The 1,013,425-nt window shown below is 38.5% G+C and overlaps 4 protein-coding genes and 2 pseudogenes across 15 annotated transcripts; 3 read left to right on the top strand and 3 right to left on the bottom strand.

Annotated features, from left to right (window-relative positions):
* The first annotated feature begins 13,377 nt into the window (after positions 1-13,377).
* Tasor (transcription activation suppressor) lies at positions 13,378-58,687 on the top strand. Of its 5 annotated transcripts, none has more exons than XM_076838219.1 (24): positions 13,378-13,961; positions 21,745-21,890; positions 22,892-22,984; positions 23,582-23,654; positions 24,224-24,315; positions 24,833-24,994; positions 27,422-27,546; positions 30,385-30,416; positions 31,327-31,432; positions 32,243-32,346; positions 32,569-32,672; positions 38,644-38,716; positions 38,807-38,878; positions 39,804-40,505; positions 43,824-44,074; positions 45,237-45,381; positions 46,587-46,646; positions 49,562-50,493; positions 53,008-53,130; positions 53,750-53,909; positions 54,418-54,526; positions 55,499-55,677; positions 55,863-56,027; positions 56,898-58,687. In XM_076838219.1, exons 1-24 carry the CDS (start codon positions 13,628-13,630, stop codon positions 57,401-57,403), a joined length of 4,848 nt encoding a protein of 1,615 aa, XP_076694334.1. In that variant the 5' UTR covers positions 13,378-13,627; the 3' UTR covers positions 57,404-58,687. The 5 variants fall into 5 exon arrangements, with proteins under 5 accessions (XP_076694334.1, XP_076694249.1, XP_076694156.1 ...); XM_076838134.1 differs by having other exon boundaries at positions 43,668-44,074; positions 49,685-50,493; XM_076838041.1 differs by having other exon boundaries at positions 43,668-44,074.
* Ccdc66 (coiled-coil domain containing 66) lies at positions 58,065-85,180 on the bottom strand. Of its 8 annotated transcripts, none has more exons than XM_076838682.1 (19): positions 85,094-85,180; positions 83,320-83,384; positions 82,619-82,644; positions 74,484-74,625; positions 74,184-74,399; positions 72,500-72,663; positions 72,207-72,315; positions 70,312-70,433; positions 66,167-66,295; positions 65,540-65,790; positions 65,280-65,364; positions 64,023-64,184; positions 62,698-62,842; positions 61,981-62,118; positions 59,847-60,328; positions 59,494-59,534; positions 59,027-59,289; positions 58,817-58,929; positions 58,065-58,234 (listed from the first exon to the last, which is right to left on the bottom strand). In XM_076838682.1, exons 1-19 carry the CDS (start codon positions 85,102-85,104, stop codon positions 58,148-58,150), a joined length of 2,751 nt encoding a protein of 916 aa, XP_076694797.1. In that variant the 5' UTR covers positions 85,105-85,180; the 3' UTR covers positions 58,065-58,147. The 8 variants fall into 8 exon arrangements, with proteins under 8 accessions (XP_076694797.1, XP_076694880.1, XP_076694966.1 ...); XM_076838765.1 differs by adding an exon at positions 80,216-80,437 and having other exon boundaries at positions 74,184-74,625; positions 85,094-85,144; XM_076838851.1 differs by lacking the exon at positions 85,094-85,180 and adding exons at positions 80,216-80,437; positions 81,405-81,519 and having other exon boundaries at positions 74,184-74,625; positions 83,320-83,381.
* A 111,163-nt stretch (positions 85,181-196,343) lies between these two features.
* Positions 196,344-1,009,824, top strand: Erc2 (ELKS/RAB6-interacting/CAST family member 2). The gene is made up of 18 exons (XM_076856276.1): positions 196,344-197,000; positions 323,585-323,608; positions 324,265-324,681; positions 437,317-437,391; positions 460,838-460,993; positions 472,460-472,627; positions 526,302-526,469; positions 584,523-584,660; positions 592,128-592,268; positions 595,016-595,156; positions 599,340-599,375; positions 608,955-609,148; positions 614,596-614,607; positions 645,354-645,489; positions 707,672-707,832; positions 837,506-837,653; positions 870,936-871,070; positions 1,009,681-1,009,824. The coding sequence occupies exons 1-18, from the start codon at positions 196,344-196,346 to the stop codon at positions 1,009,822-1,009,824; spliced, it is 3,051 nt and encodes a 1,016-aa protein (XP_076712391.1).
* On the bottom strand, positions 349,266-350,399 carry LOC143412084 (tRNA (cytidine(32)/guanosine(34)-2'-O)-methyltransferase). The gene is given in 9 exon segments (XM_076872912.1): positions 349,266-349,336; positions 349,339-349,399; positions 349,536-349,777; positions 349,780-349,937; positions 349,939-349,991; positions 349,993-350,045; positions 350,048-350,128; positions 350,131-350,281; positions 350,283-350,399. Coding segments are annotated over 9 exon segments (987 nt in total).
* On the top strand, positions 453,517-454,000 carry LOC143408494 (proline-rich protein 3 pseudogene; annotated as a pseudogene).
* Positions 750,165-750,761, bottom strand: LOC143408486 (rRNA-processing protein FCF1 homolog pseudogene; annotated as a pseudogene).
* Positions 1,009,825-1,013,425: the final 3,601 nt, after the last annotated feature.

Genomic DNA, 1,013,425 nt, shown 5'->3' with positions numbered 1-1,013,425 from the left:
TATCAGGCTTCACTTGCATTCCTTTTGCTACATCCACAACCTAGGAATTGCCTCCCTTTTTCAGGGATCAAAATCCACATTGCCTATTATCTGATGTCTGAATACAGCTGTTTTATGCATTTTGGTCAGTTTTCTAATTGTTGATAGGATGTTATGGTTTGGAGATGTGGTATTCCCCAGAAGCTCATGTGTAAGATGATTTAATAATGTTGCAGTGAAATGATTAGATTATGACAGTTGTAATCAGTGGATTAATCCACTTGAATGAATTAACTGGTGGTAACTGTAGGTAGGTCGGGTGTGACTGGAGGAAGTAGATCACTGGGATATGTCTTTGGGGTTTATATTTTATTGCTGGCATTTTTCTCTCTCTCCAATTTCTAGAGTCATAAACTGATCATCTTTTTTTCATCATGCCCTTTTGCCAGGATGTTCGCCTCACCTCAGGCCCAGAGCTAAGGATCCGGGCAAACATGGACTGAACTTCTGAAGCCATGAGTCAAAAAAAACCTCTTCCTTAGTTGTTCTTGTCAGGTCTTTTGGTAAGTCAATGCCAAGCTGACTAAAACACAGGGGAAGGATAAGTCTGATCTTTGCTGATCCAATATGATTAGAAATAGAAGTTTTGAAGTCGTTTTTAAAATTCTTATTTCATAACATAATGTGTGTGTGTGTGTGTGTGTGCGTGTGTGTATGTGTGTGTGAAAAGGAATAGTATTCAGCCTTAAAAGGAAAGAAACTCTGATACATGCTACAACATGGATAACCTTAAGGACATTATAATAAGTAAAATAAACCAGTCATAAAAAGATACATAGAATATTATTTTGTTTTTATGATAGTCAAATCCAAGTAATAGAAAATAGGATGGTGGTTTCCAGGTGCTGGAAGAGAGAGAAATGAGAATTGTTCTTCAATGGATGTAGAATTTGAGTTTTGTAAGGTTTGAAAAGAGGATTGGTGATTGATTGTATAACAATGTCTATATCCTTAACTAAGCTACACACTTACAAATCATTAAGGTGGAGCTGGACAATTCATGGGGCTGGGACAGGAGAATCACAAGTTTGAGGCCAGCCTGGGCAATTTAATGAGGCCCTAAGCAACTTAATAAGAATCTGTCTCAAATACTAAAAGGGCTGGGGATTAAGCTCAGGGATAAAGTGTCCCTGGGCTCAATCCCCGGTACCAAAATAAATGTTATATATGAGAGAGAGAGAGAGAGAGTGTGTGTGTGTGTGTGTGTGTGTGTGTGTGTGTGTGTGTGTGTGTTTTAAAAAGCCTAGAAATTTTCTAGCTTGCCTAACATTATATATAACATACATAATTGCTTAGTGAAGTTTTGCTGCCCTCTGCTGGAAATTTTGTGTACATGCTCCTGGGTATGGTTGGTTTTCATCATCATAGGTTTATAAGGTGTAAAGTTTAGTATGAACAACCCCAGTGTTAGGTTCTGTTTTCATAATCTAGAATTTCAAAGAGGCATCTCAGGCATTCTGATTCAAATTTTATTTTCTAAACATTTTAAAAAATATTTTTACAATATAACCATTATTGTGTGTTTAAAAATTACATTAAGGGGTTAGGATTGTGGCTCAGTGGTAGATTACTCACCTAGTATGTGTGAGGCCCTGGGTTCGATCCTCAACACCACATAAAATAAATAAATAAAATAAAGGTGTTGTGTCCAACTACAACTGAAAAATAAACATTAGGAAAAAATGGAGTAAAACCTTTGTATTTAAAAAAAAATAATAACAAGAAAGAAAGAAAAAATATTGCACGGGGGCCAGGTGCAATGGCCCCAGCCACTGAAGAGGCTGAGGAGGATTGCAAGTTCTAGGCAAGCCTGGGCAACTTAGGAAGACACTGCACAAAAATATTAAAAAACAAAAAGAAGGAGATGTATTTGAGGGGTAGCTCAGTAGTAAAGAGTTCCTGGGTTCAATCTCCAGTACTCCAAAAAAAAAAAAAAAAAGGAAAAGTTACATGGAAGCTAGGGATGTGGCTCAGTGGTAGAAGTTTGCCTGGCATGTATGAGGCCCCATCACCACAAAATAAATAAATATTACATATCTAACTTTGATTCACCAGTTAGTACTCCAGTCTAGACTTGGAATGGGAGGGAGAAAACCTGAGACATGTCTAAGCCATTTGGTCTGGGTTTTTTATGATGCTGGGGATTGAACCCAAGCCTTATTCATCCCAAGCCCTCTACTTAGTCTTCTTATCTGCTCTTATGTGTCTGTGTTTCATCACTCAACTTTGAGACTATGATCTTCTGTTAAAACATTCCAATAAAGAAAATATTTGTCATGATTTTATACAGGTCTCAATTTTTATCTTTGTAAATGTCATTGTTATTTGTACTATGAATTGAAAATATTGGGTCTTTTTTTTTGTGTGTGGTGCTGAGAATTGAACTCGGGGCTTCAATGCATGCGAGGCAAGTGCACTACCAGTGAGCTACACCCCTTAGCCCTGGAAGACTTTTTCATCCCTTGGTTGGTTGTTTTTTTTTAAACAACTGTGAGTCTCATTTTATGGTTTACTATTTGGTCCTCACAGACAATACTAAATTGCTGACTAGTTAACAAAAGAAATGTTTTTGTTTGTTTGTTGGTTGGTTGGTGGGGAAGAGTAGAACAACAGTAGCTTCCTTTAGTATCTATTAATGGTGTGTGTGTGTGTGTTGCTGGGAAGCAAACCCAGGATTTTTCACAGCGTAGACAAGCATTCTATCATGGAGCTCTATCCCAAGTATACTATTAATTTTATCCATCTCTATACATCTTTTGAAATTCTCTTTTACTACAATGCAGCTTTGATTTGTTTCTCAGCTGACAGTTATCTAAGACATGAAGTCCTAGACTGTCCTTACACTAGATACCAGTTATCTAATTCCTAACTAGTTTTATTACTACTAATACACCCAGAATTCACTTTCTAGGAAAAGAATCAGAATGATCTGTGTAACATGCACATCTGGAGTTGGAGATTAGTACGGTGGTATAGCACATGCCTAGCATTTGCTAGGTCCTGCATTGGATTCCCTACACTGCCAAAAAAAAAAAAAAAAAGATGTTATAAAATGCACATCTGATTTTGTCAGCCTTTACCTAAAATTCTTATCATTTGCTCTCAGGATTAAGTTCAAGCCCCTTAGCATGGCTCTTGAGGTCCCCTGAAGGCTGAAGACTTCAGAGGCACCTGTCTCTTCACTTCCTGCCTCACCTTGTATAGTAGCACAATAGTCAATGGTGCTCCCCTTTGCAAAACTTTTTTGTTTCTTACAATGAGTTTTATTATCCTAACTGGGACCCCCTGACTTTTCTTCTTCCTTATCTCTAGCATTTAATAACTCAAGTCCCTACAAGATGGTCAGAATCTGCATCTTGTGTTTTATCTTATCAGATACAGTTCTTGAAAAACTTACAAAGTGTTTAAAAAAACTGATTGCTAAATCATTGAATGAATTTGGTAAGTGCATACCAGTTAGATCAATGTAGTAAGTTCCAAATAATCAGTGTTCTGATGTGAGGGCATGAGGTACTCTCTTGTCTTATCAGTTTCCTGTGATCAAAGGTACTTAAAAAATAACTGTATATTTTTAAAAAACATAAAACTTGCAATTGACTCTGCTATAGACTCCTTTAGGTTGAAAGCAAATAGATGTCTTAGTTTGCTCAGGCTGCTTTAACAGAATATCATAAACTGTTTGGCTTTATAAACATTGGAAGTTTATTTCTCATAGTGCTGGAGGCTGGGAAGTCCAAGATCAGAGTGCTGGCATATTTGATATCTGGTGAGGACCCGTTTCCTCTTGGTCCATAGATGGTACCTTCTCACTGTGTCTTCACATGATAGAAAGGAAAGCAATTATCTGGGTCCCTTTTATAAGGGCATTAATCTCATTCACGAGGGCTCTACCTTCATGGCCATATCACCTCCCAAATATCCTACCTCCTAATATGATCACCTTGGGGATTATGTTTCAACACATGAATTTAGGGAGATGGAAACATTTAGCTTATACCAATAGGAAAGTAGAATTTTGCTTGAATTATTTCTGAAGCTTAAATAATATTTGAAATAAATGATCTTGTGTAGAATTCTGCAAGAACCTAAAGATTGTCTGATAGACTTGTAAAAGTAGTACCTTATTTAGTGTAAAAAATTTTGGAACAAACATCTTATATTGCTCATTGTATGTATAGAAAACAGAAATTCAGCTAAGGGCCATAGGATCTACAATAGCTGATGGATTAGAAGAGTGAAGAGTTGTTTAGCACTTCAAGTTTGTATCTGAGCATTGGGGTGAATGTAATTCATCAACATCATTAGCAGGAATGTGGGTAAATATCTTCCAAAGGAATTTGGGGCTTTTGTTATTTTAATGATATTTTATCAAATAAATATATGTGCATAGTATTTTATATTTAATATATAAAGCAAAACTGAATATTTGAGCATTATCATCATATATTTTGTCTCCTGAGAAACTCAGATTATCAAGAGAATAGGCTAATCACCAAATGGCACAAACCACAAGTAGAATTCTCCTAGATAAGTAACTGTAAACCACATTTTCTTCAATTAGATAAGTGTCTGGTGTTATGTTTCTATAATTTATGTAAATTGCAACCATAGACTTATCAATTACCCTATTTAAGCTTGGCTGGCTCCCCAAAGACTTCTTAGAAGGAAACTTATAATAATTAGTTGCCTATCTTTTCAGAGCCATTTGGGAGTATTGAAACTTGAGTTCATATCTTTTGTAAAGCTCTATTTTTGCAAATATCTTTTAAATGGGATTTTTTCACTACATGGAAAAATAATTGGGAAAATGTTTTTCACTTGGGAATATTATGGAGAAGTATACTTGAAATAAGGTACTCAAAGCCACCCAATAATTTTTTATGACTTAGTTAAAATTTAATTTTTTGGGGAAAATAATCTGGAATATTTTATATTATTAAGTAACTGAAACTTATATTTTGTGGATTGTTTGTTTATTTATTTGGTACTGAGGACTGAACTCAGGGACACTCAACTACTCAGCCACATCACCAGTCTCTTTTTAAAATATTTTATTTAGAGACAAGTTCTTGCTAAGTTGCCTAGGGTCTTTCTAAGTTGCTGAGGCTGGCTTTGAACTCATGATCCTCATGCCTCAGCCTCCTGAGCCATTGGGATTACATTTTTGGTCTTTTAAAAACTTGGTTGATATTAGTTGACTTTAATACACATCATTAAAATATAAAAATCCAGAAAAGACCCAGCTAACACTTTTGCTGCTCACATATTCTATATTGTAATGACTCAATGTAGTCAAATAAAATGGGAGATATATATATATATCTCCCATATATATATATATATATATATATATATATATATACACACACACATATTAAATTGCTGCTGCTTTAAATGATCCAAGCTACATCTTTCCTGTAATATTTGCATTTTTGCTCCTGTTACTACTGTATTGGTAGAATCTAGTGATTTTCTTTTCTTCTTCTTCTTCTTCTTCTTCTTCTTCTTCTTCTCGGGGGGGTGAGGGGAGGGACACAGACATAGATAATTATTCAGTTATCTCTACACAAATGTAAACACTAACTGCAGGGTAAATTACTTCCTACATCATATATCTGAAAAAGCATTTTCTCCAAGTTTTAGTTAAACACTATGGCAGGTTTTTTTTAAGTTTTATTGATGAAATTCATAATATCACAATTCACTAATTTATGGCATACAATCCAGTGGTCTTTAGTATAATCACAGAGGTAGGCAACCATCACCACAATTAAGTTTAGAACATTTTCATTACCCTACAAATAACCTATACCCTTTAACTCTCACCCTACCCTCCCATTCCTCTGGCCTTAGGCAGTCACTAATATAAATTTTGTTGCTATATAATTCCATATTCTGAACCTTTCATATAAATGAAATCATACTTTATATGACTCTTTGTGTCTGGCTTCTTTCCTTTAGCATACTGCTTCATTTACATCATAGCATATATTAGCTTATTCTTTTTATGGCCAAATAATATTCCCTTGTCTAGTTATACCACATTTTATTCATCCATTTATTATTTGACACTTGCCAATGTTCTCTTAAAACTAGCATTTAAGGGTCATGTCAAATATCTTTTATTACTAGGTTTTTGAGAAACTGTTCAAAATTAAAGTAAGCCTGAATACCCTTCTGCTACTACGAATCACAAAATACGGTAATAACCTGAATCATCTTATAGGGAAGCTAACTCTCAATTCAGGTATTGAAAATTGATTGACTGATTACTTCTCTCTCCAGAAATCATCCACAAATCCATAGGAATTAGTAAAAAGTAAAAATGAAGACGCTTGTGTTTTTAAGAAATTTTGTGGGAATTTTCCTATTAACTGAGGAAAATTAAAGGCCAAAATAAGGAAGTGAAATGATATATAAGGGAGTGATTGAAATGTTTACGGGTGTAACTTCATAATTTTTTTTTTTACTCTTGAGAGTCTTAAACCAGGTATTCCAGGGGTTGAGGGTGTACTTAGCATATGAGAAGTCTGAGTTTATTCTGCAACACCAAAGGGGGGAGGGAAGAAGAAGAAATTTGGGTATCCCAAAAGCCTCCAAGCAAGTAGAATTTGGATTGAGAGCCTCCAATTAGAGTTAGGAGATGAAAATTTGAGTCCTGTTCCATCTCTTATTGGTGGTAGTTCCTTGAGCAAGGCAGTTAAAGTCACTATTTCCTTCTCTGCAAAAAGGCAGGTGTTTCTCTCTGATCAGTGGATGCTGATCCATAATGGGGGGGCATGGGAAAATGGGGGAACTTTGGGCAAAGGGAAGGAAGAGGAGGGGAATGAGTATGGAAGCAGGAAAGATGGTAGAATGAGATGGACATTATCACCCTACGTACATGTATGACTGAGCATATGATGCAATGCTACATAGTGTATACTCAGAAAGATGAAAAGTTGTGCTGCAATTGTGTACAATAAATCAAAATGCATTCTCCTGTCATATATACCTAATTAAAATAAGTTAACTAATTAAAAAAAAGATGAAATGAGGTAATAGGTATGGAACTACAAGACAGTAAACCCAGGGTCAGGATAGATCTGCTTTATTTACAACTGTACCCTCAGAAACCCAGCTTGAAGCCTGGCAGCAGACAGGTCCCAGGAAATATTTGTTGAGAGAATGAGTGAAGCATTTGCTGAATTATAAGGCATTATTCAGTATTCTTTCTGTATGTTTGCTCGTCTTCCTCCAACTGTCTTCCAAATCAAAATGGGCTATCCTCCTGAAAATATGAAGTCTCAGAAAACTTTCTTTTGTTCTCCTTTGTTATAAATTCATAAAAGATCAAAGGCTTTTAGTTTGATTTTTTTCACACATTTTACCAGCGTTTACACTTTTAAGTATACCACTTCCCTTTGAGCAATTTCTTTTCTTTGTATAACTCTTGCCTTTGGCACCAGCTTCCTTGTTTAGAGGACTCTACCAACTACAACATGAAGTTATTATAAATGGGGTGGGGATGTGGTTCAGTTCTAGAATTCTTGCCTGACATGCATGAAGCCCTGGGTTCAAACTCCAGCAACACACACACACACAGAACAACAAACAAAAAACCACTGAGGTCTTCCTTCAGGGAAAGGGCAGTGGTATAAATGATCTTATAACTAGGTCTGTCCTGGTTAGTCAGCTGATAGAACACAATTGCTCCCAATTGTTAAATCCTTTTGATTTCAACAAACTTTGGATTTGGCAGATGAAGTTCATCTGTCTGCTCAAATGCAGTAAAGGGAACTTTGAATTTGTATAAATCATGCAAAGGGTATCTGAATAGACACATCCTAATTTATACTGGGGGGAGATCCAGATTCTCACATAATGGAACCAGTTGGCTCTAAAGTAACATATAGCACAGTAAACAGTTAAAGGGAATAAATCCAAATCATGTTAGGTGAAATATCAGAAGAAGATTTTCTGCCAAAGAATACCAGATAGCCACTGCTTGTTTTCAGGAGTCAAAATTTATTTAGCAGGGCTAAGGATGTCACTCAGTGGTAGAGTGTTTGCATGCTGCTTCCTTAGCATGCACACGGCACTGGGTTGGTCCCTAGCACTCCTCCCTCACACACACACAAAAAAAACCCAAAAGCATATTCAGTAAATACAATGTTGGAGATGGACCCTGAGGAGAATCTAGGTAACCAAACCCAGACACTGCATTTCAATTCAGAAAGTAGAACACAGTCTAGTGAGAGACAGAGTTAATTAAATAATCCCACAGGTGAGGGAATAATTACAGACTAGGGAAAGTTAGGTAAATGGAAAGAATCAAAATTCTATGAAAGCAAAACAGGGGAACCCAATATAGACTGGGAATGGGGATTTTCAGGAAGTTTACACAAGGATGTGAAGCTTAAAAGAAGTGCAGGAGCTCAATGAACTGGTAAAGAACATGCAATGGAAAGATGTTGGCTGTCCACCTGCCACACTAGGGAAATAGTATGTCCTGAGGCTGACTGTGTGGCCAGGAAAGCCTGGCAAGTATGCCAGACAGAGCAATCTCAGTGAAGAGCATAAGGGAAATGGAAGACAAAGGTAGACAAGGTCAAAATAAGTAGGGCTCTATGGACCACATGGAAAATTCTTTATCTCTTGAATAGTGGGAATCCATGGAAGAGTTTTTGAACTTAACTGAAGAATAACATCACGAAATAAAGTGTACAATTCTTGGGGCTGGGGATGTGGCTCAAGCGGTAGTGCGCTCGCCTGGCATGCGTGCGGCCTGGGTTCGATCCTCAGCACCACATACAAACAAAGATGTTGTGTCCGCTGAAAACTAAAAAATAAATATTTTAAAAAAATGTACAACTCTTCAGCATACAATTCAACACATTCATACATATATATATATATACACACACACACACACACACACGTCACACTGTGTGACTTTCACTCAGATCAAGATACAGAACATTTCCATTATTACAGAAAGTTCCTTCATGTCCCCTTTGAATCATATCGCTCTTTCCCACATGACGAAACCACTACTTCTTTTTTTAAAAATTTATTTGTTCTAATCAGTTATACATGACAGTAGAATGCTCTTCGATTCATTATACACAAATGGAGCACAATTTTTTACTTTTCTGGTTGTACCCAAAGTAGGGTCACACCATTTGTGCAATCATACATGTATCTAGGGTAATGATGTTCATCTCATTTCACCATGTTTCCTACCCCCATTTCCCTCCCTCCACCCCTTTGCCCCATCCAAAGTTCCTCCACTTGTCCCATGTCCCCCCACATTATGGATTAGCATCCACTTATCAGAGAAAACATTCAGCCTTTGGTTTTGAGGGATTGGCTTACTTCACTTAGCATGATATTCTCTAACTCCATTCTACCTGCAAATGTCATAATTTTATTTTCTTTTGTTGTTGAGTAATACTCCATTGTGTATATATACCACAGTTTCTTTATCTAATCATCTATTGAAGGGCATCTAGGTTGGTTCCACAGTTTGGCTATTGTCAATTGTGCTGCTATGAACATTGATGTGGCTGCATTATTGTAGTATGCTGTTTTTAAGTCCTTTGGATATAGGCCAAGGAGTGGGATAGCTGGGTCAAATGGTGATTCCATCCCAAGTTTTCCAAGGAATCTCCATACTGCTTGATGAAACCACTATTTCTGACTTTTATCACCAGATTGTTTTTGTCTAAACTTTGTTAGTGGAATCACAGTTTACACTTTTTTTAAAATCTTACTTGTTTCACTTAGTGTCTATGAGATTCATCTGTGGGGCTGTATGTTTAAAAAAAAAAAGAAAGGGGGCTGGGGTTGTGGCTTAGTGGTACAGCACTCGCCTAGCACGGGTGAGGTGTTGGGTTTGATCTTCGGTGCCCCATAAAAATAAATATAAAAAATAAAATAAAGCTATAAAAAATCTTAGAAGGATTTGACTCAGAAATGAAACAAAACTTAAAATCTCAGTTAGCAGCTCTTGAGTCCTGGGTTGAGTTGAGGATTGTGGTTATTCAAGTTAGGTGCATACTTGAAGGGCTACCTGCCAATATGCTCACCCCTAACTATATTTTATGCTCAAAGGAGGATCCCTTTTTTTTGCTTTTCCCCATTGCATGGAAGTATTTCTTCCAGAAATCAAACACAAATCAACTTCAGCCAGTTTCCTGCCAAATTAGAGGGTCTTCCTTATGCTTCCCTAGGACATGCTCAAGAAATACTTGCTCAGTGAGTAACCAGAAAGAAGTTATTGTGGGGAAAGAAGATGACTTCATGGAAGTAAAATTATTGTTTTAGGGCTGGGACTATAGCTCAGTGGCAAAGCACTTGCCTAGCATGTGTGAGGCACTGAGTCCAATCCTCAGCACCACATTAAAAAAAATAAACAAACATACAAAATAAAGGCATTGTATCCATCTACAAGTACAAAAATTTTTTAAAAAATTATTGTTTTAGCTCAAGCATAATGGAAGGAAAGATAGTTCTATATTTTTTATGTATCTAAGTGGGCAATAGAGTTGTAACCTTATAATACTATCTTTATCCATAATTCTAAGATCCTTAAAAGTCTATGAGTTAGACCTCTTAGTGGTAGTTTAGTTCCTTGGCCTTTATTTTCTTTCCTTATAACTGCCTTTAAATGGAAATGTTAAAAAAACTTAAAAAGTCTCTTAGCTGTGTGACCTTCAAGGCTTAAGGAATATGTAGGGGCTGGGGATGTGGCTCAAGCAGTAGCGCACACGCCTGGCATGCACGCGGCCCGGGTTTGATCCTCAGCACCACATACAAATAAAGATGTTGTGTCCGCCGAAAACTAAAAAGTAAATATTAAAATTCTCTCTCCCTATCTCTCTCTACCTCTCTCTCTTTAAAAAAAAAAAAAAGGAATATGTAATGATCAAAACCAACAACCTTACCTGAAAAAGACATCTGAAATTACTTTTGCAAATGACAAGGATTATTATTACTATAAAATCTTAGTAGTGATTTCATTCACTGAAACATTACTATCATTAATGCTTTTTGGTTTTACTATGTGTGAACTCCATAACTCTGATTGTTTTAATCGACGTGTCAAAGCTTATAATTCCTTTATATTTAAACACAGGGACCCTTCTAAAACCTCTACATTGGCATTTTGGATGATTATTAAGATGTTACTAGGCTAGGAGTGGGAGTGCACATTTATAATCCTAGCTTCTTAAGAGGCTGAGGCAGAAGGATGGCAAGTTTGAGGACAGCTTGGGCAATTTAGAGACCTGCTCTCAAAATATAGAATAAAAAGTCTGGAGATGTTGCTCAGTGGTACAACATCTCTGAGTTCAATGCCCACCATTACAAAAAAAAAAAAAAAAGATATTCCTGGGGCTAAGGTTGTGGCTCAGTGGTAGACTGTTTGCCTAGCATTTATGAGGCACTGGGTTGGAGCCTCAGTACCACATACAAATAAATAAACAATGTACTACAACTAAAAAAATTTTTTAAAGATTGCTGTTTCACTCTTGCATGAGGTAATGAGTAATGACAACAGTTTCTCAGCATGCTTTTCTTTCCCTCTGTAAAATGGGATTTTTTTTTTGATGGGGGGTACTGGGGATTGAATTTAGGGGCAGTCAACAACTGAGCCACATCCCCAGCCCTATTTTGGATTTTACTCAGAGACAGGTCTTACTGAGTTGCTTAGTACCTCCCCTTTGCTGAGGCTGGCTATGAACTCAGGATCCTCCTGTCTCAGCCTTCTGAGCCTCTGGGATTACAGGCATGCGCCACTGCGCCTTCCTAAAATGGGATTTTTAAAGTGATTGATACATTCGTTCTTTCATCTATAAAACGATATAGCGTGAAAAATATTTCCATTTGTCTTCCAACCCATTTCCACAATCAAAACTTCCCTTTTCATGTAGGCTTCCACAAAATTTTATGCAAAGATATGTATATACTTAAATATATTTCCCCTTTTTGGGTACAAACATTAACATACTATTCATCTTGTTCTTTTTTAACTTAGCACCTCATGAGCTGCTTCATCAGAAAAATGGGAATGAATACCTACTACCCAACAGGAGTAAGAGGGGTTTTATAATAACTACTTTTTATAATTAATTAATATTAATAATAATAATTATTATAAAACTAATAATTTTATAATAATTACTGCTTTTGTTATATCAACTCCTTAAGAGATAGAAAGCCTTTCAGAGATCTGGGCTCCAATCCTGAAACAGCTGTTGGAAGATCCTAAGCACACTGTCTGCTCTCTTGTGTCATTCATAAATTGCATAAAAGTGGAGAGCTGCTCTAATGATTAGGTCTTATAAAAGCAGTCAGTGCAATATTTAAGTACTTTCTGCTAGAGTTAAATAGATGTGGCTTCAAGACTTGATTTTTCTTTAATTATGTCCAAGTTTTGCAACACATTTTAAATGGGGCAAAATACTATCTCCTTTGTTTGTTGTTGGAAAAATTAAATGGAGGTAATATGGGTAAATAAGTGTCTAGCATCTAGAAAGCACCCATTAAATAATGGTTGTACTCATATTAACCTATAAGTTAATGCTGAGTTGAAACTAAAAGTCTTTCTACTTAAATTACCAAGTTATATTAAGGGATAACTACAACCTGCTGTATTTTTAAACGTGCGGTTTTAACAAAAAAACTATACTTACTATAAATAACTGAAAAAGCCAAGTGTGGGTGGGGGGGTTTAAAAGCCTACAGCCTCCCTCGCCCTTAACACTTGTGTAAATTTTATTAAAGGATCACAGGTATTCAGCGCTTGCTTGTTCGTGCCACTGAGTCAAGTCTTTAAGGGACTAAAGAGGGGAGAGGAGTGAGTGGGGGTAGTCTGTTAAAATGCAAGATGTGGCGGGTGCAGAAACTCGACTGCTTTATTGGTGTAGCTCAGTCTCTTATCGCCTCTCGAGGATTTTTCTCCGGACACACTATTTCACAAAATCAGGATCAACCACGATTCACTAATTGGAAGCCTGTTTAAGCCCAAATAAATTGGAGGTGGAGAAGGCGGTCTTACCCAGGATGGGCGACGCCCTGAGTTCCGGGGTCCACGCCAAGCCCGCCTCCTTCTCCTGCAGCGCCTGTAAAGCGGTATTCGCAAAATCTTGAGGCGCCGTGGGGCCTAGGCACGCCGAAGTCCACGGAGGCGTCGAGGTACTCGCGGGGCGTTGCGGTCGCCCCTTTTGGCGGGCTCGGGCACCCCAAAGCTCCGCCCCCCGGCGCGGTACATCCGCACCCGCGGAGGCGGACGCCGCGTTCCCATTGGCGGACCAGCTCGCGAGGCCCCGCCCCCTCCCGGCCCCGACGCGAGCACGTTGAGTGGCGGGGGCCGGCTTAAGAACTGCCCTTACGAGGAGCGGCTTCAGGGCCGGGGCGGCACGTTTGGGCGCTTGCTTTGAGGCTCCCAAGAAGCTCCTAGGTCGGGAACGCGGTCCGCAGCCACGGGGGGAAGGGGGTGGGTGGGCTGAGAGCAGCTCGGCGGCGAGGCCGGCCTGCCGCCCCTTCCCCCCACGTCCGTCGACCTTGTGGGCAGAGGCTTCCCGGAGCTCCTCACGCCGGCGGGATGGCGACTGCGGCGGAGATGGAGGCCTCTCCGCCGACGGACGCGAGTTGGGAAAGTGGCGGCGGCGGCGGAGACAACGAGATGAAGCAGGCGCTTCCGGACCTTGAGTCTTCCCCACAAAATGGCGGCGGCGGCGGCCTCACCATCGTGGAGCCTAGCGGCGGCCCGGGGCCTGAGGAGACCACGGCGTCCGAGGCCGCCCAGAGCCTCAGCCACGAGCAGCCTCAGGAGTCATCTGAGACGGGCGCGGCCGCACTGCCCAAAGGCCCCGAAGAGTCCGAAAGGCCTGTTAGGAGGAGTTTTCAGATCCCCAGGAAGAGCAGAGAAAAGAAAGGTGGTGCCTCCCTTTCTCCCCAACCCCTCTTTCTCTCTCCCCTCCATCTTTTCATTAGAATCTCTCTGTCGCCTCTTCCCACACCCATCTGAGACACGTAAACATGCACGCAGCGCCAGCCGTCTCTCCCCTCACTGTCACGGCCGCCCAGCTGCTGCGCTTGGTGCGAGAGGAAAGCGGTGGAACCACGCTCCGCTGCTCCCCCTCTCCCTGGAAGTTGGAAGTAGCTCAGGTTTGAAGCTTCTCGGTAAAGCTGCAGCTCCCAGAGAGGAAAGATGGTGCTCGGCGCCCCTCCTTCCCAACCCCTGAAGGCAGAGAAGCTGATGTGTCCTCCTAAAGATGCTTCTGACAAGTCTCACTGTGGAAATAGCCCATGGCCATGGATTCTGGGGCTTTCTCCAAGGCCATTGCGTTCTGAGGACCACAAGTGTTTCTCCTTGAGAAAATTCTTCAGCTATGTCTCTACTTGAAATTTGCTTGATGTCAGCGTCTTCCCTTGTTTAGAAATTTGCATTAGTAGATGTGATCCATGCACACTGGTGTTTTCCATCACACTTCATTTTCATATAGGTTTTTTTCTTGTCTTTGAAGCATCAGATTAATAGTTTTTTAAAAAAATTTTAATACAAACAGTATGTATTTGAAAAGAAGGGGAAGGTAGGTTCTTGGTGCAGTAACTTCCCTATGGAGAAAAAAAAAAAATGAGAAGTTCACTTATGCCCAAGAGTCTCCAACTTGGTTTTGAATTTCAGATTAAATAAATCCAGGCTTAGTTTTTGAAACCAGTATGGGAACAATTACATTAATTATGTTTACCTTTTTAAATCATAATGCCATATTATAAAACTTACAATGGAGATAAAATTAGTGTTGAAGTTTCCTGTTATTAGGGGATTATTTTTGACTTTCCAATAATTTTGGATATTCTAGATTTGCTTTAAAGTCGCTTATTTTTGCCCGATCGAGTAGATTCAGTCTTATATCGTTTGCTTTAGAAATTAGCAAAATTTAAAAAAAAAAATTTTGAAGAAAGCTTTTTTGTTATTTAAATAGTGAAAATTTGGAATCTTGACTGTGCATGCCTATAACCAGCTCCATTTGCACAACTTGAATTGTTAGAGCCCTTTATCAGTACAGATAAAGTTCATTTCTATTTGGATGACAAAGCCAAGAAAATCCTTGCTGTGAGAAACCATGTGGACAAATTTAATCTTTCCATTAACATGAGGAATGGTTCTAGAAAAATCTTTCAAAGTGAGTTAAAATAGTATTTTAGAATGTGGATTAAGATAGTCTATTCTTTTGGTGTATTTAGATAAGGGGTATGGTTATACTCAATATGAGAAAAGTTAGATGCTTATGAAATTGCCAGTTGATTGAAAATAGATTAGAAGTACATTCAAATGGGCTCAAGTTATGAGGGTAGAAGGTTAACATTTTTTCCCAACTTGATAAAATCATTTTGACGTCTCTCTTAGGTTTTAAGTGTCTAAGAATATGAACAAACCACCATACCCTTTTACCTTTTGTTAGAACTGAAATACTGGCTTAGAAACCTTTACATTTTGGTTTGAAAGGTGGGGAAGCGCTGTGGTTGTCTTTAAACTAGATAAACCAAATCCAGAGAAAAATATACATCCCTTGAAAATAATTAAGGAATTCAGAAATACAGACCCTGGATGCTTTCTCCCTGGAGTCATTTTAAGGGAAGTTTGTTTTCAGTCTTCACTTAGAAGTAAAAGATTGTTAACCTTTCACCTGTAAGGGGGATTGTGTGTAAGGAAAATACTTCACAGTATACTTTATTTCACATTTAGTGAAAATGGTAATTTTTTGTCTTAATATTTATACAGAGCAGAATTTGTTCAAATAGTGTAACACCAGTTTAAATAGAACTTTTAAAAAATTAAATAAGCAGCTATTACTACCATGGATTTTAAGCTGAGAAAAGTCAGTCCTTTAGTTTCAACTTTATATTGATAAAGAAAAGAGTGCAGGTACTGCTAGTTTCACATTTCTAGTATTATCTGGAAGACTTGTAAAGGTATCACTATGGGATTTGCCTAGGTATTATTAGTTGACATCTGAGTGTTTATTTTGAATATTAGATTATTTTCAGTAGGTATGCCTGTTTGAGCTTTTTGTATCAAAAGCATTTGTATTTTAATATCACAAACCTTTGCTTGCAACTATGCTTTTCCAAATTAAGATTAGGACTTTAATTAAAAAAAAAACCTTAAAGGAAATACTATGTGAGTATAACTTGTCTTTTCTTTATCTTGGCAATAGCCTAAAATCCAAATAACACCATTCTAATTGAATTAATAATATATATGGCAATTCATAGTGTTTAATAAATTATGGGCCTTGTTTTAAGCACTTTATGTATATTAAATCTCAACAATTCTGTTTGTACAGATGAGGAAAAAAGTATTGAGAAGTAACTTGTCATACAGCCAATAAATGGTGGAGTTGGAATTTGAACCTAGGTTTAGAGTACTTACCACTACTCAATGGTGTAACAAAGATTTGACCTGGTTTTTGGTCTAACATGTTTTGGGAAAACATTTTTCCCCCATTAAAATGTAGAATACTAACACGTATTCAACCTTGGAGAATTTTGAGTTGGAAAAATTGTGTTTGCCATGAACGTATTTAATCAGTACTGATTTGAATGACCTAACTGTTGACTAGAAGGGCGTGTGTGTGTGTGTGTGTGTGTGTGTGTGTGTGTGTGTGTGTGTGTGTGTGTGGTGATTGAAGTCATGACCTCATGCATGCTGGGCAAGTGCTTTAATCACTGAGTTACAACTCCAGCCTTACTTTACTGTTTTTGATGTGTGTTATTTATTGGTTGAGCTACTTTCTGTAGTATAAAGGCGCACTGTCCTTACATTTAACCAAAGTGTACAGTTGCATTTTGTTAGATGTTTACAATCACCATCTTTCTTTCTAAATTTAGTAAGTTATTAAAAGTCACCTTAATTGGTATTTTTATTTGATACAGTTTTTTCTACAAAGTTCTTGGGGAGTAGTGATGAAGTACTTTCTGGAAAATGTTGGTTACTTTTTTTTTTTTTTTTTTGTAGGGGATAGGGGAATCTCAAATTAACTGAAGCTTGTGTGCCAGTTTTTATACTAGTTTAGTCCAGTAGAGGTGATGGCTCATTTTCCTTCCAATCTCCAACTTTTCCCTCAAGAAACTTGCAATTATCTTTTTGAAAACACTGTAGACAGGTGGGAGAAATGGTATTTTTTGTGTGTGATTTTTAAAAAAAAATTTATTTTGGTGTGGTATCAGGGGTTGAACCCAGGGCCTCCCATGTGTCAGGCAAATAAGTGTTCTACCACGGGGTTCCCAGCCCTTTGTTAAAATATTGAAACTGGGTCTTGCTAAGTTGCCCAGACTACCCTTGAACTTGTGATCATAATCTTCCTGCCTTAGCCTCCCAAGTAGCTGGGTCAGCCAAGTCTTAAAGAAGTTTAAGGGTGACTGCATTCTGGGAACTGTAGCTCTCCCTATATAGAAATAAGCCTGAACTGGAAAGTCTAGGCAGAACCTAGTCATTCACATAGAACTTTTTTTTTTTTTTTTAAACAGGCAAAGTCTCTTAATTTTTTTAATATGTATTTTTTGTTAGTTGCAGGTGGACATGATAGCTTTATATTATTTTATGTGGTGCTGAGGATCAAACTCAGTGCCTTACATGTGCCAGGTCATCACTCGACTACTGAGCCACAGCTCCAGCCCCACATAAAATTTTTTTTGATAGTTGCCTATAAATTCTAAGCAATAGAGGTAAAATTTACTTTAACTAGTCTTCAGCCCAAAAAAAGTTTCATATTCTTACTGGTTTCTCTTGACTTCCACAGTGTATTCATTCCTAATTCTGTACTCTGTCTAACCATTTTGATTTACAGATGTAAGGCCCATTTCTAAAACATTATGTCTGTAGAAATTTTTTAGACTAATGTTTTGTTTTTTTAAAAATAAGCTCTGTGTCTGTGCCAACTGTTTAAATTGAATATAGCCTTCAATTTTTGAATGTATGTTATCAACAATTAAAAATACTTTTTTGTAGTATGGGAGTCAGGAGATATGAATTCTAGTTCTGATTCTATTAGTTTCCTGTTTTGAATTATAAATCTTCAAGTACCATTCCAAAATTGTGTTCTTCAGTCTCTTAAAATACTTCTGATAATTAGTTTGTCAGTAGGGAAACCTTCTATCATCAAAGCCAACTCATCTTTCTGACATGCTCATAATGAAATTAAACAAGGTTTTTTGTGTTAAAGAACTTCTCTTGTTACTGCTATTGACATATAGAGTATTATGACTTTTGGCCCTGTCATCTCTAGGAAAGTTAATATTAGAAAAGAATGTTTAAGAGGTTTGAAAGAAGACACATAAGAGGATAGAAAGCATAATATGTAGAAATCAGATTCTTTATTCTTTATAGCCTGTGCCTAAATGTCCTACATGATTTCCTGATCTATAACATTAGGAAATAATCATATTTTCCCAGCTCTTGACCCAATGGAAGATTACAGTTTGATTACCTACGCATGCATCTTTTGTTTTGCTTACAGTGGTTTGGAGTCATTGAATTTGAATTCTGCCTGTCCTGTTCGTTGGGCTAAGTCAGCTGTTACCTGTGTCAATTTTATTTGAGTTTGAGGAACAGACATATTGAACTTCATGTGTTTGGTGAATAAATGGGACAATGCTTGTAAATCTCTTAGTATCTGAAAAGTGGTAGTGACCTAGTAATGATTAGACTCAGTTACTTTCAGAATACAGAGAATAGTATATTGGATACCTACTTCTCTAAGTGAAAATGGATGATGGAGATATTCTCTTCACTTCAGTATCACATAGTTGTTATTGTCTTAATAATGATCCTTTATTGACGTTATAATATACATACACGCTAAACGTGACAAGATACAATTATTAGGTTATTTGCAGTGTTAAGCAATCTCTTATTAAGGACATAACATAGACTACCAGGAAATGTACGTCCTGAAGATGAACTAAATTACTAAATTTCTATATTGCCAACATCAAGTTGTAAACTTGGATTCCTTAGAATAGTTAGAACTTTTTTTTTTTTTTTTTTTGATTGAAATGATCATTGGACCAAAATCGGGGATATAACTCTCACCTAACTGGTGAAGTCAATGAGGCATTTGAAATATGAAGTGCCTACAGAAGTATTTATTGTTAGATCTAAAAACATACAACTATTGCTGCATTTCTATTTGCAAGAATTTTTTCCTTACTGAGTTTACTTGAGTACATTTGACATAACTTTATTGGATATTGCTTTGGAATGAATTGGAAGTTAAGTGATTTTTTTTATTTTTTTGAGGAAAATTAGAATGTCAATCTTATGCAAATGTCAATCTTATGCAAATTGGACAAATTTTTACTAATAATTAGATTGGTATAAATAGTGTTGGGGTATAAATGTGTTTCATGTAGACTATGTCATAGAAATTTGAAGCCATGTGATTTTTTGATACAGGTATGTGAAGTCATTGTTGAGAAACAGAAAAATTATGCATAAACTTGACTTTGAAAATGAAACTTGGCCCATTTTGGATGTGAAAACCTATAAAGACTTCCACATGGTGTTTTCCTTGCCAAGTTTTTCACAACTTAGTAGGAGATAGTTGTTACAGAAATAAGATATTGGTTTATCCTATTATATTTTCTAAAATATTTTGAATTTTGATAATGTAGTTCTCTTACTCTCTTTTCTGAGCTTTCATTTTGTTTTATATTATTGAATTTGAGTGAATTGTTTTAATTTCAAATGATAATAATTTATTGGTAGTTGTAGATTATATTTGTATTCAGTATAAAATAATCTCTCCACAAAGTTTATGCTCATTTCTTTATGTACTTATTTCAGTTCTTCAACCTACTTGGGGCAGCACTCACAGTTCTACCTACTGGCATATGATGAATAATGAACAAGGCAGCCATAATTTCTGCTCTGGATTGAGTTTACAGTTAATAAGTTATTCAGTACATCTGCAAATTTGATTATAGGATACTTTGTGTTTAGTAATCATGTGGTCTTATTCAATTTAGTATTACTTTCAAGCTTGCTTTTAGTATTTTTATTAATTGCATTACTATAACCATGTTGACTTTACTCTTTGCATGCTTGCAATCTCAAAGTAGGTTACCGTTCGCTTTATAATGACATTTTGTCATTAGAAACTACCTTTTTTTTTTTTTTTTCCCTTGGCGTTGCTGAGGATTGAACCCAGGGAATCTCTACCACCAAGCTGTATCCCTAGCCCTTGGAACTCTCCAAGTTCCCCAGGCTGGCCATGACCTTGTGATCCTCCTGCCTGAGCCTCCTGAGTGGTTGTGATTATAGGCATGCACCACAATGCCTGGTTTGAAAACTACAGTTTTTACAGACACTTCTATAATATATACATGGTTTGTTAATATATCACTTAACACTATGCCCTTTGTAATTCAATAACCATATGTAGAAAATACAGTAAAAACAGTTAAGTTAGCTGCCAGATGACATACTTTAGAGCTTGTGTACAAGAAGAACACTTTCATTTTTTTAAGAGAATTTTTTTTTTTTTTAATATTTTTCAGTTTTCGGTGGACACAACGTCTTTGTTTGTGGTGCTGAGGATTGAACCAGGGCCGCACGCATGCCAGGCGAGCGTGCTACCGCTTGAGCCACATCCCCAGCCCAGAACACTTTGATTTGTAGTCTCTCTTGATAGACATTATTGACTCTTATTAAATAAGTGTTTTGGATAGAAGATAGTATAACATAGTTTCTATGAATTGTTCTACAGTAAAAAGTGGTTCCTTTTTGGTTTGAGGAAAATTGGATATACATAGAGTGGACGTTTGAAATTTATTAGTAAAAGTTGTGTAAATTGAAAATTTGAGGTTATTAGGTTGGTAATCCTGAAGAAAAATTAGATATTTTACTTGAGTGTTTTAAAAATAAATAGGATGTAGAATGGTTGAAAATATGGGGATTAAAAAATTAGTACTTTGTAACAGATGTTGTCCTTTGTTTACTCTTGCATTGTCATATCCCATGTGGTCCATGTAGTTGCTATTAAAACAGGTAAGAGTTCTCCATTTTATGATGAAGGAGCTGAGCTGTTTAGTTAAATCATTTATACAGTATCCAACACAAAACTAGCATATGGTTGGTCTGGTATTTGTGTTGAGGTTTGAATCCAAAGACCCACATTTTAAAATTTTACTAAGCTGTCAAAATAAATATACTACTTTGTGTTGATAATAAAGCTATGTAGATGCAATATGCTGTGCTACTTACAACTTTGGCACCAATATCATCACTTTATTTTATAGACACGTCTTCATTTTTAATGTGTGTGTTTATGGCGTAAGCATTGAGTTTGCTGAGTAACAGTTCTAAACATACTAGTTCAGTATGACATGAAATAGTTGAGAAAAAGTCAAGTTCATGCATAGGTTCTTATAACAGTCTATCTAAATAATTAAGATTCCCTAATGTAGCATTCCTAGGGTTGAAAATTGCAACCTCCTTGTGTGTTTAAGAGCAGATCCTTATTGTTGAATAACTGGTCAGTCTAGCCAACTGGTTTCAATATTTCTTCAGTGAGTTAATATCTCTTGTATGTCAATAAAATAACCTTGATGCTTTTTTTCCACTTTTAAGTTAGAGTAACAAAACCTCAAAAGTAGAAATTACATTTGAGATGAAATAATTTTAAAATTAATAAATGTTTTTTATTGTAGCACTTTTCCAGCCACTAACACCAGGCTCTCGAGAATTTGAAGATGTTTTAAATGTTCTCCATTCATCTTACCTTGAACCAACTTCAGTAGCAAATTTTAACTACAAACGTGCTTGCTTGATACATAATGAGCTTTTGGAAAAGGAGGTATGTTTTAATTTGTACTTTTTGTAGTAGTCTTTTCAGCACCAATTACCAGCCTAGGAAAACCTTTTCTCTAGAAATACTAGCTTTTAAGAAGGCTAAATTACAGAAGGGTAAACAGGCTTTAAATAGTATGATTTTTCCCTCCTAAACATTGTTGCTATAGTATGATGTTTATCTACTGTGTTAAATTCTGATTAATGTGGCATTATATGAAATAACTTTAGTTATTTAGTATAGGTATTGTTTATATTACTTTTTTTTTTTTTTTTTTGGCTATACTGAAGATTGAACCCAGGCATGCTCTAATACTGAGCCTACATCCCTAACCCTTATTATTTATTTTTAGACAGTCTCACTAAGTTGCCCATTGCTGGGCTTGAGCTTGTGATTCGCCTGCATTAGCTCCCCAAGTTAATTACAGGGATTACAGGCATGTGCCACCAAGCCCTGCTTATAATATGACTTTTTGCTGTTTATTTTGAGTACATACTAATTTAACTGTCTGAATTGGAAGATAATTGAATTTTATGTGTGTGTATTTTAAGGATATGCTCATTTTGTTCCACAGTTGCTTGGTTGGGTTATGTTAACATCATTAGTGGAAATTCTTAGTGAAAAAGTATGAACAAAGGGGGAATACTTGAGCATATTAGACAGTGAACCTAAGTTTCATGTACAGATTTGACATTTGAGTTTTGATTTAGGAAAATGAGATGTTTAGAAATATTTGACATGTAAAAAATTGGAATATGCTAGATTTTTAGTAGAAATTTAGTTAAAATTGATGGGTTATTTGACTATTTTCTATAGGTAAGAGCCAATTAAAATAGGGAGAAAAGAAATTGGGAAGAAAAAAAATAAATTATTTAAAAGAAAAGACATTGGGAAGAAAGTAATTTCTACTTTGTTGAGTTTGGGATTCCATGGGAAATAATTCTTAACTCTTTGTTTAACCAAACAGTCATATGCTAAGGAATTTTTACAGATTCAATTTCATTTAGTTTGCAGAAAAGCGAAGAGAACTGAAGTCTGATGGTCGTTTAGATAAGGAACTTTCAGAATCCTATGCATTTCTCATGGTTGATAGATATCAGGTGAGTTAACTAATTGCAGAAAAACAATAGAAAGGTGTTTCTATTGTAGGTTAATTTCATAATTATTCAATGATACATTTGATAAGTATAAATAACATTTTTCTGGATACATGAGTTGAAGAAATGATTTAAGAGGGCAAAGTAGTTGCTTCATAATTATCAAATATGCTACATTTTCTCTGATCAACTCTTGTCTTCTTTCCCTAGATGTGTTGATAATGCATTTTCTTTTTTAAAAATTATTTTCTATATTGTTAATTATAAAGGAATACCTTTTTAATTAAAGATGGTTAGTGGAGTTATTTTCTCTTTAAATATTTTGCTAGTTCTAATACTCTAAAAGGTAATGTATGTGAGAGACCAAAATTCAGAGTTATCCGTCATCCCTAGCACCAATAAAGATGGATTCCAAATATGATTATTTTGGAAGTGTAAGTTTCATGTTGATATTTAGTCATAAACTATCTCATAAATGTGATATTTCTATAATGTAGAATATACATGGTGTAGAAGTTTAGATTTTATTTAAAACATGTTTATAAATTACTTCATGTTTTTAATGTTATGATTGCAAAATGAAATGTTTTGTTCATATAGGTTCAAAGTATATGTGAAAAAGGATTACAGGTGGGCCAGTCCAAAATAACAATTCTTGGCAGACCTTCCATGGGTAATTTGTTTTCTTTTTTATTTACCTACTTTTAAGCTGCCTTTGAAAAGTCTCAATTTTGCTGCAGTCTTTGTAATTCTATTACTGCATGCTTTATCATGTTTCTGTAACAAGACAGTAGTTTCAGGATCTGAAATGTATAAAATTTTTTATTTTGTTTCCTGTTTTGCATACTTCTAAATGATTAAAGCTTAATTTTTTAAATGTATTATTCTAGTCCAGGTGATTTTTGTCTTCTTTTAACTGTAATTAACTTCATTTTTTTAAAAAATTTTACTTTGGTTAAATATTAGATTTCTGTTACATCTCTTCTTAAAAAAATTTTTTTTAAATATATTTTTTAAGTTGTAGGTGGACACAATACCTTTATTTTTATGTGGTGCTGAGGATTGAACCCAGTGCCTCATACATGCTAGGCGAGTGCTCTACCACTAAGCCACAACCTTAGTCCTCTGTTACATCTCTTTAAAAGCTGTTATACCTTTTATCTCTTTCATTATTTAAGTATTTGGATTTTTAATTTTTATTCATGCCCTACTTATTCAAATTCTGTAATTTTTCTCTATTAGGTGTCTATCTTTCTAGGTATGCTGATTTATTGCAAGCTAACCCTTTGGAAGCTGGGGCAGTGGGTGATGTTGTTATTTTTAAAATAATGAAGGTAATTGGAACTTTTACATTTCACCTATCAAAATATGGCATCAGAATATGTGATTTGCTCGTGAGGGGTACTGGGAATTGAATCTAGGGTGCACTACCACTGAGCTATATTCCCTTCCCCTTTTTTATTTTGAGGCAGAATCTGGATAAATTGCCCAGGTTGGCCTCTGACTTGAAATCTTCTTGCCTTAGCCTCTTGAGTTACTGAGATTACAGTGATCTAGATTTTAATTTTAGTTGACTTTCAGAGTTTGATTAAATTAAGAATTAACGTTTATGTTGAGGCCCACTCTTGCTAATATATGAAGATACTTTTGAGAGTGAACTTTGATCTAAGCTAACCATACTTAATGGTTGTTTTCTCTTCCGAAGAAAATGAAAAGGGTAATGTGTTGCTAATGTGATTTAGGTTAATGAAGACTGTTATGAATAGAATTACTCTTTTCTTATTAAAATATTAATGTCATATAGTTAAAAATCATGTTTAGGTAGGCACTTAAAAGTTTTCTCTGTTTTAGGGTAAAATAAAGAGTATATATGATCCCATGGGTGTAAAAAGTTTGGAGTCTATGTTAAATAAAAGTGCTTTGGACCCCACACCAAAACATGAATGTCACGTGTCGAAGAATGCCAGTAGAATTACATCACTTTTGGCTTACAGAGCCTATGAGCTTACTCAGGTATGTGCCTGGAACCATTTTAATGTTATGACATATCTGTTACCATATCCTTCAGAATAGCTCTTTTAGTTCCCTCTGCCACCACATCAGTATCTGGTTTCTACAAATCACTGCTAGATTTCAGTGTCCCTCACTGCAGTGTGTTTAGTGTTTCCCAGACGGCTCAGACATGTACTGTGGCTTCTCAGACCTACAGGGTAATATTCAAATTATTTAGTTTTCCCTTGTAGGCTATGACCTCAACCTGGAGTGATCACTGTTTTAGCATACTGTATTTCATTTGAAACCTTGTTTTTTCTGGGGTTAAACGGATCTGACTAATAAAACACTACCTGTATTCATGGTAAAGTTTAAAGCCTCTTAAAATACCTTAATTCATAACATTTTATACTGTTGACTTGATATTTTCTATTTTTATTAACTTAAAATACAGACAATTTTTTAAAGTTTTATTCAGGTATAGTTGGTATCATAACTACTCATTTTTTTCTCCTTTAAAACATTTTAATTTGACACATAATTGTACATATTAATGTTGTACAGAGTGACATTTCAGTACATATATGCAATGTCGTCAGATCTAGGTAATTTATAATTTTGTGTTGGAAGCATTTATAATCTCTGCTAGCTGTTTTGAACTATATAGTTAGTTGTTGTCAACCATAGCTACCCTATTATACTGTAGATCATTTAAAGTTATTCCTCCTGGCTGGAGAATGTAGCTCAGGGTAGAGCATGTGCTGAGTCATATATGAGGTCCTAGGTTCTGTCCCATCTGCTAAAAAAACAAAAACGAACTATTCAACCGTACCCCACACCGTGCCCCTTAACCTACCTCTCTACATTTCCCCCTCTTACACACCCATCCCAGCTCTCATATCCCCTTTTCTACTCTGTATACTTTTATGATCTCAATTGTTAGAGCAACTTTTTATCTTCTACATAAACGTGAGACTGTGTAGTATTTATTTCTGAACCCAATTTCCTTCATTAACAGGCTCCTCTTGTTTCACCTGTGTTATAGTAAATGACAAAATTTTATTCATTTTTATGACTGAATAATTGTGTATATATTTTTTTGTGTCAGTTGCTGAATTACACATATTTAAAAGTGTAATACTTGCTGTATGTTACGTTTTTATGTGAGGTGTGACTATAAAGTAATATTATCTTTTAAACAAACAAAAAAGTGACAGGACTGGGGATGTGGCTCAGTGCAAGAGGACTTGCCTCAAGTTTATGTCCAAATGGGTTGTGAAAAGTAGTGATGCTAACCTACCTAGAAATATTTTTTTTTAATTTTACTGTATTCATGTAAAATAAAATTTACTTTACATGAATAAAATAAAATAAATTTTATTTTACATGAATACAGTAAAATTTTTTTAAAATTTTATTTTACATGAATATAGTAAAATTTACAAAAATTTCATTTGTGAAGAATCTCCTAGGGAAGACCTTTGATTGGGAGTAGTAAAAATTATATTTTCCACAGGCATCTGGAGCTGACTCATTTGATTACCTTCTAGACAGTATATTGACTGATATAACTTCAGTGTAATTATGGTTTCTCTAGGAGGATTTGTAATCTAGCTATATGTTTTAAGATACATTTGAGGCTTTTTTTTTTTAAGAGCAGAAACATTATTGATATTGATAATTTCCCAGAGGGTAGATCTTTTTAAAAGAGTGCTGCTTTGTTTATAAAACCTGAAGCAGCTGGGCACAATGATGTAACCCTGTACTCCCACAATTTGGGAAATGGAGACAGAAGGATTCCAAGTTCAAAGCCAGCCTCAGCAACTTAGCGAGACCCTGTCTCAAAAAAATAAAAAGGGCTGGGGATGTGGGCCACTGGTTAAGTGCTTCTGGGTTCAATCCCTGGTACAAAAAAAAAAAAAAAACAAAAAAAAACAAAACCCAAAAAAGTAAAAGCTGAAGCATTCTTTTTAAAAATGAAAATGACTAGTCTACAAGTCACAAAATCCTACGTAATGAATATGGTGAATAGGTGAAGGGGAGAAGCTGATGGGTCATAGGATGATACTTGGGTTTGGTTGAGATTATGGCCTTAATATTTTATTTTTTGTACCAAGTTGGCTTTTCTGTACTAACCTGGGAATTTCTGCTCTGTTTGTAATAATTTTACTGGAAAACTTATTGCATCTTCCCAGTAGTCAGCTCTTCAAAAGTAAACTTTTAGAACAACCAGTACTAATAACATGGGAATTGATACATTGTAGCACAATATTTTATATCACAAGATGAATATAAAGTGCAAATTTTGTTAAATTAATTAATGCTGGAGCTATAACTTTAAAATCAGAAGTGATAAATGGTTTTTGTTTCTCAAAAATCAGATAAATGTTTCCACTCCATACTACTTGCCTACTTAAAGAAGTTAATTTTCCATTTTTTTATATTTAGTATTATTTTTATGAGTATGGCTTTGATGAACTAAGGCGAAGACCAAGGCACGTTTGTCCGTATGCAGTTGTGTCTTTTACTTACAAAGATGATATACAAACTCTAAAATTTGTATCTTCATCCAGGTAAGATGAGTTTTAGACATTATCCAGAGTGATGTGATATAGAGCTTATGCTACTGATTTAGATTTACTACTTTCTTTCCTCCCCTCCCCTCCATTTTTTAAAAACTTAATTGGATTCTCAAGTGTTCAGGATAACTTTTAATAGGTCAGTGTGAAAGTTGGGTGTGGTGGTGCATACCTGTAATCCCAAAAACTCATGAGGCTAAGGCAGGGGATTGCAAATTTGAGGCTAACTTCAGAAAACTAGTAAGGGCCTAAAGCAACTTGGCAAGACCCTGTCTCAAAATTAAAAATGAAAAAAAAAAGAAGAAGAAAAAAAAAGCTGGGGTTCTAGCTCAGTAGTAAAGCATCTCTAAATTTAATCCCTAGTACTTAAAAAAGTCAATGTGAAGGATAAGATTGACTCTGTGGAAAAAAAGTTTAAGCTAAAGTTTACTTAAACCTTATTTGGTTAAGCTCTTTTTTTGTTGTTCAAAATTTGTGTAGTTGTAAATTCAGTTTTAAAAAGTAACATTTTGTTCATTAGCTCTCCTGAAATGAGGAGCTTCTGCAAAACATCTCAGTCATGGGAAGCCTAGTCATTGGTGATTGAATGCTTCCTGGTGATTCTGATGTTCAGTTACTGTTGAGTACTATTGATGATTATCTTGCATGCTGTAATTGAAGGTGACCAAATATAAATTGTTGACCCTTTTCCCCAAGATTTGTGGGTTTTTTATCCCTTGCAATACTGGTCATTGAACTTGGGTACTGTACTACTGGTGCTGCATCGCTATCCCTTTTATTTTTTATTTTGAGATAGTCTCACTTAAGTTAACCGAGGCTGGCCTCAAACTTGTAATACTTTTGCCTGAGCTTCCCAAATGCTGGGATTACAAGTGTGTGTGATAGCACCCAGACACACAATGGGGAGCTGCCCTGGGTATGTTTATACATTGCTGCCCACTTTGGGCATTCATTTTAATCATTTGGTTTTAACCAAGTGGAATAGTACGTTTGTAGAGAGAGAGGTCTGCTCATTTTTATATTGAGTTCCTATATGTACTTGAAATCATGTGTGCTTTCAAGTTAGAAATAAATGACTTTTTTTTAAAAAAGCCACGTATCATGAAACATGTATTTTAAATTTGGCTTCCTGAATCGGTTTTCCAGATCAAAATTATCTTTCATATTAAGTTGTCTTCAGATATAGAACTTTTTAAAAAATCTTTAATTACTTTCTAGTTGTAGATGGACATAATGCTTTTATTTTATTTATTTTTATGTGTTGCTGAGAATTGAACTCAGTGCTATGCAAGTGCTCTACCACTGAGCCACAACCCCAGATCTATAGCACTTTTTTCATGTTAATAAATAAGCCCTGGAGGCTATCCACAGCCATAAGTACCTGTTCACATAATATAAAGACAGTTGAGTTTTATTTCTATTATCCTATGTTTATGATCCCCATGATAACACACATTTGCTATAGCATTTTTTTTTTCATGAGTGATCTTTAAACGATACCTAGCACAGCCAGATGCTGTGGCACACATCTGTCATCCCAGTTACTCAGGCAGGAGGATTGCAAGTTATAAGCCTGGCTGTGCAACTTAGTGAGACCTCATCTCAAAAAAAAAAAAAAAAAAAAAAAAAACCACGAATATACCCAGTGCTACAATATTTGCCTAGCGTAACAAAGGCCCAGAGTTTAATCCCCAGTGCTGCCCTCCCTTTCCCACATTTATAATTACAAGGTTACCTCCCCTAGAAATAGTAACTTAATTTTATTTCATCTTTGCGTCCATCTGTTATCTTTCATATCATTTCAAACATACATTTTTTTGAACATCTATCTTGTACCTTGAATGTGCCATCAATGCCTTGGGATAGTGCATTTGTGATTCCTTTTCCCCATTATTTCTGTAATTTGTTCTTATGTTTCTTTAAAACGTGAGCTTGTCAGTGAGTCCTTCCCTTTTTAAATTTTTTAAAAAATTTAAACCCCTATACTGTGGCATAGTGGTGCACATCTGTAATCCCAGCTACTAGGAAGTGGAGGCAAGAGGCTCTCATATTTGAAGCCAGCCTGGGCAACTTGGTGAGACAGTGTCTTAAATTTGAAAAAGGTGTTAGGGCTGTACCTCAGTGATAGAGCACTCACCTAATGCATAAGGCCCTAGGTTCAATTCCTAGTACCACAAAAATAAATAAACCCCAGTATGTCTTTTTTTCCCTTCTTCTGTAACACTTAAAACCCCTACCACCTGGTAGACATTATTTTTGGTTAAACTCTATTCTGTTTGATTATTGTCTGTGTTTCTCATTAGAAAGCAGAGACTTTGTTAGGTTTATTCTTATAATCTTGTTACCTGGAATCATGCCTGGTAGTAATATTTATTGAATGATGAATGAACATATTTATATGTTGCAGTTATTTTTCTAATCTTGTCATGAAGAAGTATTTGACTTACTGGACTTGTCTCTTTTAATAGATATTTTTTTTTTTGGTGGGGGGGGTAGCTCCCTTAAATTTGGGAAATATGGGTATGTGATCAAATTAAGTGCTTCTAAGTTTTTCTTGTTCTCTAAATTTGGATTTATTAAATATTATGAGATATTTGTTGTTCTTGGGGGAAAGATTTCATTCTCTTATGTAGTACGACATTCAAATTTATATATTTCAGAATGCCATTAAAATTTATGGGCTGTGCATGTAGCTCAGTGGTAGTGTCTTGGTTATAGCTTGTGTGAGGCCATGGGTTCAATCCCCAGCACCATTTAAAAAAAAAAAAAAAGACTTATCAAGGTCCTAAATGTTAACTTTCAATCAGTAATTTTTTTTTTAATTATTTGTAGGTCTAACAGTTTTAACACAGATAGAAACATAGGTAAGTCTGAAGAATAATACATAAAGTAAAAGATTAATAATTTTTTGTTTTATTTCGATAATGAATGAAAATATGCAAAGTATGAGAAAGCAAATGAGGCAGTGTTTTGATGTAGCATCACTACTTGGTCATCCAAGCATAAATATGTCTTTTGTAAGAAGCTTCTGCTTAAATGATAGAGTTATAACACTTATTGAAAAAGGTAACTGATAAAACAGACTTTACAACTCAGCCTTTTTAAATATTGTATTCATCAGAGCTGAGTGTGGTGGCACATGACTGTAATGTCAGCGGTTTGGGAGGCTGAGGCAGGAGGTTTGCAGGCTCAAGTTCATCCTGGTCAACTTAGCAAGATCTTATCTCAAAATGAAAAATAAAAAGGGCTGGGGATGTAACTCAGTAATAGATATCCCTGGGTTTACATGTCCCCAGATATAATCCCATTTAAACAACCCTTCTCCCCGTGCAAAAATTAAAAGTAAAAAAAAAGTTTTCATCATAGGTTTAAGATCTAATTTCTCCATAATAAAAATGAATGAATAAAAGATAGAAGACATTGTGGTCATTCATATAATTAACAAGATTTAATATCTATTGTTTATATAGAATTTATATATGTATTAGATATTTGGGAGATGCAAGAGCATTGGTTGTCTCTGAGGACATTTAGATAAATTTGTTATTTGCTAAATCTGGGATGATTTTTATTGTGTGTGTATGGGGGGAGTATCAAACTTAAATCCTAAAATTGGAGCTTTTTTATGAATGGAAATGTCACTTTTATGCTTGTTTTCTACTTAAACCCTTGTGCCCAACTATTTTCCCTCTTCTACTAAATTTGCATTTACTTCTCTGGGTTATCAAGAGATTGAGCTATATCTTTTTTTTTTTTTTTTTTTTTTTTTTTTAGATAAATTTAACTATACCTTGTGGAAAGGACAACTTTTAAATAAAGGAAAGCTTCTGTGTTATATTTCTCTGAGGTCAGCCACTCGTGCTTTTTTGCCTATCAAACTGTAAGTATAAGAAAATAGCAGTTGCAAGAAAAAGAAAAATATGCAAAATAAACAAAAAAAGCAGGCTAAGTGTTGATTATTTTTTCTTTTAGCTTTTTTCCTTTTTATTACATTTAAATTGTGCTTTGTTCCATAAGAACTTAAATACAAATGTTAGTTTGTTTTTTAAGAAAGTTGATTTAATAATTTTAGAAAATTACTTGGCCCAAAAGGGCCTCTGCTTCTTTGTCTTGATTTGAGGATGAAATAGTCCTTCATTCATATATATATGGTATAACATTTTTTTAAGTGATATTGAAATCTGAGAAGATAAATTTGAAATTTTATCCTAATTTTATATATTTTTTGCATTCAGCTGAGTACAATAGACTAGTTTATATAATATTTGTTGGAAAGAACTTTGTTGTTGTGAATTAAAGAGGCTCTTTTCAGTTCAGTCCTGTGTAATATGTTAGAGTGATCTAAAATGATAACATTTGGGCCTTTATGAAGGTTAAGAGTAACAGTTTGTACTTGAATTGTCTTTAATAAAACGACAATCTCTTATCCTTTGTGGTTAGTAAAATTTGCATTAATTAATAGGATTAGCTTCTGTCTTTAGGATGAAAGGTTGATAAGATTGCCAGGCTGTTTACCTGTGTCTTGGTATTGGACTTCCCCTGTAAAGTCCCCTTTAGAATAAGTTAAGATAATGAATATGCTCTTTTTTTTTTTTTTTCCATTGTATGTATGGTTGTGTCTGTGATAGAGAGCCTTATTAAAGTTAAAAATACAGGTAATGTGAACATGCTTTTTTGATTTTTCTTTCAGTCCTGAGAAGTTAGATGTTGAAACAGTTATGAGTATTGATCATCTGAAGCAGAAAATTCCACCAGCACTCTTTTACAAAGAAACATACTTGGGTCCAAATGAAGGTCGAGTATTTAATTTTATAAAAGAGATGGGGCTGGGGTGTGGCTCAGTGGTGCAGTGCTCACCTAGCACATGTGAGGCACTGGGTTCGAACCTCACCTCAGCACCACATAAAAAATGAAATAAAGATATTGTGTTCACCTACAACTAATAAATAAATAAATAGATAAATGAAAGATATAAAAAAGCAGACTTAATTTGAATATTGTATTTTTTTATGTCAGTTTTGAAGAATGGAATGTATTGCAGCCTTTATGAAGTTGTAGAAAAGACAAGAATTGGAAGTAACATGGAGAATTTACTGCAGAAACTAGAGAAAGAAAAACTTGTGAGTGAAAGTTCTACAACATTCCTTGTTCTTCCTTGAAAATAAATAAGTGATTATACTAATATTTTGATTTATTTTTGCTTTTGAAAGTCCATAAAGTCTCTGTGTTGTTACCACTTAGCAATGTTTTACTGTGACTGGTATTCTTTTAGGGCGTGACACTAGACATTTTACAGACCAGTCTTCCCATGAAGTATTTTTATTTAATGATTATGAATATGATCATTAGCAAATATTTATTCTTATTTTCTTAAGCAGGGTATATAGTTTAGTAAAGAGTGACACAAAGACTGTTCTCCTGGATTATACAGTGATGAATAAAGTTATTATTTAGATGCAGTTTGTTCCAGTAGAGTATATTTGAAGATATAAAAGAATGAGAAACCCTGTGAGGCTGAAGAGATTTAAAAAAAAAAAAACCTAACATTTTAGGGGGATTGGGGAGATGTGTTGTATTTGACATCATTCAGGAAGTTTTCAAATGTTTGGGAGTTTGTATTTGAAACAGAGTAATTTTTTTTGTGGGGGCATTGTGGGATTGAACTGAGGGCATTCAACTACTGAGCCACATCCCTAGCCCTATTTTGTATTTTTTATTTACAGACATGGTCTCACTGAGTTGCTTAGTGACTCACACTTTGCTGAGGCTGGCTTTAAATTTGCCATCCTCCTGCCTTAGCCTCCTGAGCCACTGGGATTATAGGCATGTACCCCATGCACCCAACTTGATTACATTTTTAATTGTTTTCAGGTTTTCTATTTTTTTCCTTGGGTCAGTTTCCGTATATTATGGTTGTTTTTTACGAATTTTTTCATGTCTTCTAAGTTTTCCAGTCTATTGGAATAAAAGCATTTCTATAGTCTTCTTTTAAAATTTTCTTTTAGTTGTTGAAAGACCTTTATTTTATTTATATGAGAATTGAACCCAGTGCCTCATACATGGTAGGCAAGTGCTCTCCCACTGAGCCACCACCCCAGCCACTCAGTCTTTTTAAAATGGTAGCACATTTTATGTAGTATTTTCATTACTACTTTTTTTTTTTAATATTTATTTATTTATTTATTTTAGTGATTGGTGGATACAACATCTTTGTTTTGTATGTGGTGCTGAGGATCGAACCCGGGCCGCACGCATGCCAGGCGAGCGTGCTACCGCTTGAGCCACATCCCCAGCCCTCATTACTACTTTTTATTAGTTATTTACCCAGAGGATTGTCTGCTTTGTCTTAGTCACATTTCGGTTTTGACCTTTTTTGTATCTTTTACTATTTTATTTCTGCTATTAACGTCTAGTTTTTTGTTGTTGTTGTTTTGTTTTGACATTTGGTGTTCATTTCTAACTTATTAAGTTGAAAAAGTCAGTGAATACTCAGTTTCAAGTAATGCTTTATTGGCATGTCACATGTTTTAATTTGTAGTATTTTCATTTAGTGCTAAATATGTTTAGTATTGTGTTTTCTACTTTGCATGATTTAAAGGTGTTTTAACTTCCAAGTAAATGGAGATACGATTTTTATGTTTTGTTTTAAATTTAATTGCATTTCTGTAAGAACATACAGGGATTATTTAGAATTTATGGACCTAATTTAAAAACTGTGTGGTCAGTTTTTATACATGTCCCCTTTTCTTTGAGGGAACTGTAGGTTTTGTTTTTAAGGGTACCAGGGATTGAACTCAGGGGTGCTTAAACATTGAGCCACATCTCCAGCCATTTATATATTTATATATTTTTCGGGGGTGTGCAGAGAGGGGTACTGAGGATTGGACTCAAGACAGGATCTTGCTAAGTTGGTTAGGGCCTTCCTAAATTGCTGAGGCTAGCATTAAACTCACGATCCTCCTGCTTTAGCCTCTTGAGCCACAGGGATTACAGGCATGTACCACATTAGGCAGGAACTTTAATTGTTGAATACACTATTCTGGGTTGATGGCTGTTTCCTTTTTAAATGTATACTACATTGTATTCTTGCTCCCATTCTTGAGGTCAGCTCTTTGTTTATATACTGTTCTTTGTAAGTCAGGTTTTGGGTTTTTTTCCCCTCCTAGCTGCTTTTTTGATCCTCTTTTTTCCCCTTTGGTGTTTTGCAGTTACATTATCTAGATGTAGATTTGTTATTAATCCACTGGCACATTTTCTTCTGTATCTGTAGTTATATATCTTCATTTCTGGAAAAATTGTTAGCTATTATCTTTGTACCTTTCTTTCATTCTGTATAGTCTTAACGTTTGGGGACTCTTAAGAGGTGTACATCAGACCTTTTAATACTGTTCTCCATGTCTGCTATTTACTTGTTTTTCTGAGCTGCATTATAAGTAAATTTCATTGCTGTCTTCTAGTTTAAAATTCTACCTCTAGCTATGTCTAATTGGTGGTTTTGTCCATTCATTGAATTTCTAATGCCACATGGAATATTTTTCATTTCTAAAAGTCATATTTGATTCTTTTCAGATCTGCCAGGTCATTTTATAATAGGTTCTTATTCTTTCAGACGTTATTTATTGAGTGCCTCGTATGTGCCAGGAATTTGCACAATGTAAGATTCATCATTTTAGTCCACCTGGCACATTCTAGGCAGAAAGTACTATATCACTGAGCAACATATCCCGCACTTCTTTTTTAATTTTGAGACAGGGTTGAAGTTGCCCAGGATTGCCTTGAACTGGAAATCCATCACCCCAAAAAGAGCTCTTGATCATTAAGTGTTCACTCCCTTTCTTCAACCCTTGATCTATTTTCTCTACGGATGTGTGTGTTCTGGACATTTTATATAAATGAAATCATGAGCCTGACTTCTTTTTACAGACCTTAGTATTTTCGAGGTTTAATCATGTTCTAGTATATATCAGCACTTCATTTCTTTTTTATGACTAAATAATACATCATTATGTGAATGTCACATTTTCTTTGTCTATTGTTTCCATTTTTTGACTGGTAACAAAATGGTTGCTATGAGCATTTGTGTACAACTGTTTGTATATTTTCAATTCTGCCAACTCTTTATAAATATTTCAAAATGAACTTTTTTTTGATATTTTGCACCTAATGATTCTAAGTTATGCCTTTTGGGTTCAAATTTTTTGTTGTTGTTTTGTTTTTCTATTGAGGCCACTTAGTATACTTTACTTCCTTCTAAGTTAAGTGATTTAAGGTTGTGAGCTTGCTGGGCACAGTGACACTCACCTATAATCTCAGTGACTTGGGAGACTGAGTCAGGAGGATCACAAGTTGGAGGTCAGCCTCTGCAATTTAGCAAGACCTTGTCTCAAAAAGTAAAAAGGCCTAGAGTTGTAGCTCATTAATAAAGCACTCCTGGGCTCAATCCCCAGTATCCAAAAAAAAAAATGATGGTGAGGGGCTCAGATGGTTGCTGCTCAGTGGTAGAGTGCTTGCCTAGCGTATGTGAGGCCCTGAGTTCAATCCTCATCACCACATACAAATAAATAAAATATTGTGTCCAACTACACTGAAAAATAAATATACAAACAAAAAGATTGTGAGCTCTTTGGTATTATACTTATTGGTTTCATATTGCCTGCAATGTTATCTGACAAGTCACAGTAGTAGTGATAAGACAAAAAAGAATAAAGTAGGAAAAACTCAAAGGCTAGGTTAGATTAATGTTGTTACTCAAAGGGAAAGAAAACAGAAAGGTATAATAGAGATAGCAAGAACATGGGGGACTCCCGCATTTTTCCTTCTTTGCCTGTTTGAAGGCATAGATAACACAAAGGCAGAGAGGCCCCAGAGTTTTATGTCTGGTTGTGTATTTACACTATTCTATGAATTTCTGGGTACATTGGCATTCCTTAATAAGTATCTCTAGGCCACCAAGCCTTTGAATTTTATGAAAACTGTATCTGGAGTGGGTAAAAGGTTAGAAGCATGTAACTGGTTTTCCTTAGAAAGCAAAAATCGTATGCTTTCCATTGTCTTGTTCTGACACTTATGAGTTGGGCAAAAATCTTAAAAGGAATATAAAATTTTAAACACTTAAGGTCAAAGTATTTATGTCAAACAAAAATTTTACAGATACTGAGTCTACTTGTAGTACTTCCAGGAAAGATATCCTGGCCGTAAGATTAATAGTAGTTACAAGGCCCATTTTAGTATATCACGGGGCTGATACTACATGTCACTTAGCCTGGCCTGGGGATTTATAGGAGGCAAAGCCACCTCAGCACAGATGGAACTTTGCTATACCTTAAAACAAAGCTTTTTCTTGTTTAAACTCCCTTTATGATAGAAATCACCTGGTAACTGACCTAGACCAAATACAGCTATTAAAAGAGGGGAAGGATTTTCCCAAGCTTTGAGAATGGTCTCCAGATGGAGATCCTGTGTGAGTCAGTCTTCTGACCCCTTAACTGTATATGGCTCATACCACCAGCCTGCTGATGCTTTCAGTCTTTAAAAGTGCTGCCAGAATGTGAACTGTTTGAGCATCAGATGGTATCTAAGAATCAGCATTGGCACTGATTGAACTGAAGGGCAGAAGATGCACCTGGGGTAGCTGGTCAGCTAGGACTACCTGAAACCTCTAAACATACTCACTTTGCTTTTGAGTGTTCCGACAGTGTTTTTATTAAGTTTCATAGTCAATTTTTGTCCTTTAAATTATTAGTTCTTACATAGATTTTTTTTTTTTTTTTTTTAACTAGCATTATTAGTGGAATTTAGCTAGCACGGTTTTCTTTCAGAACTCAAATACCCTACTACCATGCTCATTCAGTTCATTTATATACTCATCCTTTGATTCAAAAGATGAACTATTTCAATAGCCTCCAAAATAAGATTATGTTGTTTCTATCCCAGTCCTGCATAGTGCTGTCAGATCTTTTATTATTGTTGTCATATTAAGGAAACACTAGCATAAAAGGGTATATTGTCAAAGGCATTCCTAGCTAAAGTAGCATTTTTGACTTTTTACAATCTGACCCCTGATATTCCTTTTTTTAGACTTACACTTTTATCTTATTCTGTCCTCACCCTTTTGCCAGTCATAAGTTCTATATGCCTATAAATTGTCAAGTATTTTATAACTTGCCTTTGCTTGTGATATTGTGTCTCCAAAATGTATTTTGCATAGTCTCAGGCTCTTGTCAGTGGTTCTCATCCTTCAGAGTCTACCTTTGATACACTCTTCAGTAAACTTTTTGTAACCATCTTTTACTACCATTTTTCTTTTTTTATGTATTTTTTGGGACTGGGTTTTAGCTCAGTGGTAGAGCACTTGCCTAGCATGTGTGAGACACTGGGTTCAATTCTTATCACCTCAGATAAATAAATGAATAAAATAAAGGTCCATCAACATCTTTAAAAAAAATTAAAGCATTTTTCCATTTCCTGTTGCTTTGTATATCTCTTAGGAACTTTTTTGTCTTTCTTACTGGTATTTTGTGTGTTCTTCTCTCAATTATAAACTTGTTGTGATCAAGGAGCTGTGTTGCTTCTTGAAGTTTCTTCTGGGAGGGCAAATTTCATAACAAGTAAAAGATGTTCATTAAATATATGTGGAATTAGGTTATGGCAATATATTTCTTTCTCAAGATTAATCTGAATTCCTCCAAAGAAGTATTTCAAAGAATGTTTTTTCCAAATGCAGCACAGTACCTTGGCATTTAATATTGTATCTTTTGAATTGATGAGGAAAATATTAAAAGTATTTGTTTTAGCCTTAGGGGGAAAAATAAACAAATTGGTTTCACAGTTAATTAGGGGAATTATTTCAGTGATGTTCTCTCAGCATAATATGAAAACAAATTTTTGTTTATTGGAATTCTGTTAATCAGCATATAGTTGATGGGGACTTTATTTGTGGTGCTGAGGAGTTTTTAACTAATTCAGTAGCAGTATTTTTCCTAAAAAGATTAAAAACTTTTTTCTCCTGTACGATTAGTAGAAAGTGCTATGTGTCTGTCCTATAATAATAAATAAAGTACATATAACTTCTTCCCGCTCCCAAAAATGCAGGTTCTTGTTAAACCTTTAGGAGACCGAGGATACCTTTTTCTTCTCTCTCCTTATCAGATGGTTTCTCCATATGGTAGGTGGCTTCTCTTATTACTGACCATTTTTTAAAAATTGTTTATTTTATGTTTTTTTATGTTAGTGACTTTTGCTTCTGTTTATTTAGAACATCAGACTGTCAGGTCTCGAATCCTGCATGCTTTGTTTCTATTTCAAGAACCTAGAGGCGTAATTACTTGTAAGTTCTTTGAATACATAAATCTAATAACTTATAGATACCTAAATTTCATTGAAAAAATTTCAGGTAACTTAATCAGCATTTTGTTTTTTTCCTAGATCATGTTTTTCCTACACCAACATTCTGAAATATTCTAATACCTCTAATACTTAGAGGTATTAAAAATTTAAAGCAGTTAATGTTTAACTTTTTTTTTTTTTTTTTGCTTAAAATAATTTTACATAGTACTTTAACTGATAAATGATTGTTATTGTTACATTCCTATGTAGCTTAATTGCTGTGCTGGAGATTGAACCAGGGCCTTGCACATGCTAGCCAAGTGTTCTATCACTGAGCTACATCTCCAGCCTTCTTGAGGGATTTTTTTTTTTTAATTCACTTTTGCATTTGAGTTAAATATTAAGTCATTCAGAATTAGAATTTCTGGCACTGATGTTATATACTTTGTTGTCTTTTTCTAAGAAGAAACTGTTGAATTAGGATAAATTTCTAAGTCATAGCTACTCAATGCATCCATATCAGCTTACAAGAGAGAAAGGAGTGGCATTACTATCATGCTTGGAGTTGGATCTTGCCCTCTTTATTTCTCCTTAACATTTTCCTTACCACCATTTGAATTACCTACCAGAAGTAGGAAATGAAGATCTTCAATGAGTGGGCGCTTTTTCCTTTTTAAAAATATACTCTACTCTTTCTTTTCTTTTTTTTTTTTTTTTTTTTAATTGACCTGTTTCATGTTTTTGGACTTAGAAGTGTACTTTCATAAATATGCTATGCTACATATATGTATTAGGGTACATACTCCTTTGGTTCAACGTTAATCTATAAATATTGTTGCACTTCTTTGGCAGTGTATAGTTCTGTATTTGATTAGCTTCTTGATGCTAACATGTTTTGCTTTTGTTTTGTTTTGTTTTGTTTACAGCACAAAAAAGTTCAACCAATGCAGCACCACAAGAGAGGCATGAGAGCATGCCAGATATATTAAAAATAGCTCAATTTTTACAATTTGCTTTGATTCAATGTCGAAAGGAATTCAAAAATATAAACACTATAAATTTTCATTCTGTTGTTGAAAAGTATGTAAGTGAATTTTTTAAGCGAGGTTTTGGTTCAGGTAAACGAGAGTTTTTCATGTTTTCATATGATTCACGATTAGATGATAGAAAATTCTTATATTCAGCACCAAGAAATAAATCTCATATCGATAATTGTTTGCATACCTATATTTTTCGGCCTGAAATGTATCAGTTACCTATTTGTAAATTAAAAGAGCTATTTGAAGAAAATAGGAAGCTTCAACAGTTTAGTCCACTTTCAGATTATGAAGGTCAAGAAGAAGAAATGAATGGTACAAAAATGAAATTTGGAAAACGAAATAACTCAAGGGGTGAAACTATTACATCTGGAAAGCAAAAATCATCTCATTCTTTGGATTATGATAAAGACAGAGTTAAAGAATTGATTAATTTAATTCAGTGTAGGAAAAAAAATGTGGGTGGGGACCCAGACACACAAAACATGAGAAGCAAAACTGTCTTGAAGAGGAAGCTCGAGGACCTACCTGAAAATATGAGAAAGCTCGCCAAAACCAGTAATATATCCGAAAATTGTCATCTATACGAAGGTAAAATATCAGATTGCTCTTATGACATCCACCAAAAATATAGGAAAAAGCTGTTTTTTCCTAGTAGAGGGTCTTCAAATTAAAGCTTGAAGGCCACATCTAACCTGTCTTCTTTTCATAAGAAAATTGTATTGAAATACAGCCATGCCTTTTGATTTATGTGTCTATAGCTGCTTTCACATTTCAGTGTCAGGGTTGGGATAAACTACAGGGCCCATGAAACCTGATGGTATCTACTATCTGGTTCTTTATAGAAAACATTTGTCAACTCCTATTCTGGTACATCAGATTTCTGAAGAGTTTGGTTTATACATGTATGAGAGAATACAGCTATTTTCCTTTTCTATTTTATTATTTTCTATTTTCAAAGCTCTTTCTTTTCTATTTTCATAATTGGAGAAAGACAACATTATAATATTGGGTTCTTTTAGGATGCTGCTTAATGAAAGGAATCTTCTAAGCTTTAAAATTTCTTAGATGCTTGCATATTAATTTTCTATCCTAGGGATCCAGGAATGTCTTTGGGCTTTTCTATTTTGTTTTTCTTTTTTTTTTTTTTAAATCTTTACAATACTGGGGATTGAACCCAGGGCCTTGCATATGTTAGTGCTCTGCCAATGAATTATATCCTTAGCCCTTTATTCTCAGTTGACAAAAAAAAAAAAAAAAAAAAAAAGATAGGAATGAGACCCTTACTAAATACGTTTAATTTACAAGTAAGCTAAAACATTTTTTATCATCTAGGTTTTTAAGTCTTCACAGTACTAGTTCGTAAGCATGATATGTGTTCTTTTGCAGTCAGGGACCTTTGAAACCATACACAGTTTGTTCTGCTGTTGATGTTCTTATTGATTATGGCAGTTCTGAGTATTCCTTTATTTCCTACTGAATGATTTTACTTGTTTTCACATTCATTACATGTCTGACTAGGTTGGACAGATGGGTGTCCTTATTATACTTACTCGGCACTCTATACTTGTGTCCTGACTTTTCACTTAGCTACTGTCCTTTTCTTCTTCTTGCATTATCCAGCATGGTTCACTATTCATATGTTAAAATTAATAATACTTTATTGTCCAGGACAGATAGCATTTTAATCGTTGCAGAAAGTTCTGTTTGTCAAGTGATATTTCTGCAGTGACTTTGAGGGTTTTTTCTTGTGTTTCTTTTTCTTCTCAGTGTTTGTTCTTTGTCTGTGTTCATATCACCTTGGTGACCTTCCTGGCTTATTTGAATGACTTTAGCATCATGTTCTTAATATTGCTTTGTTAACTTGTGACCAATCTCATCTTCTATACTTGGCATAAAAAGATGTGTTAGATTGGCCATATCCTGCCATGCTTTCGGCTATTTCATGTGGTCTTTGACTAGGGTTCAGTCTCCCTAGAATATGAATTTTATTTTTCCTCCCTGAAACATCTTCCACGTCTATCAAGTTTTGTATTGTCACAGGTCAGATCTCACCTCAGCTTTCTGGCTCTTTCTTTTGGGGGGGAGGGAGGTACCTGGGATTAAATTCAGGGGCACTCAACCACTGAGCCACATCCCAAGCCCTATTTTGTATTTTATTTAGAGATAAGATCTCGTTGAGTTGCTTAGCACCTTGCTTTTGCTGAGGCTGACTTTGAACTCAGGATTCTCCTGCCTCAGTCTCCTAATTCCCTGGGATTTCAGGTGTGTGCCACCACGCCTGGCACTATTCTACTTCTTGATGATCTCCATCTCCTTGTTTAACTTATGCTGGACTTTTGGTCTATACTGAATCCTGTTGACACTAATATGTACTGTGTTACACCTGTGTCAGGAGAGTTCAAGTGTTTACTATGTGCTAGGTATGTCATGTATTTATGTCATTTGGTTCTTGAGTATTAGGCATTATTTTCATCAGTTTTGCAGTTGAGAAAACCATCTCAGGTAAGTAAAATAATGTTAACTACATCTGCATGTGGCAGACTTTATGTTTGAACTCAGAACTGATTGACTCAAAAGCTTTGTTCTAAATTTTCTTGTATTAGCATTGAGCAAATAATAGGCATTTAATAAGATAAGTCAATTGCCAAAAAATAAGTTATCTGTGAAAAAGCTGTGTTTGGGGATGTAGCTCCATGGTAGGTTACCCTGGGGTTCAGTCCTAAATACACAAACAAAAGCACCCTGCTCTTGATTTGGTGGTGAGCTCATTTTATAAGAATGAACCTCTAAAATCATTTGTCACTTTTTAACTTTAGCACCAACTTTCTCAAGGTATAATTTATATATGCTACACCTTTGTTAAGCATGCATTTTAAGTTTTGACAGCTGTGTAACCAACTCTACAATATAGACATTTTCATTATCCCCCAAAAGTTGCCTTGAGATCCACCTAACTGCCAGTAATCTGGTTTTTTTTTTTTTGTCTATATAAACTTTACATATGCAATAATTTCTTATTAGAATCATGATTATAATTAGAGTTAGTAAATACTCCCTTTTACTTTTTACCGTGGTATGTTGTACCCTTCCTAAATTGGAAATCCTAATATCCACTCAGGCATAAGCTCACCTCCACCTGAGTATTAAAGTACATGACTTTCTGAATATGTGCTCTTTGCAACTTTTTAAATATTGGTTGTACAAATTATCTAGATTTACATGTTTTCTTTCATGTTGCAGGTTATCTCAAATATGCTAGCTTCATTATGAATAAAAGTTAGTCATTTTGGATAAATGTTAGAAATTTTAAGAATGTTAACCTGAGCATTAAGGACAAAGGCAATAATAGGTACAGAGGAAATAAAATTAAGTGATAGGTTGATTTTTTTTTTTTAAATATATGTAAGTATAATTTGTATCTCCTAAAAATTGGCAAAATAGTGGAAAGCTTATCTTCAATCAAGCAACTAATTGAGTGGGATTTTGGTGGCAGAGTTTAAGGTAATTATAATATGGTTATTGATATTTATTATCCATAATTTATTATTTACAACTTAGTGCATGAGCTCATTTTCTTAATAAAGTACTTAAATTATGACATACTAGCCTTCATTTAAAAGGAATTTTGGCCGAGTTCTTGCCTATTTCTTGTAAGTAATTTTTAAGGTATATTTGATTTTTAAAATATGTAAACTGGCTTTCAAACTTAACTTCAAGAGATGACTTTTTTTCTCCCCCCACCCCGCCCAGAGTCTCCACAGCCCATTGGCTTACTTGGGCATGATGCTGACTTGAGACAGCAGCAGCAGGATACCTGTAACTCCGGTGTTGCTGACATCCATAGGCTGTTTAATTGGCTATCAGAAACATTAGCTAATGCACGCCATTCTGATGCATCCCTGACAGAGACAGTCAACAAAGCCTTAGGATTGAGCACTGATGATGCCTATGAAGAGCTGAGGCAGAAGCATGAATATGACTTGAACTCTACCTCAGATAAGAAAGAATATGAACAGCCTACTTGTGCAAAAATTGAAAATACACATTTTAAGGGTGCTCAAAGCCCATTGCTAGAAGTTAATGTAACATCTTTAAAGTATCCAGTTGCTGTTTCTACCAGTGAAGTAGGCATTGACCATAAGTTGCATTTGAAAGAAGTAAGCATATGTCTTTTGGTTGTCTTTCTTTGCTTTTGTGAGTGTGGGTGTCAAGGAGGATGTGGGTTTGTGCTTCATGGAGTGATTTCTTCTTTCAAGAAAAAATAAGATACACTTGAGTAAAGATATTTATCTAGGACAGTGCTTCTTAGTTTTCCTTGTTACGAAATAAATACCAAAGTAGTTGTTTTCCTTCCTGCTCTTATAGGCTTTATAAATAGTCTAAGGTTTACTTGTTGTGATAAAACTAAGGCTGGACTGTGTTTGTCAGAAATGGCATATTGGGAGTTGGTTCCATGTTGTTTCATAATGTTGAATCCTCAAAGCATTTGCTGCTTTCTGCTGGCAGAGGCAGAGAACTCAAAGGTGAGGAAAATGAAATGGTTGAATTTATTAGTGTCTCAGTGTAATAAATAAGGTTAGGTACTTAGTATTTGTTGTGCAGATGGGAATGAGATGAGTCTATTGGGATTACCTCTGAAGTGATTCTCTACCCTTCTGTGAGGGCTTCCAGATTATGGTATGTGCTTAGCGTACTGGTTTCTAGCTGGGAAGTAACCTCAAGAAGTGGCTGTATCATTGAGAATGACCCAGGATGGTACCATATTCCCATGGACTTCTAATTTATTCTCTATCTGGAGGAAAAATCATAATGTGGATGTTCCCAGCCTTTGTCCATGTAGTTTTGGGATATTTATATTAGGAAGAAAATTCTAGTAAAGGACTTATATAAGGTAGGCATTGAAATACTAACCTGCATGGTTTATATTTTCCACTGTATTTAATACTCCAATTGACAGGGATTTGGTTGCCTAACACAGCTCACTTCCTGTTTTTTTGTAATTAAAAACTTTGTGCCATTCAGTTAGGTATTGCCTTATGTCCACTTTTGAATTGTTAATGGCAGAGTTCAGTATATGGCCTGCAAAACCTAAAATGTTGGTGCTTTACTATAAAAGTTTACCAGTCACTGCTCTAAATTAACATTATTTTGAGAAGAATATTATGTTTTAATTTTGAGACTAACGTCTCATAACTTTGCCATGTTTATCAGTTATTTGTAATGTTTAGATTGAAGTGTGTGGATTTGCTGTGAAGAAAATAGTTATTCTTGACATTAAAATTAAAAAGAATGCTATTAAATATGTACTTTAATTTTTAGGATCCAAATTTAATTAACATGAATAATTTTGAAGATTGCAGTTTGTGTCCCACTGTTCCCATTGAACATGGATTACATAGACAACAGTCTAAGTCAAATAATGTTGAAGAGACTGAAATACATTGGAAACTGATACCAATTACAGGTAAGAAAAAATAAACTAGGTCATAGTTTTATTGCCTTTATTCAGAACCAGTTTCTTGAAGGGTTTCATCTTTTCAAAATTCCACTCTTGGGTTACTAGGTGCTTTATCTTAGTGACATCTTCACCATCTTATTTTGAGCAGTATTATATTCGTCAACTGGTGATGCTGTTCTTGATCATCATCAGCAAGTATCTGCAGAAGGGCCTATTAATAATAGAGGGATTTAGGACATATGTACTCTCCCTATTAGATTTAGCATGCAGACTATCAAATAAAAATTGTTGGCAGAAACAATTGTTGGAGTTTCTTACAAGGAGAGGTAGGTACAGAGATGAAATCATGCTCTTTGTTCAACCAATACTTCTCAACTGATTAATCTTTAATAAACTGTCATCTAATAAGTGGTTACGTTAAGGTTCATCTATTTGAAAAATTTTTTGATTTCTTAATATTGGAGTATCTTAAAGAAATTGAATCATCTTGGAGAATAAACTGAAATGATCAAATGCAAAAACCTAAGAAAGCTTATTGATCCATGGGCCGCAAGAATAATGTGGTAAATGTTGAAAGATTATCATTTTGCAGTATTCTTGTTTCTCCATGCAGATATACTCTTAATATTCCAAGTTCTTATTCATCTTTGTTACTAGCTAAATATATTCAGAAATGTTGCTAGGGCACATCTTTTCTATTTCTAGCTAGACCTTCATTTAACTTTAAAAGAAAAAGTAAACTACTCTTTGCTAAAAAGTAGGCTGGCTTGTGACCTTGGATCTATGAGCCCTTCAACGATTCTGAGAAGAATTTCTGAAATTTCAGGAGTTTACATGGACTTCATTCAGCACCATTTTCTACCTTATTAGAGAGGGTTAGAAGCCCAAAAGTGATAGGGAGCTGCTACTCTCTTATGAGCTGGAGACATTGGCTTGAAGTAGTTTATTGATCTGATTGTCCTAATCATTCCTCATTTAAACACCTTTATACTTAATCTTGAGCCATTTGAAGGCATAGCATCTAGGTGTTATTTCATCACCTGAAAGGAAAAGGAAGGAGTTTGCCATTTCTGAGTGACCCTTCAGGAATATTTTAAGCAAAAGAAGGAATACGTGGATTTGTTAGCATTTGAGGTTTTTTTGAAAGGTACTTAATAGGTGTCACTGGTATCTGAAGACAGTCTACAAATCTAATGGATGCTTTCCCTCAGGAGGGAACACAAGAAGCCCAGAAGACCAGCTGGGGAAACATGGTGAGAAACAAACACCAGGTGAGAAGGCACGCTTTGCTTTTCCTCCCAGTTCTTCAGAATGGCTTTCATTTCTGATTCTCTATCATTAGGGCATTGATTTAAGTTCCATTGTTTACTGAAAGTTTGGCCAATACCATATTTATATTTAAATCATTAATTGAATTGTGTCAAATATTCTTACTATAATATGTTCAGAAAAGTCACTGGATATTTATAGATTTCTTTACCTATAGTAGATTCTCTCTGATAGGCTTATTTGGGAAGACTTAGAATTTGTTTTCCTAATCCATTTTGCAGAATATCTTAGGAAGCAGTTTCTTTGAAGTTTCTTTTAAATGGCTTTCCCTCCTGGTATTTTTCAAATTTATCTTTTAGGTACAGTATTCCTAATCTTGAATTTTTTAACCTGGTTCTTGTAGTTTAAGAGATGAAGAAACTGACTCCAGAATATCATCCAGATTATTACTGATTAGCTAGTTGCAGTGGAGAGTCTCTCCTTTGTCTAATGTCTGAGCTCAAAGTCAGTTCAGCTTCTACATATGATCATGAGCTTGATTTCTTGCTTAGAGTTTGGTAGTCTTTTTTTTTTTTTTTATTGTTTCCATTTTGTTAGAGTCTCTTTCAGAATTTTTTTTTTTAATTTATAGAGGGAAAGCTAAATGATTTTCTTTGTAGGTCTTTATAGTGATTCTTTTGATATTAAGAAGTTTCCTTCAAGAAAATGTTTCTTCCTAGGAAAAGGTGTTTTTTGTTTTTTGTTTTTTGTTTTTTTTTTTAAGCAGCTGATATACAACATACAGGAAAGTGTACAGCTCATTTTATGTATGTATACACATAGGCAACTACCACTTAAGTCGAGATGTAGTATATTTCCATCACTCCAGGTATTTATCTGCATCTGCTTACTCAGTCTGTACTCTGCCTGTTCCCAAAAAGTAACTACTAAACTGATTTCTTTAACATTAGTTTTGTCTCCTCTTCAACTTAAGGTAAATGGAACTCCCACAGTTTTTTGTGTTTGGCTCTTTAACTCAATCTTGTATAAGGGTTTCATCCATGTTATGCATCTATCAGTAATTCTTTCTCATTGGGAATAGCAGGAATCTTATTTGTATTTGAAATGCTTCATAGGCATCTGTAGTGCTCTCATTTGGGATACTGTATTCATATTTTATAACAAAGTGTAGACAGTCTGAATGATGTCACCTTAAAATCTTATAGGGAAATTTGTTTCAAATAAAGTTTACATTTTTAAATGGGATTTATTTAGTTAGGTTTTTTTAAATATGGAAAATTCTCCAATGTAGATTTACATTATATTTAAATTTGAAAAAAAAATCCCTTTATCTATAGCCCTTTAGGAATAAGCTTACTGGTCTGATACGTAGCTCTAAGTTTAAAATTAGTCTTCTTCAACCCATGTATTTTATAAGACAATTCAGTCTTCATTTGAATAAATCTGATATTTCACATGGTACATAATTCAAGAAAGGAAAAAACACTAAAGTAAGTACACTTAGTTTCCTCTCAGTGGATTAATTATTGTTAATGATTTCTTGATATAACCTTGCAGATAATTTGTATACATACTGAACTCCATTTTAATGTTGTAGATATAAGGATATGTATGACATTGAGTATTCCTAAACTTATAGAACTTGAATTTTCTGTCCTGTCAACTTTGTACTTCTTGCTTTCACCTGTGGACCTGCTGTGATCTTTTTACTCTGATGACAAGTGCCTTTGCAGTGGTTACTGAGTGCAGTGATTCATAGTAACCACTAGGATCAGTAGAGAATGTCACAAGCTGCTGCTGAGCCTTTTAGAGAAGTGTAAGTCGGGTGGACTTACATGTAGAAAAAAGCACATGCTCCCACACCTGGAACTTTAAAAAAGATATTGTGAATTCCTTTTTCAAAAAGTAGATTTGAAAATGATAGATAGACTTTCTTAGAGATACCATTTCTTATGCTATAGTAGCAATTAGTTAGGGAATGTTGACTTTAAGGAATATTGATCATTTTTAAAGGGTGAAATAGTGTGATATGGCCTTATAGACAAAGATCGTGATTTTTTTTTTTCCTAAAATGTAATATGACTGTTGAAGTTAAATATATTTGCCCCTTGTGTCTTAAAAGTGTATGAGGGTATTTGTTTTGAAATGTGGTTTCAAAAACATGTTTGAATTTAGGATTTTTGTGTGTAGGGGAGTATGATCTTATAGATTAAACTCATTGTCAAGAATCAAAGATTGTAGTTCCTTTAGCATCAGCTAACTGAAACACCTTTTTATCTCAAATGGGATAACTCTCCTGATTTCTCTTAAAATTACTTCCAAACAAAATGGAAATCACTATGAAATTTTATTCTCTTCCTATCTTGTTGAGGCTTTTTTCAGTGACAAAATAAAGTTCCTGACATTGCAGGAAATCTTGATATGAGAGCAAGTCTGAAAGTGGATGAGTTATTGTAGATCCTAAATGATTGGTGGAATCATAACATCTTAATTTAACATTCTTTTGAGTTGCCTTACACCTGATTCTCATATTAAGTGAGTATTATAGTAGATATTACCTATCGAAGAATGTAAGAGTTGAGCAAGCTAATGTAATTGACCATCCTAATTAAAGCACGCCAGGTCTATGGAATGATAGGGAAGCAGAAAAGAAGCAGATGACCTGTGTTGCTAGAAATACTTGTTTGAATACTTCAAAAGAAAATTAGTTATTACTCTGCCTCCTAAAACCCAAAAACATGCCTGTAAGTAGGGCACATAGGAAATAGGGTTCACAATGGTATTTGAGATTTTTATTTTACTTTCAGATGCATAATTAGTTAAATATTTACTTGACCTATTTTTCTTCTGATTTAAAAGTGTTTTTAAATATTATCTTTGTGGATTGTTCTTATAATAATAAACTCTTCCTGTATAGGTATGAAATCACCAGAAGAACAACTGGTGTGTCTGCCACCACAGGAAGCCTTTCCTAACGACCCCCGGGTAATAAGTAGACAGAGAAGTTCTGATTACCAGTTTCCATCCTCTCCATTTACAGACACACTAAAGGGCACCACTGAGGATGACGTGTTGACAGGTCAGGTGGTGACAGTGGAGGAGCAGTGTGTGCCAGCAGCAGAGACACCTGCAGTGAGTGAAACTACAGAGAGAACAGTGTTAGGAGAGTACAATCTCTTTTCTAGGAAGATAGAAGAGATTCTGAAGCAAAAGAATGTTTCATATGTCAGTAGAATTTCCACACCAATCTTTTCCACACAAGAGAAGATGAAACGGCTTTCTGAGTTCATATATTCTAAGACTTCAAAAGCTGGTGTACAGGAGTTTGTAGATGGTTTGCATGAGAAACTAAATACTATTATTATTAAAGCATCTGCTAAAAGTGGGAATTTGCCATCAGTCAGTCCTAATGATTCTGATACTAAGATAGCTTTGAATCCTCTGGGAAAGCATATTGTGTCAGTTTCCTCAAGTGACATCAACAATAAACACCTCCCTGAGTCACTTAGTAGTGATGCTTTGAAAGACAACAACTCTAATGAACAGCATTCCTCTTCATCATTGAGTTTAACTGAAGGAGCAATGAACCAGTCTCATCATGCTACAGAGGTAATGGTGACTTCTGATCATACTGTGCCTGGTGATGCTGCCCGGGAACCAATAGAAAAAGAAACAAAATCACCCAGTGATATAAACATCTCTGCCCAACCAGCTCTTTCAGATTTTATAAGCCAGTTGGAACCTGAAGTATTTAATAGTTTGGTTAAAATCATGAAAGATGTCCAGAAAAACACTGTGAAATTTTATATTCATGAAGAAGAAGAGAGTGTGCTCTGTAAAGAAATAAAGGTAACTAAATGGGAAGGTAAATAATAATGCTGAATAAACTTGTCTTATTGACTTGACCTCTATAAAATGGAGTTTAAAAAAAAAGGTTGGTCTTATATTTTCATAATCTAATAATTCAGAATAGAATAAAAGATTAATAAATTGAACTAAATGTAGTACCTGTGACCTAAGTATGTTAGAATTTAGAATCTTTTTCTGTGTAATTTTTAAAGGGCGTTCATGTAAATAACTGCAAGGTATAGCTCAGTGGTTGAGAACATTTTGGTCCCCAACGGTACCAAGGAAGAGTCTGTTCGTACATACTACAGATATTTTAAACTGTCGATTCAGAGGTTTTAAATACTGCCTACTTGGGCTTTTAATGAAAGGGAAGAAAAATACATGCCACCGTTCATAAAGGAGTTTTAGGAATCAGAAACGAACTGTCCAGGGTTGACCTAATGATATGTTCTTGTGGTATTTCTTGATACTCTGGCCACGTCATGATTCGCTGTATCCCTTATTGATCAGAAACCTTAATGATCCTGAAAGACTTCCCAGTCATGAAGGACTATTCACTGTAAGATGTATCTTTTCTGCCATAGAACAACTTTTTAGGTATTTGTTTTAAATACTTACCTTCATGTATATAAGCATAGACCTCGGTAAAATTTGTTAAAAATAGGTAGGTATGTAAATGGAATGTTTGTATCAGTGGTTTAATGTATTTGATTAGTACTCATTGAACTATAAGATTTTAATTCTAACTTGAGGGAATGTCATGGGTTTTCAAATGAATGCTTGTTCCCATTTATGCAATTTACTTATGACTGAAATTGCCACCTGTTTTATTAGAGGAAGCAAAGGAACAAATTAGTGACTTACAGCACAGCATGGCCCAGAAACTCAGTAGTAGTGACAAGGGCCTAACCCTTTGTCTAGGGTTCTCTGACATCACCAAGTTTCCTGTAGTGTACCCAGTGAAGATGTGAAGATATGGAAATGAAAGAGGATCAGAATACTCGGTTGTGCTCTTCTTACTGAATCCTTGTGATACCTTGGGAAAATGAAACCAAGCTTGGTTGCATTTATGCCCTATATATTACAATGTAGAAGTTCTTAGCTTCCTACCCCCGGCAACATGTTTCCAAGCAGAGCACTCTTTGAAGCATAGGTGCACATTGGGTAGGGCTAATTGAGAGAATAGGCTGGGTTTAAGGGCTGGGGATGTAGCTCAGTGGTAGAAATGTGTGCTTAGAATAAACTGCACATTCTACCCTCTTCGCTCGTTTAATTTTTTTTAATGTAATATTCTTAACATGACATTTAGATTGAGGGGATAGGAGATACATTTCCTTATGAATGGTACATTGAATTCATTTTATTGTAGAACAAATTGTATTTCTGGCATTATTTACTTTATGTAGAATAAGTAACTGCTCTTACAGATCTGATAGAAAATGGAACTTTTACTGTTACACTATTCAGCAGTATCAGATAATTTCCAGCAAAAAATAAAGACAAGGAATAAAAATATAAGCTTACTAATTTCTATATTCAGGTTGTTTTATTACTATATAAGATAGTCTTATAAACTTGGATTTAAAACTCTCTAATATTAAAAAAAGACCTAAAATCACTGAGTCCTGGTAGTAATTTACCTTTTCACTAAGCTAATCTGAGATTTGCTCAGGTGCTTAGATTAGAGTAAAATCTGTAGAAGCTGCTGCTTTAGTCTAAGTGTATAAAAAATATCCTCTTTAGGTGTGACACTTAAGCAGCTTTCAGAAGAGCAGTAAACTAGTTGTCAAGCACACTGGGTTTTGATCCGGCTATTTGACCAGCTGTGCTGACGTTGAGAACATTAATTTCCTATGAAGTGAGGAGTGTTACCTCCAGGGTTCAGGATTCAGGAATCCTGGTGTCAGGGTTCAGGAATCTACCAGCAAGCAAAGAGAACTCTGCATGGACTTAACTGCGTGTGTCCTGTGAAAGGTAGTAATACTTTGCCACCAGCATGGAGGGAGGTTTTAAATGGGAGAGTCTGCTTTGCTTGAAGATGTTAAATAGCTAATTAGTACGTGAATACTGGTGTATGAATACTTTCTGACCTGTTGTGAATTAAATGAGCTTTATAACTCTGAAGAGGAATGCCACAGTAATATTGCCATGACCAACCAAGGGCCTGCTTAGCAGATGAAAAAGAAAGCAAGGAGTGGTTAATGATGTACTCTGCGTTTCCCATAATAATGAACAGAGCTGGGTTTAGAATGTGGGAATCTGGGCTAATCCATTATTACAGTTCTGTCATTTCACACAGGCATTTACTTTAAATGCATAGCATTCTAACATTGTGAAAGTGTGATTGGTGAAGCTTGACCCTTTAATTCCTCTTGCATAAGAGTGGAGTGGACTTGAGGTCTGAACTTTCCTAGAGTAAAGGTTCTTAAAAGTCCTAGTAGTAAAATTTATCTGTTTGTTGCATCATTTACCAAAAAGCTTTTTAATGTTGATATAGTTATTTTTCTTTAACAGGAATATCTTATCAAATTAGGCAATACAGAATGCCACCCAGAACAGTTTTTGGAAAGAAGATCAAAATTAGATAAACTATTGATTATTATTCAAAATGAAGACATTGCAGGTTTCATTCACAAGGTAGTCTGTTAAGTCACATTCATATTTATTTTGTTTTTTTATAACTCCCTTATTTTTAAATCTTAATTGTCTGAAACTAAAGGTTTTGTCTGTAAGCTTTAAAGATGATAAAACATGTATCTTTTCATGAATTAGCTTCGGGGCAGTTGTTTTGTACCACTGCAAAATTCCTAAATTGCTGTACATCATACTTTATTCTGACAGTCAAAGTAGTCAGTACTAATACAAGTACTGAATCCTTGAATGCTGGGGGCCTGCTAAATATGTATTCTCACCTTTATTTTTATGTCTCAGGCACCTATTTGTGCTACCTCTTCTTTGCCAAACTAGTCCTCCTTTCCCTTTGATTTGGAGGTATCCTGTCAAGAGACTGTCTTCTGAATTTTGACTATATTCGTGTGTTACAGACTGGTTACCATTTGTCCATTTTGTTTTCAGGTCTATTGTCAATTATTTAAATAGTGGTTTATATATTGGGAAATAATGTTGAAGAAATTATTTTTGTGATTTTTTTTTCAGATGCAATGCATGAATACAGATGAACCATAAAGATTTTCTGTGTAGGTTACTTATCATTTCATTTTCTTAACCATCCTTTTCTATTTTTTATATTTAACAGGTACCTGGCTTGGTGACTTTAAAGAAACTCCCATGTGTTAATTTTGCTGGTGTTGATAGCCTGGATGATGTTAAAAATCATACATACAATGATTTATTTGTATCAGGAGGTTTTATTGTGTCTGATGAATCAATTTTAAATCCAGAAGTGGTTACGATTGGTAAGGTTAATGAAGTCTTATGAGCATGTAACTTGTTTACCATCCCCACCCCTAGGTTTCTAGAGAAAATGGGGGATTTGACTTCTTAATGGAATTGTCTGTTCTGTCATTCACAGTAACCAGTATATTTTAATCTTTTTCCTGGGCTCTTATCATCTCAAATTTCTTTCCTATTTTTAGCATTTTAAATTCTTTTCTGTGAATCTGGTGTAGATTACTTTTTTGGGGTGGTGCTAGGGATTTAACCCAGGGCCTTGTATATGCTAGGCAAGCACTCTACCAACTGAGCTATATCTCCAACCCCTAGATTACTTCTGATATTGGTACTGTCATCAGTGTATTCTTTTTTCATGTGCAGATATTATAGTCTTAGTGCTTTAGGGATAATGTAAGTCTCTTAGAAAAAGAGTACATAGGAAAGTAGATCTCTTACATGATATGAACATGCACTTCTTCCATAATTCAGATGTGGATTGTTAAATGAAAAGAAACTTCATTATTTCAACAGAGAGCCTTAAAAATTTTTTGGCATTCCTTGAAGACCTTAGTACCCCAGAAGGAAAATGGCAGTGGAAAGTTCACTGTAAATTTCAGAAAAAGCTAAAAGAACTAGGCAGGTAAGATTTGGGAAAAAAATAAATATATAATGGTTGATTTTAATGCTGTGCTCACAAATTTTTTTCCCCATGTTTGTAGACACTGATTTTGACAGCTATCCATAGCCAATCTAAGGTCGAAGTGGTATTATTGTTTAGATAGATGTTGAAGTTCTGGTTTTGTGTAAAATACAACTGGCTTAATGTTGCTTATGAATCTAAAATAATCAAAATGGATCTACAATTTTTTTTTTCTTTGAATTGTATAAGCCAACTAGATCAGGCTCTCTCCTAACAAGTGTTTGGACAAGGATTAATCTCAACCTGATAAGGAGACTGGTGATTAGGATATTCATTTATATTTGTACATATTACTTCTAATATGCCTAAGGTCAGTTCCTTGAAGGACTAGTCCACAAACAAGTACAGTATCAGATGAGTTTGAGATACTTATTCTACTGTAGAGTTTAAAAGGTAATTATTAAGAATTTTTTATATTTGTATTTCTCTGCATTTCCTAATCAGACTGAGGTACACTCTTCAAGGGAATTCAGGTTAACTAATTTCCAGTTATTTGATTCTTACAGCTATTCACCTTTTAAAATTTACCTTCAAAGCCTGTGAAGTGGGTTTAGGGCAAATCTCTTCTATTACAGTTTATAAACAATACTGATATCTAACGGTATACTTATCAACAGTTCCCTCACTTTCCTAACTGCAGCCAATAGTTTTTTTTTTTAATGGCTTGTTGCCTTGTGCCTTATATTGTAGCAATAGCTTAGAGTAGAATAATTTGAAATCGTAGCCTAAGGTAGTATAGCGACCACCCCTGCCAGCTTGCCTGTAGACTGCCCAATTCCCACTCTCTCCCCTGAGCATCCCTATTGCTAAGAGTATAATTGTCATAGTTACCTAACTAAGGAATTAAGGTTTTAATCTGAAGTAAAAACTTCAGAAGTACAGACCCAGATTTTGAACTTTGTTTAATTTCAGATTGAATGCTAAAGCTCTAAGTTTGTTGACACTTCTGAATGTCTATCAGAAGAAACATCTGGTTGAAATCTTGTCATACCACAATTGTGATTCACAAACTCGAAATGCTCCAGAATTGGATTGCCTTATCAGACTTCAGGCTCAGAACATACAACAGCGACACATAGTCTTTTTAACAGGTAAAGAAAACACTCTTAAGCTTTCTATTATAAATATAAGAATGTGGATGAAAAAAGGATTTCCTGGGGCTGAGATGGGTGGTTAAGCTAGAATTCTGAATGTGTGAAATAAAGGATTTTGTTGTGGTTAGGCATCATTGTTTGTCTACGAATATTCAAGTGCTTTTGTTGTTGTTGTTTTTAAGAGAAGAGCATCAAGGTGCTTTCCAGTTACACAGACAATGGAATAGTAGTTGCAACTGCAGAAGACTTTATGCAAAACTTTAAAACTCTTGTGGGCTATCACAACTCCGTCACAGAAGAAAACCTTCCGTTGTTTGGTGCTAATGAGAACCTTGAGTCACAGTCAGGTAACTTTTCAGCAGTTTTATTTTCTTTAAAGGCAGACAGAAAAAGGAATGGTTTTGTCTGGTATGAAATACTGAAATGCCCATTTTGAAACCACTGACTTCAGTGTAAATAGGCTTAGGGTTAGTGTTTAAAGGCATTTATCATTTTAGTACTCAGCATGCACAAGTAGTCAGTGTAAGTTGTTACCATATACTGCATTTCTGACTATGCTGTGGCCTGTGCATACTGTGGAGTATGCATTTTCTCTTTGAGGGTATGTACACTTGACTGCTGCTGTCCAATAAGGGGTTTTATTAAGGAAAAAAAGTAGGAAACCAGATCTGGGGATTTAGCATTGGGTTACTAAATCTCCTCAGGTGTATGAAGCAATGTAATTGGAGATAGTAGGAATATTATAGTTTCAGTCTTGTGAGATGGCCTCTGCTTTGTTTCCAGAGTTTACGTAAAATGAACAATGTATTTAATTTTGTTTTTGGTGAAAAGCAGAGATGATCATTCAATAGAGCTTAGTTTAGTAATTCAGTGAAGCTAGATGTCAGAAATTTTATTTTATATTTGTTTTGTCAAATACTGAATTACCGTATAACTTTAGATGCTGTTTTGACATTAACCCCTTTGGAGCTGGGAGTTGGGATTTCCCAACATTAAACGTGAACACATTTCGCAGAAGCTTTTAGCATCGGATTATCTGGACATTCACACCTAGTGTGAGTGTTGTGACTAAGTGAACTTGTGGCAGAAGACCAAGCTTTAAGGGATTGTGGACTTGCAGACCCAGACGCATTATATTGTGTGAGTAGTGTATAATTTTAAAACTTAAACAAATTGTGTAATTCAATAGAGGAGGACTTTTTGTTTTTTAAATGTAGCTCTTTTAGAAAACGATGAAAAGGATGAAGAGGATATGTCTCTGGATTCAGGGGATGAAATCTCACATATAGAAGTATGCAGCAATTTTCATTCAGAAATATTGACGAAAGAGACCAAAGGATCCAGTGGAACAGATCAAAAAAAGAATATTCAAATTGAGTTGCAGTCATCTCTTGACGTGCAAAAAAGTTTATTAGAAGATAAGACTTACCAAATTGATTCTGAAGAGAACGCTTCTGTTGATGATATAGTATGCTCTGAAGGAGAGAACAGCAGTTCAGCAGAACAAGATTCATATAGCAACTTGGAGGTTCATCAGAGTCAATTAAATATGTCCCATCAGTTTAGTCATTTTAATGTTCTCACTCATCAGACATTTTTGGGGACACCATATGCCCTTTCATCAAGTCAGTGTCAAGAAAATGAAAATGACTTTTTATCTGCTTATACTCAAAGCTTGGATAGAGAAAAACCTCCATCTCCAGTAAATTGGGGAAAAAAATGAAAAAGAGAAATGTGGTAACTTTAAAAAAAAAAAAAAAGGTTGTTGTGAACTTTTTCTGTTTAAGTGAGTTAACAATTTATTAACAATTTATATTTCTTTCTCTAAGCAAAAGGTTTCTTATCCTTTCTGAAATGTTTTTCCTCTTATTTAAATCATGATGGCCTGTATCAGTTGAAGTATCTGGAAATTGAAATAAATATATATTTCTAACATATTGTATTTGAATTCTCATGTTGGCACTTTTTAAGTTTTACATTTGTTTTCTGTACTTAGGCTTCATATTGAAGTCGGTTTTATATGTAAAATTAGATGACTGAAGCTTTTGTGTATATAGGATTTTGTGCAGTTTAGTTTACACAGGACAACAAGCAACTTTAACCAGAAGTATATTTTTTGAGGTACTGAGAATTTGGATTAACTTTTCTGTGGTCTAATGCTAACTTCTACATTTTTGAAAATTGCAGCAGTTTCTACAATAAATGTCAGGATTTAGAGAAACTAAGAGCCTAAACTGAATTTGGGTTTAAAAGTCTAAAAATGTGTTAAGTCTTCTGGTACTCTCAGGTACATAAAAGCCATGGAAGAACAGGTCAGGAACTCCAGACTACTAAGGTAAGTTTTATAGCAGTGAGCTTTTACAAAAGTGTCTGCTTTTATTTAAAAAAAAAAAAAATACAGCATTTACTACATAATGTATAAGCATAGGGTACTTGAAAAATACAGTGAGCACATTTTATCATTTGTTTAAAATGAAGAACTAAAATTCTCTTCTTGATTTGCAGCTAAAGGCATGAGATTAGTTTCCAACTCCTTTTGCTTCTGGAGAAGGCCCTGAAATCACATTGATACATTAGTAAGGTGTGTAATAAATATAATATGGCCATAGCTTAAGCTTGATCCCCACCCGAATAATTCTTGTGTCCTTCACAACTGGATTTATTATAAATAGTAGTTATAATAAAAATCCTCTTCACTCAATCACCCTTCACATGTTATCTTAAGCTTTATATATAGAGAGACCCAAATTAGACCCTTTTCTTAGTGACCCATTCACATTTTCTAGAAGGAAAATTATACCTCTAATTTCTAAACCAAAGCCCCAGATGCAGAAAGTCTGGTAAGATTATACATGTAATTTTCTACTCAGCCATCAATGTTTAAAACTGCCAATACATTCATTACACTCAGTTTACATTATTAATCAAAGCATAATTTGTTTTTTGTCTTGCTGTTAAATGTATGGGGGGTTTTTTTGTTCAATAAAATTGATTTCACCCTGGAAAATCATTTTGAATAAATGTTTCACTGTTTAAGAATTTTAGGTCCTGCATATATAACTTTAAATTGGGATTCAGCCACACAGTCTTCCCCACCCTTGAAAGGTAACATCTGGACTTGGCGAAATGCTCATACCTGTCTCAGTTCTGAAAGTCCTTTAAGGATTGCTTGCTGTCGATCCCTATTTTTCAACAAGTTAGGATTAAGGAGTGGATCCCTAATGTGGTGGTCAGAGACTTGGTCACAATCTGAAGCAAGATAAAATTTACAAAGTCAAATTCATGCTATGGATTTGTAAGTAAACTAACACTGATCTTCACTTATAAATTAGGTGGTATTACATACCCTGAGAATTTTGGTATTGAGGTTCCTGGGTTGAAGGCCTAGACAATGGTGCATCAGGATCAAGGTAATAGATCTCATTTGTTCGAACATAAGGAATAAAATGGGATGATTCAGACATCCCAGCTGACAATCCTGTTTGACCACCTCTTGAGATCAGATTCTCTGTTTCACAGCTACTATATTTTAGTGGTAAGTGTGATGTATTATTAGTCTGAGTTTGTTGAGTTCTGTTTTTCACTGCTGGAACTGGTGATGAATGAAACCTGTTTTTTTTTTTTTTTTTAAGGGGGGGGCGTAAACCACAACAGATTACAGATCATCGCTCCTTTAAGCCTCCTGTTTTCAAAAAGACAATTAAGATAGTTCATGCACAGTTATAAAACCGTCCCTTTACAGCTAAAATGCCATCCTTATTCCCTATATGTATAGATTGACACAGAAGTAGGCATGGAAAATAACCCACATACCTTTCCTTGTTCAGTGAATGAATTTTCAGAGATTCTTCTTCCTGAAAGATGGACACATTTTGTGAACAACACATAATGGTAATGTCCATGGACTTTTTATAAATAAAGAATAAAGAACCATCTACAGAAGTTGAGTGTAAATAACTTCTATAAAGAGGTAGGTAGCAATTTTCAGCTTTTGAGCCATGTGGTCTTTGGTGCAACATAAAGCCAACGATAATTCACAAAACGAATAAGCATGGCTGTTGTTATTATTCTTTGTCAAAACATACTGCTGGGGAACTGTTAGGCAAGCACTAAATTTTAGAAACATTGATACATGCTTAAAAATATGCTTTTATACATGCTTTTACCTTTTTGACTAGATGCCACCTGCTCTGTGATTCAGTTTCTTGTTGAGATGAATGAACTTCTGATGAAGTGCCTCTATTTTGAGAGAGGTGTTCAGGATTATTTCTCTCTACCAAATGAAGCAGTTCCATCTGCCTCCTTACCTTTTTTTCTTCTCTCTGCCTTCGAAGCTGTATGGGATACTTTTCTGATGCTGGAACATACCTTTTGAGAGGCTTATTTAAATTCCATTCAGGCCTTCTAGGACACCTCTTCATGTGTTTTGTTTGTTTCTCTGGTTTTATAAATTCATTACACTGATCATTACATAAACTGTTTTCTTTTTCTAAGTTGGCATTTTTCTTACTTAATTCTTGCTTGTCTGTCTTAAATTGTCCATTAAATTCTACAGAAATCTCAGGAGATGAACAATTTGTGATTTCTCTTTCCTTTACATATTCACAGTATGATTCTGCATTGGTGAATATGCCTGTAGTTAAGTCATCTATAAAAAAAATTGAAGTTATGACATACCAAAATTCATCACTTTATAAACAATTTTCTTAGTTACTACCCCCTAAAACTTTTGGAAAAAGTAGAGAACCACTGGCAAGCACCATTCTACTTGTTTATATAAATTGGCTTATGTAATATACTCACTTGTCATTTTGTGACTGGCCACTTAGTTCTCAAAGTTCATCCATGTTGTGAGGCATGTTCTTTCCTGATGGCTGTATTAATAAATATTCTACGGTGTGACTGCATTTTGTTCATCTGTGCATAAATGCACATGTTTCCTTTTTGGCTATTATAATGGTGGTCTTTTTTGGGAGCGGGGTGTAAACCCAGAAATGCAATTGCTGAAGGGCGATTCTTTTTAGTTTTTAATTGTAGTTGGACACATCTTTATTTATGTGGTGCTGAGGATCAAAACCAGAGCCTCGAGCATTGCTAGTGCTCTACCACTGAGCCACAACCGTAGCCTATTTTTTAACCATTACAATCATACCCATGATGTAGTTAATTAATCTGGTATATTGAAGTAGGGCCCAAAGTTAATTGACAGTAAACAGTGGCTTAGATAATAACAGCATAGCTAAATGGCCAGCCAAGTTGGTTTGACTCTTGGGATCACAAGTAATGACAGGAAGATCCACTGGTACCTAGTTCAAAAAGTGAAATAGTAAAATGGCTTCCTTTTTTTTTAAATAGTAGCATGTGCCTGTTCATCCCACTTACTGAGAAGGCTGAGGATTACTTGAGTCCAAGACTTCCAAGATCAGACTGGGTAACACAGTGAAACACCATTTTAAAAAAAATGATTTGTAATAAGCAGAGTTAGAATGAAGATAATAAGGCAGTATTTATCTCTTATTTAATACCAGCATATGTCAATATCAACCACTTCACAACCACTAAAATAACAACTGGTGAGAACCTAACATGGTACTGTTAGTTGCTTTGGAGAACAGTTTGGTAGTTTTTCAAAATGCTCATTAATTTCTCTTCTTTCCCAAGAGAACTGAAACATAACCACACAAAAACTTGGGCTGGTGACAGTAGCACACACCTAAGCCAAGCCCTACAACTTGGGAGGCTTAGGCAGGAGGATCACTTAGCAAGCCCCTGTCCCAAAAAAAACAAGGGTTGTAACTCAATAGTAAAGTGCCCCCACGGTCAATCCCCAGTACAGAACAATCTTGTACATGAGTGTTCATAACAGCATACTTATAAACCCAGTGTCCATCAAATCATGAAGGAACAAGCAAAATGTATTAATGGAACAATATATTCAGCAACAAAAAGGAATATTGTAAGTACTACAACATTGATGAACCTTAAAAGTTAGGCTAAGTCAGAAGCCAGTCAACAAAAAAGACCATTTATGGTACGATTCCAATTACATGAAATGTCCAGAAGAGGCAAATATTCCAAGACAGAATGCAAACTGGAGGAGAGAGGAAATGGGTTGAGAGTTAATGGGTTACTAGGTTTCAGTCATGAAGAGGTTCTAAAATTGTTGGGTACTGGCTACATAACTATAAATACACTAGAAAACACTCATGGACATATCTCAATAAAGCTATTATAAAAATCTCAATTTTTAAACTCGGTAGAACTTACTGGTAATATTTAACAAATGAAAATTTTATATACCTGTCTGCACACCAGTATCCTTCCTAGGAGAAGTCGTAGAATTGATACATGAGTTCATTTTATCACTGGCTTCCTCAGAGTCATGTCTTGAATTTGAAATGTTAATGGGTGCATTATAGTCCATTTGTACTGTATCAACTGGCAAAAAGAAAAATTATCTTAAAATGATACTTAAGGGATACTAAGAAAATTTATGTACAGGGGGCTGGAGAAAACTCAGTGGTAAGAGAGTGCTTGAATAGCAGACTGGAGGCCCTGGTTTAAATCTCCAGCACCAACAACAAAAAAGTAATTATGTATAGCACAGCAGTACACACACAACTTTTTAGCTTAAAACAGAATGAATGCTGCAATAAAGATTTAGAAAAGCCCCTAAATTTTATAATTTCTAATCCTTAATTTAGGGAAATCACAGTTTTCTTTGTAATCATGGGTTCAAAAGCACACATTTGACCTCTGTCACAGCATCACTATAAACAACACAGAAAAAATTGTGAAGGGCCAGTGATCCAGCTCAGTGGCATAATGTGTGCCTAACATGCACTAGCTGTGGGTTTGTTACCAATATTGCAAAAGGGGGGAACAACAAAAGTATGTGAAAGCTTTAGTTCTACTTGTAATTTTCAAATATGCATTTCTATTTATAAAGTTATGATTAGCAAGTATTTAAAAATCATCTTTAAAAAAAAAAAGGTAAAATTCTGATTAATCACTTACCACCAAGATTTTTCATCAATCTAGAAGTGTCATGTCCCTTTTGAGCCAATTCTCGGATTCTCTGTTCTTGTTTTAGTCTGTGTGCCAATTCCTGTGCTCTCTGCATTGTTTGGAATAGCTCATTGGTCTTGAGAGTCATGATTTCCTATTGATATTGACATATAAAGTTCTTAAATAAAATTATCAATCTTGTAAAAATTACATGTCATACTGGTCTGGACATATAAAAACTTTTTAGCCATTTCAAGTTTTCAAAGTTTTAAAAACTGTCAATTTTACAGTTCTGTTAAAATTGAAAATGAATACTAAAAGGTAAAACAGTATTTGAAGGCACTTGCAGTGAAGCAAATGATACTTTTTCTCAAGATATCTTATAGGGTTAGCTGCCTCTGGCTATTCAAGCTAATGAAATCAGAACCCTACTAGCCAACTTTGAAGTGAAGGATGAAAACATATAAATAAATGAATAAAACAAAGGTTCATCAACATCTAAATAAAATTTAAAAAAATAGGATTGGGGATATGGCTCAGTACTACCCCCACCAAAAAAAAGCAAGGGAGGAGACAGTTTAGTGACAGAGTGCTTGCCTTACCTAGCATGCTTAAGGTCCCAAGTTCAATTCTCAACACTGAAAAAGAAAAAATCTACAAAGGAATGGATAATGCACTGCTATATGCTCACAAACAGAACACTACATAGCAATAAAAAAGAAAATACTGTGGGAGCACGCAATTTTATGGCTGAATCTCAAATATATTAAGCTACGTGCAGGAAGCTGGATACAAAAGATGCCAAGTGAAAAAAAAAAAAAGAAAATGCAGACTCTGTTCTCTTTAAAAATCTCTGGCAACCAAATGTCTCTGTATGATCTCTTTGTCAGGTCAGCTAACATGTGGCACTCCATACTACCCTACTTACTTTGTCTCAGTCACTTAACAAAGGGGTTCTCCCCTAGCTAACACAGAAGAATCCTCTAATAGCCACAAAACTATCATCAATCCTACCCAATCTGCAAAATATGCATCTGTTTATAAGTGATATGGATAGAAAAGCCAACCATTTCTTTCAACATCAAGCATATGAATTAACTTTGTGCTATATTAACTCATCTTGACCTCCTCAGCAGAAAGAAAAAAGCCAAAGCAGTACAGTGTTTGAGAATTATATTGTATGAAATAAAACCTTAAGGTTCTCCCTTTTTTCTTTAAAGATGTCTCCACACATAGCTTTACACTTCCACACACTAATGTTCAAATTCTGTTATTTTTCCTCTAAAAAACATTTTTATTCTAAAATGTCAAAGAGTTTAAATATAAATATGTACTTCTTTTTTTTTTTGCTTAAGTATGTCTTCTTCATACTGTTTCTGCATCTCTTCTCGTTCCCGTGCTAAGCGACGCTCTTCTTCTTGTTCTTCCTTCTTTCTTTGCTCTTCTTCCAGCTGCTTCTTCCTGCGCTTCTCTTCTACCTGAGCAGTGATTGCTTTCTAGTCATAAAATCACATTAATTACTGCCATGAATAAAAATCCATATTTCATATATTTTGATAACTCAATAAACTTTATCCATACTGATGCAGGAAATATTGAGTCAAATTAAAATGTTAAAATTTGTAATGTGTTTCTCCCATCTTCCACTTGTCCAGTCAAGCTCTATGTACTTACTTTTTCTTAATTCCCAGGAGGGCTATTTGAAGATCGAAAAAACTGAAGACATAAACTCAGTACTGCAGATACTGCCTGGTAAATGGCAGAAGCTATATAAATTGTTCAGTGAACCAAGTAAAAATAAGAACAGCTATACCAAATCATTAAAATATCAAAGGTATGGCAGCTATAGTCTCAACTATTCAGGAGCCTGAGGCAAGAGAATCACTTAAGCCCAGGAGTTCAATGTCAACCTGGGCAACACAGCAAGACACATCTCAACAAACAATGAATTGAAAAAAAGTTCTGATTTAAGGAAAATTATTCAGACACTTAAACACTTTATAGACTAAAACTGAAAGTTTTGTACATGCACATATTCTAACAATATAATTTGGCCAAAATCACTCCTCAGCACTTTTTTCCCTCCCTCCCCTTTGTTCCTTTTCCTCTACTGACCTCCCTTTCATGAGATGGCCTCCAACCCACACACCTTTCTTTTCCTTTTTCCTGTCTACCTTTTGCACATGAGAGAAAACTGGAAGAGTTTTAACCTTTTATCTGCCAGGTTTCTGAATCATAATTCTACTTCAGTTGCCCATATGGTTCCCTTTCAAAGAAACCAATAACTAATTCTCAGCCTGAACAAGACGCTGGGGAAATAAATTGAAAAAATATCCAAGACAGTACAAAGTCTTAACTTACATCCTAAGAGCCTTCTCTACTGCAAGACATGTACCTGGCTGTAGTGTGACTGTAGAATTAAACTTATGCTGAGAACCAGTCACTTCATGTCAGTTGAGGTAGGGATTCATCACAGGTTGGAACAGGATCTGTACACTATGCTTATACCAGAATTTTAGCTTCCAGCTACTTAGGTGTATGTTGGTTATACTAGTACTTATTAAGGCAAACAATATTTTGCAATGCAATACCTGATGTTCTAACTGTTTATGTCGCCGTCTGTCCCGTTCCTCAATCTGTGCTGGGTCCAAGAGAGCAGTCATAGAACGAAGGAAGCTGACAAGATATATACATTAGCTATTCAGAACCCCAAAAAAGTAGTTTCCATAGCCTACATCATTTTTGCTTGAAAAGTATATATATATCAAACCTGAAACGAATTAAGACATATTAATACTCTAAATAAAACACATTTTCATAAAGATCAATAAATTCTGAAGAACAAACTTACTTCGTTTTCTGATTGTTTGCCTCAGCCACATCCCCAAGAGGTTTTGCTATGTGCTCCTCTTCTGAAGTTTCGAACTGGCTTCCAGTTGTAGGTGTATAAACACTACTGATATCAGCCAGCTCCTGAGTATCAGGAGATACACAGAAGTACTCTGGTTGTTTCTGTGTTGACCGAGAGGAGAGCTGAGACCGAGAACCAGGATGACTCTTTAGTGAATCAAAATGCATTGCCCATCTGTCATGTTCCTCACCCTAATTGTGACAAATAAGAAGTGCTGAGAATTTTCCCAATTGTTTCAACATAAATTCCTAAATGACATCCAAACATGAGATTTCCAAAAATCACTAACCAAAATAAACATAAAAATTAACAAAATTGTATTGTTTTGATGCCTTATACATTTACATAAATAGCTTGGAAAGCAAATGAGAAATTCAAAAAAATCAGGAAATTTATAAGAAGCTACGCAAAATCACATTAGACACATTCAATCAACCCAGGTTCACATGAGCAAACGTAGAATTTAAATACTCTAGTCTTATCAAATAATTTCAGGATACTTGTAAGTTAATATGATTAAAGACTTCAAAATTAATTTTTTCCTTAAGCTATAAAAACTTAAGGTACCTTTGAAAATATAATTTTTTCCTCTGTTTTCCTTTGCTGGTCATCTTCTACTTGTTTATTCAACTCTTCAATCCATTTTCTCTGTTCTTGTTTCACAGCACCAAAAGGATGCTCCAGCAGCATTGCTTCCTAAACAATCATCAAACCAACTAATAAAGTTCAATTCTCTTTTCTGGCTACTTTATAGCTCAAATTTTGCCAAAATTATTTATATAGTTGAACCCAGTCAGGCATTTCTCGATAAGATTTTGACTATATTATGAAGTAGTTATCTTCCAATTCTCAAAACCAAATTTTAAACATCATACTAGAAGGATATGACATCTAAATATAAGTCAAGGAAACCTTTAATTCTCTACTTAAGCTTTCTATATAAGAATGTACCTTTGGGAAAAGAACACTCCGTGACGACTCTGCCCTTGTCCAGAAAGCCCTTATTGTTATTTCATGATTGCCAAGTCCTTCCCATTCTTATCTGGCATATCCTCCTCAAGTATTTTTTACCAAATTTTAAACATTGGGTTGTTTATTAATTATTGGATTTTGAGAGTTAAGCTTACTAGAGCATGGTGACTTTTATTCCACAACTGGAGTACCCAATTTCCATGTGGAGAAGTCAGATGGAAAAAAAAATCAGAGAAATGCTTTAAAAATCACCCCACTATGACAGCATCACAAATTACAAAAGGGTAAGTTTTAGAGCAGAACAACTATGGATTTAAAAAATTTCCCTAGCTACAGAACATGCACTGATCTTAGCCATGACTTTTTCATGCATTACTGAATTTTACCTACTAATATTTTAAGAATTGTTTGTATATTTATGAATGAAATAAAACTAATTTTCCATTTTTTTTTTTCCTGGACTTGTCAAGGTTACACTGGTTTTGTACAATGAATCAGATATTCCTTTTTTCTAATGTTGCCTGAGAGTCTGTATAAATTTGAAATTTATTCTTTTAAAATTTGGTAGAAACTGCCAGCAAAACCATGTGAGTATGTTGTTTCCCTTGTGAGAAAAAGCTTTTAACCAGAGCTACATTTACCTATGCTGTTAAAGGACTCACTTTCTGCTTCTAAGGCTGCTTTTGTTATATTTTTCCAGAACTTTGTCCACTTATTTCATTCAGAGGTACTCTGATTTTTATTATTTATATCTTCTAATTTAGATTTATTCTTGTTCTTTTTCTAGATGGGCACCTCGCTTATTGATTTAAAGGTTTCTTTCTTTTCTGAAAGGAAGCTTCCTGAATTCTACCCTTTACCATCTCATATTTTGATATGTGTGTCTGTTATCATCCTGTTTCAAGTACTGTAGTTGTGTTTTCCATTATGATTTTAGTATTTAGTAGTATGACTGTTAATTCCCAAATATGCAGAAGTTAAAGTTGTCTATGTAAGAACTATTTAACATTAAACTGAGTCTATCACTTCTCAGCCTTCTGGATAATATCAAATGTAATTTGAGTTAAATCAGTTAAGTCAATAACTTAGTATCACAACTGTCTGGAAATGATTATTCAGTAAATTCAGTAGTTAACTATGATGAAGAGCAGGCTGATCTGAAGGTAGAAAGTTCCAGGCATTATTAGTTAAATCACAACTATTTTCTAACCTTCTAACCTTCAGAACAACTCCTAAAGTCAGGGCTTCCTTCTTTGGTAGTACTCTTTAAATGACCAGACCTGTAAATTTAGTGGTGATAGTGGTCCCCAAATGATTTTCCCAATTCCTGGAATAAGATTCAAGTGAGCACTGTCCAAGATTTTTTTCCTAGAGGACAGCTAAAAACAATGATTTGAATTATAATAAATGTAAGGTGAGGTGTTGTTTAAGACAATGGTACTGGGGTGGGAGGAAGCAGGTTAGCAGGGATAGAACTCCAACAATTTTACTTTATTCTCCCATGGATAGTCCTGGTTTGCTTCCACTCCATGCCACCAACCAACCCAACACACCAAAAATACTGCTCCCTTCAGTTTCTTCAATAGCTTAGGGATTGATGTTAGAAAATGCTATCAGCAGTTTGCATCAGAACTCCATATGCTGAGATCATGAGATTTCAGCACATGTGCATTTAGATAAAACTTATTTACTGTCAACATTTTCTGATTTGTTTTTTATTTTATAACAAATTCTATAAACTTAAATTCTATAATTGTATATTCTATAAATACCCACTGATGCCTGAAAATTTTAACTGTGCCATTTGTAGAAAATAAAATTCCTAACATTTTATATTGTCTAAATTCCTCGATAACTCTTGATAACTGTTAGAAAAAAAAAAGTGTTTCTATTCCTATTTACTTTTGACTCATAATCACAGGCAAACTGCCAGGTGTGGTGGTGCTCACCCGTAATCCTAGGGAGGCTGAGGCAGAGGGATGGCAAGTTTGAGGCCAGTTTAAGCAACTTAGTGAGATCCCGTCCAAAAACAAAAAATAAAAAGGGCTGGTGATGTGGCTTAGTGGTTAAGCACCCCTGGGTTTACTACCCAGTACCAAAAAAAAAAAAAGAAAGAAAGAAAAGCAATGTATTAAGGAATAAATGACATGCCAACATTCCAACCTGAAGTTTGGTAACTGAAAATATGTTATATTTTCATAAGTGAATAAGTCAACTTTATGGAAAGTTTCAGTTAGTTGCTGCTTTTAATGGCACATACTGAGTATCTGAAATGCTACCGTAAATGCTTCAGATTTTGGAATTTTGCATATACATAATGAGAGAAAGAGATGGGACCCAAGCCAAATCACAAAATTAAGTCTCCAATATACTTTATATACATAGTCTGAAGGTAGTTTTATAGAATATTTTTTAGTGCACCTTTATTTTGTGACTGTCACATGAAGTCAGAGTAGAATTGTTCCTTGTGACTTCTTAATGGTACTCAAAAGGTTTTAGAGGTTGAAACATCAAATTTTGGATTTTCAAATTAAGGATGCTCAACCTGTACTTTATCTGGATAAATCAACTTCAAAACTTCACACATTTAAAATTATCACCCAGAACTATAGGATTTTTCAAAATTATTTCTGTCAGTGAGTCAAAAGTTACTTCTGGGACAATAGAAAAATGCAATTCAGATTTCTTTTTGCTAATGTTAAATTATCATATTATATCAAAACAGGCTAGTCAGCACTGATCTACAAGGCATTTACCCAATTAGGCCACAGTGCTAAAAATTTCCACCATCTAAACAATGTTTTTAGGTTACTACATTGTTTTCAGAATACATTTGTTAAAATATAAATGTTCATAAGGTAGAAGGGATTATACATGTAAAAAAGAAGTGGTAAATTAAGGAGCTTTATAAAACACTCATAAAAGTTAATCTGTAATTAAAAGTAAGGAGAATTCAGAATTACTCCTCTAAGGAAAACTGGTTATATTGAAATCAAGCACTAAAGGGTCTAGATATTCAAAGTACTGACACTTAGGACTTCACCTCTAAAATATGACTAGCTCTAAGTAGTGAGGACCTAATCAGCCTGGACCACCATAACCTGACAAGGAAACTAACTGAATGTTTGAAGAGCCAGCAGATGGAAAGAAATAAGAAAAGAAAAACAAGGGTACTATTTATCTAAAATTAAATATAAATAAAATTTAAAGATCATAAAAGCAATATGGGAAGGATATCTGGCATACACTCATCTTTGATATGAAAACACCTTTTTTGAGCTGATTTGATAACCTTGTAGTGGCTATCACGTGGATGGTTAAAGATTTTTGAGCCGTTTAAAAAACTGCAGTGCTCCTTTATAGGAGCCTAAAGGAGGTGCCTAAGGCCTGTATGCTCACCAACTAACACATAACAAGATAATTTACAGAATGCAAACAGAAAGTAGTTCAGGTCATAACTTGTAAACTATTGTCATAAAACACTACATAACAAGTAAGGTTTTTTTCCCTTAAATGAGTTTTGTGGTGTGGTTTTGGTTTTACGTTTTTTGGTGCTGAGGATTGAACCCAGGGCCTTGTGCATTTGAAGCAAGCACTCCACCAACTGAGCTATATCCCCAGACCCCCGTAATGAGTTTTAAAAACAAATTTTAAAATATGAACACTGCTTAGCATTTTAAATATTATAATAAAGATGTCTTAAGATAATCAAACAAAATGCTTTATTTTGATATTCTTACCTTAGATTGGTCTAAAATTTGAAGTTTTTCCCACATTATTTTATCACTTTCAGATTTTTTCCAAGAATTACTCCACTTTTCAGAAGCTTCTTTTTCTTTCTTCTTTAAAGCAACCTGTTCATCTGTAAATAATGTCCTTTTTTAAAAAAAATGTATAAAAACTGTAAAAAAAAAATCATGTAAACAAATCATGACCTTAAATACTGCAGAGCAGATTCTAACACAGATTTAATTGAAATTGTTTTTTAGGTAGGAAATTAACTCACAAGGCAGAAAGCAATTTTTAAGGATATGAAATAAAACTTTTAATTACTATGGTACGAATGGATATAAGAATATTGCTTTTATTATCACATTTATCAATATGGAACTTTTTTCAGAATAATTTATTTGATGTTAATTATTATGATGTTCTACTTTCCTATATCATTCATTCAGTTATCACTTTGAAAATTAAAAGCTAGAACTCTGAAGCAGGGAACCTGACAGTCAACTTCAAGCTCAACCACTTCCTAGTCACGTGACTGTTGGCAAACTGCTGTTAACATCTCTAAATCCTTAGTTCTTATTTTGGTTTAGGATCTGGCACAAAGTAAGTATGTTAGTCATTATTTCTCATGACTTTAAAAAAAGAGAAATTCTCCTTGCTAACAGTATCAGGTTAAAAAAAAGTAAATTATTTAAGAAAATAATTAAGCATGACATACTTAAGTTATTTCCAAGTAGTTCCATCTTATTTCACAAATATGGTATTGTAATTTGGTAAGTTAAATGTGCTGAAAGAAAATTATTTATATATTTATTTCTGTGGTGTTTGGAGTTAAATCCAGGGGTGCTCTACCACTGAACTACATCTTGGCCCTCTTTATTTTGAGACAGGGTCTAAGTTACCCAGGCTGGCCTGGAACTTGCAATTCTCTTGCCTCACAACTCCTGGGCTGCTGGGATAACAGGTGTGTGTCCCCATGCCCAGCTTGAAAACATTTGAAGGTGAAACCGTGACATAAAATACACAGACCTCCAAACCTTCAATTCATTCCCTATTTCTTCTTTTTTGCTAAATTACTTAACCATCAGTAATTGTTTCACAAGACTTCCCAGTTGAGTAGATGTTGTAGTTCATCTCATATCTTTATTGTAGTTATTTCCAAGAAGTACAAATGTTAAGCCATATATTCTAAATTGTAGTACCTGGACCCTAAGTTAAGTCTAAGAAGTAATGGGTATTTCTTAGTAATTAACAAAATTTCATAATTGGAATCATAAATTTTTGTTATTAGATTCTTGGGCTGACAGCAATAAGTTTGTTTCTAACTAGAATACTGCTTGATATCACTGATTATTCCTTTTTTTTAAAATGCCTTTATTTATTTTTTAATGTAGTGCTAAGGATCAAACCCAGTACCTCACACATGCCAGGCAAGCGCTCTACCACTGAGCTATAGCACCAACCCTGATTATTCCTTTTTTAAATCTTTTTAGCTCTATATGGACACAATACTTTTATTTGGTTTATTTATTTTTATATGGTATTGAGGTTTGAATCCAGTGCCTCACATGTGTTAAATAATTTTTTAAATAAAACCATTTTAAATCCATAGGACTTCTGTACTCAAAAAATACGAAAATTTAGAAATCCTTTCTTGAGCTACCAGGACTGTGAAAGGATACCAGTGACATTAATGCTTTTGGGGTGCACACCACAGTATACCAAACAAAAAGAGACAACTGTGATTTTCCATGTGAAATCACAGTTTCGTTTGGATTTGTAAAAGAATACTCTAGATGTGAAATGTTATAAAATAAGATTTTTGATAATATGCTAAAAGATATAATTGGTCCTCACTCTATATTTCATAGACCAATAAAACTACAATAAAAGGTACAAAAATTACCTAGTTCTTTCTTCCACTGGGCTTTTTTTGCTTCTAACAAACTTCTATCACGTTCTCTTTCCCCCAGAGTACTGAATATATCTCCTGGTTTCCATTCATTCTCTCTAATGTAATAAAAAACAAAAAAACCCAGAGACATTATCATTATAGGTTTTTACGTGACTGACTCCATAAAAATAAAGCAATAAGCTTTTAAATAGCTTCAGAGCTTCAGAGTAAATATTTCACATGGAAGTAAAGCAAAACCATATTCCCAAGATGATCCCATAGTAGTAGATATGAGTTACATACAGGGCAATTTTCTGTTCATATTGTTTAGGTGCCTCCTGATTTTTATTTAAGACAGATTTATTTTCATCTGGAATAGATGAAACAGCCTCATATTTTTGGAGTAATCCCATAATGTTCTTGTCCTTTGGCTGATTGGGAATATTGTTCAAATGGAGACTATCCTGACCTAGGAAGTCAAAATGCACGTTTTAAAATTAACACTAAATTACAGATAGTACAATAACTTATCTTGGCAATGTGTACTACATGGTTAAAAAACAAAACAATCTTATACGTTATCTAATTTAACTCTCCAAACAATCTTTGAGGTGGGTATCTGTCAAAAAAAGGGAAACTAAAGCCCGGAGATTAAATGGCTTGTTTGTGGCCAAAGACATACAACTTTTTGTATCAAACAGGAAACCAAGTGAACAACAAAAGAAAAATAAATCTCTGCTTACTCCTGCCAATATACTTTCACAAATTAACCTAAAAGGGAATATATGCAATTAATTAAAATTCATTACTCTGAACTTACTCTTCTCATTTAGCTATAAAATCAACAGAAAATTTTTTCAAGAACAAGTGTCTCTACACCCCAGCTACAATAGCAAATAACGAAAGATTTTTACAGAGGGCTTATATGTTGACTTAAAAATTCCTCCTGAACCAGCTAGTTCTCCCAGTGAAAATAAAGCATACCTAACAGGCAAGTCAATACATAATTGAGTAAAATGTGCTTTTAACTTTGTTGATATTATGTCTTATGACACCCATTAAGTTGCTAATTTTTGTTCTCTGAGCTAGAATCTTAGCCTTAAAGACACAATCAGATTCCCTATTTTACAAATAACCTAGATCAAGAGAAGGTAAATGACTCCAACATGAATGTCATAGTAGTCTACAGGAGTTGCCTGGCCTCCAAACTAGTTGTGGGGTCTTAGCCATGGAGACAGCCAATTTTACTTTTATTTATCTCATTATTGCCTAATAAAATTTTAGTGGTATTTCTATTAGTTTCAGAGTCATAATTCCTAGCCCAAAGCTGAAATTAGAAGGCTTTAAAAACATAACATAATACCTGACTTGTGAAACGGGACATGTAACATTCTAGTACTCCTTTTAAGTCTATGTTTTATACTGGTTAAAAAACAGTACAGGAATCCCTAACATAACATATATGCCATCTATAGACTCACAGGTCACTAGCCCCTTATTGTCTGACCTTATATAGCATGAGGGACATGAAGAACAAATAAAGGGGCCAAGGAAAACAATGTTTTTCAGCAACAACTCAAGTCATATCTTCACAAAGTTCCTTTGGTTTTCACTAGAAATACCACAGATGGTTTTGTTTAAAACTATTTTATATAGTTATTTTAAATGTAAGTAAAGCCTCAGAAATTCTAAATTAAGTACAAGTCTTTGTTGTTGTTTTTTTTATTTAACAGCTTTTCTGAAATTCACAGAAACTAGATTTCTTAAGGCTATAGTGCACATGAATAATATTTTGAGCATTAACCTTAAAACATGACATATCATAATTATCAAAGTAATTTTGCATATTAAAGTCCTCTAAAATAATAATTATTTTAAAATGGTATATGTTACATTGGTTATTTTGTAAGTACCTCTTAAATTCAAATGAATGTGGAATTCAAAAGAAATATTGAGAAAATAGCACAAAATCAGAAAAAAAAATCTTACTTGTTTCTTCCTCCTTTCCATTCTCAGTCAGGGAAACAGATCCATTTCCTTGGTTTACAGTCATCAAAATATGTTGTAGTTGGTCTTGTGTTAGACACACCAAACCACTGTTCATGTTTTCAACTGTGATGTGCTTCTTGTGAGACTTCTGTTTGTCTACTAGAGATACATCTATGTTTCTAGTCTTCTGTATATTGGGGGTTGTAGATGAAATCTCTTTTGGGGAACAAAGACAGTCTTTGTCTGTATACTGCTTACATAAATCCTTAGTGGGTGAAAGTATCATTCTATTTTTTTCACCTCTTGCCTGTGAGGTTCCCGAATCAATTGTCTTCTTTTGGAAAAGTTTTCCACTCCCAATACAAGTATTGTGTGATTTTATAATGTGTCCAGTTTGTTTTGTTCTTAAAGGACATTTTGCAATCTTGGTCTTATTTCCCATCTGTTAAAACACCAGAAGCTTATTTTTTAATGGTTTTTGGAAAATCAATAATTACCTTTATTTGTATGATCTGTGATAAATCTATCCTCTAAACTTTTCACTATTTAAATAATAAAGCCATAGAAATTAATTTTTAACACTGCAAATCTTCAGTTGAAAGCTTCATCAATAACTAAAAGTTATTAATTCTGGATAATGAAGAATAGAGGTAAACTTTTATTTTATTTGTTACAGGACATCACCAATCTACTTCAGCTTTGGATTTCATGTCATTAAATCATACCACCCATACTACTTTTCTTTACATGCCATCTATAGACTCACAGGTCACTAGCCCTTTATTGTTTGACCTCATATAGCTTGCTGTCAACCTTCTAATACAAATCCTTTCTCAATTAGTGGTACTTTCATATTCATATTATTCTTATATCCTTTCATTTCCTCAAACTCTTCCTATTCTGCTATTCTCAAAGCTATCATCATTACTCACTTCCACAGTACCTTCTGACACTGACCTGGGAACTATCCACAACTGCAACTCCTCTAATATCTCAATTTTAAGTACTGGATAAGGATTCCCACCTCCTATTTTTTTCCAATTCTCTTCTTCCCATATCCCAATTCCAAAAATTCTTTAACTGTGCAAAGATCAATAATCTGCCACCTCCCTCTTGCTCTTATTTTCCTTCTTTAACAAGTTCTTATTTTCCTTCTTTAACAATCTTTTTATTTTAAAGTATTTTTAGGTGTAGATGGACACAATACCTTTACTTATTTACATATGATGCTGACGATCAAACCCAATGCCTCACATGTGCTAGGCAAGTGTTCTACCATTGAGCTACAGCCTCAGCCCCTTTAATGATCTTAAATTCCACAAGTCAAATCATCCGTCTTCCACTCTTTACTCTTATGCACATCTAGCAAATCCTAATTCCAACAAAATCCAATCCTTTACCTATTCTATGACTGCATAAGCAGAGAAAAACAACACAGCCATGCTTACTGGTTTCATCTTAAACTCATAACCAAGAATATCAAATGAGTTCTTAATAGTACCTGGCAGTCATATATTTCCCTACTCTTTTTTGGGAGGTGTGTGTGGGGGTATCAGGGATTGAACTCAAGGGCACTTGATCACTGAGCCACATCCCCTTGATCACTGAGCCACATCCCCAGCCCTATTTTATATTTAATTTAGAGATATGGTCTTACTGAGTTGCTTAGTGCCTCACCTTTGCTGAGGCTGGCTTTGAACTCATGATCCTACCTCAGCCTCCCAAGCTGCTGGGATTACAGGTGTGCGCCACTGTGCCCAGTTTCCTCACTCTTCATAATTATTCAACCTTAATACTTTCTTTCCCATCCTCATTCTCAGGTGAAGACAGTATTCAGAAGAAAACTGCAAGTTTCAATCACCAAATCTTTCCCAGCATCTGTACCCATACTTATTCTCTTGTTACTTGTACATAATTCCATAACCTCTCTCTTTCTTTTGTATTTCTCTCTAGCAATTCTTAATTTGGAATCATGACTTTTTCTTTTCTGCTGGATCACAATGAACAATAGCATATAAACATGCTATTATTTTACCATCTTTAAAAACTCTTGCCAGGCGTAGTGGCACCCATCTATAATTCTAGCTACTCAGGAGGCTGAGACTGGAGGATTCCAAGTTCAAGGCCAGCATGGGCAACTTAGCAAGACCGTCTCCAAAATTAAAATAAAAACATGCTGTAGCTACAGTAAGCAATTAAAAAATTCTTGATCCCATTTTCTCTTTCATCTCCTATAACCCCATTTCAATCCATCTTTCACCCACATCACACCATACCACCAAAACTCCTCAAGGTCACTAATAACTTTACATTGCTAAGTCTAGTAACCTATTCTCAAATCCTCATCTTACTTGACCTATGAGCTCTATCTGATGCAGAGGATTACTCTTTCCGTTTTGAAACTTTTTCTTCATTTCCAGGATTTCATAATCTTGATTCTTCAGACTTTCATCACTGCTCCTTATTAGTCTTTACTGGTTTCTTTTCTCACAGACCTCTTAAAGTGAAGTGCCCACTGGTCAGTCCTGTTCCTTCATTTAACTGGTCATTTCATTTACTTTTCTGACTCTAAATATTATCTATGTTGATGACTCCAAATTTGTGTCTTTAATTCCAGGTTCTAGATAACCTATCTAACACTTCCACTGGGTTTCTAATAGACATTAAAAATCAGCATGTCCAAAACTGAACTCATCTGCTTTTTGCCTCTAATTAACTTTCTCCCCATGTTACTTATATTTGCATACTCAACTCCTCTACCATAAACCACATTTAAATTGCCATCAACACTATATTGCTGCATCTTCAAAAATATATCCTGAATCTGACTACCTCAACATACTTCTTGTTATTCTGCTCCAACATATTACATCTCACCTGAATTACTATAAAGCCTTCAAACTGGTATTCCTGTTTTTACCCCTGCTTCATCTACTTTCAATACAGGAGCCACAGTGACTACCTTAATATTAATATGTAAGTCATATCATGTTACTATCTTCAAGAGCCTCCAAAAGCCACATATGGTGATACATACATGCCTGTAACACCAGTAGAAAGCTAAGGCACGAGGATCACAAGTTCAAAGCCAGCCTAAGCAAGTTTTAGAGAAGCCTTCATCAATGTAGCAAAATTTTAAAAAATAAAATAAAAAAGGGCTGGAAATATGTCTCACTGGTTAAGCACCCCTGGGTTCAATACCCAGGTAAACCCCAATGATTTCTCATTTTACTCAAAAACAAAGTTGAACTTTTCACAATGACCTAAAACAAGCCCTAATGATAAGTGAGTACCCCCTACTCCCCTGCCTCTTTACCCCCATGCTATTTGACCTCATTTTCTATCTTGAGTTCCTTGAACTCAATAAGGCCTTTCCTTCTTCCTACAGATTCTACACAGCTCATTTCTTCACCTTTATCCGATCTTTGCTCAAATATCACCCACTCAGTAACATCTCACCAAACTAGCCTGTTCTGTCCACCCTTTCAGCTAATATTACTTATTCCCAAGGCTGCTAAACCAGTAAGGTTATCATGCTTATTTTTCTCCATAACCTGTTTTGTCTGGAAATATTTGGCTTCTTGTCTGTCCATCTCACACCCTTCTAATGTAAACTCCATAGGGCAGAGACTTGTCTGTTTAATTCATTCCTATAACCCCAGTAACTAGAACAGATGAAAGAGAGTAAGTATTCAATAAATTTTGCTTGAATACCTTCAACTATACCATTCACCCCACTGAATTATTTATCTCTTGCCCATAAATTAGTTCTCTTTCCCAAAATATTCCATTTCTTTGGCATTGTTTTTCTAATCTCAGGCCAGTAACCATGGAGTCACCTTTGACTCTCTTCCTTCAGGGTCTTATTTAGCATATCAGTAAACACTGTCTCCCTTCCAAGTATCTTTTTCTTATCATTTACATGATGACAAATCTGTGTTCAGATTCTTATCATCTCTACTAGATTACATTCTATCAATCTCAAGTTTATCCTCCACTTAATCCACTGTACATTTCTGTAAATCCAACTAATCTGAAATAATTTGACAGTCAATTAAATGTGTTTTATGTGCTCACCACTGTGGAAAGTGTTGGTGATATAAAAAATAAGATCAGATCCTTGCTGTCAAAGAGTGAGATGCCATAAGAGTTTTCATATCCAACTTTTCCTTATACTTCATGAAACTCACCTTGCTGACCAATTAGCTAATCTCATTTCACCCTACTTTTCAAAATGTACCTTCTGAATCAGCCACAAGATCTCTTAATTATCTACTTCACCTCACCATGTTATTCTTGGCTTCAGGTTTTTGATAACAATATATCAATCTAAAATACATTTTTACCCTTTTATGTCTGCAGCTATTTTAGTATAACTCAAATGTCTATCATGAATTAGACTAGATGGGAACTGAGAAGAACTGAAGAACACTACAAGAGAGAGCCAACACTCAGAACCTGTCTATTACAGGCAAACATGAATCTGAGTCTAGTTGCGAGATCACCCAATATTTCTAAAGAATCAAGAATGCTAGATCTTACATTAAATTATCCAATTTTTAGGCACCAGCAAGTCATTCTAGTTTTGGAGGAAAAAAAATCACTGTATGCATCAAATTATCAGCAGTCTACATGTAGTCTGCTTGGGCAGCTGAATCATACCACCTCAGTCTCTACCACAGTTTCTACTGATCTTGCCCTTCTTTTGACACACGTGCGCATTTTCTGGGTAATAGCTGGGCATTTCAGTTTATCTCCAACTTCTAAATAAAGCATACTTTCTTAACATACTTTAAAATCCTCTCATTTCTGTCTTATATTTCCATCTTTTAACTATCATACAAGTTCAGAGCCATATCCAATTCTCCCTGGACTGCTGTAATTGACAATTAACTGGTGGTCTTCTTAATTGATAATGATAATCTATCTGTCCTTCATGGAAATGCCTGAAGTCCTGTTCTAAAAACCACAAATAAGATCATATCTATTCCTCTCATCAAAAATCCTTTAATAGCTTCCTTCATGCAAATCATCGAAGTCTTCGAGCATCCAATGAGGCCCTTCAATGACTATAACTCCCTTAAGCTTTTATGTTCTACATTTCCCAGAAGTAAATACTATTCACACATGCACTCTGCCATTAACCTACAAATCCAACCCACAAGGACTTGTTTTTTTGAGAACAAATAAAGCTAAGAATGGAGTCTTACATCCATACTTGAATTTACAGTAAATATTTGTTAAACAGAAATCTACTAATTTAACTAGAATTATTTTACCACATTCTGGTCACATCAGAAATAATAAACAGAAAAAGTCCTCTAAAAATACTTACGCATTAAAAAAAAGTAATGATCTGGCATATAATCAACATACATTAAACTCAATTATGAACACTATTTGTAGCCTACAGCCAGACAGGAACAATGAAGGGAGGTAGCAAAAAATTATGAACTGCCAAATAAAGATTCAATTACATGTGGGTTACTAAATAAGAAAAAGCAACCTAGCAAAAGTCATTTAAGAAGTGTTTACTGGATGAGATACATTCTAACTGATCAAACAAGTTTTATGTCATAAAACATTTTTATACAGCATATTGCTTTTGCCTAATTTAATTCCACCAATATTTTTCATATTATAAAGACAATATTAAATGCACTCATTTATTACTGGTTGACTTCACAATTTATAATGAGGTCAGAATCTGGCACAAGGAAACAAAGAAAAGTAGCATTTTAAAACCTAGAAAGTGCTACCTTGTACTACACACCCTTCAATATATATTTCCCACATATAGAAATATTAAAAAAAAAAATTTTTCTTTGTTTAGAAGAGGTCTATGTTGCCTAGACTGGTCTCGAACTCCTTGGCTCTAGCAATCGTCCTAACTCAGCCTCCCAAGTAGCTAAAACTATAAATGTGCATGATCACACATGGTCAAAAAACCTTTTCATGCTTATTCTAACTAATTTTTAAGAGTACTTTAAGTGTAAGAGTTTTAGGGGCCATGATTTTTATAAATTACTTACAACACTGAATCATTTCTAGTTCTTTTATTTCTCTTCCAATAAGCATAAAAAATTAGGCTGGTAACCATCTTTACTTCATATTCATTACTGAAGATTAAAGAAAAATGCAGGAGAGAATTTGCTAGAATTAGGAAAGCACTCTGACCACATGTGTTAAACTTGATGATGATGATATAGTTCAGCTGTGTTTAAAGAACACACTGGAGACGACAGTAATTCAACCTATGAGGAATAGGGAAAACAGAAAACTGTAGGTGTCATAGTCACTCAGTTTACCTCAATAGAAGAAAAACGCTATGTAGAAAGCACTCATGAATAACTTACAGAAAGGAAAATGCAACATATATCTGTAGAACTGTAACACTTGGGAAATTTAAAAAATAAAACAAAAGACAAGTACTACTGATTCTGGTGTTTATCTCCATGAAGAGCAAAAACAGGAAGGAAGAGGATAGCTACAACCTCTCTAACTATGGGAAAGAGAATCTCCTTGAAAGCAAATCAATATACAAGGGAGAATTAGGTTGTGTCGAAAAAAATATTTTCAAGTCCGAAATTCAACAGGGAGGAAACCAATTTAAGACGGTACATAAATTAACATGAGCTGAGAATGTTACTCATTAAAAAAAATTTTTAAAAATCCTAAAATACCCCTAGACAGCTGACAGAATTTTGTAATGATTCCACTAAAAGTCCAAGACTAATAACTTTATTATAGGCTTGAAAGGGGAGCTCCAGATATTCTGAGTTGGTTAAAAATACAATTAAATGTCTTTAAAATTGTGGCAACTATAGCAAACCTGTTAAGGATATCAATAGAAGAAAGAATGTGTAAAAGGGAATATAGGCTTGGGGAAGATAGAAATCAATCATTACAAGTAACTTTTCATATCTAGAAGCTTGAAAAAGGCAATTTGTTAATGTGACTCAAATAAAAGCAGTTACTTGCAATATTTAATAAGAGAACAGACAGGAGACAGACAACGTGTATTCAGTGGTTAAAGGAGTACACAAAGTATATAACTATATACTACACAGTAGACCCCTTTATCCATAGGTGAAACATTCAAAGACTGCCTGAAACTGCAGATAAGACCAAATACCCTAAATAAGCATCATGATACCTCAACAGTTAACATGATAATTACTAAATGGGCATGGATATGCTGGACAAAGAGATGATTCATACCTCAGGAAGGACAGAGTGAGATTTTCATCACACTATTCAAAATGGTGCACATTCTAAAACTTATGGATTGTTTATTTTCCATTTAATATTTTCAGACACAGTTGACCACAAATAACTGAAACATCAGAAAATGAAACCATAGATGAGGGGAAGATTAATGTATGCCTATACATAAAAACTTTTTTACATGTAGTTTGTGAAATCACCTATTTATCAAATACTTAATCTCCTGAGTACTCAAGAAACTTCTCCACATTGATTAAACTTAGAAGAAATAACAAAGCCATAAAGGGTTCAGAATTGTAAGGGAAAGTCCTATATTGTCCAAACTGGGTTCTATCCACAAACAAGCTAAAGCTTTAAGATACTGCAAAGAAGGCTGAGGTTGTAGCTCAGTGGTAGAGCACTTGTCTCGCACATGTAAGGCACTGGGTTGGATCCTCAGTATCACATAAATAAAATAAATAGTAGTGTGTCCATCTATAACTAAAAAATATTTTTAAAAAAGATACTGCAAAGATAAAGGAAAAAAAGGCTACAGTAAGTTATGGAAGAGGAGAAATTTCTGCCAATATTTATCTAAAAATGGAAAATCAAGGAAGAAGTTGCAATAGAAAAAAAAGAGAAAATTTCTAATGGTATATATTTTGCAGAAAAAGGAACAGTGGGTTCATGGTAAAGGAAAGTAATTTGAAAAATCACTATTAAGTTCATGTGTAATCTTATAAAAGAGATGTAGGGATTTGTGAATCAAGTTTTCTTTCTGGTCTGGGCAAATGGAATTTGAGAATGAAAAGAAAAATATTTTGTTTTAAAATCTGAATATCTGTTTCTAAATATCTCTGGAATGATGCTGTTTAGTGCAGTAGCTACTAAATTTAATTAAAAATTGAATAAAATTAGAAATGTAGTCCCTCTGTTACACAGGTTACATTTTAAATGCTCAATCTATACATGGTTAGTGGCCACCATATTAGATAGAACTGATATTATAACATTTCCATCTTTGCAGAAAGCTTTACTGGTTAGCAGTGATCTACAGAAGAGAGTTCTACTGGACTTTTTAAACTTGGGGGGAGGACAATAACTTCATAACTTCACGTCATCATTCCAAACCACTAAGAACACTTTACATTTCCCAGGAATTATTTTCAAACTATTGAAAAGAAAACTTTATTTTGCACTTGAAAGTAGGTCAAAGTCATTTAGCTTACCTTCACAGAAAATTTTGATTTATGTTCTACAAAAGAAAAAAAAAATTACTAAACTATCAACCAAAAACATGCAAAGGCAGTTATAAAAGAAAATTTTAACTAGTAGTGTTTAAGATGTTAAGACAGAAATATTACCCCCAAAAGCATTAACTTTAAAGCCCACCTGAGTGTTCCAATCCTTACAATGTGGTTCAAATAATTATTTCTATTTCATTTTTGTTTATATTAGTTACCTTTTCATGGTAAAACTATAAACAGATTGGGGGTGAAGGACATGACCAAATTACAGAGTTTAAAAACTAGTACTAAAAATGGTTTTAGTAACTATAGTCTTACTATAAATTTAATTTTCTCAAGCAACATTTTTCTATATGCAAAGAATACACATATAATTACTTAAATTTCACTTATATTATTCATTAGACAATAAAAATATTTACTACATGCAAAGACCATATAAATATTACACGTGAAATACATTAATCATTAATTTTTATGAATCTGAATAATGACAGTAGTAAGCACTGATATAATCTGACTATACTTGGGTAAAAGTAAATTTGAAGCAGTTAAGCAATCAGCTTCTTTCAAAGTATCATTTAAACACCATTCTATTACAAGTAAAAAATCTGATAAACTACTATAAATTTAAGTTAGGAATTTAAAAGTTAACACTTTAGATTTCTAGTAACACAGCATACCATATGGAGATAATATTAGCTTGGTTTTTCCATCCAGTAATTCAGTCTCGAGCTTTAACCCATCTCTGCAACATAAAAGAACGTTGTCATTTTTCAGAAATGGAAATATTTTAAATAGCCAGAAATGCTCCTTTGAACCTTGATAGTAAACCTGTGTACACAAATTTACATAGAAATCTTGTACAATTCCATTAGTCTTTTTCTTTTTAAGTTGTAGATGGACAAAACACATTTATTTTTATGTGGTAGTAAGGATGGAATCCAATGCCTCACATGTATAAGGCACACGCTCTACCACTGAGCCACAACCCCAGCCCCCCCAGTAGTTTTTTAAAATATTTTTCAATCCAAAAGAAAACTAAATAGAGAAATTTTTTGAGATTTCTCAATAATACAAGAATTTGTTATTGGTAAACAATTAATTCAGTAACTACACTGAAAAAAATAATGTTGTTACCAGAAATCCTTAGCTAGATAAAGGATCTACCATCTATTAGTTTCATAGCAAGCTCATGCTTAACACATTCTATAGAGTGCTGGAGCACCTGAAAATGACTATAACAACGCTACATAGGTTAGTAACTGCTTGAGCATGGAATTTCACTTTATTTTGAATATTTCAAACAATACATATGCACAGTGACTCTTTTGTACTATCAAAATAAATCTGCAAAGAACTCTGGCTGCTATGATACTTTATATGTAGCATGTTACAATCGTGAGCATTAACAGTAGACAATGCAAACAAAACACATACATCTATTAAGTTTCTAAATTTAAAAATCTACTGAAATCTAAAATGCAGTCCATACAGCAATTTATTATTGTCTTCTGAGAATAAAACAAAACAAAAACGCCAATACACATTAACAAGGACAAAAGTGAATTCCTCAAGAGAGAAAATTAAATCCAGCAATCAAAGGAGACAAAATTTGGGATATATAATTAGGAATATGAAAAATCCGAGGTGTGGTTCATGTGGGGAAAATCAAGTTAAATTACTTATTAAAGACAAAATACTGGAAGAAATAGGTTGTAAACGTTTCCCTGTTACAGAGTTATGAACAGTTCATGTTTGTTGATGAAACTAAACCACAACAAACAAACAGAATAAAAAACCGTGGATGAAATTGCAAAGTATTTGTTCTGCACTGTACTTAAACTCCTTCACAGGCAGTCTTATTTATTTCTAAATCCCAAGATTCCAGAACGTAACATTTGCTAACGATATGCAGTTAACTCTGGAATTGTTTGCTTTTTATCTTCCTGAAACATTAAACTTCCAAGCAATGAAAAACAATACAGACTTTTTAATTTATCTAACGACTCACTCCTCAATGAGCACCGGTTCAGGAAATGGCAAGACAATTCCTTGAAAAGCCTCTCGATTCCTCGCCCCGCGGACCTTCCATTAACCGGGAAACGCCAATATTCTGCAAGACTCCAAGACAGGTTCACGAAGAACCAGAGGCGTGGGCCAGAAATTCTACCTGGAATGTCTCTAAGCTGTCTCTCTCAGACCCCTTCTTCCCTCCACGTCCTGAACTCAATAATAAAAGGGCTGGAAACAAGTTCACAGTTTCAATGTCGAGTTATGAAGGAAGAAGTGAGGCCCGCGGGGTCGTAAAGGCCGACGGGTTCCCTTTGCACCTCTCTATCTAAAGGAGCTGGGCTCTGCCGCTACAGGCAGCGACATTCCTGGAGGAATGGCGAAGGACTCCTAGGGCCAACCCAGACTCCCCCTTCTTCGGGGACGGCCACTTCTCACGCTTACCCCAAGTTCATGGCCTGACGACCAACTCTCGCTGCGGGCCGCAGAAGCCCCTTGTGTATGACGGTTGCTGCTGCAGCTCAACAAGCACAAAGCTGATTGGATGCAAAGGTGGGGGCGATCTGGTAAGATAAACCAATCACGATGATGCATGCTAGCGGATGCGCTCAGAAGGGGCGGGGTTTCAGGAGAGGTGCGGCTCCTTCGCTCTGTTAGGGTGTCAGTGGCAGAGGTCTGCGGTTCTCGCTATTGTAGTCCCCAAAGTTTCACAGGGAACCCTCGGAGAAACGCCTTTTCAAGTGGAGTCAGGAGAAAACAGGGAAGAACAAAAAGTATAAGTGTTTCAATTTACATTTTCTGTGCTGTAGTTTATATTTGGAAAAGAGGTTAATTTTAGTACAAAAAGTTGGAGAGGGCATGTCTAGGACAGAGAGTGTGTGTGTCTTGTCTCTTGCTCTAACTCCATCGTCAAGCCTGGCACGTTGTAGCTCTTTTTAAATACTACAGCAGCAGTCCTACGTGCTCAATAAATTTAGGTGATATGTGCCATCATGGATCTAAGCCCTTGCATCTGTTATTACAACATGATCTCTGAAGCACAGAGAGGTTAAGCGACTTGCCCAACATCACTGATCACGAAGCAATTTAACACAAGACCGTGTCTCTATCCAGTATTATGAGTGTAACTAACTCCTATCCATCCTTTAAGTCTCAATTTAAATGTCACTTCCTTCAAGAAGCCCTCCTGTAATCCACGGGTGGGTAAATTAGTAACCTTTTTATCAGGACACGTAATGCATTTAAGATCCTATATTAAAATGAGGGTCAGAGGAGTAGACAGATGGTGTCTTGTACACTTTTGTAGCCACAGTGCCTGATACTGCACAGTGTAGACAATAAATATTTGAATGAACAGCAAAAATTAAAACTGTCAACAAGAACTTTATTAAATTTGACCAACTGCATGATATCGCATAAGGGTGTTCCTAGATTCTAACACAGTTGCTAAAAGTTCACAATTTTGGTTATGCACCTGCTTTTATGTTTTTTTAAACCCCATAGTTGACTTAAAATGGAGCACATTAAATTCTTATGGTATATTCAGGGAAACTCCAAAAGAGATCTTTTAATATTCATCTTTGTACCTGGCCTGTGTAATATATATTTAAATAAACAGTGTTGACTTAATAGACTGAATAAACAAATACCAAAACGTGTTTTATCTATGTTGTTTTTATTATTTAAAATGATACTTCTTTCTTAACCATAGGAAGAAAAAAAATGGCTAAAAGGACCAATGTGTTAATAAATGTATTTCTGGGAGGTATCATAGTGTGCATTTTAAAGAGTTACTTTTGTTTCTAGTTTTATTATTATGAAAATGTTTAAAGATACAAAAAAGACTGTACTACAATAAACAATTATATATCCTCCACCTAGATTTGACACATGCTAATATTTTGCTGCATTTGTTTTCCCTCTCTCCTCCTTCTCTCCACAAACACACACCTTTTTTGCATAACATCATTTGCTGATAGACATTCTAATGCTTCACTCCTAAACATTACAGCATGTATATACTAAGAATGAGATGTTCTACAAATAACCACACCACCATTATTACACCTAAGGAAATGAACAACTTCATGATATATAATGCCCTATCCCTATTTCATTTCTGCCACTTGTCCTAAGAATAACTTCTATGACTTTTATTTTGAAAGCATGTGGCTATTATATATCTTTTTGTGTGCACTCTCTCTTTAGAAAAACAACATATTTATTACTAATGTCTGACTAGCCTTTAAATTTTAAAATTCATCAGTTCAGTGGCACAGTGTGTGCAACCATCATCACTATGTATTTTGAAAATTTTTTCACCACACCAAACAAGAACTCCATGCGTTCAGCAATAACTCTTCATTCTCATTTTCCTAATACCTAGAAATTTTTAGTCTCATTTATGTATGTTATGATTTTTGCCTATTCTAGATATTTCTTTTTTATTTATTTTTCAGTAATAGGTGGACACAATATTTTATTTTATGTGGTGCTGAGGATAGAACTCAGCACCTCATGCATGCTAAGCGAGCACTCTATTTCTGAGCTACAACTCCAGCCCTCTACACATTTCATGTAAGTGGAATCATAATATTTGTCCTTTTGTGACTGGCTTTTTTCACTTGGTAGGACGTTTACAGCCTTCGCTCAAGTTGTAGCATATATGAAAGCTTCTCTGCTTCCCCCTCATCCTTGAGGTAGGAGTGGTGGTGCAGGAGATTGAACACAGGGCCTGGTACATGCAAAGCATGTGCCTTACCACTAAACTACACCCATTTTATTATTATGAATGAATATTATTTCATTGTATATGCTAAAATAAATCCATTCATCTGTTGATACACTTTGGATTGTTTCTATCTTTTGGTTATTGTAAATCGTGATTATTTTTTGAGATACTGCCTGTTTCCACAGCACTTGCATCATTTTACATTACTACCAGCAATACATTAGGTCTCCCATAGTATGATGTTTCTCCACATCCTAACCAATGCTTGTTTTTTTTTTCTTTTTTTAAAAAATTATAGCCATCCTAATGGTTCCCTGGTTCTGACGGTTTAGGCTGGGTGGGTTTAGTTGTTTGGGTTTTTTTGTTGTTGTTGTTGTTTACTGTTTCTTAGGTAGGGGACTAAAGCTTAGAGTTGCATACTCCATAATTTTGCTAACACTACCTCACTTTCCTCTTTTTGATTTTGAGTCTTTCCTCAAATTTAATGTAAAACAATCACCCCACTTGTTTTTTCCATGCTACTGACTCTGAAAAGTTAAAAATACTAAGCTTATAGAATATCCCACAATCCAAATTTATCTGTTTGCTTTCTCATAATGTTATTTATCCTGTTCCTCTAACCTCTAACTTTCTATGAATATTCAAGTTAAACATTTTGGTAATACTTTAAGGGGACATTTTGTGGTTCACAGCTCATCACCATGTTAGGTTATCCTACTGTTTGTGAGTCCAAGTTTGAAGATTTAAGAATGTTGAATACTCCACTTCTCTATTGTAAATATTTATTTTGCACTAAAAGCATACCCTTCCTTTATATGCAATGTAGTTTCCTTGGGTCTATCTATAAGAAGCGTCATATTGAACATAATCTTGCCCCATACTGTTCTTAGGGGATCTTGGCCTATGCTAAGCACCTCCAAAGCACTTCCAGTAGTACACTAGAACCCATGAGTGCACAAGTTGCAAGTTGTGGGAAAGGAGAAATGCATGCCTTTGTGTTCTATTCTACTTCAGTGCAGAGTATAATTTATCAGAGCTTTGGAGCCAGGCTGCCTGGATCTGCTTGACAGATCTCAGCTCTGTTGCTTACTAGCTATATATTCTTGGATAGATTGTTAACTTTCTGTTTTAGTTTCTTCTTTGATACATTGAGTATGAATAATAGTACTTTACTTCATAGGGTTATTGTGAGAGTTAAATGAGTTTAATATATGAAATATGCTTAGAATAATGCTGAACTCATAGTATCATCTGTATATTAGATATTGTTACCAAAGAAGTGATGTTTGAGCTCAATGACTTATAGGCTTATACATTGCTTAATTTTTTTCTATTTAAAAAATTAATGTAAAAATTACCAACAACAAAAGGTACAGATCTTAACTGCACAATTTGAGAAATTTGGGTAAATGTATATACCCATTTAATAACCACTTACATCAAGATTAAAAACATTTCTGTGACTCTAGAAAGTTCTCTTGAACTCTCTCCTTTATCAGTCCCACCTCTTTCTATAGGCAAGAACAGTTCTTATTTCTATTATCATATACTAATATGGCTTGTTATATAACTTCACATAAAGGATCATGCAGAATGTAGGCATTTGAGTCTAGCCACTTTCATTTGGCATAATATTTGTGCAAACTCACATTCATTCTTCTTTTTTTTTATTCTGAGTATTGTTCCATCACATGAATATGCAAAAATTTGTTTGATGCTTCAATCATTTCTAATTTGAGGTCACAATGCAGGGAATCAAGGTGGCTGAGTAGAGGAAGGCTGCATTCCTCATTGCTCCATGGCTAGGTGAGTCAAAGAGAGATTTGACTAAAATTCAATATCAGACAGTCAGAATGTCTTAGAGACTCAGAAATTTGGGTGCATTGAACAAAGAAGAAAGAGTATGTTAGAGCCAAGCCAGTTGCCACAGTGGTAGTGGTAAACCATCACCTCAGAGGGAAGGAGAACGCTTTCTATGAACAAAGAGAGATCCTCTGCACACTCTTCATAGACTTTGTGGACAAGAATTTTCATTTCTCATGGGTAAGTACCTAGGAGAATTGCTGAATCCCAGGGCAGATGTTTAAAGTTTTTTGTTGTTGTTGTTGTGGTTTTAATTAAGAACTACAAGACTGTTTTCCAAAGAGACAGTATCATTTCTAGTCTATGAAAATGAGGGTTACAATGGCTTCCCAATTTCATCAATATTTGGTATTGTCAAGTTTTTTATTTTAGCCATTCTTCTGGGTGTGAAATGGAATTTCTCTGTAGTTTTAATCTATATTTCCCTAATGACAAAGGATTTTGAGCACCTCTGCTCAGTTTTCATGGAATGTGCAAGTGAAGAGCCCATTATTCTGCTCTTTCTTCCTTTAGGTCCTTGCAGGAGGCTCTGGAAAATTTACATCTAGCAGACCCAACAAATTTGCCAGTGGGTGACAGTGCACCATTCAGGCTGAATTTATATTAGAACAGTATATTGTATATATTGGATATACCAAGCATCTGTAGTTGCCCAAGCATCTACAAATGATAAAAACAGTGGCTTTCAGAACCCTTAGCTATGAGGTCTGCTATTATCACGATAACCTAGAATTCCTCTTCACAATCATTAAGGACCCTCTGGTTAATGTTTACAGTTTTCTTTCTAGAAGGATTTTGGCCCTGGACCGGATGGGTATACAGCAGAGTTTTATAAAACCTTCAAAGAAGAATTAATACCGATACTTTTCAAGCTATTTCAAGAAATAGAAAAAGAAGGAGCTCTTCCAAATTCATTCTATGAGGCCAACATCACCCTGATCCCAAAACCAGACAAAGACACTTCAAAGAAAGAAAACTACAGACCAATATCTCTAATGAACTTAGATGCAAAAATCCTCAATAAAATCCTGGCGAATCAAATACAAAAGCATATCAAAAAAATTGTGCACCATGATCAAGTAGGATTCATCCCTGGGATGCAAGGCTGGTTCAATATACGGAAATCAATAAATGTTATTCACCACATCAATAGACTTAAAGATAAGAACCATATGATCATCTCGATAGATGCAGAAAAAGCATTTGACAAAGTACAGCATCCCTTTATGTTCAAAACACTAGAAAAATTACGGATAACAGGAACTTACCTCAACATTGTAAAAGCTATATATGCTAAGCCTCAGGCTAACATAATTCTAAATGGAGAAAAACTGAAGGCATTCCCTCTAAAATCTGGAACAAGACAGGGATTCCCTCTCTCACCACTTCTATTCAATTTAGTTCTTGAAATACTAGCCGGAGCAATTAGACAGACAAAAGAAATTAAAGGCATAAAAATAGGAAAAGAAGAATTTAAATTATCACTATTTGCGGGTGATATGATACTATATCTAATAGACCCAAAAAGGTCTAAAGAAACTACTAGAGCTAATAAATGAATTCAGCAAAGTGGCAGAATATAAAATCAACACACATAAATCAAAGGCATTCCTGTATATCAGCAACAAAACTTCTGAAATGGAAATGAGGAAACCACTCCATTCACAATATCCTCAAAAAAATAAAATAATTGGGAATCAACCTAACAAAAGAGGTGAAAGATTTATACAATGAAAACTACAGAACCCTAAAGAGAGAAATAGAAGAAGATCTTAGAAGATGGAAAAATATACCCTGTTCATGGATAGGCAGAACTAATATCATCAAAATGGCGATATTACCCAAAGTTCTCTACAGGTTTAATGCAATGCCAATCAAAATCCCAACGGCATTTCTTGTAGAAATAGATAAAGCAATCGTGAAATTCATATGGAAAAACAAAAGACCCAGAATAGCAAAAGCAATTCTAAGCAGGAAGTGTGAATCAGGCAGTATATCAATACCAGATTTCACACTGTACTACAGAGCAATAGTAACAAAAACAGCATGGTACTGGTACCAAAACAGGCAGGTGGACCAATAGTACAGAATAGAGGACACAGAGACCAATCCACAAAATTACAACTTTCTTATATTTGATAAAGGGGCTAAAAGCATGCAATGGAGGAAGGATAGCATCTTCAACAAATGGTGCTGGGAAAACTGGAAATCCATATGCAACAAAATGAAGCTGAACCCCTTTCTCTCGCCATAAACAAAAGTTAACTCAAAATGGATCAAAGAGCTTGATATCAAATCAGAGACTCTGCATCTGATAGAAGAAAAAGTTGGCTCCGATCTACATATTGTGGAGTCGGGCTCCAAATTCCTTAATAGGACACCCATAGCACAAGAGTTAATAACAAGAATTAACAAATGGGACTTACTTAAACTAAAAAGTTTTTTCTCAGCAAGAGAAACAATAAGAGAGGTAAATAGGGAACCTACATCATGGGAACAAATTTTTACTCCTCACACTTCAGATAGAGCCCTAATATCCAAAGTATACAAAGAACTCAAAAATTAAACAATAAGATAACAAATAACCCAATCAACAAATGTGCCAAGGACCTGAACAGACACTTCTCAGAGGAGGACATACAATCAATCAACAAGTACATGAAAAAATGCTCACCATCTCTAGCAGTCAGAGAAATGCAAATCAAAACCACCCTAAGATACCATCTCACTCCAGTAAGATTGGCAGCCATTAAGAAGTCAAACAACAACAAGTGCTGGCGAGGATGTGGGGAAAAGGGTACACTTGTACACTGCTGGTGGGACTCCAAATTGGTGCGGCCAATTTGGAAAACTGTATGGAAATTCCTGGGAAAGCTGGGAATGGAACCATCATTTGACCCAGCTATCGCCCTTCTCCGACTATTCCCTGTAGACCTTAAAAGAGCATACTATAGGGATACTGCCACATCAATGTTCACAGCAGCACAATTCACAATAGCTAGACTGTGGAACCAACCTAGATGCCCCTCAATAGATGAATGGATAAAAAAAAAATGTGGCATTTATACACAATGGAGTATTACACAGCACTAAAAAATGACAAAATCATGGAATTTGCAGGGAAATAGATGGCATTAGAGCAGATTATACTAAGCGAAGCTAGCCAATCCCTAAAAAAACAAATGCCAAATGTTTTCTTTGATATAAGGATAGCAACTAAGAACAGAGCAGGGAGGAAGAGCATGAGGAAAAGATTAACATGAAACAGAGACGAGTGGTGGGAGGGAAAGGGAGAGAAAAGGGAAATTGCATGGAAATGGAAGGAGACTCTCATTGTTACACAAAATTACATATAAGAGGTTGTGAGGGGAAAGGGGAAAAAAACAAGGGAGAGAATTGAATAACAGCAGATGGGGTAGAGAGAGAAGATGGGAGGGGAGGGGAGGGGGGATAGTAGAGGATAGGAAAGGCAGCAGAATACAACAGTTACTAATATGGCATTATGTAAAAATGTGGATGTGTAGCCGCTGTGATTCTGCAATTTGTATTTGGGGTAAAAATGGGAGTTCATAACCCACCTGAATCAAATGTATGAAAGATGATATGTCATGAGCTTTGTAATGTTTTGAACAACCAATTTTTAAAAAAAGAAAATGGATGCCAATTCAGCTAATTGAAGCTTCAGATTTGATGACAAAATAAAAACCTTCAGGGCTGGGGGAGGTGGGGTTGTGGCTCAGTAGTAGAGCGCTCATCTCGCACATGTAGGGTCCTGGGTCCGATCCTCAGCACCACATAAAAATAAATAAATGAAATAAAGGTACTGTGTCTAAAATAAATATTTTTAAAAACCTTCCATGATAAACAAAAGTTAAAAGAATTTACAATGAGAAAGAAATGAACATAAGGAAAGGGGGGAACTACCCTAAAGGTAAAACCAATCAAAGGAGAAACCAAGTCAAGGTAAAAATAAAAAAATGAACCAAAATGATCAGGAATACAAATCATATTTCCCATAGTAGCCCTGAATGTTAATGGCCTAAACTCACCAATAAAAAGATACAAGCTGGCAGACTGGAATTTTAAAAAATACCCAACAATAAGCTGCCTTCCAGAGACTCATCTCACAGGAAAAGATGTCCACAGACTGAAGGAGAAAGGATGAGAAAAAACATATCCCTCATATGGACTGTGTAAACCAGCAGGGATTTCCATCCTCATTTCAGATAAACTGGACTTGAAACCAAAGTTAGAATGAATGATGAAGAATATTTCATACTGCTCAAGGGAATTACACATAAATACAACATAACAATTGTGATTATCTAGGCCCCAAACAATGGAGCATCTATGTATATCAGACAAACCCTTCTCAATTTCCAGAATCAAACAGACCACAACATGACAATACTGGTGATTTAACATACCTCTCTCACTACTGGATAGATCTTCCAATCAAAAACTAAACAAAGAAACTATGATCTCAATAATATGATCAATAATTTAGACTTAACAGACATCTATAGAATATTCCGTCCATCAATGAGGGAGTACACTTTTTCTCTGGCAGCACATGGATCCTTCTCTAAAATAGACCATGTTATGCCACGAAGCAAGTCTTCACAAATACAAAAATAAAAAAAAAGAGAGAGAGAGAGAGAGAGAGAGAGAGAGAGAGAGATTCTACCCTGCATTGTATCAGACCATAATGGAATAAAATTAGAAACTAATGATAAAATAAAAAATAGAAGCTACTCAAACACCTGGAGATTAGATAATATGCTACTGAATGATGAATGGGTGACAGAAGACATCAGGGAGGAGATTAAAAAACTCTTATTAAAGGTAAGTGAGAACTCTGATACAACATAGCAAAATCTTTGGGACACTTTGAAGGCAGTGCTTACAGAAAACGTCTTTGTATTGAGCTCATTCATTGAAAGAATAAAACGTCAACAAATAAACAACCTGACATTACATTTCAAAGCTCCAAAAAAAGAACACATCGACACCAAAAGTAGTAGAAAACAGGCAATAATTAAAACCAGGGCTGAAATCAATGAAATTGAAACAAAAGAAACAATTTTAAAAATTGACAAAACAAAAAAAGCTTGTTCTTTGAAAAAATAAATAAAATTGATAAACGCTTAGCCACCCTAAGGAAAAGGAGAGAGAAAACTCAAATTGCTAAAATATGTAATGAAAAAAGAAATATCACAACAGGCACTACAGAAATACAGAAGATAATCAGAAACTATTTTGAAAATTTATACTCCAATAAAACAGAAAATCTCAATGACACTGACAAATTTCTAGCTGCATATGATCTGCCCAAACTGAATCAGGAGGACATACACAATTTAAACAGATCAATTTCAAGCAGTGAAATAGAAGATACCATCAAAAGCCTACAAACCAAGAAAAGCCTGGGACCAGATGGATTCTTAACCGAGTTCTTCAAGACCTTCAAAGAAGAATTAATACTAATCTTCCTCAAATTATTCCATGAAATAAAAAAGGAGGGAATCCTTCCCAACTCATTCTATGAGGCTAGTATCACCCTGATACCAAAACCAAACAAAGACATACCAAGGAAAGAAAACTTCAGACCGATATCCCTGATGAACATAAGGGGAGAAAAACATAGATGCTAAAATTCTCAATAAAATTCTAGCAAATCGCATGCAAAAATATATTAAAAAGATAGTACACCATGATCAAGTGGGGTTCATCCCAGGGATGCAAGGTTGGTTCAACATATGGAAATTAATAAACATAATTCATCACATCAATAGACTTAAAGACAAGAATCATATTATTATAGCAATACGTGTATAAGTGCACAAACGGTGTGACTCTACATCTTGAGCAACCAGAGAAATGAAAAGTTGTGCTCCCTTTGTGCATAATGAATAAAAATGCATTCTGCTGTCATGTATAAGTAATTAGAACAAATAAAAATATAATTATTTTATGTAATATTTAATATTCAATAATTATAATAATTAAGTATTCATATAAAATATAATAATTACACAAAATATAATTAAAATATTAAAATTAAGTAAAACCCTGTCTTGGAAGGCTGCGTTCTAGATTTGCAGTTTGGTGATTTCTGCAGCTTTTCTTGAAAAAGAAAAATTTTCAGAACTACATGATCGGGAAGGCCTTCCCACATCCTTCATTTGTGGATTTCATTCTTCCTTCTGACACACCGTCACTGTCAAGCAGTGTTTATGATTCATTTGTTAGGGTGGCTTCCCAGAGCAAGTTAATTAGTAGTCCTCTCTTTCTCCAGCATCAGATGATATAAACCAAAGTACAGACACATTTCATAAAAGTAAAATTAAATTGCATAATGTGTGTGTGAAGGGACAGAAGTCTTAATTGGGCAATTCTGAAAAATGTCTTAAAATATGGAAAGAGCAGGGGAAGAAGAGAAAGAAAATCGCTATGGGAGTAAGTCAATTAACCCTCTCTGACCTCAGGTTTTTCATATAAAAGAAAGATTACATGAGCTGTCTAAGGTCCCTTTCAGTTCATAAATGCATGATTTAAATTATCCTCAATCTCTTTCCATACCTCAGCCCTTGCCCTCCTTTTTGGCCACTCTTGTCTCTCCCCAGGAGTATTCCAACAGCCTCCTAACCCTGTTTAAGTCACTGATGCTTGATAGAGGTCAACTTCCTCAACTTGATAAAGACTTTCTACAAAATACCTACAGCTAATAGCAAACTTAGTGAAAAACTCTGACCTTTCCTGCAAAGATCAAGAAAAAGGCAAAGACACCCCTTCTCATCACTGCTTTTCAACATCATACTGGAAATCTGAGCTAATTCTGGAATTAAACCATAGTCCTGGCTAAGACAAGAAAATAAAATAAAAGGTATACAGACTGGAAAGGAAGAACAAAACTTGGTTCAGAGATGTCATAAGAGTCTACACAGAATCTCAAAGAATCAATAAAAAACCCCAATCCTCCCAGGCTGGGGTTGTGGCTCAGTGGCAGAGCTGTTGCCTCATACAGGTGAGGCACTGGGTTCGAGCCTCAGCACTACATAAAAATTAATAAACAAAATAAAATATTGTGTCTGTGTATAACTAAATTTTTTTTTTTAAAAAAACCCAAACTCCTGACAATAAATATGTGATTCTAGCAGTCTTGCAGAATACAAAGTTAATACATAAACATCAATCACTTTCCTATATGCATGAACAAGTAGAAACTGAAATTTAGAACACAATACCACTTACACTAGTATCCCAACAAATGAAAGACTTGGGTATAAATCTAACAAAAAGTGTACAAGAAAGAACTAAAGCGGAAAGATATTTACTGATCATGGATAGGAAGACTCAACTATTGTCAAGATTTCAATTCTTCCAACTTGAGCTGTAGATGCAATGCAATCCCAATCAAAATTCTAGTAAGCTATTTTGTGGATATCAAGAAATTGATTCTAAAGTTTATATGGAGAGACAGAAGACCTAGAACAGCCAGCACAATAGTGGAGAACAGATGTAAAAGTCTGACACTACCTGATTTCACAAATGACTATAAACCTACAGTAAGACAGTATGGTATTGGAAAAGGATAAATAAACTCATTAATGGAACAGAAAGCCCAGAGATAGGTCTACATAAATATAATCAACTGATATTTGGCAAAGGAGCAAAGACTATAAATGGAGAAATGACATTCTTTTCAGCAAATGGTGCTGGAACAACTGGATAGCCACTTGCAGAAATATGAGTCTAGACACAGAACTAAACTCTTTATAAAAACTAACTCAAAGTGGATCATGGACCTAAATGTAAAATACTTACATAAAACACCTAGAAAAAAAACAGGAGAACATGGAGACAACTCTGGGTTTGGTGATAACTTTTTGGTCGCATGATCCATGAAAGAAAGAATTGATCTTAAAACTCAACAACGATCACGCACACTGATTTTTTAAAAAAATGGGTCAAAGACTTTAACATCATTGAAAAAGATATGTTGATGGCAATAAGCATAGGCCAGGATGCTCTGTATCACATGCCATCAGGGGAATGCAAATTATGAAAACAATAAGGTTTCACCATACACCTATCAGAATGGCCAAAACCCAGAATTCTGGTAACACCAAATGCTAGTGAGGAGGTGGAACAATAGGAACCATCATTTATTGTCAGAGTAGTGCAAAATAGTACCGGCACTTTGGAAGACAACTCAGCAGATTCTTATTGCCGCAGTCTGGCTGGGCACAAAATCACGAGCCACTCACAGCTTTGTAGATTCAAACAGCAATTCTTTATTCCCGATCTCACACCGGCCCTCTACAAACACGTTCTGGGGAAATCCACGTTCTCTGCCCAAAGCCACCTCCTCTGCCTCCCAAAAACTCTCTGAATCCCGGGAGAACTCAAGGGGAACTCAGGCAGCAGGATACACTCTATTCCCAGCAGGAATAATCTTAAACCTGAAACCGCCCTAAACCCGGATTGTCCTAAACCGGGAACGCCCTAAATCCAAGGAGAGCCTAAAACCCTGATCCGCCCTAAACCCGGATCCGCCCTGGTCCTTGAGCAAGGTCACCTTACATGCAATGTCACTGCAAAATGTCTAAGGCAAGTCCTATTTCCACGAGTCCTTCCACTAAGCAACATGGGGTACGCTGGCAAGGAAATTGTCATACCTACTTGGTTAATGGCTCTCAGCATCTTATAAAGCTGAACATACTCCTAACATACAACCAAGCCATTGTGCTCTGTACCCAAAGGCACTGAAAACATCCACACTAAGACCTGCACACGGATATTTACAGCAGTTTTATTCATAATTGCTAAAATTTGGCAATTAGCAACCAACACATTCTTCAGTTAGTGAACAAGATAAAATAAATTGTGGTACATTCAGACCACTAGAGAGAGAGAGAGAGAGAGAGAGAGAGAGAGAGAGAGAGCGTGAGCACACGTGAGCGTTGTCAAGCAATGAAAAGACATGGAGAAACTCACATGCATATTACTAAGTGAAAGACACCAATGTGTAAAGACTACATGCTACATGATTCCAACAACAGGACACTCTGGAAAAGGCAAGTATATATGGAGACAATAAAAAGATCAATAGGGGGCTGGGGTTGTAGCTCAGCGGTAGAGCGCTCGCCTAGCATGTGCGAGACCCTGGGTTAAATCCTCTGCACCACATAAAAAAAAATAAATAAAATAAAGGTATTGTATCCAATTAAAAATAAAAAATAAAATATATAAAAAAATCAATAGGGTTATAAAAGAGGGATAGTTACATAGATAGAGCACAGAGGACTTCTAGAGAGTGCAACTATTTTGTACTTCACTATAATGGTGAATACATGTCATCATACATTTGCCCAGATCCTTGGATTATACAACACTAAGAGTGCACATGAATGTAAACTATAGACTCTGGGGGATACTGATGTGTCCATGTAGTTACATCAAAAACAACAACTGTGCCACTTTGGTAGGAGATGTTGGTAAGATGTGAGGCTTGGGGGGTGCAGGGGATATATGGGAAATCTCTGAATTTTCCACTCATCTTTTGCTGTGAATCTCAAACTGACCTAAAAACAGCCTATTTAAAGAAGAAACTCGATAATTGAATGATCCCATTGTCCTTGAGATGAAGTCTGAAGAACTTAACATGCTGATGAGCCCTATCCTTACCTTTTAAATTCACCTCTCACCATTGCTCCCCCAAACGCACTGATTCTTTTTTTTTTTTTGGTCCTGGGAGTAATGCTCTTGTAGTGGCATCCCCTTTCTCCACAGAAAAGTCTTAACTGATGGCTGATTTTAGGACTGTCAGCAAAGGAGTCTCTACAAAAGAATTCAATGTAGATAAACTTCCAATTTTCGTGTTGCCCTGTTTTACTTGGCCACTGGCTAGAAAGAATCCAGCATTCCAGGTGCTGGACACCCGGTTACTAGTTTCTCACAAACATGTGTCCAGTATAGTAGTTTGTAGAAATGTTTAAACAAGGCCTCTGGCCTTGAGCTGGGGCTTCACAGAGATGTCTACATTCCTAATGTCTACGTTACCAATTGGGCTCCACGGTAACAGAGGGCAGGGGGAGGAAAGAAAGGGGAGAAGCAGCTCTCCCCTTCTCAGGTGTTGTTCTTGAAGGGTTAACTTGCCCAGAACAGTGAAAGAAAAAGCTGCTTTACATGAACTTCTGCAGACTGTGAACTTCTGAGCCCCTCCCTTTACACGCTGGGTATAAAACTCTGAAACTCCCTGAACTCTGGGTTCAAAGGATTGATTGATTACAGCAAAAGCTGTGCCCTCTGAGCCTGGCTGCAGCCAAATAAAACTGTTTCCTGTTTCAGTGCCTTGCCTCGTCTGTCCCTACAACACTCTTTCTCATGGTACCCCTTCACCTGAGTAACTGGTGCCCTGGGACCTACCTGAGATGTCACATTCTTTGGGAGACTCCTCTTATTGTAGCTTCTCTGTTTCTGCAGGGATAGACATATCCCTTTGGGGTGTATTTTTTCTCTCTCTCTCTCTCTCTTTCTCTCTCTCTCTCTCTCCTCGTGTCTCTGTCTCTTTCACTCTTTCTCTTTTACAAAACAACACAAATGTTCTTTCTTTTCTTTTTTTGATTCCAGAGATGGTGTTCTCCTTCCTGGTGTTGTGCTGTTTGTCCTTCTAGCCCACCTGATTTGCATTTGAATTGGTTTATCATCACATAAGAATGTTAGGGGAGATAGGGAATGGAATTGCAGACAGTATGATGTGTCAGGTTTAATATCTTTCTTCCTGGGATTGTTTCTCTTCAGGTTCATTACTAGAAGGACACTTAAAAGGTAAAACCTAAAGAAAGAGGCTTAACTTGTGGTCAGCAAGAGTCATCAGTTACTGGGAAGGATTATAGTGAGGATATCTTTCTTGTTGCTAGAACAGTGTTCTGCACACCTCATTGTTGACCGTCCAATGTGGTTTTCTAGCACCTGTAGCCACAGATGTATCCATAGATCCTATTTCCAATAGCTCAAGCTCTTTCCTAGTTCCTCTGAACTCTCATCTCTGTAAGGGTTGTACAGGTAGCTCTGAAATCTCTAAAACCTCTACTTTTCTCCTTAACTACTATGTTGTATTAGTACATTTTGTCATTATGACAAAGTAGCTGAGATAAAAAAAAAAAAAAGCTTATAAGGAGGAAAGGTTTACTTTAGCTCATTCAGAGGTTTTAGTTCGTGGTTGTTTGGCTTTGGACCTGTGGTGGCACAGTACATCATAGCAGAAAGTCATAGTGAAGGAAGTTGCTCCCATGGTAGCAGCTAGGAAGAAGGCAAAGGGGTCCAAATATCACCTTCAGAGGCTCACCCCCAATGACCTAACGTCCTTCAATGAAGCCACTTTCTAAAGATATAACCACCTACCAATAGCACCATAGGCTAGGGGCCAAGATTTTAACACATGGGTCACTGAGCAACATTCAACATCCAAACTATAGCACACTAGATCTCCAATTGTAGGTGGCCAGTTCTCTTATTGCTATGTGAAATCACCTCAGAAGTAGCGGACATAATGTCAAAAATACCATCTTTTCCCCAACATAACTCCTGTTACCTGGGTTCCCTTCCTTTTGTTAATGGCACAGTGGTTTCCACAGCCACTGGTAGTCAGTGTCCCTGTGGTAGGACATGCCCACCTCTATTTCCTCTTATGCTCCAGCTATGACAGTCTACTTACTCTTTCCCAAATATACTCTTCTACTGTCTGATTTCTGTTTCTCTCCCTCTCCCTCTACCTAGAATGCCTTCTCTCCACATGAACCTATATGGGGCAAAAGAGGCTCATAATTTGTATGTTATCTTAGACATGCCACAGAAAGAGAGCACCATAATTGATACAAGACTTAGCAGCAGTCAAGGGGAGGTTAACTGAGGTCTGACTCTTAAATTTGGAGAAAAGCCTTTTGGGAATAAAAGTACAAAAATAGAATTCTTTCCACTAACTTCCCAGGATGAAGTTTCTCAGATGGAGATTTTTTTCACTGGTCAGTATTTTTGTTGTTGTTGTTGTTGGAACTGGAGCACAGGAAAGAACCCAGGGGGGCACTTAAGCATTGAGTCACATCTCCAGCCCTTTTTTATTTTTGAGACAAGGTCTCATTAAGTTGCTTAGGGCCTTGCTAAATTGCTGAGGCTGACTTTTGACTTTTTTTTTTTTAAGATTTCTTTTTTAGTTATAGATGGACACAATATCTTTTTTTTTTGTTTATTAATTTTTTTATGTGGTGCTGAGGATCGAACCCAGTGCCTCACATATTTTAGGCAAGTGCTCTACCACTGAGCCACAACACCAGCCCTGACTTTTGACTTTTGAACTTGTGATCCTCCTGCCTCAGCCTCTAGAGTTATTGGGATTACAGGTGTGTATGGCCATGCCCAGCTAACTGCTCAACCATTCTTTCTTTCTTTTTTAAATATTTTGTTTTAGTTGTAAATGGACACAACACCTTTACTTTATTTACTTTTATGTGGTGATGAGGATCGAACCCAGCGCTTCAATGTCTGAGGAAAGCGCTGTACCACTGAGCTACAACCCCAGCCCCTAACTGCTCAATCTTAATAAGGAACAAAAAAATAAAAGCAAACACATTTGCCTACTAGATGTCTATATTTGTCTATTAAAACCTTTCCCAGTGATAAACATGACCTTCAGGAGGTTAATTTCCTGGGGGGTGGGAGTGGGAATGGTGACGATGAGACTAGGGAGACAGAAACTCAAGGAGTTGTGAGTGGTATTAGGGAGAGCTGTTTTTTTCATAAAGGGGGTGGGGACAGAAGTTTTGTTATATTATTCTCTATTTTTTGTGTTCCTGAAATAGGCCTTATTTTAAAACACACACATAACCCTTCCCTCCACTGCTAATACAAGTTGAAATATACAGCTGCAAGCATGTATTTTTCTCCTGCACTCATTTTCCTCAAAGCAAAGTGATAAAGGCTTTTCCTGTGTATATTTGGCATTCCCCAAGGCCAGTTGATGTGGGTGATTTTGAACCTAATCTTGACACAGCAGATGGCAGTGTAGGCCTAGTTTCCTATATGCTAATACCATATGGGCATGCTCACAGATGAAATTTATTTTAGTTGAAAATTTTGGGTTTTAAATGATTAACACAGAAAATACAAAATAGGAAATCATGGCCCTTTTCCTGGGAATTTAGAGACACATTTCCTAATTATGTTAAGCCCATTCAGAAATGCTTCGATAAGAAAGCAAAAACTAATTCTTAAGCTGAAATAGAACTCACCACCTCCAAAGAAAGAGGAGGAAACAAGATTTGAGTGAGTGTAAAAACTGATACTTGAAGTTTGACTTTTGCAAATAAATCCCCTTATATGGAATTCTTTAAGTATCCTCAGGTTTTAGTTACCATGGGGTAAGATCATATTTTGACAAGACTTTTTTTAAAAATCAGTTAAATTTAAATAGATTTCTATTTAAGAATTGCAGTATGACATGCTGCTAGTACACCTTTTTGCATCCCCCTGTCCACGCTTCCCAAATTAGTTTCAACCTGCTGCTTTCCTTGCACCACCAAGAGCTAGAAGAGAGGTACAGCAAGGTGGGTAACAGTGTAGGCTCTGACTAAAGAGAACTGGATTCGAATTCCTGCTTGGCTGCTAACATTATTTGCTGTGTGATCTGGAGGAAGCTCATTGGCCTCTATGAGTCTCAGTTTTTTCCCGTAAAAAATGGGAGGCAATAACAGAACATGGCCTTTAGGATTTCTGAAGGGCTAAATTTGAAAAGGTATTCACAGTATTCCTACAGACACTTATTTTTGAGGATTGCCAGGCTCCAATCTAATTGCTATTCTCTCAAATGTATTCTCTTCCTGTGCCCTTCTGCACAGTGTGTTAAAATACTCATCACCTGGCAGCTTTCTTTCCCAACTTTTAGAACAATGTTTCTGCAATATGCTGCCCCTCATTAGGCTCTGATTTTTTTCCTTTCCCTTTTCTCATTCCTCTCTTACATTGAAAAATTCCACTTCTCTCTCATTTTTCTCTCTAGTGTTCATCTTCATCAACTCCTAATTTCCAAAAAAAAATTTAATGATAGATCTAATTATTCTTCCCTGCCTTCCAGGGACACAGCCATTTTCTCTTTGGGTCCACCTCGACCCCTTTCTGACCTTCCCTCTGGGAAAGGCTGGGGAGAGAGGAGAACTACTTGTTTCAGTGAGAAAGTTCACAGATGGTTTCTTATTTCAAAGTAGGAGATATTTGAAAATGGGCCACTTTTAGAAAAATACTTGAAGGTATTAAATCACAGGATTTCCAATCTGTTGGGGAGACTTATGGCAATTTAATTTTGTATTTTTTGAAGGAAACTATATAGTTTTTAAAACTTCACTAATTTTTCTCAGCCACAAACTATATCACAGCAAGAATTATATAATTTTATTTCTGCAGACAATCATTGGATTGGTATGAACAAAAATGTCAATCATGATATTCTTGAACACAGAACAAAACAACCAATTGGTTGACTATATTACCAGTAATATATTAAAATAAGCTCCCATTTATTATTTTGTATTTATTAGACATAGTGCTAACCACTTTAAAATCATTATATCAATTTATTCTTCTTTTTTTTTTTGATTGCAGTGCTAGAGATCAAACCCAGGACTTGACACATGCTAGGCAAATGCTCTACCGTTGAACTACACTCCAAACCCTCAATTTAGTATTAAAAATATAAAAACCTAACTGTAGCGCTGGGCATGTAGCTCAGTGGTAGGGCGCTTGCCTAGTACATGTGAGGCACTGGGTTTTATCCTCAGCACCACATAAAAATAAATAAAAAGAAAGTAAAAGTATTGTGTCCATCTACAACTAAAAAAAAAAAGCCTCTAACTATAGATGTTAATATTATCTCTACCTTATGTATAATAAAACTAAGGCTTAGAGAAGTTAAGTAACCTGGTTTAGGTAAGACAGAAAGTCAGGGTAGAGTCAAATTAGTCAACCTCTCAAGTCAATTGCCAGTGTTACTACTCTATAGTATCTAGTCAGTACCAGGAAAATGTTTCTGGCAAAACTAGCCAGTTAGATGCTCAATCAAATCCACAGGCTCATCTTTTTTTAAAAATATTTTTATTAGTTATTGATGGACCTTTATTTGTTTATTTATTTATATGTGGTGCTGAGAATTGAACCCAATGCCTCACACATGCTAGGCAAGTGCTTTACCACTGAGCCCCAGCCCCAGCCCCAGGCTCATCTTTTGAAAGCTAGTTTTTAGTTGTCAAAGGGCTTATTCACACAAGAATTTATTAGGAACCTAGCATATGAAAGCCATCCTTAATTTCTCCTTACCTTTTCTATCACCAAGAAATCCATGTGCAAATCCTATTGACCTTTACCTCTTGAATGGGTTTCAAGTGGATCCTATTCTTTCCGTTTTCTCTCTCCCTAAGTTATCATCTTTGCTCCCTGCATGACTAAAACTGTTCTCTAAATATGCTATACTTTTCTAAGGTTATTTAAAAAAAAATTTTTTTTGTAGATAGATACAATAACTTTATTTATTGTAGAAGCCAATCGATCGTGGACTAGAACCTCCAAAACTGTGAGTCAAAATAAACCTTTCCTATTAAGTTGGTTGTCTCAGGTATTTGTTAGAGTAATGGAAAGCTGACCAACACCCCCCCACACACACCTGCACTTCAGTCTTGAAATTCTCTCCACCGGCCATCAGGCTCAGCTGTTCCCATGTTTTCCGTTTCACAGCATCTCTTTGTCCTTTGTTGCCTGATGTCCAGTGTTTTAAAAATCTGTGTTTTACGTATCTCTTTATTGTTTCAGGGGGAGGGTAAATCCATTCCTGTTACTCCATCTTAAGCAGAAAAGGAAGTCCTGTGATGGAATCATAACCAATCACCTTGCTCAGACCTTGACAACCCATCCTTCCCATTTCACCAGTCTTATTTTTTTTTTTTCCTAAAATACAAATCTTGGGCTAGTATTTTAAAACTAACTTTAAAAACTTAACTCAAAAACTACTGCAAGTGTTTTTATGGCAATTCCATTATTGGTAGAATAATTTGTGCTGCTTCACAAGGCATGCTTCATGACCTCCTGAAAAGGCTCTTTCCATCTTTGTGTCTCCATCCACTACCATCCACTTGGTGCGCCATCGCTCTTACCATCTCAAGATACTTATACTTCCCCTCTCCAATCTGCTATCCAGCACCTCTTTTACCTGGAACACTCTTTCTCCCTGTCCCCCGGTTGAATTCTTCTTTAACCTAAAAGATGTTTTTGGATCATATACTCATCTGTATATTCTCTGACCTTTCCATCGCAACAAAGTAGAATTGTTCCTCCTGCCTTCTGCACTACCACATATGTGCCTCTTGTATAGCATCTCTCTCTCTCTCTCTCTCTCTCTCTCTCTCACACACACACACACACACACACACACACATATGTATATATTTTCACTAATACATAATATATTCCATGAAGGTAAAAATGTGTTCCCTTCATCTTTATATATCCAGTGCTAAATTCATTTGACCAGTAAATATTTGCTTCACCATATGCCGGGTGCTGTTCTGTCCTGAATATATGTCTTTGCCCTCGTGGAATTACTAAGGGGATGAAAAGGACAGATAATAACCTTAGAAAACTGGGGCTAGGGTTGTGGCTCAGTGGTAGAGCGCTCGCCTAGCATGTGCGAGGCCCTGGGTTCGATCCTCAGCACCACATAAAAATAAAATAAAGGTATTGTGTCCAACTACAATTCAAAAATAAAATTTTAAAAAAAGTTGTTCAGCTTTTCCTTGCCATAATCAAAATACTTGACAAAAACAACTTAGAAGAGGAAAAGTTTATTTTGGCATACGGCTTCAGAAGTCCAATCCATAGTTGGCTGACTCCATTGCTCTGGGCCTGAGGTAAGGCAGAACATCATGGCGGAAGGGAACTATGGAGGAAAACTTCTCAGTTCATGGCAACCAGAAATGGGGGCCAGGAAGAGAGAGTGAGAATGAGAGAAAGAGGAGGAGGAAGGAGGAGGAGGAGGAGAGACAGAGAGGATTCAAAGGCAAGATATAGTCCCTAAGGGCACACCCCCAGTAACTGACTTCCTTCAGCCACACCCCACCTGCCTACAGTTACCACCCAGTAGTCTATTGAAATTATTAATCCACTGATGAGGTTACAGCTCTCATAATCTAATCATCTTACCCGTGAACATTGCTGCATGGCCTAATACATGAGCCATTTGAGGAATGTTACATACCCAAACCATAATGTTCTGCCATTTCCCACTAGTACCATGGGCTAGGGGGCCTTTTGGGGATCATTTAAGATTCAAACTATCACAGCAGAGGAAACAGGTGGAATCCAGTGTTCTCCCTGAATGAGAAGACAGGAGCTGAGAGTCCTGGGAGATCAAGACAGTCAAGTGCATAGAACAGAGAATGGTAGCCAGTACTCATCTTCCCATCCAGATTGGGAAAACCCAGAATTTATGGCATTGTGTAGATTAATCAGGAACTTTCCCCACTCAGTGTTGAATAATAATTACCCCTAAATGCTGTTCCAGATTTGTCTTTAAAAATCATAAAAAAGTAGATCTAAAAGGATCAAGCTATTTCCAAGTTACTTGACTTTATCCCAGAATACAGCTCAAGAAGGTTTATAGGAATACAAAAATATCCACTCACCTCCATCTCTAAGCCTATACAATCTCCTCAGGATTCAAGTTCCTGGGAAAGAATAGGGCTGACTGATCTGTGTCTTAGTCCATTTGTGCCACTATAATAAAATACCTCAGACTGAATAATTTTTTAAAGAAAAGAAATTAATGCGTCACCGTTCCAGAGACTGGAAAATCCAAGATCAAGGTGCCCGCAGCGGGTTTCAGTTGTCTGGTGAAGGCTGCTCTATGCTTCCAAGATGGAGCCCTATTGTCCCGCCTTCTGAAGGGGAGGCACACTGGTGTCTTCATGTGGCAGAAGAAGGGAAAGTCAGCCAAGTGCTGTGTGAAGCTTCTTTTATAAGGGCCTTAACCCGATTCCTCATGTCTTAATCATCTGTTAAAGGTGTTAGGTGCCCGAAAGTGCATCTAAACCCTCAGGATTGAGACTCAATTCTCAAGACATTTCTCTTTGCTTCTGCCTGCTTTCTCTCCTAAGAATTAGTTGGTCACTGATGCGTTCAAACCACAGCATGTGAGATACAAGGTCACAATCAGATTGCTTTCTGGTTATGTGACTTCAGTCACCCCCACTCATTCTTCAGTAAAGCTGGCTGGACCACGAGAGGAATTGTTCCAGGAAAATAACCCAGTGTGCTGGTTTTCCTTTACCTTTCTTTCTTCAGTGAGTTACTTTATGCACATGCTATGTGACAGGTACTCTGTTAGAAGAAAGGGATACAATCAATAATAAGCAAAACCAGATACAAATTCTGCTCCCCTGGAGGGTAAGATCAACAGAGACTTAGATTGACATTGATTCTGCGCTTAATGACCACACAGTTGAAAATTATAGAAATGTTCTGAGGGAAGTGAATGCTTCCAAACAAGCATATAACAAAGGATTCTGGTCTGACTTAGGGTTTTGGGGAAATACTTCCTGCAAAAGAGATGGGTCAACAGAGGATCATGGCAAACCAGGTAAATATCACGTGTAAAGGGCCTGTGACAGGAAAGAGTCTTGGTTATACCCTGAAAAGCAACTCACCTGAAAATAGGGCTTCTCACTATCAGCATCCAAATTGACAAAAGCATAGGTTTGTGGATGACTTCCCTTGTCCCTGTGATATCAATATAACTTCAATGAATGGGAGAAAATTTAATGTGGGTTAGTGAGATCACCTACTTTTCTAAGAACACAAATTTATTGGTTTTTTTTTTTTTTTTGTAGTTCAGCACATACACACCTAGAGGTTGAATATAAATTCTGTAGTCAAAATTAAGTAAAATATTGTTAAACTGTAGCTTTCTATGGGATAGTAATAAGAATCATGTTATGACTCACAGAAAAAATAATTCAAAGCGAGTTTAAAACTTTTATTTTAAATGGGCTATTCTCTGTGGAGAATAATTACATAGAATTTGCATACACTGTAAGAGCCAAGATAGATGTTTTCATATCTATGTGTGTAATCATTAATTAAATATGACACCTTAAAACTTGTCTACTAAATATAATTAGATGTTTATCATACACATAATAATTTCATTTCAGCTTTAAAAATTTTAACAACATATTATTAACAAAGATAAAACAGTCATAAAAAAATAAAGGTCAAAATTTGTAGTTGTTTTTTAGAAGAATTTCTCTTACACAAACATCTATTTTACATAAAAGTGACACATATGCATTTGCAATATTTGTACAAAGATTACATATTATGTTGGACCTTATTAGTTAATCATAGAATTTGGGGAAAATTCCTTTGAAAAGCCATTCATCACTGTCATTCAGTTTTAGAACACTACCATTATTCTGAAAAGTTCGCTCCAGAATTTGTGTGATTTGCTTTTGGAGCAACAAATAACCTGAAGAAATGTATTTATGTATAAATGACTATAATATAGCAAGTTTATTGCTGAATAATCAGGTCAATCAATCTCAAAAAATCCAATCTCAAAAATAAATGACATCTACTCCCAGTCTCAGGCCCAGAAAACAAATGATTTGCTTTTGGTCTTCAGAGAGAAGAGTTTGACTTAGTTAAATTCAATTAGACGGGAACAAAGTGTGGGAGAAATTTCATATGGCTGTGACTTTACATTAGTCCCATACATAGTAGGTGATCAGTGAAAGGATTCCCTAGTATATTCTACATATAAATGTCCGTTGAATGTATTGTGATTGCTTTTTAATATTTCCTTCCTTCTTGTGCCAGTATGCAAAATACTGCACCCTGAAGAGTTGCAAAGGGGAGAAAAAAAAATCCAATTCTATCCTTCTGGATGCTTTGTTCAATTCTTAGTGTTTCCATTATAAATAAAAATATTTTATAATTATCACCTAGTCTAATCTCTCTTTCTATAGGTTGGAATAAATCAGCTTTTAAAATAGGAAAGCTGATATTACGTTTGCATAAGCCCATTTAGGTTTAATAGTGTTGTAACAATGATCAATGTAATTTCATTTCCTCCTTGCATGTCCTCATTTTTTATTTCTTGATAAATTTTCTAATTCTGAATGTGAGAATTTGGTGCCATTCTTTTTTTTTTTAATTGTTTACCTCCTCACAACATTAAATAGTTCCTTTACTAAGTATTTTTTTTAGTTGTAGATGAACACAATACCTTCATTTATTTATTTAAAATATTTATTTTTTTGTAGTTGTATACAATAACTTTTATTTACTTATTTATTTATTTATTTTATGTGGTGCTGAGGATCAAACCCAGGACCTTGCATGTGTGAGGCAAGCGCTCTACCCCTGAGCCATACCCCAGCCCCTATTTATTTATTTTTATGTGTTGCTGAGAATCGAACCCAGGGCCTCACATGTGCTAGGCAAGTGCTCTATCACTGAGCCACAACCCCAGCCCAGCCTCTCATTTTTAAAAATTAATTAATTAATTAATTAGTACTGGAGATTGTTCTCAGGGGTGCTTACCACTAGCTACATTCCCAGCCCTTTAAAATTTTTTGATTGATTTATTCATTTTTATTTTGAGACAGGGTCTTGCTAAGTTCCTTATGATCTCACTATGAGGCTTGCCTTGTGATCCTCTTACCCTTGCCTCCCAAGTAGCTTAAATTACAGGTATGTGTACCACCATGCCAGGTGATGCTATTTTTGGGGGGGGGTGGGTTCTGGGGATTGAACCCAGAGGAAATTGGATTTTTTTAATATAATATATTTTATTTTTTTAAATACACAACAGCAGAATGCATTACGATTCTTATTACACATATAGAGCACAATTTTTCATATCTTTGTATATAAAGTATGTTCATGCCAATTCATATCTTTATACATGTACTTTGGTTTTTGCATTATAATTATTATTACACATATATATCATAATTTTTCATATCTGTTTGTATATAAAGTATGTTGACACCCAGTTCATGTCTTCATACATGTACTTTGGATAATGATGTCCATCACATTCCACCATCCTTGCTAATCCCCTGCCCCCTCCTTTTCCCTCCCACCCCTCTGCCCTATCTAGAATTCATCTATTCCTCCCATGCTCCCCCTTCCTATTCCACTATGAGTCAGCCTCCTTATATCAGAGAAAACATTCCGCATTTGTTTTTTGGGGGATTGACTAACTTCACTTAGCATTATCTTCTTCAACACTGTCCATTTACCTGCAAATGCCATGATTTTATTCTCTTTAATTGCTGAGTAAAATTCCATTGTGTATATAAGCCACATTTTTTTAAATCTGGAAATTGGATTCTTGAGATTGCTTAGACTGCCAACTCAAGAGTAAACATTTTTATCATCGAGTCACTCATAAGTCATTTTCCATGTTATAGGTTTTTCAAAAGAGAAACAAATGTAAATTTTAAAATTATTGTGTGATTATGGTAAAGCACTAATTTCTAGAAGATGAGCTAATATGGAACTTTCACAACACATGTTCAGGAATTTTGCTTTCTGCATATTTTATGGATTTGGCTACATATGGAAATTTCAAAACTGTAAGACTATGAAATTGAGAGTCCTACTATCATTCCTCACTTTCTTTTCAGTGAATGTTATCTGACATGAATTAACCATATAAATAGGAAGCCTATAAATTGAACCTGAAATGTTCTCCATAGATTTAAAAGTGTTGGTAGGATGTATTTATCCAACACTCTACTTAAAGCAATCCTAATAATTTTAAAAGGGAATGATAATTTAACAATGAAACTTCTTCAGGGAAATGAAACAAAATTTTGTGCTAAAACCACATTTTTCTGATGTTAAACTAATCATATTTTTGAAGATACTTTTTGTATCTTACTTTGGTCACGGTGTATAACTTAGTTAATTGATATTTTGTTTACAAACAAATTTTTGAAACTAATACACACATTGTTTCTGATTCTTGTTTTGATGGGCATAAAGGTAATTGGTCTGGAATTTTTTTCTTTTTTTGCAGTATTGGGGATCAAACCCAGGGCCTCATGCATGCTAGGCAAGCACTCTGCTATTGAACTCACTGCTAACCCCCTTTGTTATCTTTATTTTGAAACAGGGTCTCACAAAGCCACCCAGGCTGGCTTCAAACTTGTTCTCCTGCTTTAACCTCCTGAGTAGCTGGCATAAAGACTTGGGACTCAGTCTTCCTTTTATTTTATTTATTTTTTATTCTCTGGAAGAGTCTGTATAAGATCAGAATTAGTTGTTCACTGAAAATTTTAATATATTATCTTTATCTTACCTCTAACATTCAAACTTAGGTGTAGAGAAAGAGGCATATGGAGACTGACATTTCCAAAGCTGAATAATAAATCAGGATTAAAATAATTAGTGTTAACTCAGCCTTCCTACAGGATTCACAACATGCAACTAACAAGAGAGAAAGAGAAAGCAATTATGAATTGTGAGAATCTTCTCGAAGTCAAATGCTTCCTCAGTGAGCATTTATGCAGATAGGAAAGACAAAAATGAAAAGCTCTGAACTTCCATTGAGAGAAAGAGAATCCTTATTTAGAGAAGACAAATTGGAGCTGATTGCCTCCTTTCTCTAAGCATCACCAGCTCCTCCTTTGCCATCAGATAACACAGACTAATGCACCCTGTCATTTCTTAGGATGTTGTGTTGCCATAGACACTTGCCCAGTTCTCAAATTCCCTTGGTTTCATACACTTTTGTTACAAAAGGAATGTTGATTGGGATTCAAAGAAATTCATGCAAAAAATTATACATAAAGGAAAAACAAAATTAGAATATGCCTGAGTTTCTTCCCTTCCTAAACTCCTACCTCTTCTTTTCTTAGTTAATGGAAAGGGCCATTTGCTTAATGGTGTACATATACATCTCACTACTGTTTCTAAACTCATTCAATAATTCTTTTTTTTAAGTTATACATGGGCACAATATTTTTATTTTGTTTATTTATTTTTATGTGGTGCTGAGGATTGAACCCAGGGACTTACACATTCGAGGCGAGCACTCTACCACTGAGCCACAACCCTAGCCCTCATTCAATAATTCTTGAAATAAAACTCAATTGGTAAGGACTACATAAAAATTGTGACATTTTCTGTCATAAATTTATTTCTTATATAATTGCACCATTTTTTTGGTTGAATTATTAATTATTTCATCTTGCTTTAGTGTTCCCTTTCATTGATTAGAACTAGTGTCCTTATACATTATTTTTATATCTTTCCAGTGATATAGACAAGATAAGTATCAATCCTATTTTCTAAATGTGAATAATATCAAACAGTCATGTATTTCCCCAATGGGACCAAGATCTAAGTTTTCTAATAGTAATCTAGTTAAATTTGCAATATATTGTGTATGTAAAAGGATATGAAAATTATTGTAGCAGGTTTGGGGTTTAGTTCAGTGGTGAATTGCTTACCTAGCATGCGTGAAGCCCTTGGTTCAATCCCCAGCTCCAATAAATACAACAAAATATTGTAGAACTTGATTAGGACTATTTTGTTAATTCCTAGGCAAGGCCTAGAAAAACAGTTAGAAACTTGGAAAGCAAATGCATATTTATGCTACTTAATATTATTTTTCCCTCTTGGCCACAAAAGCCAAATGAGAAAACCAGTGTGAAATTGCCCATCTTTGTCATTGATGAGGTTGAATCTTTTTTTTTTTTTTTTTTCCTTTTGATAAATGAGGATTGAACTCAGGGTTGCTCGCAGCTTTCTATTTTTTTTTTTTTTTTTGAGACAGGGTTTTACTAAATTGCTGAGATTGGATTTGAATTTGCCATCCTCCTGCCTCAGCTTCTCAGGTCACTGGGATTATAGGCATGCATCACCACCTCAGCTCTTGAATCTAATTTATTTATTTATTTAAAAAATATTTATTTTTTAGTTATAGGTGGACACATATTTGTATGAGGTGCTGGGGATGGAACCCAGTGCCTTACGCCTCTGAGCCACAGCCCCAACCCTTGAATCTATTTTAATATTGCACTATTACTTGAAATTTTTGCAGTAAGTTTGGTCAGTTTAGAAACTGCTTGTTATAGACAATTTTGTTCCTTCAAAATTCCTATGTTGAAGTCCTAACACTGAGTACACTGGAAAGTGACCTTATTTAGAGATAGATCTCTTCAGAGATTGTTACTGCCTAGAGGTGCTGGGTTCATTGTCTCCATTCAGCAAAGAATTGAAGAATAGGACACAATTGACACAATTAAGCAGTAGGTTTAGTGCAAAAGGCACAGAGATGGATTTCTCTAAAGAGAAGGGGACACATGGGGCTGGGGATGTGGCTCAAGCGGTAGCACGCTCTCCTGGCATGCGCTCTCCTGGCATGCGTGCGGCCCAGGTTCGATCCTCAGCACCACATACAAACAAAGATGTTGTGTCCACCGAAAACTTAAATAAATAAATAAATATTAAAAAAAAAAAAAAAAAAAGAGAAGGGGACTGGGAGCTGGGAATCCAGTGGGGGAGAGTTTTTCTTATGGTACCTGGAATTTCCTTCTTTCCCTGTCTCCTCCCCTGTCCATGCTCTCCCCACTATTATTGATTGGTTCACGAGTCTGTTTTAGTTTTTCTATTGGATCCCCTCCTTAGGAGCATAAGTACAGACCTGTCTGTCTCACTGGGTCCCCACTTGTGTCCTCGAGCACTTTCATCAAGCAGGAAGTTGACCTCAGTGGAAGACCCTCTCCATGCTCCTTTGTTCTGGTCCTGACCCCGACCTCCTCAGGAGCCATCTTGCCCTGGCTGCACCAGACCTTTCTACATCTCACTCAAGGTGATATGAGGTCACGAAGTTGGAATGAGGTCACGAAGTGCACCCTAATCCAATTTGACTGCTGTCTTTATAAGAAGAGGACATTTAAACTCAAGAAAAAAACACCAGGGATGAACATAGAGCAGGAAGGGCAAGTGTGAGAACAGAGCAAGAAGGTGGCCATGCGCAAGACAAGGAGAGAGGCCTCGGGGGGAACCGAACCTGTCAGCACCTTGACCTTGGATTTCTAGCTTCCAGAACTGTGAGAAAATACATTTTTGTGGTTTAAGCCATCCAGTCTTTGGTATTTTGTTCTGACTGCCCTTGCAAACGATTACCCTGCCCTGCAAACATTAGATTTGAGGAAGAGGAATGAACAGTCATCAATGAGAAATATCCTTAAGCTCCTTCAGTTTCATAAGTCACAATTGGGGCTTTCACAAAGGAGTCTTCTCATAAGCTAGGAAAAAAAAAAAAAAAAAGATTGGCATCTAACTATAAATGCTCAAAGAATCACTTCATGGAAGGCACTCCCTGTTTTGGAAAAATTACTTCCGAGGAACTGCTCATTATCAAACACTTGATGGATCCACATTATGCAGAAGCATGGCAAGGATTCAGCACCATTTGTAAGTTAACAATGAGTCATAAACAGCCTGTATTCTCTTTCTGGGTCTTTTTCCAGAAGGAATTATTTAATTTGGAATTTATCTTTGTGTTCAAATAAATGTTTAATAAAATGTCTTTTTTTTTTTTGAAACAGCAAATTTACGGAAAAAAAGATATTTTAGGTGCTTTTTCATTTTTAATATTTTTTTTGAGGTGAAATTCACATAACATAAAATTAACCAGTTTAAAGTGAATCACACTCACATTGCTGTATAACCACTATCTCTGTCTGGTTGCAAAACATTCCTATCACTCCCAAGTAAAATCCCCTGACCATTAAGTAGTTTCTCCCAGAAGGGAAAGTGAGAGAGCAAGAGAAGGGCGAGTGAGAAATGAAGGACGGAGACCAGGCAGAGATCCACACAAAAGTTTATTTGTCAAAGCTGACAAACAAAGGCCATCTTTCTATAGAGGAGAGAGGCACCAAGATGCTCCGGTGTTCAGCTTTTGTGGGGTGGGGTTTTGAGGTGTAGCCGTGACGCTGTGGGATGGGCTTGGGGTGCTTGCGACAGAGCGAGGCGGGTGGGAATAGTTTGGGATTGGCTTAGGTCGATGGCACCGGGGGACTTTCCAGAGTCAAGGGGTTGTGTCCTTCTGGGATTGGTTTAGGGTTATTAGCTTAGGTCACTAATGGGGGAGGGGGGAATTCGGGTAAGAGGAAGTACAGGAAAGCGAAACTTATCTAGCAAGATGGCGGTTAACATTTAAGATGGCTGCTGGGATGTTAAGTCAACACCCTATTCTCCCATTTGTTTTCGTCGGCTTTTTGGCTGGTACGACTTAAAGACCCAACCGGCACAATTGTTGGGGAGGAAAAGTTTATTCAAGGGCTCATAATTTCAGAGGTCTTAGTCCATAGAAGGGTGACTCCATTCCTCAGGGCTCGTGGTGAGACTGAACACCACAGCAGGAGAGTGCGGTGGAGAGAAGCAGCTCATCTCATGGTGATCAAGGGAGTTCATAACTCACTTGAAGCTAATGTATGCTAATGTATGAAATATGATATGTCAAGAGCTTTGTAGGGTTTTGAACAATCAATAAAAAAAAAAAAAAAGAAGCAGAGAGAGAGGGAAATCCCAATCTCCAGATACAAATATATACCCCAAGCCACGCCCCAATTCCCACCTCCAGCCACACCCTACAGTTTCAGTTTAACTCACTGATTAGGCTATAACCTAATCATTTCTCCTGCAAACCTTGCATTGTCTCACACATGAGCTTCTGAGGGACACCTCATATCCAAACCATACCACCATTACCGCCTTCCCCCAGCCTCTGGAACAATCGTTTTTTTTGTCTCTAAGGATTTACCTTGTTGGGTGTGTGGGAGACCTTGCCTTTTGGTTTTATTTCCCCCATCAGGTTTCTCCCCGCTGAAGTTAAATTTCCGTCTCTCTGGAGAAGAACATCATGTAATCCCTTACCCCTCCCCCTCCCCTCTGAAGGGCACCAAAGTCAAAAGTTTTCTCAACCAATTGCTGGCTAGTTCCAGAGTCATCCTACCAATCAGCACTCTCCAAGTCTCCTAAGCAACCCTTCACAAGCTGAAGCTTATAGGCTCAGGCTGCTGCTCTCTTCCTCTCCTTCAGGCAGTCCCCCTATAAAATCTCTTGGTTGAATTTCCATCTTGGGTGAGTCACTTGCCTTTCATATCTATTCTGAATATTTCATATAAGTGGAATCATACATTTTGTCCTTTAGTGTCTGCATTCTTTCTTTAACAAGGTTTTCGATATTCATTCAGATTATAACATATATCAGTGCTTCATTTCTTTTTATAGACAGCTACTATTCCATTGTACGTGTGTAATGTATTTTGCGTATTCCTTTATTTGTTAATGGATATTTGGGCTGTTTTCACCTCTTGGCTATTATGAATAGTGTTGCTTTCTTTGAACCTGTGCATTCATGTACCTGTTGCAATCCTTGTTTTCAGTTCTTTGGGGTGGGCATAAATTTAGGAGTGGAATTGCTGAGTCATATGGAAATCCTATGTTTAACTTTTCCACCAAACGGGTTTCAAGTGGTTTCACCACTTTACATTACTATCAACATTGCATGGTGATTCCCATTTCTCTACATCCTTGCCACCAACACTTGTTACTTTCTGATCATCATCATCATCATCATCACCATCATCATCAATACAAAATCATTTGGCCATACATATATGGGTTTATTTCTGGACTCTCGTTTTTGTTCCTTTGTTTTGTCTGCCTTCATGTTGGTATCACATTGTGTTGATTACTGTATTTTGTAGTAAGTTTTGAAATCAGCAAGTGTGAGCACTACAACTTTTGTTCTTGATTTTAAAATTGTTTTGGATATTCGGGATCCCTTGAAATTCCCTTTGAAATTTTGGATGGATTTTTCTATTTCTTCAGAAAACATTATCAAGATTTTCATAGAGATTGCATTGAGCCACACTTGTGATCTAAGTGACTCGGGAGGCTGAGGCAGGAGGATCGGGAGTTCAAAGCCATCCTGAGCAACTTAGGAAGCCCCAGTCTTAAAACAATAACAATAACAACCACCACCAAATAAACAAACAAACCTCTCCCAAACAGGCTGGGAACATGGCTCAGGATTAAGCACCCTGGGTTCAATACAAAAAAAAAAAAAAAAGAGAGAGAGAGAGAGAGAGAGAGAGAGAGAGTGTGTATTGAATCTTGAATCTATAATTGCTTACTGTAGTGCCTACATCTTTGGATCCATATACATAAGGTATGTTCCCATTTATTTAGGTATTCTTTAATTGCTTTCAGTAATGTTTTGTAGTTTCAGTGAACAAGTCTTTACCACCTGGTGAATTTTTTTCTTTGAGATTTTATTCTTTCAAAATACATTATTGTAATATGATCATTTTCTTGATTTTTTCCCCCAGATTGTTCACTGATGAAGTATAAAAAACATGACTAACTTTTCCCTGGTAACTTTGTACCATACAACTTTGCTCAATTGGTTTATTAGCTCTAGCATATGCTTGGGATTTCCTGTAAATGAGATAATGTCATCTATGAATAGAGATAGCTTTTACTTCTTCCTTTCCAATTTGGATGTTTCTTATTTCCTTTTCTTATCCACTTTTTCTAGGTAGAACTTCATGTTTGAAGTTAAATAGCAGTGGCATCCTTGACTTGTATTTTATTTAAGGAGAAAAGTTTTGTGTCTTTCACCGTGAAGTATAATGCTGGCTGTGGGTTTTTCATATATTCCTCTTATGAAGCTGAAAATTTTCTTTCCATTCTTAGTTTTCTGAGTGTGCTCTTAATTTTCTTTTTGTTGTGAAAAAATGTTGGATTTTTGTCGAATACTTTCTCTATCTTGTGTTAATTCAAATGATAATGTGTTTTGTTTTGCTCTTTGTTCCCTTTACATGGTATAATGATTGATTTTTTTTTTTATGTTCAACTACCCTTGCATTCCTGGGATAAATCCATTTAGATATAGTGTACAATCCTTTTAATGTGTATTGAATTCATCTTGCATCTATATTCATAAGGAATGTTGTTCTATAATTTTCTATCCTTGTGTTGTTTTATCTGGCTTGGATATCAGAATAATTCTGGCTTTATTGAATGAGTTTGGGAGTACCCCCTCCTCTTCTGTTTTTTGAAAGAGTTTGAAAATGATTGGTATTAGTTTTTCTTTAAATGTTTGATAGAATTCACCAGTGGAAAGCTCTTTTGTTCTGGATTTTTTTTTTTTACAGAGAGAGAAAGAGAGAGAGAGAGAGAATTTTAATATTTATTTATTTATTTTTTTTTAGTTTTCGGTGGACACAACATCTTTGTATGTGGTGCTAAGGATCGAACTTGGGCCAACCGGGCCGCACGCATGCCAGGCAAGCGCGCTACCACTTGAGCCACATCCCCAGCCCCCCTGGATTTTTTTAAAAGAGGTTTTGATTACTGACTCAAACTATTTATTTATTTATTTATTTATTTTTGGTACCAGAAATTGAACCCAGTGACGCTTAATCACTAAGCCACATCCCCAGTCAATTTTTTAATTTTGTTTTGTTTTGAGACAGTCTCACTAAGTTGCTTAGAGCCTTGCTAAGTTGCCAAAGCTGGTTTTGAACTCAACCATCCTCCTGCCTCAGCCTCCCGAGCTGCTAGGATCACAGGCATGTGGCACTGCACCTGTCTGATTCAAACTCTTTTCTGTTGATATTTTCCATTTCTTCCTAAGTCAGTTTTGGTAACTTGTGTGTTTTTAGAAATTTGTTTATTTCATCTAGATTATCTAATTTGTTGGTTAATAATTGTTTGTATTATTATTTTAGAGTCATTATTTCTGAAAGGCCAGTAGCAAAGCTCCCACTTGCATTTCAGATTTAGGAATTCGCATCTTCTCTATTTCGTCAGTTTGGCTAAAGACTTATCAATTCTGTTAATCTTTTCAAATAATTAACCTTTAGTTTGTTCTCTCCATTAAAAAAAAACAACAAAACCTCTGTTTTATTTACATCTGCTTTGATCTTTATTATTTCCTTCCTTCTACTTACTTTAAATTTAGTTTTATCTTCTTTTTAAGCTTTTAAAGGTGTGAAGTTATATAATTGATTTGAAGTCTTTTTTTGTTTTCTTAATGTAGATGTACTGCTATAAATTTCCCTCTGGGTGCTGTCTTGGCTGCATCCCGTAATTTTTGATATTTTGTGTTTTCATTTTCACTTGTCCAAAGTATTTTCTAATTTTCACTTTTATTCTTCTTTCCTATTACTTGTTTAAGGGTATATTGGTTTATTTCTATATATTTGTGAATTTTTGGTTTTTCTTTCTGTTATTCATTTCTCGGTTTATCCCATTGTGGTTAGAGAAGATACTTTGTGTTATTTTAATGTTTTTAGATTTATTGAGACTTATTTTGTGGTCTGATATATGATCCAGTCTGGAGAATGTGCCATATGCACTTGAGAAGTATATGTATTCTGGTGTTGATGGGTGAAGTATTCTGTGTAGGTTTACCTGGTTGAATTGATTAAAAGTCATTGTTTAGTAGGCCCATTTTCTAGGTGTCTCCAAGAATAGTTTCTATCAGTTATTTTTTTTCCTTTTAATGGGCCATTTCCTTGTGTTTTTATGTATGCTTTGTGATTTGTTGTTGTTGTTGTTGCAGACTGACTCTCTGCCATCCTTGTGATTTGTTGCTCTTGATTTCAAGAACTGTAGTTACTTGTTTTTTTAGTGATTCTTCTGAACTTCTTTTACAAAGACTGTATCCTTGTTGTACACCCACTGGAATCTTTGTTTCTTTGGCTTGTATTCATCTAGTGTTTGGAAAAAAAATTTCCTAAAACAATAGAAATGTAAAGAAAGAAAGAAAGAAAAAAAAAATAAAAAAACAACGACAAAAATTCTCACCCAGTCTTTGAAGATCGATCCCATAAGGAACTCCTTTAAACTTAGGCTGTTTAGATCTCTGTCTTAGTCTCTATTTCCCACTCTCATTTAGCTTTATAAGAACAATTAAAGTTTTAAACTTGGTGTCTCCTTGGATGTTTTCTGAACAAGCATCTTGCCCTGGCTTTCTGAATTCCCAGGGCACACAGGTACATTTTTTTTTTTTTTTTTTGTAGTTGTGTGCTGTGGGTCGAACCCAGTGCCTCATGCATGCTAGGCAAGTGCTCTGCCACTGAGCTACAACCTCAGCCCACACAGGTACTTTTGAATGCTCTGATTTCCCAAACAAACTCTCTTGCCACTTTTTTTTTTTTTAAGAGAGAGAGTGGGGGAGAGAGAGAGAGAGAGAGAGAGAGAGAGAGAGAGAGAGAATTTTTTAATATTTATTTTTAGTTCTCAGCGGACACAACATCTTTGTTTGTATGTGGTGCTGAGGATTGAACCCGGGCTGCACGCACACCAGGCGAGCGCGCTACCGCTTGAGCCACATCCCCAGCCCCTCTTGCCACTTTTTACTCTAGGCTTTAGTTTATTACATGTCTCAGCTGTCATCTTTTGCCCTGGCTCCCATGAATTTTTTCATTTTTCTTGTGATGTTTTACCTGGCTCAATGTCCACCACTTTTCTGCTTGAGTGAGTAAAACAAAACAAAGATGAGCACCTTGCATCTGTCTTTCACATATCCAGACACATTAGAACAGTACTTTGCAAATAAGATCTGTGGGAGACCAACCTTGCAGTGACTGAGTTAACTCCCCTGCTGGGCAATGTGGCGTCAGACGCTCACCTGTGCCTTTGTAATATAACCCCTTGCCCTGTTTAGGATAGAATGTTCCATGGAAGTGCCTTGTGTGTGTGTGTCTCCTTCTCTTACTGTGCCCTTGGGTGTGGCCTACCTAGATGTCAGTCAACCTGCTGACAGTGGACATTATGAAGATAGACTCAGCCCCTTGAAACCTGACCCCTTGCCTCATTTGAATAGCTTCTCCTCAATAAAAGGGGTCAGCGCATGCTCTCTCTCTCTTCCTGGGTCAGAGGAGCCATCATACTGACCCAAAAGAAAAAGTGTCTCTTGTGTGGTTATTTTGTTCAGCCCAGTTAGCCCAGTTTACTTGGAGTGACCCCTGAGTGTTTTAGTTGTGAATGAAACCCTGCAAAGATCCTCTCTGATCCCTCCAGAACTAAGTACCAGAGTACCATAGTGGGAATTTGGACTTCATCTTCAAGATGCACAATGACCCAGGGAGAGAGTGGGCCACGGGCAAATAAAAACACAGCAAGGCTGCATAGACTATATATATAGTTCTTGTATAATATGTAGTTAGTCTACTAAACTACCATTGTTTAGTTGCGTTTTTCTCAATCCAGTATTTGCCTCATTGCTGTAAACCTTTGTTTCCCAGAGTTCTGAAAAAGTTGATTCTGAGAGTTTCTGCTTGCATGTTTACTTCTTTATGTATTTATTTATTTTTGATGTTTCTGTGGACTGGCATTTGGAGCTGCCTACTCTGCCTCTTTGCTGGCATTGCTCCACACACACAAAAATATTTTTAACCTGAAAGCAAAGTCAAGTAATTGGCATCTAAGACTAAATTTCCCCAATGTTTGGGCCATTGTCTTATTCACTATCATTGTTCCTTCCTTCTTTTCTGAGTCTGTTGTGGTATCTTTCAGTCACCTTATTTTATATTGGAATTAATAACAATGATATTGCAATAATTGATAGCCTTTATGGGACTGAGTGCTTTGCATACCTTACCTCATTCAGTCTTTTTAACAATTCCACCACAAGGGTGCTGTTGTAGATCTGTTCTGTCAGGATATCAACTGAGGCTCAGGGAGCTTGAGAGGTGGCCTAGAGCCACCCAGGGGCAATACAAGATTTAAATTGAAACCTGTCTGATAATAAACCTGTACCTTTACTTAAGGTTAGACTTGCTCCTTGGGCAACTGCCACTCATCCTTCTTTACATCTAGTTAATTCTCCTTATGTAATATTTCTTTTATTGAAGTGTTTGCCAGTTCCATTTCCACCCCTCTGGTTTCTGGGTCCTGGGTAGGAATAGACCTAAGACAGAACAAAGTACCTTCATCCTTTTGACTTATCAATAAAACATAATGCTTATTGTCTTTTATATTTTTCTCTGCTTCCTTCTTCTCTTTTCTTTTCTCCACATTCTGGAAGATTATTCTTCCAACTGTTCAAATTAGGACAACTTTTTTTTTTTTTTAAAGGGGGACCGAGTGGCAATCTTCAGGTATAACTCTGGAAACATGAGGTTCTCAGTGTCTAGGAATTCCAGTCTAGCAACCTCTCCTTTGGAAAATTTATAAATAAAACATTTTAACTCAATATCTTTTTTATTCTAGTTCTCACCACACACAGCCACCTCGTTTATCCTCTCACCTCAGCGCCTCATTTTCTGTTGTCCCGGGCAAGTTTAACCTCCCCAGGCAGGTGAGAAACATAACAGGATTGCTAGTGTTGTATTTTCTTGTCTTTCAAAATAGCTGACTTGGGATGCAGTTTCCAATTTGGGTTTAGCTGGAAATCATAAGACAGGATGGCGGTGGTATTCATGTCAGAGGTGTGAGAAGTATTTTAGAACATTGCAGCTTACTGTATATCCCACAGCTGGGCTTTTATAAATACTTAAAGAAACTGAGTGGAGTTGGGAGAATCACTGTATTTAAATTTATACCAAGTTACATTTTCTCTAGAGTTGTCTCTTAGAAATGGAAGCATTCATTCCTTCACCAGGTATTTATCGAACACTGCAAGGTGCTGGGGATTCAGGGGCAGACAAGAAAACTTTGGTGCTTGTTGGGCAGAGGTGATTGTCTAATAGGGCAGCCAACTGAACAAGCCATTCTCCATAGTGTAGCATGATCCTCTGTAGTGGAAACACATATGATGAACCTCCTACTGTAATGTGGAAGCAGAAGGCACTTTGGTTACCATCTAGATCAACCCCCCTACTTTTCAGGTGTGGAAACCAAGTGCAGAGAGGGGAGATGACTCACTCTTCATCAGTAACTAAACCAAGGGCCACAACTCTTGTTTCTCATTTTTTCAAAGCAACATTAAAAAAAGTCTCTGCTGTGCTGTCTTTCTGACATAGTTGGGAAAACCGATCCTTGCTTTCAATTCCTTTTTTACTCACACAGAAATTAGTTAGATTATTCAAAAACCAGAGAAGATCACCAGTGCTTGTCTCGGCTAATTTCCATACAAGCTTCCTGTGGCACTCTTTGCTTATTGATCTGTGGACAGGACTCTCATCCGGGGCACACACCCTAGGAATAAAATCTAGAGTTCTTGGAAGATGCACACAGACTTCAAGTAGGCCCTGAGTGACTTCAACCCAATCCCTTTCTTCTTAAATTGTTCTTAAACCTGACACCTTCAGATTCACTTAACTCAAACTCTAAGCCAAAACTGCCTTTAAAGTCTAATAAATTTTATTGTTTAAATGTTGGTTATATGATAACATAAAGCAAACCATATTTTAATTTTCATCATGCATCGGATCTGACATGCATAGCCATTGGTAGTTCCCTGGATTTTTATTTCATGTGACATGACTAGGGCAAGCAAAGATAGAGCAAAACTTCATTTTGCAATTGCCTAGGTTTCCCACCTTAACCTTTTGCTTTCCTCTTCTGATGCATTATCTGGAGCACACCATCCATTTCCATGGCTTCAACTGTTAACCTATATCCATGTCTTCAGGTATGTGTGTGTGTGTGTGTGTGTGTGTGTGTGTGTGTGTGTAACTGGGTGTTGAATCCAGGGCCTCACACATGCTATTAAGTGCTTTACCATTAAACTACACCCCCAATCTCTTGAACTCCAACCTATTAAATAAGTACCAAGTAGATATTTCTGCCTCTATAATCCTGCATTAAAGCAAGATCAGCATGACACCAAATAAACATTTTCTGTTATCCTTTTTTTTCTTTATCTTGGATTTCTTTCCCTAGTAGCTCCAAGATCTCCAGGGCTGGTTCTGAGGGCTCTGACTTCATGTGTGGAATTTGGGTATTCCTCTAGCATGCCAGTTACTCCATGGGTTTTTTTTTTTTTGCTCCTGTGAGAGTTGAAAAGATACACTGAATGGCCCCACATACCTGCTCTTTATTATACTCTTCCTCATACCACTCCCGCCAAAGACAATGCTTGGTATGCTTATCTGTAGTTAGCAGAGAGGTGGCTTGGGCTGAGCTGCCTGCTCAGGAGGCTTTCATTGCTACTGAAAACCCCAACCCAGGTCTCAGTGACTCCTCAGGTAGGGACTTTGCTTCAAACTGAGTTACACTTGGGGAAAAATGCTATGACTTCCAGTACTATGTTGAAAAAAAGTGATGAAAGTAGGTATCCCCCTCTTCTGTTTCTTATTGTGCCATTGGGCCCAAGTAAGTCTAACCACCTTCGAACTTAACCTCAGGCTGCCACAAAAATTTCAATGATTTAAAACTTGAAAGTAGCTTTAGTTTCAGTCTGAGGAGGGTTTTCTGGTTGTAAGCAATAAAATCAACTGATTGTATCCAATCTAAGTAAAACACACACACACACACACACACACACACACACACACACACACACACACACACCAAAACAAAACAGGATTTGATGGAAAGATAGGAGGTAGTTCAAAGGCTAAGAATCTAGATAGGCCCTGGAATCTAGGAATTAGGAACTAAGAACATCCTGGAGCACTATTGGAATGATTACATTTAAACATTTGTTATGGCTGTTGTGTTTTATAGTAGGTGGTTCAGATTCTAAGGAGAGAACATCTGACTGGTCTTGCTTACTGCACATAAGCATTTCTGGGCTAGACATAGCTGTGATTCACAGTCTACTCAGATGCTTTCATTGGGTTCTGTGTATTCAAAGGACAATCAGGGTGCCTTCACCTAACAGCAAGAATGCTCACCAGGCAACAACAGCAGATGTCTATTTGTTCCCTTAGTCAGTTTGGACTGCGATAGCAAAGTATTGTAGACTGGATAGCTGATAAGCAATAGGAATTTATTTTGCACACATCTGAAAGCTGGAAGTCTAAGATCAGGATGCCAAGATGGTTGAGTTCTGTAGAGGGTCCTCTTCTGGGTTGAAGGCTCTCACATGGTTGCTAAAGAGCTAGTTAATTCTCTGAACTTTTCTTAAAATGGCACTAATCATATTCATGAGGGCTTCATCCTTATGACCTAATTAATTTCCCAAGGCGTTCCCCCCAAATACTATCACCTTGGAGGTTAGGATTTCAATGTATAAATTTTGGGAAGACATAAACATTCAGTCTACAACAGTTCCTTTCTACCCAGGAAGATGCAAGTACAAATAGATGATCAGGCTGAGGAGTTTGGGATAATTTCTTCTTTGTTCTGGAGGCCAATGTGTCAGGAGAGGGTTGGTCAGAATCCATCTGCCTCCAAAGCTGATGACCAAGGCTTGTTCTCAATACCTGTTTCATTATATTCTTCTGGATTTGGACTTTATAAACTTGGTCTTTTATTTATTACAGGCCTGAAATGTATAACCAAAATGTCAAAATGTATTTCCGGGTTATAACATCCTTCAAAGTTGCAGGCAAGTTTTTTTTTTTTTTTTTTTTCTCCCCAGAGCAAAGCACTAAAATGTCAAGGAGAAAATCACCTAAACTTAGTAATGCCCAAGAAATTGTTATGTGCATTGAAATTGTTAGACAAAGTGCTGAAGCAATGCAATTTTAAATCAGATGCAAAGGCAAAATGGAAATTACAAATATAGAAAGTAGAATCTAGTAATTATAATTCCATAGTCTCCCAATCAGTTGCTTGCTTATTCATTTATTCATTCCTTAAATATTTATCAAGTGCCTACTTTGCACCATACACTATGCTAGCTGCTGGGGATAGATACCTGGAGATAGATACAGTTTTGGCTTCTCTTTCTCCCATTTTTTAACTCATATTCACATTTCCTCTAATTTTGTTTCTTTCTCTTTTAAGCTAAGTGGGAGAAAACCTTCCAAACACTGGATATAGGTCTCCTACCCTCAAGTTATAATAAATAATGGTTTCAAGGAAATTACAGTGGGATTCTCCATCAAATGGCTTTTTGCCAATTCTTGAAAGTCCTATTTGTGCTTAGGATTTTTTCTTCTTTAATTGTATCAAGTTATCTCTTAAGTGCTCCACATGGTTCAAAAAGAGGTGTCAGGAAGCTTTTGGAGCTATGTGAAGCAGCTTTCATAGCAAGTAAAATGGGAAATTTGTGGACCTCCTCTCTTGGACCCTGGCTGAGTTGCTCAGCAGGTGGCTGGGGGCTAGAGGAGCACAAATGAGTGAAGACTTCTTTATTAAGCACCGTGAGAAGAGAGATTCTCTCTGCCATGATCACTGTAACTGTCCCCAGCACCAAGCAATGTGGCAGAAATAGAGTTGGAGAGTGCTCAGTAAGTTGGCATGCTATAAATGAATAAATATTTAAATCATCCTTTGAATAAGAGAAGAGAAAATGTAATCTCTCTGGATTTATAGTCAGATGATTTTTTTTTTTTACAACTCCTTTGTTGAATTGGTGGATCCTGAATAGCGTTTTTAAGTCTCAAGGTTCAACAAAAGCAGACAAAGAATTCGAGTTCTCAGAGAATTTCGATTCTGGGAAGTAATCCTAAATTGCTTCCATGGTTACATTTGAAGTAAACATCAGTGCCTATTTAGCCAATGCTCTGATTTAATTACAAATTCTTCTTGATTATGAGCTAAATTTTGACTTACATAAGACTCTTTGAATTCCAGCTGTGCATGCTTGGAAGTTATTATTTTTGGACAAAATTTTTAGTATTTCAGGCATTTTACTAATTAAGAAAGTTTTCTACATCAAGTTAGCTTACGGGTGGTTTTCCTATGTCCGTGATAGCAAATGGATTTTATCTCACTTGTCAATTTTATTTGATTGGTTTTTTTTTTGGAGTACCAGATTAAGAAGTAGCCTGAGGTCAAAGCTGGACTCCACAGGGAAGGTTATTCATGATAGCTCATGAGTGATTGATACATATCCTTCAAATTCTTCACCTTTTCTTCACAAACTATAATGTAAGATTGGAAGTACTTCTTCTGTGAGCAGAGACTAAATACAGCCAAGACCTGAAAATCAAGGAAGGAATTAGCAGACACATCAACATAGTTCCATCTTAAAGAAGAGTCATTTGTTAACTTGACAGAGAATGGCCTGAAATGAAATGGTTGAGGGAGTCTGGTTCCTTGTTAGAAAGAAGAAGACCTAAATCAACACAAAGGTTTGAAGTTCAAGTCACTGATGAGTTTGCTGAACCTGGAAATAAGGTTAATAAAAGTGGGAAGTAAAGTAGCCTGAAAATTGGTGTCAAATGAGCACAGTTCAGCAGTTAGTCATCAGCCGAGGGCCTTTGGATAATTCAGCTCTTCTCCCTAGGACTGTTTCCTCATGTCTAAAATATGGATACCAAAACCTGCTCTCTGGTTGATAACAAGTATACCTAAACAGGGTCTGATGCAGAGAGTAACTAAAATGATAGCCATTTTCCCCACAGAAGTATAAATTGCAAGATTTCTTTGAACATTATCCTTTCAAACAGTTTATGTTGTGAACACGTCTTGAGACGCTATTCTAGAAGATCAACGAATGTCAGCTATTGCTGACTTGACATATAGTTAAATGAAATGACAGAATTCCTCTGCAATAGTTGGCATGCTTTTTATCTGGCAATTCTATGTAAAAGGTAATCTGCAATTAAGATCAATTACAAGTGAGTTCTGACTCTCCTAATTTGTAGTATTTTTATCTTTCAGACTCAATAGGAATATGCTATTGATACTTGCACTGCCCCAGTTCAAATCAACTTCACCACCTCTTTAGCTGCCATTGTAGTACAGCATACAGATTGGAAGAAATTTTAGAACAGATGTAAAATATGGAAAATAGACAATCTCTGGGTTCAGGGAAAGATGGTGTTTTTAGCACTCTTACACATGACTCTTGTAATTTTGGCTGCTCTTAAAGACAGATCTCTCTAAGTGGGAAATGCTTTCTAAATCCAATTTATGCTTAGACTTACCTCCAGAGGAGTCCTAGCAAGGAGAACCAGGCAAACATTGTTTATTGAATGGAACTGTTCTTAAGATCCCTTTAGAAATTTCAAAGATGAAAATTCATGTAGGCAAAGATCATTATCAAAATGGCATGTCTTTAAAGAGAGTTTATCTTCATTTACTTGGAGGTAGGAGTCTAAATATCTGTCTCTGACTCCACATGTGTGGCAGGTGAAATTTGTGCCATGTGCCCATGTTTTTTAAATATAAAAAATTTCCAGCTGGGACAAAAGGGATCAGAACTGCTTTATAAAAAAACAAAAAAAAACATTTGGATACAGGGAGACCTAAAAGAATAGGACAGCCATGTTTTTGAATTATTCAGAAAACCTAAAAAGATTTGTTTTGGAGACAGTGAAAAGAAAACACACACACACACACACACACACACACACACACACACACAGACTGCTGATTGCTAAAAGCAGCTGAGGTGCTCATACACCCGAGAAAAAGAAAGTTGAAAAGTGGCACTTAAGAAATTTAAGAATTGTTTCTAGCATTTTCAGGTTTAGGAGACCGTGTAGTTCTGTGGTTATAAAAGTGAAGGTTGGGCTGGGGATGTGGCTCAAGAGGTAACGCGCTTGCCTGGCATGAGCGGGGCGCTGGGTTCAATCCTCAGCACCACATAAAAATAAAATAAAGATGTTGTGTCCACTGAAAACTGAAAAATAAATATTAAAAAATTCTCTCTCTCTCTTTAAAAAAAAAATTGAAGATAAAATCGACTTGTGTGCAAGCCATAGCAATCTAGGAATATTTCTAGAAACCTAAGAATATGGATTTTATTTTATTTTTAATTTTAATATCTTTATTTTATTTATTTATGTGGTTCTGAGGATCAAACCCAGTGCCCCATGCATACAAGGCAAGCGCTCTACCACCGAGCCACAACCCCAACCCTATTATTTTTAAACTATGTAAATTCACCTTTACTCCTCTTATATGTGTAGTACATTGCATAATTTTTTACAAGTAGTTCTTCCCTTCATGAACTAAATTTTAATACACAAAGTGCTTTGGTAGTGGTACATACTCTTTAGCATTCATGATTCATGTTGATTCTTTTACAAATGAAATTAATGTTTAAGTTAATAATATTTCATCTGTTCTGTTTACACAATAAAGCCCCTTTTCACCCTCTCTGTTAACTCATTGAAATGGTACAAGAATGTTTTTTGATAATTTCTATCTTTTTGTGTGTAGCTCAATGGTAGAGTGCTTGTTTCACATATGCAAGGCTGGGAGTTTGATCCCCAGAATTGAAAACAATTTTTTCAATTTAGTTAGATAGATTAATTTAAAAATGTCCATATCACAATTCAAAAGAAAAGATAAATGTCAGAGTTGGGGGGAGCATTTCTTCTACATGTGTTGCAAAGGATTATGTAATCAAGAGATATTAGGAAACTAGAATGAGGGCTGAAGTTGTAGTTCAGTGGTCAGGTGCTTGTATAGCATGTCTGAGGCCCTGGATTAGATCCTCAGCACCTCACGAAGATAAATAAATAAAATAAAGGTATTGTGTTCACCTACACCTAAAAAATATATTTAAAAAAAGAAACTGGAATGCTGGATTGATATTCTTGATATATGCTGATGATTGCTCAACTCTAAAAATTTACTAAAAAATTACTGAATTGTACACTTGTAGTGTTGAATTTATGGTATGTAATGCTTACTTTAATAAAACTGTGCAAGAAATCTTTAATATATAAAGAACTCCTACTAAATGACTAGGGGGGGGAAGCAACTTAATAGCAAAATGGGAAAGAGACGTGAGTAGAAAGTTCATGGGAAAATAAACATGGGTATCGAGTATACATACAAAAAGTTCAGCTTCACCAATAGTTAGGAAACTGATTTTTTTTTTTTTCGGTGCTAGGGATTGAATCCAGGGGCGCTTAATCACTGAGCAACATCCTCAGACCCTTTTTTAAAATTTTTTTATTTTGAGACAGAGCCTCATTAAGTTGCTTAGGCCCTCCATAAGTTGCTGCAGCTGGTCTTGAACTTGCAATCCTGCCTCAGCCTCCTACCCACTGGGATTACAAGCATGTGCCACTGTACCTGGCAGGAAGCTGCATTCTTAAAACAGCAATGGAATGCACTTTTTATCTATCATTTGGTAGGTTTTTATTCAAGTTGTATAAATTATTTGAATCGGTAGTACATTCAAGGGTTCAAAGATAAAGAGGAAGACAGATATAAAACTGTACATGAAAAGTTTCCTTTTCACCTTTGTCCCAGATCTCTCTTTATTTTCCCCACAATACAACCAATGTTATCCATATCTTGTGTAATTTCCAGAGACACTTAATGAACATAGAGGAAAATGTGTATATTTTCCATCTCCATTTTATGCTCAAATGGTCGGGCGCTGTATAAACTACCTTGCCTACATCTTTATTCCTCTACCTTCAAGAGCTTCCCCTGTGGGTTCAATGGAGAGCTTGCTCATTATTTTTTAAAGGCAGTATAGCATTTAACTGCACAGATGTACCATAATCTTTTAAAATGTTTCCCTATTGGTAGAGCTATTTTTAAGTATTGTTTTATTAGCACTATAGAGTACACTCATGATTTCATACGTGTATGTCTGTGGAGTAGGTTTCTGAATGTGATTTTGACAATTGTGGCAAAATGTTTTAAAAGTTTGTTCAGTGCATCAGTAAATGTCTAGAGAAATGGATGTCCCATATGCTGTTTCAGGAGGTACAATCTTTGCTGTGTATCAAATTAGAAATGTATATGCCCTCTGACATAGAAATTTTACTTCTAGGACTCTTCCCCACAATAAATAGTTATATATGAACACAAAGTTTTATATTCTAGCATTGTTTGAAATAATAAAACACTGAAGGCAACCTAAATAAACAGCAATCTTAGTGAACAAACTATGATATACCCATACTATCAAGTATTTCAAAGAAGTAAAAAGAAGGTGGAGGATCTTTGTGAACTAATATAGGACGGCAACCCTTTGAAGTGTGTATATGTATATGTATGTACACACACACACACACACACACACATATATAGTAGATGAACACAATGCCTTTAATTTGTTTATTTATTTATTTTTATGTGGTGCTGAGGATCGAACACATGCAAGGCAAGCGTTCTAACGCTAAGCCACAACCCCAGCTCCTGAAATGTGTTATTAAGAAAAACATGTGGGCTGGGGATGTGGCTCAAGCGGTGGCACGCTCGCCTGGCAAGCGTTCGGCCCGGGTTCGATCCTCAGCACCACATACAAACAAAGATGTTGTGTCCGGCAAAAACTAAAAAATAAATAAATAAATATTAAAAAAAAAAAAGAAAAGAAAAACATGTTACAAATGTGGTATAAGATGGTTATGTAGAGAGATATTTAAATATCGCATAGTTTTTAAAAAATATATGTGTGTGTGTGTGTTAGTTGTAGTTGGACACAGTACCTTTTATTTATTTATTTATCTATCTATTTACTTATATGTGGTGCTAAGGATCAAAACCAGCGCCTCTTCGAGCACTCTACCACTGAGCCACAACCCCAGCTCCTAAATATCACACAGCTTTGTTTCTCTCTTCTTCCTTTCTTTAGAAAAAGGTCTGGATGCATACCTGCTAACATTTAGCAGTGGTAGTTACCTAAGGAGAGAAGAAAAAGGGCTGAAGAAAAATACAAGTGGGATTTCTATTTCTTATTATACTTTTTATTCATGGTTAGTTTTGACAATGAGCATATATTCACATTTAAATTCTTTAATTTAAAAAGTGACATTTGTAAGTAGCAATAAAAATTCTAAAGAAAGCTATGATAGTTGATTCTTGCCAAGGCTTTTTCTTTTCTTCCCCCATCCTGTTTTTTGTTAATCATAAGAATTTCCAAGTATATATAAAGTGTGGGAAATAATGTAACAGACACCCGTGTACCCACCATCCAAATTTAACAGATGTTAACATTTTGCCAAATTTGCTTCAGAGTCTTCTCTTAAAAAAGGAAGAAAATGTTGCTGATAAAGTTAAAACTTTATACCCTACACCTGCAAGGTGACGATTTTATTGAAGTTGTGTATCATTTACAATTTTTTTTTTAGATCATAAAAATAAGATGTCCTTAGATGATTTGAAAGAAAAAAATCTCAGGCTCAGTTTTCCAACATTTTGAAGAAAACTCTTTAGAATAGGGATTAGAATTGCCTCTTCCTATTTTCTGAACTACTTGAAGGATTTGCCATTTCCCATTTATTTCCCCCCTTTATACCTTCATCTCCTTCTTGTCTCCATGAAGGAACATCTTCCCTGGGCTCCTTGATTTCATCTTCTATCCATTTGACAACCAGACTATCTTCCCAAACCAGGGTTTCTGAATTTCATCATGACTCTCATTTGGGGGTAGGGGAGGATTCTTTGTTGTGAGGAGCAGTCCTGTTCATTTTATGGTGTTTTGCAGCATCCCTGGCCTCTAGTTGCTAGATACCAATATCATCCTCCCAGGTTGTGATAATCTGTTTCTAGATGTGGCCACATGTTCTCTGGAGGGCAGAGTTACCCCTGGTTGAGAATCATTGTCCTAATAGACTTTTGGTGGGTACAGTTGTTGTTGGGGATTCAGCCCAGGGTATGCTAAGCATGCACTCTACCACTGAGCTACACCCCCAGGTCTAAACTGAGACTGTTGATACCACTGCTATGCTCACAGGCCTTCTGTAGTTTCTGTTGCTCATCACACCTTGTTCAGATGTTCCCCACCCTCCTTTATCTGATTTTGAGGTCATCTCATCTGCTCCCTCTTCCTACTAATTTTTAACTTCTCCGTATCAGTCAGTCAGACTTCCCTCCTTCAGTCTTCTTGCATTAGGCTTCTTACCTTTCAGCTCTTGTGCATTTATTCTCTGTCTTAGGGTGTGTTACCTGTTACTTTCTGCCTATTCAACTTCCTTTAGCCATTCAGGGTCAGGCTCACATCCTGTTTCTTCATATAATGTGTTCTGATTTATCTCCTCTTAGCTGGGTACCCCTTACTGGGAAGAAGTGAAATTTGGTGGTTCAATAAATGAGTCAAACACTTGTGGCATAGCCCTGACAATCCTCTACAGGATCTGTGAGACACAAGCAAGTAGTTTGGCTTCTGTGTGCTTTTATTTGATAATATAGTGGGGATAATCCCTGTTTTGCAGAGTGGTGGGGAGAATTAAATTGCATTTGGTAGACTTCACTTAGCACCTGAGTATATATTGCTTTTTTAGGCCTTTCAAGTTGTTTCATGTGCATTAAATTGTTCAAACAGAACAAAGTTACTAAAGAAGGGGATTGTGTGTTAAACATCTCCTCTCTTTTCCAATGACAGATCCTTTGTAGATACCTAATAGGTATCATTGACTATAAGGGGAAAAAATGCTTCTGTACACACTTGCTAACTACTCTATTGCTACTGTATTTATAGCCTTGTGGTCCTCATTCTTCCAGCCCTTCCAAATAAATTTCAGCAGGATTAGGCCTTGCGTGTTGATTATATTCAAAATGGTGTACAATGTCAGCTGGTCACTGCTCTGTTGAAATGGCTGAAATGATGAATTGGCCCAATAATCAGTGAGGATTATTTATTTCATAGTGCTTTTGGAAATACAGATGGAAGTTATGGCACACGATACTGAAAACATATTTTCCATGGAGGGAAAAGAAATTAGAATTCTGGGAGAAAGAGATGGGTGACAGGCCACTCATTCTCTGTGGACTAAAAGAATTCCACAGAGCAGAGAGGTGGCTCTATGGGGTCTTCTCTGCCTTCTCTAGACTGTCTCTGTAAAGGACGATGGAAAAGCTCCGTAAACTCAAACCGTTTACCTGTCCGAGATTTTATTAGCAGGACCATAGCGGCCAGTCGCAGAAGAGAAGGGGGGAGAGAGAGAGAGAAGAGAGAGGGGGAAGAAAGAGGGGAGGGGTGGGAGAGAGAGAGGAGGGGGGAGAGAGAGGAGAGAGAGTAAGACAGAGTAAGAGTAAGAGACAGCAACAGTAAGAGAGCGAACACGAACAGGGTATTGATATTTACGGGCTTAACACAGGATGAGGAGGAGCAAGGCGAGTGGGCTGTTACTTCTTCATTGTCTGAGAGTTCGTGCCACTTCAGGGATTGGATGTGTGCCATTCAAAGTTTGTGCCGTTCACAGGAATTGGAGGTGACAGTTCGCGTGCCATTCCATGCCTCATGTACCTGAGCTCTGGGCGCCATCTTTCCTGAGCTCCCGGAAGAGAAGCACTCCAAGCGCCATCTTTACCAACAGTTTCTCTATTTCAAGGTGACAACTGTAAGGTCTAGGGCTTCCCAATTCAACTTAAGGAAAGTTTAATTGAGAAATCCAGTTCTAGGAATTTACCTTAAAGAATACTATAGACCTAGGCACAGGGGTACACACCTGTAATCCCAGCTATGGGGAAGGCTGAGGCAGGAGGATATCAAGTTTGAGGCATGCCTGGGCAACTTAGTGAGACTCTGTCTCAAAATAAATAAGAGGGATTGGGGATGTAGCTCATGCCAGAGTGCTTGCCTAGCATGTGTGAGACCCTGGGTTCGATCCTCAGCATCACAAAAGAAAAAGAAAAAGAAAAAGAAGAAATATTATAGAAATGTGACATAATTTGGTTATGAATATATTCATTGCAGTGTTGTTTATAATAAAAAGTGAAAATTTCCTAAGCACTTAGCATGTTTATTAAAAAAAAGTAAATAAATATGGCATAATATTCAGCATCTGTTAAAAGTAGAATTGAAACAGATTCAAATTTATAATACATTCGTATTATTGGTCTTAGTCTCTTTGGGCTACTATAGAAAAAATACTATAGACCTGGTAACTTAAACTGCAAACATTTATTTCTCTCAGCTATAGAGGCTGAAAAGTCTAAGATCAAGGTGCCAGAAGAATTGATTACAGGTGGGGGTCTCTTTCCTGGATCATAGGGCGCCATCTTCTTGCAATGGAGAAAAGGGGCAAGAAAGTTTTCTTTTTTAAGAGCATTGAAATCATTCTTGAGGGGTCCACCCTTATATATAATCACCTCCAAAAGACCTCTCCTCCAAATTCTACCATATTGGGGATTAGGATTTCAACATGTGGTTTACTGTAGGGGAGCACAAATATCCATTTGAGTCCATAACTTTACAGAATTTTATGTGCCATCTAACGTGTAAAGGAAGTGGCCATGACCAGTCTGACCCTAGCACACACACTGTCACCCACTCCTCCATACAGTCTTACAGGGTTTTGTAGGAGATATGTGTACTGAGTTTTTAAAAAAAATCTAGGAATTTTATTGACTGAAAATAAAAGTGGGGCTGTGGTTGTGGGTCAGTGGTAGAGTGCTTGCCTGGCATGTGTGAGGCACTGAGAATCTTTAGAACAAACATTCTCAGCACCACATATAAATAAATAAAAAATAAAGGTTAATCAACAACTAAAAAATATTTAAAAGAAAAGTGAATGGGTCTAGAATGAATCCATTCACAAAACGAAAAATGTTGGTAAAAGATGTTACCAAAGTGATTCCCTCTGAAAGGGGAAGTAGGAGTGGAGAAGGTAATGGAAACTTGCATATTTATTTTCTGCGTTCTTGAGATGTTTGTGTTTTCTAACAATGTTTTCATGTTAGTTTAAAACGGTTGTGCAACAACCAAACTCACCACTAGAGGGTTCAATAAGCGCTCGCTACGCTCTCCCTCTAGAGGCCGTGGGGAGAGAGCTGTCCAGGTGCTGAAGTGTGTGAAATGGGTAGTTCCTGGCAGTGACTGGGGAACTGAGACTGAGAACCTGAAGCTTCCACTGCGAGCTCTGTGCCTGGGAATCAGTCGGTGTTATTTGGAGTATAGGACTGAACTGTATTCTCTAGTTCTCTCTGTCATTCCATCCTGAATCAGTGCTAGCATGTCAGGAAAGAGGAAGTGATACATACCATTTTGATACACTGAGAACCCCAAGTGTATATTGCCATCAGAAATCCTGGTGATATTGGAAGCCCAGAAACTCAAGGTGAAAGCTTTAGAAACGAGGAATTCTGACCTAGTCCTCAACTATTGGGAGAGGATATGGTCTACGAAAAGAAGATAAGGGTTTTGTTTGTTCTAAAGATTCTACTGCCTGAATTAGCATAAGAATCCGAATTTTAGCCGGTGCGGGTGCGCACAACTGTAATTTCAGCAGTTCAGAAGACTGAGGCTGGAGGATCCTACGTTCGAAGCCAATCTCAGCAATGGAGAGGTGCTAAGCAACTCAGTGAGATCCTGTCTATAAATAAAATACAAAATAGGTCTGAGGATGTGGCACAGTGGTCGAGGGCCCCTGAGTTCAATTCCTGATATTATAATCATCATCATCATCATCATCATCATCCAGTTTTAAAATTCACTGTCACATAGTTTGTAAACAATGGACAAGCCTTCACTTTAGTGGCTTATAAGAAATTGTAAATGCCAGTGTGAAAATAAAAAATTTGTAAAAATGAAATCTGTTTATGTGCTCAAAGTGGGTGAAGGATTGAGCAAATTAGCATTGTTCTGTATTGTCTTTGAGAGTTTAAATTGTTGTGTTTTTAGAGGCTGGGGATGTGGCCCAGTGGTAGATTGCTTGCCTAGCATGAATGAGGCCCTGAGTTTGATTCCTAGTACTGCACACACACAAAATGGCTGCAAACTTTTAGATGAAAATTTAGCAGAATCTATCAAAATATTAATGGAATCCTTTTTGGGTCCAGCAATTCCACATGAGGAATTTCACCTGGAGAAATATCAAGGAGTATGCAGTAACTTTGTATTGCAATCGTGTAGACATTATGCCATTGATATTATGGTGAAATATTGGAAACAATCTAAATATTATTAGTAGGAGTAAGTTGAACAGACTGAAAGTGTTGGTTTATATGAAGAGACAAGGAAAGATATCAATAATAATTTCTGGATTAAAAAATAGAGCAGAGAACAAACAGTATGCATAATAATCTATTTAGGTAAACATACTTGCATATGTATACATAGAAGGATCTAGAAGGCCATGCAATAAAGTAATAACAGTACAAAATTTTATTTAGAAACTGAGATGCCAAGGGAAAAGTGAGTAGTGCTTTACTCTATGATACACATTTATTATTATTCACACCTACTTTGAGTGTGTACCATTTTATCCTTTTAAAAAGATGAAAAAAATTGTATAAACCAAAATATTAAGATAGATATATTATTATTCCCAATTTCTATAACCTTTAAAATTGCTATTGTTTTTATTGCTATTTTTAATGACACTAGGTAATTTGATTCTTTTCAGTTTTTTTTTTTTTTTTTTGTCTTTGGAAAAGGACTTTATCAGACTTTTTTTTTTTTTTTTTTGAGAGGTATATTACCTTAGAAATTCCTCTCACAGAATTAAAATACTAAAATTCTTTTGCAGCTTAGTAGATCACTTCATATGTCCATTCTCCAAGAGTTATGGTAACAGACAGCTAAGGTTGTATAAGCCACTCATCAAGCCTTCTGGGCTGTGAGGTTTGGGATACTGGTCTACTGCATCTAAGGACTTGAGAAAACATAGCCTGGGTCTGTGTGAGTCAACTTTAAATTACCTGATGCAAAATTCAATTAATATTAATTAAATTCTTGACTTTGGAAGAGGTAGTGAGGTTTGGGGGAAGCAAGAAGTCTGTTTAGTGTTGGAAAGGTTCCTAGTCCAGCCACAGAAGGAATCCTTAGTAAAGATTCTGTATTAAATGGTGAGTATTGTAGTAGTTTCTTCATAAACAAGATCTAAGTCACCAGATTTATCATTGTTCACAAACTGTACAATCACAGGATAACCCCCCTGATTTGTGTCAAAAGGGTAAGGGAATAAATGACCAAGGAGTCTGAAATCCTGTAACAGATTACAACCCCATCTGCATGTGGGTAGTTAGAAGTTTTCTAATAAGATGTTGACATGGTTAGCTTGTCTTTCTGTACAATTTGTTCAGAATCATATTTGTGATGTTGAAATTTTTAAAAAGTTAGAACAAAACAGTTACATCCAGGAACTGGCTAGTTCATCTTTTAATATTTCTTCATCCTTACATATAATCCATTCAGTGAAGACAGAGTAATGTAGCTGATGCTTTATATGTATCAAATTGCTATTTAAATGGAAACATAAGAACTAATGGGACATTAGAAAATATTACTGAGGCAAAAAAAATCATGTCATTCTGGAGTGCTAGCAGAGGAGAGAACGTGGGTTCCATTATTCATCTCTTGCAACCAGAGTTGTTTTGTCTGATCCATCTCAAAATAAGAAAAAGGGAAAGACAAAAGACATACTTCTTTGTATACTGAAGAACTGAATCTACAGTGATTTTGTGCCTTCTGAGTAAGAGTTCTCTTTCAATGGAACTCTTGGTATGTGTCAGGCAGTTTTATCTCATTTAATCCTGATTCCAATCTCATCAGATAAATTCTATTTAGGAGATAGAATTTAATTCCCATTTGCAGATGTGAAAAATGAGGATGAATTTAGCCAACGTTATAAAACTGGTTACTAGCAGGACTAGTTTAATTTCCACTTATTTAAGTGACTCAGATTTATTGAATATCTGCAGTCTACACAGCTTCCTTCTAGACATTTTAGGATCTAACAGGCTTATATAACATGATTGTCTTTCCCTATGACTGTGTTAGTGAACTTTCCATCACTATAACAAAATACCTGGGGTAATAAAATTTTAAAGAGACAAAGGTTTATTTTGGATCATAATTTTGGAGGTTCTAGTCTATTAATAGTTGGTCCTATTGCTTTGGGCCTATGGCAAGGTGGGAGTGACTGATTCAGCAAAACTGCTTTTGCGAATAAGAAGCAAAAAAAAAGAGGAAGGGGCTGGGAATATAGCTCAGTTGGTAGAGTGCTTGCCTCACATGCACAAGGCCCTGGGTGCAATCCCAGCACCAAAGAGAGAGAGAGAGAGAGAGAGAGAGAGAGAGGGGGGGGGGGAAAGGACTAGGATCCCACTATTTCCTGCAAGGGCACACCCCGATGACCCCCATTGACATAAAGACATTTCACTAGTTCTCTATCTCTTAAAGGTTCTACCTCATCCCAACAGAGCCACCCTGGGGAATGAGCCTTTGGGAGCCATTCAAGATCCAAACAGTAGCATATGAGTTAGTGATGTGCCTTGAGAAACCAGATACATCAATGAAACAATGTGTGAACATGGGAGCATTAAATAAGAAACTTGAATTAAATCTGATACAAAGGTTAAAAATAGGACAATGAGACAGACTGGGTAGAAGGCCTGAAAATTCTAGAGGGAAGGTATCTTAGTCGACTCAGGCTGTCAATAAAATGCCAAAGATCAGGTGGCTTTAACAACAGAAATTCATTTTCTCAAAATTTTGGAGGCTGGAATTCTAAGATCAAGGTGGTGGCCTGAGTCTTCTTGGCTTGCAGACAGCTGCCTTCTGGCTGTGCCCTCACATGGCCTTTCCTCTGTGCACATCCCTGGTGTCTCTTCCTCTTCTTATGCCAATCAGATTGGATTAGGGCCTTGCCCTTATGACCTCATTTAACCTTGAGTACCTCTTTCAAAGGCTTGATCTCCCAAAACAGTCACTTTGGGGGCTAGGTCTTCAACATATGAACAGGGGACACCATAGTTCAGTCTGATTCATGGGGTAGCAGGGATGGGGCAGTTTGGTTGAGGAGATGAGGCTAGAATAATGGGTGAATCTGCAAACCATCTGTCAGAATGTCAGGGAGAAAGACTTGCTCAGGAAAAGTATTTGACAAGATGACCTCGAAAAGCCAGTCCAAGTTTACGATTCTGTGAATTACAGGTCAGAGAATTCTCTAGCTGGCCAAGACCTTTTAGAAAGAGTGACTAATGAACAATCTTGACAATGTGGATTAAAAGGATGATGCTAAATTGATCCTTGATATGCATAAATAATCCTTTCCCCCTCTTTTCTTGTCTAGTATACAAGCTTCTATCACTTTCTAGAATTTTCTCTAAGACGGAAGGTCAAGGGGTTTGTTTTCATGGATTGGAATATCTATGCCTTCTTTAGAGGGACATCTATTTTCAATTGGATCTGATTTTCAATTTCTTGAAACTTTGGGACACAAGACAAATGATCGGTGTTTAACAAACTAATATGTACTTAACAAATATTTAACAACCAGCCAATTACCCCTTCTCCCATAGGTTTCGTATTCCATTAGATATAGAGAACAAACATGTGTATTTTGCCTTCTGAGTGGCAAATATCAGATATTTTTTTAAAAAAGTAAAACATCCAAATGTTTTAGATCATGTTGAATCTCCCCAAGATAAGCCCTCCAGCTGTTCAAGGGAGTCTGGACTTGTGCAGACAAATATAGCTCTCATACAAACCTCTTCCATTTCCTACTCTAGTCCAACTCCCACAGAGACAGGCCTTGTGGAATGTTATCCTTTGGCCTTGAATTTCTCAACATAATGTGCATTAAAGTGAAAAGTCAATATCTGTAGTTCAAGGGCAAAAGAGACCATAAGGTACTGAAAAAAAAATGAGAGTCCTGCAACCCAAGAAGGCTGCCGTATTGTGCTGGCATATCAGGCCACAGCAGTGGAGTACGCCAATTCTTGAGGTGAAAGCCACAGGGAGGGAATTAAAGCAACTCCAAATCTCTTACTCAGCACATGCTGTTATTCATGCAGAAGCTGGGTACCAGGAAGACTCAACATGCTGACTCATTGTCAGTCTGCCATTCATATTATTAATAGAGAAATTCTTGAAGAGGCTAACTGCTAAGGGATGAGACACCAATATTATATATGGGTAAGCACACCAGATGTGATTTTGTGTTTTGCCTTGGGCAATAGGAAGGGGTTTGCCCAATCAAGGGCATAGCTGGAATTGAGAGAAATAGTTTCACTTGCAGACTGTACACAAACTGTGGAGCCCTTGAGAGTCACAGCTATGCCCTTGGGCAAAGCTCTTACTAGCCCTATTCCTCCCTCAGTTTCTTGTACAATGGGGAATAATTTAATGGAATGAGAAATGTGTGCTTTGTAGGTGGTCTGGAGGATTAAGCCTACTAAGTCTGTGATGTGCTTGTCCCAGTGCCTAACCCTTCATGAGTACTCAATGATTTGTTTGTTTTTGTTTGGTTTGTTTTGGTTTTGGTACTGTCAATTTTAACCCAGGGATGTTTTATCACTGAAGTACATCCCCATGTCCCCAGCCCCTCCTCTTTTTTTGAGACTGGGTCTCCCTAAATTGCTGAGGCTGGCTTTGAACTTACAATCCTCCTGTCTCAGCCCCCTGAGCCACTGGGATTACAGGCTTGAGTCACTCAATAACTCTTAACAGTAATTAAATTAATGAACCAAAGTGCCTTGAATCCATTCAGAACAATGAGCATTACCAGCCTCTCTTAAACAAGTAGCCATTACCCTGCCTATGTAACATATGTCCATAAAGATGATTGTTAAAAAGTAGAAACATACAAAGGTCTAGAAAGAGAAAATTTGGCAAACTTAAAGGAACAACAGGAAGTTCTGCCCCTGCATTCTGAAAAATTGATCAGTATTACTCTAGAATCTTTTTTTTTCTTCTTTGACTTGATCAAGTTTATTATTGAATTTTTTTGCAACATGATACATGGTAAATGTTTATTATTTTAACTCTTTTTCTAGATTTATTCTTACAATATTATTTTGTTCTCTGGTTTCTTCTATAGGAAGAAACTCTAGGATCTTAAAATCACAATTTAACTCTTTTGAGCCTATTCATGATAATTGTGGACACAGGGAATTGAAATTCTCTGTGACAACAGTCATCATGCTAAGAGCTTGCCCTGAAATGTATCGTTTAATCTTTAAAATAATCAGACGAAATATGATATTAGTCTTATTCACAGATTAAGAAACTGAAACTTTGAAAGATTAAAATTTCCAAAAGACCAGTTGCTGGCACATTTGTTATCGATTGCTGTGTAACAAACTGTTCCAAAACTTAATGTATTGAAAAAATAAAATAAAAAATTTCCAGGCCAGGACTAGGGTAAGGGGAGTAAGGTATAAACCTTGAACATAAAACTTCAGGGGATGCAAAAAAAAAAAAAAAAAGACCAGCAACAAGAATAAATCTTTAAAGATCAAAATTAATTCAACTGTTACAAACCAAAAACCCAGGGTGAACAAAACACCAAAATTTTAAATAAGGATAGGATCAGTCTTACTGACTTTTCTTTTTGCCTCAGGCTCCAGTATGGCTTAGGACAGCATTATTAATGATCTTGGCTGGCTTTCAATCTCCCCATGTTTCAAATAACCACATATTCTCCCAAGCTCTATCTCCTCATCTGAAATTTGTCTGCCTATCTCCATCCCTAAAGGGACTATTGTAGCCCAAGTTATCATCTCCCTTCACTTGGGCTATTGGAATGATCCCCCCATATGTCCTTCCCACCTCTACTTAGGGATGGAGATTCATATGTAGAAAATGTAAACTTTTTTTTTCTTTTTCTTTTTCTTTTTTCTTTTTCTTTTTCTTTTTTTTTTTTTTTTTTTGAGATAGGGTCTCACTAAGTTGCCTAGGCTGGCCTCCAACTCCTGATCTTCCTGCCTCAGTGTCCCAAGTAACTGGGGCTGCAGGCTCGCACCATCACACCAGGCTGCCTGCGGGAAGATTAGCAGGAAGTGTTGGGCATTAACACAGGAGAGTGAGGAGGCAGGATTGGGCAGCTGCAGAAGTTGAATTATGATGTAGCCTCAATAAAAACCTCAGCTGATCCCACAGAAGCTCTGGAATTGTCTCAAATTGCTGTGGCAAGGAGTCAGGCCTTTATACCAACGTCTTCCCCGCTCCATCATGTCCATCCATAGACTTGTCATCAGAGGCAAGCTCTCCCCAGGAAGGGCCATTCCCTGGACTAACAGCTCTTTTAAGCCAAATGAATTCCCAAAGAAGTCAACTGAGGGCTCCCAGTCCTCTCTGCTACCAAGAGCCATGGAATTGAGTGCCTTAATTTTTTTTCTGTGTGTGTGTGTTACCGGGATTGAAACTGGGAGTACTCTATCACCAAGCTAAATCTCCAGTCCTTTTTATTTTTTAATTTGTTCTTTATACATATATAGTTGTAGTTGGACACAATACCTTTATTTTATTTTTAAAAAATATTTATTTTTTAGTTTTAGGTGGATACAATATCTTTAGGTGGATACAATATCTTCACCACTGATGTGGTGCTGAGGATCTAACCCAGTGCCCCGTGCATGCTAGGCAAGCACTCCAACACTAAGCCACAACCCAGTCCCGCTTTATTTTATTTTTATGTGGTGCTGAGTATTGAACCCAGCACCCTGCACATGCTAGATGAGCCCTCTACCGCTGAGCCACAACCCCAGCCCCTTTGTTATTTTTAAACATTTTTTTAAAGAGAGAGAGAGAGAGAGAGAGAGAGAGAGAGAGAGAGAGAGAGAGAATTTTAATATTTATTTTTTAGTTTTTGGCGGACACAACATCTTTGTTTGTATGTGGTGCTGAGGATCGAACCCGGGCTGCATGCATGCCAGGCGAGCGGGCTACCGCTTGAGCCACATCCCCAGCCCCCTTTGTTATTTTTAGATATACATGACAGTAGAGTGTCTTTGACACATAATACATATATGGAGTATAACTTATTCTAATTAGGATCCCATTCTTGTGGTTGTACATCATATGGAGTTTCACTGGTCGTGTATTCATATATGAACATAGGAAAGTTATGTCCGATTCATTCTACTGTCTTTCCTAGACTCCTCCCCTATCCCTTCTCTTCATTCCCCTTTGACTTATTCACTGAACTTCTATTCTTTCCTCCCCCCCCCACCTTATTGATATTCATCCATGTATCAGAGAGAACATTTGACCTTTGGTTTTATGGGATTGGTTTATTTCACTTAGCATGATAATCTCCTGTTCTGTCCATTTACCCACAAATGCCATAATTTTATTCTTCTTTAAGGCTGAGTATTATTCCATTATGTATATATATATACCACATTTTCTTTAGCCATCAATCTGTTGAGGAGTATCCAGGTTGGTTCCATAGTTTCGCTATTATAAATTGAGCTGCTATAAACATTAATTAATGTGTCTGTATCACTGTAGAATGCTGATTTTAAGTTATTTGGGTATATACCAAGAAAATGGATAACTGGGTCAAATGGTGGTTCCATTCCAAGTTTTCTGAGGAATCTCCATACTGCTTTCCATAGTGGTCGCACCAATTTGCAGTCCCACCAGCAATGTGTGAGTGTACCTTTTCCCCCAAATCCTCATGAACATTTATTGTTACTTGTACTCTTGATATTTGCTATTCTATCCAGTTCCTTTTTATTTTGAGACAGGGTCTCGCTAAGTTGCTGAGAGTCTCATTAAATTGCTGAGGCTGGCCTCAAACTTGTGATCATCCTGCTTCAACCTCCCAAGTTGCTGGGATTACAGGTGTCCTCACCATACCCTGTGAGTACCTTAATGTAGAAAGAAGTGATGACAGTAGGTATCTGGATGTCATATCATGGCCTATCATTGATGTCACATCATGGCCTTCCCATCTCTTCCCTCCTGGGGAGAGGAATTTTTCATCAGTTGTGGGAAAGCTGAGGGCTGCCCATCTCTGAACCTGGACATTATTGTTTTGGGCCTTTCCTACGCTGCTTTCCTCACAGCTGCATATCTTTCAGCTTAACTATCCTTTCTCACAGTGCTAGTTCATGATCCCCAACTGTTTGCCTGCTTCATTTCAACACATTCCGAAATGCAATGACTTAAAACAAAGTATTTATCACTTCTCATGATTCTTTGGGTTGCCTGGATTGTTCTGCCATTCATGTCTGGGTGCACCTCTGTGGCTGCTGGTGGGTTGACTTGGGGCTGGGTTGAGCTGGGATGCAGGTCTTTCCCTCTCTCCATTGGATCTTTCCTTTCAACTCATTGGTGGAATGGTGGTTTCAGGGCTTCAATTAGGTGGAATTGGGAGTTGAAGGCTTCTTGATGCCTAGACTTTGCAACCTGCATAGCCTCACTTCTGACAAATTCTATTAGTCAAGAAGGGCACAAGGGGAGCCCAGATTCAAGCTTCTCTGTGGGAGAAGCTACAATGATCTTGTGGCTATATTTAATCTCTCAGACCAGTACTTAGGCTAAAGTCTCTCTAACCAACCTCAACTTTTCCTTCCTGGTTCTTTGCAATTACGTTTACTCGAGTTTAATTTGTTCTCCACTCTTTTGGGAGCTCTGAGAAGTTGAATGTCTGGCCAATTTTCTTTTCTACTTACCCAACAGCCCATCCCAGGGCCTCACAAATAGTTGGTTGAATAAATGAATAGAAAAATGAACACAAGGGCTGGGGATGTGGCTCAAGCAGTAGCGCCCTCGCCTGGAATGCGTGCGGCCCGGGTTCGATCCTCAGCACCACATACAAACAAAGATGTTGTGCCCGCCGATAACTAAAAAATAAATATTAAAATTCTCTCTCTCTCTCTCTCTCTCTCTCTCTCTCTCCCTCTCTCTCTCTTTAAAAAAAAAAAAAAAGAAAAATGAACACAAGTTTCTTCTCATCTGACATTCTAGGACTGCTATGGATATTGATAGTCCAGAGTTATTACCAAAATACTCTAGAAATTAGTAACAATTTTACATGTCTCAAAGTATAGGTTCTCAAAGTATGGTCCCCAGATCAGTGGCATGCCATCTCAGACCTGCTGGATCAGAAACCCAGGGAGCAGGACCAGAAAATCTGTTTCATCAAGATCTCTAGGTGATTCTGGTGAACATGGAAGTTGGAGGACCATTGCTCTTGGAACACAAGTGTGTTCCTTGAAACACTAGCTTCATGGATTTAAATGAATGTTAAAGGACAAAAGGGCTCAAGGGACCGATAACTGGAAAACTTTGAGTTAAACACAGATAGGTTTCTCTACTGTGGGGCTTCATTTTCTCAGAAGCTTTAATTTGCTAATGTGCCTAGGGAATCTCTGAGAGAAGCTTATGGTGTCCAGTTTCTCTTCTTGGAGCATCTCATGAGAATAACATTTCATGGAATGCACTTTAACTCATGGAGAAACATATTTCTGAACTGGGAAGGAGAGTATATACACTGGCAACACACACACACACACAAACACAAACACAAACACATACACACGCAAGAATTATTGATTGAAAAAAAGAGTTATGCAGCTAATCCAGGCTTCAAAGAGCTTTTAGTCTGATGTTACCATATTGTGTGACTTTGTGTAATTAGTTTGTTGATAGAACCTCCTCTCAGTGATATTTTAGAAGCTGTGCTATTTCTAAGCAAAATTTTGGGTTTCTGTTGTTATCTCCAATTTACAGATGAGGAAAACAAGTCTCAGAGGGGGCAAGAATTTCCCCAAGGTCGTGGAGATAATGGGTATACAGATGGGATCTGAAACCTGAACAAGATACATGGTTAAAAACTAGTGACCACTGACATAACATTGATGTAGGCTTGTGGGGCTTTTCTGTTTGGATTCTTGATGGTTATCAGTAGGTCCTGGGCATTAGGCATTTTCAATGGTCTCAAACTCTGATAGGGAGCCAAACGGCTACAGAGGCTGCTTTTTCTTCCTACACGGTGGGTATTAAGAAATTGGGATGCGGGGCTGCAGTTGTGGCTCAGAGGTAGAGCGCTCGCCTAGCATGCGTGAGGCACTGGGTTCCATCTTCAGCACCACATAAAAATAAAGATATTGTGTCCACCTATAACTAAAAAATAAATATTAAAAAAATAAAGAAATTAGGATGCTCTTGGGACTGCCCATTATCTTCACCTTAGACAACAACAGGCCATCCCCCATAAACATTTGGATGCTATTTGACGGATGCTCCAATATAATTTTCTGAAGTAAAGCAAAACTGGCATCTCCTGCACAGTCCTCATCTGTTGCATCTGAATTCTCTGGGCTGGTTTAGCAATTGGAGAAAAAAAAAGCTGATAAATCACATCTTTCCACCCTGCTGCTGGTACTGTTCTGGCTTTCTGTTTATCAAGCAGAAGCAACCATCACTATATAAGGACTCCAGAACGGCATCCACCAAAGTCAGAAATATAAGCTTCTAGGGGGAAAAAAATCAGCAAAATGCCCATCAAGGGGAAATGGTTGTTAGCACAGAAGAGACTAGAAAGCTGTAATCTCTGAATTCAGAAACATTTTGCTTATTCCAGCATCTCTATTTACCATTGCATCTCTCCTACTTATCATTAGCCACATCATTATATTAGTATAATGCAATCTTTCACTGAGTGCCAGTTATGCAAGAGCTAGGCTAAGTGCTTTACCTATAATATTATTCCCATTTGACTGATGAGAAAACTAAGGCTTAGAAAGGCTCTCATGCTTCAGAGCCAGCCAGGCTGCCTAACAATGGGAAATATAGAAATAAGTTGAATATCCCTTAAAAATGCTTACCTGGTTTTTTCTTTTTGGCATATAAAATCTTGAGATCATGAACTTTTAAAAGTTCAGACCACTAAATTATTTTTAAGAAATGACTCCTCCCAAATCACCCAGTCCTCTCATTACAGGTGGCAGCATGGTGTTTGGGTGAGCAGTAATGGCTTTGATGTCAGGTAAGCCCAGATTTGGGGAGAGCTACTTTGTGGGAATTGGTCCCTTTTCTTAAAAATGGGGACTACCTCATTCCACCTTCCAGAAATACAGTGAGTACTAAATGCAGAAATGCATATATGTAAAGCTTTTGTCCCAGTGCCTGGCACACAGCAAGTGTTCAGTGTGGGGAGGCTGGTTCTATTATTACCATGGGACTCCTTCAGGTTCAGCTTAAGAGTCCTCCAGTATTCAATCTTCCCCATCCCTGTTTTCCAGAGCTTACATATGCACTTTCAGTTATTTAAGACTCATCTCACACCTACTTCCCCAAAGGAGTTCAGCACAGAGCCTGAAGCCCATGTCTGCACAAGCAGGGTTGGCTATGAATTTGTTGGAGAGTGCAGAGACCACATTCCTAGTCCTCACTGTGTAAACCAGGCAAGCTTTATGCCTCAGTTTCCTTATTTGTCAAGGGGGGATAATATCAGCACCCACCTCCTCAAAGGGTTTGTTAGGAGGATGAAATAAATCAAGCAAATGGAGAGCAAAAGCATGCTATCAGCAGTTGTTAATTTCAACTTCTTGTAGGCTGGTGAATGCTGCAAAGGACACATTCAGCAAAAGGGAACAGCTTCAGACTATAATGAAACCCAGAGACAGAATAAAGCCTTCTCTATTTATCTTTGCTTCTTCCCATGCAAGATGTTCAACGTGATCAGGTCAGACATCCTATTTTGTACTTCCTCTAATGGACTCCCTGTGGTACAATTACTTACCTAAGGTCAAAAGGCAAGTGTTAAAGGCAGAGAGCAACCAGAAATCTCATCGTCTCCTCTGGTTTACTTATGACATTGAAGTGCTTTAGCTCCATGGAATAGAGCCCTGTGAACAGGGCTACTTGTAACTATGCACTTTCTCAAATTAATGAATCAGGGTAAGGAAGAAACATGTAGGTATTAAAAAAACATATTAATATATTGCAATTATTGGGTATAACCTGAGAAAAGTTTCCACTACTCAAGCTGAAGTTCATTTGTCATTCGGTGTTTTAGAAACCGGTCTCATCCCAAGAAGAGTGTTCTTTAACTTTTGTTACCAGCAGAGACCACATCTGCTCCCAACCCCCTGCCTTTATGTGTTTTGCAGAGTTTGCTTTGACAGACTGCCAGTTGCCTTTTCTCTGACAAAGTGGATTGAATGGCTAGAACTACTTGGGCACTGCTGCTGATGATTAAAATTGGAACACCCAACCACAGCCCACTCTGAGTAGGTTGGTGCACATTTATATCCTGTGGCTGTGTGGGTAGCATGTTCTGAAGAGACAGCTGCTGGTGTGAAGGCTGGGATGGGCATTCTGGAGCTGTCGTGAATGTGTCTGATAGCGGGAGGTTCAGTCATCTAGGGGTTGGTCAAGAGCGTGGAATTGGGAGGCAGATGACCCAAGGAGAGCCTGACCTTACTAACTATGTGTGCTTGGGCAAGTCACTTCACCTCTCTAAGTGTCCCATTTTTTCCTACAGTATGGCTCAAATAGTAGTCGCTTTAGCAGGCTCCTTTGAAGTTCAAGTTAAGCTTATAAATCACTTACATAGTGCTCACTGATAGGTAGTAAGAACTCAATATCAGTGATTGTTACTATTATTATTTTTATAAGGGTACCAGGGATTGAACGCAGGGGCACTCGACCACAGTTCTGTTTTGTATTTTATTTAGAGACAGGGTCTCACTGAGTTGCTTAGTGCCTCGCTTTTGCTGAGGCTGGCTTTGAACTCACAATCCTCCTGCCTCAGCCTCCTGAGCCGCTGGGATTACAGGCATGCGCCACCACACCTGGTGTGATTGTTATTATTGATGTATGTAAAGTACAGGTGCAAACATGTATATTAAAGGCTGTTGCTGCTATTAATATTGTTGGTATTGTCCCTTGTTATGTGGACCTTGAGTCAGTTTTACGTCTGCTCCCTGCTGAGAGGCCCCCTCAGCACAAGACTCAGATGTAACTCTTGGGGCAGTAGGGGGAGACTGATCAGTATCTGAAAAGACTCCCAGTTGTCTTCCCTCATCTCAGTCTTTGCCCAATCCCCTTTCTCTCCTTCTTAACCACCTTCCCCATTTTTCCTCCTTCTAAAATATTTACTAATTTGCCACTGGAACTAAATCAAGAATAGCAGGCTTCCCTCTCTGAGACTTAGTTTGTATTTATATTGAAACTGAACTAGGGGTTCTCATTCCTAGCCATACATTAGCTTTGTCTGGCAGGGGGCTTCTAGAACATATGGCTCCCCATTGTTGAAAAATAAAATCTGTCTGTGAGAGTGGTCCTAGATACTTGTGCAGGTAACACTTTTGAATATTAACTTTGTTAGGCATTGTGTCAAGAACTTTCTATGAAGTAGCTCATAGGATCCTAACAACAATCATATGTGATGTTTTTATTCCCATTCCACCTAGTAGCTAAAAATGCTGCTCAGGATCACCTAGCTGAGTTAGAGATGGGGCCTGTGTGAAGATGGGGGATCTCAGTCTCCAAAATTATGGTGTCCTGACTACTAAACTACTGCCTCCCAAAAATCTGTTTCAAGAATGACTCAATATATGAGCTTCACAGGCTCTGGAAAGAGCCTCTGGCCCACTGATAATGGTGGGTGCCTGATTTCAGCTGAAAGGTTAGAAGAGGAGGTGGTGTGGAGGTGATATCCACCATTCTCACGCCCTCGCCCATGCTTTATCTGCAGTCATTGCAAGGTGAGGCAAGTGTTAGTCATGTTCCCAGAGACCCAGGACACATTGCGCATTTATTCTAATTTGAAGCAATTAGAGAATTGCTCTTTTTGGTGTGAGTATTTCCTTACTCAAAGAAGAAAGGTTTGAGGTTTTGGCAATACAGACAAAACATTTGACTCATTTCCCATTTTGGTCTTAGATTAAAAATGAGGTGGACCTATGGGTTTAGTTTATAATTAAATTTACTTCATTTAAACGTTTTGCTTTTTAACGAGTAGGATTTAACACAGATGATTATATAAATAACTGTAGTGGAGTAACCCTCTAGAATCTTATTAACCCACTGGCACAACACAATTATATTTCTGCCCATAAACCTGCACATATACATGCACACACCAACACATTCACACAGATTTGTTCACAATTCACAGAATGAAGGCACTGTGAGGTTTATTGTATTTTCAAATGGAACAATAGGCTGAATTTGGTTTCAGAATGAGTAAATATCAATTTATTCACATATCTATCCCTTCATTATTTCATTCAGTAGATATTTAGCTCCAAGCAGAGTACACAATAAATGTAATATATGATTCTTTAAGATCGGAGGGACAAAGCATTGAACTTTTTTGTATGATGGTGTGGTCAAAGGAAAGCAACGTGACCTTATTTCCTTTTTTGATTTGGATTATTAGGCCAGAATTTCAGTAAACGAGACATATCTTGATGTGGAGAAAGCATTTTATAGTCTCATTGGCATCCACAAGGGATAAACCGGCAAACAAAATCTCTATGGAAGTAGTTTTGGGCCATTTGAGAGCAGGAATGGGATCCTGTCCACTCTGTATATGTGTCTACATCAGGGTTTAGTGGCAAGTACTTCAAAAATACTTGTCAAGTGAATAAGAATGAAGTCATGGCTCTTTAAACAACTGTGCCAGAATGGTTGATGGCTTAGTATTAGACTGGAAGTAGTTCTAGGAGGGAGATCAGAATTCACCTTGAGATGCCAGATCATTAGGCTACTGAAATCTAATGGAAAATATTTAAGAACAATGAATATAGCTCCTGAATTTACTTTAAAAATCTGTTGTATAATATATAACAATAGCTTTGGAAAATATAAATACTTAAGCCATGCAATTTCATGTTCAGAAACATACCCTAAAGAAATAACTGTGGAGAGGTACAAACATTGCTTATAGTAGAGAAAAACTGGGAACAAACCAAATGTTCAAGAGGGGTACAGCCCACCCAATATCCATTCTCTCATAATCTTTTTTTTTTTTTTTTTTTGTTACTGGGGATTGAACTCAGGGACATTCAACCACTGAGCCACATTCCCAGCCCTATTTTATATTTTATTTAGAGACAGGGTCTCACTGAGTTGCTTAGCACCTTGCCATTGCTGAGGCTGTCTTTGAACTTTCGATCCTCCTGTCTCAGCCTCCCAAGCTGCTGGGATTACAGGCATGTGCCACTGCGCCTGGCTCCTACAATCCTTTTTAATAAAACCTGAATTTTGTTCAAGACAGTAAAGAACCTAGATAAAAGAAACTATATTTCCCAGCTTTCTTTGCAGCTAGAAGTGACATTATTAAATCAATAAGATGTAAATATAAGTTCTTAGAAGTCAAATTAGCTATGTATTAAAAATGGAAGGAGACATGTTAACTGCTATGGGGATTTATCTATGAATAAAAGGCCATGGGAGATTTTTTTCTTTTTCTTTTCTTTTCTTTTTTTTTTTTAGCCAGCTTTTGCAAATTTCCTGTTTTGAACATATGCTGCTCTTATGCCTGTTACACAACAATAAAATTTACCTTCAAAGGAGTTTCAGTTGAAATTAAATCACTAGTACAATGGGACTGCTAAATGATTGAAATTCTTTTTTGGTACTGGGGATTGAACCTAGGGGCATTTTAACATGGAACCACATCTCCAGCTCTTTTTATTTTTATTTTTGAGGCAAGGCCTCACTAAGTTACTTAGGGCCTAACTAAATTGTGGAGGCTGGCCTCCAACTTGCAATCCTCCTGCCTCAAACTTCCAAGTTGCTGGGATTACAGGCATGCACCACAGGGCCCAGCACATGGTTGAAATTCTTCACTTGCATGCATAGAACTTTAGGGTGCAGATAGGGCAAAGGCATGCTTCCTGGGTGCCTGTACAGAATGAGGTACTTTTCCTGTGTTATCTTGTTTCACCCCTATGGTAGCTCTGTGAGTTAGAATTATCTTCTGCAAACTCGATTCAATGCTGGGAGTTGACCATGATCCTAAGAAGCTAGATGTCACAGAAATGTTACTTTTTCCTCATAGAGGAAGTGGCTGAAAAGGCTGGGGATAGCCTGGAAAAGGCTAAAAGAGTCATTGTCTTTTTATATTTGAATGATTGTCACGTGAAAGAAGAATTCTGTAGAAGAGCTCACGTCTATCTTTTCATGAATCAGGCTGGGCTAAGTGCTTGACACACATATTTCTTTTAATCCTGATCACAGGTTACGATCAAGTGTCCAGGATAGAAAATTGTGGCTCAGAGGAGTGAAGCAATTTGCCTGTGGCTAGTGAGACTCAACCATGAATTTGTGTTACCCCTTAACTGGAACTGCTAGTCTTAGGGCATCTGTCAGGGAACAAAATAGTTTTGATAGGTGGAATAGAGCCAGATATGTTTTAGTTTTAATGAAGGAAGAAACTACCTAATCCTTTGAGTCATTCATTAGTGGTGTAAGGGAGCCCTCTGTCACAGAAAAGATCTAAGCAGAGGCTAGCTGGTTTGGGAAGGGGACTCTCCTTCCTGTCCATATAGTCCTGAAACCCAATGTTGCAGGATCTTTGAGAAGGTGAGCAACACCACCAGTGATCTTCTGGCACACTCTGACTTTTGTTTGGAGTCTTTGCTTTCAGGTATAACTATGCAAGTAGGTAAAGTTTAGTTTTCTTGGTTTCAAGATAAGGGATAGTTTATGTTAGTCTCTTTCAATTTCTGTTTAGATTTAGCCAGTTACACATCCAATTAGCACTATTTTTTTTATAATTATCACTTTTTCCCCCTGAAACTGATACCCTAGCAATTTTATAGAAGGTAGATGATATGTCATCAAATAGCTAGAGATGTTTTTCCCCTTTGGTTACATGAAGTAAAATTATTCTTTTGACCTTCATAAAGAAAACTCCTTATCAAATTAGCTATTTGTTGAGTTTGCAAAGCTTATAGTCAAAATTTATTGAATAAAACAGATTTTTTTTCTTTAATTTACCAAATACTCTATGACCACTGACTCTATGACTTACTCTGTGGTTTTGGTGTGAGTGTAATGGAAGTGGTCCTACTCCTGGTGAGACAGCACAGGGTCCATGAGTCAGCTCTTCCATCATAGCTAGGAAAGAGAAGTGCAGTGGGCAATGAGATGTATAGCATGGGCACTGAACTAGAGGGCTCAGAGAACTTCTGCAGGACAATTAGGTTAATAGCAGTAGGAAAACAGGGTGTTTCGCTGTGGAAATGGCAAGAAGGAGCTCAATTCTTGGATATTAAACTGGATCCTCATCCAGGCTGCAACATTTCCTCTTGTGGATTTTCTATGAATAATGTAGTCAAAACCATTAGGGGAAAGGAAGAATCTAGAAAGTTGTTCTATTCCTGCCTGTATGTACTTCAGAGAACACCATCCAGGGCAAGCCCACGGGCTGCGGATGTTGTAGTCAAAGATAGGGCCCTTCCTTCCTCTTTCTTCCTGAAACACCTACCTGCTAGATGAACCCCTAGATGTGTAGCGTATGTTCTGCGTTCTGAGAAGGGCATATGCCACTCTAAACAACATCTGACATGTATCATGCTCCAATAAACTTCACTTTGGAACAAGGTCACAGAAAGAATGAATTCTGATCTTTACTCACAGTATAATTTTGCTCTTAAAGAGAAATTCAACATTTAAAAAGTCATGCATCCTTTTCTTATTTTTAGGACTGTTTTGCTTCCAAATGTTTCCTGGATAGCACCCAGCTTTTTATGTGTGTTCCTGAAACTTTAGAAAGAACAGTTTCTGAAAGTCACATTGGCAGTTGAGAAACTTGGAAAGTAGAACCAGCAAATAGTCCTGACAACTGAATTTACTGTGTATCAAGAAGCTTTTGCCCTCCATTTACTGAGCATTTACTATGGGTCTAGCACAGCCATAGGATCTTTCCATGCAACTTCTTATTTAGTTGCCTTAATCATCCCTAGGAAAGAGGCTTTTAGGGGCTAAGTAAGTTATCCAAGGCTACCCATCTTATTATAAATAAAGGATAATTGAACTTTTATTGTGTGACCAGAAAGCCCAAGTCTAACCTTTTATTATAGTTGCTCCATGTCTTGGAAACTGTATGATGGAAATATTGGGTATCAGATCTTTCCATAGATTCAAACTTGGTATTAGTTGTACCTATGGTTCTAGACTTCAACAATTAATTTAAACACAGCCTCTCTCAATTTCTTTCAAAACATTCCATTAACAAGCAGGTTTAAAGACCCTTTGAATGAGTTCAAGGTTACTATGTTTAGTGTGCTGAGGAAATCTCTCCAAGCTGAATTTTTTTGTTTAGCAGTTTTGAAATCTTCTCTGTTCCTGGTTTAGGAACTTCAGAGTCCTCAACAATGCAAGCAAGAACCTGAATGTTCTCAAGATCAAAACTCAATCTCTGAATCTTCTCTGCTTCTCACTGTTTGCAGCTTTTCACTGTTTGCAGCATGTATGTCCCGATTCTGTTATTACATTCTTTTTTTTTAATATTTATTTTTTTAGTTGTAGTTGGACACAATGTCTTTATTTTATTTTTATGTGGTGCTGAGGATGGAACCCAGGGCCTCGCACATGCTAGGCAAACTACCGCTGAGCCACAACCCCAGCCCCTGTTATTACATTCTTATAGCTCCTTTATTGGATAAGAGTTCCAGTAGTTGAAAAAAACCCAGGAAACAATTTTGATCGGCCTGACTATCATCATGGGCCTAGCCCTCGACTCAGTCACTGCAACCAAAGAAGAAAGGTGATATGACAACTTTTTTTTAAAAATTTTATTTTTAAAGAATTTAACCTTTAATTAATTAATTTGTTTGTTTATTTGTTTTTATGTGGTGCTGAGGACCTCACCCGTCCTAGGCAAGCACTCTACCACTGACCTACACCCTCAGCCCAGATGTGACAACTTTTGAAGCCAAAAGGGTAAGATTTAAAGCTAGAAGGAGGGCATAGGGTTACTTAAAGACAAAAAACATAATTGGATCCAATTAAACTGATCACACACACACACACACACACACACACACACAGTGTTCCTGGCTCTAGAAAAAGATCATAAACATTCATACACTAGACTGTTATGCAGCCATTGAAAACGGAAAAATTGTCTATTGACAAGGAAATTGTCCATCATATATACAAAAACCTCCAGAGGTCTGGGGATGCAGCCCAGTGGCAGAGCACTTGCCTACATGCACAAGGCCTGGGTTCCATCCCTACCTTGCCGAAAAAAAAAAAAAAAAAAATCACTACAAGGGGATATACACCAGGTTGTTAAAAGTGGTCAGTTCATGGGGCTGGGGTTGTGGCTCAGTGGAGTGAGGCACTGGGTTCGATCCTCTAAAAATAAATAAAGATATTGTGTCCATCTACAACTAAAAAGATATTTAAAAAACAAAATGGTCAGTTCTCAGAGGATAGATTTTCACTTTTTTTCTGGAACATCTGACTTTATTTTACAATCCATTCTTCCTGCTTTTGGAAGCTGAAACATATTTTAAGATTTTCATGAAAAGGTTAAGTAAGAATTGTCTTAAACTGATGAACTCTTTTGCTTGTTCACCTGATCATGTATCTCATTAATCAAACCCTGGAACAATCATTCTAAAGCTGTTGCCAATTGGGTACACATTTTTTTTTTATCACTTAAAATAACTTGTTTTCTTTCATTATTCTCCTCCAAGCAAATGAGTTCCCTTTCATTTAATTGTGTGGTTATGGCTTTTGTTTAGAAAAGAATGGTTTCTCAGAGCTGATCCAAAACCTGTTTCAAGAAATGGATGAATTTTTGGCAATATAAGTTATTGAAGCGTTGTACTGTCTCTAACAATTGCTTAGTGCTAGAACATTCAGTAATGTGAGCCATTCTTGTAGGTGGTAGATATGTACCTACTGCTTGGGAGGAAAAACCAGCACCCTATCCTATTCTCTGGGTTTGTGCCCTGTTCTGCCTTTATCTAGCTTTGGCCCTTGTCCTGAGGCAGGCTGATTAATGGGCCCATCACTTGTATCTTTGCAGTACAACTACGGATTCTATTCTTCAAATTACATTAACAATTCTCCTATTGCTAAAAAATGGCTCATATTTATTGAGTACTCAGTGTTTATTCAGACATTAATCTCGTTGACTTTTCAAATACATAAAGTCTATTTTGTAGACCTTGGGTCCTTGGTTAAATGGGGTAAGTCAGTTCATTTTGGTTCCAAGAAACATTTCTAGGTGGCTTCTCCCTTTTCTCTTACCAAAAAAATCCAGCCTTTGGGTAAACATTTTTTTTTTCCCTACACAGAGACACTCCAGGCTGTGAAGGTAATAGATGAATACAGACATTCCTGGCAGCACAGGAACCCAGCACTGGGAAGTCAGCTGTTAATTAAAAGTTCTGGTAGAAATTATTCTTTGGAAATCCAGGGTATAAAATTCCTATAATTCAGGCACCAACCTTCTTTTTCTCATTCCCTTAGTTTTTCAAAATCCCAATAAAACTATATTTACAAAACAAGCACCCATCTATGGCTATAGTTTGGTGATTTGTTTTGCAAAAATAAATATTAAAATATATCTCAATTGGTGACTGCTTAGATTTTGTACCCAAGGCTTACTTGCTTCAACCTAGTCCTTTAGCATGGTCATTTAGCATGGAGTTGCACAAACTTCTGAGAATGTTACATGTAAATTTTGTACTTTTCCTTAATGTGATCATTATTACGGGCACAGAAACCACCATATTTTGAGTGATCTAAGGACTTTTCCTGAAAAGTTATATTTGTCTCTATCAAAAGCAGGTTAAAAAGAAATTGTGAACTATTCCCATTTCATGGATGAGGAAACTGAATCTAAAATAAGTAACTTGTCTGAAGATATATAATATTAAATGCTGAACTTTGGCGGCTATGGAGTAGAACAGAAAAAGGATTGGCTTTGCTGTGTAATTGATATTCCAAACACTTGTCATATTTCAACGCCCTCCTCCCAATTTTGTTATTTTTCTTCTCTTGTAATGAATCCTTTTATTAGCTCATTTAAAAATTTTGTCAGGTTCTTTTAACATCTGCATGGATGGAAATTCAGATATGATTCAAGGTCAGAACTCTTCATGGGTTTCTAGAATCACTTAGTTTCTTCCATAATGCCCTTAGTTTTTTTTGTTTTGTTTTGTTTTTAGAAAGAAAACAATTGTGGTATTTGAATATAACTATTTTTGTAGAAAAAAGGAGCAAGATTAAAGGAGAAGGGTTTGAATGAGGCCAATAAAAATATGTGAGCCTGCAGCATTTTGGAGTTGTTGAAGCCTGTGTCTGTAGATTCTCTTCTTGGGGGCTTCCAAAAGTCCAGATGTTCTTGGAAAAAACAGCCATCTTATAAACCCTTCTTAATTCTTATCATAATTTAAAATGTGCTAATGAACTACCTCAAAGTAGCTATGCTGGAAGGAGGAAGGAAGAGGGGCCTAAGTACAGCAGTCCATGAAAAATACCATACAGAGACAGGCACAGCCGGGCTCAGGGGTCGGTCACATGGACATCTGTGGCATCTTTCTAGAAGCAGAATGAAGAATCCCAAGGACTGTAACAACATCTACTTATGAGATTTCTCCTAGGTTTGTGGGCCATATTTGGCCATGAAATTCTAGCAGACTGAAGTACAAGGCTTGTCCATGTGTCAGGAAGCTGGCTTATTCGTTCAGACAGGTTTGTGGTTGCAAGAAAGAGAAATACACTCAAGCTATCTGTGAAGGCAAAACAAAAACAAAAAAAGAAATACCCCTCTCCCCCAAAAGAAAACAACAACAGCAACATGTAACCTCTCATAGAAACCAGGGACAAGGGTGAGCAGACTTCATGAGTAGCTGGAATAAAAAAAAAAAGAAGGTTATTTGAAATTAAGAAACTAAATAAAGTGCCATAACTTTAAATAATATTGACTTTAAAAATTGTTTTTATTTATATATGACAATGGAATGCATTACAATTCTTATTACACATATAGAGCACAGTTTTTCATATCTCTGGTTGTATACAAAGTATATTCACACCAATTTGTGTCTTCATACATGTATTTTGGATAATAATGATCATCACATTCCACCATCATTTATAACCGCATGCCCCCTCCCTTCCCCTCTAACCCCTCTGCCCTATCTAGAGTTTGTCTATTCCTCCCATGCTCCTTCTCCCTATCCCACTATGAATGAGCCTCCTTTATCAAAGAAAACATTCAGAATTTGGTTATTTGGGATTGGCTAACTTCACTTAGCATTATCTTCTCTAACTCCAGCCATTTACCTGCAAATGCCATGATTTTATTCTCTTTTATTCCTGAGTAATATTCCATTATGTATATACACCACATTTTTTTTTTTATCCATTCATCTATTGAAGGGCATCTAGGTTGGTTCCATGGTTTAGCTATTGTGAATTGTGCTGCTATAAACATTGACATGGCTGTGTCCCTGTAGTATGCTGTTTTTAAGTCATTTGGTTATATACCAAGAAATGGGATAACTGGGTCAAATGGTGGTTCCATTCCCAATTTTCCAAGAAATCTTCATACTGCTTTCCATATTGGCTCCACCAGTGACATTTTTCTTAAATTATTATTTTTTTAAGTTGTTGGTGAACCTTTATCTATCTATCTATCTATTTATTTATTTATTTATTTATTTAATATGTGGTGCTGAGAATTGAACTCAGTGCCTCACATATGCTAGGCAAGTGCTCTACCACTGAGCCCCAGCCCCAGCCCAATAGTGACATTAATCAACAATTTATAGGCCCCTGAAAGATTCTAATTTATACAGGATATAGATTGGCAATGAATAATGTTTAATCATAAATGTCTACAAATATAGCTTTATGATTTTTCATATTTACAAACATTTCCTTCCATTTGAAACAACCGTAGGTGAAAGTTTCTTCTTTATTATTACCTCATAATAATTCCTGAGTATGCTTGAGGATTATGGGCAAATCATTGCCACAAGTGAATTAAATAAATTATTCTTGGTAAAACAATTTTAAATGCAAAGTTAAAAACATTTTCAAAAACTTTCACTGCTGGGCGTGGCGGTGTATGCCTGTAATCTCAGAAGCTCAGGACCCTGAAGCAGGAGGATCATGAGTTCAAAGCCAGCCTCAGCAACTTATGGAGGCACTAAGCAACTTAGCGAGGCACTAAGGATAAAATAAAATATGAAAGGGGTCTGGGGATGTGGCTCAGTGGTTAACAACCCCATGGCTCAGGACAGGTAAATGTAAGTTGTTTAGGAAATTTGTTTCGCATTCACTAGGTTCTTCCTGTGGACACTAATGACTGCTCTGGAATGCTCAGGACTATTTATCAAATGTGATGACTGCCATAGACTGTCTTCATCATGTATGTTGTCTGACCTCAAAGCACATTGAGACAGCCTTCTTTTGGATATCTCTACTACATGGTCTCTGAAATCTCCAGTCCTAAAAATCCCAAACTGAACCCCAAAACTAGATAGATAGTTCATAGATTTACCATAATATCTGTACATTTTCTATAAAACTATACTTCTTACCCCCATACCTTTATATCCCGTCTTAGTGAAGGGTACGAAATCCATCCAGCTGTCCCGATCAGACTTCTGGGAGCATTCTGTACTTCCATCTCTTGTCCTATGGCCAGAATGAAGTTCAGTTGATTTTACCTTCTTGGTTGTAGAGCCAAACTTCCTGGCTTCAAATTTCAGTGTTTTACCTTCATAGTTGAGTGGCCTAGGTAAGTTACCTTTCCACCTTGTGCTTCATCTGTCTTCATCTGTCAAGTGCACACAATAATGGTATCTTACAGGGTGATTGTGAGAAATAAGTAAGTTAATACACATAGCCTACTTAGAGCAGGGCCTGGCACATAATACATGTCATGCAAGTATTTGTCCTTTTTTTGCTTTTACTGGATTCAAAATGAATGCAGAAAACCCACAACAGACAGAGACAAAAGAAAGAAAGAAAGAAAGAAAGAAAGAAAGAAAGAAGGAAAGAAAGAAAGACAGACAATGATGGGATAACTTATTGAACAAGTCACTTTATATATAATCATGTTTTTTTCATTGTAGAACTTAAGTTTAAACTTGGGAGGGGATATGATGGCTAGGTGGCCCTGGAACCTAGCGCTGATTGAAAACAAGTGTTCTTATTACACAGTGATACAGGGTCATAAAACAAACAACCATCTGTCTCTTTCTTTCAGAACTGGCTGATGGTATAGATGTATGGGATAAGCAAAAGGAGGAATCATCGCGGGCTTGTGCAAATGGATGAAGGGTGATGTCAATAACTTGATGTGTGACCTTGGGAGAGAAGAGGCTTGGTGCATTAAAAACAGAGTTGTGTTTCTGACAAATCAATTTGAGAGGCTGGTTAGAGACCCACATTGGGATTTCAAGTAAGCTGTTATAGTCAAATCTTTCAGTTCTTTAGGAATCTTGTTTCTGTCTACATGGCTATCTACTCTCTGCCCACCAGCTTTATCTCCAAGTAACTTTGCCATCATGGTCTTGGTTGACATAGTCTGGGAGGGAAATCTTATAATGGCTACTTGTTAGCTTTTTGAGGTGTGTGTGTGTGTGTGTGTGTGTGTGTGTGTATTTTAACATATAGTTAGGTAATGTTACCTAGAAGAGATCTTAAGATCTTTTAACTCTTCAGTTTTTCAGATGGAAAACTAAGTCCCAGAGGGGATAAAGATGACTTCCTTAAGATCTCCAAAACTCCTAGTCTTCATCCTACTACATAAAGTTGCTTTGTATTCAAAGTGAGTATTCTTAATATTTTCTGCTTCAAGGGTCTAATTTGAAAGAAATCTCTTGGGAACCATCAGTCATTTTCCATATATATTTATAAAATAGATACTCCTTTTTTTTCAGTACTGGGGATTAAATTCTGCCTCACACATGCTAGGCAAGCACTCTACCCCCGAGCTATACTCCTGTGTGTGTGTGTGTGTGTAAAACATTGTCCTTCTGAAATCTAAAAATTCAGAACACATGGATCAAAGGAAAAGAGAAAGAGTGGCCAACAAGAGTGAACCTTAGGCACTGCATGTAAATAAATTTGTAATAGGGTCACCTTGGATATGTTATCTGAAATTTTCTGAAAGACAGTAAACATCTTAAGAGTTTTTGTGAGAGAAGTTCAGAGGATGTAAGTGCCCATGTGTAGGAAGTATTCAAAAAAATGTTGATCAAAAGGCACTTTAGGAATTTCCAAAAGACTCTCAACAAAGTTCTTACATGTAAAAAGCCTTTTGAGCCTAGGCTGCAAAGGATGTACATGGGAACTAACCACAAGAGATGTAGTTAGGTTTTGCTTCTGAAGCATCACAGGTCTGAAGAATGAGTGCTGATTTGTGGGTGATGGGAAGAAAGAAGAGGATGAAGGCAAAGAGAGTTGGGGCCACTGAATATAAAAAGAAAGCATAAGGAACAGGGATTTGGGCAGGAACAGGAAGGCATCCCTGTCTTTCAGAATCCATCTCTAGTGCAGGAATCATTTAATGTTTGAATTCACACCAGGGAAGAGAAGGAGTCATCCCTTAGTGACTGAACTACTTTCATACTAATTTCTCCACTCACCCAAACATCCCATGGCTGGTTTTGTTTTATTTGTCTGAGCTTCCCAGCAGGAGGCATTTAGATCTGGCCACTGAAATTGCTCCAAGCAGACTCATCAGGACAGACTCATCACTGCCATGTCCTGCAAATTGACTACTCAGTTGAGAGGCCAAGTTTGGAGATGCCTATGAGGTTTCCCAGTTTCCCCCTAATATAAAATGGCAGCGATTGGGGCTCCAGACTTGTAGAGTGGAAGCTTTTTCCAATGAAAAACTTGTTCAAATCCTCCTGCACGTTTACCTTGAAGGGCGTGTGAGAGTTGCGCGTCTTTCTACCTTTAATGGGACAACCCGCGCACACTGCAGGACGCCAAAAAGGCACCCAATGTATATGATGAATATGGTCTTTGCTATTCTCTTCTCCATCTTCCATTCTCTCTCCTTTCCTTGGGCGAATAAGAAAGTAAAAATCTTAGAGGATCCTTTCATTCCCCTGAGGACCATTAAACCGAGGGGACGTAAGGTCCCAGGGGACTGGAACCCCGACCCTCGCTCTAATCTTACCTTAAAAGATAAGTGCTAAACCCCTGCTCCCCGTTGCCAAAGCCACCTGACAAGTTCCAGAAGTGCCTGGTTGTTTTTGGAGCGGGGGAGGTACCCGGGGTGGGGCGTCTAGGACAGAATATGAGGGTCAGGTGTTTCGCGACGGTGGCAAGCAAGGAGGAGGCGCTGCAAAGACCCCGCCGCTCCTCCTCCGCCCCGGCTGGGCGCTCTCTGCTGCCCCCCGCGGAGGCGCCCAGGCCCCAGCCCGGGCCCCCCCAGCGGCTCCTCGGGAATGCTGGGAATGTGAGTCAGGGCCTCGGCGAGCCAGAGAGCGCGCCGGCCGGCCGGGCGGGGGCCCGGTGGAGCGCAGCGCCTGGCAGCGCCGCGCGAGCGCGCGTCTCGGGACTGCGGCGGGTGCCGCCCCCTCGGCAGCCGGCCCCGCCCGGCCCCTGCCCCAGCCCTCGGAGCGGTGTCCTCCTCCTTCCCTCCCGCCCTCCAGCTCCCCGGCCCGCTCCTCCTCCTCCCGCTCTTGATCGCTCTGGCTCCGGCGCCGGCTTCGGCACCTCCTGGCCGCCCGGGGCCGAGGCGACGTGAGGTTGTAAAAATCCATGTGGGACGGCCCCGGGGCGAGCATCGCAAAGGTGAGACGCCGGCGCCGGGGCTGCCCGGTGCCTGGCTCCCTCGAGGCGCCCTGCCGGGCATCCCTCGTGCCGGGTTCCCCTCGCTCGTGGGGAGCTGCAATGCGTTATCAGGGGGAGCCGAGGGGTGAACCATCGGCCTCCACTAGGGCTTTCTTGGGCGGGGGGGGAAGGGTTGGGCGGCCTAAGGGCGGATTTGTCTTGATGTATAAACCCCCGGATTGGAACAAGTGCACGGTTTCCTCTGGCGCGCGGGCGGCCCGGGCCACCTCCTGCAGTCCCTCTCCGGCAGCTACCCTCACTGCCATCGCCTTTCTTTTCTCCAGATCCCCCTCTCTTCCCGGCTTGCCCTCTTGCCATGAGGGGTGGGGTGTTCGCAGGGGCAGGGGGCTCGCGGAACCCCAAGCAGAACAAAGTGGTGGAAGGAGGATCCTCAGCCCAGGGGGTGGGGTCCCTGGCTGTCTGGGTGGGCTCTGAGGGGAACAGGTTAAAAAAAAAAAATCCGTGTCAGAAAAAAATGAAGCCGGGTTTATTGGGGAGGGTTAGGAGGTGGTGGTGTATGAAAAGGAATACGATGTGAAATTAAACTGGACAGCACTCCTTCTCTCCCTCTCCCCATCTCCTAATTATACAAGAAAATGGGTACTTACTAGGGTGTACCTTTTTTTTTTTTTTTTAAATTACTGTCCGATCCTTTGAAAGATCATTTTAGGACAGTGAAGATTAAGGGTTGCTTTGGGGCGGGATAATAAAATAGCACTCGTGAACTCTCTGTTCATCCCTGCCTTATTTATTTTGTACTTAAGGGTCTCTGTTCTCCTTGTCAGAGAGGGAGGGTCTTCTCTGTTAGGAGAGGATCGATTTTAGGCGGCTACCTGCCTTTGCTGGATGAAAGGCAATTTACTCCCCGAGCGGTGAATTGTCAGTTCCCTCTGTGATTGACAGCCACACCTGCCACTTATGTGGGTGGAATGGGGACCGGTGGCACCCCAAGAGCCAATCAATGCTTGGGAGAGGAGGGCTGCTCCCACTTGTCTTGGTTAGTTTCCTGGTTGGCTCTTTAAAATCAGTGGTTTTACTTAACCATTGGTTTCCACAAGGTATGGGGCTCCAGCTGTGAGAGGCAGACAAGCGGGAAGAAACTCTTCGAAAATGGTATAGCAGCAAGTACGTTTGATCACTGTTCTCTTGTCCAACCCTCCCCCGTTTATTAGTTGTAGTAGTTGGGGATGCTGAGGCCACTGCCTTGAAAAGGAAATGAATCTGTGTAAAGAGGAAATGAGGAGGGGTAATGGGGGTTAGAATTGTCCACCCTTTCCCCCAGAATTGCAGTCTTCTTTATAAGAGACACCATTTACTGTTGAGCTATCTGGGAAAAGGGTGTGGCACTTTGTCTCCTATGGTCACTCTTGTCCTTGTAAAGTCACATTGTTTCTGAGTGTACAGTACCTAGCCCTTAGCTCTATTGGATGGATTTTAAGGTGTTTTTGAAGCAGGAAAACGTGCTGTATTAGTACCAACATGAACAGAAGGGATTTTTTTTTTCTTTCTAGTTTTGACAGTGTAACACAACTTAGGGGAGTGAGGTCTGCCTTGTTCTCTTTTCTGGTGTGTCAGTTTGGAGGTGACTGTGGGGTCAAGATATATTCTTTCTGGAGAGTAGAAGAGTTTGCCTTTTTCTAATGTGAGCCATTTTGTCCGTTTGCTTCTGTGCTCTAATAAAAGCCTTTCACATTTTGGAGAGGGGGGTATGGATAGTGATGGAATCATGGCTTTCACCAGCAAGATTTTCAGGGTTAGTTGAACCATGGGTGAAGGACCAGATCCTTCTCAACTCTCTAATAGTGAAAGATTGGCTTTTCAACACCCTTCTCCCTGGATGTGTTAGAAGAATTACTAGTTGATCCGGAGAGCTGTCACCTTATAGAAGCTATACCTGGGTGTGAACATAAAGCTGTGAATTCAGCATTTCATGAACAGATTGTGAACCAGAATGCTCTGGTTAGGATGGGTCTTCATGTAGAAGTCAGGTTTGTCAAGGTAGTATTATTACTATTACTACTAATGTTATTATTATTGCTTATGCTATTGCTTCACTGAGAACTTTATGTGTATTACCTTTTTCTAACTTTGAGGAGCCCCTAGGAGATAGTTACTATTATTATCTCTAAACTATAGATGTGAAAATTAAAAGTAAATACCTTGCCACAATTCAGTGTGAGAATAGAACTTGGCTCAGGTTTGTCTGACCCAGAGACCATGACCTTGCTATGGCCTTGAATTCAAATTTTGATTGTGTGGTCTGAATGTGTCCAGTCTGAAGTGTGGGTTCTCCCAACATGCATGAAGTTAACCTGTGTGGAGCCACTGCAATGTTGATGGTCCTTGTACCTGCCTGTTCACCTTTCCATTCCTAAGTGTTGCTTTTGCCAGTAGGCAAATTTAGGAACTTTGTGTATTATATATCTCTATTAGAGCAGTTTTGGTCCAATAGAAATTTAGTTCCAAACTTGATGATGACTTAAAAAAAGGTAAAACAAAATAAAATCCCACACTCTTTTATTTTTCTTAATACCTTAAGTTTCCAAGTGGGAGTCTGAATAGATCTTGGTTGAATAAGTGCGCTTAACGTTAGTCACTTGGCTTCTTTCTCCAAAGCATTAGAGTTTCATTTTTTTTCTTTCACTTACAAAGAGATCCTTTTTCATTAGTGATTAGATATTCTTATATTTAAAATTATTCTGTTAAAATAGTATGGCTCTCTTTTGTATTGTGTTGGAAAACCATAGACTTAAGCCTCATCAGTTCCATCTCATTGGTGAAACTGAAAGGTGAAGGTTTGCCAGAAGTCTCCTAAAAATGAATAGGTGAATAGTGCTGGAGTCCTCAAATGGTCTTTGACTTTGGTTAGGTTGATTTGTGTACAATTTGCATTTTTGCATTTAGCCTTTTTTTTTTTTAAAAAAAAAAATAGCTAACAAATTTGGTTGTTCCATGGGAGACTTACTTGCCAACCCAGAGCCAATAGAGTTTCATCAATATTTATATTATTTCTTGATATTGGGGATTGAACCCAGGGATGCCCTACTATTGAGCTATATCCCCAACCCTTTTTATCATTTTATTTTGAGATAGGGTCTCGCTAAGTTGCCAAGGATACCCTCCAATTTGTAAATCTCCTGCCTTAGCTTCTTAAGAAGTGTGTGCCACTACACCCAGCTCTTCCTTAATATTTTATTGCAGTGTTCCTTATTTTAGCAGTTAGTGGAACAAATGGTAAGCAGAAAGGCACTGCCATTAATGATAGTGTAGGTTTTGTAAATTTAAAACAGTTGATCCAAAGATAGGAATTGTTGGATGTATCAAAAGTGGAGATTCTGGGCTGGGGATGTGGCTCAAGCGGTAGCGCGCTCTCCTGGCATGTGTGTGGCCTGGGTTCGATCCTCAGCACCACATATAAACAAAGATGTTGTGTCCGCTGAAAACTAAAAAAATAAATATTAAAATTCTCCATGTCTCTCTCTCTCTAAAAAAAAAGTTTTAAAAAAACAAACAAACAACAACAACAACAAAAAAAACAAAAGTGGAGATTCTTGAGCTTGTTCTTTCTTAGGTGAAGAAAAGAAAAAGAAATGAATGACACATGTTAAAATATATCAAATGGTAACAATAAGTTAATAAACTTTGGCAGCATAACAAAAATCTCCAATTTATAGCAACAAGAAGTCTTCAGGTTGATCTAGAGTGGACTTCTTGGGGTGGCTTAGTTTAGGTTCCAGTCTGTTCCATATATGCTCTGGGACCCAGGCTAAAGGAGTAGCAGCTCTTTGGGGCATGCCCTTCTTATGGCAGAACATGGAGTCAAGAGTAAAGGCAAACCACACAAACAAATGTCCCTTTCACTGACATCTTCTCCCCCTTCCCCCGCATAAAGCAAGTCACCTGGGGAAGCTTAATATCTATAGATAAAAGTAGACTGTCCATTGTAGGGGAGAGAATATTTGATAAGCTACAATCCAGACTCCCATAGTGGGTACAAAATGTGGTGTCATTGGGGAATTTTGTAATTTCTCTCCTTCTTGGAGAATGCAGTCCTCATCTTCTTACTCCCACATCTAGCTTTATGATATATAAACATAGTGTTTAATTTTTCATTTCAGGAACATACCATATTTGATTTTAGAGGACTGACTATAAAAGCAGGTATGTGTATACACATGAATTACTTAAATTACTTAAATTATTAAGGCACTATTTGTTAGAATCTTCTGTGTTGCAAGAAATAATGTTCAATGCAGGGTGACCACAGTTTTAAACAGATGTGGGTCCTGTTAAGGAACTCATAGAGAGTATACTTGGGTAAAATGGCATTTTCTTGGATTCTGGTTTGGAGGTACAGATACAGCAGTAGATACAGTAGTAATCTGAGGAGCCCATGCATATATAATGAGTTATTCCATTTGACCAGAGGCAAGAAAGGTGAAAAACAATAATAATAACCATTATAATAATAGTAGTAGTATTTATAGCTTAACTTTTATTGAGTGGTAAAGGCACTGTGCTTAGCACTTTCCGTAAAATATCTAATTTAATTTTGGGGAAGACATTGTTGATTGCCTACCTAATATTAATTCTCCTCCTTTTTACTAAAAGTACCTCAGTTTTATTTAAAATGGGAATATGACTACTTCCGCTTCCCAGACTCCTTAGCAGTTTAGAATGGACGTGAGACTGAGTTCTGATGATGATATAAGTGGAAACTATTGAGTGAGGGCTTTCCTGAAAACTTTATGAGGAAGAGACACTGGATGGTAACTCTGCTTTTGTCCCCTGTTCGCTTTTGGGGACATCAGCACAATGCCTGGATTGGCACAGCCAGCTACCTCCATGAAGATAATAAATCCATGTGTTAAAAAAGGCAAAGCCAGTTGTGCCTGTCATCCCAGCTATTTGGGAAGCTGAAGCAGGAGAATCCCAAGTTTGAGACCAAGCTCTGTAGTAAGACCCTTGTCACTAAAGAAAAAGCGCTAGAGATGTAGCTCATTTGTAGAATGCACATGTGCAAGGTCCTCAGTTCAATCCCCAGCATGATCTGGGTGTAGTGGAGGGGAGGGACAAAGTGGAGCCTAGACGGATTTTGGTTTTGATGACATTTTTCATTCATAGTTCCAGCCTACACTGCCTTGCTTGTATTTATTAGTTCATGAAACAAAAAGACTTACTTAGCTTCAAGCCACTAGTTTTTATATGCAACTAAGCACACTCCTTACTGATAACAAACTTTCTCAAGGGCCTCTCAAAGTGGATACTCTCATGCTATTTTATAGGTGAGAAGATTAAAACCGAAAGAGGTTAAGGACATTGCCCAAGATCAGGCATGCTGTGTGAATCACATTGGGATTCAAGGCAATGTCATTTTGACTTTTAAGTTCCTCATCCTGCCTTTGGCTGGGCAGGATAAGTACCATAGTGGAAATAAAGTGGGCAAAGTAGGTTAAAGTAAGATTAAGGAGGAAACTGGTTTCTGGGTTGAAATGGTTTCTTGATTTCATGGGCTGGAGAGTATAAGTCAGACTGGAGGCTGGGAGACCAACGAGGCTTATGTACATGATATACTCTCATGTGAATGACAGTAGAGGGAAAACTGGGCACAGAGAAAACCTGGGAACATGAGGAGAGAATGGAATTGGGTGAACTCAAATCAGTGTGGGCTGTTAATTTATAATCTGAGAATAAAATGAAAGTTTATTGAAGGTTAGTATTAACTTCTACTAATGGCTTCACATTCGCCAGGAAGTAGAGAATGAGTAATGCAGAGAATTGCTAATGGAATGTGAATCATTATTTAGTGCCTTTTAGGGTGGGGATTTCTGCTCATTGTCAGTACCTTTTATTGAGCCCTTGATGACCTCCTCTGACATGATTTTGGTCTGGGTCTGGCTCCATCGTGCCAGTTAAAGGTAGCAGAGATGAAGGGTCAAGTCAGAGGATGCTGCAGTAGATTCTATCAATGGACTTATTTCCGCTGTCATCCCTTAAACGTTCCAGAGTTTTCATGGAGGGAAGGGTACTCTCTCTTTCTCTCTCTTCCTTCTCATCTACTTTTGAAAATCTGTACAAGAGAGGATTTGGTTTATATTAGTGGTTTTCAGATGTTTTTCATCTGTAGAAACTTTGTTTCTTAAATAAAAATTCAGAGTTCAAGTTTGTGTTGTCGGGGCTGGGGATGTGGCATGCGTGCGGACCGGGTTCAATCCTTAGCACCACATACAAACAAAGATGTTGTGTCCGCCGAAAACTGAAAAATAAATATTGAAATTCTCTCAAAAAAAAATTTGTGTTGTCTGAGATGTCTTTATATTGAGGCCATCTCTCTCAAATGACTCTTACATACCCTCTTAGGTTAAGCATTCTGTGAACTTTATAGCAGTCCAGATATTTTACTTGAACATCCTCTTCAATGAGCACCTTTATTATTCCACAGCTTGTTGTGTCTTAATATCTATCAATGTTTCCCAAAGCTACTTTTTCTTTCCTTCCAAGCATATGTTGGAAGTGACTTGCTTTGTTTCTATGCTAGAACATTTAATTGCCAGTATGAGGTCATCCAGTGCTCTCTTCTACTGCTGGGATGATCATAGAAACACAGAGTCCCCATCTGCCTGGGTCCCCACATCACTGAATAAGCAAAGTTTTCAGTCAGCTGGAATTGGATATACAATGTGACCAAGAAAAAAAAAACTTTATTGTTTTACCCATAAAGATTTTGTGAGTATTTGTTTTTGCAGCACTTTTAAACTTATCCTTACTGATACATCATCTGTTAAAAACACTTGCTAAACTTTATTTATCTTACTCTTTGGTTGTCTTCTAGATTAACCTGACACCTAGGCAACTTGACCTTGCTTTGTGCTTAGGAAAGCAGCAGGCAAGCATCTATATCAGCTGTCTGCGCAGTTCTTGTACTTACAGATTTTTTTGAATTGAATGGTTAGGCTCAATAATATTTGCTTTCATGTTTAAAAAAAAACACCAAAGATATATAGTTATAGTGTACTTTACTGTTTTTCTTAAAAAAAAAAAAAAGAAGAAGTCTTTAGTGCTTTGTTGCTTTTCATTTCTTCCTTTTTCCCCCCCAAGTACTAGAGGGATTGAACCCAGTGATGCTCTTCCACTGAGCTACATCTCCAGCTTTTAATTTTTTTTTTTTTTAAATTTAGAGACAAAGTCTTGCTAAGTTGCCCAGGTGGGCTTGGACTTGTGATCCTCCTGCCTCAGCCTCCTGAGTTGCTGAGATTATAGATGTGTGCTGCCATGCCTACTTAGCTGTCCTGTTGTTTTTTCGCAATCTCTGTTGCTTGGAGAGGAATAATGATTGTCAGTTACCATAACAATGACTACTAATTTTAAAATAAGTACGTATTTCTTGACTTATGAAGTATTTATTTAACATCTACTTTGTGATCGTTATGAGGGGTAGAGAGATGAGCGACAGTTCCTTACTTGGAGCTTACACTCTAGTTATGTCATGGGTATGTTTGCTCTGGACTATGAAGGGCACCAGTTTTTAGTATTTCCTTTGTGTTAGGCAATGTGACTGTGATAGGTACTTTATATGGCTCATTTTGTACTAACTATAATGTGTTATTCCTATTTTATAGATAAGAAAACCAAGGCTCAAAGAATTTGATAAGTTCTATGAAAACAGAAACTTTTGCCTTTTGTCATATCCCCAGTGCCTACAAGAATGTTTGACACACAGCACATGTTCAATAAGTGTTCACTAAATAAATGAAGGAATAGAAAAACTTGCTTAAAGAGTCAGATTTGGCCAGGTGTGTTTGTGTGTGCCTGTAATCCCAACGACTCCGAGGTTGAGGATCACAAGTTCAAGGGCAGCCTAGGCAATTTAGCAAGATTGTGTGTCAAAATAAAAAATAAATAAAAAGAGCTGGAGGTATGGATCAATGATATAGGGCCCCTGGATTCAATTCCCAGTACCAAAAAAAAGACAAAACAACAAAACAAAAAAACAGATTTGAACCCATATCTGCTTGACTCTGAAGGCTGATATACCTAGACAGGAGCAGTGTATGGTCTAACAACTGCAACAAAAGCGACCACCAAGCCCCACAGTGTCGAAGCCAAAATCACCAGGGCAAGCTAGGTTATCTCACAACCAGGGCTTGTCTTCTGTGTGATGTTCTATTCACCTGGCTTTAGCTGGCGAAGCCCTAAGCCACTTCCTCATGGATTCAATTGGATATAACTGGTCACCCCTTTCCTAGGCTAGTTCAGTTTCTACTCCTGGTGAATTTCCTCCGCACTCAGCTGACTGAATCCCAGGGCTGTGCTCTTAACCTCTTGGGAAGTCTTTCTCCACTTACATCTTTCAAAGTTGTTGCTTTCATATTCTACTCCCTGTGTTCTTGAACTCGAGTTTGCCAATATGAGTTCAAGTTCATGTTGTTCAGAGTCCAAGAAATCTGTAGTTGCTGGCACCTAGTGGGCACTCAGCAAAATTAGAGAGAGAGAGAGAGAGAGAGAGAGAGAGAGAGAGAGAGAAAGAGAGAGAGAGAGAACATGCACGCTAGCTAGCTAGCTAGCTGCCAGCACTTTTAGGAAGGAACTAAGTGATTACTTTTTTCCTGGAAATCAATGAGATTACAGTCACACAGAATGTGTTGAAAGGACATCTTTGGGATACCTGTGTAGATTAAAGGCCAATGGCAATGTTCATAGACACCTCATACCTGCAGCTTTGCTTTGATTCTACATTTTGCTCACTTAACTCTTGTACTCTTTGTGTGTGGGGTGTGTGTGTGTGTGTGTGTGTGTGTATGCGCGTGCGCACGGACATTCTGGCAGCATTGCCTCTTTTTTTTCATGACTTCTGCTTTCTACCCCTAAAGGTATAGTCATCATTCTGAATTCAGGGTATGAATGAATTGTAGGCAGCAAACTGCATTCCTCCTAAATGCATGAGGAGCAAACTATTAATTCAAGGCAACTTCTTAGTGGCTCAGAAGACAAGGGCTTGAATGGGAATTGAGCAATGTGACTGTTCTTTAAGAATGCTCTCAGATCCTCATGCAAACCGTGAGAGACATTTCTGCTAAAATGGTATGACTAATTATAGCAAGAAAGAGCAGGGTTCTATAAGAAACCAAGTCCTGTTGTGTACTGCAGCTATTAGTTCTCTTGTAGTGAATTTCTCTCTAACAAGATGGATGTGGTCAGGGTGGGAGTTCAGCCTCTGTGGGCCTGAAGTGATTGAAGGTCTTTGGGGTCTGGGAACTGCTCTGGGGGTGGTGACCTTCTCTCAGAAAGTGGAGATGTGGGCAGCTCTGCAAGATGTAAGGTTGGGCTGGACCTGTGATCCCTGGTGATTTTCTCAGTATGACTGGTGGGTATCAGACTTCCCTCAGGATGGCCTTTCCTGAGTCTGGCTTAAGACAGATTGGCTGTGTCGCCTTCCTGCCAGCTGGCTCCCGCTCTCTGTCATCACCTTGAGGAGCAGGAGCGTGGTTCAAGGAACAGCATCCAAGTACAGCAGAGTTGTTGACTCTTTTTCACATTTGCCTCTCAGGAGAGGGTTTTTGGTTTCTTTCCATCGTCTGGTTATGTGTATGTTTTCTTCCCTTCTAGACTGTAAAGTTTCTTCCTAGACCTTCTTTGTTTCCCATTTTGGCTCTTTATAGGCTTTTTCTCAAAGCCTCTGTCTTTGGGGAAGCTGTAGTTTGGGTAATAAGTGGGGTGATAGCTTGGCATTCTTTTAAAAATGAATGTACCTCTGAATGCATATTGATCTTTTTTAAAATATTTTTTTAGTTGTCAATGGACCTTTATTTTGCTTATTTATATGTGGAGCTGTGAATTGAACCCAGAACCTCATACATGCTAGGCAAGTGCTCTGCCACTCAGTTATAACCCCAGCCCTTAATTGTACGTTTTAATGAGTTTCACTCTGACATTTCTATACATGCATATATTGTGCTCTGATCATGTCCACCCTCTCTTCTCCTTTCTTCCTTCTCCCCCAATCCCCACTTCCCCTTCCATGATAGTTCCAGAGGTTGGCTTTCTTATGGACACCATGAAAATGGGTCCTGTTTGATGCAGAGTGGATACAAAGGCAGCTAATTTCCAATGGCTGCTGTATATCAGGTTTGTGAACATGGAGCAGTTAAGAGGCTTGGACACTCAAGGGGAATTCTTTACCTTTTTTGTTAAGGCATATATTTTTATATGCAGGCTTCAAATACATTGATGGGCCACCTTGACTTCACAACATGAATAGTTGCTTAGAATAACTTCAGAGCAGATTTTTTGAATACAGGGAGTTAGCACTGACCTGAGGTCAAGAGACCTAAGTTCTCTTTCGGAGTTTGTCACTAGCTTTCTCCTTATTTGGTATCTCTGTTTTTCTAACATCTAGGCCAAGTTTCTTCAAAGGCCCTTTATCTATATATTTTTTTATTTTTTTTAACAACAGTTTCTTCATGCAGAGTTTCAACTATCACTTATTGGCTATTTTAACCTAGAAAAAAAAAATGGCCTAGGTGTTTCCATGATGGACTTTATTAACAAATAACTAAGCCCATATATATATGTGTGTGTGTATGTGTGTGTATGTATATATATATATATATATATATATGTATGTATATGTGTGTGTGTGTGTGTGTTGGTACATATGTGCATATATATACATTTGTATATGTATTTATCATATATGTGTGTGTACTTGTTTTATTCCAGTCCTCTTCTAGGTTTAAGTGGGGATTATAAACAAAGCAGGTGATTTGAGGGTGCTCAGGGATAGTAGCAGCTATTGGAGTACCAGAGAAGTAAGCAGGCTGTAGCAATAGGTGCTCTCATAGGGGCGCATCAAGGCCGTCATGGAGGACCTAGCACATTTATGGATGAAAGATGAAGGAAGGATTCCTGAGGAGGGGAACACTTAAGCTGTCACTGAAAGGGAAGTGGAGTTAGCTGGAAATAGCTGGGGGAACAGGGTGTGCCCAAGTCCAAAGTTAAGTGAGAGAATGGAAGATCTGGGGTTTGTCGAGGGGCACATAGGTAAACCTGTAGAGCCAGAGTTTAGCTTGGCTGCAAGTGAATGGTGAGAAAAGTTGGAGAGAATGACAGGCCATAAGGACCCCAAGAGCTATTAAGAACATGGAGCTTGAGCTGAAACTTCAAGAGATTTCAGGTAGGGGATTGGCATAATCAGAAACACTGAATTCTCTGTTCTCCTTTCAGTCTACTTTTCTTGCAATAATCATTTTCTTATGGAGTATGAGGCTTGAGTTTGGGGTGATGAGCTTGAAAGTGGGTGACTGGATAGCCTGGAGAACCATAGAAAGATTGAATATGGCTTTGGATATCCTACAGTGCCCTTTGTAATTTCATTGCCCAAACACAATTTATACAACCTTACTAACTTTCAAAGACCATTTTCTAGGTGATCAAAGATCTGCTGTGGAACTCTGTAATACTTGTAGGTTTGGAGAGTCTCTCCAAAGACCATCCAGGACCATGCTCTCTTCAGTGAGTTTTAAGTAGGGCACAGAGAGTATGGATCTTGCTCAAAAATCTTTGCAAATGTTTACAGTTAATGGACAGAATCAAACTGACTTTGTTAGACTAATAGAGGGAAGTACTTAGAGTAATTTATAGTGTACAGACTTTGAAAGTGGCATGAGATAGTTCATGAATGGGAATGGTTTAATTATTCCCTGATGCCTGCATACAAGATTGGAAGTCAGGGGATGTAGCAGCATTCAAGTGCCCCATCCATACTGGCTGCCTCTGACTACATTTTTGTACATTACATGGCAACACAGCTGAGCTGCCTTTCATACATGGCTTTTAATTTCTGTGCCTCAGTTTATGAAACAATATTTTGATCGATTGTATCACAGCCAAAGTAGTTTTATTTCAGCAGCATCACCATATTTGTATAGGAGTTTTGTGCAATCACTGGCATACTTCTTGAATTTTGTCATTTTTTGTAAGTGGGAAATGGAAAATGTGGGTCATAATATATGGAGAAGTATGAACCTCGTAATGTAACTGAGGCAAAGATGGAAACTGATAGACATGCCCAGTTTGGGTGGGGTTTAGTCAGAAGCTTTGAACTTAATTTGGCCAGTTCTATATAGTTTGTGAAATATGAACAAAGTAGAAAGGCTATGAATGTATGAAATATTGGACAAAAAGCTTTGGGGATTATGTTAAAAAGCAAGATGTAATTTGGGATTTTAGCATTTATTTGTTTTTTGGAACAGAGCTATTTTTTTTTTAATATGGAAGTCTAGTCAACATTTCTTTGTCTAGGTTTTGAAAAAAAATAACATATTCAGAAAGGCATTTTCTACAGAAATAGGAGATAGACATTGAATTTACCTTCAGTCTTTTTTTTAAAAAAATACTTATTTTGTACTTGTAGTTAGACACAATACCTTTATTTTATTTGTTTATTTTATGTGGTGCTGAGGATAGAACCCAGGACCTCACACATGCTAGGTGAACACTCTACCACTGAGTCACAACCCCAGCCCAAGTCTTATTTTTGATTAAAAAAATTAATAAAACCCAGGGCCTTGTGCATGCTAAGTGTATGCTTTACCACAGAGCTACATCCCTGGACCTCATCAGTCTTTTTTGAGAGTCCACCAGAACCAATAACCTGTTCCTCTGGTTTTCCAGAAAGCATAGGTGATCATTGTGGTAACAACATTCTCTATGTATTCTGGCAAACAACAGAAACCAAAGCAAATAAAATGGTACTTGGCAAAGGATACACCTCAATGGAATTTCATGATTGCATGGTTTCCTTTGTTAGAACGATGTACTGTGGAACTAGAAAAGACTAAATGTTTCCCTGTCTTTGCCATAAACCTTAGTGCTATGGTTTAGATCTGTAATGTCCCCTCAAAACTCATGTGTTGAAAGCATGGTCCCCGCTGCAGCAAGTTTCACAGGTGAGGCTTTTAGGCAATCATTGGATCATGAATACTTGGATCTCATCAAGTGGATTAATCCACTGACAACGGAATGGACTACTGGGAGGTGGGACCTAGTTGGAGAAAGTAGGTCAGTGAGGGCATGTTCTGGAAGGATTTATCTTGTCCCCAGGCCCTTCCCCCTGACCCTCTCTCTGCTTCCCAGCTGCTATCAGCTGAGCAGTTTTCCTCTACTGTGCCTCTCTGCCATGAATCCTCTGAAACTGGGAGCCAAAATAAATCTTTCCTCCTATAAGTTGTTCTTGTCAGTTATTTTGATCACAGTGATGAAAAGCTGACTAACACCCTTAGTGATGCTAACATGGTACATTTGGAACCAAAGAGGGGAAGGGATGCGAATTACAATTGGTGAACAGTTAACCTCACAGTTCTCTAGTTACCTCCTAGGTCAAGAGGGTATGAGGATATTATTATATCTGCTCTGAAGGGTTTGGTTGATATCTGGGGAGCTTATCTAACTTCCTTTGTGGGGCTCAGCCAACTTCTAGGCAAAAGATTGAGTTGCATGTGAAAATTCCAATTCCTTTTAATGCCTCTTGTGGTTAAATGGTGAATGCTAAGTCCTGGGAGATGTTAATCAGGTAGAAGATGGGAATGAGTTGGCTCTTGGATTTCTGATCTCTTCCTGAAACTGAGAGACATCATCTATCTTCTATCAAAATGACAGATCACTGTTGGACCAGAAGTTCATATTATGTGCTCATTCTGAGTCAGGTACTGTGCTAAGCAGTTTTAAGAATTATCTCATTTAATCTCTACCATAACTCCTTGATCTAAGTTTCATTTTTCTTGGTGAGGAAATTAATGTTCAGAGAAATTAGGAAACTTGCCTAGGGGTCTTAGTTGTGTTTCCCACAGAAGCTATCCCTGAGAAGTATTCTAGTGCAAGTAATTATTTGGGACATATAGGGAACACTGATAAATGAATGAGGATACAAGATAAGGAAGAGAGGTCAGCCATTAGATGAGGCATTATTAAGTAATTTGCTGCAGTGGTAACTGGAGTTTAATCCCACTAGGAAACGATGGAGAGAGTGGAAAACATCTGCCACATGAGGGGCAAGGGAGGAGGAGTATGTAAACACTAATTTACGTCGTCTTTTTTTTTCTTTTCTTTTTTATTTATTTATTTATTTATTTAAAGAGAGAGAGAGAATTTTTTTTAATATTTATTTTTTAGTTCTCGGCCGACACAACATCTTTGTTTGTATGTGGTACTGAGGATCGAACCCGGGCCGCACGCATGCCAGGCGAGCGCGCTACCACTTGAGCCACATCCCCAGCCCTTTCTTTTATTTTTTAAAGCTTATTTTTATTATTATCTTTTGTTTTATTGTGGTAAAATATGCATGACACAAATTGCCATTTCAACTGTTTTAAAGTTCACCATCATCTACCTCTAGAACTTTCTCTTTGTCCCAGACTGAAACTCTGTACCCATTAAACCACAACTCCTCAATCGCCTTCCTCCAGACCCTGGAGACATCTATTCTGCTTTTATGTTTCTATGAACTTGACTAGCCTGGGTACTTCCTATAAATGATATTATATAGTATTTATTCTATTGTGTCTGGTTTATTTCACTTAGAATAATGTTTCCAAAAGTCATTCACGTTGTCGCATGCATCAGAGTTTCATTCTATTTAAGGTTGATGTCGATGGATACTACTTGCTTTCTCCCCCCACCCCACCCCCCGCATCTTTTGGCTATTTTGAATGACATTGTTGTAAACATTGGTGTATAATAATCTGTTAGCTGTTTTCAAAGGTAGTTAATTTTCTAGTACTACTGTTCAACCCTTTATAAGGGAAGATTAGCTTCCCAAGTTTCAAAAGAATGCCTCAGGCTGTATTGACTGTGGGAAGTTCCTTGGGGAACGCTTAACTGTTTAAGTCAGAAGGCCATTGGCTGGGTATGTATAGCACCTGCTTACCAGGTCCTGACACAAGTAAGTGGAAAAACTAGAATTTGAATCTTGTACCTGTGGCCTCATAACCCACACTTTTCCACACTGAGCTGCCTTTAGTTACAAATGTAATAGTGCTGAGATATGAAGATGAACAAGACATATTTCTTGCCTTCAAGGAGCTATTATGTCAAATCATCTGTCTTGCACAAGGCTCAAGAAAAGACACTGGCATTATTGGTGCAATCAGAAACTCACAGAGCCCTATGAGATGGGATCACAGAGAGCAGATGCATGGTTCCCTTTCTCTTGGCTTCCTGTGGTGAAGCATACTTGGTCCAGGGGCTGTCTTCCAGGATGTGTATTCATTCATGTGATAACCATTAGAGTCATGGGCTCCAGGCCACACCCACTGATGCTAGCTGGCATTTACTATTTGCACAGTTTTGTACTACTGTATCATCTCAGACAGGATTTATTGTCCTTTGAGCCTTGATCTTTATGGCCAAGCATCAGGAGTAGCTATTTATCAGGAAAGAGAGCCTAGGAATGATAAACAGAATACCATATGAAAGGAGTTAAAATGGTTGGTTGTATGCATCCATGTTTGAAAAGACATTTTATAAGTGATTTGTACCTATCTAGAGACCCAACACAAAATATTCTGTATCTATTACCTAGATTAATAATGCAGTAAAAGGAGGAAGAAAGAAATGAGAGATAAATCAGTGAGAAATGCTATCCTATATCTTAACCTTAATGTTAAATATTAGCACTATATTCATGGTAGTTGAATGTATTAGTCAGATATTGCTAGGTATAATAAAATGACAAATGACCTCTACATCTCATCTCAGTGGTTTCCCTCTCTCAGATTGTCTGTGGTTCTGTTCTGGGACCCAGGCTGAAGGAATCTTTCTTGGACAGACCATCCTCATATTGGGGAAGAACATTATGGTTTACCCTCAAGTTGGCTCTCATAACTGTTGTGCGAATGTGGCATCAGTTACATCAGCTTGCATTTTCTTGGTCTAAACAAGTCACAGGGCCAAGTCAAATGTCAGCAGAGCAAGGGTTCTCCTCCTGTAGGAGGGATGGGCCAGCTAGAGAGGGATGGCGAATATTTTGAACAAATGATGCAATTTACTGCATTGTCCAACATTTTAATTTTGTGTGCAAATTTTTTGGCAAACTTTTTAACTAGCCAGTCTTTTCAGACCCATTGCAAGATGTTGATGATTATGAATATTATTTCTATTTTACTCATAAGAAAGAAACAAACCACACTAAGGTTTTAATTTAAGAAAGCAACCCAATGAATCTGTGTTCAATATTGATGATGATGGTGGTGGTTGTACTGAGTACTTAGAGCCTTAGGCATTGCATTAAGCACTTTTTCCAGTCTCTGATTTAATTGTCACTCACTTCATTTTTCTAAAGTAGCCATTGCTACACCTGAGGACATTGTTATTTACTGAGACACTTACTGAGACTCAGAGAAATTCATTAATTTGTTCAAGGTTAAACAGTAAGTGTGAGAGTCAGGACTCAAGTATATGGTATGCTCAATCATTTCACCTTGGTTTATCAAACTTGAATGAGATCCCTTTTAAAGAAAATTTCTCATAGAATCCCAGGGTTGAATATAAATTATTGTTATTTTAATGATGCTTTAATTATATAAACATAAAGCTGGTAAGGCATTTTTTTTTTAAAAAAAAAGCTCTTATGCCTTTATAAAGCTTAAATCAATTTAGAAATTGAGTACACTTCATATTACTAATTCAAATTAACAGCATTAATTTAACTGCATTAACTAAATTGCTGCTTGTAACCAGAATATGAGGCTGATCATTCTGGGCGGGTTCTTTGGCAGTCAGCTGGTCTACCCTGCTGTGCAATGACTCAATTCTCCCACCATCTCCCCAGTATTCAGCTTCTGTGTAACTTCCATTCCTGCTGAGGAACTTGCCTTCCCTTACCTTTCACCCAGTGGGAATGCCTCATTTAGAGTCCCAAGTTCATCTTTTTTTCTTATCTCATTGATCAGAGTGATTCCTCAGGGGTATGGCTTGGAGCTCATAATTGTGCGGCCTGTCTGCTGTGATCATCAAGAATATACTTACATTGTTTGTTTCCATGTTATTGAACTAAAAACAATCGTTAAGTTCTCATGAGATTTGCAGCTTCTTTAAAAAATATGACTGTGGATCTGCTACCCAGCCCCATTTCTCACCCAGTTTGAAGCTAGATATTCTCCTTCTTATATGATACAACACTGTGTCTTTAACAGGACTCTGTCCATCCGAGTCCACATTTTTTATTCTCAGAGAGGACCTCGTCTGTTTCCAATGTCCAGAGTGGCTGGCAGCCTTGTACAGCCTTGCACAATAGAATAAAGAGGCTCTGACCCCTTTCCAAATGGAAGAATTTGAGTGTTTTGAATGTTAGAAACCATAATACAGATTTGTTCTTGAGAAATATTTATTGAATAGATTCAAACCACGTAACCTCATTTTCTTTTTATTTATTTTTCTCTTAGATACAGTTATATTCTGCATTCTTAGACAAGACATTTGCCTCAGTTGATGACTTCATGTACTAATTGATTCTCGTTCACTGTACTCTTATGTCTTCCCCTCCCTGCCTTACTGGGGATTGAACCCAGGGTGCTGTACCACTGAGCAACATCCCCAGCCTTTTTTATTTTTTATTTTGAGACAAGTTTTTGCTAAGTCGCTGAGGCTGGCCTTGAACTTGCAATTCCCCTGCCAGAGGCTTCTGAGTCACTGGGATTATAGGTGTGCACCACTGTGCTTAGCTGTATTTTCAGTTTTCAAAGGATTTTCTGAGTACCATTCAGCTCTGTCCACTTAATTCTTGCTAAAGGCTCAAATGTGACTCCTCCATGGTTATCAGTCATATTCTTGAGAGACCTCAGTTAAGTAATAACATTTATTTTTTTCTTCTTTCCAGAATACGTAGATGAGTGCTTGTTTCTGAAATTTCTACGTTTAAGCCATTCTCTATCTCCTGCTGTTGATTGTGGATTTTTTTTTTTTTTTGCTTAGAAATCATGGCTAAAATTTTTCCTTGTGTATGTGATTATGTGTATATTCTCTTTTAGTAAAAAAGCTATTTAGACATAATCCCCATATATTATTGTAAATGTAGGAAAATTCTGTGTGATTGGATTTTTAGGGGCAAGAGGATACAGTGGTTATTCTTCCACCTTTCTGTCATTTTCTCTGGAACATCTGTTAGTTGACAGATTGAAGATTTTTTAGTGTAAAACCCAATAAATCCTGAATATTCTTTATTTTGTAAGTATGCTACAGCTAAAGCTCTGCCAGTTGACATTTCACGTTTGCAGATTAAAAGAAATGCACAGATGTTTTAAAAACAAATCTAAAAACCTTAGTTATTTTTCTCTTCAGTGCAACCAGTTTAATTTGTTCCATTTATGAGACTTTATGAGGCAACGAATAATGTTGTTATAATCAGCATATTATATTAACCATAACTGTTATTTTAATTCAGTTTAGCATCTCAAGTTAGTTTTTATTTTTACTGCCTATTGTTTGGGTTTTGATATATTTTTAACTTGGAGGTTTAGCTGTGTGCTAGATAATAGTGTGTTTCTTTAGCAAAAGTTTTTAGGTGTTTTCAATTTAATATTTTGAAATTAATTGATAAGATTTGAAATTTAACAATTGGCTAATGAACAGAGCAGTTAATCAATACTTGGGTACTGAGCCCTTCCCTTATAGCATGGAGTATAGTCTTCCTCCTCACCCAAACACTTTGCTACAAAATATGAGCCAAGGTAGCTGAGCATGTAATCATGCTAAATCTGCACACGGAAAACAGTAATTATAAAATGAGTTTGGAGGAACTAAAGGAGAGAGTGGTGATATGTGCATAGGTGTGTTTAACTTACATAGAGCTTTTTGGAGAGTGATGGGAAAGTGTTTTTGAAAATCTCTGTTGAATTGGATTTTTTTATTAATCCATGTCTTTGTGGCATTTAAGGATTAAATTGTTTACTATTGGGACTTTCAGTATCTGTTGATGTACAATAGAGTCGCCTGAAGATCTTTCCAGTTTTTAAAAAATGACCGATGACTTAAGCATTTTAAAATAGTAAATTGAGTTTGATCCAAGATAGTCTGACAAGGCTAAGCTTAGTGAACCAAGAGAATTCCTGAGATAACTTGGAGGTTTAAAACCACTGTGTCATGTTCTGGTAGCCTTGGGCTGATCAAAGTCAGCTCTTATAGAGAACCAGCTGTGAGATGGGCATTGTGCTAAGCAATTTTCTTGTATCATCTCATTTAATATTTCCCAAATTCCTATGAAAGGTACTGCTGTTTTCCCTATTATACAGATGAAAAAAAGTGAGGGTGAGGGAAATGAAGTAATTTGCTTGAGGTTGCACATCAAGAAGTTAGAGAGAGATAACTAACCAGATCTGATTCTGAGGCTTCCCTTTCCTTTTCTCTTCTCTGGCTATAATTACAAAATTGTCACATACCTTTCATGCAAGTCATTTCAATGACATTATGAAAAGATCACAATACTAAAGCACCCGCTTTATTCTTTTCAGTATTCAGGGATTGTTTTGTGTAGCTCCTATGTTCAACCTGGGCCAGAGAAACTTTCCCCTGCACTGGGCCTTATTCCCTAGAGGGTCCACTCTGGCCCCCTTATGACTGGATCTTACCCATGGGAGAAGTCCTCTGGGTTAAGTGCAGATACTCACTTGGAGCCTGTGCCTGGAATTCTAGAGTCCTCTCTGGGTACCCACAGCCTGTGACTTCACTGCCTAAATGATCCCAAGTTGTCGTCCAAGGTCTGCTTGGAAATCTTGGCGGGGTCTCTCTTCCTGAGGGCAAACCCCACTACCAGTGTGCACATTCCCAGGCTAAGGGATACCTATTTGTGAAGTTATAGGCCAGGTGTAAGAGAACTACTGCCTGTGGGTCAAGGTCAGCTATAAAGTTTTGTTGGAATACATCTATGCCCATTAAATCATCCATGGCTGCTTTTGTGCTGAAATTACAGAGTTGGGTACACATGACAGAGAATGAGTGGCTCACAAGACCTGACATATATTATCATTTGTTCTTTTACAGAAAGTATTTCCCATTCTCTGGACTGGATGGAGGTAGCCTAGCATGAAAGCTGCAGAGTTCATGTGTGTGACGCCACAGGGGTTTAGGGGTTGGGAGAAAAGGGTGTTAACTAAGGAGAGGCCTTTCTCTAGCCCCCAGGTTTTGACTAGAACTCTGAAGAGCCTAAGAATTTTAATTCAAAACTCATACCTTACCTTTCTCATCCTTACATTTGTCAAGGTAGGAGTATTGAATGCATTTTATTTATCAGTTTGTTAGCTCACTATATAACTTTAGAAGATAAAGCCAGATGGTACATGGGCCTGTGTTTGTCCTCTTACCCTGGGCCACCACACAATGTTAGACCAAATGTTAAACCACGGGGCACAGTATAGGGGCTTACAGTAGGAGGGAGGAGAGATTCCAACAAGTAATCACACAGATTCATATGAAATCACACACCTGATCAGGATTTAGAACACTGTCAACATCCCCTAACGGCAGACTGATCAGGTGTGTTCACTTTATAAAAATTAATTGATCTGTATAATCAAGATTTACCTTTGTTGTAGATATGTTGTGCTTTAGCTACAAGTTTATAAAATAAATGGAGAATAACTATAGTAAGAAAAAACTCAACTAAAACTCTTGCTCCCAGTTTCATTTATCCAAATTAAACCCCAAATGCTGAAACCCACCTGTCAGCTTAGCGAGAAGTCCCAGGTCTCTCCACCAGGGACCCCCTGCCTTCCCTACTTCTCCTTGTCTCCTCATTCCTCTGGGCCACCCTGCCCAAAGGGAAGAAAATCCCACACAAACCTGTGCACAGCCTGATTGCTTCTTGATGCCACAAGGTGTCGCTGTTGAGGCTGATCTTTCTCACGTGGAAAGATGCTGCAGGTTCCCTCTGGTCCCTAAGGGTATAGTCCTGCAAGGCCCAACCCAGTCTCCGCGCAGCCAAGCTCAGACACAGTGTGCCATGTGTGGTGTAGCACATGCTATCAATGCCCGCATATCTCCTTGGTACTCATGGCCTATGTGGAAACAGGAGGGCTTTCTCTTGGCTTCCTTGTAGTGCAGGGGAGCAGCCCTCAGCCAATGATGAGTTTTTTCTTTGCTTTTTGGCCATGTATCCATGAGGCAGGTCTTACAGTGTTTTTCAGAGCTCCTTCAACAGGACTGAACCAAGTTACACATAGTATTACCTCTCTGAAAAAAAGGCACCCCATATTGATTTCCTTCACTTCTCTGTCTTAGTGACTAATGATCCTCTTTAGTACTTCCTTGGACTGACTGCCTTCTAAATGAGCTACCTGCACTTAATCCTTGCTCCAGTGTCTGCTTGTGGGAAACCCTACCTAGAGTGCATGGATGTCCTCATGAGTTGCAGCCCTGTGCCCAGCATTACATTTCAGTGTATAAGTTCCACACAGCATGCTGTGTCTCTGGAAGCTTCCAGCCTTACTCACATGCTTTGTTCCTATGGGTTTCTCCAAGGCTATCTGGTCACTTGTTTTAAGTTCAGATTGCCAGCCTGGACTCCTTCTTGTCTTGAGTAATTATTTATTTCCAGGAGCTCTAGACCTTTTTAGAAATCACATTCATACCTTCACCTAAATCTCACTTTGAATCGGCATGAGAGACTGGGGCATCCGTGGCTTCTCTCCTGAAACACTCTAGGACACGTGTGTTATAGATTCCTCCAAGGTTTCCATTTTGCACACTAGGAATATGAAGAGGGGCGACCTTGAGTGGGTTATAAAAGGTTTTCTTACACCTTCACCAGAGTACCCATGTTACCTGGTCACCCTACTCTAACCTAAACTAAAGGGCCAATCAGATGACCCTGAACAGGGCAAATAAAGTCAGCTTCATTTATTAAAAAAAAAAAAAAATACAGTGTTTCTCATACCATGATTTTTTTTTTTTTTTTTAAAAACAGCATTATGCTTTGAGAGAATGTAATTGAGGGGCTTAAATTGTGGACTAGACCTTGTAGAAGATCAGTTATCAGATGCTCTGATAAATGATGCATAGGAATTAGCCCTACAAAGAGAACAGCATGTGTGATGGCACAGAAACAGGAAGGGAATTGATGTGTTTGCGCAACAGAGAGATGACCAGTCACAGTTGGTGAAAGAGAAAGCGGCAAGAGGAGGCTGAAACTGTTGGTAGTATCCTGCAGGCCTCTGACCATGGGAAGGATTTTGGTTTTGTCTACAGAGCACTGGAAGCTTTGAAGGGCTTTTAGTGAGGAGGAGAAATACGTTTTGATCACATTTGCATCTTAAAATAGTTTGGTTGATGTTTCAGAAGTCGTGACAGAATAGAGGATATTCAGAGTAGGGAGATCCTTCCCTGAATGCTGAAGTATAGGACATCTTAAGCAAAAGTCATGTTGGTATAATAGGGGGGTGATAGTCAATGTGGGAACAAGGTGTTATGGTTTCGATGTGTGTTATTCCACAAAAGCTTATGTGTGAGATTTTAACCCAACCAGTAGATTAATCCACCAATATGTATCAACTGGGTGGTGACTGTAGGCAGGTAGGTGTAGCTGGAGGAGATAGGTCACTAGGGGTATGCCTCTGGAGGTTTATATTTTGTCCCTAATGAGTGGCACTCTCTCTCTACTTCTTGGTGTCTGTGTCCTGAGCTTCTTTTCTCTGCTGTGATGTTCTGCCTCACCTTGGACCCAGAGCAATGGAGTTGGCCTTTTATGGACTGAGACCTTTGAAACCATGAGCCCCAGATTAACTTTTCCTCCTCTACATTGTTCTTGTTAGGTCTTTTGGTCACAGTGACAGAAAAAAAATGACTAAAACACAAAGAGAACAGATTCAAGGGTGATTTTGGAGATACAATTGGTATAATTTGTTAATCAACTTGAAATGGGTGGTGAAGGAGAATGAATTCTTATTTAAGAACTTTTATGTGGGTAGAAGTGATAATAAATTTAAGTGCCTGTAGGAGCAAGCATGGACAGAGGGCATTGGACTGAATATAAGGTAATAGGGAGTGGAGGGGAGTATGGCAAATAGGAGGGTTCTTGCTTTTTCTTAAAGGGACAGTTCTGGTTGGTTCTAATCTATAGTTACTTTGGAAGAAAGTGGGCCTGACATTTTCAGGCTTACAGATTTTTCAGAAGAAGCCAGAATCTGAGATGTTAATGTAAAATGTCTGTATCTTTCTATGTTGGCAACTGGACCAAAATTCTAAATAACACCATGCTAGCCATATATTGCACATCTGCAGACAGTGTCTGGCTCCTGGGCAGCTGCTTCTTGCTTGAGATCTGATCCGTACCATGTCTTCCTCAGAAAGGTTTTTAGAATTAAATTCTAAAAGGTATTTAGAATTTTAGAATTTAGAACTTATAAAAAGTTGGGGAGGCCTATCAGAAACAATAAGAGATATTTTAAGTTGGCTAAATCTTGGGAGATAATGGTGATCTCAGCTCACACGGTCTGTCAGCAGGGCTCAGGTGATGGGCTGAAGCTGAAATCTGTGGAAACAAACTTAACCTAATTTACAGCAGATAGCAGGAAGTGCTTTTGTCTTAAAATAGACCATTCCAGACCATGATCGTCTGAGCTACTTGAGGTAGATGGGAATCAGGCTCTCTCCAGCTTTTCTTTCCCCTGAGCTACCAGTTGAAGAGTCTTTAAACCTTTTAAGAGAGTGAGTGGATGACATATATTTTATTTATGAATCCATATGCAATTAGAGAAAGCATTCACATAGATTCATAAAACCATCTTTTACTTTGAGTCTTAAGTGGAACTTACCCTTGGATGTCAAATTTTATTCATGAGGCACTTCTAACATGAAAAGGTGTGTGCAACTAATTTCTTTGCTGTTATTTCTTTGATGTTGGCAACATTCATTTCTGTGCACAGTTTGATCTAATTAATAATTTATACTTTTAGTGTTGCATATCATAAATATATACATGACAGGTTGTTTTTTTTTTTTGGAGGGAGGTGGTGCTGGGGATTGAACCCAGGCATGCATAACCACTGAGCCACATCCCCAGCCTTTTAAAAATATTCTATTTAGAGACAGGATCTTGCTGAGTTGCTTAGGGCCTTGCTAAGTTGCTGAGGCTGGCTTTGAACTCCTGACCCTCCTGCCTCAGCCTCCTGAGCAGCTGGGATTATGGATGTGTGCCACCATGCCCAGCACAACAGGTACTTTAAAGAGTTTATAAGGAAGTCTAATGATGGAGCCTTTCTTGGCTCCATAATAGTCTTTCAAACAGAAAGATCTTAACTGCTACTTTATTTCCTGAAATGCATTTATAGTGGACAAGGTTAAATATTTTTCTCTGAAGTCAGTAGTGGGAAGTAGAAGATATATTACATTATTGATAAATAAAGTTGATCTTTTTTGCTCTTTCTCAGAGATTCATTTTAGAGAATAAAAAAAAAACAAAACAGGTAGACGAGAAATTAGGAGACAACAACTAAAAAAACCCTAAGTGTCAAAACAAGTACCTTAAAATATACCAAGGAACTTAAACACAGCTGGGCAGAGGGTGGAGGGTGTGAGCAGCTCAGTGGAACAGGTAAGAATCAGAATGTGCAGGGGGATATGGTGGCCATAGGGACCTACCTTTGGCTGACATTGTCAGCTAAGCCTTTACTTCTTCTATGAAATCAATCATGCTACGTGCAGCAGCTTAAGGGTGAAATGGTCTCAGGAAATCTCCCTGCTCCTTATAAATTGGAGGAAGAAACTCATTTCTAAATGTCTTTGGCCTAGGTTGCTAATTAAACTTCATTTGTCAAGAAGCAGATGTACAGTGATCAAGAAAATTTCCCTTTATAATTTTGGTAGAGTCTAAATTTCATATTTTATTTGATAAGTTCTGTAGAATTGGATATAATCTATCTTGTCCAGAGTGACAGGTGATGGTAGAAGTATCAACTTGTCCCCTCAACTGCTTAACACAGACTGCTAATTCCTGACATTCTGACTTCTTTACTGAGGTTTGAAAAATAAATAAGTAATTATATTTGTTTCTTGACTTAGTGGGTTCAGAACTCCAATCAGTTATTACTTTTCTATTACTTCTTTGTTAAAGACAAATTCTGATTATTGGGGAGTCAATTTCATGTCCCTGTCCTTGAAAGAGTGTCTGGTTTCTGTGACCATCTTCCCCTCAAACCCTTTGTATCTGAGATGAAGAAAGCTCTGTATGAGAAAGTTCATTCTCGGCAATAATTTCCCATAGACCAGAAGCTGTCTTGTCTCAACACTTGGATACAAAACAAAACAAAAATGTTCATTTGTCAAATAAAATTGAGAAAAGTTACATCATGAATGGATCAGTTTGGGGACATTTATAGTACACATTAATATCCTAAATGTTTCTGAAATATCTGGGTGTAAAATCAAGATCTCATCAGCCTTGTTAAAGCATTTACCAAACTATTCAGAAAGTACTGGCTGAAAACAGATGGATTGGTATTTAATAAATAATTCTTAAGATGTAATCACTAAATGTACTATGCTGAAATTGGGATTTGGTAATTCAGGGATTTTGAGTAGCCTCAAGAAATGGTTCCTTTTAGGAACATTGACTGTAAAGAGTGGAGTTAATGGAGGAAAAATAGTTTAGGGTAAGTATGTGAGTATATATTGTTCCTTTCATCCTAACTTATTTTCCCTCTCTGTCTGTCCTTCCTCCCTCCCTCCCTTCCTTCCTTCCTTCCTTCCTTCCTTCCTTCCTTCCTTCTTTCCTTCTTTCCTCTCGAACTGCCCCCCCACCTTTCTTTCTCTAGGGCATTTAACCACTAAGCCATATCCCTGCCTTTTTTATTTAGGGACAGGGTCTTCCTAAGTTGTTTAGGGCCTCTTGTACCACCTCTTTGATCTTATAATTCTATTCGTATAAATTTATCCTAGGGAAGTAATAATAGCTTTATCAATCAGAATATTAATCAAATCTCTTTCTATCACAATATTAATTGTATTTCCACTTAAAAGTGACCTAAGTGGGGCTGGGGATGTGGCTCAAGCGGTAGCGCGCTCGCCTGGCATGTGTGCGGCCCGGGTTCGATCCTCAGCACCACATACAAACAAAGATGTTGTGTCCGCCGAAAACTAAAAAATAAATATTAAAATTCTCTCTCTCTCTCTCTCTCTCTCTCTCTCTCTCTCTCTCTCTATCTCTTTAAAAAAAAAAAAGTGACCTAAGTGTCTCATAATAGGTGATTGGGTAATTAAATGATTAGATAACCTTTTTTTTGAATATTTATTTTTTAGTTATAGTTGGACACAATATCTTTATTTTATTTTTATGTGGTGATGAGGATCGAACCCAGGGCTCCACACATGCTAGGCGAGCACTCTACCGCTGAGCCATAATCCCAGCCCCATTAGATAATCTTTCAATGAAACATTAATTGAATGTTTCATGCCTTTTGCTCTCTAACAAAAATCCCCTGAACTTCAGGGGGTTTAAACTTATTTCCTAGCACTCTGCAGGCCGATTGATGGTTCTGATGTTACTTATAGTGCCAGAGTGTCACTCATGGATCTGATTTCAGGTGGCAGTTGGAGTGGGCTGGAAAGTTCAGGATGGCTTTTCTCACTAGTCTAGTGTCTTAGTGTTGGATGAGGCTCTTTGGTTCTCCTTCATGTGGCCTGTCTCTCCATGTGGTGTCTTATCTCTCAAGTCCCTTCTGTGTGGCTTTTTTCAGCAGGGTAGGTTGGACTTCCTTTCTTCATGGCAGTTGGATTTTAAGAGATGAAATGAGAAACTGCCAGGTTTCTTTAAGGGCTTAGCCCATAAGTAGAGTAGTGTCACATCTGCCACACTGGTTTATGTAAGCAGGTCGCAACCAGTCCAGATTCAAGTAGAAGGGAATAGAATCCTTTTTTGAAGGAAGGAGTCACAAATTTTATAGGAAGGGAAGGATTTTTGGTTGCCATCTTTTGGAGTCTCATGGTAGTCATTAAAAATCATGTCTTAAAGGGGCTGGAGTTGTAGCTCAGCGGTAGAGTGCTTGCCTCATACGTGTGAGGCACTACATTCGATTCCCAGCGCCACATATAAATAAGCAAATAAAAAGGTCCATAATAAAGGTCCATCAACAACTAAAAATATTTTTTTAAAAGTCATGTCTTATAAAAGTGTTGTATTGCATTCATGTTAGGTAGACAAAGGAGATGATGTTAAGAATGAAACATTGAGGAAAAAGGAGAGTACAAGACTTTATATAGAATATAATACCGATATTGTCTAAAATTATAAAAAAGTGTGAACTCTGTAAAGGATTTGGAAGCAACAGCATTAGTTTGTTAACAGAGGTTGTCTATGAGTGACAGGATTGTTTTCATTTTCTCCCTTAATCTTATCTGCATTTTCTAAAATAATTCATTAGTTGCTCAACAATTAAGAACACCATTAGACCAATTACAACTTCTTGACAAATTAAAAAAAAATTAAAAATGTACTATATTCTCAGACCCCAATGCCATAAAAATTTGAACTGCAAATTTTTACCCCCACATTTCTATCCACTTTGACATTTAAATATATCCTTATGGATGATTACTGGGATAGAAAATATTTCAAATGAAAAATAGCAAGCTAGTTACAAATGACAGTAAAGGTTTTATGCATACAGCCCCTGTCCTCACCTGTCTTCTCCCCTTGTATCTAAAGACAGACATTTCTGATTTCAGCCATATGAATATTCTTGTGTCATATCACACATTTATTTGAAAATGTGATTGAAGACAAATGAGTGTTTAATGCAGAAAGGGGAAAGTAAAATAAAGACAAAACTAAAACTAAAACCAAACACAAAGGAAGCAGAAGTTATTAAGGGGAAAGATATACAGATGAAATAGAAAAGAGAATGTAGTAAAATACATCAATAAAATAAAATGTTACACCTTTGACACTCTAAGAGACAAACATTTATCATATTGTTATCAAGAGAAAAAGAAAACTACTAAGGACATTTGGAGTGAGATGGGGACAGAAGAGCAGATGATTTTTAAAATTTTAAGGAAAAGTTATACAAAGCAGTACCAATTAGACGGAAAAATCTAGGTGGAATGGAGTTTCTGAAGAAAAAGAATTTTTACAATGATTGATACATAATAGGCAGCAAACCAAAATAGATCAGTAAACATAGCAAAAAAATGAAGTTAACCAATAACCTAGCCCATTCAGTTTTATGAATGTTTTCTATCAAACATTTCTGAAATAGAAAGGGCTGTACTATGTTAGCTGTTCCAGGCCATATGAGAAATGGAAGCTTCTTCATCCATTGTCATACTAGAATAAATCTGATACTAAACCTAGATAAGGAAAGCCAGAGGAAACTGTGAGCTAGTCTCAACATACATTGCTTTTTAAATAAGGAAATATTATTTCAAACAAGATAATGTTTCTATGCATGTTGTATGTTGTGTGTGTGTGTGTGTGTATGTGTGTGTGTGTGTGTGTGTGTGTGTGTGTGTGTGTGCTTGTTTCCAAAAGGAACACATTCACTTTTTGCTTGTTGGTTCTTGAAGTTCTCCAAAGCCTTGGCCAGCTGACCTAGTGAAATCACTGAGGATTAAATCTGTGTGGGTATAAATTTCATGGCTTTTGTGAGAGGGACCTCAAACAGAGAAATCAGAAATGTCTGTCTTTAGATACAAGGGGAGAAGACAGGTGAGGACAAATGACATTTAGTCACTTTCTAGGAAGATACAATTCTGTAAGTGGTGGCCCAGCCGGGACCTGAATCCCTAGATTCTAAGTGTTGGAAAGGTAACACATACATGTAACTGTGGGAATTATAGAGAAAAAAGATTTATTATAAAAGTATATATCCTTATTATAGAAAATTTAGAGCATTCGGATGTCAAGAAGAAGAAGATGGAAACCTTGGAATCCCACCACTTGTGACATTTTGATATGTGATACTCTAGTCTCCTCTGCTATTGATTATATATATATATATATATATATATATATATATATATATTATATATGTGTGCTTTACAAAAGTGTGAGTGAATCATAGATAGTGTTTTGTAGCCTGCTCTTCCCCTCACTACCTGTGAACATGAACGTCTTCCCATCTCATTGAATATTCATGATAGCGATCATAATATTCCCCTTGTCTCTCTGTCTCATTACTTAATGTAACTAAATTTTTAATGTTGAAACTGTTGATTCTCCCTTTTTAAAATATAGAACAGATTATTCATGCAAAAATATGAGATACAAAATGATTTTTGTGTATTTTCAAGGAAAACAAAATTAAAGTCAGAGCAATGCAAACATTTGAAATGAAGTTCCTTACAAACAGGTATATCATTCTTTTAAAGGTCCTTTTAGGGAAAGGGGAAAGCTTTGTGGAAAATATTTCTTCATCCTCTCTGTGAGGACTATAGGGTGTAAGTGATAGAAACTCCAACTAGAATTGAATGTAGCAAAAAAGAAATTTATGGGCAAATGTATCAGTTTCCCATTGACCCCATAATGCTGTGAAAAAACTGACTACAAAACTTCAGTGTCATAGTAAGGAGCATTGATTTAGTCTGTGAATGTGCGCTACTCAGCTGATCTCATTGGGGCTTGCTTGTGCATCCGTGAGCAGCTGCTGGTTGTCTAGGCAGCTTTGCTGATCTTGGCAGGACTTGCTCGCACATCTTGGGTTTGGTTGGCTGTTGGTTAGGACAGCTTGGCTGTTGTTTTAGTCAGCTTTCTCATCACTATGACCAAGAGACTTGACAAAAACAACAGAGAAGAGAAAAAATTTAATTGGGGCTCATGGTTTCAGAGGTCTCAGTCCATGGAAAGCTGTACTACACAGCTCTGGGCTCAAGGAAGACAGAACATCATGGCTGAAGGATGTGGTGGGGGAAAGCAGCTCAGGACCTGGCAACCAGGAAGCAGGGAGAACTCTGCTCACCAGGGACAAAATATAAAGCCCCAAAGGCACACCTCCAGTGATCCATCTCCTCCAACCACACCCTACATGCCTAAGGTTACCACCCAGTTAATCTGATCAGTAGATGCAGCCACTGATTAGGTTAAGCTCTTCTAACCCAGTCATTTTACTTCTGGACCTTCTTGCGTTGTCTCACACATGAGCTTTTGGGGAACACCTCATCTAAACCATAAGAGCTGTATTTTATGTTTCCCATCTTTTATTAGGGCATGCTCTTATTGTTATGGTAGAGGAAATGAACAAGAAAAAACACGTAAGTGCTACTTCAGGCCCCTGCTTGGTTCACGTATGTTATCATACATATTGGCCCAAACAGGTCACATGATTTGAATTAGAGTCAAATTAGGAGGGTACTGCTAAGAACATGGAATAAAGGGTAAAGTGGAGTCATTAATCTGTCAGTCTACCTGGCATGTATAACTAAAATGGCTTGAAGAGAGATGAAGCTTTAATGACTGCTGGATCTGGAGGATCAAATGATGTCACCTGGCTTGGCTTTACATCTTCAGAGTCTAGTGCTGTTTTATTTTGCACTAGCTTCACTCTCAGGGAGACCATGTCCATATGGAAGCACTTAGAGCTCCATCTTGAAAGCAAGTCATTCCAGCTGCAAAAGAACTTACCTTCCCCAGTTGTTCCAGCTGAAGTCATAGTATGGGGTCTTTTTGGACCAAGGGGCATTACATTTCCACCCCTAAACTAGCTCCCCTCCCTTGTCTGGAGTATGGAATATGTTGATTGCCCAAGTCATGTTCTCACCCCTGGCACCGTCTAGGATGGAATAGGGCAAGTCAACCATACCTAATCCTATGAACTATTAGTAAAGAGATGGAAACAACTTCTCTAAGGAAAATAGAGCTAGAATTACTAGAAAGTATATGTAGAGAAGGGAGAAAAGATGAATGATAGGCAAGTCAAAATAAAAGATGCCCCTTTTATTACTTTTAATGTATTTATCTCATTGAAACACTATCAATAAAAATGACTTATTTCCTACAATACCATTAGTTAGGTAGTATTACCTGCATTTTATTGATTGGAGAGTAGAAGCTTATAACAGATAAATAATTTGCCTAAGTAACTCAAGTAGTCCATTTTAGAGTGATTTCAACCTCAGTTTGTTCCTGTCTGGAATAGGTTCTTTTAATTGTCATAAATCTGAGGAACAGAAGTTCAAGGTTTGTATGTTTTCTCTTATATGTGGAAGCTAGAGAGGAAAAAGGTAAAGAAAGATGGGGGATTGGGGATCTTATGAAAATCAAAGGGAGTTCAGTAGAGGAAAGGGGCAAAGGGTGAGAGGCCGGGAGGGAGGGGCAAGTGCTAGGGAGTGACATTGGTCAAATTATATTGTTATATTGTGTGCATGTATAAATATGTAACAATAAATCCCACCATTATGTACAACTATAATGCACCAATAAAAATGTGGAAAAAAATAAACCTGAGGAAAAAGAAATCATACTAAAAAAATTCCTTAAGCGGAAGAGCAGGAGGCTACAATGTACATTAAGGTCACTTGAGTCCTATTGAAGGAATAATCAGAACCCTGAAGTCCCAGCTAAATAAAGTCTGTGCTAACATAATTGACTCATCATGATAGGGAGCTTCTATTGCTTTTCTGTAGGGGTTATGTGACCAGAAACTCAAACATGGTATATACTCTATTACCCTATTCTATTTTTGTACAGGTGGCAAGTGGTTACTGTGAACATTTACTAGGTTAGCTCACATGGAAAAGAATTCTCAAACGACCAGCCTGGAAGGTGTATATGAAAGGGAAAAGAAAAGACTTTTCCCCTGGTAATAGCATTAGAATCTGAACTTACATATAGATGTCTCATTGGTTGAGCCACTTTTTAGAGATACCTAGTTCTAAGGTGGTCAGTAGGTTCCAATTCATGTGTTGATGCCAGTTAATTAGTGGTAAACCATCTAGAAGGTTGAGCAGAGATTTCTCAACCTAGTGGAAAAGAGGAATGTGATGAGTAGTGCTGTCTATAATGGGTATAGAAGGAGAAAGGATCAATATACTTGTCAAATTTTGACATCTTAGGAAGCAGCAGCTTCTTAGTTATTGGGGTCATGCCCCTAAGGATGGATTATTTTTTTGCCAAGGTATCCATGATGGGAGAATCTCTTGGTGAAATTTTTGGGAGGTCCCAATTCTAACAGCAGAAATCAAAATGGAGAGCTTCATTTTCCTAAGGAAAAAAAGAATTTCATTTTTGTTTTGAGAACTTTTTCTTGTTTGGTGGCAAAGTGAGGGCAATTTACAAAAATGTTTCCAGGTAGCAAGTAAGTTTTGGAGTCATTTTTCTTTTTCAATAAATGTTACAGATGATTCTGTTGAGCTACCACCTTTCCTCATCATCACTTTTCTACCAGTATATTTAAAAATATAATGCCATTATAGTCTGAGTTCTAAAGAGGTTTGTTTTTAACTATTCCTTTTCTCACTTTGCAGATCTCTGATTGGAGTCATTTTCTGGTACAGACCGTGAAAAGAACACAGTGAAAGTCCTGGTCAACAGTGGAAATACTGACTTAAACCCCAACTTAGTATAGCATTTCTTCTCTTCAGTAGCGCCTCATAATAGAAGAAAAATGTATGGAAGTGCAAGAACAATCACCAATCTGGAAGGCAGCCCTTCCAGATCACCTCGTCTGCCAAGGTCTCCTCGTTTGGGCCACAGAAGAACGAGTAGTGGGGGAGGGGGAGGAACAGGCAAGACCCTGTCTATGGAGAATATCCAGTCCCTTAATGCAGCCTATGCTACATCTGGACCCATGTACCTGAGTGATCATGAGGGGGTGGCTTCCACAACATACCCAAAGGGCACCATGACTCTGGGCAGGGCCACTAATCGAGCTGTATATGGAGGCCGAGTCACAGCCATGGGGAGTAGTCCCAATATTGCTTCCGCAGGACTTTCCCACACAGATGTCCTTTCATACACTGATCAACATGGTGGCCTGAGTGGCTCATCCCATCACCACCACCACCAGGTCCCCTCCATGTTGAGGCAGGTAAGAGATAGCACAATGTTAGACCTTCAGGCCCAGCTCAAGGAACTCCAGAGAGAGAACGATCTCCTTCGGAAAGAGCTGGACATCAAGGACAGCAAGCTGGGATCTTCCATGAACAGCATCAAGACCTTCTGGAGTCCTGAGCTTAAGAAGGAAAGAGTCCTGAGGAAGGAAGAGGCAGCCCGGATGTCTGTCCTTAAGGAGCAGATGAGGGTTTCCCATGAAGAAAATCAGGTAGGTTTTGACTTATCTCAGTGTTTTTCAGCCTCAGTTTCTCACTGAGCAGTTGGTGCTTTGCAGATGGTTCCAGGACCTGTGCAGAAGAAAGTTTGGCATCATCAAGAAGGCTATCGCTTAATTTGTGTTTGACTTGGATGCTACAGGAAAGCAAAGGAAAAATGAGGTCAAGCTCATGATTTCCTTATTTTCCAGTAACCTTTTCTGAGGGAGGATCCCTCCTCATTGCCTAACTTTTATGCTTGGTTAATTTTGTTTTCTTTTTCAGCAGTTACAGCAGCAGTTCAGATGTACCTCCTTGTGAATAGAAGAGGAAAATATTAATCTCTGCCAGAATAAATACTTTACTGCAACATTTCCAGGGCTGTATTTGACTGATGATTTTTTGTTGTTGTTGTTAAAGCACCAGCAGCATCATTTCCTTCTAGAAGGAGTGGAATTTGATCTCTAATTAGCAAAATAAACAATATGAAATGGGATTGGGTTAAATGGGTTTGATACTATATTGGAGAAATGCAATACATTTTAACCTGTCTTTCTGCCTTTATCCATTCAATATTAATTTATCTACTATGTGCAAGATGTCTCCCTACTCTTTGATCCATCCTCCATGTCTTAGATTTGTTGGATTAGTTTCCCAGAGTCTACCTGTAGTTATGCCACTCCCCTCTTTAAAGCCTTTAGTGATTCCTCGTGGTCTCTAGAATGATGCCTCCTTCCTTGACTCAGTCTGCAGGACCTTCTGGAAGCCTTATCTTGTATCACCTCCTTTAATTCCTGCATGTGCCTAAGGTTTCCCACCTCTGTGCTTTGGCTCTTCCCATTTCCTTCCTCTGGTGGCCTCCTTGTCCCTGCTTATTGCCTTTTCTCTTTCAGTCCCAGAGAATCTCCGTTTTCAAATTCTGCCTATAATTTGAGGTCAATTTTATATGCTACTCATTTTATAAGAGCTTTGGGGTCAGATGTAATTGGATTTAAGCCCCAGCATCACCTCTTACGGATGGTGAGAGAAGGGCTAAGATCTGGGGAGTGGAGAGTGCTATGCCACTTGGTTCAACCATGTCCAGATATCATTTAAGATATCACTTAACTTCCTGTAGCAATTTGGGAGAACTCTGATTTGGCTGACCTAGTGATTCTCTGACAGGTTGGTTTCTATGTTCGCCTAATGAGGCACTGTGGACTTTTTTTGGGGTCATCTGTGGACTCTCCTTTCTGTTTCCCTGGCTACCATTCCTTTGAGCCACGCACCCACGGAAGTCCTTGTAACCTATTTGAAAATCTACCCTGTGTTCTCCTTCTGTGTGTAGAAAGCAGTGACTTCATCCCTTTGATTATCTGACAGAACATCACATCTCAGATGTGATTTTATTTTTTTTAGTTGAAACCTAAATCTTTGTTCTTCACTTCTAAATTAAATGAATGCTCTTCACTACCACTTCTGCTGTTTCTGACTTTGCCAGACTCCTTTTGGACCTGTTACTGTCATGTACATTTCCTCTCTGTTCTGAATTGGTTATTATTCTTTAGTTGTTTTTTTGAAAGTGGTTTAGGATTGATGCACATAGTGACAAAAATGCTCCTTGGATGGAATGCAAAAGAGAAAAAGGAAGAAGCTGCTGTCCCCAATGACCTAAAGACCCTCATAAGGCCCCACCTCTTAAGGTTTCACCCCCTCTCAGCAGCACTACCTCGGGACCAAGCCTTTAACACTTGACCATTTGGGGGACACTTATTCAGACCACAGGATTTTCATTTACCATAACTTACTATACTTTCCTTTTTGGGGGGGAACCCCACACAGAAACTTTTTCTATAGGGAAGAATGGAAGAAACAACACAAAAGAGTTGAGGAACATCTGATTATGGTTTCTTATGCACAACAACTGGAGACTGCATCCACAAATGTCATTCTTCTAGGGGTATTTAGATAATCAGAATTTCACTGACCCAAATTCAGATGACCAAAAATGTTTTGAACTGTATTATGTGAAGAGAAATGGGAGCAGGCCTGTTACAGGGTGGAAGTGAGGAAACTCAGGTGCTCTTATATATGAAATTTGTAGTTCTGTCAATTTAATACTGTGTCTGACTAGCACAGACACTTTCCCCTAGGTGCAGTATTTAGAGGACTTTCACTCAACTGTTTCTATGTAGTAGATTTTTGAAGTCCTCATGGTTCTGTCCAAAGGAGTGGAACCCAACTCCAGATCTCAGGGAGGATGTTGAATCTGTTCCTGTGTTATAGGAAATGCAGGCCTATGTGGAACCTACCCTTTCCCTAAACCTCCCCTCCCCATCCCTCTTCCTCTCCAAGGCTCTACTTACCAGCCACACAGATCTGCTTGGATATAAATACGTTTGTTACTGCTACAGTTGCAGTGCTGAAATTTGAAATTGTTTGTATAAATTAGAGTGCATGGATGCAGTTATCTTTATGCTGTCACTTGTGTTTTTGCTTTATGATGCACTTTCTTGAGTTGGAGAAAAGCCGAACACAGTTGTATGGATAGCTTATTCTTTGGGATGACATGGACCCCCATTCCCAATTCCCAATTCTCAATGTCAAACCAGTAAACAGATCAGGGGAAAGGCAAGGTTAAAATTTTTAAAAAATTTTTATGAGTTCTAATCAGTTATACATGATAGCAGAAAGCTCTTTGATTCATTGTAGACAAACAGCAGAATTTTTCACTTCTCTGGTTGTACATGAAGTAGAGTCACACCATTCGTGCAATCGTACATGTACCTAGGGTAATGATGTCTGTCTCATTCTACCAACTTTCCTCCCGCCATGCCCCCAAAGTTAAAATTTTGAGAATGAATGTTCTGCTGCCACTAGAAGTAACCCTACTACTACTACTACTACTACTACTACTACTAGTATTATTATTATTATTATTATTATTATTATTATTATTATTATTATTGGTTTGGTACCAGGGATTGAGCCCAGAGGCACTTAACCACTGAGCCACATCTCCAGTCCTTTGTATTTTGAGACAGGGTCTTGTTAAGTCACTTAGGGCCTTGCTAAATTGCTGAGACTGGTCTTGAACTTGAGTTGTTAAGTCACTTAGGGCTTGCCAAGTTGCTGGAATTATAGGCATGCACTGCCACACCTGGCCCCTTCTTATTTTTAATGGCCCATGGGATTGAAATACATGTTGTGGGGCCTGGATAGGGGATATTTTGATGTGATGATAAGAAAGTAAAGTGACCCAATTTTCTTCAAAAGAATAGAGGTTTTTGGGATGTAGCTCAGTGGTAGAGTGCTTGCTTAGCGTATGTGAGGCACTGGGTTCAATCTTCACATAAACATAAATAAATAAAATAAAGGTATTGTGTCCATTTGTAAGTAATTAATATATATATATACACACACACACACACACACACACACACACACACACACACATAAATAGCTCCATGCTATTTACCAGTATAATGAAGATCAGACAGAGAAAACAAACTAGAGAATAAATTTCTAGAAAGTTCATAAGGGGTCGGGCATGGTGGTATGCACCTGTAGTCTCAGTGACTTGGGAGGCTGAGCAGTGAATGTAGTGATATGCCATCTCAAAAACTAAACAAACAGAAAGTTCATAGGATTTGTATTGCATGTAGATTATTGACTTTTCATATTCTTGGATATTTTGTGCAACTATTAACTTTGTATTTTTTAATGGATTGTTTCCCTAAATTAGGTATACAATAAAGCAATTTTTAGACATTTTCCTAGGTTGTACGTGGCTAGCCAAGGCTCTGCATGATTATAAATAGCATCACACACTAGGAGATTGTGCTAGTTCTAATATTTACTCATCTTGTGCAGAAGTGGGACAAGGTCATTGGGAAATGTAACCCAAGAAATGTAAGTAAACCTGTCTGGGGAATGTTACAGCCTTTAAGCACTAGTTATGTGATAATTTCTATTTCTGGCTTCACACAATAGGAAAGAACATACTCTAAATCAATATTAATATGAGCTTTAACTCAGTTTCAATGTATGATGTATTCATTTGTATTTTGAAACTTGAAAAGGTCAAGAGGGATCACATTTTGGTGTTTCCTTCATTATTATTGTTTCTTTAATTTTTACAATAGCAGGGTCATTTCGACAGGAGTCTTCCAACTTTCTTCTAAAATACTCATTCTATTGTGAGTGCCCAGATATGAGGAATTGTATCAATTGGAAGCAAGTGATAGAATTTATCTTATCTCTTTGAGAAGGTGGTGAGATTTTAACTGCATTACCGTAAGTTGTCTATTGGCAGATAGGTGTAGCCACAGTCACTATGTGGAATTGAGGACGGAGCCCAGATGTGTTGGGTCCCATCAGGTTTGTGGGTGAGATGTAGATGTTGCTATGGTTTGGATGTGGTTTGTTCCCCAAAGGTCCATGGGCTGGAAGCTTGGTCCCTAACGTAACTGTTGAGAAGTGGAGGGCTTCTTCAGGGATAATTAGGTCATGTGGCTTCTACCCTCATGAATGGATTAATGTCTTTCTCAATAACTGGGTTAGGGCTTTTGGAAATGGATTCTCATAGAAGAGAATTGGATCCTGAGGGACTGGATTAATTACCATGAGATCAGGTTGTTACAAACCAAGTTTACCCCTGGGGTTTTGGTCTCTTCTACATGCATCCAATCATCATTCATGCACATGTTTCTTTCATGTGATACCATCTGTAATGGGGCCCTTACCAGAAGCTGAGAAGTTACTGGCATTAAACTCTTGGATCTTCAGAGTTATAAGGTAATTAAAACCTATTTTCTTTATAACATGAATAGTCTCCAGGATTTTCTTATAGCAACAGAAAATGGGCTAAGACAAATATACTCACTACTTTGATACACCTGACTTATCCCTATACCTTCTTCCAGGATCCTATCTTTGTACTATTAGTCTGAGAAACCATGAATCCCTCAAAGTCAATATTTTCAAAGTGCGTCCAGGAAGAGACCTTTTCCAAAGCAGCTTTTCTTGTCAAATAAACTTAAGACACACATATTGGAAATGTTTCTTCTGCAAATTCATAATGCATATATTCTGGGTTGAATTGTATCCCCTCCTCAAAAAAAAAAAAAAAAAAAAAGATATGTTGGATTCCTAATGTCTAGTATTTTAGGATGTGGCCTTATTTGGGGATAGGGTCTTTACAGAGATAGTCAAGTTAAAAATGAAGTTTTAAGCATGGGCTTTAATCCAGTTTTATTGGTGTCTTTGTGATGAGGAGAAATTTGGACACAAAGAAAGACATGCACAGATAGAAGGTGATATGAAGACACACTGGGAGAAGATGACTTTGTAGTGTAAACCAAGGAGAGCAGGCTGAACAGATCCTTTCCTCACATCTCTCAGAAGCAACGAACCCTGCTGACACCTTGTTCTTGTCTCCTGAACTGTGAGATAATAAAAGTCTGTTGTTTAAACCTCCCAACTTGTGGTACTTTGTTCTGGTAGTCCTCACAAATTAATGCAATGTGTCCCTATGTGAAATGCTCATACTCTGAAGTTAAATAATGTTTATTAAATTTGCTTCATCCAGCAATTTCCCAATCTTACTTAACCATGGAAGTTTATCTTAAACTAAGTGTCTAGGTATCAGAGAACTATTGTGCAATAATGCTGCATATCAAGCCATCCCCAAACCTATTATCTTAAAAAGACAAGTGTTTATCTCTCCCTTACATATTTTTTCAGGATGGCTGTGACTTGGTTGATCTCTGGACTCTGGGCACCAGGCTCAGAACTGCAAGTTGGGTTTAGGTATGTCCCATGTTCTCCTTAGAACAGTAGCTATTCAGGGATTCATCCTCTAAGTATTCTTAGATCTAAGGGCTTAAGGTCCTACTTTGGAAAGGTTGCTTGGCTTTGGGAGCATCCCTGGAAGTGAGACATTCAAGGAGACCTGTGAGGGGGATGAGCACTTTTAATGTCCTTCAGTGGCTGGGCCTTCCATAGTGGCCTGATTAATAGCTCAGTTTCAGGTTCTTTTATTCTCTTTCTTAAGTATCTGGCCAAGGAAATCCAAGTAGAAATCTGAGAGAATCTGGAAAAGTTTTTGTTTTCCTGATAAAAGGAATAAATATCACCAGCAATGCTCCTCCCCATTCTTTCTCATCTCAAGTGTTGTTGTGATGCCTGGAGCTGTGTCAGCCATATTGTAAGCATGAAATAAAGGCCAAGACAAGCACAGAGACATATGCCCTGCCATCTCTGAGCAGTTGCACCAGCACCAGAAATGGCCTGCCTCCAGACTTCTAGTCATGTGAGGAAATAAATTTCTAGCTGTTTAAGTCACTGTCGGTTGGGCGTTCTCTTCAATCATATGTCGCAGCTAAATGCAAGTTGTTTTCATTTTAACTCTGAGTTGAAGTATGTGTGCATGTGTATGTTTCCCTGATGTTATATAGGCACATGGTTTAGAAGTGCATACTAAAAAGCAGTTTAGCAGCACAATATAACTCAGCATGCCATTTTGTAAAAGAACAACAACCAAAATTCATCTTCCATCTCAAGACAGTCTTTCCTAGCTCTTCAGGTATAACTTTTGTCTCCCTTTCTAGAAATTGGGAAGAACTTTGGTCCAGACTGAGGCAAAGGCCTGCTTAGACAGGATTAAAATTATAAATGTCTTTTGTAGATAGGTGAGAACTTCTTTGGTTCTGAAGATGAATGAGGTGGCCCAGAGCCAACAGTTGGTTTCTTTTTGCTAGAATGTAGGAGAATGATTTGAAGTAAGCTATATATCTTTGTCACAGATGTCAGCTGGCTTTTGCCTCAATAATCTCTTGCAGCCAGCCCTAGAATCAACCATATGCACCACATTAGTAGCTAGCTTTACAGATTTTCATTCCCAAATTTTCTTCTGGAAGACTTGGCTAATGAGAGGAAAGGAAATGTTCTTGTATGCTGGACATTGGAGATCTAAATGATTTCCACCTCTCATTTTCTTTCTGGATCACTTGATTTGGGTAATGGGATCACAATAGCACACAAGCAACCAAAGAAAACATTTCAGACTATTTGAATGAATAGATAATTTTAGTCTCAACTGTGCCAAAAGTACTTATTGAAACCAAGCTTAGGGAGGGGAAGGCAGGGGGAGTGGTCACACTCAAAACATTCACTGCCTAATAAAATTCCCTATAGACAATGTTCTCAGAATTTTAAGAAGCAAGTCTATGTTGACAGGAGAAAAGTTAACAGGGTGATTTTTATCAGCCAACACAGATGGGGAGGGTTCTCTTCTGGCCAGAGTGCAAGTTGAGTTTCTATAATTAGTTGCAGGTGGAGTCCTCATGTTGTTGTGTTGGAGCCCATTGACATCTGTGTGCAAATTACCACCACCCCCAGTTGGCATTTGGACTCAATAAGTCATTTGGCTTTGCAGGAGTATAGAAAATTATAAATCTATTTCACACACACACACCCCACAGATAAAGCTGCTTTAAAGGTCAGGTTCTGAAAGCTGTGGAAAGCATTTTCAAAAGTTTGGGAAGTGGGTTTTTCAGCAGAGTGTGGGCATGCAGCCAGGAGCTGGGGCAGCCTGACAAGCAATTCTGGCATGTGCAATTTCTTCTCTGTTTCTCTGTGAAGCCAACATTTGATTGTATCTTGGAAGCGCCGTGCAGCCATTTTGTTTTCCAATAGGAAAGATCTAGAGAGAGGTGTAAAGACCAAGGCAGCTACTTCCCATCTTATAACCCATGGATGGGCTCGAACTGTCTGATTTGGCTACATACATTGATCAAGTTAACTTGGTGGTTCTTACTTGAGGTGATTTAGTCCTGTCCTCCTCCCTCAGGGAACATCTGGAAATCTTTGGGGACATTTTTTTGACTGTCACAACTTGGGGGAGGGAGGAAAGTTTGCTAGTGGCATCTAGTGGGTAGAGGCAGAGGTGCTGGTAGAAATGCTACAGTGCACAGGGTAGCCCCGTGCATTATCTGGCCCAGATCACTCTAATTCATTTATATATATATATAGCCTTTGCTCAATGCTTTTCTTACACTTTGTACAGAGATGATCAAGTTTTTTTTTTTTTTTTTTGTAAAAATGATAATATAAGAACTAATACCCAATTCATTATTGTGTGGGAAAGAACCGTCAATGATATCTTCTTTTTCTCTTGGGCTGGACTAGTAATTATGATTCTTGACTTCTTTTAAAATAAACTTGATAAAATAGTTGTCTTTCTTATAAGGAAATGAACAACTCATTAAAGAGATGAAATGTCTTTTTAAATTATAATTCCTGTGTGCTTCCACTGTTCTTTTAAATGGTGTTTATTTTTTTGTCCACCTCTGGTATTGATCTTGAAAGGAAGGAGGAATAAGCATTTTGAGCACCCTTTTTCTTCCAGGAATTTGCTAGTTTCTTGTCATGTGTGAGCTCACCAGTCCTGCAAGACATGTGGTGTCTCATTTTATAGACAAGAAACAAGGCAGAGAGATGAAGTGGGCTGCCTGAGGCCTCACTGTGAGATAGAATTGGGATTTGATTTCAGGTGGGTGTAGCTCTAATACTGTGCCCTCTGTCATGAAGAGGAAGAGAGCAGATTTACTTGAAAACCAAAGAGCTTGGTGCTGAAATGGAAGTTCTCATATACAACGGTAGTAGCAGTGTGCTGCCTAACTGTTAGGACACTGTTGAAGAGGCATACAGAAAGGATGGAAGGCAAGAACGAGGAAGGAAACTAGTGGTGGGGAGCAGCAGAGAGGCAGGGCAGCAAGAGGTAGCAAATTAATCCTTATCAAGTGAATGAGCAGGGAAGAACACCTAAGGAACACTCCTACCTTGGAAACCCATCTTGATAAACTTCAGACCTTTTAAAATTTTAAACCATAGATGACAGAGGAATGAGAGCAATTATCTCTCAGGACCTATATATAATTCAGGGCCTGGAAGATCCTTTCAAGTTGGTTATGTCTGACAGATTCCCTGGATTAACAAGAGCAAAGCTTGAGGGGTGGGGCAGCTGTCTATTTGGAGGTAATGGACTTTAATGAGGATGGGCTCACTGATCCAAATAGAACTCTCCCTGATCTTGCTTCCATCTTCAGGAACTTGTGGGCGCCTTGCCTGCATCTGGTGCAGGACTCCCTCAGCTGACACCTCTCAGCTTCCTCTTTAGTTGGTTTCTGACCTTACTACAGTGATCACACATCTATTTTAGGCTTTGCCTTTTGAATAATTTCACATCTTGTGTCTGAAAATCAGATCTTCTTTTCTTGGGTCTCAGCCTTCCTGATTTCTGCCTCTCACAGCAGTTATCCCCTATGAAATTCTTTCTTTTCTTCTCTTTGAGAATCCAGACCATTTATTTAATTCATTCAGGCATCGTTTGTTTAAGGGAGAATGTAGTTGCAAGTAGCAGGAACCCATTCAAGAGGGGATTTACTGGGGACACAGAAGGATTCTTCCCAGACCCTTAGAGGTATCATGAGGGGCTAGAATCAGGGGTTAGTTGAAAGATAATCAGGAAAACAAAGTCAGTTTTTTTTCTTTCTCTTTCCCACTCTCTTTCTTCTCTGTTATCTCTCTTTCTCCTTATATCCGTTTTTATATAACTCTTATGAGAAAGTGACCACTCAAGGGAAGCATATTTGTGTTCTCCATACAAGTGTCCTTCAGGGACTGCCTTTTAAAGTTGCTCTGTTGCGATTTCAAATGTAAAGAACAGAAAATCTGGCTGGCCCAGCTTGAATCCAGAGTCTATTCTAGGTCCAGTCAGTTGTGGGCAAGGGAGTAAGTCATGAGTCCTGCACACCCTCCACAGAACTATACATGGGTCTGTCTGGGAAAGGCGCATGGTGAGTAGATTCTCTACCAGGGAGTCTGTGGGTAAGGTGCTAGGAGGAAATGACAGCCGTTGTTGGGAAAGTGTTTGTGAAACACATAATTGGAAGCTAGCCTATTTCAGTTATTAGAAAACCAAGACCAACCAAGTTAGACTTTCAGAGCTTGGAAATTTAATTTGTTACTTCTGTCTATAGCCATTTCTGTCTATAGTCAACTTCAGTTGACTCCTGGAGTCTCTTGACCTTTATATCCATCTTGCCAATCTCTATTTTGCTCACTAGAGAAATTCCCAAAGTTGTATCAATTGAAACCATAATCAGTTCCTGCTATCATATTCCAATAGACCCACATAACTTTTTTAAACAGTATCTTTAAAAAAATACCTTTACTTATTTATTTTTATATGGTGCAGAGGATTGAACCACATGCTAGGCAAATGCTCTACTACTGAGCCACAACCTCAGCACCCCCCATAACTTTTTTATAATGGTGGATTGCATCCTTTGTGGAATTTTAAAAATTTCTCCACTTCCTGTAAGCTCCCTTAGTTTCAATAAGAATTTGGGTCTCCAAAGTGCATGGGATTTTGGTGTGAGGTAGGATCAGCAAACTTTTAGAAGTAGGTATGTTGTCTTCTATTTTAAAGTATCACAGCTTGAGTTCTAAAAACTATTGGCTCTTTAGTATATATTATCTGAAAAGGAATAGAGAGAATTTAAAATTCACTGATTTGTTCGTTAGGAAAAAGCTTTACGAAATATTTACGTTAAATAACATAAAAGTTCCCTGTGAATCCAGAGACCAGTGGAAATAAGTAAGTTGGAGTGATGCACTTGATGGCCAGATTTAGAAATGTAGCAATAATAAATAAAATTTGCCTTCTCAAAAAATTTAAACGTGTGCCTGTGATTTTTAACTTTGGGAAGCCATGGATGTTTTGAGAAACCATTTGAAAATGTCATAATTTTCCCCAGAAAACTGTGCATAACCTAAATTGTGCACAACACTTCACTACCTCATCCATATGCTTAACTCCAAGGGCATCTAAGGGTATTTGGATCAGGAATCTGCCATTTAATATTAATATAGCACATGAATCAGGAGGAGGTAGTTCCTCGTAGTTACTGAAATGAATGAGCATTTGGTAAGGTGAGACATGTTTTCAGCTCACTGCTATTCAATTTATGCTGAGGAGCAGGGAACATGTGCCAGGATTTTGATGATAGTTGGTAAGGTGGAAACTTTTGATGGTGTATATACTGGATTTACTAAATGCATTCAGGTACAAGCTACTATAGGTAGATTTTAGCCCACCTTCAGGAATAAGATACCTTGAAAGAGTTTTCATAGTTTGAGTGTCATAATAAAGTCCATATTTAAATTAAATATCTTCACACAGGACTTTTATTTCACTGTGTTCATCCATGGGTGCCAACATTCCCAGTTCACCTCAGAAAAGTCTATTTCACTTTGTAATTGCGAGTGAAATCTAATACCCCAAGTTCATTTGTGCTCTAGCCATTTGTGATAGAAGAAGAAACAGAGGATTTTGGTGAGTTATCAAGTAAGGACTAATCAACCATCTACTGTGCTCCCAGTTACGTGTTAAGGATTGGAGAAGGCTCTAAAGGAGTATAAAAAGTCCTTCTATCCCTTGCCATCTCATGAAAATTACTGGACCCATTTCCTTTTTCTATGTAGACAGTAAATAAGGAAAACACCAGGACAGACCTCCTTTTCCATGAGCAATTGACAACTACCTTAGAATTCCTGAGCATGAACTTTGGTCTAGGAGGGAAACTTCCTGCCCAATTTATTTACCTTTCTGGAAGAGCCACAGATGCTAATGTGACCTTTCTCTCTATTCTGTAGAAGCCTAGCCAAAGTCCAGGAGAGTAGGTGCAGCATACAATTAATATCCAGCCAGTGGAGGGCTTCCTGAAGGGGTTGGGGTGAGGAGTGGGGTTGGGATACTTTCTGGGCTCTTTCCTCTCTCAGGGAAGCATGTAAGTTCTGTGAATCATTTTTCCATTTAGCATATCCGCCCAACTACATTATGTTCTCTATTTTTTTAAATACTTTTTTTAGTTGTATTTGGACAGTAATTGGACACAATGCCTTTATTTATTTTTATGTGGTGCTGAGGATCGAACCCAGCGCTTCTCACATGCTAGATGAGCGCTGTACCGCTGAGCCACAACCCCATACCCCATTATGTTCTCTTGATAAAAATAAAAATGATTCTTTCAAAGCACTTCACATATATATCCTAAATGGAATAATTGTAAGTAAGAGTGTTTATTGGGTGCCAAACACTGTGCCGAAGGTCTTTCATATGATACTTCATTTAATTCACATGATAATCCTGTGAAGTAGATAGTTAGTATCTGCCCCATTTTTTTTTTTTTTTTGGTACTGTGGGATTGAACCCAGGGTGCTTAACCACTGAACCACATTCTCAGTCCTTTTTGTTTTGAGAAAGGGCCTTGCTAAGTTGCTAATGGCTTTGCTATCTTGCTAAGACTGACCTTGAACTTGTGGTCTTCCTGCCTCAGCCTCCTGAGCTACTGGAATTACGGGCATATACCACCATGCCCCACAGCCCCATTATTATTTATTTTTTTAAGGCTCAGAGAGGAGGGCATTTATCCAAAATTATAGTTAGAAAGTGGCAGAATTGTGGTTGAACTGAGGCAGACTAACTCTAAAGTCATAATAAAAGTCAACTGTTGGTTCAAGTGGTAGCGCGCTCGCCTGGCATGCGTGGGGTGCTGGGTTCGATCCTCAGCACCACATAAAGATGTTGTGTCCACCGAAAACTAAAAAATAAATATTAAAAAAATTCTCTCTCTCTCTCTTTTTTTTTTTTTTTTTTAAAAAAAAGTCAACTGTAGTGTCTAGTGCCTAACTCTGTGAACAAATGGGGATCTGAGGACAGTTATGGATTCTTTATTGAACAACTTTGAAACCTATATATATGAGAAAGACATTCTCTTTTCAAGTCTCATTCAGTGCTTCTGATGAACTTAATGGGAAAGTCTCAACTTGGTGCCAACCTTGAATACCTCCTCAGTACTTATTAGGCATTTCTCACCCTCACTGTAGGATATATTGTGACATTCCTACATGACACTTACTTTGTAATTCTGTCAGTCCCAGTTTTTCCCTTTCCATCTGATGTGCCACCTGTTCAAAGGGTTTCTATGAGAACTGGCAATGTGGTGTAGGCAGAGCTTGTTTACTTAGTTCCTGCTTGATTGTCTGCCCAGCCCCCATCTGGTACTGGGGATTGAACCAGTTGAGGGTTGCTACCACTGAACTATATCCCCTGTCCTTTTTATTTTTAAATTTGGAACAGGGTCTTGGCTAAATTGCTGAGGCTGGCCTTAAACTTGTGATCCTCTTCCCTCAGCCTCCCAGGTCTCTGGGATTACGGGTATCCTTGGTTATCTATCATTAATGGTCCTTGAGAGAACCGGGTTTTAGACAGATTGCCTGGGTTCCATTTCCAGCATTGGACTTTGGTCACCTTACTCTCTGAACTTGTTACTTTACTTGTAAAGAAGTTGTGATAACAGTACATGTTTTAGGTATAAATTTAATAGGATTTACATTTAATTGGATTAAGTGAGAGAGTTCATGTAAAAATGTTTAGCACCATACTGGCATGACTAAATATCCAAATAATACAATAATAACTGTAAAGGAAGCCAATGTGAATGGCAAGTCCATAGAACCAGTCTTGATTACACCAGACCTGAAGCCTGACTACCTCTGTATTTCCTAAAACTTGTAGAAGCCAATTTAGGTAGAGATTTTGTTACCAATAGTAATGAATCTTTATCAATAGAGTCTTAAATACTCAGCTGACTTGTTAGAATCTTTGTGGTTACAAAAATGAGTAGATCCCAGTCCTTGCCATAAGAACCAGGGAAAATGCTATGTACATAGATCTATTAAAAAAAAGCAGAGTAGCCAGGAGTGGTGTTATGTGCCTGTAATCCCAGCAACTTGGGAGGTGGAGGCAGGAATGTTTGAGGCTAGCCTTGGCAACTTATCAAGTCCTTATCTCAAAACAAAAAATAAAAGTGTCAGGGATGTAACTCTGAGAAAGTGTCCCTGAGTTGTTCAATCCCTAGTACGGGGTGTGGGGGGTGTGGGGGGGAGAGAGTTGTACTTCCAATTAAAAGATACAATTAAAGTGCTTTAGAGGCCCAGAGACCCAAGAGAGAGGGAAGGCTTCTTCATATAGGGAAGGGGGCATTGACAATAGTCCTGAGGATGGACCCAGAGCTGGGTGGCGGGGTGTTCCAAGTTCTCAATGGAAAGAATGGCCCAGAGAAAATAGATAACTGGAGAATTATTTCACAAAGCATAGGGATGAACACAAGGCAGAATTAGTGCTCCAGATATTGCACCTTAATATTTAAAGAGGAGAAAAACAAATTGGCTCATAAAGGTCGCATTTTCTTAGAGGATTTTGTTTCCTGAATCAGAACTTAGTGTGGTATTTAACATTATAAAACTGTATTTTGCTTCCATGCCATTTCTCTGTGAATTCTCTGGGACTGCCATGGGACAACAGAAGGATGGGTCGAAGAGTTCACTGTCATTATGTTGATGGTTGAAAGGGAAAGGTATTTGCAGACCCAACAGAAGCTTTGAGCCTGAGGTGCCTTTTCTGTTATTGTGTGTGTTTGTGTATGAGGGATGTGGGAGGAGGGGGAGAGAGAGGGAGAGAGGGAGAAAAAGAGAGAGGGAGGGGGAGACAGAGAGGGAATATCTCTAAATGTCATCATTGGATGCACAAGTACTGCTACATGCTGAGGAGATGCCCTGCCACAATCTTGGGGACAGTTTTTCTTTGTTCTGTTATTTCTCCTTTACAGAGTCAATGGAATTAGAATATCCTGTGCTCTGCCATCGAGTTCAGTTGAACTTTTAAAGAATGGATAGGAGAGTTTTCTTGACTAAGCTATTAACTCCCATCCCTGAACTAAAGCCAGTTGATTTACAGATTGTGTAAATCTCTAAATAAACAGATCCATGTTGAACTACAGATGTGCACCCTGGAAAATTCTGGGCCACAACAGGCCTGCTGTTGGGGCAATTTGTATGCTAGGGGATGACATAGCAAGCCCAGACTTTTGTCATGCTAAAAAACAAGACTCACATTACACCTCTCAGGTGGGCAGCATTTGATTATCTCCCATGGCATAAGCTGGAAGTTATACATTTCTATATCATTACAAGAGAAATAGAGAAAAAAGATGAGGGTGACTTTCTAGAAAATACTGTTGTTTGAATCCCCGGGAAAGGCAGTCTCTCCAGTTGCCTGAAGAAAGATGACATGGCTTATGGATCTAGCTACCCCCACACACTAATCCAACCAGTTAAATCATGAGGACTCAGAGGAGATGTTTGATGAAATTTTGAGAACTTAGTCCTGATTTCGCTCGTCTTGCCTCCTGAATCCATCTGATGCCTATCTGGCCAGGAAAAGCTTTTGTAATAATCCTTTGGTAGTTTGTACCAAAGGAATGATTCCCCAAATCAAATTCTCTAACCTAAATCTCTCCACTGGTCTTTAGATATGTCTTCCAACTTTCCACTGGGGAGTTCCCTGGTGTCCCTCCAAAAGGTCAGACAAGATGATGACCAAATGATTGAAACATTATCATGGAGATGATTAGGGCAGGGGCCATGGGGCCATAGTGAGGCAGGTGTGGTCGAAGGAGGCCTGTCTGATGTTCTGGTGGTTGTATGCAGGTGCTGCTGTTGGGGCAATTTGCTTGCTAGGGGATGACATAGCAAGCCCATTACCACGCTTGCCAGAGATAGTATCCACCCGCATTTCCCCAGGAGAAATTTTTACAAGTAAAGTCTAATTTTACTTTTGCTGTTGATGGCATTTCTCAGCCATACTAATTACCATTCTGATGGAAATGCTTCAGAAATATACTCAATGTTCCCAAGAGTACAGAGGGGAAAAAACGTTGTTTTTAAATAATCCAAGAAAATGTTTCACCTGTGGATTCCAGTGCTGCAGCACATCCTTGGTCGTGGCAGTCTTCAGTGGCAGATACATTGGTTTAAGTGGAATTTCTGTTTGTCTTATTTTCAACTCTCAGAGTATGTGATCCCTTCCCTATGCAGTGTCAATGGCAAATAAAATTATTTTAGGAAGGAAAGTGATATTTATAGATTGAATGTTATGTCTCAGTTTAAAAAAAATATTTTCTGAATTTGGGAATTATGTTTTGATTTCTCCTCAGGTCCATCCATCCACTTATTCAATAATATCCCTGAATACAGCAGTTGTTTAGGAAATAAAGAGTTGTTGAATGAAATGCATAAGTATATGCAGAACCAAGGCTCCTCGAACTTCATGAGACTGGAAGGCCTGGATCTACTTGTAGCTTTGCTACAAGCTGGCTGAGAAACCTTGGGAATCAGTTACTAAGACTGGGAAATCTTAAATGAGAAACTTCATGTAAAAACCCTCATTTCTGGATATTCTTGAACATTGTGGGGATCTGGAAGTGGAGCTGGAGTTAAGGCGTTGCTACTTGCCTTAGGTCTCCGCAGGTTTCTCTAGTCCACCCCGTGATTGATATTTGCACCTTCTTAGTTTAAAGGACAAATGAAGAACATTTTCAAATTCAAGATGTTAGTAAAACTTGAGCATTGTTTGGTCTCACAGAGTCCTGAGTGAAAACCCTGACTCCATCTCTGACGGGGAAGGTGGAAGCAGCATCTTAATTCTTGGGGCCTGAAAGAATTTTAGAGCCACCCCTACTGGACTGTAAAATGGAAAATGATCTTTTGGATATTTGGGGGAGGAGAAATGAGTAAGGTGTGTGAAGCACTGTGGAGGATGATGGTTGTCTGGTGCCTGGCCTGGAATGAAAGGGACTCAAGTTTCTCTAAAAGGAACCCAAGAAAAGGGGCAACTGTTAAAAGTTCACTGTAGATTTAGGTGCCACCCCCTTATGCTAAGAAGGCAGATTCAGAATCTCTGCTGGGGAATTTGCTTTGCAGGGAAGGAGCGGCCTGTGTTTGCTTTTCTGATGACTTGGATTTCTACAGCTGTTCAAGGTTCTTGAACTTCCTGGGAAAAGTACAGGCAGATAAGATTGTGATGAAATCAGCATCCCAGCCCTGCCTTTCCTAAGGACTCTGTTAGTTTCAAAAGGATTTCACTTCATTCCTGCGGTTGCTTTGGATATTATATTGGGGTAGATGTGATCAAATAGTGGGTATACTTTGTATGTGCGCGCGCGTGTGTGTGTATGTGTTTGTGTATGTGTGTTTGTGTAAACCTAGTGCTATGATTATAGCAGGATAACCACTATAACAGATTGATGGTCATTTGACTTGGAGGAGAAATTTCCCCGGGCGTTTTATTTTCTTGGTATTCTTCAAGTCTGCAATTTCATTCAGAAATCTGTTAGGAAAGTTAATACATCAGAGGACCCTTTATAATAAACATTACCCTTTGAAGAAAAATAGCTTATTGGGCACATTTTCCATCAGAAAGTAATATGAGTTTGTTAGGAGTTTATATAGGGTTTTGTCAGAGGGCGACTGCTCTTTCCCTGCCTCCCCAGGGTCTAACACAAAGTTCTATATTTTTAAAAACCAGGAGTCAAAAGGGAGACAGGTATGGCTTTATTAATCTCTGAGGATGGTACCCACTCCATGCAGGGATTTTTCAGTTAGGTGAGAGAGCTTGCTATTCCTGTCTCTACACCCCAAAATAGTCAATCTGTTGCATGCTTGACCCATATAGCTACCAGTCTCAGGGAGAAATAAGGGTTAGCAAGAGGGTGAAGACTCTGGTGTCTTGCCATGTGGATCCCCAGCAGTTAAAGGATAAAGGAAGGTTGGCAGGGCCATGTCCTGCGAGACTGGAAATCTGAGTGGTTGGCAGTGCTGGGTGGTTGAAGCAGTGTCACCATTTGAGAGCAGGAAGAAGATGGGGCTGGCTTGCCCTGCTGGGGCTCCACACCAGGGAGCTCAGCTTGTGACCTTTTGCACTACAGTGACCTTGTCCATTAGCACAACACATTCCAGTCAATATTCTTATCACTAGCCAATTGTATTGGGCTTTCCTTTTTGGGCAGAACTAGTCAAGGACTGTCTAAGAGGTGCAAACTGAAAGCCTTAGGAATTGCCTCATGCTAGGTGCTGTGGGGCACGTAGTAAATCCCAGCAATTTGGGAGGCTGAGGCAGGAGGGTCACAAGTTCAAAGTCAGACTCAGCATCTTAGTGAGACCCTGTTTCTAAATAAGATATAAAAAGGGATGCGAATGTGACTCAATTGTAAAGGACGGAAATTTGAAATAAAAATGTTGGCCAGGTTGTCTCCCTCTCAGGGCTCTGAGGGAGAATGCTTCCTGTGCTGTGGCAATTCTTGGCATTGCTTGACTTGGAGACACCTCACTCTAATCTCCATTTCTGTCTTCACATCATCTTTTCCTCTATGTGTCACACTGTGTCAAACTTCCCTCTTCCTTTCACGTATAAGGACACTTGTCATTGGGCTTAGGACTTGCCCTGAATCCCTAAATTCAGTTGGAGCTTCAGATCTTTAACTTCAGTTACATGACAAAAATTCTTTTTCCAAATAAGGTCACATTCAAAGTTAGGGAGTTAGGACTTAGACATATCATTTTTTGGGGGAGGGTATCTAACTAAACTGTAATCACTCTCCAGTTTTTTGTTTTTTGTTTTCTCTCTCTGAGGCGATATATGACCATGGATCTTGGAGGAGAAAGAATTGTAGCCAGGTAGTAGTTGAAATCTTCTGGATAGCTTGACACAATAGTTAAGAAGTTAGAATTTGGAATTGCAAGTCCTGGCTTTGGTACTCACCAGTCCTGCAACTTTCAAAAAGCCAACAAACAATTCTGGGCCTCAGTTTCTTACTCTGTAAAATGGGATTAATAATAATAACATCACAGGGTTATTAAATGAATCACTGTATGTAAGGTGCTTTGAACAATATTAAATGTTAGCTCCTGTTATTGCTTTTGCATCCATTTAGAAGTGAAGTTCATGCCTATGATTTTAATGGAGAAATGAACGTTGTGAGGGATGCATTTAAAATATGACAAGAAACAGCCCACAAGCATACTATTTTTTGTACTATATTTTAAACTAGGATGTCCAAATGTGTCTGAAATGTGAGGATTATACCTTCCGGCATGCTGAAACAATTTTTGGCTGGATCTTTTTAGACGTGAAGATAAGCTGAAAGCAGAGTGTGTCTGTGCTCACGTTGGAAGAGGCAGGGAAACAGATGGAAGGTGGCAGAGGGAGCATTTTGATGTGATTGTGGAGGAGGCGTTAATATTTCAACATCTTTCTTGTTATTTACAGATAATTTTTATGAGAGATTTTTCAGAGATGCTCAGTTTTTTTCCCCTTTTCTCAGAGTAGCACACAATTATCAAAAATAGGAAATTGATTGAGTTCAGGTTTTATAACAAAAGTAAGGCTTAGCTTTGTGGATTCTGATTTTTTTTTTCTCTGAGATAATTCATCACCTTGTAAAATTTACCAAGTTGCCTAGACTCAGCAGGAATGTATACTGGCCTAGGTCTTGTGTTGTTAGAGACAGATCAGCAAACTGATCCATTGATACTATATTTCTATTCTATTCTGGGGCAGGGAAGGGACAGGTGAACAGGAGGGGCCATAATTCTTCAAAAATGAGAATAGAACAGCCACATCAGTGTTTACAGCAGCACAATTCACAATAGCTAAATTATGGAATCAACCCACATGGCCATCAGTAGAAGAATGAATTAAGAAATTGTGGCATATATATACACATGGATTCTACTTAGCCATTTAAAAAGAATGAAATTATAGCCTTTGCTGGTAGATGGATGGAAATGGAGAATATCATGCTAAGTGAAATAAGCCAGACTCAGAAACTAAAAGGTTGAATGTTTTCTCTCATATTGTGGAAGCTAGAATAAAATAAAGGAAAGGGGGAGGGGAAGGATAAGATTGCATTAAGAACCAACTACATGCAAATTAATTGATGAGTGAAAGGAAGTCTAGTATAGAGGAAGGAAAAGCGGGGAGGATAGGAGGGAAAAGGGGTGATCATGAACTGAAATTTATTTCCATGCCCATGAGTTTGTCAGGATGAACCCAGCTACTGTGTATAACTATTAAGTGCTAATAAAAAAAATGAGAATAGGGGCTGGAGTTGTAGCTCAGTGGTAGAGTGCTTGCCTTGCATGTATGAGGCACTGGGTTTGATCCTCAGCACCACATAAAAATAAATAAAGATATTGTGTCCATCTACAATTAAAAAAATAATTAAAAAATGAGAATAGAGGTCACAGACCCCAATAAATGATCACAACGAAGTATGAGAACTGCCCTAATCAAGATGCTTGGAATATGAGTAAGCCTGAAGACAGACATACATGCATTTAAAACTTGCCTCTAAAAACAAAAACAAAACAACTCCATACAAACAAGTCTCTACATCATTAACCAGCTCTTTGGTCTTTCCAAGTTTTTGGTACCACATTTTTACACTGGAATAATTTTACTATTTCCCCCACAGTGAGGTTTAAATGACATAATATTCTAGAGTGCTAAGCATGATGCCTGGTGTATAGTAAGTGCTCAGTAAGTATTAGTCATTATTACAGGAATAAAGTTCTGTGGGATGAGTTCTCTACACTGTAATCTTGTTAAGTTATTCATATAATTTGATATTTATGTATCACATTGCATGGTATGTTTAATGAGTGAATGCTTTATTCCTTGTCTTTGAATCTTTAACTGAAATTCATTTACTAAATTTATATTCCATATCACAGGGACATAAATTAAGATCAGTTTGTTATCTATATATACATATATATCTCAGAATTTGACATTTTGGATACAGCTTTGCATATAATCTTTAAAAAAAGCCATCATTCTATATAATTGCAGGTGCTAATACTTAGACACTGAAAATGATAGGCTTTAAGGAACAAAACTACTCAAGCCAATTCCAGTAATGAGATTCCATTTAAGAAAATAAGAAGCAGATATCTGTGATGATTAACAGCCATCTTTGGGGGTTCCACGTGTGCCCATTACAGCTTTATGATTTTGGGTAAGCCAACTTCTTGGAGATGGTTCTTCAGTTGTTAAAAAAAAAAAAAAAAGGAGTGGGGAGAATACTGATTCCTGCCTCAACAACTCCTGGTGAAGACTGCATGGGATAACATGAAAGCCCTTAGCACAGAGAACACAGTAAGTATTCAAAAGATGTCATTATTACTCAAACAGTACAAAGAGTTTTGGGATCTCCCAATAATCCCATAACAGGAACCCAGTTATAGCGGAGGCTCAGGGAATTAAGGATACATGGGATCACTAGGGACTGAGGTGGTGGAAATTTTACATTTTTGTTTGAGGGTTCTGGTATTAACATCTCTTCGCTACAATTCTCTCTCTCTATCCCTCTCTCCCTCCCTCCCTCCCTCCCTCCCTCCCTCCCTCCCTCCCTCCCTCTCTCTCTCTCTCTCTCTCTCTCTCTCTCTCTCTCTCTCTCTCTCCTGCTTTTCTTCCTCTCTCCACCTGGCTTCTTATTTTTATATTCTGGGTTGAATTCCTGGGAGAATTTGATTAACTCATCTACACGATACCAGACTCTTGTGAGCAGAGTTAAAAACTTTTTTCTCTCTTCCAGCTTTAGTATGCAAAAACCTGCATACAGTTAATGGATACAATTTGAAGGGTTTAGACTCATGGATACATTTGCGAACAGTTTTCACGAAAGGCAAAGCTCATAGGCCATAGGACAGAGGGAGAATGGCTGGCTCCCGGGATCACGTGCCACCTCTGGTCCAATGAACGAAAGGGGGTGGGGCTTCTCCTGAGCCCAAGCTCCCAGACATACCAGAGCCCCGCCCCACTCCGTGGCCGACATCCGAGTCCTGCTATGTGGAGAGTTTGTGGTAGGTATTTTGGTGTCCGAATTAGTGATAAAGGACAGGAAAGTTCCTGGGTATGGAGCTGGATTTGTCTCCTGCCCGGTTGCTACTCCCCCGGGGCATAGTGGGCTTTCTGGCCTTTCAAGTTTCGGTAGATATTAGCTTTAATTTTTTAACTTAGTATGTAATAGTAATGTATACATTATATCTGTCCACGAAGTGGAAGTTAATATATCTATTTACTTATAAAGTTAAAGACGAAAAATATACTTATTATCAGACAGTACCAGGGATGGTTCAGGAAATTTTAATTTAAATGAACAAGCTGAGGCTCCCTGTTGTTACCACTACCAAGCATACACGCATTGTGAAGGGAAATGTGGTGTGGTTCCTAGGTGTTTGGGAGAATATTTAAGTCCCTAGAGAACCTCTGCAGTCCTGCATTATGCTAATTTTTCTTTCTTCATCCAGGTTGCTTGGGTTCAAATCCTGTTTCCTGTACTAGTCATCTTCAGACATGTGCCCTTTAGCAAGCAGCTTAACCTTTTTGAGCTTCAGTTTCTTAACTCTAAAATAGGAATAATACTTGTGCCTACCTCATAGGATTTTATGAGAATTAAATTAATAAATCTGATAAAATACTGAGAGAAGGAAGTATTTATTTTTATTTTTTAAAATTTTAAAAATATGTGTTTTTAAAATAACTCTCTTATTTATTTATTTTTTTATGTGGTGCTGAGGATCAAACCCAGTGCCTCACGCATACTAAGCAAGCACTCTACCGCTGAGCCACAACCCCAGCCCTATTTTTATTTTTTATTAAGGTAATTCAACACATGCCAGCTACAGAAGTTGTGGTGGTAAGCTGAAGATGGACCTCTGAAGTTTTTTGTGGCTCAATAGGCTAGTAGGGTCAGGTGGGCATTCTTTTTTTACTCACACAAAAATTCATCAAATTATAAAATATGTGATGCTCTGAGGAGCATTCAGGGTGCTATGAGCAGTATAAATGCAGGGACCTCATTTGGATTTGCTTTGGGGGCCCTGGTCAAGAAGGTTTCCCTGCAGAGGTGATTGTTGAGTTGCAGTGGGAAGACAGAAAGTAGGATTTAACAAGGCCAAGGGTGAGGGGTTAGCTGGTGTTGGAGGAACAATGTGTGCATTTGAGGTGAAGGACAGGGGAACACAGGGTACATCTACTCACAGTTACTTTCCAGGGTGATATCTGTCCCTATCACCAGCTATCTGATTCAGTTGTTGTGATAGTCCCGGACATGGGGATTTTTAAAAGCTCCCCATGTGACTGTAATGTACAGCCAGGGTAGAAACTACTACTGCACTGGCCTGTTGGAAATGCAGACAGACCCCACCCAGACTTAGTGAATAAGAACTTGCATTCTCACAAGATCCCAGATGATGTGAGAAGCTCTTTTTTGTGTATGGACTCACCTAAAGTGAGTCAAAAGAATAGATTTTTGAGTTCTTTCCCCAAAAATACTGTTTCAGAAGGTTCAGCATTGAGCCTAGAAATCAGTATTTTTTAAAAATGTTTTTTTAGTTGTCAATGGGCCTTTATTTATTTATATGCAGTGCTGAGAATTGAACCCAGTGCCTCACATCTGCTAGGCAGTGCTCTACCATTGAGCCACCACCCCAGCCCTGAAATTGGTATTCTTAAGAAATACCCTACCTGGTTCTGAAGCTGCTGGTCCGAGACTAGATTTGAGAGGATGCTCTCAAGAACGTAGGGATGGTAATTAGAGAATGTGAGAAGGATGTGGTCTTGGACTTAAACCTCTGAAATGCTTCTGGCCTGATGAAGTTTGGGGCCTCCATCCTGTGAATCCATCTGTGGTCATTCTAATACTTTTTGATCTTTTAAGCTTTAAATAAAACTTGGGAAAAAGACAGTGTTCACACTAGAATACTAATAGTCTATTAAGTTTTAGGGAGGATGGAAGTTGTTGGGACTAGCAAGATTAGCGGCATGGGTTTCTCTGGAATAGTCTTTATCGGCTCCTGAGACCAATTGTTTTATGTGGCTCAGAATAATAAAAAGACACTTATCCCATCTGTCTTAATTTTCCAGATGGCCTCCAGGAAAAATTCCAAGCAGAAATCACATTATTCAGTTCAAGAACCCACTGGGAAGATGATATAGTCATAGGAAAAGCCAAATTCTCATTAACTTTGAACTTAGTGCCTTTCTGAATCATTTGTCTCTCTAGGTTTTTAAAACTTTGTTTACTTTTTTCTTTTCATGACTCTTCTGCATCTTTGTGACTTCCATTTAATTTAATTGTCTCCTTGATCTGCATAACCAAATTTAGAGGTAATTTGATAATGAATTTTTTGAAAAAGTGCATGCTCTTTAAGCATGCACTTATTGAGCATTTAGTTTGATTTTTTTCCCTTCCCTTTCCTTTTTTCCTTTCCCTTCCCTTGAAAACAATAATGCACCTAAAGCCAGTGCAAGTTTTGAGTGTCTCTTTAGGCACTTTGGGGTATGAGCAGAATTGGCTATATAATTTTCAGGACTCAGTGAAAAATGACAATGCAAGGCCCATGTTTAAAAATTATTAATAATTTCAAGATGGTGGGCTGTGGGTGTGGCTCAGTGGTACATCATTTGCCAAGCACGTGTGAGGCACTGGGTTCAATTCTCAGCACCACATTAAAAAATAAATAAATAAATAAATAAAATAATAAAAAAAAGATTGGAAGAATATTTAATGACATGGAAATTGCTTTTGAGATTATCCATTGGATTATCTTATGTATCATTACATATTATGACCCACCATATCAACAATTCTTTTTCTTTAGTTAACTCTCATAATATCTATGTATCATTATGTATTATGACCCACCGAATCAGCAATTCTTTTTCTTTAGTTAACACTCATAATATCTACATTGGACATTGACTTTGTTCAGGGCCACTGCACAGTCTGGGTCTGTCCATTTTTTTTTTTTTTTCATCATCAGACATGTCCACTCCTTATTTTCTGCCTAGCTTCCCACCACATATTCTTTATTTTGGCTAAAGTAGACTTATGTGTATTTGCACCTCCCTTGTTCTGCACCTGTACTAGGTTTGCTGGGACTGTTTTCCAAATTTCCCACCCACATGTTGAAATCATCCATCCATTAAACCAGTTCAAATGCTACTTCCTCTGAGATTTTTTTTTCTCCCATTCTAATTATCCTAGCCAGAAGTTGAGTGTCTTCTCTGAATTTTTTGTAACACCTTGATGGTATTAGTTATATAATGTTCTTTGGGTATTTCTTCTATCCAAACAATATGTATCCAAATCTTTTATTTGTATCCATGTCTTCTCTTTTTCTTGAATTATTAGCCCCTTGAATAGGGGATCTTACCTTGCAGATCTTCAAATTATCCAAGTTGCTTTAATAATCTTTTGAAAATGTGTTTTCCTAGTTCATATGTTAAGTTAATATCCATGATGAGGGCAATAAAAATAGGGAATTTCTAGAGATGAGACAGAAAGATAAAGCAAATTGAGAAAGGGATAAGAGAGAATCTAAAAAAGTTTGTATTTCTAGGGCTGGGGTTGTGGCTTAGCAGTAGAGCACTTACCTAGCATATGCAAGGTGCTGGGTTTGATCCTCAGCACCACATAAAAATAAATAAGTAAAATAAAAACATTGTATCTAACTACCACTAAAAAAAATTTTAAAAATATTTAAATTTCTAGAACTAATTAGCGGAAGAATAAAAATAATTTTAACTGTTTTAAAAAATGCAAGGCCATTTCACAGGTGTTATCATTTGGGCATATCATTCATTCATTTATGTGGAATACATTTGAAAAAGATGAGTCCATTATAAGGCACCAGGGCATTAGATGTAAGCAACAAAAGTTTGTATGAGTGGGCTGCTTTTGTTTGTGGGACATTTGATCTCATTACAGACAGAAGTTAAGTGTTAATACAGACCATTTAATATCCTCTTATTTTTCTCAATATAGATAAATGCATATATCTTAATACAAAGGCAACCATTTTGATTGATCCAAGAGACGAGATAAATGAGAGAGTGTCTCACCTTTGTCACTAAGTATTGGTTTTGAGAGAGGATGTGGGGAAAACTAGGGTCTTTGAGATGGTATAGACCTAATGTCATAGATTTTTGTTTAAAACATTTTTTTAAATTTCTGCAATAAAACATTTTGGTATTAAGAGGTAGTTTTTACATATGTGTACTATTGGGTGAATTAATAGCCAAATTAGAATCACATCCAAGAATCTGAGTGGGTTCATGTCAGACAAGAGGAAGAGGACTCTTTGGGACTCTAGGTCTCTATCCTGGGCTTCCTTGTGCTTTTCATTTTCAGTTGTTTGAAGGAGCACATAGCCATGGTCATCATATTGTTAAAGTTGGAGGAAAGAATTAGGATGCTTTGAGAAGTTGGTAGATGAAATCAAAGGACAGAAATGAGCAAAGTTAAATTTGATATAGATACAGGTTAAGTTTCATTTATATGAAAGCTGGGACCAGAAAGAAGTGTTTCGGATTTCAGAATTTTTTTGAATTTTGGAATATTTGTGTATGCTTTACCAGTTAAAACATCCTTTTTTAAAGATTTTTTTTTAGTTGTAGATGGACACAATACCTTTATTTTATTTATGTATTTTTTTATATTGTGCTGAGGATCGAACCCCATGCCTCACACATGTTAGATGAGTTACCACGGAGCCACAACCCCAGCCCCTTAAAAAATCCTTAATATAAACAACTCCAAATCCAAAATGCTCCTAAATCTGAAACTTTCTAATGCCAATATGGTACTTGAAAATGTTTTAGATTTGGGAGCATTTTGAATCGAAGGATACAGGAATGCTTAACTTGTAATTATCTATTTCTGGACAGATCCAAATAAATAATGATCTACAAAATTTTATGGTACATGCAACTTAACTGCAATTCCATGAGGAATTTTTTTTAAAATATTTTTTTGGTTGCCAATGGACTTTATTTTATTTATTTATTTGTGGTGCTGAGAATTGAACTCAGTGCATCACACATGCTAGGCAAGCACTCTACCACTGAGCCACAATCCCAACCCTCCATGAGGAAGTTGTAAGTAAACTGCTGATCACAAAAGTTTGTTACATGCCTCCAGTGTAATGTAGCTGATGAGAAATTATTAAACAATGACAAAACTAATGCAGGCTGAGGCTAAACTGAAAGAGTTAAGGTATTCAGCTCAAAGAAGGTGGTGGTCTCTCTTCAGGTGTTTCCTGAAGCATCATGTTTCTGTCCTTAACAGACTGGAAGATGATGGAGGACAGTGAAGAACTGGGTCAGTGGAGATTTGGAAACTAGATCATATGATGAAGAGCTGAGGACATTAGTCTGGAGAAGTATAATTTGTGGAATTAGTGACCTCAAATAACTGACCTTAGATATTTGAGTTTTCCCGTGCACTGCTTCTCCAGTTTTGTAGTGCACACAAATCACTCTGCATCTTGTTAATATGAAGAACCTGATTAAGTCTGATTAGCTTGATTCAGGTCTGGGGCAGGGCCTGTGATTCTGTATTTCAAACCAGCTTTTAGGTGATGCTGATGTTCCTGGCCCATGTATCACACTAAGTGGCAAAGCTTGAGAGCAGCTCTGTCCATTGGAACACGCTGTGATGATGGGAATATTCTTTGTGGAAGGATGTTGATGATAGAAATAAGTATTGATGAGGTTAAAGAACAGTAATTTATATTGGAAAAAATTTGTACATGACCATGTATTTACATTTGATGGGGGGAATAGGAGGATATTAGGACTACTATTTAGAGCATTTGGATTCACGTCACCTCCTCCTTGATTATCTCATCTGGCATATCTGTTTGAGTTTCTTCATTTGTAAAGTTAAGGGTAAATCCTGACAGTAACTCACCTTACAAGATACTTAGACCAAATGTTGGCAAGAAGGCACTGTGTGTTTTATATCTCCAGATTGGCACTGGCCTCATTGAAAATTATTTAGGCTTTTGTAATATACAGGTTCTAGCAGAGCTAGAACTTAGTTCTAGTTCTTAGGCTGTTCCCCCAGGCTTGTTTAACTTCTACAAATTTGGAGCTTATTTGCTTCTCCCTTTTCATGTAGTTCCTACAGAGAAAAAAACCAAAGGAGGATAGGAAGATATGGAGCAGTTTTTTTTTAAATTTTTTTTTTAACAAGATTATGGCTGATAATCTTGATAAAAACTGCTTCACAGTATGGCTGTTGAGGTTTCTTACTAGCAACCTTTAAAAAAAATGTTTGGAGCATATGTTTCCTAGCTTCAATTAAAGTGTGACTAAATTATTCTTTTCTTTTGATAGTTGATTGATGTTCCAATTATGTATCAGACTGAGTTGGGCCACACAGAAATGAACACAGTGAAAACAAACATTAACAAAGTCATTCATTAGGATTCTGTTTATAATTTATTGGTGGAAAATAATGATTAGTTTTTACAAAGGGTCTTGATGTTGCTGGTTTGTAGGAAAATTAAGTGTGTTCGAAATACCTATCATATAGTATTTCTTCTTCTTACTTTAATTCATTACAGGCAAGGCAGCTCCTTCTTTCTGAAACAATATTCAAGATAAAGGGTTTCATCTGAATTAATACATTACTCATAATAGGATCTAAAATAGTGAAACTATTTAAATGTCTTTTTTCTAATAGAATATATTTCAAGTATTTATAACCATATTACTCAAATTTTAGTTTAAAATTTGGCACATACTAGAAAAAATTTCATGGAGAATTTTGAGCATGCAGAAATGTAACCAGAATAATGTGATGAGCACTCCCTGCATGCCTAGTCCATCAACTCTTGGTCACTTCTACCCCATTCATATCCCATATACTTCTTCCTCCTACTCTGTTATTTTGAAGCAAATCCCAGATATTCTATCAGTTCATCATTAAATATTTTATTCTCTTATCTTTCAGAGATGAGGACCTTTGTAAAAAGTTCTGAATATACTATTATCACATGCACTGAAAAATTAGTTCTTCTTTCACACAACAGTCAGATAATTCTTTCAAATATCCATTGTCTCCTAAGTGTTATAGTTTTAAAAAACTGCTTGTGAATATCAGAATTCAAATAAGGACCACGTGGTTGATTGATATTTTAAGTTTCATTTCCATTCTTTTTTTCCATTTGTTATTAATTTATTAAAAAGACCAGGTTGTTTGTCCTAGAGTTTCCTGCAGTCTGGATTTTGATGATTGCTTCCCTGTGGAGAGTTCAAATGTTTTTCTGTTCTTTGTGTTTCTGGAAAGTGATAGGTGAATCTAGAGGTATATAGGAATCAGGTTCTTTGTGTGAAGGAATGGAGAGTGGCTAGTGTATTAAATTTTAGAAAGTTCATTCTTTAGGTAATTCTCTTTTAGGGGAATAATGTGTATTAGCTAGGTTGAAAAATATGCCTAAAGCTAAGTTTCCTTGTTATAAAATATGTGTGGACCTATAAAACCTTTTTATGTAAAAAGTTATGTAGAGGGCTGGGGATGTGGCTCAAGTGGTAACATGCATGCGTACAGCCTGGGTTTGATCCTCAGCACCACATACAAATAAAGATGTTGTGTCTGCTGAAAACTAAAAATAAATATTAAAAAAAAAGTTATGTAGAGCTCCTTATCCAATTGTGGGTGTATTTATAATCAGGAACAGGGGTTATGAGAAGGTTCTAATTTGTTAGTGAGCTTTAGATTTTTTAAAGCTGTATATAGAGAATATAATGAAAGAATTTGCTAGCATAATTGAGATTTTCAGCTTGGTTCCTTATCCCCAGACATTGTTATTCCTGTGAAGAGACTATGAATTTCAAAGGTATTCTGAAAGCTTTAGCATATCTATTATATTCCATGCTTGTGTTCTTTTCTGCATGTGCAATAAACCAGAATTCTGGCAGGAGTTGCCTACTTTCAATCTCTTGAGAGTCTGCTTTGATTTAAAGGTAATGTCATTCTGAATAGGAGTACACAGGCTCTAATGATTTTGGATTGAAACGTTTACTGGAACCTCTGTGGAACCATTGGTTTGTCACCCATTTATCTATGACATAGAAAAACGCAGTTAATTTAAGCCTATGACAATAAATAGTATGATGTTTGAGCCCAAGTAGAAACTAATCTATGCTGGGAAGGCATTTTGTTTGCCTGTGGATTATTGGTATGCATTGTTGATTCTACCTTGTTTATTGAGTGTCCATGGTGTAGATAGAAAAAAACTGGGAATGAAATTTAAGAGATTTAAATTCTAAACCTGGTTTGTTATAAAATTGCCCGATTAGCATATAAAAATATAGGGCACCCAGTTACATTTGAATTTCAGATAAATAAGGGATACATTTTTAGTATAAGTAAATTCCTTATCCGTGGTTTCATATTCTGATATTTCATTTACCCTTGCTCCATCATGTTCCACTAATATTAAATGGAAAATTCCAGAAATGAACAATTCACAATTTTACATTGCACGTAGTTCTGAATAGCATAAAATCTCTGTCCTGTTCTGTGCTGTCTAGGATGTGAATCATCCCTTTGTTCAGTGTAACCATCCTTTATATACCTACTAGTCACTTAGTAGGAGTCTTGGTTATAGTATAAAACTTCAGTACTATTCACAGTTTCGGGTATCCACTGGGCATAATGGGAAGACTAGCCCAAGTATATGTCATAAGCTGTCTGTGGGCTGTGTGTGGATTGTGTTTTGCATAGTTGCCTCTTGAGGGGATAAACCTGGCTCTGTGAACTCCCTGTCAGCGATTGAACACATGATGCAAGTGCGCCTCCCCTTCTATCTCTGCCCAAGATCCCACATAGTACCTGAGATGGGTGTGACTCGCCAAGATGTCAGTCAATCTGCTCACTAGGAGACAGTGAGCTGTATATAGAGAATATAATGAAAGAATTTGCTCCACCCTTGAAACCTTATCCCCCTCTGATGCCCCTGCTATAAATAAAGGGATTCTAGATGCCCATGCTTTCTTCTTTTAAGCATGGAAGCTGACCCTTAAGGTCACAGAGCCATCCCTCCCTTTGTCTGAAAAACTTGTCTGTGTCCCGTAATTTTTTGCCGCTTTCTTAGCTTAGTGTTGCAGCCAGCTTTTTTAAACCCAGTTCATCTTGTCTCCGTGGGTCATGGTGAGAGCTATATGTCTCAAATACCACATATGACACTTTAAAATGAAAATTAGTTTTTGACTTTGAAATTCAAATTTTATTGGGTTTTCTTGGATTTTGTCTGGCATTCCCACTCTTCAGGAAGCTACTTCACCACATTGGATCTCAATCCTCATTTGTGACATGAGGGAATTGGGATAGAATTTCCAAAGTTTCTCATGTTCCTCTTGTAGTTACTTATCTAAAGATTCTCTCACACAAGTGTTCAAAGGTAGATACATAAGGCTGTTCCTTTTTATTTTGCTTGACTTGCAAAAGGTTGTAAGCAACCAGGGATAGAGTCTGTATTATTTACAATTCTCTCTTTTTCCCATATTATAGTAATACATGCATAATCTTAATTTATGGTGGGCACATGGACACAATTTCCCAGCCTTCCTTGTGACGGAGTATGACCATCTTATGAAAATATGACCAATAGGACATGAGTGCAAGTAGTAGGTACAACTTCTGGGAAGTACACTTAAAGGAAGGGGTATGTTTCTCTCCCTTTCTCCTTCCTGCTGGAATGTAGACATTGTAGCTGGAATTGGAATAGCTATCCTTGGACCATAAGGTGAATTTGGAAAGGAGACCACGTGTAGTGGAGTAACAAGAAGACAAGGACACTGGCATCTGACATCATAGAGTAACAGAGCAGCAGCATACTATCTACTTCCACACTTTTTTAAGATTGAGAAATGCGATTTTATCTTGTTTATGCCACTGTTATCTGAAATACAGCTGGACCCTATCCTAAATAATATAGAAACTAGATATCTGTGTTGGAGATACTGGCAACATAAGCATGGTACACTTATAAAATTCAGTGTTGGGGAGCTTTTAACAAGATTGATATGATGCTGTTGGTTATGTCTATATGTGCTAGCAAACACCTGCATAATTATATAGATGGGGAAAGAAAACTATAGAACAGCATGAGTACTATCCTTTGAGGAATGAAAAGGACTATAGGAATGCTTGTATGTGTGTAGACTTCTCTTTGAAAGAGTAGCTGACATTGGAAATATTCATTTCTGGGCACTAGGGGAGTCAAAATTCCATTTAAATTTTTTTTCTATTTTTATTTTTTGAAATAGTGTCTCTCTGTTGCCTGGGCTGTCTCAAACTCCTAGGCTCAAATGATCTCCTACCTTAGTCTCCTAAGTAGCCGAGACTATAGTTATGAGCCACCACGTCCAGTACCCATTTTTAAAATATGTGGTTTGTACTGTTTGAATTTTGAAACCCAAACTATCTTTGTAATTTTTAAAATAAAAAAATTGCTTTTTTAAAAAATCCTTGACACATTGCTGAAACACTCTAGAATACTGTATATAGGCATTGTTTTTGTGCCGTAGAAGTAAGAGAGACTGAGTCCTTTGTCTTCTAGGAGCTCATGTCCTGAGAGAATAAAGACAGGAGAACTGGTTGCCACTCAGTAGTTTCAAGTAAAGGTGGTTAAGTTAGGGTTAAGTTAGAGAGTAGAGTGTAGAAGGGTTGGAAGGTGCAATTTTCTGCATTCCTCTTTGTCCTCTTCTTCTCTTCCCTCCCCCACCTCCATTTTCCAGTGAGACAAAAAAGGAAAGGGACAATTCTTTCTTAAAATCTCTTTTTTTTTTTTCTGCTAGAAAGAGTAATGCATAGTGTCTGTAAAAAAAAAATTCAATATTGAAAGAAATATTTAATATAGAAAATGGAAATCCCATCAGTCTAAGGTAAGTACCATTAAATTTGGACTGTATTCCTTGTTTCCTATAAAAGTATTAATACCATTAATGCATATTGTGTCCTAACTTGCCTCTTTTGTTTAACACTGTGTTTTGGGCATCTTTGTTTGTGAGCACATATCAAACCACCTCATATATTTTAACAAATATTCCATTGAGTGGACAGACTGTATTTTATTTAACCAGTCCCTTTTCTTGAACATATGGTTTGTTTCCAGTTTTTCAGTATTATAAATAATTACCCATTGAGCGTGTATTTCTGAAGAATAAGCTTCTAGGAGAAAATTTCTAGGTGAATGGGTATGAATATTTAAAATTTTAATAGCTATTAGCAAATTACCTTGAAATGGTTATAAAATTTTAAAGACCAAAAACAGTGGGGGTAAATTCCTCCATAATCACAAATTTTTCCCTGGACTTTTAATCAGTATTATAAGCCAAAGAATCATTTTAATTTGCATTTCTTTAATTCTTTGTAAGCCTCTTAGTTTATCAACTCCTTGGATTTCTTCCTTGGTGAACTGTATATTCATGTGAAAGGAGAGATCCTAAGCCACTGGAGAGAGGTGTTTTCCTGAGCATCTCATTCAAGGTACAGCAGTTTCCAACTGGATAATTTCTTGAGCCATAAGAAACTTCAGTTTCCTTCTTAACAATTGAAGACCTTATCTGGAGACAGTGTTCAAGCATTTATGGTTTTAAATAAGTGCTTAAATACTTTGGTTTATAACTTAGAGTCTGATTTTTTTTAAATAATAGCTTTATGAAATATAATTCACATACCAAATAATTCACTCATTTACAGAGTATGATTTAATACTTTTTAATATATTCAAAGAGAGGCTCAATCCTCATCACCATCAAATTTAGAACATTTCATCATTGGAAAAAGAAACTCATACCCATTAGTATACACTCTCCATTTCTTTCTTTCTTTTTTTTTTTTTTTTTAAAGAGAGAGAGAGAGAGAGAGAGAGAGAGAGAATTTTTTAATATTTATTTTTTAGTTTTTTGGCGGACACAACATCTTTGTTTGTATGTGGTGCTGAGGATTGAACCCGGGCCGCACGCATGCCAGGCGAGCGCGCTACCGCTTGAGCCACATCCCCAACCCCAAACTCTTCATTTCTTTCAAATCCTCTAAGCAACTGTTAATGTGTATACTTACCTCATCTGGATATTTCATATAAACAGAAGTATATAATCATGTGGTTTTTTTTTTTGTGTGTGTGACTGGTTTCTTTCACCTAACATGTTGTTTTACATGCTATAACATCCAGTTTAAAAATGGACAAATGATCTAAACAGACATTTATACATACACCTGTACATATACAAAGGGCCAATAATCACATTTCATTTCTTTCATTGCCAACTAATAACTCCATTGTAGAGGTAAATCACATTTTGTTCACCCATTCATGAGGTGATAGATAATGTTTCTACGTTTTGACTATTATGGATAATACTGTTATGAATAATAGTGTACTAGAATTAGAGTTGCTGGTCATGTGTTAAGTTTATGTTTAACCTTTTGAGGACTGTTAGACTGTTTTCTAAAGGGCCATGTCATTTTATATTTTCACCAGAATGTTTGAAGGTTCCAGTTTTTAAATTTTTTTTTTTTTAGTTGTAGATGGACACAATATCTTTATTTTATATGTTTATTTTTATGTGGTGCTGAGGATTGAACCCAGTGCCTCAAAACTGCTATGTTAGTGCTCTTCCTCTGAGCCACAGCCCCAGTCCGGTTCCATTTTTTTTCCACATTTTTGCCAATAACTGTTATTATCTGATTTTTTGATTATGGTCATATAGTTTTTATTAAGGGGCATCTCATTGTGGTTTTGATATGTATTTCCCTGAGAGTTAATTATATTGAACATCTTTTCATGTGAATATTGGCCCTTTGTAAATGTACAGGTGTATGTATAAATGTCTGTTTAGATCATTTGTTCATTTTTAAACTAGATTGTCTTTTAATTATTCAGCTGTAAGAGTTTACATATTCTAGATTATATTGATTTTTATATCTTAGAAATAGTTAAAAAGTCAGGTCAGAATTAGAGTATATTGTGTAGTGATTTCACTGTACTGTAGTTGTAAAGTAGTTTTTATATGTCTGTAATTACTTATGAAACAGTTTAACTAAAAGTTTTATTTGAAATATGTATCATGTTTGGAAGTCATGTTGAATTTTTAGTAAGAAAATTAATCTCTGTAATTTAAGAACCTTTTTAAAAGTTTAATTCTGGACAATTTATAGTTAAATTGCTTATTTTATAAAGAATTACAAAATATGTTCATGGTGTAGAAAGAGATGTCTGGGAATCCATTAGAGTATGTAACTGAGAGCTTTGCCTGTGTAAGACTCAGGGAAGGCTTCCCTGAGAAGATGACTTGGTTGTGATATGGAGGGTGACTAAGGTCAGCTAGATGTGAAGGGGTGGAAGTATTGGACATTCCAGGCTCAGGAAATAGCAAGCACGAAGACCCTCAGGGAGGAAGTAATGAGTAGGAGGCACTGAAAAAAAATTATGGACAAGAAAGAGCTAGCAGGAGTTAGGGTTAGGTGAGAATACGAAGGCTGGTGGTGGCCAAATCAAGTAGTTCTTCCTGGGGTTTGGCAATAAGTTTAGATTTTACTTGCCTGTCATATCCTTTTCAATGGCCAGTGAGGAGACTTGAAGAATTAGGATTATGAGGCCTTTATTCATGAGATTCTTTTATACAACCAACATTGTTTTTACTGGAAGCCATTTTCTGGTGAGCTTTGTATAAAAGTCCTGTCTCCCAAGTGATATTTTAAATAAAGGATTTATTTATTTACCCCCATGGTAAACTCTTCCCTGTTCTGAGAATTTGCCATAAAGAGGACCTGATATTGTGGTGAATTCTAGTATAATGGTCAAAGGAGGGAGTAGAGAAAAGTTGATAAATCCCAGTAATTTTGGGCAAAATGCATTTCTGGGAATTGATGTGAATTCTTTTCATCTCCCTGTATAAGCAGGAACGTTAAAATCACTGTGTAGATGCCCACCACTTCCTTTCTAAAATGACCTGTGAAGAGCTCCAAGAAGGTAGATAGAGGATGCTTTTGTGGAGACTAAATATTATATCCACGAAGTTGACTTTGGTTCAGGAAGGAGAACTAAAGATATAAGTGTGATATATCCATGGCTAAGGGCTAGAAAACATTGTAAAGGAAATAAAACTTGTGGCATTAAATGTATGAACATTCACATGAATGAATGAGCATTCATGTATGAACATATATACACAATTCCCTGGATAAATCCACTTTCTTCTTAGTAATGTTGGTATTTGAAACATTTCATTAAAATAATTTCCTTAAAATAGCTTGCCTCTTTGAAGTGCCTCTTTACTTTTATCTAGCAGAGGGTAGCATCTTTGCTATTATTTGCACAACAGGATTTCAACATATTTACTTGAATTCATTGCACAGTATGTTATCTGCTATATCATGTTTTGCACCTAGTAGGAACATGGTTTTTTATTTGACTTAAAATTGAATAGCATCCATAGAATGGAAAATAAATCTCCCATCAGATATGATCTGGGATATTATGATACCCAGGGGACAAACAAGGTTATTTTTAATAATTTCCCTAAGGCCCCCAGGTAGATTTTAATTAATTTGGCAAATAAAAAATTATCTGATGATAGGCACATATTTCTCCCCTCTTGAGAGATGTCCTCCATAATCTCATTAGTAATTCATTCCTGTGTATAGTTGCCTTATGAGTTCACTCTATCTTATATGAAACCTTAATTCTACCTCTATAATTGACACTCGTTTTCTTTGATTCCTTCCTAGGTGAAGAAAGAGAACACAGGGTCATCATTCAGTTGTCCCAGTTTACTTGCTTATTTGAGTCAATAATGCTCACTTAAATAGTACACGTGATATGGTATTTAGAGTCAAGTTGCAGCCTTCTCTTTGCTTCCTATTCCCTTGACTATTCATTTTCTTATTCTCCTTGGTCCCCAAATGGGAATGGTGGTAATACCACATAGTTGATGTGAGGGTCTTCTCTAAGTGAATGGTTGATAAACTATAAAGTTCTGGACAGAAGTTAATCACTACCATTGTTTTTGTTATCTTTTCACTGATGCAGGGGTTGTAGGCAATGGTGAATACTAAAAACTGTGATCAGGCAAACTTGGAGTGACACTGTGGCCTCAATCCAGGGCACAGCAGGAAACAGCCTCCTGCTCCTTATGGCATTCTTTCAATGAAGAATAATTTGCAGTGTTGGTGTAAGGAATCTAATTCAGCATTTAATTTTGGAACATCTTTCATGTGTGAGATTGAAGTTGTTCAATATATGTTGGTCGTCTGAATATCTCACCTAGGTTCTCATTTTAATACCTAAAATATCCTTTGAGATGAGAGCAAGAGCCATTGTCCCAGTTTAACTGATGAAGAAACTAAAGCTCAGGGGTCAGTCTGACAGTATGAGTCACATTTGGAAACTGCAGCAGGTACTCTAAGTTCAGTATATTTTCTCCATGGCACATTGCCTGCAGCTCTATTAGGCTGTCAGAATCCAACTTTAAATAGGTGGTCTCTTCTGACCTTAAATATGTGGTTTATGAGTAGTACCTCTTACTAATCCTGGATGTGACCTGGGCCCCAAGCATCAGATAATATTTCATGGAATAAGAGCCCAATCCTTTCATTAGGTCAGGTCGGCAAACTCTTGGTTATGTTGCACGTGAACTGACTAATGCTTAATGAAAATATAAAGGATTTAAAAATATTCATACTACTGAAAAATGTGTCTCATTCTTTTCTCTTTCTTTCAACTGGTGTGTTTCTAGATTGCCTCAATGATCAATAGTGTACCATCACTCTCTGTTTTGGTTCTGCCAGATGATATCACTAATTATGAGTTTTTCCCACTAAATCTAGTTTTCACTTTACAGTCCTTCCAAACCCTGTGCACCAGGCAGCCAGCCCCTACCACTTACTATCATGTGTTACTTTTCACTGTTAATGTAGCTTTTAACATTCTCATCACTCACTCTCTTAGTTGGTGGGGGGTGATAAAGGAGTTTAGTTTAAAAAGCAAATAATGAGAACAAAGTCATGAAATTCTATTTTTGGCATTGAATGATATTGAAGTAAGAACATTATTAGAAACCCAGCGTTGAGTTAGTTATAATTTTTCCCCAAAAACCTCAGTGGGTGGTTTTACAAGAAGTTGACTGATAGGTCTTTTGTGCAGGGTAAAATATACTTGATGGAAAAGCTAATTAACAAATGGTTACTCATCAAGGCATTTTATCCTATTGAGAGAGGTTGTGAGAAAAGGATTATTTTTTCATTGTAAGAAGACATTATTCCATTCCTGAGGTCAACATGGTCGTTTATTTTGGCTGCCACTGGTTTGGAATGGAAAAAAGAATGATTAATCAAAATGATTTTTCATAGTTAAAATTTCAGCCCTATTTTAAGGCTCCCTTTCAGAGTCAGCTGTAGAGTTAAGCACCAAATTAAGCAACCTTTGTGAAGTTGGATTTATACAGTTGTTGCTACTTATTAACTTTCTGTTCTTGACCCCAGTTAAGATGGACCTTGTTTTCCTATGTCAAGGCAGGGCAGATTTCTGTAAGTTTCTTAAATGAAGACTCGAGGTTTCTGAGACTTTCTTTACCCAGAGAATGATATCTACAGGTTTTCAGGCTGGATTTCTTAGAATTTTCTTCCAAGCACCAGAATCAAAGGGTAGATGTGGGTGAGATAATGGGTTCAGACAATAACATGATTTATTACCTCCTTCAACTCCAGCTGAAGTCAGCTGGAGAAGGAACAGGTCAGCTCCTTGCAAACTCAGGGTTGACCTAATGTCTATTCTCCTTCCTAGGACCTTGTTCTTTTTGTGGTATAACACCTGAGTTGGGACTAATGGGACCATGTGTGGACCTTACCTACTGTTACAATTTCATTTGTAGGTGTTTTTTCTCATTCTGTGTCATTGCTATGACCCAGCAGAGTAACTGAGTATTATGCATATAGCTTTGGATATCATGGGTACTGTTCAGTCATGTTCCTTCTGTGCCCTGACATTCATGTTTAAAAAACTGTAGATCATTCCATACTAAGACTTTGGTTTTCTCTGCATTTTCTCTTCCTGTGAAGTCTGACTCTTGCCTCAAGTTCTGGCTGATGGGAAGAATTTCTCCTACATTTGCTAACTGAACTCCTTGATAAATTTACCTCCCCCCATGTAATATATTACTTTTCAATACTTTCCACCTAGTAACTATCACTTAACTAGCTTATATTTTTTTATGTTGTCTCATTTGATTATAGTGTGGTCAGAATAGAAAGTGAACTAGTCTTTGCTCATTCTAACAAGAATGACTTCTTACTAGAAGAGTTCTATAATATATGCATTATATCATTTTGTACTCTTTGTCTCCTAATACTTTGAAGTATTACAGAAAGCTTTCTGGAAGAGTGGCATTTGTAATAGCTATGGAAGCCTAGAATTTAAGCTTTATGAGAACAGTCTATGGACTCCATTGTGTACCATTGTATGCCCAGAGCCAAGCATAGTTCCTAGCCCACGTTGGTGCTCCATGAATACTTGTTGGGAGAATTATGGGCTAAGATTTGGGTATGTAAAAATGACATTAGAAAGATCTTGGGCTGGGGTTGTGGCTTAGTGGTAGAGCGCTCGCCTAGCATGTGCGAGACCCTGGGTTCGATCCTCATCAGCACATAAAAATAAATAAAAATAAATAAATAAGTAAAATATTTACAACCAAAAAGTAAATATTAAAAAAAAGAAAGATCTTACTTCAAGGGAATGGAATGATCTGGTGGAGGTAATAGACGATGAAAACTAATCATCCTTGAGAATTTTCTCTCTCTACAAGTGTATGATGAGAAAATATTCATCTGTTAATTCCAGCTTTTCCTACACATCAATTTATTATAGTCACTGGCAACAAGCCTTTGTTAAAAATGAGAGTTAAAGGTGGTAACATTGGATTTGCTCTGTCCCCTTATCCAATCAATGTCTTTTAAGCATTTGATGGCTAGGACAGTCTTGGAAAAGAAAGAGAGGTCAGAACGGTGATGATATTCTTTTTTTGAAATGGAATTTGATTACCCTAACTCTGTTCAAGGGGTGAGGAGAGCTCAACTTGGAGAGGTTATAAAATCTCCTTGTCATTTTCGAAGATAGTCCAACGGCTTGGATGTATTAGCAAAGACAATGGCGTTGTCATGGTGAAAGAATTTTATCCTGCACCTGCCTCTCCTAATCCTGGGTTTCACAGACACAAACCATCAGAGACTCTGAATAGTCAAATAAACAAGGAATAAATATCAGGGAGGTAATCGTTAGTATGGTCTACTGCCTATTTCATTGTCATGTTCATTTAAAAAATCACTTTGCACTACACAAGTTAAAGAGGAACCAAGAACCCAGGATGTGATGAGACTTCTTAGGGATTTGGCAGAATTAGAGGCCAAATTGCTGAATTTTGTAACAGAGGTTTTATGTGCATATATGGGGCTCTATAATAATAATCATAGAAAAATGCAGTGAACTGAAATCATTGATAATTACTATAAACATGTTTGTATCATTTTTATATCTTCAAAGATGATCCAGTATTTCTAATGTCTATATTGATAATACAGCTAAAATTTGAACATAACTTTAATTTTAATATATTATTTTTATAGTTTAATTTTTCTATGATTGTTATTTCAGTATAGAATATTTTGGTAACTTTTTAATAGTATGTGTTCATATATGTTAATATTCCTCAATCTTATTGTCTGTGGTCAAGTCTTATGTCCTTGTCTTGATAGTTAAGTTCTAATTGGTTAGAACTACTGTTTGATTCTACTCTTCCATGAGTGACTAGTATATGCTTGTCCTATTATATTTCCTTAAAAACTATGAAAATAAGTTAAAGCAAAGAATGTCACTTCTTTTGTTGCTATTACGGTTATTTATTAGTCAAGGCAAGAAGTTGTGGAAAACACTATTTTCTACCCAACAATTGTTAACCCAACTTCTTTCTTGATAACAAACAGAACCTGATTTTATTTCAGTCAATAGTATATCCAGGCCCAACAATATTAATCACAATCAATATTAAGTAATGAAGATAATCCTGTTTCCTTTGATAGACTTTTTATTTCCCAGCATCCCTTATTAGTGGTGGTTATATAGCCCATTGATTACTGAGGCATAAGAGGAAATTGGATGGAGTGGGGCATCTGGGAAAGCTGGCATCTCTTCCTTTCTTCCTTCCTTTTGCTTTTGACATGAGCATGATACCTGGAGCTGCAGTGATTATTTTGCTATGATGATACAAGTATGAAGATAAGAATGAAAGAAGATGGATTTGGTCATGGATGGCATCATTAGGGGGCACCACTAATGCCAGTAACTACCTACCTCCAGACTTCTTAGTTGTGAAGAAAAACAAAACCCATTGGTTATGACCACTGCAGTTGGATTTCTGCTGCTGTTGAATCGAAGTAGAGATGGTGTAGTAAGGGGAGAATGTCTACAGCAGATTATCATCTAAGGAACATCTGTGATAGGAGAACACCTGAAAACCCTCACAGGTAGTCTCTCTCACAGGTAGTTCTAGGCAACCACTTGCTAGCAACAAAAAACATCCAGCTCTGTTGTAACTGCTTTTATACACTGTTCATGTTGAATGAAAGAACTTCTATTTGACTATATTTTTATCTGGCCAAATTCTTACATATGGTATTATATTTGGCGTTTGCTTTATAATTGACTTTACACATTTCTCCATGTTTGTGTGGTCTGGCAGTTCATCTTTTTAAGGATCAGTAGCTATCTCACAGGTTCTGTGGAGCCCTATTCATTTGCAGAGCCAAACATTAACACTATCTTTTTAGCATGGACAACCAATGGAGGTGTGGGATCTAGACCAGCTAGTCCCAAACCCTGCTTATCATCAGAATTGTCTGGAGGAACATAAAACAGAATACCAAAAACCCCAACAGACAACAAAATCCAACTATAGAGACACTGATTTAAAGGATCTAAGGTGGAATTCATATTTTCAGAATTTCTCCAGAGATTTTGGAGGATCATAGTGTTGGGAAGCTCTGGGGATAATTCCATAATTCAGTTCTGTCAAAATAAACTAAGAGAAAAATGTAATCAGAACTTATCTCTATAACCATCATATTAGAAACAAGAGTCAGAGAAATCTTGGATGTTTGGGGTGTTTCAGTTTGGCTTGTTATGGTTAATACTTAATTTTATCTGAGATATACTCAAGTTGACATCTTGCATCTTGGCTGGGAACACCTAAGATCCTTGTTACCTGTATAGCTTTTTCTACCTCCTTTTATCTCCCTCTTTCCCTTTGTCCATTTCTTCTTTTCCTTTCTCTTTCTTTCCTCCCTTTTTCTCTCCTTCCTTCCTTCTTTTTTTCCCCTTAAGTTTATTTTGAGCCACAAAGAAGAACCCGTTATTCAACCTATTCTCTGAAATTGACAAACCTGTTATTCAATCCATTCTCTGCAATTGACCAACATATTTCTTAAATGAATTAGTATGAAAACAAATGTTCTTTCATTCATTGGGATGGGGGTAAGACATTAAGCAAATCATGCAGTACTTTAAAAATATTGACAATGAGATGGGTAGAAGTTGTTCCTCATTTTTTCCTTTTAAAATATAAAATTTTATAATAGTTATTGTGAATTATGTGTTATAAATATTGATACGCCTGTATCATTACAGTATGCTAATTTTAGTTCTTTTGTGTACATACCAGTGAATAGGGTAGCTAGTTCATATGGTGGTTCAGTTCTTAATCTTTTAAGGAATTCTCATACTGCTTTCCAAAGTGGTTTTACTAATTTGTAATCCACCAACAAAGTCTGAGTGTACTTTTACCCTACATTCTCACCAGCAGCATTTATTATTATTTGTATTCTTGAGGATTGCCATACTAACTGGAATAAGATAAAATCTCAATGTAGTTTTAATTTGCATTTCCCTGATTGTTAGTGATGTTAAATATTTTTCATGTATTTCTTGGCCATTTGTATTTCTTCTTTTGAGAAATGTCTGTTTAGTTCTTTTGCCCATTTATTGATTTTTTTGTATTAATTTTTTTGAGTTCTTTATATATTCTGTAAATTAATCCCCTGTTGAAGAAGTAGCTGGTAAAGATTTGATAGACTCTTTTTTCATGCTTATGTTTCCTTTGCTGTGCAGAAACCTTTTAATTTGATGCTGTTCTACTTATTGATTCTCGTTTTTATTTCTTGTGCTTTAGGAAGTTAGTGCCTGTACCAATATGTTGGGGTGTTGACTCTATGTTTTCTTTAAGCAATTGCAGAGTTTCTGGTCTAATGCCTAGGTCTAAATTCACTGTAAGTTGACATTTGCATGGAGTAAGAGATAGGGATCTAGTTTCATTCTTCTGCATATAGATATCCCAGCATCGCTTGGGCCCATTAATGGATGAATGGGTAAAGGATATGTGATACACATACACATATACACACACACATATATTCACGCAAAATGGAGTTTTACTCAGACATAAAGAATAAAATGACATTTCCTGACAAATGAATGGAGCATGTGAGATAAGCCAGACTCAGAAAGTCAGGAATCAAGTGTTTTCTCTCATATGTAGAAGCTAAAAAGAAATAAAGGAACAAACAAAGGAGGGGATTCCATGAAAATAGAAGGGAGATTAATAGAGAAAGGGGACTAAGGCCTACGGGTAGGAGGGATGGGAAAAGAGAGGAACTATGGAATAAAATTGAATAAATTTTGCTATGTACATATATGAATATACCACACTGAATTCCATGCTTATACATATCTATAAAGTGCCAATTAAAAAAAATCAATAGAAGGAAGACCAGTAGAGTAGAGGAAGGGAAGTAGAGTGAGGGAGGAGGGGAGGGAAACTGAAAATACTGGTGATTGAAATGGAGCAAATTATATTCCATGCTTATGTGAATACATTAAAATGAATCCACTGTTATGTATAATGCATAAGAAACCGAGATAAAAAATTTAAAGTTCCTCATGAACAATATTAGAATAATGGCTCAAGTGTAAAAGTTGTGTGGGATTTTCTTTGAGGTAGTCAAATCAAACAATGCAAAACTTCCCCTGATTGAAAAGTGTTTCTTTATTAATCATTGTGTTAGTTAAACTTATTTCCCCTGGTTTTGGCCTTGGGGACTGATAGTTAAGAAACAAAGAAACTGACACACAAGAAAGTGTTTTTCTTCTATGGTTGTCCCAGTTCCTAGTTGGTTTCAGAGGGATTGTAGGTGTAAATTGGCCTAGTTTGATAGTCAATTATCATTTAAGATAATTTTGAATTGTTTAACAGGCAGATTATAAGTAATTTTCACCTACTGAAATAGGACATAATAATTAGCTTCTGTTTCCCATGTGTTTGATATTTGAAGAACAAATTTACAACTTGTAGCAGTTTGAACTTAAGCTTCATTTGTGAGGTTTACATTTTTAGTCACATCTCATTTTATATCAAAGGCAGATATACTGATATCTTACTCTCCTTATAAAACACATTTGTGACTTTTAATTGCTGTCAGTGAAATGTTCCTCACTTTTTTCTTTCTTGTATGTGAGTTTTTTTTTATTGGTTGTTCAAAACATTACAAAGCTCATGATATATCATCTTTCATACATTTGACTCAATTTGGTTATGAACTCCCATTTTTACCCCAAATACAAATTGCAGAATCACATCGGTTACACACTCACATTTTTTCATAATGGCATATTAGTGACTGTTGTATTCTGCTACCTTTCCTATCCCCTACTCTTGTATGTGAGTTTATCTCTGTGTCTTAAGACTAGATTTCTGCCCCAGGATTTTAAATATTTTTTCTGCATTTCTTTCTGATATGCACACTCATGTTAGACCAAAACTTCTTAACCATCTATTTCCAGTTCTCCTTATATTGTTAAATAAGAGTATATATTCTAGAGTAAGAATGCTTGTGCTGAAATCCAAGCACTATCCTGTTTTTTTTTTTTTTTTTGGTACTACGGATTGAACTCAGGGGCACTCAACTACTGAGTCACATCTACAACCCTATTTTGTATTTTATTTAGAGACAGGCTCTCACTGAGTTGCTTAGTTCCTCGCTTTGGCTGAGGACTTTGAACTCATGATCCTCCTATCTCACCCTTCTGAGCCCACTGGGATTACAGGCATGTATCACCATGCCCAGCACTACAGTGTTCTTAAAGTGTGATCTTAAGCAACTTAATTAATTTCTCATGCCTCAGTTTTCTCATGTGTGAGATGGGAATTACACTGGTAACTATCCATAAGGTTGTTTTGCACATTAAATGAAATGAGCTCCTTAAAGTTCTTGGCTTAGTGCCTGCCATAAAGATGGCGTGGAGTACATATTATTTCAAGAGCAAATAGAAGTTGCATGGGATTATTTTCCCTTTTTATCTCTATATAGTTGTGTTTTGGTTTAAATCCATGAGAGATAAGTTATCTTGGTAAGTAATAAACAACTTAAAGGTTCTTTCTTAAGCAGAAGTATTCTGACCCTGCACCATTCAATGCTGTAGCTACAAGCCCCATGTGACTTTTGAGCATTTGAATTGTGGGTTGTCTGAACTGAGATGCACTTTAGGTATGACATGCATATTAGGTTTAAAAGACTTGCTATAACAAAAAATGATTGTCTCAGTAATTTTTAATATTGAGTTGATATTATTTTTGATACATTGGATTAAAATATTATTAAAATTAATTTCACCTATTTAAAAATGTTTTTTTTTAAATGCAGCTGCTAGAATGTGTAATGTGGCTTACTTTATATTTCTATTAGACTGTGCAGGGCTAAGCTAAAAGGCAAGGCTTCTTGAGTAGAGGCACATCTGCAAGCATCAGAGTGTCCCTTAACTGTTTTTGGCACACTGTGGTTATAATCATGGCAATGCAGGAATGGGAGTCTCTTTGAGCCCAATTTATCTGGCTTATTTGATGACATTCTAAACTGGGGATATGTGGATGATTTTGAACTCTCTTTGGAACTTGGAATTATGGAAGAAATCCTGTCTGTCTGTATACATCTCGAGTGTATCTGGAAAACTTGATGGTTTTCAGGTGGCTGCTTTTGTGTACTGAATGCTGTGGTACTGAACTTCTGGCATGTTTATTCTTCTTTGCCATTTCTGTGATATACTCCAGTGATACAATAAAAATGTGAAGTTCTCACACACATGTACTGTTGGTTTGGTTGTGAAGTGTCCCTCAAGTCATGAGTTAAAGGCTTGCTTCATAATGCAACAATATTTAGAGGTTGGGCATTTGGATTTAATGGATCATAAGGTGTTAACTTCATCAATTGGCTATTAGGTGATGGGGCTTTGTTGGAGGAACTGGGGAATGTGCCTTTAAGGGTATATCTTGTCCTCAGCCCCTTCTTCTTTCTTTCTATCTCTGTCCCTGCTTCCTGGTCACTATGAGGTAGGCAGTTTTGATCTACCATGTGCTTCCCACCATGATAGTTTCCCTCACCACAGGCCCAGAATCAACAGGGTCAAGTGACCGTGGAATGAATTCTCAGAAATTGTGAGCCAATATAAATATTTCTCCTGTAAATTGATTTTCTCAGGTATTGTGTCACAGCAACAGAAAACTAACGCTCATGCAAAATCTCCTTCCACTTAATTGATTGCATTTTGGGGCAATACTGTTTTGTTGATTGGATGCTCCAATGTATTTTAAGGACTGGTTGAAGCTAATGCTACTGCACAATCTAAATAACTTCATATGGTTATTTTTAATACAATATGTTCTCTCATTTGATGCCTTTTGGGGGACTAATGTGAGAAGTGATTAATTCTATTTAAAGGTAAAAATCAATTGTAACTGTCTGCATAATATTGCTCTGCAGGTGTTGCTCTCCTAATTTATATTTCAAAGTTTCTACATGGCATTTAAGAATACAATTGTCAGGTTTGCCAATTGATAGTAAGATGGTAATCTGTTATACATAAGACTTTAAACTTGTAAATTATGCCAATAATCTCAAGATTATGAAATTACAAAAGTAAAGTGCATAGGGCCCAAATACTTGTGTTGTGGTGGTCTTGTTAAGCTCGAATTCGGGACCCCCAAAAGACCACCAGAGACCCAAGATTGATATAAGCAGCAAAGAGGTGTTTATTGCGAGCTAGCTCGGTCCTCCGCAAGCACACACAGCAACTGGTGACGCTGAGAGGGCCAGAGCCCAGGGTTTGCAGCATTTTTATACATTTTTTGGAGAGGGCAGGGACTTCACATACATCATAGCCTCTTTTAGCAAATCATCACACACCACGGGAAAATCAAATAACAATTCTAAAACATGATTAGCACATTCACTGGCGGGAACAAGTTGTCTAGGGGTGATTGGTCAGTACAAAGGGGTATTCGTTTGAACTGATTGGTTTAAGCCAAGAGGGGTGTACGTGCTGAACTACATGGTTTCCCAACATCATAAACTACTGGGAGGGTCATCTGGCATCCCAGGTATTTCCCTGTCTCATGCTGATTGGTGGCTGCTAGGGGGCTGCTATGGGTCCCCACCTAGCCTGACTGAGTCAGGGACACCTGACGCAGCAGATCTCTCCTGTAGATAAACAACTTAGCAGGGTGGGAATGTGCCTAGGAGAGCTCTGTGGGTTTTTCCAAGGACAAAAGTCATGTCCCTTCCTTGGACAGGCTTTGCTCTGAGATAGAGGCTGGTTTTTCATTCTCTGGTATTTCTCTACATCATAGACATGTGCAGACAAGTGTATTTGTAGACAAAATGCAGACAAGTATATCAAAGAATATTTGTTTTATATCAAAGAATATAAAAAAGAATCATATATTTCATCTAGTGGTCACCATTGTTTATGTTTTGACACATTCTTTTCTTTTTTTTTCTATGCATATTTCTTTTTTTATAAATATACTTTTTAGTTGTAGATGGTTGCAATACCTTTATTTTTTTATCTTTTTATGTGGTTCTGAGGATCAAAACCAGGACCTTATACGTGCCAGACAAATGCTCTACCACTGAGCTACAACCCCAACCTCCTCCTATGCATATTTCTTATCACAACACTGAGATATGTTAATAATTTTTCAAATTTATATTGAATTTTTACTGTGTGTCAGGCATTATACTAGACAGTGATATAGTGGTAACTGAAGTTGACATTGCCCCAGTACTCTAGTGGGAGAAACTATACTGTAAATAGTTCATTTATAGTTCAGCATGTGAAGGGATTTGATGACCTGATTCTTGGCTCTCCTCCTACCCACTCCTTTGACCTGATACTTTGGGAGCCTCTTTGTCCCCACAGCTCCTTCCCTATACCTATAATTTCCCTTGACTCCATCTTCCCTTTCTTGACTCCCATCCTGGCTCCAGGGTTCTGGCCCCCTCATTCCAGGAAGAGAAGGGTGCAGTCTCTTTTCCAGAGGGAATAATTTTGGGGAGAGATTATTATGTATTGACAGATGTGACTTGGTAACCTTGGGAGCATCGGGGGTCTCCCCACTTCCCATCACATACATGTACCAAGAAAAAATACACAGGGATGGCTGCTCTCATCCATTCTAAAAAAATGTAAACGAGGAAGGTGACTTTCCTGGACACTGCATAAATGTTCAGTTAGATCTTGAGAGACTTCAGTCCCTTGCAATCTATGGTAAACATTGATGCAGTGAAACTAATAGTGCTCACCATTAAATAAAAGCTAGAGCTAGTCACTTTCAAAAGAAATGTGAAAGTAGGATCTTTCCTTATTGTGTTGATGGTTGTCACCTTTGTTCTGCTAATATCTCTTATTTGTTACTTTTCTGATAAAGCTTCCAATTGATTGTTAATCTTCTATCCTGCTTCCTGCCCCACAGATACCTTTTAAGGAATACATATATTAGGGAGTACTTAAATAGTAGGGGCCATAGAGTCAGTCTGCTTACTTACTGGTCTTATGATCTCATGCAAGTTACTTAACTTCTCTAAGCTTCAGTTTCCTCATGTGTAAAATGGAGGTAACAATGGAACCACCTTTAAGGCTGAGGAAAGAATAAATGAAATGATATATTTAAAATACTTCACATATGGCCTGGCATAAAGTAAACTTTTAATGATTGTTAGCTGTATTTGTTATTTGAAAACAAATACTGGGTGGCCTCTCTGCAAGGAGGGGGACGTGTATAAGATGTGAATTTGAGGATATGATCATAAAAGAAAACTAGGGGTGCTGTGGGTCAGCATATTAGAACCCAAGGACCAACTTAGTTCCACCTGCTATTCTTTTGTATAAGTCAAAAGTGAGAATCGATTTTACATTTTAAATGGTTGAAAATATCCAAAGAATAGTATTTAAGAGCAAATTAAAATTATGAAAAATACATGTTCATGTTCCTAAAGTTTATAAAATAAATGAAAAAGTTAATAAATAAATTTAAAAATTAAAAAAGGATAGTTTGTATTATAGCCACACTCATTCATTTCATTGCCTCTGGGTGCTTTTGTGCTAATTGGCAGAGTTGAGTAGTTGAAGACTATCTGGCTGGAAAAGACTTAAATATTTACTATTTGATCCTTAACAGGAAAAAGAAAGAAAAAAAGATAATTCTTGATTTAGACCACTGTGCTGCTGTTTTAAGCATAAGGTTGGGAGAGATGGAGGTGATGAGATGGGGAAGCCAAGAAGCTCTCCAGCTAATCCCCTGTTGAGCCTTAAGTGTGCTTTCATGATATGATGATGTCTCAAATTATCCAAATCCTATATTCAAATTTAATAAGTTACACATTATAAAGTTGAATAGACTAAATGACTTTCAAATTTCTTCCTCTTTTTAGTCTATTGAAATTGACTATGTATAAAATGAGCAAATTATTGAAACTGCTTTCTCTGAAATTACACAAATATTAGTATGAGTTTTAGATATTTTGCAAATTTCAGCTTGGCTTTCATGCAATTTAATGGGATCATCATTATTAAAATGCAATAGTTAAGTTCTCATTAATATTAGCATGCAAAATCCAGATGCAATGTTAGCTTGATGTGAAAATATACTATTATAATATGTGAAATTACTGGTTATTTCAAATAATTTGGAAGACAATTGCTGGTGAAAAGTTAAATTTAAGACCACAGTAAATTGAACTGCTAAAAAGGATTTATATTCTGTATTTATCAGGACATGGTACAAGTATCTAAGCAGAATTGATAATAATTTACTAACTAATGATATAAATTAGAATTTAATTTTTGGTTGCTAAATAATGATGACTTTTCTCTCTTGTTTGTAATTGTTATTCTTCATATTAAGCTATCATGCTTGAGTTGCTAACATGTGTGATCAGTCAAATATTGGTTATGTGTAGCATTGTGAATTATTAGAGATTAACAGCTTAGAATATGAAGTCTAACAAATTAGTACAGGGTTCTAGTTTCTGTTCTGTTGTGTGACTTTTGCTCCAATTTTCGGGGGTTCAGTTTTCTTATCTGTACAATGGATTCTTTAGGAGAATTTGCATTGTCAGGATTAAGTGAGAAGAAACATGCAAGATACTTGACCCCAATGACTGGAATGTAGTGAAGCTCATTGAGTGTTAGATCATGTATAGTTATGATGATAGTTAGCTTTAGCATTATTATTTAATGTTGCTACTGTTTATCAGTAAATGTAGATGTTCTATCTTCAGTGGGAATGTGAGAGTATTGTGGGTCTCTCCTGATTGGAAACTGGGTATATTTTATAGCTTGCACAGTTCTCAGAATGTGAAAACATGGAAAACATCCTACCATAGAACTTTTCTGCTCACTCCCTAGGAGACAACTTGTATCCATTGAAACATCATATTCATATACCTCTTGCTTGGAACTTGTTAAAGCCCTACAGTTCTGTACAAATTCCTTCCCAGGGCAGAGGCTGGCATATAGCATGAGAGTTCAAGGGTCTGGGGGCATAGAGTTCTTAGTGCCTTCCAAGCTTTCTCAAGTCATGGCATACACGGAAAATGATGTTTGTTTGTCAGTTTGGGGTAAGCAGATAAGGCTCCCCTGGCTTGTGGTGGTATGGGGCCCAGTGACTTCTCTTTGCACTGGTGACCTGTTTGTGGTTCTGCCCTGCCATGTGGTTAGGAAGTTTCAAGTCTGAATGGAGTCTTGGAGCAACAGTGGGATGATAGGTTATCCAAGGACAACAGATTTGCCTACTTGGGAAGGGGATATTTATAGGTGCAAGCAAATGAACCTGAGCCCTTGGGAGGTGGGGCAGAGAAGTGAGAATGTGCTACCTCACTGAAAAGTGTCTCTCTTTATATGGCTACTGGGATGTCTAGTGTCTTGCACATAGACCAGCTATTTCTGCATGTGTTTGTCCATGTGAACCTGTGTGTGGTTGTGCATAGCATGGAAATAAATGAATAGTTTCTAAATGAGAAAAGAGGTTATTTATTCAGAACTTGCTATATATAACCAGAGAGATAGCCACCATCACTTGTGTGTTACAGAGATTCTCAGAAGCAGATGGTAGGTGAGAAAGCTTTATAGTGGAAAAGGAGAACCTTTAGGTCTATATGCTTTGATTCCACAGGAAAGCTGTAGGGATAAGTAAAAATGAATTTATCTCATGTAATTGGTTTGGGGAGAATATCTGGCTTCCTTTAGTTGGTCACAAGTTGGAGTGTGGGCCCAAAATAGGGAAGCTGGAAGTCATTGATCAAATCCTGACTATTGCAGCTGGTTGCTGCACAAATTTTGGGTCAGAGTTCTATCATCATATACGGACTAGCCATTTTCTTTTGTATATAGGTCTCTCAGCCCTCTCTTTGTGTCATTCTATGACTTGTGAGTGGTTGACCAATTCAGGAAAGGCCTTCACCTCTCAGACATTATCTAGTTGTCTCCATAGTCAACTGTATTGCAAGATCTTCTTGACCTTCCTATTACTTTATTAACTATAGCAGTCATTTGATAAGAGACTGGCTCTGCAGAAGCCTATAAGACTCTGAGTAGAATACAACTGACATCATAAATTCTGTGACAAAAATCAAAACAATTAATAGTCCTCTTCAGTAACCAGTAATATTTTATTATTATTGGTTTTAAAAAAAATTTTTAGTTGTCGATGGACATTTGTTTTATATATTTATATGCAGTGCTAAGGATCAAACCCAGTGCCTCACATGTGCTAGGCAAATGCTCTAGTACTGAGGTAAAACCCCAGCCCCCTGAGCTACAACCCTAGCCCCAACACCAGTTGTTTAACTGAGACCAACGGAACAAATTTCACAGGCCATGAAGATAAATCTTAGAAAGCTAATGTTTCCATAAGGCAATTTATTCTGTGTTACCTTCTTACTTCATTCATCCAAATATAGTAGGCAGTCTTAGCAATGGCATAGATGCCGCCATGATTAGCCAGCTAAATGATTGTTCTCGGGCTGGGGATATGGCTCAAATGGTAGCACTCTCGCCTGGCATGCGTGAAGCCCGGGTTCGATCCTCAGCACCACATACAAACAAAGATGTTGTGTCCGCCGAAAACTAAAAACTAAAATAAATATTAAAAATTCTCTCTCTAAAAAAATCGGATTGTTCTCATTTAGCAAATATTCATTTATTTCCACACTTCTGTCAGAGGTACTGATAGTCTCCTTAAACATGTTTCTATTTGTAATATTTTCATCATTGGGAATTGCTCTGATTGTTTGCATAAAGCAGGAGTCAGTAATTTCCCCAGGGAGAGCACCTGAATAATCAAGGGTGCCCTCATTTTGGAGCTCACATCCAGCCTTGACAATTTATAGAACTAGAGTCTCTGTTCATGGACAGGTCTCTGAATAGTTTTCCTAAAGTGAATGAATTATTTAGTCTGAGGCAAATAGGATCAGGCTTCTTGGTCACAAAAGTAGTATTTAATAGGTACTCATGGAAATAAAGGTTTAAAGAGTTGTTCATGACACAAGATAAGAAGCAAAGCATCACATTAAGTGGGCTACATATTGAAAGTCTCTAGGTGGCAAGTATTTGGACCATCATTGTTGGAAATTTGCTGAATTCAGATGTGGAACTAGGGTCTGAATAATAGAGAAAAAAAAAAAATATATATATATATATATAAATCTTTTTTTTTCCCTAGCAGAGAGGGAAAGAGGGATGCTAGCAAAATTATTGGTTGATTTGTTATTTGTTTCAGGTCAATTGTTCATGTAGGTCTAAGTGGAAATGCCATTGTCTGAAATTCTATGTGATCTCATTTCATGAGACTATAATTGCCTAGAGGATTTTATCATGTTGATCTGGTGATAGATGGCATGTCTGGTAATCAGTAAGATTGGGGAAGTGGTTACTATCTTGGATAATGTAAAAATGTGTATTTTCTGATCTAACAATGATAATAAAGAGGGAAAAAAGAGACAAAAAAGGCAATTATAGATAGACAGCAGTTGGGAGTCCATAGGAAATGAAAAGAAGGATGATTATAAGGAGAAAGATGACAAACAAAACAGGAATTAGGGTCTAATGCCTTAGTTGGCAACTGTCCCCTATTTCAGGTCATCAGCTGTCTACTTCTGAAAACTGGCTACTTACAGAGGGTGTCTAAGAATCTTCAACTTGAGGTCTCATTTTAGAGTTGCCTTCTAGTTGTTGTTGTTCTTCTTCTTTCTCCTCCTCCCCCTCCTCCTCCTCCTCCTCTAAAAATTATTATCTTATTCTTCTTCTAGTTTTGAATGCATTTTATTTTTAAAGCAAAATTTAAAAAATAATAGATTCATAGCAAAATTGAGTGGCAAGTGCAGAGGCATCTCATATGCCCTCTACCCCCACATATGCAGAACCCCATCACTGAAAACCTGCATCACAGTGGTGCATAGGTTAAAATTGTGTAGTTCTTTTATTTCTGCATTGCTTCTTTAGCTGTGAACCCAGTAATTGACTCCTTGGAGGTTCACTGCTATATTTGTTGCTAACAGTACCTGATAAAGTCTCTTCCAACAAGTTCAAGAACAATATTTTCTCTGATTCTCCCCCATTCTCAGTTTATAAATATCTTGGTTGAAATCATGAAGGGGCTGTTTAGGAAGATATTGTGAAAAGGGGATCTTAATCTGTTAGTGACAGGGCTGGGTATGGTCCCTTGAAATATTTTACCACATCTGCATATAGCAGTCAGAATCTAGCATTTGAGATAAAACCCTGAACATATGGGCCATCCAATTATCCTTCATAGGAGGCTTGCCAGAGTATCCCTAAGGGAGTAGACCACATGACTGTAAGGGCTAGTAGGAGTACCTTTGTCCAAGATGAAAGAGCCTCTGTTAAATCAGCATCTTTAATTACTAAATGTTGTTGAAATTTATTTTTTAGTCTATCCTGAAAATCTCTTACAATTTTTCCTTGTTGCATTATTATTGGGGAATGTCTTGGGGAATGTATTGGATGTGAATTTTAGAAGCCTTCATTTAGCTTTTAAACCTTTCTTTTTTTTTAAATAAAGAGAGAGAGAGAGAGAGAGAGAGAGAGAGAGAGAGAGGAGAGACAGAAAAATTTTAATATTTATTTTTCAGTTTTTAGTGGACACAATATTTTATTTTTATGTGGTGCCGAGGATCAAACCCAGCACCCCGTGCATGCCAAGCAAGCGCATTACCTCTTAAGCCACATCCCCAGCCCTTAATCCTTTCTTTTAACCTCTTGTTTATTGTGGAATGAAAGATCTCATAGGCTTGTAGGTTCTTTTCTGGAATTGTCAATTCACTTTTGCTATTAAAGGTTTACATTCTGTGTTAGTCAGCTTTTTGTCATTGACACCAAAATATCTGAAAAGAACAACTTAGAGGAGAAAAGATTTATTTTGGATTATAGTTTCAGAGATTTGAGTCCATGGTCAACTTGTTCCATTCCTTTGGGCCTGAGGTGAAGCAGAACCTCATTACCAAAGAGTGTGGCAGAGGGAAGCTGTTTATTTTGTGGCACCTGGGAAGCAGAGGGAGGTGAGATAAGGAGGGGAGGGAGGGGCCAGGGATAGATATAGTCTGTAAAGCCATGCCAACAATGTCCTACTTCCTCAAGCCATGCCCCATCTGCCTATAGTTTTCACCCAGTAAGTCCATTCAAATTATTAACCATCAAATGGATTAATGAGGAGGTCAGTGCCATAATAATTTAATCTTTTTACCTCTGAATATTGCTGCATTGCCTACCACATGAACTTTTAGGGGCACATTCCAGATCCAACCATAGCACATTCTGTCTATCATGTGTGTAAGCTGATAAAGTCTGGTAACCATAGGTCAGATATACTCAAAAGAATTCTAATTTCTTCTATAAATAGTTGCTACCCATGTCTGGATTCAGGGAATCCTTAATTATGGTTTTACATTCAGCTTAGATCCAAGATTTAAATTCTAGTTGTTTGAGTACCTGGTTTATGGACAGAATGAATCTTTATGTGCCAAATGGCATCTTGGGGTCTTAGGAGAGTTGTTGGGAAATGGTAGGGAGCATGGGGGAAGAGGGATTGGCAGAGATCAGAAGGGTAAGGAGTAAGAAGAATAGCCAGATATGGGGAAGCAATTGAGGGACAAGGGGGAGGAGGATTTATTAGGGAAAAGAGTCTAGTGTGTGTTGCTTAAGATTGTCAAGTTGTTCATTAGCTTTGGCCAAATAGTCTTTAAATGAAACATTTTTTCTTTAAATCATAATTTTGTTTGGAGGTCTCTGCATGCAATAAAATTGCTGACCATTGGATGGACCTGAGAAATTTTATTCCTTTTCCCCCCCTCTTAGGCACCCCTGAAATAGATAATTTTGTTTAAATCAGTTGTTCTCTAGAGTAGCCACTGAAGATGACTTTAGTGAAATTAGCCAAGATAAGCAGAAGAATTAGGATTATAATGAATGCATACATAAGAAGGAGGAGGTTTTTTTTTCTTTCCTGGAGAAGGAGAATTGGCAGCAGAAAGGTGACTAAACACTCAGGTCAAAGTATTAGATATCAGATATTGTTTTAAGCACTTCATGTAAATTATCTCCTTTATTTTCTTGATAACCTTCTGAAGGGGCCATTATTGTTCCCATTGTTTAGATGAAGAAGCAGGCTCTGAGAAGTGGAATCCTAGCAGTCTTCCTCCTGGGAAGACCCTGGATGCATCTTTTGCTTCTCTGCATATATTCTGATTCCCAGTAGTAGAAGATCAAGACTTGCATCTTATTTTTATCTTGTTTAAAGTTTTAGCATCTTTAAAATGATAGTTATACTTCTTCTGGATACAAAGGCAATATGACACAAGCTCATTATGAAAAATTGGGAAAATGTAGAAACGCTCAGAAAAGAAAATGGGAACCCCTGTGTCTTGCCATGCAGAATTAATCTCTGTTAGCAGTTAAGAGCATATGCTCCTTGTCTTTCTCCCACACTAGTGTTTTATGTACATATTGTACATATTTTTAACAGTTTTATTGAGATAATTTATATACAATATAATTTAGCCATTTAACATATAGGATTTAATAGTTTTTGGTGTATTACATTATTAATTTTTAAATATTGTGGATATATATATACACATCAAAAATTTACATTTTAATAATTTTAAAGTATACTATTTGATGATGTTAATTATATTTACCATGTTGTTCAACCCTTGAGACTATTTTCCAAACTTCTTCATCACCCCAATAGAAACTCCATAACCATTTAACAGTAACCTCCATTCCCCTCTCCCTCAGCCCCTAGAAACCACCAGTTTGCTTTCTGTCTCTTGATTTGCATGTTCCAGGTATTTCAGATAAATAGAATCATATAATATTTGACTTCTTTGGCATATTTACTTAGTATATGATGCACATACTGTTTTGGAGCCTTTTTCATTTAACAGCATATTGTGACATGTTCCTCATTAGGCAGAGACTTGGTAGTGGAGGTGCACTGAGTTTTATAAACCATGCTAACGGCTTTGTTTTTATTCTGCAGGCAATAAAACAATAAAGTGTTTTTAACTCCCCTCCTTCCTTCTGTTTTTTCCTTTCTTCCTTCCTCATTTCCTTTCAGCTGGATAAAGACATGATAAGATTTTGGTTTCAGAAAGAACACTGTCACAGGTGTGGAAGAGGTGGAACTGAATTTTGGAAGCCCCAGTCTTCAAACTTGAACAAACATTAGATCCGTCTTCAGTTTTTTTTTTTTTTTTTTCCACATTGCAGATTGTGTGGCCCCTCTCCAAAGTCCCTCCCCCCAGTGGATCTTAGACTGGGCTAGGAAATCTTCAGTTTAAACTTATGTCCTGGTTGACTTTTGTGCAGACAGTTTCCAGACTTCATTTTGGGGTATACTGGAATAAAGATTGGAAACTTGTAAATTTTTCCCAGTTTGATTTCTTAAATAGCATTGATAGGTAAAATACTTTCTTATTAAAGTAAAACAAAAGTCATTCTGTAGTCACACCTTTCTTCCTCACAAAGAAAACTGACACTTGGGGACTTATTTTGGTCACAGGAAAAACACATGGTGTTGCTGTGTCACTGCCTAATGACTTCTGCTCTCACTGTGTAAATTCTCCTTTTTACTAGTTCAGTCATGGGCACCTTGCTTGTACCAAGTTGGAGTTCAGGCTTTGTGGGTAAGAAGGCTCCTTTGTTTTAAAATTTACCTCCTGCATCTTACAGTTTGTTGCCAGTTGGTGGTTATGAGTACTTGATTAATTAATTTGAAACAAGAACTTAAATTCTAAGAAATCGTGTATGTTTAATTTTTTTATGTGTTAGATGGCTTGTTCAAATTGGAATTCAGCAAATCTATTTTTATTTTTAAATCATGGTCATTTTGATTTTTCAGGAGCTTACTCCTAGGGCTCAATTGTACATTTAATCTAGTTCTCATATTCCTTCCTATTTTGTTCCATTTTTTTCCCTCTGTTCTTTCATATATCAGCATTCATAGATCCAGGCCTTTATTTCTCTTTTACCTTTCATAAAAGTCATCATGAAAAAATGATGCTCATTATATTGCCAAATTGTTTGTCTACTGTTTGTTTCTGTATGTGGCTATTCATCTCTTCCAAAGGAGATCAGGGATCCTTCATTAGATAGATCTCCCAATTGCTGGACAGATTTTTGAGGTGTCTAGAAAGTTCAAGAAAGCTGGCACTTGAGGAAAGGAGTCTCCTCCCAGCTGTTGGACAGACAGAGCTCCCATATCAAGGTCCCTCTCTGCCCCAAGGAGACCAGCATTATTATGGGAGAAGGATAGCTTCTGTTAGGAAGAGCCCACTGTCTCCTCCTTTCAGATTTCTGAATGGGCTTATATATTGTTTTTCTTGTATTTTCATAAAAGAAAAAAATAATTTGAGGCACACCACAGTTACCCATAAAACAGGAGAAGGCTCTGAGAGTGAAGTAGAAATAAGCCATCCAGCTACCATAAAAATAAGTAATTCAGAGGATTCCAAAACCAGGGCATGACTGGTTTATCTCCCTCCTTTCATTTGTTCTCCAAGAGAGGGGTTGAATACACTGGTGAGGGGAGGAGCTGGTTTACCTGGGGAGTTAGAGTGGAAGGTTTGAGAAACCTGGTTCCACCCTGACAAAATGTGTTGTGTGGGGATGGGGAAATCTTCATTATTTTGGATTGTTTTTCTAATCTATAAAACAGAGACAAGATAGTCTCTGAGAAACCTTGAAACTCTAACACTTAAAATTCTCCTTATTTCCTAGTAGCTTGGTCTGTGGACTAATCCTCCTTTGCTCTCTCCTATCCTCTTTCTCTCCTTTCCTTTCTTCTTTCTTCTCCCATCTCTTCCCATATGATTTGATACATTTCTTAGGAGGAAATGCAAAAAACCTACCCCATGGACATGATCCCAGACCCTGCAGTAACAGGCAGCATCTCTACTGCTCTGGCCTTCTGGTTGCTCTTGTCTGCTCTTACTGATACTGCTGTTTTCCTCTCAGTGTCCTTGCCTGTATCCCATGATTCAGTGACCTTACCTTTAAATCAGATTTACTGTTTTTATTTTATTTTATTTTGTTGTGTTCACTATCTTGTTCTTTTTAAGTTTCCCCTGAAATAAACTGTTGAGCCTTGACTTTTGACATTTTGAATTCTGTGGATTTCTGTTGGAGATCTTGTACTAATCTCCATGACTTTCAGTTTTGAAAATTTCTCTCCCTTTTTTTTTTTTTTTTTATAACTGGTCTAGATAACATATCTGTTTTCAGTTCAATGTCCTAAGTGTTCACCATCCTAAGTTTTGTTGTTTCTCTTGTGAGCTATTTTTGCCTCATTGGATGTCTTTGGAGCAAGCATCATCTTTTCTTCCACATTTCATGTCAGCCTTTGACATCCTTGTCTCCCCAGATGTCCCCACCCAATGAATATACCTTTGGTTCACTACATTGTCCTTTTTCTTCATCCTCTCTAGTGCGTCCTGGTGTAGCAGCTGCCTCACCCGTCTCTTTCTGTCTCAAAGTTGTCTGTAGAATGAATCCATCCCATACTCCACAGTATGATTGACAAGATTTTTCACAATCAAGTCCTGCTGTTTCTTTCTAGTCCTATGCCATTTCTCTCACAACTTAGTCATGTACCTCCCATCTTACTACCTCTAATATGGGAAGATCTTTCCAATGTTTGTGCTTCCATTTACATGATTATCCTTTATCATTGGTGCTCCCATAACACTTTGCTTTTAGCGTGGAGAACTTGTTCTTACATTGAATCATTGTTTTATGCTTCTTCTTTCCTTACCATTAAACTCCTTGAAAGAAAGAGCAAACCTTAGTTTCTATATACAGAACCTCATACTTGCCACAGACTAAGGAAATAGCAGGGGGTATTAGGAAGACTTCTTACCTATGAGGGTAGGATGGTAGGATTCCTGTCCTCTCTCATCATATACCAGCTGTGTGAACTTGGACAAGTCACTTTGTCAAGAAGTTGTGGTTTCCACTGGACTTTATGGCTTTTGCCTATAATCCCAATTACTTGGGCTGAGGTAGGGGTATTGAGTTAAAAGCCAACCTGGACAACTTAGCAAAACCTTGTCTCCAAAAACAAACAAACAATAAGTCTTGGCTTTCTGATTTGTGAAATGGTAATAAGAACATATACTTTTCATGTTGGTTATTAAGATTAAAGAAAACAACATTAAGCAGTTAAGAGTATCTATGGGAGGAGCAAGCAGCTCACAGTGCTTATGGTGTCAATGATCACATGTGCTACTCTTTGATTACTTTCCCTAAAATATTATTCTAGGTCTTTCTTTTGTGTTTTTATTTTATTTTATTTTTTGCTGCTCTCATTTCTGAGCTGTATATTTTTGGCATGGGTAAGCAGGTTCATTGTAGGAGGGTGACAAGAAGTGGAGAAAGGAGAAAGGAAATTGAGACTGCCTTCATTTGGACAGCGATGATCCAATTTTAACTTGACAGTTGTTCAGTGATAGACTCCCCTGTCTGGCTTAGATGCATGAGGCAGAATGATGATGTGGTGGAACTTTTAGAAAATGTGCCAGATTTTGCACATGAGCACACCTTTGCAAATTTATGCCCACATGTTGAACTAAATTTCTACCAACTGAGTTAGCCCTTCGTCAAAGTGTCATCTTAGACCTTTCATTGTTCCCAGTAATTTTATTGCTCAGCATTCCTTCTAGGAATGTATATAATTATTTTTTTTCAGAACTGTGTATTCTTTAGGATCTTCTCAATGATAACAAGCTGATATTGTACATTGTACAACATGTACAATAACTTAACAGGTATTTAATCTTTCTAAGGAGTCATGTAGCATATTAAATGTTTTACATGATTGTCTCCTTTTGTTCTCATGTTGCTAATAGGCAAGTACTCATCATCTCATATTATAGATGAGGATACCAGGGATGGGAGGGACTAGGAACTTGCCTGCATACACATTGACTAAGTGGCAGAGTTGAAATATGAATCAAGGAGTCTGACTTAGGGCCCCACAGCCTAAACCACCAGCCTGAGAGGGCATCTACTACACAGTTTGGAATTTAGTTGCCCTTTGGAAACCAAGCTAGGTGTGGTCAATTAGGTAATAGTTATAATATGTTAATCACAATGAGGACATAAGCTACATTAAAATATGCTTTTATTTTATTAACAATTTGATTCGCTTGGCTGTAGATTTGAAAATACATATCTAGGAAAACTAACCCTACTTCAGAAAACTCCAGTATACTAGTGTGATAGTGCCTCTGTTACCTTATGCTAATAACTACTTGAAAGTATAAAAAAATGTGTATGAAAAGTGAAACAACAGACATTATCACAGTTATTCCATTTCATGTGGTTTAAAAGTAAAATGTGTCAGAGGAAAGAGAAGAAAATGAGGATTACTGTTTCAATCAGTCATCTTAGAGATATTGTTTGATTTAATTAGGAACCTGTGCCATAGTCATTTTTTCTCATGTTTTAGATGAGGAACTTGTTTAATGAAGTTCAATTTTAACTCCAACAGTAAACTAATTTCTGGCTCCAAAAAGCTCATGTACATAACTCTGACAACATAACAACTCACAAGGAGAACAGGAATTTATGCCTTTGTTGTTAGAATCCATTTTCCCCTTTCCTCAATCAGCATGGAGCTTATCTGTAGTCATTTCTGTGCAAAATTAGGGTAGAAGTCTTATGGTGGAGGAAACGTTATGTGGAAAGTGTAACAGAATTAGGCATACCTAGAGTGGAGATCATAAATGGAAGGGGCTCTGGGAAGTGATTTCCTTGATGCTTGCAATATTTATTTAGATTTTATAAAAATTACATTATGGGGTGTGATATGATTGATCCCTCAGATTGTTCATTCCGGTGAATGCAATGGTTTATCACAGTTTAACAATAGAATATGAAATCAGGCCTTCTGAAATGATCCTTGATCTTTACTTAGCTGAAATATGTTTTTTGCCTGTTTAAAGTGGTGGGGGGCAGCACTCTGTGGGTTTGCTGGTCAGCATGTGAGACCTGCATTGGCAGGTCAGAGGCTGCAGTGGCCCTGTGAATATCTCCTGTGAACAAATATCATTAGAAGAGTAACCAGGAGCCCACGACTCCTTTCTGGGTGTTCATACTGAAGAAGTATTGGTTCTAGCTCTGTCACCTGGTGCATAAGTAGGATGTGAAGTAGAGGTTTGTGATGAAGTATTTGGAAAAGGGAGTCTATTTTCTAAGAAGACTCCATGAAACGTGGCTGTTACTGTGGATGAGTCTAGAACTATGTGCACTGGAGTGGGGAGAGCATTGCTAAGGGCCTTAGAGCCCATCGACTTTATATAGGAGAATGTTTTGTATAGAAATATGGATCTTTCATTTTAAAATTCAGAGTCATGGCTGCTTTTTCACTATGATGGCAGGCGATGTTGATAGGTTGCAACAGAGAATGTGAGGCATGCAAAAAATATATTCACCATCTGTTCATTTACAGAAGAAATTGCTGACCCTTGATTTTGTGCCCAAATTACTATCAGGATGGGTTTGAATTCCAGCTCTACTGTTTACTAGCTCTGTGAGCTGGGCCAATTGCTTTTCCTTTGGGAGTATCAGTTTTCTCATCAATAAAATGGGAGTAATGATATTTACTCATCACAGGAAAATTAAATCAGGTCAGTTATATAAAATGTTGGTCATAGTGCCTGTAATATCATAAAAGCTCAATAAATAGCCACTCTAAGGCCCAGTTTCTGAGAATAATGTGAGATCATGTTGGCTGAAGTTGGTCAGAGGTTGGCTTCTTAGAGGAGGTGGAGCTCGATTTGGACCACTGATAGGTATTGAGTCTAGGCTCAGTAGTCAGTTATGAGTGAATGAATGAAAGCATAGACAGATGCCAACTTCATGCCAATTCAAACTCTGAACCAAATCTTGGCCAGTGGCTCAATCTACCCACATGAGCTCAACAACCCTTATAGAGCCAGTTTAGTGCTTAGGTGAAATTTAAGCCAGGTCACTTTATCCTAGACCCTGGTGTGAACCTATGTTGCTGTTTTGAATAGGCTCAGAAGCTCAGGGAAAATGTTCACATTAGCCCAGAAAATTATATTTGAGAGGTTAAATCCATTGTTCCGAAAAAGCAATTTTCAGTGAATTCTAAATGTGACTATTAGTGATTTTGGGGTTCCCCACTGCTGTGAATCTCTCCTACCCCCGTTAAAAATAAGCTGTAGCTGATTGTTCAAAAGCAGCCATTGTCTTTCACAATCAGCTTGGATTTGATTTTTTGAGAGGTTGGAAACAGCGGGAGCTAATGGCCTTGGCTGGATTGTGAGGCTGTCTGATTCACTGGGCTACTGTGGACCTCACTAATTGAGTGTAATCAAGATACTCCTGAGGAATTTCAGGGACCATGTGGTCCTGTCCAGTCTGATTCATCAACTCCCTGTGGAAAGTACAGGGCTGAAGCAGACAGAATAATTTCAGAATCTTCTCAGCGGTATGGGCGGGGGACCAAAGGTCTTAAGTTATTTTGGGATTCAGTGGGCTTGTTTTTTTATTTGCTGAGAGGGAAGGAGGAACCAGACTGTACCCTTAGATTATGCGACAGAGGGATGGAAAAACATAACCCAACATTTTCCTATTTGGTGTATGGTTCTTTGGGATGGTGGACTCATTTGATTTATCTGGAGTATGGGTTTAGATTTCTGTATATTGAAAAATGAAATATTAGCTCCTTCTCCTTTTTAGAATTGTAACATATTCTCATTTTACTATACATACAATTTCTACTTGTGCTAACAAACAACAGGGGCTCCTTCATTATTCAGCAAATACATCTGAGGTGCTCTACAACAAGGTTCTCTTCCCTCACAATGATTCATGATTTAAAAAAGAACGATCATTTTTGGACCATTGTTTGCATGTTCCTGTCTTTCCTATTTTTAAGGGTGAGTAGTTAACACAAGGAAATAAACATCTTCTTGGCCTTGGCATTCTGATGATGCTTTTACATTTCTCTGTCTTAATTTTGCTTATTGTTTCATTTCTCTGATTTTTCTAAACCAGAGATTTATTTCTTAATTAAAATATACACTTGTCAGAGGCTGATGTATTAACTCTAGAAGTAAAATAGCCTTTGATAATTTCAAAGTAGAAACTCTTAATTTGTAGGGAAAATGTTAATCATTGAATAAATAGCTTTTGTAGAAGTAAAGCCTAATCTATCTTTGAAATAAATTTCAATTAAAGAAGTATCTCTCAGCTGCTCCCAGTGTTTAGGTATTGGTTGGTAAAAGTGAGGTGACAAGGATCCTATGCAGTCCCTACTTTGGTGGACTGTAGGTTTATATTGAAGAGTTAGAACTAGTATGCATGAAACAAAAAGAGAATGCACAATGATATATGCCAGGGTTTTTTAAGTTCAACACTATTGACAATTTGGGGCAGATACTTCTTTGTTGTGATGGGCTTTTCTGTGTTAGAGGTTTAGAAGCCCCTTACTGGCCTCTCCTACTAGATGCCAGTAGCATACTACCCCTAGCATGTCACAAAGAAAAATGTCTTCCGATATTGTCACATGTCCCTAAAGGGACAGAATCCCTGGATGAGAACTGTTTATATAGATTATAACCCACAAACCAAAAGAATGCAGCAAACACTTCTGGTGCACAGACAAGGAACCATATGAAGAGAACCATGAGACTCTGCAAACGGTTGCCAATCCTCATAGTCTCTGGAGAGAATAAAGGTTTGCACATGAATGCAGTGCTTTTTGCAAATGTTTGTAGATACTAACATGATGAAGAAGCTAGAAATATATTTGAAACTTTTTCTGGATTCAAAATAGTTTTGGCTATTTTGTATTTTCTTACATAGAACATCTATAAAATGCAACTGGTGATGTCTAAGTGTGGGCTCAGATTGGCTGATACTCAACAATTATTACCTATCTGACTTTGGATAAGTTTTAGCTTCTCTGTGCTATAGTGTTCTCATCTGCAAAATAGAAATAATATTTACATTTAACTTAATATCATTGTAAGAATTGAGAAATTACATAGTTTTCATAGAATACCTAGTAAGTATTTATTTAATAAATGGTAGCCTTTATTCTTTCTTTTGGGGAGTATGTAATTTTTTGACCCTCAAATTCTGAAAATAATTACTTTAAATTTTAAGTGCTGTAAGATGAGAAGGGACAGCCACCTTGAGAAGGTTCCTGAGACAGGTTCCTGGGAGACTTACTTTCTTGCTTATTTCAAAGAAGAAAGCTCCATGTTGTTAACTGTCTTTGGAAGAGGGTGTCATGGCCAGGAGCTGAGGGTGGCATCCAATCAAAATCAAGCAAGAAGTAGGCCTTCAGTTTGGCAATCTGCAAGGAGCTGAACGCTGCTAACAATCATGTGAGCTAGGAAACAAAACTTTCCCCATTTGAGCTTCGGACGAGCACCTGGTCCTGCTGACATCTTGATTGCGGCCTTGCAGGGGAGCCAACTGAGTCATACCTGCACTCCCAAGGCACAGAAACCATGAGGTAGTAAACGTGTATTGGTTTAAACTTCTAAATTCGTGTTAATATCCTTATGTAACAATAGATAACTAATATAGTGAATGTGATATAAAGACACTGATGTCTAGGAGATGTCTCCAGACAAAGATAACTTTAAACTCATCGTGTCCGTGTCTGAAATTGCCATCTTCCCCCCATCTTTTCCCATGTCCATTTCTCAGGGAATATTTTCAGCATCTCAGCCCTATCACAACCAAGCAAACATTTTGAGGCCATCCTTGATTTCTCTTTTTCCCTTCATGACCCTTTTTTCAAATTGGTCCCAAATTCCCATTGATTCTCTTCCCCAGGTATCTCTTGGCTTGTTTCCCTCTTTTTCATTCTTTTCATTCCTACATTAATGTAGGTTTCACTATTTGTAGTCTGGGCAAGAATAATAAACTCCTGACCTACCCCCTTGCTTCCAGTGCAAACCTCTTTCTAATCTGTTATCCATATTGTCTGAAGATATTTTTAAATTTTAATTTATTCTTATTTTTTGCAGTGCTAGGGGTCAAATGCAGGGCTTCATGTATGCTGGGCAATCACTCTACTACTAAGCTACATCCCAAACCACAGATTTTATTTTTTTAATGTCAACCTGAGCATATAATCCTCCTAGAACCTTGAATGGCTTTCTATTCCTGTCAGGATAAAATACAAAGATTTCTTCATGGTACACAAAGCTCTTTCCCTGATAACCTCTCTGACCCTGCATCCTTTTCTTTTCTTGGTAATCCCCCATTTCAAGACTCACATGTCACCTCCAAGAAGCCTTTCTCAATTCCTGTCTCCCTGCCTGAGTTCCTAGAGTCTCTGAGATGTATCCTAGAATGAATAGTATTAATAGATTTATTTCTTCTCTGAAATTTCCCAGCAGATTGTGAGTTTCTTAAGGACAGAGACTATGTCTGGTTCCCCACAGTTTGTCCAGCTTTTGTTGACAAGCCACAGTAGGTGCTTGGTAACTGTGTGTTGCATGCATGCATGCATGAATGACTAAATGCACCTGCTAGAACTACATCTGAGCACAGTTCTCCAGGTACACTGCTTCCTCCTCTAACAAATCTCCCCAGAATAGTTCTACTGTTTTTCTGGGTATGAATGAACTTCCTTCCTCTTTACAGCTGTCACTTCAAGTATGATTCTACAGAATTTAGAAGAAATCACATAAAGAACTGCCTAGTTTTCTGTGTTATTCTTTTTCCCCCCATGTCTCTCTTTTTCTCTCTCTTGTTCATCCACCCATCCCACCCATCTTCTTTCAAATGGTGATGCCCTGCTCTGTATCATTGACAAGGGTGAACTTTTCAAGGGTATGGCTTATAAATGAAATTTTGTTATAGAAAGAGCTTTTCCTTTTGCTGACTTTACTGCAAGCTATGTTATCTCAAATATTAAAGAAAAAATGAAGGCATAATGCAGTCATTATTTTACATCTTATATCCACCCCTCCCCTACCCCCTTTTAAAAATTCAGAATGAATAGTTTAAAGAATTGATCTGTTTGTCTATTAAATGGGATCTGTTTGCCCAAGCTGCTGTAACAAAATACCATGAATTTGGTGACTTAAACAATAGACACTGGTTTCTCACAGTTCTGGAGACTGGAAAGTACAAGCTCAAGGTGCTAGCAGATTCATTTTTTCACGAGAGCCCTGTTCTTGGCTTATACAGGGCCACGTTCTTGCTTGTGTTCTCACACGGTACAGAGAGACAGAGATAGAGTCAGACAGACAGATACAACACACACACACACACACACACACACACACACACACAGAGGGAGGAAGGAAGAACGATAGATATTTGGCTTTTAATTCACAGTTGGTAATTATAGAGTTGTGTTCATTCTTCTTCCTATAAGGATTCTAAGCCTATGATGGCAGCTCCGCCCTAATGGTCTCATCTAATCCTAATTAACCCCCAAAGGGGTTAATACCATCACATTACCAGTTAAACCTCAACACGTGAATTTTGAGGGGACGCAAATATTCAGTTCATAACATAGGAATAATATTACTGACATTAAATGTTGATTTGAAGGAAAAAAATTATGTACTCAGATACACAGAGAACCTAGACCATGTTCTAGATGCTGTGCTAGAGGGACATGGTCACTACTCTCATAAGGCAGTGATGGATTCAGAGTACAGAAAGGCAGGAACTGTTGAATAGTCTGAATCTTTATGTAAGGTCACCCTTTTTACCTTCTCCCTTTCCTATTTGCCCCTGCCCACCCATGGGCTTTGGAGCAAGGTAGTCCTGGAATTCAGTGCTGGCAATATCCAATCCAAGCCAGGTGACCGTGGGCTTGAACTCTGTAAGCCTCTGTAAGCTTTTGTAGTCTTGCCTGTAAAACTGACATAATACCCACCTCACAGGTTTGCTGAGAGGGTTGAATAAGAGGTGGCAGATAAAGCATTTTGCGCTCAGCATGCATGAATCCATGGTAGACATCAGCTACTCCTCTAACAGTTATGAAAACCGTGATATTTTTGCCACACTGGGCTATTCCAATTCTTTTTCCTATTGATTAGAGTGAATAGACTATTTCTAACCTCCCCTTTTTACTTGTCTCTAGTCTTTTTTGGCCTTTCAACAAATAGCTTTGTACCTTTAAGGCCTATCTTGAGTGGACTCATTGTCTCTTTATTTCTTTTATATAAATCTGCTCTTCTCTTTAGCATTTGGTGTCTCTACCATGTACTCTTGCATTATCTATACATCTATATCTATACCTATATCTATTATCTACACCTATATCTACATCTATATACTTTTCTGAGTGGCCTTGATTTGCCTTCAGACTGGAATTTTCTGAATCTGGTCTGTGAATTTTACAAGCAACTAGGCTGGTTAGAATTTTTTTGTCAAGCAAGAGTCCACACATTGAAGATGCAGTAGGTCTCCAATGAGCTTTTGGGATTTGGCTTTTGTGCTAACCATATGAACTCTGCTGAGGCCTTATGAAATCTTTTCTGGCTCTTTGAGAGTGAGGTTATGGATTTCAGATAGGGTTGTTCTTATTGTAGTTGATAATAAGCTGCTGCTGAAATAAAGCAAAAAAATTGACCATAAATAAAAATATTTACTTTTTTTCCTTTGTAGTAATATTGCACAGGAACATGTTGGAATAGAGAATAAGACATAAGAAATCATCCCTCTCCCCAGTTCTAGCATTGCTGACATGGCTTTTCTCCACAGCAGGTGCATTTCATGTTATTCGGGGCTGTTAGACATTCTAGGCAGCAGGCATCATACTCCTCTGAAGTTTGTTCTGAGGCTGATGAAGTGTAGTTGGGAAATGCAGCTAAGCTTTTAAAAGGGCACATTTTTTTTAGTTCACATCTGCTAATTATAGAGTCAGTGTGTCTTTCTCTTGCAGATTGGGTGATTGTACAGGGGGATGGGGTGGGGTAAGTGGGCGTGTGCCCTTATACATACCCAAATGGTCTGCTTATTTACATGATGCCTTCTTCATTTGGGAGCCTTAGGTGTTGGTGAGATGAGCAGAGGGTAATTTACCACTGGATCAAACCCTAATTTCATTGTCACCATTTTGGTGTGTGTACACCAGGCCTCTTCTATTTGTGTCATTTGTAACTCCAGAACAAACTGTTCTGTAAATATTACTTAAAAAATAATGTAGCATACCACCTTCTTCTAAAATAAACTTTAAAAGCTCTGCTTTAGAGAGCTATTTTCTTCTGTTCAAGTTGAATTCCAGATTTTCTAAGGGTTTAAATCAGGTAATGTCTTCTGTTACTCAACTATTTCTTTCCCTCCTTCTTTCTTTCATTTTGGTGGTGACTTGGAAAAGTGGCAAAGAATTATATTTATTTTTGGTTTTCTGTTATTGCTGAGAGTTCTATAGGTAACTTTAATTTTTTTTTTTTTTTTTTTTTTTTTTAGTTGTCAATGGACCTTTATTTAGTTATTTATATGTCATGCTGAGAATTGAACCCAGTGCCTCACACATGCTAGGCAAGCACTCTACCCCTGAGCCACTACCCCAGTCCCTATAGGTAATATCTTTGCAAAGAAACGACACTATGTTGAATGTATTTGGGGCTGGTATAGGGCACTGGTAGTGAAAAGAACACACAGGAAGGAAGGGGTAAGTTTGATGTAAACTGCAAGCATGTTTAAGAAAATTGAGCCAATGTTTGAAATTATGGAGATTTCACATAAAAATCATTTTTTCCCTCCCTTAAAAAAGTGGAACTCTGGGCTGGGGTTGTAGCTTAGTGGTAGAGTGCATGCCTAGCATTGTTTGAGGCACTGCAATCCTCAGCAAAAATAAATAAATAAAAATAAAGATATTGTATCTGTCTCCAATTAAAAAAATATTTTAAAAAAACTGGACCTGGGCATTAGATAGGACACATGCTCTGCAATACTTTGGCCCCACCACTCACTGTTTTCCTCTGACTCTAAGACTGAATGTAGTTGCAGTACTCTGATCTAAATATCATAGTATTGCAATTCCAGTGCTCTTATGCTTGGTGGGCATTTTAGTTAGTACCCTATAACTTGTGGAAAGCAGCTCAAGCTCTAATGAGGTTTATCTTTTTTGAAAGGCTGGTTCTTAGTCTCTCATAATGGAGAACTAGGAAGAATAGAAGAGCTGAGGAAGGCAAAGTGATTGGCAAAGAAGCTAAGAGGAGAAGTAATTGGGATATGGGTCTGGAGGAGTTAGGCTTGGGAATAGCTGCAGTGTTTGAGGTCAGCAGATGGAATTCTAAGTAAAGTTGAGGATTATGTGTCCATTCCTTAGTGCTTAAGAAAACAGATGAGATTCTGATTTATTTTGAGATTGCTGGATTGTACAGTCAGGGTTGAGTAAGGAGACTGCATAATTATTTAACAGAGAACTATTTGGATTCAGCAGCTACCACTGGAAGGAAGCTGGCCTGACTGGGCCATGCCTCCCTTTTCCAGTTTCACACCTTCCCTCCAGCACCCCCACCCAATGCCCTGGTGACTAACAGGGTACTGCTGACAAAACAGAAAGGTTCAGAACCCAGTCTAGCAAAGCAAAGATCATGTGGAACAGTGGGCTTAGGGTTGAGAGTAGCTTACTTACAGGTTCAGTGTCCTTTTAACCACTTTGAGACTGAACTCTAGCAGGTTTTATAAGCATGTCAAAACATCTGTGGTTCCAATTTTATAGATGTAATTCAGGAGAGCTTGGTTGTTCTTGTAGTTGCCAGGTTCCTGTATTATTCAGCACCAGTTTCCAACTTGGGATTTAATTACTGAGCTCTAGGAATTGACTTTGTCTTAACTGCACAAGTTGGCAAACTACAGACCACAGGCCAGCAATGACTGGCTGCCTGTTTTTGTAAATGGTTTTATTGCAATACAGTGAAACCTATTAAATTACCAGGAAAGGTTTGTAGATCCTTTCTCTAGTGTAAATTTTAGTTTTTCTTTAGTTCTTATTTAGGATTGTGACACAATTTTTCAAAAGTAACTCTTTTAACTATAAAAATCAAATACATAGAGTAGGTCTTTATTTGAAAAAGGAAAGGCATTGTCCGTGACTTTCTTCCAAGTGCACCACCAAAATTGACCTTGATTTTCTGAGAGAATGGGAAAATATGAGGCATTTTCTAGACTTGCTGATAAAACTAAGATAATGCCATTTTTCTTGAGCAGAGATAGCTCTTGGAACAGAGGCATTGTATCAGGGGCATCTGCCATGGAGCAAAAGAGTCAAGCCTTGGAGGCCTCATACCACCTCACACATTTTGGTCTGTGACTGGTGGGCAAATCAGCCACCCTCCAAGATGCACTTTTCACAAATGCACTGAGGACCAGTCTTTCCACTTTTGTCTTATAGCTTTGCAGTCTGTATCTCCCATTTTGATATATTCCCTGAGCTCTCCCTGATACATACACTGGTCTTCCAGATGCTATGCTTTGGTGTTCCTACAGGTAGGTACTTTAGACAGAAAAGGTCTTTGATGGACGTTACTGCTCATCACTAATTTCTGTTCTACTTCTGGTACTGCCGGTTACCTTGACGAGTCCTTGCTTCCCTGAATGCTGAAGTATAACTCCAGAGAAGCACGCAAGGCAAGTGTAGAGTGGAAAGTGGAAGGCTGTATTAAAGGATACCAGAGAAGACTCCCCCCTGAGGAAAAAGGGGGTCCAAAAGCGGAATCTGTAGGATAGGGAGGTCTTATCCCTTTTATATCTAAGTCTTCTTTTGTCCTCCTACATTCCTGTCCTTTATCTTGCTTATTTCCCTCTGCCCTGCATGTGCTGGGGGATACAGGTGGGAAGGCCCAAAGGTGGAAAACAGCTGGGCTATGGGACAGGGGAGGAATGATCCAGGCAGGTAGGGCCTGGGGTGATTTGGTTAGCACCTTCCTATTTGCTGGGAACTGCTTCATTAACAGTTCTTTAGAATGGGCCTGGGCCTTGGGGATATTAACATTTCAACCTCCCAGGTGTAGTTTTGATTTCCCAGGCTTGGATTTGACTCCATTATTAGACTGCATATCAGACCCGATTTACCTAGTCACACTAACTACCTATCTTTAAATCTGGCTTTGATACCGCTGGTTTCAAGTTCTGCTCCCTTAAATGCAGGAGTTTGAACATTAGAGAAGTAGCTGAGGCAAGCATATAAAGCAGGGTTTATTTAAAAAGGGGTAACATAGACTTCTCCTGGGAAGGAGAAAGGAGCCATAGCTGGTATCCTGGTATCCCAAGAAGTGAGGTGTCCTAAGATTTTTTATATTTTCTAGGATTTTTATATGTCCTAGGATTCCTTTGTTCTCCTGCACTCTTCCCCTTATCTCTCTCCTTCCTGAGTGACTAGGTCCAGGAATGCTCCATGGGATGGCCATAAGGTGAGTAACTGGTGGACTGAAGGGGGAAGGGCCATATGGAGCAGCCAAGGACACATTGACAACCTTATAGCTTCTTGTAGGAAGGGGCAATTCCTGCAACAGGTTACCTTAGCAACAGGTTGATGCTGGGGCAGGTTCTAGACAAGGGTGGGAGAAGGGCTCTGAAGGAATTAACATTTCAATCCCTCAGGGGACAGTCTCCAACTTCTCTGACTCACTCAAAATTGGCCTCCAAGATCTGACCTGATTTACCTATCTTTACTGACTGCCTGTCTAATTCTGACTTCATCTCTGTGTTTGCTACCCACTTGGTTCCTTCAGCTATAGAATGGTGATGCTATAAATTTACTTCCCAGAAACTTGGGAATAAACTTTTAAAAATCTCTCTTTTTTCCTGCTCCCAATATCTAGTCAGTTGTCAGATTCCTTCATTTCTCCATTTTTAATATTGAGTCCCACCACTATTGTCTTGTTTCAGGGTGTCTCACCTCCTACCAGGAATGTTATTTTCTAACTTTTTGCTCTTTTTATAATCTTAACTTTAACACTTATCGATAGCATGCATTGACATAATACATTTTGCTCTGCTTAGCAGTAGAAACCAGATTATTATCCATGCAGGTAGAAACTGTACATGTTCATGAATATGTCAGAGTAGACTCTTACTATGTGCTTAAGTAAAGGTTAATTAATACACATGAACACCAAACAAGAGCCACACTTTTTACTTGTATTTACTTTCTCAGGCAAGTTGAATCTATAGAAAGTTGTTTGGGAGTGTGGACAGGAGGTGGACTGAGGGGACAAGAGTTTTGTAAGAGAGACACATGAACAAACAATATAGCAGCATGACTCAACCTGTTGGATTGTCAGAAGGGTGTGAACAACTTCAGACAGGCTCATAGAGGTAGGATCTTCAAGAGCTAGACTTCACATACCTAGTCCAAGTATACACCACATCCCTATATTTTTATAGGTAAAATGCTCACAATTAGTTTCTTAATAGCCCTTCTTGCCCTCCCTACCCAATAAGAACAGCTTAGAGGAGGTAGTTTATTTGGCTCATGGTTTCAGAGGTCTCAGTCTATAGATGACTGACAGCATTGCCCTGGGTCCAAGGAGAGAACACATCATGGGGGAAGGACCCAGTGTAAAAAAGTTACTCAGCTGATGGTGGGTTCAGGAATTGTTGAACCCGCGACTAAAAGAATAGACCACTGACTTCAATTTTAAACCAAATAAAGCAAGCTTATATTGTGTCACAAGAGAGCTGGCCAGAGACTGCTTCACCCAAAAAGCTGGGCCAGAGGACATCCCTGATCTAAGGGCAGAGGGCTTTTTATAACAAAAATTTACAAAGGCAAGTGTCTTGGGAGACTTAACAGCTAACAGAGTTCTGGCAAAGGTAATACAAGGGCAGATAGCAGATTAATGATCTACATGGCTTGATATTTCAAGGTAGAGAGTAAATTCAGATCCCAACATCAGAATTTATAAGGCGCCCCGGAGGGTTTAGGGAGGGTTGTTATCTGGTCAAGGAGAACCAGGCATGGGTGAGTTTGGGCAGAAATTCCAAACAAGTTTTAAAACATCAGGGGATAGTCCCAAAGTATGGTCAGGCCAAATAGAAATCTTAGTACTTTACAGTAAAACAGAAATCAACTTTTCATAACTTTGTGACGAGATGGTTCCCAATCTTAAAATGGAATTAGGCTGGGTTCATCAGAATCAGTCAAATTGGAGTCATAATCTTAATCTTAGCAAACCCCATCTCCTTCCTGTAGGATACCTAAATTGGATCATGTTCCTTTATTTCTCATGGATCATCTTGGGTTCTATGTTCTTTGCAAGAGAAAGTCAAAAGTCCTCAGAGTAATGGACAAGCCTCTTGCTGGTCTGCCTAGTTGCCCTATATACCCTCTGTGTGCTGTTTATACCAAATCACCTTTAGTATTCTTTAGCAGGAAGGACCTTTCTTTCTGTTTGCCAACCTCTCTTTTGAATTTTATCTGAAGAGCCTACTCCCCTATGAAACCCTCTTTTAATTAACATTTTTAGAAAATTGACGTAAGTATTCTTCTCTCTCTCTCTCTCTGTATGTGTGTGTGTGTGTGCGCTGTGTTAATTTAAAAATGTATACATTGTGTAATATTCAAGTCAAAGTAAACCTGCCTATTTCCTCAAGCATTGGTTATTTCTTTGTGAGACACTGAAAATAGTTTCCTTCAGCTTTTTAAAATTATGCAGTTCATTTTTTGAAGTTCTTTCTAATTTTCCTGGGTACATTTATACATTCCTATTCCTTTCTCAACATTCTCTTTATTCTTTGCACAAGTCTTTTCATATATACTCATATTAAATATAATTGCTTGCATGCTTGGTTCTCTTACTAGATTGTCATCTTACTAAGGGCAGGTTGAGAATTTTGGTTTTCTTTTTCCCAAGTAATTAACAGGATGTATAGCACGTAGGTGATTGTAATTATTGGATGAATGATTTACTGTCCCTTTAAAATAAGGAATAAGTGTCTTTATAAAATAAAAATGTGACAAAGAATTTAAATTTAATAACAAAATTGTTAAGACTAGAGTTGTTATTCATTTAGAGAGGAGATGACAAGAATTCGAAGAATTGAAAGAACTTGTTTCAACAAAGGTTTAGGTGACTAGAATTTTTTTTTTTTTTTTAGTTGTAGGTGGACACAATATCTTTATTTACCTATTTTTATGTGGTGCTGAGGATCCAACCTAATGCCTCACACATGCGAGGCTGGCGCTCTACCCCTGAGCTGCAGCCCCATCTCTAGAATACTTTTTAATCAATGGTTAAATCATTTTTTAAATTAATTTAGTCTTATAAAAATGTGAGGGCTGTGCTTTTAATGATCACACTAAATTGGCCAGCATTCTTCTAAAAAATTTTCTAGTTGGCGAATAGAAGTTAAAAAAAAAAAAAAAAAAGAATGGTATAGTCATAGAGACCACATTTTAGTCTCCAAAAATATGTTAGCAATTTCAGAAAGGACAATTCCTTTAACATATATTGTGTATCTTTTTTATTCAAAGTGTTGCATTAGGGGGCTGGGGATGTGGCTCAAGCGGTAGCGCGGTCGCCTGGCATGCATGCGGCCCGGGTTCGATTCTCAGCACCACATACAAACAAAGATGTTGTGTCTGCCGAAAACTAAAAAATAAAAATATTAAAAATTCTCTCTCTCTCTCTCTCTCTCTTTAAAACAACAACAACAACAACAAAAAACCAAAGTGTTGCATTAAATTCTGTTCCTTGGAGATTTTTAGTCATATAAGAAGCTGAAATGAAATGAACAAAGCATATCAAAAGCCACAAAAATATTCATATCCTATGACCCAGTAGTTTATCTTCTAGGATGACATTCTTTTGGTGGTTTTGGCCTCCCTGGGTCTGGTAAGGGGTGAATCTCCAAAATAACGACAATGAGACTTCGAAAGCTATGCAAGGTTACTTTCTTCTCTCTTGGCCTGCCACAGCCAGTGGGGGAGAGGAGGTCTGTGTGCAGTGACATAGGCGACTCAGGGTCTTGTACTTACCCACTACATTCCATAATATATGCTGTGGATTGTATGTCTGTATTTGCTCAACTATCTCATGATATTCCCAATAATGGTATTGTGTGAGTAGAGCAGATTATCCAAGACAGTACTATTCTGATGTCCTTTCATCAACACTCACTCATAAACTCACTACAGAACCTTCCAGGTAAGGACTGCTTCTAGTTCTGGACAATTTTTAAAAAGATGATCATTGTTCTCATTCACTTCCTAACCCTAAGACTATGTATAATTATCTCATTGTTTTGAGCTTGACATCCTTGCCCACCTCTGGTGTTTTCTATTTCATCATACAATTTTTGTCTTCAAAAGCCAACTATTTTCCTCCCTGTTGTTCCAGGGAACAAACAAAATGATCATTCCTGTGTTTTACTTCCATAGCTCCTGTAACTTCTACGGGTAATATTTGGCCAAATGCTTGCTTTTATAGGAATATCTACACTCCTATGTTCATCACAGCATTATTTACAATAGCCAAGGTATGGAATCAGCTTATGTGTGTATCAGCAGATGAATGGATAAAGAAACTGTAAAATAGAAATACTTGCACACACAATGGAATACTATTCAGCCTTAAAAAGTAAATGTCTATCATTTGGGATAACATAAATAAATATAGGGAACATTATGCTAAGTGAAATAAGCTAGGCACAGAAAGATAAGTATTATATGATCTCACTTTTATTTAGAATCCAGAAAACATTGATCTCAAGGGAGTAGAGAGTAAAAGGAAGGTTACCAGAAGCTACGGATTAGAGGAAAGGTGAAGGATAGAATGGGAAGTTACTGGTCAAAGGGTACAGTGTTTCAGTTAGACAGGAAGAACAAATTTCGAGATCTATTACACAGCAGGGTGACTATTTGCAATAAAAATGTATACTTCAAGCCCAGCATGGTGGTGCATGCATATAATCCCAGCTGCTCTACGTTAAGCAACTCAGTGAGACCCTGTCTCTAAATAAAATACAAAATAGGGCTGGGCATGTGGCTCAGTGGTTGAGTGCCCCTGAGTTCAATCCCCAGTACCTACCTCCCCTGCAAAAAATGTATACTTCAAATTTACAAAATTTCAAATATGTCACCTCAAAAATATCAAGTAAGTGAGGTGATAGATGTTAGTTTGATTTAATCACTTTATATGAATATATAGAAATATTCCATCGTTCTCCTTAATTGTATTACATCTATTATTGGTTAATTAAAAACAATGTATATTGGAATAAATTAATTTTTAATAAACAAATGCTTGTCCTTTCAACTAGACTATAAGTCTGGTACTCTCTTTTTTAGCATTGTGTCTCCAGGACTTAAGATAGAGTAGATGTTCAGTAAAAGCTGTCAAATAATGATTGAACAAGTCATGTTATAAAGTCAAGCTTCTTTTCAGACCTCTTTGTTTCTGGGAGAATGCAAACTGGGTTTTACAATGTGAGTTAGTGTTGTAAGTGGTCTTGAAGAGAATGAATATACAAATTGGCAATTGGTACATTTGATTTTCATCACCATATCCATCCACCAAGGATTTGCTGAATATTTCTTCACTTCTTATATAAGAATTGTTGTGCTTACATTCGGGAAAACTTGCCCTTGATCTTGAGGCACCTAAGGAATAAGTAGGAGATAAAATGTAATGACCTTTGGCACATAGTAGGCACCTTGTCATCATTGAATGATTGACCTGTCATCACCAGGGCACGATGGAATCAACTGATGTTCCATTAGTGGAAATGCACCAGTTCCAATGTCTTTGCTTGGGGTTAATGATTTGATGGAGTGGCTTGCTAACAGAGAGGGAAAAAAAAAGTAGCTCAGTAGAGGGAATAACTGAAGAATTTATTTTCATAGCAAATTCTTGGTATTTGGTGTCAGGGTCCACCTTTTATTAAGAGACGGCGTGTTTTCTTTGTTATTCTGAGGTTTGGGTATTGGGCGGGGGTGGAAAGCTGTTCCTGACTCTTCTTCCTGAGTGATGGTGCAGCCATTTATTGGAGACAGACATTAAGAACTTAGCTACAGTAATTGTGAGCTTTGTGCTCAGCAGACCACATGAAGTCATGCTGCTGTCAGGCTTCCTCAGTGTACTAATCTGGGAGGGCGGAGAAGGAGGAGCTGGAGGAGGAGGGAAGGGGTGTGCCAGGGCAGTGGAGGCCTGAATGAGGTCCAGAGCTTAAAATCACAAGTAGCCAGTTTAACCGAGGTCATTAGACATTCGGAGAAACCTTAGGCCTTTTTTTCACGTTTGTTTTCTTTGCTCTTCTTTCTTGCCACTTTATCCAGGAGATATGAGTAATCCTGTTTATTTTACAAATATAAAAGGTTATTTTGTTTAATGTGGTATTTGAAATGTCCTTCTGCCTCTTTCTACTTGTTTACTCTGATAAGACATAGTAAAACAGGAAAAGCTGGGTAAGGAACCAGAGATCATGCTGTGTTTTCTCTGGGGAAAAAAGAATGTTAAATTTCAACAGAAAGGATTATTGAAATAAGTAATCCTTTTTTTGTTGTTATTGAATTCTTTGGTCTGGCATTATATCATGGCTTCTGAATGCAAATAGCAGAATTTACAAAGCTAAAGAGGACAAGACTTTGTGAAGGAAGGAAATTTAGGATTAAAGAACCCAAACTTTACAATAAGGAACAAAAATTTAACTTAAACAACTCTGTTTTGCGGCCTTATGTTTGCTATTTATTCATTCAGTCTACATTTCTAGTGTACTTACTAGAAACTAGACACTCAATCCTTCATGAACTTGTTGTCTTTGTGGGGAGGAAGTCAAGTTATCTAAACATTAAATTTCTATAATTTGGTAATTATTGGTTAAGTGCTTGTTATGTTGCAGGTGTTGAGGACAGTTATTAGCAAGACATAGACCCTGTCCTTGTGAACTTGCATTCTAATGGAGAAAGTTTTACTGTGGAGCTTCTAACAGACTGGTGTGTGTGTGTGTGTGTGTTTTTTATATATATATATATATATATATATATATATATATATATATATATAGAGAGAGAGAGAGAGAGAGAGAGAGAGAGAGAGAGAGATATCAGAAGGTTCCTAGTATTAGTCTGTTTTCTGTTGCTATAGCAAAATCCCTGAGATGGGGGGGTGGCTTATTAAAGAGATTTGTTTAGTTCATGATTCTGATGGCTGGAAAGTTCAAACAGCATCATGCTGATGGCTTGGTGAGGGCACCCTGAATGCACTACAAGATAGTAGATGGCATCATGGTAGATCACACAGTTGTGGGAGAGAGCAGTTAGTTACATGGTGAGACAGAAAGCAATAGGGATTCAGAGGCGAGGCTTGCTCTTTTTATAACAACTCACTACTAACCCAGGTCCCATAAGTAATTCTTTCTGAGGGTTCCCAATGACCTAATCACTTTCCACTAGGCACTATCTATTTATTTATTTTTGGGATGGGGTTGAACCCAGGGGCACTTAACCATTGAGCAACATCTCCAGGCCTTTTAATTTTTGATTTTGAGATAGGGACTCCCTGAATTGCTTAAGTCCTTGCTAAGTTGCTGAGTCTGGCTTTGAACTTGCAATCATCTTGCTTCAGCCTCTCCAGCCATTGGGATTATAGGTATGTGCCACCATGCCAGGCTAAGCACTACTTTTTAAAGGTTCTACCACCTCTCACACACACTGGGAACAGAGCTTCTAGTTCATTAACTTTTGGGAATATACTCAAACCATACCTAAACTGTAGCATTGCTCAAAGAAGGTAGTTACTTAAGGAAAAATCCTAAGGGATCTGAATGCAAATTTGCTTAGCACAAAGGAGAGAAACTTGGTATGGTCTGGCAAGGCTTACATGTGGTCAAGTTCAAGAGTTCAGTCCTGGCTTGAAGGAGGGAAGATGTGGGCAGAGATTGACTGAGTGGCTTGAACTTCTTCAGAGTAAATGCCTCTTTCCTGGGAACTTAAATTTCCTCTGCATGAGACATCATTTCCTCATCCCACAGATCATTATTTCTGATTTTTAATGACGTTTCTCTACTCCACTGTATTTAATTTTATATTCCATTGTATTCCCCTTTCTACAATTTAGTTCTAAAAAGAGTGAGGTCTAGAGTATGTGGATGAGGAATGAATAACTACTTCCTCCTCAGCAGTACGTGCCACATTACCTCTCAGAAGGTCTTTTCCCTTAAGGAAGTGTAAGTCCTCCTGGAGCAGGGACTAGGCTGCTCCATCTCTCTGTCCATCCTGGTGCTAGATGTAGATAAAAGTGTGTGAGTACTTCACAGGGGTACACTCAAGGATTTACCAAGGTTCTTTGGAAGTCTGCCATCAGGAAATCAATATTTAGTAAAACATTTTTTTTTTTTTTTTGCTTTGTTTTTGTTCTTTCATCTGTGTGTGACACTGGGGATTGAACCTAGGGCCTTACATATACGAGGCAAGCTCTCTACATCCACAGCTCATGAAATCAGCTTAAAATTTTTTTTAGTATATATATTTTTAGTTGTAATTGAACACAATACCTTTATTTTATTTATTTGTTTCTATGTGGTGCTGAGGATTGAACCCAGTACTTCGCACATGCTAGGCGAACGCTCTACTGTTGAGCCACAACCCCAGCCCGTAAAATCAAGTTTTAAATGGGAATCAATAAGGATTTAGCATAGTAGCTGGCATAGGGCAAGTATCTAGTAAATGGTAGTTTCACACCTGTTTTAATCAAAAACGACATCACTGGGGATATTGATTATGGATTCTAATGCTAAAACTTAATCATGTTAAAGCCTTGCAGTTCTTGCATTGCTTACTGAATGAAGTATTGAATGTTTTTGTCATCGCCATATTTCATTATGTGCATTCGTTCTAAGTTCTGTGATGGCACTAAGTAGTATTGTTGATTTTTATAACTAGGACATTTGAGCTAAAATATCAGCCACATGACTCTGAGTTCTGAGACTGCTTGGAAGAGAATTGTGACTTTGAGAAGCTCTGTTCTGTGTTCCCCATGTAAAGACAGGCAGGGTTGGCACTGTAGTCTTACAGGATACAGAATAACAAATGAACAGGTTCTAAGACTGTTGTTTATGTGACCCCATCCTTACTTCCCTTTGCCTCCTTACCTCTCCAGCCAGCTGTGGGAATGTTGGCCTCAGTGGGTAGGCTGGGAAAGCACCTTCACAAGCCTCCCAGAGTGCCTTGCCCTACAATCTCAAATTATCTCATGAGGTCTCGGGTAGCGGTAGTGGATGCTTTGGAAACAAATAAGTAATAGGAAGTTTACCCTGTGCTTTACAGGATCACAAATAATTAGAAGCCAAGAGGCCACAATTAAGGGTGTGTTCTTTGTGGAACAATGTTCTAGAGACTGAAGGAATGACTCAAGATTGCTGACAGGATTGAGGAAGCTTCTTGGGCTCTAGTGGGGATGATGCTTGGATATCTTAAAATAGAACTGATCTATCTTGTTCTTTTGACACCCCCCCCCCCCCCCGTAGAGTTTGGTGAGCCCTTGATACAAATCTTTCATAGATGGACAAATGGGAACACAAAAAAAAGTCTTATCCTAACAGGTAGTTCTCTATTCTCATGCTAACAGGAAGCTGGACCTTTTGAAGATACTCTATTCCTCTGTACAACCTCTGCTTTTTTTGAAAATGGAAGTCTTGGCTCCCAGAGGCAGGGCACAGTGGCTCTCTTTTTAATTGGCAGGTATATGTTCCCTTAGCCGACAGTGATATATTGTGTCTCTTCCCAGAATGACTTTCATTATGGATTCCCAGAGCTCTTAGCCAGCCTGGCCTGGTTGATCTTAGAACAGCCTTTGTAAGATGAAGAGGATGGAGGGGATAGGAAGGAGAAGATCTCCAATAATAGATCTCACTCTTTTAAAATAGCCATGAGCTACTACATTAAGTATTAATTGCAAATCTGTTTCAATTTTTTAAGTAACATTCACTCTTTAAAGATTTAAACCAGCTCATCAAAGCTCAGTCGCATACAATTTAAAACAAAGGACAAATGATCAACTTCTGGGTACCATTCAGTGTGCTATATTAATTTTAGGACTTTTTCCCCCTGAAGAAGTAGGACACTTATTTTTAGGACTTATATACTTTTTTTCCCCCCTGTTGAAGACTGTTTAGAAGTGGCTTAGATCTATCTTGAGGGAAAGTCTACTTTTAAAATTGTCTTGTGATTGGCAAAAAGTTTTAATTTTTATACCATGTAGGCACAAGGAGATGCTCATATCTATACATCTGGCTTGTTGGTAATGAGTTATAAAGGAAGCCTTCTGTTGAATGTTATTCAGCATGTCTGCTTTGCATTTGAAAGCTCCCTGGTTGCTTTCTAGGTATGAGTTTGGTGCCACCTTGTGGGCAATTGTCAGATTATTATGTGTGCAATTAAAAGAAAACTTGCCCCAAGGTAATGAATAATGCTAAAAATATGCTCTGTAAATTAGTTAGATTAAAAAAAAAAAAAAAAGACCCCACTAGATTTGCCTAGTTTCATCTTAGAAGCAATATTGCTACAATAATTTCAGGAAGCAATTGACTTTGTCTTAAGGGATTTTTGTACTTGCTGAGGTACTAGTGCTTTATTACCTGTGGGAAACTTTGTCTGGGTGTCTATTCTTTTTTTAAAGACTGTGTCTTCAACATAATTTAACATTGTTTTATTTATTTCAGTTGGTGCTAAGTATTAGGAATCTATCTAACACAATTTAACATTGTTTTCTTTATTTCAGTTGGAGCTAAATATTAGGAATCTATCCAGATATGTCCTTTTAATGATGGTTTTTAATCCTGTCCTTATGAAATAATGTTATAAAGAGAAAACAAATTGCCACCAAAATAATTTCAGGCATATTCAGGTATAAGGAATCCTTGTTAATTTATTTTAATTTAAGCTTTAGACACCATGTTTGTATGTAGTTACCAACTCATAGGATTTATGCACTTTTAACTAATAAGAGTGAAGTCTGCTTTATGATGCTGTTTTTGCATCTGGATGCCACTTTCATCAAAGTCCTTTGGCAAATCCAAAGATTCTAGAGGTATGCTTTTTTTGCTCACTTTATCATACTTCTCATAATAGCCCTCTGGGGTAAATAGTAGACTGATTTCATTATCCTCAGTTTGCCTGTAGAGATGATGGGATTGGAGGCTTACCCTGGGTCCATGGCTAGTGGGGGCAGAGCAGTATTGGAGCCCAGTATTCAGGACAGTCATTCTGCTGCTTCTGTCATTGCCTGGTGCTGTCCCTGGTATCTCTTGTTTATGCCATAGGATGACAAGTGCAAGAAATGAACATTGCTTAGTTGAAGAGAGCTTTAGAAATTCAGGGTGCTGGAGAGAGTGTAGAATTCAGGGAGGGGAAGGAGCAGAGGAAAAGAGAGATCTTGTTCTAATGTCAGAGAATAGACTTAGGAAATATCCCCTTGATTTTTCTAGAAGGGAAATTAGACTCCTGATTAAATAATCCCCACCCCACTTTACCTACATAACAGTTCAACTCATTTAAGTGACTCTCAGCTCTTTTATGACACATCTGCATGTTTTTCCACACATCACTCTAGTAATACCGCTGTGCTGAGTTTCCCCTCCCACTTTCTTTCTTAAACCCTCACTTTAGTTCATGCTGTCCCTGTTGCCTTGACTACCCTTTCTCCTCTTTTCCCTAATGAATCCAAAGCATTTTGTAGTGCTCAGCTCAGATCACCTCTCTACAAGCCTTTCCCTTGCACTTCCCTCTCATTCTCTAGTCTGGTTAAGAGTGTCACTTTTAAAAAATTTGTTCTAATTAGTTATACATGACAGTAGAATGCATTTTGACACATCCTACATAAATGGAGTATAACTTCTCATTTTTCTGGTTGTACATGATGTAGAATTACACAGGTCATGTAATCATATATGCATAGGGTAATAATGTCTGATTCATTCTACTACCATTCCTACCCCTGTAACCTCTCCCCTCCCTTCACTCTCCTCTGTCTTGTCCAAAATACCTCTGCCCCTGAAACCCTTATTGTGAATTAGCATATCAGAGAAGGCATTTGGCCTTTGGTTCTTTGGGATTGGCTTATTTAACTTAGCATAATATTCTCTAGTTCTGTCCATTTACTGGCAAATGCCATAATTTCGTTCTTCTTTAAGGCTGAGTAATATTCCATTGTGTATATGTACTGCAGTTTCTTTATCCATTTGTCTGTTGAAGGGCACCTAGGTTAGTTCCATAGTTTAGTTATTGTGAATTGAATTGCTATAAACATTGATGTGGCTGCATCACTGTAGTATACTGATTTTAAGTCCTTTGGATATAAACTTAGGAGTGGGATAACTGGTTCAAATGGTGGTTCCATTCTAAGTTTTCTTAAGATTCTTCATACTGCTTTCCATAGTGGTTATACTAATTTGCAGTCCCATTAGTAATGTATGCATGTACCTTTCCCCCCACATCCTCACCAACATTTGTTGTCACTTGTATTCTTGATGATGGCCACTTTCATACACTTCCATGATGCTGTGCACATGATCTTTTGATGGATCTGGTTTTCTGACCAGACTGTGACATCCTTAAGGGAAAGTCCTGCATTATTTACCTTTCTGTTACTAGATTTCAACACAAGATCTGATCCATAATGCCTTATCATAGCTGGGGAAGGATACAGTTGAGGCTAAATTGTAGAAAATGGGGCATTCAGGGTGGAACTGGGGACTCACATCTTCTCTTTGCCTTCACGGCCTCTCCTCCTCTTGATATAAGACAGCATTCTCAGCCCTTTGCCTTATCTCTTGCCAGTTCTTAGCCTTCTGGCCCTCTTGTGTCAGCCTTATTCTGTCCATGTGCAGTCATGTTCCTTCCACATGGCTGGTGAAAGTGGCTTCCTGAAATTCCTGCCTCATTTTCATCGCTTCACAGTCACAGGGGAAAAGGATTTCTCTCATTTCAGGATAGATTTTAGGGAAAAAGTGTGGCCCTGGTTGGGTACTGTGCCTATTCTCAGTACAATCAGTATGTTTTGGCCCTTCATAAATGTTAAATGAATGGTCAATGTAGCATTTCTCCTTTGTCCCTCACTTTTTGAGTGTGCTAATTATAGGCCTTTTCTTACTCTTTTTGTTTTTGTGTCTCAAAAATGACATGACATGAGACAGAGACTGACCCTGAGTGTATCCTGAGTCTGGGATGGAAAGGTTAGACAGTTCTGTTGTGACACTTGTAGGTGGCAGGTTCATTTCTCCACCTCCTCCATCCTTCCCACCTCTCAGCCTCAACCAGGATCTTGACTAAAGCAGGTGGCGGGGTGCAGAAAGGCAGAGGCAGCTGCATATACCACAGTGCTCTGACTGACACTCCTGAAAAGAGAGCTGGAATTAGATGGGACAGGAAAGAAGGATTTGTTCTTAAAACTCTTTAATTGTGGAGCATCACACAATATAGGAAGTGCAGAAAAGAGAAACATACAGTTTTGCTAATCAATAAAACACACTCAACCATTGTACAGGTCCAAGAATAACCCTAGAAGTCCCCCGTGTACTCTGTCCCAATCACAACTCCCTTCCTCCAACAAAGCAAACCATTACCCTGACTTCATGATTATCTTCCTTGCTTTTCTTTATGCTTTTGCTTCCTAAATATAAGTTGCATAAGCACTACAGTTAATTTACTTGTTTTTGAACTTTATACAAGTGGAATCATCTAGTCTTATCCTTTTGTGTCTAGCATATTTCATTCTGCATTGAGCCCAAGAGATTCGTTCCTTTTCTTGAGGAGAGCCATGATTTGTTCATTTTTGGCACTACATGGTTGGTATTCTATTATGTACATATACCATTATTTCATTTATTTCTCCATTCTATTGTTGATGGACATTTGGGTTGTTTCCAGTTTTGGGATATTATTGCATGCATGATGTTCCTCGAGCTTTCTAGGTCTTGTCTCTTGGAGCATGTGGGATGCACTTCAGTCAGGTGTACGCTGCAGAGTGGAAGTACTTGGACATGGGGTGGGTATATCTTCACTTCATTAGTCAATGTGTCAAACATTTTCCAAAACATGTGACTAATTTACCAGGTGTGTGTGTGTGTGAGTGTGTTTCTCTCTGTTTCTTCTCATCCCCAGTTTTGGTGGCATCTCAGGAAACACAGAGGAATAATAAGCATAACTTCTATTTATTAAGTGCTTGCTTTGTATGAGATACTGTGCTAAGTGCTTTATAAATAGTATATCAGATCATTCTCTCAGCAATGGTTGGAGACAGGTAAATTGCTCTCCTTATTTTGCAGATGAGAACCCTGAAGATTAGAGGAAAATTAAGTTAACTTATTCAGGGCCACATAGCCAGTATGTGCCAGACCAGGACCTAAACCTACATCTGATTTACAACTCAAGACCCTCTATGTTGAAATGTTATAGCTTTACTAGTGTGGGAAACTAGTTTGGCTCAAACTAGTTTGACTAGTATGTGCCTTCCTGCCTTTGGAAGTTGGCAGTGGTTCCTTTGGAGCAAGATCCTATTTTCAGGAAAGGAAACAACATGGAAGAAAGTGAAGTATCTGGGCGCTTGAATTGTTTCTTACATCTCCTTTGGTATACACACCATTGGGCTCAGGCTCAGCTGCTCCTGTGCTAAGATTTTGCCTCAAATATTTGTTCACCCAAAATTGAAGAAGCCCCCCCAACAAAGTATGAAACAGTTGCCCATACTGCTCATGCCCCTATTGAAATTTTGAGGTTATAAGATATCCATGTATTTTTTTTTTTAAAAAAAGAGAGAGAGAATTTTAATATTTATTTTTTAGTTTTTTTTTTTTTGGTGGACACAACATCTTTGTTTGTATGTGGTGCTGAGGATCGAACCTGGGCCGCACGCATGCCAGGCAAGCGTGCTACCGCTTGAGCCACATCCCCAGCCCCTCCATGTATTTTTGTAACAGGAGTTAGGGTAATAATTAATTGATGAGTTAGTATTTGTTTTTTCTATCACAAATCATTTAATTAGTAATAAAATTGAAATCTTAAACACAGAGAGTAATAAGCCTTTTCTAAGTCCTCAACATCATCTGTGTGGACCTTTCCCTCCGACCCCCTTTAAAAGCAGCCATATATAGCAGAAACTTTCTTAGTGGCCAGCTGATATAATTACATTTATCACCACACCCCCACCAGTTATCCTTATAATAGCCAATGGAGTCTTTTAAAAAGACCTGTCTCTTATGTCTTCTCATCAAGGTCCTATGTAACCTTGCTTCTGCCACCCTTATGCACCCGCAGCAATACTTGGCACTTTTCCATGGGCTAGGCATGATTCTTAACCCTCTTGCATAGAAATTATTATTTCTATTTTATTTAGGAAGCACCATGAGGTTTAATAACATGCTCAGGGTCACATAGCTAGTAAACATCAAACAGAACTGGGATCCAAACTCAGGTTACCTGGCTCTGAAGCTGTGCTGTCACCTTCTGTACTGAGCTGTTTGTCCCTCTAGAACTCTCTAAGTTCCTTTCATACACTTGATTCCTTGTGTCAGTGGTTTTGCACATAGTATTCCTTTTGTCTGGAATGCACTTCCCCATGCCCTTGGTCAGTCCTTCCTTCCTTCCTTCCTTCCTTCCTTCCTTCCTTCCTTCCTTCCTTCCTCCCTCCCTCCCTCCCTCCCTCCCTCCTTCCCTCCCTTTTTTATTGCTGGGGATTTGATCCAGGGCCTTGCATACCCGTGCTAGGTACATGCTATACCACTGAGCTACCCCTCTAGCCGAACTTATTCCTTTTTTAATAGTCCGATATTGTTATTACTTGGAGACTGTTTTATCTTTCCTTGTAAACTGTAAGCTCACTGAGGGCTAGAGCTTACCCACCCTGCTTATCCTCAAGTCCTCCATGCTTGGCAGACTGAATACTTTGTTCATTCAGAGAATGAGTGAGTGGAAGGAATGCTTACAGCATAGTAAATAAAAAGTGTTGTTTTTCTGTTTGCAGATAAAGGTTTCAAGTAAGCCCTAGTTTGAAGGAATTCATACTTTCTAATTGTTGCTTAAATTGCTTTTTTGGTCTGGTGCCCCATTGATTTGGATATCTAATATGTATTTTTAGTTCTCAGTCTACTTTCCTTATAATTTACAAGGCTCCATTAACTTGAGGTGTCCTGCTCATGGTATTGAATTTTATCTCATGGGTTATAGGTTATTAATAGTGCATATGCACAATGTGCCAATCTATAAAGTAGTACACATTAGAATTGCTGCTGTCAGAATATCTCCCACCCTTATTTGTGTTTTTTTTTCCAATCATAGACTTTCTATGCTGATTCAAAATAATTCCGTTAGTCATGTATCTCTGAAAAATCATGACATCTTTTTAATGAAATTATAGAAAAATTGCTGCTCATGTATATGTGTGGGCCAGTTGATTCTTTAATTATGAGGGTATTAAATAATTCTTACATAATTGAATATTCTATCAGACTTTTAGAACTCACTTCTTAAACATCTTAACCTGCTAGTATAAATGCTAACCATTGATAAGTATAATGCTACCCAGTGCTAATGCTTTGCATCACATTCATATTTTGATGAGATATTTTATCATCCATTTCATTGTCAGTATCAATCACCTTCACTATTTTTCAATGTTTTCTGCTCTTTTAATAAGTTTATTAAACAAAGCCTTGCCCTAGTCTCTTGGAAATAGTGGCATTTTTTTCTCCCCATGCAGTATTTCTTAGTAATTCTAACAATATTATATATTTGTAGTTAGTGGAGACATAAAGAGAGTGTTTGTCAGGACAGTTTTAAGTTGCAAAACAGATACCTAAATCAAATCAACCTAAGCAAAGTCGGTATTTATTTTCTTGCCACAGATGGGAAGGAGAGAACTGAGATTAAGTTGCAGGAATCAGGTCATCAGGAGTGGAACTTCAGGCTCAAGACTCTAGAACCCTTTCTCTGCTTCTCAGTGCCCTCTCCTTTTGTCCTGAGGGATTGTGTCTAGACCTTGCTTTGTCTTTCTCTATCTTACCACTCCTACTCTTTGCCAATTGGCCTCTTTTTGTCCTCCTTTGGACTTGGCCTCCTCCATGTGAGTGGACAAGATGCCCCCCAGATGCTCCCATCACCTTCTTGTACCTTGGCATCTGAGGGGCTCAGGGAATTGTTTCCCTGACCCCAAAATGAAGGGGAGTATTGCTAAAAGAAGTGGCACAAGAACATTTGAGGGGATGATGACACCATGGTTCCCACAGCCCCCTAGATAGTTACTTTTGAAATTAAACAGACATGGAGGGAGAGATTCTTCTGTGTCAAATACTATGCTAAATCCTAGGGATTCAAAGACCAATAATGAGAATACAATCCAAATTAAATGGGCATAAATTAAGTGGGAGAGAATGGATTAAATGTGAAGAAGAGCCTTTTGAGAGTGACTGGAGTTTTATTCTTGGATACATTTAATCTTTGTCTTTAGAATTTTCTATTTCATTGTATTTTAATGAATTGTCACTTCTCTGGGATAAGTTGACTATTACAGATATTGTAAATCAGTTTCCTGAAAGGTGAACATAGATTTTAAAGTTCATTCATTGAAAAATTATCATTGTTCTGAAAATGAAAAGAATATATATTTAATTGGAAAACATAAGAACATAAAGGAGAAAATGAAAATAATTCTAGTAGCCAGAGATAGTGCTTTGGTTTGTTATTTAGCGTTTGGTATCATATCTTTATAGTCTTTTATATGCATACATGTAAAAATGAAATAACACTTAATTTGTACTTTTTTAGACAAGTTGGGTTTAATACTGTTTACAAAGTATTTTGAATCCTGTCTTTTAATTTAATGTTTTATCCTAAGCCTTTTTCCTTGCTGTGCAATGAAAGTTAGAGATAGGATTGTTATTATTCCTACTTCAGAGTCCATGAAATTGCCTAACTACAACTCAATTAGCCACTCTTCTGGTATAGCACATTGAGATTGTTTGAAAAATTTTGCCCAAACACAAAATGCAAAGAATGTTCTGGTGCTTCCATTCTCCTCTGCCTTTCAGGTGACTTCCTTGATTTCCATTCCTAGAAGTGCAAAGCTTATAGCTGTTTGAGAGGTTGTTTTATTGGTATTCTCACCAGCTGTAGAGGAGAGAGAGCATAAAATAAAAATGTAATGGACCATCTCTGACAATTAGCCCAAGTGTCCAGTTAACTGACTTTATCCAATGTTGTGGGGCAGCTCTATGGGACCAAGTTTAACCCTATATTAGAGCCTATAAAAGGCTCTAGCAGTGGGAACTCAAAAATTGAACTTTTAAAAGTAAATTGAACACATGAATTTCTCCAAGTGATGGCTTTCTTGTTCAAAAATGTCCTATTCTCTCTTTTAAACCCAAGTAAATGCAAAATGAAGCATCCATGTTATTTTTGTTTTCTTTTCCTCCTTTTTTTCAATCTCTATTTCTCTTTCTCCCTCTCTCTCCTGCTTTCTCCCTCCCCCTCCTTCTGTTCCTTTCCCTAAAATAAAATCACCCCCTAGTTATCTCCTGGGGTCTGATTCCTAGGAGTGTAAACAAAGGATCAAAAGAACACACAAATTTCCATTGCTGTCACCAACAAAAGCAGGAAAATCTGAGTAGAATTACCCTGAAGTGAAAGTTATAGCCTTCAGTAAACTGGAAATATGATTTTTAGAACAAATAGATTCAAGTATTCAGCAAATATTTATTGAACACTTACTGTGTAGCTGTAGTATGTCATGTAAGAATAATTGCCTTGGGAAAGGATTTGGCTCTGAGACATAGTATTATGTCCCACTCACACATTTGAAGGAAATGATTTCTGATGTGAAATCAGGGTTGGGGTGAGAAGAACAGTGCCCTTGGAACTGGGCAGATTTGGGTAGAAACCCTGTCTCTGCTAGGTGCTCTTGAATATATTATTTTACCCTCCTGAGTCTCAGTTTCTTCGTTAGTAAATCTAGCCAACTCATAGGACTATTAGGAGTAAACACAATGATCTAATTGGCTACTACAGTGATGGCACCAGTAGGTGCTCAATAATTGTAGCTCTTATTATTTTTGTTATGATTATTATCATTATGGTAGTGATTCAGGGATTTTGTGATGCCTTGATAGTAGTTCCTAATGCCTCCCCTACGCATCTTATCTTATAGAGCAAAATCAACTCTATGCATTTATGTGCATGCATGCATGCATATGTGTTTGAAATCTGATAGGCACATGCATGCATGTCTATGTGTGTGTGTGTAACATAATAAGGCCTTCCCCTTGAATTGGTACCAGACTCTCTATCACTAGCTATCACTAGGATTCTTACAGGTTGTTAGATTCCCTGCTCGGGCCACCCCCACCCTCCACTTTTCTGCCTTCTGAACCCTGGAAGCTCATGGTGGAAGCACATGGGAGTGAGCTTCCCAGTAATCTTTATCATGCATCAGGTCTTGCATACCTGACTGAGGTCAGGTGAAAGTGGGTCATTTTGCCCCAAAATGTGGAAATGAGACTTCTTCCTATACAAATTCATGGTTTTGGGGATCCAGAAGGGAAACTTTGATGATATGAGAGAGTGAGGAGATGATGGGCTGAACTTCAAACTACAAAGCCACATGTGCACAAAACCTTGGCTGGGCTGGGGAAGGCAGTAAGGTGGTTACTGGGGAGTGACTGAGTTCACATGCATCCACCAGTTGCCACCTTTCATTTTTAGGTGCTCAATGCTATTCACTCTCTTCTACTTCTCCCGTAAGATCAAATATAAGTTAAAATACATTTGAACATCCTACTATATATCAACCTCAGAGTCTTCCAGTTGATAGAAACTTGGCCCAGAAGCTCCTGAGTCCAGGAATTGTTAAGTTGTTGAATCATTACTGTGTTGAAGGAAAAAAATCATCTGACACTTGTTAAAATGCTAAGATGTTATTCAAGATGATTGCAGTAGGAATATTTCACATGGGGATAGAGATTGGATTTGACTCTGAACACAGGTAAGACAACTGAGGATTTATAATCAATGAGGAAAGTGAGGGTGTCAGTGGATAGAAGAGGGAACATCAAAGGTAGGGGGAATTCTTGCTAAATTGTCCTAACAGAATTCCTGTTAAAGGCAGGCCAAGTCTTAGACATCCAGGTCAGGGATGAAAAAAGATCTTGATCAGACATAAAAGGTTGGGATTCTCTCTAAACTCATTTTGCAGGATTCTTGCTAAGCCAGGACTATATAGGCTGACGAGGTCAGAATGAGTACAGAAGGCCAAAGTTGAGAAGAGAGTTCAGAGGAGCCTAAAGTCTGGTCAAGGAGGTCTGTTGCCTACCCAAACAGAATGGAGCACAAATGGTAGGTGTTAATGGCTCATATTTGGAATCATACTTGTTTGATGTGAGCACTTGGGTAAGTTACTTGGCTGCTATGATTTGGAGAATCTTATTGGAAAATGGATCATATAGTACTTTCCTGTAAGTAATACAGCAAGCAACAAATGAGGTAATGTACTGGAAGGGTTTGTCATAGGGCCTGTCCTGAGATAAAAACTCAGTGAATGGTACTTATATTTTAAGATGGGACTATATAAATAAGTGGTGATCCAGTAATTCAGTGAACCCTTTCTAATCTATGAATAATGTAGGAGAAGAGGTGGTTTAGTGAAAACTGCTCTGGACTGAGTCTGAATAGCTGGATTAAAAATCTGGCTCTACCAATGTTTAGCATACTTCCAGAACCTTGGTTTTCTGTCTGCAAAATCAGACAAATCATGCCCACTGGTGGCATGAAGTGAGAAAATATATGTGAAAGTACTTGGAAAACTACAGAGGACCATAATTAGCATCTAATCAAAATGTATCTTAATAGCCCTATTATTGGGCCTCAATCTGTTAGGGAGCTTGTGTTTCTGGTCTGTGACCTTCACAAGTGATTCTCAGTTTTGTTTTTTCCCTTAGGAGAGACCTGATGATAGAGGGGGCTGGAGTTGGGTATTTCTCTTCCCCTAGGCAGTTAAACTCTGTTGAAAAAGTTCCCTTTGAGGGAAGGTCTTAATAAGAAGAATAATACATTGGACAGATTTTAAAATGGCTACTTTCTTCCACCCCCCCACCCCCCGAAGGAAGAACCAGGGGATTTTCCTCTGATCTTCATGGATGGAACCTGCTATTTATGTGTGTGGGGGCCCGCAAAGACTGGGCCCTTCTGGAGTTTTTATAATGTTATTTCTTAAAAAATTAAGGAAGAAAATAATGCTGTCTTTTTTGCTCTATTGTTATCCTATATATTGAACACAGGAAGAGGGTTAGCAACAATTTAAGAAATTTGTTTACAATAATGATTGTAACTTGCAGCAACAGTATAACTGTTTTTTGACTACAACCAGATAGTCCTAACAAAAGCATATGGTTCCAAAGGAAAAGGACTGGATGAAAAGAACACACTACCTTTCCTTGGCTCTTCTGGAGGAAACAAAGTAGTAATATAAATAATATTTGACAAAACAGAAAACTGGGAATTATATCCACTTAAGAAGATGGTGGATTTTCAAAATCTACTTAAAGCTATAAAGACACAGAAGTTATTGACTTACTTTAAACATTAGATAATTATTTATGTAGGCATTGTTTTAGAAAAATGCTTTAAACTATTTTGTTAAAAAAACCCCTGTACTAATGATTTTAATTGCTGGACATTTTTTATAACTGGATTTGTTTCTGATTTACATTCTCTGAAGTTAGATCAAAAGAGTAATAATAAAGGTAGTTTTTAACCCACCCCCAAAATAGAATTTATACTTTAGACTGTTTATAACAAAATCTTTTAAACATTAGAATCTATATCCCATGTAATACTTTGCAAAAATATTTTGTTTTTAATTTCAGGATCTCTAAATGACCTTTTATTGGAAGAATAAAGGAGGTGATGAAGGGTGAAGGTAGGCCATAGTGGGAAAACACAGAAATATTTAAGTGTCAGTATTTCTGAATTTGTTCCTTGTTCTGCTGGTCCATCCCTTGTACTTGAATTATCTTCCAGATGTCTGGAGCTGGGCTGCATCCTTCAAGAAGTCAGCCCTCAGAGGAGATCCTCCTGTACTTTTCCAGACACAAATTTAGGTTTCTTTCCCTTTCTCACATAGCCTACTTGCTCTTTTCCAGTTTAGTGTCAGTGGACTTGCTGGGATCTGGTCTGGCTTTCACTCCTCAGTGTGTGACTACGAATGATTACCTGACCTTTCTCTACCCCAGTTTCCTTGTGTGTTAAATAGGAATAATAATAATACAGTAAAAATACCTTCCTCTTAGTGTGCCTGGGAGGATTAAATGGAAGAACCAATGTATGGGGTTTGGTAATTGTTAGTTGATGGTGTAGTTAGGTTTATGGCTTCTGTCTCCTGCCCCTTTCTCATTTTCTCTACAAAGACTATTCTAAAAATTTCTATTTGCATCCTATCATTCTCTAGTATGGTTATGAGATATCCACTCATTTTCATCTTGATTTCACTTAATACACACTCACATGGTTCTTCACTATCTGTAGTTATACAGAAAACTCTCGTAGATACTGAAGATGAGATTTCTGATGTTATCAAAGTGCAAGAAAGATCAGGATGCGGTGGAGTTGTACAGTCAGGGTATAACTCTAGCCTGTGAGATTACAGAAGCCCAACTCAAGGAGGGCACTTTTAAGCTGAGATTAGAAGCATGAGTAAGACCTTAAAAAATTAACCAAATCCCATCTTACTCATGGAACCCTTTCTGATTACATTTATGTTTTTCCACCCCACACTTAGGTCATTATAGCACTTTACTTCTACCTCAGGTGTAGCAGCCTTGAAGATAAAGACTGGAAGTCTTTATATAATGATAGCTTTCTGTAATGGTAGCTTCCTGCATGGTACTATTCAAGTAGGCCTTGAGTTAGTACCTTCTGAACTAAACTTCTTTTAGGAAAGTAAATCACAAAGGAATCCTCCTTACTCATGCTTGACTCATTGGGTTCCTTCTTGCCTTGTGATAACTTGGTTTCATCATATGCAAACATGAATGTTTGAATCAGGATCCTTCTTGTTAGATTTTCTGTGATTCACTTCAATCTGGAGGGGAGTATGTGTTGCATGGATAGGAGCATGAGTGGTTGCTTATAGTAGCAATATGGAAATATTGGTTCAGCATCTTTCAGTGATATTCTAAGGTAAAATTTTGCCTGGGACTCAGATGAAACTGGTAGAGTTAGGCAACAGCAGAAGTTATTGACTTACTTTAAACATTAGATAATTATTTATGTAGGCATTGTTTTAGAAAAATGCTTGGTCACATAGACAGGTATCATGGAACATCTGTGGAAAAGAACTTAAGCTTATAATGTGAATGGCATCCAGACATATGTAGCCTTACTTTTATGAATCAGGGATCCCAAATGAAAGCTAGAATTCAGACAGAGATCACAGGATCCCTAATAGAAATAAACACAAGGAGATTTCACAGAGAGTAAATGAATAGAAGAGTGATGGAGCAGGTGCCTAAGGATGGCCTGACATGGCCTCTAATCTGCTGCTTGTTGAGAACAAGAGAGCTGTGATGTAAAAAGAGATGGGTAGCAGCCCACCAGCTCTACTGAGGGAAACTCATTCTGAAAGATCTGTCTGTGTGGAGCCATAAATGGCCAAGAACAGCAGAAGGTGGTGACCTTGAGAAGATCATCAGCAGTGGTAGAGAAAAATCTGGAATCAGGACCTATCCCAGCTATTTTTTACTCATGCATGTCCAGGACATTCTGGAGAACAACTTCAGAAAGAATCCTTTTGGACAAGAATGTAATTTTTCTTCTTATGTTTTATTTGTTCTAGTCTGACCAATTCATTGAAAAATGGCTGGTTGGGTGTATTGAGATGGTTCACTGGAGCTGAAACTGGAGCGCAGTTTGAATCTGTGGCTCATGCAGCCTATTTCTGTGGCTTTCCTGCTCTGTTCTCCTTTCTTCACATCTACTTTCCACAGTCTTTCATGTTCACAGTGCTTCCTCAGAACTTGGGCTTTCTTGGAGATTTTTCTTGCCTGTATGGGGTTTGGTAATTGTTAGTTGATGGTGTCCTTAGGTTCTTTGCTGCTTTGTCTCTCCCATTGCCTGTCAGGTTCTCAGCTTTCAGTTCTAATTTTCTGAGTGAGGCATGCCATAACCCACCAGGCCATGGTGAGGGTCTGTCTCATCCTTTCATTTATTTAGCCACCACAATGGGAGGCGTGCATAACAGGGCCATTTGACTTGGAGCATGGCTGTGGATGCACAGGGTCCTTAAGAACAACCTATAAGCAGAGAAAGTTGTCATGGACATCTTTCATTTTTTACCTGGCAGAGTAGCATTGAGTTGAAGAGTCTGAGTGAGTCAGACTCAAATTTTGGCTGTGACTTTGAGCAAATAATTTCCCTCTCTGAGACTCATAATTCTCATCTACAGAAAGGGGTTGGTCAGTGTACCTATTTCATAAAGTTTTTGGGAAGAAGATATGAAAAGAATGCATAAAAGAGTGAAAGGCTTAGTGCAGGGCAAGCCCTTTACAAATGTTAGTTTTTTTTTTTTACATATAGTTCATTCATAAAAGATGGATATATCACCTGTCTTTGTAGAATTTATAGTCTAACAAGGAAATATTTTATTTTATTTTTTTGGAATAATGGTTCAGTAGAAATTGAACCCAGGGGTGCTTTACTACCAAGTCACACCCCCAACCCTTTTAGTTTTTTATTTTGAGATAGTCTCACCAAGTTGCTGAGGTTGGCCTTGAACTTATAGTCCTCTTTCCTTACATGTGCCAGCACACCCAGGAGGAAATTCTTTTTAAGAACCACTCATACAGAACAGTACTAGTGACACGTGCAAAGTATAGAAAACATCCTAGAGTTAATGAATTTATTAATTGGACAAATATTTGTTGACCATCTCTCTAGTTGTGTTGCACCATTATCAGCCCTGTATGTACAGTTTTTAACAGTCAAATCTCTGCCCTCATGGGAAGGCATGTTAGAAGATAGTCACACACATAAAGATAAATAAGTAGATCATAATGTCTGGTGACACTGTGTTCTATGAGGAACAGAAGCAGGGAAAGGGACTAGAGAATGTCAGGGTATATTTGAGGGGCCCAATTTGGATGGAATGGTTTAGGAAGACCTCCTCGGAGAGATAACGTGAGCAAAGAACTCAGTAAAGAGGGGCCCAGTTAACACCTAGGGGAAAAGCATTCCCGGCAGAGGGAAGGACGAAGGCAACAGCCCCCAGACAGGAGCATGCTTGGCAGCTGGAGGAACAGCAAGGCTGCTGAGGCAAGTGAAGGTGAAAGCTTGGGACATGAGGTCTCAGAGGTTGCCAGGGCTGGGGGGTGGGGGGGCGGGGGGATTTTGATTTTAATCTTCCTACAGGTTCAGTAGCTCACCTGGACTTTTCAATTTGGCATGAACTCATGGTTTGTCAGTTTCCACTGTGATCAAGGGCAGCAGACAGATGCCCATTTTCAAACAGCCTAATTTCAGGAGAAGAATGAAAGCTCATTAGAGTGAGACAGCACTTGGTATTTCTCCCATTGGAGTAAAGTGAGTCATGGGGACGAGGGGGGTCCTGATAAATTTAAAGCCAGTTTCCTCTGCCACCACTACCACAGAGATGTTTCCTTAGTCATCCTTTCATCCAGTCTCTGTTTTCTGACCTTTTTCTCCAATATTAAAATAACCCAGCATGCTGCTTCCATGTAGTTATTGTTTAGGGACAAAAACTGTGCTGGGTGACTCACCACACATAAGGAGCAAACTGCCTGGCTGTGCCTGGGATGGGTTGCTCCTGAGGATAGCAAGCCCACAGATTACAGTCATAGGAGACAGAGAAGGGCTATCCTTAGTATTTCATGGAAACAAGAGGAAAAAATGGTTATTTCCATCAGCAGAATCTTGGGAGTGCTTCACAGTTGGAGATGACATCTAAACCCTGATATTGCAGGAGTCTATGACTCAAAACATGTTTTTCCACAATATTTAACTTTCTTCAGTGAAGCAGGCTATGACTCTTGTTGCAGTTGCGGCTGGCTGCCTGTAGTCATTGGTTTAGGTTGGTGAATGGCAGAGATGAACAGTTTATTTGATTTTTTGGACTGTGGATTGAACCCAGGGGTGCTTAACCACTGAGCAACTTCCTCAGCCCTATTTATTTATTTATGTATTATTTTCAGACAGGGTCTCACTAAGTTGCTTAGCACCTTGCTAAATTGCTAAGCCTGGCCTTGAACTTGTGATCCTCCTGCCTTAACCTCTTGAGTTGCTGGGATTACAGGATGTTTATTGCTTGTTTCTATGTTGAAAATATTCTTTTAGCCATCTTATATGTAAGTTATCTACTTATATGTAAGTTAGTCCAAAACCTGGTGGTTTAAAACAACAACTATATTATTTGTTATGCTTCTGAGGGTCATTAGTTTTGACTGAGCTTGGCTGGGCTTGGCTGGCAGTTCTTCTGTTTCTTTCTAGGTCCTTCATGGGGCTGCAGTCATCTGGTGATTTGACAGGGGCTGTTAGGTTTAAGATGGTTACAGCCACATGTTTGGTTATTGGTGCTGGCTTTTGGCAAGGCCTGTGTCCTCATGGTCTCTCATACTCAGACAGGGCAGCGTGGGTGTCTCATACTATAGTATTGCATTGAGCTCCCAGTATGATTTCCTATGTTCTTTTGGATGGTTCTTTTCCTGACCTCAGGCAGTTTCTTTATACACAGTGATGATTAATTGCTGAATACTCAAGGGGACCTCTTTTCCCTGTGAACCCTAGCCCACTTCATCTTTCCAGACTCCCAGCTTCATCTTCTGGAATCAGAAGATGCAGCCTGGACATTGTCACCAGGCAGTAGGCTAAGGCAGTGATAATGCTCCCCTCATCTGGTTTTGGGGCATGAACTCATGGTTTAACAAAATGAAAGGACAGCCTTAAATCTTTTACATATTTAGGAAACAGTGTTAATGATCAGAAATAGATTCAGAACAGACAGATATAAGGTCTTCAAATGAGAGTGTGGCCCTTCAATATCAGATACAATGTACAAAAGAGATCCCTTATTGGTTATCTTGCCAGTGAACTTCACATAAACTTTCATTTTATAAACTTTTATATAACAGAGAAGGCTTAGACAGATACAGTTCTTAGATGCATGCTTTTACATATTCACTTATATTTAGGGTGTTAGCTATATTGTTATAACCTAAACAACAGTTGTTTGTTTAACCAGTTACAAAGTAATCATATAAGACTTTGAAACAGGTACAAACCCTAATTCATTTAATAAATTAGTTTCCCCAAGAACTAAAACATAACAAACACAAGAAAATTATCTTGGTAGATAAGAGCAGATCCATGTTTCAGACTTTGCTTCATATCAGTATATTCAAGTTCAAATATTTTTAATTACTCTGTAAATTATAGCCAATTTAATCACAAACACAAACTTTTTGAGATTTACCTTCTGCAACTTACTTAAATATTCACAACTTCTTTACATCCTTAATTTTGTCCTCTTTTTCATCTTAGACTTTAGCACAAGAATATTACTTTACCAGACAAAATACTTTCTCATCCAGAAACATTTCTTTTACTTTATAATTTTCCATACCAAACTGTTTCCATACCTATAACTCTTTTATTTTTAGCTTTAGACCCTTTCTTAAATTTATATTCTGAAACAATCCTTATGAATGTTATCTGTGTATGTAATTTACACAACAAATTTCATCCCAGGAGAGAGATCAGATAATCTGGTGCATATAAAAACTGTGACTTTATCTTTTCTCTCCCATGTGGCTTCTAAGAGGTTGGAGCATAGGACATTTTGAGCCTGATCTGTCTGCCTTCTTATTATTATGATGCCATCAACTTTAAGTGAGTTCCCCACTGGTAATTGTACCCAGAGGCTGTTTTCTTGTACTAGGCATATTGATATGCAGTATGCCTTCTTTCTTTCTGGGTACAGTTATTTATTCTGCCACTCTCCCTAGACATTTAGTTTGGTAGGATACTCTTATAGTAAGAATTGCTCTGCCCCAGTGCTGAATATTCTCTGGTCAAATGGGGTGTCTGGTAAGATCTTTAAAGGAGAGACTGTTCCTGTCCCCAGATTATAAACTAACAATGCTGAAACTATTGTCACATCCTTTGTGGCTAGCAGTCTCTACTCCCTCATGGGCAAAAGGGGCTGGAAGGCAAGGCAGAAGCCAAGTTCTCTTTGGCCATTTTTCTACATGCTTTTCTGGGATCGCCCCCACCCCTACCCCCCCAGTTGAGGGCTGGTGTCCTTGAGATGATCTGTGGCTGCCTGAGAAACTGAGAAACAGTGCTGGGAGTGCCCACACTGGGTTTAAAAGATTTAAATCTTTTTAACCCTTTCTTCTGGTGTCCTGCTATCCTTGCACAGCAGAGGCAGTGCCTTTTGGCACCTTCAACTTAGTTTCCCATGGTTCAGACCCCTTTTGTAACTGCATGGATTCTTGTATGTATAGAACCTTTTTCATGTACTTTATCCATGACAGACCAACTTCAACGTCAAGATAGTGAAATAATCCAGAAAAACCATTCAAAGACCAGATAGTGTTATAGTAAACTATTTCTCTCTTAGATAGGCTATAGGTGGCCCATTTAGCCAAGACCTCTCTGCTCAAGAGACTACTATGCAGACTACTAAGATCAATGCAGCATGGCCCATGTCTTAAAGGGCCAGTAACAGATTAAAAAAAAATAGCAAGACAAGATCAACAGCCAGGAACCTTTAAAATAGATAGACCTGCACATACAAATTTCCTCCACTTACTTTACCTTTGAAAGAGCAGCTCCAACTGCAAGATTGAACAAGAAAGAAATGGAGAGACAACCATAGAGGAGCCCCAAAACCATGGCCAACAGATGGGACCTTTAAATTGAGCAGTCAAGATCTTTCCCAAGAGACTACCTATAGGATCAATGTGGTACTGGCCATATCTTAGGGGGCAGTAACGGATACAAATAAAATAGACAACTAGAGGGAATTCTCAAGTCCAAGGCCAACAAACAGATGAGTATACCCAGAACAGATCAGAAGGGAGTAAATATCCCTAGGTTCTCGAGTCTAACTTAACTGTGACTCCTACAGAAAGAGGGACCAGATGTTCCCACAAAGAGAAACCAGGGTCTCGGACATGCAAACTGGGGGACTTGCCAAAAGGTCAAGGATTATACTTTCCCATCCCTAGGTTCTCGAGTCCAGCTTAACTGTGACTCCTACACAGATGTCTCCAGAAAGAGGGACCAGATGTTCCCACAAAGAAAAACCAGGGTCTCGGACATGCAAACTGGGGGACTTACCAAAAGGCCAAGTTTATCGCGACTTTACTGAGTTCAGGTTTCTTTTTCTCAAAGTGGACCATGATGGAGCAACCTGTACCATTCAGGGACAAAAGGAGGGAGTTCCCCTGAAGCCCCTTTGCTTCAGCAGCTGCTGGGATGGTCCCTCAGTCCCCTCCCTTTACACACAGGAGTAGCTTCTCTGTTTTGACTTAAGGCAAACTCACCTATCTCCCAACTGTCCTGCAGGTGGCTCTTGAGAAGTTTGCCAGCACCTTGAGTCCTTAGCATGGAAGTGGTGTTCCTTGGGGAGCCAGGCTTGTCCAAGAAAGCTGGAGTGGGGGCTGCTTTCAGGTCCCACTTGGGTACCAAATTTGTTGCTGAAAGCTCGATCCTTGTCACTGATGCCAATGAAATAACTAGGACATGGTTTTGAGAAAAAGGAAAAAGAAGGTTTATTGCTTTGCTAGCAAAGGAGAAACACAGGGGACTCCTGTCCCAAATGCTGTTTCTGCCCATCTGAAGGAACAGGGGGCTTTAAAAGAGGTACTACCATTTATCTTTAAGATATTTTATCTTTCCCTCCTCCTTTCCTTTATTTTATTCTAGCTTACACATTTGAGAGAAAACATTTGACTTTGAGTTTTGGGTTTGACTTATTTCACTTGGCATGATGTTCTCCATTTCCATCCATTAAGCAGCAAATGCCATAATTTCATTCTTCTTTAGGTCTGTATTTACTTTTTTGATTGTTTATCTTTTTGTTCTTCTTTACCTATTTTAAAGAATAATATTATTCCCTAATTTTTAGCTGTTATTCTTTTTTTAGTTGTAGTTGGACACGATACCTTCATTTTATTTATTGGAAGTGCCAAGGAACGAACCTGGGGCCTCACACATGCTAGGTGAGTGCTCTACCGCTGAGCCACAACCCCAGCCCCTGAGTTGTTACTCTTAAAATTTTAATAATCACACTTAAAGTCTAAATTTAACCTACTTATATTCTTTTTTCTCAGGAACAATGAGAACTTGGTACATTTTAATCCATTTTACTTTTGTTCTATGTGCTTTTAACTTTCAAACTTTGGAGACACAGTTTTACTTTTCCTAGAGACACGATAGTTACACTTTCCCATCCCTGTTTAATTTACACACAGTGATCTGACTTGCTTTGGCCAGTAAAGTGTGACCTGTGGCAATTGTTGAAGAAGGCTGTGAAATGATGCTCTGATTAGCCTGGCTTCTTGAGTATTACTATCAATGGGAGAAATCTTCTAGCTAACCCCTGAAGAATATTTAGCATAAATGATGATTAAAGAGAGAAATTTTGGGATTTTTTGTTATTGTACCATAAGTTGTTGCCTTGTGATATATTGTTGAGTTTGTTTTGTCAACCCCCAAATGAATTATCATCACTAGTATTGTTTTATATAGTCTGATTATTTATAATTATAATTACATTTACCAAAATTATTTACTTGCCTATTCCTTCATATCAATTCTTTCTTTTAGATTCATTTTTCTTTTTCTCAAAGTATGAACTCTGGAGGAGTTCCTTCAAGTCAATAGTGTAAAGGTAAATGATTAGTACTTGGTTCCCTGGGAGCTACAAAACCTGATTTTGAGGGTTTGTCAATTTATATGGTGTAAATACTCTACCACAGCTGATTTCAGGTAGCCAACATGTTGTCAACTGACTTGTGAAATTCCTGAAAACTTAACTCTTGGTTCTTATAAGCTAGTAGAAGCACACTGGTATTCTAGGAGAAATATGTTTTGCAGGAAGATATGTTTACTTCATCCTCATTCTTAAATGGCAGATTGGGAGTAAAACTTGAAGTTGAAAGTTGTTTTCTCTTAGCCCTTTCAAACTCTTGTAGAAATAATATTGTTGCTCTCTTGGGAGATCTGCTGTCTTCTTAGTCCTTGTTCTTTTCTCATTAATCTTTTCCTTTTCTGTTTTTAAAATCTCTTTGTGTTTGCTGTTCTGTAGTTTTACTTATATATGCTTGAGTGGGAGTTTACTTTTGCTTATGCTGTGGGAACACAGTTTGTTCACTGGGGAGAGGACTTTTAGAAAAATTTCAGTCATTATCTCTTTAGTTAAGGTTTGATATCTTGGGTTCTAGGTAGTTTGAAGGACTGTCCCTCCAGAGGATTTTTTTTTTTTTTTTTTTTTTTTTTTTTGCCAACTGCCACTTTGGGATCATTTTTTTTAAATTGTGAAAAGAACATTCAATATGAAATCTATACTCTTAACCAATTGAGTGTACAATAAAATATTGTTAAATATTAGCAAAATGTTGTACAGCATAATCAAAACTTATACTCTTTGCATAGTAATTCCCATTTTCCTTCCGTTGACACCCTGGTAACCACTATATGATGAGTCTGACAATTTCATATACCTCATATAAGTGGAGTCATGTAGCAGTATTTGTCTTTCTGTAACTGGCTTATTTCATTTCTAATAATTTCCTCAAGTTTTATCTATGTTGTGGCATATGGCAGGATTTTCTTTTAGGGATGAATAATATCACATTATAAGAATATGCCACCTTTTCTTTATCCATTCACCCACTAATAGATGTTTAGTTTGTTATATGTTAGGTTATTAGGGTGAATAATGCTGCAGTGAACATGGCAGTGAAAATACATCATAAAAATCCTGGTTTCATGCTTTACACTGTTAGTGGGATTGTACAACTAGTGTGAGAATCAGTATGGAGTTTCCTCAAAAAACTAGGCATTGATCCACCATATGACTCAGCAATACCACTCCTTGGTATTTTATTCTGAAGAACTTAAGTCATCTTACTATAGTGATACATGTATACCCATGTTTATAGCAGCACAATTCACAATAGCTAAAGTGTGGAATGAGCCTAGGTGTCCATCAATGGATGAATGGATAAAGAAAATGTGATATAAGAAGGTCAAGGGTCATACATTTTCCCTCATATATGGAAGCTAGAGAGAAAAAAAAAAAGAAAGATAGGGGAGGATCTAATGAAAATGAAAGGGAGATCAGTAGAGGAAAGAAACCAAAGGGTGGGAGGTGTGGAGGGAGGGAAAAGCGCTGGGGAAGGATATTGATCAAATTATATTGTGTTCATGTATGAATACGTAACAACAAATTTCACACTATGTACAACTATAATGTACCAATAAAATAATGTGGGAAAAAACCCTGACCACTTTGACCATATAGTTTCCTACCTCATTAGTCAGTATAAGTTTTGTGCTAGTCACCAAAACTTCACCTGAATTTAGAGACTGACTAATAGTCCTATTTCTGTGCCCCCCATTGACTTGATTCTATCACTGAAAATCCCATTCCCTTAGAAACCACTCAGCCATTGGCAAAGCAGAATAATTTGTCACCCTACCAGATCTCACCCTTGTCATTCTACCAAGTCTCACTTATCTTTGTCTTCATCATTTAGTCAGCATAATTTAGCTAATCTCTTAGCACACCCAATGTCTACGTGGATCCAGGTCTTAAAATTGCTTATACCCATTGAAACCACTTGATGGAAACTGAAGGGATTAAGAGTTATCCAAAAGAGGGGGAGGCCACTGAATATTCCCAAAGAAGTGCCAAGGGAGGCTTGGATGGACAAATGTGTGTGTGTGTGTGTATTTATGTGTATATATATAAAAATATAATATATATTATATGAATCTTATAAAAAGATCCTTGTTTCAAGTCTTTTGGATAAATATTCAAAGTAGGATGGCTGGATCATATGGTAGTTCTATTTTTAACTTTTTGGAGGAATCTCCATATAGTTTTCTATAGTGGCTACATCACTTCACATTCCCACCAACTTGTATAAGGTTTCTACTTTCTCCACATCCTTGTTAGATTTTGTTCTTTTGATAATGTGATTTGACATTGTGGTCTTAATTTGTATTTTCCTGATGATTGGAGATGTTTATCATACTTTCATATACCTGCTAGCTATTTTAAGACTTCTTTGGAGAAATGTCTATTCAAGTCCTTTGCCCATTTGTAAACACATTGTTATTTGTTTCTTTTTCTTTTGCTAGTAAGTTGTAGGAGTTCTTCATAAATTTTGTATCTATTCAAGTAAACATGATTTTTATTTTTTAGTCTTTAAATTCAGGTGAAGTTCTGGTGACAAGCAACAAAAATTATGCTAATGAGGTAGGAAAATATATGGTCAAAGTAGTCAGGGATTTTTTTCCACATAAAATTGTATTGGTACATTATAGTTGTACATAGTGTGAAATTTGTTGTTACATATTCATACATGAACACAATATAAATGCATGAACACAACATACATCACATTGATTCTTGAATGTTGTACTATCATCCTTCCTTCCCAGGGATAAATCTTGTTTGGTCATGGTATATAATTGTTTTCATGTATTGTTGAGTTTAGTTTGTCAACATTTTCTTTTCTAGGAGTTTTCTATCTATATTCATTATGGATATTGGCCTATGTATTTCTTATAGTGTCTTTCTCTGTCTTTGATATCAGGGCAGTGCTGTTCTCATAGAATGAATTTGAAAGTATATCCTTCTAAATTTTTGGAAGAGATTGAGAAACATTGGCATTAATTCTTTAAATGTTCTGTAGAATTTGTCAGTGGAGATCAGATTGTGAGCTTTCTTTGTTGGGAGTTTTTAAAATTACTTATTCAGTCTTCTTAGTAGGCACAGATCTGTTCAGATTTTCTATTTCAGTCTTGGTAAGTTCTTTTTCTAGGAATTTATTAGTTTTTTCAGGTTATCCAATTTGTTGATGGATAATTGTTCAAAATATCCTTTCTATTTCTGTAGCCTTAGGTGTAATATCTCCTTTTTTATTTCTGATTTTACTTACTTAGTCTAACTAAAGGTTTTCAATTTTTTATTGTTTAAAAAATACCAACTCATTATTATTGCTGTATGTATATACATGACTGTGTGACCGATGTGATTTTGCAACCTGTACACTCAGAAAAATGAGAAATTATACCGCATCTGATTCAAATGTATGATATGTCAAGATCATTGTACTATCATGTGTAACTAATTAAAACAAAAAAATTAAAATTAAAATTAAAATTAAAAAGAAAAAACAACTCAGTATTTTAAAAAAGTTTTTCTATTCTTTATTTTCTTTACTTCTTGAAGCATTTTCCTCATAATATTGTTCTTGCTGAATCCCATTGGTTTTCATATGTTGTGTTTTCTTTTTTTTTTACCACCTCAAGATATTCCCCTTTGGAGTTCTTCCTTTACTTATTTGTTGTTTAAGAGTGCCTTGGAATCATTTTTATTTCTCCATTTAGGTGTTCCCAGACCTTTAGATACTGCAAAATGAACTCTAAACTCACAGGAAGGCAGGCCCATGGTGACCATTTGCTTGGGGAAACTATTTTTTCCTTCCCCAAACTAAAGAGTTCAGGCTTTGACCTCTCTGAGCCTGGTGTTCTCCATTTCCTGATCCAGTTTAATGCAGGGTCTCAGCTCTAATTTCCTCCTAGCTTTTTCTCCTGCTCACTTCCTCAACTATTAACCTAGGCCACCTCCCCTCAGTCCCTGCCTGTTTCCTTGGCAGCCGAGCCCTCAGCTCTACTAGCCATTTTGGTTTTTAGTTTTCCTCTTAGGTTTTTGTCCCTGAGGATTTCTTTTACTTTCATATAAGCTTATCCATGCATACTACAGTGTTATTTTTGGATTTTTCTTTACCTTTCCAGTTCTTGGTGGTTATTTGTTCTGCCATATTGCCAGAAACTGAAGTGTGGGCTGCACTCTAGGCCCTGAATATCCCTTTCCCCTTGGATTGTTTCTCTCTCTATTCTATGTTCCTTTCAGGTTGTGTTACTATTCTGGAATAGTCTCCCAATCCTCCTGACTTTTAAATTTGAATATTATATGAAGTATTAAAGCATCCCCTCCTACATTTTTTCAAATTAATAGTGTAGAAATACCTAAAATACTATTTAAAATAAAAATAAAAAGAGTTCTTAAAAACCCTTAAGAATCGTTGTGGAAAATGTAGAAAAATAAAGTCCTATTTTCAGAAAATATCTTTCAAATAATGTGTTTCTTCCTTCAGCTAGTCCCTCAAATGTCATATTAACAGGGAAGTATGATTGACTCCCTGATGACCCTTTTAAAATTAATACTCCCCTAACCCACTTGACTTTGTATTTCCTTACCATTTCATGTTTTATTTATCTGCGTTTACTGTTTCTTGATATGCTGTACTTTTATTTGTTTATTGATTACTTTCCCTTAATAGATACTAAGTTCTATGAGGTCAGATACAATGTCTCTTTTAGTCACTGTTTTGTCCCCTGCCCCCAATGCCTAGTATTGTGACTGGCATATGATGTTCAAGAAATAATTTTGGAATCAATTATTGAAATATAAATGATCAGTACAATGTCATACTTTCTAGATAATTTTTGAGGTTATAATTAAAATTAAACAAAGAAATTTCAAACTTTTATAAAACTTATAGATCTCTAAAAATGAACTCATGAGCCTAGTTTACAACATATGGTGCTAAACAACTGATTTACATTTGCCCTGCTTTATGAACCTTGGGTTCCTTCTCTGGCATGTTAGGTCCTTTATCCACTAGCATTGCTAATATGTAGGTACTTCCTACCACTCCTGGGGTTTCTGTTTGGTCATTAAGTTCTTTTTCTACCCAGAATACTATTTTTTTCCCTTCTTCCTCCTCAACCTTCTCCTTTTCTTCCTCTTTTTCTTTTTTTTAATATCTAAGCTTTGCTCAGGTCTTTCACTTTGGCCTGAAATATCTCTTTGCTTCTGGAAAGAATTCTTCTTTGTTCTAGGCCCCCAAAGTTCACATCCTCTGTGGAGTATCTGCTGTGCTCAGACCAGATTGGAGCCTCCCTCTTCTGTGCTGCCCTAGAAATTTGCACATGCTTCCTTTGGCTCATAGGCTTTTCTGTTGTGATCATTACTCTCCTGATCTGTTATTTCCTCTTGACTAAGAGTGTCTCAAGGCCATAGAAAATGTCTCATGCTTTCTTGGTTGTGTCCCCAGTACACTAGTGGAGGGCCTACACACTGAATAAATAGTAAAAGTAAGTTAAGTTGCTATCACACCTGTGCATGGTGTAGCAGACATGAGTGACCAGCTTGTATACTTTAACTCTTAATGTACTAAAAACACACCAAGGAAGAAGTCTTTGTAGCAAATGATTGTCAAATAGGGGGTATGATAGATTGTATTACATCCTTAAAAATGTTTCTTTTCTTTTAAAAGTCTGAAGAAGTAAGTGAAATGTTGTATTGCCTGAATCATTAATTAAGTTGCCAAATAATCTTTAAAGATATTTCCCAGCATAACTATTGCTTTTACTATTAATACTAATTATAGTACCCAAAGAGGTAATTTATTGAGTTCATACCCTGTACTAAGCTGTGTATGAATCTATTTACTACAACTGCACCATTCCCATTTTATATTAGGAGAGAGTGAGGGCAAATAATCTGATTTAAATAATACAAATATAGTTATGTATTGAGTCTGGGACTCATGTTTTTAATCTCCCATACTCGACTTCAGAAACTCCTGTAGTAACTCTTTTTTCTGCCCCTTTAAAGAGTGATTTAATGCAAAACAAAACTACACTAAGATTTCATCTTATTCCAGTCAGAATGTAATTGATCAAGAATATAAACACTAAATACTGGCAAGGATGTAGGTAAGAAGGTACACTAGTTTTGGTGGTAAGTCAGACTAGTACAACCACTTTGGAAGGCAGCATGGAGATTCCTCAAAAAACTAGGGACGGGAACCACCATGTGACCTGGCTATTTCACTTCTTGGTATTTTCCCCAAAGATCTAAAATCAGCATATTACAGTGATATATAGCCATATCAACGTTTATAGCAGCATAATTCACAAGAGCTAGACTGTGAAATCAACCTGGGTGCCTGTCAGTAGATGGATTCAGAAATCATGGGATATATATACAATGGAGTTCTACTCAGCCATAAAGAAGAGTGATATTATGGCATTTGCTGGTTAATGGATGGAAATAGAGAATATCATACCAAATGAAATAAGCCAGAGTCAGAAACTCAAAAGGTGAATGTTTTCTCTCATATGTGGAAGCTAGAGTAAAATAAAGGAAAGGAGAAGAGAAGGGTAGGATATAATAAAGACAAGGAAGATCAGTTGTGTATAAGAAGGAGATTGAGAGGCAGAGTGGAGTGATCGGAAAGGGGAGGCAAGGCAGAATGAATTCTTAAAAACAAATCATGCTTATGTGCATATATAAATATACCACAGGGAATTTCACCTTTGTATAAAAGTAAAAAGAACCTATTGAATATAAATAAATAAATGGGTGAATGAAAGGAAATCTAATAGAGGAAGAACAGAGGCTGGGAGAGAGGGTGGGTGGAATTGAAATTGAATTCCATGCATGTATTATTTTGTCAGAATGAACCCAACTACTGTGTGTGACTATAAAGTTCCAATAAAAATGATTTAAAAGCTTATTTAAAGGAATGAGGAGTATATTCACTGACACTGAAAACTGTAAACTCACCCTCTGTTTATTTCTTCCTCCTTTCTAAATCTATGAAGCCTGCAATTTTTTTCACTCTGATTTCCCTTCAGATTTTTGAACCGAATAAATAAAATGTTCAAAGATACAGCAAAGAATTCCATGGGACCTTGTCTCCATTGGTTTTGTATCTCAATCTTTTCTTAGTCCACAGCTGAGGACCCAAACAATGATGAGAGGGACCATCATATATTTTAAATAGAGTACAGATGTGGGGATTCAAGAGTGCTTTTGGCCTCCCTGTAACTTGGGGAGGGCTCTAGTATGTTGAAATTTATGGAACCCAGAACTAATAGTTCATCTTATTAGGAAAAATGCCAGTAAGACTTGGAGTTAGTAAGGGTTTGCTTCCATTTAAATCTGTCTTCCATTCAATAATACTTTTGTTCCGGCACCAGCAGTGTCTGCACTGTTAGATACTTTCTTTATATCCCTCTTGGACTTGATAGGTGAACTGTGTTCCAGATTCAAATTTGAAGGCCATTTTTTTTTCCCTCTTCTTTACTTTAAGAGTCTCAAATGAATTGTAAAACAATATAAGTATCCAGAGATGAAAGAAGCACTTTGCAAGTCCTTGTTTAAAAATACTTTTTACTGTACTTTGGAGAAAATTCTATTTCACTGGTTTAAAGATTTGAAAAAGAATCTGAAGGCATATGAAATCTATCTATATGCCTATGAATGTATACATGGGTTTCTGGGTCTTTGCTAAGGAAAAATTTTGTTGTTATTAATAGATACAGAATTTCCAGATAAAATAAAATAACCTCAAACCGATATTATTCAAGATTGGTACCAAGGGATCTTATTTCTCCGTGATATAACTTATTTCTTTTGTGATGGTATCTGCAAAGAACCATTCCCTTTTCTTTTTTTGCTTTGCCCTATCCAGTGATAATGTGGATCTCTGTGGCTTATCATTATCTTTTCCAGGTTCCAAAATGACCCCTTCAATTTTGACATTTATCCCACATATTTTTGTGGGGGAAGATTTCTCTAAACCCTTTTTAAAGTCTTTAAGCTCCCAGGTGGAAGAATGTTAAATCTGAAACACTTCCCTAAAGGTGTTCTTTGAGAAGTCATTTCAGAGAGAAGAGTTACTTCATTCTGGTTGGAATGAATCATCTGTTCCAATTCTTGAAGTTTTGAAGCCACCTGAGTATGGAGTATGGTTAAGGCAGCTACACCATTGGTGGCAGGTGTGGAAGGGATGTGTCTGGGTCAAAGATGATCTAGTCTCATGTGAAAATCAGGCTGTGGCAGCTGTTGCACGTGCCCTGATGCTAATTATGTGGTAATAGGTTCCTCCTGCCCTATAGTGACCAAATAAGACTGGTGCTAGGGACTAGAAGGGAAAGGTGGGAAAGAACCGTACCTTTCGAGTTTGGTGCTAGGGATTTAGAACCAGCAATGCAACCTTTTCTGCTATTACTTTGGACAAGCAGTGGTTGGCCTCTTTGGGCCTCAGTTTATCCTTCTGTAAAAGTAAGTAAAGAAGATTATCCTTGTGATCCCTGCCATTACTAACATTCAGTGATTGATTGTTAGGTATTTGCTGTCTCTTTAAAATGCATACGCCTGCTTGAAGCAAAACCTAGGGTTATTTTATTGGTTTATTTGTTTCAGGTTAGCATGCAAAATGGCCAAACTAAAAAGTATCTGTGGTTGAAAGATTTTATTTCTACATGACACAGACAGAACTTCACATTTTTTTCCTACTCCTATTTCATCTTTTCCACCACATTGTAGGAACGTTTGCAATCCGGTTTGTATATTAATAATAATAGTGGCTTTAAAAATGATGGTTTTCTCTTGGCTGTGGTACTTACTAAGTATTGGACATGTGGGTTATCTTTTAACCTTAGTATAGTTCTGCAAGATGTTTGTGTTAGTAGCAGTTTTTAAGAGAGCTGGAAACAATCTCAGTGACTCAGGCTGAGGCAGAAGGTTCCAAGTTCAAGGTGAGCCTTAGCAACTAAGTGAGACCCTGTGTCAAAATAAAAAATAAGAAGGGCTGCTAGGGGTATAGCTCAGTGGTACAGTGCCTTTGGGCTTGATTCCCCAGTATTGCCAAAACAACAACAACAAAAGAGAGGTTTGTATGTGTGTGTGTGTGTGTGTGTGTGTGTGTATGTATGTGTGTGTGTGTGAACTGTCTACAGAAAAGAAGAAAACTGCCAGCATCCCACAGCTCACCTCAAAGTGTCTGACTTCACAGATAGTGAGTGACCCTGACTGCAGCTTGTCCCAAGGTTGATTCAAAATCAAGATTCCTAATTTGGCTTCCTAATATAAAACTTTCATGTTCATGATATGTTGAACTGTCACGGTTACATCTTTACCATGCAATTCACCTGAGTCTTGTATTTGGTTCTAAAGAGAACCCCACTAACATAATCATAACACTATATTTTTCATTTTGCTTTTTAAAAAATCTTTAGAACAGCAATCATAGTAGATTCTTCTTGGGGTCTCTACTTGCCTTTAAACACAGCTCCTTTCTCTTGGAGCAGCTTCTGGTTGTTGGGGTCAGCTACCACAACTAATTGAGCCATGGTGAACACCTGGCCCAAGCCAGCCCAGTTCTATTCTTTGCCCTGAGTGTTTTCAATTTGGAGCAGAGAGTTGTTGAAACCAAGTGACATGCTTTTTCCAGAAATTCCTGCTGTGTCCAGTTTCCTTCTTTTCTTATGTCTTGTTTTCATAATTGCTGCTTTGATTCAGGGGATACCCTGATATCATTCCCCTGCAGTCACTTCTCTGGCTTAAGATAGGCCAAGTCAGTTTCTGTTGCTTGTACTCAAAGAAATATTAAATGATGTAGCATCAATAAATATGTAAATTATTTTTGGAAAAAAATATTTGAGTTAAAATGTTTTTTTGAACCCCAGGGCAACTGAGCTACATCCCCAGCACTTTTTGATACTGAGTCTCTCTAAGTTAGTTAGGGCCTCATTAAGTTGCTGAGGCTGCCCTTGTTCTTGCAATCCTCTTGTGTCAGTCTCCAGAGCTGCTGGGATTACAGGCGTGTGCCACTGCACCCAGCTCACCTTCTATCAGTTTTTAAATAGCTTTTTTTTTGTGATATATATAGTTCATGTAGCATACAATTCACCCTTCTAAATCGTACAATTCAGGGATTTTTTTAAAGTATATTCACAGAGTTGTGAAACCATCAGTAATCATCTAATTTTAAAACATTTTATCTCTTTCTGAAAAACCTGCATGCTCATTAGCAGTCATTCCCTATTCCTCTTGATAATTTTGATGTATGTTCCTCTAGTTTTTTTTTTCTTGTGTGTTCATATTACTTTCCTATGATATGCTGGCCACATTTTTGTTTATGGGGTGTGGCATATTAATTTGTGTTCTCTCTGTACACACACATGCATATTCATTAAATGTTTAAGACCATAGAACTTTCATGGATACAGTGGTAGGTGTTTTCCCTTCATACTAGAGAATGAAATAAAAAGGCTCAGGCCTTCAATTCTAGTTTATTAATAAAATGAAAAAACTTAAGAGAATTTCAGTGATTACATTGCTTAGGAACTAGTGTATTTTTTCTGTACATTGTTCAAGTTATAATTTGAAAAAGAAGTTTCATCATAGACTCTTCATGGTTTTCCCAGTCACTTAAAATTCCACTGAGAGCACAGACGTGCATACGGAAATGCTATTTAAAAGCAGAAATGAATAAAACAGTTGAATATTAAGCCTTGTACTGACATTTCAGATGACTTTTTAAAGGTCCCCTCAGATTTTATTTTAAATAATAATAAACAACAGTACAGAATGATAATTCAGATATTTATATATCCCTTAAAAGTAAATGAACAACATATATATCTTATGTCTTATATAATAATTATGCCATTATAATTTTTATTCTTTTTATATTTAATTCAAATTGACAGAATTTCTTTTTTAAATTAATTTTTAAATTTATATATGACAGTGGAATACATTATAATTTTTATTACACATATAGAGCACAATTTTTCATATCTCTGGTTGTATGTATACAAAGTATATTTACACCAATTTGTGTCTTCATACATGTACTTTGAATAATAATGACCATCACATTCCACCATCATTGCTAACCCCATGCTCCCTTCCTTTCCCTCCAACCCCTCTGCCCTATCTAGAGTTCGTCTTATCAGAATTTCTTTTTTTGACACGGAAAGGAATCTTGGTACATATATCTATCAAATAACAGATAGCTCAATAATGGTTGAATGAATGAACAAATGGTCCACTTTATCTAGTAGCCCTGAATTGGGAACACTAGACAAGGTTTACTCAGACTTGATTAATCATACAAGCTTTCAGTTTGATTTTTAGGACTTTACTACAGTACTGTGTTCATGGTGCTTTCTTTACCCATCTTTTTATTACCAAATGAACTTTTCTTAAAGCATTGGTAAAGCCCAAGATTTTGTTTTTAAAGTTTAGAGAAACATTTGTCAAACCTTCATGTATCTACAGATGACCCTGGAGATCATGTTAAAATGTGTATTCTGATTCAGCAGTTTTGACGTGGGTGCTGAGAGCCCACTTTTAAAAAAATTCTTTTTAGATGTACACAACAGTATAGTATATATTGATATATTATACATACATGGAGTATAACTTTTTCTAATTAGGATCCCATTCTTGTGGTTGTACATGATGTGGAGTTTCACTGGTAGCGTATTCATATATAAGCAGAGGAAAGTTATGTTTGATTCATTCTACTGTCTTTCCTATTCCCATCCCCTTTCCTTCATACCCCTTTGTATTAGATGGAACTTCCTTTCTAACCAAATCCCAGGTGATGTTGATATTGTTGGTCCAAGGATATCATAGCATAGAGGATTAGTGTCTTATCTTCTCAGGGTTGGTGTGACTCAAGAAGAAGAGAGAAGCAGGAGCTACTTGGGGAAAATCTCTCCTCTGTAAAACTTTAGGTAGCTAGGGCTAGAGTTTTGCTAAGGAAACTCAGGTAGGGGATAAAGAGTAGTACAGTGCCTGCTGCCTGGCTATTTGAAATTATATCAATTGAGGTATAACCTCTTATTGTCCTAAGAATACTTAGGTAATTATTGACTTTATTGAATGAACATGATGGGGATGAAGAGGAGATGACAGAGGAAATTACAGTAAAAAAAAATTAAAATGTCATCTACACTAAAGATTTGCTGAGCAATTAAATTAAAGGACTATCTTCTAGTAACTGCGTGACTATGATTGTTAATACTGGGTAAGTTTCCATTTTAACTATAGTTTCTACATTGCATGTTTTGTGTTGCTTCTTCAAATGCATTTAAAAAATACCAATATTTCTTAAACAATTTTTTTGTTGTGGGTGCTGAGAGTCAGGATAAATGTGTCAGGCTAAATGTTGACAGTAGGGGATGCCATTGTCCTTTAGTTGCTTATGTATTACTGGCTAATAATTAGGGGGTGGGAACACTGAACTTCAAAACGGAAATGGTTGGTATTCCTGAGAGCCCCTTGTAGGGGCTCTTATATTCAGTTCAGTTAATGGGAAATCAATTACATCCATCTTTGAGTTGGTATTAAAACATCTATTTCCTGTTTTCCCTCATTTAAAAAAATGGCAGTGCTTAGCATTTTGTTTCCCATCTTGTTGCATTTATTTGATTAAACTTGATGTTCATTTTGCCCATCTCTATTTCTTACTCAAATGGGAGAAATGGAAAAAAGAATTTTAAATTCCAGATGTTTACTACCACTACCATTATTACAATAATAACATGTATTATGTTCCAGGCCCTATGTTTCATGATTTACAGAGACTACTATGCTCATTTACTTTAGAGCACCTTATATAGTCTTTGTATGAGTGCTGCAAGTTGGATACAATTCTTACTTTATGGATGAATAATTTGATGTTCAGAGTGCTTATGTAGTTTGTTCAAGACAACATAGGTTGTCATGGGTAGATCCAGAATTCAAAACCCAACTCTTCACCATTGTTCTTAGAATCCCAGATAAGTTTAGTGATTTTTCCCCCCAGATCATATAACTGATTAGTTGCAAAGCTAGAATTAGAATGTAAGTCCTTAAATCTAAGCTCAGTGTAACATTCTAGTATGTGCCACCTTAGAGTATTGGTCTGTAATGAAAACCAGACTCCTTACTTACTAAAGCAACTGCCAAGAGGGCTTTCCCATATGTACTGTTCTTAGTGTTATGAATCTTGGCAAAATGTCACATATTATCAACTGAAGTGGGCTCTGCTGTTATCAATGATGCTTTGTCTGTGTGAAGAATCCAGGGTTCCAGTGCTTTTAAAAATCACCCATGGAAATTCTCTATTCAGCTATATGCATTTCAACTTGGGATAGTCTATCTTAAGGGAGAAAGCCTATGACTGTATGTCTGAATATTTCTTTTATTTGTACTTTTCTCAGCAAACCAACTCCTCTACCCACACACAGGGGCCACATGTTCCTAGCTGGTCTGCTGTTTGTCTTTTCACACACATGAGTTAGCCTAAGGAAGATCTGGAGCCATGAAGAGTGTTGTACATCCTGTACATGGGGTTAGAGAGAAAGGGATCAGAGAACCTGCCCTTAAAATTTGATTAGACAAACTGGAAAATGATTAATAAGAAAATAAAGTCACAGGAGAAGTAGAGCAGGCCAAGTTGTCTGCAAAGAGATTCTGTTTTCTTTGAAAGAGTTATGTTAAGCCCTTGCTTGAGAAGGAGCACAGATTTATTAAAAAAAATCTTCAAGACTTTTGGGTATAAGCCAATTCATATTTTTATATAGCTTGGAGACAGTTTTCATAGCAATGAAACCCTAAACTGCTTTACAGTGCAAAACTTTATCATTTTTGTTTTTTCCCCATAGTGTGGAAAAGAGCTTAAGGTCACAAATTTTTAAAAATCTGCCAGGAACTCATATTTTCCATGTTTGGGGATAAGACACAGTAGATTCTAAACATCTGGCTAGTCCCTATTTAAATAATTGTGTGTTCCATGAACATCATACATATATAATTATATTTTCATTCTATTTACCTTTTTGTGTTTTAGACATTTTGAAATCTGGATTAGATTCTGACTCCAGTAGCTATTGGAAGTTGGTCTTCTAAATGTTGGCTAAAGCAAAGTGTGTTTTCCCTCTTTTTCCATATAAACTCAAGTATGGCTTAGTTTCTTGTATTTTCATTCTTCTTTTTTAAAAAATGAAGTGGATTTTGGAGCTTATAGGAGTTGTACAAAATAAAGTTTTCTAATATTTTTAGAGCTCAAAGAGTTTAGAATTGGCTGGAGGGAACTTCAATTTTAGACACTGGCCTGTATCTGCTAATGATGAGATTGCAGTCAAATCCCTTAAGCCACCACAGTTTATCCTCTTGTGAAGTGGACATAATGTTGGCAGCTTCAAATCAGTATTGTCAGATGAATTAGCTGGTGAATGTGAGACATTTGAGTTTTGGTGGAGAAAATAGGACAGAGTAATCCAATGTCAAGTACACCCCCATCCTACCTACAACTTGAGCAAAGAGGACTGGAAACGTCTTCTCCCTCATATTGTTCCCTTGTGTCTGTCATAGGGTGAGACAGTTTCCCTTCTGGTCCTCTCCTCTTTCTGTATTTCATTCACTATTTGCTGAGTATCTACTATGTGCTGTTTTCAGCATAATGAAAATTAGGAACATCTTTAAGAAGGTCATTCTGTGTGTCTGTGTATAAAATGAATAGATGATTACATGAGAACTTCCTTCCCACTATTCCCCCAACACAACACATATTAATACCTTGTAGAATGCCATTCCAGGGAACCTACTTTGGGAAGCATGATTGAAAAGCAATCTGATAAAAGTCATAAGGTTGTTTAATGTTGTAGTGTCCTGTTTCGTTAAAGAAAACACACTAGGTTACTGGTCTTTGCATTTTGGCACTAACATCACCAGTATTTGAATTTAAGGCCAATCCTGTTGATGTTGTACATTTCTCTGGGTTCTCATCTCTTCCCCCAACCTATGGTCATTATTCCCTTGAGTCTTACCTAAGCAGAGTGATGTTGCATATATTATTTATTTTTACTTCTTCTATTCAATACTGTCTTAATAATTTATTGCATGTGGTTGTCATTTGTTCTTTTGAAAAATGGCATAATATTCCATTATATGCATGTGCCTTTATTTATTTTTGATGGATTATTTCTAGTTTTTATTTTACCTATAGAAATAATGCCATTTTTAATGTTCTTGTATGAGTCTTATACTAATAATTTCTTTAGGGGGTTCATCAAATTTTTTCTGTGAGATGCTCAATAGTAAATATTTTAGACTTTGTGGATTACATGATTTCTGCTACTCTGCTTCATTCAGCAGTTGCTTACATAAATTAATGGATATGGCCGAGTTCCAGTAAAACTTCATTTATAAAAATAGACTTTAAGCCAGATTTGGCCCATAGACCATAGTTTGCCAATGCTTACTTTAGGTGTACACCTGAAGATAGTTTTTTTTAAAAAAAATTTTTGTAGTTGTAGATGGACAGAATACCTTTATTTTATTTGCTTATTTTTATGTGGTGCTAAAGATTGAACCCAGTGCCTCACACATGGTAGGCAAGTGCTCTGCCACTGAGCTACAGCCCAAGCCCAAGATAAAGTTTTTTGGATGAGTATATGTATGGTTAGTTCTTTTTATTTATTTATTTTTTAGTTGTACTTGGACACAATACCTTTATTTTATTTACTTTATGTGGTGCTGAGGATTGAACCCAGGGCCTTGACATGCTAGGCACATGCTCTACTGCTGAGCCACAACCTCAGCACCCCTGTATGGTTAGTTCTTGCCAATTTATTTTTCCTAAGTGGTTGCCTTAGTTTATCCTTACAGCAGCTGTTTTAGTTCTTCTTGGTCCACATCCTTGTCATCATTTGCTGTTGTAAGACTTATTATTACTGTTGCTGTTATCATAATAATTAATATAAAGTGTGTATTCGTGTGTGTGTGTGTGTGTGTGTGTGTGTGTGTTTTGACCAAGAGAGTGTGGTGTAATATGCTTTCTCATTATGGTTTTCATATGCATTTTTCTGATTACTAACAAGGTTAAACTTCTTTCCATATGATTACTGGCTGTTCATATTCATCTTCTATGAAATGTCCATTTTTTGGTGCATTTTTCTATTGTGGATTTCTTATTTTTTGAGGATTCTGTGTATATTCTGGATAAAAGTTTCTTGTTATTTTAATGTATTGCAAATATTACCTTTCATTTATGGCTAATTTTTTCATTCTATGATGTCTTTTGTTGAACAGAAATTCCTAATATTAACATAGTCAGATTTATCTATCTTTTTTTATGGCTCCATTTTATTTTGCCCTATTAATAAGAAAAACTTTCTTATTTTTAATAATTTATAAATTCTAAGTAGAATACCACATAATGTAATTAATAATATTACACTTCTTTTCTACTTATTTTCTGGTCTTGGTATTCTAAACTCAGGCTTCCAGGAAAATATTGATTAGCAGTGATGGTGATAGTGTGTATGCTTTTATGCCTCATTTTAGAAGGAATTTTTTTAACATTTACCATTGAGACAGATATATATCAACTCTGCTATAGATATACTCTGTAAGTTAAAGAACTTCCTCTTTATTTCCAGTTTGCAAAGATTTTTTTTAAAAAATATGCATGACTTCATATCTTGAACTATTCATTCATATAATTTTCCTTTTTTTAAAAAATGCTTTTTTAGTTGTTAATGGACCTTTTATTTTTATTTGCTTATTTATATGTGGTGCTGGGAATAAAATGCAGTGCCTCACATGTAAGAGGCAAGCACTGTACTGCTGAGCTACAACTCCAGCCCCTAATTTTCCCTTTTTATTAAAGTGTCAATTTACATGAAGAGTTTGTTGAACAACCCTGTAAATCCTAGAAGAAACCCAACTTGGCCATGATGTATTGTCTTTCTTATATACTTCTAAAGGCCTTTTGCTGATAATACTCATTGTCTAGGTGTGAAGTTTGGCCTCTGCACTACCTTTCTTATGTAGTTCATGTCTAGGTATTGTGTCAAATTGTCAAGTCTCAACAGATAAATTGTGGGAGAGTTTCTTCTTTTTCCTAAGGAGTTTGTACAAATTGGAATCACCTTGGTTTTCTTTGTGGGAAGAATTTTAAACTGCTGACTCAGAACACTTCAGGCTTCTTTCTTTTTCTACGGCTAGTTTGTATAAGATACCTTTTTAGTAGTTCATCTATTTCATTGATAATTTCAAATTTATTTGCATAAGGTTAAGATTATTTGCATTTCACTTTTAAAGATCTCCTGTGTATTGTGATTTCTGAGAGGTTTATCTTATTAGACATTTCAGTGAACCAGAGTTCTGTTCTGTGGTCATCTTTATTGTATTTTGTTCATTACTTCTTTCTTTTCTCTTAGCCCATCCATAGGTTTTCATTTCTTTTTTTTTTTTAAAGAGAGAGAGAGAATTTTTTAACATTTATTTTTTAGTTTTCGGTGGACACAACATCTTTATTTTATTTTTATGTGGTGCTGAGGATTGAACTCAGCACCCCACGCATGCCAGGCGAGCGCGCTATGGCTTGAGCCACATCCCCAGTCCTATAGATTTTCAATTCTAATAGTATATTTTTCTTTTCTTTTTTTTTAAAAATATTTTTAGTTGTAGATGGACACTCTACCTTTATTTATTTAGTCTTTTATGTGGTGCTGGGAATCGAACCCAGTGTTCCACGCATGCTAGGCAAGCGCTCTACCACTGAGCCACAACCCCAGGCCCTAACAATATATTTTTCATTAGTGTAGATTTCCTTTTTCAAATATGCTTGTTCCTTTTGGAGAATCACTTATATCTCTATCTTATATATATCTTATATCTCTTTAAGTATTTGTTTCCTGAAACATTTTAAAAACATTTTATTTTTTGCATGTGTCTTTCCTGGTGTCCATGATAATGTCCTCTGCCTTCCTGCACTCTCACAAAAGGAGGAACTAGGGACACTAATCTATGTAAGTTCCCTTTGCAAATCTGGGTTCCATGGGAGAATCTAATCTGCTTGCTTTGCTTCATAGAGTCCCAGTTCACCCTCTCAGTCTCAGTACTTATACTGGCTTTTGCTACTTATTAGAGGAAGAGATAGTATATGTGAGCTTGCTAATGGGCTCTTTTCTCATCTCTTTCTCATTCCTCCCACCCTACTCCCACCTTTCTTTTCCTTGGAGATTTCTTTTACTTCCTTGAAAGCCCAGTTGTTATGCTTTGAAAAGTAGATTTGTTTTTATTTACTGAAGCATGGTAGAAGGGCCTATCAGAAGATGTAGTCTGTCATAATGTCAGACATGGAAGTCATTATATTATGTCTTCCTTAGTGTCACTGAACTGTATTTGAAACTGGGAATAAACTGGATACAAGCTATGTAGCTCCCATTCCATTTATCCATGTTTAATGTACAGATGAGTTGTTTAAAACGGTTTCCTTTTTGTGGACTGAAGAGGGGACTAATCTTTACTATGCAGGGCAGAATTTAAATTATACAACTAAGTAGAGAGAAAGTGTAAAAAGGACTAGTTAAAGGATAAGTATCAGAATCAATATGATGCATTCTACTTGTGTTCTTAGCAGTGACTTGCAGAGAGCAAACCGTAACCTGGATTTCCATTTTTACAGCTGCTTTGCTTCCTCCCCCTGATGTCTTTCCAATGGAGGGGTGAGTTTTAGAGAAGGGAGTTTGATTATGAGTTTGGATTCATTATGGTCAGCTAGGAAATGATCCCAGAATTTGGATGGGGAGTAAAAAGTTTTGTTCAACCACATATTCACTATTGTATTTGAAGGGAATTAGTTGTTGGATCATCTGTATTACTTGTCCCATGAATGCAGAGATGACAGCAGTTTGAATGGGACCCAGGCATGAGGCTGGACTACCTGTGAAATCCTTATATAGGCGGGCATTAGAAGGACTTTTCTCTCCTGGTGTGCAGTACAATGGACACCTCAGCAAAAGTGGTTGAGGTTTTGAGAAAGCGAGAGTGGTGCCTGGAGATTCCACAGAGATGGCTGTAGAATACTGCCTTGCAGAATGCAGATTTGAAGGTATGTGATAGGTCAAACGGAAATGAATGCTCATTAATTATTTATCAGTGGGGCTTGAGTGACTACCTTGAAGTATGTTTATGTGGTTGAAGAGGGGTGGGTGGTTTGATTTGAAGGAACTGAGTAGTCTCAGGAGCAGGGAATTGAAAACTGTGCATTGTTTTTCTTATTTTGACTGTTGGGGAAGGTAGTGTGGCTTTGCTAGAGATTTAACTTGAATTGTGTACTAGTCTTTTAGAACTAGGTTTTCTTGAGCATGTCTTCTATTGTCTATACAGTCCAATTCCAGGAACTCGGAAAGGAAATCTTAAGTTGTTCTTGAGGTGTTCCATGTCATTAACTACTAGAATGGACCCAGTGATGCAGAAGTGCAATGATTTAGGGAATCTCTTAGCCCCCCTGTAGGAGACACCATGGCTAGGTTGTCAAAGTGAAGAGTCCAATTTTGGTTTAATCTCACCAGGATGAAGTCCAGGATTCCAGAAACCAAGATTTTGGTTTTGAGAGTGTGTACATTTGCTCTTAGATCTCTCATATAACCTGTGTGAATCTCATTTTCTCATTTGTTTTTTTTAAAAAAAGGATCGGCAAGCTTTTCTTTAAGTTCTCTTCCAGCTCTTAAAGTTCTGATTCTGTGTCTGCAGGTGGCTTATGCCTTTCAGAATGTGGGTCATTGTTGCTGTCCTCTGGCAGCAGTCCCAGCCCATCTTGACTGATGTAGGTGTTTACTCTGTTCCTGGTACCCATTTATTCTTCATTAAATGATTTATCTTTATTAAGTTTTAGCAATTCCTAGGTAGTAGGAATTATTACTCTATCTGTCTTACAAACATGGAAACTAAGGCAGAAAGGCTATGATTTTCCTGGGTTATTTATCACCAAAGGTGCTATTATATTTTGGAATAGACATCATCTATGTTAAATATCTAACCAGAGAAGGAAAATCTAGTGAGTTATTCTTGAAACTTGAGTTGAATCTCTTAAAAGTAGAACGGTGGGGAGAGAAAGAAAAAAAATGAGAATGAGATTGCTTCAGATCCCTTCCCCATCCTCAGGGAAGTTAAGCAGAAAGAAGATCAAAGCTCTACAAGGTACTCACATTTTGCACAAGCATCTTTTTTTGTAGGAACATAGGAGAGACCTGTTTAATTTTGAATATTTTGAAATTATGTTTGATCTTAGCCAGAAGGTTGAGAAACGATGAATATCTTTAAAAAGAGAATGACAAATGAATGTAAACATAGATTTGAGAAGCTTTTGAACACTAAATTTTAGGGTGATTATCAGGTATATTTGCTCATGCCGAAGTCATCTAGTGACTAATCAAGTAGGCTATCTGGGAAATAAATGTTATTCCTTAGTAAATGTACGACCTAGAAATAGCCATCAAAATCACCTCTCATGAGAAACAGCCTGGTTAGGATGACTAATTCGTAACTTGGAGAATTGCTATAACTATTATAGATGCCTGTCTATCTGCTTTTAACACCTGACCCTCATTCTTTTGCAGCCATCCTGAAATATTTGTGCCACTTCCGAGGACAGGTGCCAGAGTGGTTTGAGCAGGGACATTGGGGTCAGACTACCTAGATGAGCACCTGACTAGACAACTTACCTATCTGGTGACATGGAGCAAGTTACTTAATTTCTTTGGCTCTCATTTTCTCATCCATTAAGTGGAGATCATAACAGTGGTGCCTCTTAGGGCAGTTGTGAGAGAAGAACTTAGGACCACGTGTGACAAGTGGTAAATGCTAAACAGATTTTTGTTGTTATTCTTCCTTAATAGGTGGTCTCTCTTTGCCTCTGGACCTTTACATGGTCTCTTCTCTTTCCATCTTTTTTCAGGGGACAGATTCTCATTTATTCCTCAAGACATAGCCCAGTGGTGGTCCCTTGGCTTGGGAATATTTATCTATGTGGCCCTAGCCTGGGCTACATCTTCTGTACATTTCCAGGTACCTGGCTATGAAACATAACCCTCATGACACAGTATTCATTCTGTTGAATTACCTGTCCATGGGAATTGTGAGAGTAGATTATTTATTTTTTTATGTTTTTGGAGCACGGAGGAGATACTGGTCCCTCCCCCTACACTATAACAAATAAAAACAAATTATACGTTGTATATTGAATGGATAAATGGACCATTTCTTCTATTCTCTCTTGCCCTTTCTTCTTTCCTATTTTCTTTCCATCTTTCTTCCTATCAACTTTCCTACTTACCTCCCTTCCTACTTACCCCCTTCCCTAACTTCTTAATTTCCTCATTTCTTTTACCCTCAGACTTGGCACTGAATGCATATTCTTAGTTGTTCCTCATAGGAGCAGGTAGGTATTACAATGATTTCCACTTTGTAGAGGTGGAAACAATAGGCAACTCATTCAACCAAAATGCCATTTCCTTTACAAAATTGTCCTTCCAGTGTTGCTGCCTCTCCTCAAATCATTTCAGCAATTTTTCTTTCGAATTCCCTCTGGCCAGTTTATAAACCATACGAGAAAATAAATCTTATTTTGGTTACTCTCAGAAAAGATACTTTCTGTTCTGATCATCCTGATTCATCATGTTTGTCTCCAAATAAATTTGGATCATCTCAGAAATCCAAGCCATCTTCAAAGGATGAAGATTTGCCATCAATAATATTTAATTGAGCTGGGTGTGGTGACACACACCTATAATCCCAGTGGCTTAGGAGGCTAAGGCAGGAGGATAACCAATTTGAGGCCCGTCTGAACAACTTAGCTCCTAACTCAAAATAAAAAATAAAAAGGGGATAGGGATGTAGCTCAGAGTACCCCTGGGTTTAGTCTCCAGTCGAAAGGAAGGAAGAAAGGGTGAATATTTAATCAGAATTAGTTGTTAAAGCATGCTCCCAAGAGACTTGGCAGCAGCTACATCACTAAATGCTATATATTCTCTTGTGGACTTTGTTTTGATTGGTTTAGTGCAATATGGAAAAAGATTGTATTAGCATTTGTTTCCATCTCATTTTTTATGACAGCTTTATTGAGATATATATTTATCCCATGTAAAGTGTAAAATTCATCAGTTTCAGTATATTTACAAAGCTGTATAACTAACATCTTAGAACATTTTTATCCCCCAAAGAAATCCCATACTACTTAGTAGTTACTGTTCATTTCTTTTTTCCCACCCTCCTGGCAATTATTAATTTATTTTCTACAAATTTGCTTATTCTGGACATTCATAGTGGAATCATAAAATTTGTAATCTTTTGTGATTAAATTCTTTCACAATGACAAAATGTTTTCAACATTTATCCTTGTAGTATATACTACTGCTTTAATACTTTTATGGCTGAATAATATCCCATTGAATGAAAATATCATACTTTATTTACCTATTTGTCAGTTGTTGACATGGAATATTTCCACTTTCTGTCTAATATGAATAACGTTGCTATGGATATCCATGTATGAATCAATTGAAAAATAGATAAATGTGGCTTATCCCAATTTTGGAAGAATCCTTATAGAAAGGAATGAAATACTGAGACTTTATTATATCATGGATAAACCTTGAAAACATGCTAAGTGAAAGAAACCACTTACTATATGATTCTGTTGTTACGAAATGTCTAACATGGGCAAATCCATAGAGACCGAAAGTAAATTAGTGGTTACCAGGGCTGTGGAAGGTCGAAGGGGATGGGGAGTAACTTGTAAAGCATTTCTTTCTGAGGTGATAAAAATGTTCAGAAATGTGTTGTGTTGGACTGGGGATCTAGCTCAGCTGGTAGAGTGTTTGCATTGCAGGCACAAAATTCAATCCCCAGCAACACCAAAGGAAAAAAAAAGTTGTGTTGATGATTGCACTTTGTGAATATTCTACAACCTACTGAATTTTACATTTTACATGGGTGCATTTTATTACAAAAATAATTCATAATCTCTATTGTTTAATGCATACCAGTTGCTACTCTCCCTGCAGTATTCTGAGAGGTGCTATGGCATGTAGATGAGAATGGTACTTGTCTCCTATGATCTAAGAAGTTCTCAGTGGACATTCATAAATAGTAAAGAGAAGTAGATACTCATATGATTCAATGGTGTATCACACAGTGTTAGTTTCTGGTAATAGGCTACTCTCAGAAAGATCTCAACACTTCTAAGTATCAGCCATAGGATTTAAAAATGGTGACTATCCCAATGTTTATATAACGTAGACATAGTGTTTTCCATCATGTATAATGTTGTGAATGCCCTGTGGGCAGGAGTCTTGCTTTATGTCCATCTTGAGTCCTGTGTTTAGCATTGTATTTTGTCCACAAATAGGATTATGTGTCTGTGAATGAATGAGTAATTGCTGTTTTTGAAGTCTCCTGGTTTTGTCCCTAGGACAAAAATACCTTCAGGCTTATGGCTGCCTCCTCCAATTGGCTCTGGGGGGAAGGTGTTGCTGAATTGACCAAATGACTTCATGCAAGGGTTTCTTTTTTTCACAACTGGTAACAATTTTGTTTCTGTGGTGCTTCCACTCTGATTTTGGTTGTAGTGGCGACCTGAAACAACATATGGGTATTTTTGGAGTGTTGTGATTTCCTCCCTGGTAAGACACCCAAGACTTTGGGTCTTGTGAGATTTAGGAAAATGAAAGATGGAATAAACCTCACAATTATTTTTTTTCTTTTTCGTTTTTACTTCTTTTTTCCCCCCCAACATGTATCAAACTTGAGTGCTATAGATGCTGTGTAGCTTATGGGTCTTTGCTCTAATAAGATTTTTTTTTCTTTTTTCCTTCTGTAAAGGTACTCTATGTTGATTAAGTGCTTTTTGTTAAAAACCTTTGCTTGCACTGGACTTCTCTTTGTGTTGATTTTTTGCTTCATTTTTTTTTTTTTTTTCCATTTCTCATGCTGTTCAGTTACTGGATGCCAGAAGAACCAAGGTTTGTCCACTCTTTGCAGCTTGTTTGTTTTGCTCTGTACAGCCTCACTTCCTTGTGTGTTTGGGTGTGTTTGTCTGTGTCTGCATTTGTTCCCTTTTGCTTGCAGAGGCAGTAATCCTGTTTACTAAACCTGTTCGCAGCTTTATTTGTGAAATAAATAAATAAAATTTAAAAAAAGTCCCTGTTTGTGTCTACTTGTAGTGGATGCTATTATTTTCATTTTTAAACGGACATACATTTATCAGGAAAAATAATGGATAGTAGAATAAAGAACATCTTAGGAAACAAGGAATACTGAGTCTGGAGTGTTGTGGGCATAAATAGGATGTGTTTGTGAAAGTTTCCCTCTAACCCTTTCACTTCCTAAATTAAAGCTCTATAGATGTATACTTTCCCTTGTGATTGACACTAATATACTGTTTCTGTGTATGTGTACATTTCTTTTCTCCTAAGACATTCAGAAAGCATCACTGAATTAATATCCCCTTTCCATGTGCTGTCCCATGCTTCTGAAGTCACCATGGAGGACTTCATGGCTGTGCCCCTGGAACTCATGATTAACATTCCATTTTCATGGTGTGGAAGCAGCAAACAGTGCCTGACACTTTCATTGACTTTTTTCCTTTTCCTATCCTGCTCTGTCTTTCTCACCATAGCACCTGCAGTTGACAATCCAGGCCCTTCAGGATGAGCTTCGAACCCAGAGAGACCTCAACCACCTCCTGCAGCAGGAGAGTGGCAACCGTGGAGCGGAGCACTTCACCATTGAGCTGACGGAGGAGAACTTCAGGAGGCTCCAGGCTGAGCATGACAGACAGGCCAAGGAGCTCTTCCTGCTGAGGAAGACCCTGGAGGAAATGGAGCTTAGAATCGAGACACAGAAACAGACCCTCAATGCCCGAGATGAATCGATCAAAAAGCTCCTGGAGATGTTGCAAAGTAAAGGTTTACCATCCAAAAGCCTTGAGGATGACAACGAGCGGACGCGCCGGATGGCAGAGGCTGAATCTCAGGTCAGCCACTTGGAAGTAATTTTAGACCAGAAAGAGAAGGAAAACATTCATCTCAGAGAGGTAAGACATTCATTCACTTTCTCTTATTTTATAAATTAAGTTATTAGCAAGTTATTTTCATAGGTGGGAAGATATCTTCAGCTTTAATAAAATTTCCTTCATCATCTGCTTTATAATCATTCTGTCTGCTTATGACCATTAAACTGGAATTTTACCTTAGTTTCTTCCCCTTTTCACCAAACATGCATTCCATTCATATTCAGGTACTCGGGATCCAAGCATGTGCGCGGCACATGATAATCCTAAAGTGGTTTACAGTTGTTTCCCACAGGTGGCGATAGTTTTGGGGTCTTTTAAGTACAGCACTACTTAAGCTTAGTTGTTTATCAAACTTCATCTCTTTAAAGGAACAAAACAAATAGGTTATTAGCAACAGAGTGAACTTAAATATTTTTTATAACTGAATTGATGGTAAAATGTACAGGAAATAAAACAAATGGGTGTTTCTGGAAAGAATGGTAAACTATGCAGACCAATTTTGAACGTTTACATTTAAGATAATCTTTGTCTGCATTTACATTTGTCTAGGACACAGTGTTTCGGGTTTTCTGAGTATGTGTTTTGCCTTTAGAGGATTAAATCATTGAAGTCCTTTACAGACAGTCTGTCTGGTTTTCTACCACCATTGAAATGTTGTGATGCTCAGATATCTGAGAATATGTGGTTGGGTAAAGGTTAGAAAAAAATGTGGGTGACAGCCAGGGTTTGAAATTGTTCCAGCAGTTACTTGCCACTGTGGTGGATTCAGACCTTGAAAGTATCATGTAGGCAAATATGCTGAAGGGGACATGCATCACACAGCAAATCATAAGCAATAAAGTGGCATTAAATATATTTCAAAATATTCTACAGCAATAAATAATTGCAGAGCAGACTAGATTTCTTGGCATTGACTACCTGTTCAGATGGGCATTCCTTCTTGTGAGTCACTTGTTCAGAAAACCTGACTTCCATGTTGGGATTTGCTAAAATGCATATGCTCCCAGGAGTTTTCTCTGATGGAGATTGTATTTGGTCAGAACATTTGAACAAACTTTGTCTTCAAACCTAATGATCTCTACTCTGATTCTCCCTTATGGTTTTCTTTTTTCTTTTATTTTTTCATGAGATCTTAGCCACATGCTTGGGAAGCCACGTGGCTTTGTTTCATACTGAGATACTTGAAGCGATGTTTTGTTGAGCAGTCTTCCCATCCATATTCCAAGAGAATGAATATGGTGGGAAGACTTGTAAGAAGATCCCCAGTGATCCCAGCCTCTTGGATTCATATCCTTCTGTAATTTCCCTTCCTTGAGTATTGGCTAATGTGTGACTTGCATATAAACAATAGAATATGGCAAAGGTAATGAGATGTCAATGTCACATCCATGATTAGGTTTCTTAAGACTATTATTTCAATCTTGCTAGCAGACTGTGTTGCCCCCTTCGCTTTCATGCTTTGATAAAGCAAGCTGCTATATGGAAAGGCTCATGTGGTAAGAGGTGAGGGTAGTCTCCAGCCAATATACAGTGAGGAATGGAAGTACTCAGTCTGACAGCTTTGAATCACTGAAAACTGCCTACAGTCACTTAGTGTGCTTTAAGGTGGAACCTTGCACAGTCAAGCCCTCAGATGGAATGACAGCCTCTGGGCTGACACTTTACAGCTTGTGAGAGACCATGAAGCAGAGAAACCAGGTAAGCTATGCCTGGATTACTGACTAATGGAATCTGTGAGATAATAATTGTGTGTTGTTTTATGCTGATGAATTCTGGAGTGATTTGTTATAGTAATAGATAGCTAATACAGTAGATCAGATATTAGTCCTCTCCCTGTCTCACTCCATAAACTTCCCATGTAGTTTACAGAAGAGAAATAATAATCCTGGTATTTATTACTTGCATGTAGATTGACTTTGGATTTTAAAATTTTGCTTGTGTTTTCTCAAAGTTATGGTTGATAGAGAATAACTACAGTTGAACAAACAGCTTTTATTTTGAGTACCAAGGGACAATGTTGTATGTACAGCAAGCCTATGATGCCAGAGAAACCTTCATCTGCAGCATTATTCATTACTCTATGTCATCTAGTGGTCAGGGTGGACTCACTCTTCTTCTATTATTAGATTCTGTTATTTGGTAATACTTAATAGATGCTGCATTCATCCTGTTGTGTGCTAAAAACAATTCTACTTGTGTTTTCTGAAACTGGTTGGTCGTCTCACAATGGTCTAGTGTGGATACAGATCATGTTTAGAGCATTGACCATCAATTTGAATGCATACAAAGGGTGGTACAGAAAATGAAGCCCAGAACATCCAACTCATCTCCTTGAGCATCAAACTAACGTCCATGGATAGGCCTTGTCTTGGGTCATCAAGAAGAAAGAATGTGGAATATGTATCTCTATATAAAAGTCATTTTCAATTTGAACTCAATGAACAAGACTTGGAGACATGAAGGAATCCTTTCCAAGAGAAGGATTGTAGTAGCTTCTGAGAGTCATTTATTAAAATTTCAGGAGTTGTGTATGAGTTGTCCATTAAATCATTGATATCCTGAAATTAGTCCTAGTTGGAATATTATCACCATGGAAATTGGTAAATACTACTCTCATGGCTCATCCCTATTTCATTCCTGAATGCTTATTTATTGACATGCCTCTGAATAAATGAAATGTCCTCAATGTATTAAGAAGATGCACTGCATCATCTGAAAGTTAGAAATTGGAAGAATTGAGATTATGAGTGCATTAACCACTCATAGTTTATCAAAAGTTTTCAAAAGGATCTGTATAGTTGTTTGTGTGTCAGGCACTATGAAGTGCTCTATACTGATTCATGCTGAACTCACAAAACTACCTCATTTGTTTATTCACTAATTCATTTATTCATTAATTGGGTGAATTCTTATTGAAGATCTTTTTGGGGATATAGCAAAGAAAACCATAATTTGGCTTCATGGGTGCTTGCATTCTATTGGGAAGAAATAGATGACAATTTCATAGTTAGGAAAATGTCCTGAAGAAGATAAAGCACTAGTGAGCTGGGAGTGACTTGGAGGGGGTGACAATATAAACTGAGACCTAATGACAAAAAGGAGTCAGCTATGTGAGGATCTCAGAAGACTGTTCCAGTCAGGAGAAAAGGCCCATGTCCTAGGAGGTAGCTGCCATTATTTGGCCATTTTACCTGGGACAAGTGACATCAAGAAGTTTGCTCAGTGTCACACAGCTAACAAATGTATAGCTGTTATTTGAATCAGGCTGACTCTAGAGTCTCAGCTCTTAAACTGCTTATTTATATTCCTTATCTCAAAGAATCTTGCCCTAAGTGTGCTGGGCAGAATAGCCATTTTGTGGTAAGTTGATGTGTTATGAGAGAAAAGGGGCTTGAGGGCCAAATGAACTTGGGGACTTCCCGGGTTCCACGGAGTTTACCATAACCTCCAATATTCTTCAATATGCCAGTATGTAGTGCTCATTTCCAGGCAGCAGACTGGGGAAGGCAGAGCTTCTCAAGAGTATTTGGCTCACTGTTCTCTTGCTGCATTGGTGTCCTTTTAAGACATTTTTGAAAAATGCTATTTTAGAAAATGAAAATTGTGCTATTAGTTGTGACCAACGAAATACTTAATAATATACAAATAGTTGTTTCCCTGTGCCAAGTAACTGAGAAATTTCCTTCATTAGTTATTTTGTAAGGCCAAGTTTATTGTAAGCTGTTTCCATAGTCTCCACTGAGTTTTACAATGTACTTCTATCAGGTTATTTTAAAAATTTTTAATAGAAAAATGTGTCTGACCACTTTTGCTATTAAACCAGTAAGAATAACTCTGCTTGAATAAAGAGGTTGCCTGACCTAGGTTAATTTAAATGAATCTAAAACAGAGTTTAAAATGTACTTGAGGTTTTAAAAAAGTTCAGCATGTTCCTGATTTCTTTTTCATTATGCATGGTTGGACCAGGTTGAGGCTAGATGGTGTAATGCTGGGGAATGGAGTGCTAGTGGTTTTATGATTCATTCTCAGGCAGAGGTGTTGGACCTCACATAAACCCTGTCTTCTGGTCTTGTTCAGCCTATTGTTTCAGGATGTTTGGAGTTGGCAGGAATTGCACATGGGGTGGGTGGGTTGCTTTACTATCTTGTTGTCTTTCAATGGTCTGGAAAAGGTTGAGGGTGACACCCACTCCTTTGTCTGGTAGGAAACAATGGTGAAAAGGTTGTGATCTTAACTTATTTTGAAGATGGAAATCATTGCCCAGGAACTATGGCTGATGTAAGCCCCAGGCTTGGCTGAGCCCCAGCATTACTCACTAGTGTATTGTGATGCATTTTGATACAGGTTGATTTGATAAGACAGTGTTTAATGTGGTAATGGTTTACCTTGTTCTTTAGGTTTTCCTGCAAAGAACATACTGTTCCCTATAAAGTACCCTAAATATTGCTGATTTGATTAAAGAAAAAATGGGTTTTTATATCAGGATCCTCTTATGCTTACCCTGCATACTATTTTTCTTGACTGGACCACGGAAGAAAGTCAGTGGACTTTGGACATGTCTCACTCTTTAACTGCCAAGCCCATTGATCTCCTATTCTAATACCTTCTGGAAGTTTGCCTTTCTTTAGTTTCAGGGGCAGATGAAGACTCAAGTCATGGGGGCCACATTTGCTAATAATCCAAGACAGGCAAAACCTGCAGGAGATGGGACCTGAGCTTCCCTCTGCGCTGTGGGTGGGCAGAAAGGAGAAGCAGGTAACATGAATTCTTGGTCTGATTTCTGAGGCCAGTGGGAGATTCACCAGGGCAAAGGCTGTGATCTAGAAGTTCTTGAGTTTTTAGGTATTTTATTGATGGCTCAAACCTCCCCTATGTAATCCCTGTCCCAAATTTATAGATGCCACTTTGGTGCCCCTTTCTCCAAACCATATAGTCTCTTTCTCTTTAACACACATTTGTCTATGGTTCTGCTGAGCCATGATTTTGCTGATGCAGGCATTTCTAAATCTAATAGATTCAATACATTCTATTTCTACCAACAAAGCTTATGATAGAAAATATTCCCAAACAAACATACCATTTTTATATAGAAGATCTTTTATAAATGCTATTTCACATGTATATTATAAAACTGAATGATTATTTCCTATTTTAATATAGAAAGCTTTTTTTTAACCTGATCAGTTCATTTCATCAATATTCCCAGGCCTCAGATATGGCTTGTGTTCAATAATATATTTTAATGATTGAAAAATAACTAGAGAATTGTTCTGTGGTTTGTGAGTATTGGGAAGGTACATACTGACTTCTTAAGTTCCATGTTCTTTTATGTTTTCCTTATCATTGCTGTATGTTTGGAGTGAAGCGGGAGTTTTGGAGTACCTGGAAATCTCCTTTCAGTTTTTGCAAAATGTGTTGGATGTTGTTGGGCCTATCTGGAACGTCCATATGTAGCATGCTGTGGAAGCATGGTGGCAGTTTTGTGATCTTGTTCATAGATTCAGGTGGGCAATAAAACAACTCGTACTCAATGATGCTTATTCCAGGTGTAGCCCGATGCTGTACTAAGTAATGCTGTCATTACCATCTTTATACAGATAAGGAAACTGAGGCACAAAGTGGTATTTTCCTCATTCACAAGTGCTAGGGCCAAGATCAGACCCCAGGCATTCTGGCTGTAGAATTTGTACTTGTCACCACTGCTTGTTATTAATCCTTGGATTGGTTTCACCAAGAGGATCTCAAAGGGTACTTAAATGCTGAACAGCTAAAAACAGGAAAATGGATGACCAGCTTAAACCATGGCAGAACTGGTCCTTGAAGGCAGGAAGAATTTCAACACTCGGCTTGTGAAGAGGTCTGACTGGAGAAGGGATGGCTGAGTGGAGCCATAGATGTGGGAACTGTGGTGGGTTTGGAGTGCATCAAATTTGGGACTCATGAAACTCTACCTTTCAGGAGAGGGAGGAAATAAAGCTGAATAGATGGTGTGGGATCACTTCACTGGGGGCTCTGAGTATCAGGCGCAGGGGATTGGCTTTTACTCCCTGGAGCCTTTAAAGTCATTCATTCTCAAATGAGTCTCATGACCAGAGAACATGACCAATTAATATTCTCTCTCTTATGAGATTACATAGAATTTTCATTGACTGATGTCAATGTAATTCTCATTCTTCTTGTTTTCTATAAGTTCCATTTTCTCCTAGCACTTCATTCAGGATAGATGCCAACAAAGCATCTTTGTAGAAAAATGCTATTTCCACTCCCTAATTGACAATGCATCTAAAAGTACAATTTCATAACTTCTACTCTTCCAATTTAGATGACAGGAAATATATTAATTTCTTTTTAGCATATTCTGCTTTATCTTTTAATTCTAATGCATTCTTTAAAATTTGAATGCTACATGCTAATTTGAAATGGTTCAGGTTTTACCCCATATTGATTTTAATGAGTGTAATTGGCTGCTTTTTACAGTAACAGAGATGGTTGGAGCCCCAGGGGGCCATTAGACACAAGACATTTCAGAACCTGCTGGGAAAAGGAAGTGGTTGGGGAGGTGGATAAAGGCTCCAGGGGGATCCAGAGAATGTCAGGAAGTCATACTGGGAGAGATAGATTACTGTCCTTTTTGCCCTAAGAGTGGAATGATGGCTTCCTGAAAATTATTTTTTCATTAGTTGACATAAGTTGTCATCATTGTCTGGTAAAACAATACACCACAAATAAAACCTCAGTAGTGAGAAAGGACTACAAGCCCTTGTACTGTGGTTATGTTAGTGTATTTCATAAGCCATGGTAATGGGAAGTTGAGACAGGGTTGGCCATATCAAGGCTCATCCTTTCGTATGTGGGAACATTAATTAATACCTTACATGTGGAGGAGGCTTAGTAGTTTATAGAACATGCTCCATTATAATGATTTCTTCTGATGCTCCCACCTACCCTGGGACACCGGGGCTCAGAGAAGTTTTGATGACATGTAATATTTACTGAGAATACTGTGAGATCCGGTTGTGCTAATCACTTCCCAAGGAGTGCCTTTTTTATGCTCCTAATGATGTGCTGAAATGGATGATGGTTTTCCTGCTTCTCAGATGAGGAGGCTGAGGTCCTGAGGGTGATGTGCTTGGTTCAGGTTCTCAGAGCAAGTAGTAAATGATCTGGGATTCAAATGTGGGCCTGTTGGTGCTAGGTTCCTTGTTGCTAAACACTCCTTGAGACTGTCAGTGATTCAGACTGATAGAGAGTAGACTAGGATTTTGGTCTTCTGACTTCTCACACAGGGTTATTTTCTTTTTACATGCAAACAAGGAAAAATGCAAAGGGTTTTTTTTTTTTTTTTCTTGCCACATCTTATCAGGGAATTTTGACTGTAAATCTGTGAGGTCACCTAGCCATGGAAAGGTTAAACAGTGCTGTGTAGAAGATAGCAGCAGGGTGAGTCTCCCTGGTTCATTGTAGGCTTAGGAAAGTGCAAATACTTGGCCCTCCATGAATTCTTAGGGAATAGACCAGTTTTTGTGAGCAGAGAATAAGGACAAGAAAGTGGGAGGCATGTAGAGTTGGACCTTTCCCACTTCATCTGTTCAAAGTTGGTCTTCTTTTCAATTTTCTTTACTTTATAATTAGCACACTTCCAGAAAGAAATGCTTTGCCTCCCCAAGCCAGCCTTACTTTTTATCTAGTTTTCATTACATATTTCAGATTTCTATGTCAGTAGTGTGACATTAAAATTGTATTTATAACTCCCAATAGGCACCTATTTCATTACTCTTCTGAAATTTGGTAAAGCAAAATCTACTTTCCTAAACACCCCGGCTTGAATGTGAAGGGGATTACTTTTTGTTTCTAGTTTGGCACAGAGGTTGCAGGGGTTCTAAATGCTTTGAATTTTGCTTCCTTGATGTAGCCTACAGAGACTATACAGAGACTTACACAGACACACAGAGAGGGGGCGGGAACTGTCCCCTGCTTTACTCCTAGCCTCTCAGAAAATGTAGGTAAATTCAGGAAAAGAAATCTAAGGGAGGTGATAGGGTGATATTTTTGTTTGGAGCTACTGTGTGGGAAGGTTGGGACTTTATGAAAATAAAAGATATTGATTCTCAGGAGTATTTATGGAGGCAATAATTATGGACCTGAGAGGATACATAAACCTTACTTTCTGACTACCAGACATGCTATTAATTGGCAATTTTATTTTACAATAAAGGTTGCTGTCCCCATTCTCCTCAAAATGGCTTTTGAGTTTCACTTTGTTTTTTGAATAAACATTTCTCTATGTGAACTGCCACCCTCCCCCCCAGACCATCAAACTTCAAGATAATTTTGGAGTACAGTGGTTTTATCATGTGGAAATGTAGTACAGATGTTCAGAATTACCTTTTCCTTTCCTTCTTTAAAACATGACCACACGTGCTTTGCTCTAAGTACCATTAAGTATTTTTATTATTGCTATTAAAAAATCTTGCCTCAGGCAGAATCCTACTACATCTCTAGTAAAGGCAAATATTAAAATAGCAAGTATTAATGTGTATCACATTAAAATCTGAACTCATGTGTGGCTTTTTATGCAATCAAAATCTTTATTTATTTTTTTTGACCCATTTGACCATGTCCTCCAGTTTCAGCTTCCTTTCCTCACTTTAAAACTTGCAGGATTTTGTTCCCCACCCCTCCCCACCAATTTTCTATAGACTTGAGTTTTTCTCTTTTCCCTGCATATATCTTTGAACTCGGCCTGATCGCATAATGAAGTTTGATGGGAGGATTTGGACTGCCACCATGAATTAGTTAGTGCATGATTTTAAAAGTTATTAATGGAACAGAGTTCTTTCCTTGCAGAGAATCTCAGATTCATGGTGGGGGTTCTCTGTTCTTTGAGTGCTGCACACCAGGGCCAGTGGTCATTTACCAAGGAAATACTTTATCAACACTTGACACATCTCCTTCTCCGAAGTCTGTTTAGGGAGATTAGCTGCCACTCTAAGATTAGCTTCTTTTAAGTCTATTAAGTATTGCTTTTCTTTTCTTGTTTTTAATATCTCCTCCTCAGCCTTAATATATCTAAAAGCTGGGTCTGGTGGTACATACCTGTAATCCCAGTTACTTGGGAGATTGAGGCATGAGGATAGAAAATCCAGGCAAGCCTCAGCAATTTAGCCAGGCCCTAAGCAACTTAGACCTCTCACTAGACCCTGTCTCAAAATAAAAGATAAAAAGTCTTGGGGATGTAGCTCAGTGGTTAAGCACCCCTGGGTTCAATCCCTGGTATCAAAGATAAAAAAAATTGGTTGCAGAGCTGGGGTGTATCTCAGAGGTAGAGTACTTGCCTAGCATGTGCGAAGCCCTAGGTTAAATACCTACTACCACAAAAATAAAAATAAAAATTAATCAATTGTAAGCCAGATGCAGTGGCACATGCCTGTAATCCCAAAGACTGTGGAGACTTAAACCAGAGGATCGCAAGTTTGAGGCCAGCCTGGGCAATTTAGGGGACCCTGTATCCAGGAAAAAAAATTTAAAAAGAGTTGGGGATGTGATTCAGTGGTTAAAGCACCCCAGGTTAAAAAGAAAAAAAAATTCTCTAAAAAGTTGCAATCCTCCCCATCCCGATTTAATTGCTTAATTTAATTTAATTCCTGGTGTCAAGAGCACCCTCATCACCTAGTGTACTAGAAATTAATCCTTGTTTAGACAAATGATCTTCCATAAAATGTTGCTTTTCCCATTCACATCCAAATAGGAATGTATTGCTAGGTGACGTTCTTTTAGAACGTGGTATAGGCCTGTGCCATTCTGGTAGAATCAACACAGTAAGGAAATTGCAAGGTCTGAGTGTGCCTTAGATAGCAGAATGACTCTTATTGTAGATATTCCACTCTGCCTTCATGGTCCCTTCCAGTTTTACTGCCAGTGGTGTCTGTTGCAATACTTTTCTGATGCCTGTCAAGGTTTAGTTGATTTTTTTTTAAGGACTCAAGTTTTAGTTGCTTTAAAAGACAGAATACAATACAATGACCAAGTCCTTGCCAATTGCACACTGGAAACTTGAGACACATTGAGGTTTGTGCCTGTTAAGTTTTAAATGTGTAGTATTTGGACGCCTCCTAAACAACCCTTAGAAGTAAAGGGATAATTGGAGGGTAGTGGAGAATTGAGGATGCTTGTGTTGAGCGTGGTGATGTTGGGCATGTAATGACACAGCCTCTCCAGAGGACATGAAATATTTTTTTAAAAAACTCACTATCTTTCCCCTTTTTTCTTGGCTGTGATTATCTTTGTATGTTGGCTCTTTATTTTGCTGCCCTGTAGACACAAATATGCTTGTGTAGAAGATCGAAGGAGAATGGCCACAACAACTGCATTTTCTGAAACCACAGCTGCCTCGCTGGGAATATGTGTGGCACTGTACGTCTGAGAATTGCTGGGCTTATCATACTGATGGAGGAAGTTTCATGGAATCACATCTTGGGAGGTCCTGGAGGTCCTGCTGTTAACATCATAAATCATCATCACCACCATCATTAAATAGAAGGCTTCCTGGGGTGGAGCTCAGTGCTGGGCTTTGTTACTCAGAACAGCTCTTTGAGGTGTTGGTGTTGACATTGTCATATTACGTAATCAGGGAAGTGAAGTAACTTGCCTGAGACCTCACAGGGAAATTAATTTCGAAGTGAGAACCAGTATACTCTTTTTAAAATATATATACATATTTATTTTTTAGTTATAGGTGGACACCATATCTTTATTTTTATGTGATGCTGAGGATCGAACCCAGTGCCCCACACATACTAGGTGAGCACACTAGGTGAGCACACTAGTTGAGCGCCCTACCTCTGAGCCACAACCCTAGCCCAGTATACTCTTTATTATTCCATAGAAATATAAAATAATTCTAATCATTTTTTTCCCTACTGGTTCCTTCTCTTTTTGGTTTGTTTTCTTTGAAATGTTTTTTTTTAAATTTAAGTTTCTCATCTGGTTCCTATTATGACTTCATTTAAAATCTTACTTTCTCCTAACATGTTGATTTCTCCTCCTTATTTTAACTTCATTCATTTTCTTTCCTTTGTGCATTTTTTTTGGGGGGTGGTGGTACCAGGGATTGAACTCAGAGTAACTCAACCACTGAGCCACATCCCCAGCCCTATTTTGAATTTTATTTAGAGATAGGGTTTCATTGAGTTGCTTAACGCCTCGCTTTTGCTAAGGCTGTCTTTGAACTCATGATCCTCCTGCCTCAGCCTCCCAAGATGCTGGATCCTTTTAAATTTTAAATTTTTTAAAAAATTGTTGATAGATATTTATTTTTATTTATTTATATGCAGTGCTGAAAACTGATCCCAGTGCCTCACACATGCCAGGCAAGTGCACTACTGCTGATCCACAGCCCCTCCTTTGTGTTTTTAATCTGCATTGATTTATGGGGTTAATTATCTTTGTTTTATTCATAATAGCTGTGCTGTACTTTTGCAAGAGACCTAAGAATGCAAAGGAAATTTACAGGAGACTTCTGGCCTAGGAGAATTTCAATCAGCAGTTTTCTTTGCCTCCAGAACAACCTTTGCATCCACCTGTGCAAGTTTACTCTTTGGTCTCAAATGAGATGACCTATGTAAAGCACTTTGCACAGGGCTTGGCTCAACAAATGTCATTTATGTTTCCTTGAAGAAAGATGAGGAGGGGATAAGCAAGATTTGGCTTCACTGTCAGTTGATCTCATAAAACAAGTCTACGCTCCCTTTTCAAACTACAGATTTCTGTCTTCAGGATCAAACTTGGCCTGTTGGTATTTTATAGGTCACTTGTTGGAGTGCAGTGTTTGTTCTGAGCTGAGAGAAATCAAGGGTGACCTCTCTACCATCCCAGTTACATTTCATAAAAGTGAACCTTCTTCAGTATGTTATGATTATATTGTGTGATAGATATCTGATTCACAGGGCTTGATAAATTAAACCTATGTGTATTGCGTGTTATATACATATAGAGCCTGGCATGTTGTAAATGCTCAATGTTTTAGTTTTCCAATTTATATATATAATCCTTTCAAAACTATATATTCCATGAGAGCAGAAATCACATCTTACTCTTCTTTAATATAGCCAGCACCTTGCACATTGTTTTTATTACTATTGATATGTATCTGCCTCCTACCTAGACTGCACAGCTTTTGAGCAGAGATTTTTTTTTTTTTTTTTAGTTGTAGATGGACACAATGCCTTTATTTATTTTATTTTTATGTGGTGCTGAGGATCGAACCCAGTGCCTCACATGTACAAGACAAATACTCTACCACTGAGCTACAACCTCAGCCCACAGCAGAGATTGTTTTCAGTCTTCAGTGTCATATCTTTAGTAGGGATACTGCTGGTTACTGGTGAGTCCTGCTGCCTCACATGTTGAAATATAACATTGGAGAAGCGCACCTAGGCAAGCATAGAAAGCAAGGTTTATTTAAAAAGGGGTAATATAGACTTCTTTTGGGAGGAAGAAGGGGGCCATAGCTGGTATCCTAAGAAGTGAGGGTGTTTTGCCTTTTTTAAAAAATTTATTTTTTTTAGTTCTTGATAGACATTTATTTCATTTACTTATATGTGGTGCTGAGAATCAAACCCAGTGCCTCACACATGCAAGGCAAGTGTGCTACTGCTGAGCCCCAGCCCCAGCCCCAGCCCGTTTTGCCTTTTTATATGTCTTAAGCTGCCTTTGTTCTCCTGCTCTCTTTACCCTTATCTCTCTCATTCCTGTGTAAGTGACTAGGCACAAGAGATACTCTGGTGGATGGCCAAAAGGGGAGAAGCAGATGGGCTGGAGGGGCCAAGGTAGAGTGATCCGGGTAGGAAGGGGGCCCTGGGTGCATTAATTAACAACTTTTACAACAACTCCCTGTAGGAAGGGATAATCTCTGGGACAGGTTACCTTTTGTGAAGGATCAATTTTTTATTTTTAACTATTTTTATACTTATAGAAAATACGCAAAAATAATGCAGAGCTTCCATATGTCTCTCTCCTGTTGTTTCCATCTTAATATTGTGCACGACCTAATAAGTATAATTATTAGAACCAAGAAGATACCAGTTTTGCTTGCTTTGGTAGAATACCATAACCAAATTAAGGGCCCCATTTAAACTTTACTGATTTTTCTATCAGTGTCCTTTGATTATCATTCTAGGATCCTGTGTTACATTTGATTGTCATTTCCCCATGGTCTCCATATTTTCTCCATGGGTTCCTTAGTTATTTCTTATCATTCTTGGAACCTTGAAGATTATCAGTGAATTATTTTGCTGAATTTCTCATACTTTAGACCTTCTGATATCTTCTCATAATGGTACTCAGGTCCTGTCTTTTTCTGAATGTGATAGAGACAATGTCATGTCCTTCTTAGAACATTGATACATGGAGTTCATGGTGGTGTTTTATCTTTTCATTAATGACTGGTGATCATACCAGTTTGAATTTTTCTTTGGGATATTGGCTTAAGTGGGTTGTTATTGTTGTCAACATGGCTAATATTTATTGATCTTTTATGGTGTGCCAGGCACTGTTTTAAACTCTTGATATGTGGTAATTCATTTATTTAATCCTCACAGCAGCTGTTGAACCAATTAATCTTCCCTGGTAACACATGAAGAAACTGAGAGGGAAGTGGACTACTCTGACTAGTACCTCAAAGGGAGTCACAATCAAGGTGGTCAAAGGCCTGTGTTCCTAACCATCAGGTGACACTACCTTCTTTGTGCATACCAAGAAGGGACAGCTGGGGGTGGGGCTGATAACACCATTCCAGGTCCAGAGCTTCTCAGGGAACAGTTATAACTCATACTCTCTCCATAACTGGCCCCCATGTTGGTCTTTATAATTCTGTAATTATCAATTAGGAGTTAGTTTTGAAAGTCTAGGAGACTATTCATGAGGTTGAATTAAGATGATGACAGTGGGTACAGACAGGAAAAGGAATTCAAGAGAATGCCTTGAAGTAGGAACCATAGCTAAGAATGTAAAGAATGCAGGGAGCAGAAGTGTCTGTGATAAGTTGTACTTTGGACAAAGAAGGAAGAAGGCACACAGTGAGGAAGAACCAAGAAGGAAACTTTTAGAGAGAAAAGAGAACCCCAAAAGCTGAGTTTTCAAGGACACGTTCATTTATTCAGTTATTTTATGAAGAGCTTTTAAATCTAAACTATGTCTGCAGAGGGGCAGTGAAATGACAGAGACCCTGTTATGGGGATTGTGTTAAGGTGGGATTTTGGGGCTGAGTCTGTAGAATCAGGAAGTTCGTTGACAAATAAGTAGGCAATATGGGATCAGGGGCATATGGCCTGGAAGGTTGATACACTAGCAGATGTGATATCTATTCTTTGACCTCCCCAAATAAGAAGCTATATGATTTTAACCAAACCTTGAGTTACTCAAATTATATTAAGACTTATAGTTTTCCTAAAGCATATACTTTATCATACAATAGGTCATTTAAAGATTCTGTGAATCCCACAATAAAATGTGGGGTTAATAAAAAATATTAAACATGAACTAACATTTTGGTTCTATGAATAGTAAAGATCCAGATGAATGACGGGTTTCTTTATTGAGTCTGGGGATTGAGTGGATGCTGGGAGCATGGCAATATCCCAGCATGATATTGATGGTGGGTAGCAATAGCTAAAGCTGAATAATAAAAGATGGTTTCATGTGATCCTGGTCAACACAGTAGAGTCTGAGCTGCCTAAACAGGAAATTAGAAAATTTGTATCTAAAAATAATCTTATCTTTTTTCTTTTCGTTGTGACCTCCAGTGCTAAGAAACAAAGACCTTGCAGAAATTGTGGGAAGTTTCTGAAACCCCAGTTTGTAACCAGCTGATTTGATTTTTTTCAGTACAATGGGAGACTATTTGTGAGGAAATTAACTGCATTATACGCTAGGCATTGGTTGCATGATATCAGCATTTCTATCAGAGTTCAAGGAGAATTTTTGAACATGGGAGTTACCTTTGACCCCAGTGCAGTTTTACAAAACTTCAGCAGCTTTGGAAAAAGTTTAAATGAACTTGGATCCTCTAGAACAGGATTTCTTAATTGTAGCACTGTTGCCATTCTGAGCTTGATGGTTCTGTATTGGTGTTGAGGGTTGTTCTGTGCATTAGAGGATGTTTAGCAAAAAAAAAAAAAAAATCCTTGACCTCTGTCCAGAGATGCTAGTACTGTTAACTCCATGCCCCAAGTTTACCAATTAAAAATGTCTCCAGTTATTGCCAGATGTTCCCTGGATGACAAAATCATTCCCTCTTGAGAAACACTGATCTAAAGTGTGGTCTGGAACCCAGCAGATCATTGGAATCTCCCCAGAGCCAGAACTGCAGCAGCTTAGGCCCCAGGTCACTGGAATCTCAGTCTGCATTATAAAAAGTTCTGCAGCAGTCCTGTGGACTTGTGAAAGTTTGAGAAACTTTGACCTAAAGCTCTGCCTAGAGCAGTGTGGCAAAAGCTTTGAAGCCAGGCATGGCTTACCATTAATAGGGATATGACCTTGGGCAAGTCATTTCACCTCTTGGGGACTCAGTTTCCTCCTCTGTAAAATGGGACTAAGGAAACCTGTGTTATGAGAGTAATAGGAGGGAATGGAGTTGAAGCAAAGAGAGGGGAAGTCTTCCCTCATTAGAATCTCAGTTGGGCTTGTTTCTGTCTTTTTTATAAAGCTGTTTTTCTTGGTCATATTGGACTTACTCTTATTTGTAATGATGATATAAGAGGCTGAGGAAAAGCAATATGTCTGAGTTAGTGCTCTGCAAGTAGAGAAGGCGATAAAAAATCTGCTTGTTTACAGATATATTTTTGAATCATCTACTTCTTCAAGCTGTGGCTCTCATGGTCTGGTCCCCCCCTTGCTTGGAACACTGGGATCCCCTTTCTGGAAAACTCATTATCCTGAGCTTTGTGAACTCTCAATGATCTCGTTTAAAGGCCAGAATCTAAAGGTGGGAAAAGTAAAGCTGATGGCAGCTAAAAGCAAAAGCCATTTAGGGAAGAAGCAGCTTGTAGGATAAACTTTATTCCTATGCAACTGGATTTTGAAATGGGGTGATTATTTTTATGACCATTAGTAAAATTTTTTGGTTAAGATAAGGATAAATATTTTTGTCTTGGGAATAAATTGATTGCTCCAGAACTCCATATTTTCCCCCTTTCCTCTTTTTCCCACCATGTCATTGCTTTAGTGTAGCATGTATTTTAAAATTTCTCTTTCCGATTTTCAAGAATAACTTTTATGACTCTGGGCTAATAATCTGATCTGACAAAGACAATCTTCCTCTTTTGGCAAAATTAATTAGAAGAATAACATAGAAGATGGGTACATACATGCAGAATATTATCAGGGCAATTTTTGTGTAAATCTTGACTATAGTCATGGGCATCATAATAATGTTTTGATTTATCACAGACCACATATATGACAGTGGTCCCATAAGATCATAATGACACTGAGCAATTCCTATTGCTTAGTGATATGATAGTTATCAGATGTTTAGATACACAAACACTTACTATTGTGTTGCAGTTGCCTACAACATTCAGTACAGTAACATGTTGTACAATTTTGTAGCCTTCAGGCAAAAGACTATACCATATTACCTTGGTATGTAGTAGGCTATACCACCTATTTTGTGCGTGAGTTCACTCCATGATGTTTACCTAACAATGAAATTGACTCACAATGTGTTTCTGAGGACATATCCTTTCATTAAGTAACATATGAGTCTAGTTAGTTTATCTGAAGTTCTCTGATTCTACTAATATAAAGGGATGTCATGTAGAGTCAGAATACATAGTTGTGTAGATTGAATACTGCAAACTTTAGAGGGTGCCATTTATATCATGAACATCATAAATTTGTGTACATATATTATGACAGTGTGCTAGAAAATGGCAACACCAACCTTTATTCTAGCAAAATCAGTATATTGTAGCAGTGTTCTGGCAGATGGAAATAAAATGTCTTGAGGGAAGGGGCTTTCTTCTGTAATTTGCACAAAGGGGCCATATGCATTAGTGGCAGCCCTGCCAACTAACCTTTCTTTTGGAGCTTTACTATGGTGCCTACATACAAATAAATGTCCCCGAAGAATGAATATAGCCAAGAGCAATGGAAAAAATAAAATTTGTTTAACCTTCACATTTCACAAATATGAAGAAAGAATCTTCCATGAAAGGGGTATCTTTGAATATCATTTTCATCTTGAAGCTACTGACAGTGCCTCCCAAGTAAAGGAGAAATCATTTAAGAGATGGGAGAGCTTAACTAACATAGGAGCAGCATACAGCAGTCAAGATATAATGAAGAATTTCATTGGCTCAGACTGGTTGAAGATTGGTACTGTGAAGGAAGGTGAGTGACATGGCATTGTGCCAGAGAGATAGGGAGAGCATTACCAGTCTTACACATGAAATGCATATGATGTTCTTCAGGACTTTGCTTGTTGGACACAAGGACAGTTTATATAACTTAGCACTGATCAAGTGAGCATTTTTGTTTGCCTAGTATTAGGTCTTAGGTTGACGTTTTACCTATGTTTTGCAGTTTTTCATTTTTATTCCCTGTCTTTCTAGAGAATCTACAGTTCCACATGAAATTGCTTCTGAATAGTAACCAAGTAGGGGAAAATGGTAGTTTCAACTTGGCCTATGAGATGCAATAGTATTGGTAGATTAGGTACTGGGGTTCTTAATAGGTAGGACAATAGAGAGAACATGGTTACCAATAGGAAACGAGATGGAGGAAATATACTTTTTTGTTCAAGCACTAAACACTTAGAATTGCTTACATTGGAATAGATGTGCCAAAATTGGTCATTTTGACTAGATTGCAAAAAAGTGGGTCTTGGGGCTGGGATTGTGGCTCAGCAATAGAGTGCTTGTCTTGCATGTGTGAGGCACTGGGTTCGATCCTCAGCACCACATAAAAATAAATCAATGAAATAAAGGTATACAACAAAAGATATGTTTAAAAAATGTGGGTCTTACCTGGATGATGATGATGATGATGATGATGATTATGATTTTGGTGGTGGTATAATTTTATAGCTGTGACTATAGCAGGGTTTCTAACTGATATGGATATAAGTTGTGAGTGGTCGGGGGACAGTTTGTTTTTAATAATAGTTAAGGTCATAAGATTTGAAAAAAAAAGTGTTAAAACCAAATTATATGATTACAGTGTAATAATGATAATGGAAATAATAGGAACTCTGTTAGATATCTTATTATAATTGAAAGCTTAGTTTGAGCCTATGATCATATTTAATTCTCATAATTCCCTGAGGAAGTTTCTTTTGTTATTGCTGTCTTATGGATGAATGGAAAAACTGAGGTTTAGAGGGAATACATTCACATTAGTGGGAAGCAGAAGGGATGGGATTTGATCCTAGCTCTGATCAATTTGTGTTTCCCAAGGGGTTATGCATAATAACCGTATCTCTGGGTGTTGCTCATGGGATATGTGAATGTCATTGCTCCTCCAAAGATCACCAGTCACCCAGTTATCTGTGAATGAGGAGTTTCCCAGGATGCAGGACTTAAATTAAAACTAGGAAAATCCTAGACAAACTGGGAAGAGTTAGTCACCTTATTTTTGCATGTGCTGGTAGAGACTAGGAAAGGATAAGGTGAGAACCACTCACTGGATTGCTTCATTCTCTTTGGTATTGTTATTTGTTTTCTGCCCAGTTTGGATGAAAATGTGGCTTTCCTATTAATCTTTTTCAGGAGATAAAGAAAATGTGAGAAGAAAGTGCCAGGCCCTTTTAGATCCTGTCTTTAGCTTTTGGTCTTTCTCAAAGTCTTTCTAGAAGCGGGGAAGAGGAACTTTTAAACACAGATAAATAGCCTGCCATGTCGGTGGAAACACAATGACTTGGCCATGGTGGTTGCGTTTCAGCCAGATGTCTCAGATTTGGTTTTTGCTAACTTGATGGATACCCCCAAATTACTAAAATCCATCTGTCATATGACCCCACCCTGAACATGAGCTGTTCTTCCTCCATTATAGAATTTAATGTTTAACAAATATCCACATTCTAAAACTGGAAACAAAAATAGTAATAATATGCTTGTTTTAAAATGGAAATTTGGAAGTATCTGTTCCTTTGGGGAAATTCTTCAGGTTTGATCATCTTATTATGGAAGATCTGCCTGTGGGCCTGGCAGTTATTCAAGGAGAAACTTATTTGATTCCTTTTTTTTCCCCTTGTAAAAATTAGAATGATTTATCTTTTTTTTTTTTTTAAGGTGTCTTTGTGCTCTCATTGGAAACTGAGAAATATAGATTTTAACTAATTGACTGTGCTGCCTATTTGGTAACTCATTTTTTTTGGTCTTTTTTTTTTTTTTTTTATCCCCCTAAAATGGTTTGAGGTGGGGAGGAGATATCTGTGTCTCCTTAGGACATCTGCTGTTTGTTGTTATAGCTGACTTTGGAATGCTCTTCTTGGGACGGCTTCCAATGTGGAGTGTCCATATGCAGTGCTTCATTAACTGATGGAGTGAGAGAAAGTAGCTTTCCTCTTAGGACAACTCCCCAAGTGACCAGCGCCTCGCCCTTTAAGTGTTAACACTTTCAAAAATGATTAACCACTCTAAGGAAAACCTTTAAAAATTACAACTATTTGAATTCTTTCAGGATTTCTTGCAACAGAGAATGACCTGAGCAGATTGGAACCTTTACTTCATAGCTCAGGGTCAAGATTAGCAGTGTCTGTTATTATTCTTTCCCATGAAGGAGTGGGTGCTTTTAAATAGTCTTGGGAATAGACTATTTGCTTCCCTCCTAAGTGGTCCCACATGATCACCTTTTACTGTCTACTTTCAATGTTTTTATTTTTTCCTGATTCCTCCTATGCTGCTAACCTCTCAGGCTTAACAATATTTGTGTCTTAAGCACTCCTCTCACATTTCAACTTTTGACTGTTAATTTGCTGTGGGTTGGGAGTTATTGCCAAGCTTATTAGAATTGTATAGAGTAACTAGGATCTAAATAGATGTGCCTATGGGTAAACTGAGTGTGTCTTGGCATGTTAGATTAGATTATCGAAAATAGGATTTGTAGATAATTGTGATGCCAGTGTGTTTAGATAGCTCTTTGTGGGTTTTGACCCTGGTGAAATACAGTTTGTCACAAATTGAGTTTGAGATGAGAAACAGGAAGGATCTAATTCTTCAGAATGCTAACCAGACTTCACTTCTTTTTAATGGAGATGGTGCTTGGAATTCTGAATTCTTTTCAGATACCTTTTATTATATCTAGTTGTGTAACAGAATTTTATTCAAGCTGTTGGGATCTTGTGTATTTAAAATGTTAGTCAAGATACTAGTACTTATATTTCCTTTGTTTTCGTTTTAGTGTTGAATCTGAAAATATTACTTTAACATTTACTATATAGCCTATAGGAAGGCAGGTGAAAATTAAAACTTCTACAGCAAGATATTTCCTTCAGCCTGTTTTATTAGACTGAGGGGAGGGTAAACTTTATCTAATTGTCAGAACTTCTAATTTTTGTTTTTCAACATTTTATTGAAATTTAAAAGTTATTAGTGAGTAAGATTAAGTAGGGAAGTTAAGTCACTTATACCAATCAGGATTAATATAATATAATAAATAAAACAGTTGTAACAAAAGCTATTTTAATTTTGTGAATTATTAACTAGAAATTTTATATTAATATGGTATACTGAAAATTACTTAAGTTTATAATTTCTGAGGGCATATGGGGGTTAGAATAAATAAAATGCAAATTTCATGTTTTGTTTTTTATATATGTACTATTTATTTTTATTGTATAAATTTCAGTTATAGTGTTTCAATATGCATATACATCTAAAGTGATTACTACAATTAAACAATTAACATATCATCTCACATAACTTCTTTCCTTCCTGTGGTAAGAGTTCCTTAAGCCTACTCTCTCAGAAAATTACCAGCATATAATGTTAGGAACCATATACTTCATGTAGATCTCTCAATGTATTCATCTTACATAATTTCAACTTTGTATCTTTTGATCTTTGTCTCCCCACTTCACATGCCATCTCCCTTTCCCACTGTAACTACCATTCCATTCTGTTACTATTTGATTTTTTATTTAAATTCCACACAAGAGTGTTTTTCCCCCCATATTTGCTTTATCTCACTTTGTCTAATGGCTTCTAGGTTCATCCATGTTGTCCTAATTAGCAGAATCTCCGTTTTCAAGGCTGATAGTTCATTGTGTATTTATGTGTGCATACACTTGTGTGTATCTCAGTGTCTATTTTCATTCATTTTTTTGTTTTTGGCACTGGGGATTGAACCCAGGGGTGCTTAACCAGTAAACCACATCCCCAGCCCTTTTTAGTTTTTGATTCAAAGTCTCACTGAGTTGCTTAGCACCTCACTAAGTTGCTGAGGCTGGTTTTGAACTTGTAATCCTCCTGCCTCAGCCTCTGGAGCCCCTGGGATTAGGCGAATGTCACTGTGCCCGGCCATTCATTTGTTGTCAGACACTGGCTATTTCCATGTCTTGGCTATTATGAATACAACTGCAGGAACAAGAGAGTGCACATACCTTTATCAGTTGGGAATTTTATTTCCTGTGGGCATATATTCAGAAGAAGGATCACTGGTTCAAATGTTAGTTCTATTTTTAATTTCTTTAGTAGCCTCTAATTACGGAATGTAGATTGGTGCAACCATTATGGTTGCACCAATCTACATTCCCACCATCAGTGTACAATGCATGATTTTTCTCCATATTCTCACCAATATTTGTTATCTATTGTCTTTTTGATAATAGCCATCCTAACAGGAAAAGGAAGATGTTTTAGTCAGTTTTTTTTTTCTCTGACTAAAAGACTGACAAGAATAATTTTAGAGAGGGAGCGGTTTATTTGGGGGCTCACAGTTTCAGAGATCTCAGTCCATAGACAGCAGGCTCCATTCCTGGGAGCTTGAGGTGAGGCAGAATATCATGGTAGAAGAATGTGGTGGAGGAAAGAGGATCAGGACATTGCAGTCAGGAAGCAGAGATGGAGACTTCGTTTGCCAGATACAAAATATGTACCGCAAAGACATGACCCCCCGTGACCAACCTCCTCTGGTAATACCCTACCTGCCTTCAATTACCACTCAGTAAATCCCATTAGGGGGTTAATTCACTGATTGGGTTAAGGCTCTCACAACCCGATCATTTCACTTCTAAGCCTTCTTGTGTTGTCTCACACATGAGCTTTTGGGGGTTACCTCACATCCAAATCACAACAGAAGATATTTCATTCTGGTGTTGATTTGTATTTCCCTGATGATTAGTGGTGGTGAGTACCTTTTTATATACTTATAGGCAATTGTTATATCTTTGTTGGAGAAATGCCATTTTAAATTGAATTAATTGTTTTATTATTGAGTTGTATGAATTCCTCATTTATTTTGGATAATTACCTCTGATCAGATATATGGTTCACAAATATTTTCTCCCATTACATAGGCTCCCCTTTCATTTTGTTAATTGTTCAGAAGTTTGTGTTTTTTTTTTGGTAGATGAACGCAATATTTTCATTTTTATTTATTTATTTTTATGTAGTGCTGAGGATCGAACCCAAGGCCTCACACATGCAAGGCAAATGCTCTACTATTGAGCTACATCCACAGCCCTTTTGTGCAGAAGTTTTTAGTTTGATGTAGTCCCACTTATTTTGTTTTTGTTGCCATTGTTATTGGTGTCCTATAGAAGAAATCATTGCCAAGATTGATGTCAAAGAGATTTCCGCCTGTTTTCTTCTAGATATTTTACAGTTTTTGGTCTGTCTTTTAAGTCTTTAATCCATTTTGAGTTGATTTTTGTATATGGTGTAAGATAAGGTGCAATTTCATTCTTCTGCATGTGGATATCCAGTTTTACCAGTACTATGTATTGAGGGGAATTTCCTTTCCCCGTTTATATGATGCCCATATTAAAAATGAGTTTATTATGTATCATTTGGTTTATTTCCGAGCTTTCTATTCTGTTCCATTGGTCTTTGTGTATGTTTTTATGTAGATATCATACTGTTTTGATTACTATAATTTTGTGGTATAATTTGAAATCAGAAAGTGTGACATTTCTAACTTTGGGTCCCCCTGCCCCCCCGCAGGATTGCTTTGGCTGTTTGGAATCTTTTGTGGCTGTGTATGAATTTTAGAATTTTTATCTATTTTTGTGAAAATGACTTCAGAATTTTCATAGGGATTTTATTAAATATGTAGATTGCTTTGCGTTTTTACATTTTTACAATGTTAATTCTTCTAATCCATAAACAAGGAATGGAATATCTTTCTTTTTGTATGTGTTTTCTTTATTTTTCCCATCATCAATTTTATAGTTTTCAGTATGCAGATCTTTCATTTCCTTGTGTAAATTTATTCCTATGTATTTTATTCTTTTTGATACTATCATAAATGGGATTATTTTTTTTCATTTCATTTTTGGGTAGAACATTTTTTGGTATTCTTTACTGATTCTTTTTAGTTATACATGATGGTAGAATCCACTTTGATAAAATTCTGCATGCATGTTTATATCTTACTCTAATTAGCATCCGATTCTTGTGTATGTGCACAGTGGAGGGATTCACTTAGGTTTTGTTCATATAGGCACATAGGAAAATTATATCAGATTCATTCTAATGTCTTTTCTATTCCCATCCTTCATTCTTGATTAAAGAAATACAACTGATTTTTTCATATTGATTTTGTATTCTGAGGCTTAAACAAATTCATTTATTAGTTTTAACAGTTTCAAATGTAGTCTTTAGAGATTTCTACATATAGAACTATGTCATATACAAATAGGGAGAGTTTTTCTTCTTCTTTTTTCAATTTGGATGCCTTGTAAGACTTATTTTGTGGTTTATCATATGATCCATCTTGGAAAACACTCCACATGTGCTTGAGAAGAATGAATTTTCTGCTCCTGTTGGATGCAATATTCATTTGTTGGTAAGTACAATTCAAGTCCAATGTTGCTTTATTGACCTTTCTGCCTGAATGAACTAACCATTTTTGAAGGTAGAATATTGAAGTTTCTTACTTTTATTGTATTGCTATTTCTCCCATTGGATCTGTTTATATTTACTTTAAATATTTAGGTGCTTTTTTATGGATGCATATATTGACAATTGTTATATCCTATTGATAAATTGACCTTTTTATTATTGTATAATGAACTCTTTTAAGGTCTGAAAGAAAAAATTACCAACTAAGAATCCTTTGCCTAGAAAATGTGACCTTCAGAATTAGTTGAATATAAAAATTTACCTCATTAAAGGTAAATATAATTTTTTTTCCCACATACCCCAAGAGAGGTTTAGGTAAGAGGCAAGTCCTCACACAAGTTCAAGAAAGTGTCATTCCATTGCAGAAGACTTCTGCACTGTTTCTTTCCTTGTTGTCCTTGTGGGGTTTGTTGTAGATTTCCACACTGGGCTTATTCTTTCAGACCTTGTTGAGATTTGAAAAAAAATGTTCATCAACTGAAGTCCTGCCTCTCCTGACAGGTGGTAGCTTCTAATTTTTTATCAGCTTGCTAGTTTATCGTGTTAAGTTGAACAGTTCATTTCATTGTCTTCCATTTTGGGGGCCAGAAGGGTGTGGCAATAAGGGCTGACCAGGGACTGGGTAGTATGTTCATTCTAGTGATGGAGCAGTCCTGGGGGCAGATCTCCTTGGCCAGCTACTCCTTTTTTAAACATTTTTTTTTAAATTTATTTTTTAGTTATAGGTGGATACAATGTCTTCATTTTACTTTATGTGGTGCTGAGGATCAAACCCACTCATGCTGGGCGCGGGCTCTATCTCTAAGCCACAACCCAGCCCCAGCTACTCCTTTTCTAAGTGCAGGCCTTCTGGTATGGGAGTGACATGGGTAGTGTGTGGGTGGAGTGCACTTTGTATGCAGAGCCATCTTCCACATCCAGTGGGTAACTTCGATCCAGATCACAGGTGCCTACATCCTGACAGATCATGAAAGGCACAGTGATGTGAGTGGGACCATTCAGTTGGTTAAAATCATTCTAATGGTCTATCAGATCTTTGGTCAGGTTTGGCATAAGCCCTCAGGAAGGTCATAACCCTGACAGACAGAAAAGGTCTCAATGCTGGAGTTATAGGTGCCCCTGGGCTTGGCTCAGAGCATGCTGGAGAAGAAGACTTTTAGCTGGCTGTAGAGCAGTCTCACATCTTGGCCTCACAATATCTTGGCTACAAAGAAATGGCTTCAAGACATGTTTAGTAATGTTCAGAGTGGCTAGGAGGAACCAAATGCCAGGTGACCTGCATGTACTCATGCACATTATAGAGGCCAGCGACATCAGGGCCCTATCACATACCACTATGTCTGCAGGACAGCTCTCAAAGTACTGGATGATTTCCTTGGCAGTAGAAAATTGGGTGATATCCCCTGGATCTGTATCATACCTGGTAGCAGAACCATAGCCTGAAAGTCCACAGCTACCACTTGGCCAGACCCCTGGCTCCTGATCTTCTGGCTCAGTACTGGCTCCAGCTGCCAGCTGCCAGGGGCTGTACATAGGTCAAACACCCATATCAAGCAAATTGGAATAGGAAAGCTGGAATTCTTCATTGAGTTATAGCACCTTTAAGGCAATGCAGGCCTGCCAGCCATTCTCCATACAGTAGCAGATGTCACACTTGTCCTTTGATGTTCATCCCATCTCATACTATTTGCCCAGGGACCTGTCACCAGTTGTCTGATGCCACCCTGTATCAGTAGCCAAGTGAGTGGGCCACAATCTACTTCAACTCTTGGTGCAGGGAAGATCAGGAATAAGGAAGTTGGTGCACCAACAGCCAGGCCTTAGAAAAAGTGTAAACCCAGTGAGAAATGGTAAGACTTCAGTTTCTGTTTTTAAGTGAACCAAATACCTGTCGCACATACCTAAACATCACTGTAGTGTAGCAAATGTGATATCCTAGAAGGCCAAGTCCAGACCTGATCTGAATGTACAGTAAGAGTCCTGTCATCTTGTGTCAACATATCTAGGTCAAACTTTCATTGATTTTTTTGATAGTTGGATTATAATATGTCTAGGGGAACTTTTCTTTAGGTTGAGTTTTACTGGAGATTTCTGAGCTTCCTGTACCTGTGTGTACATATATGAAACTTTGTTTTCAGCCATTATTTCATTAAGCTTTCTTTTCTGGAACCTAAATTACATAAATGCTTACTTTCAGTGTTGTCCCATATATCCCAGGGCTTTCTTCATTTGTTTTCATTCTTTTTTCTCCTCTGAAGATATGATTCCAAGTGATCTGTCACACATACCTAAGCATCATTGTAGCGTAGGTTTTGAGTTTGCTTTTCATTTTTTTGCTTAATTTATATGCTGTTGAAACTCTTTGCATTTTTTAGTTCAGTCATTGCATTTTTCAGCTCTAATGTTCTTAGTCATGTTTTATATCTTTTTGTTTAACTTCTCATTTTGTTCTTTTACTATTTTCCTGATTTTGATAAATTGTGCATCTATGTTCCCTTGTAATTTGCTGAATGACTTTAGAACCATTATTTTGAATTCTTTGTCATGGATCCTCAGTTATTTGGGATCAGTTACTGGAAGCTTATTGTATTGCTTTGGTGGTTTCAGGTTTCCCTGATTCTTTATGACCTCTGTATTTGTGAAGTGTCATTTGAAGAAACAGTCATCTGTTCCAGACTTTATGGACTGGGATAATAAGGAAAGACTGTCTCTTATAGGGAGAGAGGTGGTGGAGAGGCATCTTAGGGTACACTATGGTTTTGGGTTCATTGTCTCAGAGCAACAAGTATGAGGACATATGGTGGCTCCAAATTCAGGGAGGCACTGTGTCTCACTGGCTCAGGTAGAAGCTGTTGGGATTCTCATCTTTACCTGTGGGTCTAGGAGCCAGAGGCTGGGTCCACCAGTAGTAGAGGCCTAAGGCAATAGCATGTATATGTTTCACTTTGGGACTTGTTGCAGATACATGTGTAGCAGGAGAGACCAGCTACAGTTTCTTGCACAGTGACAAGGGCTAAGATCTGAGGCAGGGGGTCTGGGCTGACTGTGAATGAATAGATGGCAGTGGGGACTGAAAGCCTGGATGCACATGACTGCAGAAGCCAACTGTGAGCTGGTGGTAGGGATCAAGTCATATAGATATACATAGACAGCTTGAGGGTTCTAGACATTGATTATAAGCATTTTTTTTTCCTCTTGGGATTGTTTGCAGGCACATGTTTTGAAAGTGCCTTCTGCCCCTGGATCAGAACACTCATGGAGGGATGGCCCAGGAGGAATGATGGTGGGTCAGGTACTTGGAGCTGTTTAGCTGGAACCTTGGGCTTGGGTACTTGTAATAAAAGCAATTCACTTAGTTTTCTGAAGCAGGGAGAGAGTGGTGGTTGGTCAGGCACCTGGGGGAGACTATAGTGTTGCATTCCTAGCCTGGGAAAACTGCAGCAGTGGTTTTCCAGCAGCTCTGGGTGGCTCCTGGGAGCACAGTGCAGATATCTAGAAACTGTGAAGGTGGGGGGAAAACAACAACAACAACTTTGTGGCCCTCAGAGGTGAAGGCTACAGGGAGTCTGCTGCTGCTCTGCTGGAAGTTGGTTTCCTCAGAAGTGAAAGCTGCTCTGGGGCCTTGCAGAACAAGTTGCGAAGGTCCTAAATTATAGACACTGCCTTCACCAATTTGTGGTGAAAGCTACAGGGAGTGTGTGGGGGCTGTTGAAGTCTTCAGTGAAGAAGTCTGCTGGAGTCCTATGCCAAGCAGGCCACTTGGGGTCATGGTGACTTTCTCTGCATGACTGATATTGACAGAGCCTATCCATCTTCTTTGTTTCCCCCTGTCTCCAGACACCTCAGCTGTGCTGTCCTACTAGAGAGCTGGGTGGGGTGGAACTGAAGCTGGTTGTTTGGGCAGGTTCCTGAAAGCCTAAGGAGGCTGGCTGTGTACTTTGCCCTTCTTTTCTCTGCAGGGGTGTGCTCAAACAAGGAGTTCCCTCCACCTGTCCAGCTGTGCTGGGTTGGGGGATTGGACAAGGCAGGCAAAGTGAAATTGTTCTTCCTACAAGAACAATTATCCTCGTATTTTTTTCTTTCACTGTTTTGCTGTGGCTACTTAAATTGACTCCTTAAACACTTACAGAGTCACCTTTGTTCATGGATAACTGCTTAATTGTTGCTCTTGGTGGGGAAAAAGAAGACTGGGACCTCTTTCACCATCTTGCTGATTTCATTTACTTGCTTGTAAATGAGAAAATCAAAAGCTGAATAAGTAGACTAAAAATAAAAGTAGTTTTGAACTTAATTTACTATCTTGTAAGTTTTCATAAGCCTGAGAGTGAGAAGGGTTTCTCTACCTGAAAGGCCATAAAATGAATGGAAATTTGTTTCCTGGAGTCCTATGCCAAACTGGCCTCTTGTTGTTACCATGGAACTTTTTGTTCTGAAAGTGCTTCCTCTGTGGCCAGTCTCTATGTAGGTATTAAAAAGATAATTTTGCTTTAGGGTAATCAGCTTGTGACTGTGAAAACATCTAAAGTTGTAATTTCTATGTTGCAACTCCTGTATGTGAGATCAAGGAAGAAGTGATAGTCTTTGGAATATTTTCTTACTAAACATTCCTGCTTACCTGAGGATATTCAAATTAGGACTAAGGTGGGACTAAAATTGGCCACTAAAATTTGTTTAAGTCAAAAGGATGAAGTTCAGATTGGATTTTCATTTTGGAAATGAGATTAAATGGTATGATATGAGTTTAAATCTTATGTTTAACAAAATGTAGGTGACAAGGGCGACTACATACTAATTTCAAGAGGAAACAAAGAATGAAATTAAAGTATCAGTTTTGCATTTGGGCATCTTTTTTTTTTAAACTTTTGTTTTTTAGTTGTAGATGGACACAATACCTTTATTCTGATTACTTATTTTTATGTGGTACTGAGGATCGAACCCAGTACCTCACACGCGCGAGACAAATGCTCTACTGCTGAGTCACCACCCCAGCCCCATTTGGGCATCTTTTCCCCCAATAAAACTGGAGGCTAGCATGATGTAATATCTGTTACACTGTGTTTGACCTTTATACTACCTGCTTTTAAAAAGAGTCATTTTGCCAAAAATATACTGATGAAATATACAGTTTCCCTAGCAGCCTCTTTAACCTATTGTTAGTCAAATAACTCTCTTTGGAAGTTCCTGCCATCATTCTGTTAACTGTTGAAGCTCACTAGAACTTCACTTGTGATGGCTCTGCCTGAGATTTAAAGGTTCCCAAGATCTCACCTTTATTGAGTGTCTGCTCTGTATCAGACATGGTGCTGGATGTTGGGACGATGTGGCTCCTGCCCTTCCAGTCACATGACAAGGAGTAGGAGGGGACACAATATGAAAGCCATAGTCACATGCGACTCTTAAGCAGTTGAAATGTGATAATGCAAACAAGGAAGTGAATTAATTAGGTCTACAATAAAAGAACAGAATAGACAAGATGGAGAGAATCTTTTGTGAGGATGAAGAGGAGCAGAAGAGAAAGATTTTGTAAGATATTGTGGACCATGGTGATTAGTCAAGACTTTATCCCAGAGCTTTAGGAAACCACTACAGGTTTTGTATAATGGTGGGACATAACCAAATTGGCATTCTGGTCTGGGAACAGGATGCTGGATTAGAAAAAAGAAGATTGATTCTGAGTAGAGTGTGGGGTGCAATGGACAGGGAATAGGGGAGATGGAGAGATCAGATGGGCATGTGTTAGAGCACAGTGGTCAATAACAAGTTCAGGAGCTTGATTATTGGAGACACATTCTGGCTTTGTCATCTTCAGTTTGCCTGGGGAAAGGATGTTTTAACTTTGTAAGCAGTGCTTGACCCCAGCGCTGGCCTGGCTCAACAGCTGCAGGGTAGATGACAAAGAGACCACCTGAGTTTATAGCAAGTCCTCAGGAGCTGTTGTGTTTTGACAGTCCAGGAGTGGGGCACACTTGTGATGTTCTTCTGTTTTTTAATTGTTTCTTTTGGCACAGAAATTAAGGTGACATCTTGTTGGTTACATCTCATTCAATCTTTTACCTGTTTTGGTAACTTTTTCCATTTTTATTAAAATCTGTTATTCTCATCAGCTATCTATAAAAAGGTGCTTGCCAGTTGCAAGAGTCTAAGGGTATATGAATACAGGGGTAGTTTCTTGAGGGTTCCACACAAGTTTTAGAAGAACTTGCTTTCCTCACTTGCAGATCAAACTAATGAAGCACATTTGCTTTCTCTCTGGAGAAGACTGAGCAGCGTGGTTAGGATTGTGGAATGAGAATAGAGACAGGGAAATAAATCTATGTGGAGGTTTGGACTCTGTTTGTTTTTTAGAAACCCCAGCTAGCTTAATCAGAAAAGAGTTTTTCCTGACAAGGCAACTTGTAGAATCCAAGTGCTGGATGTTCCTGGTCCTGAGGAAGTACTGGAGGTGGGAACCTGAGAATCATCAAGATGTTCCACTGCTGCTCTGAGTACTGCTCTTTCTGTATCTGCCTATATGATAAAATTTGCCAAGCCATGATCTTGAATTTACTTCTTATGGACCCTGCTAGAATGTGGGAGGAGTCCAGCGTGGGTCAGTTTTCATCTTCGCTCCAGTCAGGCCTGGATTTTGGGGAATGGCCATATGAATACAGCATGGTTTCTGGGCACCCCTTTCCATGAACCCTTAGGGTAGAGACCCTGATTGTTATCAGTATGGTGTATAATATGATATAATATGATTTGATGTGCAACATAATTATAAACTACAAATATATATTAATATCCTAGGAAGCATCTAGGATGTTGTATAAAAAATTACTACAAAACCCAAATTTTTTTCTCCCATACCTGCTGTATCACCAGTCATGCTGGTATAATGTTTATTCTAAGGAAACACTCTTGATTCTGCCCCATTTTTCAGAATATCAGCTACTTACACTTGAGTAAATAGGGGCAAAACCTAATTTCATGAGATATGTATGAGACACAACTTTTTGAGGGGGGTGGGATTGATATGTAGGATTGCACTACATCTTCTCAGAATTAAAACTCACCATGTGTGAAAGATTACATTTGAGATGATCATGATTTATGGAGGAAAACATAGTTTTAAGTTCCTAAACAGCCCCCTGGTGAATGAGTAAGATATGATTTTCATATTTGAACCACTTTGGTAAATATTGTGGGTAAAGTGAAAATAAATAAAAATTCAAGTTGAAACAAATGCAGTTTTAGGCATTTTCTGCAATATGTTCTGTTTCTACATCTTAAACATTACATAAACCAAGAAATGATAAAAACTACATGTCTAGATTTGGGTTGGCAAACTCTAGCCCTTGGGTCAAATCCATCTGGTACTTGTTTTAGTAGATAAGTTTCATTGAAGGACTAGCATCCCCATTTGTTTACAAAATATCTGACGGCTTTTGAGCTATAACAGCCAAGTCTAGTATTTGCAGTACATGATTTGACCTGCAAAACTGAAAATGTTTGTTATCTGGCCCTTTACAGAAAAAGTTTGCCAACCCTTGGTCTACATCAGAGACAGTATATTTTAAAGGTTTCCTGAGGGAATTTTAGAGTTCTTGGGGTGAGTCAGGATCTGCCACTGAATAAGACCTGACAGGCTAGGGCATTTGGTCACTTTATTCTGTTTGATCCAGAGTAATGTGGATGCCCTGTTTGCTCTGTTAGGCTTCTGCATATGACTTGATATGAAGAAAGAAAGGATTTTCTTGCATAAAATATAGTGTCAGAGTGTACTGATCTGAAGAGGACATTTGGAAAAAAGGGACGTCTCTGAGTATAACTTATTATCTTCGTTGTAAACTGAGGTGGTTGGTACCTTGCATTGAAATCTCCAACTAAGGAACAAAGTCCTTGATGAGAATTTAGGAGGTGAAATTGACTCTTGTAATTACTGACATGAAAGAAATTGCTTTAAAATCTTTGGCAGCCATAAAACTCAACTCTAAGTGGATCAAGGACCAAGGCAATAGACCAGAGACCCTGTGCCTATTAAAAGAAAAAGTAGGCCCAAATCTCCATCATGTTGGTTTAGGAATCGAATTCTTTAACAAGACTCCTAAAGTGTAAGAAGTAAAATCAAGAATCAATAAATGGAATGGTATCAAATTAAAATGCTTCTTCACAGCAAAGGAAACAAAAGAAAGAGCCTACAGAATGGGGGAAAAATCTTTGTCACCTGCACCTCAGATGGAGCATTAATCTCCAGGATATATAAAGAACTCAAAAAAAAATTAACACCAACCAAATAGCCCAATCAACAAATGGGCAAAGGGGCCAAACGGGCACTTCACAGAAGAAGAATTACAGTTGATCAACAAATATATGAAAAAATTTCCAACATCTCCAGCAATTAGAGAAATGCAAATTAAACTACACTGAGATTTCATCTCACTGTAGTCAGAATGGCAATTACCAAGAACACAAATGACAATATATGTTGGTGAGGATATGGGGAAAAAAGTGCACTCATTTATTGCTGGTGGGACTACAAATTGGTGCAACCACTCTGGAAAGTAGTATGAAGATTCCTCAGAAAATTAGGAATGGAACTACCAGTTGACACAGTTATCCCACTCCTCAGCATATATGCAAAGGACTTAAAATCAGCATATTATAGTGACACAGCCACATCAATGTTTATAGCACCTCAATTCACAATAGCTGGACTACGGAATCAACCTAGGTGCCCTTCAACAGAAAAATGGATAAAGAAAATGTGCTATAAATATGCAATGGAGTATTACTCAGCCATAAAGAAGAATGAAATTATGGCATTTGTGGTTAAATGGGTGGAATTGAAGGCTATCATGATAAGTGAAATAAATCAACCCCAAAAAACCAAAGGCTGAATGTTCTCTCTGATATGCGGATGCTGACTTACAATAGGTGGGGGAATGGGGGGTGATGCAGAGAGGGTAGTGGAGGTTCACCGGATTGGATGGGGGGATGGGAGGGAGGAGAATGGGAAGGACAATAGACTAAATCAGACATAACTTTCCTATGTTCACATATGAATACCTGACCAGTGTAACTCCACATCATGTATAACCACAAGCATGGGAAGTTATACTTCATGTATGTTTGATATGTCAAAATGCATTCTACTGTCATGTAAAACAAAGAAGAATGGAAAAAAGAAAAATCTCTGGCAGTCCATTTTCCCTTTTTGTAGAGGAAGATGATAAATTACCCCCTGTACTACAATCAGATTAAAAACGAAAATATGACTACCATTGATGTATGTGGTGAGGTTTATATAAGGTATGTTAATCTATTAACTGTTGTTGTAACAAAATGCCTGTGACCAGGTAATGTATAAAAAATAGGAGTTTATTTGGCTCATGGTTCCTGGAAACTGAGAAGCACAAAAGCATGGCACCAACATGTTAAATGATTATTTCTTAAGGTCACATGTAAGCATTTAAGCATATGGCCAAACTTTCTTCTGTATAGGACCCCCTCCATTGAAAAATAACTCCTTGGGGCTGGGGTTGTGGCTCAGTGGTAGAGCGCTTGCCTAGCATGTGTGAGGCACTGGGTTTGATCCTCAGCACCACATAAAAAATAAATAAATAAAATAAAGATATTGTGTCCATGTATAACTAAACAAATTTAAAAAAAGAAAAAAAGAAAAATAACTTCTTAGATACTAAGTCACTGACTATAACAATAAAAGATAAATTGTGAAGTTTTCTGGCTATCAAGAGCAAATACTCTATATATTAATGAAAGAAAAGTTATGCCTCCTTTATGTTCGTATTAATATAATTTTCATTGCGAGTTATTAATCTCAAAGCCATAGTCGACTCAATTTTGTGTCCAGCTCTTATTGAGTACTAACTTTATTTCACGTTGATTTTTAATCACCTGTTGGGGACAAACATATAGTAGGTTGTTTTTGTAATATCAACCAGTGTGATTTTCCTTTGTGGTAAGTGAATTGTTGTTTCTAGATGCTCTGCAAGTCTCCTTTTACAATTAAAAAGTGTCCGTTCATTCTCTCTATGGAAGGGGTAAGGCTTACTTTTGGGATTCCAGATGGATTTTTAAAATTGTAGTAATCTAGACAACAGGCTGGGTTTGATTTTCCATGACCAGCTTTGTCGAAAAAGAGTTTTTTTCTTGTCTTTCTTCATGAAGGTCCAATTGGAAGAATTGTCTTGGAGTTTATCTTTTAGTCACTGTGTCTCAAACTGTAATGAGGTTTCTACTTACTCGGGGATCTTGTTCGAATAGGACTTCTCGTTCATCAGGTCTGTTTGGAGTAGAGCCTGAGATTCTGCATTTCTAATAAGCTCCAAGGTGGTCCATGCTGCTGGTCCACAAACCACACTTTGAGTAACAAGTATTTAAGCCACGGTAGAGAATGCCTAATGGCAGAAAAGGGTTTTCCCACCCAAAGAAGAGAAAGAATTCAACCTACAGGGCAGAAAAATGAGGTCCAAAAGAGGTTGGAGTTGGAAAGCAGGCAGGTTTCTAAGAAAAGATTCCCTGTATTCTGTCCCCTTTCTTGTGATGGAGGCAGAAAATAGATATGTCTCCTCAGATCCAGAAATCTCATATGAAGGTGTGGAGAAGTTTCTCAGGAGGAATATGTATATTCCGGGACAGCTTGAGGAGACTAGCTCATGCACATTCACTAGTTGTCTGAATGGAGAATTTGGTAGTGGTTGCAGGCAGCCTGATAGGAGTGAAGCTTCAGTGATGGGAAAGCAGCCAAAAGGTCCTGAGCCTTCAAGGGAAGCTGTAACAATGCTGAGAACATTGGAAGACTAGGAAGGCTTGGGATGGGTACAAGAAGGACTGAGTGCAGTGACATTGTTGGAGTCCATGCTGGGTACTCTAGTAATTAATAAATGATGCCAGAGGATAGTGGCCAACTCCTGTGGCATCAGCAACTCTGGTTCTAACTGTGTTGAGCAGGTATGTCCCAGAAGCCACCTTCGCCATGTCAGAAAGGTAAAGATAGATGAGAAGATGGAGAAAGGAGAGACTCTTAAGATTAAGGTTCAAAAAGCAGTAATGGTTACTTCCAGCTGCTAAGATTAATTGTACCTTTATCTTTCAGTAGGGAGTGGGATTAGAATTTGTTGCTTATACTGAAATTCAGTTGAATAGATCTATTTTGTATATTAAATATAAAACTATATTCTACACATTGTATTTTAATAATTGCTACAATATTTTACAACCAGAATCAACTAAATTCCTTTTTTTTTAATTTTAAATTACTTTAAAAATATTTGACAGGTATTGGACACAATATCCTTTATATTATTTCACATTGTTTAGGATGTATATACTATTATATAATATTGTGAGAACCATTATCTCATATTATAGAACAAAGGCTCAGAGAAATTAGCTATCTCTCCCCAGATCATATAATTGATAAGTAAATGAGGTTAGAGTTACTGACTCAGCTTCTTGGACACTGACATTGGATTTGACACATAATAAGAGTATAAAAATATTTAAATAAATGAATGAATGATTATGCAAATGTATGGCATATCAGTTGACCAGTAGTCTTTGGGAATACTGGAAGGAAAAGTGGATCCTCCTTTCAATGAATTTGCTATGCATAGAGTTAAAACTTTGGAAATACTCATGGGTCCTTAAGAAAGTTCATAAAAACAAAGGAGCACTGGCTATAAAGTGATATGTTGGAAGTGAAAAAATGAGAAAGTTTTGTGGTTTGGGACTCATGAGGAATGTCATTTACTCTTGGACTGAGTATAGTCTGGGGCTTTGAAATAGGGATATAGAAAGTATTTCAGGTTAGTTCATGCCTCTGAGAGCTACCCCATCATATTGCCTAATCCATGTGCAGGATAAAAGGGGATAGCCTTCCAGGGCAGACCTAAAGAAATTATAGCCAGAACTCTGGTGCCGAGCTGTGACAATTTCATACTTGGGCACTGGCCCTCTCCCAACCTGTCCAGCCTAACTGACAATGCTTTTGTCTGGTTTCCACTTTGCACTTGGGCATCTGTTAATCCAGTTAAAACACCAGTCCGTATATAGCAATTGGTTTTATGTTAAGACTTTGAGGTTGAATTCCTAATTAAGAGCTTTTCTTCACATACCAGATGTACAAATCCTGTTGAAAACTTAGGATTTTAGAGCTCAGGACATCTTTAGAATTTGTATTGCACATATAAACTCTTACCTTAAAGACCATGTTTGTGTGCAAACAAATTGAGTATTTCCAAAGCCTTAAGATTGTTTGACATAGACTGAATGAGGAGTGATCACACCTACAGTTATCTTTCAAGTCTCCTATTCATAACTTAGGGCTAAGAAATTCCAAATTTGGTATAAATTTGGGCAAAAAAGCTTGTCAATATAAGTGAATCTTACCCTTGGATCCTATAATTCTGCTTTTAGACTATATCCTTTGAAAATCAATTCTTGGTACAGAAAAAAATTTATGCCCAAAGATATTGAGAACGATTTCCTTTCTCCTGCCCTTATTTTTAAATAAAAACCTTAAGTTTTCTTAAATAATTTTTAAATAAGAATTTTCTTAAGAGGAGATAAACATTTTTCAATTATTAATCTAGCACTAAAAGTATATCGTGTAGTCATCAAAATGATTTAAAAAATATCAAACATGCCTTGTGTTTATTTTTAAATCTTCAAGTTATTATTAACTCATTTTTTAATTTTGAGAGTAGGGAGTAGGCTATGGAACCAGAGTTTGTGAACACATAATTCTGTTTCAGAATAGCCAGCATGTAAGGTGCAGTGGTGAGAAACACTGAGACGTGTCAGACTTGGAGACTTGGCTGTGGCTCATGCTGACCCTAGAAGATGTGTAACCTGAGGCCACTCAGTCTTAACCTGAACAAAATACTCTGAAAGTTGCTGTATGGCCAACAGCTTCATAAGTTCCTTGGCATGCCCATAAATACAACATCCACAATTGTGTGTGTATGTATGTTTTAGATGTTGCATTTACTTCCAAAGGAAAACATACTTTTCAGAACATTTTGTAACAATTGCCTGGGAAGCTGCCTTTGTAATTTTAATATTATCATCCCACATAATATCTACCTAAGTTGGACAAGTGTAAGGCATGTTCTTCTTAAAGCTTATTACTTTAGGTTATAATTCTTTGATTTTTTTTTTTTTTTTTTTTTTTTTTTTTACAATCACTGTTAGGCATTGTGGTTGTTCTTCAGGTTTACATTCAAATGGGACCTGTCTGGGAGGCATCAGAAATGTTTTATACACTCTTAAAATTGTGTTTCAGTGAAATATAACAAAAACATACAGAGATGAGCTACCACTTTTGACCATATAATATTCATATAACTCTGTAGCCAGATTAAAATTGTTAAAACTTGGAATAAAATTGTGATTCTAAGTTTTAAAATCAATATTTTATCTGACTGCAAAAGGATGTCCTTCTAACAGGCACATAACTTGAACTCTCCTGACCTTTCACAGTAGAATTTTAATGCTAGAGAAGAGGAGCAAGGGGGAGTTCCACTTCATAGTCTGTCTCCCATTTACATCTACCCCTCAGGTTATAGAGAAAGACTTTCTGTGGGCCTTGACAGTTTATAAGACTGTCTTGGGAACCAGAATACATTACTTAAATTGCTGGAGCCCTCATGTGTAAAACTTACAGGCAGGAGTTGGATTAGATCAGCATTTCTCCCATTATTTTAAAAAACTCCACTGTTCTATGAGGAGCTTAGAGGCATACTCAAGTAAAGAGTGTCCCTGATAGAATATAAGTGAAAAATGCCATTTCTCCTTTTGGAGATTCCCAGGGTATGTTGACATATATAAGTCTGCAAGATAGCCTATAATAAAGATGTCTTTTCCACAGTGTTTCACCCAGCACGTCTCTAATGTATTTGATGACAGATCTTGTTATCAAGGAACGTATTTTGGGAAACACTGAACTAAGTTTCTTCCAAGACTTTGGGGTTTTAAACAAGCCATCCAAATGTTGCTTAGCAACATTAGAGCCACTTCATTTGCCCGCTAGATGGCACCCTTGAATGAGATTTATTTTTCTTTTTGATTGGCTTCTCTTTGGACATTACTTTTCCTGTGTACCAGGAGAGTGCAGTTATAAAATTGATCTTAAGGTCATTCTGGTAACATTTTACAATCCATTTAAAATAAAACAGTTGTGTCAACTGTAGGGATAGATACTAGCCAAGATTGAAGTAGTACATGAATTTTTCTCACTTGAGTTAACTTTTTCTTAAACACTGTTTAAACAATACCAGTTTGATTTTAAATCATAGTTTAGCCAAACAAAATTTAATTGGACATTTGATTCATTCTACTGATCAACTTGAGACTTAGACTCATGAGACTGTCAGGGAATCTGGTGGCAGTTGGGAACATGCTTTAGTCACTGTGGTGGATAAGAAGTGTTCTCAGCCAATCCATGGGTATAACCCTGTTTGAGATCACCAAAGTATTGTGTTTCAATGGTAGTGCACTTTCAGGCAGTCCCACTCAGGCAGCCTGTGTTAAGTGGTCTCTTAAAGTCTCCTTCATGTTCTAGTAAATTTTTGATTGGCTCTTTATTAAAAATAATTTGCCATTAGGCATTAAGATTTTGCTAGTCTGTGGGTTAGTCAGTTAGTCTGTCTCTTACTGAGTCTCCTGTTGTAGGCTTAAGCACTTTAGCAATCCTCTACCCTCTGCCTGGAGTTCATGGAATTTCACACGTCAGTTTAAGTGTGCCCAGGAGTTTTGGGAAATGAAGGCAACTTTACTTAGGAATAGTCATGCTTCAAGTTTATTCAACTGAAGGATGTTTACCTATTAGCAATGTGTGCCTTTTTAATGATGGAAAGGGAGCTTTAAAAAATATAATGAGAAGGCTTCCTGAGCTGCTCCCTGAATTACCTGAAATATGTGTGTGTTGTAGGTGGGGGTGGGGTGAGAAGTCTAACTCTGACAGAAGCCTCCTCATGTCTTTCAAAGCTTCCTTTTGAAGGTGAAATCTTCTTAGATCTTAGATCTTATTCCAGTAAACAAATTCTTTCCAAACACCAAATAGCACCCCAAAGGATGACAAGTTCCTCATATTTCCTAAAGGTAAGTTGTCCAAACTGTCATTTTCTTAGCGTGAATATCAGTGCTATAGCTATCTCTTGCTACATGTTGTACATTTTAGCTTTTTCCTCCATATTGTTCATTATGGTATGGTCTCTGGTTTTTAGTTTACCTTTGAGCTTTAGATATTTAGGTGGTGTGGGGCAAAACCATTTGTGCATCACACTTTTATTTTGTAAGAGTATCTATTTGAGGAATTTGTAGATTTTGTGAGTGTGTGATTTATAATGGAAATGTCAGACAAAATGGGTAATAATCTTGGTTAATATCTATTGTTTCAGGTACTGTGCCAAGATTTTACCTGTCTTAGCTCATTTAGGCCTCATGACAACTTGATGACAACTTGTAGGAGGTAGATGCTATTTCTATGGCATTTTCAGATGAAGAAACGGCATTAGAAAGTTTAAGTACTTTTACTAATGTCACACAGTTTGTAAGGGGCCCACCGAAGAACTTCATATCAGATTTCAAATGCCTTATGTTCTACCAGTACATAAGTGATATGACATATTTGCATCTTAAATGTTTTTGCTGTGTGCATATGAATCCTGGTTAGGTCAAGGCAGGCTAGACCTTGTAGCCACAATGTAGCACAAAATCTCATGATAATAAGAATCCAACTGCCAATTTTGCCCTCAGCTGTAGATACCAAGATTTCTTGGCCTGATGGCTTCATATTCAAATATGTTTGGCCATGTTTCTCAAAACACTGAGTTACTATACTTTGCAATAACAGTGCTTGGCTTTGTCTTTTATACAGAAAGCCCCTCCAGGCCTCTGTAATGTGCTAAAAAAGATCTTGTCTAAAACTCATGAAAATAAATAACATAAAACTGTTCTGAATAAATTTGAGTTAAATGAACAGAACCCTTTTCTGTGTACGTGTATTGCATACATACAGTTGTGGGCTCCTATGAACACATGTTCTGTTGCTGGGCCTATTACCAATATCCTCTGTAGTGAAAGACATCTCATAATTTCCATTATAAATTATTTTAGGGGTTTATAACTAATACTGTAAAACATTCAGCAATGCCTGAATCTTACTTTACTGTATTTACAGAATTAGTTGCAGCAGCATTGAAAGAAAGTATACAGATTTAAACCTATCATTGCGTTAGCCATTGAAAGTGGTGCAAATGTTTGCATAATTGTTGGCAAGGATTGGTGAATTAAAGGAAATAGATTAGGGACCTCAAAAATTCAGATGGCAAAGAGTAACACATCAGTTGGATTTAGGATGCCCGAGGCAGATGAAGAATTTGATCTTTAATGTCACTTGTAAATAGGAAGAACATACAATACATCACTGATCTCTGGGTGAATTCCATTGTTTCTTATTTTTTAAAGAAGTTAACTGGCAGAAATGGAAAAATTATTAGAATTATTATACAGAGGAACATTTTTACAATCAAAACAAAGATTCAACTCAAAAGTCACCTCATCTGGAAAGCTTTCAATAATTGCTCATGTGCTATGTTTGAGGTAGGGTGCTAAGCTCTTTACATGATTTTTCTCATTTGTTCCACCAAACACTTCCATTTTACAGATGAAGAATCCAAAGATCAGAGGCAGGAAATAACCTGCTGAATCTCGCAGAGTAGAAGCTGATAAAAGAGCTGTCGTCCATGATACCTGAGCCTGCACTCTGTACTGTGGTGTGTCTAGCCATTCTTCATTTCACTTTTGCACAGACATTCCTTTAACCCAGCTGTTCTCAGCTCTGAAGCTCATAAGATCATCCAAGAAGCTTATTTCCCATTCCCCTTCTAACTTTATTCCCGATCAGCTTCAATAGTTGTGAGGGTGATTATCTCTTTAGTGAAAGGGACAATTAATTCATAACCTATCTATTTAAAATTCACACCAGTTTGTATGGACTGGAAAAATTATCTTTGCAAAGGGTTTATTAAACAAATTAATAGATTACACTGGAGTATAAGTGAAATGTTTTTCCTATTAAAGAGCACAAACAGCTTTCAAGCATAATAGAAAACTGTTCATTATAAACAAATTGATAGGTGAATATTCATGCTATGTTTACATCCATTAAATAAACTTAAGTACTGTTAGTCTATAGTATATTATTAACCTAGTTTGATTACTTTAAAATAATTGCTTCTAAAAAATATTCTAAAATTCTAGCTTTTGGTGCAGTAAAATTGGGTTCTCCCTACTGCTAGTTGAAATTGGTGTTTGCTGTGTGATGCACTTGTAAGTCTTCATGTAATTTCGTAGCTGTGTGCTTTGTCTTAGGTATAGGATTTCAATTTCTTAAAATCAGGGATCTTATCTCTTACATTTTTAGTACCCATGCCAGTGTAAAGGAGAAGTGTAGTACTAGTTTCTAGTGGGTACAAGCCACAGATATTATTAAACATTCCAACAATGCCCAGGATAGCCTCTCAAGACAAAGAATTAGAAGATATCCAGTGTCATTTGATCATTTTGAGAAGCACAGAAGGGACCCAATGTAGTGGCAGATAGAACATGCCTTTTTTAGAAACCTTTTTTGAGAAACCCTTATTTAGATTTTAATAAGCATGATAAGTGAAGATAAATTAACCAAGAAAAATTGAAATTTAAATCACAATGTGCAGATATTACAGTTAAGCATCTAAGGGAAAAAGATTGTGATGAATAGGGAAAAAGTAGGACATAGGAAAGATAGGAGAAGTTTGGTTTTAGGAAACAGCCCACCTTAGGACATAAGAGTTGATGGAGTACACTTGAAAAAGTCTTGGGGGCTGTTGTTTGGCGTTAAGCATCAAAAGGGCATATTCTTTCTACTGCTCTTAAAGATACCCAATATGAAAGCATTAAGGTAATGAAGGAACTTTTGTTGCTTTTTCAAAATACAACTAAAGGTGTATGTTCATGGAAACATGCACAAGTTTAGCAAGTTGTATAGATTATTAAGTTTGTGTCATTTGGAAATAGCCTTTAGTCCATAAGTCACCGGTACAAGCAGTATATTGGTTGCTGTGCTGGCATACACTGAGTTCCTTCTGTGTTTCTCAAAATTACCAATTTTAAACACTTGAGAAAGAGTTGTGGCACTTTTCATAATAAGTTGAATTTATACTTTGCCATATTTGTCTCTGGTTTTGAAGAACCAGTATTAGAAAAAACACTAATACCTTGGAAATAAAACCAGAACTTGTATTGAAATATATTAAACATATATATTAAATAAATGTTTCAAGTTAAATATAATATTTAAAATATTGTACATATTTGTAGACTAGACTCCAACCTCTTTGGCGCTGTATTTATCCCAGGCATTTTACAGTTGGATTTCCTATCTAACTGTTGAGCCTTGTCTTCTATCGTATTCCTCACCTACACTGTGCTCTTCTTACAGCAGAGTGATGGCAACGTGAAGTCAACTGGAGAGGTAGTTTTTCTGCCTCTAAAGGAAACTTCTTGTTCTCAGATATATCACTTGGCATAAAATAGACAATAAGCATTTAGTGAATGCATAATAACAACACCATTACCAAAGCATGTGCAGATGCACCAGGCATTGGGCCTACCTAACTTTTATCTTTATTCCTCCCTCTCGCAGAAGATTTTCTTATGGAAACTCATCTGTTTTTAAAAACTACCTGAAATCCTCCTTCATAAGGCCTTCTCATTTCCTCTTTAATTCCCTATCTTATAAAAATGAATCCCCTACTCTTCAAAGATTCAGAGAACTGTGTTGGGTTTGCCTTCTGTTAGTTTGTCACAACAGTACTTTTGTTCCTGTATTGCATATAGCTCAAGGCCATCAACTGTACATCCTTCTGCTGCCCCAGGATATTTACAGACAGAAGATCTTCAAGCCCTGATTGAATAATTCAGTGGGTCTTTCCCTTTTGATCAGCTTGAGGTTCTGTTTGATATTATGCTACATGCTGTTTGTTCACTTTGAAATGAAGTCTAAGGAGATTAAGTCTAAGTGGACTCTTAACTCCATGAGGATAGGGGCTATGTCTCAATATATTTGGTAACCCTTATCTAGAGTGGCATAGAAAGCATGCCCAGTAGCTATCTGGGAAATGATTGATGCCTTGAAATTGCTGTTAGTTGGTTAATGCTTCTGTGTTATGTGTTGTTTGTATTGTGAAAGCCAATTGATGGTCCTTAAAATATCTGTCCAATGAACAGAATCAAGGAGGTGGGTGGATTTACTCTATGTATTAGTAATACAACTAGTGTGGAATTGATTTATGTCCCAATTCTTAACTTGTAAAAAGAAGGGCAAAATAGAGAGTAAAAAATCCCTTCTAGAAATGGAAATTAGCCTGAAGGAAGGACAAGTGTGAACAGGTATGTGTGTCTGAAAACATTTCAGCTGAATTAAGAGATTTGCTACACTTAGACTATTAAAATCTATCAATAAGAAAACATTAGCTGCTTTTTATTTGGTGCCAGGTGCTACTTGGAGAGTAAAACTAGTACAGCATGGCCTCTGCCCTCTAGGGTCTTGTGTTATAATGCATATCTTGGCAATTTTTTTCTTAAAGGGTCAGTGATAAATATTTCTGCTTTTGTGGACCATTTAGTCTCTTTTAATTATTGAACTCTGCCCTTGAAGTGTGGAGGCAGCAGCTATAATCAGTCCATGGATGAATGAATGTGATTATGTTCAAATAAAGCTTTATTTAGAAAACTGGTATCAGGATTTAGCCAGCGTGGCATAGTTTGCTGACTGCTGGTCTAGAGTTTGGGTGAGCATGTACGCATGTGGATATGTGTATGCATATAAATCTAATGTTGTATCTAATGTTGGAGTGTGTACTCTTTTTTTTTTTTTTTTTGTCAATATTTGTAGGAATGCTCAGTTAAGAGAGAAAGCTGGGCCAGAGTAGCAAGGGAGAAGCTTAATCAAGGGGGGCTGTATTGTCTCTATGATCGTCAGTCTGAAAACTTTCCTTATTCCAATTTCTTATCAGGAAAGCTGTTTGTAAAGTCACTCAATTTTAAATTTGTTCTACAAGTTTTTCTAAGTGGTTATTATATACAAATGTGCATTCTGTCTTCTTCAAGTTGAGTAGCTCCAAGTGTTTTCTATATTTTAATGACTCATTTTACACATTTAGCATCTCTGAAATTGGAATTCATCTCATAGCTGATGATTCTGTTACAATATTTTCCCCTTTCTATGGCTATTAATAAGGTACGTCTAATATTTGATGGCTTAAATTCATCAGAAATGTGGCAGACATCTTAGCACTGCCTTGAGTACTTTCTATAATAGGATCATTTATTTTAGACATTACATTTACATATATTCAGGAACTTACTAGACTAAAAGATTCTAAGAAAAATTTAAATAAATACTGGCAAAACTTTTTTTAAAAAGTAATATCTTCTGAGAGAGATTAGTTACTTTATATGTTTCAGTTAATGTCCTGTTAAATAAAATTCTCATGTCAAGCATGGATTTTCATGTACTTTGGATGTTTTTGACTTGTTTCACAGATTTCCTTTGGAAAGATAAAAATGTCTTTCTAAACATAAAATGAAATTTCAGAGATACAGATATGTGGCCCAGGCAAGAACCTAGGTCCCTATGTCCATTACCTATAACTTTCCTTTGTTAAAGCACAGGATTTGAGAGCAGGTGTTGGAATTAGTATGCTTTCCCCCAATTTATCTCATTTTCATTTCATTGCTCTCAGATTTTCTAAAACTATGAAGTTCTTTATGCAGGTCTGGCCTAATTAGGCGAGCTTGGGAAGGTTTGTAAAAGGTTTAATGTTCACCCTCTTTCCTGTCTGTGTAAATCAATTAAAATGGACTATGAAGGAATTCACACTCAAATAGCATGTAACTCTAGATCTCATTGCCATATGTTTGTTTTCTACATTTGAGGAGAAGGTTCTGCTTAACTGTGTTTATGATTTACAGTAGCTAGAGATACATTTCAACCAGTTCTATGATATACAGGAATGGGACATAATATAGAAACATTATTTATGCCTCCAATCAGAAGGGGAAAGCTGTTTCTTATACTGTACTTATGGTTCAAGCAGTGTGCAGAGTGAGCACATCTGTCCTTGCAATTAGTATAAAAAACACATTGCAAAAATTAAAACTCAGATTAGTATTTCACAACTGACATCTCTTAATATTAAGTTAATGCTCCTAAATAGTAGCACTAATACTCACTAGTATTTGTTGTCTTTGGCTGCTTTTGACATGCTTTCATTCATTTGTTCTCTTTAAAGTTATTGTTTGGATGCTGAGTTTTGAAATAATCTCTTTATATTTTTTTCTCTTCGTATATTTTTAGAAAAGGTCTTCAGTACAAGAAGGTGGTTAAGTGTTAATTGCCAATTGATCATTAGAGAGAAATAAATGGTGATTCTTATACCACATGGAGAATTTTACAGTATAGTATTTGTGGTATTTTTTGTATATGAATCCTTAAGCATTTCAAACTTTAGTTTTAGTTAATGACATTTTTTTCTCTTTTTTATAGGGCATGCAACCTGAGAGGTAGGAAAAGGGCAAGCCAGAGCTACAATTCATTCAAAGGTTTCTTTTATTTTCTGGGAATTTTTTTTTAACCTAACATCTTGAATTGCAATTTCTATATTGCTTTATCTTAAGGTACTTAAGTAAAAATATAATGACTTTATAGAACAAGTCAAAATTGTAGAGCAATGTAATTGAGTCATCTTATTTTTAGACAAGGACCCAGAGACAGGCTGCCCCTAACCTTAGTGTGGAGCCCAGGCAAGTTCTAAGGAGACCCACAAACCTAATATCTAAACATGCTCCTGGTCCAGTCAAGCTGAGCCTGCCTTTTCTTCTGGGCCCTGTAACACTCTGTCTGGAGGCTCAGTCTCTTTAGGACCCGCTCTGTGGCCTGTGAGCCTGTGTGGTAGCATGGAGCTATTAGAGCAGGGCAGGGTGGGTGCTGGACCCAGGTCCAAGACTCCTGTGTTTACTGTGCCCAAAACAGGGATGACCTACTCAAGCTCCCAAGGGAGGATGGTTAGATTCTTCACTTCTAGGTTTTCCTTGTCTGACTTAGGCTTTCAGGGAGTTCTAAGTACCTTCAACTCTGTACTCTGACCAAGGGAAAGGGAGGCAGCAGAGTTACCTGGAGAATCCTGTCTAACCAAAGACACCCATTTTGTCTTTTGTTTCCAAGGACAGAGGTTGTGGTTCATATTCTCATAGATTCTCAGCTCAGTATTGCGTCCAAGTTTAGTTGATGAGTCCCTCCCATTGGTTTAGTTTGTTCCTAATTTAAAAACACAAACAAAGCTTCCTTATCAAATGGAGAAGAAAAAGAATGACATCTGGGGGTTTGTCATGTGCACCAGACAAAGTACATGGCCACGGACCCTTCCTTGTCCTGGCCAAGGTCTAATATAGGTTGAGTGGCTTGGACAACATTATCCCACCCAATAGTAGGACAGGCAACGTATCTTCTTCAGAAAATACAAATTTATTCCACCTACATTATAATTTACAAATATTCCTGCTTCTGATAAAGTGCAATAAAAGAGGAAAAACAGAAAGACAGAAATCATTTAAACAATGTATTATTCACACTGTCATCATCCCGTCTTAGGTTTTCTTTTCCTGCTGAATAAGGAACCCTTAAAACTCACAAGTATGTCGTGATTTCCAAAGAAAGAACAGCTATCAAAACACCCTCCTGTGTGAAATTTTCCATTTCTTAGGGAATTCAGGTGTGTGAATCACTTCCTTCTGTCCTGTCACAGAAAAAAAAAAGAAAGCAACATAACTTTTATCGTTCAGCTGCGGCCTGGTTGGCATTCTCAAGGGAAGATTGCTTATCATGGAGAAAAACTATGTTCTTAAATGGACTTCTGCATAGACCTTACAGGAACAGTTTGCAGATGTGGATGCATTCCCAAGAAAAGATTTTTACAGTGACTGACATTCCCAAAACCTTCCCAGAAAAAGGAAAACGTGTCCTTTCTCAATTTCACGTATGCTTTCTACTTGATCAAAAGGTGGATTTATCCATCGTGGCACCTGAAAAATAAATTTTTTAACAAAGTTGCTTCACAATAAAGATGAAAATGCAAGCAAGTATTCGGCCAACTGGAAGGGCTTGAGTGTGAAAGATTTTGATGTTTTTTCTTACAATAAGCATATGTGGAGTTTAGGGATGGTTGATGCCATCATGTGGTGGTGTGATGGAGATCCCCACTGATGCTGGGAAAATACCAGGTTAATGAAGTATAAAATGTGGCCTTAGGTACAAGCAGATATTTTGTGGATTGGGACATCTTCTTGATGGAAATACAATCTTAAATCTTATGGGGGTTCAAGGATCTGAGAGGGGAAAGTAGACGAGATCAAGCTGGGAAGTGACAAATTGGATTTGTTTTTATCTCATACTATATCTGGATGTCCTGTCTCTTGAAGAAATGATTGAGAGATGGTCTTGTGTTGGTTTCATATGTTGATTGGATATGATGTCTTACCAGTATGTATTGGTTGTGCATTTAAGGCTTATTAAAGATTTCTATGAGTATTGTTTGCATTAGTTGGAGGGACTATGCTTACTTATGTTGGCTTTACCTTTGGGCTGTGAATTTTTTTTTTGGACAATATTTAATCATCTTTTTTTCCCCCCTGAAGCTCTGGAAAGTGTTGTCACTTAGTAGAGGTTGGTTACATGGAACCATAAAAGCAAGTTGTCCCTTAGCAGGAAGATCATATCCTTATCAAGGGGCCACAAATACCTCAAATATGGATCCCCATATTTGAGAAACTGTTAGCAAATCTTGGCTAGGATCTGAAGCAACTGCCAAGGCATGCCATTTTCACTAAAGGTGCAAATTCTCGAAAAACCCAAAGATGCTCTCCTCCAGAGAGAAGTCATTATCCCTTAAAAACGAAAAAGATTACAGTGAAATCTACTCAAGAAGAGCATTTCTGTCTGCAGGGAAGTGGTCTACTCAGCATGTGACCATCACATTTAGGGTCTTGATTCTCTCAGAAACTAACATCCTTAAATGCAGGGAAGAAATGTTGATTTTTCTGGATGTATGCTCTTTAAATGGAGATAGTTTCTCAAGCTATACTTGAAAAAAGAAAAATATGACAATATTATTTGATGAACAAATTTATATGTAGCCCTCTCCTGCTATATGTGCATAGATGCTAACCAAGGGGTGTGTGTGTGTGTGTGTGTGTGAGAGAGAGAGAGAGAGAGAGAGAGAGAGAGAGAGAGAGAGAGATTGAAATGAAAGATTGACTTCATTCAAATCTTATCAGGAAAGATTTCTATGAGCAAAATTATTATCCTAGCTTCCCTTACACATTGTTCTCTTTGCCTGGATCACTTTTTCTCCAACTTCCTTCAGTCAACTAATGTTGGCACATCTTGTAGAACTCAGCTTTGTAGTCATATTCATAGGGGATCTTGAATTCCCAGCTGCAATTTGGTCCTCCTGATTAAACAAATTCATATTATCCTATACCAGGGCTTGCAGACTTTTATGCCTGCCTGTATAGCCAAGAGAGTGACAGAGATGCACTGTTGACTGCAGAACCTTCTGTGATAATGGAAATGTTTTATCTTTGCCTGGTGGCTTATGGTAGCCACTAGCCACATATGGTTATTGGGCAGTTAATGTGGTCAGTGCATCTTAGGACTTGACCTTTTAATTTAACTTTGAATTGATTAAAATTTAAAATTAAATAGTTACATGTACGAAATGACTATTATTCTGGACTTGCAGGCCTATAGGACAGCAGCATAAATGTAATGGCAATGGTGAGTAGAATTTGGATTCAGTGCAGAAGACAGAAGATTATTAAAATCTGAAAACTTAAGTGCTCTATATACAAGGGTGGACTAATGTTCAGCTCTAGCCAATTTTTGAAAAGAGTAGTATGAAATCCTCATTTTATTGTGAAGTTTCCTTATTTTAAAAAAATGACAACCGTCTAAAATCCCAAGCTGTAGTTTGCTCATGTGTAGCCATCTTCTAAGTAGTTCTTAGAAAATGTGGCAAGTACCATATTATAATTGTTTATGTAATTATTTTTTTGTATCCCCAGTAAAACCTAAAGGATCATGTCTGTCTCATTCACTATTTTATCTCAGTACTTGTCTTGGGATTGAGACATGAAGCACTAAATGATATTTGTTGAATGGTTGTTATATGCATAAGGTAAAAGTAAATTTAAAGGAGGGGAAGCAAACCTAAGAAATAAAAGATAAGAAATTTGATTATTTTTTTTCTTTCTTTTTTGGTACCAGGGATTGAATCCAGGGACACTCAACCACTGAGTCACATAACCAACCTTTTTTTTTATTTTTCATTTTGAGACAGGGTCTTGCTAAATTGCTGAGGCTGGCTTTTAACTATCAATCCACCTGCCTTGGCCTCCTGAGTCACTGGGATTACAGCTGTGTGCCACTGAGCCTGGCCAGGAAGTTGATTCTTGAATGAAACCCATCTGGCTTTTCTGTGTGAATAAGCAGTTGCCTAGATGGGAAAACCCTTCTGAATATAATCAGGCACATGGTGGTGGGTTTAAGGAATATATCTCTTCTAGTATGTGGGTAGGACCTATATGTCCTAGAAATTCCAGGGTTCACAGCACAGGAAAAAAAAAAAAAAAGGTTAAGGACTGTGAATGAATACCTTTGATTTCAGTATTAGTGTATCCCATAGAATTGCATTTTTGGGATGTTGGTGTAAAACTTATGAAATTTGATAAAATTAAATTTTTTGCTCTCCATTTATTCATTTGAACTTCTATAAAAACCCACTCAAAAGGAAAGGAAAAATCATCCTCTTCAGTCATATACACCATTTTATTTTTGGCTATTAAGGTAGTTGCTTTGAATTGAGCAAACCATTTGCTATGCACAGTACATGAGGAATCATTTCAAGGAAAGAGTGAATTGTGTTTTTTCATGTTGCTACTCTGACTTGCCTATGGTTGAGTTTTCTTATGTAATAGATTCCAACTCCTATTATTATTAGTGTTCCTAAAATGAAAGACACAGTAGAAAGCAATTGTAGGCATAGTAATGGCCCCTGAAAATGTGGACATCCTGATCTCTAAAACCTGTCATTATGTTGCAAAAGGATCTTGCCAGCTGAGATTAATTAGGGTATCCAGATGGGAGACTCTTCTGAACTGCCCAGTTGAGCTCAGTGCAATTACAAGGTTTCTCAGAAGTGAAAGAGGGAGGCAAAAAAGTCAGAGAAAAAGATGATCATGGAAGCAGAGGTCAGAATGATGTGGTTGCTGATGACTTTGAAGATGCCCATGAGCCAAGGAATGCTGTCTATTTCTAGAAAATGCAGAAGAGGGGAACAGATTCATCTCTAGAGACTCCACAAGGAACGAGTCTCTGCTAACAGCTTGCTTGAGACTCATTTTGGACTTCATGTTTCCAGGTTAGGCGTCTAATCTGTTTTCTAAACCATTATTTTTCGCTAATTTGTAATAGCAGTCCTAGAAAATTAATATACTGATGAACAAAATGAAATCCGTTTACAAATGATGGCTCGTTTTCCACACCAAAAAAACTGTGAAATGTGGCCTAATAATAAAATTCAGTCATTCAATAATATTATTTGAACATTTTCCATTGCAGGGTAGTTTTCTAGGCAGTGGGAGTTCAGTGGTAAGCAAACCTTGTGTTTATGTTCATGCTCTCAGAAAGCTGTGTTCCTTGGAGACATCACAGAGCTAAACTAGTGTTTAGTCACACACGTGTTGTTAAAAATCGAAGTGCATATGGTCCATTAGAAGGGGTAGTCAGGGAGGGCTTTCTAGAGGAAGTGATTTTTGGGATTGAACTGACTGTTGAGCAGGAAAATGGAGATAATTAGGAAGAGCATTCCTGGTAGCAGGAATAGCATATGTGAAGGGGTGAGGCAGAAGGCCCCAGAACTCTTGCAGAACTAAAGAATTCTAGTGTGGATAACAGAAAAGGGGTAGCTGGACATGGTGGTGCACACTGGTAATTCTAGCTGAAGCAGGAAGATTACATAGGGTCTTACTAAGTTGCTGCAGTTAAACTTACCTTAGGAAAAAAAAAGGACTGGGGATAAAGCTAACGATAGAGCACACCTGTGTTCACCACCAGTACTAATGGGGGGCGGTGGGAGGAAAGATTCAGGAAGCTGTCTGGGTCTGGCAGGATAGGCTTGGATACCAGCACAATTGAAGCCACAAAAAGTTTTAAACTTGGAAGGAGTCAAACACTGTGGGATTAAAGTATCATTTCAACTATGACGTGTAGAAAAGATTGAAGTGAAGTGAGAATAATGAGATGTAGGTTGACATTATGCACATTGGGACATTTCTGAGAGTGAGGGTAGGGGCTATTAATACTTATAGTGGGAACAGTGTTAGGTAGGACTGTCCCAAGCAAACCGATAATAGCAAGCTATTGTAGTCCTTGGGTGAGCAAGGGCATTAGTAGCCTGGACTGTATGGTAGCTGTGAAGATGGGCCTCTGGGAACCTCATTACAATATTCTTTCTTCCCCCTTGGCCCTCTGTATTTTTAAGGTTTATTTAAGAATAAAATTTGTAGACAAAGAATTTAAAAAAGAGTCCAATTGCTTTGTACGTTGTTCTCTTTGGAGCAGGCATTCATCACATTCGTCTCCTTTGTCCTTGTGAGTTTATGAAGCTTCCCTCTATGGAAGTACATGTACAAGCAGGCTACCCACATGCAGCAAGGTATCTGCTATGGGACTCAACACTGCAGTTTTCTGGGGCTCGAGCTGTCATTTCTTGCTTAAGTTTTTATTGCTGTTCCTATTGATAGAAAACAATGGTTCTCATTGGAAATCAAAAGCACAGGTTTTTTTTTTTTTTTTTTTTTTTTTTTGGTTTTCTGGTGGTGATTTCCATCTGAGGCCATTGTATCTGAATCACCTGGAAGGTAGCCACAGAGCCTCCCCACTCCTGCCTAGTGCCTGATTATGGGGAAGAATAAGAATATTTGCAATCAAATGTGTGGTCATCTGTATTTTTCTACCATTTTGTGTGAACCTCAAGAGAGTTTTCATATTTGACATCTGGTATTACTGTATTTATGCCCAAACTTTGCATTATGCCTGGGAAGCTGTGGATTCTGTAAAGGGTAGAGCTTTAGGCATTTATTTATTTATTTATTTTGAAGTTTACTTAAGGTTGACAACATGTTATAGGTGACTCACAGATAATAAAATGGATTCTATGGTGAAGGAGAGAAACATATCATAGTTACATTGTTTGTGTTGAGTGCAGCTAACATCTTATTTAACAGACATCCTAATACAGTACAACCTTCTTAACTGTAATCTTCATGTTGCATATTAGATCTCTAAACTTTTTCATCCCACATATCTATTCTGTATCTTTTGACCTATATCTTCCTGCCCCTGTATCCTTGGTAACCATTATCGATGTCTATACATTTGAAGCTTCATTTCATGCCTGTTAAATTGTGATGCAAGAAGCCAAACTCTTTCATGAGCTGTGTGGGGTAGGAGGTGTGTCTCCAGTGATCATGCTTTTTCCCACTTACAGCTCCATCCGTCACTATATTCCCAAGAGCATCTTCTACTTTTGGCACAAACAACTGTCCCCGGAATGCCCTGAGATGTTTCTTATTCTACAACCTGCTGTTTGCTGTGCTTGTACCTGAGGTGTCCTTTCATTCTTATAGCACATCTCAGTACTGATTTCCATAGGATAGTGGTCTGTTTTCCCTCTCTGTCTAGTACAGTGTTTTTGCTGTAACTCTCATCAACTCATGCCTATAAGCAGTTATTGGCCCCATAGTTGAATATCCATGGACATCCAGGAGGTGGGGGAGAAGGGAGAAGGTATATTTCATCCCAGCAAAGCCTTGTTTAGGTTATGTTTTCTTTTTTAAAAAAAAAAATATTTATTTTTTAGTTGTAGTTGGACACAATACCTTTTTAAATTTATTTTAATGTGGTGCTGAGGATCAAACCCAGGGCCTTGCACGTGCTAGGCAAGCGGTATACCACTGAGCCACAACCCCAGTCCTAGGTTATGTTTTCAATAAATATTTACTTTATTGAATTATGAATGCAAATCTTGTTGAATAGTTGGCATAATATTGGATTCTCATTTGTAAGTTTTAACAGACTTGTTTTAATAAACTTTCCTCATTTTTTCTATTCTCAATCATGATGTAGTTTTTAAAAGAAATACTAAATAACTAAAGTTCTACAGTTTGGTTGGGCCATCTTACTTTTCTCTGAGTTACTTGGATCTTGCTGTGTAGTCTATTTCAAGTATATTTCACATAACCTTTGGTTATGTCAAAGTTTGATGTTGTTATAAAAAAATTGTTGGATTTATTTTTGATTGTCTTTACTTCATATCCTCTGGCAGAAGTGTGTGGTTTGGTGTCTATGAATTCCTGGAAGTTCTGTGTAGTTGCAAAATGATTCACATGGTAAACATCTAGGGCTGGTTTTACAAATCTTATGGTACAATCTTGCAGACATCATTGACCATCAATCATTGCTCTGTTGGAAGTTAAAAAGAAAAAAAGAGATTAGTTTCATGTAAATCTTCTCATCTTGGCTTTGACATAATAGGCGTTCTTTAGAGCAATGGTTATCAAAGCATCACTTGTGAATTTTAGAATCCCAAAGTCTCAGAGTCTACCCAGTACTTACAGGATCAGAAATTCTGGGACTGGGCCCAACACTCTTATGTTTTAACAAGTTCTCATGTGCTTCTCTTACCCAGAAGTTTGATAATTACAGTTTAAGAAGATAAAGGGAAAAATCTGGATGGCAACTGACCTGCCTCCTGCAGGCGTTCACTCTGAGATTTGGAATAAGTCTTGCTTTTCTCTTTAGTTCTTTTTTTGATCTATTTCTAAAAAGGTCACCATCCTGGGATTTTTTTTTTTGAATCTGAGAATTGCAACCTCAATTCTATATTTTTCAGGAAAGATTTTTATTCTTTTTAAGAAAGGCAGCTGGTAGAGAGATAGTCATTTGAATAAATTGTTGCTTGCTTATGACACTAATTAGTTATCTTGTACCTTTTTCCCTAATTAAAAGAAGTTTGCTCATCAGATTTATTATTCCAGCTTGGACTATATTTCATCAAAATTGCCAGCTGACCAAAAATGTTGGACATGGCACTGTACTTAGGGCTTTAGCATATTAGAAGAGGAGCTCCTTTTGCTGAGAAGCAGAGATGCAGGGAGTGAAAATCACTCATTTTAAGTCCTATAGCTAATGAGCAGTTGAGCTGTGGGCACACTCATGTTTTATTCCAAAGTCTTTGTTCTTGATCATCACACCTACTATCTCACCAGTGTCATTGGCTGTGAGACAATCACAAGCAATGGCTGTTCAGTGGACCTCTTTAACATCAGAGGAGCCACAGTCTCCAAGTCTTTGGAACTTCATCTCCCTTTCTTCCCACCAAAGCATAAACTTCCAGTCCAGGAAAATCTTTGAAAAATTACTTAAGATATTAAAGGAAACTGGAAATATCATTTAGGCTTAGAGTTTTCAGGCATTTGGGATTAAAAAAGAGAGAGATGTTTGTCACCAAACTTTTGAGGATGGATGTAGTTTTGTCAACTTTTAATTTTTCCAGCTAAAAATTAATTAGCATCAAATACCTTCATCATTTTCAATCTGAGACTTTTTCTCTTTTCTCAATACTGAGTCCCTGGATGATCTCATCTAGCATATGGATCTAAATACCATCTGTTTACTGATGACTCACAAATTTATATCTTTGACCTCAACCTTACCTTTGAATTTTAGAATCATCTGTTCAACTGCTACTCCTATACAGGCTGTCTGCTTGTATGTGTAGTAGGTACTGCAAATGGAGTCCAACCCACATTCTCCATTCCCCCATACCACTGGTCTTCTTTCAGTGTTCTCCATATGATGCTCAGGACTAAAGCCCTACCATTACCATTTGGCTTCTCTTTTTCTCATTCAATTCATGAGCAAATCCCACTGGTTCTACTGGTAATACATATCTGGAATTCACCCCCACCCCCGCCCACCGCTGCCTTTTTTAAAACTTTCTTGCTGCCACTTATCATGTCCCAGCCTTAATCACCACTACATCTCTTACCTGAATCATTTGGTAACCTTTTCACTGTCCTCCCTGTTTCTTGCCTCCTACAGTCTATTTTCTACACGGCATCCAGAACAATCCTTTAAAAAGTCAGGCCACATCCATCTGTTTAAAACTCGCCCATGGTTTCTATCTCACCCAGAATAAAAACCAGATTCTTTCACCAGTAATGTCATGTGGATATCATGTACCCTCTGATAGGATGAGGTGACAAGGGCATTTCACCTTTGTGGTTTTATTCTCCAAATCTTGGACTAAATGAAAGGAGAACATTAATGAGATTCTAAAACATTACTGTCCCAAACTAGGGACAGTCTACAAAATACTTGCTCAATGTTCTTCTAAACTGCAAAGCATGACAAAAAAGGAGGGACTGAGAAACTGTCATAGAGTAGACACAAAGGATTTGACTGAATGCAGTGAGGTATTCTGGAACATTGGGTCCTGGAACAGAAAGACATTAGTGTAAAAACTGGCAAAATCTGAATAAAGTCGAGAATTCAACAGTATTTTACTGATGTTATTTTCTTGGTTTTGATGATTGTACCTTGGTAGTGTAGGATATTTAACATTAGGGAAAACTGGCTGAGAGAGATAGTTTCTGCATTATCTTTGTTGTTATTCTGCATATCTAAAACTATTCCAAATTAAAATTTATTTTTAAAAAATACCAGGGTTCTTTGGGCTGGGTTATGGCTTAGTGGTAGAACACTTGCATAGTATGTGTGAGGCACAGGGTTTGATTCTAAGCACCATGTATAAATAAATAAATAAACAAAGGACTATCAATAGCTAATAAAAAATATTTTAAAAAAATACCAGGGTTCTTACAGTGGTCTTTAAGGTCTTACATGATCTAGGTGTTCTAAGTTGGTGTTTTACAACCACCCCGTGTCACCCACACTACATGTTCTCTCGCATATGCCAGGTTTGCTTTTGATTGTGGTGTCTGAAACTTGGAATGTTCTTCCTTCAATGTGTGGTTGGTTCCTTATCCTCTTTCAGGTAGTTGCTCACGTGACACATTATAGGAAGGGCCTTACTTGACCTTCCATTTTTCTCCACTCCATGATTACATTATCCTGCCTTATTTTTCTTTGTAGGGTGTTGTGTGATATTGTGTATATGTAACTCTGTGTGTGTGTGTGTGTGTGTATGTTTGCTTATTTCTCCTTCCAATAGAATCTAAACTCTATGAAACAGGGATTTGTTTTATTTATTCTGTATCTCCAGAGCAATGCCTTATAGATAGTGTGGACTTACAGTAGATGTTTGTTGAATGAAATTAGATTTCATAAAATTCTATAATGAACATCAAATTTCAGAAAGATCAATGGTCCTTTAAATTGAATACATTTTTTAAAAAAGTAATGATTTATATTTTCATATTTCATTTCCATAGGTTGACTGAGTGCATTTGGTCTATCTTTACTTGGGGTCTCTCATAGAGATGAAGTCAGATGGTGGCTGGCACTGAAATGCATTCAACTTTATGAAAAATTCATAAAATTGAATTTTTTGGTTCTTTTGTAGACTAGTGAACACTTGATAACAGATTGGCACTGGCCTACCAACTGGGATTTTAGAGCCTTGGGCTAGGTCAAAGGAAAGTGCTATTTTGTTTATTCTAAACTTATGCTGCCAATATGGTAGCCACTAGCCACATATACCCATCTACTTTTAAATTAAAGTTAAATAAAATAAAAAATCCAGTTTCTCTATTTTGTCAGTCACCCTTCAAGTGCTCAATAACTATATATGGCTAAGTGACGGCTAACTAGGACTGCACAGATATAGAAATGTACCCAATTTTGCAAAATGATGGCACAGTTTTAGAAAGATAACTTTGTCTTTTCCAGATCATAAAATCAAATGACAATAGCAACAGCTATAATCTATTACACTTTGTAATAGGTACAGTTCTGGATTCCCGGATCCCGAGGAGAGATACTATTTTTATTTTTTCAGATGAGGAAATTGAAGGTCAAGGAGAATAAGTTAAATTTCCTAAGGCCACACAGCTGGTAAGCCAGGTTATAAGTTTGAAACTGCAATTAATGTCAGGTCTTTAAACAGTACATTCCAGAGAGGCAAACAAGATTCACAGCCAGGAGTGATTACCCTATTTCAGTGTATCTTTAGGTAAGTATCTCTTCATGTCAGACAGCTACATTCCTAGGATATGTTTGTGTTTTCCCCTTCTTTGCAATCTTATTAGTGAACTCCAGAGTTATCCTGCAGGATAAACTTTATTCCTAAATGTTATCTCACCATTTTGATTCTGTCCCCAGTGCTTTTGAATCCCCCAGTGCAAATGTAAATGCTGGTTGTAGTCTTTGCTTACTGTTGATAGGTAAGGGTCCTTCTTGTGACATGTGATAAAAGATAGCAGAAACACATCATGACCTTGGTTATCTCATTTTCAGATTTTTCATTGGGTTGCTGGTTGAGCATATTATCTCTGAATGTACTCTATTAAGATTGTGCACAAGGGTGAAGTTCCAGGCTTTGATAGAGCCAGATAATTGCCCATGCCTCCTCTAGAATGGTGGCCACTGGAGCACAGGAGGATGTTTTATGAAAGACAAAAGGAAAGAGATTCTAGACTGTTAACAGAAAGTTCTGTGAGAGACACCCTGCTTCATTTGGGAGTCTCCTTAAATTAATCTCATGTATCAAGGTCAGAGAGGATTTTTATTTCTTATTATGGGTTGTTTTGGCTTATAATCAAGAAATATACCCAGGTCTTACATTGTATAAAGAATATATTTTTTTCTAATAGGAATTATGTAATCCTTATCATATTTTGTGTGGCCAATGTTTTTAGAAACAACTGTATAGGTCTTTTATTTAGAATTATTTTCTTATCTAAAAGGCTATGAGAAAAATGGTCCAATGCTCAATAACTAGGCGGTGTGTCTGTTACTGAAGTCACCATTAACTACTTGAACAATATCATTCTTGAAGAGAACAGCTAATGGTGTGGGTTGGCTGCTAAAATGCAGCCTGGCCAAGCATAACCTGGTTCTCTGTGGCTCAAAAAAGAGAGAGGATGCAGATGAATGTGTCGTAATTATGAGTTTTGTATTATTGTCTCAAGTTCAAACTCTGTAATTCATAAAACATTTTGTACCCTTAAGGTATGGACTTTCATGGAACTCTGATTGGAATGTTCAAATTGCAAGTGGCCCACAGTGCTATACTATGTGCATAGTTGGTTGAGAAAATACCACCAAGGTGGTGGCTTTTGAGCTAGGTCTTGAATAATGAGCTGAGATTTGACTGGAAGAGATGAATTGGTAGAGTATTCATTCGTAAGAGATGAGAGTGAACACAGGCATGGAAAGTCTTATTTATTGAGAAGAAAAATGCTGAATTCATGGATTCAAATGTGAGAGACTGGTTTTGTAAGATAGGTTTGGAATTAGTGCAGTGAGGGCTTAGAGTGTTTGATAAAGTAATTTTTTTTCTTAATATAGGAGAGAGCTTAGTTTGGTGTCAGAACAGAAGCTGATATGTATATTGTACAGTAGTTAAAAGGCTTGAGTCCTGGAATCAGAGTGTCCTGATTTGAATTCCAACTAACTTAAAAACATCAAAGCCCCAGTTTCTACATCTGAATGAATAGATAAACAAATTGTACATACATACAATGGGATATTATTCAGCCTTAAAAAGGAAATTGTGACATGAGCTATAGCATGGATAAATTGTGAAGACATTATGTCAAGTGAAATAATCCAGTCAGAAAGGCATATGTAACTTTGTTTATATGCAGTACCTAAGGTAGTCAAATTTATACAAGAAAGTTGAATGGTGATTTCCAGGGGCTGGTGGGAATGTAATATGGGGAGGCATTGTTTATGGGTATGCAACTTAGAGAAGATGCAAAGAGTTCTGGAGATGAAGGTGGTAATGGTTGTACCATAATGGAAATGTACTTACTGCCATTGAACTGTACACTTACAAATGGTTAAGATAGTAAATATTATGTATCTTTTACTACAATTTTAAAAAATAATGAAAAATGTTAACAATCACCACTTAGATCAAGACATAGGTCATTTCTTGACCCCAGAAGATCCTGTTTGCCATTCTTTGTCAATTTGTCCCCTTGAGGTAACCACTGTATTTTTCAGTTCTTGATGTTAACATAAATGGATTAATATGATACATGATCTTGCATTTGGCTGCTTCTGTCACTATCATGCCTATGAGATTTTTCCATGTTGCACATATTGGTAATTCATTATGATTTATTATTGTGTAGTTGTCCATTTTATGAATATGCCACAGCTTGCTTATTTTGCCTTCTATTGGTGATGTTTAGGTTGTTCTTGGCTTTTGTTCATTATATATAATGCCTCTGTGAACATTCTTGCACATGCCTTTTGGTGGACATATTTGTACCTTTCACTTGGGTGGAATTGGTGAATCACAAGGTAGTTTAGTAGATATGGCCAAATGGTTCTTCATAGTGGTTGTACTAATTAACATTGATGTATAAACACTCCAGTTTGGCCACATCCTTACCAGTTCACAGTATTGTCAGTATTTCATGAAATAAATAAAAATGCACACACACAAAAGGTAAAGATAAAATGCACACACACAAAAGGTAAAGATGGAAATGCTAATGTTTAGGTGCTAAAGCAGTGTAGATAGAAGTGGAGCTTATTTAGTGGGACTTCTAAGGCAGGTGTGGGAAGAAGTACAACTTGCTAGGACCTGACTCTCAGGTCAGACTGGGGTGTAACTCAGTAAGGGAGAGTTTTAAAAAGGTGATCAGGCTTCAGTCATCCTGAAAACGGTTTCTTGTTTTTTCAGTAGAAGGTTTTAGATTTGCTATATTCTTACTCCCCACTGCCTTAGAAAACTTGCTTATGAGCCAATACAGCTTCCATATTATAATGTTCACCAATCATATTCAAATTGATTTGAGAAGATGTTTGCAAAAGAATGGTTATGGGGCTGGGGATGTGGCTCAAGCGGTAGCGTGCTCGCCTGGCATGCGTGCGGCCCGGGTTCGATCCTCAACACCACATACAAACAAAGATGTTGTGTCCACCGAGAACTTAAAAATAAATATTAAAAAAAAAAAAAAAGAATGGTTATGATGCGTGACCTTGAATCCAGCCAGGACCAGTGGGGGGATAACCTGGGAGGGCTGATGAGGAAGTGGTGGTCTTCATGGGTTGGAGATTACAACAAGGAGCAAGGAAGGTAGAGTACAAGGTGAGGTTGAAGAGCAGGATTTTGCATAAAGATTTTTATTTTGGCTCAGGCAAGGCCTTGGCAGTAATGATGGGTGGGCATCTTGTAGAGCAAATGAAAGAAGTAGTGAAGCTGAGGAGGTGCAAAATAAGAGATCAGGACATTTGGATTAGTCTGCTATAAGAAGGTGGAGGTTGCCAAAAAGAATGTTTTTTAGAAGTTGTGGTGCAGAAGCTAGGTGGTGAGCCCAGGACTTTCAGGCTAGGCTGTTGATATGCTCTTTCTCTTTGACCACCTGCTGGGGGAGTAGATTGGGAGTAGGGTGGAGACCCATTACTTATTCACTTAGTGCCACAGGCTATCTCACCATCCCTGTAACTTTCACCTTTTCACATTATCTCTCCTGTTTTTTTTTTTTTTTTTTTTTTTTTTGGTGTGTGTGTGTGTATGTGGGTACTGGGGATTGAACTCAGGGGCGCTCAACCACTGAGCCACATCCCCAGCCCTATTTTGTATTTTATTTAGAGACAGGGTCTCACTGAGTTGATTAGTGCCTTGTTTTTTGCTGAGGCTGACTTTGAACTCGAGATCCTCCTGTCTCAGCCTCCCAAGCTGCTGGGATTATAGGCATCTACCACAGCACCCAGCTTCTCCTGTCTTTTGATAACTACTTTCCACAGACTTTTAATTTTATACAACTAGAAATTTTAGAAAATATTTTAACTTTTATTATATTCTCACACCAGTAGGCATGGTGCTAAGTGCTGGGGAGATAATGGTAAACAGAACATGATTCTTGACCCAGGGAGCTTGCAGAGGATTAATTTAAAACAAATAATCTTCTTGCATGTGGGCTGGAAGTATTTTCTCTAACATAGCAGGTGAAACTTAATTGCTCATAGGAACAATCATAAGTGAGATGCAGATCACAAAATTTTTTATAGGTAGGTAATTTTGTATTTTTAGGGCAAATTACAAATATTCTCTTTTGATTAGAACTCTGTGCCCTTTAACTGCTATTAATATAGTTGAAATATTTCATATTTTCATTGGAACAAGAGAAAGCATCTTAGTACTTAGTTCAATAAATGGAAAGATGATACAAAAAAGATGATGCAAAGCACAGTTCTAGCTTCCATAAATGGTAGTGTTGGGAAAGTGGACTACTGCATCTGAAGAAGTGAAGGTTCAGCTAGAGCCCTGTGAGCTGGGGATGAGCACTGGTCTGCCTGTTCATTGATGGACTTGATGTGCCAGTAAGAATGACATCCTGCTCAGAGCATAAGGCTTACTTTCCCTTGATGTCATTGCCAGCACCAATGACCACCAGGGACATGCTTGTTAAGCACTTTGAATTAGTTACTTGTTATTGTGTGTGTGTAGGGGAAGAACATGCTCTGTGGGGAATCTCGAGGTGCCTCAGAAAGAGGGTATAAGAAAAAGCCTATATTGTATTTGGGCTTGGGTTGAGGCAATGGTCTAGGGAAGCATTTTTTTTTTTTTTTTTTGTCAGAAAGTGGATACAGTTATCCAGCTGAGTGTCTCAATAAATTTTTATGTGTAGAGAGGACAGACTAGAACAAAGATAAAATTATCATTGATAAACAAGCAGCAGTTGCTCATTTAGCTAAGTGAAGGGGTGTTTTGTATTTTGTCAGTGACAGAGTAACCTTATGATTGTGCTTACAGAAAATTATGACATGGCCTTGACTCGTCTCATTTTATCATGGTCTCAGAGTAAACTTGTCTGGTTAGTGTTCTGTGAGATCATTTATGTCCGACAGGAGATTAGCATGGCCTAGCGTGAGTGCCAGAGCAGCTTCTAGATGTCATACCATGCTCATTTTTCTTTTCTCCTTTTGTCCTCAGTAGTATGCTGACAACTTCAGAGTTCCTGTGGAGAGGTTCACAAAAGGAAAATGCAGAGGGGCATGGGGAAAGAGGGAACCAAATATTAAAATAGAGAGTTTACTGAAGATCCTCGATGGAGGGTGGAAGACTGAAGAGAAGGCAGGAGAATGTGAAGAAAGCTGGATGTACAAGAGAGAGGACTTGCTGAGGGGACACAGATGGGATGAACAAGGACAGACAGGGGAAAGTGAAAAGAGAGGGAGCAGATCCCTTCCCACTTCTTTTCCTGGAAAGGAAAGAAGTGATGATAGAAGGGGCATGCTGAAAGAGTTCTCTGGGTGGCCTGCCAGACACTGAGTTGTTGGCCATGTAAATCCCTTAGCAGTAACCGAGCATTAGCAGGTGTTCAGCCAAAGGCTGTAATTTTTATTAGTATTTCTGGATCTCCTGGGGGAAGAAGGTAGAAGAGCATGATGTCCAACAGGGCTTTCCATGATTGTTAATATGTAGAATACCTGTGTGTTTGTGGAGTAAGAAAAGATCTATAACCTCAATTATACTTGATATTAAAGTGTGTGTGTGTGTGTGTGTGTGTGTGTGTGTGTATGTGTGTATGGTATAAAGCCATGACCCAAATAGTCTTAACTTTGTGTGGTATCTCTGTCTAACCATAGCAATATGTTCAAAGTAGCTGAAAGTTCTGTAGTTAAATTTTAGAATTATGAACAAGGACAAATAGGTTATGGTGGCACTGCCTCATAATAATGAACATATACTCCTTACCTGCTCTGTTTTCTTACCCTGCCACCCCTATTCCTATCACCATGAAAAAAATACCCATCCCCACCCAAACTATAGTTCTAAGAACTTTCTGTTTTTACTATTTTCTCTTTATTCAAAAACGTCAAAAGGGATTTGAATATATGATCTTTTTTTGTTATGAAAATGCTGCTATAGGTATCCTTTTACATAAACACTAAGGTCTTTGTGTAAATAAATTCATAGGGTAAAATCATAAGAGTGGGATTGGTAGGCTAGTCAATTAAAATTTTACCACAATCACTTATAAATGAGTCGTGCCAGTTTAAATAGACATCCACCACAGAATTGGAGAGGACTTGTTTTTCCACACTCTAGCAACCTTAGCTATGTTAAATTTGAGTACTTCTACTGATCTGAATCTAAATATATGATAATTGTAAGTATTTTTTGTGTGTATGTATACATTATTTAGTAAATCTAATTGACATGGTGATCATAAAAACTTCAAATCTATATATCACTTTCCATTCTTTCTAAGTTCCTGATGGTATCTTTTTACATATTATTGACTTAAAGTTATCTAATAATGTATTGCAGAAAGATTTGGATAAATTAACATATGTACTTGGCAGCTTTTAATCTGAAGAGATGACGTTTTATAGAATATTGAAAAAGGCATTTGGAGAAGAAAAAAACTGCGGGTGATTTTCAGCACAGCAATAGCCACTGAAGGAATAAGAACCCCTTAGGGAAGGTGTTGGTCCTCTGGTTGACCACCAGAGCTGGGACATCATTTGTTACTATAGAAAGGTGCAAAAGCTTTAGTAGCTAAGGTGTTAGTATTAAGAAGGATCAGAATGAACAAAAGTGGAGTCTTACATAAATTGCGGGGCAGAAGTGTCAGCAGAAATAGTATAGTTGTCCTACTGATTGTCATTTTGGGGACTACTTTCCTTTGGTTTTGGAGTGTTTTTTTGTTAATTTATTAATTTGTCCCCTTTCCATTTGCCAAACATGACTTTCACTCTTAGCATGTGTTGCTTTCAATTTACATGCCATCTTGGTTTGAGGGAACATGTTTTTTCCATCTAAGAGGTATAATTCAATTGGTATGGTGTGAAATGGAGACAGTGGTTAATGGGGTCCTGCCACAGGGCCAACCAGCCTTGCGTTCCCTGCAAAGGAATCTCCTCTCAAGTGGGATCATTCATACTGACCTACTTGAATGCTCTATTTCTGGGTTTCAAAATGTTCATTTTAGGTATAAAGCTTTCTTTGAAAAAAGGAATGTGAAGAGGTAAGGATGATCCAGATCCCACAGAACCCCTTTTGTCAACAGTCAGGGTCTGCTGCCTTGTGTTCGGGAGGGAACTAGTTAAATTCCTCTCTCTGAGTTTGGTCTGTGGTGGCACAGTGTTTGTGTTCATTTGTGGGATGGCACAAGGCATACAGCTGGGAGATGGCTGCTCATTGGGAAGTTATGTGGGAGAGAAGAAGTATGATGGTCTTAATCAGAAACCAACTTGTTCTGGGAACTTGTTGTTCTTAGGATACAAGAAAGATTTGGGCATTTCCTGTAGTTACGACAGACTTGAGGAAGTTTGTCTAGACATCTCCTTTCTCTCATTTGACATGTTATGGCTAAGGGTCTGTGTATGGTTATGTGAACCATAAAAACAATATGACTGGCATATTTTGCATTCTAGCTGTAGCAGCTGTGTTCATTTATTTATCTTTAATTCGTTCATCTATTTGATATTTGTAGGGCTTTACTAAGGATGATGTGTTGAGAATTCTTGGTGATGAAGACCAGTATGACTTTCCTGAACTTCCAGTTTAGGGGGAGCCAAAACACAGAGTAGTTAAAGTTGTGGTGATGGTTCAGAAAGGGGAAGGACAGAACATGATGAGGAGTGATGTGTAAGATCCTGATATAGTTTGGATGAATGTCCCTCAAAGGTCCACATGTAAAGAATTGGCCTTGGGGGCAAAACTGGGAGGTGCCTAATGGGAAGTCCTTAGGTCACTGGTTGTGTGTCCTCCAAAGGGATTGTGAGACTGGGACTCTAATCTCTTCTGGTTTCTCTTTCTCTGCTTTCTGACTTCAGATGTGATCACTCACTCTGACAAGGGCTCCCAACATGTTGGGCCACCTATGTTAAGAGTCCCCACTCTAAGAGGGCTATGTAATCTTGAACTTCCAGAATTGTGAGCCAAAATAAACCTCTCTTTTCTTCAGAAGCACTTTGTGTCAGGTATTTTGTTAGAGTGACACAAAGCTGAGCTGTACAGTCACCTAAGCTTATTTTAAATAATCAAGTAAGACCTCCCTAGGCCAGTGATGTTTCAGTTGAGAACTGAGGGAGGAGTAGCAGCTGGCCAAAGAATGATGAGAGGCATGAAATCGTACTGGTGTATGTGTATATGTGTGTGCGTATGTGTGTCCATGATTTCATGCAGAAAGGCATCTCCACAAGGTAGGGAAAGAAATTATTTGTGTGGGAAACTAAGAGAAATATATTATGGCCGAAGGTAAGGTATCAAGGTTCAAACCATGCAGTGTGGACATTTCTCCCAAATATATGCAAAGGATATAATCTCTGAATACAACCTGCTCTTTCCTCCTAACAAGGATATATTATTGGTCATTCTCAGCACTGAGAATTTTCGTTCCAGTTCAGCACTCAGTAATTTTTAGCATCTTGAATCCGATAGATTTTTAGCAGTATTGCCTTGATTACTAAAAATATTTTAATATACACTTGACAGTAAATGATAGTAAAATGGTATCTTTCCTTACATCAGTAAATGAATCATTGGATTTTTCAGCTCTTGGTGTCCTCAATTTTTCTTTCTTTCTTTCTTTTTTTTTATCAGAAGATAACAAAGCTTCTCATTGTACTATTATGCAGATTATTTCAGATTTTGTGCAGAAATGACAGGGTATTTCCATGTAGGTAGATGGCATGCCTTGGAATTGAGTGTGGCTTTGAGCATACCTGTGAGCAGAATGGCCCTTGGTTTCCTCTTCTATAGGAGATGGGCAAGCAACTGTGCAGGACTCTGTAAATCACTTACTGTTATTCTACAGAGCATGCCATGTAAGTTCAATAAGCAAAAATCACCATTGTGTTTTTCAGTGAGCTACTAATATTTGTAGGCTCTGAAATAACATCCTGGGAGGTTTTTAAAAGAAGTTTATGAAATTTTATTTTTCATAGAAAATAAAACTCAGCTCTGGGGTATATGAATTTGCTTTATTATCTCTCTGTTTTCTATTTCAATAATATTTTTCTTTATTTCTTTCCTTCTGTTTGCATTGGGTCTCCAATTTCTTAACGCTGAAGCATGTCCCTTGACTTCTATATAACCAAATCCAGCAGAGTAACATTGTTTGAATTCAGTTTCCAGTTTGCAGAAGTGGATGGCTTCTGCATTATTGACGCTTGCTAATGTCTAGTCAGTGCCTAATGTTAGTTTGACAAAAAGGAGAGGGAAAAGAGAGATTCTTAGTAACAGCTGCCAAATTGTCATATTAGGAATTTTAACTTTCTTTTTCTCCCTGTGCATCTTTAACAGATATTTGTTTACGTGTGTGACTTCTAACTGGTTGCTTTGTCTAACACAGTATTAGAGAATTATGTATATTTAATTTATAAATAAATATACCTACATTAAGTGGGTGTATTTTCAACTGTTTTTATTGATAAGGATACTTAATTAAAATTTTTGGAACCATTGATATAATAGACATTCATCATGTATTTTTCTTTCAGTATCAGAACCTTCTTTCTATAGTTGGTGGAGAGAATTCTCTACTTTAGGAGTCTTGGCAGCAAGCAGAATATTATCCCCACCAAATAAGTGGAAAATGCCAGATGCTTACTTTCTGAGTTCTCATGCATTCATCCCCTGAGCGGATGACCTTGACTTAGCCAACCAGATGCATTAGTACTGGAATTTGATCAGCAGCTAGTGATACTCTCTGTGTCAGTGGTGAAATCTGAAGCCCACAGGACCTAGAGGCAATTTCAGTTGAGCCCATGGCCACTGCAAAGTGGTCATTGACTGATGATGGTTGAGACAGACCTTCCAACTACACTGGTGCAGAGTGATGAAATTGTTTTATAGTGTGTTCTAGGTGGTGATCCTTGCTACAAGGCATCTCAGCCTGGTTCAGTATTCCTCCTAGTGATCCTGTGTGCGTCCCCATAAATCTTACAATACATTTCCATTTAAGCCAACTAATTTTGGATTTGTAAACAACATCCCAAGTGATGTAGTGACCCATTTATAGAAAGTGTTTCCAAAGTCATTTTTCCATATAACTTATTTTTCATAGAGCATTTCATGGAATTATTATGTTGGAAACCAAGTTGGGAATAGCAGAATAGCAAGGCAAAACCAGGAAATAGTGTTGAATTATAATGTGTGGCAATAATCATGATTAGAAAGTTCCTGTAACTGGGCATGGGGGTACACATCTGTAATCCCAGTGGCTCAGGAGGCTGAGGCAGGAGAATCACAAGTTCAAAGCCAGCCTCAGCAATTTATCAAGTCCCTAAGCAACTAAATGTTAACCTGTCTCAAAATAAAACATAAAAAGGGCTAGGGATGGTGCTCAGTGGTTAAGCACCCCTGGGTTCAATCCTTGGTTATTTAAAAAAAAAAAAAAAAAAGAAAGAAGAATTAAGTTCCTGTGCATGATTCTTGTCTTAACTTCTTATTTGCATAAAGTTCATAATCACAGTATAAGATATTGTAGGGAATAAACAGGAAATCACTTACTCTGCAGATGGAAGCAGACCGGTTTTGTTTCTAGTACTATCCAGAGGAGTCTATTTTGTTTGTCATATTAATCTATCTATAGTAACAATAAACAATCATTATAGAAAACAATTTTTTTATGTTCTGTGCATAGACCAGGCACTTTCCATAATTTTCATTTTAATCCTCATAGCAGCCATGTGTGAACAGTGTTGTGCTTATCTTACAATTGTCCCTATACAGTGCCTTGCCCATAGATATTCCCTAAGTGTCCATTTAATGAATAAATGAATGAATTATTTTTATTATTGCCCTAAATGAGAAAAACAGTTATATTCAAATATTCCCTAATAAGAGTAGATTTTATGGGGTATGGTTTCACTTTGGAGGGCCAGTTACTATTGTAATTTATATGAGTTTCTTACCCCTTGCCTAACCAGTTTTTATCCCCTTGGCAGTAATATTGCCCCTGTTGAGAATGCATGGATTAAAGTTTTAGATTTTCATTTTCAAGTTTTATAAAATAAAGTTAGGGACATCTAATTTAAAGGATTTCTATAAAGATTGAAGTGTCAGTATATGCAAGTTCTTGTCATATTATTGATGCTGAAAAATGAGTTCAGTACATCCTCTATTAAATGTTAAATATAGATATGACTACAGTTGGTTAAATAATTTTCATGTCGATGTTATAGTTTTTATAATTCAAATCTGAAAGATGAGACATAAATAAAATAACGTTTACTGAAAAGTCAGAGGTTTATCCATAATTTCTAAATTTAATGGAGAGTTTTGGCTTTGACAGCTTACTTAATTCAATTTGGAGTCTTCATTTGTGGAACTTCCTAAGGAATGCTTGATAGTGTAACTTAAGCACAAAATAAAGCCCACACCTACAGTGTAGATACATCATTTATTTTAGAGCATAAAACATAATATGTAGTACAAAGCACACCTTTATGGATTCCCTCAAGAATATATGATAATTAAAATTATGTAAAAGGCAGTTATCCCTATTTTATTTGCTTTATCCAGGTTTAAAATCAGACATTAAGTCATAAATATTAAAATGTGCCATTTTTAGCATGTTCTTTTCTTTTCAATTAGGCTCAACAAATTGTTTTTCCTGGGATAAAAATTTTATTAAAGGAAACACCACAAATGCACATCTCCATAGCAATGACTAAACTCCCTTGCCAAGTTCTCTTCTTATATGTCTGATTTATCAGCCCTCAGGTAGTTTACTCTTGCACAAAAGAGAACTACTGTCAGTAAATTGGGAGAGAGGAAAAAGACCAGGAACTTTACTTGCAGTTTAATTTACTACAATATGTGTTTACATATGTCCCACTGATGCTATTGGGAAAAGCCTGTTGATCATAAAAGTGCTCTTAAGGTTTGTGCTTGGGGTTTGTTTGTGTTTCAAGTATACATTTTTATACTATAATATGTTGTCAAGGGTGAAGTAAGAGGAGAATTATGCCACCCTGTAACTCCACAGATCAGCAATCCTCTGCCTAGGGATTGAATGCCATAGTTCTATGAAAATTTCAATTGTATTTTTCATATTCAAGTTCCTGAGAATTCTCTAATGCATGGAACTGGAACTTGAGCAGGACCTGGGCTTATTGATACCATTCACTAAGAGTTAGCAGCCAAGGAGATCTGGGTCTCTAGGAAGACCCTTGCCTTTCTTTCCAGCAAGAGGACTTTGAGATTATAGTCAATGGTATTTTCTCTGAAAGAGGAGTGAGGCAGTTTGTCTATTTAGTGAGCATGTACTGAGCACTGCATACTCAGTGCTGCATACTGTGCTAGGCATTAGAAACAGAGCAGTGAATCGGCAGAAATGATATAAAAACAAAGAGGACATTTCAAAGGAAATTTCCAGAATAGGAAGTGTGTTCAAGGATAAGTGCAGTGTATGTTAGAAGACTGCAACCTAATCTGGGAGGCTGAGAGATCCAGCAAAGCGTCTTGAAGACCTGAATAGAAACTGGAAGTGGGTCAGGTGGGCAGAAGGAGAAGTAAATAGGTGGGAGACAGGGCAGGGATAAAGATCTGAAACCCAGAAGAGTGTGAATAAGACTCCAGGAGCTGAGATTAGTGGGTTTTGAAGCTAGTGAGAGAAGAAAGGGAGTGGTATGAAAAGGAAGCTGGGCAGTTTGACCAAGGACCTAATGTTACCTGGAGATGCTTAGACTTGGTCCATTGGGCAACAGACAACCACCCTTGAAGGATTTTAGCAGAGTGATTTGATATTTGATTCTGTGGCCACCCTGTGAAAACTGGATAGAGAATAAAAGTTGACTCTGGGACTCAGTCTCAACTCTAGGGACCTCATTTTCTGAGACTGAGTTTCCAAGGCCCAGATGATGTCACTGTGGATGAGTAGTCATTCCACATTTCCCTAACCTGCCTATTCTACCCTATGACCTCTGGCCTGGTGGTAATGACAGTTTTCACAGAGGTGCCCCAATGCTCTTTTCAAGATCTCAGCTCTTTGTTTCATGTAATAGATGGAACCTTGATGCCAAGCAGCTCCCAGCCCCCCTGCCTCTAGCCAAGAACCTTCCTTCCTGCTCTATAGCTTAGAATATACCATTACCTGTTTCGAAGTAGGCATTAGGGTGTCCTTTGCCGCAGAGTTAACTTCTGGTCATTGCCTCCTGAACATGGCCCAAGAATAAGAAAGCTCTTACATGTGAAGAGCAGCACAATGTCCCCCTTTCTTGGAGTTGTTCTTTATTGTTAACTACTCTGATCATTGGGGATTTATGACATCTTGGCACTGTGTTTGCTGTTATATCTACAACATGATAAAATAGTAAAATAGGCCTTGAAAAACAATAATTTGAGACAAATATAAGTAAAGCAAAGCAAGTGTCCCAAATTCCCAACCTGTTGACTAAAGCAGAACTTAACTGAAAACAAAGTTGAAACAAAGCTAGAATTTGTCTAAATTAAGCTCATTTAAAAATATTTGGAATTGCCATCTTTTTAGTCAGAAAAAAAATGAACTTAATATCCTGACAACAATTAATGTCCATTAGTGGCAGTCCCTATGATATCTTTATGATTCAATAGAATGAATCATGGAAATCCTACCCTGCTCCATGCTTACGTCCCAGAAGAGATTGAGTGGAAAATCTGCTTGAAGATGCGTCAGTTTATTCCCACTTTGTCTGGATCTGATAAACCCTTCGTGCATTTTGGGGATCAAATTACCATAATTGACTTTGCTGTGTTGCCAGCTAGTTTGCTTGCTGCAAAATGGAAGCAGTTTACACTTAGTAAAAATGCCATCTATGAAACAGTAAAACATAATAATGTGTGTGAATCTATTCCTTCTTGATCTCCGTTTAATCCTGCAGCAGCTCACAATGATGGGGGAATTGAGTTTTCTAGATTCCTGACGTATACAACTCTTTAATACAATTCTCCAAACCTCCAAACTCTAATGCCAAGCTACTCCCCCCCCACCCCACCTCTCAGACTTTAAATGAATCCTCATTGTGCCTTGGATTCTCCTAGGCCCTGATGATATCACTGTGGATGAGGCAAATATGGTCCCTAACACATGGTGCAGAGGTCAGAATGTATCTTTATGTTTGCTGTTTAAGAAGTAATTTACCATCAGAAGAATTATTTTTATAAGCTTTTTCTTTCCTCCTTGAGAAAAGTTACTTTTTCCCAATTCTATGTGTATGTTTCTGGCAATAATTGATAACAAATGACAATAAAAGGTAATTGTGTTCTCTAAAGGTTTTTAAGCACACAAGATGGAATACTCTCATGCTATTGTATATATAGTTTTAAAGAATAGTGAGTTGGAATCCCTCAGTATGTGATTCTAAATGAAAAAGGCATAATATAAACTATGTATCATATAATCCCAACTTTAGTTTATTAATAACCATAGAAATATAAATCTCTGAATATTTAGGAAAATGAATAAATACATAGGTAAAAGTTTTAGTGGAAGTACATGAAATATTAATAGTTAAGATGTGTGGGTAGAGACACACATCTGAATGATTACTTTTTTCCTAAACTATATTTTTCCTATTTAAAAAATGGATTTTTTTTTTGGTTTGGAAAAATGTTAAAATTTGAATTGAAAAGAAAAAAAATTGAATTGAAATAGATATATTAGCATAAAGATATATGCGTCTAACATATTGGAGTTTTATAACAGGGAGAACAGCAACTAATTATAGTGTTCCTATTCCCTATTTCTTATATTCCAAAGAATATACTTTACTAACCTTCTTGAAGTTGCCCTTCATTTTGCTTATCCCCACCCAGCTCTTCTAATGCTTTGGTTGAATTATTGACAAATGGGAGAAATTATTATATTTCAAGGATTTACATAGTTGCATTGTTATCTACTTAAATTCTAGCAAGGCAAGGACTTAAACAATTAGATATTTTAATAAAATTAAGAGATATGCATAATGTAAAAAACCTCGCTGGGGTATCTTCAGAGGTGCCAGATATTCTATTCACAAATGAGAGGAAGCTTACTGCTGGGGAATCTCCTGGAATTCCACTCTTTGAAAAAGTTGGGGCCTCAAGAGTGAGTGCCCAGTCTGGGGCATGTATGTTTTACAAGCTCTGCACGTGTGTATATATATATACATATGTGTGTGTGTGTGTGTGTGTGTGTGTAGCTACAAGAATTTTTAATTTTTTTTGTACTAGGCAAATTGTATATTTTATGTATATACAGTATTGTTTTTTCAAATGAGACTTAAAAATCTTAAACCTTGTCCCAGATGAAATTTGATAAGAAAGGATATAAAATATAGGAGATCAACTGAATAGAGTTAGATCCACAACTTGGAGTACCACCATTTCTTGTGGTGCCAAGATGTTATAAATCCCCCATCTACCAGTCATGGATTCCCCATACCCAGGGGGTTTGCTGCCTAGTGCTCTCCTTAGTAACACAAATAGATTTGTTTTCTTAAGTGAGTGTTCTGTCTGCCTTTTAAAAAAATATGTATTTTTAGTTGTTGATGGACCTTTATTTTATTCATTTATTTATGTATGGTGTTGAGAGTCAAACCCTGTGCCTCACACATGCTAAGCATGTGTGCTACCACTGAGCCACAACCCTAGCCCTTGTCTATCTTTTAGTCTTATTCCTGGCTTCTGTTGCATTTGGCCTTGTGACCTGATGGTAGTTTTGGTGACCATGCCACAGCTGGCAAGGCTGTTGTTATTTTAATGCCTTTAAAATAGTCTGTTTGAACCGCAACCCTTGGATACGAAAAATCAACATTATACAAGATAATGGGTCCTAATGATGTGGGTTGTTAGGTGGTTAGCTGAATTACAGAGGGTCTTATTACCAGGCAAGAGTTTGGACAGACATTAATCAGATGCTGGAGTAATTGGGATCCTGCTCAGAATGCGATGTACTCCAGTGACCCAAATTGTAAAAGGATACTCCCCTTTGTAAGAGAGCACCCTGGACTTGAGGACAAAAATTTGCAGACAGACTTAATGAGCAAAATTTCCATAGAAATTGTTAAGTATTGTCATACACAGTTGTAGAACACGGGCTCCTGTTTATTCTAATCAGGCATTAGCTGATTGTAAAAATGCCTGAGAACAAAATCCAAAGAGAGATGCGACTGTTATCATGCTTTTTTGCTAATATCTGTGATGAAGGAGATGTTGATGCATAGGTGGCGGATAGTAAGGATTAGTTCTGCTGTTTGTCCAAAGAAGTGAGAATTCTATATGAGGCAAACAATTATGTTAGATGAGGGCAGAGTTTTATGGAGTGTAAAGAGTTTATGTGCAAATACTTTGGAAGAAATAGAATTCAGACAACTTGAATCCAGCTCTGTGGCCTCATAATCAATCCCCCCCTACCCCAACCATTCTTCAAAAAGTCGCTTCCTGCTGAGTATAAATTGGCTCTGTTAGGGGGCAATATTTTCTTATTGATGTAATTGTGAAGATTTTCAATGTTTTCTAAAAATGCATCTAATTAAATGTATATGTCATATTAAAAACTTCAGAGGAATTAATTACAAATGTTTGCATGTCTTAATAAAAATGAGACTCTACATAGAGTTAACAAAGAAAAAGTAAATTAAATCATACATTTCATCTGCAAATAATTTTTGAATGCCTGCTCTCTGCTGGGCATCATGGCAATGGGGGGATTCTGAAGTGAACAAGACATGTAACTCCTGCTCTCTTGGAACTTAGAGCAACCTGATTAATATACTCAAAGTTGTATTGTTTCCTCAAGGCAATAAAAGTTTACTCCTCTCAGGTCCTCCATATAAGGTTGTTTGGGGGCTGGTCTTTATGTTAGTGAGATTTTTGTTGCTGTGACCAAAATACCCAACATGAACAATTTAGAAGAGGGGAAGCTTATTTTGGTCTATGGTTCCAAAGGTTTAGTCCATGGTCAGCCGAATCCATGGCTCTGGGCCCAAGGAAGGCAGGATATTTTGGCAGAAAGTGATGGCTGAGGAGCACTGCTTCCCTTCATGGTTGGTCAGAAGATTGAGTGGGGGCCCACAGCCAAGAGGAACCCTTCCAGGGCACACCCCCAAGTCATCCAAGTCGTCCTGCTGAGCTTTAACTGCCTACAGTTATCATTCAATTAATTCAAATTAGGATGGACTGATTAGGTTATAGCTCTCATAATCCAGTCATTTCACCTCCAAGCATTCCTGCATTAACACAGGAGCTCTTGGAGGATACCTTATATCCAAACCATAAGAGTCTATGAGCATATTTTAAGATAAAATTCATTAGAACTAACCAAATCCTTGGTTTCTTCACTAGTTCTCCTGAGTCCATAAGTAGCCTAACTCCTATTTTCCAGGTTTTAATTTTTCCATTGTCTTTTCAGCTTTTAACATGCTTTTCTGGAGAAGATTAAAAAAATAATTAGGATGATTCTGGAGGCATACAATTCCTGATTTATCATACACACAAGGTGAATAAGGCAATGTACTTTTTCAACATATTTGGAACATTTCTTCAGTTGATATTTTATCAGCTAAAGTCTATATCAAACATTTTAATGACTTAACAAAATTGCTGTAAAATTATGTATAAATTTGATAGTGCAACATAACTTGATAATTGGGTTCTTCTTGAGTAAGAAATACTTCTTTTATCTTAATTAGGATGAATAAGATTTAGTCTTATCCCTTTTAAGCTAGAGCAACAAAACTAAGAAAAATCCAGCTTCCTTCAGCTTCCACAAATGGTTCTTAGACAGAGGTCTGACCTGAAAGTAGGTCTACCTCTCAGGCACTTAATCAAGAAGGAGATACTAGATGATCTTGATGGTATTTGATAAACTACTAATAGGCAGAAATGTTTCCTTAAAAGGTTTAGGTTTCAGCTGCACAAAGAAATTTTTACAACTCTCTTTCAGAAAATTTGAGCTCAGATGCAATACTAACTTGTCTTTGCCCAAAGCTTTCTTAGTTTGAAGGCCCTAGATTTTTTTGGACATATGGCATATGATTTCAATGTCAATGGTTGTGGAATACATTTTAGTTTTTCTGAAACAATTAATAGCATATGCTTGTTTTTATCTTAACAGATTGAGCCTAACATCCATCACCTTACATGGTTACCATTTTTGTGTGTGTGGTCAGGATACTTAAAATATACTCTTAGCAAATTTCAACTGTACAAAATATTATTATTAACTGTACTTAATATGCTTTACATAAAATTTCTAGAACTTATAATTGAAAGTTTGTGCCCTTTGACTGAAATCACCCAGTTTCTCCTGCCCCAGCCTATGACAATCACTGCTATATTCTCTGTTCCTGTGAGTTTCAGTTCTTTTAGATTCTTCATAGAAGTGAAACCACACAATATTTGTCTTTTTTTTTTTTTTTTTGGTCTGGCTTTTTTCACTTAATCTATTGTCCTTTAGGTTCATGTATGTTGCTGTGATGATATGATTTCCTTGATTATGATTACAATTTCACTATGGATATGTATATCAAAACATCACATTGTATAATGTGATATGTGTGACTTTTATTTGTCAGTTATACCTTATAAAAAGCTGAGAGTAAATAAGAAAAAAAAAAGCTTGAGTTTAGAAATGCTCAGGATTTTCTCTAATGGTTATTCTCTGTTCTTTGTTCTAGATTTCAGGGTGCTTGCCTGTGAGTTTCTCAATTAGGACACTTCCGCAGACTTTATAAATGCAAAAAAAATCCTAATCATATTTTGGAATTTTAATTCAATGTGATAGCTACTACTGATAAGGGTGTATAACATGTTTTGAGTAATTAAGAGAAATTGGTTTTCATCCTCAACTTGAGTTATTATTATACCCTGCTAAAATTCACTGCAACTCACAAGAGTTGAGGCTTTCACAACCCAAATGGAGCTTTTTCCTGAGGACAATATTGGTTCCTAGTGATTATTGGGGTAAGTGACTGCAGACTTTGGACGTTCCAGCAGGCTAAAACCTTGTAATTCACTCAAAGGGCTGGTGGTATACTGCCTAAGAGTAAATACAAAAATGGCCCAAACTAATTATCTGTCAATTTTGATCCAGGTATAGGAAGAAGTTGCATTATTTTAATTTATATCTGAGTTAATGGCAACATTTGCTTCTCCTGTGTCCAAACTTGTTAGTAAAGCATCCTTTCAGAAAGAGATCTAAAAAATGGTCCTCCCAGGCAAGGAGGAATTCTTTAGAGACAGTAAGATTTCAAGCTCCAAGTGTTATAAGAAAGACGTTGTTTCATAGGTACTAATTTGTTGTGAGTTAGTGACACAAATCTATGGATAGCACAGAAATGATGAAGAGGGATTCATAAATCTGTTTGCTTTATAAATGTAGATAGTTTGCTGAATTTAATTATCGAGAAACCCAACAGTGGCTTTGTAAAGAGAGTGGAGTCAGACGTTAGACTGTGGTGAAGGAAGGGTGAGGAGAGGGGGGAAAACTAGGCAGAAAGGATTGAGAAAACCTCAGGAGACAGGAAGGAAGCAGCAGAATGAGTATTGGGAACTCTTTTCAGTTCAGTGTCCTATTTTGGGTATAGTGAGGTACAGGAGTAAGGTGCTTATTTCACAGTAAGTGTCCATTAAATAGTGGCTTAAAAAAATAAGCTGCTTCCAGTGGTGTGCTGGTAAATGTTTAACAACCAGTTCTTAAAAGAGGCGGGGGCAGAAATGCCTGATTTGTAGCATTTGCAGATTTCTGTGGTGTAATTACTTTTGCCATGGCTGATTTCAAGCTGCCCAGGTGATGTCTTTGAACACATAGTTGGGAAGATTAGGCCTGTGAGCAGGTGCAACCTGGCCCTAGCAACCACTGGGCTTCTCTCTTATATGAAGGTCTTTGCAACCCTGGTGAATTTGTGTGGTATTCTTTGCAATTCACCTTGGCTGAAGCAGCAGAACGTTAACTGAATTACTATGAGACAAGTAATATTAATGCGAGGAATATTATTGGAAATAATTGCTAGGTTCTGGGATATGAATTTTGCTTTGGAGAATTTCTAGGCTCACACCTTCAGCCAAAAGCAACTTGGAGTTTTAGATACGAAGATAGATTTTTACTGCTGGGTGAAGGTGGCCTTGGCGGGAGGAATTGGAGCTAGGAAAAAAGATATTTTTGTTAGTAAAAAGATACTAGGTAGTTTTTAGTCTTTTTTTTCTTTCTTTCTCAGAGTTTGAGTAGACAAAGTGTATGTTAAGAACAGTCCTAGAGCAGCTATCAAATCTGTTTTGTGTGTGGGTTTCATGGAGAAAGAATAATCATGAGGAGGAAGCCTCTTGTGTAGTACCACTACCTAATGTGCCAGCCCCAGTATTGGATCATGTGCACACATTGCAGTCTTCATCTCTCAATGACCTTGAGAGAGAGGCGTTCAGTCCACATGGTTTAAGCCAAAAACTTAGCCATCATTCTTGGTTATTCCTTGTAACCACTACATCCTACTTATAACCAATCCTAGTACCAAGGTCAAATCACTTAACTCCTCAATATCTCCTTTCTAATCCCTTTATGTAGACTGTCATGATGATGACATCTTATTTGAGGCCCAAATCCACAGTTCCTCCTTTATTCATTCTCTTTGTGGCAATTGGGGTGATGCTTTTTGCTGTGGCTCAGTGGTAGTGCACTTACATGGAATATATGAGATACTGGGTTTGATTCTTAGACCTTTATTTTATTTATTTACATGTGGTGCTATCAACAATTTAAAAAAAATTAAAAAAATATTTTAAAAAAGTATATGTAGACCCAGCTCTATCATGTCAACTTAGGAATTGACTTCCTCAACAAGACTCCTAAAGCACAAGAAGTAAAATCAAGAATCAGTAAATGGGATGGTATCAAACTTAAAAAAAGCTTTTTAAAAGCAAAGGAAATAATCATGAACGTGAAGAAGGAGCCTACAGATTGGGAGAAAATCTTTGCCACTTGCACACTAGATACAACATTAATCTCTAGGATTTATATAGAAAAAACACCCCCAACCCCACTCAATACCCAATCTGGCAATGGAACTGAACAGACACTTCACAGGGGAAGAAATACAATGGTCAACAATTATATGAAAAAATGTTCAACATCTCTAAAAATTAGTGGAATGTACATTAAAACTACACTGAGATTTCATCTCACTTCAGTCAGAATGGCAATTATCAAGAACATAAGTAACAATATATGTTGGTGAGGATATGGAAAAAAAGGTAAACTCATACATTGCTGGTGGGACTGCAAATTGGTGCAACCACTCTGGAAAGCTTTCTGGTGATTCCTCAGAAAACTAGGAACAGAATCACCCAAAGAACTTAACATACACCCAAAGAACTTAAAATCAGCGTACTATAGTGATATGGCTACATCAATGTTTATAGCAGCCCAATTCACAATAGCTAAGCTGTGGAACCAACCTAGATGCTCTTCATCAGAAGAATAGATTAAAAAATGTTGTATATACACAATGGAATATTACTCAGCAATAAAGAAAAATGAAAGTATGACATTTGCCAATAAATGGATGGAATTGGAGACTATCATGCTAAGTGAAATAAGCCAATACCCCAAATCCAAATGCTGAATGTTCTCTCTGATATGTGGATGCTAACACACAATGAGGGCAGGGACTAGAAGTTCCATTGGTTTAGAGAAAGGGGAATGAAGGGAAGGGAGGGAGGATGGGAAAGGGAAAGATAGTAGAATGAATTAGACATGACTTTCCTGTGTTCATATATGAATACCCAACTAGTGTAATCCCACATCATGTTCAACCATAGGAATGGGATCCTAATTAGAATAAGTTACACTCCATGTATATAGAATATGTAAAAAGACTTTCTAATGTCATGTATATCCAAAAAGAACAAAAAAATATGTTATATCGTGTTCATCTTCTTAAAACCTCTAATATCTCTCTATTGCCTTTAGAGTGAAATCCAAACTCCTTCTCAATATCTGACCTTATCACACCCACTTGCTTTCTAAGATACAGAATATTTACTTGTCAGCCTTATAATCATCCATTTTTTTCCCCTTTGCCTTTATCTAAAATCTAGTTCCCTCTGTGACTTCTGCTCTACTGTGTTGTTTCTCATCATCAAGGTTTCCATTTAAATACCACCTGTTAAGAGAAGACATTTCTCATCTTGTAATCCAGGTAGCTCCTTCCCTTTTCTTGGTATTCTTTGACTCAACATTTCATTTATTTCATTCATAGCATTTCTTGACTGTTTGTTTTTGAAAATTTGATTTCCTCATTTTCAGATGCCTTGCCCAATAGTCTCATCTCTTTGTTGTTTACCTTGATTTGTTCAGTTCCTGGCATATGCTTATCATATAGTAGATACTCAATAAATAGAAGATGAATGAATAAGCTTGGACTGAACCACAGTCCAAGATCACCTGGACATTATGCTCTTTCCTCTTGTGTCTAGTAAACATGTAAGCTTATTTCCACTAACTCTCCTACTTGCTCCATCTGTTGTACATGAGGCTGGTAGCAAAGGAAGTGAAAGTGTGGTGGTAGTCATTGATGTCTTTATAGTCTGGATCTATCATTAATTTGCTAATAATTCCCAAATCTGGGTCTCTACCACATTCTGAATCTTATTTCCAGTCCTTATTTTTAACAGCAGTTGGTCATCTTTTGACTGAGCTTCAGGTGCCTCAAACACAACTTGTACAAAAATTGAATTAATCAGATTTTCTTTCTATGTTTCTCATTTCAACCAATAGCACTTTCATGTAATCATTGATCTAAGAAACCTGAGTATCTTCTACTAAGACTTTTTCTTATCTCCAAATCAGTCACTAAAACCTACTAGTTTGATCCTCTGTGTATTCTGTGACTCAGAGCCCTGCTTTCTTTACCTACCATCTCTGCCTTAGCTTAGGCCACAGTCTTCTACTAGTTACTGCAGCAGCCTCCTCATTGGTCTTCCTGCTTCTGGTCAGGCCAGCTCCAGGACAACCCCAGGTATCCATTAAAATGTACATAAGATCCTGTCTAACCCAAGCCTCCCCATTACTATTCTGAGGAAGTTCAAATCCTTTAAGAGATTGAGACAGCCAGGGAAGAACATTGCACTTACTTATGTGTGGACTGTGAGGGATTTCTGGGGCAAGAATATGAAGAACAAAACCTGGTGTGTCACTTGTTCACTCAATGAGAAAGCAGTGCCTGATGCTTCTTTACTTCTGGGCTCTTTGCTTGTTCTGGAATATCCAGAATGCACAAATATCTTCCTCTTCTTTTTTTTTTCCCCTTATCTGGACCCCTTCTTTACATCTTCTATAGACCCCTTTTAACAGTCCTTGTCTATGTGTACGTGTGCATATTTATTCCTATAAGGTCCTACAATGTGTGATTCTAGTTTTTTTGGGTTCCAAATGTAGCCTGGATGACAGAAGTTGATCATTGTTTCTAGATGTGCGTTTCTGACTCCTAACACCTGAAGTAAAGACTCGTTCGTGTCATCATTGTTAAGTCTTGTAACTAAATGCAAAGAAGTTTTTGCATTTTGATAGTCTCTAGTTTGTCCTTTTGCTCACTGCCACTGTCTCCACCATTGCCAATAATAACAAATACTTGCTGAGAAATGGAGAATTGAAAAATACTAGTGGACTGTGATAATCAACTATTTGGGTCATTACCAGCGTGTTTTAAATTAGATGGATTAGAATGGAGTAGAGTAGATAAAAAATGTCAGTGTTTCTCATGTGTACTCTGGGGAGGAATAACTTCATGCGAATTTTGTTTTTGTTAAATACATGTATAAATTGCTGTTGCACAACCAGTATTTTGTGCCCCTTTTTATGGGAACACAAATGTGCTGCATCTTCCACATAGAAGATGGGTGGCCATGCTGCTAATGAAATGTGTGCAAAAGTGAATAGTCTACTTCTAGGTCTGTCCTATAAAAACTTTGACTCAAATAAGTTGTGACTCAAGTTATTTGCTATGGTAGTAGGCCTATTCTATATGTTAGAAAACTGTGATCCAAAAATTCAAAAGCCTTTGTATTATCACATTTAATTTTCATGACCTGTGAAGCAACTACTATTACTTATTCATGTTTTATAGATGCTGAAGCTGAGATACAGAAATGTTAAGTTACTTGCTCAAGGCCACACATCTAGAACTTAGGGACATAGAATTTGAATCCAGACCATGGGGTCTACAAAGTTTGGGCTTTACTTATTGGCCGACTGATTGATTGATTTTTGGTACCAGGGATTGAACTCTGGGGCACTCAATCACTGAGCCATATCCCCAGCCCTATTTTATATTTTATTAGAGACAGGGTCTCACCTCATTTTTTTTCTGAGACTGGCTTTGAACTCCAACCCTCCTGTCTCAGCTTCCCAAGCTGCTGGGATTACAGGTGTGCACTACCACGCCTGGCTAAAAGCTTGTTTTTCTTTTTTCTTTTCTTTTTTTAATATTTATTTTTTTACCTTTAGGTGGACACGATATCTTTATTCTATTTGTATGTGGTGCTGAGAATCGAACCCAGTGCTTCATGCATGCTAGGCGAGCATGCTACCACTTGAGCCACATCCCCAGCCCAAAGCTTGGGTTTTTCCGTGAAGATATTTTGCTCTCTCATGATGATTGCTGGGTCTCAGGCATTTTCACAGTCAACACCACTAGCTTTTTTCACACCTGAGGTGACTAGAGCTCAGTCACAACTGTCTTTTTACATTATTGTGAATCTATTTTTATAAACAGGTCTCTATAGACAATGAAAATACTATTATGAAATATGACTCTACAGGCTTCAAAGTGTCATGTTGGGGATTAGTAGTGTTATTCCCTGGGATTCAAAATGAGTCTGGCTGCCAAAAATCCCTTTCCCTGTTTAGGAAAGGACAAATGGGGTATAGTCCCATTTATAGGGGCATAAGGGTAATTTCTAACATGTGGCTCGTGATTTACTATCTTGAAGAAACATTTATCTGTGGCTCAGTAGTTAGACTTTGTCAAGCCAGAGATGATGAAAGTGTTTATGAGGAAGGGACTTGCCAGTTCAATTATTATTTCAAGGGAATAGCCAACAGGAAAATTATGCCATTATAGTTGTTAGAAGCTAAATTCTAATAGTGTCTTTGTGGACAGATTGATTGTTTTAAAGCAGTTTATTCAATTTCCCTTATATCTTCCCAATAACTCATCTCAAGAAGGGTGTGTGTGTGTATGAAGGTACTAAGAATTGAACCCAGGGTCTCTCTAACACTGAGCTATATCCCTGGTCCTTTTTATTGTGAGATAGGATTTTGCTAAATTGCCAGGGCTGTCCTTGAACTTAACATCCTCCTGCCTCAGCCTCCCAAGTTACTTGGGATATGGGTGTGTGCCTACTCTACCCATCAAGTTTTGGTCTTTGATATGTTAAAAACAAACACAACAACAACAAAATAAAAAGAAAGAAAAAGAAAGTTCTGTTACTCAGGAGTAAGTTAAGAGGGGAACAGTCTGATGGTGGATGCCATTGTCTGGACTCCATGGAAGAAGGGCTCTTTTTCATCTACTTTAAATCTGCATGCTCTGGTATTTTTCTCTCATGATCGCTAAGGACGTAGTATTGTGTGTTTCCTCAAGATTTCTATGAGGCAAGAGTGGGGGATGGTTTTCTTCCTTTGTCTGAGGAGAGTGTGGGGTGTCCCTTCTGCCTTGTTGCCTAGCTGGTGAGCCACCCTCTTCTCTGAGAACAACACCACCCGCCCCCCGTGTTGGTGCCCACACACATCACCATCTTTTCTCCTGCAGCAGTTTGCTGGGGGGTGGGGGTGGCGTGGGTGTAGCCTTCCCCAGGCATAGGCAGTAACAGTGTGGGTTGTCCATGGAGGATTTAGGAACAATAATTAGCTGACTAAAAGTTGGTATACTTGATAACCATAGTGTTTTTATGTTTCTACACCATGTCAGTGATAAAATACTCCTCCTCCCCAGAGAGAATCACTCCTCTTGCTTACCTAGTGCCCTTAGTCCCCACCACTGTCCCATTGGTCAGGTTTATAGCAAGGTGTTACTGGCCTATTAGGACTCAATGACAAGTGCATACACTAGGTTTGTCCATGGCATGGAGACTATTGTCTCATTTTCATTAAAGAGAACACACACGTGTACACACACACACACACACACACACACTCCATTACATATACACATTCATGATAAAAAGATCAGGAAAACAGGTCTATGCCAGAGTGTTGACAGAGCTATCTCTGATAGTGGGAGTACAGCTACATTTCACCTTTTCTCCAAGTGTTGTTTGGAAAAAAGAAAAAAAAAGAATCTCAACATTTTTGTGGTAGCAAACTTGTGACTCTTTTCATCTGCATGTTGTTAGCCATGTGCCTCTCCACCAGAAGCTGCTTGCAAACTATTTCTCTGTAGTCACACCTTGTGGGGTAAGCAAGCACCCAGGGCAGTGCCAAGTAAAAGCTGGCCTCCTCTGCTCAGGCCTCTCCAGATTCGCATTAGAACATGAGAACAATTAGAACATGAGAACACTGGCAAGTCCCTTACTGAGTTCTTGTGAGAACTGGAAGTGCTGTGATGTCTGTCAGTATTTGGTGGGACCTGGCCTGTAGTAGGGGTTCTGTAAACAGCTGCTGTTGTTATTCTTCTAGGCACCATAGAGTTAGCTGCTCCCCCTCATGATGTCTCTCTGCTCTCCGTGCTCATAGCCTTCCATTTCCCCACTTACTAAATAGCCCCCTGATCCTCCTTCCTCCAATTTCTCAGCCCCAGGTTGTTACCTGTCATCTCATGGAACATATTTCTGATCTTGTGATTCTGAAACTCATACATTAAGCCTGAGTGACCTCCTTAGGCATTTAAGGCTGATATGAAGAGGCTGTCTCTTTACCCCTACATTTTCCCCTGTGCCAGTCAAGTTCAACTATTTATTCATTGTGCTGATCTGAAAATTGGACCTAAAACCCTTATATTTTTCCAGGCCTGTGTGAAGGTTGAGTGAAGTATAAAGTTTGTATGTGTTGTGAACTGTGATGTATGTGATGGTTCGGGTAGTGCTATATTTATACTTCTTAGGAGTGTGATGACAAATGACCACAAACCTGGTGGCTTAAAACCACAGAAATTATTCAGCCAGAATTCTGTAGGGGGTTGCCCCTACTAAGAAAATGTAAGCCAACATGTCAGCTCAGGAACTGATATCCTCAACAAGACTCCTAAAGCTCAAGAAGAAAAAAAAAATCAATAAATGGGATGGCATCAAACTAAAAAGCTTCTTCACAGCAAAGAAAATAATCAAGAGCATGAAGAGAGAGCATACAGAATAGAAGAAAATCTTTGCCACTTGCAACTGGTTTAATGCCATCCCATTTATTGATTTTTGATTTTACTTATTATGCTTTAGGAATCTTGTTAAGGAAGTCAGTTCTTGAGCTGATATGTTGAAGTGAAGGAAGAGTCTACAGAATGGGAGAAAATCTTTGTTATCTGCTCCTCAGATAGGGTGTTAATTTGCAGGATATACAAAGATGTTAAAAAAAAATACCTCCCAAACAAACAAACAAAAACCAAAAAACAAACAATCCATTTGATGAATGGGCAAAGGAACTAAGCAGACACTTCTCAAAAGAAAAAATATGAATAGTCAAATATATGAAAAATAGTTCAACATCTCTAGTAATTAGACAAATGCAAATTAAAACTACACAGATTTTACCTCACTCCAACCAGAATGGCAGTTATCAAGAATAAAAGTAACAATAAATGTTGATGAGGATGTAGGGAAAAGAGTATGCTCATACATTCTTAGTAGGACTGCAAATTGGTGCAACCACTCTGGAAAGCAGTATGGAGATTCCTCAAAAAACTAGGAATGGAACCACCATTTTGACCCAGTTATCCCATTCCTCTGTATATATCCAAAGGATTTAAAATCAGCATACTACATTGTTGCAGCCACATCAACATTTATAACAGCACAGTTTACAATAGCTTAAGCTATGGAGCCAACCTGGGTACCTTTCAACTTGGCCATAAAAAAGAATGACTTTAAGACATTTGCTGGTAAATGGATGGATCTGGAGACTATCATGCTAATTGAAATAAGCCAATCCCAAAAAAACCAAGGGTAGACTTTTTCTCTGATATGTGGAAATTAACCCACAATAAGCTGGGGAAGGTAAAATTAGAAGTTCAGTGAATTAGACAAAGGGGAATGAAGGGAAGTGAAGGGGGATGGGAAATGGAAAGATGGTGTAATGAATCAAACATAACTTACCTATGTACATGTCTGAATATTCCACAATGAATGTCACCACTGTGTATATCCTCAAGATTGGGGCCCTAATGAGAATAAGATATATTCCATGCTTGTGTAATTGTATCAAAATGGATACTACTGTCATGTGTAACTAAAAAGAAACAATAAAACAACAACAACAAAACCAAAAAACGAACCCAAAGTTCTGGAGGGTGGAAGTCTGAAATCAAGATGTCAGCAATGCCACATTCCCTCCAGAGGCTGTAGGAAGAATCAATTCCTTGTCACTTTTAGCTTCTGGTAGCTATTGGCATTCCTTGACGTTCCTTGGCTAGAGGCCACACTCACTCCACTCTTTGCCTCTGTCCACACAGAGCCATCTATATTTTTCTGGCTTGTGGCTATATCACTCCAGTCTCTACCTCCATCTTCAAATTGCTTCATCTTCTGTGTGTGTCTGCTTGGGTTTTTGTTCTCTTCATGTCAACTCTCCCTCAGCCTTTCTCTTACAAGGATTCTGCTGTCAGTGGATTTGTACCTAGTTTAATAGTCCAATATTACCTCATTTTGAAATCCTTAATTATATCTACAAAGACCTTTTTTTTTCCCTAAAAACCATCACATTCATAGGTTTTGAGTAGAGGTATCTATTGGGGAAGGTGGAGAATACTGTTCTGTCCAATACACACTTTTTTCCCCTGAATTTTATCCTTTTACTCCTCGGGAAAACTTTATATGAGTGCCTAATGTATGTTGGGCACCTGTTAAGTGCTCCAGATACCATAATGACCAAGACAGATGCTTTACTTGTCTTTAGGGACCTTGTGGGTTAATGGAAAATGTAGACATTAAAGCAGTGAAAATTTGAGCAGAACTGATAGTTGCCTTTATTGGATCATCATCCCAAACTAATTTACCTCCCTGAATCTCAGTTTATTGGTCTGCAGAGTGACTGCACTGCAGAAGGGTGATGGTGATGGGTGTGGGTAGAGGTAGTAGCCCTTCCTAATTTACATACAAAAATTCAGTGAATACCTGGTAGGATCATAGGTGTTAGAATGTTCTGAACCTCTCTCTATAGTCATGTTTCTGCTCCTGATGTCTTTGTGATCACCAGAGTTTGAACGGGGTTTTGGCCCCTGGATTCAACCCAAGGTTCTGAGACCTTGGCCAAGTGACTTAACATTTCTGAGTTTCCATTTTCCCTCCTGAAAAATGGAGAAAATAATTGTATCTGCCTCCTTGAGTTCTTGTCACAATGAAAATGAGCTTGAAAGTTAAAAAAGACAAACAACTCTCTTCTTATAAAATTAATGTTTGTTCAGTTTGGGTAGTTTAGCAAGTGCAGATTCATAAGAAAAACACAAAAATTACTTATGATCCTGCCTACAAGTGATTTCTTGCAGCATTTTGATTTATATTTTTCAGTTACTTTTTAAATATAGTTTATAATTTTTAATTAATACATAAACTATGCTCTTTGTAAATTATTCTTTTCTTTTTTTTATTGGTTGTTCAAAACATTACAAAGCTCATGACATATCATCTTTCATACATTTGACTCAAGTGGGTTATGAACTCCCATTTTTACCCCAAATACAAATTGCAGAATCACATCGGTTACACATTCACATTTTTACATAATGGCATATTAGTGACTGTTGTATTCTGCTTCCTTTCCTATCGTAAATTATTCTTTTCATTTAAACTATCATGGACATTTCCTGCATTAGTGAATTTTCTTTTTAAACAAATATAGGCTGCCAATTCATCATGTATCATTTTATATTAAGGACAATCAAACATGTACAGTAGTTTTATAAGCAGAGGCTGCTCAAAGGATTTCTCTTCCTTTGGAAGGATGGCTAGCCTTGGCAGTACTACTTACTAGGAGACCTTATGGAAAACTATTTGGTACTCAGTATCAAATAGGTGTGTTACTTAAAGAACTGTGTGAAGGGCTGCCAGTATCCAGTCTCCAAAGCTCTCCAACATCCCTTGGGCGATTACTGAGGCCAATAGATCACCTTCTTCAGATTCATCTGTATCTCAAGCTAAGGTCCCATCACATCTCTCATTGAAGACAATTCACCTGGCTTATGTAATACAGCATTGAGTTCAAATTGTGGAGAATTCCACTCCTGCCTCTACCTCCATGTAACTGAAAAGTATGGTCTCAGTGTTCAGGGAGACCAGGGTTCAAAGAGCCTCCCTGACTTAAGGCTCATGAATTCTCTGATCCTCAATTTTCTCAGATGTTAAGTGGGAATAATAACACGCCCCATGGGGTATTGGCATATGGTTTAAACATTGCTTTAAACTTCTGGAATAACAGACTAGAAATAAGTGGATGGAATACAAATGGGATTATATACAATATTTCTCAGGTAATTGTTTATCTTCTGTATCTCATAATTAGCATTTACTGCACAACAAGCTGTGTTAGGACCATTAGCTTCATTTTAAATGTGGATGGAATTTAAGGAAGTCAACTAAATTTTGCAAATAGTGGGGGATGTCAACCATATGCAAGGCATGGGGGAGTTTTAGGGATCTGGGTGCCACATTCTGCCTAGCTGTCCCAGAGCTTGTGGAAGACATAAATAAAGAATGTTGGAAAGATCTGGGTTATAATGATAAAGAAGACAGGCTGAAGAATCTGAATTGTGTTGTCTTAGGTTAGTCATCTAGTTTTCTTGCCTTTAAATGGGGGGAATTATGAAGATGAAAGGACATAGAACACTCTTACCACAGTACTTGGTACATGAGAATCATCCTGAAATATTGACTATCATTGTCAGTGTTCTAATGGAAATAAAAGTAAAGTCAAAGATGGGAAGAGAGAACACTATGTGCCTGTGTGTGCACATATAGTGTTGTGCAGAAGATGGGGTTTGAACTGGGCCTTTGAAAAATGACAATGAATGAAGGGAATGTGCTTTCTGTTGAAAGGACATCCTGGGGGAGTGGGACCTGGTTACTGTGTTGGAGATATGTGAAGAGTGACTGCACTGGTAGAACACTGGACCAGTTATCATGGGAGCGATGTTCAATTCCTTCCTAGGAAATGGTTTCCACCTCAGGTCTGGGACATCATTGCTACCTTATTCCATCTATCCATCCAACCAGCTCTGGGCTATCTGAGCTCTCGGCCAAGTTACTTCGCCTTGCTGGGCCTCATTCCCCTAATTTATAAATGAGGATAATCATAGAACCTCATGGAGTTATGGGGTGAGGGTTGTATGAGAGAGAGTATGAAGAAGACCTGAACTGGCTCAGGCTTAGACAGGGCACTTGCCAACGGATGTTAAGTACTATTATTCCAGCCATTTGCCAAAGGGTATGCCACACGGTAGAGGTTAGGTTAGTGAGACTGCCCACTTACAGTTTGCAGGGTAGCTCCTCTAGGTACAGGTCCTGGCTTAAGACCTTATTTCTCTTGTTTCTAGATTAGGACCTAGGATCCCAGAGCTCTCCCTGGGCTTCCCCTCTGCTGCCTTCCTACTTGCCTTTGGCTGCCAGCTTGCCCAGCAAGGTCTCTGCTTGTGCCAGAAGTCTACCTGTTGACCCACTGCCCTTCTACCTAGGCTGCCTCTCACCTCTTAGCACTTTGCAAAAAGGGACCATCTGCCTTATTGGGAATCCTCTCCCTGTGATTCTTTCTGCCTCCTTGCAGACTCTGTGTGCTCTGTTTCCAGTTCCCTGTCATTCCTGTGTTGACATTTCTCAATGCTTATCTGGACTCCAGACTGTGAGGAGGTGTTAGCTTTTTACTTGAATCATGCAATTGAATATTAAACATTAATTGAATGATATCTATTATACTCCCAAGGTGCCTGACTTCTAGGCACTGTTTGCTATCAGCTGGCTTTACACCTGGTAACCATTTCATCTCCACAACCCAATGGGACGGGTGCAGTTATTATCCCCATTTACGGATGAGGCCATGAGCAATAGAGAAGTCTAGCACCCTGTCCTAGATTTCATATTAGGCAGGTAGCAGAGCCAGAAGGGGTTTGGAATTCAAAAAACAGTAATTACATCTACATGATTTTTAGGAGAAAGAGACCACTGTTCCTAGAGATGTGGAAGAGTTCTAAAATGCAACATTGTATTTTATATTATTGACATGATCTTTAGAGATCACTTTCTGGTAGCATTGATAATTTTGTTACTGAGCCTCATACCTGAAAAGGAGTTAGTTACCTGGCTGAAGTGTCAGATTCATGCTAAAGAAGAATCATTTTTAACTGTAGAATTCACTAATGCTACCTGTCTTAATCCTCTGGCTTGTGCTTGTTCTCACTTACATCAGTCCTTTTGTTCTAGTTTTCCACTACTTTTTTTCAAATAATAAGGGTAAACAAAGACAATAATCCAGACTTGCATAGGATCTGCTTTGAAGGCTAGCCAGTAAGGTTTTAGAGCAGGTGTAGGGTTGGCTTGCAGGCACCATCAACTGGCTTTATTCACCATCTGCAACCCTAAAGCTCCAGTTCAGTACATGAATGAAGGCCCAAAAGCCTTCATCTGTTGTATCTGCAAACCAAATATTTGGAAGTTCCACAGGGGATACCAAGGACCACTCATGTGTCAGGCAGTTCTCTGGGAGGATTGTTCCCTGCTTCTTCATGCACTGCACTGCTTACCTTGTTCCATACATTTAGGGATGTGCCATTTCTGATAAAGGAGCATTCTTGATTGATACAGAACATCAGTTCAAAGCCATCTAAACAACTGACTCAATTTTCCACTGCTTGAGTAAACATGGAAGGAGGGATTCCATGGATTCTGCCATTGTCAGACTGTGCATGGAATGACCAGTTTTTGGCACTGTGTTTTAGGAAGATTAGATACTGGAGGTTTTCCAGAGATGGGTCACCAGTGTGGTTCTTATTTGAGCTCTTATATTCCACTAAGAGTGACTGAAGGACTGGGGTGGTGGCTCAGTGATAGAGTACTTGCCCAGCATGCGTGAGGCACTGGGTTCAATTAGATTCACAGCATCACAGAAAGAAAGAAAAGAGAGAGAGAGAGAGAGAGAGAGAGAGAGAGAGAGAGAGAGAGAGAGAGAAAGAAAGGTCCATCAACAACAACAACAATAAAAAAAATTAGAATGACTGAAGAACCTAGAGGTGTTTCACAAGAAAAATACTTAGGAAGGCGGGCTAGATTTCTATACTGGGAGAATTATCTTATGAAAAAGATTTGTTCTCTGGGGACTGTACAGTGTACATGTTAAGAACTTGGTTGTGTTTTGGAGAATGACAGATTATGGATCCAAATATTAGCTTTGATTTTTAATGCTCTGGTCTTGGGCTGCTCCATTACTCCTGAGGCTCAGATTTCTTTCTGAAAACCAGGGATAGGATGAATCCTTACCTCCTAAGTTTGGGGTATAGGTTAGAGAAAATTTATGTTAAGTACTTAGCACAATGTTCAGGACATGGAAAGCCATGAATGGCCAGTGTAAGTATTATTAAATCCTATATAATGAAGATCTAGTCCAAAGGGTAAAGAGTTGGAGGGAGATTTTGATTTAATGTATTTAAGGAGAGAGCTTTTAACTATCAGAGCTGCTTCATAGAAATGTGACTGCCCACATGTGAACTCTTTCGAGCTTCATCTTAGTGACCTACTCAGGAATGTGCAGGAGCTGAACGAAAGTGAGAAGTTAGACCAGCAAGTTTTAATGGTACTTTCCAATTCTGTAAACCCTCAGTGTTTTATACTGTACGATTCTGTTACAGATGAGTATTTGAAATGATAGTCTGCAGCAAATGAAAGACTGCCCTTTTCTGTATAAATGTCGCCACCATCACCACTACCACTGTGCTTCCTCATGGTCTGAAGTGTGGCACATGTCTCCAGCCAGGGAAGTCATCTGCGTAGGAACCACCCTCTGCTCCTGTGATCTGCAGCCATCTGGACTGTGAGGGTGTACAGGGAACATGCTGTTGATTCATATGCCATCCCCTGCTGGCATCTCTAAAATGGGCGCTCTGGCTGGAGCTGTGAAGCAGCTAGGCCTTCCCTCTCATGCTGCCTTCAAGTACTGGAGAAGAAAGAGGCCCTGTGGGAAGAGAAAGATCCAGGAAAACAGAATGATGGTTGGGTGGTCCCTAATGGCCCATAGACAGTTACACTTTCTTAATTTTGTTTCAGAATCTGTGACTCAAAGTATGATACCCAGAAGGAAGTTTTCATGTGGTATTTGAGGAACCATGGAGTTCTAAGAAGAAAGCTCCGGGGTCCCTGCAATGAACTGAGTGGGTGGGCTCTAGACCTTTCCTCCCCTTGCCACCCTAGTAATTATAGAAGATCCACATTTTTTTTTTTAGACTTCTTTGTTCCCTTTACCTGGATCATGCTTCTTATGGGTGTTCACATTCTGGCTCCTGCTCATCCTCAGGTTTTTATTTGAATGTTACCCTCTCTGGCGGACCGTCCCTAACTACCACATTAAATTTTAGAGGGAGATAATGGCACAGGAAAATAAAGTCCCTTAATTGATAGTTCAGTGCAAAACTAGCAAGTTGGCATTTTATCACATGTTTGGGGAGCAGACCTTATGTGGACCTGTGTTTCCCTCTCCTTTTCTATCTTGACATGTTCTCATTATTGTCATTATAACACTTACTACTTGTGTGCATTTGTAGTTTTAAGCTTCTTTCTCTACCTTTTTCTGACTGCCTTTATACCAGGCAGGAAGCCTCTTGATGGCAGCAAACATGCTTGTCTTAATTCCTCCCTATCTCTAGGACCCATCACAGTGTTTGCCAAATAGTAGATGCTTAATTAATTAGAAACAGACACAGATACATACAGACATACAGATAGACAAGACAGAGAGAATGAATATATATGCATATCTCACGCTGGATTTGGGAAGAAAACACATCTGAAAGATTGTATGGCTAAAATGAAAGTTTTAATGCCACTGATCTAAAATAAGAGAAATGGACTCCTATTGTACTCACTTCATGTGGGTTTAGACTGTACCTAGAGTTCTGTGCATACCCTCTGAATCTTAGACTATAACAGATGATAGCACCCCTTTACTGGGCAGATGTGTTCATTTTCTGGTGGCTGTGGTGCTATTGTCAGTGACTCACACCTAGCACCTTTACTGGAGTGTGCCAGTAAAGGGATTGACAAATTTCTTCCTGCCTTGAAGTGCCTGACAGCGCATAGGCAATGGCTGCCTAGAGTAGGGGCATGGAATCCTATCCCCCTTGACTCAAGATGGGACAGACTGCAGCATGGTTCATTCTATGTAGCTCCCCACAGACTCAGGCTCTGACTGGATTTGAAATACAACAACACCCTTGCTTAACTTGCTTCTCTATATGGCTTCTCTCCCTCCCTTATAGATTCCCCTTTGGGTTTTCCCCTAATAAATCACTTGCATAAAAGACCCAATCTTGGACACTGCCTCTTAGAAATCTGACCTGAGACATAGAAGTGGATTAAGGGGCTTACAGAGAGTGTCTGATACCACACTGTGTGATGGATAGAAGACAGACAGAATAATACTCTTTAGTATGAAAGACTTTTTTGGATCAGGAAGCTGTCATTATGGAAGGTGAACCTGGTTTGTTCTTTATGTCCTTGAATGAGTTCAGTGTATGGACATTTTATGGGAATATATTTCAGCTCAATGTAGAAAAAACTACCTAACAAGGATGCCCCAAGGCTATTGAAAAATTAGCCACATTATATTAATTTTGTGTTGCTGCCTTAACAAATTATTACAAGGTTAGCAGCTTAAATTCACACAAGGTTGTTATCTCAGAAGTCCTGGTACAGCACAGCCCAACTGAATCCTCCACTCTTGAGTCTCAAAGGTCCCAAATCAAAGCTTTTGAGATTAGTTATGCTTCCAAACTCATTTATATTATTAGGTGAAGCCAGTTGCTTGTATTCATAGGTTTAGGGGCCCCATTTTCTTATTGGCTATCAGCAAGGGACCACTTTACCCTCTTAGGGGACTCCTATGGTTCTTGCCATGTATTTACACCTGAGAATCAGAAATGGCAACATCAAATCCTTTTCATGCTAAAAATCTCTTTCATCCATCTGCCGCATCACCCTCACTTCTAATCAGAGAAAGTTCTTGGCTTTTAAAAGGCACATATGATGAGATTGGGCCCACCTAGATTATTGAGGATAATCTCCTTATTTTAATGTCTTTAAACTTAAAACTTTTGTCATATAATATAACATTCACAGGTTTTGGAAATAGGTGAACATATTTGATAAGGGAATTATTTGTGCCTATTACAATATATTTTTTGACTCTCAAAGATTTATATCCCCCCATGATAAGTATGTTCATCCCATTCTCCAGTTCCCAATGGTTATCCTATTACAGCATTAACATAAATTCTAAAAATCTCATCTAACTCTAATCAGTTTAGAAGTCCTATCTTCTAAATGATCTCTTGTATGAAAAACACCCTGGATATAATCCATTAAGTACACCTCCTGGGGTACAAGTCTCTATCAGTGGACCTATGAAACTGAAGAAATAGATATCTGTTCCCAACAGGATAGCGCTGAGGCAAGAATAGAATTACAGTAACAGACATTCTAGTTCAAACAGGAAAAATGGAAGGTAAAATAGAGTCACAACTCCCACGCAGTGGTAAAATCCAGCTGGGAAATCTATTAGTTTTCACAACCTGGGAAAAAAATCCTCTATGGTTCTTATTGTCATGCTCAAAGCCTGTGGCACCCAGTATCCCCAGGTGTTTTCCTACCCAAGTACCAACTAGGCCCAGTCTTGCTTAGCTTCTGAGATCTGATGAGATCAGGTACACAGGCTGGGGTTTATGCTCAGGATGCTGGTAAGAGTACCTGACACTGTCATGAGAGAAAGAGTGGGTAGTGACTGCTTAGTAATTGGAGAGCTATCAGCATAGGAAGAGTGATATGTTGCTTATGTTCTCAAATGAATAGAAAAACACTAGTTATATATAAGATTTGGAGAGGTTATTTCAGCTTACACAGGAGTACAAGAGGAATGTAAAGGTGGGCTAAGATTAAGCACCTCCTGTACTATTCCATGAAGCTTTCCATAACTTTCCTTCTGTCATCAGGTCTGGGTTTTAACTTCTCATTCTATTCCATGGCATGTTGTTCCCATGACAGAGTCCTATAAGCGAACCAAGAAACAAACCAGAAGTCAGATTTAGTTACCTGTTAAAATCTTAGATGTTTGCAGAGCATGAAGGGACTACAAATAGCAATATAAACCAAGTGTTATGTTAGTAATTAAAGGTGTGAGCTTAGGCGTCAGACAGGCCTTGGTCACACCTTCAAGTGTTACTAGCTCTGTGATCTTGGGTGTGTTATTTAACTCTCTGAGTCTGATTGTCTGCGCCTTTCCCATGGGGGTGGTAACTCCTCCCTCTAGGGATGCTGTGCTATCAAACCAAAAGGGAAGGGAAGCACAGGACTGTATGTAGTAAGGGTGGCTGCTGCTGTTCATGTTGAGATTAACATTTGCAATCTTGTATTCTAGTTATGTGTTCACTTTTCTATTAGATAATCAAGCTCCTTAGGGCCTGGGTTGGTGTTTTTTTTTTTTTCTTTGCATTGTCTAGCACATATGAGGTGCCTAGTAATTATTGAATTGAATAACTACATTGTCACTTTTAGGAAACTACCGACACAATTCACCAATTATATGAAGCTGGTTTCTCATTCTGTTAATTTGTCTGTATCATAGCATGTAAAGGACCAAGACACATTTGTGAGAAAAATTTTTAATGCAACTGTAGTATAAAGACCAAGTTATGCATTAAAACAAATTGAGGTGGAAATGTATGTGTGTAGTTCAAATCATATAGTCTTAAGCTCCCAATTTCCATTTTTATGTGTGTATGCAACTAAAAAAATAATTTACTGGTAAGTTTATATCACATTTATGTATTTCTATGGAAACTATTTCCCTGTCTTTAGAATTTGTAGGTTCCTGTGTAAGACCAAGATCTTTTATCTACCCCTTCCACATTTATTAGCTTCATTTCTAAATAAGATTTGGAGAGGTTATTTCAGCTCACACAGGAATATAAGAGAGGAGTCTAATAGAGGAATATAAAAGTGGGCAAAGCATTATAAAGCATTCTCTGCATCACTCTTTCTTTTCCAACAACAGTGGACAACTTGCTGTTTCCTAAATTTTCTGGGTATGATACCAACTCCATTGAGAATGCATGCTTTGCAACAAAAGCTCCAGAAGGCAAGGATTGTGTTTTACTTGGCACAGAGTGGGTCTTCGGTAGATACTTCTTGAATTATATTACTCAGTTATATCTAGTGGCAGTGCATTAGTGATCACCAGTAACACAGCCCAGAAGAAGTGGGCAAAGAAGGCGTTTTGCCAGGCTACATTTCTACTACACTTTTAGGACTACTAACAACCATTTGTTTTAGTTGGCTTTTGTTGCTGTGACCAAAAGACCTGACAAGAACAACTTAGAGGAGTAAAAATTTTATTTAAGTTTATGGTTTCAGAGGTTCAGTCCATGGTCAGTCAACTCCATAGTTGTGGGCCCAAGATGAGGCAGAACATCATGGTGGAAGAGGTTGACAGAAGAAAGCAGCTCAAGACACGACAGCCAGGAAACAAAGAAAAAGAGAGAGAATTCCATTCATCCAAGACAAAATATAAACCCCAAAGACATGCCCCAGTGACCTACTTCCTCTAGCCACCCTCTGCCTGCCTACAGTTAATCCATTCAAGTGAATTAATCCACTGAATAGGTCACAGCTCTCACAGTGAATCATTTCACCTCTGAAATTCTCGCATTGTGTCTCACATGAGCTTTTGGGGTATGTCATAACTGAATTATAATACCACTCAAGAGCAACAACAGTAATAAAGTCATTTCATTTATTGAGTGTGTATGGTATGCCAGCCCAGTTGGATATTTCACAAGCTTATCTCAACTTTACCACCCCATTAGGTATCTATGATACTGGCAAGCAAATTGAAGAGAAAATTCACCAACTTGGCCAAATTCCCATTTTTAATAGATGGAGGGGATAGCATTATTAATTTCTTGCTTTCTTATATAGAAAAGAATATGACCTGAAACACGTCTGCCTTTTAGAATCCGTTTGAGGTTTTTCTTGGTGGCCTGGTATGTGATCAATCTTTAAATACTTCATGGGGTCTTGAAATGGAGGCCTATAGGATCCAAAGTACAGTATAGCTATTGATTTGGCCCTATTCAAATATCTTAGATTATTTTAAAATGCTTTGTATGTCAAAGATTGAAACGGATGCTAATATAGTTATCTCTCAGTATTTGTACAATTTTGATTCCAGGACCCCATTAATACCAAAATCCACAAACGCTCAAATACTTTCTTATATAAGAATGGTACTGGCTTATCCTCCTATATAGTTTAACCTCCAGATTACTTATAATACCTAATACAGTGTGAGTTCTATGTAAGTAATTGTGATAATGTATTGTTTGGGGAATAATAACAGGGAAGAAAAGTCTTTATGTTCAGTACACGTTTTTTCCCCTAAATATTTTTGATCTGTGGTTGGTTAGATTCAGAGATGCAGAACCCACAGATATAGAGAGATGAATATATTTGGGAAAAAAATTTTTTTCCCCAGTTCTGTGTGCCTAAACATGTAAAGACATGATTTGAATAGCATGGCGATCAGTAACATAGGCTCTGGAGTCAGACTGCCTGGGATAAATCACTGCAGTGCAATTTGGTAAGTTTTCTTGGGAAAGTCACTAACTTTCCTGTTTTTGTTTCATGTGAAAAATCATGATAATAATAGTACCTTCCTAAGGAGGTTATTTTGAGAATTAAACACATTAATATTCATAAAGTGCTTAGAGTGCTTAGTGCATAGCAATGTACAAGTAACTATTAGCTATTATCTTTCACAGCAGACTTTTTTTGCTCAAGAGTACTGTAGGACTTAGAGGCTTATAAGTACAATCTCATTTATATTATGCTATTTAAGTAGTCATTCAATGTTTATTGAGTATCTATCCTCAGCAGGCACTATATTACTTGCTGGGAATATAATGCACATAGAGAGTCCTGGTGCTCGTGGAATTTACCCCCAATAGTGGAAACAGACATGAATCACTTATATGCAATTTTATAAATTAGTATAAAGCTGTAGTTGTATTCGATGATATGAAGAACATGTATACAATGCTATGAGAATATATATGAAGGCATAGGATATAGACTAGTCCAGAGGGTCAGTTAATGACCTTCTTGGAACATATTTGTAATCTATGACTGTATAACAAATTACTGCAGTCAGTGGCTTATGGTAATAACCATTATGGTTACTCCTTTTTTTTTTTCAGAGTAGAAATTAGAAGTTTATTAAAGGACAGCAGAAAAGACTTCTCCCGGAGGAAGAAGGGGACCCAAGAGGTGGAATCCATGGAAGGGCTGTTGTCTCCCCTTTTTATAGTTCTTTCAGTGATGGAATGTAGGTGGGAAGGCCCGAGGGGTGGGATACAGGTGGGTCAAAGAAGTAGTCTGAGCAGGAAGGACTTCATTAACACTTCTTTGGGATGGGCTATCTTCAAATCTGCTCGGGATGTTCATTAACATTCCTTTGGGATGGACTTTGGGCCTAGGGCTTTAATTGGGACTTCATTAACATTCCATGAGTTGTCCTGCATTTCCCGGAATGCATTCAACATGGCCTCCATTTTAGATTTCACTCGGTATTAGACCCGATTTATCTAACTATACTGACTACCTAGCTTTAAATCTGGCTTCATTCCCCACTCTAATTTGGGAACTCCTTAATGCTGTAAAGAAGGGGGGCGAAGAAGATCTTTCTGGCTTCTTCAGGCTGAAAAGGGACGATGTGGGGCAAGCAGTTTGGAGTCCCTCTTTAAAAATCGGGTCTATCGAGTGGTCCATGATAGAAGTCTGATTGAGAAGTAATAGACTGGAAGGCCATTTGAGTGATGGGTGGTCTATAAGAGAAACAAGAATTCATTAGTACTGGAACCATATTGATGCAGCAATAAATCCCATAGCACAGGAATATGCCAATGAGTATGATGGCAAAGACAAAGACTAACAATGTTTTCCACCAGGAAGTACCAAGAACCAGGAGCTAAGATATTGTTTCCATGACAAAGTTGCTGAGGACATGGCTTCTATCTGAGCATGTAAATCTTTAAGGATATTTGTCACATTGCCAGAGATGTCAGGGGTGTAAACACAACATTTAACTTAGGGTTACAGATGTCCTTTCCCTTAAGATATAGTTTAATAATTTAATGTCATCTGATCTTGCAAAATCCTTTTACTAGTATGACCTCTGTGTCTAATGGAGAAATCTTTAATTCTGTTACTTAGGGCTGGATAACCATACTAGCAAACATTAAGCCTACCTGTGTAGGTTAGAAATAAAGGCCTTAAACTAAAAACTACTCATTCCTGTCTGAGAATCTCTTTTGTAGCCTCTAGTTTACTTATTCTTGGAAGTTACATTTAACTATTATTATCATTTAAAATGCCCAGGAATAGCTGTGTTTTGGCTTTGACTGTCTTTGCTAAGTGTTTAAGATGAAGCAAGTCAAACTGACTTTTATTTCTATCTATTGTTAACAGTCAGCTGAATTTCCCTGGGAGTCCTCGGGGAACTTTACAGCAGCTTCTAAGTTCCGCTACTGCCATTTGCGCCGCTACTGCCATTTGCGCTGCTAGTGCCATTTGCGCTAGGATGGGTCCAGGCCTTGCTTGACCATGTGGCTTCCCTCAGAAGCATCAGGGATGTTTCCCTTTTCTGATGACCCTCCTCTTCACAGCAAATGCACTGATTGGCTTTTTGTTCTCTAGCGGTCTCATTAATCTCCCTGATCGGGAGGTTATGTGGCCCAGAGTTGCAAAGCTCTTTGGAGAAGTCCCCTATTCCCTGATTCAGACTGACTCAGAGGGCAAGAGCCAAATATTGGTTTTCTTGGCCCTTTTAATTTAACTAATTTTAAAACTTAATCTTAAACATCTAGCAAATAAATTTCAACAGCCTTATATTAAGAGTACTGAGCTTTAATGTCTCTCTCTCTATCCTGTAGGTGATAACTTCTTATCTTAACCCAGGTTGTGAGTTCTTAAAGCAGTACCTTAGACCATTTATAAGAAAACTACAAAATAAAATTAACTAGGGTAAAAACTAAGTTTATGTGATAGCTACCTTGAATTTTGGCAGAGTTATACATTATAATCCCCTGTTTGAGATCCTGGTAATCGTGACAAAAACTAACCTTTGGACACAACTTTAAATATACTGAAATTTGGCCTATTTCTTTCATAGTCACTTTCACATGCAGTGAGATGGGACATAGAACCTTATCTCAGGTAAGGCGGGGTTCTTCATAAATCTTAAGTACTGTAGTTCTGAAACTGATCTTTGCTTTTAAAACATCATTTTACAAAGCCTACATAAATTGTTGCTCAAGTTTACATGAATATTAGCTAACACAATATAATATCACACCTAAAACATGAAAAAATTAAAGAAAAGCTGAAAGCTTTTAACCTTTTGTAGAAAAGTAGCAAAGTACTTTTGTGTTTTGCAATAAAACCTTTACACAGATTAGGCTCTCATTAACTTAAAAATACATTTAAATTGTATCTCAGTGTAAAAAGTAACATAGAACTTTACATATCTTATTGATAATAAGTACAGTTATAGAACACAAATGATAAATAAATTTCCAACATGTTTTTCTTTTAAGCCTAAAATTACCATGCAACTTTAGAACACAGCTTGATATAATGCTCTTTTTAAAGCTTCTACCTTACAGACTTGTATACCTGGAAGATATGAACACATTAATAGCACCAATTACATTGATGTTTTTATATTAACCAAGTTTAGCTTTTAAAGAAATAACATAGCACAATTCTCTAAAAACAGCACTTGTTTAACCAGCTGTTTAATTTCTTTAAGATTACAACCAACTTACACAGACCTTCTTTATATCACTTACTTACACCCTCTTATTTAATCATATAGACTCTTATCCAGAAACACGTTTTCCCGCGATTAAATACATACCTAGAAGCTTTTAGTTTCTCTTTTTCATCTGTTAACTTCCTTCTGTTCACATTTTGAAACAATACTTGTGAATTTTTGAATTTAAGCAGATTTTTTCATAGACATCAACATTTTATTAGGTTTTATTTTTGAACACTTAGAAAAACTTATAAGCTTAATTTTAAAGACTCTGTTTACCCAATTTAAATTGAATCATTTAAGTCACGTGAATCAAAGATATTTGGATCCATTTTTTTAATTTTCATGAGCGCTCATCTGTCAATTGTCATATCACTGCATGATATATGGACATACACACATACAGACATACAGACATACCGACATACAACACGTAACACAAGTGTAACACAACACAATAGTAAAGGCCTTGTAGCTTTCTCACGTGAAATCTCATTGCAATGTTAAACAAAAACTCCAAAAATAGAACTTATCAGAAAAACATTAACTTGTCTGTAGGATCAAAATCATGAGCTCAAAAAAAAAATACAGAATCTAAGAAAAAGCAAAAGTCCTAGAAAAAAATTGACCGGCCAGTAATTCGTAAATGCCATACAGTTTACTCTTTGGTTTAATCTAGTTTGAGTTCCCATAAAAAAGATACCTTTACTCTTTTTTTTCTTGGGCCTCAGATCTGTCTCCTACTGAGCTTCAGGCTTCTTCTATTTGCATATCAACTTAAGTCCTGGCTGAGGTCTGGAAGGAACTGGGAAAACTGGAATTTTGAGCAGAAACCTCATGTCTAAGGCATTTTAACCATAAGTCACAATTTTCTTACACTAGAAAAACTTGTTCACACAAAACTGAAAATAGGATCTTAATAATATAAAAGCTACCACAGAATAAATTTCTTCAGGATCATTAAGCCACTTTCTTTGTTCCTAAGTTTCTAAAGTAGTATTAAGTTACATTAAATCACCTGAAAACATTTTTTAAAAGAGAACCACACACTACCATGTATATCCAAAATTAAGCTTTAAAAATTTTTAAGACTATTGTTATTTAATCACTTTTCTTTCTTAAATCTTACACACTGAGAGGAACAGATACCAAATCATAATTTACTGTCCTTGCCCAAATTAATGCACTGGTACACCAAGTGAAATCTTCTCAGGCTACCCAGTTCAAAAATTGATGAAAAAATAAAACTGAATGATTGGGAGTTACTTGCCAACTTGGAAGTAGAGTTCTTTTAATTTTCTATCCTAAGTATTTAAGTTCTCTGGCATGAATTATCTGAAATCACAAACTAAACAATTAACTAACCCCAACTTTTAACTGCAAGATTATGCAATGCTTCAAACTCATTTAGATACCAGATGTTACAATGAAACATCATCTTTTAGACACACATTTAACCTAGATTATCCCCAAGAAACAATCTATAATAACCTTTACAACAGACCAGATTAAAAAAAAAAATCTCTCCAGGTTTTGAACTTCCATTTAATTATGACTCCTATCAGTGGCACCATAGATTTCCCCATGAGTGGACCAGATGTTTTCACGTAGGGGAAACTATAGGTGTAAAATCAAGGGTCTCAGTGTGACTGACTTTACTGCATTCAGGTGGTGTAATCCTTACAGTGCAGGGAAGGAATGAGGAATTTCCGCAAAGCGAAAATGTCTTTGGCAGCTGCTGGGAGTCCCTCAGTTTCCCTTTTACTTACAGGATTAGCTCCTTTGGATAGATCCAATCCCAGGCAATCTGGCATATCTCCTAACTTTCCAATAGAGTCAGTTTTTATCTGCCTTAGGTCTTGAAGGGGGAAGGGGGTATGTACTTTGATCGGCCCAAATTTTTCTCTTGATTCTTTTTCCTCAGTGAGTCCAAGATTTTCTCTCTTCATGGCAGATATCATAGCTAAGTCTACTTTACAATGTTGGCATAATTTAGGATTTTCCCTTAGAGCAAAGAAAATCTGAACATACAGCACCTCATACCATTTCCTTTTTGTAAATTTTATCAAACTGTAAAATTGTATTAAAATTGATATTTTCCTCTGGTGGCCAGGTTTCTCCATCAGAGAGTTTGTATTGAGGCCAGGCCAAGAAAATGAGGCGCTTTTTCTTGAGCGTCTGAGGTTCAAATTTATCCCAATTTTTCAATACGCAGGCTAGTGGTGCACCTGGCATATTGGAGAGAGAGAAGCTCCTGTCTGAGTGAGAAGAAAACAGGATTCAGGCGCCCATGCTGCGCCGGAAAAAACTGTTCTCATTAGGGATGTCTCCCTAAGCTTGAGCTTCCTAAACGGTCCAGAAAACCCGTCTCTCACCTTGCTTTGCCAAGGGGTTTCTGGTCCCCTTTAGCAAAGTGCTAGGGTCTCAGTTTGCCCTGTGCCAGAGACCCTGGGAGGATTCAGACTTAAGGGCATTATTGCTTACCCTCCCGGCCACTAAAAACCCTTTGCAAAAGAGAATCATGCACTCTTTTGTTGCCTTTGCTCTGTAGACTAAAGGAGCCGCCTAAGTGTTAACGGATATCTACTGGTTGTAAGGTAGCAGATTACCGGAGGAGTTGATTCTAAAAATGCCTCTCTAGTAGCTTGAAGAACACAGCACATTTTAAACGTTGGGGCGGTAAAACAAACTATTGAAAGTTACCTATGCACCTTAGGGAACCTGGGCAGATTTTGCTAATTATCCCATGCCTTTCTCAGTCCTACAACCTGAATTGCTAACATTTCTGACCTGCGAAGGAAGGGGAGCATCCAGGAGGAATGGATGCGAGGTTGGGAGTGTTGTGTAGCCCATACAGAGGCAAATGGGATTGGGGCTTTCCCTCAGTGCCATTCATCTATCGATCACCCTAGATACCCCTGAGGGCTGTTGGGAGGGGGCTCAAGAGAAAGGAACCTTAGGAATCGTCTGAGTGTAGCCCAGACCGGAATTCCGCAGTTGTTCCAAACTCCTTCCTCCACCTCCACGCATCTGAGGCAGATCGGGATTCGGGACACTGTGTACTCATGCCAATTGCTCTCCGGGCCCAGACAGAAAAGTTGGAAGCGGCTTTGGCAGAACCCAACATGCCTGCTCTGTATTGAACAGGTGATTGAGAGCTGCCTAGGCCGGGAAACCTCTCACCCGAGTCTTGAAGAGTGACGGCTGCACTAATTGCGTTTAAGTAGCCGTCGGGTGCCCACCTTACCCTCCAGAGAGAAAGAGAGAGAAAGATGCACCTCAAACAGACATGGGGTGCGTGCATTTACCTTGGTGTAGAATCTCGGTATGGGACCTCCAATATGTTACCACTGTTGACCGGTGACGAGTCCTTGCTTCCCCAATGTTGAAGAATAACACCAGAGAAGCATGCTGAGGCAAGGTCAGAGTAGAAATTAGAAGTTTATTAAAGGACAGCAGAAAAGACTTCTCCTGGAGGAAGAAGGGGACCCAAGAGGTGGAATCCCCCATTATGGTTACTCTTGAAAAGGGATTCTAGTTCTGTGAATGCTTGACTTAGACTGTATGATCTACTTTCATGATGGCTCTTTTGCATAGCTGTTGGCAAGAAACCTCAGTTACATGTCACATGAGCCCCTCCATAGGACAGCTTGATAGCTTCATAGTGTGACAGCTGGCTTTGGCCAGAACAGGTGATCCAAGGATGTGAACAAGAAGGAAGTTATAATATCTTTAATGCCCAAGTCACAGAAGTCACCCATGTCACTCTGTTTGTTACAAGTGAATTATTGAGTCCATTCTACAGTGAAGGGGGAGATATTTAGGCTTTACCTTATAAAGGGAATATAAAAAATGTGAATTTTGAACTACCACATGAGGAATAGATGTCTTTCCTCACATTGCTAGAAAGAGTATTAAAGACATCCTACACTAGGGGTTGACAAACTTATGTAAAGGGCCATATAAGTAAATATTTTCAGCTTTATCAGGCCATCTGGTCTTTATCACAACTACTCAACTCTACCACTATAGCATGAAAGTATTGTTATGCAGTATGTAAATGAGTAGGCATAGCAATGTTCCAATAAAACTATTTAACAACAACAACAACAACAAAAAGCGGTGGGAGGACTTGGCTTGTCAGCTACAGTTTGATGACTCCTGTATACAAAACAGCATAAAAGCATGGAGGATTGGGGCTGGGGATGTGGCTCAAGCGGTAGTGCACTCGCCTGGTGTGCGTGCAGCCCGGGTTCAATCCTCAGCACCACATACAAAGATGTTGTGTATGCCGATAACTAAAAAATAAATATTAAAATTCTTTCTCTCTCTCTCTCCCTCTCTCACTCTCTCTTAAAAAAAAAAAAAAGGCATGGAGGATTATTCCAAACTGAAGGAATAAGCATGTTTCAGAAGGAAGAAAATTATTGTGTATTTAAGAGGCCTAAAATAGAGTTGGGTTCCCCCCATGTACTGGGAGGCTTAGTAAAACACTGTAAAATGGGGGGAAAGAGTAGGAAATGATTGTTTATACAGATAAATTGTAATAACAGAAAATTGTTAAGGCAAAAACCAAAATGCAATACGGACAGCTGGTATTTCGGAAAATTACACAACCGTGCACTGTGTTATTAACATTATACTATGTATAAAGAAACACATATGTAATAAAGGCATAGAACCATTCATGAGAAAGACACTACCCTTAAGATGTTTGGAAGAGTAGAGATGAAGAAGGTTGGGGAACTTCAACAGTTTCTGGTCTATTTTAATTGTAAAATACATATGATATAAGATTTACCATTTTAACATATATAGTTAAGTAGTCATATTGTTGTACAATCAATCTTAGGAGCTTTTTCATTTTCCAAAACTGAAACTCCATATTCATTAAACAATCTCCCATTTCCTCCCAACTACTCTTTGGAATCATCCTTTTTATGAGTTCTAAGTACTGCATATGAGTGGAATTAAACAGTATTTATCTTTTATTGACTGGCTTTTTTCACTTAATATTGCCTTTAAGGTTCATTCGTGTTGTAGCAGATGTGAAAGACTCCTTCCTTTTTAAGGTTGAATAACATTTCGTTGTATGTATATATGACATTTTGTTCATTAATTCAAATGACTTGATCCTTGAGTTGCTTCTACTTTTTGACTACTGTTATAATATTGTTATGAACTTGAGTATACAGATCTAAACTATTGATAAATGAGTAGTTAAATAGTACACTGTTCATATACAGTAGCTAGAGGTTCTTTTCTCTTCCCTTTCCTCCCACAACACATTGCAAGCAGACTTCACTCAGACTGTCCACCAAAACTGTTCTAGTTGAGATTACTCATGACTTCAGCTAAGTCCAGTGATCAGTTCCTTGACCTCATCTGATTATCCTTTCAGCAACATTTAATATGGCAGTCACTCCCTCATAATGGACACAGTGTCTTCACTTGCCCCATTCCTCATTCTCTTTGTAAGTCACTGGCTATTCCTTTGCAATCTCCTCCTCACTTCTCAGACCCTTTAGAGTTGGAGTGCCCTGGAGATCAGTCCTCTCCTCTCTGTGCTCAGTACCTAGTTGATCTCATCTAGGCTCACAGCTTTTAATGACATTTATTCACTGATTCCACAATTTGTAATTATCTTTCTTACTTCTCCCCTTATTTATGCAATTGCTTGCTCAACATGTTCACCTGGATGGCTAATAGCATGCTAAGCCAGATTATAGGTTCCTATAACTCCTGCCTCTTCTCCTTGAGTTTTTCCCATCTTGGCCTTCCACCTCTGTTCTTCCTGTTGTTAAGGCTAATAACCCTGGAGCCATCCTTTACTTCAGTCTGTCTGTGGTCCCCAGGCAAACCATCAGGAAGTCAAGTCAGCCTCACTTTCAAAACATATGCAAATTCAACTCCTCATTGCCTCCACTCTCCTGCCCTGTTCCAAAGCTCTAGCATTCCTTGCTGGGATTATTCCAGCTAGTTCCTTTGGTTCTGTCCTTATCATCACCCTTCTAAAACCTTACTGCAATTCAGTGGCTGGAGCAGTTCTTTGAGAATGTGTCTCGTATTATGTTTTGCCTTTGCTCAGACCATCCAAAAAAAAAAAAAAAAAAGGAGAAGCCTCCTATTTTTCTCAGGGAAAACCACTGTCCCCGGTGCATTCTAAATGGTGGCCCAACTTCTCATCATTTATTTCCCAACTTGCACTTATTTGATAAAAAATTTTCCCTATCCCTCATGCAGGTCTAGCCACACATCCAGCATTTTCTGTTCCCTCTGTGTGAAATAAGCATACAGCGTAGTTCTCATTCTCTCTAGATCTTTGCTCACATGTCACCTTTCTGTGAAGCGTTCCTTGACTATTTAAACTTGCAATTGATCTGCCCCTCCCTAGTCTATCCCATCCCACATTCCTGACTTATTTTCCCTCGTAAGATTTGTAACAAAGTAGCTTAGTCTCCTTTTAAAATTGTACCTTTTTCCGAATTGTAATCATGAATAAAAATCCCATGAAGGCTGAGGCATTGGTGTGTTTGATTTACAACTGTGTTCCCTTATCCTCTATATCAACTTATAATTTGAATATATGAATCTGCCATATCCTAAGACTGAAGTGAGTTTGAGATTATAGTGTTAACTTTCCTATTGACTTCACTAGTTGTGTGTGTGTGTGCACCTATGTGCGCACATATGAAGGATTGACCTAGAGCCTTGTACATGCTAGGAAAGTGCTGTACCACTGAGCTACTCCCCCGTCCCCAAGATTGTCAATTTAAAAACATGATTTCAAATTCTTTGACAATTTTCCCTGAAATCTGAACATGCTTTTGACTGCTTCAACATATGGAGCATAGGGCAGAAATGATCCAATGGGACTTACAAAATTAGGTAATAAAAGACCATGCTTTCTCTTGCTTGTTTTTTGGAACTCTTTCTCTTGGAGTTTCAACACCTAAATGTAAGAAGTTGTATTGACCCGAGCCTGACATACTGTGAGGAAGCCCAAGCTACACAGAAAGGTTGTATTGTTGGTATTCATATTGGGAATCCCAGTTAAATCCAGCCTCCAAATGATTTTCCAGTCAAAGAACTATTTAATCCCTAATAATGGATTCATCAGTGCTCCCTATCACAAGCTCCAGACATTATGCCACAGAGATGAGCAATCCCTACTCTATGTTTTATAAATTCCTAACTTAGAATGCATGAATAAAATGGTGGTGGTATGATACCCTGATACTAAGCATGTGGTGGTTTGTTACATAGCAGATTTCCAGAACAATAATGGAGAAAGACAGGTAAAAATAGTAGTTATCTTTGGAAAGAAAGTTAAGCGTTTTTTTGTTTGTTTGTTTTTGTTTTGTTTGTTTTGGTCTACTGAAGAAACTGTATAGTATGGATGAACATTTTGCCAGGCTTGTCTTGAAAGCTGGTATCCATCTGAATTAACTCACTAGACTCTAGACTCTCATTAAGTGCCAAGAAATGTCCTTCTGATGAGCTACCCTATATTTCATACTCAAAATTCTAGGTTATTGATACAATTCCTTGTTGATCACCCAAAATTGACTGGCAGTTTTAGACCAGCTATGGCCAACCTAGACATAAAATTATAGGAAAATATATATGATCTGGAGATTAGTGTCAGAGTGGCATATTATTTTGTGATGCTGCCAGTTTTCTTCTTTAATGTTTCCCTCTGCTTTTAAAACTGAGAATTGGATATAATTAGAAATATCAGCCAGAGATTAGTATTTCAGGGTCAGCTACCTATTTAAAATCTGATATTCTTAGGTTAGAAGGGCATTAGACTGCCCCCCCACCCCCCTGCCCGCCAGCCGTAAAACTTATTTTTCTACAGATTGGAAAAGGAATGCCTGAGGTCTCAGGCTGGAACTACAGGCTCCTGACTCCTAATACAGTGCTCTTTCCTATCAATAAATGATTCTTAGATCAAAGTGTTTCTGGCGTGTTGAGCCAATCCCTGTACAAAAATGGTACATACCATTTTGTTTATGTGCATGCTTATGTACCCTTTTCTGGAGAAAATCTGCACATTCCAATTGATTCTTAAGGGTTTTCTGGGTCACAGATCTCTTTTAAGTGCCACTGTATTTGATGACTTAATACTATCATTTGAAGTCTATCAGAATAAGTTAAATCTTTGTCTTCCTGTGTGAGAGAACACCAGGTGCTCCTGGGGAAATCCATGAGTTAAGATTGGTGCACAATGGGTGATTCTCTGAGGTAGTTAGGGATAGTTAGAGCATACAGCAGCCAACTTATTTTACTAACTATTTAGAAAAATTTGGCAACCGATCATATGCTACAATCTCTTTCTCTTTCTCTAAATCTCTTTTGTGGTTCAAAAGCAACGAAGAATACAGAACTGATAGGGTTATAAAGCAGAGATATGGGATTTTCACAGAAAGAGGCTGAAAGCTCAGAGACTTATTAGAAGTTTAATTTTCACTCATACCCCCATCTGGTGTAAGTGTCAACAGCCTTTTCAAATAGTGTTTCAGGAACCCAGGCTCTATTTATCTTAGGGCTTTGCTGTCTTCTTGGGTCTTGGAGTCCTTTACCTCTAGACAGCAGACAGGAAAAGAGGGAGGGTGGAGGACTAATTGGGAAGTTTCTATGGAAGGCAAGTTTTTCATTTCTCTCCACATTCCTCTGGCCAGGAATAAAACCCATCTAGATATAAAGGTGTGTTGGTGGTAGTGATGGGCTTCCTGGCAAGAACTCTACTCTTTGAAAGAGAAGCATCAATCTTTTTTGGGCAGTTGATCCTCTGTCATAGGCAGAGTGAGCATTTTCCCCTCTTCATTGTTATTTAATTATGTTTAGTGCTTAGAGGTGGACAAAAGTCTTAGATTGGACTTTCACACATTCCATGTAGTGTGGATACTAGGTTATAATCCTCTTTACCTGACAATTTAGGAATTTGAAGTCAGGATTGAAAAATAGGATAGTTAAGAAAATTAGAATTCTTCTTCTTCTCTCTCTCTCTCTTTTTTTTTTTTAAAGAAGTGACACAGAGGACAAGGGCCCCGTTTGAATTTTGAGCTGTTTTATATTACAATAGATTTTGTATAATTTTAGAAAAGAGAACTCTGTTTCCATTTTTGCTAAACCATTGCCATAAGTTTGGCTTTTTTATTGCACAATTTTCCTTAACAATATTTTTGTTTTTGGCAGAAATTATAATAGCACATGCCTTTACCCTATGTTTTTTATTTTCACTCTGTTGCCTAGTTGGTTCTTGATTATTTTTACTTGTTTTGTGCAAGCTTAACCTCTCTCCTCAAATTATCTCATAATTTTTATTCTGGAACAGTATTCATGGTATAAATTTATCATGGATTTTATTTCTCAGTCTTTCTTTTTGAGTATAATTTTGATGTCACTTGATATTAGACCTCATGACCTGTGAAAGTTATTTCTCTTCTACCACTTACTGTAGAAAAACTCTGAGTGATTTATTTTCTATGTTCTCTTCTATGAGATGGTATTGGTTCAGAGAACTCCAACAATGTTGCAGGTAATGTTGAGGGCTAAGCAGCTTTTTATGAAGTTCATTGAAGTCCTCCTAGGATTTACTCCCTAGTGTACTAAAACTGGGTTGTTCTGATTCATGAAAGCTGATTGAAACTTGTTCTACCAACTAATGTTACAAATTAAATCTAGAAACTCATAATTAAATTGCATGAAAACTCAAAACTCATTAATTTTTAATTACATTACTGTTATCTAGGATATTGAGGTTATTACATATGTTGTGTCTGCAGAAAACACTACACAATGGTGTGTTATTGTGCCCATTACCAATCAGTTTTCCATCGCTATAACAATATGCCTGACACTAGGTACTTGTTTATTTAGCTCATAGTTTTGGAGGTTAAAAGTACAAACAGCCTGGTGTTGGCTCTGAGGAGAGCCCCTATGGCTATAGGACATCATGGTAGGTGTGCATAGGAGCAGGAACGATCACATGGTGGGACAGGAAGACAGAGTGAGTAGGGAGGGCCAATTTTGCTCTTTTATAAAAACACTCTTATGAAAACTAACCAGAGTCCCATGAAAAACACCTTAATCCCTTCTGAGGACAGTATCTCCAATGACCTAATAAGTTCCCACTAGGCTGCATTTCTTAAGGGCCCTGCCCCTTCCCACATAACCATACTTAAAAAATTAAACTTTGGGGGACACAAGTAAACCATATCCAAATCATTGCACTTCCCAACTCTGTATTCAGTTATGCCACTCAGGTGACTTGAAGTTGGCCATGGTGGGTACTATTTTTAAATGGGTACCAGAAACCCACTGGACTCACCATATAGAACATCTTCTTCATTTGGTAGTGCTAAGACTTGCAAGAGAGAAGTAGTGCAAGGGACCTGTAGATGCTTAAAAAAGGACAACTGCCTAGAAGACCACTCCTTCAGGAAAACCTCTGCCATCTTCAGGGAACCTAAACATGCTTATATCCCCACCTCATTGCAGCCCAGGGCCTCCCAAACACACAGGATCTCTTTCTCTATTCAAAAAAATAGGTTCAATAGTACTGACCCCATCCCTTCCAGGAATATGTTAGGGGGAAAAAATGTCCTAACTTATGTGAGAACATTTTTATGTAATTAGGAAGCACGGTTTTCAAATTGGAGGTTTTCCGTAAGATTGCTGGTTTGTACTACTAATGGCTTTGAGGAGAAAATATCTTTTCAGACTGAATGATTTCCCTAGTGCTGATCCCTGGACAAGTGCATCTTGGTCCATGGTCAAGATTTCTAAGACCACTGGCATAAAAGACAACACAATAAGATGTGGTCAAAAGGTTATTTGGACTCTCTTTTCATGTGGGATTTGGTTGTTATGGTAATTTTTACATTCATATGCCCTATCTTTATGAAATGGTGGTGACAGTAAATGGTAGTAGTAGAGGCAGTTAACTTTAAATACCCTTACTTTGAAAAAGCTAGAAATTATATTAGTCCTCTTTCCCACCTCCCCATTTTTTTTTAACATTTCAATAGTTATAAACCAGTAGTTCTAAGAGCATAGAACTACTCCATATTGACTCTAAATTGATTTTTTTGGAAGCAGAAACAAGTCCTAATGGAATTCCTCCACCTGTACCAGCAGCCTGGGCAGGCAAGAGCCCTTTTTTTATTCCTGTCATTCCCCACTCTCATAAATAAGTAAGACAACCAAAGCATGGCCTGAACAAGCCTTATCTTTATGTCTCCCTTCTGCCAAGACAACTTTTCAAAGTCTTGACAAAACTGTTCTTTTGAGGAGAGCGTGCAAAAGTGAGCCTTCAAGCTTAAAATCGCAAATATGTTGTTTGCTCTTTCCCCCAAAAAACATTCATTATTCCAGGAGTTCTTGGGTTCACATGTGGCTTTAACCATTTGTGTCTCTCTTCTAACATTGTTGATATTAATGCCAGTTTTAATTTCTTGGCATCGTGACACATAAGCATCACCCACAGTTGCTTTTTTTTTGAGCAAGGATGGAAACTGTAAATTTGGAAGCAAGAGATTCACAGGGTTTCATCAGATCACTCTGAAAAGTGTCACAGTTGCACTGAAATGGTTTTCAATTGCTCATTTCAAACCTAGCTCATTAGCAAAATGCCATGCTTGCAGTGGATTTGCAACCACGTTAGTCATTTTCTTTCCTCTGTTTCCTTGCCGTGTTTGTGTTGGGAGTGCAGAGTAATGTAATTTAGTAAATTATGATTTGATGGCTGGGCATTAGCCCCAGTGTTAAACAGTATTTGGACTATGATTACTTGCTGGCTTTGTCACAGTTGACATTAATTATTGATGGAAGTTTCAGAAATAGCGCATGTGCCAGGAGCATTTCACCGGAACGCAGGCTGCCGGCAGGAGGGATGCTGAAGAGTGTGGGGGAAGAGGCACCTGTGGCTTGTTTATGTCTGTGAACAGGGAACCTGGACCCAGTGGGCTGTGTGGTAACTGTGTAAAGGACATGGTGTAACGGAAGGATGAACCGTCAGGCTTATTTCTATCGTGTTCCTCCCCAGGAATTACACCGAAGAAGCCAACTTCAGCCAGAGCCAGCCAAGACGAAGGCTCTCCAGACTGTCATTGAAATGAAGGTAGGAGCTGAGCACATTTGTTCAAAAACAGCTGTGCCTTGTGAATTTGTTCTAACTTGATGGTACCTAACAAACATGTGAAATAAGCCTTGTGTTTTTCACTAGGCACCCTGGTGTGTGCTTTGCTTCTGCATCTTTTTGCTTTTCTGAGTGCATTTAATTTATTGGTCTTTTAATTAGGATGCCTTTCCTAGGCAAAAGAATAAAGGTATCAAGTATCCCTTGGCTGAAAGGAGCTGGGTTCATTTCCAAAGTATGGCAAATGCCTTTAGCCCTAAGGGAGGTTTTTGGTTTTGGGTTTTTTTTTTTTTTTTTTTTTTTTTTTTTGTGTGTGTGTGCTTTAAAAGTAAATTTCTAAAGCTAGAATAATCCCCCACCCCTGTTGATATTACAATGAAAAGATACCTTTGAGAAATTAGAATTTGACAAAAGAGAAGCTATTTTAAATGCATCGTAATAGAAAATAATTAGAATTATACTATCAGCAAAATTCACTTTTCAAAGAAAAATACTTTCTTATGACTCCAGTATTTTCTCCTTAAAAAAGTCTGGAGGTAACAATAATTTATTAGAAACAAATCCTATTTGGCAATGGAGGCATAGACATAAACTAAAGGAATTAAATTTTTTTTTCTGAGTGAATTTAGGGCATGTATAAAATAATGAAGTAAATGAAGGCCAAGCTATAATCTGTGATTAAGAAGCAAATCTAAATGGAACACACAATTGCTTATCTAGTATCTATTGGAAGTTTTTTTACTTCCATTTTTTGCCAGAAGGAAGCAAACATTTAAAATATTTGTCTTAAGTATAACTAATTCTTGATTTAAATTGTTCTACTAAGATAATGCCTTTGTAATGGAGCTGTTTGCAGCTTGCAAATTCCATACTTGTATTTAATACTCAGAGTTTCCTGGACACTATTGTTCTACAAGAAGATTCTGAAGCTTGCTGATAGGATAATGAGTTTTCTGTCTTTCTTGCAACACATGATTTTGAGTTGTCTGCCCCAAATTTCCCAAGTCCTAGGGAAAAAGAAACAAACATGAACTATTAAATTGTTAGTATGTACAGTTCTGACTTGGGATTTTTTTTTCATAGTCTTTATAGTGTTTTGTCTTTATCCAGGTGAATTGTGTGTGTGTGTGTGTGTGTGTGTGTGTGTGTGTATGTGTGTGTAAATAGTATAGAACATTGGCTTTAAACTGTGTGTCTCCCAAGTAAGGTTACATGAGTCAAAGCACTCATAATGTATTTTCAGCAAATGGGCTTGAAAAGAATCATTGAAGATAACAAATACTAATAAGATTAAAAATAACTATTGATGTAGCTTATAAGTTGTTTTAAATTTATATGATTTTGTAACTTATTTTGAAAAGATACTTATTCTACATTTGGGGGACGGTGGTTTGTTTATCATTGAGATTTCATCCTTATTTCACATTGCAACCAAGCTTGAAATTTGGTTAAGGTTTTAAAAAATTGAAAAAAGAGAAAAGACATAAAGAAAGATAAAAGAAAAGAAAGAAAAAGGAAAAAAAGGGAAAAAAGACAGAAGGACAAAAAACTTGACTTTTATTTTGCAAAGGGTAGCTCCGTCCTACTTGTCATCTACCTCCACATTCACCTCCCCAGTCCCCAACACAAATAGCATTAGAGAAGTGGAGGTAATACAATATATTTCCAAATTATTATTTTTTTTAAAGTAAAAGTAAGTTAAAAAAATCTTTGGAGAAATCAGGAGGAGGCATCTCCCCTAATGTGGTGGGTATTTTCTTATTCAATATCTCTATCCAAAAACAACTATATTTTGGTAAGTTTTAAAAGTAGAAATTTTGTTGGATTATAGTTTACTATTTCTAGCATCATGTCTTATTGGAAAATAAACAAAAAATAGTAAATATGAACATTCATTTAAGCCATCTACATGGGAAGGCATGAAAAATGAAAACATGATTATTAGGGTAAATTCATATATACATGTTATCAGTAAATTGAGTCTAGAATTTTTCTTTTTACTGTATTCTAGTGATGCTGATTTGTAGACATAGGAACATGTTTTTATGACAAAGATCGATATATATACATATATATCACTATATATATGTATACATATATATGCAGATTTATACATGTATATATATAGAGAGAGAGATCTTCATTTGACTTAAGATCATGTTTCTGTGTCTACATATATACATGTATATGTATATAAATATATATATAAAATGCAAAAAATTGAATTGTTTTTGTATATATGTATGTGTATACATACATATATACACACACACACATATACACACATACATACACACACAACTCAATTTTTGCACAAATATATATATTTATGCATATGTCAGGAAACTGAGCTTGAGTTTTTCTGTTGTCTTTTTTGGTGCTTATTAATTTACAAATTGAATACCTTATGTTTTATCATTGGAGAAGTCTGGGTCCCATTAGCATCTATAATCAACACACCTAAATTGAATTATGGAGGCAGCTGGTGGAGGGTCATCTTCTTGGCCATGTGTGTAGCTTGTGACAGGCTGTGATCTCATCCGATTTCATGCATTAGAAATTGGAGGAAATGTTCGAAACCAATATTGTGGGCCTCAGAGTTGAGTACAAAACTGGTCCTTAAACCTAGAAGATAAAACTTGGGACCCTCTTGTATCTTAACTTTAGGTAAACTTGAGTGTCATCTTGTGCCTTGACATTTGTGTCATCTAGTGTGGTGGCAAAATCTAAAATTGAAAAGAGTTTTCATAGAGTAAATAAAGCTCCTTGGTTTCAGGGAGATGATAAGGGACAAGATATTTCTACTTGTCTCTTACTTCTTAGAAACTAAGAGTGAATTTCTGAACCTCCATCATCCCCACCTACACACTTTGCACCAATTCAGGCAAGGTGTTTGTTATGATAGTCTACAAAATCTTGCCTAAATCCATGCACTACTTAAAACCACAGCCTTGTAGCTCTAGTAGGTCTCTGTGTACCCCTCTGGACTTGGATTGTTGAGAGAGAGTATGTCTCCATGGAGTGAATGCTTGAGAGGCCACCTTCCTGCATCAAAGCAGAGGTAGTTCTCTTGCAGATGTCAGTGACATCACCTGAATGAAAATGAAAGGAAGCAAAGTGAGTAAAGTTATTTGTAATCTGTCTTCCTGCAGGAATCTCCAAGTTTTAATTTTGATCCTGATTTGATCTGGCAGGTATGTTCCAAATTTGCGCTTAGAACACTGTGTGTTTCTTTAAAAAATTTAATTTCTTGTAGATGTTGTGATGCTCCACCTTTTCTTGATATTCTGTCTAAAGATTCTGTACCAAGTTCCCCTTTTCTGCTCTTAGGGACAACTGTCAGTAAGAAAGGCAGTTAAAAGGCTTTTGTCATTTTTCTTAAATGCTAATTACTCTGAAAGAATGTGTTTCTAACCTGTTTTTACTATAAATTTGACATGACATGAACATGATGTCCAAAAGTTTCACTTTCTTGGGTACATTTGTAAAATTTTACCCATTTATTAAAAAAAGAACATGAATTACAGTAATGACAGTATTTGTCAGATAACCTCAAAGCTTTTTTTCTTTGTTAGTTAGAACTTCTAAGAGACTGAAAATCTAATTCAAAGTGGCCAAATCCAAAAGGAAATTTATTGGCTCTCACTTACCTGGAAAAAGTCACTTATTGCTTCAGGCATAGCCTGATTCAGGCTCAAAAGGTAGTAGTAGCTCCTGTTTTCTTTCATCCCATTTCTGACCTTAGCTTTCAGCTTCTCCCTGCCTATCTGAGAAAGATGGCTGTAGCAGCTCCAAAAACCACAGAAGAAAGAGAAGGGAGAATGTTAAGTTTTTTTTAAAAAAGCAAAAATCCAACCCATTCTAGAACAAGGGTTCTTGTTAAGTTAAAGCATAAATCTTTACTCCCAACTTAACAGGCCAGATTGAAAAGAGAATGCATGGTGGTCCTTCGTTCTCATTTGTTTAATCCATTAAAATGATGCTTATTCATCAAGGAAAACAACTTTCCAGTAGCATAATAGAAATTATCAAAGTTTCAGCAGAATTTATCAAGTGGAACATATATGAGTGGAATAAAGATTTTGGGGAAAGTTGCAGAATATATATTTGATCTGGTGAACTTGTTAACTAAAGTGGACTAAGAAGCCAGGGCCTCTGACATCCTAGGTGTCATGGAAGACCTGGGGTGATATTGTTCCCATGTTCCCTCCCAGAGGAACAAATAGAATTAGTGAACAAAATCCCTAGAGGGACACTGATACAAGACAGTTGGGAAGTGCAAAGTTAGAAGTTACTGTGTCCCATTAAGAAAAAATGAGGGCTGGGGACATAGCTCGGTTGGTAGAGTGCTTGCCTTGCATGCACAAGGCCCTGGGATTGATCTCCAGCACTGCCCCCCCGCTCCCCCGCCCCCGAATAAAGAAGAAAAGAAAAAACATGAGGGGATAGGAGAGAGGGAGTGATCATGGTGGGGATCACTGGAGGGACTGTCTTGTAATTCATTAATGTCTACCTCTCTTTAGGGTGTTTTCCTGTAGTGTATTTTCTTTTATAGTAAAGGTTTAAAAGCAATGGATATCAAGCAAATATTTAATAAAAACATGCAACATTAAATAGAAGACCAATAAATGTAACAACAACAACAACAAAAAAGAAGCCAAGCCTAAAGCCACTAAGAAATAATATTTCTGTTGGTAACTAAAGTAAGGATTGAGGTTTTTTAGCTTTCTAGTCATGTGACTAGTTTAGGCATTAGTATTCCCTGAATGACATTTGTCCCCATCAACCTTTTCTTTTCTTTTCTTTTTTTTCCTGGAACTGGGTAATAAACAAATAAGCAGCACAAGATTGACCTTGACTAAGCTGCTGAAGTATAACTGTGCTATTTGTGAAAGAATGAGACTTTGCATTCAGGTGGGGAAGTTGACTTTTGTGATAAAAACTAAGGACTGCACCTTGTTTTTTTTTTTTAATTTTTTTTATTTTTTAATACTTATTTATTAGTTTTTCGGTGGACACAACATCTTTGTTTGTATGTGGTGCTGAGGATCGAACCCGGGGCGCAGGCATGCCAGGCGAGCGCGCTACGGCTTGAGCCACATCCCAGCCCTGCACTTTGTTTTTGTGCTCACACAGATGACAGCTCTTTTCTGTGGGGCTGACCTGCATTGGGTTAAGTTTTCCTTAGGAGGTTTATTGATCTTTTGGTTAAATTCAACCATTCAGTTCTATGAGGGATAGAAGGGATGCACCAGAACAACATGAAGCCCAGAGCTTGACAACGTGCCTGAGGTCACACAGCTAGGAAGAGAAAGAGTTTGAACCCAAACCTAGACTGTGCATCACACCCCAATAACCTTCATGAACTTACTGGATCCTGGGTTTTAGTCAGAGATGCTATGAAGTGGCTGCCATATTTCTTTTTGCTCTGGGCTCTACTTTGGTTTATTTTGCTCATCTAAGAGTCTGTTTTGGGTCATAATTAAAATTATTTTTTCTTTCATGATGCTGTTTTTCTAGGAAGTGTATCCAAATCCAGTTTTTCTAGTGAAACCAATCAAGATAGCTTTTAGGCCTTAAGAATATGGCCCTTACCATGTGTGGTGGCACAAGCCTATAATCCCAGCAGCTTAGGAGGTTGAGGCAGGAGGATCCTGAGTTCAAAGTGGGCCTCAGCAATTTATTGAGGCCCTAAGCAACACAGCAAAACCCTTGTGTCTAAATAAAACATTAAAAAAACAAAAACAAAAACCCTGAAAACAGCCTGGGGTTGTGACTCAGTGGCTAAATGTCCCTAGGTTCAAATTCCTGATACAAAAAAAAAAAAAAAAAAAAAATATGGCCCCTCTTCTCGTGGTTCAGATATAGAGGAGCTGCCTAGTATGAGAGGTCCTGGGTTCAATCCCTAGCACTGAACACATATAAAAGAATATGGTCCTGTCCCTTTTGTGGATATTAAATAATAGCAATAAGACAGTATCTGTAGTGGCAACAATGTCACCTGAACCACCCTTGACACCTCAATGGCACTATCACACATGGGGGTGAGGCACTTGCAGTAAATCTGTGAATATTCATGACCGTACTCATTCCACAGATGAAAAGGCTGTGACTTAGAATAACCAACCTGCTCAAAATCCTACTGCTAGGGAGTTGGCAAAATTGGAGCACAAGTTTCTTCCCAAAGCTCTTGTTTTCTCTTCATCTCCTGTCTGATTTTACTGAAGATAGCCTGTAGGTTCAACTGGTTGTTCTTTCAACATTTATTTTGGAAATTGTGCACTGAGTTTTGCATCATAGAAAAGGTAGAGGGCCAGAGATGCCTATTTGATGTATTTTGATAAGCACAGAACTATACTTTGTGCTGTAGGGCAATACTGATGCATTTTACATGAATCTGTTAGCAAGACTCCAAATAAGTTCCCAAATATGTATCCTACAGCCAGCATATGCCCTGTTTCCCCCTCTGAATTTTAATTCTTGCTTTGAAGGCCCCCAACCCATTTTTAAAACAACAGTGTGGAGTGATAAATTGTTCCAATTTACAAAACCTTGTGTTTTTGATGGGCACTATCTATTTATGATACCAGAATTATCCCTTAGCTTATTTTTTTCCTTTGGGAGATGTCCTCATCTTCTCATCTTTCAATTTAAAAGTTAAATGGGTCAATTTTTTTAAACTATTTTACTTAAATAAGGGGAAAAATGTGGGTTTTTAGTGATGGCCAAAAAAAGTAAAATGTCAAGTTAAAAGTTAGCTCTGGATGATATATGGTTGTCCTTTAGAAACAAGTAAGAATAAAAAAATGACATTTCTTTCCCTTTTTTGCTCAAAGTCTTCTTATGATATGAATGAATCTAAATGTTTGGCTGAGTTGCCAGTTTATAATGCCTGCTATTAATTTGGTTAGTTTGTGTGAATATAACTCCTGAAGTTAAATCACAAACACCAGTGTTTACTGAGCAACTATTTTGTGTCTAGATCCATGGTGGGCCTTTCAGAAAAACTGAACCTTCAGTCTTTAATGTACTGATGGAAAGAAGTGTGTACACCAGGTTATAAAAGTAACCCAAGAAGGGCAAGATTAGCTATAGGGAGTCAAAGAATATCAAGTAGAAGAAAGCTGGGAATGCTTCTTGGAGGAGGTAACATTTGAGGAGGGTCTTGAAAAGTTGTCTTTTTTTAAATATTTTTTTTTTAGTTGTAGATGGACACATACCTTTACTTTATTTATTTATTTTTACGTGGTGCTGGGAATTGAACTCAGTGCCTCACGCATGCTAGGCAAGTGCTCTACCACTGAGCCACAACCCCAGCCCACTGAAAAGTTGTCTTGATTTTGGAAAAGAAGTATGGTTTATAAACAGTGGGAACCATTGTAGCAAAGACAAGAAGGCTAGAAAGTTTAAGGAGAGTCTGGGGAAGAGCACATTATTTAGTTTGGCTGAGAGAAGGAAGAAACCATGAGAATTTAGAAGGAAAGCGACAATAAAGATAAAAGTTGAAATTGTGAGCTTGAAAGCAAACATATAGGATATGTTTGCTTTCATGGACAGGAACACCATGGCCAAATGTGGTCCCTAAAGAGATTAAGGACAGTGACAACTCCTAACTACAATTATTGAGAAAACTAGAAACAGCACACATAGCCAACCTCAGAAATGAAAGGGAGGCATAACTATATACTTAGTAACACTAAGAACAGAAGATTTTATTAGCAATCTTATGTTAATAGAAATGAAATGTTAGGTGAATGCTAAGTTCTTTAGAGAATACAACTTGTCAAAACTGCAAAAGAAATAGAATATCCATGTAGTCCTATATACTACAAAATGATTGTATAATTAGAAATTTTGCCATCAAAAGAAATAAAAACCCTTAAAATCCAAACAAAAAGACTACATGTCCTGATTGCTTCTTCAGTGAATTGTACCAAATGCTTGAGGAAGAAATTAAATAACTCATAAAGAGACTTCTGGAATAGAAAGAGAACTCTTACCATCTGCTTTTGAGACCAGCATAAACTTGATCTTAATGCCCAATAAAGACATCATAAGAAAGGAAATTACAAGTAATAACCTGAATAAACATGGATACAAAATATCTTAATGAACTAAGACATTAGTGAAAAATGACATAACCAAATTGTGTTTATTGTAGGACTGTAAAAACAGACTAGTGTTTGGATATCAATCAATGTTATTCACCACAATTAGTGGGATAAAGAAAGTGAATCGGTATAATTTAAGTAGATGCAGACAAAGCATTTAATAAATTTAAGATCTATCCCCTTCCCCATCCACCCCAAAAAACTTTTAAGAAAATCAGATTAGAAGTGGTGGATTTTTTTAATCTAATAAGGGGTAGCTATAAGAAAGCTATTGAAAATAACATATTTAATAGTAAAATGCTGAGAATTTTCCCCATGCTACAAGAAATAAGACAAGAATGTCTGTTGTCATTACTTCTGTTCAACAATGTTTTGGACACCCTAGGTATGAAAATTATAAAGGAAGAAATAAAACCTTTTTTATCACATAAAAAAGTCTTTATCACATTAAAAAGGCCTCATAATTAAATATGAAGAAAATTTCAATTCACATATAACTATTAGATTACCCAATGAATTTAGCCAAATGATTAGTCAGTGTTTAAAAATGAATATTAGTTATAATTATAAAATGAAATTTAGAAAACAATATCACAGTATTGACAAACCCAATACATCTAGGAGCAAATCACACAGCAGTTATTATAAGACCTAATTTAAGTGGAAAGGTACTAACATAACTAAATGTACAATAACCAAAATCGTGAAACAAATGAAGTACCCATCAGTCATCATCTAGGGCAATGAGAAGGACCAACCTGTTTCTGTGACACCATGATTAAATACCAGTTCCAAAATAATCTTGAAAGAAGCTAAATACAAAAGAACATATACAATATGATTCAGTTTGTATGTGTTCCTGAAACAATCAAAACTAATTAGTGATATTTGATGTCTAGATAGTAGTTAATTTGGAGGAAGAGGGAGATTGTGGAACTCAGGAGGGCCAGGAAAGACTACAGATTATATTCTGTTTCATGATCTGGTTGGCATGAAACCAGCTGTGTTCACTTTGCCCTAATTCATCATGCCCCAAACCTATGATTTGGGTACTTTCTTATGTACAGTAACTTTAATTGAAATATTCACTTAAAAATAAAGGTACAACTCAAGAAAAAACTAGTAACATAATTAAAAATTGGGCGAAGGATTTGAGTTGACTTTTCTTTTTCTTCTTTTTTTATTGATTTAAAAATGACAGCAGAATGCATTACAATTCTTATTACACATATATACCACGATTTTTCATATCTGCTTGTATATAAAATATGCTGACACCCAATTCATGTCTTCATACAGGTACTTTGGATAATGATGTCTATCACATTTCACCATCCTTGCTAATCGCCTGTCCCTCCCTTTCCCTCTGCCTTTTCTAGAATTTTAGTTGACTTTTCTTCAAGGAAAATATACAAATAAGAAAAAAAAGGATGTGCAAAATTATTATCATTAGAATAATGCAAATCAAAATCATAATTAGATATAACTTATCCGCCACTATTACAACTAAAATTAAACAACAACAGACAAGAATGAGTGTTAGGGAAAGATGCGGGAAAATTTGGAACCCCCAAATATTAATGTGGAAATGTAAAATAGCACAGTACCACTTGGAAAACTGTCAATTCTTCAAGATGTTAAACATAGAGCTGGGCACAGTGGAGCATGCCTGTAATCCAGCATCTTGGGAGACCGAGGCAGGAGGAGTAGCTAGTTCAAAGCCAGCCTCAGCAAAAGCAGGGTGCTAAGCAATTCAGTGAAACCCTTTCTCTAAATAACATAAAAAATAGGGCTGGGATTTGGTTCAGTGGTTGAGTGCCCCTGAGTTCAATCTCTAGTACCAAAACAAATAAACAAAACCATAAAGATAGCACAGGACCCAGAAATGCCATTCCTAGGTACATACTCAAAAGAATAAAAATTATATGTCCACACAAAAACCTGTGCACAAATGCTCACATCCCTATTATTTATAATAGCTAAAAATCTAAAACAACCTAATGTATAACGTCCATTAAATGAAGAACTAAAATATGGTAAATCCATACAGTGGAATATTGTTTTGCAATAAAAAGTAATGAAATACTGCTATATGTTATAACATGGATGAACCCTGAAAACCTTGAAAGATGACCACATATCATCTGATTATATTAAATGTCCAAAATAGCCATATTGGAGACAGAAAGTTGATGAGTGATTTCTAGGAGATGGGGAAGTGGAGAAGAGGAGCTATTGCTAAGGGATACAAGACTTTTTTTGTGGTGAAAATATTCTGGATTTAGATAGTGTGGATGGTTACACCAACCACTGAATTGCCCACTTTGAAGAGGTGAATTTTACGATGTTTTATATCCCAATAAACTGTTATTTAAAATTAAAATATTACACAGGAAAGGACCAATAATTTTGATTACTTTAAGTAAAAAACAGAAGGATACAATAAGCAACTAGGAGATATATTCCTCAGACTTAGTTGAGATATAATTCTTAGTATAAAAAGGCAATATTTATCAGTGTGCAATTAAAACTTGGGGCAAAATATATCAATGTTGGCATTCAGTCTGGTTGGGAAGCTAAGGTTTTTTTTTCCCTTTGATCTTCATGTTTTTAGTAATGTGTATTAACTATATAGGAATGATCAGGAGTTATTATTTAGGAAAAAACAAAACTGTTAAAGGAAAAACCATCATAAAAATCTTAAAAGTGCACACTTTTGTTCTTTAATTCTTGTTTTTTGTTGTTGTTGTTGTTGTCTTTTTTTTTTTTTCTGAACTGAGAAGGCTCCATAGGAAGAAGGTTAGATTATTTATGAAAATTGAGACCCTATACTCCAGTTTCTTCATTTGTAAAATGGGGTCCATGATACCAGTCTGTAGAGGTTTATGATGGGGATTAAAAAGGACTAAGGTATGGGAGAATCCTGGCACATAACAGATATTCAAGGAATCCCTTGCCTCTTCATCCCTTCTCTTTTTTTAAATTTTATTTTGTTTTAATATTTATTTTTTTAGGTGTAGTTGGACACAATGCCTTTTTAAAATTTATTTATTTTTATGGGGTGCTGAGGATCGAACCCAGTGCCTCACACATGCCAGGCAAGCGCTCTACCACTGAGCCACAACCCCAGTCCCTCCATGTTGAAAAGACTTTAAAAGTGTCTTTGAAAGGAGAAAATAACAGAGGGGGGAAGAAAACCCAGACCCAGAAGATCTGTGGCATAATAAATGACCTAGAGACTTATCTTTCTTCCTTTTGGGCATTTGGCAAGTCACTTGTCCCCTCTGGCTCCTATTATTCTCATTTGGCAAATTAAGGGATTGGATTAAGTGTCCTCCTTTAAAAATTCTACAGTTTGGAGGCTCTGTGACTGGGATTTTGATTCTCAATGGGCTCTCCTGGGGAGTCTAAATTGATGTGACATTCTTGCAATGTTTAAATCTGAGCTTTGTTTGTTCTGTCTTGGCCAACTGTGGCCAGGCCAGCAGCCCCCCTGCTCACTCTCTTGCTGGTGCTCAGTTCCCAGCATGGTGTTTATTTAGGGATTGCAATTTCCTTACTGGCGTGCGCCCCCGCCAGCAGGGTTGAAAAGTCAACCACAGGCCTCATGTGAACTTCCCCTTTCAAGTTGCAGTAATGACAGTGTACCAACCAACACAAGCCTCATTCCTAAGGCATGGTCCAGTTTCCACATCCATCAGGCCACACTGGTGACTTGGGGTGGCCTGAATTCCATGGACGCCTGTTGCTTTTTCCATGAGACAGAATGGTTGAACATAGAAGGATTTGTGGTATGTTTTGGAGATCCTAAGAAAGAGGCCCCAAGCCCAATGAGGAGATTGGTTCAAAGGAATAAGAAGAGCAAGTTCAGGTTGCTGGAAGTCCAGTGAAATTCTTTACTAAATCTTTTCATCAAGAGCATTGGAAGAGAAATAGAGGGGTCAGGTATCCATCTTTTTAGGCTCCCCAAAATGTATTAGCTGTGTTGTAAATGAGTATTTCACGAAATTACTGCTATTCTCAGAGAATGGGCAGCTGTAATTCAAATCCTGTTTGTATTCAGACATATGTGTAAGATGACATCCAATCCATCCTTAGGGAGGGTAGTGCTACACACATGCAGGGGACTACCTACTCATCTGTAAGCAGTTTCTGAAACTTTTTTTCCTCCTTTTCCTTTCTCCCCAACCTCTTCACTATTTCTCTTGACCTTGCTCTGTGATCTTTAGAGGAAAAGTACTATGTGGGAGAAAGAACCAGAATAGCTCAGCTTTTAGGTGGCTCACCTTCTCTGAAACCAGTCTTTCCTGAGGTTGGCCTGGGTACAGCAAGGTCCCAGTATGTGTCCTACTTTGAACTGTTCCAAGGAAGGCTGTTGAGGAAACTATTTCAGTTTAATAAAGAGGAATCCTTGGACAGGTTATTTACCCATCAATATGTCTCTTGATCTGTTATGTGGGTAAAATATGTCCTTAACTAATGGGTTTGGGGGAAGTGAGATTTTTCTTTAAGTAATCAATACACATCAGCTGCTGTTGGTTTTGTTTTGTGCTTTATTTTTTTTTTTGCTTGTAGAGGGACACAATACATTTATTATTTATTTTTTATGTGGTACTGAAGATGGAACCCAGTGCTTCACATGTGCTAAGCAAGGGCTCTACCACTGAGCCCACAACCCCAGCCTGGTTGTTGTTGTTTTTAATACATTTTTAATACCAGAATGGAAAATACTGTTTGTTTCTGTCCAGTGCTATTCCTTTCTGCATATTCAGATAATGCAAATTTATTAATATTTTAAACATTTTTCTAAATGAGAAATAAAACAGGAAGAAAAAAAGACATAAAAGATAAATCTTTTGATGTTATTTTTCCCCCAGTCTGAGGAATTTGCAAATAATACAGATTTTTGTGTCTCCCTCTCCTGAAAGAAGTGATTATCTAGGGAGTTTTTACTCCACAGATGATTCTGATGCATTTAGTCCATAGATTGGTACTATGGAGACTTCGCTTTAAACATGACCTCAGGCCAATTGAAATGATTTTCAATTAGCCAGTGCTCCCTTTTGTGTGTTGGGAATGTAGAAAGTTCTTCATTTTCAAGCAACTTTTTATGCCAGGAAGTTAGATACCTAGCTTAGAGGCACATGTACAAAGTGCTACATTGGTTATTAAAATATTGAAATACTTTCACAGATACCTGAAACTCTCAGAGTGCCCCCAATCCAGCCCTTACCCTGGGATCCTGAAATTCAGCAATTAAAGAGCTTATTGCAGGGACCTCCCAAATCTAGTTCCAGTGTAACCAAATGGTATCGTTTGATTGTTCTTTTTCTGTTCCATAGTGATTGTTGAATGACTTAGCAGTCACCCTTGATCCCATGGGATTTAATATACTGGGTTTTTTTTTTCTAGTTTTGATAACATGGTTTCATTTCCAGTTTTGGTAACACAGCTTCATTGAAACTGCCCTCATATCACCAATGACATTCTCAACTTTTCTTTGATTTCCCTTCCATCTCAAAACTATTCAGCCTCTTATTTTTTTGAGACTTTCCATAATTTTCATTAATTTTTGCCCCTGTTTTATCCTGGTAATGATTCCACTGGTTTTTCTAATCTTGATTCTCAGCCATGTCTGAGAATTCTTTCACCACCTCTGTTGTCTCAACTTCAGTTTCAGCTTCTGCTTTTATCATTAACTTCACAAAGACCATCTTATTGCCATCTTGTTTACAAGATTTTAAATAACTCTTGGTCATACCCAAGAACATACTCCTGGCTTGGTTCTAAAGACTGGTTATCATTCCACTTCATCTTCCTTTCATTTCCAACTCCTCTGCAACTAAACATGATCTATGCTCTTTAATCTGTCTTTTAACTCCTTGACACATAGTCTGTATTCATTCTCTTGTTCTTTCAAATATTATATGCTGCATACCATACTTAATGCTTATGTTTTTGTGTGCATTATTACTCCTGATCAGAAATAATTTTATCTTCTTTATGATAACCTTATTGTTGTGAAAATCCCAAATTGTGCAAATCTTCCTGTGCTTTCTGGAGAGCTTTTGACAGTAATATAGTAGTTTTACTGATTTCTCATTTTCTGCAAATATTGCATCTTACTCTGTTTTGGTGTTTCCTTTCATACTATTACTTGTGCATTATACTCCTCTGTTACAAGTGACAGAGGCTTTACTCTTGTAATTTGGCATTCTGGGGAGTGGATGGTTCAGACACAGCTATATCTAGGTATTCAAATGATATGCAGGCCACAGCCAACTATAAGCCCACATTTTCCTTACTCTCAGAAGAGACAGACAGCAGATATATAGTCAGATCTGCTCTAGCCCTGTATATAGTAATCTTCCTAGAAGAACTCTGATTGGCTAGGGGTGAATTCATAACTCTAGCTAAACCAATCACTATACTTAGAAGATCCATGGTACTTGCCTCTTGGAGGGATACACAGTTGAAAAACCACTAAACTAAAGGGAGTTGGGAGGCTGGAGATGTGGCTGAGTGGTAGTATTTGTAGAGTGTTTGCCTAGCATGTATGAAGCCCTCAGTATCATCCTTAGTTTGAAACAAAACAAAAATAAACAAAGTACAGGGAGTAGGGGAGATACACTTCCCAATAGGAAAGAGGTTGAGCAGATGGAAAAACAAACAAACAAACAAAAAACAAAAAAGAACAAAAGAAAGAAAGAAAGTCATAGATATGCTATATAAGAAATGGGAGAGAAGAAAACAGTAGGTTCATTCAGTACCTATTGTGGATGTGTATTACCTATTATACTGGAAGATTTACATGCTGTGACTCATTTAATTCTCATAACAATCTTAGGTTACAGGATTAGCAAGGTTAGAAATATGCTCACAAAGTTAAACAGGGTTGAATAAAAAATGGAAGCAACAGTCTTGTGTATCTAATAGAACTGGGGAGTTGATGTGGACTGTGTTATAGTTGATTTCTGATAATAATGGCAAACCTTACTCTACAGGCAGAGGTTCCATGATAGGTACTTTGCATGCATCATACATCATTTGTAATTTTTTTTTAACATGCTTGTGAACAATCTTACTTCAGAAAGGCTGAGCATCCTGCCCCAAAATGTAAAGCATGAACTTAGATTGGCATCCAGGTTTATGACACTCTAAGGGTTAGATTTTTCACCTTTTTTGTGTAGTCTGTCTGAAATTTTGTTAGACTTTCTGATAGACTTAACTCTGTGAACAATAAAACAGACTCAATCATGGAAATCAGAACTTCAAAAATCACATAGAACAAGAACCACTAGAGAGATTTTATCTTTTGGCAGGTCATCAGTAGTGTGTACACAATAGGAAGGACGCCTTCCAGGGGCCTGAGCTTCATGAAGAACAAGTCAGAAGTAGGCAAATGAAACCATGATAAGAAACCAGAGCATTCTAATTGCCTTTAATTTGACCTAGTCCAGCCTGGTTCTGTGCTTGTATGTTTTGCCGTGAAGAATTAGACAGTCATCTGTAAAACCAGATAAAACAAAACAGCAGCATGTCCTCATCATCTTCATCTTTTTATAGTTTGATAAGTCCTAAGAGGAGTTTTTTTTAAAAATTTCTTATTATGCATTTTTTCCCAAATATGTATCAGAACTATGTCACCTTCTTTCTGGAGTGCTTGACTGGAGTTCCTATGACCAAGGCAGGGCATTATTTTGTAAAGAGAAAAGACAGCCCAAGACCAAGGGCTATTCAGTTAGTAGTTTGCAGCTATAACTATGATTTTTTAAAAGTTACGCCTTCAACAGCCTCTGTGGTATCCAGTAATAATAGTTTAGAATTTTATTCTAAATAAGTGTAATATAATTATGTAGGGACATTTCCTGAACATTAGATCACATCTTCTTTAAACCAAGTTGGCACTAAGTTTGTTGATCAACGTCTGTAGACTGCTACGTGATCACGGTGAGTTCCTTGCTCTGTAAAAACTGCTTGTATTGCCGCAGCCACGATGCCGAAACGAAAGAAGCAGAATCAGCAACAGCAGCCGCCGCCACAGCAGCCACCACTGCCCGAGCGGGAAGAGACTGGAGATGAGGAGGATGAGAGTCCCATAGGACCACCCAGCCTTCTGGGCCCTCCTCCCATGGCCAATGGAAAGCCTGGTGACCCCAAGTCAGCTCTTCACAGAGGTCCTCCAGGATCAAGGGGACTGATGATTCCACCACTGCTGAGTCTCCCACCTCCTCCCCGGGGCAGAGGCCCAATCTGGGGAGGCCTCGGCCCCAGACAAATCTGACCGCCCAGTCTGTCGACACCTTTCCAAAAAGGGCCACTGTAGATATGAAGACCTCTGTGCCTTCTACCACCCAGGCGTCAATGGACCTCCTCTGTGAGACTGTGCCTTCCCATCCAGGCTGGAAGGAGCCCTCTGTGACCCTGTGGCCCTGTGATGGCTACTGTGAGGCTCTTCCACCCAACACCCTCTGTCAATGACACGTCCACCCCCATCCACCACCTCCCTGGTTTGGGGTCCAGAGTTGTGTTTATTCACTGGTGTGCAGCGCGCTCTGTATTCTGATCCAGCCTCCAGAGACATGCCTTCGGGACCCCTTCTTGCTCCCTTCAACTGCCTCCTGGATCTTCTTCCCTTTCGCCAAATGACTGCTGAACAGGAAACCTCTTTGGTGCTGTTTCTCGTGCATCTGTCCACCTGTCCCCAGTACTGCCCTCAATTCCTGAGAGCCCTGGAGCGGTTTCCTACCCACTTCAGCTGCTTATTTTAAGTCCTTTTTATGTGACATCCCAGTGTTTTCAGCTGCTTGGGAAACTCGCCAGGTTTTCTGACCTGGGGTCAAGTTTGGGTGACTGGTACAGAGTTGCTCCCTGAAAGGCAACTGCCCCTGCTTTTGGGTTTCGTAGTTTCTCTGTCAGTAGCATGATCCCCACCGCTATGGTCTGTGATCACTGTGCTTTGTGAAACTGTGCATCCCCTCGTAGCCTCTCTCAGTATCCGTGGCATTTTTGTGATTTCCCAACACTAGAATAAGTTTTTCTGCCAAAATGAGTGAGGCTCTTGGTACCCTCTAGACTTTCCCCACATCCCAACTTGGGAGAATCGTGAAACTCCACAAGACTGCCTCCCTGGTCCTCCCTGTACTTCTCCTGGTGTTGATTATTCTTGGTCTGACACAGGCCAGTGATGTCTTGTAAAGCCTCAGATGGGCCTCCCTACCCAGCTCCTTTTCAGCCTGTTTTAGTTAGACTATGTCATTGTGCAGCCACCAGCCCTTTCATTTGAATTCTGTGAATCTCCACCTGGCCTATCTATGGGTGGAGCCTGGACAGTACTGTTGCTCTCTTCTGACACTCTTCCCTCACATCCCTGGCACTGGTTGTTTTCTGTGAAAACGGCAGTGAACAGGTTCAGTTTTGAGCTGGCCCTGAGGAAATGGGTCAGGAGTTGTGTGGGCAAGAGGGAGGGATGAGAGCGTTGGAGAACTGAGAATGAATTTTTTTCTTTTTAACATTTTTTTATATTAGTAATAAACGCAGTGGAAACCAGCAAAATAAATAAATAAATAAATAAATAAATAAATAAATAAATAAATAAATAAAAACTGCTTGTATTTTTTTCTTCTTGGCCTGATATTAAAATGAAACCAGTAATTCTTACTATTTAAAGGAAAGCACACTGTGACACTCAGAAATAACATAATCATTTCTTTTTGTGACTAAATGTTGCTTTTTTTTTTTAATGTGATACCAACTCACCATTTAAGTGTTCACAATTCCTAGAGAGGAACTGAAATCTATTTCTTGCTGTTTAAGGGGCATATAATATTTGACAAACACAAAATGAGTAATAATAGCATCTTGACTGGAAAAGATGCTCTAGAAAGTTTGCTCCCAGGGTTGCTGTACACTTGTGCCAAGATGGATAGCTCTTGAAAGTAGGTTTATATTTCTCTAAATGTACTTAGTAAAGTTCCCTTATCTTTTGGCAGGTCATCAGTAGTGTGTACACAATAGGAAAGATGCATTATTCAATCTTATGCCTTCTGAATACCTGCAGTATTTAAAATATCTGAATTATCTAAAGACCTTGAGGAAATTCAGATTCAGATTTAGCAGTTCTGCACTGGGAGCCTGAGATTTTGCATGTCTATAAAGCCCCCAGATGAAATCCATTCTGCTGATCTGTAGACTACATTTTGATTAGTAAAGATCTAGATACTCTCTTGTTAAAGAATGATGTTCATGTATCTTGTTGAGATTGAATTGGCATCTCACACCTGGCAAAGTAACTGGTACCAAGTAGTTAAAGGAATGAATGAGAGTAAATCCCTGTTTTCAAGTTCACTACCAATCCGAGGCATACATGTCCTAGGGGGGAAAAAAAATCCAAAGATTATTTTGTAAAGAGAGAAAAGACAGAAATAAATGTATTTTGGTTTTCCCGCTCAATTTGTATTTTCATTGCTACAATTCCTGTGCTCAAGAGCTAGTTCTAGGGCTGGGATTGTGGCTCAGCAGTAGAGTGCTCACTTTGCATGTGTGAGGCCCTGGGTTCGATCCTTAGCACCACATAAAAATAAATAAATAAAGGCATTGTGTCCAACTGCAACTACAAAATAAATATTAAAAAAAGAGCTAGTTCTAATATTCATGGTTAGTTTAAAACTTGTAGGGTGGGCCTACATGGCTGATAGGGTTTAATTCTGGTGGCTTATTTATTAGCTGAGGGACACCTATTTTGCATCTTTTGAATAATAGAGTAAAATGGTCTTACATATGCATTTTAAGTAGGAGTTGTGATCCCAATATATGTATAAAAATTTTACAAGTATTTTACAAATGTGTAGAAAGAAAGGGCTTGAAAGAGTTACTCAGTCCAGGTTAATTTTTCTAATTAACAGGGAAAGAAACAACAATTTTGTTTCCCCCCTGAAATTTTTTTTCCATATTCTTAACAGTCTATAAGCAAAATATAAAATTAAAAAAGACAAATTGTCTTCTTATCTCAAGACGATTGGGAAAATGTCTCCTGAGACATTAGGTGATGAATTCAATATGGGAGTCCATGCCTCTTGTTTTGCTGCTAAAGTCAGATCAAGTTCAAACCACTTTTGAGTGACAGAAACTAACAAAGTGATCTGGATAGTTAAGCCCCACTAATATTAAACTGGGATAATTGTGGCAAGATTTTCCTCGAAAAACTCCAATTGTTATTTTGATTCTTCAACTTACTAATATAACTTTGAGATTAACATGGAACATTTGGTTATTATAGACTTTGGGGAAAGTCACTGTAACTTGTATCTTCCCTTCCTTGTATCTTTAAGGAAGGCCCACAGTTATCTGCTTCTAGAGCTTGTTTATTTGTGAAACAATCAAAATATGTTTGGAAAATCACAACATAAATTGGTTTAAAATGTCAGTTGTTAATAACACGTAAAGATGAAGTAAAATCTGGTGATTAGGAGTGACATGTCGCTCGACCTTCTGAAACTTTTCAGGATAGTATAGCATATATCTTCATTTTTTTCACCTCTGTACTCTAGATCAATGCTTAGAGCTATTGAGCACGTCTTTTCTGAAAGAAAACATCCATATACCACTTTCAGCTATATATGGACTTCCATATTCCTCTTGAATATGCAAGATTTTGGCCATTTGTCTAGTTCTAGAGTTTTTGTTTTGTTTTGTCTTAATGATAAAACTCCTTCTGCCTGAGTTCTTGGAGCTGAGGCATTTGTGAAACCGTGAGTGTGGCAGCCATTTTATTTGCCTTTGATTTTCAGGTCTATGTTTCCTTGGTCTTTCTCTGTCTCAATGTTTTGCTTATCTTCTTGGTCACAACCAAAAACCATCTGTATTTTATATCTGTTCTCCTTGCGGATCATAATTGTGTTTTCTTATTTATTTCTCTCTATGCTCATGATTTCAAGAATGATTTCTATTGCTCATAAACTTGTTACATTAGATCAGAAATAGAGATAAGGACAGAATAAATATATCCTTATGAAAGTGCCTCCTACAACATTATTTCTGTTTATATATCAGGATAGCTACAGCTATAGAGTGGGAATAGTTTGAGATAAAAGAAAGATATTAATTAATTTAAAAACTTAGTAAAAGTGAAAAATATTTTTAAAATCTTTTGTCACTTTTAAATCAAGAAGATTTGGTCTATTAAGAAACTTTGTATCTTATCCAGTTCTGATCTTTCCTTAGTAGTATGTAATTTTTTACCATCCAATGAAAAGTGCCTTCCAACCATAGAAGGTGGGTACCTGTGGTCATTTTTAAAGCCTCAGGAGTTGACTGAGTATGAAACTGAGGGTTTATGAGAATGCAATTTCTTCTCCTCTTGCCTACATGATTGAAGCCTGGAATTCTACCAAGTGTTATAAAAATTAAAAATTAAAACAAAATTAAGGTCTAAACTGGGCACAGTGGCATTTGTCTGTAATTGTAGTTACTTAGGAGGCTGAGGCAGGAAGGGTCTAAGTTCCAGGCCAGCCTGGGCAGCTTAGCAAGACACTAAGAAAAGGGCGAGGCATGTAGCTCTGTGGTAGACTGCTTGCCTACCATGTTTGAAGCTGTGTGTTCAAACCCTGGTACTGGAAAAAAAAATCCATGATGTGAGGACTATCCAGTGTATTGCTGTCCAGACAGACAGACACACACACACACACTCTTAAATATGTATATATGTGTATACACACAAATATAAATGTGGTCTCTTCAGACTTGGGTCTAAAATTCCAGAAGATTTTATATGTAGAAAGTGGGTTCACACTTCCAGTTAAACTTTTATAAAAATTGTATTCTCTTTAAAAAATTGTTTTAGTTGTAGATGGACACAGTATCTTTATTTTTATTTATTTATTGTACGTGGTGTTGAGGATTGAACCCAGGGCCTTGTGTGTGAGGCAAGTGCTCTACCACTGAGCTACAACCTCAGCCCTCTTGTAAACTCTTTTAAAAAAAAAAAAAAAAAAAAAAAAAAAATATATATATATATATATATATATATATATATATATATATATATATATGTGTTTGTGTGTGTAAAATATAAATATATAAATATATATATAAGATATATATATATATTTTTTTAACATCTTTTTTTTCGTTGTTTGTTTATTTTTATGTGGTGCTGAGGATCAAACTCAGAGCCTCACATGTGTGAGGCAAATGCTCTGCCACTGAGCCACAATACCAGTCCCCTCCCATAGCCTTTTAATTGTTCCTTTTTTAATCTGTGAAGTTCTCATAGCTTAGAACTCAAGTGAGTTACTAAGCATGATTCCCGTATCCATCAGCTTAGGCTGCCTTAATAAAATACCATAGACTGGGTGGGGTAAACAATGGGAATTTGTTTTTCAATGTACTGGAGGCTGGGAGTCTCAGATCAGGAGATCAAGCATGGTTGGGCTCTGAGGAGGGCACTTTTCCTGACTTGTAGTTGGCCACTTTCTTGCTATGACATTATATGAGGGGAGGAGGAAAAGAGAGGGAGAACACACACACGTACTCTCTGGTGTCTCTTCCTATAAAGGCATTAATGTCCTATGAAGTTCCCATCATCACAACCTCATCTAACCCTAATTATCTTCCAAAGGCCCGTCTCCAAATATTATCACCTTGAGATTAGTCCATATATAAATTTGGGGTGGAACACAAACATTCAATCCATAATACTTCCCTTTATCAAACTGGTAGTATTCAAGATTTCCAGTGGTGGCATCTAAAATTGAAAAATACTGATAGACTATCCATAAACAACATGAATGGTAGTTTTCTCTAGGTAGAAGAAAGAGATTTTCTCCATTTCTCATTCATTTAAAGTATGTTGCTTTTATAACTGGAAAACTATAATAGGTGTTCTTTTTAAAGGAAAATGAAGCTGCAGTATGTAACTTGTCATAATAATCTTGAAAATTTTAGAATCCTTTTATTTCACCTTGGGATTTTTCTGAGGGTTAATGAAAGTGTCTACTGTACTTTGAGCCCTTGGTTATGGGTACTTAATGAAGCTCAGTAAATAGTTGTCATTTTTCTTCCTTTTCCTCCTTTTAATATGATGACTTGATGATTGTAATTATTATTATATTGCTACAGGAGGTATGCTATTGAGCAAATAATACAGGAAAATAAAATAAATAATAGCCACAAAGACAGGACAGACATATTTGTTAGAAGACTTTAAAAAATGAATTAGTTATAAATAAAGTAGCCCTTTATAGTGTTTACTTTTGAAATTCTTAGTCTTTTAGATTCTTTAAAAAAAAAAGAATTGGTGACTTGTTTTCATTAATGTTCAATGACAAATTTAATATAAGCTCCTTAAATCTTTGCAGTAAAACAACAGGTAAATGGGTGACAGTAAGAAAATTTAAGGTCAAACTTTTGATGTGCTTCATTCTGAAGACTAATTTGAGTCTAATTTCTGAGGTTGGGGAAATTTTTTTGTTGTTGTTTGCTTGCTTGCTTGGTTCTGCTGCAAAAGCTCTTTCTTTTCTATGTTGAATGCATTGTCTCTTATTATGTACTCTCTTGTGTATAGAGTCTGTCTTTGGTTGTTTTTTTTCTCAATTAATCCCACATCTGAATGTAATATTTCTAGTTTTTGGGGGTCTGTAAATCAATAGGTTAGAAATGCCCTGCAAGGTAGTCATGTTTTTTGTCACGTAGGGACCTGACTGCTGGCCAAATAAATCATGATGTTGTGATATATTATTTCCAGTTGCTATAAATTTTCAATATTTAGTGTATCAGTCATACTAAGTCAAGATTCAGTTATTTAATTTCGCCTATATCTGCATTTTGGATGAGAATCCTTTTCTCCATTAGTAGGTTTGAATTTCCTTCTGAGTCAAATTCCAAGCATGCCTTATAAAACCAGCCACGGAATATACGCGTGAACCAATGCTTTTTTTATGTTTTCAAGTGGACTTAAAAATATAGTCCTTGCTAGACTATATTCCAAATTATCAATTTTCCACTTAAATCATGTTTTTCTTTAACACTTTAAATCCCTGTTGTCACCATTGTTTTGGTAATTTGGTTCCTAGATATTAGTGAAACAAATTGAAATAACTCTCTATGTTGTGTTGACATGTGACATGTGACTGGATTATGAACCTAGTTATCTTATAAATGATCCTTGGAAGTGAAAAAAATACATTTTTCAGAAATTAGGATTATATCTACATAATTAATGTATTACTACCAAATTGCTTTTTAAAACTCTGTTTTTGACAATGCTGAAAAAAAAAAAACCAACATCAATGTTCTTTCTTTCTTTTTTCCACCAACAGGACACAAAAATTGCTTCATTGGAGCGAAACATAAGGGATCTTGAGGATGAGATCCAGATGTTAAAAGCCAATGGTGTGTTGAACACTGAGGACCGTGAAGAAGAGATCAAACAAATAGAGGTTTACAAAAGTCACTCCAAGTTTATGAAGACCAAGGTACAAACCAGAGTTACAGACTTTTATATTCTTGGTGTGACTAGAAAGTTATGGTTTGCATGCATACTTTTTCCAAATACTTACATAATCTGCTTTATGTAATATCATGAACTAAATGAACAATGAAGAATAATGCAGAGGATTGTTAGTTCAGAAATGTAGATTCCATAAAGGGATCAGAGAAAACTTTGGGTGGGATTTCTATTCATTGTGAGGTTTAGGTCTTAACAAAATATCATAAACCATGACAGCCAAGGTGCAGCACACACAGTCCCTAAATTACTGTAGGAATGAAGACCACAGGAATATATATGAATGAACTCAGAAGTTTGGGCTGAGGCTCTAACTCAGTGGTAGAGCACTTGTCTACGATCACATGAGAGGCCCAGGGTTCAATCCCAGTACTGAGAGAGAAAGAAAAAAAAAAGAAGTTTGGGGGAAATTATTGTTTTGACTTTAGCTTTTCATTCCCATTCCATCATTCAACAATAGATTAGTTGTTCAAGTCATTTCTACAGCTGGAAATGCCCTGAAATTGGCAAACTGTCCTTCATCATGGAATCTGTTTAGGTGAATAAAACATTTCTGTGGTCTTTACAAGCAAGTCATGACCTTTATTAGCCCATCTTTGTCTAAGAGACCATCAGTTTTTTAGTTAGATTAACTTTTAGTGGCTAGTTGCTTTTGAGTTCCAAAATGGTCAAGTCTGAGGAATGTTTAAAGAGATCTTGTAGTGGGGTGAGATGTAAAGAGTACAGGCTAAAGACAAAAACAGACTCTGGAAAGTCTCTAGCTTGCCCTTGCTAGCTTATGGACTTGGGGGAAGTGACTTAAGTCATTCAGTCATACTCTCTTCCTCTATAAAATGGGGTCAACACTGCCAAATCTAAAACATGGCTCAAGGAGATTGAAAGAGATAATGCAGTGAAAGCACCTGGCTCAAAAAAAAACAGCTAATAATTATAAACATTACTCTTGAAGGTGTATAACTAAATAATAATAATAATAATAGTAATAGTAATATAGTAGCAATTTTATATTTAAGCTGAATTATGTAGAAAAAAATTATTTCTGAGAAATACAAATAAGAATGAATTCTTCATTCATGCAGATATACCTTAGAGACTGGTAAACATTAGCCAAATGGTGCTAGTAAGAGTCAGTTTTTACATTTTCTTCATTGAAAGAATATTGTTACTGGATTGAACTAGAATATGTATTGCTCATTACTGGTTTCTCTTAATTCTACATTGAGAGGTAAGCAGGATTTCTTATTTAAGCATAGTAATGTTGTTTTCACTAATTAATTGCAATGAATAAAGAATGTAGATTGAAGGGAAAGGGAATATTTTAAATAAACATATACCCCTATTTTTATCTGAGTGGATGGCTGGAATTAGTAGAGCCTTTTGAAAGGTCTATGATTAAATTATGTAGCAATGAAGATCTAAATTGCTTTTATAATTATGATATCATAGCAAAATCAGGATATCACATTTTTTTTTTGGAAAGGTGGAAGATTAGTTACAAAGATTTTAAAAAAGCAGAGTTTTAGAATTTCAACTGGTATGAAGGTAGGGATACCAGACATAGTTGACCAGGGCAGAAATCCCAACATCTAGCAAGTCCTTTGGCACATGGACATTGTCCTTAAGTACTGAGATTCTGAGTGACCTTCTGAACTCTGCAAGTGTTTCCTGAGGGAAACTCTGATTCCTACCCAACTCTAAATGCTTACAGGAATCTGATTGTGAGAGCTGAATCTAAAGGGGCCAGAGAAAGCAGGAACATTATTAAGTCTTTGAGAATGGAATGTACCATATAAATACTTGTTTCTCCAAAAAGTAATGGCACCCCCTTTCTGTACAATACTTTGTTCCTATTCTAGCACATTTTTAATCTACTGATTCCAGCATTTCTATATTAACTGCTCCCTCTGTTTTCAGTGTTTGCCAGAGAAGCCGACATTGTCTTAGATCTGCTGTCTTAGATCTCCCCCTTTATTCTGAATTTGTAACACATTTTCTTATAAACCTCTGACAGATTACAAACCTCATAACCCAAACTGCATGATAATAAGCATATCACTTTCTAGACATGAAGGCCATATCTGCAGTGAAAAAGAAGCTGTGTTCCTTGGCAGAGTAGTTTTTTCAGTGTGTTGGTTGTGTCACAGACATAAGTGGGGGAAGAATTTTCAGACGGGATGAAGTGTGCCTGATGTCCACATGGACTTCATATGAAGCATGTGATGTAATTCCAATGGGCTTTTCTTTTGGCCATCACAGAGACAGACCTTCCCCAGCCTTAGTTCTTATGTAGGTTCAATTGCATCACTTTTCATTTTTATTGAGTCTATGGCTGTAAAAGAAGCAAAAGGCATATTTTTATGGAATAGTATGAGTTTTTACCCTGTAACTGTATTCCCCTAGGAAAGCCTTTTTCTGTTATTGTCAGAATAAATATTTATTTAAAATCTACTCATGGCAATGATAGTCTGAAAGCTATTTAGAGCCACTGCCTGCTTAATATTTATAGACTGAAAGAACTTTATTATTATCAACCTATCCTGTCCTGCCCTTCCTTCCTGTGAACACCATTCTGTGGACCAAGTTGATTTCATTCAAATTTATTTCCATACCTCAATCCCCATACCACCTTTCTACTTCAGTATTTGTGAAAGTTAGCACACATCAGTTTTTTTTTTTTCTTCACTATAAACATCATCTTTGCTTAGGCATGCAGAGTTGAAAGTTTTTTGGGCTTTAATTTCAGATGAATCGGTTTCATATGTGAACTCAACTATACACTGTGCTGTCAACTACAACTGGATATGATTTGGGGGCAATTCCCCCTAAGGAGAGTGCTGATCATGCTGATCACAACAGAGTTTAACTTCCTTTTTCATTTGAAGTAGTCTTAATTCGCATTTCCCCTCTATTTATTTATACTTTATTCTTGTTGTATATGAGCAAGAGAGAACTTATTACTTTTGTCCCAAAGAGAAATGACCATGGGATTATGATCTGTTCAAAAAGGGGAGTAATATCTTTCATGAATTGTCTGTACCTGAATAGTGCTCTCACCTGCTCACATGAACATCAGTAAGCAATCATGCCACTTTCCCAGTGAACCTTTAAGCAGAATCAGAATCTTTTATAGGACCATTTTCTATTCAGTCACTACTGGTCCTTTAGATTTGGTAAGCTGGATGAAACCTGTTTGTTCCCCGATGTAGTTTGACTTCTCCTGGGAAATAGGATTTCCTTCCATAGTCACCTAATAAGTTGTGCAGCCTGAAGATGTTGGTTTCACTCTTTGTTAGACTAATCATTCAGTTCATGCTCAGCTGTAACTTCAGTAGCTAGATATTTTTATGTCAGTTTTTGTTGCAAAAAACAACAAAAATGCTGATTTTTTTGAAAACACATATTTTAAAATGTAGTTAGGAACTGTCAAATCAGAAAGAATCTCAAGGGTCAAAACTAAGCCAGAGTAGGGAGTTTGTGTTACAAGTTGCGCTCAGGTTATTTCTTTGCATTGGCATTTGTCAGACAGACTTAAATGTCTGTTTTCATAGTTAAAAGGTCAGTGGAGAAAAGAGAGAGAAGACCTATCTGGTTTAGAGGAAGCATCTAATAGGAACTCCATTATTACCACCACATAAAACTAGAATCCCAAACAATTATATTCTTAGTGCACAGACTGAAAGAACTATATATAACCTCTCTACTTTACCCATTTTCCACTTAGACTTGGGGCCTCCAGAACAAAATTATCTATTTTAATACCCTGAGCGAAGTGAAAGGTGAAAAAACTTTTTTTGAGAATCCAGCTAGCTCTTGCACAGATGTGCTATGTGAGATGATCCAAATAAAAACTTTAAGATGGGAATATAGTTTAAAGGAATCCTTGGTTGGTAGTGCCCTCAGATACTGGCAGAGACAAATGCTTTGAAGAATCACATGTGCAACACAGGCCTCAAATATTTCTCCACTAAAAATTCTTCAAAATATGAATACAGTGAAAAATAAAACTCACATAATCTGCAAGAAAATCAGCCACCATAAGTGAAGCTAGCAGAAAGAAATAACAGCAGAAATAGAAGGCAAAAAACTTCAGAAGTTAGAATTATAGGACAAATACTATAAGTAGGTTTGCTATGTTTAAATAAAAGAAAGGAAATATGAATAGATCAAGAGACTATAAAAATTTCAAGCAAATTTAGAAATAACTAAATAAGAAGTCTAGAAATGGGAAAATATAAAAAAATGCAAAAGCCCAATGAGTAGTTTTAATAGTAGAGTGGTTATAGCAGAAGACAGATGTATTAAGCTAGGAAACAGAGCAGAGGAGATTAAGTGAAGGTAGGAAGAAAACATAAAAGAATAAGATCTAGTGTAATTATAATTGGAGTTCCATAGTGAAAGAGAGATGAAGACAGAGTTCATATTAAGCCATTATTTGAAGAAATGAAGGCTGAGAATTTCCCCAAATTTGACAGGTACAAATCTGAATATTTAGGAAGCCCAAAGTATCCTTGAATAGAATTAATAAAAAGAAAGCTATCCATTTGCATCAAAGTAAAACAAAATCTCAGTGGCAAAGGAACAATCTTAAAAAGCCGACAGAACACTTATCCAAAAACAATGTATGAGTGGCAAAGGAATATATGAGAAGGTGCTTAATATATTTAGTCATTATAAAATGTAAATCAGAAGAACTACAATGAGATGCTACTTCATACCCACCAAAATGGCTATAATTGAAAAGATAATAACAAGTGTTAGTGGGTGAGTGAAGAAATTGGAACTCTTATATATTGCTGGTGGGAATTTAAAACTTTTGAAAACAGTTTAGAAGTTCCTCAGAATGCTAAACAGTTTACCTTGTGGCCCAGCAATTTCTCTGTGAGGTATATACTCAAGTGAATTGAAAACATGTGTCCCCACAGACTTCTGCACAAATGTTCTTAGCAGCATTAGTCGGGTTTCAGCCCAAACCTGAAAACAACACAGATGTTCATCACCTAGCACATGGATAAACAAAATGTAGCATATTCATGTAGTAGAATATTATTCAGCAGTAAAAATGTATGAGTACCAATACACAATGCAACATGGATGAATGTTAAAAACAGCCTCATGGACTGGGGATGTGGCTCAAGTGGTAGCGCCCGCACTCGCCTGGCATGTGTGCGGCCTGGGTTCGATCCTCAGCACCACGTACAAACAAAGATGTTGTGTCCGCCAAGTACTAAAAAATAAATATTAAAAAAAAAACCCAGCCTCATATGAAAGAAATCACTTACAAAGTGTACATACTGTATTATTGCAGTTATGTTAAATATGCAGAATAGGGCAATTTATACAGATAGAAAGTAAATTCTTACTTACCTCGGGCTAGGGATGGGATGTGAAGAATGGGGAATGATTTCTAATGGATCCAAGGCTTCTTTTTGAGATGATGAAAGAGTTCCAAAACTAGATTGCAAGGATGGCTGCAAATTCTTTGAATATAATAAAAACTATCAACTGTATGCTTTGAACAGGTGAGTTATAAAGTATGTAAAGTCTATTAAAAAGCAATTATTGGTAAGTCCAATTGCCTTTACAGGGATGAATTTGGAGTGATAGCTTCAGACGTCAGTAGCTTCTGGGAGTTGGAAGTTAGTGTAATAATATCCTCAATATGTTGAAAGAATATTTTTAACCTCTAAAGTTATTTTTAATACTCAGTAATAATATTAAAGAAAAAAGAATAAAATTGATATATTTTCAGATTAAAAATGTAGTTTGACAAAACCCTACAAAAGCAAATTTTAATACATGGAACATCATAGCTTAGTTTTTCTATACAACTGGAACTTATTACTCATTGGCTAACCTTTCCCCATCCCTCCCTCTCTCATTCTTCCCATCCTCTGGTAACCACTATTTTATTCTCAATTTCTATGAGATTGACTGTTTTAGATTCCACATATGAGTGAGATCATGTGAAAGTTGTCTTTCTGTGCATGGTTTACTTAACATAATCACCTCCAGTTCTATCTATGTTGTAGGAAACTGCAGGGTTTTGTCCACTTTGTGGCTGAGTAATATTCCTTTGTGTATATTTGCCACATTTTCTTAATTATCAGTTGATGTATGCTTAGGTTGTTTCCATTTTTTGGATAATGTGAATAGTGCTGTAATAAACATGGGAGTGCAGATGTCTCTTCAGCATATTGAGTTCATTTCCTTAGGATGTATACCCAGGAGTAGGACTGCTGGATCATATAGTAGTTCTATTTTTAATTTTTTGAGGAACTTTTATGCTATTTTCCATAATGACTCTTGGTACTAATTTAAATTTCTGTCTGCAGTATACTGGGTTCTGTTTTCTTCACATCCTTGCCAGCAATTGTTATCATTTGTCATTTTGATGATAATTATTCTAACTGAAGTGAGGTAATATCTCATTTTGGTTTTTATTTCTATTTCTCTGGTGATTAGTGATTTTGAGCATTTTTCTCATATACCTTTTTGGACATTTGTTTGTCATCTTTTGAGAAATATCTTTAGATCTATTTCCCATTTTTTAAGGGATTTTTTTTTTACTATCAAGTTTGTAAAATTTCTTATATTTTCTGGATATTAATCCCTTATAAGTTGTATAGTTGATGCATTTCAGGCAGAATGAGATTGTTAATGGAATATCTGAGGTATAAGAGTGAATAACAAGCAAAGACAGTAATAACCTTGTGGGTAAATCTAAACTAGCATGGATGTCAAAAAGTAATAATGAATAAAAAAATAGGAAAGAACTAAAAATACATGACAATAATGATTTGTGTGGGAAGAGGGTGGTAGGTGGACTTATGCCTCGGGCCTAATATTATTGAGAAATAAACATAATAGATCGACTTCAGAAGATAGAGTGTTTTAAATGCAAATGTTATAATTTCCAGAGTAATGAGCTAAAGATTAGAAGTAAGTAAAGTAAGGACTGGGGTTGTGGCTCAATGGAAGAGTGCTTGCCTAGCATGTGTGAGGTACTGTGTTTGATTTTCAGCACTGCATATAAATAAATAAAGACCCATCAAGAACTAAAAAAATACTTAAAGAAGTAAATAAAGTAAAATAAATGTAAAAATATAAATAAAGCCAGAACTTTTAAATTATCTGCAAAAAAAAAGGAATGAGGGAAAAAGTCATTGACACCAAGAAACAAACAAGAAAAAAAGAAATGATAGTACATATAGAAAGCACAAGGTAAGCTGGGTTGAATTAACATCACATATATTGATAATCCTCTACCTAATTTTGTCAGGCCGAATACAAGAATGTGGGTATTGCTGTTTACAGGAGACACCTTCAACAGAGGGTCAAAGATAACATTGAAAATGAAAAAAGACACACTACTTGAAAACTAGCCATAGAAAAACTGTAGTAGGTTCTCAGGCAAAGAAACCAATCTTAGAGATACAAGAATCAACAGTACTACAAGTTCATCCACATAGTAGATCTCAATCTTTAAGGAATCCTATTACTTAATCAACAGATGAAAGCAGATTTTAAACATCAAGAGGTGGGGGACTTAACCTACCCAATTTAAAGTATCATCTAATGCGATGTACATTATAGAATATTACACCCAACATTTGTTGGATACAAATTCTTTTCAAGCACACAATATAAAAAAGTTCATTTAAGAAAAGTCTAAGAATATATTATTTGATAAAGCAAAACATAACACGTTTCAAATGCTTAGTATTAAATACATCACATTTTCTGTCCAAAAAGCAAGAAATGAAACATACTCTATATACAAAGATATGAAAAGTTGTACTCTCTATGTGTAATAAGAATTGTAATGCATTCTGCTGTAGTGTATTTTAAAAAATAAAATCAATAAAATGCCAAAAAATCCCACAAAAAAACAAGAAGCAAGAAGTGACCCCCCCCCCCGCCCCGCAAACACCCTTGTATTTAGAAATTAAGAAAAGTACTTGTAAATTATTCATGGATTAAAGAGGAAATAATGAGATTAGAAAATATTTAGGATTGAATAATAATATCAGTACTACAAATTGAATTGCTGGGATCAAACTCAAATGATACTGACAAGAGTATTTTATAGTCTTAAGTCTCATGTAAGAATGAGAAAGGGAGCCAGGTGAAATGATGCAAGCCTGTAATCCCAGCATCTTGGGAGGCTGAGACAGGAAGATAACAAGTTCAAAGCCAGCCTCAACAACTTAGAGAGGTCCTAAGCAACTCAGAAAGACCCTGTCTCTAAAATAAAATATAAAAAAGATCGCGGGGGCCGGGGGGGGGGGGCAGCTGGGAATGTGGCTTGGTGTTTAAGCTCCCCTGGGTGTTGAATCTCAGGTTAAAAAAAAAAAAAAAAGAATGAAAATTGGTGAGATAAGCTTCTAACTTAAAAAGTTAGGGAACAAAAATAGAATAAACTCAAAGAAAGTAGAAGAAAGGAAATAATAAAAAATAAGAGCAGAAATTAATGAAATAGAAAGTGAAAATGTAATTGTATGATCAACATGGCCACAATTGGCTCCTTGATTAGATTATTTAACTTGCTGTTACCTCTGTTGAGAGTCATCAACAAAGAAAAGTTAAAGTAAGAATATTAGGAATGAAAAAGAAGATATATAAAATATAAATGAGTTTTATGAAATTTTACTGCAAACAATGTAAAAGTTTAGATGAAATGTAGTAAGTAGTAGTATTTAGAAAATACCAGCTCTAGATGGTTTTGCTGGTGACTTTTAATGCACATTAATGGGAAAAAAATCCCAACTTTGCACAAACCATTTCATTAAAAGAAATAGTCCCTACTTCATTTGTATGACTAATGCTTAAACTTTGACAAAGACAGCACAGGATAGGAAAATTACAAACTAGTCTTACTCACAAACAGATGAAAATTCCTAACAAAATATTAGCAAGCTGAATTCAGTAACATCAAAATCTAATACATCGTGTCTAAGCAAGGTTTTTAAAAGTGATAATTCAAAGGGAGATTAATGTTAAAAATTCCATTAATGTCATTCATTCCAAAATATGTTAAAGGGGGAAAATGTGGTAAAGATAAATGATGAAACATTGAAATTCCTCCCTTGGATACCAGAAACAGGACAGGGCCACCATTATCACTAGGTCTCTCTGTTTCTGTATGGCGTCTCTATGTGCCTAGTACTGGCTTCCTCATCATGGTGGTGGCAGCAATGTAATTGGACTTGTAAAATGGTTTCAAGTGGGAGGAAGCTGAAGCTGCTAGTCTTCTCTAGGTTGGGGCTGGGACAATCATACTGATACTTTTGTTTCTTCTGGTTGTTTAAAGGAAGTCAACAGTCTAACTCAGATGCAAGGGAGGATAAACAGACTCTATTTCTTATTGTGAGGAGTGTCATTTGTACACAACTAGGAAGGGATTGGTGGAAGCTGTTTCTGAATACCATCTACCACAGCTCATATCAGATTGGCAAAAATCTAAAAGATTGGTGTCATAAGATGTTGGTAAAGATGTGGAGTAACTGGCATACTTGTAAGTGACTGGCATGCTCATGGTTATGCAAATTAATATAACTACTTTGGGAAACATTTTGGTTTTATCAAGTGAAATTGAATGAAGATGTGCTTGCTATGTGGTCCAGCAGTTTAACTCCTGATGGATGTGCAAGAAAATGATTGCTGTTTGTACCAAGTGAGATTGATATCTCTCCCTCTCTCTCGCTCTCGCGCTCTCTCTCTCTCTCTCTCTCTCTCTCTCTCTCTCTCTCTATATATATATATATATATATATATATATATATATATATATATATATATATATATAAATGAATATTTGGAATGGCACTATTTGTAATAGTGAAACACCTAGGAATAAACCCAGATACCTATCAGCAGAATGAACAAAAAATCGTGGCAAAGTCTTACAATGTAATACTGTACTTTGTTGAAAATGAATTAATTCTATGTACATAGGTTTACATGGACATGATTTAACTTTCAGGACAGAAGTGCTTTAAAAAGTATGCATGACACAACATTGAAAAATATGCAGAACCAAATAGCATGTTACTTATGGATGCAGAAATATATGGTAAGCCTAAAAGATAAGAGAGGAAATGACAAACTCCAAATTCAGGATGGATATAGGATGGGGCATGGGTAATTCTAATGATTTTTTTTTCCTGCTTTGGTGAATTGAATGATGGATACTGCTTTTACTTGTATCTCATGTACATGCTTTTCCTTGTACATTTTATGTTCTGTGTCTACTCAACATTTAATATACATAAAAACAAAACCCATATGTGTGTGTGTGTGTTTGTTCTGTTACACACACACACACACACACATTGTTATTGTGTTATATTATCTTTAGTTAAGTGATTCTGTTGAATGATCATCTCCATGATGAATTTAAAAAAAATAATTTTTAGTTGTAGATGGACACAATGTCTTTATTTTTCTATTTGTTTTTATGTGGTGCTAAGAATTGAACCCAGTGCCTCACATGTGCTAGGCAAGTGCTCTGCCACTGAGCTACAACCCCAGTTCTCCACAGTGGAGTTTTATCTTGGGTTAATTGTATTTGTTAGTTCCCTGTTGACCCTCCTGAAGACAATGGCAATAGGCTTGGGGGTTTCATGGATGAGTAGAGTTGTTCAAGAAGCCTTCATTTCATTGTGAACCTAGGGCCCCAGTGGGATAGAAGGTAGTCTACTGATATTGTTTCTATAGTATGTATTCTAGGCCCCTAAGACTGCTTCTCAAGCCATATGTCTCTCTTCCTCCCTCTCCCACCCTCCCCTTGGAGCTATGGATATATCTCATTTATATAATATTTACAATATACATAGGATTTTTGCGGATGTGATTTCATTTTATCATTAGAACAATGTATAAAGCAGGCCATTTATCACATTTCACAAGTCAGGAATTCCTGCTCATCTTGGCAATACTTCCTTGGTTTTTAGGACACTACCTCATTTAGTTTTTTTTTAAAAAATTATTTCTTCCCAGGAAAGATTTGATCTTCTGTATTCCCTTTAAACATAGCTGTTCTTGGACTTCTTGTCTTTCATACTCTTCTCAGATTATCTTTCCTTCTCTTGTGATTTAAATCTTCACATATAAACTAATATTTGCTAAATCAACTATACAGAACTCAGATCTTTCCATGAGCACCTGACCTCCATATATACAATATTATGCCTAAACTCTCACTTTCATCAAACATGTCAAAATTTAATTGTATCCTAACCTTGCTGTTCCTCCTGTATTCTCTACCTTGTCAAACCAACTAATCCAATGACCAGAGCCCCCTGCAATCAAGACCATTTCTTTAAGCAAATTCATGGCCTGTCCTATTGGATTGGCTATTGAAAATTGAGAGAAATTCATAGCTGTCAAATGTAAAGTATAATTTCTAATTTCTTGCAATTTTGTTATTTCACAGATTGATCAACTGAAGCAGGAACTTTCAAAGAAGGAGTCAGAACTTCTTGCCTTACAAACAAAGCTTGAAACCCTTAGCAATCAAAATTCAGATTGCAAGCAACACATTGAAGTGCTTAAAGAGTCGCTTACTGCCAAAGAACAAAGGGCTGCCATTCTTCAGACTGAGGTAAGTTAAGGTCTCGGGATTCTGGATGTCAGAGATGTCATATCTGAGCAGCTTTCTTTGGAAGAACCCTTGGGACCAGGTGTGTTTGGAATTCAGGTTTTTGGAATTTTGGAAAGGTGAGATCTATTGCATGTATCATAGTTTGTATAACATTCCCAGTGAGGTTGCATCAATACCTTATAAGCAAAACCATGAATATTTCTGCAGAAAAATTTTCTTACTCTGAAGAAGGATAATGACTATATAAATTTTCTCCTGTCAGGTTGCATTATGTGGTGCCACCAAAGGAATTTGATTCGCACTTGGGTTTTTTTTTTTTTTCATTTGTCAGGGCTTTTTTTGGATTTGGAAATGATAGATAAGGGATCGATCTGGAGGTCTTTCATTTTATCAAAAATCATAAAAGTTCCTTACTTTGCTGTACATCATTTGTATAGGTCTGCCTCTTGGCACCTGTAGTTCCAGGGATTTCTTAATAAGGAGTATCCTCAATTTCCAAAATTCTTTTACTCATTGAAGAAAGTATCATTTAAGTTTCTTAAAGGTGGTGTTGGTTATTTCTTATTCATACTTAGAAGAATGAACAAAAAATATATCTTACTAGCCTATCACCCTATTTCCCCTAATTGTATTACATCTTTGGATCTGCTAAGAAATACAAAAGTACAAACTAATTAAATCAAACAATTGTCAAAAGTGAGCAATTTAGCAAAGAATGTGTTTTTGTCAGAAGAGGGTTGAGTGGGCATTGGGATACCCAGCTAGTCTCTTACCCTAAATTGGACCAGATAGTCTGTTGACCCCTGTTTGAATTTTTCTTCATGAAACAACTGATTAGATCCATATTTTGTCTTAAGTTATCAATAATACTAGGATTTCTGATAAAGTTAATGTGATTGTGTTGCTGTGTGTTGGGTAGGAAGACATTTGATGAGCAAGGCAGTCTGCTTGCCCAAACAGGCAGTCAGGTTTCTTGATAATTCCTTTCCAGAAGGCAAAAATGAGAAAAGTCAGCTCATAAAGGCTTTTCCTCCCACTACCTTACATTGATGTATGTATGCTGTAGTCCCTGGCCTCTCACCCTGTTCTTATTCTTTTACTTGTATTTTATCTCTTTCAAATTAACGTAGTCCAAATTAGACCTACACATATCATTTAATAAGTGGCGATATGGCTAGCTTCTGCACCACATTCAATAACTAAAATGACCCAATGAGGAGATGATGCTTTGAAGTAGAAAAAAAATTGTTCTCCATCTGAGGCAGAGATAATGAGATGATTTTCTAAGTCCACTGCTTTGAAGTTGAGTGTGAAATGGATGTTTCAGGAATTTGTTTTGCCTTTTTTTCTCCTATTAAGATATCTTTGTATATAGATGCAGAGGAGAAAGTTACCTAATGCTATCCATCTCTTAAAGAAAGCAATTTAGGTTGAAATTAGCTCTAATTGTTGGATCATAAGCAGAGGATTTTTGGCGGTGGAGTAAAATACTTTAAATTGGTTTCTCTACTCCTTGGAATAGCAAAGGGAAAAGAGTCTTCCTATTTAACATGTGGTGGTTTAGTGGGTGACTAGAGGAGAGATTGTTTCCTTTTGTCCTGCAACAAAAAGTCTGGATTTAAATGAACATGCAAAGCCAGGCATGGTAGATCATGCCTCTGATGCCAGCTATTCATGAGGCTGAGGCAGGAGGATCATAAGTTCTAGGCCAGCCTGGGCAACTTAGTGAGAACCTGTCTCAAGTAAAAAAATAAAAAGGGCTGGCAATGTAATTCAGTGGTAGAGTACTCTTAGGGTCAATCGCCAGTTCTGTGAAAAAAACATTCATTAGAAAAATATGGTGCTCATACTCAGAAGAGGTTACATATGATAATTCTTTGCAGTTTGGTTCCTAACTCATTCCTAAATGATAGATGTCTCTGGCTTAATAGTTCATTTTTGTACAGAAGGGTTTCGCTAGTAGGGAATTTGTGTTTGGGAGGTGGTAGGATGAAGGGTGGAGTGAGGGGTGGGAGGCAAGTTGTCTGGATTTGTGGCTGTGTGGCTTGGCTCCTTGGTTGGTTTGTTTTAACTTGTACAAATGCCCAGACACTCTGACATGTGTGCAATAAATCAATGGAATAATAATTACATACACACACACACACACAGATACACCACATTGCTCTTAACATAACATTTTATTTTTTAAAATAGCTTCAAAGGGCCCCAAAGCCAAGTTTCTTATTTTGCTATTTCCCTTGATGTTTTCTATGTACTAACTTCCTCATTCACTAACACAGATTCCACAGCAATATGGATAATAATGAATTGGCTTTCTTAAGTGCCTTGCTTTTTCTGAACCTTAATGAATAATTGGCAACATATCCAGAAATTCAGAAGGCCTAACAATGATTCTGCCATGTGAAGCAAAATGTTTGATTAAAAAGGTAGCATTTAGAAGTGGAAGATGTATGGACATTCCCCAGCCTCCATATTCAGAAATGGTATGATGTGGGTCAGACTTGAGCTTCTGTGAGCCTTTATATGTCAGTCTATAAAATGGCAGTCATTTTGCCAGCATGACACATCTGTGTGAAAAGTGCTTTGCTTATAGTAAAAGGCTATAGCTACAAATAGTGCCTCCGTCACTGCTGTTATTATTAGCAGTACCACTGTTGATAGGGGACGTTTTGGCAAGTCAATTCTAAATAGTCACTTCTCATCTTATCCATTTTGTTTTACCTTTGTGACTCTCCTTTGAATTTTTGACAAGTGTATTTATGAACTCCATACATTTATATTTCAATTGAGTCACTTAATATCTTAGAGCATTGAAGATAAATAAAGGTACTATGAATGTGCCCATATTCTTAGTTCTGTCCCCTGATTAAGAAATTTGTTTTCTGGCAAGTACACATTTCCCCAACCCAGCATGATTTCTAGACCGTCAGGCTTCATGACTTCTACATGTACCTTTTGGAAGATGTGTTATGTGACAATATAACACATCATAATGCTAGTTTGTACTAATTTTTGTTCAAGATAGGTCACTACTCTTCTAAGAGTAAATATCTGAGAACTTGTTAATCAATGAAAATATGTAGGGATTTCATGTTTATGCAGGCAAGGAGCAAAATATTTAGGGGAAGGTAGTGCAGCTCTGAAGCAAGGGTCCCTAATTAAAAAAAAAATCAGTACATATGAGAATCTTATACTATCTATAGGTCATTTCTCCAGAAAATTCACCTTGGCAGATACACACTCAAAATCACATGTAATAATGTATATAATTTCAGGGGGTTTACATATGCTCTGAAGCAGTTCCAAGACCTTCACAGTAATGATCTTAGACCTTCACCTTAATGATCTTTGTCCTATGGATTTTGTGCATTTTCTTCACTTAATACATACTCTTTGAATGCCTTTTAAATGATAGATATAGTTCCTGCCCTCATCAAGTAGACACTGTCTTGGGCATATGGATATATGATACAGAATTGATTTATAATACCATAAACTCCCAGTGCTTTCATTATCATTGGCTACTAATAATTCCAGAGTCTTAATTGGACTTCATCTTCCTTTTATTACTTAAAAAAAGAGTTCCACTGGATTGAGGGCTTCCTTTGTGTTAGGAAACTGATGTGCATTATTTCATTGAATCTTTTTTTTTTTTTTTTTTTGGTAAGGGTGAGTACTGGGAATTGAACTCAGGGTCACTCAACCACTGAGCCACATCCACAGGCTTACTTTGTGTTTTATTTAGAGCCTGGGTCTCCCTGAGTTGCTAGCACCTTGTCTTTGAGGAGGCTGTCTTTGAACTCACAATTCTTCTACCTCAGCCTCCCGAGCTGCTAGGATTACAGGTGCGCGCTACTGTGCCTGGCTTCATTTAATCTTTTTTTTTTTTTTTTTTTAAGTTGTAGATAGACCCAATGCCTTTATTTTGTTTATTTTTATGTGGTGCTGGGAGTCGAACCTAGTGCCTCACATGTGCTAGGACAGCACTCTACCACCAAGCCACAACCCTAGTTCTTAATGGCAAAGTTTGTGGCAAGTTTTGTAATTCTGTCCTAACCAATGAATTCACTGTACTTTCAAGCATGTTTATAATCTTGTATTGTATAAGAAAGTAGCTAAGAATGAATAACTGGGACTTAAATCCTCATGGTAGCATTATGCCTATAATAGAATGTTGTGGCCATAGTGAAATTTCCCTTTAGGGGAAATTTCCATTTTTCAGAAAGTTTAGAATCCTAGTGTATCAAGTAGAGTTTATTGTATAGTTTTTATTTCCTTAAAGATGTTCCATGAACATCTTTAAGGAAATTAAAAACTTTTACACATATATACACACACACACACACACATATGCACACACACCCATATATATATACACACATACATACATATATACATACACACATGTATGCTTGCATACTATGTATAAAAAAGGGAAAGAATGGGCAACAGTATATTCCTTTGTTCTGAGTGGTGGAGACCAAGGTGCTCTTTAGATTTTTCATGATAAGCATGTTAGACATTTGTAATATAAACATTAAATGGATTTTTAACAGAAGTTGCATGATCATTTCTGCAAGGAGCTTGTGTAAGGTGCTGGTGGTGGAGGCAGCATTTTCTGAGCCTGTGGCATTATTTCTCAGTTACTGAGTCACAGATGACTCAGTGTGATGGCAGGCCAAGTTTGCACCCTGGTCTTGCTAATTTGCAAGATGAATCATAAAATCCAAGCTTTTAACAATGAAAATGTTGTTACACAGAGGAAAGAACAAGTTTTCTGTGTCCTTGCTTCTCAGTTTATTAACATTGGGATGGCGTCTCTGCCTCACTTTATGGCAAAGCTGCAACTTGTGGGCAAAGAAGACACCATGACAGGGAGTTGGGAATGCCATGTGGCTTCCAAAGACTGTGGGACTAGACACATTCCCTGTGGGACCTTGCAAACAATTCCACATATTTAAGAAACTTCTCATCAGGACTCACAGGTTTGGAAGGAGTTTTTTTTAAATGCGTGGAAATAATATTTGCCACAGTATATAAGGTGTGATTTACAAGTAGTCATCCTTTACTGTTACGCAATTATTTCAGTTTTTGTTTTCATTTTCTGCTGTAGTTAACTGGCAAGCTGTCTTTTTAATCACTTCATGTCAGCCTTCAAAGCATAATATTTAAGTGTCCTTTTTTTAGGTAAACTTTTGTTTGGAGCCCTTCATAATCACTGCATTTAAAGTTGAGGTGCTTTTTAAAAAAGTTAGTAGCATATGTCCAAACCAACTTTTAAGACTGTCACACTACCCCAGTGTCATTTAGGGTATATTGTCTCCCTTGCAAGGAATGTCTTTAAAATTAATAACTTAAGGGATTTGGTGGAAAAATATACAAAAGAAAGCCCTGTGTCATTTGCATTTTTCTACTCTAAGCCTCTTGTTGGCTTCACATTTTAAGATGTTTTTATTTGACGGGGAAAGTCATCATTTGAAATTTTTATTGATAACACTCTTAACTGCAAGAAAAAGACATAAACCTATGAAGTAGTAACTATCATGGTGGCCACAATTGGGAGGTCTGCAGAATGGTTTATTACCAGTAGAAGAAAAAAAAGATTGGGAACCACAAGGGTCACCACTTCTGCTATGTGAATTTTATTTTTTCTCTTTCCATTTTGAGAATATGGATGATCGCAGTGTGGAACTACACACTTTCCCCTCCCCTAATGTCTGTGGGCTTTGTTTTGATTCTCTTTTTATTAATGATGTGAAAATTTGGGTTCACATAAAAATGAGCCAAGGTCAAGCTTTGTGAGCCTCAGAATGCAGAAAATGCCCCTGTATCTAGCCAGTGAAGGGATTGTATAAAGGGGCACATTTGATTTTCAAAGATTTTTAGCTGTTTTTCAGATTTTCAGTTATCCTGGTGACTATATTGGTGCTTTTATTTTCTTAAGATAAAAGCACAAAATGAATTAAAATATGATGCAAGGCAGCATCCCAAGTTTGTTATAAAAGCTTTTATTATGGTGGTTCTGTGGTCATTTCTGGACTATTAGAGAATGGCACATGTAGCTACTGACATCATCTTGTTTTGTAGGTCAAGAGTATTGTACTTTGTTGTTATTTTCATTGTTCAGGCTTTCAGAGAATGCCTTATTTAACACCTTGTTAGGATAAAATTGCTTTTGACTTCGTAAACACAGGTGTTCAGTTTGAATCTTGATGAACTGTGAAATAGGTAGATGTCTAAAAGGAAATTCTATAAATTGTGAACATGGCTCTGTCAGCACGCTAAATGGATTAGGAAAATTCATTGTCTGCCCTGTAACTGAACACCAATGTGATGCATGTTCATGAATTAGTCCTGAAAAGCCAATAAAATGGAGGAAGAAAGTAGAATCTAGAAGATGTTGATGATGGGATTTCCCCCACCACAAATGAATCTGGTGCAGAAGGGCTTGGAAATCAGAATGGCTATTCAGAGGAAGGCCAAGAAGGAATACATATGAGCAGACAACACAGAATTTATAGAGTAAAACCACAAACACCTTATTTTCCATTGTACCAAAATAATGATATTTTACAGTACTCTTTTTGTATGGAATTCTGCTTTCAATTTTATATTGTTACTGCAACTCAAATCTTATTATAAGTATTCCAACAAAAATCCTTTTTTAATCAAAAACTTTCCAAGCCTTAGCCATTGTAAGCGTATTTTGAGTAACTTATTTTCCTACTGGAACAAAAGAATTTGGCCCTTCTTTTTGAGCTCATCAGGATGTTATTTGACCCATACAGCCAAACATGTAATTAAGATAACTGGATCATTTTTAATTTCTATATTATATCCCTTCATAATCTATGTCCATTATTTTGTGGTATAAAGATATGGAATCAGAACTCTTTATTTCTTTGAAAGAAAAGAAATGGATCATTAGTACTTTTGTTTGCTTATACTTCTGTTTGAAAAAACGCTTGTCTATAATAAGCAGTGACTGGAAGTGACAATATCCAATTAACCAATCATCTATGAGAAAATACACAGCCACTGGTAAGTGTTACTTACTGGTAAATGGTTTGCAGGGGGAAAATAAAAGTATGTATTTCTGTCATGTCTGTGGGAAACTGACTTGCCACTTTAGAAAAGGAGATGACAGAATTTAGGAGGAGGGAAATCCAACAAAACTCTCACTGACCCCCGAGCTCACATTCTTTCCTTTCTAAAAATGAAGTTTATGGAAAACAGAGTTTATTAAGTACTTCCATCCACTTTTTTTTCTTTTGGGGGGCACTCTTTAGAAATAACCAGTGTACATTGTGATTATGTTCTCTGGATCCACATTTGTAACAATTGCCTGCATCCCTCTGGAGAAGGGCTAATATTTGCTGCAGTGAAGTTTCTTTATGTATATTTACACAGCAAACCAAAATGTGAAGAGTGAAGTAAGATAGCAGGACTTCTGCAAGAATATTTTACCTTTTTAAATATGAACTTCCCTTTTTTTTCTTCTTTAAATCAAATACAGATATTTGTTCTATACACAATAGTGTAGTTTTAATAAAACTCTTCTTACTAAATAAAAGGAGTACAACTTGAGATAATAAGTTGTGTAGATGAGGACCATTTTAAACCATAGGAGTTTGATTTTGTCGCAAGAATTTCTATCTTCAAGTCTATGAAGTTTATTTCATTGCATTCATTTCTTAAAATTTTCAAATTAAAGGCAATTTCTTAAATTCTTATGAATACAAAAGAACAATGTTTGATCCCTACAATGTTATTTGGCTGTGGTTAATTTGAAACTGAAGAGACTGTGACTTGAGATCTGGCCAGTGTAAAGGAAAAAAAGAGGCTCCACCTCCTCATTTTCTCAATGTATCCTTAGTCCAGTGCTGGCAGTATCAACTGTGAGAAGGGTCACTTGTCTCCACACTGATGACTACCTTTGACAGCTCTTCTGAGAGTAGGACAGGAAGAAGGGAACGGCATGGCAAGCTGGGCATGTGGAGCTACTTGAAAATGTAGCCAGAGACCTGTCTGTGTCTGGGAGAGCAGCTTGAGGATTTGTTAACTCTTTAACCTTGCTCCCATCCCAAGTTACAAAGTATATTTGGTATATCAATTAAGTACATTAATTGTAAAGATTTAATTAGGAAAAGCTTAAATTACACTTGCACGTTGCTCTCTGTACACAAGAGAGACAGAGCATTTAATATGGAAATTAGGTATATAGCATGATTTTGGTAACCTTCTTGTTAAATCTCCAGTAAGTTATTTATAAGGTATCTACTATGTATTAGGCATGGTGCTAGGTGCTGGGAATAACAGAGAAGTAAGCAAGAAATAAACAATACCAACACTACCACTCAAAATATAATGATTGGGAGTTGATTCACACAAGATTGCTTCTCTTGGTTGCCTTCCAGAGCAACCCCAGGAAGACCTTAGGCATCTGACAAAGCATCCCAGTAACTCCATGAAAATCACTGATGACTAAAAGAACTGTTATGATACTTTCAGACCTCGTCACTTACAAATCTTTGAATTCTCAAGTGTATTTTCTTGGAAAAATCTCCAATGAAGATTGTGTAGAAGACAAAAATATAATCTTATTCCTCAGGGACATTGTATCTAGTTAGAGATTTCATTACTAAGCAACACTTGAATATGTATTTTGACTTTTTATTGGCCTGTATTTATATAAAACTTCATACAACATAAATCTCATGAAGAAAATGACCTTTGGTTTATTCACTGGGATATATGAGCTTTGAAAGCAATACATGGCACAACATAGGAACTTCAAAAATATTTGTTGGATCTATTAATGAACTATTATTCTATTTTATCATTGTTATCAATAGAGATATTTAGACTTTGGCAATGCTTTAATGTTGGTACTAGGAGAAAAGATTGATTAACTCTTCTATAAATAAGGTGTGGGGAAAACTACCAAGCAAATCTTTGGTATTGATAATGTGTAAAATAAAGTAATTTATATGGCAATAATTATTATATTAAAAGACAAGTAGCAACTTGGGAAGTAGATGCTCAAGTTTTGCTTCAGATAATGGCTTCAGATTTCTAGTAAATAATGATTTTAAAAATAGAAACCCAAAAGGCCAACGACCCTATAGAATAATTATGCTATCAGTCTATACACACACACACACACACACACACACACACACATATACACACAGTGACACTACATAGAAAAATAAATGTAAATACTCCCTAAATTATAATATTCAATATGATAAGAAAATTGCATATTAAAACTACATTGAAAAATCATTTTTCACTTACTACATTGGTAAAAGTCCAAAAGTTTGAAACATTATCTATTGGCAAGACTGGTGGGGGGTAAATTAGCCTTTCAATAATGCTGGTAGTAATAATGCAGAGTGGTAAATTCCATCTCAGAGGAGAATTTGACAAAATTTAGCAAATTCCACATGTGTTTGCTTTTGACTGGCAATGTCAGTTGTAGAAATAGATCTCAAAGGTATACTGGTAAAAATATAAAACATCCAAGACTTCATTGCAACATGTTTGTACTAGCAAAAGACTGCAAACAATCAAGATGTCTGTAGGATGGGACTGATTGAATAAATCATTATGATCCAGAAGATGGAGTGTTATGCAGTTGTGCAAAAGATGAACTCTACTACATCAGTATACTGACATGGAGGGATCCATAGTATATTTTGTCAAATCAAGAAAAAAAAAGAAGGTGATGAAAAGGGTATATGATATACTTCTGTTTATCAAAGGAGTTGGGGGACTGTAAAAATTTATGAATGTGTGAAATTGCTTATTTTTATAAAAATGATGGAAAAATCATAAAATTAACAAATACTGGAGATCATAGGATATAATGAGTAGGGAGAGAGCCTACACTTTTTGAGCATATACCTTGTCTTATAGATTTGTCTTCGGGACCATGAAAATATTTTACATAATTACAAAGCAAAATTAAATCCTGAAAGGCAATCCTTAAAAAGTTAAAAGGAAAATGAACCAAACCTGTCTGTGTTGTCTGAATCATCATTCAGATTATTGTCTTAACCACACAGAGAAGATCTTTCCAAGTGACTTTAAAGCAGAGTTTTATAAGTGCACATCTCCAGCAGGATCTAATCCAGGATAAAGACATGTAAAACATCTTAAACCTTTTTCAGTAATTGTATTATTGGTTGCAGTGTGGGTATTGCTATTCTAAGCAGATGTATGTGAAGAATGAAATAAAGCAAATGAAAGTTTCTGCAGGTGTCTTTAAAAAGAGTTTAAATTTCCAGCCTGTGAGAAAAAGGAAATACATATGCAATATTAATGAAGTTAAGTGAATGTACTGTGGCCCTATGTTTCATTTGGAATATCAGTATGAACTCATGTTGTATTTTATACTTTAAAATGTATGTATGTTTTATATATAATATATAGGATACATATGCTAATTGTAATCCATATACTAATATATAGCCTAGCTATGCCCCTGAAAAGTCCTAGAAACAAGGATCAATCTAGTAGCAATGAGCATTCCTACTGTCAGATTGTACTCTTTTCCTACTAACAGCCTTTATAGAGCTGGTTAAATCTATGTCTGGGACAGGAAACAATGCCTGTAACATCTTGTCATGCTGTAAAACAGGAAAGCTTACACAGGCTGAGAGAAGCACATCAAAAGGACTGAGAAACTCTCATTGGCTAACCATGTACCCCTAATCAAAGAATCTGAGCAACAATGGCAGATAAAGTATGTGTAAAGCATGACTTATGGGTAATAACTACTTAAAAATATTCTTTTGTAGAATCTGTGGAACCAACTTGTTATTTTTCAAACTGGTAAGTAAAGGGAGAGAATTGAACACTCATCATAATTTTTTAATATAAATTGTACCTCAGGGTAATCAAAGGGTAGATTATAAAAGAATTCCAGCTGACAAATGAAGAATCAATGATAGACCATGAGCATTTTGTAACTGCCAATAACTTAATTGGTCTGGAGATTGAACTTTAATGGATGCTCTGTCAAATGCCCTGTGCCTCCTGATAGACATGTGCTCCATTGCCAATGAAGTTGTCTTGCATGGAAATACAAAGGAGAGACAATAACGTGACAAACTACCCCATAGAGTGCAGTGTGTTCATTTCCATCATAGGAAATGAGAATGAGTTGTTGTTAACAAAAACCCAAAAATATTAAAGGAACTAGAGAGCAAAACTATAGGTTAAAAATATATAGGACACATAAAACTCAACCATAGTGTACAGACCTTATTATGATTCTGATTCATATAAAAAATGGTAAAATTGTGAGCCCACTGGGGAAATTAAAGGTTAAACTGATGATATTGAACAATCCTTGGTAAACTTTTCTAAGGTGTGATAATGAAAAAATTTTAAGGTGAGAAATCCTTGTCTCTTAAACATATAAGCTCAATTAGTTATGGATGAAATGACATAAGATCTGGCATTTAATTTAAAATCATTAGGGGAATAGAAAAGGGGAGTGGGGTGGTAGATGAAACAAAAGTAGTCATAAGTAGATTCTTGTTTAAGTTGGGAAATGAGTATGTGGAATTCATTATATTATTTTCTCTACTTTCGTAGATTTTGATATTTATGTAATAAACATAAAAAATGAAATAAAAATAAATGAGTGAGTTGCCTGCATAGGTTCTTTGATTCATTTCCAATGACCAGGGATAAACCACAAGAAGTCTCCCACCTACCTTGGGACTTCATGTCTTCATTTATACAGATGTTGCTGCTGCTAAATTATTTTTAAGATGACGGTGACTATAAAGATGATTTCAGACCTTTTATCAAATCAACCAAAATACACATGCAGAAGGAAAAAGTCTTATTTTTAATTTTTTGTAGTTTTCCTTTCTTTGTTTTATGAGGGGGTAATTTGGATGTAAAAGACCTAGAAGAAAGCATTGGGAAATCTGATAGGGAAGCTTTTTATGTTGGAGCTTTTGGAAATCTTTTTTCAATCTAGCCCAGTCCCTGTAAGACTTTGCAGCTGGCTGATGTCAGGGGCCTGCTGATGACTCACTCCATTTAGTCAGGGTCAGTTCTCGATAACTTCCCTGGAAATGGCTTGAGCAGCTAGGCATTGATGATGGCTGCACCTATTTGGCTTGATATAATTTCTTTTACCCACATTTGTGGGTATCATTCATCAGGAGATCTAATTTCTATCTTGCTCTCAGTTCAGAAGTTTAGAAAACTTTATTTTTGCCTGCTTGGATTCTTCCATCAGTCTTACAACTAGGTGTTTTCTGATTAGTAAAACATAACTCTGACTCAAGGAATCCTAAATATTTTTCTGACATATTTTAGAGAGAAAGTATATTAAAAATGAAACATAATAGTAAGACCTTGTTAATTTTATTTTTAAAATCTTTTTCTGTGCTGAAGCACATTCAATATGGACTTGTCAAAGTGTGCCAATGTATGTTTTGTAAATTGAGTTTATCTAAATCCCAGTCTAGAAGAAGTAAGCCAGTTTTTTCTTTTTCTAGAAAGTGAATTTCAAAGTAATACCATATGTTGAATGAAATATAGTATAGCTAAGTTCATGACCATGATATCTTACTGTTTCATAGAGTAGTTTTGGAAACATAAAAAAGAAAAGGGTGCTTATTAATTTATATAAGATTTGAGAGAGAATTAAGACCTAAGCAACTTGAAAATATTTCTTTTGGTCAGTTATAGAACTTGTGGAGATAGGTTTCTGGCAAGCTAATTTCTCATTCGTTCCTTTGTTTTTTGGATGTATTTCTTATATTCATTTCTGCATGTTATGGTTTAGATATGAAGTGTCCCCCAAATGGTCATGTGTTGAAGACTTGGTCCGCAATGCAGCAATGTTGAGAAGTAAGGCTTTTGGAAAGTGATTGGATCATGAAGGCTCTGACCTCATCAATGGACTAATCCATTGATGTCTTCATAGCTGATGACATTAGTGGGAGGTGGTGGAAGCTTTAGGAGGTGGTACCTAGTTGGAGCAACATGACCCCAGCCTCCCCCAACCCCCTGCTTCCTGGCTGCCATGAGGCAAGCAGCTTTGCTTCACTATACCCTCTCTGCCGTGACTTTCTGCCTTACCATTTACCTAAATGCAACAGACTCCACTAACTGTGGATTGAAACTTCTGAAATCATGATCCAAAATAAATATTTCTTCTTTTAAGTTGATTTTTCACAGCTACTTTGTCACAGAAATAGAATGCAGACTAACACACTGCACATACTTTTGGATCTTTGCTGATAGCAGCTGTTGGTGCCTGCAATTCTGGAATGTCATGGACTGTGTCACTTTCTCTGCTCTCCTTTTCATGATAGTTAACACTGAGTTTCTAAAATTGTTCTTTAACTTTACTCTAATTTTCTTAATGATGGAACCATCTTGTATTATATATCTTCCCCAATTCTGCAATGTGTAGTTGTGCTTAATTTCCTCTGTAGCTATTGTGGCTCTTGGTTTATATCAAGGACTCTTTACAAGGTTTGGAATCTTTCAAAGCCAGGGAAGATGCTGCATTGACTGATGACTATGGAAAAGTAAATAAATCTTTGCATTTATTTTCATCTTTATAACACTTTGTTATAATACCAGTCCTTTAGTAATAAATTATTACAGAATTTTTTTTATTCTGGACACTGTACTACCTATAAGCTGAAATTTATAATTTCAATTAGAAACATTTCTAAAATAATACTTCCTGTTTTTACTAGTAAGCTAATGCTCTATACTGGTGACTAACTTAATTAAAGTGCTTCATTCTTGGAAAACTCAGAATGAAGTCACTAATGGCATTAATGCTTAATGCATTTTGCCTATAGGGAGTCTTATATATCATCAAGACTAAAATAATTATAGCATATCACATTTATTAAACACTTGACAGATACCAAGCCTGTTTGTAATGTCAAATAGTCTTTAATCCTTTAAAGTTGGTAGTACTCAATTCTGATGGACTTTCTTATTTTATGAAGTTTTAATGTGCAAAGTGGCTGTGGTTAGAATGAATTTAATAATTGTCTATAATACAATTATTGATGGAGAATTCCCAGGGTAAGTTAGGCAACATATGGTTGTTCCTAGGTCCTTCCCATGTGTAGATACAGAACCAAAATAACACTCTAGAATAATACAGGCAAAAACAAAAGAACTATACAAACACTGGGGTTTCCTGTGCCTGTGGGGAAGGACATCAAGATAAGCATCATAGAAGTGGAGACACTTTAGTTGAACCCTGAAAGGTGAAGAATGAAAATTGTGTACAAGTGGAGAAAAGATGAAGGGAAAAGGTTTGCAACAGAAGAAATAACACATAGGGTGAAAAAATGTGGCTGGTTCAGGAAACACTGAGTAATTCCTGTGTCTGAAGTGTCCTGTTTGAAGTATGTCCCTGTAAGAGAGATGAGGGAATGAGGATCTAGGACTGCATAGCATAGTGGCTGGGTTCATGAGTTTTAGGTCAGAAACATGCCTGGTTTAGAGCTCTAAGTCTATGTCTTCCTGGCTGTGTATTGGCTGAAAATTTTTTTTATTCATTTGTTCATTCAACGGTATTATTTGATTTGTTCTGTAAAAATGGGTAGGAGATAAAGAAATGAAGAAAACAGGCAAAATAAATCCCTGTTTTCATGGAGCTTATATTCTAGTTTTTCATAGGTGTATATGGAGGGGTCATGAGAGGGAGAAGAAAACAAACACATGTGAAAGGTCCATTTAATGGCAAATGTGAGAGATCTGATATATCACACAAAATAACAGTATGATTTGGTCAATATCATTCCCCCTTATTTCCCCTTTCCCTTCCTTCCTCCCTTCTTGTGGTCCCTTTCCTCTCCTCTACTGATATTCCTTTGATTTTTATGATATCCCTCCACTCCTTTCTTTTTCCTTTTCCTCTATAGCTTTTAAATATGAAAGAGAACATATATATGGAAGGAGGTGCAAGTACCCAGAGTGTCAGGAGGGAGCTTAGTGTGCCACAGGACAAAGAAAATCAGTGAGGCCCAAGTAGAGTGGGTGAAGTTTGGGGTCGTGGAGGAGCAAGGTGAAGGTGGAGAAGTTGGAAAGATGAGGACAAAGAGGGTCTTGTCGGTCACAGCAAGAAAATAGAATTGTGTTGTTAGTTCAGTGGGCAGCCATTGGAGGAGTTTAAGAAAGGCAATGGATGGTCTGATTTGCATTCTTAAGAGACTTCTGACTGCTGTGTGGACAATGGCCCATATGGGGCTTGAGTGGAGGCTGTGAGCTGCTGCAGACATCCTGGTGAGGAGTGACAGTGGTCTGGATCTAGTGATAATGTGGAAGTGAAGAGAGGAGGATAGTTTTGTCATGAATTGTGGAGGGATAGTGTCTTATTAGTTCATTCACATTGTTAGAACAAAAATCTCATAAACTGGATGATTTACAAATAACCAAAATATTTTTCACAATTCTGGAGGCTGGGAAATTCAGGATGAAGGTGCTAGTAGATTCCATGTCTGGTGAGATCAGCTTTCTGGTCCAAAGAAAGGACCTTTTCCGGGTATTCTTATGTGGCAAAAGAAGAGAAAAAGAAACCCTAAGAAGCTTTAGGTTCTTTATGGTCTTTTTAATGAGGGCACTAATCCCAGTCATGAAAGAGGCATAGTCACCTCCCAATGCCTCCACTTCCTTCTATCCTCACTCTGTATTTTATCACATGAATTTTGGTAGGACAAGACACACAGACCATAGCAGTTAGTTGCTGGAATGTGTGAAGGAATTGGAGATGGGCAGGTTTGAGAAGAGAGATTATTCAAGGACAGATTTTTAGGTTTTGGGTTGGAATAACTAGAAGGACAAGTCACTTGTCTCCTTAAATTCTGGAGAGTTTTTCCAAGGATTAAATGAGATAAGAGGAGATGAATTTATCAAATATGCTTTGATAAAGAAGACACAAAGCCCATAGAGTGGCAGAGAAATTGAGAGAAAAATCAAAGAGGAAGCGCCTAGCAGAAGCCATGAAACAGCAGAATCCAAGAATCAAGCCAAAGCTGTGAAGTGGAGAGAAAAGAAGATATTGGTAGTAGCCATAGAAGCAGTGGTAATAGAGAGAGTGAGGTATGACTAAGGGGCCTTTTTGTGCTACCCATGAGCCTCTTGGTCCTCTGGCAAATCATAAATGGAGTTTCTATTTTCTTCAGGTCCTGGGCATACAGTTGCCTACAGTTTTCTGGGTCTTCTTTTGCCCCTTCCATAAGCCCTCTTTTCCTGGCAAACCTGTGTTTGTCTCTATCACTACAGCCTGAATGAACCAGAATAAGACACGAGACTTCTTTGTGTATGTTACAGAACATGTCTTTTTTAAAAAATACATTTATTTTATTTATTTATTTTTATGTGGTGCTGAGGATTGAACTCAGGGCCTCACATATGCTAGGTGAGCACTCTACCACTGAGCCACATCTTTCAGGGTACTAATAGATTGTATGTGTTTTTAAATGATAAAGTAATGGAAAAACAAAATTGCATTGTCAAAAATATTTTAGATAGACCAAAATACTTTAAATGTAGAGTAAATTCCTCTGTTAGACAAAACAAACTCAGAAAGTCAAGGTTCATATGTTCTCTTTTGTACGTGGAAGCTAGAGAGAAAAAAAGAAAAAGAAAGGTGGTGGTGGAGATCTCACGAAAATTGAAGGGAGATCCATACAGTGAAGAAAGGGACCAGGGGAGGAAAGAGGAGGAAGAAAGGAGGAAATAATGGGGAATGATAGTGGCCAGATTACATTGTCAAATTATGTGCATGTATGAACATGTAACAGTGAATTCCACCATTATGTGTGATTATAATGTACCAATAAAATTTAAAAGAAAAAAAATAAAGATCCAAATGATGTTCTGGAAAAAGTAAATGTAAATTCCCCTTGACTCTTCTAAACTGAAGTTGTTTCATTTCCCCACACTCACTATTTGGAAGTATATCCTTTCAAATTAGTGACAAACTGTATGTATGGGTGGGAATGTATATTTATATTGTGGAGAATCTCCTAACCTAATGAGATCATATGTGATGAGAAATAAAATAACTTGCCTTTCTCCTGTACTAGGTCTTGGAGGTCCTTTCGTGTCAGTGCACACTGACCTGCCTTGCTATCAATGGCTGTTCAGTACTCCACATCCATTAGTGGGTCATTCCCCAGTAGATGAACAGCTTGTTTCCCATTGTTTCTATTATAGATTCATTTCTAAAAACTGAGCTCTGTTACTGTGTGACCTTTCAACCACTCTAGCAAAACCAACATAATCTTCTGAAGTTCTTTGTCACTTGGTGGCATCTGTGGATGAAGCTAAGATGCAGGTGGACTCTATGGAGCTGGTGTGGATTGCAGTCAGGCACATGTGGCAGCAATTTTTCATATTTTCTGTTAATGCAGGAAGGAATTAGAATTCCCAGGAAGGGTTGGGAGTCTTGAACATTGAAGTTTTCTTGGGGAAAAAACCCCTCAAACCCATTTATATTAATACCTAGGTGTGTGTGTGTGTGTGTGTGTGTGTGTGTGTGTGTGTGTTTGTGTGTGTATGGTCATGTGTATATATAGAGCATATATATGTATATATATTTACGCACATGTACATGGCTTACCTGAACCTATATACAGAAAGCATACAAATTATAAGTATTATTATTAAATTTATATATTAATTTAAAAATTACTCCAACTTTCAGAATGCCAGAGATCCAGGCATTTAATGCAGTTAAATAAAAATATGTACCTTCAATTTTTATGAGATCACCACCACCACCTTTCTTTTTCTTTTTCCTCTCTAGTTTCCACATATAAGAGAGAACACATGACCCTTGACTTTCTGAGTTTGGTTTGTTTTGTTTAACAGAGGAATTTACTCTACATTTAAAATGTTTTTTTCCTATCTAAAATATTTTTTACAATGCAAATTTATTTTTCCATTACTTTATAAATTAGAAGCAAAATCTATTAGTGCCCTGAAAGATGTGTTCTTTAATATAAAGAAAAAGTTTGGTTGTCTTATTCTGATTGATTTAGGTTGTAGTGAGTAGAGAAATGCAAGCTCACCAAGTAAAGAGGGCTCATGGGGGCACAAGGAGACCTAATGTAGTTGTGTGTGTGTGTGTGTATGGTTATATGTGTATATATATAGCATATATAGAATATGCATACACGTGTGTATGTGTATATATGTGTGTGTGTTTAATGAGAATTTAATGAGACAGGTTTAATGAGAATTTCTGAACTAAATTTGTAACAGTTTAATTAAACATAAGCGTAAACACATAAAGGATACAGAAGATTAGCCTTAAGGTATAATGGCTTGCTTGAGGAAAAAAAAATATTTAACTGTATTGAACACCTGGACTTTGAGATCTTTAAATGTTGGAGCATTTGTATTTTTAAAAAATAATATAAAAATTTAATAAGAGTACTTATACTTTGTACAGTTTCTGTGTATAGGTTCAGGTAAGTCATGTATATCTCTCAAGTAATATACCTTGGTTTAGAGAAAGACAATGTCCTTGCTGAAAATTAGGGGGTTTTCTAATTGTGTTTTTACAAGTGATGTCATTACCATATTTTCCCCAATACGACTTAATGCAAGTTGTTAACCTTCCTATGCCTGTTTCAGGCAGATGGGAGGCTTGGAAAGAGAAACTGTGGATGCTATGTATTTTATTTTATAAACCTTGTCTTAGTAAAATTTCATATTAGTCTTGCAGAGTAGATGGTTCTATCCCCATTCTACAGGTTAAAAAGCTCAGGCTTAGAGAAGCAAACAGCAGTAGTATAGGATTTCAAGCAAGGGCGGGTTTGAGTTAACTGCTTTTTCCTCTGTATGATTCCGGGTTCCTTTTATGTTTTGTTTTCCATTTTGGATTTACCAACATTTTTACTAACTGGAACTGAAACAACCTTGATTATTTGGCCCATGTCCTATGGGTAATTGGGATAGAACAGTTAAAAAGGTTACTTTGGCCAACCCTGTGGACAGGCTTGCCTGTTGTCCCTGGGAAGACTTCTTGATTGTATTTCCTCTACTCACAGTAGGCTTTCCACTGTCTAAAATATGTTCACCTCATCTTTCAATTTCTGTGTCTTAGAGAAGCTAGTTTTTATTGTTATAGTGCCCTGTCCTTCCTCCTACCTGTATAGACACTGGAGTTCCCCTGGATACCAAATTGACAGTACAGTGTAGATGAGGATGGCCCCTTGCACAGAGAGGCATCCACTGCATGTGGTTTCCCTGGGTATTTAGTGAAATATAACTACCATTTCTTTTCCCACTTACTCCTTTTGAATAGCTTACTGAGCACTCTGGCTTCATGCTACACATTCTGCCTATATTACTGACCATTTTCACAACACCCCTAAGAAGGAATCATATTATGCCTGATTCATAGGTACAGGGGAGAGCTGGAATAGGTGCAGACTCTAGAGCCCAGCTCATGCATCTCATGGATGTGGAAGACATCCACTGAAATGCCCATCAGATCTGTTTTCGTTGTCTTAGCAGCTACTTATGTGAAAAGAAGACCACATAATTTCTTTGAGGATTATGTCAAATTTATATTGACTGGGAAATTCAGGCAATGGCTCATTACCAGATATGTGACAAAGCACAATGGATTAAAATTGCAATTTATAATTTTTAATCATAACTCAAATTGTTCAATATTATGGACATTAAGCACCCACTATCAACTTTTCATGAGCATTCAGTCAAGCATGGCAAGGACAATTGCAAATGGTTGGGGCATTCTTAACCTCTAAGAAGTGTGCAGTGTAGAGTTAGGAGCACCATCTATTAAGGGCACAGGCTTTGTGTCAGAGGAACCCAAGTTCAAATCTAGTTGCTATCAAGTGACTTGGGTGATCTTGGTTAATCTACCGAACTGTTCAAGACATCTGTTTTGTCACCTGTAAAACAGGAACTCATGGAGTTAGCATAAGCATTTGGTGATAGGATGCAGGCAAAACATTTCGCACAGTGCTTGTCTCATACTGAACGCTCAGTGCAGTCTTCAGCACTTGTGAATGTTAGAGTACAGATAAACATAATCCCGCAAGAAGGACTAAACAAGAAAACATGAAAGGTGTCAGAGAGACAGGGAAGAGTGATTCCTTTAGGCTGAGTGGCATGTAAGGAGGTTTCACTAAAGAGGCAAACTGGGGTTTAAAGGAGTCTTGAGGGGCAAAACTGGCTAGGAAAGGGAATTGTGTTCCAGTCTGGGAACAGTGTGAACAAAGAGCTGGAATGGAGTGAAGGGTATGTGTAGGCAATCCCTCATGGTGTTTGTGGTTGGAAAGGGGAGAGCAAGATGTGAGAGTCTGACTTTATAAATATTGAATAACATTTCTGGAACACATAACTTGAAGGATGTGGTGTCATCTCAATGAATGTGCAACTTTTCCTTCTGTGGATGCCTGCTCTCCTGGAGGCTGCAAAGTGATCTCCTTCTCCTGCAGGAAGGTATAAAGGCCTGCTATTCTGCTTTCAAGGCTTTGGTGCCTTGAGTCCCCATCACCTTAGGGACAGTTGGCCCTCCTAAGTTCAACACCAGAGATTCATCTGCACTTACAACTTAGAGTATACCATAGCACAAAATAGGTCCCTGAATGTAGACATTCCTGAAGCCAGACTTCTGGGCTATGTTTGCTTAGGCTAGGGTAAAAGAGATTCAGCCTGGCTTTCTTTAATGCTTTCAGATATATATTTCATTTTTGTTCAGGTTTGGTGAGGCCAACAGATCTGAAGACCACTGCCATTGAAAAGATGCTTTGTTATCACTCCTGAAAGGAGAATGGATGGCATGCCATATGGGAACCACACAGGGAAGCACTGGGGGTCAGTCAGGAGGCAAGAGGAAGACATGGGGAGAACCTTTATTGTGGTTTCTTTATTGTGGTTTCCCAGGAAAGGGACAGATTAAGCAGGGTAAGAAGGTTTAGGATTGGCTAATTTGAATATTCCAAGGGGATTTGTCTTGGTGAGGAAGAGGGGCTGTCTCCAGTTGGTACCTGGCTCTGGGGAAAGGGAATATTGCTCCCTAGTGTGGGTACTTGTTAGAGGGATCTTGGGATTGGGGTCTGGACTGGCTGGGTTGCATAGGAAAGGTGCATGAAAAGGTAAGTCCTTTACTATCTCTTGGAATTTGCTAGTCCTGTGAGGGAGTTTCTCCAAGTTCAACAAGATCCCAGATGGCAATGAAAATAAAAAGGTGTGATTGATATACACTTATGTGCTTGATAATCCAAGGAACTTGTATCTTTCAGGAATTTAAAGAAACTTTGATATATGTTTGTGATATTGTAATATAATACAAATATAGGCCATGCATGATGGTGCACACCTGTAATCCCAGCTATTTGGGAGGCTGAGGCAGGAAGATCACAAGTTTGACATCAATCTCAGCAATTTAGAGAGACCTTCTCTCTAAACAACAGCAACAACAACACACACACACACACACACACACAAAAAAAAAAAAAAAACATTGGGGGGAGTGTACTAGGATAGAAAATTCCTGGATTGAATTCCTAGTATTTAAAAAAATAATGGAGCTGGAGAATAACATGCTAAGTGAAATAAGCCAATCCCCCAAAACCAAAGACTGAATGTTTTCTCTAATATGCGGATGCTGATTCACAATAAGGCAGGGGGCGCTAGAGAAGACTAGTGTTACCTTATATTAGGTGGAGAAGTAAAGGGAGGGGCAGGGAGAGGATGTGGGGATAGGAAGGATAGTAGAATGAAATGATGTTATTACTTTATATATGTGACTGCATGACCAATGTGATTCTACCCATACACTCAGAAAAATGAGAAATTATATCTTATTTATGTATATCAAAGTGCATAAATGCATTCTACTGCATGTATAACTAATTAAAACAAAAAATTTTTAAAAAGAAAGTAAAAAAATTGGTTGTCCTCATGAACGTTACTACAGAGCTTCTAAAATCCTTGGAATTCCTGAGCTATAGAGGAAACAGGAGCTTTTTTTGTTACTAAAAATAAACCCATTTCAGCTACACCTGAGTTTATTAATGAGTTAACTCTTGGAACATGGGGGCTGGTACTGAGGGGAACAGAATGTTGGAATTTTGATCCTGTCTTCTCACTTGCAGGAAGGAGAAAGGAGCTGGAGATTAAGCCAATGATTGAATCAATCATGTCTACCTAATTGAACTTCTCTATAAACCTAAATGATAAGGTTCAGAACTTCCATATTGGTGAACAAATACAGATGATGGGTGCTCCCTGCCACTTCCCTCATACCTTGCTATATGCATCTCTTTCTTCTGTCTGTTCATGAGTTGTATCTTTTATGTCATAACATTGTTTCCCACAGATCTGTGAGCAGTGTAGCCAATTATTAAACCTGAGGAAGGGTTGTGGGAAGCACTGATCTGCAGTCACAGTGGATGAATGGGAATGTGAATAACCTGGGAATTCACTGCTTGAATTGTTGAAGTAAGGGGCAATCTTGAGAGATTGAGTCTTTATCTATAGATAGTTTCAGAACTGAGTTAATTGATACCTAGTTTAGCTATTGTGAATTGTGCTGGTATAAACATTGAGGAGAGCATGGGAGGAATAGAGGAACTCTAGATAGGGCAGAGGGGTGAGAGGGGAAGGGAGAGGGCAGGGAGTTAGCAATGATGGTGGAATGTGATGGACATCACTATCCAAAGTACATGTATGAAGACACGGATTGGTGTGAACATACTTTATGTACAAACAGAGATATGAAAAATTGTGCTCTATGTGTAATAAGTATTGTAATGCATTCTGCCATGTATTTAAAAAATAAAATCAATTAAAAAATAAATTGACATTCAATCAGTATTCACAGAGAATTGGAGAATTGCTTGGCATGGAAAAACCTTCAAATTTGCTACCAAAAGTTTTGTGAGTATAAAGTTCTTCTTTTAATGTGACATTTGACATTTCTGGAGAACACACACATGTGTATCACTGCAAAGTGTGTAGAGTTTCAGTTATGTGATAATTATATTATAGCAAGTTGTAGCACAAGGGCGTTTTCTTACAATTTTGTTCAAGAGCCGGTTGGCATGAAGCATCTTTTCTATCAGAAGGGACTGATTTTTTGTTTTTGTTCTGAAACAGCATAAAAATGCCTGATTCATTTTCTCAGTAGTACTCACATGACTAATTTCAAAGAGACATTCCAGAGTGAGGTTTCCAGCCTCTTTGTTTATTATTGCCTATTCCTAATGCACCCCTTCTTCCTATGTTTAAGACATTGAAAAAGAAAACTCATATTCCTACAAGGCTCTAGCATAGCATCTGATGTCTCCTGTAAAACTAGTGCTGGTGTGTTGAGCCCTGTTAAGTTGTTTAATTCCCACAATGGGTATTAATATCCTTATCCATTAGATAGAGACATATATATTTTGAGTTTCTTAGTAACTTGTCCAGGATTTTATACTCTGAGAGGCAGAGAAGTTTTTCCTGATTTTTTTTTTTTTTTTGTATTGCCTTTTGGAGACTATTTACCTAAAAAACCAAATGGTTTTGATCTATTGTTTCTGGCCAAGTAGCTAATCTCTCTGATGAAAAGTCTTTTCAGATACTGCTAAGGTTTATTTGTTTCTTAGGTCATGTTTGCAGGTATCAGAGGAGTGCAGTGTTGACCTGTTGTTAGAAATGGGAAATTTAGATTCTCCTCTCCTCCTTTCCAAATCTTAAACACAAACTATCTTTATCATGGTAAAGTACTTTATAACCTTCCCTCCTGGTTTTCTCATAATGTATGAAGCTAGCTAAATGCACAAATTCTGTTTTCCAGTTTATTCCTGGACTTACATATTTTAAATAGTGTTTTTAAAAGTCCAGGATCATCTTTTAATAATGACAACCAGCCAGAACTAAATTGTTTAATGTGATACTCTCCTTAGAGACTGAAAAGGAATCAATAGCCTCTTTAGCAGCAGTTCTGTACTCTCTCTCTCTCTCTCTCTCTCTCTCTCTCTCTCTCTCTCTGTGTGTGTGTGTGTGTGTGTGTGTGTGTGTGTGTGTGTGTGTGCAGTGTGCTATACTCTCTCTCAAGGTTTGTTACTCTCTGCTTAATGCACTATTGCCTGGGATTACTTAATTAAACATGACTTAAAAGTTTGCATTATGCTTAAAACTAGTGACAGAAATTGCTTAACATGATTTCTTAGTTATGTGCTGCCTTTGGAATGGCAAGAAAGCAGAGTCAAGAAAATACAGTTACTCTGTTAAATCTTTATTTATTTTCTAAGGAGTGAGAGAGCATTTTTATCCAAGTGATGAGAACCTCCTGGAGTTGATTGACTTAAATTAGCTTGATTGCTTTTTATCAATTGCAGCTGCACTGTTTAGCATAAAAATGCAAAACATCTAAAAAGCATTTGCCTTGCAGCATACTAGAAAGATGTTTTTAGTTAGTTTTAAGATGTTTCAAATTTTTATTCTGCACAGATTCTCTGAGAATGTATCCAGAACATATCTAGTTACACAGAATTAGTACAGATATTGTAAACTTTGAGAAAATGAATTAAAGAAAATATGCTGTTTTATGAATTACATATTTAGAATTTGGGCTTTTTAGCTTTTAAATGTCTCTCGTAAGTTAAACAGTTCAGCAATATTTGTTGCAGCGGCTGAGCCAAGCAACTGCTGCTAAACATTAAAAAACAGTCATTGGAACTTTTCACATAATGAGCCATTTGGCCTTTCTTGTGGAGCTGTGACATGGTTCAGTGGAAACTGGCTGTTGTAAAGTTAGGTAAAACCAGCTTTGTCTTGAAATCCTATGAATGAAGTTCAGACTGTCAGCTTCATTTTCTCTCTATCTTTGATAGTTTAATGATGAGTATGGCCAAATAATGTCTTCTTGTGGGTGTGCTGCAGAGAGTGGTCTATTCTGCAAGCTGGGTTCTCTTTCTGAACCAGTTGCTTTTTTCCACTTCCCCTTATTTAGCACATTTTGCCCTTTGACACTTTTGGACATTATCAACACCGATGTGAGAAAAAGTTGCCCTCTCAGGGTTGATGGCAGAGGGGTGGAAAAAAAGAGGGAGAGAGAAATTACTGACTGCTTGTCCTTTTAAACTTTTTTATTTTTTGCTGAACTACTCCTTGAGCTTGTGTGATAGAAAGTCAATCTCCTGCAGGCTCAGGATTCGAGTTCAAAGAATGGAGTCTCTTATTGAGGGTGTGTTCCTTCAACACCAGCCCCAGGATGCAGTACCTGCCTGAAAAACAAACATGTAAACATATTCTCCAAATGGAGAAATGATAGGGCATCATTGGGCATTTTTTTGAGTTGCATGTGAGAATAGTTCATGTCTACCTTTACTCAGATGACTTCTCTTACTTTAAAAGGTGTGAAGGGTTGTCCCCTTGAGTCTGTAATGAGAATGCAGAGGCCATGTGCCCTCAGAGAGTTGGAGTCCTTGAGCCCCCCACCCCTGTGAGCACATCTTGGGGGGGTAGTGGTGAGGTCAGTAAACAAAAGAGGCAAGGGTATTATACAGGAACAGATGGGCACCCTAATAAGATCAGGTGTGTATCCTGCACTCCAGAGGTATGAGATTGACAAGTTCAAAGGCTTTTTTTTTTAACCACTAGTTTTTCATTCTAGAAAAGTCTGTGCTTATCCTTTTAGATTTGTAAAATAAGTCAATCAAACAAGCCACTAATTGATGTATCATCTCATTCTGGGGGAAATTTTGAAAAATACCTGTTTCAATACTGCCTACAGGCTACTTTCTAAAAATAATTCTTCCTCCCACTTTTAATGTATTATTAATATGTTCTAATGTTATTAATGCTTAAATCAATCACATTTTTAACATTGTGACAGAATTTAGAAAATTGTTTCCATGTTCCCTTCCAATCTGTGTTCTGTTGTACATACATTACATTTGACTTAGTTCTATAATTAATGTGTTCCTGTAGTTATAAGTCTCCTGAGTCTTAGTCTTGATCACATTATGTGTCACAATTTTCCTGGCCATACTTCTGTTTTTGGTCATAGCTGTTGTTTCTAAAATTTTCACTGATAAGATGATATTGTAGTGTGAATGTCTTTGAACATTTGAACTGCTTGATCAAAGGGTATAACCAACTTTTCTGGCATCTAATGTGCACCCCTAAATTGCTTTCTTTAATATTATTATTATTATTATTATTATTATTATTATTATTATTTGCATCAGGGATTGAACTCGGGTACACCTGACCACTAAGCCACATCCTCAGCCCTATTTTGCATTTTATTTAGAGACAGGGTCTCACTGAGTTGCTGAGGCTGGTTTTGAACTGGATCCTTCTGCCTCAGCCTCCAGAGCCACTGGGATTACAGGCATGGGCCACAGTACCTGGCTAATATTATTTTTCGATTGACACAATATTTGTACATTGTTACAGTGAGGTACAATGTGATCTTCTATGCATGTGAACTTTGGAGCTACTCTCATGTACATGATTAATGCCTTAGAAAAAGACTCATACCAAATTTCCTACAGTCTTTCTAGCTCTGTGGGTTTTTTGTTTGTTTGTTTGTGTTTTTGTTTGGTACTGGGGATTGAACTCAGGGCCACTCAACTAAGCACATCCCCAGCCCTCTTTTGTATTTTATTAGAAACAAGGTCTCACTGACTTACTTAGCACCTCACTTTTGCTGAGGATGGCTTTGAACTTGCAATCCTTTTGCCTCAGCCTCCCAAGCTGCTGGAATTACAGGCATGTGCCACCATGCCTGACTAACTCTGCACTTTTTAAAAAGTTTTTTTGGACAGAATACCTTTATTTTATTTTTTTATTTTTATGTGGTGCTGAGGATCAAACCCAGGACCTTGCACATGCTAGGCGAGTACTCTACCACTGATCCACAACCCCACCCCTAGCTCTAAGTTTTTTAAAGTTAAAATGTTCAACATAACATTATTGTGCTTTACTACAAATATAGTTATTATGCAGGAATGGATATATTTCCATATTTTGTTTACGGTGTATATTTTCTTAATGATTTGCATATATGGATTCTATGTGTCTTAGATGATGCAGATATTTACCCCCTTGTGTTATTTGCTTTTATGTTTTCATAAGTTTTTGTCTAGATGTATGGTTGAATCTCTCATTCATTTCTCAGGTCTTCCAAAGATAGAAAAGTACTCTGTTCAGCTAGTTCTCTATGCTTTGATTTGCTGTTGTTAGTTTCAAATATTTGTTTGTTGTTTTTAAATTCTTTTTGAAAGTGTAATACATGCACCGGGTCAAAACAACTTTAACTTTGTAGTTAGAAGTATCCCATGCCCACAGCTGACCACTCTTCACTTAGTAATTTGCCTAAGAGTTCATTCCATGGCATGGACATAGGGGACTTTAATGCTTTTTACTACTGCACTATATACCATTATATGCATGGACTATAGTTTACACTACCATCTTAACTTTATTTGGAAAAAATATTCTTTAAGATCTATCCTATTTTAGCTGTATTGCAAAGTATGAATCTAAGTTAATTTCTTTTCATTTTACTCCTTCATTTACTACTATATTTTCTTTTTTTGTTGCTTTTGAGTTCAACTTCAGCTTATTTTCTTCCTTAATTGTCTCTGGGGTCTTTCTTTCTGGTCAGCCTGATTATTAGTGCTTTATTTTACAGTGTGATTCTACTTTGTGTTCTGAATAGCAAGACTGCTCTTCCCAATACAGCATTGGTTTTTCAGAATTTTGGTATGCTTGTTTTTTCCCTAGATGGTTTCTAGAATTTTATTTTTATTTCTAAAATAAATCATCTTTGGTGCACATTTAATCTACAAATGATTTTAGGGAGGATTGATAATTTACATAATTTCCATACTGTCAGGTATTTCCCTGTTTTTTTTCTGGCCCTTATTAAGTTTATTCCTATGTGCTTTAAACTTTGTGATGTTCTTTTGAAATGCATATATTTATGTAAAAAAGATATATATGTGTGTGTGTGTGTGTGTGTGTGTTTCCCTGGTGGGTGCATTGGAATGTCCTAAGAAGCATTGTGGTTGGCTGGGCTTTATCACCTGTTCATCTCTGATTGAGTTGCTGTGGTGATTGGGTCACAGTCAGAGAAACACCTCCAGCAACCAAACTGATCAACAAGTAATCATATGTATCCTAAAGAATTGAACAAAGCACTAGAATCTTTTCTTGGTTAAAACTAATTTGTTATGATCCCAGCTACTTGCTGGTAGATGAATGCTCACACTGTTATGAACTAGTTCATAATTAACAGACAATTCTCTCATTTCTATGCAATTCCCCATGGCTGTTGTTATGTTGACCTCCTTGACTTTTTTTTATTTCCATTTTTCTCTGCCTTTTCAATATTTTTTTAAACATGGACCTAATCTCTGGAGTTTTAAAACTGTTTTTCCATTGTGCCTTGCCTGTGGAGTCCAGGAGGGAGCCAGAAACATCCCAAGTAAGTTTCCTCTCCCTTCATTGCATGGACAGGAGAGAGAAAGGAAATAAAAATACATTTTTTATTTTGTCCATGTTAAACATGAATGTTTTTGGTCCCTTCTACTGAGTTGTAGACCTCCACCAAGGGAGGAAGATCATTCTGGGTACAGGTGAACACCTATCTTCTCTTTCTCTGGAGCCAATAGGATACTGTATCTTGGAAGGTGTCACCTGGCTGAGCTTGGGTGTGTTCTCTGTGGTTCTTCCTCATGAACCTTATACCTAGAGAACAGGCCTTTCTCAAGGGTCCCCTCTCACCCTCAATGCAGAAGGCATTGGCAGCCCATAGATTAAAACTTAATGTACAACCTGCCTTCAAAAAGGAATTTTGAAAAGTCTTCAGTGAACTCACAACATGCCTTGTAAGTTTCTCTCTGTGTAAGTAACACAAGTCCTAGAATTGTAGCATTCTTTCTAAAATTACCTGCCAACCTGAGATCATTTCTCCATTTTTTGTTTTGTTTTGTTTTGTTTTGACTTTGAGTTTGTATTTTAGGAACAAGGCAGCTCATATCTCATTGACCTTGATCCTTTCATGAGTCTAGCAGTTATTCCAATTACCTGCTTAGCTGAGGTCTCTTTTGCTAGCACACCTCCCAGCCCACTTGTGAGGACATCTTCTTGGCTCTTCCTGAAGTTGATGCACTGCTTCTCATTCCTTCAAAAGGTTGTCAGTGCTTGTTTGCATTATTACAATTGTCTCCTAAGGTCTTCCTGCTTCTCCTGTGCTTCCCTTGGTGAACTTTTTTGTTTAAGTCGAGTCCTATCTTTCCTTTGCCCAGAAACCCTCTGGTGGCCCACCATTTCAGTCAGTCTTCATAGTGACATTCAGGACTGTGTGATCTCTCTTCATCCTGTCCTTCACCTCATTACCTTCTGACCTTGTCCACTTGCTCACTCCACATCAACCCACTGGCCTCCTGGCTGTTGTACCAGCATGGTTCCTTGTCCTGGCTCTTCTCTCTGTCTAGAACATTCTGCATCCAGCATGCCACATTATTAACTCTTTTGCTTCCTTTGAGCACTTGCTCAAATGTCAGTTTCTCATTGCAGCCTACTCTGGTCACCCTGTTTAAAATTGTAGTCCCCTTCAACTGCAGAATTTTCCTTTCTCTATTCTATGACTGTTTTTAGTGTTTTATATAATTATTTCCTGCATTTACCATTTGTTGTGTTTCTCCTCCTCTTCCTGCTTCCCCCACTAGACTGGAAAGCTCTTTTGTTCATTGTTATTGAAACATTTAAAGAAGTTCCCGAGACACAGTGAGAACCTTATGAATATTTTTAAATAAACTGATGAAGTTCTGTGGGAATGTTTTAAGACATGACCCAGCTGGGTACTTCAGCTTTGGTTTAAAATCCTAGGCAGTTCTTAAAATGTAATGCTAAAAAATTTCTAGGATCCCATGTAATCCAGTCCTGTCACATTCAAAGACACACAGTCCAATAACTAAAATAATTAAAAAGTAATTTCAATCTGTTAAACTCCCCAAAATATCACCAGCTAATTTTATTACAACTTATCCCAATAAGGGAGCATGTCACCTTCACAAAACCTTAGCAATATCTCAGAAAGGAAAATCAGATGGAATATTTGTAGGACTTTGGGTTTCACCTTCAGTGCCTTAAGATGGGCCTTTTAGGCAGAACCAATTGGGATTGGCCAAACTTAATGCTATAGTAATTTAGGATTGATGAACCTAGACAAGTGAAAGCCTTGGAATAAAAACGTGATATATAAACCGTGGTTGATGAGAGAATGGCTTGCCCAGGTAAGCACATTGTCTCCAGAAAATTGCCCAGTGGGAAATACCTGAAGCAAAGAGTGATTTTTACCTATTGGTATACAGCCTTGTCTTTTTAGGGCAAAGATTTGTTGAAATAAACAATTAAGATGTTGATGTAACATAAACAGTCATATCAAAGTTATAGTGACAAAGATGGTTTCCAATTCTCAAGTCTTTTCTTTGACTCACCAAAAGGGATCCAATTCATGGATTCATCTGTTTTTCCATTCACTAATTAATTCATCGGACAAGTACTTACTGATTTACAATAATGAGTTGATACTGATCTAATAATATAGTTGAGCTTCTCATCAACCATTTCTTCATTTCATCACAAGTTCCTTCTTTAACACTTGGCTGTTATGTTTCTTGTTACATCTTCTAAATCATTGCAGACTCCTCTTTATGCCAAGGTTTTTCAGGTTATTTGGAATATCTGGATAATTTGTTGTGGGGCTTTTCTGGATTTTATCCACTGGATGTCATTCTCATTCTTCCACCCTGAAATTATGACCATCAAAATTTCCATCTTTCCATGCTTCCCATAGTGGGATCCCTAAGGCATGCTTCTGGTTTCTCATCATAACTTCACATAGAAAAGTTCATAATATCTGAAGCTCTTAATGTCCTGCAATGAAGAAGGAATATGGCCTCAAATTCCTTGCACAAGGAACCTGCTTAGACCTAGGGAAAAGTGATGGTAACACATAATAAGTCTGAAGATGACCTGGAAGAAGCTTCTGCTGACATCTCCAGCTTCGAAGCCATTGGAAACCCTGCTGATATCTGTGTCCTCTCCACCAAGAATCCTGGCCTTAGGCTTAACTGAAGTTTGCTGTTGTACTGGAGCCACAACTGTTTCTCCTGAAGCCTTCACTGTTCGGATATAGGCAGTCTTATGATGGTATTTGGTCCCAGGGCTGATGACCAACCTCTTGGGGAGGTGTCTGATGTGAACCTGCCTGCCACTGCTATGCGTAACACAGATTCTCCTCTGGGCTAGTGGGCATTGCCAACCCATGCAACAATAGGAGGTTCATTTGGGATTTGATGTAGATACTGGCCCAGGAAGTTCTGTGCATACATGATATCTCCTGTGAACAACCCTGAGAGGTCATGCCTAATCTCTACTTCTTTAGAGATCCCAAAGAAACTAAAATGATATAGCAAGCCACTGCTGAAAAATCTGTGTCCCACCTGGATCCACAGGGTGAATGGACTGCCCCCGCGGCTGCTATTCTACCTGAGGTTGCAGATTGGTCTGCAGATGAGCAGATGCACTTTATACTTCTTTAGCAGTACCCTACTAAAGACTGATTTGCAACAGCCACTGCTTAGGCCATCAAATGGGTAGGAAGAACCATAAAGTAGTCTTAAACTGTTCTTCCACACGTTCTTAAGCAAAATATAGATAAAGTTGATGGAAATATATAAATAAATAAAATATATTTATCTCCATACACTGTCAAATGTCCTTCGGAGGCAAGATTACCTTGGTTGAGAAGTACTAGCTTAGTCCATTTCTTGAGTCTTACAACCAAGGGGAGTTTGGGAGCTGACTCAGAAAATGCGAGTTCATCCCTTTTGGAAAGGGGAGGGGAATTGTGTCCCTGCAAACAATAATACTTTTAAGCCCAGTACATCTTTGCTGAGAGCTGTTCTCAAGGACACATCTGATCACACCATTTCCTATTCTCATTAGAATCAAAATCAGAATCTATATCATGGCTCAGTTGATCTGTCTCTTTTGTCAATTCCCCACCTCCCCACCTTGTCAATGGAACTCTGCAGGTGTAAAAAACTCTTCAGTTTCTCCAACTAGTCATACTATCTCCTCTGCATCCAGATTTGAGATCTTCTCTATCTCAGCTTATCCTCTCCCCTGCCTTGGTTTCTGTCCCTTAGGTATTAGCTTTAATATCTTCTCCAGGCATCTCTCTCTAATTCATCCTTGATGAATTTGGATGACTTCATAGCACCTTCCACCTCCTCTGTTGTAAGAGGTAATCAAGCTTTATTGGGCTTGCTTATTTGTCTGTATTTCCTGGTAGGTTATCAGCCCAGTGACAAAGATAGGACTATCTTAATTACCATTGTTTATTTCCTTAGAGCTTAGCATATAGCCTGGCACTTGCTCAGTGTTAATTATAAACTTGTCAAAAATTTTGTAATTAGTGTTAATGTGTCATTTTGGTGAATAATGCATATTCTTTTTGATGAAGTTTTAGTTGAAGTTCAAAAAAATAAAAACAACAACAAAAAACCCTCACCAACAACAATTACTTTAGTGTCATAGGGTTTAAGAAGAGAAATTATGGGCTGAGTCACTTTCTTCAAGGAGAAATTCAACTTAACCCTTTTTGTCCATCCTGAAGAATTTTTGAATATCAAAATATCAATAAGGACACAGAGTATCTTACTTCTTTTTGTCTTATAAATTTAAAGTAAACCTTTTCTTAAAAGTATGTTAAGACTGTTAAACTCTCTCTGATACTCTTTTAAATGGAATGATCTCAATGTTCTCAATTGAATAACCCATAGTGTGAATCTAATCTACAGAGTTAGTTTTCTATATTCACCTTGTGTTCTTTGTTTTGGATTTTGTTTCATGACATTTCACATAATAATACAGATTTCTAGTTTCTCTTGAGCAACAAGAAGCTCTGCAGAATATCTCAGTTTTCTCCCGTGGGTGGGAGCTGAGGGCAACTGGCTGCCTGTGGGTTGGAAGGTAGATGCAGCCCACCCAGGCCCCACCTAGCCTGGATTACTCATCAGCCTCACCAGCTTCGCCTCCGTTGTCATTTAATTTGCGACTGCAGTGGTTAGTCTATGTCATGAGGTAAAGGTAGGGAAAGTTTAGCCAGTTAATGCGTGAATAAAATATGAGTGTAAGAACATCCAAGTGACAAGGATTTGGTAACAACTGCTATTGAAAGTGACCCATTTTCCTGGGTGTAGAGTTGAATTCTGAAAGGAAGCCCAATCAAAATCCATTTTGTGCTTCCAAAGCCAATACCTGTTGCAAAGGATGAGGGAATACTTTGGTGCTTCTCGGCCAAGGCATATGTAGCCTGCTTTTGTCTGCTCCACAGTCTGAGCACAAACCCCTTGATGCTCTCTGCTGAGGCTCAGAGCAATCCAATTTCCTCTTGCTGGGTGGAGGATTTCCAACCTAGTACATTTTCTTCTCTAATGAATGACTTCCTTCCCATATTCCTGGGTTACTAAAACTCTAATGGCTTCACCGGACCTTGATTTAAGAGGCAGAGAAGCTGAGTTGGTAAAGGGTACATGTTTGTCTCTCACTAATGTTCTCCAGGTCTCCAGTTTCTAGGTTCTGTTGGGCATTTGAGGCTCACCTCTGACTTTTAGTGGGGGTGAAATTCTGGGGTAAGTCCTTTCACTTCCCCAAGGCTCACTTTCCTTCTATGAAAACAGGAGGGATGATGCTAGCTTACCATCAGTGATGCCCTCAGCCTGGCATGTAGCACTTAAGGCAATCAATAAATAGCAGAAGGTTTTTATTATTATCATATTGAGGTGGTTTTAAAGAAGGACTAGAATGAAGACCCTCAAAAACTGTTATAGGAGTAGCAAAGGAATAATAAGTGACTAATATGAATCCTTTGAGGAAAACATGTTATGACTGTACATCTTGTAAATGCTCTTACCTTCACCATGGCAGAGTTCTTGTGGTGACTGTTTTCCTGAGATGAGAAACCTGAGGTGCAGACTGGAGGGCCACAGCAGAGACTCAGAGTGTGGGTCTGGCCCACTCAGCTCTGGTCACATCAGAATATGACTACTTTTCAGAGGAGGTGTCATCCTGTCCCATGAAATAGACTTTTATTTTCACAACCTTTGCAGAGATTTGAAAGAGTAGAATTTCATTCATCTTTACCTGGAAAATAACTTTGCATTCAGAGCTGTATCAAGAAGAGAAAAACAGAGGAGGAATCCTTTTCTTTTTCTCCTTAATGTGTTTGTCCCTCAAAATTCTGTGTTGAGGACAGTTATCAGAGGTATGAGGAGGGGTTTTTAGGTCCCTTTCCTGGTAATTCCATCTTCTGAATAATTTTTATAGCATGTGTAGTTATGAAATAACCAAGAGATTAGTTTTACAGCTTTTACTATAGTAGCACGTTGTGTCAGCTTTTGGAGATGAGGATGACCTCTTCCAATTGTTATGTTCCTATGGTCTACCACTGTCATGTGGCCTGAGGTCCAGTCCATTGCTCATTGGTCATCAGAGGGCATTGTGAAAGTCCATGCTTTCTGATAAAGATGTTGGGATCTGGGCAGGAAAAGGAGGCAGTGTTCAGACTATGAGCTTAGCCAGCAACATACATTGAGGTCCTACTGAATGCAGAATCTGATATATTAATCTTACATTTGAAAAACAGCATTATTCTAGCATAGCATCTTCTACAATATGTTTGCCAGGATATTAATAGGATGATACCAAAAAAAGGCAAAGACATTAATTTCAGAAAATGTGAATTTAACCTAAACTGTACTCTCAGAGCATTTTGAAAATTCCTGAAAAAGCATTTCCCAGATTTATTTCACTGTGGGCTATTTTCCTTCCCTATGCCTAGTACATCTTCCCCAAAAAGAGTGCTTATGGAACTTGTTTTCTCTGAAAAACTTTTGGGAATGTTGGTATTACACATAGCAAAGAGTTTTTGGAGGGAGATCACTTCTGAAAATATTGGTATTAGGGGAAATAGCAAGATCCAGGATCAGGAACAAAGTTTGTGTTACATGGGAGAACGTTTAGACCTTTGAGTTCTTGAGTATGACTGAGATGTTTTGGTTTGGGTATGAGGTGTCCCCAAAGCTCATGTGTGAGACCATGGAAGAATTTTCAGAGGTGAAATAACTAGATTATGAGAGGTGTGACCTAATTAGTGGGTTAATCCACTGCTATGGATTAACTAGGCAGTAACTATAGGCAAGTAGGATGTGGCTGGAGGAAGTAGGTCACTTGGGGCTGTGCCTTTGGAGTTTATATTTTGTCCTTGGTGAACAGAGATCTCTTTCTGCTTCTTGGCTATCACATCCTGAGCTGCTTCTCTCTGCCACACTCTTACGCCATGATGTTCTGCTTCACCTTAGGCTCAGAGCTATGTATAGTGTCAGCTGAATAGTGGACTGAACCTCTGAAAATGTGAGCCAAGATAAGCTTTTCCTCCTTTATGTTGTTCTTATCAGGTCTTCTTGCCACTGAGTAGGAAAAAACACTGATTAGGAAAAGAAACCTTCACATATCTTTGGCTTCATTAGGATTGCCATTTTGCACAAATTCCCTGTTTTTCCTTGTAGGAAAAGCAGAAGTGTTGACCAAGTTCACTAATGTGGTATACATAGTTTTAAGATCTCACGTTGCAGTCCCATTCTTGGTGTCTTCCTCTTTCCCCTGCTTGCTCATGGATATTCTGTGCACCTCTTCCGCCTACCCTATGCATTTAGCCACTCAAATTTTACATATTCAGAGAATGCTTTCACTATTTTTTCAGGAGCATTCTGTACTTCATTCTCATAGTTGTTGATTTGCATATTACTCCCTCTAGAACAAAGGCCTCTGGGGGGCAAGAATGGTATTTAATTTATCTTTGGACTCCAACCCCCATTAATAAACATTAGTTGTTGGTGGTGCATGGTTGCATAAAGGGGTTAATATTTTAGTGTTCTAGGGCTGTCATAACAAATTACCACAAACTTGGTAGCTTAAAACAACAGAATTGTGTCTGCCAGTTCTGAGGCCAGAAATTAGAAATCAAGGTGTTGGCAAGGCTGCACTCCCTCCAGAGATTCTAAGGGAGAATCTTCCCCATCTCTTTTACCTTCCAGTGGCTTTTGGCACTCCTTGACTTGGGCTGCAAAAATCAAGTCTTTTTGTTGATCTTCACACAGCCTTCCCTGATTCTCTGCTCTGTGTGTCCTTTAAAAAGGTATTGATCTTTGGATTTAGGGTACACCCAGATAATCTGTAATTAGGATCTTTAACTTAATTATAACTGGAAAAACTTTTTCCAAATAAGGTCATGTTCACAGATTCTTGAACTTGGATGTCTTTTTTGGGAGCACCATAAAACTCACTACAGATACTAAGTGGATTTTTCAAGGCTGAACAATCTTTCAGAAAAGAATAGAGAGCCAGCTGTTTTTCAGAGTTGGGTGTTCTAGATAATCTAGTGGTCCAATAGATGCTTCCCAAACATGGATGTCTAGAAAGTATCACTGATTTATCTTGCTGACATTTTCATCAAGTGGGGAAGTTACCTCAGGATCCTTGTTAAGTCTGTGAAACTGTTTCTAATTGACTGGAATGGACTCGTGAGGCAAACAGAATCCCTGAGATGTTAAACAAGGCAGACTTTCTGAGAGGCATGAATAGTCTCCTTGAAAGATTTCCATAAGAGGCTGAAGAATTTAAGTTTATAGAAAACAGTACACAAACATATATTATCCAGCAAAATGTGTTCCTCTTTGGCAGTGTTTTGAGGATGAAGTGAAAGTGGTTGCCCATATTTCTGGTGCTTTATGTACTTCCCAACAGGGTCCAAAAAACTTATAAGACTCTCAGAGGAAAGCAAAGCCTTCCCTCCTTCACAATCTACTTCAAAATCTACAGTAGACTTTGGAACCTCTCTGGTTAATGTAATCACTTCTTAAATGATTCAATTTCTGTTTCCAAGTTGGAGATAAAGGAGTCTGGCAGTGTTTTCCCTGACAACATCCTAACTCATCTTGTCTTTGTGTAAACTTGCTGCTATTGATATGCACTAGAATGGCAAGCTCAGTTGGTGCATTTGGTTTATCCATCATCAGAAGATTGTAGTTTCTAGACATATTTCCCCTTCTGGCTCAGACAGTACTTCCTTTAGATTACTGCTCTCATTTCTGGGTATTTCTTGTGTTTCAGCTAGATAGGATGCTGTCAGCACATTTCCCCCCTGCCCCCACCCCTGTAACACTGGTAATTGTTAAAGGTAGGGCCATGGATTTTAGTGGTTTTTCTATCCAGGACACTCTGTTTAGTATCTAAGTATGATGCAAAGTGCTGCCTGTGTCCGTCCTTAGATTGCACTGAAAATGGTTACTGTTTAAATGGGTAAATGCCTAATGGCCAGTTTTCTGATAGGATATCAGGCTGCTCAGAAACAACAGTTCTTTAGTTTGTGGGTGGTGTAATGGATTCTGGTATTGTGGAATATGAGCTAACAAAATGTAATCATAAAACCACAGAATGTTGAACTAGGCTGGGTCCATGACTTGGCTATTGTGAATTGCACTGTACCAATTTAAGAAAAAAACAAATAAATAACAGTGTCAGAGTAGGAACTGGATGGGTGAGTTTCATCTCCTCATTTTATAGATGTAAAGGTAGTGGGAACACCCCATCACAACTGCTACTCTCTGAACAGCTCAGTTATGATTTTTCATAAAATTGTAGGAATATAAACAAAGAAATTAGTGCTACAAGAGTAATACAATAGGGCTGGGGATGTGGCTCAAGTGGTAGCGTGCTCGCCTGGCATGTGTGTGTGCGGCCCGGGTTCAATCCTCAGCACCACATACAAAAAAAGATGTTGTGTCTGCTGAAAATTAAAAAATAAATATTAAAATTCTCTCTCTCTGTCTCTTTAAAAAAAAGAGTAATACAATAGAATATTATCAAGTCAGTGTTCACATAATAAATTGATTTATACACACACAGAGAGATAAAAATTGCAGGATGAAGCAGATTATCCATACCAAAATGTTCACTACCATAATAGAGCTATGATCATGCTTAATAATTTCAGGATCAATGATGATAAACACAGAAAGGGATAACTGTTGTTTTACCTTGAAAGGAGGAGGAAGAAAGAAAATCAAACTGACCAAAAATTTGATTAAAATCAAGTAGCTTGATTTTAATTATTTTTTAAATCATGGCAGTTCTTGCTTTTGATGTAATTAATTTTTATAGTTATTTTCTTTTTTTTTTTACTCATGGAGCTCAGTTTTTTCCAAGCTCCCTGTTCCTTAGTAAGAAAACGCTTCCAAGTTGGAAGAGGCTGTTACAAGTCCCAACAGAAACAATTGCTTGATTTGGCCAAGGTAAATTTGCAAAAGATTTGGTGTTACTGCCCATTTCAGAGTCATTTATGTTCTTCCTAAAAGTCAATGATCTGAAGCCCCAACTTGCTTGGATGTGAAATTGTGTTCCTAAATTCAACATGCACTTTAGTGGGGAATATTACAATGGAAGTCAGTCATGAGCTTTCCTTTCCTTCAGCTATTTCCATGTACAAAAAAATATTTCTGAATATCTGAGGATAGGAGAAGTGTTTTTATTACTTGAAAAGTAAATTTGTGAAAACGATTTCAGTGCTAAATATTTGGCTGAAGTTGAAACATTGCAGCATATAAGCATATGTAGAGGGAAAGTGTATACATACAAGGGGTCTTTTGCAGGATTTTCTAGTTGAAGACATTAGTTTGGAGCATTTTAGATTGGATGAAAAGTAAAGCTACTTTTTTCTGCCTTGTCTGTCTATATATCTATGCTTCTATTTATCTGTATTTATCTAGAGCAAATGCTAGCATACACATCTATTAAATATATAAAATATGTAAGTATAAATACTAAACATAATTACAAAGAATCACAGCTCCATTATAGCCTGGAGATTCCTCTGAGCTTTGATGTTTTCACCTGTACATTATCCTAGCTGATATATGAATAGCTATATCTATCCATCAAAAAGGTTAAGTTATAGCTCCTTTACTGTTTTTCTGCTTCATGCTACATTTCCTCTCCACTCCTGTGGTTATCATTTATGTTGTTCAGGTCTTTTCTATTTTCTTCTTTCTCAGTATGATGTTCAGAGTGGGGCCTTTGGAGATGGAGAGAGATATTTTTCAGGACTCAGTTTTGTCATTTATAAACTCTGCAAATAAATGGGGAACAATAACACTACCTGTCTCAGAATGAAAATGGGCCTCATGAAACCTCTTCATAGGTGTCTGCTAATGTTATTATCAGAGTAATTAACTTTTAATGATAGCTGCAAGAGTATTAACATATAATACTCTACGGTTAATTTTACTAACTATATGTGGATGATGGAGCATGTAATATACCATGGTGATCATAAATTGTGTTGCTATTCACTATTAAACAGCAGTTGCTGTTCATTGACTGTTTCTACTTTTTTTAGTGCACTATAATAAAACACCTCGAAAGTCATGTTTCAATTACTCCTTGAGTTATTCTTGCTATTATTATCCTCATTTTATGGGTGAGGAAACTGGAGTTTTGAGAGATTGTGTCTTTCTCTAAGTTATGGTAAGTGGACGGTTAAGATTTGAACTTGAGAACTCTAGGTCAACAGCATCTACTTGTAGCTGTTATTCTTTCTTGCCTCTGACAATGTATTAATATACTAGATAGTCGTAGCAGATATATGTCGCACCATAAATAATTATTGTTGGTCAGACTGTGTCCTTGCCTTTTCTTCCATCTATGCCATTTTTGCCCAAAGAAATGTTAAATAGGAAATGTAGATGCCCAATTGATTTTCTGGGAGCTCCGAGCCTACCTGTCTGACTCTGAAATCCCCATAGCAGTTCATGGATGAAATTCCTTAGTTTACAATCGACTAATGTGTTAATTTAATCTTTGTTTTTGTCACTGCATAACTGGGCACAAAGTACGCCTTTAATAAATTCTTATTTATTTGCTTATGCCTTTCCAGAAATAGTCTATATACATACAAATATTTCTTCTCTTGTTCCCAATTGGAAACATGTTATATGTAACAGAGTGGACATTTCGTTTTACATTTTTTTCACAAAAAAATTGCAATTTGTCATTTGTCTTTCTCCATTATGATATTGAAAATTCATATTTAATCTTATTTGTCATTTTCTTTATAATATGTAGTCTTTTAAAAATTGCTTAGAAAGTTCTCTTGTGCCCCAAGAATTACAAAATGGGCTCTCATATTTTCTATTTTGCAAACAACATTTATTTATTTATTTATTTAATGCTGATCATTGAACCCAGTGCCTCACACATGCTAGGCAAGTACTCTGCCACTGAGTCACAACCCCAGCTCTCATATTTCCTTTTAGCACTTTTATAATTTAAATTTTACATCTAACTCTTTACTAGGAATTTATTTTCATCATAAGGGGTCATGTAAGACATTTACCTTTGTTATTTTTCTGAATGAATAGTTTTCATCCACTATTAATAGAATAATCCACACTTTCCCTATTAAACCTAAATGCTACCATTATCATACGCTATATTTTCATATGTATGTGAACCTATTTTGGACTTTCTCATTTTTATTCCTGGATTGATCTTTTTCTTTGTGTATTACTATCAAACCTTTTTAATTGCCAAAACTTTAATACATGTTTTAGTATCTGGATCATTCATTTTCTGACATCATAAAGGGTTGAGTTTAATGACCTTTGAGGCCATTGAGCAAACTTTTGTTGGTTTATAAAGATGGTTGAGTCATTGGGTAACAAGCAACTTGCTCAAGGTTCCATCCTCAGATGCCAGCTAAGCAAGAAATGAACCTGGGTGTGTGCTATAGACTGAATCAGAAGATGGGGCTTTAAAAGATACAGCTCTTCCACATTAGCCCTCAGAGCCTGTTTTCACCTGTAAACAAAGCTTAATCTCACAGGTGGCCCTGAAAATACATGAGACATCCTAAGACATAGCCTCACATAGTGTTGACCACAGAGGACATCTTGAAGCCCTCTGAAGCCAATCCAGGAATGTGTTCCCATTTCACTACACTGAAAACTTAAATGTTTTCTATCTGTGCTATACCTTAAAAATTTGAAGGCTAGCCAGGCATGATGGCGCACTTCTGTAATCCCATGGGCTCAGGAGTCTGAGGAAGATTGGGAGTTCAAAGCTAGCCTCAGCAATGGGGAGGTGCTAAGCAGCTTAGTGAGACCCTGTCTCTAAATGAAAGACAAAATAGGGCTGGAGCTCACTGGCTGAGTGCCCCTGGGTTCAATCCCAGGTACCAAAAAAAAAAAAAAAAAAATTTTTATATATATATAGAAGGCTAGAAGACATTTTAGGTTAGTCTTTCCTAAAAATATCTGAAAGGATGTTATCATATGTTTTTAGAAAAACAAACAAAGGTTCTGTGGGAAAAGAGATGTGGGAAAAGGTGAGTTAAATCAAGTTAAGGATCTTTGCTGTTGGACTATTCAGAACCTTTAATATGCTAATACCTACCATATATCACATTTCCCAAGTCTGCTTGATCATGGAACACAAACCCACTCCAACACCCCTACCTAACTTTTTCACAGTACCCAGAAAAATTTCAGAGAACAAATACTATATACATTAGAGCAGAATTTCTCACAGTTTGGAGGAAGTTTCTTTTAAAAGGGAAATAAAAAAGAACCTGTAGACATGCAGTATTGTATTGTGAATAATAATTACTTACATCCACTTAGAGACAAAGAGACACAGATAAGACTAAGTATACGTAAAGCTCTTATAGATATATGAAACTGAATAAAATTGCATATTAAATGAAAATACAGTATTAAAATTAATAAAATTTAAATGAATGATATTAATTGCGTATGGAGAATGGTAGTGTTTGCTAGGCATGAATTTATACTTGATATGAACATGATACCAACAGCTATAATTCACATGATGCTTCTAAAGGTCTGCAGAGTAGTGTGCTATGTTGACTCAGTTTCCTCAAATAGTGTATTGGTGATGAACCTCTAGTTTGCACGGTCACCATGATTGTCCTGTGGATAAGACTTGGAGAGAGTATATCAAATAAATAAGAAATCCTTCTATACTTTTCCTATTTTACCCCAAAGCAAACTTCAAACACAAAGGTATGTATAGATCTTCTTTGATTTATGATGGATTAACATTCTTTACCCTATTGAAAGTTGAAAATATCACAAGTGGAAAAGTATTTAATATACCTTACCTGCCTAGCATCAGAGCATAGCAAACAGTGCAAGGTAGACTGTCAGTTGCTTTCCTTGGTGGTTGCATGACTAACTGGCAGCTGTGGCTTGATGCAACAGCGTAGCACAAGAGAGTAGTGTACCACATATTGATAACTTGGGAAAAGATCAAAATTCAAAATCCATGGGATTTTTTCCATGTATTTTACTGTACATTTATCATTTTCACCCTGTAATAAAGTAAAAAAAGAAGTTGAATCATCATAAAAGTGGAGGACAGTCTGTATTAAAATCTCTCAGCAATCCTTGTTTAGAAGGAGTTATTCATATGATCTGGAATAATTTCATTCTAACTTTTGAGATAATCATATGATAAGACAACATAAAAAGTAGAGAAAGTATAAGAAAATTCTTATATCAAACTCATAGACCCTTGAACCATAGGTTCCCATTTTCCAGGAGTATTTGAAACACCCAACTCTAAAATATGGGTTTAAATCAAATAACATTAGTCACTAATTTGTTAGTCATTTACAAATATTTTAAGCATATCTAGATAAAAGCTACTTATGTGGATTTATTGAAAATCATTGACCTGGAGATCAGTTATTGATTAATTATAGTACTAAAGTATTAGTGATTTAAGTTCTTTGGGATTCAATGATTGTTTAGGAATTCCATGGCATATCTAAGTAGAATCAATATTTTAAAATTTTATTTTAAAAGCACAATTTGCATTTAATGTGCTTTTTGAAGGGAAAGTGTGATGTGAACGATATATGCTGTTTTCTTTTTACTTTTGGTAATAATAAATATTTTGAAGATAGGCTTTGCAAATGGTAGAAGGTACCAAAGATTGATAGTTTTGCAAATTGGTTTTAAGTATTTTGAATTTATAACTATCATCATGTTGCAAAATAACATTGACTTTGGAATGGCTTACTTCCTTTAGTAGTAATTCAAAAATATTATGACAGCTATAGTTTTATAGTGAGCATAAAAACCAGTGAGGTAAGTTCAATGAGGTAAGGTTAGTGTTGGAAATTTTATTAACAAAAACTTTAAGTATTAACACATGAGTTACAATTCCCATGTGTTTTCAGAAATTTGCTGGAACCGAACTGAACATTAAATTTTGAACTTTGGACTAATCACTTAAAACCACCTAATTTTAGTGTAAGAAGTAGCCAAAAACTTAAGTATGAAAACAGGCTTTATAAAGTTGGCTCGATTATTAACCCACAGATTATATGAATTCTTTCACATAGATGACACACTCTTCACCCAGCATTGTTGTTTTCAGGTAGGTGGTATTGGGGACTTGGGTATAATTTTTTGACAAGTTAGTGAGACAAATGCATCTTTACAATCTGAAAATCTCAATAGCGTTATTAACAAGTTGGTGATGTAACTTAACTTTTATAAGCATGGCGTGTGGTTATACAACACCAAATATCCCCCAAATCGATTTTTTGAATTGAAATCATATAAGAGACCAGACGTACCGTGAAGAGGAAGGGACATTGTAAATTATGGAGCACTCTGTCTAGAATATAGCCGTCACTGTTTCTCTTTGTGCTAGCTAAATATTTTAAAATATAATATAGGTTATCTTCCCCTCCTCTAGTATGTAAGCCTTTGATGGCTAGCTAGAAGTTGGCACCCACAGGTGGGATCAGATAGTCTTTTTCCTTCCGTGTGGTATCATTCTACTAACAGTGGTAATCAACAGGAGGATAAATACCTCACTGACCTTAGCTGGCTGTCTTGAAAGGCTGAAGAAATTAACTAAAGTGACCAAATCCCTTATTACTCAGACTGTGAGAAGGAGTGACACCTTGTAACTGAAATCCAGGAACCCTGTGCGGAAAGGGACCTCTCTTAAGTTTTTATCTGTAGAGATGTCTTATCCTTACCCATTTTTATGAATTTGATCTTAGAAAACTGCATCTAGGTAGGAGTGAATCTGTAAATAAGCAGGTGTCCTATTCTGTCTCTGAGAAACATTGATGTTAATCCAGGATTTCATCCCCACATAGGTTAGACTCTAGTCCAGGTTCTGTAGTATCAGGAGCTCGGGAGTCATAAGGTACTTTACCTTTTGGGTGTTTCCCAGCCATCTCAAACTACAGGTGCCTAATCCTGAACATTTGATTTCCTATCCTCAAATTCTGATTCTCCCCAGTCTTGCCTAGCATAGGCAATAATTCCACTATCTCCTGAGTTGTTGCAACCAGTAATTTGGGACTCATCTTTAATTTCTTCTTTTACCTCACAAGCACAAACTTTGAGTCCTGCCGCTGTCTCCTGCTTACATCTCTTATTGTATCTTACACAGTTGCTTTTTCCTTCCTACCACTTCTGTCCTAGTTGTGGCAGCCAATACCTCACTTCTGGTCACTGCAGTATTCCCTTTACATTTCCTCAGCCTCCATTCCATTGCCTCTAGTTTCCCATAGAGCAGCTGAGGAAATTTTTAAGAGTGCATCAAATTTCCCATTCTTGGCCAACAAGACTCTATTGGTCTTTAGTAACTTGCTTGCTTTCTGATTCAACAAGGTATTCTGTACTTACATTGAACATTCTCTGCCTCAGACCTAAAATCAACCATTTCTGTAATGAAAATGAATTTCTTTTATGTTTTAGAGACCACAATCAGATATTTGGGTGGGTGCTCTCTGCTATTGAGGTAGCCAGTTTTTCCTAAGCCTTTTAGTGGACAAAGCTAAAAAATAATTTTTGAAAGAGAATATTCATCATGTATTCATGCTGATATTTCCAAATTGAATTTAACACTATAGGGCTTTTACTTAAGTTCTTAGATTCTATATCTGTATTATTCTCCTCTCAACTTAAAACTCATTTTAATTAATGATATGGATCTAATCCTTATTTGCTTACTCTCTACCACCAACTCACAAATATGTTTCAATAAGTCATAGACCTCAATATCTTGTTAAAAGGCTATATCCCTATCACCTAATAATGCATGGCACAAAATGATTTCTTCATATTTGTTTAATGAATGAATAAGTGATTTTTGTTAGTGTATATAAAAATAGCACCTACAGATAAAAGACATCTGAAATCAAAGTACCTGAAGAAGCCAAAGAATAGATGGGCATAAAAGAGCATAGGGTAAGAGATGGACGTGGTCTGGTCGGGTAGAAACAGTTTGATGCTGTAGCTGCTGAAGGACAACTTTTTATGTAATTAGGGATTGGTCTAAAAGTTTTTTATTAAAGCAATGATTATTATTTTTATTAAAGCAATAAGTTGTTCTTTCAAAACTGCAGAAATATTTGTGCTAACTGGATTATCAAACCACAGGTCATTATATAGTTCTCTTTGGTAGAGATCAGTAAAGTAGTAGCCCCTGGTAGTTATAAAAGGGAAGCATATGTGATGTACTCCAGGGAGTCCATCTCAGGCACATTCCCTCTCTGAGAACCCCTTAAAGGTCCAGCCCTTTGTCTTGAAACCATGAAAGCTTTATCTTAATTCAATGTGATGACATTTCCTGTGGCAAGGATCAGACAACCTTGTGTTTGCTGGTGGGCAGAAATCCTGCCTGAAGCATCTAGATGCAAGGAAGATAGAAAGCTTAAGCCTAGACCTTTGTTCCAGGGGCTGAATTTTTTCCTAGAGTTATAGGCCTACATTGATGATATTGTAGCCAGAAGTCACATGTGGTTTTGAGCTCCTGAAATGTGCCTGGTCCTGAGATCTCAACAGAGGTATACTAAAAGTATAAAAATTAAAATTTCAAGATAGTCTGGAAAAAAAAGAATTAAGATATCACATTAATGTTTTCCATATCAATTATATTATGATAATATTCTAGATATAGTAGGTTAATTAAATAGATTATTAAAATTAACCTCCCCTCTTTCTTTTTACTTTACTAATGGGGCTATTAGGAAATTTAAAGTTACCTATGTGGCTTGCATCATATTTACTTTAGACACATAGTCTTAAATCTTATTTCTGAGAGAGTAGGCATGACTGTGCAGTAGTTCTAGCCAATCCACACACCTCAAACACCACTCACTTCACCAAGGAAAATTCACTCCTCATATCAGTTATATTAACTGACCAGTTTTCATTAAATACAAAGAATATGGAGGTGTTTTTGGTAGCCGACTCTGGAATGTTAACTTTCTATTAAAATCTTTCATAAACTAATTGACTACTCTAGAGAATTTATTCCCAGTTGGGAAATACATCCATTTCCCTGCCCCACACCCCACCTATTCAGATACCCCTCCACATTAACTCATATATCATACAGCGGGTGCTGAAATATTTTAAAGTAAATGTCGGACAGTATAACTCTCTGGTACATGTTCGAGCACAAAACTTTCTTTTCTGGTTCTCTACTCTTCCTGAGGGCTGTTGATCAGCAACCTTTATTACATTCCTACAGTATATAAATCACTGGATTAGAGGCTGTGGATAGCAGAATTATACAGTAACAATTGCAAAGAATTATTGAGTGTTTCTAAGTGCCAGACACTGTGCTAAGAGAATTTCATGTTATTTAATCACCAAAATAACTAGACGAAGGAAGTACTGTATTATTCCCCATTTTGTGTATAAGTATCATAGTTATGTTCCCAACATTTGTAAGATCTCTAGGTGACCCCATTTCCCTTACCATGAGTTGGTTGAACATGTAGTTGCAGTGTAGAGGTTGTTTAGATAAGAGCTGTCCTCTTGAGCCATTGTCTATCCAATGAACTCTAACCCAATAGTCTTAATAGGTCCTTCCTCTTTAGTTTTTCTCTCCTCCTCAAGGTCTTAATCTTTAACCCCTGTGCCAACTCCCTAGCACTCCTCTCCTTCTCCCTTTTAGCTCCATCCTTGGCTCTCTTTCATTTTTGCCTCTTCTTTAACTTTGGGATGAAAGGAGAGGGGAAGTAGATTTTGAGGACCTACATGTAGACAGAGAGGAGGGAGTACAACAGCCCTATTTCTTCTAAGTTCATGGTGATTTCTAGGACAACTAAACCTTTCTAATGTTAAGGTGCCCACCTCTTAGCAAAGTCAGGGAGAAATGGTTTCATATATCATACTGTAAATCCAACCCATACTGGAGATTGGTGAGGGGGAGGTTCTGCCTCTAGAAGTCACTCAAGAATCCAAATATATAGATTCTGGCATCTTATAACATCCTCTGGAAATTGTAGTTCCATGATCTCTAGAGGAAGGGAAGAGTGTCAAGATGGCACTGACAGAAAGTGATGTGCCTCACTTATGCATACATTTTATGAATATAAAACACTAGGCCTCATCATCCAACAAGGGACTGGGAATCCATATTTTCTCTCTGTTCAGGAAAGAGAAGAGTTGAATGTGAGATCTAGTGACTACTACCACGGCAAGTTTGGGGATATAGGTTATTTTTAGCATTTGTGTCTTTGGAGGCTGTGTGTGTTATTCATACTTTCAACTTTGAAACTGTTTCCCTACTTGAATGATTGCAAGTTGAATCAAATTCAAATATATCCTTCACCCAAATCTGCTATTAGGAAAAACAAACAAATGAAACTTTGAATGTGAAATGAAACTACATTGGGAGCTTTTGTAAGTGTTCCAGTTTCATTTTCTTTTAGAGTTGTTCTTTGTGATAGTGTGTTTATTCAATTCCTGAAGTGTTGTCAAGTAAGTAGCATTTAATCTGTGAAAATTTTCAAGTGGCTCCTTCTTCTCCCTCAAGTGTTTTTCTCTCAAGTGTTGTTGTCATTTTAAGATTGAAATGAACCATTTGATTTTTAAAAATTATTTATGACACATCAAGTAGCACTCAGTGTTTTGTCACAACGTTGAAACTGTTTCTGAAGGCCCATGTAAAATATGGCAGCAAGGTCGGGAGCCTTTTGTAGCAAACGTTTAGAAACATAGCTCACCATTGGAACTGGTTTTAATTCCTGGGTGGTGACATGAAGATTGATAATACTTAACTCTGATTTTAGTGATATTTGCCAATTTCATTGCTATGGTTCTTTTCTTTCAAGTTATTACCTGGAACTGAAGTGATAACAAATGTTTTGTTTTATTCTGCCAGATAAAAGGTTAAAAGTTTGTATGTTACATGCTCTTAAGCACACATGCATGTGTGCACACACACATGTGCATGCACACACAAATATACAATTGGATCAAAAGGAAACAACTCCTCTATAATGGAAAGATGGTCCTAGTTTTAACATTGGTGATTCATTCCCTTGTGGTTACATCACATATAAAAATTGGGAATTCAACCTTATGGATCTTTGTGCACTGACTGTATCATACAGTTCTAATTTTCTTTCTTTTTCCAGGGAAATGATAGTACTCTTTGCCAAGTATTATTATTGAGTCAACTGCCAAGGTTTGAGAGAGTGTCAAGGGCCTTTAAAATTATTTAGTGTTGAGTGAAGAGGTAGAGAAAGGTATTCCCTATTCCCAAACATTTTAACTTTTATGTCTCTACCCAATGTTGGAATATAATCTAGACTTGAAGGCTTTTCTGATTCTTTTTAAAATGATGTACATTGTTGAATGAAGTCAGAACTTTAATCTGACTTAAATCTCACTCATTGATACCCAGTTTGGAACATCTATTTCTAATTTTTAATAGAATGTATTCTTTCTTGCCTAATATTCTCATCTTTAGACTTCTGCGCATCAGAAGGCCTGTGTGCCTGTTTGTGGTTTTGCACCATCTGGAAGTTCAAATTTGACTTTAGAAATGATGTCATAGTTGCTTACTGCAAACTGGGCTGATGTTGTTTGAGAATTGGATGCAGTTCAGGTTAAAAAAATAAAATAAAATATAAAAGGATCCTCAAGTTTTGTATCTTGATTCTAGGAGACTGTGTAAAGCTCTAAAGATAGAGTGAAGGTGATTGAAGGGCATGGTCCAAATTCCTTTGAAGTTAAGTACATGCTTTCCAGCACATGGAAAAATCATCTCCCACACAGAAGACCTCAGCTGGCACAGACTCCCTCCTGCCGTGTTGAATTTGGGTGTTGCGCATAGTCTGTTGGTCACAAACATCCTTGCTCTGTTTTATTCCAGGAGATATGTTCTCACAGCTAGGGTTGGTTTTCATCTCCTTGCCCAGGAAGATGCAGCAGGACCCTGATAGATCACACATGGAGAGAAGGTGCTACAAATATTAAGTGTATTATTCATCATTAAAGAGTGTTTTTTTCTAAACTCTCTCCAGCACCACTCACCATCTTCCATATTGTAATTTATTTGCACCACAGTTAAAATGGTGGGCATGTATTTTAGGTCCACATATGGGCCATCCAACTTTGATAACCAGAATGTTGAGCTGAGAGGTCCACAGTCATATTTTTTTTTCTCTGAATCTCATTGAGTAGGCCTATTGCAAATATCTATAATTGATTGTAATCACTTCTAACTACTGCTGTAATCTAAAGTGTTCAGCATGTCCTGGCAATTTCCAAGGACCTCACCAAATGCCCATGCTTTATGCATAAGCTAAATACACATTTTGTCATCAGATAGGATGAAAACCCAAAGAGAAATAGTAGTGTTATTCCAGGTTGGTAGATGAAAATAACTTCTCACCCCCCACACCCCGTACAGGCGTGCACCAGTAAGCCTGAAGATGAAGATAACTTTTAACAAAGATAAGCCACTTTAGAACTAAGATGCTTAAGCTTTGGTGTACCTGGCATAGGTTTGCTTTCAAGAAAGGGAAGAATCTCAGGACAAGATTATCTCTTCCATTTTCCGAGCCCCTGTATCTGTATGATCGTTATGTGAGAAGAGATATAGCTATCTGATATTTGAAGAAACTGTAGTTCTCAGGCTCTCTGATCAGAGTGTCCACCCTCTCTCATTGTGTGGTCAGTAGTATTATGCCTTATGGGCTTCAAACACCTTTTGTCACTCCTTCCTCATGAGGCCTTCCAGATTCATCCTATTTTCTGGGCCAGAACTGGAAAAACTACTCATTTACCTCCGTGTCAACTTCGACCTTTAGAAATAAAGCATTGGAACCCCTTGCTTGGAAAGGGTAAACAAAGGAATTTCTATTCCAATAACTTTTATCTTTAATATCATCCTTCTTTGCTGGTATAGTCTACCAAAGACTGATTCCTGCCTTCAACATCACAAAATTTTAGGCATCAAGACCCGTCTCTTCTAACCTTTTTGTGTTACAGACGAACAAGCTGTAGCTGAAGGCTAAAAGCTGTGGCTGGAGGCTAAGTTGAGGAGAGTCATTCATTCTGATTCTCACAGCTACATAGAAGCAAACTGGGGACCCAAAGCCTTGGGTGTTCTTTTCCCATTGTTCAAGTTGTTGTTTGACTCTGTGTCCTCTTAGTGTTTTTACATATCTATTTATTTTGGCTTATTATAGTATTCTTGCAATCTTTAAAGTTTTTTCCTTTCCATCTAAATTTTACTTGACTATAACACAAAAAACAAAATATTCAACAAAAATTGTTAAGAGATGCAGCAACCCTCGACTTCCCATCATCCTATTTCTTCTTCCTCCAAACAATCCTCATTTATTATTTTTGCCTGATTATTTTGACATCTCAACTTCATGGTTATTTATGTTGCTACCATTATTGATTTTTTTTAATGGAAGGTGAGAATCAAACCTTTCATCACCCCAATACCCCATTGCCCATATAAACCCTGTTATTCCCTTCTTTCTCTCATAAGGGTTATATGATAATTTGGTTGCAGGCTTGTTTTGTTGTTATTATTTTGGTTTCTCTTGTTCTTGAAAGAGACTGTTGTAAGATGTTTGTTAATCTTTAGTTGTATACTCATAAATTTTTCAACTTTATTGAAATATGAATTATTTAACTTTACAGTTCAGTGAGTTTTGATATATCATTTAATATACCATTTATCTACTCTCCTAATCAATTTAGAGAACAAAAATTCTGTTTTGACCCTTTGTAGCCAGTCCTTCCATCTCCCACCAAGGACAGCTGTGAAATCTTTTCTATCACCTACGTTACTTTGACCAATTTTAGAATTTCATAGAAATGGAAATAAAATCATATAACACATCTTCTGTATTCTTTTCACTCAACCTGCTTTTGAGACCTACTTTTTAATTACATGTATCTGTAGTTTATTCTTTTCTTTTTAAATTTTTTAAGTTGTAAATGGACGTTTATTTTATTTATTGATACGCAGTGCTGAGAATCAAACCCAGTACCTCACACATGCTAGGCAAGCGCTCTGCCACTGAGCCACAACCCTGGCCCAAGCCACAACCCCAGCCCTGTAGTTTATTCTTTTGTATTGCTAGATACTATTCAAGATAAATGAAAGGATAAACAACTATGGTAATATTTGATGGTGGAGATTTGGACTGTGTCCATTATGATCCATAATGGATAATTCTGATATGAACATTTCTATAAACATCATTTTATAGACAAATTTTTAAGAATCAGTAATGATCTAATTTAATTTTGGTTTATTTGGTTTAATAAGGTACATCCTTTGTTCAAACCAAGGGAATTAACCACAGTTATTTCATATATCCTATCCCAAACTGACCATGATAGATCACTGGGGAGATAACTCCTGGAACCACATATGATCACATATGAAGTTGTCTTTAATGATCCAGAGAAAATAAATCATGGTGGTTATTTTAGTCCATTTGAGCTGTTTTAATAAAATATCTGAATAAAGTAGTTTATAGACAATAAAAATAAATTTTTTCTAGTTGCATAGACTTGGAAATCCATGCTCAATATGCCAGATGATGTAGTGTCTGGCGCTCTATACACAGTACCTTCTTACTAGGTCTTCACATGGTGGCAGAGGCTAATGGGCTCCCTTGGATCTGTTCTGTAAAGGTACTAATCCCACCCATGCTCTAATCATACCTGAAAAGACCTTTCTGTTAATGTTATTGCATTGGCAATTCAATTTCAATGTAAGATTTTTGAAATGTCACAAACATTCATATCCAGTATACCATTTATCTACTCTCCTAATCAATTTAGAGAACAAAAATTCTGTTTTGATCCTTTATAGTCAGCCCTACCATCTTCATCAATGGCATCTGCTAAAATGGCAGCACAGTAATTTTTGGCAAAAGGTTCTAGTCTTTTAAAAAAATTTCAATTAAATCCAGGTATGGTGGTACATGCCTATAATCCCAATGGCTTGGGAGGCTGAGGCAGGAGGATCCTAAGTTCAAAGCCAGCCTCAGCAACTTAGTGAGGCCCTGAGCAACTTATTGAGAACTTGTCTCAAAAAAAAAAAAAAAAAACAACATAAATAAAAATGGGCTGGGGATGCAGTTTAGTAGCTAAACATCTCTGGGTTCAATCCTTGGTATCCCCCTAAAAAATACAATTAAAAAGCACATGTCTTGGGAGTAGCATATTAGATATGATTATTCAGTTGACAATAGTGTCCTCTGAAGTCTCAGTCTGTTATTGACAATAATTAATGAGAATAATCTTCACATAAAGTGTCATAGTTGGTTTTTAAAACTAGAACAATGGGTATTTGTAAACATAGAGACAAATACAATCTTGTAGACCAATATAGTAGAATTTAGAAAGACTATAGGGGATTAACTTTCAAATGGTCTTTTAATGGCCTTCATATTCTTTTTATTGTCTCATTTTTTTCTGTCACCCCAGTGATTTGTTTTTCTATAATCTAGAATTTGAGTATAGAAACAAAACTTTCTTTGCACATAGGGTTCAGAAGATCTTAAATATAAAAATAAAATTTATGTTTTATCTTTATATTAGTGAAAAACAGGAATTATAATTTTCTAATTTTTGAGCTCAGGTAGAAATAGGATTTTTTTTAAGTATTTGGAAAACAGTTTTTCATATAACTAAAGGATGGGTGTTTAATTTCTAGACCATTTTCTTCCTCTGGCAACACTAACTTCCTCTTGGCAATATGTATTTCTCTAATTTAGGAATGTTTCTCTATGTGTCAATCTTGTTCTTCCAGATGCTCTTGATGTTCTCCGTGTATCTGGAGGATGCTGCAAATTGTGAGGAGTGTATTGCCCTCACTGGGCTCTCAGACATGGACTATTAATGTGCTTTATATCCCAGCCTAAGTGAATACATTGTTTCCTGAAAGCAAGGAAGCAAACTTGGGAGCATACTACTATTTTATAAAGTCTTATTTCATAGAAACCTTATATTTAAAAAAATTTCCATTTAGATATGCACACAATAGGACTTTAAGGTAGATTACTGGCTGTTAAAATATATGGCATCAAGGTGCCTGTGAACAATGGCTTGATCACCCTGTATTCAAGAAGCTCATGCTACTACCCACCCCTGCAAGGGCATTCCTGATGGTGATTGATAGCCTCTTGATAAAAACAAAACCTTCTTTTTCCTGATTTTAGGTAGATGCACTGAGATTACGACTGGAAGAAAAAGAATCTTTTCTCAATAAAAAAACAAAACAATTGCAGGACCTCACAGAAGAGAAGGGAACACTGGCTGGAGAGATTCGTGACATGAAAGATATGTTAGAAGTGAAGGAAAGAAAAATTAATGTTCTTCAGAAAAAGGTGAGTAGCTTTCATGTTGAGAGTTGGTATCATGCATGTTTTGTCATGTAGAGAGATTTTGAGCAGATGGAAAATAAATTGTCTTTAAAATTTTAGATTAGGAAGTATAAACTTTTTAGTTATTGACATTTTACTTGTGGTTGTATCATATCATTTTTAGCTTGGCCTAATGAATTTTTTACTTTATCACTTAAAAACTGAATAGAGATTTTTTTTCATTTGTCAGCTTAAACATGGAGGTAATTTTATAAATTTTGGTATAAACATAAAATAGTAGAGCCAGGGTGCTGCTAGGTAAGTGGTAAAACTTCTGCTTAGTATGTGTGAGGCCATGGATTCCACACTCACCAGTGAATAAAAAAAATTAAGCCCAAAAAGTGAGCTTATTTTTCATTTTTCCTTCTTGAGAGTTGATCAGTGTAGTTTGTGGGTCTTTAATGCATTTTAGATTCATTTTATAGTTACATAATCTTTGGTTGGTTATATCCTGATGTCTTAATGCATTCCTGCTGCTATAACAAAATAGCTAAGACTAGGCAATTTATAAAAAACAGAAATATATTTTCTCACAGTTCTGAAGAAAAGTCCAAGATCAAGGTAGAAGTAGGTTCAGTATCCAATGAGAGTGTTCTCTTTGCTTCCATCATATTGCCTTGTTGCTGCATCCTCTAGGGGGAATATATGCCATTCCCTCATGTGATGGGATGGTTCCCTCTAGTCCATTTATAAGGTTGCTAATCCCATTTATGTGCTCTCTGGTCTCATAACTTAAGTATTTTCTGTAGATTCCACCTCTTGATATTTTCACATTGGTGATTAAGTAACATTCAGACCATGGCAATTGCCAAATCCATGTAGATTATTTGGAGAGAAGAGTACTGTTTATACGCTATACTTATTTGAATCAACAGAGAGAATGCATAAGAAGTCCCAACCACAGTAACCCAACAAGAAGATGCTCAACCTCATTAGGGCCCTTGTTTTCTTTATTCTTTCAATGACTCCTTTTCTCCATTATAGGAGCCCTTGATTTTGTGACAGCACTGTGATTTTCTTTGTTTTAAAACATTTTTAGTTGTAGATGGACATAGTACCTTTAATTAATTAATTTTTATGTGGTGGATTGGACCTGGAGCCTCCTGTGTGCTAGGCAAGCGCTCTGCCACTGAGCTACAACCCCAGACCAGCATTGTGAATTTCTTTTAGATAATTCCCATTTAATGATGTGTACAGTTTAGGGAGAATCATAGAGTGCCTTGCCTTCCTCTAGAAAAGGGGTCAGCAAGAAAAGAAACCAATTTCTGCTCTTTTATGAAAGACAAAAGGGGTTAGAAAGATATAAAGCACTCAGATTAGCATGCAATCATTATGAAAACTGAGTGGAAATTAATGGTGGGCCAAGGATACCTCCCTAGGCAGGTTTGTTGCTGGACACCATGCTGTAGATACACTTGCCACCATCCTCTTGGTGTCACTTGCCATCATCATCTCTCACTCAGCTCATATTAAAAGTATCCAAGCTGTTTTTTCTTCCTTTATCCTTGTATTTCTTATAGTCTATTCTCAACATAGAAACTTACTTTCTGGTCAAAACTCTCCATTCACAACCAGCTACAAAATTTATGGGGTTCAGTACAAATGAACATTTTGTTGTTGTTTTGTGATGCTGGGATCAAACCCAGGGCCTCACACCTGCTAGGCAAGCACTCTGTCACTGTACTATCCTCTCAGCTTATGACCCAGTACAATTGTGGATGGTTTTGTTCAAAAATTTAGAATTTCAAGATGGCAATAGCAGAACATAAAACCATGTGTGGAACCTAGGATTGCTGTACAAGTCACAGGTCCATGAAGCTGTACCAGTCCCAGGGGCTTCCATTTTCACTCAGAGGTAATAGTGGAAGTCTTTATAAGGGCCCATGATGTCTTACATGATTGAGCTTCTGACTTCCTGTTTTGCTGGTCTCCCCTTTACTCATGTCATGTTGGCCTCCACTGCCTTTGCACTCTTCTGAGGGAGACATCAGGCATGCTCTCTTGTGCTTTATTGTATTCTCTACCTGTGTGGCTCCAATTATGTTTCTATTGGACAGAACCGCTCTAAGTATTCACATGACTCATGCCTTTTCTCCTTTTGGGCTTCTGTTCAAATGGTACTTTGTTATAGACCTTTGCCCTTTGGTAAAGACATAAAGTAGCATTATCGAATTCTACATGTTGTTCCCTTGTACAATTTTATTTTTCCTGCCAATTTGACTCAAGGACTGAGCCATGCAATGTTGACCATGACAGTTGGTACTTATTTGTTTCTGTGGAGAGGTTGGGTTGAGATTATCAGTGAATTCCTAATATCCAGACCCCTACTTGTCCACACTTCTGCTTTTTCATAAGTGAGTTCTCTGGACTTTTCAAATAAAGAGAGACATCAGATCTCCTCTCAGTGCATTCCTGTTCTATTATGGTGAACCAGAACCTTTAAATGGTGTAATTATGTACAGAATAATGTGGCTTTAATTTTATAGAATAATTAAAGTTAGATAAAAATCAAATCATTGAGATTTCACCAAGGAGTTAAAAGTAGAGATCCTGCATTTGTTTGGAACTCTCAAGATGTTGGTGATTCAGTGGGTTGTATTATGAGTTCACTTCTGTTGAAATCTTCATGGACAAGGACCTCATTATTGGATTCCCATCTCATAGTACCCATTTGGTTGATAATAGATAACTGAAAGAGACCTGGGCAGAGATAAGTAAAGACCCTTGAATCAAAGGGTTTTTGTTGGGTGGGGTTAATAGAGAAATGTTACATTGGCATACATTAGAGCATGTTCTAATGATTGAAGGGAAGACTTTTCATTTAAAATCTCTAGCAATGAGTGACGACAAGAGCTGAAGACCTGCTGGAGTTCTTATGTTGCATGCCAAGCACTATTTACTTACTCTTAACTACAACCTGATGAGACAGGTGCAATTATAAATCCAAGGAACTGAGAAATATTTAGGCTTATGATAAGCTTGCTCAAGGTCACATAGTCTAGATATAAGGATTTGTTTTATCTTTGAGTAAATAGAATAAATTGGTTAATGCAAATTAAGTGAATGAACCTCATTTTCTTTTGATCTCAATTATTATGTTGATTATACCAGGTATGAGACTGAGAATGAAGAATGTCCCAATTGCTCATTTGCCAAGAGTTGAAACTAAATGTTTTTTCCCTTGAGGAATAACCGACAAAAGATTTTTCAGTAAAATTGTGAGATGGCACCTTCAGTGCATAAGTGACAAATGATCACTTTTGCTAATATGAATATTTTGAAAAGAAAAATTAAACTTTTTTTCATTCCTAGACTCAAAGGTTTGGGAACCAATTTGGATGCTCTGTAATAAAATCGGGGTCCCTTATAGCTCCTTTTGGCAACATGATCATGATCTTGTTTGTTTGAATCATGTAAAAAATGTTTCATGTATACTTGGAGGGTTTGCTTCCAGTTTTTGAACTAAGTGTTTACTGATAGGAGGGTATTAAACCACTGGCAACATGGTAAATGGACAAGACTGCTGTTAGACCTGCAGTGTGAAAGGGAAATTATCTCCCAATAAATGATGTCCATAATTCAGAAGCTGATTCAAATTGTGGAAATAATAGAGAAGCTAGTGGGCCACTGAAACATTAGGGATGGAGGCCCTTTGGACCACATTTAGCACAATTGGCTGTTTTAGAGAAGGCCTGGATCTGAACAGTACAGTCTTTGGATTACTATTTTGGCATGGAAGAATAATAAACCCATGTCAATGTCAGAGGTACAACATTACTTCGTGGGCATCCTGCACTATTTTGATGCCAGTAGAACTGGGTAAGCTCCTTTCCTATCCATATTTAAAGTGGCAGAGGTAGGCTTGCACCTCATATATGTAAGTTTTGCTTTCAGAGCCTTGGGTCTCCAGTGTCTTGTGTGTTCTGTAAGTTCTGTAGACACATATGGGTATGAAGATTTAAACATTTTTGTCACTTAAGGAAGGGACTGAAACTGAAGAGAGAACCCTAGGTGGCAGGACAACTCTGATCAATCTTTAGTAAGGAGACAAAAATTATCCAAAATGGACTTTGGGCCCTAATTTCATATTCTTAACTCCATAATGCAAGATATGGATTTATTTTAGTAGGGATAAAAATATACATGTATGAAAAATGTTTAGTGAACTGTCCCCTGCGGCTGTGATACCAGTCTGAAGAGCAGTGATTTTCATGCTAGAGCCACAAAATTCTATTCCCACACCTGAATTCAAACTGTAACTGATGAAGTGCTACCTGACTATTGAGTTTTTGTAGGAAATGTCATAAAACCTTGATGACATTGTACATTTGGAAAGTGTATAATGCCTAGCATTTTAGGACATGGTAGTATTTTTTGAACCAGATCAAATTCAGACTGTTATGCAGCTCATAGATTCTTACAGCATAAACTTGCTACCCAGGAATTTTAAAAAGCCATTAAATTGGACAAAAATTCTATCTCCATTTCCATTCTAGGTCTCAGACCCATGCACAGTGTGAATTTATAGAGTAGAGTTACTTTATTTATTGGGGGTAGGAAAATAGATGTTGATCTCTCTGGAAGCCAAATTCACTGGCTACGTACTGAACTTTGTGGATTGCCCTCTAAGTTGAAAAAGGGAGGGAAGTTGAGTGAAGTTGGCTCTTCCAAGTGATGTATATGGACTTGCTCGCTTCAGCAGCATTTTTATACCTATTTGGAACTGTGGTAGTGAAATTTCTGAATGACAGTAAGCTCAGAGGTAAGGATGCTATGGGTTATTAGGATACTGATTTTCTTCTGGGCTTATTTTTCAAAAAAGTAATACTTGAGAAGGTGGCCAAGAACATAAGAGATTTTCACATTAAATGTAAAACTGAAGTAAGGCATAAAAGACTTTTTAACTCCTTTGAGCTCTTTCTCAGTGTTTAAATATCTAGTTGAACTTTTATACTTGTTATTGGCAAATCTCCTAAGTTTTTGAACATATGCAAAATCATATTCCTTCTGCATTTACTGAGTGCTTCCTAAGTGTCAGTCAGTTACTACTCCAGGTTTTGTAGGTTCAAAGAGAAATAAGACATTTTCCAGTCCTCAAGAAGCTGACAGTCTGGTTGGGGAGACAGACATGCATAATCCTAAATATAAGTGCAATGGAGAGCAACATATGGCAGGTTACCAGAAGCAAACCACTTGACAGATGCATACAGCAGAAGCCACTTCTGGCTACTTTTAAGCAAATGGGAATTTTTAAGAATATCCAGAGCCCCAATATCTGGTCTATAGAACCAGACTGAGGATGATCAAGAACAAGGACAGCTCTAGGGAACAAATACCACCGTGATCTCATATCCCAGAGTGTCTGGTCAGGTGCTGCCTCTGCTGATGGCTGCCCTGACATCATTCAGTCAGGACTCAAAGTCCTGGGACAGAGCTTCACATTTTACACAAGTGCCTCTCATTGGCAGAATTTAACCAGACCCTTCATCCAAAGGAATCTGGGAAATGTGACTCTAAGCTTTATTCTTGTTCTGCTCAGAGTTGTGAATCACTTACTTTGTGTAGTCTTTGTTGATACTGCAGTCTGGGAGAGGTCTTACACTCTTAAAGAAGTACTTACTGGTTATGTTTGGAAGTATGCTTCCTTTGGTGAATGTTGGCTTCCCTAACAGGGCTTAGGTTCCCATGAGTTCCCGAACCTTGATAATCAAGATACCTCCAGCTCCTTGCTAAATTCTTGGAATAAGCTGGTCCTCAATAAACAAAACAAAACAAAACAAACAAACAAACAAACAAAAAACTAGCCAAATCGCAATGAGAACTTGGGAGAAAATGCTTTGAGATCTACTTCTGGCCCACGAATATTGTTAGCTCTGAGGAGAGTCATTTGCCCCAGTGAAATGTCAGACCCACTCACTGTTCCCAGTACGGTATGTTCTGTGTAGGCTGCAAGATGGAACCATCACATGAATAATAAAACTCAGAGGAGGAAATGACTGTTGTTCTGCCCACACCTAACACCTCCAGCCTTGGTTCTATTAGTGTGGAAGGTAAAAAGAGATAAAGACTTGGGGCAGAGAGCTCAACCACTCTTCCTTTATTTTACATTTACAGAGAATATTCTTATTCTACAAAGAGAACTCCTTTTTTTTTTCTAGTTGTCACTTCTAACTTACTGTATTGTTAGAAGTGGGAATGAAATTATTGGTTATGCATGGTCAATTATGACAGTGGAAATGATAATTTTTATAATAAAAAGATTATCTATTATTGATTAAAACTTTACTTTATACTGCCCTTCTAGACACTGCACTAGAGGTTTTGCATTCTTATGTTATGAGTTCAGATTATGAATTCTTAAAGTAATGATCATTAGATACTCTCATAACCCCCATTTTTAAAAATGAGAAATTACAGTACAAAAAGGTAGTTTTTCCAGAGTCGCATGGCAGGAAAGCAGTGGAGCTACTCTGAAGCACTAAACCAATGTCATAGTATATGATCCTGCCTTCCAAAATGGGAGAAGTGGAATCATTTACTTTTAGGGATTAACCAAGATACAATTTAAGCAATTTATCAGAGATTGATATGTGAAGATACCTAGTTTTAATACCAAACAGCAGAGATGCAACCATCAAATAATAGGAAAACCAGTTAATAATAGGTTTAAAATAGGAAACCAACTAAATTAATAAAATATAACTCCATATCTAGATAAAAAATGTATACAATAGCTATATGTAGAAAGAAGAAAAATTGTGGTGGCCTTCAATTGTATTTGTTCTTTTCTTCTTCCATGATTTTTCACATACCATTCTAAGCCAGTGGGTTGTTTTGTTGTTTCGTTTTAAAAGCATCATGCCTTTCTTTTGGCTCTGATGGTAGTTTCACTTTCCTTTAATTGTTGGTTTTTAGAAGACTAAAACTCAAAAAAATGATTTGAGAGAGACATCTAAGCAGCTTTCCTGGACCAGTTGCAGATGAACTCATAAGTTTAGAGACTCTTGGCTGAGTCCTGAGAGGAGGCAGCCAGAGAAGGCACTCCAGTTTGCAGTGAGTTGTTCACATAAGGTCTGACCACCTTGGTGCAGGCAAACTCACTCTGCACTTGAACCCAGGAACTAGGGTGGCCTCTCTGGGGATGGATCTGCAGCCAGAGTGCTTGTGGGTCTAAGGCAGTGATTCTCAACCTGGCTGTTTTACAACCCTCTTCCCTACCCTATGGGAAGATTTACATGTTTGCTTGCCATAGCTTGGGATATAGTTCACCAAACATGGACTGAGACCTCTGAAGCTCTGAACCACAGATAAACTTTTCCTCTTCTAAGTTGTTTTTGTTGAGTACTTTGATTATAGCAATGCAAAGCTAAGTAGAGTAGCTCAGTTGGTATTCCAGTCATTTGGAAAATAGTGACCTTTAAGACCAATTTGTTCTTTCTGATAAAAAAAATGAACTTTATTTTATCAGCCTCTGGGCTGAAAATCTCATTTATGTTTGAATGAAGTATTTTTCATATATTTTTGGAATAAAGTATAATTATTTTTTCAATGTAGACTGTATGTAGATTTAATTAATATGCTGCTTAAATACTTGCAACTTAAAAGAATCTTAGTTAATATCTGATTTTCCAAATATAAGGGATAAAAAAATGAACAACATATTACATAATAAGTTCTCTCATGAATTCTGTATTTGTAGGATAGAGTATGTCACTAGACCTAAGAATAAACGTCCTTACTTTTACATCATTTAATATGTCATGTCTTCAACATAGCATGCAAGTGTTGTCAAGGGGTCTAGTGTTAAGTAAACACCACAGAAAGAATGATCACTAAGATGCATGGCTACTACTCATGGCTGAATGGTTTTCCCCACTGCTGTTGATGGTTTAGGGCAAAAATAACTGGGTGACTTTAACTGATTGATCCTGCTGGTCAGAAATCCATGCCCAAATAATGTGAAGATATTTCAGGAAGATGTTTGGGTGTATTTTGTGTCTCTTGAGTAGAGTCTGTGGCTTCCTTGGTGACCCACACTTCTTTGTGAAGTAATGTATATACAAGCCTCCTCCTTTGTGTGTTATATTTTGCTTTTCTTCTAAGAACTTTAAAGTTACCTTTCTCCTAGAGATGACATGATAAAATGCCATTTTGTTGTCTAAGGAATCAAAGCCAGAAAAATTTACCTTCTGATAGATCATCTTCAGGCACTGTCTTCAATTAGGTGTGTCTTTCTCCTCTTGGGCTCTATTGAACACAACCCAATATTTTTTGACTTTAAAAGACATGCAACTATGAGTATGCTAATAATGATTAGCTGAAGACGGTAAACCTGGAACAGATTTGATGGACTATCATAGTTCAGCCTCTTCATTTTCCCATTTAATGATGCAGGGGTTTTAGAGTTAAAGTAACTTGTATAGGGTCACAGAGCTGAGTAGTGATAGATCCTGGGCTTTACTTTTCTTTTCTTTTTTCTATCCACATCCCTATGACATTTGAGACTTTGGTCACTATTGACCTATGCTGGCCATCTTGCCATCCTTCCATGCATCACTCAACCATTCAACAATACACATTATACATATCCAGTGTCTATAATGAGATGGATGCTATGCAGGCCCTAGGGATACATACACTATTGAGGAAGGTATAATTTCTGCCTACTGGAAATTCATGTGGATGGAGAAAGCAACTAAATAGGACATTATAGTACCGGATATGATGTATGCTGTGCTGGCCAGGTACAGAGTACAAATACGAGGGACTCCTCGCCTCACAAGGGAAATGGAATGAACAAGGACTTCCTGGAAAAGTTGATGACTAAATTGAGAGCTGAGGGAGTAGGAGTCATTGTCCAGTCAAAGCAGCAAAATCAGTATTTCCAAAGCTTTGGCAGAAAGAGGCAGCACAGTGCATTTGGTGGAATTAGAAGTAATTTAATATAGCTGGACCACACTTCTTGCCACATTTAGTAAGCAAATTTCACAATGAAGCATTTTCTATTCTTTATGTCTTCCAGCCATCAAATATATAATTAAAGTTTGAGAGACATTTTGACTTCCATACTGTAAAATGTTCTCTTCTAGTCCCTTGTGACTTACAAGTGGCAATAGCAATTATCTGTGTTATTTCAAAATGCAATTCAGGGCCAAATCATGCTGAGAACTGATTCTCATTCAATGAGAGAGCTGATCCCAAGGCAGGGAAGCAAATTTTCTTTTAAATAAATATTTGCTTCTGGGTTAAGACTTTATTTTCTGTACTCAGTTTCACCATAATGGATTTTTTTAAAGGTTTGTTTATAATCACCTGCAAAATCCCTTGAAGATTTAAAATAAAATGCCTAGAATACCCTGACTGTGGTTGCTATTCTATTGGGCACAGGCTTATTGACACATTTGTCCATTTTAGCTGTCAGCTATTGCCTACAGTTTTGTGATATGAAATAAGAGGCAGCTGAGCCTTTATATGTTTCTGTCTGGAGATGATTCTGTTACTCCTCTCACATACTTCTCAGGTCATTTGAAGAATAAGATTTAATCAACCTTATTTATGTGTGGAGGATAATTTTCTGTCTCTTTTTTACTTACCCTGTATTTGGCAGTGGATCCACTCTGAAAAGTGTATACATATAGATATTAGTATTTATCATCTTATGGCATAAGGGAAGTCCTTAATTCAAAGCTTTTAAGATACATGCCTTAGGGCTGGAGTTGTAAGTGGAGGAGAGCTTGTCTAGCATGTATGAGGAAATGGGTTTGATCCTCAGCACCATATGTAAATAAACAAATAAATAAATAAAATACATATCTATGTTTCCCTTGAAAACAAAAGTAATGCAAGGGTCATATGTTCTTGATAAATATAATTCCACAATTATTGTAGATAACTGGCATCTTCCTATTGTTCTGATAATACAGTCTTATTGCCAATGTTTTTTACTTCAGACTTAGTGATTTTACAACTTTTGCAAACAGAAAGATGTAAGTACTTTAAAAAGACTATCTTCACAGAAGCTGAATTCTAAATCAATGTTGCAGAATATGTGGCAGTTTGGTATTCTTTCATACTATTTATCATGCTTCCTTTTAAAAAACCAGCAATAGCCATGTATAATCAGTCTTTGGCTAATATTATTATAGTTTATAATATTATTACACTTTATTAAACTTCTAACAAAGGTGCTGTGGTAGTTAGAAATCTAAGTTGAACCTTAAGATTTCTTACCTGCCTGGTATGCATGCCTTGAATAATATCCAGGACTGTGGATATAATGAATTTTGTACCAGTGATTATGTTATATTATATTATAACATGTGGCAGAATTGACTTTAAGAAAGGGGGATTATCAGTGTGGATTTGAACTAATCACATGAGCCCTTTAAGTCTAGTTCCGATGGTCAGAGATGGGGAAGGCAGAGATTTGAAATATGAAGAAAGTCAATGCATGAAAAGTTCTCTGCTGTCAAAATGAAGATTGAGAGGCTCATGGCAAGGAGTGCAGGCAACCCTAGGGCTGAAGATGCTTTCTAGATGATCACTAGCATAGAAGCAAGCCCCATAATCCTAAAACCACAAGAAACCACACTTTGCCAACAGTAAGAATGAGCTCGAAAGTGATTTTTTTTTCCCCCTAGAGCCTCCAGAGAAATACTCATAATGCCTGAACATTGATCTCCCCTTCTACTGTCTCGAACCAAAACCCCAGCTGTAGCATCTTGGACCTCTGATCTACACAACTGTGATTTGATAAAAGAATGTTGTTTTAAGCCAATAAATTGGCGGCATTTTGTAAACATCAGTAGAAAACTGATATAAGGGTTTATTAACTGTTTAATAGTTACCAAACCTGTCTCAGAAATTCTGAGGCAAGTAAACAGGTGTGGAGTACACAGGATACTAACAAGTTATTGATAAATACAGTTTCCAATGCCTTGACAATTCCATTTAGAGATCCTGGATGTTTTTTTTATTATTTAAGACAAACCTGTATAAAATTTGTAGGTTCAGAGAAAAATTGAAGGGAAAGTACAAAAATTTTTCATTTACCTCAGCCAGCACACATGTACAACCTTCTCCACTGTCAACATCCCTCATTAGAGTGGTACGTTTGTTACAATTGATGAACCTACATACACACATCATTATTGCCATGGCCCTAGTTTACATTAAGTTCACTTTGGGTATTGTACATTCTATGGATTTGGGCAAATTTCAGTTGACACATAGCCATTGCAACACTGTCATACAAAGTTGTTCTGTCCTGAAAATCCTCTATACTCTGCCTGTTCATCCTATCCTCTTCCTAACCCCCATTAATATCTTTGCTCTTTCCATGGTTTGGCCTTTTCCATAATATCAAGTAGGTCAAATTATTACAAGTGTATTATTTTCAGATTAGCTCCTTTCATATATCAATGTACTTTTAAATTTTGTCTAAGCCTCCTTTTTGTATGGCTCATTCCTTCTTTTTACACTGAATAATATTCCATTATCTGGATGTGTCACAGTTTATTTTGTTTACTTCCAAGTTAGATAATTTCAAGTTAATCCATTAGAAACATGCATATGTAGTATTTTATGTGGACTTTGCTTTTCAACTCCCTTGTGTGAATATGACTGTAATGCTGGATTGTATGGTATGAGGATGAGTAGTTTTGTAAAAATTGTCAAACCTTCTTCCAAAGTGCTTGTATAATTTCGCATTCCTGCCAGCAGCAAATGGAAACTCTTGCTCTTACACATCCTCACCAGCATTTGGTGTTGTTAGTATTCTCAATTTTGGCTATTTTAATCAGTATGTAGTCACTGTCTTAACCTACATTTCTCAGTTTACATATGATGTGTAGCATCTTGCCACATGCGTATTTGCTCTCTATCTCTTTTTGCTTAGAAGTCTGTTAAGGTCTTTGGCATTTTTTTTTTCAAATTTTGCATTCTTAGTGTTGAGTTTTAAGTGCTTTTTGTATATTTGGGATAATATCCATTTCTTAGATGTGTCTTTCAAATATTTTCAGTCTGTGGCTTATCTTTTCATTCTGGTTTTTGGTGTCTTTCATGAAGAAGAAATACTTAATTTTATTTATTTATTTATTTACTTAGAATTTTTTAACATGATAACAGAATATTCTTTGATTCACTGTACACAAATGGAGCACAATTTTTTACTTCTCTGGTTGTACATGAAGTAGGGTCACACCATTTGTGCAATCATAAATGTACCTAGGGTAATACTGTCTGTCTCATTCCACCATCTTTCTTACCCCCATGCCCCTTCCCCCTCTCCCTCTCTTTTGCCCAATCCAAAGTTCCTCCTCTTGTACCATGTCCTCCTGTGAATTGTGCTTCTATAAACATTGATATGGCTGCATCAGTGTAGTATGCTGTTTTTAAGCCCTTTGGGTATAGACCGAGGAGTGGGATAGCTGGGTCAAATGGTGGTTCCTTTCCAAGTTTTTTAAGGAGTCCACATAATACTTTCCAGATGGTTTGCACCTATTTGCAGGCCCACCAGCAACGTTTGAGTGTGTCTTTTTCCCCACATCCTTGCCAACACTTATCGTTGCTTGTATTCTTGATCACTGCCATTCTGACTGGAGTGAGATGAAATGTTAGAGTAGTTTTGATTTGCATTTCTCTAATTATTAGAGATGTTGAACATTTTTTTCATATATTTGTTGATCAATTATATATCTTCTTCTGAGAAGTGTCTATTCAGCTCCTTAGCCCATTTATTGGTTGGGTTGTTTGGTTTTTGGGTGTTAGGTTTTTTGAGTTATTATATTTCCTGGAGATTAGTGCTCTATCTGATGTGTATGTGGTAAAAATTTGTTTCCATTTTGTAGGCTCTGTCTTCACCTCATTGAGAAATCCTGGAAATTTTGATGAAGTTTTATAATTTTAGAGGGACTGGTATTATTTAAAAATGTATGCACAGAAGTGAGCTATTATTGTATCTTTCAGGTTATACTATTTCAGATCAAATAATTAAATTACCTAAAATGCAATTTTATGTGTTTTTCGCTTTCCATGAAATCCTGAGTTCATTAAAAGAAATAACAAGGTCTTATTCATCTTCTTATTCCTGATAACCAGCATAGTGCTTAGGATGTTATACACGTCATAGGTACTGGAAAATTGAAATTTAATGGAATGAATCAGTAAATCTGTCCAAAGTTCTAGTTATATTCAGAGTGAGTAAACAAATAGGGATGGCTTTTTTCCAATAAAACTTTATTTACAAAAACAGGCAGGGAGACAGATTGGACCATGGGCTGTAGTTTGCTGAATTCTGGTATAGATCACAAGTTATTATAGCCTGTAGGCAATTCTATCATATAGCAACCTTCATGGAATGTTTGCAGCTTTTTATGTATTCTAAATATTTAATAGAAGGGAACAAGGTGTCCTTGTTTTCCAGACTGTATTTACTATTTGCCTCAGACATTCCTTCTGGTGCAATAGGAAATAAGTCATTCATTCCCAAGGGTGAGGTCTTCCCTAGTTTCTGTTGCATTCTATAGCTTTTTTGTGAGTAAAGACTGAATGAAGCAAAGCTAAGCAAACAGGATGTGCTCAAATGAATAACACCCATTGATTGACATGGGGTGGAGATAGTTCTCTCTTCAGTGTTAAAATATGAAGTTAAATTCTTTAAGTCACATATGATACTGTGATTTCAAAAAAGCCCATGAAAGGTGGCATACACATACTGTGGCTCTCTCCAAATTATGAATGTTTATGAACTTGTGAACATCTGTAGGCACAGATAGACAAGGGCAGCCAGGTGGAAAGATAGGAATAAATGAAGGATACTTTCCCACCTTTCCATGTAACTCACATTTTCTTAGAGCCTACAGGGGAACCATCTGTGCGAAATATGGATGACAGTTATATAAAATATCAGGTAGTTGGGGAAAAGCAAATGTGGGGTAATGGACCAAAGCTGCCTAATCTGGTGCCTCAACTAGGAATTAATAGTACAGAATGAATTAAGGTTGTAGACATTGATTTAACCTCAGCATGTTTTTTTTTAAAAAAATGTTATTTGGCTGTTTGGTGAAAGTGTTCCAAAATGGAGGAATAGCTAAATAGTAATTATATAATTCATACATGGAAATTCAGTCAATAGAAATTATGTTACAGAAGAATACTTAATGACATAGCAAAATATTCATGTTAGTTTGTTAATTGAAATAGACAAATACCATATTGTTTTTAATATATATTTGTAACATTTATAAATATGATTGTTTTTGCATACCTTTACCACCATTTAATTGTATAACTTTATTTTTGCTTAAAAAAGTTTATACACACATGCATGCATCAGTATTATTGTTAAGAGCATGGACTGGGCCTGGGGATGTAGCACTGTGATACAACTTTTATCTAGAAGCACACACTCTGGCTTTGATCCCCCATATTAGAAAAAGAAAATGCACTGGCTGTGACAGGCCTGGTTTGAATCTCAGTGCTATCACTTACAGGCTTTTAACCTTAGGCTCTTAATTTTGTCTCCCCTGCTTCAGTTTACCTATCTTTAAAATGGGGATAAGCTTATATCTCATTTCAGTCTCATTTTTTCTCAGTATAGTAGATGTTCAAGAGAGATTTGTTTAATAAACAAAGAGTTCATTAGCATTCATGTACAACAAATTATTATTCTAAATATCAGAATTTAAATGCTAAAATTTGTCAACACTTTCATCTTGGGAAAAATGGAATTACTTTATGGAGATCATTTTAAATTGATTTCTAAATTTATATGCAGTAAAAACCATCTTTTTGTATAGTTCTATGAATTTTAACAAAAGCATAGAGTTGGGCGATTCCCTTCACCAATGTGATACAAGACAGCTTGTTTACCTCAGAAGCCTCCTTTGCTCTGCTATCTTGGTCAGCCTCTCTACCCAACCTCCAATCTCTGGTGACCTAAGTTCATTACACATTCCTATAGTTTTGCAATTTCCAAAATGTCATAGAAATGTATATAGTATACAGCCTTGGATGCCTGGCATCTTTCAATTAGCATAATGTATTTACACTTGATCCACGTGGTAGCCTTTATCAGTAGTTCATTCTAAAGATAATACATGTAAAAATAGCCCTGTTATTTATGTGACTGCTCATATCATAATCACATAGGACTTTTATCCCTGAAGTTGTCCTAAAGCTACTGTTGTCAGGCTAGATGTTAGCTCTAAAGAGGGCTTGAGAAACAGCCTTGTGTCACTCAGCTCAAGGAGAAGGTAAGGAGTCTTAGAGCCAGAGATCAAATGCATTGGCTCAAATGAGCTCAAGTCAGAGCTGACACCACAACCCAGAGCTCTTGCTGATAAACTTGAAAAGTTATATTGGAAGTTTAAGAGGATAAACAATGATGCCGATTAATGAGAAAGTCCCTGAAGGAAAAGCGGGGCATGCGTGAACGTGTGTGTCTGTGTGTGTCTGTATGTGATGTGTTGTGTTGAAATAACGGTGTTAAACTGTTTTTAGAAAAGAAAAAGAACCAGCCCTTTTTTGTGAGAAGAAAGGATCCTCTATCATTATTATAATTTTTAAAATAGGGGTGAGTTTATGTCAATCCATCTCCATTTTCTAGCTTTCATAGTAAGTAGTAAATAGTTTGGAGAGAGGCCAGGGGTATCATAGATGTTGCTTTCATCCCTGGTGCAGATATATGGTAAATGGCCAAGTCTTTAAATGTGTAAGTTTGGTCTGATAAGCACCAGATCCCCATAGAAAACACGCCATTTCCACCAACCAGATCCTGGAGAAGTGTATAAAGGTGCCCAGTTTTGCCCTGAAGCCTGAACTTAAGTGTCTGTTTACCACTTATTATTTATCCTGTTTACCTTTTTATTCTAAAGGAATAGTACCACCTTATTTTAAAATAGTTTACCTGAAGTACATATTATATCTCTTTTAAAAAGAGAAATAGGAGTATAGTTCTTTTATTCTTAAAAATCAAAATAGATTTTTAAAATGGAATCTCTTAAATTTAAATGAAATATTTATTTTTATTGCATAAGGCAATGAGAAGAAAATAAACATTTAATTTTAACAAGGAAAATTCAGATTTATGGTTTATAATATGAAATGCAGAAAAATTGTTTAGCCTAAAATATTTATTTGCTGATTTAAGTTGGCTGCAGTGATGCATACTTATACCCATGTATATATCAACTAATTTTCTTCTGCTTTATTTTAAACCTCCCTTTTAAAATATTTTTTATAGAAATTGACTGAATGTCACAGATATAGAACTTAGTTAAGCACCCATGGTAATTTATATATTTGTTCTGTTTACTGTAACTTTAACTTAAGTTTCTGGTAAACATAGCAGTTGTCATAAGGAAATATATGTTATTTGCCATGTTCAAATCTAAACTTTCAGAAACTATTCTTAAAGAACTGTAATTGTGTCTTTGCTTTGGTATTTCATTTCCATTCATGGTTCAGACATTTGTTGTATATTTCTGTGTGGTTTATATATTTTTTAAACTTCATGCCACAAGACCTTTATTTAGAATTTTAAGTTAAACATTTTTTCTTTGAATTGTTCATCCTTTCCCTCTTTATAGAGCCTCTACATTCAAAGTTATTGGTTGGTACTAGGCAGAAACTGGGCCAAATTTTATGGTAGTTGACCAGCTAGTCTGGTTAGATAAAATACCTGGTTGGAGTGTCAGTACAGATTAATTCAGCCCACAGAGAGAAGGAGGAGGTAGAAAATAACATCCACAGTGCTTACAAAATCAGTGATTGTGATAGGGAAAGAACCTGAGACACCATCCTTGTGTTGAAATGAAGGAAAATAAAAAATGTCAGTTGTAGCTATTGAAATTGTCTTATAGTACATGGGAGGTGCTAATTTGCTCAGACATCTTTTGGCAAACTTGCTTGTAGAAGCTGCTCAATCCTGTTGTTATTTATGTGTAGTAGTGCCTGCAGCCAGAGAGCTATCTTTCTGGACTTGCTTCTTTCTAACTGAGAATAAAGGCTTGAGGAATATAGGAGATGTCAGTAGCAACAAGCAACTCAAATTTTTCAAGATAAAGACCATGGCTGGGAAGAATTGAGCAGGCAAGGGAAGGTTACTGACTCTGCATTAATAATAAATTTCCGAGAGTACAGAACAAATCATGCCAGGCCATCTTTATCGTTTTCTAGGTGGACGTGCAAGATTAAAGAAAGGAATTCAATAGCGGTAATATCTGGAATTGAGTAAATCATCTAATTCAGTGTCTCCACAAATCTTTGGGGGCAGTGGATGCAGCGGCGGGGGTGGGGGTAAAGAAACTCAATGAGAATTGGCTCTGAGCACTGTCATGTGGATTCAATTTGGCTGTTGTAATAAATTACAATGGAACAAGATCCATTGGGACGACGTTGGGATCAATAGAAGGTCAGGCTGTAACATCTCCAGCAGTGGTCTGGAAGACTGGATAATACACTTTATTAAGCTTGGCAGGCCAGGAGATTTTGGCACTATTGTGGTCACCACAACTGTCATTAGCCTTCATGAGGCACCTGTTGGGTATGGGGCATGCTGAGGGTCTCTAGATCACAGAGAGAATGTGTACAGTTGCACAAATGACCAACCTGCTTAAAATGATGATAATAAGTACAACTTATTGAATATGTACAAAGTTGCCATGCATAGTGCTAAGCTGTTTTTATGGATAATATCTTTTAATACTAATTGCAAACTTGCTTGTAGAAGCTGCTGGATCCTGTTGTTATTTATGTGCAGTAGTGCCTTTTCTTCCCATTTTGCATATGAAAAAATGGTATGTAGAGAATGACAGTAGATGCATATCAACGATAGATTATGAGCCAAGGTGGTCTGGATTTTACTCTTAGCCTCTAGTATATAGATATCTACTTTGTGCTCATGGAAAAAGATGATTCATTTTTTTCATTCAGTAAACATATTAAATAAAGTGATCCCCATATATTAGACAACTCATTTAAAGATAATTTTTTTAAAAATGGTAAAACTGTGACTGTGATACAGTTACAAATGAACATTTTAAAAGATTTTACTTATTAATTAGGAAACCACTGATGTTAGGATTGGACAGAGACTCTGGAGATGATTTATAGATCAGGAATACAGAAATGAATGAACAAGTAGAGTCATAACTCGTTTTCCCCTAGTGTAGAGGGGAAATCAATATAACCTCTACTGGACACGTCAGAATCTTCATGTTTGTAGATAAGAATTATTTCCATTGCTATAAATTATTTATAATTTACTAAGTTGTACCAGATAATCAAAGCCTAGAATCAGAAAGGGGATGACCTGAGCAATAGTTTTTCTGTTGAGCAACAGTTTTATTTTTCTTCACAATTCTAAATAAAGAATTGGGATACAGGGCTGGGGCTGTAGCTTAGTGGTAAAACACTTGCATCCCATGTGTGAGGCACTAGGTTCGATCCTCAGCACACATTAAATAAATAAATAAATAAATAAATAAATAAATAAATAAATTATTTGTGTCTAGCTACAACTTAAAAAAAAAAAAAAAAAGAAGAAGAATTGTGGTCCAGCAAAATAGGGTATGATTTAGGATAAAAGACTTAAAAATAGAGATGATGTCTTATTCTCCTAAGTTGTTCAAAGAGGATTACTGGGCAAAGAGGGAAGGTCATGTAAAAATCTAAGAATATTTGAGCCTGAAGTTACCTTGCTCTTCAGTTAGGGAAATTAAGACCCAGATATCTGAAAATAGTAGCTCCAAGAAGCCTTGTAACTTCTTAGCTTTCATGGTCCCTTAAATAACCCTTGGCTAGGAGGAGAATAGGAAGGCCTTGAACCAAAGGATCTGTGGTGGAGAAGGAAAGGCCAAGTATACTATTCAGCATTCTCCATAAAAACAGAACCAATAAGATGTGCATATGTACAGTCAGAGGTGTTTTTTAAGGAGTTGGTTCTTGTGATTTTGGATACATGGTATGTCCAAAATCTAATGCAGGAGCTGGTAGTTTAGAGACTTAGGAAAAAAGTTGCAGTTTGAGTCCAAGGCAGTTTTCTAGAGAGCCAGGGAGAGCTGATGTTACAAATGAAGTCAGAGGCAGTCTGCCATAGAATTCCTTCTTGTCTGGGGGAGGTCAGCCATTTGTTCTAGTTAGACCTTCAACTGATTGACTGAGGCCCACCAGCATTGTGGCACGTCATCTACTTTACTCAAAGTCTACTAACTTCATATATTGCTCATCCAAAAACACCCCCATAAAAGCATTCTGAATAATATTTGATTAAATATGTGGGTATCATGGTCCAGCAAAGTTGACACATAGAATTAACCATTATAGCTTATCAGAGGACTGAGGGACTTTGTCCTGGAGAGTGATTAGGGGTGGTGGCACAGTTGGTGGGGCAAACACTAGATAACACCCAGAGAAGGGGTGTGTTGAACATGTGGAAGGTCATGAAACTGAAAGTAAAACTTTTCCAACTTCACAACTTTGCCAAGGGCCAGCTATCACCAGACAAAGTCCATAGTAACAACAATTTCAGAGACCAAAACGGTTTGTACATCTGCCTCGTCAGGATAGGATTCTTCCTAAACATAAAGGGTAGGCATGGTTTCAGGAGGGGTTTTCAGATAGTCAGCACTTGAGAGTATGTTTGGATATTGGGAAAGAGGACAATTGAATATCAGGTCCAGGATATCTTGAAACAGTAATTTGTAATCTGAATTTATGTTTTTTTCACAAATGCTTTATGGAAAATCATACTGATGGCATCACTGTGAGGATTCTTCATAACTAGAAATCAATTATTTCGAGAAGAATTTGGTGTGTTCATAATGCAAAATAATACTTAAAAAAAACTTCCTAATTTGATATATTTACTGAACTAAAGAGGTAGGTCATTATCTTGGGAGAGCAGATTTGTGATTCTTTCAATTTTGATTTTATGCAACACACTACTATGCCCACCCCATATATATACATACATACTTTCATGTTCCCTGCATCTGCCCTAGACCTGATTCTTGGTTTCTCCAGTATGTCTTCTTGAGAATGGTTGCTCAGTGGCATGTGTCAGTGTTTCAATGCATGTGCCAAAGCCTCTCAAAATCCAACAAAGCTCCAAAGCTGGCTCTTGGGTTTCCACTTCAGTCCTAGCTTGCGGAATCTGTTGGCAACACAGACCATGCTGATGCTTTCCATCCCTGTCTGGCCAGGCGCAAGGGAATACTTGCCCACAGTGGGAAGGTTAATAAATATTTGTTGAATGAGTCAACACATGTAGAAGATTTCCTGGAGCAAGATCAGAAAGATAGTTATGATTGTGATCATCAGTATAATTATTATTTTATTTCCTAACAGCACCTAGTGTTTATTGAAAGCAATTATTCAATACAAGTATTCGTGCAAGATACTATGTTAGGCACTTTACTGGCCACATGGATAGGTCCCTTACCTCCTGCAGGTCTCTCCTCCATTGTCTCCCTCTCAAGGAAGCCCACCCTGACCTTAGAAATATGGCACACTGCTTGTAGTCCTTATCCCCAGCAGTCCTTTTCCTTCTTACCTTGCTCTGTTTTTTTTCCCCCATAATATTTTACCTTCCACTATACTCTGTCATTTGGTTAACCAAGGGTAGGGATCCTTGTCTCTTTGGGGTACTAATATATCCCAGATGTTCAGATCAGCATCTGTCATGTACTATCCATCTCTATCCATCTATGAAGAATATATTGTATGAATATTTCATTTAACCTCCACAGTACCTTACAGTCTGTGAGGTGTAGGTACTGTTTTTATTCCAATGTAGCAGAAGAAGAAAGGTTCCAAGAAGATGCTTTGTGTTGTATTTTTTTGTATATCCTTAGCTGACCACTCAGCTAAGACAGGAGCTTTGCAGTTGAGAAGAATCCAGAAGTTTCTAAGATTTCTAATACCCAAAGCAAAATCAAGCAGTACTTAATCAATGTGGTCCATGATGCTGAAAAATTTTTTAAAGAGCATGAAAATGTGTTAAAATGAGTTATTATTTAGTAGACACAGAGTTTTGGTTGCACAAGATGAAAAGAGTTTTGTGGGGTGATGATTGCATACAATGTGAACATGCTTAATGCCCCTGGACTGGACACTTTAAATGGTGAGGGTGGTAAATTTTATATCATGTGTATTTTGCCACAATAAAAACTAAAATATAGAATAATAAAAGATTAAAATGTGTTAAGATTTAATAATTATTGTTTAAGAAGTGTGTGGGAGGAGGGAGGATAGGGCAAGAAATAAAATAATTTTATTAGGGAAATGGAAGAAAGAAAACTACTAGGGTAAAATTTTGGCTTTTCTCTGTCTACCTCTGTGTTCCTTAGCCCCGTCAGCCTCTGTTCCCCCAATAAACATGGCCCCTGAACCCCTTTCCTAGAGAAGTTGTGAGGATGCATGGAGAATCAAAGTAAAGGTGATGGCTCCTAAATGAATCCTTTTTTTTAAAAAAAATATTTTAGTTGTCGATGGACACAATACCTTTATTTATTTATCTTTATGTGGTCCTGAGCATTGAATCCAGTACCTCACCCATGCTAGGCAAGCATTCTACCATTGACCCATAACCTCAGCCCCTGAATCCTTTTCTTTTAGGGGCATTCCTAATCAAGCAATCAGGAAAGACGCCTTTATTCTTTCCAGACTCTTAATAAATTGTTTGTCTCATTGTATAAAACAGCGAGTATAGTATTGAGACCTCTAGGGGACCAACAGCAGAGAGCACCAGTACCATCTAGTCCCTGCTGTCCTTTACTCAGAGGATGTAAAGCAATGTCCAGAAATTACTAGCACTTTGTTCTCAGCTCTTGAAGTTTGGCACCCTTTTGTGTGAGTTTCTTCCTATGTCTGGGTAGTGCTAGGAGACTCTCCAGCTCTCATAATGGCTCAGATGAGAAACAGATTTATTCCAGGCAAGTTTCAGCCACGTGACCTGGTCAGTGTTGTTGATTTGTGTCCTTTTTCTGTTTGAGATAGTTGACAGTGGAGTCACGGAGTTGTAACTCTTTCTTTCTTATTTGGGGTATTGAGAAGTAGATTTCTGCTGTTTCCCAAGAGAAGCGTCACAAAGTCATAGGAAACATTCAGGCATCCTTATGACATTGAGGAAACTATAAAGACCAAATGGCATTTCATGCCTTCCTTCCCTCCCTTTATGGGAACCTACATAAATTATCTCTTAGGAATTCAATAGATTAAACCTTGAGTCCTCTAGGGACAGGTATCCAAATGCATTTATCTGTAGAAGAGGAAAGAATTGTCACAGGGCAAAGGTCAAGATCTTGGTCTGGCAAGGCATGATGGTCCAAGGGTCTTATTTATATCAGGGATGAATTTTCTGGGAAGCTAATGATGCTCAAGTCCTCCTTCCCTCCAAGTGTCTTCCAGAATCCTAGCAGTGTGATCTCATGTTCATCTGTTTTTTGTAGATTTTGTAAAAGTAAGATATTTCTGTATTTTGTTAAAGACCACTCCTTCAACTCCCACCCAGTTTGGCTCACTAAAGTCTGGATCTTCCCCTGCTATTACTGATTTTGAAATGTGGTCATACAGAACCAACCACAACAGAGCAACTCACAACATGAGGGGAAGCAAGTACAGATAGAGGAGAGGCTCAAGTGGAGTGGGTCAAGAAGTGGAGATGGAGTATATCACTGAAAGTAAGAAGAGTCTTTTTCTGCAGCTGGGGTGTGCTAATGATGGGGCTGATGGGTCTCTGGAGAGGAGCAGGTTTGGAAGCCAGTCTCTATTACCTCTGCAGTTTTTCTGTCTCGCCTGTTATACAGGACATTCTAGGAGGAAAAGTACTGCTTGAGCTCTTTGGAGTAGACTCGATGACTAATATCTTTTAAGTCAAATTTCCTCTGAACAATGGAAGCTAAGGTTGTATATCAGAACCAGACATCAATATATTTGGCCATGGATTACAATGAAATTTACTGGTGCTAAAGATAATCAAACCATTTCATTTTCCATGCATTTTATGGTCTGAATAAAGTGATATCACTCCTTCGAAAGGAGGAAAATGACTTGCTTTACTTGCTATTCTGTTGGGAGAGAAAAATCTGTGAAACTCTAGGCAACCAATGACTGTCTCTCCTCTCTGTCTGCCCTCCCTGTAGGGGACCCTGCCATCCCATGTAGGAGGTACCAGCTCAGGTTGTTCCTTTTGCCTACCCAGGTTTTATAGCTTGGAGGCTGTATCGCATTTTCTTTGCTGGCTGGTGGAAAGAGGCAAACTGTTGAGCAGATGTTGATTAATGGGGCCCCAGTCGCTGTGTTTGGCATGTCAGTTTAAGTTTAGTGGGGCTCTAATAGTTTCTACACACAGGGCCTGTGTCTCCCCAAAGGTAACGAATGCTGCAACCCAACACTAGCATTGTCTTTCAGAACCTCTGTGTTGCAATATTGAATTACATCAGACTGCCATGAGGGCTGTGAGCCTCTGAAGACCAACATTTGGTCTACGTCAGATCTTAATTACTTTTTGATATAAAAGTACATATGCAGAACACGAGGGCAATTCTGAATGACTTAATAAAAATAAAGTGTCTTGAAAACAGACTTTGGATTGTTGCTGCAACAGTTTTTCCAACTTGCTTGCTTGGATGTTGGCAGAACCACTTAATTTTAACTGTTTTTCTAAAAGAGATGGCCCATGGTTGATAACAGGCAATGTGTTGCACCAGGAACTTGCTAGCTATGTGGACGGAATCAAATTATTTTACTCCTTCAAGCCTTAGTTTCCTCATCAATAAAATAAGAACAGAGTATCTCTTCCACAGAATTGTTGTGAGATTGAAATGATATCATGAATGTTGAAAGTGTCCAACAGGGTATAGAAAATACCTACCAGAAAACATGGACCATAATAACCATTAAATACATAAGAGACATTCATACCAAGATACACTGTCATATCTATGAAGGATATTTGTTCACTCATTTATTCAGTAATATAATTGCATCTCCACCATGTTTTACACATGGACCTCACTCAGTTATCCCCAAATTGGGTGCAGTGGTTTGAACTGTAGAATCCCTGTAATTTTTTATTTGCACTTCCTTGAACTTGAGTTTCCCCATTCAACAAAATTTGTTTTCCTTATTCCAACTCGGAGCAGATCTGTCCTTCTGGGCCATGCATGGGCACAGACCTGCTATTTTTCTTTAAGAGATATCCCCTGATGTCCCCTAAAGAAATAGCCCAGGATGCAGATAATCTACACAGTTTTATTAAAAGAATGACATTATATAATGTTCTTCTGTTTTCCCAAACAATTTAAAATTAACCCTAAAAGCCAAGTGAATGTAATGATGGCCATGTAATTGATAGCTGTTAGTAATATCCAACTTGGCTGGAAGTTGGAGGAAAGATTCACAGATGATTCAAGTGATCTCAGCCTATCAGGGGAACACAAGTTGCAGTGGCCTGTTGGCTTTGAAGTGTTGGTTTTAAAGGATTTAAAGCTGGTTAGTGTTTAGTAAAAATATGTCAGATTTATCTTAATGAGCCACTTTATATAGGTATGACGCTTTATGATTTTCATAGAACACATGTTGTGACATTTGATCCCCTCCCTACCCTTATGGGGTCATCAAGGCAGCTATTATCATGACCATTTTTGTAGGTGAGAAAACAAGGTCTAGAAGTAGTTAAATGGCTTAAGATCATGAGGTAGAAAGCAAAAGGAATCAAGTTTTCTGGCTTCCAGCAAACAATAACAACAGTGATCATAATGGCAAGGAGACACAATCAATCAGGCAAGTGTTTTATATGTCAGCTCTGTGTGAAGTTCTTAATGTGTCTAACTTGGTTGCCAGCTGAGGTTAGCCTGTATTTTGAGATGTAAACACAGCTTTCATGTCCCACCCCACATCCAGTAGGAAGCCCATCCTCCCAGCTCTCTCTACCCCTCACAGTCTCCTCAGAATGACCTTTAGCTATGGATTTTAATCCCTGTTACTCTACTGTCCTCATACCTCCTTCCCCCAGCAGGTCTGGTTTTTCTGTTTACCTGGTCATGAAACAAACCTTTTCTTTTCTTTTTTACATTTTCATTGTTACATTCACACAAAGTATTAGGACTGAGCCTTCCCTGAGACTTTGGGGTGGGAAGGCAGGGATTATATCAGGTTATATCCTAGTAGGGCAGAGATGAGAAAATGGAACATCGGGCTTCCATGATTCTTTGAATTGCCCCATGGTGCATGATTTCCCATTGGTCACTTTTGCCTGCTTCTTTCAGGAGCTTGCTAAGTTGCTCAGGCTCCTCTCTTCCCCACCTTTCTCCCTTGTGCACCTTACTACCTCCCTTCTCACCTTTAGCCCGATCCTACCTGAGCATAGTAACATTCAGGTCTCTCTGTACTTCTCTGCATCCTATAGACCACACCTCTAGCCTCTTATCTTTCCCATGTAAAAAGGACTGTGTAATTAATAGTTCACATGTCCCTAAACAAGGGCAACATTTCTCACCAAATAAAACTCAGGTACCAGCTCTTAAAATTTCATTTCCATTCCCCCAGCTTTCTATTGATGTGTAGATTTGTTAGACATTTAAGCTGCCATAACTACCCTATGGGAGAGGTATTCTTATTATCCCATTTTACAGTTGATGATCCTGAGGCTCAAAGTAATTAGCTGATCCTTCTAAGGTCATCCAGAGATCTTATCTCTGCATATCCACCACACCAGGGTCATTGAATGTTTTCTTAAAGGGTCAGTCATTTGTAGAGCTGAAACAGGTCTAGACATTACATTCATGAATGGACATGACTGAATTTCAACACATTTTGTTTACAAAAACAAGTGGTGAGCTGGAAACAGGCTGGTGCGCCAGAGTTTGCTGACTTGACCATCCTGCTGCCTTTTTTCCATAACTGGTTCTTTATTTAATGTCCCTAATTTAAAACCTGAAGTGGATTGAGAACAGAAACCATGTGGCCACATCATTTCAAGCTTCTTTTTCTGATTGAAAGCAACCTGTAGCTTTTCACAGAGAAAACAAGTCTGTGATGATTGTTAAGCTATCCATAGGGCATCCACGAAGGGTGCTCCCTCTGAACTTGGTGGAAGACATGCTAAGAATATACAGTCTGTGCCAAGGTCACATTGGTGAAATCGTGTGACTGTTATTTGTACTTTGTTTTAAGCAAAAGGGACGATGCATGCACTGCCCACATTTCTCAAAGTCTGATTTCTCTCTGGGGCCATAGGAGACCTTAGAGAGCATAATTTATACTCGATTTATTATGTCTAAAGAACAGCAGGAGTTGCTATTTCCTACATCTTGGGACACTAACTCTGACAATTAAATGTGACCAGGTTAAATTTGTGTATTTTTTAATGGCTTCCCAGTGTACCATGTTGATGGATGTCAATGTCCTATTTTGCCTGAGTCACTTTCCCATGATCTACTCTTGTTTTTGCAGTGGTCTCATCTCTGATCTGTAGTTCTCTAGATTAATGTTGAAAACAAAGATATTTTCTCTCTGCAGGGATGATTTAAAGAAACACTAAAAACTGCTTTTCAGTGGTTCTTTTTTGGCAAGTTAGTAACTGACAAGCAGTCAAAGGTCATATCTCCCTATCTTTTTCTCTCAAAAATACCTGTGAAGACTGTCCATCATTATTTGCCAAGTTTTCTTACTGGCTTTTCATGTTGGCCCCTGAAGATAGAGGTTTATAATGAAAATATTGGTGCCATCTTAATCTGTTGGTAAATGTTTTATTCTAGCACTTATGTGAGCTCCAAGAGGACTTTGGAAAATTATTGTTGAGACTCTTATTGATTCTATGAATCATGAGTTGCACTTCTTGGGGAAAAAGCAAAGTTCCATTAAACTTACAGCCCAGGGATGTGCCTTATTCTGAGCTTTAAATAGGTCCCACTGGCCCTGGTCTTGTCTTGGACTAGGAAGCGATCTGAAGTACTTTAGCTGGGTGTGTCAAGGAATGATTGGAGAGGGGTCATCTATTTGCAGAAGTCTTCTAAGAGTTGCTCACCTGCTTTCCTGAATAACTACTACATGAGAAGAATAAAGATATTCCAAAGCATCTTCTGCAGATGTAATATTCCTGTTGAGCAATTTATTGAAATTTATTTGATACATCTTTATACCAAATTTATTTGGCCAACTATGTTCTATGTGCTAGAAATACAACTGGGAATGAGAAAGTTGGAATTCCTACCCCCATCAAGCTTTGGCTCAGTGGAAATGACAGTAAACAAAAGTAGAGCTAAGATTATGAGTTAATGGCCTGACTACAGTTAAACAGAGTGAAGGGGTGCAGGTGCAGAGAACACACTTTTCTTTTCAGGGACAGGAAAGTGTCCCTAAGGATGTGATATTTCAAGAGAAGGGGAAAAGAAGGAAAGGTCTTTTTACCAAGCCAAAGAGGGTAGAATTGACGGAATTTAGCGCTTAGTTTCAGCACTTCAGTGTGACTGAAGTAAAGAAGCAGTGTTGGAAGGAGACTGGGGAGCTGGGTAGGGTCCTGGGAGGAGTGATTGTAGGAGAAGCACAGACTTCACACTGGACACTGACAGTTGCCCACTTTTTTTTTTTTTTTTTTTTTTTTTGCATTGTGAAGCTGAGACAAGGTAGCCACAGCCATCCATCAGCTGGCTTCTCCCCTAGTCTCCTGCAGATCCCAGATTCAACTGGAGAGTGTTTCAGATTGAGGAAGTCCTACAGTAAAGACTCCAGGAGGCCACAGTTCTGCCTCTGCCTTAGTGATATGACCTTTGGCCCTTTTTATTAGTAAAGGTACTTTTTTAAAGATATGGTTTACATACAGTAAAATTCACTTTTTTGGTGTATAATCGATCGCTTTAATAATGCATGTAGTCCTGTGACCACCATTGCAACAAGATGCACAATTTTGTCCTCCTTCAAAATTCCTTCACACCCCTTTGCAGTCACCAGCGCCTCCTCAGAAACCACTGACCTGTTATTTTGTCTCCATTGTTTTGCCTTTTATAAAATGTTATATAAATGTAACTATATACATTTAGCCTTAGGGGTGTGGCTTCTTTTGCTTGGCATAATGCATTTGAGATTGTTCATCTCGGTCATGGTGGGTCTCAGTAGTCTGTTTTTTTTTTTTTTTTTTTTAATTTCTGAACAGTATAAACAGTATTCCATTGTGTGGATGAATGGAAGTTGTTTGTCTGTTCTCCTGTTAAAGTTGTCCTGTCGCTGTCACATTGAGCACGGCTATGTGCACGTCCTACTCACTGCAGTGCTTTCACCATGACCCTCCCATACCTTCACCCACAGCAGCCAGATTCTTCATTATTAAAGCCCAGTCAAGGCCTGAGGCTCACAGCATTGAAGCCTCCCACTGCCCATGGGATAAAGATGCTTTGCATTCTCATAATGCCCTGTAGAATCTGAGCCATGCCTACTTTCCTGGTCTCACTTGTGCTACCACCTACTCTCACCATCTCCTCTAGCCATTTGGAACTACTTCCAGGTCTCAGAACAAGTCTCTGCTCTCTTGCTTGTCACATATTTTTTCCCCTCAAAATGGAACATCCTCCCCTTCTACCATCTCACCCACCACCTGGCTAACTTCTACTTGTTCTTCAGGTCTCAGCGTAGTTGTTACTTTCTAAAGGGCGTCTTTCCTGAAGAATCAAGTGGTCATTCCTTACCAGGTGCCTGCCACAATAGCTCTAGGTTTATAATATCACACCATATCACAATTCTCTTGTTATTTTGAATCTTCTCCCATTAGACATGAAGTTTTCTCAAAATCGGAGGCTGTGCTATTCACTGCCATATCACAGTACCTAGTAGATGTCCACTGTTCAGCTAATCCCTATCAAATAAAGGAAGATGGCCAGGGAAGCTTTTTTACCATTCCACTTGTACAGGTTAGGACACTGAGGCTCAGAAAGTTTGAATGAGTTGCTTTATGTTGCTTGGTTATTTGGAGGAATTCCAGCTTCTCCTGTGCCAACTTCCACTACAATATAAGACATGGCTGCAGGATGCAGGGAGCCTTCCAGTTTTCTGCATCATAGAATGTCTTCTTGCTACAGGTATTTCCCCTTTCCCCACTTCAAACTTGTTTGAAATCTTATAGATATTGAACAGAGCTGGGGTTCTAGAAGTAGAACCCCAAGTGTTCAGTATCAAATTCATTTGGGCACTCACTAGATTTGGGGGAAAGGTTCTGTCTAGGTCTCTAGGCATTATGTTCTACTCCTCTTCTGACTTTGTGGTGACTCTTCAGAATTGGCCCCTAGGTTAGAAGTCCTGTGGTGGGGAATGTATTTCTGTAAATCATTGAACTAGATGGCCCTCCTCCAGTAGACACTCAATAATTATCTGTTAAATAAACAAGTAAACAAATAAGAAATGAATGGATGGTTGGATATCTCAGGTTTTGCAGATATTTTAGTTATACTTTTGGAGATTAAAGCTTTGTTTCTTCATTGGCCCATGCCTTTGTTGTTGTTATTGTTTTTGTTTGTTGTTTGGTTGATTGGTTTGTACCATGGATTAAACCCAGGAGCTGTTAACTACCACGCTTCATCTCCCACCCTTTTTATTTTTTTTCATTTTGAGACAGAATCTCCCTGAGTTGATTAGGGTCTTCCTAAGTTGCTGAGGCTGGCTTCAAACTTTTAGTCTTCCTGTCTCTGTCTTCCAAGTCACTTGGATTACAGAATGTGCCTCTGTGTCTACCTGGCTAGCCATGCTTGTGAAGCAAGAATGCTGCTTTAAAGTTTTCCAGCTGGTTTTTCTTATCATCCACATCTCTGCTCAGATGTCATCTCCTCCAAGAAGTCTTCCTAAAGAGCCATCTTATGTAACTCAGCTCCAAACTCCATTACTGTTCACTGATCTAGTTTATTTGTTTTTCAAAACTGCTTTTTACTTACCACTGTCTAAAGCTCCTATGTTTTATGGCATTTGTTGACTTAATTATTGACTATTCTCCCAGTTGTGCATAGATTCTATAGGGGTGGGGACCATGTCTGACTTCTTTACCAGGTCTCCAAAAGTATCTGGCATACAGCAGAACTTATATATTAGCTGAATACTGAGTAAATTTTAAAAATATGAAACCAGACATTGAAAACAGAAATGCTTCAGTTTTCTTATAAATGAAGAATTTTCCCTGTGATGTTGTGTAACTGATCTTTACTGAGACTATATCTGTAGAAGGTGACCAGGAGAAACTGTTAATGGGGTACAGTTTAGAATAAATGATTTATCACTGTGATTGCCATTCATGAGCATATTGTGGCCAATTCACATTACATATTAGAAAATAAATATTAAAGTAGTGGCTAATTGACTATCTCTTAAAAAAAAAAAAAAAAAAAAAGCAAGTACTATGTTTTTAGCCTCTGACAGATGTCAGTTGAAGTCCTACTTTTTCACCTGGTAGGATGGGACTCTTATCTGTAACACAGGGACCACTGTCGCCAAATCAGACGATCTCCATATGGATTCAGTTTGAAAACACCATGCCTAGCATTGGGAATCTTTCCTCTGGGAGTGATACAGTTTCCTTCTATCCCCTGTTTTCCTATATTAAAAGACGAATGAGGTAGAGTTAGGCTAAACTTTGAAGAAACTTAAGCTTTAACATTTAGACCAAAATAAGCATGAAGAACAGATTTGACTTGCTCATCTGAATATCCTTAAATTAGCCCCCCCTCTTTCTCTCTCTCTCTCCTTCCTTTTTCTTCCCTTTCCACCTCTCTTCTTCTTTCGTTTTCTTTTTCTCTCCCCCTTCTTTTCTCCTTCCTCTCTTTGTTTCTTGCCATTCTTATTAATTTTTTTCAAAGAAAATTACCAAGGCATCCCATTTAGGGGGACTAAATAGGGATGTACCCTATGAATTGCAAGGTTATTGTGTTGCCCTCTTAGAATTTCACTGCATCTAGGGCCCTATGGTATAGAAGCTGTTACTTCTTTTGTGGGTACAATTCTACATCTGCAACTGATTGAGCCTGCAGATGGGGCTTGTACAGAAATAATTAATCACTTGCCCCTTATTTTGAGGGTACAAGTGGTCCCTCTTGTCAGCAATTACTGAATCATGGAAAAGAAGAAACCTATAGGAGAGTCCATGGAAATTTAAGCACAAGAGAAAGTTATTCATTTTTTTTTAAAGAAGTTGTGACGATCTTTGTCTTTTTATTAAAGTACTGTACTGAAAGTCTGTAAACTGCCCTAGAACTGATCTACCAGCAGCTCTATATACCTTTCCCAGGGTGTAACACTTCAAATACTCCCCATTTGCCCCTAAGGACTTAGATATGCTATGTGTTTTAAATGCTGCATTTTGTTTCATAGTTGGCTCATTGTACACATTAACTATTGGTAAAGCATCTGGCATATGAACCCTGATTCATTTTCCTCTGGAAGGGTACCTTTCTGCCTTATAGCACCCCCTTGCATTTTAATATACTTTTGCAGAGAATTTTGCAGTAACCTACAGTGTGGCACCTTTGCATACATCTGGATTTGGGTCACTAACCCCAAGTGTGTCCTTTGATTAGGGATATCCAATTGTATTAGGGGGGCAGAGAAGTTTGGTAACAAACCATATGTCGTCGATGGCCATCCTCAAAATCTCTCCATGAGATTCAGAAATTACACGTGGGGAAGTGCCTTGGACAACGAAAGAACAAAACACACTCTGGATCTTAATAGGAAACAAAAGTGCATAAACAAAAGCAGACTGCTGCTTTAAATATCCAATTTCAGAACAAGACTAGTCTCCCAGGAAAGTTAAGGAACCCAGAATTTAATTGGGAAAAGAAACCGGTTTATGTTTTTTTCAATGTCAGGCTAGCAGATGAGATTGAATTTTTGACACTTTGCAGAAGACAGACTCCTTTCCATTAGCCAAATGAAGCTAGGGCCTGCGTCATTATTTCACTTTGTAAATACTACTTGGGCTGTAATCAGACCTCTCAAATGCAGATGGTTACTGCTGGAAGGAAAGAGCAACATTAAACTTTGAAAGGAAGAAAATGAAAGGCTTTCTTAACCATTTCATTTCTTCTGCCCAGCCCCAGGGTTTAAATCCCAAACCTGTAGGATTACTTTTCATGATATTTTTGTTTCTTCTGATACATTGCTACATTTAAGATCCATGAAATTCTTTCACCTGGAACTTAAGAGGTGAAAATATTAAGAAGCTGTTTTATTTATGCTCAAGCTCTGTCTACAAGGTGTGTTTTTTTTTTTTTTAGGTGTTTGCTGAATCTCCACTGTTTATCTTCTGGACTCCAATGGGTTCTAAGCAAAGATGGGTTATGAATAGGATTGTCATAAGTAACTGCCTATTTACCATCGAAAAAGCCTTTGATAAAGATTAGATATTTTCAGGTCCTTTGCTTCGTACAGAAGATAACCGTATCAAATGCAAATGCCACTAGTGTATATTCTATTCATCTGAAGGAAGGTACAAAGGACAAGAAATCCATTCCCTTACCAGGACCTCCTTCTCTAGCCTCTACCTGGATCCCTGTCTTGGGGGGTGTCTCTTAATTGCCAGTAACTAATGTTTTTTGAATTAGACCTTTGAAAAATAAGTTCAGTTACTAGAGACTGAGAATATTGCTTTTCCAATATTTTGAAGATGATGGTTGAGGGAGAAATGGGGATTCACATTATTTTCCACTCAGTATGTTATAAAAATGTTTTAGTTTCAGTGTTTTTAACACTCTAGTTCATGTGTCATAGATGAAGAGGTGTCTCCAGAGAAGGGTCCAGGGATTTCCCAGAGGAGAGGGGGAACATAACATCGGACCAGTGGGGATCTTGGAATATGACAGAAAATAATTTCAGCACCAGCCAGACAAAAGCATAGACAGGTTTATTTAGGAAGTGGATACACATTCAAGGGAGAATGTGGGCCGGCTCAAGAGTGAGTAAGCCCTGTCTTGTGTTGGGGTCCAATATTTATAGAAGGACTATATCAGGGGCCAATCTAGGGGTGGATCCAGGGTTGAGCTGAGTGATTTTGCACCAGTTTTCCCTGCTTGTGTATTTCCCTAATTTTACAAGGGCGTGGATCAAGGGTATAGGCCAATAGTCTGTTGCTTAAGATTTACAGCTATGTTTTCTAGGTCCCAATGGCTGTGGGTATTTCCTTTAGGATTCAGTCTCTCTCTCTTTATCCTAAATCCCTATCTCATGTACTTCTAGATCAAAATCATATGTAGCACTAGTTAAACATGCAGATTATCAGATCTTTTTGTGAATGTGCTGAATCAGCATCTCTGGCCCTGAGGCCTAGGAATCTGCATTACCATATGATTCTGGTGTATCATTGAGTTGGAAGCCACAGTATTTTAGGTAACTTTTATATTTTAATAAGTGAGTATTTTTTTTTTTTTTTTTGCAGGTGTGTGATTTATCACAAGCAGTGAATGATAGGAACAGATGACCCCTGTGGGGTCTCCAGCTGTTTTCAGATGTGTAAATCTTTTGAATGCCTGAGATTGCTGAATTGCTTTCCTGTAGGGCTTTTTTTCCTCCACCACCTCCTTTGTTTCAATGAGTTACATAACCCATTGTGTCAGGGAAATAAAAAAATCTTAAGAAGGGATTTGACCTTAAGCTCATGCAAAAATCTTCCTTTCTAGGAATCCTTTCATGCTTAGTTTCCAAAATATTTGAGATAAATGTTAAAGATGCTCAAAGTTACTGTGTAACAAACATTTGTGAAACACAGACACAACACTGTGGCTTAAATTAGAATGACAGGTAAGCTTATACATTCCTAAAGAAGTCCATCTGAAGTAAAGGGAAGCTGGGGCCCAGGTAGGATTCATCTTAGAGATGCTATCAAAGCTACTCACAACCTGGTTCTGGAAGGTTAAGGCTTGGGCCAGTCTTGCCAAGTATAAGGTAAGGTTCAATGTTTAAAAAATCAATTGTACAAATCAAAGAAAAAAAAAAACACTACATTAGAGAGTTGTTTTCTCAAATCTTGTGCTCATCTAACTAAATGAAGAAATATTATTATTCTTTAAAAGTCCCCTCCCCCCAAGAAGAGAATAAAAAGTGAGTTTGCAAATACTGCCTTTAATGATTGCATGTTAACAGAGCCTTCTTTTGGAGATAATCTGATGATGGTGACATGTACTTTAGTATATATTTCATAAAGCTTGTGTTCCAACTAAAAAAGAATTCTAATACATTATTTGGTTACTTTACAGATTGTATTGATAGTGAAAGTCATATATACTGAACTTCAGTAACAATGTACATTTTTCTAATGTATCACAAAATACATTCTATAGCCACCAGAACTGTTGCTTTGGTGGTTTCTATTTCCAGCATATGTTACTATGTTTTTGAAATGGAACATTTGCTGTAGGGGACAGAACATTTAGCATGAAGGATAGTAACCAATAACAAAATAAATTGTCTGCAAATAACGATGTAGGGTGCTTTGACATAATGTTTCTATTTTTCAGTAGAGTAGTTCATCTCCCTGTCCTTTCTCCAGTTTGTATTTGATTTGGGGAGAGAGAGTCAGGGTTTGTTTATTTAGGAAGCAGATGCAAGAGTCTAAAAATGAACCACGTCCTAATCCTGCCCCCAGTGACTCTTATAACAACATAGTGGGGGGACATTTTGAAATGCTATCTGTTCTTAGGAGGAAATTTTCTGCCATGTGGGTATTTTATCCTATTAAGTATTTCTTAAATTAAATTAAAGTGCATAGATAGAGTATTTTAAGTTGGAAAATAGTTTCCTGAATACTAAACTTTTGTCATTTTTCCCCAAATGCATACATATTTTAAATCTCACATCTAATTTTTTCTGTTATTTTGTTTTTGAACTCAAAGGAAGTAAATCTCCTATTTTTATTCCCTCCATGGGTTTTAAATGTTTAGATCATAAAATTATATAATTTATTAAAAAAGCAAAAGACCATAGCCAAATTTAGAATTCAAAACAAGGACTGTAAATAAAATAATTCTTAAAACAACAACAACAAAACCCCCAAAACTCTTAAGCCTCCAAGAATACAATCAAAATTGGGGAAAGACATCAAATTGAAGTAATTTAAATGACACAGTTTTATAGCTGTCTTAGCATGACCTTAAGAAAATATTTCCCAAAAGGAATTCTCCATTAAATAACTCTTTTAGACAGGGTCTTAAAGACCAAACTCTCTTGAAGTGAATTGTTTTCTTTGATGCTGCCATTTTTTCTACAAATTCCAGAGGACACAATATTTGGTTTTAACTTACGATAATGAAAGTAATTTTCCTTTGGGAAATAGGTTTTCTGCCCAATTGTAAAGCCTGTCTGCAGGTGAGATTTAATTTAATCCTTTGAGTACTTAAGAAGCATTCCTGAGACAGTGGCCAAAAAAGTGACAAGATTAGCACTTTGTTTATTGACAAAGTGTAGACAAGAAAAGACTGTTATCCTGAGGTGTTTAATGATTTTATTGTCCAAGTGACTTTAATGGCATTTTTTAATTACTAAACAATATATTATTTAAATAGTCAAAGATTTGATGCTATACTTAGTTTTAAAGTGAGCTGAAATTAAATTTTAGTGTGGGAATTAAATAGCAAAAAGCAAGCATGGAAGGCAGGTAGTATCTTTTCAAATAAATTTTGAGTTTAGAATAGAGTTATGGAATAGAAATGAATGCCTAAATATTAAAAGAAAGTACATCAATGAAAGTCTTCAGAAGACCAGTTGTATCTTTGTCAGAATCAGAATCACCTATGTATGGTTTTCATGAGAGTTTAACAATTTTGTAAAAAAAATTTAAATTTATTTTATTCTTCTTAAGCCATGTTTTGGGTGTCTTTTGTATTCTAATGAGCAAAGTAATTTTTTTTTCCTGATTTTAGATACTATTTAAATAAAGAAGGCTATGAACATATGAAGTATATACAAGGTTGAAACTTGAGCCCAAATCTATGTAACATATATACCTATAACTTTCAGGTAAAATTAGTCATAAAAAATCTTAATCGTTTCCTGTTCAATGTGTATGAAAATGCATTTTTGCTGTATACAGTGATTCCTTTGTGTGTACTTTTCTTTTTCTTTTATTGGGGTGGGGGACACAGAATATAACAATCAAGATTTTACATATTAAATTTAATTTGCATAGTAAATTAAATTCAGGTTTTTATGTGAAAAACAACAAAAGTGAGTCTTTTTTTCTATCACAATTTCTTGCAAAATACATTTATCTGATATATTAGAAATTTTTCCTTTTTAGGAAGCTCTAGAACTCTTAGCCATCCTGCCATCCTGCCTTCCTCTCAGTAATGTTAGCCATGGTTGGGCAACCATGTAGATCTTGTTTATACCAATCATTTATTAATATTTTTACATTATGAATGTTTCTAAAACTGCCTTGGGCTTTGCCATTTTATCATTGAATTTTTTAAGGATGTTTTGCTTTAGAAAATTTGGGGATGTTTTACATTTGTTGCCTATTCATTTTATGTCTAAAGGAAAAATTACACAAAATTCCATACTATTTGGGAACATGCTGTCTTGGTTAAGGATTTGGATCACGTTTTAAAATTAGTTTTAGGAGAAAGGAAATCATATAAATGCTCTGGAATTCAGATAAGCACCAAACATGGGAAGCAGTTGCTTTTACTTTAGAGTACCTTATTGAGGTCAGGCTGCTGATGATAAAAGAGCATCACAGACCTTTAAATATTGATTATATACTTTGGGGAACTGTTTTCTTTCTTGATTTCCCTCGGAATTGAAATTTGGGCTTTGGTAGAGCTCATATAGTGCAGTATCTCAGATATTCCACAGGGTGTCATGATGTGGTTGGTTGTTCTCAAGAAAGCTGTCTGGTAGGAGGTAATTTGAGCCAGGTCCATCTAGTGTTTTTAAAAAGACTGGCTCATTTTTGCCTTCAGTCAGAATATTTATTGAGGGCCTACTCTGTGATAGCCCCATGATAGGAAATATAGATTTTAGTTGTATCATGCAGGGCATCTTTATTACTTTGTATTTGACATTTTTGCTCTTAGAACATTTACCAACACAGTGAGTTTGCTTGAGGTTCTTTGAATTTATTTGTCACATAGCTTCATGCCATTTGGGAGTGAATCTCAAATGGAGGATCAAGTTTTCTGAACTTTTGAGTTCCCCAGCTAGACTCTGACTCCCTTTCCTCCATCATCTGTTAGGCATATCCCTATATGTGCTGGTGCAGGAAGGAGCTGAGATTGTGTCTTCAATAGGTAACTAGGGTAGCCATGGGGAGACTGAAGTAGAAGCTTGGGCCTTTTGAGTCAGTCTGAGTATGAATCCTTGCTTTGCAACCTAAGTTACTTCATTTTTTGTTTCTCATTTTTAAATCTATGGTGGGCTTTCTAAGAGTAAATGAAATAATCTTATTTTTTCCTCCAAAAAATGTATTTAATGATTTCCAGTTGTGGGATAAGATGGCACAAATTTATTTATGCTTACTACTTCCCTCTAAATAGAATTAAATACTTGGAAATAACTCTACAATCATAAAATGACTTGGAAAGATAGGAAAGAAGGTGGATTGTCTAGGTGCCTCAGAACTTGAAGCTCCATGATAAGGTCCCTAGATTTTTTTCCAATCCTGCATATATCCTCTGACTGTATAAGGGCCCTGTAACCCTGAATGTCCAAGAGGATGGATGGCCCAACAAGTGGGAAAGGGGAAGCCCATTTGGGACTTAGTTATGCCAGTCTGTCCACAAAAGTATTGCCTGCAAAAACCCCAGCAAGCTAACCCATACCCATCTCACATCTACCGTAAATGGTGTGATCAAGCTGCCCATGGTAGCTTTACCAGCAAAGCCGTGGCAGATTAATCACCCCTACTACCCAAACTCCTGGTAGCAGAGAGCTTCTTTGTCTAACAATGATGTTAGTGACTCAGGAAGATCAGACAGATCCCATATGCTTCACCAAAACAGAGGACTACCTTATAAAATAGAAGATATAAGAAGGAAAAAGACCCCATAAGCTTTTCATGTATATCCCAAAGGCCCAAGATACAATAAAAAATCTCCTGTCATCCCAAGAAAAGCATACTAGGAAATCCATCATAGAAGAAAAATCATGATTTGAAAAGGCAACCAATGCCAGCACTGAGATTAAATCAGTTATTGGAATTGACTGGCAAAAAAAACTTAAAGTAATTGTCATAAAATTGAAAAAATAGAAAACCTCGCTGGAAGGACTCTCCAATAGAGTAGAAATGACAGAAGGTAGAATTAGTAGTCAAACTTGCTTAATCCAAACAACAGAGAAAATATATGGAAAATTAGATGAATACAGCTCATGGACTTGTGGAACAATAGCAAGAGATTTAATATTCATGTCATTAGAATCCAAGGAGAGAAGAAGAATATAGAGCAGAAAAAATATTGAGGAAGTAATGGATGAGAACTTGTTGAGTTTGGTAAAAGATATAAGCCTACAGATTCAAAGAAATAAGTGAAACTTATATAGGCTAAACCCAAAGGAATCCATACCAAGTCATATCATAATTAAACCTCTGAAAACTAAGATTAGTCTTCAAGCAGCTAGAGAGAAATGACTCACTGCTTACAGGGGAACACCATTTCAAACAACAGTGGATTTCTCATCTGAAACTAAAAACATCAGAAGGATTTAAGCCAATAATTTTCAAGAGTATAACAACAAAAATGTCAGCTACAAATTCTGTATCTGGTGAAACTGTACTTCAGGAATAAAGGGGAAATAAAGAAATCTCAGATTAGGGAAAACTACAGGTATTTGTCACTATTATGTATTCATATTCATACATATATTCACAATTTCGGAAGTTTTAGCCCATGACCTATTGGTCCTGTTGCTTTGGGCCTGTGGTAGCATATCAGGGCAGAAACATGTGGCCTAGCCAAGCCATTCACTTCTCAGTGGGAAAATGGAAGAGAAGAGAACAGGGTCCCACAATCCCTTTTGAGGACACACCCCCAGTGACTTAAAGCTTCCTACTAGGTCCCAGCTCCTAAAGGCTTTGTCACCTCCCAATAGCACTATGGGCTGGGGAACAAGCCTTTAATATGGGGCTCTTTGGGGGATGTTTAAGATCCAAATTATAGCAATTGTATGTAAACTGTATAGAAAAGGAACTATCCTTTTTATGAGTTTCTTAGATTGTATTTGGTGGTTGAAGTAAAAGCTATAATCACATCTGTGCCCTTTTCTGTGAAAGAGCTTTTTAGTTTGATGCAATCCCATTTGTGTATTTTTGTTTGTTTTTGCCGTCAATGCATTTTGGGTTTGTACACCCTACACCCCAAAAAAGAATCATCACCCAGAGCAAGTACACAAAGTTTTTTCCTATAATTTCTTCTAGTATTTTCACAGTTGCCAGTTTTACCTTTAAGTCTGTGATCGATTTTGAGTTGATTTTAAAAAAAATTATAAATTTTTTATTCTAATTTGTTATATATGACAACAGAATGCATTTCAGTTAATATTACACATATAGAGCACAATTTTTCATATCTCTGGTCGTATACAAAGTATATTCATACCAATTCATGTCTTCATACATGTACTTAGGGTAATGATGTCCATCTCACTCCACCCTCTTTTCTACCCACATGCCCCCTCCCTTCCCCTCCTTTGCGCTATCTAGAGTTTGTCTAATCTCCCCTCCCAACCCCACCATGAATCAGCATCCTTATATCAGAGAAAACATTTGGCATTTAGTTTTTTGGTATTAGCTAACATCACTTAGCATTATATGCTCCAACTCCATCCATTTATCTGCAAATGCTATGATTTTATTCTCTTTTATTGCTGAGTAATATTCTATTTTTATATATTCCACATTTTCTTTATGTATTCATCTACTGAAGGGCATCTAGATTGGTTCCAGAGTTTAGCTATTGTAAATTATGCTGCAATAAACATTGATGTGGCTGTGTCCCTGTAGTATGATGTTTTTAAGTCCTTTGGGTATAGATTGAAGAGTAGGCTAGCTGAGTCAAATGGTGGTTCTATTCCAAGTTTACCAAGGAATCTTCATACTGGCTTCCACATTGTCTGCACCATTTTGCAGTCCCACCAGCAATGTAGGAGTGTGCCTTTTCCCCCACATCCTCTCCAACAAATATTGTTGTTTGTATTCTTAGTAGCTGCCATTCTGACTGGAGTGAGATGAGATCTTAGAATGGTTTTGATTTGCATTTCTCTAATGGCGTAGATGTTGAACATTTTTCATGTATTTGTTGATTGATTGTTTTTCACCTTCCAAGAAGTGTCTGTTCAGTTCCGTGGCTCATTTATTGATTGTGTTATTAATTTTTTTTTGTTTTAGCTTTTTGAGGTTTTTATATACCCTTGAGATTAGTGCTGTATCTGGTGTGCAAGTGGTAAAAATTTGCTCCTAAGCCGTAGGTTCTCTATTCACCATACTGATTGTTTATTTTGCTGAAAAGAAGCTTTTTAGTTTGAATCCATTTCATTTATTAAGTCCTGATTTTAATTCTTATGCTATAAGAGTCTTATTAAGGAAGTCAGGATCTAATCCAACATGATGGATATTTGGGCCTACTTTTTCTTCTATTAGGTGAAGGGTTTCTGATTTAATTCCTAGGTTCTTGATCCACTTTGAGTTGAGTTTTGTGTATGGTAAGAGATTAGGGGTTTAATTTCATTTTGTTGCATATGGATTTCCAGTTTTCCCAGCACCACTTGTTGAAGAGGCAATCTTTTCTCCAGTGTATGTTTTTGGTGCCTTTGTCTAATATAAGATAACTATAATTATGTGGGTTAGTCTCTGTGTCTTCTATTCTGTACCATCAGTCAGTCTGTTTTGGTGCCAATACCATGCTATTTTTGTTACTATTGCTCTGTAGTGTGGTTTAAGGTGTGGTATAGTGATGTCACCTAGTTCACTCTTTCTGCTAAGGATTGCTTTAGATATTCTGGATCTCTTATTTTTCCAGGTGAATTTCATGACTGCTTTTTATATTTCTATGAGGAATATCATTGAGATTTTGATTGGAATTACATTAAATCTGTATAATGCTTTTGGTAGTTTGGTCATTTTGACAATATTGATTCTGCCTATCCAAGAGCAAGGTAGATCATTCCATCTTCTAAGGTCTTCTTTAACTTCTTTCTTTAGTGTTCTATAGTTTCCGTCAGAGGTCTTTCACCTCTTTTGTTAGGTTGATTCCCAATTATTTCATTCTTTTTGAGGCTATTGTAAATGGGGTAGTTTACCTTGTTTCCTCTTCAGAAGATTTGTCACTGATATACAGAAATGGCTTTGATTTATGAGTGTTGGTCTTGTATCCTGCTACTTTGCTGAATTCATTTAATAGTTCTAGAAGTTTTCTTGTGGAATTTTTTGGTCTTCTAGGTATAGAATCATATCATCAGCAAATAGTGCTCATTTGAGTTCTTCTTTTCCTATCTGTATCCCTTTAATTTCTTTCATCTGTCTAATTGCTCTGGTTAGAGTTTCAAGAACTATGTTAAGTAGAAGTGGTGAAAGAGGGCATCCCTGTCATGTTCCAGTTTTTAGAGGTAATGCTTTCAATTTTTCTCCATTCACAATGATGTTGGCCTGGGGCTTAGCATAGATAGCTTTTACAATGTTGAGGTATGTTCCTTTTATCCCTAGTTTTTCTAGTATTTTAAACATGAAGGGATGCTGTATTTTGTTGAATGCCTTTTTGGCATCTATTGAGATGATCATATAGTTCTTCAATTATATTGATGTGATGAATCACATTTATTGATTTCTATATGTTGAACCAGCCTTGCATCCCTGGGATAAACCCCACTTGGTCGTGGTGCACTATCTTTTTGATATGTTTTTGATTTGATTTTCCTGAATTTTATTGAGAATTTTTGCATCTATGTTCATTAGAAATAGTCACCTAAGTTTTCTTTCTTTGATGTGTCTTTGCCTGGTTTTGGAATCAGGGTGATATTGGCCTCACAGAATGAGTTTGGAAGTGCTGCTTTTTTTCCTATTTCCTGAAGTAAATTGCAGAGTATTGGTATTATTTCTTCTTTAAAGGTCTTGTAGAACTTGGCTGTGTATCCATATGGTCCTGGGCTTTTTTTGGTTGGCAGCCTTCTGATGGCCTCTTCTATTTTATCACTTGAGATTGATCTGTTTAAATTGTGTATATCATCCTGATTCAATTTGGGCAAATCATATGACTCTAGAAATTTGTCAATGCCTTCAATATTTTCTATTTTATTGGAATACAAGCTTTCAAAATAATTTCTAACTGTCTTCTGTATTTCTGTAGTGTCTGTTGTGATATTTTCTTTTTCATCACATATATTCGAAATTTGAGTTTTCTCTCTCCTTATATTTATTAGCATGGCTGTGAGTTTGTAAATATTATTTATTTTTTTCAAAGAACCAACTTTTTGTCAATTTTTTCAATTGTTTCTTTTGTTTCAATTTCATTGATTTTAGCTCTGATTTTAATTATTTCCTGTCTTCTACTCCTTTTGGTTTTGATTTGTTCTTCTCTTTCTAGGGCTTTTTAATGTAATATTAAGTTATTTATTTTTTAACTTCTTCTTTTAAGGAATGAACTCCATGCAATGAACTTTCCTCTTAGTACTGCCTTCATACTGTCCCAGAGATTTCAATATGTTGTTTCTGTGTTCTCATTCACCTCTATGAATTTTTTTTTAATTTCATTCTTGATGTCATTCAGTAGCATACTATTTAGTCTCCAGGTTGTTGAGTAGCTTTTATTTTTTATTTTATCATTGATCTATAATTTCACTCCATTATGATCTGAAAGAATTTAGGGTAGTATCACTACTTTTTTACATTTGCTAAGAGTTGCTTTGTGGTATAATATATACTATGTTTTAAAGTAGGATCCATGTGCTGCTGAGAAGAAAGTGTATTCATTCATTGATGAATGAAATAGTCTATATACATCAGTTAAGTCTAAGTTATTGATTGTATTATTGAATTATTTGTTCAACTTTCATTTGGATGAACTATCCAGTAGTGAAAGACGTGTTAAAGTCACCCAGAATTATTGTGTTGTGGTCTATTTGACTCTTGAACTTGAAAAGAGTTTATTTGATGAACATGGATGCTCCATTGTTTGGGACATATAAACTTATTATTATTATTTTTTTATAATTTTTTTGTTGGTTGTTCAAAACATTACATAGTTCTTGATATATCATATTTCACATTTTGATTCAAGTGGGTTATGAACTCCCATTTTTTACCCCGTATACAGATTGCAGAATCACATCAGTTACACATCCACTGATTTACATATTGCCATACTAGTGTCTGTTGTATTCTGCTGCCTTTCCTATCCTCTACTATCCCCCCTCCCCTCTCCTCCCCTCCCCTCCTCTCCCCTCCCCTCCCCTCTTCTCTCTCTACACCCTCTACTGTAATTCATTTCTCCTCCTTGTTTTTTTTTTCCCTTTCCCCTCACTTCCTCTTGTATGTAATTTTGTATAACCCTGAGGGTCTCCTTCCATTTCCATGCAATTCCCCTTCTCTCTCCCTTTCCCTCCCACCTCTCATCCCTGTTTAATATTAATCTTCTTCTCATGGTCTTCATCCCTACTCTGTTCTTAGTTACTCTCCTTATATCAGAGAAGACATTTGGCATTTGTTTTTTAGGGATTGGCTAGCTTCACTTAGTATAATCTGCTCTAATGCCATCCATTTCCCTGCAAATTCTATGATTTTGTCATTTTTTAATGCAGAGTAATACTCCATTGTGTATAAATGCCACATTTTTTTAATCCATTCGTCTATTGAAGGGCATCTAGGTTGGTTCCACAGTCTTGCTATTGTGAATTGTGCTGCTATGAACATGGATGTAGCAGTGTCCCTGTAGTATGCTCTTTTTAGGTCTTTAGGGAATAGACCGAGAAGGGGAATAGCTGGGTCAAATGGTGGTTCCATTCCCAGCTTTCCAAGAAATCTCCATACTGCTTTCCAAATTGGCCGCACCAATTTGCAGTCCCACCAGCAATGTACAAGTGAACCCTTTTCCCCACATCCTCGCCAACACTTGTTGTTTGACTTCCTAATGGCTGCCAATCTTACTGGAGTGAGATGGTATCTTAGGGTGGTTTTGATTTGCATTTCTCTGACTGCTAGAGATGGTGAGCATTTTTTCATGTACTTGTTGATTGATTGTATGTCCTCCTCTGAGAAGTGTCTGTTCAGGTCCTTGGCCCATTTGTTGATTGGGTTATTTGTTTTGTTATTGTTTAATTTTTTGAGTTCTTTGTATACTCTGGATATTAGGGCTCTGTCTGAAGTGTGAGGAGTAAAGATTTGTTCCCAGGATGTAGGCTCCCTATTTACCTCTCTTATTGTTTCTTTTTCTGAGAAAAAACTTTTTAGTTTGAGTAAGTCCCATTTGTTGATTCTAGTTATTAACTCTTGTGCTATGGGTGTCCTATTGAGGAATTTGGAGCCCGACCCCACAATGTGTAGATCGTAGCCAACTTTTTCTTCTATCAGACGCCATGTCTCTGATTTGATATCAAGCTCCTTGATCCATTTTGAGTTAACTTTTGTGCATGGCGAGAGAAAGGGATTCAGTTTCATTTTGTTGCATATGGATTTCCAGTTTTCCCAGCACCATTTGTTGAAGATGCTATCCTTCCTCCATTGCATGCTTTTAGCCCCTTTATCAAATATAAGATAGTTGTAGTTTTGTGGATTGGTTTCTGTGTCCTCTATTCTGTACCATTGGTCCACCCGCTTGCTTTGGTACCAGTACCATGCTGTTTTTGTTACATTGCTCTGTAGTAAAATTTTGAAGTCTGGTATCGCTATACCGCTGGATTCACACTTCCTGCTTAGAGTTGTTTTTGCTATTCTGGGTCTTTTATTTTTCCATATGAATTTCATGATTGCTTTCTCTATTTCTACAAGAAATGCCATTGTGATTTTGATTAGCATTGCATTAAACCTGTAGAGAACTTTGGGTATTATCGCCATTTTGATGATGTTAGTTCTGCCTATCCATGAATAGGGTATATTTTTCCATCTTCTAAGATCTTCTTCTATTTCTCTCTTTAGGGTTCTGTAGTTTTCATTGTATAAGTCTTTCGCCTCTTTTGTTAGGTTGATTCCCAAGTATTTTATTTTATTTTTTTTTTTTTTGAGGATATTGTGAATGGAGTAGTTGTCCTCATTTTCATTTCAGAGGATTTGTCACTGATATTCAGGAATGCCTTTGATTTATGCGTGTTGATTTTATATCCTGCCACTTTGCTGAATTCATTTATTAGCTGTAGTAGTTTCTTTGTAGACCCTTTTGGGTCTGCTAGGTATAGAATCATGTCATCTGCAAATAGTGATAATTTAAGTTCTTCTTTTCCTATTTTTATGCCTTTAATTTCTTTCGTCTGTCTAATTGCTCTGGCCAGTGTTTCGAGAACTATGTTGAACAGAAGTGGTGAGAGAGGGCATCCCTATCTTGTTCCAGACTTTAGAGGGAATGCCTTCAATTTTTCTCCGTTCAGAATGATGCTAGCCTGAGGCTTAGCATAGATAGCTTTTACGATATTGAGGTATGTTCTTGTTATCCCTAGGTTTTCTAGAGTTTTGAACATAAAGGGATGCTGTACTTTGTCGAATGCTTTTTCTGCATCTATCGAGATGATCATATGGCTCTTATCTTAAGTCTATTGATGTGGTGTATAACATTTATTGATTTCCGTATATTGAATATATTGAACCAGCCTTGCATCCCAGGAATGAATCCTATTTGATCATGGTGCACAATTTTTTTGATATGTTTTTGTATCCGATTCACCAGAATTTTATTGAGGATTTTTACATCTAGATTCATTAGAGATATTGGTCTGTAGTTTTCTTTCTTTGAAGTATCTTTGTCTGGTTTAGGAATCAAGGTGATGTTGGCCTCGTAGAATGAATTTGGAAGTTCTCCCTCTTTTTCTATTTCCTGGAATAGCCGGTCTGTCGGTCGCAGGTCTGCCTACCTTGCAGGCGTGGTCTGCGGCTCTACTCTGCCCCTCCTCCAATTGGGGTGATGTGTCTACCATGCCTGCGGGCCACTGGGTCTGTTCTGCCGGTCGGTCACAGGTCTGCCTACCTTGCAGCGCAGGCGGCGGCTCTGCTCTGCCCTTCCTCCAATTGGGGTGACTGTCTACCACGCCCGCTGGCCGCTGGGCCTGTTCTGCGGGTTAGTTGCCGGTTTGCCTACCTTGCAGGCACGGGTCTAAACTTATTATTGTTGTTAATGGTTCCCTTAAGTGGTATGAAATATCCTTCTTTATCCCTTTTGATTAACTCTGGCTTGAAGTCTACTTATTTCCGCAGACCATTGAAAGTGGTATGATTTTTACCAACCAACCTTTCACCTTCAGTATGTGGATGTCTTTTCCTATGAGATGAGGCAGCATATTGTTGGGTCTGTTTTTAAATCCAGTCTGCCAGTCTGTGTCTTTTCATTGGTGAGTTTAGGCTATTAACATTCAGAGTTATTATTGATTCATGTTTTGTATTCCCAGCCATTTTAGTCTATTTTTGGTATTAAACTTGACTTGGTTTCTTCTTTGATTAGTTTTTCCTTTAGTGTAATACCTCCTTTTGCTGATTTTCATTGTTTTTTAAATCCTCTTCATGGAATATTTTGCAGAGGATGTTCTGTAGTGCAAGCTTTTGAGTTGTAAATTCTTTTAACTTTTGCTTATTGTGGAAGTGTTATAGTTTATCAAATCTAAAGCTTAATTTTGCTGGATATAAGATTCTTGTGTTGTATCCATTTTCTATCAGAGCTTGATATATGTTATCCCAGGATCTTCTAACTTTCAGTGTCTGGGTTGAAAAATCTATACCTAATCTAATTGATTTTCCCCTATATGTAATCTGGTTTCTTTCTCTTGTGACTTTTAATATTCTCTCCTTATTCTTTATGTTAGGCATTTCCATTATTATGTGCCTTGGTGTGGATCTGCTGTGATTTTGTATATTCAGCATCCTGGAGGCTTCTTGAATTTGGATTTCCAATTCATTCTTCATGTTTGGAAAAATTTCAAATATTATTTCATTAAATAGATTGCTCATTTCTTTGGTTTGGTTTTCTATGCCTTCCTCTATCCCAATAAGTCTTAAATTTGGTCTTTTTATGCTATCTCATATTTCTTGAAGGTTCTACTCATGGTTTCTTACCATTTTCACTGTGTGGTCTACATTCTTTTGAAGATTATATATTTTGTCTTCATTTTCTGAGGTCTTATCTTCCAAATGGTCTAGTCTTTTGGTGATGCTTTCAATTGAACTTTTAATTTGGTTTATGGTTTCCTCCATTTTAAGGATGTCTTTTTTTTAAAAAAAAAAAAAAAAAAGAACCTCTATCTTCCTATTGAAGGTAATCTTTTGCTTTTTATATTTGTTTACATAGTTCTTTGTCAAAATGATATTTTGCTGCCTGTATTTGTTCTCTTATAGCATCCTTTAACTCACAGAACATTTTAATTATGTACATCCTAAACTCCTTCTCTGTTATTTCTTCTGCTGTGCTGGCCATGGATTCTGTTAATGTGGTATCTTGAATTGTTTGGGGGTACTTTCTTGTCTTTTCATATTGTTTGTGTGTCTTCCCTTCTAGCACTGTGGATCAGAGGTATTACTTCTGATCGTTTTTATCCTATAGGCTTATAATGCCCTTGTAGGGTTCCAATATACCTCTCCCTTGAGATGAAGGACAATGTTAACGAATCCTGATATAACCAATATACATCCCCAAAACAAATGTTTGCTATTAAGACGTTTACAGTTTGGTCACCATGTAGAGAAATGGTGACTGAATTATTAGCTACAATATACTCAGTAGGTTTGTAAAAGGGTTTACAGTTTCTAATGGTAGATAAAGATCTGGGGGTGAGGAGTAGGATGATATATACTAAGGAGTTGGGAGGTGAAGATATAGAGTTATTATTATCTTAGGAAGTGTGAAAGAGAAATCTAAAGCGGAAGGTTAGTAGTAGGAGAAAAGAGAGGGAGTAATTTTGGAGTAGTCAAGTAAGTGGGAAGACAGTAGAGTACATAAAACAAACACACATAAATATTAAGAAAAATAAATGTTAAAATAGTAGAAATTGGTGGGGAAAAAGAGAAAAAAAGGAATATATGACACAACTGTAATATTACTATTCAGAAGTCCCAGTCCTCAAAATCCTAATTCATGCAAAGTACTTGGTTTCACATATGTTGGGGATGTGAGAGTGGAAGAATAGAGAGGGAGAGGGAAAAAAAAATCTTGAAGGAAGAAACAGGGATTGTTTTGCTTGGAGATCAGTATCTTTCCTGTTTCCTTTCTCATCATCTCATCTCATAGTCTTGGTAGCTGGTATCTCTGCCCTCAGGATGGTGAAGGTAATCAGGGAGTCACTGTGCTGGGCTAGCGGCTACTGGGGAGAGTGGGTAGTTAGAAACTGGATACCGGGCCAGCTGGAGTTCCAAATTGAGAGTTCCCCCCCACTGAAGATGGTGATGAAAGTGTCCCAAGATGGTGGTGCCTGCTTTCAGTGATGGGGTGTTAGGTTGAGTGGGGGAGCCAAGTGATGGCGTTGGATGATGAGTTCAGAGATGAGCTTTGTGGCTTGCAGTGTGTGGCTGTTGACTGACTTCAGAGCCTTTGTTAAGTTCTCAGATGCAGGCAGGCTAACTGCACATAGGGGACTATCTCTGCTGCTGTAGAGTCCCAAAATAGCAGTCTCCAGGGGAGCCCCACATTGGTAGATGGGGGTCCACACGGGATTGGTGGCTTGAGTTCTTATTTGTAGGAAACTGCTGGGTGTTTTGCAGGAAGCAGCATCTGATTTCTGCTTGGGTGTGTGACCAAAAGTTCTGCTCAGGTGCCAATGCCGATTGTCCTGCTTGGGTACCCAGTAGTCCGGTGTGGGCGAGATGTTGGGAGACCTACTCTGATGCTGAGGCCTGGAGCCCTGGACAGCACGGTGGCTGTGATTCCTGTGTGAGAGTGAGAATAGCACTCTCAGAGAAGCAGTATTCTCACTATTTGAGTCCCAGGTTACAGGGTGACACAGAAAGCTGCCTTCCTTTGGCCTTCCATCTTGGATCCTCCTTTGAGTTGATTTTTTTTATGTGGTGTGAGATAAGGGTCCAATTTCATTCTTCATGTGGATGTTCAGTTTTCTCACTTTTTTTTTGGTAGTTGGGATTGAACCCCCAGAAGTATTTTATTACTGAGGCACAGCTCCATCCCTTTGTATTTTTGATTTTGAGACAGGGTCTCACTAAGTTGCTTAGGGCCTCACTAAATTGCTGAGGCTGGTCTCAAACTTGCAATCCTGCTGCCTTGGCTTCTGGGTCGCAGGGGTTACAGATATGCACCACCATGCCCTACTCAATATTACTTATTGAAGAGACTGTTCTTTCTCCATTGTGTGCTCTTGGAAATTTTTCAAAAATTAATTGACTATAAATACATGATTTTTTTTCTCTTTCTGTTCCATTGACCTGTATGTCTGTTTTATACTAGTATCATACTATGTTGATTATTATAGCTTTGGAGTATATTTTGAAACCAGGTAATGTGGATGCCTCCAAGTTTTTTTTGCTCAAGATTATTTTGGCTACTCAGAATTTTTTGTGGTCCCATTTGTTTTTAGAATTCCTTTCTTTTTCTATCTCTGTGAAAAATGCTACTGGAATTTTCATAGGGTTCCATTGGATCTGGAGAAGCTTTGGGAAGCATATACATTTTAATAGTAATATTTTTCCAGTCTATGAACATAGGATATCTTTCCATTTATTTTCATCTTTTTCAATTTATTTCACCACTGTTTTATAGTTTTTTTGTGTGTGTATAAATCTTTCACCTTCTTGTTTTAATTTATTCCTTAGCATTTTATTATTTTTGTCTACATATAGGATCATATCATCTGAAAACAGTGATAATTTGACTTCTTCTTTTCCTGTTTTTATCCCTTTTGTTTCCTTCTCTTGACTAATTGTAATTTCTAGGACTCTATTAAATTGTAGTGGTGAGAGTGGACATCTTTGTCTTTTCACAGATTTTAAAAGAAATGCTTTTAGGTTTTCCCCATTTACTAAAAGGTTGGCTTTGGGTTTTTCATATATATGTTGTTGAATTCTGCTTGCTTGTATTTCATTGGAGGTTTTTGCATCTATGTTCATCAGGGATATTGACCTGTAATTTTCTATCCTTGTCTGGTTTTAGTAATGCTGGCTTTGTAAAATCAGAGTGGAAGTGTTCTATCTTAATATGTTTGTGTTGCTATAACAAAATATCTGAGACATCATAGTTTGAATAGAATTTATTTCTCAAATTTTTGAAGGTTGGAAATCTGAGATCAAGTTACTGGTATTTGGTGAAGGCTGCTCTCTGTTTTCAAGATGGTGCTTTAAATGCTCATCCTTTTGAGAGAAGCACTGTATCTTCACATGTCAAAAGGTGGAAGGGCATAGAACCACACTTCTCCATCAAACTCTTTTATAAGGTATTAATTCATTCATGAGGGCAAAACACTTATGACCTAAAATCTCCTGACACTAATGCACTGGGGACTAAGCTTCCAACATATGAATTTTGAAAGGCTTGTTCAGACTATACCATGTTCCCATGTCTTCCATTTTCTGGAAGAGTGTGAGAGGATTGACATTAGTTCTTTAAATGTTTGATAGGTTTCATTGTGAAGCAAACAGTTTCTAGATTTTCAATCATTGGGATATTTTTAAGTACTTGTTTCAACTGTTTGCTTTTTATTTGTTCACTCTGAATTCTTAGTTCTTTATGTTTCATTATTGGTAAATTGTATGTTTCTAGGAATTTATCCATTTTTTTAGATTCTCACATTTTTTGACATAAATATTCCTAGTAATCTCTTATTAACCTATAGATTTTGTTATGTCAGTTATCACATCTCATCTTTCATAATTTTGTTTGAGTCTTTTCACATATTTTATTAGTCCAGCTAAAGGTCTGTCAATTTTGTTTATTTTTTCAAAAAGTCAACTGTCAATTTCATTGATATAGTTTTTATTTTTAAAATTTTGTTTGTTTCTGCTCTGCTTGTTATTATTACCTTCTTTCTGCTAATGTATGGCTTAGTTTTTTTTTTCTTTTTCTGTCTACTTGTAGTTTAAAGTCACATTGTTTATTATTTTTTTAAAAAATATATTGGTGTTTATCACTTTAAAATTCCCTCTAAGAACTACCTTTTCTTCAGCCCATAAGTTTTCATGTTATGCTTCCATTTTGTCTCAATTTTTAAAAAATTTTTCATATCTTCCTTGATCTATTGATTATTTAGGAGTGTGTTATTTATTTCCACATATTTGTAAATTTCCCCAATTTCCTACTATTGTTATTTTCTAATTTTATATCACTGCTTGCAAAAGACACTTAATACAGTTTCCACCTTAAAAATTTTGAGACTTGTTTTCTACATATGATCTATACTGAAAAATATTTTGTGTACACTTATAAAGCATGTATATTCTGCTCCTCTGGAATAGAACATTTTTTAAATGTCTGTGAAGTCCATTTGGTTTGTATTGTTAAACAATTCCGTTATTTCATTGTTTTTCTGCCTGAATGACTTATCTGTTGTTGAAAATAGAATGATGAATTCCCTTAGTGTTATTTTATTTCAGTCAATTTCTCCCTTCAGTTTTGTTTGTATTATTTGCCTAATATATTTAGGTGTTCCAGTGCTGAGAGAGAGGATCTCTCTTGATTTGTTGACCTCTTTATCATTATTCAGTGATTTTCTTTGTCTCTAATGTTAGCTTTTGACTTACTGTCTACTTTTACTTGATGTCAGTTTAGCCACCCCTCTTTTGTGTGGTTATCATTTTCATGGAATATTTTTTTCCATGCCTTCATTTTCAGCCTATGTATGTCATATAAAATAAATCTTTTGTAGTCAGTACATAGTTGAATTTTGGTTTGGGGTCCATTCAGCCAATCTTGGGTTTGATTAGAGTATTTTATCCATTTACATTTAAAGTAATTACTTATAGTTAAGGACTTAATACTGACATTTAATTAATTGTTTTCTAGAACCTATAATTCTTTTTATGCAGGTATCTTCCTTTGTTCCTTTGTGATGTGATGTGATGTGATGTGTGTGTGTGTGTGTGTGTGTGTGTGTGTACACACCCTTTTAAAAGTGCAAGTAATCAAACACAGATCCTTTCACATGTTAGGCAAGCCCTCTACTGAACTATGCCTGCAGCCCAAATGATATGTTTTAATTCTTTCATTTTTTGTAGTATCAACTCTAGATGTTTCTTCTTGTGATCACCATGGGACTTGACTAAAAAGCGTTGTAGTTATAACAGCCAATAACAACCTAACTTTGACTACACACAGAAACTCTATACTTTTACTTCTCTTCCTCCTATATTTTACATTAATGTCACAATTTATGTCTTTTATATATTGTGTGTTATTAATAATTTTTTGTAGACATAGTTTTTAAAATTTTTTTCTTTTAATTTTTATATTAAAGTGAAAAACAATTTATGTACCACTATTAAAGAATGTAGTATTCTGAATTTGACTGTATTTTTTTTCTTTACAGTGAGTTTTACATTTTATATATTTTCATAATTTTAGTTAACATTCATTTCAACTTGCAGACCTCCCTTTAGCATCTCTCATTAAGGCAAATCTAGTGGTGATGATCTCTAATATCATTTTATTTCTTTCTCATATTTGAAGGATAGCTTTTCCAGATACAGTATTCTTGGTTAGACTTTTTGTTTTCTTTCAGCTCTTTTAATATAATTGTTTCATTTTTCTCTTGGCCTGCAAGGTTTCTGCTAACAAGTCCACTGATAGTATTAATGAAATATTCTTATATATGATGAGTTGCTTTTCTCTTGCTACTCCCAACATTTTCCCTTTGTCTTTGAATTCTGAGGATTTGATTTTATATGCTTCAGTGAAGATTTCTTTATATTTACTCTATTGGGAATTCTTTGGGATTCATGGATCCTAGAGGTTTACTTTCCTCTCCAGATTTGGAAAGTTTCCTGTCATTTCTTTGAATAATCTTCTGCCTCTTTTTCTCTTTCTGCTTCTTCTGGGACTTTCCTTCATTGTGTCCTGAAAGTCTAAGAGGCATTTTTCTCCCAACTTTTTCCTTCATTTTTCTCTTGTTACTTCTGTCAGAATAATTTCTTTGAGTCACTGATTTATCTTAGACTGTATTAAGTTTGCTGTTAAATCTCTCTGGAATTTTACAACTTAGTCATTGTGTTCTACAGCTCCTGAATGTGTTTATTTTATTTTTCATAATTTCTATCTAATTGTTGATCTTCCATTTTTTTCACATGTATGATTTTCCTGGTTTCTTCTAGTTTTCTCTCTGTGTTTTCTTGCATCTTGCTGAGGTTTTTCAAGATTATTATTTTGAATTCTTTGCCAGGGAATTTGTAGATTCTGTGTCTACAGGAATGGGCCTGGAGCTTAACTCCCCAGGGTCCAGCCTGGTGCCAGGGGTGGGACTGTTGCTGGGGCCTATGTCCCCTTCACCACACAAGGGGTACCTTTCTCCCCATACTTCCACTACCTGAGTTTCTGGAAAGACTGCAAGGTTTTTTGTTTGTTTGTTTGTTTGTTTTGTTTTTTAAATTTTTATTGTTAAAATGACTGCATCAGAAATGCCATGTTAAAATGTCACACATCACATTAGAATTATTTCCTCAGTTTTGGAAACATTTCTCTTACAGAATCTTCTTAAGGTATCTAAAAGAACAGCATGGGTATAGAAAGCAAAAATCTGGGATGACCTCTGGGGTGCCTCTGGTGCCTTTATTTAGGTTACATTTTATTCAAAACAGAATTTGTAGATATAACTATGGTGATTATTCACTTGACCTTGAGCTAATCAAAAGGGAGTTTATCTGGGTAGGCCTAACCTAAGCCCCTGATCACTGTAAATCTAGGTCTAGAGGTCAGAGACAGGAAAGTCAGAGGAAGTCATAAAAGGAGGGAGATTTGACAACCAAGAAGTGCTTTGTTGCTGATTTTAAAGATAGAGAGGGCTATTTGATAAGGACCTGAGAGCAGCCTCTAGAAGCTGAGAGCAACCTCTGGCTAGAGACAGCTCCTGAGTAGAGACAAACCTGAGTTTGAAAGAGGACTCCAAATTCTAGATTAGAACTCAGCCCCTCTGATTCTTTGATAATACCTTTGTGAAACCCTAAGCAGAAAAACCAAGTATGCCATATTCAGATTTCTGATGTACAAACTGTGAGATAATAAGTCTATGCCATTTTAAGCTTCTGTGATTGTGTTGGTTTGCTAGGCAACAATAGAAAATAAATACAGTGGATTGATTTTAATCTTTGTCTTTAAATCTGTGGTTTAGTTGACCCTCTACTAGCAACAACTGACTTGGAATTCTTTGCCAGGGAATTTGTAGATCCTATGTCTACAGGAGTAGACCTGGAGCCTGGAGCTTAACTCCCCAGGGTCCAGCCTGGTGCCAGGGGTGGGTCTGTTGCTGGGGTCTATGTCCCCTTCACCCACGCAAGGGTGGGTTTTTTCACTCAGTGAATATCCTTGGCCTTCTGCAAACAGTATTTCTGAAGGCCTGTAAGATTAGGAGACCTATGAATTCATGTTTCCTTAGCAATGTTTCCTTTTTAAATTTCTAAGCTGTCTTGGAGCAACATGTGATCCTACTGTGTATATATATTCAGTCTGTGCCTCTGTCCACATACAACACATGAGTTTGACACACCAAAACTTGCTGTGTGCTGCTCATGGTGACAAGCTGACAAGTATTTCTTGGATCTTTGGGTGATGAATAAACACTCCTGATTTCTGAAGTTATCACAGATTGGTAACAAAGAGTTGAATGGACCAAACTGGGGAAGTGACTGACTCAAACCTTAGCCTTATTGGCTTATCCAAACTTGAGAGAAAGAGAAAGAGGGCGAGAAAGAAAATTTGAACTTGTACAATAATTTCGTAAAAGATACAAAATTTTTCGTTCTGCCATCTCCTAAAATTTAAATTTTAAGAATTTAGTTACACAAAACTGGAGGATCACTATTTCCTAAAAAGTGGGGAGGAGAGGGTGGTGCCCCAAACACTTAATCACCTTCTTCTAGGCTAACTCTTAAAGGCTTCACCAGCTCTGGACACCACCATGCAGAGGACCAAGTTTCCGACACAATAATAACCTCTGAGGAATGAACTATACCCAAACCACAGCACTTGGACAGTTTGGTTTTGATTAGGGAAGTACGGATTTGTGTTAATTTGTGTTTCTTTCACGGGGTGGGGTGAGGTACTAGAGATTGAACCCGGGGTGCTTTATCACTGAGGCACAACCTCAGCCTTTTTAATTTTTTATTTTGAAACAGGATCTCACTAAGTTGCTTAGGGCCTAGTTAAGTTGCTTGGGCTGGCTTTCACCTTGTGATCCTCCTGCCTCAGCCTCCCAAGTTACTGGGATTACAGGCACCCAGCGTGTTGTTTTATTATTTATTATTTACTTATCTATTTAATATTTATTTTTATGTACAAATATAAATTAAAAACAAATCATAGTCATACCTGCCAAATAACCCTGGTTGGCATTTAAAAACCCATAAAGTTATAAAAATCAAGCAGAAAACTACAGAAATATGAAAAAATGAAACCCAGAATCTCCCCCCTACCTCCTACCTCTTAGACCCTTCCCTCAAAGGTTAAAATTTCTTGAGTTCCCCCCTACATAGGTATCTATTTACAGATTTATATATTTTTATTTATGCAATTAACTCTGTACTGTTCTATACCTGTTTAGATTTTCTCTTAAGAATCATTCTTGATCTTTGTGTAGCATTTCTTGAAGACTCTTAGTCTTGCCTGTAGTATCATTGGCTATTTTACTGGCATTTTAGATTTGAGATAAATAGATAAATGCCCCCCCCCCATCCCACATTTCTCTCAGACCCCACTGCAATGCCAGTGGGATCCCAGCATCTGTAGTCTTTCTGGTTATATGAAAGGCCCACAGCAGTACCATAAGCTTATAGTCTCCTATGGCCTTTATTTTCAGTACCTACAGTCCCTTTAAATCAGTGCCTGCCACTGCTCCAGGGTTAATGAACAGAGGGTAAATCTCCCTTCCCCTGCTCAGGGCACTGTTTCTCAGAATGGGAATGTCAGGCCTGGTTTGTTAACAAGCCCCATGTCTTTGCACACATATTCATACAAAAATGTATGCACAGGTATGGGTATCCTCAAGGTAATAATGTACACTCTTTCTGTAAGTCAGTCCCTCTCAGCTGGTGACTTTTTCCATGTAACTACTATCATTCAAACACATGAATATTCACATTCTCACACATATATTTGCTTACTGTGTTGTGTAAAAAGCACATGAACACTTGTCTGGAAAGGAGGAAGAAGCCTTTGCCTGAAGATGCTACTGCTTTTTGAGTTCTTGTGTTTTCGGTGGAAGGGCAGTGAATTCTCAAAGTGGCGACTGGATGGGAGGGAACACTTTGTGTTTCCATGAAGGTCAGAGTTATTTATATGAACCTATAAGCTGGGTTTCCAAGATGTCTGTCTCAAGACAGGAGGAGGGCTGGGGTTGTAGCTCAATGGTAGAGCACTTGCCTACATGTGTGAGGCAATGGATTCAAACCTCAGCACTGCATTAAAAAATAAATAAAATAAAGGTATTCTGTCCATCTAAAATGAAAAATAAATTTAAAAATAAGAAGGAAAAGGAAGGAAAAGTGGAAGGGAGGAAGTGAAGGATGTTGGAAGAGAGGAAGTAAAGAATAGCATCCCCTCTTTGTTAGCCTATGTCCATTGTAACTATTGAAAAATTTAATCAAGCCCGTTATCTGTAGATCAATGGTCAGCAAAGTAACTATCTTGCTTTTAGAGCTATTCTGATGCTCAGACCTGTGGATACTCATTATTAATGCTTCTAACAGCATTATTTGTGTTGCCATTCTGGATTCATGCTTAAAGAATTAAGTAATCAAAAAAAAAAAAAAAAAAAAAAAAACCTTGCTTGAGTCACACATTGTGAAACATGCATTTGAAATGATTCCCTGAGAAAGCTGGGTGCAGAATACAAATATTTTGAATGGACTTATCTTAGAGTTGTACTGCTTTTTTTCCTTGTCATTTTAAAACCCTTAATACGAATAAATTGTTTGTATAGTGAGGCTTTTTTAAAAATCCTTAGATAAGAAATACATGGTTTGAAAGCAGAGAATAAAAACATGAATGATAATGGACGCAATGCCCAGGAGAAGGTCTTTGTTGCTGCTGCCGGGCAGGCATTATAATCGGCTATTTGGTGTGTTTATTTCAGGCTGCAGATACTAGATAAAAGTGGCTGGTTGGTTGCCAGCATACAACTTAGTTGCCAAATGGAGTGTTTAGCACTTGTTACATATGACTTATATCACAAGTTCTTCCCATTAACAGTCTGCTGGTGATAACCTACTTGGCTTTTCATGTGGTTACTTTGAAACAGCCACTTGACAACATTCGGTATATCACAAAGTTTAATACTGAATAAAGGAGTTAGTCAATGACTACATGGGCTCAGCCATATACTGATACGGTACTTGGTGCAGAATTGGCACCCAGTCAATATCTGTTCAATGAATGAAATAATCCTGTGTAAACATTTTTCTAGTTTACTGAACTAAAGTTAGGTCTATGGACTGAAAATATAAATGTCCAGAAAGGGGACAGAAATATAATGCTTACATGTCTTGTAGGCTTGCAATTGTATGGGAAGAAGACTTTCTGCTCATCTGTATTGTCATTGAATACAAAGTTGAATTAAATGAAATAATTGAAGTTCTCCTAGGAATGTCCTTGAGTCTGAGTCAAAATGTAACTTTGTGATATTAAAAATGTCCATAATCTCAGGTCTATTTTAAAAAAAAATTCACTTCAGGAATGTTGGCCCTTGATATGTAATAAAATATACATTAAACATGATGATCTTTATTTTTAGATTGAAAACTTGCAAGAACAACTTAGGGATAAAGACAAGCAACTGACCAATCTGAAAGACAGAGTGAAGTCCTTGCAGACGGATTCCAGTAACACAGATACTGCGCTGGCAACACTAGAGGAAGCTCTGTCAGAGAAGGTGAGTTTGGACTCAAAAATGGGGGCATCGGGATTGAGAGAAGCAGGGTTCGGAGATGAGCCAAGTGTATTTAAATTTTCCTGCTTTTCCCCATTTGCTAATAATATCTTTGGTTTCATCTGGGCCTCACACTGCCTTACCTTACCTCTTCAGTAGGCTTTGTGCTCAAGACTCACCTGCAGCCAGGGAAATCTTTTTGAAATGCAAATCTGATCACATCACCCTTGTCCCCTGAAAATCCTTCATTAGCTTGTCATTGCTGTTAGAATGATAAAGATTAGACTCCTTATGCTGGCACAGTGCACCCCTCCATCAGAGCTGACTCTTTTCTGACCAACCCCTCTCCTGGCTGTTCCCTTCCTTCTTCCTTTCTCCCTCTCTTCCTCCCTCTGAGCTTTCTTCCTTCATTTCCAGCCTCATCCCCATCTCCTACCTCTCTTCCCTGGTTTTCTGTGCTCTAGCTCTGCTGGGCTTCTAGATTTTGAAGTATATCATGTTCCCTTCTCCCTTAGGCTCTTGGGACTTATTCTCACCCAGCCTAGAATGTGGTTTAGTGTCTGCAGATGTAGTTCTTCACTGGAGAGGTCAGCTTCTTGAGAGGTTGTGTTGTACAGTAGTCAAGAGTTTGGAATCAGACTGTCTGGGTTCAAATCCTCATTCTCACACTTAGTCCTTTGGAAAAATTAATTAACTTCTCATTTCCTCAAGGAAATTATTATTTTATTAATTAGTTTCTTAAGGATACCTCCTGAGGACCTCTATTATGTTCTCCTGAATACCATGAGCTTCTCAGAGCTCTTGTCACAATCTCAGTTGTTCATGCATCTGTTTTTGTTTATCGTGTTTTTTTTTTTTTAATTTTTGTAGTTATAGATGGACAGCATGCCTTTATTTTATTTGTTTATTTTTATGTGGTGCTGAGGATTGAATCCAGTGCCTCACATGTGCTAGGCAAGCGCTCTGCCACTGAGCTACAGCTTTGGCCCTCATGCATCTGTTTTTATTTGATTAATCCATCTTCTCTGCTGGAGTCCAAACCTAGGCAACATTGCGTGTGTGTATGTGTGTGTGTGTGTGTGTGTGTGTGTGTGTGAGAGAGAGAGAGAGAGAGAGAGAGAGAGAGAGAGAGAGTGAGTCATCCCCATAACCTTGCACAGTATTTTTATGGAGCTGCTCTGTGGATATTGGCTATTGTGGTCACTGGGATGTCACAGAGATGAGAATGGGCAAAATCTTGACTCTTACAGACTTTAGATTCTACTGGGGCTAAGGGGAAAATAAACGATAAACAAGTAACAGATATATGTAGGATTTCAGAAGGTCATAATGTCTATCAACAAAAATAAAGTCAGAATGGGTACAGGGACTGTTGTGGTGGAATGGCCAGCTGGGGCCAGGAAGGTGACATTTAAAAAGGAAAGGGCTGAAGGAAGTGACTGGTGAGTCACAAGCCCTTCTGAGGCAGGTGTACTAGGTGAAGGGAGGAGCAGTACAAGGGTTGGGGAGAAGTTCATCTCCCAGGATCTCATGAGAAAAGATTTTGAAAATTGCCTTTTACTCTTTGGAGCCGGGAGGCCACTTTGAGGCGTTCCTCTGAATACATTTATAAGGATTATTTTGAATAAGTAAAAATAAAGAAATGAAAGAATAAAATGAATGAATTAATGAAGAATGAAACAAACACAAATAAATGAAATCCTCTAAGTAAATAGGTTATTCTGATGTTTATTGACTTTTAAAATGATTTTTAGCCCATTTTAATTTGGCCGAATTAGTTCATTTATTCTCTGAGCACCAATTATAGTTGAATTTCTGTTTTATATCTTCACCCCCAACACTCCCAATGTGTCCAAGAGCCAGTGGCCAAAAATAGTTCAGGTAAAGTTCTTTAGGAATTCTGAGACACAGCTTTATTTTGGGGCACTCAGACATGCAAAGTATTGGGGAAGTCTTTAAGCCAATGTTTATTCACACTATTTTCAAATTCAGCTTGAAACAAAAGAGATCTCTTTTTTTCTTTGTTAATATTCTTTTCTTTTGTTCTTTTTAGGTATAAATGACAGTAGAGTGTATTTCAGCATATTACATATACGTGGAGTATAACTTATTGTAAATTCAGATCCCATTCTTGTGGTTGTACATGATGTAGAGTTTCAGTGGTCATGTGTTCATATGTGAACATAGGAAAATTATGTCTGATTCATACTACTATCTTTCCTAATCCTGTCCTCCCATCCCTTCCCTTCATTTCCCTTTGTCTAATCCACTGAACTTCTATTCTTCTCTCTTCCCTTTGTTGTGGGTTGGCATCTACATGTCAGAGTGAACATTCAAACTTTGGTTTTTTGGGATAGGCTTATTTCATTTAGAATGATAGTTTCTAGATCCATCCATTTATTGGCAAATGTCATAAAGTCATTCTTCTTTATGGCTAAGTAATATTCCATTATGTGTATAAACCATATTTTCTTTATCCGTTCATCTGTTGATGGGCATCTGGGTTGTTTCCATAGCTTTGCTATTATGAATTAAGCTGCTATAAACATTGATGTGGCTGTGTAGTTGTAGAAATCTTAACTTTTAAAATGTGCAAGTAGATCCATTTGTGGTTTTTTCCCCTTGATGCTCTCATCATTTTTGAATCTGCAGTACTTTGCAGTACTTGCCCACAGCCTTTCTTTTGGGTGTCTTACCATGGTTATAACATTGCCTACTATGTTCCCTGTTATGAGAGGATATAAACTCTGGGGTGATGAGGTCAGATAGAAGGAAACCTAGGAACCAGTGTCACATTTGCCACTAAGTAACTAGTAGACCCTGGCAAGTAATTCTTCTTTATAGAACCTCAAACTTCCCATTTGTTGAATGGGAAAATTGAATTAAGTGGCCTCCTGCTTTCCTGAGCCAATGTATCTTAAAGAGGATTTCTCTGCAGCTGAATTAACAGAAGGTAGTTGTTGGGAAAATCTAAATTGTTAGGCCCGATCAATATCTACCAAATCTAACCTTGAGTGGTGCCTGGAAATCTGTATTTTAGCAAACTCTCCTGGTCTATGTGATGTGCACTGTAGTGTGAGAATCACTGCTAAGCCAAGAAAGAGCCATAACACTGTGGCTAGATATTCTTCATGGTTCTATTAAAAATTATAACTTTAGGATTAAAACATAATAATTATAATATTTTATTTGAAGACATAAAAATATTGAATATGATAACTTTTCAGGAAAAAAATATTCTTTCAATATTCAAGAATTTATTTCCAGAGATCTTTGAACTAATTTTGCTTATAAAATTGGAATGTGGCAGGTGGGGGAGATGTTGCTTCAAAAACTATTAAGATTATGTATGCATGTTGGGGTGATATGATGTCAGCTCATTCTTAAATCTTGGTTTCTTTCTTAAAATTCATAGAAGTCAACATATACTATATAATTTTTCATGTTGTGGATTCTTGGCGTGATTTTATCTCTCCCCGCCTCCCGCACAGAACCTATTAAGGTTTGATTTATTCTAGTTTAAGTCCTAAAGCAATTCCCAAATCTGAAACTCGTCTTTTTATTTAAATATTTTCTTTGGGGCTGAGGGGTGTTCTGGAAGGAAATCTGAGCGAGGTCTGTGGGAGGCTGCCTGCACCAGACTGTCCTTACTGCTTGCTAGTATATTACCTGAGGCAAGTCTTTTCCTCTTGGAGCCTCTTGGAGCTTCATCTTCAAACTGCACCCTTAAATTACTTAAACTCCTAAATGTCATACTCTTCTGGAACTTGCTTGACAGTTTGCTAATCTGCAATCTCAGGAAAATGGCATCTGAATTGGATGAGAAGTTGAAAATGTGGATGACTAAAAGGATCAGGCAGGGAGCAAAAATGGGAGAAATGGGATGCAGAAGAGACTATTGGTGACTATGGCAAGCTAGAGCATCCCTGACCTGTTTCAAAACATTTGAATTTAGATTTAAAAAATATTATGATGATCAAGTTAACCAAATTATTTTGTGGGCCAGTTTTGGTCTATGAGCTGTTTAGTTCCAAATATTATTTGCATCCGATATTTAGTTTTTCATACAAAAATGAATGATAACAGTGGATACAGAGCAATTAATTGGGGGAAATTTCCAAAAGATATCCAAGTCAGAATGCTACTATATTTGAAAAGCACAGATAAAACCATTGAATATGCACTGGCAAGTTTCTCTATAATAGGGCAAACAATAAAAGTTCAAGTATTCCAGTGATTTTCAAACCTTGTTTGTATCTAAATAAACTTATCACCTAAGGAGTTTCTTAATTATAGTTTCCTTATTCCCATTTCCTAGAGATTTTGATTCAGTTACTCTGCCTTAAAACCTAGGAACCTGTGATTTTTAAGCATACCCAGAAATTCTGATACAAGTGGTTGAAATACCACAACTTCTAGCAAAACGCTAAATTTCAATTTTCCATCTTAAAGTTGGGAAATAGGTTCAGTGAAGTGAAATGATTTGCCCAGAAAGAAATATTCTAGACATATGAGCATCATGCCCTATTCCTGGGTGTGGGAAATTATCATTAATCAATTGTGACACATGCTGATTTCTCAACCCAGTACTCCCCATGCAACTTTCATCCTAAGTTAGCTCTTGGTTGAGACTGTTTCCTCTCTTGGCACACCCATCTAAGGCTTCCCAGCTCACAAGTGGTGGTGTGCTTATAAGAACTTCACAATGTATATTTAAATTATTTTCTCCTCACAAATTCCACTTTTATTCCCACTTAATTGACTAGATCCTCTGTAACAAGGCATGGGGTTAAAAAATAAAATGGCGAGTAAAACCTTATGGATTCATAAGTATATGTAATTATTTGCTGCCTTTTGGCTGGTAGACAGAATCCATCAGAAACTCTTCACCATTTCCCTTGGATTATGGCATCCTGGGATTGTGTTTCTTGTTTTACTCTCCAGGAATTTGTTCAATTGTTGAGTTAAGGCTGAGTGTGACTCAGGCTGGGAATGTACCGCAGTGGCAGAGCTCTTGTCTAGCATGCAAAGGCCTACTTCAACCCCCAGCCGCACAAAAAGAAGACTGAATATGACTAAATTCTGTGATTGACACACAGAAGCTCCGGAGACAGAACTCACCATATTTATAAGGCTGGTCTCGCCAAGCTTTGCTGTAACCACCTAGAAGATAAGCAGTTGAGAAAGCCAGAGAGCAGAGCTAGAGGCCCCTGCAATGCAGTTCCCACTCAATGATAAAGCACAAATAGATTAGACCTGTGCTGTGCCAGATGAGTGCTCAAGGAACACTTGCCAGTGCAAATAAGGCTAAAGCAAGAATACATTGGAATTTCTGCAAGTCAGTTGTTAATCAATTAGATCCTGGCATATTAGGGCCTTTTAACACATGTTTTTGACATCTGGCCCCACGCGACTGACAGTTAAATTAGTTTTGTGATTGACAGAGAAATATTTTGTACTATTGAATCATCAATAACAGTGCTGGCTGATTTTTTTCCTTTGACACTTTCTTGGTATTAACACAAATATATAATTTTATGAACCTTTCTTTGAAGCCAAGATGATCCTACTTTGTGTCTCTTTCTTTCCACCTGCCTCTTTAGGTGTGTTTTTTATACCAGACAATTTGGCCCTGTAAAGGTCATAGACTGCCCTTTGGAAGGCTGGGTGGGGAGGGTGGGCATGCAGTGAAACTATGCAAAGGGTGCCAAGTGGGAATAAATGCCATGTGATCTAGCTGGAAGGATTCCTGGAAGATTTCCAAACAATGAAGTGACATGGTCAGTTTGGACCTTTAGAAATATCACTCCAGCAGCTGTGTGGTGGAAGTGATGAGAGAGGGCCTGGTGGCCAGGTAACTGGTTGTAGTAGAAGCAAAAGGTAGAAAGGGCTCCGTTAAAAATTTCTTGGGAAATATACTGTGTGCTACGGTCATTTCCTTCTGTTGTAGATCCCATAATCATCCTCTCTGCATTATCACAGGCAGAGTAATTTGGGACTGTAATTGGAATCATGAAGCAATAAATACAGGCAAACCAGTCTCACTTTTATTTCTATTTCCACCCCTATTTTTATAATAATATATTTCAGTTACATTTTTTAAATAATTGTGAAACAGTAATGGTACTTTTTCTCCCCTTCAAAAGCATTATATGTATAAATTATCATTGGGAAGCACAACTGCTTCCTCAGGGGATCATAAATCACATGCTGTGTTCAAACTAACCTCCTCCTTCACTAAACCTTGTTTTACAGTTACCTTTGTGTATCTGGCCTCATCTTGTGCTATAGACTTATAAGAATATAAAAGATAATATCAGGATCTTTAGGGTGTTTTTTACACGAATATTTTTTAACATGACCAACCAAAAGGAAATTTACAGAAGTGTTGAATACTTTGAAACTTATTTTAGAAATTTCACTCAATCTTTATCCAGGTGGAATGTTTCTGATCCCCCTTCCCAAAGAGTCTTTCTTTGGTATCAGTCAGATTCCACATTTTTAGAAAATATCTACCAGAGTAGTATTTTCATTTCAGTATGAAATGGAAAATCAGACAGACCTTCATGCTCCTTGAATGTTTCTGGGCATGTATTTGTGGTTATGTGGTCTCATGAGCCTGGTTACGTATCAGAGATCTTCTGTTAGCAGGTCACCCTGGGGTGAGTCTAGTTCCTCTGGGCTCTGGGTTTCCTTACCGCCATACCATCTCCAGTAGTACTGACTCTACCTCCAAAGTTGTGATGAGAACTGAAGAGAAGAACACATCACAATATGCAGTGTCTCCCAGTCAAGGAATACTCTGAATTGTTTAAACTAAACCAGTGTTTTGAAATCTCTACTGATCACCAAGGAGTTATTGAAATTATTGAAAAATAAAACACAGAAGTAAACATTTCTAGGTGCATTGGAAAAATCACATACATATTGAGCTTATTCTTTATTTTGTCTTGAGTTCTCATTTTAATTAGTCCATCCCTAAGTCCTGGAGGTCTAAATTCAGTCCCCTATCTAGTCAGAGAAGAGTCTTTAGAAACCAGAGAATGTTCATTGATGCCAAACTGGGAGGTCAATCAAAGAGGCCCAAACCAAGAGGTTGGTTCTGCCTCTTCCCTTTGCCTGTAGGAGGTTTTGGTAAGTTTCAAATCTTGATGCTAGAATATGTCTCTTTTAGAACTGCTTTAGGCTTTATTCAGATACCACCATGAACCAAGTATAGCATCAGAGTTTGAATGTTAAGACCCCACACAACCCTATAATGCTAAGTTGTAATCACAAGTCAAAAGCAATATTGATGGTGTTTTGCAGATGCCAGCATGCACAACCTCTTTCCACAAACCCAATTTTGTGTTTCTTGTGTGTGTTGATTCCTGTATTTTTAAGATAACAACCCTTTACTTTCCTTAGTGATTTGCTTTGGCACACACTAAATGGATTTTCACCTCTTCTTTTTTCATGACGCTTTCACAGGAGAGAATAATTGAGCGTTTGAAAGAACAGCGGGAGAGAGATGATCGGGAAAGACTAGAAGAGATAGAATCTTTCCGCAAAGAGAACAAGGACCTGAAAGAAAAGGTCAATGCTTTACAAGCTGAACTCACAGAAAAAGAGGTGAGCCTGGAGGAACCATGAACCACATTGATGTCCTCATAAACCTGTATTCATTGAAGCTGTAAGAAACTTGGTGGAAGGGCTGTGGGAAGGCTTAGGGAACATTGTAACCTTTCTCTTGTTAAAGCTGTATGACTTGGAAGGAAACTATTTCTTGTAACTTCCTTCATCAGCAATGCCCTCTGGATAGCTTCTCTGTTCTGCTGTTTGCAGTGTAGCTCCTTGAGACTTTTCCTTGTGTTGTACCAGCTTTGTGTGGTTTAGCATATTCTGCAAGGATCCTTGATCCTTTTGATTGAGCATGGATGAGGATGACGAGGATAACTTTACTCTATTGAGGGTCTGCTATATGCTAATGCTTATGTTGGATGCTTTGTATTCATTTGTGCTTCTCAAATGGACAACCCAATATCTTAGTTTAGGAGTTGTAGCACCATGATGGACACAAAGATGGTTGCTCTTCTGGAATCTTATTTTTATATTTTAGTAAACAATTTCAAACAATATTTTCATGCTGTAGCAAATATGAGTATAGAAGGTCAATGCCACCTGTGTTTTACTTTAAAGAAATTTATTGCTTGGGGATTCTGGAGAGGATGCTTTGGGTTCTCCCCCCATACTCCAGCAGATACCTATAACCCCTTCAGTTTTCTTGAGGATGCTTTAGTGGAGATGAATGAGAAGTAGTCATACATATTATTTTGTCTAACCTCCACAACTCTGAGATTTGTGTCTACAGTTGACCCATACATACCTGTTTTTGCCTATAAGAAGTGTGCATCTGCTGTCCAACTGCTTGGGCTCTTTCACCCTGCTAGACTGTCCCCATTGCACAGTTGTATATTTTCCTCCTTCACAGGAGTACCTCACCCTTGGGTGTTGGTAATGTTATACAAACTAAAGTCCTGTATGAATTGGGAATGCAAGTAAAGAAGAAAAAGATTTGATGAGTTAGAGGAGTTTTGAGGAAACCCAGAAGCAAAATCCCTAAAATTTATGCCTTCAGTGTTTTGGAGAAGAGATTATTTCTTTGACATGAAAATTAAGAATTTAAGTCTTCTGCCTACTATTTTACTGCTAATCCAGCTTGGGGTCCTATGGTTACTATAGTTTGTGTGGAAGGAGGAAGGCACAGAAGCTTTGTCCTCATGTGTTAATTCCTCACTGATTAGAAGTGTTATTTTTTTATACATCTACAAAATACCTTGTACAACAACTTCCAGATTAATATCTGAGGAGCACAGCCTCGCTAAGTTGACTAAAATGGCCATCAAAACTCATGTTTTAAAACTTATAAAGAAGAATAGCATAGATTTGCAGTTAGCAAGGATCTTATAATTTAGATGGGGTGATTATATATCTTTACTATGACAAAATAACTAGACTATAAGGTCCTTTGTTGTTTCGGTGGAAGTGATATGATAAGTATATGAAATCAGAGTTGTAGACCTGTGTTGAGACTGTTATCTTCCTTTAATAGCTGGGTGACCTTCAACAAGATGCATAGCTAATGTGAGCCCTAGTTTTCTGACTTGAAACATGAGAATGGCTAACTGTCCCTCACAGAGTGGTTAGGAGTGTGTTGCTGAGTGATGATGCCCTTCATCCTCAAGGTCATTCCAGTGCACATGAAGCAGCCTAGCATAAATTGTTATTATTTTCAGAAAGATTCTGTGTGCTTAGTAACTCCAAGGTGCTGCAGAAAGATAAGAAAGTAATTCACACTGCCTGATTTGGGATGAAATTGGATTTTTCAGTCCCATAGTTAAATGTTGCTACCCATTTCATATTTGAATAGTGAACATTGCCCTTGTATGTAGTAAAGTTATGTTCATAGATACATGCAAATATTTATATCTTTAGTTTTTGAAATTTAGATTGAACAGTGAAGTTCTTGGTTTCTGGACATGATTGATGGCTGGAAGTATATAGGTAAACCCATGTCTGAGTTGGGGAGATTCATTCTATCTGTTAAATCTGAATTACAAAGGAGTGTAACATGAAGTCTACTTTACTCTAAAATTCAAAATATTTTATTTTTGATTCTCCAGAAGATGTTTGAAAAACAGTGATCTGTTTAAGTAATGGAATTTGATAAAAATTTAATAGGGACCGGTATGGTGGCACATGCCTCTAATCCCAGCGATTTAGGAGGCTGAGACTGGGAGATTGCTAGTTGAAAGCCAGCATCAGCAACCTAGCAAGGCCCTAAGCAACTTAACAAGACCCTGTCTCAAAATAAAAATAAATAAATAAATTAAAAGGGCTGGAGATGTGACTCAGTGGTTAAGTACCCCTGTGTTCAATTCCTGGTACCCCCCTAATTTTTTAAAATGGGATTTTAAAAAGTTTTAGATTTACCCTTCAGGGGAAGCATTAAAGTCAGAATCTTCTTTCGTTTTGGTCTAGAGAGTCTTCTTGGTCTGACAGTAGTAAATGTAAATGAGGTTCAGGGTGTCTATTTTGCCTTACTTCTATCATTAGCATGACTTTGAGATGTGAAAAGTGCATTCATCACACTGTTTGATCACATTTGATTCTACTGCAATTAGATTCTGCTTGGTTCTGTAAGCTGGCCAACTTTAATTTCCTGGCCAGAGCTGACTATTGTTACCTTGGTAAGACTATATTTACCCTTTCTGTCTAATGCATACTTTATTGTTAAGTATAAAATCAGTATATTCAAATTGAAGACATAGCTAGGAGAAATTGTGGTGTTTCACTTACCAGCATTCTTTTTCTTTCAGTCTAGTTTAATTGACCTCAAAGAACATGCATCTTCATTAGCTTCTGCAGGACTGAAAAGAGACTCCAAATTAAAATCTCTAGAAATAGCCATCGAACAAAAGAAAGAGGAATGTAGCAAACTGGAAGCCCAGTTAAAAAAGGTAAGTGAGGTCTAAGGAAAAAAAAAAAAAAAACACGCTCATTTTCAAAAGAATTTATAGAATGGGAAAGGAAAAGGCATTTTTCAAAAGAAAGAAACTCCTTATCTTTGCTGTCGACTGATAAAAGTATTACTCTTTATTCCTAAGAAGTCTACATTAAATCTGTCTGTGAACCTAAAAAATTATCTTAAGTTTCCTGCCTAAAGAAAACTTGAAAAATAGATGAAATTAGTAGAAGAAATGAAAAATATAAAAACCAGCCATTATTCTCTGGGCAAATCTCAACTATCATAAAAAATAAATGGAAATGTTTTCAACAAACCAAGGAATCCAGGGGCCCCATTATACTTTGATGAACTAGTACTACTTTTAGAAGTAGGTTAATTTTTGTATGAGAACTTTGCAAATTTTTCCTAACAACACTAAATTCTAGAAATTCACCACTATAGTCAAGTCCCAGCATATCTGTAGAATGACTGTTTATCCTTGACCCCAGATGACCTTACTGTCTAAGAAAGCTTGTTGTGTATAGAAGGCTGTGGAAAGGAAAGCAGGGGCTTTCCATTGTGGCATTCACATGCTTTCTCTGACCTGGACATTCTTGTGGAGTGCATTTCCAGTCATGCATGGTTCCTTTGACTTTTTCCCTGTGTTGTTTGGTACGTCTGCACTCATCGTTCACATACAAACTCATAATGTTATGAGTTTAAGCATTTCGTTTCCCTTTGACAACTTATAAACTTATTCAAAACAGATAAGAATTTAAACATTAACATATAAAGCATATAATAAAAGTTCGACGGTGTAATTCATAGCACACTAGAATCTACAGTTATGAAGACAAATGACATGGATGGACAGGGATGTGATAGAATCACATACTGATGGAAGAATCATTTCAAATATTTTAAAATTTAATATCCTATTTCTTATGGTGCTGTGTAACTGAAATGTGACTAAAGGAATGCTTGCTCACTTTACAGAACATTTTAGGAAATTGTCATTAGAAATTTTATACTGAGTCTACTTACTAATACAGAAAGAGATAAATATACAAATTGAATCTCTTTATAATGAAATGGCAAGAAAAATCTCTGTATTACAAAATATGTTTCATAGTGCACTCACCATTTACCTGATTTCAAGCACTATTAAGCAGGAATCCTGAACAGTAAATAAGAGAATTAAATTACCCATTCAAGGGCATTTAAGTGCAGTTTGATTTGGCTATTTATGCATTGGGAGTATCATATACATTATTTTTTTTAAAGAATTTTTTTAATATTTATTTTTTAGTTTTCGGCAGACACAACATCTTTGTTTGTATGTGGTGCTGAGGATCGAACCCGGGCCGCACGCATGCCAGGCGAGCGCGCTACCGCTTAAGCCACATCCCCAGCCCCTCATATACATTATTGACACATTATAAAAGTGCCCTTCAATATGGCATACATGCATATGCATATTAGGATATATATCTATAAAACATCATTTTTACTTAATAAAACAATTTTGTGACCATAAGGTAGGTGCCAAGATAACTTTATGAGACAGAAATTCACCAGATTCTTGGTATGGTCTTCATGATCTTACCTCACTTGTAGTGTGTGAGTGTGGAATGAAATAGGACCTCAAATATATATGATCCTGAAAGACACCCTCCATCAACTCTGATGAGCTGTTATGGAGGTCAGGCCACCCTGTTTATGATTTCTGTAGACATCATGCACTGCACCCTCCTTTTTAGTGTAAGTCATCTCTGGAATTTGAAATTCCCTGGCAATTAAAAAGAAGGTTCACATATTGATGCTTATAGTTTTCATGTACATGACTTAGTTTAATAAATCAACATCTGTGCAATTCAGTATAGTTTCTTCAGCATAGCTGTGGTTTGCCCGAGAGATCACTCATAGTGTTTTCCTTGTACTCTCAGGTAGACAAATTTACTGGAACTCACAGACCAAATCCTGTAAATATTATATCATTATTCCTAACAGATTTTAACATTTTGTAATATCACCAGAAGTGAAATGACAAATATGGTGTCTTTCTATAAAGAAACTATTTAATTTGTGAAAGGATAACTTATTTCTAAGTATTTACATAATCTTTGCTTATACTGTCTCCTAAGTGCATAGTACAGTGAGTTTAAATAAGGTAATAATAATTTAAATATTTTTGTTCCTAACCTGTAGATGTTGTTTTGTTGCTTTTGGCTCTTTAGCATTAACTACATTCAAAAGTTTAAAATAGTTTTTTTTCAGTAGTCTTTAATTCTGCTAATAAATAGTTCCATAAAAACCTCAAGTACCCATCACCTTAAAAAGAATTGAGATCTACATGAAATATTTGAAATTATAAGCCAACAGTATGTGAATATGCATATAAACCCATCATTTACTCATGGAAAAATAAGCAGCTATAAAAGCTTAAGGAGTGTCTGGGCCTCCTTTTAAGTAAAAGGGTTTGTGACTTGTGAATAAAATATAAAGGTTGACTAAATGAAAGCTGAAAATATAATAGTTTTATTATGTCATAAATATACCATGTATTCTCAGTGGAACTTTGCTCAAGATTTGTGAGAATCCAGTATTTTTTGCCTTAAAATCTATACAAGATCATAGATGTGTTTATTTGAACAGGCACCTAGTTGGCCAAAGATAGTGAAATCCAAAGAGAGATTTTAATTGATTTTTATCTTATGAATAATGCTTAACTTTGATAAGCTGAATTTTTACATAACAGTTTGGGCAGAACATTCATACACATTATTACTTTTAACCCTTCTTTATACTGTGTAGATTTAAGACATCGTCAAATCCTTAGTGATGAAAAATGGTTATAGCAGAAAAGGAATTACCCTTTAGACATTCCATCCCACCTCTTAAACATGGCACAGTCAGATGTTCATGTGTGAGGAAATCTTTACTGATATTGGTAAGACTGATTAAACAATGCTAACCAAATTATGAGTAACCAGTAGTTATGAGTGTGCTTTATAATTCAGTGCATTCATCAATTATAGACAACGACATATAGAAAAGAACCTGATTATTAATGCATGGATCATATTGTTTTTTTAAGAGTATTTGAGGTTCAAGTTGTAGAAGGTAATTGATTTGTATGACTAGATCAGTTCAGAATCAACAGTAATTCAAAGTGTTATGATTTATGCTCCTCAGTAACTTTCTAATTAATGTCATGATTGAGGAGAGGGTTTTTAAAACCATGATAAAATCATTATTTATTTATTCAAGTTGAAGGAACAGGAATCTGGCTCATAAAAAGGCATATCTCAGCTTAAAGCAAAATAAGAGTTTCCATAATATTTCACCTTCTACATCTTGATTATCTAGCCCCAAATTATTGGTACAGGTATTTAAGAAATATCGCTGGAGGGTGCTATTTAAAATAATATTCAGTACATTTAAATCCAGAAACCTAAATCTGCCCAAAATTGACAGGAGACCATTACAGGTTCTAAAGTACTTGGAACATAACAGGATATATTTGAAAAGTATTTATTTCTTAATTCTAAACTAACAGTAGAAACTGGTAATGGGCAATGGATAATACTGTATTGTAGGTCTCTTTTGTTATCTTACTGACTTAATTTTTTTTCTTTCTCCATTTAAGTTAATCTGATAATGTTTTCTTTACTGATATTTTGCTATTGCTAACCTGCCATTTGCTAATCTGGATTTTTCTGGAGTTAGACTGAATAGAAAATTCAAGCTTGTGTTGGTATAAAAGAAGAGCTATAAATTCAATGATAAGATTTAATTAATCTTTTATTATTACCATCTTTGAAGTTCAGGTAATAAATTGTGGGCTTGGCCAAAAGTACTTCTTCTGATTCATTGCTGGAGGCCCGCACTTCATGTATCATCAAAAGTGGACAGCTTTCTTTATTTCATGGGTTATTTAACTTGAGAAAGGGAAAGTAATACAAACCTTACATTTCTTATTCCAGCTATTCTTTTATCGGAGCCAAAATCAACATTTGTATTTCCCTAGAGCCTCTCACTTTCACTGTGGAATGTTTAGAAACTGAAATTTCTTCTTTTTTAACGACCAGTTCGTCTGTGCGAATGCACTGGATTTGTTGAGCTAATGTTGTTTTTCTGGATCTTTCCTTCTTTCCCTGTCTGTGCTTCAATGCCTCCCCAACTTTGCAATGTAGCAAGCTGAGCAGTTGTTCAATCAGATGTACAACCCAGTAAGTCATTTCTGAAAGTTCCCGCTGTAACATATCAAAGCATGAGGATCCACTGATCACATGTCACAAAGTGCCATACTGGGGAGGCTTCAAAAATATTTATTAGTCCCTTCTCATTTCCTTTCTATCAAAAAGAAATGACTTGTGCGGAGGCCATTGTCATTTCTTTTTAAATTAAAAAAAAAAATTAAGAACTCAAGGAAATACTCCTAGCTCTGATACTAGCTTCTTCTTAATTTCAAATCTATTTTTCTGTAGAAAAACAGAAGTCAGCTAAAGATTTACACTCATGAAATTCATCCTCAGATCCTTTGGACACAGACTAATCTATGTCAAAAGGAATAGCATTTGTAAAATAGCAAAAACTCAATGTATGTTGTGTTGATGAGATAGACATTAAATTTAGATTTAACAGTAAAAACCTCTTTGAGATTAGTAAATATATAACATTATTGTGGGTTTTGTAAGACATGTTTTTAAAACATGTCATTTGATTGGGGCAAACCATAATATAGTATCCTAATAACAGATAATAGCAGTTCTCCTTATAGCTTCTCAGAGTACAAAAATCAGGTAACTAGTAAAAAAATTTATAACATGGTCCAGATGCCACCACTATTTTTTTTTATCCTAATGATGTGTATATTTATGTGAAACAGTTTGTTTCTTTATTTTTTAAAAAGAAGTTTTTTTTTTTTTCTTTTTTGTCTCAAGTTGGCTTACTGGGAGAAATGTTTCTAAAGGTGGCTAGAATTTATCATTTGGCAAATATGATCTGAACTATCATGCATTCTAATTATCTCCTATTTATAAATTTCCATCATGGGAAAAAAGTAATAGGATGGATAAAGGAAACAAAGTTAGCTAAAGACTTTTTGTTAAGCATGCTCCAGGATACATTTAGCTTGATGTGCAAGATATTCGGGTGTACTTAATTAGATTCATCCTCCACCCTTCATTCTTTACAACCAATTTTATTTTTGCAAACAGAATTCCTAAAGCCCTGTAGGAGCATCTTTATTAACTATTTCCCAAGCATGGATTTTAGCAGAGTAAGCAAAAACAATCCAGGTTTCCTTTCCCTTAGCACTTGAATGGAAGTGTTAATAAGCAGGCTGAAGACAGTAGAGAGGTGAAGAAAGACAAATAAGGTTGGAATATCTTTAAGCTTGAAAACACACCCTGGGAAAAATGCATGTTCTTTTTTCTTTTTTTTAAAGATTATTTTAAAAGGGTATGAAGTAATCCTGCTGAAATTATTTCATACCCACTTGTTAGGGACAGGAAAAAAACCTAAGTATTTCATAATTGTGGGAGGTATAAAGGACAGATGGGGATGGCTTTGTTTCTACAGCAGTGAAAATTTACCACAACCATAGCAGGAGTTCATATCCCTGTCTGGATAGGTAGGATCAAAGACACAACTCAGTTAACTTTTAGGCCATTTTTAGAAATATTGATCACAAACATCATCAGCTTCTCCTTCACTTCAGCCCCAGTGATCTTCTTCAGTATACATAAGCAAACTTTTTAGTCTTTTCAGTGACTAATTCAAAAATCATTGACTGACTTTCCTCCCCAAGTTAATTAAGCTAGCCCGTTGGTTTGGCATCCTGGGAATATAGCCAACCCTCATTATTTTAACTCCCTTTGCCTACAGATATTCTCAGGATCCAATTCTTTTTTGGACTGATAGGAACAGACCATGATGGATTTTCTCTCCTTAATAGTCTTTTAAAAAATGACTATGTTTTCCCTAGTAATAAAAATAATATATGTCCACAGTACAGAATTTGTAAAGTATAGAAGGATATAGAAAAAAAAATAACAGGATGTCTCAGTGCATAGAGATAATCACTAGGAACATTTGGGTTGCTCCCTGCCCAGGAATTTTTTTGCTGTTACTGTTCTCTTCTGTTCTTTATCTTCCTCTTTTCTTGCTTTCTTCTTTCTTCTTACTTCTCTTTTTGCCTTCCTTCTCCTTTCTCCTTTATCTTTCTTTTTCTTACCTAACATTTTATTTCTTTTTATGAAGTTGTGTTAAAGTGATTATTCCATTTTATATCCTATTTTTAAAAAACTGCATATCATTAGAAATTTTTCATATCATTAACTATTCTTCCAAAATGTCCTTTCAATGGTGTTTACTGTTCTATGTTATTTATATTAATGTTGATCATTTCTTCCCTCTTTTCATTTTTGGTTTGCTAGTAGTATAAATAATGCTCTGAAGAAAACTTTATCAATTTCTCCACACTTTTTTTTCCTCATAGAATAAATTTCTGGGCCAATATTTTAAAAAACTCACCATAGTTCCTTCTGTATTGCAGGAACTCAGAGAAATTCTGCCAAGGCACACTTCTTTAAGCACTGGTTAAATGTGGCCTTTTGGTCACACCCTGGCCACTACTGAGAATTGTCATTTTCCATAACTTTGAAAAATGCTCAGGTAGAAATTTTTTCTTTCTAACTCTCCTATCTTTAATTATTAATGAAAGTTAGGATTTTAAGTATATTTTCTTAATATTCTACTTTCTGTAAATTGTTTAAGTCATTTAAGCATTTCCCTTTGAGTATCCTGGTTTATTCATCAGTTTATATGGAGTATGCTGTGGCTTATATAGAAATTTTGTCAGATTTGTGGAAATTTTATTTAATTAAAAAATTTCTTTTTTAAAAACACATAGAACTATTTTTAGGTTCTCAACCTGTGTTTCTATTTAGGATATTCTCATTGCTCTTATTCTTTGAAGTCATTTTCCAGTTTTATTTGTGAGCTGAATTTAAATTTTTTGCATTGTTATGTTTTACATAAATTTAACTCCTTTACCCCTTATTAATTTATTTTGATTCATTATGAGAAGTGAGGTTCTAACTATATTTTTCTAAATTATCAACCAATATCCTACCACTGTTTGTCAAATAATTCATTCTTTATCCACTAATCTTGATATACTTTATTGTATACTGAGCTCTCATGGATAAATGGCTTAGTTTCTGGGCTGTTCTTCAAAATTTTAACTATTGTGGCTTTGAGATTCACCTTAATTCTTTTTGCTTTTCATTTTGTCTTTTTTTTTTAAGTTTCATTTGTTTGTTTTAAGGTACTTATCTTATAATTTTCTATCTTTTCCAGGTGAATTTCAGGGTCACTTTATCAATTTAATAGCACAACTGGTGATTACCTTAATCTAAATTACATTCATTCTAAACAGTGACTTTAGAATGATCAATATATTTCCAGTTTTATTTTTTTCCATTTATAAACTTGATACAATTTTTATTCATTTCAGTGTTTTTTCATAGTAAAGTTTTGACATATTTCTATTATAGGACTGTGGGTTTTTTAATAAATAGTCTGAAGCAGTTCTACATTTATAATTTTTAAAGTTGTTATTTGAATGCTGTCTTTCTTATATTTTCTAACCAGTTATTGGTATCAAGGAAATGTCTTTTATTTATTTTGTATGTTTATTTTGACCATGGCCATCCTTTACATTTTTTGGTGAATTATACTCATTGTTTTTGCTACATAAGATAAAGTTACAGTCATCTCTAGGTCTATCAGTCTATACTCAATCAGAGTAAACAAGGATTAAGCTTTGAAGTCCTCCCACATGTATTTTTTCCCCATAGAATAGAAATAAACCATTTACTTTTTTTCTTCTTTATTCCAATCAGTCCATTGTACTGAGTGATACTCTGATGCCATTTCTAAAATTTTGCCTTTGTATCCTGACTCTTTCTTATAATGATAATCCTTCTGTAGCTGAACTACTAATCTTTGCTCCTGGAGGAGTTTTGTCTTGTCATTGTGAAACACTGTGCAGGGTATCTTCAGTTGAGTCCTTTTTCTTCCCTTGGTTCTTAATTTTAGACAAATAATATGGTTTTTTCATCAGGCTCAAATACCTTCTTTGCTGTAGCCCTCCTAGTATTGTGCTCAATGATGGTATCTAGGATTTGTTCCTAAAATTTTAAGTAAATCTTTAGAGTTTCTAGACCCCTCAACTTAGTGCTTGTATAATATCCTCGTTACTGTATGATACTGGGCTTGGTACTGCTGGGGGTACCCTTGAGACTGGCCTGATGATCCCAATACAGGAGCCTCCCCTTTGACCCTCACCTAATTACTAGCTATTTGAAATCCCGTCTCTTCTGAACATATCTTTTGCAGGGATCATGTTTTATAAGACAAAAATCAAGCATTTTTCCATTCCAGAGAAAGAAAAAAAGTCTTGTCAGTGTTCAGTGAGGTCTTCCTGAATTATGTATCATCATAGGACTATGTGATCCCAGGAGCATAGTGGGCTGAATTACAAATGCTGTCACAGTGATTGTTTAGGCTTAGTGCTTTCTTTTTATGATATTTTTAGCTTATTTCTGAAAACTATTTGATTTATTCTTAGACTAATATTCCCTGACATAATGGAAGATTATAGCTATTTAAGAGATAGCTCAGTGAATACATACTGCATGTGCCAACACAGGAACACTCACTGGATGTTCTGAAACATAGGACTTCAAAAAAGAACTTTGGTTCTTTTACATTGCTAATTTTAGGAAATTCCAAAGTTAACAGGAACCACATTAATAATTATATTTTGGTTGGGAAGTCTTACTGTATATAAAGCATATAATTGGTTATTTTTTTGGGGGGTTTGACATGAGAAAAAGTATTTGGAGTATTTGTTATATATATATAATTTGTTTCCTCTATGAAAAAAATCTCTATTTGGTATAGTTGTTTTAACATAAAAATTTTAAATATACTGGATGTAGTTAGCTTGAATTGTGAAAGAGTAATTTCCCATAAAACTAGGAAGTACAAGATTTCAATGTATTTCATCATTAGTTTCAAAATTTATTACTTAGGCTCATTTATTATGCCTAGTATTGATTTATTGTATTCAAATGAAATTTAAATTTTATAACATGTTTTAGTTCTATCTCCCCCTTAGAAACTTTATTTTAATAAGTTAATATTTTGTTCATAACTTAGAATTAAGTGAAGATTGGTACTCGTTTAGAATATTAAAATTGAGTATAATGTTTGAAATAGTTTATATGCCCTGTTCTGCTGTTAAGATATGAAAGGAATGTTAAAGCGCTGTCAACGGACTCTAAACCAGCAAAGCGCCGGAGTAGAGAATCATATTTTTATAGTACATGAATTTATCAAGTTATTGCTAAAACCCAGAAGCAGCAGGGATGAAAAATCAACAGATTAATTAGTTAACATTCTGCTTGTATTTTATGTTCATGACTAATCATTTGCTTATTTTGAGGGAAATGATTTTTTATTAAAATTGTTAAGACTCATTTCAAAGGGAGAATGTTATATAATATTATAATTGAATATTCCCTGCCTTGTTTCACAGCAGGTTTTTTGGACCAAAGTTAATGCTTTCCTTCCTAGGCATCTGGAATGATGAACTAGTATTTTACTAAAAATAATCAGTGATCAACCTTTATAAGATTAAGTTCAAATAAAGTTGGGATGTGTGATTTGGATACCTGTCAGCCTCCAGCTTTGGCTTTAGCGGCTTTTTGCTTTAGTTTGATTTAGATAGAGTATTAATCTGAATTTTTCTTCTTTTTTTTCCCCTGAAACAATTCTAATTTCTTTAATTAAAATAACTGTTAGGTATTGTAATGCTATTCATCCCAAGTCTTGACTAGATTCCTCTTTATTCTTGATCCAGGCTTTCAAAGTCATTCACATCAAAATGCTGAGACTTGCCCATATCAGTGAGGCAAAAACTTTGTTTTGATTTTCCCATTTGTGGGGAAATTTTCCTACATATGGAAATACAAGAGACATAATCTGGAGTCCCCAAAATCTTACTGATCTAATATACAATACAGAAATTTCTATAATGCCAGTTCCCAATTTTCTGTGTGTTTCTAAAAAAATGTTTAAGTGTTATTCTATAAGTTTTAATAAATATTTTGAGGCAGAAAATACACATCAATATGGATTATCAAGAGGGAACAAAGTTGATGTGCCTTAGAATAATGAAACAGGCAAGTGCTTCCCATGTGGGGGAGCTAAATTCAAACCAACAGATCCCTAAGAGGAAATAATTACTGGACATTTTCAATTTAAATCTTGCATAGGTCAGAATCATGCCATGGTAAGAATTTCTTGTGGAAATGATTTATTGAAATAAGTCATAAGTCTCCTCCCCAACACCTGACACAGTATCTAGGGTATGTTAGGGTAAATCTGTTACCTACTTTGATCCGTATCAGGGTCAGCCAGTCCAGATTAAAGAACTCATCATTTGAAAAGAATATTTCCTAAATATAAATAAAGTGCTTCCTTCCATTTTTAGAGCTTATTCTGGCCTTAGAATTTTGAAGATAGCATTGTTTTTATAAACTCAGTTTCTTCCTTTATTTATTTTTCAGTATAGTATCACCCCTGTGTCTGTGGATCTGAGTATAAGACACCCATGTTAAAACTTTCAGCCTATCCTTTGAAAATTTGTGATTTACATTGAATAGAGCTGATTATCTTTACTAACAGTTATAAATTCTTTGGGGATATCTGCGTCCAATATTTAGGATGATCAGGGACTCCACCAGCCTTCCCAATCAAGGGAAGCTCTTTCATTGTTTTCATGTGACTCAAGAAGCAGCTCTTTATATAGCTCTTTTAAAACCTTTCTTTTAACATAATCACGTTTTAAAGTTATCTATTTACACATTTATCTAAAAGTCCTTCTAAGAATTCTAGCATCAAAATTGAAGGTAATTTGACTTAATTTTTTTTCCTTGAGTCAGTAGATATTAACCTGACAGTAAAAACAGAAAGAGATATTTAACTCACAGATATTATTGAGTCTTGTCTATTCTTTTTAAAAGGAAGAATCATTAGCACATGCAAGTATTATCTAACAGATACCAAGCCAGCTATAAACTTGGCTATGGGCTTTATTTTAATAATATGACTTAATTCAACATCACATGAGGTCAGGAGAGCTATAGTCTAGTATACCCCCACCCCACCCCAGTTTTCTGTATCTCTCAACATCCCATGAGTCCTTTAACCATACCTCCTTACTGAGTTGAAAAGACTGTGAACCCATCTAATTCCACTCAGGGTTGAAAACTGGCATGGGGGTATCCTCCTCAAGGATTTAAGAAAAAGACTTGTGCTTACATACCTACACTAGCAGCTGGCAGGCTGTGCTTTCTTTGAAAACCTACCAGGGAAGCTTTTTAAAGAAGCCCATAGTATTTTGGTGATGAAAATTCAATAAACCTATTTACTTAGCTGTTTCTGGGATGCATATTATAATAATGATAAAAATGCAAATGAATAATACCTTCCCCATGTTCCTTATTTTGTAGTTTTTACTGTCTTTAGAAAGGTTAATTTATTTCCTATAGACATTAGACACAGTGTTAGATTTAGAATCTAGGTCTCAACTAGTAATCCTGTACCCACTTATTCCAATTAATGATGATAATCAAAGAATAAAGACAACCCAGATAAACCACAGTTGTTAACTGCTAGCTCATTGTGAATCTTTAAAAATCAGAATTGGGAAAGAAATTTTGACTCTAGACAGAAACAGGCAATTAAAATATGTTTATTCATTTGTTTTGAATGCTTCTACTTGCTCATTAATTAATTAATGCTTTTTAAAGATCTCAATGTCCTTGGTTTGGATAGTTTAAGAAATCTCAGGAGAAGGTTTTTAGCTGCCGTAGAATAATGGTAACAGGATAAAAATGAAAGAGGCTAATGTGAAGATTTTACTTCTTAGTTTTTTAGAAACTGCATATTTTTAATGTTTTTCTGTCACAGAATTAATGAGTTGATTTTTATTTTTCACAAATAGAAGTAGGTGTGTGGAGTAGTTACTTTATTTTAAAAACAGAATATCTACATTTTAAAAATGGAGATTAGAGAATTTGAATATCTATTACTTCAATTTAAAATAAAATTATTTGATGAATAAAATCCTGAAGGTATATTAGCTCAGATTTATCTTTCAGACTATTTTAATTATAATGAAAAAGTTTAATAATCTACTATAATGAAATCCTGAGTGAGTACTAAATAAAAATAAATATCTTCGGAGATATGTTGGTAAAAAGGAGTTAACTGGTACCTGATAGTATGTTGAATTGATATTTTTTCCCAAGTTCTTTGAAGTTGAGTCTATTTCTTAAATAAGGAAATCTTAGATGAAAGAACATGAAAGCAAATTATTCCCCTTTTATCCTCATGCTTAAATAATATGTTACATGCAAAATTATTATTTTAAAATGATTATTTTGTCATAAGTATGAAATTTATTTTATTTATACTAATTTTTGAATTTTTTCTACTAAATCATTGCAAAGACTGTCAACCCTCTAACAGTAGTATTAGTATTAATTTTCCTAACATGCATGATTCATTGGACCCACAATAGCTGTAGCTTGCTTGCCTTGTTTTTTCCCTGAAATTAAACAAAAGAAAACGTGCAGTAAAGTCCAATGAACATCTGCTCTATGTAGCAAAACAGCAGAACAACTGAAATCTTAATAAATTAATATTTTATTGCTTCATATGTGGATTTTGGAGATCCATACAGATATGACTCCTCTGAACTTTCTATGTTGAATGTGCACTGTTGTTAAACTACTTGTTTTTTCCCTGCCTGCTCTTTGAAGAAGTCAATTAGGAATAATGGGAAACAAGGGGTAGGCAAAACATTGCAGTGCAGTGTTATTTCCATCTGTCTGGGAATATTTCAGCCAAAAGTTTATTTTGGGAAAAAAAAAAAGCCACAATGCAGTCACACACAGAAGACCACAAATACTTTGGCTGCAAATTATTCTGCAGTGTTGTTGCTCTGTTGTTGCCCGTGTATGTTCTTATGTGTAAAGCTACCACCCACCCATGCATGTGTTTGCAGATTCTTGTCTGTGTGCTTGTTCATGAATTAGCTCTCATCTTCCTCATGTTTAGGTTAAGTTTATTCAAGGAACAAGAATTTATGGGTATGACTGTTGGCTGGAAAGCCCTTGCCTTACATCTGAGTCTTCCTTCCGAACTACATCTTCTGCTGAGATTTCTCAGTAGGGCGATGTGCTCAAAGACCAGTCAACCAGTCTCTTCTATGTTACCTGGCTCTACATAGGCCCTTGATGGATCTTGGAAAACAACTTAATATGTTTAATATGTGCTGCTTAAGTTCTCTGCATTGGAAATGTGAGAAATTGAATTGTCTTGGTTCTGCTTGCCAAATGAGCAGTAGTGAAGACACCAGAGTCTCTAAACCCACCTATGCCCCACTTTTTAGTGGAAAGAAAAGCCCAAAGTGGTACCTTTTAATGGACCAAAATATCAATAAAGAAAGGAATTCCCTATTTGAAACTAACATAATTTTAAATCAACATTTTCTAAGGTAACTGGAAATGTGTGATATTCTCATTTTGCCTTCTCACTGACAGAATACCCATAACTCTTGTTGGTTATTTTGTCTCTAAAGTTAATTTCTGGGCCATTGGTGGCTACAATATCTACTGTTACAAATTGTTGTCTTAACTACATTCTTTAAAAATGTAATGTTGAAGGCACATAATATTGAAGATGACTCCAGGATGAACCCTGAGTTTGCAGACCGACTAAAACAGCTTGATAAAGAGGCATCTTACTACCGTGATGAGTGTGGCAAGGCCCAAGCCGAAGTGGACCGGTTGCTGGAGATCCTCAAAGAGGTGGAAAATGAAAAGAATGACAAGGACAAGAAGATCGCAGAACTTGAGAGGTAAGTTTTACAGACATGTGAACTGTCAGTGCTGAGTGAGCACTGATGACTTGGTTGTCCATTTCAGGTTGTGGTTAGATTTAGAATGCACATTTGCATGCTCGGATTACAAGTTGGAAACATGTTATATACAAGAAATATGGCATGATAAGAGATGATGTTGTTTCTATGGGATACCAAGAAAGTAATTGGCTTATCTTTTGAAGGATTATGTACTTCAGTGTTTAAAGAAATAGTGGTTGCCTTTCTTGAGTGATGTTTGTCTGTTCTAGCATTTGTGCCAGCAGTGTACATAAAAATTTGACTACCTGAAACCTCTGTTCTTTCCCATTAAAGATGAGTATTTGTGGTGTATGGTTTGTCTTGAGCAAAAGAATATGGAAGAATACAGTTGGGAATTCTTCACTCAAGATAGGAGGAAGGGAAGGGAGCTGATATCTTTTGGATGTCTTTTGGCACATTACAACAATTTCATCCTTGAGATTTATCTTTTGAGAGGATCTTATAGCACTTGGAAAATAAATATGCTTGAATAGGGCCTACACGATAGCAAATTTTGTCTGAACACAAGGAGGGTTGTATCAGGGTTCCAGAGTATTTAGATTTTCAGATAAATCATATCCATATTATATTCATGTGTAGTGGGATCTCTAAAAATAAGCTTCCTATCAATGCTTTTTCCTATATTTCATATATGGGAAGAACTTTCTGAATAATCTTACGTAACTCCATAACCTCTAAGGATTTCTCATTGGTTCAGCAATAAGGCAGAATTTGTCTTTCTTAGATTCAGTCCATATGGAAGAGATCAACAAAGTTTGAATAAATCAGTGAATGTTTGCCAGGTCTGATCAAGACACTTGTGAGGCCCTAAAGGACTTCAAGATATATGCAAAATAGCTCTTTGTGGCCTTGCAGAAAGATGATGGACTTTAGCAAAAGAAAGACCAGGGTTCATATTTTGTGTTGGCTTTATGCTAGCTGTGTGGCCTTGAATCTTTTTGGAAATGAATCTCTAATAGCCTTTTAAGATGTGTTATGCTTTGCAAGCACCTAGTCCCCGTGTAAGAGGATGAAATGATGTTTATATCATTATTATTAACAGTTGAATGCTAAAAAAATATTTAGTATTAAGTGGGTCTGTACTTAATGTATAGGCTATTTGCAATAAAATTTCAACAACTTTTTCAAATATTAAATTATTTAATAATTTCTTTCAATACCCTTAGCCGGAGTTTAATGATGATCAGGTAATTTTGGTTCAGTGTGACCAATCTTAGTAAGGAAGGCAAGAACCTCTTTCATCCTGAGGCCACCATACAAATAAAGTTCTTAAGGATTCTGTTTTAATTTAAAAATGTGGGAATGTTCTGCCAGTCTACTGATTCTTAAAAAGCTGGGGACACTGTTGATTTTAGATATATCTATCTATCTACATGACTATTTTGAAATTATATTTCAGGGCCACAGTTTTTCTAAAACAGCTACCATGAGATCACAGGGAAGTTATGTCTGTGTCTTTTTTATTGGTGAGAAAAGGAAGACCTCAAAAAGTTGAGTGACCTTCTGGAGATTGATCCCATGGTCAGAAAGATGAGAAACTATAACATTATAGTTATAACATTATGTTTCTGGACTGACTTCTCGTCCACTGCTCTGCGAAGCAGTGAGCCCTATGGCAGATATCCTAGATAATAATACCAATAGTATTTAAAAAAGCAATTATAATCATAATGATAGAGTCAGTATATTTTATGCTTAGTGAGCCAGATAGTCTGCTAAGCACTTAAGCTGCAATATGGTATACATTTAATCTTACCCATAACACAGAAACTATCACGATCTCCGTCTCATAGATGAGAAATTATGACATATACAGATTAAGTAACTTTCTTAAAGATTGCAGAACTTGTAAGGTTCAAAATCGGGATTTGAACCCAGGAACAACAGAGGAGATACTGAGAACAATCCCTTCCACCAATGGGCCAAAATGGAGAAACGAATCCAGTAGTGCCAAGCAACCTACTGAGAGCCCTTCCTGAGCAGGCATTGCAGGGCAACCACAAGAGATCTGCCTCTCCTTTATTAGTTTTCATGAAGGAAAGTGATGTGCCCCATGTTCAGAAGGCATTTTTCTTTATTAAACCAGCTCCCCAGTACTGTAATTGAAAATAAGGATTTAACTACTATAAACATTTACATATAAATACCTTAATTGTCTAGTTGGGCAAACAGGTCTTAGCTAGACACTATTGCCATTAAATCATCAAGAATATTCACAGTTTTATTTCTTCAATATGGAATGCATTAAAGTGGCAGTGATTTTACAGGCATTTATCTTTATGTACTTTCTGCACATTTTCTTTATCTCTGCCTTTGCCTCTCCTTAAAGCTGATGCCTCCCAGGCTCTGTAATTCATAAAACGTGTGGTGGGACTTGACTCTGTCCCAGGTCTCTGCCTGCCCGTGTCTTGGGTCCAGCAGCAGAACATAGTCTGGGAAATGTCTGAGCCCCAGCTCCAGCACAGGCCCCTAGGGAGGCGGGGGTGGAGATCTAGAGGGGAAGCATCTTGGGAAAAGGAGGACGAAGATTTGGCCTGCCTTTCTGAAGCATGATCTGCTGGGCTACATGTGTATTCTGACTAAAACATCTTCCTTGAGTTGTCAGGCAGTTGTTTCTACATTTGCTGGCTTAAAGTACAAAATTCATACCTCATAATGTTGGGAACTAAAGATTTCTTAGCAATATGACATAGATCTCCATTTTGGAGTCATTGAGAGAAGGGCTTACAATTAAGTTTGTTATTTTGAAAACCAAAATATTGAACTTGAAATAAATTTTTGGTCTCTGGCTTATAATGTGACCTACCAGAGTGAAAGGGCCTTTTAAAAAGCAACTTGTATTCTAAAATATGACAAAACTTCAGTCACATACAACAAGAGGTACAGGATTAGGAATAACTCAAATGATACTGGCCTGCTTCTCTCTGAGGGCAGTTTTTTTTATTCTGCTAATCATCTCACAATGGACATGTTCCTAAAAGCAGATGGCTGGCATTTACCTCTTAAATTCTGTTCAAATGATATTTTTCATCAATCATTAAAGATCTTCTTTTTAAGGTGCATACTGGTCTAGTGTGGTCCCTATATGCACTTCTGCCTATAAACTCTTGCACTTGATTCTGACAGCCCAGTTGGGAAGCTCTGCCTTTGACTAGAGGCTGTGAAGGTGGAGGACCTTGAGTATATCCCTGAGAGTTGGTCAAAAGCAGTCTGATGTTTTGTTTCATCACCAATGCCAGAATCATAACCATGTAGCTAATTAAACCTTAGAGACACTGAAATATGTGGCGCTTCTGTATCAGTGCCCATCAAGGTCTCTGAGTTCTATTTAAAGTTTCAGAATTAATCCTGTGGTGCCTTAGGGGAAAGAGAGAAGTTAATAGAGTCTGTCAGACAAGACCTACTGCCACTGGATTTCTTGCATCCCACCCATGGGAAAGGATCAGTCAGGTTACTTTTCATGTAATTATCTTAAATCTGTTAGGGGATTTTGTCTGTGTTTGACTAGAAGATGGGGAATGCCAAAATTGAGTCCTCTGTCACATTCCTCCCTGCAGTGACGGGGTCCCAAGGGCTTCTTCTCGTAAGACATACCATCAGACTGGAAAACAGGGTACCACTTAATTATCTGGATGGAGTACTAATGCCGCCAGACATTTGGACATTGAGAAATGATTTTAGGTGCCTAACAGAACCTTATCTAATTGAAAGAGAAACTATTATTTTTCCTTCTGATTTGCTCAATAATGTGCTGACATAATTTCCTTGATGCCTTTTAGAACTCTTTTCAAAACATAAACTTAAACTTTGTTATTATTTCTAAAGTATGATAATGTGTTCTGAAAGTTCCATAGCACATGGAAGAAACTTGATAGAGTTCTTTTTGTTTTGATATACACTCTTCTTGCTGAGTAATTTCTACTTATGCTCATTAATGTATTTGAAGGAATTTCTTTAAATCAAGTGGCAGATGGCTGTATACTATCTCTGACGACCTTTTGGGGAGGACCATGAATGTCATGGATGCTTTTGAGAATTTGATGAAAACTAGGAATCTTTGGAAAAGGCAGCTAACTCTTAAAATGTGTGCTTGCTATTTTAGTTTAGGATTCCCTAAATTGGCCATGGACCTTAGCCTAATTACTTCTGATCTGAAGGATTTGAAATGACAGGTGGGCCCAGTATTGCTGAAGTCTCCACCATGACCTAACTCATTTTTGATCAACTGTACATTTATGATCACAAAACACTTTGTAGAGAGATCTCAGATATGAAGGATTATCAAATCATCACTTTCACATGTGTTTAATATTGAATTTTAGCTTTGATTTTTAACATTCTAGTCAAATACTGTTTTCACTTGAAATGTTCTAGCATAGGCTTTATCCTAAAGATTTATTGTTTTTCCTTCCTATGTGAAATGCTTAAAATTACTTATAAACAGAGTGGAATGGTGAGGTTCCACTGAGCAGATAGCTGGTAAAGTGTTTATCCACTGTGTTTTGGCAAAGGATATATTATAGATTAACGAGAAATATTCACTATGTTCCTGAGGGAGCCTGGAAGATGATCGTGACATTTTTCTTTTAATTTTTGTTTGTCATTAGAGACTACTGTTTTGATTGATTAGAGGGACATATTAGACATTTTTGTGCATATAAATTAAGCATCTGGATATTCTCCTTGATGAAGTCAGAACCCCATTTCACAACTGAGAAACATTACTCTTAATTTGGAATTTACTCTGCCTTCTCTCGGAAGGCTGACGGGCAGGTGGTACCCCACCAGCAGCCCTCCTCACAAAGCCTTGATCATTGCTAGGTAGAATACTCTGTGAACATCTAGGCAGGAAATCTTTGAATTAAAAGCCTAACTGCTCAGCTCCTTTTGGTTTTCAGAGATGAAGGAAAAATATCTCATAGTATATAACTATTCAACGTACTGGTTCAAATAAAAATTTCTCTCAGTTTAGTGCTTACTTACCACCAGTTCTAACACCTTAGTAATTAACCATTTCTGTTTATCAAATAATAAAAGTTTATATTCACACAGATAGGAACTTTCTCTAGCCCTTCAGAAAGTATGCTGATACCACCTCTGGTTGGTATCAGTGCTTGCTATTATTGTACTTAGAAGAGCAGGTACCAGTTTCTTAAGCATGATAGTTAATAGAAGAGCTTACAGTTTGTGCCCAGGGCTTCTGGGGGGTGATATCCGATAAAAGTTGCTTTATTGTCCTTTGTTTGGTTATAAAACCTGCTAATATGACATCTGTTGGCTGTATGTTTAAAACTAATATGTTTCCTTCCTTTTATTCTCTTTTGCTATCCCTTTTCCTTTCTGCTTATCCTCCAAATTGCTGCTTTCACCCTTGCTCCAATCAGCTTGACTTTCAGGTCAGTACTTTCAGTTTTTCTCCTAACCGCCTTTCCCTCCTAAGCTCAATTTATTGCTTGCACTTGTTTAACAACACATTTCTGAAATGGTTTTCCTCTGACCACCACATTTTTTTCCCATTTCCATCCCATGCCTCTGGAAGGTTTATTTTATGAGAAGGCTATATAGGTGGGAAAAGCAAAGAAGAAGGAGGAAATAAATCACTGTTGGATTATTTGATAAATTTGATTCCTGGATTATAAAATAAGAAAACCATCGTGATAATTCCCTAACGCATGCCTCCTGAACAGTTTGGAAATCTGCATGACGACACAGTGTGAATCTGTGGAAAAACAAAATGCAAGATGCTGAATTTAACCTGGGGGAACAAAAGATCCCTCCATGATGCAGCAAATTAAAAGCTAAATTTAATAGTGCAAACCATTCAGACTTTTCGCTAAATAAATCACTGTGATTTGAAAGATTTATAATACTTTTTAAAAGTCACTTTAAAAAATTATCAGTGTGTTAGTAACATATTGTACACACATGTTATTTCCTGTCATTGTTTTGGTTTTAACTTTTTAACTTCATTTTTATTAGCCAGAAGATATGCTTTAATTACCTAGGACATAGCATATGGAACCAAATGTCAAACTAGATTCATTGTTGACGATGTGTGTACCCCGATATTAAGAAGCGAAATGGATGTTTTGCTTGAAAATGCATCCCAGATTTGATTTCTCTAATATAAAAGGCTCAATGCAATAATTTCCTTTTCCTTAACTCCAGGAAGACTTCGTTTTAACAATAATAGTTAATGATTTCTTCATCATTCAATTAATGAGTTTACTAATAGATGTTCATTGTATGATTTAGAGCTATTTATAGGCTTCAAAAAAAGAAAATCTTAGGTTTGGGGTGTAGCTCAGTGGAAGAGTGTAGGAATCATAGGCCTTGAAATTAGTCCCCTGCAATCCAGAGAAATGGAAACAAAACAAACAGAAAAAAAAAAAAATAAAGAAAAAGAAAGCTTAAATTTGTAGTCTGTTGACTACTCTCAAAAAGTTGCTCTTTTTGAGAGATACAGTATATTTTTTTCCTCCTCTTGAGGGTCTGTATCTTTTATTCTGTCTTATCCCCTAAGCTACCAACCAGTGCATTTACTTCGGCAGCAAATAATTTTAAAACAAGGACTCCTGCTCAAAGACCAATTTTGTCCCATAACAGGCTCCCAATCATGGTGGCTCACAGTTCTTGACTTTTTCTCCACTGTTCCTACATATTGTGTTGCATACTCCACAGGAACTGCCTGAACTCCACCATGCAGAAGGAAACTCTACTCTCAAATGTTTCACCAGCAGAGGTTTAATTAGAGATTAAAAGCATAGCTCTACAGAATTACTCCCACCAAAAACCTAATGTCTTCTGGAACAGACCGAATCTGGTGCAGAAATCCAGACATCATAATGGAAGGTAGTTAGGAGGCTTGGGCACATGATATCCAAACCTTTGCTTCAAGTTCTGGATCCACTCATTTAGTAAAGCTTTAAGCTTTCTCTTTGCTTTTTATTTATTTATTTTTCTTTCTCCTTTGCCTTCGTTTTGCTGCTGCTAACCTGTACCTCACAATATTGAAATCCTTTAGACCGGGTACCTCTTTTGATCTCATACCTCAGGCCCCCTACCTAGTCCTTCAGTTTTTTATTGATGTTCTGCTGTGTTTCTTATGCACCAGGAACTTTGCTGGTGGTACTTAGTTTTCTCCTATTTTATGGTGAATAAACATAAGTTCTGACTTTCAGAAGGTACAGTTCAGGGGTAGGCTGGTAGGGGTTCTGTGTAACCAATGGTTCTCTGGGTAAAAGGGCTGGGTGTGCTGAATGGGTTTGGTAAAATATACTTGCCAGATCCAGCTGTATGATCTATAGGGGTTAAATCAAGGTTCAGATCATTCCAACATAATTTAACCTGTTGCCTCAAATGAACATAATAGAGAAAATATGCAATCATTGTGAATAATCTCTAGTTATATTTTTATTGTAAGAGGAATTGTGCATCCCTGTCCTGCTGGAAACAAAAAGTCTGTAGAATCTTGGAAGCTTTCTTGAACTTTGACAAGTTTCCACAGTTAATTATACTTTTTTTTTTCCCCAAGCACTTCCAGTTTTACCAGTTAAAATAAAATGAAACGTAACATCTGAATTGAGTGCATGCATCCAGGATCTCTGGCCCATATACTTTCTTTGTATGCCTTACAGTTGAGACACATATATACATATACTATGCATATATATATATATATATATATATGTGTGTGTGTGTGTGTGTGTGTGTGTGTGTGTGTGTGTGTGTGTGTATGCATATACAAATATCAGGGATTATAGAAAAATCTTGTGTGATCTTTCTCATCAATAGAAATTTGTGACCTGCCCTGCATGTTCCCACCTCCTAATCTGAGGTTTTTAACTTTGAAAATTCTGGGGCTTTTTTTAATGCGCTGTGGGCTCCATGGGAAGTTCTTCACTCCAAGAGCTTTCTTAGATGATCTCATTTCCTTTTCAAACTCTGTGTGTACTCTCTTTCTTAAATTCAGGTGGACAGGTATTAAGTATTGGGTTTGGTAAAATGCAAATGTCATATTCTAAACCTGCTCAAGTCTGCACTTCAGTAAATTCCATTTCTGTCAAGAATCTCTTTATACTCAGAACAGTGAGAAGCTGGAGAGGTTTAACAGGATCCCTGCATTGCAATCAGGTAGAGGGTTGATGTGAAGCTTGCTCACTTCTAGGAACTCTTTGTGAGATTAGCATGTGACTTATGACAGATGAGGTTATCTCCATAAATGAATGCAGGAATTGAGTTGCTTTTTTTTTTTTTTTTTTTTTAAAGAACAAATATCCTCTGGGATTCAGTTCGAACTCCTGCCAGAAAATCAACCAAACAAAACCAGAAGGCTTGGGCCTCTCCCAGGCTCTCCCATCCTCCAGTTTACTCTGGATCTTGGGTCAGCCATTTCCTTGTTTGGGCCTCAGTATCCCTTCTTGGAGAGAAAGGAGCCCTGTTTGGGGCAAATCCTCTGGGATCCACCCCGCACATGTGCATCACATGTCTGATGGGTGGGGGCCCAGGGGGTGGTTGGTGATGGGCCTCATGCATTTCCCTGCAAGCAGGCTCACGCTGATGGCTGGCGCCTGGCAGCAGGCGTGAGCTCATTGTTACAGAGTCACTTCAAACACTTCTACGAAAATAAACTCTTTGTGATGTTTCCCCAAAGTTGAACACTGTGCTCTCAATCCCTCATTCTTTGAGCAAAAGATGAAGTCACTCCTCCCAGACCTCAGAGGCCCGTTGCCCAAGGAAATAATGAAAAACACCTTGTCCAGAGCATCCTCTTACTGTCCTGCAATTTGGTAGGGTCAATTGTTTGCCCCATTTCCTCCACACATACATAGTGAGTACCTACTGTGTGAGAGGCTGGGTATTACACACTGACTTGGCATTTCCAAAAAATAGCTGATAAAAAACTGACCAAACCATAATCATGTAAGAAATGCTACATATGACATTTTCCATTTTATATTCATGATGCATGATGATGATAATAATAACAGGAGCAGCATCTATAGCAATAATATATTTTATATAGTGTGGTAAAATGTACTTACCAGATCCAGTTGGATGATTTATAGCGATTAAGTCAAGGTTCAGATCATTCCAACATAATTTAACCTGTTGCCTCAAATGAACATGATAATGTGCAATCATTGTGAATAATCTCTGGTTATATTTTTAGCGTAAGAGGAAATACTATATTAACTAAGTGCCAGCGCTAGACTGATCACATTTTACATAGTATTCACTTCTCATAACAACTGAGTTTTTATTAGACAAGAGGAAACCAGAGTTCATGAAAGTTGGATATTTTGCTAAGGTTAATACAACTAGTAAGTAAACAAATGTGTGTGTGTGTGTGGAGGGGGGGGCTCCCCCAAAGTCAATCTTTCTGCTTTACATATTAGTTCTTATGCCACTCCTAATGTGATTACACAATAAAAGCCCTGAGAAGACCTGCAATAAAGAATCTGTGCTGTTTTGTTCAACCTGCAGTTTTGTAAATATGGTTCATAGACTATATTCCATGAAGTATTTGGGGGAAAACCATCCTGCCTGCTGTGCAACCAACCTTTCCTTTCATTCTGAGATTCTCTATTACCCTGGTTTTTCTTGTACAGATCCTGCCTCTCAAGGGTCAGGTGTTATCTCTCCTTCTCGGCCATCCCTCAGTCTGCTGGCCTGATCTCTGTATCTGTGCAGCATGTCATGCCCTATTCTAAAGATGCCAGTTTTGCTCTTGAATGTTGATAAATAGATGACTGATAAACGAAACAACTTTTTCTAGCTTTATCTCTCACTTTCTACCTTTAATTTCTTCCTTATTCTCAGTTCCCAGAGAAAGTTGCTGGTGGGCTCTTTCTGGAGACTTGAATTGACAGCAATGGCTAGAAAACCTAGCTTCAGAAAGGAAGCCCAAAGAAAAGATGATTGCTTTTCTGTCAGGCTGCAGCTTGAAAGTTCAAGCGAAATAACCCCCCCCCCCATACACAAAAGAGGGGAACAGATCTCTGTCTGAACTATTCTCATCACCCCCACCCTCCTGTTTCCTTCTTCCTCTTCCCCTTCTTCCTATATTGTTCATTGAAATCCTTTGTGGAAGGGTCTGTACTCAGTGTTGGGGATATGGCAGGAAAACAGATATGACCCTTCCCCTTGCCAATTCAAAGACCAACATTTCCTATAAGGAAGGATTTGACCACTAAAAAAAATAATTTGTCCTGTTTATACTAATAACTGGAAAAACTGGGTTTCAGGTGTGGTTTTTCCCCCACTTTCCTGTTAGGGTGAAAGGGGTTATCCGCAGGTCAAAAACCATTTCCCTCTTTAAAGCTGCCTTATACTAATGCTGATGTTTCTGGTGAAGTGTCAGAAAATTTTATGCCCAAGCAAAACTGGTAGAAAGCCAGAAATTGGCTGATTTTGCTTTGGGTGCAGATATTTTATTGGGGATGGAAAAAAAGTTGTTTTCCCTGATTTACAGCCCCTACAAACATGAAGTCGGGTCTATATTTAGAATTGGTTTTGAACCTTTGAGGCAGAGCCAGGGGTGGGTGCTTGCACCTTTCCAATCCTGGCCTGGGTGGAACTTGCCATGGCTAATGTTTTGCTGAGACAGCTCTGATTTATAGAACGAGGGCTTTATGCTTCGTATTGTTTTTCCTTTTGATTTTGCTTGAGCTGCTGCTCTGCTGATCTTTCTGTACCCTCAGAAATGGGGAAGACTGAAGGAACACAAAGGCATTGCACTTGAAATGTTTTTCTGCACAGTGTTTCTGAGGTTTCTTGGAGATGAGTAAAGCCATTCTCAACTTGCAAATCCATTGCAACAACATCAGCAAAATCAAGAGGTCATCCCAGGTAGGCCTGATAAGTCCTGGACCACCAACAAGAGATACCAAAATTGGTAGAGTTATTCATCCATCTGGTTTCCACCCCCCACCCCCAAAAAACTTTTCTGTGTTCTTCCACTCCTCTTGGCTTTCAGTTGGTACTACCATATGGATGAATATCAGCAAATAGTAAATCTCTCAAGATATGTTAACCTTTTCTGTAAATGTTTAGAAGGGAAAAGGAATTTTAAAAAAATAGTTTCTCAGTATTATTATAAATCACTTTTTAGAAAAATAATATCTTATTTCCTTTATATGGCTTTTCTTATGAAATGTGAATTCTATCACTTCATTACCCATAAGACTAGCTCAAGTTGTAGGGAAATCTAATGACCGAGACTTTCTTCCATATTGGGTGAAGGTGCTTGGAATTTCCACACTGCATAATATCATATTTTTGTGAAAACAATGTTTTAGGGTGAACCAATTGAAAAATGAGTGGATAAAGTGCATCTGTCTCTGAAGTAAATATACTATTCTTATATCTAACAAAGATTTTGGAAATTTTCATTATGGGGATTCTGATGATTTTAATATGTGCCACTCTTTCATTTTACTTCAAATCAAATGAGTACTATATGTGTGAAAATGAATCACAATTTATTTATATCTATCTATATATAATTTTTTAGTTACAGATGGACACAATATCTTTATTTTATTTGTTTTTATTTTTATGTGGTGCTAGGGATCGAATCCAGTGCCTCATGCATGCTAGGCAAGCACTCTACCACTGAGCTTCAACCCTGACCTCTGAGCCACAATATTAAACTGAGTAAATGTCAAAAATAAAAATTGGCTGAAATTGGCAAATTTTTGCATGGGTTCATTTGTTTTTATTAAAGAATAAGGAAAAAGTTGTCTTTTTTTAAAAAACTTTATAGCTCCTGCAAACATAAAGTAAATTCTATAGAATTATTCTTGTATCAAAATTTGAATTGTGGGGACTATAAACGAGGCTTGAAAATAGAAATAAATTTTCCCTTGAAAAGTCTGTGTGACTTTGTTTTTTTCAGTACAAGAGTGGTGAGAGTCATATTTTTATTTTAGCTTTCAGCATTTTTTAATATTGTTAATATAAGCATTTCTCTTTAGAGTATCTACAGAACTCTATGTACAATAATTTGCACTTTATAACATTTTCTCCAATAAATGGTACAAAGTCTGATTCTCACAGTATTTTCAAGAAATGTGCTGTTTCTTGTAAGACCCCATCTATAATTATGAACACACAGTCATGAATATTTTAATGTTGGGTGCAAGAAGAATTTTATACAGAGAATTGATTTGCAAACAGATCCTGGGAAAATTCCTGTTTTATGAAAACAGCCACCACCTTTTTCAAATGGGAACATTTAGTAACAGCAGAGTTGTCCATTGGCCTTTGGTGTTGGGCAACTGGAATCTTCCTGTGGCTGAATAGATCTTGATGTGATGTGTGAGTTGAAGTGTAAGAGAGTGGTTTTAAATTTAACTTCAGACCTCTCTGCTATTTAATCATATGTCAGTTTGATGGTTCCAAGGACAGCATAATATGTTGCTCAAAGATAATTACTGTGGAGGGAATGAGTTGGTTATAATAATGAATAGCCAGAGGATCTTCTGATAACCTGTGGTAAATGAACCTTGGTGAGAAACACTCACTGAGTAATTGGCAGATAGGTGTCCTATCACTCTGTTGAGTGTGGTGGTGCTCTTGCACCACCCAAGTACACAAATTAGGGGCTCTTTAGGGATTCCTGAGCAGATAAAGAAGCTCTGCTCTTGAATTTCATGCATGTTGTTTCTCCCAGACCTGTTATTACTTTATGATAATATTTCACTCCTAATTCAGGTTATTTGAGCTGTTACCTGTTGTTATGACTGTTAAATGTAGAAAAGTAAATAAACTGCATTCTGAAAAACAACATCATCATTGCCATAGCACCTGAGAAATGTCTTTAAGCCATTTTCTGTGGCTGTAAGTTGGAGACAGCTATTTTATAGCTCATTCCATATGGGCTTGTGGCCAGGATACACACTCAGATTGGAGCACAGTCCTAGTGCTTAGTAGATGTTCACTAAGTGGAACTGGTTGTGGTTGTCATGATTATGGCTGTGCTAAAGCTTTTCATGAAAGAGTAATAGGGGAGAGTGGAGAATGATACACAAGAGAAGCGGGAGAAGAACCTGTTAAGGCAGCCTTCGTTGTTTTCTTAGTTGCAAAAATCTGAGGGGCTAGAATAAAACCTTTAGACCCACCCACCCCCAAGCCATAGAAAAATTTCTTTTTTTCTGACAGAAAGATTGAAAACAATATCATTTTGCTGAATGCTGTTTTTTCTCTCAGGAATGTGAATAAGTAAACATAGAAAACTCATGCATATTGAAAAGTAATTTTTATATATAAATATGTAAACTCATACTTATTTGTCTTATATAAGGACACATTTTAGATTTTTCTGGAAATATGTAGCCAGGATTTAGCTGTCTATATTCGTATATGAAAAGATTGATTTGAGGGGCTGGGATAGTGGCTCAGCAGTTGAGTACGAGCGGGATCCGGGTTCGATCCTCAGCACCACATAAAAATGAAGGCATTGTGTTGTGTCCATCTACACCTAAAAAATAAATATTTTTTTAAAAAAGATTGATTTGAATTAGAGGCTACATATTTGGAGCCTATTTAGAGGCTACATTGAATTAGAGGCTACATGATTAGAGGCTACATATTCAACTGTGTTCCTTCATCCATTTATTTCCTTTCTTCTTTGCCTTATTCAATTTCACCAAGTAGTAATTGAATGCTTTCTCTGTGCCAGGCCTGTGGTGTGACTAAGATCATCCCCAGAAGCAGTATCATGATGTCAGAAAAGATTGATAGTTTTTAACATTATGTTCATACAAATGATATCATGTAATATACAGTGCTGTGCACCTTGGATTTTTTTTTCCACCTTTAACAAACTATCTTTGAGATCTTTCCATATTTGTACACAAAAATTTTCCATTCCTTTTTACCTCTGCACAATACTTCATTGTATCAGTCTCCTCCTGACGATTTTTTAAATTGTTTGAGGTCATTTCTTCTCACATAGAGTGCTATAATTAATACTTATGAATAGACTTAATTTCATATGTGTATGAATGTATGTTTAGGATAAATTCCTAGATGTGGAATGAGTAGGACAGTATGCTTCTGATTTTGCTAGATTTTGCCACTTGCCCTCTACAGAATCTGACCATTTCTAGTTCCATCAGTAGTTTTGTAAGATGCCTCTTCTTGCATTAACTCTGCAAAGACAGTCTATTTTTCAAACTTTTTTTGTCATTGTTAACATGAAAGGTGAAAAATGGTATTTAAGTGGAGTTTTTTTAACATAGTTCTGATTTTTTAAAAATCTCTTTACAAGTTATAATGGACATATTTAAATGTGTTTATACTTTGTCATATTCTTTTTGTTGGTCTTCTGTATTTGTAGGAGCTCTTTATGCATTCTGAAAATTATCCATTTGTTTATGATATGAGGTTTTAAATGCTCTTTACCACTTTGTTATTTTTATTTTATTTTGCTAATGGTGGTTTCATTATATAGTTTTTTTTGAAAATTATTTTTATGTAGTCAAACATATTCAGTCTTTTATAAATATATTTTCTGAACTTTTCATCATGGTCACAAACTCTTCCTACACTGTAATATTGTGAGAATAATGGTCCTGTGGTTTCTTTTAGTATTTTTATGGTTTTTGTCTGTTCTGGCTGCTGTAACAAAATTCCATAAGTATTTTGCTGGGTAGCTTAAAAATAATAGAAGTTTATTTTTCATAGTTCTGGAAAGTGAAAAATCCAAGCTTAAAGTGCTGGCAGAGTCTGTCTGTGGTGAGGACCTGCTTTCTGGGTAGACAGAGCCTTATTACTCTGTCCTTACAAGGGACAAGAAACAAGCAAACTTTCTCCTGTAGGCTTCTTTTATAGGGGCACTAATCCCATTCCTAATCACTTCCCTAAAAACACCACACCTCAAGCCATCACCTTAGGGGTTAGGATTTCAGGATATGCATATTTGGGAGGACACAAAACATTCCTTTAGTATGTTTATGGTCTGCTTTTCTGCATTTAAGTCTTTGAACCATCTGGAATTTATCTTAGTCTAAGGTATGAAGTATGGATGTAGCTTTATTTTTTTCTAGGTCAAGTGAAGTTTAAATGTCACTTCCTTCCTTTGCCATTCACTGGAGGCAAGCCAGTACAGGGTAGGTTTGTGTGTTACAAGTTCATGGAGCTTCCCCCTTGAACATGGAGCATACCCTTAATTGCTGGTTCAAAATCTGCCTTTCAGTCTAGAATAGAACTTCTATCTGGAAAAGACATGTCTTACCTAACCAGTGTCTGCAAAATAGTGGACACTTAATAAATACTTGTAGAATGAATAACTAATGTGAGCTGCAAAGAAATAGAGTTATAAGGTGGAAGACATTCTGACTAATTAGAGACTATGGAAAAAGGTCTGTAGAGCAGAATGTGAGTCCCTGAGGCAGTGATAGAGAGACCCAAGTCAACAGAGAGGTGAAGATTAGCCAACTCTTGCTGTATGGGACATTATAACAACTCTGTATCCTTGGACCCTCGATAGCTTTTTCCTGCTTTTCTCTGTGAGACCCAGCAGAAATATTATTCTTCTTTTTTTCTCAGGAAACTTTTTTTCTCAGCTATTCCTGTGTTTGGTGAGATATACTTGCATTGTTGAGATCCCTGCCTATTGCAAGATGTAGCAATAGGTGTGGAAAATATGATGGGCAGAGGCTAAAAACAGGCTTTGGCCAGGCTGTGTTTTAGATGCTTAGGAACAGCTAAGTAGTTCTGCTCAGTAAAAAGGTTGGAATAAAAATCTGGAACTTGGCAAAGAGGCATCCACCTTGACAGAAGGTGACATATTATATATGAATGTCATGGACATTCAGAGGGGGGAAAGGTTGGAGAAGTTTCTATGAATGTGATGGTATTTGCACTGGACTAGAAACATGGAAATGATTTTACCAGGTGGAAAAGTAGGTGAAGAACCTGAGGAAAGACTATAGAGGTGGGAAGGTACAGGGTATACTCAGAAAAAGGAGTAGGATTCTGTAGCTTGGTCCCTAGAATAGGAGGAAGAATGGACAAGAAGGATTTCCCAGGATGAGTGAAGCTTCTAATGTTTACCTAAGAGGTTTTACACTTTTTGAAGAGCATAATCAAGAGTATCTCCTGGGGAGATTTACCCTGTAGTATCTCTGCTGGAGGAACACAAGCCCTCATGGTGTGGCATGAGAGAAAACAAGTTCAAGATATGTGGGGATAATGAAAAAGTATGAAAAATTTTCATCACAAGATGAAAGTAACAAATCAGCAGATTTTTAGCTTTATCCCCCTTTTGTTTCCCGAAGAATAAGACCATGTTTTAGCAAGAAAAAAAAAATAAACAGAAACGGAGTTACTCTAGGTAAATGAAGATGTGGTGGCAGATTGTGCTTAGGTAGCCTGTAGCCATTGCTGATGCTCTGTGGTAGCAGAAATGAGAACAGACTTTGTGGAGTACTTACTTGGTGTCGGCCTCAGTACTGTGCATTCTGCAAAGCTTATCTCTTGTTTTTTTCTAGCAACTCCAAGACAGTAGGTCCTGTTATTAGTCCCATGTTTGAGATAAGGAAACCAAGGTTCACAGGTCATAAGTAACCTTTTCACTCCCATGCAGCTACCATGTAAGGAGACAGGGTTCAAACTCAGTTATTTCAACTCCTCAGCCAGAATCTTAAACCACTGTGTCCTAGTCCACAGCAACTTTTTTTGTGCTCATATAAATTGGTTTGGCCCAACTACTCCTGAGACCATAGGGACTACTCTTTAATGTGCTTCTTTTGGGGTGGAAATCTATTTCTATAATAGAAAGGATTCCAAACATTGATGAAAGCCTCTTATAATGGAAGTTGAGAAGCTGTTTGTCTTGGCAGTTGCAGCAGCCTTTTTTGAGCTGCTGGTCCGAGTCCTCACACTCTCTTGAGCAGGAATGTGAAATTCCTCTTTCTGAAGTGAGTTTGAATGAGCCCAGCGAGTGGCCTCCATGGAGGCAGCAGCTTTGTAGACTGCAGACAGTCATCAGCTCTGGACGCACTTCAAGAATCATGAACGGCAGAGATGGGGGAAGACCTGGGGTCATCCATCCTCCTGCCAGCTTACGATGGTTGCTGGCGGGGGTTTCTGGGGAAGCAGCCAAGAGAAGAGATGTATTTCTAGGAGGGGTTTTTTGCTTCTTCCAGGAATCATTTTTGGGACAGTTCTTCACGGCCCCACACAGTGTGATCAGAGCATCCCAGCAGCATGAGAGCTGAAAAGAAATGAAGGCGTTTGTTGTGATATATGATGATTTTCCTTTGGAAAACCAAACCAAAACAACTCTCTGAAGGAGAGCTGAACTTCTCTGCAGCACAATATCAGCATCTGCCTTGATTTTGGCCGAGACAAGTGGGAGGGTTGGCAGCATGTATCAGAGGCTGAGAATTCAAACCCCAGGCTAGTGCCCTTGTTCAGGCAGTAATCATGCTGTGGAATCATTCCTTCCTCATCGTTACGTTAGGTCAGAGGGTAGGTATCATGCCATCAAAATGTATGGGCTTTCTCCTACAGAGCTTGGGGTTTTTTTTTGTTTTGTTTTGTTTTGTTTTGTTTTTAAACTTTTAAACTTTAAACTTTGAAGCTTTAATGACTTTGTCTGTATGCCTGATGGAAAAGATCTGTGTTGGTTTCTCAGTTCCCGGAGCTGCTGGGGAGAGTAGGATGTCTTTTTTGTCTGCCGTTTGTCAGTTTGTTTGGCTTACCTTCTCATCTCTCAAAGACATTTTCCTTCCATCCAGTCCTCCAGAACTAAGATGTGTTGGGCAGAATGAGTAATATTTCTTTCTTCAACTTCTCTACAATTTAAATGTTATTTGCAGGCTGTTTTTATCAGACGATCAACTCAGTTTTGTAAAGTTTAAAAGCACATGAGATCTTTCCAGAGACCCTATATTTTTTTTTTCCTGTAATTTTGGGGAAAGATAATTCTAAGTGCCTTTTTAGAAAGATTTTTCTGCTGTTCCCTGAACCCTTTCCATGGGCCAGGCTCTGTACAAAACAGTGACGTGCAATTTTTTCTCATCCCCACAATAACCCTGTAAGAGCTATTAATTTGCAATGGACACATCATTAAACTGAGCAGGATTTTGGTAGGTGGAGAGAAGGAAAGGGGCATTTAGAAAGTGGGAAAATTATGCTGCAATGTAGAAATGGGAAAAACCTAACAACTTTCAGAAATGAGAGAAATTCAATGTAAGCCAATACCGTATGGAAACTGAAGAAGTAGAAGACTGTGTTTATAATTGGGTTAAGATGTACAGAGTATTCAGGGCTTTGTAAGCCATGCTGTGGAGTTTCATATTCTGCCCAACATAAGGAAAAGAACCAACAGGGGCTTCTAGGCACAAGGTTTTACCTCACTGACTTTATTTGGATTGGGACTGTGGCTCTCTGGAGTCTATTGCAGTAGTCTGAATGACCAATAGGAACAGCAGCACTGAGAACAGAGAAGGGAAATGAGGGAAATGAAATCTGCTGGATTAGATACTGTGAGGCATGAGCCATGGACTCCTTGTCAGTTTCTATCTTAGAAAAAAAGATGAAGGTTGTGCCAGTTCTAAAGCAAAGTATCAAATATATGGCGTGATGGAGGATGGGGAAAGGAAGGCTGCTGAGTCCAATTCTAATTGTATTGGAAATATAAGGTAGACATATTTCTGTAACAGTACTATTCACATTACCTTCAAAATAAAAAATATGTTATTTTTATATGGCATATAAGAAGGTATCCATGTAATACCACATATGCTAGAAACAAACCACATACCTCTTGATCTTGAGATAACTTTGGTTCAAGTTCAAAGTGACCTTGAGCAAGTTAACAATAACCTCAATGAAAACAAAGGCATGAATTAAGATGACAGCATTAAAAAGAGGCAGGAGGTAACTGTTTTGATTGATAGAGTATGAAAGAGGGAGGATGAGTCAGACCCTGGTGATGAACAGTTGAGATTTAAATTTTGAATATATTGAGATATATGTGTGATATCCAGGGAGAGTTTTTCAACAGACGTTTGAAAAATTGAAAGCCTTACAGATCCTTGCTCCTTCAAAAGGTGATTTCATTGTCTTGCATGGCATCCCTTTTTCCAGCTCCACACTCCCTCTCCAGCTCCCTCCTCCACATCTTGGCTCTATGATCCTGATGTGGAAAGATGGCCAAGACATATTGAAAAAGGTGTAGCATTGTCCTTGTACTTTTAAAGGGGGTTTGTGTGTGTGTGTGTGTGTGTGTGTGTGTGTATGTCTATGCTAGAATCATGCCTAAAAGAATTTGTGGAAAATTTGACAAAAACCCTTAAAAGTATGAGTGGTCAATGGAGGACTCAAAGAAGAAATATAGCTTTTCTTTTTATAAACTCTTTGTACTATTTAATATTTTTTTGTTTCTAGCATATGTGATTTTTTAAATTTATATAAAAGTCCACCCTTAAAATGGCATAAAATGTACCCTTTTCAAGCATATAACTCAGTAGTTATTGGTTATCCATATAACAATCACCACTATTTTAGTTCTAGCATTAAAGTTTCATCACCACAGAAAGATCTCCCATGCCCTTTAGCAGTCACTCCCATCTTCCCCTCTCATTCTGTCCTTTCCCCAGACCCTGGCAACTAGTAATCTACTTTTTGTCTCTGAGGATTTGAGTATATGGGACATTTCATGTAATTGGGATCATATGTGTGGTCTTTTTTTTTTTTACTGGATTTTTTTCATTTAACATAATGTATTTGAGTTTCATCCTTGTAGTAACATATATCAGTTACAAATATATGGAGTGATGGAGGATGGATGACGAAGGCTGCTGAGTCCCAATCTGATTGTACTGGAAGTATAGGTAGACTTCTCTCTATAACACAGTACTGTTCTCATTGCCTTCCAATAATACATTTTTAATTTTTAAAATTTATTTTATATTTTCCTTTTTATTGATGAATAATATTCCATTGTCTGATTATACCACATTAAAAAAATCTATTCATTGTCTGATCAACTTTGGGGTTTCTAATTTTTTGCTATTATGAAAAATGCTGCTACTATGTAGGAGGATTAGAACTGCTGTGTCTTATGGTAACTCTGTGTTTAACTTTAGGAGGAACTGCCAAATTGTTTTCTCAAGTGGTTATACCATTTTGCATTCCCACTGTCAACATGTAATTTTTTCAAGTTCTCCACATTCTCACCAAAATTTATCATTATTTTTTTTTATCATAGCCATCCTATTAGGTATGAAGTGGTTTTGATTTGTATTTCTCTAATGACTGGTGATATTGAACAGCTTGTCATGGTCTTATTGACCATTTGTATATCTTATTTGGAAAAATGTGTATTCAGATTCTTGGCTCATATTTAATTGGATTATTTGTCTTTTTCATTATTGAGCTGTGCTCCTTATGTATTCTAGATTCTAGATCATTTTTAAGTATATGATTGTTTTTCTTGTATGCTTGTATAATTTTATACTTGTTTGGTGAATTGTATTTAAAAATCCTGTCTAACATGCAATATGTTTAATAAGTTGAAAATTGGAAAAAAGTATGATGTTGAAGAAAGCAAGTGAATTTGTACTATTATGATCAAATATGGTGCTTAAAATATCATGAAAGCTTTTATGTTGGCACTGCTTTCTGAGGGTGTCATGAGGTAGCATTAGGAACAGTTTATCAAATATTAAGAACTTTCTCAAATTGTAATCTTGAGCCTAAATAAACATTCTTTTACAAACATGCATCTGGTCACTTCTATGAAATAGATGCTTGCTTTCTTTCAGTAATGTCTTAGCTATCTTTGAAATGCACCCTCACCTTGAATAGTCACTTAGATTTTATGTCTACTGATGTGATTGAACTTCACAGTCTGAGCCATGTCCAACCAAATAATTTGCCCATTTAAATGCTTAGGGTATGGCCTCATTTTATAGTGCCATAAAATGAAATTTAAAAAGCCTCTCCAGAGAGCTGTGATTACCATTTTTTTCTTTAGTTTTTAGCCAAGCTAATAAATATTTTTAGCAGTTCTGTCGTCAAATGTCAAATAAAACTAGACCTAATGATCAAACCTAAAAGAAGATCCTAAGCACTGTAGCCTTCTGTTTGGCTCCAGAGTAAGAAGTGATCCACCTGATAAATAGACCCTTGGGTTTTCCGAAGGAGGATTTAACACACACCCCTGAGAGGGATGTATGAAGGGGCTCTTGGAAAAATTGGCTTACTGCAGATCAGCTGGCTAGGAAAGTGAAGATGTGACCACATGGTTCCATGGTGCTGTGTGTTCCCACTTCTCAAGAGATTCCAGACTGTGCTTAGAGAGACTCACATCAACCTCTCTCTTCATATATAAATACTGGTAATAAAGATAGATATTTATATCTACCTGTCTCTACCTCCAATTTCTGACCGAGGGCCTTCTAGTCTTCCAGCTTTTCTGCCTCTCCAGCATATCATCTTGGGTTCTCTAGCACACGATCTCTTTTTTTAAGGGTCTCCATTAAAGCTTGGGACCCTTTTCAAATTTTTGACAGCCAGTAATTCATAAAGGAAAAATGAATTAACTCCATTTTAGCATAGTCGTAGGGTAAGAGAGTTGTTTGAAAGTGATTGCTGCAGCCTATTAAAGACAGCTACTTAGCTTTCAGGGCTGGCAAAAGTGAAAAGTAATGAGTTAACCTGCTAAGAATTTGGCCATTTTAATCATTTGAGTCTGAGTATACTTTGTCTCCATTTATACTGAGTGGGGAAACAGTTATCTTGATAAGCAGGGATTTATCTCACCCCCACTTCTCAGTGGCTGCCTGGATTCAGAGTAGAATAGACTTCTTTATGTAGCAAGGGCAATGGGCATGCTTTGTATGAGTAAGTAAAAGAAAAAAAATGCCATTGGTATTTTTTCAAAGTTCTTATCAGCAAAGAGCATTACCGAGAAATCCAATAGGGTAGTGATGACATTCAATTTTATTTGTATCAGGAATGCACAGATGGCTGGAGTTAGCAGCTATTCATTTTTAGGACATATCTCTCATTATAGTTAGTGGGAATTACATGGACCTATCAAAGGGGGAAAATAGAGGAGGTTCTGTAGTATCAAATAAACTTGCATCGTTTTTTGTGCAAAGGTCACATACTTTGAATAATTCCTTTCTGTAATTGTAACTTTCCGTAGTTTATTCTTCTTGCTGAATTTGAATGCTGTCAAGGTATTTTTAATGGCCTGTAGAAAAGCATTTCAGCAAACTACACAGGTCTGAAACTTACAATTAGTCATTGCAGCTCGTGGCTCATATTCGAATAGCTCAATCGAGATGTGTTTTTACATAAAAGCTCCCCTTGATTAATTGACCAGGAAATGCTTCTAGTTCATAGAGATTTGTAACTCTGTAGCATAAAATATTCCACTCCCAACAGTTCAGTCAGGGAGAAACCTAGTTTTTTCTTCCCCCCTGAGCTATCATTGTTTTAGGTGTTGCCTAAATGACTTTTCCTTTAATCAGTTTTCTCCAAACAAAATAAGCACCCATGGCCAGGGAAGTTACAATTTAGTATCATTGCACTTCTAAATTGAGACTGTAAAAGAAATATTGGTTTTCTAGAAGATTGCATATTAAAATCAAGTATATAAAAAAAGTAAAATTTCAGGTAGAAAGAAATTCAGTTAATTAAAAATGTAAGCAGCATGGGATTTGAGTTCACAATATTAAAAAAAAGTATGAAGAAGAATTGGACACATTATTTTCAAATAATGACTTTGCTGCTATAATAGAATACCAAGGTCCAAGATCATGGGGCCAACTGGTAAGGGACTTCCATGACAGAAGGCAGAGGATAGAAGGGCAAGAGGGAGTAAGAAGAGGCCAAACTGGGCCTTTTTTAATGAACCGACTCCTGAGATAATGGAATTAATCCACTTATGACTGTGCTGTCCCCAGGACCCAGTTACCTTCCATTAGTCCCAAGCTCCCAACACTGCCACTTTGGGGATCAAGTTTTCAGCATATGAACTTTAGGGGACACATTCAATCCATAGTATATAGAATGTTGCTTTTCTCATGGTTTGGACTTTGGTTATATTGATTTTAGGGGTTTTCCATTTTTTTTTTTCAGTTGGTAAAGGGGAAAATCTTTCTTCTGATTTGCTTGAGGGAAGAATTCTGCTTTTATAAGGTACAGTAAGAAAGAATTTTTGGAAAGCCAAGACAGGAGGATTGTGAGTTCAAAGCCAGCCTCAGCAACAGATGGTGCTAAGCAACTCAGTGAGACCCTGTCTCTAATAAGATACAAAATAGGGCTGGGAATGTGGCTCAGTGGTCAAGTGGCCCTGAGTTCAAACCCTGATACAAAAGAAAAACGAAACAAAGAAAGAATTTAAGATTGATATTCACAAATGGGCCTCATGGTAGTCAAAATTACTGCATAGGCTGAGAAATACAAGGTTGAGCTTTACCTCAGTAGAGCAAAATACCCACTTTTGGGGTATTTTGATGAATTTTTTTTCTTTGTTTTATCTTGAATCTTAAATATTTTATATTCATTTTGTAATTAGTATTAATAGTGTTTTTCTTTTTTCTTTTTTTTTAGATTTTTTTTAAAGAGAGAGAGAGAGAATTTTTAAATATTTATTTCTTAGTTTTCGGCAGACACAACATCTTTGTTTGTATGTGGTGCTGAGGATCGAGCCTGGGCCACATGCATGCCAGGCGAGCGCACTACCGCTTGAGCCACATCCCCAGCCCAATAGTGTTTTACTTATAAGAGTAAAAATTTAAATATAACTTATTACTTACTGGTTTAGAAAAATCTATGACTTGAAATTATTTCTCATTTCTAAATTATGCTAGAGCTACATTTAAAAAAAAGAGTCATTTATATGCTATCCTATAGGGACTTTCTAAAACTTTTATCTATTTCTCCTGCCAGTTGCCGGCAGAGTAGTTTCCTTGCTGGTTGTGTGAGGAATTTTAGAAGAAGCTTACTTCATTGTCTTCAGAGAGTCTCTGGTGGCTTTTGGTCCATATGGTATCTGTTTGCTACAATACACAGGGCCTTTGCCCAAAGGCTTTCACAAGCAATGCTTAGGGGGGCGTGTCCTCAGATGTGAGAAATGTGTGTGTGATGAGTTCTCTGGGGGACAAGAGCACCTTTCTTGGGGGTAACAGTGACATAGTTTTGGAGAAACAATTTTATAGGTAGGTAATGAGTTTCCTTTTTAGTGGAGGAATTATCCTAGACCACTATGATGAAAAGAAATTAACCTTTTAGATAAATCTAAGAATAGTAATTTAAGGTAAGGAAAATGACATTAGTTGTGGAGTATAACAATTTGGGATGGAACCCAAATTGTCTCCTTTTGTTTGGAAGAGGCAGCTAAGCAAGCTTACCTGTTCAGTCTCATTTTTCAGTGTTTACAGTCCTGTCCCACATAATGGCATTTTGGCTCATGATGGACCCCACATATGGTCTATAGCATGTAACCTAAGTGGGTAGTAGGCAATTTCATCTAGGTTTGTGTAAGTACACTATCATGTTCACACAATAACAAAACCGATGACAATTTAGAATGTACCCCTACCCTTAAGTGATGTATAACTGTACCATATCTGTGTCATAAGATTGTTGATAATTAAATCAAGTAAGTGAAATTAACGTTGCTCAGTCCAAAGAGATGTGGATTAAGTGCCGTAACATTCTATAGCATTCATGCTTATGAATCTGGGTTGGAGGTTCCCATGACTGCTCTTGGGTTTTAGATGGGATGACATTCCTAAGAATTGGGTTACCTGCCCTTGTGGGCAAAGGAAAGACTGTGCCCTGTTTCTAAGCAGAATCCAGGTTGGTCAGGGCTAGATTTCTTTCTTTTTATTTTTTACTTTCTTAATTAATTAAATTCTGTGGTGTTGGGCATTTAGTTCAAGCACTCACATATATACCCACATCCCAGGGCTGTCATTTATTAAGAAGGAAGTGAGATTTCACTGTCTCTATCTTCCTGGGAATAATAAAGTTGCTGAACTACAGCAGAAAGGGTAGCTTACTGGGTTACTGAGCAAAAGCAGAACATATAAGTAGCTCCGGTTGATAAAACCTGGGAATTAGCTCAGTGGAGATTATTGATAACTTCTTGTATCTCATTGGTAGCCTGGCAGGTCCCAACAGCTATGTGTGTGCTAGCCAGTGAATGCCTCTGGAGGATATGGACTTGGCTATTGTTCCTAAGTACTATTTCTATCATTTTTAGCTATGCTTTTAATAAGGCTTTGTCATTAAAAAGTCATGCTTATAAATGAGACATTTAGGTGAACATTTATGTATTTTATTAGATTTTCCTTTCTTTTTTACTATATAATATACATATAATTTTACTGATTCTTGCTCAGGAAGAATCTAAGATTAAAAAGTATACAAGGTAAGATACTTAAAGAAAAAATATTAAATAGCACAGGTGGTTGATGGGTAGAGCAAAATTCATTGAGTGGATACGACAGCAACAATTTTGAGACACTGATTAAGAATATTATTTCTGGGCTGGGGATGTGACTCAAGCGGTAGTGCGCTTGCCTGGCATGCGTGCGGCCTGGGTTTGATCCTCAGTACTACATACAAATAAAGTTGTTGTGTCCACCGAAAACTAAAAAATAAATATTAAAAAAATTCTCTCTCTCAAAAAAGAATATTATTTCTCAGATTTGATACTTCATAGCAATAGTTCACTGGAATGATCCTGATGATAAAAAAGGGTCTTAGTCAAATAAATCTAATAAACATACCTACTATGCCCCTTTTTGGAGATTCACAGTATACTTTATATTAACTCATCAAGTCCCAAATTTTAATTCTGTGAATATTTCAAAGAAATCCACATAGGTACATTAAAATTGGGTGGAATCATAATCTAGAGCTTATGTATCCTTTATATACTTTTTGTTTATCTATGAAATGTGTATATATTTTCACATGCTCTAATCTCCTAATCTTCTAATTTTTTTTAGAAGAATAGAACACTAAAGACATGTTTATTTCTAAAACTTATTATAGATGTTATATTTAAGTTTTTATAGGTATCCCATATCTGGGATCATGGGACTTAATCGGTTACAAATTCTGAAAAGTCCTGCAGTATAAGAAACCTGTTTACATTTTTTCTTTGTCTCTGCTCTCAAGACTTACTTGATCCTAGTCCCTCCCCTTTTATTCCTTTTTAGTGATAGTAATTAACAGACCTTGAGCCAGTGCTGCTAGGACACTGTTTGGAAACCACTGATTTAGGAAAAACATGTCATTGAGTGAAACTGAAACAGGTGACATTGCAGCAATGGATTTGGAAATAGTTAATTGTGTTTAGGCAATTGTGTGGGGAAGTGGTTTATTCTGTCTTCTCTTATAATTGGGGGGAAGTGGTTTATGCCCTCCTTGCCTATAATTCTGCCACTTTATTATCCTTCATTGATTTTCGTTTTATCCACCACCCACCACTGATACTGTTTTACTCATTCACATCAGATGAAGAGAAGTGGTTGGAGTTCTGCAGAGAAGAGTGGAAAGAACAGACATTTGTTTTTGCACTGTGTTGTCATGGGGATAAGTACTTGGGAAAGCATAAGGATGCATAAATTACCATAACCCCTTGTTGGCCATAAGTTAAGCCTTCCAGATTCCTTGAGTTGCATTGGTGAAAATGGCTTGGAAAGAAGTTTGGGACAATGGAAAAATTAAGTCTGTTAGGTAGTTTCTATGGCGGACAGTTCCTAAGAACTGTTTGAATTTGACAGTAAAAGATTGTGAAATCTTTAGAATAGTACATATAAAGGTTTAAAATATTTTAAAATTATTAGCATGTAATTTGCACATTGCTTAATGCCCATATCTATGCTGTCCATAGAGGTAATTATGAGCCCCATGTAACTATTAAATTAATTAAAATTAAATAATATATAAAATCATTTCCATAGTTACTCTAGCTGCATTTCAGGGCTTGTCGCTATAAAACTGGGCAGCATAGAAATAGAACAGTCCCATGAATACAGAAAATTCTATCATGCAGAGTATAAGATAGAATTCTGACATGGTCCCCAGGATCCTTACCCCTTGGTTTTCACACCCTCATATAATCTTCTCCACTTGAATGAGAACAGAACCTGTAACATAAATCCAACTGATCGAATATGGCAAAGGTGATGGGATTCCACTGTCTTGATAGGTATGTTATATGGCAAGGTTCTAGGATGTCACTCCTATGATTATGTTATATCAAATTCCCTGTTAGCAGACTGGAGAGATTCTTCTGCTAGCTTCCAAAAGACCAAGTAGCCATTCTGTGAACTGTCTGGGTAGAGGACTATGACAAGAAGCTTGAGGTGGCCTCCAGGACCTGAAAGCATCTTCTATTCTCCCAACAGCCAACAAAAAGCTAGGGACCTCAGTCACACAGCTGCAAGGAAAGGAATTCTGCCAAAACCCCAAATGAGGTTGGAAGTACATTCTTCCCTTGTTAAGCCTACAGATGAGAAATGCAGTTGGGCTGACACCTTGATTTCAGCCCGTTAAGACTAAGAAGAGAGACCAGCTAAGCTGTGCCTGTATTTCTGCCCCCTAGAAGCTGTGAGATAATAAATATAAGTATTATTTTAGGCCAAGAAGTTTATGGTAATTTGTTATGCAGCAATAGAAATTGAACTCAGTGCTGGTCCAAATTATTTTGGGGATGGTCTGATAAGCCATGTCTCAGATGAACCCAATCCCAAAGAGTATAATTTACTTTATTGAGGCTAGCCCTTGGCCTACTTTATAAAGAAAAAAGGATTAACTTTCAAAAGTGAATGTCTAGGCCTGGTTGGTATATGTGATTTACTTTTGTGGTAAAACAAATCTACTAATGTATAATAATGGTTTACTGTTTTATGTAACATAAAATATGAGGCCATGGTTTTTGGCATCACAAAAACAATGGTTCAAGTTCTGCTTGATGTTGATACATGAAGTCTGTATGATGTGGGGCAGGTAACTTATCTTTTCTAAGCTTCTATTTCTATGTGGGGAAAGATTGTCTCCATGTAAGGATGTTCTTTCATTTAGATTACTTTTACAGTGCTTAGCACAGCACCTGATACGTAATCTGACATCTGAAAACAGGGAGTTTTTATTACTTAAAAATATTTTAAATTGACTTTTGATAGCAAATAAGAGAAACTCCAACACATTATTTCTGTACTCTAATTTGGAAAATCATCACATAAGATTTTTATCTTCTTACACCTCCACTTTATTTTATGTTTGAGCTGCTGCAGCCCAGCTCCAGATTGGATGCAATAAAAATAGGTCTTGCATACACGAAGTGCCCCTTGTGCTCATAGGTTGCTCTGGCTGTATATTGTCTGGGCAAATCGCCCCCAACCTCTGGCCAGACTGTGGAATGTTGGTTTCCTCCAACATTAGCCTCCCGGGGGTCAATGTTCACAGTTTCCATATGTTTTTATATTACCCCAAACTGTAAATACAGCTGACACTCTACCAAATTGGCCCTAATGTGCCTGCATCCAACAATGGAGTCGTAGGCTTTTAGAAGGATACAGTACTCCATGGAATTGTGGCACTTATACAAATGTTATAATTTAAAAAGTGCTCAGATTCTATTTTTTGATTTGAAAAGAAGTAAATTATGTGCAAAAAGAAGATATGAAGTGGAAACAGGGCAGGATTTTAAAACCGAGGTCTTGCTGTGTCTTGAGCTTGCCCCATGGTTCTGAAAGTTCTGTCCTCAGATCTCTTAAGCAAGAACTGTGTTATTCTTTCCCCTTTGTCCTTCTCTAAATTTCCATTTATGTTAAGCTCCTACTTTTATCTTCACTTATTTTGTCACCTGCAAACTGTTCATCTCTAATTTAGTCTGTTGTGCAGAAAGAAGACCCAAACTCATTTCGATACAGTGACACTCCAGAATGTGAAAACAATAAACATTTTTGATTGTGAGAGTAGATTCATTCATAAAAACTAGAAATTTGTTTAAAAATCTCACATTGAGCTTAATGGGTTCAGGGAACAGAAGTTAATAGGGAAATTGCATGGCATCCTTGTTGGTTTTATGTTCTGCTTTAGAGCTCTGTCCTCATATCAATACTGCTATTTCCATAGTGACATGACTTCCAAGCTGGAAGCTCTAACCTGGCATTCTGGAGCTCCTGTGTTGAAAAACTCACCTCTCCAGTGTTATCTGGTTTCTTTCTAGTTCTCTAATAATTGTCCCCGTTGCTGCCCAGGGCATCCTATGAAGTTAGGACTTTTGTGTCCTGAAGACATTTGTTCTTAGAGAAGGGTGCTAGGGGCATCAGCAGTCATCCTGCTTCTTTCTGCTTTCTGTTCCCCCAAACAGATTCCCACCATCTTTTTCTATTTTTTATTTTAGTCTCTGGGTTCCATACATGTCTAGGGTGACATTCCTTCATTATTTGGGGGAGAAGGTCCTCCAGGATCAAAGTGAGGAAGACCATTTGAAAGGAGTCTTCTTTCTAGAGCCTCTCCAAAATGAAATGTCTTCAGGGTAAACAAATTCTCCTCTTGCTAGTGATGACCATCTTCTTATGTAACCTCCTAAGTTTGCTCCCAAAGTCTTCTTGACTTGGGTGAGAAGGTCAAGGGTCAGGGGATGGATATATGCAACACAGAAGAAGGTTTGAGGCAGGGGAACAGGTGCTGGTTTAAGAGCCTTATGTTTATAGCATCAGTTACCCCAAGTGAGATAACTGCCAATGTCACAGACTTCCTAAGGACAACTACTGCCATGACAATGCATCCAACCTAGCAACAAAGGCCTTAGACTTGGGTTTCTTACTGCATCGCCACTAGATTCCCTTGGTTTCAAGTGATTCAATCATTTCATCAAACTGAACAAAGACCAGCCTGATAGGGTCATCTCCTCCAAAGAAGGTCTACTAAATAGGACTTGGCATTAGAAGAGGGAACATGAAAATACTTTTGCCTCCAGAAAGCTCCACTTCTCAGGTTTTCAAATCTGAACCCTCCCTTTCCTTAACACCTTCATTCTATAGATAATGACATTAGGTTCTAGGTACCTTCTGCTGTCCTGCTAAGTGAAGAATGATATCTTTTTAAGATGTGTTGGCATCTTGTGTTTTATCTGAGGGTGACCTGTTTCTGGGTTCTTGTGTAAACCCAGGCACCCAAAATGGAAAATGAGGTAACACTCATTTCTAGGGAGCAAGTACTATGGGGAGGGAGGAAGGAGGAATACAACAGGGAGGGAAACCAAGTTAGAAGGCATGGAGAGGTGGGCTTAGATGGCCTGCTGAGGGGTTTTGACAAGGACTCAGCAGTGAACTGTCATGAAATTAGTGGCCAAACGTTTGCTCTTGAGAGACTGCCTCAAGATGCAAAGTCTAAGAGATCTGGCTTATTCTCAAACTGAGTCCTCAGACTGTGGCCCGACTTGTGTCTCCTCAAGCTGTCACAGCAGATGATCCTTCTGGTAAGGAGCAATCATGCTCATGACATTTAGCACATTTGTAATTGCCGTAAAATATCTTTAGAATATTTATGATAGCTTTCTAAAATTTATAGCTATGCTGAAGTACTCACTGGTATTTACAAGCTTTAAAAAAAATGGGATCCTCTCAGTGGTTAAAAGTAAGAGCTTTTATTAACGGAAATTCTGCATGTAATATTCATTGTCAGCTTCCATTGTGTGTGTGTGGCCCATCGACTTGTGCAGTCCCTTCAGAGTCTCACTTCCCCTTGCTGGTCCTGACCTTCCCGCCATACTGCCATCAGCATAACCTGCCGGGAATGTAACTCATCATTAAGGAAAGCACAATTGGAAGCTAAATGTGTCACAAAAAGCATTTAATAATGCATTCCAAAGTTCATTGTTTCAAGTATTTGCAATACTTGCTGTTTGGGTGTGGGAAATGAGACACTAAATATATGTGCACAGTATTGCACAAGACATGATTGCATTCCTGTTGTAAGCTAAGAGTGAAACAGAAAGTGAACATGCTGGGATCTGTTTTAAGCATTCTACTTATACTAACTCATCAAGCCTTCACAATAACCCTATGAGTTACAGTTGATTATTAGTCTCATTTTATATGCAAAGAAGCAGAGGTATAGAGAAGTTAAGGAACTTGTCTGTGGTCACCCAGCTAGAAAGTGACAAACTTCTCCAGACAGTTTGGTTCAAAAATTTATGTTATTAGCCATTGCACTGCAGCCACACCTGGCAGGATCATATAGTCCAGAAGTGGTCTTATGTAAAGGTTGCACCATTTACACCTCTGGTTAACCATACATCGAGTTATTCATCCAGAAGAAATGAAAGCATATGTCCACAAAATGTCTGGTATAAAAATGTGTGTTGCTACTTTATTTATAAACATAAAAATAGAAAAAAGCCCAATATCAAGTAAGAATTAAGTAATCAAATCTAGCATATTCATATAATGGACTGTTACTCAGCAAAAAAAAAAAAAAAAAAAAAAAAGGAATGGAATGATATACAATGAAATATCTGAAAAAATGTTATGCTGAGTGAAAGAAGCCAGACACAATGATTCCATGTATATGAAGCTGAAGAAGAGGCAAATCCATATGGATGAATGTTAGAATAATGATCACTTCTGAGCAGGGGGAAGGGACTTGAGACTGGGTGATGGTAATGCTCTATATTTTGATTGGTCAAAAATCATTGCCTTGTGTATTAAACATTGATGCATTTTCTTGTGTGTATTTGTACCTCACTTATACACACAAACACATACAGTAAAAGAAGTTCCCTTCTTCTCTAATCCCATTCCCTTTCCCGATGTCAACCGTTGTTTATAGACTGGGGTGGCATTTCCAGAAATTTTGATTTCCATGCATATGAGTATATACACATGAAAATAAACTTTTATATTTTAATGTGAATAAGATCAGATGATGTATATTGTTCTGCTACCTGCTTTTTTTCAGTTAATAACATGTCTTGAAGGTTTTTCATTTGTTCTTAATTTTCAAAGCTAGCCTGATACCATATTATGAACACATTTTTTTTTTCAGTCAATTTCCTTCTGATGGAAAGTTAGGTATTTTTCAAATTTTCACTTTTAACAGTTCTAATGAAAATGTATTTATATAAATATTTGTGCATGTGTGCAAGCATTTTTGCAGGCTTCTTTCCTAGAAGAAGGATTTGTTGGGAAAAAGGTATGCATACTTTAGTGGATACTGCCAAATTGATTTCCAAAAATGCTTTTGTGAATTCTACTCCTCCTTCCCATGTATGAGAAGTGAATTCCTGAATCCTCTCCAACAATGAATATTATCAATCTTTTAAAGTTTTTGAGTACAGATGGGTAATAGCATCTTATTTCTGCTGAGATTTAAAAAGAAATTTTTATTTTCTACTTTATGTAAAAATATACACAAATCCTTGGAGGACTGTCCAGTACTCCCAGCAGTATAATTCTGGAAGTGTCACCAGCAAGTTAGAGACCATTTTCTAATTTTAATTTGACAGATTACTCTAGTGAAAATAGCTAAAGTCTGTTCTCTCTGGCATTCTTTCTGAACCATTATTGACTTTATGTTGGAATTTTTTTTAAATTTTGTTCAAATTCCTTAATGGTGGCTAAATTTGAAAAGTGACATAACCTGTTTTATGAAACTGCTTCATAAAGCTAGTCAGTTTAAGTCAAACATTGAACACTGACTTTACCATCATATTTTTCAACTATCCCCTCCCCAATCCTTGCTTTTATTATTATTTTAATTTGCATTTTGGATATGCTTTTAATGGTGTTTCCTTGGAGAAAAATTCCTTCCAAAGAATGCCTGCCCCTCCCCCACAACAGGAAGCAGATCAGTTTTGGGTGGAAGCTTGGAACTGCCCAACTTGCTAACTGAGTGGGAGTTTGGAAAGAGGTACAAATGATAGTTTCCTCTAGGGCAGTACAGCAAGAGAGTGCTGTGGTCTACACTGCTAGAGCCCTACTGGATTTTGGAGATAGCTAGGGACTGTATTAAGTTTGGCATGTTGATTTTATTCAGTGTGGGTTTACTTCTGCAGGTGGGGAAAGATATAGAGCCTAATAGGTCACTTGCAAATTTCATTATTGGAAATGCTGAGGTTGTTACTAGGAAGTCCCTGTGGTCATTTTTTTCACTGAGTATCACTGGGCTTTTGGGGAAAGACAAAGAGATCTAATATTTTAAAATTTCCTGAGTCCTCACCTGCCTCCCCGCTAAATTGCCATTTCAACCTCTGCTTCAGACAACATTAGGGTTTCCCTGAGGGATAACCAAGAGAAGGGCTGTTTAGTAGCTAAGGCTCTGCTCAATATTTGCTCACTATTCCCTACCCTAGCCATGCCATCCCTTGCCTCGTGTCTACCTCTGCAAATCAATTCATTCCCTTTTTGGTTTTCAAGGATGTTTTTTTTTTTTTTATTAGCTACACATGACAGTACAATGATCTTGACAGTTCATACATTTGAATCAAATGGGGTATAATTTCTCATTTTTCTGATTGTACAAGTTGCAGAATCACATTGGTCATACAGTCACCTATGTACATACAGCAATAACAAAAAGGGTTTGACTGCTAGGGATATTTAAAAGTCTCAGAAGTATGTTGGAAGCACAAAAGAATGTGTGTACTTGATAGGTAGCTATTGGTAGTCACGTGTACAAAATGATGATTCTGATCACCTTGTTCTGTATTGATCCTAATTGGCCACATCCTAAGCAGTGCTACTCAAAACACAACTTTTCTTTATCAATTCCTGGTGTCTCCAGAAACAGTTGGGAGGGCTAGGGTCGTAACTCAGTGGTAGAGCACTTGCCTTACATGTGTGAGGCACTAGGTTCAATCCTCAGCACCACATAAAAATAAATAAATAAAATAAGGGTATCATGTCCATCTACAACTAAAAAAACAAAACAAAACAAAACAAAACAACAATAACAACAACAAAAACAAATAAATAAAGAAATAGATGGTTGGGAAATGCTGAAAAAGGCCTTCCTCATAGTGTCAGAACTGACAAATTTTTTTAGCCCCTGATTCTTAATTCAGGAAAGCTTTAAGGAACACATGGACTTGGAGTTTGTTTGTTTGTTATCATTTGGATTGGAAAAACACTGGAGTATCCTTGAGAATAAGGTTGAGTGTTCACACTGCTTTGAGAACTTCCTGGGATTCTTTATGCAAATGATGTTTCTAATGATGATCCATTTTATTTTGTCACTGGCACTTGGTGAAGGGAGGGATATTTAGCAGTTGGTTCTATTTGATGGTATGATCTAAACAAATAAAATGTATTTCTTTATAAAATTTCCTCTAATTAAGCAATCTCACTAACCATATGATCTCTTTATTATATCCTATTTCTGGGATGTGGCCATATTTTCCTAAGTAAGTGGAAAATGTGCTTGCCCTGTTCAAGGCAAGCTTTAAAAATACTATCCTCATTCAATTAGGAAGCAAGAGGTCATTCCTAACATCTTTAGAGTAATCAAAAAATAATTTTCTGAAAGCAGACCTGTGTATTGAGTTGGTGATTTCATCCATGTGCACCACTGTGTTGAGCAACGGTAGAGAAGATAAAAAAAATTATGCAGTACAAATAGGAACCAAGGAGAGGGTTATTTGATTTTGCCCATATTCTCCTAAGTCCACTGAAAACACTTATATCACTGCTTCAGTGATACTGGAAGTATTTCTTAATGAGCCCAAGTGTTCAGACTTTACTTATTAGCAGGAGTCCTGATAGAGGATTGTTCCACTTGGTAAACAGTTATCTTGAACTTCATTTTCTTGGGGTGGGAGGGAGTGGGGACTGCATAATTTTGTGAGGACTGGAAATAAAGAGTTTCTTATGGAGAATGCTTTTTTATTTTCTTTTTAATTGTTTCAGTTTGACACATTTTCTGTTTATCATCTAGTTCTCATCTTGTTTATATTTCCAAAAGAGCAGTGGTCTCCATACACTTGTCTCCAGAGTCAGGGCTCAGTCACAGTGACTGATGTAGCCGTGCTGGGGAGATGGGGGTGAAGGGATTAAGAAGGGCCTCAAATGACCAGGCTCTTTGGCCCTCCTCTTTTGGAATCACTGCTCCCAGGCCCTCTCTGCTGCCCTCCTGCCTCCTCATGTGTTGGATTAGATTTATAACAGCTGCCGTGGACATGGTTGCCTAAATCTGTGGAATGTTTTGCTAAATGCTGCTGGTGAAATAGTCCACATTAAGCCTGTAGCTCCTGTTTTCTTATTTTTAACCAGTCCTTTATTAGTCTTTAACTCACTTGATCACTTTATGATTTTACACTTGACATCCTATAGATTCATTAAGATCTTTTAGTCCAAGCACCAGGGCTCTATTTAACATTATGATTAGCCAAGCTGTTATTCTGTTTGAGCTAAGTGTTGACAGTGTATTTGATTGGAGCCCTGTAATTGTTATTTTAAAATCAGAGTAATGGATTATGATCTCAGAATAAGAACATGATCCAAAAGAATAATAATAATTAGAACAGAAACCATTTAGAAGAAAATAAATGTCCCATCACAGAACCACAGGGCCCCATGTGCCAGGCCCACCTACCTTTGCAGTCTTGCCCTCCCTGCAGACCTCCCATTACTTGAAGCATCCACTTCTTTCCTATCTTGGGAATTGCATATGCATTTGTTCTCTTTACCTGGGGAGCTCCTTTACTCATGTATCTCTTGGTTAGCTCCTTTGAGTCTCAATCACAGTCTCTTTTACTTAGGGAAACCTTCCATGGACTCAACAATGTCTAAATTCATCTCCTCCCACCCCCAACACCTGTTCACATCATCATCTCTCACAGCATGCTATTTGTTTCCTTAAACATTAGGAACCATAATTTGTGTCTCCTTGACACTTGTCTTTCTTGCCCTCTGGACTCTAAACTCCATGAAGCTGCAGACCTGTCCCATTCAGCATTGAAGCCCCACTATCATCCTGACACCTAAAACTCAATTCATATTTGTAGTTGAATGAACAGAATATTCTGAGGTCCTGGCTTTTTTCTGAGTCCACACAAGATGTTTTGTTCTTAGTAATAAATCTGTTCTGACAACATTTGCTTTTCAGTAGTTGAATATAACCAAGTTGTACTGGTTTTTCTCAGGCATATGAAGGATCAGAATAAGAAGGTAGCCAACCTCAAACACAATCAACAGCTGGAAAAGAAGAAGAATGCCCAGTTATTGGAAGAAGTTCGAAGGCGAGAAGATAGCATGGCTGACAACTCACAGCATTTGCAGGTAAGCCTGGGTTTATGTTCTTAATCCCTAAATAATTGGAGACTGACTGACTCTGGAATGTAGCCATTGCTACAGGAAAATATGCAGAGAAATGGTAAACTTGCCTTTTCTCTGAGATCAGAGTTATCAGTATACTCCCAGGGACCTGAGAGGTCTTTCCATGTATGAAGCATCATTTTCAAAATGGTGCCCAAGAAAGCAGCTTATGATGGAGTTTAGAAATGCTATGCAGAGTCTGATGGTTCCTGTACCTCGCCTTAAAAGGTAAGAGCTACTTTTTTATATTTGGCAAGAATCTGAAAGCTTCCTTTTTAAAAATTTACGTTTAAGTTGTTTTGGATTAGTAGAAGGGAAATGTATGTGCATTACCATGGAGGTGTTTGAGAAAGGATGCATTCCTCTGATCTCAGACAGTTTACAAAACTGGTTTTATTTTGCTCAAAACTCTGAGGCTCTGAGATAGATCATTAGTCTGTTTTCTCCATGAATATAGTTATCTGTCAGTGACATCCCTGTCTCAGAAACCAACCGACTGACTGAAAACAACAATTTTTCCTCATTAACCATCCCTACTTTTGGCAAAGGAGTTCTTCCCATATGCTCAATAAAACATTCAAGCTAACACAGGACATTTGCTTTGAAGTTCCTTTATTTATTCCAGTGTGCCTTTAAACAGAGCAGTTCGAGTTCGACTTGGCTGCTGTTCATGTTAAATTTTGCTTATTAATTAGTGTCTTTCTTCAGTTATATATTAGGTTTCCTCCTTGGAGATAGAAGAAGTTAGATAATTTCAATATGTACTCATAGTTCATCTTTTTAATTGACCAAAAAATAAATAAATAATTATTCCAGAGTAGGAAATACAAGGAAGCACGTGGCAGATGGAGGTTATTTAGTCAACATTAATTTATTTTTTCTCTGTGTCCTGGTCAGGGCATAATGGTGTCACATGAGCTCCCTTTGCATGTGTGTTTGAATTGGAGTTTTTACACAATAGCGTAATACTAGGATCAGATCCTCTACTGAGTGCTCGGGTCACCCTAGCATGGATCATGTTCACTTGAGGTCACAGCTTCTTCAATGCTCTTGACAAATCAAGAGTTGGGTTTTGGGTCTTTAGTTTCCCAATCTCTGATAAGAGATATTAAATTGGAGCTTAAAAATTGAGATAATAATAACTAAAATTTGTAGAATATTTTCCTGCTTTTTTCAAGCATGTTTTCATTTATAACAATGTTGGTGATTTCGCACGTGGTGAAACTAGTGTCCCAGAAAAGTTTTGAAGTGACATCCTAGTAAAGGGTGAAGGTAGACCTGACTCCAGGCTTTCCTGCTTTCCAAAAACAAATGCAGAGAAAAAAGTGACAGTGGTAGGTACCATTTTTGAAGTATGTTGGACACTATGCTAGGTACTGTATAGTAGCTGTTATCCCATTTCAGTTTTATGTCAGTCAGGACTCGTAAGTGCAAATGACAGGAACAAAACACAATCTGTATTAAGAAAGAGAAAAAAAATCCATTAATTCACTGAAAAATCCAGGGAAAGATTTTCATCTTGACTGAATTCAGATTTCTAAACAGTGACATCAATAATATGTTTCCTTCCTACTTGGAGGATGATTTAATCTTTGTTGCCTGGGATCCTCAGGAAATCTTTCCACAAATAATGCCCAGCACCAGCCAGCCTACCATCTAAGAATGTAATCACTCCAGGACAAAGGAAAGTAGCTCTAGTAGTTCTAACATGCTTTTGAGATTAGGACATAAAAATTGACAGCTCAGGTTCAGGCCATGTGATCATGAGGAGCCTAGGGGGAAGGGGTCAGCTTCATCTAAATCCTATGTGCTAAGAGGGGAGACAGATGATCTCCCACAGAGAAAAATAAGTCCTGGTATCTGAAAGGGTTCTGTGCAGATAAAACTACAGAGGTCCACTGCAGCCATTATATGGTAGATGAACAATTATTATCCCATTTGGTATATTAGAAGAAGGAGACCATGAGAGATAAAATAACTTTCAAAATATATTCCCTGAGGACCTTAAAAGAGCATACTATAGGTATACTGCCACATCAATGATCATAGCAGCACAATTCACAATAGCTAGACTGTGGAACCAACCTAGATGCCCTTCAATAGATGAATGGATAAAAAAAATGTGGCATCTATACACAATGGAGTATTATGCAGCACTAAAAAATGACAAAATCATGGAATTTGCAGGGAAATGGATGGCATTAGAGCAGATTATGCTAAGTGAAGCTAGCCAATCCTTAAAAAACAAATGCCAAATGTCTTCTTTGATTTAAGGAGAGCAACTAAGAACTGAACAGGGGGAAAGAGCATGAGGAAAAGATTAACATTAAACTGAGACGAGTGATGGGAGGGAAAGGGAGAGAGAAGGGAAATTGCATGGAAACGGAAGGAAACCCTCATCATTATACGAAATCAAATATATGAGGTTGTGAGGGGAAGGGGGGGGAAGGGAGAGAACGGAACAACAACAGATGAGGTAGAGAGGGAAGATGGGAGGGGAGGGGAGGGGGGATAGTAGGGGATAGGAAAGTCAGCAGAATACAACAGTCACTAATATGGCATTATGTAAACATTGTGAATGTGTAACTGATGTGATTCTGCAATTTGTATTTGGGGTAAAAATGGAAATGCATAACTCACTTGAATCAAATGTATGAAAGATGAAAAAAATAAAAATTAAAAACAAAACAAAACAAAATTATATATCTAATAAGTGGCAGACCCAGGACTTAAACCTTTATGTGACTATCATTAGATAATGATTTTTCTGAAGAATTAGGAAGGCAGGAAAACTGAGTCTTGATGGATCAGGTGGAATTTGAGCCAAATGAGTTTGAGATGGGAGAGACAAGTGGTAGGGAAGGCCCTCCAGGAAAGAGAACCATCGGAAAAGGTACAGAAGTTGATAGAGCATGGTATAATCCGGGCAGAAAACATCATGAATCAAGTGATTGGGGTGCAGTTTTCAGTTAGGTAAGCATTGTCCTTATCTTTGTTTAACTAACTCTGGAACTAAAATGCCTTCGATTCACTCCAAGCTTTAGAATTCACTGAGTGTCCTTAGGAATGTCACTAAACCTCCCAACATCTCAGTTTCCCCATTTGTAGAACAGGAATAATAATTACATCTATTGCAGAATTGTTCTGAGGGCTACAAATTAAATGTATATGAGGAATTTAGAATTATACTTGGCATAGGCTATGCTCAGAATAAGTATTGATGATCATTCTTATAATCACAGGGAAAGGTGAAAGAAACATTTAAACAGAGTTGTCTAGTACATGCAGGATATTTACATAGTTATACTTGGGTAGGCATTAAGCATCAAAGTCTTTGTCTTTTCTATATATAGTAATTTTTTCTCTTCTAAGGACACATCTAGTTATGGAAATTAATGTCTTGTTTTGGCCCGTGAACTTTCACATAGCAATATTTTCATAAGGAGCCTTGATAACTACCTCGTAGACCTATTCATAAAAGATAGCATGGTCTGGAATTGCTTAGTTGCATTCCTGACCACCCCAAACAAAGGATAACATTTGAAATGCAATAAAAAGTAATCACAATTAATTTTGATGAAAATGTCTCTGGTTGAGGTTAATAGAGACTGAACCTCCCACTTGAATGGATTGTTAAGCAGATGTGCTCAGATGCAGTAATTATTGCCTTCTGAGAACAGAACTTTCTGGAGGCCCTTGACTTTTAATATTACTGTTGTTTTAAGTACTTCCTGTTTATAAGTTTGCCTGTTAATCCCTTTAAGTGTCAGTCTACTAGGATTTTAGTCTGGTTAGTTGATTGGCTGGTGGTTACACGTTTGGCACCTGCTAAATTTGATTTATTCATCACTGGTGATTTGTAATGATCAGATACCCTAGCTTTATGATTTCAACCAACCAAATGGTATTATAACTATAAAAATATCAGGAAAAGTATTGCCTACAAAAATAATAGCCATTGGATTAGGCTTCAAAGAAGAGTTCAAAGAGATTCAACTAGTTGGCATGGAAATTGGGAACAAGTTGAATGATAGAGTGACCATGCTATTTATTGTTTCAAGTAGAACATGATGGCAGTAGGAAGAAACTGGGCCAGCTCTGTCAGCCCTAGATATATAGTCATGATATGAAACATTTTGCAAATCCTACTTTATTTCTTTCTTAAGTTTATAGTTTTATGGCAGGAGTTGCAAACTCAAATACCTTAAACGTCTACATTGTTAACATAAGAGACATGTGAAACGTGAAAAAAATAATATCTGATTCCTTCAGCCATTTTTTTTTTTTTTTACTTTTGGTAGAAACAGATCAGTTAGTAATTCCATCCCAATGATATGTAACCATCACTCCAAAACTACTTTACAACCAACTCAGTGGTAGTAACTTATTCCACCAGATTTGAAGGTTGACCAAGCAGCTCAGTTTCTGGAGGGTGGCCTTGTTGGGCACTTCTGCTACTCAATGCACATCCGTGGGAAGTTAGGGCAGCTCTGTTTCACATATGTTTGTTCATTCTGTAACTCAAGCTGAGGAAGCATCAGTGACCCAGGAAAGTTCTAATGATAGTAGCAGAGAAAAACATGCAGAGTATCAGAAGGCCTAGTCTTGAACTGACACTGTGATTTCTACCCCATTTCATTGGCTGAGCCAAGTTTGGAAAGTTTGCTCTACAGGCAGAGAACACTGTAAAGGGACAGATACAAGGATGGGTAAAAAAATTGAGACCAATCATTCAATCTATCAAAAAAGACAAAGTTTGGGGAAATGTTCCTCTATTACAGGAAAAGCAACAGAATAATCATAATGAAAAATTTCAGTTGTGGTTGGCCCTAGCAGGTAGGCATAATTGAGGGCAAATGGGGAATTAGGGAACTCAAAGAGTCCATGCTTCATCCAAGGTAGTAGGAACCACTAAGCTCTGGCTGCACTTTGCTGTAAAAGTGGACCTAGGGTTGTGGGACCTTCTGATTATCCAAGATAAGTCATATAATGTGAACATTTATGTGGAATCTGATATTTGAGAAAGTTGGTTCAAAATTTTTTTAAATATTGCATGATTACAGTCAGCCACATATGCATATAAATTGCCTTGTTTTGTGGCCTGTTGCACAGCAGTCTGATCCTTCTGAATTCAGAAGATATAAATAAGGAAATTAAGAATGCTCTTTAGCTAGTTCAACTTGACTAATTAAAGAATAGTGACAGGTTAGTATTTGTCCTGAGTCCTGTTTTTGTCAAAAAATACCTTGTGTTATTGCTTATCAGAGGCAATTACCCACAATCTGTAGGGATAGAGAGCGTTCTTGATTTTTTTTGTGTGTGTTTTGTTTTTTGTCTTTTTGACCCCCCTGAGCATTGCAAAGAAAATAGAAAGGGAAGGATAAAGAGCTATGGAGTTGAAATGTTCAGAGTTCAAGTACTGGCCCTTGTTACTATTATCTGAGGGCCCTGAGTAAGGCAGAGAACCTCTCTGACCCTTACTTTCTTCATCTGTACCTGGGATTATAATTTCTACCTCCCTGGATGAGTTTAATAAAATGAGGTTTGAGGAAAAAGCTGAGTACAGTCCCTGACCTGTGTGGAGTTCAGTTACTAGAGCTTTTTCCCAGAGAGACTGGTAATGAGCTTTTAACTACAGAAGACAGTGACCACTGGGAGTATCGCCCAGCAAACCCTTTGCAACTATTTTATACTGATGAGCAATACAGATATAGAGTACACTTCAGTCAATGAAAGTTTCCAATGAAGCATTAAAAACATTTGGGACAATAAGGAGGAAAAATTAAAACATTCTTCAAGTTACTGTTGAGTTGTGTCTGAAAGGTGAATGTGAAAGATCGTGATTTTCTTGTATAATTCTGCAGAACTTTTCCCCAGGACACATATTATAGCGTGTGATATTTACGTCTGGCCTTGGGGCTTTGGGCTTCTGTGTATCCCGTCAGAGCCCATATGGAGATTTTTCAACAAGCTATCTTTCTGGAGATTCACACTAAATTGTCATTACCAGGATGGGATGCATTTTTTTTTCCACCTCTAGCTATTTCTTGCTGAGCAAAGATGCCAATTTGAAATCCCAGTGGACATCCTTGTAGATTTTGGCTGCATTTTTCCCAATGCAGCTTATCGAGTTAATGAACTAACATTCTAAGAAATGCACAAGCCAATGTTTTATGCTCCTTTTCTGTTGTATGTCTGCAGAATTCTCTTCAATTTATTGCCTGAAAACTAAAGTCTGTTCTTGTGTGCTTCCGTTTCCAAATTATAGGTTCCCAGGGAACTGTAAAGTTTCTTCTCTGCCAGTGGTTAAACCCGAGTGTGATCAGTTTAAAAAGCAAATGAATGTTCTCATTTATTCTTGTTCTTTTAGTAGAATCCTAAATAAATAAATAACTATATTTAAAAAGCTAGAAACAATTTTATTTTTCGAAGTGTGTAACCCTGAATGTCCCTATCTTTTTGCTGGGACTTACTTTACTTCTCCAATTAGAGTTGAAATTGCAAACAGAGGAAGTGTAACAAACATCATAAACCTCAAAAATGCATAGCTTTCAGCAAAACATATAGCTCATTACAAGGTTCCCAAGGTTTGCTAAGTTGTTTCTTTGCAGAGTAACTTGTACATCTTAAATAGCACATTTAAAGCCTCATATCTATATGTTCATCTCTCCAAGACACTGAGTTGAGTTCATTTCTCTTTCAGTTCCCCAAACTTAAAATTGTTGCTATAACCATGATCTATGTTCATATGCTATGGTACACTTACCTAAGTACTGCTATTAGGAGAAAACTGACCAGCAGAGTTCGGGGATTTATCATTGTCAAAATGTGTTTATTGAGTTCCTAGTTTTCCATGGCTGTAGGTAGGCATGGTGTGAGGTGATTTAGGGGAGTTCCATTTCAGTCATCGTTTTCAATGTATGTAAAGATGAGAAAGGTCATCTTAACACAGATTGAAAAGAAAATCCACGTTTGTTCCAATTTTCCCAAGAACTTGACATCATGATATTTAATACTGCAAGATTTTTATTTGTTTGTTTTGCAATTTTCTATCCTGCCATATAGAAATTGTGAAGTTCCATTTAAGTTGTGGATAAACTCATCATATAGTTGAAATGTGAACTAAGCCTCATCCCACATTTCCTGCCTATGTTCCTGTTTTCAGATATAAAGAAATACCCAACTATTTGTGAATCTGCAGAGGACATGGAATGTTGACGAGTAGGACTGAGGTTTAGTACAGAAGTGTTTTCTTTCCTTAGGGATTTATTTTGACATTTGTTTTTCTTTCACACTATAATCCCCCACGAGCCAAAAATGACTTTTGTTATGGCAGGTCCCTCTGGGCAGTCTTGGAAAATCTTATTTGACAATCAGTTTCTGGTAGCCTTGAGTTGAAATCGTTATTCTCTGTAGTAACTCATGGACTGTCAGGAGTGACAAGATATCCTATGTGGTGTATTTGGGAACTAACCGATTTTTAGAAACGTTCCAAGAAGTCAAGTGAAATTGTGTAAATAAAACTGTTGTACATGGAGTTTTTTAGTTTTTCTTCTTTGTTCCCAATAAAGTATGACTTGTTTTTCCAAATGTGCAGTAAATTGCATATTTCTTCTGAGAAATGTCTTCTGCTTTTTCCTGTGGATTTGTGACCTAATCCTCCACTTCATATAGCCCCTCTGTACAAACACAATATATTTCTATAGAAAAAAGAGGTTTACCCTTAATCGAGTGTTGCCTAATCTACCTACTAAATTACCCCCTGGAGTTGGAGGAAGGTTCATTATTCTTTTCTGAAGGGTCTTTAGGTTTCACTCCATTAGTGGCTGTTTAGCATTCCCTGGCAAAATGAATGTTTGTTTGTCAAAGGCTGAAGATCCTGCAGAATTAAATGCAACATATCTGTCAAATGAAATCATTTTGATTTTGGGTGTAGAGTCTGGAAAGATGAGATCTGAGGAGGAGATGTTTAGGAAAAGGAATCCTGCTAGAATGATATGGTGATCTTTTCCTCATTTGAGGGTGGGCACTGAGGAAGATCAATCATCTTTTAGATATTATCCAATTTGGTGCTTTTTAAAAGTCCCTGAAAGATAAATCAGACAAAGACATTGTTCATTCTCTTGCAATCACCAATAAAGACTAGAAGCAGATAGAGATCCTTTCCTAGAGAGAGTGGGTGATCAGCTCTGGGGTAAGAGGAGGGCCCACTGATAGAGTCTTGCTGGCTTCTGTTTACCCCAAATTCTGACATCTGGGGTTTATCCCAAAATCTGGTCTCTGAGGTTTGGGCTGTAAACTGGAGTAACCATTTTTATGTTTATGAAAATCACTGCTACAGCTGATTTTAGTTAATAAAGCAATAGCCCATTTCAGTCAGCCAAGTGTACTTTTCAAAGTGCTTTCACAGGTTGATCTTTATATTGGGTCCTACCATTAGCCATAAGGATTGGAGAATTATCTTTCTTCACTTTCTAGAAGAAGAAACTGAGACTCAGTTGCTCAGTGACTCATCTGAAATCATGGATCTCATTAGAAGCAAAAGACAGCAGAGCCTATGAGTTCCACCTCTGAAGGTCAAAACAAGTCTCTGATCAGAGGCTGGAGAAATACTTCCTCAGTCAAAGGATTCTGAACCAAAAGCCACTGAGAAATGAGAACTTTCTAGTGTGTACTTTAGAGTGTCTCAATGTTTCTCTATTCTATTTGCATCCACAGAATGTGCAGAATGATTTGCTGAGTAAATATGATGATGGCATTACTGAAGAACCCACAATTTAAACTCAGGGTAACTAACTAAAAGGAGAAAAAAAAATCTGACAGCACATATTATTTTTTTCAAGGTAGAACTTGTAATAACTCACACATGGAGGACTCATGTAATCCCCAGGGGGTGATCTTGTTCTACTGCATTGCAAGAGTCAGTCCAGTTAAACCCGCTATTCGCTACCAGGGTCATAACTATAGACCTACCCTGGGATATCCCTACCAGAGGTTAGTCAGAGGGGGACTTGCAAATCACAGTGCATGTCACTCTGACATCACTAGCCTCTTTCTAATAATTGCTGATATTTCATCACATCACTACCTAAGGAAGAGACCTGGGCATGGTTAATTTTTAAAAATGTTAACTTTGACTTATGGCTTGTCCAAGGCATTGCTAAGTTGTATATTCAAACATTCCAGATTAAGGAAATGACAATCAATGCCATGGGCAATGATTTAAATGGAAACCTTGCAAAAGGAAAATACAACTATAAAATCTGTTCCTATTCACTTAATAGTCTCTCCTGTAATACACGTTTGGGAAGTTGGTAACTTGAATTTATGACACTTTTAATTTCTTCTCTGCTGTTACACTTTCCCTCCACATCTTTATTATTTATGTTGCCTGGAAAAATCTCTGCAAGGTTAAGCAATCAGAAGTTTTTCTTACTATAGAAAGGACCTTAGACTTTATAAAATACAAGCTCCTTGTTTTGCTGATGAGGGAAATAGGACCCAGCAAAAGCAAATGACCTTACTAAGATCCTAGAGGAAGCTACGGGCAGAGGGGGAGATCAGATCCCAAGCCTTCTGCATCCTTGTCCAGTGTCATTTATGTGGTTCACTTTTTCCATAGGTTTTGTCTTCTCTCAGTAGAATTTGAACAGTTTAAATGCTTGAGCCCATAGATCAGGCCTATGACCCCCCCAGCATTGGATATCACTGTGACTATCTGAGATCACATGGAATTACCCCTCACAATAAATTAAACTTTGTATTTTATAAATAGATATCTGTCATTTCCTTATATCTTTAAAACTAGAGTACTAAAGAAGTAGTAACTTGGTGGAGAAGAAAATTACTGTGAGACCAGATTACAGAATTTAGAGCTCTTTAAATGACAAATAAAATTGGTTTTGGTTATTTTTATCTTTGGCACTTTTCCTCATCCATAAAGGGATGTTAGCCATGAATAAATTCAGGAAGTTTCTTGTTATGGAAAACAAGTGTGGATTACTTGGAAAATTCAATAAAAAGAATGATACCTCCTACTTTTTTTTGATCTATGAATTAGGCCAAGGATAATGTCTTTGGTTGAGTTCTCTGGGAAATTGAGACTGAGATTAACATGTAAGGAAGTTTATTGGGGTACTCTAAGGAAGGGAGGAAAACCCAAATGGGAATAGTGAGAAATCAAACTGTGATATTGTAGCAAAGGCCTCAGCAGTTCCTCAGTTGCTCTAGAGCTGGGATAGCCATTAGGAGGGAATTGACTCTAATTGAGGCCAGAGGGTGACCTTGGTTTTCCTTCATCAATAAGCCAGTGGATGTGAGCAGCCCCTGGGGAGGGGTGTAATCTTTGGACAAGGCAGCCCTCAGGAAAGGCACATCCATGGCCACTGGGAAATGAGTTCCTTAGTTCTCAAATGAGAATCTGGGCAGCATACCACTGAGTCTACAGCAGTCACTAACATGCATGTTGCTCTCTCCTGTTTGACACCCATGATGAGTACATACAGCTAATCTTGCCTGCGCAGTTTCAGAATTCTTTTCAATATCAGCACCCATTAAATATCAATTCAAATTGGCCAAGTGACTGTGTACACATATTAACTTTTAAAATCTTATTTCCAAACTAATGAAGGTGCCTCCATCTCATTTTACAGATGAGAAAATCAAGACTTGGTAATACTAGCTGAAAGAGCTGGTGTTCTTTCTCAAGTCTCTTTGCAAACTAGCCCCTTTTCTCCCTCTCCTTCTCCCTCTCCTACATGGAACTGTTTCTTTACATTGGCCATAGTAACCATAGCAACAGTAAAAATGACCATTAGGCTGCACCCAAAATAGATATGTTAGGTGGCGTAAACTCATAAACTTGGGTAAGAAGGTTTTACCTGTACTTCCTGGGGAAGGGATAAGCTTTCCTTTAACTAATGATATAGACTTTAATGTTTCCTAGATGTATGTAAGGTTCTGCCTGCAGTTCAGCAAACTGTCCCATTGAGGTTTTTTCAGGACCTTTTGTGCCCAGACACTGTGTTACTTTCTGAGATTTAACAATAGGTAAAACAAGATTCTTTACACTGAAATGTCTCAAAGTCTTTTCTTCTAACTTAAGTGTTCTTTCCCTGAGCCTCTGAGATGTTTATTTGTAGTAGCTTCTGAATGTGAACTGCAAATAGTTCACTGGGTTGTGACCTGCCTTAGGACAGGAGATCATTTCAAAGAGATAGCAAGGGTCATGTTTGCAGCAGGAGCTTGAACTTGACCTGTAGTTCTGCAGAGAGCTGTAAAACCTTTGAGTGCCGAGGGATGAGAGCAGAAACTAGGCAGTCAGGGTCTGGGTTCTAGTCTAGGCTCAACCACTAATGAGCTGTGTGATTTTAAGCAAGTGATTTTTTTTTTTTTTTGAACCACAGTTTCTTGTCCATAAAAGGAAAGGCTTATAGTGGGGGAAGGCCCCTTCCAACTCTGAAATCCTGGGGTTTGGGGATTAATGAAACATGTATATATATGGTGATTTAAAAACATCTTCAAAGAGTGTGGCTCATGAACCAAATGGAGATGCTCCAGTCAAAATAGTGTCTTTACACAAGGATCAGGAAGGTCCTCCAGTTGGGAATCTGGGGAAGTGAGGAAATTGGTTTTGTTGAGTCATCCTGGAAATATAATATCTGGCCTTAAGTATAAATTACTCTTAAGAATGCTTTTGTTTTCCTAGTGAATTGAAGTACAGAGTCTGTCACTTTGAGGAGGCTTTGGTAGAGGGCATTAATGTACATTTTCTTTCTTTAGAGCAATCTGTTAACATAATATATCCACTAATTGTTACTGTTTTGGGATAAGATAGATTAGAACTATGACAGTCTGGACACAAGATACACAATGCAGGGACTTCTCAGAATTGAGCCACCAAGGTTACTGACTTATTTTTCAAGGACAGGAGCTGTGTGCCTTTTAAATGTAATTATTTGTGAAGGGCACTATTATTTTGATAACCCACCATATCAATATGACTATTTTTCCCCAAATGGTGTGGGTCATAGTGAGCTGTGGGAAAATAGAAAATAGACTACTTAGACAAATACAAGTTTGATATTATCTAGGTTTGCATTTCCCAAAACATGTTTGTCAAAGTGATAGTTTATGAGATATAATACTTTAAGAAAGAAACATTTCATTTATCAAATGCTTTCGGAAAACAATACACACTCTTGCCTTCACTTGGAAAGCAGTTGTATATTAACATATTGAAGGCTCTGAGAAGTCCCGCAGCTATGAGAAGTGTTTAATGTTCTTTAATCCAAACTTTCCTTAAATCACTTGACAAAAGAAGTCTTTTGTTTCCTCTCCAGAACATCTATTAACATTGCAAAGAATTTTGTATTGTATGGAATGTGGATAAATGCTGATCTAAGCAACCACAGTGCTGAGACTGTGATATATAACTAGTTCTTTGATTATAGTTTTAGGCTGGACAGACCCGGCAGGGAAACTATATTAAGGACAATATTGTCTTTGCTGAATCAAAATTCACCCAGATTATTCTTGCTAGGTGATTCAAAAATAGTTCTGGTAGAATGATTGACCAAGAAAATTTTACTTTTGATATAATTTTTAAAATTTGCACCTCATTAATAAAGCTACTGAAAATGTCTATAACAGGCTTAGGAATATTTTCTTCTGTGATTTCTTCAAAATCCACATTGATTTTTAGATATAATCTTACATTAGGCTATGCCTCAAATCCAAATTTGATGAAGAATGTTTTGGAAGAAGATATGGAAATTATCCCAGCTTTAAAATATAAAATTACAATTTTTTTAAGGTTTCCATTGTTAATTCTCATTTGGATGCAGTTTTACTTGCTTTCTGCTAAGGCAATTCATTGGCAGTGTGGAATATAGTGCTTAGGTTCCGGTTGGGCTGTCAAAGTCAATTTTACGGGTTGAAAATGAAGCACAGAGTGTCCCTGTGTCATTACCAGCAAAGTTGTTTTTATTTTGGTTGTACTTTCTTGACTGTGAAAAGATCCTTATGATAAATTAGAAAACCACAAATTTGAAAATGGTGATAGTTAAACAATATAACCTTGAATGCATGTCTCCTAGATGCCTGAACTTGCTCATAAATGGACCTGTCATTCTGAATGAACTGCACCTCTCTTAACCTGGCTTAATGATGATTTTACCCTTTTACTCATCTTTCAAGGTTATTTTTCTCCATACTCTGAATGGGGGATTAAGCTCACACTCAACTGTGGGTTTGATTTACCTGAATGAAGTTTCACTTCACCAAAATCTCATGTGCATTATAGTCCAATGTTGGAGACCAGAGTAGGAGTCAGAATTGTGTCTTTAGGGGAGATATGTACTCAGTAGGAGGAGGATCATCTCTTTAGTTTTAACAGAATCCATGTTGTTTTTTCATTTTCAAAGCTTATTTTTTCCCTGTACAATCTTAAGTCTGTATCTTTATATTTTAGATTTAATGAAATGAAAGTTTCATTCCACAGCTTTTGTCTCAGTCTCTGCACTAACCCTGAGACCAGGTTCTTGTGTCTCTCTCACCCTGTGTAATGGAGAGACAGACCATTAAGTCACACTCATGATAAAGACATGCCAGGAGATGGGGGAGTAAAGGCCAAAGGGATTCTATTTTATCTATCAGACTAAGTAGCAGTGCAAGTTCAAAAGATGAACATTGTAAACAATAGTGGCCTTGAATTTGTCCACCAGGTCAGCTCCTGTAGCTTTTTTGGGGCTCCCTTCAAATGTTTCTTTGCCAAGGGGTGGGCCTCTTCCCCTGGTTCTGATGACTGCTCCTTTCCATCATTTATGAGTCAATAAATATTGATACCCCAACATATACCACCTGAAGATAAAGTCATCTACCTTTTCTCAAATAGAAAATTAATTTTTTAAAAAATGTGAATATTAAACTTAAAAAGATATAGATAAAATAGTCAACTCTATACTTTAAATATTTGTGTAAACTTTAAAATCACTTGTACAAAATGTGCCTTTCAGAACCCCTGTATGTCATGGAACAGTGTCATTTGATCAGGGTCTCCACAAGCCTCTTAAGGGTCCATGACCCCTGTGGAGGCGCTCATGAACCCACTTGCTGGAGTCTGCTACAAAGCCACAGCCAACCATTCACATATTAGCAGGGCCCATTTTATAGTTTCCTAGTAGGTGTGAGTATTTTTATCTCTTTGCCAGGGAAAGGTGTAAGGTTTGCTTTCATTCCACTGGTTTAGATCATAAGCTCCCGCATGGACTTTTTTGTTGCCTGTTATAAGCTGTGTGCTATGCCATGAGGTTGTTAAGGTTCTAGATCATGACAGTATCTACCTCCTAGTAGTTCGATACTTATGTGACCTTTTAGGAAGCAGTGCCCAGCATAGTGTAAGTGGTGGCTGGTGCTGTAAGGATGCTGGTGTCAATGTTCTGTGTCTTCACATTCACACTTGTGAGGGCTCCATACAGAAACCTTGTAACGCCCTGACCAGTTGGTTCCAGGTATCTTTGGGACCACTTTCCTTCTGTTCTCTCATCATAACTCCTCCAGCACACCAGTCTCCATCCTTCCCTGTCCCTGGGTCTTGGAACATGCTGTGCCTTTGAGTAGAAGGTTCTTTGTTTACATATGCTTGTGACTTCCTTCTTCCCTTAGCGCAGGTCTCTGCTCACATGCCATCTGTTCAGAGAGGCTTTCTTTGAATGCTCTTTCTAATAAGTTGTTCTTATAATTCTTATGTTCTTGCCTTTGTCTTTTTTCATGATGAATATCATGTCCTAAAATTATAATAAGATATAGTTATTTTTGCACTTGTTCATTAGCCATCTTTCCCATGAGCATATGCATGGGGGCACCACTGCAATCACCCTTCCTCCTAGAAGTCAGGACTCTGATTTATGTATTCAGACCAGGATTAGCATTCAGAATGTATATTTTTGAGTAACATAATAAATTAATTATTACAAGTTGAACACATTAATGACAAATGATCAGACAGGCTAGCCAGAAGTGAAGGATGTACCGTCTAGACTTTAAACACAAACCTTGTTTGAACAGGAATTTGCTTTAAGAGACATTCTTATTGGCACTTGAAGAAGTCTGTCTGTGCTCAGGCCTGGTTTTATCTCTTTTCACATTTAAGCTGCAGAGGGCACCATCCTCATTGGAAGTTGCTCAGAGTGGCTGTGGAGAGAATGGGAAAGGCAATGTAACAGGAGATCAGAAGAAACCAAATTCTCACCTTGCCCTCTGAGCAGCTTCCTTTTATGTCAGACACCTATGTCAACATTTAAGACACAGTCAGTCTGCAGATAGAAACACCTAAAGAAAGGTGGCAAAAGGAGAAGACAGGTTCTTAGAACAGCCTTTTCGATTTTAGTTCTCCAGTGAAGCTGGACTTCTTTTGAGCATTTAGGTCTTTTTTTTTTAATTGGTTGTTCAAAACATTACAAAGCTCATGACATATCATCTTCCATACATTTGATTCAAGTGGGTTATGAACTTCCATTTTTACCCCAAATACAAGTTGCAGAATCACATCGGTTACACATCCACATTTTTACATAATACCATATTAATGACTGTTGTATTCTGCTACCTTTCCTATCCCCTACTATCCCCCCTCCCCTTCCCTCTCATCTTCCCTCTCTACCCCATCTGCTGTTGTTTAATTCTCTCCCTTGTTTTTTTTCCCTTTCCCCTCACAAACTCTTATAGTAATTTTGTGTAACAATGAGGGTCTCCTTCCATTTCCATACAGTTTCCCTTCTCTCTCCCTCTCTCCCACCCCACTCGTCTCTGTTAAATGTTAATCTTTTCCTCATGCTCTTCTTCCCTGTTCTGATCTTAGTTGCTCTCTTTATATCAAAGAAGACATTTGGCATTTGTTTTTTAAGGATTGGCTAGCTTCACTTAGCATTATCTGCTCTAATGCCATCCATTTCCCTGCAAAATCCATGATTTTGTCGTTTTTTAGTGCTGCGTAATACTCCATTGTGTATAGATGCCACAGTTTTTTAATCCATTCATCTATTGAAGGGCATCTAGGTTGATTCCAAAGTCTAGCTATTGTGAATTGTGCTGCTATGATCATTGATGTGGCAGTATCCCTATAGTATGCTCTTTTGAGGTCCTCAGGGAATAGACCGAGAAGGGCGATAGCTGGGTCAAATGGTGGTTCCCTTCTCAGCTTTCCCAGGAATCTCCATACTGCTTTCCATATTGGCCGCACCATTTTGCAGTCCCACCAGCAATGTACAAGTGTACCCTTTTCCCCACATCCTTGCCAGCACTTATTGTTACTTGACTTCATAATGGCTGCCAATCTTACTGGAGTGAGATGGTATCTTAGGGTGGTTTTGATTTGCATTTCTCTGACTGCTAGAGATGGTGAGCATTTTTTCATATACTTGTTGATTGATTGTATGTCCTCCTCTGAGAAGTGTCTGTTCAGGTCCTTGGCCTATTTGTTGATAGGGTTGTTTGTTATCTTATTGTTTAATTTTTTGAGTTCTTTGTATATTCTGGATATTAGGTCTCTATCTGAAGTGTGAGGAGTAAAAATTTGTTCCCAGGATGTAGGTTCCCTGTTTACCTCTCTTATTGTTTCTCTTGCTGAGAAAAAACTTTTTAGTTTAAGTAAGTCCCATTTGTTTATTTTTGTATTTAACTCTTGGGCTATGGGCGTCCTATTAAGGAATTTGGAGCCCGACCCCACAATATGTAGATCGGAGCCAACTTTTTCTTCTATCAGACGCCATGTCTCTGATTTGATATCTATCAGGTTCAGAGTCTCTGGTTTGATATCTAGCTCCTTGATCCATTTTGAATTAACTTTTGTGCATGGCGAGAGAAAGGGATTCAGCTTCATTTTGTTGCATATGGATTTCCAGTTTTCCCAGCACCATTTGTTGAAGATGCTATCCTTTCTCCATTGCATGCTTTTAGCGCCTTTATCAAATATAAGAAAGTTGTAGTTTTGTGGATTGGTTTCTGTGTCCTCTATTCTGTACCATTGGTCCACCTGCCTGTTTTGGTACCAGTACCATGCTGTTTTTGTTACTATTGCTCTGTAATATAGTTTGAAATCTGGTATTGCTATACCGCCTGATTCACACTTCCTGCTTAGAATTGCTTTTGCTATTCTGGGTCCTTTGTTTTTCCATATGAATTTCATGATAGCTTTATCTATTTCTACAAGAAATGCTGTTGGAATTTTGATTGGCATTGCATTGAACCTGTAGAGAACTTTGGGTAATATTGCCATTTTGATGATGTTGGTTCTGACTATCCATGAACAGGGTACATTTTTCCATCTTCTAAGATCTTCTTCTATCTCTCTCTTTAGGGTTCTGTAGTTTTCATTGTATAAATCTTTCACCTCTTTTGTTAGGTTGATTCCCAAGTATTTTATTTTTTTTGAGGATATTGTGAATGGGGTGGTTTTCCTCATTTCCATTTCAGAAGTTTTGTTGTTGATATACAGGAATGCCTTTGATTTATGCGTGTTGATTTTATATCCTGCCACTTTGCTGAATTCATTTATTAGTTCTAGTAGTTTCTTTGTAGACCCTTTTGGGTCTTCTAGGTATAGGATCATATCGTCCGCAAATAGTGATATTTTAAGTTCTTCTTTTCCTATTTTTATGCCTTTAATTTCTTTTGTCTGTCTAATTGCTCTGGCTAGTATTTCAAGGACTAAATTAAATAGAAGTGGTGAGAGAGGGCATCCCTGTCTTGTTCCAGATTTTAGTGGGAATGCCTTCAGTTTTTCTCCATTTAGAATGATGCTAGCCTGAGGCTTAGCATATATAGCTTTTACAATGTTGAGGTAAGTTTCTGTTATCCCCAGTTTTTCTAGTGTTTTGAACATAAAAGGATGCTGTACTTTGTCGAATGCTTTTTCTGCATCTATCGAGACGATCATATGGTTCTTATCTTTAAGTCTAGTGGCTCAGTGGCAGAGCACTTGCCTAGCATGCGTGAGGACCTGGGTTCAATCCTCAGCACCACATAAAAATAAACGAATGGAATAGAGCATTTAGGTCTTTGACAGGTAGCTATAAGGTGAGGAAAGAATTTCTTAGTAGCTAAGAGTTTGTCCATTGTATAATTGATTGATGGACTCAGCATGGAGTCATTTAGAAAATGTTCCCTCATCGTGAAGGGAATGCTGACCCTGTCCAAGCACTGCGATTGCATCATGCCCCCAGCCTTTTCCTTTTTGTGAACCCAGGGGTGCCTAACCACTGAGCCACATCCCAGCCCTTTTTCATATTTTATCTAGAGACAGGGTCTCACTGAGTTGCTTAGGGGGGTCTCTCTAAGTTGTTGAGCCTGGCTTTGAACTCATAGTCCTCTTGCCTCGCTCTCCCAAGCTGCCCGGATTATAGGGATGCGCTACCTCGCCTGGTGCCCCTATCTTTTTGGACACTCACATTTCCAAATGAATGTTTTTCCTCAGCTGCCAATTGGTGGAGCAAGTGTTCATTTCCCACTATGGCAGCTGTTACTCACAGGTTTTCTGTACCTCCTCTGACCACCTTGAAAGCCACAGAAAAGGCTTTCTCTTTGGTAATCACAAATTTTTCTTCCCTAAAAGAAGCACTTCCTATTTTGATCAGCAGCCATATTCCCCAGACTTAGTTCTGTAAAACACGTGGCAACAAGGTTATACTGCTGGCATGGTACTTTTTGTCACAAAAATGTGCAAGGCTTTGGAGATGGTTCCAAAGACAGGGTTTCCAAAATATCAGGCAGTTAGTATTGCATCTTTGGAGTAGGTAGCAGCCTTCAAGGTGACTAAATGATGACTGTGGAGATGAGGATATTCTGGCATATTTTGTAACCTTCCCTCCCTCCCCTGCTCCAGACCACTGATTTTATTTGAAATGAAGAGAACTAGTTTTTAAGCATCATATAAATAATATACTGATTGGGTTTCCAAGTTTTCAGATGCCTGCTTCTATACTGTGAAAAATCCAGTCATTTATAACCACACAAGAGTCTTATGTTGCCAAAATTATGTCAACATCATAGGTGATGTTGACTCCATGGAGGCTTAACTTATCCAGCAATTCCCTGAGTTCTTTCCAATTTTCTTTCTTTGTCTAGATCTGGTTTTTGTTCCCTTCCCATTTCCCATTTCAGAGGGGGAGGTCATCCCTTTTCATTCTGTAATCTAGAGTTAAACAGACCAGGAGTCCATTGCGGCTTCTACCACTTCACAGCTGTGTGATTCTGAGATTGCTTCTTCTTTCTTTGCCTCAGTTTTCTCATCTTTAAAACAGGGATAAGAAGACTAACTGCCTGTTTGGTTCACATGAATCAATAGCATCTCAATGTAAAGTCATTACCACAGTTTGGAAATGGGGATGTGCTCAGATTCATTATAAATATCATTAGAGGTATCCAAATACTCAGTTATGTTTTGATACATTTTGTTGGAGCCATTGCTAATTTTAGATCTTCAGTTAAACTCTTAATTCTTAGGGTTATACAGTGTTAAAAGATCTGCCTTCCTATTCTGGTGGTTTAGCATTGATTGAGAGAAAAATCTAAGATTTGTGTCTTCATATACTTTTTCCCAGCATCATAAATTTTAAAAACTTTTCTTAAGGTTTGGCAGGAAGCCATACCTACATTGTTTGTGCACACATGCACATATGGTATATATGTATGCACATAGATATATACACATATATGAGTATCTTTTCTCAAGTGGTTTTGTTTTCTTGCCTTGAAACATCATAGCCTCTTTAATTTCACTTGCTGACATGAGATGGCTATGTTTTCCACCTCTAAATTAAACACTCAAAGAATTTGATACTTAGGCACTAAAGTGGTAGCCTTTAAACAGCCATTGACTTCACACAGACAGATACTTGAGACAGAAAACCCTTTCTTCTTTGTGCTCACTTGGTGTCTGGCTTCACCTGGTTGGGTGAAGTGAACTGTGGGTAGGTTGAGCTAAATATGGCTTTGCATGCCCATGTGCTAGGGCAGGCAAGGGATTCCCGTAAATTGAGAGACTGGACACAGTCTCCAGGCTGGAGGCTGTGGGAGTGGAGAGACTGAGGAGGAAATGGCATGGCTCCTGTGGCCACGCGGTTTGCTTGCAGTTCACTTGGGCCACAGAGGACCCTCCAAATGGCTTTGCTACCTGACTAATTTGATTGATGTTATGGGTCATAGGGGGGCGGGTAGTGATCCCTGAAGAGTATTTATAACACCCTGTTCACACAAGCTGCAGAGACAGCCACAAAACCAAGCTAAACACAAATGTCAACTATGAAATAAATTTTAAAAATGCTGTGTATATTTCCCTGTTGGCCTAAGTGCATACAACTATTGTCTTTCTTTCTTCTCAAGGCAGAAGAATTTTGTTTGTTATCTCTATTGTTGTTTATGGTTTACAATGAAAACTTGACCTAACCAAAATCCACATAAAGCTGTGTTGCTGAGATATGGAAATAGTTTTCCTTGGCCTCATTTCTGCATGGAGGGCAGGCTTTTCTCCTTCCCAGCTTGCAGGTTAGCGTTTGAGATCAGGCACCATTACTTTCTTTATTCTCTTAGTAATTAACATGAAATTTTTTCCTGGCCAAACCCAAGTATTAATTGCTTGCTTTTTTCATGGTTCCTTGTTGAAAGATATTTGCAGATAGGGCTGGGAGTGTAGCTCAGTGATAGCCTGTGTAGGCCCTGGGTCTGATCCCCACCATGGACGTGGGGGTAGAAAAATAAATAAATAAGCAAGGTGTGTGTGTTTATAAGTTATGTGTATTTTTATGTGCACATATGTATATAATAGATTGCCTTGATCCTGTTGGGTATTTATTGAAAAAAAAAATCCAGGATAGCTCAGTCATCAGGGTTATTTGTTACCTTTGAAAGATTTTACCACACTTAAAGCAGGAATGAAGAAATCTATCAAACAGTTGCTTTTCTGAATGCTGAGTGTGTTGGGGAATGTAATTTGGGGAGTAACAGAAGGGAAAAGAAGGCTAATTGTGAAACAAGGTATGTGTGATATTCCACCTAAGAGCTGAGAAGCAGCAAGAGTCAGCCCTACAGGTAGTGGGGAAAGCATTCCAGGTTGAGGAAATAGTACATACAAAGGTCCAGAGGTGAGAATAAGTTTGGCCTAAGGAACTGATAGCAGTATCCACCGTGGAGAATTACTAAGATAAATAATGTCTGTTTCTTGGGGTTGGTGTACAGATTAAGTCTGATGAATTGCATTAAATATTTAGCCTCTGGCATACAGAATATCAGATGTCGCAATAACAGCATCATTATTGTCTTTATCTGCTTTACAGTTCTCTGAACATTATAACTCTTAAAAATACTTTAACAGGCTGAAAAGAAGGGCATTATGTTTTAGGAGATGACTCAGGCCTTTTTGTCTTTAAGTTGCCCATTACTCACAGTTTTCTCTGGCTTAGCTATCCTTAGATATACTCTCTGTCCCCAAGCAGATGTGCTGTGATTCATGCCTAGGGGTAAGCAAATGGAAGTTGGATAGGAAATATTTAATGAAGTGATTAGAACTTGCAGAAACATCAGAGACTTGTTGGTTTATTTTCAGAGCTAATTTTATAGAAATCCAGTTGATTATTATTCCCTAGTCTTATGGTAGAGTCCAAGTGAATGAGAGATTTTAATAAGACCAACATTTTTATAGTTATAGCAAATTTAGAAAATGACCCCCAAAAGTACAGATAATGATTTTATGAGGAGAACACTTTTGGGCCACCACTCAGGAAGGGCCTGGAACTTCCCAGTTGGCCCACAAAACTTCCACAAGGTCTTATACACACCAACCCACTTCTTACCCCAAGAATGACCACTATCCTGGTATTTATGATGATCATTACCTTACTTTATTTGTAGTTGTTATTATTCAGTTGTGGACCCCTAAATATTATAGCTTAGCTTTGTGCACTCTTTTGTTTTTCTGTTTGAAATTTTCATATTAGGGACACAAATGAAATGAAAGTGTAGAGAAGATCAAAAGTCAGTGGGAAAAAAATTGTGTAGAACTTGAACTCAACCAATGTTAGTGGCAAGAGGGAGCTTCTCAAAGAAATTGAGGGGAGGGAGGTACCTGAGAAGGGCATGGCAGCTCAGAGTCTCTTCCTCTAGAACATCTCAGAGCAGGGAGTTTTGGGGTATGGTAAATTGCCTGTGTAAGCTAGTCTGGAGCTCCTGCTTTGCAGGAACCATAGCCAGTCCCCCAGGGTCTTTGGCTCAGGCAAGGGAGCTCAGTAATTAGCAGATAGAAATAATGAGAGAGAATTGAATGGTGCCTCCCTTGGCTGGCTAAGGAAGGGGGATCCCCACTGGGGAGGGGAGAAGTTAACTTTCCATGACAGAAAGCAATGGATGGTGGGGTGGGGAGGATTATTCCCTGGGGTTCATGAAGAAAGAAAATGAACTGGATGGGACAAAGCCTAGTTCTAAGAAGTTACTTTGAGAATCTATTTAATTTTAAAACCTCTCTACTATGTGCTATTTATAAAAACCATGCTCTGCCTCTTTATTGCTATTAACATAAAATTGGAGACAAATCTAAGTGGGGTTTTTGATTCTCCAGGAACCAGGATGCTCTGGGGAATAGTTTAGGGCCTGGTGGGAGAAATACTAGTAAGTGGGAAAACTTAAAACAAGTCAAGTTCCCAAATGATCTGATAGCAAAGAAATGATGGACAGGGATCCAACTTAGAACTAAGTATCCTCCATTTCCAAGGAGGTCTTGGAGGATATGAATCTTAATTTTGACATTGCTAGTAACTAACTACATAAAGTTTTAAATATAAAAGTATTGAGGCAAATACTTGAAAAATGTTTATTGAAATTCTACTGAGTAGAAACTCTGTACGTGGCATTGGGCATACAGACGTCTGCAAGATTACATGACCCCATCCTTCCAGCCAAGCCATGGAGCTTGACGTGAGGCAGGTAAATAATGATAACCTTTTTAAGTGCTTCAGAGTAGTACACTGAAGGACTCCCCACAGGCCGCCTAGCTGGAAGGGACCTTCATGTTCTAGTCCAGCCTCCCCATGTTTCAGATGTTGAGACAGAACGTGATGGACTAAAGGAGGAACACACATTCCAGAGGATGAGTTAACCAGTGATAGAGCCAAGACAGCCTGAATCTTACACAGGTTAACCATCTTGTAGTCCACGGACCATGGATGTGCTCCACAGTGTGAAGCTGGAAGCTCAGGAGCGGTTTGTGAATATGATCTATTGCAGTGCCGGATAGAGGATATAAAAGTCCTATGTGTCTTCTAGGTTGTAATGCTTTTGCTCCTCTAGTTTTTAACAGTGTTCTGTTAGGGCAGCAGTTGGAATGTAGACATGAGCATCCCAGTTCTTGCTTTGCGCTTAAGCCCAGTTTGTAATTCTTGAATTACCTTCAGGGAACAGAGTTTGCCAAGTCCTTGGGCAAAAATTGTGGTTTCATATGTATCTGCCTCTTAGGATCTAGTTTTCCTATCTCTTATCCTCCATTTTTTAACTTAGTTACTCAAGACTTGTAGTACTTTAAGTGTTCAGCAACTCTATTTATTTTCCCTAATAATTTTTGTGTCTATTTAATAATGCATATATTATTTATAAACTGAAAATATTTTTAAAATTATAGGAATAATAGTAACTTAGAAAACTAAATAGAAATGAGTGCCCACACACTCCAAACTCTTTTCTGGGTAGGTAATTTGAAATACATACTAACTGAAATTTCTTCCATTGTTTAAAAATGCTGTGTCTGATGAAATACTACCGGACAGAAAGTGTTCATCTGAGACATGGCATGGTTGTAAAACACACAGACACACATGTGATATACATTTTATAGCTTTGTATATTTTACAAGCAAAACATTGAAACATGGTAGAAATACTACCGTGTACAGTGAAACCGGCTTTAATAGTAACATCATACAGCCGTTCCTGTCTGGTGTCTTTTTATTTATATGTGTATAATTATGATTTCCAGTACTTGTTACCAGGTATTTCCAAACTTGGTTTTATCTTTCCCTTCTGGAACTTCTTCCAGATTGCCTGTTTGTTGGGAGAGCGGCTCTCTCAATGTAGTTAGAAAGTTCGTATTGGGTATGGTCTGACCTGGTCTTACAGAGACATGGCCTGGGTATCTGTTACTTGTCCAAGCTGGAAATCCAAGAGTCATCCTTAGTTCCTCATTGACTCTGGCATCTCCTTCCTTTTCTATCTAGTTGCTTGCAAGGTCCTATTTATTTTAACTTACTAAATACTTTTTGAATGGACACCCCTTGCTTCTACCCTTGCCTTTGGTCTGATCCTCATGGTCACTTGCTTGGATTCTGTTCTGCTTTATTCTCTTTCCTCATCACTGCCCTTCCTGAGATTGTCAACAGCTCTTCCATTGCATGGAGAAACTCTGTGCTGTCTGTTGGGACAGTCAAGGCCCTCCATTGCCTCATCTGGGTTTAACTCAGCCTGTCTCCAGCTTAAAATCTGGTAACACTGAACACATCTGTTGCCCTCATACTCACATCCTGAGCTCACTCACTCTTGCTCATGTGTGCACCCCCCATGTCCCTCCTTCCCCTTCACCTGGCTCTAACATGTTCTGTACTCACCTGACTATAATGAATTGTGATTGAAACTGAATTTTCTAGAAGTGGCAATAGAAAAAAATAAAATTGTCTTAGTTTTTAATCTCTATTACAGCCATTTCCAGAGCAATCTAAGGATATGACTCTCTGGTACTACCACTAGCAAGGAAGTATGTCCCATAACCAAATGGTCCTTTAGACACATCAAGCTCACACATAGAATCCAGGGGCCTATCTCCTGAAGTTTCACTTTGGAGGGATTTGAATTTCCTATTCCAAAGCACCTACTTTTGGGGGTGGGCAGAAACTGGGTAATGGCCCCTCTTCTCTACAGATCCACTCTATGAATTTGGCTAACTCTAAGTACCTCAACTGAGCCAGTATTTGTCTCTTTACTTATGATTTATTTCACTTAGCACAGTATCTTCTGGGTTTATTCGTGTGTCAGAATTTGCTTCCTTTTGAAGGATGAACAGTATTCTAGTGCATACATACACCTCCTTGTGTTTATTCATCCATTCCTCGATGGATGCTTGGGTTGTTCCTACTGCTTGGCTATTGTGAACAATGCTGTGATGAACACTAGTGTACAAACATCTACACAAGACCCTGCTTTCCATTATTTTGGCAAATATGTCCAGAAGTGAAATTTCTGGATCACAGGGAAATTCTGTGCTCCACTTTTTGAGAAATTGCTGTAATGTCTTCCACAGTGTATGTACCATTCCACATTCCCACCAGCAATGCATAAGGACTCTAATTTCTCCAGATTCTTGCTGACACTTTTTGACAACAGCTGTTCCAGTGTGTACATGCATGTCTCTGTGTGTGATCTTATTGCAGTTTGGTTTGTATCTCTCTGATATCTTATGATGTTGAACACCTTTCCATGTGCTTATCATATATCTTCTTTGGAGAAATGTCTATTTAAATTGAGTCAGCTTTTATATTTAGTTAACTCTGCTGGTCTCTTTAAAGAGCAGGAGAAGGAGTTTTGCCAGGAATTTCTCTGTGCAGGACCTTGAAAGGACTTGTAGACTGCCATGTGGAAGCTCCCTAGGATTGTAATTACAATCCAGGGTCATCTGGAAGGACAGAAATGCTGAGTAAAATGGGAACATTTTACAGCAACTGTAGAAATGAAGACAGAGAAAGGTGAAGAGCTGACAGATTTTTTTCGATTTGTGTCTTCTCTCCTTTCCATGAGTGAAAGAAAGGGAGGGCAGACAGAGCTCCTCAGTGTGCTGCTTCCGTTTGATTTGTATTTAGAATAGGTCTCTCTCAAGGCTCCAAAGCCTCAAATCCCACAAGTGACATTTTTAGGGCAAATTTTTTTTTTCTGTGTGGAGGTCTTTGATTATCTCACCATAATTACTATGTTTATGGTGTTTTCCCCTGTTGGCTATATTTAAGTGAAGCAGAGTTTGAGTTGATACTGTTAGAAACATCCCTCTGGGAGCATTGAATGTATTTTGCTTCCAGTAATAAAAATAATTTAAGTTTCAATGTACTTAAAGCAACTGATTTCAAACTATCAGGGTCCGAAACATTTTGGAATAGTTGACAGAAATTTCTCATTTACATATTTAATTTGAAGACTAATTGACTAGATAAGCTATGTTTAGGAAGACTCCTGAATAATTTCTTTGTGGGGCAGTTCATCCAAACTGATCTATGCAATTGTTAGAATTTAGCAAGAGCAAGGAAATAGAGATGTGTGTTTATCTCAAAGTTTTGCTCAAATGGGCAAAAATATTAATGATAAAAATTATATGGAAAAAGTAATTAACCACCAGTGAATTTGTTTTTTAGATGTCCCATAGAATATCTTTTGGAAATTCCCTGTTGCTATAATTTCTAACAAACAAGATTTTCTAATAATACGAGTTATTCCTTTTCAAATATGAACTATACACATATTTAATCTATGACTAAAAAACTAGTACAACAGTGGTATGCTATTTTTTCATTTTTGTGGGTAGATGTAAAATAAAATGATTTACTTTTATCAGCTTTGTTTTAGGTGATGTTATGTACCTTTGCATTGTATTCATTTGGATTCAGCTTCTCTTCCTCTCTTTCAACCACATTTGACTTTAATTATTTGTAGTGACAGAATTTTGGACAGACTTGCTGAGAATTCTAAGCTAAGCGGTCTCTAAACCTTGCCTTGTGGGACTCTGATACATCTGGGAATATAGCCTTCAAGGAAATGAATTTGAATTTCAGTGAGAATCAGGAGGCATTTCCCAAAGCTCAATAGGACCCTGCCCCCACCTCCTTCCCAAACCCCATCATAGGAATGATGGTGTTTATGAGAATTTAAAGGATCATAACTATTTTTGTTGCAGTTTTATTAATTATTCTTAAATTTTTTAAATTTTGTTTTAATTACAGTAGAATGCATTTATACACTTTGGTATATCATACATAGATGGGACATAATTTCTCATTTTTCTGATTGTACATATTATAGAATCACATTGGTCATGCAGTCATATATATACAAAAAGTAATAATATCTGTTTCATTCTACTATCCTTCCTATCCCCATATCTCCTCTCTTTCTCTCCCCTCCCTTCACTCCCCTTTACCTAATCCAAGGTAACTCTATTCTTCCCTAGAGCCCCCCTCATTGTGAATTATCATCCATATATTAGAGAAGATATTTGGCCTTTGGTTTTTTGGGATTGGCTTATTTTGTTAAGCATGATAGTCTCCAACACCATCCATTTACTGGAAAGTGCCATAATTTCATTATTCTTTAAGGCTGAGTAGTATTCTATTGTGTATATATACCACATTTTATTGATCCATTCCTCTATTTAAGGATACCTAGGTTGGTTCCATAGTTTAGCTATTGTGAATTGAGCTGCTATAAACATTGATGTGGCTGTGTCATTATAGTATGATGATTTTAAGTCCTTTGGGTATAAACTGAGGAATGAGATACCTGGGTCAATGGTGGGATAGTGACTGGGTCTGTGAGGGCTGATCTCAGCCTGGTGATTCATTAATTTATTTTTATTTAAAAGAGTCAACAAGATTTAAAATTCATGTTGGTGGGCAATTAAGGTTTACATAGATTCAACTGAAGCCTCTAATTTCATCAAAGCAAATTTAAATTATACAGTTAATAATTTATTGCCCAGTCACACAGACACATTCACAGTTGGATTCAACTTTAGCATACAAACAGCAAGTTGTGTGAATAATTTTAGGGTGTGCTCAGAGGTTTTGCATTTCCAACAGAGCTTAGTGGTTGAAGTTCAGCCTCTGCCTTCAGGTAGCCTGCTAGGTTTGAAGCTCAGATTCCTGTTGTGTGACCTTGGTCACATTACTCACCTCTCTGCCCCTCTCTTTTTTAGTGGGCAAATGGAGATAACCTCATAGAATGGAAGATTAAGTGTCCTAATATGAAATGGGACTTTGGAAAAGGAGCAAATGCTGGTGGTGTTGTTACCATCATTGGTATTTACCTCAACTCTTAGTGTACAGTTTTGCATCAATACATGTCCTTTTATTTTGAATATAATTTCACATTCGAAAAGTTACTTTGAAATGATATTAGAAGCAGATAAACAGGCAGTAAAAAGTTAAAGTAAGTTGGTATTTGCCATTATCAATATAGAATTATGCTAACTGATGTGGATTAAATCCTACATAATAGCATTATGTGTGAAATGTAGTGGCCGCTACCTCTAGGGACAAATAGTATTCTTCCAAGTGAAACCCATCTCCAGATATCTTTTGAGTTTCAGAAAATTAACAAATGTCCTTCTTACTTTGTTTGTGTTGTACTTTACCTCCTTATTTAAACAACAGCTGCTAATTATTGCTGGAATACTTATTCATTTCTTTTTAAAATTGATTATGAAATATTTCAAACATCCTGGAAAATCCAGAAAATAATGTCATGAAAATCCATTTACCCAACCCTCATACTAAAGAAATTATATCTATATCTAGGTATATGTAGATATAGATATCACATTTTCTTTATCTAGTCATTGAAAAAATGGATTTTACTTATTAAATGCATAAAAGTCTATAAATTTTTCCATATTTGCATGACATTTACTTCCATTATCCCCCAAGGGAATCATATATGTCCTTCTGTGCTTATGCTTACATGTATTTGACAACTGTATGAATTCCTAACCAATATTGAATATTTTTATAATTTTACTAAGTACTTATGAATGCATAAAGAATCTATACTCCTACTTTGTGCATTCTTACATACAGCATAAATGATTTTATGCTTTATTCATACATCCTATTACTCATCAGCCTCCTCTCATTCCTAAAAAACACCTGGGGAGCCCCTGTCTCCAGGCCTGCATTCCCAATGCTCTTTGCCTGAGACACCCTTTGCTGATAGCTTCATCGCTGGCTCCCTATCCCTCGCCCTATGTTTATTTAGATGACTTTGTCTTTGGGTCTTCCTTGGTTCCCCATCTAAAATTGCAGATCCCTCTAATCTTTCATTTTCTTCTCCTGCTTCATTTTTCTCTTTAGCACATTTCACCCACCAAGTTACTAAACATTTTATTTCTTTATTTTTTTGGCTGTCTCTTGCCACCAGACTGCAAGATTGTTGCAGGCAAACTTTTGGGTTTTTTGGGGGGTCTGTTTTAATAACTGCTTTATTCTGAACACCTACATGGTATTTAGTAAATATTTGCTGAATGAATGAATGTTTACCAGTGAATAATTTACCTTGCTTACTTAAGAGTGTGTGTGTGTATTTAAATTTTATTTGTTCTTTTTAGTTATACATGACAGTAGAATCTATTTCGATATATTTATATACAAAAATGGAATGTATCTTATTCTAATTAAGATCCCAATCTTGTGGAGGTACATGATTGTGAGATTCGCTGTGGCATATTCATATATGTACTTAGGAAAATTTTGTCATTCTTGCCACTGTCTTTCCTATTCCCATTCCACATCCCTTCCCTTCATTTCCCTTTGTCTTATCCACTGAACTTCTGTTCTTCTCTCCCTTGTTGTGGGTTGGCATCCACATATCAGAGAGTACATTTGACCTCTGTTTTTTGGGGATTGGCTTATTTTACTTAGTATGATACTCTCTAGATCCATCCATTTACTGGCAAATGTCCTAGAGTCTTTCTTCTTTATGGCTGAGTAATACTCAATTGTGTATAAAATCATATTTTCATTATCCATTCATCTGTTGATGGGAATCTAGGTTGGTTCATATCTTAGCTATAGTGAATTGTACTGCTGTAAACATTGATGTGACTGTGTCACCGTAGTATGTAGATTTTAAGTTCTTTGGATGTAAACCAAGGAGTGGGATAATTTTCAAATGGTTGTTGCATTCATAGTTTTTGTAGGCATATTTTTGAAGTTTATCCAAGTTGATACTCCTAGCTCTGTTTATATCCATTATTTTTTGTAGTGGTTGACATATCTGTCATTTCTATATTCTTCCTTTCACAAACAGTACTATAGTACACAATCTTGAGTATTTCTCTTTGAGTACAAATTTGAGAATTTATCTCTAATATATACTTAGAGATGAAATTCCTGTTTTTATCACTTATCCATGGCTGTATAACTAAATACCCCAAACTCATGGACTTAAAATAATGATTTACATAATTCCATTTCTTGGCACAGTGGTTCTTCTTCTATTCCTTCTCATCTGGTTGCCATTAGATGGTGCTAGAATGAGTAAATCGTCCAACATGGCCTCAGTTATGTATCTGGCTGCTGGGGCTGTCTGTAGGCTGGGGTGCCTTGGATCTTCTCCACATGGCTTCTCTTCCTGCAGCTGGAGAGACCAGCTTCCTCACAGCATAGCATTCTTGAGACAGTGTCTCAAAGAAACTGCTGGAATGCACCCAGCATCACTTCCACTACAATCTATTGGTCCAAAGCAAAACCCTAGGCCAGCCCAGATTCAAGGAATGAGGGAAGCTAAAAAATATGGTGGCCATGTTTTTCCAGTTTACCACACTGGGTCATAGGTCTTGTGTGTCTGCAACTTTACTAAATGTTACCAAATTTCTTCCTAAAATAGTTTTACAAATTTATTTTTTAACTTGCCCCAACTGTTTGTTGCAAAGGAGAGTCTGGAGCAACAGTGATTTGAAATAGATGCTCATACCTCCCCTGTCACCTTCCCAATTTATCTTTTCTTTAGGTAGTAAACACTGAGGAAGTCTCTACTATGAATTCAGCAAAACCCAATCCCTTGTCCTCTGGGGCATATAGGTGGATTACACTTGCCAGATTCCATCCTAGCAAGGGATAGCATTATGACCAAATTTTGGTCAGTGAAAGTGAGTTTTTTCATTTTCAGACATTGTATATAAATAGCCTTAGTGTGACTTCCCCTCGTATGTCTGTCTGATGTCTATATACAGAAGATCTACTGGGACTCTGAGGCCCAAAGTAAAGGGGGACATAACCATTAGACAGAAACCTAAATAATTGCTCAGAGTGAACATCACCTCCCCCAACTCCTGCTGTTGATTAGAATTTGTGCTTGAAATAATCACTGAGGTTTTAGAATTTATCTGTTAAAGCAGTTAGCATTTTCTTAATGCAACCCTCAATGATCAGATATTGCCTTTATTTGTAGACTTTAGGTCTAGGTGAGAATTAGTTATCCAGCTTAATGTCCAAAGATATGCTGGAATCCATAGACCATTTAAAAATTTATAGCAGCTTTATTGAGATATAATTCACATACTATCCAGTGCATTCAAAATATATCATTCAATGATTTTTTGTTGTTGTTTTGTTCCTGGGAATTTAACCTAGGGGCTCTTTATGATTGAGCCACATCCACAGGCCTTTTTATTTTTTATTTTGAGACAGGTCTTGCTAAGTTGCATAGGGCTTCAATAAGTTGCTGAGGCTGGCCTAAAACTTGGGTCCCTCCTGCCTTAGCCTCCTGAGTCACTGGAATTATAGTCCTGTACTATCACACCTAGATTTTCATTCACTGATTTTTAATTTAGTCACAGAGTTATGCAACAATCATACAATTTTAAAGTATTTTCATTACCTCAGAAGGAAACCCCATATTTTTTTTAGCTGAATTGTTTTATTTAAGTAGTATATGTTTAATTCCATTAGAATGATATTATCTTTTTTTTATTAATTTTTATTGTTGGTTGTTCAAAACATTACATAGTTCTTGATATATCATATTTCACACTTTGATTCAAGTGGGATATGAACTCCCATTTTTACCCAATATACAGATTGCAGAATCACATCAGTTACACCTCCATTGATTTACATATTGCCATACTAGTGTCTGTTGTATTCTGCTGCCTTTCCTATCCTCTGCTATCCCCCCTCCCCCCCTCCCCTCCCCTCTTCTCTCTCTATCCCCTCTACTGTAATTCATTTCTCCCCCTTATATTTTTTTCCCTTTCCCCTCACTTCCTCTTGTATGTAATTTTGTTTACCCCTGAGGGTCTCCTTCCATTTCCATGCAATTTCCTTTCTCTCTCCCTTTCCCTCCCACCTCTCATCCCTGTTTAATGTTAATCTTCCTCTCATGCTCTTCGTCCCTACTCTGTTCTTAGTTACTCTCCTTATATCAAAGAAGACATTTGGCATTTGTTTTTAAGGGATTGGCTAGCTTCACTTAGCATAATCTGCTCTAATGCCATCCATTTCCCTGCAAATTCTATGATTTTGTCATTTTTTAATGCAGAGTAATACTCCATTGTGTATAAATGCCACATTTTTTTAATCCATTCGTCGATTGAAGGGCATCTAGGTTGGTTCCACAGTCTTGCTATTGTGAATTGTGCTGCTATGAACATGGATGTAGCAGTGTCCCTGTAGTATGCTCTTTTTAGGTCTTTAGGGAATAGACCGAGAAGGGGAATAGCTGGGTCAAATGGTGGTTCCATTCCCAGCTTTCCAAGAAATCTCCATACTGCTTTCCAAATTGGCCGCACCAATTTGCAGTCCCACCAGCAATGTACAAGTGAACCCTTTTCCCCACATCCTCGCCAGCACTTGTTGTTTGACTTCCTAATGGCTGCCAATCTTACTGGAGTGAGATGGTATCTTAGGGTGGTTTTGATTTGCATTTCTCTGACTGCTAGAGATGGTGAGCATTTTTTCATGTACTTGTTGATTGATTGTATGTCCTCCTCTGAGAAATGTCTGTTCAGGTCCTTGGCCCATTTGTTGATTGGGTTATTTGTTATCTTATTGTCTAATTTTTTGAGTTCTTTGTATACTCTGGATATTAGGGCTCTGTCTGAAGTGTGAGGAGTAAAGATTTGTTCCCAGGATGTAGGCTCCCTATTTACCTCTCTTATTGTTTCTTTTTCTGAGAAAAAAACTTTTTAGTTTGAGTAAGTCCCATTTGTTGATTCTAGTTATTAACTCTTGTGCTATGGGTGTCCTATTGAGGAATTTGGAGCCCGACCCCACAGTATGTAGATCGGAGCCAACTTTTTCTTCTATCAGGTGCAGAGTCTCTGGTTTGATATCTAGCTCCTTGATCCATTTTGAATTAACTTTTGTGCATGGCGAGAGAAAGGGGTTCAGTTTCATTTTGTTGCATATGGATTTCCAGTTTTCCCAGCACCATTTGTTGAAGATGCTATCCTTCCTCCATTGCATGCTTTTAGCCCCTTTATCAAATATAAGATAGTTGTAGTTTTGTGGATTGGTTTCTGTGTCCTCTATTCTGTACCATTGGTCCACCCGCCTGTTTTGGTACCAGTACCATGCTGTTTTTGTTACTATTGCTCTGTAATAGTTTGAAGTCTGGTATAGCTATACCGCCTGATTCACACTTCCTGCTTAGCATTGTTTTTGCTATTCTGGGTCTTTTATTTTTCCATATGAATTTCATGATTGCTTTCTCTATTTCTACAAGAAATGCCGTTGGGATTTTGAATGGTGAAACCCCGTATTGAATAGGCAGTGACTCTACATTCTCCCTGCCCTCCCCCATCTCCAGCTTCCCTTAACTATGAATCTGCTTTCTGTCTCTGTGGATTTACTTATTCTGGACATTTCACATAAATGGAATTATGCAGTGTAGGGCCTTTTGTTTCTGTCATCTTCTACTTAGGAAAATATTTTCAAGGCTCATCCATGTCATAGTATATGTCAAACTTCATTTGTTTTTATGAATTAATAACATTCTATCATATAGACATATGGATATATCACATTTTTTTTCTATTCATTAGGTTGATAGCATTTGGATTTTTGCTACGTTTTGGCTATTATAAGTAATGTTGCTACGAATATTCAGGTACCAGGTACCTGATTTTTTTCTGCACACCATTTTTTTTAAATCTTTCAAATATCATGATAGAAAATATATAAGTTTATTGCGAACCAATTTAATAGAAACAGGTTGATTTGCAGATTGAACTATTTCAAAACACTGGCCTCCTGCAAGGCAATGTGTAGCAGGGTATATTTATGATTAAATTCTTGGGTACTACACTGCCCTGAAATTCCAAGGAGTAAGTTGCATGGAGTTGCCAAGTGATGGGATAAATTGTTACTTGAATTGCTTAAAGCTAAGAAAGAAAGGAAGGTGATATGATTGGGATATTCCTCTGAGCACCGCAGTTCAGTTAATATTCAGAATTCTGTGTTACCTCTATATTAGAGTCTTTGTTGTTCCATCATTTGGCTAACGTCTCCAGGATAGAATAAAATGAATACTAGGATGTTTATAGGTTAAAAAAGGAAAGAAAATTTGGGAACTAGTGAGTTAATTGAATCCCCTTCAATCTGCAGATTATGACTTGATCTTAATGTTTCATCTTTAATATACCTTTTTTCATAATAACAGAATACGTACAATACAATCATATGGCTTTACACGATAGGCTAGTGCAAAAAAATCCTGGTGGTTTGGAAATTAAACATTTCATTTGGCATACATTTATTGAGGGCCTCACCTGTTCTAGATATTGCTCCAATACTACCAATGTGATTGCAAACCTGAAAGATAAGGTACTGCCCTCATCAACGAGAAATACTTTTTTTATGAACAAAAACCCATTGGAGATTGTAATGTGTGCTGTCAAGGAAATCAACCTGATCATTACCTAGAGTGTGGTTTAGAGAGGCAGAGAGCTGCTTTTTATGCTGAATGATGAGCAGGAACCAGCCAGCACAGCATGGGATAAGAGAGTTCCACGTGGCAGGAACAGCAAGTGCAAGCTCCCTGAGGCAGGACCAAGTTCAGTATTTGGTGTGATTTGCCCTGTTGTCTCTGTCTGATACCTAGTTACAGAAGGCTACTTCTGCTAAGAGGAGATATTAGCAGGCATGGACCTCACAGAGTAGGGAGGGAGGTTGAGGGGGTACAACTTTTGATGATGTAGTACTAACTTACATAGGAATATTAATGAAGAAGTATTTTTACTTCTTGCATAGATTCTTGGCTCTGTATTTTGTGATTTGACATTATTTAAGAGTTTTGAAACATTTTTTGCCCAATGTTCTAGAATCACATTCTGGATTCCTGGTAGTGTTGAAAAATCACCTGTTATAAGCACAGTCTAAAAATCTGTCAGCGAGGTAATAAACATTTAGAAACCCTGGAGTAAATCTTTCCAAAAACCTGGATTTTTGAGTAAAATGAGCCTAAAATCAATTGGCATGCCAAGTATTTTATGGGAATAAATTGGGTGCTTTGTGAAGTACACTCATTCTTTCAGGCCACTGGGACTGAAATACCTCTTACCACACTGTTGCCACAGTGATCTGAGAGGGTCTGCAGTGGTTGAAGGATTTAGCACTCATCTCAGTCACCTGGCTTTACCCCACCTCAGAGTTCATGCTCTGGGGCTTTGGGTCAGCAGCCGTGTATGGGTTGGGATGGCCTTATACAAATACTGTGGATGTTGGTGTCCTATTTAGAAGATGTTTATTATTAGGAAAGATTTTAGTGAGGTTTTATTTTTGTCCTATAGTCAAAATGTCTTGATATTTTAAGTATTCACCTAATTTTAAGACCCATCTTTAATGCCTAACTTTTTAGAAATTTACTTATCCAGCATTCTCACCATCTACAATACAGCGATGAATTAGAAAGTAAATACCAAGTCTCTGGAGAGGCCCCCTAAATTAAAAATCAGCTTCCCTGGATAAATTCACTGGAACCTGATGTCTTTCTGTATACATATATTGCTAGCGAGCATGGACGTCTAGTTTCCAATCCCTCAGACCATCAGAAGACAGGAAAGGTGTCGTCAGTAGTTGTATTGACAGCAATAAGGTTACATTAGCTCTTAATGGCATAATAGCTATTTTACCTCTCACGTTAATCCAGAACAATTCGACTTATTCATTTCACAATCAAAAATTACAATGGTCAGGTGACACAGTCAAAAGTCTTAAAATGTTAAAAATACAGCCAACTATTTCCCAAAGCCAAACAGCGTTATAAATTAATAAGTTTCTTGGTTTTTGTGAGTTTGGTTTTATGTCTTCCATGCTGGCACAGCAGCCTTTTGGGTATCATCTAGACTTTCTTTTTAAATTAGACTTACTATCTATTCTTTAGGAATGTATACTGTAGGTCAACAGCAACACCTTAATTTTTTGTTGGTACAGCCGTGATTGCATAGTATCATGAGCTTTTAAACCTCATTTTATTTTTATTTTAAAATGTGCTAAAAATAATGGTAAAAACCGTGGGGTTTTTATATTATGGCAGTTGAGGTAACTGTGGAGATTACCAATGTCCTGACAGATGTCCATCTTGAGATTTTATCGGAAGTAGTATGGACATGAGCATTTCAACTATGAGGTGGGTTAAATTGAAAGCATATATAGAATATGGAATAACTGTCTATGTTTTATAAGAGTGGGTCTTATTAGCAAGATGTAATTGAATATTTTGATAGTATGTTCCACATAAAATAATATTTTGTTTAATATCTGCTGGTAATCATCATGGTCATCATCATTTCTCTTATTAGTGCCAGTATACAACAAATAACATTGCAGAGCTGAAATGTGCTCTGGGATACCTTCTTCAAGATTTCTTATTTCTTTCCTCACCAGCGGGTACTGTCACTTTTCACTACATACCATATACTATACCAGCTGTGGTCTAGTTTAAGCAAGCCTATTTATGCCAGTTCTTTAAGAAAGATATCCAATCCGTACCTAATATTGCCAATGAAGAACTTTGAATAACCATCCATATTAACTGCTTTCCTCCAGTAGATCACTCCAGTGTGTGTGGGATCCATTTGGACTCTGGCTTTGGAGATCTGTGTGTCCCTTTGAGCCCTGTGTCCTTGCCAGTAGAAGGACCATTATTTCTCCTGTCTGTGGCCTATATAGAGCACCCACAGTCAAATTGCTCCTTTGACCTTTCAAGTTTGAGGGGAACAAGGGAGACCATTCAGCTGGAATTACCTAAAAATTTGGTTGTATCTACATGAATATGGCATTATGACTTATGGTATTTTCTACACACAGTACCTAGTGGTGATTTTATTTTGTGGGGGCATTAGCAAAGAAATTCACCCCATTGAAGAAAAAGAATTTTAGTATCTTAAATTTTTCCCTTGCATATGGGAACCTGAAATCTCATTCATGCTCTGTGAAATTGAAGAAATTGGATATTTGGGAATGGAAATTGGTGGTCCTCCAAGCAATATGGGATCTAAAAGTGTTAAATCCTTTCATAAATAAACCTTGATTTAGACTGGAATGTCTTGGCTTGATCTTAAAGGTGATATTATAGGAGACATATAGCCGTTGACTGGCCTTAAAGATAATTATCTGCACATTCCAATCTTGGTCTGCCCTCAGCAGGGCCTGGCTTGCGATGAAGTCAGTGCTCTTTCCCTGACGAGAATATTACATTTAGACAGGCCTCCAACCCCAGGATGTTTATGAACCATACTGTTCATGGACTTTAAAGTAAAAGAGATTTCTCGATAGTGACAAACATTATCTTTCAAGCCTTCTAGATTTCCAGGCTGTATATATTGTCAGTAATATGGGTTTATTTCCAGTTGGGCCATACTCTGCTATCTTTGGTGATTTCCTTTTTTAAAATTTGTAAATTTAGTTTTCTTTTAGACACATTAAATTACATCATCGTGGTATGTTCATGAGTTTTGGGGTGAAGTTGTGAAATGAAATCTGTTCATGTGGTGGATAATCTCCTTGGGTTAGAGAAAGGAACAGAGGGAGGCACGGGGATAGGAAAGGAGGGGGCACAGGAGGAAGGGAATAAAGACTGAGTTCCTTGCTAGAATCTGAGCTTCATAGTGCGGAGACCGAATCCTTCATGTCAGGCATAGTGTCACAAGAAGTTTTGTTAAAGTAATGAAAGAATTTTATTTTTAAGGTTTAGAGAATTTGGAAAGTGGTACCTTTAATGCCCTACCTTTAATTCTCACAACATATGTTGGAAAATAAAGTTCTCTGGTGGTTGTCAGACACTGGAGCCTGATAGCCTGAGTTCACATCCCTGCTCTGCCATTTATTAGCAGTGTTACTGCGGGCACATTGCTTAACCTTTCTGTCTTAGTTTCACATCTGTAAAGTGGGAATTGTGAGGAATAAGAGTATGTGTGAAGAATAAATGGGATTATCAACAATTATTACACTCATGAGGTTTAGATCAATGCCTGGCACAGAGTAAATGTCATACAATTATTAGTTAGTATTAACAGTTAATTTGTTTTGGGTATTACTGTTAGAGTTCAGGAAAAATGCTAGAATATCTAGTTTGCCCCTCATTCCAAGTGGGTTAGAAACAAATATTTATGGATTTTTCCTTTATCTTATAGACTAGCTTTTGAATCAACATAAATATAGACTATGTGAATAGAAAACATGGTGTATATATTTGTAAGGGAGGGAAGGTTTTTCCATATCCAAATGGATAAAATTCCTCCAACTATGAAACCTTCTCATACAAATATTTTTCCATGGGAACAACTATAGTTGGCCAAATTTATCTTATAATGTTTAGATGCAAAGACGTATTTTGTTTTTTTCCAACTCAAGTTAAATGTTAACTCATAGCAGCCTTGGCAGAAAACCAAATCGACATTATAAAGGTCCTGCTCTGTCCTCCAGGGTCCATGTAGGACCCAAGGCTCACTTACACAGAGTACCTTCAGGGGGCATGCGGTGGTTCAAGTTGCTGCCAAGGTGGTTCAAGATGCTGAGTGTTCATGCTAACGGTACTTGCTGACACCTCCCTCCTGTGACTACCTAAGTCTTTGCCCATATCTTTCAATCCCAGGCTCCTTGTCCTCAAGTCTGGGTTCCATTTAGAGTGGAACACAGAACCCCTGCCATTTGTAAGATCCACAGCACCTGTCACCACAGGTGGAATCTGGATTTCTGTGGGTTTACCTACTCCCCTGTTAGACCAACTCATTCAGACAATTTGACTCCTTGGACCAAGAAACCACATTTTTGGAAATAAAATCCGTTTGCCTTTCTTCTACATCAAGAGAAGTACATAATTCCCCATGTCACAAACTCTTGATCACCCTCTGGATTGGGAGAAGGGAGCCTAGTTCTTCGTCATTCTTGTACCCATGACCAAGTAACATTCCCAGCCACATACTTTTAGTCACCATTTTGAAAGGAACATAGAAGGAAAAACACAGATTTGATAAAGGAGGCATTGATGTCCAGCATGGTAGCATGTGCCTGTAATCCTCAGCAACTTAAAGGCCCTGTCACAAAATATAAAAGGACTAGAGATGTAGATTAGGGGTGGTGTGCCCAGTTCTTCCTACCTGAAAAAGGGAGACAGTTGGACAGGTGGTTGAATCAAATGAACACCTGCTCTACTCACTGTAGGTCCTCCTGTTTTCTGGCTGTTTAATCACCCTGTACTTGAGCTGTAACATGGAAATAATAGTAGGACCTGCTTCATTGCGTGAATGAACTCTGTCCCATAAATGGAACAGAATTGGGTCTAACATGGTTATTCAGTAAAGGTGAATGTGTTACTATTTGAACTACTGCTCCATCTGGGAATTAACTATGTTCAAGGCTGTCGGTTTCCTCTGCATTGCTCAAGTCGCTTGTCCTCTGTGACTGTGGAGATGCTCCTGGCAACAGGCAAAGCAGCCTTTTTCTCCTGTTGGTAAAAGCCACCACCTGTAAATTCCAGAGCACAGAAGCCATGTATAGCAAACCCTAGGTGGGAAAGTGACAGAAGCATCCTGAATGGTATGGATGGGCCAAAGAAGAGCTTAGAGCTTATCTAACTGATGAACTAATTTTAAAGAAGGGAAAACTGAGGTCCCAAGAGGGGAAGAGAAGAAGAGTGTGACCTGGCCAGCTCACTGTCTCCCAGCACTCGGAACTTCTTCTTTCTCCACATCAGCATTCCCAGACCTACCCTACCAACCAGCCCATGCCTCTTCCTGGAAGCTTCTCCAACTGCTTGTTGTTCCTAGACCTTCCTTTCCTTATCTGCTCCATTGTGGCGTCCTGGAGTGTATCTGCTTCTTGAACACTTCCTGGCCTTTCCTGCCTCCATCTCTCCCTCCCGTTTCCCCTCCTTCCGATCCTATACTGTGTTCTATTAGAATGTTCTTCCCACCATTCCTATTTGACTAAAGTCTACCCAGTCTTTTTTTTTAATATTTATTTTTTAGTTGTAGTTGGACACAATACCTTTTTTTTCCATTTACTTATTTTTATGTGGTGCTGAGGATTGAACCCAGGGCCTTGCACACTCTAGGCAAGCACTCTACTGCTGAGCCACAACCCAGCCCTACCCGGTCTTTAAAATAGGGCATTTGAATAGGTGTGGTGGCATAGGTCATAATCCCAGCTACTCAGGAGACTGTGGCAGGAGATGGCAAATTCTAGGCCAACCTGGGTGACTTAGAGAAATCCTGTCTCAAAATAAAAAATTTAAAAGATAGGGGATACAGCTTAGTGGTAAAGTACCCCTGGGCTCATTCCCCAGTACCAGAAAGTATAATACAATAAAATAAAATAGGGGGGCAGAACTGATCCAGATGTTGCCCACAGCTGTGTTCTCCTAAAAATTTAGGATTTTTTTCCCCCTTTAATCGAAGAGCTATTTAAAACATAAGACATTTAAAAAATCTGGAGATTTTTTTCTTCTCTTGATAAATCAAAGTATGCGGTCACATAAAGCCTACATTCTTGCATGCAGAAATTAGCAGTTAAGGAGCATTTCCCTGCTTGACCAACATTTCTCCTGATGATAACTGAATTGCCAACCAGCATTTGAGTTTGCAACCCCTGCTTTAAGACATTGTTTAAATGCTCTCACTTCCAAGATGCCTCTGCTGCTTGTCTTTCTGTTCCAAATATGTCATCCCTCCCATTTATGCTTTTGACATTCTCCTTATGCTACTTCTGTAGTAGAGATGGAATTCTGTGCTGCTTGTTGTTTGTTTTAGTAAATAACACTTATCATTTATCAAGTGCTTACTAAGGATAGGGCACAGGGCTGAGTGTTTCATAGATATTTTAATCTCCAGTCCTTACTATGACCCTGAGTGAAGTTTATTATCTCCAGTCCACAAATGCAGAAGCCCAGAGAGTACAAGTGGCTTTCTCAAGGTCACACAGCTGGTAAGGGGCTGAAAAGGGTTTTGAGGCTCAACACTCCAACTTCAGCACCTGGGTTTCCTTGTGTTTTATCCTGATGGATCTCCCCATCAGATTGATAGCTCGAGGTTGGGCACACTTATAGAACACATACTACATCAGACGCACATACCTCTAATCTATTTTCCCAAGTCAAACAATTAAGCAAGAGTGTTATTATGGACCATTACAGTGACTCAAGTCCTCATTGCATGCCTGATGTGCTGCACACACCCTATAATCTCAGTCATTTCCACAAGAGCCCCCTCTGGCAAGATGAACTATTTCCAGTTAGCAAGACCAAGCACCTTGACCAGAGACACACAGGGGCAAGTGATCAGGATTTGAACTGAGGTGATGTACCAGAGATTGAACTAGGGGCATTCAACCACTGAGCCACATCCTCAGCCCTATTTTGTATTTTATTTAGAGACAGGGTGTCACAGAACAGCTTAGTGCCTTGCCATTGCTGAGGCTGGCTTTGAACTCTTGATTCTCCTGCCTCAACTTCCAGAGCTGCTGGGAACTGAGGTCTTTCTTAACTCAGTCCTGTGCTTTTTCTCTCTTTTGTGCTTTTTTTTAAAGTTATTGATGGACCTTTCTTTTATTTATTTATAAATGGTGCTGAAAATCAAACCCAGTGCCCCATACATGCCAGGCAAGTGCACTCTTGCTGAGCCATAACCCCAGCCCCTCTCCCTCATGCTTTTAAATCAGTTTTAATAATAGCTATTAGTTCATTAATAAATCCAGGAAGCAAAACCCCCTGGTATGTTTTTCCCTAGCTACATAGATGATACAACAGCTTCTTTTGCCATTGGTTCTTCCATAGATGCTTTCTGAAATCCATACTAGATATGTCAAGGTCAAGATGAAGCAATGATAAACAATGTCTGTGTCCTCAAGAAACCTTGCCATCAGAAGGGATACAGGAAGGTCAGAGCCCCTAAAATTTGATTCATGTCTGTGGATATAGCCCCCATGTTAGTGATTTGCCTGTAACATTACATTTGGTCTCATCACCCACCTGCTGGAACAGAAGTGAACCTGGGGGTCCTTCACATAAATCACTTTCCTTTCACAACCTTCCCCTAAACACAGAAGTACTTGTGAACTTGGAGTCTTTTCTGGGCTAAATGGTCATAGTACTTTGTTTGTAAAGATAAATCCCATATGAAAGCAAGCTCATTCTTCCTTCTCCAAATAGAGGCAGATCCATGCCCAGTGTTGGATACCCTTTGGGAAGTGGGCATTAGGATGTGAACCAATAATGTTCAAACTTAAACATGCATCAGTATCACTCTGAAGGGTTGTTAAAATGTGAATTATTGGTCCATATCTGAGTATCCAACTCAGGAGCTACAGGCATGGGGAATAAAGGGGATTTTTGAGAAAGTATGTTCTGACAAAATCCCAAGGGATGCTGCCACTGGATGGGGAAACCTCCCCTTTGAGAACTATTGGTATAAACATTAGGTAGTGGTGTTTTGGCTTATTCTGAGTTTAGGTGAATATTTCTTGTCAGTTATATGCCAAGCCTTAGCATGGGCATTTAAATGCCGTAGTTGATAGATATGGATCTAAGAGCCTAATAACAGAAATAGGAAGATATTTATAAAGAAGTTCTTAAGTAAAGCAATTTTAAATTGTGACACATACTATGAAGGATACAGTCTTGGGGGTGAGATGAAGAATACCAGGGACAGGTAGGAGGCAGGCCACTACTTTATTAAAGGGACTCAGAAGGCCCTTTTGGAGGTGGTGACATTTACACCAAGACCTGACAGCTGAGAAGATGCCTGCTTTACAGAGTTTGGAAAGAGTGGGTTGGAAATAAGGCACAGTAAGAAATAGCAGATCCTAGAAGCCCCAGGGAGGATGAAGCCAAGGCCAGAGTGGCATGGAATGCAGTTGAGTAGGTAGGCCAGGGTTTCACAATGCAGGACCCTTGTCAGCCACAGGAAGTGATTGTTGGACTATTTGCAAGCCAGTAGAAACCATACTGAATCTTTTATGTTTTGGCTTTGGAAATCAATGCTTATGGGTGCCCAAAACAAAAACAAAAACAAACAAAAAAAAAACCCAATAACAAGGCTGTAGCTGTAGCTCAGTGGTAGAGTACTTGCCTTGCATATGTGAGGCACTGGGTTTGATCCTCAGCACCACATAAAAACAAATAAATAAAGATGCTGTGTCCATCTACAACTTAAACAAACAAACAAACAAAAAAAGTACCTTCACCACTTCACCATTGCTGAGGGTGAGAGTGTGTGCAAGGACCAGTGGTGGAAGGGGGAAGTAGGGAAGCTATATGTGTATGCACAAACACACATTTACATACCTCTCCAGACTGGAAAAGTGAAAAGTAGAATGTGCAACACGTCAAAAAGTAGGCAACAAGCTTGTTTCATATTCATTCTCTCTCTCTGCCCCCCCCCCTTTCTCTCTCTGCATATTTGGAACCTGGAGCTGCTTTTGCTAGCTTGGAGGAGTTGCATCTGGATAGGAAATTCTGTTTCTGTACTCACCTTTGCCTTTTAGAAGGTCAGCTGTGTTGCCAAACATTGTAAGTTAAATCTTAGCAGATATGACTGTAAATACAGGCTAAATCACAAATTAAAATAAATATGGATTATTAGTCTCATATTTTTTTCTTTTTCTGTAAATCCTAGCAAAAGATGCCACTGGGCCAACTGGCTCCATCCTCACCTTGGCGGTCATGGGGCATGAGGGGTTCACATGACCACCCTGTTTAGCAGTGCGCTTCCCCAGATGTTTTTTTTTTTTTCCTCCCTCACTGTACAGTGAGTAAGTTTTACTTTATTAGAATCATCCAGATGAGAACATGTTCTTGATGGTTTCTACAGCATTAGGAATTCCTCCTTCTTTAGGTCTTCTCCAGTTGTAAAAGGAAGCTTTCTGGACATTAACTTTGTAGCAAAAAGGGTTAGAATGAGGTTGGCAAGGGAAGAAACAATTTTGATGTAATAAAAATAGGATTGTTCAGAGCTGAGAGCTTTCTTACTATTTGGTATTCAGATGAAATTTAGTTTGGAAGTCACATCAGTGAATATTATGTTTCTTCAGAACTTCGGCTGTGTTTTCCATCAGGGGGCATCTTGATTTCACTTAGCTTGGGTAGCCATCAGAAAATGGTTTCAACTGTGTATGTGTGTGTGGGTGTGTATTTATTTTATATTTTACCTGCACGGTTACTCCAGCCATTAACTTATGATTTCAGTATCTATTTGGGGGACCTTGAAGCAATGACTATGGATAAAGGAAAAGATTTTGTGCTGCCTACTACACACCAGTCCCTTTCTTTCCAGGCGTTCTTGCGTTGCCACTTAATTTGTTACTGTACATTAGAACATGTCCCCATCACCTCTGAAACTGCCTCATAGGCAAGGCTTTTAAAACCTGTATTTTTTTTTTTTTTTAAAAAACACAAACGGGATTATGGATTAATCTCAGGCAGGGAAATCCCTGAGGGTGGTGTGACCTAACAAGTCAGACTGCGCTCCTGGCAAGTCCCTTCCTGGTCTGCCTCTCTGTTCCTGCCATTGACCTAGTGGACGAAAGAGTGGATGTGTGTGTGAGGCTAGGCATGACTTCTCTAAAGATCAACATTTGTACACACTGGAGTCACCTTTTATACATAGTGCTACTGACATTAACCAGAGAAGTGGGCCTGACAGCCTGGCCCCAACGCCAGCGGGAGAGTGGCCTGGCGGCGCATGCACGGTTTATCTGAAGGGATTGAGCATGAATTACACAGCCTAATTGTTGTTAGTCCAAAAGGAACTATTGCCCAGATAGAGGCGGCTTTAAGATTACTGAGTACAACCCATTAAAATGGGGTATTTATTTCAATATATGTATAGTTGTTATTTATTTTAGATATTGAGGCTGTTTCTCCTCTTAAATTCTGAGCATTCCAATTTTGTGATAGCTAGTTATAACTGTGTACATTTTTGAAGAAGAAAGAGAAAACATAATGAGAAATATTTTTAATAAGCAATTTATTTGAGAAGCTGTAAAAGTGGGAAGAAGTCCCAGCTGAAGTAATCAGATCTTTGAGTGAATATTTGGCATTCAAGCAAGGAATCCGGCATTTTCACTTGTATCTGTCTTGAGATTTTTTAATACTAGGGTTGTATTTGATTCAGGGTTGTGCTGAATCTGTTTAAATGGAACTAGGCTATATAATCTCACATTGGTAACAAAAATAGTGAATTATTTTTTAATCTGAAAAGAGCTATGAGGGTAAAAATCACTTGTTTTGAAAATATAATTCAAAGGCATAAATTCTAGAAAATGTCCCTTGGAAAAAACACAGATACATGCTTCCAAAGCATGATGCATGTATTGTGGGTAAAGCCTGGTGTATCATATGTGAATACAACGTGTACATTCTGGCAGACAACTTTTCAACACAGTTGTGGATTTTTGAAGAACAAAGTGCCACGTGTTAAGATTTAAGTAGCTTTTATTTCTGACCAGTGAAACATTGATTCTTCCTGTGCATCAAGGTTATCAAAGAAAACAAAAGGTTCTGCTTTTAAGCATGAAAATTGTATGTGGCAGGATGGGTACTTTGGTTGTTTATATAGGAATGGGCTGAATTTGACCCTTGCCATGTACCCACTCTCCACTGGGCTCCCCTGAGACCAACCATAGTCCCCAGCAGGGGCTGGGGACAGGCTTTGGTGAGGAGCCAGGTAAAAAGTGGAGTAACTGGTCCTGGGAGCCCACTGTCAAATCCCCACTCTCTTTAGTTCAGGTGGACAGCTAGAAAGAAAAGTCTCACACACTGGAGTGATCAGCACACTGACAACTGTCAAGACTGGAAGGGAGGCAGGGCACAGCAGATCTGCTGTTGCAATTCTGTGGATGCTCCATTCAAAGGCAGGAGGGAAGCTGCAAACCCTCTCTTCAGCATTAGAATGTAGTGAGGTTCGGCCTGTCTACCGTTTTATGTGGCATCTCTCATGCTCTTTCAGATTGCTTCATATGTGGGAATAACTGGGTGGGCATCTTTGTTCTGAGTCTTGTCTTTATGGAGTGATTTTCCCAAAGTTAACCAATTAAGAATTGTTTTTTTCCATGTAGTAGTAATAGCTCTGGGAAGAGGGAGCCAAGTAACTATGGGGGATGTGATGCCCTAGGGACGCATTTGGAAGGATTTCCTTCTCCTGAATCAACAGGGTCAGCATCAAGCCCCTATAAAATGTTTAAATAAAGGAGAAATTGAAGTGGAAGATTTCATTCTGGCCCTTCGTGTCTAGTTTTTGCTTTCCTCCCACTGAGGAACTAGCTGAGCCTGCACTCTATAGGATATATTTAGTTTGCGGATAATGAAGCTTTACCATGATGTTTTTCTTACCTGGATTATAATTATAAGGAATCTAGTAACTACTGGTGGCATGTATGGGTTCACATATGATGCAGTAGAAGTTGTTGTTGAACATGGCACTTATAAATGTGTGTGTGTGTGTGTGTGTGTGTGTGTGTGTGTATGACGGTTTGTTTTATAAAAAGAGGACACAATTATGACATTTTAATCACAGGCCTATCAAGGAAGTTGATTTCACTTACTGATTCAGTAGGTGTCAAGTCCTTGATTTGAAAGCTGCTGCTTAACCTGGGTATGTAGTCATCCTCTGGAATGGAAGGCATTTAAACATGAAAATTCTCTGCTGAAATTCTCACAGCTCTGCTGTTTTGGGGACGGTTTCTCTCTTTAAGAGCATGACCTCATTTACTTTACATGAACATCTTTCTTCTTATGCCTCAGCTTTTCTCTGGCTGTTTGCTTCCCTGTAAAGTAGATCCCTAATATGTGGCATATACGTTTTAAATTAAACCCTTTTATTTTTAGATAATTATGGGTTTAAAGGCAGTTTTAGTATCATCTTGCAAAATCACAACCATAGTATTGACATTGGTATGGTCAAGATACAGAACAGTGCCACCCGCTCAAGAATAGCTTTGCAGCTTCATCCACCACTATTCCTTACCCATGGCAAGCACTAATCTGTTCTCTATTTCTATAATTTTGTCATTTCAAGAACATTATAGAAATGGAATTATGTAGTAAGTGACTTTGGGAATTCACTCTTTTTCAATTCACATGATTTGCTGGAGATTTTTTCCAGGTTGTTGTGTATTAATACTGCATTTATTTTCTTATTGAGTAGTGTATGGAGGTATCACAGTTAAAGAACATCAGGATTCTTTCCAGTTTGGGTCTATTATCAGTAATTCTCCTATAAATGCTCATATACTAGTTTTTATATGAATGTGCATTTCTAATTCTTGAAGATACATAATAAAAGTGCAATTGTTGGGTCATATGGTACTTGCCTGATAATTTTTATGAGAAACTTCCAAATTGTTTTTCACAGTAGTGGTACTATTTTATATTCCCATCAGCACTGTATGTATGAGTGATACAGCTTGTCCTCATTCTTATAAGTGTATGTTTTAGCCATTCTAATGCACAGATACTTTATTGTGATTTACATTCATATTTTTGTAACTTGTGATGATGTGCAACATCTTTTTGAATGCTTATTAACCTCTGTGTTTATGTTTCAGGAAAATGTTTGTTCATGTCTTTTGCTTCTTTTTAAATTTTATTAGACATTTTATTGTTGAATTTTGAGAGTTTTTTAAAAATGTATTCTCATACTAGTTCTTTGTCAAATGTGTGGTTTGAAAATATTTTCTCCTAGACTCTAGCTTGTCTTTTTTATCCTTGTAACAAGATCTTTCATAGAGAAAATATTTTTTCATGTTTTTATTTTAAAAATTTTCTCATTTTTTATCAGTGCATAGTAGTCATACATAACATTAGGATTCATTTCGACATGATTATAAAATCATGGAATATAATTGAGAAAACAATTTTTAATGTCCAGTTTACCAGTCTTTACTTGTATGGATTGTGATTTTGGTATCAATTCTACCACCTAATTGCCTAGCCCTCGATCCTGAAAAATTTCTTCTGTTTTTTTTAAATAAAAGGTTTGGTTTTATGATATTCACTGAACTTCACAGTCTATTTTGAGATAACTTTTGTGCAATATATGAAGTTTAGGTTGATGGTTTTGTTTGTTGTTCTTTTCGTATATAGTTGCCTGGTTTTTTTCTACAACTTTGTTGAAAAGACTATTGTTCCTCCAGTGAATTGCATTTGCTCTTGTGTCAATATCGTTTAGACATGTTTGTATGGTCCTCTTAGAAATCTACCAGCCACCACTTTCTTTACAACATAGGTAATATAAAACAAAATGGACCCCCTAAAATATGGGCACATGTTGATCTATGTCTCCATCACACTGATAATATCACACTGTCTTAGTCTCTGAAGATACACAGTAGGTCTTAGTATTAGACAGAATGATTTCTTCTTCCTTGTCTGGATTGTTTTAGCTACTCTGAGGCCTGAGCCTATTTATACAAAGTTTAGAATAAGCTTGTCTATGTCTATAATATAACTTGCCAAAATTTTGATAGGAATTGCATTAAACCTATAGATCAGTCTAGGAAAAATTGACCTCCTTAGCATGTTTAGTCTTCTAATTCATAAACACTCTATATCATTCCATTTATTTAAATTGTCTTGATTTCTTTCATAAGATTTTTATAATTTTTGGCAGATAATCCTGTACATGTTTTATTAAGTTTATACTTACATGTTTCATTTTTTGGAGTGATTATAAATGATATTTAGTTTTATATTTTGGTTTCTGTATGCTTATTGTTAACACTTAGAAATGAAATTTATTTTTGTACATTAATCTTGTATCATGCAACCTTGATGAACTTGTTTATTAGTTGTTGGACATATTTGGAGATTACTTGGGATTTTTCACATAAATATGTCACTTGCAAGTAGGAAGTGTTTTATGTTTTTATGTTTTTTACTTATTTTTCTTGCTTTATTGCAGTGGTTAAAACTTCCAGTATTACACTAAATAAGAGAGGTGAAAGTATATCCTTACCTTGTTCCTGACTATAGAGGAAAAACATACTTAATGTATGATGATAACAGTACCTTTTTTGGTTTGTTTGTTTCATAAATGATCTTTACCAAGTTAAAGAATTTTTCCTCTATTTGTTATACATTCCTAAACATGATTTTATATCATTTAAGGAAAAGGAAGGTAAACAGTGGAAGTATTTCAGTAGGTTAATTTTATTTGATATCATCAATATTGTAAAGAAAACAGTGGATGGCAGAATTCTAAAAGGACCTTCAAGATTCTCTTTCCCTGGTACGGGGCTGGTAATCCCTGGGACTATGGCTATAATTAAATGTTACTTGAATTGTTCTCTGTGTTATATGTCACACTTGTCTTTAAGAAAGGGACATTGTTCTTGGTTGGCCTGACCTAATCATTTAAGTCTTGTAAAGGAACTGGGCTCTTCCTAAAGTAAGAAAGTCAAAGCATAAGATGCATTTGATGCAAGGGAGTTTCTCCATTGCTAGACTTAAAGATCTGAAGAGGACATGTAGCAAGAAATGCAGGTGACCTCTATGAGCAGGGAGTGGCAAGGAAATAGTAACCTCAGACTTGCTTCTGTCAGGAATCATATTCTGTCTCATCTATGAGTTTGGAAGAGGACCCTGAGCTCCAGATGACACTGCAGCCTGCCAGTATCTGATTTCAGCCTTCTAAGAACCTGAGTGGACAGCCCGATCACACTAAGCCTAAACTTCTGACCTACACAACTATGAGCTGTTAAACTTGTGAAAATACATTGTGCAGTAACAGAAAACTAACACTAGTCAACTAGGCCATGTAGAACAATGCTGGGATCAAAGTGAATATTGTACTCCAATGAAGCAAAAGGACCCCAAGCTCCATTTCCTAATTTATGTTCATAAATACATTTTTTGGTGCTGACTATATACAAGATATTCTATTTAGGTCTAGAGACATGGAGGAAAGTGAACCAAGGTCTTTCCTTGCTCTTAAGGGGCTCCTAGACCAGACCCTCTCAGTCTAGTCTAGTCCCATCTAATGATTCTCTCATTATATTTGTGCCCAGAAATCACATTCACATCCTAATTAGGAATAACCATTTGTGATTTGTGGATAAATTTCTTACCTTTTCCAAACTTGAGCTATCCATCAGTTAAAGGGCCTTCTTCTTTGGGAATATGTGAGGATACCGTAAGATGTGGGAAACTGTTATTTAAATCAGAGGCAATGGTTACCTTTTTATGGTATAGCTGCTTCTCTTCTTCACCCCCCAGTATCTGTCCCATAATTATCTATTGACCATCTCTGTGTATTTGAGGAGATCCTGTGCCAAGAGGAAGGACGCAAACATGCATTACATTCCATGTGCTTCAGAAAGAAGCAAAGTGATATACTGGGAGACCATTATCTATAGTTGAAGGTACATAGGATGGTGTTAGAAGGATCCTGAGGGAGCAGGCTTGGAGTCAGGCTTTATTTGTATCAACAGGTATCTTCAAGGGCCAAACCAGAAGAATCAGAGTTAAAGAGACTCCTTTCAAATCCTTTTTGGAATTTCCTCTGCACTGATCTTTGCATCACAAGAAAGTAGGTCTATTAGAGAACTCCACCCTGATGTGTTGAACAGGAATGGAGAGAAGTTGTCAGTAAAGGTGGCCAAGTGACATCTGGTTTTCTACAGCCTGACCACTTATTTTAAGTGCTTTAGAAACTGATAACAAAATCATCCAATGCTAAGTAGGCACAAAACAAAACAAATAAGAGAACAATCATACTCACTTTTCAGTCCCTTCAGAACTTTATTAGGGAAGAAGGTGGAATGAGCAATACTCGGGTGCACTGGAGTACAGGGTGGAAATGGCAGGAATCTCCATTGACAGCTCTGGGGTCACTACCATGTGGGCACTCCCTGGTGAAGATGGATTATAATCAGTGTAAATTTAAGGGAATGTCAGGGCCAAGTGCCTATGCCTAGAAATGTAGCTGCCTTAAAGTCGTTTTGGCTGGGAGTAGCTGCCACCCCAATAACCACCAGAGGGCCCTGTCCTGTTCTGCAGTCCTGTGATTCCTCCTTTGGAGCTATGGTCTACTAACCATGGGAATGGAAGTACATTCTATACAGAGCTTCCTTGATTGAAATTTTAAAAATTTCCCCTTTTAAACATTAATTATGCATAAACATAGCAATAAGTACAAGAAGAATGTAGTAGGTTATCTGAAATCTCTAAGCCTAGAAACAAACCCAGAGGAACAATTCCATGCCTTTCCTTCTATTTTTTTTTCCTATGAAAATACATTAAGACCCTACACACATAGTTGGGATTTATTTTATTTGCTAATCTGCTTTACTCACTTAAGATTTCATGAGCATCTTTTCTTTATATTTAGTCTTTCCACTTATTATTTAATATCTGACAAACATCTTAACAATTTGTACTTGTAATATATTATCCAATTTCTTTGTAACTTTCACACATGTACACATGCCATACTTTATTTAACTCATTTCTTTGGAAAGTATATACATACATGTATGCTCATATATGTATGTATCATGTATATATGTATACATACATACATATATGCAATTTCATTCTAGTGTTTATAAACATCATTGTGATAAATATATTAATTATATCCTTAGAATAAATTCTTCTAGAAAGATCCATTATTATATCCTTAGATGAATCCCTAAAGTAGAATGGCTGGATCAAATGGTAATTCATGAGTCATATTTAATTTAAGGAAATTTAAAAAGGTTTTCTCAAATGATTTCAAAAGGCAAACTTTCCACAGAGATTGAGATATTTTCTGAACACCACTGTTGGATAACAGGGCTGTGAAGCTTGGCTGCTCTGATACTGCTGTTTCCAGTACAGTAGCCACTAGACATGTGGCTACTTAAATAAATTAAATTAAATTTAAAAATTCCCTTCCAAGAGTGAGCCAGCCACATTTCCAGTACTTTGTAGTCACATTAGGTGGGGCACACACACTAGATAGCACACGTGAGAACATGGCCACCACTGCAGGAAGTTCTGTTGACAGTCCTACTCTATCATCTTGTTCTGTTCCTTCATTTTTATGTTTAGAATTTATCCTAAGATAAAAAAATGAACAATGCATATTTTGTGTATGATTAGTTTTGTTTCATGACTTAAAATTTTTCCAATGAAGATGAAAAATATGAGGTGTCTGATTCTTTTTCTTTCTTATTCATCCTCTCCTGGACTGAAAACTTAATGCCAACATTTAAACTGAGATCACTGTTGATAACAATTGGAAATTTATACCATCCCTTATACCATCACTGTGTGCTCACTATGTGCCAAGCAGGTAGCTCTACAGCTCAGGTAGCCCTCACAGAGACCCCAGCAGGTGCAGTTATTACCCGCATGTCACAGAGCGAGAAACAGATGCACATTGTTGTCAAGTACCTTTCCCTAAATCACACTGCATGTGTGTGGCTGTGATCTGGGAAGGGCTGAGCCAACTGGCTTTAGAGCCCAAGTTCTTCACTGCTCCTCTGAAAACTGGATAGGGAGGGTCCAGGCCAGCCGTTTGGTGTGCTCTGAAATTGTGACACACATAGAACATAGAAAGCCTCCCAACTACCCAAGATGTGCCTACAGCATACATACCTGGATGCACATCCACACTGCCTTGCTTCCTCCAGGCTCTGCTGAGCTGAATGCCATCTGGAATGGAATGGAGAGGGCTCACAGGCATATTGGAGAGACTGTTACTCATTCATACTCTAAGACTGTGTGATTCCTTGGACTCTGTCAAGTCAGTTGTATTTTTTGCACATTTCTTCTCTATCTTTCTTTCATTATCATGTGAGAGCTTGTTAATTAGCCAGGGAAGAGAAGGGGGATAGGGAAATTTTTAAATGTACTAAAAATAAAAGAGCTTGAGCCTACATTTGTTGAAGTGGATATCTGTTTGCAGTGGAATGACCTGAGGTTACATATTCAAGCAGAGCTTCTAGATACTTTGACTTCAACTAAGAGAAAACAAATCACAGTCTTGAGATGGTCGGGTACAGGCAAAGAACAGTCTGGGGATTTTCAGTTTCAACCATTTCCAAAAGGTGTCACTCTAAGGCAGCAGTGGGCAGTGGGTTGGAGAAGAGATGGAAATGTCAGATAAGACTAATTGGAAAAATAAGATTAGCAGTCCTCATTTTTAACAGATCCTTCAGCTTATACCATCACTGTGTGCATAGTTACTGAGCTGAGGAAGGAAGGTTTAAGCATTTATCTTCACCTTCTGATCTCAGGGTGACCTTCTGAGCCTAGAGTAGTGTTGGGCCAAATCCAGCTGGTCCCATGGGACCAATTCACATTCCGGATGCACTGTAACATGGGGCATGGGGATTTTATTGGCTCAGTGTTCTCGTGCTAACTGAAAGCTCCCATCCTCTTCCACTAAGGATGAAATGAAGACAGGAAACAAGGATGGGTAATGGAGCCCAATGGGGAAGAGCCAGTCTGTTTTTAAAATATGGCTTTAAGAATTCCAAATCATTAACACAAAATGCATACCAACTCAAAACTGACACAAATTAAAGAGGAAGATATTTTATCAAAATATTTGAAGATCAACCCATGCTAAGCAACCTCCTGAAAAGCATGGGGAGCTGCCATGCGCTTGGAAGAGACCCGAGGAACCTGGAGTGGTGGTCTTGGCAGATAACCGAGAGGGAAGCTGGTTTTTAAATATTTTGTTAAACAACACATGTGCAGGTGCAAGTTTAAGCTGACACATGTTAATGATTTAAGGTCTTAAACAGGTTTTTTATTTTATTGTTTTAAGGCTCCGTTGTTCATTCTAAAAGATCTGACAGTTTCTTTGGAGCCGTTTGTAAGCAATAGACTCTTTAGTAATCCATTTGATGTCTTCATTATTCTTAACGTGTGCAGATTTGTGAATTATTCAAATACAATTGAGTAGTCTTGATACCTCAACCAATTTATAAGAGTTTTTATGATCTGCAACATAGTAGCCTCGAAATCAGAAATGGCACGTGATTAATCAGGGTATTTTGTTTTTATTTTTTCAAATTGGGCAGGTCAAATTGACATCTAATTTAAAGAAAACTTAATGTTCTAGATATGCAACATCAAGTGAATACATTTTATTTATTGTTTGTTTGTATGTTTATTTAGCCAGGGATTGGACCCAAGGGCATTTAACCACTGAGCTTCATTCTCAGCCCTTTGAATTTTTTCATTTTGAGACAAGGTCTCACTAGGTTGCTTAGGGCCTTGTTAAATTGTGAGACTAGCTTTGAACTTGAAATCCTCCTGCCTCAGCCTCCCAAGCCACTGGGATTTCAGGAATGTGCCACCACACCCAAGCCAATATATTTTAAAATATAGTCTCACCTTTCTAGGTTATAGGTGAGAATTCTAGTCTTGCCATATTTGGGAGCCTTGTAGGAAATTCTTTTAAGTGAAACATTTAGAGTACTTCAGAATACTTTTGAGGTGGCTGTGAACCTCAATTTTCACTATAATGACATTCTAGGAATTAAGCACCTTTTCTGAAGCTTTTTTTTCCCGGAAATATTATTATCCATTGAATTGCTAATAGATGTATTTCTAAAAGAGACATATGGGGGAGTTAAATGTTGGCAAACAGTTTGATGTCCTGTTTGACTTCCCCAAGGTGTATGTTTGCTTGTCATCATTGTGATTCTATAAGTAGCATTTCACTAAAAAGCAGGGCCACAGGGCCTCCCTGAGCCTGGGCCATTATCTCCTCTTTATAGGTCATTCTTCTTTGCCTTTGAGGCCAGTCATAGGCCTATGGCAGAATTGGCTGTTGTTAAGCTTTGATATCATTCAGTACTTTTCTTTAAAAGATTTTAAAAATCATAATTATGACTCAATAATTGCATTTGATTCTGAACTTCCCTGGGCAGAACCTGGGATTTTTTATTATGCTACTGTGATATTCAGGGATTCTTGAGTGCTGCTGGCAATTGCTGGGCAGCAAAGAGCTTTGGGCCTCCATTCTTTCAAGAGCTGTAATGGAGCCCTCTGGTCTCCATTGCAAAGAAAAGGTGCTTGAGGCAAACAGAGAGCAGGACCTCAAAGGGTATTAGGTGAGGATAGGGAGGGAACCAGTTGTTAACAGGGTAGGAAAGTGTCCCATTTGGACTTACACTTCATCCATCATTGCAGTAAGTGGGCCAAAGATGGTGTTTAGGAATTGCATCTGTGTGTTACCTTCCTTAGTTGTGTGGGGCTCTATTGAGTGTGGACACTGGTGCCAAGTCAGATACTGAAAGGGCTTCCAAAGAAGATGAAGATGTGGTCCCTGTCCTCTAGGGTTTTACAGTCCAATTGTAGCAAATAAGAGTTTGCAGAACAGATGCAGATGTTAAAACAAAAGGTCCTCAAGTTGGGTGGAGGTGGCATGGCTAGGAACTGCTTTCAAGGGACATTTGCAAGGCATTTGGCAGAGAGATTTTGGCATTTGGCTGGGTAATTTACGTGTTATCTCATTTTGTGCTCATAACAGTCTTGTGGCAGTTTTCTTTTCATCCCAATTGTTAGGGGATGATCTTCAGGCTTAGAGGTCAGTTATGTCCAGGGTTCTGAGGCTTGTCTGCACTTTGGAATCATCTGGCTCTTTAATAAAATAAGGATGTCAGATTTCTGCCCTCAGCTATTTTTATTTAATTGGGAAGCATGTGACTACAGAATTGGAATTTTTAAAGGCTTCCTAAGTGATTGTAATGTGCAACAAAGTTGAAGCATTGAGTTAAGATTGAACTGAGGTCACAGAGATCCTTCAGGTGCAGTGAAAACTTGACCCATGTCTGACTGCTTCCAGAGCTTGGGGCTTTGATCACTGAATGAGATGGATGCCATTGGTAGACAGGGCTTTGGAAGATGGGCAGTTTTGGTAAGCTATAAAAGAGAATAGGTCTAGGAGTGTATGGGGCCAGGGCACAGGATTTGGAGTAGGTGACACCAAGTACAGATTTTGAATTCAGTAATAACCAATCATAAAATATGTTGAATATTGACCAGGCACTGTATTAGTAGGAGCTCACACTTCTATGACACCAAATATTCAGCATTGTTCTCCGAGTATCACACACGCTAACCTACTTAATCCTCACAAAAGCCCTGTTCGGTTACTAGTCCCGTTTCACACGTGAAGATCTTGAGGCTCAAAACTTTCTTAACTCACTGACTTATAAATCTCATAAGTAGCACACCATCTCCTGAATTTAAGTTTCTAACTACTATGCTATGCTACCTCTTGTGTGAAGAATGTAGTAAGTGTTCTCATATTTGCCAGTCCCTCTGCTAAGGATTTTATATTCATTGCTTCATATTGTACTTGCAATAACTCTCTCAAAAACTACTACTGCTATAGGTGAGAAATGTAGACATTTTCTCACGGTCCCATAACTGGCAAATGGTGATACTGGTGGTATTAGTATAGCCTTGCCTCATAATTCATGATTTTAGCCATTTCTGGTGTTTTAAAACATTGAAGTTATTTAAATGTTCAAGTTAAATCCTTAGAGTAATGCCACATATAAAATAAACAGACAGACAAAAAGGACTGGAACAGCTTCCTTTGAGTTTGGGATGCGCAACTCAGGCTTCTGTTTCTTCATGCTCCTTCTGTTCCACTAACCTGTTTTTCAGCCCCCAGACACACTTGTGGAATCCCTGGCAACTAGGGAACACAGTCTGAAAAATACTGCTGTGGATAATTCAAATCTTCAAGATGTTAGAACCAGGCCAGTGAAATCTGACAGATACTGATGGTTCAGGCATGTTTTCTTGGCAGTGGGAAGACAAACTGTGATAGTGATTCTCATGGTGCTTCTGTGAGTCACAGACATGTGGGTCCAAGTTCAAAGACACATTCAAAGACACAGCCAAAAATGCTGGGGGGAAAAAAAGAAGGCTAACTTTCCATTTACAAATTTAGAAAGCCTTGTAAGAGCCCCACGATTACCCTTACCGACTTTGCTTTTTCCCCCTTCTCTCTTCCCCAATTCTCTTATTTTGTATTAAGGCAAAAAAATAACTTCAGCATATTCCCCAGCCTCAATGATTTTCTTTCTCTTTCTTACCTTACTTCCTTCTATTTTCTGTTATAGAAATCTTTTTTTGTCTGCTCTCCAGAGCCTATTCCTATATGTACGTTTTGCTACCCATTTGCTAATTCTATTTCATAAAATCCAGAAGCAGATGTGGCTGCTCTTACATGGGAGAAGCTGAGCAGACAAATGATGTCCTCACTTAGGGTAGAGGTAGGGATGGAGGCTAAGACTGTGTGTGTGTGTGTGTGTGTGTGTGTGTGTGTGTGTGTGTGTGTGTTTACTTTAAATCCTATCATGTATTATACTAATGATCAAAGGGAGTGATGGATCTAATAAGCATTTCCAAAACAGAGGTATTGGATGTGGTAACAGATGGAAAATAGGAAGGAAAAGAAAGAGATAAATTTAACTCAAACATGAGTGATTGGGAAAAACTCAGGGCATGAGACCAAAATGGTGGATATGTTAGGGAGTGACATTGAGAGGGCAAGGCTGTAGGGATTTTTTTTTTTTTTTTGGCACATGTGCATGGATCAGAAGTTAGCCTTTGGTCATCTCCAATTTAATGTTATATTAAGATAAGAAGATTGAAGTGATCCAGAGGCAGTAGGAAGATGGAAGCAGCTACAGAGCACTTGATAAGAGGTTGGATGGTTTACCAGTCAAGATGAGCCAGGGATTGACAAGTACATGTGAAAGAGTTTGAATGAGTGAAGGAGAAAGTGAAAGTTTGAACAGGCATCTGCATGAAGGGTAGAGCTGTGAAGACAGACTTCATCTCCTGAGTATCTGTATAGATGAGGAAGTGTCTCTAGGACAGTGTCACCTGGGGAAGGACCCAGTGATGGACTGCAAGGAGTTGAAGAGTTTGCAAAGCAAATAGGGAAAATAGGTTCCTATGCATCTTAGTCCATTTTGATTCCTATAACAAAATACTATAAACGGAATGATTTATAAACAACAGAAATTTCTTCCTCACTGTTATGGAGGCTGGGAAGTCCTACATCAAGGTTCCTGCATGGTCAAGTCCTCTTCCAGGTTGTGGATACTGACTTTTGTGCTCTCACATAGTGGGAGAAGAAACAAACTTCCTTGGATGTCCTTTGTAAGGGCACTAATCCCATTCTGAGGGCTCTGCCCTGATGTCTTAACTCCTCACAAGGGCTTCACCTCCTTATGCCATTACCTTGGGGGCTAGAATTTGCACATATGAATTTGGGGGGATACAGCATTCAGACCACAGCGTCAGGTTTAGGAAAATGGGGATTGGGTAGAACACTGACAGATTAAAATGGGATTTCCAAAAGACTCTTTAATGACAGATGGAAATGCTCACAATACATTAGTTGTTCATAATATTATATTTTATATGGATATATTCATATATAGCATCTCAATTAAATATGTACATACATAGAGAGGGATGGAAAAGCTGGAAAAAATTGTTTATAGTGTTTATTTCTAGGTGGTGGGATGTAGGTAGATCTTAACTGAAAAGAATGCTATTTGACTTAAAAATTTTTGAAGTTTTCATATCAGTAGCTTTCATATTCTGTGTAATAAGTGTACCTTATTTGTATTATCAGAAAAATTTATTTTCTTGATATCAGTGAGAAGAGGAAATGATTATGGGCCATGTCATCTCACTTCAGTGCCCACAGACAACTAATAGGCAAGCCACATGGTGCCAGATTACTGATGAGGAAACTGAAACTGAGAGAAATGAAGAAACTTGTCTCAGTCACATAGTTTAGTAAGTGACACCATAATTCTAATCTGGTGGTTTTGAGACACAAACTACATGTATATTGTTGGTTAAGATGTTATTTTAATGAAGGGACAGATACATTTGGAGGAATGTAGCTCTGTGCAAGCTGCACATTAAGAAAAGACATTTAGCAAAAAGGAAATTACCAGTGGCCTGCAAAAGTCTCTTTTCCATCGGATAGCAAGAGTAACAAGCGATTTCCTCTTGAAGAGAGAAGGCTGTTGTGGGGAGTACAGAGCATCCAATTCCAACTTCCCACACCAGCCTTGACGGTTTACAGTAATGGTGTAGCACGACAAAGGTGTATATCTTGCTTATATGATGTGGGTTGGCCTAGGGCTTCATTATGGCCACTATGGATTCAGGCTAAAGGAAGTATCATCTGAGACATGCTTCTATGTTTGCCTTGGCGCAGAGGAAGGAAGGTTGGAATTGAATGCTATCACTACATGCTTCTCCCTGGAAATGATAGTATTTTATTGGCTGAAGCCATACTCACAGGGAGAGGGAAGGTGTAGTCTTACCATGTGTCCATAAGGAGGACGACTGAAATACTGTAGGCTATCCTAATGATCACCACAGCAAAAAAACATTTCTTACTTTCAATGCTCCTGCTTTGGCAATAAAGGAAACATTTTGCAGAACTCTAATAAAACATTAAACATAGAAAGAACCATGGGCATTGTCTAGGAAACTGAGATTCTGAGATTTGAATGGTTGCTTACAAAAAGTTACAGTGTACCTTATGGTCCCTAATGTGCAGTACTTCCATGTCAATTGGAATGAGTTGGAAGCCTTGGCCTGCAACTCTTTAATGACTCTACTTCCAAGGTGTTGGGAACAACATTCTTACATGGTACTAAGCATTATTGATGTTGGGAGCCAATGGCATTTCCGTCAGTTAAAACACTGGATTACATATCCTAAGTGTCCAGGTTTCTTTGTGTGGTTATAGCTGAAACAACTATAAGGTGTTACTCTAAAATGTAATTATTTAAAGATGGATTACCATAGAACTCCTGGTGTTTGCCCAAGAAGTCTGATGGTAAGTGAATTAGTAACTTGGAAATCCAGGTGAGTAGATTAGAGTCTATAGATTGCAGATAGTTCAGTTTCAAGGAATGAGAGAGAATTCAGCAGATGTGAATTCTTGAGACCTTTCCTGTCTTTTCTGGAATCAGTATTATGTTTGAAATAAATAATAATTTGTGAGAGGGTCAAGAGGCAAAGACCATCTCCTGTGGAGGGTCAGGAAGACTATATGAATTAGTCTGTGGAATGGCCATTATTCTGATAGGTATTTTTTTACACTATTGAGTACATAAAAAATAGGGACAAAAAGTAAGAAAACTCTTATTTTAGCCTTAAGTATTGCTTTGCAGAAGAGTTTCTAGATATATTTGTAATATATGGGCTTTATTTTTGCTGTTGTTGTTGTTTTTGGTACTGAGGACTGAACCCAGGCATGCTTTATCACTGAGCTGCTTCTCTAGTCTTTTTTCATCTTTGTAATTTGAGATGAGATCTCATTAAGTGCTTAGTAAAAACTTTGGATTCTTCTGCTTCAGCCTCTCTAGTCACTGCGATTATACACGTGCCCCACCGTGCCTGGTCATATTAAAATATTATATGACTTATATGAGAACCTAAGAAAAACACAATTGTTTTTTTAAATTGTATGTATTTATAAAGTTAAAGAATAATGCTATTTATTCTACAGTTAAATAGGTGTGGTCCTGTGACTTTCATAGATTATTCTTTATATGTCTTGCTTTATTTTAAGCTGTTTTTAGTTTTGGTTTTGATTTAAATTGCATGGTCATTAAGTTTCCTCTTTCTATCAGGGCAAAATGGAGAGTTTTCTGAATCTTAAAAGCTTGTGATTTACCTTGGACGTGAACTATAATGCTTATTCTGAATAAATTCCATGTAAAACTGCAGAAATTGTGTAAAAAGTCTTTATGAATTGAAACTTAACATGTCATTGACACATTTTGAAGGGTGTTCTGTTGACTTTAGTGATGGATGAGCCCATTCTGCCAAGTTCAGCGGGGAGGGGTGGCTTACAAACTCAAACATCAGCTCTGGAATCTAGAAACTTCCTGGAACCATGATTTTGAATCTGCAGAGTAGAAGCAGCCTGTGCAAGGCATGGCATTTCACCAGCTTTCTCCACGGAAGTCTCTGGAACAGAACCGTAAACACCAACCCTTTTTGTTGTATGTTGGCTTTTAAAAGTCCCTAATGGTTTGGGGAGAGTAAGGCCTTGCCCGGGGCTCCCTATCCAGTTTTTGGGACCTGGCTGAAACCCCTGGATATCTGATAGTCGGCTTATTTCTGTGGTGTATTAGCACCCTGTAAAAGTTACATGTCATTTATTTCAAGTTTAGAACCCTCTCAAACTTCAGGGGCAAACCAAACTTGAACCCTTTGTGGCTGGAATTCTGTTTACCTTTGGCCAAATCTTGCTTCCTGAATATAAGTCTGGGAGGTGAGGTGAGAGGGGCTCCTGAGGCCCTTGGACATCAAATAGCTGTGACCAAACAAGGCTTTGATAGGTTAAAACATAAATGAATCTGAAACACATCGATTAACTTCCTGTCAAAGTGCCCTGGAGTCTACACACAGAAGTAGATTGTGCCAGGAGAACTGTGTTGAGTGTTGCCTCCCTCTAACTGCAAGGAAGTAGCTGAGAATTTTGCCAAACGTGGGTTGAAATTGGGTCAAGTCACTCACCCCTACTTCTAGAATAGATATTAAACAGTGGACCTCAAAGGTGGGCCTTGGAGAAATATGGACTTTTATTTTTGTTTTTGCTGTCCTGGGCTTGGAATGCAGGGCCTTGTGTGTACTGGGCAAGTCCTCTGCTACTGAACTCTATCCCATCCCAAAATGGACATTTACAGTGTTAGAAACATTTATTTTTAATCAGTGATAAAGAGAGAGCTCCTGGAAACAGTGTCTCTACTTCAAGAGCACCCACAATTTCTTTGTATTTATCATTGGAACACAGGGTAGTGAGGAATGCCTTATACTTGAATGAAGGAGCAATCACATACACAGCTCCATGTGCCTTTCAGATAGAGGAACTGATGAATGCCTTGGAGAAGACCAGGCAAGAACTGGATGCCACCAAAGCCCGCCTTGCCTCTACACAGCAGTCCCTGGCTGAGAAAGAAGCACACTTGGCCAACCTGCGGATAGAGAGGAGGAAACAGCTGGAAGAGATCCTGGAGATGAAGTGAGTATACATTTTTGCTTTCTTCGTCTTTCCTAACCTCTCTCTGAGGGTGGCAAAGAGGAAAGGGCTGGAGAAGGTGAAGAAAGAGCATGGTGAAAGAATAATTTGGCTAATACCTGACATTTGTGAGACTATGTTATTTATTTTTTAAATTTTAATTTTGATGTCTCAATTTGCACATTATCCACATCTGTTATTAAAAAAAAAAAAACTACACATCCAGCATTAGAATTTGTGTCTGTGTTTTGTGGAAGGTGCTGGTATTCATAGATCTGTCGCAGAGGTCTGAGTCAGCCAAGAGACAGAGGCCTCAAGCACAATGGTAATTTGAGTGCTGCTCAGAGTTAAGTGGAAACTTTTCTGAGGAGGTATTTCCTAATTGTGACTATAACTTTGCTAATTATATTCTTTTCACTTGTGCACAATGCCTGGCTTGTGTTTGCTTTCAGAGTCTTAAGGTTGGCACCTCTTTGTTTAGAAAGCAGAACTCTGATTTGCTGAGCTGATAAAAATAGCTTAGGAGCCCCCCACCCACTCACCAAGGTGAAGGGAGAAAGTGAGTAAGGAAAGCAGGGATTTAGGGTTGGAACTGATTGATTTTTCTGATTTAATCAATAAAGTGGAGCCTGAATGCTGAGAAATGGTCCTTCCTATGACACACCCACATGCACCTAGCTCTTATTCCACACTCTCAGTGAAACAGTAGCATGCAAGAACATATGAAAGAAAGAAAATCTTACTGGAAGATTTTTATAATAATTAATTGTAATGAATTTGTTTCTCAAGAACTAGTTAGGAAACAGCATCTCTAGAAGTGTGTAAATGAAATAATCACTGAGATATAATTTAAATCCTACTTCTTCCACAACAAGGGAAACATACATAATTGTGGCATCCTAAGTCTATAACACAGACTTTGAAATTGGTGGCTAGGTATAGAAGAGTGACCTTATGGTGACCCAGCAAGTCTTACACATGGTTAACATTAAACCCAGAAAGCTTAGATCATGGAAAATATGGAATGAAATATTTTGAAGGATTTAATAATGAGGACAAAACTTTTATGCCTCATCAACTACCTCAGTTTCTCCAAGACCAAAGAATAAGTAGGATTTTTTTTCACATATAAACTAGTATTTTTCCTAATAAAAGATGATATAATAAAAACAGATACTATTATACTCAGTTTAAAGGTAAGGGAGCTGAGACTCAGAGAGATTCAAATGATTTGCTTAAGGCCATCTGGCCAGGATTAAAACCAAAGTCTTGGGCTGGAGTTGTGGCTCAAGTGGTGGAATGCTTGCTTAGCACACATGAGGAACTGGGTTTTATCCTTCACACCACATCTTGTGTCCACCTAAAACTAATAAATAAATAAGTAACACACACACACACACACACACACACACACACACACATATACAACAAAATCTTCTGCCTCACCCTTTCTTTCTAATACCTCATTTTCTTGTGGAGCTTTTGTGAACTTCAAGTCTGGGACTTCTGTCTGTCTGAATCACTGGAGAAATTTCTCTGCTTTTAGCAGTGCTGGGAATATGTTAGGCACTCAACTGTTTGTCAAATGAGTGAATAGTTAAAATTCTGTAGACTGAATTTTATGTCATTGAGCAGAAAAGTATTTCAAGCTTCTGTGACATTATCATACCTTTTTCAATAATTTATTATCAATAGTCAGTTCCCATACTAATGTATTAACAATATGGATAATAGATTCTGTCAGCAGTTATTGTGTTCTGTTTCCCGTCATTCTCCAGTTGCTCCCAGGTTAACTCTGTATTTCCTGAAGTAGTGTATCATGCCACTTAGTGACTTCCTGCTTTAAAAAGAGCATATACATAATCTCAAGGTTTTGGGAGAATAAGTAATAAGGGTAATGTGCTGGTTTGGGAGTCATCAGACCTGAGTTGTGATCCTATCACTTCCCCTTGTGTCTACATGACTTGGAGGAAGTGCCCTCAACCTCAGTGACCCTTGGGTTTCCTCTGTAATGATTTGCATGGGGGTGATTATGAGGAGAGGTATTAGGTGGAGGGTTTGGCACACAGAAAATGATATATGTGTATAAAGGGCTCAATCAGCCAATGAAAATATGTCATTTGTTTACTATACTCTATGAAGACTATCATTTATCTAAAATTTGGATTATTTTTTTAGAACATATAAACCTTTCCATGTGTATGTTTTCCCACTTAATTTCATGATTTCAGATAGCACCTAACTAAGACCTCTTTTGGTGAATTGCCACATTATTACTGAAGTGCTTAATCTGCTGCCACTGTAAAATAAATACAAAATTTCTCTTTTAATTTTCCTTTGGTAAAAGGAACAAAGCCCTGCTTCATTAAGTCCCGTATGGATCCCATTCATTATTCAACTGGCCCTGCCGCCCAACTTTTGAACTCCTTACCTGCAACTATGAGGGACACAGGTATAAGGCAAATATATTGACTGAGATCCCTAGGCTCAGCAGCCTCTTGGGTGTTCATGTCAACCAGTTGGTTTTATTGATCATGATTTTTGAGTCAAATTGACATATTGGTTATTCAACCTTGACTGAGTTGATGTAAGTTAGTGGAATCAACCAGATGTGTATTATCATCATTGATACTTACTATCAAAACTTAGTTTTTTATTTAACTGACACTCATCATGCAATATTGTTACCAGTTCTATCCAGTTTGCAAACCCCAGTAGAAAAGAAATAGCTGCACAGTGTTTAAAGGAAAGGGATGGAGCCATAAGGCAAGAGAAATGTATGCTCTCATAACTCATTTTTCATCTCACCTACCTCAAAGTATGAAAAGAGATTACTCTGCTCTTGCCTCAGTTTTTCCTTCAGTAAAATGGAGGTGATAATATCTGTTCTTCCGATTCTACAGATGTGTGATAGGGACAGAATTTTAAAAAAGTACTGGACTAAGGCTAATATAAAACAGCATATGTGAAAGTGCTTTGAAACATAAAAAGGGCTTTTAAAATGAGAGGTGTTGTCTGTTAAATTCATTGCAAAATCAAAAGGCATAGAGTTTTAGAATTGGAAGGCAGTTTTAGAATCAGATCCAACTTCTCAGCCTGCATAAGCCATACTCCCTTCCACATAATTACTGATAAGGAATTTGCCAGGCCCTGGTATATACCATTCCCATTAGAAGCAGTGGGCTCACAGGTGGTGGTTCATGTTCAGTGGCCCATGGAGAGAGCTCAATGCATTGTTACACAGAACTGAAATGTCTTTCCATGTAATCTTCCCATTTGTCCCGATTCTCTTTCAGAGTTATGCAGAATTTATCAGAGTCACACACATAGGATAGATGGCCTTTTACATACTTGTTAGATAAAATTGTTCATTTGAGAAATAAGGGTAGAAATATGGAGAAGCAAAACTGAAATAATAAAAAATCACCCATGATGCTAACATAGAAGTAGGCACCAATGGCATTTGGCATATACTTGTACAAATGGTGTTCCCCACACACTTAAAAAAAAAAAAAAGAAAATTAGATTGTATTTCATGTTTTATAAGTCCTACTTCTTTTGCTTTCTGAATGCAAACACCTTTCATGTTACAATCATAGATATGTGGTTTTTTTTTTTTTTAAAATCACTCAATATACTGTTGTATAGGTTTACCCTATTATTGAGTATCTGTTTTGGTCTAATATTTTGCATTGCTTTCATAACAAACTGCTATTTAATTTTATTGATTTACTTTGAAGTAATTATAGTTTGACATAAAATTGCAAAATAAGAGATGTTTTTTATGCTCTTCATCCCTTACAACATTGGTAACATCTTATAATAGTAATTATGGAAATTGATAATGGTACAATCTGCCAACTTTATGCAGATTGCTCCAGTTTTACATGCATTGGGGTATGTGTGGGGGTTGCAGTTTTATCACAGGTATAGATTTATGTCAAATCTACCACAGTCAAAATTACAGACCTGTTCCATTCATTCTTATAGGGATCATTGGTCCTATCTTTTGGTAGTTCACCCACTCCCCACTGATGCATGTGTGTGTGTTACATCATTTTGGGACATGTGACAAAACGTTGGAAATATATGCCATTCTGGCCTACATTTTCTTTTGCCATTCTTTTTGGGTGGACAGAGAACTGTCCTCTTATTTTTAAATTTTGATTGAATTTAGAGTGAGAAAAATATGATCTGTTTTTTCTAACTTAAAGATTTCTCATGATGTGACTTTATTTATAGTGAAATTTTCTGATTGGACCTTGAGAACTTGTAACATGTTAGGGATCCAGTAAACATCAGTGGAATGAAAGAGTGAATGAGTTCAAAGATTCATAGCTAATCACAGGCACTGTTCTAGTGAACAATCCATGAAAAACCCTTGGCCTTGTTGAGATCTTAATTTTAATCAAATGAGTGAAGGAGATGAGTGAAGAAATAAATACGCCAATAAGTGACTAGATAGATGAATAAAGTGGTTTCTTGCATGACCAAAGAGGTTTGTAATCCCACTTAGATGCCATTTCCAAAGGTAAGTTATTTGGGATGTGGGGAGACATGGATAATATTGCAAACCTCCCCATCATATATGTTTTAGTTGGCTTTTATGCTACTGTGACTAAAAGAACTGGCAAGAACAATTTTAGAGGAAAGAAAGTTCATTTGGGGGCTCATGGTTTCATAGGTATCTGGCTCCATTCCTCTGGGCTTGAGGTGAGGCAGAACATAAGAGTGGCAGAGTGTGGCAGAGGGAAGAAGCTCACAGGGCGATCAGAAAGCAGAGAGAGAGAGAGAGAGGGACTCCACTTGCCAGATAAAAAATATATATATATATACACACACCCCAGAGGCACACCCCAATGCCCACCTCCTCCAGCCACATCCTACCAGCCTTCAATTACATTCAATCCCCTGTGAGGGGCATTAATTCACTGATTGGGTAAAGGCCCTCATAACCCAATCACTTCTCCTCTGAATCTTTTTGAATTGTATCACACATGAGCTTTCGGAGTACACCTCACATCCAAACCATAACAATGTGAGAACCTTCTTGGGAACTGAAACCAAATTTATTCCAATTTTAGACCTATAAATATTTTAGATACTGGATTCTTCAACCCAACACCCCTTCTTCAGTTTGATTTTTATTGGTTGGTGTTTTAACTATTGGTCATTATTTCCACCCTGGAAGGAACTAACAGTTCTCCACTATATATTTTCATAGAAGAACATAACATTCTTCTTTCCCTATGTATTAAGTTTTTACTTAAAAATCTCCCAAACCCCTCGCTAAAACATTTCATAATAGCTCATCTGTACATGTGTCCCTATTTAAAGGAAATTTTATTAAAAGAATATTAAGAACATTATTCTATATGTTTGGTTTCATTAATACTAGTTAATAAGCTTATATTCTAGTAACCAAAGCTCAATTATTTAATTTGTGTCAGGTGAATTTGATATCTGTGGCTAAAAGGAATGGAGGGCCTTAAGATAAAGTGCTTAAAATCTGTGTGCGTTTTCTCGGATGATTTTAACTACCATAGAAATTTAACAGGTAGACAAGCAGCTAACTGATATTTTTCATTTAGTATAAAATGTTCTGTTGAATAAGGGTTTTAATGACTAGTTGATAATTTGAAGTGTGCCTTTTAAACTTTTCATAGTGATTTCCTGTGCTTATGTTATGTAAAAAATGTAAGCAGACCCCTACATTTTTAACTCTTCCAATGGCATTCAATCCATCTTAATTTACTGGGTATTGTTGGATTTTAGACATCTTCTTCAGATAGCCTCACAAGCCTTTGTATACACTGGGCTATTTTAGGACATTTACAGTGAGGTAAGGCAGCAGCTCATTCTAGGGCATTATCCTGTTGGCCCCTTTGATCTGGGATCCTTTCTGGAGAGCCACTCATTAGGTAAGTACCCTTCAAAGGAGAGGCAGCATGCAGAAAATGATAAAATCAATTTATTCTCTACTTCATGCCAACATGAGAAAAGACAAATGACATTTCTTTAGGGAGGAATCCTAAGTGCCTGGCAATTTGCACAGGATAAATGGAACCTGGAAGAGGAGTTTTGAAGTCAACTGTTACTTAAAATTGATAAACTCAGTAGCAAGGGGGCTGTACTATTTTACAGAGACCTTATGGGGATTGAATGAGATTATCCATTTATGAGAAAGTGATTTTTTTAAGCCATACAAGGCTATAATCATGTCTTATGTTACTATTAATATGCTAGGAATGTTCATTACAGTTAACATACCCTGATCCTGTTTCAAATCACAGCTTCACTTTGTGAATTCAACCATTTTATTTTTTGATACAGCATGATTCTTTCTTTAACCAGTGGTTTATTTGTAAAAACTTAGTTAAGTCCAATTAAAAATATTAAGTACTATGATAGTGTGTCCTAGATACCCTTGTCTATTTCAGTTTGCCACATGCTCAGTTCTAAAAGATTTTTGAGTTAGCTGGAACACCGATGAAGTCTCTTGAGGCCTCTTGAGTGACCTGCAGTGATTAGACAGGTGGCAGGGAGGGGATAAAGGTCACGAAGAATGGTTCATTCGAAATTGAATTTGGTTTGAGCTTCAGGATGTGGCATAAGTGCACATTTGCTTACCACTCGTTGATTTCTGTTTCCCTTTCTAAACCCTAAAGTGGGTGGCTTAGAGCTTGCTGTACACAAAACAGAGTGGGTGAGTCAAAGTTAAGTATAAAGAAAATAACTTTAGAATGGTAGAATGTTCCAGTTAACTTTGGATGCAGGAAACAAAGAGCCCCACATTCTGGAGGCTCAAACTTGCATCTTTCTTGTTACCAGGGACCTATGCTTCTCCAGGCTCAGTACTTTGGCATTGTTAACATTTGGTTTCCACCTCATGACACAAACTTACCTCAGCTTCATCTATCCAATTCATATTCCAACCAGCAGAAAGAAGGAGAAAAAGAAAGCACCCTTTCTGTCCTTTAAGTTGTACATACCACTCATTGACATCTGAGTCATCTAACAGTTCATTCAGTAAATAGTTGTTGAGCATCTGCTATGTGCAAAGACTGTTCTAAGCCCTAGGCACTTATCTAAGTGTTGGTCTAAGTGAAAAGAAAGGACTGAACAAAAATCCTCTGTTCGTGGAGATTACATTCTATAAAATGCCAGATCGTGTGTGTGTGTGTGTGTGTGTGTGTGTGTGTGTGTGTGTGTGTATGGGGGGGTACACTGACCAGAATTTTAGGTCACATGGTCACACTAGCTTCCAGTAGGAAAAGTTAGTCTTTAGCTTGTTAGCTATATGCCCAGCTAACATCCTGAGAATCTATTACTATGGAAGTAAATGAAAGAATGGGTAGGGAGCAATTAATAGTCTCTCTACCATAATGAAAAAAAGGAGAAGGAGAAGAAGAAGACCAATTGATTCCTTATCTCACTAAGCATAGAAAAAATAATAATAACTTTGCACTACACCTTTAGAGAGAATATTCCTAATAGACATTTGCTCCTAAGTGTGCGTGTCTAGTGTAATATCTGAGTCCCTTCTGGAGATCATGGTTGATAAAAACATGAGGAATCATACAGTGGGTGAACAAGCTGAGGGATATTTGGATATCTCATTATACTTGGGATTGCTGATGGGTGAAGGTTGTTAGGTCTACAGAAGACAAGGTTTCTTTAAATTGTTAAAGGGGTGACATGTAAGAAAAGATGTAGATTTGATTTTATGCTGCCTTGGAAGACTGTGCTAGAGCTTCAATGCTAAAGAACTCTGTAGCAGCAGGAACCCTCTTACCTGTTCCAGGTGAATTTCCATCCCAACTAGAGGGACCAGGGAGATCTCCATAATTCTATTTATGTTTCCACTAAATAAATGACTTGGGAAGAAGATGATACTTAGGTCCTGCTGGGATCTTCTTTGTTTTGTCCCTTGAGGAATTCTATTGGAATGCAGAAATTTCTATCAAAGATCAAAAATTACATCTTGATTCTAGACCCTGCTCTCTCTTATAAGGCTGCAATAGAATCCCCCTGTATTTTGTGCACAGCTTTTACTTTTCATAATACTGTTTGAATATGAAATATATAAGCCAAGAGGATATGAGTTTCACAAATGATTATAGGAAAACAATTGAAATGGATTAAGTTGCACATCAGATAGAATCAAGACACTTCACTGGTCCTGTGATAAAGATTGTATTCTGCTTAAAATGCCTTCGGAGCATTACACTAGCCCACCTATATGTACTATTCAGTGCATGCACACTTTGGACCATGGGATTAATCTGAACAGTGAACATAGATTAAGTACTTCCTACATATCAGGCATGAGCTAAGTACTTCACTTGCATATTGCTGCCATTTTCTGCAAGCTGGGCAGAGTGATTGCTCCCATTCTGCAGATGCAGACACTGAAGATCCGATACCTGGAACCAAATCTGCTTGATATAGCCTACACACAGAACACAGTTTTTTAGTGAAGAACTTGGGATGTCATTTTAAGATTTTCAAGTCTGGGACCAGTTTTGATTAACTAGTAGAAGCATCAAGCAGAGAGATGCTTCTTCCACTTTGCCCCAGGGGAGCAGGACAGCAGGCTGGTGCATTGGGAGAGGGAGGAGGCAGGAAAAGGACTAGATGGGGAAGGCGTTTGAAGTTTGCTTCCTTATCTTAAAACAAAATAAGAGAAACCCTGTCTTTTGGCCCCAAACATTCACTGTATGTATAGTTTTAGTAGTGAAAAATGTCAGTCAAATGGGCCTTGGGCTTGGTGGTTTTTAATGGAAATACAAACATTTTCTGAGCTAGAGAAGTATAGGCTTTCACCTTAAATAATCATAATCAGCAGTTAAATAATCTAAAGGCTTGTGAATTGTACAGCTTAAGTAATTCCAAGCACCATACTTTATGTTATCTCCATCTTCACAGCAGCCCCAGGGGGACCAGGAAAGGTCACCCATTAAAAGGAGGAAGAGAAATGTATGGACCTCCCAACCTCCTGAAACATGGCAAGTCAAAGGGGATGTTGTGGCCCTCTCTTCCCATCCAAGAGCAACATGACATTGGAAGAAATCCAAGAAGGACCTGATCTAACACTGTAGGAGGCACTACCAGTTTTAACCCTATGAGGCAAGGATAGGACAGCCACATCACAGAAAGAGAGACCAAGGAACAGTAGAGCCACACGTCCAGTCCTAAAAGAAGGATTTTCTGGAGCAGTGATCAGGGCTCTCAGGATTAGCATTCACAGCTTAAATCTACTCACAGTAGCAGTGTGAGCCCCGGAAACCTGAGACCATTTCTCCATGTGTGATGAGGTCTCTGGACTCAGATGAACATGTTAAATTCTCCAAAGCCATGGCTCTCAACCTGATTTTGTTCCTCAGTACACTTGGCAAAGTCAGGATGTAGTTTTGGTTGTCATGACTGGAGTAGAAGGTACTCCTGGAACCTAGTGGATAGAGATCAGAGGTGCTGTCAAACATCCAGCAGTGCACAAAGCAGCCCCCCAACAACAAAGAATTACCTGGCCCCAAATGCCAATGATGTTTTTGTTGAGAAATTCATAATTAACCTCCCTTTTTAGTTTGGTGTACTTTAACTGTGGAAGAGAAGAAAAGCTTTGTAGGGTCTCATCTTTGATTTAGCCTGTTCTATTTTATTTTACTTTTTTAATATTTAGTTGTAGATGGTCATAATACCTTTATTTAATTAATTTATATGTGGTGTTGAGGATCCAACCCAATGCCTCACACATGCAAAGCAAGTGCTGTACCACTGAACTACAACTGCAGCCACCTTATTTTCAAAGGTGACTCAAAGAGGATGTGTTTTCTCTGAGTGATGATCAGGCCCCAAGGATGTAGTAGCTGGGGTATTTTGTGTAGAATTGATTGTGTTTGACCTCTTGGCTCGGGCTTGCTTTGTTAGAATTTCAGACTGACTTACCAAGTAGCTTCCTAATGGAATTATCATGGGTTTCAGATCCAAATCCTCAAATGCCTAATCTCCCTATGAGATATAAACCCTGACTGGGATCTGAAAGCCTTGTTTTGTTAATGCCCACTGTTTAAAAGAGCGCCCAAGCCTGTCTGTCTCTGGAATCCATCATTCTTTAATGTGTAACTTTCTGTTCCTCAGTTTCCCCAAATACAGATTAAGAGTGTGAAACTGGACAGTTCTCAAGGGTTAGACTAGTCCTAGAAATTGATACATGATTGTAGTGGTCCCCAAGCCCCTCTCCACCTTTGCCTCTCACTTGCATTTGTTCCTTCCTTCATGACATCCCTCAGGGTAGCCAGGCCTTTGTCTAGGGAAACATTTCTGCCGATGGTTGTTTATGGGAGAAAATTTAGAAGTAGAACGCTAAACATGTGAAGACTGTATGCAAGAGCAGGGCCTTTCAGAAGGAGAGATTGCCCCTCAGATAGATGCCAGGTTCATGGTTTGATTGTGAAGAACAGGATTTGGGGCAAATCTTAATTTGTAGGGTTTCTCTGGCTCCCTGTAATATCCTCCTTGCAGAGGAAAAGTCTAATTCAGATGTTATTGGGGAAGCTACCACTCTAATGTAGAGGATAGACATCAAGATCTGTATCCTCATTGGATACATCACAAAAGGTGTCAGTCAGTGAAGATGTATGGGTGGGTCGAGGAGCACAGCATGGAGGTGGGGAAGGATTTGGGTGGTCTTGGTCCCTGGTAAGTTTTAAATGACCATTTGTGGGAGAAATGAATGAAATGACTCTTCATTGTTTCATGATGCTACTGCCTACCTTTTGCATCCAGCTGGCTGCCTTTCCTAAATTTCCACTCCCTGATCAGCAACTCCTTTTCTGCTACTTCCTAGTCACAGAATTTGGGAACCAACAGACTGGGAAAATTAAAATGCTTGATTTTGGGTTAAGCCGCTCTCCCTGGGGGTCTTAAATCAAATCTGCAGGAGCTTGAGGCCAACTTTGGAAATCTGCTATCATCTCACATCCCATGCTTCATTCTGAGTGCATTGCAGCCCCGGCGCCTGCATGCACTTGTGATAACAGGTAAATTTCTGACTTTCTGTTGTATTTTAAAATTGGTGTTTGTGTGTTCACTTCCCCAAGCCCTGAGCTTAGAGCTTCTAACTCCTCCTGGCTCTGCCTCTGAAAATTTTCTTGGAAAATGCTTCCTTCAATGCATTTCTAAGGTTCCTGTTAGCTAGTGCTTTATAAGGTCCTGTGGGATTGGGTAGGCCCAGGGCTATTCTCTACTCCCCACCCCCATCATTCTCTGGGAAACTGACCCTATGGGCCGCATCACCAGAATTCCCTTGCTGGCTGGGTTCTGGTTGGGTCTGAAGTCAATATGAGGCACTGGAGGAGATGGGAGGGTGGGAGGAGAAAAAGGCTAGAGAATGTTCCCCCAGCCCCAGTTTCTTGCCACATCTCATAGCAGGGGCTTCTCTCCATGACTACAGCCTCCTCTGAACAGAGCCCATCCATGGCTCCCTGTCACCACAGTTAGCTCATTTTTGCATTCATCCCTTCAGCCTAATGTGGCAATGGTTGCCTGCTGTTGCCAGTTTCTGGATGGTTCAGCATCTCTTGTTTGTTTCATTAACCCTGCCCACCCCTTCTTCTGAAGCCCCTTCATTGAAGTCTCCTCATTGGAACCATCTGTGGTAGATTCCATTTTCTTCAGGATCCAGACTAGCACAGTGGGGAAGGCTATGGTCCCTTGGTCAGATACATAAGATTGTGAGAATGATTTAAGAAAGTGCTGTTAGAAAATGTTTACATTTCCCATATTAAATAATTTTGGGAAAAGAAGTAGGTTGTTTGATGCTAAAGTCAAAACACTAAAACAAACCCTTCTTTCTGTGGTTTTCTAAAAATGAATGGCTTTCAAATGACCCTTCGACATGTGTGACTGCTGCTGCCCCCACCTTAGAAAGATGTGTGGCTGAGGTTCCCAGAGTCAGGCTGAGTCTTGGACTAGCAAAAACAGTTCCCTCCTCTTGCCACATCCAATGGGAAGAACTGCTCCTTTGTTCTACAGATGTTGGGGAGTTGCTTTGGCTGAAAGGAAGAGGTTCTTGAGATGTACTGGAGGAAAGTTTTCCATGAACATATCATTCTTTCAGTCAAGCTCAGAGCATTTTTGGTTTTGGGCAACTGAAGGCATCTGTGGCTTTTTGTAGCAGCTACTGTTTTGTAGCACGTTGGACTAAGGCACTTCTCATTGATTCCATCTTTTGTTTAATCATTGGCTCATTCATTAGAGAAATCATGCGAGGCAGTCAGTTGTTTCTTGAGAGAATGAGCAAATATTTACTGAGTACCTAGTCAATAAACTAATGTCCAAAGGATTAGAAATCAAAATTACAGCCTGAATAAATATGCAGAAAAGGGGAAGTACATGAAGCTATCAGAGCATCCTGCAGGATGTGGCTGTGAGCCCTGATAGGTTGCATGAGTGGAAGAACATCAGGTAAAAGGTGATTGGGGGTACATTGTCAGAGGAGGATACTTGCCTGTACAAAGGCCCTATGGAAGATAGGACTCACTTGTCTTCCATTAGCTTGTAGGAGGTCCAAGAGGCTGGACCACAGAGACAAAATGGGAAAATAAGGTAGTTAGGCAGAGAGGTTGGCAAAGTCCATATATACAGGACTTTGGCACCATGGTCAGATTATTGATATTTATCCTTAGAATAGGAATGTTACATGCAACCGATTGTAACAGGAGCACTCTATTTTCATGTTTGGGCACCCCCTGAGTCCTATGTTTCTGGGCAAATATTTTCTAAACAGCTCCAGAATTCTCCTCTGTAGACTTACATTTGTTTAGAAGGCCATTTTATTGAAGTTAAGTGAACTGCTCATTTGGAAAGATGGATTTATCAAATGCTTATATTTAGAGGGGAAGAGACAATTCCCTGCTAATTCATGTATTTCTCAAGTGTCATGAGAAGCCTGCCCTTCAAGCGGGCATCCCTGAATATTTCTGGGGAGAAGTTCCCAAACACCTGAATGGGGTGTAACTATAAGTCTGGTGTTGATGAGTGGTGAGGATTCCTCTGTGGAACTGAGTGCTGTATTCCTATGAGAACCCTCTTTCCTAACTGGTGCCCCATTAAGCTTGGGTAAATTACTGTTATATCTTTTTAAAAAAAGTCAATTGTATATAAAAGTAAAATGAACCCCATGTCCCTTCATCCAACTTCAGCAATTATTCAACCCATTGCCAGTCCCCACCCCTATCCCAGGATTATTTTGAAGCCGATCCCAGACATTATATCATTTCATCCATAAATACTTCAGCATAAACATTATTTTTTCAGATAAACATTTTGACACCAAATTACAAACACTCTAAGGTGGAAGAGAATTTTAATGTGAAAGGCTCAGATTTTAATATTTTCAAAATGTTATAAAAGCAAAACAGACCATTTGGTGATATTATATGGGAAAGTCAGAAAGATTTACAATGCTGGACACTTTCCTTTATTGATTTTCGTCTATTCTCCCTGCCTTATGCCTAAATCTCAGTGTTCCCAGGATTGACTAATTCTATTTCTTACTCATCTCCTAGTGATTATTGATATTTCTACCTAAATATTGATATTTCTACTAGAAGAGAAGGCCCTTTTTTTAAATTATAGAAATTCATTTTTTGTGGGGTTTTTTTTTTTTTTTTTGCTTTTGTTTTTGTTTTTTGGTACCGGGGATTAAACCTAGGGGCACTTTGCCACCTAGCCACATCCCAGCCCTTTTTGTTTTTAGACGCTGTCTTGCTAAGTTGTTTAGGGCTTTGCAAAATTGCTGAGTCTGGCTTTGAAATTATGAACCTCCTGCCTCAGCCGTTGGGATTACAGGCATGTGCCACTGTACCCATTTGAGAAGGTCTTTTCTTGATCCTATCTCTTTTTAACTTTTTGACTGAATGGTAACATCAGGATTTTGACGGAATAAACAAACAAGTTTCAAACTGTGTGAACCTGAACTGCTAAATAGTCACATGTCCTATACCCAAGGGTTCTTAGGATTTGGTTAATGATAACTTTTCTGCAGAGAAAACTGAGATTAAGCTCACTTTGTTAGGAGATTAAATTCCTAAATCTCTAGAAATCTCTGAAAGTACCCATTTGCTTTCTTTTATAAATGATCACATAGGCATCACATCATCTTGACCTCAGGACCGTCCATTTTATTGGGAAAAAATAACTATCGGGGTTGCTCTTGATCATTTATTCATTCAACTGTCAATATCTAAGGACTTCTCACTATGCTACATGCTTATCCACTCATGGCTCATGCTATGCTTTCTGGCAGTTAACTGCAGAATTGATTGTTTGAATGTCCATTTTCCATATGACCTTGGAACACTTTGATGGCATTGAGATGGCTTCTGCATCCAGTTATCTCTCACTTAGGTAACCATGGGGTATCTTTGGGCTGAGCCAGGTTTTTGTCTTGGGCTTGACTCTCAAATCTACTTACTCTAGAAGGGAATGATTTCAGAACATGTGTCAGCTGGGTCAGGGACTTGGGAATCATTCTAGTCCTGGCTTTAATAGAAGCTGGGAAGAGACAGCGTCCCAAGAAGGGTGGGATATATGAAGGCTGGAGCCTTCCATCAAGACAGACTTTGTGCCTTCACATTTTAGTTTTTAATTTGCTCTACACCAAACAATATTAAGCAGTGACAATTAGGTTTCACCAAAATTTACTGTTTTATAGTATCTAGCCCATAATTTCATCTAGTGGTGCTGCTTAATTCTCAACAGCATCTCTGAAGCTTTTGGTCTGCCTTTCCCCTGAAGTGGTAAAGGATTCATTAACACAGGAGTGAAATGCCTGGGATTTGGGGCAGGGAGATAGATGATTTGAGCTTGAATCTTGGCCCTCCATTTATTCTACTTGCTCTGTGACCTTGGCCAAGTGTGTAAATGATATTATGTCCCCTGTGGAGTTCTTCTGAGGATTAAGTGAGTTAATACGTATAACACAGCCCAAATCTGCTTAAAAATGTACTCATCAGCATTCAGAGGAAACTCATTCTCTCTTCAGAGAACCGACTCTGCCTTTCGTTATACTATAACAACTTCCTTTATCATTCCACCTCCTTGTTCTTTGGTACTTTTGCATTTTGCCATTGGAGTGTTTATTCCTTCCCAGCCCTTGAAGATCTAAGGCAGTTAGTTCTCCTGTGCTCTTTTCCCCAGTACCCTCCATGATGCAGAAGAATCTCACCTCTGTGTGAAAAGTCCCTGGCTCCTCCTCATCATCTTGTGGTGGGTTTTAAGGACCCACCTTCTTTAACCATCTGTGCATTATTTCTGTACACATTCCACAAATAAATTCTGAGTATTTCCTATAGGAGGGGCACTAGGTCCAGCCCTTGTAATGTGGTGCTTGCCTTGTGGAGCTCATGCTACAATGAGGAAGTTGGCAGTATAAGCTGGTAATGTCTATGCAAGGTGGTAAATGTGCAGATAAGGAAAGTTCTGAGTGGGGTATCTATGATCAGGTTGAAAGGAAGCATGGAGTTTGTTGATAGCTTCTGGGAAGGACAGACATGTCAACTGAGACCTAAGGGGCAAAATAAGTAGCTGAGATCAAGGAGGGGAATAGAGTATTTCTTATAGGACCCACAGTCAAATACAATATTCAAATGGCCAATACAAAGAATTCAGTGATAAAGCTGAAGTGATCTTGCAACTTGCCCAAACAGTTCTGGAAGATTCTCCTGAAAATGGCTATTTATATGAAGGTGGGGGTAGGGGGTCCAAAATGTCATTCCCATAACTATGCAGTAGTAGATGATCTACTACAATATCCTAACCTTGGCCTTAAAACAATGAGGTTTCCTTCCAAGCAAAGTTGGAGCTCCCCTTTACTTCTATTCGAATATTCTTCTTTACATGTGGCAATTGGAAGTTGGCTTCGACCCTACTTCATTTTTTTTCAAGCTGCCATAACAGCTGGCGTCTCCCTAATGCACAGCAACATTGTTTACATTTGCACTGGTCAGCTCGGACTGGATATGAAATTGTTGGCATTACCTTTCCCTCATGACGGTATTAGAAATAATTTATATGTTTGTAACAAGAAAACTTTTTATTTTAAAAAAAAGTGATACACAATAAAAGAGGCTCCTCGAACTGGTCTGGAATTTTTCAGGATGAAACTTAGACAATATTATTTAAAACTCCAGCTTGGAGCCGAGCTGTTTTAACACAACTGGAAGTCTACATACAAAAATCTGTTGCAAGTGACATGGATGACTTTCTATAATGTAAAGTTTTGTTATCTTAATATCTGAAATAATACAATTGTAAACTCTTTAAAGCCTGAGGAGAAGAAGAGTTGACTCCTTCCACAGCTGACCTCAACCAAATAGCATCTTAGCCCCTCATCTCTGAAAACATGCTTTCTTGAAGTTTTGTTAACCCAGGAGATAATAATGATCAAAATTGTGGAATGGGGTGCATTTTTATTGAGCAGAATCCAGTGAAGGACCAGGAGGGCTTCTGTCTCTGATGTCCAGGTCCACAGAGTAAGGACTCTCCATCACTGGAAGGGAGGGAAGGAGAGCCAGCATCAATTGCCAGAGACTTCTTTTTCCCATTTTTGTAAGTTGAGTGAATTACACCCTTGTTTCCCAGAACCCTCTTAGGAACTTTCTCTTTAGCCTCAGGGACACCCTGAGTAGAACTGGTCAGCTAGACATAGGTAGTATTTTGACTGCAGTGCAGCCTGCCTGTTGGAGATGTAGACTTGAGTGTGTGTGTGCACATGCGCGTGCGCGCTCAGCCCCCACACTGCCACTCAGGTGCTTGCTCATGAGCCCTACAGGTATAGAGGTTGCATATTTACAGGTGAAGAGACCAGTAGGTTCATTTTTGGGGGGGAAGGCGGTGGAGGGATACCAGGGATTGAACCCAGGGTCCCTTAACCACTGAGTCACAACCCCAGCCCTCTTTTATATTTTATTAGGAGATAAGGTCTTGATAAGTTGTTCAAGGCCTTGCTGAGTTGCTGAGGCTGACTTTAAACTTGCCATCCTCGTGCCTCAGCCTCCTGAGTTGCTGGGATTACAAGTATGTACCATCCCACCGGATAGTAGGTTCATTTTTTTTTTTTTTTTTTTTTTTTGGAACTGGGAATTGAACCCAAGGGCATTTTACTCCATAGACATGTACACGGGGTCTATAATGCAGGAAGGGTGAAGGAACTGTGATCATCATAGTGGGCCTCAAGGAGCAGACTATGGGAGATCATCAGACATTCTGAGTGCCAGGCATTTTAACAGTAGAGTGGGTTGGATAAAATTAATTCATGCTGCTCTTATTATCCAAGATGAGAGTATAAGAACATATAATTATAAAATGGCTTTCTCTTGCAATGCATTTTAAGTGACCAGAAGCAGTAATATTACATCACTTTGCATATCTAAAGAATTAAGAATAAGTGATATTTATTTTGAAATACATTTAACTCTCTTTTTTTAAAAAATAGAAATTATATATGCATATTATGAGAAACATTGACCAGCAAAATATAGAAAGGATTTAACTAAGAAAAAGGCGTGACTTCTTGAGTTTTTTTTTTCTTTATTCCCATGCCTACATTTTGCATGTAAGTAGTTGTGCTTTGTGACAACTTTTTTTTTTCTATTTTTGAATCTACATAGAGTGGCGCTTCTTTTGTTATTATAAAATAATTGCTTTTTCTCCAAATTGGAATATAAATGGAATAGTGCATGTTCCATTACCAGAGGAGAAGGGAACCCTTGTAGTTATATTTGGAATTCATGGACTATTAAAATCAAATCCTAAAACACTTGCTCAGCATGGACCTAATACCTGGCCCTGTCCTGATGCTAGATGGTGAGGTGCTGTGGAGTCGGCCAAGACCTAGAGGATGCTTCCAGGGAGCGTCATTTTAAATGGGGAGGAAAATAAGGGAAGGAAATAGGGCTGTAAATAAGGGGAGGTGGCAGTTTATGGAGAAAGGAATGGAGGGTATATAAGAAGGAAAGGGGGAGAGATTGCAGTAGGAGGAAAAGAGGGAAGGAGCAGAGGGGAGGAAGGAAAGAAGAGGGGGAGGAAGGAAATAAGTAAGCAAGAAGAAAAAACACCAAGAAACAAGAAACCATTAGCACCTACTGAATTTTCAATTTCCAGAATATAGAAATGGTCGAAGACAACCAAAGGAAAGATTTTACAAGATACTATAAAATCAGTTTCTGGGGAATTTTACCATTATTAACCGTGACTTGATGATCAAGCTTTTTGACTTTCCTAGATCCTTCCTGTATAAAATTCTCTGGATATCTTGAATACCACATCTCTTTCTAAAATGTTCAAGAGAAAGCATACTTGGATATTATTGCCAGAAACTGTTGGTAATCTGACCTTGAGATACATACACACACACACACACACACACACACACACACACAGACACACAGGTTTGTTTGTTTCTTAAAACTCCAAACTACATCCAGTGATCTTTCACATCATTTACAAAAATTAATGCAAAATGGATCATGGACCCAAATAGGAGAGGTAAAACTATAACATTCTTTACAGAAAATACCAGTGTATGTTCTTTGAGATCTTGGGCTAGACAAAACCTTTTTAGACATGTCATCAAAACCAAAAGTAACTAAAGAAAAAAAAAATCGGTTATGTCCTTCAAAGGTTATCATCTAGAAGAGACCACCCTCAAAATAGGGAATCCATTTCAAATCATATATCTTACAAGGGACTTGTATCTAGAATATATACTCTTACAAGTCAATAATAAAAATGCAAAAACCTAGTTGGCAAGACATTTGAATTGAAAGTTCTCTAAAGAAGATAAGTGGATCATTAAAAGATGTCTTATCATCATTGTTTAGGGAAACATAAATGAATTCATTTTAAATGGTGAACTGTAAGGTATGTAAGTAGATCAGTAAACGATTGAGGACAAGTGTCTGCATAGTGCTGTGAAATCAGCAGACTTGTGAGTCAGGGTCCACGTTCGTGTTTATTTACAGCCTGTCTGAAGTAGAACATATAAAATGATTGTAAACGCCAGATCACAGCCTCCAATCACTTTTAAGCTTAGCATCCAAGGAATGCATGAGCAAATAATAGGCACTGGCATTTGAAGGCATTGACATTGAGCAAATAGAGATGCCAATCTACTCATTTGAATGCAAACTTCCATTTATTTTGAGTCCCATAGTAGATACCAGTCACAGTGCTAGGAGTTAGGCAGGTGATATTGGATAATTGGTTCATGATTTAATTTTTTTTTTTACTTATAGATGGACACAATACCTTTATTTTATTTATGTTTATGTGATGCTGAGGATTGAACTCAGTGCCGCACACCTGCCAGGCAAGTGCTCTACCACTGAATCACAACCCCAGCCCTGGGTCATTAAGTTTTAACCTAAATAAATATGCACAAAGGGCTTTTTTCAGCGACCCCACAGAAATGACAGACATTTATTTGGTCTGTAAGGTGGAGAAGGCTTTGATGGGTGCTATTTAAACTAGGTCTAAAAGATTGAATAAGAGTTCAACAGGAAAAGAAGTAAAAGTGTCTTAGGGAAGTGGGCAGAATGACTCCATAAGAGCTTATTAAACTGCAGGACTGGTCATGCTGGTGATTAACAGTGATGATGAGGGTGGTGCTGATAGTGATGACAACAGTGCTGATGGTGATAGTGGCTGTGATGATGATGGGGACAATGATCCATGGTGGTTGGGCTGCTGCTGCTGTTGTTGGTGATACTTTTGCAAAGACACCAGTTGTAAGGGCTTCAGAGGCATCTAGGTGATAAACTTCCAGGCATCTACAGCCATAGGCCTTGAGCTGCCCGTGGTTGCCAGAAACACCTTTTGTCACTGGTCAGTGCCTTGCTTTTTGACTGCTTAAAACTGCCAGTCAGACTTGTACAAACTTTATGTTTGCCTGTGGAGGAGCCAAGCACATTAGCAGCTAATAACTCACTGTACTCGGACCTGATGTGCAGTGGCCCTTACCTTTGCAGTCCGCAACTGCTCACATCAGTGATTTCTTTGGAAGTCCCCTGTGTGCATGGTTTGGAATCTCACAGGGACCCCTCTCTTTGAATTAAAACATTAAATTGAACCATATGAAATTGCCGTTTTTATAGGTCACAAGTGGGTGAATATTCGTGACTTTATCTAGATTAAGTTATAATAAACCCCATGCTAAGGCAGGCATATTTTAGCTTAGTAAACTCTTCCACATTACACCCCCTTTGCTAAGTGAATGGATTGCAAAGGGTCAAACAATACACACTAGTCTGAGTTCTGTGGTGGGTGTAAAACACATGATTCCCTTTGTTATGAAAAAAAATCCATAAATTATCTCAGCAATGATTTTTATATTAATCACATGCTCAAATAATATTTTGGAAATATTAGCTTAAATACAAATGTTCATTTCACCTGTCTCTCTTACATTTTTAAATGCAGTTACTAGAAAATTTATGTTGCTTTACATTTCTATCTGGTGGTGTTGCTACAGACAAAAAGTCCTCCTTGGTGCAACTCTTTTGGCAGATTCGGAAGGAAAACAGTTCAGAGTGACTTTTAGAAACTGGCCCTTGGATGTTCTGAGCTCAACTTTACTTCAGTTTCTTTGAAAAGGGAAGGAAAGCAATCTAGTCTCTAAAGTCTCTATTTTGAAAATTGCATTATGGAAATGCCGCCCCCCTCTACTATGTGAGATCCATTCCAGCGGCTCATACTTTCTCCATGTACTTACAGTATTTTCTTTGCTTTTCCTTTTTGTTCCCTGTGTTCATCCTATCATCACTTTATCAAAGTATTGAGGCGCTGGCATCGAGCAAGTAGAGAGATTCAAGATATGAAATGCCTCGCTTGCTCAGACCCACGTCTGGCCAAGTCACCCAGGGGTTGGTGCAGTGCGTAAGCATTCGAATGTCTCTGAAATTGAGACCATGCCATGCAGTGCCAGAACAGTGGGGAGAAAAGTATGTCACTCTCCTGGAGCTGACAATTTGAACTGTCAGGGTCAGGGCGTTGTGGTCTCCTTTTGCTCCCCTAATCCTGTCTAAGGAGGTAATTTAAGCAGAATCCTGGGGTGCCAAATTAAGGAGGCTCTAATGGGAAAATGAGAAACGGAGGCTGGGGGCGCTCACGGACACCCATTAGCATGCTCACTTCAAGATGTGCTCCGGTCAGTGCTCTTTAGGAAGGCCCGCACTCCCCAGCCATGTCTTTTCTTATTGGAACACAACCAAAGGCAAGCATGGAGATTTCTAAACATAATATTTTTGAACCCAAGGGAAGGTAGAATATTGCAGACAGTGATAAAACCACAATTTAGTAATTGTGTTGCGTGATTATGTAGCGTATGGTGGGGCTGCTGGGAGGGGAAGAGTAATGAGTGTGGGCAGCAGATGCTCGATCCCTCGGGTTGTGATCTGATCTTTTCTTAACCAGGTCCATGAAAATCTGCAGGATATCCTTCAACTCTCTTTTCCCTGTAGCCACATCTTCTGTGGGTGTAAGAGAAATCACTGTAGGGGCTACAGAGCAGTGGTAGAGCACTAACTAGCATGCTGGAGGCCCTGGAAGGGAAAAAAAATGTCTAGAGGTCCTATTACTATTTTATTTTTTTTTATCTGGCCATAGCTAGCTTTTTTCTTCAACTTGCAAAACTGCTGCCATAGCTCAGCCATCACATCTGTATTCCAGCTGAAGGAAGGTAAATGCCAAATGATTTCACCTGTGGGGAGAGAACAGCCTTTCCAAGAATTGTTGCTTATATCATTGATATGAAATGGGTCATATGACTTTTCACAGAGGCCAGAGACTGAGTACATGAAAAACCAGCTACAATGTGGAGCCCATCACACTCACCAGTCTCACAAAGGAAATTATAGTCTACATAACCAACTCCTTGCTCAGTTCTTGGCACAAATAGTATGCAATAAAACAACGAAGCTTAAAACAACCTCAGCTTTGCAGTCAGACAAAATCAGGAAACACTATGACTATCCTCTAAAGTAGAAAGTAGTTTGACGAAAATAGTATCTAACACTGACTAAGCATGTCTCATGGCCACGTTCAGCCCCTAGAGCCCAGGACAGGGTTTGGTGTTTTACCCTCTCCGTTTGGAAACAACCAAATCTCCCCGGGTTTCATCGAAGGAAACTGAGGCTCAGAGAGTCTAAGTGAACTTGTTTAAGGAACACAGCTAGTAATTCCTGAACCCAGGTCAAAGCTTGGACCTAAGACCTCAGAGTGATCAGCGTGGGAACAAAGAAGAACTGAAAAAGCTCTTAGTAGAACTTGAGGTGATCAGAACAGGTCCCATGGTCGTGGGCTATTGAGGACCTGAGTGATGCGGTCTGGACTCTCTCCATCCTGGAATATTTTTCACGGATTCTCTGTTGTGAAGGACTTGCTCTGTCGCCACATGTGACAGTTGGTTTCGGGTCATCCAGGGGCATCCTCGGGAGCAGTTAGGCCCATAGGCGCAGGGTGCCTGCCAGGGGTGAAAATGAGCCATGTGCGTTTCCGGGGGTGCAGCCAGCTCCTCTGGTGGACGTGAGACCCAGCAGTGTAGGAAGAGAGGTAGAGGGGAATCGCCTCTTAGGAATGGAGACTCCCCGAGAACCATGGATCTGCCTTTGATGTCAAGCAGCTTCCAAATAGCACAGAAATGATACAGATACATGCCAAAAGGGGGAAAAACAACTTTTGATCTAGTTAGAACCAATTAAACTTTCAATGTGCATGAAAGAAACTTGAGTGCTAGCCAGTTGTTTGCTATGGATGGATTTTGTCAACGAGCACAGTTGAAAATAATGAAACTAAGGCAAATCCGTGCCTGGCCTTCTACTTGGGGGAAGTTAATTGTGTGTGTGTGTGTGTGTGTGTGTGTGTGTGTGTGTGTAAAATGCTAGGGATTTCCACCTCCCCCCTTTGCAAGCTGAAGCTACCCCCACCCTCCCCCTTATCCAGTGATATTAAGAGTGATATTTTTCTTTAATGTTTTCTCAGAAGTCTGTCCCTCAGCCCTTTCCTTGTTGTCAATGCTGTTTAGTCTAATGTGTGCTTTTTGTTAGTGTATGGACTAAAAAAGGTAATCTAATTAAGAGTGAAGGTAAGAAGCCCTGCAGGATTTTGGCAACAGAGAAAAAAAACTTTAGGCTCTGGTATTTGATTAGCACCTCCCCCTTACAGCTCAGGGCTGTTACCTCCAGAGAGCTGGGAGTTTCTGGAACTTTATAAGCAGCCTTCCCCAGAACGTAAAGCACATCTCTGACAGGACAACAGTCAGGTCTGAGAGTTGCTTGTCGAAATTCTGGCTGCCTTTATTCAGAACGACTGGCTTGGTAAATGTTTAGAGGGCCCTAATTACTCTTTGGGGCGATTAAAACATTGTGGATTTATGATGTTCCACTAAGGAGAATGGCCTATGCCACATGCCCAAAAAGAAAAAAGAAAAAAAAAAAAAAACACTAAAAGGGAGGAAAGAAAAGAAAAAGGGGAGGCGGGTGTGGGGGAGCGCAGCCCCAGCTTGGAGAGGCGGCCTCTTGGTGAAGCATATGAATCCACTTACATGTAAATTGCTTGTCGCTATGAATTAAGGGAAGGCTATGAAAGAACTGCTTTGCCGTGTTTACTATAGGATTTTTGACAGACTCTTTCCTCTTTCAAGTAAATTTGGCTTAAGTCCATAGTCAGTCCAGTTTTAAGTAAACTCCTCTTTTGTTACATTAACAAGGTTATAACATCACTGAGGCAGATTTCCAGCTGCAGGAACCCAGGCCTACGTATGGGGCTGAGGGTATAATTAAAACCTTCGGGTAGGAGAGTTAAACTCTCAAGTAAAATTGGATAAAAGGCTAATTGTCCATAGCAACATAATACATGCTTTAAATATCTGTGAAATGAAGATGAATAGTGGGAGGCTTGGGAAAAAAAAAAAAAAAAAAGACCGTTCTACCCTGTGAATTGAGAAGTGATTTTTCACTTTGGGACAAAAAGCATTCCCTGGACCACCTCACCCCCTCCTAGCAAATGAATTTCACAATCCCAGTACCATCCCCTGTATCTCCTATGACTTGTTGTCCAGCTGTGCTGAAGATCTTCCATCTTCAAAGCGGAGAATGTGCATAACCGATAAGAAGGACCATGCCAGAGGCCTGGATTTTCTGTTGCCTTAGGTCCAAATGAGGGTGGTGAGCACTTTGCCCTCAGTTGCCATATCTTCCTTTAAAGGAGGGGTGGTATTAGGTGGAGAGAGGGGAGTCTGGGGAAGGGCACACATACCTTTGGTGACCTTCTTCTCAAAGATGACATGTACCCAAGCAAGATGATACATTACCACAACGCTAAGAAAAACAAAACAGCGTGTAATGGTAGCCCTTCCAGAGAGATGGATCATGAAGGCCCATTTGTTATTTATTAGGAGCAGCCTGCCCAGCTAGTGTGGTAGAGAATCTGGAGACTTACAGTCATTCTACACCATTGCTCCAAGTGGCATGGACAACCATGAAGGGAGCTTTAGCAGCCCCTGCCCTTCTAGACTTTGCCACACTGCTGTTTGAAGCCCAGAAGGAATGGAGGTGTTCTAAAAGAGTTTATTTTGAGGGGGCAACAGAGCAGGTGGGATGAAAGGGAAGAAAAGGAGGAAAAAAATAAAAACACAAGAGATGATTTTGTAGGCAGACTTTCTCCATGGAGCGAAGCACCACGCACCACAGCTAAAAAGCCCCACGGCCTCCCTTCAGCCACCCAGGAACCATGTCTGCAAAGAGCTGTAAGCCTCACCATCTGGGCTAGGGGCAGCTACAAGAAGGGAGCATGAAAGCCTTGGCTGAGGAAGAGTAGCTAGCGCTTGAGGGCTTGCTGGAAGTGCCTGGCTATGCCCAGCTGATAGAATGGCCCGTCCAACTGGGGAGACACTGAGGATGCCACGGGGCTGCCAGTTAGCAGGCCAGTTCTTTGCAGCTCCAGGGTGACAGTCAGGAGAGGAGCTTGGGCTGGGCAGGGGCAGAAGAAAGAGTCCTGGAAAGGCTGGCAGTTTTGAGACCTCAGCAGGGGAGTAGTGAGAGAGGTTTATCCAGGAATTGAAGGTTGAGTACCATCAGCCTAGTTGTACCAGAGTATTTTTGTTTGTGCCACAATCGGGAGACTTGTGTTTTGAATCAAAGAGTTCGTTCGTTCTTTGAAAATCAGAGTACATTAAGATGGGACTCACCGCTTGTGCTTGAATGCTGTCTGCAGGGTTGCAGCACCCATCTCCTGGGTCACTGGGAGCAGCAGTGTGCTTTTGTTACGTATTGGAGCCTCCTTTTAATATTTTTGCTCAAAGAGTTGACACATTTGCCTTATGGCAGCTTATTATCAGTAGTGTTTTAAGTATGTTACATTTAAGTATGTTGAATAAGAGCTTATATTTTAGCGTTTACAAATCCATTTCTCCTGCCAGCATTGTAAGTTTAAATTCTTTCTTACATGTACCAAAGTCGTGTAATATATAAACTGGCTTATAGCCCAGAGTAAGAATGACATTATGAGAAAATAAAGCTGAGAACTCTGTGTTTAATAGAAACCAACTCTTATTAGTTCATATGAATAAAACTTTACCACCTTTACATTTCTTTGGCTCTAAGTAGTGTATGTTTCCTTTTTAAAGCAGAAGTTTAGTTATCTTATGTGTGTCTGTATGCACTGCATATAAGTTAATTTCAGCAAAAAAAGGGGGGGGGCTGCTCCTTCTGTAAATTATTAAGGTAGATGCCAAAATATGGGAACATGGTTCTGTGTTTTGAAGTTATGAACTCTTTGAGGAGCAGGGGAAGGAGAGGTTGAGAATTTTTGGAGCTGCATTGGTCGGATGTCTCTTCATTCTGTAGAACACATGGATAGGGGGAGATTGCCTGACCACTTCAGAGAGGAGAGTCCACCCTTGGTGATCTTTCATAGCACAGTGTTTCCTGGTCAGGGAAGGACCTTTCTCCAAAAGGCTCATCTTGCCACATACACTTTCTCTATCCTGCCTGCTTTCTCTTCCAGTGAGAGGGACAACACAATTCTAGCCATCCTCTTCAACCCTTTCTCAAATGTGATGGAAGTGAAATAGCGAAGTAGGTACGCCCCTAGCTCACCTGTTCTCTTATAAGTTATTTGTTAGTTTTATTTTTCTTCTTTGTTGATAGAGCATCAGAGAAGGTGCTATGTTAGTTAATGAGGCCAGAAAAGACCTCTTGGATAAATGACACTGAAGCAGAAGTCCTGAACTTAATGAAGTTACAGGCCTCTTTGTTCTCTGCTCTCCCCCACCTCATCCTGTATCATTTTTGTAATTGTGGCAAAATATCTATAACGCAAAAATAGTCATATTAACCATTTTTAAGTATGCAGTTCATTGGCATTTATTACATTTGCAATATCATAAACCACCATCATTCTTTCTAAAATGACTTTATCCCCCCAAACAGAAAACTGCTCTTCCTCTTCTAGTGCTACAGTTAGGCTGTTAATATGGAAAACAAAACAAAGTTGCCACAGAGCCTGCTTCCAAGCCCATGTCCAAAGACATAAAATGAGGCTATCTAAACCAACCGTAGGCCCAAGCTCAGTTTTAGATATGCCTGTGGCAGACATTGCCTTGTGTTTTTAATAAGAGCAGAGATAATATTCTTTTTAGTAGTTCCAAGAAGAGCCTGGCCTTCACTTTCCTCAGAGGTGTGATGTCCATCTCTCCTTTGGAAGAGAGGCCAGAGAGGAAATAAGAGGATGTTATATAGACTTAGGGGTGATAGCCCAGTGTGTTATCATTCACCAGTTGTATTAAAGAGGCCAGGAATACCTTTTTATATAGCCAAAGTAAATTTAAATTACTACAGAACTTTCATATACTTTGAGAAGAAAACCATTAGTTCCAGAGAAAGGGAAATAAGGCATTCTAGCATTTGCTTTTGCATTTCTAACAAATCCTAGCAAGTATTATTTTGACTTTTAGGAAATATCCTAGGTCCACCTTTGTCTTCATAAACCATATGTTTATTAATATTTTCATGAGTTCTATAATATTGTTATTCTATTCAATTCTGGTTTTCCTTATATTTAATCTGCCTTAAAGTGTTTGGAGGAAATAGTTCGTTTTTTAAAAAATATTCATGGGAAGTAATATGTATAGTTTAAATGATAAATATTTCCACCCAGAAGAAATGTCATGGCGCAGAGGCAGACATAGTTATCATGCTGTTTATTATTTCACTTGGCCAACATCCTAGATTTGGGTTCTAATTTTAATATATTAGAATGTACATTTTTAGAAGTTTGCATATAAATACTGTATTTATGGCAAGTGAGCAGAATGGTAAGTTCAAATTACAGTTGGATGATTTTCTCCATGTTTATTTGTCATTTCTTTCATCAAGGAATGAGGAATCTCTCACCTAGTATATTATAGGCAAGTACATTTTCTATTCAAAATGCTCTTGTGATGAGATGGCTCATGATTACAGATTTTATTAGGGAGGTTTATGTCTCAAAGATGCCTTTAGTGACTATGGGTGGACTATCTGTTGCAGTGTAGGTGGAAATAGGGTGGCATTTGTCTTCCTCTTGAGGATGTCCTTAGCTCCTTGTTTTAATAAAGATAAAAATTGATAAGAGAGAATCTTAAAGGAATTCAAACCACTGGGCTTCCATGGTTCATGTGGGCTAATCATTTTTTGGGAATCATGCTTTTAGGTACATGAAAACTGTAAGACTTAAGCAGGGACAAGAAGGCCCCCATTGTCGGAGGAGATGTGGGGAGGATGAGCCATCCCACCCTCCCCATCAGCCTCCCCTGACAGTTTACAGTACGCCAGCCCATAGGAATGCGAATCCCACTTCAGAGCCCATTGTGAATGTGTTTCTGAGTTGTTTAACGTGTTTCTCACAAACAGGACATGACATGTATGGTTTAAATGAAAATAATGGCCTCACTGCTCAGTGCCAGACCGTCTTTTGTCAAGAGCATCCTGGCAATCGGAAGGTCTCTGGGCTGACGTGGCCCACAGGCCAGGTCCTCAGGGGATCTGGTCTCGACGTGTTTCACACAAGAAGGCTCTTAAATCAGGGGGCCTCTGGAGGGCTGGTGTCCCAGGAGCAGGCATGCATGGCTCTGCAGCAGGCTCTAGAGCCCTGGGGCTGCTGCTGCTGCTTCTGGCATTCTCAGCCAAAAGAGGAGAAGAGGAGTTGCTTAATCTTTGCAGTCCTTAGCTGAGGACTTTATTATCAAAATGAAACAATCGAAAAAACCAAAAGCAACAGCCAAAACGACAATAGTACCCAAGGTACAAGAATAGGGGAGTTTTAAAGCATATCTCTTAAAGGTGCTTGGTGCTTTGTGGACTAAGCCTCATAATGATTTGTTTAAAAAAATGTGGTTAAATATACAGAGCATAAAATTTACCAATTTAAGAATTTTTAAGTATTTAGTTCAGTGATATGAAGTTGCTGTGGTGGAATATTTCCCAAAGACTTGTGTGTTTGAAGGCTTGGTCCCCATGGTGGCATTATTGGGAGATCATGGGACCTCTAAGAGGTAGGACCTGCTAAGTCATTGGACGCATCCATGCCTTTGAAGACAATTGGGGGACATTGGCCCCCTCCTCCCTCTTTCTTTTGCCTTCTGCCATGAAGTGAGCAATTTTGCCCTACCACATGCTCCTACCATGCTATGCTGCCTCACCACAAGTCCCAAGCAATGGGCCTTAGACTGGGACCTCAAAAGCCATGAGCCAAAAAAAAAAAATCTTTTCTCTTTTTAAGTTGATTTTCTCATTTTTTTCATAATAGTGACAGAAAGTGACTAACACATAAGCGTATCTACATTGCTGTGTTACCATCACCAACCACCCATCTCTTAAACTCTTTTCATCTTCCCAATCTGAAACTCTGTATCCTTTACACAATATCTCCCTATTCCTCCTTCTGGGCTTCTGGCAACCACTGTTCTATTTTCTTTCCACGAATCTGACTACTCTAAGTACCTCATAGACGAGGGATTATATAATATTTGACCTTTAGTGACTGGATTATTTCACTTAGCATAATGTTTTTAAGGGTCATGATGTTGATATAAGCAGATATAAGATTAGAGCATATCTAATTCAATTCGCATTTATATTTTATGATTATTTTCTCTGTGCATCTTAGAATCAGCAACTGGTTGATTCATCAAGATTTTGTGTCCCAGGAATGACCTGGAGGGGGATATGTCACCATAGATTAGTGGTTCACAAGCAGGGTTAGTTGTGTCCCTGGAGAACAAACTAGAAACATTATTGACTATTATAGTTAGACAGAGGGATGAGGAGGAGGAGGAGAGATGCTACTAGTATTTAGTGGGTAGAAGCTTTGGATGCTCCTAAACATCGTACAGTACACTGAACAGTCCCCCACAACAAAGAATAATCTGGTCCAAGTATCACTTTGCTAGGTTTGAAATCCTATCAAGGGTTAATGAATATGCCAGTCATTTGGGGAGGAGGGCTGGACTTTGGAGAAAAATTCAGGACATATTCTTATTGAGTGGTTTTGATATATATATTTCTTACTATCACCAATTTATTGCTAATTGAATGAAATGTATTAAATATTGAGATTTCAGTCATGTGTCCATGCAGAGTGATTCCTTGTCTTTTTGGGTGACTTCAGTCAAAAACAGGAAGGAATCAATGTTTTTGTCGTTGTTAGGATTTTTTGTTTCTCTGTGAACAACCTGGTGATCAGGTTGGGGGTTCCACTGAAGTTGTGAAGTGTGAAGGACCTGGGAGACTGTGTTCTGTTACTGAACACAGTAACATTTAGTTACTAAATGCTAGTGTGACATTTAGAAGCTCAGATGATCTTTCTGCATCATACTTTTCTCACCCATAAATTAAGGGAATTGTATTACATATGAGAATCTATGTCTTTGGTATGAGTAAAATAGAAAAAGCAATTCTTAGTAAGTGATCTTCTCACACGGTGTAATTACCATCACTTATTCTTATGTGAAGACTAAACATTCCTCTAGTAATAACAATGTTAATCCTGAAGTGGGCTGCCATTAAAGGGAATGTTCTCTGCAAACAGCCCGAGACCCTGGGCTCTTTCTTCTGTCATGTCTTCTCTTAAGGACAGATTCCCACAGTCAACATTGACGTGACAATGCAGTGGTGTGATCTAGTGGGCTCTTATTATTTTATTATTCAGTTTTGTTGTGGTCCACTTTAATGAAAACAGGTGGTTTATCTGGATTATTTTAAAATTAGGTGGGTAGGAAAATGAAAATAATTTATACACAGGGAAACTTATTTTTATACCTCTAGATGGGTAAGATGAGGAACAAGTATCTAAAACCAAAGCTCTGGAGTCCAGTTATTGACATGCCTCAAATAGTAAAAGCATGACCCAATCTAAATACAGCCCTGTTGATCCTCACGTTTGGACGCTGTGAACACAACCCAGAAAGATTTTGTTATCTCCTTGGAATGCATTGTGTGTCTTTTTCCAGTTTGTTCCATCTAATGGGTGTGTGTGTGTGTATTTAAATTTAAAAGTTGATTATAAAGAGAGGTAAGGGCTGGAGTTGTGGCTCAGTGGTGGAGTGCTTGCCTAGCACATGTGAGGCACTGGGTTCGATCCTCAGCACCACATCTACAACAACAACAACAACAACAAAAGAGGTAGAAAATACTATTATCTATAGGTAAGTTTATGGAGGAGCAGTGGATCACAGAGAATGCTGAGAATGAAGCCTGAACTCTGGGAAGCCACAGAGGTGGCTGCTGGAGGCCAGTACCTCCCTCTGCCCTGTTACTAGGTGTGTTCCAGTCCCACCACCAGTCCTTGTCACTGGCTTAAAAAAAAAAAAAAAATTACCTAGTCTTTTTTGTCAGCCATCCAAGCAAGGTTTCTTCCTAAGGCCCATGCTTTTCCAAGAATGTGCCAGCAGCCTTGGCGGTCTCTGAATTTCAAACAAAGTCTGTTGGGGTCTGGACTTTGAGCCTGGACTTCTGTCTGCCTCCCCATGCTGTTTGATGTGATCCAGTCTTGCTCTGTCTGTCTGACTTGGAAGGCAGATACATGTCCTAGAGAAAGGCAGGCCAAAAGATGGGGCAGGGGCTGACCTTCCCACAGGAGATGAAAAAGACCAAGCCGCATCCTTCTGCTCCCTCCATTTTGTTTTATAAAGAAAATTCTAAAGCCAGGATGACAAGAAGGTTTTATCCTGAGTGTCACCTTCGAACTGACTGCTAATGCATATTTGGAACAATTATAATTATTTTCTTAGGCTCCACAGGAAAGAACTCTGTGATCAATTAGTGATGCCTGACATAGGTGGTTGGAAGCTGTGATGGCAGATGGGTTTTGTATTTTCCACCATTGTCCAGTATAGATTAACAATGTGACTTTAGGAGTGGCACTAGCTTTTAATTAGGACGCTTAGATTCCTATAAATGCATGTGAGATAGTTGACCCTAATGGAAAAAGATGAGCTCCTAAATCAGATTATCTGGATTGGAATATAAGCTGTCTTTTCCTACCCATGAACTCTTAGAAAAATTGCTAGACCTTTCTCTGTCTAAAGAGTGATGACTCTTTTCAGTTGTTTTAAGCATAAAATGACTTAGTAGCCATTATTTGTAATAATGCCTAGCACATAATAAACCTTTAATCAGTGTTGGCAGATGAGTTGAACAGTGGCCCAAAAAGATATGTCCACTTGAAATCTCAGCATGTGACCTTATTTGAAATAAGGGTCTTTACAGATATAATTAAGATATATTAAGGTGAGATCATCCTGGATTAAGGTGAACCCTAAACACATTAATGGGTGTACTTATGAGGCAGAAAAAGAGAAGACAAATAGAGACATAAGGGAGAATTTCATGTGAAGATGGAGACAGAGATTGGAGTGATGTACCTACAATCAAAGAATGTCAAGTAATGCTGACCATCATTGGAAACTAGGAGATGGCCATGGTTTCTCCTTCAGAGTCTCTAGAAGGAACCAAATCTGCTGAGACCTTGCTTTTGGACTTCTGGCCTCCAGAATTGTGAGAGGATAGATTTCTGTTATTTTAAACCACCAAATGGTAAGTTGTTTTGGCAGCTGTAGGAAACTAATACCCTTGAGTATTGGTAGTATTATTGATGTTGTCTTTAAGATAAGGATCAGGGCCTTGGCTATTTCATGATTTGGGCAGTTCCAAAAGTTTTTGACTTTGATGAAGTTAGTTAGAATCTTAGATAGCTACAAGCACCACTGATGGTGAATGACTTGTTTAGTGGAGTCCTTTTCCCTCTCATCACGCTGCAGAAGATCTAAATGTGAAATTATGAAGATACAGAATGAAGAAGAGAGGCATGGAAAGTTGATGAGATGGAAGTGGAATGATTGGCAATAGAATGGACAAGGCATCTTTCTGGTATGGATACCAACAATTTCATCAGAACTTGAGAGGATAAAGGGAGTTTTAATTTAGGAAAAGTGAGCTCTCAGACAAAGATTTTTAAATCTGTGAAGAGAATGTTATCCCCAAACATTCTTGGCAAGGGGCAGTGGGGACAGAGAGGGACAGAAAAGAGACCCAAAGGATAGATGATAATTTAGCTGACTTAAAGCAAGCTGAAACATTTATAACCTGAGAATACAATAATCACCTTCTCAGTCAAGAAACTGGATTTTTTTTTTTGAGCCAGCACTTTCTGATGTTCAGATCAGTCTAGCTCCATATATGTTTTTATAGAAGCACAGGTCAGCCAAGGGAAGGATGGCCCTGGACTCAAGACAGCACTCCAGGCCTGTACTCTCAGATCTGCCATTAGTGCATGATCTCTGGTAATGTACTTTTTCTCCCAGTCTCAGTTTTAAACACATAGAAAAGGGAAGTGAGTGTGTCTAGCACCATATTCTGAGAACAGACAAATATAGACTTACCTTGCACAGAGCCTGGCAGGTAGCAGGGGAGGGGTGTCTATGTATGTGTGTTTGTGTGTGTGTGTGTGTGTGTGTGTGTGTGTGTGTTTAGCTTTTATAAGCACCTAAATTGAGAAAATCCATGAACTAGGCATCTTGGGGGATTAAAAAGATGTTTAAAAATGTTGTCTACATGTAGAAAAGCTCTATATTGTATAGAAGACAAAGGCATGCATAGAAGAATGCAATATTAACCAAGAAAGCCATTCATTTTGGTTCTGTTTTGGTTTTCCAGATTAGAGATTATGCAAGGGCTTCACAGGGGATACTCAATTGAATGTGAATCTTGAAAAATAAGTAGTGTTTCCATAATTGGGTAGATCAGGCATGAGCTTCTTAGAAGACAATTCAATGGATGGTGCAGAAATATAAACACATGCCATGAACGTACGGAGTGGAGCAAGCAATTATCAGGAGTTCAGAATAGGGAGGTAAGGCTGCAACTGCAAATTTGCACTAGCAAATTGGAAAGCCACAGTAAGGAATTTTGGCCCAGAATCTAGTGGAGAAAAATGATTGGGAAAGAGGGGAAGGACAGAGAAACACCAAAAATTTAAAAAAATGGAAACTTACAAAATACGTATTGAGTGAAAGTCAAATTAATAGAAGATGGACACAGATTGTCTTGGGGGGAAAGGCGGAGGAAGGAAAAGAAGATGGTTTGAGGTTTTTTAACCAGAGTTAAATATGATATCATAAAGATGAACTCCAAGTACGTCTCAAATTTTTTCAATTACTTAGCTTTGTTATTTTTGGTTATGCTTTTGTTTTTTCAAAGTGAATATATCCTTTTTAGTAGTTGTAAAAATAAAGTATGTCTATTATCATAACATCAATCATTCAGAAGTATATAGGCAATGAAGACACCCCCACCACCTCATGGAGACAGTTGTTGTTAACATTTTAATAGCTGAAATTTATTTTCTCCTTCCCTCTTCCCTTTCTCCTTTCTTTTCTTCATCCTTCCTCCCCTTATTTCTAGGTATATATAATTTAGCACGAAAGTGGTAAAACAGGGCTTTGTTAGTGAGCACAGATTTACCTCATCATTTTTAATAGCTATGGAGCATTTCACTTTATCTGTGGTATGATGATTTATTTAACTGTTCTCTGTTATATGCCGAGTTTGTCTCCAGTCTTTCTGCTAGAGATCACACATTTTATAGCCTTTGTATTTATTTCTAAACACTTTTGCCAACATTGACTTTAGATAATTTTTTTAAGTCTTTGATTTGGAAGATCCTACACATGACGTGCAAAGGAGGGACGATCCCCTCATTCGTGTGTGTGTGTGTGTGTGTGTGTGTATTTTGTAAATGAAGAAAGATTTACAGGTGTATAGTCCATTTATACGTGTTTGTATATGAAATGCCTATTCCTTCCTTTTGCCCCTTTTGTTTCGTGAGACATTTGATCAATCAGTTTATATATTAAAAAATATATCTTTCATTGTAAACATGAAAACATATAAGTTTCTGTGTATATTGGCCTTTTTTTTTTTCATGTTTTCACATCTACTAATCCTTTCTTCCTAGTTTTTGGTTTTTTGAGTTATGCCTAACAAAGGACCTACTACTATTTCCACAAATGGCAGATAAATGTTTGAAGCAGTGGGTCTGGAAGCTGCCCTGTTGCCCTCTGCCATTTACTGAATGGACTGCACAATCCTTCTGCTGAGCTTCCTAGTGGCAGGATAAAAGAGGATATTATTAAGAGTTTTGACTGTCTTGAAATGGGAGTTTGCCATCTCTCTGAAATCTCACCTCCTGACAAATTCCTCAAACGTAACCTGAAATCGGAATCAATGTTGGGGTGGGGCTGGGGATGAGAATGACTGTGAATGGTATTCACTGCAATCCTGGGGAGAAGTCATTTCCAATTCAGAGCATGGCCATTTCCCTGAGACTTTCCTCACTCCTTTCTGTCCACAGTGGTGGTGTCAGCTGATATTTGTTTCTGACTGAAGAGGCAACAACAATATCAGCTTTTTTTTGTTCTATTTATACAACCTCTGGTGCAGGTAGCTATCAAATTGAAAAATTAACTTGGGCTTCTGTGAACTTAGTTCCCTCCATCCCTTTATAAAAGGAGCTTCTTGAATTCAGTGTTCTAGGCCTTTATAAACCAGTGTTCTAGTCTGTGATATGTGATCTAGAGGGGAAAAAAGTAATGGCATGCTCTTTCAATGAGCGCCATTACAAAGTTTAAAAGAAAAAGGGGATTCTAAATAATTTAAATGGTGAGGTTTTAGAGTGAAAATGCTACCTGTAAGCAAACCAGTTGGTGGTTTTTAAGTATTTTAAGTATGTATGTATGTATGTATGTATGTATTTATTTATTTATTTATCTTAATTTGGTATATATGACAGTAAAATGCATTTTGATTTATTATACACAATTTCAGCACAACTTTTCATTTCTCCGATTGTACATGATGTAGCATTGCACCCTATGTGCAGTCTTATATGTACATAGGACAATAATGTCCATTTCATTCCACCATCTTTGCTGACACTTGCACCCTCCCCACCCTCCCGCCCCTTTGCCTAATCAAAGTTCCTCCATTTTTCTCATGTCTCCCCTTTCCCCATTTTGGATCAGCATCTACTTATCAGAGAAAACATTCAGCCTTTGGTTTTTGTGGATTGGCTTACTTCACTTACCATGATATTCTCCAACTCCATCCATTTATCTGCAAATGCCATGATTTTATTTTCTTTTAATGCTGAGTAATATTCCACTGTGTATATAGACCACAGTTTCTTTATCCATTCATTTATTAAAGGGCATCTAGTTTGCTTCCACAGTTTAGTTATTAAGAATTGAGTTGCTATGAACATTGATATGGCTGCATTACTATAGTATGCAGATTTTAAGTCCTTTGGGAAAACTACAGACCACTAAAGAAAAAAATTGAAGAGGACCTTAGAAAATGGAAAGATCTTCCATGCTCTTAGGTACTCAAAATAAATATTGTCAAAATGGCCATACTATCCAAAGCACTATACAGATTCAATGTGATTTCAATTAAAATCCCAACATCATTCCTTATAGAAATAAAAAAAAGCAATCATGATTTTTATTTAGAAAAATTAAAGACCCAGAATAGCCAAAGCAATTCTGCTAGCAAGAAGAGTGAAGAGGAATACACAATATCAGACCTTAAACTATACTACGAAGCTATAGTAACAGAAACAGCATGGTGTTTGGTACCAAAACAGATAAGTAGACCAGTGGTACAGAATAGAAGACACAGAATCAAACCCACATAAATATAGTTATCTCATACTAGACAAAGGTACCAAAAACATACATCAGAGAAAAGATAGCCTCTTCAACAAATGGTGCTGAAGTTTTTTATTGTTAGCATGCAACCCAAATGTTGTTAGCAAATTTTCATAAGCACTTTTGCTTTTCCATTTTTGCCTATTCTTCATAGTGTTTTTTAAAATTCTGACATCCATTTTAAAGTAGTGCCTATAGTATTTTTCAGTGTCTATGTTTTAGATGATAGTAGCAATAATTTTTTATATTTTTCTTTTATTTTAGTATTTTAACAATTATATGTATTCCTTTAATGTTTTTTTAAATTGACCTGTAGCATGTATAGAAGTTATTATTATTATTATTTCAGATGGCCAAATTTCAAAAAGAGAACACATATAACTAAAAAAATCCAGCACCCAGATCAATAACTAGAATATCTTGAGCACTTCAGAAGTCTGCCCCTTCCAATCTTCATTTCCCTCAAAGGTATTACTATTAAGATTTCTAACACTGTAAATTAATTTTGCCTTGTTTGAACTTTGTTAGTGGAATCATATGTTATACAGTCTTTTTTCTGAATTATTTTGCACAACATGTTCGTTAAATTTATCCATATGTTTGTGTGTACTTGTATTCAATTTATTCTCATTATTCTGGAGTATCTGGTTGCTCCAAATATGCCATGTTGATTTTTATTCTTTTTGTCAATAGATAATTTGGACTATTTCTCTTTGGAGAATATTTCTAGTAGTGTGGCTCAGATGTTCTATTAGTTGTGTTTTAATGAACATTTACACACTTCTCTTGTGTGTATACCCAGGAGTAGAAAGGCATATATCAAACACATACATTCAGCCTTTCCAAAGTGGTAGCAGGGAGTGCATACCCACATTTTGTATGAAAGTGAACCTGACTGCTATACATTTTTTTATATTTTGTTGAGAAAAATATCAGCATTTAATATTTGAAAAGAATCAAAAACTGTTCATTTACTTTGGCATGGTTTCCATTATTTGCTTTTATCTGAGAACTCACAAGTTACTCTACAGGTAGTAGGGTCTGAAGTAAATTGGGTGTAAATGCACAATCCTTCTCTCATTCCAGTTTACAAAGCCCAGCAGAAAACATTTGTTACTCTATATTTTTACAATACTTCATTGTGATATGAGGAGGCTCCACACTTTAAGAAAAGGAAATTGGGAGGGGAGAACTAATATGATCCAGTGTGATTTTAGTGTAACAACTGGAGCCTTTGCAAAGGAAGGAGCCAACAGGTCTGACATGAAGCACTGGGGCCACATGGTTTTGCAGTGGGATTAAGGGAACGGAAGAACTTTGTGCTTTTCATCAGAAAGTCATCCCCACAAACAATCTATATTTAAAGTGAAATATTTCAAACTTTCAAAAAGAAACTGCAAGGGAAAATGAAACTGGCTCCACAATGTGAAGACCTTTTTCTAAATATGAAATCTATGACAATAAATCATGATTTCTTCTTAAACTTATACCATAAGTTGGGTGGGGAAAGGTGTGTCAAAAGAATTTGATGCAATGAAATAAAATTCCATGTTCCATCCATCTAATTCAATATTGTTAACCTAATTATCAATCTTATAGAATCTGATCTATCAGTTGGGAATTTAATTATGCTGCTGTAACCAACAGACACTGAAATCCAGTGGCTCCCACAAGATAGTTTATTTCTTCCTAACATCAAAGTCTGAATAGGCCATGTAGGACTGACTTGCTGGTTTGACAGTGATGGGATGCAGGCTCTCTCTTACTGCTCTCCTACCCTTAGCACAAGGCAGTTCTTCTCTGTCCAGTCTGTGCTTTAGCTACCAGAAGAGAAGCAAGGGATAGGGAGGCCATATTCCTTTCCTAGAAGGGAGTAGTGAATGCTGTGTATATTGCTAGTGTGTTTATGGCGTGCCCAGAACTTAGTCTACATGAACACATCTAGCTACAGGTAGACTGATAAGTGTGGTCCTTAGCTAGGTGCCACAGGCCAGCTAAGCTTCTGTAGCTATAGAAGGGAATAATGGAGATGGGAGAACATTTCTACCTATGTGGTTTCTGAAACTTTATGACTGTTTTTATCACATTTTTATTTGTGTATGCTGATCTCTCTTTCATCTCTCTCTCACTCCTTATCTTTATTTATTTTCTTCCTTGCATAGAACTCATCTCTGAACCCTCCACTCACTCACTCTTCCTAACCAGGAGACAAGGACAACCAGCATTGAGGTCTTTATCTAGGAAAACAGAAACCTTTCCTTCCTTTCTTCCTTTCTCTCTTTCCTTTCCTTCTCCCTTCCTTTTTTTTTCCCCCTCAGTCTAGATATAATTTGCCTAAGGTAATGGAAATCATTTCTAGAATCCCAAAAAGAGTCTATGTACCCTTGATAAAGTCAAGCTAAAAAAAAAAAAAAAAAAAATTCCACCCTAATTCCTAGCAACCTATATTTAACCAGAGTACTTGTCAGTATGTGTTAGGGAAATAATAGTTATCAGTCTCTGGTGAATTATAAAGGAAAATAATTCGTTAACCTTGAGATAGCAGGGGTGCTGGACAGCTGAATAGCAGAGCCCCTCTATTCTTCAATAGGACTGGGAGCTTGGAATGCATTGTCTTCAGAGACAAGGCCAACCCAGCATTCATTGTGTGTCCCTGGAACAGGACACCCACATTCCTTTGTAAGCTTTTCTCAGCTCATCTGCAACCCTTCAACACTTCTGAGCCTCTTGTGGTTGTCTTAAAGGGTGCAATTTTTTGGCAGTCAGATTTCGAACATAATTTTAAGAGAGAAATTGAACTCATTTAGCTCTGGAATTAGACAACCTGAGTTTGACTTCAATCTCACCATTACTCACTGTTGGGGCTTTCGGCAAGTTTCTTAATGTTCTTCTGAGCTTTAATCTCCCCCACTCCTTTCCTTTTCCCTCCCTCCCTTGCTCCTTTCCTTCCTTTTGTGCCACAGATCCAACCAGGGGCTTTGTGCATGCTAGGCATGCATTCTACCACTGAGCTACATCCCCAACCTCTCCCTGCATTTTTTTAGCATGAAGAGATTTTGTAGTGACCTTGAATTAATTTACTTTACTCATTTATGCAACATGTGGTGGTTGCAGGTAAACAGAGGAGGGATAAGTGTGGGTCTCATCTAGGATGAATATGAGGCCAGAAAATACACATTTCATTTGCACAGATGTGGTCAGTCTGGGTTGACTATATGCCTGGGAGGATGTTTCCAACAAGAATGCAATACAATAAAGCAATTAGGAGTTTGGATTCTGAAGTTAGATCTAGGACGGACCCCCATCTCCATGTGGCTGCCTCCGAGTTTTAGCTCCCTTGTGGTGTATTGCCAAATTCTTTGTAGAATCAAATCCCAGCTCCATCCCTTTCTAATTATGTGGCTTTAAGCAAATTATTTAATCTATCTCTATTTAAGACTCTTTCTTTAAATGGAACCATAACAGAACCTGCCATATATTTTTAAAAAATTTAAATGATGTAACACATGGAAAGCATTTAGTATATAGCACCTGGATCATAGCAAATGCCCAGCAAAAGGTAGCTGCTGTCATATATTGGTCATTGCCAGGTTTTGTTTTAATTGTTTATTAGTTGAAGGGTTTTTTTCCCCTGATTGGAGCATCTGATTTATTTTAAAAATGCAATACATTTATTTATTTGTTCTAATTTGTTATACATGACAGAAGAATGTATTTTGATTCATAGTACACAAATGTAGCACAACTTTTTATTTCTCTGGTTGTACACAAAGTAGAGTGACACCATTCATGTCTTCATACATGTACCTAGGGTAATGATGCCCATTTCATTCCACCATCTTTCCTATCCTCTGCTCCCTTCATTCCCCTCCTTCCCCTTTGCCCTATCTAAAGTTCCTCCATTCCTCCCATGCCCCACCTCCCCATTGTGGATCAGCATCCACTTATCAGAGAAAACGTTTAGCCTTTGGTTTTGGGGATTGACTTTACTTTACTTAGCATGATATTCTCCAACTGCATCCATTTATCTGCAATGCCGTGGTTTTATTATCTTTTAATGCTGAGTAATATTCCAATATTCCATCGTGTATATATACCACAGTTTCTTTATCCATTGATGAATGGATTGAAGGATACCTAGGTTGATTCCATAGTTGAGCTATCATGAATTGAGCTGCTGTAAACATTGACATGGCTGCACCACTGTAGTATGCTGATTTTAAATCCTTCAGGTATAATCTGAGGAGTAGGATAGCTAGGTCAAATGATGGTTCCATTTAAAGTTTTCTAAGGAATCTCCATATTGCTTTACAGATTGGTTGTGCCAATTTGCAGTCCCACCAGCAATATAAGAGTGTGGCTTTTCCCCCACGTCCTTGCCTACACTCATTGTTGCTTGTATTCTTTTTATTTTATTTTTTATTTGTTTTAATTAGTTAGTTATACATGACAGTAGAATGCATTTATGCACTTTGATATATCATACATAGATGGGATATAATTTCTCATTTTTCTGAGTTTACATGTTTCAGTATCATATTGGTCATGCAGTCACATATATACATACAGTAATAATGTCTGTTTTATTCTACTATCTTTCCTATCTCCACAACCCCTCCCCTTCCCTCCTATCACTTCCCTCTACCTAATCTAAAGTAACACTATTCTTCCCTAGTGCCCCCCACCTTATTGTGAATTAGCATTTGTATATTAGAGAAAACATTCAGCCTTTGGTTTTGTGGGATTGACTTATTTCGCTTAGCATGATATTCTCTAACTCCAACCATTTACTGGCAAATGCCATAATTTTCCTCCTCTTTAAAGATGAGTAATATGAGTATATATACAACATTTTCTTCATCCATTCATCTATTGAGGGACACGTAGGTTGGTTGCATAGTCTAGCTATTGTGAGTTGAGCTGCTATAAACATTGATGTGGATGCATCACTGTAGTATGCTGTTTTAAAGTCCTTTGTTTATAAACCAAGGAGTTGGATAGCTGGGTCAAATGGTGGTTCCATTCCCAACTTTCCGAGGAATCTCCATACTGCTTTCCATAGTGGTTGCACCAATTTGCAGTCCCACCAGAAATGTATGAGTGTACCTTTTTCACCACATCCTCACCAACATTTATTGTTGCCTGTATTCTTAATGATTGCCATTCTGATGGGAATGAGATGAAATCTTAAGAATAGTTTTGATTTGCATTTCTCTAATTGCCAGAGATATTGAACACTTTATATATATATATATATATATATATATATATATATATATATATATATATATATATATATATATAATATATATGTATATTTATATTTGTTGATCGATTGTATTTCTTCTGTGAAGTGTCTGTTCAGTTCCTTAGCTCATTTATTGATTGGGTTTTTTTTTTTGATATTAAGTTTTTTGAGTTCTTTATATATCCTAGAGATTAATGCTTTATTGGAGGTGCATGTGATGAAGATTTTCTCCCAATCTGTAGGCTCTCTCCTCACATTATCAATTGTTTCCTTTGTTGAGAAGAAGCTTTTAAATTTGAATCCGTCCCATTTATTGATTCTTGATTTTAATTCTTGTGCTTTAGGAGTCTTGTTAAGGAAGTCAGATCCTAGGCTGACAAGGTGCAGATTTGGGCCTATTTTTTTCTTCTATTAGGCACAGGGTCTCTGTTCTAATGCTTAAATCTTTGATCCACTTTGAGTTGATGTTTGTCATACTAGACAGAGGTGCTTGTATTCTTAATAACTGCCATTCTGAATGGAGTGAAATGAAATCTTAAGAGTAGTTTTGATTTGCATTTCTTTAATTGCTAGACATGTAAAAAAAATCAACAAATTTTTAAATGAGACAAAAATCATTTGCAAAAAACATTAAGAAATGATTATATTTAACCATAGTCAGCTCATAATAGAGCAAATAATTCATGCTATATCAATTATTCTACATTCTATAGCATGTTTACTGAACTGGCAACTGAGAAAGATTTGGTTGAAGGAAGGTAGAGGAACTTTATCTGGTAAGAATCAGAACCAAGGGGCTCCATAATTATCTAGCATACTCTCGATATTGTATCTGTGGTTAGAAATGTACATGATAGGAACTCCAGGTATATTCTGGAGTCTTCATTTAAGGTCACAGTCAATTGTGGCCATGATGTAACACTTGATCTGAGTTAATTTTTGTACTAAGCAGTCATCTGCATAGATTCCGTTGTGCTTGAATGGTAATGGTTCAAACCATGGATCCTTTGCAATCCTTAAAGTCACTCAATACTTCTACCCCAATTTTTCATTTTCAGCCATTACACAATCAGTTATACAAGGGATATACTTGGCATACAGACAGTCCATCATTGATTGCACTAGGTCCAGTTTGGCTTTAATGGAAAAATTGATCAAGTTGATATCAACCAGGATATGATAAGGTAGGCCCAGTTGTGTATTGTAATGGAAGAATAAGCAGGAAGAGTGTTGGGGAACTTCTGTTTCCTTCAATGCACTAGAATCGTTATTTTGTTTCTTTTTAGGTTTTGATTTATCCTTTATTTTCAGCCTCTCTTCTCTAAGACTAAGCATTCGTTTCATGGTCACATACTTCCTTGCTTTCTTTTGCATTCCCATGTTCCACCACACACCTGTTTCTTTGGATACCTACTTGAAGTTTTAACAATTTTAAGAATGATTGGCCTACAATAAGCTGCACTAATTTAATATATACATTTTGAAATGTTCTGACATATGGACATATATGTTAGACAATCAAGATAATGAACATACCCATTATTCCCTCAGATTTCCCAGATCCTTTGAAATCTATCCTACCTATCCATGACTCCTCCATTCTTATTCCTAGCAAATACTGATCTGTACGCTTTATGTCACTGTGCTATATATGAGTTCACAATTTCTAGAATTTTATATAAATGAACTCATGTACTCTTTTATGACTTGCTTATTACCACTCAACATATTACATGAATCACCAGGTTTTGATTTTTATTGCTTACAAGTATGTATGTCATCAATATTGATATACTATCCATTGAATTTTTAGACATTAAAATTGTTTCTAGTTTGGGGCTTCTATAACTAAAATATTACGTTCATTCATGTACAAGATTTTCTGTGCACACATTTTTCCTTTTCTCTTGGGTAAATACCTAATAGCAGAATGACTGTGTGATATGGTATGTCTTTTTGATAAATTGTTTTCTGTTTTCCAAAGTGTTTGCATTATTTTGCCTTCTCAACCTCAGTATATAAGAATTCTAGTTTCTCCAAATCCTAGCCAATACTTTGTATGGTCAATCTTTTAAATTCAACCATTTGGATAAATGTGCAGTAGTGTATTATTGTGATTTTAGTTGTCTTTCCCTAATGACAATAAGCACATCTCCTCGTGTGCTTATTTGCCACCTGTATATATTCTTTAGTAAATGTTTTAGATATTTTGTTTATTTTATATTAGGTTGTTTTGTTTTATTTTTGAGTTTAAAGAATACTTTATTCTGTATTTAACTTCTTTATTACATATATGATTTGTAAGTATTTTCTTCTGGTGTGGGGATTGCATCTTTTATTTTAAAGCTTTTTTAATGGGAGCATAAACATTTAGGATTCTTATGGTTAAATGACTCATTTTTCATTATGGAATGACCCTCTTCATCCCTGCTAATACCATTTTCTGAAAACAACTTTAATTTTCTTCTGATTAGTATAAGCCTATCTTCTAACTTTTTACTTTTTTATCTTTATAAAAAGATAAAAATAAGTCTTATACTTATAGTGTCTTATTTGTAGGCAGCATATATTTGAGTCTTCCCTTTTTTAGCCAATATGAAAATTTCTGTCCTTTAATTGAGGTAATTAGGCCAAGTACAGTTATTTTTATTCTTTGTTATGGTCAGGTTTGAATGTATCAGCTTGCTTTATTTTTTTAATTACCCCATATTTTCAATAATCCTTTTTTTTCTGTTGACTTTTAGTGTCTTAAATGAAAAACTTGAATGGAAATTCTTTTGTTTTCTTTTTCATCTCTTTCACTATAGCTCTTTGTTTTATTATTTTAGTGGTTGCTTTAAGGTAGATGGCATATATCCTTAATCCTTAACCTTCCTTCAAATGATATTATACTGTTTTATGTATAATTCAAGAACCTTACAATATTATATTTCTGTTTTTCTCTCCTGTCTTTTGTGCTTTTGCCATATACATTTTATTCCTATTTGTATTAAATAAGAGCCACAAAATGTTTTTATGTTTACTGTAAGTAGTTAGTTATCTTTTAAAGAAAAATAAACAATAAGAAAAAACATATTTACCTATGCAGTTAACATTTTTGCTGTTCATTATTCCTTCTTGTACATTAAAAAATACCCATCTGCTATCATACTTCTAATGCTAAAGACATTAGCATGTTTTATAGTTTAGGTCTATTGGTAATGAATTTCATAAAATTTATTGGTGTAAGGATTCTTTATTCTCATTTTGAACACTTTTTCTAGATAAAGAATTCTAGGTCTACTATTTTTTTTCTATTTCTTTCTTTCCTTTCTCCCACCCCACCCGCCCCGTACTTTGAAATGTTGCTCCACTATCCTCTAACTTACATTGTTTCTGATGAGAAATCCGCTGTCATCCTTACTTTCTTTCTTTGTAATAATGGATCAGTTTTCACCTGACTGTTGTTAAGATTTTTCTGTCATTGATTTTACATAATTTGATTATGATGGGCCTTGCTTTAGTGTTTTCACATCTCTTGTTCTTGGTATTTATTATATGTCTTGGATGTCTGGGTTTATAGTTTTTGTTACTGTAACTTTAAGCTACCCTAATTACTCACAGGGTGTCATTTAATAGATTAAATTATTCATTTCTTTTTGTAGTTTGTTTCTTTTAAGAAATTGGTCTCTTATTAGTGTTTTCAGCTATATGGACAGATAATTATAGGTAGTATTTCCTTATTCATATTTTAGACTTTATAATAAGGATAGTATTCTCTTTTTTCCCCTGATATAATTTCTGTGTTCTTTCTTCTGTTTTTGGTCAATATAACTGAAGGTTTATCAATTTGAGTGATCTTATCAATAATAAACTTTTCATTTTTTTAATTGCAATTTGAATCCTTCGTAGTTTAGACTCTTGGTTTTGATAAAATCCTTTAGAGAATATTGAATATTTTTATCTTAGCAGGCCAGAAAGACAAAATTTCTCTAGGACTTTTAATTGTGTAGGTTGCTGCTGGAACCTCAGGAGTCCTCAGGAAGTTGCTTTGTAATTTTTTTCTGGGGTGCCTAGTTGTAAACCGTAAGAGGGATTACTGAGGCTATAGTGGGCTATTCTCTGTTGGCCAGCAGTGAAGTCCCAGAGTCTCATATAAAGAATTGATGTCACTTGCCATTATTCGGGTTTCCCTATATTCTTTAGAAGTTCCCTTTGCAGTTTGTTTTCTCATACTTCTTTTGGCTTAAGCAGTTTTTCCAGCAGTCATATTGAGAGGACAACTGTGACTCTAGCTGAGCGTTTAAGGTGGCTGATAACTTTCTAGCTAACTTCAGTTGGTTTGGCCACAGAGATGGTTGTCCTGAAATTGGGCAATGCTATATGGCTTTTCAGTGTTGTTTCTGAGGGGAACAGATTTGTAAAACCCTGAATAACAATCCCTCCAAAGGAACTCTGCATTTATCATGTGTTCTAGAACTTTCTGCATATGAAAATTGTAACATTCTGTCCACGGGTCATATAGTTCCAATTCCTATCATTTTCATAGCTTCAAACCCAGGTTTTGTCAGTGAGATGGATGAAGTGATGTTGAACTCATAGATATCTGGACACAATGGAAAATGTAGGGTGATGTTTTCAGGGAGGATTTCTAATAATTATATATGAAATGCAGATTTTCAAAAGTAACTCAATATACATTATGTCTGACTGATTAGATTTGTCTAGTGATAATTCAGTCACTGCCTTTATCCACATGTACAGTGGCATTTCTGAGTAATTAGATGTATCATTTGTTGAAGCAAGGTAAGGGTTCATTATGACTATATAACTACTTACCCTGTCTCTGTCTCATATTTTCTCTCCCTCTCTCTCTCTCTGAGGGGATGAATAAATATACTGGAATAAGGCCAGGAATCATATACAAAAAATAACATAGAAAAAATGTTCCTTACTCAAGAGGGAATTGTTGCAGAGGAATCCAGAACAATTAGATGGTGTTACTTCCTTTTGTTAAGGTAGAAATCTGGGGTCATAGCTAATGTAAAGAAGGGCATTGTCAGTTACAAGTAAAGTGATGCTGTTGTTAAAATGAAACAGACTGTGCTTTGCTCTGTGACCTCTCACTCCTGCCAGCTCTCCAGTGATAGCCATTGGCCCCAATGAGAGTTGGGCAGAGAGTTGGAACCCTTCCCAGACCAGAATAAGTCTCACTAGCCCTTGTGTTTGAAAACTATTTTAAATCTTTTTGGAGCTATTCATGTAGTCATAGATAATGTGGGAAATAAATACCTTGCTAAATAAATATGTTTAATAAAGACTTTCTATAGAGTGAGCAAAGGAGAACAAAAAGTGAAGTATAGAAATTGTAGCCTCATTACCTTGCCATGGTTTAAGATACTGTTTGGATCTCAGTTTCAGCCTTTTATAAAATGGGGAGGGCAATATACCTGATAAAGTAAACCATGAAAGAAAATTATTAAGCAGTGATGACTGTCAGACTTTCTGTTGTGTGTGCTACATGGACTATCTCATTTAATCTCCCAGCATCCTAGACTATACACAATTAGTATTTCTTTCAGCTGTGTGAGGCATTGGAGCTTATACAAGATACCTGTTTTGCCAAAGTCAAGTAGTTATGCTTAAAACTAGTGTATTCTGACTCTAGATTCTAGTAGACTCTTGAACATTATGGCTATCCAGTCACAAAGGTCAATTGGAGCCCTCATTCTCATTGGTGGTGCTTCCTGGATCATTGTGTCCACGTTCATTTCAAGGCCTGTGTTGGTTAGTGCCTTGCACTCAGGCAATCCTAGGTTGATTCTTGTTGCCTATCATGTCATGGAAGAGCAAAATGAAGGCATATGTGAGAGAGTTCCTGGGGGCGCCTCTGACTTCTTATTGGCCAGTATTGCTTTGGTTAAAGCAATTTGTGGTGCTGTTGACAGTCACCTGAATGCTCATAAGCTACTGAGGACTATGTGAAGCTTTGATTCTTATAGCAGTTTCTTCCTTCCTCCCTCTCTCCCTTCCTTCCTTCTTTCCTTCCTTCCTTCCTTTCTTTCTTCTTTCCTTCCTATTTGTTTTGTTTTTATTATTTTTTACTTCAATTACTCCAGAAAGGAAACTGCTCATATCTCAACACTGTAAAAACAGGAGTGGAGATAAGAATAGGAATGTTATATTTAGAAATAATCAAAACAAAACTGCCAAACACAATAAAGATACTAACACTAGCAAATAGTTTCTCTTGTACATTAACTTGAGAACTTTGTGATATTGCCACAGATGAAACATTAGTTTTCCAGAGAAGAGTAAAATATCTTTTAATATACAACTGAAATTATCACAGGTCTCAAAGAATGATGATACATGGATAATGGTCTAGATATAAAATTTTTCAGGTTAACTATGCCAGTCAGAAAAACCAACACAATATGACCTCAAATAAGAATTATTAGCAGAAACCAAGGATATAGCTCAATGGCAGGGCACTTGCCTAGAACATGTAGGACTCTCAGTTTAAACTCCAGCACTGCCACAAAAAAAAAGAAAGAAAAAAGAATTATTACTGATTTTAGGTGGATTTTCATATTCTAGAGAAAAGTAGGGCTGGGGGTGTAGCCCAGAGGAAGAGCATTCGCCCAGCATGCGAGAGGCCCTGGGTTTGATCCTCAGCACCACATAAAAATAAAATATTGTGTCTGTCTATACCTAAAAAATAAATATATATTTAAAAAATAGAGAAAAGTGATGTTAAATAGAGCTACACAGACAAAAAGATATATAAATACCAGCGCACATAAAAACACCTTGTGACAATTCCAGAAAATATGTGTATTATATCCTGCTCTGGGGGGTTCAGAACATAATTATTTAGATAAATAAATTTGTTAAATTTCATATTGTATTTCCCAGTCACTCTGACCATGGAACTTTTCTTTGTTAAGTGATTAAAAATCCTAGGACACCATGGCCACACTTTGGGGAATGTCACTCCAAGACCCATCTGTATAAAACAGTGTAAGAGTGTTTTAGGGGTAGCGTACATGTTCTCTGCCTCAGCATAGTCCTGAAATTGTGATGCTGAAGATGAAGCAGCCCTGCACACAGCTTGAAATGGGAAAGAACTCCAAGCTCTCACCCCTTGGTACTCCCTGGTAGAAATTCTTTGTGAACCATAAATCTAGTTTTTAAAAAGTAAAAGTTACTAAAATAGGTCATGATAAAAAAAGATTATTCAGCCCAAGACCCCAGTCTAATGGTGAGTAATCATAAAATAGTGATGATTAAAAGGGAAAAAAAGAACTATTGGGCTTATCTAGAACAGAGAATAAAAATGAAAGAACGTGTGTGCTGTAATTCCTTATAATTCTCCATTTCATGAGGAAAATGTAAAAATTTATCTCAGTAGCTAACCACAATTAGGAAAGAACAGCTTTGCTGTACCCATTTCATGTTAGTGTACAATTAGAAGCCAAGAGGGTAAGCCAATACTTCTTAAATTTTAGTGTACATCTGAGTGACACATAGGTTTTCTAAAAAATTCAGGGCCCCCAAATGCACTGAGATCTTAATTAGCAGGTGTGGGTTGAAGCTCAGGAATCTGTGCTTTTACAACATTTTGAGAAACACTGATTTAAACCATTTGATCATACTAGAAGTGATAAAGTGTGTAGGAGCCCTCAGAATCCTCAATATAACCATTCCACCTGGGCTGATTTTTGGCAAAATGTCAAAAAATTCATTGCCTTTTGTATTAGTTGGAGTCAACTAACTGCTTTAACACATAGATCCTAAAAGTATAAATACAGAAACATACTGGACTTTGTTTCTTGATCATACCAAGTTTATTTGTCACTCACATAAAAACCCAAAGAAAGTCCAAGCTAATAGTGGTCCCTGCTCCTATATGATTATTCTGGGACAAGGATGATGGAGGGTTGTCCATCTTCAACTTGTGCCTGGAAAACTATGAATAGGCTGAATTTGGGCTCTCCCATTCATATTATTGACACTCTAACTCCCAGTACTTTAGAATGTGAGTGTGTTTGGAGACAAGGCCTTAAAGAGGCAACTAAGTTAGCATGAGTCCTCTAGGATGGGCCAATGTGACGGGGTCTTTTGCAAGAAGAAGAAATTGGGGCACATGGAGACATCAGGGGTACATGTGAACAAAGATCATAGTCAGAAGGTGGCCATTCACAAGCCAAAGAGAGGCTCCAGGAGAAATTGAATCTACTGCCACCTTGATCTCATAGCTTTCCAGACTGTGAGAAAATACATTTCTGTTATTTGAACCACCCAGGCTGTGATATTGGGTTATGGCAGCCTGAGCAGATTGATACAAATGGGGATTTAAGGACTGTCATGGAAGTGGTACACATTATTTTCATTCGTACTTCATTAAATAGAAATCAGTCACATGTTTCACTAACCGCAATGTAGACTATAAAGTGGAACCTAGCTACACACCATTAAGAAGATAAAATGATCTTAGTGAATGGTACAATATAGTGTCTGCCATACCCTTTTACCCTTGTTTTGTATTTGACTACCCATTTACGGGTCTAGAGGAAGCCAGTCGATTTCAGTAGACCAGTCACTATATCTTCTCCAGCTTTTTGGTGCTCATCTAAAGTGGAAGTGGGAGAGAGGCCCTATCAAAGGCAGAAGAAAGATGGATCTGCAGAATGAGATTCAGTTCCTGGTCCCATATGCCCTAAACCAATACGTGGTAGTTGGAAGGAAAAAAAAATATGGAAAGAAGAAAGACTGACAGGTAGGAATGGGAAGGCTAAGAGGAAGAACCATCATTGTTGTCCATAACCAATGGGAAAAGATTATTTCAAAAGCAGGTCTGTTAGCTACAACCCTGTGAGGTAGAGAGGGTTTATTTTTAATTTTTAATTTAAGGCTAACATCTATTCAAAAAAAGTAGACAAAAGAAACGTATATCTGGAGGAATTTCTTCACAATCAATTGACCCATAAAACCAAAGTCTGGATCATGAAATAGAAGATGAACCCTGCAGCAGCTCGGACTTACGTCTTCAGTCTCTACACCCCCTTGGGTAATCTCTGTCCAGACTTTTAACCCTGTAGATTACATTTGCTTGTTGAAATTTGTGCAAATGGGATTCTACATACTAATTGGTGTCTGGTTTTTTTTGACTCAACAGTATTTTATGAAATTTATCCATGTTGTGCTTATCCATATTTAGTCTTATTGTATTCCATTGTATAATTGTATCATAATTCATGTATCCATTCTCCTCTCAATGGTCATTTAGGTTTTTAGTAGTTTGAGGCTAACACAAACAATAATGGTACTTGATATGCCAAAAGAAATGTGTATTTTTGGCTTTAGTAGATATTGCAACACAGTTTTCAAAAGTAGTTGCACCAAGAGTTTGTTTTTATTCCATTGCTTCTTCCCTTTGTGCCCCACTTCCAAAATATTCATCCTGCTACATTTCCCCAGCTATAGTGCAGATCTTTGAGAGATGAAGGTGTCCCAACTCCCCTATAGGGGACGTTCTTTAGACTTGCCATATGACCCCCACCACCCTACCAAAATTTGCCTGTTATTTGTCTCATTTACTTAGATCTTTTTTAACTTTAGATAAAATCAATTCCAAAGTAATTTTGAAGGATTCTACCAGTCAGTACATTGCAGTTGATAGAAACTAAAACATAAAGTAATTTAAGGGAATTAGTCCTTATAACTCAGAGGAACTTGGAAGATACAGTGCTCAATCACCAGGATCCTGTCCCTCCTATTATCCCCCAGCTTTCTTCCTTCTTCATAGCAGTTTCCTTCTGTCCTATTAGGGCTATGTTTTCTCTCTGCATTTGTGGAACAGCTCCAAATTCCCTTTGCTTCTAACCCCACTTGGGTTACAGATAACCTCTGAACCAATCATTTGTTGTAGGGCTGAGGAGAAGGGAGCTCATGCACAGGCTTGGTGAATGCCCACCCTGAGGCAGGGAGGAGTGGGACGTTTACTGGGACAGTGGATGTTTACTGGGACAGCAGGGCATGGTAGCTATTGTCAAAGTGTGAAGGCTACTAGTCCAATAAAGACAGGAGGTGTCTGCTACGAAGGCAGTCAATATACTCCCTCTGGGAGAAAGTTGGGATTTTCAAAAAACATTGCATGTGGTCCAGCTTGAAAGATGGGAATTTAAGGCCCAGGGGCAGGTGAACCCTCTGAGGTCACTTCAAATCACTCAGATGGGTGACTGCCCATGACCGGCTTTCTCATGAAACCAGCTCAATTACAATGGACATAAAATGTCTCATTAAAATGGACCTAGTTTGGGTCCAGTAACTCAGCACAAAGAGACCAAATGACTCCTTCACATCTTTTAAAATGGAAATGAAAGACCCAGCACAGTGTATAACCTCATCGGTTTAGCCAAGATGATACTGGCAAAGCCATGTCTGATTGGTGAATGAAAGAAAGGAAGAAGGGATTTGCCATGGTGATCCTGGGCAGCATAATGCATATTAAAAATTCCTGCAAATAAAAAACAGTATAGCTGCTGATAAACAAGAATAGAGATGGAAAAAAAAAATTAAGCTTGCTCTCTAAGAGGGGCGCTGAACCCCTGTTTTCATTGCCATCCACAGCAAGACAGGATAATTTAAATAAGTGGTCTAACAGGTCTTGGCTGTAAAGAACTGACTGGAAGATTATGTTGTAACAGCATAAATTTCAGGAACAGGCCTCAAGTGTTGATTGATCTTAAATTCTTTGTGGAATATGTGAGGATCTTAAAAGGAAATTATTTTGGATGACTATCAACATGCCAAGGTCAAAACTTCTTAGATGACTAACACTGTGCCAAATTCAAAATCTCTTGGATGACTGTACCATGCCAAGTTCAAATCTCAGGGCACTTTAAAATGTACTCTTGCAAGGCTTTTGTAAACCAATAGAATAAATGTCCAGCTATTTAATGAAATCCTTAAAGCAAAGGGGACTTTTACAGTGGAAATATCCTCAACACTCTCTCAGAAAAAGAAAATATGTTTGAAGTTTTAAGTGAGGTCCTGAGAAACATCAAAGGAAAGATCATTTTCAAACCAACTCCATGTGCATGCTGGTGGCATGGTGTGAACACATCTGAGTGCACATGTTCTCTCTGTGCTGCCATTTGCCAGCTGTGACACCTTGGGAAAGATGTAGGACTTCTCTAAACTCCAGTATATGGTATCTACTGGTTATTCTGAGATATTCTCCATCATCAGAGAGTCACCATAAAGGGCTTTGCACAGTGCAGGATGCACAGAATCTCTCAATATGCATTAGCTTTTATCAGGTTCATAGATTCCCAGATACTCATATAAGTTCAATATGAGGCCTAAATGATGGTCCCTGTGACAAATTTAGCATGTGTGCCGGGTCAGCTCTTGTCACGATAAGCCTCAACCCTATCAGGGACCATTGGTTCTGTTTCTTTTGGTCCTGAAACTCTCTCAAGTTTTGTATGGTGCCAAGGGAGCCAGGGTGCATTTGGGTTTTCAGATTTGAATTTGGAGAGTAAGTTTTGACTATCATAGGGAACATCTGTCCCTGCTGTTAAAGCAATAAGATGAGCATCTGAAGGTGCTGCAGAGTTCTCCTTCAACCCCCGCTGGTTGGTTGCTGAGACCTCTCTCCTCTCCCTCCTAATGGGATTATCCTCAGAAGACAACCTGATTCCCCGGGTTGCCTTTCCCCTTCCCTTCACTCTGTAGCTCTTGCCTCACTCCCCTCTTTCTCCAGCTCTTTCCTCTTCTCTTCCCCACGTTAAGCAGGCTGCCAAGGAAACTTCTAGATTGTAAAACATTTACCTGACACTGGTGCCAATCTGTCTCCCTCTCCCTTACGTTGGTGGCCAGCACAGTGGCTGGACCACAGCACTCCCACAAACGGAGCAACAAATGAGTCTCCTCTCCAGATGCACCTCAGAGTTCATTTTTAAGTACCTGATTCCATTCTCTCCATTAAAAAGTTTCTCATCTTGAGCAGCAAGATAGCCAGTGACTGGAGCCAGCTCTTCTGACTTTGAGATTCATTTTCACTACTTATGAGCCATGTGACCTTGGCCAGCTTCCTTCATCTCCCTGGGCCTCAATTTATCTTCTGTAAAACAGGTATAATAATTCTTTAACATGGTAGTTAAGAACATTAATTGAACACATACACATTTTTAAAATAATGTCAGACACAGTAAGCACTCAGTGTTGTTATTAAATTTTTGTATGGGAGTTCACATGGATAATTTATGTGAAAATGCTGTAAATGTAAAACATGTTGCAAAGTTACTTGAGAATAATTTTTTTGCATTTAGTTGCTTTTCTTGTTTTAGAAAAGTTTAATTCTATAGTTTGGGCCCCTTCCACCTCAGAGCTATTTTTTTCTTGAATTATTCTTTGTAATCATCCCAGAATTTTCATTCCCCTATGTCTCAGAGAACCCTGTAGTCCTTGTTCCTTGATGCTGTTTTACAGCTACACTGTCAGATGGATGCAAAGAACCGGAGAAACTCCCCAACTCCTCTGCTTCATGTGGGACTCAACTTCTAGAGCCCAGATGTACACCTGACATTTCCTCTGAATGCCCAGAATTCTTTTGGGGGAAGTTTGATAGCCAACCCAGCTGTCTGCAGTGGACATTCTGTTAGACTGGGTCAGGAATCATTACCACCTTGTGGGCACAATTATCCACTTGCCCCCTCAAAGTGAGGTGGAAATTGCTAATTACACCTGTAAGAGGCTAATTGGGAACTCACTCCATTGCATGCAGCCAAAATGCACCTGCAAATAATTAACTTCAGACGCCCAAATTGTGCCCACAAGAAAGAAGAGGAAGGCTAAGCTGAGACTCCAGCCCCTCTGAAAGGGTTCATGTTTCTTAGGTTTGCAGTTGGATCCTTTGAACATCCAAAGGGACTGAGAAGGAAGTCTCTGCGCACAGCCACAGAGTCTAGTGCAACGTTCCAAAGTGGCACGTGCCTTTACAGTCCTAATATCATCATTATCCAATAGATGCTGTCCCACAGTGGGAAAACAAAAATGGGCTCTAGAGCCTTTCCTTTCTCTTCTCTCTGTGTGTGGTAGAGAATTTCCACTCACCACATGTCCCTCTATTATATCTATATGGAATCTGCCAAAATAAATATTGTAGTCCCTTTATTTTCAGTTGGTATTGCACAGGTCCTTCTCAGATTAAACAGTCAGAGGTCAGAAAAGTTGAGATGAACCGGAGTTTTAAAACCATTGTACTGCATAGAGTTATTTATATAGAGGTTTTTCATATATAGACTTGATTAAAAGCGGAGGATATTTGCTCAGCAGAGAGGAGAAAAACCATCATTATCTGATTTTACATGGAATTCAGTGGCTGCTAATCAAACCCTGGCCTGCATCTGGTTAAGACATACTTGGCACAGGTTTGTCACAAGTCGAGGTTTTGCCATGTCAAGGGGATCTTTCACTCAAAGCAGCGACCCATATTGGACTGAACAAACACATGAGTTTTTAATCGAGAACAATAGTTTAACAAACCACTTCCCAGGACTATTGAAAGAAAAGTATGTGCCCATGGCAGTTCTGGCACCAAAAGATGTTTATTTGAATGCATTTACTTCAAACCAAAGCCCCGAATGCCCAGCAGAGGAGGACCATTAAAAGCTAATGCAAAAAAAAAAAAAAAAACAGGAAAAAAATTTCCATCAGGTGACCCACCAGCACCAACCTTGAAGTGTTTTCAGTTCTCAGTAAAAGTTGGTCCCTTCTTATAGGCCTGAGTGAACACAGAGACACTTATGGATATGCGGACACAAATTATGTTTGTTAACTTTGAAATGCATGTAATATTCCTTCTCTGAATCCATTAGAGGCTTTTTGTGCTGAATTGTTGCCAGAGAATCTACACAATGAATTTTGAGGTAATTTAATAATAAAAAGAATTTCTAACCACTTTTGAACACCAGGTGCTGTGCTAAGTGTCTTAGCTGCATTGTTACACTTAGCCCCTGAGGTGGGTGGTCTTAATATCTCTGTTTCACAGATAAGGAGAATAAAGCAGGGGATGGTTAAGTCACTTGCTAAATAGCCCTGCTAGCAAGTAGCCAGCCAGAGTTTAAACCTAGATCCATTGGAGCCAGAGATCAACTTCTTTGGTCCTGTTTTTCCTTTGAAAGGAAGAAGAAAGTGTTTTATAGAAATCTTCCTGTAATAAATTTTGACACTTGGTCAGTATTTCATCTAGAGCAAAGCTTAGGTTGGCACCATCCATCTAGGCATAAAAGTTGATACTAATGTTTTTAAATTATGAATTTTAGGACTTATTGATTCTTTCCAAGTTCTCTTCTACTCTGGGAAGGTGAAAGTCACATCACCATGCTTTTCCCCAGGGCAGGGACTAGGCTGATTCAGCTGTGAGGCCTCAGCTCTGAGTGTGGAGCTTGGCGCACAGAATGTGTGTTTCATGAATATCACTCTAATGAATTGAAACATTCAGAGTACGGTCTCCTTCCAGGGCAGCTCTGGAAGGTTTTGGCAGTTTTGCCAAAGAAAAGAGGAATTCCACTCGACAGTCCCATCATGCAGACCTTAAATCTTACTCAGGATCACCCAGAAGTGTGGTGCCCTGTGAAAGAGGCGGTGACAAGCAATCAGATGGCTGTCTCAAAAGGTCAATAGGGGAGGCTGAGTAAAACTTTATCCAGTTGGAGAACTGCAAGCCTGCTCCTTCAACTTAGCTGGAGCTCCTGTGTCCTTAGCAGCTGGAGGTCTGCCACTAACAACAAAGAACTGGAGAATAATAGATGTCATGACCATGATGGGTCTAACATTGACTGAGGGGCCTGCTACAATCCAGGTGTAGTTGAAAGCTTTTGAGGCACATTATTTCACATGATCCTCACAGCCACCCCATGGGCAGACACTCTAAAACAGTCCATTGGATAGATGAGGAAAACTGAAGCTTCATAAGCCTCTTGTCTTAGTCTATTTGTGCTGCTATAACAAAATTCCATAGACTGGGCAATATCTAAAGAGCAGAGACTTATTTCCTACAGTTCTAGAGACTGGGAAGTCTAAGATTGAGGTGCTAATATCTGGTAAGGGGCTTCATGTGGCATTATCCCATAGGGGAAGGGAGATCATGTGAGAGCAGAGGAGGGGCTTGAACACATCCTTTATCAGGAACCTACTCCCTGAATAATGGCATCCATCCATTCATTCATTAGGATGCAACCCTCATGACCTACTAGACACATTAGACCCCCCACCTCCTAATATTGCTGCATTGGGGATGAAGTTTCCAACACATACCTTTGGGGACACATTCCCACCTCTTGTGAAGAAAGTAGATGAACTCAGAAGTTCTTTTGGCTGTACAATAATGCCTCCATGGAGGTATGGGGAATGTTTGGCTTTTTTCTTAATATTTGAGAGTGAATGCAAAGCTATTTTTATAACAAGTCTCACTTATTACAGACTTGAGTACTTTCTAGAATGAACTAGGTGAAATTGGACCTGATAAGCAGAGAGCTGCCCATCCCTTGGGTAAATGCCCAGAAGTGTCCATTCATGGACACCATGGCACAAGTCAGAGTTCAGAGAAGGTAGAGGACAGCTCACCTCGCTGCTGGAAAGGCTGTCATTTGGTTCTTGACACTGTGCATTTAGAATATGAAACATGAAAAGCTAGTAAATGTTTATACAAGGGATAAGAGCAGCAGGTCACACCTGTGTTCAAATCTTTGCTCTTTTTGACCTTGGGCAAGTAACCTGATTACAAGGCACATGACTTCTCATAGCCTCACTTGGGAGTAAAATAAGAATGATAATATCAGAAGGTGATTGTGAATTCTTCAAGAATGATGCATAGCCCAGAGCCTAGAAAATATTCAACATATTATTGAGACCGAGTGGAAACCCAAACGTGACTTGAAGCATTCTGTGCTCAGTGGCACATGATACTAGCTTCTGACGTGAGTGTTTTGATAAATCTGCCAGATTCAAGAAAGAAGTATCTCATCCATGACTTAGCACTGCCACTCATACCAGACACTAGCAAACGTTAAATCCTTTTCATGGTATGTATAAGAAAGTTTCACCTGGTCAGCTCTGCCTACCCATGGCAACCTACAGGCATCTCCTTTCAGTTTGTTCTGTTTGCTTGAGGTACTGTTTTTAGATATAATAGTTTCATAGAACAATTCAATTAATTATTATTGTATAAAACGCCTTGATTTGTAATCACAGCTTTTCATCTGAGCTAAAGTAGGACTTGAATTGTCTTGAAACAATGGGAATTGTGTGGGGAATGAGATTGCATCTGACATAGGTATAATTGGACCCCTGCTGAGAACACAGTTCCTCTGGTGGAGTCGCCTACATCCTCAGACTATCCCCATGCACTGGGTTTCATTCTTGTTCTTTAGATTTATTACCATCATTGCTAGTATATAAGAATGGTTCTTTGTATCTATAATATGACTTTCACTTGAGAAGCCTGGAGTGGTTCAAGATGTGTACAATGGAGAGAAACCACACAAAGCACATTTTTAAAAATATTTTTTTTGAGTTATATGTGGACACAATAGCTTTATTTTGTTTGTTTATCTTTATGTGGTGCTGAATATCGAACCCAGTGCCTTACATGTGCAGGGCAAGCGCCCTGCCACTGAGCCACGATCCCAGCCCACAGAGCATATTTTTGATAGGTCTTATACCTGTGTGATGAGGATTTGGTGGGTGGAAGATGTGTAAGGAGACTAGGAAAACCTCTCCCATGTAATACATGTTAAAAATTCCTCCATTGGTGTAAAGTGGAGTGAGGAGAGAGGTGGGGCTGTGGGAATGGGAAGGAACGTAAAAACATGTTCTAAAAAAAAACCCAATTTCTCCACTGGACATATACTGTTGAGAAAGTTGAACAATGCCTATACGTCACCATCTGAATGCACAGCCACGCCCAAGGGGTCATATTTTAGTTTCTGATGTTTTCCAAGGAATTATTTTATATTTGCATTATTCTCCTAGAGGAGAGACTTCCCTGAAGAGGAAATGGAGCAATGCCAGAAGTACTGAAGGGTTACTGTCCCTGTGCAGAGGAGAAGTGATGGACCATAGTCATAGTTTTCTGTCCTCAAAAGAGGAAACTGAGACAGGCTCTATACATTCCCTGGAGACCCTCATGGGTTTTAGCTTTGTGTCCCCAGTGGGTAGTGGCTCCTTGGTGCATTTTGTACAGACTTCTTTCTCTTTCTCACTTCACTTCTTTACTCCCTTACCAATTTTTTTCGGGGGGGGAATCGCTTCTCCCATTGAGACTTATAGTCAAATGTGCTAGGACCTGCCATGTTGAGGAAACTTGCTGTATTATGATCTGGTGCTGCCGTGACATACTACCACCAGCTTAATGCATCACACATTTGCCCTGGCCATTTCTCTAAGTTAGATTCTAGCTGAGTTTTCTGATTGGAGTCTTACAGGCTAAAATTACCAGCTGGGGCTGTGTTTCACATCTAGGACATTACTTCTCCCAGCTCATTGGTTGTTGGCAGAGTTAATTCCCATGCTTGTCACGTAGCCCCCTCCATCTTCAACAGTGACACCACAGGTAAGTTCTTATACTTAAAATTTCTCTGACTTCCCTCCCTTCTGCATCTGTCTGACTTCCTCTTCTACTTTTAAGGGTCCACCAGAATAATACAGGATAATTTTCCTATTTTAAGACCAGCTCATTAGTGGCCTTGATTACATCTGCAAAGTCCCTTTTGCCAGGTAATATAATGTATTCATGAATGTGACACCAAAATCATGGCCAAGATTCTGCCCACCACACTGGACTAAGAGCAGATGTCTATGCAGATTTCTAAGTGGCCATCTTGCTGTATTTGAACCCTACTTAGTGCTTGGTACTATTTGTTATGTTCTTATTTGTTTATGCATCCATTTGCTAAACAAATAATTTTTAACAAACATAACTGGTAACATCTCTACGTTCCACCCAGTTCCTGTATTTCAAGAGTCTGCCTTCTGGAAGCTCAGAGCCTCCTGGTAGAGACAGACTATAGACAGGGTTACAGTAGGCAGACTGTCTCATGAGATGGGCTGGTCTGCTACTATAAAAAGGATAAGGAATGCTAAAGAGTCAAGGCCTCTGGCTGGGGTATCGCAGCAGAACAAAGAGCTAAAAGATGAGAAAGATTTGATCACCTTGGGGGAGAGGCAGAAGAGTCTTCTTGGCAAACATGGCTCCTACTTTAGATAACTTTGCTGTTGTGGCACTGGGTTCACCGAGTTCTAGCATCTGCTGTTATGTGTGTGTAAGTCTATTGTGGGAGGAGAAGACCAGGAAAATGTTCTCCTATGGGACCTGGAAAAGAATGATCAGAACCATATATTTGTCCAGCTTTTGTCTATTTTAAGGTCTGCTCATCAGTGACCTGAATTACACCAACAGAGTCTCTTTCACCAGGTAATGCAATGTGTTCATGAATGTAACACTAGGGAACAACATCACAGCAGCCAAGGTTCTGCCCACCACACCCTACCAAGAATAGCCCACATTTGCCAGCCCACACATATCTTCCGACTTGTCATCTGCCACGTGACTAATTTTATAGAAAGATTGACCACGTCAGCCCAATTTTCTATTCTCTTAGTTATTTCAGGCACTAGCTATGAATGTCAAAGGTTTTCTTTACATAAGTCCTATCAGTGCAGGTCTGAATTGAAAGGGAAGAGGATAAAATGTGATTCATGCTTTAAAATGCAAAAAATAAAGTGAAGTGCAACATAATAGCAAAAAAATCTTTGGTGTGGGCAGTAGAAAACCTTGATTTGATCCTAGATCATCTATGAATTCTCCAGCAGTTTCAAGCTTCAGTTATCTTGTTTTTATACTTCCAAAATGAGTATAGTTGTTCTATCTTAGTGTACATTCCAGTATTGTCCTGAGAATCAGAAGGAGAAAAACATACACGAGATGATCCTGAAGGTTGGATTAGAGCATTTTTCTGAATTTTAGGACAGTTGACTCTTCTGGTTCCATGAAAGGGCATTTGATTAGGATATCAGAGGCGTACTATTTTTTGTTGTTGTTGTTTTCCATTTTGTTTCATCTGAAATTTGCTCGTGCTGATGGATTTGCAAAGATGTTCATAAATGCTTTTATCTTCCTCTCCAAATTTTATATCTTTTCCCATCCCTGGAATCTTTTCTTCCTGATCTCATAGATCCTGTTCCTGCCTCCCACATGCTTTGAAGTGGGTTCTGTTGCCTTCACAGTAGCCAAGAGGGTCACATGAGAAGAAGTGGAAAAGCGTGTGCTGCCCAAGGCTAGGAGAGTGGTTGACTAAATGAGCCAATGTGGCTTTGATGGAGGGACTTGCGTTTAATAGGAGAAATAATTTTGAAGGAATGATAAAAATTTGGTGTTTCTATTAAGGCTAGCTCTTTGAAGGTGCTGTGGCAAGCCTTTTATTTTCTTTTATGTAACTATTTACACATGCTGAACATTTCTGTGTCTCATAATTTTTGGTTTCTCATTAGTTAGGAAAAATGAGCAGCACACAGAGAAAGACTAGCATGGAAAGCTGGCCACCTGGGCAGAGGCAGTCCTAGGTTGCCCTTTGTCCTCTCAGCTCAGTGCCAGGCAGATATCCCAAGAGCCTTTTCCAGCAGAGGTTCTGCAAGGACTATCACAACAGAAACCTGTATTTGGGAAGCAGTGTGGATAGTGGAAACAGCACACAACCAGGACTGAGTCCACTTGAGCTCTGTTCCTGGTCCTTGGCTGTGCAGCAGAACTTTCTGTGGTGATGAGTTCTCCATCTGCACTCTCCAGGATGGTAGCCACTCTTTCCATGTGGCTACTGACAGCTTGAAATGTGGTTGGTCCAACTGCACATATAAAGTTTAATTAAAGTCAGTTTAAATAGCCCAACATGATTAGTAAGAGCCATATTGGACAGCTCAGGTAGGCCCTGTAGCCGGAGAAGCTTTTATGGAACAGTGGTGGAGAAGGTGGTGATTCTGAATTTAAATTACTTTTGTACAATTCCTGATACCTGTTCTCCATAGTACCTTGATAAGGTACTTACTTACTTTATGCTCAGGTTCTTAGTATATAAAATGAGAATAATGACTGTACTTACCTCATTGGACTTTTGTGACAACTAAGTATAAGGTACTTACCTTAGGTTATAAAATGTTTAAATCATGATAATTGGAAACAAGTAGATAGATACTTAAAAACACAGATAAATGGAATCTATTATAGAATCACATGTGGCAGTAGGGAGGGGAAAAGGAAAATTTTTATTTGTTCAACAGTTGGGGGTTGATGGAATAAATAAACATACATATGTATGTTTAATAGTGGAATACAATATGGCCATTAAGAGAGATAATACCAATATGCATTTATTTTCCTTAAAAAGATATTGTAAATAGATCAATGAGTGAAAACCTCAGGTTAATGTGTATAGTGTGCCTTTGCTTTAGAACATGTATATCTGTATATTGTGTATATAGACAATAGGGGATAGCAGCAAGGTTGCATGAGGGAGAAGCACAGAGATATTTGGAGGGATATTTTCCAGCATCTCAATATTGCTTTTTGGATGATGTAATCAGAATTTTTAAAATTTTCCTTATCTTCTGAATCTTCTTCAATGATATGAATTATTCACATAACCCAAAAAGAAAAAAAGAGCAAAAATGTTTGCACATGTCAGAATATGAAAATACTTACATAAACAGCAAGTTGAGAGTTTTAAAAATGTACAGTAGTCGCCTGATGACTTGCAGACATGCAAGTTACCCTTATTTTATGAAGAAAAAGATTTATCTCCTTAAAATCTTGTCATCGTGGATTATTCTGTGTGAAGTACATCTTAGCTCTTTATGTGGCAACCTTCACAGCCCCCTGACACCAGGCTTAAGAACTGGCAGAACCACTTTCCTCTACCTGCACTGATCTTCTTGTAGTAACATATTAGGTGTATTTGAAAATGTGTTGAAAAGGTTTGATACGTGCATTTTCCCTATAGTTTGGGGGATCAAAAAGTAGCCCGCAGTTGTTCTAGCTACTCCTTTACCACAGAGTCTCTATGATTTGAGGCATGAATGTCAACTAGCTTGCAGGAAAGCTCACGAGGACTTTCATGCTTTGGCTTTGTCGATATATAGATGGTCCGGGAGAGATCTCCCAGAGATTTCTCTGTGACCCCAGAACCTCCTAGCCAATCTGACTTTTTTGACCACCAGATGGGAGAATTTATATACAAATGGTCTCCAATTTATGATGGTTTTTGACTTACAGTTTTTCTACCTCACAATCATGCAAACCACTCTGTTCTTCACTTTCAGTACAATATTAAATAAATGGCATGATCCCTTCAACACTTCATTGTAAACAAGCTCCATGCCAGATGATTTTGCTGAGCCATAGGCTAATGTGTATGTTCTGAGCATGTTTAAGGTGGGCTAGACTGAGCTATATTGTTTCATAGGTGTATTAAATGCATTTTCCATTTAATGATATTTTTGACTTAAGACAGGCTTTTGGGGTTGTAACCCCATAACTTGAGGAGCATCTGTATTTTCACCACTTAACTACTATAAAATGCATGGCTTAAGAGAAAATCAGCAGCACCAAACTCATGTTCCAAATGGTTTCATGCCCAGCTCTGACTTTTTAGACACAATAGCCTATTAAAGGTGGTAGCTGGGGTCTTTCTGATTTCTTGTGTGTTATATGTTTCTATCATTCGGAGGGAGACAAAAAGTAACTGCTTCAAGACACAATCCAATGATGAGTGGCAGCCTGGTCCAAGGCCCTGCCGGGTGTAGCTAGCTGCATTGTAATCTTTTATGTTTCTCTAGGCTTAGATGCAGTATGCCATAAGAGACTTCAGAAGTCAGGAGAGAATCTATGCAAAAAACAGGGAAATTAAAAACAGAAAAGTGAATTTTGCTTGTGATGCTCTTTAGCACCTGACTCAACATGTGACTGGCTCCTTCCTCTTCTTTCTTATTTCTGAAACCCACAGAATTCTTTAGAAAAAAAAGGGGGCGCTACGTTGAAAGGGATAGAAGTCATTACTTGACAAGAGCAAATTTAAATATCCTACTTCCTCATGTCATTTCCCTTAGAAAACTGGGTAGAAATTTTTAAAAAATCAAGGCTGGGGTTGTGGCTCACAGTAGAGCTCGCCTGGCATGTGTGAAGCCCTGGGTTCAATCCTTAGCACCACATAAAAATAAATAAATAAAATAAAGGTATTGTGTCCAATTATAACTAAAAAATAAATATTTTTTAAAAAAATCAGTCAAAATTCTGCAGTCAAAATTAACTACAAGCTTCACAAGAGTTTGTGATGTGGTCATAAAACTGATTGAAGAATTGAGGTCCACAAACATATTCCTCTGAATCTTTTCAATATAAAGATAAAAACAAATGGACTGGTAGAGTTGTGTTTTTCCCCAATTTAAGGGAAAAAACCCTATAAATATCACAATTCATAGTTTTTATCTCCGGACCATACATGTGCATTATTTCTAATTTAAATTTAGTGATCTCAAATAGTTAACCTCCCTGGTCCTCAGTTTTCTCACCTGTGAATGAATGGGAGCATCAGACTTTAATGGATACTTTTTAAATTTCTTCTGGCTCAGTCATCTTGGCAGTACCATCCTATTGTTCCCTCCCAGTGCTCAGGCCCATGTAACTGTTTATCATAGTATAGAGATTATTTAGAATTGGCCATGATTAATTTATGATGGAAGCTGGGCTGCCTAAAATATAGTTGATGCAAATCAATTATGAATGTAAAAAGGATTATGATTATTTTTGCTTCAAAGTCTTTTGGAAAAAGTTCTGCCTGGAACCCTTTTGCCTTCTGTTTTAGTCAGCTTCAGCTTCTTCTTCTTCTTCTTTTTGTTTTTCTGCTGTGACTAAAAGACCTGAGAAGAACAATTTTAGAGGAGGAAAAGTTTATTTGGAGACTTTTTTGTTTTCAGAGGTCTCAGTCCATTGAGAGCCAGCTCCTGGGTGGGTCTCCAGGTGAGGCAGAACAACATGTTGGAAGTGTGTGGTAGAGGGAAGCAGCTCACATGATGATCAAGAAGCACAGAGAAAGAGGCTCTACTTGCCAGATACAAAATATATACCCCAAAGGCACACCCCCAATGACCCACCTCCTCCAGCCACACACTACCTTGCCTTCAGTTCCCACTCAGTTAATCCCACTAAGGGATCAATTCACTGACTGGATTAAGGCTCTCATAACCCAATCATTTCACCTCTAAACCTTCTTGCATTGTCTCACACAGAACTTTTGGGGGACACCTTACATCCAAATCATAACATTTTCTCACTTCCCCCAGAAAACGCAGCTATAGAAATAATGAATACCAAGAAGATGGGTCTTGAGGTCCATAAGAAATTACACCTACCCCCTATGTAAAGTCACTTAGGTAGTATGGCCAGCCTGCAAGCACCTGAGTTTGTTCATTGTCTCATCCCCTCATTGGTGTGTGTTCTTCTGTGATTGAAGACACCAGTTGTTAACTTTGGGGTCTTTAGGATGATATCAATAGTGTTAGATGATTTCTTAGGTTTTCTATAAACCTTCAATTTCTAAATAATGTCTTTAATTTGTATACCTCAGCTGGATGGGGAGTGAGGGCTGACAGTTTAACTCACACCCTTGTGCTAAAATAATAGCTCCATCCAGCCTGCAGGCAGCCTTGCTCCCAAAGGTCTAGTGAGCAGAGGTCAGTTCACCAGGAGACCCTATGATGTGTTCATAGTTATGAGGCTCCCAGACAGTCTAAATAAAACCTCATGACACCTGGGAAACTGATATGTTGGCTAAGCTATAAGGCTTAAGGAATAGATATTTATTTCTCTTTCCTAACAGTCCTGGGAGTGGGGCGACAGGGAGTCTAGATTGATAGGGAAGTTTTGTTCCTTGCTATCTGATATGAACTCAGTTTCCTTTCATTTTATTATTCCTCCATCTCTTACAAATGTTGGCAACCTGTAGCCTATAGGCCAAATCTAGTCTTCTGCTTATTTTTATAAACAAAGTGGATTTTTATTTACTTTTTGTTTGTTTGTTTTGTTTTGTGCATTTGCAGTACTGGAGATTGATCTTGGGGCACTCTACCACTGAGCTTCATTCCTAGCCCTGTCTTTTAGTTTTCATTTTTGAAATAGGGTCTTGCTAAGTAGCCAAGACTGACCTTGAACTTCTGATCTTCCTACCTCAGCCTCCTAAGTCACTGAGATTACAGGCATGTGTCACCATGTCCAGCTGTTACCGTGGTTTTTAAGATCCATTTCTACTGCGGAAGGTGACTGGATTCTGTTAGTCACCGAGGGCAGAGTTACAGAGAGGCTAACATGCTGTCAGCCATATCTCCTCCCTAGAGTCCCTGTTTCTGTAACTTCTTCATAGTGGGTCATGGGGCAGGGCACTAATGTCTCTGAGCCTCAATTCTCATAGGAATGCTGGTGCATCAAAGGATAAAACAAGCATAACTAATTATATTCACCTGGCAGTTGACTCCTAATTATTCTCTCTGCCCTGGGATTAGACAAACATTTTTCAGCTAAGGTGTTCTTTCTAAAAGCCAACTGATACCATCTCCCTATGTTGTCTTGACAGCAGAGCCAACTCTGCTTAGGAGACCACCAGGAGTACCAAAAGGAATGTGATCAAGAGAGCTTTATTCTGCAAGTATATGCAGGAGTGGAACCAAAACTGTCAAGAGTTGCCCTCAAAGGGTAACCTGGACACAAAATGACCTGGATTGATTATAACTGATGTACTAGACACAAAGAAGAGGGTATGAGAAGGATTAGATGATGGTGTTATTATCTTTCTTTTTTTCTTTTTTACTACTGGTGATTAAACTCAGGGCTTCACTCATGCTAAGCATGTGCTCTACCACTGAGCTTCACCCCCAGTTTGGGATTAGGTTATTATTGGAGTTAAAACTTAATTATACTCATTTTCATTCTTTTAATCCATTTGAGCATCCTACAAATTATATGATATTTGAAAATGTACTATACATAAAATGTTTTAAGAACCACTACAGGATGCAAGATTTAAACACAGAGAAACTAGTTTCAGTCTTGTACTACTCCTAATCAGTAGATAGTGCCTTCCAGAGTGCATTTTGAGACCTATACCAAGGCTAGTCTGAGCTTTGAAAATTCTAGGATTGATTAGCGATGTCTGTCACTATGGCAGGAATAGAGACTAGAGATTTAAATATAGGGTTTTTCTCTCCCTAGATTTACCTGTGTGGCTGAAAAGTTGCTGAAAGGGGGGAGACTAAGTCATTAATGTCCCCTGCAATCAATCCCATCATGGAGATGGACTAACATCTGTTCTCAAAATGAACCAATATTCCATGACTATGTTTACAGTTTGACACACTACTACAGTTCACAGTTGTTAACTTTATACATAAATATTTATAAATTGAGCTCTGTGTAATTTCATTGTGAATTAAGAAATATTGACAGTTTAACTGATATAAGTCAACAGGAGACCAGATACAAAACATTCTTTGATCTTTGCTTGAAAAAAGAAAGACACCTTTGCAAAGAAAAAAAAATTACCAGAATTTCATAGAAAATATTTATCTGTTAAAATGCCTTTGATTTGAGGATTTTCACTGAAAACTACAGTCCCCTTAAATAACATACTTCTATGTCTTCAAAGTCTAGTATTAAATTTCTTTAGCACTCTTCACCAATATTCTTTCCAGTAAATCTCTGTGCTGGGGTACATATATATTTTCATCTTCCTCATGTTTAAATGAGAGGTAGGAGTTCATGAAGGCAAATGCCACTTATTTTTTCAATGTCATTTAAAAAGTTTTACAACTTCACTTATTGGAATTTACTAAAATTGCTATTGGAAAAGCAATAAATTCAGCTCAGAATAGTAGGAAGTTAATTATCAACACTCAAGGTGTAGAGAGAAGAATATGCTAGAATTTGCAGTCATTGCAGTTGGTTACCAGTCTTTCTTTGAAGCCAGACATGACCTTATCAGATTTGTTTAGTATCACCACAGTTCTCCTATTTTCCCCTGGCTTCAGAACAATGGAGTTCAGGGGTCAAGAATACCTACATTCCACAAGAGTGAAATTTCCATCCTTTGAAATCATAATGATGAATGGTCAGCACCAGCCACACTGTATATTCAGGAAGAGAAAACAGAGCACTGAAGCTCCCCGAACTCTTGCAGGCTGTGATGCGGGAGCTGTTTGTGAAAATCAATTGTCAATGGCTTTGTGAGACTTTTTAAGTGATGACAGGGTGGTTTAAATCTTCTTCCTAGAAGGATGTCTAACTTTTTATTAATCCTAAAGAAAAAATTTACCTTAAATTTGCTGATATTCCTAACCAATAACTTGCATATTTCAAGTAGAGAATTTGAAAGCTTCTGAAGGTTTTGTTTGTGTGCTCATGGACTGGATGTTTCAACATAGGACAGAAGTTTACAACTCTCAATAAACTTTTGTAGGTCACCATGAGAACTAGTATCTCATCCTTACTTGAAAGGAGAACTTCAGTACCATTTAAAAATCACCCATTTATGTTGTCTCTTATATTTTATGTAGCAATTATATCATTGCCAAATGGTTTTGTTAAGGCATGTTATTTCAGTGGGTCTATAAGAAGCTTGTTCTCATTTTTTAAAAAATGACATATCTTTCCCACATTTTTAATTTTCCTACCAATGGATTCTCACCCAGTGCTATATCTACCCCTTCTCCACATTTGATATCACTATTCTAAATAATACCTTCATTTATTTGTGACCTTCATAATGCATGAGTAAGCATAGTACCCTGGCACACAGTAGACAGTATTTATTAAGAAATGGAATACTCCAATCTTATATAATTAATGTTATTCAGGGTATTAAATTTGTATCTATAAATTTAGAAGTAAGTTTAATTTATTATAAATTGTGGATATATACTATGAGACTCCATACATCATCCATTCCAATGGTTAGTTTAAGCTCTAAATAGCTAGGTTAGTATTCATTTTCTTCTGAGATTCCCCCTTATCATTTATATTCTCTAAGCTAATGATCTGCTGACTATGGCTTCTAGACCTGCAACATCAGTATCACCCAGGAACTTGTTAGAAAAGCAGATTCTTGGGCCTAGCTTCAGACCTACTGAATCAGAAACTCTGCTAATAGGGCATAGCAGTCTGTGTTGTAATGAGCCTTCCAGGCATGGTGAGTTTCATGAGTGGGCAACCTGTGTAGTCACACAGGACCATGGAGTTAGGAAGACCCCATGTTTGCTATAGAATTTTTAAATAATTTTTAACAACAAACTCATGTTTTAATTTTTCCCAGGACTCTGCCAGATTATAGTCAATCTTTCTTCTTTGGGTATCTAATCAATTGGTCATCTGATTATAAATTGATATCTATTTTAATTTTTCTCAGGAAATTTTCAAAGAGAAAGCAATACTAAGTTGTGCTAATATTTCCCTTTACTCAGTAACTTGGTTTTTAGATGAACTTTTGGCCCTCTTTTGTCTTTCCATAGAAATTGCCCAAGAGTTATAGCCAGAGGTAGAATCCACCTGACTTTTAAAATCAGTCTTGGACTTTTTTCTTCCTGGTTATCATAAAATATTATCATAACAACTTTTTTTGAGCCCTCTACATGCTGCCAAATAGTTAACCACTTTTGTATTACCAGGTCTCCAGGTTTATAGGCATCTTAAGAAAATCTCTGCCTGTAGGCATTGGTTCACAGACATTGTGCTAAGTAATATGTAATCACAGTTTGTGGATCAATCAGAACCTCTATAGAAGAAGATTATTTTCACATTAAGATAATTCAAGAAGCATTCACTTATAAAGGGATTCATTCCAAAAATGTGGATATAGTGTAGGGGAACCATTAAGATTTGTGCAAGAACCCAGGACTGCAATAGCAGAGAAGTCACTACTTCAAGCTCCAACAGTAAAAGAAAAGGAGCAGTTTCCAGAATGTGGGAGAAGAGAGTCACATACAGCTGCCTGGGAGGGACAGTAACTTTCTCTGGAGAGATACAGCTAGTCTGTAGTGAATTTACCAGGAGAGAACCAGGGGAATATCTGTGCTGACCTCAGCTTTCTCCCTACAACCACTTCCTGCCCTTAGCTAGACTCAGCTGGAAGCCCAAGTGTGCACAGCACCCTGATGGTACTTGTGCATGTCCACTCGCGAGGAGGAAACCAAATAAAGTAGTGTCGCGATGAATCTATAAGAACAAATGGACAGTATCTGGTGCATTTTGCTCCATTTTCTTCTTGTCCATTGTCCAGGTGAAAAGTATTGTCCCCCTCTCAGGGAAGGTACAAAGTCACCTCAGGTCCTGTGTCATTGTGAGATAATGCCATTTCCTACATCTAAAACATGAGCTACTACAAGTGTTATCTTTTTTTATTTTTATTTTTTGGGTAAGGTAGAAGGGGGTGAGGAGAAGAAAGAGGCGATCTGGTGACTTGAAGCACAACTTCCATCTCTCTCTCTCCATAGCTGGCTGCAAGGTCCCACTGGTAATCATCATTTCCTTCTTCCATCACCTTTCAGTGATGAAATTCCCCTTAGTCCTTGATGGCTTTGACTTTATTAGGTTACCACTGAGCAAGGAGTTTGCATAAGGGTATCCCAATGGATCCCTTGATTTTACATCTCAACTTCCTTATATCCCTGTTGTATAGCAATAACAGTGACTTCCCTTTCTGACTCCAACTGAGTCAGTAGAATGAGGATCCCAGAATGGCTGGAGAGTCTCTGTTTCTGATTCATCACATCATGATTATATTCTCTGGTGGAAGCAAACAGTATTCCATGGAGTTATTAGATGTTTTAGTGAGAAGGGCCACTCCCACTACCTCCTCTTAGTTTACTGAACCATGCATCTTTTACTGTGGGGAGATGGCACTGAATATTGTCCTCTGACTTAAGACATATTCCAAATTACTTTAGGATAATATCCTAACCTCTTTGTGTCTTCACCCAGCTGGTACTGAATCAGCACTTCTCGGCAACAGATCCAGTATGCACTGCCTTTGTACAAAACTTATCCCATAATTGGTGGTGATGATGTGCAGGACACCAGGTGTTAGATAAGTCACTTTATATGCCTAAGAATTGTGATCCTGACAAAAGTGCTGAGAGAAGAGAAGGGAATTCCACAAACAGAGTGTTTCTGTTCTATTGAAGCCAATGCCTGGCTCTCTCCAAAGTTAGAGAAGTCTGGTGTCATCAGCCTGTCACTAGGTAGCTAGGCAGGGACTTTGGTGAGTAAAAAACTGTGACTGAACTGTGTATGGCCCCTACTATCCTTGCTACTAAGGCCAATGAATTTTCTCTTTCAGTCAACATAAAGATAATAGAACATTTTAACTCTATTCATCACCCTTCTACTGATACGTTGTTGTTCTTATTGACTTTATCCTTTTTTTGGGTCAGTCTTGATTCTTTTTTTAATCAATAAATTAGACAATATTTTTTTAAAATCATATGGACAACTCTATGCCATATATAAAAAATTCTTTTTTAAAAATAATGCTAGGGGATGGGGATGTGGCTCAAATGACAGCGCGCTTGCCTAGCATGCGTGAGGCACTGGTTTTGATTCTCAGCACCACATAAAAATAAAATAAAGATATTGTGTCCACCTAAAACTAAAAAATAAATATTTTAAAAAATAATGCTATATTTTAACCTTTTTTATTTCTAGTTTTCTTTCTGAACTTACAATTCTTTATGCTTTTATAAGTTCTTTTAAGGTATACTATTGGTAATCAATTCTTTCAACTTGTGTTTCTCTCGAAATATCTTTATTGCATGATCAGTCTTGAGCCACCCAATTTTAGGTTGATGATTATTTCCTTTAGAACATATTTTTTGCACTAACTTCTGATTTCTACTGTTGTTGTGGAAAGGTCTACTGTCAGGCTCAAAGTAAGTGACTAGTCTTCCACTGTGATTATTTTTAAGATTTCATTTCTTTGTAATGCTATGTAGTCTTAACTACAGTGTTATCAGTGTTAAGTTTATTTATTCTGTTTCCTGTACATGTGAATTCATATTTCTCACCAGTTCTGTTTAATTCTCAGCTATTATGTCTTCTGAGTGCCTCCAGTCTCTCCTAAGGGGACTCTAATTGCCTGTGTGGTAAACTTTCCCTTTGTCTCCTCCCTGTCACTTCACATTCCATTTCTGTTTTTCTTCTCCTGTCTCCCTGGGCTGCACTCTTGGTAATTTCTCTAGTTTTATTTTCCAGTTCACTTGTTTTCTTTGCAGCTGTGTCTAAACTGTGGCTAAACACCTTCATGGAGTTTTTAAAGTTAATGTTATGTTTCTCATATTTTTCTCAAATTTCAATTTGAATTTTTCAGCTCTTTCTAGTCTTTTCGGTAATCTTTGTTATATGCTCATTTTTATTTAATTCTCTATCTTTCTTTCTTTCTTTTTTTTTTTTTTTTTTTTGCATGCGTGAAATAGCACCTAAAAATCTACCCTCTTAGCAAGGTTTTGGTATGCAATACACATTATTTCTTTAATCATTTCTTAAAATAGCCATTTTATATTCTATAATTAATAATTTCAGGGCCTGAAATCATTGCAGTATGTTTATCTAAATTTGCACTTATTCTTGTTTGTTCCACTGTCTTTTCCTTATTGGTGATCTGTAAGGATTTATATTTGACAAATCTTAGTGGGTCCCCTGAATGACTGAAATAGAGATGCTTTTCTCCAGAGAGGATGTAGTTTGGCTTCCTTTGAGAATAGGAAGCTGCTATCAACCTGGGATCACCTAGCTCCTTGAAAATACTTATTTATCAGGATTTCCAGAGTAAGCTCCTCCGACTTGCCACTGGCTTAGTTTGCTCTCAGAGTAACCCCTACTATTTATGTGGGCGTTCAGCATACTTTTCTGACTTCAGCTGAATTTTAAAGTTTCATTTGTGTGTTTGCTGGTTTATTTTACTCTGTTAGAGGGTTTTCTTGCTTCCTGTGAGCTCAGCAATGGAATAGCAATTCTCTCTTAAGAGGGCCCTTCAGAGCATCTAGTCAATCATCACGCTGGCAGTAGAAGTAGCATTTTATACACAGAATGTCCACATGCTATTAATAGAAACAACTTCTGAAAAGTCTTAAAATATTTCAGTCTGTCCATCTTAAGTTTATAATACATGCATTCTCAGTCTTTCCAGGGTTTTCCATGTTTCTTTGTCATTTCTCAAAGATTTTTAAAGTTTGATTACTTACTGACTCCTATGGGTAGATAATTTTTTGTTTAATCTTGTTTTGTTGTTCTTTTATTTAAACATTTAATGAGGATTTATCTGTTTCACAGTTGGCAAACATTTTATTAAAGGGCCTAATAGAAAATATTTTAGACTTGTGGGTCTATTGCAGCTACTCAACTCTGCTCTAGTGGTATGAAAGCAACCAGAGACAGCACATAAACAAATGGATATGGCTGGGTTCCAATTAAACTTTTATTATAGAAATTGGCAGTGGGCCTACAAGCTATAGTTTGTTGACCAGTGATCTATCCTAAACCTTGGATCAATTCTTTTTGTGAGCTGATTCTCTACTGATCTTCATTTTGGGGCTTTCTGCTTCTCACATAGTCCCCTGAAGACAGAGTATCAACTTTCTTTCTCAAAATATCCTGGATTTGCCTTCTTAGGGCCTTTGCACATGCTGTTAGTTTCCACAGAATTAAGTAACTAACCTGAGGTCTCACAACTGGTAAGTGGCAGACCCCATATTGAATCTGAGGAGGGTCTGTCTGATTCTAGGTCTTGAGCTAATGCCCAGGCCCTCTGTGGGCCCCTTGATTTCTTGGCTGTGTGTAGAGTTGAAGAACAAAGCCACCCAGCTATTCTTGGAGACCTGTCAAGTGAGCAAGAGGTAGGGGGTGGAGAGGTGGAGTTACAGAAGCATGGTGTTAGTATCAAATGAGCTGACTCAAGTTAAAGGGGAAAAGGATCAGTTACCTAATTGCAAACAATCCCACTGTTAAGGTACAGCATTATGATTCAGGGTCAAAACAGTTTTATGCCAGCGGGATCCCAGTGTTCTTAGGGTGGTGAAGGGAAAGTAAGTGGGAAGGTTCCATTCTCAGTGGAGATCTGGGGCAAGCACAGTGCCCCAGCTTATTCAGGAGGTCTGGCAACCATTAAAGAGAAATGACTTCCTAAATTCTAACTGACAGGGGGACTGAATGCATTGTACCATCCAGGATGTAGAGCCCCCATGCTCAGGGAAATGAATATGGTTTAAAAACTCATGGGATCTTTCCGGTTTGTCCCAAGCTTGGGAATGTAATGTGGAACATTTTTTAAACAACAATTTGAAAGAAAGTTAATGTACTTTTCTTAGGATTTTGGAAAGCTGTGTTTTGCTTATTAGTCAGTGGAAAGTCTATATGACTAAAATATGTTTAAATGTAAGCTGGCTAATAGAACAGGCTCAGGGCAAAAAAATAGACCATTTGAAGCAAATCAACCATTAATTTCATATGTATTGCTTAAGAAAAAAGAAAACATTGAAGCAAAGTGAAAATGACATGATGGTCCATTTCAAACATTTGGTGAATGTAATGTGAATGAATTCTCTTTAGTAATTCTGAGACTTCAGCCAAACCATCAGAGCCTACTTTAAGAATGTCATGATAACTGTGAGCTTAACAAAGTTTTGCAGAATTATCGTGTTAATTTTCTGGAAGGCATCGACTATATATAAGGAGGTATTATTTTATCAAATAAAAAAATCTGCAAGAAAAATAAAATATGTCTAGCTAACTAACACTTAATTTGTGTGGAAGTAGTTATCCCCAAAGAAAAAGGCAAGATACGTATGCTCAATAATGTGTTTCAAAGTTATTTGTTCCAAGAAAAGCATATTTTGACATCTTCCTGGATTTTTAACCTTTGTGAAGTAAATGCAATTCATCATTTTAAAAAGTACTTTAAATTATAAATGCTCATCTTCATCTGTGTGTGTGCACAAACATGAAAATATGATTAATAGAGCAAAAAATTAAAAATAAAAGCCACAAAAACTTGGAGGAAATAACTGTTGTAACCACAGAGTCCATCTTAATTACTGTGATTGACCACCAAGTTTGGCCCTGAACTTCCTGGCAGCCAGGGCAAAAAGGGAAACAGGATAAATTTGTACCAGTCTTAGTATTAGAAAGGAGGAAACAAAATAGTTTCTTGAGATAGAGATTTTACTAGTACCAGATAGTGAAAGGAGTTTCTTATGTGTGATTTTTCTATGAGAATATTTAACCACATAATGGATAATGTCCTCAACAGCACTTTCCAGCAAATGCAGATGTGGTTTTTCATAAAGCTATCTTCTACAACAATTCCTAATAAAAGCTGGTACCATAACTTTGAAATGCAACTCAAAGCAGATAGATATTGTAAGAGTACTGTTTTCTATATCCATATTGTTAAAGGTGTATAGTTTTTCTCTTTGCTCTCAATACATAGTTACAGGTTCAAAAAGAAATTCTAATTTGCAGAAAGCTGGCAGCCTCTGTGTGTGTGTGTGTGTGTGTGTGTGTGTGTGTGTATGTGTATGTAAGTGTAAGTGTATATATACATATACATGAACACACACATGCAATTCCCTGGGAATTTTACTTGGATGTATCCCACTTAAAAATTTTTAATTTACTATCATCTTCTAAATTTCATGAAAGTTTGACCTAATAGATTAATAATATACCAAAGTCTTCAATAACTAGGTTAATTGTAGACAGACTACCTAAATAACATGGTTATTCATAGGAAATAACAGTGTTATATCCCTTTTAACAGATTTAGTGTAAGCTATTTCTCCTTAACTAGGCAGAAGGTTTTTTTTTAAATTTTGATTTTCTTATCAAATTCAATTTTCTTATTAATAATATCATTGTTATTGTATTTATATCATTATTAGTATGTCAAACTAATAAGACTTATGTAATAGTCAAAATACAACTATTTGGGGGCTTCCACCATCCCTTTAAACTGTTGTGTGTGTGCATTTGCATGTGCTGGCCTCTGACGTGCTAGGTAAAGCTCTGCCTACTATGTCCCTACTCCCTTTTTAAACTTTAAATCCTGGAAGACACCGTCACAGAGAACTGGGGGAGAACTTATCAGGCCCAGTATCTTTTCTGCTCGCTCTCAAGCAAAAGCAGTTGGCAGTGACGATAGACCACAAACATTCTGCAATTAGAATGTACACTTGGCTTTTTTGATCAGCAAACATAACCTTACCACATTTGAAGATGATTTTAACCATGGCTGAATCCATCATCTTAGAAAGGTTAAACTGGGAGTTCTCACTTTTTTTGTGTTTATAGCTGTCTTTTAAATTCAGGTATTACAAGTATTTGTAGAGTGCCTGCAAGGAATTGTATTATATCCCCAGTTATCTTAACACCCGGATTGCTATTTGGACAGGTTCATCTATTCTCCAATTCTCAGGCATGTAGCATCACCAGGCATAGTACCCACACTGTGAGAAAGCCTGTAAACTTCTGGAGGAGAACTTGACATTTGGATTTCCTCTCATTTCTTATTTGCTAAACAAAACAAAACAAACAAAAAAAAACCCTACTGTATTTTATACTGTATCCCCAAACTCATTCAGCTTTCTAGTCTCTGGAAGACGTGGTGGGCCTTGACAGCCCGGAACCTCATTTGTAGACATTAGAGAACTACCAAGGACTACGCATTGCCTTCTTAGCTTTGGGAAATTCATCTGTTAACCCACCCTTCATTTTGTGAATAGTAAATGGGAGAAGTTGTCTAGGTCCAGTCTGCATGAAGGTGTTGAATTTGATTCATCTACCCATTACTGTTGTTACTGGACATTGTGTATTCACCTGCACATCCCTTTGCTGCGTCTAGTAGACAACAAATGGAAATCAAAAGGGGGTTCCTGGGGCTGGTGTTGTGACTCACTTGTAGAGCACTTGCCTAGCAAATGTGAGGCCCTGGGTTCGATTTTCAGTATTGCATGTAAATAAAAATAAAGGTCCATGGACAACCTAAATAAATAAATAAATAAATAAGGTAGTTTCCTTCAACAAATGTTTATTGGAGGCCTACTATGAACTGAGCACAGGGGTTGTGCTGGGGTATGAGAAAGGAGGTTGGTCAGCTCTCTTAATTTTAGCAGCACAAAAATCTAAAGATGGCATGAACATTTGTCAACACTAAGTGATTTATTAATAAGCTAATGGGTAGCCTAGTAAATATGCAGAGATTTTTTTTTAATGTCTAGCTTCAAGAGCTAAATGACAATCTCTCGGGCCTCTGTCTTCTTGCCTGCTCCCATTATTGGAAAGAATGGGGTTGTTGGTTTTTTTTTTTTTTTTTCCCATTGTCCAGAGTTCTGCTGAGTTAGCAAAGGCAGTTCCATTTGCCCAGTCTTAACCTCAGAGACTGCAAAGAAGAGCTGGTGAAATATTGCACAAGCCCAGCCTTGGTTTAGCCATGAATTATGCATTGTGTATTTAGACTATTCTACTGTTATAGTCTGTTTATCTGTTGACTTCCACCAAGATTTAGGGTTTTGTTGTACTTAATAACTTGCTTTATTTTGTTTGACATGTATTTTATGTCCTCCATGTGCATGGATACATAAGATACACAGTCGTGGGTGAGGGTCTGGAGAGAAAGCCCAGCCCTGGAAGCACTAACTTTGAGAACTCTGGGGTAAAAATTTTCACATACTTTTCACTCTTACAGAGCACTAAGCAATATGAGAATGGATCTGTTTTCTTTGTTTTTCCACCCCGAATCACAAGACAGTTAAATGAAGAGAAGGAAAATTTACTTGTGCTCCTGTTATTTCTAAATTTTAAAAAAATTTTTTAGTTGTAGGTGAACACAATATCTTCATTTTATTTATTCATTTTCATATTTATTTATTTATTTATTTTAGTTGTACTTGGACATATACCTTTATTTTATTTATTTTCATGTGGTGCTGAGGATCAAACCCAGTGCCTCATGTGTGCTAGGCAAGCACTCCACCACTTGAGCCACAACCCCAGCTCCAATTCTGAATTTTGACTTCTGATGCTGATCCTTAAATTAAAAAAGTGTCAAAAGATGTTTGGTTAATTCAGTATCAACCACAAGTGAAAATTCAACTGTGTTATACCGTATTCTAATTTTTATTATTTCTTTTATTACACAAGTCCTATATTCAAAATTTTTATCTGGTGGGTTCATGTAGGTTTTTGTGTGTCTTGAAAATAGAAGCTATTGTGGAGATACGACTGTTACTTGATCTGCAAACATCCCAGATGTTTCTCAGCATGTCTGTGTTTTGTGCTTTGGAATTCTGGAGCAGTTAAAGGAGAAAAACATGCTGAGATTATTCATATTTAATAGGATTCATTAATGTCTGCTGACATATGTGGGAGAGATGGATGACATTTATATCTTTTATGCCTATTTGTGTTTAGCAATTATTTATGGACTTTTTCCCCATGCTTTTTATTGGTGCATTATAGTTGTACATAATGGTGGGATTCGTTGTTACAGATTCATACATGCACACAATCTAACAATATAATTTGGCCAATATCACTCCCCAGTATTTCCTCTTTTCCTTGCCTTCTCTTTCACTTTACTCTGCAGATCTCCCTTTGATTTTCATGAGAGCTGCCCCCAACTTTCTTTTCCTTTTTCCTCTCTAGCTTCCACATGGGAGATAAAACACATAACCCTTGACCTTCTGAATTTGACTTATTTTGCTTAACATAACATTCTTATTTTCCCGCAAATGTCTTACTTATGGACTTTTAAGAAATCGACTTACTCCCTAATTTCCATTCTGGGTTTTGGGAATTTAAATGATCTTTATCAAACAAAGATGTTAACTCTAAAGGTTCCCCAAATAGAATTACCAGTTTACTCACTCGGATTTTCACCCCCTTCTTATTCCCGCTGTAAGTACCATTGTGTCCAGAATGAAATCACTTGCTCAGTTCAGTCACATAGAATTACATGAATGCCAAAAACAGGCACTATTTATACTTGTGTAACTTGCCACAGTTTTTATCAGCTGATTCTTATGAGACTGCGTGAGTAAGAGGATGCTGAGGCTCAGGCGTCTCACCCAGCCCTCTGCCTATGGCCACACCCATCACAAGTGAGGAATCCCACTTTTTAAATTAAGGCAGGTCTTTTGACTCTAGAGCCTGTGCTACTTTATTGCCTTTAAATAGAAACCCACCAATGAAACAAGTGTTCATTGAGTGTCCCACCCCATTCATGCAATAAATATTTATCTACTGTGTGCCAGGCCCTGGTGATGTCTGATGATAAACAAGAGACCTCAAGTCCTAGCTTCACTGAGTTCACAGTTTTGCTGGGAGTTGGGCCAGTGTCTGGGTTAGATTTTTCCCCAGCAGCAGACCTTCAGACAAGGATTATCTGGAAGGTGAGAAAGCAGAGGTATTCACCCTGTGTCTTCCTTTCACCATTACCTGAGAGGTGCTCCCAAGAAGATTCACCTCCAGTGCTCCTAGCCTGTATGTGTGAAGCCAGTCAAAAAGAAGTCCTCAGATGGAGCTGCAGGTGTCCACTCTGTTGATAAATTCTAGGCTCCTGAGTGCTAAGGGATTGAGAATGAGACCCTGACCAGGCTGCCACAGCAGGATTAGTGATCAATATGTTGCAGCCAGCTACCAGAACACAGAGGGATCTCCAGAGAAGCTTTTTCAATGAACCTAGCCCAACTCTGAGGTCAGCAAGACAAGCAGAAGTAGCCTGATGAAGATGGAGGGGAAAGCATTCTGGGCAGAGAGAACTCTTAAGAATTTCCATGTGGCTGGAGCGGGATGAGAGATAAGCAAGGCCAGGTAAGCAGATGTCAGATCTCCAGAGCCCTGAAAGCCCCAGTGGAGAATCTGGGCTTTATCCTACAAGCAATAGAGATTCATGGAAGGATTTAAAATGGAGGCATAGAGTGACCAGGTTTGTGTTTGGAGAAGATCCTTGAGACTTCAGAGAAAGGAAGGAGGACTCACATTTGAAGACAGCCCAGTTAAGACTGTGAATTAACCAAGGCCAGGGAAGATAAGTCATTGCCTTCCATCTGGCCAGGAGAACAGCCTCTTAGAGTTAGGATCTTAGCTATAGAAATCTTGTGGTGTAGAAGCAAGTACAGAAAGGTGCTGTTTAAAGAAGTCTGATGGTATTATACTTTTCTTTCAACATCTCTGGGTTTCTTAGAAGGCACTTGGCTTCCCTGAGGACTTGAAAAGAACATGACATCCATGGCTCCAGAAGTAGTAAATGAAGTCTTTCTTGGGCTATTCCAGGCAGATTCTTTCATTTTTCTGCCTTTTTGAAGAACAATGGTAGAGAGTCATAAATTATAGAATAAAGTTGGGGACACCTGGTAATAACTTCAAATATTAAAACTTAGACTAGTGGTGTATTCATACAGTGGAGCACTCTAGAACAAAAATAAGAATGGACTATTGTAACATGGTGCAACAAAGGTGACTCTCTCTAATATATTGAGTAAAAGAAGAAAGGACAAAGGACAAAGTGTATAGAATCCCATAAAGTCCAAATGGACAAAACTAAGATGATAGAACTTGGGACAGTGATTACCCATATTGGATAGATAACTGGGAAGAGGCACAAGATGTCCTTCGGGTACTGGTTATTTTCTGTTTCTTGAGATTGGCACTAATGATTATACATGTATGATCACTTTGTGCAAATTTATGATGGGTGAAAGTTTCTGTATACATGTTGTTTGTCAATAAATAAGTTTATTTAAAAACAAAATGAAAATGGAAACTTTAGGCCATCAGTACTAAATAGCTGATTCTGATGACCATCTGGTCCTGCGTGTTTATGTTTGCATCAGGAAACCAAGGCCCTGGAGAAGAGGTAATGTGTTCAAGACCCCAGTAAAACAACCAACCACAGAATCAATATGTTCCCAAAGGGATCCTTTTCTAGGCTATTGATCCTGACTCTGTTATCTTCCTAATTAGTCTGAAATCAAGATTCTCTTTGGGACTAAATCCTGCTATTGTCAAGTCATGGCCCAGCTGTCCAGTGTTAAAGGAACACTGGGATCATAAGCAGAGATTCAGGCCTATCTTTTAAGGCAGATATATAACAAAACTCTTCATCCTAATTGGAACTGGACCAACCCTGCCGAATTCTCATTGGTTTTCAGATGCTAGAAGGGAGGGCATAAGACTTGGTCTAAACAATAACAGAGGCGAATAACTGAATATCTGAGGGATTAGTGAAGAACCCTATCTAGTAATTAAGAATGCTTTTTCTAGTAAATCTAATGTGGGAGCACTGGGTTATTTTGTGTCATTTTCTCATAATGAAAGGCCAGTGAGGACAGATATGTTGACTACTTAGTCTGTAATACTGATGACATGGGGCTGGATCCACAGCAGAAATCTCCCAGGGTTGCAGAGGTGGTTACCAGGACATGGACTTCTTGTAAGGACTAAAAGGTCCTGGGAATTAAAAAGTCCCTGTGTTTCTGAAGTTGCCATGAGAATTCTTTGGGGCTGGGCTGTGATCTTTTCTATAGTAATTGACCTTGAAACCCTTTTGAGCCTATAGGAATAGTGGTATAAGATATGGAGTACTGATATTTCTCCAGTGAATTCTGGTATCAATAGAGATCTGTTTTGAGTCTTTGTAGATTTATGGTATACAAGAATGCTTCTTTTTCCCTTTGTTCCCATTTTGCATTTATAAGAAAATATTAGTAATTAAAAGATCCCATAAGAGGTAAAATGCATGAAAAGTTAATAGTGAAATATTTTGCCATGTAAGAAATAATTGAGATTCCAAGTCAAGTCCTGTATCTGAATGGAGATGACTGAGTGCAGCTAACAACAATGAAAATAGTAGTTATTTTTAGCAAGCATATATTGGGCATTATCTACCATATTACTCATAATAATTCTACTAGGTATTAATAGATGCATGCTATTCTTATTCTCTTTATAATGAGGAAATTGAGGCTCAAGAACAACATAGCTTGCCTAAGGTCATACAGATAGTAATTGGTATTAAAACCAATACCTACATACATTCTGAATGTATGTAGGTATTGGTCAAGAACACCAAATTGAAGTTGACAGATTTTGGTTTCCATGACTTGTATCTTTTCAAATCTCATTTTACTTATCTGTAAAATGGAATAATAATAGTACTTATTCAGTACCTTACTCAACAGTATTTACTCATTATTAGTTTACCGAGAAAACTAACGAGACATTTATGTAACACACTTGGCCTTGTGCCTGGTTCATAGTAAGCATTGCAAAGTTATAGATACGATCATGTGTCTGTATTATCAATGGCAACAAGAAAGCCTCTTGCATTCATATGTACGTGCACACACACATCCACATCCATACACATTCAGTGTTACAGATGGAATTGATTGTGAGATCTGACTTTAACATGGAAAACTGAGACCAAAATCTTCATCCTTTTGGAATAAGTTCAATAGGTATGGACCTTGTCACCAAGTGGGCAATTGAATAACTTTCATAGCATTAGATTCAATGTATAAAAACCTTCCAAAATATGGGAATAAGCCAGGCTTTGCTTTTCTCTGGAAACCCCCTACCCCTCTGCCCTATCTTCATGCACACACATTCCACAGGATGGGAATTCACTCATTTTTTATTAGATTTGCAAAGGAAAAGATAATTGTTCTGTAGTAAGTTGGCATATTGCAAGTTATGTATGGCATACTATGGAGAGTTTAACTTAAATGACGAATGAATTTTAAAAAAATTTCACATCTAAAACAGATGTACAGACTGGATCCATAAGTGGGAGTCAATTCACGAATTAAGAAAATAGACGAAAGGATAAATGCACATTTCAAGATCTAAGTCTTTGTTCAATATTTTAAACATATGGCTAATTTCAAAGTCTCTGTAACCACTGAGTTGGAACTCAACCCACTCAGAAGTAGCTGGCACCTTGCAGGAAAGGATTAGAATTCCTTGTGACCTTGAAATGTTAAAGAAGTGATCAGAAACAATCAGCATGAACTCAAAAGGGCAGAGCAAAAACAAACTCTGTAAGCAGAAGGTGGTGCAGAGCTGGCTTTGAATAGGCCAGTAAAGAGAACCAACCCCAAGTAATAGTCTAGGGCTCATCTAGACAGCAATCCTAAGATGCGGCCTGCACTGACTTTTCATTGACACCAGGTGGAGCACCTTTCACTACCTTGTGAAGCCCACAGTGTGGGGGAGGGTTGAGGCTGGGGAATGCAGGGCATTGAGGGGTTGGGCAAGGTGGAAGGACACTCATTGTAAGAACCACAGTAAGCAGCTATTGCCTATGGAGTTCGCAAGAAGGTAGAGCTTCCATTTATATCAAAAGGAGGGAGGATACCTAAAAGAAGGAAGTGAGGAAGTGGGGACAGAAATTTTTAAACTTTACAAGTTTCATAGCATCTGTTTTCTAAAATAAATAAAGTGAAATTTACTGAGAAATCAAAGGATAATAATGCTGGTTAATTTATGAAGCCCACCCTCATCTGAACTATCAAAGGGTGAGCCGGAACCTTCAGCTCAGGACTTATTTTGAGGTTTGCCAGCTGTGCCCTGAATGATCTCCCCTCCAGGTAGTTCTTTTTGCATTCCCTGTGAGGCAAATGCCCTTTGTACTGTCCCTTCAAGGACTAACCCTGCAGACACCTTTTCCAAGAAGATGTGCAGGAAGGTGAAAGGAACTTTTACCCCTTTGAGCCCTTGGTTCCTGCCCTTATCAAGCTTCTCTTCTGAATCTTTGCTTAAATGTCCATCTGCCCCATTCTTCTCAGAGCCAGAGTCTCCACATATGTTAATGGCGGAGTAATACACAATGAAAGCCTAAATGCCCTTCCTTTGTTGGCACTTCAGGAAACTCTGGCTTTAGCAGCAATTCCCAGCCATGAGCAAAGAACTAATTCCCAACAAATACTAAGAGGCTCAGGGACATTTCCCCTGCAGGCTTCATGTGGATGGTGATTAAAGCATAACTTGAACATCAAGGAAGATTTCAACTAAGTTATTGTAACTCTGTGGATTTCTTATTATTTTTTAGTAGAACCTAGAAAAACCTAGGAAAAATGCAAGAGGAGCTGTGCTTGGTGGTGTACACCTGTAATCCCATCGGCCCAAGAGGCTGAGTCAAGAGGATCACAAGTTCAAAGCCAGCCTTATTAGGGAGATCCTGTCTCAAAATAAAATATATAAAAAGGGCTGGGGATGTGGTTCAGTGGTTCAATCCCTCGTACCAAAAAAAAAAAAAAAAGAAAGAAAGAAAAATGTAAGAGGAAAAGGAAGGGAATGGTCAGTAGCAAAATGTGAAGGGTGAAGAAAGCTTTCCATGCCATCCATGTTAGGAGGGGACTCAAAAACACTGAACAGACCATCTTGAGGCTTTTTAACTACAGGAGTAATTTATGAGTTTATATGAAGTATTTCAAAGTCTCACAGAGTCCTTTTGTTGATATGACCAGTTCGAGTCCTGTGACCTCACCAGGCAGCCTTTTTCACACAGTCCCATAAATTGGTAACCAAAATGAAGAAACGTGACAAGCTCTGTAGAAACTCTTTGAAACTCTTTACTTTCCAGAAAAGATGGAAAATGATGAACCTCTGTGCCGTATCTGTATATTTTAAATCCCCTATAAAACAAGTTGAGTTCCTTCTCGACCTTCATTCTATCCCTCTGTAGAGATGTAGGGGAAAATCACAATGACATCAGAGCTTTTTGTTGTTTTTTTAATGAAAACCACACATGCACACAAAGACAGATAATTTTGCCTCCTTTTATACGTCTCATGAGAATTGTTTTCCTAAAAGGTCACAGTCTGTTTTTCAATGCATTTTATCTATTATAAAAAGTACTTCTTTCTCTTCTGGAAAGAAGGTGTTCTAGTTTAAAATAGTTGTCTTAATCATGTGAAATTAATTTTTAAAATCTTTAAAGGAAATGAATGTGGTAACCTAAGTGGTTGGGATGAATGACATGAACATGTGGAACATAATACCATTTTGGGTATCTGACAGTTAACCAAATTTACTTAGTCATTGTTTTATCTTTTCAACATCTATGTGGCCTTGCAAATGTGTATTTGGTGATCTTCACATGATTACCTGGAGGAGCAAGCCATCATAATCATAACACTTTGTCACCCAAGGAACCTTTCCTATTTGGTCAAGCTTGGGCATTCTCCTCCTCAGTCTGCCCAGGGGATAGGTGTATCCAGAAGATAGCATCAACCTCTCTCTGAATTTAGTTTGTAAATGACAAGAATATTATAAAATGGTACCATCAGAAAAGTTTTTCTTTATGATCATCAGTTTTAAGAGAAAGAGAAAGAAAAATAGTTTTAAAAAGTAGATTTCACTTTGGATTAATATAGCACAGGTAAATTTAACAATTCACAGGTGGGCTCTCGGATCAAGAAAGGGGTTTGCTAGGCACATGGAACTCTATAATCCCAGCAACTCAGAAAGCTGACGCAGGAGGATCACAAGTTCAAGGCCAGCCTCAGCAACTTAATGAGAACCTAAATAACTTAGTAAGACTCTGTCTCAAAATAAAAAATAGAAAGGGCTGGGGATGTAGTGTCCCTGGGTTTACTCCCAAGTGCCAAAAAAAATGGTATTTATTTATGTGATCATATTAAAAAAATAAGTACTTTAGGCACCATGATGAATGTTTACCTTGGCTTGTCTCATTTAGTCCTTACCTTAGTGCTACCATCTTGGTACTGTAAATATTTGTTCTTTTTTATCCATGTGGAAATTGAGACCCAGCCTGGTCCCTGGGCCAGGGAATGGCCAAGCTAGCACTGGATCCCACGCAGGCATCTGCAGAGCCTGTGACTCTTTGTTCTGAGCACTCTTTCTCCATGCAAAGTCCAGGTATTTGTAAAAATAAAAAACCTTCACTTCAAGCTTTCATGAGTAATTGCTGCCACCCTCTGGGTACTATTTGTTGAGGATCATTTGAGGAGTGGATGTTTCCAAGTAGGTGACTTGATCTGATTTGTACCTTGAAAAGATGGTTCTGACTACAACATGGGAGAAAGGGAGGAGCTAGCAGAGGATGGGAACAGGAGAATCTTCTTTTTGCCAGCCACCCCCTAGAACCCTATTCTTAGGATCACAGTGCTTTTTGTCCCCTACCTCACATCCCCTTCATATTTTAATTGTGTGTTTGTTTTCTTCCTGCTTTGATTCCAACACCTAGAATAGTTCCTGGAACATAGTAGGGACTCGGTGTTTGTTGAATAAATGGATGAAAGTAGAACCGTCAGTAAGGAGCTTATTGGGGTTATGCCATGTGGGATAGTGATTTGGGATGAGTGAACCTCATGAGAGAAATCTAGCCTTTCTGGTCAGATTAAACAGCCAGATGATGGTGCCTGAAATCAAAGGATGAAGGAGGAAGTGGTGAGGGTTTAGGGAGTTGGGAATAGGCAGAAACATCAATGACACTGACTACAGCAGCCAGGGAAATGCTGGCACCCTCTGTAGATGAGACTCCAGGTCACCCATCACCAAGAATGTAGGCCTGGCTCCAGCAGAACCTCCTCAGTGGGCTGTGTCTCCTGGAAAGGTGGAAAGGAGAGGAATTCCAGCCAAGCTGTGAGGAAACTTTAAGATTACAAAAGCCTGTCTCAGAGTTCACAGTGGGAATTTGTACGGAATGCCCCTGAGAGGAGCAGAGCAGAGAGGGGTCCCCTCTGCCCTTCTCTCTTTACAACTTTATCCTTCTTGTTAGAAAGGTTAGTAACTTCAAGCTAAGGATCTTACAGGCCTCTCTTTTATTCTATTCTTCCATCCTGTGAGCCTTTGTCTTTTTTTATGTAGGGAAATTGTATTTCTTTATACTTTCTGGGAGAAGTAAAGGAAGCAAAGAATCAAGGCATGACAAAAAAAAAAAGTGTTTAAAAAAATGAAGGCGTTACATAAACTTGAAAATTCACAGATGACAAATGGCTCCTCCCTGCAGGCCTCCATTAGGATCATATGGAGAAGTCTAGGAATGTTTTTTGAGCACCTACCCTAGAGAGCAGGGCTAGTGGGGGGGGGGGCTGTGGTTTCAGGGCTATGGGGTCTCATTCCCTTCCCAGTGCTTCTCCGCCAACTATTCTAGTGTTGCTTTCAGTTTCACATGCAGGGCGATGGAAGAGGTCTCAAGGGCAGGTCTGAACTTGAAACACAGTGAGCAATATGGGATGTCCTCTGCAAAATGTCACAGCCCTGTGAATATTCCTTTCTGAACCTCTGTGACTGCCTCAGCACTATTTTGAATGTTGACAGAGTATTCAGTATGGCAGAGACAGATTTCTTTGTCCAAGGTCTCATGCAAAGTCTTGGGCAAGAGCCCAAATCAACAGCCATAATAGAATGTCCAAATGTATTTGGGTGACATACCACAAGCTGAGGCCCCAGACATCAGCCACAGCTCCTCCAAAGGCCTTTGTTACTATTCCCCAGCAAGGAGGTTTTAGTCAATGTTGACGTGGAAAGGCCTTGACCCTCATGCAGCTGAGTTCTTCTGGACATGTCACTTAATAATGCACAACACAGTACTGCAGAATATGATGCCCCAGTGGAGGCAGATACTTGCCATGAGCCATGGTTAGGAGCATGGCACATCTGGCTAGATTGGAATCCAAGATTTGCCTCCTACCAACTTTGGGCAAAAGGTGCATCTGTAAAATGGGTATAATTTTGACAGGTACCACACAAGATTTTTCTGAGTAGGAAATGAAATATGCACATAAAATGCTCATCTCCACACATAGACTGGAAGATGTTGCAGCTATCCTTTTACATTTTGTTATGGTAATTCTAGTCATTTGTTGAAGTTTTAAATCTAAGATGCATTTTTTCCCATTTTGATATTTATAAAATCAGAACTCATAATAGATTTTTTATGTCTTTTATTGATTTTTAACATTCCTGTTGTCCATGATAAATTGAAGCTTTTCCCTTGTCTTTTTGAGTTGCTCTTGCAGGTTAATGGAGAGCTGTGACATTTTTTTAACCTGTCAACTTCCTGAATTATTATTATTTTTTAGTTTAAGTAGTTTTTTAGTTGAAATTTTATACTTTGTGAATAAATAATCATATGATCTATAAACTTGGCTTCTGTTTTGCCATAGCTATATTTTAATATTTTTTTTCTTGTCTTATTACTTTAGTTAGAATATCTGGAACAATACTAAATTCTAATGTTGACAGTATGTATTTTTGTCTTATACCTAGTTTTAATAGGGATGCTGCCCTTGCTTCACTACTACCATATTTACTGTTCAGAGGTGATAGGTTATATTAAAGATAAATGCTCTTATTCTTGGTTTCTCATGATTTTATGTCAGGAATTGTTGGATTTAAAATTAGTAGCTCTTAAACAAATATGTATGTAAAAATTCCCAAAGACCAATACTTGCTCGAGTTAAAGCAAAGCATGATTAGCCATGATAGTACTCAGACCTATGATTTTGATATGTACTAATAATTAAGAAGTATTGATTTAAATGATCACATATATCTTTCCCTTTCTTGATTTTTTTAAGTGATGAGTTATATTGTGGAATTCCTATTATTAAACAATTCTTACTTTGCTTGAATAAACCCTACTTTGGCCATGTTTATATCATTCCTCTACTGTACTGTACTGCTAGAGTTTTCTTTGTAAGAGTAATGGCTTACAGCTTGTATGTCATAGTCTTGAATGGAATTGGCCTGTGGTTTCTTCTTTTATGTATCAAAATATTTATCTAAAATGTATTTACTTAATTGTCATTTATTTTACACCTCTTCTTTTGTAGGGGGTCTAGCAAGCTGTTTATTTTGGGTTGTTGTTTTTTGCTTACTTAACATTTGTAATTGTATGAGTCTCAGTCTTCTTCTTTACCGATTCTGGCTTTCATATCTTGAAAAAAAAATCTTTTGAAAAATCTTTTCAACATCAAGATTTTGAAAATAAAAATGATAAATAACTGGACAATATGTCTAGCAAGGTCCATGACACATAATGCACACTTACCAATGCTCCTGCTCAACCTCCTCTCACCCTCTTTTTGGTCTTCTTCCTGTGCATCACACCACCATTAGTTGGGAATAAAAGTGCCAAAAATAGAGTCTTTGGGACCAGCCAGACTTAGCCAAATGTATGTCCTGGTTTCTCCATAGTTGCCACTATCAGTAGCCCTTGAGGATTTGAAGAACACCTGCTTCTAATCTACATGCATACACATATGTCCATTTAGTTGTGCTTAGGCATATGCATAAGCACTAGTTTTAAAATGCCTGTCGTGAAAATTTTAAAATATCATTTTTCATAGATATTTGGATTTATTTTATTAAAATGAAATCATTATCTACCATCAATAAACCTTAGTAATCTTATGCAGTTTGATGCAAATATCATTGGGAAATTTCCTGTACCCTGAAAGTTTAGTATTTCTTTTAAAAAATAATGAAACTTTGCAAAATGGATGTTTCAAAAATTGCCTCATCAGGGAAATAGTCAATTATGTCACATTTTGACCTGATAAACAGTACACCAAATGGGCACAGTATTCTGAAATTCACATGTGGAAGAGAACCACACAAGTGTAAAGAATAAAATTTATATACAGGATTAAGGGTAAAAGTGTATGTTACAACATGTTTGTCTAATAGTGTTTAATTGCTGAGCATTATTTGTCGGTTAGGGGGATCAGCTAAAGCCTGGTGTATAAAAATTCATGCCAGTAGGAAATTTACTATAAATCAAAGTCTAGATTACTCCATAACATTACGTCTTCAAGTTGTAAATTAACTCACACAAATTTGGCTTGCTGGCTAATGAGCAAGATTTCTATTAAAGCTTAAGCCTACCATAAATAAGCTCAGATTAGACGCAAAGTGTTGCTTTCCCTTCCTTCCTCCAGGCTGGGTGGGGGACTGTGTGCCCACTTTTGTTACTGGGATTCCCATGTAGAGATGGCCTAAAAGGTATGTCACTGGGTGTGAGTTAAGGGCATCTATCTCTAGATATAGATATGTGTCTAGAGAGCATCTCCTGAATTTCATTTTCACTATAGCACAGTTTGAAGTTGTTTCCTGTTCTAGCTGGATGCCCCCAAACCTAGTGCTGCATGGGCCTTCAGATGCTGCACTGAAGCCCCAAGGGCTTGGATTTCAAGGAACATTGACTCCAGGTATGAACCACATAGCATCTAGTGCTTCTGCCTGGAGAAGCCATGTGTCCCTGAGGAAGAATCACAGTTTTTCATGAGATGCTTCATATTATTATTGTTGTCTTAATGTGATTTTAACTATTCGTGTGATGAGAAAGGGAAAGAGAGGAGGAGGGCACTTGGTCCTATAATCAAAAGGTAGATCTTTGTAAAAAGAGGGTCAGAAAAGTCAGGAAGTTGTAAATATTCCCTCTGTTTAGTCCAGATTCTTTCAGCCCAATGGACTCAAATTCACAGAAAGACTATCATTTACACCAATACTAAAGTTAATGCTAATTTTAACTATAGTACTAATGCTTAATATTTGTCGTGTCAGGTATAGTGCTATTACTCTGTATGTGGTTTTTCATTTCTTTTAGTAACCTTATGGGATGATTATCGTTTAAGAAAAGGAACCCGACAGTGAGAGAGACCTAGGTTAAAGGGTCAGGGTTACAGATAATAACCTTCAGAGTATTCTAGAGCCAGTATTAAAATACAGGTCTTGCTGACTCACAGTTTGTCCCTTAATAGACCCCTTCTGTCCCTCCAAGACTCTTTTAAGTGACTCAAGCCACTTCTTTTAAGGATTTTTCTCTGTGTTCCTTGCCTCCCCTGGTTTCAAGAATCCCCAGTGGATTTTCCCAGTGAATCCCTGGCCCTGCTCCACATTATCCCTGTAAAATTCACTCAGCAACTTCCTGACTCCAACCCTGAGAGAGTGTCTACCTTTCCCATCACATGTTGTACCCAAGGAGGTAAATCACAGTCTGTCCCTCACTCGTCTTCATGATATTCTCCCTGGGTTAGTCAGCTGTACTCACTGCAACCAAAATGCCTGACAAGAACAACTTAGAGGAGGAAAGTTTATTCTGGAATCATGGTTTCAGAAGTTCAGTCCATGGTCGGCCAAATCCATCACTCTGGGCTGAGGTGAGAGGCAGGAGGATGTGGTGGAGGGAAGCTGCTCAGCTCGTTGTAGTGAGGAAGTGGGGGTGGGAGTATGAATGAGGTAAAAGGGACAAAATATAATCCCCAAGCGCATACCTTCACTGACCTACTTTGTCCAGCCACACCCTACCTGCCTATAGTTACCCAGTATAGAAGTCCTTTCAAATTGTGAATTCATCAAATGAATTAATTCACTGTTGAGGTTACTGTTCTCACAGTCTAATCATTTCACCTCTAAACATTCTTGTGCTGTCTACTGTGAGATTTTGTGGGATATCTCATATCCAAACCATAATACTCTCCCTCAGTTTTAGCCATTGTCTCCTCTCCCGGTAGACAGACCTACTTCTACATGTCTAGGGCCTAGAACAATAGCTTGCCTGTCTTTTGTAATTCCTGTTCATCTGGTCAGTTACCAGACTTAGAACAACAATAAACTTTCTGAATAATTGGAAAAAAAAATATTACATGATGTTTTGATGTGCAGGCCTTTAGAGCAGGGCCCTTTCTAGCCATATCTCTGGGTGCTCTGTCCCAGCCCAGGGAGGCTAGGCTGAGGCCACCTCCTAGCTACCTTCTCAGTCCCTCTCCTCACCTGGTGCACAGGTTCACATGTGCTATCCTCTACTTAGAGGAAAGCAGTTGTGCATATTACACAAGCACACAGACTTTCCCTGAGGAAGCCAATAGGGCTGGCTGGCCTCGTGCATGACAAAGCTCTTCACCCCCAAACTGTCAGGGAAACATTGATTTGGGGGTCATGACTAACTGCTACCATAATTATCAGAGGATCAGGAAGAGAAAGGATTTTCCCCATTGGATTTTATTGGCCAGGCCTGGAGGGGAGCATTCTCTGGATCTTTTTTCTGTCTCATTTTCTCTCATTTGTTCATATTATCTGTCTTTCCTTTTTTCTTTCTGCCTGCCTCCCTTCCCCCCCCCCCTCATCCCCTCCCTTGTCCTTTCTCTCTTTCTCTCCCGCCCTCTCTCTCCTATATCAATAAGCAAGGAAAGTAGGAGGAAACAGTACATTAAAGACAGAGGAGGGTTTTCCCCTGCAGTTGGGTCTTTTGAACACTGAGTAAGGAGATTAAATGTGGGAGGACATACTGGGGCCCTTCCAAAGAAAGTTGGGCTGTTGACTCTTCTAAAATGTCCAGTGGATTAAGATTTGTCCTCTAGTTTGTTCTCACCTTGAAATGAGAATGAGTGTTGATATAAGCAGTAACCTGTAACAGTTTAAAATTTAATGAGGCAAGAACTAGAACTAAACTAGGCTTGTATTTTATGTCTCTTAAACTTGTAAAATGTGCCATTCTCTTAACTATGTTAAAATTAATATTAGTAATTAGTTAATATTAATGGCTTATTATTTTGACAAAGGGCTTTCTTTTATAAATAAAAAATAAAGCTAATTGACTGGAAAGGCATATTATGTTCCCCATGACTGGCCAAGGCTAAGGAAAGCCCATGTGGGTCACCTCACTGAGCCAGACTGTGCTGTTTACCTGGTGGCCGCCACCCAGGCTGAAGGCCAAGGGTCCGGGGGAGATGAGAACCTCTACAGGAAGGCCTGGCCTTGCACAGCCAAACCTGCCGAGTGAGCATAAATATCATCACCTGTAAGCCAAGGCTGTGGGCAACCGCTGATGTGCCCAGGGAGCAGGACCCAGACCTCAGTACCCTGAGAGCCAACCACGAGAAAGGGGAATACCACAGCATCATGAAGTTGACGAAAGACCACAGAGCCAGCGAGTCCCAGAGTGCTTTGTATCCTGCTCCAGGCCACAACTCTGGGAAGTTCATTTCCCTGGTGTCTGAGTGCACGCTGGCCCTGAGTTCAGCTGTGGAATTCAGTTAACATGCTCTTAGAACCCATGTTGACACAATGCCTCTCTGCATGAGTTCCCATGGGCTTTCTTCCCAGCCCAGCGAGGTGGGTCTTCCACTCTGGGGTTGTGTCCCATTGTCTCCTCTTTCCGTGTTTCATCCAGCCCTGCAGGAGGCTGAATGTATCAGATTAGAAGTGTATGTTAAATGAGGGTCTCAAAAGGCAGAGGGTTGTGGGGGTTAATTACTGCTCTGAACTTAAACAGGGCAACCAGAAGGATGTTTTTTGAAAAGATTATGATTATGGGGCTTCTGGTTAGAATAGTTTGGGCATCAGGAAGGGGTAGCAGCCCAAATTGGGGGGAGGAGAATAAAATGACAAGAATCTCAAATTGGATAAGTATATACACAAAGGCCTCCTCCTTTCCCTCTGTGATCTTTGTTCCTTACAGTATATCCCTGGTGCTCAGTGAACCAAAACATATACTGAAAGTTTTTTCCTGTGCATTCTCAAAGAGGCCCAGGATATTTTTAAACAAAATTGCCTTTCCCAGGAGCACCTGTTAGCAGTTAGGTTTTTTTTTTTTTTTTCCCTAATTTTAATTGAAACTGAAACTCTGAGTTCCATTTTTTTATTCATTGAAGAGCTATTGACCTTGAGGTTGCTTTGTGTCAAGTACTGTTCTGGGTGCTGGAAATACAGTGAACAAAATCAACATCCCTGTCCTCAGAGAACTAATGTTCTAGATGGGTTTGGGGGAATAATCTATAAAGGGAGATGTTAGGTTGACCCCTATGAAATTGTCCTTCATATAGGTTGATTTTTTTTTTGAATGGGCAATTTTTTGTAGTTCACCTTAGCATATAATATTTTTATAATGACAAGTATTGAGGAGAAAGAAAGGGAAATAGGAAATAATGAGGTTAGAGTTTAAGGAAACAACTCACAAAGAAGATGAGATTTGCAGAAAGATTGAAGGGAGCCAGATATGGGCACATCTGGGAAAAAAAGAACATTCTAGGCAGAATGAACAGCAAATGCAAAGCCCCTGAGGTGGGACCAGTTTTCTTCTTTTTCCAAGCTCACAGCTTTTATACTTATTTCTCCCCCTGTCTAGTATGCCATTCCCCATGGTCTGCCCATAGGTATTCTCATTTCCTCCATTCCTTGGAGCTAAGTTCAAATGTCTTCATCACAGAGGGGTGATGCTTTCCTTCTGTTGCTATAAACTATACACTCTCCTTTGTAATTCTTTATCGCTTCATTCCTTTAGATTATCTTTATCTTAAATCACATATGTTTACCAGTATATTGCTTTTCTCGCCCATGAGACTTTGTATTTCAGGAAGGCAGAACCCAGTCCATCATGCTTACCACTGTGTGTCAGTACCAAGCCCAGTAACTGTTAGAGTTGATGATCATTAAGTATTTGTTGTATGAATGAATGAATAAGATGAAGTGCTGACTTACAGACACCTAGATGATGCTTTGTTTTAGAGCTGGTGCTCTTTGCAAACCAACCTCTTTCTCCCACTTCTGCGTTTAGTACATAGAAGACACTCTGCTAAGTGAATGAGCATTGAGAGTATTCATAACTTTAGTTGGACACAGGAAGGATAATTCATTTTCCACACATTTATCACTCACAGCATTTGTTGCTCATCTTCAAACTCTTTTCAACCTAGTAATCTTGGAGGCCATCACCCATGGATCAGAGCAGACAGGAGAACCTCTGCCATCCCTGGCTTAAGCTGAGTCTTGGTGTAACTGGCATCCTCTAGCTAGACAAGCTTCTTAGAGGTCTGTAGAAATGCAGAACAACTTTGTTTCCTGAAATTAAAGTGTCTTAAGGAAAGAAAATTTGAGAGGGAAGAGCTGCTTTGAGTAGTGTGGGGCATCTGTCACATGCAAGGTGTTCTGTTTTCCCTCTGTGGCACATTTTACATTTTTTTTTCTGCATAACTATTTAATGAGCACCTCTACTCTCTAGCCACCCCCATCCACGTGAAGTTATAGATCCATCAATGCAGCAGGACACTTGCTTGTGTTTGTTCACCATTTTATCCCAATAGCTCAGCACAGGGCCTGGAACACAGCAGGAGTCCCATAAATATTTGCTGATTGAGTGAATGAGGGATTTTTTATGGGCAGTTTTGTATGGAAGGATTTCTAAAGCCCAAGTTAATATGACTTGGGAAACACAGGTGGCAAGAAGAACATGATAAATCAGGCTCTGTGTAGTGGACCCACTCTGAGGATTACTGATCTAGGAAGTGAAGATGCCAAGACATGGAAGAGCTACAACATGCTTTTGGGCAGCTCTTTCTCCCCCAATGCTGGGTTCTCAGATAAGGTGAGCTCTGGGGGTTTTCCCCCAGGATTTTGTCCATGACCACATCCCAGTATGCTTGGGGTATCCAAGAGGATGGCCAACCCTTCCCCACCTGTGCATGATATAGAAGGTGCATGCTCCCTTCCAAGATACCCACCTGCAACAGTTTTCAGTCTGTCCCCTAAGCTTCCCTCATCCCTTTCTCCTATCATTGTCCCTGGGATGAGCTGCAGGTTGGTTCTTCCATATCCACCTGAAATGCCAACCTGCCCAGCCTCATTGGGTTATTTCCAAGTCTGAACAGCTCTCATATTGTGGTTGGATTCAGTTAAAATCATCCACCTGAAATTTGTATGTTCATTCTCCTTTTGTTCTCTTTGAGTCCTTGTTCCCTTTCCTTGTAATGGAGACGGGCATTAGAGACTTTGAATGGGGCAGGTGCCCTTCTGCAAACCGGCAGTTTTCCTTCTATTGCAAGTCCTGCCCCAGCAGAAGTCTTGTGATATGCTAGGATGGGTGGATCTGCTCATGGTCTGGCCTAGGAAGCCAGCTGCTCTTCTGGCTTCTAGGTGGTAGATTCACATTGTTCCTTTTGTGTTCTAGGACATGGAACCTTGACCTACTTTATGAGGGTTCAGAGCCCCTTAGCAGATTCCTTCCCACCAGGAATGTGGCCTTGAACCAGCTTTTCTAAAAGACTGCATCCTGCTTTTCCACCCCATCACTTTTACTCTATTGGAAAACTTTGGTTATTATTCTTTTTCTTGAGATTTATGAAGAATAAAACAGGCAGGGAAGTTGCTTAATCATTTTTTTTCCCAGCCAAATGACGGGAGTCAAACTCCTGGGAGCAAACAGGGAATAGAGGTGTTACAGCAGAGGGCAAGATTTCCTTGGGCTCCTGGTTCAGTTGGTAGCACTTTGCAGGGCTTTAAATTGATACTTTCTTTGCAGAATGCAACAGCTCCAGTGATAACTGCTGCCTCAACCTTGGGGAAAAACTCTCCAGAACCCACTCCCTGACATGAGCTCCCTCTATCAGAGGATGCCTCTGCCAGTTCAGATTGTTCATTTTTGAGTCATGAGGGCAGAAAGCCATAACAATAGTTGCATGAGCTACGTCATCGAGTGGAATACAATAGCTCTCTCAGACCCTGGGAAAGATTGATTACTGCACTTTTCTCTAGATTAAATATAAATTCAGGAACCCTTTAGGATCAGCCCATGTAGAACCATTACACCAGTTTGAACAAGTACCAATAGCTAGAGATGGATGGGCAACTTAATATGCCAAGAAAAGTAGATTTCAGATCAGTCTTGTGTCTTGGGAGGGGGAAAAGTCTCCTTTTATTCAAGCAGGGAATGGGGGTAATTGTATGTGTTTTGCATAATTTGATTCATGGAGGTTACAACGGTCACATATGTGCCTTCATCTGAATTCTGCGTTCTCTATCTCAGGAGTTCCAGTTTCATTCAGTAAAAGAAAAGCTGTGAGCGAATATGAAAATGAATATGAACGTGAACTTACAGGGAGACTTGATTATGATTTACTTTCCTGACCATTGGAAGAGCCAGGAATACACTGACAACTGCTAAGACACTCTCTCGAGTTGGATTTAAATTGATCCCCCCAAAGTTGTTCTAAGAGGTCATTCTTAAAATTGACAAAGTCTTGGCACAGAGTTGAAGGGCTCTAGTTTGGCAGCCACGTTCTAACCTTGGGTATTGCCAAAAAGAAGAAAAACTCCAAGAAAAATGGCCCTTGCTGGCATGTGCTATGTGATCTGTAATCACATTGAGCAACATACAGTAGAGATGTATTCCTCTCATTTAAGAGACAGTGAAGAGAAAGCTGACATCTCTATTTTTTGTTTTGTTTTGTTTGTTTTGTTTAAAGAGCATAACCTTTTTTTTTAAATTTATTTGTTTTTATGTGGTGCTGAGAATTGAATCTAGTGCCTCACCTAGGCAAGTGCTCTACCACCCAACCCCTGACATCTCTATTCGTAGCCTCTCAGTTTTGTTGGGTGTCAGGTGATCAGACAAATTCAAGGGAGACATGTGAGAAAATACAAGTGAGGATTCTTTCCAACAGTTATCAAAAACTGCATATGCAATTACATCAGGAACCTTATTAGAAAACCTTATTAGTTTGGAATCTGTTAGTTTGGACTTAAAATTGATATAATGTAAACATAACTTAGCTTTTGCTCTAGCATAGGAATGTTTGATGAGCAAAATGACAGCATGAGCAGAGCTGTAAGGCATCCACTACATCCATGTAGTCACAGAGCTACTGCTCACTGAGGGCTTGACGTCCCACACACCAGGGTGGATACCGGAGATGCGATGAATACAGACGGTGTATGCCCCATCCAGGAGAAAAGAATCTGATAAAAGGCAAACACATTGCAAGAGTCACAGCAGCTGTGACAGAAAGCAGTTCTTAAAAGAAAGAGGGAGTGTCTGTGCTCACCTGGAAATAAAAATTGCTTAAGAAGGAAAAGAAATAGCTTTCAAGTAGGACCAGTAATTACAAATGTGCTTCTTGTCTGTTATGGCTATTGAAGAGACATAATTTAAGTTAAAACTGTCTGTCTTCAGAGAAGTAAACAGTTTTTCTAAATTTGGAGAACATTGCAGGGCTCTCAATGACAGATGGCACATCCCCATGCTTTAAATGCAAAGGTAAAAATTGAAATTGCTTGAAAACATTCATAATTTAAAGTCAGACTATATCTATATATTAAGTTCTTTCTATGTGATAAACAATTACCCTTGGTATTCAGTATCCATCAATTTTCCATCTCACAAAAACTGCAAATACAGTAAAACTATCCCTGCTTTAAAGATGGCAGAATTGAAGTCCAGGGTCACCCAGTTGGTAGGAGAGAGAATCCCTCTCCAAAACTGGGTCTGTTTAATGCCAGACAACACACCCCATATACCTTAACTCACAAATTTAATCTCTCCAGAGCAGGAATTCTGTCCATGATCTTTTGAGATGGTCATTTTTCTACCAACCTCAGCCAAGGGTTTGCTTGACCCAGCTAGCTTACAATATTATCTAACACTGATAATACTTTTTAAAAATAGAACCTCATGACCTGGATGGGAGACCTTTGAAGGCAGGGACAGAGTCTCATTCATTTTGTACCTGTTATAGTTTGTACGACCCTGAAACTTACATATGGGTCAAACACTGATTTTCAGTGCCTGTGGGATCAGGTGCATTACAATGTAAGGGATGTTTTCATAAGCAAGGTAGTACATGAGAAGGCCCACGAATTTTGTCCAGGTGGTGGCGAAGGCTTATTCTGTGTATACAAATGAAAGAAAATGTGACATTCACCATGTTTAAAATAGTCCATGCTTTCATTAAATCTGAGTGTTTCTCTCAGCGTAGACTCAGCTTTGAGCTTTGACCTGGGTCGGCAAGCTGTGGCCCATGGGCCAGCTGTGACCATCAGCTGTCATCTTTGTTTCCAAATAAAGTTTTATTAGAGCAAAACCACACTTATTTTTTTATGAGTGCGGACACATGTAGGGCACACTTATAACTACTTTAAAAATTTACTCTTCAGGCCTGGGGTTGTGGCTCAGTGGCAGAATGCTTGCCTAGTACATGTGAGGCACTGGGTTCAATCCTTAGCACCACATAAAAACAAAGTTATTTACAACTAAAAATATTTTTTAAAAAAATTCATTGTTTGTAAGCAAAAAAATTCAAATATAGCTAGACTCCAATTTGCTGAGTCAGACAACTCTTCCTTCAAAACTTAAAATATATGTTGTCAAGCCCCTTATAGAAAACACTAGCTGTCACTTGAGCTATAGTAGTAACAACATTGATATAGATAGGAAGAGCAAAAGTAAGAATAATAACAATAGCAGCCACTCAGTTGATCCCAAAGCATCTATCCTAAATTTGGCACAGCTCTGCATCACACACTGAGCAAGGGGGATGATTCAGACTGTATTCCTGCTTCTTCAATGGGAAGTCCTCCTCTACTAGCCCAGCCTGCCTACCTTTTTGGAGAGAGGTTTGTGTGTTATCATGGCTCTCACAGGTTTATATCCCACTCTCTTAAGGCTCTCCTTTTTCCAGAATCGAAGCAGGTCATACCTGAACCACTAGTGTGTGCTCATTCCATCATTTGGTTAACTTACTCCATATGCTGATTATACATGTCAAATAATTGTAGCATTATTTCTGGATTATTTTATCTGAGAGTTATTTTTACATAGCATATCTGAGTGTGCCGAACCACCTTTGTGTAGACAAGAGACACCCTTTGGGAAGCCAGATTTTGTAATAAATGAGTGTTTCATAGGGACATGGTCCCTCAGGGCAGTCTTCCAACTATCTATTGTTGTGATCCTGTCACCTATGGTGAAGCAATATATTAATTATGCCGCAGAGTTCACCCACCTTTCTTCCCCCAAAGTATACGTGAAAATACTTTCATAATGTACTGAGTAGCAACTGGATTGTGTAATGAAGTTTTTGCTCCTTAGTCTATTTCAAGTCTACTTCTGAACAGAAGTAAAATAATATTTGTGTCCCTAAATGTAGCAGATATCAAAAAACTGATCAATATAACTCTGTTATGAGGGGCTGTGGCTCAGCAGTAGCACAGTTGCCTAGCATGTGTGAGGCGCTGGGTTCTATTCTCAACACCACATATAAATAAATAAAATAAAGGTCTATCAACAACTAAAAAATTTTTTTAAAAAATATATAACTCGGGGACTGCCAAGATGGCCACGAATAGAGTGCATCACACCCCGTGTACCGCGCCACTGCGCGGGTAAATAACGAGCTAGAACGACAAAAAACTATCTTGTTAGGAACTTACAGCAAACTGGGGGTGCACCGAAATCTAGAGGAAAAATTTCCAGCACCGAGGTCCGGTAATTGAGTCTCATACACGAGCCAACCATGCGACCGGAGATCCGGGCTGACTGATCCGCACGGTCCGCCCAGTGGCTACAGGCAGCGGGGAGCCGCCGAGAAGCGACCAGCAAGCAAGCAGGGAGAAACGTTGCTGCAGATTCTGTGGAATCCTGCCACCTGAGCACTCACGGAGCCCCGGGCTGAGTTCGGGATTTCAGACAGGGAAGGAAGCAGCACAGTTCTATCCCCCACAAGGGAAACTCCACCAAGGAAACCAGAGGCCACCATCTTGGAGAGCCAAAATAACCACCGCCACTCTCCGACAGATTACTCAGCCCATCTCCCATACAGCGGGGAATTCGCATAAAATCTCTCCTAGGCTCTCCTGGGGAGGGATTATCAGAGCAAGCCTGCATAAAGACTCGGGGAAAACTAGAGACACCCGACCTTCAACTCCCCCTCCCATCAGCGGGGAAAATGAAACCTGTATTGCCAGCAGGGGGGAGGGGCAAGTGGAAAAAATCAAAACAATAGAGTGCTGGAGCTCTCAATACCCACCCTCCATGCCCAACAAATGGCAGGCCGAGAGTACAGTTTGACCTGCCGAGAGGCATCACCCAGGGGAAATCTGGTCTACCAGGAGAAACCAGGGCTAGCAGGAGAAACCAGGGGACTAGAGGCCAGGCCCTCCCATCTGGGCGGCTGGAGTCCGCCGGCGACCGACCCATCAGCAACAGCTGGCCCATTGCCCCTGCGGCTGGGTGGCTGGAGACCGCACACCCGCCGGCAGTAGCCGGCCCATTGCCCCTGTGTTTTGGTGGCTAGAGATCGGCTGCCCAGCAGCGACAGCCGGCCCATTGCCCCTGCGACTGAGCAGCTGGAAACCGCACGCCCACCAGCGACAGCCGGCCCACTGCCCCTGCAACTGAGTGGCTGGAGACTGCACGCCAGCCGGCAACCGATTGCCCGCCAGCTGTCCGAGCGAATGGGCAGCTGGAGACCGCCCGGCCAACGGTGTCCGGGTGCTGAAACCAACCAGAGACAGTCAAGTCCCACCCCCCAATTCGGACACCCCAGCAAGGAACCTGGGGCCCGTCATAGCAGAGAGGTGACGTCACTGGAGCTCGGCCGTCAGAATTCCTTCCCAGCGGAATTCACTTTAGCAGGCATAGTCTACCAACACAAAGGAGAGACAACAGAGATATAAAAAACCAAAACAAATTTATACAAGAGAGCAGAAACACAGCAATCAAATAGAACTGGAAAGTAGCGTGAACATCATGAAAAAAACAAGGGAAAAAAAGGAGTACAAACAATGCAGGACAGCTTAAATCTACAGGAAGACCTAGAAGCATCAGAAACATGGATAGGGAAAGAACTGAAGGTATACCTAACTCAGATGGAAAGGAATATTAGAGAAGACATGAGACAACAAGTCCAAGCAATAAAAGTATATTTTGAAAATGAATTAAACAAACAAATTCAAATGGCAAAGAATGAACTTTACTAGGAGATAGAGATCTTAAAAAAAATCAAACAGTAATCCTAGAAATGCAGGTATCTATAAACCAAATTAAAAACTCAAACGAGCATATTACAAATAGACTAGATCAAGTAGAAGTCAGAACATCAGATAATGAAGACAAAGTTTATCAACTTGAAAAGAAAATAGTCAACACAGAAAAGATGCTTAAATCCCATAAGCAATCTATTCAAGAGATATGGGATGTCATAAAAAGACCAAATTTGAGAGTCATTGGGATAGAAGAAGGCATAGAGAATCAAACCAAAGGAATGGACAACTTATTAAATGAAATAATTCTAGAAAACTTACCAGAGATGAAAGATGGAATGGATTGCAAAATCCTGGAAGCCTACAGGACCCCAAACATTCAAAACCGTAATAGACAAACTCCAAGACATATAATTATGAAGATAGCCAACATACAGAACAAGGAGAGAATATTAAAAGCTACGAGAGAAAGGAGGCAGATTACATTCAGGGGTAAACCAATTAGGTTAATGACTGATTTTTCATCACAGACTTTGAAAGCGAGAAGATCCTGGAACAATGTATTTCAAACGCTGAAAAATAATGGATTCCAACCAAGAATACTGTATCCAGCAAAATTAAGCTTTGACAGATGAAATTAAAATCTTTCACGATAAACAAAAGCTAAAAGAATTCGCAGCCAGAAAACCAGCACTGCAAAGCATTTTGAGCAATCACTACAAGAAGAGGAATTGAAAAATAGTGCTCAAAACTAACAGCAGGAGGTATCTCAGTAAAGGGGGAGGAAAATAACCAAAAAGTAAAAACTAGCCAAACTAAAATAAATAAACAAACATGACTGGAAGTACAAATCATATTTCAATTGTAACCTTAAATGTTAATGGCCTAAACTCACCAATCAAGAGACATAGGCTGGTAACCTGGATCAAAAAAACAAATCCAACAATATGCTGCCTTCAGGAGACTCATATGATAGGAAAAGACATACACAGGCTGAAGGTAAAAGGTTGGGAAAAATCATACCACTCACGTGGCCCTCGGAAGCAAGCAGGAGTGGCCATACTCATATCGAATAAAATCAACTTCAAACCTAAGTTAATCAAAAGGGATAAAGAAGGACACTATATACTGTTAAAAGGAACCATCCACCAACAAGACATAACAATTATCAATTTGTATGCACCAAACAATGGAGCTGCAACGTTCATAAAACAAACTCTCCTCAAGTTCAAGAGTCAAATAGACACAACACAATAATTATGGGGGACTTCAACACACCGCTCTCGCCATTGGACAGCTCCTCTAGAGAAAAGCTGAATAAAGAAACTATAGAACTCAATAACACAATCAATAACCTAGACTTAACCGACATATATAGAATATATCAACCATCATCAAGTGGATACACGTTCTTCTCAGCAGCACATGGATCCTACTCAAAGATAGACCATATATTATGCCATAGGGCGACTCTCAGTAAATATAAAGGTGTGGAGATAATACCATGCACCATATCTGACCATAATGGAATGAAACTGGAAATCAATGATAAAAAAAGGAAGGAAAAATCCTACATCACATGGAAAATGAACAATATGCTACTGAATGATCAATGGGTTATAGAAGATATGAAGGAGGAGATAAAAAAATTCTTAGAGACAAATGACAATGAAGACACAACATACGGGAATCTATGGGACACAATGAAAGCAGTTCTAAGAGGGAAATTCATTTCTTGGAGTTCTTTCCTCAAAAAAAGAAAAAAACAACAAATAAATGCGCTCACACTACACCTCAAAAACCTAGAAAAGGAAGAGCAAAACAACAGCAAATGTAGTAGAAGACAAGAAATAATTAAAATTAAAGCAGAAATCAATGAAACAAAAAAACCATTAAAAAATTGAAAAAACTAAAAGTTGGTTCTTTGAAAAAATAAATAATATCGACAGGCCCTTAGCCATGCTAACGAAGAGAAGCAGAGAGAGAACGCAAATTACCAACATACGGGATGAAAAAGGCAATATCACAACAGACACTACAGAAATACAGAAGATAATTAGAAATTATTTTGAAAAACTATATTCTAATAAAATAGAAGATAGTGAAGATATCGATAAATTTCTTAAGTCATACGATCTGCCCAGATTGAGTCAGGAAGACACTCACAATTTAAACAGACCAATAACAAAGGAAGAAATTGAAGAAGCCATCAAAAGACTACCAACCAAAAAAAGCCCTGGACCTGATGGGCATACAGCGGAGTTTTACAAAACCTTCAAAGAAGAATTAATACCAATACTTTTCAAGTTATTTCAAGAAATAGAAAAAGAAGGAGCTCTTCCAAATTCATTCTATGAGGCCAACATCACCCTGATCCCAAAACCAGACAAAGACACTTCAAGGAAAGAAAACTACAGACCAATATCTCTAATGAACTTGGATGCAAAAATTCTCAATAAAATTCTGGCAAATCGAATACAATAGCATATCAAAAAAATTGTGCACCATGATCAAGTAGGATTCATCCCTGGGATGCAAGGCTGGTTCAATATACGGAAATCAATAAATACTATTCACCACATCAATAGACTTAAAGACAAGAACCACATGATCATCTCGATAGATGCAGAAAAAGCATTTGACAAAGTACAGCATCCCTTTATGTTCAAAACACTAGAAAAACTAGGGATAACAGGAACTTACCTCAACATTGTAAAAGCTATATATGCTAAACCTCAGGCTAGCATCATCCTAAATGGAAAAAAACTAAAGGCATTCCCTCTAAAATCTGGAACAAGACAGGGATGCCCTCTATCACCACTTCTATTCAATTTAGTTCTTGAAATACTAGCCAGAGCAATTAGACAGACAAAAGAAATTAAAGGTATAAAAATAGGAAAAGAAGAACTTAAATTATCGCTATTTGTGGACGACATGATAATATATTTGACAGACCCAAAAGGGTCTACAAAGAAACTGCTAGAGTTAATAAATGAATTCAGCAAAGTGGCAGGATATAAAATCAACACGCATATATCAAAGGCATTCCTGTATATCAGCAACAAAACTTCTGAAATGGAAATGAGGAAAACCACTCCATTCACAATATCCTCAAAGAAAATAAAATACTTGGGAATCAACCTAACAAAAGAGGTGAAAGATCTATACAATGAAAACTACAGAACCCTAAAGAGAGAAATAGAAGAAGATCTTAGAAGATGGGAAAATGTACCCTGTTCAGGGATAGGCAGAACTAACATCATCAAAATGGCGATATTACCCAAAGTTCTCTACAGGTTTAATGCGATGCCAATTAAAATCCCAATGGCATTTCTTGTAGAAATAGATAAAGCAGTCATGAAATTCATATGGAAAAACAAAAGACCCAGAATAGCAAAAGCAATTCTAAGCAGGAAGTGTGAATCGGGAGGTATAGCGATACCAGAGTTCAAACTGTACTACAGAGCAATAGTAACAAAAACAGCATGGTACTGGTACCAAAACAGGAAGGTGGACCAATGGTACAGAATAGAGGACACAGAGACCAATCCACAAAATTACAACTATCTTATATTTGATAAAGGGGCTAAAAGCATGCAATGGAGGAAGGATAGCATCTTCAACAAATGGTGCTGGGAAAATTGGAAATCCATATGCAACAAAATGAAACTGAATCCCTTTTTCTCACCATGCACAAAAGTTAACTCAAAATGGATCAAGGAGCTAGATATCAAATCAGAGACACTGCGTATGATAGAAGAAAAAGTTGGCTATGATCTACATACTGTGGGGTCGGGCTCCAAATTCCTTAATAGGACGCCCATAGCCCAAGAGTTAAATACAAGAATAAATAAATGGAACTTACTTAAATTAAAAAGTTTTTTCTCAGCAAGAGAAACAATAAGAGGGGTAAATAGAGAGCCTACATCCTGGGAACAAATTTTTACCCCTCACACATCAGATAGAGCCCTAATATTCAGAATATACAAAGAACTCAAAAAATTAAACAATAAGATAACAAATTACCCAATCAACAAATGGGCCAAGGACCTGAACAGACACTTCACAGAGGAGGACATACAATCAATCAACAAGTACATGAAAAAATGCTCACCATCTCTAGCAGTCAGAGAAATGCAAATCAAAACCACCCTAAGATACCATCTCACTCCAGTAAGATTGGCAGCCATTATGAAGTCAAACAACAACAAGTGCTGGCGAGGATGTGGGGAAAAGGGTACACTTGTACATTGCTGGTGGGACTGCAAATTGGTAAGGCCAATATGGAAAGCAGTATGGAGATACCTGGGAAAGCTGGGAATGGATCCACCATTTGTCCCAGCTATTGCCCTCCTCGGACTATTCCCTGAGGATCTTAAAAGAGCGTACTATAGGGATACTGCCACATCAATGATCATAGCGGCACAATTCACAATAGCTAGACTGTGGAACCAGCCTAGATGCCCTTCAGTAGATGAATGGATAAAAAAAAATGTGGCATCTATACACAATGGAGTACTACGCAGCACTAAAAAATGATAAAATCATAGAATTTGCAGGGAAATGGATGGCATTAGAGCAGATTATGCTAAGCGAAGCTAGCCAATTCTTAAAAAACAAATGCCAAATGTCTTCTTTAGAGCAACTAAGAACAGAACAGGGAGGAAGAGCATGAGGAAAAGATTAACATTAAACAAAGACAATTGGGGGGAGAGAAAGGGAGAGAGAAGGGAAAACATATGGAAATGGTAGGAGACCCTCAATGTAACACAAAATTACATAGAAGAGGTTGTGAGGGGAAAGGGGGGGAAACAAGGGAGAGAAATGAACAACAGCAGATGAGGTAGAGAGGGAAGATGGGAGGGGAGGGGAGGGGGGATAGTAGGGAATAGGAAAGGTAGCAGAATACAACAGTCACTAATATGCCATTATGTAAAAATGTGAGTGTGTAACCGATGTGATTCTGCAATATGTATTTGGGGTAAAAATGGGAGTTCATAACCCAATTGAGTCAAATGTATGAAAGATGATATATCATGAGCTTTGTAATGTTTTGAACAACCAATAAAAATATATATATATAATATATAATATATATATATATATAATAACTCTGTTATTAAAAACAGAGGATTGGGGTCTCCAAGTGCCCCTAATCAATTTTTCACAACTTCACTGAGTTATTTGCTTACACTACAGACAGTAGACTATTACCTTTAAGGGAGAAGGCAATTGGAAGATAAGATGGCTTCACAATGTGTTGCTGAAGAATCCAGTCTGCTCCTTGACTGGGAGCAGTGGGAAGCACATTAATTTACCTGTGCCATTGCAGCTCTCAGATGTCAGCGTGCTGCTCTGTCTGTGCTATGACTTTGCCGTGTTCAGCCGTAGGAAAGGAAGAGACTGAAACCTGCAGTCTGTTTTCATGTGATAACCTTGACCTTGAACTACTGTTTGGTAAGAGTTTATATCAGAGAGGGGTGCTGACACTCTGTAGGTAAAAAAGGTTAAGTCCAATCACAAAGTTTGTCTAATGGAAAGTCACAGTGTTGGAATTTAGAAACTTTTAAAGAAGCTTCAACCAAAAGGCTAAAACTTCAAAAGTACAAAGATGAGCTCATTAAAGTTAAATGCAACTTAATTACTATTTTTCTTGTGAGTAAAAATATACTTCGTATGAGTTTAAGTGCACTGCTCTTCAGAATCAACCGTAAAACTTGAAAGTGTCAGTCATTCAGATAATTAGAAACATATAAATCTAAGGAATGTGCAGCTGTAAAATTAACTACTGGATTCATTTAAAACACCAAATTTATTCCAGGTAAAATCTATTGTTTTCCAAAACCCCTCTTTTCCTCCTTAATTATTTTGCAAGAGAAGAAAAATCTTCATCATACTTTAGTGAATTTTAATGTCACATTTTTTGTTGTTGTTGTTTAGTCTTTCATCCTTGAGTATAGAGAATAGAAACTACTGTGTTTATCATACTTATTTTGACCTTAACCTTTTTTTTTTTTTTTTAATGAAAGGGACTTAAAATGTCCCAGCTGGTCTGACTCCTCATGAGAGGAAGAAGACAATGGCAAATCTCCTTCCTGTGCAAATGCAAGGGTGAGACCTGCATGGTTGAAGTGAATTGTGGAAACTCTCATCTTTTTGTGTTTGTGAACAATTTAGAAAACTATTTCTTAAAACTATAACATCATTGTAGTTTTCACAGTGACAAGCAGCTATGCACAGCAGTGTACCAACTCAGGGTTGTCTTGTGTCCTTTAGAGCACTGTATACAATGTGCCTAACTTACACTCTTTTGCAGTGGTACAAAAGGAGGCATTGTCCAGATACATAAACTGGGGGAGGCTTACAGTTGTAAAACAGACTTGCTTTTGAGGTTGGGCTTAATTGTTAGGGAGTAAAATTTTATTCCAAATTGAAATTCCACTGCAAAGAACTAAAAATATCAAGACTTAGTCAGACTCTTTGTTAGTCAGTTTTTGGTTGCTGTGACCACAATACCTAACAAGAACAACTTAGGAAAGATTATTTTGGTCCACAGTTTCAGAAGTCTAGTCCATGGTCAACTAGCTCTAAGGCAGAAACATTATGGCAGAATGGCCCGGTGGAAGAAAGCTACTCAGCTCATGATAGCTGGAAGCAGAGAGCGGGGGTTGGGGAAGAAGGTCCAAAGAGACGATAAACCTTTCTAAGGCATGCCCCCAGTGACCTACTTCCTCCAATTAGGTCTGATCTCCCAATAGTTCATTCATCTATTAATGGATTAATCCATTAAATGGGTTAATGAGGCCAGAGCCCTTATGATCCAATCATTGCCTAAAAAATCCTACCTCTGAACCTTGTTACAGTGGGGACCATTATTTCAACACATGAGCTTCTGTGAGACACTGCAGATCCAAACCATAATACTCCACTCCTGACCCCCAAAAGTGCTTGCCCATCTTCAGGACTCCCCATTGCCTTAACAGTACTAGCATTGCTCAAATGTGCAAATCCAAAATCTCCTGAAGCTCAAGGCAAATTCTTGGCTATGAGCCCCTATAAAAATTTTTTTAAAAAAGCAATTTACATGCTTGCTTTCAATATACAATGGCACAGAGTAAGCATTCTCATTTCCAAAGAGAAGAACAGAGGCATAGAGAGAAGGAACAGGGCTGGGATTGTGGCTCAATTCTCAGCACTACATACAAATAAATGAATAAAATAAAGATCTACCAACAATTAAAAAATATTAAAAAATAAAAAGAAAGAAGGAACAGGACCAAAGCAAAACCAAAACTCAGCTGGGCATATCCAGCACCTGGGGTATGTAGTGGTGAGATGTGGGCCCCAAAGAGCTTGGAAAGCCCTTCCCCTATCACTTTACCAACTGCAACCCACTTGGTCTGTCTCTCAGGCTGGTTTCACTCCTTGCCTGCAGCTTTCCTCTGCAGATGGTGCACATTCCTGACCTCTCTTCATTCCTGAGGTCTCCATTACAGTTCCAGCTTCATTTTCAGATATTGACAAATTGTTCTCTCAGGGACTTTCCACAGAGATCCCAACCCTGCCACTCATTGCCTGGCCTCCTGGGTCTTCCTTTGAAACCTTGGTAGAAGCCTCCATAACCCACTAACTTCAGCATGCTACATTCTTGCAGAATAGCACCATGTGGATAATGCCAGGGTCTGCCACCAACTCTGGCAGTAGTGGACCTTGGACCATGTGTGCAGTAGCCTCTGAGTGTCTGAGCAGGTGAGCATAGTAAAACTACTCCTGGAGGGTGGGAAGGACCTCTTAGGCACCCTGTGCAGGCAGGTTACTTTCTTGGTCTCTTCTTAAAGCAGTTATTCAAATAAGTTTTCACTTTTGTACCACTGAGCCTGTGATAGGTACAGCATACCACCCCTGAGATGCCTCCAAGGCATCTTTCCTATGGTCTCTATACAAAGTACTTGGTTTCTCTTTAATGGTACTAATCTCTTCAGCCTCTACATCTTCAAAGACCCCAATTTCATAAGCACTTCTTTTCTGGACAAATCGTGAGATTTTCTCTCTTTTCTGTTTTTTTTTTTTTTTCTCCTGATTCTCACAGTAAATCTGGCTAAAAGCAACTAGTAATCCTCATGCCACTGCCTGAATTCTAATCTGCCTTGAAGTTTCCTCTAGTAGAATAATTAGTCTGTCACCTTTTAATTGAGTCTCACAGAAAGTTTCAGGACATGAACAAAATGTAGAGAAGGTCTTGGTCAGAATGTAATATGTATGACTTCTAATCCAATTCCAATAGAATCCTTGTTCCCATGTGTAACCTTATAAGGATGGTCTATACTTTCCACATCCCTATCAGAAGTTTCCATTAAGTAATAGATACAACATTCTAAGGCTTCTTCCTCCTGCATCTCCAAATTTTTTTCCAAACTCCTTCCACAAACCAGTTTCAAAGGCTTCCAACCCACATGGTCATGTATCATTTGAGCAATGATCCTACTTCACGGTACCCATTTCTGTGTTAGTCAGCTTTTTGTCACTGACAAAAATACCTAACAAGAACAACTTAGAGAAAATAAATTATATTTTGTCTCAGATTTCATATGTTTAAATCCATAGTTGGCATATTCTGAGGCAAAAATATCATGGTGGAAGGGCATATTGGAGGAAAAGTGGTTCTGAGGATGACAAATTTCCAGGAAGAGCCCAAAATGAAAAGAGGCAGAGGTTTCTCTTTTCTTCCTGGGTGTGAATGAAATAGCTTTGGTGCTCATTGTTTGGAGTCAGGGAACCAAAGTCACATGATTCAGCTCAGCTCATGTCAGAGTCCTCAACTCCTCAACTATCTCAGCCACAGATACCAGGCCCTTAATTATCTCTCAAAAGTGGATAATTTAGTATGATACAGCTTTTGCACAGAAGAGTTTTAGATAAAACTTGAGCTCTGAATCTTTTTCATGATTTTAGAACAATTCATATTACTTTTGAGGAGAATAGCAGATTATTAAGAATCACTTGGCACAGTTCAGAGACTTGCTAAGAAATAGTGGGTAGCAAAGAAATTGAAAAAGTTATTAATATTATAGTCATTCTAATAGTAGTCATCAAATGTAATTTTTCTCCAGATGAGAAAATGGGATCTATAGTTATTTGAATACAAAAATTAGAACTCAAGGCATGAATATGTATGTGTGTGTATATATATATATGTGTGTGTGTGTGTGTGTGTGTGTGTGTGTATACATATATAATTGATTTGATAGAAAAATCTTTTTTAAAGAAAAATACTACTTGAGCCTCAAATGAAATTGATTTTTAAAGGTATTATAGTGAGATATTAAAGATATTACTGTTAATGCTAAGAGTTGTGATTACTTAAACTGCAAACTGTCTGATAAATTACTTCTGCTTATGTAATGGGAGAGAGCCTAGAATATCAGAATGTTAAAAAATGAGTAGTATTTATAGGTTTATAGCTCCTCCACTTCCTTCTCCATTCAATCAATGAGTGCTTTCCATTTACTATGTGAAGTCTGTTGTGTGCCCTATCTCATTGATTTTTCATAGCAATTCTATAAGATAAATTATTGAACTAAATTCCTAAGAAAGCAAGATACTTTGTTGTTAAGTTGAATCTTTCAATGCTGCCATCTTTGTTGGATGAGCATATCTGGAACGGACAATTACATGAGTCTCCCTTGTTTGATTTTATTATAATGATATCTTTACTGCATGAATTTGGATTTAACACTAATCAAATTTTATCATTTTTATGAACTTCCTCACCTCAAATTCTGAGATAGAGATATTAGTCTAGGAAGCAGATTCTCTACTACCTCTTGTGTTTCCTTAAAAATCCAAGTTTGCATTATACTCAGTGCTCATCTGTAGATGTAGTTGTTAGGTCTCCAGACCAATTTACATATTATAGAATTTTTAATTTAAGCTTAGGGATGTATCACAAAATAAGAAGAAACTCCTCAGCTGGAATGGCAATAATTCAGTATGCCTACAGATGAGCATGATGTTTCTTTTCTGATTATAAAAATGCAATTAGGGTACAAGAGATGCCATTTGTTCCCTGTGGAGCAGTCTCAGAAACAGTGTACTGAGTTTGGTGTGTCAGTATATTAATAAAATAGGTTTAAGCTAAATTTGAAAAGGTAGGAGCATATTTTAATTTGGATTTGAGGGTACTCTTTTTTCTTTGAATCTCATTATTTTTAAAAATCAGTTCAGAAAAATATATATTCCCTTTCTCTCTTTTTGAGGGAGGAAACTCTAGGTGTTTTATTTGCTTAATAGGGGCATGAATGGAATAGGGTGGAAAGTGAGAAAGATGCAGAGGTATAAAGGACTGACACCCTTTCCATCAGGAGTGATATTCCAGGTGCTTTCATGACTTGGAAACAAACAATTGCTGTTGCCACTTTGTTTCTGAGTGGATTTGATTTTTTGTAACTTGGGCCAGTGTTTGGAAATAATTCATCAGAAGATGTCAGGATGAACAAGAGATACATTAGAATCCAACAGCCTTTGACATGTCCTCCCTCTGATGCTCAGAGATTTTTAATTTTGAAATTTTAGAAAGATAAACTAACCGGAAAAACAGCAATCCACAGCCTCAAAAATACTTACTGTCATGTTCAATTTCCTTTTTCTTGTGTCTCATAGGGCACATGTGGGAAGCCATTGCACCTTTTTATGTGAATCTAGCCTTGAATATGTTGATGTCAGCCGTATAAACTGAACCGTACCAATATTTCAGTCACTAAGATCATGTTTAGCATCAAAGAGCCTCCTGGTGCCCTCAGTGTTAGTAATTATCAGTGCCTTCTAGGTACAGAAACACTTAATGATGATAAAAGTATGTTTAAAAGTCTGAGGATAATGAAATTATGCCAGGGTGGCTTTTTAGCTTAGTGATTGTATTTCAATTTGTAAATGTTATAACTGTTTAAAATTTTTTTTTTCTTTAGCAAGCTGCAAACTTTTAAAGACATTAAGTCTGCCAAATTATAGCCACTTATTGCTGCCTGACGTATTTTTCAGCTTAGAACCACAGAGGGACTGCCAAGCCTGTTCCTTCTCATTACCTGGCCCAGAGTTTAGATTTTCGAAAATGGAAAAAAGCTGTTTGCGAAATCACAAGGCTCTTGAGCTCTTAGTTTCTTCTTAGTATCAACGTTTATTTATTTAGGTTTGGGCTAGGTTTCAAAAGATTGAAATTGGAAACAGAGAAGGTGACTCTGAACACCATTTATCTGTATATAAGCGAACGTTCGATGTACGTTTAATTTAAAAAATTGCTGTTTCCTACAAGAGGGAGCTATTTTTCACATTGTTACAACATTTTTAGAGGTCACTAGGTGGTCATGTCACCAGCAGGGAGTTTTTGTTTGGCAGGCAGCGTTGGCAGTTAGTTACAAATGCCTCCCATGATTCAGTGTTCAAAGGGGGCTGCTTTGCAAGCAACAAATACTTACAACCTGAGAACTGAAGTATAAAAAGTAGTGACAGGGGAAAATGTTTGGAAATGTAAAACAGCATCTTTAGTGGCCAAATTGGGGTGTTTGGGGAGTTGAAGATTACATGTCTATTTTATACTCAAGTTTAGCGTTTACAGAAGCAATAACGTCTTAACTACCGTAGTTGGCTGTCACCTTGCTTCTAGTTAGCAAGTGCTCTTAATTTGTGACTTATTGGTTTTCACGATTTGGAATATCATCAGGATTCCTGACGATAATCTTTATTAACCTCATCCACAGCAATTGCCATTCTGGTGGTTTCTCAACCTGTGCCTCTCCATCATTCCACATCATGAACGCTGGTAATTTAAGCAAGATTAAGTGGGCAGCTAAAAGCCCATTTACCAGGGCTGCTTCTAGGCTTCTGTCTTAGCAGACAGAGTGGCATTTCAAATTTGGGAGAAGCGAATTATAAGGCATCTTTATGGGGAAATAAATGAATGAAGTGCAGATGGATCTTTGAAGAAATGACAAATGAAAAAAAATGATAACCAACTAATCACTAAAACTATATGTATTTTGCTTGTAGTTATTTTCTAAAATGCATCAAAATGGAGATTAATTTTTGTCTTCCTGTTGGGACAATTGCTTTGTCTCCTCTTGCTTCCCACTTTTGGTTAAGTAAGGAATGAAGCTCTCACTTAAAAATGTAATAGTTGTTTTGCTATATAATTAAGCTCAAGAGTTAGAGATATTTTATTATTATTTTTTAAGATAGAATCTAAATTCAGTTTGAGCACAGAATTGTCATGGCTTTTGTTGAGTTGTTCAGGATATAAAATCGTTAGAATTTCAGACTTTTCTAATAGAACAAAGAAAGACATTTAGTGCCTATGTCTCTTTGCAGTTCCAAAAGAAACTATAAATAAATTGATGGGACCTTTGCTTATTTAATTACAACACTGTTGATATTTTTTTTCTGTTTTAATTTTTAGGAGATTTAAAAATTCTTTATGTAAACATGGGTAAATATCACAGCCATGTACTTTTCTTTGTTTCCCCAGCCAATTAAATTCATAGTCTTAATGACATTTTACTACTCTAATCCTTTGCAGAAAGTTTTTTGGCTGTGAAGATCATTGAAATATTGAGTTTAGTCATTCAAAAAAGTCCTGCTAAAAAACAAAGCCAGAGTCCATAGTGGAGATAATATCTTGGATACACTATAAATTTTATAATGCAAATTCTTTATAATTTTATCAGAAAAATTAATTACCTTATATTTGTTTGAGTATAACTGTGATACTGTTTGTAAGCACTAGGAATGCACTAAACTTGTAGATAAAAATACTGAAAATATTGTTACTCAAAATCCTCATTTTAATAATGGCATTGCTTTGGGGTCTCTAGAGACTGATGATTTTAATGCATTTATCTTTTAGCTAATAACAGTAAATTTATAAAGCACATGAATAATAATGGTAATGATAACTAAAGTTTGTTTTATAATAGGCATATCTGCTTGTAGCAAACCCAATTAAATGTGCTAGATGGTTTACATATTTTATCCCATATAGTACTCCATAAGAGTGGGCATAGGTTGATTAACCCTTATCCAAAATGCTTGGGACCAGAAGTGTTTTAGAATTTAGATTTCAGATTTTGAAATACTCACATATACATAATGAAATATCTTGATGACAGGACCTGTCAAAAAATGAGGTTCATTTGTTTCATAAACTATACATTATCCATATACCCAAAGAGTAATGTTATGTAATATTTTTTAAAATTTTGTGCATGAAGCAAAGTTTTGTGGCATGGAATTTTCCACCTCCTGGAGTCATGCTAGTGCTCAAAATGGTTTCATATTTTAGAGCATTTTGGATTTTAGGTTTTCTGATTAAATTTGCTCAGCTTTTACAGTTGAAGCAACTGAGATACATAGAGTTAATTAACTTTCCCCAAATCATATAGATGGTAGTAGCACACATCCAGGATTTGAACCCAGATCTATAGAATCCCATTCAATGATTGCATGTTTGGAAAATTTTTAAAATCGATCATTTTTCAAGACTATTCATTTAGAAATAGTTATTGTCTTTCCACCAATAGATTGTGGTCATATTCTGATGACCCAGAACCACTGGAAAAGGAAAGTTGTCTTGTGTTTCCTTCAGATGGTCATTTTTCCCTTCATAGATTAGTGTTTTCCCAATCGAAATGTCTTTTAAGTCATTTGCACTGATGTTTTTACTTTGGCTTAATCAAGGGAAGCAGGCCTACCGTGTAGTATGTCCAGACCACCTTTGTTTGAGATGAATCAAACAGTATTGTTTGGATTTTCAAGGCCACAGCTATTTGGGTAGGAATACCAACAGTAACATCAGCCAATCATGGGATTTTGTAGTTTACTTACATGCCTTCCTGTGAGTTATCTCATGTGACCGTAGTGGTATATAATATCAGTTTTATTTCACAGACTCCCTCAGCTAAGATACATAAAGTTAAATGACTTTTCCAAGACGAGCATCTCTTATGTTCCTGCTTTCTGTTTTCCATGCTGATAGCTTATTAGTACTAGTAGGAAAAGGAGGGCGAAGGTTCAGATTTTTCTCCCTTTACTCATTGGTATTGAGACAGCCCATTCAGGAACACCATGCGATATGCTGTGTCCACCAAGTCCTGAAATGCTGCTGTTGGTCTCTTGGGGAGTTCTAGTACTATATGTTGTGATTCTCTCTTTTCTGTGGATTTAGTTAGCAACAGTCCTTCGGCATCCCAAGTATTGGAGCAATAAACATCCAAGCTGCAATTGTAGAGTTGCTTTGGACTATTCTCACTGATGGTAGTGTAACTGAGGTGTGATCCTCTTATTGGACCTCAGCCAAGTCCTTGCTGGGTTCAAAGCAGATGTGTTGTGTTTTTGTTTTTTTTCCATGTCAAGCAAAGGATATAACAACTCAAAACAGTAGACATTATCTATTTTGACTGGGGGCACCTATAAATTTATGGACTACCTGGGTTCAAATTTGCACTTTGAGCCTTAGTAGACATGTTAACTTGGGCAAATTAATTCACTGCCTTTGCTTCTTTGTCTGTCACATGGAGACATTATAATGCCCACTTCACTAGACTGTTTTGCAAATTGAATGAGTTAACACATGAAAAGAACTCAAGATACTGTTTTCTGTTTACACCGAAAACATGATGGTGTGTGTTCACGATGTATTTTCTAACGTGGGATCTATGACATGTCCTCTGAGTATTTTGCAGTCTTGGCAAGACTGATCAATTATCTAGAAATGTTTTTAATAAAGAGCTGGTAAACCAGGTAAACCAGGTCAATGGAGTGTGGGGGGTTCTGTAATTAGTAATCACCAATTTCCATGGTGTAAATACTCTTACCATGACCAAAGTATATGCTATTAGAAGGAATCAAAGGAGATGCCCATAATTGACTCTTACTACCTCAGAGCAACCAGCTCCTGCATACTGCAGGAAAAAGATCGACCCTGTGGCCTGTAAGAACCCTAGAGTAGTTGCTAATTTGGATGGCCCATAACTCAGAGCTGTCACCTTTGGTTTTAGTGTAACCCTGTTATTTCAAGTAGATATCTGGTGATGAGGACCCCAAACCATAGCCAACTCACCTACATTGGGTCAGTTGACTTTTATTCCAGAAAGGTCAAACATTGTTCTTTTTCCATGAAGCTTGGAGACTGTAGCAGAGTTTGATAGGGAAGTCTTGCCAGGAAAGATTTGGGATTTCCTGTTATTGGAGATCCTGGAGTGACTTTCTCACTGGCTTTCCTAAAGCTCACTTCTTAGCATTTTTCTTTTCCTTGATCTATCCAAGTATCCCTATAATACTTTCTAATTTTATTTAATTAGCCAAAATCAGGTTGTTTATTTTTTTCTTTAGTCCAAAGAACCCTAACCAAAATATGTGTTGAGTGGCACCACACTTCTAGAGCTGTCTGGGAATTCTTCAACATGGCCTTCTGTTCCTCACACGAGTGCCTTCCTTCAGAGATGGTCATGAGGAAGCCCAACCCATTGTTGGATGGCTCTGACTCAGCTGCACTTTCTCCTTTAATTGAGTGTTGTCAGCCTTACCTACCTCTGACTGCCATCCTTGAGTCCTAGTTCAAATCTAAGGGAGCAAGCCTCCCTGGGATTCATTCTAGCAGGTAGGCAAAGGAATAACCACCCATAGCTCCAAGTTTTCTCTGACCCTAATTATTTGCACGTTCCTAAGTTCATCATTGTACCCATTGCATTAAAAATCCAACTGAAAGGAACAATAGAAGCCTTAGCAATTAGGAAAATGCCAAGCACTTTTCAGAAGGAAAGACAAGCCCCTATCTAGTCAGCACAGAGGAGGACCAAATATGTTTTTCAAACACACCTGAATTATAACAGTATTCAGCAATCAAATGAGTGCTTTCTAGATATTGGATATCATGGACCAATAATATGAAAAAAATATTTTTGAAAACAACTGTGAAATTAAATCCGACTGTTAAAATGTTAACTACTTTTAACATAAGAAAAGAGCATTTTAATATGAAAAAGTAGAAAAGACATTACTAAATTTCAAAATAGAAGATTGTCCTTTCCCAAAAAAGATAATTGGCAATCTCACTCCCACCATGTGTGATTTTATCCTACATATGTGTGCCTGTGTGTGTGAAAAACATCTGTGTAAGCTAATCTCAGTCTTTGAGCTGACACTTAGAAATCACCTATTTTGATCACACTTTTTCTTCAGCTTACTCCAACATCCCTTAAAGTATTGCACTGGAAGTCGGTGTAAATAATCAAGAGAGAAACAATTTTAAATAATCCAGTCCTCTCAGCTTTTGCTCATACACTTACCCATGTGGAAGCCAATCTTTTCCTTCCTGAGTCCCTACAATCCTGCCTTTCTTCACACCCAGCTGTCACCCTTGCCCTCCATGAACCCTGCCCTTATCCTCCCAGACCAAAGAGACTCTTCTTCCTTATTGCAACCAAGAATTTTAAGAAATGGCCAAGAATTTAGGCTTTGGATTCAAATTGCATTGCTATCCTTAAAAGCATGGGACCCTGGGCAAGCTACTACAATTTTGCAGCTTACTCAGTTTTACAGTGATGACCTTAATTTTCTCTTCAAAGGCCATTTTCAAAGGACTGATAAAACAATGTGTTTTATTTTTCCCTGGCATATTTATAAAGCTCACAATAATAATTATTAGCAGTTGTTTATCCTCTACCTTAATAATGGAGTCACTAATCAGTCATTATTTATTTTTTTGTTTTATGATTTATTTTCATGTGCTTTTGCTTCTTTACCAGAATAGTTTGCAAGTCTTGTCCATTGCTGATTCATCATAGTATCTAGCACAGTACTCTGTTCATAGTCAGTTGTGTCTGGATAAGAGGAGACATTAAGTCCCTCGTTGACAATATTGAGCCCCTACTTTTTAAAGATAATATCTATATGTTTGCAGTTACCCTTTAGGGTGCTTTTTTTTATTGAACCTCTCTTCCACTGAACTTTGAAGAGACCCCTTAATGTTCTGCAGCCTCTTTCTTCTTTGCCTTCTGCCTTTTGTCCTGTGACACTTGAAGTTCAAATCTAAATGGGGGTCCTTGGTTTCTGTTCAGTGGAGCTAGGCAGCCTCAAGGCTGCTAGGAAGATAGATGGTCTGGTTTTAAAGCAATCAGTCAACAGATCAGTATCTCAGAGAGTGGTAATCAGTGTCAGATTGGAGTCTGGTCACCAGGATGTTTTCTCATTAAGTGGTTTTCTAGGTCTAGGGGCCTCTATGATGGGTTCTGTCACCTTTCTTGGCTTCTAGTCCCCTCCTCCTCCCTCCAATACCTATAATAGTCACCCTGCACACTGAGTTAATTGCCACTAGTAGTCAATCTTGGGTGCAAGTGGAATAATAGTTGGACATTGTGGGAAGGGAATTGCCTCAGTCTTTTTAAGTCTTTAACGGCATAAAGGGATAAAGAATTAAAATTATCTGTAGGCATATGTTATAAATAGGTAAACCAACAAAGAAAGCCATAAAGCTGCTTTGATTTGGGGAAAAAATCCTCTTAGATTGAAGCTTATAAAATTGTCACTGTTCAATTACTTCTGACCCTCAAAACAAGTGAATATCATATGATTCACCCCACCATCTATGAATATGAGGCTTCAGTTTTCTATTTTCTTGTTTATTTATTTATTTATTTGTAGTACTGGGGATTGAACCCAGGGGTGTTTTATGACTGAACTCCTTCCCCAGTCCTTTATTTATGCTTTTTATTTTGAGACAGGGTCTCCCTAAATTGCTGAAGGTCTTCCTATATTGCCAAGGCTGGCCTTGAATTTGTAATCCTCCTGCCTCAGCCTCCCAAGTTGCTGGGATTACATACATGTGCCACATCACCTATTTGTTTTTGAGACTCTGAATTGTGCTGCACATTCATGATGAAAAGATAGGTAATAGGACGCTTTGTGGTTGATTATTCCAGCACTTGGCACACATAGATGGAACCCTGTGGTTGCTTATGCCCAGCTTATATATTATAAACAGGATTCATGGACACCTGCTCTACGTGATTTTCCATATGATCTGGCATTTGCTTCTGATAGTGATAGAAAGGTATTTCTTCACACGTTCTGTCGTATTACCACACCATCAGTTTGTCTCATTACTATATGAATTGTCTGGGATCTGCTGTGTAATAAGTTCCACAGAAGTATGAACAGTGTCCATCTTGTTTATACATTCATCCTCAGTACCTGGTACACAGTGGGAAATCAGTAAACATGGGGAATGAATTGAAAGAATAGAAGAACTGGGCTCTGATCATCTGCCTGTTTTAGTCTTGCTTATATGGCCAGTAAACACCCACTCCAGAGGAGCATGTTCAGTTCAGTTGCTTCAGGTTGGACTTCATAATTTCATGTCAAAATTGTTCCTGCTTCCAGTGATTGTTCCTCCCAGAGTGGAAATTTCACTTCCATGAGCCACAAGGCCACCCATACTGTAAATCTGAGACTGCTTTCTATACCATTGTGTCTTGGGCTGGTTCCCTCACGATTCTTTCCAGATGTGGAGTGCTTTCAGGTAGTTTACCAGACTCTCTCATTCTGCATCCGCTGTCTGGTTTCACATTCCCTCACCCTCTGAGAAGGAAGGATGGTTGTGTCCTACATTCTGTATTCATGAATCCAGAAATTTCAGATAACTAATAGATAGGATTTCTCATTGCTTCTGGGTTCACTAGCTGGGTTCTGCAGCTCTTTGTCAAGGAGATCTTTTTGAATCATTGCTCAGCTGCAGTGGTATGTGTGTGGATACATGGTTTTGTACTTTAAGTTGGGTTCTGAAGTTAATTTATGGTCATTGAATATGTTCTTACACCTCCTTTTAGGTAAAGGCTATAATACACTGGTAGAAACTCACCAGGAAAATGGCCATGTGCATTTGCCTTTTCTTCCATAAAGCAAAGATGGGTAGTGAGTGTGCATTACTTGGGTTTGGTGTTTTTGTGGGACTAGTTTTGCAGTTTCTTTAGTTCTATCAGAACTGTGATGAATTTGGTCTCACTTCTTCTTCTTACAATGTTGAAGTGTGTATTTCTAATCTTGGTCATTTGGTCTTTTAAGTCATTTCCAAAAAAGTATTTCCCTGCAGTTTTCAGGTATACAATCCCTGTTGGATTTATAGCCTGCTTTCTTCTGGGTGTTCTCTTAGCCAATTCATGGCAAGGACAGAAAGGCTGAGACTTTTATTCATTTGAAACAAACTGCATATCCATTAAATGACCTCCTTTTTAAAAAAAATAAAAGGATACAGTAATCAGTACCTAAAGCATGCCTGTCACCTCTTTACTGACTGGTCAGCGGGCCCATTCCTAAATTAATAAATCGATGGTTTGATGCATGATCATTTGAATCTATACTTTTCCTCAAGGGGTAAAAAATATCAGCAGAAGGAGTAGAATGTAAAATGACCTAGGTCCCTTTGCATGGTGAATCTCAATTGTATTTAAATTTTTTTCCATATATAAAAACTCGCTTTTGGTACCTTTTAAAAATATAGATTATCTACTGGGGGGATGGGGGGAGAAAAATGGCAGTATTTATTGCAGTGGCCACGAGGTGGCAGACCTAAAATCCAGACTTCTCAAAGTAGCTGAGACACTTAGCATGAGGAATTACATCTTTGAGAATGCTTTAAAGGCGTTAGCTTCCCAGAGGAAAACTTTTTCAGGTTATCCTAAATTAATGTCTAATTCTTTGGCAGGCTCCACAAGAGAAAACACCCTTGAGTGGATGGGCATCTGTTCCATCCTCCTCCGTTGCGGCCATCTCGCCTTCCTGCTCCTCCCAAAAACCTGCTCTTTGCCTGGCCACTACCATCACCCACATCACACATACAACAGACACAACCACTGCTGTTTCCTTCCTCTATGCAGAAGCTCAACTGCCCTTTTTCCTCCTTATAAATAGAAACTCCCTCAATGGAACTGCCCCTGGAAAGCTCAATTTTGTCTATTTCAATCTGCAAAAATCTATTCCATAGAACCTTAATTCGATTTTCTTTAAGTATTGCACTAACAACATTCTAAAATATGTCCATTTTTGCACATATCCCTCACATCATGACAATCTGCTTTGTTCTTCATTACAATTTAGCATATGGAAATAGTCTGTTCCATGTAAACATAAACAAGGGGATGACTTATTTAATACAAAATATTTTGATTAAGAAGGGAAATATCTAGTTCAGGAATCAGGAGAGCAATTTGCTGCTTGGTGTAAAAATTGACAAATTAACCCTAGTAACGTTAAATATGCAGTAGAAAAAAATTAAAATATATTATCATTAGGGAAACATACATACACATATGTATACGCACAAATATGCCATACTTACCAATAAGAAAAAAAAATTGATCTGATGCCCTGGGTACTATAACTTGAAATCAGTAACCTATTCTCTGACAACTGCTCATTTCCAACCAAAAAGTTCATGCCATAGAACAAGTCTCCTGACAGTAACTGATCACCCATGGACAATAAGTTTAGTTTAGGTGGACACTGGGCAAAGTTCTACCCCGCAGTGAAGGCTAGATGTATTTGGTTTTCTCATTATCAGTCACTGATAGCCCCCCGGGGACTCTGGTTGGGTGCATTTCATATAGACAGCCACCTTGACAAAGTCAAATGGTCAACAGAGAGACAACCTCATCACTGAATGGGATCAGCAAGACCAAGCATCATCATCTAACAGTGCACCCTAACGCAGGGTCTCATAGTGGGTCCTGAAAGCCAGTTTTACTTACCCTCTCTGCTTCCAATTTTATTTTGTAAAGGATTTTTTAATGAAAGAGTTTTTTTTGAAGTTGTTTGACATTGGTTAGATTGTGCACTTGACCTTGACTTCTAAAGGGTTACCTTTCAGAATGTTTCCATTTCTCAATTGCGCACACAGTGCAAAATCACATCCTGTCACATTCTGTGTGGCCTTTTGGCTGAACTGGTATTGAATAGTTATTGACTAAACCAGGCCTGGCTGTCTGAGATGCAACTCTTCTATGGTCAACAGACCCTTTTCCACACTTAAAATTGGTTTTCTCCTTTCAGTTTGTTTGTGAAACAGATGTCAGCTCATGAAAGTCAAATGTGCAGCTTAACAGAAACCAATTTTAGAGGTTTCTTTGAAAGTTTGTCTTGAAAGTAAGAGACTCATTAGCATGTTTAGATATATTTAACACAAAGAGGAGCCCAGTATGAAATAATGCAAAACTTTCAAATCTTTACATTTGGTGGCATCCATGTTATGTAATAATAGGTAATTGCTAACATACATTGTGTGATCATGTCAGACACTGAACAAATTCTTTACATGCCTTGTCACCTTTAATTCTGACAGGGTCTGAGAGAGAGAGAATTATTATTATTATTATTAGTTCATTTATTAGAAAACCTAAGTTTCAGAGATGGTAACTTGCCTCAGAATCACAGAAGCAAAATGTATTACTGAGATTCAAACCCAAGAGCTAAGCATCAGTACCTTCTCTGAAAGACATGATGGTATTTTATTTGCATCGGAAAGTTAAAAAAAAATCATAAGCTATTACTGTAAAGAAGTCTCCCTCCCTCCCTGCTTTCTTTCCTCCTTTCTTTTAGATGCAGTGCACAACAATCAGTCATCGCTCACACAGGTCCATCCTCCATTACCTTTTCATCAATTCTTCAAAGGGATATGAGTTGAGAGGGTGGCCTAGGATAGGGCCAGTAGCTCTTCCTGGCATACCTCCTCCTCTGGCTGTGGACCTTTTCCATATGTGGGGAAATTAGTTGGCTGCACACTTACCAACACCCTTTGTAGCTGGCTATTAGGTGGTACTGGCAGTTGCCATCTCTCAGAGTCCCAGAGCACATGGAGCTGGCCCCTGAGAGCCATATTTCTGGTCTAGTAGCACTTAGGGAAGCCCACAAATGGATTAGCTACCTCTCTGGGTCATGCACAAAGCTAAGATTTGGATAGAAGCTAATGTGTAGAACAAAGAACTTCCCCAAGTCTCTGTGGCCCCCATTTTAGGAAATTCCAAGCATATGCTATTAGGTTTCAAAGGCAGAATTCTTGGTAATTGGAGTAAACTATTTTTTGAGGTCAGTTTTAGATGGGCGACAGAGAGCAAACCGCATTCAGGAGTCTGGACTGCCAAAGCCTGGCCTTTATGAATCTAGTCTGTTCTTCGTCCTTGCTGAAACTTGTGATTGTTCAAACATATCTCACTCTGTGAGCCACACCTCACACTAGCTGCTTTGCTTTCTGCTTGGGCCCTTCTACTTATACCATATATCCTTGTGCCGATAGGGTTGATATTAATGGATATCAAAGACTTTTACTTTCTCAAGATGCTATTTGAAAATACACCTTTAAAATCGAGGCAAATAAACATCTATCTCCAGGGTAATCACAGCTAAGCTCCCCCCAGCCCTGATCTCAGGGGTGAGAGAGGCTGTTTTGAACAAGATCTTTCGTCACCGTCTGTCTTAAGTCACCTCCTACTGAACTTAAGGTTGAAGATTCAGGGTCATGAGGGAAAGAAAACAGTAATTAACTGGAAAAAGTTGATTGAGCGGAATTTTTTTTTCCCACAGTCTGATTGGAACATGACTGCCTGGGGCTGAGCACCATACATAATGTAGGTTCACCCTCATATGTCATTATCCAAACATTTCTTAACAGAAGGATTTTTTTTTTCAAGCATCTGCTTTTGTAATTGAATGTGTTTCTAAAGATGGGTCAGCTAACTAAAACAAGAACCAAACAAGGAAAAAAAATATATATATTTTTATATATATATATATTTTATTTATATATATATATTTTTTTTCCCATGCTTCTGCCCTAATCCAATATCTAACAGACCTTAATTGGCTCACTTCATTCCCAACTCCTAAAATTAATTTTAGATCCCCTCTCTGAGCTCAAGTCACCATTAATAGTAAGACTGCAACAGGGAGCGAAACAGAAATGTTTACAAAGCTCCCTTTTAAATTGACGGTGATAAGTGCCACGGCAATGTATAACCATCAGTGGATCCTGGAGCTTTCTTTGTGGGGGTTAGCCACAGGCGGCACACAAAAGGAGGCATTCATCTTGGCAGAAGATGCCCTTCAGTCCTCTTTTGTTGTAGTCCCTAGAGGAATTTTTTTTCAGGGTGACTTAAACCATTTTTTTGGTATCTTATTAGCTATGTCTTGACTACCTCCTACAAACTGAATGACAGCTTAGGGTTATTAAATGTGTTCTTACACATATTTTTATCCATTGTTAACCCTGACTAAATGTATGAGAGGGCACAGAATTCCCCCCTCTTTTCCTCCATTGTTGCCCATATTTGTTAAAGAAATTATTCCCCTTGACGTTTGTTTAGGCTGCACTTTGATAAAATGCTGTCTATGATCCACTTTCTTAGCTTGGCATTCAGCAGACTACTATAGATTTATTTCTCTTTGCATTTTCTTATCTTCCTTCCTAGCATATTTGGGCTTCCTTTTCATATTTTAAGCTATATTTTCGGGCATAGACAGATCACCTTAGTAATTGTACACTGAAGTACAGCAATGTTCTAAGGATAATTTTTCAAGCCTTCAATATATACTTAGCCTCACTAACTGTCAAAGGATGCATTTACATGTATTTCTCATGTTGTCTAAGAATAAGCAAATAGATAAATTAAGTGTTGAATGTGATTTCAGACTTAGTAGAACTTTTTTCAGCTTGATGGAACAGTAACAATTTTTGAAACAAGGTAAATTTGACCTTGAATCTAAAAGGTAATTTATTGGAGAAAATAGTAAGAATTTTTCTTTGTTTTTCCAATTCATATCCAAGTGTCTTGTTACTAGTATAATCTATATACTTTAACCTTTTTAAGAATGGTATATGAACTGCAAATATTTCACTTTTCCCAATTTTAAATGGCTGACCCAAATTCCCCACAATGGAAGAAAAAAAGAGGGATAATTCACCTAAGTTTTCTAATCTATTCTAGCGTTTGTCATTTTCTCAAAAACAGGCCTTTTGTGTTCTTATTAAAGTATATATCACTAGATGCTCTGTGTCAATGTATCAGTAAATTGGCTCATGGGAATTGTCAAAGTGTAGAATCTGATGTATGGTCCATAAAATGGAGTTAATCATTATAAAATTATGTTCAGTATTCCCCACTCTCAAAAAATATTGACCTTTAAATCAGGGATGATAAAAAATTTTCATTTCACAGAATTAGCTCACAGTGATTTAAATTATTAGCTATAGTGCTTCAGCTTTGTAGAGAGTTTTTGACTCATTTTTAAAGGTTTGTTGCATAAAAACAAATCCAAAGGCTCTGTCAGCCTACGGCTAAGGGCTAACTTAACCTGTCACCCCTGTACAAATAGATGACAGCCAGGTTAACTTAATGTAGTCAGCCACCTTTCTGTTTTATCCAAATGTGTGAAATATTTACTTTTCTCTAGTTCTATCCATTATCTTCTGCTAATTATTGTTTGTTTCAAATAGATTCAACTTATTGAATGTTGATCTTAGTCAAGGCCTTATTAAGGAGAAATCATTAATCATGGCTAAAAGGAAAATGAGGGATTCAAAATACATATAATTCCCCATTATAATAATTTTATTTAGAGTTATATTGTTGTATAATCCCAATATTTATAAAATAGATTTGTTAACTAAAAGTTAAAAAAATGTTGTATAGAAAAAGTTTATAAAAAATAAAATAGATTATTTTATATGAATGTTAATGTTAATAAGAGGCTGTGTATGTATTATCATTATTACTATTTTTGGTACTTGAGATTGAACCCAAGGTTGCTTTTCCACTGAGTTACATCCCAGTCCTTTTTATTTTTTTGAGACAGAGTCTTGCTTGGTTGTCTAGGTTGGCCTTGAACTTGCCATCCTACTGCCTCTGCCTCCCAAGATTATTGGCATATGCCACTGGGCCTAGATAAATGTACTCCATAAAAATTATTTTAAGTGTATTTTGAGGTTTAGTAATTAAGAATAATTTGATTCAGAGCTATATTTGGTGATATATCTATAAAGAATTAGAAATTGATTTGTGTTTTTACTAATAGTAAAGTGGGAGTTAAAAATTAATTTATTAGGACTTTTGATGGTATTTTAAGAGGAAAAATAAGTTTAAAAGCCTAGATTACAGGATCATAGGGAGCAGGTAGTTTGGAATGATCATTCTTTGGGTTTATGATAACATTTAGTAGTTATTAAAGCTGCATAATTTTGACTTAGAAGAGGAAAGTAAGTTAAAGGGGCAAAAAGAAGACATGGGGAACCTAGTTAGGAGACTACTGCAGTTTTCCAAGTGGAAGTTTATGTACATTATACCAGAAATTGTGTGCTTGTGCATATAAGTGTGTTGGTACCTATTTTAGTTTAACAAATGGGAAGGAGAGACAGAACATAAATAACCTGGTGAAAAAATGAGCAAATTTCACATTTACTAAGTTTTTAAAGCATATACCTGCAGTTTATTTGGCAACTGAAAACCTTCACTTCTAATTTTTAAATGTTTACTCTTAGGATATTTTGTGGGAGACGGCAATAATGCAGAAAACTATAAACAGAAGAGAAGTAAAGATAACTTCATCCATTCTACCTTCCTGAAATGATGACTATTATCTTTTCAGTGTATTTTCTTCCAGTTTTACTTCTCCCTATGAATATAGCTTTATGTTAAAGTGATCTTGCTGAATATATTCTTGCATGTTAAGAACTGTGAAGGGCCTGAAACCTTCCTATTAGCATCCTAACAGATGAGTCTGCCTTTGTTTCACAGATGCCAACAAATGGCAAGAGACTTCTGAGGCATAGATAGAAGAGTTTATTGTTTATAGCACAAGGAATAGTTTAGCATATTTGTATCGGTTCCTCTTGCTCCAGAGACTCACAGAAGCAAAAGGGATGCCTCAGATGAACATACACACCCAGTTGGTTGCACTACAGGAGAACAACCCTGAGCTTCAGGAATTTGAATACATTATAATTGGCAGTAACATGCTTGCCCTTTATTCCAGAAGAAGACACTATTATGCAGGGCAGTAAACATGTCTACTCCTAGATCCAAAGGAAGATAACTCTGCCTTTCAAGGCCTGTCCCTATACAAATATCCTAGGAAGACTGTCAGAAAAGAAGATAATGTCTTTGCTTGTAAAATGTGCAGAAATGAAAGATTCATGGATAACAGCTTCTCAGCAAACCTAAATGTTTTCAAATGCCATTAAGATTTTTAAAATCACCACTTAAGATGGCTGCATATAGCTGTAAAAAATCAATCATTGGCATGTGACACAATTTACCACTATTTCCCAATTTTCCTAATATTGGTCTTTTAGGTGGTTTCCATTTAAAAAGCTTCACTTACACATGTCACTGGGGCAAAGGAGGTAAAATATTACAGTTACCTTGTGTGTTGTAGCTAAGTGTGGAGCAGATAGCAAATGGGCTGCCCCTGATTTAAAGTCCGTACAGCCTCTTGAGCTTGGCCTTCTATATAAATATGCACGGCTATGAGCGGAAAACATGTCTATTGTCTCAAGATGTTATCCAGAAGGAGACAGGCCCTGTAAAGCTGGATATTAATGCTGCTGCTGGTAGTCCAGGCTGCCCTGGTTTTCTTCTGGAAAGTAGAGATATTTCCTGACATGTTCTGCTGCTCACCCGTCTGCCTGAGCCTGAGTCAGAAACTCATACTGCCTGGCATTATTGGGGCCCAGAAAAGTCCATGTAAATCCCTTCAGTGTGAAAGGGAAAAATCTAAGATCCAATTAATGACCATCTTGTCCAAACATCTGGAGGGGGCCTGGTCTGGTGATGGGGATTAAAGAAAGGCAAAACAGGATAATGACCAGGTTTTAGTCCTGAGACTTATATGCATAGGAAGTACCCAATGTGGAGCTTCCCTGGAGCTGTGGGATCCTCTGTAGAATCTAGAATACTTCATCAGAGACAAGTGGTGAGACCAAAAGAGGACTAAATGAAACACACCCTAGAGAATCATTTCCTAGTCAAAAATCATCCGTGATGACCCAAGGTTGAAATTTGTGAAAAATTCGAGTACAAAACTTAGGTAACTTTAGACTTCTGAGTAGGCAATGATCATAGATAAAACAAGAGGAAAAGCATTCAAATTCTTTAAAAATAAGAGGGAGGACAGTGATGCATTAAAAAGTTTTGTGGGGGGAAAGTAAAATGTGAACTTTATTCCTCAAAGCAGCATCTTTAAGTACCTCCTATATTCTCAGGCATTTTCTAGATGCTGGAAAATTGGTGACACACAAGATAGATGAGGTCCCAATTTCATAGAGCAACAAGTCTAGAAAGCAAATAAATAACACATATCGAAGATCCTGGGGTCTAGGGTTGTGGCTCAGTGGTAGAGCCCTTGCCTAGCATGCATAAGGTACTGGGTTCGATCCTCAGCACCACATAAAAATAAATAAATAAAGACATAAAAATAATAAACGGAGTTATGTGACAAACCCCTAACTTGAACACAAGGTGGAAGTGGGGGAGGCAGTGTTGGAATGAGCAGCCAAAGAGAGATTTTTCTGGGGATATAAATCTGGGCCGACACCTGGAAGATGAGGAGTTGGGTGACAAAGGAAAAGCCTATGAGATGAGAACAGGAGTACATTCACTAAATGAATTGAAAACCCAAAGGGGACTGGAGTAAATATCTCCATCTACCTTCAAAAGAAACTCTTGCATGAAAAAAGTAATAATAATACACAGAGTCTTACTTGGCAAATAGATGGATGGATAGATGGATGGAGGTATCTTAGAAATGAATGCTCAGATTGATCCCCTTTTTTATTTCTAATTTGTTTCTGTTCCTATGAAGTCATGGAAAAATGTCTCTATCAAAAGACACAGTGCAGGGGCTGGGGTTGTGGGCTCAGTGGTAGAGCGCTTGCCTCGCATGTGTAAGGCACTGTGTTGGATTCTCAGCACCACATATAAATAAATGAATAACATAAAGGTCCATCAATGTCTAAAAAAGAAAAATTTTTAAAAAGACACAGTGCACAGGTCTCAGGGATTCTGACCCAAACTACTTGGTCCATTGTGAATGTTAAAGGCACAGCTTATTTTAAGCAGTATTTGTAATTCCTTCCCATGGAGATCATAGTTGGTGACTCATTTCAAGCAGAAATGACAATTGTTTAGGGTTTTTTTTTAATCTACTATGTAAAAAATGATCACAATAATCTTTATTTTACCAGACAGGAAGCACTACTTGCAGCAATCAGTGAAAAAGATGCAAATATTGCCTTGCTGGAATTGTCTGCCTCCAAAAAGAAAAAGACGCAAGAGGAAGTCATGGCTCTCAAGAGGGAGAAAGACCGACTAGTGCATCAGTTAAAGCAGCAGGTGGGGCGTCCTGCACCAAAGGTGTGTTTTTCTGGGTTTGGGGCCTTGGGTGCTTCTTCTGGGTTTAGCCACTCTTCATTTTCCATGTCCATCCTGCAACCTCAAGCAGCTAAAACCAGGTAGGAGCAAAATGGCCCGAATTGTTGCTGGAACATCATTTTATGGCTTTTCTGTTTTATGTGCATGTGGCTGGGCTTGTGTGGTTTGCAACCAGTGCTGTTTTTCTTTCTTTTATATTAGCATCATCTCCCCAGGGATAGCTCTCTGCTCTCTTCCTTCCAGTGGACTTCAACTTCTAGTAAAATTCTAAAAACTCCTAATTAAATTCTGGGTACCTTTTCCCTGGTCGACCTGTTACCTTCTGTCTTGCTCACTTCCTGGTCCTTATAAATAACTGCCCCCATCCAGTTCTTTGGGTTCCTTTCTCTCTATATTTCCAACTTTGGTTCTTCAACTAGTTCCCCAGGACTTTTCAGTCGAGCAACATCTCTCAACCCTTAGTACTGCTAGACTAGGCTTAGAGACCTCTAAGCCTCTGAGACATTATTTGGTCTAATGTTTTTTTTAATCACCTATTTTTTGCCCCATAATCCTGTTTCCTCATCTCTAGACCACTATACTTGTTTTGAGAGGTGGGGAAGGAGAGGCATAGACCTAATTTGTGCAGAAAGTTCTTTGCTTTTCTGAGGGATTTTCTGGAAGTGACTTAAATGGGAACAGTTATACCTGAAGCATGTTGGAAAATCATCCCTAAAACAATTTACAGATGTTATTCCTCCACCATATAGAACTTGGGAACTTTTGTAAAGCAATACTTAAAGATGTTCACTCAGATTACAACTTCATCATGAAATCCACTCATCTCAATTGTCTATGGCCTCATAATGTGGCTGCCACATCTTAGGTAGGGCCACATGTGACTCTGGTGCTTTCTCAATGGCAAATGGTTACCATGTAGTATGTCCACATCAATTCCCACCCCTGGGACTGGCTCCCTGCCTGCTAGGGTAATCTTTGCTAATATGCTAAGCATAGTGTGTAGGGTAAGTAGAAGGGAAGCCTGAAGGAATAAACCCCCTTTCCTTATAATGAGGCAAACCTTTTCCTCCTCAGGAAGGAAAAGGCATCCTTTGGCCCTGAACCGGAGTCCATTTCTCATGGGACTGCCTTGCGAAAAGACAGACTGCCGCCATGCCTGAGCACCCTTTCCTTGCAGAGGGAGGGTCTCAGTTGCTGCCAGACATTGGGGTCATTCCACAGAGCGGCATGCCTCGCTATCGCTGGCCCCCGGGAAGGGGACCGCTTCCATCTGACCTCTTTGTTTGGAGCTGTGCATCTTTTATACTGGATTTTTTACCCACTTGGCCATAGAAAGTCAAGATGAGCCTCCTTCTTTGCTTTCCGTTAAGTCCTTCCCTGTGCACCCTATGTCCTCCCCTCCTGCACCTAACCATTGTAGCTTTCTCCCACAGGTTTATAGACCTAAGAAACATCCCCTGAGCTCGAATATACCATGCCCTTGTGATGCTGGCTACAGCCCAGATATTACGGCCAAGTACTACGGGTCCAGCTACGATGCATACGTGAGCCAAAGGTCTCAGGTCAGTCAGCTGCTTAGGAGATAATTGCCCCACCATGGGGGTTGGGGTGCATAAAAGCTACACCCTATCTTGACCTTCGCCTCTTCTGATGATTTCTAGTACTTCTTGGCCCTAAAGTCTGAGACCATAGGTGATTGCATCAGATCAGGATTTGCAATGTAGTTATTATTTATTTCATTTTATTTGTACTTACCAAAGGTTCCAAACTTGGTGACCACCCTATAGGGTGAATTCTGAAATAACCTGAGAGTACTACAAAGCCAAAACAGCTAGAGGCATTGCTATCAGTCAAAGTGAATTATTTTTTGTTTTTACCTTTTAGATACTTTTATCCCCATATCCCCATCTACTTTTCTCAATAAAGATTTTTTTTTTTTTTTCCTGAAGCTGCTTCTTTTTCTTTCTCAGCATCCTGAAAATTCACTCCTAGATTCCAGTAAGTTTTGAGTGTAGCCCTTCGGTTTGTTCCTGGGAAACTGCACAAAGCCTTCATTCTTTGTGTCAGCCTGGGTTTTGGGTATCAAGGGGCACATTTGGGAAATCCCAGCCGTGCAGAGTGAGGCTCCTGCCTGGTCAGAGGCAGGGTCTGAAAGGTTGTTGTGGAGAAAGGGCAGCAGAGGAGGAGGGTGGGCCCCTTGGTGTTGTGGTTTAGGTTTGAAATCCCTCCTGTTGTCCTGTCCAGCAAAGAGCAAGATAAATCCCATGAATTTAAGTATCTTTGTTACAAATGATAATGATTCTAAGAATAACAGCTGATTTTCTTATAAAAGCAGCTCCCTTTGAGCGTTTTTACTGTGTGCTTGACCCTGGGCCCAGGGCCCCCTAGGATGTTGTCCCCTAGCCATCACTGCAGCCTCTTCTGAGGGGAGCATCTGTGAGGCTCAGAGTGTGGAATTTACCAGCCCAAAGACACAGTTTGTGATAGGGCTCCAGCTTCCCATAGTCTGACTCCACACACACTCAGCAGGCTTAGGAAGGAATTCAGAGCGACAGGCCCAAAGATATTCCCCAAAATTATGAGGTTCTTTTATCCCCTTAAGTTTGACATAGATGCCCCAAATCCTAGTTAAGGTGCTAAAGACTCCAAACATTCACGAGTGGATTCTACCCGGAGTGCTTAAGCTCAGGTTATTTGACCACAGCAAGAGTAATTCCTCTTATCTGTCATCTCTCACCATATACCAGCCATGGGTCTAAGGGCTTTGCATATATCAACTCATCAGCTGCCAACAGAACTGAGGGATTGGTGCTGTCATAGAAAAGGAGCCAGAGATCAAAGAGGTTGAGCTCCCTGTTTAGGCCTCATGGTTGGACATACCATGATGCTTAAGGGAACCCTTTGCCAAACAATCTTAAATGGTTTTCACAAATGCCATCTAAAATCAAACTGCTTGGGTGAAATTTTGTTTCTAACACTTGTTAGCTGGGTAATCTTGGGGACCTCCTTGAACCTCAATTTCTTCATCTATACATGGGCTAATAACCTGATTTAAAGCATTGTTTTGAAGTGCAGTGCTGACAAGAGTACTTTGCACATTAATGGGCACATAGTAGTAGGTGCTTTGTATGTGTGAAATGCTATTTTTTTTCCCAAAATATTTTTTTAGCTGTCAATGGACCTTTATTTTATTTATTTATATGTGGTACTGAGAATCTAACCCAGGGCCTCACACATGCTAGGCAAGTGCTCTACCACCGAGCCACAACCCCAGCCTGTAAACTGCTATTTCTATTTCTATTAATTACTATTAATTAATATCACACCAGTCTTCAGAGGTAGTTTAATTTTTATTTCATTATACACAGCTGGGAGTTACAACTCATTGAAAACATACTATGGACTATGACAGAGCAGACAGATGTCAGCACCTAAGCCTTCCTAGTCCTCCTCCCCTAAAACTAAAGTAGTTGGGAAATGATGAACAGATACATCAGGAATCCTAGATCCCAGCTCCCAGCTGGGAGGTGCATAGGGCTTAAACCTGCTTGGTTTGCATATGTAGCCCCATGGTGAGACATGAGTCATCTTCACCTGCATGGCCAACTTGGACTAGCAGAACCCTGTTGGGGGCCAGATCAATGGAAAAGGCAGACAATGGATCTGCCCTGCCTGATTTTGCACAAATGGTGAGGTTGACTGGTTCCTGAGGGATGTCCACATTTGTTAAGCTGCCTTTTTTTTCTGAGTGTACATGTTTGCAGAATCATGTTGGTCATACAGAGACATATATACATTTTGAGCTCGGCTTATCTTATGTAGAAAATCTCATCACTGCCCATACCATCCCTGATGACTGAACACGAGTAGTTCATTCAACAACCACCAGTTGTTCCACTTTTATAGGCACATAGTGGGTACTCAAAAAACATTCATTATGTGAATATATGATTACAACATGACAGGCACTATGCCAAGTACTTTATGTATATGTAAGTTTATAAACATTATCTCACTTTTTGCTGATAATCCACCAACCTTCCATGTGCCAGGCTGTCTGCCAGCTGCTAGGGATTCATCTTTGACAGTTTTATTTGCCACAATGAGAAAAAAATCATCCTCATTTTTTAATTAATCAAACCAAGGCTCTAAGAGACCATATGATTAACCACCATAATCTCACTCATTCCTGCAGTACAGAGTTGGGTCCCAGGGATGTGGGAATACTAAGGTCTTGCTCTTGACTGAACTGAAGACTGCATCCCTAATGCAGTCTGTGAGTCATGTGTTCGTCCCTACACTTCACAAATGTCATCAGAAAAGCCTAGTTCTGATGCTGCAGCTTATGACTGCCAGCCTGCCCAGGGGTGTGGGGAGAGAGGGATTGGTAGCTTGGTAAGACCAAATGCAGCATTTGAATTCAACTTTATAATTATTTATGGAGTGACTACTCTGTGTTATAGTGCCAGGCATTTTTGGAATACATCAGTGACCAAAAAAAAAGGAAAAACCCTTTCCATGAGCTTGCTTTTTAGTGGGTGAAGAAAGACAATGAACAATGAATGTGATAAATAACTAAATTATGGGATAGGGAAAAAGAAAAATGTAGATCAATGTAAGAGAGAACAGGAATAATGATATGATTGAGGGACTGCTGATCATTTAAAATATGGTGGACAGGAAGAGCTTCATGTGGAAGGAATCATTGGGGCAAAGCCTTGAAGGAGGTGAGGGAATGAGTCATGTAGACATCTGGGGGAAGGATGTTCTAACAAAGAGAACAGGCTTTGTAAAGGTTCTAAGGCAGCAGCATCTTAGTGTATTTGTGGAACGGCGCAGAGGTCAATATGGCTGGGTGGGTGACAAGAGGATGAGTTGCAGAGCAGTACTAGGTAGACTGGGCTGTGTAGGCCTCTCACATATTGGATCTGCCAAGAGTGGTATGTTCTGAGGCACAAATTTTCTGCAGTTAGAAAGCATAATACATGAGCCTCACAGCCTCAGTGCAGAGAGGACTCCCTCTGGGCAGTTCTGGACTGCCTGCTTAAGGCCACCCTGCTCAGCCCACTCCCTGTATCCCCAAGCTTGATACTTGATTTGCAGTTTGAAGAAGCATTGCCACTTCTTTGGTGCCACAGACCACTTCTGCCAGAATCTGCTGTCATACCTAATGAGATTTTCAGGCAGTGTAAAAGCAAAGCTCTTTGATAAGACATTCTCCCTAACTTCCTGACAGTCTTAGCCACATGCCACAGGAGTACTCCTGTGCACCCTCCTTGGTGTAAGGCGGTATGGAGGCTGATGGCTGTGGCTATCTCATCCCATTGGCCCATGTACCCTGCTGGCTCTGCCTAGGCAAAGCATAACTGTCCTCCAGGCCAGGACCATCTTCCAGACTTCAGTGAACAGAAACATGATCTTCTCCAAAGAGGAGTCTCAGGTTACACTCATCGCACTCCAGCTCTCTCTGTTAAAAAGACTTCCTTGGCTCTGCTGGGTGTTAGGAGAAGGAAACTCAAGCCAGTGCACTCTCCACCTTACACATACCATTCCTTCTGCCTGGAACACTTTCCCCTCTTTTCTTCACCTAGTTAATACCTACTCTTCAATTCAACTTTGTTCCAACAGCACTTCTTCAGGGAGGATTTCTGGGACTAGAAAAAGACCCAGAAAAATTGGATCAAATCCTCCAACTTGGCCCTTCATAGCATATGTATATCTATTTTATAGCACTAATAATCAATGAAATGCTGTTTTTGTTTTTGCGATGATTTGAATAATAACTATCGGCCAAGCTTGTATATGAACTGCATGAGAACTGAGAACATGGCTTCTTTTTGTTCATCTAATTTCCAGGCCTAGCACTTAGCAAATATTAGTTGAATATATGAATGAGAGGGAATCATCAGGGCATCCTTGTAAGAGATAGCAGTTCCATCATGACCTTGTTCCCTTTAAGACTTAGCCTCATAATTCTCAGCCCAATATTCTAGGCACCCAACCCCAATCCATAGGAGCTTGTAGAAGAGTGAAGTCTGTTTGCCAATTAATGACCCTACACTGACACCCTGCCCTCTCTCTCTCATCACATTGGAGGTCACTTGACTGGGGCATTTTCTCAGTCTGGACTTGTTAAGATGGTAGCTAACTTGAACCTTTTCTCTAAATCTTTTTATCTTATTCTACTTCAAATACTCTCCAATTTCTTGGATTCTTCTTAAATAAAATGTCACTCAATTCTCAGATATGGCAGAGAATTCTCATTATGAAGGGAACCCCTCCAATCCATTTCTGAAAACTCCTGAGCATCTCATAAATCAGTTTGTCTGGAAATACCTTAACTCCTGTTAAACATCTGTTAAGGAAGCCAGAGGTGATATGAGATGAGTTCAGAAATTCCAACTATGCCTAACGATGCAAGAATCTTTGTGACGCTTTTCACGTGTTGACATTTGGATGGTTTCTAGGCTGAGCATGGTATAAAGGTAAGGGAGTAAAACAGATTAACCTTGTTTTACTAAGAGATAAAAGATTGAACATAGTTTGGTATAGTAGGCATCTAAGTCAATCTAACTTTTGTTTTCTTCCCATTTTCATTTCTTTATAAGCACACACCTTTGACATTGTACTCCACCTCTTTAAAAAAAAAAAAAAAATCTGGCATCCAGATTTGTGCAGTTTGGGGAGAGTGTCTCAATTGGAAATAAGTTCAGTTTTATTTTGTTTTTCTCTAGGGGGACTAGTTCTAGAAATTATTGTTAAAAATTATTTTCCTTCTTTTTTTGGTGTTTTGGATACCATCCCCCGATGGTCTCTCTATGCTTAAAGAAAGGACTGACATCAAAATAATTAATTATGAAGTCATTGGATTTGCCTGCTGCTAAAGGATTTTTGAAGAAAGCTTAAAACTAAATCTTACCCCTTAAGCCTTATTCCCAAATGCTTCCCTGTTGCAGAAGTAGTGATATACACATCCTTGATAAAAATGCCTTTTTAAAATGAGGGCCAGACACTATTGTTTAGATAAAATTAGAAGCAGCTTATTTCTCAGAACCGGTTAGAATACTTCTGAGATCAGAGATACATGGTACTTGATTTCCTTTCCTCTTTTCTATCAGTTATGGGCATTGCTTTGGGCCACCAGGAAACATGAAAGTCAGTTAGATTTTAAGACCAAGAGATAAGTTCACTAGTTCCCTGTGTTTCTCCCAAGAGTTTGGGCGGGGGGGCGGGGGGAGTCCTATCTCTAAGCAAACATCGTGATGGCTGTGCCAGGTTAACATGGCATAATTTGCTTGGGGAGAGCCTCCTTGGCCTCTGTTGTCGAAGTCCTAACTGTCTTAAAGGACTAGCCAAACAGATGTGGCTAAGGATGGGAGAAAGCAGAGGCTGCCCTGGAATGTGCTCAGAAGAGACACTTGTAAGGATGGGATCCTAGTCAAAATCAGATATCCCATCCTTTTGGGAACACAAGAAGCTCTGAGTGTGGTAGTTAGCCATGCAGTTCTTGTCCCTCTCTGTGAGGCCACATGGCTGCACTTCCCACTTACACTTCCCTTGCATTGTATGCTGATAACTTTAATTACCCTTTGTGGTTCAGGAGGTGAGCACAATTAACCAGCAGTGGAGGAGCCCCATGCAGTAGGGTTCCCATAGCCCTGTGTTGTGTTTGGATGCATTCCAGAAAAGCTTGATTTGATCCCAGCATTGTAATGCATCACAGACTTGCTTCAGATCAAATTGCTGAGATGCAAATGCATTGGTCTTTACAGCAGACTCACTATGGGTTAAGCTGTTCCTGTGCCCCTGGTAGAGTCTAACCACATCTCTATTTATCTTTGACTGCACTGCAAAGTGTCTTTGCAGTGTGCTCTGGAGAACCCCCTTTTTAAAAAGAAATGCTTAGATTCTTTCTCAGCAGTCTGAGGGCAGGTTGTTCTGATGGAGGTAAAATCTGACCTCCGTGATGTTACTGAAAACAGTTTCCTCTTAATGTCCAAGTAATTGGACGGGATGCTGGCCTGCTCTTTTAGCCTGGAAACATTCCTGCCCCGGGTCTTCTGTTGCCTCAACCCCAATACTCAGGGAGTCCATTTGTTTGCCAGTTGCACAAAGTATGCTCAAAGATCTTGGAGGGCAAAGTATTTTCTCTGTGATTCCATATGTTTCTCAAATTCCTCTCTTCCCAGAGCATCAAGCTGACTCTGATGGACCACTTTCTGGGTTTCATTTAAAGGTCTTGCTTTGTTGGAAGCCATGTTTTAAATACTACTTTAGCTCCTTTCCCTCAACATGCATGGAACACCTGGTATGATGGATACTCTTTAGCTGTAGGAGGTGTTGACTTTGTCCTCGAGCCTCAGGGTCTTATGGTCTATACCAACAGTGAGATAGATATTAGTTCATGAAAAGGACAACAGGACAGATTGCCATTTTTTTTTTGATGTAGTATTTCCAAAGTTCAAAAAATTCTTTTCTTTGCCCTAGGAGTCAAAGAACATGTCTTGAAGAAATAGAAATTCCTATGAATTTATGATTGGCAAATTGATCACCTGTCTTTTGTGACAAATGCCTCTGCAATCATAAGTTGTCAAGGATCCTAGAATAAGCATGTCTAGTTATAGGGAGGAAAACCCCACAAAACCCTCACTCTTTGATTTTAAAGTGTAGCTTTTTAAAGTAAACTTTTTTTAGGTAGAAAAAAACTTAAAAAGACAAATTTTACCATTGTGTTCCCCTGCTTTTGGAAATAAATAATAGAGGAGATGGGTCTGGATTTTTCAAAGCAAAACACCAACTTTGCTTCAGTAATTTAAAGTACCCCAACAGCATCCAGCAGTTGGCAGAGCACATCAGAACAACAGGCTTAGCCCAAGGTGACCAAAACAGAGAATAGCATGCAAATGCCAAGAAGATCTCTCACGTGCTGACTCTCTCTTTTTTTTTATTCAAATTTCACATCTGTGCTCTATTTTTAAACATTTATTCTTTAAGTGATAACGCATGTTTTACCAAGCCTCTTATTGGATTAGACATGTTTGAAATCCCCTTGACTTTAACCTGTTCCTTACCACAGCCAAGAACACTCGCATCCATCACCAAAGAAGAGGTGTATTTTCATACTTTGGGGAAAGTTCTTGAGATGTTGGCCACCAGGAAGCGCCTGTGCTTTGGGAAGGAGAAATCTACCTTTTGCACTATGTGGACTTGGGGGGATCTTGGAGTGACAGTACTTCAAGAAGGCTTCCGTGTGGGTGCACTGTGTAGAGAGCTCTTGCTCTTCTGCGCAGTTTTTCTGCTCACATTTTAGACAGATGAACTAACAATTATTTGAGCTCTTATTGTATACCTAGTATTGGGCAAAGGCTTTAAAATACATTATCTCATTTAACTCTGACAACAATCCTGAAAACTAGGTGTTAATAATCCTGTTTCAGAGATGAGGAATCTTAGGTCCCACCAAGGCCACAGCCAGTGAGGGGTGGAACCAGAGCCCAAGGAGATCTCACATCAAAGCTCTTCAGAGCTGTCCCCAGCAAATGATGACAAAAAAAGAAGGCTTTATTCTGTGACCCTGAGCACCCACCTGGTCTAGGCCCTAGTGGACTCCTGCCCTGCCCTGAGGCCACAGCATGCAGGCTGGGGAGGCCCCTTATCTCTTGCAGTATCATCTGGTGTCACCTACTGCCACTGGAGAGAAGGGCCTGGGACTCTATCAAAGTGTCAACCTCTTCGAAGAAAAGTGGCCATTTGTTGTCTGTGGCTTGAGAGTTTCATTCTCAAGATATTTGCTTGAAAATGTTTTTATTCTCTCATTTTCCATTTTCTTTTCTATCATCTAATGTATAAAAACAGGTTTCTCCTGGTCCCTTGCTCTCTCTATCCCGCTCTCCCTCCCTCCCTTCCTCTCATCATATAATTAAAACTCCTTTCAGGCTGTCTTCACCTTATCATTTCAAATGAGTTGAAAAAAGACCCGACTTCCTGCCCTTGTGTCCTCCTGATGCTGAACTTCAGAAGGAAAGAAAAGCCCCTTTTCACTCGACTTCATCCACCCCTTGAATAACTGTATTCAAGTTGTGCAGATTTTTTCATTGATCAGCAATGTTGTGTAGACCAAGTTTTTCTTTCCTGGATTTTGCAAATAATAATTTCAGAGGGAAAGGACTTTACACCTCCTCTCTCCTGATCACAGTTAGTTAGACGTGGAAGTGAAAATGTCCAGCAATCTGTCTTTGCTCCTACTGGACTCAACATTCCTTTTGAGTACATGCCACTTTCTTTTTATACATTCTCTACAACACGCTAAAGTCAGTATTAAAATTTCCAGAATCTCATGTTTGTTATTTTTTTTTTTTAATTTACTGCACCATAACGTACTGTGCTAAAAAGAAATGGTGACGTGATTTTGTAACCATCCTTATTATGCAAATGAACTTTTCCATAATAGAAAGCACATTAATAAATATTTTATCATAAAAGAAATACATGCTCATTATAGAAACTTAGGAAAATGTCAATAAAAACTAAAATCACACATAATCCCACCACTCAGAATTAACTGTCATTATGATTTATAGTGTCCTACACTCCATTGTCTGCAGGCATTATTTGAACAAATAGATGACATAGTACACAATGAAGATTTTTTAGCCTTCTTAACAGTTAATATTTGCATGTATTTTCCCATGTCCTTCAAAGTCTTCAAAAACAAACACATTTCTTGGTTTATGATTGTTATCATGCTGTAATTAATTTTATTATCCCCCCGTTCTTGGGATTTTCTAGTTTTTCACTTTTATAATTACACTGTGATGAACATTTTAAAATGTCTTTTTTTCTGTTATTTTTCTTAACGTCTGAAAATTGAATCATTGGAGTTATGGCTGTTTTTAAGGATTTTAGAGAATCAGGAAATAGCGCTCTCCTACAAAGGTATTTTATATCTGCCAATTTTAAATGAATGTCAACTGCTTGTGTTACCTTTGTCAGGCTACCCTCTAAAAACATTCTACTTACAGATTGGGACAGAATACTGCTATAGGTAATGCAAGTGTTCAGTAAGCTGAAAAAAGAAAGAGGCAGAGGGAGATTTTTAAAGTCCTTGAGTGGACAGGCATGTAGACAAGTAGACCATCTAGTCAATAAGTATTTATTGAGCATATACTATGTTCCAGATGCTGTTCTAGACATGGGATGGGGGATACTACAGTGAACAAAACACAAAAATCCCTGCCTTGAAGAAACTTACATTCTAGTAGAGGGGACAAAGAAATAAAATTAAGATATCAAATATATGACATGTTAAATGACAATAAATGCAATGGGAAAAAAACGATGATGTTCTGGGAGGAATTTGGGGGTCCATTTGAACAGGGTGGTTCATGAATGCCTTCCTAAGAAGAGCAAAGACTTTCGGGAGGTGAGGGGGCGAGTCATGTGGGAGCATTATCCTACAGGGAAGGAGTGCTAGTGGGGACTCATCTCAGGGTTGGAACTTGTTCTTCTCAGGGCAACTCCCTAAGTGCAGTTGCTATGTTGACAAGGTGGGGGAGCCAGAACCCTACAACACCAGTATTTAGATGAGATTATTTTTTAAAAAATATATGCACACTACCACCACCACTCCATGATCTTATCTTTGCCCTGATATGGCCGCCATTGGGAAATGCCCATTGGACACAGCCAGAAAATCTTTATCCAGATGATCTTTGACAAATTCTGGGAAGAGAACTGTGCAAAGAGATTATAAATTCAGACCAGACAGAGAAACTATCATCCCAGAAACAAAGAAAATCCACAAGAATGGCAACTCAGCCAAAAATATAGGGTTGTTCTTATGCCCTAGAAACCTCCTATTAACTGATCATCTTGTAGCTGGTTTTATTTCCTCTTTTTCATGAGCCTGTACCCCTAGAATTACAGGCACAGCTCAGAAGCCACCAGGATCTCTGCTGCTCTGGGCTACCTGGGGTGTTCCAAAGCCATTGGATACTAGAGGAGGAGGAAGGGATGTGGTTCCCAAAGCCAAGCAGCGCTTCTGTTGTCCCTCTTGTTGGGTCTGGAGGCACAGTGCCCTCTAAGATATCTGTTGCAATAGCCATTTTGAAAACCCTCTGTCAAAATGTTCAAACAGAACAAGGCAGCCCACCTTGCGCCGGAAGTCCTGGTTGTCAAGGAGAAGGTTCAGGATCTGAGAGTGGGCCTAAGAATCAGACTTCTAGCCCAGCTCTGGCCATAACACCCTGAGAAACCTTGGACAGCTCATTCTGCTTCTCTCTCACAGGCTCAGCAGCCCCATCTGTAAAGTAGAGAAAACTAACAGCCTGCTAAACCCAGAGGTGTTTTGGAAGTCTGAGCCTATTCCAGGCACACTTAGGCACACACAGCTCGCTGAGTACCCAATTCATGACAAAGACTTTGAAGCTGCACAGGCAATAGCCAGTGGAATAGGGAAGATGCATCATTCACTAGAACATAAACATGATTCACTACAATATTGAAGGAATAATATGCCAGGCACAGTTGTATGCTTTTGTTCATTTATTTCCGTCCTCACAAAACCCTGAACAGGTACCATCATGATGACTCACTTTGCAAATGGAGAAAGCATCTTCTCTGGAACAAGGTCTTGAAACCCCTGAGGGTTATACATGTGTACAGGATGCTGGTCTCTCAGGTGCAAAAGTGGAGCTGTCTTATTCTTCCCCATAGGGTTGCACTGTACTTTGAAGAATGATGGCCCTCAACCATCTCTGGTGATAATCCCTAAATATGAACCCTCATCCACTCATTTTGTTTCCTGACCAAGGAATAATGAGCCTGAGTGGGGTGCTCATAGAGAGATCCCCCTTTTCTGGGCACCAGGTCCTAATTTATTCTTGAGGAAAAAAGAAATAATGCAAATTGAGATAATACTGATTTGAAAGAACCCATTTCAGTACGAGCTCAGACATATTCCTTCCAGGAAAGGGGCATTTACACCTCCCAGCCCTGGTCTTGCATCTCCAGGCTCCTGGGGATGGGGGTCTGCTGGGGCCAGTGTTTTCTGAGGCTTCTTGAGATGAGATTTGGCTTCCAAGCCTGTGTGCTCCTGGGCTTTTTAGTGATGAAATCCTTAGTGAGGCAAGGGAACAAAAAGCTGATATTTTGGAGAGGGAAGAACCATCTCCAGGGGATTAATTTTTATGAACCAAAGACACTGAAGTGTTGCTGATTTATCTTAATAGCAGATACTATGAGCAAACGTCCCAGTTGCCTCTTTGTGCTTTTGGCAAGTATGGATGAGAAATGGAATGAGCAAACCCAACCAGAGCTGGCGAGCCCAAAAGTTTAGGAGTCTTAATCTTACTCACTGCAAATATGTAATTCAGGATTGTTTCCAATGTTTTCCAAGGTGCAGGTGGACACCTAGCTTTCGCCAGAGGCAATGTTGGTTCCATCACTACAGTTTCTGTTTCCAGAACAATTTACTTGGGCTTGAGGGGACAAATTCCTGCATCTTTCCCTGGTGGTTAGTTCTTTAAAATCAGTTACCAGGTTCTGGTTCTACGGGTCCTGTTGTTGTGTAAAGAAACTTCCCTCTGTCATGTGTTCCTGCTTGTCCTACACGTGATAAGGATTCTCAGAGGACACAGCATGAGTGCTCTACATATCTCCCATGTCAGGGCTGGAATGAGACCACACTAAATCCAGTGCCTGAGAAATTGGAATATAAATTATGTCAAAGTCATGTTCAGTGTTATATTATTTACTAATCCTTATTAGATATGGATAAATTCTCATGGCTTAATTTGGCATATTGAATCAGTTCTTCAGATTGTCTTTGGGGACAGGAAAGGAAATACACAACTTCACTATAATTTTTCTTCTGTTTCTTCAGAATGGGACATAATTTTTTATTGTTAGCCGGTGGAAACTTTGGTGAATCGTGGCCAACTGTGGTTCACCCCCACAGGAAGAAAGTATCAAGCCTTTAGCTGAGAACATATTCTTTGAGACAAAACAGAATATTTGATTTTTGAAAAATCTCTCCACTTACAAACATGCTGTTCAACAAATAGTAATGTTCTGACCAAGACCAAGAGAATGGAGGAAGTAGAAAGCTGAGATTTCTCCCAGAGGAAAATTTTAGAGTGATGTGTGATATTTCAGTTTAATAATAACCCCACTGAGCATGGATAAATCCTATGAAGTGCAGGCAGAGCATCCTTCTGACCTTAGTCCATGCTTCCTCCAAAGTGGAAGGAGCTAGGTGTTGGCTACAAGTCAGGCATTCTCCGTTCCTGCAGCAGGTCACCCACATATGCATGACCTCAGGCACATCCTGTCATCGTATTTCCATTTCTGGTGTTGGATCCAGAAAACACACTTAAAGATAGGTCTTCCTGTTTTGCCACCATGCAGTTTTAGGTCAAAAACCATTGTTGAGTATTTTAAGTTACTTGCATTGGAAACTCTCATCCTGTTCATTTTCTTTTATCAGCATCTCACATAGCTTAGTGGTAGTGGTGCATGCTCAATAACCACCTTCAGTGGACTCAGATCTGTTAAGTTTGAAGTTTCTGACTGGACTTGAAGGGTATTGAATCAATTGGCATTATGGGTACAAAATTATCTAAGTGGGATTCTCTTTCTTGTTCATAATTACAGGTTTCTTTTAACAGATCTGTTTTGTAGTCTTTTATGAGCAGGAATCCTCTTGGGCAAATCTATCATAAATTCTTCATGGGGAGAGGGCAGATGACTTTTCATCTCCTGGGTGCTTTGTCAGAAGAGAGGTCACATTGGAAAGTCTGATTTTTGTCCTCTTAGCCACACCTAATCTTCAGCTTCTGCTGAGAGCAGGACCCAAAATTATCCCCATGTTTCCATATGAAATCCTGTTGAAAAATGTTGGTCCCCACGCACTGTGCACAAAGCCAAATTACTTTTGGAATGTTCCTTGGAACTCTGGAATCCAGATAGGGATCAAGGAAACAGCACAGCATCTTCCCCCCACTCTCTGTGCAATCCGTTGATTGATTTGTAGATTATGCCCCTTACCTTGAGCCATCTGAAGTAAAATTTTGAATCTAACTTCTATTGTTTGTTAATTGTTATATTTTATTCTCAAACTCAGAGGAAGCAAAGTTCTGGGAGATCAGAAGCCTCATTCTCAGTTGCACACAAGATTTTCCTGACTATTTGCCAGGATGTTAGGATATTTCTCAGATCTTTACATTGGCGAAATTCAAATCTAAAAAAAAAGGAAAAAAAAAAAAGAAAGAGGGAGAAAAAGAGAAGAGAAGAGGAGGGGAGGGGAGGGAAAGAGGGGATAAGAGAAAAGAACTGACAAAAAGTACAGGGGTTTTTGGGAGGGTGGGGTGGGGGGTTTTGTTTGTTTGTTTTGGGTCCTGAGGATTGAACCCAGGGACACTTTGCCACTGAGCTATATCTCCAGTCCTTTTTATTTTTTTTTAAATTTTGAATCAGGGACTCTCTAAGTTGCTGAGGCTGCCCTCAAACTTGTAATCCTCCTGCCTCAGCCTTCCCAGTCACTGGGATTACAGGCCACTGTGCCTGGCTCACCACAGTGTTTGTATAGGCATGAAAACTTCCCTGGACCTCATAGAGGCAAACCTAAGGAAGAAGGGTAAAAACTGGTAGGGGAGGAAGGAAGAACCTTTCCTCATTATTCCTCTGCAGAGGCATACTGAGAAGAGATGGAAATGTTGGGCCTTTTCTAAGCACACAGTGACTCCCAGGCTGGAAATTCTAAAATGCTTCATATAATTCCCACATCATTAGATAAAGGACAGCCACATGAGAGTAGGAAATAAAAGAAAGAATTATAAAAATGGCACAGTTAACTTTCAATATCTGACTATTTCAAGGCAAAATCCTCAAAAACAAGGTATATGAGTCTTAGTATTTAAAATAGTTCCTGCAGCAGCAGTTCCTAAAAATCTAAAGTCGCTTTGTAGGTTGTTTTCCCCTTCTTCACTAAGTACCAGCTCCAGGACCACTTTGCAGATCTACTCATTCAGAATCTCAAAGGAGGGACACCAAAAAGTCAATGGATTTGGTTGACAGAGCAGCGTTTGGGAGGCATTGATCTAATGAAACAGGTCAGCAACCCCCAAAAGGGAGACTCCTGTCCTCCAAATACTTGGTCTCTATACATATAGTCTTGCAGATTTAGGTACTGCCAAAATAAATGGCAAGATTGGGGTGGCTGTTGGCTGTAATTGTGACCAGAAGAGGTATACTGGGGGCTGGCACAGGACTGTGTCTCAAGAGTGAAGGTGTGGGTGGAGTAAGCCTGTCAGTTTAGGGTATGGTTATGATGGATAAAAGGAGACAATTGGTCAACAGAATTTAGTGAACAGAGAATCTGAGCCTTGTTCCAGATGTTCTAAGGCTACAAAAGGGGAACAGAAGCGACAAACTGAGCACAAGTACCTAGAGTACCCTCCTGTCTGGCAGCCTGCTGATGCCCTTTGCAAAGAATCATTTGCACAGAATCAGAGAGGTGGGATAACTTGCTGGTAGTTACACAGCTGTTAAATGACTTAACTTTGACCATTTGGTCCAAGCCTCCTGACCGCGCTTTTGGTTTTCTTTACTCCCCAGGACACTTCTAGTTATGGACATTTTCTTAACAAGAGTCCATTTTTAGCTCAATTGTGGTAGAGGGTAGAGTCTGGTTTTCTAGGGAGGTGTCATTCCTGGCCCAGGGAAGCCCCAGGGTAGAGATGAATCTGTGTGTGTTCAGATTAGAAACAGACCATCTTTGGGAGGGTTTCTTGAAGGAAGTTGGGAGGAGGTGGATTGTTCAGGGGGAAAGGGGGAGAGAGGTTGGCCTTGCCCAGTGACTAAACAGTTTCTATCTGATACTCAAGACAATAGGGAGTCACTATGTTTTCCTAAGCAAGTGTGATTTGAAAACTGTCAACACGAAGCAAGCTTGGAACCAGAATTTTCAATTAATGTTAAAATGTCTCCCGAGGCTAGATGGCTGGGTCATTTCTGTTCATGAGTGCTTGCCTTGTGTTTGATAAATCTTGGGCACCTCCTGGGGCATGTTCTTGTTTTCTGCATACTTAACAGAAGTTAAGTTGGTTATGGTTTGGGTCTTTCATTAATGCACCTCACCCCCCACCATCAAATCCAAGAATAAAATAACAGCCTCCTTTAATTATCCAACTTATGAGACCCTGAAATTTGAAGTCTTTTCTAATATGTAACTAATTTCAAGTAAAGTGTCTTACAAAGCTTAAGAGTCGAGATCCTTGGGTTATTAACCTTAAAATTCCAGAACTAAAGATCTAATTTGATACCAGATTCCAATTCATGCCTCTTTCTGAATGATCATGATGGTGCATTATTCTTTTAGTGGGTTATTTCCCAAAATGGTGGCAGTAGGGGGAACAGTGAATCATTTGATTTTGATTTTAGGATGCTCCTCTTTTGTTTGTTTTGTAGGGGAAGTGTCCCCAAACACATGCTGCTTCTGAGCTAGAATTAGGTTTTTTAACCAACTCTTTTATGTCTGGGTCCTTAATATCCAAACTCCTAAATAATTGCCCAGTTTAGTGAATGGGAATGAGAGGAATGTTTTTTGCATGACTTTAGCCTATACATTACTGCATTGCTGTATTATCGCAAGATATTTCCTGAACTTGGAGCATACTATTAACTCTCTCAGCTTGAAAAGACCCAGCAGTGAGATACTCCCAGTCTTTGGCCTATGATGCTAAATTCAGATGGAAAGTGACTTGTTCCAGCTGAGATCCCCTGGGCACTTGGGGGAGGATTTGAATTTGGCACTAGTGCCTTGGTTCAGAGCCGGACAGGGACTTGGGAGCTCTTCCTCTCTATCCAGCTGTTTGTGCACAGCCACAGCCTCTGATTGTAGCTGTGAAGTAAAGCATTCTTCAGTGTTTGAAAGGGGCCAGGTTTGTTAACTGAGCCCTGTTAGTTTTTGCTAAACTAGAGGGAGATTGCTAATGCTGGTTGCTAAGAGAAATCAGAATTCGAAAAGATCTGGCTGAAAGGGGAAAAGCTGTAAGTCATGGGGCTCCATTTAATCCTGGACTGTCTACTTCACTGAAATAGAAGACAACAGTAGTCTCAGTCACCTGAAGTCAAACTCCTCAGTCTCAGGAGTCTCTTTTCCAGAACCAAATGATTTAAACTGCATTTCTTCCTAAGTTTACTAATAATTTCTACATCGGCATTTTTATGTATGGCACAGAGAAATCTATTTTATTGTTTAATTTCTATTTCCTTACATTGATTGAATATTCAAATACTATAGAAGAAAATAAAGAACATAAACTTCCTGAAATCTAAGCACCCAACAATAAGCATGAATATTTTATGATTTTTTTTCTTTCTTGACCTTTCTCATAAATGCCTGAGAAACCCAAAAATATGTTTATGTGTAGACATTTATATATTGTTTTTTATAAATATGTTATAGTCCGCTCTTCTTTCCATTCACCTGTATGGTGTGATGTCCTTTCCTTCTGTTAAATATAAATATACATTATTCATTAGAAGGCTTATGAGTATTTCAGTAAGGAATAATGGATATTCAATAATTTGTTAAATCAAATCCTGATCTGTAGATATTTCTCTTCTCATTAATTAATGCTGTGATTAATGTCTCAGTGATATCTTTTTATATTGACATCTTTTCATATTCATTTTGCATACCTGCCCAACTTTTTTGTCTCATGAAAGATCATTGGCATTTAGGATATGAATATTTTCACCCATATTCCAAAGCAAGTTATTAAATCAGTATTTATAAAACTTTGAATAAAATTGGTAATCATGAAGATATCTTTAAGATTTTATTTAAAACAATTTTAAGTAAAAATTTTATTTAAAATTTAAATCTTAAATAAAATTTAAAATTTTATTTCAAGTGATTTTATTATGAAGATTTTATTTGTCTAAGTGATGTTAAACTCACTTTGTTTTTTGATAAGGTGAATGGAAAGGTAGGTCAAGGGAAGGCATAGTCACAGGGTACCAAGATATCTTATAGGTATTTAATATTTGACATGACCAACTCATAAGGACTGAATGAATGTACTTATAGTTGACTGAACACTCTACCCTATGCAAATTAATTAAGGAAGTCCTGTCATCTTTAGAGAGAGATTGCTAGAGGGGCTGGGCTGTGTCTTCCCAGTACATGCATGGAACTAATTACATACAGCCTTTGAGAACAGACTTTTTGAAAGTGGGGTGCCTCACAGTGGGAAAGGAGCTGGAACAGTGGCAGACATAAGCAAAATTGGGAAACATCTCAGCAGAACGGAACTAGAGACCCAAATTTAATTAGGATAAATCTAAAGAAAATATCCAGTAAAGAAAAGGATGGAGTCTATACTTAGAATTAAAATTCTGATGTGCTTATGTATATATGAATGAATGTTTGTCAGGGAACCCACAACCAGGATAGAAGTGGAATCGATTGCAAATATGAATATTTAGCATCACACAGCAGATGCTTAAAAATCAGTGGAATCTAAGTTTTAAAATAGTGTTGAGCACATGTAAGGGCACCTATGAAGACTTGGGTTCAGACTCTGTTCAGGAATTATTCTCTAAGAGGAGCTATCACATCTTGTAGGGACCTCATGTATGATGGAGCACAGAGAAGGGACAAGAGAAGTGGGTATGACTAGTCAAGAGGACTAAGAATGATGAGGCTAAGCACAGCTGGAGATGAGACATAGCTGTATTCAAATATCTGAAGATGGATCCATCACCCCCCCCCCCGCCCCTGCAAAAGAACACCTTTGTAGCTATAGGTGACTATAACTACAAAGCTCAGAGTATGAGTGTGTGGCAGGAGGCATCCCCTTTAAGCTATTTAATCCATTGTCTCATGAAGTGTTGAGTCTCCATCTCTATGATGGAGTGTATGAGGCAAGGACTGGATCTATCCACCAGGACTATTATCAAGGAAAGAAAGTTGAATTCAACTGTTTTTCCAGTGTATGCATAATGCTTGGCATTTACATGCCCAATTCTCTACCATGAATGACCTAGACTTTGATAAAACCAAAAAGTATTTTGCAGAAAAGTGAAACACACATTAAGGGCTAGCACTCCGACCCCTGCTAATGGTCTACCAGTAACCAACCACTACCTGCCAATCCTGTGGCACAGAAGAAAGGGGGCTGACTCTGTGTGCCTCTCTGCATGTCAATTAGCAAAGAACTCCCCCTTTCCCGCTTAAGTGAACATAGCAGGTGCCAATTTGTTCCAATGATTGGGCTTCCCCAGCATTCTCAAATCACACCTGTCTGTGCACACACCCACCCCAATAATATCCTCTGATATTTCTTCTTCCCACCTTTATTTCTGATCATCTCTTCCTGAAATGAGTCCCCACTAATTTCCCTCTTTTTTTTCCTAATTTTTATTTTTAGCCAGGGTCTTACTAAGTTGTTGAGGGTCTTGCTAAATTGCTGAGGCTGGCCTTGAACTTGTGATCCTTCTGCCTTAGCCTCCTGAATTGCTGGGATTACAGGCGTTTGCCTCCCTGTCAGCTATTTTCCTTAATATAAATAATTATTATCACAATAAATAAATAACAAGTTCCCAAATGACCCAAAAGAAATGTGGAGCAAAGGACATTAAAATGAGGCTTACAAATAATGAAGTAGTAATGGCCATTAAATGAATGAAAATATGCTCAGTTTCAAATTATAATTAGGGAAATATGCATGGGATATGATTTTTCATCTCTGGACTTTTTGAAGATTCAAAGGTTTGAAGAAATTTCATGTAAGTACAGTGTAAGGAGAGAAGTGCAGACTGTATTTTGGTCAACAGCTTTGAAGGGATTTGGCGATATCTTTCAAAGTTTAAAATGTTTATGTTCTATGCCAGGAATATCTCTTGAATCTCTTTTTTCTTAGCACATTATAGAAACAGCTATTACATGTTTAAGCATTTGTTCTTGCTGAGAACAAACATATGAGGACAAGCAAAGCTGTCCCCTTGCAAAAGCAGTCTTTCAAGCATTGTTGAAAAAGGAAAAAACTGGAAATGACCCAAATATCCATAATTTACTCACTTATTCAACAAATAGTCATTTGTGCCCACTCTGTGATAGGCAAAGCTTAAGGTACTTGGAATACATTTTTGGAAAAAATAAACAAAGATGCCTGTCCTCATGGAGCCTCTCTTCTAACACATCAACGGAGGACTGAGAAGACACATTGGACCTTCTTATTTTTGAAGAATGTGCATGTGTGTATGTGCTTGCATTATGCATAAAATTTTTCTAGAAATATTGACCAAAAAACCTTAATATCAGGAGTGGCTATTAGGGTAGGGGAAAACAGAATATGTTTTTGTTTTTCTTTGGTACCTAGTGGTGCTTCACCATTGAGCCATATCCCCAGCCCTTTTTATTTTTTATTTTTGAGACAGGTTCTCACTAAGTTGCTCAGGCTAAGTTGCTCTGGCTAAGTTGCTGAGACTGTCTTTGAATTTGTGATTCTACTGCCACAGCCTCCTGAGCCGCTAGGATTACAGGTGTGCCACCACCCCCAGCATGGTTTTCTTTTTAATAATGTCTTCTGTACTGTTTAATTTTTTACAACTAGCACATATGATTTCTATAATAAAAAAACTTACAGATGTTATAAACAAAGAAGAAAATTATAAAGCTAAATCAGTAGCTCTGTTCCAGAACTAAGGCTTCTATCTCAAAGAAAATGGAAAATTCCTTAACTATCTATAGCCCTGAAGACCAAAATGGTAAAGTGTTGGATGCTATTCAGACTGCAAGAATGGAAGTGAATACCACTGTTCTTTGGCACACAAAACCAGTGGCCTGAGGGGATCTGTGGTACCCAGGTCATGGGTACAGTAGACTCATCCACACATTGAAATCAGTGGGAAGGTGGCCAGAGACAGGAATAGAGACTAGTTTCCGCAGTGGAGGATTCTGGAGCTTAGTGCTGGGTCTGTCAAGACTAACCTTCACCCTCAGTCTCCCCTCTGTAAAACAGTGAATTGGAGTCATTGATTGAAGATGTTGCCCAACACTAACATTTTATGAATCTGTATTCTTCTGCCAATTCCTCATTTGTGGGGAGTTTTGACAAAGTTGCTAAAATTCTCAAGAAATCTTCAAGGAGATCCGTCCAGCTTTCCAGTAACCTTTTCCTAGTGCTATGAAGAAACACCAATATGTACTTTAATACCCGTTTTTATTTAGATTCAAGTTTAAATAGATTTGGGCTTTTTTTTTTTTTTTTTTTTTACTTGTGCTGGGTCAATGGCAGTGTCGTAAAAAGTCAGACATTTTTGACCCTGTCTTAAAAAGATCACTGAAATTCCTTTAAAAATGTACCCATTCTGTGAATTCAGTCTGATGTGTTGGTGGGAGCAACATGGACAACAACAACAACGTGACTCAACACACTAGATGTTTCTAGATGAAGGTAGAAATCCATCCTTTCTGACAACTGAATTTCTGTGAGATTCCCAAACTTAGAAGCTCCTCTTTGCCTTTCTTCAGGGACAAGTTCTGGCAAGAGAAGAGGTGATAGTTACAGATGAGCTTCCATTTTCGCGTGCTGGAGGGATGTCAGCTGGGAGGAGCCTGTGGGGAGACCTGCAAATGATGAGCTGTCTGTGTGTCTTGCAGGGTGGGAGGTGGAGACCTGTCTTGAGTGGAATATGTGACTCAGACTCTCCTTCCATGTAGAGCTAAATCAGTCCACTTAGGGTAGGTTCAGCGTATGCCATATAAAGCCAGTCAGGGTGCTGTGATCCAAACAGAGAGGGAGGACAGCACAGCGAGCCAGCGCCAGCAACCAAAGAGAAGATAAATGCCCCAGGGAATGCTTCAGAGATTTGGAATTTGGGATGCTCACTGCCATTTCTCTCTCCCCATTTGTTTTTCAACTGATTGGAAAACGACTAATGAGTGTGTTTATATTTTCTCCAGTAGTCTTACCCAAGCAGAAGAACAGCTGGGGAAAAGGATTTGTTCCCTGTCCCAGGCGCTAGCAGTTTCTCCTGAATGCTGTCCCTCTCTTGGCTGCCAGGCCCCCTCAGCCCTGCCAGACCTCCCCTCCTTGTCTCCTTAGCCCTCTCCCAGGGATTGGGGCTTGAGTGGTGCTCAGCATGACCAGCAGCCCACCACGTGTTTTGCAATGCTCACACCATCTCTTCTTTCCTTCTCTTGCCGTCATTGGTTTTGTTTTGTAGCTTGTGAGGTGCAGGAGAGGTCTTGGGTTCATGCCCTTCACCTGAGCTCCAGAACTGGAAGCAAACCCAGATGGCATTGGCTTCCACTTCTGCAGAGACCAAAGCCCCTGTAGGAGAATGTTCCTCTGTCCTGTAATGGTCCCTAGGATGTGTTTGGACTGCTTTGCGTGTCTGGTTTCTACTGTCTGCCATCCATTCTCTGTTGCTTCTCAAGTGTCAGTCATTTTGAGGACACCACCTTCTCCTTGTCCATGTCCCAAGACATAATAGCCATGAACCTTCTCTTTGATGTATTGTAATACATTTTAAAATAAATACAAAACTATTGGAAAGTCCATCTCTTTCCTGTGAATCATCTGACCTCCAAGGGTCCATAGATACTCTGCACGAAGCCCTGACTTGTCTAAGGCTCTCTTGGTGCCTTCCTGGGTTGTTCAACTTCAAGCGCTCCTAGAAGAGTGATGTACACTGTCAGTGTACCGCCTGCTCGCTAGTTCTGTTAAGCCAGGCCCTGCGGTGTTTTCTTTTTCCATTCGTTAGTTAGGAAGGTGATTTGGTGATGCCAGTTCTTCCCAAGCCAGGAATAATGAGTAAATATTTGCTGAATTATGTGTTGAATGAAGATATTGACCTCCTTTTCCAGCACAGGTTTAGAGTCTGAATCCAGCATCTGTGGTACCATTCTCTTTTTCTTTCCTCCCTCCTTTTACACCTTTCTCTAATTTCTCCCTTCCCCGTCCCTCTTAATGTGTCCTTTCTTGCTCTCTCACTTCTTTCCCTCTCTTCTTTTTTCCTCTCTCCCTCTTTCCTCCTTCCATCTTTCCGTTCTCCTTCATTCTCTACTTCCTATCTGTCCCCCTTTCTTCCCTGTTTTACTTTTTCTGTGTCCCCCCCACACACTTTGATTTAAAAAAAATAGAATTATAATTTCAAGTCTGATTTATTAAAAAGAACTCCTAACAAACCATGCAAGGGTTAGTGAAGATTCTAGGGTTTTCTGAGACCCTCTATTGACTCTTTGAGTTGAAACAGTTTAGACTCCACATAAAATATGTGTTGTTTACCCAGGCTCTTCATGCTCTGCATACTGTTACAGTCCTTGAGGAGCTTGTCAGTGACAAGTAAGATAAATGAATGAAGAGGACTTTACAAGTGTTTAAAAGCTAAGTATAGCATGTGCTGCCCACTACTTAATTAAACAGACCTGTGCTTAACTAAGTAACTTTCTGGGGGAAACTTCTAGGGCCTTCCCCCTCCCCCAGACTCCCCCACCTGCAGAGGTACTCAGGATGTTAGAAATTCCTGGGTTGTCTGCAGCTGCTAGTGTGTTAGCCTAGAGCCCAAACTGTAGGGTTGGTTGAAGCATGAAGAGTTAGTGTGCATTGAAGATGATGACTTTTGAATTTATATTAGGGTTGGTCGGCAACATGGACTCCTCTGGGGCTCAGTTGAGATTTTGTAATGTGAATTTCAACTTTTTCACAGAGAACTTTGAAATCAAAGGTGAGCTGCTTCTTTTTTAAGCTCTGGTTGGAATTAGTGCTCAGAGTGCCATTTCCAAATCAATCTTGCTTTTCTTGTGGAGGGGCCAGTCCTCATGGATCTGAGCAGCAGGGTGCAGTACTGTATAGGAGGCTAGAGTTAGAATCCCAAATCTACCAGTTATTGAGTTCAGACAGGTTTCTTAGTCCCTCAAAGCCCCAGTTTCTTCGCCTCTATAGCGGGGATAACAGCCTCTACCAGGCTGATATTCAGGACCTATGTTTCATGTAGCTTTTTGTTCTCACAGGCTTCTGCACCTGTCACAGCAGCTATTAAAGATTTTGGGTACAGTCCCCACCCCAGTCTATGTTGTAGAGTTGGTGTGACTGACTAAATGCTCAGCAGAGCTCTGTGGGCACCCAGCAGGGGCTGGGTAAGCATTGGTTGCTACGGTCCATGTTAACAGGTGGCTCCATCTCATAGTGCCAGTCTTCTTTCTGCCCACTGTCAAGGAACCTAACCTCCATATTAGAACAGAATTTATAGAACTCTCTCTATATAAATAATTCCCCGCCCCCTCGAGCTGCACTGGCTGGTGGCAGAATAGGGAAGGTGAGGCTTCCACCTGTAATTGTCCATGAGCCCCGAAGGAACTCCTTAGGTTCCCGAGGTGGCGGCAGGAAGCAATTTAACAGAATAATCTAATTTTAGCAGGAAAAGAAAAAAAATTAAACTGCCCAAAATGTTCAGTCAGGAATAAGAGGAGTAGAATAGCATCTCCCCATATGGTATTTGATCCAAGCTGAAGACATTCTTCCCTCAGTTGCCCATTTGATAGACACAGAAACTGAGGCTCATGGAAAAGTAGTTCAGTCTGAGTCTCAGTGGAAATGTTTGCCAAGACAGAACTAGTGCCAGGAAGATGTTACTTCTCCAGAGAATGTGCTAGTTCTATCATCCTAGACGACGAGGCTTCTCAATGAGCTTCTATGGAAAGGAGCCTGAAAGTCACAGGCATGTTTGTCCTATGCAAAAGTTCTGTAAATCTCCCAACAAGGGATTTAGATGGGATTCCTGCAAATAAGTTCCCAAGACAAGGATTCAATGCAGGAAGTGTATTTGGGAGGTGACTACACAAAGCACAGTGAGAAAATGGCGAATTGAGACAGGGAAGGAGAAAAAGCCAGGGAAGGGAGCCTTAGGGGCAGTAGCACAGTCTTGTTTCACTCAGGAACCAGGATGCTATTTCTCCATCCCTCCCTCCCTCACGGATTAAGGGTTAATCCAGGGGCATGAGCTCCCCAGCACTTGTGATGGACCCTGTTCCAAGTCTGTACCTATGGCCAAAGAAGACCTCAGGCAGAGAGAGAGAAGCAGGGGCTTTAGGTGGAAAGAAGGTAACACTTCCAAGCTTCAGGTGACCTCCAAAGTAGACCAGAAGGATGTGAGAGGAGCACTGCCTTTGTCTATAAAAATAAAGATACTCAATGAGTAGGTATAAAAACAGCAGCCAGTCCCTCAGAATGACCTACTAATTGTCCATCCATAACTAACAACTAAGGGAGGCACCTTAAGGGGTTGGGTGGGAGAGTCTCATCTGATGGACGCTCTGAGGCTAATGGATGGCAGGAAGGAAAGGCAAGCTGAATGAGTTGGAGAGATAGATCATTTTTTCAAGATGGGACTAACACTGTAGCAGTGGATTGTAGATATCTGTAAATTATAGATGCCAAGAGCCTGACCTGTCTGCCCAGAGACATCATAGTTTGACATGTGTGAGCATATGGCAGTGGCTGTATCTTAAATTCCTCTCCAAATGCCCCAGATTGATATGTTTTTCTAAGAAGTAAGATGGCAAATGATCATCTCAAACACATCTTCTGCTCTTCCCACATCTAATAAAGGAATAAAGAAAGTAACACACACAAACACACATACACACACATCCTATTTCCTGCATTCCCAGGTCCTGATATGGGCCTATTTTTCCATTCAGAGTGGTTAGAAGGCCAGTTTGGTGTGGAGTCTCTCCAGCCCTACTCTGCTTTGTACTTATATCTTGGCTAATTTTCAAATCTTTGTGCAAGGGACATGTACCCATGGAGCCTTATTTGATGTATTTGCTCTCAGCTGGCAGAGATATTTCCTGGACATCCATTTAAAACATTCCCTTTTTTTCCTATTTCTCTTCCCATATTGTATTATAGTCACTCTTTTAATTCCTCATGTCTTATTCATCTTTGCTTTGTCCCCTGAACCTGGCCTGTGACTTTACTCTTCATACCACTACTGTCAGACTCTGGAGTCAGAAACTTGAGATTGTATCCTGTTCCTCCACTCACTCACTGAATAGTTATGAGCTCATCAAAACAGTTCTCTCCAAAGCATGCTGGCTGAACATTTCACCTGGCATAGTTACTCTTGTCGTTGTAGTTTGGCAAGTGTTGAATGAATGTCTGTCCGTACCCACAGCCTTTCCATCATTGATTCCTCCGATACATTTTCCAGTGTAACATATTCCTCTAAAAGCTTCTTCATCTTCTTTTTAGTTTTTTTAGTGTCAGTTTTTTATTTGTTCTTTTTAAATATAGATGACAGTAGAGTATATTTTGACATGTTATACAAACATGAAATAGTTCACGCATACATTGATGGTGGGCATGAAAATTGGTACAACCACTCTGGAAAACAGTATGGAAATTTCTCAGAAAATCTGGAATGGAACACCATTTGACCTAGTTATCCCATTCCTCAATATATACCAAAAGGACTTAAAATCAGCATCTTTCTGTGATGCAGCCACATCAATGTTTATAGCAGCTCAGTTCACAATAGACAAGCTATGGAACCAACCTAGGTGCCCTTAAATGGATAAAGAAAATGTGGTATATATACACTGTGGAATATTACTCATCCATAAAGAAGCATGAACTTATGGCATTTGCCAGTAAAATGATGGAACTGGAGACTATCATGCTAATTGAAATAAGCTAATCCCAAAAAAACAAAGGCCAAATGTGTTTCATCCTCTGGCTTCATTTTGTCTTCCAGTCATGACTTGAGCGTTGGAACCCACAGTCTACTTGATTATGATTCATTGCCATGGGAACTTACTGGATGCTCAGAAAATACCTCTCCTCTTTCCTGTCAGGCATTCCATCTTTTACTTGCAGATGAGCACTGCTTACCTTGCTCTGATTAGGCAGAAGCAAGACAAGTAGAGGAGTCCTGGAATGTTTGTATGTCCCTGGTGGAAATGAAGGAGAATAAAACTTTGATAGTAGTGTAATTGCTATTGTATAGTATTATCTTCATATCCCGTGGCAGCAACTCTTATTATACATCTTTTTTTTTTCTTATTTAAACCATATTCATGAAGATTTTATTGTTAACTTGATCCAGATGACTTATCAAAGCATAATTTCTTATTGCCACCTTGCTAAAATATTTTAAAGGTCATTTTAATATCACACTTTTATAGCTACATATTGCCCTTAATCTATTGAGCCAATTACTAGTCAATCAAGGATTTTCATTTAGTTTCAAGAGCTCCTTGGATAAACTCTTCAGAAATGTCAAAAGAGATGCAGTCTCTGGCACCTTTTTACAGACGTTGTCTATCAGGAATTTTAGTTAATGGATAAAGTTTCTGTTTTCCATGGTTGACTTTTGGCACTTAACAAAAGCTTTCCAAAGTCCCCTGCTCTTCCAAAGGCTGGGGATAGTAAGAAAATGCACCAAGAGCACACCAGTTCCCCTTATTCCTAATGAGGTGAGCAAGTGGGCCAGTATAAGACTAAGTCACTGGATCCAGTTTACTGAGGAATAGAATGTTTCTTGAAGAAGCCCAGTTTGGCTTGCCCTACAATCTCACCCTGCTCTCGCCACTCTCAAGAACAGCTACCAAAACCATACACAACAGGAAAAGTTAAACTATCACATCAAGAATTAAATACTGAACTGGTTCATCATGGACTGTCATTGTATGGTTTTCTCTCTCTGTTCCAAAGTCACAGGTGCCCTCTGCATTCCTTCTTTCCTACCTGCATGCACTGCTGAGACACCCATTTCCTTACTGCTTTTACGCCAGGCTCTGCCCCAGGTGGCAAGTACAAGGGAAATCCAGGCATAGTGCTACCCTTGAGAGACTTTCAGTCTGGTGGTGGAGAAATCCAAGCAAACATGCAATTGTTTACCATTCTCAGAGGTAAGCACTGTAAGGCAAAGGGTGGTGGTGGGACGGGGAAGTGTATGGTAAAGGATTCCCTAGGAAGCAATGGACGATCACATAAGCCCTCACGAGGTGGGCTCAGGGAAGGTGTGTGTAGAGGTCATGATGTTGACACTAAGACCTGAAGAACTAATGAGTCTAACTTAGGTTTAAGGGCTAGAGGATGAAGGGCACAGCGGAAACAGAGAACAGACTTGTCCCAAGGCTGGAAGAAGGAAGGAGAGAGAGGTAGGGCTGGAGAGGGAAATAGCAGTCACCTGCCAGAGACTTGTAAGCACTTGGGGAACAGGGCTCTTTTCCTGAGGACAGCAGGGAGCCTCTGCAGAGCCAAATGCACAGAATGTGATGTTACTCTGGCTGCAGAACATTCACATCTGAAGGGAGGCAACAGTGCAGCAGGAGCATCCTTAGGAGGTCAAGGCCCTGGAGACACAAACCCGTGCCTGGAAGAATGAGGAAACAGAGAACAAAACCGAATTAAATCTGTCTCAGCAGTCAGGATGAAATGTATTAACAAGAGTGTAAAAGAGTTAACCAAAGGCAAAAGCATCAAGTTAGCAGGTTGTGCATAGGTGGATACTGAAGAAGGAAAAAGTAGGCTTTCTTTTCTTTTCTTTTTTTTTTTTTTTTATTTTTTTGTACAGGGGATTGAACTCAGGGGCACTTGACCACTGAGCCACATCTGCAGCCCTATTTTGTATTTTATTTAGAGACAGGGTCTTGCTGAGTTGCTTAGTGCCTCACCATTGCTGAGGCTGGCTTTGATCTTGTGATCCTCCTGTCTCAGCCTCCTGAGCTACTGGGATTATAGGCATGTGGCCACCACACCCGGCAAAAGTGGACTTTCTTGAATCACTAAATGAGTCCCTACAGTCCAGGGGCTACGCTGTAGGAAACTGTCTCTTTGCAGCTTGCAACTAGTTTTCTTAGGTTTTCAATGAGGACAGTCCTAAAGATCTGCTGCTTAAGGCTTTGTCCGGTCCCATGTAAGTCTGATGGCTTCAGAGATGTGACCCATTATATCTGGGGTCACCTGGTCAAACTACAGATAATATCTTTGTTCTAATCCCTGTTAAAACTTTCTGCAGTTTTTCTTCCATTGACTACTAGGGAGTGTCTTCCTATCCTTCCGAATCATTCTCTATATGCTAGGAAACCAATATCATTGGGTGGAGGTGAGGATAGGTAGTACAGGTTGGAAAAAATTTTTAAAAAGTCAAAAGGAGGTCCAATTGCAATTTGAATTAATGGAGCCAGATTGTTCAGATTGTTTTGTGAGAGGGAACACTAGCAACCAGCCTGTAAGAAATCAGTCACAGTTTAGAGGATGTGTTACAAGCAAGATAAATAAAAAATGGTCCAGAGTATCAGACCAAACCCTCATTTTTCATCTCTGTTTCACACTCTTCTCTCTCAGCCCAGACTAATCAAAAGGAGCCTCTTCCGTTCACAATTGCTCTGTGTACATTTCCCCCAGATCTGGTATTCACATGAACAACATGGTTTATTTATATTTCAGCACCAAATTGGAAAGATGACATCATTCATTTACAGTCTTTATCCCATGACATGCCTGCTCTCCAACACCTCGTTTCAGCGGACACATTTAGGACTGCATATAGCATCTTGTTTAGCTTGTGCATTCTTTTATGGGATACAGTTCAAAGGTAGGGAACTTTAGGCTTGTTGCTGGTAAGAAAATAATCTCATGAAATCACAGGAGCTTCCCCAAAGGATAAGGACATTACAATGTTTACAATAGCAGAGTTATTATTTTTTCATTTGGGCTCCATCATTCATGCCTGGGCTAGTCCCTTCCTCCTTGACCATCACAGATCTCACAGCTCCCTTCAGGCTCTCACAATTTTATTTAGAAGAAGCAATTCCAGATTTATTAGTTTATGAGTTCAAAAGTACATTCTCCCATGACAAAACTGGAATTTTAGGTGTGAACATTGAACTTCAGAATCCCGTGTTCAAGAGCCGCAGGACTGAGGGGAATCTTTGGCTCTTGGTCCCCAAGAGCTCCATGGCCCTGCTCTTTCTCACAAGGCCTAACTTGTCCATTGGGTCTTCTGACACATTAAGTGGACAAGGAAAAGATGGAAATGCTATCAGCTGCCAAAGGTTGCCTGGGATTCTTTATTTAATTTTTAAGTGGATCTTTCCCTATGTTTTTATTGTTTTTATCATATACATGCATTTTTTTTTATATTCACTCTGGGACCTTCCAAATATTGTACACATTTTAAAAGATGGAACAAATAAATCATGAGACATCCTTTGGCAGGTAGAATTGGGTTGTGAGGTGTTTCCAAAACTTAACAGAACCAAATCATTTATGGGAAAGCTATTTCTACCTGTCGAGCTGTTTGCCTGTTCTGCTAGCAGCAGGCATGGGAAAAAACCTACAGACTGAAGATTGGAAGACCCAGAAAATCTCCATGTCCCATGGCGAGAAAATTACTCTAAAATCTATGCCTTACTTTTCTAGCCGCTAAATGAGGATAATAATTAATAATTCCTCCCAGGAAAGTTTTGAGAGTAAGTTAGGTTGTAGGGGGAAATACTGTAAAAATGCTCCATGTTAGGGCCAGAGTTCTCTTTATTTATCAGAGAATTATTCATATTACATAATAAAACTCCAACCAGTTGGCAAGCCTGCCAACCTCTGACTTCTGGCTCTTTCAAGGTGCTGATGGCTTCTTTTCATCTGGGGCCTCCAGCAGGACCGTTATGGAAACTCTTGCCGTGTCCTCAACTCTCAATGACCTCCCCTGCACAACACGTGCAGTTTGTCTCTAGGATGGCAGCATCCTTCAAAGCCATTCCTTCAGTCACTCATTATAGCAGCATGCATTGAATATCTGCCTCTGCGAGGCCCTGTGCTAGATTGTGGGGAGACGCAGATGAAAGAAACAGTCTTGAGGTCTAACAGCAGATGGACAGATAAATCCATGGTCAGAGAGCCATGGTAAGCAGGAAGCACGTGCCACCCAGCATAAAGGGTGGGGGAAAGAAAAGCCTCCTCCAGGGGCTGGGGTGTGGCTCAGTGGTAGAGCATGTGCTTAGCATGTGTGAAGCCAGCACCAAAAAAGAAAAAGATTCCTAGAGAAAATGATAGGAGTTAGTAACACACAGGGTGATAGAAAGGGTCCAGGGGAGGTACTGGGAGGAGAGGCAAAGCAAACAGCATGCAGAAAGGAGAAATTTCATACAGCAATCAAGAATACCAGCAATAATGGTAGTAATGGTATTTGGCTTTTACTGTCAGCTCATTACGTATCAGGTACTAGACTGACACTCGAAGCTCTTCATCTCACTTGCTCCTCACAGCAACCTGAAGGAGAGACGACTGATTACTCCCATTTTGGACTTAAGGAAATTGAGATTTATGCATTGAGATAACTTTCTTGATGCAACACAATCAGCAAAGAGTCAGGCAGACCTGTCCCCAGATTTCTTGACTTTCTGGGCTGGGTGATTTTAACACTTTTTTTTTCCCCCATGGCCCTTGAGAATTTTTCTAGATTTTTGTGGCCCTGTGAAGTCACTTCCCTCTGGTCCATCTCTTGCCCTGCATAACAGAGAAATATAATTCTATGAGTGTCGGGGGACAGGGGGTTTTTTAACTATGATACCTACTTGCCTCATGTGACAAACTTCATGAGGTGTAAATTGAAGTGCTCAGCCCTTTTTGCATGGACTTCGAACCTTTTGCTCAATTCCCTCAAGGGATAATATCAGTTAAAATGTCCAAAGAGAGCCCTTCCCAAGAAGTCATCATAGCAATAAACCATCTCCATCTGTGTTTTCACATTTGGCAGCTTTTGAGTGGATTTCCCTGCCTTGTCTTGTGACTCCGTGGTTTGTAGCTCTGTGTCTCCATCCACCCTTTTCCATTCTGCCATCAAGGCTTCCTTCTCTGGCTTGCTCTGGAGTGTAGGATGTGAGTGTTGGCATTTTGTAATTGCAAGCTTACTCTGGTTCTCTGTCATTGCTTGATAATGTGAAACAAGTGCCTTAGCATATGTCCATTTTTTTCTCTTTTAAGTCACAAGGGGGAAGTACCTTGATATCTATAGATGTACCATAGTAACTTCGAGGGTGTGACAAAAGCCTCCTTCACCAATTTAATGGCATGGTTCTCTTTACTGAGTTTTAATTTAACTAGAAATGATAACTTCTGGGTTAAGAGCAAAGGGAGTCCTAGAGGTGCTATCCTTATGCCCTGAGTCTCTTTGACTGGTCCTCTAGCTCCTGATGGAATCTTTCCTGGTTTTTGTTCTGCACAGACCCAGAACAGAATGAAGCTGATGGCAGACAACTACGATGAAGACCATCACCATTACCACCACCACCACCACCACCACCACCATCGATCTCCTGGGAGGTCGCAACATTCCAATCACAGGCCCTCTCCGGACCAGGTCAGTTTCATTGCTGCTTACCTCCAGGACCCCTTTTACCCTTTGGATATTTTAAGATAAAATAAATAATCCCCAAGAAATAATAAACAGCATAAAGTGATACGTTCTTTGAACTGAAACTAATAGCTTTGGTATTTATTTCCATCACTCAAGGAATCTAAATGTTTTCCTTTCTCCTTCCTCTTTAAGGTTTTGTCTTTTCTCATTTGTGCTAGGCGTTTTCTTTCCTCTCCTCCTTTCTTCTTTTATAGAGTTAAGAGTCTATTGCTGGTATCTCATGGCAGGTTACTTTGGAATGTCTCTCCCGGAGTTTTAAAAGAAAGCATTTTGTTTCCTGGAGCTTGGCCACCAGAGAAGCCTCCAGTTTGCTGAGCACTTTCCTAGTAAATTCTTTAGTGATGCAAATTAAGGATGGGGTAAAACAACAAGAAGAGAAATCCATTTTGAGTCTGGTTTATTTAATTTGAACCCCATCTTCTCCCTTTACTCAGGGAAGCCACTGAAAAGCTCAATTGACAAAAATAAAAATCACCTAATTTTCCACTATATTCACACTCATTCACCAAATATAAAAACTATTTATAATGTATGGTATTAAAACTCTTGAAGGTGAATCTTAGGCACATTAGAAAATTAATGAAACTATCAGGATAATGTAGTCAGTATAGGCAGTTTTTCTTCCTTTACTGTGCTTGGTGATCCCAGTATACTTTCTACACTACCTTTCAGTAGGGGCGGGGCGATGGGCAAAGGAATGGAAGCCTCTGAGTAAGTGTGGATGTCTTTGGACAGGGCTTGGTACAGTTACCTGTGTGAAGAGGGGGCTTCATTGTTGGGGGAAGGAGGGGCTTGTTATGCTCCTAAAACTTTATTCAGATGATTCTGCTTTCATCTTGTTGTCACTGGTATCCCAGAAAAGTTAAGATTCAGTTTCCAGGTCCTTTTGCCAGGAGTACAACTCCAGGGGGCACTATTTATATAGAGCAGAACATTAGAAGCCCTCCTCAGTGCTGCACAGGGAGGCAGCCAGACCAAGAGGCTCCCTATCCCCTGGGCTTGGCCAGACCCTTGTATGCTGAAGCATTTGTCCTCAGAGCCCCCACCGCTGCAGAAAGTGTTTGCAGAAGACATCTACATTTAGGCACCAGTTTATCTTTTTTTGCTCTCAAAAATGAATCTTGATTTGGACATCTGGAAAGTAGAGACATATTAACTGTATGTCATTATCTTGTATCTGAACTTTTATTTGGTTTGGGGTTTATTTATTCGGTTCTCACCACCATTACCTCCTCCCACATTCACCTACTGGGTGTACCTGGCATCCTAATAACTTGATATCTTCACTCTTGTTCTTGGTCCCAGCTCTTTGGCTCATGCTCTTTGCTCTTTACCTTCTCCCATCATATGTCAGTGTGAGGTTTTATCGGCGAGAAGCCTGTAGACCTTATGGTAGCCTTTCCTCTAAGCACACATGCCGGGAGGCCACTCTAGGCTTCCCCTCTCCACCAGAGAGACAGGAGCAGAGAGCACAATCAAGGCAGAAAGCATTAGGAGCTAAATTAGAGGAGTGGTCACACAGGATAACAGATGGTTTGTCTCATCATAGAGATACATGTCCTAATATGTCATGTTGGAAATTGGATGCCAGGTCAAATTTACCTGCATCACGAATGATACTTCCTATGAAAGTGGCCTTCTGCTGCTGTTCCAGAGACCTGTAATCACAGGCTAGAATATCTTATCTGCTGGGATGGGGGTCTTATATTTGTCCATAGATAGTAGAGGTTGCCATAGGGCAGAAATGATTGCTCGGGGTGGAGCCCTTCTGAAGTGTTAGCATTCCTGGAAGAGTGTCTGGATACACTACTGCTGTGAGGACACAGTGACAGTCTTCCACTTTCCCTTCAACACCTCAGTGAATGCTCTCAGCAACCCATGGATAGAGAGGCAAGCTCATCCCTTTTCCAGGTGAGAAATCCTTGCCCTGGGGAGGGGGTGAGATACTAGAATCCTGCTGCTAGCTATTTGCTTTTTCAAGTATATTTGGGGCACAAATTCTGTGCCAGCCAATATGCAGAGACTGGAGAGAAGCATGATGAGCAGGACAGGATACTGCCTTCAGGGAATTTGCTATCCAGTCTTGGGACAAGAATCTAGGTCCTCTCATATCTAGTTCAGTTCTTTTCTGGGTCATGTCAATAAGAGCAAGAAGGATTGAAGGTAACTGTAACTTACTTAGGGCTCCTATAGTTTAGGAACTGACTCTGCAGTGGCTTTCATGGTAAAGGTGAAACTCCCTTGACCAGGAAGATAATTTTGTTGTTTTCAGTTGTAGTCATGAAGGCTATAGGCTCTATTGCCATACCCTTTCAATTAGTGAAGGAGAGTTAAACAAGGAATACTGGTAGGGTATTTGGTTGACTCTAGTGATGGAAATGGCTAGATCTTTTGGGCTAGATGCCCTTTTAGATTACATTGTTCCAGAGTTAGAAAATGATGTCCTCCTCTATACTTGAGACTTGGGACCTAGTAACAGTTTTTATAATAATTTTAATAACAGTTATTATAAAGTTCTGTCCCAGAGGGTAACAGTTATTAAAGACTAGGAAATCCTTCTCAATTGATTATAAGCCCTATAGGTAATTGTTAAGTCACATATACTAATATGTATGAGTAGTAACTTCTTGTTAAGAGAAAATAACAACCTTATGTCAGCCTGTGACAGTGTGAGAATCTTAATCATGGGTTGATTTGGGTGGGTTTCAATTAATGTACCCAAGTTAGCTGAGATCACTTAAAAGGGAAATATTTTTTCAGGGATTCCTGGCCCACTTCCCATGAATCTTCCAGCCTTGACCTTCCTGCAACTCCAGGGTTTGAGCCACAGTGTCTTCTGCTAGAGGGGTTATGAAATATTGACATTGCCTCTTGAGTTTTATTAAGAGATCAGAATACATGAAAATGAGGAAATATGAACAGTCAGAAACTTTGCTATGTGCCCAGAGAAACTCATTTTTCCTTAGGAAATTCAAGTATTGCCAGGCACTTGCAAAATTATATTCTTTTTCCATTTCTTCCCCGTCCCTTTCTCCTTTACTATGATTTTGATTTCTCCTTGAGAGGAACTGAATCCAAGTATTATAAGTCTAGACTAGCATTTCCCAAAGTAGCTTTCAGAACATTAGTCCCAGGAGGGAAGTCTTGAGACAAAGATTAGGTGGGCAAAGTATTTTGGGAAAGTGCTGCATATTTTAACTCTGTCTTTCAGCATCCTCAAGCATTTAGCAGATCAAAGGATCTAAAAAGTCATATAAGAAGGAAAACTCTCCAATTTTATTTAATCCAGCATTTCCCAGACTTATTTGATCATTGATTTTCCCCCCCCTTTTTAATAACATCTGTGCTTGGAGAAATAGTGTTCTCAGAGTATCAGAAGAAAAGAGACTACCTAGTTCAAAATAAGACCGACCTACATCTAGTATCCAGCAGCATTCTTCATCAGAAGGTAGAGTTTTTAGGTAGTTTGCCCTACGCTTTGTATAGGAGAAGATGAAAGTCCCTCTTCCATTCATTTCCTGAGATCTTTTCTCAAAGCCTATAATACCTAAGAATGAGACATCCCACTAAGAACCCTGAACTAAAAGAGGCCTCAAGGATGAGGACCCAGGAAATCAACAATAGTCATAAATCTGCAACATGTGGGGATTGCAAAGGAATTTCAAGAGGGTGTGGGAGGATTTTGGAGAAAGTATAAAAGTAGTTAGTGCTACAATGTGGCAGTCACACAGTCTAACTCCCTACCTGAGAAGGGAACAGTTGATAGCCAAAGGCCTATGACCCCCAGGAGAGCCACAGCCATTAAATATGTCCAGGTTATACCTGTAGACAAAATCCCTGTAGAGACTTAAGAACTCCTTCAAACAAAGTAGTAGTCACATGGGCAGACAACAAGTATTTCCCATGACACAATAAAGGTCAAAACGTGAACGAAACCTGCTGGAGACACAGTAGTGATCTGATTTTTGTTGAGGTAACCAAGATTGATTGTACAAAACCAAGTGGAAACTCAGCTTCTCCTAAATGCCCTCTATGCCTCTCATCATCAGTATCATATATTATTTTTTTTTAAATATTATCCTTCCTTGCCTTTAGTCATACCTATAATATCAAGTCTTTCTACATTCATGTTTGTAGGCATCTTATGATTTTTATTGTCCCAGGAAAAGTCATATTTTAGTAAGCTTCTCCTAGTGGCTCCCACATATGAACCAGCCTCATTAATAAGAAGACATAGCATGAAAGTGAATGCCACACCGCAGCCAAAGTAAAATGCCGAGCTGTCCTTTTCACATCTAAGATTTGCATTTCTGTGGTGGGATTGGATTGGGAGTTGGGTCTTTAAGGGCCTGCATGCTTTCTTATGCAAAATGCATTTGTATTTGTTAAAATATCTGCCACAGGCTGGTGCCAAGTGGCATTCTATGCCACTAGAGTATATCTGGCCACTAATGGTGACCAGGAGAAATCTCCTCTGTCTTTTCTCCCCCTCCTTCATTGAATGAAAATGCCCACTCACTGGAGTTGGGGAGCTCACAGGATTTTGCCACCTTTAATATTATTAATGATCTTAAGATACAAAACTAAAAATCAATGGTTCCATGGGCTTAAGCCTTTGAGTGGCGGTGTTGGTGGCAAACCTCTCTAGATATTGGTATGGATATATCTGGTCAGCTATGTATATTTAGGTTGCATGACCAAATCCCATTCACCTTTCCTAAAATGCAAATGTGCTCTTCCTTTCCACACTGAATTATATTAAATTTTATCTTATTGTGACTTTCCAGTGTTGAAGTAAAATGTCATCTCATCAGTTCTCTTTCCAGTTGGTCCAACCGTTGTTGTCTTTATTTCCATTCTTCTGTTTTGTGCCTTTATTCCTTTCTTCCTACCCCCTCCATTTCACATGTCCCCATTTATTCCTCTCAATTCTTTCTCTCCCTTGGCCAATAAAAATGAGGCTTACTTGAAAACTCTCCCAACCGCCATGGAATCAGCAGAGCAAGGTCTTCAGTGAATAGGGATTCTGGCCCAGAAAGGGAAGGAAATTGCTCTCTCTGGGTCACAGGAGGCTAGTGGCAGTGAATTGCTAGTACCCACATCTATTTGCTTACTTACCCGTGGGCCTCTGCACACACAAGAGCCTGGAACAAACCAGATCCCAGAGCGAAACAGAAGGTATTTCATTTGGCCAGGGCACCCAGGGTGTCAGGAATATTTTTGGATAGTCACTGTCCTCTGGCAGAAGTTGAGTTTTCCATTTTCCATTCTTAATTTTAGGGGGTCTGCTCTGTTGATCTAGTCCTAGAAAATTGATTGTACACATCTAAATATTACCTACTCTACTTGGCAGTTTCCAGAATCTGTCTGAAGATAAATAGTGATCATTGATCCTTTTCTCTGTTCTTCCTGGTTACTTCTTGGTCCCAGCATGCACTGGCTCTCAATTGAGGTGTGAGTTTGTATCACTGGATATATCTGGGAGCACTGAACATCCACTTCCACTTTCTGCTAAAAATTCCCATAGAATTCTGTCTGGAACTCTTGACGTAAGCCATCAAATGACTTGGTCACTAGAGAACTCAGAACCGATTCAGCCTTCTTTTCAAACTGGGGTCATGGGACAGATATACAGATTGTATTTCAAGATACAATAAAATGATCTCAGTGACCCAAGTCTCAATTATTACAGAAATCTGTTTTTTATTTCTGTGTAGGGACCCTGGGTTCTAACATGCAGGCCAGTGCTGAGGAGTGATCCTATGAACTGCTTCAGAGGATGTAGTGCTCACTGTCTTGGTTATGAAATTAATGGTCCCCAAACACATCCTCTCCCCCCTGTTCCTACTGGATCTGTAAGGTCCAGTAAGCTTAGAAAGTAAAAACAGGTTTCCTGACCTCTTACCCTCTCATCTCTGTCCATCCATTCTGCACATACCTGAGTCTTGGGTACCTGCTCTCAGGTAGAATTAGACATTGTCTTAAAGAGCATTCATGTGGTAGGGAAATTTCCAGCTATCCCTACAAGTAGGTCCTCATTGACATCATGGCTAGAGGCAGGTAAAAGCCCCTAGGCCCCATGTTTCCTGGTTCCAAATCTGTCTGCTAAACCCTGTCAACATTTTTCCTCCTCTTGCTCTTCTTCCTCCTTGGGTCCTGCATTTTGTGATTAGTCAATAAGAAGTTGGTAGAGTCCCAAGAATGAAGCAGTCCCCAGCTTGCGCTTCCCTGGGTCCTGGGGCTTCTCAGAAAGCCAGTGCAAGACCCTTAGTTCCCCTCTCACCCTCAGCCCTCTTTCTGCAGTGCTGGAGGGGTTTGTGATTGATGTCCTGCTTTCCTTGCACTTTCACCAGCAGATTAGCCAAAATGAAGCCCTTTGAATTGTAACAAACAGACGAGGGGTTTAACTTGCTCCATTGCCCCCAGAAGATGGATTCTATAAGTAGAGTTGTTATTTCTAGCTTTTGCTTAGGGAGGGGAAAAAAAAGAATTTATTTTATGTTTTGAGGTTAAATGAATGTGGGATAAATGTATACATAGTGTCCTGTGTGTATATATATATATATATTGCTATATGTCAGATGAACTGAGGACTTTTCCACATATGGAAGAATTTCTCAAGATCATGTTTAACTGGAAATTTCTCTCCCTAGCTTCCCAAGAGTGTGTCTGAATATACATTATGTATACCTATATACATGTGTTTGTGTATATATGCATGTAAATATATTTTCACATTTCTTACACAGGCAAAAAATTAGCCATGTGTGTCAAAGCTTATCAAAGTGTAGATAAAGAATAGCAAAACCCAGAAATTTCTAGTTCCCCGTGACAGTAACCTGATAAGAAAAGTAATGTATCTTAGGCTTTTAATATCAGTTTCTATCAACTCTAGTATGTCCAAAGCTTGCCTCAGTAAGAGAGAATAGATTTTTTTCTTTCTTCTTTTGCATTGCAAATTTAATTTCATGGCCCACTTGTTGGAAGAAGCCTTGCATTTTAGCTTCATGTAGGGATGAAACTTTTGAATTCAATAACCCATGAAGAAACTTCTTGTTGGTACTGATATTTATTGAATGGGAGAAGGGTTCAGAGATTTCTACCATTGCCCCTCCTGGGCCAGTCCTCTCAGAACAGAAGCCAATAATATTTTGGCATGCATTTGGAAATAAATCTTGTGAGCCACTTGCTTCTTTTCCAGTACTTTTGTCACAAGTAGATTGGAAGATACTGTGTTTAAACTCAGTAGTTTCATTATTTTTACAAAGTATAAGAAACAAAAAAAAAATAGGACAGATGCCCCCCCCTTTTTTTTCATTATTCCCCAAAGACTACTAAACATTGCCAAAGCCACTGAAATGTAAACCAGAGGGCCTATGTGATTTCTCGCCACTGGGAAAATAAGGTGGCAATTTATTTGTTTGCTTGCTTTTAAGAGCAGAAGCTCGGGAATAACTCTGTGAGGCCACAGGTAAGAAGGAAATGGGGACAAATGTCTAAACTGCTGTTGTGGGAGGTATTTAACTGCCTCCTTCCTTACTAGCAGTTACAGGCTCACCCAACCATCACCAGCTGCAGGAGAGGAGGGGCCAGGCCGCACAGCAGCGAGGGAAGCTGCCTTGCAGATGAGCACGTTATTGCCAAAGCTCTTTAATCTGGGTGTGATGTTTATTCTTTACATGTAAGCACATGAGGGCATGACTTGATAAATCCTGCCGGGTAGGGTCTTCATGTATGAGAGAAAGGCAGAGCTTCTTAATGAATCAAGATTCTTTGGTTAGAAAAGGATTTTTCCATCAAGAAGGCTTGAGCCTATTAAAGATTTCAGCCTTACTCTATTTTGGGTAAAGTAGATTTTCCCCCCTTCAACTGATTTGTCTAAGTTTTACACATTGTTTGCAGTATTAAGGTTTCATTAAGAGATTTGTTGCAGTGTCTTTGGAGTCCACAGAGGTTTCCAGACAGCCTGCACTCCCCAGCTTATAGATGGAACTCCTCTTGGCAACATAGGAGGCTTGATTTCTTTTCAACTTGCTGCCTTAATCCAGTCACATTTGTCTAAGAGGCAGCATTTCAGCTCCCCCATTGAAAGGGGGTGGCCAACCTTGAAATGATGGGAAACAGGGAAATCCATTTTATATTGCTAAATACTATCGCCACCCCCCACACACTTTCTTGAACTGATTTAATAAGGGTAGTGTTTGAGTTACACCCTCCAAGCACTTGCAACACTCTAAAGATAAGGAAACACTCAGAGGAAAAGGACTCGGAAATATCTTTTCAATATGCGCTCCATATACTGTTTACAAATTCTGTTAGTTTTGCTAAAAAAAAAAAAAATCACCTTACTTATGAATCACTGGAACTCTAACATTTTTTTGGCATCTATTATTGATCTGGATAAACTCTAACTTAGAACATCCCAGGGAAGCTAAAATATTTAAGAATGGTTTTACATAATATCAGATTATTTTGACTCATATCATTTTGCCTTTGCATTAGTGTGCTATCAAATAATTTGTTGCAATAATACATAGTAACAAACTCTTGAATGCTGCCATTATGAATGATGTGCCCATTTATATTTACGTAAGTCCTCAGCAACTACAATGTAGTTTAATTTACATTCTCCAATTTAATTCTCATAACAATCCTATGAAGTGTCAAGATCAATATGTGCTCCCATTTTCTTTTTTAAGCAACTGAGGAAATGAAGAGTCAAAAGGCTAGGAGATTTGGTTGCTTACCAGCCAGGAAATGGTAGAACCAGAGTCATGTTAAAAACCCAATTTTCACTGTGTTTAACAAAGCCAAGTGTTAATGACTGATGGATGAGGGAGCTAAAATAAAGCCTGTCTTCACTCCCACCCCTTTTTTATGGTTATCTGGCGATGGCTCAGATTTTAGCAGATGTTGACTTTGAGCTCCCAAACAATATTGTTATCCAACATAGAGCTTTCCAGCAGTTTCGTCTTCAGCTGGGTATCTTGTGTTCTTTAGCTGAGAGAATTGGCACCACGCACCAGAGACTAGTTTGTCAGAATTTCTTTTGCTTTAAGGAAATGGAAAGTTAATTTTTTAAAGATGCCCCACAATGATAGTGCTTAAAAATTGAGAAGAGCACATACACATGTTTCAATATAAATGAAAAGATGACTACCCCTGAAACTTCTATAATGTTCTCACCTGCTCCCCAAAGAGGTCTTGGGTGACTGCCTGGCCTCAGGGTGTCCTTGTGAAGCGAACTTGCAGAATAGAACCAACTTATCCCATCTTTGCCTTTTATCTGAGAGACACCCCTGAGTGTCTTAAAATACAGACAACATCCATCATCTCCCTGCTCAGCTTAGTGAAGTTTCCGTGTTCCCCAAATGGTAATAGAAGAACAAATGTGGCTGGTACATTAGAAAGGGCAAGAAGTCATTCTGAGGACACAGGGTTAGCACAATCTTGACAACTCTGAGGAACTCTGAAATCCAAGCAGCACCCTCTTTCAGAGGAGCCCAGTCACTCAGAAGAGCAAGAACCAAGCCTTATTTAGTTATTCATCAAGAAATGTTTGTTAGGCTTCCATGACTGAGATCTTATGGGGTGGAATAAAGGAAATAAAGGTGCTGCCTTTTCCCCCAAGGTCCTTAAAATTTGGTGAGGTGCCACTGAGAATCCATACTTGTACGCTTGCAGTAGCATATGAGGACCCCTTTCTTTCAAGAAAGCACAGAGGGACCCAGCTGAAGTTGTAGTGTCTCCCTCCAACCAAGGTTCAAAAGAGATCTGAAAAAAGGGCAGTTCACAGTTCAGAGTCCTTCAGAGCTGAGCTCAGCAGACCAACAAACACCATTTGGGGGCAAACAGAGCTCTTTTTTTTCTGTGACTTTGCAGCTCATATGGCAGAGTCAAAAGGGTGTGTGTACTTTTGCCATTAGGTTGGAATCTGACCCTCACTCCACAGCTCCTGGCCAGGTGTCTGTCCCTGAACCTTTCTTCCCACAGCTGCACAAGAACCCTCACCTGTGTCTCTGGGCCAAGGTGAGACTTGTGAAGAAACAGGTACAGCTGCCAGAACTCCCTCTAACTGAGAGGAGGAACTAATACAAGTTAGCTCTTTCTGGCCTGGGTATTTAAAAAGATCAATGAGCAGGTATCTGAACCTGGATAGGACTTTCCTATTTTTTGGGTCCTGCAGGATATAGCAAATATAAGTCAGGTAATACCTGACCCATCACCTGAACAGAAACATTTATCCATGGGCTAAGCTATGCAGGGGGTAGGAGAGATGGAAGACACCAATAAGTAATCTCTAGAGGGAAAGTATGGACTTGAACTTGGAAGAAAATATAGTGTCCTGATGAGGTCACTGCCTTTCTTTTCCAGGCTCACACCTAAGCCTGTCATTTTTCTTCACACATATCTGTCCATTATCTGTGTTGGCCAAGCCTATAGTTAGAAATGCCAAGAGGATCTGCTTTGCCTAAATCCAGCCTCAGGGCACATCATGAATCCCATACTGTGGTCCTGCTTCGTGATTTGCAGAGGAAGGCTTTTCAGAGCTTGAAATTTCAGAGAAGTCACGAGAACTGAGAGTTGCTCTGGATTCTGTCCACTCAGACCTAGTTATGATTTTCCTAATTGTCCTGCAAAGAAGTCAGGTTGAACCTCCTGGCAGAGACAGCCACTGAGTTGCACAAAGGCAGTGGGCTTTTTGAAAATGACGCTTCCCTGATTCTACCCTCCTTTCTACCTAGGAGAGGTGTAACTCTAAGTTTCTCATTAGACATATGGCCCTCCTATGTCAAGGAAAAAGTCAGGCTATTAACTCAAAGGGAAATGCAGGTATTTTGAAAAGCAAATCCAGTGATGGACTTGGGTCTGCCTGCTGGCTGTATCTAATATATCAAAATATAGATCAATGAAAGGTGTATATCAGTTTATACTGTTTATAATGTCCTATTATAGAGTTCCTGCTCAGAACTTTCTTGCTGGGGCTAATAAATGCCGCCCACAATATCAAGACTCTCTTCAGCAATGACTCAGTTTCTTTGCTTTTCAATCTTGTCATCAACACAGCCACTGAGAGCAGTTGATCAGTGAGGAGTTTTGTTTTATCTTGGTGTTTAGAGGATCTCATTAGAGCCCAGCATCTGGGCTTTCCATGCAGCCTCTTGTCCATCCCATCATCCCTTGAGCTATCGATACGTCCTGAGGTTACTTGATGGTGAAGCCTGCCTTCCTCTTTAATCTGGCTGTTTTGTGGACGCTGTGCTCTGGGCTTTAGTCCACCTTGGATGTTTTCAGCCTCAGATGCTGTGGACAAAAGCACACAAATGACTGTTGGGCCAGAGCCTTTCTTCCCATCCACATATTTTGGCAACTTCTGGCAGAGCAGTGACTCTCAAAGGACACACAAGGGATCAAGCACTAGGCAGCATCCAGAAGAACTGCTACAGAGTCGATTTGGAAACAGAAAAACAAAGAAAGGAAACAGACTCTCCCATGTTTGATAGATGCCTTTTAAAAATCCAAGTATTTCTAAATAACCTGGCATATAGTGAGAGAGCAAGTGATACTTATCTGTTTCTTATTTTGGGGTTCCCAGATTTACATTTCTGTGTGGTAAGGTTGCTGAAGAAATTAATATTTGCACATAGAGATGCAGGCAGCAGGGCAGTGAGACAGCTGCAAATGTTTGGACGACATGGAGCTGCCCCTCTGATCAGCTCCTGCACTTTTGGTTTTTATTCCCCAAATGGACACTCACTCTGACCCAAATCACTTGGTGATGAGGGTCAATTCATGTTTACACTTTGAAGACTAGAGAGACCAGAAATGATCTCTACTTCCCTTTCTAGTTCTTTTAAGAACTCTTTCAACTTTAAAAATGAAAAACTTTTAAAAATGCATAATATTCTGAGTTCACAAAAGGAATTCACCCACATTTCTGCCATGTTAAATGTTAGCACAGTTTATGTTGGACTGTCATATTTCTTTACTTTATTCACCAGCGTACAAGACGTCGATCTCAACATCTGGTTTTTAATAACCCTCGACATGTGGGAGCTCCTTTTTATTCCGATGTTGGACTAGGAACAGTAGTGATATTGGCAGTGTATATTTTCAAGCTACAACTCCTGTCTGATTCAATCATAATTAATTACCACTTTTTAATATATTTAATTTGCTAAAAGTGACTTGCATTAGACTACATTTCACTGTTAAGAAAGTAGCAGTAGATTTTGGTGGCAGTAGCTTTTATTTTTCCTAATTTTTTATTATTCAATTAAAAACCTATATGAGTGAATTTGGAAGAAACTGCATGTATATATGCTATTGAGTTATAAATACACAATGAAATAAACAGATCTGAAAGGAAAGTTGTTTTACAGCCATTTAGGATGGGGTCAGCAGGGGCCGTAGGCTGCATTTTAGAGAAAGCCTCCTGTTTTGTGATTTTGGCAAATCATAGCATCTTTCTGTGCTTGGAGTTTTCCTACAGCAGCCCTTAGGGGGTCAAGAAACTTTTGATGAAAGCTCAGGCCTTTAATCAGAAAAATATCTTTACATGCACACTCAATAGCTTTCTACATTGAATTTCAGGGGGTTTCTAGACCCCCTGAAACCCACTTGTGGATGCTCTTGGGTCTCATGCTATGTATGCTTTCCTTCTTTTTATTTATTTATTTATTTATTTATTTATTTTTAGAGAGAGAGATAAATTTTTTTAATATTTATTTTTTTTTTTAGTCTTCGGTGGACTCAACATCTTTATTTTATTTTTATGTGGTGCTGAGGATCAAACCCAGCGCCTCGCGCATGCCAGGCGAGTGCGTTACCACTTGAGCCACATCCCCAGTCCTATGCTTTCCTTCTTTATGACCATAAAAAGTACATCAACTTTGCTTTTCTCCAAAGCAAAGTTCAATGCATGTAAAATTACATTTTTCTCAAGTCATATAGGAGAAGGAAAGTTTTTTGCTAAGAGCAATTACTAGACAAGTAATAAACAAACAGTAATTTTTATGTAAGATGACCTAGCCAAAATCATGAATTTGTCTTTTTTTCCCCCCCAGAATATCCCTACCCAAACTCTTAAGAGAAAAATCATCCCAAATTGCCCAATTCAGATTCTGTATAAATTCTTTGATTAACTCAAGTCCCTTTGTGGACCATTGAGCCCTTTGGCAGTCTGGTGAACTTTCTGAATCTCTTCTTAGAATAACATTTTTAAAAGCATAAAGTAAAATACATAGAGTGACAAAGGAAAGAAATTATATTGAGTCAGTTCAAATACCACACATCTAAATCCTTAGGTAGATAAAAATTACCTTGGCTTACTAGCAAGATTGGGTTGAACTATATGAAATTACTGTTTTTCCAGGTCAAAAGTGGTTAAATATTGGCATTTTCATATGATTCAATCTAATATTATAACAGCTTGAGTAATAAGGATTTATGTGAAAAAATATTCTTTTTTTCCTGTCCCTGGTTTTCAAAACAAAGAAGAAAATCATAGTAAATTCTGGTTTCATTGGGATTTATTAAATAACAAACACTGCTTCTAAACTGTGTGTGTGAGACTGGGATATGGACCACACAGTCTTATATACTTTGTGTCAGTTCTCCCGGTAAACAGGAAAAATTGTTCAAAATGGGGATGTTATGATGGCAAATATACTTCTGTCTTCAAAGATTCCATTTTCCTGCATATTGGTCTCTGGACTAAGAGAAGAAAGTGGCCAGGCCATTTTGGAGACATTTTAAGCAAGGATTCAGACCAAATTAGTTTCAGTTTATCCACAGTTGAACAAAATGTTAAGTTAAACAAAACTTCCTTTCTATAAGCATTCTACTGAATTGAACGTTTACTCTCTTTTAAACTTATTTGATTGCAAATGTATAATCATTTCATGCAAATGTATAATCATTCCATGGCATGCACATCCTCTTTAATGCTGACAGCAAAATAGAACTTGAAAAATAAGATTGAACTATTCTTTAGTCTTTGTGAAATAACCAATATGAATTATTGCATGCAAAAAAAGCTTGTTCCACCTGGGTAGATGGAGATTTTCTTTCTTTTATTTTTTTTAAGTTCATATTCAGTCTTTATTGATACTTTAAGCTTAAGAGAAATTAAGGGTATTTGATTACTATAATTACTTCTCTGCTTACTTTAAAGGTTTAATCTACTCCTTAGGCATATGCAATTCAGATTGTATGGTTTCCAAAAAATAATCATCTGCTAATGTAGACTAATTTTAATCTTCTAATCCAATCTTGACACAGAGTCAGAACTGGGTGGGTGAAATGTTTTTGTGTGGGGGTTGCCATAGATACAAAACTTGCTTTTGCATTTGACAAGTCAGTCACGTGGAACTTAAGTTACTACGGATTTTATTTATTTATTTATTTATTTAGGTCCTCGCTCTTTAAGATTTAAAAAAAAAAAAAGTGAAGATTCATGTGCCTTTCCAGTGCATCTCTGTGTAACTAACCTTCTCTTCTTTCATTCTGGTGCTCCCCTCCTCTCTGTGCACCTCCCTACCTCGGGCCGGCGGCAGGATGACGAGGAGGGCATATGGGCATAGCCGGGCCTGTAAACCAAAGTTCCAGTTTTGTTTTGAGGGGTGAGAAACCATCTTTTATATCATTTTTCTAAGAAAAAAAAAAAAGCAAAAGAAAAATTGCATTCTAGTGTTGTGTTGTGCGCGTGCTCAGTTGTGCTTGCTGATGTTTGTGATTGTGCCCTGTGTTTGCTACTGTGTTCTGTGAGCGCAGAATGTTCGCGCACCCTCACCATTCCTAAGAGCCCCATCCATCCTTCCTCACCTCCCCACCTCCCCAACCACATTATTGCTCTGCCTTGTTTGGGCTGGGTTTAGCACGATTCCAGTGTTTCTGTGTTATTTGAGATGCAAACTATGCCCTTAGTAGGATGCATACCACTTTTTAAGGCATGATTGTGGACTCAGAAATTGTCGCAATTCTCCAGTTGTGGTTTTCAGCCAACTGCTTGCTTTTACCAGATATGCCAGTGTGGTGTGACTCTCACGTCCTTCTGGTTGTGTCAAATGTTTGGCAAGGAATAAGGAAAATAAAACTTTATCTCTTCATGGAGCTGAAACTGTCACCTCTAAGAAGCCCATTTAATGGATTATGCTATCTCTTCTATGCAGTGCTGAAGAAAACACAAGGATCAAGGCATAGTAATGGTGAATGGGTAACTGTAACTCTTAAATGGATTAGATCAGATATGTTAACTTTAGCAGGCCTCGTTGTTGACATTTTATCTGTTGCTTTCTTTAAAATTCACAATTCTATGGAACTTTGCATTTTAAATTACACATGTTGCATTTTGAACAGAGTTGCACTCTTTTAAAAGCTGATTTTGAGCTAGTAAGAAGCCACCCTTTATTCCCATCCTTTCTGCGTAGTTGAATAGTGACACTTCTAAATTACCACATGGTCATAAATGGGACATTGGGCTCCAGCAGCTTTTGCTGCTGGGAATTGTTCCTATCCTGTACATATTGCTGGGTGTTTAACACAAAGTTACAAATTCCCTGGAGTTCAATGTTCATATAGTTACACAAAATACTTTTAAACTTGACATTGCACATGACATTTGGTTCAGAACAAGGAATTGTGGAGATTGTGTATGAGGATCTTTTTTGTTGTTGTTGTTCAGAAAGTATTCCACGTGCAGTTCTTCTTCTTCTCTCTCTCTCTCTCTCTCTCTCTCTCTCTCTTTTTCTGAGACAAACATAAAATGTCACATTGCTGGAGAATCAATAGGTTTGGGACAATTCTTTGGGGTAACTGAATCAAAATGTATACCCTTCCCCAAGTCTTGCTTTTCTCAAATCTGCTAGAGAGGTCAGGAGAATTTTCACCAAGAACTAATGTTTGACCATGGGTGACAGCACCAATGTTGTGTTTCACTTCTTAGTTGAACATGCTGTAGGTCCCCTGAGTGTGTCAGATTGCTGTGTTTGGGACCATAGGGAACACTCAAGGGTTGGTTTTTGGATAGAGCATAGCAAAGATGTAATGCTTCTTGGATCCATTTGCTGCTTTGTGTTCCCTTTGGGTACTCACCTCTTTTCCCTTTCCTGATAAAGGGGGAATAGCACAGGAATCAACAATTTCAGATATAGAGTGGTTCCAAAGGGAAGCTTGTCAATGTGTGGAAGTGGGGAAACCAGAGAAATCCTTGAGGTTCTCACTGTCTAGGGACAACTTTCAGAGAAGCATTGCATTGCTAATGAAAGTGTAAATTGACCTAAGACAATCAATGTTAAATGAGAAAATTTTATAACATTAAAAAGCAAACATATAAAACCTGCCCCTAACATGTAGGGACTAGGTAGACAAAGAAAGGTTCTAAGTTTGAGAATTGCCTTAAGAAGTAGAGCCCTTCTAGGAAGTCACTTCTTTGCTGTAAGCAAGCATCAGGGTGCAAAGCTGCATTTGTGTCTCCTGCTGAAAAATAAAGATTTTTATTGGTCTTTCTCAAGATTCATGACATTCACTGTGCCATTCCCTGAGATATGATCCCCATTGTTGTCATCATCCTTAGGAAGGAATTGGCTCTAAGAGACATAGAAAATCTTGCCTAGCTCAAGGCAAAGGTAGATGATGGCGTTGATCCCTATCCTCTTTATTTCTACATGAACTTCCCCAGACACTGTGCACCCCAGAAAACAAGTGTCTACAGAAAATTAGTCAATAGATAATCCTACTTTAATATGTTGTAATAAATTTTATTGGCTTCTGAGGAAAACTACTTATCTTTCTTTATGACTCCTTTAAACAAGTTTGCTCAGATATCCTCAGGCTTTTAAAACTGTATCTTTAAGGATTTGAATAACGAGATAACTGGGGAAACCTTCTATTTTTAAACAGCCACTGCATGTTTTAAGTTGCATTACAATCTGTGAGGCCTAAGGAGACATTAAATTTATAACTAAAGATGGATAATAGTGGTACATTAAAAATTAACTGTTTTGAATGTTTTGATTTATGGCCCTTATAAAAGAAACATTACAAGATGTTATTTTACTAGGCATTAGTAATGTGCTCATAATAGCATCAGAAGGCTTGACTTGAATCTGGAATTTTGGTGCTGAAATGAATCATAATTTAGAAAAAGTTCCTCTAAAATTTACAACAATTTGGAATTAGCGTAACAACCCTGACGACTCCTCCCTTTTTTGCCACTTCTGGATGCCAAGCCGGCATGATGTATCTATCTCACTATGATCATTCAAGGATGGGATTTTCTGAGAGCAAAGTGAACTGGGGGAAGTTTGCTTTTTTTTTTTTTTTTTTACAGAATTTTGCTTTTGTACAGAATTTAGAACTAGCTTTTCCCTACTGTGACTCTCATCCCAGTATGTGGCCTCTGTAGTTCATAGGGCACTATGGTTTGAAGGGTTCTGCTCTTAGTTTAAGTCTCTGGCCACCATCTTGAAATTCTCAATACTTTTCAGATAAGAGGCCCCCCATTTTCATTGTGCTCTGAGCCCCACAAATTATCTAGTGTGTCTTACTTAAACCCAGCACATATTCCTAGATTTTGCTTTTTATTGCTTTCTACTGCCCTCCCCCTCAGCTCATGCACATCTCTGTTTTCTAAGCCAATGATATATATGTGGCTTCCTTATTGCTCTACTTTTCTTCTGAAGACTCTATGGAGTCACATTTCCATCAGGTAGTTGCCTTCATGAGAATCCTAGCAATGTATAGCCAATCACTGCCCTCTCACCGTGGCCTCTCAACCTACAACTTTTGACTGTGAAAATGTGCTCCTGGAGTCCCAACTGTATTTTCTCACTTGAAAATATACAAGAAAAGCAGCTGTTCAATTCTCCATAACTTTCTTCCTGGAAAATCCACTTGATGTTTCAGTCATTTGTGTCAATAAATAACTTCATTTCCATCCAACAAAGGTGCTTTCCTTGCACCCCTACTACCCAAGCGGTGCTTTGGTCCTTGAACTTCAGTGAGATGGGGCGGCAAGGAACCAAACCAAGGCATCGTGTGAGACCTAGTGCCACATCTGCCCTGACATTTGGAATGTTTGCGTGCCTACTGTGCAGTCTTGTATTTGAGCAGACATAGAACATAAGTTTATTTCTTAAATTGCTAGCAAGATATACATCTTTTTCTAATGAAACATATGCAAATTTTTAGGACCTGATTCTTAAAAACAGAGATGTGGCATTAACAAGTTTTGGCATGGAGCCAGGATGCTAGTAGATGCATCCTGTTCAGAATGAGGAATTATAGCTGGATGCCAGCAGCACACGGACAGTGCTTTGGTGAGTGCAAGTCTAAAATCCCAGAACATCAAGACATGTAGACACAGGAAGAGCTTTTTCACACATAGGAGCAGTTCTGGAATTGCCAGTAGAACTCTGTGGCATGTCTACCCTCAGGAAGAATGGGGAAGGGATGTTTCATTGTGACTGGGGAGTTAGTTTAATAATAATAATTATAATTATTATAATAATAATAATAGTTATTATTATTATTTTGGTACTAGGGATTGAACCCAAAGGTGCTTAACCACTGAGTGACATCTACAGCCCCTTTTATTTTTTATTTTGAGATAGGGTCTCACTTAAGTTGCTTTAGAGCCTCACTAAGTTATTGAGCCTGGCCTTAAACTTGCAGTCCTCCTACCTCAGCCTCCCAATCCAGTGGGGTTACAGAGGTGCGCCACCACACCTGGCAACTGGGGAATTGTTATGGTCCTTGCCTTCCCTCAAAAGACAGGGTGTTAGACACTATGCCTGTGTTTGTCCTGGGGAAGGAAATATCCACTGACCAAGAAAGAATTCAAGGAAAGAGCCCTGGGCTCTAATGCTGTGTGGAGGTTTTCTTCTGTATAAAGATGCCTGCTGGTGTTTGGATTCAACCTAGATTTCATGTGTCTAAGAATCTAATATGTCTCCGCCTTATGCCATTGGCCACTAAGACTTTCATTTATTCATTCATCCTTAACTCGTTTACCCATTCTTTCATTAGGTGATTAAGTCCTTGGTTAGATGCTGGGAGAACAATATCTAAGACAAGTGGCTGCTACCCTAGGATTTACCTGTGTCTTGCCTTATTGTTCTGATTTTCTTCTAGAGATTCCCAGGGATTACATTTCCAGCAAGTTGTTGCCCTCATGGGTATGAATCTTCCTGTGTGGTTGAGGGAAATAGGATATAAATAATTAAACCTATGAATAGTAACCTTATATATTTTGATCATTGCTTTGATGGAAAACAGGAGATATTGATATCAATGAGAGGAACCTACTTAAGAAAACATGTTCTTTGGGCAGATTTTCAAGTATGTGAGTTCTGAAAGCAAAGTCTTGAAAGGAGGAGAATCAGGAGGTGCCATGTCAAATTATGTGCTTGGAAAGTGGTTATGAGTACGATCATTAAGGACTAGAGGTGGGAAGAGCTTTATGGGATAAAAAAAACTTGAAAATCATAACTTTAGGTAGAGCATAAAACAGATGAGGAGGGGGAGTGGGGAGGCAGATCACACTGGGCCTTGAAGACCCTAATAGGGAGTTTAGATGTTAGCCTAAGAAAATGAGCAAACTTTGGATGATCGTACACAAGGATGTGACATGATTCGGTGTTTGCTGTAGAACAACCCTTGTTGCCTGTAGAAGGTGAAGTTCCATGGCAGAAAAAACAAATGTAGAGGCCGTTCCATCATTTATAAAGGAATTAATTGAGGGTGCTGACCCAGGGTGGCAACAGTAGAGCTACAGACAAGCAGATAAACCGGAGATTAGACTAGAAGGCTAAGCTAGTAGGACTTGGATGGGAAGGTCAGATGAAGGATGAAGCTGAGGATGCCTCCAGATTTCCACTGTGGTGTCCAAGCCAAGGCAGGCATTGTATGAGGGTGGAGAGCTGAATAGGAATCCAAGGTTTTGTTTTCCCCAGTGGTCCAATTGGGCTGGCCAAGTGACAGACTTTTGACTTATGCCCTTTCCCGGTTGCCCATATGTCAGCAGGGAAATCTTTGGCCTCTTCTTGAGATGATGGGCAGACTAACAAGTTTAAAGCATGGCCAAAGTCCAGTTCCAAGATCATGTGGCTCCTCCAACTCTCAAAGAAAAGGACAGGACTTGAATATCAAAGTCTGCAAAGAAAAAACAGTAATCATAGACTAGGGAGATGTGTGCAGGGAGAAACAGGCCCTGAAGCTGTAGGAGGTTGAAAAGGTCCTAGAGAGAGAGGAGGAAGACTCCATGAGCTCCCCCTGAGATCACCAAACATCAAAGATTCCGTCAGTTAAGACGCCTCAAGGTTTTGGCTACTCATGATGATTGGCTTCCCATCTTGAACTTCTGGTTTTATTTTCTGTTGAGGAAAAGAGTTAAGATGAGAAGTCATCAGAAGTAGCTATGAGATATTTCAGAACCACCATGACAGTCGACTTCTAGTTGCAGAATCAGTTTTTGGGCAAAGTGAGATATAAAAATATATAACATGTAAAAATAAAATAAATATCATATAAAAATGAAAATATCTCAGCAATAGCTTTATCTCTATCTATAGCCCTTGCCCCCGCCACTGCCTTCTCCTCCCCGTCCTTCTGGAAAGTAACTAAATATTTACATCTTCTGTCCCAGTTTCTAAAACTATTGTTCAGAGCTACAAATTAAGCATCCTACCAATAGTCCTTTCAATTGGTTAGTTCATTCAAAAAAATTTCTTTATTACTGGAGTCAAGGCAGTGGTCAAAGTATAATTCTATCAAAGGATTTTCAAGTAGATGCTTAAGCTGGTGTCCAGGAACCCCAGAGGGTCTGCAAGTACTCTGTGTGCTCATCTCCCCATAGAGAGCATCTGTGATTCTCAGCACACACTCAGAGGTGTCAGTGATGTATAAAAGGTGAAGAACCACTCATCTGGGGGAGACTGGGTGTCAATGTGGTGGGTAGCTGATAGTGTGGTCTCTGGACTCAGACAGGCTGAGTTTGGATCCTAATTTCAGCATTACTTGGCTGAGTGACCTTGAATAAGCATCCTTTCCTCTCTGCCCCTCTATTTTTCTTTTGGAGAAGGTTATGTATGCCTTTCAGGGCTATAGTGGGGGCCAACGTGAGATGAGCTGAGCATACACGGCTGGCATGGCTGGCTGGTGGCGAAGGGTACAATATCATCATCACTATGACCTGTAAGCTGGATAAAGCCAACTCTAACTGCCAGCTGAGGAAAATGTTTGATGCTGTGGGGTTGGTGCATTTGATAAGTAAGAGAAAAAGGGCTGAAGGAAAGAAAATCAAAAGAGGAAATCTATTCCTGTTCTCTAGCAGGTCTTAAAGCATGTTTTCCCTTAAAACACACCCTCTCCAGTTTGATTTATTTTTGACCCTTGAGTGTGGCAAAGGAAGATTTGACTGCAGGAGACTATGGATTAGCCCATGTGTGCAGAGGAGGGTTTCTTTTAGCCAAAATAGACATCTAATGAGTAATGTGAAAAACCAATTAATATTTTTTTGATTTTTTTTAGTTGTAGATGGACACAATATCTTTATGTTTTTATTTATTTTTATGTGGTACTGAGGATAGAACCCAGTGCCTCATACGTGCTAGGCGAGCGCTCTGCCACTGAGCTACAACCCCACCCCAAAAGCAATGAATATTTAATGAACAACTGTAAGGTGATGAATTGGAAGAGAGAAAGGGGCAATAATGTCTTAGTCCACCTCTTTCTGCTCTCAAGAGTGGTGGGCTTGGGAGCTGATTAGAAGCTTTGAAGCAGAATAGAGAGCACTGGATTTGTTATTGTGGGCTTTTCTGGAGCCTCTAAGGGTTGCCTGGCAAAGCAGTGCATGTTGGCTTAGATATGACCACACTCTCAGGACCTGGAATCTGGCTAAGAAATCACAAACAAACAGTGGTGATAAATGACCATGGGCCAGAGGCAGGAGGCATCTGTGGAGTGTTGTTGCATTACATTACAGGCTCCCCGTGCCAGGGCTGGTGCACAGGGAGCACTCCAGCCCTCCCAATCCCTTGTCATTTGCTCCAGAGTGTGATGCTGATCTGGTCTTGTTTAACCTCTTTACTAATGATCTGTAAAAGGGGAAGAAAGAACATGTGAAGGAAAATCACAGATGACACTAATTTGGGAGGTGTTGGAAACACTAGTGAGTTCAGAGAAATCACACAAGTGGCCCTGAGAAGGTTAAGAACATGGGGAGGGAGGGTTAACAAATCTTAGAGAAGTCCAGACGCTCACATCTGGTGAAAATTAATCTGGGAAACAGATATCAATGGATGGGAAGGATATGAAAAACTGAACGCTAAAAGAAAAAGAAAATAAAAAAGCCTAGTGGACGTTAAGAAATCCATCCCAAAGGCCAGCCATGGCTCAGAGCATCCCTGCTAGTTGCCAATGGCAGGTAGCACTGTCTGGATGTTAGTAGGTACCAAAGAAAGATAGGCATGAGCATTTGTGACAGTATTGCCCATCGATCGTGTCTTGTACTTAGGACATCACATGTGATGTGCACTCCTGGTCAGAGGATCCCAAGTTATCAGAAAGATAGAAAGGGCCTTTTTTAAAATTTTTTTTTGTATTGGAGATTGAACCCAAGAGTTTTTAACCACTGAACCACACCCTCAGCCCTTTTTTGTAATTTTTGTTGTTGTTGTTGTTTTTGTTTTTGAGACAGGGTCTCCCTGAGTTGCTTAGGGCCTGGCTAGGTTGCTGAGGATGGCCTCCTGCCCCAGCCTTCTGAACTGCTGGGATTCCAAAGTATGCCACCATGCCTGGCTGGGAAGGGCTTTTAAAGAAGGCAACCACTAGCTGAGGGCAGGGCACCATTTAATGCTGGATGTAGATTCAAAACTCCTCAAAAGCATCAGCATTGGAACATGGAGTCAGAATGGCATTTTTAAGGGAGAGCATAAGAGATTCCTCTTGGAATTTGCAGTGAGGGTAAATGTGGACTTGAGAAGTCTCATTGTTCTCATTCTTAGACAGCTACACTGCAAGTAGATCCTTCTCAGAGGTCCTTTTTAGGAGTTAGACAGTTGGTAGGCAATGTAACACGTTGAGCCAGAATTGTCTTGATGCTTCAGGGAGAGAAACCCCAGTCTCATCTCTTTTCAAACATCTCTACAGAAAATGGAAAAAAACAGAGAACATCTAAGCAAGTCCAAATTTATGGCCACCCCTAGGTGTATCAGCTAGAATGGTTATGTTCCTTTCTGCCACTGTGGCATCAGTTGGCTGAAGGCCATTAGCCATACCCAGGTGTACCTCACTCTATCCTCAGGTCCCTCCATATGTGCCTTACCAAAACATATGAAGGAAAATTGTTGTCCCACCAGGCAGCTACCAGATGTTCTCATGAAGCAGGTACTGCAGACCCCATTTAGCCTTCCCTATGAACATCTCTCAGAGACTTTGGAATGGGAACGTACATTCCCTCTAGTTTTGTCCTCCAGAATATACGGTGCAAATGCTAAAAACAAGAGCATTCAGTAACTGAGAACTTCTCCTGCTCCAGGGCCTAATCCGACTGGCTCATGTGTTCACAATGGAGTGCAGAAAGATCTGGGTATCAGCAGGTGCAGTGGCACAGCCTGTAATCCCAGCAGCTGGTACCTGCTGCCCCCCCCAAAAAAGAAAGAAAGATATGGGTGTCAAGCACCTGTATCTCCAAAGTAGGTCTTGTAAACACTGGGAGCTCACAGGTCTGTGCCCATGATGGCAAAAGTCACTGAGGTGCTGAGTTTATATAAGGAGGTTCCCTGTCATTCCTTCCAGCCTTATGTGATTTTGCCTGCAACTAGAGGGTCAACCTGGCTTGTTTTCAGCTGCACTGTGTGCCCTGTTACTATGTGCCCTAGTAAGCCAGGCCTCTCGTATTGTATTTGTGTTGGGGGTCACTGACATAGGCGGTTTTAGATCCTGCCTGAACCCAGTCATTTCCTTTGCGCCTCTGTCAAAGTGGTAGAAACAAAGCTCTTGTAGAAGAAAGGTAGTTAAATCTCTTTGAGAGAAGATCATTTCTTTCAGTGAACCCATTAAACCTGTTATACCCAAAATAAAAAGGGGAAATTTCCATATGTGGCCAAAGACCCCTCCCTCTACATTTTATCTTCATCCTAGAAGAAAACATAGGATGAGGCTCTGGAATACAAATTGCCAAGATTGCTTTCACTGGGAAACCTGAGCTCCCGAGAGCCACCACCTCATTTTGCCATTTATTAATTTTATGTTCAGTGTAGAAAGCTTAAAAGATTTATTGAGGAATCAAGAAAAAATTTTTCTTAAAATCCTCATTTAGAGAAAAGTACCATTTTTAACTTTTCAGTACACAGCCTGCCATATTTTTCCTATACAGATTGGTCTTATAAGCACACACTTGATGGGGCCAGGAGTTGTGCTTTACATAGCTTTGAGTCCAGAATGTTGGGAAGCGCCCAGCTTCTGGAGTCTCCCAGACCAACTTCAAATTCTGGATTCACCATCCTTACTTGTTTCCTCAAGCCTTTAAAAGTAGTGAAGACCATTATTTTCGTTATTAACTCAGTGTCACATGACTGTTTCCATGTTGGTAGACTAGCATCTGTTTATGATTTTGATATCTGCCCTGCATTGGGAAGCCAAGGGAGCCTGGCAGACCAGGGTGGGCACACTGGGTCCCCTGAGGTATGTGAGTAAGAAGGGCAATGCCACCTAGGGTTTTTTTTTTTTTTTTCCTGTTAGTGATGTCAGGATGCCTGTGGCTACCTTGAGTCAGCATGTGGTAGAATTTACAGCCCTGCTGGTGCTGGTTCTCTAACATCCATCCTTCCTTCCCCACACCTTGACCTCCAGTGCCACTGCATTATTTGAAAGTAGTGCTATACTAATCCTTTTCCCATAAAAAACAAAACCAAAAGTCCTTTGTGATTAAGAAAGGGGTCTGTCTCCCCACGACATTGGGTTATGAATAGATTCTGCATTTGGTTCACCTTTGGTTGCTGTTGCTCAGGGTTGGTTTTCTGATTTTAATAATTTGTTGTAATTTCATCCCCTGATACCAGGACATTGGCTTGGGAGCATGATGACAAAAAAAAAAAGATCACATTATAGAGAAGCGTTTTCACTCCTTTTTGTCTGAAGGCAGGTGATACCCTAGGGATCTAGAAACAAGCTTGTTGTCTTCTGAGGAGGGAATGGCTTGTGAAACTAACAGCATTTCCACCAGCCAATCGGAAACAGGATTCAGGCTCACAGGCTGTTCAGTATAATTGGTCACAGAAGAGAATTATCTTTCCCTCTCACGGAAAGTGGAAAGGAGAAAAGGAGAACAAGGAAATGGTCCATAGCCATAGAGCAATCTTTGTCTCTCCTTATACAACAGGCCTGGGACTTGAAGAAATCTTAAATGTGTGATCAGGAGGGGACCCTGTGCCAGGGTGCACAGAGATATGCCAGATAAATTTTCTCCTTGTTATTATATTTTGAAAATCATGAACACACTAACATGTTCTTGGAGGCCAGACTGTGAAACTGTCTCCCCTCTTGCTTCCTGGGTGTGAGCGCCTGGCGGAACCTCAGGACTTGGGACTCAAGCACCTGGCAGAGCTTGAGGTAACTGGCGTGGCTTTTTGTGACAAGCCTGAGCCTCTTACCTGGGGTGGAGCCTGGGCTCTCTTATTACCCCATCTGCAGGTCACTGCTGTCCCATCAGGAGGAAGCAGGAGGTCTGTGGTCTAGTGACTCTCTGCCTGGTCCTCTCCTTTTCAAGGAAAGCCATAAAGCTGAGGGTTGACCTGGCTGCCTCTCCCATGTCTGTCTCTCTCACATAGCTCCCTTGCTGGGGTACAAAAAGTGCCTCACATCCCAATTTTCCTTTGATCTCCCATCAGCTGTATGAAGGTGGCGAGCAGGTGACACCATGCCTCTTTTGCAGAGTCAAAAAAGTGAGTTTAAAACAGTTGAGATTTAGCCAAGGCTTTAGAGGTGGGACCTGGGAGAATGAGGACATGAACTTCCAACCAAGGACTCTTGGTCCACTGCTCCTTCTGCTGTCACAGTTTTTCCCTATGGGTGTTTCTTAGAGCACTGATGGTGTTGGATATTAAAGGACATTGTTTGGGGGTTTTTAAAAATAATATTAAAGGCATTCTGTGTTCAATAAATGTGAGCAAAGCTAGATTAAACAGAATTCAGTAGGATTCTGAATTTCAGAATCGCAGTCCTTCTCAGAGCCTTTGATAGGCCAGTGTCACATTCCAAGAAAAAGAGAGGTTGTGCTGTGCCTGTTGCTCATGGGCCTTTTTCTCCCCACACCCTCATGTAGAATTTGAAGGCACAGCATATATTTGGGGAAAGCTTTGTGACTTATCTTTAAAAATATCTGTCCACACAGACAGGTAATACACTTGGCACCCCAAAAGTTGTATGTCAATCACAGCCTTGCTGCCATTTGTACACACAAAACCATGAGAATGTCACTTGTGGTCTTGGGTGCCACTGTTCAGCTCTGACCCTGCGGTGCAAAAGGGCCAGAGATGTAAGGGAATGAATGGGTGTGGCAGCCTTCCAACATAAATGCCATTTAAAGAATGAAGTTTAAATGTCATATAGTTTTCATGTGTCACAAGTATTCTTTTTTGGACCCCCACCCCCTACAACTGTCAAAAAAGGTAAACCCATATTTTGCTTACAGACCATACAAAAGCCAATGGTGGGCTGGATTTGACCTATTAGGTGGTCAGCCACCGCCCCATCCCAAGTGCTTTCACAGGGCCATCCTGTTCTGTTCTGCCATCTCCCTATGTGGCAGGTGCTGTTTTTCAGATGGGAAAACTCTCTCACAGAGGAGTTTTGTAGCTCTTGAACCTCAGAGCTGGGATTCCAACCCAGGTGGGTCTGGCTCTTGTTTGTGTGCATGGGCTCACATTGCATTCCCCAAGGTCAGCCTCCCAGGTCTCTGCTTTAGTCTTCAAGTTCCCCACCTGGTCCTCCTGATGGGAAAGGGAAGACAGGCCTGTTCTTCTGAGATCATGAAGAAAGCCCACAAGGGCTCCGTCCATCTTTCTCCATCTTGGGATTTTTTTACCCCATTGATCCTGTCTTCACTTCCTTCTCCTCATTCTCTTCATCACCTCTTCCTCTTCTTGTTCTTCTTTTATGAATTACATATCCATCCTCATTGTCCTCATTTGCAATATGGGGGAAATTGTGTTTTATTTTCCTCCCTTGTGGAGTTCTTGTAAAGATAAAATTAATTAATCATGTCCAATGCTAATGCAGAGCTGGTTCTTAGACCTCAATAAACACTCCCCTTGCTGTTTTTATATTGGCTTCCACTGTCACCTCCTCTGATACCCACTCCAGCTGTCACCCCTCGGAGTCTTACAGTGTCAGAATCTCAGCAGTTATTTATCAAGAGTCAAGTGTTTTAAAGATCTAAATATTTACTCACTCCAAGTCTCCTGAATCAGCTTGAGCTCTGAGACCATCTTGCATGATCACACATCACCAAAGGGGCAAGTAGAACATTCTCCCCCTGGGGATCTTCATGCTTTTCAACGCCCCCCCCCCTATTTAGAATAGTCAGATATAACTCTCCTAGCAGCAAGTAAACAGTCTAGCAACAAAAAAATGCATACCTACAAATTCAAAAGCCTGTAATACACAGTTCCAATAAAAAAGCACAACAAATAGCCCCAGTTGGTATTAGGTACAGGAAGAAGCTTAAAGCTTTTCAGTTATTGCAAGAAAACATCACCATGTTTTGAAACCGGGAGAGACAAAGACAGAAACCATATAACAAGTGAAATCACAAAGAAAATCTGAAAGCTACACTTTTCCTAGATGTTTGACTTCTTATCTTGGCTAGTCCAGAGTAGATAAAGGAAATATTGAGAACGACTTATTGAGAAAGGCCACATCATACCTCCTTTGCCTGAAGAAAAGCATGTGCATGCTTGCAGCCTGTACATATTCTTAGAGAGACTGCAGGGCATTGTGCAAGCGGGGTATGCTCCAGGAGATTACAAATCCTTTGTGTTCCGCATTTCATGGCTGCCAGCAGCTGGCATCTTTCAGAAATCACATGAAAAGTGGGCAGAACTCCTTGTGCAAACTTCTTAGCAGAGGGTTAACAAGACTTTGTATGTGACTCTTAATCTCATTGGGAAATTTTAAGGTAAAAAAAAAATGTAATTATATCTGAAATGCTGACAACCAAGGCCAAAGAATGTCTCCTCTTTGGAAGTCTCTTTGTTGATGAGATTAAAAACTAAGCTCTTGTGCTCCTGCCTACAAATTATTCAGATTATTTGAAAAGAAGTGAAAGAAGACCTTGGGAGGGAAAGTGTCACCTATCACACTATGTGGCGCTTAACTACCGTTCCTCAGTATAGTAATTAGTTCAACAAATATTTATTGAGTGCCTACTATACGCAATTCAACAGCAACTTGACAGATAATTTTCTGTTCTTTTTGAGCATTTTACCCAAGTATAGTCTTCATTATCTGTCCTAAGAAGAACTCAAGGACTCGGCAGTTAGCAAAGGGCAACTTTCATTAATTCTGTGTAGATGTAGATTAGCATGGGCAATTTGAGTGGCCGGCATTGAGAGCTGTTCCATGTGGCCTGAACACCAGGGCCAGCAGTGGAGAGAGGAGTAAGACACAAGGAACTAAAGGGAAGTTGGAAAAGTGACACAACCATATTCTATATTGGAATATGGAATTGCAGTCAGCTAACAGACCCCAGTGGAGTCTTGTGAGCCTCATAGCCAAGGAATCCACGTTTTAATGATGAATATCATTTGTCCAGGGGCAGAGAACACCAGTCATTGAGGGCATCCCTGGTCCACACATCCCTCTTCTTCTGTCCCAGCACGTAGGTCTTATGTTACCTATTTTACAGAAGAGAGCTTGAATCCTGCTGCCAAGGTCACACAAGTAGGAAGTGGGGGAACCCAACCTGAAACCCAGTTCTGTCATTCACTACCAACCACATCTTGTGTCTCATCTTCATTATTATGTGGCCACCAGCAGCCATTAGATAGCAAGCCACATGCCAAAGTCTGTCCTGGAACAGGTTAATTTCCACAGGTTTGTGGCTCAGCTGACTCATGATTGGGACACACACACACACACACACACACACACACACACACATTCTCTCTCTCTCTCTCTCTCTCTCTCTATATATATATATATATATATATATACACATACACATACATGATCTATTGTGGGGGTGGGGATAATTAAAGATAATAGTTACAGTGTCCGTAAAAATAAATAAATAAATAACATTGAATGAAACTTAAGCTTTGGTTGATCTTGGCCCAAGATACTTTATGAGAAGTAGTCTTGTTTAGAAATAACAAGAGAAGGTGGTACCCATCTAACCAGATTATTTTGAGAATTAAATCCGTTAAAACATGTGAAGTATCTAACGTGTTATAAAAGCAATATAAATGTTAGTTGCATAGCTAAGTTGGAGAACTTTAAAAAGATTCCAAAGGAAATTTCTGAACATTTAAGGATTTCAAAGAGGTTTCCATAAAATGTTTATTCTGTTTGATTTTAGTCTAAAACCAGAATTTCCTTCTACATCACACCTTGCTATGTGTATACACAGTAAGTACCTTGCCATTCATAGTTCTGAGACTCCCTGTCACAGCTAAAATTGCCAAATAGTACAACTGGGCAGCACTTACTAAAGCCCCATGGTCTTAGGCTTAACTTCCCAGTTTTGGAAATAATGAAAGCGACTCTCGCGAGCTACACATTATAACCACACTGTGCCACTCACTTTACTTAGCGCCTTGCTGTGTACTGTTTTTCAGTCCCATTTTGAAGCTAGGAGAACTGAACCCTGAAGAGTTTATGAACCAAAGAAATCATGGCACTGGTGAGTGAAGGAGCTGGATTAAGTGGGCAGCTTGCCCACTCTGTGCCAGGATTTCTCAAACTCAACAAACACTATCAACAAGACCAGATACTTCTTGATCTTGCATCCTGTGTATTGTAGTGTATTTAGCTGCATCCCTGGCCTCTACCTACTGGATGCCATTAACATTCCTGCCCCCCAGTGTGACAACCAAAAATGATTCCAGAGATTGCTGAATGAATGTCCCCTGGGGGGGCAAAATCACCCCTGGTTGAGCAGCACTGCTCCACATGCAGATGTGATCTACATGTGTGGCCTGGAAGAATGCCTGGAATCGACTTAGAACATCATCAAACTCTGCCCCACAGACTGAAGCAACCTCACAGACTGTAGCCATGAAGCCACCTTCCACACTGCTTAGAAGAAGCAGAGCTTCCTTGTCAAGGGAAGGAAGGCTCGTGAGCATTTTTAAATGCCTGTGTGCATATGAGGACCTAGAAGGGAGAACCATGGTGAGGATGTGCATGGTAGGTGGAGGTCCAGAGGTTTGAGGACGCTGAGCTGGAGAGGGACACACACCTGAGAGTCCAACAGATAGGAGCCCCCTGGTCTCCCACACAGTGACAGAGCTCTTGGCACAGTCCACAGGCCTTTTTCAAATCCCAGCTCCACCACTTAGGAAGGAGCTCTGTGACCTTGGGCCAGTTGTTAATGTAAGTGCCTCTGTTTTCTCTCTCTCAAAATGCAGGCTATGTTAGTCTGTGCCTTGGTGATATCGTGAGTTCCTAAAAGCACTGCGGGCATACTTAGAGAGTGGGCTGCGTGGACACTTTTCAGTTGTCCTGGCCACTCTACCCATGGCTGTGATGTACAGTAGCTGTAGGAACAGGATCTGAACTGCCCCAGCTCGGCCACATACTAGCTGTGAGACTTGACTAAGTAGTTCAGTCTCTGTGAGCCTCAGCATCCTTATCTCTGGATTGTGCTTCAGAGAATTGATGTGTGGGTCCTCTGAGAGGTTGCAGAGCCCTCTACCCAGTGCCTGGCACCCAAGAAACCCCGTCAGCATTAGCACCAAGGCAGTGCTTCCCTCCTTATGATCCAAATTCTTTTCCTAGGGTTGCTGTGGCAAAGTACCACAACCATTGCTCCAGGTGTGGGCAAGAGGGCTTCTTCCTGGGACTCGAAGGAAGGCTGTTCTGTCTCCCTGGCTTCTGGGGATGTGTCAGCAATCTTTATTATCCTTCAGTTTGTAGACACAACACCCTGGTCTCTGCCTTCATCTTTATAAAGAGTCCGCCCTGTGTGCGTGTTTGTGTCAAAAATTCTCCCTTTTATAAGGACGCCAGCTCTATCAGTCTAGGGTTCTGGTATGTCCTCATTCTTAACTAATGACATCTGCAGCAACCCTGTTTTCAAATATGGTCACATTTGGAAATACTAGGGATTAGGATTTCAGTGTACAAATTTTGAGGGAACTCAACTAAAGTTTATGAATCTTTTAAAGGTTTCTCTAAGCTCTGAAATTCCACAAGAGATCACTGAGGTCTGAATAGTTTAGGTCAATCACCTAAATGCACCCCTGCGAGCAGTGTTGTTCCATTGTTTTAGGAGCTGGGAAATGTGCTCCTTGAGAGAAGTGTCTTTATTTTTTGACTTTAAAAAAAATCTGCTTTCTTGTTCACATGCCTTCTGTGTCCTATGGGGTCAACAATGACCACCTTCGACACCTTCATCTCTCCACAAAGGAATTATCCTGTGTATGGAAGAAGAATCTGGCTATGAAGTCACCTTGAAATTCTCCAGGCTCTGTGTGGGTGCGTTGTTACTATCCACATTATTTATAAGAAATAAAGTGAAATGGTGATTGCCACGTGGGGAGCTGGCATCTGTTAACAGGGCCTCATTGCTGTATCACTGTTTGTCTTTCTCCATCAAATGCAGACCTGCTGCTGAAGTTTTCAAAAGCTCCCTGTGTTGCGAGATTTGAGCAAACTTGATCTTCCAGGTTTAACTTAAATATTGTTTCCATTTTGAAGCCTGTCATGTGGGTGTACCACAAAGAGCATTCGGTTGCCCCCCGCCTCCCCCCCAATCCCTGGGCCATGGTATGTAGGCAAGTAACAGAATACTGGGAAGAAAGAGAGAGCCTGAAATGGATCCTCAGCTCTAGGCCGGTGCAGAGACAAAGCAGGATGTAAGTAAAACCATTACTTCTCTCTCCTGATCAAAGGCAAGATGGAAGCCCCGCCCCTCCACTCCACCACCCAGCAAGCAATTAACACAGCCTGGCGTCTCCTCTGCACTGATGGGGAACTCCTGCTCAAGACCAGTTCTGCTTCACCATTGGTTGAAGGTGGGGCACCCTGTGTGCCCAGGTGGAGAAATGCTCATACTCACAAATAGAAAACATTAGGAAACTCTTGTTGGGGGAAACACACACATCACCCTTGCTGACAGATTACTGTTTTCTTTTTCATTTGATGTGGGGTGAGATCGGAATTTGCCAGCAGAACTTAAAATGTTAAAATCATAGGAATCAAGTAGGCCCAAGTAGATTTTTACAATCAACCATAATCTTTTGTTTAATGCAGATTCTGATTCCTCCAGGTCTCCCTGAAGCCTGATATTCTGCATTTCTAACAGGCTCCCAGGTAATATTGCCAGACTGAAAAGGAGGGAAAGAGGGAGGCACAGGGAGAGAGAGAGAAGGTACACCCAATTAATTTGAATGTTCTATATTTTTTCTGGCAGCTCTATTCCCAGGCAATGTTAATGTTGCTGGCGTGTGGACCACACTTTGAGTGGCAAGGGTACACATCAGAAAAACATAAAAATCTGATGAAAACACCAGGCTGAGTTAGTGGATGAGCATCTGGTACAATTTAGAAACAAGCTCGTGGTTTACAGGATAGTCACACTGCAAAATGTAACTCTGCAAACACAAACCAATAGCAGCAACCAGTGTTCTCAGGAACCTGGTTTGTGCGTTCCTAGGCTTAGGGTCCTGGGGATCAATGTGGCACTCAGGTTTGCTTTATTTATTTACTTGGCCACTATTTGATATTAGTAAATCCAAAGTGAAGTTATGACTATAAAAGCAAAAGAGTTTAATCTTTAAAAAGTTAAAAACAAGGGGCTGGGCTGTGGTTCAGCAGTAGCGTACTTGCCTGGCATGTGTGAGGCACTGGGTTCGATTCTCAGCACCACATATGAATAAATTTTTTTAAAAAATAAAGGTCTATCAACAACTTAAAAATAGTTTTTAAAAAAGTTAAAAACAATACTAAGTTTAATGTTGAGGGCCTTGGAATGGTATTTTGGCATATTCTGCCTCCTTTTCCAATCCCCCCTCCAACATGAAGAGGCTACCATGAGGCTTCCTGCAGCTCAGTCCCCTGACAGGTGACCTGCAGAGAGGTGGGGGCTGGGGCTCAGGTTTACACTGACATTTGAAATGCAAACCCAAGACTCTTTTCCTTTGAAGCTGAAAGAGCCTATTTCAGTTCCTTTGAGGATAAGGGGCCACCAGAGCAGCCACTTACAGATTGCCTGAAGGTTGGTGGCTGGAAGGGAGCTTAGCTATGGTTTATTCTAGCCCCTGAATTCCACTGATGAAGGGTTATTGCAGAGAGCAGGTTCCTCCTACTCTGAGCCCCTTTCTTCTTTACTGGCCACTGTGACATGTGCAGTATAAGAGGTTTAACCCAGGGGATTGCAAGTGGTTAGATCTGGTTTTACAGGGGCTTCTTGGTTTTGTTCTGTTTTAAAATATACCAAGATTGCTTGTATTTGTTAGAGGCAAACACTGCCTTTTTGACCATCTATTCTCCAGATTGGGTGGAGTCTTGTATATGTGTCTACCATGATTTTAGGAGGCTTTATTTCATTAACCAGTGGCAGAACCAGTGGGGAAAAATGCTTTTCCAAATTAGTAGTGCCATTTGTTTTAGGATCTAGTTAATGTATTGAACATCTATTATGAGACAGGTTTTAAGGACAAATAACTCTCTTGCCCAGCATGTCTCCTCAGGACTTGGCTCTGCTGCAGCAATGAATAAGTATGGAATTTTCAACTGAAATGCTCAGAGATTTTTTTTCCTTAATTAATCTCAGTTTTTTGGCAGGCTTTTGTTTCTGAAACACTTTCAAATAGCATCATTTACAAATCCCATTTGTAGAAGTCCTAAATGTCTCCCACCACCCTTGGTGGTGTGTCCAACGTGATATTTTTCACCCAGTATTTTTTCAGTTTGCCATCAATTTATGATTTAATTCTCATTGTAAAAGATTTAAGCTATATTGAAGTCAATGGCGTAAAATCTGAATGTCTCTTTCCTTTTCCCCAATTCCATACTTCTTCCCAGAAACAATATACCTCAATTAATCTGTAAGTGTGCCATTTGTATGCATATACAAATATACGTACATTTATTTACACATTAAATAAGAATTGGATCCTATCATACAGATTCTTCTGTAGTTTTGCATTTTTCACTTTATGTCTTGTTAAACTTTCCAAGTACCTTTGAATCTAACTCATTATTATCTAATAACTGCAGAAGTATTCCATCGAATTCCCCTGCCAGGGTTTACTTAACAACTCACAGTTTGATGGATGTTCAGATTGTTTGTCATTTTTTTTCTATGACAAACAAGACTGCAGTGAGCAATTTGTATATTTGCCTTTGAAAGTGTGTGTAAGTATTTCTATACAAGAGAGGCCCAGAATTTTAATTTTCTACACGAAATGAATCCGATAAGCTGATGAGAACAGGATTGGTTGCCAATTGGCAAATATGTTCAGACTTGAGTCTTGAGTTTTTCAGCCCACGCTGTCCCGTTTGAATTAATTTGGGATTTCCCCAAGAGTCCTCCATATTCGGCCCCTTGCTGGCTGACATTTTGAGATTGGGAGTCAAGCTTCATAGATAAATGCTTTGTATTTATAATACTGAAATACCTTAAAATGTTATAAATGTTATTGAGCAGAGAATAGAAAAAAGAAGGAGAATTTCCCTGAGAAGTAGATTAAAAACTTCATATTCAATGGTGCATTAGTCTTCCAGAAAAGGATACGGGCTCATATTTTTAGAATGAGGTTTAGAAAAAAGGGTTTAGAAAACTTAAAAAAAATGGTTTCCAGCTAAGCCAACTCCATAAGTAACTAAAATTAAACACCTAATGTGTATGCTGTGTCAAGATAGGGTTTGTTTCAGATTTTTAAATGCAAAAGTTTTGAAGATGTCACCCCAAGTCACCAGTTCAGAAACTGGGTATAATGACTTTGCAAATGAAATTAAGGTTACTAATCAGCTGATTGTGACAAGGAGAGTGTCCTCATGAACCCCGTATAATAACATTGGCCCTTAAAAGTCAAGGAAGCAGTTGGGGGTCGGGAGTATAGTTTAGTGGTAGAGCATGTGTTCAGCATGTGTGAAGCCCTGAGTTCCGTCACCAGCACGCAAGAAATAAAGATGTGAAGGAGGAAAGCAGAAGAGTCAGAGAGGTGCACCCCAGGAAGAAGAAAGAAGAGAGATGAGGCAGAAAAATAGGTCAGAGAAATTCCAAGGGAAGAAGGAGGAAATAGGGGAAGGGGCCACATGCCAGGGAATATGGGTGGCCTCTAGAAGCTGAGAAGGACTCCCAGCCAACCACCAGCAGTGACAGTCCTGCAAACACATGGAACAGAATTCTGCCAATGACCTGGATGAGCTGGGAAACAGATCCATCCTCAGAGTTCCAGAAAAGATTGTACTTTGGCTAAGACCTTGATTTTGGCCTTTTAAGATCCAGAGTAGAGGACTAACTGAGCAATGCTAACTAGACTGTGAAATGATGAATGTTTTTTTTAAGTCATTAAATAGGTGGTAATTTGTTATCACAGCAACAGCAAACTAATTAATGCACAGGGGACGAACCAACATCAGTGTGTGGACACAACAGAGATGGACCATAGGGGAGGTGCATTTCTCTCTCCCTAGCATCTGAAGCAGGGAGGGCCAATGTTATACAATGAAGAAGGAGCTGCTTGCGTTTCTAAGCACTTATAGTGTATCAGGTACTGTATAAGGTGTTAAAGTGCATTTCCTACCTTGTTCCTCACAACAGCCTCACAAGCATTGACACTTTATTATTCCCATTTATAAATGAAGGACCTGTTCAGAGAAATCAGGTACCTAAGCAGGAGTCACATGGCTTATTAATGGCAGAACCAAGACTTGAACTCACACCCATGGGACATCACACCCATGTCCAAGTCCAGGCACATGGAAACTGTACTTCATAGTGCACCAACACTACTACCCCAATTAAATATGAAACTAATATCCTTCTGTACACAAAATTGCTGGTATTTAAACTCTAGCTAAACAGTCATGCTAAAACTGCCTTTCACCACATAAAGCCCCTTGACCTTGTTTTAATGCCCTTGGAATACTATACCATCAGACACTGAGCAAGGAGAGAAAAAAAATCAAAGTTGAGTGGTTCAGGAAACAGGAGATTTCCCGCCCCCCTTCTCCAGGTTCTCCAAGCCAAAGCACAGTGCACACTCTTATATTTCTCTTTAAATCCTTGGAGGTCTTGCTGGCTCTAGATTGTGTCAAAGATTGTGCCCTTTTCCCCACACAGTCACTCAATTCCAGAGGTGAAAGTTGTAATGGAGACATTTTTATACCTTGGACACAAACATCAGGAGCCAAAAGGAATATTAAGTGGAACAAACACATTGCGTAATTGACATTTCATCCGGGGGGCGGAGTTGGATGTGCTTATTTAGTCTCAGTTGTCTGTAGAGAAAGTGTGACCTCACATTTAGCCAATGGAAAGTTTGAGCTTTCAACACGTACTGCCTTCTTTTATTTGTTCATTCACATAATCAACCATTTAACAAATATGAACTGAGCATCTATCATGTGCCAGAGTTTGCATTGGATGCTGAGGATACAGTGATGAATCAGATGAGCTTCCTGTTCATGGATGTTTCAAACTAGTGGAGGAAACATGGAGAAGCCAGTGATCGCAGAATAGTGCTGTAATGGAGGAGCCATATCTTCTTGATGCCAGAAGAGCATACAGGAGAGATTTCAGATGCTAAAAATACTAGCCCCTAAGTTGGAGTGTAAGGAAAAGTAGGAGTTGGCTAGGCACCTATGAAGTAGAGGATAATGTCCCAGATCAAGGGAATGTCATGGTGCAGATCTGATCTGGAAACACACATATGTCCACATCTGCATTAGAGAAGTCAAAGAGACAGAATGTCCAAGGCTAAGGATGGAGACAACAGTAGGACTAGGTCAGCGAGGCTTTCTGCTATTTTTAGGGGGTTGAACTTTCTTATAAGGGAACTTGAAAACCACTGGAAGAAAAGCTGAGGAGTGACATGAGTAGACACGAGGGCTTTAGAAGACATCCTCTGGTGGAGGTCAAGGATTGGAAGAGGAGAGAGAATAGAGGCAAGGAGACCATTGGGACACTGGAATTGGCAATTTATGAAGAATGGGTGGAACTAGGGATGCAGAAGGACAGCTGGACTCCAGAGAGATCTGGGAAGGTGGATGAATGGGGTTTTGTCATGAAGTAGAGGAAGAAAAGAGAGTCCAGGGTCCCTGCCAGGCCTAACTTGACCAAATGATCATCCACACAGCCTTCTGGGCCAACAGCTATGGTCAGCTGAAGCTTGAGGATTATCATTTGTGATTTGTAAAGTCTGAGGAAGAGGGCATCAGCCAGGAATCAAGTTTTCCTTCTGTGGCACGAGGTAGCAGAGACTAGCTCTGTGGACAGGTGTCACGGGGATGTTAGAGCAGGTAACTCCTCTTGGTTGTTTTGAATACTCTGACAGAACAAAAGCTTTCAAGGAAACAACCCCTTACCAAAACAGGAAATGCTTGTCCTCTTCCCGTGCCCCTGTTTTCTGTGCAGAGGGATGCCTTGCTGTTGAAGGTGGCAGGTGCAGTTTGCTCCATGGGTCTGCAGAAGGGTCGTTGTAGCTGTAACCTGTCTACCCCGTGTGCCCTGAGGCTCAGTGATGTCTTGACAGGTGTCCTGACTCTTGGCTTTGTCATATCACAGCTGCCAGTCAGCTGGAGCCAGAGGGTCAGGGACTTCACAGTACTTCCTTGGTTAAACACCTGTGGCTGCTTTGACCCCATGGCTGAGCCCTGTCACAGGCTGACAGCTCAGAACTACTCAGATCCACTTACAAGGTGATGGTCCTTCAATCAGAAGGGAGAGGGAGATTTTCATGAACAAGTGTGGAAACTGTATTTAATAGCTAACAGTGATATACAGTTATTACTACTTTGTCCTACCTCTTATCTGTCTCTCCCTCTGTGATACCAGAAGCCAGGTTTTCTTGAAGGAATTCTGTTCAACTTCTGCAGTTCTGGAGAAATTACATTTTGGCTAACATTGTGTGAGGTATGGGCATGTGACTCAAACCAGCCAATCAGATCTTCTTCCCTCAGACCCCATCATTCAGAGAAAGTTACCCTTGGGCCATAATGATTGGTTCATGGTGAGCACATGACTGAGCTTGACCAATGAGTCTCAGTTCTGAGACTTTGTGATAAGACTTTCTTGGGAGGATGGGGGGAGTGACATTTTGTGGACTTGGAAGGAGGGAGGATGAAATTTGGAGTATTGGGGCCACAGGTCCACAGCATACAGGGAAGTCTGTCAGAGAATGACGTAAAAAAAGAACATAGTAGACATGAGTGATGGAGGGTGGGGGGGCAGAAGGCAGGCAGAAATTGATTCCCAGGGACATCATTTAAAATCCTGAATTCACTTATGCCCAAAGCCAGCCTAGTTCTGAAAGATTTAGTTACAAGAGCCAATTAAATACTTTTTTCCATAAGCCAGTTTGATCCTAGATAAATAGATATTGCACCCACTATTGAGTCCTAGTTCAAGTCAATTGAACAAGTATTTGCTGATGTGAGGTATGGTATCATCAGAGCCATTCTATTTGTTGGACATCTCCTCTATCTTTAGATGCTGCTTAGCTCTCAATATGCATTATTTCATTTGCTCCTTTGAGCAAATCTTTGAATCAGTAGTAACTATCTACATTTTCTGAAACTCAGATTAAGAAATATGACCAATGTAATGTTAATAATAAATAGTAGCTATTGAGTGAGGTAGGACAGTTGTTATGGTCTACTGTGGCCCCATCATCTGGATTCTCACCATCTTACTGTCTTGCCTCCTTCCCTTGGGTGGCTTATACTCTGGTCAGAGAAGACATAAAGGAAACACTGGGTACAGTGGGCAGATGAAGTTACTCCCTCCTGCCTCAAGGATTTGGAAATAAGGGAAACAAGACACCTGTGAAAGCAAACAAGAATGGATTACAATAGAAACTTTCCAAGTTTTCCTAAAGAAAAGTGGTTTCCAGCCATCCAGGCTAGGTTGTATGAAAATGTTGGGAATAAAAAAGAAACAGTTGTGTCAGAAGAAGTGTCAATCTACCATGGAAGCAAAGAGCAGAAAGATCAGAGAAGATAATTTAGGGGATGTGCATCCTAGCACTATTGAGGAGATGGGAACCATAGCCACGGGACCTCCCAATGGCCAGACTATTACTATTGGGAGGTGAGTGAAAAGGTGGGGGCCACAGAACCCAGAAGTGACTCTTCCCATGAAAACCTCCATCCCTCTGTGGATTAGTACACTGGATTCTTAACCTCATGTTCTCAAATACTTGCTTCACACAGCACTGCTAGTTTGGTGGTGATAGTCTCCTCTTCTCATGACCCCTTCTACCCTACACTCATTTTAAGCCACTTTAAGCCTCTCCTCCTTCAGAGGATGCATCTGAAGGGAGAGGACTGTACTTGCCACACCTAGACATTCCAGGTTCTCTAGTGATGATTTCATCATTGCAAATTAAACTGGCATTTAGAGTCTAACCAGCACTCCCTTGTGAGTTCCTGCATGGAGAGACTGCATTGGTGAGAAGCTGGAAAGTCTTTGGGTCCACACGTCTGTTAGAATTTTCCAGATAAGATAGTCCCAGGGCCTTCTGGTGACAGGGTCTGGCTGTTTTGGAGGCTGCCATCTGGAGATGGGTTTCCTCTTTGCACTGACAAAGGTCAGTTTCAGAACCTCCCAGACTCAAGGCCAGGCCTGGAGGATGACAGCTTAGTAACAGTTTAAAATGCTTTCTCCCATGTATGTATACTTTTGCCCTGAATGAGAGGGACTGAGTAGCTTTAGAGACAGAAAGAATAGCAGGTTCTTTGGAGTAAAATGAGCTTGAACTTGAGTCCCAGCTTCACCACCACTACTAGCTACAAGTTCTCTAAGGACAAGTTCTCCATGTAATGGGATCTATGAGGTCTAAAAGGAAAAAAAGGAAAGGAGAATGCAGGGTGTTTCACATAGTCGCACTCAGTGGCTGTGAGAGTTTCCTGTTGCTGACATCATGACTCCCTGGCCCAACATAGCCTACTGCCCAGTACTTTTCAATGTATGGTCCAGGCCTGACTGTTCCATAAGTGACGTTGGCCCTCAGAAAAGCTGAGTGTCTTGGAGAAGGACACCGTACAGTCTTATAGGGAGGCAAGTCAACCCAGGTGGCCTTAGGGTCTAAACTGAAATGTCACTAAAAGAGATGGCCCAGGTGAGATGGATTGGATGCTATAGTCAGGCCTGGAGAAGTGACTGCTGGGTTCTGTGGCCCCATTCCTAAGACCATATGGGATGCAGGCCTAGTTTACCCATATCTGTGTTTTTTCAATAACAGCCAAAAATCTGGATTTCTTCGTGAACTCTGCCCCCCTGGGCCCTCCCCACTTTTTTTTTTTTTTTTTTTTTTGACATGATATTAACTGATTTGGATTCTTTTAAACACTGTGCAGGCCCACGTGCCTATGTGCAAGAAGCAATCTTGGGGCTTTAGTTTATGATCTCTATCTTAAGTTTGGGTTCCCGCAGAAGCAGATCCTATGACAAAGATTCAGCACAAGCAGCATTGGCAGGAATGTGATCCCGGGGCTTGGGTGTGGCCAGGGAGTAAGAAAGAAATGGGAAGGCAACGAATACAGGGGTGCTGTCAAGTCACAACTGCAGATGACTAGATGAGGTGCAGCTTAGTCCCGTTTGGACACTCTGAGAGCCTCGGGTCATTCACCTGAAGCTGAGGGAGCTAGGATATGTACATACTCCTGTCAGTTACTGGCTGAGGGCTACTCTCAGGTATCAGTACCCTCACACTCCTCACCTGCCACAAGCCTGTGCAGTGCCAGCTTTGGAGGTCAGAGGTGCCCTCAGGCAAAGAGAGGTGAGGCTGGGCAGTGGGAGATTAGGCTGTGTACACTAAAATGGTCAGGCTGGACCAGCTGTGGGAGGCATCCCTGTGTCAATGGGAAAGGGACAGAAGCAAGTAGAATTAGCATTGCGCTGATGAGTATTTAAACATCCATTCACCCTGGTGATGGGGTGGGGTGATACAAAGGCCGGGCACTGGCCTCTTCTGTCCTGTCAGATGAGGCCTCTAACCCATGCCTCTGATTTTCTTCTTGTGCCAAAGTGGGAGCTGAGGCAGAGAGAGATGTGAACTCCTGGCAGGAATGCCCGCTCACCGCACTTGCCTCTCCAAGTTCTGCTTGTCAATTATAGAAAGATCTGTGTGATTCCTTGGCCTCCATTATCTTCCACCAGGGTCTCCAGTGGCAACCTGCAACTGTTTTCTGTGGAGAGGTTCAAATTGTTTTCTATCTCCTAAGCTGCCAAGTACAATGTCATAAGCAATAAATAAATAAATTGTTGGCCTATATGGAAAGCATATTTTGTCCAGATGTGTCCTTGAAACCTCAGCCCTGAAACATGAAAGTCAGATTGGAAACCGCACTCTCAAAGCCTGGGGAAAGTGGACTCACAGGGAAAAGTCTTGATTAGCAGGTGTCGCCACCCAATACCTGATCTGTGTCCTGCTGATATGCCAGGTGGTGTATTTTGTGAAATGCTGAGTATGCGAGGTGGTACCCAGGCATTCAATATGCCTGTTTGGCATGCATGGCCCAGTCACAGAGGCAAGGTGGAGGGAAAAGCAAGCTTGGGGCATTGCCTGGCCCAGGAGCTGAGACTTGTGTTCTCTTGACCACTTTCTGATGGGATGAGCTATGGTGAACCTTCCTCATCAACAGGGCTGAGTTTGGCAGTTTTTTCTGTGGTACAAACCGTTCCCAGCTATTTTGGCCTTGCTGGATGCAGAGGTCAAGGCCATGGGGCTGTGTAACCAGGAAAGAGAGGAATAGGAGGGAGATCTGGAAGACTCAAAACCAGGAAGAAAGATGCTGGGCATGTTTTAGCTAGTTGAGTCAGCCCTGAGATGGCATGGGCATTGTAAGACAGTGTTGCCCCATCCCCACAGGAGATCCAGGAGAGCAGACATGGCTTTGGTGTCAATAATTACCACATAATGTTTGTCAGTGGTGACTTAGGCTGCATATGTGGTTGGTTGGGAACACTCTCAGATGTCATCTTTATTACTTTTTAAATTAAAAATATATGCTTATAAAAGTTAAGCAGACTAGAATACATGAATGGAAAAGAGAAAGTTCCCCCAGAACATCCCAAATCACCCCATCTGTGTCTTTACAGAGAACACACACACACACACACACACACACACGCACACACACATTTTTACAGGGTTTATGCATATATTATACAAATTATTCTTAACTCCCTCTTTTGTACTTCATGTAATCTAGATATCTTTCCATATCAATACAAATCTTTGTTATTATTTGCCATGCTGTTTTGATAGGTTACAGTGATTTGTTAAAATTTTCAAGGTGGGTGTGGTCGTGCATGCCCATAATTCCAGTGGCACAGGAAGATTGCAAGTTCAAAGCTAGCCTCAGCAAATTAGCCAGGCCCTAAGCAACTTATCAAGAACCTGTCTCAAAATAAAAAATAAAAAGGGCTGGGGATATGGCTCAGTGGTTAAGTGCCCCTGGGTTCAATCCCTGGTACCCCGCCAAAAAATAAAAAAATCAAAGTGGCTTCTCAAATAGCTTTCCAAAATGTTAGCAGTTGATACTATAATGACTGCTAGTAAGAGTAAACTTTTACTCTCTTACCAGTTGAATTTAGTGGTATTAAAATTAACTACAGAGATAGATACACATACACACACATCTAGTGAGATGAAATTCAAGAGAGGTAATGGGCTGAGTAAAACTAAAGACATCGTTTCTATACCTGAGTTAATTTTTCTTAAATGAATCCCTTCACCCACTGCCAATCTTAACTGTGGGCTTGCATGTTCTCTGTGTCTGGAAGGCCAGCTGGGGAGATAAGCATGAGGCTTCTTCAAGCTCCTAGATGGTTAAGAATGTCGACCACGGCATCAAATACTACTACTGATACTTCTCAGGACAGAGCCTTAGTCACAGTGCTTAATTGTCTCTCTGCCTCAGTGTCCTTACATCTCAAAGCAGAACAATGACACATGCTTCCTTGAGGGGTTAAGCAGATCAGAGAGAAAGCCTAGGAAAGCCTTGCATTACCCGGCATTTTAGTAAGCAGTACGTCTCTGACTGGCAAGGGGTGATTAATAGAAGTGGGATAAGGGATTGCCAGCATCAGCGGATGACAGATGTCTCACCAGGTGCGTGTACCGCAGGGTCCTACTCTGGGAATATCTACCTTTTCAGGTGCTCACTGTCTTCTCCCAGCCAGGTACTTGGAAAAAAAAAGTAATACACAATGAAATGAATGTAGAATAATTTTTAAAGCCCAATAGTCAACCAAGTAAACTATTCCAAAATGCCTCCAAGCTTGTCACAAACCATCAGCTACCCTAAACCAGAAACAGAACCTGATTTCCAGTTGTAGATGATAAATAAACACAGTACATTGCCCTTTACAATGAGTGGCTATTTTTTTAACCCACGCAGATGTGTCCTATTTACATTGAAGCTGTCATACAAATTAGCAAAAGCCTACAGAATCTGAAAGAAGGCAGGCCTCTAGTCCCGAAATGTTCACAGGAAGAAAAATGGCTTCTCTCCTCCTCATCACTGGGGCATTGTGGTCCTGGGAAGGATTGGGAAGAGCTGAGAAGCTTTTCCAGGCCAGCAGAAATGCCTGCTGACCAGACAGGCTCTGAAGCTAATTTGCAAGCCTAGGTAAAATGGAATGCAATACAGTTTAGATTTCGACTGCTGTGATTTCGACTTGTTTGCAATCTGTGAAAAGCCTGTGTCCGTAACAGATATGAAAGTCCCCTCATTTAGTACAAGCTTGTGCATGGCAGATTGAGTCTGAATGAAACACCAATTAGAGAGTAATGGATGCTCTCCTCATTTTCTGAGCATAAGGTTTCCTTGGCAAACTACTTGTTTGCCTATAATTATCAGACTCTTTGCGAATCCACATGTATGGGCTCTTGGAGGGAGACTATGAAGGACTGAATCACAAAGTCAAAACAAGTAAGGGCCGGGAAGATATTCTGATGCCAGATTTTCAACCACTTCCAGGTACTAAAGAGATAACGGTTCAGAAAGGAGAAAAGCTTAGCTCCAAACTCCCCAGCCCAAGACCTGAGAACAGAACCCAGGATGCAAGGCTCTCACTAAATTTCCACAAGATGGGGTCCCTTCCAGATGATCTTCCTCTTGAGAGATGCGCATGGACAGGAACATGTAAACAACTTAAATAGAAGCTTTAAGACTCTTATGGCTGATCTTTCCTGGAAAAGAAGCAAATCCCCAATTGTGTGAGTACAGAGGTGATTTAGTTTTAGAAAAGCAATTCATTCTCTAAGCACCATGGAGGACCTTTGCCTCCAGCAAAGACCTAGAATTTACAGAATGGACCCTTCCCTTAAAACATTGAGGAAAGAGTTGCATAGTGTCCCCTGAGAGGCAGGCACAAAGGTCTGTGGCAAGGGAGGTGGCTTTTCAGTTCTGCTAAGATGACTCAGGAAGGCTTTCTTTGACCTGGGTCTCAAAGGGGCCAGCCAGCTTTTTCCCTGCGCAGAATCATTTATTCATTCATTACCTGAAATTTACTGAGCACCTACTTCTCGCCAGTCTTTGGGTCAGACAAATAAGCAGTCAATATGTAGAAATAAGCAACATTCTGCCCAAATGTGTTGCTTTGAAAAGAGAAACTAAGCAGGTAAATTGACAAATAAGATGATTTTAAATAATGCTAAGTGGAGAAGAAAATGAAGTGGAAAAAATCAAGGGTGAGGATACTGCCTCAGATAAAGTGGTCTGAAAGGCTGATGTGAGAAGGTGATCCCTGGTCTGAGAAGGAGCCAGCACAAGTGGACCAGGGGGGTGGTAATCCCAGGAAATAAAGGAAAAGATTGGGGCAGAGGAAACTGGAGAGGTAAGCCATGGCCGAATGGCACAGGGCCAGCAGGCCTAGAGCAAGCAGAATGGATGTTGTAGGAGAACTAGGGAGCCATGAGAGGTGTTTGAGCAGAGGAATGTTTGAGGAGTCGGAAAAGCATCAAAATCATCAACATGGGAGCAAGCCTGGCGGATTTGGGGTTTCCTAGAATGCCAGGCGGTTAAACTGAATTCCACCAAGCCTTCCTTCTTTAGGATCATAAATAGGCCGAAGTAAAAGACAACACAATCTTTTTGTTTCTCAGCGTGGAAACTGAGGCTTGGAGAGTCAGCACAGAGACCAACTAGTGCAGTGGGAGGGTGGGTTCGACATTCAGGTCTGGGATTCGGTGTCCCCAGCTCCCCACTCACGCCTGCCTCTCTGCCTCTGTACCCACCTGCGCGTCTGCCAGTGGTTTGCATTTAAAATCTGTTCCCCATCAGACATTTCAGAGAGGGCTTTTACGGTTTGTTTTTAGTAGTGTGTTAAAAGGCAGTCACCTTGAATGACTTCTGCTTGACAGAAGTGTCAGCATTGTCACCACCTATTCCAAGGAGCAGTGGCACATGACAGGAGTGCCCTGGCTCCATGGGGAAAAGAGGAGAAAGGCCAAGAGCTGTTTACCAGAGCTCCAGTGTAGGTTCAGCTTTGTTCCTGACTGTCTGTGTGGCCTTGGGAAACTCCTGTCTTCTTCACCCTGGACCAGCACTTCTTTGTGTATAAAAATGAGAGGACGGGAACCTAAGCATTATTCCAGGGTGGGAGAGAGTTTTGAACCAAACAAGTTAAACAGTTTGTTGCAGGACTTCTCAGAGCCTTTCATATGCTAATGAGCACCATCAGACTCCAGGAAGGAGCAACCTAGCAGTCTAATGCACATCACAGATGTGTTGATGCAGTGGCCTTGGAATGCTTATGGCTTGTGCTCCTCAGGACACTCTTAGGAAGCTAGTCTGTGAGATACGCCTGAGGTTCTAAAAGAGAACCTTCATTCATGTCCTTACAGGAATGGCACAGAGCAACAGGTTGCCCAATGTCTCCTCCCCATCCCATTTTCACCCCCCACCCCCGCTCTCCTGCCCCCCCCCACCCCAGTGACCCACAGAGGCTATCTTTAGAAGGACAGAAATAGCCTCTGTCCCCCAGAACCCCCTCAGAGCACTTCATATGCTCCCTCTCCTTGGAAAATTGCTTCTCCCACCCCACGCTCTAGCCACAGTGCCCAGGAGGAAGGGAGACTCCTCTAGTAGAGATTCTAGGCCACTTGGTCTCTCTCTGTCCACGAGGCTTTCTCTGGACCTTTCTTTAGGAACATTTTCACTTTTTACATTCAACCTAGTTGCTCATGACTAAGACTCTTGTGCTTCACGACCCCCGTGCAGGCTAGGAATCTCAAGAGGCATCCCCATGGCCCATCCTAGTGGCTGCTTTTAGGAGGTGCTTACTAGCACCGCACCAGCAGCATATACAGAACTTTACAGGCACTAACTCCTGTGATCCCGGCAGCAGCCCTGTAAGATGCAGGCCTTGTTATTATTCCTAGTATATATACTATCCCTATATATACTATTTCTTGATCAGGCTTGGTCACTCCCCAGATGTCCCACCCAATCTGTCTCCCCAGCCCTACATTAGACTATTGCACTGTTTTGCTCTGCTTCTATTTAAAGGAAAGGAAAGGGAGGGAATGAACTAATGCATTAACTAATGAATGAATGAAGCTTGCCTGGTCCTAGGGAAAGAGGCCTCCTTTGAGCCTTCCCCATCTTGTGGTCCCATGGGCTCTCTCTGTCCCACCATCACTTCCCACCAGAGTCTGAGTGGACACTTAGTGCCCCACTGTGGGACAGGGCCGCTGCCGACTAGCAGCCCAGTGCATCTGACCATCTCCGCCACCTGCCCAGTGTACACACCTCTGCCATGGATCGCAGGCGGCCGCACTTCAGCCCGCTGGGTCTTGTGTTGCCGCCACTGCCTTTCTCAGCAAGAGGAGAGCAGCTGTTCTGGGATTGAAACATGAAGAAAGATGGGCTGAGATGAGATAAGCATCCCTTCCCAGGCAGACGTACCTCCCAATTTGCAGGCCTTTGTTACATTACCAGCAGTTAAGGAATGTTGAAATGGAGCTCTAGCCTTGATGTGAATTATAATCTCTGAAGCTATATTTAAGTCTACCTAAAGATATTTCAATTTGCTCTCTCGCTCTCTTTTTCAACTCTCTTTGGCTCAGAACACACTTGTAGCCCTGGAGAACACAGAAAGCCGGGACATATTTCTTAATGTTTTACATTACAGTCATAAGTCCTTCTTATCCTTTGATGATCGTATTTTAACTGTTAGTCAGCGGGCTTGTGGGTGCGCCTCTGTGTGTTACATGTGAGTTCACATTTATACCAGCAGCATTAGCTGCTTTATCTTTTCCCCCCCAAAGCCTTACTCGTAAGACTACATTCAACAGCGGATTAATTCCCAAATAACTTCGTTCAGCTTTCGCAGCTGCTGCCAAACAGCCTCCCTCGCAGCCTGGTGTAGACCTGGGGGTGGTTATAATTAACAGTTCATGGGGGTGGGGGTGTAGTGCACAGAAGGGAATCCGGCAGGGAAGTCATCAAATACCAGTGAGGACTGCCAATACCAGGGCCCACAGGGGGTTTTTGTTGGAGGAGGACAGGTCCAGGAGGCAGATGGGGAACAAAAATGTGTCCTTTAGCCATTGGCTGGTGGTGAGCTAAGCACAAGCATGGATGGACTGGGGCAGTCCTCTTTGTGTGTGTGTGTGTGGGGGGGGGTGTCAGTGCATATCAGTGTGGTTTTGTGTGTGGGTATTGTGTAGAAGAGGGAGTCTGTTCTAAGGCTATAGGTTGTGGTATTGTGCTTTGTTTGAAATCCAATTTTTCACTTCTTACCTCTGTGACCTTAGGGAAATTGCTTATAACTGACCTCTCTGTGCCTCTGTTTCTCCATCTGTAAAATGGGGATTAATTCACTATTAAGAAAATATTTGTCAGATATCTACTCTATTCCCAGCACTGTTCTAGATACTAGGGATGCAGCAATAATCAAAAAGACAAAATTCCGGGTCCTCATGGAGCTCACTTTCCACCGGAAGGCGGGGGTGGGGTGGGGTCAGCTTGGGGACCTTACAGAGAAGGATTTCATAAGGATTAAAATAGATTGTGCAAATAAAATGCCTCACATGGTATGTGATGCATAAAAAGGAACAAATATGAACATTATTATTCTTTAGATTATATTTACAAAGTGACAACTCCTCCCCTGCCCCCAAATAGTAATGACTCTTATCCTGCTACTTTTTTTCACAAACAGATTTTTTTTCTTGGGAAGTAACACAAGAATATGTTGGGAAGAGATGCTCCGTAAATGTTTTGTTAGTTCAGTCAAAACAGTGTATCTTTGCTCCAGACATCTCGAAAGGCAAAGATGCTTCTTGAATGGAAGTTAACAGGGGAAGATCAGCTCTCAGGTGACAGCGCAGACATGACAAACTGGAACAATGCAGAAAGGAATGCGTGAACCGTAGGATTAAGAATTGCAGGGTGATTACTTTGTGCAAACTGATATGCAAGAAAGAAACAGGCACACCTTGTTATCCAGAAACACAATAAGCAAAAATTCACTATTACAGAATTGTGGAATAGGCAATCCCCTACATAAAAATGGGTTGTTATTAAAATGCTGCCGGGGGCCGGGGCGGAGGGGAGAGGACATTGTGAAATTGGTTTGGAATGTGGGCCTCATTTTCCACTAGAGTGGAGTTCATGGGCTGATCCTCAAGGGCTTATTTAACCTACATTTGCTTGAAATGTATTATTTCCCCCACCAGCCAATACGCGCAACAGGGCTTTTGTGGGAGAAGACATTTAAGGGGTCCTCCTTCCGGCACCCAAGTGGAACCAGTATGTACTAACTATAGAGGGTTTCTCCTTATCCCCTAATTCATGGTCCAGAGCTGATGTTAAAAAGTGGCAGGAAAACCAGAGTCATCATACTGTTAAAGCAGTCACAAGTTGACCACTTATCAAATTAACCCCTCTCAGATTTCCTTCCCCATTTAACACTGGGCCTCCCACCATGTTGAGAGTCGACTCTTAATGCATCTTTTTCCAGATTATCTAGATGCTTCCAGCATCCAAAAGCACAGGAAAATAGAGTGTGTAACCCTTGCAGAATGTAGTAGCAAAAATTTCAAAAGAATTAAGGTTTTCTTTAAGTTGATGGAAAGGAAATTGGAAACCAGGTTTATGTCATGTGCAAATTAACAAATGGAGATAATTTGTTATCAATTAAAAAGAGAAGTTAATAAGCAGGATGGGAGCTGAGGGCTTCAGAGTGATAATTGGATGGTAGAGGCTTATGACAAGTCCTTAGAAAAATGGGACAGGTCTCAAATATTTTTGCAAAAGTCACAGTTTTATCAACTGCACTGATAGGAGTGAAAAATGTCACATCATGACCTCATACAACCTGGCTGAGGAAAAACACAGCCCCAAATAAATCAACACTTATTTTATTCTTTGTTCTTTTTTATAACTAGGGAGTTATTGCAATTATAACCTATACCTTACTTAAAATAATGTCTATATGCTCATTTCCCAAAATCTTAATCTTTTTAAAGGTTAAAAACTCAAATATCTTTTGCATTATTTACTATGAAATTTTAATCCCCAGCAAAGTGGCAGGTGCCCTGGTCCAGTCCTCAGTTTGCCTCCAAGAAGGAGAACCTTATGTATTTGAATTGAAAGGTTCTCTGGACAGCCACTGTTTGGATGTTCTAGATTAGGGCAGTGGGCAATATGTCAGGGGTCTAACCATCTCTTTGTGTGTGCTGATGATGCTTAATCTTTTCAAAGTTATGGACTTTCTCCTAAAATGAAAAACATGATGATAACCGAAGATTCTTACCCTAGAAATTGTACAAGCACAAAATAAATGGTTCACACCTCCTCTTGGTATTGGTCCGTGGATCATAGGTACCAGATTATTAATATAAATAACCCTGATCTATAACGCTGGCTCCCCAACATATATTCTTTATCACATATATCTCACATATATGTATTTGTATGTATAGATGTGTATGCATATAGAATATATGCGCGCACACACATGCATTTAAAGATTATTATAAACTGCGAGGGCACATCTTCATCCCTTTTTGTTCCTGGCAGTGACCTGATGGAGAATGTGATAGTGTCTCAGTTTCACAGATGCAAAAACCAAAGCACAGGGTAATGGGGTCACTCGCCCAACATTGGAGCACTAATAAGGAATTTGCGTGTAATTCTTTCAAGTCCAGTGAAACCCAACACAGTGATACAACAGCAAATCCTTTGAAAACAGAACCACACCCTAGAGGAGGATTAGAGAGTGTTTTATCCAACATTGTATTTGCTATAATTCTGTGTCCGCATGATGATTGATGCTCACAGCGATTACCTCAAGGCAGACTAAGATTTTGAAAAATCTCGACAATCAATGAAATATCAATATCAAAGAAGTATTCAGAGGAAAGTTCACCAAGCTTTTTATTTATTTATCTTTTACAAGTTGCATTCTAAGTCTCTGGTGATTGCTATTCCAGTTTTTTAAACTTGCTTTCTAACTTTCTCAAGATACTTTTTAAAACAAAACAGGTTGGTCCTCCTGAAAAAGAGTTTATTGTATAAATTTATATCTAATTTTAATCTCCGTGTTTACCTAATAAGAATCTAAGGAGAAATTGACATTGTCTTTCACAAAACAATCTTTTTAAAGATAAAGTTCACTTAGACAAAAAAAAATTTATACATTTTCATTAAATAGAAATGAAAAGCTTAAAGACTGAATTCATGACTAAAAGACACTTGTAGATATGAAGAATAAAACCAAGGATTGTCAGACCTGCCTTATACTCTGTGACAAAAGTGACTTCTTGGTTAACATGCACTTGGTTATCAGTCATGGTGTAACAAAGACCTGTCACAGAGCCCACCTGTGAGCACAGATAGACCAGCATGGCAGAAGTTTCTGGAAGCTAAGTAGCCACTCCCTGTCAAATTTTCAAGAGTAAATTTCACTCCTATCAGTGCAGTTGATAAAAGTCTGACTTTTGCAAAAATATTTGAGGCATGTATCATTTTTCTCAGGACCAGTCATAATATTTGCTCTTGAAAATATAAACCCAGTTTACCATTTCAATAAAAAGGTAACAAGATTTCATAATAATTTCATCTTTTTGTGGGTAGATGCACTCATATACCTAATATTGTGTGACTTTTCAGTGTAAAAATATCACTTCTTTCCAGTCAAAGGAAGTATTGCCCCTTATCTGTTTCTGAGCTGCTTGAACTTGAGAATAAAACACATAAATCTGTATGGAGCAAATTGAACAAGTCAACTCCCGTGTTCTCCCTTCTTCACTCCACCCAGTGGGACATTTGACACTTAGAGGTGGCATAGGAATGGCAGAGTCTAATTTTGTGGAGAGAGTATACTGAGATTAAACCTGTGCTCTGTGGCCGGCATGTAAAAATGTGTGACTGTGGAGAGAGACTCAACAAGGGAAAGCCTCAGCCAGGCATTGTTAACAGTGGAATAGGGCTTTTGTGAGTGCCTGCATTCACTCTTTACCTGAAAGGTTAAGTCAGAATCTCAATGAAATGCCCACAAAACCCAACTCTCCACATTCCCATTGTTTATTCAATATCCATAGGCACCAAGAGCCTGCTGTGGGCACTACTGTGCTGGGGTGATGCACAGGATGCATCAGGGTGTGTGAGGCCAGTGGAAGCTGTCTACTTGCCATGGCTGGCTCTCCTTCCTGGTTAAGGGAAAAGGACGTTTCCCCACCATGCAGCCACATTCTAGTGAAATCCGTGAGCACCACTTCTGTTCTTCATCATGAAATACCCCTCATGGTCCTGCTTATGCCCTTAGAAGACACTTGAGACCACTTGAATCAACCTTAAGAGTATGAGGGCTAGCAAGGTGGATGGAAAGATGGCTACGTGGTGAGTGTATGGCTTACAGAGGTACCACGGTCGCTGAAATTGGACATTTCTGCTTTTTTCCTGACAAGGAAAGCAGTGGAAGGAAAAAGGGGCAGGGATCAAGAGGCAAGGTTCCTGAACAGCAAGGAATAGGAACCTCTGTAGACTATCTAAATCCAAAAGTGACATGTCATGACTTCTGACATGATATTCATGACTATCAGGACTTCTGTATCGATTCAAACTAATTTTTAAAGGGAGGAAAGGAAATATATTTGTCCCTATATCTGAAAGTCAAGGTGGAATGGCTTCAGTAATGGCAGGATCCAGGCGCTTTTAAAAAATGTTATTAGGACTCTGTTTCCCAGCCTCTTTTGGCCTTGTTCTTCCTTAAGGGGATTCCATTTTCTAGTAGACTTTTCCTGTGAGATTCACAGCAAGAAAAGCAACTGCTCGCCTTCCCAGATGTTTATGAAACAGTGTGGATACCACACAAATATGGAAGCCTCTCTCCTCCAGGAGTTCTGCTAAAAGCCCCCCAGGGTAGACGTTCACTGTTCTAATGTTCCCATCCAGGAACCAATCACTGTGTGAATAAGAAGTAGAATATTTTAATTGACTAGGCCTGTGTCATGTTTCTTCTCCAGAATCCCAGAATGGGGAAGTCTGTTTCCCCAAAGGGAAAAAAACAAGATACCGTAGTCCATGATGAGCGGGCAGAAAGCACCTCCTGCAGAGGATTTGGTGAAAATATGCAAGGGACTGTCCCAGAGCTGGAGGACCAGATGTGTAGCTGAGCCACACAGGGCTGGATCTGGGGAGTGGGAGTCAGGATGCTTGTCTTTTTCATCTGTTCTTCTGTCCCTTCTTATCCAACCTCCTCTACCTTGATCATGCTCTGGCCACAGCCTGTATGTCCCCACAACCTTATCATAGACTGGTCCAATCTCTTGAAAGCTCTCTTTCTCAACCCCTAGTGAGAGAGAAGCACATTGATTTATCTCAGAACCAGGTCACAAGCTATGGGTCACTGGCTAACCTCACCAGTGTATTTGCCCCGAGCAGGGCTTGGTGCAATCAACTCTACAAGTTAGGGCAGATTGAGCTGTTTGTGGGTTTCTCCTTCCTAGACTGTGGCTAAGGAGAACATTTAGAAAGAAAGCAATAATATATGTCAAGAACAGGCAGAGACTCGGGCAGAATCAGGCTGCAAGGCCATTCCTGGTATGTGAGCCTGGTTGGAAAATGCAGACTCTTCATTCCTGAGAAAGACAGGAGTAGGCTGTAAAGGAATCAGGAAAGTGGGGTTCATTAGCAGGAGACAGACAAGTGAGGCAGAGGCTTAGCTGCTTCAGCACAGCCACAGATTTCTCCTCTCAGAGAGGGAAAATGCAGCCATAGGACCTGTGAACTGGGGCATCTTGGAATATCAGGCAGTGACAGATTTCCCAGGCAGCCCTGGTAAAGCTGTTTCTTGTGGCTCCAGCCCTCTGTGGATCTGCTTCCTCCTTAGGAAGGACAGCAGTGATGAGCATGACACACCATCTTTGCTCCCTCCACCTTAGTCCAGCTGTGAAGATACCACTTCCTGCCCTTGATAACTCAGAAGCAGCCTAGGGGCCTAGGTAGGTAATTTTATTAGCATGTATACACCCTGCAGGAATAAAAGTACCATAAAGCCACGCAAGTTGATTGAATGGGGGTTAGCTGGGTTAAAAACAAGAGGGAGTTCTGCTAAATATAAGTGTCAAAATTAACCTAGGTGCTGCACACCATTAATTTTTCTTGGCTGATGTACATTTAAATTGACAGAACTTTTCAGCCCAGGCAGGATGTTAGGTCTCTCTCAATCACTATTCATTTGTTGGTTAGTTCAGTGAATATTTACCTGTCTACTATGAATCATATATTGTGTACCGGCCTCTTCTTGCATGTTTAGCTTTAGTCTGTGCTTTCTCTCCTGTCTGTAAGCTACCCAGGCTTCTCTGTGGTTGATATCCTGGTTCCTGGCCTCCTGGTTATGAATACATACACTCTCTTTTCCCACCTCAGAGATTCTTCCCCTACAGTTCTGTACCTGAATCCCTAAGATTCATTGTCTCACCCTTGAGATCATCTTCTTCTTAGTCTATTCTGTCTGGGGACTTGCTAAAACTACTTCTCCCAGTGGATGGAGGTAGAACTCCTAGCTCCTGAACCCGGTCTTCCTAGAGGTGGGCGACCTATTTCCGTGGCTTCTGAGCATCAGATTCTGGGCACAGAAAAAGTTTTCAACCTACCTACATGTTTTAGTCAGCTTTTTCATTACTGCTACCCAAAGACCTGAGAAGAACAATTTTAGAGAAGGAAAATTTTATTTGGCTTTCATGGTTTCCGAGGTCTCAATCCATGGACAGCCAACTCCGTTGCTCTGGGCCTGATAGGGAGGACATGGTGGCAGAAGGATGTGGCAAAGGAAAGCAGCTCAGGACGTGTCAATCAGGAAGCAGTGAAAGCCCTGTTTGCCAGGTACAAAGTATATACCCCAGAGGCACGTCCCCAGGGACCGACTTCCTCCAGCCATACCTTACCTGCCTACAATTACCACCCAGTTCATCTCCATCAGCAAATTAATGCACTGTTTAGGTTAAGGCTCTTAAACCCCATCATTTCACCTCTAAACTTTCTTGCATTGTCTCACACATGAGCTTTTGGGGGACACCTCATATCTAAACCATAACACTGCATGTGCCTGTTTTTGTTTCTCTCCAGAGAGCTCACTGACCCTAAATCTAATGAGCAGTTCACCCGACTTCCAAGGTATCCCCCAAGCCTGCTCTCAACACCCTGCTGTAGTCAAGGGAGATGTGATAGGTAGTTCTTTTACCAGGAACCATTCATCATATTGTCTTTGAAACCAAATCCCGTGCTGCCCACCATCTCCAGCAAGATAAGAAGGGTCATCATGTGAAGGTTTCAACTATACTGTTAATGTTCTTCTAATCTACTTTGATGAGTAGAAGTGAAGAAAAATGTTTAACGTTTTCCCGATTTCCTTTTAGTTTTTAGAACAAAGTGGTAGTGATTAGCCAGCCCTATCCACCCTTAAGGAAGTCAATTTAAAACCTGGTAACCAGCCAACAACATAAAAGTATTTGAATGCTGTGTATTTATTAATTAATGTATTTACTTGGGGGATGGGAGAGGACTCTGGTTCCTGTTCATATGGTGCCCTTTGGCAAAAAGACCGAAAACTCTAACGTGACTCTTTGGGGAAACTCTCTGAAGTAGTAAGTCGTTCATGGCCAACCTTTTAATTGAAGGTAATAATAATTCCAATAATATTATTAAGAACCACCATTAGCTTGGGAAGGACTGAATTTACTGACGTAATGTTAAAGCTATGCCCAGCGATGACTGCTTTGCTGAGCCCCTGGGGGAATAACTTTCATAATCCACGGAAAAGTTATGAGCTCCTCATGCGAGCACCAAGAAAGAACTCGGCGTTAAGCATTTGGGAAGCCATGTAAAAATGGAGAAAAAGCTACTTGTACTTTTAACAACTTAATTAATGGCTGCAAGTAGAGTTGATTCTCACAAAACCCCCATGGAGGACGTTGGGATGTAAGTTGACAGTGGAAAATTATCCTGGTTTTATAGGTGAGGGCAATTTCCAGACACTAGGAACAAACATAGGGAGAAAGAGAAAACATGACTTTTTGTTGTGGAAAGAATGGGGCCCTGGGCGAGTGGGTTCACTGTCTGGTTTGGGACAAGGGGGATCATTGTATGGGGGAAACTGAATGGAATAAGGGGAATCTAGGTTAAGAGCCTAACGGAATTGGGTTCAGTTACTGCTTTTGCCATTTGTTAGCTATCTGACCTTGGGCTAGAAGGGTTAACTTTTCAGAACCTTGGTTTTATCATCAATAAAATGTAGGAAATGACAGCAACTAAGTTGTAGGGTTGGAGGGGTTGGTGAGATAATGTATGACAAGTTCTTAGTCTGGCTCCTAGATACTTCCTACTATCTAACATCCTTGTCATTTTTCTTTACTAATTCATTCTGTGGAAACATAATAAACACTTGTGATGTGTCAGAGACCATGTTGCATATAGAGATCAGTTTCCTTTGAGTTTGTAATCTAGTAGGAGAGATGGCAAAAAAACAATAAATGCATGAATAAATAAAATGCTGGCAAACTATACTAAATTTGAAGGTCTAGCCCCAGAGAGAGTACCATTTGCACCTAGAAGCAATGTGTCAATTTTAGTAATTTTGCCTTTAATAAAGTTGGTCAGACATGGGTCAGACCATTTGGGCTCCAGTCCTTGTTCCCATTATTTGTTTGCAAGCAAGTCCCCCAAGCTTCCTGAGCTCTGCCTCCTCCTCTGAGGTGACTTTGGCAGTGTCTGGAACACAGGAGGCTCTCAGCATTTCGGAGTGTCACCTCCACAAAGTCCCAACCCAGCCTTTTAGCAGCTGTCGTTCATGTCCTTCCATCTCCCACGGTGTGATGATGAATTCCTCAGATGAAGAGCAGTGGGGAAGGAATTGCCTCTCCATTACTCTGCCTAGGCATAAGCAAGAAAGTTCCTCTCCCCATCTCTGAGGATTTGGACAAAGGAGAGCTGTCATTGATTTGAGAAGTAAAAGAAGAGGAGCATTCCAGCAGAGCCTTCCAGGTCTAATAGGCTGGCTTACAGGAAGAGAGACTCTCCACGAAGGGAACTTGGAGGCAGGAGTGACCTGGCATACCTGTGAGCACACAGGTGTGCCAGGGCACAGTGAATGGTTGGCCTGAAGTTGGGAGAATGTGGCCTCTTCTTGCCTCCTAGTTTCCCTTTGATTGATCTGGTCTTACACTGGGCTTGTACATCCTAACTGAACACTTAGGTTGAGAATCAGATCTTGTTTGGCCATGAGGTGTCCTCAAGAGCTCCTGTGTTAATTCAGGGACATTCAGATGTAAATGATTAAACTAGGAGAACTGTTACCTAATCAGCCCAAGCAGCTAGAATGGACTGAGGAGGTGGTGACTGTAAGTAGGTGGGGGTGCGCCTGAAGGAGGTGGGCCACTGGGAGCATGCCCTTGAAGTGTGCATTTCCCTTCTCTCTGCTTCCTGGCCACCATGAGGGGAGCAGCCCTTCCACTCTGATGTTCTGCCTCACCATGGACCCAGAGCAATAGACTCAACCAACCATGAACTAAACCTTTAGAAACTATGAGCCAGAATAAACTTTTCTTCCTCTTAAGCTGTACTGGTTGGATATTTTGGCCACCTTGATGAAAAGCTGACCAACACAGGTCTGGTTTGTCATTTGCAAGTGAGGCCTTCATAACAGGGGTCTGCAAATTCCAGCCTGCAGGGCAAATCTAGTCCTCAGCCTGTTTTTGTAAATAAAGTTTTATTGGAGCACAGCTACACCCACTTGTTTATTTTCTGTGGCTGGATTTCTGCTACAACACAAGGTTAAGTAATTGTGATGAAGACCATATGGCCAGCAAAGCTTAAAGTATTTACTAGCTGCCCCTTCCAGGAAGAACTTGCCCCAGCCCCTGATTTAGAACGTTTTCAGTTTGGGTAGAAATAGACGTATTCATGGATACATTGGTTCATTCATTTATGGAACAAATAACTATTGATCATTTAAGACCAGTAGATGGCTAGGTTCTCGGTGTTCCAAGTGCTCTGCTCAATCCTTTCAACAGCCACGCGAAGTGATGATGTTGTTATCCCATTTTGCAGATGGTGAAACAAAGGCTGAATGATTTGCACATGTCATCAGCCAGCAAGGGCCCAAACTGGGACTGGGACCAGGCCTGTCAAGTCTCCAAATCCTCTGGTGTCAACACTGCTCTCTGACAATGTGGCCGCCTTTATCTTATTCTCCCCCATCAGTACGGGTTACTGTGAGAAGGAAAGAAAGATAAAAATACTGAAAAGAATTTTTTAGAAATCTCTGTTGATAACCATGCTCTTTAAAATAATGGGTGAGAGAAGTTGCTACTTCTTTGGCAGAGCTGTGCTGAGTCTGAGAGATGGTTCTTCCTTGTGCATGGTCCTGACCTCACTCTCTAATTGTTTTAAACCATATCAAAAAATCATCTGAAAATGTTTTCCCTCATAATGATATGATTTCACCACTAATGTTGATAAACATTAAAATGACATACAGCATTTCCTGTTTCAACTTGACAGAGATCTTAGAGGATTTGTCTAAATATTAGCATACCTTTAAAATAGTCAGCGGGTGATTATCTGGATAAGAGGTCAAAAGAAGGATGTTTAGAAAAAAAAAAGAAATAGCAAAGCAAATCAGGTTTTCCCTTTGAGAATGCCCTCAACTGCAGTGAGGGAGAAAGGATCTGCCCTCCCGCTTTAGCATTTAAAAATGAACCACTATTAGTGAGAAGTGAGATGTCATTATCCTTTTAATGCTCATTCTGGACATGGTTTTCACCAGGATTTCCACATGATAAATGCGAATCAGAGTGTCTAACTAGAAATAGAAGAGGATCATCTTAGCTGGATGGACCGCACTTCCTTCTAATGACAATTTATGAAGATGGTTTAATCTTACCGTCTCACTAGAGGTTTACTGACAAGTTCTCATATGAACTGATTAGGCTTCCCCTGTAGACATTTTTATCAGACTGATTCATTCCTCTGGAAGAATGCTGGCTTTGACATTTTTTCAGAAGAGATTCCAAATGGCATGTCAAGATTACATCTCGCATGTGAATCTCAGCCAGGATTATGTTACGGTAAGGTCTGACAATATTTAATGGGTAGAATGCAGGCAGGATCATAGAAATGAAGCACACTGGTCCCAATAAATAGTAGGAACATGGATGTATGGCACATATATATCCCAAAGAGTTTCAGGGCAGTCTGTGTGTTGGATATCCTGGGAGAAGGCATGGATACATAAAATGTAATATTCAGAGAAAATAAATGACTTTAATTTTTGTGTGTTACTTTATGGCACGAATAGATTCTTATAAACTCATGTCTGGACAATCCATGACCTAAATTCCTAGCTGCTTCTTCAGATCCACTGTAAAGCCACATACTTGAGAAGGTAACCAGACCTTTTCATACTAAGCTGGACTCATGCAGAGGTCTTGGCTGCATTTGATAAATGCTGATAAACTGCATCTGAAGGGGGCTCCTTTAGAGTAGCAAGTCCCCGGGTCTCAGAGCCCAAATGGACCTCCTGGAGGCCATATGGGAGGTGGGCAGAACACAAGGCTCTCTCATCCAGGACTCTTGACTTCCAGGCATGGTATATTTCCAAATAAGAAAGTCAAGGCCACTGGGAAGAGGTACATGGGAGTCATCTTCATATTGACTAAAAAGAATCAAGGAAAGAATTCCTTAAGGTTTTTATTTTGCTTTTGAGTGAAATATAAGAGGAGAAGTGCATTAATTCTTCCTCAACCCAATAGATCATAAGCCCCATAAGGACAGACACTTCACCCATATCCTTCACTGTTACAGAACCAGGGTCTAGACCAGTGCCTGGCACTGAGTCGGCACCCAATAAATATTTATGGAATGCATGAAAGGCCACTGAGGGTTCACGTATGTTTCTGCTGTATCATTACAGGATGTATTAAATACCTGTTCTGTGCCAGACACTGAAAGGAGCAGCCCCTAAGGAGTTCATAGGCCAGTAGAGGGAGATAGATATACCAACCAATTGCTCCCATCTTTTAGGACATGGAGTTATTTTATGAAGTTCCCAAATAGTCTTGTCTGTCCCTTGTCTGTCCCTTGGATTGATGAATTAAAAACAAAAAATGTGTGTGTGTGCGTATATATATCAGTTGATTACTTTTCAAATATGTAGAGATTTGGTGTATTTGTAAAATATAAAATAATTTAGTTGGACATGGTGGTACACACCTGTATTAATCCCAGTGGTTCCGGAGGCTGAGGCAGGAGGAGCCAGAGTTCAAAGCCAGCTTCAGCAACTTAGCAAGGCCCTAAGCAACTAAGAGAGACCCTGTCTCTAAATAAGATATAAAAAAGGGCTGGGGACGTGGAGAAACCACATTGTCACAGCCTGGTGGCATGGGCAGGAACTGTGCATTCACTGGTATCCCATTTGCTTGAGTGAGCCATGCGCCTTCTCTAGTCCTGAGTTTCCTTCTCTGCTACTCTGGTTCAGTTATGACATGCCAACATGACGTGATCATATTGACATGACCATTTTGATCATCACATTTTTGGTTTTTTAATTATAATGTTTTGTATCATATATAATTACTGTCCCTGAATTTTGAACCATGTTGGAATAGTGTTAAAACCACTGTTCATGTTTTCAGGGGAAAGAGAATGAGCAAGGACTCTGGGGCCAGACTGTCTGCACAGAGCCCAGCCGAGGCACTTCCTGGCTGTGTGACTTTAGCAAGCTGTTCAACCTATTTACTCTTTACTTGCCTTATCCGCAAAATGGGAGATAATAGTACCTGATTGCTTGTGTTGTTATGAGAACTGAATGTTAATATTATTTCTGTAGTGCTAAGGTAAAGTCAGTAAATAGGTAGGAAGGATTGGAGGAAGGGAGGGAGCAAGAGAGGAAGGAAGGAAGGGAGGGAGGGAGGGGGAAAGGAGGGAAAGGGAAGAAAGGAGAGATGGATGGATGAAAAATAAAAGCTCTTAGTTAAGCCTGATAGAAATTCCTGTAGGATTTCTTGACCGTTCCACATTACCAGTCTCTAACCTTCCAAGCAACCCAATCAGGGATGTTCTATTTTGTCCTCTTAGAGAGGATCAAGAATGGGCTTGCCTCAGGACATATGTTGATTAGGTGGCACAGCAAGACTCCAATGTAAGTCCTTCTGATTCCAGAGTCCTGAGATCTTAGCTCTTGAACTAAAACAAGACCACCTAGAAAAGATTGCATGAAGGAGTTATTCCTCTAGAGATCCTATTGCCTACTGTTCCTAAAGCCCAGCAGTACAGATTTTGATGGACTTATTTCTATTCATTCATTCGTTCATTTAAAAAATATTATGTAGTGCTTCTGTGCACCAAACACTCTTCTAGTTTTTGAGTGTTCCTAGCTCCCCAGGTCTTCCCTAGACTATGATACCTGGATGCTTTCATGCATTTCTTTAATAAACATTTATTGAGTGCTTCTGTAGGTTAGGCACAGTCCTAGACATTGGTTGTTTGTCCTAGAGCCCACAAAGGAAGGAAGTTACTATTTTTTGCTTTATTTTCAGTGCTTAGAAGATGGTGGGCAATAAGAAGTCTCTCTTGATTGGACAAAGATGTGGAGAGATAGACAATTAGTGCATAAGCAGAAAAAAATAGTGGCAGGACAATAAATGGGAAGGAAGAACATAGTCTAGGAATCTGAATACTAGTGTTCTAGTCCTGATTTTATGACTGACCTGGGACCCTTCGTAAGCCATTTAGCTTCTTGGAAATTTTGCTAGCTAACTAACCAACATCCTTTTTCCTTCTTCCTTCTCTTCTTTTTTCCACAGAATTTTATTGAGGATCTTGGCTGCAAGTGGGTGGTAATTGGGAGGGAGATGGTATTGGTCTGAATGATCCCCAAGAGTCCTGCCAGCTCTAAATTCTATGACGTAATGGTTGTTTAGATGAGTTACATCTACTGTGTGGTTTTAAAGGCCTAGGTGGACACTGTAATCACCTCAGGCTGCTAAAAATCCTATAGGATGGGATCTGGATAAAGGGTAATTAAACCATGGCCAAGCCAGATGTCCTGAGGCTACCCCTTGGGCTTCCACTTAAACCAAATTTAAGAGAATAGAGAGATGGGGGATTGGGCCAATGGGCCTTGCCTCCTTATCTCCATCTCACCTGGTCTCCCAGAGCCTGACAGCTTTCCAGGAGTGGATTAAGAACAGATTTTTTAAAAAATTTTTTTTGGCTTGAACTTGTGGTTATCCATACCCTGTGCCTCCCTGCTTTTCTTCTCCAACCAGTGAGTTCTCAGGTCTAGCTTGACTGGGATATGAAGCAGACATTCTATGGATCCACTGATCTTCTCATCCTTACCAGCCTGGCAGCTTGGTATATAAATGGGAACACAGCACACTTTTTTTTTTTTTTTTGGACTAAAGGAGCAAGACTTCATCTATTGGTGTTCATGGAGAGAGCCAGCTGTTTGGCAATCCTTCATCCACCCAATGGGAGTTCATTTAGAGAGTAACTCAGCACAGTATCAGGTGTGAGCTAGAGTTAGTGCAGACTCCAGGATCAAGCATCTTTAGTTGCAATCCCAGCTCCTCCATTTACTAGCTGTGAGACCTTGGGCAAAGGACTTAATATCTCAAAAGCTTCAGCTTCCGCCTGTGTTCCATGGGGGATAATGGGAGCACTGACGGCTCAGCGTTGTCATGAAAGTTGAACGAGATGATGTAAATGGAACACCACACACAGGGCTCATGCAAAATAGATACACAGTAAGCAGAAGCAGTTTTTATTGCTGTTTTTGTGGAATTCTCTTAGGAGCCAGTAGTGCAGATTCTGTGTAGATAAAATCTCCACATCTTTGTCCATTCACCTGTCAGGTGATGGTTGGTGGCTGTCCAAGAGCTGTCCATTGGGCCACACCATTCTGGAAAGAGCATTCCAGTGATTCTTCCTATCTCCTAAATTTTCTCAACCTTCTCTCTGTGGAGAGCTTCTGACTTGAATATAGAAAGAAACCAAGGGAGAGTTTAGTTGAACGTGCACTGTAAAGATGGTCCATTTAGTTAGCAGAGCTAGAATTTTGAAGGGGGAGTTTGGAAAACGACCTTGTAACTTTCAGTGCCAACCTGGAGGCATGAGGCAATATTTTTCCTTTCCTTTTGGAAGGTGCACAGCCTCCTTCAATCAATCTCTTGGGTTTCCCTGAATTGGCTGTTACATTTGGAAACCAACTTGTACATCTGAACATTTTAGGGGAAGGTATTGACTATCCCTTGCTCTTTTTCAGCCTTTCTCTTTTCCCAATATTGAGGAGCCTTGGCCAAGACAAAGAGCCCATTGTGTCCCTGGTATAGGCACCAGAACCAGATTAAACATTCATTGAATCTTAATTAATTGTATTAAAGTTGGGCAATTCCCATTGCTTGAGGAGAAAAAAAAAAAAAACCCAGATACTTAATTTACTCATGATGTGGTGTGTCCCCTAGTATTGAACTAAACCACCACAAGACAATCACTCACTTAACAGAAACTGGGGCCTCGGCCCAGGAACTAATTAGCCCCTCTTTCTCTATATATAGCTATCTTCACCACCAGGACCATCTGGAAGTTGTTACCTTCCAGATTCTTTCCATCTATTTTTTTTTCCAAACCAATCATTACTGCCATGATTCTTTTTTTCTTATTTCTGTGTTACGTGACTTCCCACTCTTAGATTCTCTGGTGCTCTCTAGATCACAGTCCAGCTGCCGTGGATATTTACTCTCTGTTTAATTTTCAAGTGGCACACCTACTTTTATGTACTTTTCCCAGTGGCAGGAAAAAAAAAAAAAAAAAACCATCTGTGTAAAACCCAGAGCGGAAGCAGGGATAGTTGCCAAGGGGTCTAGGCCTACCCAAGTTGACTGTGTGCCCACCAGGAAGGCCCTGCACTCTGTGAAGCCCCTACAGTAGTGTCTTTGATGGTTAGGGACACATGGGGAGTTCTTGGAAGAACTTGGTTTCTTGCCCAACTCATTGAAGAGAAAGTACCAATGTAATCTTCCTTTTCTTTGAGGAAACCTCACCCTGATCAGGGTCTTCTGTTCTTAGAGAGTCAGTAAGGAAGTATAGAAATCATCTCTGATAATAGACATTAGGAAGGTGGCCTTGTGTATTTTATGAAAATTTAATTAATTGAGAGCCCTTATTGTTGCTTGCAGGTGCCCTTCCTGTCTGGCCCCTGTGTCTCTCTCCTTGCCACCATGCACGGGTCACACAATTCCTAGAATCCCGTCTTCCTTTTTCCTCTCCCCACTGCATGCCTAGTGTATTGCCACATGAGGATCTCTAAGCCTGCTGCACCTGTGCCTGGAACTCACCTCTACCATCTTGGAGACCTGGCTACTTACCATCATTCAGTCTTACCTTAGTTGCTACCCCCTATAGGCCCTCTGGGACCATGCCATCCCAAGGCTGTCTCCTACCCTCCAAGGCCCTCTGTCACCTGTCCCTGTTTCCTGTTTTGTATTCTTGATACCATTTTTCATCATAGGAATCTTGCCACTTATTTATTAACATGTCTGCCTGTCTTCAGCAGCATATCTATCCATGAAAAGCCTTTTGCCTTACCTCTGTGGTTTACCACTTTGAGCCCAGCCCCTGGTAGAGTGCAGAGCTGCAAATAATTGTTTCAAGAAATAAATGATAAGGGAATAGCTAGTGGCTTTCTGAGTATCATTACACAATCTAGGTGTTTAGGATTCTCTGGTCAATACAAATACAAATGAAAAGTAGCAAGAGATGAGGAACTTTAAATTTCTCTAGTCAAATTACCAGGAAAGCTCACAATCTTAAGTCCAATTTAACATGTTCTCCATGTCACTATAAGTTTCAGTGTGTTTTAGTTTCAATCCATACACTTCTGATGTTTTTTAGAGTCCTTTTTGGGGTAAGACTATCACCTTCATCCCAAGTCCAGACATCAAAGCAGAAACATCCTGAGACTTCCAGAGTTCGTCACTTAGAGCTTCTGATTGTCTGTGGGAGCCATGGCCTCCCGGTCGCCCCACTGGTCTGACACCCCTTCTGATACGGAACTTCCCAATATATATTGCTCATTGGCTCAGAGTGAGCAGCAAGGCCTGGGAGTGTCATGAATTCTTGTTTTATGGAGGGTGGTTCTCATCTTCAAGCCTGAAGACGGACTCCCTCCAGATGAGGGAGTTTTCCTTTTGGTTCCGTTACAGTAGTCTGCCTGCTGCTTTTTCCTGCTGCTTTCATTCCTACTTCATAGTCCCAAATGGCAAAAATCCCCGGATAACTAAGCTTCTAGCTCTCTGCTCCATTCATATTAAAAATTCCCCCTATAAAAAAAGGCCCATGGTGTCCAGATTTCAGCAGGGCTAGCAGGACACTCTCTACAAAGTATCAAGTGTCCGAGCAGTAAGTCCCAAGGAGGAATCCAGTTACATGGGAGTTCAAGTCTACAACCTGCTCTTCAGGCATTTTGATTTCCCTTTCAGTGTCACATTGGATTCAACTTATTCATTCTAGGGAGGAAAGAAAATTTTCTTAACAGCCAGGCTCCTGGCTTGACTTTCATCTGGGAACCTTTGGCTTTTCATCTTCTCTTTTTCAATCATCTTTTCACAGGCCTTTTCCTACCGAGCCTGTGGGACTCGAATCCAGGGAAGAGGGGAGTCAGGCTCAATAGAATCCCGCCCTAGTCTGTCTCTTGGCTTATGACTGGACTTCATAAAAATAGTCAGACTAAACATAAAGAAGTAGAAGGATTTTTTTTAAAGGCAAAAGGTGAATGAAATAGAAAGTTATCAATAGTAATAATAACAAGAAATGATCTATAAAAATAAAAGCTGAATTTTTAAAAAGACTGTACTAGACCTGCACCATCCAACATGGTGATCACAGGCCACAGAGGACCATGTAAATCTAAATTAAGTAAAATTCAATAAAATTTTAAATTTAGTTCCTCAGTCACACTAGTTGAATTTCGAGGTGCTCACTAGCCATGGTAAGCTAATTGCTAATGATACCATATGGGACAGTTATCTATTGTACAATGCAGAAAATAGATTTCTGTTGTTACAGAAAGTTGTGTTTGTGCAACATGGCCCTTCTCTTTTCAAGTTATAGAGAAAGAAAGTAGAGGAGATACAAGCTTCTTCCTTAGAAAGAAAAATTGGAACATCACTACAGATATCATAGGGACCTTTTATCATTAAAGTATTTTGAATAGTGTTGTTCTAATCAATGTATTTTAAAATTAGATAAAATGAACAATTTGTTAAAAATAAATTCCAAATATAAAAAATAAGCCTGACTATATCAGTAACCACTAGAAGAACCAAATTGATAGCTACCCCTTTTCTCCCACCAAAAAAAATGGTACCAAGTATAGATGATTTTATAATCAAGTTCTTCTTAAAAGTCCACAGAACATCTAATCTCTTTAGTTAAAAGAGGAAGTGGCCAGAAAAATTTTCAATTCCCTGCATTGAGAATTTTCATCCTGCCCATGTCCCTCCATGACCTATGGCCCATGCCAGGACACTTTTCCTCCACCGTGAAGCAGTTAAACCAAAAGGCTTTGCAGAGCCCGGAAAGCTCTGTTGTCCAGTGTATCTGGTCTTCTCACTAATCTTGTCCAGACAGTTTGCAGGTTGTAAGTATTAAAATGACAATATTGTCACCCATATGGACAATTGGATCTACCGTGCTGAAGGTGATTGTGAAGTAGACCCAGAGGCAAGCAAATTTTCTACTGAAACAGTTGGCCCAAGAGTACCACAGAACTAAAGCCGAGTTTTAATTTGTTCCTGTCTCATTTGGGGAGGATTTCTCCATGGAAAAGAATTTACTCATAACCCTGAGTAACAGCACTATCCAGAGGAATGGAGATTGTGCTTTGTCAAAGAAAATTTACATTAATAACAGTAACAAAAATTTACAGAATGTTTTCCTTATTTTCACTCATTCTTTGGACCTGAATGATGTCCTGTGAACCGGGTAGATAGTGGCTCCATTTTAAAAGCTAGAAACAGATCAGAGATGTCTTTACTTGGCCAAGGTCACATGGCTCTTACATGTTGCACAGAACACCATGTCCAAGAACTCCCTAAACCTGTCTTCTTATGCACGGATGATGAATTATGAGGGCTTGTGGAGCTTCTGCAGTGGCTAAAGGCATTTATCTTTGGGTTTTATTTCTCTGATGAGCTGTAGCAATTCTTTTGTGCCACACATCTGTAGGAGGTTACTTTTTCAATACCATCTTATCCAAGGACCTGGGAAGACATTTATCTCCTTCCATAATCAAAGCAAGTGCTGGTGTTGGATTTTTTCAGTAAGGAAGCAGAGCTGGCTAGTAAAAGCTAAAGTGTTGTAATAAGTAAAGAATGGGGGGAAAAAGTGGTAATTGCTCAGCATTGCCGGGTCTAAGTGCACTGGCATGTCCTCCAGGAATATGCTTCAGCCAACTTAGGGAAGTTACTTCAGCATTTCTCAGCTGCTGGTTTCTTGAAGAATCTGAAGTTCTTACATCTGTAACCACCAGGGCCGATCATTGGTGTTCATCAGCAGTAGTCATTTGCCTGATAGGCTTTGATTTTGTGACTTTTCTGCAAACCATTTTCAAGTGCCTGGGGCTTAGTGGGGAGGCAATGGTTTGCATGCTTGGGGCCATCAAGGACAGTGCTACAAAGATCACGAAGGCATGCTCAGAAAGAATATTCCCCTGTGTTACTCACTTCCTTAGCCATCCATTCCAGACTTTCTAGGTCAAATGCAACTATCTCTGCAATTTATATTGTGCAAGATGGACTTTGGGAAACTTAGGTGGCTGAGAGATATTTTTCAGCAACTAAAGCTTTGGAACACACCTACCTGAAATAATCAGGTACTTCTTTAAAAGTTTTCCGAACCCACCACAAAACCTGCAGAAATGCAGACATGCCTTTCAGTCCCCTTAAGTTAACACAGGGGCTTAGAGGGATAAGGCGTCCTGGATTTAGCTTCAGTTTAAGTCTTTGTGTGGCTGACAGGGCTTAAAATGGGCAGGTAATCACTGGCACGATGTGTCATCTTTTTTTCTTCCCTCTTATGAAATAAAGTGCAAAGTACTCGCCTTAAAATTTAAAAAAAAAAAAAAAAAAAACACCTTAAGATATTTCTTTTAAATGAGACAAAGTTATTACCATTTTCCTTTGGTCCTATATTTTTGGAAAGACTTGGTTTCCATGGAGAGATGGAAGTGAGTTAGACAGGTAATGCAAGGGATACAATTAACAAGTCTCCACTTACTCTGACACTTGTATTCATTGAGGAGGCCTTAAATGGCTGAGAGTAAATGTTAATGAGGTCTCCAAGACCAGGAGCCAGGCCAGGTCAGGCCCTGCATCTCAGTCAGTGACTTTGGGACCATGTGCACAACCTCCGATTCTTGCCTCTCGTTTTCTTTTTTTTTTTTTCCCTTCCTCTTTCTTTATCGTACCAACACCACAGAAATGGGTACCATCTTTTGACCAATCTGGGGTGAGGCAGGCATGGTGCTGGATGCCCATGTGCAGTAGGCACTCTTATTCCCATCTTGCATAGGAAGAAGCCTAGACCGTGCTGAGCCCATGCCCTGGGCCAAGGCTATCAAGAGACAGGACTGAGCATAACACCCGTTCTGTCAGACTGCAGGCCTGGCACAGCTAGACTAATGGTTAGTCACTGGCTGAAGCCAGGGGTCCTCCCCACAGAGCGCCTCCCCCTCCACCACTTCCTCCCTGTTCTCTCACCACTGGTCTGAGGTGAGCCACAGCACCTCCCCACCAGGGTCCCCTGGGTGGTTTTTGTGACTCAGAACTCTCCTGGCCATCAGATCCCATGCCTCAGCCAGGTCCACCTTCCTGAAACACTGCTTCCTCCGCGTCCCTCCCCCGGCGACAGTTTGCCAGTTCCTCCATATTTCCAAACCACATCGGGTTCAACTACTTCTGCCTCGTCCTCGGATTCTGCCCAAATGGGTCCCCCTGCACATTTTTTATGAGTTTTCCACCACTCCCTGATAATAGGGTATTTTTTTTCCTCTTCTAAAAATAGCTGTTCATTGCTTTTTCCATGTCTTTGTAATTACGGCTTGCCATTATCTGAAATGCCCTATTATCTGCTGAAATCCTACCTATTGGATTCCTCCCAGAAATGCTTCCTTAGGAAGCCTCCTCTATATTTTCAGAAATATCACTATCTCCCTCTCTCCTGATCTCTCGAAGCTGTTGCAGTCCTAGCCCAGTTTTCCTCAGACTCTCCTTCTCTTGGTCTCCATAGTGTCCCCTAGGGTGATCCTCTTTCCAACTAGTCTGGAAGTTCTAAAGCAATGCTCTTTATGCCTGTCTTACAGTCTGTTCTGTGCAGAGAACTAGAAAATAATACTTACAGTTAGTATTTATTGAGTAGTTGGGATGCACCAGGTACTACTTACATGCATTAATTCCCATCATCTTCACAATACACCTCTAACATAAAGACCCCTATTAGGTACTTTTTCAGATGAGGAGAACGGAAAGCTTTGCTGACAGGCCCAAGTGGAGAGTCAGAGGGACCTGTGCCTCCATACCACGCTCTGCCAATTCCCACCATCCCAGGGTCACAGAGAGTGAAATATGTGCCTTGGCGTGGAGGACAAATGAGAAAACACAAACTCTTTATTTGAATTTTGTTCAGCTGGTAAAAAGCTCACAGATCCCAGACTTCCTCTCAGTGATGGGTTCTCAGCTCCTTTGTTGGTGCCCAGCAACAGGGGAGCTGTGTGTTAACTCAGAATATTTCATTTTAGCAAAGCTTTCTGCATATGTAGGAGCAGTCACAGTTCATGTCCCATTCAGAACCAGCCTGACAACTGCGTGGTGGATGTAACTCCAGCCCACGCCCCCCTCCTCAGTATCCCAAGACTCTTCTGTTTGATATTAAAGGCTTAATCCTGTTTGGAACAAGGTAGAGTATAAACAAACAAAGCTGAATATTTAAAATTTTAACAGCCACAGACACTTTCATAAGGAAGAGTTTGATCCACTGGGGGAACTTCTGAGTGCCTGGGTTAACACTGTCACCTTTTTTGGGTGTGCATGTGTGTGTGTGTGTGTGTGTGTGTGTGTGTGTGTGTGAGAGAGAGAGAGAGAGAGAGAGAGAGAGAGAGAGAGAGAGACCAGGGATCGAACCTAGGGGAACTCTACCATGAGCTTCATCCCCATCCCTTATTTTGAGACAGGGTCTCACTAAGTTGCCCAGGCTGGCCTTGAATTTGTGATCTTCCTGTTTCAGCCTCCCAGGTGGCTGGGATTACAGGTGTGTATCACCACACCTGGCCAAACACTATCATTTTCTGACCCTGGGTCTCCATAGCACATTTAAGCAGCAAATCTGGAGAAATTACTGGTAGCTTGTGGCATGCATTTTCCCATACTGCAGATTTTCAAGTGGTATGGTACAGTTCCTATGCTACCTTCTTTCTTTTGCCTGAAGATTTTTTTTTTTTTTTGAGGGGGTGGTATCACAAGAAACTGTATTTTCATTATTGGAAATGGGGTGGTCAGGCAGGAACAGGAAAACGAACTGATTAAAGACCATTAAATTTGAAGACCCGGAGTGTATCACTGTGTACCTCAAAATCACAGTGCCTGCTGGAGCCACGCCTCTCCACCACACCCTGACTCCTGCCCTGGACAGTGTCTCCTGTGGAGTCAGCACTTGGCACCTGTTTACCAGGTAGAGTTGTGGATGCTTTACCTGCTAATACAAATAGTATTGTTTTGATAACCAAAAGCAAAGCGTTCTGTACCAAGGGAAGTGTGACCAGAGTTTCAAAGAGTTATGTTTGTCAAGTTAGATGACAGAGGAGTGGTGGGTGGCTGATTTGACAGGGCCAGATGTGGATGAAGCATGAAAAAAACAGATTTGGGTGTGGGAAAAATGGATCTTACCCAATTACGTCCAGCTGGCTTTGTGAAGAGTGTGCCATTGTACCAGGTCTACTTTAAACAAGAAAGGTAATAATTTATGTCACATGAACATAAATTATTACAGGATCTTGCTTTGGCTTTCTATAGTGGTCTCAACTCTCCGCTCATCAGGGACATGGAGCAGTGACCTACTTGGCAGTTTCTGCACATCCTACGACCTCCTCAAGTTCATATCTTTACGCTTGCTTTTTCTGCTAGAAATACTGTTCTCCCCCAATTAGCCTAGCTGTCTCCTTGTACTTTCTAAGGATCAAACTAGGTTTTTTTTTTTTTTCCACCAAAGGAATCTTTCCTGATCACCTCTCCTCCCTGCAAAAAGTGGGAAAGCTACTTTTTAGTGCTTTCAGAATTTGTATCCATGATTTTCGTGGAACCTGTTAACACTTTGCATTTGATTATTAACATGTCTGTGTTCTGGCCAGCTGAGGCTTCCTTGAGCTATTTCCTTGGCCTAGCACAGTGCCTGGTATATAGTGGGGGGTCCTATTGGAAGAATGTGCCACAGAAAGTGCTATTTTTCAAAGGAAAAGGAAAAGCTATAACCTTAGTGGATGGAATCCCCCAATAGATTCCATTCTTTTTTGTCCCCCTGTTTTGTATGAGGGAATGTTTTCCCTATGTGAAAAATAAGAAAGTAAACCCACTCATCTTCAGGGACATGGTATACATATTAAGTATATATCTATATTTAAATTATAGAGCATCACAAGAGATATCTTAGGTCCTTGGAGCAGAAAAGATGATCAAAGACACCAATCCTAGGGGAGGTTTTAGAGTCAAATCCTGATTTTTGTGGCTAAGGAAGGGGACAGAGTGGAAACAGGGTATGGATGATCATGACGTGGGCAATGCTTCCAAGGCCTCCTGGCCATTCTCACACGCAGCTATCTTTCATATCCCTATAAGATAAAATCACCATCAAGGGTCATAAACCACCGTCAGGGTATTTGACGAGCCCCATAGGTGGTTGAACCCAGCCAGTAACAGCATCTTAATTGACCTAAATGACAACAGTTATGTTATAAATATCTGAATTTATGACCTGAGAAAGCATAATCACATCGTCCATCAGTTAAGTCTGCATAGGCGAAGCTGGAGGATTTGAGATAAGGCTATAAGTTGGGGAAAATCTGATTAGTCTTAACTTTATGACAGACACAGAGCTAAGTGAATCAGAGTGCTTTCAAGTTCCTGATCCCTGGGAGTTAAAGGCAGTGGTATTGCAGAGACGCTAAGAGCCACCCAGTCCCCTCTCTGCAGCTGTCATTTTATTGGCCTTGTAAAGTCTCGAGTCTACCGTGACAAATCCAAGACCATATACCTGCGAAAAAGAGATGGTTTAGATTATGGGGTACTGAGGAAGCAGACAGTGGGGGGAGAGGGTGAAAGCGTGTGTTAATGCCCAGTCTTCTTTGGAATGTGCAGAGTCATTGTGAAAGGGAGTAGATAGGGCTCCAGAGAGCGCTGCAGGCTCTGATGGGACTCTGGTGCTAGCCTGTGCTGGAATTAGGTAAAATTCAAGGCAGAGTTTTAAAATGAGCTTATGTACTAAGAACTCCACCTATCTTTTAATTAAAAATCCAACAATTAAACTTGGACTTTATAACTTGGTTCATTTCCTGAATTGTTTTATGGGAGGAGAAGTATTAATATTGAGCAGTATGACTGCACTGAGAGTAAACAATCCAATCCACAAAGGGAGGCGTGTTTTAAAAGAGACACATTACACAGATGAATTTAATATCATTGATCAACCAGCTGATTGTACAGGGATTCACTGATCAATGGACTCAAGTCATCTTCAAGGTAAAAGGCAGGCAGCCAGCCTAATCCCAATTTGCAGAGCTTCAAAGGTGAATGGTCATTTTGCAGAGCAATGAAGAGCTCAGGTTATCTATTTAATGCCAACGACTGTGAAGTCAGTGAAATTTCTTTAATGAATTTGAGAGCAATTCTTCAAAGAAAGCTCCGATTGAAACCCATAGAGAGAGGCCACTTGCCTTTGAACTAGAGAGATGAAGTTTATCCTAGATTAACCCCATCTTTCAGTTTGCTCTGTTTTGTAATCTAGGGACAGAGTTCTGCATTTTGAGAGAAGCATTATACTGCTTTGGCAGGCATACCTAAAACACTGATGTATTATTGCACTTAGGATTACTTTTCACTTCCCCTAGCTCCATTTGTTGGTAAAGGGGTCTTCCAACCAAATATCTAATTTACACATGAAACTTTTACATGTGTCCATGTTCTACCAGTTTCAAGGTCCAGATGGTTTTCAAGATGGGTTGTCCATTTGTTGCTTATCGGTAGAACAGTAGAAATGAAACAAAACTTCACTTTGGTTTTTATTTTTATCATTCTTTCCACCGTACTCCACACTTAAAATGTAGCCCCTTAGCTAATCTGGAACTGTGTGCCTTACAATGTGGAAGAAATGGGAAATCTGGAACTGATTATGAAATCACAAAGCAGGGAGAAGCAGCAATGTGCAGGGATCAGTGTACAAATGCATGATCTCTGATGTACACAAAGCCCGGTGTGAAGGACACATCGTTCTGGGGGTTGGAACCCTGCTTTTACATTTCAGCCTAATGCAACCTAGCATTTGCTCTGGGTAGGGCTTGGGGAAGCTTTTGGTGTTAACAGAATTCTTTTCTAAAGAAATTCCTTTCGATTCCTTCAGAATTTGTCCAGTTTCCAGGTTCCAATAGAAAAAACATGGACACGCTTTTAATAGAAAAACTGTGCTCCAGGTTTCTCAGTTGGCAGACGCCTGGCTCTAGAGCGGCTCTTGCTTGATTAAGTGGAACAGGTCCCCTTGGTGGAGAAGCCTGTGGCATCTGCACCCTGATTTAAGGGGAGAGAGAAACAGGAGAAACCTGGGAAGTATACCTACTGGGGTTTTGAGCCCACTCTTGGCCTTGTCCTTCAGTTCTTATCTCACTGGAGAATACATTGAACCAAAATTGCCTGTTATCCAACATCAGTCCTTTAGTGTCCCTGACTCACGTCTGAGAGAGGGAAGCTGGGTCTTTCTCTAATGTTATTTCAGATGTGACTCTCTTCCTATCAATCAGAGGAGTGGTGATAGTGGTGGGTGTTTTGTTTGTTTGTTTGTTTATTTTGCTTTAGTGTTTTAATTGCTTTCTAAAGGTCTGGTTATTATTAAAAATTACTATTAAATTTTTCAAATAATTCAAAAATCTTGGGGCTGGGGTTGTAACTAACTCAGTGGTAGAGCACTAGCCCAATGTACGTGAGGCTCTGGGTTCAAAGTCCAGCACCAGAAAAAAGAGACTGCAGGCAAAAAAAATAAAAAATAAAATAAAAATATCCCCTTTAGTCCACTATCTAGAAATGTTGACATTTCAGTGAACAAAGTATTTTTTAAAAAGAATGGCATCATACAATAAATGTTTTTATAACCTGCTTTTTGAACCTAACGTTGTATGTTGGACACCTTTCCATATTACTATATAGCTACCACGTCCCCTTTACTTTTTAGCCTTTCCTTAGCAGTGAACATTTCATTATTTTTAAGTGTGCCCTATTAGAATGTTGGAGTTCCTATGTTTATTAACCTTTATTCATGTATTCAAAACTTTCTTTAGAACACATTCCTAAAAAGAAGTTGGACATTGATATTGATAGGTGCTGTGAAACCCCCTTCCAGAGAGGTTTTGCTCATCTCTCCCCACTTCCCATCTCGAACGGCACCTCCTCTCTGCATCTGGCCCCACGTCCTTTGGTTGTGTTTTGCTTTGCTTTGCTTTGCCAATTAAATAGGCACAGAGCCTAATTTCTCCTGGGTGGCAGGGTGCAACCCACAAAAGCAATCAACATGTAAAACAAGAAGTGAACATGATGTTCACAACTTGCATCCACTGTCACACCCACCGTCCCCCATCATCATGGTGGGCATGGCTTCCCTCCTGTCATGTCAGGGTGAGAACAGTTTCCTTCCATGTAGGTGAAGCTCTATGGCTTTAATCAATGAAAGGGAAATGACCAGTTCTAGAAACCAGCGGAAGGCCCTGCTTTCCTAGCTCCAGTCCTTACAAACACCTAAAACAAAGCTTGGTTAATGGGTTAATTTTTGCAGGTCATGCATTTTGAATCTGGTCCTTCTTGGCCATTTGAAGGGTCTGAGGTTCGGGACCCTTTTATCCTTTTATTGGTGAATTCACTGAAGTGTAGGCAGACAGAAAATGTTCAAGTGGCAGGCAGATAAACTTGTTAAATCCCTGGGAGTCTTTCCTTCCTTGCTCTGGGAGTTTATCATCTTGGCGGAGTTAAAAGGCAATTAGGCCTGTAGGTCTTTGCTCGCTTGTTTATTGGCGTTTTACACATGGGTGTTGAAGAGACAGGGCCATATTAAACATTCCGATCCTGCTGGCCGGAGGAGGGGAATGAGACCTCAGCCCAACTCTGAGTAAGTCTCCTTGAGAAACAGCCTTGCCAAAAAGCTGGAGGAAAATCGTTTAAATATAGTACCTGTGCCCCACGATGCTCATTGTTGGTGGAAAATTGCAGTCGGCCAGCTCCATGCTGTGTTCCATTTCCTGGGAAATGGTTTTATGGAAGGGCATTTGATGAAAAAGTTCATTCCTTCTGTAATTGTTAGCTGCCCCACAGTGTTAGTGAATGTAGGGGCGCCCTGCGAATGTTCGTTGCCCCCGTCTCTAGGGTGAGCCCACAGGTGAGCAGGGAAGTCTGTCAGTTTGAAACAGGTAAGGCTAGATTTCCACTAAATACCCTGGTTGCTCTGATTCTCAGTCTCCCAAGCCAGGCTGGTCCTGGGAAAAATTTATGAAGGAAACAGGTCTTAGCTTTCTGCAACAACTCTTTCTTTTTTAACCCTTTTCTCCCTCTGCCCAGTACCTTGAAGGATGCTCTCCTAGGAGGGAGGTACAGGGTTAGATCCATGCCCACTCCTTCCCACTCACACCTTAGGGAAGTGACGGAGCTCCTCATCCCCACTCCTTCCAGGGAATTTTGCCCTTTTTTCGGAGTCAGCATGGGCTCTCCTGTTAAGGGAAACAGTGCACATTTCCATCCCTGATATACTTCAGTATTAAACACAGGCTGAGGAGTCAGGCTCCTAAGTTCAACTTGTAGTCTCTATGTCTAACTTGGTGGCTCAGGTCAACCTTGGCTTTCTTTTTTTTTCTAGCTATAAAATAGGGACAAAGATAGTTTCTACCATGCTAGCTTGTTTAAAGATAAATTAAACAGTTTTGGAAAATATTTACCATGGCATGAAAGAACAAGAGAGAAAATGGTACCTTTTGTTATTATTAAAATATGCCTTATTTGTCTAACATATGTATATAAATTTATAAACATACACAGTTAAGGGACAATTCTTTTTTTTTTTTTTTTTTTTTTTTTACAAAGTGTAGCTATTTTTATTTTGTCCATCAAGGGTGCTACTGAAATATAAAAACCAATGTGTAGAAAATGCAAAAAATCCTTGCTCACGTCCTGAATAAATACCTGGAATGTAAGAACTTTGTGTTTCCACAACCGACCATTGAACTCCTTTCCTAAGTGGCTGCTACTTATCCAAATCTTGGTTTCTTAAGAGCTCGGCACCCTGCCTTAATTCTTTCAACTAAAGAAAACACAATAGATAACTGCTGCTTTTATTCCCAACCTGACCTTCCACGTTCTGAAACTAATTTGCCCTAGTGTCTTGCCAGCATCTGCACAGGGACTTCCTCTAGCTGAGTAATGTGGTTCTGATTAAGGACATCCTATAAGACCCAGGAGGACTGCAGGGAAGGAAACCCTCCTGGGACCAGAGTGAATTTCCATCCTCCAGTCAGATATATGATATTGAAGACCAGAAGGTATACAGAGTTTATCATTGGGAAGACTGGGAAAGGGAATTAAAGCAAATGGCTGACAAATTGGCTGTCTTTTATGCAAAGTTGACAGGCAAGCCGGCCTCTTACCAGAAAGAGGATATGCATAGCCCTGGGGCCAAATGGCTGGGCAGGCAGGCAGCAGGCTTTTTGAAGTTCCTGCTTGCATGCCACTTCTAACAACAAGGCCTCTGCTGAATTACCTCCTCATAAAGACAGGAAAACTTACTATTACCTAAAATATCATAGTTCTCAAAATGATAACTCATTCTTCTCTTTAGTGTATTCTGTGTTAGGGCAAAATTCTAGGTTATGTAGAATTGGGGTGTGTTTTCTTCTCTACTGTTTTATGAATTGGGTTATAAAAGCTAAATGGTTTAGCTTTAGTCCATGGAGGCTAAGACCTTTCCCTGGGGCCCCTAGGCCTGCTGTAACTAGGAGGTGATTCTGAGGACCCTGGGAGAGCCCATTTGCTCTGCGGGGATTTGTGGAGACTCTGCAACCTCTCACAGAGCGTGAGAGTGGTGAGCCACGAGTAGAGGAGGTTGGAGAGCTTGGAGTTTCTTTACCAAATATCTAAGAATCTACTAATAGTTGTAACTCTAATATGATTTTCTTGTTAATCTCTGTCAAACCATGAAATCTGATATGTTAACCATGACTAAGCCGTGAAATTTGTCAACTTTGTCTGTGATTTACACAGCTCTGTATTTTTTTTTTTAAAGTCTTAACACAAAAGTGCAGAACATAACTTCCCAGCATGCTCTTCTCAGCAGGTTCCTAATGTCCTAGGACATCCAGAAAGAACAGAGTGTTGGCTTTTCTCATGCTGTTTCAAGGACCAAGGATGGATAAGATAAAACCTAAAACTAAATTATTTATTTTCCTTTGACATGATAACTGTGAACATAGATTTGCTTAGACATCAGTAAGTATCAAATAAACATTCAAAATAGTTTCATGGTTCATGTTATTGGGCATGATAATAAACTTTCTTAAAGTGGTAGATGGTTTTTGAGAGAAAATGAATGGCTAAGTCATATATTATTTGCTCTCTTAGTTGTGGATTGTTTGATTAATCTCTCTACACAGTATGAATGTAGGATTCGTGATCTGAAATCCCTCTTTGTCATTGGCTAGGTGGGTAAATTTGTTTAAATCACTTAACTTTTCTTCCCTTAGTTTTTTCCTTCTGAAAAAAAAAAATGGAGATGATAATACCAGGACCTAATTTATAGGTGGCTTTAAGGCACAAAAGACATCTCACCTATAAAGCTCAGTGCTGTATATACCTGTCCTTTTTCCACTTGGAAAATTATGGTTGGTGTAATTGGATATAATGATATAATAGATTATTGGGAAATTTTGTCACCCAAAGGAAAATTAAAGTCACAAAATTGAGGGATTTTTTTTTAATGGGTCCAGAGAAAGAGGAAAAGTGGGTGGCATTTTTGGCAAGGTTGTGGCCATATTTGTAGACAGTTTTCTATAGGAAGGGAGAGAGAACAGCTCAAAGGAAAAAAAAATGCTGAAGAATGGGAAAGTGGTTAAGGCTGGGGTCACTTTCTCTCATGTCCCTGCTAAGTGTTTTTTTTTTTTCTTGGACTCAAAGAGAAGTGTCCAAGTCCTTCTCAGCTTTCTCCCAAACTCTGATCTGAAGAATCTGAGATCAGATCATCAAATGACCTAAAACTTAGAGTGCTTAGTTGACTTCAGTCACCATGAATCCAGTGTTTTTAGCACTTTTTTGTTGTTGTTGTTGATAAATACAAAATCATGTGCAATTCTCTAGAAGTTAAAAGAGCCCTTCCCAGATACTTTTCTGCTAAATCCATGAGACTTAACCTGTGAACACAGACTGATGTGTTCATTTCATAGACATTGAAACATGAATCCAAGGAATTAAGGGAGGTTACCCCCACCCCACCGTGGAGGATTGAGAGCACCCCTCCCCTGCCATCTTGCTTTACCAAGTTTCTTCACCACTCCTCCAAGAGGAAAGGAAAACTAGGTTGTAAGACTTCACAATGGGGCTGAGGATGTGGCTCAAGCAGTAGCGCGCTCGCCTGGCATGCTTGCGGCCCAGGTTCGATCCTCAGCACCACATACAAACAAAGATGTTGTGTCCGCCAAAAACTAAAAAATAAAAGATTAAAAAATTTTCTCTCTCTCTCTTAAAAATAAATAAATAAATAAAAAGACTTCACAATGGCTTTAGTCAATTTGCCTAGTCTCTCAGTTCCTTGAGTGGTTCATGAACACTGTCACAGAATCAATGAAATCTTTTCCCTCCTCAAAAAACAATTCTCTGCAAAAGGGTATAATGTGTATGTGCACATTTTTCTACAGAGAAGATCCATAATTTTATCAAATATTCTCAAAGGAGTTTGTAACACCCCCCACGAAAGGGTTAAGAATGATTTTGTCCTATAATCTGTGCCCCTAAAAGTCACATTTCCAGTTATGATTGTGAGTTGCAAGGTTAACAATTACATCCACTTTAACCTTTCAAGGCAAATGTAGCATATAATCCTATGAATGCCTGAGGTTCCAGGCTTGCTTGTAAAACAGCAATTGGGTTGTGAATTGTTTAAGTAGTTTCTGCAGCTTTAGTTTTCAGCCCCAATTCTAACTCGAACCAGGTTCTATCCATCTTAGAACTGAGATGGTTCAGATTTAGTAAAATAATACACGTTTATTTATAATGCTCCAAACCAGTACATTTCTTTCTAGGTGTGAGTGTTTATTTACTTCTTAATTCTGCCTTGGTGTTAGATTAGGGTTGCTAGATTTAACAAATATAGGAACGGCTGGGGTATAGCACAGTGGCAGAGTGCTCGTCTAGCACATGCAAGGCCCTCCAATTTCCAGTGCCACCACTAACAACCAAAAAACAAACATAGGACACCTCGTTATATTTGAATCTCAGATACTCAACAAATAATTCTTGGGAGAATGCCTGGGAAGGGAAAAAAAGCAGATGGAATCTTCTCTCAACCCTAGAACTTTCATTGTAAAAATTAACAGAAGCCTTTTGTAAACAGTCACAGGACCTTTTGGAGGATGATGGAGATGTTCTAAAACTGGCTTGTAGCAATAGTTTTGCATTTCTATAAATTTACTCAAAATTGTTGAACTTTATATTTAAAATAGGTAAACTTAATAAATGATTCCTTGGGGGAAAACTGTTTAAAAAAATTAAGGGATAGCTGGCTTAATTTTTGATTCTGAGTCAGACCAATTTCAAAATATGATGGAAACCATTCATCTTCTCCTCAGAAGAAAGCATGTAAGCACCTGCATCAAATTTTGCATAAAATTTCTGAGCCTAGCAAAGCTCGTCTCTGGATGCCAAGTCCTGCTTTAACTGAGATTCTAAAAACTGTTAAAATATTTTTCCTTGTGTTGGAAATAAGGCTTATCCCAGGCCAAGGCACAGAGTTGCTGTTTTTGAAAATCTTTAGTTTTTGATTGTGAGGGCAACCTCTTGGGACTCCTGCCACCCCAGTGGGATCTCCTCCATTTCTTGCTAAAAGGACATGGGGAAGGCAGTACTTGTTTTGTCATGTATGTAGAACCTTGGTTTGGTTTGGTTTGCTTTGTTTATAGAAATACAGGCACAGGCCTGCTCAAGCAGAGCCATTTTCCTACCTCCACTAATTTTTTGGTCAAACAAGGTGTTGGCATGCCAGCGTGGAAGACTCAATCAGGAGGCACCTCCATCAAAATATACACAACTCCTTCTGTGGTTCCAGTGCCAGTTGGAACGGGGACATGGGCTGTTCTTCTACCTCTGTTGACATACCCAGATATTCTGAGGAAACACCCACTGGCCAGGATGAAGGATTTTGGTAGAGAGAATGTGGGTTGGGGATGCCAACTCATAGGAAGAGCGTGCCCTGAGAAACTCTTCATTTATCAAGGTTTGAGGTCTAGCTCCAGATTTAAGAAAGAAGAGTTGTTTATGCAACTCACAAGAGTCACTGTGGCTAGAACCTCAGGACAAGCACTTCTGTTTTTCTATTTGTTCTGCATGTTAGCTCTTTACCAAAAGAAAAGACAACATGCCCACAAGAACAATGAAAGGAAAGCCAAGGCCCCTCAGAGATCCCTTTATTCCCATTCTTTCTCCAGTTGAGACATGCCACTCCCTAAGCAGTCTGATTTCACTAGAGAGATGCACAGGCAGGTGGAGAATGTGGGGCCAGAAGAATGGGACAGCAGGAGTAAGCTGATAGCCAGAGGGGAGGCACCTGGGAATGGAGGAAGCAGGATGTCTCATCTCTGGGAACCTGACCTTCCCTTACACCTCTTCACCCGCAAGGCATTAGAACTTGTAGCTAGACAACCATAGAATCCAAATATTTTCATACCAGGAAGCCCCAAGGAAGCCCAGTTTTCACACACACACACACACACACACACACACACACACACACACACCAACATGGATCTTCTAGTCAGAAGATCAGGTCAGAACTCAGGACCTTTGAGGCTGAAGTCTGTGCCTTAAAGCAAAGTCTTCTGGAAACCCACTATTCTGGAATCCCTGGGCTGGCTGCAGTGTGAGGGTATAACTAATTTCCCTCCTTGGGAAGAACTAATTCAAAGCCCTTTTCCCCAGCCAAACAAGGCAGATGCTAATTCAGTGCTTTGTCTATTCTCATTCAGATTCTTTGAAGGAAGGACTTCTGCTACTCCACTCTTGGTTATGTGCTGGCATTGCAGGGAAAGTAAATGCCTTTCCTTAAAAAATATGCTACAGACCCATCAATTTTGCTTATCTTAAATGTCTGCACCCACATTTGTCCAAATCAGTGAAGCGTTACCATTTTTTACTTTTTTCTACTAAGTGGCTGAGTTTTGGGTTTTGCTGGAGGGGTGGTTTCTGTTGAGCTGGGCCTCTTTCATGTTTTGGGCTACACTTGAGTCTAGAAGAGATAACAATAGCCTTAAGGTTTCATTTTCTTTTCCTGTAGAAGCAAGGAACCAAATACCCACTTTGAAACTCACTGCAGTGAGTTCTTTGTATTTAATTTTTCTTTGTTCCCTTACTCTTTGTTTCTAATTTTTCTTCTCTACATCCTTTTTCTCTTGCTGGTTTTTTAGATAAAATTATTTGTGTCTGATACATTTTTCCTCCACCTTGGTCCTTAATGGGTGAGCCAATTTTAGTGGCTTCATAGCTGTGATAGTCAACAGTGTTGCCATCTTGAGTTTTTTGGTTTTTGTTTGTTTTCTTGTCAGCTCTTGTTAGGAGATACTTTACATAGTTTTTGTTCTAAAGAAAGTGATGGTTCCCTCACTTTCACACTTCAAGTACAAGACATGGATATACTACAGGGATCCCATTTTCACAGGTACCGTAAGGAAGACCTAATGAATAGCTCAAACATTCTATTAAAGCAATGGTTCTCAACTAGAAGTGATCCTGACCCCCACCTGGCAACATCTGGCAATGTCTACAAACATTTTTTTCTTTGTCCCAAACTGAGGAAATGAGTGCTTCAGGCATCTAGTAGGTAGAGGCCAGAAATGATGTCATACATCCTACAATGCAAAAGGCTGTCCCCACAGCAAAGAATGATCTGGTCCCAAACATCAATAATGCCAAGGTTGAAACCTGCCCTTAAAGGGATTCTTGCTTTTATTTATTTGTTTATTTTTGTTTGCTTTTCTTTGCCTAAAAGCCAGTGAGGGAGGGAGGGAGGGAGGGAGGGAGGGAGAGAGAGAGAGAGAGAGAGAGAGAGAGAGAGAGAGAGAGAAATGCTCTATTTCCATGAATGCAGGTATCCTGAGCTTTTACATCCCACATGGATCCAGGAATTGGACAGTACAAGAGTACCATTGAGCAGGGCAAAGTGCAAGGTCAAGGGAGATCTTCTCAGCTCCAACAGCTGTCTCAGCTCCAAGGAAAGACAACTTTGACTAAAGTGGAGGACCAAAAAGTTACAAGGATGTTTAGTTTGTGATAAAAATCATTTTGCAGATTAAAGTGCTTCCTCCTGCCCATAAAATGCTATGTTCTTTAAATAACTTGAAAATTGGAGGCATTTAACTATGTTGTGAGCAGGAGGCAAGATTGCTGCTCACAGCCATGCTCAATCAGTTCTGTTCCCTGTGATCAAGTCTGCCAAAGCTTAGGTGGTAACAAATCTTTATATTTTCTCTAGCATACTTTTGAACTAACCCATACTTTCAATATGAAGCAACCGGGAGTTAGGAAGGGATTGTTTCCTGGAACCAATCTCTCTCTCTCCACATCTCTCGGTTCGTTCTTTCTCGTTCCTTTGCTGGTGGCAAGATGGCAGCTTAACTGCCAGAGCTTACCCCTTGTCACAGGCAAACACAGAAGAGTGAGACCCTTTCCCATAATTCTCAGCAAAGGCTCAGTGTGTATGATTGGATTGGATGGGATTGTATGCTCATCCCAGTACCAATTCCAGGAAATGATTGGCTGTGGCTTTTGTTACAGCATACCCTTGAGCTGGAATGGAACTTCAAGTGATACAGATGAGACACAGGGGAATTGGAGTAAGATAATTAAAATGGGAGGAGAATAAACACAATACACACATGCACACAGGCAAACTCACGTATGCATACACAACTTGCCTCTGAGAAACTTTGGATTTTACAGTAGAATACTTTGATTCTCAAGCTCTAGCATTGCAGCTAACTAGCTGCATAACTTGAGATAAGTTTATAATTCTCCCTGCCTCCTCTTTTTCGTCTACAACATGGAGATTACTATCCAGGTGGGTATGAAAAAATCAATGGCCTTAGCATATTGGAAGGATTGTATTGTTATTAGAACCAAATGAATTCACTTCAGCTTCTGGGGTCTAGAAGAATCTAGACCAACTAGTCCGTGCCAGCCTTCGGAAGCCAGTGTCTAAATTTATCCCAATCCTCCTTGTTGCAGGTCAGTGTGGGAAATCTTCTGAGGTCAATGATTGAGGTAATTGGCTTGAAAAAGTCTCTGTTAAATGACATAATTGGTTTTAATTACGTAATTACAGCACTTAAAGTGTGGGGGTGAAAGGTTACTATTATATTTAGAAGTGAGATCCCCAAATGAACCGAGGGCCTTTAAGCCAACGTGTCTTCGCATTTCTCTTTTTATTTTTTCAGAGGGAAGCCAGAGTAGGCCGGCCTTGGCCCTGGTGATTTGGGGATGATTAGCCTGTATGAGGTAGTGCCGGGGCTGCTCCTGATATCATAGGAACCTTTGTAAGGAGACGGAAAGGGCTTCTGTAAAGACCTCACTGCGATCTGAAGTTAATGAGCAGTGGGAACTCAACTGTCAGCAATTGAATCTGATTGGGCAGGGTAATTATATGATTGCCCCTGGTGTTTGCACATGCATGGGGATATTTTTATTGGAAAAAACCTAATTGCTTACTTACTTAGTGGAGGGAAAACCTAAACAAATTTGTGTTGTCATAGGTTAAAAAGACATCCTTTCTTTGTCTCTAAAATAACTGCCTGCTCTGCTTCTTAGAAGTCGGGGTTTTGTTTCTTTCTGTATTCAATCAGAGGTTGTTTGCAGGACTTGAGTTATATGATAATATTGAAACATGAAGGAAAGCTTCTTTGGATTGTGCATTTTTGGTAAAATGACCATGTGCGTATTGCTCTTTCTTTAACCATCCCTTACAATGGTTTCTTTCATGATGCACAGGCAGCTAGAACCCTGGGCAACATTTAGACTTCTGGGACTTTTGCAGGCTGTTTGTTTGGTTTTGCTTTGTTCCCCACTCGGAGGCCATGACAATACTGGCTTCATCAGCTATCTGATTTCCCTTAATTGCATAAGGCAAGTGGGAGGTATTATGTCTGCGATAGCCTTATAGACATGAAAACAGCCAGGGCAAGAGGCCCAAAATGCTCCCTCAGCAATTTCCCAGGGACTTGGAGGGGAAAACAAGGGGTAAGGTGGGAGAGTTAAAGCAAAGAGGCCTTGGGGATCCTGAGCAGGTGATGACCCGCTGCAATCCCACATCTCAGGGGTGTCTGTTTTGACAACCCAGAGTGAGATGGCATCTCACCCTTGATGCTGGTGTCTATAAAACCAATCGCTACAATCGGGTCTATTTTAGGGCGGTTCAACCTCACATTGTTTTCTTCTCACTTCTTATGGAACTAGCAATTTTTAAGTCCTTTTCTTTCCTGAGATCCCCACAGAGCAGTAGAAGCACAGCAGCTTTCTGGGAATTGTGATGAGGGATGCTGACTCCAAGTCTGGGTGCTCTGGATGGGCATAGGATCCTGGGCTGGAAAATGGCTAAGAACAAAGAACTTTGGACCAGCCCTGCTTTCTAGCTTCAGGAGTCTTGCACATACTGACTCACTCCTCGCCTGTCTGGCTAACTCCGGGGGTCCTCAGGCTCAGTGTTAAATGTCAGTTCTTCTGGTAACTTCCCTGATCCACTCACCCCACCCCCCCACCCTCAGTCTGGGCTGGCTGCCTTGGCTTTGTACCCCATAGCACCCTGTAGGTTCCCATACCTGCTGTCCTGTAATTGTCTCATTGTCTCCTGAATAGACCCTAAGCTCTACAAGAGCAGGGCCTGTGTTTTGTTTGTCACGACTCTCACTCTAAGCCGAGCCTGGAGCATGTGGAGTGAATGAATAAGGGAAGGAATGGCTGCTGGCTGTCCTGGGGAACTGTGTGTGCTGCCTGGGTTGCCCTACTCTTGCTGTTAATACTGCTTTCTTGTTGCTTACGATTTTCATTGCCCTAGATGATCCAGCTCTGTCGGAGGCACGTAGGCACAGCCAAATCTCATGCTGTACATTGATCACCTGTCCAACCTTTGCCTAGAGTGGGAGCCCCCAGTTCCTTCAAGAGATCCAACTTTACCTGTCTGTAAAGAAGAAGAGGAGGAGGGAGACAGCGGGGAGGATCCGGTGGCAGTTTAACAGCAGAGCAGGTCCAATGTTTACTTTTACCCTTTTGGAGGTGGGTAATTGCAAATGCCTTGGGGTGCTGGGTTTCAGAGAGACTCTGCATAATGACCTTGGATTTGGGGGCTCATGTGTATTTCATCTTTTTGTTAAAGTGTAGGGGTTGCTATTTCTGTATTCAGATCAGAGGCAGACTGTCCCATGGTTCCCACCAGCATAGACCAGGGATCCAGGTTCATCTTCCACATGACCTGAGCTGCATCTGCCTCACAATGGCTTCATGTAGTATTGTTTGTGCCTTGCTACAGGGAAACAGAGAAGGACTCATTGGTTGCTGTTTAATAACTATTATTTGCTTGTGAAGGTCTCTTATTTTCAATAGCCTTTCTTGTTTTGATCAGGAGGCTTTTTTGATATTCTGAGTTTCTTCCATCTCCAGTTCACATCTTAAATCCTGAGATCCTGAATAACTACAGAGTTTCACTTAGGTTCACCTCTGGGTATTTAAGAAGAGTCCTGTACAATCCTGTGGTGTTTCTAACTAACTTCCTCCCTAATCAGATCATGAACCTATGACCTTATTGGCCTCAGGCAAGAGGGCTTCCTTCTGAACCCCCAATACTCAAGCTGTCCCTGAGTTTGAACTGCCTGTTTTTGATTAGCCTGAAATAAAAATTTCTGGGTGAATGGACATTTGCACTTGGAAACTACAGTCTCACCTACGGTGGGACAGAGTAAACCCACAGAGACAGAGGACAGTTGCCACGTACTTCTTGTCTGTCATCTGCACCCCACTGTCCTAGGTCTGCAGGTGTTCTCCTTGTGTTGATTATGAGTCTTGATGCACTTGGCATTGTTGAGTTGCATTTCTATTTTGACATAATAAGCATCTAAATTGGGATGTTTAGGACTTACTTCTAGGAAGAGTTTGGATTTACTTTGTTTTATAGTTGGTGTGTTCACAAACATTGTGTACTTTCAATCAAACAGCTGTGGGTCATGGTGAGGTTTATTCCTGAGTTCTAAGAAAATTTTTTGCAGTTTTGGAATAGCACCAAGGGATACCTTACCACCGCATAGCCTTCCTGGATTGAGGAAGGTAATAACTGCCTACACAAATCACATCCGTTTGGAAAAAAAAATCTTCAAATGACATTTAATTTATAATTGAACTTGGCACTGCAGTCTCTAAAGTGTCTCATCTTGTCTAATCACAATGATCTATTTCCTTTCTGAGTATCTCTGCATGGGATGGGTTAATCCTTTTGTTATCATATAATATAGCAAAGAGAATAATTGTTAAAAAAGAAAAATTAGAATAAATGATTGCTATTTTAGGTCACACCCAAACCACAGATGGCTTCTATTATTTTGTTTTAAAAAATATTCCCATGTTTCTTCTTTGATTGCTTTATTCAACAAAGAGATTTAAACACAGGTTCTCTAAGTGCAGTTCCGGGTCCAGCAACCTATATCGCAGAATCACCTGGGAACTTCTTAGAAATATAAACTGTCAGGCCTCACCCAGGCCTATGAATTAGAAACTGTGGGTGGGGTCCAGCAAGCTGTGTCTGAATGAGCCTGCGGTGATTCTGATGCACTCGAAAGTCTGAGAGCCATTGGTTTAAAATTCTGCCTGTGTATGAAGTGGGGTATTAAATGGGTGTGACTATAGTCCTGCCATCCAGGAGCTTGTGATCTGATCAAGGGCAAAAGGCATAAATTCATTAGATAGTTAAGCAGAGTGATCTTTATAAAATGTAAATTACTTCATACACTCACTTCCTAAACCCCTGCAGGCAGTTCCCTTTGTTCTTGTAATGAATATAAATGCTTGGCTAAGGCCTGCAAAGCCTGGCATGCTCTTCCCCTTCCTACCTCTCCAGCTGCATCTGGTGCCCTTCCCTCCCTCCCCCCAGTGCTCTGTCACACTGCACCAGGGTTCTTTCTGATCCCGAACCATGAGTATGGTGTTAGTGGAAGAAGAAAGAGAAGGAGGGACAAGAGAATGGTGAAGGGACACTAGTCGGCCTGGTCACTAAAGTGTTTTTTCATGCAATACCATATCTCTAAACTCCCACCCACATTGGTTAATATACAGATAGATGTGACAATATATTGATATTATAGTCAGTATTATTGGCCTCACATTGTAACATAGCCAACTCCTACAAGGACTTGCCAAATTGTTGAGGAAATATTAAGCAGAGTTTTTTGGTGGTTGTTAGTGGTGGGTTTTTGGTACTGGGGACTGAATCCAGGAACACTCTATCTCTGAGCTTCATCCCCAGCCCTTTGTTAGACTTTATTTTGAGACAGGGGCTCACTAAGTTGCCTGGGATGGCCTCAAACTAGTTATCCTCCTGCTTCAACCTCCCGAGTTGCTGGGTTTTAGCTGTGCCCCACCACTCCAGGCTTAAGCACGGATTTGATTTCTCTCACTGTCAGGTATTTTTATTGACTTCTGCCTTTGAGAGGTGGCCAGTCAGGCACAAGTGCTCAGTCACACAGTGGGAACTGACTAAACGTGGCTAGAGATTTGAGTGTGAAATTGCATTACACCAGAATGTGATGGAGCTGACAAATGATTCTTGCTGTCTTTATTTAGTTTTAGGAAAGATGGTGACCACATCTGTTGGGATTTGCCTTTTTAAAACTGTGAATGCCAATATAGATCCTTAGGATATAAAAGGCACCATGTGATTTGGAAATAAAGCAGCTGTTTGGATTTTTATGGAATGTGAAAATATCATATCTCAGAATTCTCTTCATAATGAGAAAAGGGGATACTTTAAAAATGTGATTTTTTTAAAATTTGAAGCAAAGGGGTTCTTGAAAATTTAGAACTTCTGAGGCAGAGAATAGGCCCTTTTTTTTTTTTTTTTGGTTTGTTTTTGTTTTGACTATCCCAAGCTCTCATTTTCATAGTACTAGTCTATTGTTTTGATAAATGTAGCAACTCTGGTTTGGGACATCATCTTCTCATTAGGAAGCCTCTCATTTGAGATCTTCTGCAGAAGAGCAAAAGGTCGGCTTGGAGATGCCATGGAGAGTTGGTCATGGCCTTGGGGGATGTGCCCCTTACAGCCCCCAGCTTCCCTTCACATTGTAAAGCTCTCCCAGGGAATGGAAAAGAAAAGATTCCTTGCTACCTGAAGCCTCTCTATTCTGGAGGGGCCCTGTCTAAGACAGACGTGCCATGTCCCCACCCTCTGGGAACCCAAGCACAGAGGCTTTAGTGAGGAGCCACATTTTTATACTTTGAAACACCCTCTAAAGCATAAATACAGATAATTAGGAGAGCAGAGAACAGGGAAGCAGGCTCCCTCTGGGGCTGGCAGCAGGGGATATGAGATTGAGACTGAACCTTAAGATGATAAGGTGTTGGTTTAGGTGTGTGTCTAGGTTGGTGGTGTGGAGGGGGCAAGGGACAGTGTTTCCAGGGAGCTGGCACCACTTCCCCCACTAGCTAGGATTCTGCTCACACAGGCTACCACAGCAGGGAAGCTTCTTGGCACCAACCAAATGGTCAGAAACTCTACTGGGGAGTGAACTCTAGGGTTGGGTCCCTTTGCCTGCAGAGACTACTTCTCAGTCTGCTGATAGCAGATGAACTGTCCTGACATGACATCAGTGTCTTGGTGCCTATTTCGGATCCATTTTTTGGTACTTCCAATTCTTCTCTCACTGCTCTCTGAGTTACCTCCTTTTGGGAGCAACTTCTGCTGGCCTGGTCTTTGAACACAAAGCTACCTGCTGGGGTTGTTCACATCCCCATGGTTTTCAAGGAAGCGTTGTGAGCATCTTCAGGGAAGCTACCCAGGTGTGGCCAACAGCTCTAGCAGTGGGGGGACTGCCTTCCCCCTCTGCCTTCTTGACCCAGGACTGATAGTTCAGGATGCTGGGCTGGGTGTCTGCTTCTCTTCAGGGAAGCAGAGCTATCCCACAGGAAGCAAGTGCTTCCTTAACTGGTGACATGAGCCCTGATATTTTAGAGTGCCCAAGGTCCCTGGTTGTCTGCACATGGCCAAGATGAACACAAAATGACAGGGAGTGGTAAACTTCAGGGCAGTCTGAGTGGCTTTTAAAAAAGTCACAAAATAATGAAGATGGGCATTGAGGCACCTAGGTTTCCACTTGCTGAAGAAGACCTAAGCTGTTTCTGGGAAGGGAGACTTTTGTGATTGAAACAAAAGGATAATTTCCACAGACAGGAAGAGTTTGAGGCTGGGGTCCCAGGCAGAGCCTACAGGTCAATTCTGCCTCGATGGCATTAGGAACCCCACACAGGGTTCTTAAAACCTAAAATATACAATTCTGGCTTTCTGTGTTTTGAGGGGAAATCAGATGATCTAGATATACTGAGCAAGCAAACCCTCTCTCTACAAACCTGGCTCACTCCCTCTTCGGGGTTCCCTCCCTGGTCCCCATCAGCAGAGTGTGTGACCCTGACCAGACCTGCAGGAGAGGGCCTTGTAGTTGGCTTGCTGTGATCTGCAGGAAGGCCAAATGATGCTCAGGTTTGCCACTCCAGCTTACTGTCCAGATGCCATGTGGCCCAGCTAAGGGGTGATGGCAGTGGCTCGCCACCAAGGCTTTTCATGAGAATGAAGTGGCCAGTCGCCCAGACCCTGATTTGGTGGTTCTGACTTACTCTGGACAAGGATCCCAGGTTGGGCCCAGCTTTGGTGTGCACAGCCCACCTGCTGTCTGGGGCCAGTGTACCGAGCTCACCCTTCTAGGCTTCTGTTCTTCCTAATCAGTCTTGGGCAATGCAAACCACTGTCATAAATCTGGACCAAAACGCAGGTGTCAAAAGAGACTCTCGAAAGGGGTGTAATACAAGAAATAAAAATAGCATCTTGGTTTGAAATCACAGATATGTCAACTGAAACTGGGAAACTGGGGATGGGGGAGGGAACAGACCCCCTGCGTCATCTTCTGCATGATGATGGAAAGGCGCGTCCATGCTTGCGGTGCCTGCAGCCCGCCTGATCTGTGCTCCTTGTAGGCGCTTGTTGTTTCCTTACAAGAACTTTGTGGGCTGTTTCTTCTTTACGTAGGTAAGTCAGTCATTTTGCCAGATTCTTCCTAATGTTTGCCTCTTTTACATTTTCCTGGTATTCACTAAGCCCTTTTAACCTGCTGCATATGTTTTTCATCTACATAAATTTATTGCTGCTTTCCTTAGTTTGGGCCTTTTCTTCCGGAGTATCTGTTATCTTTAGGTTCCTATATCTCTCATCTCATCCCTCACAGATTATATCTCTATATTCTGGGATAAACTAGCAACTTATTTCACTGATGATATTTTTGTTAATAATGCCCTTGGCTGCTTTTAACGCTGGCTCTGATTCCATGAGTGCATTTTTAACTCGTGTTGGATGGTAGAAATTCCCTTCCAGTTTTCATCATGGCTAAGCTATTCAGCCTCAGTGCCCTGTATAAACATCTTCACTCATGGGGAAACTGAGATCCAGAGAGTATGAGTATTCCAACTGGGAATTTCTACCCATATTTACTCTTCTTTTTCTGTAGAATACCTTGCTTATCTCAATAAGCAGCTCGATTATCTTAATAAGGAGAAAGTTTAAAACAATGGTTTTCAGTCCAGGACAGTTTTTCCCCCAGGACACATTTAGCAATCTCTGGAGATTTTTTTTTTTTTTGGTATCATAACTCAAATGTGTTTGGAGGTATGCCATTGGTGTCCAGTGGGCAACGGTCAGGAACATTGCTAAGCATTCTGCAAAGCCTAGAACAACACCCAAGAATTATCCATTCCAACATGTCAGTAATGCTGATGTTTAGAGACCTGCCTTAGAGGGAACCAAATCTACATTCTACATCAGTAGCTCCAAAGACCCTTGGGTGATCTCACACATGTACAACCAAGCCTGGACCAGGACAGAATGCCCTATAAATAACACATGTGGCCATTTCTCTGATATGTGTAGACATTACTGTGACTTCTAGAAATTAAAAATATTACTTGATTTAAAACATTTAGGCATTTAAGAATACTGCTTAGTTCTAATATATTTGATCATCAGGTACTTTTCTGAATCAAAGGAAAAGAGAAATAAAATTAAACTTTGGTGGAGGAATCTCCAGAATTTTCTGATGTTTAAAGTAAGTTGCTACGAAAATTGCACTTCCCTGTCTTCCCTGATGAATTTGAAGTTTAATTGTACTCTTCTTCAGGTAGTTTCCAATCCAAGGAAAAAAATCATTGCCTGATGGCTACAGTGTTGGGACAGATTTGGCAAGCAGATGCCTGTGAGAGGAACTTTTCATTCTGGAATAGTTCCTTCTGAGGAAGGAGGAGGGTTAGGTCAGAGAAGAATGTCCCCAGACAATCTGTCCCTTTGTTAATCAATGGTGTCATGTTGGCTGCCCTTCTAGCAGCCCCATCTTCCTGAAATCTTCAGTAAAAAGACCATTTCACAAATACATCTGGCTTGGCCAAGATTTTTCTAGTTGTGCTTTCACAACAAGGAATGGATTTAATCAAATTCAAAGGGCCATTAAGACTCTCTCCACAATAGAGGTACATCTCTGGAAGGGCTCTGGAAATGGATTACCCAGTTTTCTTGAGAAAAACTGGCAAATCAATGCAGAATAACTGAACTGACAATGCAAAAGCCTGAAATGTTAGTGACATTTATCGAGACAATTGGGGCACATACTGTTTTCAATATTTAAACAGTCATCTAATTACTCTTCATAGCTTACTATGAAGCGAGCATCTGTGAAATTTTGACCATTTCATAGATATGGAAACTAGGCTGAGGCCAAGAAGCAACTTGTCCAGAATCACACAGTAATTCCTCCTCCTTTAACAATTGAGCTGATGATAAGCCTACACTGCTGATTTTGAGTTAACAAGCTATTATTTTAAGCTCTATCTTTAGTCTCTTTAATTAGACAATGCAACTATTATAAGAAAAGATTATTCGAGTCAATTTTAATAGATTTGGCAAAGGCCAATATCTATTATAAGAGTAACAGAAACAGAGTTTGTTGAAAAAGACATTTACAAGTAGTCTTCCCCATCCTCATTTGCAGCCTCCACACTATGATGTGGGAGACGTGGAGGCCACATGGAAGGAAGCAGAATGACACTCGCTGTCAGGAGTCAGGCACTTATATCAACAAGATGTAGTTTTAAACAGGTGACTGTGGTTTCTCAAGCTTCCTCTGGCATACAGAGGAGGTCATAGTTTAATCACTATTCAACAGCTATTTGTTTGACGTCTAGTGTACATTGCAAGATATGATGACGAACTCACTATCTCTTGTTGAGACCACAGCACAGATAATCCTAATGTAACAGGATCTGTTCTAGAAGAGAGGTCTGTATCTCTATGAGGAACAGTGGCCACTTCAGGCTGCCAAGTCAGGCTGACATTAGCAGTAAACACTGAGTGCCTACTATGTGCCAGGCTTCAGTCCAGGAACAAGAATATTGCAAATCTATCACATTTCAATGGGGGTGAGAGACAGTAAACCAGTGAACAAACAGATAGTCTGATTTCAGGGACTAGTAAATTGCATGAAGAAAATACAGTAGAGGAATTAAGGAATGACTGGGAATAAGAGGAACTCCCAGATCTGAGGTGGTCAGAGAAGGGTTTTTTCTGAGCATATGAAATGCCAAGACGAGTCTTGGGAAATGAGAACCGTTTTTTTCTAAGCAGACAGCTGGATGAATTGGCCTTGATGTCTGGGGTTCTAAAATTGCACTATTCTTTTAACAGAGAAATTCAGATGTCCAGTACATCTTGCTAAATCTTTTAGTTCATTGATGTTTCCTAAGGGCTAAACTAACATGTTTAACTTTTTGTGAACATTTAATGTGTACTTGAAGTTGATGTGTATTCTGTCTTCACGTTCTTTGGGTGTTCCTTAGCTTATAAATTATGCAACTAAAATCTTCCAGATCTCTGTAAGTTTTAACGGTTAACTGTTCCGTTTCTGACAGCTGCAATTTAAAATCCTCATGCCAATTTGGTCATTTCTTAGAAATTCTATCCATTTTTGTTTTCTCTAGTCCTGGGATATGCTTTCAATAACTGTATGAAGTCTCTTCATCTAATTTTACAGCTCCTCACAACTTGTTCTTATCTTTAATTAATATTCCCTTTTGCCCTATTAATGAGTTTACCTTTATTTTATTTTATCTGATAATATTGCCAGAGCAACATCCCTTCTGTTTATATGTATTAGTGCATATTTTCTCTTTCCTTTTATTTTTAGCCTTCATGTGCCTCCAGTCTATTTTTTATGAGCAACATAAAACTGGACTTTTTTTTTTATGTTCTTCTTTTAATGGGTGAATTGATGTTATTTGTATTTATGGTAACTTATCTATATGGACCTAACTCTGTGTTATTGTGCATATTTTAGAATCTTGGGGTTATTTCTTCCTTTTCTCTTTTTTTATTGGCCTGTTTGAATTCACTATACTTTCCTATTTCTATTTTCCCCTGTATTGGTTTGGGAGTTACAGATTCTGTCCTTTTAGTGGTCTAGATAGTATCTAAAGCAGAGTTTGGCAAACACTCAGAAGCTCTTAATGTGTCACCTTAGGTTGGCTTAGGGGCTTTCTCTAGCATTCTGGTTCCCGAGTGCCTGGGTCTTTAATGGGGTGAGATGTAAATGACAATGCAAAGGGTGGTACCCACCATCATTGTACCTGAGAGTGTTGATTTCCAACTCGCCTTTGCCAGGACCTGTTGCCAGAGGCTGCCCGGTGATTGACAACTGCACAGCTCTCACTGGTGGTGGTTAACCTGGTGGCTTCTGAGCAAAGAGTCACTTGATTTCTTTTGTTGCCCTTTCCTTTGAGTGCATTTGAGCTCTTGTAAGTGATGATAAATGTTAAATAGCTCCTGTAAAACTGTTGAATTGTCAGTTTTTAAACTGCATAAAACACTGACGTTTTCATTAGGTCCCAGCCCTGAGGAATGCCCGGCTTTCATCATAACAGATTTGTTTACTTCTGCAGAGAGCCTTAATGTGCTGCCTATGGGAGAAATCTTTCTGTCACCTGCTCTTAAATGGGAAAGTCTTTGTTCAGCCAAAGGTTTTTGGAAAAGGATTTACAAGAGGGCTTTTCTACCTCCCTTCTTCTCCCCCACTGTCTCCCAAAGGGGTAAGGGATGGGAATGGAGTCTGGAGATCTTTGGTATTGGACAGGAAGAATTTCAAGCTAAAATCATTCTGTAAAGTCCATTAGGAGACAAAATGCTGGAGAAATGCTATTAAATCACTATTTGGTTTCAGTATGTCCTTTCAAAGATAAGCAAGTCATATCTAGTATTGATGACCTCAATCTTTTGGATGACATTTAAACAGATACTTTGATTTTTGGATTAAAAAGTTTTCTTGTGTATGTTACAAGAGAAAACATTTTAAACTACCAGGTCTTTAAGCAAATAAGAAGAGAGAGGACTTTTATCTTCAGATATATTTTCAACAATTTTTTAGAAGATTTTTTAAAAGATGACAAATTTTTCATGAACCAACATGGAGTCATCTCAATTTAATGATCTGGAAAACATGTGTGCTGAAGGACAATCCTGTCTCAATACAGCTGGGTTTGGGGATGTGAACTTTCCTGGCATCCACATGTTCGCAATTTATGGCAAGATTTCTGGCTTCTTTTACAAAGGACCTTCCCCTTGTTGAATGTCATTGGCAGGTTTGTCTACTTTCACCTTTCAAGAAAAGCAGCCTGGCATAAGGGAGCAAAGTCTCAGAGTCTAGCAGGTCAGCATTTGCATTCTGGTTCTAGAACCTACTGCCTTTTGCAGTCACTCATGAACTAATGCACCTTTCTGAGTTTTGATTTTGTCATCTGTGAGACTGAAATGATAAACTGACGATTGCTAAGGTGTCACGGCTCATCCCACCTAGACATAAGTGTTTCAGGGAGCCATGTGGAAGGAGCACAGCAAGAATCAAGGGCATGAGTGTAATTCCAGGTTTAGTTGACTAACCTGTCATTGTCCCTCTGTGCCACAGGATATCATGTCTTTCTCACTTGTCATTATATCACCAGCACAAGCTAGGTGATCATAGAATTTATTTGAATGAGTGACTGTTGCGAAATAGGAAAAATTTTCAAACACCCTGTCATTCTATGCAAATGTTAAAATATGCATTTTAACAGGCACAATGTCAGCACACTGAATGACACTCTAATGCTAGAATGTCAGCTGCCAACGAAGGGAGAAGGAACATACTTTCAGCAAAGCTGGAATGGGGGGCGGCAGGGATGCCCAAGCTGTTCTGATTGAACCATCCAGGTGTCTACACCTATTGGTTTGGTTTTTAGATGAATGAGCTCCTATCCCTACAGTAATCTGATCCAAGGTGATTTAATCATTTTTCATTGAAACTGTTGAAAAAAAACATACTTTGTCATTGTAGACAAGAAGCTGAAGTCCTGTTCAGGCCAAGAGAGATGAGAACAGGTTCCAGATAAAGAAGCAGAGCCTGCTCCTCAGTCACTTGCTGCAGTCCCCTCCTCCCTCCCCTCCTTTCTCTGGCTTTTCTCCATGACTCTACTAGCACAGAGAAATCAATTGCCAGCCAAATCCCAAAAGAGTAAAAGAAAAACATCTGAGAAGGAGAGGGCAGCGGGGAAAGCCAGAAGCATCCATAAAGACTAAAGAGACCTGCCTGGAAAATGTGGAATCCAGCAGGGTGTTTATTCTCAAAACAGCTTACTGATCAGGTACTTTTTCACAGATGAGAAGAATGGAATGAGCAGACATGAGGACATGCCCACTGTGGCCTGAGCTATCGAATCAGCAAACACGGCCTTTGTTCCCTGTGCTCTGGTGGCAGGCTCTGCATTAGCAGGATGCACTGGTGAGCTCTCTGAAGCTTGAGGACGGTGGGCCCAATCACTCTGCCCATTTTGAGGGTCACCTAGCATCAGCTCCCAAGGGAAGAGCCTCAACTGTCACTCCTGGGTACACAGCCTGGGACTGTTGGAGAACCTTCTGTCACAAAGAGTGCTTGGAGCTAGCATCTTTGTGGGGTACTATTCTTTCCTATAGGCATCTTTAAGAAAAATGTCTTTGAGACAGAGAAGTAGTTTTTCTTTGGAAGCTGTATGTCAGAGCATTAGCCAGATATGACTGGATTCAGAATCTGCCTCAGCCTGCTATGTGACCTTCCCCAGCTGGGTTGCGAACTCTAAGCCTCAGTTTTCTCATTGGCAAAACAGGATAAAGATAAACTGTCTCCTAGGATGTACTGAGGATGAGAATAACAAGAATGAAGAGAATGAGGATCAGTGATTGGCAGTGAACCTGGCTGGAGAGATCCCTGGGACCCACTCAAGATTTGTGTTTGTTTATCCTCACTGCAGATGTTTGGTTTGGGCCTCAGTCAGCTGCTTCTTCAGTCAGAACCACATGCATACACAGTTACATTTTAAGTAGTCACGCTCCTTGTAATTTGCTCCTGGTCTGCGTGAGAAACATCTTCTAGGCTCTGCCTACTCCCTGGGTCTTGGTATTCACAGCTAGGAGATAAAATGTGTGACTCCACTTTCATTCATTTGAGTCTGCTTCAGGGTCCATTCGAGTCCTAATAGCTTAGGATTCCCTTATGCTTTCTGTACCCCAGACCTTTCTTCCTGATCACAACCCAGGGTCCCACAGAGGTAGAGACATGAAGTGATACATGAGACGGAGCAATCCCAAGTAAGAGAAGAAACAAAAGACAAGTGAAAAAAAAATTAGGAAAAAAAAAAAAAAACATTTCTCAGTATTTCCAAGCTTCTGCATAATGAGCATTTGCTTTAAAAAAAATTGTGTGGAAAAAATTGCTAAACAATGCAAATGAAAATCAATCACATTTCTCCTCCTTAAAGTTGTGTACAGTTACAAAGTAGAAAATTAATGTCCTGCACCCTGCTTTTTTGGGGAGTTTGTTATGACTATGCTATGACTGTTGACAGTTGGGCATGGCTCCACATTTTCACATAAACATACACATTAAGTATAATTTTTATAGAATTGTGGACTGGAATTTGCATTCTGAGGTCATTGCGGTTCACCTGGTACTGCATTAAGTTCATCCTTTCCAGTCAGTACATAGGAGCTACCCCCAGTATTTAATGCCACTCATTTCTTTATGCTATGGAAAAAAACACACTAAGTTTTAGGTCGTTTTCACTTTTTCTGTCTTTACAAAGCAGGCAGCAGAGAACCTCATTTGAGTTTCCTGTACATTCTGATGCTTTTTTCTCTGTGCAATCAAGTTCCAGAGGTAGGATTTCTGAGTCAGAGAGTGTGTTCTCTTTATATTTGGATAAGAACTTCCAGATTGGTTTCTACAATGTTCTAAAGCTACCCTCTGCACCCAAGATGAGGGTAAGAGAGCTCATGCCTCCCATAATTAACCAGCATTGGATATCATCCATCTTAACTTTGCCCCAATCTGATGAGTGGGAAATTGTCTTGTTCTGTTGGAACGTTTGTTTTTCTTCCTTAGATTTAGCTTATTTTCTTTATCCATTTATCATTTCTTTCCTGAGAATTACCCATTTATGTCTTTGACCTTTTTTTTAATCTCTTGTTTTTATAATAACTTTTTAAAAAAATGAGATTATAGGGATCTTTTAGAATGCAAGCCTTCTCAAGGATGTGGGGAGCACCAGGGTTTCAGGGAGTCAAAATGAAACAACCAAAGGTTGCAGTGACCCTTCAGCATGCCTTATAATTGGTGGGCATTTTCTTCCTTGTGTGTTATGGCCCCGTGTGCTCTCTGGTGCAGTCCTAGGAGGCCAGCTGAGCTCCCAATGACCTCCTGGCTGTCAGACCTTCAACTTGCCCTGACTGATGAGGCTTGCCTCTTGGGCTTGACCTGAGACTCCTGACCCCTCCACTGGCCTGTCTCCTGCTGAGACTATTGCCTGACAGCTTTGCCTACCTCCCCACACTGTCCCTCCCAAGGCCCCCATCTGTGAGCTCTGCACATGTTTTGGAGGCCTGACAACTCATTGCCAAACCCCTCAGGAATTCAGTGCCATCCTGAAGACTGCTCATGGAAGCCTCATCTGGTACTGGTTTTTATTCTTACTAATAAAAACTAGTTACAGCTTATTATGCAAAACTCACTTGCAAGGCCGGTGGGTAGGGTTTTGCAGGTTGCCCATCGCACAACTCCAGGGGCAACATTAGCCGTTACCTACATGTTGTGGATGACTTCTGACAAATGACAGGCAATTACTTCTGCCAAATCAGAGTTAAGTGTCTTAGAGAAGGGTGTCTTGTTTCTAATTCTCACAGAATCACCATAGGAGCAAGTGGCGGTATTAACTGTGTGCCAGGCACTGTGCTAAGTGCTCTAAACACATTATTTTTTTTTAATCCCTAACAGTAGCCAGCTGAGGTTGGTAATATGACTTCCCTCTCTATATCCAAGGAAACTGAGTCAGAGACAAGTTAAGTCACTCACCCAAAAGACACAGATTAATAAGTGAATTCAAATTCACGTCCAGAAGACCCAAAGCCTTCTTTTTGTCTGCACTGGGATCTGATTTCCATGGCCCCCTACCAGGGGTCCTCTAAAACAGCACAAACCATGGTTATGGTACACGCTCTGAGTTCAATTGGCCTGTCCACCACCTTCCTCCCACCACATTCTAGAAGGGCTGGTAGAGGCAAGATGAATTTGAACTAAAACTGAAGCAGCACTGAAGCAGAGCTCCTGCCCCAACAGCCCTTCATCAGGAGGTCTGCATCTCTGGATCACCTGGTAGGAAGGGGGAGCCCCCACTTTTGATGTTCTCTCATTTTGATCAGGGTTTTCTGGTCTCTGTCCAGGATCGGTTTTCCCCGACCTCACTCAGAGTGTAGATAACTATAACACAGAGGTGTAAGAGTCAGAGCCGATAGTTCCCATCCTCTGAGTCTGGTGCTGATGGATGGGAACGGGTGAGAGGTTTTTTCTGGAACCGATTCATCAAGCCAGGGCAGGGGGTGGATTTCCTTCTCTCTCTCTGTTTTCACATCTGAGGTTCCTCTGTCTTTCTGTCTTTTTAACATTCCATTGGCTTATGGGGGCCTAAGTTGAAAGTCAATTTTAAGATCCATTTGTTCTGATTCAGTGGCCAAGGCTTTTTTCAAGGGGAAAAAAATGCTCCAAGTGGCTCACACAAAGGCTGCCTCTGCCTTACACTGATTGAGGGTGAGGAGGCCCTAGCTAGGAGGGGAAGGAAGGTCTGTGAACACCACTCCCAATAGCCTCTGGATACCAGGGTGCCTGCTGTGGATGCTGCCCAGCCTGGAGCCTCCTGCCTGTCCCTTGGGGAAAACCAACAAGGAAACAACTTTGACATTTGCATCAGGCTTGAGTTGGGGGTGAGGAGGCAGGAGCTCCAGGATAAGGAACATGTACCTACTTTTCTGTTTCTCAGACAACTTAATTTTACCTATAATTAGAACTCGTGTCTGGTCATTGAAAAAGGATGTTTTTGTAGTTTGATATTTCCTTTTTAAGAACTGTGCCCAACCCGTCACTGGCTGTCAGGGTGACCCCACGTGAGTGGCTGCCCATGATCCAGCCTCTTTCTATCTGTGAAATAGGATTGATAAAACCTGCTTTATAAAGTCAATGCTAGGATTAAATGGGATAGGACATATGAATAGTTTAGCCCCAGGCCTGGCACGCGGAAACCTCTGAATAATGTGACCACCAGCTCAGCAGTCAAAGTAAAAAATACCCTACCCCACAGAGAGCCCAGTGCCCTGACTCTGCTGGTGCAGGTTTTATGACCACTTTGGGGGGTAATTCATCAGTAACTAGTCCAGTTTAAGTTAGACGTTCATTATGACGTTAGCAATGCAACCTCAAAGTGTGTACTCCAGAGAAATACTGTACCTATATACAGGAAAGTATGTGCAATTAGGATCATTGAAACTTCATAATAGCAAAAACTGGGATACCATACAAATGTTTGCCAATAAAAGTTTTGCTGTATTCAAGCAATAATATACTTCTCAGCATTAAAACACACTCTTTATGAAGGCAACTGCATTAGCATAGATAAATTGCAAACACATAATCTTCAATGAGTGAAAAGTTATATGGTGAGACATAAAGGATGATAGCATTTGTTTATAATTTTAAAACTTTCAGATTTATAGTATGTTTTTAAATGATTTATAAAATATGACAGTAATAATATGAATGGAAATGATAACCCCCACTTCAGTTTAGCATTTTCTTAGGGATTAAAGATAGGAGTAAAATAAACATAGGTAAGAGTGGGAAGAAGACTTCAATTAGATCTCTAATTTTTGTTCTTAGAAAAAAGAAATTGAAGAGACTATGGCAAATGTTTAGATTTATTTCACTGGATAAGTGAAATAAATCTTAAGTATTTTTGCTATTATTTTCAATTATACTTTGAATACTTGAAACATAAGAAAATAATTAGTAAATAAAATTGTCTTGTGCAGAGAAGGAAGGATAAAATAATAAAAATACTTCTTTCAAGAAGTTGTATCTTATCTTACAGAAGAGATGGAGCTAAGGAGCTTTGTGGTGTGTCACAAATGTGGAAAAAATTATTTTATTAGAAGTTTTAAAAAAGAGAATTAAAAGGATATTTAGGGCCAGGCATGGTGGCTTGCACCTGTAATCCCAGTGACTCAGGAGGCTGAGGCAGGAAGATTGCAAGTTTGAGCCCAGCCTGTGTGACTTAGAAAGACCTTGTCTAGTTATAAAGCACTGGGACTGTAGCTTAGTTACAGGGCCCTTTTGGGTTCAATCCCCAGTACCATAATAAATAGATAAATAAATAAAGGTATTTAGTTCAAAAGTATACAGTCTTTTAAAAAATAAAAAGGTTAGAATTTTAGAATTATATTTGTTTTGAGAATACTTATCTAAATAAATGAATAATGGCCAAAGAGATCACCAATTTGATCACAAGCTCAGATTGTGTTTCTGTGATTGTAAATGCAGAATGGAAATGTTTCTCTGTAAAAAGCTTTCTAGTAATAATTGTATTTTTGCTGTTATAGTCAAATACAGTAATATAAAATTATACTTTCATTATAAAATTTTTATCCCAGGGTATCATGGGAGTTATGAAGAGAATCTCTCTAAGCACCATGGCTAGAATACTGAGGACAATGAAGAGACAGGTTCTTTTTCCGAGGGCCACTCCACACGTGTCTCCCTTGGTCTTCTGTGGGACATTTAATTGCCAGGGTCCTCCTCTTGCATCTCAGAATGGCTTTTGGGCCTCTCTTTTTCCCCTTAATAGGAACAAGTTATTCTCCTCTTTTGGTCCTGCCCACCCAATCCTTTCTCTTTGCAGAAATATCAACTGCCATTTGATTTCTTCTTGGTTCTTTCCTCTATAACCATTGCTCCTTTCTGGCCCAGGTCACCTCGGGTGCACCAGTATGTCACCAAGTGAGGCCTCCCAAGGGGACCTCTGCATGAACCAGGACAGAGCCCACAGGCTCCCAGACTCCTCTCCAGGAAGCCCTGCTCCCAAACACTGCCCTTTCCAAAGCTTCCTGGAGCCTTCTCCCCCTGTGGCTACAGGCTGAGGAAAAAAAGAATTTCCTTTTCTTTTTCTCAATCTGGTTTTCTGATTTTCGTTCTGTGGTTCTGCTCTGCTTCGCTTTGTTTATCAGCATCAAAGATGAAACCAGCTGTGTTTGTTTGTGGATCTTTCATTTCCATGAAACCTGCAGATTTTTCTGGGTCATTCTGTGTTCTTAATAATCAAGAAGGTGGTCACTCACATAGCCACAAAGGAAGGACTGGGGTCATAAAGACCTCAAACCCACAGAGTGCCCTCAGTAACCTTACCCTTAGCCTGGGTGACAGGGAACAACTAATATATGGGTTTGTTATCTTCCAAGATGAAGTTCCCCCCAAAGACCTCTCTCACAGCAAAAGTCAAATGAAAATCTTACTTGTCATTTTTTTAGTAACACTTTATACCAAAGATCTTGTGTTTATGAGTCTAGAACCCCAGCAGTTATAGAGATGGGTTGGAAAGGGGTATTGGGATTTTTTTTCATAGTTTAATAACTGGACTCTTAGTTGAATTATTAGGACCCAGTAACAACTTGTGGTCACAATTATCAGATTTCTTGTTGGGGGCGTTGAACTGAATGAAGCCCCTGTTCAGTGGTAACATGTCTGACCATTCAACAGGTCACTTGATGTCCAAGGGCAATTACTATTACTTAAACCTCAAGTCCTCTGATGGAGGCCCCTTTTAGACATTTAGTTCTAAAGCTGTTAACCCATCTTGCAAAGTGCTGCCCAGTTGACAGGACAAACAACTCTGGAGATCATACTGGGGAAAACAGGCAAGAAAATTCAGACTGAATGATGGTACTATCAGGGTTCCTATGGTACACCAAGGAACTGAACCTCAGGGACCACAGGAAGGAGCTGCCAGCCTGAAAGGGCCCCATTTCCACACAAGCTCCTCCCCACCAAATGGACTGACATACATCAGCTTCCTGAAACAGCCAAGACCAGACCATATTTGGATTTGTAACTCCCCGGGTATTTTGCAGGCAGGTCTGTTTCTCGTTGTCCACTGACTCTGTGATAAAATCAGGGCCTCTGCTTAGCATGAGACAAGCCATTCATTTGGGTACCCTCCCTCTTAGGACAGGAATGCCAGAGTGCTATGTGGGTGATTCCAATTTGCTGGTGGGCGCCCCTGTCAATCTTCCTAGTTGGGTAAGAACTTGCTGTTCTCTGTGTTAATTTATACTTCCTGCACATGTCCTCTTTTTCTATCCCCACCCTATTTTGGGGGTCTCCTGGAAAAAAAATGAAAGAAAGAAAAACAGTCTTAGCAGGAAGATGTGAGGAGCAATGTCTGCTTCTGCCCACCAGACTTAGGCAACAAAGCAAATCTGTCCCAGTACCTCTGGGTCTCTCATTCAGCGGAGTGAGTGGGAAGGTAGGAGAGGTGTGGTTATAGAATCTCATTCCAATGATGACTCTGCAAGGGGAACTGCCTTTCTGCTCAATTTCAGCGAGGAAAGGACACAGGCTAGTGACCCCAGGACATCCTGGCTACTTAGCACAAATAGCTGGGAGTAGCTAAATGACAGCAGTCATTTAGTGAACATTGACTGAACATTAATTAACACTGATTAAATATAAAGTAGGTGTGGCTCTTAGGACTTCATTATTATTGGCTCATGGAGTCCTTATTAAAGTTCCAGGAGGCAGGTGCTCTTACTGATTCCATTTTGCAGATGGGGAAGATGTATCTGAGACAGGATGAATACCGTGCCCAAGGGGTCACAGAACTAGGATGTGGCAGGCACAGGCTTTAAGCCCAGGTCATCTGGCTGCAGAGCCTCTGCTCTTACCCACTGGGCTTCTGTGATGTCTCTGAGGCCACTATTACTATTCATAATAATACCAACAGCTATCTACTGAGTACCTTCCCTGTACCAGAAGCTATTAGGGAAGTGTTACCTGAAGTCACTTTAATGCCTGAAGTTAACTTTCCAAGGCTGGGGCAGTACCTGTTACTGTTTTACATGTGAGAAAACAGCTTGGCTGGCTTACCTAGAGCCACATAGCTAGTAAGTGGAGGAGTCAAGGTTCTAGCCCAGGAGTTCTTGGGAGCCTAGACCCCCAACCCTTGTGCCCATGTTGGGAGGAGGTTTAGATAGCTATGGTTGGACTGGCCATCAAGGGTTCCTTCTAGGTCCTTTGAAGTCCATAGCAGGAGAGGCAGCTCAGTGAGCCCTTGAATACAGGGGAGAGTGGGGATTTTCCTATCATCCACCACTGCACAGCTGAGCTGAGTAGATCCCCTGGGTTCCACCAGCTCATATTGTCTGATACCAGCTTACCACCAAGCAGAATTGCTGGCGAGGAATTGTACTGAAAAAGTTGTTGAGGAAGCTAATGTCACCCAGTACATCCTTGCCCTTTTTTTCCAGAGCAAATGGTGGAGTGAATGGTTTGGAAACTAGCCAGGAGCTAAGATGCCTGACTTCACCTTGTGATTTTTCTAGATTCATTTTCACTAGTGCAAACAGAGTGAAGGCCACCTTTGGTGGGTAAGAATTTGATGAAAAATCTGGATACCTCTGAGTAAACTCTTAAAGACATCTCTTTAGCTTAGTTGTAGGAATATCTGTATCATGTTCTGGTTCACATAGGATAACAACTATAAGCTAATACAATAACAATACTAGTACAATAGCTAGTTAGTACTTACTATGTTTAGTCTCTGTGCCAAGAAGTCAATATTTTTAAAGCAAACCTTTATTAGTCACATGAGAAAACTAAAACTAACAAAGATTAACTTGCCTGTAGAAGGCCACTTGGCTGGCAAGTGTGAAGTCATCATTCAAACCAGGACTTCTGGGGCCGAGCACATAGCTTAGGGATAGAGCACTTGTCTAGCACATGTGAGGCCCTGGTTCAACCCCCCCTCCCCCCCCCCGCCCCCCGCCGCCCTCACCCAGCACTGCAAAACAAACAAACTTCCCCTCCAGATCCCCATTCTTAACCAACATGGAGTTAATCATGTGCCAGAAAACTGAGTCTCAGAGATACTGGATGGCTTTATCAAGTCCTTCAGCTGTTTGTAATTAAGTCAGAATTAGGACTCAGGCTGTCTATGTCATCCTATTTTGAGAATCCCTCTCAAAGTCAGAAGATTGACAGTGCTTTCTCCTTCCAGCCAGGGCAGGCACTGCATGGAACCCTATAGAAGAAGGTCTGGGTGACATTGTAGAGATGGATGGATACAGAGGCAATCAGTATTTTGGGCTGGTTTAAAAACTAATTGAAATGGGACTCAATTGGTCATGCAAAATCTGTTCATTGAGATGGATCCACAATTTTCTTTTTTTTTCTTTTTCTTTTCTTTTCTTTTTTTTCTTTTCTTTTTTTTTTTTTTTTGTTGTGCTGGGGATCAAATCCAGAGCTTTGTGCATGCAAGACAAGCACTCTACCAACTGAGCTATATCCCCAGCCCATAATTTTAAGATTTTACTTCAAGAGATTGATAATCAACTTCTGAGTATAATTAAGAGGTCCATGAGAATGGGCAGTAGTAGTAACTGCAGGAGTGGTCATGGTAAGCCATTTTCTGGTCTGGCCACTGGTTGGTGTCCAAACTTGCCTGTATGTGAAGAGAATTGATCAGCACATCCTTCCATTCAACTATCTAGAAATATCTATTGGGTGCCTCCTAAGTGAAGGGTTCTGTGATAATGGAGGAAGTCTCACTTCCTGCTCTTCCAAAACTTCTAATAGGAAAAGTTTTTGTGAACTCAAAGCTCATAGTAAACTCTTATGGGGTCTGACAGAGAACATGGGGGTACTACAGGGGCCCATCAATCTAATCTAGTTCCCAGGAATTGCCTCCTACAGGACATGTAGTTTTGCTGAGATCTGAGCAATGTATGAGTTAGCTATGTGAAAACCAGGGAAGGCTATTCCAGAGGGGACGGCCTGTATGGAGGCCAGAAGGTCCATGGGAACCTGTGTGCAGTTGCAGGACTGAACAATGATGAGCGTTTTGGAGGATGGGGAGGGGACAGCATGCATGTGTATTTCAAAGCTGTTGGTATTGGGTTAAAAAGTGATCTGCCTTGTGACTCACATAACATAATTTGGGTGCACTCTCCCTAATGGCAGAATTCTCTGGAGGTAGAGCGGGGATCTACTGATGTACCTCCTTGGAAAAGAAGTGAGAGTGAAGACAGTAGTTCTTCATATTGGAGGAGGCCATGAAAATTTCTGAGAAGTTCTGGATGCTTTTCCAAGCAAAAGCACATATGAAATTCTGCATGTCCTTTCAGGAAGTTCACAGGCATCTCCTGAAGCCTATCCATGAACATGGGATACAAGGAGGAGTGGGCACCTGCTTGACAACTGCTAATGGTATTAGCCACAAATAGTAATCAACTGCTGTATAAACCCTTTCACTCTTTCCCACATGGACAGACCTTTCCTTACACAGCCAAAGCTCTTATCCCTGGATGACACCCCTGAGTTAATTTGCTATGGGCAAAATTAATACTTTAAAGAAGTGAGGTCTATAACTCACCCTGATGGATGACCCAAGATGTCTTACCTTTTCTCCCCCTGGGAGGATTAACTGATATTACTGCTTATTATTATTCTCCTGTCTTTCTTTCCCACTTACTTTCTTCTTTAAAGGAAGTGGCATTGGGACAGCTAGAACTTAATTGTCAGTCAAGGGAAAGATGGATAGTTCTGAAAGACCTTTGTTTCCCCCTCTGAGCTGCTCATCCTAAAATGTAATCCCTCCAGGGGGAGTTACCCAGTGCTGCCTCCTGGTCAAAGGAGCACATCCGGAAAACTGGTGCCACCCAAGATCCTTATGCAGTGTGTTCTCATTCCCTCCCACCCTCCTCTCCACTACCACTGGCCTCCTAGAGGCTCCCCAAGCAGGCCAGATACCTGCTGCCCAGGGCCTTTGCAGTGGTGCTCTTTCTCTCTGCCTAGACAACTCTTCTTCCAGATAACCATATAGCTTGATCTCTCACCTCATCCAAGCCCCTTTTCTAATGTCATCTCCTTGATGAGTCTTCTTTCAATGACTGTCTTTTTAGTAGCCCTGATCCCTGTCCTGGTTAATTGGCACCTATCTTCAGGCATACTGTGCCTCATTATTGATTTTGTTTATAAACCCCACACAAGCAAGCACATAGGCTGTTTCATTTACTGAGCCTACAATAGTATTTGGTCTCTATCCAAGATATTCATCCCGTATTTAACAATTTAGTGGACTGATAATATTCCTGAATGGGTTTAAAGAAGACAGGCACCTCTGGAATCATATGTATATGGTATGTGGTCAGTTAAGAGGCTCACCTTCCAAAACCACAAGGCTTGCATAAGCCCTGAGAAAGAGCATAGCACTAGCTAAGCTCTTGGGTCCTGCTCTAACCTGCACCCTTAGGAAAGCAAATAGCACCTTTGATTTGAAGAAATGATTTCAAGGCTCTTGTGGGAGGTGGTAACACCCTGAGGACCATGGTCCAGATCAGTGGTTTCAAAGGTAATTAATTTGATCTCTCCTAATCTCCAGCCTCTGTCTATTCTTCCAGAGTTCCCTGGTATTGAAGATCATTGCTAGTGTGTGTGTGTGTGTGTGTGTGTGTGTGTGTGTGTGTGAGAGAGAGACAGAGAGAGAGAGAGAGAGAGAGAGAGAGAGAGAGAGACTGATAGGTTTCTTCCTCTCATATTTTCAGCATTTATTCTTTGGTGTAGCACTGCCCCCTCCCCAAATGGAAACAGGCTTCCCAAAGAGGGGGAAAAACATTCCTTCCTATTGCTGTCAAGTCACATTTACATTCACTCTACATTCACTCTTCTTGCTTTTTGGTGTTTTTGCCTCATCTCAAATGTACAGTCATCCCTAAACTATTTTATCACCTTTTAAGTTCTCTTCCTATGCCTCTGCGGCTGGCTGTGGACTGTCTTGTTGGAAACCCTTACGACTGCCACGGAGATATAAAGTAAGCATTGCAGCTTAGCCTGGAATGTGTAGATACTTGAAACAGGATTTAGACGACGTTCTGATTTCCTAGAAATGTAACAGTATATTGCCTTGGAGCAGAAGGAGCATCTTCTTCCAGCACCGAGTCTGTTGCTTTTCAACCCAAGGAGGTTGAACCATGAGCCGAAGGCCAAGCATGTGAAAGGTTGAGGAGGTGCTCTGTTTGGGAGACCCTGTAAACCAACTTGTTTTGCTGGGTGGAGGGATGAATCATTTCAGCCATGCACACCAGCTGCAGCCTGTGGAAGTAAATCGAGGGCTTTCCCACAGCATGCGCTGTATATTTCATTGTTAGAGCTTTGCATTTTGACAGGTAGTTCTTATCCTTCTGGAAAGAGGGGTCTGAAGCCAGCAGCTGGAGGAAGACCTGGCAGGGCCTGCTGTCTAAATTGAGAGCGAGCATGTGCAGCGAAACCTCATTATAATGTGACCTGTTATTACGTGGATTTTGATATCCCGTGGGGCAAATATGTCTCCCAGCATAGAACAGCTCCATGCAGCAGATGCCTGTTGTAACGTGTCTAACTCAGAACACAATCCTGTTCCTGAATCCAGTGTTATAAAAGGGGTTGTGCCATTTTTTCCTTCAAATTGAGAACCATACCAAAAAAGTATGATGAATTATACAGACTTCGTAAGAGAATGGTGTGTAGGAAATATTCACTGGGATCCTCCCTCTTGTGGAGCATACATTACAAGAGGAGAATGTAGATTGATTATAAAAATTATCCCCACTTCTTCTTCAGGATGCCTGTATCTATGCTCTTTGCAATGTGATTTTAAAGCTATTTCCATAGAGGTGAAATTTGGTTTCCCCTCTGCTTGAATGGAGACTGGTTTTGACGCTTGGGCCAATAGAATGCAGTGGAAATGACAGTGCGCTAGTTCTGAGCCTCAGCCTCAAGGGACCTTATGAACTCCTGTGTGAGCATGTGCTCATACTCACTCCACCACTCTCCCATTGCCCAGAATTCTGCCTAGCCATGTGCATACAAGCCCATGTACTAGCCATGTCTAAGAGAGCCCAGTTGTCCCCACTAAGACCATCCTAGATCAGGTCATAGCCAACCAACCCCCAAACCTGTAAGGGAGCCCAGCGAAGATCAGCAGAACCACTTGGTCAACATTTATAGAAACCCGAGTGAGTCCAGCCAATACCAGACAAATCACCCTACTGACTGACCTGTAGATTCCTGAGCAATAATAAGTGGTTGCTTTTAAGCCACCGAGGTTTAGAGTGAGTTGTTACACAGCAATAGCTGCCTCATACAAGAGAACTGGAAATATGAAAGCAATAAATTCATAAGGAAGAGAAGTTCTGATAGGGACTGACAGAATTCAAATAACATCACTTGGATAGGCTATTTTAAATAAGAATCCTCTCCTAGGAGGATACAGGTAAGCCAAGACCTGAACCAGCAAAGGATGCTGACGGTGGGAAAAGCCAGGCAAGAACTTTCCTGGAGCAGAGAAGAGCATGTCGAAGGCCCCAGAACAGGGCTTGGAAATGAGGAAGCAGGAGGGCAACAGTAGGAGGAGCGGTCTGGGAGAGGAACAGGGGCCAAACCCTGGATACCTCTGTAGGCCACAGCGAGGAGTTAGGATTTGGGTCCAGGAGCTGGGCGAACCATGGAGGACACTGATATGGGAGAGTGACATTGTGTTGTTAGCATTCTCTGGCTGTTGTGAGGTGGCAAGAACGGACACAGGAAATCCAGCAGGTAGGTCACCTCAGAGGTCAGAAGAGAGAGGCTGGGACTCAGACGGGGCTGCTCCTGCGTTGGGAGACCCCTTTCCTGCCTTGCTGCCACAGCCCTTGTCCTTCCTCATTAGCTCTGGCTGTTCACCTGCCTGAAGGTGAGCTTTCTGCCTCAGGGGCTGCATCTCCTTAGGACTGTATCTCCAGGGGCTTAGGCCACACTTACCTCAGTAAAGCTCCTCTCTGAATTTCTGACTCCAGCTCACGCCATGACGGCCTATCCAGTCTCTCCCCTCTCCTTTCACTCCAGTGGATGCCAGAGGTGCTCTTCCTCTTTCCCAGAACTGTAGAGCCTGCAGGAAGCACTCCCGGAAATGGTCTTTGTTATTACTGAGGATCTCTTAATGGCCTGCGGCCACCGCCCAGTGGGTTCCTCTCCAAGGCCCAGAGTGCTGTGCGTGCCTGGGCTGTTTGGGGCTCAGCCTGATTCATCTGGTGGCTCTGGGGAAGTCTCAAGGTTTCTTGGCTCTTCTTTTTCCTACTATCAAATTCCTCTGATGTGCACTTCCCACCAGCCCTCCTTGAAGGCTGGTGCCTACTGCAGTTCAGTGTTTATGGAGCATCCAGAGCAATGGAGGCCTCCATGGGGAGCAGAGGCTCTATTTGGGAACCTGCCCTGAAGAGCTAACATTCGCCAAGTGCCTGGGGAATCACAGTGAAGGGGCTTTATGAGGATATAACCTTATTATTTTTACCTCATCTCTTACTGCCCTTTTATTAGTAGAATTATTCAGGACTGGCCTTCTCCTTTCAACTGGCATAAATTTTCTTTGACTCAGCCTGGATTTTTTTTTCTTTTTCTTTTTTTTTTTTTCCTAGGGAGGGTGGGTGGAATTTAGAATTAAAAAGTAGCAATGCAGTGGGAATGCAGACCTGTCTTAAATTTCACAGCAGTTCATGAACTTCAGGAAATCTGAACACACAGCAAGCAATTAAGAGCAGGAGGGGATTTTTTCTTTTTTTTAAATCAGTTGTGAAAGAGAAGGTGGTCGGCTGGAGAGGGGCTGCTTGGAGGCCTCTGGGGCCTGGAAGGCAGCTCTGGGGACAGGGCAGACAATAGCCCATTGGCAAGCCAGAAACCCTCACTTGTCTTTTGATCTTTTATCACCCCAACTTTTCTAGAACAAAGCATGGCAAGTCCCTCCTTTGGACACAGAGGCCAGAGCCAAGGTCTCGGGGCTCTGAACAGGGTTCAGGAAAGGACACAGGGCCCGAGAACCTGTCCTGGCCCTCAGAAGAGTCTCCCTTGAGCCTCACGTGACTCTGTGGGTCGAACTCTTGTCATCACTTCATAGCTGCAGTTTTCTGAAGTGGTGTGGTACAGTGGGAAGCTAAAGGCTGAAAAAGAGAAGGGAGGAGGGGGACATAAGGCAGCCAGCAGGAAGGCCTCCTGCAAGCCAGGAGACTCAACTCTGCAGCTGGTTCTCTATCTCTTGTCTGGGCACAAAGAAGAGGAAAAGCCAGGCTCTTTCTTCTGCTCTAGAGACCAGAGGTGAAGCCATAAAATAGCAGTCACAGATGCCAAGGGCCCCATGTACTCAAAAGACATGGGTTCGAGTCCTTCTTCTTCACTCAGGGGCTGACCCTTCACCTCTCTGAGCATCAGTCTCCTAGTCTATAAAATGACATTCTAATACCTCCCCCAAAGTGTTAATTTGGGGCACCAAGTGTGCTGATATGTATAAACTTGCCAGTAGTTCTTGGTGCATAGTAGGGCTTCCAGGAAAGCTTCTCTTTTGGAGAAGATTTTGTAGACGTCAATGGCATGAGCATCAGGATTCCCAATACCTGTGTTTGAATTCTGGGTTACTTATAACTAACTGTGTGGTCATTAAGCAAATCACCCAGCAGCCTCTCTGAGTCTAAGTTTACTCCTCTGACAAATAAGGATGGTCAAAGTGTTTGTTCACAGTGAGGACTGATGCAATCAGGTATGTCTAATGCATAGCCCAGGGCTTAACATGGTTCCTGCCAGGGTCAGGTTGCTCTTGCTATTCTGATTTTTATCATTCAGGGAGTCAAGTTGACACCCATTCTTATGTCCTTCCCACCCCTTGTGCTGAGCCCCGAATGGGGATAGGGAAACCCTTGAGCCCAAGCAACCTAGAAGGTCATAATGGGGGCTGGTGGGGAAGACCTCCAAAGCCAGGAACCAGGCTAGGCATCCTGGTTGGTGAGCATCAGAACAACAGCAATTGACTTCCATGTCCTACTTAGCACATATCCATCTTCTCCAAAGGATTCTGTAACTGCCCTGCTGGTAGCTTGCTTTTTGTTACCCCCATTTTGCAGATAAGTAACTGAGAGGTTACCTGCTTTTCAAGAGGTTACGTGCCTCTCTCTCTGGAGAGGCAGCAGAGTCTTGAACCCTAGCAGCCTGGTAATAGGATCCTGATTTAACCATTGTACTCTTGATCAGAAGAACCCAGGGTTGGCTACACCACAGGCATGGGGCAGTATGCCTCCTGTGAGCCAGTAGCTCAGAGGAAAGACCTGGAAGCTGACACTCTGGTGTGTGGTTTCTCCACCTTGGCTGGGTATGCACCCATATGGTGATGGAGCGAGCCATAGAGCCAGCTCTTGGAGACAGAGGGCCCCTTCAGGCCTGGGTCGGCTAGAGACTTAAGTTAATCTAGGCTCTGGCTCATTGATGAGACCCAGATGGACTTTGGAACCTGAAGAGACAGGCTTATTGATCAACTCAGGGCTAAGCAGCCACACTCAAAGTCACCATCCCTTTAGCATTCCTATGTCACCCTGAGAACATCTCGAATCCCCACATGTTCTACGAGACCCTTCCTCATGGCATAAATGCAGAATGCTGAGGATTAGTTACACATTCAAGGGCATACACTTCATAGGTGACAGATCTGAATCACAGCCAGCAGTTCTTCTCAAGGGCATAGGAATCTTCCTGAGGCATCCTCCTCCTCTCAGATGTATCTAGTGGCAGGGAGTGTATTTCTCCTGGGAAAGTCCATTCTGTGCAGTCCCTTATTTAAGCCAGATAAGTGGGACATGTTTGTTTTGTGGACCAGTTTCCTCATCAGCCAAATGGAAATAACTGAACCTACTTTTGACGGATCTTGTAAGGATTAAAAAGAGCACATGGAAAGTCCTTGGCCATTGGAAGGACTCAAAGTAGCTGCCAATCAAAGCAGTCATTGCTATAATTGTAACCACCAACCCCAATGAGACAGCATTTAATCCCTGCACAAATGCACAGATAGACGAGCATATTCCTTCAAGTCAAAAATGCCCTTCCATTAATGAACACCCCTTCAGTGAGGAGGAGAAATGCTTTATATCAATTGTAATCACCAAAAATAAGCTATCTTCTAATTTTAGAAAAGGTCAGAGGTAGGAAAATCATACAGTCTAGGACTTTGGAAATTCCTGGCTCTTCCTCACTCCAAAGAAGTTTCTGGGCACACTTGTTATTCAGGATGATGGTGCATGACAAGTCTCACTGTTCCATGAACAGCAACACTCAAATTGAAGCTGAGACAGAGGCACATGGGCTCAGGAAGGTCCTGGAAGCTGACTACAGCAAACAGAGGACCAGTGAGAGGACAGGCCTTGACAGTGTAAATGGAGGAAAAAGTAATGAAAAGTGTGAATCCCCCAAGAAGTCTGGCCCAGTGGGTCAGGCAGCTACCCCAGCCTTCCCGTTTATGGCCTGCCTCCAGCCAGCCATGACATTGCCTCTTGGCATTGCGCTGTGGACCCCCGGTTTTGACTCCTCTAGCATCTGCTGCTCCTCACAGCGTCATTCCAGATGCAGAGGCATGCGAGGAACGGAATGAATCATAAAGTTCAACGATCATCATAACTGCTGACATTGACTGAATGCCTGCTCTTGCCCGGCTCCCTGCAAAATGCATCTCACAGACAATTCTCCGAGAACCCTACAAGAGATTGCTTTTATCCGTGCCCATATTACAGATGAGAGAACCGAGGCACAGAGAAAACTAAATATTTTGCTAGTAAGTAATGGAAGTAAGGGTCGGTCTGTTTGATATCAAAGCCCATTCCTTTGCCAAGTCCATGTGTGTTATGTCCTGTAATTCCATAACATGACTGAAATATTTATTTTGGGACAAGAATACTGGTAGGGAAAGATATGGTTCAGGTGTAGAATACTTGGAAAGAGTCTGGAGTTTTGGAGTCAAAACTGCTTAGGGACTACTATGATCCCTTTTCTGAGGCTTAGAGAAGTAAAGCGCCATGTTTAAGATAGCACAGCCTGGGGGCTGGGGTTGTGGCATAGTGGTGGAGCGCTTGTCTTGAATGTGTGAGGCGCTGGGTTTGTTTCTCAGCACCACATATAAATAAAAAATAAAGGTCCATCAACAACTAAAATGAATAAAATAAATAAAAATTTTAAAAAAAGATTGCATAGTCTGCAAGTTCAAGGAATTTCAAAGGCCCTGTGGTTTTCTTAGCTCCTAGAGGAAAATCTGCAGTATGTAATGTTGCTTATTGGATCAAAAATAAGAGGGCAGAAAAACACCTCTTAGTGAAATCGTGTGGGGCAAATTCCTCACAGTACAGAGAGGGAAACAGAGTTAACTAAAACTTTTGAACACTTAATAGAATGTGACTATCTGACGAAGGCTATATGGGGTAAGGGAAACTAGAGAGCAGGACTTTAAATATGGCTCCACCCTTCACTGTATGACCTTGGGCCAGTCCCTTCATCCCAGCAGCTGCCTATACCTATTTGAAAATGGGGACAAGGTTGTTGTGACTGTGGCTATCAGACTTTGCATACAAAGTGCTCAGTGTAGCACCTGGCAAGAAGTGACTGCTCAATTAACAATGCCTGCTATTTTCTAGAAAATTCCAAATATCCCATTAGGGTCAAAAATAATGGCTGCTGGTGTTATTTATTTTCTTTTTGATACCTCATGAATATACATAGGAGGTGATTGGGGATGGTCACCAAGAAAGCTCATTGCCAGCAACGATGTCCCCTCAACAATGGAATTCTCACTTCAAACCCCTGCACTACTTGCTGGCCCAGCAATTCACCAGGGCATTTCTCCAGCTGCTGGCCCCATGGCCGAGGTACAAATAAATGGGTGACAGGCCTGCCTGGCCCCCAGTTCACTTTCTAGGCTGTTCCTGAAGCGCTGCCCGGATGGAACCATAAAAGGCAAGGCTCCCTGGCTTGTGGTCTTTGTTCTCTTTGTGAGCTGGAATGTGTCATAGTGACAGGCAGCCAGGAAAAGCCCCCTCGATGTCCAATGCCATCTCCCTTCAGCAGCCCCATCAGTCTCGCCTTCCTGAGCCACACACACCCTGTGGGTGGCCAGAAGAACAGCACTCCCTGAGGCTGGAGGGGAAGCCTACCTGAATTCCCACCTAGCGGGTAGCCTGGTGTTGACATGATCTTGTGAGGAAGGAAGAGGTGGAGGAAACAATGGCACTGTGGGTTTTAATTGAACACCTCCTGTGTGCCAGCACTGTGTTAGTGTTTTAGAATGCAGGTTTTGTTATTGTTCGGGTAGGGGTGAGGCTGACATATCAGGAGACCACTGCCATTGTAAAGGTAAGTTTGTGACTCAGAGTCTCTCAGAGCAGGAGGCACCAAGTAACATGCAGGACCATGTGGGGAGTGCTGGTCAGAAGGCAGAGGGAGCAAGGAAAAACATGGGCAAGAACCTTTATGGTGGTCCCTGTGGATGTCCAAGCATCCTAATAAAGACTTGGGTCACACCAGCAGAACTCCAGAGAACATGCTGATACACAAACGGGACCTGATCCCTGTCCTCATAGAGTTTTCCCTCTAGCAAGGAAGAAAACATCGAATCATGAATTATTTTTAAACATGTGAGAGGTCAGATGGGGAAAGAGCAGGCACTTGTGGCATTTTTCATAAGTAATCATTTTTGACGGCCTGAAAAGAGCCCTCCTCTCTGCTCCGAGATTGGGGATGGAGAAGAGAGCGTCACTTATCATTATCGAGGTCGGCTAAACTGGTTAAGGAGTGGAGCCTGTCGGAAGTGAGATGTATCCAAGGGGAGAGGCCGGAAGTAGGGGAAGGACAGAAGAGAAAGGGGTTTGGTATTTTCCTTGGGCTTCCTAATCCCATGCCAGGCCCAGTGGCTTTTCTCATCGTAGGCCATTGTTCTTTGGGCCCGTCCATGGTGGGTGGGTTAGAGAACATTAGCAGAAGGCTTTGGACTCCCAGGAGAGAAGCCCTCCAATGTAGCCACCTCTTCCCATCCAGGCTTCCTCTGGTGGCTGTAGCTCCTCAGGGCCTTTCATCCACACTCACCTTCCAATCCCAGGCCATTTGGAATCAACCTGGAAGTGCTTGTCTCCTTAAGTACCACTGTCACTTCACCACATGCCACATGAGAAATTCTAACCATAGAGATAAGCCAGGGCCTTGGCTTCTCCTCTGGTCTCCTTTCTTACCCCAGCCACACTGGAGGGACTGGGTTCCTTTCAGATGTCCATCCCAGACTTCCTCTCCTGCCCTCCCTGCCCGCGATCCAGCTGGCACTGGAAGTATCAGGACGAGAACTATTTTGGAGCAAGGAAATTGAAATGGAGGGTGATTCAGTGTCCCACTCATCCTTGGGAGGAAAGGAAAAATCAATGAATCCAAGAAATGAAGCCATCTTGAAAGTCATCGTCTCAAAGTGGAAGTTTATGGACTGTTTCTTTCCATCCCCAAACTTTGGGCACCAACAAAAATGATAATCAAGCCCAATTAATGGCTTGTCATGTCATTTTTTCAAAAGATGAATAGTGAAATGTTTTTAAATTCTTGACCTAATTGAAATCAGTGTTTATACGACTTGCCAAAGTTTAAAAATGTGTGTGACGGGCTGAAAATGTTAGCTTAAGAAGCGGATGGGGCACAAGCAGATGCAAAAACATTGAAAACCATTCATCTAATTTAATTGTCAAGTTGTGCCAAAAACGCTAACGTGATATCTTTGAAGAGTAATTGGTACAAAGAATATCCTCAAAGAGAAATATTTCCACACGTCTGGCTCTTATCTTGCCCTCGTTAAAAGTTTTTTTCCCACTCCTGTTGGCAGAGTGGTGCCTGCTCCTTCCCCACTCCTCTGCACAGGGACCCAGCTTGTTCTGCATATTATTCAGCCACTGAACATCAACATGTTATCAAAACGAGTGCAGATGCCTTTTCATAGTTAGCCCAAGGTATCCATGGAACGATTTCTAATCCTCTGTCACTGCCAAATGTGGTCTTTGTGTGTATGCATTTAATCTGGTGGTCGAAGCTGTTGTTCACAGGACTCTTAGAGACCAGCGTGCCTGCTCCCCAAAGTGTAAGAGACCAGCGTGCCCGTTCCCCAAAGTGTAGTGAGTTTTAGGTTTGGTTGGTATTTCCTGGAAGTGGGTCCTAAAGTAAGTATGAGCCCCTCCCCTCTATCACATTCCTTGGAAGAATCCCAGAGACAAAGGAAAGGTGAGGAAAACAGGCCTCATCCTGTGTTTGCAACTGTAAAAAGAAGAGGATCAGTGGAACCAGGTACAGTGGTGCATACCTATGATCCCAGCAACTTGGGAGGCTGAGGCAGGAGGATTACAAGTTTGAGGCCAGACTGGGCAACCTGGTGAGACAGGATATCACAAATGACATGATAAAATTTTTTTGATTCTGAAATCTTTGTAATGTTTTGAATAACCAATAAAAAAATAAAATAAAATAAAAAATTTTTTAAAGATTGATGTCATTCAGTGATAAAGTGTCCCTGGGTTCAATCCCCAGGAAGAAGAAGAGGAAGGACCTAGACATTGGTAAGCACCAATAGTTCTCCATCTGCTTCCTGGGCTTCAGGTGCCCCAACTAGATCCATCACCTCAGCATCCTACAAAGCAACTGTATTAGCCACATTCTAAATAAAGACCCATCTTTGGACACTTTCAAAAGCCCCTTCCTCGGCTCCACCTTTACTTCTCCTGTGTCACTTAGCACTTGCCACCATCATAGAGACTTTTTATTATATCTGTCACCCTGATAGGACTTGGTCTCCTCCAGGGCATCTTTGTTTCATTTTCTAGGTACCTGGCATCCGGTAGATACTTGTAAAAATTTGTTGAAATGGTGAATGGAGATTCAAGTATTCATAAAATAACTGATCAATAGCATCTCTATCAAAAGGAATCGTCAAGGAATTGGGTTTCTGTTAGTCAGATCGTCTGATCAGCCCTCCTAGATTCCATGCATTAAAAAATAATAATAATCTAAATGAACTTTTTCCTTAAGGCACAGAATGCAAAAGGGCTGGGTCTTCATCTGGCCCCTTCAAGATCCTGGTGTTGCTAATGTGGAAATCAGTCAGTGCTGTACTCTGGCCAGTGGGCAGGATGCCATGTGCTGGTGCTACTGGCACAGCAGGACTTGTGAACTCCTCCAGCCCTGTCCCTTGGCCTGTGTGGGGCATCCTGCCTTTGCCAGCTGAGTTCCACCCCCATCTGCCATCCTCTTCCTCAGCCACTGTGGGGCTGGTCCTGCTGAACCAGGCCTTTGGCTTCTGTATGTACGTACATTGTGGGTAAGAGCTGGGCTGGGAGAGTGACGTTCTCTTGAAGAAAAGAGTCGGAGGAGCTTTAGAGGACAAGGAGGTGGGAGGAACTGGGTGTCATTTGGGCCCTTTGCTATTGTTGCTCTGGGGCACAGGGCAGGGTTTCACCTCTGCTCCTGGAGTCAGACTTGAGCTTGGGTCTTGCTCTGACTAATGAATTTTGAATAGAGATAAGGTGTGTCATTTCCAGACAGCAGCTTTAAGAGTCACAGATGGCTCCTATGGCTCTCTCCTCCCTGCCTTTCTGACTGGGAACGCTTGATGAGCTGGAGCTCAAGTAACCAAGACAAGCAGAAACCCTTACAAACACATGAACAAGGACTGAACTGTGCTGTGTAAAAGCACTGAGATTTGGGGTTGGGGTTGTGGCACAGTAGTAGAGTGCTTGTCTCTCACACATTGGGTCTAATCCTCAGCACCACACAAAAATAAATAAACAAAATAAAGATATTGTGTCTATTTGCAACTAAAATAATAATAATAATAATAATTTAAAAAAAAACACTGAGAGTTCAGTTTGTTACTGCAGCATACCTTGGCATATCCTGACAAATATATGACCAATGCCCTTTATAGTGTTAAAGACAATTAAATAGAAAACTCGAGTTTTTGAACAGTCTTTTAATTCATCCATTAATTCAGTAAATGTTGATTTCAGCAAGCTTATGTTCTAGTTTTGGGAGACAGATAAATTTGTAAAAGATAAACCTATGTAGTATGTGTCACTGATAAGTGCTTCTGCTTAGTGTTAAAAACAGAGCCAGAAAAGAGGAAGCTATAAAGGGTGTGGAAGCTTTTACAGTTTTAGATTAGAAATGCTAGTGAAAATGCCATTTGTGTGAAAACCTAAGCTCTGAAGAAGAGCATTCCTGGCTGTGGAAACAGCACATGCAAAGGCCCTGAGAGAGAGCTGTGTCTGGTGTGCATTCATGCAATGGATGTGAATATAGTGAGCATAGGTAGATAAGTAAGGGATGAGTAAGAGAGGGAGTAGGCTCAGACAGAGGAGGGCCTCAGAGGCCACAGCAAACACTTTGATTTTGCTGTAAGAGAGAAAAGGGAAGTCATTGGTAAAGACAGGCAGATATTTGTTGTGACTTGATGCCCTGACTTCATTTTAGTGGCTGATTTGAGAATAGACAGGAGGATGAGGGGAAAAAGGCATGAAGGCTTAAAAAGAATCCAGAAGGTAGACATTAGAAGGTGTGGACAAGATGACAGTAGGAGAGGAGAGGTGGAAGGAGGTTGATTGATGGATTTTTTTGCGGGGGAGGAGGCGGTTTAAAGGGCAAGATGGTCATAGTTGATGAAATATTGGATGCAGAGTGTGAGAGAAAGAGAAGTCAAAGCTGATTCCAAAGGTTTGGCCTGACCAGTCTAAAGAGCAGAGTTGCCGCCTTGTGGAATGGGGAAGAGGGTGGGAGGAGCTCAGCTTGGGGTGGACACTTTCATTTTGAGATGCAGGCGATCCTTGTTTGCTGAGCGATTCTTCTACCTCCTCCCTACTTTGGGCCTCACCACTGCTTGAGTCCCAGATTTGTCACCAGATCGGAGTAGGGGATGGTTTCACTGGCACTGACCCACGAGTGCCAAGGGCTTTTGCACTCATGTGCGATTCATCACCATTGGCGTTAGGGTGTGTGTGTGTGTGTGTGTGTGCAGACTTCCGGGGGATGCAAAGAAGAGAGGAGAGTTCCCTCTAGTAAGAGCTCGCCATTATGAAATGTGCTTGGCCAGTGAGGCCTCTGCACTTGTAATGAGCTGAACATAGATTCGACTGAGCTATAAAATAAAATAATAACTATTTTAATATACAGCATCTCTCTGCCAAGGCAGCCGAAGAGAAGGCTATGAGCAATAAAATTGGTCCAGAGAAAGAAATGAAAAACCTCTGAAAGCAGCCACCTTCTAAAAAGAAACAGATCAGAAGGGCCTGCGGGGGGAGGCCATCACCAGGGGTGGAACTCACCAGGTAGCGATAAAACAGCCGGGAGGGGAAGGCCGGAAGGAAACTTTCCAGGCTGCTGTCTGTTGCTCCACTAATCACCCGAGTGACCTCATCTCTCCCTGTGGCTTCACCTTCTCTCCATGGTGAGGACTCTGAGGCCGGGATCAGCACTGCAGACCCTGCTGCCTTCCGTTGCTGAGACACCTCCTTCTCAATGTCTCCTCCTTCCAGAGGTCGAGACCTTGGAATCACCACACCTTCTCCTTCTCTTTCACCTCCTGCCGATCCCAACCCTGGCCATTTCTTGCTCTTTCACCATTTCTTACCCCCCAGCAGTGTGAGGAACCACCGTCCCCCAGCTGTGTCCTGCCACCACTCTGGTCTTCATACATCCAGAAAGATCAGGTTTTAAAATAAACATCAGGTCAAGCTCTCCCTTAAAACCTTCCAACGGAGTCTCATTTCATTTCAGTCCAAATGTCTCATTAGGATTTCCAACTTCTGGATGATGAGGGACATACCTACCCCCTCCCACCATGTGTCAATCTTCCCTTGCTTTGATGGCCTCTGTCTGTCCCTCAAAACACCAGGCCTATTCTGGCCCTAGAGCTTTCACATGGGCCTATAGCTCATTGCTTGGGTCACTCTCCCCTAGACCTGCACATGGGGGTTCAAGCAACGTTCTCCCAATTCATAACACCCCGACCATTCCATAGTTGGAACTGCCATTCCAGCTGTGGTAGTTGAAATCCTAGGAAAGGGTCTTGTTTTTGTCTTATATATCGCCTGCCTTTCCCACCATGTGTTAAGTGCTATACACATGGGGATAGGAATTTATCTTATTTCCCTTTGGATTTATTCCCTTATTAAAGGAAATAGGAATTTTTTCTTATTTCCCTTTGGATTTCTAATATTTGGAATATGTTCCAACCTTGTGTGTATGTGTAAATGAATTATCAGCATTATAACAGCAAAGCATTAATTGAATAATTGCTCTGCACCAAGTCTAGTGCATGCCAGATATTTGGGATATTTGTCTCCTTTGTTCTTTACATATGCACATCAACAGAGCCTGCATGTAGTAGGTGCTCAAAGACATTTTTTATGATGAATAGATGGATTTAATCCTTCACATAACCCATTTTAAGATAAGAGATCATGTGTTTTCCCACAGTTTCACAATTGGTAAGTGATGAGGCTGAGATTTGAACCCATACAGTCAAAATAGAGCAGATGCCGTTGGCATATGACAGAAGTTCAATGAGTGGATATCATGGAGTGAAAGTCAAGTTTACCTAAATGCAGAGCCAGAAAACTCAGTAGCCAGGACATTTTCCCTAAGGCTGAGAGACCTCTGCCTCCCTGCAAGATGTAATAATTTCACTCGAGACATAGGAAGAAGAAACTTGGAATTCAAGGGAAGTGTACTTTTGGATTTGGAACTTGACCGCGGGAAGCTTTTGACTGGCCCTGATGGCTCTGGCTGCTGGACGCGCCTATGTTCATAGAGCATTTACATCCACCTCAGCACAAGCCACGCTGCAGAGTCTGATCTCCAATGATTATTTTTGAAAGTATTTTATTTTAAAAGCCTTTGAGTGACAAATGATTTACCAAGTTTTCAACACGGTGCTTCATGCGGCTTCAGTTGCCAGAGGGTGACTTACGGCCAAGCCTGGGAGCTGTAGCCCAAGTGAGCCTGTGAGGATCTCAGCAGTCACATTTTCTTTATGATGTTTAATAAAGCTTAGCACTCTTTCTTTTCTGAGAGGTTTATTATAGTCCTGACGGCGGCATCTCAGCAAGCTGTGAAGGGATACCAGCCCCATCTAAGAGAGGGCAACATGGAGGTAGAGAGTGGATTCATTGACCCGTCTATACCCGAGGTGCACTGCCAGTGGGGAAGGGTTAACTCTGTGCCCTGCCTGTGGTCCGGAATCTTCCCTGTGTGCCCCACAGGCTTCACACACCTGTCATCCACTAAGTTCTCCACTTGGACCTGGGTTAAAGCTTTTTTTTAGCTCTCTGGTTATTATGAGGAAATACCTATTTTATTTCATATCTACCTATCTCTGAAATTTTATGCTGGCTATTTTACACACATTATTCATTCATTTCTTAACTCTTTTAAGAATCATAGAAATTCGAAATAATTGTGAAATCTTTTCTAATATAAAAAAAATTAAGCCTGGTGGGGGTCCACCCATGTCAGGGTGATGTGTGGCAGGATGTCATCAGACATCCAGGTTCTTTAACTTGCTGCTCTTCTGTCCTAGGAAAGGGGTCAGCAAACTATGGCCTGCAGCCCAGCACATGTTTTTGTGAGTAAAGCATAGTCAGTGGAACATGACCTGCTTACTGATTTATGTGTTGTATATGACTGCTTTCCATCTACAGAAACAGAGTTGAGTAGCTGCTACAGAAAGCACAGGGCAGCAAAGCCCAAAATACTTGCTATCTAACCCCTTATGGAAAACACTGGTTGATCCCTGCCCTAAGACCGCATCTCTGCCTCTGATTACAAATGGCTGCCTAGGTGCCTGCTTTCTGGCTATATTCTAGGCCATTGTAATGAAGGAGGATAAAAGGTGGAGGGCCTTTTATAGACCCTTCTCAGTGTATACAACCCCTTGGCTTACATGTCATTCATCAGGACGGAGACAAATGGGCACACACAGCTGCAAGGGAGACTGGGAAAAGTCCTAGTTACTCTAGAGCTGTGAGTCCAGCTGAAAAGCCAAGAGCCCCTAACTGAGAAGCACAGTGAATGAAAAGTGGGATGACCAGCTGGCTATCCCTACTGTTTCTGTCACAAGTGTCCTGAACACTAGTATTATCATCCCTGTGTTGCATTTAGGGAATGTGAATCTCAAGCACTTGAGTAAGTTATTTAAAATCACACCTCAGTTTCACAAGCAATTAAAAGATGGGGGGCACTTAGAATTGGGGCACTAGAAGACATCAAGGAAGCAGGGACATTTTGCAGTCTCTGGTTAATGATTCCCTCCTGTACTAAAACACCATAACTGGGCTTCCAAGTGCGTATCACCGGAGCCTTTTCCTTTTCTCTGAAGCTTTGCATACTTTCTTCAAGAGCAAAATGATGCTTTCCTGGTCCCCAATACCACAGACCTCCCCATCTTCAAAACATCAAGAAGGAAGATCCTATAGGGTGAGGTGCGTGTCATATCCATCATGAGTCACTTGCTCAGCACCTTACCAGGGCCAGAAACAGAATAGATGCTTTGTAAACCATTACTAAATGGAACACAATTAGATTGTGAGTTCCTTTGAAGTAAGAACCGTGTCCCCCTTCCCCACTGTCCAACTTCTTTTATGGTCTTGATCATGCTGCAAATATTGTGGGTAACTGTATCAGTGAAAATTAGTTCAGTTCCAAGTGGCAGAAGCCCAGCTCAAACTGGCTGAAGCTGAAAAGAAAATTTATTGGCTAAGGTTACTGAGAAGTCCAGGGGTGGTTCTATTTGTAGGTACAGCTGGGTCTCAGATCTCTCTGACACTGTATCTCTCTCTCTCTCTCTCTCTCTCTCTCCCTCCCTCCCTCCCTCCCTCCCCCCACCCCTTGCAGTATTGGCTTCATCCCCTCCTTCTACATAGAGCTTCCTTTGCATGGCCAGGGGAAGGCAGCAATTTCTCCACATTCCATTCTTTTTCTGCTCAGGGTCCTGGAGGGAAAGGGTCCACTTCTCTGACATGGTCTCTGTCACCACTTCACTGTCTCTCAGCACTCACTTATCAGATCTTACAGAAGACCCAGATGGGACATTTACCCATCCTTGAACCAATTGCTATAACCAGGAGTTCAGTAATCTGATTGGCCAGGTCTCAATCAGGAATCCAACTTGTGGCAGGGAAGGAGTGTCACAACTCCCGAGCTCATGGCAGAGAGCTCATCTCAATGCCTGATCCAAGAGGACAAATGGTTGTAATTTTCTTTTGTTCCTTTTATAGATGTGGTCCTTAAAGTGAAGACATACAAAGATTCTCAGGACACAGACTCATCAGTGCAAAGCCCCTCTGAGGAGAATTCATGTGGCCATTCCCAGGGGAACCACTCACTTTGCTTCTTGTTAAGGGACAATTGTGAAGGTTTTGGAGACCAAGCCTTCAAACATACTGTGCCACACACTCACATGTGTGTCCTCTCCAATATCTGGAGCCCATACTCAGCCTTCCCTTGTACATCAGTTACTGTTTACTGGGGATTCATGTTTCTTTGACCTCCTGTGCAAGGTTGATGGATGGGTTTTTAAGCATCTTTAAATGAATTACAATATATGCCAAACTTATATTTTTGTAATATTTCTGCCAAACTGGACTACAGTGGATGGCTTATTTCCACATTCCTTTGGAATGTGCATGTTCATAAAATTTTACGCCTGTCAGTTGGTAATTTGCCAACATTCATTTGCTATCACATCATGATCATTTTTTTTTTTAAACAACAACAAAAAAATTTAAACACAGGTATTAAGGATGGACAGAAATGTCTTCCAATAGCCTGTCATTTGGGATGTCTGAGCTGGAGAAAGATGAGCCCCGTAAAAATAGGTACAGCTGGAGAAAAATGGAAAAAAAAAGGTGGGGGGGAGGCTGGTGTGCCTGATGTGTTCTGTGGTGTCACACGAACCCGCAGGCCACCGACCTGGGAGGTTGTTTCTCTGCAGGCAGGGAATGTCGAGCTCTTGGACTTTTCTCATATGACATCCCCAAACTCAATTAAGCTGTACTAACGTATTCTGTTAGTGGAGACTCTTGGTTTCAAGTGACAAATACCCAACTTAAATTGGCTTAATTTAAAAAGAAGGGGAGGAGAGAGAATGTCTTAGCTTTAAAAAAAAAACCATAAGGTCCAAAGGCCCAGCAGCTCAAAAGCTGCCATCAGGCTGCCGTCTTTCTCCGTCTCCTGGCCCACCTCTTCTCTGGGTGGCTCCTTTGTTGACTTGGTTTTCACACTGAGGTGACAGAGGCTTCTGTCAAGGTCAGCCTGGCATTCTACAGCTCTATGAACAGATGGGCACCTTGGTGACAGTTCCAGTGAAAGTCCAGGGATGGCCTGGGTCTGTTCCCTTCTATTCCTAAGCACTCTTGTCACGGCCCAAGGGGATGCAACATTTCAGTTGACCGAGTCTGGTCACATGCTCCATGGGACAGGAACTGAGAGTAAGGCAGGAGAGGTTTTCCAGAAGAAATTGGGGGTTCTTTTATTAAAGATATTTGGTACCTCTTTGATCATGTTTCTAAACTGGCTTGGTACGTTTCTGAGCCCAAGGACAGATATTCCTCATCTATGTACTTTTTTCCAGCTATCTTTTGTTTTATAACAAACTACCCAAAACTTGGTGGCATAGACACACAACTTTGGGTGTCAGGAATTCTTCCATCAGTGCTGGGCTGGAAGCTCGAATGCATGGTGCGTGTGGTGGGGTCACTCGATGCTTCTCAGTGCTGGCCTGGAAAGCCTAAGACGGTGTCAGTCCAGCCTGGTACTCTGCTGAGGATGACCACAGGCTGCGTGCTGCCTCCATGGTCTCCCTGGGCAGCCTGATTCCTTAGGGGATGGCTTAGGACTCCAGAAGTCCAAGCAGAAGCTACGAGCCTCACAGAGCTAGACCAGATTGCTTTGATCCTAGGAGTCACAGGTTAGAGAAGCTTCAAGGGCTCCCTCCTCATGGTCATCTTGAATTCATGCAGTAACGTACTGTAGATCCAATCCATTCTTTCACCACAAGTGCTGTTGCAGTTTACGGTTATATCCATGTAGTCAGAGGATCTCCCAGCTGCAGCTTAGGCTGGACTTAGAGGCAGCAGTGTTCCATTTCCAGGGCAGAAGCTATCTGGCCATGGCCTCCCAGGCAGGTACAGGTGTGTGCTTTCTACATGAGGGGACCCTAAAGCAGGGCTACTCAAGCTTCCCTGGCATTTGCTTCTCTGGGGGCTCTTGTGAAAAGGCACTTCTGGGATGAGGCCATGTATTCTATAAACCTGATGAATCTCACAGGTCCCTAAGGATCACACTTAGGGACCAAGACCCTACAGTGATGGCTTTTAGCTCTGTTTTAGTAGCTGAGCCAATTCTATGGAAGGAATCCCAAGTTAAGGCTCTCTAGGTACAAAAACGAACCACGTAGGTGCTGTGGTTGGCAAAGGAAGGGGACCTAGGATTTGGCTCATTGCTGCCCCCTGAAAAAAGTCCCAAAAGAACCTCAGGGAAGGGTTGAGGGGTCTCAGAACCCTAAATAATAAATACAGACATAAAGAAGGTAAGAAAGAGAGCATCAGCTCTAGCTAGTATTGATAATGGCACCAATGTTCCTAGAGTACTTTAAGGCTGGTGAAACCTTTAACTCCCGTCACCTTTTTGGTCTTAGAATAGCTTTTCAAGGGTAGTGCTCCTGCTATTCATGCTTTGCTGACAAGGGTTCTGAGGCTGAAGCAGAAGAAGCTGCTTGCTCAGAGTGAGAGAGCTGAGCATGAACCTGGAGGGATCTATCTCTATGTCTACACTGCCCTTGCTGCAGGGCAGAAAGTAGAATATTCTAGAAGGACAGGTGGCTTCGAGATGCCCTAGCCTCCGCCAGTGTTAATACTGGGTGAGGAAGGCTGATGTGGCAGCTGAATGGCTGGGTCACTTTAGGGAGTCGGCCTCCAGTCCCTGGATTCAGGTTCTTAGCCTCTCCACCTGGCTGCGTGTTCTTGCCCACCCCCAGATTTGCTCTGATGGGTGGGGTGGGGGGCAGTGCCCACTTCATAGGGTTGTTGTGGTGGCTTGCATGAAGCACATACTCAGGAAGTGGCAGCCATAGCCCCCTTTTAAGCAGGTGGTGGTCCCAGGTAGAGTGATTGTTCCAAATGAGAATGTCAAGCGTCCTCAGGTGGGGACACCATCAAGAGCTGTCAAATGTCAGCTCAGTAGGTCTTAATTGCATGTGATTTTGTTCCCTAGGGGATATTTGGCTATGTTTGGGGACATTTTTGACTTGGGGATGACAGTGCTGCAGGTATCTAATGGGAAGACATCAAGAAAGTGCTGAATTGTACACAGGACAGCCCCCCACAACAGTTACCCGGCCCAAATGTCAACCATGCTGAGGGTGAGAAACCCTGCTCCAAACTGACCTTCTGAGATGGTCTCTACTCCAGGAACTGTCTCTGCCAGGCCTTATACCAAGACAGAGTTCAGCAAACTGTGGCTTATGATCCAAATCCAGCCCCTGACCTGCTTTTAATAAAGTTTTATTGGAACGCAGCCACACCCATTCATTTACCCATGGCTGTGCTTGAGCGTCTGTGGTAGAGCTGGGGAGTCAACATCCAGAGTCTCTCGACACCATACTATCCTCCTGCCCTAGGTGAAGAGCTGGACGGCCGATGGCTTGCTGCTCCTGGTACTGCATTGCTCCTGGGCCCAAGTTCCTTTGGCAACACAATCAAGATAGCGTCCCTTGCCCCCACCATGCTCTCAGGGTGGGGATGGGTGAGATCATGTCTGAGCGGCCCCCGTGGACTCCTTTGAGATAGGATGGCTGTCCATACATGGGGTGGTGCTCTGTTCCCCTAGAAACTGATGATTCAACATGAAATATGGCCTTGCCCAGGGAGAAGCTGAAACAGGCCAAAGCAGCGGGTCAGCCCCCTGCTAGAAAGGAAGGATTAAAAAGAAATTAATCTCTTGTTCTCTTTGTTTGCCATCACCAGTGAAGAGAGGCCAGAGGCAAGGAGGACATTGATGGATAGACCAACAGTGTTGTCCTCTGAGGCCTCTCTGGGTGGAGTTTTGCAGAGATCAAGGCTACACCCCTGAGAACCAGGCACACCTCAGTACTGAGGCCCCAGCCACCCCGGACTTCCATCTTCATTTCACAGGGTAGGGCCTATAGGGACACACGCCTGTCTGATGTAGATAATTGGAGTTCTAGCATGCTAGAAGCCAACAACCTAGCTGGTAAACAGATACTGATGGAGACCTAGAAGAGGCAATGAGGTAGGATCCAGAGAGGTGGGAGTTCAGGTTAGTGATTAAGGGTGGGGCCAGATTCGTTGGCACCTGGAGGCAGGAGCATTTGGGGCCCATGGGCACTGGATGCCTTCCACACTTTCATCCTCTTTAGAAGCCATCATAAGGATTCAGAATTACACTCCATGGATGCTTCATGGAATCAAAACCCCAGAGTTGGAGAACCATTTCTTTATGGTAAAGAGGAAAGATGCAAAAGCAACCTTCACAAGCCTGTGCATCAGGGAGGAGGGCATCTCTGTGGTTGAGATCCCAGGATGCCTCAGGTGAGTGGAATGAGAGAAGCTGGCTACGGAGCTGCACCCTGCTCCAGGGAAATTGACACCCAGTAGGAGCTGTATGCCTCAGTAGATCCAAAGGCAAACAGACTCCATGGAGGCTTCCCAGCCTCCATGCCTATCAGGGCTTGGCCTGCTCATCTGCACCTGCAGACCTCGCTGTGGGACTAATTTGATGGGTTTTGCAGGGGCCATGCTAATGATGTCTCCTGGCAAAGCATGCCCACTTTTGCTCATTTGTGTTCCAGCCCTGCTTTCTGGAAGACCAAAGGAAAACAATGGATCAAAAGTTTGGCTTAGAGCTGGACACAGTGATTCATGCCTGTAATTCCAGTGGGTCTGGAGGCTGAGGCAGGAGGATTGCAAATTCAAAGCCAGACTCATCAATTTAGTGAAGCCCTAAGAAACTCAGCAAACTCTGACTCTAAATAAAATATAAAAAGCGGGCTGACGATGTGGCTCAATAGTTAAGTGCCCCTGAATTCAATCCCTGGTACCATAAATAAATAAATAAATAAATAAATAAACAAACAAACATGTTTGGCCTGGAAACCTGTTTATCCCTGGATCTGTAATGTGTTCCATCCTTTGGAGATCCAGTCTAGATCTCAGAAGAAAATCTGGCCCATTATATGGTATAAGGAACACATTTAAACAGACCCCAAACATGTAAACTCTCAGACAATAGCATTTCAGAGCAAAGCATAATATTATTTAAAATCTAGACCCAAGGTCACAAACAGAAATTTTTTTCCAAAGAAATTTCTGCTGGAAGAGGAATGAGAGTCATTTGATACACATCACATTGACTTCGGCTACTGGAGTGTTACGTCTGGTTGGCCAGCCACATTTGCTCTGGGCCTTCTATCCATTTTTAAGGAGGAAATGGATTACTGAAGGGTAATTCGGTGACCAGAGCATCTTCTGGAGCCTGTTTTCTTTGAAACCATAGACATTTGAAACTTTCAAGATCTTGCTCCTGGATTGCTTGGAGAAACCTTCTTAGGTCAGGGTTTTTACAAGTTATAAGAATATTCAGGGCCTTGTTTCCCCCACTCTGGTTTCTTTTATTCATACCTGTAGTCTCAAGATAGTTATCAAGTGCCTATTATGTGCTAGGCAGTGTACTAAGTGCTAGAGATACTGCGGGAGACAAAGCCTCGTGGGACTTTCAGTCAATTGGCAAAGACAGATGAGAATCAAGGTTCACATGAAGGCATTAAGTTGCAACTGTAAAGAGGCAGATGAGATGGGTTGCTCTGAAGTCGAATGGTGATGGCGTCTGTTCACTTAGTGTTTGTTATATGCCAACACTATTGTCACTGTCGAGTCTTTCCATTGTGTCAACATTACACATGAGAAAACAGGCACAGGAAGGTAAGCTCTGGAGCCAAAATTCAAACCTAGCCATTCTGTCCCTGGAACCCTTAGCCTTCACCTCTACACAAAGAGGAGCTGAGCCCTAGAGACCCCAGAGGGCTCTCTTTATGAAGCGTCCCTTCAGTCATGATCTTAAGGACAAATTGAAGTCAATTAGGTAAAGAGATAACATTACTGACAGAGGAAACAGCATGGGCAAAGGCCCAGTGGCTGGAGGACATAGGGAGTGCAAAAGCCAAGGGACAAGAAATAGAGGTCGATGCCAACTGAGCTGTTGAGCTTTTAGTGATGGCAGAGCTTATGAGGCAGCTGCATCTCCCATAAAGGATTCCCCCAAGGGTAATGAGGAGAAGCGCATCCTTTGCAGACAGATCTACTATATAGACCTTTGCCCTCAGCAGCCAGACACGGCAGAATTTCAGGCAGAATGGCTGCAGGGTAGAGATGAAGACATTCAAGGTGCTCTGAGGGGCGAAAGGGTGGGCCCTTCTCACTGTCTGCCCTTGCTTCCCTGGTGCATATGTCAACGCCATGTCTGGTGTTTCAGAGCACGTCCCCTGCACCTTTGCTCATGCTGCCTCTCCACCAGCATCCCATCTGCCACTTGCCGCCCCAAATTCTGCTGGTCAAATTCCAACTCTCTTCCAAGGGGTGCTTCTCTGCCATCTCTATGAACCTGGCTCCTGGTCTCTAGCCAGAAGCAGGCTGTTCATCTTCACGTGATGAGATATTGGTATCTCCCTCTCAGCACTTACCAGGATGCACATCTCATCTCTAGGTCTATGTGTGTACGCATGAAAGTCCTGGTACCTCACAGTGTAACTATCACAGTGCCTGACACAGAGCAGTTTGGGGTAGATATGTGTTGGATGTTGCTGATATATTTTGCAATCCTTTGGTTACAAGTGAAAGAAAAATATCGAAATCATTTCAACAAATGAGAGGATTTTTTTTTTTCATGTAGAATTAGAAGATTGAGTTCCACCTTCAGGTCTGGTGGAGTCCAGGTGTTCAGATGATGCAGTCAGGACCAGATTTCCCTTCCCCCTGCACCTGTACCTTCAACTGTGTGTTGATTGCCTCCTTGAACTTTACCTGGTAGCAAGATGGCTGCAGCCATCTTTCTTCCAGGTTCAGGTTTATTTTCAAAGACAAGACACCTTTCTTCCAATTGTGTAGCCAAATTCAACTCAGATCAGTGGATCTGACTAGTTCACCGTGGACCAAGGATTATGCTCCTGTGACTGGACAAGCTAACTCACGTGCTCTGTGTCTGGAGCTGGGGATGGAACTTGTGGACAGAAAGTGGAGGAGTTTGGCCCTCCTTCCCAGAGGACAAATGGATGATATGTAATAAACCCCCCTGTGCCCCTTTAGCAGGAAGCAGTGTGGCTCCATTTTGGGCACTGGGAGGCTGGACCTCCCTGTTTTTGAAAAAAAGGGCACTGATGACACTGTTAGTGGGAATGTCCAGGAAATGGGAGAAAGAATCATCCAGGGCCAGATTTTAGGTGCTAACCATCCTCCCCAAAGACCTGCAAAGTAAATCCTCACATGTTTAAGGCTGGGTGAAGAGTGAGGCAAGGCAATCAAACAAACCCTTGGGGCTTCCTTCCTGTTCTCTTTCTCACCCAAAATGAAATGTCTCTAGTCAGGCAGCTGCCATCCTCTGATAGGTAGGAAACATTGATAAAAACTAACCAAGCAACAAATACACCACTTAGTGTAACTGGAAATAATAATTGAATATTTATTATGTTTTGTAGAGTTGAAAACTTGGGACTTAATGAAAAGGTAGAGCGGCCTCCTTCTCTGGGCATTTCCACAGCCGCTCGTGGTTTTCAGTGTGACGGGCTCTGGGTGCTACAGACTGGAGGCTGGGATTTGAAGGACAGGCATTCCAGGTGCCTCTGTCCTTGGGTACAGTCACATTGGAATTATTGAAGGGACTGTTCTCTTCTGCGAAAGCTTCTGAGAGAGCTTTCTGACAAGGGTACAGAAGGGCTCCCAGAAGACCCCCCAGAGCTGGGTCTGAGGGTCTGATTAATCTACTTCTCGTGAGAACGGGGACACTGCCAGACTCACTCACCACCCTGCTAAGGGTTCATTTCACTTAATTGTCACCATGACCCCGGAAGAACCCCAAACTAGGAAAGTGCAACGATTTTACAAAGAAAGACATTGACCCTGTTGTCTGATTCTAGAACTTTCCCCTCTGACCCATTTTTGCTGGGCAGCCTCGTCCATTTCTAAGATGTCTGCGACCCTCTCTCTAAAACATGAACGCCCTGCTGATCTTTCTCTTTCTGGAAGCTGCCTGGAGCTTGCTCTGTCCCCTTTGAGATCCGCTGAGGTGAGGAGACCTGGTCTCACCAGGTCTCTTCCCGGAAGGCCTGGCTCCAGGCCTGTGGCCTTTCCCAGTTTAAAGCTCGGATGTGCGCAAGCGGGGCTCCCCGGGCTGCGCCTTGGGTTGAGACAACGAAAACGCATTTTTGGCATGGTTTGAATTAAACGAGAATTTCCCGTTTTTCATAAACATTTACAGTAGTTGTGGATGCAGAGTTGAAAGGTTTAGGGTTTTGGTGTTTAATTAGAAACAAATGCCCTTTATGGTCCTGTTAGCAAGGGCGGCGGGTCTAAGATTATTAGGATTATTCCTGTTATTTGTGCAAGCATTTTGATTTTTTTGTCTGCGGCGCCTGGTGCTGACTTCCCCGAGGTGGCCTGGCGTGGTGGTGGGAAGTGGGATCCACGGGCTCGCTGGCAGAGTGTCTGTATAGGAGCCAGAGCTTTGGGCTGTAGCCCAAGACCCCTTTCCTTCCTTTGCAGAGCTGAAGGCTGAGGAGGCCCAGCAGCTGTACCCTCTCTTGGGGCCTCGCAGAGGGATGCTTGCCAGCCCTGTAAACCCAGGCTCTCCAAGCTGAGGCCAGCCGTGCCCCCAGCCCAGCCCTAACTCTCAGTTTAAAACAAGGACAGCCTATAGCAGGGAGCATGCTCATGGAGTCCCAGTCCCGGGGAAGCAGCAGGGAAGAGTCACAGCCATGGTGTTTGCAAATGGCTTTGTTTTGCCAAGCAGGACATTTCTTAGACTGTGCCTTCACAGCAGGAGAGGACCTCTCCAGTCTCAGCAGCCTGAGACCCACCAGACCCCAGGAAAGGGTGTCATCCATTTGGTGTCTCCTGAACATAGGCCCATGTCTCTCCCCAGGATTCCAAAGAGGCCAGCCTCTGCCTGGCTGCTGGCTCTTCCCGTCCTCCCCCACCTGTCTTGAAGGCAGGAGATATCATAAAAGTCCAGGAGATGGCTAGGAGTCCTTCCTACCTTTAAGGACATCTTGAGTCCCCATAACAGAGCAGAATCTTTGAGTATTTGGTGATGAATAGGCCATCTTTGACTTCAAAAAAGTTTTTTCATAAACAATTCTAGGGGTCATAAAAGTTTACAGCCAGAAGGGCTCTTGGAAGCTGCTTCAGTCTGTCAGTCTTGTTCTACAGAGAGGTCAGATGAGGTCCAGGGAGGGCTCCTCATCTTCATGGGTGATAAGGAGACTGTCCCAGTCCCCCGCACCCTGGAACACTGCATTTTACCTCGGTGTATGCAGGGAACCATGCAAAGATCTATGTGAGGCCTCTCACTACACAACCCTTGGTCTTCCTTAGATGAGCCCAGGCGGGATTACATGATTTCCCCACAAAACAGTTTTAAAAGCAAAGTTCCATAATGCACTGTAGAAGATTTGTACATTTTAATAAAGGTTAAAGAAAACCTCCAAGGCTCTCATATTCCTACCTCCTAAAGACAAGATTATTATTATGATCATGGTCTCCAATCCTCTTTTTTTTTTTTTTTTTAAATGAAAAATATTAGGCTTCGGCGCAGAGCTTTGACTGTGAGGTCAGAGTCTCATTGCTGCCATTTCCTAGCTGTGACCTGGGGGCCAGAGATTTAACCCTGCAAAGCCTCTGTGTCCTCTGGGGCTTTTGTGAGGATCAAACATAATTACCATTGTAATTAATAATTATGAGGGCTTTCAGGACAGTGCTGGTGCATTCAGAGTGATTTGTCATTGTTATCAAGAAGATAGAAAAGGTGGGGGAAACCCGCCATAATAACAACACAAAATCAGGAAGTTACAAAAGCCAGACAAAATTATGCCCAGCTAGAAGAATGATTACCAATTATTCAACCCCTTAAGAGAAGAATCCATTTGTTCCATTTTTTAACCTCAGTTTCTAAATGCATTTGCACAATATTTTTTAAATGTAGGCTTTTTTTAAAGAAGGAGAATATTATAAAAAAACATGAAATAACTCCTGCATCTCTTTCCTAAAGGAAAACTCCATTGTAGTGAATTTAAACCACAAGAAACAATAGGAATACTGTGGGGTTATGGGATATATATGCCAAGAGGGGCATGCTGCTCAGGAGTCCCTTTCTTCTCTCTCTCTTTCTCTCTTTCTCTTTCTTAATTTGCTGGGTCGCTTAGTTACACCAGGCATTTTAATAGAACAAAGTCCTCTAATGAACTTTTTCACATAAAGTGGATTTTTTCCATGATTCACTCACTGTAGCTTGTTTATGAAGCTTGTAAATACAGTAGATTAAATAGGTCCCTTTTTCTGGTGTGCAAAAGTCCAGACCCCTCAAAGACAGAAAAGAATGAGGGGGAGGGAGAAGGGAAGAAAGAGGGAGGAGAAAGCAATAAACGGATGGAAAACAGGCAGGCGCAACATGAAAATGAAAACAACACGTGGCCTCGGACAAATGGAGACCGATTTGCTACCTGCCCCGCCCCCACCCAGGCCAAGGTCAAGTTAATGTACAGTCTTGCCTGAGCAGAGAGGGAGGTTCTCACTGAGATCATGGAGACTGTCCTGCAAATCAGAGCTCCCTTGTAGGTGGTGCAGATGGGGCGTGAGTGCCAAGAAGCCTCCTCTTTGCACGGAGAAGTGGGGTTTGGAGGAACAGGGTTTTGGGAAGCAGAGCTCTGGCAGGTGCAGGACTCTTGTATGCATTGAAGTCAACAGCTTGATTTAAAAGGTAGATTGGGGCTTGAAGATAGGGGGCCTGGTTTATGTTTCAAAACATTTTACCAACATGAAAGAAAAGGAGAAAAGAAAAAACAGGAGCAGGCTAGTAGATAGAGCATTTTGATAGTGGTTGAATCTGAGAGAGGGGTAGATAGAGGTCGTGGTGGTTCATTTTATGTGTCAACTTTGCTGGGCCACGGTGCTCAGATATTTGGTTAAACATTATTCTGGGTGTTTCTGTGAAGGTGTGTTTTGAATGAGATTGACATTATAATCAGTGAACTTTAAATAAAGCAAATTTGTCCTCTGAAATATCTGTGGGCCTCCAAATGGAGGCCTTCACAGAACCAAGACGGACTTCTCTGAGCAAGAAATGAATTCTGCCTGCCGATCACTTTGGCATCAAATGCTTTCCTGGGTCTCCATCCCTGTGGCTTACCCCCATCAGATATGGGACTTGCCTCCAAGTCTCCTGAGAGGTTTACAATAAACCTCTCTCTTTGTAAATATGTCCCTTTAATTCTGTTTCCCTGAAGAATGCAGACTAATGCAGTGACCCATTCTGTCATTTTGTAAATTGTACCTTTGAAAATTTGGAAATCAGGCAGACCTTGGAGGAATCTGTCTCCATATCCCATGAGCTATGTGACCTTGGGCAAGTCAACTGACCCTCTCAGATTCAGTGTCTGCACCAGGAGCAAGGGACAATTTGTAATGTCTACCTCATCAGATTTGGAGAAATCACATGAGTGGGTGTAACCTAGTTAGCCTATTTATTTATGCATTGGCTCAATAAATATTTACCATACATCATCTCTGGTGCTGGAGTTGTGACCTGGAGTCCAGAGAGATGACGCTTCTGACCTAGATCAACTTAGATTTCAGTGGAAGAGATGGAGCTAAATGAGATCATCACAAATCTACCCGTGGAGATAAGGGCTTCAGAGGAAAGCAAGTCCTATGCCACATGAATCAGACCAAGAACGGGGCTCTGTGTACCTACGTGTCTGAGTGTGTGTGTATGTGTATATGTTTGTGTATATGTTAGAGAGCTCACAATGCCTAGAAACGGATGCTGCTTTTGCCATTATCATTACTGCTACCAAAAATAACATTTACTAAAGATGCTGCAGTGGTCTCAAAGCGTGCTGAGAAAGGTCCCCATGCATTAAACCTGTGCTTCTGCAAGCAGCCAGCTACCCAGAAAGGATTGTCAGAGGGCAGCCGTGGAGGCTCTGGCTGTCCTTCTCACGCCACTCACTGTCTCTGCCACCTTGGCCTCATCATTCTTATCTCTGAGCCTCAGTTTCGCTCTCTGGAACTTAATAATACTTGATCTGACAGTCCGTCTTTCAGGGCAGCTGTGAGTTTAGTGATATCAGAGCTCACGAATGTGGAAAGACTTTGAAATGTTACAAAAGCACAGGGGAGGGGGAGAAAAAAAAAAAGGTACGGCGGTGTGTGCTCCGCATCTGGTTTCCATATTGTCTCCGGCATTTTGCCTTGGGAGGGCTGTCTCCGAGATGGCTGCTTAGCTCCAGGTTTAGGCTTCAAGGTCCCTGGTGGTGAAGACAAGAATTTTTAGATAATGAGAATAAGCAGGGTATGGATACTCTGCCTTTATGGAGTCCTATTGCAAAGGGATCCTCATTTTAACCCCCTACGCACATTGGTAGACCCTTAGGGCAGGCACAGAGTCCCCATCCCATAATGAGGACATTGAACACTGGAGGTGACAGGTTCTTTGAGTGAGTGGTCCATCAGAACTCAAGATCTTCCCTTCACTGTCAAATTCAGTTCTCTGCTTAATAATGCTCTGTCTTTAAAATTAAGGAAGGATCATGAAGTTTTAAAACTGATATGACCAGAGATCCACAAATCATCTTGGTCAAGCTGCATGCACAGTATCCCATACATCTGATTTTGTGGCCAAGATTGAAGAGTTTGGTAGTTCACATAAAAATCCAGTCTTTCCATTTCTCTTGGGAAGTGGGGGACTCTTACTACTGAAGAGCTCCATTTCTTAAGAACAACATTGACTAGAAAGAGAGATGACTGTTCCTTTAGTTAGTGCAAGAATTCTCCCAATTTGCCTCTCCTATGACGATACTGTTGCCCACCTGGTGCCCAAGTAAACAGAGCACCTTGCTTGGAAGGGAAAATGGAGATTCAGAGAAGTCAAGTGACCTATCAAAGGACACTCATCTTTTAAATGTCAGAACTGGAGTGGGAAGAGACTTTGCATGCCCTCACGCCCCGCTCAGCCCTTGCCCCTCCCCAGCAGGGCCCTCATCTCTTCCTTGCTGATGCACAAATGTCAGGCTCACAATGAAGGAAATCTGCACAGCCATTTCTCCTCTGCTCTCGTTTTCTAGCCCCAAAGAGAAGGGCTTTAGTGAGAGCAAATATGGTGCCTGGAGCGACAGATGAATTGAGGTAAAGGTGTAGGTGCATTTAGAAAAATCCATGTCTAACTGCAAAGAACCCAGATTGATCCATTGCATTTAACCCTTTTAATCTTCTGCAGGAAGTGGCAATCAATTAGTAGAGTAATGCTGAAAGGATTTATTATCACAAATAGAATCTGAAAGGAGAAAATCACGATGTCCCCTCCAGACAGCTACACTGTGTGGATGGTTTCCATGTGGCCTGTTTGGGGAGGACCTCTCTCTTTCTCAGTGCAAGTGCAGGGCCCCTGTCCTGGCTGTCCTGGCTTGGTCGCAGGGTGTGCTGGCATTCAGGCACATACTGCAAAGGTGTTTTGTATTTAAAGGAGGCCTCTTGCTCTCTGTGGAAGTGACCACCAGCTGCCTCCCCAGTGCCCACTGCAGACCAGTCAGATGCTTATCAGGCATCTCCCTCCCAGGCCTGGCAGTCGGAAGAAGGTCTCTGACCCTGTCTCTTGGAGTTCTCCAGAGCAGAGAGAGCTCTGGATGGGAACCCAAGTGAACTGCTCCTCTTCCTAGTTTGTCCCATCAAATCCAAGCTCTGCTGTGTGATTTTAGGTCTGGTGCTTCACTTCCCTGGACTTCAAATGTTTGTTAAGGGACTCAGAAGGACCTCCTTCAACAGGTTTTTTTGTTTGTTTCCTCCCTTCTTGAGAGGGCTTGAGGGACTCCGGCTCCATTCCCCAGAGGAGAGCATTCAGGACCTGGAGCCTCCACTCCCCCTCCTTCCTGGTAGAGGCTGCGCTTGCTGTTTTCCTCTCTCCTGCTTCCCAGGGACTGAGGGGAGCTCTCCTGTGGCTGGGGTTTCGTGTGCTACCCCACAGAGGGAGCGTTCATCTTCATTACTCCCATAGAGGAGCAGCCGGAGCAACAGTGAGACATTTTATGAGAAAGAAGACCTTAAACTGGTTTTCATTAAACGTGGCTTGATGGAGGCGAACCGGAAACATCCACTGGAGCAATGGCAGCCTTTCAAAGCCCCCCTGCAGGAACGATAAGCTATAAAAACAAATGGCCCAGCAACAGAACAAAAAACAAGGCTCCGGGAACATTTGCCGGGCTGCAAACATGGGCCGCTGCGCCCTACCCCGCCTCTTGGAGGCTGAACCATCAGACCTGGCTGATGTTGAGGATGAAGGAGACAGGGCGGTCCCCGCCCGGGAGCCCACATCCTCATGTGCCAGGCACGGAAGGAGCCCTTTACAGGCAGCCCCCGAGGCCTCGCTGACACCCCGTAGAGACGCATCGTGACCATTCTTAGTTTGCAGCCAACAAGGAAATGGAGGCTCAGAGACGTTGAGAAGTATCCCAAGGTCCCAGAGCTGAGTGGGAAAACCAGGACTCAAACTCTGTTCCAGAGAAAGTATCCCAAACCACCTGCGACTCCCCTCCTGTGGGGAAAGGGTTATGGACTTGAGCTGAGTTCCAGATCTCAGGAGAGAGCGCCTTGGAAATAAATCAAGTAAACCATTGAGCCGAAACTCCCCCGTTTTCGCAGAAGTTGGAAATGACCGAGTGGGAAGCAGGGAGAGTGTGCATGTCCTCCTCTCTCTCTCCTTACCGGCTGTTTGTACTCAGGCCATTTCCAGCCCTCACGGAGCCTCAGCTTCCTCATCTGTGGAATGGAAAGAACCGCAACACACAGTTTCAATGAGTGTCTTTGTGATGGATAAGAAAGAGTCATGGAACAAGTGTTTATTGAACAGCTTCTATGTGCCGGGTTCTGTGCTCGGCCTTGGATTCATAGCAGTCAACAAAACAGACCCACATCTCTGCCCTCACAGGACGTGGATCCCAGTGGAGGAGACAGATAATCAACATGATAAACGAGGAAATGGTGTCGAGCGTCAGAAAATGATCTGTGTGCCTTGGAGAAACATGAAACTGAGAAGGGGTGGGGTGGGGTGGGGTGGGGCGAGGGACAGGGTTGTAGGGTGATCACGGAGGGTTTTCTTGGGAAATAGTGTAGAGCAAAGAGTGGACAGGGGCCAGGGAAGATCACACCTGGAGGAGGGCACAGGGGAAGCAAAGGCCCTGAGGTGGGAGCAGGCCTGGCTGGAAAAGAACAGCAGAGAGGCCAGGATGCCTGGAGGAGCCCGTAAAGGGCATGGCAGTAGCTGGCTCCTGGGTAGCTACTGAGGCTCCGATTCTTCTTTCCATTATATTTACAGTGGAGCAGGCACCCAGAAATCCCTCTCCAAACCGAAGCTCTCCCCAACCAATCCTTGCCTGCCTAGGGGCTCTCTGGCTCCTAGCCCATGGCTCCTCACTTCCTGCTCTACTTCCCATCCGTCTGAGTACCACTGCATACACTCTAGACCCCAAGGTAGGTTCCTAAGGCAGATCCCTAACAGATTGATATAAATCGTAGACTCTAAGTGGGACTCTGTCACTTCCCTGTCCCTGGGGTTCCTGTAACAGCAACGGGGCTCCCAGTTGTCCACCCAGCCATACTCTGAACCAGAGTGGAACTCTGGGCTCCTTTGACAACCCTACCCAGCCCAGTGGGTCTCACCTGGTGCGGCAGATGTGAGCACAATTTGCCGTCCTTCTCTGGACTCCCTCACCCCATCCTGTACTTGGCAGTGTTTGTGTCTTGCTTCTGCTCCATGGGACACATACAGAGACTCTTTCCCAGAAGGCAGAGATGACCTTCTTGGAGTGGTTCAGTGGAAACAGTTACCTTGAAATCCCAACCAGAGGATGACTGCTTCTCACAAGCTCCGATGATCCGTCCTTCCCACGTAGGAGGCCCGACACTTAGTTCCCGTGATCTTGGCATGAGATCCCACACAAATCCCACCTGATCCCACCCGTGGCAGCCCACGCCCTCTGCAGTTCTCCAGAAACACAGCAGGACATCAGCTTTGCTCCTGCTTCTCACCACTCTTCCCTCATCCCTCCCTAGAGGAGTCACTTAGTCAGACCTGCCTGTTAGAAGGAGCCCGCTGGCTGCCCTTGGGAACATGGAGTGTGGCCGGAGTGAGCGGCCAGGCAGGGAATCCAGTTGGGAAACCAGGGCAGGAGTCCAGGACAGAGATGTAGCCATTATGGAGGTGAGGATGGAGAGCAGGTGCCAGTTTGCAGAGTTGTTCTAAAGGTGAAATCAGTAGACCTGGTCACTGAGTCCGTGGAGAGGACTTGAGGTCCCCTGGAGAAGCATTCACAGAACCAGAAAATTGGTAACGGCCATCACAGGTGAAGGTGCTGTTCAGTAGATGAGAAAAGCAGGAGCTGTGACAGATTATGTGACAGTAAGAGGATGGTATAGAGTCTTGGACTCTGTACCTTTAATAAAGATTCAAAGGGATGTCCAATCTCATGTCTGACACTAGTCGCGAGTCCATGGGCAGAGAATTTCAACTTTCGAGAAATATGTCTTCATCTGTTTAATGAGGTTCAGCCCGTGGGATTGCTTGAGGAGGTGATGAGCCTTAGACCCGAGTCTAACCCTCCAGAGGCAGCGTGATGATTTGTATATAGTTGTGTTGAGTGATGGTGACTGCAGCATCGTCCCTTTCCTTGGTGAATCTCTCAGAAGTGGTTCCTTGCCTTGAGCTGTCCCATATCAAGCTGAACTCTTTAAGAAATCTAAGGAGAACCAAGTATAGAGCCAGGATTTGGCAAACAACTCAGATATTTTTAAAAAATTATTTCAGCCAGGTGCAATGGCACACACCTGTAATCCCAGAGGTTTGGGAGGCTGAGGCAGGAGGATTGCAAGTTCAAAGCCAGCCTTAGGAACTCAGCAAGGCCCTAAGCAACTCAGTGAGACCCTATCTCTAAATAAAATATAAAAAGGGGCTAGGGATGTGGCTCAGTGGTTAAGCACCCTTGGGTTCAATCCCTGTTACCAAATAAATAAATAAATAAATAAAACATTTTAAATGACTCTGGTAAGTGAGTGAAAAACAATAATGAACCAGGGGATAGTTTGTAGAAGGACTGTCCCTTCCCCACCCCCCACCATGGATGGGAAGGTACATGATAAGTTGGGAAGGATTCTCCTCTTCACAGCCAGAAGCAAAGAGTGGAATGATAGAATTGGGGATGGAGTTGGGACGTGGGGGACAAATGGCACATCAGTCACTAATACAAGGCTGTTGTTAAGAGCTAATAAACACAGTAGCCGGTCACCGGGCCACATGCTCGAGTGAGAAGGTGGCCTTATTTCTGTCTGCTGAGCACTCACCCAACCCAAACAGGAAGGCCTGGGAGCTCAGGAGGGAGTCCAGCTGTAATGGGGAGGCTATGACCTAGAGCTTGGAGGACTGAGATTTATGTGCATCAGAGAGGGAAGAGGGAGAGCCCAGAGAGTCCTGGTGATAGTTGAGGGTTCGTGTCACTTTCTAAAGAAATGCCTCCCATCCATAACTGCTGCCACCTAGGGAGCCATGCTCGTCCCAGGCCACCCTGCCCCAGCCATCACTACTGGGTAGAGGCTGAGCACCTGGACCAATGGCAGGCAACCTCGTCGCCGGCATCACGGCCTGTGGGAAGGGATGGAATGGGCCAGTCAGGTTCTTGTTCTTGGGAACCTGAACTGAGGAGCACAGAGAGGTAGAATTGCTGAGCTGTGAGAGACAGGACTGCAGAGAA

The sequence above is a fragment of the Callospermophilus lateralis genome, chromosome 1 (assembly GCF_048772815.1).
Source record: "Callospermophilus lateralis isolate mCalLat2 chromosome 1, mCalLat2.hap1, whole genome shotgun sequence".
Lineage (NCBI taxonomy): Eukaryota > Metazoa > Chordata > Mammalia > Rodentia > Sciuridae > Callospermophilus > Callospermophilus lateralis.
The sequence above is the reverse complement of the archived record's forward strand: the minus strand, read 5'-3'. Positions and strand labels throughout refer to the sequence as shown.

Coding starts and splice junctions, on each gene's coding strand:
- Tasor (XM_076838041.1), top strand. CDS start 13,628: ATGGCGACTGCGGCGGAGATGGAGGCCTCTCCGCCGACGGACGCGAGT. Junction 24,995..27,421: donor GAGCCTATGAGCTTACTCAG/GTATGTGCCTGG, acceptor TTTTATATTTAG/TATTATTTTTATGAGTATGG. Junction 53,131..53,749: donor TTGCAGGTTTCATTCACAAG/GTAGTCTGTTAA, acceptor TATATTTAACAG/GTACCTGGCTTGGTGACTTT.
- Ccdc66 (XM_076838514.1), bottom strand. Junction 74,626..82,618: donor AATCAAAATTTTCTGTGAAG/GTAAGCTAAATG, acceptor GTGTTTTAACAG/ATGGGAAATAAGACCAAGAT. Junction 72,664..74,183: donor TGGAAAGGAGGAAGAAACAA/GTAAGATTTTTT, acceptor TTGACTTCCTAG/GTCAGGATAGTCTCCATTTG.
- Erc2 (XM_076856276.1), top strand. CDS start 196,344: ATGTATGGAAGTGCAAGAACAATCACCAATCTGGAAGGCAGCCCTTCC. Junction 595,157..599,339: donor TGGAAGCCCAGTTAAAAAAG/GTAAGTGAGGTC, acceptor TTTGCAATGTAG/CAAGCTGAGCAGTTGTTCAA. Junction 645,490..707,671: donor ACAACTCACAGCATTTGCAG/GTAAGCCTGGGT, acceptor TGTGCCTTTCAG/ATAGAGGAACTGATGAATGC.